General features: G+C 38.1%; 2 protein-coding genes, 1 long non-coding RNA gene and 1 pseudogene across 3 annotated transcripts; 2 read left to right on the forward strand and 2 right to left on the reverse strand.

The window, feature by feature from the left end:
- Nucleotides 1–11,296: 11,296 nt before the first annotated feature.
- LOC133216345 (uncharacterized) lies at nucleotides 11,297–23,122 on the forward strand. The gene is made up of 2 exons (XR_009726627.1): nucleotides 11,297–11,599; nucleotides 22,829–23,122. It is a non-coding gene; the product is annotated as an uncharacterized LOC133216345 (long non-coding RNA).
- Nucleotides 23,123–87,081: 63,959 nt separating this feature from the next.
- On the reverse strand, nucleotides 87,082–88,227 carry ATOH1 (atonal bHLH transcription factor 1). Its single transcript, XM_061360979.1, has one exon. The coding sequence runs from the start codon at nucleotides 88,225–88,227 to the stop codon at nucleotides 87,346–87,348; it is 882 nt and encodes a 293-aa protein (XP_061216963.1). The 3' UTR covers nucleotides 87,082–87,345.
- Nucleotides 88,228–102,621: 14,394 nt separating this feature from the next.
- Nucleotides 102,622–684,322, reverse strand: GRID2 (glutamate ionotropic receptor delta type subunit 2). Its single transcript, XM_061360976.1, has 15 exons — nucleotides 684,170–684,322; nucleotides 406,550–406,834; nucleotides 389,975–390,180; nucleotides 331,202–331,255; nucleotides 324,308–324,481; nucleotides 319,160–319,321; nucleotides 311,434–311,553; nucleotides 258,588–258,689; nucleotides 242,430–242,627; nucleotides 235,000–235,312; nucleotides 213,148–213,286; nucleotides 203,713–203,908; nucleotides 175,788–175,954; nucleotides 109,428–109,668; nucleotides 102,622–105,333 (listed from the first exon to the last, which is right to left on the reverse strand). Exons 1-15 carry the CDS (start codon nucleotides 684,276–684,278, stop codon nucleotides 104,911–104,913), a joined length of 2,889 nt encoding a protein of 962 aa, XP_061216960.1. The 5' UTR covers nucleotides 684,279–684,322; the 3' UTR covers nucleotides 102,622–104,910.
- A 159,385-nt stretch (nucleotides 684,323–843,707) lies between these two features.
- LOC133216347 (5S ribosomal RNA) lies at nucleotides 843,708–843,826 on the forward strand (annotated as a pseudogene).
- Nucleotides 843,827–1,153,433: the final 309,607 nt, after the last annotated feature.

Below are 1,153,433 nucleotides of genomic sequence, written 5' to 3' on the forward strand. Positions count from 1 at the left end.
GCTCCCTTACCATTGAGAGTATTTGCCATTTAAATTTAAGTAGCCCAAACGTAGCACACCCATTGTGTGTTGCTGTCAGCATTACTACCAGGCTGCATGGAGGCAGGGCTGACTGTTGTCTGGCAAACCTGTTACAGCCTGAAAGCTGGAGGTGATCCAGGTATTTCCAGAAATGCCACCTACATGTTACTTCTACCTGGAAATTTCTATCAAAATTAGTTTCTATCAGCAGTAGTCAGAAAATCTAGGTCTTGGCTACCTCATACTGAATCATCAATCATCATCATTATAATAAAGTTTGGTGTTCTGGAGGGGACTCTCATGGATGTTGTTTGGTGCTTCCTTTGCTGCTATGCCTTTTACAATACATTGTGGTGCTTGACAGTTGCCTTTACCCAGCACTAGCAGCTGGTTCAGCTCATTTGTGCGTGACTCCAACTTTCTTGCCCTTTCTTGCCTAAGCAAATGGCAAGGAGAAGTGGTATAGGCTTCAAAAGGCTAATCTGTCTCGCATACCTAAGCAACAAACGTGTCTCTCATGTTTATCAATGGTGTCTCCTCTTACTCCAACCTCAGTGCTGTGTCAGAACAGTTTGTCATTTTGGTCTGTGCGAGAGCAAGAAAATAAACTCTTTACCAAACAAACAGATAAGCTTTAAAGAGCAAAAGGATTTGGAGGAACCCCTTTCCAAATCAAGCTTCGGTGAAGATGTCTTGCATCTGTATCAGATACTAATCTAACATTTGGATAGCAGATGAGTCGAAATTGGTTGAAAGCTGCATTGGTGTTAATCCCAAACTCATATAAAAAAATTGCAGCTGAACATGTAAATTGAAGGGAAGACAGATCTCCCAGCAGAGGTGGATGTCAAGGCACAGGTGGATTTACAAATGTGGCTGATGGTCTAACAGTATATGGTGCAGAGAGCCTGAGGAGAGCTGAATTGTGCTGAAGAAGGATGAGTGCCTCAGCTAGAGACACTATGGACATAAAAAGGCAACTGTTCTAGGGCTCACATAGGAGGATTCTGCTATGCAACTCTAAGATAAATAATGGAAGCGGCAGGTCAGTCAGAAAAGGGAAGAGGGATCTGCCTGTCAGCAAGGGTTGGGTTACCACCAGCTTGAAATTCCACCCACTTGAAAGGCAAGTTATCCCCCAAGATGGGATAAAGCAGTATGTAGGTGCCTCGGAAGCTACGGGTTACAGGAGGAACAAGGATGGACCATGAACTAGGAACTAGGTGATCTTTAGTGTCCCTTCCAACCCAAACCTTTCTATGACTCTGTAATAAAATACACGTGTGATAAATTGTAAGCCACGTTGCTTGACTGACTTTGAAGACACAGTCAAACAGCAATGGTAAATGTGCAGAGACAAATAGACTGTGAAGCTGAAAAAGTGAAGGAACAATGGAAGAGCTGATAAAAGAAAGATTATATCAAAGAAAGCAGGTGTAAAGGAGAGCATAGAGTCAGGTAAGTCCGTATTTGTGACTCAACAAGGCAGTCAGGACCAGTCTTGGGGAGGTAGAGGGGTGTCATGGTTTAAGCCCAGGCCGTAAGTCAGGCACGCAGCCCTCTTGCTCACTCTCCCCCTTTCTTCCCCCCCGCCCTGCTCCCAGGGGGACGGGGAGGAGAATCGAAAGAATGTATCTCCCACAGGTTGAGATAAGAGCAGCCCAATAACTAAGGTATAACACAAATCACTACTGCTACCACCAATAATGATAAGGGAGATAACAAGGGAAGAGAATACAGTACCACCTGTCAATACCCAGCCCAACTGAGCAGTGAACCAGCCCTTCCAGGTAACTCTCAGTTACATCCCGGGCGTTACGTGCTGTGGTATGGAATACCTCTTTGGTCAGTTTGGGTCCGGTGTCCTGTCTCTGCCTCCTCCCAGCTTCCCTCCTCCCTGGCAGAGCATGAGGCTCACAAAGTCCTTGGTCAGACAAAACATTTGAGCAGTAACTAAAACCATCGGTGTTATCAGCACTGTTCCCAGGCTGAAAGTCAAAAACACAGCACTGTACCAGCTACTAAGAAGGAGAAAAAATGACTGCTACTGCTGAAGCCAGGACAAGGGGGAAGGACATGAATTCCAGAACCTGGGACAGAAAGCAAGTACAAGCTAAGGAAATAGTGAAAATGGAAAGGCTTAAATTCAGCATTCCAGAACATGTTAGATTTTAAAAGCATTGTGTTAACAGGAATTAGCATGAACCTAGAAAATGCTGCAGCAAATTATTTCAGGTTTTTTACAGTGCTTTGAACTTGAAAAGACTAGGTAATTGGTAGGTATTAGTACTATTAACAAGCTATCCGGAATTCCTGGCAAGCACAGCAAGCAAAATGTCTTTTTTGAGGTGCTAATGACACCAGTTAGCTCATGCTTTCTGGAGAACTGACAGATTGCTGTCTGCTATTGTTTTGAAGGCATATTTGTGAGATTTTTTTTTTTGAAGAATGATAGCAGAAATTTGAAAAGAATCTATTTATGTACAGAATTGCTTTACATGCAACATTAGAGCTATTAAATTCGACTTGGTTTTACTTAAGCTACAGTTTTGTTGCTATGCCAGTGATAAAGAGAAGCATACCAGGTGGTGTGTAGGCCTTCAGAGATAATTAGGAAAGTTTATAGAGCAGTGATACATAATAATGGCCCAAACACCAAGAGGAGCAAAGGAAAACAAAAATATCAGATTAAAATTACTTTTTCTGGAATTGATGCAGATTGAATTTGCATTATCTGCAGTAAAAGTAAATTCAGTATTAAGAGTTTGATAACAGGCGTTAAAATCTGTCCAGATATGAAGAGTCACATTTCATGTTGGATTTTACAAAGTGATGAGGCATTAGTAAAATTGATGTTCATTAGTAAGCAATAAGCCAAAACAAAATATGTCTATAGCTGTTCCTAACAAGTCTCTTTTGTTTCAACTGTTGTTCTTTCATCTTTGATTCATGCCTTTTCTGTGCCCTGTCACTTCAAGAGGTGCTGTTTTGTATTAAATAAAATAAAAAAGTGATGGAGGGAAAGTCTGCATTAACTACAGTGTGAGAACGCACCAAAGTCATACCGTGGTATAAAATCAACAGAGTCTGTAACATACACAGATCCTCATAGCACATCTGTTGGGGCTTGCCCCCGGATAGTGTATAGGATTGGTGGGAAGTGTTTCTGCTTTGTTATAAATTGTAAGCAACAAGACAAGCTGTCAAATGCAGATGGGTTTCTACTTGATCATAAATTAAAAAAAAAAAAAAAGAAAAAATCTAATAAAATGTTGAAACTAGTTCAGCTGCAGCTGGAGGAGTGCTGGGAGTTCTGCATACTACCCGATGTTGCTGTAGCAACCTCACCATACCTAAATATGTGAATATCCAAACTATTTTGATGTGTGAGCTGCACAGTGATTACAGAGTAAGGCCTCAGGTCGGAGCTGTCCCAGAGCTATCTCTTTTCTCTTATCCAAGAGGGTGCTACTTTTTATTGTCCGTTGAATAGATGGCTTATTCTGTTCAGCAGACAATAAAAAATAACACCCTTTGGGGAAGAATAAGAGGATAAGACTGGTTTTGTATTGGTATTTCTTTGTATGAGTCTCATTTTTTTGTGTGTCTGAAGATACTGTAGAAGTGGTTCATGTTTACTAGGAAAGTGTTATTTTGGTATCTTTTTTTTTTCCCTCACCTGTGGCTATTTGATATAGTTTATTTCAAGCACTATTATTTCAAGATTAATCTTACAGAAAAAAAAATTGTTTTACTTGTAAAAAAAATAAACACGTTTTAGTTATTCTAATTTCCTCCACTTCTCTGAAGTAGTCAGTCACTCTTCTTGGTTTTACATGTATTTGATCAAGAAACAAGACAGAAAAAAACTGACCAGAATTTAGGACATTGTACTTGTTACCCATTTCATTTACTTGGGCAAACGCTATCTCAAAAATCAAGCTAAACATGTTTTAGAAACTGGCTAGCTGTCAGGTGGCTGTGCCTTGTCGGAAACTGCATGTATATGCAATGCATCACTGATTTTAAAGTTTATTACATGTTTTCCAACATGATGCTCCAGAAGCAATATGCATATGCAATATGGTTCAGTACTTAATCATAGAATAAATGGATTCTGCATGAGTAAAGATGGTGGTTATTTCTCTAGAGGTGGAAATGACAGCATACTGAAGCCTAATAAGTACAACTTCCCACAGTTTCATCCTGCAGTGCCCTCCTTTGCAGACCTACATGCATTTTAAGTAGTCCTGCTCCTTTGGACACCATTGATTTACCTTGTAATGGCTCTGTGAGAAGGTAAACATGTTTATTGGCAACAGTAGAGTTAATGAAGCTTAGTTTCATATTAGTTTCGGTCTGTATCCTTCAGATCCTCCTCTCTTGCTGTTTGTAGTGTCCCAGCTCCCCATTTAAGTGCTGCATGATACCCTCACGTAGCAGAGAGCTGCCTCACCATAGCACATGCTGAGCAGCTGACTGTGGAACAAAAAAGTTCTGCCTTACCCTCTACAATAGTTTCAAGGAAACTATTCCTTCCAAGTAACTATTTCTTGTGAGGGCTTCTGCTTCTCTTTCAAATTTGGTTGAAATTTGGATGTCCATTGCAAAAGTTTTTGTGTGGAGAAGGGAGAGTTTGCCTGATCGGAAGCTTGTCCTCCTTAGGAAATTGGGCTACATGTTGCAGCAGCCAGTCTCCTGCAGTAGATTACAGTAATTTGAAGATGCCATTTGACACTTGTGAAATTATTTATAATAATAATTACAGAAGGCAGGTGCTAAATTTTCACTAAGTTCTTAGGAGACTTTAATTCTTAGGCACTCCCACTCAAACTGGGTTTTTTGCTTGTTTGTTTTTCTGTTCAAACTGATTATTTTGATGAGAGAAGGCTGGGTATGTACTTGGAAGGAGCAGAGCAACCAGGAGGTAGTCTCAGAAAGCAGTCTCAGAGAAAAGCCCGAAGGACATGTCTGGATTGTTCAGGTGCTGAGAAGTTGTATCAGCACTTGATACCTTACCCAATCATGATAGCTTACCACGGTTAGGAATGTGAACTAGGGTATTCGCACTGTCAAGCTCTCTTGCAGGCATAACCGCTGGCCTTTACGTGCACGGCCTTGGGAGGGACACAAGACCGTGCTTACATCAGGGGAATTCTTCTTTGGCCAGGTGTCACCTATTAACGTTCCTGCATTGCAGGAGCATTTCCTCATTGCTTTCTGTATCTTGCTCCTCATATGTAATACAATTTTTATAAACACATTGTTTCTGTATCTTGCTCTTCATACATAATATGATTCTTACGAACTTTCCTACAAAAAGCAGGAACTTCTCCTGAAGATGCTAGATAGTACTGATGCAAAGGAGTAATGTGCAATCTATTGCTGATTGTACAAGGAGTGGATTTCCACTAGTTATTTCCCAGAAATACTTTCCACTTATGAAATAAGTAAATATGGACATTTATAAATTGTTTGCTTACAAAAAATGTGAATATTAAAGTGCTGTATATTTTCTCAAAGTCTTTTTGTGATCCTAAAGTAATTAAACCATGTGCAATACCAGCACTGGAATAATTGCTAAAGTAGGGGATTCTGTTGGGGGGTGAAGAACAACAAACCAAACCAACACAGAGCTTTACTGCTTCCCGTATCTGTTGGAGTAGCAGTTGTTATTGAGTGGAAGCTACAAAGGTTGGTACCACTTACATTTTGTGTACCTCTTAAAGGTGTGGACCTTGTTATATTGCAGTTAACCTTTCCTCCTGTTATTATAAGAAATGCAAGCAGATTAGTCTGAGCTGGCCTGATTAAAAGCTCCGTTTCATGAAATACTTTTCAAAACTATGGTTTATACCAGAGAACTTCCTTCTGTCCAGATCTGCTCCTTACAAGGACCTTCTGAGTTGTAGATAAATCTGTCTGAGGCTGGAATATCAGTTTCATTGGAGCAGTCAGGGAGTTTCACTTTTCATTCTGCTTCTGCTGTACTTGCATTTTGGGCACAGCAGATCACCTGTGCAGAGTTCACCTCAGGACTGCAGACTATCTTTAGATAATTTAAAACATTCTTGATAGGGCATAGTCAAGGATAATCATCTATTGCACAATTTGTACTTCCTTCAACACCCCTGATTTAGTGGCATCCTATGTGTCCTAAGGACTTAGAATCAATATTGGCTCAGAACATTATGCTAGAAAGGAAAGCTACAGTTGCTGTTTATTTAATAATTAAGGAGTTAAATACATTTGGAGAAAATGCAGCTTCATCCAGATTAGTTTTGAACTGCTGAACGTATGACCTCTGGGACAGTAAGAAGGGGCACACAGGTCTTGCTCATATTGGTAGTTGCTGGTGTTATTAACTAGTGAAATACACAGTATAATAGTAAGCCTTACAGTTATTTTTAGAACAGCACTGGTGACAAAGCACACTGGATTACATATGCGAGACTATTCTAAGGTTAAGATGTTGTTTAAAAACTGGAGGCATTTCTTACTTTATAAATCCTTGTATGACAGAACCTACTTTAATAACTGGGGGAGTTTCTTGTAATACAGATCTGTAGATGGCTAAACCTGCTAGAACAGTTCCTAAATTGTTAGGTTGCTAGAATGTGACATTCCTAAAAAATTTCAGGCATGTGCTTAGGGTTTGATTCCACCAGATGACCACAGGATGTCATAGCAATGAACTTAAGCTCTCTGTTAAGTTGAGAATAGACCCAGAACGAGAGCTGTAGAAACCTTCTGAAGGACCTTAGAACCTTTCTGAAGATACTTTTTTACACAGCACCTTCATTTGCTAAGTTACTTTGCAAAAAAATACCCACAGTTTATCAGTTACAGCTCTTCAGCAAGACAGTTCCCGTTGTTTATAAACACATTTTTTATTTCTCTTTACACTAAGAGTTTGTATGTTACCAGGAAAACTACTAGTATATTAAGGCTATCAATAACAGCCCAAAGTCAGTAGCTGACAACTGAAGAAATAACCCTAACAAGGCTTTAAAAGCAAATTCCTCAGTATGAGAAAGTGGGTTTTAAAGGTGATAGCAATCCTGTGGACATCGTTCTGCCAGTCCTTAGGACTTCAAAGGGAACTTAGGTTCGGAGGTGTATGAACATGCATCATTCTCAAGGATCTTGGGCTGATCACCCACAGCTGAGACCTCCCAAACTGCTTTCAAATCACAGACTAATCACTTTTTTGTTTCAAGAAACAATTTGGTGAGGAGTATAAGCTTGAAAGTGCATGCCAGCAAATATTTTAGTCCTTCTGACTCAAGGGAAACAAGTAAGTTTTCAGTGTATGTTCCCATGCTTTTTGGCTTCCTGCTATCAGGCTACACTGATGTAACATCCTATACTGTTGAGTTTTTGACATTGTGTAGGACATAAACTGAGAGAGTAAAAATTAACAGTGAATGAAAGTTCTTTGGCCCAGCATTCATGTAACTGTATCTATAGTTCACCAAAGCAATGTCACAGGGGCTTGCATAAATAAATACACACATAAATAAACACACATTTGCATAAACAAACTTCTTTCTTTACAAATTGCATTTGTAAAACCTGATCCAGCTTTTTTTTTCCCAGCTGCTTTTGAGAGAGAGGAGGACTGAACTGGACTTCAGAAAGAGTATCTTTCAAGACAGAATTTGGCCTTAAGCAAATTTAGCCACTGGCACATTATTAGTGCATAAGCAATAACAGAGTTCTGTCATGTACTGTTAATATCTCAAAGAAACTGAAGCAAGGCATATACAGTCTTACATTAGAAACATCTGTTATTTTATATCTTCCTTCAGTTTATGCTTTTAAATTCTAAGGGTGCTAGAAGCAGCCTTCCTTGCACTGGGTAAAGAGCCCAGCTAACTCTAAATAGAATCATAGAATGGTAAAGGTTGGAAAGGAGCTTAAGATCATCCAGTTCCAACCCCCCTGCCATGAGCAAAGACACCTCACACCAGACCATGTCATCTAAGGCTCCATCCAACCTGGCCTTGAACACTGCCAGGGATGGAGCATTTAACACTTCTTTGAGCAACCTGTTCCAGTGCCTCACCACCCTCACAGTAAAGAACTTCTTTATATCTAACCTGAACTTCCTCTGTTTAAGTTTAAACCCACTGTCCTTTGTCCTATTGCTATAGTCCCTGATGAAGAGTCCCTCTCCAGCATAAATATATTTAGATCACTTATTTTTCGAGCAGAAAAATAGTTATTTGCATTATTTTTATACTTTCTTCAAGTTTCTTTATAACTTACTTCAATCTGTTATAACAATTTTTGGTATTTAAAATCTTGAGTAAAGGTTTTAATAAATACCTTATTTTGCATACAGGAAAAGATTAAATACAGGTGCGCTTCCACTCCTAAGAGCAGTGTTTCTTCCTTCATTTCTGTTTTTGTAATGGGATAAATACACTGTGTTTCATTTTATTTTGCTTTCCAGGAAAAGAAACCTTATTTCTAAAAACAAATTTCAACAAAAATATTTTTACCTCTTCTTGCCACACTTGATAGTCTTATTAAGAAGATGCATTTAAAACTTTGAGATTTAGAAAAGCTCACATGCTTACACTAGGATTTACATAACATTTGTTAAATAGTAACTGCTTTTGAATTGAAATTTTTCATATACTAAACTTTGCAAGTAACAATTACTGTTATTAGACTGCATTTTAACTAGTTACACACAGTAAAAGCTTCACACATTTGGGGAAGGGATGATGGTTTCCTGTTGATATCTGCATAGCAAGATTTTCTATTTACTCTAAAGTGAAAGGGCTACAACGTGACCAGCTGAAGCTTGAAAATCTTTATGAGAAGGAATGATTATGCCAACAAAATGCCAAGAAGTTATAAGCACTTAATGCACACCCACATCCCCTGCTGAGGAGTGACAGCCAGCATGGATTTGTGAAAAAGCAATGTCAAACCAATTTAACTTCTTTTGAATCAGAGCAGGAAGACTTACGAATACAGGGAAAACAGCGTTATATATGCTGACTTCAGTAAAGCTTTTCACAGTGTGTCTTTATGACTTACCCATAATTTGGGGTATCCTATAGCATACTGGATGATCTTTAAGGGCCCTTCCAACCCAAACCATTCTATGGTTGTATGATACCCATAAGCCACAGAAACATGATCCAGATTAAACTCTAGCATTGGTTAATGGCCTAATAGTGAATGGTCAGCACAGAAAAATGTATCAATCACATGGCTTCTGTCCAATCCTTGTATTTACAATCCAGGTCAGGGGATACACACTGCACATAGCAAATTTGAAGTGACAACAAACTGAGACGGGACTGTAAGCGTGCTGGAGGTCAAGAATAAGATTCAAAGTGATCTTGCAAATTAAAGAAATTGTTTGAAAAAAATTACATGTTATGCAACAGCAAAAAGCACACAACAATAAAAAAAGCTGCACAAATACAGTTGAGGGTAAAAAAGAATGCCTACGTGATCATTCTGGAGAAGCAGACCTAGAAGTGATGACAAGTCGTACAACTATGAAAAATGGAAACACCATGTTTGCCTGTATGAAAAGAAGGACATTCCAAAACCGTTCTTTTTTTGAGGAGAACTGTCATACCTAATGCCTGGTAAGGCAGGAGCACTGTGTCCAGTCTGGGACATAGTTTGGGATGTACAGCTATTTTTGTTGTGGTCAAATTGGATATAGTTCAGAAAAGATTTCTGTTTATTCTCATTTCTCTAGATCATCTGATCAAGAAAGACTGAGTAAAGGGGACATGCTGAATATAAAGCGGAGCTGAGGAGAACATGCCTGCAAGTACATGGAAAGGAACTGCAAGAGGCAGAGAAACATCTGTCCCCTATTTTCGTGAAAAACAGAACAAGTAGTGATTGCATTAGGCTTAAGAAATTCTTTCAAACCAAAGAGATAATTAAACACTGGAGTGTAACATCTGGTGAGGTTGTGAATTCATCATCAGTAGAAACTCTTAAGAAACAAGTAGGCAAACATCTGTCAAAGCTAACATAGTTGATCCTGCCTTCAGGCAAAGAAAGGACAGGATGATCTCCTGCAGCCCCTTCCAGCTGCATTTAATACATTACAATTTCCTTTGTATATACTTCAAATGACAAAACCCAATATTTGAGTCTATTTACAATATAGGTTGCAATTAGATTTTTAGGGAAGTAAGAAACTGCACAAATTCACAGCTCCTGCTTCTGAGGTGAGAACAAGAAGAAGAAACAAATGCTGAATAAGGACTCTGGTTCTCAAGCTATGATGAACTGAACTACAGCTCTTAGATGTAGATACCACTGCTTCTAGCTACCTGCCTCTTCTTCCCTCCATGCTATCAGCCTCTGTATAGCATAGGGACAAAAGGAAAGATGGGCCATGGCTTTTCAGAAGACTTCACAGCCCCTTACAGTAACTGCAGCCGTTGCTGAGGTCAGATATATGCTGGTTTGCTAAGGGCTGGGGCTCACAAGAGTTCTCTTTTCCCTGCTGCTGATCACACTTTCTGATGAACATCAAAAAGACAGACAACTGTAGCTAGCACAGACACAGGGTAGTCTTCTGTCCTTCTCCTGTGATCCCAGCAAAGCCAAGAGCTGGAGCACAGAGGTAAATTAGCACACAGAGGTAAGTTAGCACACAGCTAATGCATCTCCTGCCCCAGAGATGGAGAAACCAAGATGATAACAGCAATCCATAAAGCACCTATTGGCTAATGGACATGACCCCATATAAATGCAGTGCTCCCCCTGGTTTGTTCCTGAACCACGTGTTTATAAAAGGTCCCTTTTTCATTGTGAGAACTCAGTACCACAAAGAATTAATCTCCAGAGTTTTTTCAGTTTCTGACTTTATATTCACTTCTTTTTGGAGGGCAGGACAAGTGCTTCTGAAGGCATGCTTCGCGTTTAAGCCTTTGTTGAGATTTTCAATTAAAATAGAATAAACCTTTTGGGATGAAATCAGATGTGTCTCTTAATTGGCATGGCACATTAAACACAAATAAACACATTGTATTGCTTGCATAGCAAAAGCCAAGAGGGTATTTTCTAAGCATTCCCTAGCAAGTACTGTGGTGCCTTATTTTCTAACTCACTGCTATGCTGACAGCTTTCAAGCAAAGTCATTAACATTTCTATCATTTCTGTCTTAGCTTTATAAGCAAATTAATTTCAAGCACGTTTCTCGTTTATAATAAAAATAATAAAATGCATATTTTTAGTCCTTTGTCTTTTCTATGGCTGTTTTGTGAAACAGTCTAGTCATGGATGAATTTTCTACCAGAGCAAGGCTCTGTCATCTGCATGTCAAGAATTTCATTACTGCTCCATTAATGCCTTGAGTGCCAGTATAGAGAAATCTCTCTCCACTGCTATCTGTAGCAAAAGATGACTTCTGTGCTATCTATTTGTCCACTAGCAACTTTCGTTTTCGAGAGAAATCTGGTCGCCAAGAGCTAAAGCAGGGAGAGAGGGATGAGGGATGTTGCAGATGTGGAACCTGAAGCAAGCCCGTTCTGATGGCCACCAGGGGGAGAAAACTGCCACTGGGATCAGGAATACTCTTATGGTCAGTTTAAAGACGTTATCTTTATTCTTGCTAAGACTTTCCAGAGGCTTAGGTCCATCAGTTGTAGTAGCAGTCTTACTGAATTAGTTAGGAGAAATAACGCATTTTAGTTTTTCCCTGAAGTACTTTTAAACCCTATATAATACAATTTTACTTAATAAATATAAACCTATTTAATTATTACATGGATCGTAGAATCAGAATAATTTGGGTTGGAAGGAACCTGTTAATGTTGCATATTACTGTCTTTCATAATTAATAATGTCATTTTTAATAGGTCCAAGTGCATAGTAAGTTATAACTTAGCATGAGTTAGTACCAAAAAATATTGCTGTACATGAAATGAACAAATCTATTTAAAGCAACTGTACAGCATAACACATACTTACACCTTTGCCTCTTAGAAACTCTGTATAAGAATAAAGAAAATAAAAAGAAATACACCTCACTTAAAGGTCAACTTGATACTCAGAGTAATGTGTGCTCACACTGAATTCAGAATGTAAGGGAAGAAAAAAATTAGGAGGGTTTGCATCTTGTTGTAACAAATAACAAAAGAGAATCTTACATTAAATGCTGTAATGTGGGCTCTTCCCATAGTATTTTATGGATATTATACGTTGCATCTCTCATTCTGAGCATGTATTGAGAATGACTTCTTCACATACCTTCTGATATCGTTTTTTCCACGTTTAAATTCATTGTGGGGAAAAAACACAGAAAATATGATGCATGGCACAAAAGCAAGTTTAAAGAAGAGCTATTTAAAATACTGTTCAGTGCACCTTTTTAAGAGGCAGGGGTCAAATTTAAAAGTTGGCATGAATTTTTAACCACGATTAGGGCTAAAGCTCACTACAACTCGCAGTCAGGGACACGAACTTTGGGTCAGGACTAGTTTTGGGGTGGGGGATAGGTAGCCTTTCGCTTTACTAACCAAAAAGCTGGAAATGATGTAACAGCTAAATGTCCACTAGATGCCAGGCTTCCTTTGCGGAGCAGAGCAGCCGTCCCGGCTTTCCACCTGGTTTATACGGCTGGCCTCTTTGAGTCAGCTCTCGCTTGTGTAGTGGACACAGGCTTCAGTGTTTAGCACCAAATCCTGATCCCATTCAGGTTCTATGGCAAACCCTCCGGATTTTTCTCTTGTATCTCCCAGAAATTTCTGAAAGGCAAAACCCTTTTCAGAAGGATTAAAAATAGGAGTTGTCAGTAAGAAGAATTACGTTTTTTTCTGTGTCCCTCTTTTCTGTACCAGCAAAAAGCTCACAGTGAAGAGAACGGGATGAGTTTTGTGATTGACATACTCAATCAGCAAACAAACCTAGCTGAACAGTGGCAAGGAAGATTGCTGACTCTGCCTCCTGTTCTCCTGGTGCCATCGTCGACAGGTAGGTGACCTCCAGCTCTGGCTGTCATCAAATATGCTAGGTAGCAGCTCAAAATATTGACTTAAAACTACACTGGGGCAATATTTGCTTTCTGATTATCTCGCTTCTGTTGTTGAGAGTGGCTTCCAGAGTGCAAGCATCCCCCTGCAAGGAGGGAAGCAGGGGATGATGGGCCAGTAGTTCTCCCACGACCACCAGTGTCTGGGGCAGGGCACACTATCTCACGTGAAGGACCAAGACAGAGCACTGGCACTGGGCACACCATGCTCCAGCAGTACTGCACACCTCTCTAGGAGGTCACAGCTGTTCATGGTGCTACTCCCTCATGCTGGCACAAATTCAGGCTTTTATGGTGGGATTTGGGTTACCTCTAGGAAAATGGCATGGCAGTCAGAAGCCACACTGGCTCCAACTTCTAAAGAGACTAGAGCTGTGTGGTGCTTACTAAATGGAGGGTCTGGTGATCTGACTTACTGATCATTAGAATCGTAGAACTGTTGAGGCTGGAAAAGACCATTAAAATGATTGAGTCCAACAGTTAACCTAGCACTGCCAAGTCCACCACTAAACCATGCTGCTGTGTGCCACATCTCAGTGTCTTTTAACTACCTCCAGGGATGGTGACTCAACCACTTCCTTGGGCAGCCTGATTCAATGCTTGACAACCCTTTTGGTGAAGGAATTTTTCCTAATATCCAATCTAAATCTCCCCTGGCACAGCTTGTCCTAGTGCTTGTTCTTGGGAGAAAATATTGACACCTCCTCACTATAGTCTCCTTTTTTTGTAGTTATAGGAAGAGAGGACTCCCCTGACCCTCCTTTTCTCCAGCCTAAACACTTCCAGTTCCCTCAGTCGCTCCTCATCAGACTTGTGCTCTAGGTCCTTCACCAGCTTTGTTGCCCTTCTTTGGTAATGCGCCAGCACCTCAATGTCTTTCTTGTAGTGACGGGCCCAAAACTGAAAGCAGTATTCAAGGTGCAGCATCACCAAGTGCCTAGTGCAGAGGATCAATCACTTCCCCAGTCCTGCTGGCCACTCTGTTTCTGACCCATCAGTTCTGCTGTGAGTAGGTACCTTAATTTCAAAGAACTGCTCGCAGGACAAGAAGATGCCCAATTTGAGTAACGGCCTTTGGCAAGTTTCAAGCTACAATAGTTAGATTACCTTTTGCTAACTTAGAACATTAGCTACTCAAAAATGACTGTTTATTATTCAGAAAGCCCTTTCTTGAATTCAAATTAGGATAATGAAGTATTTCTGGACAACAAAATAGTATGATTAATTTGAAAAAAAAAACACTTCTGAAAATAATAAATGCTTACTTCTGTCTAGGATAACATAATTGCCACTCTGTGACTAGCACATATTCTTCAGTTTCATTTAACTTCTTTCATTCATTGAAGGGAATTTTGGTGAGTGGACCAGTTTACAAGTATTCTGTAATTGCATCTGTATTTCTCCTCTTGGCTCTCAGGTTTTGCTTCTGGCACTATGGGACTTCTGTAGCTTCATGCCTTGATTTGCAGTGAGCATCCTGTGCAGCTTCCACAGATTCTAAGCAGAGATCCAGGTGCTTGAAGGATTTGAGAAAATCACTCAGAGCAGGGCAGTTAGTACTCTACTCACCTGCTGACTCTTCCCAGTAATCCTGCCATACACTACACACTCGAAACAACTAGGGGGGATAGAATAGGGCTCTCTGCCACTTTGCCTGTCATCAGCTTCCCAGTTGAGATCAAATTGCATTAATGTTAATGGTCCAGCCCGTCTCATGCTCAGCATTGTTGAATCCCTAAACTCAGCAAAACTCTGTGGTATTGAGTCAGAGTAATCGACATACGTGAAAGGATTGCTGCAGTATTAAACTTTGTCAACCCTGTGAGCTGGAGATTTATTTTAGAATTCAATTTTCCCTCTGAGTAAAAAGGAAAAATGATAAAAGCAGTTACTGGTGTCATATACAGGAAAAAATGTTGTTCTCTAAACATGTATATGAGGAACCAGCCGGTTTACACTGAGCAGATCCTCCTAGATAGAGACATTTCTTTATTCATGTATCTCAGTGAGTGGTAAATGAGGCATGCTCATAGAAGTTATTTGGGATGGAAATGAGTCTAATTAGTCTATCCAACTTAGGAATAACACTGTGAGGTAAGTCTGGGGAAGATGGGAGTTAGCAACAAAATAGCAGTGGAGAAACAGAGTTATGCGCTTTCCACAGTTAAGCAGAATATTTATTTGAGGCTTCATTTGACAGAATAAACAATAGATAAGGGGACAGTTCAAGTAGGCAAACATTTCTAAGAAACTAGTTTTAAAACATTCTTATTTGCAGGGTATCTAAGTAGCCTTTTACATATTCCTGCCTTAGTTTTTAACTTCAGAATTTCTTGTACAGTAACCAGTAAAAAGCTGCTCAGTTACTTCAGGGCTTTCTGAATGGGGCAGGGGCAGCTGGGCTCCAAACTTACATTGTACTAATAAAAACTGGTGTCTTTTAAGGTTAGTGAGGGCATACCACTGATTTTTAAAATAATGCTAGAATATGTACATGTGCTTTATATACTGACAAATCTTTTAATCTGCAAGAATCACATCTAGTAATGAATCACATTCTTGAAGTGAATAATTCAGCCCTTGACGCCAACCTCTGAGGGAGAATATTGTGGTCATGGTGTCTGAACAGTGTGGTAGCTATGGCTACCTATATAATTCTTAGCAATGGAAAAAAAAGTGACAATGACATTAAATTTAATCAGGTTCCCCTTTTCTGTGGTTCCCACTGGGATGAGCCACTAGTGTCTTGCCTTAAATATTCAAAGCCTTCAAAGTTTGCATGTGTTCATATACTGGGACAATATCCTGCTAATACAGAACAATGGATCTGTCATGTATTTTTCCTGTGGGTAGCCGTAAGTCTGAATTTAGTTAGTATAGGGTATTATGATTGCTGCTTCTTTAGTGATTGTCTTTACATTAGTCTGCACTTAGAAGGAAGAAGAGCAGTAATGAAATGTAGGGAAAAATACAATGAACATGGCTATTTTGGTTTGGAAATATGGAGCCAAGGACTGTGTCTTCTTAAAAAGATCCAGCTTTATTTCCAGTCACACTTCATCTGATATGAATGAGCTGGTACTACATATCACATGGCTGAATACATTTGAGAAACGCGACCTAACATGTATTTAGAAAAGAGAGCTTAGAATCAACCTAGTCTGATGCACAAATTCTTTGAATTTACATTTGTTAAAATTCATAAATACTTTGTGGGGTTTTTTCACACAAAAGAGCTGTGAAAATGTGACTTTTATGAATAGCTACTAGTGCAGGAACTTTCATTTCGATTTCCTTAACTTGCAGTGAAAGTCAGTAGTGAAAAAGCTGACTATAAATACTTGCGAGTGTTGATTTGAAGTAGGTATTTCAAAACATAGTCCTTAAAAATCATACATTTTGTTTATTTTTAAGTGGAAAAGAAGAAGGGTATTTTTGCTATTAATTTGGAGGTAAGTTTTACAGCAGGTAAATGTACCACAGTGAAACACTGGTGCCTATCACTCTTACAGTTAAAGACATTTGACAAAAAATTGTTCCCTTGCTTTACAGTTCTTTGGAGAGTCCTTGTGATTAGAAAATTATAAAGTCTATGACTATTTTATATTCTTTCTGTAACTTTTTGGTACCTTCATGGTGCTTATCTCTGTTTGTTTGGCATGGTAAACCCAAGCCTGTTCTTAATAGTTTCTCAGAGAATCACAGGCACAATTTTGAAAGCATCCCTAGTAAGGTGTACGATTTCTCACACACATACTCACAAATGAATGCTAATAAGCAAACACACAAGCACTTTCTGCTATTTCCACATGCAAACCAAAGCACTTGAGAGGAGGTGACTACCTCTGCACACCACATTCTTACAATCTGTATCTCATTAAATGAAGTGCAAATAGGATACTTACTTGCCCTGTTGGAACTCAAACTAAAGAAAATGCCACTCTTCTACAGTACAGTACATCATAAATGAAACAGGATGTTATCCACCTTTATTTATTTTACCAGGCTATTATACGGTCATACATGCTACTCATGATCCTGCTGGTTGAATGCTTTTCATATCTATGATGTCTCCACATAAAAAAAAATGTTTATTCTCTTGCCCTTTCTTTGCTCTGTTCAGAACAGATCAAGGACCCAGCTTTATTTTATTTAGGTCATTTAACATTGAACTATTTTATGTATCTAGATCATGTAGCAAAGACTACATGGTCTTCTTTTTACATCATAAAATCTATTCCCTAGGGAAAGCAGTTTCTAAAAAGCTTGGGTTTGAGGCAGTGCTATTTGCAACCTAGGTTTAAACCAAGCTCCATGGTACGATCAGGGATATCAGTCTCATCAGCTTCAGTCCCTGAGGCTGCAGCACTCTAGGAATAATCTAATAGTGGAAGCATAGGTTTAAGTTTCATTAAAAATAACAGCATCTTCTTAGGCACAGTGTATCCCTAAAGGATCACAGAAATGCTTGCCAAACAGTGGCAAGAGTAGGACTGTCCATATTTCCCAGACATGCTTGCTTTCTCCACATGGAGATTTTCTCCAGGTGTGATACAAAGACTCTGGCCTTTTGTCTAGGTTTTTACAGGCTGCCCCACTTAGTGCAAGCCTCTTGTTCTGAATGCAAATTTCACACCAGTGGCTTTTACACATGCACAGACTGATGACACAGCATGCATGCACTAGTTACAGTTCTTCCTCAATTTAGCACACACATGAAGGTCGGATGTCTCAGGCTCCCCTTGGATGTGTGCTGCATAGCACATGCTTCTGTCCAGGAGATGCCAGATAAAAATGGCAAATCTGCTCAAGACTTCTGGTTACCTTTAAGGATGAAGAGAGGAATTAATTCAGCCTGCTCCTCTGTTCCTCCTTGCTCATTACCCAGATGTTCTTGATGATGATTGCCCAGTGCTGCTGCATGTCATATGGATTTTGGTTTGAGATTCATTTACGTTTTAATTCTGTGTTTGGTCCTGTTGTGTGGACACCAATTCAGATTTTGAACAGGACTAGATAAATTTATGTTTTTGAACATCTGAAGGACTAATATTCCAGTTTTATTTTAACATACATTTTACTTACAATTTTTCTTAATACACACACCCCTTTCAAACCAACCTACACCCCTTATTGCCACTTCAAAATCTTTGCTGATATGATAATGGCAAATAAAGGCTTAAGGGTATAATCACCCCCCAGTCTGTTGACACCACGAAGTGCTCATAGAATCATGGAATAGCTTGGGTTGGAAGGGACCTTCAAAGGTCATCTTGTCCAACCCCCCTGCAATGAGTAGGCGATGTCTGGTCTAATTAAGACCTAATAATGAGCTACGTTAAGATACAGAACAACATGAAGCAAGTCAGGAAAACTGAAAGAAAGAGTTTTACCTCTTGCAACTCAGACTTCTTAACTGGCCAATCAAGTGCAAGAGACAAGATCTGCTTTGACAAAACAACTTTTGCATCTCCAAAAAAGTGACACCCAAATTTAAACTGTTTAAAGGAGTGTCAGATCCTTCTCTTAAACAGAGCAGTAGCAAATACCTGACTAGCAGGAGCAAGTTGAATAGACCAGAAGCAAATAAAAGGCTGGACCAGTTAGCTAAATATTACTGTGTCCCCAAAACTGGCTGCATGCTTCCTACCTCTGGCACCAGGGTTTCCCTAGGAGCTCAGAGGTGTAAGGTGAGTCAGTTCAGTTCACTGATCTGACCGAGATCTAAATGGATGGCAGGGTGGGGAAAAAAAGTCCCATTTCACATTTAATATTCATGCAAGTAGATGATGTGCTTTCTTTCATCTGTATCTATTATGAATACCTGGAAGTGTGTCAGCTAGTCATGGTGCTTTAAACAGATATTTTTACTACCATTTTCTCTTGCAATAAGTAAAGGGTGAGTTCAAAGTAAATGACTATTAATGAGGCATCTCTTACCCAACCATGTAACAAATCTATAAATTGGGACATCTAGATGTAATAACTCCTGCTAACCAGTATGTTCTTTGATGAACCCAAACAATAGAAAACTGTTTCCCCACAGAAATAGCATACACTGGTTCAGGAGCAGATATCACAGAGGCTGGGAGCAACAACAGCCTCCCAAGGAAGTAGTGAGAACAAGAGGGTTTGCTAACAGCCAGCAAGGTGTGGGCACCACATCTGAACCGCAGATATGCTAAGCAAAATTAGCATGATCATAGAAATATTTCATTAGAAAAACATTATTCTCTCTTCCCTGGATAGATCACAGCACTGACAGCCAAAACACCACTCCTAGTTGCCTGATATCAGTAATTGCTACCTAGTGGACACAACTACACATATTACAATGAATTTGCCATTAAGACTTTTTAGCTGTGTTTTCTTCCAGCAGTAAGATATACCAATGATATATAACACATGCTGCTAGGCTTAGTTCTCATTTGAAATTGAAGGATAAACCACCAAAACCTAAGAAGATAGCAAACTAAAAGAACCAGTTTTCTGTAAGAAAGAATAGAAAAACAGGTTGTGACAAAACGTTGTGCTTGATACAGAGAGGCAAATTCAAATATTGGGATATCAGTTTGAATTTTATCAGATTCCTACAGCAATGGCTACAACATAGCATAAGTTACCAAATCTTACAACTAAAATCAGGATCTTAGCGTTAATAAAAGAAATTATTTCAGAGTTAAACTTCCTTTGAACATTTAGGGAAATAAAGATGTTGCCATAATTTATTTTCTTTCTGGTTGCACAGTCAGATCTTAGTGCAGGGCTGTTTAAAAAATATATTCATTTTTCCAAGTAACTGCATTCTTTAAGCCATGGTTAAATGAAACTTTTACAAGAATATAGCTGTGAAAATGTTTAAATCATCATTTAAGAAGTATGGGTACTGTGACTCATTCTGCTGTAGCATGATACCTAAACTTACATTTGATGTGTGTTCTGTTTCCAGTGACTAAAAAAAATTCTGTACATAGTTCACTTATAGTAATTTGACTCTTAAAATTACTTCACCCACTGTTTCATTATCATTGTATTTAAATTCAAATCCTAATACGGGCTCAAGACTGAAACAAACATCAGTGTACATACATTTACACTCTAGAATCTGTACGTGTCTACGTAAGTTTTCAGTCCCAGTATATCAATTTTATTCCTTGCATTTTCATAGAAGGGCACAAAATGTCTTACGTAAAATACCCAAAGTGGTAAACCTGGCAAATGTGGTCCCCAAAGAGGTAAAACCAATTGAGATGTACCCACAGTGGCCAGTTCCAAAGCACAGTAACAGTCTATAAAATAGCCACATCAACAATTAAGTAATTTAAACCAGAGGGAAGTCTGATTGTCTCAAGATTTGGTAAAACTGTGTTACTAAAATAGCCTTACCGATAGATAAAAAGCCCAAACCAACCAAATAAACAGGAAGAGCCTTTCAAATCAAGGCAAGGGATTTCACCTTGACTAAACGGCCAGTGAAGATGTAGACTCAGGCAGGAATGAAGGGCTGGATCCCCACCATCTCACAGTAGGTGGGCAAAGGATAGTCTTACATATAATACAGGTTTCAGATTATATGGGCCACAAAATTACACTTTTGCCTTCAACTGCTACCTCCTCCGGCTCTGTTGTAAAACGCAGACATACCCCAGCTATGTTTTTGTGCTTTAGATGTATTCCCTTTTTCATGCAAACTCAATCACACAATCTGATTTCAGTGTAACTAAAATAGTGGTTGGCCGAAATTAAAAGCTCTTCCTTTGACTTTCTGCGTTAACCATGGGGAAACCACGTGACTTGCTTTCTGAGGTATAAAAACACTAGCCAAAAATAAGGCTGCTACAAACTGAGGCTATGCAGGCTTAATGGAGGTGTGGCTTTTTATTGCTTGATTCCCTGGACCCCTGTGATAGCTCTCCAGGGGAGAGCAATATAATAAAAAGGGTAAGCTGATACGGCCCTTTAGAATAACAATCTTCTTAATTGCTTTATGCATCTCTTCTGTGGACTCGCCTCAGGGGAGCACACCCTGTTGGCAAACAGCAGGTTCTGTAATACAGGTATTGAACGACAATTCCAAAGTGCACCAACTTGCGTGTGCCTGGCAGAGCCCGGCTGATCCTTTATCAGCTCAGCATAGGGGTGATAAGGTTATTTACTGTCATCATCCTGTGGCGCAGCAAGGTTAGTTGTAGCTAATTCCAAAGCATATTCCTGCAAATCAGATGGAGTGTTGAGACCATGTTAAGCGTGGGGCATGAGCAGCTCTGAATATCCTTCTGAGCTAACAAAACTTCTGACCTGGTGCCAGGTGCATTCCTGTTTAGAATCTTGAAACCCTTCAAGATGGGGAGTATCTTTCCTGGGATGCTGGGGACCACAGGGACATTATTGTCACAAACTGAAAGGTACAGCATGACGTCTTTGGTGCTCTCTTTTTGGGAAGGATTTGGTGACAAGCAAAAATTATACCTTTGTCATTATGACAAAGACTCACTGTTCTTCCCATTGCGCTAAAATAAACCAGCTAAGTCGGCACAGTTGGGTTTCAGATTCCAGGGGACAGTGAGTCTCACTTGGTAGAAACCGCTTTTTATCTCACAGGCTGGCTGACATGGACAGTATCAGTTTGTGACACAATGATTCTGTTTAGGTTTTCTGGTGTTTGTGAACTGGCCTGTAAAGTCTGTTTGCTTCAAAAAGCAGTCACTCCAGAGCTTGTGAGACGCATAGCTTCCTCAGTCTCATAAAGTACAGAGCTAGAAGCTCGCCATTGTGATATGAGGTTTTTTTTAGCTACAGTGTTCAAATTAAGATAATCTGTGAGAAATCCAGGAACACCTAAGTTTATAAACAGTTGACACCATCAGATTAATCAAGGGTCAAAGGAGGGAGATAACTACACTAGAAAGTGATTAGAAGTGGTATTGCAGGATAAGGATAATCTGATATAGTTGAAATGCTGGTTTATACAGTTTGCACAGATGCCTCAAACACAACAAATAATTTACAAAAACCAGCCTGTCAAACACTGACACCACTGTCCTTCAGAAGAGTAGCCACAAGGGTAAGGTCCTTTTGAAAGAGGACATTGTCAAATAGACTCTCACACATACTTTTTCCCAGTGTGGTTCTACTGCTAAAAGCCAGGAAGTACAAAACTTCTCTTCTGGGCTTAGCATAATAACTGACTAGATGACTAATGGCTGGAATACATTTGCACTGCTCACTCCTCCTGATGACCCTGCAGGGCTGCAGCCACTGAGATGACTGGATTCTGCACTGGGGTGGTAGGCAGCTGGCTGCTATCTCTACCTTCTTCAGCCTTGATGCACTAAATGTATTTTAAAGGGAAGAAGACAAAGGTCTTCTCTTTTCATGATGAGTCCTTATGAGACTGAAGACAGCATTTCTTTTGTTCACTTTGAGACTGAGAAACTATTTCATTGGTGCTTCTCCCTGGATCTGGGAGAAAGTCTACTCAGAATTACAGTTAAGATGACCGTCAGGATCTGTGTCTGCATAGGTAGCAGAAAAAGTTATGCCTACTGTTCTGAGAGCCAGAAATAACAAAATAAACGTTTTAATTTTCCAATAAAGTAAGACCTGTAACTGAGTAGTGAAAGACCCCTTAGTTCTTGCAAGCAGGCATTTTATGCCCTAGTGTGTACATTAGTTGAATTCTGAAAGATTTTTGCATCCTTGCACCATAGTTCAGTATCAAATGTTGTGTACACTCTTTGCTCGTAAAAATATTTTCCTCAATTTTTCTTTTTCTTTCAGACCCAAAGTACTTAGAAGAGCAAATTTGGTTGAGGAACAGGGAAAAATTCTCTCAGTAAGGATAAACAGAGAAAAATAGGCTGCTAAGAGAGGTAGGCTGCTAAATTCACCAAGAGCTCACAAAAGAACATAAGGATTATTTTTCTTATTTTGCAATAGCCTGCTGGTTTGCAAGTCCATTCATCTTTGTTCTTTTATGTCACTACACCTTCCCCAAAATATAGATATATGTATGTATTTCATATGTTCAGAGTTAATATGAGCTAATCAAAATCTTTCCCATAAGGAATCTTTGATCTAGTCCTTTATTGTGTTGATACTGTGATAGAGCAGACACCCATAGACAAACCTGTGCCATTTCTCATATTGTGCCTATTACATAGCTTTTTAACCTCCAACTTTGAAAAGGAGTCACATGTGGTGATGTGGGAGTACAGTGAATCTGTATCAGTCAGGCAGAATTACTAGTCCAAGGGGTTTTGTTGTTTGTTAAAATGCATGGACTCTTTCCCACCCAGCTTAGTGCTGTTTGGTTTTACGTGATGTCAGGGACAATCTTCCCAATAAATAATAAATACTTAGTGAACTCTTACAGATTAGATGTGTCAGCTTCAAGATGCTTGAACATTTTGAAGTAGAATAGGAAGAATCAAACCGTGTGTCTCAAAAGACAGCTTGGATCACCAAAAGTGGCAACGCAGAGCCTGTAACTTCCTTGACAATTTCTCTGGTGGCTTTCAACCTTTTTACCTCTGAAGGAGTCTCCCAAATTGCACAGATTAATGTGAGAAATCCTGCAGCTGAGTTGCTGTGTTTGCGCAAACCCCAGAGAAGCAGGGGCACCTGACTCCTGCCTGCTGCAGACAGTGATGGATGTCCCCGAGCAGCGCTGGGTTCAAGTGCTGGGATTCCTGGCGCACAGACCGTGCACTGCTCTTCTCTCAGATGCCGTATCAAGAGCTAATGTGGCGACAAGGCGCGCCAATCCCTAAGGTTCAGTGTCTGGTAGTTAGACTCATTACAATTAGTCAACTTGATATATTGTTTACAATTTACACCAAACAAGCTTGGGGCTAATTATGACTTAGCTAGTTTGTCTCTTTGATGTCAAGGTCCTCTGCAGGAGGCCCAGCTAGTGAACAGCAACTACGTTTAGTCTCAAGCTCAGGTACACAGAATCAACATGGCCTTCAAATTCAACTGTAGCTTAATGTCCTCAGACGTTAAGAATTATATTAGCATAGCTGGTAAGCCATAGATTTCTTTCTATAGCCTCTTAAAACACTTGCTATCCAGGAAAGCAGTGATTAAGAAAAAAGCCCCACAGCTGTGAATTTCAGACATTGCTTATGTACATTCAGACACAGCAAGACTTAATCCACACAAAATGCAATGAAAATGTGCCAAATACCATGTCTTTGCACTGAAATTTATGGATTGCATTTCTGGTTGAAACTGCATTATTATGAAAGCTAAAACATAAACAAACGATAGATGGTTTGACCCTTTCACATAGAATTGTAGGTTTACTTTACAACTGTGCTGCTAACAAAAGCAATGTGATCAGACATGCCAATGTATTTGTTCTACAATTTCAAATCACAGAAATTAATTAATAAAGTTTTTAAGGCAGAAACTAGATTTAGTCAGAAGTCAAATTAGAAAGTAAAAGGTTTTCAGTGGAACATAGTGCTCCTTTCCTCACTGAGAATACTGAGCCACAAAAATTCCCTTTGCTGTGGACACCACTGTCAGATCATTGACCTTGACTCTCACCCTCACCTTTGGCACTGGGTGCATAATTCACATTAGAACCGATTATCCCATCAACATGCCCACAGTGGCAAGAAGAGTTGTGGTAAGAAAGTCAAGCATCATATAAGCTCTCTTAAGAACTCCTAGATCGAATTTGTACATTTTGTAGCTACAAGATTGGTTTGATACACTTAATTTTTGCAGCTCAGCCCAGGAAAAAGCTTCATATTTCTTTGGATTTGGTAGCAGTAATAAAAAAGTTGCAGCTTGGTTTTAGCTGACAACTGTGGTGGTGAATCACAAGACAAAACAGCATTCCTTTTGTTCTTGCATACTTGGATGGAGTCTTCTGTTCCTCTCACAGAAGTCAGAATGTATGTCTATTCCCACAGTAAGGCAATATGCTGGAGTTTGGGTTTATTCACTGATTTGTGGTTTACAGCTCCAACCACTCAGATTACAGGAACATTTAAAACCTATAATCAGAATATTTATTTTCACAACACCTACCCTTACAGAATCAGTTTTGAACAAAACCAGAAAAGCTCCCAGCCTTGGCCTAAAAGACATTTGGGTGACAACCGTCACCAGTTGGGAAGGGTCAAGGGAATGAAAACAGTGGAAAAAATGCCCTACCTCTGCCTGAACAGCTAACTAAAACCCAACAAATAACTTAGGATTTCCCTAATTTTATTTTTTATTAATCAGTACACATTTTAAGAAAAATGGGTGAAAATAGGTTTTAGAAACAAACGCTGAATAGTTGGAATTTTACAGCCACTCTGTATCCTTTTACCTCTCTGTTTTTTTTTTTCTGTAATTACAGCAAAATCTGTTTTAACTACTAAGGCAAAATGACATTAATAGCTGGGATAAAAATTGTGGTCATGAAAAACATTAAAATAACAGTGGGTAGTCAGACAAAGTGATGCCTGTAAATGTTACCTTTTCTTGTCTGTCTCTAAAAAAACACTTGTGAGTTACACTGATGAGGGAGAATCCCAGGTAAAATCCCTGGGGAAAAAAAAAAAAAATCCACGCCTAAAGTGAAATTAACCCAATTTTGCAGACCTTACTTTCAGAAGATATTTCAGTTTATCCTTTCAAGTGTTAAAAGATGAGGTATGCCCCAAACTCGCACTCTGAAACTGATGCAAACTTTTCCCACCAGTTCAGGTATCCAGTCAGCTTATCCACAGAGAGGGGAAATAACTATGACTTTCAGACCTACAGTTTGCATTAATCCATTTCTGCTACACAGAGAAACCTGCAAACTTAGACACCCATACCTGAGAAAGTCACAACTAGCTTCCTCATGAGATTTTAAGATACAAAAAGAGTTTTCTACTGGATCCCTTTGGAGAACAGCACACTGGGTCGAATTCTTCACAGGGACAAAACTGAAGTCTTCCTGAAACCTCATGTGCATATCTGAGAAGATAACTGCAGCCACAGCAATTATTTTCAATATTGAAAGAAATTTAATGGAAAGCTTACTAGTTACAGATGGGATTTTGTGTTTCTTTTGAAGCTGAGGGACCATTGTTGTGCAGCTATGGCTGCTGTTATCTGCTATGTTTATTCCACTTGAAAATCTCTGACCTCTGCATTCCCTGTGTCATAAAAAGAACAAAGCAGTGAAAATTGATTAATAAAAGTCTTCAACTCTACTAGCAAAGCAGCAATGAGCACCACAGAACTTGAGTTGAAGAGTATGTTCTCCGAGACTAAACACCTCTTCTTTCTAGTCTTTGGACACACACAAACCTGTTCCTCTCTCCCTGCACTGAGTAAATTCACCTGGCCAGCTAGTAGCAAAATTGTATTTCTGTCCCTCCTGCGACAGAAGGATAAGGTTAAGGGAATGTTATAATGCCTTTATAACATAAAAACCAGTGGCAAATCTGAACCACCTGAGTTCTGTCTTTGCAAGACAATGATAAATGTCCACTTGAAGTGCAAAGATCAAGTGCTAGGAGAGCAAGGTCAGATGCTTTACATGACATCTAATGTGACTGTCATTTCTCAGGCTCAGTAGCCAATGGAAATGTGGCGACAGAATGAACCAATCACTAAGGTACCATGTCTGGCATTTAAATAGAGTGCAGTAATTCCAGCAGTGCCAAATGATTGGAGATCTAATTGCCATTGTCTAGTGAATTCCTCTGTGGCGTGGCATGTATGTTCAAAAAAAGTGTTAGGCTGAGTCTGGCAAGGTTCTCTCACTAAAAATGCATGTTTGAAAGATTAAATTCTTCTTTTCTATTCCTAAATAGTCTCATGAATTAAAGAAAGGTTCCATATAGTATTGGTATAAATAATGGAAGACCATTTTGCTGTTTTATTGGGAATTACTTTCTATATGTTCCATTTGGCTCTAGGGAAATACTGTTGTCTGTCCCGTCCAAGATGATGAGAATTACACAATTCAATTTTTTGTTTTAAAAATCATTATCAACTACTTTTCTTTGAAGAGTATACCAACTTATGGTTGTTTTAATGTACTAGTGACAGATTCAACATACAAAGCATTGATTAAAGGAGTAGAAAATGTCATTTGTTGGGAGACTGAAGACCTCTGTGTATTACAGTTAAGAGGACTTGATCATTTCCTCTGAACACCTCTTGGGGAACCAGAATTTGGTGACAGGTTGCTTTTCAGTTGATTTACTACAAGCCATTACTCCATCCACTGGTGTCATATAACACATGTAATATGGACAAACTCATCCACAAAGTTAGATGTCCCTATTTAAAATCGGATAGTAGTAACCTGTCACAGAGTTCCTGAAGACTCTCATGACCTTCCTGTTCCTGGTAATGTCTAAATACAGAGGGAGGTTTTTGTTGTTTTTTTATTCTTTATAAAGCTATGCTCTGTTTCAAAGAAATGCAGATTCAGGCAGTCCAATGATCTGCCTAACACCAAGGAATCCCAGAGGCTGTAGAAACATGATTCTCATCTGCTCATTTAACCTAAACATTTCCCACTTGGATTCAGATTTTGACACTTGCCTGGACCACCGCCCCTAACCAAAAAATGCTTTTTTGTAGAATCCTGATTTTGTTTTGCTCCTATTCCTGAAAACTTTAAAAATCATGCAAATAACTAAGAGTCTCCTCAGCTCAACATCCATGGCATGGGTTTTTATCTGCCACCAAAGTCTGCCTTCTTCATAAATGGGGAGGTCTTCTAAATGCCTCTTCATGTCACTTTCTGGTCTCCTCCTAAAGGTCAGATCAAAGTGAACAAATGTAGGCACATAAAGTTGAATGCAAAGGGGTCTAAGCGTTTTTTCAGGCCCTGTGATTGACAGCTAAGGCCTTGCACAGTGACAGTGTCACTTGAGAGACCCTACACTTTTTTTCCCAGGTTTTCTGCAGTCTCTGGTGTCACAGGGGGACAGCCCCCTGTGGTAATGCCAGGCTCCTCACTGTCAGGGGGCTAAGACCTGGACTAATTCATTGCAGTGCAATTTAATTAAACTGCACCGGAGTTGTTTCCCTGGTAAAATAAGTGTGGGAAGAGAATGTGTGTCAAAAGAGACATGCCTCTTACTGTGTGTGCTTTATTGTTACACCACAGCTAATATATTGTGGGAATTCCCATGGAGTCAATGATAAACTATATTATCAAGCTCCATAAAATAGGCATTCTACTAGTGAGGGTTACTGTAGCCCACAATTCCATTAATCCTCCTAATTTATTATATTATAGCTGTATGTGAGGTCTCATAAATTTATTATAACCCTTTCATCTTGATAAAAATGCTTGTTTCTTGTCTCAAATAAAAACCCTTATTATTTGTTGTGTCTGTCTCTAAAAAATAAATATATCAGCCACTTGCAAGAAAATATGATTATTGGCTGAGAAATGTAAACTGCACTTGACATGTCTTCTGCCATAAAATTAAAGAATTTTATTAAACCTTGCTTTCTGAGTACAAAAGCCAGTATATGAAGGCCGATTGAATTTTTATTTGCTTTTGGTTTAGAGCATTGTGTTCTCTTTTATTTTTTTATATATATATCTTTACAAGGTTTTTTAATTTAAAGCCACAAAACCTGCATCTGTCAGCTTTGCCTTTTATGAAGAAGGCAATTTTTGAGACTCCAGATTACACATCTCTTGGAAATTGATCTGGGTGGTAAATAAAATCATTCCATCTTTTGGGGCATTTCACATGAGTAAAATATTTGACAATAGGTTACATTGCACTAATCTATACTGAAACATTTCATGTATGCTAATATATGTGCTATGTTAGGTAAGTCTGTATGATGAAAATAGCAAACTTTTCCCCTAGAGCTTCCATCCTGGTGGGGATGCAAAGTGGGCTCCATCTTTCACTGGGACTTAATGGGTGGGGTAGAAAGCTTGCTTCATCCATGGTCTAAAGAGAGGAAGTCCTCTGCTATGGTCCAGAGCAAAATATGAAGGTGATCTTGATATATCAGAGTTTTAACATGACTGATGTTGGGTTTGGTTGATGAATGCAGGAAATGCAATGCTGACTCAGCCCAAGGGCCCTTCTAGGCCAGTGTCTCTGATAACGGCCAGATTCAGGTGCTTAAGAAGAGGGCAAAGTATATGACACTTTCCTTAGCTGCTATTTCAGACTCCTTTCAGCTCAGATGTCTTGAGAGTGATGTGGTTTGCCTTATTTACTAATCCTTAGTGGATATTTCTTTCAAATATTTATCTGTTCTCCTCTTGAACCCACATAAACTTTTTTAAATCCACAACATCCTTTGGCAAGGAATTTCATGCAGCTACTTCATGCTGGGGTGAAGAAACAACATCTTTGCATTCATTTGGACCCTGGTTCTTCCTCACGTCATCTGAGTGGCCCATATTTTATATTAGATGAAACAAAGAATAGCACATCCCTGTTCATTCTCACCATACTGCTGCTTGTTTTGTTGATCTCTGCTATCCTTCCACTAAGTCCTCTCTGTCGCATGCTGAAGAGTCCAGTCCTCCTCAGTCATTCCTTGTGCAGAAGCCACTCTGACACCTACATTATAAGAATAGGATTTCCTCACCCTCCTGTATCTTTCTTCCTTTTTGGCTTTTACTCCCAATTATCTAGGTATATTATAAACTTTGTTAAGTGATGACCACCTGGCTACCAGGTTGTTCAATATTTGTGCACTTACTACTGAAGTGGTGTTTTTAGTGGAGCATATACTCACTGCTTTGCATGCTTTGTTCCAAGATGCGTGCTGCTGCCGTTGAAGACTTTTGTCAATAACTTACTGAAAGAAGCCCTCCATTTGTCATCAATCAGAACTTAGATCTACACTAAAATACAAAGGAGGAACAATTAATAAGCCCACTTGGGGCCTGCTAGAAGCTAAGAAACTGGAGAAATAGGGGCACCTGTATCACATAAGCAGTACTGAAAACTGGAAGATGTGAGGAGCTTGCAGGATCAGTGCATTACTCAGACTGCTCCAACAGGTCCCAGGCTTTCTGCCATAGTAGTTAGGACTAAACTTAAGCTCATGCCACTTGAAACACAGGGAGCTAGTGCTTTTAATAGTTCTTAACACTGGAAATACCTACCACCCAAGGTACAGCCCATGGCATTAACTAACACTAATCACAGTACCAAAATCTGGTTCCAAGTCCCAATGGAAAGCATTGAGAAGCATAACAAAATGATGCTGAAATCCTACTGACTGGGAGACTTCCAATTGTCAAGACAGAATAGTCTAAATGAATCAACCAAACATAAGTCTCCCCCAGGCCACATTACAACAAATGTCAAAATTAGCATGCTACATGGATCTATAAATTGTATGAAGTTGCTAGTTTTAAAGATTACTTTTAAACATAAACAAAAGGGTTGAGGGGAAAAGTTTGAGATGTTATTATATGGTTTTAAAAGAGGAATAGGGAGGAAGGGTAAGAAGGCTAAGAAACACTTTAGGCAGGAACTCTAATGTGAAAGAGGAGTCAGTGTTGTCTCAAAAGCCACCCCATTTTTTGTTTCAACAGTTTCCTGTTCCAGGCTATAAAAAGTTACTTTTCAGAAGACTATTATTCCAAGAAAAGTAAAGCTGTTAAGATGTGTCTGATTGATGTAATTATCTGCAATTCAAGAAATGAATAGACCTCATAGCAGTATCTATAGGGGGCTATAGGGATGCTGGGGATGGACTATTCATTAGGGACTGTAGTGATAGGACAAGGGGTAATGGGTTAAAACTTAAACAGGGGAAGTTTAGATTTGATATAAGGAAGAAATTCTTTACTATGAGGGTGGTGAGGCACTGGAATGGGTTTCCCAGGGAAGTTGTGAGTGCTCCATCCCTGGTAGTGTTCAAGGCCAGGTTGGATAGAGCCTTGGGTGATATGGTTTAGTGTGAGGTGTCCCTGCCCATGGCAGAGGGGTTGGAACTTGATGATCTTAAGGTCCTTTCCAACCCTAACTATTCTATGATTCTAATATGGAGTGAATATTTCACTGGGAACCTGGGAGGAAAAAATAGTATTGTTTTCCTAACAGCCTGAAAAGTAACAGCTGGCAGGTATTTCCTAACAGAACAACAGGATTTTCTTGGAAGTGGCAGATAAGAATCTGCCTCTCTCCAGAGCAGCCTCTTAGCTGGACCAGGGTGTGATACTGTACTCAGCAGCCTTAAAATAACATTGTATTTGGTAGGGAGTAAGCTCCCACTCATGTCACCTGCTGGTGTGGCCACTTTTAGACTGTTTTGTGTCTAAAACCTTCTGATTTCACAACACAAGGAAGAACTTTTGAATCTTTAAGTACATACCTTGAAAACCAAGAGCATGTTATTGGCTCAACATTTAAGCTCTTTGGCCATGTTTCTGTTAATTTCAACAAGGATTGTAAGGCTATATAACATTAACCACAGAACTTTGTTTTTTCAAGAAGAAGGAAAGAAAATTCAGTAGGATTTACTGTGCACAGCTACAAAAGCACAGTTAATGATTTTCACATAAGTCAGCAAGAGAAGGCAAACACAATATTTTTCACCAGTATTTAACTTAAGTCACTGAAACTCAAATTCTTTTGCCTATTACAACAGATCCTATATGAATTAATTTGTGAAAGTGCATGCTTAGGAAAAACACTGCCATTTTCATAAGGACCTCTCCCACTGTAGGCTCATAGGATCCAAACTGAAATTGGTAAAAGAGATGCAAAAGATTTTCATAGAATTAATCCATTTTTATCTGCAGGGTGATTTGATGTATTAAAATTGGAATTAACATGTCATACAAGACAATTTTCTTTAAACTGAAGTGGACAAGTATGAATCCATCTCATGTGCTGTACATCCTGTGTTATTTACACATAGAGAAACTACAACAGCTGCACACCTTCTTCAATAATAGAAATGCACCAACATACCAATGAAGTTACCCCCAGTCCAGACAGCAATCCAAATCTCAAAGCTCACCTCAAACACAGATGTTTGGAAGAACTGATCTGAATCATGCCCAGAAGATTGGCACTGGAAAGCACTGCAAGAAAAGTGAATGCTATCAAAGGGGACACTTTAGGTAGACAAACTTACCAGTAGGTTCCCTGCTCCTCAAATCAAGAGGCTTCTGCTTTGAGTCTAAAACTTGGCTAAACCCAGTCATTACATGAAGGGATAAGAAGGGGTAATGCAGGCTAACAGTACAATTTTTATATTGTTTTCTATTTGGAGTCTGGAAATTTAGTTGGGAAAAAAGATCAGAGGCTTACATGTCTTGGCAAGGAAATAGAGATTCAGGGCACAGAGGTGTGTTGGCAGCAAAGGGTCCAAATGTGAATTACTCTAATAAAGTTGAGAAACATTCAGTTCATACAAGGTTCTTCCATGTTTATTGGCAGCAGTCCTGAACTGACAGCATATGGTGAGGCTGGAATTTAAATATCCTCCAATGACAGCCATTTGAAAAGGTTGTTCAATCTTAAACCAAAAATAAAGTCATTGCACTTTTTCTTGATGAAAGTTCGGGGAAAGAAAAGGGATGAGAAAGCTGTGCATTTGGTCAAGGTTAGGAACACCTAATAGAAATATGACACAGTTTCTTAAACTGGGGATTTTTTTCACTGTACTCTTTTGGGGACTGTTGTACTTTGCTTTTTTGCAGTACTGCTGTAACTTGCCTGTGCTTTTGTCATGACTAATACCTTGTGAACAGCTGACTTGAATACAGTTTCGCCTCTGCCTTCCAAATCTGTATATTCTGTGGTGGGTTGTCTGACAGACACCCACCCAGCCCACAGACACCCCCAACAGGACAGGGGTTGACAGTAAGACAGGAAAGGCCATGGTCTGAGATAAAGACAGGGAGATCACTTAACAGCTGCCAACAGAGCTGACTTGGGGTAAGTTAATTTAATTTACTACCACTTAAAATAGTCTTGGATGGTGAGAAACAAAGATGAAATTAAAACAATACCTTCTCCCCATTCTCTCTGCATCAGGTTCACTTCTTCATGACTTCCTGACGACTCTACCTCCCCAGCCCTCTCCCCTGAGCAGCAGAGGGGGATGGATCTGGGGGACTGTAGTCAGTGATAACAGCCCCTCTCTGACCTCCTTCCTCCTCCCACTTTTCACCTTCTCCAGGGTGGGTTCTCCAAAGGCTGCAGCCCTGCAGGACAAACCTGCCCTGCCATGGGCCCTCCATGTTCTGCAGGAGAGGGGCCTTTGCCCCAGTGTTTGCAGCACTCCCTCCCCCGCCTTCTTTTACCTTCAGGGCTGTTTGTCACATTTTTTTCTTACTCCTGAGCAGCATTTTGCCCTTTCTTAAATACATTTTCCCTTCTTCAGTGGTCTGTTGAAGCTGGCTGGCACCAGCCGTGTCCAGCATAGGGTCAGGCCCTGGCCTCTCCCCATAGAAGCCACCTCTACAGCCTCCACTGCCAGCACCCAATACTACTACCCAGGAAATGTTAAGTGCTAAGGCCATAATTTGGCCTTTTTAAAAAGCAGAACAAAAAACAGTTAAAAGAGAGCAAAGGTAAGCATATGCTAAAGGACAGAAACCCAGATACACATCTGATCTCCCTCCAGCACTTACTGCTTTTCCCGTTCTTGGCTGCTTGCACTTTGAATTCTTCTTAATAACTTAAGAGGGATATGTTAACACATTTGTCATTGATAACTGAGGCAAAGCAATTCAAAATTACCCTGCAGGTGACAGTCCTGCCTGCTGACATTCGAGGGAACTTCTCCCAAAGACTTTTTAAACATATCCCAGTGAACTGCAGTCTCAATGAGAGAGGGAAGGACTTGCTGCTAGCAGCTTCTGCGCTAACTCTCGGGCAGGCTCAATTCCCATACGCAGTGCAAGGACAGCCTGTCTTGCAGTAATCCGCAATTCGAACGTGCCCGATGCAACCCAAGTCCCACCAGACATAAATTTTACTTTCACATCTCCAGCCTGCCGCCGGGGCTGGTAGGAGCCTTGTGTCTACACTGAAGATGTGCTTCCAGGGGGTGGTGACAGCTCTCAGAAGAAAGCAGCGAGTGAAAGGGGAACATGACAGGGGGCTCTGTCTGACATGGACCTTAGCAGCATGGGAGAGGTTGCAGGGACGGCAGAGGGAGTCAGCGCAGCCTGGCAGGGGACAGGGCGGTCGGCATTAATTCTCACCCTCAGACAGAGCCTGCTACCAGCAGCTCGAATCAGACATAAAAGTTTGCTTTTCAATCATAAGGAAAGTTTCAGGGTGTGTAAATAAAAAAGCCCACCATAGATAATGTAGGTTACAATAAAGCAAAGTTTAAAAATGGACTAAGAGTAATATACATTTCTGATCAAAACAAACAAGATTTACCTCACGCTGCTCACATACAAACCTGTATCTTTTGATAATGAGATCACCTTCTGCCTTGACTGTTTATGAGTCTTATTGATTTGTTTGAAACTCTTGCTGGGGACTGTTTAGAATTCAGAGTAAAGCAGTGTCTTGTAAAGTGTATGTGTAGGAAACAGTGTATGTGAAATAACCAAGATCACCTTTTAAAACCTCAGGAATGGCCTGAGCAGTAATGTGAAGATTTTCAAATATGAGTTTTCTATTTCTAGAGCTAATAAATGAAAATTAAAATCAGAGATCATAGCCAGTGCATAGCTAAAAGCTGAAGCTCAGCTTTTATGCATGGATTAATTTCAGCAATTGTGATTGATTATTGGAGTCAGAGAGCAGTTTTGCTTCCACGATAAACTGGCTTTATCAATGGCAGAATTCATCACTGCTTAAGTGAGAAAAATGCCTGTTCACAGGTAACAGTTTAACCAAAACACCATACACACTCTGGCAAGAAAACAGTGAATGTAAAAGCAGTGGCAGCTTTCAGACAGAAGGGCTTGGATTCCCAGGAATTCTCATTGCTCTGCTTGCCCTCGCAGATGGAGTAGGCTGGTGGAGCAGAGGCTATGGAAGATACGTGCTCCTGTGTTTGTACCACAGATACACTTGCTGACAAAAGAGCACTCAGTTTCACAAATATAGTCGCAAAGCAAGAAGTCTGAGTGCTGTTCCTTTGTTTTTATTTTGCTGATTTTGTTTTTTGGGGGAAAGTACCATTGCATATCCAGCATTTCTAGATAAAAACTACAGCAGAAAACAGTAAGGGCTGGTGCTTTTCTCTGCTTTAGTTTGAGAATAAGGGGAGCTGGCATTCATTTAATAGTATCTTTCAGAGATGCCCTTGAAGAGTACCATTATGTATTGGACTCTGACAACTAGAGAAATGTGTTAAACATTTAAAGAGTTCTTAAATGTAATAGCATAAATTTCAGTAAGTTTTAAGGTGAGGGTAAATTAGAAATATGCACTTATTCTATTACAAAGTTCAGTCAGAACAAAGCAACAGTTCAACATGGAGCAAACCCACCACTATCTTTAACAGAAATTCTTGGAAAATTAATGGAAAAATAACTTCCAAAAGATTTATCTCACTTTCCTTATATATGTAAGCAGGCAGTGAATAGCTTTACTAAGTGCAGAACACAGTTTTAACAGGGAGACAACCTTAGCACCAGTGAATAAACTCCATATTAAAATGTATTTCAGAGACATACTGGAAGCGTAGTGCAGCAGTAGGTAACATTGCCAAATTCAGTCCCACAATTACAAGACTAGTAAGATCCATGAACACTGCCACAATATCATCTCAAGATTGTTAGGGAAAAAAACACATCATCTATCAGCTATCATCTTTGGCCAGCACCTGCAATAAGACAAAATAGTTCTGCAAGGAGGCTTCCTGCAAGTCTCCTCTGTCACAATAGTGTAAGCACAGGAGGAGAGGTGGCAGGAGAGGTTGCACAACAGTGTGGAAACCTGTCCAGAAAATAAGCAAGTAAGAGTAAGAAGCAGCTGTCAGTCACTGGTCATGCCACCAGGCCCTTTCAGAGCGCACTATTAGGTCTGTACACACCATGTCTAGTATACCCAAGTATTTTCTTGGCTAGGGTCTTTTAGGGACAGAAATTCAGCTAGCACTCCCCCCAAAAAATCACAGTTCATCCTGAATGAACAGAAATAGAAATAGTGTCTTACAACAGCCATGCTCAGAGGTTGTACCACGTGAATTCACATAAATGTGATGCTTCACTGAAGAGGAACTAAGACACTTGCCAGCATACACCATCTCGAGAAGGGAAGGGCTAAAAGCAAACAGTTCTTCCAAAAGAGGCTTACTCAGTAAAATAAAACGTCACCCATATACACCAAGCTGGCCACTTTCCTAAAACCAGCCTGGCATTTCCGAACACAAGCCAAAACAAAAGTAAATTTTTAAAAATGTTAGCAGAAGGAATTATAGGAATGGTAATTCATAGAATCATAGAATGGTTGGGGTTGGAAAAGTTCTGAGAGCTTGTGCTCCACATACCCTCTTTTAGAGGAGTAGGGAAAGAGCCAACTCAGTGCTCTAGCGAAACTCAGCACAGGTAACTCCTTGCTGACTACTGAATTTCTCCATGTACTGTCAGTTGGACTGCAGTGACAAGAGACCACAGTCCCTCGCACAGGGAGCTCTGGGAAAGATCTGTCTGAATTAGTCTTCCAGGCACAGTTTGTGAAGTTGTATGAGCTCTTCCAGGTTCCCTAAATTACAGTGTAACTGCAGAGTAGTTATTGTTATAGGACAAATGATAATTTAGCAATTATTGTTATAGGACAAATGATAATTTAGCAATGAGCTGAAGACAAAAGAATGAGTAATCACTTGTTTTCATTATAGATTCCTGAGACTATAAGACAGAACCTAAGCAAAAAGTGTCATTTGCCATTAGTTTCTAGTTTAATAGATGCAAAGTATTTGCAGTACAAAGTAAATGTGGACCCTGGTTAAAGTGCAATATTTTTTCCTGTCTGTTTAAAGATATCAGAGAAGAAAGTGTAAAGGCCCCTAAGGAAAATCAGCTGAACTCTGCCTATGATGAAAAGAGCCTTTAATATAACTGGTACCAGCTCTCCAAAACAATCTTTGTGTGAGGAAGTAACTGTTAAGACTTGAAATGAGAAACTGAAGGAGGTCATTCTCCTTTTATTGAGCTTTTCCTTCTTGTCAGACCAGCGGGTTGTGTGTTATACTCCTTATGGGTCACTGATAGCCTATCACAAAGCCCCTCTGTTTGGATACTGTCCCTGAAACCGCACCAGCCAGCAGAGCAGAAACACTAAGGTACAGCTACCATCCAAAAAGCCTCCCAGCACAATGGCTGCTGCTGTCATGACAGGACAATAAAGTGAATTTTATGCTGGTATATTTTTCTCATCATATGCATGACAGAAAGTCTAATGGGCCTTGCTAGTTTCTTAGTGGCTTTTAAGGCCCTATAAAATAGCCCACTATCAGTTTGATCTGTGTTCTCAAGATGTCTGTCTGAACATCAGAGAGCTCCAGCAGGAGCTATGTTTTCATTCCCCCAACCTGCATGGAAGAGATAAGCTAATTAGCTGAGAAATTAGAGAGGGAAACTATTAGCATCACAGAAGTGAAAACGAAAGCACTATGAGAATTTATAGTTGGGAAGACCTACCCACCTACTGCTTTCTAAGGTCTGGAGGGGTTTTGTTAACATACCTTTTATTTGCCAGGGGAAAGCAGTCCCTGCCAACAGTCCCAATGCAGGGACTTCTTTAACATTGGTAGAGAAACACTTTATCTTCAATAAACTACTTGCGGTTGAATCTCCAACTTTATGGAGTTCCTAAAGGAACCTGTTTCTAGAGGACAAAAAGATTAAGCTTCAAAATTACTGATGACAGGAGCAACAGACAAGAGATTTGGGTAAACAAATAGAATGGAGATATTTCTCTTTTGAGCAATACTTAATGTCTGGCTACTGAAGTAATACCCTTCTCCCTTCTCTCTTGGCAGCTTAGGACTGACCTAGGCCGATTCACTTGGTGCCAGCTCCTTTTGTGCATCCTCATCATTACCCTATATCCTCACTTCAGGACAAAGTACAAAACTTTCCTTTCTCTCAGTCCTGGTTATACTGGGCTGACCTACTGCAACTGAGTCCACAGAGACAGTACTGCAAGAAGAGAAGACAGATGGGTTGCCTACTTTTTGTAGCATAACTTACAAACTTAATTCTTAGGGGAAAAAAAAGAAAAAATATTGATTTATTTTCAGGTTTGGATGGATCCAGATTTGCCTTCTTGCTCCTACAATCACACCTGATAATTTATTAATGAAAACATTAAGGCTGAATACACGTACTGCACAAATACATGCAACCACAGACGCAGACTCTGCCATACTCACTCTCAGATAGGAATACCTTCCTTTGCAACAATTTCCTACAGATTTAGTAATGTTTTCTGTGAACTAAGCCTCATATAATTTGAACATCATTAGCAGAGTTGGAATGATGGTCCTGACAATGCTGAAGTTTCACAGAAAACATTTAAAACTTGTCTCTGAAACAGCTCACATACAACTTCAGATTTGGAAGACTCTCAGGTTGGAGTCAGTTTCCAGAGATTTTTCCTATAACTGACATCCATCCTATCTGAAGTGAAGGCTGCAGGGGTGGCATCTATCTTGCAACATCTTATGTTTGGACCTTACAGATTGATTGCAAAATATATCTCTGTCCTGTAAGCAAGTGCATCTAGATGTTGAAGTTCTGCAGAGTGAATATAGTCACATGGGTTTTGATGATAGAAAGCAGAGAAAAATAGGAAAAATGAAAGTCATCTTCTTTTAAAGAAATGCAAAATGTATTTAAAGTTATGTAGCCACCACATGAAAAAAATAGGCAAAATAAAGCATACAATCAGGGAAAGTCCAACAGGTATTTCACACATACTAATCATACATATAGAAAGTCAGCTGCAGAACATTTTATAGAATCACTGAGTAGTCTGGGTTGAAAAAGACCTTACAGATCATCTGGCCCCAGCCTCCCTGCCATGGGCAGGGACACTTCTCATTTTTAACTCCTGTCCTGGGAGATACGAAGATATCCTTGTCTCTGCTAAACACTGCAGAAATAAAGGTTGCTGATAAAAAGGAACAGGGGGAGAGAGAAAGCAGACCTCGCTCACTTAAGTAATTTTCTGAGAAGTTTAACTTTTCTTCTTAGTGATGAGGAAATCCCTTTCCTTCACACCTCCTGCCACATTTGTTTCCAGGAGGCTCCAGACCCCTAACAGGAAGTGCTACCAGAGCTGCTCCAGACTAACTCTAACAGCACTAACTTCATGCCTATTCCCATGTTCCCTTCTTGCTGCTGGAGTGGTACTCTTTTGTTCCTCTTCCTTGTCTCACTGCAGATACATTCCCATAAATAGATGATGAGAGCAAAACTCATTTCCTTAAAGGAATTTAAGGGGACTATGCTTCTGAACTCCTCCTCCCCCAAGCTCCTTCTTAGAAAACTCCTGAGCATAGCAGTGAAATTAATTGTGTCCCTTTCCACTTAATGTTCCTTTAATACTTAAAATGCTTTTTCTTTAGATATTTAGATACTTTCTCAGTACCAGTTCCTAGAATTCCTCTTACGTTCATGTGATGGAAATGACCATCTAGGGAGAAATATGCTCCAGAAGCCAGCTTACAGAGGGAAAGATACTGCTTCACTGCAATGATAAATGTGACTGCAGGGGTACCCAGAGGAGTTCTGCTTCAGGCTGAACGGGTGTACAACTGCACTGTCACTGTGCATGGGATTGCTCAGCTCAGAGAGGCAATTACAAGTTAATTTTGCAGCAACATGACCAGTGCTTCCTATGTTATACAGAAAGCCCATGCAGCAGCTACCAGGGCTCTAATAACAATGTCATGAAACAGGGCACAGGCACAGACACCCCCACCCATGGAAGTGGAGAGATGTCTCAGCTTTCCTAGAGTACCTAGGTCAGAAGACATGAATACACACCCCAGAATGTTTTTTTCTGGCATGCCACTTGTTGTATTACCTAAACATATGTATTACAGTGGTACCTAGCTCTTTCACAGACATCTGGGAACAACCTGGCTTCTTGCACTCCCCACCCCTCTCCTATGCATTGCAGTGTAAAGACATGGGATTATGTGGCCCACTGTCCTACAATAGGCCCTTTGAAGAACATGGAAAAAACCAGAAGTTATTAAATCTCTCTCAATACCCTCTTGAAAAGGCAGAACATTTTTCATCAGCTGTTCATGTTTCTTGTGTTGACCAGTGCTTGCACTAAACATATATGTATTCACATAAACATTTTGTATATTTACTGTTGGTTTCGAGAGACACGAGACACATGTCACTGAGGTCAATAACATTTTAATTGCTAAAGAATTTTTTTTTTCCCAAAGCCACCTGGGAATAGTTAAAACAGGATATGGGCTTTTATTCCTGCTGGCCTTCATGAAGCAAGCCCTATTCTCTGCTGTACACATGATAGTTGCTATGCATACAGATAGAGCCTTAACAATACTATTCTGACATTTAAGCATTTCACGCTCTGTCCAGGACAGCCTGGTTGTATTTTTAAGCCTGGTTCTTGGGCCAAATGCAAAGAGACCACTGTGTGACTCTGAGCTTATCTTCTGTACTCCCATCTAAAAAGTTAATGCTTGGGTGTGTCAGGTATCACCTGGGGATTTAAGCAAGAGGCTTTTTGCAGTTAACCCAATCCCGTGACCTGCTCTGAATTACCTTTGATTCGAAGGCAGTTTCGTTAACTACCAAACTGCCCCTTCCATTAATTGGAATCAAATTCTCCTGAAATGTGGGTGCACAATAATTCCTATTTTGCTTCCTTAATGGCTCTGTACATACTCTGTTACACTTTAGAGCAAAGGTACCAGTGGGACACAGGTGGAGAATGTTGTTTTGTTTTGCTCACCTTCTTGAATCTGATTTTCTTTGCTGAAGGTTTTTGAAATACCAGCATCTAGTTATCCTGGCAGTTGGCTATGTAGAGCTTACTGCCTCCTTAGTAAAAGTGCTTTCTCTTAATTCATAGAATCATAGAGTAGTTTGGGTTGGAAGGGACCTTGAAGCTTATCCAGTTCCAACCCCCCTACCATGGGCAGGGACACCTTCCACTAGGACAGCTTTTCTGAGCAACCTGTTAGCCCACAGAAAGCACAGGCAACTGCAGCTGCACTGGCATGACTCCTGCAGTTCCCTGCAGTGCCCTACAGTGCCTATGGGATTGACACAGCTGCTACAGGCAGGATCAGCTTCTCTTGCAAGTCAGGTAACTCCATCACTCTGCAGCAACATGTCCTTAGTTACAGCCACAAAGTACTGCATTGTGCAGAATAGGCAGCAAGGAGATACTTTTAGAAGTTATGTGTTAAAAAATAGGGGTATTTGATGCAACATCAGTGTTGGTTATTTTCAACAATTTACCAAGTTATAACTGTTTATTAATCTTTACTTATGGCGAGAATGAATAGCAGCTGAAGAAGGAATATCAACCAGAATTGTACCTGTAAAGTTATATTGCTAAAGTCTCCATCCTTCACTGTATCTGCTGGTTTTATCACTTCTGTCCTTAGACTATCAGAGAAACATGGCACATATCCCATCTCCTTCCTCTGCATGCTGACTTGCTCACTTAGAGGATGGTGTATATGATAGATATTCTGTTTCTTACTTCCACAGCTGATACAGACAGAAGCTTTACAACAGAATCACTTACGTTGACCTAGGTGACACACAGACGTGCTTGTACTCAACAACTGCTGTCATTTTGCCACCCTAATAACTCCCTGGGGACTGATGCCTTTTGCTTATTGCCCTCTAGGGTTTTAGAAGAAGCCAGGTTACTGGTTATGTTTGAGATATACATTAAATATAACTTTTGGTAAATGAACACCACCTCTTAAAATCCTGCAAGGAATTGTCCCCAGGGTATTTCCTTTGGGAGACCCTAACTCAATTTTGGTGATTTAAAGGTTCTGTCTCGTTCTTTTAAATATTCCTTTGACGTTGTATTGCTGTGCTTGTAATAGATTGTTATTGCCATATATTGAGTTTGCAGAGTGAAGGTAAATCTTTTGTGATGTGATTGTGCTACCCCAAACCCAATATTGTTCAGAGGTCCTTTATAACTCTCTGGTTTCACTGCAACAAGCGGGACAAATTTTCATTTTTACTCTTTTAGATTCTTATTCTCTTTCTGAAACTCTAAGGGACTGTATTTACAGGCAATGTCTAGTGCACTTTTCATGAACTGAGAACTTAAATGCCATGGTGGGACCACTATTATTCCCTTCCTCCCCCACCACTGATTTACAATATATGAAGGAAAGAGAGAATGCATGCATGTCCTGGCATCCTATAGTAGAATTCCAAATACTATAAAAACTAAGAAGCTTCCAGTGATACCAAGTATATAAGGGCAATTCTGGCTTTAGAAATGTATAGCATATACATTTGCATACAGTATCACCAGCCTAATTGTTTATATTGTTACTTTAAGTGTGGTAACTAGCTACATACTAAGGAAGACTTGTTCATGGTAGGTCATGAGCAAATGGCAATAAATATACAATATATAGCTATGCTTTTTCTACACTGTGTCTACACATGGAAGTGTATACATACACGCACACAGTGGAAAGTTTGACTATTTTTACATCTGCCTAAATGGCTTTTCTGAGGACTCTTCCTAGAGGAAGAGTTGAATTTCGCAAGTATGGTGTCAGGTGCAAGTACACAACACTGACACCTACAGGTCAAGAAACCTTCCCTTTTTGATGTTATGGGCCCAAAATGTCCTGAAAGCATTCACAACCCCTGAGTGCACAGGACTCTGGCACAGGTCTTGAGTTACTTCCTAGGTTGCATGCACAGAGCCAGCACAAGCACCCGCTTGGGTCCTCAGCTCCCCTCCCAAACTGCCAAGAGCTCTCTGGGTCAGGGAGCGTAGCCCTAAGACCATTTTTGAAGGAGGCTTTGCAATTGCATTTAAACAAGTGTGTGTGACAATCCCACTTCAAGGGCAGCATCTCTCTGCTTGCTGTTGTTCATCACACTCCTTGTGTCTGAAAGGCTCCCCTGCTGCCTGCTTTCCTAATAGAGGCTTAAATCAAAACAATTAAAACTTTGGAGACAGATGATTTCTTAAATGAGGTAATCCACATATTAAATTTCCTCTCCCCTCTTTTTAGAGTATTTGGTAATGACAGCAGATACAGAAGGGGGGATTAAAATCTTGTCAGGGAATTAGTGTATTTTTGTACGAGGATATCTTCATTTTGCATTCTGCCAACTAGCTTACTTGATAGAAAAATAAACTAAATGCTTCTCAGACTGATGGAAGAGTCTCTTTAAACATCAACTGTCCCCAAAGTCTTTATGCTTCCAGAAATGCTTTGACCCCTTTTAATGTTCCCTTTTAAGGTTTAATTTGGAAAGCCACACACACTGCAGAGGCACTGTTTCTTCTGAGGAAAAAAGGAGCATTCTTTTTTTCTTATCTTTGTATTAGCAAAAAATATCTGTACTGCCCAAGGCTATTTAGGAGAGGCTTCACATTTATGCAGGTTAATAAAGCAAAGAAAGAAAATAGTTTGTCACTATTGTATAGCTCTTCTTGTTTCATTTCGGTTTTCATTTGGGGTCTCTTTTTTTGTGTGTGCACATACTTCTGGGGAGGTAGGATTTCATTAGAAATGCTAAAGAAAACCAACCTTAATTAGCCTGAAACACATCAGTAAACTCAAGCTTGCTGGCGCAGAGTCATGTAGTGTGAAAGGCCAATACACTGGGGTCAGTCATGGTGAGTTAGTGCTTTAGTTAGACTCCCATGAGTCTACCTCACAAAACTGTAAGTGGTCAGCAGACAAAATAGCCTTGATCAGAGTTCAAAATCATGCCTCTCTGGGCAGGGTGGTTAGCTAGAGTTTTCTGCCTACTAATGTTGCAATTATTTGTGGTGGCCTTTGTATCCTGGGTCTCTTATTCTAAAATGTTTGGCTCAAACCCTTTTCCCAGGTGAGTGTACTTTGACTTCTGTAAGTTAGAGGTAATTTGTGAGATGTGGCTTTGACTCAGAGGACATGATCTGCCAACATTTTGAGCTAAAACCCACTGTGATGTTCAGGCAGACACCCCATGCAGTACAAGCAGTGCTGGTTGGATCAACAGATATACCTCCAGTGTACCAAAGACCTTGGAGTCAATCTGAATTTTATGGAGACCCTCAAAACATTTGGAATGTACCAAAAACCTGTTGAGGTTTTGGTGGAGTTTGTTGGTGGTTGTTGGTTGGTTGGTTGGGTTGTGGGTTTTTAACATGTTGAGCTGAAAACCTGAGACTTCGGAATTGTTGGGAATACTTATAGGAGAGTGGAGATCGACACTCATCAGGAAATGAAGCAGCTAGCAGGCAGGGAAGTCCCAGCTTGGATGCGGTGAGGATGTCTGTGTTTGGCACTGCGCCACAAATGTTACAGAAGGGGATAATGTCCTCACCCTGACCAGTAATTTGGCTAGATTCAGCCCATCTCAAATATTGGGACACCATTCCAACAAAACCAAGGGATTTAAAAGCAAAAGTCTCTTGAGTGTGTAATTTTTTATTTAGTGAGTTTCCTCTGGTGACAAAGCTGAAGCTGTCTTGGGAGGGAGGATGGGAGGATCTAGAGCAGAGATTGCTGGGCATTCACATGAATTTTGGAGCAGAGGCTTTGAAAACAAATGGGAAAAAACCCACAGCTTTTTAATGCTACACAAAATTCTGAGTTCTGCAATAATGTGAATTGACAGAAATGCCTGGTGTCGAATAAAAAGTACCAATATTATGAGACACAATGCATCACTGCAAAGCAATGGCAGCTATAACATAAACCGACTCAGGCTAAGCATCCACGAAACCCCAAATGGATTCCAATCCTACCTATTTCCTGAACATAAAGCGATAGACTTGCCAAAAAACCACCCCAAAACATCCTCTCATCCTCAAGAGCTTCTACTTCCCCTAAGAAAGCAAACCACAGAAACAGCCCTGGAGAGACTTCAGAGGGAGGTTTATTGGATTATAAGAAGCTGCACAGATTGCTGCAAGGAACATAGTAAAAGTGCAAGGTGCTATTGGAGACAACCCCTAGCACAGCCCAGTGGAGTCAGGGTCCTGGGGAAGCATAGATAAAAAGGGGCCCCAGGGCCAGTTTTGCCTATTTCACTGTTTTTTTTTACTTTCATATCTATGTGGAGATCTTTCTGGTTGGTGTTTAGCTTTCTTTGTAGTGATTTTATCACTGCTACATAACACATCCCAAGGCATTAACAAAAGAATAAAGCTGCTGGGACAACCCAGCTGATTACTAGGCTCCGATATGCCGAGCTGCCATCATCTGTCTTTTCACAGAGTGCCTTGACTGAAAGGAAGCTGGAAATAAGAGGCGAGGAGACAGTGCCCAGTGACACTGCAGGGACCACAGGAGGAAGATCACCTAACGCATTTTGCTTTCTTACTGGTAGCTTTGTCTGATCCTGAAATACAGGTGCTGGTAGGTGATTTTTCCTAAGGTCACTCCCCCTCTTCACACTCTGCATTAACTCCTTCACTGCCCCATGATAACAACTGTCATATAGCCCATGTACAGCATTTTGAGAGGTTATTGACAAAGGATTTACAAAAGTCTTCCACAAAAAATGTGAAGGATTTGTGATGGCAGAAGTACACTGAAAACAAGACATTATATGTTCAGTCTTCCAGTATCCTGCCTGTGTTGGGTGCAATAAAGCTTAGTGATTTTGTTTCTTAAGGAAGATTATAGCTTAATTTACACAAACTGGAATTTCTGAAGAGTGAAATGATTCTTTCTGGGAAAAAAAAAAGAAAAGAAAAGAAAAAAGCAGAGAAATAAAATCAAGCATCACCTTTCCCTCCTTCACAGGTCCTTTCCCACCCCTCTTCCCCAGCCTTTGTGGGATTTGTTTTTCCAAAGAGTTAAACAGGGTGGTTCTCAGGGGTTTACAACACACATAACTATTCCTGAAAAACAATCTGATACATTCAACTTAGCAAGGCCCTGCTCTTTCCCTCTAATCTTTCAGCAGGACCCAAGGGAGGCTAAAGCTGAGATCAGCCTATTCTCCCCTCGAACTTTGATTCACTATTAAATTCCGCCTAATGACGATGACTTTGCCATCTCACGTTCATCAACAGGCTATGTGCAGAACAATGCAGGCCCGACGGCGTATAGAGGGACATTGTTCCTGCCTCTTGGTTGCTCTGTTTAAGCAGCATCACGTGAAAATCCTCATACATGGGAGACATGTAAAACCAGAAGCAGTATTACTCTCCAGGGTGAGACGGTAACTCAAGTCCTACCTTGTGCATGGACGTTTGTATTTGTGTGATCTCCTGTTGAGTTTAGAAAAACAACAACAAAACCTACAAAAGAATAATGTATAAGGAAATACCAGGGAATTTAGTGGTAAGGGAAATGCAACATTGTGGTGGAGGAGTCTCGTGCAGGTCCGCTGCCCAAGTGACTTAGTGGTCTGTGCTAAAGCCCTGTACCTCCATCTATGCAAGGCAGAAAACAATTTATATAGCCTTTTAAATCCCTGATTCCATGCCTATTTATAAACAGCACAGCCTCTAGCAAGTCAGCATGTTCCCCATCACTACAAAAACCACTACAAAACTTGCAAATTTCTATGCCATTTTACAGAAATGCCCTAGCCAGGAACAACACACATTAGTTCAAAGAATTACTCAGTGTTCTTTACTGTCCTGACAGTTTATCAATTTCTGTGTCAGATTCTCCAAGCAGGCACATGTGCATGTATATCTTATGCAATATCTGCAGGAATATCTGCACACTCCAAGCCATACAGGTTGCACTATGGGATGCTGTACACTTGAGATCGGCACACACAGCAGCGCTGTATCTGGAACTGTGAGCAGTTAGGTCAGGCAGATGGCCAAAATCCTCTTCCCCAGACGTGTTATTCCATCAGGTACCAGCCCTACTGTACTGTAATAAGGACTGCAGTTCGCAATGTTCACCCATCTCTTTTCTACATCCCTATTCGGCACTGCCAAAATTACAGGTAGACCGTTAAGGGTGCACACTGTAAGCAGCAAGAGCTGAATCTTCCATGTTACTTTAGTAGACGCAGGGCAAGAAAACAACAAAAGCCTTACCTTTACTGGACTCACTTCCCTCTTCACACGCTATATAACTCTTTCACTGTCCTGCTCCAAGAAAAAACATGCTCAGTACACGAGCATTGTAAGCTCTTTGGAGAAAATACTCACAGGGACTGGAAAGCAGTAGTCCAGGAATGAAACATTTTGATGCTAGCAATTGCTTGGCAACTACAAGTATTTTGTATCTTTACATCGTTCCCTCAGCTCTGTCTCTAGAAATACCCCATCCCTTTAACAACAAATTAAATTTCATTTAAAATAATTTTTAAACTACTTTTGCTACTAAACTACCTAATTTAGTTTTCTATTCACTGGTGCGTAATACAGCTACCCAAACTAGGTGGGCTTCTTTTGAGCTGGAGCCTGAATGTGTTAGTTCAACTTTTAACAACCCAGCTCAAAGAGTATCCACTGCAAACACAATCTGTATGCCCTTTAGTTCTCTTTCTGCAGTCACAAAGACATTTTTAAACATTTTTTTATATAAGATGCTCAACCCAAAGGAATAGCTCATAATCCAGAGGCAGCAGCAAAACAAAGCAGAAGATACACCCTAATGCCACATATGGAAAAGTATTAGATATTCTTAGGTTGCTGTGCAAGCTCACACATCAGCATGGTTTGGGAACATAATGTCTAAAATCATGCTTACATCAACATTGCTTACGTACAAAGAAATCTATTCCCTCAAGTGCAAAGCTTAATCTGATTTTTCTCACAAAGGCTATTATCAGGTTTTCACTTGAGTCACTAGAACAAACTGATGTGGACATCAAATCAGGTACTATACCCAAATTTACTGAAAAAAAAACCCAAATTTTAACAACTTTGGGCAAGTTTAATACACTGTAATTAATGTCCAGAATAACTGCTCAGAAATAACTGGTAAAAAATAGAACTCGATCCACAGAACATCAACATCTCTAAAACAAACAAGGTTGAAGCTACCCGTTCATTTATGAAAGGACTTAACATACACTCACATTTTGTGAGGGCACTGAAATTTGTGTGCATTAGAACACAAAATACTGTAACAATATTATCCTCACAAGGGAAGAAAAACTGAACTTCAGAAGCTGGTGGATTTCTTTATTATTGCCTGAAAGGTATTTTAGTCCTCTTTCTGATTATACCAACAAAAGAACAAAGAAAGATCTAAGTACTGGCAAAGAATGTTTTAACCCATGTTCCCATCAAAGGGAAACAAATTACTCTGCCCTTATCTCTGAAAGGAGATCCAGTCTCAGAGTAACTTGGCCTCATACAAGGATGTGCCTAGTATCAAAAAGGAGAGCTCCAGTATGAAAAGGAAACCATTTGACTTTGTGATTATTTTTATTACCTGCTACAACCTTTTCCATATCAGACACTCACATGTTAGCTTATTTACCTAACTGGTCACAATTTCAGAAGCCTTTACTTCTGTGCTTGCCATGTCATTCTCGTGTTTGGCTTATTTTGTCCAGTTTCTCAGCTGCTTGCTCCACAAGCCTGTTTTCTGCTTTGGAAGCTGACTGCAGTACTCTGAGCAACCTATTAGACCTGCAACTAAGCTGGATACAAGGCAGCTCTGTTAAAGCAATGGATCTGCAAACCTCACGTAGGTGAGTCCCTGCTTGTGATGTGGGAAGATTCCCCCTACCTTCCCTGGGACAAGAGAATCTCACTCTTGTTCCCAAAACACCCCAGGTTCAATGCCACACACATTAGTCCCAATAACTTTAATGTTAATGGTGGCCTGTGATGGATTTCACATTAAAAATTAAATTCCAGTTTACCTTCTATCAAAGCAGCATCCCTGTCTTAACTTCTGCTCAGGCACGTTGGCAACCTTGAGGAAACAACATATCTTTTAAGCATAGGCCACTTTTAAAAATTGTCTTTGAATAAAATATAACTGCTTTGATCGGGAATAGTCCAACCATTTGTTTTCTTTTTCTTTTTCCTTTTTTTCTTTCTTTTTTTTGGCAGAAATGTTTGTAATCAATTATTTCATAAAGCAAATGTTATTTCAGATAGGAGGCAAATTTCACATCTCCAGCTGGCCTATGAAAAATAAATGTCTCAAAATCCTAAACTTAGGGTCAATTGTTCACTATGCAGGAGAAGCAAAGAGATTGCTGTAATATCATGTTTTAGTCCATCTTTCACTCATCTTTCAAAACTCGGATGTGAATGGATTTTTCTCCTCTCAAAGCCTCTCCCCTTTAAACGCTTGTTGTCTCTACCACTGATCAAGTTTCTGAGAAATGACTTTATGTAAGAGATTGAGCAAGATAAAGTTGCCACATCTCGTTTTATCTTTTTGCTTGAATTATTAGGACTTAAAGTTGTGGTGACAAGACTGCTACCTTCTAATAGGCCTTGTTGCCATGGGAGTGGGCTTTTTGAAAAGAACAAGGCCCACGGCCACCACGACCTTTTTTGCTATTATTTCCATCCTCAGCCAGCACAGAAATCCTTAGTCACAGACAGGAAAATGCAGTGTAGTATACACGGTAACACTTGCTGACAGTGAAAAACAAAAAGAGTGGAAACTAATACTGCAGAAAGCTGAATTGCATCACAGCCTACAAGCAAAAGCATTTCTCTCCTGTAAAAGAAATGCTTTGTGCATCCAAACAATTCCCTTGCTCTGGGTCTCTTCAGAGATAAAAAGGAAAGAGGGCTGTCCTTGTACAAAACAGGCATTTTGGAAGCAAAAGGAGTTTGTTTTCCTCTGGAAAAAGAAAACACCATGTGGCAAAAACAGGCAAATGAGCAAAAAGCATCTGCCAGTGGTCCGCCAGCTCCGGTGCCCAGCCATCACCTACACATGGATTGGGATTAGCCACACAAAGAGGATTAAAGGGGAAAGACTGCTGTTTATGTGGACAGGGAGACGTGCTTCTGCCCCCCCCCTTTAAAAATGCCTTCAGTCAAATAGTGTTTAAAGCCCAGCTAGTGACCTCCATCCAAGATCACCTATAGGAATACAAATATCAGGGGACAGGTTGGGAAAATCTCATGCTTTTCCGTAGGTAAATATTTCACATTCAGTTAAACCTTTTGATTTATAGAGGTCTATCAGGTAAAACTCTAACCACAAAACTGAATTTAGCACATTCTACATAGCTGAAGACTCCAAGATTTGTCTGTAGTTCAGCAAAGCACATTGCAGACATCTGACAAGAGAGAGATTTAACTCTAGTGTGGTGGCTAATGAAAACTGTAAGAGTTTAGTTGTGTAAAAGATGTTCACTACTTTTCTACACATAGCAATTAAAAAAAATCAGCTTTATTAATATATAAATATTTCTTTTTTTTTGAGGAAGAGACTAATTTAGCTGCAGTCTAAGAGGAAAAAGAATCAGAAAGCCAGAAAGGGAGATCTCCATAGATCATGCCAAAAGACAGACATCCATGCATTTTATCCAGGTTTTAAACACAACAAATAAAGTAAGCGTGGTGCTCCTTGGCAATTTCCAAGGAGGCTATTTTCAGAAAGTGGGCTTATAAAAGCACAAAAATACTTTTGAAAGAAGTCATCAGTAGCATATTTCAATAGCCACACTGACATAAACCCGCACACACTTTCCTCAGAAGCTATCTTTCCAGACAAAGAGTGAGAACAAAAAAACACAAACAGATCAGCAGGAAAAAAGTACCTTAAACTGCAAAATGCATCTTATTTAGTGATGCCAGATTGCTTTCAAAAACCATTCTATTTGGTTTATCAAGTCAAGTTTTAAATGGTGTTGAAGTTATTCTTCCTGTGCATTCTCAGCACAGCTCTGAGTATGTCATGTTTATCTGAAAACAGCTATCGTAGCAAGAAAAGACCTAATTTTTATTCCCCAGGACTACAAGTTAAAATCAAGATGTTTCCCAAGAAACCATCATATTGAAGACCTTTTGCAATTTTCAAATTCTATTCAGGGTATTCCCAGGTCAAGGGATTGAACACTACCTCCCCACTAGTGCTCTCCTGAGCACAGTTTTCCTGTATTGGGGCCAGTTAAAGCCCGGTGTTGAAGCAAAGGCTAACAAATCACCTCTTCCTCCCACATCTTCAAGGATGCTTGCCCTGTTTGAAATTCAAGCACCACAACTGTCACAAATCCTGCTCTGGTTCTGCAGTGCATCCCCTGTGAGTACCCTGGAGGAAAAAAGACCACAGAGCAGTAACCTGCACGCTTTACCTGAGCCTTGTGGCAGGAAGACCGGGAAGCTGCTGACAACTGACTGGTCTTAAAAAAACCCAAAACAACAAAAACTAACAATTAAAAGAAAAACTGAACCTGAAACATCAAACCCAGCATTGCATTGCATGCCAAGACACAAGAAGAACAAAAAAGGAGCCAACACTACTGCTTTCTCTTCCTGCTTGTGTTACCATCTAACAGACCAATACGTAAGTAAGGCTACTGGGTAGAAAATGCTTAGTTAGTGTCGTTCCCTTGGGAAACAATATTAAAAACTGACCAAATTATAAAGAAAATACTTTTTTCCCCAATTCTGGTCTTTAGTTCCCACCTTTAAAACGACAGCACGAAGAAGAAAATTTAAATTAATACTTTTACTTTACTGTTGCTTTTTGGAAGGTGAAAATTGTTTCACCTGCTGGGATAATCTACCTGAAATTTGAAAACATCTTAACAAATTAGATCAGTAAAAAACAGGTTTATCAAAAAAGGAAAGCTTGATCAATATAGGAGAAACAATATACTCAGTGTATGCCATCTATTTATTGCAGCATCGCTCCTTTAATGCTTAGCTCTTCACATTTTTGCTGCTTATCAACAGAATGGGATTTTTTTTTTCTCATGCCAAAAAAATTTACTACCAAGACCTCTGAAATTAGATCATATACAATGGTATCACCACGGTTTGTACTAGGAGAAATTGTTTAGGATGTCAAAGAGCATTGTCCTGTGAAAGAGTTTAATGAGACAAAATTACTGCTTACTGGTAGCTTGTTATAAGAAGTGCAAGATGTGTAAATCTGTAGGTAAATGAAGCTGTTCCCTTGATACATTTGTTGATCTGTACTAGTTTAGTTGTTCTGTCTGGAGCACTGTTTAGTTTAATACTCTGTCTTGAACAGTTGACCTTGAGCAGCTTTTATTTCCTATGAGCAAACAAACAGTTGCATTGAAATAAGAGACAGATTTTTAATTGGAGAAGAGAGCAGCTGACACTACAAGTCAAGCTGGATGGATCAAGGCATCTCAGCAGCTCTGAAGAATGGGCCAGAGCAAGTGTCTTGGAGCAGAGCCAGGAGGTAGATGTGGGTGCTCCAGAGAAAGGCTCCAGGGATGACAGGGATCTCGCAGACAAGGTGGTTTATTTTCTTTTCTCTCCCCATCTCCCACTACTAATCTGCACTGCTTCTGCAACACTCCCCTCCTCTTACATATGGGACACCCATCTTCAGTCAGTGCTTCCTGCTGAAAGAGTTGCCTGTATTTGCATTTACACCCCTACAAAATGCTCTCTCAATTCTCTGTCTCCAGTGCCTCCCCCAGTCACTTTCAGGCATCTGCCAAGTTTTCAGGAAAAGGGTTATAAAAGGGATTTGGGCTAGCAGGAAAGGACTAGATACACTGGCAAGAGACGGGCAATGATCATAGGACTTCCTACGCCTGCATCCATGGGAAAGAGCATAAGATAGCTGTTGCTGCTTGGGATAAGATGTGAAGTACTGGTATTACTATCAGCTGTTATTTACGTGACTAATTCATGCTTTGAGTATAAGTAGGTGATTTATAATGAAACAATAAGCTGTCTCTGAACCCTGCTTAATGAATTTACAGTTGGCCTCAATGAGGTCAAGGGTCTTTTCCTGCCTAAATTATTCTGTAATTCTATGCTATGAATGCAGTGTTTAGTCAAAAAGTGTGAATATAAAGAATAGGTGTTACAATGTGAAATAATTCTGATGGCTGTCAATGTATTTTCAGAATACATAAAAAAAAAACCCCAAGCAAAATAAAGTCTCTAAATAATTACAAAGTGACTCAAATGAGGCTTATGAAACATTAAATAAGTCACTCAAAACATATTGAAGAAGAATGCCTATATTAAGGATTAAAATGTTCTATAGGGAACTGAGGACTGGAAAGTACTAGTAAGATACTCACTAGCTAAGGAGCATAACTGTTTTTTACTTACTTTTCTTCTAACTACAAAGAAAAACATTAATTCATTTCCAGGAACAGGAACATCTGTGCATCCAGTGTTATTCTTCATATACACAGTAATGTTATTCCTACTAAAGAGCATGTTTCATACTAGAAATACTTACTAGTATCAACAAAATGCCAGCAGTTTTCTTGAGAGGCACTGGGAGGTGCCTCTAATTCTGTAATCCTAAATTACATAGACATCACTTCAATTTAATTTATGTAGGAGAAATGTCAAGTGTTCCTGAGAGTGGACCTCCTGGGAAGCATTCAGAAATGTAGATGTTACATCTACAAGCCTGTTCCTATTTAATCACATACATCCTTAGAAGCAGAGACATGAAACTGAGCAGGGGTATTCTCTTGATCCTCATCTTTTGCCAGGCATTTATTTCAGAACTGCCTTCATTTTTAATGCTCATCCTACACTTAGTATCTGTCTTCTAAGATAGTGTCACAAGGATCTGTATACAGCATTTGGTAAAGAAAACTGGCAAACACACACCTTTGTAAATGTCACCATAGTAAGTTCCACCGTTATTTCCAACTATGCTCAGGTGGCTGAACATTTATACCAGACTCTTCCTTGTGGACCCTGAGCACCTCCCATACAAGTAAACAGCTAAACAGATCTACATTTCCATCTTACCTCCTGCCTCCACACCCCTACAAGCACGTGTTTTTACACTGACTTTCTTCTTTTCTCTGAGGGGACGGTGTACTGGGGGGAAGCACAAATAAAAAGCCATGGTCTTTAAATTTGATTTGAAGGTGGCAAGTTTTGTGGTGGTTTTGATCTCCTCCAGGCATTCCATAATCGTGGGCCAAGTTGCCTAGAGATCTTTGTCTCCCACACTTCCAAGTGTCTCTGTTGTGGCTGACAGATCCATTGTTTTGGAAGCATGTAGCTGTCATGGGAGGTCATGATCTCCCAGGCGTGAGGCAGTCCCTTCCCTACTCTGATTTGGGCTTTGAAGATAAAAATTTGAACTTGGGCACAAGTGTCTTTGTCAGAAGGCCTTCCCTTTCATTCCTTGAAAGCTTGTGCCAGTGGACAGCGGGCATCGCAACAGCAAACCACGGACTGCAATGATTGTTACTAACATTACGGTTTAATAGCTGAAGTCAGCTGGGTCAGGGTCCATAGTGCCTGGGATAGTGCAAACATACAGAAAGTGGCAATCCTTTACCCAAAGCACATTTGACCTTTATGTTTCTTCTGTTGCATCCCCTCACTAGCCATCAAAAAATGACATCAATGTAATGACAACATGTTATTGCCTTTATTTATAAATCGAATCTGAGGGTGAAAACTGGAAGTTGCTGAAAGTAAATCTTGTGCAGACCATTTAGAAATATAAACATGTGGGAGGCTCATGCCTGCCCCTATATGATAAAATCAAAGAAAACCCACAACATGTTTATGTTACACCCCTGGCGTAGACTCTGTGTCCTCCTGTATTGTATCTGTAACATATATCATTTCAGGGCATATTATCTCCCTCGGCAGAGAGGAGGTGACATAAATATAAATAAGGTCAAAATCTGCTAACACTAAGCTAAGAGGCACACACCCAGTTGGTCCTAATGGAGCCCTTCCTTATGGTTCCTCAGGAACCAACCCTGCCGCTTGTTGTGCAACTTCAATTATTAGGTTTTTTCCCCTTCCTTCACTGACGCTGTGTCATTTATGGGTACCAGCAGAGTGGATTAGAGCTGCCTGTCAGCTTTCCCGGCCTGTGTGAGCTCACAGAATAGCGTGGGCTCATGGCGCGCTGGCCCTGCTCCTGCTCCTCTTGGCAGAGAAATAAGCTCCAGTTTCTGGCAGTGCGTTCCCCTGGCACACGACAGATGTGGGGCTGCCCTTGCCCTGGTGCAGCTGGGTAGCCTAACAACGGGACCGGCCGGGTGTTTGCCCAGCTTTTTCTGCTGTTACACTGGAAGAGGAATAAAGCGTGTTTATAGCAGTGTTTCAGTGTGCACATGGAGGACTGAACCAGTGCAATCACACTGGAGTAAAACAAAGTAAAAAAAAAAAAAAAAAAAAAAAAAGCAAAACTCTACAAGGTTTACAAAAAACACATTTAAAAGCAACAAAGTTATGTTGGCTCAAAAGCTGGTTAATGCTGCCTGCACCCAGCATCATGCACATGCCTGCTCCCCAGTCTGCATCAGTGGCTCAGGCTTCATTGAATGCTGATCCTTGGTAACATAACCAGAGAGCCAGGATTGGGAAAAAGCAAGCTGCAGAGGGAAGCATTTGTGCTCCAGCCTCCTCTGAGCCACCTGAAGGAAGCTGCAAGGCAATCCCTCTGCTAACCACTGCCATACTGAAAGCTGCTGGATCCCTGCTTTCAATATACACTCACCCAATATGCACCTTCTTGTTTCAAGGGCCACAGCTATGCACATTAATCAACCAATGCTGCCCAACACGTAAACCACTGCTGGAAAGGCAGCCTGTTGCTGGCCTGTTATCCTAATGGGCAAACCCCGTCCTTCGGGGAGAGCAGGCATACCATGCTCAGGGATGTGCAGAGAGCCAGCAGCCTCTCAGTACACAGCATTGCTGCCTGGTACCACTACAGACACACAGATCACCTGCAACAGCCCTGCACTGGAGGGGGATCTGAGAAGGAACTGGTTGCTAAAAGACCTCTACATCTTCAACTGAGCCCTGAAATGCAGCACATAAAGGCCAAGTGCTCCCTTGGGCAGGTAGTGCTGCTGCATTACAAAGCCAGGCAGATGAGACCATTAAATTATAGTAGGCAAACAGAGTCTTCTCAGGGGCCAGTTTGGGTGAATCAGGAGGAAGAGAATCTTACTGACATTAGTCATCCCTTGTTCACCCATGAAAGGTTTTATGGGTTCACCCATAACAAGTTAGCTAATTTGCCAGACATTACTTATTTACATGGTCTACAAAATCGATAGATAAGTTGTCCTTTAGAGATGGAAGTGTTAAATCACTAAAACCAGAACAAACGAGGCACTTATTTGTCCCCACCAGGAAGATCTACTTGGCAGATACTTCACGTATAGGTAGTTCAAAGTGATGAAGGAAGCCTTACTGAGTCAACTAAAGCCTCCCAGGAAGTACATTTCCTTTGTGCTGTTTTCCCTTCCTCAAATGCATTTCTGCATAGGGAGAGTTACTCTCACCATAGTCACTTCTGCCCTCCCTGGGCAGTGTTTGCAGGGCAGCATGCTCTGGATGAGGCAGCTGCACCATGAGTGAAGTTTGAAACAGGAATCCAAACTGAAATACCCCAGCCAGGACGGCAGAGCAGAATATCCTGTCTTGGGGACAAACATTATGGGTTTACATATTTAATTTGCCAAAATGACAAAAAAATACTATGAGACATATTAATAAAAACAAGAAACCTTTAAAAAGTAAAATCATTGGCTTTTCTTGTCAAGAGAAGAGGAATAACGTAGCTTCTGCCTAGTTTGCTTGCATCAGTATCCATCAGGCATGAATGACACACCTTTTCTGCTTATACAGAACAGGAGCATTAGTACTTGCGAGTCCAATAAGAAATAAAGAAACGTTAACAAAAAATGAATAGCTTACAAAGCTGAATTACTTAGTGCAAAAATTACCATTCCTGCTAGCAATATTATAAATTTTTATTTCAACTAGATAAGGTGATGGTTATTTTTAGGTTAAAAAAAGTAGAGGTTTAGATTTAAAAAGATCGAAACTCATAGAATCATAGAATAGTTAGGGTTGGAAAGGACCTTAAGATCATCAAGTTCCAACCTCCCTGCCATCAGCAGGTACACCTCACACTAAACCATGTCACCCAAGGCTCTGTCCAACCTGGCCTTAAACACCGCCAGGGATGGAGCATTCACAACTTCCCTGGGCAATCCATTCCAGTGCCTCACTACCCTAACAGGAAAGAACTTCTTCCTTATATCCAATCTAAACTTTCCCTTAACCCACTACCCCTTGTCCTGTCACTACAGCCCCTAATGAAGAGTCCCTCCCCAGCATAAATCATTTATCCATTATTCAAGTAATAAAGTACTTGATGAGTAACACTTCTTGCAAGCTACTTCACTGTGTTATCATTGTTTCTATTTTATAATCGTGCCTCCTCCTCCTATTTTATGGAATGAGATACTCTGAAAATGAAGCAGCTTTGGGTAGCCCAGATCTAGAGTTTTGCAGATACGGGAGAAGACAGGAATTATCACCCAGCATGGAAAAGTACCTGAATACTAGAGAAGGAGTCCATATATTAGGGATTAAAAGGCATGGGGTAACTGGTGGAGAAGTGTGGCAAAGAAACCTGATGCAGAGGAGATGATGCCTTTTGTGATATCCTCATGTGTGAACAAAGGGACTGGGGCAGCAGTGAGAGCTCACAGCTACACTTCCAGTGACTCACTTGCTCTGGCAGGGCCTGGATTTGTTGACCTGCAGCATCTAATTCAAACGTTAACTAAACACTTTGGTTGCATGCAAGGAGGATGCTTGAAGAACTTTGTCCTTCGAATTTCTGTTTTGTCAGTTTTCAGTCTCATTGGGTTTATAGCACAGGTAAGTGTGAAGATGGAAACTGATGGGCTGCAGTGAAAAAGAACATCAAAAATAGCTTCATCAGAGCAGAGACTGAAAAAAGGGAGTCTTGAGAGCTACTGGACAGGAAAAAGCAGATAAGGTAGCTCAAATCACAACCGTGGTAGCTAAATTTTGTTAAAGCAATAAATAACAATCTATGTTTTAGTTTAATGTACTTTCAATGAAAAAAATCTGCATAGGTAAAATATCAAAATGCCAGTTCTTCGACTGGCTGGTACAAGAGAAAATGAACTCACCTGACAAAGTACAGCAGAGAGATTCAAAGAAGAAATGAAAGAGGGACTTCTCCCCACCCAAGCAAGAGAGGGATTGGGAGAGGTCTGCTACAAGGACCAATATTCTGAACACCTGGCTTTTCAGTTATTGATATCTTTTATGTATCTTCCAGAGAGGTCTTTTTCAACTAATTCTTTTGTAGCCGAAACTACTTCAGGACTTTTTAATACCTAAAACTCAAGGCAGACAAAATGCTTTCTCCCTTTTAAATGGAGGGGAACTGATGCACAGGTGCAGTCATTTGTTCAGGGTCCCCCAAGGAAGTCACTGACAAAGTCAGTTAACATCTTGTCCACTCAGCCACAGTGCCTGCAGAGAAGGCACTTCTACATGATGTGGGTCAAATTCACTGCACAAGCCATACCCACAGATGTGGCAAGTCTATTGCTTAAAAAGATGGATGAAGCACAGCTAACTCTTTATTTCCAAGTATTCCATAACTTCACCCTAGCTCAGAGCTTCATCTCGTGCCAGTGTTTCACCATCATATGTTACATTTATGTAGATGTATGTATCTCTCCATAAAATACACTGATGATGCAATATTTCCATTGTCAAGCTGTCAGCAAAACGTTGACCTTTGCTCCCTCTGAAACAAACTTTCCTGTCAATCAAAATCTTGTTATACATAGATATGACATTAGATCTACGAATAACAATCTTGTTGATGGACAGCTCATCTGCAACGACTCTCTTTAAATTGCCCAGAGTTTAAAGCCTTGAATAGCCAACTAATAACATTCTCCTCTAATCTGCGAGCTATACTGGGCAAAATACAATAGTCATGCAGACTGTAATTTTCCCAAAGCAAATAAGCAAGCTAGAGACTTATAAGCATCTGGGGCTACACCTGAAAAGTAGGGGAAATGGAGAAAAAGTGCAAGAGAACAACTGAAGGTTTGTGAAAGCTTACCCCCCCCCCCCCCCCCACGGGGGCTGAGATTTAAACTGGGAGTTTTCCAGCATATTACTTTTAACAACTATCAGTTTGGATAAGGGAAAAAAATAAAAAAAAAAAAAAAGAGGTGAAAAAAAAGAGTGAAATTTAGATTTAAATAAAATAACTTTATTTCTAAACCAAGACAGTCAGTGACAAAAATTAGAGTCATCTTGGGAGTACTACAGCTTCCACCACTTGGGATGCAGTCACTCTCCAGGAAACCTCACGCCTTCTTTATCACAAATGTAGTAGTAAGGAAGTACTACCATTAGTTAATATCAGTTAACATTGGTTAAGCATTGATTAAGATGCATTTACCACTCAACTTAGGGTGTAGTTACAGACAAACTCCCTGACTTCAAATCACAGTGTAATTTGGGTGGAAGGGACAGCAAAAGCTGTATAGTCCAACCTCAGATGAGGGTCAGTTAGGAGATCAGACCAGGTTACTTGGGCCTTTAACCCAGTCAGGTCTTGAAAACCTGTTCATTACACTTAAAGATTTTCTCATTACCAGAGTACTTCCACAGAGCATGACTCCCAAAGAACTTTACCTCTTCTACTTTTTATCAAAGAAGGCCACCAAAAAATTACGTTGATGGAGAGGGGTGGTAAAAGCATTCATTCATCAGGATAAACTAGAAAGGATACACCTGTTTGAGATGATCATTATAGCTTCCAAATAGGTACCTGACTTCATTTTGTGCCATTTTGCTCACTCTGCTGCCAGAAGGGTACCAAAAAGGCTTATATGTTTCCTGCTACACCATTCATATGCTCTTACCCTCTAGAAAGGCTTCTGTTAACATGCCAGCAGTCATTCAGGCTTAGCATCTTACCTTAAAAGCTCCAGTGAAGCAAAGCCATGCAAGAGTGCAGAATCACAGGGGTCCATGCAGCAGACCCTATTCACACCACAGTTCTGCAGCATCCAAAAGTCACTAACCTCCTGGCAGCTCCTGTCCAGCCAAAAGATCTTGCCCTCTCTCATGCACCAGACTCAAAGACAATTTACAGCAGAAGAGAATGGTATTACGGCCAGCTCGGTACATGGAGATGAACTGGGAGAAGAGCTCTAAGCATCAGAGGTGAGTGAAACACCATGCTGCTGATATGTATGGGAGCTTTTCAGCATCAGTCAGTTTTAGTCATGCCCTGGCCAACAGGACTCTGGCAAGGAGAATAATCCTTAAAAGATATGACATGGTGGAAAACACCCAACTCTTACATGTGTTGGATGCTAAATGGTGCAGAAGCACCACATTTATTAAGCACTCTATCAGACACTCACACCAGTATCATTTACATGTGCCAAGACCATTTAACCTCACAGCTTTCTTTGGAGCACTTAGGATATCCTTAGGGTCTAATGCGATTAGAAAGTGGATTATTTCCCAAGAGTCCAGAGTATAGCTTTCCTTCACTTTTTGCTTTGGCTTTTTCACATATACTCTCTTAGCTTTAACTATAGTCCACGCTTCAAATCTATGGGAAGGGAAAACTGTAGGAGACAGGACATGCCATGCTGATCTGCTTTTTTCCCCACTTCTACCAGCTTTGCAAAGGTAACCATTTCTTTCTCTGTGCTAGTGAGACTTCTCTAGGTGTCATTAGCACAGAAGTAAGGGAAAGACAGCATTCCTCAGCTATACTTGAGAAAAATTAATGTTATTGGGATATAAAGGAACTGGGAATAAAGGATTTAGGGAAAGACTGTGAAGCTAAACCATCTCCTTGCACTGCAGGAACTTGGTCATTGCTGAGTACCAGGATGTCACCGCCTTTGGTCAAAATCTAGATTAGAATAACCGGGGAGTCTCTCGGGTTGCTCAAGTTTTAACACAAGGCTCACTTTGTGAATGAGTTTTTGGAACTGCTAAGAAACTGGATTTGAGAACAGTCATTGTTATATTAGTGCAGTTCCATCACCTTCAACAGCAGCAGGCAGGTACAGCCAAGTGGTTTGCAGGACAGATTTCCACAAACCTACCCCAAATACTTATCCATGGGGCTCCTCCATTCACACCTCTTTCCTTTCTGCAAACTTCTCAAAAGTAAAAAACAAGAAGGAAATAGAGAAAATCAGTCTCATCTCAGAGAAAACAGTCTACATTATTCATAAGGGCCATACCACAGGTCCTTATGATTTACAGATCCTGTAATTTGAAGGCAAGAGAGGGAAGATTGAAAATGGAATCTAGGAAGCAGGCATTTTGCTATTCTATGTTAGCAACCATAATGCTACAGAAACACTACCATACGCAGTAGTTCTTTGTTTTGGTGTAACATCAGAGAAGATTCACTTTTACTAAACAAAGTTTTGCATTAGTGGGAGTTTCTGATGAGAATTAAGAACTATACCCCAGAAGGGAGCCAAAACAAAACAGAAGTGGAGCCCGCAGAATTTCATACCTGAAATATTAGAGTCAGTGTTGTTGTTTTTATGGGTGTCGCTTTCAGATTTGGGAAATTACAGGCACCGTGATAAATATTTCAGGCAGTTGATTACAATGAAAAGTAATTAACCCAGCTACAACAACAGGTGTTGTATGGGGAAATGCTGGCTTTTATCATGAAGTTGTGGGCGCATGTGCTAAGTGCATTCGTCATTTTCTCCTTTCTTTTATTCAGAGAATGCCCTGGGGAAAGTATTCCAGTGCCAGCATTTATAGGATATAATGAAACCCCATTAAATATGTATCTGACTGGTAACAACTGTGTAAAGAAAGAATAACCTAACTATGGTTATGTAAAGCTGTCCATTCAGCCAGTGGTAGTAGTAGTCCTGTTTGATCTCATTTACCCTGTAGTTAACTGCTGGCTTTGAGTTGGGAGAACTGTCATTTCTTTTGTGTCACTTTATTTCCTTTTATAATTAGCAAAATGCATGCAACAGGATTCTTTGCTTGCTTTAACAGAAATATTCCAAAATACCTGGAAGTATGAACATGTTTGGCCCTAAATACTGAGAAGAAAATAAGAAGTGCAAAATAACAGGTGTTCAGAAAGCACAACACAGGAAAGGCTGAATGCTGTTGTACTTGCTCACTCAGAGCCTGCTCCTGACAGCCAGGCTCAGGCACAGGCTCAAGCACTTTGTGAGGGGAGGATGCTAGAGTCACTTTCGATTCTCTTTTCCTGCAGAAGTCTCCCTTACATAGAAAATGCCAAGCATTTGGAAGGAGGCAGAGGAGCTGCATGTCTGCTTTTCCTGGCTTCCTCTAGCCTGACATAACCTTCCCTGGGCTCTGAGGATGTTGAACAGAAGGTAAAATACAGGTAAAAAACAGCAGACAAGCCCACTGAGCTGCTCCCACTGGGTGGTGGGGGAAAACAACACTGGTTTCAGACATCTCACACTGTCTTCTCTTCCAGACAAGACCCCCATCCTTTGCTTTTTTTGCAAGAGATGCCTTGGGTTGCCTGGGTCATTGTGTAATTAGAAATGGGTTCAGAGAAGCAGTCTAGCACAGGGCATCCTCTGTGCATACAGACTCCTCACAACCCATGGGGAGAGGAAAGCTTCTGACTCTTACAGGGCAGCAGAAACACACATAACCATCACCGGTGAGCTGCAAAGCCTCTGAAATCATTGCATTTTCTTTCCCCTTCCTGGGTTATTTCTCATTAGGACTATGCAGCAACATGGAAAAGAAAAGCATTGGTATAGATTGCTGTGGCTTCCCTCTCCAATAATAACCCCCAAGGAAAAGGGCAAAGAAAATAACATTTATGATAGCACTTGTTATTTTTCTCCAGTAGGAATAGATGTAGGGGATGTGTTTGTAAGGCGGGTTTGTTTGCCTAAAGATGAACAGAGCTGTCTCTTTTAAGCCAGTTACGTGATTTATGAGGGAAGACTTTTCAGCCTCTGAACAGCCTTAACAGACTCTGAACATGCTCATAAAGTGTAATGTTCCTCCTGTCTGAGGCTGCGTGAGTTCAAAAGTCATCTCCCACTTGTGCAGAGATCACCACTGCCTCATAAACTGTGAATTTACGGGGAACAGGTTACATCCACTGACCTCCAGAGACAAAAGCTGAACCTGGCATTGATTATTTAATATCTCGCTGACAAATGCAGCTCAGAACAACAAAATATTTCACTCCACGCATCTTAAATGTGAGATTTTGGGGTTTGGGTCCAGCTTTAAAATCACAGGGTTCATTATTTCTGGTGCCTGCCATGTTACTTCTCATGATCAAATATAGATAGGCGCATGTTACCAAAAGGCGTTTTCCTTATCACTAATGTAAAGTCTTTCATAAAAAGCACCCAGTCCCATGAAATTGATGTGACTGCTTATGGGAGCGTCAAGAGTATACTTGGGCGGGTTGAAAAAGATAGAGCAAAGTGAGGCAGGTAGAAAAGATATTTGGTGGTAAAAGACCCATTGCCACTCGCAGATGTGGGTTTCAACGTTAAGCGCCTATCTTAAACCTGCTACCCAAATAATGACAAACAGCTTGCAATCCAAGTACAAACACATTTATCTGCCAGGAGAGGCTCCTTGGGAAGACCGTGCCTTGACACCTCGAGACCGACTGATAGTCTTAATAAGGTCTGTTATCTGGCAGTGGGCTGTGTACCCCTGACACTCGGTAACACCGCGCCGCTGGGTACGTGCGCACGCAGACTACACCACACGTGTGCCGAAAACACGGTTGCTTCCTGGCACCGGGAGCCTTTCCCGTGCAGAGGTACTGCTGCGCTGACAGCGGCAGAGCAGCCTTGCCTGGATGGCTCTGCCCTCCTGCGTCCCGGCAGCCCTGTGCGCCGCACATACCACCGTGTCATCGGCTCCCCGGCGTGCCTGGGGCTGCCTCTGCCTGCCCGGCTCCGCCAGGCTCCCCGGGAAGCTGCGCTCCCACAGGGAGGAGCGAGAAACCAAACCACAGGAAAGCAGCTCCCTTTGTTTAACTAAATCCAAACAGTCCCACCGGGAGGGAAGGATGGATGGATGCTTCCTAAGAAGGGCCCAGGGCTGGTGTCTCCCACAACTGGTGCCGTTTCATGCCACGCTTGATAGGTCTTACGCACAGTTCTGCCCAGAGGCTTCTGCACATCACTGCATAATCCTCACAGCCAGAAGGGCTGGTGAATGTACTTGCTATTTTCTCTCTCAAAAATACATACACAGAAAAGAAACCCAACATCAAGAAATCCAATTTCACTAAAAAAGCAAAGTGGCTGTAACGACAGGCAAGTGCCAGGTAGCTGTTGAATAAATTCCATGGTCTGAAGCTAGCAAAAGCCAAGCAATTTAACATATTTAGGGAGACTTTCCTCCCCGTATTTTAGAAGAAAAAGTTAAATACTTCAGCTAGGCCCTGTTTTAGTATTATGTATCACAATTTTGTTCACTTCTCCAACATACCTTTGGAAAAGCCACAATCCCAAGTGGGATATCTGGCAACAGCTGGAAAAATTGCAAGGCGATTCAGCCTTGCTGTTCAACAAGTATCTTCAGTTGTAGTGTTTCTTGCCATACATACGAAAGTCCACCTGACTTGTCCAAATTATAAGCCACTGAAAAACTCTGCTGCAAAAATTCAAGTTGTTGACAGAGGCACTCTCTGAGCTACTGAAAGGATGCTGCACCCCACAGCTCTAGGGACCAAACGTTCCTGAAGAAGTTCCCCTGCAGCTGCAACCCTGGACAGAGGAGCTCAGGGCAAGGAGACCACACTTGCTCACACTCGTGCCTCTCAAAAAGCAGGCGGGACAGCAATAAGGTCATCTGGGACAGCAGTGCAACAGGAAAAGGGAAGCAGGACAAGCACAGGAGAGGCTGGGCCACTGCAAGGCACTTGGAGACCTGGCAAACAGCTTTGGGCCTGCAAGCCTCAACACTTCCCTGGGGGAGACAATAACTTCTGAACTTTAAGAGAAGAGTGGACTTTTAACCATCGGTGACAACAGCTTGAAACCTAGCTACCGTTACCTGTAACCTGTTAGCTCAAGTCACAAAAGGATCTAGTCCCGTTGATGACCAGCATAGATGTCAATATGAAGACACAACAGAAACTCTAGTTACTAACAACTTCAAAAAATTAAACACAGAAATCACAATAAAGGCATTTGAACATCACAGCCTAAAATCCAGGAAATACTAGCGCTGAAGTTGCTGTTACAAACATAATGCAAATATCTCTAGTTATGTTAGCATAGACCATTTTCTTTTTGTCTTCTATAGGATAATTGCTTCATTTAGTGCATCTGGAGGGCAAATCAGGATTGTGTAGCAAGAAAGGCTGCTGCCTTCAGAAATCACAACAGGTCTAGAGACCAGTCAAGGAGTGGCAGAGTGGCCTTGTGCTTTAGAGCGAGCACCACAGAGAGCCCTCCCTATACCGTAGATGTGTCCTTTGCTATAGACATGCTTAACACTGGTGGGCAAGGAACATGGCCAAGTTCTTCACAGATGGGATGTGATTCCTATCCCTCTTGGAAAACCCGACTTCTGAAAAGCTGGAGCTGAAGCAGCGATAGAAGTGATGCCTGCCACAGGATCTTGGTTGGTCCAGACTTTAGGCTCAGCCTCATTATTTCTCTTCCTGAGCACATCCCCCCAGAAACCCCAAACACCCCATCCTGCTGCCTTATCCCAAAGAGTAGTCTTAGAACTAAACTAGTACCTGTGAAGCACTCAAGACTGAAAAAAATCCCTGCAAAAGAAATAAAAATAGCTGCTTTATGTACAGGGTAGGAGATAAACTGCATACAGTACAGAAAGGGGCCAGCTAGGCCATGTATTCAGTAGGTCAGTATGTGCTCTCACAACAGCAGTTACCCAGCAAGTTAACCAATTAACCAGTAGTGATATTTTGTGCAGAAGAATAATACCCCATGATCATGAAGTAAGACTAAAAAAAAAATCTCACAAGCACTTAAAGACACTAAAACAAGCCTTAGGAAGTCAGTTTTCATGACAAAGAATACCCTGGCATCCCATAACTATTGAAATAGTTGTCTTCCCAACTTTAACATTGTCTGTAAAATACATCATAGATGGTTACTTTTTTATACATAGCTGAGTGTGCAAAGGGATGTTCAGCTCCCATACACAGGGGTTACATGGCTTTTGGGAACCAACTGCTGGGAGCCTGCAGAACACACAGCTTTGTTTTCAGAGTGGTTTTAGACATGAATTTAACTCTAGAGAGACCCCTTTTGGGTTGCTTTTAACTAACGAGATGTAAAAGAAAAATCAGATCACTTCCTCTGGCTTAGGCTTTATTTTTTATTATTTAGAAAAAGAACAAACAAAAATCAATAGACTGACAAGCAATTCTTTTGTGATACAGACTAATTAAAGCCGCACTTTAGCTAGGCAGCAGGCACGGAATTTGTGGTACAAGCCTGTCAAGAGATGCAGAAAGTGCGGGCAAAATAAAGGTTTGAGGGAGTCTATCTGCAGTATTATTTACAGACAGGACAGCTGTGCCGGTGACTAAAGTGAAACACCCTGGCTAAATATAATCTGAAGCCAGAGATAAGTAAGTGTTTCAAAGCTGCGTCCTTACAAGAGGCACATGTTTAGCTTTTCATGCATCACAATGGATGTCCCACATGAACTTTTTTCTTCTTCAGGTTTCCTTCAGCCCCCGACTGTCCCTGTCACCCTGTGCCAGATGGGAAGTGAGAGCTAAGCCGATCCACCTCTTTGTGGTAGAAACCCCCCGAGCTTCGGCTACAGGTTACTGAAGCCTTCATGAAAAATTCAGAGCTGGTATAACAAGCTTGCTGAAAGTAAAATGCATGTCACATTATCCACCCTCCCTTTTTGCTAGCGCTGAACTATCATCACGAAGAGGTAGAAAACGTGCCTGTAACAAACTTGCACAGGAATATAGATGCAAAAACAAGCATTAAACATTCTTGTTGTCACATTTTTATTTTAGTGTTGATATAGTGTATGAACTAAGGAGGAATAAAAGAGCACAGAAAATTGATTTATAGAGACACATGGGGAAACGGACACTGAAAACTGCTGAACTGCCAAAAAGATTGGGATGTGAAAGTGTTTTGATCAGCTTTCTCAGTAGCTAAGCCCCTGTTGTCATGCATTACATGTCATTTATGAGTGGTATACATATACCAGTCAAGTTTTTGGAACTATTTCAGATGCTAAGTACAGTGCTATTTAAAGGTGCTGTAAGAGATCAAGCAAAACAGTGGAAGGCAGAATGGCCTGAGTAGAAACCAGCTTTGTCATTTGGCCCAACCTTCCTATTTGTGCTTTCACCCTGCAAGTGCAAAGGGACAGAAGCTCTCAGTGCTTACTGTGGCAACTGTGAGAGCTCATCCATGCTGCCTGACACAAGGAATACTTGAGATGGGCTATGGAAGCAATATAAATGCAGAACGTGGCTCTGTTAATCACCCCCCAGGGAGTTTGCTTATTGTCTAGATAAAAATCATTAAACAAAACCAAAAGTGGTGGATAAACCTGGGGGGGTGGGGGGGCTATATAGGGACAGATCCTGGTTCAGATGAACTAGGACTGTGTAGGACATTGCTTCTTTCCTAAGCAAGGCTCCAACTTCCAATATTTTGTTCCATATCCATTGGTCACTCAATGATATTTTTTACCAATTTAAAGTGCAAGCATGGTTTTAGGTGTTCCTTCATAAGATGGGGAAGAAAGCCAAATGCAATGCATGCCCCACATACCAGCTCTGACTCTGCCTGCCAGGGGAGACCCACAAGTACACACCCAACTCGCAATGGGGAAAGCAGCGGAGTCCCAACTCTGATCTTCTGATGAAAACACAACTCCTCAAAGATGCAAAGATTCCTTTACATGTGAAAATCCCATACGGGTGAAGTGTGGGCAGAGATATCTCCATGGTCTTGACACCTGACTGAAACCAGTGCTTCTTTCAGCCCTGGTGCCAACACGCACAGTTCATTTCAGGTCACAAACACTTATTCTTGGTGCTCATGCACACTTCAGAGCTCTTGCAGTGATCACAGGCTCTGTTCAGCTGTTTCAGAAGCATTATCAAGCTACCATGATTACAGGCAAAACAAAAACCTTACAGCCACTACATAACTTGATTCCCAGTTCTCAGAATGTAGCATTAGTAACAACTGATTGTTTAAACAGAAATCACCTTATTGCAGCAGAGGGAGTAATCTCCATGCAGCTTTAACAGCGGGCAGGGCTTGACCCAAGTATGGTGGAGATACAGGGAAAATTCAGCATCACACACAAACTCTGCAACTTCTTACAGCACCAGTACTCTCTTTACAAGTAAGGCTCGGGTCATGACTTGCTGATGTCCTATTGATCTGAAGTGGCATGGCTAATCAAATAGGTTAAAAAGAGAAGGAAACATGGTTGCAATATGGCAAGACTTTCTTGTTGTTGAAAATACTACAAAACCACTGAATATTTGATACCAACTGAACTCAGGATCTATATGTCACCTTATGAAACAGTTTCCACAACATGGTCCTCTGGGGCCAGGAGTTGTATGGAGGTAGTGCAGGAGCATGCTCCAACTCTTCAAGCCCTCTTCTCCGTGAAGCATTATGGAAATGTTCTTCAGTTCTCACATCACCCTCTACTATGTTGGTTTATGCTTTGCTGGCCATCAGATGAAAACCACCACCAGGGAGAATAAAGCAAGTCTTCAAGATATTTTATGTGTTGTCCCCTGCTGTGTCTGCAGTCCACCTGCCAGGGGTGTACAAATGTTGAGCAGAGCCTTCTCTTGGGCATGTTGGATGGTAGGAGCCAGGGTGAAGGGGACCCTTCTTCCATTCCATCCCAATTAATTCCTTGCAGGATCCATCACAGCAAAGGGGAGGGACCTGAGAAGAAGCTGTTGCAGCTACATGATGCCCCCAGCTTTTGTGGCCTGGGGAAGCAGAGCTCAGTGGGAAGGAGTCACAGGGGAGGCTGGGCATCAGCAGGCAGTGGATTTCAGTAGCTCCATGTACAACATGGGACCTGAGCATGCAAAGTACAGCATACCCCAGCTTCACAGCAGCATCTACCTCACTTGTCCCAGCCTCTTTTCCCTGGTAAAAACAAAATGTGGGTGCAGAGGTCAGAAGGCATGGTCAGGGAGCATGGTGCTCCCCAGAGGGTCATTTACAGAGCTCCTTTACCTCCTGCACAGGAAACAGCACTCCTCTGACCTGACAGCTTGCCTCAGCCAAGCCAGGACCCAATGTACAGCAGCAGCCCTAGGAGGTAGTACAAATATAATCTCCCTAGCAGTTAAATTGTGCATGATAAAACAGATTTCTGGAAGGCATCTCACTTCTCATACAGGCAGTAGGTGTCACTCCATGCCATTTATAGCAATTACTTTTTCCTGGAAAAACAGACCTTTGCCTTTCTTAAGTAGTATTTGGATTAAGGTATAATTACATGCTTGCTTGGAGAATTTCTGTAAGAGGTTTCAGGCTAAAGAGTAGCTTGTGCAGATATAATGTGATGTCTACACACGTTTCTTGCTTTTGCAATTCCTTCTTGCTGAGAAAACTTCAACACAATCATTTCTGCATGAATACTCACTGATAGGATGCCACATAAGACAAGCTACTGGGAGCACGCAAGTAGTCTCAGGCACACTGGAAAGAAAACCACAAAGACTAGAAACTCACATGACCACACTGGTTTTTCTACTCACTACTTCCTCCTCTTGCCAAACTCAGACTTTAAAAAAAGGGAAATAATAGTAACAATAAAAAGTAAATAAAATCCTAAGCATTTTTTGCCCTAACCAGCTGAGATTTGTGACATGGTTTTACTCAAACTTGAGGTAAAAAAATGTTTGCAGTTGTTTCCCTAAGTAATGTCTTTTCTCTTGAGTTTTTGGTAAAACTCTGGCATTTGAAGTCATATTCATCATATCCAACTCTGTCATCAAATACTAGCACAAGTACTGTAATGAAAATGATTAATAATTCACTGGTGTTTTCTTTTGCGGTATAGGAAGGCTTGTGACAGTTATTCATAACATTCAGGTTTGTTTGCTAAGGATTTTTTCCTTATTTTCCTCTATCTCTATTATCTTACAACCTAATCCCCTACCTACCTGTCCTGGCTGCTTTTACGCTCCCTCATTGTTTACAAAATGAATAATTAATGGCTGATAATCTGCAGCCAAATCCCTCCCACCCTATTTCTCCTGCCTAGTCTATGCCATTTTCTAGTTTATTCCAGCAGCTTGGTTTACAGGACTTGCTATCAACTTACATGTTTGAAATAAAGAAATGGGAGGAAATAAAAGTGTAGCAAGGTGAAAGTTCAAGCTACCATGAGGTGTATTACTTATTTGCGGGTCATTTTTGTAGCATTTGTTATATAGGAAAATTCAGTATGCCTAGCCTTATCTTTATAAAGTCCTGAAAAAATGCACAGACCATCTAGAGCAGCATGAAAATCACTGCAAATGCCTTGACCAGTTTCTGAAACACTTCTCCCATTTTCGAGTACCAGCCTATGTCATCCCTGTCTCTCAGGGTGTCTTCCAAGCATCCACAAATGCCACTCGAATTCCCTGCCTCTCGTGGCTCAGCAAAACGCTCTCACCCACTTATCACTCGTATTATCATATTTTGACAGCCAATGCACAAGTGTCAAAAAAAGATCTTTGCCCCAACCAGCAAGTGACAACTCACAAGAGTCTATGAAGCAGAGCCATCTCACGGGCACTCACAGCCCTCCATGCAGGGACAAGCTTCCGCTTCCCTGCACAGCAACAAAAGCTGGGTCAGGGGATGCTCATTTTGACTTCCCTGTGATGGCCCCGACTTCTAAAGACCCATTTTTAATTTAATTTTCCAGCTCAGCATCTAAACCAAGACCTGGCCTCCTCCTTACTTCCATTGCTTTGCGCTAGCAGCCATTTTGTTCAGTCATTTTGGGACATTGGAGTCCACGTTCCGGCTCTCAGCTTGCCCTAAGTGTGTTCCTCATTACCTGCACAAGGAAGCTGAAGCTGCCCAAACTGCAGGTGAACATTAAAAGCAAAGTACACATGGTCCAGACTAAGCATGCCATGAAATTCAAACATTGGGCATCCATTTTGCTTTTTCAAGCTGAAGTTGCACACATTTCTTATGGCTTCAAAGAGGTACCAAAACTATGGCTACAGCTGTAACCAGGAGAATTCAGGCACTGTACTAGCAATGAACGCACATCAGCCTCATTTAAACCAACTGAAGTGGGCTTTTGCCTATAGAGTAGTGCTGATGAACTCCATATTGTTCACACAGTACCCATCCAGTTAAGATTTTATGAGCCAAAAGAGCAAAGCATGTGGTGTTGGTATTGTTGATGGTTAAAAAAGTTAAGATACTTCTGCAGTTCACCTGCAAATAACTACAAGGCCCATTGAAATTGCTTATATATATATATATATATAAATACATCACATACTGTAATCTTGCTGACAAAAAGAACGTGATTACAAACCTAACAAGTGAAAAGCACAATATGAAAGCTAATAATTATTAAAATGCATACAAAATGTAAGAACTGTCAATTTTGAGCATACACTCTCCATGGGAAAGCCAAATTCATGCCCACTGACAAATAACAGAAGACTCTTGCTTACAGTTAATTTGGAACCTGATTGTCTGCAATGCCCTTAGCAGAGGGCAGAATCAGACTTGCGAGCATTAGCAGCACTTTCACTAACACAGTCAGCTGGTGGTAAATCCTCTGTCTTTCAAGAGAGGGGAATTAGTCAAGCTGCCTGGAAGATCAATGCTTTGAGACTTGATTTTGTTCCAGCGCCCATTCACTGGAAACTCAGAGACATGGTTTGCAACGTGCCACCTCAGAGCTTCAGAAATGAAATCTGTTTTGTGTGATGCCTGTGCAAGGAGGGAAATTGCAGCTTCTGACAGTAGCTGCCCTGCAGAGTCCCAGGCTCTGGGCAAATCATGCTACATCCAGACACTGCCACTACTTCAAATCACTGTTCTTTCAGGCTCCCTCAAGATAATCTAAGACCCCCAAATCATCCCCTGTGCTATTTCTGACACTTTTGCTGTCCTGGGTCAATGATGGTCCTGACACTGGGGGCTTCCTCTGCAGCCATACCCAGTGGAAGGTCTAAGTCGTTCTTTATCACAGCTGACTTCTGAGGGCAGAGAACCTTCAAGCCTCAGTACCTTTGACACAGCTACAGGTTCCTGGAAGCCTGCAAATCTATCTACACCTCAAGAAAAGTTCCTTCAGCAAAGGAGGTTTTCTGCAAATAGTTTGCAAAACACATCACAAGGCAACATTTTTTTCCCCACAAAGTGATTTAATTTGTAAAAATAGTTTAATTGTTTAAAGTTAGAAATTGAAGAGAGGGGCACTTGAGAAGGTTACCGGGGCAAGAGTGTGAAAGAGATGAAGAGTGGCCAGTGGGACCCAAGCATCTGACACTGTGTTCTGGATACCAGCAGCCAAAATACTATTTCTGGGTCTCAATAGGAGGCAACACCTAACTTCTGACCTTTTCTGCTTCCAGAGACTAGCATGCAGTGGTAGGGTGTTCAACTGTGAGTAGTCAGGAAGCACTGGTTTATTCCTGGCTGTATCACAGAGCTTAGACAATCATCTCTGAATTGGGTCCCCCATATCCAAAATGAAGGTGTTAATTCCAAACACAACTCAGCAGGATACTTAGGCTTGCTTCATCTAAGTACATAATAGGAGTTGTAATTTCTGGATGGCAAATGCTATGAAATACAAGAAAAGTAAAGAAAATGGGGTTGATCCCTGTTGAGATGAAAAGAACAGGAAGAAGGTAAAAAGCTTCCTGCAGCAACGGGTGAAGTAAACAGGTCAATGAAAGATGGCATACGTATATGGCAGATAAAGAGAGCCTGAACATTTTTTAAAGGAAGATATTGGGAAACACATGAAATTTTAAGATGAGGCATGAGGACATAAACAGAGTCCAAACATTTCAGAGTTACCCCATTCCAACTACATAACTACCAACTAACTAACTATCAGACTACTGCATGAAATGAAAGGGCAAGAAAGGAAGCTTTTAGAAGGATTTCAAAATAAGCAACTTTATGTCAGTCCAAATCCCACATTCTGAGTTAAAAATAAGGAAGAGATACACTGGGGAAAGAGAAAGGGGTAATGCCATCATTATAACAATATATTAAACCAAAAAGTCATATCTATCTTAAGCTAGCAAACAATCCAAGTGTTTTTGTAGGAAAATCTTGCACCTAAGAAAGTGCATAGTTGTTTCATTTTGAATTAAATCCAACAGTGAAACATTTATCTTCTTTCATCAAAAAACTAAATACTGACAAAACAACTGAGAAATTTAATGCTCTAATCCTCTCAAGAGACTTTTATATAAATGATTTTTAGATTCAGCACTTAAACAATTCCCACTCATAAGACCAGAAACATAAAAAGATAGTTTGAAAAGTTATATTCACCTTTGTGGTTTATGCAAGGTTCATTGCTTTTATACATTCGCACTATTGACAAATTATCTGAAAACCAAAAGTAACCTATTAAGAAACTAAATTTTTATCCTGTTCTGTGACACAAGTTCTACACAAAGCTTCAAAAGGAAGTTCTTTCCGTGTGTTTTATTTCAGCCATAAAATACGGGTTATGGTGCCACTGAAATGCTACAAGACATTTATGCTGCACTCATATGGCTTTATGCCACCTGGCCAAGAGACGTTAATAAGGCAGTCAGGCGCACACCCTGTCGTGTGCACTCAGGTTTTATTGCCCCTTCAGAAAACATCATTTCCATTTTGAAATGAAACAGAACTAACGCCAACTAGCTATCCCAACCTGGATAAAAAATAGGTGGCTAAACTCACAGCCAAAGAAACCTCAACACCAACTCCCTGTGCAGGAAAAATATTTAGCCAATTCATTGACTTCTATTGTCACAGTGCACCTCCAGGTTATAAGCAGGACTAAACCTTTCAGTGCTATTGATACCAAGTGAAACTGCTCTTCAGTTACCAAATTTATCACCTTTTCTTAGAAACCAACTACCACCTCTTTTCAGGCTGAAAACCAGCATGCACACACACATGCAGCTACCTGAGTCTTCAGGACAGGCTCAGCAGCATGCTGGGCTTGGTACTGCACACCAGACTCTGCCTACCCTCCCAGTCCCCATCCACTGACTGAGTAGGTATTTATTTGTGCAGGGGGCTTTTGAAACACCCCTTTTGCACAGCAAAGGGCAAACAGCCACTATAAACATCATCATTTTGAATCCCTCTAGTAGAAGATTCACACAGAGCTGTAGTAGCAGTCGTTGCCCTTTTGATGGGCATTTTCCATGCCAGAAGAAACTGCTATACTGGAGAATTACCAGTTGTGTCTGCTACAGAAACTAGAGGGACATATATTTCTAAGTAAAGGAGATGGACTTTCCTATTTTATTTTCTTCTTCTTCTAAGCAGGGATCTGTCCCACATGACCCAACCAACAGAAATGCCCCTGGAAATAAGTACTTTGATCCTGAAATGAAAGTATGAATGTAGCAAGGGATCTATTTCTGTTATAAGGGGAAAGATGTGTTTTATGACCCGGAAGATCATCAAGTTTTGAGAAACCTAAATGGCAAAGATTAACTTTTACAAGGTTCTCTCAAAACAAACCACAAGTTTGTATTTGCGCAGCGTGACAGAGACCTTCAAAGCGCTGAGCCCATCAGTTCAACTGCTCTAATTTCTTTCAGATACATTCATACATGAAGTTCATAAATGATTACAAGACATTCAAAGTCAGAACTTACCACCCCTATTCAACTGATCACATTAGAGTCCTAAATGAGAGACCTGTACAACACCAGCTAAAACACACACACCTTTGTGTGAGCAGGACTTTGCTGGCCCTAAAGTTGCCCACATAAAATCACCAAAGCTGGAAATATATACAGAATCTTCAAGCACCAACATGAAACATGCTGTTACACAGTGTTAACTGTTTTAACAGTGCTCGGTAACATCAACAACAAGAGCTTTCCCTCTGTGCATGGGATCCTCATTTTAATTATGTTGGATCACTTGTTTTAGTTCAGTTTATGGGCACATCCTGTGCACTCTTGCACAGTTGCGTAATCCCATTCAATTCCAAAGGCTTATCTATGAGCATAAGGATGACTTACAGTAATAAAAACTATAATAAAATAACCCTTATCATTCCAGTGCTCACCTGCTTACAAGAGAATGTGGTCACAATCCAAACAACAAAAATAAAACAGGTTCCATTTTCAGCCATGCCTGAGCAAAACGAAACTACATAGAGAAGGGTAAACAAGGATCCTCCCTCAGCTTCCAATTCCTGCACTGGTGCAAGGCGAGAGAAGGAAACTGGAAGGATGAAAAGTTCTTGTTTCACTGTGGATCCAAGACACATGTTTCTGCTACTGTTTATTTCATAGGAAAGAAATACCTACCTTCCAGTGCCGTATTTGTGGGGTTTGGGGTGCGTTTTTTAATGCTATGAGTATTTCAGATTCAAACTGATTACAGTTCTGCAGGAACTGGGGTTTTTTTAATCTTTGCTTTTACTATATTTTGGGTTTATTTCAGCAATATGTCTCCATGTCTCCATCTTACTTCTTTTCCCCACACAATTTACCAGTCTCCTACACAGTTTTTCATTCTGTTTGCTTCTCAGAGAGAGACCCTGCCACAGCAGAGGACAGGTTAGCATCCCGGAGGCAAAGCCAGCTCAGGAGAAAACAGATCTTCTCCTGCCAGCCACAAACTATTGGGATTCTCCCTACACAGAGGCAATTCAGGGACAGGCACCTGCCAGTAGAAGTCTACTTGGGCTGTGTAAACAGAGAGAAGGATGAGAGACTATGAGCTCTGGAAAGAGATTGCTTCCTTGTGTTAAACTAAGCTAATATGTAAGTTTTTAAAAGACCTCAAATGTTGAGAACTTTAAAGAAGGGTCAAGTTATGCAAAAATTGTGGGTGATATTTGGGGCAAATACTTTGCATTGGTCAGTTGCATCCTTCATGGAGGCTTCAGAGACTGATAAGAAAAGGAGGAAGAGTGCAAAGATCATGAGTGTAGCTCCATAGCTTACCCCTGCCAGGGCAGTGTGGCATGCCAGAGCTAGACGTGGAGACACTGAAACAGTCTGTCCCTTGATTTGTGCCACCTGCTCATGTCTCCTAACTGAACTTAGGAGAGCTGCTGTGTCATATCAGCTACCAGATTGAGGCAAAGAAGAGCAAAGAGAGACTTGCAGTGATTTCAAGTACATGCTCTTCTTTTTAGTCTGGGGTGTGTGCACTGAATTTTATCGTGACACATTGGGTCCGTCAGCTCTGTACTCTGAAAATATGGTTCATGCCACACACAAATAATTGCTTACTGCAGTCACCGTCTTGTCCAGTCCTTGTATCTCTCATGTATATGCCAAGGATCATCCACTCAGAAACCCAAAGGATTTACTCTGACATGGTACTTTTCTTTGGATTAGCAGTACTGTTGAATCACCAAACCACAGATCTCTCAGTGGACAGCACTCCTGAAGACTCAACAGTCTTAAGACTGATTCTTAGAACAGTACAGTAAGATTTTTTTTTCTCTGTACATTTCATTCTGAGTATTTTTCTTCGACATTTTGTTTCCATGAAAGCTCATAAATTGAGATTGGATCAATATTGTCTGTTTTCAGTTATATCATAATCATCTTGTACAGTTTATACAAAAGAGAATCTGTAGACCCCAGAAGAAATCACTACTGTATCATCTGTGTAATGAACCAAGCTTCACATTTCACATATGACTCTGGTCTTATGGCTATGGATGCTGTATAGATTAAAATATACACACTGCATTGAGCAGGACAGGGTGAAAAGTTTTTTGCTGGGGTGTTTCAGTGGAGATTTTTTTTTGTAGGGGTTGGTATTAGCAGGAAGGGACTAAACTGAGGGAACAAAACTGGAGTCAGTCAAGGATAAATGGAGGAAAGGAGGGGGGAAAGGAAAAGAAAGGAGGGAAGAAAGGAAAGGCACCACAACCCCCCAAAGGGTCTCTGGAGCTCCTCACAGGAGCATGGTAGCAGGGTCGCTACCATGGACAGAGCCCGCCGCACGGCCCGGCCCCGGGGAGGTGGTGGCGGCGGGGAGAACGGAAACCGGGACGGGGACCGACTGGAGCCACCCCAGCGGTGCTTATGTGGCGGCGCCGAGCAGAGCAAATGGTTCAGGAAGCATCCCTTCGGGCAAAGGCTCCAGCGGCGCTGCCACCGGCGTCCGCACCGGGAAGCTGAGAGCCAGCCCCGGGCGGCAGCGGGGGCCCGGCGGGCGCTGCTCCTACCGGTCCTAAGCCCCCAGCCAGGCTTCCCGCTGGCGCTGCTGCTGGTCCGGGGCATCCTTCGGAACACCTGCCTCGGAGCGGTTATCGCGGCAGTTATTATTAGGCGGGCTCAAGAGCCGTGAAGTTCAGTTGCCATAAAACGTTAATGATAAAAAAGTTTATTGCAGGGTGTGCAAACCTAAAATTTTAAGTTAATCTAAAGAGCAGCTTATAGGCAACTTCAAAGGTTATTTTGTTAAACATCACTGCGTCCTACTATTTACAATACAAAAGCTTAGTTAAATACAGTTTTGTTTGGGCAAACCATTCTTCCTTCAGATTGACTCTGGAAAAGGAAACGGTGACTCCTCACAAGTTTACATTTTGGGCACACTGTCACCTGAACACTGCAGTTTCCTAGCACCGATTTTGTAATCTAGTATTTCTGAAAGATGATCGCCACTAACACCTATTTTTCCCAGATAATGCGATCCTGAAGGGAAATCTCAAACAGCAAAAGAAAAGCTGAAACGGATCTGCTGACACTGCACTTCTTCCAATAACTTTTCAAAAAGCCACCGAAGTAGAGCTGGTGTCTTTAACCCCCTCAGCAGGGGCCAGATGCTGACACATAGAAATCAGTTAAGTATCATCAAAAACTGATACTGAAGTCGGAGGAAGAAATGAAAATATTTAAAGTTAGTGAAGGTATCTGATGCTGCCCATTATTAAAGTAAAACGATTCTTGCTCCAACTGAAGATTTTTCTGAGAGAATACATTTTCTGTCCAAAAAGCTTAACACTCAAGTAGTTTCACCAAAAAGCCAGTCTCTTCAAAACAAATTAAACAAGACTCAAAAATGCATTTAATTATCAGAACCACATTGCTTCATCTTACCATTTGAGGAATCTTAAGATTTGCAGGAAATGCAAGCTGAGGCTGATGTGTAAGAAGGGCACAGCATCACTCAGAATTGCCCCTGTAATTTTTCCTGTCAGTCAGAGACACCTTGACTTGATGGTTTGCATTTACATTTCTCAAATTTTAGGTTTTGAAAACTGAAAGGATCCACAAAAAAAATTCAACTCTGATAATGTAATGGATGTTTTTATTTGAATAAACAAATTTAAGAGCTGCCAAGGAAGACAACCAGCCATTTGTTCCCAGTATTCCCTGCAAACTCCAAAGGTCTCACCTGCTAACCCTCTGCACAGACTCTGATGCCGCCTCATCATCTATTTCAGGAATCTCCAGGTCAGGTCTCTACATCAACTCCACCAATGTTGTCAAGGTGTGTAGGTATTATAAATACAACTGCAAAACGCACCCAGAGGTATCACTTCAGTATGCATGTGAGTAAGAGCTAGACCCCTCTGAACATTCAGCCACTTTTGAAAACGAAAAGCCTGGCTTTAGATACTAATCTTTAATGTTTCTTATTTCTATTTCTGGGAATAACTTTTCTTGCTCCTTGTTTTAAGGACGCTTACAATTATAACCACAGTTTCTCTATGGTAATTTCTGACCCACTGTTTTCAGTAGGGCCAGAATGATGCTCTTCTATTTACTCTTCTAGATTACTCAGAAAACAAAAGGAAACCAAAGATATAAGTATTCTCCAGGTATACACAGGGGTTAATGTCCCCTACGCACAGCCCTGTAGCTGCATAGCCACACACAGGTACAGCCAGGGACCCTCCAGCACTGCAGAGGCTCTTCTTGGTGGCTGCCATCACAAGCTCCAACTGCAGAGGTGTCACAGATGCAGCCCTAGGGATACCTGTGGCTACACCCTGGGGTATCACCCAAGCCTCACAGCTGCACAGTGCAGTCTGTGGCAGCACTAGAGCTCCCTAGCATGCTGCCAGCTCTTCATAACAGCTTAAGTCACACCAGACCATGACCCAGCCCCTGAAGCAGCCCAGACCTGCAGGCCAAGGTTGTGAAATTGCCATTAAAACCACAGCACAGTCTTCACAGCCCTAAAGGACACCAGCTGAGAAATGGGCTCGTTGCAATGGTACTTTTCAGCCTCTGCAGGAGCAGCTAAAGAACCCAATTAAAACTGCCTTTCCTTAAAATATGCATCACTCCTGCAGCTTCAGCTTTGAATGCTGGTTACTCCAGTTCCTTCTGGGTGTCAGGGATAGAGTCAACAGTCACAGGCAGCAGTAGCCAAATGAAGCAATCCAGTTACTTGCTAGACCCAAAGTTACAGCCAGCAACGCTTCCGAGCTTTCACTACCCTTCTTAACAGGAAATAGTAATTCAGAGCCTATGGGTCCCAGTTTCCACCCTTATAGCACCACACTTCAGTTATTCAAACCTTTTTAAACAAAAAGCTTTCAGGATATGTTGCAATGCAGAGAGGAAATCACCTGACTGCAAGGTAGAGAAGAGGGTTATGTGGATGCTTCACTAGCCAAGTAATAGAGGTATAAGTGACTTCATCCAGAATTCTTCATGACCAGAGAAAATTCATATGTAAGTCTACTGTGAGAGTATTTTTGCAAGACATTGTGATAAGTAGCACAAGGTGACAATGCAAGTCTGACTGGACTGATCACAGCTTCACTACAAATATCGCAACACTGGTAATTTCAGAATAACAACAGAAATTCTTCCTACCTGAGAGGCGACAAAGGCTGGTGGGTATTGCATGAGCTGCACATCAGACTGTACCTTACCTTCTCACATAGACAGTAAGGAAAACTACCTCAAGCCCATCCTCTCACCTACACCAGAGAGGAAGCTTGAACAGGAGCGATTTGGGCAGCCCAGTTTCAGCTGGTTCACCTCCAGGTATTCTTCATCAAACTTAATGAGGGAACAACCTATGCTGGCAGAAACCTGCACCCACTTGCCATCCTTCCAAGGTGTTGCTCAGCTTTACCCTGCAACAGAAAACTCCACCTCTTCTACCCTCCAACCTAGCTTAAATAACAGGCTATACCTGTGACAAGGCATCTGCTCTGCATCTTGCTTCCCTGGGTGAGGGAGAGGATGACCTTGTCAAGGGGTACCGTGAACCATCTCTCCACTGGTGAAAAGCCAGCGCCAAACTGAATATCTTTTGCTTTGGACAAAGTCTTGCAAGTGGGAATGGTTTTGAAGTTACTGGAAGAAAGCATATGGTACAAGAAGGCAGCAGTGGCACAAAGTCTGCACTTGTGACTTGTCTTGGCCCTGGCTGCCTGTTGTCCTTAGCAAGTCAATTGATATTGCTTGGCCTCAGATTCTTCTCCACAGACAGGCTAACACCTCCCCAGGACACTGAAGAGTAGTTTAGGTAATGAGTACTATATAAGCAGCACCTCTATCAGCTTTAGTCAAGCTCTCAACTCTTCTATTTCTGTAGGGTTGAGAACATAGTACAGTCATCCTACACATCATCACAGCTTGCTAAGAGTCAGCATTTTAGGGGACCTTCATATAACACTGGCCCTTAGTTCAGTTTATTAGTACTTGCATGAGAATAATAGCAAAAGAGTATGTGACACATTAAAGTGATACTCTTGCCCACAGCAACGGAAACCCAAAGAAATCCCACAGTACAGAAGTACTTATCCTGCTTTCCACTGCTTTTTTTAAGATGGAGTGCAGAAGGGCCCTGCTCCTGCTGACAGGGATCCATCCTGTTCCCCCGGCTCCCAGTTCTTGCCCTGGGGCAGCCTCATCCCACTTCAGTGCAAACCAGCAGCACACCAGCTGAAAGTCTCCTTGCACAACACTTGGGCAAAAGGACTGGCCTTTCTACGATGAAAAATAGAGAATGCACGACCACACAGATCCGTTTTGAAAAGGGGGCCTTAGATAAAAGGTGTTGCAGGACACGTTATCGCGCACGGCTCTTTCAGAAGCTGGGCTGGAGGACTTAATAAAGAGCTAACTAAATAGAAAAGCCGGCCTCCTCGCACTGCGCGCAAGGAGAAGCGGTGGCTGCCGCTGCCCGTGCAGCGGCGGGAGGAAGGGGCGTAGTTGCTGGCCGCGATTGCCGCCGCGGAGCCGGGAGGAGCAGGATCCCTCCTCGGGCAGGACGAAAATATTGACAGTAGATAAGCGAGGTGCAGGTGGGGAACTGAGGACACGAGGATGGCTCCCGCACAGGTCCCTGAGCATTGCTGTGCGGTTTTATAGCAAGCAGGTGATGTCGCTAAACGGCCTCAGGCTTGTTTCAAAAGTGTCCCTTCAACCAGAAGACTTTACACCTGCGAGGGGGGGCGTGCGGTAGTGAAGTGCTTCGTCAGTGCATCTGCCTCCAGGCTTAGCCGTGTCGGTTCAGACACTCGCACAGTGAAACGCTTTGCCCGGAGTTCCGGGAGCTCCGATGGGTCGCTTTCGTGATGAGTCCCCGAGGGTTCCCGGTGACTGGGAGCAGGCTGCGCCCGCACGGATCAGCCTCTGGTGGGGTAGAGGGACCGGGCACCCCCCGGGCGGGGTAGAGCCAGCACAGCTGTCATCAGCAGTGATGGCGGGGTCCCGCAGCTCCGGGGAGCCCGTCGAGAGGAATTCCTCCCGCACCTCCGGGCAAGAGCATGCGTGATTGCTCGCTTGCCATCCTATGCATCTCTTGCTTTTGCCTCTGGATAAAAGAGTGCGTTGCTGAGCATTGGTTGGGAACGAAAAAAAACCCCACCCAAAACTTGAAACATAAAAATATTAGTGGGTAGACAGAGGTGAAATGATACGTGTGGGACCGGTGGGATCGAGGGCTTTTGCTTGCCCCGATCTGATCTTTCGAACACCGCGCCGGTGGGCTGGGTGTCTTGTTTCAGCGCGTCACGTACCGTTTAAGAAGCACTTTCACAAGTTCGTGGTGAGGCGACGAGGCATTAAAAGCTGATCGCTCGGGAGGAAAACGCGCAGCGGCAGCGCTTGGGGAAAAGGTTAACCCGCTGGCTGCCCTGCCTGTGAAACGATGGTAAATTACCCGGCGCGTTCTCCCGGGGAAGAAATTAGACTTCAAAAGGGCTGGAGCCCTCCTGAATATATATTAAGCAGATGGGCTGATGCGCTGTCTCGCTGATGTGCAGTTGATTAACCGCCCCATAAAAGTGCAGCGGTCCCGCTCGCCCGCCGCTCTCCCGGGCACCCCGGCGGCGGCAGCATGCCTCTACGGGGCTGCTGCCCCGGTACAGAGCGAGGGAGCGGAGGAAGGGGGAGCGGTGTGTCACCCAAAAAGGGACCGGGAAAGAAAGAGAAGACTGGAGCAGAGGGGAGATAACGAGAGGAGAGAATAGGGCGAAGGAGGGAGGGTGAGGGAGAACAGGGAAACAAGTTGGGGTGAAATACGAAATCTCTTCATAAGCGGAGGGGATTTGCTCTCCCTCTCCCAAATCTCGCTTTCCCTGGCAGCGCTACAGAGCCCATCCCCATCTCGGCACAAGGTCCCATCGCCAGCCCCGGTACTCGCCGTACTGAAGAAGGTGCGGCGGGTCGACACCCCTCACACACACCTCGAGCATCCTCGGTTAAACCGAGCTGGGGTGGGAGGGCAGCGGGAACCGGCAGGGGAGCCTGGCGCCCACATGGAAGCGCCCAGATGAGGCACCGGGCTGTGGCGCCGGGGGGGATGCTACCCATCCCTGTAGCAGCTCGCTAAAATCGCCTTCTTCCTCCTCCCGGCCCGAAGCGGGGAGGGAGAGGAGCACACGCCAGAAAGCCACCCATTGTAGCGTTTAAATGCCTCGCCGCTCAAACCGCCTTTGACACGCCTTGGCCGGGCTCCCAAAGGCATCCTGTGCCATTCGATAGCACTTCAGAAGGGGCCTCTGCGTCCTCCCGCGCCGGGCAGCCTGGACGCGGCCAGCGACGGCAGAAGGGGGGGCATCCACCATCCAGCTCCCAGGGCCGGGCACTAACTCGGGAAAAAGGGCTTCTGGAGAGTCAGCCTCAAGTCAAACGGGGGGTGACAAAAGGGCAGCATATGGTTTTCCGGGGCCAGACCTCCGCTCTCGGAGCGCTGCCAGCTGCGCACCGCCCTTCAGGCCCCGGTCTCGGTGTACACCCAGCTCCGGGTAAAGTCTCCTGTACTTGGCCAGTGCCAGGGCCTCACAACTTGCCCCTGGGGTGCGCCGGCCGCTCTGCGCCCCAGCCTGAGCCACGCGGGATTGGTCTGCTGGCGGAGGGGTGCTCCCCACACCGGGATGCGGGATCCCCTCCTTACCCACGGGCGAGGCGCCCCCCATCCCTTTCCAGCATTTTCCTCTGCCGGGGCCAGGCACGTCCCGGGCACATGTGACGGGGGTGCGGGACACAAGGAGGGCTCCTCACGGACACAGAGGCCGGTGCCCACGGGTGGGAGTGTCAGAGGTGGAGTCACCTGTGTCGGGGGGCCACAGCCGGGAGGTGCCCGGGTCTGTGGGGAGGATAGGGGCCGGGGCGCTACCCCCTGCTCCTGCGCTATAGGAAGCGGGGGGGTAACTGCGTGTCTCCATCCCTGCGGCAGCGGCTCGGACCCCCGTGAGCGTGTGCACGCGTGTGCGCGCCCGAGCGGGCTCCGCATGGGCTGGCCCGTCCTCTGTGGGCGCCTGCCTCTCTCCGCGCTGTCGGAGCAGACACGCTGGGCCGTTCCTGCGTATCCTTTTCTCCTCCTTTGTCTTCCTTTTCTTTGGCTTTGACTCTTTCAGGTGCCCCGGCGGTGCCCTCGCGTGCTGCCGGTTGCTGGGAGGTGGCGTGGCTGCCACTGCGCTGCTGTTGTGCGAGAGGAGGGAGGAAAGGGGGCTTGAATGCTGGCTGTTGTGCTCGGCTGGGGTGGGGAGCCGCGGAGGAGGAGGAGGAGACCGATGATGATGATGATGGAGGGGAGGGGTGACGATGGAGCTCACCGCGGGCGCGCAGTTCCCTGGGGAGCCGCCTGAAAGGCCGCTGCGCTCACCAGCTGACAACGCGTGCTCCACTCCAGACACGGCGCACCGCGGCCGGGAGCGAGGCCAGACCCCCCTCCCTCCCGTCCCCCCGCCCCCCCCCATTGTCCGCCCCATCGCATTGTCCGCCCCGCTCTAATTAAGAAACACTGGCCCCACGACCAGCTCCCCCCTACCCCCTCCTCCGTGGTCCTTGCGCTTTTCTGGTCTCTCCGGGTTTAAACCTCTCCGGTTTAACCCTTTCCCCCGCTTCCCTCTCTCCTCCCTCCCCGAGGCCAGAGGTTGAGCAAACAGCAGCCGGGGAACTGCAAGGCAGCGATGCGCCCTGGCAAACCTGGCACCACCGCGCCTCGCACCCCTAAACCCCCGCGCTAACGCTCCCGCCGAACCGGGCGGGCAGAGCCCCGCATCAGACCCCGCGGCTGCGGCTCTGAAGGCAGGGGAGATGCCTTGCGCCTCTCCCAAAGGCGAACCCCCACTCCCCAAAAGACCTCCCCCTCTGCGACGGTTTCGCACACCCCGGAGGATATTTAGCGTTCAGCCAAAATTTAACGCTCGGATAGTGCGGATCTGACTCGCCCTTTCAAATAAAAGCCTGTTTAAAACGATAAAACCCCACGAAGCAAAGAGGGCGAAACTGCTTCCAGGGGCTGGAGCGCGTCCCCGCTCATGTTAAAAAACTTTGCGTTAGTCTGTACAAAACAAACACTGTCGTGGGCTCAATAAAGCGATTTATCCATCTTCATTACTTAAAGAAATGTTGTCTCTTTGTTTGTTTGGGAGATATTAAGCATGCTTAGCTTGCAACACATAGTTGATTCCTTTGCTAGTATCTTGGATACTTGGATCTGACTTTGGAAGGTAGGAGCTAATTGCTAATAATGGAGAGAAAGGAACCAGCCAGCATAGCGGGAGTGGCCCGGCATATGGGGAATGAGCAGTCTGAAATACTCAATATTCAAGTTTCCAAAATATTAATGAGATTATAGCAACCTGCAGCTATACGTTACAGCTTGTTAACGGAGTGGAAGAGAGGGGGGCTGCCAGGCGGTTGTTATGCAAACGCTATAGCTGAACCTTAACATGGAAATGCGGCGGGGTATCTCTTTCAAAGAAGTGTTAAAAAGAAAAAAGAAGAAGATAAAGACCTTCGGTCAGGGAGTGCTGCGCTGTGGCTGGAGCACAGCACCCCAAACCAGTGATACTGTGCTCCATCGCATCAATCAAGGGCTAGGAGCCCACACGTGCTCCCTATGTAAAGTGAGACCTGCTCCCAGAGCCCATAAATAAATACTGTAAGCCAAAGGTGACCCACCTGGGGAAAGCTGGTGGGTTTTAGGAGGGAAACTGACCCTACCCATCAGTAGGGTGACCTTTTCACCCTACGGGGCCGTACGCCGTTTCAGTTTCGGCAGGTACGGGGCGGCAGCGGCGGCGGCAGAGCCGGGCGGCCGCCGGGTTACCGGGGATAGGTGCCCTGTCTCTGCGGGAGAAAGCAACTCTCTCAAGGGCTCCGCTCCCTGGACAATCCCCACCTCCCCAGTGTCACCTGCTGAACCCAGCGGGACCCCGCCACGGCTCCTGTTCAGCCCCGGGTCCGGTGCCACGGGCAGGCTGGGCAAAGAATCACCATCACCACCTCCACCCCCCCGGGGTTTAACCACAGCCCAGGGGCCACATCCTGCTCCCTCCGGCACCCACCGCGCTGCTCGCGTGTCCCCCAAATCATGCCGGCTTTCCTAAGCCTTTTCCAAGGGCTTGCGCTGACCCCCGCGGGACAGACAAGACTCAGTGAGGCGACCGCCTCATGTCCCGACCGCGGAGGGGCGGGGAGAAGGGAACGATAGGACTCGGAGCGGCAACGGTGCGGAGACAGCCCAGAGCCCCGAGCCCTGCACTTATTGAGATTACCCGGCAGTGCGGGCCACAGACCCCACGCCCCCTTTGCCCGGAGACGGAGCGGCAAGTCTGCCCCGGGGCATCTCCCCCGGTTCTGACACCGGCCCACCTTCGGGCGTGCAGAAAAGATGAAGACTGAAGATTGCAGACTGGCTTTGTGTTTTTAAATTTATTTTCACGTTTATTTGATCTCAAAAAAAAAAAAAAAAAAAAAAATTAAAATACATAAAACAATGGCAGCTGGCTTTGCTAAAATGAAAATAACGATTCTCGTCGTAGAAAAGGTTATTTTTTTTTTTGGCTTTTTTTTTTTTTTTTTTTAAGGAGAAGCAGAAATAGTAGCGAACACGCCATAATAAATACGTTTCCTATTTATCACAAAAGCAAAGTAAAACGGACAAGAAAGTTTGACACGACAAAACTGTTTTCGTTTTTAAGAGAGGGTTGGGATTAAGTGGCTTAATTAAATATCGGTCTCGGATTGGCATTCAGTCATTCAGTCCTCTTGAAACCGCATCTCCAGCCGCTGATAAAGTGCTTGCGCGGAGTTTTCCCCCAAAAGACGCCGACGTGGTGCGCTAAGGAAATTCCATCTTTTCTCCGCTATTTTCAGGACACGACGGTGCGTTATTTGTGTGTGTGTGTGTGCATGTGCTTCCACAGCGATACGAATCAGGGCAGGACCACTGTCTGAAGGGAGGGGGACGGCGACATCGCCGTCCGCCGGACAGCGGCAGCGGGGCCAGACTAAATTCTCCTTGAGCATCACCTGCTCGCCGGCGGTGCAAGCCAGGCTCCGCGCTGCAAGGTGGCGTGTTGGCAGGAGGGAACTGCAACGACTTCTAGGCAAAAGAAACCTTAAAAGTGGTAACTAAAACTTGAAACAAAAAAGGAAAACAAAACGAGAAAACCAACCAACCCTGACAGACAGGGCGGGCACAGTCACTCGCTAACAGCCACTTCCCTGGACGGACAAACCCAGGAGCTGCCGGCGGAGGGAGAAGCCGGGAGCATCTCACAGTGCCCGAAGGCAGCCGATGCCTCCTGGATGGCCGCTCCACCCCGCGGCGGAGTCCGTGCCCGGAGGGGCGCCCGGGAGGTGCTGGGGTCGGCGCCCCGGCCCTAGCTGGCCTCGTCCGAGTCGCTGTAGTGGGAGCGGGGCGAGAACTCCCCGTCGCTCCTGTGGGACCGGGGTGACGTTTTGCTCCTCTCCTGCGGCTGCTGCCCGGGTTGAGGCATGAGGAGGGCGGGGGAAGGGGCTCTCTGTCCCATCAGGGCGCCCTCGCTAAAGGAGGGGAAGTGCAGCGGGTCGAGCTGCACCGAGTACCCGCCCGCTGACGGCGGCGGGGGAAAGCGAGTCCTGCTGTGCCCGGGAGGCGAGGCTCTGGGCTGCCCCGGCGGCGGTGCCGGCGGCGGCCCGGCCCCGGCAGCGCAGGGCGGCTCGAAGGGAGCCCCACGGTGCTCGGCTTTGCCGGGGGTGTCAGGGGTGCCTGCGGGGCTGTGCAGCAGCTCGGCTAGGGCGCTGATGTAGATCTGCGCCATCTGCAGCGTCTCGTACTTGGAGAGCTTCTTGTCGTTGTTGAAGGAGGGGATGACATTGCGCAGCTGGTCGAAAGCGTGGTTCAGCCCATGCATCCGCCGCCGCTCCCGCGCGTTGGCCGCCAGCCGCCGCTGCTTCTGCACGCCGCTCACCTGCGCCCGCAGACCGGGTCCGCCGCCGCCCCGCGGCCGCCCACCACCCACTGCCGCCGCTGCCCCGCGCGCCACGCCGGGGCTGCTCCCGCCGCCCCGCGCCGCGCCGCGCACCAGCTCGGCCGCGTCCTCCTCCTCCTCCTCGGCGGCGGGCAGCAGGTAGCGCGGCGAGGCGGCGGGCAGGCGCGCGGCGCAGCACACTCCCAGCCACCCCGCGCCGAACCCGCACCCGCCGGGCTCCGGCACCGACGCCGGCTCTGGCGCCCCGCGCTCCCGCGCGTCCTCGGCCCACGCGCCCCGCGGCAGGCTCATGGCTCTCAGCGCGGGCGCCGCGCGCACATGCGGGGCGGGGGGGGGAGTAGCGGGGGCGGCTCGCGGCGTGGCAGCCCGCCTCGCGCGTGGCGCCCCGACGTCTCCGGTGTCGGCCGGGCGCCGCGCCCCCCTTTAAGGAGCGGCACGCGCCGGGGTCCCCCCCCGCCCCCCGCGTCCCCCCGTCACCCCCCCCTTTCTCCTCCCTCGCGCCCCACCCCTCCCGCAGCCCGCCCTCCACTCGCGCCGGTCGCGTGTCGGCGCGGCCAATGGCGCGCGCGCGGGGGCCGGCGCGTGCGGTGAGCCAATGGCGCGCGGGGCGCGGAGCGCCCGGCGCGTGAGAGCGCAGGTTGGGGATGGGGGGGGGGGGTGGGGGTGGGAGGGCGAGGGGAGTGAGCCTCGGCCGGCGGCACGCGCGGTCCCGCCCCGCCCGGGCAGGCGCGAGCCTGGCGGACGCCCCGCACGCAACAGCATTCGGGGAAGGGTGGGAGGGGGGGGTCCGTGCGTGTGTGCGTGTGTGTGTGTGTGCGTGCGTGTGCGTGTGCGTGTGTGTGTGCGTGTCCCGAAGCGCACTGGCAGCGACGCGTCCCGCACCGGGCAGCCGGAACCGGTGCTGGCGGCAGCGCGCCCGCCCCGCACTGCCACCGCCGAGGACGCTCCGTCGCGTTGGGCAAGACGGGCACCCGCGACCCTCCCCGCCCGAGGGCTCCGGTGAATGCCCTCCCTCCGTGCGCGTCCGGGGGTAGCCGGATGTCCCGACTCGCCCCGGCAGCCGCGGCTTTGCCCGAGTTGGTGGAGCGCAGCGGTGCCAGGGCAGCTGCCGCGGGGTGCCCAGGCAGCCCGTCCCCCGGGCAGCACGCTGCGCCGCTTCGCGGGGGTTTATGTACGGCGTGGACGCGTGTGCACCCTCGGTCAGAGTAAGCGGTTCCCGGGGACAGACGAGCAGCCGGGATCCGCAGCCGGGACAGCACATGTGCACCGCACCGGGATCTGCCCCGGTTTCGGTGGGTCCCGGTCCCCCGCAAGCAAGTTCTTTTGTTTGGCTGACAATGGCTCCCCAAAGGTGGCGGAGAGGGAAGCAACTCCGTGTACGCATCTTAACTCCTCTTCCGCGCAGCCTCCCCGCTGCCGCCCGCTCTCGGGGAAGAGCGGAGATTTACCCGTGTGAATAGGCGTTTTGAGAACAAAGTGATGGGCACAGTATGAGGTAGATACGTTTTTTCAAACGTGAATAACTGGCAAGCCGAGGAGGGAGCGCAGCAGCTCAAAGCCGTGAGGCCTGACTTAAAATGAGCAATCTCGTGAGTGTAAGGAGCTGGTTGAGCCGCTCTGCGCGCCTCCGAGGCTGGGACCCACCTTCCACCAACAGCTGGATGTGTTCGACCGGGCAAACGGGGTGCTCGGGGTCCGCTTTCTATGAAGGGAAACCGAAGCGAGCCTTCACTGTTCTTTTCTGCTTGCAATTATGTTTCAAAGCTAAAGCTGCTGGACCCCCCCACCGCAAAAAAAGTTGTCAAATTCTGATCAAAATGAAAACGTTTACTTGGCAAGAAAGATAAGCAGCAGCAGGAGTTTATACCTTGTTTCCATATATTATCTGTGACATTGGCGGGCCGTCTGTTCATATCCAGCAGCAACTTTTATAAGCTCCTATCGTATTACTGCACACACAGAGATGCTTTGATAATTTAAATAAAATAAGAAATCCTCTTTCCACCGTGCTGAACGGTTCTGTTTCCTAGCTAAATACTTAACCCTTCGACTTGTCTTTCTGTCCCCAGGCACTGCACATTGCCTGACTGGGTCCTGGTGGTCAGGCTTGCTTTGTGAGGAGTCTGCTGTACTTGCCTCATCCCTGTTCCCAGTGCTGGACACTGCAGCTTTGACCCACTCGATGCAAGGACCACGGGACAATGCTTGGAGCTGAGTGGGAGCTTTGCCAAGTAGCAGCTGCTGCCACACACTTCCAGAAGCTTAGTGAGCTTGAGGCATAGGGACAGCGGTGCTGAAGCCTTGAATGCCTTGCTCCTGTTTATGAGGCTGACACAGGCCCAGTCCTCCAGCCTACAAGCCACCCGCTTTCCAGGGCTACCTGCCCAAAACCCCGGGCAGGAAGGAGAGTGGCATCCCATTAGTATTCCCTGTGGATGTGGGGCAACTGGTGCCCAGGAGGGGCCCTGATCTCTGGGTAGATCACTTACAGCAGGTGCTGGAGGCTTCCCTTAGCAGGAACGTAGTGATTTTATGGAGCATAGGGGAAGCTCAGCCTATACCCTGGCATGCTCCTCAGACGGTAAGCCCAGTTGAGAAACACTACTGGCTGCTTATTTTCCAAGTGTGTGTTCTGTGAGCACACGCTTTGAAACTGGAGGCATCCAAGACTCACTTGATAGTTTGCCTTTGAAAAGGCATGCACAGAAAGCTATTTTTCCCACCAACATCACTGCTCAGAGGGGGAAAAATATATTTCATTGAACCCCCTTGCCCTGCATACAACCATATGTGCTGTATGTGCACACAAACTCAGTCAAAGGCAAGGGGTGGTTTATGTTAGTGCTGGGTTTAGCTCTGCTCTCCCAGAATAAGATAAATGTAAGTGATGAAGAACTCCTGGGGCTGGCTGAACTCATTTTGTATTCAGCACTGCCCGGCCCTTTTCTCTTCCCTTTCTCCCTCTCTTTGTATGTTCAAGCCTACTTGAGTTTCTTTTTTTCTTTTGTAGAAGTTGGTTCTTTTGAAGCAGTTCGAGGCACGCCCTGCCGCAAAGGGAACTTCACGGGAGTCGGAAACACAAGCACACCGGTCTGAAACACTTACTGTACAATAGCAGGAATGTAGAAAGCCTTGAAAATGAATCTGCTTTCTCTAAGAAAGTGTCAAAGCTTTCAGAGGAAAACAAACTAAACTTATCCCCGTATCTTTATGCAGATTTTCCCCTGCTCCCCCCTTAGTCTGGTTAAGGGCTGAGGCAACAGCTCAGGGTCAGGCCCATATTAGTGTTACAGAAAGATGGGTTACAAAAGGTGTGTGGGGAGAACAGACCTGCAAAAAGCCTCCTCTATCATTATGGCCAGAGACATTTTCAAAGCACACAAAGCACACGGGTCAGCCCTCAGCTTAATTGTGCTCAACAGTCTAATTGCTCATTCAGTCCCATTTAGAGATCAGCAGGCTGCTCTGCCTGCACCCTTACCCTTTAGGAAGTATTTTATTCTCTCTTCCCTTGCCCCACTTTCTCCACATGTTCTCTCATTTCCTCCCTTCATTTTGAAAAGCAGGGGGAACCCGCTCCTTGTCTCCTCTGGCCTTCCTTTGATCTGGTCTTCAGGCAGTTAAATGCACAAGTAGACAGAGACAAACTTGTGTCATTCACCGAGGTCAGGTAATCCTCACTGAATCTTAACTGCCAACTGCCCAGGCCTCCAGCAAGAGGTGGGAAGGTCCATTCCTGCCTACCTGATCACTGACCTACACCCTGGATGACAAACCCCATCACCCCATCTAAAAGCTACAACAGTGAGCTACCACAGACACATACAGACCCATGCACAGCCTAATAGTTTTCAGTGTCATCAACCGCACCATCAGAATATTCACCCAAATAAAGTATTCATATTTACATTATTTAGAGCAGGTGAGGTTAAAGCAGAGGAGGGTGCAGCAGCAAGTCTTTCTTAAGACTCCTATGCTCAGTGCCTGATGCTTTACTGTCAAGGATGTTCTAAATACACGTGAGAAGTGACAACCACAAGGAATGCAAAAGCCCAGGTACCTGGAACATCACCACGGACTCAAGTATTAGTGAAACCTGCCCCTTTCCACCCATGAATAACCAGGACCACCTTGCCGCTGAAGCAGATGTGCCCCCCACTTCTGCAGAGCAATGTTCCCAGGCACATCATTACAACTACCCAATGTCACTCACTTTGACTTTTTGAGGGTTTATACAACCAACTCCCATTTCCTGTTGATGGTTAGTCACATGAAGACCAAGCACAGACCTGCACACTGAGGCTAACCCAGCAGACACTTTCTGCTCTGTACAGTTAATTCTAGCACAAGTACTCCCACTGCCTCCAAGAGAAAGGCAAAGCACTGCTGTAACAATACTTGCCCACCTCCTGGGGTCATTGTAAGGCATAATGAATTCAGCTTTGTAATATTTTTGGTAATTTTATCTATGGAATTTATACCTACATACACTTTGCCCTTTTATTTAAATGGCCGAAACTGTTTCTGGGAATTGAATTTATGCTCATAATGAAAAAATAAGTCCCTTCATATTAATGGAAGCATCACTAATAACAATATCCTTTAGTCACTTTGTTTTAAGCACTTTCTTGTTTTTCCACTCAGCTTGGAAAGGAGTTTCTACTAAAACTGCCAAATACCTCAGTCCCACAGAGGTCTGGTGAGCTGAGACACTACTCAGCTTCAGGACACTTGCAACAACAGGCCTCCAGAAAAACAAATGCAAACCACCAAAGCCACCATGCAGGGGTTTGCTGGGCTGTCACCATGGTCTGGTAAGCACTGCCCTGGTCCCAGGCAATTACAGAGCATGCTTTGGCAGGCAGCAAGGAGTTTCCTCCTGTACTGAACTTGGAAGCTCTGATCACAGGGGCACAGAGGTTTGCATTTGCTTGGCTACTGCTTCTGACTGAAACTGTAACCACAAGAGCTGGAAATGGCTTAGGCAGGCAGCTTTTAGGATCTGCATTACCAAGTATACCCCAGAGCCAAGCTCTTGGGGAAAGAAGAGTTAATGACTTAAAAATAATTATACCCTGCACAGAATTGGAAGCTTTTGATTGCAGTTCAGAACTGCTTTAATGCAATGGAAACACTAGTATCAGACCCAAGGGACCTGTGTCAGAAGCTTTATACCTTCTGTATCCGTCAGCCACGATTGTCTTCTAATAGCGATGTTAAATGAGCAACTCTTTTAAATGAGCAACAACAGAACACTACTAACTGTCCCTCCTTAAAAGGTGCTTTAAAACCAAGAGTTGAACAGCATGCTTTCATTAGGCTGCTGCTTAATACATTTTACTGATACAAATCACTTAACCAAGAAAATGACCAGTGCCATCAACAGTTTTACAGCACAAGAACATTTCATCTGGTTTAACATTGGAGAATTGATATCCATCCATCCATCCATCCATCCATCCATCCATCCATCCATCCATCCATCCATCCACTAAGACAATATATTCCCTTCGAATCATATATGGTCACCTCCACTTGTTCTCGATGTCTCTTGCTCAAGATTTCAGGCAGTGTCAGTACTCCAGATTTCTGAGCATGTAGAACTGCTGGTACTAGATTTTGTCTTTTCTAGTCATAGGCTTAAAGTATAAACTAAAAGATTAGGTTGCAGACTCTCTGTGGCACAGTAGTAATGTATTTCAGTGAACAAGTGGGAAAAAACAGCTGACAATTAAGCAAGAGGAAAACAGGAAAAATCTGACATTTTAAACTGTCTGCATTGCCTCCCAACAATAGCATTACTAGAGCAGTAACCTGGGAGCATGGGGGGTGCTTCAATTGTACTGAGCGTTTAACATCAATGTTCTTACATCCATCACCTACAAACCTCTTGGCAATCAGGCAGCCCTGAAGGTTTCTTAGTAGTGGAAGTGCCAGCCTGGAATTTGAACCTTTGCTGGTCTCCTGAGGAGAGGTGGTCTCTACAGTGCAAAGAGCAAATATTTACAGTTGCAGAAGCCAAAACAATGCAGAGAACAGTAGTCCTTCCAAGGGGAGAAACAGAAGTGAGTGGACCCAACCTGGTGCTGATCTGCACCTGCCATCGATCCCCAGAGCAGACAGTACTTCCCCACGAAAGAAACGCTTGTCAGCCAAGAAAAAATATGACCTTGACATGCACAGGAAATCCTTCCATTTAATCCCTGATGGCAAAAAGCACAAGGGCTTCTAGGAACACTCAATTTCCAGCACAACACAACACCAAATGAACTTTCAGGAGCTGCCCCTGTGAAAGGCTGTGAAAAGCAAACCCCTCTGAGGACATCTTTGTCTGGCCTGCTACCTTGTAAATTAGGATGCTTTAAGAAATTTTGAAAACTTGTTGAGAAAGTAGAACCAGAGTAATTCCTTTTCTCCTTTGTTTTGTTTGCAGTGCCTGCGACAGGTGTCCTCTTTGGCTGTGTTCAGAGGCAACGGGTGCTCAGTTGCAATGCTGTAACTTTGGAAGCAGTCCTCTGCAGCAGCAGACTTGCTAAACCCTGCCTGTGGCATGATCTGTACCTCTGTCATACCCCCAAGCTGCAGGGTGTGATTGCTCCGGAGCTGGAGAGAGACTTGCTATAGACTAAGCATTTCCATTTACTGTGCAACCAGGTTGTCTTGAACTCCATGAAAGTTTTAGGAATTTCCACAGGGTGAAGCCTAATGTCCACCTTCAGTGTGCAAGAGATATGCTGAGGCAGGAAGCGAGATTAGAGACAGCTGAGGGCCTGCGGAGGCCAGGAACCCCCGTTTTCACTAGCCTGACTGTACAGCTCTCACAGTGCATGTGACATCCCTTGTGTGGGTTGCACAAGTGTTCCGTGTCAGCACCCAAGCACTCGGCTTTGGCAGGAGGGATGGCAGGAGCAGTCACCATCCCACCTCCCTCACTTACGAGCACAAAACCTCACCTCTTCCTTCAGTGCAGCTGCTGCATCTATGCCACTAGAAATCAGTTTTGAGGCAGGTCTGTGTGCATTTGCACCCCAGTGAGAGCATGAGGAGACCACGTCTTGCCTGGAAGGCTGCATGTAAGCAACATCCAGCAATAGCTGCTTTGCTAAACAAGAGCCTGGTGTCTCCGGTGGTGCCTCCATGCCTGCTGCAGGCTGCTGCATGGGCAAACATGCATCTCTCACAGCAAGACAGGTCTGCCTTGGTCAGGGCACCTGCTTCAATGGGCCTGTGAGGTTTGCAGAGCCCAGGCCCTGCACCCTCAGATGCCCCCCCAACCCCTTGCCCTGGTGAGACAGTGGTGAAGCCCACCGGCCCGTCCCCGTTCTCCCCCTTTCCCTGAGCCCCTCGGGTGGGGTGTGCGCCCCGGGGCTGCCCCTCTGCCGGCAACAGGTTGAATATTGTAGGTGTGGGCGATTAAAGTGTCGCCGGCACAATGGCGGTCTGTGTCCCATTCGCCACGCCCGGGCTCCTCTTTGGAAAGTGCACACAAGAGGTGACACGGCGCTGGCCCCCGCCATTATCCCGGCGGCATAGCGGCGCGGCCCGATCCGTCTCCCGGGAAATGGGGCTCCCCCGGCCGCCACGGGACCACCGTGGCCGCGCACGGCTCCACGCGAACCGCCTCAATGCATCTACCCCGCAACAACGGCTGCTCCCTCAATGCCTCTCCCCTTCAGCGGCTGCCCTCGACTGCCGCACCCTGAGGGCAGATGGGGAGTTCCTGGCGGGGGACAGCCGAGAAGCCGACGGGACAAGGAGCGTCAGCTCCCCTGCGCTGGACCCGAGAGCCGTCGCGACCGTGCGGGAGCCTGAGGCGGTGCCGCAGCGCCACCATCCGGGCGGGAGCGGGCAGGGCAGGCTCACCGGTGCCCCCGCCAAAATCAGCCTCTCTGCTGCCCCCGCGCAGCTGAGGGTTAGCGATGGCAGCCGAGCCCCGCCGGCTGACCCCCAGCTTCCTCCCTCCCCTCCCTACGGCGAGTGCAACTCACCTGTGCGAGGCCGTCAGCACCGGTCAGGAGCCACCAGAGAGTAAGAGCGGTGGTCAGCCGAGACAGAAGATGTGTGAAGCAGAGAGCAAGCAGTAAATTCAAGCCAGGCCAAGAGACAAGGGCAAATTTGGTTCCTCCAAGTCGGTTTGTCATTAAAAAAAAACACTGAACCAAATGTCACTGTTTGAGAATTAAGAATAAAGCCAAAACTCTCCATCAGGGGAAAACCCAGCTAGGTGTAGACAGAAGTTTGCTGCACTGGGGGATTCTGACTCCAGCAGCTGAGTCACCAGGGCCACCAGCAGGGGTTTTTCCAGCTTTCCCCCCTTTTGTTGGCCACCATTCACTCAGGAAGAAGGACTGTGCAAAACCACTGCACCTGCTGGTGCATTATATGGCCTCAGCCTATGAAACAGAAACTCGTGTCTGCATGCCAGGTTAATTTTACTATTATGCCAGCAGATTACTATATGTCATGGGTAACAGCACTGGCTGTAAGTTTGAGAAGGAGAGCTGTTTGCATGTGTCAATATTTATGGAAGAAATATTTATGGGAATAAGTTTTCTCTTTCAAAGAACTCATATAATATATAACAGGCCTAATATGCACATGAATAGGCCTACATTTGCCAGATGATACAACAAGCCTTTTAAACTGAAGATAACAGTGGTATTTATTGAAGACAGTAAATATGTCTTTCAAACATCAGATTTCCAGGTATATCAGCTCTACACCTACATATCTTCCATCTTGATGCAGGAAAAACAAACCTCCCTGTGCCTCACATCAGCTATCCCTTCTGTACTGTGTAGATAGTCTTAACAGGATTATTTTCTATCATATAAAGTGTTTCAGGAGATTCTGTTTTGTCAGAGCAGGGGGAGAGAAGAAAACTTCACCTGTGATCTCCGACACCTGCAGAGATGTAAAACCAGTTCAAGCAACAGCAGAGATTACTCAGGACTGTAAAAGTTAGAGCAAGACAAACCATTCCCATGTTGCCTGAGCAGTATTTCATAAAGAAACATGCTTTTCTGTTATACTACAACACTTTCTCCCTGTGTTCACTGTCATTCCGCAGAGACTATGCCTTAGAAATGTGTCAGATAGCAGTAGCAAGTAACCACATTATTAGCTTTGTTCACAGTATTTGCTTTCTTCCTCCTGTTCCCCCGTGTGTAAGCAAAAGAATTAATTAGTAACAACATGGGTCAGCTGTGATTACTCTTCCTGTGGTCCGCAGTGAATATTCATACACAGGCAATATTCAAAACCAAACAAGACCTCCCCATTGTGTGTGTGAAGAGGCATGTCCCTGGCCAGTGGGGGAGAGGGGCAAGCTTACCAGCGGTGGCAGGTCTACAATGCACTCACAGAGCTGCCCACCTCCCACCCCGCTCTTTATTTCTTTCCTGGCACTTGGCAGGGACACAAGCTGGACTGGCAGAGCAAGTAAAATATAACACAAACAGCCCGTGAGAAGGGTTGGTTTGTTTTTCCCAGCTGTGCTTTGTAATGTCTAGCAGTCATATAACACCACTTTTATACCAGGTTCCCTTGACACAGCATCTTCTGAGTGCCGAAAGGAGGGTTCCTCTGTAGTTGAGTAAGGGGAATAAAAGACACCCCTGAGCCTTTCCTTGAGTGCCAACCAAAATTAAGGTTCCAGGTGGGGCAATTTCCTATGCAGAGAATTTGTGGCTACTCCATCCCTGGCAGTGTTCAAAGCCAGGGTTTTGAGCAACCTGGTCTAATGGAAGGTGTCCCTGCCCATGGCAAGGGGGGGGGGGGTCAGAACTAGATGGTCATTAAGGTCCCTTCCAACCCAAACCATTCTAGATGAAAAGAGGCTTGTTCACATGGATGTTTGCAGAGAAGGCTTTGATACACCTTGATGATGTGCCCCCCACATAGTCAGAGAGCTAGCAAGAAAGCCTGAGCAGTTAGAAGGGACTGCTGAGAAGAAAGGGTCTGCTTTCAACCTCCCTGGCTTGCTACGTTTCCCAGTGGTGTCCCATTGACAGTAACGTACCAGTGTGGGAGACTGGGGCACTGCACCCCCCCATAGCAATGGTACTGCCACAGCCCTGCAGGGAGGGAAAGGCAGGCAAAGCTCTGCTGTCCTGGTGGGCAACCAGATGTGAACCCCCAGATCAGTGTGGGAGCATCTTTGCCCTGAAATAAGCACCCCTTCCCTCTCTTTTCCTGCTCTCCATGGCCTCCACTGACTCCGGTGCAGAGGGTCAAATGGAGGTGGAACTGGGGGAGGAAGAAGCAGCTGAAACAGAACCGGGGGAGCCCAGCTACAGAGCACTCACCTGGTGGGCTGTTCTGTACAGCCCACATACAGGAATGTCAAAAGAAATCTGTGTGGTACTCCTGGGCAGCAGCTATACCTGAGCAGCCAGTTTGCTGGATGGGCTGTGGCATGGAGCAGGACAGCAATGCTTGGAAGCACCTGTAGCTCCGTGGTTACTAGAGGAGCTAAATGACTGTCTCCTACAGACGTGCAAGTGCACGCTCCCCCCCCCCCCCCCCCTTTAAATCAATTAATGAGTTTGCCTTCAGGTCTTTATTTTGATTTGGGAAAGGGAAGCCTTATAATGGCTGATAGCTGGATTTGAAAATAAAGCTGCTTGTTGTTAATGTTTGCTTTGGTGCTTTGCAGCAGCCCCTTATCCCATGTAGTGCTGGCGCATCACCCACTTGCAACATTACAACAAATGGCTGTACTAGTGCTGGTGGAATTATCTCCAGGACCACCGAGCTGTCATGTCGTGGGGAGGGGGTGTCATGTGTTTGCTCGGTTGCAGGTAGCTTTCATTTCCCATTGGTATGGTACTTATGGATCCCTGGCATTTGTACTGGGGCTCATATGGCCACTGCGCCTGTTCACATATGCCCTGCTTTGGGCAGCATTGCCAGCACCTTTGGGGAAAGCTCACTGTTGTGGGAGGCTAACCAGGCATGTAAAGGCCTCCTGCTCTGATACATGGCACTCTCCAGCTGCTGGTGGGCTCACACACCACTTCTGGAAGGACTAGGGAGAAATGTGTCATCTACATTCCCATCTCTGTAGCTCTACTTATGAGCCTCAGGTAGGTATGTAACAGCCCCTGCTGCAGTTTTTAGGGGGCCAAAGCTGATCTGAAATGACTGCTGGGGCAGATGGAGCAGTGTTGACAGTGTATCTCTGGCCTGTGAAGAGGACAACCCTTGCCTCTTCCCACTGCAACCCTCTTGGCTCTCTGCTTGCCTCTCTTGCCCCAGTATCTTCCAAGTCTTTTGTCTTGAGCATTCCAGGCAGAAAGATTTATTCTTCCCCACAGAGCAGCGAGCTGGTTCTGATATGCTGAATTCTTGTTATGACCTAGAGCACAGTAATTAATGACTTGACCGTTCAGTTTTCCAACTGTAATACTTCCTTTTCTTCTGATGAGTTTTACAGAAATAAATACTGTAGTACACACAAGTGTCATGCCACTTTGAGGAACGGAATGGGGGGGCAGATTTTGTAAGTTGAAAGATGGAAAATTTATAATTATACCTCTTGAAAGGCTTTTTTTTTTTTTGTAATAAAACTCGTGGATACTGTAATGTGGGGCATTGGTACAGTTTTTTGGTTAGGAATTCATTAGGCTGGGAATCACTTTGCCTGCACTGACAATCCTTTGGAGGATTCTATTTCTGACCTCATGCCTGCAGTGAGACATGACAAGCTTATAGGTTGTGATGGTGCATTCGCAGTAGCCCACTGGTCTTGATGGGACACATGAGCGTCTGTTCATGTCTTAGTGTTTATCAAAAACTTTGTCTGGAACCCATACTGAGGAGCAGATAGTGTTTTTATTCCAAAACAGCTCTGCAGAATGAAAAGGAAACATGGGTATTGGGACTAAGATTTAAATGGGTAAAGCAGGGCTGTGTAGGCTATTGATGCCTTTGTTGTTTCAGAGGTTCTATTTTGTTTATTTTTTTTTATTACCTACACCCAGGAGCATGCACACAGCAAGCTGGTTTACTTTCCATGTCATCACACTTGTGCAGGTTTGAGAAATTAAACTTAAAAAGGGTATTAACCTTGAGTATGCCCTATTGACCCTACCACAATGAGTGTCCACAGAAAGGCCAGCTTTAAGTTCTCATCACTTCATAGCATCCTACATGAGGGATAAAGAAAGAATAAAAGATACTTCTAAAAATGTGATCTATTTAGGGAAACAATACTAGCGTGTAGTTTTGTGAGGACAGGAGGGAAACCCAAGAGACTGGCTCTGGCCATGCTGCAACTGATGAGTCAGTGACAGCTACAATCACAGCTACAGTAATTCACTTGATTGGGGCAGCAGGGCTATTTATTGTCTCTAGGTATTTCACTGTTGGTTAATAGAAACATCTTAATAAGTGATTCTTTGGAATGGGATAAATACATTTCCTTCCACTGCTTGCTTTCTGTTTGTAGCTGGTGCATCAAAATGTATGTCTGGAATCGCCAGGCAAACAACTCATCTTTACATACAGCTGGCTTGTATTTCCAGTGGAGCTACAGCAGTAGCCACTCTTGATGGTCTTTAACACTATTACTTCACTGGGTTTTTATTTAAAGAAAGGGAAGCATCATATAGGTTTCACCTTTATGTAGCCTGTTATAGACAGAACATACATAAACATACCTGTAAAACCTTGTAGGTTTAGAGAGTTGTGTCTGTGAGTAAGCGTCAGGGACAATGCCTATGTTCAAGACAAAATAAATGACGTCTGATGCTAGCAAGACAGATCTTCCCAAGAGGTCAAGACTATACAGATCAGGGGTAGCCTAAAACTAGGACCCTGACTATGCAAACATCTCTGTGACTAAGGGAACCCCTACTAGACCCCCTGTAAAGTGCATAAGGGCTTGTAGGGTCAGTGCCTCAGTTTGCCACAGCTCTGCATCAGAAAATAAGCACAGCTTGTCTCTTGGCTGAAATTTTATGAAATAATAAAAGTAGCCTGATTATAAAAGCTTCTAGCACCCTGGTGCTAGGCATTTAGTACCCACTGATGTGCAAGCCTACTGGCATTACTGCATTAGGAACCTTTAAAGTTTAACCTGAAGTCACTTTCAATAATCTAACTTCCTTTAAGATTTTTAAGTTATCTGGATTCAGGTATATATTTTTTTAACATAGCAATGAGCTGAGGACTCCTTCCAATGTATTTCTGAAACTATAAAATGAAATCCCCTGAATGCCTGCTAAGCTTGACAGAAAACTGTAAGACGTTAAAAACATTGTGAATGAAATATACCGAAGGTAAAAAAAACAAAATGAAAGATAAACTGTTTGTCTTTAAGTTTGCCTGTTAAAGACAAACTTTGGATGCTGCAAGTGAAATCATCATGGCTGATGATATTGGAGGTTTACTAATGACTAGGCCATTAAGTTTAACTTGGGTCAGAGCAATCCCAAGCACAGCTACAGGCTGGGCAGAGGAGAGATTCAGAGCAGCTCTGCAGAGAAGGACTTGGGGGTGTGGGTCGATGAGAAACTGAACATGAGCTGGCTTCAGTGTGCACTTGCAGCCCAGAAAGCCAACCGTATCCTGGGCTGCATCAAAAGGAGTGTGGCCAGCAGGTCGAAGGAGGTGATCCTGTCCCTCTAACTCTGCTCTCGTGAGACCTCACTTGGAGTATTGTGTGCAGTTCTGGTGTCCTCAACATAAAAGGGACATGGAACTGTTGGAACAAGTCCAGAGGAGGGCCATGAGGAAGATCAGGGGACTGAAACACCTCCTGTATGAAGATAGGCTGAGAAAGCTGGGGCTGTTCAGCCTGGAGAAAGAGAAGGCTCCGTGGAGACCTCATAGCAGCCTTCCAGTATTTGAAGGGAGCCTGTAAAGATGCTGGAGAGGGACAATTCATTAGGGGCTGTAGTGATAGGCCACAGGGTAATGGGTTAAAACTTAAACAGGGGAAGTTTAGATTGGCTATGAGGAAGAAGTTCTTTACTGTAAGGGTGGTCAGGCACTGGAATGGGTTGCGCAGGAAGTTGTGAATGCTCCATCCTGTTCAAGGCCAGGTTGGACAGAGCCTTGCGTGACATGGTTTAGTGTGAGGTGTCCCTGCCCATGGCAGGGGGGTTGGAACTTGATGATCTTAAGGTCCTTTCCAACCCTAACTATTCTATGATTCTATGTCAATGAAATGTAAGGATTGAGAAGGCCATAGTGAAATACAGGCTAAATTCTCTTACAGTAAAACTTTTGTCAAATTTAAAGACAGCATAGGTCCAGTATCAGAGCAAACTAGCTTCTGTACGAATACATATGGCAGAATGTGATTCTATGAAAATAATGACCGTGTTCCAACAAAATTTGCAGATAACACTAAAAGACTTGGAGGTGGGATGCAATATTTCTACAGATCATGTTGTGTACATGTCAGTGCCAATGAACTCTAAAATCATTCTCCAAAATGCTGTCCATATATACATTTTCTGAACTCTAAGCTTGATGCTGATAAACATGGTAAATCTTGGTGACTTACATGGATGCTGTACACTGAACTGACAGTGACATGGCAGCCTGGCAAGCTCATCCCATCTCCCTGGGCTAAATCCCTTTCAGTAATGGTGTGGCAAAAACATCCACAAGTGGACACCTTGTTGTGCACTGAAAATCCCAGAGCACTCAGGATTAAACAGGAGGAAACACAAGTTTAGAAAACAATTTTATTAGACAAATTATTTAGACAAATTATACACAGAAAGCTCTGCCACTTGTAACTGAGGCCTCCAAAAAGTGTTTTGTGTATCTGTATAATAGGCAACACATCAAAATAGGCCTATTTTAAATATCGTACATGGTTAACAGTTTGTTTTTTTAATAGCTAAAATCACTGCAACACCTGGTATGTCCCTACGTAGCTTGTTGGAAAGAAATTATCTTTTTTTTTTATTTTTTATTATTATTATTTTACTCAGAAATGTGGATGAGTTCATGAATGTTACAAGGGGGAAGCAAGTTGTGCATGCTTTTAGACACTTGCTACCCTGGAAACAAAATGGCCTTTTGCATGATAAGAATTTGTTCTGCCTTACACAGTAGACAATATTTGAAGATTTAGTACAAAAAACAGTGACAGTACAAGATGCTCCCCCAGAACAGAATTAGCATCAAAATAGAATAGATCTGAAGAATATACCTTTTAATTTATCCTAAAGCAAATCACATAGGCTGATTCCTATTAATTCTAGCCAAAGAATGAGTTAGGTTAAAATAAGTGTATGGTTGCATTAAAAACCAAACCAAACCAAAAAAAGCTCACAGGATAAACTGCTTGCTTTCTACTTAACTGCATTTTTAGTTTTAAGGATTACAAATTGAAAGCTCTTCCTACGTTTCTAACAGGTAACAGTGTTACTTTAAAAACCTGGTGCCAAATTGGGCACTGGTTTTGCTCTCACTGCTGTTCTTTCTCTTGTTCTATACAGTTGGCACTAATGTAAAAAATACATAGCTCCTCTACATCTAACTTAACATACAAAGGGTTAAAATGAGTGCTTGTTCATATGTTTTTTTTTTCCCCTAGAATAGTATGTGATTATAATTAAGGCCACATCTGTACTTCTTGAGGGCTTTTTTTCTCTCCACTAACATCATTATTGTATTGATCAACTGTACTGATCTGGAAAATAATTTATTAACCTTTGATCTATGTTTAAACTTCTCTAGAGCTATATTAGTTCATGAACATGGTATACCTAAGAGAGAGTTCCACTTGTCTAATTAATTAAAAGTAAAATTATCAAGGTTAGCCTTATAGAATGCTCAATAGCCAATGCAAAACCTAACCAAAGAAGTTACATCTAGGTACAAATGTTAAATTGCCCCAGATGTTCTAATAAAAAAGTATAAAATATGCTTTGTTGGCAAACGATGCAAGTCAGAATAACGTTAAAGCAACCTGTCTTTTCTAAATGAAAAGACCCCCTGCACTGTACATCTTTCTTGTATACAACACATTTTTACTAAAGCTTTATTAAATGAATCGCAATATCAACGGCTGCCATTTTTAGCTATATATACATGTATATATATATACATACCTGTGTATATATGTATATATATATATGTATGAGATACTAATTTATTTAACATAAGAGAGGCTTCTGCCATATGATACAGTTTACTGTACATAAGAAAAACTTTTAACACTGTACAATCACATAAAGGTCATATGCACTGTTGCAGTGCAAAAGTAGATTTAACTGTAGTCTTTACTGGCATAGTAATGGCTTTTTGTAATCCTACAAAATTGCATTCTGGTATTACAGGGTCTGAATGGTCTTTTAACTTAATTCGTTTTGTTCTCATTTTTTTTCTTTTTTCTTTTTTCTTTTTTTTTTTAATTTTTCCATTTTTTTTAAACTGCAGGGTTTGCCTTTGGTCCACAGTTAAAAGGACACACAGCAGTGGAGCTCTGACTGGATGCAGCAGAATACATGGAAAGGACTTCAGTTATTGCAATTATAGTAAGAAAAGGCGGTGGGGGAGGAGGAGCGAATGCCCTTCTGTAAAGTAATCCTCAGGGTTTTTCTATGCACAAATTGCTGCATGTTTCCTATATTTAAAGTATACGAAAAGCGTGAAGTAACCAAAACCTAATGCGGCGATAAACCACAGAATAAGTGGTTCAAGTAGTAAAGAGAATAAGGGGAGATAGAGGAGACCAGACTGAGAAAGCAGAGAAGAGGAGGAAGAGTTGTTACTAATAATACTCATTCTCAAATAAAATAAAAAAAAAATCCCCAAACAAAACCCAAAACCCCAAACAGAAAACAACTCCCAAAGAAATTAAAGAAAAAACCCCTCAAAATAGACAAACAAAAGAAAAAAAAAAAAGAAAAGAAAAAAGGTTACATCCATGTTAGTCCCATGATATTACAGCTGCTCCTTGCAAAGGGAGTCCTAAAAAAGAAACAGTGAAGAAACTTGGTCTGATGGTCAGATGGAGGTGCCTCGGTCTGGGTCACTACCGATATTCAGCCCCAGAGTAGGAGTTGGTTGGTAAGGGATAGATGACATTGTTTTGATGGGGCTTCTGAAAAAGCCACCGTTGGGTGCTCTGTGCCTGAAAGGGCCAGTTCGGTGCTCGGGCACACTGCCGAAGGAGAAACCTGAAGCGGCTTTAGCAGACAGCGTGCGGCTCAGAGTCTGGATCTGTTCTGGTATGAAGGTGGTTGTGGTGATGTGAGTGTTTCTGAAGTCACTGATTTGCTCCAGTGCCTGACGTGTGGGTAAAGTGTCAATGTCCAGCGGGGTCAAGTCAATCGATGAGGTGGAGAACTGTTTATGGGGACTGTCATCGTCTGTGCAGAGGCTGTTCACTCGCCTGTGGAGGTGCTCCAGGTCGATCTCCTTGTCATCCTGGGGAATGAGAAAAACAAGAGGCACTGCTCACCATTGCCATTTGTGCTGGGCTGAAGCTTCACAGTGCGATCAGAAATGCTCGGGAAGCACAACACACAACTAACTACAACTGGCTCTTGGCTGATGTCATCTCTGAGTGTCACCAGCAAACACCCCTACTGCCTGAAGCTGTGTGGGCTAAGCCAAACTTATACCACAGCTGCCTTGAAACTCTGAATCCCAACAACAAAACTCCATGTGCTACTGCTGGGTTTCTGTCAGGAAAAGCCAGGACTGGAGCTAGAGCTTGGACTGGACTAGCAACACCTAAATAACAGTAAACTTTCTGCCATGAAAGCAAAGCATGATCTCGAATGTCAGGGATTATGCCAGTTCTTCAACTTGGCAATGAGGACTAAATTTGGATGTCAACATGGGAGGCTCCGAGGGATGAGGTTGCTGTCTTTACCGTCCTCTCAGGGCTTATGGAAAGGCTAAAAACATCTCATGTTGCTTTTTGCCTTTATAATATAAAATGTGGTGTAGAAAAGCTGAACTTACAGACAAAAAAACAAGCACTATTGACTCATTAACATCACACAGAAAGAAGTACACCAGGCAATTTTCAACTAAGGTGCCAACAGAAGGATTAATTCTCCCCTTACCTACGAAGAAGCAATTCCATTGATTGTAATGGAATTACTCTCTTGTGGGTGAGAAGAAAAGGCAACCTGGGGTATTTATTGTATCACCCCTCCTCTTACCTCTGTTCCCTTTCCTTCTTAAATCTCTCTTCCCAGAGAACTCAATTAAACAGGTTTGGTTGTTATAATTGAGAATTTAAAAGTGTGGAAGTTAAGAAAGAGGAGAAAGTCCTGGGTGACATAGCAAATCACCTGCACTGCACATACATATTTCCACTGAACTGCAAAGCTTAATTCAAACCGGCATTAAGTGTACACAAGCAGGGGTATTCCCTCAGTCTAGTCAGTGCAGCTAATTCAGAACAAAAATCAATTTCAACTAACCTTAAAATTTACCTTAATCTCTGTGAAATCTATTGGCTCTTCCAGGCCACTAGAAATATCTCACACTCTAGGACCTCACAGAGGATAATTAGGCAGCCGATAGATGTGCACTGATGACTTCCAGCCTTGATTACTGCAATTCACTGACTGGCTTGATCCAGAGCTCCCTGAATCAATGGCAGAACTCCTAGAATAATGTATGGGCTTGAGATCCCTCCTTTGTTTAGGAATGAAGACAAGTACTCTGAAAGAATCCACACCTAGAACAAACTGCAGGAGTTCATCTACTTAGCAATATGGATCACTGAGTATTTGCACTGGTACCACACCAAACACAGAGTCTGACTGGAAGGGGACTGACAGGCCAGCTCTACTCTGGGATTTATCTTCGGAGGGTAGGGCTGGCTGACAAACCAAGGGAAAAGGGGCAGGGAATGGGGCATCAGGGATCTTCCAGAGACTGGACGATCGCTGACCATGGAGGCTTTGGTTTGAGCTCCTCATGGGAAGGAAAAAATGCAGTGCTCATTTCTCGGACTTAGCTTTCTGTCTATAGTTTATTCATATGTGGACAAAGACATGGGTGCACATAACAACTACACAGGTGACATCAAAACCAAACGCATTCACCAAACGCTCTCTCTCAAAACCTTTGGAGCTGCACACGGATGCAGGAGAACTGAGGCCACATCAGAAGATAAAGAAATATACAGAGGCTCTCTCCAACACGTGGAAGTCATGACTATGTCTCTGAGGTACAGTCCTTAATATTTTTCCTTTTTAAAAATTTTCATAAATATCTTTGTGGTTTCTTGTTGTTGTTGTTTATTTAATTTTGAAAAAGAAATAAAAAAGATACACTTTCTAATTTAAAATGCCAATCATGAAAAGATTGGATTTTCATCACTTCTGAGCCTCTATAAGTTACTCAAAATATTCATCTTTCTTTTACAGACATGCATTTGGGGCTAGGGTCAGACCAGTGAAAATATATAAGCGGTGATACTCTCCCATGCTTAGCCCACAACCCGATCTCCACCCAACTGATACACCAAAATGAGACCCACTCACAGTAAGATTGTGCATATCTCCATAATATGATCTTTCCTCTTCTCTCTCGTCTGATCAGTAGTGAAATATTCAGCAGTTTTCACATTTAAATTATCATCAGGCTTCAGAGTCAACATCCCATTGAGATTACTGGGGCGGTTGATACTTCTCTCAGAGCTACCGTTTAAGGCTGTCTGCAGACTCAGGCAGACATCACTGAATGGGTTACTTCTGGTACGCGACTGAAATGTTATCTTCGCAACCATAAGACAATATGTTTCAGTATAAATGCTTGCATTCTGGAGCACAAGTTGGCAGCCACCAGGAAAAAGGGTTGGCTTGTGGACCACAAACTGGCCCAATCTGACCCCCGATTCTGGACTAGTGGCCTGGAAGAGCCAATGGATTTCATGGAAGCTAAAATGAATTTTAAGAAAGTTAGTTAAGATGTATTTCTTTGCTGAATGACCCCCACATCTTGGATAGTGGGGACATTCAGCACACACATCCACGTTAAACTCAGTTTTGAGCCAAGCTTTTCAACTTAGCGTTGAGATGCAATTTTAAATGCTAAGCTAATGACCATGTAACAAAGATCAAGGAGGCCAAATTATACCATTTGTGGAAAGTATACACCTGAATTTCTCTGTATTTGAAAATCAAAACAAGAAATTTTATATACAATATCCATGTTGTTTTTTTCTTTTCCTTTGTTACTCATTTTTGTTTTGCACCAGATAAATATGAAGAAGTTCTGAAAGTTTGGGTAAAGAGCAATTAAGTACATTTTAGTTTTTAAATCAATTAACCAGTTGAAACTTTATGGTTTTCATTCCTGAGAAACCAAATTTAAACACTAGAGATTTTTTTCTTTCTTTTTTTTTAATTTTTCTTTTAATAATAGTCTGGTCCAGATCTTGAATAATAATAAATAAAAAAAAAAGCTTGGGAATTAAGACAGGCAAGAAAAGTTTAAACATTCTAACATCTAACATCAGCAGTGCCAATGCTGTCTAATAAGGTAGTGTAATTAATCCTGCCTGATTACACAGCATTAGGTTAAGCAGGAATAAACACAATGGAGAAACTGCAGAGAAGGTGAGACCACTGCACACAAATTAACAGCAATACCCCACAAGCTACATGGATAGAAAAGACGTAATTGATAGTGCTATATTAAAGCTCAGTTTTAGGTTCAGCTTTGGGCGTTGCTGCCAAGTACCTTTTCGTAACTTCTTTTTTCCAACATTTTCCTAGTATTTTGTAGAACTAAAGACTTAATTATGAAGCTAAAAATTTGTTGTAAGACTTCAATAAGGCTCAGATGGCTGGTAAAGGGACAAGTAGATTGCACGGGAAGGAAAGCATTACACGTGCAGGCGTAGAAGCAAACTCATCTCTGGTGTAAAATAACATATCTCCCCGTGGTCTTTGTCCAAGGTTTCCTGAAACAATTCTGCAGGAGGTTTCAGAGATAAGTTTGGCCTGAATGTGAGAAATCTAATGTGCTCTTGCTTCCCTGGACTTCAGATGAAATAACAAGAGCTGAAGTTCATGGAAGCCTCAAGAGGTTAACACTTCTGAAGTGGGGACAAGCTTATCTAAGAAGCTAACTGCTGATTAAAGGACTAAACTTTGGAAATTTATTTTGAAAGACTCAGCCACTGAGCTTAGGGGATATATTTTTCAAGGAGAAGCTAAGAAACCTTTGAACTTTCTGGTGAGAGTTAGCTTTCACCAGTGGGAATAATGAATGAAACATTGATGTATTAATAATGTACTATTCTGCAAGTAACAGTTGTGTTTTACTTAGAATAGTTGCATATTTATACATCATCAACGTACAATTTTTTTTTCATTCAAGTTTTTCTTAGAATAGGTAGAGATTTTGAGGAACAATATTTACCTTAAAAAATCAGGAGGCTAAAGAAATATCTCTGAATTTGATTCCCCACTCTCTCTAATGCTATAATGTCAAGGCAGCAATCTTTAGGGTGCATGAAAACTTCCTAGGAGAAACGGAGGGTCTAATACCTCTTTTGATGGAACCCGGGAGCCTTTCCTTTTATTCCACCATGTTTCCAACATTGCAATGAAACAGGATAGGACAATCCCAGCAGCGAGGATGCAGAAAACACCTGCAAAACTTTTTATGTCCAGGGCACCTCCTTTCTGTTTGGTGTCCACAGATGAGTAAAGATCACATTGACTATTCTTCGGCCACCATTTATGCTTCAGTATGTCCATGTCACCATTCTGCTGCAGCTCCAAAATCCTTGAGGAGAAAGCACAGAGTCAGGGGTTACAGTGGGGCAGCGGAGGTAGCACTTGAGAGCACGAGGATGTAATCCAGCTGCTCACAACCTTTCCTTATGTCTTGGAAATCCAAGCAGCTGATGAATCCAGACAGACTGACTTACCTGGAAAAGAAAGCTTGAATATTGGGCTGCCTGTAAAACGGAGCATATGGGCATTTATGCTCCACTCAAGATACAGGAAAGCACAAATAAGTTTCTCTTTCCTTCTTTTAGGATTTTTAATAAAAATGCTTTACTTACTTAATATACCACATTTTCTTTACTGGTTTTCACTACAGACTATGCCAATTGATTTTTGTACTGCATAAGATATTTAACAGTATGTTTTCTGCATTTTAATCACTGGAGAAGAGATATTTTAATTAAAAAAAAAAAAGGAAAATACAGTTCAGATGTATGACAGGACAGTGAGGGTGGAGTGGTCATACAACACTGGCACAGGCTACCCAGAGGTGGTGGGCCTCCATGGGAGCTCAGAACCAAGGTATATTTACGTCTGTATTTGCTGTTGCTAAATGCTGTACCTTGTGATACTATATTCTCTATTATCTCTTATTTATATATGGATCCTGTAATTATAACATCTTTGTCTAGCATTGAAAAACTTCCTGATGATTTCTTTCCTGAAATATCACAACTTATTGAACATGCTGAAATTGTATTAACACCTTAACAACGGTTGATGAAATATTTGTGTTCTTTGGGGTGATCATTATCTGGATTTAATAAAAGGATTCTTGGGTCCAACCATTGCCTTAAGTCAGCTTTCTATTGCTGCTAGACAACTGGATGGGTCTCAAGCAACTCCTCCTGACAACCTTAGTGACTATTACGATCCTCGGGAAGATTGGAAATCCTTATTTGCAAAGATTCAAGAGGCTATTTCCACTGTTGATGCGAATTTTCCCATGTCTGGTAGAATAGCTATTCTTTCTGCTGAATTATTTAAGATTCAAAAAGACAATATCCAAACTGCAAAACGATTGCTATGGTGGCATGTTAATGCATTAACTTGGGTCAAATCAGTAGTGGCAGAATATATTGCAAAACTACAAGCGTGGCTGTTAGCTCCAGCAGCCTATAGAGGAAAAGGTGCCCCAACCATTGAAGGAATCGCTAGAAGCATTAGGGTGGCACCTGCAAGTGGAACAGGTCCTTCTAGACTTAGAAGAGAGGCTCACTCTCCAAAAGAGATTTCCAAAAATCTCTTTGCAAAATTTCTCTTTCCAAAAGAGATTTTGGAAAGGACATGGCATTATTTCCACAGAAAAACTGAGAGAATTCCACCACGAGTCTAGCTTCCTCAGTATTTCCAGGGCTGTCTCCATCCCTGGAGACATTCAAGGCCAGGCTGGATGTAGTTCTGAGCAACCTGATCTAGTTCAAGAGGTCCCAGCATATTGCAAGTGGGTTGGGCTAGATGACCTTTGAAGGTCCCTTCCAACCCAAACTATTCTATGATTCTACCTTCTCTACTGATCTTTAGCAGGTTGCCTACTTGCTGCTTTGGAGAGAGAACAGAACCATGACAACTTAAAAGTAATCTTGCTCAATAGGAGTATGTGACCTGCTGGTAAGTAATTTTCATAGGAAGGTTCTCTGCTGCAGAACTCACTCATCGTTGCACCTACATGCCCAGTGACTGCCAAAGATTTACTGGGCAGCTTGCAAGGTTTGTGTACTTAGCTAGACTTCCTGTGGGATGAACAGCTTGAGAAATGAGAATTTTGTTTGGAGGAAGATCTTCCTATCTAGTTTGTTTATCCCCAAACATCCAGCAATGACTAGAGCAGCAGCTGGGTGCCTCTGGTTAACCAAATAAAAAATTCAATGATTACACTTAAAACATTGAAACAAAGGGAGTGTTTTCCTTCATGTAATAAATTTGTTTTTCATTTCAGTGTTGGAAGGCAAACAATTACTTGTGCAATCATTTGACACAGCATGCAAAAAATCCAAGTGCACACAAAGCAGCAGAGATCTGGGACGTTGCTACCAGAGCCTGTACTGCATTGAAGGGGGAAGAAAAGCTGTTCCATTGACTTAGGGCTACCATAAGAGCTCAATGCAGTGGTCTACCACAACCTCAGAAAAATACAGTAGCAAGAAAAGGAGTTTGAATGCACTTGGGAAGCACAGGGCAACTGCTCTATACAGAGGTCATTCAATCTCTAATGCAACTTGACCAGGTAGTGTCAATGAAGCCACTAAATTTTCTATGGCACATCCTGTGCTGGTTTTGGCTGGGGAAAGGTTAATCTTCTTCATAGTAGCTGGTATGAGGCCATCTTTTGGATTCGTGCCAGCAACTGTTGGTAACACAGAGATAGTTTAGTTATTGCTGAGCAGTGCTGTGTAATACCTTGTGTTAGTAAGCATGTCACTGAAGGTCCAGCCCTGAAGAATGGCAAACAAGGTCAGAGTTGCCTGACCCAAATTATTCCAAACTCAATGCCAACTTAGGGAAGCCCCATTCCAAAGCTTCCTGAGGGGGCAAGGATAAGTCAAGGACAGGGGGACTCTATTCTGTTGCAAGAAACTGAATAGCTGTTATAAGACTTCCATGTTCAGAGGAGCTTTGGAGGCACAGGGACCATACACAGTATTCTTGTCATTGCTGCCTACTGGGAGTGTGTGGAGAAGCCAGAGCCAGACCCAGTGGTAAGAAGAGATGTACCTGGGATAAAATAGAACATGAGCAAGTCTGACTAGATGAAAGGAAAATGAGAGAGGCCAAACACTGAAACAGAGAATCTGTAGCATCTCTATCTTGGCAATATTCAAAAGCCCACTGCGTAAGGCCCAGAGCAAACTGATGTAGCTAGACCTGGTTTGAGCAAAGGGCTGGGCTGAAGACCTCCAAGGCCCTTTTCTATCATAACTACTCCTCTGCAGCTGCAAACACAGTCCGTATGCTTCTCTCTGTGATGGCATACAGTCCTTACAGACATAACTCACCATAATTCTGGTTCTTGCTGCCCTAGCATCCTGCAATAGGACTTATGTAAGTATTTTGGCTCAAACATTATAGTCTGTTAGGTTAGCAGGAGCAGCAGATAGCCAGCATAAACAGAACTCTCTTGTATAAATTCTTGTGAAATAATAGAAGATGAATTTTAGATGCCCAATCCAAACATTTGGCATATGTGTTTTTATATTTAGGAATTACTGTACTATCTAATCAAGTCAGTAACAGAACAACATTGCTGGGTTTATTTCTTCCAGCAGTGGATCTAATCCCTGAGCAGGCCTATTTTCTCTTTTATTCAGGCAGTAGTAGAATGAGCCATCCAAATGATTGCTCCATTCTCATTAATTAAATGATTCTTCACTTGTCAGTATAATTCCTGATTACACAAGACATCTTTTTAACAATTGGCATTTGCATAAAGACACTGAACTTTGGCGTGTTCCTTAGCAGAGATTTATTCTTAATTGTACTCCTGCTAATTATCAGCAATTTTCTTTATGTATGTGACATATAAAGTTCAATTATTTAAAGGAAAACATAAAAAAGAAGCAGAAATCAGAGACAGTAATTGTATAAACTCATGGAAAAGCTTGAGGAATAGAAAGCTCATAATGAAGCCTTCTAAAACTGAGAACAGATGCTGAGAGATAAAATACATATCAAAAGAAATTATAAGAGCATGAATATATAACTATATTAACTTCACAGCAAAAAGGAGATCCTCCTTCTGTTAGACTTTTAGTACTAACACTTTGTTTCTAAATTTACCTGTTTATGGAACCAAAATAATAGTTAACATATTAAGAAGATTTAACACTACTAACCTGTTTCTAGTTATAAAACCTCCTATTTTTTAGCACACTTTCACAAATTAAAATCGTACTTTTATTGAAATTCCATGAAAAACAACATGATGAAGGGAGGCTTCTCGCAAGCACACAGGCACTGCTATACTCGGGTGCTGCAGGAGCTTCCCACACGATGGCACTCTTTCCATAAGAATGCGTGTTTTTCCTGCAGTTCGCGGGGGTGCCCTCACACACTCTAATCAGATACCTGTTGGGCGGCAGACACTACAATCAGTTTGGTATTTGATTTTCACATTTAATAAATGACTAAAATAATAATGCATTAACTAACTGCTCTGAATGATAATGATGTGATAAATGCTATAATTCCAGCAAGTGCCTCTTCTCACAAGTCCCTGATTTTTACAACTGAACTTTTCCTCGGCAACCTTGGCTTGTTTGAGCCTGCTGTATTGGTTGTATTGCTATCAGTAAGAATGGTGGAAAGTAGTAAGTAGGGTGCAAGGGTTCCTGCTGTTTTGAAATCCCAGTCTTAAAAAAGCATACAAAAGAAGCCTATATATTGAAATGATCTGATTTGTCTGAAAAACATGACCTTTAAAACTTCCTTATGGATAGAGCGCAGGTCTTAATATATTTTTCTCTGGCAGGAAAACTGTTACAATAACATTTTTCAAGGCAATGATGTAAAGTTATTGAGCTGCACAAAAGAAAATGTCTGCATGCACTTTAACTAATTTGGCTCGGAATTCACAGTGCCAAGTGATGTCTAGTGGATCTAAGCATAGAAAACTAAACCGCCTGTGGTTTCCAAATCTGTCAGTCATGTGAACAAATCCTACTGAATCAATGTGAAAAGGGCTGGATTTGGTTACAATGTACTTTGCTGCTGGCAGTGAAATGCAATTATTCCTGCAAAACACCCACAGATAAAAAAACCCCCAACTTACTATGATGTTCAAGGCCAGGCTGCATGCGGCCTTGAGCAAGTTGGTCTAGTGGGAAGTGTCTCTGCCCATAGCAGGGGGGTTGGAACAAGATTATTTTAAGGTCTCTTCCAACCCAAACGAGTCTATGTTTCTATGATACCAAGCTGTCACAAATGCTACAAAATTGAGACATCTCTGATAACAGTGTTTTTTGATCTTGTTTTACTTTTTCTGAGTAGCGAGCCAGAGACATGACAGGCCATTTAGAATGAGATAAAAAATGCTAATACATGGTCTCTGAGATGCCAAAGATTACTCAATACTGGTTTCCTGCACCAGGAACATGTTATGTAGAGGTACGGCTTCACCATTGGCACTGACAAGGAAGAGGAGATGCTACTCTGTTTCTAGTCTCCAGGATCAGGCTGCTGCAGAGAGGAGATGTGCAGCATCAAGTAAGCAAGAAAGTAAATAAAAAGCCATTTGTGTACCTCAGTGTGCTGTGCCTTGGGGGCTAGAGCCAAGGCCCTGGTCTGGTTGCTGCCTTCTGGGTAGCTTGCACAGGTCACATTTGAGAGTGCTCAGTGCCTGCAGGTGGGGTCAACCACTTGAAAGAGCTCAGGTAACTTCTCCAGTGTCTAGCCATGAGTCAAATTCCTTGGGCAAAACCTGCGCACTGGAGCCTTTCTAACAAAAATCTGATATGAAGTCTTCAGAGTATTTGTTTTCTCTCTCATAAAACAAGATGAAACTAAGCGGATTTATGACCATCCTTCAGTTATCAAAGCAGACAGGTAGGAGCCCACATGGAAGAGCTGTTTGGTTTCTTTTGTTTCAGTGAAGTGACTGCCCAAATCTTTCTTTTTTCGAGGAGTGGAATAGGAGTGATGACAACTCCTACTTCATCTCCCTGAGCAGTCTTTAGCTTTTGGAAAGCAGGCCTACTTCCTATGCAGCAGAGCAGCTTTTGCAGGTGCCACCAGCTTTAGTGGTGGAGAGGGATAGTCACTGCCCAGCCCTGCTTGGTGCCTCCTGCTTGGGGAAGAGGAAAACACAAAATAAGGATGGAGACAAACAGAAGGCTGTAGGTGATCCCTGTCACCTCCTGCCTGATTCAGAGAAAACTCCAGGAACAAACTTGCCAACACTTGCCAACAATGAAGTGCCACCTGCATCACTTCATTGTCTGATGAGTTTTCATTATTTTGACTTTATCCTTGGGGCCTTGTGGGAGATGCATGTTGATGCTAACCCCAGTGCCAACAATACTGTCATTCCCCAGTTGCCCAACAAATCACATTTGCATCATATTGCAGCCATGGACTGTTATGAAGCTGCTGAGCAGAGTGAAGGATATATCTGTGTTCACCTACAGGAGGTGAATATTCCTGTGCGATTTTGTCTTGCTCAAACAGACATGATAAAGAGATAGGGAATGGTTGGAAATAAAACTCAAAAGTGTTGAAAGAGCTGGTGGGAAGGTGGTCATCCAGAATGAGCTGCTTGCCCAGCACCAACTGCACTACCCATTTAGCCATCCCTAAACTTAAGCCTAAAATTAAAAGGGACACCAGACCATTGAAAAATAGATCCCAGAGGTGAAGGAGGCATGGGAAGGTGTAGGACAGAAGTAGCTGTCCTGAGATGAAAGAAAGAGGGAAGGAGCACCTACTCCTGAGCAGACTGAGGCAATGCTTGCAAGTGAGCAAAGCACCCGGGGTTAGATCATTGCTATTCCAGTTCTTCCTTCGACTACCAGTCTTGGTATCTGTAAACAGAATTGCTGGTTTTGAAGAGACTGTTTTCTGTGCGGTGTTCTTTTTTTTTCTTTCTTTCTTTCTTTTTTTTTTTTTTTTTTTTAAGCCAGTGTTTTAATGAGCTGCCAATCATGGGCTCCATGAGAGGAAATATTTCATGCCAGCCAAATGCAGCTTGGGCTGCCAGATTAGAAAAAGTTGTGCTCCCTCTCCACCCATTCCCACCACTTAACCCAGCAAAAGAGTGCCCTTGGGTCCAGCTGCTAAGCCTGTTTTCTGGCAGGGACTCCAAGCAGATTTAAATCCAACTAACTTGTGCCCCATGAGGGTAGGCAGGTGGTCGCCTTCTGATCTGCCCTTCAAGAGTGCTCGGCATCACATTGCTGTTGCTAGGAAGTCAGTGCACAGAAACAAGGATAAGCATCTCACCTTCTAGATATGATAGAAGAAGCAGTAGTAAACCAGACCTGCTGTTCAGCATTATGGATTTGCATATGAAACAATATGAAAAGAGAGAAAGTGGCTGACCACCTGTTTTGCTCAGCAAAGAACCACCAGCTTCAGAAGTTGCAGCACTCATCACTCGGATCCCACAAATCAGTACCACTTTGTTCAAATTGGTGAACTGCTTAGATCTGTTAAATATACATGGACACTCTCAAATACAGAAGGCCATATTTAAATGGAATAGCATCTGCAGTAATAAAAAAATGAGATAGTAACTATGTCATACAACTGTGGTGGAGCTTCATAAGGACAGCTCTGTAATAGCTTTGTTCAAGCAAACCGCATAGTTTTGCTGAATACTAACAATTCAGAAACCTAGATGAAAGCAGAAATCAAGTTATTAAAGATTTTCATTTTAATTTTAATATAGAAAAAGTTGAGATGAGCTTAACTGTCATTTCACTACGCAGATCTTCCCTGCATAGGAACAAGAGTAGTAGTACCCATTTATGAATCCTGAGTGAAAAGAGAACATCTACAGACAGTTACATAAATATCACGAGTTCATTAGGCTCAGTGCTGTTATGGTAAACACCAAATTAATTCATTATGGTGAGTCATGGTACAGTGCCAGCCTTATTAAAATGAATAAATGTACTTTCAAGGTGTATTGGTTCCTGTGCACTACCTGTATTCTAGTCCTCTTTTAGAAAATTACTTGAAAAATGACAGTTACTAAGCTTTATAAAAAATTCAGTACTTCATGGCCACGTGGCCTGGGGCCTAATTTTCCTCTTGCTCCATTACCATATACCAAAAGCACATAAAGGCAGGGAGTCTCTTGGAGTCTGCAGAAGAACAAAGCAACTGGGGCAGCTCTTCACCTCTGCTCCTTGGGTTGCACCCCAAAAGGCTGTCTTGCTAACTGCCATGTTTCCATTGGATCCACGTTAACATTGGATCTGAGATCCAAAGATCAACTGTGGTGTTGCATGTGATAATGGAGACAGCGCTTCTTCCAAAACTACACTTTCTTCAAACACTCCCCTACGTTAATTCTTGTGCAACACCAGAGGCAGTCATAAATGATGTTTTGACTATATGAGGAGACAGTATGATTACATACATACAACTTCAGGTCCCAAGTTGCACATAGGCAAATCAATATCTCTTTTCAGAACTGAAATAACTGTCAATTTCACACAGAACTGGGAAACCTCAGTGTCCAAAGTCAGTGTGAGTTTCATTAACTTACAGACAGTAGAGACTAACACAGGGCACACTTGGGAACCCAGCCTTTCTGGTGAGGCTGTGACAGAAGTGACATTTTTCTGCATCGGGACGGGATACCAGGATTAGGCAAAAATAGAAAGCTTGGAAAGTGCCTTTTCAGTCAGCACATACTTCTTACACATCTCCTCCCCAAAACCTCACCCGACCAAACACGTCCTCCAGTGTCACTGCCTGAGAAGCCCTGTCGTAACAAGCCACACAAAGAACTGTTGTCCTGCTTAGTAGGAGAAAGCAAACAATTGAAAAAAGTACTTTAGTTTGATTTTGTGATTGTTTTCTTCAAAAGCAAAATGCAAACAGGTAGTTATTTGGGTCAACTACTGTTTAACCTAGTTAAGTCTCAGATTTTTCTGAGCATAAAGTGCTAAGTTAAACAATGAAGTTTCCATTAAGAAAACACCAAAATGAAATATTAAAGTGTTTGTCTTTTGAGGAAAAAGATATTTTTAAGAAAAAAATAGATCATAAGGAATAACTTTCCTCTGTTTAGACAGTCTTCTGATGTCCTATTAGGAGGATAAATAAATGAGCTTACTGAACCTGACCTAGCACTGAATGCAATGCAAGCCTCATCTTCAGCTAAGAAGCAATTACATGAGAAATCAAATTACTAACACAATTAATCTTGAGAGTTGTGGTGACTAGTGAAATTTAGCTTTTTATATATTATATATATTTGTTACCTTTAAAAGTCAAGCACTCATTACAGCTATGACAATATGGTGTTTGCTAATATTGAAGCTGGACTCCAACAAATTGGTAACAGGCAGAATGAAAGCAAGCCAAAAAGACACAACAAAGCAGAAAAGACAGTAAATCCCATGGAGACCCAGAGCATATCTGCAGTCAGGAAGGGAACACCTTGGGTGGTCTTTGAAAATGTCAGCATCATCCTTAAGCATACTGTGATATTTGGGTTATTAAATACAAGAAAAGATGTTTCATTTTAGGGTAAGCATCTAGAAATGATAATCTCTGCTTAGAGTCATGCTTCAGGTAGTGCAAAGCCTCATTCTTAAAACTACCTACATCCCTATTTTGAGAAACAGAAGACGCATCAGTCGCATTAAGTCCCATTAATTGACAGTCTAGAATAGCTCTTTTTAGAGATCTAGGTGATGCTTGCATATTTGACATTTATTTGCTATTTACATAAGTAAAAATGACAATACACAGCTGATGATTCTCTTGGGTTTTTAAACTGTTTGTCCAGTGTTTTTCTTTAAGCCCTTAAAAATGAAAACCAAAACCTTCAAAATTTTCTTTTAGATAGTGCTTAAATGAATGATTTATACAGCTTGATTTAAATATCATCAGTTGGATCATAAAGAACCCAAATCAATACTTTAGAGTTATCTCCAAGGTAAACAGAGTTGTTGATAGAAGCTAGACAGGTAAACACAAAGTCTGAAGATCAAATCACGGTAATATGCTTTGCACCTGAAATCTGACATTTAAAAATATCTCAAAGGTTTTTATCTCTTAGGTACTTGGTTACAGCAATGAAAACTTCTCAGATCCATTCCCATCCAGGGTTTTATATGTATTGGGTTTGAACACAGCACTTCTGAACATGAACACTACACTAACCAACCTTAGAGATTAATGTTATCCTGAGAACCATCTCCAAACAATCCTTTGGACACTGAAAGTGAAAATGTTTAAGGTATCCCATATGATATATTAGTCCTTCAGAATTTAATTCATTACTTTAATTTGTTCTCCCAACTAAAAGCATTTCATCGAAGAATCATCTCTAGAGACACCCCCAAAATATGTTTTTTCTTTAAAGCCTTTTTCAGATCACACTAATGAATACTCTTCAAATACACACAGCCGTATAGTGGCTATCTAGGGAAGCCTAAGGAATTGCCACAGTTCTGCCCAGGAAATTATGAGAACCCCTGTCAAATATACAGGAGGCAACTAAGAGTGAATTTGACCATACTTAGAAAAAAAAAAAAAGAAGAAAAGAGATTTCTTACATTAAATCTTGCGATTTGAGAAATGCTCCCCCTGCTCTTCAGGCTAAATGCGTGTCAAACCACACTCATGACACAAGGCTGGCCCAAGTTACAAGTATTTCTGCCAGAGATGGGTGCCTGTGGAAATACTGCCTAGGGCACCTGGTCTGGCCTGGAGCTAGCTCTGCCTGCTCCCTCTTCCAAGCTGCATCAGGTAAGCCCTCCTCCAAGGCACATGAGGTCATAAATTTCTCTACCGTGATGAGCATTCAGATCTTCCAACCTCCTCAGGCTGGAAATGACAAAAGATGAAGTAGTACAACTCTGCAAGCAAAGAATCTGCCTGAGTGCTGTGCTACACTCTGTGCGCAGCCCTAATCGATGCCATGTGTTGCTACTGCCTTTTGCAACTGTATTGCTCCTGTGTGTGGGGAGATAAGCTAGGGGTTGGCCTAACCACTTGTTTTCGCCAGACTTAGTGATTATCTTTAATAACACATCAGTGTGCCAGACTGCCAACCCTGCACACATGGGTTTTCTGCCGACATGAGAGCTTACTGGTTTTGAAGACATAGCATCTTTCAGTGCTCTTGCAGAACTACCAGCAATACAGAGAGGTGAAGAAGCCTGACACAGACACCCTGCTAGCTACTGGGGTTACAAGACTTAATAATTCCCGGTTTACTGCCCTCCTTCCACTGCAGTGTATGTCCTGAGGGGCTGCAGTCTACTTTGCATGATAGGAATCAGCACGGTGTTTACTCACAGGATCATGCTACGTGACACTACAGAAAAGTGCCCAGTGCCATTCAATCCAGGTCAACAATCTGCAGGAGGACCCAGTGTTTGTTCTGTTAATAAAGTCATCTCCCTGGTAATGCTGCAGTTTTTCAAGAGCCACATCCAGCTAAGCTTGTATCCCAGACTTAGCCTAATCAGGTCTTCTGGTCCTTCCTGCATTACAATAAGCAAGGGCTGATCCTGTTAAAATCTGTAACAGTATTTTTTTCAGCCTCTGGGGTTTTTAGTGCTTTGGAACAAGGCATTGCAACCAGACCTACCATTACTTTTACTGCTGCTGGAGGAAGCAGAGCAGAAGGAATTGGCAGGAAGATCTGAAGCTTTGCATTTTACCTGATAACGTTTTTTCCCCCTCAAATCTAGGCCCATGCTATTCATGTTCTGTGCAAACCAAGTTTCTTAGGCAAAATATACAGAAAGCAATGCCACTAGTGTACCTAGTGTACCTAAGCCTTCCATCTGAAATTTCAGCCCAGGCAGAAGAAGGAGAAGATAACTGCTTTTCTTTGCAAGTAATCCATCCAGGTCAGAACTGAGACTTTCCCATAGAGTAAGAAGGGTAAGCAAGACAGTAAAAGCAGCATAAGATTAAGTTCTTGCCACCCACAAGAACATATCCCTCTTGTGCCCTATATTTCTAATATTTCATATTGGAGTGTCCAATGATTACATTCAACAGCAATCATACAAAAGCGTAAGTTAGAAACAATCTAAACAGGGAAAGTTTAAAGGAGAAATCTCAAGCTTAATTTCTTAACTAATGTTAAAAAATAAAAACATACACTCATCGGCTTCCTGACAGAACACCAGTACAATCTGCGGGCTTTTTTTAACTCCAGAAAGATTTAAGGCATTTGACATTGTGACAAAGTTCAGTGATTTTCATGATTTTCTGCCTTCTTTCACTGCGTATCTTCATCATCAAAGTCCACATGGGTAAACCGAGTAATTTCCTTACATTCTATTTTTAAAAGTAAGCAACATGATTTAAGTGACATGGCTTAGTGGGAAGTGTCCCTGCCCATGGCAGGGGGGTTGGAACTAGATGATCTTAAGGTCCCTTCCAACCCTGATTATTCTGTGATTGTATGATTCTGTAAATATTTAGTTTTTCAGTCTTAGAGATCCTAATGATTTCTACATGTTTGGGGGTTTTCTATGTTTCCAGGGGTGTGGTTTGCCCCCCACCCCCTTTCTCACCAATCTATTGACAACTGACCTGAAGATTGTAGTCCATTCAGCTCAGGGAAATAGGAGACATACAAAACATATGTGTGTTGCCATTGCTATGCAAGCTTCGCTTGTACCCTTAAAGTGTTTTACAGCTTAACCAATGAAATCTGCAATTACAGGAGATGCCTTAAAGCAAAAATCTTTCATAGCCAGCCAAACTGGATAACGGGCACATTTACCCTCTGTTATTGTACCTACTGTCACTTCTTTTATAACATTATCAATCCTACTTGTAGTTACGCAATTTCTACCATCCAAAACTCAGAGGAGGAACCTTGGGAGCAAGTAAGTGAACCTTTCTCTCCTTCTGCCTTTCCTTCTTCTTTGATAGGTAGGTACAGCCCATGGAGCAGCTTCCCACAGGGGTCACTGGGCTTGCTCATACTCTCATGACACCATGCCACAGCAGACTGGCATGGCTCACTACTACAGACAGAAAGCAGTGCCAGGGTTGGTAACATAACATCACAAAACATACTCAGTTTTCCTGTGGTTTGTGCCAGATAAACTGTTACCAAAATAAAGAACCCCAGGAATAAAACACAAGGTGTTCCCAAGCACTCCTATCAACTCCCCTCTGCAAAACTCCAGTGGCTTTGTAGGAGTTTCAACACTTACATAGCATAGGTCAAAACCAAGTGACTTGGCAGCAAGATTCAATTTGGATAAGTGGTGAGCCTGCTCAGACGATCTGTACATATCTTTTTCAAGACCAAGGGCACAAGGTCAAATTCTGCCACCTCTTTTTGATAGCACAGAAAAGCAAGCTCGTTCTTTTCTGCTGGCAGAGGCAGATCTAAGAGCTGGATGAGATCTCCTGCTGCTGCCCCACTCATGTTGCTCAGCTTAGAGCATAGGGCAGGTTTGGTGACAACCAGGTCCCATAAGAGATTCTCTGTAGCAAGGTCTGCTGCAGTCAAAAAGTGGAGTTTGGAGGAGAGACATAAGAGAAAGGGAGACATACAAACAAATTAAAGCCTTCCAAGTTTAAAGGAAGAATTGAGACTATTCAGCTTCTCTTGAAAAGCTTTTTGGTGGGAGAAAAGGGAGCATGAACGGTGGGATATTCCCAATTCCAATTTCCAGTTCCAGAAAGTAGAAGTTCATTTGTGGGAGGGCAAAGGAGGATGTTAAAAGGTTTTTATTTTCACCCAGCCAGTTCACCTTTCCTTACCTCTGTGTCAGACTGAAAATTAGGATTCCACTAAATGGCCCTGCTGCCACACTGCAGATTCACAGCTGCAGAAGATGATGTACAGTAAATCATTGTCCTTTCACTGAGAGCTGCCATAAATAATGCCACAGGAGTCCTCCCCCTGCAACCAGCAGCTGCCTGCAACTGCTAGGAGCAGAGATGTAACACAGCCCCCAGATAGGGAATGAAGAGAAGGTTAAAACAGAGCAGCCTGAAAATAAGATCCTGGCATCACATTAATCACATTAACTTCTAAGCTTTTCAAAATATTTGTCTCTCCTCTCCCACAGGAGAATTTCAATAAGCAAGTTGTCGTAACTTCAGACAAATTTCAGAAACGTGCTACGTTAATTTTCTAGAAGTACCTAATCTTAGCAGTATTTTCATTAACAGCAAATATTACCACTTTGCTTTTACAGAGCAGAAAGCTGAGGCAGAAGTGGTGAAGCAGACACAGAAAGATCAAGCATCAGATGAGAGGTGGAAACAGTGGCTGGACCCAGTCTCTACTCTTTCTGTTCCATTTGCAGTGAGTATATTTATTTGCTTTCCTAAGAGAAGGAGGAGGGAAAGAGGAGGAAAGGAAAAAGAACAGTTTGGCAGGCTACATGACAGGTGGAAAAGGCCAAAGATGTGCAAGCGTATTAGCCATGACTTCCTGAGCAAGCAGTCGGCTGACTTTATTGTTCAGCCTCTACATCAATGACAGCTTCTGAAGGCTTGTGCTGTCGTGCAGCCTCTCCCTTGCTGGTTGTAGGCATTTCCCGAGCACAGGCACAGCCTCAGGGTTACCAGCAGGGCTGAGCTCCGGGCAGGCTTAGCCCAGAGGGGAACCCCGAGGTGATGAGCTGTAGACAGGGGAGCTGGAAAGGACGTGGCCATCAGCAGCAGGGCAGAACCTCAGACACTCCCCAGCTCTGGAGGGATTAGAGCAGCACCAGTGCACATAACAGGTTGATAGAAGAAGGGACTGAGAACCTTCCTTACATTCCCAAGCAGAGCTGTAACATTTCCCAGTCCTTTATGGCATCATTCACACCTTGCCTAAGGTGCTGTCCTCAGATACAATTTCTTCACCTAATTTGGGTCAGACCTCACAAAGATGCATCCAAGCTCTGAGAACTGGTTAAACCTACAGCTCCAGGAGCACATTCAGATACGGGTATCATTGACTGTGGAGATAGCGATGATAAAGGGAGATCTCCATGGAGATTTTTATATGGATAGTTAGGGCTGAGAAAATTCCAATGAGGTTTGCTTCTTTTTTTTTTTTTTTTTTTTTTTTGTTTAGACTAGTTTGTAATTCTCATTTCACTTATAAAACATGAAGATTTTTGAGGGTTTTTTCCCAACCCTCCCTTTTTGGTTGGGCTTCAGGTCAAATTAGGTATTCTGTCCAAATTTGAGAGCGAAAGACACACATGCAGGATGTAGGCAAACTGGCTTCCTACCCTGTTTGCACAATTCAAAGCAAGGACTGGAAGCCAGATCTCCTTTATAATGGGATTATCAGGTAGAGAAGTCATGGCAGAGACACTGATAAAAGACTCTTGTCCCTGCAAGTAAATCTCTAGTTTAGGAAGCTACTGCAGGGTGCAAGAAGATCAGATATAGGAACCTGTCTGCATTAAGGAGAGCTGTAAGCCTCTGGCAAAAGCAGATACCAAAGCTTATGTTTCTTCTTCCTTCCCCCTCCTTCTAAAATTTCATTTTTGCTTTCCAGCAAGCCCTTCAAAAAAACAAGAATTAAACATCAGCACAGCATTTCTCTGTTAGAGAGGACAACATTCAGCTGTACTGCTATTGGACCAGAGCCTGCACTAACCACTCATCACCCTGATGATGTGTGCACAGGCACAGGGAGGACACAGATTCAAAAAGGCAAAGCTCACCCACACTGCCTGCTCAAGAAAAGCATTTTGAACTCATTAGAAAGATTACAGAGGGCTGGCAGCAGCACTGACTGCTTTTCAGAAGTCAGACCAAACCCTCCACCTCCTAGCAACTATCTTCTCTCAATTCCCACCTCTTAGGATGAGCAGAGTACTGCAGCCAGAAATCCCAACCAGCAACACACTGAGCATGAAGCCATACCCCCACTGTGGGAATAAACACACCCCTGTTACTCTAGGAGCCTCCAGTCATGGCCTGTGTCTTTTGATTGTATAATTCCAACTACAGGTGAATGGGACAAAATTAAATGGAATCAGTTGCAGAATAGGACAGCAGAGATTTTTCCCCTTGCTGGAAAGAGAAGCCAGCACAGTGAGACAACAATACTAATGTAACAGGAGAGGAAGATGTATTTTGTTTTAATGCTGTTAGAGGGGAAAGTCAGGCCAGGCAGCCCAGCACAGAAAGCTTTTGCAGGTAAATAAATACTTATACTGGCTAATTTTCCTACATTCATTTTACTTTAGAGCAGTAATAGTAGCAAAACAGTCAGTTCTTGTACACATCTACAAGAGAAGTCAGGTTTTACTTCTTTTCCTGATAGATGAGTTCCCAAAGACTGTGCACATATTTGCAAACTGAATTAATATTTAACATGATACACTACGGATTTTTTAAACTTATTTTTAGTGCAAGCTTTGAGTTTAATCAGGTTCCAGGTGAAACCCCTTACAGTTGAGAATGAAGTTCAGCCTTACTGCTTGCTCTTTGTTTCTTTTTCTTAAATAAATCAAGCAAAGTATAAATCCCATGTGAGGATGGGAGGGTTCAGTAGAAAAAGAGATTCACATTTAATTTTAAATATTTTTTGGGACACATTACATTTTCAGGTTTCTCTTTTGTAATTTGTTTTATTTTCAGAGGACATGAACCTGTTTTGCATTTGGCAGTATTACCTGTTTTCCCAGTCCTGCTCATGGCCCTGGGACTAGGAAGAGACTTTACTGGATAGGTGGCCACTGGATACAGTGGCTTCTTGGATGCGTCAGCCTCCAAGTCCTGCTCATGGCCCTGGGACTAGGAAGAGACTTTAGTGGATAAGTGGCCACTGGATACAGTGGCTTCTTGGATGCGTCAGCCTCATTCATCTGCTTAGATTTTGCAGTGTGGGGAAAGAGGGCTCTGCTTGCAAGGGAGATATTTAAGATCACAGGGTCGCTTGAAATCTTATGTCTAGAAAACATATGGAGAAACTTCCATGCTCCTCACACATGCTGATCATCTGCATGGGCAATGCTTCCAGCTCTTGTGATAGAGACTTGTCCCTAAAGTACATACTGAGAAAGGTCAGTGAAAATTTCAGGTTTTCATTTTATTACCTGTTCAGTGCTTGCAGTCTGCTTTGCTATGGGGTAGCACTGCCACAGTGTCACTCAAAGATGCTTAAAAACCAGTGAGGAAAGTGGAAGATGCACTTCCTTTTCTTTAAATGCAACCCTTTTGAAAAGCTAGTATCTGTTCTTTTGGGGTCTGGTTCATAACTGGGGCATGCAGTCCTTTACACCTTCACTATTTCTTTTCAGCCTGAAAATGAGGGGATTTAATATGCTTCTGTTTACCTTAATACTTGACCTCTGTTTTACATATGTATCACAGATTAAAAAGGAGGTAGAATAGGTCATATGCAAAGCCAGAGCATAAAGGGTTATGATCTGAGACTAAACAAGCAATCATACCTTTAGGAAAGAGAGGTGGAGATGGGACAATGAGCAGAGACCGTAAATACCTGACAAGTAGCAGTGCAGCCAACAGGAAGCGATTAGGCTGATAGAGATAACTGGGTGGCTGAAGCTGAGACAGAAGAGTTAACTGAGGCCACCTGCAGCAGAGGAAGGAAATCCTGGTGGGGGATTGGGATCGGGATCGGGATCTACAGCACTAACCATGGTGAAGTCTCCATCAGCTACAGGAAGATGTCCCCATGCTGGGATGGTTGGTGAAGTAAGGAGGAATGGTGCTGGCAGAGTCAATGGCAAAACTCTCCCTAACCAGGGTCTATGAGTATTTAGCACCTAATTCTTTGTCAAGGAGATTGTGACCTTCTGTGCCTTGTTGGAGCTGCTCTCTACAACTAAATTTTTAGCAGAGAGGCAACATGGGTAAGTAGCCAAGGAAAGTCAACAAGCTAATTTTATGGTCTCCCTGCCTTCTATCTCAATAAATCATGTATGAGAGCTTTTATGACAGTGTGATTGAAAAACAGAGTTACCTGATAAGTGGCACTGGAGACAGTGCTCATTTGTGTGCTCCATAAAGACATGGAAAAATAGCCCAAATCTTGTTAGTCATGGGGCCTTAAAATGTAATGAATTTAATTTCTTTTCATACCGACACACAGCTTATAACATCAGTACATTTCCTCCCAAGCTGACTCTTTCAGACAACATTTTCCAAAGCAGCTAAATAACATCAGCATCTCAGGATTTTGCAAAAGTAGACAATAGGTTTAAGCAATTTTACCTTTCTTGCCACATTACTAGCAGTGGCTGGTAAAGGTCCACCCAGTCCATCTCTAACCACCAGGCCAAGCCCTGCCCATCACTTAATGCCTGCTCAATTTTCCCTTATATGACTGCATCTTAGGCATTACTATATTAATATCTGACTCTATCTGGTATGTCACGATATTGCAGCAATATTCTGGTAGACTGCCAGCAGGCTTGGGGAACACCAGCACCTCAAAAGCATGTGCACAAGGAGCACATGTTGCAACATTTTCTCATGTGCAGATGCTGTTCAAAGAGAGATGAATGTTTCTCACACTAGCACTTTTTGCTTTGGGACAATGCGAGATCTTAGTGTGGGCATTGAGTTCACCAGGCGTACACACACAGCTGTGTTAGAACAGGGTAGCAAGCAAATTCCATCATCTTTATGGAGCATGTAATACCATACCTGGCAGTCAAGCAGCAAAGCTATTTTCCCTCTTGTAATTACTTACAACAGCACTTCTTAACCTGTACAGTACTGCATCCACCCTGCTGAAATGCTATGACCAGCAAATGGGGTATGAAGCCCCCACCTCACCTCAGGAGCCATCAAGTATGATAAGGTACAGAAAGCTCTTAATTAGGTTACCATGGTTTAGAGGAGAGATTTATATGGAGCACGCATGAAGCTTTTGAGGGGCACAGAGAGATTTCTCATTCTCATAGTGCTTGTACAACATGAGCTGCAGGTCATTACTGACCTTGACAGAAAATAGAAGATGACTCCGCAGCTCCCTCTTGGTTACAAGGTGGGAAGAGCAGCCATATGAAGCTGTACTTGGTGTCAGATTTCCCTTCAGTATCCACTGTGCAGAGATAAAAGTGATGCAGCCACAGCTATGACGCTTAGCTTGATGCCCTTATGGTTTGCATCTGATAAAATGCTGTTCAGAAAAGGTCTCCAGCACAGCCACTTTGTTAAGGAGGGAGACCACAGCCTTTCAAAGGTAGAGTCTTATTCACTAGATTATTATCTGTTCCCACTGGGCTAAATTGAGCAAAAACACCCCTCAACTGACTCATTTCAGCAGCCTGCAGCTGCTCAGCTTTTCTTATTAGCACCTTGTAAAAGATTTCTTAACATGTTTAATTTCAAAAACGTAATAGTTGAAAAGAAAAAAAACTAGCTTGGAAAGTAAGATAAAAGACAACTATAGAAAAAAATAATTATCTTAATTACAGAGCAGCTTTGTCCTCTAATGGGAAGGTAATTTTTTCTCAAGACATCCTCTAATGGAAGATGTACTTAAAATAGGACTGCAGTTTGCAGGCTGCACTGAACGTCTAAACCCTCACAACTTGTATTTACTCTATTTCAGAATTTTACTAGTGGATAAAAACCATCCTTTTCTCCTCCCAGGATTGCAGATTCATTTTGCAGAGCTCCTACACTGTGGCATTAAATATCCCATGATATTCAACAAGGTAAATCAATAGCAATGGATATTTTGCTCAGTCTTTTTTTGGGTGGGTGGTTGGTTGGTTGGGTTTTTGCTATGGCAGGCATTGCTCTGTCTTCTCTGTATATAAAACAGGCAAATTTGCAGAGGTGGAAGACATGATCTGCTGCCTTCTGCTCCCCATGCATCCAGGTGATTCCAGGAAACTGTATCTGAGCCAAAAAGGGGTTGTTTATCCCCAAGGAAGCCTTATTGCACCCACTCACCCTTGTGAGATTTGGTGCCTCAGCTGAAGCCCAAAGCAACCTCTTTGCACTCAAAAATCACCCTGCCCTGAAGTAGCATGCAGTGCATTACTGGCTGCTTCTGTCCCTGCTCCCATCCCCTGTGGTTCTATTATTCTGTCTGTTTCCAAGGTAAAGCCAAATGTGGTGGAATACTGTGGATGTCTGCTCCACAGAGACTGCTGAAAAGGAGCTACTGGCAAATAATCTCTTTGTTCTGCAATCATTTTTATGTCTTCAGCAAAACAGAAAAAACCCAAACCAAACCCAAAGGACAGTAAAACTCCACAACCCTCCTTGACGTAGGTGGGTATCCCTTAGCTAATATGGGATATTGCAGTGCACTGTCCAGTGGGGAAACCACTCTTGATGTTAATTCTGAAAAATCACATCAGCTGAAATCACATAACTTAGAACAAAGTTGTTGCTTCACATGTATGGAAATTCATCAAGGATGCTGGATGCTTGAGTGTCTCTGCCCAAGGAGAACTGTAACAGATTCTGAAGATATATCAGTATTTTACACAGGTTATGTCCTAACAGAAATATCATTAAAAGCATTTCTTGCTACATTTTTTCCTGCAGTGCTGTAAATAATCAATTAAATTCTCTAATAGCATTACCCTTTTAGAGCGGAATATAAAATCTGTCCTTTTCGGATCTTGCACAAAAGTATGCTTCTCCTAAGTAGGAGTAAAGACTTTGAGAGCATCAGGTTAACTGAGACTTAAGGCCATCTTATAAGACTACCAAAGACATACAGGATGAAAGATTCATGTGAGCCTTAAGCTGAGCTCTTTATGTGGGTGTTCTTTGTGATCCACAGTTACTCCTGAAAAGTTCAAGGGCAGTGTATGGAAGAGGCATACTCTTCTATAAAGACCATAATCTCACCACTGAACACTGAAGTGACTTAAAAATAGGAAGCTACTTGAAGATTCATAGCACTCCATAGGTTGCAAAAGATGTTATGTTGCCACTAGCTCACCTTGTAATCAACATCGCCACAAAGTTGTCTGTTTCCAGCAGACTCAGATGTCTTTTAGCTGGCAGTCAACACATCCTGCGTGCTTGCTTGGATGTAAGTGGGCAGAAAAGAACACCAGTGCTAAGGGGCAGAGCCACAACTTCCTCTAGTATCTGTAATATCCCAAACACGAAGTTGGAGGTGTTCTATGACATTACTCCTCCTCGCAGCTGGAAAGTATTTCTTGTGTGTCCCAATAGCCCCTGAAAACTATCTGTCAAAGTGGAGAGGGTCTGAAGCACAGATCTGATCTTTCAGGGGTATGCCAGTCAGAAGATGCTGGACAGACAGATGGTCCCAGCACTGGTGATGCCAGATGTGCTCTTGAAGTTCTCAAAGTGTCACTGTAGAGTGCCACAGGAGAAACTGAAGTCTGAAAGAGGCCAAAAGTATATTTCTCAGGAGGCCTCTAGTCAGGCTTAGTAATCCACACTGATATACTTTTCTTAAATATCCAAGGAGCTAGACTGAAGTATACTCCCTGGTGTGCCACTAGAAGAAGAAAGGATCATTGAATTTGGTCACCAAGGTGACTGTCAGAAAGGCTGCCCAAAGACCAGTGAGACTCATGGAAACATACTGGTGGATTTCAGATTTGTGGAAGATCTGATGTAGGGTTGCCTAGCTCACAAAAGCATTTCCCACCTGGCATGCGGTGCTGAGTAGAGAAGGTGCACCTCCTGAACCTAACAAGCAGAGTTAGACCTAAAGGTCTTCTTCCACTCAATTTTCATTAATTAGTTTTTTCTCTCAGTGGTACACATCAAGTTCACAAGATGAGCTGTGACAAGAACAATCCCTTTTCTGTCAAGATTGCATCACCCACTATGGACCCATTCTTGATATGGACAAACTATAATATTTATTTCTCATCCTAAGCACTGCTTGGGAAAGTAGTTGTAATTATCTTAATTTATCTATGAAAAAAACAAACAAGCAAAAAAAAAAAGGTATTAATTTACCTGCCTAACATCTGTTTACAATTTTTTTTGGTAAAAGCTACATAGAGTGCAGCATAAATAGGAAATCTAAATATTCCATGCAAATGTCCAGAGGCACTCTAAATATTATGATCCTACAGAATGCACAGTGTCAAATGTGACAATGAAGGCAGGATTTATTGCTCACGGTACAAATACATAGGCCACCATTAATTCAAGTGCGGCCAGTAGCTGATCTACTTTGTGCAGAAAAAATACACTCAAATGGGAATAACAATTCGAGCTATGTAAGCGGAGAAAGAAAACCCTTGAAAATATAGTACTGCAATGGTAAAACAAAACCTACAAATTGTATTTTCAGCACCCAGCCTGGCATACATAATTACTCATATCCGAAAAGGTCGTTTGGCTCAATTTGTGATAATTTTAACTCAATATTTTATTTATCATGATGGCTTGTGGAACATTGGTTAAAATGGGAATGCTCACACTTGCAGTTCCTCTTTCTGTTCAAACAGAACTGCTCACACTTGCAGGTCCTGTTTTTCTTCACGCTCTTGCAGTCAGGGCTTTCTCACAGCATTTTTTCCTAGGGATAGGTGTAATATTTCTGAACATTATCACCCGTAGAAGAGCTGGCTCTGTGTTAAAGATTCAGAAGTAATAGCCAAGCAATACTTTTGCCAGGGAACAGCTGCGCTGTTCTTTCCTACAGGAGACCCTGATTTGCAACTTAGTTGAAGAGGAGGCAAAATAATGCAAAGTACAAATCGATCTTTTATTCTGAGCTGCCAGGGAAAAATACATTTTCCCCTACAAAAGTGTAATTCTTCTCAGAGTTTCTATGTCCTCATTTAAATGCAATGAATAACCAATAGGCTATATCTACTCTCCTGTCTTGATCCATAAATATCATTATGGAAAGTGTTTCTGCAGAAGAACTTTGTCTAAGGGATACAGCAAAGCTTGACTCTCAATTCTAGAAATCTGGGTTCAAACCTTGGAAATTAAAATTAGGTCTGTATAATGTTGATGTAAATTACTTCCTTTCTTTCTGTCCTAGAATAACTTAAAAGCACATATCTCCAAAATTGAGAAGACAGACTCTTAAATCATGCATCAGGTCCAGACATTCTTTCTTTAGGCAAAAATGTAAGTTTTGACAATAATCAATGCTGATTTTAGAAAATAGAATATGCTAACAAACTTTGAGGCTATGGAGGCCAGAAAGGATCATCACGACAGTATGGTCTCCTGCTGAAGTGAGGGAGAGAGAGACAATTCCACCTACAGCTCCCACCACAAGCCCAGCTGGTGCTAGAGCAAAGGCACATCTTTCTTCAAGATAAGATTTAAAATCTCTAATAGAAAATCTTTCATGCCCTCCTTCCCTGCCAATGGAATTGTTCCAAAACCTAATTACTTGTGTTTAGAAGAAAAATATAAACAAAAAAACCCCAAATCCCAGCTTTAACTCATGACTGAGTTCACCTGGCTTCAAACTCCAACCTTTAGACATTGCAATGCTTTTTTCTTCTCGCTTAAGAGTACTCTGTTATCAAAATTTCCTTCCAGTGTACTCACACTTTAATCACACCACAATTGATCACCTTTTCTCTCTGATTTTGGTAAGCTGAATAGCTTGAGCTTCCGATATCTTTCATAATAAGCCATGTTTCTCAGATTCCAGCCTGCTTTTACAGATCTGAATTTTTATGATGTGTTTGTGCCAGAAATGAGCTTAGTATTAATGACCAATAAAAACCTCACCAGTGTTGCATACCGAAACATGTCCTTTTTGCCTGCTCAGTAGCATCCAACTTGCATATTCAATTCTCATTTATTTCTCCTTAGGACTCTCCAAATAATTAATTTTAGGGACAGTTTGTAACAGAAAAAGATTATTTCCTTTCTAACAAAATATTTCATCTGGCCTAGAGTAAAACGTTTTGTTTCAGACTTATGCACCTAAGAGAACATCCATTTTTTTAAAGTGAAATGAAAGACAACTAGATATAAAATTACTTTTGAGTAGAAAAACTATTACAACATTTTGATGTCAGTATTTGACATTCATTTTGGGGCCCTGTTTCTGGAAGAGAATGAAATTTACATCATCATTCCAGCATATTTTGCCTCTTCTTGCCTTGTTTCCCCTCCTGAAATCATCTCAAAAATGTCACAGTTTCTATGAGGGTTAATTTGGGTTAAGGCACACTGCAAAACCAAGACACAGTGACTACAAAGGTCTCGTTTCCATGAAGTTCATTCCAATTCAGAGTGAACCAAGTTAAGTAGGAACATGGAATTCATCTTGCTTAGAAATAATCTTTACATGCACGGTTGTTTAGGTGAAGGTGGATTGTAAAAACCTGAATATGGAGCCCCAGTACCTGCCAAAAGAAAAGGAGAGGGCACTGAGTTATTTAAAGCAAAATGCAGCTTGGGGGAACTCTACTACTTCTAATGCCAAGTTAGAACTGAGCTTACGCACCTGGTGGCTAGGGAAGCAAAGAAATATTCCTGTTTGAAACATGAATACCTCTGATTTGAAAATTTTTGAAACTATAAACACTGGACCCAGCAATGTCATTTTAAAGTTAATTTTCAGAGAGCTAATACAAGAGCAGTCAATGCTGAAAGAAGCCAACACACCTCACCGAACTATTTATTGCCACAACAATAGCGATGATACACACTGCCACTATTCTGGAAAACAGCCTTAAGCATCACTTTTTAAAAGAGAAACAAATGCAATAAAGGGTTCTCAGCCACTGCAAGAGCAATAACAATATTAATGTCATTTGAAAAGACAGTCAAAGCACTTTGCTAATGCATATAAATCATCAGCTTCTTTTGCAATGTAACTGCTGTGTTTCGAAATTGCATTTCACCACTCATTTATATTATTCTAACCACTCTTCCAGTCTGTCTGATTTTTAAAGAGTCACTGCATGTCCAAGTCAAAATAAAGTTGAGCCTTGGATGTGCTTTTCTCCGCTTTCATTACAGAAAGGGTAAATACAGTTGCAGGTGCCCCCTTTGAGCAAGGAAAGCTGTTGTTCCTGACAAGCAGCTCTGCAATGTGACCATGGGCTGCTGATGGAGTTGCTATGGTTATAAAGAGGTCCTCTGTGGGAGACATCTTCACTTGTGATTAGGTTTTGACAGAGGCAGAGGGATGCTTGATATGGGAAGGAAAGAAGGACGAAAAGAGCTTCATCCATTTTATCCATGTGAAAGTGAAATTATTCTATATCTGAAGTGTTTTGGAGAAAGTCCTGTTTCTCCAGGAGCAGTGCACCAGGACAAGCCTTGTTTCTGACATACAGGACATCTCCATACAGGCCAGAAGTGACAACCATACACAGAAATAAAATAACCAGAGGTGGGGCTGGTCTTGATCTGCAGATCTTCCTGCGATCTTATGCAAGAGAACATTACACTTTCCAAAGGGCCATGAGACAAGAAAAACATTAATACATGAGCAAACATCTGTATATGGCAGGTCCTAAGTGAGGTTTTCTGCAGCTGTCCCAGAAGTACTGAAGGAAAACAGCATTTCATCCTAGGTGCTTCTACTTCTGTTCCTGAAGCCATGCCTCTGCACTAACAGAGGCTGCTAACAAGGGGAAAGGCAGAAGAAGAGCTGGGGAAGATGGATATGGCCTGCCTCGACTGGGCCAGAATTTAAAGGAGTAAAATATTGTGCATGGCACTGCAGCACTTAGAGGCTGCAGAGGAGACTGGTTAAATCACCAAACAATAAAAAAGCCCTCTTCCTTTACCTCCCTCTGCCCCTTCTCTGTCCTTCAGCACCTAGTCCTTTGCACAATAGTCCTACTCTCCTTCTGCACACTTCTTTCCATCCATCCTGCCAGTCCTGGCTGAGAGAGATGAGCATCTGAGATAGTGCCAGAGGGGAAGATATGCTCCATTCTGCTGTTTATTAAACTTTTCTCCTTGTCATGTAAAATGTGTGAGTTCTGCTTCTTCTTCCTACATCCTCATCTTAGAAATTCAGATTAGCCTTTTCCATGGGAGGATGGGGCGGGAGAACTACACCTGCCCTAGGAGAGATCCATCCTTGTAAAAGGGAAAACAGAACTGAACTATTTATTTCAAAATAACAGGAAAGCTCAAATACTGACAAGCAAGAATCCTTCCAAATGGAGTTTTAATGAAATAAAGAAGGCTGACCAGAATGTTTCAGAGCGTGCAAAATTGTGAATAATAAACAGTATGTGTTCTGTTTTACTAGCAAATCTCATCACATAAAAATATCAGTCCAGTGAATCATCCCTGATGCTGGCTAGTAGCCTCTATGTTTACAGCACGTCTGCACTGTCTATAAATATTACTACGGCCAGTAAACTCAAGGGAATGGCAAGGGGGTTGTAAAACTGTTGAGGTACCACACACTGCAGTGGTTGTAAAAAGTGCCGTAAAAGAAAAATGATCTTTTATGAAATCTTTTGTTTGGGAGGAACTTTGCATTTTAAGAGGGCATTTAACAATCAAGACAGCTTTCCAAAAGCAGCAGTCTCTCTGCCTACATATTGTATTTGGAGCTCTGTGAAGTCCTAAAATGACTTCATCCAGAGGTGAAGGCCCATCCCCATCTGAAGAAGTAGGATGTTCAGTGCTAGCACAAAGAACAGCTTGCCATTTCCTCTTCCCTGGTCTTTTACAGCTTTTATCACAGTTGATGTAAAGGGGAAGGCAAGATGCAGAGCCTAAAGAAGCCTTTCCTCTTACAGTTTTGCTTTCAGCAAATGGGCACCCCAGTTTGCAAACTCACTCTCTTCCCAGATGATGCCCAGAGCCAGCATGAAGCTTCACTGCTGGCGCAGAGGCAGGACCTGACCCCAGGGCACAGGGCACAGTGTGAAAGGGCATCTTGTTGTTTATGAAGGAACTACTGCTTGCTCTCAGGACACGCTTGACAGCTCAGGGTCTGCGGATGCCTGATGGGTCACATCTATCCACTGGTACCAATCCATCCACAGTTAGTGTGGCAAGGCAGTGTGCACCTTTCACTTGCAATGAATTCAAGTGAGAGTGCAGACTGCTAAGTCTGTCTGTAATTTTATATGTTCTCAGCTGAGATGAAACCTGTATTGCCTCACACAAATATTTTGAATTCAAATATGCAAAGGTCTCATTTCCAGGCAGTTTATTCCACTTTAGAGTGAACTTTAAGTTAAGTAAGAACATGGTACTCATCTTTCTGAGTAAGATGAGTATATTTCCTGTATATTCAGGAATAAAAATATTATTTCTTCTAAAAGCTCAATACACAACCACAAAAGCTCAGTCTGGAATGCAAACTGACATCTAAAAAGCTACACGCAAGCCAGCTAGAACTAAACCCTATCTATTTTATTTCTCCCATGTAGCTAAACACAGAGGCAGTGTAAGAAAACTGTGTGGGGCTTGACGGGCCAACTGTGGTGCTGTGGCTTAGTACCACAGCTGATACCAGGCTTTTATTATACTTTTCCTGCAGTGGGATACATCTGAAAGCTCTGTGGGGTATCCATAAAAATCAGAATGATGGGGGGTTCTGAAGTGCATCTCTCTGACGAGAAAAGGGAAAAATCTGGCCTTGACCTCTTGACTGTTTCCTGTTCTTAAGGCAAATACTAAAGGACCTTCAATGCCCTCGCTGGGGTGGAGACAGCTCACATGAAATCACAGATATTATAAGCTCAGTCTCACTGCCTTTCACTCAGGTGCCAGGACTGACAGGATGCTGGGGAGGGACTCTTCATTAAGGACTGTAGTGATAGGACAAGGGATAACGGGTTAAACCTTAAACATGGGAAGTTTAGATTGGATATAAGGAGGAAATTCTTTCCTGTTAGGGTGGTGAGGCACTGGAATGGGTTTCCCAGGGTAGCTGTAAATGCTCCATCTCTGGCAGTGTTCAAGGCCAGGTTGGACGAAGCCTTGGGTGATATGGTTTAGTGTGAGGTGTCCCTGCCCATGGCAGGGGGGTTGGAACTTGATGATCTTAAGGTCCTTTCCAACCCTAACTATTCTATGATTCTATGATTTTATGATCATGACCAGATGGAGGGAACTTTAATATGAGAAAACCTGATGCAGCATTCTCTCAGACTAGATACAGAGATGTTGATTATTTCAGTGGGAAAAAAAGAAAAAAAATATTGCTTACAAAATAAATTATTATTTTAGAGGTTTGACAGCATTTGTCAACATATACAATCATAACAAAATATGATACACTCTAAAGATTAAGTATGACTCTTGTGTAATGACAAATGAGTAGTCTGGGAGTTGTTTTTGTATATCAGAGGTTTAGGACTTGGCCCTACGAGCATTAATATCTCCTTTAGGAATAGCACATTAACAGCAAGTCCCTTCACAGTACACTATAAAACACGTCTAGAACAAACTCTACCCACAGAGAGGTTCCATCTTTGAATAATTCAACACTTTTCAATCCTATTAAGAAAAATCCTTCAGATTGAGATAAATCCTATCTGTATAATCTTTTCTATTTCAATAAAGCCTCTCTATAGTAGGACAAGCAAAGCCTAATCAAACACAAATGTTTACTTAAACTAGTGAAGCTCTAGTATTTTGTACCAAAGCCAGCATACTGTATCTGACCCCTCCTGCTTTTGTGTCCATGTTGCTTGGATTACAGCTCAGTACTAAACCTGTTACCATGGAACTGAAATAAAGAGCTCATGAAGAAAAAAACTGCACTCCATTCACCTTAGCTTTTTGTGGCATCAGCGAGTGATATTTTTAATATGTTCTGTACTCCACCAAAATTCATCCCACAAATACTTCTGCATCTGCGCTGAGTGGGAAGAGGGCAGCACTGCTTCCATCCAAACAAGATTTGCAGAATCACACTATAGGGTATAAAATCAGTATTTGCTCCTGCAGGCACAGTAACTTAATTTCCAGGCTATAATTTGATGATGTGGTTTGCACTGTCTCCAGAACCCCTTGATGGAATTACATCTCCTGATAAATTATATAGTTTTCAGAACTTTATTTTACACAATGTGTGGATCCCTGAGTCCTAAGTCTCAATGGGTGTCATCTACCTTCTGTTCCTGACATCCCAAGAAAGGCTTAAAATATAATGAACTGCCCATTGCTCAGACTTGAGGCAGAAAGAGAATGCCCACAAGCTAAAGGGAGCCTGCTCATTACCTAAAGAACCCTTCCTTTCAGAGGGTGCCATTCATTGTCCCACCCCTGGCAAACGTGAGGTGGCAGGGAAATGGGACTTCTGCTGCCGCCTCCAATTCCTTTTCTTCACAGAGAGCATCAGACACCAGGTTTTCATAAGCTTGGTAAACTGCAAGCATGACCATCATCAGGGACAGGCTGCTGAGTTTGGTTTGACACAATATGTCTTTATTAAAGAATCCCAGAGTTCTTTTACAGCTGAAATTTCAATATGCTGAAACAAAGCGGGAATGAAGCAGGATTAAAGTTTGGGTTCCTCTGATGCCTTTAAGTAGAGGACAGTGTATACCGAGGGAATAGATTTCAATCTGAGAACACAGATGGAATTGAAAAATAATCTATATATAACTGCAGTAGTCCTAATGGCAGCCTAAGCCCCTGAGAACCCATGAAAGAACAGGGTTTGCCTTCCTCTAGCTATCCCCTGCCTAAAAGAGAATATGCAGTGAGATTGGACAGAGGATAAATGAATGAGACAACAGTAATTTAGTATACTTATTTAATTAGTTCTTTCTGCTCCCAGTGATAATGTGGCAGAATACGAGACTGAACAGAACAAGGTAGCTGCCTGCGACATAATTAGGTCTTTTAAGAAGGTGGAGAAAGGTATCAGTCTGCACAGGCTGGCAGAGAAGTGAGCACCCAATTCCCATAGCTGGAAACATGCAGCTTCTTTAAATAATGCATCTGATAAAGCATTTAGGATAGTTTGGTTTGGTTTGGTTTAATACTTTAGAATAAACCACAACTGTTATCTCTTGAACGTACTTACTGAATATTCTTTGCATTAGGTAATAACGGAGTCACCAGACAAAAAGATGCTCCCTGGCCCCACATATGGAAAAAATTACCTTTGCTTGTTAAACAAGAGAGTGAATAGGAGTGGGGAATGAAGAATGGAGGTCACCAGAAAGGAAGACTGTCCCAAAACTTTCCTCCTCCATTTTAGAGCCAAAACTAATCACTCTCAATTCTGAGTGCCCTAGAGCTGGGTGCTCGCCCTTTTCCAACATAGAAAAGGTACATCTCAACACACAGCCACACGCACTGCAGCATTAAAATCCAGAGACTCACATAAATAAGTTTTTTGAATGGATGTTTGATCTCTTAAAAGAATCCTGCCCCAAATCTCCCTCTTTGCTGAGACTTCTCCTAATGTGTCCAGCCTCGTAACAGCTTCAGTATTCATCTGCACAATACATAACATTTGGCAGAACTCTTTCCCTTAAACCAATCCAAGTTTTGCTCTAACCCTCACTCCTGTGAGACGCAGGACAGGCATTACCTTAAGTGCATCTCTGTTCACTGAACAGTGTAACTTAGGGTACAATAAATACACACAAGTACAGATCTGGATCCTGTCTAGTAAGTCATGTCTGACTGAAGTTGATAAAAACCTAGCAACTGATTTTAGTTGGAATTGAACTACCCAACTGGCCAGTAAAATCAGTATCTACCTGAACATTACTGTAACAACTCCTAATTGTCTCACAGAATTGCATAAAAATAGCACACAGGGTCGAACGAGGAATTCATGCCAGGACACCACTAACAGCCTAGAAAGTAGCATTAAAAAATGGGGTCTCATATTGATGACAATTCTCTATTCCTAATTCAGTGACATTAATGTTTATGTCTTTCTTGGTATTAATAAACCTGCATTTCCCTGCAACACAGAGAGGCACTTTAGGGATCATTCAGTCTTATTTATCAGGTAGATAAGAATTTAATCAATTTTTTTTTTTTCCTCTGTCGTGCTTTGCATGGTGCTGCCTTTTCATCTCTTACAACAGTTTAATTATGCAATTAGGAGGTTTTCCCTTTTTCAAAATTCAACTCAGCTGTGTATTTCAGCACATTATCTGGGGAGATGAGTAACATCCCTACTTAACTTTTATGATTAAATTTTCAAGGTCTGGTGCTGTTGAGGCCATCCCTGGCAGACGTCGGGCATTTGCTTGCTCCTATAGAGCAGGTATGTGGGTTTATCAGCCTGCAGGATTGCAGCCAGCCTCCCCAGATTCTCATTGAGCACTGTATCAGATACCTCCACACTACTCTGCCCTCTTACCCCACTATCCACGACTTGGACTATTTCAGTCCAGTCTGTATGGAGGTGCAAACTTCTGTGACCACTGGCCATGTTACTTGCACCTTTGCATAAACACAGTAGGTATTGATTAGACATCTGGGGGTCAGGCTGCACCCAAAATCAATCTGTGTGGGTGTCATGATGATGTCCACTGTGCCTGCAGAGGAGCAAAGACTCAGAATTGTATGGAGGGTAGTTTTCAGTTTGTAAACTACAGCTGAAAGGGGGTTCAGCCCCCAGTAGGCAGCTGTCAGGCATGCTGCCCTCATGTGTGCATAGCTGCACTTTCTGCTTCATTTTCAGGAACTCATCTTCTCTCCTAAAGGGAAAAGAAATCAGCAAACAAGCTGATAGGTGATGGGGAGCTAAGCCAATGTCTATTAAATTCCTGGAAGGGAATCATAGAATCATAGAATAGTTAGGGTTGGAAAAGACCTTAAGATCATCAAGTTCCAACCCCCCTGCCATAGGCAGGGACACCTCACTCTAAACCATATCACCCAAGGCTCTGTCCAACCTGGCCTTGAACACCACCAGGGACGGAGCATTCAGAACCTCCCTGGGCAACCCATTCCAGTGCCTCACCACCCTAACAGGAAAGAATTTCCTCTTTATATCCAATCTAAACTTCCCCTGTTTAAGTTTTAACCCATTACCCCTTGTCCTATCACTACAGTCCCTAATGAAGAGTCCATCCCCAGCATCCTTACAGGCCCCCTTCAGATACTGGAAGGCTGCTATGAGGTCCCCACGCAGCCTTCTCTTCTACAGTCTGAACAGACCCAACTTTCTCAGCTTGTCTTCATATAGGAGGTGCTCCAGTCCCCTGATAACCCTCTTCGCCCTCCTCTGGACTTGTTCCAACAGTTCCATGTCCTTTTTATGTTGAGGACACCAGAACTGAACACAATACTCCAAGTGATGTCTCACGAGAGCAGAATAAAGGGGCAGGATCACCTCCTTCGACCTGCTGGTCACACTCCTTTTGATGCAGCCCAGGATATGGTTGGCTTTCTGGGCTGCGAGCGCACACTGCAGCCGGCTCATGTTCATTTTCTCATCGACCAGCACCCCCAAGTCCTTCTCCACAGGGCTGCTCTGAATCTCTTCTCTGCCCAACCTGTAGCTGTTTCTGGGATTGTCCCGACCCAGGTGTAGGACCTTGCTCTTGTCATGGTTAAACTTCATGAGGCTGGCATCAGCCCATCTCACAAGTGTGTCAAGGTCCCTCTGGACGGCGTTCCTTCTCTCCAGCGTATCTACCGAACCACACAGCTTGGTGTCATCGGCAAACTTGCTGAGGGCGCACTCAATCCCACTGTCCATGTCAGCGACAAAGATGTTAAACAAGACTGGTCCCAACACCGATCCCTGAGGGACACCACTCGTTACTGGTCTCCAGCCGGACATTGAGCCATTGACCACAACTCTTTTCATGTGGCCATCCAGCCAGTTCTTTATTGACCAAATGGTCCATCCATCAAATTGATGTTTCTCCAATTTAGAGACAAGAATATCGTGTGGGACAGTGTCGAATGCTTTACACAAATCCAGGTAGATGACATCAACTGCTCTACCACTGTCCATCAGTTCTGTAGCCCCATCATAAAAGGCCACCAAATTGGTCAGGCAGGATTTCCCCTTAGTGAAGCCCTGCTGGCTGTCACCAAGCACCTTGTTGTTTTTCATGTGCCTTAGCATGCCTTCCAGGAGAATCTGCTCCAAGATTTTGCCAGGCACAGAGGTGAGACTGACTGGTCTGTAATTCCCTGGGTCATCCATTTTCCCCTTCTTGAAAATGGGGGTTATATTTCCCTTTTTCCAGTTGTCGGGAACTTCACCTGACTGCCATGATTTTTCAAATATGATGGCCAGCGGCTTAGCAACTTCATTTGCCAGCTCCTTCAGGACCCGCGGATGGATTTCATCAGGACCCATGGACTTGTGCACATTCAGATTTTTAAGATGGTCTCGAACCAGTTCCTCTCCTACAGTGGGCCCAAGGTCTTCATTCTCACAGTCCCTGCGTCTGCCTTCCAAGACTTGGGTGGTGTGGTCAGAGCCTTTGCCAGTGAAGACCAAGGCAAAGAAGTCATTCAGAACCTCAGCCTTCTCCAAATCCTGTGTAGCTAGTTCTCCCGAGAGCTTCCTGAGGGGGCCTACGTTGTCCCTAGTCTGTTTTTTATTTGCTATGTACCTGTAGAATCCCTTCCTGTTATCCTTAATATCCCTAGCCAAGTTTAATTCTAACTGGGCCTTAGCTTTCCTAACCTGGTCCCTAGCTTCCCGGACAACATCCCTGTACTCTTCCCAGGCCGCCTGTCCTTGCTTCCACTTTCTATAAAACTCTTTTTTCATTTGAATTTTCCTCAGCAGCTCCTTATCCATCCAAGGAGGTCTCCTGGCCCTCCTGCTGCACTTCCTTCCAGTTGGGATGCAACACTCCTGAGCTTGTAGCAGGTGATCCTTGAATATCAACCAACAGTCTTGGGCCCCCCTGCTCTCTAGGGCTATATCCCATGGAACCTCACTAAGCAGGTTCCTGAAGAGGCCAAAGTCTGCTCTCTTGAAGTCCATGGCAGTGAGCTTGCTGCACGCTCTTCTCACTGTCCTGAGCATCTCGAATTTGACCATCTCATGATCGCTGCATCCAAGGCTGCCCTGGAGCGCCACATTTCCAACCAGCCTCTCCCTGTTTGTGAGCACGAGGTCAAGCATGGCACCTCTCCTTGTTGGCTCCTCTATTACTTGCAGAATAATTATGGTGTGTTTTGGATCTCTCCTTCGTTTTGCGGGATTACTATTTTATCTCACATAAGCTTCTGTGCCACTTCTACAAATACCCTGCTGCACCTGATTATGAAAATCCAGAACAAAGTAAAATGTCTTTGGAGAAGAGAGAGAGAGTTGATAACAACACAAAAAAATGGACTGTGTATCTTGCAAAAAAACACTACTGCCTGAAGTCACTGCCATTCATTTAATACTAGTTAAGCTGGAACAGAGATTTTGCAATTTTTTATGTTAAGATTTGCCCACTGCTAGGAACAAAAAGTGAGCACAGTTAACATTACACTGGGCAGTGAACCTTCTGAATACGTTTGTAAGCTTCTTACTGGAAGAAAACAGTCATGCTTTTCTAATCATAACTCTTCAGATAAGGAGCAGCTCTTTCCCCTTTCAAACAGGTTTTAGTTACTCTGACAGACTTACTGTTGCATGTACAAAAGGGAACAAAATAGTAAGCAGGTTTTGGTTTCTTTTATCAGGTCCAAACCATTAATTTAAAATTGATGTATCTAGTATCACTTAAAAAAACAGCACAGGTGAATGTAACATTATTGTTTCCAGACCTGTATGAATTTATTTCAGAAACTGCAATATTGGGGATTTTTTAAAAAGCAGAACTTTAGCACCTCACCATTCTATTAAAAGTGGGATTAAAAAGTGAATTAATTAAAATTAATTAATTAAAAGGTGAATTAATGGATTTTGTTTATAGGTTATATTCACTTTGTTTATTCTAAATAAATGGGTGAGAATAACACAATATCAGGAAATTAAAGTGATAAATTTCATAGTGGGCATCATGTTACTTCTTTTTTACCATTAATATATTAAAATGATAACATACACTATAAAGCCCCAATTAATTTAATATATAACATTTAAATTTACATAACAATTATTATTTATTACCATCAGAAATAGCTGCTTTCAGGGTTGGGTGCATAGAAACCAGTGCAGAGCCCTGATCTAACCTGGGTCAATAAGCCTGGATAACTGTCAGCAGCTTTCTGAATATGCAGCATTGATATCAACCCCATACAATGGTACAGGAACCCTAAAACTATTTGAAAGGAGTTTGGTTCACAGGTTTCACAGTGTCTCCATTTCTTCTGCCCTTCCTTCCATTTCCCATTCTTGCTGCCTGCTAGAGCCTTGCAGTGTATGTGATGTGGCTGTTCAATAGACCAAAGTATGAAAAATCCTTAGTAATGACTTTTTCTCACCATGGTTAGCATGCATGAAATGAATGAGGCTTCCTGCACAAGGGATAAATCTATAACTAAATGTCAAAAACTATAACTCTCTCTGAAGGTAGCTTATTAAGAATTTGCTATGGTTCATTTTACAGTGACACTTCCATATTCAGAAGTGTCAGAGTACAGAGGAGCAGCCTGGGATCAATTCATTCTGACATTAAAAAAAAAGGAGACTGAAAAAAAGGAGACGGAGGGAGAACAGAAGTGGTATCTAACAAAGCATCTGGACTCATTCAGATAAAACAGATTCAAGATTCATTAATGAGCACCCCAGTCCCAATCAGACAGGCTCTGGTACATGGTCAGGGTGATTATAGCTCACTGGAGGAATGCATGGCAGTCCTAAAGCCCCATTTGCTTAAATAATATGATACAGTTCTTCCTCCTAAATCACTTATTAACGCTTTATAGAAAAAATGGCATAAGAGCAAAATACACAGTACGTATCTACCAGAAAGACCAACACCAAGGCTGTTGGGAGGAAAGTAAATTAATGACTATAGTAAACTCAGGTTTCTGATGCTATTAGCTTTTAAAAGCAATACCAGAAGCAATTCAAGGTTTTGCTTAAAGGCAATAGTAAAACATAGCTCTAATACTGCAGACTGAAATACAGCAAGAACATAGGTTTGAAGTTAACAGTAAAAATAAATAAAATCCATTCTAGGTCCTAGCTAAAAATTTGCAAGTGAGAAGCTCCCCCCTGGAAAATGACATCTCTGTAGCAGCAAGCCAACCTCACCAGATCACTGGTGGGAAAAGCTTCAACACCGGAAAGTGAAATCTCTCTCTAGACTGCCCTCCCCAGCACACACCGTTTGTCACCTTCTGCTGGTTGGGAAATGAGGAATGTGTTTTCACCTTTATAGAAGCTTTTAAACCTCTCTCAAACAGAAAAATTGCAATGCAGGTCAGGCGCAGCTGAAGGGAGCACTGCTCAGCCTGTTTGCTGCCTCCAAACTGCTGCAGAGGAACCAAGGAAAAACAAGGAACCAAGGACACCCACAGTGTGTCCCTGCTGCCCCAGCAGGACCACCCAGCAATGTGTGTCAACAAATGCATGTTCCTGAAGGTGTTTGTTTATGAATTTGGTTTTGCAATAGCTGTCTGATAGCTGAGATGGCACAGTTACCAAACTGGGTGGTTATTGGCTAAGTACCCAATAAAAGGGATTCAGACATGTTCCAGCAGCTCTGGGATATACAGCAGTATTCCTGGGAACTCCCATCTCTTACTGCCAAAAGTTTGATGCCACCTTGTTTGCATTTAAGTGCAAGCTCCTGGAGCAAGCCTGAATCAGAGATGTTTGCAACGTATCTTGGCTTCACTTAGCTCTCAGACACCTCAGTTTCTGGGACAAACAGTTTCCCCACTTACGTATCTTATTTAATTTTGATATACTAGCATTTTAAAAGAATAATAAAATAAATAAACAGCCATCTCTTAATCCTTTTTATCATTCGGGGTGATTTGTAATGCCACATCAGAAATGAAACCCATCTTCTAATGAACTGAAAGCACCAGCACTGCCAGACCTGTGCATCTTTTATGGAGGTTGGTCTGTAAAAGCGCCTGTTTATGAGAAAGAAAATTACTGCCTGCCCCAGAGCTTAGAGTTTTAGGTGCTGCCTGCCTATAAATTTGCAGACTATCTGTAAGAAAAGAAAGGAGGAAAAATTGGGATGCTCTTAAGAGTTCATAAAAGCAATGGTAACTGCAACATACCTTTATGTTCTTGTGTGGGGATAATATTACCAGTTAAAATGCACAGGCATCCCTAACAAGCTAGCAATTTTCTCTTTTGGCAGTGTCCTACAACCACAGCCAGCGAGGCTGGATGTAACCTGGAAAGGAGAGGTGGTGCAGGGCTCTGGGGTGGCCCTAAAGAAACATGTCTGGGGAGAAAGTTGACACTGAATGTCTCTTCTTGCCTCCTTTCAAGAAAGTATAAACAAATGTAAACACATTCCAGAATATGAAACCTGATCAAGGCTATGAGAGATTACCTGTGATTTCTAACATTATAGGCGAAGATGCTTCAAACTTATCCTAGTGACATTATCCAGGCAAGAATAGCTCAAATGACTCCCAGTGATTTTTCCTCCTTACGAAAATGTACAAAACCTGATTTTAAAGAATCACCTGAAATTGCTGAGGTACTGCTGCTGCACCCAGTGCTAGTTTCTCTGATGCTTTATAACACTGTTTATTAATGAAGAGAAATAATTAAACAAGTTTAAATGTTTTAAACAGTGAACAAGCCAACAACTCTCCACCACCACCAGATACATACAGATCAAGTCAAACAAAAAGATAAAAAAGAAAAATTAAAAGGGTGTTTAAACATGTTGTTAAGGAATCTCCAGGCTCTTGAGGCGACTCTGCGTGCTCTAATGGAGTATGCTGGCAGCTCTAGTGCCTTTGTAACTTGCTGTCTAGAGACTGATGCTACATGGACCATGCTTAAATGCTCCCTATGTTTATTCTCATGTGAGTAAGTACATTAACCCTGGCTTCCCTTTTGGCAGTGTTCTGCCCTGCTTATGTGCTCTGAGCTCCCTGGTTGCTGGAGCTGACTGATGGGCCGTCAAAAGCAACATGAAGGGCAGTGCTGGTTAGGGGATTCTCTGAAGCCCTAAACCTTCTGCAGAACTCTTCCCAACTGCATCCTGGCACAGCAGGAGCTATACCCATTCTTGGGACTTAAGCCTGATGTAAATAAAGTGCTTGGAGGGGGACCACTGTGGATTAAACTCCTGGGAGTGTAAGCACTGCTAATGCCCTAATGCAGGATAAGAGGCTTCCTTAGTAATTCCGTTGAAGTTAATGGTTGATTCACCTCAGCAAAGTAAACTGCATGAGGACATGTTTCAGGACAAAGCTGAAAAAGATTAGATAAATACTTTTTTGAAACCCATTCCACTTGTGTTTTTTAAGTGGCTGTTGTCTATTATAGTATTTTTGTGCATTTTTAATCACACAATTTTTAAGTAAAGAAACAGGATATATATCTATTACATTTTCTATTAAAATGATTAAAAGACATCTCTATAATGCAACAGAGGGTCTGTGCTCTCTCCAAGAGGCAAGGCAGGATATTTCTTCTGGAAACTTCTAAATGGGAGATAGTCACATTTGCAAAAGACCAAACTGAGAAGCTCTCTTCCCCCTCAGCTAACATTATTTTCTCCTGTTTTCTTCTGTCTGTTTTAGAAGAGCTACTTTCTCACTCACATAGAGAACAGATAATAGTTCTTATCCAAAAAAAGCTCCCATTTTAATCACATTAGCATTAATTAGAAGAAAAAAATAATTATATTCTAATGATGATACTAATTACTTGCAGAGATTTCAGTACCTTCAAAGCATTGCATGAGAATGAGTAGAGTAATGCATAACTGCATTCCTTTTATCAACTCCAGTATTATTTGATATTCATTAAATATTTTGTGTAATTAAAATGCACGGTCCTTTATAACTGAAAGCCTAATTGTTTCAAAGAATAGAAGCCACAGAAACAGACTTCTATGACGGAAGAAAGTTTAATTTTCTCATCAGAAGAACAAAACGTGTTTAGCTTAGCACGTTTACTGTTTATCTTATTATTCCAGGAGCACTGTACCTTGCAGTTGTGTGTCTGTTTTTCAGAGGGACTGTGGATAAGTACAGTTTATTAAACCCTGCTGAGACAATCTGTTGTGTCTGTCTGTTTTAATGTTGTTATAAGTCAGTTAAGCATGTACCATACTTGCTAGCTGCGTATATACTAATTTAATGTATTGATGGGCTTGTCAGTACAAATACCTAATGAATATTAAAATACAAACTCAGATACAGAAATGCAAAGCAGAGCCAGCATGTGGTCAAGGTTTTGAAGGACAGGCAGAGAAAGGAAAAGACCAGAGTTCAGTGTAAATGACAGTAAGCACTCATGAAATGAACCTGAAAACAAATCACTAGTGGCTTCCTGGGAAAGATGGAGGAAAACAATAATTACCGGTCTCAAAAACACCGGCTCTAAATATATGCTGTGAACTTCGTCTTCTGCCAGCTGATTTCAATATAAATGAAACAAAGGATGATTGGAAGACCAGTATGCCAGTAAGACAAAGACAACTACAGAAAACAGAATAAAGACACTGTACCAGGGGAGGGAGAGGAGGGGAGAATGAGAAATCTCCCACTGTCTCTTGCACGATGCTAATTTTCTGTTTAACAATGGCTCTAAAAATGGATAGCAGTTGATACTTTGCATGCTCTGCATAATACAGTCTTTCAGCGAAAGCATGTACATACAAATCTTTCCTGCTTCAAGTGAATGTGGCAGGAGTTTGTTGGGCATGTTTCTCCCTATCAGATCATATTCAGAGCTGCAGCCAGCTGCTTGTTAGAGATTCAAAGCCTTGTGCACCATTCAGTCTGAGCTCAGAGGCATGCTGTCTCTCCTTCACGAGGTTTGAAGTGAAAAGCGAATTACAAAGAGAAAAACCCTTTGGGCCAGAGGAGAAAATATCAAACCACTGTGAGCAGGGAGGCAGCAGGGCAGAGACACGTGAGCAGCTGCAGGGCTGATAAAACCAGGAGAAACAGCCCAAGACATGTAGGATCTGCCTGGAGTTTCGTTGGTGCTTCCTTTTCCCTGTCCCACTTCTCTGAAATCATAATAGCATCTTGAGGCTGATGGGGAACTGGTACATCTACTAGTTGCAGGAAAGAGAAGAAGAAAAAAGCAGTTAAATGGCAGGAGAACAGGGAACTCTAGGAACACTGGGAACACCATGCCAGTGTAGAAGGGATACCAAAAAAGGTTCAGTCCAAAAAGTTACTCCTGGAGCTAGTGGCTCATTCACAGATGGAAAGCCTGTGTGGACCTCTTGCTCTCACCCTGTGGGGTGGACATCCACCACCACCCATCTATCAAGAGCTGCAGGGATTTGCAGTGTCCCAGAGATGAAGGGACTGCAATGCAGATGCTCTGTGCTCATCAGTGTGCAGGGACATGTGGAGGTGTCAATAAAATCTCTGCCTCCACAGGCAACAAGGGAGATGCAAAGCTGAAGCGGGCTCTATCTGCAGTCGTTAGGGAGAGTGGTCAGTTTTGATTTAGAGGTGAGTGATGTTTCTCATTGGAGACCTTCATGCAGCAGACAATGGGGAGAAAACCTGCAGATTTATCTATGGCAGAACCTGCCTAGTTTGCAGCCAACAACCGTGTTTGCCGATGGGGAAGAGAGTATGTCTTCATGGATCAAATGCGCGAGGGCTTGTCAAAATTTCAAGCATTACATAAACACCAAGTAGGAAGACAGAGAGCAAACCTTGGGAATGAAAGGGAAAATCAGTGAAATTGTAAAATTATGTTAACAATCAGAACCCCATATCACATTAAATATATGCTCTCCTGGTGGCATCAATCACAAAAGATTTAACAATAATCTTGTGACTTAAATACAACCTTATATGATCAAATACCTCCCCTTATTGTTTGAGCTCAAAAAGAAGGCTAAACATAGAATCACAGAATAGTTAGGGTTGGAAAGGACCTTAAGATACAGGTTTCTGTAATATTTCCCTGCTCCTTTGCTGCTTCTCCTCCCTGGTTCCTCTTCAAATGACTTAAAATGTCCCCCTATAAAGCTACAAGGTGTGAAATACTCTCTGCTTCCCTGATCATGTGGGCTGCAGCTGGTCCTTCTCCAGCCCAGGACAGCAGTCATTGTGGTGGCCATCAGGAATCTGCTTGAGGAACTGCAGGTGGGTGGCAGGCTGAGGTAGTAAAGCAGAGGAGGAAAGACTAATCACAGCTTGGGAAGAGGTGCTTCATCACCTTGACTTTACAGGTAAGCAATCTCCCCAGGTGAAGCAGTATGGGCAGGGACATACTCTCTGGCAGAAGAGAATAACCTGCTGGGAAACTTCAGGAAGAAACAACTTTTCGGTCCACTGGCAGACTTCGGGTAGATGACGGAAAACCCGGCTACAGAGTCTGGGAGGAGAGAAAGAACACACATTTTGCATCCAAAGGGACTTACAGTTTTGTAGGTGAAGAACAGAAGTCTGCACTCATTAGAGATTTCTTACTCAAACCAAAACGTGTGTTGTGGAGAGCTCAGTGGAAAGGCACCACCAGACTTCTAGCAAAGACAAATACAATCCGGACAAGCACTGCTGCCTAGGTCCAACCAGTTTCTAGATACCTGTTATTATCCTAATTTCCAGTTCTTTCTGTGTTTTTTTTTTGTTTGTGGTTTATTTTTTATTTTTTTTTTAATTTTTTTTATTTGCTTTCTGCCATCAGAATAAGGCCTGGTACACAAAAGTAGATGTCAAGCAAACATTCAGTTCAGTTTAATATGATAAAGTGTAAATAACACAGACTCTACATTTGCTGCTCACTAAATAAGACTGCATTATTTCTGTCTCTTGTGGTTTTTTTCATTGTTTCTGGCAGGAAAACATAGAAAGGCAGGAAATGGCTTACTGTGAGGTAGAGACTTTGATTCTGTAATAACTCACTAAAGGCCTAATCCTGTTGGGTTTGAAAAACTTTGGTGGGACAAAGGATGTGTAATTTAATCAATTATTGAGGCCATGTGCAAGACAAACAATAAGGAAAATAACGACAAAATAAAATGGAAGCCTTCTACCAAGAAACTGAAGCAAAGAAAAAGAAGTAATAGAGCAACTGATGGCTTTCTGGATGAATGGCTTGAAATATTTGCCATGCCCAGGAAATAACTGAAACTTCTGAAATCACCCTTTAAAACAGAGAACAGCTCCTGTTGCTGAAAATGAACCAGCCTATAAAATGCTTCTCTGTGCAACAGCAGCACTGAGCCGAGCAATGGCGCAACTGTGAAGACAAGGCTCCACACACTGATTTACCAGAAACAAAGGAGGCGAGGAGGGACCCAGGCTCAGCTCCATGTTCCTCCACTTGGGGAAGGATGGTGGCTGCAGCCCAGAGAGCAGGGCTGGAGGGAGACAAGGCCAGGGGCACTGTGGGGATGTGCTGAATGAGGCAGAATAAATCCCTGCTCAGATGAAGCTGACCTGGTGAGCATGTGGAGGTGTAAGTGTGTCCAATGGGGCGAAACATTTCTGAATTCAGGCAGCTACTCGTGCATCAATCATCTGGCACCAGGGCAAGGAAAGCGACCTCATTTCCCTTGCTCAGTCATCTTAACAGCAACAACAACAGAAGTCACCACCTTGAAAACTTGGCTTAGCTAATATATGCAGCCTCAGGTTCCCATCAGTGTCACTCCTGGCTGCTGCTTTCTTCAGTACAGCCATGTGCCAAACCCACTTGTCTCGCTCTGCTATTAGTTACCTGGATGCTAGGCATGCAGGTAAGCTGCTTCAGCTGAAGACTTGAGCATCATCTGCTGAGAGTTTTCAAAATACATCTTTTTACATTGCTGTGGTCTTGCAATTTCCTCGTTGTTAAAGGTCCAGAAATTAAACTGGTCTCTGGCACTGCCTTTGGAGGAATTGATGAAATGGAAATGTATCACAACTAAATTTCTCATTTGAAGCTATATGAGGTTAGTTCCAATCAAGCCATCACTTGTCAAAAATTAAGAGAAGGCGATCATTAGGTCTCATTTCAGTTGGTTTGAAATCAGTAATTAACTTCTCAGAGAAAACAGATATTTTGCAGAAAATCAGAGATAATGTTTTTTATGTGTGATGTACTTTTTGAGCCAAAGGAGGCTGCACATTGACAGTAAACATTACATCAACAAATCTCAGTAGGTTGGAAAAATCTTCCTCTGCCCTAACTGGGGATGGTTTTCAACAGTGGGGAGATTAGAGCTGAAGTAAGGCAGCACATTTAAACTGCAGTAAACATGGCATTAGCAATGTGAAGTGTTCTTATTAACCACTAGCAGAAATGACAGAGGAATAAACATCAGCTCTGTCCCGCATTGCTGCTGGCTGAGGAGCCTTGATCTGGGAAGAAGAAAGTGGGGAGGGACTCAAAGCGACATCAGCTCATCACAAACCTTAAATGATAGGGCTTCCAGGGTAGGAATGCCCTGGCTCATAGGTGCTTTGCTTTTGCTGGGATCTCACACAGACCAGACCAAGAAGCAGGGTACAAAATTTCTGGCAGACATTGGTGGGCAAGTTGCACCAGTCACAGACGTGGAAAGGCTGGATTTGTCTGTAACCTCAGTGCCCAGTCACTGTTGCAGTGGTTGCTTAGTTGCTCATATTTCTCTTTTTTAAAAAGATGAGAATTTGGGAAATGATAGAAAGGCCTGTCTTATCTTGCACTGGAAAATGCTGATACAGGCTAAAATCAGCAACCTTTGTAAAATGCTGTAACTTATTTAAACAAACACATCTGCACACACAAGCGTAAGTATTAAGGTTATAGCTGACAATCATAAATCATGCCAAACCACTGCGCACACAGGAAAGGAAAAGAAAGCTGTCACTCCGGTGCTAAGACACCACAGTGATGGGTACCATACAAATGGATAGTGCTCATCTAATATAAATTAGATAGCCTTTGCCTAAAAAACTACCATTAAGGAGTACAAAGCACTGAAACATGGGTAAACCAATAATATAATATTTCCTGTAGCAAGAAAGACAGGAATGCCACAGGAGAATTAAGTTTTCCTTATTAATGACTAGATAAAATACTTGCTTCATTCCACTTCAGAAATACGCAAGACAGCAGGAGCACAGGGAAATGCAGAGGACAGACGGAGCACTGGGAAAGGCAGAGGACAGATCTGCTTTGTTAGGGAAATGAACTGAGTGATCTAACAAGCCTTTTCCATCCCCAGCTCCTGTTCCTGTGCTAAGGGCAGGGTCTTCTTCAATTTGCAGAACTGCCTCTGCCACAGTCAGAGAAAGCATGCAAGGGGAAATTTCCTGCCCTTTTTCTTGCAGGGATAAAGCACGCAAACCTGCTAACCTGCACCCTTCATCTCCAAGGGTCTCAGCTGCCACAGGTCTAACCAAGTACTGGTGCAGCCTTTGACGCTCCAGCTAAGAATCAGACTGGTAGCTTTCATCTTGTAAAATAAATTTAATACAACCGGGAAAATCAATTTTACTTTGTTTTGTTCTAAACTGGGATCTACTTGCTGACATGGATCATTAAGTAAAGTAGAACGAAAGGCACTGGGAATGAATGAAAACCTATTTAACAGCGCAGCAGCACTACCTGTAAGGAATAACAACAAAAAGGAAAAGTGGAGTATTCAAGGTGGTGGGTGATATTTCATGTTCATCTCATCATGCCAGAGTAGTCCAGCTGCTCTGAAATTTGTTTATGTAAATCAAAAAGACAGACACAACATACTGCAGCAATATGCAATTTGATGAGGGAAAATTAAATTCTGTACAATAGCGACACCCAGCACTGTTACGGATGTAGACCCTTGGAACATTTTTTATCATAATCTCTGTTATGCAAGGCTTTGAAATGTGGCCATAAAAAAATTGCTCCATAATAAGACTTGGCACAAGCACAAGAAGATCTTAGCCCAGAAGACAATTGTTGATTTCCTTTCTTCTCCATGAACAGACCAAATCCTAAATTCACTTACAAAATGAAAGCATGTAAATATATTTCTATTAAAGATGAATTATGCATGACAGTTTGGCCTGTCTTACACATAAAAAAGAGAAAGGAAGATTGTTCCTCATTTAGAAATGTTCTCCCTTCATGAGCCATAATGGCAGCTGGGACCTAAGCAATGAAATCTGGCTACTCTGCATAATTATTTAATTACTTAGGGTATTTTAACAAATTCTATAGTTTATAGGACAGCTATCATTACAAACAGAGCTTCCTTTCTTAAAGCTCCCTGTTATGCTTCATATAAACATGTAATCACAACTGGTCTAAAGCTGTTGAAGCCTGTAAAGATACATTTTGTGTTTCCACTGGATCATATGGGTAATTCAGCCCAATCAGACCTTGCAAAACTGGCGTGAGGGAAGGAATATGCGAGGTGTTGCTGAGACAGAAGAGGAGCTCCACAGATCCCTCGTGGCAGTACAGCCCTTATTTGGTCTACTTTCCAACAGGGATTTTTTTGCAGAATCTGGCTCTTTTCCCCACAGGAAGGATGCTCAGCATGCTGGAGCAGTTCTGTGCCGAATGGCAAGAAATATTGAAGGAATAAAGAAACAAGGGAACAATGTTTTTTACAAACATCCTCTGTGCAGGCTGACATACAAACGTTTTAATTATAAGATGACCAGAGCCTGCAGACCACTAACTAAAAGTGAAATTTGACCATATTTATAGTGAATAAAGAAGTGGCTGTCAAAGGCAAATATCAACTTCAGCAAATACTTAGTTGTTTCAGTAACAAATTGCACAAACAAAAATACCCCAAAGTTTGATGCAATGAGCTGATCCTCAGGGATCTAGTCAATGACTGAAAATAGGTGTGAAAAGACTTGCAAAATTCCTTATTATCCCTGTTATTCAGTCAATATGGAAGGTGATGCACTAATGCACTCTAAAAAGGGATAGAAATTAAAGCTGATTTTAGAGGACATATGGAAAAATGTGAATTCTGAAAAACTAAAATATATCTCTCCTTTTTACAAATGTGACAGTGCACAAACTTAAATGCTTTCCATAGTTACTCATGAACAATTATGAAAGATTTAAATAGCAGCTTTAGGAGTTTTAATGAAGGTAGGAGGCGTTCAACCTAAGTGAGTGCCATGTTAACAATATTGGCAACGGCAGTACAAAAGCATGAATTTTCTGGTAGGACTGGGATACTAAGTATATGTAGCTCAGACTTTTGAGAAACAAAAGAGAAAAACCTCTCCATTCAGCGAATTTGAATCCTGGCTACTGGCTCTCAACTTTGCCAATGGCTATTGTATACAGGTATCCTTTATGTAATAGATCCCTCTATTGCATTTTATTTTCTTGGCTCCCACCAACAGTTTCTAGAAAGAATGCGCTGTTATTCACTTAAATTGGACAATTCAACAATAGTGGAGGGCATAATAGAGAGGAACCACAATCCCTCAAAGTGATAATAACCTGCAGAGATATTTCACTGCTCATTTTTTAACCAAAACCAGACATTTCTCATTATTTCACAGTGCAGACTGCCTAATCCAAAAGTATATCTATCACAAGTAATTCAGGTACATAACTGACATTGCAATTATTTTTACTAGTACTAGTCAAAAATGAACTATTTCTTAGTGACCACAGATCAAATTTCTCCTACAGGTATAGCAGTATACCTGCATTGAAAACTTCCCATTATTGGAATGAAAACATGCAGTTGTCGTTCCAAAGAAAGTGGTTAAGGAAGAAAGTGTTTCTTTTTTGATTGCATTTATTACTTCCCAATAGCCTGTGCCTGTCAAATAACAACAGTATTTTATATGTTATTTAACATGTAAAAATCTATCAGAAAGCATAATGAATTTATCTATCAAGCAGAGATAACTGTAATTGTAGTTCAAAATGCTGACAATAAATTTCAATCAATGGGAAACACACTGGAGCCTGGCTTTTGCTGGAGACTCAAAAGCAAGCCCAGTTTTGCTAAGAGGTAAAGGACCCAGGTGAAGAGCACTAAGGCAATTTATTTTTCTCATCTCACAGCTCTTATATGAAACCAGGCTCCTCGCAATCACAAATACCAGCTCTGACTATACAAAAAGAAAAAATAAACCCTGTTCTATACTTTTTTTTTTTTTTACAACAAAGTGTAGTAAATCTCAGTGGCGCAATAGAAAAATTCAAGATTCCTGTAATTGTTCTACTACAATGAATAATCAGAGACCAAATATTATGCTATTATCATCAGCTACATCTCTGATGCAATCTGCATTTATTATTCTCTAAGTTTCCAAAGAACAGAGACTTGCTTGGAAGAACTCTGAGCTTTAGTTTACAACAATAGCATTTTCTCCTGTGCTACCATTCACTTCATGCTGAAGAAGTGTAGGTGTGAGAAAAGTGAATGGAACTGAGCTCTCTCCTAAAAACAAAAAAAGAGTAACTAAATAAAGCTTTTTTTTTTTTTTTCTGAACTACAGTAATATATTCGCTTCAGGCCTATTCCTACACGAATGCGCAAACTGGTATTACTACACTGCTACTTACCTACACAACTGGGATTTTCCTACCAAAGGACATCTTCAGTTCAAGAACAAGAACAACAACAACAACAAAAAATCAGCACCCCCAAATCTATGCCTCCTAAATTTAACATTTTTTACTGAGGTTTCATTAAAAGTTATTTACCATGCTGAAGGCTGGAGGGCACAGCTGATGAGGAATGCTAGCACCTTACCAGCTAGTAACTCATCGCTTGGATGTGAATGAGGACAACAAAGGTTGGGGTGCAACAGTGACTAGTGACCTTCGGCACCATGAAGTTGAACAATGGACAAATGTTTTGCTAGAATTCACCCATAAAGGTATTTCTGATTCAAACAGTGGAAGGTACAGGTGTGATCTCGTCTGACACACTCTGCACAGCTGTCCTTACCCACCTTCAAGCAACCAGAACCAGTGCAGATAGATACAGGGATGAACAGGGGAACAGATACCTTATCTAAAGAGAATAAAAGCCTCTTTGACATTCATGAAAAATAGGAGAACTGAGAGTGAATGAAGGCAGAAACACTGACAGAGAAAAGCAATGTGAGGGAAAAGACAATGTTAACAAAAGCAAAGAGTTACACACTGGCTATGAAGAAATCTGGACTGTAAAGAATGCACATGAAGGAGGAAAAGCTTCCCAGCAGGAAAAGCACCATAAAACCAACAGATCTTCCAGGAGAAAACACTAGAGTGAACAGAAGTCCCCAGTACTGGTATTGAGATGGCACTTGCTGAAGTTACGAAAGGACCCCTGTGGTACGTTTGCCTATGAATAACAGGATAATGGATTTAGTGACCCAGCAGATCCCTTTGATTCTTATGGCCATATAAAAGCAATAAAAGCAAATTGCCTGTAGCTTTGTCACTTGGGTCTTCTATCACACAAATGAAGTTCTCGGACTGTGGATCTAAAACAAGCATCCCAGTGCAAGAGTAATGGGTTTTGTCATGCCTTGTTGGTATTCCCCCAATGATAAAGACACATGGTAGATGAAAGACATTAGACTTTTCATCCCACCACTCATCCCCTTCTCTGCTCTGCCTTCCCTCTTGCCAGTGCCCCTTAATGCTCCACCTCTGTGGGGCTGCCAGTGAAACCTGGCATGGGGCTTGTCCAGCTGTAAGTCCCAGACCTAGTTCCTTCTGTAGCCAAAATGTGAGAGAGATCTCTGCCCAGAGATGACATCAAAGGCCTTAAGGTAAAGTAATCCCAGGAGACCCTTGTGCAGTGCAAGCTGCCATCAGCCAGCTTTTGAAGCAGTTTAGCTTTCAGAGGTCTACAGTAAGTCTCCTTTCTAAATAAGTGTCTACATAATAGTAATGAACCATTAACTTTATTAATACCAACCAAGCTTACTTACAATATTATTGTAAGGGAGCATATAAATAGTTAAGTAAATACAAAGTTATTTCAGAGCTCCACAGGGGGTATTAATAATGATAACTTCACTCTGGTGAGAGCCTGAAGACTATCCAAAAGTTAAGGTTTTCCTCTTAAAAATATGCTTAAGGATTCCTGGTGCAGCAGAGATTTATTTACAGCAACCAACTTTTAGTACTGAGGGCTTATAACTCTATTACTCTGGTTTTATTATTAGTGGATAAAACATATATACTAGTGAGCTGAAGGTTAAATCCAAGGGTTGGATGGACGGAATGGTTCAGGGACCACTCTTCCTTTCTGTGAGGATTTTACACTCTTTACTCTGTGCTAACATGCCATACTAGGAAATATTTTCTTTTCTCTCACTCATTACGTGTCCACGAAGAAATAAAAGATTAACTCTTACTTCACCAGCTCTGTAAATATGTGTAATCTGAAACCACTATCTTTAGTGCCTTATCCTGATGATAATTCTCGATATACAACTATGATGTTAAAGCATGTTAGGGCAAAATGCCTTCCAACACTGTTAAGAGTCTTGGCCTTCCATACAAAATTACCATTACATTATTAAGTTTCCTTGGTTTTGCTGTCAGGTTTTATAACGGCTCCTGTCAGTTTGTGTCTGACCACCTCAGAAACATGTGCAGCTGACTTCAGCCATCATTTAATCCATAATTTCATCTCAAACAATCCCAAGCCTAAAAAAAACACAGAAGAAAAATCCCCACTTTGTTATCATATCGAACATGTCATGTTCTTCAAATAAACCAGCAACATGAAGCTTTAATCCTATTTCAAATCCTCGTAAATGCCATCAATCAGAAAACTGTCAAAGTGTGACAAGAAACCTGCTTCCATTCCCCTGAAACCCTGGTGGAATGAGTATTATTATCCCATTTTTTCCTTTAGAGGTGTTCATTACAAAAGAGTGAAGCATCAAGAAATGCAGTCTCTAGCACAAGATCAATATTGATACATCCCCTGTTGAGATGTTTTTAAATGCTACCCAACACGAGGCAAAACCCCTCGCTGTTTTCCAAAACTTGTGGTTAAGAAAGGCACTGGAAAAGTGGCTGTGTGAACTCAGCAAGCATGTGACACAGCCTCCCTGCAGCAAAGCTGAAACACGTATGTGACAACTTGTGTGCAAAGACTCCTCATTTCCCTCCATTATGAAAGCCAGGCTCAATAGAGAAGTAGGCGATGCTTGCCCGGACTTCTCCAGTCAATAAGGTAAAAATCCTTCTCCTCTTTTTCTAAACATAAACCAACCATCAAGGAGCCTGGGATATTTCAAAACATCTCAGTGTTAGGTTGCTCAGCAAAACAATCAATTCATACCAAGATATTCCATAGACATAATTTTGTCCTATTAGGTGCATTTGACTTGAAAAGGCTGTGAAGCATTTTCTCCAAATTTTGACAGAAATGAATTTGATTCTATCTATAGAGCTATGAGCTGAGCAAATTTAATACACACTTCTCTCCTCCTTGCCAGACTTGTTTTGCATGGAAGGGGATGCTTTATTTTAAGAAAAGAAGGTCTCAGGAGAGCATATTTGAATAGATATATATTGTAATACTGCTTCAAGGCCCCACTCTATTAATTTTCTCTGTCATTGTTTTACAGAAAAGAGCACTGATAGGTTATTCTTACAAGCACCTGGCATGTTTACATAATCTTCTTTATCTTGCATTTCTTCTATCAATTTATGTCTATTTACAAGGATTTCAACTTCTTTAGTCATTACAATCAAAATTTAGTGGGTAGACAGGTTTAGTCATTGAGGGTATGAAGCCTTCTATTTTGTGTTTATTATCTGGTAAAAATAATCCATCACTGAGTTAGTGGTAATGGCATGTTGTTATCATGTGTGGATATTCTTCAACCTTACACAAAGAAGTTTTCAGACTTAGTTCTTCATTAGCTTCATAAAAAACTATAAACAAACCAACTCACCCATGTTAGAAGTGTCAATAGGCAGGCCTGATGTTCAAAAGTGCTGGGATGGAAATAATAGCCTGTGGGCCCTATCCACAATGTAACATGGTCGGATGTCACGAGATGTGTGGTTAGCTTCTACTTCTGCAGTCTTTCTTCCCTAGAGCATCAGGGGAGCTGGGGCTAAGCACTGTGGAGAGGCTAAAGGATATTAAAGATAGTCCATGTTTTCTCAAACATGAGGAGCTCCTTTGTAACTATTTCTTAGCATAAAATGGCCAAAACACATGCAGGATGGGCAGACATACGACTACTATAACTATTTGAAGAATGACTTCATAGAAAATGACCTATTTCTTTCATTAGTTGTTTCAAATGTCATCATCATTATTAAAAAAAAATAAATTAAAATGGTATTCACCTAGGAGTTAATATGAAAGACACATAGGATATTGACTGAAGTCAAACTACCAACCATTACAGCCCCAACCATTTTGGCCACCAAGCAGTATTAGTAACTGGTATTTTGTGCTTCTTTGAACTGCTACTTGTTCTGGTCATCAGCTTTCCTACCCTCTTTCTTCAAGCATACAAGTTGCAACCATCTGACAGTAATTGCCATGACAACTGATGCTGGTCCCAAGAGTATGAAAGACAATACTGCCAGCAAAATTCAATAAGCAGTGTAATGAAGTAGAATAGATCACGGGAAGTTAGTTGTGGGCTCATGATATGGACAAGCGAGCTACCTGGAGGATCCCCCATATGTCCTGGAGCTATCCACGTCCCAGGCTGGAGCATTCACATATGCTGCTGAGGGTGACCTAAGTGCCCTTAACATGAAGGAGAGATGCTGCAAAGTAGCAAGCTATAAGCTTGGAGGAGAAAGTCAGCAGGCTGATGGCAGGGGAAGAGCTGTTTACAATGAAGTGAACAGATTTGCAGACAATAGGGATGAAAGGCCATTACAACACCTAGTCCAGAATCCTAATCCACAGAGGATCCCACACTGATGCAGGAAAAGCCAGAGGAAGATTTACAGAGCATGAATCAAGATTAGGCACCCTCCTTCCATGCTTATTCAACTTCCTAAGCTTTCAGCATACTGCCCTTCACATCCCTGCCAAAAAGTAATCACTTGAAGACCAAAATCTAACATGTTCTTACAAAACTGAAAACAAAAGAAATAAGCACACTTGTTTTTGTTTTTATCTATCGAGGTAGTAATAGCTAAGCAAATGCCTTAATTATAAGCATAGGTTAACTACATGGCATCACTGCAGGGCTGACATGGAGCTGGCTGTCTGAATTAATTGTATCCTTTACCTTCAGGTTTCTTTGATGTGAAACCTTAATCCAGGCTTTCCTCATTTTATGATGACTGATTCTGGAGTTATAATAAGCAATTTTTTTTATTTCCTTCTATCAAATAATGAGTTTCTTTCAACTTTAACAAAGATTTCAGTTTAAGAATGTCTAATGGCATCTGAGTATCTAGCTAATAGCTAATTTATCTAACTATAGTGTTATTGTGGAACAGACGGTGTAACACAGGAGAAACAGTGCGCTAAAAACAGCAGTTATGATTGACAAGGCCTTGAGCAAATACCTCATGATTTCATAATTTGTTCTCTATTTTGAGTTAAAAAATAATCCTCGAGTATTTCCTCATTCAACCACAAAGTCATTCAACTCAATTTCATTCAAACCAAGTCCAAAAACTTAGCTGAGATTTCTCTGAAAGAAAGCCCAAGTTCAGAGGGGGTAATAAGCCTCCAGTCAGGAAACAATTCTCTAGAAAAGCAAATGTTGCCAAGAAAGCTTCCTGCAACCCTGCTGTCAAAGCACTATGACTCAAGGCAAGCATTACTAACACCCTAACTGAAAGCAAAGTAGACTGCCAGAAAGAACAGCAAACAGAAATGAGGGACTTTGTTGCCCAGATGCAATGTTTACAATGGTATTTGCAGCACAGCAGGAGGCTCATGAAGTCCAGCATCAGGCCTACGAAGAAAACGACTTTGGTTTGTAGGCAGCACATTATGTATGTTGCCATATCCACGAACAGTAAATCATCAGGTTTACCTGCAAGCATCACAAACTGAGGTGCCTCTAGTTAGGAATAAATGATCCTGTTTATCCAGGTCAATATATCAGTGCAGACCTGCAGCATTTCTCCTGCTGAATGAAGATACTGTGCTATTTACACAGAGATAACCCACACCATTACTATTAAGATTCATCCCTGTGATTCCAGCTGTAAAGGATCAGTTGGATGTATACTAGTGATCTAAAAGTCTGAAACATTTACACATTTTAGCAAGCAGCTTATCCTTGCCTAGACAAGATGAAGGGCTGGCAGCTCTACTTTTTCCTCAATTTTAGAAAAAGATAAAAGTGTGTATGCAAGTGCCTGTGGGGGATGAGAAAGCTTCTCTGGGAGCAAGCAGATCTTCAGAATTGAACCTGAAATACAGCACTGTGGGAATCATCTTGAATTGCAACAGGCTGAAAGGAGCACAGCATGGTCTGCTCCCAGTCCTGCCAGCCTGGGACAGAAGTCTCCTGGTGACAGTTGCTTACCCAGGCTTTATTTCAAACATGAGCAGAAAGACGACAGTATCGGTCAATGAACAAACCAACCACTCACACTTCCTAAAAACTGGGAAAAAAAGGAAATACAAATGAACGAAAATGAACAACAGTTCTGATCCCAGACAACAGTTGTGTTATTGAGGTGGTTTTGAGACCACCACCCCAAAGGGGAAGCCCTCTCTACACTGCCTCAACCCTGACTTTGCCCAGCCACGATGAGAAATGCTCCCCTGCACCCCACAGGCCTGCTGCAGACCACTTTCCCTGTCTGGCAGTGCAAGGGACAACAGGTTTCTATACAACACTGGAGCAGCTAAAAGGGTTGGTGTTAATTGAAGCAGCAGTAGGAAAGCGCTTTGGGCAGAAAAACGGACACAGCTGGTGGTGCCAAGGCATCAGGTAATTTGAAATAAAGCTGGCAGGAGGGAGAGGAAGGATGCTGTGCCTGTGGCTGTGCTGGCTCCGCAGCCTGCAGTCTCCCTTAATCTCAGCTATTGCAGCTCTCGGTGGAAGCAGTGAGGCTGTTTCTCCTAACGTCAGGCCTTACCACCACCGTCCCCCTCCCCACCGAAACCACCCTGAATTTCTTCTACAATAAAGGCCTCAGAGCAAGTAAGCATTTTATCTGTGTGGCCTGTGCTAGGAATAAAGAAGGAAAAGCTGGGAAATGGGGAGAAAAGGTGTGGTGGGAGAAGTGACGGCTTTGCTAGGTGGCCAAGTGATTTGTGGAGTTACCTTAGATGCGTTACTTATCTCCCCAAGCTTAATTTCCCACTGCAAGTTGGAGTGACAGCCCCTTCACTTGTAAAGCAGGAGGAGAGGGTATTGCTATGCATTATTTGTCTGCTCTCTGCTACTGGCCCAGACACACACACACACACATTTCATTTTACGGTTGAGAATAAAATATAAATGCTGCTGCCAGCACAGTGACTTACTTGTATATATAACCATGGATGTATTTGTTCTTGTTTTAAAAAACAGTCAGAGGTTCTTTATAAGACCCGTTATTTTCAAGAGGCCTTATATATTTAACTTGGAGCAAGACTGCTACTCAAGAATCATAGAATCATAGAATATTTTGGGTTGGAAAGGACCTTAAGATCATCTACTTCCAGCCCCTCTGCCATGGGCAGGGACACCTCACCCTAAACTATGTTGCCAAAGAAAAACGAAAAATGAGCATTTCAGGTGTTTCTAATTTAGAAAGGACATAAAGATGATCAGCAAACCTTCACTTCCTCTGGGTATTAACCATGCTTCATTTTCAATTGCTTTTTTTTTTCTACGGAATTTACAGTTTCCTCCTGATTTATATAAAATGGTGGAAGAATGCAGGTGAATTTGATGCTGCAGGTGAACCCTGATAGCTTTTTGAAAGCCCTGACTGCTGCACAAGTGTGACCGTCAGAGTTGACACATTTCTGTAGCTTTGCATAGTACTTTGCAGGCAAAAAAAAGAAATGAACATCCCCATGAAACAGGGAATTTATGTTAATCTTGAGTCTTACATCTAAATTATGCCAAAGACATATTTATAGGATTAAATTCTCCCATCAGCTAAACCAGCATAAATCTGGCGTAATTCCATGATCTGAAGATCCGCTACTAATTAATTAAAGTCCCTCCAAACCCAAGGAAATTAATACAAGACAACATAAAAAATAGAGTGCATACTTTTCAATTAACTCAAGGCTCAGTTCTGCACACTTCCTCTCGCATGTTGCTCTAGGAATACTCTAACCGAAGCCAAAAAAAATCAGTCCTGGGACAGGAACTTCTAGTCCCTTCTCTCAAAGCTGCAAATCCATGCTTACTACTTTGCTACTTTTCTCTCCAAATATTACTGTAATGGAAATTGGTTTTTAAATTAAAAAAAATCAAATTTTTAATTAAGAAAGCTAAACAAACCTAAAACAACAGCTTATCTGTCATATGGGCTACAACAGCTTATCTGTCATATGGGCTTTCTACAGGAATCTGATGTCTTTGGAGTTATTGATGATCCTTTTGGTCATGTTTAGGCATCATACCTATGAAACTGCAGCCAGAACAGTTATTTTGCCCTTTCATGCTTGTTACTAGTTGAAACCTTTCTGCACTGGTGGGAGCAGCTGTTGTATGTAGTTATCTACAAAGCCAGGTAGTTAAAGGGGAGATTTTGTTCAGTGCTTTGGAAATTTGCCTGTTGTTATACTCTTCTTTCAGCTGAAGACAACAGTAGCAAATATGAGTAAAAGGATTTTTAAGTTAAAGTAAGCATAAAAGGACCATTACATTTCCAAACAAGTGTGTTTCCCCCCCGTTCAGTCCTAAACTGTAAGGGCTTTTAGAGTGAACTAGCAAAGTCCCTGCATGCTATTAAACACATGCAAGAGAGAGATGTGCTCATGTGCCATGACAAATTACTACCACCAGGACTTAATCAGGAGTGCAAGCACCCTCTTGAGCTAGGCCAAAGCCCCTTGTCATATTGTGCTGTGACTATAATGGACTGATTATTAAAATCTTTCTATTCAGAGGGATCATTAGAGGAATATGATAAAGTATTTGATTAACAGAAGTCCAAGTATGGCATACTTTACTGACTTACTACTGGCAGCAGAAAAGAGCCATTTTTAACACCTTGCACATGAACTTAATTTTTTTTTTTTTAATTTACTTGGCTGGTCATTTAAAGCATCCATTTCTGTTCATCTGCTCTAATTTTATTCTGCATTATCTATTGTTTTATTGAGCAGTTTAAATATTCTGGTTCTATATAAGTCTTTTCCCTTAGTCAGGAACTGCCGTCTATAATAATAGCAATCAAGGCAGTTCATTCTGACAAATCTATGTCAGAAAAAAACTGCTGTGACTTTGAAATATTGAAAGTGACTGATAACATAATGTGTGAAGCAGAATAAATGCATACAAATGGAAGTTTTAGCTGAGCAGTCAAAGTATGAGCTAAATACAGTGTCAGAGCTCTGCACTGAAAGCTCTACGTGCAGGTGGTTACAATGGCAAATTACCAAATGCACTTTGCAAAAGTGTGTTATGAATAAAGTGGCAAGCAGTTTTTCCTTGGCCTTATCCTTTCTTTCTGCCTGCACTTAGTCGTAAAGCAGAATGAAGTCATGTTTAAGTACAAACCCTGGGTCTGGAAAGACACTTGGTGTTTAGAAAAGCCATTGAAGCTATGATGGCTGGGATCAGGGCCCTGCTTGATTTTGGGCTAACCTAACCTGGCTGGCACTATATCACATTGTGCAAACATGAGCCCCCAACATATCCAGCTGGTTCATGTTAGCAAATTTTTCTATCTGTTTTGACCCTGCAAAAATACAGAGCCAAGCTGTGCTTGTTTGGGAGCCTGTTCTGAACCAGGACAAGGCTAAAGACTAAGTCTGTGAGCTACTTATCTGCCTGGATTGGGCAGAGGCTCTGTAATGCCTGCAGCAGCTGACATCTGGATGTGTGTTCCAGGTCCCTACATGCCCGCTTCCCACCACTTGGACCTTTGCGGGCTCTAGTGGAGCCCACTCAGGCTGCATGGTAACTGAAACACATAGCGCAGAAGTTTTCCAAAGCCACTTACTGTTCACACCACGCCAGATAAAAATCTTGAGCCTCTCTGCAGCTTACTGCCTTGGTTGCCTTGTCACCAACATGTCTTCTTGGGGATTTGTGCGGAGGTCCTTAAGACCTTCTGATATCTCATCTCCAGCGCATTTTTAACTCAAGGATACTGAGGTCCATACAACAGAGAGTAAAGGCTACCCCACACCATCATCACCTTTCATCTTCACTAATCCAGTCTGTGTTTAGACATACCAGTGATCCTGCTGCAGACACTGTCTGACTCCTCCTCCCAATCTCCACCTGATTGCTCTGGGATGCAGCCTACCCCAAGGGTTTGATATGAGACACTGCAGAGAGCTTCTCTGGGTAGTTTCTTTAGACTTCTCACTTTGCTAATCTCCTCCCTGCATGGATGGAGCTGAGCAATAAGGAAGGCTCTACTTATTCACCCCCCCCCATAATCATTCCCAAGCACCCAGCTCTTCCCTGTCCTCGGTGCCTCTCATCTCATTCCCTCTGTCCATGCAACCAGCTTTTCCTCTTGCTTGCATCCAATTTCAGGAGGACACCTCTGCTAGAAACCCTGCTACCACTCTTCCTTGGCTCTATGTCCTAGGGACTTTCCACACACTCTTTTTTCCCCTTCTCTATCTCTGATCTTTACTGAAGTCAGAAAGTAAAGGCTAGCACATTTTTTCACCTACTGATGATTCAAGGATGAGCGACAACAGACAGGTGTTTTATGGCAGGCTGAGGTAACCACTGTTGCACAGTTCCATGGATGGAAGCAAAATTCTTAGCTCAGGAATGGATAAATCCCTCCAGTTGTCACATCATCAAGTTTACTATTCAACAGAGCATATTTCAACTTTGAAAACAAATTTTATTTTTAGACAAAAGCCTTTCATTTTTATCTGGAAAACAGGACCAGCTGAAGACTATCTTTACGGTCCAGCTAAAGGTTAATTACCTTTTAAGCCAACAAAACGGGTTAGAAAAGATCTATTACTCTCCCCTGTTTTGCTGCTTTTGCTCATTTTAACTGAAATAGGTTGATCAGTGTTTTGAGCAACTTAGGTCAAGAGTCGGGAATCTCTGGCAGGTAGTGCTGGTATGGGGTAGGCAAGCTTAACCTTTATTTGTGGTTACGTTCAGTCGTCAAGACAGCTGCATGCCCAGCTCTTTCCTATGATGTGCAGGGAAAGCTTTGCACTCATTTTCCACCCCACTTAAAAGGCAATGCTACTGCCCAACTGAGTCAGAGTGAGAAGTTAAAGCTGTTCCTCTCAAGACTGATGCACACAAATGTAAGATAAGGTAGCCAGAAAGCAAAGAATGTACTACGGGAACATATGTGCTAACTGTAAACCTAATCTCTTCTTTAGGAATTCATAAAAAGGCAAGTGCTTGGAGGGAAGCCACTCACTGAGACTTCCAGCTTTACTGTCACTAGATTTATAACCAAGCAGTTTCAAATTCTGCAGCCATGCACTTACTCACTCTATAAAACTTTAAAACAGACGAGCAACTCAGCTTAAAATAAATGCTGCTTCCATATAGTTGGATGAGCAACACTGCTTCCAATGGCTGTACTGCACACATGTTGTGGTATAATATGGTCATTTTACATATCAAGTCTGAGGTGCTGAGGTACCTAAAGCTGTAAAGTGGATAGAAAGTAGTAAGTAATAGCTTTCAAAGTGATATCTACTGGCATTTTCGCACATTACAGTTAGTTAGACTGCTTTCATTAGGGTGGTTAATGGGCAATGATGGGTAATGATATGCATAAACAGCTCACCCGGTTTGCCTTTCTGAAATACTGAATGCAGTGCCCTTTCTGAAAGTTTCTTTAGTCCTAATCCTTCCATTGTTTAGGAAAAAGAGAAGACATGAAGCTGTCTTTTTCATGGCACCTCTTTTCCATTGTGCAACAACTCCATCACCACAGTATCATTTGGAAGCAGAGACGCCGTCCCATCATGAAGCCAGCAGGCAGCCCTCTGATTCTCATAGCTCTATGCTATATAAATGCAAGAAGATCAAATGCCTTTCCCTTATGATTTTCTTTCTCATGCTTCATTCCAGTGCTGCTACTTCAGGATCATTCAACTTACCCCATCAATTAATATATTATGGTACATTTAAAAAGCCCACTAATATGCCTGCTGCCTTTATTTGTTTTCATGAATTAATTCTCCGTTATGTGCTGTGGAAACTTTTAACCCACCTCATCAGTTAATATTACAACAGATTAAAAAGTTGCTAAAGTCTCTGTTTCTGTATCATCTCCATCTCTCTCAACTTCTAACCATGAATTTACTGTGAGACCTGTAAGCACCAGATGCACATTGCCGGCAGTCAATAAACCCATTCCTCCTGCCCTCGTAACACAATGTGTGGAAGCCACAGCTTCTCTGTGGTCCTACAGCCAGCCGCCCCTCCTAGCCAGTGAGATATGAATGGATAGTAAAGCAAGAAACAATTCTGATGTCAGCGCAGGAATCTTCAAAACCTCCAGCTCTGCATTAGGCCATTAGTGGGAGCTGGATGCAAAAGGACATCCTTAGGGAAAGCTATTGGCAATGTGTTCATACAGGATTACAGAACATTGTAAGCTTGGATCAGACGGTTGTGGGCTTAGCGGAAAGAAGAAAAGAGAATAGTGGTGGGACAAAACTTTCTGCTAGGGCTTTATGTGAAGTAATGGATACCACTATTAAAAATCAGAATAAAGCTACGTGTTTTCTCATAATCCATTGGAGGTTTCAGGACTTCAGCCTGGATTTGGCATCCTGGGAATGAACTCTGCAGATTTCAGAAGCAGGCAGCTGTCTGTCTGAGAAGCACTTCCACAAGGTGAGTTTCCTGGCATGAAGGCCAATTACAGATCATATTTGAGGTCTTTAGTCAGGAAAAGGGAAGGTGGATGTGCTTTGAGGCCTATGTCCTATGCAGTTCCCAGTTGCACCCCTTTGAGTGTAATGTAGACAGAAAAGAAAAAAGAATAAACTGTGTTATTTTAGATAGCCAAGAAATATTACATTGGTGTGTTACTACAGGGTATTTATTTAGGATCCTAAGAAACTGTCTTTTTATTACGTGCTACTCTGAAGTTAAGGCTTTTATTAACAGTGCCTGTATCTGAATCAGTTAGGACTGGATACTCATGACAGATTGCTCAGAAATCTGGAATTAATTTTGATTTTTTTTTCTTCTCACTAATGTAATTAGAGTTACATGAACTTGTGACATGATCTAAAGGCAGCTTCTAAGAATTAGTTTTTTACTTAATTCAGGAGTTTGCTTCAAGTTCAATAATTCTCCCAACCTGCAGTTTTCATATTTTCTGGAATAATAAGAAAAAGGTTCATTGGGTGGGGATTTTACTAGCTTCTCTCCTGTGTTTTTCAGCATGTTATATATATACAACTCAGAACAGTATTTAAATTCTAAGCAAATAACCAAAGCAAAGCGAAGTTGAGCTCTTAATAATGTGTCCACCATTCTGCAGATGATCACTGTATTTAATAATGAAATATCCAACTAGATCATTATCGTCAGTCCTCTGCAGGGTTAGGATGTTACCCAAAACACTGATTTTCCCCATAGCTGGTAAAAGATAAATCAGCGAGTAAAGAACACTCCCTCTTGGGTTTTCATTGATTAAAAAAAACAAACAAAGAAAAAATACAAACCAACAAAAAAAAAACCAAAAACCCAAACCCCCAAAAAACCCTAAAACCCTAAAACCCAGGCTGGGGGAGGGTCCCCTCAAAGAAAGGGGTACACAGTCCCAAGGACTCAGAAAAAGAAATCAAAGTAGCTAGGAAGGAAGTAATTTTCTTTGCACTGGAGTCTTTGGAAGTCATTGACCTCCAAGACACTGAAAGAAAATCTCAGGAGAGAGAATTAATAGCGAGGAGACAGGAAGAACATATATTTATGACTGAGGGCAGGAACTTTCTAAAACTCAGGGTTTTGCTGATGAAGTAAAAAAAGGACAAGAGAAAATCCATACCATTTATTTAAAGCATATAGCTTCTGATTCGCTAAGGGAAAGTCTGAAATGCTACACGATGGCTCTCTTCTTTGCCTCCAAAGCTTTGGACATCTGAAAGGGCAACACTTGATGCTACTGAGGTGTCTTTGGGGTTGCCATGAGGAAATCACTGTAAGTATCTATTTCTTCTCTCCAACCTCCAGGACAGAAACATGGGTCTGGCTTCTCTAGCAGTAACACAAGTTCTTTGCTGCTTTTCGTGATTTATGCCAAATTCAATAGCTTCTGCAGAAGCTGTATGGTAGTTGTACCTTCCATACATTATTTCATCACATGCCCCACCTCTCACAGATGACCACCAGGAGGTATGCAACTGTTGCTGCTTCTTTTGGCACACAGACAACCTTAAGTGTCCGTAAGCTCATGCTCGGCAGGGTGAATGCAATTTGGGGCAACTCAGCTGATGGACGACAAGCAAGAGTCCTACTCTGTGGGCTCTGAGGGCTATCTTGCCCTTTTTTTTAATATTGTCACTGTTTCCTTTTATTTCAAAGTGAAGTCTTAGGGGCAGAATGCACATGAATGCTCTTGGGAGATGAGGAAGGCAAAACAACTACAACTTGCTTTTTCAGTAGTACTGGGTGTTGACAGCTTCTAGTTACTTAACTGAAGAGCTGGCTGCTGGCCTCTGATAAGTGTGAACTTAGAGTTTCCTCTCCCTCTGCCTCTAATTCACTGTGTGGCCAGGACTGTAGTGCAGAAGAAGAGAGAAGCAGCAGAAGCAGCAGGGACGTGAGCAGGATCCAAACGCTTTGCTGCTGCTCCCTCCTTGACCCCCACCAAAGCCAGCCACCAGTGCAGTGCCCAAGCCATTGCTCCTGCACTGTAGGAAGCACAGACATCCTATGAAACACTGAAAAGAGGTTGCAATTATATTTATACCTCCCAGGGGTGCAATGGAAGTTTCAGAGTTTAGGGCTGAAAAGACCTCCTAACAGGTGTCAAATTTAGTGTCAGCACGCAGTTCCTCATGAACTAAATGACACATCCTCTTCAAACTCTCGTATTAAATCTGTCAGCTCCATTATTACAGCCCCTGTCATTACCTGGAAAGAAAAATACATACTGAGAGAAAATTGACACTCTGCCTGGATGCTGCTGGTGCTCAGAAGGTTAAGTCTTAGTGGCAAAGAAAAGGGGACAGCAATCTACCTGGGCATATCAGCTGGCTGCGTAATGGCATAGCCAGACATGTTTCTTAAGATCTGCAACGTGAATAAAGTCATCAGGATGTTATGACAGGTCCATCATTCAGATGTTACCCATATTATTTTCTATATTGCTGTGCTACAGTCACATGTCTGTTTTCAGGACGGACTTGAAGTGTCTATTTTCAGAGAGCACTAGTCAGTGGTCACAGGCTGGACAGTGGGATCCCAGCTGGCCACTTTGCCATGCCAGTACAGCAAGAAGACAGTCTCATTCTGCATTCAGACCACTCACTACTGCTTATGTCTTTGTTGTGGCCTAGAGGAGATTTTCTGCATGTGAAGAAGAAAGGGCACAAAGACCGGATTCTTTACAGTGCTTTCAGTTTGCTACCCTTCTTCACTAAACTGTACCTGCACAAATTGCTTTTCTGAAGGCATACTGATACTGCACTTTGAAAGGTATAACTTTTCTCATCAAAAACATCTTGTTCATCCCCAAAATGATAGACGTGCTTGAGTCTAATTTTCTTGATTTTCCTTGGGAAGAATAATCATAAACAGGGTTTCATCTTCTGTGATATGGCTAGAATTAACTTCTTTAAAGCCCAGCAAATGTATGTGGAGTTTCTAAGTGATGTGTATTTTGCTGCACACTCTACTAATATTTCACTATATCCAAACTTGTAAGAATAATTCTGATTTTAAATTGAATCACTTCAAATATGTGGGAGCACTCACTCTTCTGTCTAAAGGGTACAGACATCACCTTACACTTGTAAAATTATAAACACAATATGAACAAATACAAGAAAATGTACCTCAGTGGCAGTACATTCTTTTACCATACTTGCTTAATTGTATCAATTTAAAATCACTTATATATTGAACCTTTGGTGTTAATTTAGCTGTAGCTTAATATAAGCATTGTCACTTTCTGGTTCCTTGGTAACTGAAGGCTCATTTCATACTGGTAGGACACACAAATATATGGGTGCTAGCCGGCAGCAACACTTTGAGGCTGGGAGCAGGGTGGCTGTCAGCACTGGCTCCAGAGCATGCTCAGGGTACTGCATCTTGTGTTCTTCTTCAGTGTGGTGGGTACCAGAAAACCAGGAGGTCATCAGCTGCAGTCCCACATCCCTAACACAGGTACTACACAGGTACATGGCCACTAGGACTATCACCATAGCTTTGGTTCTCCCCATGTTCTCAGTTGTTTCAGGCTTCTTTTTTAGCACCACTTAAACTGCCTGTGATATAAAGGAGCACGCCATCACCATGAGTTATGGGAGGAAATATCATCAGGGAACTTAATTTTTGCAAGGCCACGGAAGTGTTTTGATGGCACCCTTGCATCTCAAACTGATTGCAGGTTTAATACCTTTTTTAAGTAGCCTAACTGATGGGTAAACTCCCATAGAGACTTGAATACTTGACAGAGGTGAATACTATTGCAGTCCCCAAAGGCAACAGCATTTTCCATGTGTTAATCCCCTGGAGAGCAACACAGCAGACATCCCAAACATAAAAGTGTTTTTGGAAATCCCAAATGCTTAAGCAACTTCACTACAGTGTTATCCTGACTACAGCTCACACCCCATAGCACTGGAGATACACGGTGGGTGTTTATACCTCTCTATCGCTTTTCCTGCTTCTCTAGGAATTGCCTGAATGTTTGGAAAAGGTAATGAAAAGCCTTAAGCTCATGCCCATGCTTCCTGCTCTGAGCCTGAAATCTCCAGTAAGCTTGCCAGACCTTTTACAGCGGCACCCTAGGGATTTAATACTGTACAGCTTATGGGTTTATGTGAAATTTCATAAAAGAGAAGCCCTGTATTTTCACATAAATATATTTATTTTGGGAAAGATCAAGAAATGCCAATATATTTCAAACCAGTTCCCTACTGCATTAAAGAATGTGAAATATTCATGTGAACATTTGCGAGTCCTATATAGTGAAATCTATTTCCCCCTTTATTTAGCATGCAGGCTGCAGCAGCTGAAGGTTGTTCATATTTTTCATTAGGAAGAAAAGTAAGGATGATTTGTGAAAACCACATGGAAGTAATCATAGGGAACAGTACTGGAGGGTTTTTGGAAGAAAACCTTGTAAGCTACCTTGTAAGCATGCTCTTTCATGTGTTTCTTATATGGTGTTTCACAGCTTCAGACTGTAAATCTCTACGGACATAATTAGAAGTGCAGTATAATATGCTTTTATAATACAGAAATAAAGATTTAAGTGGCAGCATACACATTTTCAGAATATATATCTTGGGCTCTCTAAATTCTCCAGTAAGTAGCAAATTCTAGTTTCTCTATTCAACCATTACTCTTGATAATGTTACAAGTTATTTTCTCATCAGCACTAAGTTTTGTGTATCCATCCAGACCCTGCTTGGCCCAATATCTCACAAATAATCTCTTTCTTTATCCACCTGAATTCTGATAACTATAGCAGGAAATGGAAAATGAGGAACTCCAAATGCCTATGATCGATCCCCAATTCCACCAGGGAAAGCATTTGGCCTTGGGAATTCATTTAAGTCTCCTTATGCTATGGCCTCCCTAAGCATTAAATGGAAATGATATTTACCTTCCACTGAGAGATGCTAATATTTAAATATTCCTTGAAGATCTTCAGATAAAGAGAGTTATATATGTGCAAATTTTTATGCTTCTTTCTGCTTTCCTACAGCTTCAAGATATAATAATGCACTGACATGCTGAAATTTTGTTACAAACCAAAATTGTACTTGGAAATGTCAGGCCTGCACAGACCAATGATCCAGAAGTTCCTAAAAACAGTGCATCAGAAGGTGTAACCTAGCCTCTCCAGGTACCGAATTCTGTGATAAAGAAGATAACTGCTTACCAGAACCAGCCATAACCATTTTCACCACGTACTGAGAACAATAACAAGTATATAAATGATGCCAGAAGCAGTCCCTAAGGGGTGGTTTGGATGCATCCACCTTCATTTGGACAGCAGTGGTGGCAGGGATGAAGAATGCTTACCTGCGTGGACGTGAGCCATGCTCTGCCATTTGGCAGGCTTGCTGTATTTAGTAATAAAGTCACAGCCTAAGAGACTCCCCTGTGTGTTCAGGTTTTTGTACTCAAGCTTACATGGGTCACACTCTGAAAGGTCTGACTTAACACCTTCACCAGCACCGGAGATCTCTGAAAGCACTTTTTAGAATGATTACAGGAAGAAATTTTACTCCTTTGTTTTTCATGGAGATACCGAACATTACAGAGATTTTTAGCAGAGCCAGCCTGATCATAGCTGGCATATAAAAGTATTAAAGTATTCAGTAAATAATTGCCTATAAAGCTAATTGTAATATATACATTATATATGTTTCATTAAAATTATTTTTTCATTGATCCTGTGAGAGTTTGTATTATGTTACTACTATGTCAGCACAAAAATCAACCAAACCACTCCCAACACAGAACAAAGAATTCGAGCCTTCTCTCTTCATGGAGTATGTGTGAGCAATGAGTCTTTGAGTCTGCATACTGTTACTTATTGACTGCTTTCCCTCTACCTCATCCTTTGTACTGAAGGCAAATGCAATAGCCTGAATGAAGCATATTCTTAAGATGGTTCATGTTCATTATAGCAACCACACAGTAAAGAAATTGCATCACAGCAACTGTCAAATTTTGTTACATGCCTCTAACAGAAACCATTAGAAACGGGGTTGAGAGAATAGGTGCAGAATGGGAAATGATCATGAGATTAGCCCACATTTTCTAAAAAACAGACTGGAGATATGACACTTTTTAAATGTTTGTTTTTCACATTTCACAGACATCCTGATTTAGGAATCAATACCAGAATGATACAGAAATACTGCAAAGGCACAATACATAACCTCGTAGAAACACGATACCAGAAACATCTCGAGATCTCACTGTGGTAGCCCAAGAGACAGATTAGTAGTGGGATAAGCATCTAAGCTTTTGGGTACTAGTAGGGGTCTTTTCACTGAAACATCAGATTTTCTGGTACATCCCCTTCAGGTTTCCTATCAGCATCCCAATCTACTTTTTTCTTTAAGAAACAGTTTCTGTTGAATTATGCTGTCCCTCTATAACAAATGATTCAACTCTTTCCTCATTTTCCTGCTAATGAAGTTTAGCCTATCTCATTAATGTTTTCCAAATGAAACAAGAACAATTCAAATTAGAGCAGTACGAAGTATTTTTAATGCAGTTTCTAGAAAAGTGACTCTGAGGAAATGAATGCCTAAGTAAGAAATGAACTGGACTGCAAGCACAAGATGTTTCCCCTTGTGGAAAATTAGATTAAAAGAAGCTTCCAGAGCTAAGAAAGACCATCCCTTAGGACCTGCTCCTCCTTCTCCAAACCCTTACCTTTGTGAGAAGACATCTCGGTAGGGGCTGCCATGCTGCAGTGCGATCCCATATCCTCTGTCTGCCACAGTGTTCCCGACCGTGTAAAAAGAGCAGTCTGCGTCATTGATGGCCACATACTCCAGTACCGCTGCATCCCATACAAAGGCATAGTTCCCATGTTTCACCTGTGGTAAACAGAAGAAGAGCTCAGACTATGGACTGTACAGTCTAAAAGGAGGTTGGTGTACCTAAAAACATGGCAGTTTCTGCACAGTCTCTTCTTTAAAAGAAGTGAAGTTCAGGTGCCCAACAGCTGTCAGCACAAAAAGTGCTGCAGAGCTGCTTTGGCCAAGCACTTCTTGCAGAATGTGATCTGAAAACAACAAGGCGCCAGTGAAATAGCGCCATGCAGATCTGTGCTGTCATTCTTCCAGAAACAAAGGAAACATCAGGCTCCTTCCATGCTAAGTTCCACCCCAAATCTCCCTTAAAGTTTCTTCTTTCAGCTGTAAACCCAACCGTATAGAGGAAGGTAGATATTCACATTGGGAGAACAGTGGGACGGTAGGCTTGGCTAGCCAGATGGAAGACCACCATTCAAGATGGCCCACATTTCAGTCATGCTTCAGGTTGCCAGAAGTGTCATGAATTTCTCTCTTGGGCTCTATGAATGATTGTGGGAATGATCACAACAAGTAGATTTTTTGGAATTATTTTTCTCAGCATGAAGGGTTTTTACATGTCTTCAAAGACTTTTTGTACAGCAAGTTCATGCAAGCTATTTTAACTGTTTTACTGAGATATATACACAGAACAACTTCTTATACTGAAAAGCTTTTAAAGTAACATTTTGCTACCTGTTCACATTTGAAACAAATCAAGATTTTTCTTTTCATTTAAATGGGATGTATTTCAGCATAGTGTAATTTCAGCATTTATTCAGAAGCAAGCTTTTAAAACAGAAATTCAGTCTAAACAAATCCTTCCCTATTTCAGTGGATTTCTACTTTCCAGCCAAATCATGCTTTTTCAAAAAAAAATAATAAACTCTAGCTGCTCTACCAGATCTTCTACAGTTTTCTGTTCTGTTGGTCTCTATGTCAGACCTGCAGAACCACATTGTTTCTTTCTTGACCCTCTGCTTGGCTTCACTCAGCGCTTTCCTGATGTCGCATTAGCCAGCTAAGCTGTAAAACTAGACTGAACCCATTGACTTTGTACATCTAAAGGGAATAAATATGTGACAGCTAAGTGAAAAGTAAACAAAATGCAAAAAGGCCATCTGGGGCCAGGCAATCCAGAGAGAATTCAAAACCAACTCAGCATATCAAAATAAGCAATGTCAGTACATCATTTAGATTAGTCTTTGACAATGTAGATTATGTTTTTAAAGACTGTTTACATATAAAAGTTACTGAAGCAAGGCACACCGGCTGCTTGCTCACAAGATGTAGTGCACAAGGAACAAATTGCATTTGGGACACTTTTCCTTTTCACTGCAGGCCTGGGAAAGGAGTATTTTCATTTTCCATTCATAGGCATGATGCAGGGAGGATTTGTGCAGATTTTGGAGCAGAAAGGGAGCAATATGATCTGTGGACTCCACAGGAATGGCAAGATAAAGAAAATTCTTTTCAAAATACACACACACCAATGCAGGATTGGGTCAGTTTAATCTTCTGGGTCTGAAAGCGGTCAATAGTTGGGTTTTTTTTTATGGCCTCTCAGAGAAGGTTTAGGTCTATCTAAAAGGCCAGCAAATAAGGGATAGATGTGAACTCGCTGTTAACAAACAATACGACTTGTATGCTTGTCTAACAGGCACTGCAATTCACAGAGCTCTTCCTAGCTTAGGTTATTCTGATCTTCCTACAGGCACCATTTGGCTAAGAAATAGATAACACAACTAAGAAAAAAAGCCCTCCCTAGGATCATTGAAAAGGATACCGACTCAGCCTGAAAAAGAATCATGATGTGCAGACAGCAAGGGAGGGAAATAGGAAGAAAAGCTCAGAAAAAGCTCAGAAGAGGGGAAATAAATCCTGAGGAGGATCAGATGGACCTTTCAAACAAAGGCATTAAGGAAAATTGGGGTTCAAAAAGACAAGTAATTTTTCATGCAGGGAGATAACCTTTGAGGTGATGGCAAGAGCGGAGGGTTTTGACACCTGCTTTTGTCCTAACCCACCCTTTTAGCATCCTAGGGCACTGAATTCACCTAAATACATGTAAAGAGACTTATCAGCTGCTCAGCTGGTCAGGAAAAAATTCTCTTGAATTTGGCTGCTTGGCTGTAAAACAACTCACAGTGAGAATATATAAAAGTGCTAAAAGCATTTACTGACAATAATATCTGTGATGAAGTGGTGTATAAAAGATCCTTAGAGCAAACCCGATAACATCACAGTTCAGGTTCCCACAAAGATACTGTGTTTCATAGATAAGATCACAGTGAGCTTCTGTTAAAGTGCATGGAGCACGAAAGAGATTGAAGAGCCAGAAGGGATCATTCCAGCCGTCTACATTCGTTACATGATTGCTCTATGCCATAAAATATATCATTTTTAGCAGTTTTGCCCTATCCATTTACAAATCTAGGGAATTCAAATCCATGGAGCAAACCTAAGATGCAACTGTTGTGCTTGCAGTCACTTTCTTTATGGAACTGCTCCTCAGTCTGACAGTTTTTGTTGCTATTCAGTGTACTTATTTGTACTACTTCTTATAAAAAATAACTTTCCTAGATATTTTTCCTTTTTCAGTTCTAAATACTCTCACTTTGGGGCTGACACTTTACAATTCCTGATGAACCTTTCTATTACTTAGCTGAGCTGGATACAGCTTTCTTTAATCTTTCCTTCCAAACCTCATTTCAGTCCTCCCATTAGCAGTGACACTACTTTTGAACTGCCTCCAGTTCTTAATTTTTATGCACGAGAAAAACACCTGTCTCACTAACAGAGAATTAGTTATCTGGCAGCTCAGGGGGCACATGATTCCCTTTTTAGCATATCCTTCTGCTGAGATTTATAGTCTAAACTGTCTGCCCATCGATCTTTCACACAGCTTAAGATGGGTTTTTGCCTAAAGATTTAAGAATATAATTTTGCTAGAGTATAGCATATCTGGAGCCCTGATGACATTTCACACATTTATACCTACAAATATGGGGTAACTATACTGTGAAAATGGGGGATGATGCTCCTTGTGAAAGGAGAAGGGAATTTCAGAACAAAATGTCAAACCCCCACATTCTTCCTTCTCTCCCTTTTACTATGAGAAGCACGTATTTTGTAGCATTGCGATAGCTATGGCGAAGACTTCCACTTCAGGCCTCAAAACGAATAGCAAAAAGTCCAGCTCTGCATTATGAGAAAAAGTTAAGGAGCTTACAGTCAGTCCATTATGGTGAATAAATGAAAGCAAAAGCTCCTGGGGAGAAGAAATGGTTCTTTGTAATACATATCTTACTACTTGCCGAAGATCTGCATCCCTGATTCTACATTTCCACATAGCAGATTTGCATTTTGTGTTGAGATAATAACATTTCCGGATGGTGACAAATCTGCATGCTGTTCACATACCATCGTGCAGCCCAAGATCGCCAGGGAAGCATTTGTAGGAGGGCAGCATATTATCATTTAGCAGCAACCCTAGCTTTCCAGTCCACAAGGGCATGGAGAGCTGACACTTCAGTCTCCTTCCCTGTGGCATCCTGCCTATCAGTATGATGGAGGCTAAAAAGGTTTTTGGAGTATCTGATTACTATAACCATAGAAAAATGAAAAAAAACCCTATATAACAATAAAAATTGCAGACAAAATTGAACCTGTTGGTTGTTCATCAGGGTAATTTGAGCTCATGTGCTACACCGATCATTAAATGAAACTGGGAGGTACGGTACCAAACAGAAATGCTTGACTTCGGTTTTGTCAGCAATTACAATGAAGTTACTGTAAAAAGAGTTGTTACATGGAGTAGGGACCACCAGCACTTAGATAGATGGTCAAACAATTTTTATAATGCTACTGTATTTCTTTTTTCTATCACTGCACATTTATGAGATTTTTATTTACTGAAGTCCTGCCTGTATATATTAGTAAAAATTCACCTTTGATGATTCCACCAGAACCAGGTTGAGTTATACCAGGAAATCACTTAAAGCCATTACGCTGTTGCATATGCACATATTTTATGCCAACAAGGATGTGGATAATATTTTTTCTTACAGCTAATCCATTCATGCAGAGTACACTGAATAATGTACTTACGTACAATTCCAGCATTCCAAACCCACATTTCTAGGTCTAGAAAATTATAAACTTCAGAAAAAAATAACTGTAAGCAAACATCAACTACTGAAACATTTCAAACTTGATTTTTTTTTCACAATATCTTTTCTGTATTTTAAATTCATCTTTAAATGAAATACAAAGAATCCTCATGAAAGAAAAAATATACACAATAAGCGGTAGGTTAAACAAAGATGGCTCCTTTTTTTCCCTTGAGACCTCTCAAATATTTAATCATACCTGTTATAAAAACAGTGCAACTTTTAAGACCAGGGAAATCTTAAGTTTCAACTGGCTAAAATGCTAATAATTTCCTGGGATAAAATTATTAATCATGCTAATGAAGCAAATGAAGCACATTTGCTGAATACCCTGTGCCTACACTCAGGCGGCAGAGTGCTGATGCTTTTTTCTATTCATTTCCACTAGAATCAGGTGCCATCCTTTCCCTCTGTCTGCTGTATACCTTTCCCTGCTCACAAAGCTGTCAGTTGTATTTTAGCCAAGAACACATGAACAGAAACAGACTCTGCCACAGCATAGCAGCAGCAACCCCAGCTCTGACCTAAAACCTGTCAAGGACACTGATTAATCACCTACTCCAGACAGCACTTATGTTCTCCAGTACAGACCATTCCACTGCACTGACTACACAGGCAGAAAACACTATTCGATGCTGCTAGCCCTGTGCCTATCAGTGTGGGCCTGAGGCTTTATTATATATAAATACAGAAACTATATTTCTGACATAATCTTTGAATAGTCAACAAGCATGGAGTAGCTGCAGCCTGCAGAGGGCTGTACTCCATTCTGCAAAACAGCCTGGCTAAGACTGCTAAACATGTGGAATGAAGCAAAGGGAACAAGAGTGAATTGACATTTACAAATATTCAAGTGAGAGCTAATACATATGTGGATATTGTACTTCAAAATGGGAAAAGCAAAGATAAAACTTGTGGTGGAAGCTTTAATCTTGATTTTTGTGTCCTCAGATGTTGCCAAACAACTTGACAGCATTCACAACAGAGGTATTTTTTTTTCAGCAGAAGGGAATGGAAACACATATATCTCAATAATCCTCTTGAAAGGGGCCAGTGAAGTTGCTGTTTATCAGACTAAAGCAGAATTCAGATCTTCTGCCTTTTGAGAAACTCCTATTTGCTGATTTGTTTTCCTCCAGGGACAAAGATTTCAAGCCGTGGTTTTGTTCACAAATGGCACAATCCTGGCTAACTACTATTTGGATCCTAGTGAAACAAAATCTCACATTTCAGCTTTGTTGAATAAACCCCCCTAACTTACAGTTCTCTCAAAACTAAACTTTCTGTAGTTTTGAAGTACCATTTTGGAGCTTGCCCCACACACCTTTGCAGGCCAGCACATGTGCCTGATCTATGTAACTTTAGAGTGAAATGCAGTCATGCAATTGTGGAGACAGAATACAAATCTGACCGACAGCTCTCTGCGGTGCATGACAGGAGCTGAATTCCCATGGTGGTATTAAAGCACAGAATGAATATACCTATACACATAAACCTCTATTCAGTCATCAAAGCAAATATCTAATTAAATAATAATAATAACCCTTTAGGATGTCATTTTGCAGGGTGTATAGAAAGCTTTTTAAATTCAAGGGGCACTATCTGACAAACACTGGAACTTATTCTTTGTACTTATTCAAATAGAATAGTGCAAAGTAACTTCTAAAAGCATTATTAAGCTGGTGCCCAGGAGTGCACAGCAGCAGGAAATGAAACACAAGGAAGCTTAGGGGAAGAAAGAAGAGGTTAGAAATCCCAGCCTCATCTCCTCTTCAGTATGAAGTTTATCTTTCATTACATCGTCATATCAGCTTCAATGCCATGCCTATTTGCTCAGACAAAGCTTCACCAGGAAAAGCATTAATTCCTCATATGCACCCTGCCACCAGCTTCTTGAGAAAAGCCTCGTGATCACGTGTTTGCCTGACACACTCAGCAGACTTTGAATAATTCATCTGGAATTAGAAGAATTACAAAGGTATGACAGCTCTGTAATGAGAGGGTGCCTTTGTTTTAGAATTTTCCTAGTGTTCAGTGCAATCACATCTTGCACTGTAATTAAATGCATCTTGTAAGCTACAAGAAAGAAAAGAAGATGCAGAGCAAGACAGAGAGGAGGCCAATCAAAGGTATAATTTCTGAGGGAGGTGGGAGAACAGAGACAGCTGTTTCTCCAGGTAATCACAGCAAAGCATGAAAAAGGCAGCAGATCACGCTGATCACTGACATGCAGCTGAACCAGAGGTTCATTACAGCTAACATTGATTTCAGATGGAATAGAAGCAGGAGAAAAAAAAACATCATTAAAACAACATCTCAGCAAAGCAGACCTTTGAAAGGCAAGATTTCTTTCTTTTTTTTTTTTTTAATGCCAGTTTCTCTTTTTTTTTATGACAACTAAGTGCTGCAAACAGTAATAGAGACTATTTTACAGGTACCACCAGTGAAGGTCATATACAGAAATCATATGGAAGCACTTCAGGTTCCTCGAAAACTTAGATCTGTGGTGGCCAAGTAGCAATCTCAATAACGAGGCAAATTTAATTCAAATGTCACTAAAATCTGACCCCCCCCTCTTCTGATATATTTGTATCCTTGTGGCAACTAATCCCAGTAAAAGAGTATTTACATAAGGAAATGTGCACAGATCAATCTTCTTCATTTCGGTGGCAAAGCAAAATTCTGTGGATTGAAGTCTCACGAAGCAGATAAACCCAGGTGAATTTAGAGAAGCAGCATCCTTCTTTAAATTAAATCAACCCAGCATGACACTAACTGAAGGGTTCTTGTCCTATTCCTTAGAAGAGAAGCAGAGTCAATCTAATTGCAATTCTTGGGCAGCATTCCTTATTCAAAGAAATACCTATTGAATGCCAACTGAAAGGATAGAAAAATGATCAAAAGTCAAAAAACTACTTATCAAAACCATTCACCATCTAAAAAAGTTTAACTGCAGAAAATTCTTTGTAAAACTACCAACATTACTGAAAATCCTCCAGTAAAAGCTCATTTCAAACAATACATTTCATTTTAGAAATTAAAGACATTGACTTCCCATGTTTCATATTCCTTGTACAAAAGCTATGACCAATTCCATCGTAATAATAGGATTCAGAATGTCCCCCTACTTATGTAAAAGAATTTAACTACCTTCTCTTGAACCATTTTATACTTCTCTCTGATAAGCATTTCCTGCCTGAGTTTGCATGGAGCCAGCTTGACACTGCAAAGCTAGACAATGGTACTTTAATGCCTCAGAAGAAACGCTTCTCAATCCCTCTTATTTCCTCGCTCTGAAATTGTACTGCACAATTTAGCAAGTTTCCCCTCATTTTGGTACAATGCAGAAGGCAAAAAGCACTAACTCCTGGCAACCTGCACTGTATCTCACAAACTTGGGCTGGGGCATGGAGGAGCAGGTTTAGATCACAAGGCTAAGTGCTTCCACATCATTTTGCTTTCATACAGAATTTGGTGATATTGAAAGCTACTTCATCTGGAAAACCTGCACAAAGCTATCAATCTTCTTCTCTAGCAATCAATCTTCCAGTTAAGTACAGCGGTTCATGTGACTGTGGAAAGAAACTGAGATTTGTCCTAGCCTATTTAGATTTTTACCTATCAGGGATAACTGGCATCCATTCCCTTTCTCTGAGAATTCGATAAGGGCCAGGACAGGGTGTCTCTAAGTATTTCTTTCAGGCTGTAAGTTCAGGTTGCTGCACAGACTGGCACCATAAATGGTTTCCAGCAAAGTACTCCAGGTAAGCTCCATGGAGAAATTTCTGCCCTATGGTATTTCCACCTAAGCAACCATTTTTAGCCACACCAGGTCTTTTGCAGGTGGATTGGTCCCTTTTGAGCACGCAGCATGGATTTTGGATGCTGCACAAATATATGTTCCTGTATCCCCAGGTCAGTGCATTGTTAAGAACCACTGCTCCTTTAATACATGAGCTCCTAACGCCTCCACACCTCCCCTTGTAACCAGCTTGTCAGGTCTTTGCAGACCCCGCTGCTGAATGCATTTTAGTTCACACGACAAGGTACTTTGAACCTGCAGGAAAAGAAAACATTACAGATCTGAGCTGAAAAGGTTTTCTGTTGCAGTTTAGGACCCACGGAATACAGGAGCTGTGCAAGGAGGAAGACCAGTGCTGCGACATTTTTTACTCAGTTCAGACTGCTTACTTGCTATCACCATGCAAATAATCAAGATGACACAAGCTAACAAGATGTCACATATTGTCCCCATAGTCTTAAAAGCCAGCTCTTCTCTGCTGCTGCCCACCCCACAGCAAGCTGCTGGGGTAGCAGGGTGCTTGGGTGAAAAAGACAGCACATCTCCTGCAATTCAAAACACTCAGCATTTTGTGGCCATTACCTAGGAAGTCAAATCCCTCATATAAAACAGTTTATATCAAGAATACTGTTACAGTCAATTAAAACACTCAAGTAATCCTCCCCCAAGCAGAGCATATCCAGGTAAAGGTGCAGGCACTTGAGTTCTTTACACACCAAGGTAAATAGAGATGTAAATGGTGTCCAAAGAGAGTTTCAAGGTCAGACAGCACCCAAACCAGTGAAACTAATGCATCTGAGCACTTTTTACTTTTATATGTTTATCACAACCTAGTTCCAGGTGATAGGTTTGGCTTTTACCTCCTTCCAGAGTGTACTTACAGCCTTTGCCTTAAAGTGTACACAATTCAGTTAACCTCTGGCTACAACCTGTGCAGGTATTTGCACTGATCTAAGGTTATAACGTTCATTTTGCACATCTTTGTAGATAACAAATAAAGTGCAAGTCACAGACTCCCATTATATTTGTTTCTGATTCATCCTGCCCTGCCCACACAACAGCTCAGATTCCAGAAATTAATTTACAAGAACTAAGAAAAAGTAGCCAAAAATCAATTAAAAAATAAAAAATGTTGAAAAACAATCACTCTATTCCTTATACTGCCTCTCAGTTAAAATCTGGACAAAATATGCTGCAAAATCTTTTATGAGAAACAAGAAGGATAGGTGCTTTGTTAACATACAATGCAATTAATCAGTCTTATTCATTTTCTTAATCTGAGTTTGATGTGCATACCCCGTGTCACCTGTGTTCTTTTGAAAAATATAATACAATTGGGTTAAAGTTAAGTACTAGCCCTACCACATTAATAAAAATGCCAAGGCATCTTTGAGACAAATAATGAGAAAAGAGGGGTTAAAATATGTATGGAATAGAAAAAACTGATGGTACAGTGTTTTTCAACAATGCAATCAGCTGATTTGCCATCTTAAAATGAAGTAGCATTTCACCTAGAATTGGGAACAACAGGTGAGATTTTCTTAGTTACAAAATGCACTTGCAAATCAGGTATTTGAGCATGCAGCACGGACAGCTAAGTGCCCAGCTAACCACATACACCAGTAAACATCTTACTTGAGTGACTCAAATAATTTCATTAATTAGCATCAAACAAGAGGAAAGTAAATGAAAACCAAAAGCAACAGCATCATAAAATTATCAACTCGACATTCTAGCAATGTGTGGTGGGTATCATATAGCATCTGTGTGGGGATGGCTTGAAAAATGCCACTACCTTGTTTGGAAATGTAATCTCATTCAGTGTTGTCCTTTTATGTTACTGAAAAACAAAACAACCTTGACTAGAAGAAGAATTAATATCTAAACTGATGGTTACTTGTTAGTTACATTTATATAATAACCTAACTTAAAAATAGCTTCTCTTTTACAGAACCATGTCATGAGAGGGATAGTACATTGGACACACATATACTAAATGTGGGGAAGAACTGCAGTTTTCATCTGGCTTTGGAAGACATAGAGAGAAGCCACAGTACTTCACTGTACCTGGGAACATGTAAGTTTCCAGCACAGTGAGAAAAGGTCTTAAGTGTGTGCCAAGGCAAAAAAACCACATTTGGTTCCCCAGGCCTATTCTATTGGCCCTATTCTATTGGCATAGTCCTCATTCCTTCAATCCTTATGGATTTTTAAATGGAAAAAAATGAACACAATTTTATTCTTCATTTGTTTGAGGAGATATTAAAGGATGCTATACAGCTTCTCACAAATTGGTGATATATGCCTGACCAAGTTTTCAGGAAAAGCAGCTGTGTGTCTGCATCTGCAGGCAGAGCCCACGCAAGAGCTATGCAGCTGTGCAGTGCTCTGTGTATAGATATATCTCCCTTCTGTGCTCAGTTAAATTAAAAAATTGTATGTAATGCAAGTGCACACATATGGGTTCTTCTGAAAATATGATCCCTTCAGACACAAATGGAGAGCATAATTCCTACTGATGGACAGCTACATCAAGTCCAACGTAGTATCTTTGTTGCTATATGATTCATGTTCAGTTTTAGATGGTGTTTAATTTATAAGATGTATATGAGAGTTGAGTAAATACAATGCCAAGAAAATATATTCTCCTTTATCTTAGGTATGACATATCTATGAAGAGTGTATTTTATTGTAGCTGAAGAAGATAAAACCACAGTGATACTTTATCCTGTCTCTTTTAACTGCTTTTTAGCTGTGTTTATTCTTTTTGTTGTATTTCAAGTTATTTAGAGCCCAATAATGCAAGTTCAGTGAGAACCTGAGACCCAGTACAGGCATCTGCTTTTGGCAGCTAATAGTTCAGCAGACTTACCCTTTACCTACTCAGGGCACATGCTCAGAGCAGAACCTAGGTCTAGCAATGGGCGAGCTGAATAAACTGAGAGCTAAAATGCCTGTATGGGCATTAAATATGGCAAGAGTATAATAAAAATTAAATAAATATACAAATTGAGTATAATATGATAAAGATTAAATCAAAACCACTGTCACATAATGTGACTTGTCATGGGGGTTTGGAAACATGTCACAGCTTACAGATTTTATAGAGCAGTAATAACTAAAACACATACAGAATATGTGCAGTGTAAGTCATGAAAGGATACAATAGAATTTGGCACAGTAGATGTCAAAAGGCGTACCATGTAAAACTCTGTGGGGACTGAAGAAACTCCACCAGGCCTAGGACCACTAGTAGAAAGCAATTCAAACAAACCTGCAAGTTTCTCTGTTATGTGGGTGCAATTTGTCTTTGTTCAGCTAGGAATGGATCTGGACGTTATGTAGTGTTATGTAAAATAATTCTTGCCCTTACAAGATTTCCCCTCCATGTCACTTGGTTCATGAGATCTGGAACACTCAAGTCAGCTTCCAAATTGGTGGATGCAAATACAGAGCCAAAGTCTACCACTGACTGTTTTCAAAGGATGGCAAATTTGAGCTAATGATTTCTCATGTTGAATGTAGGGGGCAACCAACTCTGAAGATATGAGAAAGGGTGTTGTAGAAAGACAGGGCAAACCATTGCTAGAATGTTCTAGGAAGGTGGAGAAACGGGTGGAAACGCCAGTTGATGAGAGGCTGAATTGGGCGATGCAAGATTTTGATAAGTGGGATGTTAGTTCAGGGGTGGAGGGGCATGGCAAGAAGGGTAGTAAGATCCATCATACACCAAGCATTTACATGATACTGAGTTACATGCTTGGTTGATGTTTTCACTTCAGTAAACTTCACTTTAATTTTGCAAAGCTGCTATTATGTCTGCTAATGTGGAGAGACTTTCAACACCACGGTGCTAGAGGATATATTCAGAAGCACAATTGTCTAAATCAAGGTCTAAATTACTGTCAGCTATGGAAAGAAAAAACAATACCCTGAGTATTTTCCACACCTGTAATTCCAAAATGTATTTTGTATGTCATTATTTTAGATAGAATTTTGGTATGAGCTCTTATGATTTACTTTGAGGTTTGTGTACTTTGATTCTCTTCCATGATCTCATACCACATTTCATTTTCTGTCGTTCTGCTCCCTTTGTTGTGTTCCATCTGCTGCTCACTTTGTTGAATCCAAAGTGATTTAATGACCAAGCTAACCAAGAACACTTTACCATTTAAAGAAAACCATCTCCCTCACTTAGCTTTCAGCACAACTATAGCATAAGATGTTCAATTTATTAACAGCATCATCTGAAGGACTGAAAGCATTTTGTAAACATTCATTAACCAATGCCCACATTTTCCTTTTGTGATAGATTATTCCTGCCTTTGCTGTTTACACCTGCCTGATCTGCACCTAAATTATTGTGTGTAGTCTCCACACTATGCTGTGAACTGCAACATTTGGGACTTCAAGAGAGATTCACATAGCAACTTGTGTTTAAAAGCAAGCCTTGAGGAAAATTTTAGCACTTGAGGCCAAAATTTGATTCTGAAGATCCTAATTTTTTCTATGCCAAATTCTGCTTTTGATCAAGCAGTAGCTGTGTGCCTTTACTCTATAAAGGATGTAGAAGCAGGTGTCCACTCTCACACCAACACTCAGTGAAGACCCATGAATGAAGTGACAGGGAACCACTGCCTGTTGAGAGGCCCAGACCAGCAGATTCCCCAGTGCATATCTGTGTCACAGTATGACACAGCCATGCTCAAAACTCCTGCCACACATGAAACAAAAGGTAGATGCTTTCAAATTTGGATGTGTCATCTTCTGACCACCTGCAATATAAGAAGGTAGCTGGTGCCATTTCTCCGTGCTGCAGGACACACATTATATTTTTAATGTCTCCCAGAGGTCACAAATTCAAACTGTTTCAGTACCTTGGATCAATCACAAGAAGGTGTCCTGGCCATCCATCTCTTATTCAAAAGAATATTCAGGAACTGCAGCCACTGCTTTGTGGAAGATTGATGAGAAATTTTGAGGTTTCCTGGGAATTTTTATCCCAGTTAGGGACAAGACTCTCTAATAGGAAGGTGCCATGTCTTGTTTACTCACAGGTTGAGAGCTTTTGCTAGAAAGGTATTTATGTTGGGTTTGGCTGGGGTAGAGTTAATTTTCTTCACAGTACCTGGCATGGGGCCATGTTCTGGATTTTTGCTGGGAACAGTGTTGATAACACAGGGATGTTGCTGAGCAGTGCTTACACAGAGTCAAGGCCTTTGCCGCTTCTCACCACACCCCACCAGTGAGTAGGCTGGGGGTGCATAAGGAGTTGGGAGGGGACACAACTGGGACAGTTGACACCAACTGACTGTATAATGGCATGCTCAGCATATAAAGTGGGGGGAAAAGGAGAAAGTGGGGGGACATTTGGAGTGATGGCATTTGTCTTCCCAAGTAACAATTACGCACAATGGATCCCTGCTTTCCTGGAGATGGCTGAACACCTGCCTGCCCGCCCATGGAAAGTGGTGAACGAATCCCTTTCTCTGCTTTGCTTGTGTGCAAGGTTTTTGCTTTACCTACTGAACTCTCTTTTTCTCACTTTTACCTTTCTGATTCTTTCCCCCATCATACCAGGGTGAAATGAGTGAGCAGCTGTGTGGGGCTTAGTTGCCAGCTGGGGTTACACCACGACAGTATTACAGCGAAATCCTGTCCTGAGGTCAGAGTGATAAAACAACCAAAGCTTCCACTCTTTGACTGATGTTGCGACCAAAACCCCTTGGTACTTATAGACTTGTATAATACAGCTGTTTATCGACTGTTTTTTTCATTACAGATGCATTGTCTTTTCCACCCATCTTGACACAGTATCTGGTATTTACATCCCTCCCTCTGTTATATTCAGCAGCGAATAGGGTCTGGTTCATTTGATTAACCAGCCATTCTGCAAACAGCCATAAACACTAATCAACCCCCATGCAGTGGGAAAGCTTTAGGGCCAGGAATGGTAAATAGCCCTCTCCTGCCATTGCAATCTCAGTGAGGGAGTTGTGTGTTCTATCTAGATTGAGTATTTTATGCAAACTGATAGAAGAATGAAATGTGGTTACAGCCTGGTTAAAGTGTTTCTTAAAATATTCCACATGGCACTCTAATCCTCGCCTTCTATATCTGGGCTATTGAAAAGAAACTGATTTAGTGTAGTCACATTTTCACACTGGACAACTCTGCCACCTAAATCAAATACAGAGACAAAAACTACTTGCTGGCAATTTAACTAAAGAGAATAAAATGGTGGAAAAAAACACAATTATCTTTACTCTTCAGCCTAAGGAAATATTCTGCTTATTTAACACAAGAATTTAGCTTTATTTTCAGTTGACACTCTCTAAGAAAGCCAGCTTACCTACCTGGCATACCTTCCTCATTGTCCTCCTCTTACTTCTAATTTTTTAAGCTGATGACTGGAAAGTTCACTCCATCTAAATTTCTTTCCAAGAATAGCACTCAGAAAACATCTCAGTTGCTTGAATCAGGTCAGAAAAGGACAATAGCATGAGGCACCATAATATACTGTTTAGAAAACACACATTACTTTATTTAGCTCTCTAAGGATTTTGTTGCTTATGAAAGGTGCCATGCTAATGCCAGAAAACAAGAAGTTTTCTTATCATTTTCACTTGTCACTGCCTATGGAAGCACACCACTGACATATCCCAGTCTTGCAGGTCTGAGTAACAGGAGAGAGAAAACTACTTTTCTACATCCATCTGACCCTCTACTCAGCTGGGGCTGCCGTGTTGCTGAGTATAACCATGGAAAACCTGCAGGAGCTGAACAAATTGTGCAGGTAATGTTTAGAAAAGCTCTCCTGAACTCCCACAAAAGAGGTCAGAGAGACAATGTCAAAAGGCAGAGCCCATATAATGTCTTCCCAGGCTACTCTCTGGTCCACCCCAGGAGCCATCCACAGCCTGTATTCACAGCTGTGACTTGCATGCAGAGTCCCATTTTAGTTCAAAGCACTCCTCTCCTAGATTTCAGAGCCCTGCACAGATATTGGGAAGAAAGCTGTGGGAAACTGCTGAATGGGATTTGAACCCTCCCTGAAATATTCAGTGGGAGTTAAAGCTGCACATTTTCATTTCACACTGCTCTGAAGGAGGCAAGTGGATAAAGCTAGAAAGCAAAGCATCCTCAAGAGGTAAAGATCATGTCCTGACACCAGACCTTAGTGCAGCCTGACAGCATCCATCTGGAGACTTTCTGCTTCCGATAATTGTCCTTTAAAGAAATAATCCCCTACATCCCAACCTCAGGACTTTGTTGGCATGAACCTGGTTTAAGCTCACAAAAGTTAAATCATATGTTCTGGCGCTCTGCTGAGTAGGACACCAGTTATTTTTGTGTAAGAATTATCCAGTTTGAACCACCAAAATCTGGTGCTTCAAACTAGTTCTCTTCCTCCTTTCTCCCTCCTTAAACACAACATAAACATCTTCTTTTCCTCAAAACACTTGGGGTCCAAGAAATTAATATATTCCAATAAAACACAGTTTTACTAGAATATTTCCAACTAGGTATAATCAGATGACTGAGGACAATGTCAAAAAGCAGCCAGGATGCATAGGTAAAATTTTGGGTTCCTCTTTTGTATTTGAAAACTAGTCTTTTCCATGCTTTATATCTCTAGATGATATCTTAGACCACACTGGATTTTTTCCCTCCTTCCTATTTTGAGTCTAGGATGACCGTAAGGGCAATCATTTGTTTTAGTTAGAACTTCTGGTACTTAGATACTTTATACTTCTAAATGTCAGAGACGTAGGTTGATTCTCCTAAGTATTCTGCCAGTGCTTTTTAGTTTACAGCTTAATTTTCCCAGAGCATCCTTATTCCTTCACTAGCATTTCACTGCCTACCAATGTGCTTGTTAATGCACTGATTATTTAAGGATGATAGTCTAAAAATTTGCTACCAGAGCAACTGCAGGTTCCCCTTGAGCTATCCTCTTTTGCTCTCCTATTATCTGCATCTGTATGAGTATTAGAATTTAAAAGTTCTTAATGATTTAATGAGGGACTATCAAATGTCTGACAGTGCTACAGATCTATTCACTGCATTTGCTTGTCTCTAGAATAGACTTTTTTGTTGTTTAGTAACAAGTTATTTACCAGAAATTACATTCATCTGACAAACTTTTAGGAATGATTGGCACAGCAGCTTAAAAAAAATGCAAAATGAGATCTCTCTGTTACTTCTTATACCTCTCTACCATTTTAGACTTGCAGCCTTATAGTCCAGTATCACAGTATGCTAGAGATTGGAAGGTACCTCAAAAGATCATCTAGTCCAATCCCCCTGCCGGAGCAGGAACACCTAGATAACGTTACACAGAAACGTGTCCAGGCGGGTTTTGAATGTCTCCAGAGAAGAAGACTCCACAACCTCCCTGGGCAGCCTGTTCCAGTGTTCTGTCACCCTCACTGAGAAGTTTCTTCTCAAGTTTAAGTGGAACCTCTTGTGTTCCAGTTTGTACCCATTGCCCCTTGTCCTATCATTGTTTGCCACTGAGAAGAGCCTGGCTCCATCCTCGTGACACTCCCCAAGTACACTCCCCAGTACATCTATTCATATCTCATTTCTGTTGCATATATCCTTTAAACAACTTTACAGTTAATCCCATAATTTGCATTTCTTAATGCATCACCGTGTATTTGGGTATTATTAAAATATGTTAATACACAAAAATACTAGCTGGAAACATTAAAGCAAGAAAGTGAATGCATTACCAAGTTCTGTGCCTGAAGCAAGAGTATGCTCTCCTGTTTCCATCTATCTATCTATCTATCTATCTATCTATCTATCTATCTATCTATCTACCTTCTATCACTAAACAGTCTGCATTTCCCCTTATTTGTGATACGTCCCCGGTGCAGCCCACCACACTGTAAGTCTGCAACTGGGCTTCAAAGAGGTAGAGTTTTGGAAAGCTTCATCTGATTGCAAATTGAAATTCACAGAATTCATTGCACAGAGAAACAATGTAAGCTGATGGAGATAGCAAAGGGGATGTGTGACTGCACAGAGAGGCAAAGGCTGGAAAGAAGAAATGCTCAGATTGCTGGGGAACAGTTGCAGTAGCTGGTATCCAAACAGAAGGGACATAGTGTCAAAAGCAGAAAAATGAAAAAGTAAGGGTGAGAGAACGAAGTGAAATGAGAATTCAGAAGGAAAAGAATGTACCAAGGTTGCTGGATCTGGGTAGGAGCCTGTGTAGTCCCCAGCATCTTCATGAATCTGGAAATGTTACAGAACCTCTGTAGGACAAACAGTAAGTTAATGGAGATAAAATGGAGAAATAAGAGCTCACAGGACCAGAATAACAGCTGCCTAATACCTTTTGTGTCCCTGTAGCCAAACCAGAATGGTCTAAATGCCAAACAACTCTTCTCTGTCAGGAACTCTACGGAGTTTTTCTTAGGGTAATGAGAAACCAAAATGAGGAATCAAAGCATGGACACACGTCTCTGTTGTGGAAAGTGACATGAGCCACAGAGGGTGTTTGATGAGGGAGCTGTGGGTTTACTACTGCCTTTGCATGAGTAAGTGAAAAAAATGGGGAGGACAGAAAGAATTGACAAAGGAGGGGATATAACCCAAATTCCTATTTCTCCCTGAGGCACCAATTTTTGACAGACCTTTTCCATCGATAGTCTTGAAAACAGATATGGAACTAGGTTTGGGCACAAAAGGAATTGTTTGGTTGTTAAACTGCACTAATTCAAAACTCACCTTCTCCCTCCATAGGAAATTTGCTGCTAAGAAGTGACCCAAAGAAGTAACAAAAAATAATTCCAGAAGGATGTTTTACTCATTGCAATCTTCTTCCTCATAGGTTGCACAGAAATGGCCCACATTTTCTGACCAGACTCAGAAAGCATACTTGTAGGAGTCTGTAACTTCCATCAGGCATCTCCCTTGCTTAATATAGAGCGATCTCAGATGCCAAAAATGTAACAGAACTTGTTACATCATTCCAATTCCTGCTAAATCAAAATAAATGACCACCTGCCAAAACGGAATGACATATAAGCAGCACATCCCATTTCTGAAGACACGAGGCTTTAACAGAGCAAAGCAGTGAGTGCTGAGCTCAAAGTCACTCTGCCGTGACAAAACCTGAAGTAACGTACACGCTACTCAAAAATCCAAACAAAGGTGTACCCCTCCACAAGCTGCTGATGTACAAGGGGAGGTTCACTGCTCTGCTAGTGTCACAGCACAGCTGGGTTATTCCTCTCCAGGTTTTAGTCTTTTAAAGCTGCTGGTCAAACTCTTTTGTCTGAGGTAATGCCATGGACAGAAGAGCCTATGAAGGCAGTACATACAATTTTAGCAACTGCTTTAGAAGTAGATTTATGGGCTGGAAAAAGTTTATTATCTAGCAGAGATTTCCCTGTATTTCTTTTTCACTATATAATCCAACATGCTTTCACTGTAGAGACGCTGCATCAGAACCACTGTCACTCTAGCAGTACTGCTCAGATGACAACTGACATGCAACAAAACTGCCTCCTCAGTACCTCTCTGCCCCAAAGAATCTTCCTGTCCCAAACCCTTCCTGTCCTCTGCAGCTGGTAAACAGAACAGAGAACATAATCTAATTCTGGTTTTGAGAGAGTAATATGCAGCAGAACTTTAATTTTGCTGTGAGTACATGCATAAAGACATCTCCTGTTTTGCACTCTTTACTAAAGCCTGTATTTTACTCATGAGATGGTTTGTATCAGCACCCATGAGAGCTGTTTCTCTTTCACACCTCTCCTGAGCTAATGCATAATAAATGCACTTGTCACACACTAAACAAGCAGGAGCCTTTTTTTTTTGGTTTGTTTGTTTGTTTGGTTTGTTTGTTTGGTTTTTAAATGGAATATGACAACAGCATTGCTCTGTTAGATCAAAATATGCAAAAATTAAGCTACTTGTTTGTAGGGGTGGGTTCAGCATCCTTTCCTGTTTATGTTACTCTTTCTAACAACTTCCTCTCAAACATTGAGTGTGGCCAGCTGAGAAAACTTCAGCAACAAATAATGCTAGCAAAAAAAAAATCCTTTGAGGATTATTCCAAAATTTATCATCCCCTAAAATCCCAGCTTTAGGAGGGAGCTTGGAATTTCTACAATTCATCACTTGCCAGTGCAAATGAAAGCAACACTCATGCTGCTTAGTATTCAGAAATTTAAAGTTGCTCATATATAAAGCTCGGGATTACGGTATTCAGATGTGATATGGGCACAGAAACAAGCGGGGATACATACTACTCTGGCAGCAATTCCCAAAGCTGCACACTACCAGAAAAAAGCACAAGGAGATATAAGAGGGATAAACTAAGCATTGCCAGATACAAACTCTTCATATATGTAGCCACAAGCAGTCATTCTTCATGCTGTTGTCCAGCTACACTTGCTATCAGAGCATGGTTTTGCAGTCCTCCCTTCTCCACTTATCAGAAATATCCAAAATTCTCCAGAAAAAAAGAAAAAAACAAACAATAAAAGAAAAAGGGAAACTCCTATTTGTTATTTCTACAGGTAGAGACAGAGGGATAACTAACACAAAGTTAATACTACTTTCTGCATGTGTATGAGGATTGTTTTAGACCACATGTTTGGTAATACACCACATGCCTTGCAGTGGCAGCTAGCCTCACACTTCTGCAGATCTGGTTTCCTACCATGAGGGCACAAATACATGCGAGCTTTTTCTCGCATGACACCATCCTTACTAGTCCACTTCTACACAAGAGAAACCTCATGTGAAATCTCCACCAGCAAAGGAATCAATTTTCCTCTGTGGACTGTTTTGCCTTGTTAAAACAACAGGCATGAAGTACTTAGCTTTGCATTTGGCCATCATGATGAAGGGTGGGGACCCCAGTGGGGACTACTCCATCCCATGCTTACTCCTCAAAGGGCTGTTAGCTGTCCTTTTGCAAGCTGAAAAGTCTGGACATAGCTCTCTGCAGAATACAATTCTACAGGATTCAAGCAAAATTAGTGTATTTTGTTATTTCTTTTTATTATTGCCATTTCTAGTCATGCAATATGATCTTATTTCGGTAGGTACTATACAAAATAAACTTCCAAAAAAACCAAATTCCCAGCTTAGGCACTCCCAACCATGCTCTAGAGAAGAAAACTGTCTACATAGGTAGGAAAGAAACATGAGCACCTAAATTAGGCACCTAAAGCTGCACATGATGGGAGTATAGTTGTAGCCATGACAGTTGAAGGATCTAAGCGAACCAAGGTTTTAAGAAAGAATTACCTTTGAACAGAAAGGATATATCTGTGGGGGAGCCCCTAAATGACCATGCTTTCAGGCAAACAAACTTCTGAAAACAAGCAGAAAACTTCAAGATTAGAAAAAGGTCTCTGAAATTAATGCAATTACATTAATCAAAGAGGCAATTCAAGAGAAATATGTTGTTGGCATCACTGAAGCTGGAGAAAATGAGAGACAATAAGGACTGATCGCTCAATAGAATCTCTTTTTTCCTCCCTACTTTTTTATACTGTATCAGACTTTTATGAACTTTAGCTCCCATGCTCATCTTTTGAAGTTAGGCTGTAGCTCTCCTTTGAGGATGAAGGCTGAAAGGTCAGACACAGAGAGGTTGTTTTCTGAGAAATACTCATCTGATAATGGCTGTGTCAATTAGTTCATTCTTCGATATAGTAGTTCTTTAGTTTTTACTCATGTCACATCTATGATGATATTTAGATGACTGCAGCGTGAGTTCCTCTCTCCCCTCTTGTTTGCTAGCTATAAAGTAAGCCAAATGAAGAGGAAGAAAACATAAAGAAAGAAGAAGACAGTGCTGCTCAGTTGATAGTAGATGGGTAGTGTACATAGCACCCCAGAGACCTAGTTGTCAAGGTTTTTGTTAGTGTAATAACAAAGGAGAGTGTTAAGGAGTTTGAAGAAAAGACAAGACTACTGTATTGAGGGAAAACTTCATAGTTCAGAGAAAAGTCCTTGGAGAAAGCATGAAGATGCTTGCTTGAAAAAGGAGTTGCATTGGAAGTTCACACAAATGATTTCTAATTCAGAGATGAGAAAGCTACAGGGGGAGTCAGAATCAACCATGAAAAGCCTTGAAACTAAAGGCAACTTTTCCTTTTTTCTTCTTTTTTTTTTTTTTCTCAGGAGCATTTCCAATAGAACTAAATGTAAAAAGAGTGCTTTATAAGGCCCTGGAAAATAACACAGGAAACTACTGAAGCGACGGACTGGAGGTTGTACGGGTAAATAATAGACATGTTATGGAAGATAAATATGCAAACCTTAAATCATAGAATCATAGTATGGTTTGGGTTGGAAAGGACCTTCCAGTGCAGCTCATCTAGTTCCAACTCCCTGCCATGGGATTGGACACCTTCCACTAGTCCAGGTTGCTCAAAGCCCCATCCACTCTGGCCTTGAATGTTACCAGGGATGGGGCAGCCACAGTGTCTCTGGGCAACCTGTGCCAGTGCCTCACCACTCTTATAGTGAAGAATAGAAATAGACACATAAGCTTAAACAACAGAAAGTACAGGAAAGAAAAAGATGATCAATTCAGCTACTACAGGTTGTATGTTGAACTGAGTTCGTGGTCAGACAAGGAAAACACATAAAATTAATTTCAGATAAAAGGAGCTCACTTTAGCCTAAGAGAAGCACAACTGTAAGTTGGCTCCTTGGAGCCATAAGTTGAATTTGTTTGGACTTGACAATACTCAGACATGAGATACAGATAAAAAGGGCTATGGTTTTGGATGTAGCCCACAAAAATTGGAGAACAGTTCTGGAAAATTCTACAAAATAATACAGAGATAAGAGAGCGAGCAAGCAAAGACAGTTGTGGAAGGCAGAGTGGCACGGCACCACAGCAGGACATCAGTCAGTGACATCTGAGGCTGCTGAAGTGACTGGCAGGCATATGCAGACTGACGTTTGAACAGAAGTCATGAGCAACTTGGACAGCATTTCAATGAGAGCAAAAGGGGGAAGGTGCATTTGGGAGCATGTAAGATGAAACAGGAGAAGATGAACTCAGATAAAATTTTTAGGAAACTTTGGAGACAAAAGGAATACAGCAGTAGCTGGCTTGCTTAGTAGTTGGGTGAACACATGTCTGTGCAGATCCAATACCCGATATATAGGCTGACTCAAATTTTGACTTACATTTTCATTTGAATAAAGCCAAACTGCAGAAAATAACTTTTACAGGTGCTCTACTCAAGATAAAACCTGTAAAAACTCTCTAGAAAGTCAAAGTTGGATCAAACTTTAGTATATGCTTAGGAGTGTTCGTGAGGGAGAGCAAGCCTTTCGTTGAGCCTACCTTGAATTCCAAGAAAATGAGGCAGCGTGAAAATAGTTTTACATCTCATTTTTAAAGCTATGCACGGAATCTTCCTCATGCTCTGTAAAATGTCACATATCAGTTACTATACATCCACACACGGGCCCCCTAACCTAAACAGGCAACTATTAAGCTTTTGATAATGCCTGAAAGATGCCTTACAGTACACTTGCATGGCTTTCTGGTCAGGACTCTAAAGTTTTGCACGGCTGCAAGCCCTAGATTTGGAAGCTAAGATAAAAGGGATTACAGGAAAAAATAAAAATAAATAGCCAGACCACCCATGATAATACAAAGTGAGGACAGTAGGTGCATTTTGTACCTTCAGGCACCTGTCAGCTCCAAGTCATGGACTGTAGAGGAGACAGTAATTGCAAAATAGATAAATTGCACTTTCAGCTGTGGGTCTGAACATGTCAAGGTCTTAAGAATACTGCTGAACCTTATTACTTGTAAAGCAGCAACGGAACATCTCATCTGCCCAGGAAGGATCACCTCCAGAGGCATAGACGAACCAGGGAACTAGTGTCTGGGTTGATAATTAGTTTGCTAACCAACAGCTGCACAGCATAGCTGACCCCCTTGTAGTGAGTTAAAATATAAGGGGGACTGGAGTACAACCACAGAATTTTGATATGCTCTTGTCTTTTTTTTTTGCTTCCTACGTCTTTCTTAGCCACTGTCAAACTGCTATGAGTAGAGGTCCAATATCCAAGAAGTCTGTTTCAGTTATCTCTTGGTTTCAGTGTCTTTTTATTGGACAACTCCATAGGCAGAAATGTCCACAACAAAGATGTATGGACTTGCACATATTAATGAGATATTTTTGTGGTGTGATCGGCATATTCGCCACTAAAACATGATTCTAATGGCAAATCTGTGAGTAAACAATTAGTTAATTTTTTGGCACATCTTTTGGCCAACCTTCATGCTGTTGCTGTTGCTGAAAACAAATTAATAATAACCATGTCCAGTTATTAACAACTTGTTCTAGCACAGAACCGTAAATCATTATTACCCCTTTCTTCCTCAGACAAATCAGTTTAACAAAGCTTTGTTATGGTCTATTCATAGGTAGATTAAACAGTTTTATTATTATTACAGTATTCTCAGGAAGGTAAAACTGCCATCCTCAGTGTCATAGAATCATATGATTTGGGCTAAGACCATCTGGTTCCAGCCTTCCTGCCATGGGCAGGGTCACCTCATGCTAGATGATGTCACCCGAGTCTCTGCCCAACCTGGCCTTGAACACTGCAGGGATGAAGCATTTACTACTTCTTTGGACAATCCATCCCAGTGCCTCACCACCCTCACAGTAAAGAACTTCTTCCATATATCTATCCTGAGCTTCCCCTCTTTAAATTTGAACCTGTTATCCCCTGTCCTATCACTACAGTCCTTGACAAAGAGTCCCTTCTCAAGTATCGTTGTGGGCCACCTTCAGATATTAGGAGGCTGCTATGAGGTCTCTTCTCCCGGCTGAACAGCCCCAACTTTCTCAGTCTGTTACCATATGGGAGGTGCCCCAGCCCCCTGATCATCCCCTGATCATGGCCCTCCTCATGTCTAGGGAAAACAAACAGGCTTGGCAGATGCTAGCATGTTTCCACTGGCAATGAAAGTAGGATCATAAGAAAAACAAAATCTCAAGACCAAATTCCTTTTGATATCATGTGCAAGCTGAAGAGGAAATATGAGAGCCTAAGAGGAGTTTCTTTTAATACATGACCCAGAAGCATTATTTCACCTGACAGTCATTTGGAAGTTTCCTACCAGCTAAATGTTTTCCAGATAGAGTTAGGCAGAGGTTTCAAATGCATTCGGATTCTGATGATGCAGCCTGGGAAAGGAATTTTCCACTTTGTACTGCTGAGAAAAATGCAGATGCTGTAGGCTATGGTATCATGTTCAGAGGAACAAGGTGGGTAGGATAGGGCATTAGGCAATATTATACTCTAGGGAATAAAGAGCAGACAGGGGCACAATGGAAGTGCTTCATTGTATTTTAAATGGGAATAGTTCCAAGGATGGGAAAGCCTGTAGTGCTTGTAAAGGATTAAGCAGGGTAATGTGCTTTTCAAGAAGACATAAAGAGGTATGTAATGTGATATGTTTAAGCCTAAATGATTTTTCTTGGAGTCCTCAATGAATGTTTAAGCAGGCATGACTTAGGCCTCTGTAAATCCTCTCTGAATAAATAACTTCCATGAAAATAGAGATTCCTTTGACAGAATGAGATGCATATTTCATAACCTATGCAAAAAAGGAAAATCAATTTGAAAACCACGAAACATGAATACTAAAGAAAAAAAAAAGAAAGATAAAAGTGAATATTCTTCAGAGTAACCCAAGCATATATAGGAATACATCTACTCTCCCCATCTGGTTTGATTTTTGAGGAAAACAACTAAATGCCTCTCTACCTTCAGTTCAGATCTTCAGCTGCTCTTTTTTGCCTTTTGATAAATTTAAGAGACAATAAGTGGCAGAAAATATCTAAAGTGCCTGCACTTTTCAGGCCATTGCCTGTTTAATGTATCTCTGTTCTCTCTTCAGGGTAAATCTACCCAGCTACACCAGACCCGATGGTGTATACAGCTGTTCACTATGGATAGAATAGGAGCACAAACATGTATGTATGCAGTTGATCTATGAGAAGAACAGAACCAATATATATCAAAACTTGAAAACTTACAATGAAACGATCTTCCCATCTTATTTCTCTTGCCTGCCCTGCCCTCCTGCCAGGAAAATCAGGTCAAAGCAGTAGATTACCTCATGCAAAATGGGACTACACAATCACTGTCATTTGGCTATATTATATTTTCACTCACACAGGTGCTATTCCCCATGCAGTCACTGGTACAGAGAGCACACAGTCCTGCTGAGCAAGCGGGACGATGCAATGAGTAAATCAGCAGATGATCCCACTCCCCTTCCTCCTGTTTATATATACATCACTGTTAAAATACTACATTCCTTAAAATAAAAAGAGTACCACTGTAATTTGTGGAATAAAATCAAGGCAACACTGAAGAACTTTTAAGACATTTGGCAAAGCCTCGTCTGTGATGTTTACTTGAAAACCTCATTTAACATTGGAGAAGGTGCAGCAGGGACTGTTGTTAAAGAAAAGCATGGCCACTGCATCCATACCATCCTTTCTGCACATCTCTCTCCCATGGCAGTCCCTCCTATCACAGTCCCTTCACGGTTATTAGACAGCCTAGTGGAAATCCCTTTCTACAGACCCATTTGGAAGCACTTAAGTCTCAGCCATCACTTGGCACTCTAGGAACTCCAAGGTAACAGCCTCAGAGAACTTGAATAAACTGCTGTTCAGTCATGCTTTAGTGCTGATTAATGGTAGAAATGAAACAAAGCACAGAGGGAGACCTGTTGGCTCAGCTTGTCCAGTGTCATAATCTGGTTGAGTTAATAGCTCTGATGTGGCCAGTTAAATTCATTCAAGACCCTGAAGAACATTACAAAGTACATAAATAAGCTAAAGGGATCCACGAATTCTTTCCTCTGAAATGTGTTCATTTTTCTAAAGCACGTCACAGAGATTATAACTTCTGCCTTTTATCAGATACCTTTTTAAATATTATTTTTTTCTTGCCTAATAATAGCTTTTAATATCACATTCTTCATCCAGCTTTCTTATCAGCCCAAATGTGATCTCCCAAAAGTTTCCGTTTGAACAGCAAGTGACAAATAATCCTCTTCTGTCGTTTCTTCCTTTAAGGTGAGAGAACAGGAGGAAACTGCATGCATAGGTAGACATATATGTTCATTAGAATCAGCCCTGAGCTCTCTGATATTTTAAAATTGAAGGGTGGGTGGTTTGCTCACAGGCTGCAGCTTGGCTTTTCAACACCATCATTTCCAAGTGCTTATTCTTGGGAAGCAGAGGCATGAGAAATTAAATAACTCAGATATTTCTGGTACTGTAGGCTTTAGGACAGCAACTGCCATGTTTCTAGGAGTGAGAAGTCAAAGACTGTAATCTGGAATTATCTGCCACCATGTTACAGTGGTTGAATTTTCAGCTAAAAGCCATTAGTCAACATAGGTGTGTTTGACATGCTCTGGTTTTTTATTTTGAAACCCTGAGTATAACTTGGGAAGGCAAACCAGAAAGAGGCCACCTTTTTTTTTTTATACATATATATATACAAAAGGCAAACCTCAGCTTTATCAGCCTCTTCCAAACTGAGCTAAAATATATTTTCTCAAAAAAAGCAATTTCCTCTAGCCAATAAATCTTCAAACTGTCTTTTCTTTTCCTTGTTATTTCAACTTATGACTTTATCTAAAGGGGTTTCAAAAGTATGGTTCCCCAAGGCCTCTCTTGCCTCTTCTTTCATGCTGTTTAGTCCTTCAGAGGAGAAATATGATCTCAGTTATACAGAGGGTGGGTTAGTGATTTTTAAGACTCAAAAAGATCTTTGTTATTTTGTAGTTCTTTTATTATGAAGAGACTACCAATGATTTCATCATTCTATTTAAGATACTCTTTTCTCTCATATGTTTGTATCCAGTGTGAAAACACCAGAAATTATAGGTTTTCCTGGCAAATGGATATTGGTGGAGACAAAAGGCAGTGTTTGTCTGGATTTTCAGAAGTTGCTAAGCCAAGCTTAGAACAAGTGTATGCATGACTTGATGGGTATTTGCTCGAATCAGCCTTCAAAGTTTGAAGTTTAAGATCTATAAAATATGATATCACTCAGATTTTGTTTAAAACTCTGTGAAAATAGAACAGTAGGGAAGAAGTTTATATACAGTCACTTGTAAACCCATATTCACTTTCATACCAAACACTTTCATGGACCAGTGTTCTTGTAAAAGCTGTAGCTGTCAACCAAAACACTGGGAGGGAACTATTGCATTCACAAATGTGCCTATGCAAATTGTCTCTGGCTCCCAATGAGGGTAAATACAGAGGGTAGCCGTGAGACTCTTCTTTAAAGCCAGACCATCTTTTTTTTGCCTGCCTCTCTCAAAACATACATGACTCAGTGCTACAACTGAAAGCTAAGTTTTTCAGTGCCAGGAGTCTACAAAAGAAAGTTAATCAATGTCTTGTATTAAAAGTGCTTTAAGCTTTGTACAGTACATTGCCACATAGCTTTCGGGGTTATAGTCCAGCGATCCTATTCCCATTCTGCATTCTGACAAATGCATTCATCTCTCATACCTGTAAATCCTTTTCAGAGCAAACAATCCAGGTACTTACATTTTAAAATCTTGTTGAAAGCAACTACATACTGAGAAGTCACAATCCTCTGTGTTGATGCGATCGGCTTGCAGAAATTGGTACCAGGCATGATCACTATCTGGGTGCAAATGCATCCCTTATAGTTAAAAGCAACAACTAAGCAAATGTGGTGTTAAAGCAGATCATCTCCAATGGGAAGACAAAACCAAATCATACCAGTACCTTTTGGATACCTGCAGTCGACTCCAAGACATTGTTCTCTGAACCATTACTTCTGTTAATCATCCGCCACATTTGGGAATACATGCTGTCCCTCTCAAAAGGATTCATCCCTTTCACTCGGACATGCTCATAGACTGCAGAGTCCAACACAGTGCCGTAAGGAATATCCGTCTGCCTTGAGAGATCCTGGAGAGACCTTAATTGTGGGTGAAGAAAAGAGACAGAAGGGACTTGAAGCCACATTTTCAAGAGGCAGGATCTGCAGGCAAGCAAAGGGCAATACATTGGAAGACAGATGTCAAGCCAGTTTCTTTTGTTTGGTGGTTTGGGTTTTTTTTATTGTTTATTTTTTTTTCTTTTTTTCTTAAAAGAAAAAGTGAGGCTGAAAAATTGTATGGTTTAAGACACAAGGAGAAATATGAGGTGGAAGAAAGGGGTGGAAAAAGTGAAAATGGATGGAAAGAGAAAAACAGAAGGAGTAAGAGGACCTTGTCAAATGCCAAGCTCCTTTGAGCAGGGGCAAAGGAGAGGAGGGAGCATCGCAGTCCCTCCAGCCATACACAGCAAGTTCAGGAGGAACTGAATAACCCTTTATGAGCCTGCAGTACCACCACACATCTGGCTGCTGGGGAGCAGGAGTATCAGCACCAGAACTCACCAAATCTAGCACAAAGCACCTGGCTCTGAGTACTTCTAAGTGCTACTGGATTACACAACGAAGAGCAGATTTTTTTGTGGTATTCCTGCACTGAACTGTGCACCCACAACACGGGTCACATCCTACACTATTATCAGCAACAAGAAGATTTATGTTTTGGTTTTCTGAACTGCCTTTTCATCACAGTACATGTTATTTAGACCAGTAAATTTGTTCTACTTGACATATTATCTTGTCTTACGCATTTCCCAGGGAGGTTGTGAATGCTCGATTCCTGGCAGTGTTCAAGGCCAGGTTGGACGAGGCCTTGGGTGATATGGTTTAGAGCGAGGTGTCCTTGCCCATGGCAGGGGGGTTGGAACTTGATGCTCTTAAGTTCCTTTCCAACCCTAACTATTCTATGATTTTATGAGTCTATGATTCCCTATAAGTAAGAAAATTTAATTGGTTTAGAAGTTACTACAGCATCCCACATATGTTTTTGTCAATCCTGCTTTGGACTTAAAAATGCATTTTAGAACCCTTTAAAGTGTTTTTACCTCTTGGCCTTTATTTTCCTGTCCTATAGAATTGCTATCCGGTACCTGTGGTTCTTTAATGACATTCATTTAGGTTTCAAAATAACTTGAAACAAACAAAATACTTGAAAACATCTATGCCTAAAATCCATTACAGTTTTCCTGGCAAAAATTAACTTTTTATAAACTGTTTAAATGTAGTGGATGACACCAAAGGACAAATCAAGGGGCTGAATGTTGTGCTGAAGTAAGCAATAGCAAATTGTAAAAGCTCAATGCAGCCACAGAAAGTGCAAGCACAAATGCAGAAAACTCATCAAATTCCAAGTTGTGTTCCTAAAATATGTAAATATAGAGGCTAGTGAAAACGGCCCTATGGGGGTCGGGTGCAGGAGGAATTCTTAGATGTTCCAGGGATGGCACTGAAAAAAACAGTAATCGAATCTCAAAGGATATGTACGCCTCTGAACACAACAGAAAACAGGAACAGAAGAAATCAAGAGCTCAATGGCAAGGGTTTAGAGGTTAGTTGAGTCAGAAAGAAATCCTTTAAAATTCAGATATGTGGGCTTAGAAGAACACTGAACAAGAGCTAAAGTTTAAGCAGATAACATATAGCAAATATAAGGAAGGGATAAATTAAATTTTGAAGAGTAAACAGCTAATGGTATTAAACCCCCCACAGCGCTCTCCTCTTTCTCCAACAATACGGCATTCTTCTTCAAGAACATAAGCAGTATCTTCAAAGAATCTACACATACGGGATCATCAAAGTAGAGCTGCTAGATGAAACTTTTCCTGAAACCAAGTATATTGGTATTCTAGCAGAGGACTGAGACATGCCCTTTTTTTTAGGAAGAAAAATGTGAGACTTTAAGGGACTAAGGTATGAGGAGAGTAAGTATTATGGCTAATCTGTAACTGAAAAGTAAAAAAATAAGATTATCAAGCCCAGATAAACACCTGTGAGTTCTGAAGGATCAAATATGAAATGACTGAGCTGTTAGCAAAACTGCGAAACCTCATTACAGCCAGTGTGAGAAAAGGAAGCAGTAAATATTTTTAAAAGGATGTAGTTGTAATCAGGGGAGTTACTAGAAGTAAACTACTAAGGAGTTATACTTAGATTTAGTAAATAAACTGAAATAAGTATTGATACCATTTTAAAGATCAGTCCTGAAAATTAGATATGACCACCAGGTAGGTTTCTCCAGGGAAAGCAATTCAATAATCTACTAGACTTTGAAATTACTGAAAACCCCAAGAATTTAAAAAAGACTTTCATCTTACCAAACAATGTACGGAAAGTGGAAGTATGGACTGGCTATAATGGTAGAATTTAGAAATGCTTCCTGGTAAGTAACTCTTGATAGCATTAGGAAAGCAAATACTCAGAGTGGATGCTCTTGAGGGACTTCAAGGGTAACAAGACCAGCTTTCACAGAACTAAAAGCCTGAACAAGCGAAGTGTGGACCTGTTGAGGGGTACAGCAGACACAGATATGGTTGAGATGCTCATTGCCTTCTTTGCCTTGCTCTTCCCCAACAGGGTCTCCCAGGTCTCTGTGACTAGAGGCAGGGTTCAAGGAGGCAATGAACAAACAGCAGTAGGTGGTCAAATAAATGCCAGCTAGACAAGACAGGGATTGGTTGAGAGCACTAGAGCCATAGAAGTCCATGGACCTGGCAGGCTGAATCGAAGTGTCCTGAGAGAGCTGTCCAATGTCCTTACAAGACTTCTTGCTTTAATTTTTGAAAGGTGAAGGAGAGTGGGGGAGATCCCTGACCACTGGAGAAATGTCAAAACTATATTAAAAAAAGGTAAAAAAGATGATTCATGGAATTCAGGTGGGCTATCCAACAGCACTGGGTGAGTCCTCTCAAGAGCGCCAGCATTGGGTGAGTCCTCTCAAGTCCTCTCTCTGAAGGAGAAGCAGCTGACTGGGAGCAGTCAGCATTGATTTACCAAAAGTAAGTTGTGCCTGACCGATCTGGTTGCTTTCAACAATAAAATGACTTAGTTTGTGGACAGGACTAGAGAAATGGCTGTAGTTTACCTTAACTTTAGCAAGGCTTTCAATACAGTATCCCATAACATTCAGGTATCCAAATTAAGTAATTAGGTCTGGCTGGGTAGGAAACAAGATGGATAAATTCCTGGTTGGATAATCAGGCTCACATGGTAGCTCACCTGGAAGCTGATAAGAGGTACCACAGAAGTCTAACCCAAGACATGACCTTACCCTGTTGTCAAGTTGGCAGATGACATGAGTTGGGAGACCAGCTGATTGCTCCAGGATAAGCTATCATCCAGATGGACCTAAAAAGGCTGGAGGAATGGGCTGACAGGAGTAGTGTAAAATTCAGCAAGGACAAAATACAAAGCCATGTACTCCTGTGGAGAAATACCCCCCTGCAACAGTCCAGGCTGGGGTGCAGCTGTATAGAAAGGCACCCTGGTAGACAGTGGTGGGCCTTGTGAGGATTTCTCTCTGTTTCACCACTAGTCAAAGTGTTGTGTAGAAGCAAGTGTATTACTGTTGCATTGACAGTAAATCATCTATCAAAAGCATCATTCATGAAATGCACTAGCTAAATACAACATTCTATATTCATCAGTTCTGTGCTGCTGCTGCCAATTCACTTCTGTATGTCCTGGCAGTGCTTAAAAGTGCAACAAAGGTGTATGTCACAAGGTGCATACTGTCATGTCCTGTAATTGCTGTGTTATTTGTCATACAAACTGTTAGAAAAGTCTACAAAAAGTATTTACTGAGTCTCCAATTTCTAGTGACAACACCTAGTGAAATTGCAGTCATTACTTTACAAGCCATATAATTTCTAATATAACAAGCAACAATGTATTTTTTGTGACATACTGTTGCTAACTGGCATATAAATGACATGTATCTGCTGCCACAAAACAGTACAGTTAGAAAGAACACAAAACAAAAACAGTTCCTCCAATCTTGCTATTTTTAGAAAGGCAAACCAACACAAGATGTGAGCTGTTAGTCCAAAAGTGTGTTACAATCAGGTATGGGAAGCGTATTATAAGCAGTCTGAGAAGCAAGCAAGACACAAAGGCATCATCAGCCAGGAAATAACAAGGAGAAGAATTATGTCAATGCCTTCAGGAAGGCACGCTGTAGCTGCCAAGCCTGGCATTATCTAGCCTGCAGTTCTTTGCTGTTTGGTGTGCTGTCCTAAAACATACGTTTTATCTTGGTTGCCCTGCTCTGCATCTTTTCACAATTGCAGGTGCTGGCTCTATGCTCAGAAAATGATGTAAAGAGGACAAGAGCAAGCCAAGTATAAGTATAAACTCTACAGATGTGCTAAACACTATCAGCAGTAAACCCAAGTTTTGGTTTTGCCTGACCCTATGCTGAGGAGCAACAAAGAAGTTTTGGAGCCTTTGAGGTGTACGTGTATGCATGCTGCTCAGTAGGCAAGCTGCAAAAATGGAAACAACCTATCACATTAGTGACTTATCCCCTCACACAAACATGTCGAATGGGATCATAATATATATGACCTCTTTCAGAAACGGTTTTTTATAACCTGCAACTCTCCAGACTACTGGTATGACATTCACAACCCTGCAGCCAAGGTACAGCAAAACAAAGAGAAATTACAAACCTTGACAGAACTAATAAAATTATTAAACCATTGAGGTTCCTTTCCAGCAGAAAGAATTTTTATAACTACTTTGCCTCCAGCTTGGTTTGTAGGTTACATATTGTTGATGTACCTTTATTCCTGGATTAAACAACTCATTCTCTGTTCAGACAAATACATTTAGTGGAGACATAAATCCCCAGCCTCACTAGATCACCCAGTCTCACTACACAGCTGCCACACAAGATCTCAAAATAAGGATAAAATATTTGTCAGGCTGACTAATTCCTATGTGGTATCTGTTGATGCCCAACTTCTGATACTGCTATCCACACTGGATGGGAATTTAATTTTGTGATAGTTTTACCGATCTCAGTGTAAACACCTGAAAAGCAAAGCACACATCTAACGTAAGAGAATTATAATCCCACATTTTAAAGCATTTATCTCTTTGAATTTCTAATTTTGAAGCAATAAGGTAATGAATGACAAAAATTGTTTAAAAATAAAAAAAAGAAGATATAGTTGAAAAAAATTGTCATAAAATAAAATACCTGTAAATGAATTTGTCTATAGACAAATTCTACTTCTAAGGAAGCGACCATGCAGTCAGGTAACTGTTCACCTTAATTTTGATTATCAGTCATGAAGCACTGTGGGCAAAAATGTTATGTCTGGTCTTAGTTCAGTTTTTTTCTCACTGCAGTTACTGAGATGATACTAATGCTATCCTATACAGACTAACTACAATAAAGGGCTATTCTGAGGATGAACTGAGTCAATTGAGAATGAATTAGTAATAGATACATGTATTTTTCAGCCTTTGTTGATTTTGTTTAGCATTCTACACCTTATTCAGGCAGCAGTTGTCAGGTCACTTTCATTTTCTAGCTTAGTACAAATTAATGATTTTGTAATTTAAAAAATTATCTCTGCTTTCAAAAAAAATAAAAATTAGGAATTGCATATGTTTCTTTCCCCAAAGCATACCCTCTTCTGTAATTCAAATCCTAGGTTTAGAAGTGGTAACATGTTTTTCTTATATGTCAGCCAAAAGCATTTAAAAAGTACACAGAAAATGTAGAAAAACAGAAGGTCAGCTCCATAAAGGAATAACCAAATTCCTTTTTAGGTGGTTAAATACCACTGAGGTCAGAGGCTTGGGCACCAAAGTATCTTTGTAGATCTGGATTACAGAATGATTTAGGCTACCTGTGTTGTTAGCCTTGGCTGTTGCACAAAACTGTCTGCATGAAACAGTCACTAAATTTTAGGAGAAAATAACTGATGTCATGGCTTACACTGAAGTATTTATTTATGACTAATTCAGATAGAGCTTTCCAATGCTTCCCCCCCCCCCCCCCCTTTTTTTTTTCTAGGACATGAAGGATTAATTCACAGCCAGGTTTAGGGAACAGGGCACACTACGTGAGATTTGACTGTTGGCAGTGATGGCTGTGTCAAAATCTAGTAATACTGCTTGCTAGCCAGTTTGAAGATCTGGTTGAATCAGATTAAAGGAAAGCTTTAAGAACATTCTGATTTTCTGTGTAAGGAAATATATACTGCAATTCCTGCATTCTTGTGCAACCATCTTTGCAGGAAACTTGTCAGTTTTACTGAGCATTTTAGAGCCCTGGACTCATGTTAACTTCAAGTGAATCATGGTGTCCTGGTTTCAGCTGGGATGGTGTTAATTTGCTTCCCAGTAGCTGGTATACAGTGCTGTGTTTTGGCTTTAGTCTGAGAACAGTGCTGGTAACATGTTGATGTTTTAGTTGTTGCTGACCCTGATCAAGGACTTGTCAGTCTCATGCTCTGCCATTGAGGAGGTGTACAGGAGGAAGCAGAGACAGGACAACTGACCCAAACTAAGCAAAGGGGCATTCCATACCACAGCACGTCATGCCCGGTATACAAAGTTGAGGGAATTACCTGGAAGGGCAGATTGCTGCTGAGGTTGTGCTGGAGCTAGCTCAAGACCTCCAAATTTATCTGGCATTTACCGAGAAAAGCCACTCTTAATTACTATTCATTCATGTTGCATTTGAGACAGTGATCTAAAGATTTAAGGATCATAGAAGTTATGCTTTGCTTTGCTGCCACAATGTTTTTGCATTTGAAATGCTGACTGTCTTGATTTAAATGTCATCTGCAATGTGGGGCAAGTGTGAACAAAAGATGCATCTAGGAACTACTCAATGACTTCAGTGCCTCCACTCCTGACACTGCCTGTTGGCAGAAGATGAGAAGCTGAGCTCCCAAAGCTATGAATAGGAGCAATTTGTCTGCAAAAGGAGATTAATATTCTTCTAAGTTCATTAGAAATTGTAGCAATTTGATCCAAATTAATCGGTAAAGCAGAGAAGAAATGCCATCAACTTTAAGTGAAGTTATACAGAAAGATCTACCAGGAGACACTAACAGGGAAAGGAAACATGGTCCTCCCTAGCACACTGTCTAACAAAAGCTTATTATGCTTTTCTTCTCAAAATAGGCTTCTGGATACCTTGAGACACTGACTAGGATGAGTGGCCCAACATTCATACCAGTCAAGAAAAGCAAGCTGCAAGAGCTCTGGCTACACATCCAAAAGCCGAAATGCAGTAACTACCAAAATGTTTCATGGAAATGAAATGTGCTGTGGGCTGCTTGAATCCTCCTATCTTCTGTAAAAGATATCACAAGGACTATGCCTTCAGCAACACACTGTAATATCTGATGCTAGCTAGAAATTGGAAATGAAAACCTATTAACTACTTGTTACGTGTGTGCAAACCCACTGACTTAAATTTCTTTCATTTGTCTGACTTCTCTGAACCTGGCTGGATAGAACTATAAGGAGAATCTGCTAGTAAAGCAGTAAAGCTGTAACTACATAAACTCATTTCCATTCTGGCCTTCAAAACTCCCCAAGGTACAATCTGATTTGTTAAAAAAAGAGAAGAAGGAAAAAAAAGGCATCAGCTTTTTTCTTTATTGCTTATTCATGTTTCCCAGTTTGCAGTAACTCATCATGGTAAACAAACAGCTTCCCTCTTATATGCTGGTTTGAGGTCCAATTTTGGTAGTTTTGTAAACTAAAGTTTTACACTCCCACTGTAGTTAGGATAACTTCATTCCCTAATGGATACTTAACACATCTAATTACACTATTTTTGAGCTGAAAGCGCTGCTGAAAAATGTCTTTGTTCTTTCATTTCAGGAGCTTTCCAGCTGCAACATTTTCTACTGAATAAAACATTTCCAGTGACTTTGCCATAAATAATACAGCACAAAGACCAATGTAGTCCCAACTACACATAATAACCTCAGAATTCCACTGAGGGTTTTCTGGTGACATCATAATAAACTTCAAGAAAAACCTGAGATGTATTAAATTATAATTTGGGTATATTTTATTCTTTCGTACACAAGCTAATAAAACTCAGACGTTTGTCACAGTATTTTGAAAGTTTTCCTGGACTACTTCAAAACTAGAAGGCACATAATTTCAAAGCAGGATGCAGAGGCATAGCTCGTACTTGTAAGGACAAACTGAATGACAGAATATATCATAATTATTTATTTTGCATGTACAAAATCCCATACTTCTTTAAAGTCATGCTACCATTTTTGCAAAGAAGGATTTATGGGAAAGGCTAACCTTGTCACTTACATGCACTTTCATGGATCTGTAGCCTCAAGATTAAAAACCTTCTATGAACTAGCCAGCCCAGCCCTTGAAGTACTTGATTAGCTAACGTTTCACTGTATTTTATAATCTCTGCTTTTACCCAGGAGAAAGGATTTAGGGGTGGGGGAGGTCACCGGTGCAGTGGGAATGAGGATAAGTCAGCATGCAGCTTGCTGAAGGAGAGGAGACTGGAGAAAAAAAGGGTAGAGAGAGAAAGGGTAGGAGACCTAGAAAGGTTCCTGTAGTACAGAAAGATGAGATGATCTGGAAAAAGGGCTAGAAGGAGTGACAGGAAAACAGTTCTCCATAAAAGGAACAGGAGAAGACAAGGACATTCATGTTAGGGAGGCATGAAGCAAAAGAATCAATAGATGGAAAAAAGAGAACAGTATGATCCATTAATGCAGTAAGAAAGCACTTGGGAACAGAAGGAGCAAAGTGACCAGAAGTTATTTTTCGTTGTGTGTTGCTATTAACACATCTTTCCCTTGGCAAGAAAAGGCAAATTCAGCTTTGACTGACTATTCCCCATATATTGAAGAAGCATTGCGCTCCTCCTCATTAAAGTGTCAGTGCACAAGTATTATGGTTTGGGTATATTTTCAAAGCATTTCAAAGAAAAGCATAACCTGAAAAGACACAGTACACAACTTTCCCATTTCAAGCACTGATTCACCCATTACCCCAAACCCAATTGCTTCTTTCAAAATATGTATGCATATGTACATATAAGTGCCACAGAAGAGTATCTGCCAGAGGCCAACAATTCTGATCCTACAGGCAAAGTGTCTCCAGGGAGACTGGCAGTCTATGGCATATTGTTACCTTTTTAGCTTCCAAACTACTTTTCAGGATGATAAAAATTTCTTCCTTTTCTCACACTTAAGTAGAACATATATACCCCTCTACATGCATACATATGTTCCCCCTCCTTTCCTTCAGTTCATTCTTTATCAACTTACTGGATGGAGTTCTCAATGCGTGTGATGGTGAGGAAAGCTGCTAGGTTTGCTGTGTAAGAGGAGATGACAATCAAAGCAAAAAGCCACCAAGCTCCCATCATCAGTCGTGTTGCCAGGGTTGTGTATGGAACCTCTCCTCCTGTGGGGAAGAAAAAAGCAAGAGTTTTCATTTGGCAGAAGGAAACCCAGATCCTCATTGCTCATGCCTTGTTCTGGAGAACTAGGCCTCAAGGTCAACAGGGAGCTAAATTGCAATGAAAAGTACTGAAGGAAGCCCACAGTGTCAGCTGTATTTAACTTCTTTTGCTATTGTGCTGTTAATCACAATTCATCTGCCAGTCCTGTCCAGTAATGGAAATAAACTTCAAGATATAAGAACAAAACCAGCAAAAGTAAATTCTTACAACATTATTTCCTCAGAGATTTTATCTACAAACATTAATTAAGATTTTTTGTGATCTAAGGAACATAAAGTTAGAAAAACCCCATTGAAACATAATTACTTTTCACAGTTTTGTAGGCAGGCATATGCTCATGAGAAGCATATGCGTATATGTACAACTTGCTGTAAGTGAACTTGGACATGCGAAAAACTAATCACATGTATTGAGGAATGCAAAATTGTTTTGTATTCCCATAGTTGCTTTCCTTTAAAAATCCAACTGCCATTTAAACAAAACATCAGCAGTAATTAAACCTACGAGGAGCTGCACGCCACCACTTATGTGATCAGAGCAAAGTTTAGCAAGTCATGAAAAGCGTTATTTTTGTTCAAACTGCTGCTCCCAAAACACACTAGTTCAGAGTTTTGAAAAAACTCTTTCAGTTGAAAACATACAAATGACAGATTTTTAGATGAAGGAAAATTCATTGTGCGAAAAACACCCATTTTGTCTGCAGTGTAAGCTTTGTCACAGCTACAAGTAACTAGGTGGAGGACAGGTGAATGCGGCAAACACCCACAGTCAGCTGCTTGAAACTTCACCCTTTTCCTCTCACCCTACACTCAACAATTTGAAAAGACGTCATTATTGTCGAGGTAGCTTTCTCAGATGCAAAACGTTACAATGGTACAATATCTGGGATTTGTGCAAAAGCAGTTTGTTACAGATTCAATCATCTGAGTATTCTGTGCTGAATCTTCACTTATGCAAATACTCCTCCATGTTTCCCCAGCAAGTGGGTGTAAAGAGAATACAAATTACAATTATTCTCATTCCAAGTACAAATAAATTTCAATTATATACACAAACTAGATATTTAATCAATGCTTGAATATGAAGGATCACCTTTTGGTTAAAAGTTTGTCTTATTTATAACAAAGCATTGGGAACCCTGCATCACCATATAGTAAACAAATTCAAAGCTTTCTTCCTACTTCAGTGATGTGGAGTTGTATCGTATGTGAAATAATAATTGACTCCATTTATATTTTTTGTATATAAGTATTGAAACCCTTTCCCTTTTAAGAATTGCAAAGACAGAATCTATTTTAGACCTGTTCAGCCAGAAATAAATTTAATTCCCAAGATGCCATGTATTTTTCTGAAATAAGAATCTATTGGTCAGATCAGGAGACTTTCAAAGATGAATATTAGTGTCAACATCTGAAGATGTGGTTTTCACTCCTACATAAATTTTAAATTATTTTTAAAAAAACATTTCTACTTTATAAGAATTTGTGCAATATCTTTGGAATACTTACTTTAAAAATGGATTTTAATAAAATTAAAAGAGAAGACAGCTATATTAATTTATCTGAAAAGTCTGTTGGTCCTTTTAACTTTCAGGTGCCAATCCCTACATAAAATCTTCATATTGAACTCAGATGGGTAGAGTGATAGAGAAGAAGTCAACGATCTCCCAGACATCCCTGCATTTACATGTTTCAGCTTAATGTGTAAAATTTAATTTTCACTTTTTTTATTGAAATGAAATGTCAGAAAAGAGAGGACAGCTGAAAGTCACACAACTGCTTTCTGGTTTTCAAGTTAGGATGATCTGCAACAAGCGACCATGAAAGCCATCATAGACCCCTCAGTCACAGCATCCTCCTACTGTGTTCATACAGCATAGTTTTCCCCCACATTGGTAAGGTTATCCCCAGTATTTACTGCTACCTTTTCTTTTTTAACACATGTATTAACAGTAGACTTTAAAAAACGGTGAATGCTTGTCGTCCCAAGGGCTTTTACTTCACTCAGGTGTTTTGAAGTCTTGTTCCTAATTCACAGTTGTGCCTTGTATATCAACAGTCAATAAAATAAGCTTAAGGACAATGCTTGTATTCAAGTACATGAAAAATACATATCAAAATAATTAATGACTCCTGCCTGTACTCCATAATGTTTTCACTGATGTTTTTTAAGCCACCATTTCTAAAGCAGAACTGACACTGCAACTGCATAGAATCACAATTTTAAAGCAGTACAGGCAGTGTACTCCACCTCTCCTGTGAAAGAATCAAAGAAAGAAAAAAAATCAAAGGAGATCTCTTAGTGCCATGGCATTATTTCTTTGGCATCTATTAGGAGACTTAATGTGATACAGTCTTGTTCTATTGTACTGTTTGCTAAAACATTCACTGCACCCTGACAGCTCACCTTAAGAAACCTCTTCACTCCCCCCAATTTTGTTTCAATGGATAAAACTTTCCAGAGATTTCTCTCAGTCCAATTTTACATGTTTTCTCAGTGCAGAAGAGTACCAAGTTATTCAGGAGAGCAACGTTTAATGGTTTTTCATTAACATTACCATGATAAAGAGCTACAGACTTAACAGTCACTATTGTTGACCGTAAATTAGTATGCAGAAGGGGCATGCATGGAAAACTGCCTGAGCTTTCCTTGCCAATATCTGGTATAAGTTTCAGGTGCACAGGCATCTTTATGGATGACAGCATATTCTAGTTAGGCGGGACTATGCATAGGACACACAATGCAAGGATGGAGGAAGCCAAGAAGATGAAACAAGTCTTTCCTGACTATTGTCTTTCGTATCATAACTGCAAAGTTTAATAACTCCTAATGGCAAAGGGAGGCATCTGATGCCACGTAAACACACATTGGTGGCCAGAGTAAAGTCTGCCCTTTGACACCTTATTCCAATAGTAAAATTTGTCAATGGAATTTAACATGCTGGTTGTGGTTACACTAAAAACACTACTGTTGTAGCATGCTGAGCAACACATTAAAAGTACTCAGCTTTACTCATGAAACTAATGGAGATCAGACACTCAGTAGTCCTGGAGTTGCTTTGTCCTCTTGAGAGACAGACCTCGAACACACAGGCTGTATTATTCTTTAGACTTGACCTTCCAACACACTGGCAGAAGGGTGTAATGTGGCACAAAATGCCACTACCTGTAGATCACCTATGTTGTGGCTACAGCTCTTAGTAAAATTCAGCTGACACTTTTGATGTGTACAACCACTAATTTAAAAATCTAATCTGCCTTTAAAAATTTCTGATTGGAAGGAAAAGATATTTTCCAGAGTAAACTGAACCAGCAAAAATCAATCTTATTGGGAGTTTTCTGAAAGACTTGAATTACAGTAGAAGTGACAGTGAAAGAAATTACTTTCAGTCCTCCCACTCTCATCTACTGCAGCTCTCCTTCATCAATCCTAGACCCATTTAATGCTGACCTACTTCAGATGACAGGCTTAGACTGCAATTTACCTTATGAATTTTTGTTTATTCCTATTTCTTTCCAAGCGCTTCAAGCTAAATATTAGAAGGTAAGAAAAATAAGGCATTGTCTTGACCATGCAAACAATATAACATGTAATTACGACAGACCTAAATATCGGGAACCCCCCCCCTTAGGAGATAAGGATTTGTAATACCTTGTTAGTAGTAAATTTGAAGGTTTCTTCAAGTTAAAAATAACAAGAGAGGATTACAGGCAAGAAGGAGGAATGAAATAACGGGAAAAGGAGCAGAACATGCAAACTGAGGACCACAGCCTGGTGAAACCTTCGTAAAATATAATTCTGGACTGATTATGGACATATAGTCCATAATTCTGGACGAAATTAAAATAATTCGATCTGTGTAGTCCAGAACTACAACAGTGATTCAGATAGAAATGGAAAAAAAAAACTTTTTAATGGACAAAAAGAAATGGTGAAATGTTTCTTGGAGAAGTTTTAACTACAGTTGTCATTTCTGAGATCAAGCCTGGTGACAGCCATCTTGCTGAAAACTAATGCAATTTTTGTTACTAGTCATCCAGGCAGTAAATGGGTAAGATTAGGTCTTGCTCTGATTTAATACAAATTTAAAAACTTCACTGGGAATGCACAATATTTATAAATAAAATTAATTTCTTAACAGCTCAAGAATAATTTTCTTACTATTGCTAAAGCAAATAGCTTGGCAGCATAGAGCCTACAATGCTGAGAAAACTCGGAATTGATTACTGAGAAAAATAATGCGTCCTGAGGATTAATTATTGAAATACACTTTCAAAACAACTAAGCACAGAGAGAAAAGCCATAAACCATTATTCTATGTCCTGAATTTGATAATTGTACTAAATGATGTTTCTGGGCGGATTTGAGAGCTGAACTGGGAGTCTGATGCAACTATTCCACCTGCGAAAGAGAGGCTGGGATGAGAAGGCTCTACCCTTTTCCTACAAGAAGGCCACTACAAGAATCATGACTTGCAATTTCTATGTGTGATAACCACAGCTGTGCTGGAAATACCGAAGACTGAGTTTTCATTATTGACAAAACTTTATTTGTCACCAATGCTTACCATCAACGTATCTCAGCTGTGAATAACTTTGTCAAATTTCAATCATTCAATCTGCATTAGTTTCTGCTACAGGTCTGCAGTGAGATGAATTTCCGTGGAAGGAATTTTAGCCATACCTTTTTTTCATATGATTTTGAGAATTGTGAAAAAGATAATTGTGATGGTCTTGTTGAGGAACTCTAATACTATCAAACTTAAAAGAAAGGATCTTGATTGTGTCTGGAAAAGGAAGGTGAAGAAATAATAGGGTGGGTTATTTGGGGACAGACTTTGTTTTTGTTTTCTCTTGCAAAAATTCTGTCCGCAGTCAGTGAATTATTGGCCTTTGGAAAAAAGCACAAAGGACTGAGAGTTGGATGCTGTTTAGCCTTTAGCTTGTTAGAACAGTCACATCAATTATGCTGTGCATCTGCAATTTCCATTTGCACAAATACAAAGTGTAGAAATCTGTTGCAAACAGTTTAGATCAATGTACGTCTTATGTTTTCTTTGTGAAAAGGACATTAATAGAGAGTTGGTTTGAGGGGAGCAGTTTATATCAACAAAGAGGCAAAGGCGTTTTATATTTCAGCTATTTCTGCCACAAGAAACAAAACCTAAAGTTTGACTGAGCTCTGTTATCTTTACAAAACTCTGCAAAGCAGAGGTCTTGAAAGGCAGAATCTTTCAGGGCATTAGCTATTGCTACTATTCTGTTAACACCTTTCTTGATAATTTAACATTTTTTCCTGTTTTCAATTGGAAATGTTCAAGTCAGTACAGGCCAAAAAAAAAAACTACTCTGCCGTCAATGAAGCCTGTAGCTATTTCTACCTGCTGTGAAATAAATACAGTTTGCAAGTTGTTAGAAAATCTCTTATCATGAATTTTTATTCCTTTCTTTTCTTTTTTTCAGCCATACTTTTCCATTCTTAAACATCGCAAAGTACATTAATTTTCATAACATACAAGCTGGCACGTCATAACCTGAGTTTGTAAGGTTACATTGCGTGCTGAAGTGACCACAGCAAGCATGACATGTATCCTTTAACAGGAGAATACAACTCCTTGAATTGGTAATGCCTTCCAAATAAGCCTGTAAATCAGAGGTTGAATTCCCTAGCCTTGCAAATATTGGCAGATTGCAGTGGTTTGAGAATAGAGAAGGAACTGAGCATGAGGCAGGGTTGGCAGCCCTGGACAAGGTCTGGATAAGCTCAACAGCCAGCTATTGCTTTTATACTCCATGCCACCTGTTTCTCCCCTAGCATTTTGTCTTTATTAAAACATAGGTGTTTTGTTGTTGTTGTTGTTATTTTCTTTTATGTTTTATGTTTTGTGTTTTTTTTTTTTATTTTTTTTAACTTATATATGAAGAGAGACTTTCAGGTATTTTATATCACACATGAAACATTTCTTCAGGTCTTAACTTCCTAAACAGAGAAAAATACATCTAGGTATTATTATTACCGTTACTATTAGCACTGTGACAATACAACAAATACATTAGGCAATAAGTTATATAAGTTATATATATATTCGCTGGAAGTAATAGGATTGGAGTGGAACCATTTTTTTCTCTGAAGTAATTACAAATGGTCCCATAAAAGCCAAAAAATCAAGCAACTCTTTATTTATTTATTTATTTTATAAATAGTAAAAGTCTTGTGTAGTGTGGGGTTTCATTGTCAAGATATTTTCACATATTAGTGTTCTAAAAATAAACATGAAGTAAATTAGAAAGAAAGATACCTCAAAAAGTACCTCAAAAGAGATATTTGAAACAGTTAAGAATGTTGAAATGCTTAGAAATGTTTGTATTCTCTTCTATTTACCATAAAAATAATTTAATGGACCCACTGTAAATTCATGGAAATGTTAGTATTCATTAAGCTTAAAATCTTAAATATTAGATAATTTTTTGATGTCTATCTTCCTAGAATATAATTGATAGAGGAGATATTTTCAAATGCCTACTCCAACAGTATTAGAGCTCTTCTGAGTTTATAGCTGGCCTATTCTTTCTTCTGAAAGCAAGTCCTTTAAACACTGTGCTTAAGGGACAAACCAAACTTACCCTGTCTTTGTCTACACTGAAAATCTCCTTGTATATCCTCTGTCATCAGCTTCTAATCGTATTACCTGTTTTTAGGTACTGTTCAGTCCCTGACTTGGGTGTGGCTTTTAGCAATACATCATAAAACATTTTTCTGTATGCCATTGGTGCACCTACCACGGACATGCTTTGGCTTCCTTTTTCCCATTATTTCTACAGCCTTCCTCCTCCTTATCTGGATGATTTTGAGGAGAGGACTGTTATTGTTCTTTTTGAGAAATACCAATAGTTTGTATAAATACATATCTTCAATATCAAACTTTTTAATGGTGATATCTTTTGGAACTGTTAAGTCTATACTTGTGAAGTCTTTCAATTTGTTGCACGCTTGAATTGAAGGTTTAGTTTGGTCTTTAGGTTTTACATAATATTTTTTGGTCAGCTTTCTAAAATCTGCACAAGACTCCACGAGTCAGATTTAGAAATAGAGGTCCTGGAAGCTCCTTAACAAGCTCTTTAAAAATGTTTGGGTGAAATTTGTTTGGATTTGCTGCCTTGAAAATGTCTGATGTTAGAAACTGTCATTTAAGATTCTCTTGAGTTGCTATTGATATGAAAAGTATTTAATTTGCTTTTAACAAACACAGAAGAGAAATATTAATTGCCTTTCTGGAACAACTATTTTGAATGGTATCACCTTCACCTAATAAACCATTATCATTAAGGTTTCTTTAGCTCCTTATAACATTTTCAAAACCTTCCTCCCTGTTCTCAATTCTGATTTGCCTCTGTGTACACTTGCTCCCCATGGCATTCTTCCTGAAGTTTGTAGCTTCTAACTCTTTGGTGCCACTAATGTTCCTTTCTCTTTCCCCATGCTCTATATGTGCATTCAAAATGCTTTAACTTGGGCAGCCTGAGACATGAAACATACATAATTCAGACTAAATGCTCCTATTATATCTCACATCTTCCCTTACACATTACAGATATGCACTACAGAAGCCAATTGTCTGCTACTCCAGTGTGATTTGGTGGTCTGCAGCAGACATTGACTTCCATCTCATTTTGTGCTCCAGCCATTAGCACACAGTTCCACAAGAAATCAAGATCTAGGCTTTCTCAATAGCTCTTAAAAACCCAATGCCATTTTGACATAGTGACACTCTTCCACTTTTGCCCACCTTGACCATCTGTCTTTCAGTACTTCATAGTGTCATATGTTCCTATAAGATTTCATCAACACCATGAAGACCAAATCTATATTTGTGAGTAATTCCAGCTATTCTTGTTTATTACTCAGATTCCTTGTACTGGTTTATAGGCGATTAAAGAATGTGTTCATTTTGTCATTTGGTGCCCTGATTAATTTTTTTTCCCCCTTTAATGTCTTCTGAACTAAACAATCACTTCTCTCTCATTTGTTGTTGTTAGTGTAATGATTCCCTGACTAATCTCATTATGCTTGCTCTCTGGAAGATTGTTTCCTTTCAGCTGGGTGGGAAGCACTGCCCTCATTGCCCTCCCAGAAGGGAAACAATGATTCACAAAGGAAAGCTCTCCTCATTCATTTCTCCCCTTTATGTGACAGGGAGAATATCTGAGACGATCTTTCTTCACCTTCAGGCTTATTTCAAATCACTCCCAGTCATCTGAAATCTGTAAAGTAGTTTGAATGCATCTTATACATCCTTATAGAACCTTATGAACAACTGTGAAAGGCAGCTCACCTGATGCATGCACAACCTTGTGCAGGTAGATGTAGGCTCCCTCCAACCTCCTACCAAGGAGGGCAGGCATGAGCCAGATCCAACCTGAGAGAAAGACTGACATGCTACCTTGTTACTCTTGGTTACTACTGGCCAGTAATCACCTCAAAGTTGTATTATCATATCTTGCAGACTCCCTCTGAAAATCCTCCATTTGCTACTGCTGTGCATCTGTTTGGATGTGCCTTTGGCATTTGGCTTGAATACTAAGGCTCATTGCTCAGCTGTTTCCTCATTAATAGGAAGAGATTACCCATGCTGAGATTTCAAATGCTGGGTCTAATCAAGGACCAGGGGCACTGCCACTAAGCCCTCATCAAATTGCAGCCCAGTGTACCCATCTGATAAATCTGGTCAGAGGGCCTTGACACATAACCTGATGGACAAACAGATATATCCAAAAGATGGCACAAATGACTACTCACAAATTATTTTGCTTGAAACATAAGATCTTGTTCTTTGAAGCTCTCCTTTCTGGAGCTAGAAAATGCTCTAGCACCAAGGGAAAGGGTAGTGCTACTCGGTGCAAAGCATTTCAGCCTACTACTGTGCTGGCTCACCACTGGGTTAGCAACCTACAGACTGTTTATGAGTATCTGCTACTTCTACTGTCAAATTACTTCTCTATCTGTCTTTAAACACCAAGCCTGCTCACATTGCTGTTTCTACTGTAATCACTTCAATCTAGTGACAGAGAGCTAATCATTTGGCCACCAGATTCCCTTGTAAAACTCTGCCAAGATACAGCAGGAACTGTCATAGACATCCTTGATTAAAATTTTGTTTCAAAATTAATCTATCTGCAGAAGTCTGTCAGACACAGCTATTTACTATATGCTTCCAATCACTTGTTTATGCAGAGCCCTCCTTTTCTCCCTGGATCTAATTTACACACAACGGTAGTTAGAGGCTCCATAAAGCTGAAAAATAGTTTGTGACAATAGCACTAATAAGGGCACATCAAGGAGGGCAGCCAGGTACAGCATCAGTTTAGGTAAATGGGAGTTGTATCTATGAAGATCAGCTTTAACTCTGTCCTAACCCTCAGGTACTGAATGCAGGCTTTCTATAATGTTCACTATTTCCATTTTGAAAACAAATGGGTCAAAGTTTCTTTTAAATCACTCCTAAATTATGTCTAGACAATGCAGGATTCAGCCTCAGAATAATCTAGATAACACTGTGCTCTGTTACTGCTTCTAAAAGCTGCCTTTTTATAGCTGTAAAACCATTCCATAAACCAAACCCCTATTCATCCTAAACCTAATGATCAGGTTTGCAGAGAGAAGAAAGCAGAAAATGAAAACAGAGAAAAATTGCTTCATGGGAGAAGCAATAGCACTTCAAACCTGAAATTTAATGGACTTTGTTTAAGGTTATATTAAACAGAAATGAAAGCCTCTGATTAAAAATGAGAACAATACAATGATGAACATTTTTACTTATTTTTTTCTACTCAGGAAATTTTAGATAAAACACTAACATTTAAATATATACTGAAAGTATAAAAAAAAAGTCTAATAAATGCATTCCAAAAGAAAGGGATCTAATGTGATAATGGAAAGTCTAACCTCTTTTCAGCTGCACTGAGATTCCAATTTTCTGCATCACTAGCAATGATAATGTTACACAAACAGTGTTCAATCATTAAATTAATTCCCATTAAATCAATGTCCTTAAAGGCCAAACAGTCCTTTAATAATTACCTGATTAAAATGATGTTAGCATAACATATTAGTTATAGTATAATTCCCTTCCCAACAATAAGTTGTTTCTTTCCACCCATCTTGCTGAAACAGTGACAATGAGGGCAAAAGTTGGGAAGGGAAGCATGTCACACCACCACACAGCACATGGCAGCGGTCTAGCTTCTTCTGGTATTGGTTGTACTTCAACAGCATACTTTAACCAGATTTGCATTTCTGTTATATAGTATTTACAGTATGAATCTTTAAGAGCTACAGGAATTAATTTCTGGCTTTTAAGCCTAGACCCACAAAACAAATTCCCTATTTTAGATATCAGCAACTTTGCTGTGGTCAAATTCCATCTTTCTGTGGAATTCGCAAAATAAGATGTTTTCAGTTGAGAATCAAAGTACATCACAGATAAAATGTTACGAATGACAGTGTGTAGTAATTTAATGCCAATACACTGTAGTGATTTGCGCAACACAGTTATGTGAGACAGGGCTTCCAGAAGTTCTGGAAAATGTATCACAAAAGTATATTTCATTTTTCTCTTCTGCTGTCATTACAAAAGAAGAATAATGACTGCAGCTGAAGTTTGAAAATGGAGGTGTCTACTTGTATTTGCTGTAGTTACCAGGAGCTCTTAGATTAAACATTACTATACTTATATTACACATATCCAGATGCTGAAATATCATGCAAGTCTTGATATTTGAAAGTAAACCTTTTGATTGCTGCAAGTATGACCAGATTGGAACCATGGGGCTTGCTGCGCACCTCTAATGAATAAATGGGCCAAAATCTCTCATGCTAATGCTGCTGAAATGCACTGTTTTATCAGAAGACTTAGCAGGGTTTCAAATTTAATTCTGGGGTTACCAAATACAGTACCATTCAATTACATAATGATAAATAATTGTGCAATAAGCCTACCAATTTTACCAACAGCTGTTTGCTCAAAAGCAGCTCTGACCAGATAATGTTTTGTTGCCATTTTTACGACATAGGACAATAATTTCACATGATATAATTACACACACAAACAGACAGAGGCAAACACAGACTAGAGCTCAAAGTGCATGGGTAGCAAACACAAGGAGCTGCCGGGGATGCTCTTCTACAGCACTGTGATATAAGATTTAAGACTGCACCTGATTGCATGCCCATAGAAAGGCGCTATTTGCAGCCACTGTGAATACATCAAAATGATATATGCTTACTATTATTTTAGAGAATATTGGCACGCAATCTTAACAAATAACCTTGAACACTGGCAACCTTCTGATTTGATTTCCAGAGGTGCTGAGACCCAATCTCCCTTTTATGTATGTCTGGATATGAATGATCTAATGCCTGAAATGATCAACCACAATTATCATCTGTGGTGCATACTCATAAGTAGCTAGGAAGCTAATTGTAACATAGTGGTGGCCTTTCCATAGACTACTGACAGCATAATATGTAGTACCTTCTGGGATGTCAAAAAGAACTGTGCACAATGGACTGAAAACAGGCCATCTGTACAAACAATTAACAATAAACTCAACAACGTCATTAATGAGGTATTAGAATGCTGCTTTAGCTAAGCGCCTGTCAGGGAGGACATTATGAACAAGAGGGAGAAAGAGTCCCCTTTGGCTGAAACTGAGCAACTATGAACCAAGCAAAACAAAAGACAATTCTGTGAGACCGTAAGGACAAACAATAATTCCAGTAAAGCCTCTGCGTCTTTTGGCAGGAGCTTCCCCCATCATCTCCCATCATTTATTTTATTTTTTTTTTCACCTCTATGTAGCTCTGTGATGCCAGATTTTGGGAATGAAGGGAATTTTTAAAAACAGACCACATAATAAAGAGGTTTTTTGCTTGGATTTTCAAAGTATTATGAAATGCTTTAAAAATCTGTTCTTGCAAGAACTCCAAGCATACATCATCACAGAGTGGTACCTGACTACTTTAGAGGCAAGTGAATCAGATATCTCAGATACATTAGCTCAGTTTTCATGTCACTAATTCCAGTTATCCTTTAATTTTCAGAGTGCTCCTCTGCAATGAACTCCTAACCTTGCATAATTCAATCATCACTAATGCAAGAGTTCTCATTATGTTCCTAAATAACACATTTTAGGATTTAGACTAAAATTCCACTTCAGGTACATCCTGTGATGTTGTTATCAAAGTGATCTCTAAAACTCAGATGACCTAAAGTAGTACCGTGACAGTTCATAGAGAACAGAGGAAAGAAAAATCCCCTCATCCTTTTAAGTTCCACTGAGAATAATGCTATAATGTCATTTATTGATGAAGATCACTAATACAAATGCTTATGTCTGAAAGTTGAATAACCTGTTTTTTTACTGCAAATCAGCTATCACCCAGCTTAAGATCTTGACTCAGATTTGTTAGAAGTGAAAAGCAACTTAAAAGATGACTTTATTGGATAGTGAGGATTTTCCTCCTGGGGGATAGATGTAGAAATGAAAGAGGCTATTGTAAGAACAGAATACATGCTTGTACCTAAAAATGTTCTATTAGCAAGTATATTTGAGCGTGAACAATGAACACTCCCACTCAACAGATTTATTATCACCATTTCTTAGCAGCCTGTTTGCAGAAGACTTTCTCTTTCCCCTTCATTGTTATCTTTATCCTAGTGTGAGGGAAGCAGAGTCTTCAGTTAAAACGTTCCTTCACATCAGTTTTTGTCTGGTAGATGAAGTATCAGATTTTTAACCAAATAACATCTCACTAACTTCAAAAGCACTGAAAAGGTAAAGTCCTACTTTATGATCTGTCCTTCCTCTATTGATAGTGGAAGAGTGAAAATTAAGCAGCAGAAGGTTCCTACCACAGGATGCTGCTGTAATGAAGGCGATCCCCATAATTTGTATGCTGGGAAGGTGACTAAAAAAAAAAGAAATACCCCCCCCCCCCCAAAAGCTCTCATTTTCTCATATTTGCTGAGAATGGACGTTCATTGCAGCAATGGGGGAAATCGACAAGATGGTAAACTTAAACTATTATTTGGTATCATTATTTGCTTCCTTTCAGTATTAAGTTTGTTCTACTTCTTTTATACACATTTTAATATTGCAAGAGGTCTGAGATAAAAAACTCAACAGCTGGAGAAGGGAGACTTGAGCAGCTTCAAACCCTCTTTGCTACTCATGCCTTTTACAGTTTGCAGGCAATTTTCCTGACACCTACCCACCAGTTGGTGTTATAAAGAGCAGCCCTCATGGGTGGATACAGCCATGGCACAGCTGTTGCAGAGGAGGGGCTCCCCAGAGACCAAAAGAGCAATGGAAACTACCATGGGTTCCCCTCTAAACCCATGTTCATCTGGTGCCTTGGATAGCCTCTGCTGAAAAAGGCTGATCTTTTTGTAGGTGAAATTGCTGTCATCCAAACAGAGGGGGAGTATTTTTAATAAAGCTAAAACTCATTTCTCACTTCCTCCCTATCCTAAACAGCCAAAATTGCCAATTTAAGTATAAGCTTCTCTGCAAAAAAAATCAAATAGTAGGACAAGCAAAGCTTGCTTCTAAACATCTTTGCAGATTAAAATGTGGGTTACAGTCCTGTTTCATGCAAGAAACACTCAGTTCCTGGCTAATTGTTCTTCCTGATTTCCTCAAATCTACATTATACACAGGTGAATCCTAAAACCAAAACTGATTACTTAATATAATTTATTCATTCTTTACCCAAATGTAGTATAAAGTCATATTAAAAATCATAACAATTAAAGAAACTGTTCCAAGCAAAATAATCACCTTAGGATGCTTTTGAAAGAACACAGAAAGATGGATAGATACTATAGACATCCAATTCTACTTTCCCTTTTGTCTCATTTGGTCTTGATCAGCATTTATACTATAGCCAGACAGATATTACCTTCTCACAGTCAATTAATCAGTCTTGGAGCTAGTCCAAGGGGAATGAAGATGTTTTTGGGGCTTTCTCACCACCATTCATCTTCCACCTCCTCACAGAAGGTGTGTCAGACAGAACATCTCTAAATATACTGCCTCATGTACCCAGTGCTATTACTCAAGCAAGCAGGTGCACACAAGATACTGAAATCATTATTTTATATGCCTCTGAGAACTGCCTGATTGTTAACTTCAATTTAGGGGAAAATCCAAGCATATCCCCTGGCAGTTTAATGCTAGTGATATCACATTGTTGCAAACTGAACATTTTGCTCCAAGCATGCTTATTTCTTGGAATTATATTTTCAAAAAGAGACAATCAAATAAACCTCCAGAAGTGGTATGCGCATAAAGCTGCACCCAATGGTTGCAAATGTGTGCTAGATACACGCCCATAATTCTCAGTATACGTTGTCAGTGATCACTTGTTACCAAATACATTTGAGACATAGCACACAACTGTCAAAATTTAGTTATTTTTTTATGCTGGCCAAACCATTGAGACATGAGGTAAAGCAGCATGGGTACCCCCAGGGCTGCAGTAACTTTTTCAGGGAGATGACTTTATGAAGGTACGTATACAGACTAATTCATAAGTCTAGATTTAATATAATAAAATGTGAATTTCATAGCAACATAGAATCATAGAATAGTTACAGTTGGAAAGGACCTTAAGAGCATCTAGTTCCAAGCCCCCATGCCATGGCCAGGGATGCCTGTTGTCCAAGGCTCTATCAAACCTGGCCTTGAACACCGCCAGGGATGGGGCATTTATCATTTATTTGGGCAACTGTTCCAGTGCCTCACCACCCTCACAGTAAAGAGCTTCTTCCTTATATCTAACCTGAACGTCCACTGTTCAAGTTAAAACCCATTCCCCCTTGTCCTGTTGCTACAGTCCCTGATGAAGAGTCCCCCTCTGGCATCCTTGTAGGCCCCCTTCAGACACTGGAAGGCTGCCATGAGGTCTCCATGCAGCCTTCTCTTCTACAGGCTGAACAACTCAACATTCTCAACCTGTCTTCATACAGGAATTGCTCCAGCCCCCTTTTCATCCTCATGGCCCTCCTCTGGACTTGTTTCAACAGCTCCATTTCCTTCGTATGTTGAGGACACCAGAACTGTACACAATACTCCAAGTAGGGTCTCATGAGAGCAGAGTAGAGGGGCAGGATCACCTCCTTTGACCTGAGTTTGGGGGTTTCATGTTTAAAGGTGTAAATTGAATGTCACAAATACATCTGGTGATTATATGATAGAAAAAACATGGAGAATGGTTTGCTTCCTAACTTGTGTGGTCTTTGACTTTTCATTTTCCCAGTATAATGTTGTGCATTTTAGGCTCAGCAATTCTGTTCACCTTATTACAGGAATATGTGAAGGCATGGCATTAGCTTGAAGAGCAATTAAAATTGTTAATTAATGAGAATGGCATTTAAGTTTTGTTTTGTAACAGAAGATATGAAACATGTTTTTATGAAGGAAGATAGTCAATATCTCCATTTTACAACTGAGAACTGACATACAAGATATTTAATGAATTTTCTATGACCAGCCAGCAGATCAGGGGCAGAATCCAAATTAGGAACTAGGTCTCAGTCCTAAAGCCTTTACACTGTATTTTTTCTGATTTTCTAAAATTAAAAAAAAAATAAAAATTAGGTTTCACCATGTGAACATATAATTGATTTCTAACACTTTTTATTTTAAATGCTTTTAAATTTTTCCTCTCAGTATTAAATACATAGAGATTGGTGTACAGTTAATTAAGAGAAAATGACACTAAGAAAGTATGTTGCTACAGCATAATGGTTTCCTGCTGATAGGGATATGTCAAGAGTGAGATAAGCAAGATAGAGTAATTTATGAAGCAACAGCACACTCCAAACAGAGGATTTAAGGAGGATTATATCACACCTTGGCTGGCAATACAAAGAACAGACTGAGAATTCTGAGCGGCTTTAACCATCTGAGAAGTATTATAATAATTTGGAAGCACCAAGACTTGGAGCCTATTTTATTGCTCTTATGAAATGTAATTTAAACAAGGCAAACAGTAAGATTTGCTCATTTACTGGGCATTATGAACATAATGGCTGTTACAGACACCACTGAAGACCAACCAAAACCTCCAGTTGTGACCAGCATTTTAAACTAACCAAAATGCAGCGGGATATAAAAAAGGCCCACCAGTGATGCTTTCACATCATTCATTTAACAACCTTCCTAGATTAAGCAAGAGTATTAAGATCTCTGAAGAAAAAAAAATACTTTTGCAGGTAATACTTCAAAAACCTATTATCCTATGGTCAAACCCTATTTATAAAACTTTAATGAATGTCTGTTTTGTTGCAGTCACTGAGAAGTGATTAAATTTTGGATGATTCAGTCATTTTAAAAATACTTCCTGTTATAGCAAAGAGACAAAAAAATATCATCTGCTTGGTGTTCCCTTTGTTACGGATATTTCTAAGTTAAACAGAGCCTTGCATCTTTACCTGTGTAATCCTGCCAGACCAGTGAGAAATACCTCCTCTTACATCAAAATACAAAGCAAAATGAACAGAGTGGGATAATAGACAGTCTTTCTGTTGTCTTTCATATGAGACAGAAAACACTGTAATTTTCTACATAACTATTTTGTCTGCGTTCAGTTGAATCCTATCAAACTAAGTAAGCTTATCACTACATTCAGAAGCAAAATTTGAGAGGTTGCTCTCAAAATAAAATACTCCAGAACATGCCTCTGCAAGTTCTTGACAAAAAGTATGCAGCATTTCACCTATCTCCATAAACAATCTATTATAGCAAAAGGGCTTGGAATAACTCTAAATCCTGATCTTATGTTTCTTAATTCATTAGTTTTCTCCAGTAGTGGTGAGAGCAGAGTGCTCTGTAGAGTATTTCATAACAAGAGCCCATAAAGTAGTAGGAAGCTAATAGAAAACCTTCAGGAGATTAAACTAGGTTCTCAGCAAGTGTAAATAGATATTGTGCCATTGCAGCGTGTTGATTCAGTTAACCTTGATGAAGTTTTTAGTAAACCAAATTTTCCCTCTGAGACAGTTCTTTGGTCCCTGTTCATATGGCAGATTTCCAACATTGGCATGTTCTAATGAGGACAAAATTTGAGGGAATCTCAACAGTACCAGGGCTGAAGAGAAATAAAATCACAACTGAATAGAATAGCACAAAAGTTTACCAAAGACTATATAATACCGTTTGAGGTAGATAAGCTCTGAAAGTCATCTTGTCCCACAGCCCAAGCATGGCTTCTTAGAGCCAGTTGCCCAGGACCATGACCAGACAGCTTTTGAATATCGCCAAGGATAGAAATATATGCCAGGGATATACTGCCCCATTGAACACCAGTGCTCAGCCAGCTGGGTGGGCCCCAGCATGCAGTGGTGCATGGGATTGTTACTCCCCAGGGGTAGAACTTAGCACTTAGCTGAGCTTTGTTGTATATATAATAATAGAGGCCTGAGGAAGAGCCAAGTCAACAGTGAAGAACAGAAGCAGTAGAACCAGTAGAGTCCCAGAAAGAATATTACAGCAATGGTGACCATCAGCTGCAGTATGAGCAGGCAGAGAGCAAAACCTGTGAGGAGTAGATTGAGAAGCCAAGGCAAAATATGGAGAGGGAGAGGAAGGAAACCCACTGAAAAGGAAGCCCTAAAATTTTCTGTCCAATTGGCAAAAGATAATTTTGAAAAGAGGCAAAATACAAAGCTTTTGCCATTTAGTTTTCTAAGATGAGCAAGTGGGAAAGAACAAATTCAGAAGCCATGACACTAAATTTCAACATAGTTGAAATCCTCCAGTGTAATTCTACGAATCTGTTTCATCTTTAGACATAATCAACCAATTCATAGGTAACAGATGATATCTAAACTACTCATGTCTAAATGAATAGTTCCAAGTCAGAAACATTTGTTTTCAAGATAATCCCCAGTGCTGCATGGCCAAGATCACCAAAAAGTCTCTCCCTTCTTAGTGGTCACAATATATTGCAAATTAAACAGGTGTATTGGGTAGTAAGACAAAGCATTTCAATGCACTAATTATTATTTTTTATTTAAATTATGTGCTTGAGCAAAAGAAACCCCCACCACTTATCAGTTTATACACTATATAAACTGAGCCTCTCCAGTTATATTGTACCTCTAGCTTCAGAATTGTCTCTTCTAATAAAAAACAACACATATCTTACAAATACAAAAATAATGTATATAAATACATACACACTCATCTCTGTAATGAATGAGCATAAAATTAAAAGGGCAATTGAGAGAAAATACACCTTAGTGTTATGAGTCTCAAAATGATATCTAGACTGGTCACTCCAACATGAGAAAAAGAATTTGAAGGCCAAGTTCAAGACCTAAGTTTAAATGATATAAGCAGCAGTGAAATTAAGCTTCAGTCTACCTTCAGGGAAACCATTAAAAATACTTAAATTTTACAATTGAGTATACAGTAATTGTAGATCTGCCTGAAAAAAAACTATTGGACTGGTTTGTGCTGACTCCAGTCTACAGCCAATGACACAGTATTTTTCTCTGGTTTCAAAAATTGCAAAGGTTAATAGAATTTGATCAGAACATCGGAGTCAAGGCTGAAAGAAAATATGAAGTGACACAGTGGACTGGAGCTACCTGCTAAAATCTGCAGAGTTTTTAACTCAGAAGAAACAAGCAAAAGGAGTCCTTTCTGTTTTAATCAGAACAGGTGGTGAGTTTTCTTAAAGAGAGATCTACGTTTTTACACCAAAAGCATCTTTTGTCTTCAGAGCCATGGTAGGCCTGGAGCCAGCCTCTGTGCTTGCAAATCTTTCCTCTAGCTAGGGAACAGAAAGAGAAGACAATGCTCGAATGTGCTTGCTAGTTCCAAACAAAGAATCCAGTGGTATCAAAGCACTAGCAATCCTTGGTTCATGCTGCTTTGTTTCTGTCAGCACAAGACACAAAAGCATCACTGGTTGTATATTTTGATCACAGAAATCAGTACCTTGTCATGTTTTAAATCAGAAGCTAAAAGACTTAAGTGAACATGACAGTATATGAAATGCCCTATGCTGCCACGCTTAAGATATGCCAATCATAATTAATAGCAACATATTTGCTATTCCAAAACAAATAAAACCTGCAGAGTTTTTCTGCTGAATGCAGAGATGATGAATGAAAGCAGAAGCAAAATTAACACAATAGCCAGTTAGCCTGTCAATAGAAATTATTTTCATTTGTCTGTCTTCACAAGGGTTAGTAAACAATAATGCTTCAGCTAATAACATTTTTGTCATATCCAAATTGGATGTGAAATACAGGCTGACATTACAAATGGATCTCTCTTTTTGCACTGGATTTCTGAGGTCTTCTGAGTCTTTATGTTTAAATTCATCTCTGACTTTCATGTATTTTGGTATCAACCCTATTTAATTTGTGTAATTTTTCCTTCTAGCAAATTAAAGGCTGTCCTGCTTGTTGTTTGAAGGAGAGATATATCTACAGCTTCCCCTCTTTCAGTAGGAACCAATAAAATATATTATTCTAGTGGATTCTAAACAGTTGTGCTGAAAACCCAGTTGCTAGGGTGATAAGATCTCTCTTTTTGTGAATCAGTGCCTCTCACTTTCCAGGTTCTCTGAATGTCTGAAGTCCCACAACAGTTTTGGTGCTCCCAGGTCCTGCCATCAGGTTTTACCAATAATGAGTTGCACCTCCTGACCCACTTACCATGGGGAGTGCATACAGATCTCCTTGAACAAATCACGATTCATTTTTTCCAGTAAATTCTGCCTTTTTCTTGTCATCTGGTCCCACTTCCTTTAATCTATTTTCTCCCTTCATGTGTAATTCAAGTCTTCTCTCTAAGCCCTCCTCAAGCATTCATTTTTACTTACTGGTCAAAGAAATCTTTTATTTGTAGTAAATTGAGAACTATTGAAGGGCTCCCTTGACAGCTGCTACTCTGGACCTATGACTTAGGAAACTTTGGGACAGCAGGCAATGCAGGTTTACTTGGATAGATACAAGGCAAACAATACAGATAGTAACTCACGGGAGTGAAGTGTGTGATTAAACTAGCTTTGCCTCCTTCAAACCTTTGCTGGGCAGTCTCCTGTAACACTTTTAGGGGACTAATAATGTTGGGAGTACAGCAGGGATGCTATGGCTAATACCAAGAAATAAACCTATGTAAAATTAGTTTCAATCATGCAGTAAAGAAACTAATTCACAAGTTTTAACCTAACAGGCAGACAGATGTAATGAGTCTAGTTCTGTAACAGACCAACTGCTATTTCACAGTTGGATTCTGTAAACAATTACACTGGGGATATTTTGGACAGAAAGAAAACTTTATAAATCCACCCACATAAAAGCTTGTGTAGCTCTCAGCTGGCTCTGAAGTATTTGGTTTTCTTATAAAAAAATAATTCCACAACAAACATGAAACAATCTCTTCAGCTGTTGTCAGATCACCATCACAGCTAAAAGCAAATGATAATTTTAAAAGTAAGGTCTCTATATCAATGTGTTTAAAATCATATCTCTTGTGGAAATTCTAAACTTCAGGGGTTTTTTTTTGATGGTTAATTTTTTTGGATGGTGTTAATTTAGCTTTTTTCTCTTCTATGAGTTTCATACTTGATTTTCATGCATACCTTTAGCTTTTACGAATGTTATTGGATTCTTTCTAACAAGGAATAACATAATTTCTGCATTATATGTTACCAGTGCTATCTAAAAGAGTGCTTTTACCTACAGTGTTCCATCCAAATTCATGTTAAAATCCAAAAACCTAAGTGGGAGTGTTGAGGCTGCGGTGGCCATGGCTCTTTGCAGAGCAGATGTTCCATGCAATTACAAATATGTGTACCTGCAGTGCCAGTAGTGACTGACGAACAATTTCAAGGGGATATGCCAGAAGGTATTCATTCTGTTTTGTTGTCAAGAGTTATTATCTAAATCTTCTTTGTTCTCATATGAAGCTGTGTTTTTGTATTCCACTTTACATTACAACTCTGATTTGTAGACCAGAATTCTAAGTAGTATGTACCACACCAAGATCTGTAGTCCCTGATGTCTTCAGGATTCATGGTTATAGCTCTGCCAGAACAGGTAGATTGTGAAGAATTTGGGAATATAAACAGAATTGGAGAATAGCCTGGGCTACACCAGCTGCTAGAGGGTACTGAGAAAGCATCCAGGAAGGCCAGAAAAGATTGAATCGGAACATTATATGGGAAAACTGAGATACAGCAGAAGAAAGAGGAAAGATTATTAGCTACAATAAGACCATTTTGCACTGGTGACTAGTCCAAACTTCGTTCAAAAGCTAAATACCCATTTTCTGTCTGACTGCACAAGAACACAGCACTCACAATAATTCTCCAGTATATGCAAAATGCTTTTTTTTTTTTTTCCCCAGAGGAAAATCATATTTCTCTAATTGTAGTAATAGACAACTACAAATCAAAACAAGCTAGCACGTAACGACGTCTCACAGTTCCCACACTGGGAAGACAAATGTCTTAGAAGCCTTATAGCAGAAGGCTTTCCAGTGCTTCCAGCCTCTGAGCTGTGAGAGGGAGGCAGGAAGAGGAAGGTCTCTATAGCAATGTTTTCTCTCAGAGGCCAAGTCTCCCTGTCTCTTACCTTGCTGCACAAAGGATCCGTACACAAACCACATGGAGTTATAGAGGGTTGTGGAGGTCATGGATCCCATCTGAAGGCGGGGGGGGTTGAGCCAGTTCAAGAGGTAGACCAGTAGCCCTACTAAGAGCACAGTGCCAGCTATGCATGCCCACAGGGAGAGGTCAAATGGTGCCAAGCAGGCAAACATGTCCACTGTCTTCTCTGCCTTTCGAAGCAGCACACCCACCGAGTAGTCCATGTAACGTGTTGTGAAGTCCACTACATTTTCCCTGTCAGGAGTGATGGTTAGGGCAGAGATCCCTATGTCAGCTCTCTGCGAAAAGAAGGAGAGAGAACAAAATGCATAAGTAGAAGCTACAGAAAGGATCTTCATTCCTTTGTGATTTAAGCAAGTTATACAGAAGCAAATGCCAAGGCCAATGTCTTAAGTATCGTATATCTGAAAACAGAAATGTGACTAAGGCTTGAACAGAATAGCTGTACCACACGTCTATCTGTAAGCAAACCTCACTTAGTGGACTTGGACACATTAGCTTTCCATGTTGTTATTTTCCAAGGAATCAAACCACTTCAAATACAGATAATAGCTGGAGGAAACCTGTTTCTAGTCATTCTTCTCAGCCTGGCTTACTAAAGCCACCACTGTCATTGTGGCAAAAGGCAGACCTTGTGTATAGCATTTCCAATCACAGGAAATCAGCTGCCTGACAGAACCACATGACATACAAGATTTTGGTGACATGATGATTATGACAAAGGGCCACTGCACTGGGGGAACTTGAAATTCTGGAAAACATCAATTTTGGCTGCAGCCTGAAGTGCGGAAAAGCAGATGTTCTACACAATTCCTTTGCTATTAATTCCTTTATATCCTCCTGCTAAGCAATTCCTTTGCCAATGTGTTCTGCAGCTACCTTAAACTCCTTTTGTGCCATTTAGGGCTTTTTTTTTTTTTTTTTATAATTTAAAGAACCGATTTCAGATGAGAAGAGGATGAATAAAATTCCCTGATCTAAACATTGTATTTCACAGCCTGCCTGGGTATTAGGTCTCCAAAGACATCAGGCACAACTACAGCAGGTGCTATTTTTCTTTCCACAGGTACGATGATAAATGCACTGAAAACAAGAAAGAATATTTAAGACAGACACATTAACATAATTTTTAAAAGCCCAAATACTAAACAAAGACTGTAAATTCTATACATTTTAATAGGAAAAATAGTACTTTAAATACTTTAAGATGCTAGTAGTTTGATTTAACCCATTTCTACTCCACCTAAAGCAGTGTGTGGTCCTTCAGAATGGGATGAGGAGAGCACTAAGGCTTGAAAGTACTGTGTCAAATTTTATTAACCCTCTTGAACTTCTTTCTTCTTGCCCAAAGAATGCAGAGATTACTAGCTCCTTAGAAATGTGATGTGAAATATTAAGTGCTAAGGTATGGCAGCTGAAACTGATTAGAACTAAATTTGCAAATCATCTGGGCTCTTTTAATGCCATCTGCAAAATACTTTGCTGCCTATAGTACAAACACACTTTTAATCACAGCGCACTTAAGGCTTTGGTTTCAATGACATAAACTTTATATTAATTGTCCACTTGCTTCAGAAAGTGGCAGAAGATAGCTGGAGGCCCACTGATTTGGACAAAAAAGTGTTTGAAAATACTGATTTGCTTGAAAGCCAAAAATTAGAGCTTCAGCTTTAATTTGTAGGCTAGATTCTCTGGTGTCTTAAGTGAACCTGTGTTGATGTTCACAGCTGAAAGCATGGTTTCATGAATTCACTTCATGTCCCTTCCTAGCAATTTTTTGTGAGTGATGATTTAACTGCCCTTTGCCTATGGGCAGCGGCAAACTCAGTCAGTAATCCAAGTAAAAAAAATCATCAGAATAATCCACAGAAAAAATTGTGAATATAAATTTATTTTAAAGATAATTTACAAATGTAGAAGTTCAATGCTCCATACCGAAAGTTGTCAAACAGGAAAATATGGCTGTATTTACTGAATAGATATCAAAAAGTGAAACTGGAATTCAGGGTTAAAGGAAGCCATACCAAAACAAAAAGTCCTAGACTTTGCCCCTGTTTAACTTCAGCTATGTTGTTAATTACCAGCATGTTACCAAAATACTTCCCTACCACACTAGATTATTGCGAGGTGCAAGTTGCATTTGTAAGTTGTTTAAAGATTTTCCAATGAAAAACAATATAGATAAGTAAAGATACTTTTACCAAATAATGGATTACTATAGGATTGAATCATATAATCAGAGAATCATAGAATAGCTAAGGTTGGAAAGGACCATCTACTTCCCACCCTCCTAAGGGACGCCTCAGACTAGACCATGTCATAATTAATAGAATTTTCTTTTGCTTTTTTTTCCTTTTTTAGAACAAAAAAAGACAAATATATTTATCCATGAAATACATTGAAGGACATTGCATGAAAAATCACAGTGTGTGGCATTTGTGGAAATACTGCTTCTATTTTACTCTGGGCAACAGTCTCTCCAAATTCCCCAGCATTATGGTTCTACTCTGGTTATCAGCCAGCTACGACAGAGGATCAACATTGTCCTAATGGAAATGTTGCATTTCCTTTGTCATACCGCAGCAGCAATCATGATATAATTATATCTTGCAATTAAAGAGTGGAAGTATAGTACAAAATTGAAAGGAGAGAGTAAAGTCCTGACTTTTCAGTCCTCCTGTGTCTAACTGTTAAAAAAAGAAAAATATTTACACTGAAATATGACAACTCATAATCTTAAATTAATAAATGGAATCAAACACCAGCATACCAGAAAACTGCTTAGCACAAAACCGAGGTTAAACCTATCAGTTGATCTACTGATGGTGAGCATTCTTCATCATATATTCTGTCATATAGATTCTGTCAACTTGTATTGAAATTGTAAGATGAAAAAATTAAATGCTTGTCATTAACATGTCAAATTGGATCAGAGAAGACATCCATTTGAAGTAGTCAAGGTTCACTTAGTGCTTCTAAGATAGAAAGGCAAACACATGCAATTATGTCAATATTTAGATATAAAGTTGCCAATCTGAATGATAAACATGTAAAACTCTCCACTCGCTAGGTTTTTGCAGTACCAAACCCAGCTATCATCACCTTAGATGTCTGTTTAACATATTTCTGATGAATGAAAACTGTGACTTCTGAAAATGACTGACTGAATAAAAACAGCAGAGGGCATTATTTTTCTTTATGTGACTGATTTAAGAATTTATGTTCCTTAACAGCAGTTCTCTTGAGGTCATTATAGAGCAACATTACCAGAACTGGAAAATCTAAAATAAATGTCTGACAAATGGGTCTGGTAGTATTGTTACTGGTGTCATAGAACCAGCTCATCAGCAAAGCCTGAAATCCCTGAAACGACCCTATGCTATTGCTTAGCAAGCACATCTCGTACACATAGAAAGCAATCCTACGACGATTCTTGTGGTTTGCAATCAAGAACAGGAAAAATAAATGAATCTACTTTAAATTTCTCCTACGATCCTATCATTTTATCCATTGTAAACATTAAATCAAGCTTCAAAGAATGACAGAAGCGATAAACCCACATTACTCGGTTATTAATATGGACATGCAAAAATTAATCAGAGAAAATTTTTTGCTGAAGTTGACAAACATACATGAAAAGAACTGCCCTTTTACCCAGATATTATTTATAACTCTCACTTTTTCCTCCCTATTTGCTTTTTCCCTTCCTATGCCACTCCCCTTAGGAATATGCGTTAAAGGTGTCTCATAAAAGGCTTCTAGTTGACTCGCAGTTTCTCTTAAAAATATTTAGGTGTGTATTTAGGTTTCCTTTTCTGATGGGCCGAAGTGGAATTGGGCATTTTTCTCTATGCTAGTTGCTTCCTGATGGCTCCTCATTGGAAAAAACAAAAAATCCTGGCAATCAAGGTAGCATGGGGAAATGTGGTAAATAATGGTTGATGGATGTGAACATCCCCAGGAAGTTCAGAGCCATGCTGGAAAAAAACCCTACTGTCCTCTCCCAGAAGTGACATTAGCCACTTCTCTTGCCTGTCACACAGGCTCATCCCTCTGCTGATGTGCACTCGAGGGCAACTAAGGGAAGCACTGTGAAAAGACACAGATAATTAACAGCAAGAGAAAGATTTGCAATAGAGTGTTGCTCCCCCGAGATGGTTTTAGCATGTCCACAGAAAGCTGCTGCTCTCTGAACTGATCCTGCTTGTGAGCTGAAGCTCTGTGGGATGCATTGAAAGCCCTGGTCACTTGACAGTAGAAAGCCAAAAGCACCATGTTCTTCACACACAGAGAATTTATCCTCTATAGACCTCCTGGATCAGGCACTCAGCAAAAACAGATTTCCATGGCATGGCTACATTCAGTTTATTTTGACAGCAGAAGGTGTCAAGCTATGGAGCAAGGGTGTACCTAATACAGATCTTGATAACCAAAGGAGGGGAGACTTGAATCCATTTCCAAATTCAAAGACCAGTTGCTTTAATCTGATGATTCCAGCTCCTATTTTAGCAGCCAACGGGGACCTTGTCTTCAAAGCTGGAACAGAGTGAACTTGAAATGTCATGCTCATGAAGCCAGCTGTGGACCTAGGGCATGTCCTTGGCACCACAGGGCTTCTGCCCTGCACTGCAGCTCAAGCAGGGCTGCTGCAGACAAGAGCAGCCCGGGACTGCTCTCACTGATAACAGGACCTGCATTAGAGCCTGCTGAATTCTGAATCAGGTTAATGCAATCAGCACGTATTGAACACAGAAATTATGTGCTTGTTACAGCAACTTCCATTTCATACGGCACACTGTCTGTAGTGGCCACAGACATCCTTCTCAGTGAGATGCTCTCTACAACTACCTGAAAGAAGGTTGTAGTGAAGGGGGTGCCAGTCTCTTCTGCCAAGTATCAAGTGATAGGACAAAAGGAAATGGTCTCAAGCTGTGCCAGAGGAGGTTTAGATTGGATATTCCAAAAAATTTCTTCAGTGATAGGGTTGTCAAGTATTGGAACAGGCCGCCCAAGGAAGTGGTTTAATCACCATCCCCTGTTTAAAATGTATACATGTGGCACTTAGGGACATGGTTTAGTGGTGGACTTGGCAGTGCTGGGTTGAAGGTTGGGCTTGATGATCTTAACGTTTTTTTCCAACCTAAGCAATTCTACGTTTCTATGGACTTAGAAAAGGTGGCCAGTTTCCATTACCCTTAACTGGGTCTTGTCTTTTGCAGAAATACATAGCTTCTGGCTCACACATTAACACACAAAGAGCACTCCCTCTGGTTCTGGACTTCCTCCATGTGTTGGAAAGACTATAATGCAATACTTGGTTGGGAAAACAATGAAACCTTCTGTTTTAAACAGGTTATACCTTTAATTTAAAACCATTCTCCACTTTTTTGCTCCCCCTTGCAAAGTTGCCAAGCAGATTTGAGTTTTGGGAGCAGAATGCAGTTTACAGTAAATCAGAAGGCAGCCTTTCAACAACAGCTTGCACTTGGTAAGGGGTAGATATACACTGGCTGCTTGCCCAGAGGTTCCCTCTTGCCTTAGGAGGCACAGAGAACAGGAGAGAAGGACACAGTGAATCTTTACTGCTAATTATATAGGGGGTAAGTAAGATAAAAAAATTATTCACTGACACAGTATTGGGGAAATGCATTTTCTGAATTCCAAAAGCAATTCCATTAACTCTTCGTACTATCTAATTGTACAGAAAGATTCTCATTTACAGAAATACTTTAGCAGACTGGCAAATCTGTTCCACTTATGACATCTACTTACAGTTCTAAGTGGCTACCACCTTAAGTGTGTTATTAGAGTTATTTGAGTCCATGTCTACTAAGTGGACAAGAGTGCTATATATGTTTTTGAGTGAACCATTTGATTTCAGTTGTTACAAGTTCTGTCTTATGAATCATTAATATCAAATAAATAAAAAAATGTTCCAGGCCCACTTCCATCTCTAGAGCCATCTAGTACTAAGACCCCTCCAGCCTGGGTAATGCAGTGGCCTGCTGAGTCCTATGCTGAGTACTATAGTACTGTGAGTAGGGTATAGTATAACATCAGATATAAGGAGCAGAAAAAATGGTAAAAATAAATCAACAGGCAATTGTGGTGTCATGCCTCATAATCAGATGAAGGATTTTCTGCTGGTAAAGTTTAGAAGAGGAAGGAAAATACACTTTTCTAAGTGGCTCCAGCTTATCAGCTATAATCACAGCTTTGTAAGGTCATAGGGAGATGGTAAACGAAGTTTATTGTTACAGTAACAGTGTAGATTATGAACCGTGCTACAGATATGGCATGTATGGTTCTATTCCATTTCAACAGGTTTCCTACTGCTCAGGAAGGCAAAATAGGTTAAACCTATCGTTATTTATTTTTTCCCACAGGGATTTTTTTCCTTTTTTGATTTTTTTTCCTTCCCCTCCCTCACGCCCCCCCTTTACTGCAAGACTTATTTTCCAATATTTTTCTAACTTTTCTCTGAAGCATTGAACAATTAGGTCCTGTATCTGACCACACTGTTCTTAAAGTCCACATGCAGATTTGGAAAAGCACTTCCATAAACAACCAGTAAGTTATTTAAGTTAATATCTCCTACAGTTATTTAAGGAACACCAACAAATGTAGGTCTCTATAGCTGTAAAAACTGCCTCTACAGGTTAACTAAAATCACAGAGAATATATATGTTCATGGCACAAATGAGACATCAGCAGAATAGAGTCTACATAGCTTTTTCCCTCTCAGTGTGAGAAACTGCAAGCAGATAAGATGCGAAGAGTGGGAAAAAAAAGGCACATTTACTTGGTTTGATTTATTTATGATACAATATTGAACATTTAATGTAAAATTAAGTAGACTAAATGGTTTATTAATTACAGAATAGTGAATATACTACTCTTGATTCATGCATCTACATAATGTAAGTGTTATTATATATCAATAAAACATTTACTGTTGATTACTTACTTCATCTGTTCATCACACCAACATTTTTCTAAGTGCTATACATTATTTATGTAATGTATCACTAATTACTGCAACACCAATTTTTCCTCTTTCGAACAGCCTCTTCAACTCATTTGTGTCAGGTCTTGCCAAATTAATTAGGATGCTCTGCATCCCATTATTTGACTGTATTCAAATTTCACACTGCTGTGCTTTGGTTGGAAAAAAAGAGATTGCCCTGCTTCTTAAATAGTTACCAGCAAGCACTATTTCTAGCTTTTTCTTTACTGCTCAATGCCACTGGGCACATTGTCAGATGCTGGCAACACACAGTGAACAAAGTGTTATCAATGACTCACTAAAAAAAGTTACTGACTGGTGCAAAAATACAGCACATATTATTTAGCTTTATCACATGACCATATTTATTAAGTTATTAGTAACCTTACCTTAAATACAAGTTCTCCTATCAGTCCATTCCATGACCCATCATCCTGAGGACTCCCATACTTGTGATCCGGTGCAACGTAAATTTCATATTTAAAGCCAAGGTAAGTAGCCAAGGCTTCCAACACATCTATTGAGAAGCCTTGATACTTCTTCGGTTTTCCCAGAACATTTTCAGACACCATGACAAAGGGCTCTTCCTAAATGGAAAATAAAGGAGCTAACTGTTAGTAAAGAAATTACATCCCATATGTGGGTGCCTCTGGCTGGACAAACACTGTATCCGGCAAACACAACTAGTAAGTAATACATGGTCTCAGGAATGAAAAGCATGACAAAATAGGCCACACCAGAGAAACATGCATTTCTCTTGTCCTTATTCTGTAATGTGAATATAGAATGGTTGATTTTAAACAGATCTATCCAAACAGCATCCATTTGATTAGTTTCGGGAGAATCAACTCTGGGACTTCAGTTTGTTTAACTGGTGAATATTCATCAAAAGATCACAGAATCATAGAATAGTTAGGGTTGGAAAGGACCTTAAGGTCATCTAGTTCCACCCCCCCTGCCATGGATGGGGACACCAGGACAGTCCATGTCCGCTGTCGGGGGGGGTTCATCATAAAGGATACAAATAGATACTGAAAGTTGGAATTGGCTGGTAAGACTTCCTAACAATATGCTTTTCTTTTCCTTTTCCCCAAGATCTTGTTTCCTTTTTTTTTTTTTTAATTAGTATTTCAAATACAATTTTCAGAAATAAATTATTTTTGGCTAATTTTTATTAATATTTATTTTTAATTAATAGTTCTAATAACATTTTCAGAAAGAAATTACTTTTTGGCTAATTTTATCTTCCCTCCTCCACCATTATACTTTCTATTGAGTTTTTAATTAGCAGACATTCTCCTTTGTTTTTTTATGAAACACAAAAAGACATCATGTTTCTGAAGACAAACTATTTGCCATAGATGGATCTTATTTATTTTTGTTCTTTATTTTCTCTGAGAACACCTGTGATCTACCCAAGTAAGACCAAAATCATGAAATCCCTCCAAAAACCATGATGGAACTGTAACACCAATTTTTTTTAGCTATGCTACATTTTTGCCTTTTCATTCTTTAAATGGTGCTGTAATTTAGTATGAGTTTAATCAGAAACATCTATTGTGTAGCACAAAAAGTTAGTTCTAACTCATTGTGGCTTGGTCATGACAAGCCCATTAAATCACTTCCTGACCAATTTCTCCCAGTCTGCATAATCCACAAGCATACAGAAAACAGATTTGTTTTCCTGCAGTATTTGTAGCCCAGACTTTAATTGTATCTCCTGAAGCATTGTACCTAAATATTTTTAGTTTGGTAGGATGTCACTCTGTGTGAACAAATACTGAAATGTAGGCAGGATGTTCTTGGAATAAGAAAGCACCATTTGTAAATGCTTAAGTTAACATTCATGAAGACAGCCACATGCTGAGGATGCTGCCAAAGAAGCAAGCATGCGACCAGACTGCACTGGCAGGAGGCTCTTATCTCTCTGCAGTAAAACCAGAAAATAACCCTCAAACCACCCCAAAACCAAACCCCAAAACAAATAAAAACCAAATATCAAATAAAAAACAACAAACAAACAAAAAAGTAAGAAAGAGTTGACTGTCTCAAGCTGTTATTTCCCGGTTCTCAGAATTTCTTTCTTATAAATTATCCAAAATCAGCCAAATGGAATAAAAGTGGAGGACATCAAAGTGCATGTGACTTTTTTTCCTTTTTTTTTTTTTTTTAAGTAGCTTTCCAGTGCCTCGGTTTCAACTAGATTGAAGAAATTAAGACTAAATTGATGAAAGCCTCTCCGAAATGAAAACACAGAGTGAATTGAGCTTTGCTGATCACTTTGATGAGAGATTCCCTTCATACAGATTCAAAACTACTGAAAAAAATGTTTTCACAAAAAAAAAAAAAGAAAATTGTAATTTATCAGTCTAAGCACACTATGCACAGAAGTCTCAAGATTTGTGTGTACAAAGGGTATTTTGGGAGTTGATAATTTTCATATTAGAAAGGATTTATTCCTATCACTTCTAAGTTATTAGAAAATAATTGCTCATAAACTGAATTTTTATTCAGTTAGTTACAAAGCAATTCCTAATTGTACTGATTTAAAGCACTGTTTAAAATGCAACTTGTCATGACTAATTTCAGTCTTTTATTAAGCTATGTAATACTGTTTGCTGTTGAGAGATTTGCCAAAAAAGCCCCAATGTCCAGCGTGCTGTATATTTAATGAAATATAAATAGTCAAATAGCTTTATGCAAACCAACTAATACTTCTCAATTTTTGTTGAAGCCTGAAGCAGCAAAATATTTAATCATATTCCAACCCAAACAAAACAAAACTATTGCTATGCATTTGTTTTGTGTGTGTTTTTTTTTTTTGTAACTGTTTGTATTTCTCAGAAGGCCCTGAAAGAGGACAAAAATATTTATCTTTAATTTTTCTGCCTTTAAATGCTGCAGGCTGAAGCTATGCCTGTTGTCCTTTTGTACACTAAGAGGGTGCTAAGGGAGTTCCTATGGAAAGCCATATATGTGCCATCAATATTGGTGTTAAAATGATTGTCTCCATCCTTAAAAAGGCAGATCTTGTAGAAAGAAAATGTGCAAAACAAACCCAGCCTATACATTTCTCACCTACTGAACAGAAAAATAATAACAAAACATAAGCTTTATAGAAAATAGGTGTCAAAACTGCCTAGCTAACTGATGAATTTGGAGGTGGCAAAATTCACCTGGATGATGAACCTTCCATTCTATCCCAACAAATTCAAGAAAATCCAGATACATTTTCTCTCCAAGGCAAGTGGTAATTAAGACTAAATAAGCAGGTCTAGCTCATAGAAGCCATACAATCATGATCCTTGCAGATACTCAAAACTCAGCTGGACAGTCCTGAATAACCTGCTCTAACACTAACTCTGCTTCACACAAATGCCACCCAAGGGTCCCTTCAAACCTAAGTTATTCCTGGATGCAGTGAAGTCACCTAAGGAAGTCTACTGTTCCTGCTTTTCCTTTTCTTTCACTTTTGGAGCACTTCTATAGGGGACTGATGAAGCTCTGTGAGGCAAGAGCCGACTTTACAGCCTGTAAAGTCTGGGAAGTCTGGGAAAGCAAAGAAGACACAATTTGCATGACTGAAGAAAGGAAGAAAAAAGAGGAAATGAATGGATTGCTCTCCCTTAACTTCTTGATTTTGCTAGATGGATGATCTGCCTCAGTGGGCCCCAGTGAGCTGTCAGAAGTATTTAGGGGATGCCTTTGCATCCAACCTCAGTGGAGATCCTTCTAATAGAGAAGCTACTTTCTTCTACTTTACCCTCAATGTGCTTCCTTGTCAACTGAATGTAGCACTAGTAAGCCCATGATAAGTGCTCCTTCTCAGAACAGCTGCACAGTTCTCACTGGCTGCTTTCTTCTCAAGATCGAAGATGTGCTGCCCTGATAAGAGGAGGATAGATTTAAGACTTGATGTGGATCAAAAGGATTTCACAGAGTATTGTGGGTTAACCCTGGTAGACAGATAAGCACCACACAGCCTGCAACAAAATGAAAATCAGTAGCAAAGAGGTAAAGTTTATATTAGATTCATAGATTCAACTAGGTTGGAAAAGACCTTTAAGATCAAGTCCAACCTTTATCCCAGGACTGCCAAGACACTACTAAACCATGCCACCGAGAGCCTCATCTACACTGTTATTGAACACTTTCAGGGTCAGTGAATCCACTGCTTCCCTGGGCAGCCTGTTCTGATAACCTATTACTCTTTCAATGAAGAAATTTTTCCTAACATCCAGTCTAAATTTTCTCTGACATAGCTTGAGGCCATTACCTCTTGTCCTGTCACTTGTTACTTGGGAGAAGAGACCAACCCCACCTCACTACAACCTCCTTTCGGGTAGCTGTAGAGAATCATAAGGTTCCCCCTGATACTGGGTGAAGTTGTCAATATTGCTTTTTAAAACCGTAAGAATGCAAAATCTAGTTCAAGAGATGATTACCCCCTGAGCAAGAGAAGCTGCAAAATACTAGCTGACTCCCACTATTTTAAGAAGCCTAAAGGCAGACCCAAGTTAAAGCAACATGGCATAAAAACCTGAAAGTGTTGGGAAAAATGACGTGATAGTACAAGTACATTGGAGAAGCAACTCACAAAAACACTCATCTCCATTCATTTACTAATTATCACTAGGTGTATAAAACCTTTAAAGGAAGAAGTTACACACTGAAAAGCCACACATCGTCTTTCCACCAGATCAACTAGCTACCTTCTCATGCCAACAGCTCTGCTGATGCTTGGTTCCTTAATTAAATTAATTCATTACAAATCTACTCATTCTTTGTCAGGTGAGTTGATGTAATTACCAGAGGTCCAGACAAATGCCAGAGCAAGGATAAGCACTGGAGTAAGACTGAACAAGCAGAAGTGAAGGAAGTACATAGAATGTGCCCTTTATGGCGTGAAGGAATGTTTAAGCAGCTCAGACATCTTACCCAAATATATTTTCAGATGTTCAACATGATATTATTTGAGCACATTTAACACATTAGGATTTACCACTGAAATACTTAGTCGAGTAAGAAGAACTATTATAATCATTTTTTCACATGCAGAACCAAAGTGCACAGATTTCATGACTTGTACAGCTGAGAAGTGAATCCAAGGAACAACTGCCTTAGCTATAGACCATTTTCATTTTCTCTTAGTGCTTTCAAACATTTGTACTTATATGTGTGTTCTGACAAACCCTGAGTATAAGAGCAGGAAAACCATTAGTGGAAAGCAAGCATTATATGAGAACTAAGGAAAGTGGGATCCGAAAAATGGTATCTAGACCCAGGGAGAGAAAAGTCTTACTCTTCAAAGGCCTGCTTGCCAGCATAAAAACTGTAATGTGCCCTAGTCCAGGGAGAACAGATAACAGGACAATATAGGCACAAAAAGGAATGTCACACATCTAAAACCCATCCCTGAACCCTGAATTTTACACAGGGTAGAGGCTAGGGAATTAATTTTGTTTTATTTTAAACATAACAGTGGAAATCAAAAGTTTATAGTGTAGTTCTTGGAGCAGTCTAGATTCAAGGCATATATATAGAAATGCTGCTCTTTTTTGCTTTTTTTCTAACAATAAAGGGCTAACAGTTTTGCCTATTTAGGACTTAGGTTCTGGTGCACATGAAAATGAAGTAACAGCAGGTTTTGTAAGCACTTCAAGAAGTCTAAGATTGGAAGAAAATAGAGTTTTTATTTACTCTGATGAAATTTGCAGACATGTCTCAATAATTTGGATGCAGTAGTTGATCTCAAGTAATCTTTTAATATCCTTTACTAAATCACCTAATAAAGTTAAAAATAAGGGAGAAGAGAAAAGCTTTTGGGCTGAGAGGACCTTCACCTTTGGAAACAGAAGGAGCAATACTTAAGCTAAAGCAGAAAAGAACAATTACTCTGAGTTCAACTTATGTTAATTAATTAGACAATCAAAGAGAAACACTGATTTGTAAGTGTGCTACAGAGGTGGGTGATAAAGTCAAGCAATAAATTCTGGCCTTAGAGGAGGCAAGGAGGGAAAGCAAGAATGTGTAAGCATTCAGGGACAACTTACACATAGGGAAAAAGCATATCCCTAAACCCACAGTTTCTATTCAGGATGATTTGTGGAAGCCATTGGAATAGTGGCTTTAAATTCCAGGCTTTGGCAATCATCTTTTATTTCTTCAATGAAAATCAGGTTTTGGAGGTTCTGGTGTTTTTTCATAGATTCTCTCTTTTTGGACAAATTACAGAAAACTCTCTTGAAGAAACAGAAAAAGCATCATTTAAATCTTCAACAAAGCACTAACTAAATATGTGAGAGAAGAAAATGTTGCATTCAGTGGCCTGTGGTGGTCTCAACCCAGCTGTTAATGATTTTAGCAGCACACCATATTGTCAGGAGATCACTGAATGGGCAACAGGGCAGATTTTCTCTGTAATTACAAGGGTGGATTCTGTGGCTTTAAGCTGAGACTTATTTCAGGTTAGAAACAATACAAAACCATGGCACACTGCTCTGCTGCACTCATTTATGAGTCTGATGCTTGCTTTAATGATAAAAGTGCTAAAAAAAATTATTCTGGGACATACTTTATAAATGGAAAAGCAAAACAGAACATTTGGGATTATTCTCTGGCACATCTGAACCTTTTTTTCTCCTTAGCACAGGCAGAAAAACTTCCTAGCCAAAAGGCTATACAGAAATTATTAAGCAAACAAAAAGTTACTGGCATTTCAGATCAGAGAAATCGATCACTGCTAGGATTTACAACACATGTTGTGTCTTGACTCTAAAATTGCAGATGGATGGTCATATGTGCTTCAACTATGTTTGGAAGAGAGTTTTGAAATTAGGTAATTATATGGGTCATTAGAATTCACAAAACATATGAAAATGACCTCTGTGTCCACTCATCAGAAATACTTTAATATTGACACTCTGCATTCATTAAAGGGACTCTGTAATCCTCCCTTTTAAATCCTCCCTTCTCCACTGAAAGTAGAAAGAAAGTGTTAAAACACAGAAGAAAGAAATGAAGCTCAGTGATTCACATAGCCCAACTGCCAAGAGACTTGGCAACTGCATGAAATAAACATTCACTGTGACACTTTAAAACTCCTATCACCTGCAAATATTAAGAAACTGCTCCCAAAACTGAAATTGACTCTCATTAGTGGTTCTCTCAATTCCCTTCCAATGGCTGCTGGATAACCAAGCAGAGCCATTATAACCAACAAGAAGCAACATCTCATAAACCATAACCAAAACATTTTCAAGCACAGGATGCTACTGTCTTGTTGCTAGGCATAATTACATTTTTCTTGACTCATAAAATAATTCACCCCTTGCTTTTAATTGTTAGCTATTTTGCATTTCTTTCCCCAAAAGATTTTAGTGAAGTATGTAGCCCCCAACACTTATTTTCCTCAAGTGCTTTACTGACCACTGTTTTGTGGATTTTATTTGGCTGGAAACAGAACAACAGCTTGTTATTTTTAATTGAACAGCAATGTACTTACTTCATGTTAGAATCAATGACCAAATTTTAATTGAAACATTTCATTCTCTCATTACAGAAATTCTCCCATTAGCAATGGTTATAAAAGTTGCTGCAAAACATAACACAATCCCCACCCCAAATAGCACTAAAACAAAGATGAAGGTTTCAAACCTACAAAATCTTGGATAATTAAGGTATTCTTCTCATTCAATATCCTATTGTGCCAACGGGCTGTGTAACAATATTGAAAAACACTGTTCTCAGATCCTGTGCTTCTCAAATATACTGATTAGAAAGTCAGTTGTACTAACATAAAAGTCTCCTTGTCTGCAGCAAAAAGCTAACTCATGTCCCAGAAGCTGAATGCAATATTAAAGGAAAGGTATTTTACATTTGGCCTTTGTTTCCCACTATCTTTATGCATGTGCTTAGTCTCTCATTTTTTTTAATGACAGCTTTACTGTCATCTTCAGCAAGACATGAGTTTGTGGTTTTAGTTACAGTACTTTAAACAAGATTTTTTCTCCTGAATGGATTGGTGGCTTATTTAGTTTAGTACTATTTAGAAGAAACAACCAAAACAAAACGTTAGCCTGCCTCCCCAAGACTTCCAATTGCTCTGCAATAGGGCTAAGGCTTCTTTCAAAGCAATCTATGGCAATGGTCAATTAAGATGCGGCCAAGCTTTGTGTATTGATTTTAATTCACAATAACTTCATACACCTAATAGCTCTGTCTGAACCACTGTAGTTATAGGATAGGAATATGGATTGAGACTGGAAACAGTTGAGTGTTTCAGAGTATGTCTAAACAGCACAACACTAGCTATAACATAGCTAGCTCAGATACTGGAATTAGCAAAACTGTAGTATGGGTATATAAAGCTGCTGGGAGTTGCATTATACTTCTTCCAGCTACCATACAAGAGCTCCTATTCATAACGAATTCACATAGTACTTCATGACACTGTACTGTCAGGCAGTTCACCTCCTTTTCTGTCTTGCATAGTATGGATAATTACAATCAGAGTAAGAAACACTTTCTGGCTAAAAGTCAATTTTCCTGTGTGTTCTGTGAACTATATGATCACTCTGGAACACAAACATGCCCACAGAGCAGATGTGTAAGGGTCAGTGAGAAGAGCAGAGCTAAGGAGCCTTGAGAGGTAGCCTTTGACATACAGGTGAGTTAGACTGGTCCTACCAGATTTTGTGTTCAGCCTACCTTGCTGTCAGACTGTAGCCCCTGCCAGGTCCCAAAACATTTGAATTCCTCGACATCCATGTCATCTAGTATATAGCACCTGCTACTTTAGAAAAATTGATTGGAAGTATTAATTGAAAGCAAAAGGGGCTGGGTTTCCCAGCAGATTCTGAAATTAAAGCATGTAAGACTAACAATCAAAGTAGGCATAACCAGTATGAATAGCTATAAGGATCATGACCTGTCTGTTCTAATACAAGCTAGGAAGCTCAAAGGGAGATAAAACAGCTATTAAAAGTAACCTGTGCCCAGTCAGTAGCAATTTCAGTTTGGCCTGTGTACAGGTGTGATGGGTGAAAAGAGATAGAAAGACAGGCTCTGCCTCTATAAAGGGATATCAGATTTTGTTATAATAGTAATTTTAAGTACTCATATTTTGAGGAAATCTTACCATGGTACAGTAGCACCTGAGAAAAAAACCCCAGTGTTTTCCAAAAGAAACCCAAATACAAATGCAAATGCTTGCAGACAGAGGAAAACAGAATGGGAAGATTAAGGGGAGGAGGCTATATCAAAACTAAATCTCTGGCAAAGCAAGGAATACTTAATCAAGGCACACTCTGCCCTGATGGGTGCAGTTGTGCCAATTATGGTGCTCAGTTATCAACACTGATTAGTTGCAAGGGAGCTGAAATGGCTCCTGTCCCCATTTTCTGCCTAGTAGAGTAAATCTAAGTGGGGCTGACAACCCTCAGAAGAGAAGCAGGGCAGATGGCTGAGGGCAGGAGGCACTTTAGGAACCTTACTTTCTTCCATCTCTGTTTATGGGTCATTGTTCTTAGTCACCAAGAAAGAAATGCGCAAATTCCACTCCCATCTGCTTTGCTGCCTTAATACTGCCGCTTTCTCTGAAATGATAGAGCAAACTTTTTAGTAGGGCCTGTTGTGATAGGACAAGGGATAATGGCTTTAAACTAAAAGAGGGTAGATTCAGACTAGGTATAAGGAAGAAATTTTTTACAATGAGGGTGGTGAAAAAGTTGGCTCACCATAGAGCTAATATATCCTTGCTTTCTAACAATAGCTAGCTCAACTGAAGTATAGTTGTCTTTCCTTACTTTCAGAAACTAAAGTCTTTATGTGAAGAGCATGAGATAATAATCAGGCTTAGAACTGCACGAAAAGTGCCTTTTTTGTTTTAACAAATTGTTTCTAACCGTTATGTTCGTAAGATGAAATCTTTACTTAAGAAGCGGTATAAACCACATTATATAGTCAGGGGATAAGAAGACTATTGCATTTTCTGCAAACTCTGTAATTAAAAAAAAACAAAAACAAACCCTTAATTACAAATAATTCTGACTAAAGTTTCCAAGGAGAGTTAGGTCAATGCAAACTGCTCCTGCAAACCCCTCTCCTTAGTTTGTAATTCTCTATACTTATTACTATGTTCCTTTACTCCAGTAATATTTTATTTGCCTAGAAATAGATACAGTTTTATGGAAATGCAAGCTAAAAGAATCTCTAAAACCCTGTTCCCTTTCTCTGACTCAGGATGAAAGTACCTAAACTAAGCAAGACAAACACCAATCCACTCTTTCTGGACTGACCTGACAAAGCAGACTCCACAGCCTTCTTACAACTGAATGTGAGTGAAAGACAGTGAATGTGAGTGAAATCCAGTCTCCTCATATGTATCGCATACTGAATGAAAGCTTTCTCGTCAACAGCCAAGGTATGTATGAAGAACAGTAAATAGCGAGCCTAATCCTGTCATGCATCATTACTCCTGATGATTTTGTTCATTTACCAATGAAATTAACTCCTCTACCAATGTTGCTGTAATTTCCCACCATTTCAGTGAGCATTTTTCTCGACGTTTTTACCTATAAAAGTTCCATTCTTTCCAAAATTATTTCAAACATGGATATTAGCAGCAATAAGGAAGCTGAATTAAGACACAGGGATTTGTTGCTGCCTAGGAAATTTTGCATTCTTTACAACTAACAATAGAATATTCTAAAACTTGAAGTATTTGTGAAATATTTTAACTACAGCACACGGTGTACATTAAAAACATTACTGATTTAGTGTATATAGAGATTTTATGACAGAATCCAGATAGAATAAACTGCATCAGCCACAGCTTTTCTGCCATTCCAGCTCTGTTGTGTTAACAGCCATCTGGTGTGTTAATAGCCAAAGATGAATTCATCCCTTACAGGTAAAAAAGTGAAATATGGTTGCTCAAACCACAAATACTGCAACTACTGAAGATAATCATGTAATGTCTCTTAAACTTACCACCTCCTAAGGAACTTCTGCTGTTGCAGAAAATGTACGATGGTGCATTACAGTCCAATAAGCCAATAATGTTGAAATACAGAACAACATATAATTTAACATAATACATAACCTTAACAAGAATTATTCTTTAGAATACTGCAGGCACTGGTACATAGAAAGCGAAGCATTACAGAATGAATAATTATTCACAGAAGTACACACCATTCAATTGTGAAAGTGGGAAAAGTGATCAGGACCACATGAGAAAAGTAAGCACCAAAAAATGGGAGAAAATGGAAGAGGCATTATCTGTCAGACTATTCTGATTGTGCACTATTACAAAATACTACCTCCGTATTTTCTGAGGAATCCCACACATAATCTTTGTTGCAGTTGATCTTTATTTTACAATCATTCACCAACAGTTTTGTCCCGCCATTTTTTTTTACCCTGTTTGCTCCTCTCTATATGTTTAAACACTGTGTTTTTTTGATCTTTCTTATACATCTCCTTTTCCTATCACTCTGAAAGCTATTTCAGCTTTTTGGAAATGACTTTTAAAATTTTGTTTAAACCCGTGTTGGAAGTCAAATCCCAAAGACAGCTTTCAAATCCTTTCAGCTTCATATCTTACTTTTCATCTTCTCCAAGTGGTAAGTTCAATAGAATAAGGGGCTGGAGATGCAGACCTCTGCCAGCTCATGTCCCTAAAGATACTGTCTGCTTTCAGGTTTGTTTCTTTCCTAATCTGGGCAACAAATGCTCATGCATTTAATGCCAACCATTGAGAATTAAATTAGCCCATATATGGTAACATTTTCCCTAGTGTAAATAATGCTTTATTTTATTCTTTTGCTATGCTTGGCTGCCCTTCTCTAAGCCCTCTCCATGTCCCACAGTGCCCACGCAGAGCCAAGGGTCACCAAACTGTCTCTGGTCCACTTAGCTCTGTACAGGTAACCCAGGCAATAACTCTCAAGAAATAGTGCATAGGGATGTACGGCAAAGCATAATTCAGTATTGCTACTATTTTTCTTTCCTTCATCCTGCCTCCATTTGCAGAACCATCCAGATATGAAAATAAATGCCTCCTGTCTGGGAGCTGTATTAAATTTTCATGTAAAATCACAAATATGTTTTGCACTATTAGCAAGTTCTGCCTTATGCGCTTTCAGGAAAGGATATGTACTTTTCAATCAAGGTGTTAATTCTTTAAAACATGAAATTTCAAGCTTTTTCCTTTTACACACAACAGGGGCTTTTTTAGAAACATGATTTTGTGAATACCTGCTGGCCTATTCATTGTCAAACAGGCCAAATCTCATCCCATTTCTGATGGCTTAACATTCATATGAATAATTCATTGATTGCCACTGTTACTAAAATGATATAATATCTGCTGTATTCTAGCTCCCTTTCAATAAAAAAGAGCAGCTGAAAAAGAGGATAAGCTGAAACAGACAAAATGGATATTTAGCTAAATTTGTTCTTGGAACATTGTTCAGTCAAGATACTGAATTCATTTGGGGTTATTATGCTGACCTTTGATCGAGCTGCGTTTCAGAAATTCACAATATATTGCAGAAATCCACCAGCAAGTCACTTGAACTTAAAAGTAACTTGTCAAACATGAATTTTAAACTTCAACTACATCTGGGGAAGAGTCGGAGACAAGAGACATTTGATATTTAAGTATGACAAGACAAAACTTTTCTAGAAGTGTAGAAAGTGTGATACTAATCCAAGTCAAGTTAAAATGCTGAATCACATGTACACAAGCATGACTATAGTTCCTCTTAGAATAAAACTCAAAAAACTATTTCTTATTCCTATTTGTGCAAAGGAGAGTATTTCAATTAATTTCAGAGGAGCCAGGATTCACTGTCAAAAGGAACCAGAGATTTCCAATCCGGGGACATACAACATTCTGTCATATTCACAAAGAGATTTTGTTTCAAATCTGCAGATATGTAGCCCATAATTATTAAATTTATCCAGGGCAAGGAATTAGCAGATGGATGCAGATGATGGGAATTGTTCAGCACTTGCTTTTTGAGGGACTGCTTTAGGGAAATTAATCACAATAATTTGTCATTCTGGACTGCAGAATGTTTCATTTCATAGTAAGTATAATACAGTATAACTCAGGTGTTATCCTCTCAAATTCTACTGCAATTTTTAGAATGTGTCCTTTTCAACCTGAAGGCATAACAAAACGAAATTGGAAGAGGAAAAGGATTCATATCTAGAAAGACGCAAGAGATTTGAAATGTTAACAGAAAAAAATTAATTAATGTTGACTTCTCAAATCTCAATGAAAAGGAAAACCTATCATATTCAAAGGTATCATTATTTAATTTTAACATAAGCTGCCTTCTTTTCCTAGATCAAGACCATACTGTTAGAAACTGGAAGAATTAGTAACAACTACTAACCATTCATAGTCAATAAGTTTTTTCACTTTTAACAGAAATGTACTGACTTAATTGAAGAACTTGGAAAAAGATGGAAAAGGAATAAAAGATCTGATAAAGATCATTGCTAGAGCAAAGATGATGGGTGAAATCCCTCCTGCACTCACATAAAAGGCAAGAATTGCACATTTTCAGAGAACAGTTTAAATACAAGTCTTCAGCTTTGTCCTATCCAGAAGATATTAAATCAGATGAACACTTCCAGCTATTAGTATGGTCTTGATTTACCTGAAAGAGTTCGGTTGATCTGTCCAAACTAAAGCTTGCAAGTTTAATTTTGCAAAATTAATGGCATTAAAAGGAGATGTCTTTTGATAATAGTTGTAAAATGAATAGGGCTTAATGAAATTCTAGTCAGTGTCTTTACTGACCAAGTATTTCTAGGAACAAGTTTTTATAAATTGAATAACAACAAATAGGGAGATTAAAAATCTAATTTTAAAAAGAGATAAAACAAGTATTAGTACTTTTTTTTTTATAGCTTTGCTTCATTTCAGGTGTTACAGCATCCCAGCCAAGACTCCACTCAAATTCAAATACTGTACCTATTTATTCATTCTACTCCAGGAAAAATAACATAATTGCACCATTGTAATAAGCTATGTGAATAAAGGCTGGAACCAAAGTATAATTAGTAACAAGCAAATGCTTTCTAAATTTATCCTATAGCAACATATAAGTTTGAAGTAATGATATGCTAATGAAACCTATTTAGAAGCCACCATATCCTCATGAATAACCCTTACTTATGCATATTAAGAGCAGTAAGAGAAACTGCTAGAGGGTAAGCACCCTAAATCTCTGTCACCCACAGGAATGGCAGCAACATCTGTGGGTATCCAAAGATTAGAAGGGGTTAGAAATAATTAGCACTTTGCAATCCTGGCATCTGCATTGTTCAACTTCTTAGGCTTTTGGTTAGTACCTTGATTTTATGTCAGTGTCTGTCTGTATGCCTGCCTGCCTTCCTCTCAGCCATTACAGTTTGTGGATGAGGTAGAAATGGTATTTTATCTTCCTGATTTCTGGCATTTGAGGGAAAATACCATCAGTCAAAGGAACCACTTGTGAAAAATACTGTTATTAGCTCATAAGTTTAAATAAGCATCTGCTTCCTCCCTTTTTTATGCAGTTTACAAAATCCTTGCCTCTCATCTTTGCTGAGCAAAATCAAATGAACCTTGATTTGTATTGTAGTTCACAGGTGGTTTTGCCTAGATTGCGCTGACCAGCCTTGCAAAGCTTTACAATTTTAAGAAAATAAAGGAAGTTTTATGTTATGAAGCCAAGGTGAATAATTTGCATCTTTCTCCTATATCGCCTTCAGTGCACATCCAACATAAAACTAGAGCCATGTAGCAAAATAAGTTAGCAGATTTTAACAAATATTCTAACAAAATTCAGACTAATTGTGTTTTTCACTAGTTGTGCATAGAAATTATTACCAGCTGTGCTTTAAAACTGTTAACAAAACCAACTAGTTTTTGAGTGCTCACACGAGACAACAGGAGGCTTGCAATGAGAAGACTGAACTGCCATGTGCTGTATGCTGAACTTTAAATGTCCACCTTCTGTTTTTATTATTAATGTATAATCCTACCAGCATAATTAATGACATTTTTGTATTTTTGCGAGTTGCTAAATATTCATGCTATAATGACTTGAAAGAAGAATGCTTTCTGGCAACCCAAGATAACTGAGGATGAAATCAGAGGAACAGAGTGTGGAGAGACAGAATAAAAAATAATAAAAAACAAACAAGAAAACAAACAAAACCACAAAAAAACCCCAAACCCCAAGGCTTTAATTTGAAATTATTTTGTTAGATGAAATCCGCTGATCATTTTTGTCAACATAAAATTATACTGATTCAATGAACATCTGTATCAGGCAGAACACAAAAATCAGCCATAGCCACCACAGTGCTATTTTGATGAAAATGCAATTAAATTAGAAACCCCTCACCATACTGCTTTGTCTTTTTCTATGCATTCATACATCTTACTTGGTGGTTGTTGTTTGATTTGTTTTATTTTGTTGGGTTTTATTCTTTGTTCTGTAGATGTTATCAAAGGAAGTTCTCTAGTGTACTAAGAGCCAGAACAGACTGGACACCCTGACAGGTAATAGGTTTTAAAGATCCATAAAATAATTGGAAGAGTAAAAAACTGCTCTGTCACTGACATGCTCTGGTGATTTCACTTTCCACCCCTCTCTGACCCTCTTCCTTCATCATGCAATGTCAGCAATACAAACTGTGCCTTGTTTTTGACAAGCAAGTGGTCAGGCCCTCAAACACTAAATTGGTAATTAAAAGCATGAGTAGATAGTAGGAAGATGGAAATGGTTCAATATAACCTTTACAGTTCTGCAACCCTGGGTCAACTTTGTGTTTGGGCATTGGTTCAAAAAGATCTATACATCTCATATTCATCTCTTTCTCTGCCCCTTTCCTGGCCCCCCCTCACTTCTTCCCCCCTTCTTTTTCCACTCCTTCTGCTGAAGCAGCCAAAATTTATGAAAGGGAATACACTGGCGTCATATCACAAAACACCTTCCCATTCTGGTAGATGTTGTTCTGCTTTAAACCTAAAACTTTGCTGCAGCTGCTTAATGCAAGGTGTTTGCACAGGGGAAGAGCCTGGCTGAAGAAAAGCTAGGATGGAACAGTGGAAGTTTTATTGTACAACGCTACTCACCCTAAACTGACCTTGAATATTTCCAAGTCTGGCAATTTGTGTCAGACAGCACTCACTTTGGCAAGGTAATTGGAAGGCAGCTGTATCTTATGAATCATTTAGAGCTTCAGCTAGGTAACTTTAGCTAAAAGGGCACTTGAACTTGCCCTTTATCAGTTGATACAATTGTGTTATCTAATTTAGTATGTGTTTGTGGAAGAAATGGGTTTTAATCTGTTTGATTCACTTTAAATGAACTTTACTGATAGATTATTGTGCGGAAATTGCTCCATTGCTTTGGTATTAACAAGGTAAAATCAGACACTAGAACACTAAGTTCCTGGTAAAATGCTGTACTCAATAAAAAGATAAGAGGAAGAAAATACATTCCTGCTAGTGCAAATTATGAGGATCTGCTTACCAGCACAGTCACCACACGCAGAACCACTCCTCGCATGTTATTCTCCAACTTTCTGTCTGTTAGTGACCCATTCAGACCAGTGATGGGATTCCAGCAGCCAAGCTGAAAGAAAGCAAAAATCATTCTGTCATTGCCCATAAAAGTCTGCCAGTCATTCCTTTTACGTGGCTTTAAGCACGAACGTATGAAATAAACAGAACACCTTCTGGAATCAAGGGGAGGGAAAGTCAGGCTTGTGCAGGTTCATCTTTAAATTGCAAATTAAGCAATTAGGGATATCAGTTTGTGCTTTCTTAAATACCAGTGTGCAGCAGATGACAGCATCCAGGGTTTCAGGGTATATGTATTGCACTAAAAAAGCTTAGGAAGGACTTCTATATTAACAAAAAACATTTAAAAAGTAGTATGGCTGTAACAATACTTCCACCTTTCACTACTACACCAATTGGAGAAATAATAGCTACCATAATTTTAGCACACTATCTCCTTAGTCCATGTTTCCTAGCAGAACTCTGTTGAAAGGAATGACACTAGTTTTAATTAAATCTTATACTACTCATTGATAATGAAACAGCAGTGATTTCTAGACAGGTTAAAAGTCACATTTTAAGTTGATTGAGGAAAAGACCACTGGAAAGGAACATAGCAGTATTGAGAAAGGACTGCAACAAATAATGCAGAAGAAGGAGTTCAGCTATGGGATGCTTTGCATCGGTGCGATTGTATTTCTTGGACTTCTGTGGACAGAAACTTTTTCTCAGGGATCTCTCTAGGACTAACTGCCTTTCAATATGAGTTTAGTTGACACTAACCTGTAATTTAGCCTGTCTGAAAATATAACTTGCCTACATTTTTACGTGATGGTAGATGCTTATCTTGGAGAAGCAAACAAACCAACCACGCATCCTTTAGCACCATATACAAACACTACTGGTTTCATTTTTGTAATTCATTAGCACATTCATCTGGCCTGTACAATTACCAGTATTAAAACCAAAACTCAACAGAAGGACAATGACTGGACTTTGGAGCAAGGTCTCAATGATGTCATGTAAACTGATTACCCATGTAAAACTGCTATACAGTCAGAGATAGGGACCTGCAGGTTCCAGTGCTTGCCCTGAATTACCTCCTGTGTGGTCTGTGCATGAAATCTATGAAGGGATGCTCATCTTCTGACTTGGGCAGCTGACTTAAGCCTTTAAACCCATGCAGTTTTCATGTCCGTATTTAAAGTCACAAAAAGTTATCAAGATTAATACCAAGATTAACATGAGCAGGTTACTGCTTTGCCCAATGGCCTTTAGTAAGACTAGTCTTTTAGATAATTCAACCCCATAACTTTCAAGACACACCTAAACACCTAAAAGGTGACTGTACTTTAATGCACAATCACTGAAATGGCAAGGTGCCTTAATCAGCTGAAGGGGCCTGTGAAAGAACAGCAGTACCTTTCCTAACCATGACCAAACAAAAATTTACAGAAAGCATATTGTTCCTTCATGGGAAAGGCATTTGTATACGTGTTTCATAGATCTTTTGAAGTGAGACAAAAACCAAGGAACAAACTCCAAGTACACACATGTAACAATTTAAGAAGTGGACCATTTTAAATACTTGTTTTCTTCATTACACCCACCAGGCTATCTTAGAGTAACTTCTAAATTATTTCCTTTCAATATATTAATATCAATTATTTGAAGAGTCCTCCTTAAGAAATGGGTGCCTCAAAAAGGAAAAAACCCAATTTTTTCTGTGATGATAAAGGTTAAATTTGATGATCTTAAAGTTTTTTTTTCCCCAACCTAAATGATTCTGTTTCCCAATAGAAGATGACCTTAAACACATATCATAATTTCTCTCTGACATTTTCAGAAGTGCTCAGAGCTGTCCTAATTCTTGCCACTCTGAAGGTAAGGTTATACAATTTTTGGGAATGAGCAAGGGCAATGCTGAGCTTAGTTTTAATCTCAAGTAATAAGGATGTACTGGATTCAGAACTGCAGCAGAAATCACTGGAAGTAGCAATAGGATACAAGGAGGAACTAAAGTATAAGGCATCGTATTCATCTCTTGCAATTACTCATCTTTCCAATAGCTATTTCTAAATAAAACAAACATTCACTGCTTGGTTTCCTCATTTTGTGTCCCCATCTGATCACAAAGACACACATCAGTTTACAGTAGCCATAACTGCTTCTTCTATACCTCCATAGTATGTCTAGATGTTCACAGCAGTATGGATAGACTGCTGACATATTCCATGTCCTCGTCACTCCTGTGAGCAACATCCTCCACACTCTGAGCTGAACAACGAAATTGCTGAAGCTTGTTACCTGTAATAATGCAGTGAAATATAGTGCATGTATTTGAAGTGTGTGCACTGGATGCTGATTGTGATAAACCACTACCATCCAATAAAGGAAACCACTTGATAGTCTACATTTTTTGCACTAAAAAGTATTGAAAACAGCACTAACTTCAGAACAAAGTGCATAAAATTTACTCAGTGACTGTCAGTCACAGAAAGAAACTAATTAGAACTTAGATCCAATTAGCATATCCAAATGTGTTGGAAGCATGATTACCACAGAAACTGTATGGCTTTTGCCAAATTTAAAACCCTAGAAAGTTACTGAAAAGCCTTTGTATCCTTTGGAGGTTAAAGTCCATTTCTAATTATGTACATGAATGTGCACATATTTGTATAACTAACTTTTTAGCCCAACACATTCTATCTTTTTAAAGAAAAAAGAAACAAACCCAATATAAGTGATTCCTGGAAATTTAGCATAGTGCCAATTTTCCTTTAAAAAGGCACATTTTATTTTCAATTATTGTTCATTTAATTTTCAATTCAATTGTTCCTTTATACAGCACAGCCATGGCAAAGACAAATGTGCAGTGCCTTGCCAATAATGTTGACATTGATTTTGAGTGGAGCTGCTTACTATTATGAGGTGAAAACAAATCAACATTTATTGATGACAATTTAAGCTTGTCATTGCAGCAAGAAGCAAATGTAACTATTGCGGAAACAGCAAGATGGGGGTGATATGAAGCTACCTGGAGCTCTACCTCTTGCTTAAATCACTTCTACAAAACACTGGCTACTTCTGCATTTACTTCCTTTTTCTTTTGTTCCCTCTCTGATAGTTGAAATGACAGGATACATCAGGCAATGACAGAATCTCACATTAATTCTGCAAGATTTGTGTAGAACAATATGGATGATGGGAACTCTCTACTGAGCACAGTACTTGCCATCTTCATACCACATGAATTTTGTCAGTGATAGTGCTTTTTACTTCCATTGCAACTTCTTTTATTTATTCTGATGACAGCATTTACTCTGCTACATTCAGGTATAAAACTATGAAGGTGGAAAAGTTGTCAATGTTCTGCTTCCTCGGATACCCCATTTACAATCTTTTTCTGATCATCTCACCTTCCAGCTTGTTATCCTTTCCACCATCATTATTAGAATGAGGTTTGCTCGTTTTGCTGGCAGAGCCAAAAATTGGCCTCTTGTCTTCATTAGAAATTTTTGCCTATAAGAACTATGCATTATGGAAGGTCTACAATTTGCATACCAATATTAAAACAGGCAAAATCTGTTTTATGTATATCTGTAATTTCCAGACATTGATTTATAAGGAATTTAGAACAGCAAAATCTATAATGCCTGTACGACAGAACTTACAGTCAGATTTTCTCCCCTACCATGAAATCAGTGAACTCTGCTGAGTATGTGACAGCTTTCACTTCTTTTCTAGCAGACTGTAATGCAGATTAAAAATGACAATTGATCAGTAAAAATACATTGGCTTGGTGTGATCACAGTTGAGAACAATCACAGTAAATAAGTAAAATTTATTTACTGATAATGAATGCATTGCTTAAGTGCTTCTCACTAGAGAATGTTACTTTAATTAATACAGAAAAGTCACAGGAAGCGGTTACCCAGCACTGCAACGCAACCACCTTTGAACTCAGATTGCGTCACAGCAACACTACAAAACAGTCAAGAGACATTTTAGGGAAGCTGCAAAGGAAATCTGAAAGATAAAACACCATTATATCTGCAACTGGAATTGATCAGGACACCAGGATCACTATCACTCATCTTTCTTGGTTTACTGCACAAAGCCTGACCAAACATTTTGAGTGGAAATGCCCACCAAAGAGCACTGCTCCATTAGCAGTTCATAAGAGAGTCACAGAAATAGCAGCCTCCTCCCTTGTAGTACTCATATCTTCTTCAGAAACTCCTTTCTCAATTTTCACCCAGGTCCAACCAGCTTTAGGAACTCACTTTTTCCAAGATACATCTTCACCAGAAGAAATGCATTAATAATGCCCTTTTTCATTCCAAAGCATAATAAATTCACACAGCTGGAAAAGACACCATGAAGCTGTCATGAAACATCACTCAGATAGGAGATTCTAACTTCCAGGTGGGCTGTGAAGACTCAAAATGGGATAAACAACAAAAATAATGGAGAAAAAGGCTTTGGTTTTTTGTTTACACAAATTAAGTACTTACAAAATTTGTTAGGACAACGGTTCAGGCAAAATTCAAGCAGGATACCACAGAAATAGCTTTGCACAGAGTATTCCTGGTGCCTCTTGTCAGTTATTGTCCAACAGTATGCCCAACAGTGACTGGGAAATCAGAGACCAATCCTACAGATTAATCTCAGAGAAGGAATGACAGAAAAGGTATGTTTTGGTTCTCATTCTGATACTGTCAGTTATAAAATTTAGTCAATCACTCTGTCACCTGGTTAGAGTCCTTTCAGTTTAGCTCCTGAACCATCACTCAATAGTTGGTCAAAAAACCCTGCAAAAATCCTAACAGACAGGGGTTAATTGAGGGCCTTTGTACCCCTGGGCTTGGTTAAAGAAACAAGGATCTGTTCTGCTCTTCGCAGTAGCTTCCTAAGACTACTGGTTACCCACAAAGCTTTCTGCGCTTAACTTCTCCCTTCACTGAAGCCTAGGTAATAGTCGGCAAGTAATAAGTTGTTAAAATCAATAGAAAATACTGTGTTCAACAAATTGGATAACGCATAGCAGCACTTGTTTCTCCTGCATTCTGTGTTGAAACCTATAGAGTCCTGTGCATTCAGTTAATTATTTTGTACAGTATGTTTTATTGCTTTAATTTGTCTCTGAACTAGAAGCAACAACCTGTTCCTGGACTCAATCTGTTGTTTTCAAGTTATGTTACGAGAACGTGAATACCAAAGTGTAGGTTTATATCCTGTGACTTAATGATTATAATTGCAGCAGTCAAGGTGGTCTGTTTGTTTTAGTAACTGATCATAGACACAAGTGCAAGTGACCTAAGTGAGAATTTCTTTCCTAAAAAGCCAAAGCACATGGCACAATAATTCTGCACACGGTTAATAAAGTGTTTTGCTTTGGGGACTGCCCAAATTTCCTTTTCTTACTGAATTGAAATAAAGAAGCTAATGGAAAGTTACCTGCTGGTAACCTGCTGTTTGTTTGCCTACCAGTTTTTGACTCAACATTTTCTCAAGGACTCATGCACCCAGATTGGTGCCAGAAGCTATAATTGGATGTTTTAGACCACTGACGAATGTTAAATGTACAGGGAAAAAAGTGTAGACTGCATGGCTGTTCTCACACTGTGTGCTCTGCTCGTGAAGCTCATGCTTAGAAGCTTCCAGACAAACTCTAATGGTATGATTTCTGGAAAATATAGTAAATCATCGCATCTCAAAGATAATGAGCCATCTACCCAAGGCAGTGGTGTCATTCTAATGGTCCCTCACTTTTTTCCCTCTTCATCTCTAGCTTACGTTCTCTATTACTACTTTCCCTTTCATTTGAAATTTGGTGGTTTTAATCTATTATTTCCCACTCTTAAGTGTCTTCTCTTTTATCATTAGAAAACACGCTTTTTTCCTTCTTTAGTCCTCTCTGTGAACTCAGTACTCCCTGCAGTTCCCTAACCTGTAGTTATCCTGCTCTTTCCTATACTGTAATGCCTTTTGCCATTTCTCTGTGTAATTTCAGCATACTTTCTTTCCTTTTTGCTTTTCTTCCCCTTGATCTTCCCCCTGTTGTTTCCCATTCCTTTTTCCTGTCTTAACTTTTTTTGTTTTGCTTAGTTTGTATTGGTAAAGGGACCTCACTTTTCACTTCATCCAGCTTTGACTCATCTTTCAAATCACTTTGGGTCCTTTCTCTTTAGCCCTTGGATCTCCTTTTGTCTCAGGCAGTCCTCTCAGGAAACTCCCCCTCAACTCCTCTCTCTCTAGTTATGAGGGAGATGGGACTTAACAAAATGCATTACTATATAGTCCTGCTTCTCTTGCTTTCATCTTTAATAATTCTTTTTCACTCCCATCCCCTGAAATCCTTATAAAACTCCAAAGACCCAGACAAGGATAATAATGAGCCAGATAATGATCTCTTTCCCACTGACTCCGTATTTCAATTAATGTCAGATACTCCAAAAATCCTGTTCTTTGACCCAATGCAGACATCACACCTTTGCCATTCAGTCACTGCAGTGTGGATTGCTGTGCAGGAAAAGCTCCACTGGAAACCCCAGTGGCTCTTGGGATTGCGTAGCAGCAAGCATTCACAGGGAAAGTATTCATCCTTCTTCATTTGTGTTGTATCACAACCACAGAGCACAGAGAAAACACATGCATGCAAGCTACTGGCACCTGATGACATTGCTGGAATGCCAAAATGACCTTTATAAGAAGGTGGCTTTTGTTCTTCTTTTGCTGATATTTGAGGCGAAAGTGCACCAGCTGACAACAGCATCTAATTAGTGGCTGGGGATTCTGGTCAACATCTATAGAGGTGCCAGTAACCACTTGAGATGAGAAACATATTTGCTTTTCAGAATTAATTAACTGATTAGACTTGGCCATATCTTACCCAGAATACATTGTGAATGACAAGAAGTTGGGAAGGGGAAAAAAAGCTTCACTGAAGACAGATATTAGTCAGTAAGTCTAACATCTACGTTTATATGATTTTTTTGTTTTTAACAGTGTATTTTACTTTCTGGAGTCCACATCATCACCTTGTTATAGTTAATAAGGTGACATAACTAAGTTAACTTAAAATAACATAGACTCTTCCTCCTCCAAAAAAAAAAAAAAGAGAAAGCAATAATCTTTCCCCAAAGCACATGTTCACCATCTTTGTTTTCTCTTTAGGAGGTGAACCCTCCTTTAGACTATCAGAGTTCTTCATACTGCCAGGGTAAAACTCAACGAATATCATTTTCATTTTACACTGAAAGCTTGCTCACTGATGTCTGAATTATTTCATGGAAATTGAAAATACGAAGTTTAGGTTTGTGTGCAGTTTAAATACAGTCCCTTTGATTTTTAATTGCTAATTTGTCTCCTTTCTCATTAAGCATACTGTATGCCTAAAAGGATGTCTTTTACCTCAATTATGTAAGGTCTAAAAAAAATAATTTAAAGATCAGGATTTATAACTGAATTTGGCTCTTTTTGTGCTGGGACACTACTGCATATTTATGAAATCAAAGAGAAAAAATATTCAAAGTTTACTTTGAATACTCCAGTTCCTATAAGATCACAACATGCAAGACTTCTGTATCATAGTAAAACCTTCAATTGATTCTGATCAGAGACAAACAATGAAAAATGTTGTTTTCCATTGGGTTGAGTGAAGCTCCCTCTCTACAGGTAGCAACAAAACATACATTGCACATTTCAGCTTTTCATCAGTTCCCTGGGAGTATACAAACATCCTTCAACAGACTTCCAGCTTTTGCTTCAGCTTAGTAAGGTGCTTTTGGGGGATTTGATTTTTCAGAAAGGTTTTGACAAAGTGCAATACCCACCAAAACCATTTGTGCTGCTACAGGTCTCAAAAATTCTGGGGGCAGCATTGCAGAAATAAAATTGTCATGGTATAGAACAAACCCAGCGCCATTTCACTTGGAGAGAAGTGGGTTTATGAAGCAGGATTCTGAACAAACCCAGTCCAATAAGCCACATAAGTGAATCCTTAAGGGCAAATTGTCTTATGCAGAACACCCTGCTTCTGCAGCTGACCACTGCCAGTGCTGAGCTACTTGGGTACCTCCACGTTGCATTGTAGCCAGCTCTGTGAGCAGGCACAATTAAGAAGCATCTTGGCTTTTTTTTTCTGCAATGAAAACCTCCCCTTGAATATAACCACAGAATTAGCAGTCCAGGAGTCAGTTCTGGAAGCACCACGTTATGAAGTATATTTTTTCAGATACAACATATGGGAATCTCCTTTTTTTTTTGGCATGCTACAGGCTTTTAAATGAAGCAATACTCCACCACTACTTAACTCAAAAGCAGATGTATTTATTTATTTAACTACTTACTGTTCTTTGAGCAGTACTGTTGCTGTAGTTTTTCTTATGCATGAAAAACAAGAGTCGCATTCACAGCACCTGGGTAAAGGCTGTGAAAAGTTCCCAGGATCTACATGCCATGGAAATACATGTTCTGAAAGCCTTTTGAAAGAGGACACCCTCATTTTTAAATATATACTTACACTTAGCATATTTGGCATTGCTACATAATCTTAACTTCAGCATGAATCACAGAAGAAGAAACAGCCAGAAAAACACATCCGTGCCTTACTCAAGGCACTGATGTACTGGCATGAAAACACTCCTTCCAAATCCTGGATACAAAGTCAAAGAGAGGCATGAGTGATAAGATACTATTTTTATCCCTAAGAATGTGGGTGCCTGTCTTCTCAGATATATTCACCCTCTCATCATCAACATGAGAAGCAAAGGAATTAGTATGCAGGTAGTGCGAGAACATGCACCACTGCTCAGTACAGACGATATACCTGTCTTGAAGCATATTTGTACTGTCTAGAAGCTACACAACATCAAAGTAGCTTACACTCTCTGTTGTTCAGCACAGGTGAATTTGCCAGCTCCTTCTTAAATGTTACAAAGGAAGAAAGATGTGACGAGAGCATCTTATACGTGCTAGTGCAACATGGTTCCCAGGCACAGGGGCTATAAAACACCTGCTCACAAAGCATCACCACCGCCACCAAAATCTTAACCCCCACCCCAAAATAATGCTGATGGAGCACGAGAAATTCACATGAAAGGCCAGTTTAACTGACTTCCTTTTTATATATGCATATGTGAACTGACTCCTCCAAGTGCCTAAAGAATGGGGATCTTTGGCAAATGGAATACATTATTACTCGAATATTGCTTTCAAGTTTCTCACTACAAAGAAGCGAACATGACAACCCAGCGAGTGTAGCGTCAGATAATAACTGCTTTCTGTTGATTCTCCAGGTTCCCGTAATGCTTAAATGGGAAATACAGAGATTGAAACAATCTTTGCTTACACATGGATCAATACTCCATTCCTAAAATCCAGGATTTATTGTCAGTGTTGGCAGAAAATAAAAGAGGCTTGCTAAGCTTGATATGTCACAGGCTTACTATCTTGATACTGCCTAGTAAACCAAAGCAGCATTTTGTCACTGATATGTTAGAAAATATTATTTCAGTAGAATCCATATGGTGTACATACATCATAGGATGTATGGCTAGAGTGTCACCAGTTTTCAGTGTATTATGGACCAGATACTGCAAGTGATTTACTGGATCACATGTTTTTGAGTTTGATAAAGGAAATAAGGTCATGGGGTGTTTTTTCCAATTCCTCAGCACAGAGAGGCTTTCTTCGGCATAAGAACTGACAGTGAAGAAATGAAAAAAAATAGAACAGCAGTGACCAAGAAGAGCGTCAGTACCAAGCAATAGCTAAGAAGCAACAACTTCTTCTGAAGGCTGTTTTTGGACCATGAAGCTTGGGGCAACAGAGAACAGAAAGGTCAAGAGTTAATCTGAAGAGATGGTTGTGACCAATGACATGGATTACAAAAAGGGAACTTCTTCCCACTAAATGCAACTGTAATGAGAACAAATGTATTCACCTAGAGTCCTAAAGGTCAGCACAGGGGCCAGGAGCACCAAGCACTGGGAAATCTCTGAAGAACTAGATCATGATCTGTTTCATGTCAGGGGTCCCTCCCTCCACAGGGTCCAGGTCCTCCCTTCCATAGGGTCCAGATAATCCTTTCAAAGATTTTTGCTTCCAGATGATCTAGCCTTAGGTCCAAAGCACAGGCTTTTTCAGCATCAATAAACTGCTACTGAAATTATTTCTGTGCTAGAGGCCCTGACAGAACTACTATGTTGATAACCAAATGTTATACTGATAATGAAGACAGCTTGCGCAGAACTGGCCCCACCCTTTACACCTGAGGTTTAGCTGCCACAGCCTAGTTAGCTAGGATGGTGACAGCAAAGTCCACTCAGGAGATGACAGTCCTGGTGGGATACTTCCTGACTGCCTAAGCACCCTTTTTTTTCCAACCAGATTTGCATATCCCACATGCCCTTGGTCATCGTGCTTGTAGTAAGTGTGGTTAAAGCCCTTCCCAAATCGTCGCTCGCAAAGCCAAGCCATCAATACTGATAGTGATCAAAAGCAATTTCCTCTCTACCTACTAGCACTATAAACTCACCTTCAGTACAGACAACACATATATTCAGCTTCTTTTTTTTTCTATATAGCACAGGACATCTGCTACATCAGACCTGTGCTTCTATGGCCTTCTGATGATGCCCCCACTGACACTTTATAGGCGTCATCATCTGGTTACCAGGAAAAGTGTAATTCTGATTGCACAGTGTCTTTTGCTGGGGGTGATGCTGTATAGTAATCACAGCTGAGAGCCAGACTGTACAAAACCTGTTTAAAATGTTTTATGTTACACTTGTGTGCATTACACAACATGGTTCAAGGCAAGTTTGAAATCCACTGTATTTACTACTCATCAGTGCTCAACAGAAGAGTATCTAAACCCCATCAGGATCTGTTGGTAGCTAGTTCAATGGAGCCACATACAGAAATGGGTGATTCTAGAGAAAGAGGCATGAGTGAACATAAATTTCATATGCTGAAATAAGGGTGGGGAAAAAGGTGGCTTATTAAAGACTGGCTCAGATAAGTAGTTTAAGATTTTGTAAAGAAGTGGAACATTTTTATATGCCTATTATTTACTAATGAAAATTTTGAAAAGCTTCACAATGAAATAACATTACATAGGCAACCTATGACTCTTTGTGATGCATAACCTACCAGTATCTCCAGATCTGCGCTAAGCAAACCCTGAGGTGCTTGCAATAAAAGCAACTTTAATATGGTGAGTATATAAAATCCAACAGCCAGGAGAAAAAGTTGCCACAAGATTCTTTTTTGTGCTTTAAATATAATCCACAAACACTGAAACATTTGTTTTCTTACTTTTCCATATTTGGGAGGATGTACTCATTGCCTTTTAGTATTTAAGCACATGAATGGTCCTGGTTTCTCTGGGAATTTATGGCTGGACTGGACGTTCATAAAATTCTTTTCCTACATAAACGATTCTATGATTCTAAAAAAACTACTCTGACAATTAGACACAAAGTTTCTGAGGAAAAGTGCTACTAAAACCCCCCATATCTCTCCTGCTTTGCCATCAACTGAACAAAACTGGAGGATAAAGAATTTTGCGAATGAAAAAGCTGAGTTTTGCCTACCAAGACAAAATATTTTTAGTAGGTTGCTTTGGAGAGTAGAATGGTTGACAGTGGGAGTTGGTTTACAAACTCATTGCTCCATACAGTGCATCTATTTGCTCTTATTATGGTAAATAAGCTTGTGAGAACATCATAAACATTTAAATGGCAAATGATATGTAGTAGAATACCTGAAGGCTTAAATAAAGAATCCTTGAGGAAAATAGTAAACCATTATTTTAAAAGATGAATTGACAATTTTAATAAGCCCATTCTAGAACAGCTGAATCAGTAAAACGTATTTTTATTACAAATGAAAATCACTGTTTTAATAACACTGGAATTTGCCACAAAAGTCAATTAGCAATATATCTCAGTAACTAAAACTACAGAAACACATTATAAATCTATCTTGCAAATGATGGGAATTATATTTGTTAGTGCACTACATTCCCACAATAGATCCTGTTTAGCATACACAATGCTGAGATTGTGTAAAGAATCAAAGAACCTTAAACCACTGAGATTTTTCTTAGTTTAATATTGCAAAAATCCTTCTAAGAACTTATTGGAGCATATATGGCTATAATTATTTAACCAGGTAAGAAGTTATACTGTGCTTATCACTACAGTGTTTATAGGATTTAATTTTAAGGAATAATATGAATTTTAAAATCATCTTTGCATTTGAAAAGGTCTGCTACTTTTAAGAAGGGAAAAATATGTACAGATTATATTAACAGATCAGTTATATTAAAGATTATATTAACAAATCAAATTGGGCTCAAATCACCTTCTTGAGCACATTACAGCTATTGTGCTTGCCCTGATTGCTTGCACTGCTTCCCATTTTCAACAGCATCCACTTGGCATGACTGTAAACAGTCTGAGGTAGGAACTACATTGCTGTACGCATTAGTAACTTGTCATGGAGCTTTTTACTGTAATCATAATTATAATTAAAGTTACAGCCAAAATCAATTATTTTGTCCACCTTTCCCCTCCCCCAAGTTTCAGCTATACCTTGTTTATGGTGCCTGCCTTATAGTGACCAGGCTGTTTCTTCTGTATAGCCAATTACAGAGGGGTTGAAAATGTCTCTGAAATATCTTTCTGTATGACCTACCCATGAATATGCCAGAATGCCAGCCTTTATGTTATTCTGATGAAAGTAAGTATGTTAATCTCCTTCCCAAGAGAAAAGAGAAATTTATTCAGTTGGTGACTTAAAAATAATTATACCCCTCCAGTTGTTAGACAGAGCCCAGGAACAGAATCCTGGACTCCTGTTTCTCCTCAGCTTGTGGATACCACTGCACTATCTTCCAATTCACACTTGAAGCTTTTCAATGGGGACACTAATTATCTTCCAATCAGTAGGACCTAAGGTTAACAGCCACACTAGAGAAGGTGTAAATATCTCCAGGACTAAGAGTGGTTGCTTGAAAGAGCACTCTTTCAAGTGTCTAGTGTCTGCACTACTCTCATCTGTGTTCATCTCCATTATAGTCATGACAGAGAACTTTACTGGTTTACACAAACTTAGAAAGAAGAAATTATTACTATAATTTCAGACTTTTAACACAAACTTCCTCTGTTTATTACAGTTTTGGGGCATTTTTCATTTCATAGAATCATATAATCATATCATGTTCTTTTAAAATTTTGCTGTCAGACTAACCTGCATCTGTGCAATCCCTTTAAATCCACTACATCAGGTTGACTGAAAAAAAATAGTCAAAAGAGCCTATTACCTGGTGTGGCATCTATCCATTGTTTAAAGCAGAGATGAAGCTATAAGTCTGTCAGCATTAGTTCTGATTTAAACACTTCACTCTAGACACTTTTCATTAACTGTCTTGACATAGCTATACATTATTCATTTAACCTGCACTTCATTGCACTCCTAATATGCAATCATATTTTGCAAATGTGAGCCTGAATATAAGGCATTCGAGGCTAGAGTCCTGGTTGGTGTAAGTCAGAGTATTTTAGTAAAAATAAGCCTCATTAGTCTAGCTGAGGATCCAACCCTAGCTCTACACCTGCAAGTGCAACTATATTTCTTCCTAGAATACGTTCTGAATATGTCTCCATTTCTAGTACAACACCTGGGATTTATGCTCAGCTCACTTTTCATTGCATTAAAACACTCATTAAAATGAGAATTTGTACTGTTATAGGAAAGGTAAAACGCCTCTCTGCAAGATGCACTGTGAATACTTCATCTATTTTTCATATACAAATTTATTTGTGGAATAACATCCTCTAATAGCTCCTGTTATGGAGATTACAGGCAGTTTCTCCAGAGCATCCAGAAAGCCATGCTTGTTTATTTGGCTGGACAAATTGCACTTACAGAACAGCTCTGTCTTGTGACTGGACTATCAGTTTTCTGGCATGAACATCTGCATAAATCAATTTAATTCTTACCACCTTTAGAACCCATGAAAATACAGACCACAGACTTTCTAAAGTGAGCATTAATAGTAATTTAGTTAAGCATTACACAGCACACGATAGTCCTACTCTCAGTAACTGTCATTCTGAGTTTTTAGCAAATTTTAAATCCTTGAACAATCAAAACTAAGTCCTTAGGCAAACAAGCAGTGGTAAGTCCAAACCCCTGGCACCCAAACCAGTTTGTCTAGTTGTTTTGCCTTTTTTCTTTTTTTTTTAAGACAGATTTGAAAACTCAGAGTACTATTAACAATATATAAAACTGCAATATATTCACCAATGTCCTCCTCCCCAGCTAACAGAATTCATAATTATTTCACTTCAGCAGCGAAGGGAATTTCCTTAGTATTTCTTTGCAGTTACTTCTTATTTGCTATTTCCCTGCTGAAAACAAGGTATAAGCCGCTCCACCAAGTCTATTGCTACCTTTAATGCACTGGCATCTTCTATTCCCATCTCCAGATAGCTATCAGGGTCATCTCTCTTTTGGAAAAAAAATCTCTAATCAGCCCAGTCTATATCTGTGGTAATTATCACTATGCTCAGAATAATGATATTGAACGGATAACCTTAACATATACACATTATTTTGAATTATGTAGGCTTCTGTCTCCCTGCTTATACAGAAGTGTCATTGTAGCTCTGCTGGTGTAATTCTGTGAACAAGCTAGGCTTGTAGAGAGAAATAATATCTTTTATTAGACCAAGAGATATAGTCAGGGGAAAGAACAAGCTTTGGGCTCAGAAAACTAATGAAAGTCCTCTGAGACAAAAAAGCTTTCTTGTTTTCTCTCCAACTGTATTATTTGGCCTTATAAATGATATAACCTTTTCCAACTGTCCCTACAGACAGCTCCCTATAACCTGACTGTCCGTGGTTATAATAGATTACTTATGATGGAGATAGGTCAAAAAGGAGTTGTAGAACAAAATAAAGTAAACCAAAAGACCAAAAACACAGTTAGGGAAGGTAAAATCACGGCCTAAATAAATAGAAACTCCTTATACAATATAGCCTGCCTGTCAATCCTGAAGATTCAACCTCAACACCAAGACAGGGTTACTTGCCAAGATTACTAAACTCTAGACCAAAACACAATGACCAGTTTTTTTGGAGGGAGTGCACAACTTAGTTGCTTATTAGCCCGCTGTCATCTATCTGTAGGTGAAGTGATGTGCATCTAGGAGACTTAAGGATATGTAGTCACTGAAAGAAGGCCTCCCCATGATCATTGTTTATAACTGGTGGCAGAGAGGGTTACAGAGAAGATGGAGCCAAACTGGTGGTGGTATGTAATTGAAGAATGAAAACAGCAGTCACAGGTTGCAGCAAAAGCAATTCTTTGCTGTTAGAGTGACCAAACACTGGGAACAAAGGGCCAAAGGGGTTTTGTTGAAAGAAACAGCTTTTGTGTTTCTGAAATCTATGATTTTCCCAAGAAAGGAAAATCATTGTAGATTTCATTACTCAAAAGCCATATAGTCACCATGGTTAACAAACCTAAGAATCAGAGGAAGAAGGGAAGGACATGATTCAGGTTTCCAGTCAGATAGCAGTGAGATGCCAGGCATAATTTAGCAGAGAAGTGAAAGACAACCCTTTCCATCTGAAGGTGATGCTCTCTGGGGATCAAGGCAGGACATACTGCCCACATGCTTCACAGGCAGTTGACGTGAAGGAAAGCAAACTTCTGTACGTAGAGTGAATTAAAATGGTGTACTTTTTAAAGCCCATCCTTCATCCAAGCAATTTCTGTCTGTATTTTCCATCCAAACAATCCTCTTTCCTTATATGACTGATTTTTCAAATTCCAGTTTATCAATCAATAAAGTCTGCTTTTCACAGTAGACAACTGCTCCTTTAGTTATCTGCAAATTTTAACAGTGGTGGTCGTGTAGTTTCTTGAAGAAGATTCATAAAAATATTTAAAAGGAAAATAAGCCATTTTTCATGCATATAAATAGACCTCAGAAATAACAGGAGCTGTAATACAGAATCACAGCAAAAATTGATGTATTACATGATAGGTATAATAGATGGAAGCTTAAGCAGTAATTATTAAGGTCACCCTATGATTTCAGCTATGAAGCATCCTTTTATCATTTGTTTAATACTGCTGGCAATTTGAACTACATAGGATGATTTTTTATAACAGATGTCAGTTACGGGTAAAATAAACGCTGTCATAACTCTTACACACATATAATTTGAAATACAAGAGCTTGTGGTAAAATAAATTGATCATTTTCTAATTTCTGAGTAGTATTCAACCTTGGAAATGCTTTAAATACTTTTTTTTAAGTGATAAAACAGTAGGGAGTGTTTCACCATAACTTCTACCAAATTCCTCTCCCACTATTTTTGTACTTGTTCTACTTGTTTCACACTTTCTAGATGGAAAAGTTCCATGTTTTGTCGTTGGTTGACCTTTTTTCCTTTTTTTTTTGTTTTAAAGTAGGACAAAATTTTTCCAACTTTGCAAAAGGAAGGTTGCAGAAAAAAAAGTATTCTCAAAGTTTAAAAAAAACCCAACAACTAAAGGTGTCATAACCTACTTTTAATGCTGTTTGTGACAGAAAGTTCAGTTCAGCAAGGAAACAGTCTGTGAAAAATTTGCTTATGATAGCTAAAGCATTTTTGAGCTAGGCAAACATGTTCACTTTCAAAATGTCCTACAAAGATCATCTTGGAAAAATCTACTTTGGACAAATTTTAAAATCCTGATACGCCTTTTTTGACAGAATGGGATAGAAGTCTTAATTCGTAGGTCAGAACACTAGAATTAGGACTTTAAACTTTAGCAGGATTTTTAGAGATTGTTTACAATTACACCAGAAAAGGTGTAATTTTTAAAGTATTAGCACTAGCACTGAAAACCTGAAATTTCTGTGGATTTAATGAAGCTGCTTCTGACAGATTAGATAATGGCTTCCTACTAATCAGTTATTAAAAAACAAAACAACCAAAACCTACAGCACCCATATAAAATATATGGGCTTGGTTTCCTCTGTTTCTTCTTTGATGAAAGAATTCTTTGAGCATCAGGAATGGCTGTTTGCTCTTTAAAGCAAAAAGCTCTTTTTTTCTTTTTGTTCAGTATAGCACAGGGTTCACAAGTAAAATACCTAAGGAAGAATAACTCTCCGAACAGAGTAAACCTGTCTTTTCAAAGGTAGGCTTGATTCAGTGATTTGTAATTTCTCGAGGCATCAGGCTGACTATTTTATTTCAGTTCAAGCTCTCCCATTTTGAAATCAGTCATAGGTGCATATCATGATTTGAACTAGAACCTTAAAAAACACCACCACACTCTTCCTTAACTGTAGCAGAGCAAAAGAAAAAGTTCATGAAATAGTATCTTTTCCATTCTTTAGCTAGTACAGAAATCATATTAAAGAAGAATTTTGCAAACAACTAAAACTTTCGCTCAAGTCCTAAATCAAAGACCCAAGAAACTGATGAAAATCTACTGTCTTCAGGCATCTCCAGACAACAGTGCTCCAGCTTAGATGCTCAGCCCCATTTTTATTTTGCTATTCTTATGGAATATGTCTGAAAAAGTCACTGTGAGTAAACTGTCTCATTGAATGAACTGCCTCAGTTCCTGGTGATTGGTTCATAGCTTTAGGTATTGACAATTAATTAAAAAAAAAAAAGAATATGGTAAAGCCTCAGACAATCACTCAGCATTAGGCTTTTTGACTGAATGCCTGAAACTCTTTACTGGATCACCTGACAGGAAAGGACCCTGCGGTGCAACTATGTGGCAGAGAATTCCTAGCTAACGAGGGAAGAGGTGCTATGATAGATGACTTCAAAATATCCCCACACACCCCCAGTTCTGGGCTCTGCCACGGGCATGGCAATAGCACCAGCATTTCTAGCAGCCCACATAGGCTACAAAACTGCATGAAATCAAAATAATATCTTCAAATATTAATTTTGGAGTCATATCTTGTTTTTAAACCCTGCATCTCTTAGTCCTAGCATTCTGAGACAAAACAGATAGGAAAACCTGTCAGAATACTGTTAGAATTTAGGAAATAAGTTAACAAGCAAAGAGTGAATTTCTATATGAAGTAACAGGTGTGCAGTGGGACCACAAAGGGTGGGATTAGCTGGAGTACAGAAAAGCTCTCTCCTGAATTTTTCTGGTAACAGTTTTGTAAAACCTCTCATTATTACAGTGCATGACCTGCAGTTCTAAAATCTAGAGTTCAATATCAGGCTTCTGGGATTTGCTTTTGTTCTTATGCCAAGCAGATGCGTTTGCTATTCACTTTCTCTGCAACACTGAAGAAGCGCAACAACAGAAAACTACATAAAGCCAGAAGATGACAGAAAAGATATTGTTGCAGCTGCCAAAATATGTATAATCTGAGTTCATCTGCAAGGGTAAAGAATGCACAGAGGAAAATAAATCCCAAAGCCAACTCTTTTGACTCAAAGCCAGGTTGCGTGACATGTAAATTAGCTACTTCTCAGAGAATACTTAAAATTTACTGCTGCCATACCAGGTATCTCCTTAAGGTTTACAGACAATGCAATTATTTTTTTTTTCTTTGCCTCATTCCAATGACATAAACCCAGCAAAGCTCATAAGCACAAGGAAACTGCAAATACAAAGCATAAATTGAAAGAGGAGTTCGGATTTTTCCTGTAGTGAAGCTACTCTTACCTTCCTCCAAAATACAGCTAAGACGAACATAAAGCCTCTTTTGTAGCACAAAGATTCTGCACGTGCTATGCCTATAGTCCCAAATGGGACATGTGAGAGAAACTTAGGGTAATGAAGAGCTTCCCACTTCCCCATATCCAATATCATGTCCAAATGAGTAGTATCAGACATAAAGACGTATCATTGCAAAAGAGGAAAGTGCAAAAAAAAACCCAAACAAAACCCTCAAGGAAAGACACAAAAATAGAAAAGGGCTCTGGCCAATCAGTTCTGGATCCAATAAATTCAACGAAAATTCAGTATCTTTTAATAAATTTTCATTATCTCCTTTGATCACAATCTGTCTTTTTATGACCCATTCAAAATCTTAAAGGGTAAGTTATCATTAACACCACATTAAAGGATCACTGCTCCCTTTCCAACTCACACTCCTACTTTTCCAACCATAGGAATATAATAAACCTCCAAAAATGTATACTGTCAAAGGTAAAATGTTGACAGCTGTAATGAGAAGAATAAATTTCCCTTCTGGGGGAAGGGAATATCTGGACTATGCTTTTAAAGCCATATATTTCATAATATAGGAATTATGTTTCATAAGAGGAATATAAGTGCTGAATTTCCTCCTTGATGCAGTGTTCATGTATAACAGCAGCAATTCAAATAGCCATGGTCAATGCTGGTGAGAACTGTAGTACAATGTAGGCAAAGTTCCAACAATTCTTCCATATGGCTTTTATCATTTCAAGTGATAAAACACCATTCAGTAAGAACATGTTGGTAGTGATAAGATTCAAAAGAAAAGAAAAAAGAGGAAAAAAATTGGTACTTTTGAAAAATTCTTCTCTTAATGCTTTCCAACATAGAAGGATCTCATTACCAAATATAAACTGAATGATCCCTACTGACTGCAGCCATTACCAACTATTACATCATCTTGGTCTGCATTCAAGTCATATCTAGGATTTCCAACAATCTGAGTGGGCATTGAGTCCCTGAGTTCTTATTCTCTAGGTCAGGATAGATAAGCTACCTTACCTTGCTAAGGAGTATAGTTTCGTAAATGCCTACCATAATCTAGAAGAAATAAACTTTAATGAATACTAAAGTGATATAAGTACTTGGTTAGATAACTACAGGCCTAAGATTAAACTGTGACAGTTCAGAATGAGACTCCAGAACCCATTTTTGAACCAGAATTTTAATTTTCTTTCTTTTTTGAAATTTGCGACACTCCATCACTCCCTCTGGCACAAAATCAGCCCTGAGCTGACTGCCTAGAGTCTTCAGCACTCCTTTGCTTTGCATAATATATATAACAAATGTTATTTATATTGAACTCACTACCTTCCAGTACAAACTGTCTCCTATCAAGCTGACTCAAGCAAACATTCAGATTCTATTCACAATTACTGCATATAGCACTCATAACAACACCAAACATACTATTTAATGATATTTTTGTTTCAACCCTAGGGCTCTCAAAACTGCATGGCTTACCATGCGCTGACAGACAGCTGATGCTATGGAAAACACAAGCCAAATGCCAGATTACTTTCAAGAGAGGCTGCAAACTGGTAGATAACACAGATAGAATTCCATTAACATAGTATGTGAGCTGGCCTGCAGACTTAATGCAAGAACAAATTTCTTCACTTTGTAAATTCTGTAAATTCCACTGCTATAAATGAGAACAGTGCATTTAATTTTCTTTGTACTGTCAATGATCTGATATCACAAACATGACTAAGTTAAATGCTTGCTACCGTCAATGCTGATTTATCAAATACACAAAAACATATCTGTAATAGGAGACTAGCTTAAGTGCTATGTTAAATAATGCAATGATATTTTAAAAGGGTAAATCAAACAGGACTTGTGATAGGAATTTCAGTTCACTGACACAAACCGAAAGAGGATGTCAATGTGCTTAACTTACGAATTCCTGAGCTATACAAGCTGATGTCTGTTATATCTGTACTTTAAAATAAATGCCGTAAATTGCTTTGGAGACCAAGGAGATCTGCGAAAGTTTTCAGAGACAGTTCTGATTTTGGCAAGAAATCAGATACCTCACTTTGCAAGATTATGGTCTATCGTCATAAATGAAATCTCAAGTGGTAAGCATTCTCAGTAATAATGATACAATATGAAATATTTCATTTACATACTGAATTACCCGGGATACTTCTATGTGATCATCAAAGATTATTAATCATATTAAGGTGATTAATTTTACTGTGAAACCCGATAAATCTTCAGCATTTTAGATAGTGCTTCTACTTTAACACAGTAATATTGACTAAACTCTGTCCTATACACCCTAAAAAGAATCATATTGATGGAGAAAAATTCGGTGATTAATATACGTAAGACTGAAGAAATTCAGTCTGAGAAGAGAAGGCTGCGTGGAGACCTCATAGCAGCCTTCCAGTATCTGAAGGGGGCATACAGGGATGATGGTGATGGACTCTTCATTAGAGACTGTAGTGATAGCACAAGGGGTAATGGGTTAAAACTTAAACAGGGGAAGTTTAGATTGGATATAAGGAGGAAATTCTTTCCTGTTAGGGTGGTGAGGCACTGAAATAGGTTGCCCAGGGAGGTTGTGAATGCTCCATCCCTGGCAGTGTTCAAGGTCAGGCTGGACGAGTCCTTGGATGATATGGTTTAGGGTAAGGTGTCCCTGCCCATGGCAGGGGGGCTGGAACTTGATGATCTTAAGGTCCTTTCCAACCCTAACTATTCTATGATTATACGATTCTAAATTCATAACCCAGCACCAAGTGAGCAGCCATGCAAGAAATTTGATACCACAAATACCAAGGAAGTGTAGAATCAAAGAACTGAAACCTAAGTAAAACTGAAGGTGGCTTTACTTCCCCAAGAGAAAAATTTTTCTGTTTTCTTGATATGGACACACTAAAGCATTCAAGCAAGACCTCATACTCTATCTTGACTGTATTTCTGAGACACAACTGATTTGTGGGATTAGACTCAAGAGTCTTACCTCAAAGCTTGATGTAAAAAGCAATGAGGATCCACTGGGTTTATTTCTCCCTTTCTGGAGCTTCTTAAAGTGGGTGGAGAAAAGTATTATTGGCATGAAACATTTCTCTTTCTCATTATTAAAGTAATCAATAATACTTCTTTTTATGTAAATTACTACCTTTGCTATTCATTATGTGGTGGCATTATGATTACTGCTGTTGTCTTTAGCTACCTAATGAGTACTAATAGTATTATTATAATGATGACTGGGAGAAGAACTAAAGCTCCCATCTGGTGAATTAGAATACAAGAAGGAGCAGCCTCTGTTCCTCAATAGTTTTGAGATGTCACTGTCAATCAATTGGTGGCTTACAGTTCAGCATCTGCTAGAAATATTTTCCTTTTCCTTTTTCACTCAAGCTCAGCTGCAGCTCAGTTACACCATATGCAAATTTTTAGATTTTTCTCATTCACATTCAAGAAATACTTTATTTATAAAATTAAAATGATTAAGACTCCAATTTCACAAGGGTTATTTAGGGATGACAGTCAGTCACTAGTGGCTTGGACCAGATTATAATCAGTGACGTAAATAAGGGACATTCTGTAATTTGTTATCATTTCCTGAGCCAAGCACAATGATGTTTTTACATGTTTATATCAAGGAAAAGCATGTAATTTGATCAAGCTGCAAGTGCAAACTTCTTGGCAGAGCCTGAGGGAAAGCAATGACAATAACAAAATGGATAGGCAGCTCGTCAAGAGAACTGAAAGTATTTTCAACTGCACACTTTTAAAGAAAATCCTGTAGTGGAGGGACTAAAATGTTGTTTACAACAGTGCCCGCAGCTATCCTGGGGGTGAAGGATTAGTTTATGAACTGTGGACATGCTATTATTAAATGAATTCAGATAAGAATTAAATTCATTCATTTACTTAACTCTATTGTTGGCAGTGGAGCAAATTCTCAGTGATGTAAATTGGAATTGAGACAATGACAATTTCTAGCATGAGAGTGTCTGACCCTAGAAGTATTTATTTTGCTTGAAAAAGTAAACACAGTTTATATGTAAATGAGATGCAGCTTTTCCAGCTCTGTATAATTTGTCAATATGGATGTTAATTTCATGACGACTGAGCAACCTCTATTCTAGAATAATAATAGAACTTGATCTTGCCAACCCTTAGTTGTAGCAGTAATCTTATTATGGTGCTGGGACTAGAGGAACAAAATAAAGGCTACTGTCATGAACATTTTCAGGTGAATGCATATCATATGATACTTTCTTTTGTATAATTTCTTTGATGTGTTTTCTGGTCTCTTTCAACATGACAAGTGATGCTGTGAGCTAAAATGAAACGCTAGGGCATCTATTAAAAGTCAACTTTTTGGTGGATTTTCAGGCAGTAGTATTTTTTTGCAATTGGTTCTGGATGTAGCTAAAAATATGATTTTACAGGGGAAATCTGATATCAAAACTACGCTATCTTTTCTCCTGTTCATTATAAAAGGATTTATACCTGAATGTAGAAAACATTATGGAGCTTAAACCTGTCACATGAAGTGTTCCTTGGGAGAATTTCCCATCCTGGGAGTTTTTCTGATTTACTCCCACTCTTGATAGCACTGTCCTCAATCTGCAGACTCTGCTTTTAAGGATTTGAAAAGAGCCTTAAAGCATCTTTAAAAGTGAGAGTGCTAAATCCATTTCAAGGTGTGTCATAAGATCATAATAGGGGCTATAGACATATTTTTCAAAAAGGACACATTTAAAGTGTTTTCTCAACAGGCACAACACTGAATTAAATTACTTCACCTGAGAACTATCAAGAGAAAATGACAGGTGAAGAAAAGGAATAGCAGCATATTTCATTTCCATTTTCATTTCACCTTCTCCTTAAAACACTAGAATTTATTATGTTTTTATTTTCTTCTGACCTAATTATCATTGACTTCAGGAGTTTCAGTTGACTAATACACAGATCTGCCATGATTGTAACATACATGTTGTGTAGATATTTTTCAATAACATTTTCTAATAATCTTTCTCCAAATTATTCTGCTGTAATAAAGACGCTAATAAAATCAAGGCATACTTTGGTATGTTACATGCATGCTGTGATAGAAGTTTAAATTACCTAGAGCTCATCTCAAAATGAAGTTTAGAAGCATCTGTTCTAAAAATTATTCTAAACCACTCTGTTTATGGCACTAATTTAATTAGTGAATTTTTTAACTTAGTCTTGTTTGATTCTGCTTTGTTTTGTTTATTCTAAGTTCTTTTATAATATGCCAATATTATTTCTACCTTCTTCGGGACTATAACCCTAGCTTTCATTTATTCTTTTTATCACTTCCTCTTTCCTTTCTTATTTCCTGCTGTCTGATAGACACAATCTCTCCACCCCTACAGAAAGCAGTGGATATTATTTAGTAACATATTAAAAGCACATGGTTAGGCTTGGCTTCTATATACCAAAATGACACAGATGTCACTGGAATTTTTGCCTGTGCTTATAAATAGAGTGCCAAAAGACTCAAGCACTTTTGAGATGGAGATGATTAGAAAACAGTAACCTGGGAATCATATCAGTGATGATATTTATTTGGACTCAGAAGTCAATTACCCTAACTAAAATCGCAGGAGTTCATTAGTTGGCACTGGATGGAGAATGGTTAACTTGTTTCATACTGACAATATTAAAAGCAGAAAATCAACATCTTCCAGAAGAAATTCTTTTTCATGCTCTTAATGACAAGTATGTGTAAAGTCATTTACTAACACTAAGACAGCTAGAGTAAATAAACATTTATCAGCCCCGTGCAATTGCCTGAAATACCTACAGAGCACAAAGCCAGATTGCAGGAATACACAGCAATCTTTTTCTAATACTTTTTCCTTGGTAGTGACTACTGCCATTGTCAGAAACAGGCTATAGGGCTAAGTCAATTTTTAGTCTGACTTTGTACAGCAGTTCTTGTCCTACAAAACCAAAAGACATACATGCTGTATCACACAGGATTGTCAAACGAACATCACTTATGTTCAAACTTCATCCAGCAACTTTATTTAGGAAACTAGCTTTATGCTGGACAGCAAATACCGCATAAGCCTGCTTAATCCTGTTGGAACCTGGACACATTTCAAACAACTAAATACATGCTCCATTGCTCTACTATCTTTAATACAGATGAATTTAAGCATGGCATTAACTGTTTGCCTTGGATCTGCCCCTGTACATATTTATTTCTAACATCCATATTTGCAACTTAAATCCCTGATAAACAGTCTTCTGCCTTCAAAAACTGTAAAACATGAAGCATATAACAGATAGATAGATAGATAGATAGATAGATAGATAGATAGATAGATAGATAGATAAGCTTTGTTTCTTTTCACTGAAAAAGGTGAACTGCTCAGGGAAAAATCTCCTTCCCTTTTCAACCCCCTTTCCTCTTGCCTTTCCTACACTCCACAAATAAATAAGTAGCACTTATTCTCTCCAGTGTGCTGCGCACCTCTCCAGAAGTCCCCTTTTACATATGGAGCCATGGGTTAGAGATTTTGGCATGGGGATTTATGAGCCAATGGGAAAATGTTCTCCTCAAATGGGAAAACTTTAATAATTTTGTTGGTTTTTTATAAATAAGGGAATGAATCTCAAAGAGGATGCAGGTAGAACCTTCATGAGCCATGCCTGTGCAAAAAGTATTATAAGACTATAAAACCAGCATTAAGCAGATCATTAAATAAGGCTATTATTTGCTTCTTATTTTATTGTTCATTAAGTGCATTTTTATTTCTGTAAGGATGTACTGTAAGGATCTGTAAGGATGCTGTCTTAGCAGGCAGTACATATGAAATTTGTGACCTTCTCTTGCATATACATAGGCCATGGGCCCACATAACATATATTTTGCAGTCATGCTTATAATTTGCAAGTTCTCAGATCTCTGTAACATTTATTATTCCTGCCATCATCTGAAAATATTTTTATAAGCCAAGACACTTTTTTTCATCACCAAGAAAAAGAGCCAGAAATTATACCAAAAGCAACAGCCACATTTTCCAAGACCAAAGTTTGACAGAATGCAGATAAAGGTGCCTTTGAAGCTTCCAGAATGTATATGTTCCCTTAACACTCAAGTTTCAGTATCAACTGACTGTGAATTAAAATGAGAAACCCAATGTTTCTAAAAGACTTTAAAAAAAAATCATTTGTTGGCCAAAGATATACTTCAGAAAAACTCTCTCTTACTAAATTTTCCAGTGAATGAAAAAAATTACATACCTTGCCTGCCCTGCTAGTTATTCTATTCTCTGAAAATTGTAAATTACTCAGAAAGAAAAACAATGAAGGAAAAAATTCCTTAGCTTATATCACACATTTCAATAACATAAAGCTATTTAATCATCATGTGAGGAAGTGAAGCGCAATACCATGACACACACAAACAGATGAAAATAAAAGAAATACAGACACAATTAAATGACTGTGCTGAAGTTTATACTTTTGTTAGATAGCTTTACAAGAAAGTGACTGACATGTATTTTCGGTAGGTGGGTATGGAAGTGGCTAATCAGGTCTAAGCACTATTACCTTTAAATAGCTGTTTCTCTCTTTTTCCAAAAAATAACATCAAGTCAAATGCTGCCCACTTTGATTGCAGATCGTGAAATGTAGTTATTTCCATCTTTTATTTGATTTCTGAGAAAGAGCCTGAAGTAGATATATACCATATCTATAAACGTAAAACGACTGGATGTCAGCACTGCAATCCCATTTTCTCCCTCCTCTCAAAGTCTGTTTGACTAAATTTAAAGTGCAAGACTTTTCAGTTCACTATGTTGATTTATTTTTTTTCTTAAGCAAACACTGACCTTTCCTTCTATTCCCAACTTTGCTCTTGAGGTCTTTTAACACAGCTCTGCCCTTGGAAAAGTAAGCCTGTTAGTTTTAGCCAGAACCAGACAACCTGACATTTTCAAATTAATGATCTAATCAAATGGGCTTATAATGCTAAAATCGTGATGACAGGTAACTTGGTCATTAGTCTAGCTGTTTGCATTTTGCTTGCATTTCTTCTGGCAGGCATTGCAGATCAAGTTTCGAGGCATGAAGCTTTCCCATTCTGAATAATACCAGTCAGTTCTGTGCTTGGGTGGGGGACACACGAAGAAAACCCAACCGCATCAGGAAACAAAAGGTTGGTCTTCAAACGATGCTGTTTGGAGAAAGTTCAAGTATAATTTCCAGAGCTAAATTTGCAAGGACATACTTTGAACAGTGCACTTTGAACTGTGCACTTACACTTTTTGGCTATTATTGTGTTGAGTTACTTTCTACAGAGTTTGCATCTTATTTTTGATCACAGATTTCTTCAGTATATCAACAACATATTTTTCTCTTTTGCAAGTGGGAGGAGGCTATGCTCTAACAAGATGTAGAAAAAATGACCTAAGCACAGCAAGGGGATTACATATTCAGAATTTCAACAGAGCTGGGCACAAGCCTGTCTCACAGTAAGTCTGTGCATCAGGCTTACTGGAATGAAGCGACAGCTTCTGTGTCTTACACCTTCCCTAGAACTGACTGTCCATGAAAAGATAAGGTAGTAGTTTCTGATGAAAAAAGATTTGCCTTTCTTGTTTCACGTGGGTGGAGAACACCAACCTCTCTTTCACAGGCTGCTAGAAACCCATCAAATGGTTGTATTTTCTGCAAGCTGAAACTTGAGACATTCTGTCTCTTCCCAATGCACAAGGAAAACATTTACATTATATGTATTTCTTGGATTCAGGCTGCCTCTTACTTAATAAGTGTAAAACTTCATGGAGTCTCTGGTAGAAAAAGTACTGTAAAAGGACAGATTTTAGATTTATAGAACCAATAATCGTAAGCCAAGTTATGCAATTGCAGTTCTGTCTCACAATGAAGCGTTTTCATCCAAAACCATTTAAAGAAAATATATACAATTGTTCATCTACACTCAGACAAATAAAAGGGTTTTTATAGTAAACAGGCAACATAAGATATTTAACAGCAATCCAAAACGAGACTATAAACCCCCCCCCTTTCAACTTTAATGGAGAAAGAAACACTGATTTCATGATTAGCCATAAATGCCATGCAGTGAGGAGAGTTTCCTGTACAAAAAAGATGACTCAAAATGAAACACAAAGTAATTCAGACCACAGCTAAGAGAAAGATAGCGTAAGAGGAAAATGACAGAAGAATCACATATACAAAAAGAACATAGCAATGAATTTGCCTGTGCAACATCAGGATGCCTTGGAACAAAGAAGAAATCACAGCAGGGCAGGCTGCTCCACTCCACCATACAGAACCTGAAAGGAACCATCAAAAATGCTGCAAAAAGACAGGGCTATCCCAATGCTTTGCACTCAACAATAACCTGAAGAGCTAGCAGGCAACCTTGGCTGCAGCATTACAAAGCTAGGATTGCAACATTTTTCACATTGAGATGTAACATCCCTGTCTTGTCTAGGAGAATCTCACCTAATCCTATTGTAAAGTATCTTCCAGGAACCTGTTAGGTTTTTTTGAGGGTTTTGATGTTTTTTGGTTGTTTGGTTTTTTTTGTTTGTTTGTGGTTTTTTGTTTGTGGGGTTTTTTTTTTTTTTTCAACTTGTATATTGTGTGGTTTTGGGTACCATTTCAAGGCTTCTGGACAGAGCTACGGTTGCACCTACTATGTACCCCTCTTCTTCAGTCTCTTAACTAGTCACTATTACACTGTTGCCAGCAATCCTTCTTTTTTGCAGTAGTACCAGCAAAGCGTGCAGCTGGTGGAGCTCAAGAATATTTGCTGTTTAGCTGGTGTCTTCTCTCACCTTGCCCTTACTCCAGCTTTGCTGTATATAAAGCTGGAGTACAAATCAGCAGAGTACATGGATTATCTTCTGAATATTTTACTAGTAAAACAATTATTGTACAGTAATTATTCTTTTCACAGTTCACAAGTGATTTTCAGTGCTCAGCATTAAATCCTGCTATTTTTACCAGTAGGACAATAACTACTAACCACAAACGTGCTTGTTCACACAGATGAATGGCGTGGAGCCATGAGAGAGAAGTGAATATAAAACCACATAGTAAGAAATTAGGCCCTGTGGAACATCAAATTTCGCAATCTATCAGATACAGAGGGATGAAGATCTTTGATAAAGCAAAGCAAATATAGTTAATAACTATATTCCATCATAAAGCAATATCAAGTTCTTAAGGTTTTGGTTTCAAGAATTTGACTTCAGACATTCACAAATATAGTGCTAAAAGCCTGAAGCCAAATATTACACTTATGTAAGTAGTTTCACTGATTTCAACCACTGGAATAAATGAAGATAAACGAATGAACATATGAAAAGGAATTACTGTTACACAGCTACTTCCCACCATACCTTCGTGTTTCTGACATGCTACAACGGAGTCTTAAGAATTAGAGGCAAAAAATAAATCAATCTTTAAAAAACATGTTAACAGAAGTTTACATGAATGCACATGTCCATGCACATACACATACGGGTATATTAATACACATTTCATGAAAATGAGAAAGTCAAAGACCTGTGCTTACAAACATGGCCACAGATTTAGAGTATGCACATTTCCAGATAGATATTCAAATTTCAACAATCTAGGTCTGACTTTTATGGAAGCTCCACAAAGAGAGAGTATTAGCTGAAATCAGTGCCCCATTAGATCAATGCTTACTGGGTAAAACATTTCACTTTACATCCAGAGAACAAAACATACAGCTTTTTGACCTGTAAAATACCCCTGAATATCTCTAGCAGTGTCCACAGATTTGTAGTTTCAGTTTAATTTAGAATAAGCACGGAACAAGCAAGACACAGTGCATAGGTCAAGTGGACTCGGGAATATGGTATCCACAGAGACAAATTTATCCTACCTTTCTTCTACCCATGTCAAATAGGCGGAACTCAACGTCCAGGAAATAGGTAAAAGGAAGAGGCCAGGTTGTCAGTAACCTGAAGAAAAAGAAAGAGATAGAAAGATTATTCCCTGGCTAGACATTGAGGGAGGTAAAGAAGAAATAATTGAAGAAGGAAGTGGAAGAGACTTTGCAAGGCCACCTAACTTCACAAGTTTTTATAAGGCAAAGGTAATTGTAATGATACAAACTTTAAAGACAGACCTTTGGATCATATCGATGTATCAAGTCATCATATTCCCATTCAATGTTTGCTAAGCAAACTGCAGTTGACCATCAGAATACAACATGATGTACTTTACACCTCACTTTATGACCTTAGGGTACGAAAGGGTTGGCTTCTGGCTGTTAAAAAGTGAGAAACATCTACTTCAAATACAAGACAAAGGAGTTTAAAGCATTCTGTGACTGGATGCACTGATCAGTTAGAAAAATAGTTATTTTTTGGTTTTTTCTACCTGAGAGTTTTTTTCCAGGAACTTCTCACACTAAGCATGAAATGTGAAATGACTGTATTCTTTTCCTCTTATGAAGTAATTTGTTAGAAAAATTATGACTGAAACCATATTGAGCAAGGTTCCTTCTTATACAACACAAAATTCAAGTCAGCTGAACGGAAGAGTCTACATGAATCAGGCTTGCTTATTAAAATACTTCATATAGCTAACAGGAACACATTAACTTGATTTGTTGTAGTCCCATGGCCCACCAGTAGCCCGCAAGTGCCATGTTACAATATTTAACAAAAGATATACTCTTAAATAAAGTATCTGTGAATAAATCAGCAGCGACTTGTCTGCAGTGTCTAAGTAATAGCAAAGTATTTGGTTGATGACATTTTTCCTCTTGGTACACGATGAAAGTGCAAAATACATTTTAAAATCTTCAATTATGTTACAAGCTCAGAGTTTGTAATCGGCATTATTAGTCTGAGATTTATCCTTTTGTTCAAATAGCTCTGCTGAATAAAATGTCCCTATCTTTTTTTTAAACTACATAGCTTTCCTATGCACTTGAGGCTTCAAATGTGTTTTAAATATTAACAAATCTTTCATTAAAATGCAGAAACAGGGGTAGGGGAGCTACTAGAAAAGGCTTTACTCCATCTCCTTTAGTTTATGTAGAAGTATTAATCAAAGCCTTTATTAATATTGTATGGATTCAGAGACTTCGCACAATTGGAAGGCACATTACTTCTTACTTACATTACTTTTACTTCAGGGTATTCCATTTAACAAAAAAAAAATTCAGGACTATGAGGATATTTATGCAGGTATCGAATGTGCTATATTGCAGAATTCATGCTCCAGGTAAGCTTCTGGATTCACAACAGGGAAAACTGAAATTCAGTAGGGATTTCAAGCAACATTTCCAAAAACCTGTGTTTGGTATGACAGATCCAGCTGTGGGAGAGACTGATTACAGAATGCCTAAGATTTATGGCTAAAGTTTTCTTCTTTCATTTCAAGACTTGGAGTGAAAAAAACATGCACTGTTCACAGGTACAAGCATTACCCAGCCTCCTGGAAACCAGGAGAGGTTGAATAAAATTATCAACTGTGTTGCTAAATACAGAATTATGGTGGAAAACAACATGCCTGTTATAAATTAAAGTCACAAATAGCAGAAGCTGTCATGGCATGTAAGGGAAAGTCCTTTCTTAGATACACTTACAGGACAAAACCCTTAAGCAGATAGGAACAGTTTCATATTAGCAGGATATTACTAGTATCCTGGCATCTGTACTTATCTCCTGGGATCTGTGCTGTTTGACATATTAAACCATGATCTGAGAAAACTGATGAATAGCAAAGTGCATCTTGTGCTAAATAATTCAAAGGAGTAAATATGAAAATGGATGGCAAAGAATTCAGATAGATATCTAAGGAATTTCCAAGTTTCCATTTTTTAGAATCAAAAGTAGAAATAGGAAATGTCTCTATTCCAGACTGGCATATTAACTCAACCTGATGATGAGGAAGTTTCTTACAACATTTGATACCTCCTTGCCTTGAGACTGCTGTGTAGATACTAACTCCATACTGTAGACTTACAAATTTTCCAGTTTTCTCTCTCTGTATATAGAGCAGATGTCTTGCCCTGTTCTTTACGTCCCATGAATGGTGCAGTTGTATAGCTGGCCACCTTTGCCAGTTACCAAAGGTTTTACAAACTTAACAGGTAACAACTAATTAACAGGCAAGATAGGTTAGGCTATCAGCTCAGTTCCTTTAGAAGAATAACAATAAGAAAAAAGATTTCTATAGAAGCGTTCAGCTGCATAAAAATTGTACCACAATAGAAGGACAAGAATAGGACTGATTAGAAGCTATGATATGTTCACAGATCATGCTGGGAATCTCTGGTAAGCACAATGCATCTTTAATGCAAATCAGTACAGACAGTCTGACGATGGCCCTTGAGAAGGGAAGCGCAATCAAGCTGCCGCTCCGAAAGACAGATCCAGTCCAGCCGTGAGCACACAGATACTCCCCAGCATCAACAGGAGTGAAGAATTTGTCTGATAATTATGACCATTTAAATGATTTTTGCTGTTAAGTAGGCTGCGAAATTCAGGAAGATATCCTCGTTTTGCCTTATAATGGCACAATTACTCATTGACTGAGCACAGTAGCACCATTGTGGTGAGCCGCTAGCAAACATCAGCCTCACAAGCTGCAGATGACATCTAATTTGAACAGAAGTTGGAAAGTTTTACCTATAATGTCTTGGGAGCTTCAAAAACCCACTCTCAAAACCTCTGAAGTTTTGTGATAGCTTTTTTGAAAGAGAGAAGTTACAAAGTGAAGGCAGATATATACCTCCAAACTGCACAATCTTATTTTCAGTTGCTCAGCTGTAATTGTGTAGTCCCCACTCACCAAAGAACAGTACGTGGGTAGTAATTTCTACAACATTTACTCACTTACTCCAACACAGTATCTAGAATTATACTTCTTTCTAGGAAAAATCTTCAACAGTCCTATTAAGTCTCTTCAAAACATATGGTCCTAACCCGACTGGTTTTAGTAACAAAATGAAGCGGGGGTAAGCAGTAATATTCAGAAAAGAGAAAAACGCTTGTAAGCTGCTAAAATGTAGTTTATGTTGCACATTACTTTAGGACCTTGAATTAAACGTAGAATTTAAAATAGGTTGAGCTAATTTCTCTTATGCCCTGTTCTAACAGTGTGTGTGACTGAACTTAAAAGGATTTTGAAATTAAAATTGGAAGAAAAGAAAAAAGGCACACTGCTGCCCTAACAACCACATTTCTGTCTGAAAACATTGACTTCTTAAAGGTGTTTCACTGACATTTTAAATGCCACATACTATTTATAGGCACACTGTTGGCAGCAAGTCCTGCTCGTGTAGACCAAATGCAGGAGGAGATGAGAGGACTTGCAGCGCTGAGAGATGGTCATGGTGATTAAGTCACCCTATCCTTCTGTTTCCCTGATTAAGTTTTGTGGGGGACAGGAGTCGGTCAGTTCAGACAGGTCCAATATGAATGGTTCAAATATATTGTTTGTGCCCAGGCCCTTCAATCACAAATAGCTGTGTGAAGAGTGGCACAATTCCCAGTACCCAGAGCAGTCAAAATGAGCAAAAAACTTTACAGGACTGAATTGCTCATGCTCTCTGCACACCATGTATCTTTACTGGAGAAAACATGCAGGGGGAGAGCAAATTACTACCTCAAGGAGTAAAACTCTATGCGATCTTTGAGACTAGGGGCTACAGTTTTCCTGTTTTTTGTGACATACTACACCAGCTTTCATCTAGTGAGGCAACTGAAGGTGGTGGTAAGTTAAGCACTCAAATTCACAGGAAATAGCTTTGCTACCAGAAAGTACATTTGTTTTTAAGTGGACATTTTTTCATGGTTAAAAAAACCACCCCAGACAAGTAACCAAGATATCACAAATTAATGCATAATGCTTGAAATTCACATGGATAAATCATTCTTGGAACTTAATTCTGAACAATTTGTTAAATGGATTAAATACCTGCAAAGTTGGAAAAATTCCTTAAATATTATTACTTCTGCACCTAAACTTAGAAACTTTAATTGGCCATATAACTCTAAGTGCTTTCATCTTCTGTGATGCTTAAGACTCTTAGCTTTCATTAACATTGTAAATTTAGATGTCTAACCCCAACAAATCAAAAAACAACTCTCCATGCTTCTAGCGCTTTCATCAAGTGTGCTTTTAGTGTGAGATGGTATTTCCCTTTCTGAGGAACAGTTATGTAAATAAAATTAACATATATGTATTTACATTACACACACACTTAAAAATGCAGCCAAAATTGCTTTTACAGTGTACTGTTCCATCTCACAATCTTATAGTTTTATGATTAGCATATGCAGTTTTTTCTTTTTGTTTTTTTTTAGTTACTGATGTGTTAATTATATAAAGATCCTACCACCAGAAAGAATGGGAACTCTGGCTATGTGGGCTTTTTTATTTCGTGCATATTCCACCATACTATTTTTTAAGTACCCTAAAAGGTTATAAATGTAAATTTACACCCAAAAGGAGTGAGAGTTTTCAAGAAGTTTTTCTGAAGTTTCTGAATATAATTTAGTCTCATTTGAATAATAAAAAAAAAGCATTCCAGAAAAAAGCACACATATATATGTATTGTATGTGAAGAATTTTATCTAGCTACAGGAAAATATAAAACAGCTTACCACAAAGACGATCTATCACAAAGAAAAAACTGAAGTCAATAGAAAAATCAATCCAACATGCCTCAGATAGTGCATGCAGTCTAACAAATCCACTAATGATCAAACATCAGGAACAAAATTTGAAGACTAAACATTCTGCTGCATGGCAGAAAAAGCAAATCTGAAACAAGATAGAAAAGACCATAGTAAGTGATATCCAATCATGACCAGAGACCAGAGCATGACATAAGATCATAAAATACAATGATCTCCTCCTCATAAATTTGTTGTCAGGACTCATGGTAGCTCTAATGAACTGCTCCATCAAAGCCTAAAACCAAAAATAAATGGCAAGTGACCCTCTTCTAATTCCCCATCGAAGTCGCTTGGCTCATTACACACTTACATTAGAGTGATAAAAGTCTGGTGAGTGAGTCATTTGGCAGAATAAGAAGAAAATGTAATTTGATAGCTTCCCTGAGTCTCTCTATCTATCATCATGTTAGGGAGGGGCAAAAAGAAGGAAAAAACTGATGACAAAAATACCAAGAGTTAAGAAGGTAAAGACATAAGTGCTGGAGGTTAAGAAGAAAAAGGAAACCAAGAAGTAAAATGGCTCCCTGTAAAGCTATTAACCTCTGAAGTTAAACCCCAGGCACAATTTCCTAAGATGGTCTCCAGCATAATGTATTCATTATTGCTCTAAAGAAAACTGTCATAGCAAAGCTCTGCGTTTACCATCAGCACTTGGGATAAGAGCAGGTACAGCAACATTCTGTTCAAAGAGGGCTCAACAGAAACAATAAGAATGAAACCAGAGAAAACCCAGTAATATGTGCTATTGTCTGCAAGCAACCTTGAGTCTTTTGCACATTTGCAGCAAGCAATCCCTCCCAGGAACTTAAGCGCCCTCTGAAATAGAGATTTCCAAAAGATGTATGATCACCAGGAGGTAAAAGCCTCAGGGCTTTAGAAATAGACTTGGAGTGAGACGTCCATCTCACCTTTGGGGCATTCAGGATTTCTGAACATCCTGATCCTATTTTGGGGCATTCAGGATTTCTGAACATCCTGAAATCTGTTTGCACACAGAGAGCTCTATGGCCTAGGGCTTTATAGGAAAACTGCAGGCCACTACTTTTGTGTGCATCCACCTATATGTACACGTGTATATGTACATACACGTTAATGAGCTTCTCTGTGAACTTAAAATGAAGCTGAACTCAGCCAAAATAATTTCTCAGCTATCTCAGGTCACCCTAGTGTCTGTGCTTTAAAAGAGGGGTGCAATTTGAAGGCATGATCACTATTTCTAGATAAGTAAGATATACAAATAATATATTATTTAAATCAAAATTACAAGCAGGCACTGCATTGGAGATTCTTTTCATTAGTTGAATTATGGGGAAAAGTCTGAGGACAGTGGTAAAAAGCAAAAACTAAATGTTTCTTCCTGATTAGTTTTTCAACTTATTAGTCAGTCATTAGTAAAAGCTGGACAGTGATCTTCTAACTGTAAAGGGGAGCAGAGGAGATATCTGTAAGCAGCTTTTGGCATTCCACACTGAACATGTGCACTTGGAAACTTTAGACAGCAAAAACAAGTCAGAAGAAGTAACATGGAAAGTCAGCATTGGAAGCAGACGTATTCATTCCCTTCCCACACTTCTCCCAGAACAGTGTTTCTTCCTCAAAACTCTTTGTTCCCACATTGACAGGGGCACAAGAAAATGAACAACCTTGCTGTTGTATCACCCATCCCACTGGGGCGTAAAGGTGAATGGGTAAGGAGAGAGTGAGGAAGAGACTGCGGTACTTAACTGTCGGCTGGGGTTAAACCAGGACAAACAAGAAAAGAGATGCCTTGCCATTCCACATAATTGAAAGGCTTCTCCCTAGCACCCACCTCAATCTCCTACTTGCTTGTCCCACACTCATGTCTCTAATTTGCACCAATTCTCAGCCTAAAACTCAACTTCAAGTAGTGATTGTCCAAACCTACTCAAATCCTGTACACAGGCTATGTGGAGAAACGTAGCAGCCAGCCAGGTTTGTATTTCCAAGTTAAAATGTCAGTCTTTTTACTAATGCAAAAATAGTCATTAGAGAATACCAGCTAATTCTGAGGCTGCCTTCTACAAAAATGCAGTAGGGGATCAGACATACCCCACAAGACTGACTTGAAGTAACAGCTACACAATAAAGAAGGCAGGGAACTGTGTGGCAGCCCCTCAGCACTTCTCAACGCTGTGTACCGAGCCTGTTGCATCAAAATATATTGCATTTTTTAAACATGTTATGATTTCTCTTTTTCTGCTGTGCTGAAAGAGATATGATTGTTTCCCCTTTCAGTAAAGACACAGGCAAAAAATTAATAACCAGCTCTCAACCTGGTTCTTGAATTGTTTTTGCTCCTTCTAATTTCCTGCCAAAACATGTAGTCGGTTTGCAAGGTGACATTTGCAGAAGCTCCTTATAGATTGGTTGGCTAAATTGCTGGGGAGTCAAGAGAATTCGTATAAAGAATTCGTACAAAGAATGACCTTCATCATTATAAAGTCAGACCTGCTGATATTGCCACATGCCAGAAAAGCCCACCCGCTTCCCACTCGATGCTCAGAAAGGGACACTGCTGGATGTGTATCACAAGCAGGACAGCAAACAATAGGCTGGATGATCTGCAGAGTTCCTGGCAACCCTCTGGGGGAAAGTCAGGTCATGATGCTGCCTAAGTGCTAGAAAGGAAAGGAAAAAAGCAAACTCTTGTTGGAAGACATCCTGCATAGTAACAAAGAGTTACTTGGAGGGTAATAGCAACTTTAGGCAGTAAACATGCAAACCCCTTCTCTTTGTAAGCATCTTCAGGATCTCCTTGTCTTTCCATCACCATTTGCCTCCCTCTAAGCCCTTTCCTTGGAAGTTGCTGCACTCTTGGTTTAGCTAAAACTTTCTATTACTCACATGTCTACACCTCCATACTTTCAAACCATGCAGATCAGTACAGGGCACTTGCCAAATTTACATTTGGTACAGGGCAAGTCATTCATCTGTATAAAAACATCTAATGGAGATTAATAACTTTGCTATACTGCCAATGACAGCAAATTGTGTTTTAAACGTTTCTCAGTGCAAAGCAGCATGTCTGTGCTTTGGCAACAGAACAGACTCTGAACTACTTACATGGCTCTGGACATGTACCAGATTTCTGTTTTCTTTTACTTTGGCTTGAAAAAACACATGGGCAAAAGATAAGACACGTTAGTTTATTTTTGCCCATTCACTCCTTTATAAATACTGCCGTAACATAGACCTCCTGAAATATATGGGAAACCATAACTTTAATCAGAAATGATCCCTTTGGGAGTTGGAAGCTATATATATGAAATCTGTGGCATTTTGAAATTATAGTTCCTCCTGCAGTATAAGTTCACAGCCTTTCTGAACCAATAATGCCATCATTGAAAAATTTGCCTTACTACATATAAGTTAAATTAAACTGAAGTTTAACTACAGTCCTTGATTTAATTTAATCAGATTTAATCATGGCACAGAAATCAAAGCTCATGTTTTTGTGATGTGTTTCATGAAACCTTTCATAATAGCATGTAGTTAGGAAATTGGCTGTGGTTTAAGGCTTTATGTATGACTTCTTAGTTCCCCAAAACACCAGGCAAAAGTGTTGATTCAGGGGTAAATCAGGGAGCTTGCAAACTGAATATTCTTTTCACTGGTATCTGAGGAGGAAAGATATTTATAGGCTTTAAAACTGAACTGTGAAATTAGCTAGCTAATATCTTCAGATACATTTTGCAGTTTTGAACTGCCTTCTAGAGAAGCACCACCCTCTACATGTTTTAGAGGGACATTACCAAACATATGCACCTGAGTTAGCTGTCTAAACCAGGTAAGTTCTAATAAAGTAATGACAAGCTCATTATTCCAGCAAGCAATTAGAATGTCATTAGCTTTTTCACTGCTCACAATACACAGACTTTTTTTAAAGTGTTTTAAAAATATTTCTATGCAGTTATGGAAAAGAATATATTGTCATGATGTCTGAATAAGGTCAACTACATAAATATTGCTATATGCATATGTCCACATCATAGATCAAACCAGTGAGTTCAAGTACAAACTTCAAATTGAGATAAACCATACAACAATAACAATCACAACGTCCAACTTGCTAGTATTCCTAGCAAATAACACTTGCACCAAAGGAAAAATCCTTTTTGCTCTTGGGTTGAGGTTTGTGAGAAAGAGACCAGTTTTAACTCTCACCGAGAGAGGGCAGTGAAATATCTGAAATTATCAGAAGTTCCCATAAAAGAGCCATATATCTTTATAGCAAGCATGATAGCAAATAATCTCTGCAGACATTTAATTTTAAATTCTGTGGAGCATTCAGCTGATGCTGTATTATTTTTAACTAACATCCTCCCACCCTTCAGTAAGTGTACTGTTGTGTTTGGAACTGAAAAAAAAAAAATAGAAAACAAGGTTATGGATAAAACTATGAGTACTTCTGAAATAAAATTTTACTGTTTTCTCTATTTCAATTTTCAAAGCAGAATATTAGGAAAAACCTGTGTTCTCTGGTGAGGTTCCTTGCAGTGTGTAAGTTTTATTTACAGTTTTAGCTGATTTGTCTGGAATGTGTGGACTTTACTGCCTAGCTCCATCCCACACTTTCTTTTTGTTCAAAACTCAAAATGACAAGTTGGAGGGCTGCTTTTGTTCCTAGCCTTTAATGACCTTGTTACAGGCAAGCAGCTGTGCTATACAGTTCAGGGTGACTGATTTGTTTTTAAGAAGTCAGAATATCTTTTTTTTTTTTTTTTTTTTTTTGCCTAAGTTTATCTGAAGACTTTCAGGTTGAGAAGTTTAAATTGTCCTAATCCAAAACCTTTCGTTAAAATAGTTCCATAAGTCTGCTATTTGTGGTCTCCAAAGGACTGCAACAGTCAATGGCCTCCTGCAATGCCGAGTCCACAGCTACCCCACAGTTCTTAAAATACAGCTAGCAAAAAGCCAGTGCCTTTCTCTTTTTCACACCCAGGTGAAGATTACTTTTTTGCCGAGCTAAGACAATAATCAGCACCTGAATATGTGACCTTTCAGAGGATAGACGTAATCCATAGGAAAATACTCTGTGTTCTACAGAGATTTTGGGGTTGATGTTCAACAGGATTTAAGAGAGATCACATTGATGATAGAACCTGGCCAATCTGGCACGTATTTATGTATTATTAACATTGCACTTGCCAAGACACCTTTCAAAAGACATGGGGAAAAGGAAAGCAAAGGGAAATGGGAAAGGGGCAGGGAAATACACTTTTATTTCATTTTATCACTGGTCTTTGAAGGTTTAGAGTAGTTTTAAGTCCTTTTTTAAAAATGGTTTTAAACAGACAAGACACTTATATATGTTTTTTCCTCTCTTTCTAAGACAAATGGAATGAATAAGAAAGCACAGAATAATGAGGACAAACATTTATTTAACAAAGTATCATAACATTATGTGTTTTCTTTATAGATGTTTTAATTTTTTCCTGCAGAAATGATTTGCTTATGTAATATGCTAAAATGGCACAACTGGAAAGCAGCTTCTAATGACTAATGGACTGACTGACTATTTAAATGTTACAAATCTGTTAGAAAAGAGCCTGATGAAACTTAGAAGGAATATATAACTGGAACCAAAAAGATTTTGGAGGAATTGATCTCTAATAAATATGGAGTATAATGTCACATACTGAACATATTAAACAAAAAGGGATGCAATACACTATGAGAAATAGATCAGAATTACTCATTAAAATTTCTTATCATGTTTGTCCTCACACACCCCCTCCTGAATTTTAAAAGCAGCATGAAAATCTCTGCCATGAAATCAGTTTGATGTGAAATTCATTCCCCCTTTGGACTGAACAGAAATGCTTCAGTACATAAAGATGCTAAAAACATTTGTATTCAGTGCATCAGTCCCTGCTTAATGCAATCTGTTGGTAGCCTACAGTCACAAAGCGGCATAAAGATTGTATTCTCATGAGGGAAGATATCCATCACTTAGTTGGTCTTGTCATATTTGCTTTCCTGCAGACACAATAAGTGGCAAAGCTAAAAGCAAGCAGGGTGCAAGGTCTTCAGCAGTAAAGTTAGTAGCAAGAGAGGACAATAGCTTCCACATGCTGTTCAGTGTACAACAAGCCCCAAGGCCAAACAGAGAAATCAATTTAACTATCCAGAATCAAGCATATCAAGAGACTCATTATAACTTTACTGCAGAAACAGGCTGTGAATTATTCCAGTCTTTCAAGCATATTTGAAAAGGTAATTTGTGAACAGATAGGTCACAAAATATTGGAGAAATACAATTCACCTTAGTATACACTGACCAAACGGCTGTACTTTACAACCTTTTTGCTTCCAGACATACTGAATATTGAGGTACCATAGATTAGGGTTTGTGTAAAGTATTTCCACATATAATTGCCACTGTAGAATAGAAAATCCACGATACCTGTTCCTCCCTCTGCAACGGACTGTTACAGGGATAACAATAAAATCCATCCATGTGGCACTTCATTTTCTAGGCTGCAGCCTCATTCTGGAATAAATTTTGTAGAATTACAGCCACAGACCCCCATCATTAGCTAAAATCCACTGTGTGAACAAAACTGCTCTCAACTCCCTCTATAATTTTCTAATACCTCCTCTTGGACTACCCCTCCTGCAATCTCCTCTGAGCACGGTCTTCCAGTGTGCAGATGAACCTCTCATGCACTTTATGCCATTGCCTACGTCCCTGCAGCAAAGCGTGGAAATTCTCTGACATCATTCTTTGTTAATGCAGCATTACTTGTGACACACTTTGCAAGACAAAGCAGGCTCATGCAGTCTCCAACATCAGAAGCAGAACTTCGAATCTCAGGAAAAAAACAGAACGAAGCAGCCAGAAATATACACCTAGCAGTAGGTCTGGATGGTTGGTCCAGCAGTTGCAGGGCAAGGTAATTGCTACAGAACAAAGGTGAACAGGAAGATGAAGGTAACTCTTAAAGCATACAGGAATGGATACAAAGAAAAAGAGTTTATAAAACTGTTTAACCTCTGTGGTATGAGTGGGACTGATATTCCCTTCAAGAACTTAATAAATATATTTTTAAAATTGCATTAATTGACACTGTTCCAGTGCGTGGTAAGTGTCGTTTAATCATGGGTATATGCTATTTAACTAGATCCTAACTAAAATATTTATTTTCATACTTCTTATGTTTATGCCAAATATTTGACTCAAGTAATATAATACACAGCTTAAAATAAACTGACTAATGAGATCGCAGACATGCACATTCAATGGGGAAATCACACATTTTTTCAGTAGTTAATAAATTTAGAGATCTAAGAGTACCTGAGTAATAATGCAGAATACTAATAAGTTTAGAGTACTGTAACATCCTAGAGCCAAAATGATTCAGAACAACAGTGTTAAGAATTTAAAATATAATCTAGTATTTAAAAATGCAATCAAGTTATAAGGCAAAATCTGTAAAGGTGTATACAAACTGCATACTGTATAAAAATATTCATATAAACCACTTAAAGTTCATTCTTAAGGCACTCCACCAGAATGCATACTTTAAATCATATTTTTATGAGCCATAAGCACATTAATTATTATAAAAGTGTATTTGAAAAATGCCCCAAGCAAATCCAGCATTTCAGACTAGTAGATTTATGACTAGATAAGGTGCTGAAGCAGCCTGGTTCAACATAGATCAGGAAAACTCAGCAAAGTGAGACTAGATCTGAGCTTCAACAAACACCATGAAGAAACAAAGAGATGGAAGTAATACAAAGAATCAAAAAAATGCCGTAGGTAAATGCAACTGGAAGCAGAGAAAGCTGCCAAAGATAATACAAAGGGTAGCACAGTTAGCACAGGAGAGCAGAGTGTGGCAGTAATAGAGGACAGAACTCTGGCAACACATGCATTAACATAGGGATACTCCTGAAATGGTGAATGGCCCAGCCATACCAAAACAACCCTTATTTCTTGGTCTTGCCATGGCTTGGCTCCTAATCTCTGGTTTTGCTTTGACTTCTTTATACATCCCTCCTAAACAGAAATGTTGCATAAGTCCATAAAAAAAAAAAACCACGGGGCTTAACTTCCATGCACTGTACTCTCAATGTATGTTTCCACTGTCTGCAAATATTAGTTAAAGCTAGTAAGTTCTTAGTTTAAAGTCAAACATTATCAACTTAAATTTGTATTTGTTTTAAATCAAGCATAACAATTTTGATATATTACACTATATTTTACTGTATCAAGTCATAATATGCTTTACATATATGACCAAAATTAAAGTTAATTTGAGCTCAAATTTCAGCAGAACTTCTGCAATTTATCCCATCCTATCCTTTTCTCTTTGCACCTGAAAAATATCCTCTTCACAACTATACTTGAGAAAGAAACTGCCATAATAATTTTCACAGGTTTTTGAGAAATGGAGAGTAGTAGTGCTGAAAATAACAGTGAGATTATTTTCTACCAGACATCTCCCACAGGTGCCAGACACACCTTACCAAATCCCTAAAACATAGTATTTCCTCCCTTTATTTCTATTAACTCTAGAGAGTTTCAAAGCCTTGTTAGTGCTTACAATTTCCTGAAAAGCTTTATTTTTCAGAAGAAGAGGTTCTATCAAATTGAACTGTTTACCAAGATAAAAAATGTAAAGTATTTGAGACTTAATAAATATCACTTCTGTTATTACTTCTGCTGTGCATTTTAAAGCAGGAATACACCAGGACAAGAGTACTTCTTATTAATTTTTATTGCAACTTACCCTTTGATTAAGGCATTATATCATAGCTTTAGATCCGGCAAAAATCTGAGCACTGTAATTTTAAGCCTGAATCATAAAAATATTTCAACACTATGAAAGAACTATAAATATTATGAAGTCATCAAAAGCTTCACCATCCTCATCTTTACTATTTGTAAAGAACTCAAAAGGTGCAAGGAGGTGGCCCCTACCAGTTACACAGCAGTAACTTTTTATCTCTGGGAATCACTTTTAAGATTCTTTTAATTGCAGGATACAGCTATAACAACTTTATGGGAAACGTATCTCAGCACTGCCATAAATGCAATATTGAGACAGAATTACATATCACTTCTACTTCTGAAGGTCTTTTGGCAGATATGAAAACATAATTCAAAACTTTTACTTTACAAATGACAATTTATGCATCGTAAACTCTACCATATTTTTAAATAGATGAGCTGAATAATGTAGCTGGAAACTACAGTATGTTATAAACAAAGATACAGCATCCAAGTTGAAATCACTGGGATGCTTCTCTTTGTCTTCTCAAATATCATGATTAGTTTCTTATCTGTCTTAAAAACACCACAACAAACAAAGATTTACTGTAGTTTAAGCTGTGTTGTGTTAACAACAGTGGAAAGCAGTGCTTTCTCCTTTTCCACCTTCAGTGGAGGCTGAGGGTGGTAGATATTACACATATATATGTACAGAGAGATATGCAGACATATAGAGGGTATTCTCAGTGGAGCTCCACAGGCCTTGCATTTTCATTGAGTTGATATTACACATATATATGTATGGAGAGATATGCAGACATATAGAGGGTATTCTCGATGGAGCTCTACAGGCCCTGCATTTTCATTGAGTTCAATTACCAGTTTCCCGTTCAGCTTATGACTTGGCTGGCTCCTCTAGGTCCCACAGCCTGTGGAGGGAGGACTAACGGTACTGAATGTTTGTTTTGGGGTTCTCCCTGCTTTGGTAGAAAGTGACAGTGAATAGTCTATGGCCACAGAGGCAGAGGACATTGAGCTTATCAGTGCCACTTACCCACTGCAGGAAAATACTGACTACTACCGTCAACAAAATCCCACTCATCAAAGTGCTTAATAAAATACAGTCTTTCCACAAATAAAACCTAACAAAACTAAACAAACACAACATCAAAACAACAACGAAACACAAAAATCCCCAAACCAAAAAAACCCCACAAATCATCAAGCTCTCCCCCACCTCCCAAAAACAAGACTTAAACCAACTTGCTTTCAATTCTGCTATATATGAATATTCAGTGTCTAATATGACACAGTTTCTTATTTTCCTGATAACAGGCTAGCTTGGAACAAAGAGATCTTATTGTGAAAGCCAGTTCCCCCTACTTCAGAAGTGGTACCAGCAAGTTTTTTGTTCATTATCAGCCTTCAGACCTTTCAGATGTACTATAGGGGCTTATCTGATAATCATCAGCCTTCAAGAAGTCCCCTACAATATATGCAAATTAGAAACAATTAATTGAAAGGTTGGACCAAATTATCTTTGCATTCCAAACTGGGCTGTCTTACAATTCCATGATTCATTATAGTGGGGAGACATGTTTGGGAGGGCATAGCAGGCCATCTAATTGTGTCAGTCTTGGCTTGTGGTTCTTGTAGAAAACAGCAATTTATCAAACCTTGTGAAATCTGTATAGAACTACTTCCACTTACTAAGGACTAAGATCTGTGTTATAACACTGAGATGCATCACACTTCTCAAGCCTGTGCATATGAGTTCTTAAATCTGAGGACTGAACAATACCCTTCGCCACCCTCAAAAGCTAGAGGTAAATGACATTTCCTACTACCAACTCTTCATGCCTCCTGTTAAAAGAAACACTCTCCTGTCTACATGGTTTTCTAATTACTATTTATTTTTTTGACTAGGATATCCAATTTCCATCCAAACATGGATGGAAATATTTCATTTACTGAAGATACAGTTATTATCTCCTTCTTCACATGATAAATTAGCTAGAACACCTCCCTCTTTTGGATTGAGGGTTAAATGCACTTACTACTTCCTCCTAATCATGGAAAATACGTGTTTTTTCCAGTTACAAGTATTTGTGAAATGAAGCAATTTTCATCAGATGATAGCTTTGATCAAAAACAAATCAATTCTAAAGAGCAAAAGACAAGATTAGGAAACTTTTGAAAACTTTAATTCTGAGAGCTATCTATAATTCATTAAGAATTCCCACCTTAAAACAAGTAATACCAAGTTGAGCTAAGTGTTTTATCTTATTAATTTCAAGAATGATGAACCACAGTCTTGAAAGAGCACCCACTGAGTGCTCCCTTAAAGGTGAAGGGAAGTCCCTAATGGGATTTCCAAAATTGCATAGAAGCTTTACTGCCCAAGAGGTCAATGAAGCATTAAGTCCATTATTAAATCATACACAGTTCCTGCTGACATTATTCCAAATGTCAGTTTTGAGGCTCTTCAAAGATCCCAAGCACTTCAGATGTATGAAGTGAATTAGAAAGCTAATTTTCTCAGCTGAAGTATCTGAAGATAAAAATTCACCACAACTTTCTAGCCAGTTCGGCAGATCTGTGCTCACCGCGAGGATTTCACAGCTACTCAAGCAGAAGAAAAAGCCATATAAACACAGCAAAGGTGTTTAAAAATGGCTCAATCAATTACATTGGAAACTGTAAGGGGTTACTATTTGCAAATATCAATTTGGAAAAGCAAGCAGTTCAAGAGGAAGAGAGAAACCCTAAAATGAAGGAAAAATGTCTAACGGATCAAGTTTTCACATGCTACATTAACCTGACCAACATTAAAATCCAAATTCCCTTTCCCACTGTAGTTATTAAAAACCCGACATGTTATTTCTGCTATTCAAATTCTTTCAGGACAAAAAAACATCTCTGCTGTGAAAAAGGAATGAATTTCTGTATCATTCTTTACTCTTATGCCCATTTTGAAGTCTAGATTAATCACAGAGGAGCCTCTGTGGTTAGGCATTTGCCTAGCAGCATCAACAGAAAACAGGAGTTACTGATACAGTGCCTAGCTTTTATTTTTTGTTATTCTTTTTACTGATCTTTCTTAAGTTTCCATTGTAATAGCAAGATATGAAAGGAAATTAAAAACACAAGTTTGAGAGTGGAAAATATTTCTCTTGTTCTTTGCTGTCAAGACAACTGCATTTTCAACAGGAGATAGATAAAATGTAACCTCTTTCCCAGCGAACAAAAATGAATAAAATACATGAAACTATATAATTTAAAGCACATAAAAAGATTTATCTCTTTCTAATGAAAGTAATCAGTCAAAACAGGCAGTTCCCAACTCCACTGAATGCAGCTTTCAGTAAGAACATTCATATCAGTTTTGACAAGAATGGAAATTCTGAGCAGATTTCTGACAGAGACGGGCTCATCCCTGCCAAAATTGCCAAGAGAAATACTATAGAGCACCAAGGTCCCAAGGGGAATTTTTGTTTGACATCATCAAGGTCCCATTGCACTCTCCCCTCCTGTCCCACATTTTCCCTTCTCTCACACTGTTCCCAATGCAGGAGCAAACACCACTTTACTCCAGAGTGCTGCAGTTACTCAGAGGCTTTAAAGAGGTTTTGGGGATTCAAATACCACTCCTTTAGCCCTATAAATGTTGCTGCTAAAAGCCATCTAATCTGCATGCTGAAAACTGGACAAAACTCTATCTTATCTGAATTTTAACCCAAGCACTTTACCTTATTATTTTAGACCAGGAAATCTAGATACCCACTTGTCTTAAAGCCTAAAATCCCTTTTCTGTTTTACAACAGGTCCCACTATGTTCAAATGCATGAGTACACCAGAGTTCAGCAGACATGGAGAAAGACAAGACAATACAAGAAATACAAGACAAGGAGAAATGGGTCTCAATTGCACTGTTTCAACAGAAACAGCCTGGGGTCAGGGTGGGCATTTGGACAGTCCAGCAAAATGATTTAAGACTCCCCCCCTGCCCTCACCTGATTCAGATAGTCCAAAGTTCTCCAGATAGTACACCACTGATTACTTTGAGTCAGTCTGTCTGTCCTTCTGCATCCTCAGGTTTTAAAAGAAAATGCTTTATTCAAAAGCACAGAGAGGGAAACTTTTTAAACTTCAGAAATACAGTTCTGGATAGAAACATTTTTTCCATTTTCCATTAGACTCAAATATACATTCAGTTTGACTTTTAAGCTAAACAGAAGTGCAATTTCAAGTAAATCACAGTTCTCTACTAACACTAGCTTCATTGTGATAACATGCAAATTCCCACCACTTTCCAGACAAATTAAATCTCATTGAAATTTCACAAAAGGTTTGCAGAAGCTGGCAGAAAGCAAAGAAACTGTCACTGCATCTTTATCTATTGCATAGTAGTAGATAAAGAAAGGACATGGTGATCTTCAGCAGGTTAAAGCAGATTTAAGTACTGTCCTGAACTGGAACAGCGGGTCCCAGCTCACCAAGGTATTTAATTACCTTTTTACGTTTAGTACTGAACAGTTTAATTTCTAGCAGACTGCTCGTGTATTTAAAGTTGCTTCTGAGAGAGTATTATGCTAGCACTGTGCCAGGCCCATTTTTTTTATCAACACTAGAGGCAAAGCAGTCAGACACAGCAACATTTATTTTCAACTCAATAGAAAATACGCCATCAATACTGTCTCTGTAAATTGCAAGTATATCTTTCAGTCACATCATAAATTGCATGTCAGCCTTTAGAAACAACTGAAATGGATCACAGCTTAAAGTACCTGATGCTGATATATACACATCTTGTAAATCACATTACAGAGCTCTCTCATGATCATGAGCACAAAAAGAACAGGTGAACATATAATTTACCTCAAGTAGCTAACCAAGAAGCTAACCAAGAAGAAACTCACTTTGGGCATTAGTTAATAAACATCAGCAGAACTGTATAACTTCTCTTTTTACCTAATGAGGCAAAAGGGAATAAAAGACAAAAGATGCAAAAAAAAAAAAAAGTTTTAACTTTGTAAGACACAGAAACTTCCCCAAGATCAAAATATACACGTGGAATATATGTTGCTTCCTGATGCAAATGTAAGAAAAAAATATATACTGGATAACAAAGCAATGCCCATATTAATGTAATCAACACTGTTCTCAGGTGAAGTGGAAGTAGAGATTATTTTACTAGAATGAAAACAAAAAATGCAGTACAGTTTCCCCATATCTGAACAAATAACACAATTACAGAATATTCCACATAACCTTTAACAACCTGTGAAATAAAAATCTGCATGCATTGACTCCACAGGGAAGGCCCTGCCATTCACACTGGTAGAAGGAGAGAGGAACACAGCTGGCAGGCCTTAGCCAAAACTTTCAGTCACATTTCATATGAAATTTTTTGCTCTACAGATATCCCTCAGATTAAAGTAGGTACAATTTCCTCTTTAGGTCATCAAATTAAAATCATTTAGGACAGAGCCCTACAACCTTACTGGACAAATGTGGAGGGGTTGAAGCATCCTGAATTACTTGGGTCCTTCACCCAGAGTATCTGTTTCCCTGCATGCCCACAGCTCTATCCTTGCTCCAAGTCATTAATAGATGCCCTGAATGCAAAGAAAGCTTTGACATGGATATCCTGGTGCAGAGAAAGATATGTGAGAGGCTGGCCTGTCATCTCATTCCCCCACTGGGAGGAAATGACAGAAACCATCTTCAGAGGAGAAGAGAAATGCACAGGAGGTGGGTGTATGCTAACAGGGATGTAGAGGTAGAGCAAAATGCACCACAATTTCCAAATGTCCACACGCGGCAGGAAAAACAGTGTGGGAACAGAAAGAAAGTCCTCAAAACTTCAAAAGGTGTAGCATAGAGCCTTTGAGGATGAGCCCATTCTGAATTACAAGGAGCACTGCAAGAAACATGAAAACCACTTTATTTCTGCAGTGCTGTTTTCTACACCATGAAGATATAAAACAGTACTCCTCTGAGCTATCAGCTCCCTTTTGTTCATTTGTTTGTTGGATGGTTATTCACAGGAATGGCAGCTTTTATTTCAACAGTATAGATAAAAGTATCACACTGAAATTTAAATGTCAAAGAATACATACTCAAATGTCAAATACCAACAGACAAATGCCAACAGAGAAATGTCAGAAATACACCCATGTTTCCCACTGAATATAACTATATCTGCACAAAAGCAAGCCACAGCATGATGTGTAAAAACAAGAGTTTTTCTGTAGTTCCTTTGGGATGGTAACACCACTTGCATCAAAAACTTCAGGATCTGGCAACCATTTGGCTGGATTATTCCAGGTACCTGGTTCATTTGCAGACATAACAGTACAAAACTTGTATCATCACACTCCTGAATTTGCTCACTCATCACTAAATGAAGGACCCAACTCAATGAACTGAATGAATGCTCCCCTGCTTTCCAGCAGCCCATGAAAGATGAAGGAGAGGACTTGAGACAGTTTCTGCTAGATTCATTGGCTTAATTTGGCCAATAAAAACAAACATGAACATGAATTCATGGTGTTTCTTAAACGGTTTGTTTTTTTTGAGTCCTAGCAATATTAACGTTTGAATATAAGTAAACTTTTTAAAAGTGAGCAAATGACTCCAGAACCCAAATAGAACTGACTTCTGGCAGAATTTGGATTCTTGAGAAATACGAGTGCATTTAAATATTTGACTTGCATTAATTAAAATCACTTGATTGTTCCTCAGGGGAAAAAAATAAATAAAATTCTTTACATACTTCGTGTGAACCTCCAGTCCCAGTGATTTCAATAGGCCTTTTGTCAGGATTTCACCCTTCATTACCTCATATAAAAGTACTTAGAAACATGTCCATTAGGGAAGATGCATTTGTTTAGAAACTTCAGTCAGTCTGCTAATTGCAGCTTCCACTAGAGCTGAGAAATAAAAATGGTTAGGTAGTTCTGTAGTCAGACCACTAAATACATGAAAACCTGAAATGCACTTTAATTGGTGTCGCTAACAAAAACATATCTGACTCCTGTAATTATTATGATTTGCTTTCAACACTAGTGGCTCATACTCTGGAAGTAAAACTGAATCAAAGATAAAATGTGTGACATTTTGTCAAAAGAGTAAAACCAACATATGTCATTTTAACCTTAAAAATTTTCTTCTCTGTATCTGAGGTTAATGTTTTAGGAACCCCAGCCTGTTATTATTAATTTTTTTTGTGTGTGTGTGTTTTAGTTTTGGGTTTGGCTTTTTTTTTTGTTTTGGTGGTGGTTTTTTTTTTTAAACTTTGTGACATTGATTGGAAATACCATATTTATTTTAAATCCTTCTACTATTCAATTTAATGTAAAAAATACAAATTTAATTGGATTTTTTTTTGAAAGGTGCTTCTTAGAACAATTACTATATTCTCACAATATATACAGAAATATCTTTCTAAAGAAAATTCCTTTCTCTACATCAGAACTCACTGTAAAGCTTTCTGTGGATCACTGAATGCTGTTTACAAAACAAATCAGAACAAATTAAATCTGTTCTGCTCTGGACACTTTCTTCTTTTTAAGCAGCCACAGCACATCACAAAACTATATGGATAGTGTTTATAATGCAACCTTCAACAGAAAAAAAATTCTTATAATCTCTATATTTAATTTTAAACACTTATCTTGGCAAACACACAAAAAAAATTGCATACTTTCAGCATCTTTTCAGCTTTGCTTTTCTCCTGAAGTGTGTCTTCCAACACTGAATTTCATGGTCTAATTATATTCCATGTAAAACTCTGTTCTCCTTGACCAACTAAAAATCAGTTTCTTTTCAAAGGCAATGAATGTCTCTTTGTCCTTGAACTAAGATAAAGGGTAAACAAGGAAGGTTCTAAAAGCCTGTTTGCACTATCTGATTGTTTCACACAATTTATGTGTGCCCATGGTCCTTAACCTCTTCTTTAAAAGCAAACTGTAACATAGTTTAAATATGCATTATAAATGTAAATTATACCATCAGAAAAGAGTCAGAAAGGATAAGAAGTCTTTCTGCACATTTACATTTCTAAGACCGTTATGTGGGTATCTATTTCTCTTCTACCTTTTTGTGAAATGAAAGAACACAACTTAATGCTTCACTCAGGCATTCAACCAGACAGGCCTGAAGTCAAAAAACAGCCAAAGTCAACCAATTAAATTAAATAAAGGGATGCAGATTTGTCTTAAGAAGAACTACATGGTTGCTCTTAATAAATAGCTCCTTGATGCATAGCATGGAAAATAAATCAAGTCAAAATATGTTGAAAAAGGCTGAATTTACAGGTGAAGGAATAAGGACTCATTGAACATTCTGGTCGCCTGAAGTCTTTGTGAAGCGCACCTCCAAATATCAACAAGATCCAGTTCTGTTTAGTTTCTAAAGCATCTCTCACAATCTCTGCTCAAGGTGACATAACTATAGGCATGTGCGTACATCAAGGTATTGACAACAGTCGAAACAGCAGGAATGGAATAACAATGACAATAAATAGAGGAGGAGACATTTCAGGAGTTTAGAGACACTTTTAAACTTCCTCTTTATCTCTCCCTTCTTTCAGAGCATTCATCTTTTGCTGCAGAAAAATTGATCTGTTGTATGCAGATAAATGATGTCCTTCATTATATGTCAACGCTGACACATGGAACCAGCTTACACATATTAAGATAACTTTCTCTGTCATTTGCTTTTAGACAAGCACTTCAGCTTCCTCACATATAAAAACCAGTGTGATTTGATACACTAAATGAAGAGATCCTCATATTATCTTTCAGGAAACCTGTGTTTCAAGAAGACTTGCTCCTGGAAAAGCCTATTAGTCTTTTATTTTCTTAAGAGGTACCATATGATTTTTGCTACTTTTGCCATCCAGGATGGGCAGTTGTCCAAAGTTAAGCTATGCATTGCAAATAGAAACTTGCTTCCACCATTCCTTACACAGGACTTTATTTTTACAGACTATCAAAACTGAAAAAAGTAATTTTGCTGGAGATGTTCAACATTTCCTCAAACAAGTTCAGTCCAAGTATTTGGACTGTGTCTGGCAGCTGAATACATAACATTGCACTTATTCTGTAAGAGTTAATTTTTGATAAAACATTGAGTATTTATTTCATGAACACAAGAGGTTACAGAAATTTTATCTACATTATGATAGATTTTCTGTACCTACGAATTTTAATCATCTAATGGCTACATAGCCCACTTTGACCATAGTGCCAATGTGGGCACCCTAAACATAATTTAATGTAAAATTTTCTATTTTGGAAATGGGTTGCAAGGGTTACAAACCAACAGTTTTCACTACTCTTTTGGGACACTCAACCAACAGCTGAACACATTCGGTCATAAAATTAATACCTTGATCAACACAACCTACAGCAAGGCCTCTTTGCAATAATAAAATTGATGTATATCTAGAAATTCAAGTGTTTTCTCTCATTTCTTACTCCTCTTAATGACACACAATATATTATCTGCTGTCAAACAATTTTCTGTTTGTTCTGTGATGGAAGACAAGAAAGCTTTTTAAAAGATCAGTAAAACCAGTCTCTTGTTTGAACATATGTAGCCTCACCTTGCGGATGCCTCTGCCAAGATCTTCCCCATAATTTGTCCCCAGAATTTCAAAATGCACATTGGGATTCCCCCCATTTTCTGCAAATTCCAGTTCTCCAGTCAAGCCATTCACTCCACCCTATTGAAAAACAAAAAAAAAAAAAGAAAAAAAGAATGGACTGAAAACTCAGAAGTAAACAATTATAATAACCTTTTGTTATTTTGTTATCCAAGGCATTTGTGCACTGAGTATGCAGTATACATTCACAACTACTAGAATCAGTACAGTGCTCTCAAGAACACATTTCCTGAAAAAAATTTGAAGTTTGAATTGTTTGTGTATCATTTAAGTTCTTCACAGAAGACTCAAACTCAGCAGTGCTAAGCAGATTCAACACAAGCAACAGTCTTCGTGTATCTGCACTCCCAGTTTTTGTCCTTTGACCTGTCAGTGTATATGTATAGATATTCTAGCCCCATTAAAAAAAAAGTTTTGTGGCTAATTTTAGTGGATGTGAGTGTAAAACTAACAACAAATAAACAAAAGAAATTCCACAAAAAATACTTTTGCTTGTTTATTTTTGCATCCCTCCTCCCCCCCCCAAAACATTTCTCATACAAGAGATTTTCACATAAGATCAGGTTGAGTTTTGTATGAAGTTAGGCATTTTGCGAGCCCAACATGAGTGATCTGAACAAATGAGGGGCCTGCTTAGCTGAAAATAGTGATTTTTCTGTTTTCCTCCAAAACTCCACTGCTAAGAATGGATGAGATAAGCAACACAATACAGCAAATTTTCAATCTTGCTTTTACTTTTTACATTTTTTGTCAGAAGGGGTTAAAATACTGAAGAAAAAAACAGTGAATATTTACTATAAAGAATCATGAGTTGAAAGGGCTATAAATGCTACAACAATACTCAAAACATATTCCAGGGTTCATTCAACAAGACACTCATTTCATCTTTCTGTAAGAACTGTGATGACCCAAACTTTAAATTGAACAGAGACACAGTGAAAGCCCTTAGCCTTAAAAAAATTCTTCAGACTCAGGGAAAATCAGATGTTTAACCCACTCCCTCAAAATAACTTGAACAATATTTTAAGTATGTACAAGAAAAAATATATGCCCCTGGTGTAAATCCATATGAAATGGACAGCTTTTCTTCAAAACATGAGGCAAGAGTTTTGTAGCTACAATTTATCCTTTGCTTAAGAGCTTTATTATTTGAACTGGAAAAAAAAAAAAAAGGAAAATGAATGCTTTATATACAAGCTACCTAGCACATGAGCCTTGCTGAATCATGATTTTAAAAGCTCTATTCTCACATCTTCATTTTGGAGAAAATCCAGGAAGGAGTACCAGATTTGCATCTCCATTGCTGATTATTATAAACTAAAAAGATGTTGTCATCCTTTTATAAAGCATCCTATAATAAAAATAAGGAAGTTGATCACTGAGATAATACCTTTAAAATTTACTAGCAACTACTAGAGAGCACTATTATCAGGGAATAATATAGAAATATTTCATGAAGTGCTATTTTCAGTTAAAAATAATACTTCGTGCATATATTTAATCTTTTTTAATCTTTTCAATAATCTCTACTTTTGGAATGCAGTAGAAGAATTTTTTTTCTTTTTATTATTAAGGAAAAACAGCACCTTGATTAAGAGTGCACCTGCACAGTCTTTTGCAGACTCTGGGTCATTTTGCCCTCAGTGAGAGCCAGCCAGACAATTTCAACACACACCCTTATCGTTAGTATGACACTGAGGTTACTTATTATGCTTGAGCAGAATCCTGTAATAATCACACCTTCATGGCTTTTAGATTGGGGTTATCACACCTCTGGCACATCAGAGTAAAGACAGAGTGAGCTTGTGCTTACCTGCAAAATCATTTCAACATATCCTTAGGCAAATAACAGAGTTTCACAAATATAAACCTTTTCTGTTAACTTAAATTTGACTACATCCTATTCATGAACAGAAATAAAAATCTGTTCCACATATCTTTTTTTCTCATGCGGTCTCATGTGGCTTTTTGATTAACAAAGCCAGAATTACATGGTACATATGATGTAGAAATGCCTGCAAAGCAGCACACATCTGCAAAGCTTGGGATCCCCATCTGACCTCTGAAAGCCTCCATCTGGCTGACTTGCTCTCCCTGATAGCATACACCTATTCCTAGTCCTGCACCACTCTGACCCCTTACCATATACTGCTTTTATATATTATAGTTCATATTTTCTGTGTTACTTTTTTCCCCGCAATGTGAATTAAACTCATGGGTCTCACGTAGGTAAAGCATGAATATTAAGCTGCTATAGACTACCTAAGCTGCACAATAATTTCTACTGAGCCACAAGCAATGTCTGGAAAAAGGAAAGCAAAACTCTGGAACGAAATGACAAAAGAATGGAAACACTGAACATCAGCCAAAAAAAAAAAATATAAAATATCTTAAGGTAGATGCTTTGTAAAACAAAGTGCAGAAAGCATTTTTCTTTCTTCTTATTTTGTGACAAAGTAGTTTTAAATCGGGAACTTTCAATATAAAGATTAAAGTGACTTCTGAGAATGTTCCCAATAATTTATGGGACATGAAGATAGAATCGTGTCTAAAATATAAACGATTTTTTGAGACCTAAGACAGCAATTTAAAATTTTAGTCAACTTCTAATTTCATTTTTATAACCTTTGTCCTTGCTTGAGCAAATATGATAAAAATAATGAAGACGCATTTCACCTCAGTTACATTTGAACAAATGCAATCCACTCCTAATGAAAACACTTTTGTCTTTGTTAATACATAGCCCCTAACATATAGAACAGGTAAACTGACTTACCTACCATATTTTGGAACTGAATCTCCACCCAAACCCATTGTGTGTAAGTTTATTTACCTTGATTTTTTAAGTGGCTGCAAATATCGGGGCAAAATAGAAGCTCTGTTAGTTAATTTTATTTGTCTGCAAGCCAGTGTTACCCATAATAACAATTTTTCTCATTCATCTATTTTGCAACTTTATCATGCTTTGAAAACTTCTCATGTAAGAATGTCTTTAACCAGAACTTACTTTCCTAGACTGTGCACATTTGCAAATAGTGTAATAAGAGCTCAGATTAGATGGGAATACTCTTGGCTTGGAAAGGGAAGACACAGAAAGACAGAACAGAAAAGAACCACTCATATAATACCAACAACAAAACTAAATCTGATAGGAAACTTCTTGGAGTTTCTGATGCCTCCTCCCTACCTGGGACATACCTTGCTGCTCCTGTAAGCCAGGCAATCTTGCTATTGCTCTCTAATAGTCCTTATTGTTCCACACTGCCTTTTTACAAGGCTTACATGAGCCTGTTCTGTTGCTTCGGGCTGATGGACTGAGACAGTGTATTGCCTAGGAAGAGTTTCAGGACACTGCTCCAAATTTTTTGCATAGTCTTTCACATCACGGATCCCTCTAAAACACATAGTTCATTTATGGCATGCATTTTATCCCTCTGCTAATGCACAGTGAAGGAGATCACAAAGGAAATGGACATCTGTATGACAGCTACTAATCCAGTAACTTCCTGATGAGATTTTTACAAGTTATTTTTGTGTTAATTATGATAATGGGCAAGGGTCAAATAAATGCTTAATTCCATATAACTTACAGAAACAATGCTATTTGGGGGAAAAGGAAGGCATGTTTATTATCTACTCTCAGATTCCTCTAAGGTTGAGGTGCAACCATTGCGATTTCCTGACACATTTAAAACTGAAGAGTGAAATGCCAGTTGTTAGGACAAAAATGTTTTACTTACATTTCTGATCACTGCTCTGTGCTTTGCAGAGCTGCTATAAAGTTTGGCAATATAGTTAAAGCCTACTCGAGTCCCATCTAGACTGGAAAGATAAACTACAGTTTATATACGCTTAGGCACCACTATATTGCAAGTCCGTGAAGAAAACACTATTTACCCAGCAGTCAGAACCTCACTTGGGAATGTCAGCTTCTCAATCATCAGTCACAAAATATTGTATTTGCTTTGACAGTTCCTGGGCTTGTTTTGTTTTGTTTTGGTTTTGTTTGTTTGTTTGTTTATTAAAATACATTAGCTATTTTGCAATTACAGAAAAAAAGGTGATTGCAGGCAGACAAAAATGCTACAATCATCAAATATGAGCTTCACATTTTATTCCTGAAAAAAACCTGACATCAAAAACACTGTTGAGTTTTAAACTCAACACACCGTTTTTAGCTGCTAGGGAAGAAAGTCTAATCTACCACCTGAAAAACAATTCGGCATCTTTTTGATGTGTCACCGCTGAACATTACTGACATTTCTGAGACCAGAACTATTTGACAATTCCACCTACAATTGATGAAACAGCACGAGGTACAGCTCATTTTCCACAAAGGAATAAGCTCTATGCTGCTGCTAGCACTAAAAATTTGTTGCTTGTCAGTGAGCTAAACAAATATGACTGGGAAGAGATCAGGTAAGCGTGACAGAAGATATATGCAGTAACTTGTTGTCATTTTTCTGAGTTGATCCTCCATATAATCCTACTTACATTTATTCTCCAGCTATTTGGGAAGATTAACTTTTCCAACAGTAGAATTGTTTTCTAGTAATACTTATTTGTCTCACTGTGAAATAGCTTTACTTAGAAATAAACAAGTGAGCATGTGTTTGGGGATAGTTCCTATTACAAAAGTGAATTTAGAACTAATTGCTAAAGCTGGCCAAATTCATTAGAAGGATTGTATTTCCTTATGAATTTAACTATTTATCCAGTTCCAAAATGGGTAGAAACAGATATTGATTTTAATAATTGTAGTGGGTTGAATTCACACAGAAAGAACAGCTTTTGGAGTTGTTTGTAGAAATAGTGATGCAGGAATCAAATGTTCAAGAGTGAAAAGTAACAAAAGACAATAGGAAATGATTCAGACAGCTGTTTTGCCATTTCAAGAAATAGTTGAAAATATAATTTCCCCTCATTCCCTACTCTTGCCTATTGGTTTATTAATCATAAAGAAATTAGTTTATTTACCACCAGAGTTCTCCTATTTTTAACAAGTGCTGCCACTGGTAGAACACCAGCATCCCTTTCTATTACCTTCACACCTTCAGTGTGTAGCTTTATAGAGATTTCCCATCTCTTCACTTATTTTCCCTTCCAGAAATCAGAGAGAGATTCCCTCTGCAGCTAAAACACAGCCAAATATTCCTGTTTTGTATCTCTGATTCTAGGGGATAGGTGGTGTTTCTTTTGTGTGTGTGGTTTCTTTTTGTTTGTTTGTTGTTTTTTTTTTGTTTGCTTTTTTTCCTAGAAAACCTCCTTCCAGAACTAGTTTTTCCTGGGGTTTTTGTTGTGTGTTTTTTATTGTTGTTGTTGTTTGTTTGTTTTGTTTTGTTTTGTTTTGTTTAGCAGCAAGACAGTAAGAGCTCAGTTGTGTGAAGCAGTAGATGGCAACATCATTCCCACTGCTGCTAGGAGAGTGGCTAGTCCCTTTCTAAGGCAGGCAGGCTGGAATTAGGAATCTCTTCCTTAACTTTTTCCTCACCAGCACCATACTTGGCTACAATACAACACCCACTGAAACTACATCGAGGAGAGATATAATCTGGGACAAGACAGTGATTCCATCTCTGTGATAGGGTTAAAGTTTTGCAGAGGATAGAAATTATTTTTCCAGGAGCATTTAATAAATCTCAGGTTGTATCTTCACCCTGAACTAACAGGTTACACTACATTCTTGAAAGAGTGATCTAAAAATGAAAACACAGAACCTTTTATTCATAAAATATTTAACTATTTAAATGGTAACTTTTACATATTTTCTTTTAAAGTGAAGGAAAACTGTCATGTTTTTGAGAAAAACTTTCTAATTCACTCAGTTTTTATTTTTCCTTTCATTATCTTTTAATTTTCTTGTTTTCCTGATACCTCGTCAGACATTCTTGAATGTCAATTTTTTAAGCTCCAAATACGCAGCTGTGATACTGAAGTTCTCCTACAGAAGCTTCTTATCAAAGCCATCTCATTCAAATAGAGGGGAAACCCAAAAGCAACAGGATATGAGCCTGGTTAGCTACTCATGTCAGGGATTTTATTGGCATTTGACTGATGAATCTTTTTAGCAAGCTAACCACAACCCTAGAATTTGCACTTGTTCCTGCTTTCTTGAATGCTTTCACATTCTTTTTGGCCATATCTCTTTATGTTTCAGGGTTAAGAGATACATAAATTGATCTTTAACATAGTGTAGCTCTTCTGTGAAAGGTCATAGAAGGAGTTTGTTTTAGTAATCACATCATTTTAGGAAGAAGACGATAAACTGGATAGCTAGAATGATATGACAATGAATGGAATAAACTCTGACATGCAAAGAGATGAGATAGTAAGAAAGAGGATAAATTATGTTTATGCAGGAGATCAGGTCAGTCTCACATCCAAAATCAACTGAAACAACCAAATAATCATAATGTAAAACAGTCAGTAGCTCTTTCCGTGTTGGAGCACTTCTAATTTTAGACATGCTAGCATGGCTACCAGACTTTGCCTGAAACTCCAGCTCAGATACTAAATTCTAATTCTAAAGGGGAAGTGGGTATCTTTACTTCTATGGCTCAAACATCCTATTTGGAGTTCAGTAAGTAGAAATAGCTTTTAGTTTATTAATGAAAAAGTTTGCAATAGTATTTACAAAATGTAATTTGACAAAAGTTCCAAAACCATCCTTGCCTGAAACATAGCTTAAAATACAGGGAACTGTCAAATGTGAATTTGAAATTGTGCTGATAAGTTAAGAGCAATACAGTTTAGAGTCCCTGAAAGCCCCTGAAATGTGTGCTGGATTATCCTTGCAGTCTCATGGCTTCAAACTGTTAGAATGGAAAGCAGAGACAGCCATCAAAGAAAGCCTTGAACTGTTATTTTGGACCTAGCACATATTGACTTGGGACTGGGGGAAAAATAAGCAGGGTTTAAAGGAGCCTTCCATTTTGTCTGCATAATCATAAATTCTGGGATAGTTAAAGACCTAATGCAGAATGGAAAGTTCTTGAAATAACGTATTTTAAATTCTTTTTTATTTCTTTTTAATGAAAGCCATAGATAAAGCACCGTTATACACACACACATATATATGTGTGTATATATATAAATACACACACTGTTATGGGTTTTCTTTGATTTACAATGTAAATTTTAAGTCTCTCCAACAAGATCTTGTAACAGTCTTCCAGTACCTAAAGGAAGCCTATATGGAAGATGGAAAGGGACTTTTTACAATGTAGTGACATGTAGCATGTAGTGACAGCACAAGAGAATGGCTTTAAGATGAAAGAGGGTAGATTTAGGTTAGATATTAGAAAGAAAATTCTTCACTATGAGGGTGGTGAGGAACTCGAACAAGTTGACCAGATAAGCTGAGGTTGCCCCATCCCCAGCAGTGTTAAAGGCCAGGCTGGACAGGGCTTTGAACAACCTGGTCTAGTGGAAGATGTCCCTTATGTACATGACAGTAGGATTGGAACTAAATGAGCTTTAAGGTCCCTTCCAACCCAAACCATTATATGATTCTATGATTTTAATTTAGAAACTGTACATATATCAAAACTATTGCTTTGAAAAGACGCTGCTAGTACTAGCAAGAACAGTACGCACTTCAGAAGGGAGTACTGCCCAATACAACTATTTTAGAAATCAAAGACGGGGAAATACAAAGAAAAGGTACCTTCTTGATGGTTTCCAACATTGATCGTCCTCCTTGCCAGGGTTTAGAGTTCTTCCTGATGCAGGTGAGGCTGGCCATGCTGTGCCACTTCCTGTCTTCCAGCTTCTTATGAAAAGCATTCGCCAACAGGAGGACCGTGTCATATATATATAGGTTTGAAATCTGCAAATACATTAGAATGGGAGTATTAGCATTATTATTTTTGGTCTCCTGCCAGCAGCCAGAATTTGTCATTTATTTTGCCTCGCCCATAATACCCTGGTAATTAAATGACTTATTTGATATTAATAAGAAATTATACAAGTCAATAAGCCATATCTTCAGCTCCTTTAGGAACTGCAGCTAAGGGCTGTCATGCTACAAGTGATCTGAAGGAACAACTACATACATGTGAAATACAGGCAACCCAATCATTGGCACAGCTCCATTTACAGGATTTAAAGCTCTACTCATGAAAAGAAACAGAATTTATTTTTAATCAGTTGCCTGCAACTTTCAATTTTCAGCCACCAGATATTTGGACATCATCAAATTTTCTCCAAGATTGTTTTATTCTTTTGAAAAACAGAAACTCTGAAAATTTAAAATAAATAATTTCATCATGCTTTTTCTTTCCCTGTTTTTTTTTAATCAGTTCTGATTGAGACAATATCTGGAATGAAATATGACCCATTGAAATCTTTCTCAGTGTGCAGTTGCATGGTGATTCTGCAATTTATACTATTTCCTGTCAGACTGTTTGGCAATGGCTGTTGAGTCCTTGCAGGGCAAAACTCTTATTGAGTAGAGGAAATTCCAGCTTGGCATTAAAGAGATAACAGTTGAACTCAAGAAAAGAAATTACTTGTGTACAGATCCACTTACCTGTGTATGGTTTCTATGCATGTACTTTTAAATAACACATAGTACAAAGTCAGATGTGAAAGATACATTTTAATGTAAAAGAACAGAAGCTTATAATTCATGAACACTTCCGAAACAAGTAATTTACAGTACAGCTGTATTTTAGTCATTTCTGTCCTCAAATGGCAGGAACATTTAAGACACTATCATAGGGAGAAACCTCAGCTCTCCTGAATAGAGAGGTTCTTGGGAAATGATACTCAGAAATGCAAGGACCTTTGGGAATATTATTTTTAGATAACCTATTGGTCATTTGAAGCCACGGGGCCTGAAGTTATTGAGGGAAACTCAGATTTCTCAGCTTCACTATGAAAGAGACTGTAGAATATTCCTAGTGCCTGAAAATCAATTAGCCAGCAGCAATTTTCTGACTGAGGCAAGGTTTATGGGTTTCTAACTCCATCAATCACAGACAACAGACATTTCCAAGATTGTGGAATATGCTGACTACTCCATGTAAAGGTTTCTCCATACAGATAGTCTGCTCAAAGCCTTAAAAGAAGGAAGCTGCCGACAGGAAAGTACACCAGCATTGTGGAGAATACCCTTATTCTGCCTCTCAAAAATATCCAAAGACTGGGAGAGTCCTGCAGCTATTGGGAGGGGAAGGAAGCACAATAACGCAGAAGATCTGAGACACTGATTTGCAAATCTACACCATAAAATAAAGGAGGAAAAAAGAAGAAAAAGAAAAAAAAAAGCCTTTCTTTCTCATTCTAATTTCTCATTCCCATGTATTTTGTATGCTTTTATTTTCTATGTAAATTCCATCTTTATGCTGTTTTTGCCTGTGTCATCCTCAATCCGATCTGTACGGTTCTTACAGGAATGTTTTGTGACAGATTCCTTCCCTGCCTTGCATTCAGGAAAAATGTTTTTCTCCTTACCTTGCCAGAATTTCCTGGGACATTTTGTCTTCCACAGGTTATTGAAGAAGATCTAATGGTCTGCTGATATCCCTCCTGATAAAATCCCGGATCATCCATTGCCTTTACAACTTCATTGGTAGTACCATAAATGCACAGAACTTTTGATTTCTACTTCCCTTTTCCTTTAAAAGGCAATGATCCTTCACCCCCTTTTTCTCAAACATGCTTCTTTATTCTTACTCAAGGTTCTCCCATGACTCCAACGGCTGTGAATATTTCCATTTCAGTATTCACCGAGGAACTAATTTACATTCTGCAGATGCACAGGCTAGGCACCTCTGTGCATGACAGGATTAAAAGCATGCATTGAGGATCAGGGTTCAGATTAATCAAGCATTTTGAAAATAACTTGGATTATTTTTCTGTGTATTGTAAACCTACAAAGAATTCAAAGCGTTTCAGCTAAAACTGTATATCCCCAAAGAAGTCAGCAGCACAGGGACATTCAGAGGAGACTGAGAAAATTATTACTATGCTGTGAGCCAAGTTTATTTTACATAAGCCTTTGCCAAAGGAAAAAAAAATGAAACCAAAACAAGATTAAAAAAAAAACCACCAAACACAAACCAAACAAGAAAAAAACCAAACAAAAAAACAAAACAAACCACCTCTAGAGAGCAGAGACAATAAGGTCACTAATGAGACTAAATTGGTAGATGAAGGGCTACAGATGCCAAGTCATCATTTCTCAACAAAATGACAGTTCTTTCAAGGTAGCTTCCATAACCTAGTATCATGGGAACAGAAGATTATTGTCACAGTTCATGAGGAAGGATGTATTCACTAGTCTTAGAGTAATATAGCTGGGTCTTCATGAAGTATTAACAGGGCTCAGGAGTACAGAGTTCAGCAATTATTAAGCATTGTTATTCCTTCACTAACAGTTCATCTTAACATTTACAACAGTCACTGATAATGCAATGATAAAAACATTAAAATTAATTTCTACTACTCAAAATCACCCTTCCCTATCACTACCAGAAGTACACTTCATGAGTAACTGTTCTGATGCACAGAGTGGGGCTGTAATTTCAAATCATTTTATGTTTTTATTCATGTCCCATGTAAATCTACTGGGACGTTTAATACATTGCCTGGTATTGATTACTGATCCTTTATTTGATCTTAAACTAATGGCTGGACACTTCCATTAGCAAGCAGTATGTAACTGTGTAACCTCCTGTGGATGCAATTCAAAATTCGGATGTGATTTTTTTATTTTTTTGTTCCAGAGTGTAGAAGAAAGGTATTTAGCAATCAGAGTAAGTATGAGTCATTAATCTGGACAAATGGCATTTACTTTATGTATGCCTAGACCATTGCACTTAGTTTTTAAACAAAAGGGTTATGGTACTAAAACTTATGAGAATCCAGGTTTTAACTTCCTGCCTCCAAAATGATACAAATTTATAGAAATTGTTGTTTCAACTAGGACAGTCCCAGAGACACAATAAGCGCTTTTCACCAAAATGTTTTTCAGTGTTTTAATAAAGATGCTGAAAATACTAATTATTCACATGGACTTCAGGGGCAGTAAAAATAAAAATCAAGAAATCCACCCTTATAATTTCCAGGGAATATATCTGATTAGCTGCACATCGATGGCATAAAAAAAAAACACTGGAAAATTCAATCTGTAAACGGTTTCAACTGCTCGCTGGAATGGAAGTTAATTTATAATATTGTTGGGGAGAACAAAGAAGCAGCAAACAAACCCCACAGCTACTCGGAGGTCTTTGCATCACATGAACACACAAGGGAAATTGTGTCAGAGTTTTTCTTCCTTTCATTTTTCAGTGTTGTGTCCCTCAGCCACTAATGAAGTGCAGCCATCTCAGGGAAAATATGAAAAAAGCAACTCAACTGTGTAGAACACTTAAACCAGTCAAGCTTCCATCATTCCTTTGAACCAGAATGTTGTGAAAGCTTTCAACAGAATTATTACAGCTCTCCAAGCTATAGGTTGATAAAGAGGCATAGGTTAAGGTATAAGGTCCAAGCTAACATATTAAATGGATTTTGCCAATTTGTAGAGAATAAACTTTGGTTTCTTGAACCTTTTTGTCCCTAGAGTCAGTTCACTACTGAACTGAAAATGAAAGTGAAGTAGAATTGAAAAATATATCGAATGTGAAGTCTCCTATTGATACATGATTCTTATTTTCTGCCTTGATGTAGTTAGTAGGACCATGGTGCTGTAACAGAATGGGAGGACCTAAAGAATTTCACAGTTCTTAAACAGCTTCTAGAAATATCCTGTGCATCTATTGACCTTACATAGCCATATTTATTTTAAGAACTCTAATAGGAACACCGTGCCATGTGCTACAGCCAGCTATTCATGTAATCAATAGCTGTTTACTGTCTGCTTTGTGAAAAATTATGAGACAAAAGCTCTTAACAGCTAACCTGAAACAGAGCAAGACCATCCACGCTTCTCTTTTTCCTCTCACGTATATTTATTTTAAGCAAGGACAATCTTTAATACCTCCCTATTTCTCTCCCATTGTTTTCCTTCACTCATTAATTTTAGCATCATAAGATGACTGCTTTTTGCTGCTAAGTCAGATACGCTCGTCCTGCACTGCTGCCAATGCAGCCATCTTTTCACAACTTCATAAATGACCATGCAAAAAAACCCAAAAGGAGAATCAATATCTTAAGCCAATTTCAGGTTCCTGATTTGCCATAGCTTTGTCATGACGAAGAATAACCAGATACATGAGAGAGAGAAGCTGCTGCTGGAAAACTGTGTGAAGCCAGGAGGACAGTGCCCATGATCTTGTTGCTAATTTCATGTGGTAGGAAGGCTGTTATAGTTTAATTGTGATTTGTAACTAACAAATAAAAAACCTGAAAATAAGATATCTTTTGGAACATAGGCACAGATCTAAGCGCATACACCAAGACACATGCAAGAGATGATGCAGGTGCTCCCAGGAAGGCTGTCCTATTCACACCACTTTTGAGGCTTAGAGAAGACACGAGACATTGGCCATGGAGATGAAATTCTCCTCAGAGAGATGACAAAAAGTAAAATTCAACAGGACAACAAAACAACTATCCTACTGCCTGGAGATTAGGTGGCTTTTGGGGACTTTTTTCTCAATTGCTGTGGAGTAGGGGAGTTGTCATAGGCCATAAGTTTTACTCACCCACTGCCCAAGTCTTTTCTTGCCATGCCATGAGCCATTAAACTACATGTCAGAAAGAACATAAAATATAAACATTGAATTACACTAAGCCCCTGAGGGAAAACCTTGATCTGATCTAGAAAGACAGTTCCTGGGTGGGAATAGACAGGTACATGAACTACCTCCATGCTTTGGGAGAAGGGGTCCTTCGGATCACACAGTGATGAAGATATTCTGTGGTTCCCACGGAAACAGCGCTGACTTGTGTTTTGGGGGACTGGAAATGTTTGTCGAATAATTGTTAACCTTCCAATTGACCTTCTCACCAGCTCCTGCACATCTACATCATTTATTTCCTGGAAGATAAGGCAAGGGAGAGAATATACATAAAAGTTAAAATTAGAAATATTACCAACAGAGTATAAACAAAAAAAGGCAACTGATAGGACTAAGAGGTATGTGATTGCTACACAGATATTGTCCAGCTCTGCCATAACCTCTAAAAGAACATATGCATGCTCATTAAAACAACTGATGTAACACCCTTACAACAGTTGCCAAAGTTTAAAATGTACTGTGCCCAAGCTTTACCAAATCTTTGTAGACATAACTGGACTTAGTTGTTTCATTTTGGGTTTTCTCTCCCTCTCCTTTTACCCTTGATTGTTTAAGTAAAAGTGTTTCACAGCACCCTTGGCACTGTAAATCAGTAGGAAGTTGTACCATGATGTATTTCTAAGTGTAGCATTACTTAGAACCTGTGAAGTTACAGACAATTATTCAGGCCTTAATTGTTCATTTCCTGGAAAACCAGTATCAACAATCTATGAACAATGTGCAAATTAGCAAACATGATTTACCAAAAGGGTAAAGGAAATGCATCAGATCATTCTATGTGTGTACATGCTTGTTTATAGCACAACCTAATTTAAACGCAACTTTTTACTCCATGGAGCACCTATTAAGGCTTACAGCTGAACACTCATCTCTATGTACATACTTTAAAGAAAAAACAAAACCCCCTAATTAAATACACCAATATGTGAAATATTAACCTTGAAATATTAACTTTAAGGCAGGTTAGGGAAACCAAAAAAACAGTTTTAACACAGTATAAATTGTTGTAGTTTGTGAACACGGTCCTTTACACCACTGAATTACCAGGCCCTCGGGGAACACGGAGCGACAAGAGTGTGGTCTCACAAGCTACAGCAACTGACTCTAATCTTCACATAAGAACTTGAACTTTAGTTAAACAGCGTTTTTCTGGTGACTCAAATAGGGTCAACTAGTAGCTTTCAAGGCAATTATGTGTATTTTTCTGTAAAGCAGGAAAAATAAGCTACAAAATTGCTCAATCTTTTAAACTAGAATTCATTTTTCATCATGCTGAACTGCTTGTCCATAATCTGCCTTAACTACAGAGGCTGATGCCCTGAACTTTTTAGATGCTTAAATTTCTGGATAACCTCTGCCCCCCTATCTCTCCAAGTAAGGGAGGTGCTCAAGGAGACTGCATTTAACATACCCTGTTTACAGCCACAGTTTATTGAGTATTTCTGATTCTCGTTTGTGTATTTATAGCTTTTCATTTTTAAAAGGATACAGCACATCTGCACTGTTATACCTGTAACTAAATGCCATTATCTGTTATGACTATATCTAAATGCCTCTAGCCTCCTGATCTATGGCCATAAGTCGTCTTTAGGAGGCACCAGGAGATAGACTTGAACTCAAATTATGGAATTTTTCTTGTGAAAAGCAAGCAGAGTTTTTCAAAAAAGCAGCTCCTGAAACATTAAGGCAACTATCTTGGCAATTCTGGCTTCAGTTAACATTCTTTAAATTAATTATTTTGAAGCAACTTCTTTGGACATACTGTATTGAAATTAAATCTTGGTGATCCCATTAAATTTTGGAAGAAAAATACATGAGATGAAAATTTTAACTTTTCCTCTCCTGACTACAAGTATTTTATTCTTCTTCGCAGATTGTCATAGTTTCTGAATTAATCTGTTGTTAATGTTATTTATGAAATATAGATTTTTCTACAAACAAAAAAAAACCCACATGGCAACAGATGTGTCCAGTGTAATATCTTGCATTTCTGGTCAATTAATTCTTAATGTACCACAGATAATGGTTTATCTCAGCTTAAAAAGCCGTCTTTTCATTTAGTCTGTATCATTTCACTAGCTGCAAGGTAAAAAAACTAAACCAAACAACAACCAAAAAAATGCTGTTTTAGCACAATGCATGTAATTTTCAATATAATCAGAAAAGAGAGCTCAAGAAACTTCTTGTCCTGATTTTAAATGATATCCTTTCTCAGAGGATCTAAAAAAAGTTTGCCTGGTTTCATTATACACCGTGCCCAAACTGTGACAGCAAGACTATTAGACTTATTCTAATAATGTAAAGCCTGATACTTGCATGGCCATGTTATATTGCTAAGTAATACTTTAAAAGGGATTTTGACTTTCAGCTGCTCAAACATTTATCTTTTCTGCTTCAAAAGTGTGGGTTTTTTCTATACTCAGCATTTTTGGTACATTTTAATTAGAGTGTTCTCATTTTAACCTTTAGGTTGCTACCTCACAGTTTTACACATCACTTGGGAGCTAATAAAAGAATCAAAACACCAAAGAGATTTTTGTCTGATTGCCAAGGAGGTACATACATCAATAGATTAATAACAGCTATTATTTTAAAATGCTGTGAATGCCACTGATCATATCATATATTCAGATTTTAGGTTAACAACAAAGCAATGCCATGCAAAGAAAAATTCAACTTGAGTAATTTGCTATATCTTTCTTTGTCATTTTTTTAATACTTGGCATTGACTGAGTGACAAGCCTTTTATATAATGACTCTCCAACATCATCTCTCATTCTTGAATTTTGGATCTGACTTAAGAAAACTATATAAAGCGACTATTGTATGAGAGGAAACAATTTTCATTTGCACTTCAAAGGAAGATACAGTATAATGATATAATAATGGCAGATGATCTGTTACACAAGGACCAAATGTAAAAAACTATTACAGAGTTGGCCAAGCTGAACTGAGTTGGCACCTGTATAAATTTAGGTTAGATTATGTGGTTTTGATTTATTTATTTATTTATTTTTAATCAGAAGTTCAATACATAGTTTCAAAGCTTTCTTTTGTTGGTCTGAACTTGGACTAAAGGCAAGGTTGTTCTATTTGAAATGGAACAAAGATAAAATCAGATGTACGTTTCATCTGAGTAGGCAAATAAATAAGGAAAGAAGTGCTATTTTAAATTAATAGGTCTTTGCAGATGAATTAGGAAAAGGAACTGAAGAGGATCACAGCAAAATACCAGGCAGAGACTCCAGTTGTAAGCAAGGCCTAATATACACTGCTGTTCAGTTTTCATTCTCATTATTTTAAGATAAGCAGCATAGGCAGAGACCATTCACCACAGAGCAACTGCACAAGTAGGCAGAGGCATGAAGGGGAAGAATGTATTCGGTCTTGTCATAAACATCAACCAAAGGCAGCAATACTTGCTTATGGAGACATCTTAACTTGGGTCCAAGATTATTCCAGTATTTTTATCATATACTGGACATGCCCTGTTTTTCAGTACATGTCATGCCTTCATCACATTCTTCAAGACACTCAAGAGAGGAGAGTGTTTCTTCCTCCAAAAGCCAGCAGCAGAGAGCAGGAGGCACAGCAGGAAAGGGTGGGCACTCTACACCCTTTTGAGGATGGCTAATGGGCTGCCACATTTGTGCTATGCCCTTCCTGAATTTCTCAGCACTTTCCAAAGAGAAGTAGCTATGCAAAAGGCATAACTAGATGAAGTTCCAAGACAAGTAAAGGGAGATCTTGAACTTCATAATAATTTGCTCTCTACATCTCCTTTATGTTCCTTAGGTTCTGAAGAGTATGATGCAAAAAAAGAAGAAAATTGATAGGACAAGGAGAAATCAATTTTAGATTTCACAGAGGAAAAAAAACAGGAGTTTGGAGATAACAGGGCTAAGCCAGCCTGTCCATTTGCTCTCACCTTTGAAAAAGAAAGAGCTGGCAGCTTGGTTACTGATCTGCACCAGAGAGAGGGGCATTTCACACCTGACCTGCCATCACCACTGGAAAATGTAAGGGTTCAAATCAACCTATAATGCTATTATCATTCTATTATCCATATTAAAATGTAGAATTATGTGAGCTCCTAGAACTGAGTTGTGATTTTAGGACCTGACCTAGCTTCTTGGGCTTAAAAGATAGTTATGCTTTATGCTTTTCTTCACGGTGGAGTGCATTGGGTTGAAACATGGTGGAACTAGATGAATTCATCAGCCAAGGACCAGCCCTCCCCTAGAAAAAATGTGTTCATCTGAAAGCAGCCTTTGAATACAACCCTGTGTGTCTCCCAGTCATCTCTTGTGCTATGATGGGCAAACCTGTTGGATCTTTTTCCATAAACTGTTCTTTAAAAAAGTCTGTTGGGGCTTTTTATTTGGTTGGTTTGGGGGTTGTTTTGTGGGTTTGTTTTTTTTTTTGTTTGTTTTGATTTTCTTTTCCCTCAAAGAAGGAGTTTTTCCAGACTGATGTCTTTGGTAATTAGAAACCTTTTACTAACTTTTGATCTGAATTTATTCATGACCAAGTTGAACTCATTTGTTTTTGTGCCAACCCTGTCCTCTGGACCTTGACAGTGATGCATTTATTCATTCTCTCTCTGTGTTTATAAACAGAGAGCATATCCTCTTTCAGTCTTTGTTTTCATAGGCTAATCAAGCCAACCTTTTCAGCCTCTTCTCACACAAATCAGCTTTTTTGTGCACCAGTTCCATTGTAATTTTAATAGAGCTGGTCATAATTGTGCACATTATTGCAGATGAAATCCAATCAATCCTTTGTAGAGTAGCATTAATATTTTCACTTCCTGTAGGATAACTGTAGGCAGTGCAATGTATTTTGGGCTGTCCTGGAGTAAACAATGGTAATAGAGAACTGGTGGCAGCAATGGGCATAGTAAGATAACCCTGACTGTTTAATGAAGGAAAACACTTGAGATGCATGAATTTAAAATAAAAAAGACATTTCTTTCATTTAAAAAGAGCAAAAGAAAGTGCTGAAAATCATACAAATGCACCATTTTTAGTTCATTAAATAAAATCTAAGCTTACTATACACTTGTGATTTAAGTCATAGTACATATATATTTTTACTATCTTGGTATTTTGAAGTTATATTTACTATTGCGAAGAGGAAAAGAAACAAGCAGAAAGAGACAGAGTGTTAGAAATCCATTGTAATGTTTTTTTTAAGGCATATTTGATCATCACTACATTCAAATCTATGACTCGTGCAAATTTTAAATAAAGAATTGCACCATCTGCTTTAAGGCTCTGAAGAAACAGGAATAATTATTTTCCTCAGCTGACTGCACTGATCAGAGGCGATTTGTATTATTTGCAAAGGTCTAATACAATGTATTCTGCTTTAGAAAATTATGAATCCTTTCATTTTATAGGAACAACTCCCCTCCTCCTACACATGCATTGCTATTATGATACAGATTCTTCAAGCAAATCTGCTGTGTTACATTAAATAACAACTAATGGGACTGTAAAAATTAAGGAACGCTTTCCAGGCATTACAGCATTTAGAGTGAGCAATTAAAATAACAGATGTTAGCTCGAAAAGCCTAAGCAGATTCCTGATCACAAAACTGAAGGTGGTAACTATTCTATGATTCTATAATTCTATTTCCTTCTTTATTACTATACTCTGCAAGGGTGTTGTATCCCCTTAGCACAGTGATGGAAAAGGAAATCAATTCAATCCTATTTTGGTATATCAATTATTTGAATCCTATGTGGATTTTGCCAAACAATGCACTTTGACTGTAATAAATCACCTAAAATTTTGAAATTAGGAGGACAGAGAAGCAGTGTTACAACTACTTAATCAAGAGTCTGATTTAGCCAATATGGGCACACACAGATATCTAAATTGTCAAAGATTCATGTAAGCAACAAAATGGACATAGCTCTGAGGTCATCAACAGCAAATGGACAACCACATCAAATGGACTTGGGTATGAAGATATATATGTTACACACCACACAGTAAGGGGCCCCTAAATAACTGCATTTCCAAATCTTGCACTGATTTAGTGGGGGCGCTGTAACCTCATTACTGAGCTAGTAAAATGTTGCCATAAGCAAGCAACGTTATGCAACTTTCACCATTCAGGAAATATTCAAGTTTCTGTTGTAATTTGAACATAATAAGGAAAAACAGGACAAAACATGATACTTTCCATAACCTTACCTACAAATCTTATTTATTGTTAAACTCATTTCTGTGTTTGCAAAATACTGAGATTATTAACATTTTGAAATGCATGTTAAAAGTAAGTTACTTAGGTGGGAATATGGATTTACGTCCAGAAGCAGATTAAGCAGAGATGGCATTAAACATGTTCACATTCTTTAAAATAGACAGCACAAATGACTAAACAAAATACAGAGATTTTAATGGCTAGAGTTTACAGCAGTTTGTCAGAATGAAGTTAATTGTGGCTTTCACCCGTTTCACATGTAAGACTATAAAACTAATAAGGGACAATGTATGGTTCTCTGTGTACATGATTCAGCTCTCCTAAATGATGGGACCACAGCCCAGAGGAAGAGTTTTGGAGTAAAGAAGGCAATTAAGTGGTAACCACTTCGATTGCGCTGCCATTTAATCTGCTGCAATGTGCAAATAACAATGCTTAGAAAGCAGTTTGTTTTTTTATTTTCCCCAACAGAGATTCCCCAGGGAATTCAAGGGTTCTGCTTTTCATAAAACAAATGAAAAATGAGAATGTCGTCAAATCTATGAACTGTGTTGTTCAATGTCTTATATAGAAAGCGACTTCATATACTGACTTGCCATATTTTAGCTGACAAGCATTCATGGAAGAACCTATTTCACAGTTTAAAAAATAGAATTTCAATTTAATTTTCTTCTTTTTTTTTTTTTTCCTTCAGAAACATTCATACAGGATTCATGGTGCACAACAATGTTCACTTGACAGTTACCTCATTTATAATGATCCAGTGACAGTCGAAAGCAACCAAATTAGTCTCCACGACCTGAAATAGAGAACAAACCAGCTATCAGTCAGCTTGCTTGTGAAAGCCAGGAAAAAAATTAAGTGGATTCTCTCTGCAAATGACAAAACACGAAGCACATGCTCTCTAAGACCTGTTACTCAACTGAGGCTGGAGAATCTTTAAAAAATTCTGCAGAAGCATATGTGTTATTGTTTGACTTGCTAATTAAACTTGGAAAAAAAACATTTCCTTGCTGACATCAAAGAAAAGAATGTGTTTCAGTTGAATGAGGAGAAAATGAAATTGTTTTTGCCTTAGCATTATGTGTTGAGAGGGAGCAACAGAGAGAAAGGCAGAAAATTAGTATCAAGTAACTCTTGTTAGATTTCTGTAGTTCATGCCCCTAAGGTGTTTTCAGTGTATAGCTACCCTCAAAGCCTGTGAATTAAAAAACCCAACCCAAACCCAAATCAAATAAACCCATACCATAAATGGTGGGGTTCACAGAAATGCAAAATTGCTGGGGGGAAGGGTTCTCTTGAAAAAGAGGGCTTTCACAGGAATGGTGAATGACCACCTTCCCCAGGCTCCATGCACAGAGGGCCTCTCTCACACATGATCTTTCCTTTGCTGAAAATTATTTCCAAGGGTTGTTTACATGCTGGACTTAAAATGTACTTCCTAACTCATCTTTCACTCAGCCCTATTCTTTCCCTCCTTGAATCCACTACAGTTTGTGTCGAGTTATGTTTGATTCACCTTCACAGTGGAAACAGTAAGCAGGGAAAAATATATTGGGTCTGCTTTCATTAGCTAGGAAAGAAATCAGCGACAGGAAGGAGCCCAGAAAAAAATCTACAGGGAAAGCTGGACACCTTTACATTCTTCTAATTTTTTTTAAATGAAATTGAATTATCATTGACCTTGAAATAGTTTTAAACCCAAATTAATCCTGTTTTATTTGTATAATCACCATGTTCACCTTGATTCACAATTCAAAACTACTAGATTCTTAAAAGTGCATTGAATCCAACACATAAAAAACTGAAAAATTGAAAAAAGGTTTGGGTGCAAAGGTTTGGGTGAAAAAAGGTTTTAATGTAAAATAGAGGACTAGTGCTGAGTGTTATTACTTGGACCATTGCACAGCAGTCATATTTGGCTTCTAATACTGACCAACACAAACAGCAGTTGCCAAGGATGATTGCAACTTAAAATGTGCATGTTGTCATGGTTTAGGCCCAGACAGTAACTCAGAACCACACAGCCACTCGCTCACTGCCCCATCTGCATCCCAGAGGGATGGGGAGGAGAATTGAAAGAATGTAACTCCCACGGCCTGAGATAGAGCAGTCCAGTAACTAAGCTATAACACAAATCACTACTGCTGCCACCAATAATAATAATGATAAGGGAAATAACAAGGGGAGAGCACACAACCGCTCACCACCGGCTGACTGATACCCAGCCCTACTAGAGCAGTGAACTCACCCTTCCAGATAACTGCACCCAGTTTATATACCGGGCATGAATTGCTGCAGTATGGAATACCCCTTTGGCTAGTTTTGGTCAGGTGTCCTGTCTCTGCTAAAAACATTGGTGTTATCAGGACTGTTCCTGGACTGAAAGTCAAAAACACAGCCCTGCACCAGCTACTAAGAAGGATAAAAATGTCTGCTACTGCTGAATCCAGGACACATGTCCAAAGGAAAACAATTTATCTGGCCATAAATCTTAAGAGCAGCGAAAGATCCCATACTGATAACCTTCATTATTAATTCAGAGGCCATTAGAATTGGGGGTCACTGCTTATTCAGTAGAATGATAGGCAAGACTGGAAACTCTGTTCTGGTCGATGAGAAAATGAACATGAGCCGGCAGTGTGCACTTGCAGCCCAGAAAACCAACAGTATTCTGGGCTGCATCAAAAGGAGCATGACCAGCAGGTCAAAGGAGGTGATCCTGCCCCGCTACTCTCTCTCATGAGACCTCACCTGGAGTATCTTGTGCAGTTCTGGTGTCCTCAACATAAAAAGGACATGGAACTGTTGGAACAAGTCCAGAGGAGGATGAAGAGGATTATCAGGGGACTGAAGCACCTCCTGTATGAAGATAGGCTGAGAAAGTTGGGGCTGTTCAGCCTGTAGAAGAAAAGGCTGAATGGAGACCTCATAGCAGCCTTCCAGTATCTGAAGGGGGCCTATAGGGATGCTGGGGAGGGACTCTTCATTAGGGACTGTAGTGATAGCACAAGGGGTAATGGGTTAAAATTTAAAGAGGGGAAGTTTAGATTGGATATAAGGAGGAAATTCTTTCCTGTTAGGGTGGTGAGGCACTGGAATAGGTTGCCCAGGGAGGTTGTGAATGCTCCATCCCTGGCAGTGTTCAAGATCAGGTTGGACGTAGCCTTGGGTGACATGGTTTAGTGTAAGGTGTCCCTGCCCTTGGCAGGGGGGTTGGAACTTGATGATCTTAAGCTCCTTTCCAACCCTAACTATTCTATAATTCTATGACAGAAACTGAGTAAGTTTCTGAGTAAGATCACTGAATAAGTGATGAGAGGCATTACAAAAGGCTCAGCCAGGATGGTTAAACTGAGCATGGCTCTTCTAATCAGATGTCTCATACCAAGGCAGTTGGAAGACAAACACATTCAGGAACACAGAAAGTTTAAAAATGGACTGGATAGTAAGAAATTTCTCAGGGAAGCATTTGCTCCTTATATAAAGTTCCCAAGCATAGGAAGTTTATCCCATCTACAACACAAGGGAAGCCATTTAAATTTTCCATACGATAATCAAGCAGACAATTCTGCCAGTCAATCTACAGACGTTTCTGCTGAAAGCAATCAGAATTAAAACACAATAAAACAAAACAAAACCAAACTCCAAAACCCCACCTAAAACAGAACATCTGACGTATTTTCTGGCTTCTTGTCAGGTTCCTAGCAGCCTAGTCCCTCCTAACTTGTGGCTCCAAGATGTCCCACTGGCAATACTTGCCCTGCCTTAACTACTTTGCTCAGGACAAGGTCTTCTAAGACACCTGTGGCTCCAAGGCAGCCTGCCAGAGGGATGCCCTCAGAGTCAAGGCTCCTAGTGGTGTTAGGGGAATGACAAAGATAATTATTTTCCACGAAGAGTTGCTAAGATCTTTCCTTGTTTCAAAACGGCAGTCAACATAAACTTCAGAATGAAGGAATCCACAAAATGAAAATTGACTTTTTATGGTTTTGTTTGTTTGTTTGTTGTTTTTTGATTTTTTTTTTTTTAATAACAGAGTAAAAGACTTCTTCTTTGTGTCTGAAGTTTCAGCTGATCAGATTTTAATGCACTTTATCTTCCATTAAAATTTTGGTTTCAATTAATTTAGTTTCTTTATAAATACTTGGTTCTGTGTATCTACCTTGCCCAGGCCCTCAAATTCCAATTAAACAAGGCTTTTTTAAAAGGGGTAGGGTTCTAAGCATCATTGTTTTTATTATGTACAACCCACAGACTGCTTTAGCCAGGCTCTGGAAAGGGCTTACTGGTCTCACAAGTCACTCTTGATTTCAAACATGTCAGGCTACCTGTGACAGATTTATTCACAACTTGCAAACAATAAAATGAAATGCATTCATTTTTTAGCTTCACTTGAAACTCCTCAGCAGAAAGATCATGTTTTATACATTATAGTTTATGCATTCATGAATCTAGTTGATATTAAAGCCATTTTTTAAAAGCTTATGTCTAATTGAGATGAACTTGTAATGTACTCAGAGACATTAAAACGAAGATATTCTAAGTTTAGATGGTCCAGGAATAGCCACTGGTTTAAGAATTCACTTTCTCTTTCAGTCTGCCTGAAAAAAAAAGCTGCTTTTTGGCATTTTCCTTAGCCTGTCCACCCAAAGCTTGTGTTAGTATTGACAGTGGTTGCTTAAAAAGATGACAAATGATGCCCTGAGAAAGTTGCTAGGGGTTTTTCAAATTTTCACATTTTATTTTATTTGATGAAATAGAAATCTATATCTAAACTGGGACTCACCATTAGGTTTAGATTTCAAGGACACCTTTTCACCCTTAGGTAGTTTGGTCTTACTTGATGAAATCCTAGCCCCACTGACAGCACTCTTAAAAAAGCTGTCCGTTTCAGCAGGATCATGGTGCTGCATCTCAGTTCCCTCACTTCTGAACATCTCTTCTCCCTGTATGGCCTACATTGTCCATTGTAAGTGACACTGAAGTTAGGCAGTGCACACTGTATGTCTGCATTAATTGCTTATACTATTATTATCATCATTAATAAGCTCATGATCTTTTCCAGTTGTGCTTTCTATGGTTTTCAGGGCAAAATAATGCACAGACACCTACACTGTTTTACAGGAAATAATTACAATGCTATGTAAACCTTCACTTTTGATGCTTGCAGGAAAAGGTCATTCAATCATAAAGTTTTCTTCAAACACTAACAGTAATCATATACATAATCTTGCAGTCAGAAGATACTCTTGATCAGTAGTTACTTAGCATGAGTTTACAAGTTCAAGAATATATTAATCAGTCCAAATAAATAAACATATAAAAATACTTAAAGCCAGCAGCAACACAGCCTACATCCAATTATTCGTCAGTAAAGCAGTTATTACTTAGACATAGTTAAGCCTTTACAGTCATGACACAATGCTCCTCAATGCCCTTGTCTGCCTACTGAATCTGCTGTTTTGTTTACTTAGAAAAGCCACTACATATTCACTTGGAAGGGATGACAACAAACAAGATGATTAAAGTAAAGAAAAAAAATCCAAAACCAACCACAAAAGAACACTGCTGGTTCTGCCTAAAATGGATCATAACCTAAAAAAAGAATGTAACACAACTTCAATAAAAATATATAATGCAGTTGTGTAGAAAGTTTCTATGACTAATATGATCAGAAAGTTAAAACACATATAAGTTATGTGAGTGATGATTTTTTTCTAGTTGAAATTCACATCTGCATACGTATCAGGTGAGCTGGCATGAACTTCTGATCTGTGCCGGGGAATAATGAATGTACAAAATAATGCTTGCAAGGGCATAAGGGCAGTAATGAAAAAGAATCTGATAGCCTGTACATTAGAAGCAATAAAGCAATTTGATGGGGGTGTGTAGGAAGTAGGGGCTTCAAGACACAAAGCACGTGAATACAAAGCAAGTTTCAGATTCATCTACTGGTTCTGCTGGCCCTGCGACAGGAAGCAGCTCTTTGTGCTCCTGAAAGGCAAGGGACAGATTGGAAATTTCCATATAAGATAGAAGGCAGGTAAGCATATTGTTTATACAGCTCATCTCTTAAGCTAAAACTGAGAAAAATGAGTGTGCATTCATAATGAGGGTTGAACACCAAAATCCTTGAGATATAGAATTGAGGATAGTTGACCCTTTCCAAAACAAAGAAAACCATGCACATACTTGATAAATCCTCTTCACACTTCCTCTAGGAGAAATCATGCAAGGATTCAGCTGTAGGTTACTAAACACACAAAGCTGTATTCAATGCAGAAAGCTCTCTAAAGCTAAACATAACTGCTCACCCTCAGATATTCCCGTACAGCCATCTTTGGAAATAAGACACTGAAACATTTTTTGGCCCAAGCCAAAATGTCTGCTTTTGTGCTTCCAAATGTATTTTGTTTTCTTAATTGTGATGAATCACATTGGAACTAGCTAAAAGAAGCAAAAACTTACGAATTCCGTATCAACTGTTGTGCAGTTCAGGCTGCTTTTTTTTTACTGAAACAGTAAATATTTGAAGCAATACTAAAAATATATATTTATGCTCTTGAGATGGCATTTCTTCTGTGCCATTGATTACCTTCACTGTGCAGGAATATACATAAGCAGATGAATGCCATTGTGAACGGGGGAGCTTGAGTCTTGCAGCTTAATGCCCGTAGCAACTCAAACATTCCTGTCTTACACAACTAAATTGGTGTCAAAGAATAAGCAGAGGACAGCCAATACAGCTAACAACTTCAGAAAACAACTTTTTTCTGAATTCAGCATTTTTTTATCTCTAGGCTGTTAGCATTTAGTTGTTTTTAACGTGATATCATGTAATTCTCCAGTACTAAGAATCAAAGCAGCAAGTTAGCAGGCCAGTTCTCAAATAGACTTCATAAAACTGCAGAAAAACTGAAAAAGAAATTCACTCTCTGTACACTCAACCACTGCTCAGACTGAGTTCACATCGGAGTATTTGAAAACATTGTGTCATTAGTTGCATAAGTCTTGCAGCAAATGATACAGCCCGTCGAGTACGCAGTGCCGTTCATACGCCATCATAGAAATCCACCACAATAGATATAAAAGACCATTCTTAACATCTTTGTAACTTTAGAAATGTGTTCATGTCAAACACCAGCAGTTCTCCTACCACCCTAAAAATAAATGAAACTTCTGCTTCATGAGGAAGGTGTTCTGCTTAGTCAAACACAGATGCTATTGAACTGATGAGCAAGAATCTGGATGAAGTAGAAAATAATTCTCTTTTTTTAAAAGAATTCAACTACACACCAAAGGAGATTTTGCAGAGAGCAGAAAAATGCTGTCAAGGAGACAAGTGATGAGCAAGGACAAACCATCTGTCACTGGCAGTAACTCCAGAATTTCTGAATCTTTGGAAGAGGCTGACAATTTATCACAACTACTTCAACATTTTACATTTTAACCTTTGAATGGGATAAATGCAAGACAATCTAAAACAAATAAACCAACAGTAGTGCCAGAATGTAAGCTTTTCATCTGTGCAATAATAAGCAGGCAAGAAAACCAGTTTCCCAACAAAAAGGGCATGTAATTTAATGGAAAATGATGTAAAAGGTTCTCTACATGCCTTCTTTCTCATACATATGGGCCCACAGGTGTGGGTCAACCTACAAGACAGAGATCAGAACCCTTACAAAGGAAACGTCTGTATTTGCAAATTAATCTCCACACACATGCAACAAGTCAGACAAGTCTTGCAAACATCTAATGAGCAGTAATGTTGCATGCATAAAAAGATCCACACAAAATCTGGCCATCTCAAGTATCTGCTATTTGACACATAGGGGAGAGCTCCTGGGCTCCAGTTTTACCTTTGCTGCAGCTGGGACTGCTCTACAGCAAGCCACCCAGCTGCCATGGCTGGCCTTCCTACAGTAGTGACTATGAACCTCATTCTGCTGGACCATCACCATTTGATGTGTTTTTCTTCCCACAAAAGCCAACAGATGGCATTGTGTAATCCTTTGCTTTGGAAATGGCTAGTGTTGACATAATTTAGAAAGTGATTTAGAAAGTTAGCTTTTCCCAGAGTTCAGCTGGGACACAAAGTCCGTGCTAACCTCTTCCAAACATCTTCTGTCTACAATATGTCCCATTTATGTGGTCTTCTAATCTGAACTCCGCTGTTCCAGCTGGAAGACTGGTAAATTGCTTTGTTCCAGTACCACTAGATTTGTTGATGATGTCTTTTCCCAGACCAACCTCTTGGAATGACCACTGCTATTTTATAGCTGAATATATGACTCAACATAATTTTCTCTCCCAGGGACAAAGAAATTTGCTGATCACTAAGATATGATAAAAAAAACAGGCTTCCTGTACATATATGTGAGACAGAACCCCTTCCCCTTGCAGACAAAACAAAACAAATGCCAAACATAAAACAATAAAACAAATAGAAGCCAGAGGCCATTTCTTAACATTTTCTTTAACTGAAGAGATGCAATTTGATTAGTTTGGGCACCTAGAGCAGTCTTGTGTAGTACTGACAGCTTCTCAAGTAAAGCAAAATATGAAAACTTAGACTATTAAATAGGTATTGTATGGGTAGTAGTAAGAATGTTAGGGGATAAATTGAAGGCTACCTTAACTAAGTTTGGAAAAATAAATTCTTGAGTATGTTGTACTGAGCTAAATTCTATTTAGTATGTCATACTGAGCTAAACAAACACTGCATGACTCGTGCATGGAAATCCTGAGCTTCTCTCCAAGTTTTTAATTGTGTGTGTCCACCTCTGCCCATGCCCACCTCTCTTTCTTCATCCCCTTCCCCCTTGTTTTTTATTTCTAGCTGCTAGTTCATTAAATCATCATAATTTTATCAGGGTATCTACACCATTTCTTCTTGCTGGTGCCACAGCAAGACCTGTTCTGTGTCTCTGCTCTTAGCCTTTGAGCTTCTCAGTAGGGAAATCAGCTGCTGATTTATAAAGCTCATTCTTGCACACCAGAAACTAAAGCTCATAAAAATCTCTCTTCACTGAAGGTAATATTTTTGGAATCTAATTTTAATCTCTATCCATTTTGACTCTTGAGAGGGAAAAAGACCATGCATGGCAGTACCTATTTTTGTTCTTATGGAGAATTGTCTCTTTCTAGCATTCTTTTCCCTCAAGTTCCTTCTAAGCAAAAAGCCGAATACATTGGGTGAAACCTGACAGAAAAATCCCTAGGCCACTAGTCATCTAGTTACCAACAATAAAAGCAAGCTTCTATAGCACTTGGGGGAAAGATGTTTTCTAGGTTCCTCCTAAGGACAGGTGAGATGACTGACATGGCTTAATTTGCTTGTCTCATAGAGTGTATTTCTTGAAAAAGAAAGAAATAGTTGAAGTACTTGATTAGTTTTCCCTTTTTTTTCAGATTTATTTCAAAAGGTGATACTTTTAAACAAAAGTATTGTGTTATTCCCCTAAATAATTAGCTTTATATTGAGTTGGCTTGCCATTCTAATTATGTCTGAAACAAGTAAAGCTCCAGGGAAGACTTCATCTCCCTTGCCCTAAGACTAAGAGATTGAGGTAGTTCAAGTAAAGAAATCAGCCCCATACTAAAGAAAACAAGTCAATGGTTAAATGTTCAATAAAAGTGAATAAACACAGCATTAATACTTCAGTGAGTATGACCATAGGCTTGTACTGAGGATAAAAAAAAAAAAAACCAAAACCTTCTGTCTGGTAGAAATGTCCCTTTTGAATTTTTCATTTCCTTCATTGTTGAGAAAAGCTAACAATGTATTTATTTTATAGGACCCTGAAGCCATACATCTTCCTCTGAGGTCAGCCTGTAGACTATAGGTTTAAAACAATAATAATAATGTTAAAACAATACCTATAAATAATTTAAGCATCTTTCATTTTAAGGATTATTCTGTTCTTAGAGTCACTTTTCTGCTATTTCCAAATTTATTTTTTGATCTATAATCCAATTATCCTTTTAGAAAGTATTTGTAATATCCATTCTGAAAAAAAAAGACCCAAACCAAAACCAAAAATCCACCACAGATCTGCTCTGAAACTACTTGGCTTTAACTCAAGACCATGAGCACATTATACTACTGCAGTGGAAAACAGTTGCTAGAAAACAAAAAAATAGTATTCTCAATGAAAATAATGTACTATAACATGATGTACCATAACATATAATGTAACTATAACATATATATATATATATATATATGTCCTGATGGGGGACTTCAACCACCTTGATATCTGTTGGAGGGACAGAGTGGCCCCGCATAAGCAATCCAGGAGGTTCCTCGATTGTGTGGAAGGGAATTTCCTTCTGCAAGTAATAGAGAAGCCAAAAAGGAGAGGTGCCATGCTTGACCTCAGGCTCACCAACAGGGAAAGGCTGGTTGGAAATGTGACACTCCAGGGCAGCCTCGGTTGTAGCTATCATGAGATGGTTGAGTTTGAGACCCTCAGGACAGTGAGAAGACCGTGCAGCAAGCTCACTGCCCTGGACTTCAAGGGAGCAGACTCTGGCCTCTTCAGGAACCTGCTTAATTCCATGAGATATAGCCCTAGAGGGCAGGGGGGCCCAAAACTGTTGGTTTATATTCAAGGATCACCTACTACAAGCTCAGGAGTGTTGCATCCCAACTAGAAGGAAGTGCAGAAGGAGGGTTAGGAGACCTCCTTGGATGGATAAGGAACTGCTGAGGAAACTTCAAAGGAAAAAAGAGGCTTACAAAAGGTGGAAGCAAGGACAGGTGGCCTGAGAAGAATACAGGGATGTTGTCCAGGAAGCTACGGACCAGGTTAGGAAAGCTAAGGCCCAGTTAGAATTAAATTTGGCTAGGGATGTTAAAGATAACAGGAAGGGATTCTATGGGTACGTTGTGAATAAAAGAGGATAGGGACAATGTGGGCACTCTCTAGAAGCTATCAGGAGAACTGGCTACCCTGAATTTGCAGAAGGCTGAGGTTCTTAATGACTTTTGCCTCATTCTTCACCGGCAAATGCTCTGATCACACCACCCAAGTCTTGGAAGGCGGACATGGGGACTGTGACAATGAAGACCCTAGGCCCACTGCAGGAGAGGATCTGGTTCGAGACCATCTTAAGAAGCTGAACGTGCAAAGTCTATCGGACCTGATGAACTCCATCCGCGGGTCCTGAAGGAGCTGACGAATGAAGTTGCTAAGTCACTGCTCATCATATTTGAGAAATCATGGCAGTTAGGTGAAGTTCCCAATGACTGGAAAAAGGGAAATATAACTCCCGTTTTCAAGAATAGGAAAATGGATGACCTGGGGAATTACAGACCAGTCAATCACACTTCTGTGCCTGGCAAAATCTTGGAGCAGATTCTCCTGGAAGGCATGCTAAGGCACATGAAAAACAACAAGGTGCTTGGTGACAGCCAGCATGGCTTCACTAAGGGAAAATCCTGCCTAACCAACTTGGTGGCCTTCTAAGATGGGGCTACAGAACTGATGGACAGGGTAGAGCAGTTGATGTCATCTATCTGGACTTGTGCAAAGCATTTGACACTGTCCTGTAAGACATCCTTGTCTCTAAATTGGAGAGACATCAATTTGATAGGTGGACCACTCGGTGGATGAAGAACTGGCTGGATGGCCACATGTGAAGAGTTGTGGTCAATGGCTCAATGTCCAGCTGGAGACCAGTAATGAGTGGTGTCCTTCAGGGATCGGTATTGTGACTGGTCTTGTTCAACATCTTTGTCACTGACATGGACACTGGGATTAAGTGTGCCCTCAGCAAGTTGGCTGATGACACCAAGCTGTGTGGTTTGATTGATACAATGGAGGAAAGGAATGTTCAAACTTAAACAAGGGAAGTTTAGACTGGATATAAGGAAGAAGTTCTTTACTGTTAGGGTGGTGAGGCACTGGAATGGGTTGCCCAGGGAAGCTGTGAATGCTCCATCCCTGGCAGTGTTTAAGTCCAGACTGGACAGAGCCTTGGGTGACACGGTTTAGTGGGAGGTGTCCCTGCCCATGTCAGGGGGGTTGGAACTAGATGATCTTAAGGTCCTTTCCAACCCTAACTATTCTAAGGTTCCATGATCCTATGAAAACATATATAACACATAGTGTAACTATAATGTACTATAATTATGAACAATAACGTACCTACTTAGAAACTGCTTATTTCAAACCCCTCAAGTTAATTCAGAAATTCAGATTCATTACTGTTGTACACTTGCCTGTATATTCCTTTCTTAAGTAGATTTTATTCTAGCTATAGTACTAAATTGATACCTGACAATCTCCTGATCTTTATCTGGTTTTTGTTTTGTTTTGGTGGTTTGTTTTCTGTTGATAATTTGGTTTTTTTTTGTTGTTGTTGTTGTTGTTGTGCTGGTAGTGGTGGTTGTTTTCCTTTGTTGATATTCTGTTGTTGTTTTTTTTTTTTGTTTGCTTGGGTTTTTTTTAAAGCTGAATTCTGTTTGGAAGTCTGAAATCCAAGCAGAAAACTTGAGTATTTGGGTTGTACATGGGCTTTCAATCAAACTTGTTACCATCATCACCGATTGTGAAGAATCAAACAAAATAAGCCTAAATCGATGCTGAAGTCCCAAAATTTCCTCCCCTGTATGAATTAAGAGCTGGAGTCAGAGATTTTTCCCAGCCGTGTTATTTTTTTAAACACTTTGCCAACTCCCACACTTGAACATGTTCAGGAGTTAACCTTTCAGAGAACCCACTGTAGAGTGAAGGCTGTTGACAAGACCCGCAATAGAGGAAAAATAATTGCCTTGCTGATTTTGACTTTTCTGTAAGCAGCTCCACCAAGAAGAGAATTTTTCAACACGGAAGACTGAGGTTTAATGAAGGTTTTCCATAGGTTTATATTTATTCTGTCCTTATCCATAAGCTATTTTTCTAAGCGGAATTAAAAGTTCAATTCCTACATTTAACCCCTTACATACTTAATGGACAGCAACAGGTTTTTGCCAAGCCTTACAAATAGGAAGAAATATTTCAACCTGTTAACATGACATGAGACACTCAGACAAACAGCCATTAACTTTAGGCTTTAAATTGTAAAGCAAAAAAAAAAATGTCAGTTTGACAATGGATCATTCTTAATGTATATTTTAGGTAATTAGGCTTCAAGTGAAGAGAGCTTTGGAGGCTGCAGGAAAAAAAATACAGATGATAAAATGGTATGTGTCGTATTTTCAACATTTGCTCTTTCTGTATCTCACATAAAATATGCAAATTCATATTTACTATTTCTTTAAACCCATTGCCAATATGGAAATATATATATAATGTTTCTAATTGGGAATCATGATTAACCAGATAAAATTATCTCTTTAGTAAGCAGTGAACTGTTAAGAGCAAAGAAAAATACACTTGTGAGGAACAAGATTCCTTCCCAGTATGCATTAGTATGGGTTGACAGCTCAGCAAAAGGACATTGACCCAAATAAAACATGTAAAGGAATCATGTAAGGGTAGTATTTTAAATAACCTTGCCCTTCTCATCCATAACTGGTTTTACACCGGAGTAATTCTACAGGTTGTAGTGCAGTTACTCTTGTTTTTCACCAGTTTAAATGAGAAGAAGAATAGTTAATTAGGATGGAAACCACTGTCAGGAAGAGGGTGAAAAATATGGGCTTTAAGGAGGAACCTGAAGGAAAGAGGTGGAGAATAATAATACAAGCAATACAAGAACAGGGTAACTGTGTCAGAAAGCTATTTGATAGTGTGAAAAAATACACTGTTTAAAAGAAAGCAAAGAAAAAAACCTAAGACAAAACAGCAGTTTTCTTAAGAGCAGCCAATTTAACCTGTTTTTTGTGGATGCTTTCTGTTACTTGGTATGGGTGCTGCTGTTTTTAAAGTTTTGAAAAAAATCTAAGAACTACTAAACATACAGAACGGTTTTATATATTCAAATTGAAAATGCAAAGCTTAGTTCACTTTCTTTTTTTCCAAGAGTATAAAGGGAGTATTTTAGGGCCAGACCCTCCGAATAGCTCTGCATTCATAAGTTGGCCAGATTTTCCTCGATAGGGGCTACAGGATGCTGAGTGCTTTTGAAAACTTGCCCATTCCATTCAGGTTTTTATATGTGAGTGCCTTGGAAATCCATCCCTGATTATATTGGCAGCATGCTGTTTATTTTATTAGTGATAGGGAAATAAGGTCTCAAATCCTTTTGCATGTGTTAGGAAACCTAACACATCTAGTTGAATGTGTATCATGGAAAATGTTAAATATACAGAAGACAACGGTGCGGCTCTTTCTTTTTCTTCCCTGCCCACCTTAAAAACATTTTTTGCCAAGCATCTGTCGTGGTTTAACCCCAGCCAGACAACTTGTGCACTTACTCCCAGTGAGTGGTGCCAGGCTGGAAGCAATCGAGGCCCACGTTAGTCCCCCCCTTTCCCCAGGGGCTGCCCCCCCCATTCCCTGCTCCCAGAGGGATGGGGAGGAGAATCGAAAGAATGCAACTCCCATGGGCTGAGATAAGAACAGTCTAGCAACTAATGTACAAAACAAATCACCACCGCTACCACCAATGACAACAATAAGTGAAAATAGCAAGGGAAAGGAGTACAATACCACACACCGAACAACGAGTCTGACCCAACAGACCCCCTGTCCTTCCGGGTAACTCCCAGTTCCCCCCTGGGCATGACGTGCTGTGGTATGGAATATCTCTTTGTTCAGTGTGGGTCAGGTGTCCTGTCTCTGCTTCCTCCCAGCTTCCCCTCCTCCCTGGCAGAGCATGAGGCTCACAAAGTTCTTGGCCAAACCAAAACATCATTTTTATCAACTTTGTTCCCAGCCCGAAAGTCAAAACACAGCACTGCACCAGCTACCAAGAAGGAGAAAAAATGACTGCTACTGCTAAACCCAGGACAGCATCAAACTGATGTTATTGAAACAAAGGATTTAATTTTCCTATCACAGGTGTTATTAACGAAAGTAATCATTCAAGTGACAAAATATCACTAAAGCCATCAGCTCTTTTTTTTTCTCTTCAGCTTTATGCTGGTGCCTCTCCTGTCACTTCATGTATCTGTAGAGAACAACAGTGGCAGGGGTTCAAGCGAAATAGCCTGTATTTCTGACTTGCACATAAACTTAGCATTCAGTTTCTCTCCAAGTATGCAGGCTGAAAGCATTTTTTCTGGTAATAGGAGTTCAAGAATCAAGAGCAATTTAATAGAGTTCTAGTTGGTTGCAGCCTTGAAGCTCCCTATGAAAAAAAAATCCTCTCAAAAGCAAGTGTAGCAAGACAAAAATCTATTCTATACATTCTGAAAATATTCTGACCACCAAATTGCAATATCAAATGTGAAGCCCATCAGCCATTTTGGTTTTTGTGCTTCGCAACATATGGATAAAATGGATCACTCTTACTAAGGGTCTAAATGCATCACAAGCCCAGGAGATCTGCACCAGGACTCACTGAGTCTTAGAGAGGACATGGATAGAAACAGCAGCTTTTTTTCATAATGGTTCTAAATTCTCCTAATAAAGCACCACTGCATTTTGGGAAATTCTGGTATTACCCTACTTTCAGCCAGTCAACTGCATGAGCCTAAGTCAGAATTTAAAGATTTTTAATATTACCATAACATATTTATGATAAGCAATGTCTGTCCTACCATGTTGCATGTCCAGCCATGCAACACAATTCAGCTTCAGCTTATTCCCAAGAAATGGCTGGCCAGAAATCTGTTTGCATACCTTAGATCTGAAATCTTTCATATATAACATTAGAAGTTATTAGAAAAGTAAGGTTCAAGGTGAATACAAAGTACTCTGTGTATTACCATGTTCCTATAGCTGCTAATGGTTAAGCTAACCTAAGTACAACAACTCAGTGAAACTGACACCGGTTAAATTCTATTTCAGCCCCTAAAAGAAAGAAAAGATGTACTTTACTTTTTTTCATTGTTGTTTGATATTGGTTTGAAAGTAATTGCATCTTGATCCAAAGTATTCAAGAAGCATCTATTTTTCTGAGGGACAGATACTGGGGATACAAACATGCCAGAATTGCAGGCTCAGGCACACCTGAAACACAGCTGTGGCTGGGGCAGTAGGTCAGCTCTAACATGGGTCAGATCCTAATGGATTAGAAATAACTTTTATCAGTGAAAGAATAGCACAACTGGCACATGTTCCTTTACAGAAGATGCAACTTTCTAGCCACCAAGTATGAGTGTATATTCTAAGCCACTTCTGCTTCAAGGTACTGAAAAGGAAATGCAAAAGTATTATGGAAGAGGCAAAGGTTGCAATCATAAGAAAACCAGAAAAGTATCAGCATTTAGCATACATAGTGTAATTTGAGCCATCCCATGCAGTTTTTTAATAATTTATAGAGATTAACTTGCTAAGAACTGTATCTCAAATTTTCATTGTGGAACAGCTGCCTATTTCTTTTTGCTCACTGAACAAAGAGGCTTAAATTAGATCCTTGCTACCATCTCCTAAAAAAATTGGAAAGCTTTGATGGAGAAAAGAAAAAAGAGTGGGAGAACTTTAACAGGATTTGTGCATTCCAGAAAAGGAAAACCAGCATGCATTTTGTTAAAAATACGATTAGTTCTGCATTTTAAGTTTGTGAAAGCGATGATAGCCTTAGCCAAATGAGCTATAAAGAAAAATGAAGACCTTTTTAACTTTTGCAAAAAGAAATACTGAAGACCATTCTAGCCTAACCTAGATTCCAACTGTATGTTTTTCTTGAAAAGGAGGCTAAACACATTTTTTGTTCGTTTGCTTAGTTTAGTTGGATAAACATCAGTAACTTGGCTCATTCTTATGGTAACAGTCTCTCTAAAGTCAGTGTAATTACTCAGTTGAAATTACTCATATGAGGAAAATAATTCATATGTATAAGAGATTACAGGCACAGGTATCTTGATGTAAATTATGAAAGGCACATTATAGAATGTCATAATTTTTCTAGAATCACATTTCTTTTTCCCACTAGTACTGTCAAACATCTTTTTACCTTTAAGCACTGCATTTTTGTAGTGTTCTTTCAATCATCCTTTTTGACTAACCTGAACCAGAGCAGTGATATATCTTTCCTATTTCGACTATTAATATTATGGCCACATGGTCTTTGCTTTTGGACAGTGATAGAAGCAAACTGACAGAACCAATAGCCAGACAATCCTTGAAGTGATACACGAGCTTTACACAAGAATGATCAACAAGATAGAACACTATTTTCTTCAAACTGATTGATAGGAAAAACAAGTTGGCTATAAGGCTTAGTTTCAGCTGGGAGCAAGTACATCAGAAGTAGGCCTGCATGTACATAGAGTGCAAAGCTGAGCCAGTTAGAAGAATAAAAAGCAAGAAAAAGAAGAAAAAGGAAGAAAGGGAGAAAGTAAAAAAAGAAAAAAAAAGATAAAATCACAACATTTTAGGAAGCTCATTATCTGGTGTGATGCAGGAAGTAGGAGAAATACACATCTGTCATGAGGAAATAAATTACAGTGAAGTTTACTGCTCACATAAGAAAATTCTGAACGTGTGAGTGTAATTATGACCCCTCTCAAGTGCAATCAAATCTCAACTTACTTACAGGCTGCCATTGCCAAGTAGAGCTGTGGCAAATTTCACACAACTTTCTGAGCCATTTCTCAAAGCTGAGTCAGGGACAGGATGTCCTCCATTTTTTCCCCATACAGGAATCTCAAATGCAAGCAAGAAGCAAACATGACCACTGAACACTGCAGTGCAATTAAACTGCTCAGACACTGATAACTAACTGCATCTGAACGCATTTCTACAGCTGTTTTCACAGACGTCATATTCCCTCTATGTGCTACATGGCACTGCCTACTCTAAGGATGGCACTTATGTCCTTGTCAGCCCCAGATCTCTGCCTGGAGTCACCATGCTCTCATCTGCCAATGACACATTTGATCTCCACCACTGAAGCACTATCAGGATGAGAACAAAGATTTCAGAGGCAGAGGAAAACTACACTAGCAGAGCCTTTGCTGAGTATTTTATTGCTTTTTTTCTGGGTATTCCTCACCTCTTTTTTCAGCATTTTTGGCTGCTGGTCCCCTACTGAGCTGTCTCCCTGGCTGTTAGAGCAAGAGCAGCAAGGGATGATGTGACACACTTGCTCCCACTACTTGCCACTTGCATAGGTGGTGCCTTTCTGCACAGCTTTTTATGAATTTTTTTTTATGTGCACACTAAGAACAATATCTAGAGGAATCAAGATAATTATTTAAAAAAAAAAAGAGAAAGAAAAGTAATATAGCCCCAATCAAACAGAAATTTGGAGAAGGGAGGGACTTTTTATAGGTATGCATGCTCATGAGCGACAGATATAGATTAAAGCTCAGTGAGAGATAAAAGCTCTAAGGAACCATGAGAAATTCAAGTTCAAATCATCTTCTGCACTGGTGTTCTGGTAGCATGTTACAAAACTTCATTACTGTTACGTTTGATGCTTGCAACATAGGCTACAAACTACAGCTATCTGAAAACCTAACATTGTGCCAACTAAACAAAACAAGCTTATTTTCCTCGTCCTACCACACACAATTCATACATACATATACGCATACACCACACCTTGTTTCATCCTACATGTTGCCAGCTTTTTCTGAGGGACCAGAAATGTATCTTTGTACATGTGAAAATGTCCTTGACATGAATTAAAATTTCTTTCCCAAACCAACCATTTCTTGGAACACAAAGTTTTCCTCATAAACATCATAGAAAATTTCTTCCACTGAAGAAGATTCAAACTTTGATCCCTGACCCTCTGCACACGATAACGTCTCCAAAATGGAAGAGGTTATCAGAATTGCTTGCTATATATCTATTTCACTCTCCCCTGAGCAAAAGAAGGTAAAAGCAGAGCAGCATCATATTTCTGTCAAAATATGAATCTTCCTGAGTGTACATTTCAATAGTCAATAGACGACTTTTTCTTTGTTTGGTTGGTTGGGGTTTTTTTTTGTTTTGCATTTATGGCAATAAAATATATTTTTATCACTGTGTTTTGCACTTGTATGATGTCTAACAATAGCATCCTGGCACATGACAGAGCAATAACTGAAACAAATGAGATACTTCTCCTAGCAAGAAGTTATCACTGTTCTTATGATTATACATTGACATTTTAAAGCAAGGACTATAATATTTGCCTTTACTTTGAGAACAATGCAACAGAAAACTTGGAAGATACAATACTGCATATTTCATTCCAACCCCAAAATCAAATTTGATATGAGAGTAGCCAGGATTAGAGGTATCATGACAAGAACTCCTGCTTTGGTTCAGTATAAGGAGGGATAAGGGGAAAGGAATGAAAAGTCATACTTCTTCAGCTGATTCAACTAAAATAGGGTTGATGTCTTGGAATATTTTTGTTATAAGCACAAAACCTCTTTTTGGAGGCAGCATGCTTTTCACTATGTCCCAGCACCCACTCCATTTGTAGTATACCCTTATACATGCACCAAGGCTCTCCACAGCCACCCACAGCTGTGTTTCACTTCTTTAAAGGGCTTTTAAAGTACAAATGTATTTGTCATCTCCTAGTGGGAAAAAAGGTGCACAGACTACCTCTTTTGATGGTCTCTGAGGCTTTGTTCAGTTTATGGATGTGTGCTTCTTTAAACCTGATGATGTTTTTTTTGCAAGTTCATACTTATTCAGGGACATGGAGGCACTGAAAGCATAATGCTACGTTAATCAGACCTGTAAGTCTAAGTACTACAAGTAAAAATATCATGATAACTTCCTTTTTTTTTTTTTTTTCCTGCTCTTTCTCTGGTCCTAGGGACAAATTAAAAACACAGTAAGGTGTCACTCCATGATCTTATGCAACAAGTTCCCATCTGTTGCGATAGAGACAGAGACAGAGCAGTGCTTTGCACATATGTTTTGGTGCATTCATGCAGGCATGGAGAACGTGCACCAGTTCTGATGCATATTAGCTATGGGTGCTCTTTTACACTGGGGCATGGAGCCTGGGCTTTACACCACTTGCAACTATCACTCAAAAAGGGTTTACATAGGGGTGCTAGTTCCACTCCACTCACTTCAGATGTTGTCGCAATTATTCTTTTACTGATCAGGGCACATATAAATGGCAAAGAAAAGGGAAGATGTACAGCTGTACTCTCCTTTCCAGGGGTAGAACATACTGAACAATTATGAAATGTGCTAGAACAGTTTTATGGAACATAGCGTAAGAGGGAATAGTTTTTATTAATTTTTAATACATTTTTGTCCCCAATGGGATTCTGGTCCTAGACTCAGCTAGAAAACACAATACTACAAACAGATTATAATAATGGTGAGGTGGAAAAAAAAGAAAAAAATAGACTAAATTTTCTGAAAGCAGTTTCCTGCATCAAAAGTAAGACAGAATGTAGTGCTTACCAATTATATGAGCCAAGCAGGAGCATTATCTAGCTACATTCACCCTAGCAAAGGTAATATCCAGTTTCTCAGCACTGTTGCGTCTGAGCTGGTGGGTGCAAGTGAGCACATAAGCAGCATTCAGACCTTATTAATGCTGTGTGAACACTGCCTGAGGCCTGTCTACATTAGAGCATGTGTTGGTGCTAGTATGAATGCACCTACAGAAGTACTCAGTCAGGTAGCACAGTGACCAATATTGATACAATCATAACACATTTTTTACATTTTGGTCTGGAAAGCTTTCTTTATAATCTTAAGCACTTTAACTGGATTTTTACCGTCTCTGATGTGTAAGTGTGGAGGAAACATGAAGGAAACATGAAGGAAGCCATAAGAAAAAGGAAGAGGATGAAAATGAAGACACAGTCATCACACTACCTCTGCATTAAATATGCACACCAACAAACCCCGGAAACCTGTTCTGTATAGGCACTACTGAAATATTATTACTCAGTGTGTATAGTAAATGCCGCTAGAGATATGAAAGAATACATCCAAAAAATATATCTGATTTTTAAAATGTGGCCTATAAAATAAAGCAAAAATGACACCCTCCTAAAGAAAAGAAAATGTCAGGAAAATTCCAAGGATATTGAATCGTAGAGCACTGAACCTCAGACAACAAAAAGCCTCAGAGAAAGAAGAATCATTTGCAGTTTACACCTACTTGGATTATTTTGAATTGTGTTTCGATCTCAGGAAGGGAACACAAATCTTTCAGTCTGTATCTCTTTTTTTTCCAACCCTCTACTTTCACCTTCTCTCAAAAGATAATATAAAAACAGCCAAAAAGGATAGATGGCCACATTAAATTTAATCCCAAATTAAAACCCTGACAAAGATAATTTTAAGAAGCTCTTATTCATTCTAAAACAAATGGTGCTGTTTCTATGACAGCACAGAAAATCATAGTAAAAGAAGCTTAGATTATTTTTGTGCATTATTTATGCTGGTGTCCAAAACTCAGGAGCGAAGGACTTGTGTCACCTAGTGAGATAATGAAGCTGATATAAATTGATTCAGCCTTCATCCTTACATAACCCAGAAAACTGCTGTGTGATGTTCATTTAAACAACTGACTCCTATTTTCCACAGTACTGTGCTGTAAAACAGGTCCAGTAAGATACTGCTTTGCCATCTGAGCTTCTGATCTCCCTAAAAAGAACTAATTCAGCAGAAGTCAGTCAATCTGTACTTGCTGACCTTAGATACCTAGATTTTATTATGAAGAGCTAAATGAGATAAGATTTTGTACTTTTTGAATATATATACATAACTATATTGTGGAAAGCAGGTGCAAGGAAATGCGTCCCCAGAAGGTCTATTTTCTCCCTCAATCTTAAAGGTAGGAACAAATATTCATCTTCAGACTCAGGATCTTTGACCTTGCTTCATACACTGGAAGCTGACTTTTCAGCCAATTGCTGTTATTTGACAGTGCTATCACTTCATTCCCAGAATAACAGGCCAATATTAGGGATTTACTGGGGAAGAAGCAACTTGCTTATGGGAATGGAGAGAAAGCATCTCTGAAAAATAATCATACAAAGATACTTAAAAAAAATAAATCCTATTTTTGCAAATAATTAAAAATACCCCACCAAAACACAAAACCAAAACCAACAGAGTTTCAGTGAGAAGGACTCTTATATGCCCTAGCTTTTGTGACAGTGAATATCTTCCCACAGTAAGATAGAGGGAAACTCACCTTTCTTGTTTTAACATGTCTTTTCTTCATAGATGAATACCAATGCAAATGACCAATGACAGAAGGGACTACAACAAATCAGTTTCTTAAAGCATCTCAGGCTCTGTAATTAAGGTAGGTAAAGCATGAACCAAATACTGACAAAAAAAAAGTGAACCTCTACCAAGCTTATTTTAAATAAATATATAGAAATCAGTCCCAGGCATACACATCCCTATGTGCCTGTGTCTCATTTTATTAGGTCTGTGTTTTTCCTTGATTTATCCAATTTCATACTGAAGCACCAAATTTTTGCAGTGCAGTGCATTGATACAATACCCCACCCTCTTCCAACTCATAAATAATAGACAATGTATTTAAACCAGATCACCTATAAGTGCTTCAGTGAAAAAGGCAGCATTCTTACAGTGACCATAATTAAGCTTGAAGTTAAGCCCCCAGATAGACTAGTATATTCCCTGTGAACCATTTCTCAATGAGATATGAAACTCAGTTTGAATTTTGAGTTAAATAAGCAAAGTCCTTGGCTCATGGATTGTGGGAAGTTGCACATCAGAGCCCAGAACAGTATCAATATGCCAGTTTAGATCTTACAAAATAAATTAAGAGTACACCTTCTCCTTAAGAGAAGATTAATTACTGATGTAGCATGGCAATGCTTGGGAGAACAGAAGTTCGGGCACAAGCAATTTAAGACCTGTTGATTTACTTGCAGTTATTCAATCCTTTCTATTAAATCAGTTACTTTAGTAAAAGTCCTTGGGGTGAAGCATCTACAGTTAATTATGAAACTGGTATAATCTGTCTTGCTTTCAAATTAACAATTTATCATAACAACAAATTAGCTCTCTCTTGCTCTTTTTTCCTTTTTTTTTTTTAACAGCATATTAGCACATCAACCAGAACAGCCAGCTTCATTTCACTCCCATTAATAAGACAGTTTTCCTTTTAATTTAGAGAAAGCATGAAATTTTAGCAATGAATCTGCAACCCAACTATAATGCCTTTATGAAAAAGCTTTAATTTTAAATACCAAATGAGTTACAGATGCAAGTTTAAACAAGACTAAGGCACTGCACATAGTATTTGTGATGAAACCATTAACTTTTTGAACAATAAGAGGTTTTTTATTTATTTCTTGTTTAGTTACCACTTTCACACAACACCAGTGATTCCAATAGACAATTAACGGTTCTCCTAATAAAATGTTTCATTATGGTTCTTTTCACAAATTCACTGCCTTTAAAATGTGTAGCATTCACTATTCATTAAAAAAACATGTATAAAGTAATTACAGCAAGGAAGATGCTTTCATGTAACAAACTGGCAGTCTGACTGAACCAAAGAGTAAGTGGAACTAAATTCAAATTATTCCACTGAGCTTTGAAAAAGAGTTTTCTTCAACAGTAGTTGATTTTCAGTTTCCAGGATTTGACTGAATTAGGGTTTTAAAGTACACCCTGAGCAGACACAACTATTCTTGTAGCATTTGTGATTTTGTGCGAACCTAGGAATATTACAACAGTTATTGAAAACTGATTCTTAGGTGTTTTTGAGATTAAAGACTGTTCAAGTAGCTGGTCATGCCCCCAAAGCTTATTTTCACCAAACTTAGGACTGCTTGTGGTTTACCCCCTCATATTTTCACCTACTGAAAAGCACTCTGAAAAATAAGAAAAAAAACAGAGCTTTATTTCTAGGTAGTTTTTTTTTCACCATGAAAATTGCTTCTCAGACTAGCCCTGCAGGAGAATCCACAGGGGCATATTGCTGAACACACAGCAATGGCTTCAATGTTAGAAGCTCTGAGCATTTATGAGGACCAGTAGTTAACCAGCACTGAAGAAAAAAAAAAGGCTGCACAGAGATACCGAAATTATACTAACTAAACACAAACATATTAAAGCTAATTATGTACACTAAAAAAGCGTATGAATATGTTGTCAGAAACTGATTCTTCTTCTTACAGGCAATACGCACACAAGTCCTGCAAAACTATGTCTGAAGAAGTGTCTTGATATACAGACTGAAGTTGTTATGCTTTTAGGTAATGTTGAGAAACTGAGCTTTTCCCAGGAAAAATTATAACTATGCTATCTTAATTTTGCAGCTTTTGGAGAAAGCTTTTCAGCTACAGGGGAAGAAGTAGCTCTGCAGATACGTATACAAAGGCGCATTTTATGCTAACCAATCTAATTTCTATGATATAATTGCAGCTGCAATGGAGAAAAGTCAGATAATTAAGAAAAAAAGTAACTGAATGAAGAACTATTTGAATGAAGCACAAAAAGCAAAAATCTTACATGCATCCATATATCCTTCTATTCAAAAGTGTCTCTGGGGCTCTGAACCAAAGTCAGTTATACACAGGGTCCCATATATACTCTATAGCCCTACTGAATTGTTATGGCAGTTGGTTATTCCACATATAAGAATACATTATCTTGGGAGTTTTATTTTAACCTTTCTGACAGTTTAAAACAAGAAGAGAAAACAAGAAAGATGTACACCCCTCTTGGCCCAAAGGCTAAAATAAATCTCTGTTGAGTATGTAAAATGACTTTTGCCTTGGCCCAGTTGCTCTTTTATAATCACAAGGCCACCTGTTGCTAAACACTTCCCTTCTTTGCTAGAACCAGCATGCTGCACTTTCACAACAAATTTTATATACCCAAAGTGAAAGTTTCATAACACTTAAGTGTATGATTTCCCACAACTTGAATCAAAGATGGCCATGCTGAGATCTTCACATGTACGCTTTCAAAGGGCATCTTAGAGAAACTACCTTAAAAACAAGAAATTAATTAGTATGAAATGCATACTTAGTTCCATAACCACATGCAAGAATATGTGCACTTGCCTTCACGTGCATACTAAACATCTAAACTTTCAATAATAAAGAAACTGGAAAACATTGGTTGTGTAGCCAGTACAGCCACAAAATGACCAAGTCCCCCCCCTCCCATTCCTCAGCTAGCCTAAAATCAAATATAAGCAAAGGAAGCAAAGACTCATAAGAAAGCAAGATAGGGGGAATCTGTGACACTGACCAAGTAAGAGGGAGGAGGACCGGCCTCCCCTTACATGATCTACTCATACGTAATATTTCCCACAGGTTTGTTATTCAAAACAATGCCATTAGACAATCCACAGTGACACACACAAAAATGTACATTTCTGTGCTTATGGTGATGCTTATTAAGTGCTGGATGCCTTTAACCACTTGCAGCGATGCTCTGCCCCACCTCAGAGCTGATGCTGTCAGAAACAGGCAGGCAAGCAGGGGAAGCTCAATGCAGGAGATGAGCATAATTGTGTGGCTCATCAAAGCTCCCCCTTGCACCTTCCAACCTTTGCTCTTTTCTTTCCCATTTTCTATTAGTTTCCCTTGCTGTGCTCTTCCTGGACTCCAGCTCAGAATAAAATTGCATTAACAAAATGTCAAGGCAATAACCACATTTTTATTTCTCTCCTTCATTTTTGTCTCCTGCAAAATATATACGCACCGAACGTGTTACTATGGCATTATTATTTTACGTAATTAACAGTTCCAGTTCAGGATAGGAATAGATTATGCTCCATGTTCTGTAGAGCTTGCTGTCCATATTAATATACAATGTACGTTACCCATTACATGTAAAACATATAGTTGGTATTCAGTGCAGAAATAGAGAAATAATCGTATGGCAACTCTGAGGTTATTTAAGAATCCTAATCTTATATAAATAATACCAGGTACAACTCAAATGCTTAAGGATCTGTAAGTTTATTTGCTATAGTAGAGTTATGAAAACTTATTTGTTGTGCTTTGGATCCAACATTCACAACAACTTGATAAAAGCCTGTAACAAGCCCTTTCTTTCTGTGGCAAAAAGGACACTTCTGGCAGCCAGTGGAAAGTTCCCATTCACTCTTTACATACACACATCCTGTTGACCGCAATTCATTAAACCTCCAAATACAGACCCAGTCTTTCTATGAAACCACTAACTGACAACTATGAAATGGGGAAGATGCCATCTGGCTGTTCTGCCACAGTAATGATACTTGCCCATGAACCCAGTCTGTTCACCTGTGAGAAAGGCCCCTCCTAAAGCGTCTCCTTTCTTGTCCTGCTTTGGTGAACAGTCAGAAGAACTGAGTCAGGTTTAAAAAGATTACAGAACTCTTTATGTGGAATTTCTAAGCAGTCATTCTTTGTTGTTGTGGTTAAATCTTTACTTCTTTTCCCTGCACAAGAGGTGCTTGCAGGTCAGTAGACAAAGACTGCATTGCTCAAGAGTAAATGAAAGAGCTGACAAGGCCAGTTCAGTATATAGAGATATATGCTATAGACATATATACACAAAATCCCACAAATTTCTATTGTATCATAAAGACATGGTGCCATTTAAAAGTGGCATCTATCAAAAGCAGGAACTCAGTAATAGATAAGTATGTCCATCTGGAATAAATGAGAGCTTCTTCAAGTATATCCCTATACCTCAGCTTTCACAGCCGAAACAAGAGATGGAATACATCCAATTTTCTTGATCATTAGTCTGCTGTGCAGACAGTGGTAATGAAGATTTTTCAGGTATAGTTTGTTTTCCCCCTCTTTCTTTAATAGAAATGAGCATGTCCCTGAATCCCCATCACCACAACAGGCTGCCTCACTGTGAAGAACCTGTATAAAATTCTATTTGAAATGGGACACACCATTGCCAGGGAAATATCTCTGATGCCTCAGGTGTAGAAAGAGAAAACAAGGACAAACTGTTAATGAGGAGCAGTGACATTATTTTCCTGTCTTGTTTTACAAAGTATATACAGAGGGCAAGTCCCTTCACCCTGTTAAAATTACAGCATAAGCGCTACCTGGCAGACTGTGTGAAGAGCCAGAGCATCAGATCTGTCATCCCTCATTAAAATAAATAGATAAATCAGCATTAAACTCATACCTGAAGAATGGTTTGGGTTTTTTTTTATTTTGAGACAGTGTTGCAGTGTTGCAATTGAAACACTATTCTCTGCCAGGGTACCTACTTGCATTTCCTGTAAACAGCATTGAATTGACACCACCCCCTCCACCTCACCCTCAAATATCAGTGCCGAGAAATGCTGCTCTTAAAGCTCTAGCCAGCAGCACTGTAATGTGGAAAAAGAACAAGTCATACCAGTGATCCACCTCTCCTCTCAAATCCATGGTTTCTTTTACTTTGTCTGTGAAAACAGAACCACTGCTGGTCCTACAGTGCAAAACCCCCAATGCTTGGCTTTGTTCCTCTGCGCTACAGGGTCTCTGTGGAAACACGGTCCTCCCTTGGGAGGGCGAAGGAGAGGGAGGGTCCTAGGGCAGAGAGAACCTGCAGACTCAACTGCCTTCCCTCAGCACTGTTTGTATTTTCCAAGAATCAGATTCTGCATCAAATTTGTTGCACAAAATGACAGCTGAGCAGCTCCTTTCTCTTTAGTAAGTTAATAGCATCAGACACATGTGTCAGTCACTGCAGAGTGCAGCCTTCTTGGTGACTGATTTAAGTCTCCTGCATTACACGTTACTTGGATTTTTAAGGTTAAAAGGCTGTCACAGCGCAGGGACTATGTCATTTTTGCATCTTCTATAGAAGTTAAAGCTGGCAGTAAATTAAGCACAAGACAAGGCCAAGGACAGGATGTTGACAACTACCTGTTGTCATAAATCTCAGCATAACTATAACCTTTTCTGCAAAAAAAAACCAAAACATTCCCTAAACAACCCTGCATATTTGCTTTAAAATGTTTACTTATAATTTTTATTATGGTCTCTAAAAGAGCAACCTGGTCTAGTGGAAGGTGTCTCTGCCCATGGCAAGAGGGTTGAAACTAGATTATCTTTAAAGTTCCTTCTAACCTAAACCAATCTAGGATTATGTTCTATGATTCTATGACCTTGGAGCCTTATTCTCCTGTCTGGTGAATTCCTAATAAGCCTGCTGATGCAATCCATATTGAAACTAAACCGGTTTAAGATATCAGGAAAACAAACAGAACTGCAAGATGGGGATAATAATAGGTCATGCAACTTCCAGAGACCAGCAAAATTTCTGCTTCTAATGTATGCTTATGAAAATTCACCTCAATTCCCATTCTTTCCCACCTCTTTCTTAGTACGCTGTTTGAATCATAAATGCCAGCAAGCTATAAAATAACTATCGTGAGAAATAAGAGGAACCCTCTGTAGCAGCAGTGATTTCTTTCACTTCCCTGGCTCATTAATTAGCAAATATTTTCTTCTGAATGCCCACAGACTATGTCCAGGAGAGTGTCTAAGAGGAGACAGTTTAAATAAGCAATAGCAGAGCTGCTGTAACACCAGCTAATGAGGTGCTGTGAAGCGTATATGCGAACAATTCCCACTGTCTGCAGTTTGAATTTACAACGATTTGTAGGATCAGACCTTCTATTATTAGAACCTATAAGCTGTTAGCATTTTGAAGAAAGGACTAGCAAACAAAAACTTTCAAAGGGTTTATTCTCCCATTTCATCATGTGCTGGTTGTTTATACTTTAAGGACAGGGGATCTCAGAAGCTCTGTTGTCTTGCCAATTTAAAGCAATTGCGAAAGTCTGTTCCCATATTCCCAAGAACTTAAATTCAGCAGTTTCTAGAAGTTGCAGTAAAAGCAAGCTGGGAAGCACTTTTCTAAAAGGCTTAGAAAGCTGAGTGGAAAGAGTTACTGGATTTCCCAAGACCGGTATCAGCTTCCGTAATGCTCCACATGACTATGAGAATGGGAAGGAGCAGTTTAACAGTACAAGTACTTACTATTAAAGCTATAAATGACAAAAAGAGGAAGACAGTTTAAAAAAGCAGTATTATGGAAATCATAAGAAAAGTTTGGAACTGACATCAAATTCTCATACAGGAAGGGATAGCTTCATGTGCACTTCCACTGATTAAGTTGCATCATGTACAGGCATTAGTCAGTCATATACTCTAAGACTCAGATTTTGTTTCCATAACCAAAGTCCTAAGCTGACCTAAAATTAAAGTTCCCCTCCTTTTAAGATACCATGACCCAGCTCAGTGGAACGAAACGGCCATCAAAGAACAAAAGTGATGTCCAGGAAAATAAGACTCAGTGTATTTACGCCTGAAATTCAACTAGCACTGGGTCCAATGTTTTTAAAAATGCACAACAGATAGTATACCTCAGCTGAGAGGTAAGCCCAAGATACATGTGTTATCATCTCTGGTTCCATCAGAAACCTTTGCTTTCAGAGAGAATTAATTGTAATAGAATAAAAGATTCTATTCCAAGTGGAAAAGTAGATTGTGGAGAAGTGATTCTGAAACAGCTTTCCTGGAGCAACTGTATAGATCGAAAAAACCTTAAAAAATCTCATACAGATTACTTTACTCCCTTCCCCTCTTAGATATTCCGTCACCACCGAATAAAAGAAATCTAATATAAAAGTAAAACTAAGCAGAGTGGCCTCAGATATAAATGAGAAGAGGAAAAAATACAGAGCTCGTCTCCTAAAAGAATTTCTCAGCTTTAACTGTAGCTGTAAAATTAAATAAGAAAGTATGGGGGAAAAGAAGACAAGACAACACTGTCATTTCTGTAAGCTCCTGACAAATCCTGGCAAATTCCTAGGTTAATCAGACAGAAACCCAGAACAGTGAAAAGGGCACTTCAGTTAACAAGCAAAGGCTCTTGCATTCACTTTACTAAACTGATGTCTAAGTAGAGGGAGATAAGGGCAGATGAATGGGAGAGGGCTGGGGGGGGGAGGCATGCTATGCACAGTATCCCAGGACAGTATCATAGTTATGTCACACACATCATATTGTACTGTGTAGACGCTTGACTGCCTCTGGGATAGATCTCTTGCTTGTGTACTTTTTCATGCTGTATCCCGGATTTTTCTAAATAAACAAACAATGACAACAAAAAAATCCACAACAAAACCACCCAAACCAAACACAAGCAAACAAACAAACAAAAAAGGGCAGAAAACCAAGCAACAACAAAAAAATCCCAACATCAAACCAAATAGAAATGCCCAAACCCTGCTCGTGTTCTCTCCATCATGATTGTAATACAGAATTTACAAAGGGACAGTAAGAAATAAACCATGTATGACTAGAATGGTAGCCTGAGGATGGTGATAAAGTCATAATGCTCATTTTCTAAAAGTAATAATCATTTGTATCAATGTTGAAGGGGGTACACATTGTCAAATTAGGTTGCAACTTTTTGCATACAACTATTTCAGATGGTTTAATGCAGCAACACGTTCTGTAGTCTATGTACTTTTCATTACTCTGATTCTACTGGTCTAATATTTCAAAGAGATTTGTTCCTACTCTCTCATCAGGTGTTTACTAGATATATTTTGATTTCTGCTGATATTTTCTTGTAAAGTATTGCCAATTTCTGGGTAATAATTTTAGTCATTGCTTAGGTAGGATGCTGCAAGTGAAGCCAGGAGATCTCAGAGGAAGATGTATTCATTTTGGTATTTCCTGAGAATCTGACAACCAAGTATTTTTCAAATTATATTAAAAAATATGTAGTTTACCAGATTATGTGGGGTTTTTTTGTTTGGCAAATACATTTAGCCATTTGCATTATCTGAATTGCCCCTTCCTGAAATAAGGAAACCTCATGAAAACCCATTACCTAATTCCTCAGGCCCTTGGATTTATATCGTAACAATATAATTGTTCCCAGCTTACTGACTGTTAAAAAAGACAATTATATGAACCTGATGTTCTGATCTTAGTAAAAATCCATTATATTCAAATCTATGCAAAAGATGACTTTTCCCCTTGTGGAATGTGGAACGATTCTGCAGATAAAATCTTTGTTAAGTGCCTAAGGACAGGATTAATTCAAAGAACAACATAAATCTCAACTTTCTGAATGGTCATTTGCATCTACATTGTTATCTTTATATCTTAGTCTCTAAAATTATTTGAGTGGAATATGAACAAGTAAGAGGTAGTGTTGGTCTCCTCAGGGCACCTGATTGCTGGTTCAGTTCTTTCCACCTCCACTGCCCAGCTCTGCCAATAAAACACCAGGCTTAAATTGTAAATCATAATAAAGCCAAGCTGAAAACCTTCCCCAGGGGTAGAACATGTTGCTTCTGCATTTTTTTTTTTTCAGATTTCACTATAAATCCAGTGTTTTCTGTAATTGCAATATATGGTTGAGCAGCATTCTTCAGAGTGCAAGTCAGTTACATATCTGACTTCTCCTAAATTCATCTGCTGTGTTTATGAGGAAGAATAGCAATATATACAACCATAGTCCATGCAAAGCTATTGATCTGGTTGGCAATTTTTGACATTTTAATAGTGTAGATTCTCTATATTATAGCATCTTTTTTTTTTTTTTTTAATACTTACTATGGGTTTTTTTCTGAGGTAAGTTATAATCTATATGATAAAAATACAGGAGTGTTGCTTTTAAAAAAGATATGTTAATAATATCTCTCTAGCTTTCAGCTTGAAAAAAACTTTTTATGTGATTACTGGTAAAGAATTAATTTCTTGCTCTGGATTTGCATGTTTCTGTTTTTCTGTTTTCTCTGAGCTACCATTAATGAAAGCTTCTTTACGCGACATTCACTGCTGATTTACAGGATCTTTTCAGGATATTCAATATGCACATAATATCAATATAGGTCAAAATTTACATCATACGCAGAAATAAACAGCATAACTACACAGCGTTTTACTTTTGTATAACTACACTTGCCAGAAGGAACCAAAAAAACAAGCTAACAACTGATCCAGTTACTAAGAAAACTATTTGTTATTACCTAGCACGAAAGGTCAGATTAGACAATCCACTGATGCAGGGGATGGAAAATGGAAGGCACAGAGAAGAAAGGAGAAGAGCAAAGAACTCATTCTGAAGGGACTTTTTCAGTTCATAGCCCTCTGTTCCTTGAACACAGCCAAGATAAGATAAAAGAAGAAAGGAGGACCTCTGCACTGCTTCATTCTTCTCTACCTTTAGTGGGCACAGATGCAATAGCATGACCTTTTCTTTGATAGTGTAAAATTCAGGAGGAAATTCTAATAGCTTATACACAGTACTTTGTATCAGTGAGAAACAAGTGCCTTTTTAGTTTGTAGTCCAACTCCCCCCCACCCTTCCCCAAGCAACCCATGGCACAACAAACAACAAACAAAAGCCTTTGAGAGTGATTATAACTTACTAGGAGCATCTTAGCATGTCGATTAGGCAAGGACAGCAGACTCCTGTACCATCACAGGATCATGCCCATGTCTCTTCTCCCACAGCGTCTGAGCATGTCATGACCATTTCTTGTAGCTCACTGTGCTAGCTACATTCAGGTTAAAAGAGAGGGAAGACCCAGAAGACCTTCTTGTTTAGTTCTGCTCACCGCTGTTAGCAGCCATCTTTCAGATAAAGGCACAGCCGGGCTTTTCTTTAGCTGGACCTTCCAGTACAGCAGCTCAGCATTTTCTTAAGATGGAAAGAGCATTATATAGAAAAACAGAGAAGCTGCTGAGACTGTCTCTACCAGGCACTCAGGTTTGAACTCCAAATACACATTTCCTCTAAAATACTAAGACTGTCTCTTTGTGTTCTTCTTATTACTATTTCTGAGAGAACCTTTCAGTTGCTTATACGAGCATGAGCCCTGTGTTCTTGATGTACAAAACAGAAACACAACAGAAATACCAGAATGGGGCCTAAGAATCCCTTCTTTTTTCCACTGTTTTTGCTTGCATTATAATGTAGAAGCCATGATACTCAAACAGAAATGAAGAGAAAAAAATGGAAAGGACTTCCCTTACTGCAGCATTTTAACCTGAATCACCAAGTAAATATCTCAAATGCTTTTTACGCTTTAGAAAATAGCACTTTTTAGACACTAGGCTAATGAGACATTCCTCTGCGAGTTTGTGAAGATGATAGGAAAGTTCCTGAATTACAGTGTTGACTTAAGCTTGTTAAGGCAGCTATTCAATAGCATTTACTGGTGCATCTTGACTACACACAGAGTTCTGACTATAGTGTTTAAATAGGGGTTTTTTTTCCGTGACTGTTCCAAATGCTGTTTAGGAATCTGAAGATATAAAGATGCTATAACCCCTGAATTGCCTCATTTGGAGCACATATCTTCAGAACTGCATGAGAAAAAGGTGTTGGGTAAGTTATTACAAGACAAATTATATTTCACATTTTTATCTTTCAAACACCCAAAAGTAGAATGTAAGACAAGGACACTTTGCTAGAATGCAAAACAGGTTTTTGCATTAATCTTGATCTAGTTTAACCTGCATGATAAAAATTTGGGACTGAGATCCCTAAGTCACCTACACCAACACAGCTTATTTAGTAGCAGGTACAGCTGAGGGTCCAGCCTTTGTTGGGGTCGGAATCAGTACAACTTGAAATTACTCAAGCAAATGTCATTTAAGATCAATCTACCTTCCAGACCTTCAATTACCCTTGAAAACAGAAACATGCTCCTGCATTTCTCAGTGCTGAACAGCTTTGTTATCAGGTCATTTTACCTGGGCTAAACTAAACCAAGTGACTAAAATCCATAGCAAAAGGATCCTTTCTCAAGTACCTGAACTTCAAAAAGGAGGTGTGGCAGCCACCAAGAAGTGAAGGGACTTGATCACCTTTATAGAGGCAGTTATTATCAGGCTTAGGAATTTAGATTACTGACTCCTACAATTAATACAACAGGTCATCATATATCTTCAAGGTCTCCTTTCTCTATTTTATGTTAAAACCTCTTGCTTCCATGATAACAGAAGTTTCCAATTTTCGTTGAAAATAAATTTTGACTTCTGGTTTTACATAACTCTGAGAGCCAGGGCTTGTAAATAAAAACATCAGCAGACCCTGAAATACAGCAAAACTATAATGCTTCTCCAATGACTTCACCTCCACTAATGCAAAGCATTGCCAGTCAACAGAGGGTAAAATTTCATTCTGTTATTTATGCAATGTGAATAAAAAAAATAGTTTTTTTGCTTAATGGCATAAAATGAAAGTGCTGAATTTTAAAGTCTGCAAATCTCAGGCAGATTTCACCTCAATTCAGGTATTATACTGGTGTTTGGAAATGTGAGCCTTTCTGTGAAATTTCCGTAAAAATCCAATTTACCTACTTTATAATTTTAAAGGCTTAAACTATAGCACATGGTTTGTGTTCTCTGTAGCCTTGAAACTGATTTGGTGTTTTCCTAAGCTTTATTGAATAGTTTGTGCCTTCCTTCTCTCCTCCAAATGTCTCTCTTTAAAATATTAATACTGAAAAGTCAAGGAAAAAAACCCACAAACATGTTTTTTTTGACAAAGAGATGAGGACAGTAGACCATGGCTCCTAAGATGAGAAAAAAAAGACTCCTGAGAACAGCTTGAAAACATATTTAAACATTTTTAAAGGCAGCAAATGCACTTAAAAAGAGTCTTCTACTTCTCTCTATATTATCTAATTTCCCAGACTGGATTTACAGCATTGTTTCAAGATAGTGAAGTGATCTGGGGAGTGAGGGTGAATAACGGTACTTATCAGGCAATAGAAATAAATACATTAAATGAAATTGTGGTACAGTCCATTAAGTATAAAACCTTCTAATTATGTAATTAGATTTCCATGCTCTCCTTTCTATTATAACACATTACCTCCCAAGACTATATTCCTTTCTGTAAATATGGATGAATATGCATTATGAAAATCAAGACTTGTGAAGTGTTCTATTACTGAAAAACACCATTGAAATTTCCATTATAAATACACTGGTTGTAACCAGAAGAGAGATTTAAAAACCTGGAAGAATTTGTTCAAGTTTTATCTTTCTCTAAAATAATAAAACTACCCAAAGATCCACTTAATCTGATCATAACCTCAGTGACACAAAGCCACATGCCCTCTAAAAGTATTTCCAAATGGTATTTTTATTAATTTCAGGTTTTGAATTTGCACAATGTATTTTGAAAAAATATGAGCTTGCCCCACCCACACTCTGATCTGAATGAAAGTCAGAAGTAGTACACACTCCATATTCATATAACCTTCCTGTCAGCAAAAATAATTGATATTCAACATTATACCATCTGAACTCCGTTAGTGTCCTACCCACTCTAAATGCAAAGAAATCTCATGTCTGCCTCAAATATATTCCATAGGCACAACCCATCGAAAATTCATCTATTACCAGCCTCCTGCCCCAAACACTAAAGCAATTACCTACATTACAAATACTCTTCTGTGTGTGAACAATTTATAACAATGTGCTAGTTGTAATATGCTTTCTCTACAGAAATATCAGAAAAAAAATTGCTTTCTCATTTCATCCACATTCAAACCTCTAGATACTGCTGTTGCTATGAATTATACTTTTATGTCTGTAAATGTATTATTACTAGTATGGTATTGTATTTATACTTTTAGTTGTATTTTAGCATCATGAAAAGAAAATGCTCAATAAAGGTTTCTTTTCCTAACTTTACATTCCAAAAGAAGCTTCCAAATACTAGCTTTTAATTGAACCTCATTAAAGTTTAGAGGTCTCAAAAATTATCTCTTCTGATCAAGTCCCTTTACAGCTAAAGTTGAAAATATTCCCTTCTTTATAAATGCTTAAACTTGCAATTGAATTCAGGTATCCTGAATGAGCAATTTGCCTATTGAACTTGCCTTTTATTATTTGAGGAGTATGTTTTGTCTTTCCAGTCTCTGCCGTTTCCATACATATTGTACTGTTATTTCATCAGGATGCCAATATAATATAGTAGCAGTTTGACCATACACGCTTATGACTTGATACTTCTAACCACATGGATTTCATGCCTACATTACCTGAGTTGTCAATAATTATTTTGTTATAAATATAACATATATGTATTACATAAAAAAGAAATACACCAAATAAAACACAGGCATACCTTTAAGAGAGACCTATGGGATTGTGTGATACTTTACGGACACCAAAATATAATACCATAAGGCCAACCTTTTAAAAAGAGTGCAGGCAAAGCAATACGTAAGTGCACACTTGAACACTACCTCACCTGCTGGGATTCAAAAAGGTCTACATATAAATTTCTTCCGAGGAAAACTGGGGGTAAAAAAATCAAAGAGAATTATAAATGTTTAACCTCCCTGTATGTCATCAATTGATTTTCAGATATCAATATAGATTTAATGGTAACATTTAAAATGCTTAATATATTTAAGAATTTAAACTGAATGCTGGCATGCATCTCAAGTCATTTTGCCTACAGATTCTAAAACTAGATGATTTAACTCAGTCTATATGAATAGCTTGATGGAGCATTGCCATTTCATAACATCAGTAGCCTACCATGACTATCTAAATTTAGATTGAAAGCTTACTTCCTTGTCTGCCTTGCAGAGTAGCAGTTCCCTTAACACTGATACTGGAAACCTCATTGCTCTCTGAGCCAAATGCAGAAATATATCTTGTCCTTTTCTGCTTCTGAAATTAAAAGCATGACCTGTCTTGATCTTCCTGTTGCAATGTGAAAGCTTGTTGAATTGTGTCTGGTATTTTTAAATGAGTCGGCTTATAGCCCTAAATCTTTTCTAAACTGATTTCAAATAATGGACATAAAATCATACAAATATGACGTGCCACTGAAGTGCTGACCATTTCTGACTGTGAAAACCAGTTTCTTCTAGAAACTCCAAGTGCTGACTGGTAAACACCCAAATTTAATGGCAATTTGATGTCTAATTCTCTTAGGTTCTTAGAACTTGATGTCAAATTTCAGTTTGAATCAACGTATCTTTCTTCCACAGCTTGAACCAATCAGAATATTTCTGATTTCTGCTACATAATGCTACTCAAAACAGTAGACCTCATCTCAGGGACGTACATTTTAGTACTACTTTAAGTGTCACCTTTGACATTTAATAAGGTTTAATTATCGTTGCTGTTCTATTATATGAAGGGAAAAGGACAATTATTAGAATTACAGTAAAGAAAGGCACAAAGCCAAGTGCGAAGATCTGTACCTGGGTTGGGGCAATTCCAAGCACAGCTACAGGCTGGCAGCGACTGGACTGAAAGCAGCCCTGAGGAGAAAGTCTTGGGGGTGTGAGTTGACAAGAAGCTCAACTTGTAAGCATACACTGCTTCTCAGCCCAGAAAGCCAACCATATGCTGGGCTGCATCAAAAGGAGTATTTCCAGACTGAGGGAGGCGATTCTCTCCCTCTATTTCACTGTTGCGAGACCCCACCTGGAATACTGCATCCAACTCTGGGGCCCCAAACATATGAGCGATCTGGACTTGCTTGAGTGAGTCCAGAGGAGAGCCATGAGGATGATCAGAGGGCAGAAGCACCTCTATGAAGATAGGCTTGTTCAACCTGGAGAAGAGAAAACTCCACGGGACCTTAGAGCAGCCTTCCAGTGCCTAAAGGGGACCTATAAGAAATCTGGAGAGGAACTTTTTACAAGGGCATGTAGTGTAAGAATAAGGAAGAATGGTTTTAAACTGGAAAAGGATAAATTTAGATTAGATGTTAGGAAGAAATTCTTGACTATGAGGCTGGTGAGACACTGGAACAGGTTTACCCATTGAATCTGTGGTTGTCCCATTCCACGGCAGTGTTCAAAGCCAGGCTGGACGGGGCTTTGAGCAACCTGGTCTAGTGGAAGGTATCTCTGAGCATGGCAGAGGGGTTGGAAATACATGATCTTTAAGGTCCCTTCCAACTCTAACCATTCTATGATTCTATGACATTACCAATTAATACTAAAAAAAGGCCATTTTACATTTGCTCAATATTTAGATTGTGTATGTTTTTATTTCATGTCTAAGGGTAAAAAAAAGAAACAAAAGCTCCAGCAACTTAGTGACAAGGAATGAGCTTCAGCAAAGAAAACTGCAGGAAAGCATGTATGAAGTATCAAACGTAGCCTGAGAGCTGTCATCAGAGTAATCATCTCCATAAGTATTTCTTACTTATGAACAAATCTCTCTTTGATATTATTCCTTACTCATTAAAAAAAAGAAAAATTGAAATGAATTTTTCATTTAATAGTTTTCCACATCCATTCTGCAGTCTCCAAACAAAAATTTGAAAGTCTCAGCTCCAGTGAAGAGATTATTTTCATCTAATACAGGATGATGGGCACAATTTACTGTTGTAATCGTGAGGTCTTTTACCGATTCAAGGAATGAGACAAGGTAATTTGATACAATTCTGAGCTACCACAGTTGAAACAATGGGCATCTTATGTTTGCTGCTCTTATAATGAACTTTGCATATTCTAAACTGCGTCATTTCTTCTTGCCCTTTTTTTACTGTCTTTTTCCTAATGCCTCCAAAATCAGTCCCTATTACACAGCGAGAAAGCTGCTACAACAGCAATGCAAAACACTGGATTTCTTAATTAAACTATTAAAAATTGTGAATTATTCTGAAAATGTAAAGAGACATGGATATGGAAGGTAATTTTACTAAAAATACAGTCTTTAAATCAATCTATTTTGAGTCATACATTTATTTATAATTACAGGGCAATGGATATCGGCACTCATTAATATAGAATATTTTCTTACTTTACATCTAATTGCTTCAAAAAAGAAAGACAGACATTGTGAAATCACTATGTAAAATGAAAAACTTTATCGAGCTTGTGCTTAGTGCTACACAGACAAGAAACCCAGTTCCAGTGTCACAGAACACAATGAATCAAACTCTCTCTCTCCAAGAGACAGGCACTGTCTGAATAACCTCGCCAGCACAAGGGCTCCCTGTGTCACACACTAAATGGCACAAACTAGTTCCAGAAATAACAGTTGCTTCTTCAGGGTGAGTGGGCACAGGTTAACACAGCTTCCAGTTTGCAACAGCAAAAGCAGCGCGTGCTCTCTTGTCACTGAAGATCATGGCAAGCATCTTCAGGAAAGCCAGTTCAACACTGTGTCCTTGAAATAATTGTTTTTCTGGTAAAGAAATGGCCTGTTTTGAGACCACACATGCTACCTGAATGAACTTTGCTTGCTGCTTTTGATAAGTTATGCATGACTTGACATCACTAAGGCCATATAAACATAAAAGCAAATGACCTCTTACTTATTAATTGTGAATTTTCTGTTATTTTCAATTTAGGCAATAAAGATTATGTTTTAGGCCACCTTCCAGTCTCTTTCTCATACCGGTAAGTAGTTCTTAGTTGATATGTTAACCTCACTATGTACTGTCCTACAGAAATAAACTGCTTTAACATAATCAAAACTGATATAGCTTAAAAACACTTAATTGTTAATTAAAAAAGGTACATTATGTAAAAATAATTTAAAAAACTGTTTGGGGATTATATATACATATAGGCAAATAATATATTCAGACAAACGAAAGATGCTCCACTGCACCAGTGGAAACAGGAATATGGTCCCGTGCTTTGGCATGCCATGTATACTCAGGCATTCTGTGATACTTTCACCTCTGATTAACTTGTCCCTTAGAGTGACTTCGGTATTTGAGATGGTAAGTCTACATCAGCATTGCTGAAGTTTACAAGCATAAATGCCTGTCACATTTGGAGTGAGACTTAAGGTCATTCAACATCCCACCACTTCTGAAAATTTTCTGTAGTCTTACTATGCCAGTTCCACTTTGTTTGTGACATGGAAACAGTACAGGAAGTTTAACAAAGATCAAATAAATGTATGTCTCAAAACAGTTAGATTTGAAGACTGTAATTAAATGATGCCCCTGCATTCTACATTATCAGCGACATTTGCTGCTGGTTAACCAAGGAAAAATGTTTTCCACCTATCATACAAAACAGTGTTCCTGACATTCTATGAGGAATTAATTGCTATGGATAATGTGATCTTTAAATAAATGAAAGATCCATGGTTCCATCATCACCAAAACTAGAAATGTCAAATACAATTCATCTGGGATACAAAGGAAAGGAAACACAACCTTAGAGTCAGAGATGCACTGTTGTCTCTTTATAGGAATATAAAGATACTGAAGAACACACTCATTCTTAGAAAATGTTAAAAGCGAGATCACAAAAGGCTAATTTCTCGTTCCAAAAATGTGTGTCTGCAGAAGGCCAAATGTGGAGGTAATGTTGCACTAGGCAAATCAAAATGTATGCAACTATCCTTGAGAGAAAAACAATAGAGAAAAACTCACATGTAACCAATGTGTTCAAACTGAAGAAAATTAAATGTTGTTACTTTACCAGTAACTTAAGAAATTCTCTATGATAGCTTGGTTTATGAAGAACACCTAGGATTTAATCTGAACAAATATTTGTGGCAGGCTTTTTTCCTTTCAGTAATCACAATGGATAGAGGGAAGATTTAGACAATAATTTTGCACCTCAGTGGCTATGGCTGTAAAACAGCTCAAGAAATTAAATTAGAATGTGAACACTGAATAGCAGTTTATATCCATATATCTGATGTGTACAAATAAAGCAAACTATGATTTAGATTGAAGTATTGAACTAAGACTTACAGCAGTAGAATTTTATCCCTCCTATGATTTTACAGTCCCTAATACAAGTAGGCACTCAGCAGGACTAGTCTACAAATATTGCATATAAAATTTTAACATACAGCATCTTCTGTAGCTAAAATCCCACCCCAGAGGTATCAGAGTTGTCAGAGTATGCTACTGGAAGATGAGTAATTATGACCAGGTCAGGTACCAAATAAGTGTCAATGATCAAAACCTTAGTAAATTAGAAAAGATGCAAATTGCTTGGTGCAGTCATTACAACTGCCATGTTCTGCATTCAGTATTACTCAGGTCTTTCAAGCAGTAGTCTTCATGTTACAATGTATCTGAATGCATTAAATATGGGAAATGAAATCTAATTCTTTCTTCACAATAGTACAAAAACTTAATCTACTAGTTTTATTGACATTTCCTTTCACTTATAAATATAAGGGTATTTGTCATATTTTGTGTACCTGAGATGGTTTTTCACCATCTATTTTATTTCCAGGGTTTTCAGAACAATTTAGTTTGTGAATTCTACATACATGTTAATAATTTTTTTTTACCAACCAATTCATACTAGAGCTACATTAAATTTTCTTATTATTTCATGGCTTTATGACAACAGTAAGAAACACACTTCACATTTCAGGTTTTAATTGGTGGAACAGAAGCAGTAAAAAAAAAGCTTTTCATTTATTTGAAGACTGTTAATAGAAAGTAACATTGTAGCTATCTTACACAAAAAGTGGATAATTATCTGCTGAGTTAGAATCACAGAATCACAGCACTTTGGAATACCTATGCAAAAAATCTAACTAGTGAACGAGTTGGCACAAAGGAGCTGCAATATGCAATTAGGGACAGAGAAGAGGTAGGACCACAGCAGTCAGGAAATTAGGTTAGTATGGGCCCTCAGCACAAGTAAATTCTTAATAGCACCGCACATTGCACAAGGAAGTCCCACAGGTCAAAGCCCGCCTGGGAATAGGCAAAAAGAGAGAGAACCTGCCTTCTGAAAGTTAGCATCTGAAGTGTAAAAACAAGCTAGGTAGGCTATGTAGTAGACAGGCAGAGAAATAGACAGGTGGATGAGGAGTACAAAGAAGCAAGGGAATATTAATCACTACAGTAGGCAGCTCTCTCAACATAACAGCTGCCTGTATATTGTCAAGTTAATCATAGGCGAGGTGACAAAAAGTACATAGGAAAGATTTGAAGTAGGACAGTGAATTGGTTTAGCATGCACTAGTAGTGTGCTCTTTCCATGTGCAAGAGAAAGTCACTGCAGAAGCCGGATCACTGAGAAAGAAAGCAATGAACAATAGATGGGCAAAGTAAACAAGAGCTGACACCTGAACACCATCTAAAATACAAAAGGCAATGTTCAATACTTCAAAAAAAGCTCTGAGAAAAAGTAAAAGCTTTGTATTCTACACCACTAAGAAGGCAGGCCCAAGAACAGATGGATGATTGGAGCAACAAGCTGGAAAAATAACCTTGCATCAGGACTTTGAATAGCTTCAAGCTGGGTTTGATTGTATTTATCAAGAGAAAGAGCAATTGCACGGTACATGCCGTACCTGTGCACCTTCTACTGAGAAAGTCTGCATTCGAAGTTTCTTTCTAGACAGAAGCAGCTATAGTTAAACATGAGACAGATGCGAAGATCCTGAGGAAGGGCATAATTGAGCAATAACAGGCAGATGAGAAGATAACAGCTTGCCCAGAATGTTTAAACAAATAAACATTAAAACTTGCTCAAGGTTGGGTGATTAGACATTGAACAGATGTCTGAAAGACAGTGGATGTATTTAAGTTGGACAAAGATCCAGGGAGAGGGTAAATCTGCAAGTCACCAATACAGACCAGATCCTAAATTTTACGGACATTACATACATAGAGAAAATGGCAGGAAATAATTATGTCCAATAGCAAATCACCAACATCCATACTGTTGGAGTCATCCACAGGATGAAATTTTGGGTTACTAAGAACTGTTTGATAAAACTCAACATAATAACCACCTTTGAGAGACAAAGACTTACTGATTTTGACAAATTCTGTCAATTAATAACTATTACCATTAAATTCTTAGTAAGGTTTTTCATATTTTAAATTTACCATGTAGTGAAGGGATGATGTGAACACGTATTTATACCTTTATTACCATTAATAACTTGAGAACCTTATAGGAAATTAAGAGTATGGAAAAAAATAATACCTATCACTAATGTAGAAAAAAATTACACATCCATGTGCAGAATGCACAGAAATGTGATAGAAGGATCAAACTGTACATGTTGAACAAAACATATTAACAGCAGTGGCTTGTACCAAACAAATCTACCCTACAGTTATGTGAGATATGAGCTCCTTGGAAAAATAAACACCATCAGGAAATTCAGTTAAAAGTCATACAAAAGGAATCAGTGAGACATTTTGTGAGAAATACATTAATTGCAGAAAAGTAGAAAAATCATATTTATTTGCATAGGTATGCTTTAGTGAGAAATATGCTCTTGTGAAAAACGTCTTTTAATACTCCCTTTGTCTTAAAGTTGTGAACTGTCTTCTGCCTCAGAATAAACTTTCACCACTAAGTGCTGCATTTTCTACCAAAAGTGATGAATTCTCCTTGTTGAAAATCTGATATGTTTGCATATCGTAGAAAATTAAATCAAAATAGCAAAACCCACCAGGACAAGAAGGGAAAACCTTAGCAAGTAGAGGTGCAGGACTAAGCAAATGGCAGAATGAATTCAAGTCAACATAGTAAAGGAGAAGCAGACCGCACTGGAAGTAGGACTATGAGCTGTGAGGAGGTTACGCGGTTCTCTATCATGACTCTTGAGGAATATGAAAACAAACATCAAATTTGATAGGCTGATCAAACAAAGAAAACCAAATATCTTCAAGCAACTAGAAGCTAAAAGTCCCAGTTTAGTCTTACTGAGTGCAGTATATATGATTGCCTCGGGCAAGCAAGAAACGTGTGCAGAAGGGAGACAGCTCATCATCTTCAAATCCCAAACACTCTGTCCTGAGGTCAGATTGACTGAACTGGATAAATTAAAAAAGACAAAGTAGAATATTGATAAAGTTTGCAGGGACATCATAAAACACTTATGTTTCTACCCTAGCAGGCTGTGTGCTACTAAGGAAGAAGGGCATCCAAAGTCATCAGTACATTAACTCCTGGCAAGGTAAAAATACCAACAAACACTACAAATGAGACTGTGTGAATACCACCAGATCATCACACAAAGGAGGATCTGACTCAGTAACCCCATGAAAAGCAGGATGTCATATAATCACAAGGGACAAGATAGGGAAAATTTTATTGTCAAAATAAATGGAAGTTGCATGCTGACTTTCACTCTGACAGTATGCAGTGGGCCCCACAAAGAGAGCAAGCTGTTGGCTGTGGTTCATAAGGGTAATAGTGACAATGGGAGAGAAGGCAGCCTGGAGAAGAGAAGGCTGCGTGAAGACCTCGTAGCAGCCTTCCAGTATCTGAAGGGGGCCTGTAAGGATGCTGGGGATGGACACTTCATTAGGGACTGTAGTGACAGGACAAGGGGTAATGGGTTAAAACTTAAAGAGGGGAAGTTTAGATTGGATATAAGGAGGAAATTCTTTCCTGTTAGGGTGGTGAGGCACTGGAATAGGTTGCCCAGGGAGGTTGTGAATGCTCCATCCCTGGCAGTGTTCAAGGCCAGGTTGGACAAGGCCTTGGGTGATATGGTTTAGAGCGAGGTGTCCCTGCCCATGGCTGGGGGGTTGGAACTTGATGATATTAAGGTCCTTTCCACCCTTAATTATTCTATGATTCTATGTGAAGAAGGATCTATCTATCCAAAGCAACGTGAAATCAAGCAGTAATCATTTAAGACTAAGAGGCTGAAAATGATTCCACAGTTAGAGATAAAGACAGACAACCTGTATTCCTAAGAATAGGAGGTGGCAAAAGTCTTCCCTAAAACTGATATACAAAAGGAGTCAGAAATGGCCATGTTATATGCACATTTCCATGCAAATCTCAGAAAGTCAACAAGGCAAGAACGATGAAGCGATACATCTAATTTTAAGTCACAACTGATCTACGGGGCACCTTGAATATCTTGCTCAGTGGAAGATTTATCAGGTTAAACATTAAAAGAATTTCATAATATATTGTGGTAAAGGGAAAATTCACTATAGTGAGACTTACCTTAAAAAGAAGCAAATATATACAAAAGAGCAGCTGAAAGAATAAAATGCTCCCAAGTGAAAACTATATTAATTGTATTAAAGTATATCAAATGTTCAGAATGAAAGCAAACTATGGAAATATGTTTATTTTGAATCTATTCACTTTCACTGATCCTCAACAACCATTAATTTTCTTTGCCCTTCATTAACTCTTCACTTTCTCAAATCTTTCTGTAACAGAGTGCCTCAATCAGAAAAGTAGCTTTTCATATCAAGCAATATTACCTCCCAGTCCTGTGATGGGATGCACATTTGCACCAGGCTTAAAATTGTATTTCTCACTCTTACTATGTACATGTATATTTGAACTCAACAAATTTAATGCTGTGAAATTTATTTTCAAATCCAATCAAAGCATTCACCAAAACTGAAAGCAGCTTCAACAGTTTCTCCCAGGGTAATTCTATGCCTCTGTTCTTCTCCCAGAGGCAAGCCTTATGCAATTGAGACACACCTGTTTTCCTTATTTTTTTTTTTTGTAACACACATTAGAAGTATCAAAAAACTTCGAGTATACACGTCTTTTTAGTATTGCAAAAACATAACAAAAAATTCCCTGAGCAAACACTAACAATGATACCTCAGGGAACAATGCACTGGCAGAGAGACAGACAATATACTTGTAAGCCTCTGATTTGGCTGCTTTATATAACAAGAATAGTGAACAGAAACAACTATTTGAGATAAAGATTTAAAGTTGGATTCCAATAAAAATTCAGTTAATTTCATATGTTAATACTGTTTTCTGAAAATAAATCTCATGTCTTTGATTACCAGACTAGGAAAAAGAAACAATCCACAAATAAAAGCATCTGTAAGTTATCAGAACTGACCCTGTATTTCATTACTAGTTCTTTCACTTAACTTCTCTACTACTAGTATATATACCTATGTATATTATAAGTAATGTTGCTTGTGGCAACATAGCTGTAAGAAATTAGATATTAATATCATTTTCCTCTGATAATGGACAGAAGTCAGATGAAAGTACTGATTTTTGGATCTGTCAGCAGTACTTGATGTGGTCCACCAGGTTTCGTGCAGCGGTTCATGCACATGGGCAATGGCAAAGGTGGGGTTTTGTCTTTTTAGTCTGAGCAGTTGGTCTTTTCCTGCACTTGAGGTGTGATCAGACAGCTGGAATGGGAAAGTTACAGTACATTATGGGATCTCTCACTCTGCTCTGCCTTTTCCCTCATTCAATGTGTGTGTGGTAGCTGCACACTCCAGCTGCACATTTTAGCATGCATAAGTCCGTCAGCTAGCTTTAAGACAGTGCTTGGCTTTCTGCATCCTCTTTGAACACTGGCTTGACAGTCTGCTTGGATTCACTCTTGCAATGCTAATTAGCATCCTTAGTAATGGCAGGCTGGAAGCCACTACCTAAACAAGATTAAAATAAAGATTGATGAACTAGACAACGAAAAAGTACTTTCAGCCCAACATTAGCAGCTGGCAATATGGATGCCCTAACATGGATGCCTTAACGGCAAAGACAGTAATGCTCTCCTTATAATGAAAGACCCATGACCATAATACACCAGGCTGAAATGTAAAGCACTCAGCTTGGAAGTAAATTTAAAAGCTAGTCAGGAGAAGAGCAGCATGAAAAAGGGTCACATAACTGCAGAGGATATAGATATTTGAAAATCTGGGTTTATTCCAGCTTGAAATGAAACCCAAGTTCTGAAATTCTATGAAAGAGATTTCAGAACCTAGGCTCTCAGGTAGTATGACTATCTTGGAACCACAGACCATAGGAAACTTGAAATTTTTTGATGGAAAAAACCTTGTAGCTGGCCTCAGTCAGGATCTGAGCTCTTGCAGTCACTGAATTTTTTCCAATGTTTAACTTATTTACTGAACAGAAACTGCAGGCTTTATTCCTTAAATATTGATCCCAACAGCAGCATACTGCTGGCGTGATTTGTGTAATATGAGCATACTTTTTGGCTGTGTACGTGTTAGACAAGTATCTGTGAAACAGAATATAAACAAAACAGTCTTATCTCATAATTATTAATTTAAAATAAATAAAAAATAAAAGCAGCATAAATCAGATTCACATTCACAGTGCTATCATGAGGATGTGCCAAAGATTTAACAGAGAGTATGAAGTGTGGCCTAATTTACACATTTTAGGCATGCATTTTAACCACCTGGTGAGTATATTTTTGCAGGTACATTTCTGTGCTGATCTGCAGATTATGCACAGGCCTGTGACTTGGCTTTTCCAATACTAGCTCATGCTTTTACTTCTGAGGTGCACAGTTCAAACCTGGCTGATGGTTATCATACAGTGGTTCTTCAAAGCTGCCCAATTTAGAATCTGAGAGATAACCACACTGATGAAATGCTCTAAACTACCTGTCTGAGACCAAACCATCTGAGCATTCATAGAAACAGACCTTCATTGAGAAGGCAAAAATCACTCACATATTTTATAAACCACAGAATGGTTTATGGTCATTAACTGACAAACTGAATCGCACTCTGAAGGGGACTAGGAGCTACTGTACAGCTCAGGTGTGAAGAGCTCACACAAATTTCAACAGCTAAAGGGACAAAGTTACATTTTGCCTTTGACAGAACATCAAAGCACCTGGAAGAGTTCTGACCCAAAATACCCTGGGGCTTCCATGAAGTATGTCTCTACCATGCTATCACCTGGGGATGCTGGAGATGCCATGGGCCCCAGCTGCAGGGTTCTCATTGAAGCAGTAATTCTGCAGACCCAACAGCTCCTCTCTCCCAAGAAAGGAAAACTTCAGTATACAGTATTTATTTATGAAAAATATACCTACCTTCTGAACTGCAAGGACGCATTATCTCTCTTTGTTCGTACACATCCAGGCAATTCAAACATGAACTGTTTTAAGGAGATCACACATGAAAAGCTTTCACTCCTCAGAGCATCTCAGAATGCCAAGTATGCTACTTTTGAAGCTCTCTGTTTAAATTAAAGCTTGTAAGAAGCTGCTTTCATCATTGGTTGACTGAAACTGGAGAAAGCTTGAATCATCCACTTCCCCTTCCCTTCACCTACTTCCTCTCAGCATGTATCATTTCTTCTCAATGCAAAATGGCAAATAGGATATGTAATAACTTATGAGATTTTTTCCATTATAATCCCACAGAGAAATGCCCAGCCACATGGTGAGAGTCAATTTACTTCCCCAAGCTAAAACAAGCTGGCATTGCCTGAAGGCCCTTCTTGTGACCTGTCTCCAAATACCTTAGGAGGAGTTAAAAGGCACCCCTGCTCTGGTGCCTTTAAATGAATGTCTCATGCAAAGCACTCTTTAAGGCTATTTTATTTGCCGATTTCCTAAAGAAAGCTGACAAAAATCTATTTCTTCATTTAATCTGTTCTGAATTTGTGTCCATCTAACTGCACAGGAATGCTGGCTCATAAGCCAGATAACACACAAAAGACCAAACAAAACCGCCTTCTTTCCCCTTTTAAACAAAGTAGGCCACTAGCATCATCAAATTTCCCTTTCCTTTTTTCTCCTTGTGTTTTCATGTCCAGCCACTGCTTCTTAAATTCATTTGTGCTGACAGCATAAACTCCTATTGCTTCTCATTCTTTATCTCCTCTGAAATATAGGAAATTCTGTAAGACAAAAATTTTATCTGTCTTAAGATAAATGTTGATTCCCTTCCCAAGCAAATCTCATGTGATTCTAAAGATTACATTTCAAGAAACCCTAACAGTATGGAGTATGGTATCAATTTTCAGTTTTTGTTTCAGAAAATTGTAGAATCACAGAATCATTTGGGTCAGAAGGGACCTTTAACAATCATCTAGCCCAACCCTTCAACAACCAGCTTTAGCAGCACAGACTGCCTTGTCACTTGTAAGTAGAGAGAAAATGAGTGAACCCTACTAAGATAGCTTAGGGCTCTTATTAAAAGTTGAGGTTTTAGAATGGATGACATAGGCAACCAGTAGATAGCATGTCTTTTTAAAATCAAAGCAATACTTTTTACATCCATTCTCACAATCAGCAGAAGCAGCTGTTATTTTCATTCATGGAAATTCTGAGATTAATCACAGCCATTAATTAATTTTCCATTTGAAATTAGAGCATCCAGGACAATTAAAAAAATATCTTTTGAAACCGTTTATAAATAATGTAAGTAATAGAAGTCCTAACTAGGGAAAAATTATGTAGGGAGGTAAGAAACAAATAATGCCTAAAGCTAAAATCAGCCCCTGATATCATAGAATCATTGAATCATAAAATAGTTATGGTTGGAAAGGACCTTAAGATCATCTAGTTCCAAACCCCCTGCCATGGACAGGGACACCTCACCCTAGACCACATCACCCAACTTGCTGCAGTCTGTAACTCCTTACACTCTGTGGAGACTACAAAGTCAGCTTCTGTCTGCTAAGTACTTCCAAAATAGAATAAATTGTTTTACAAGAGTGTTCAAAAATCTCACTGCTGATTATGAAGTGTCCACAAAAGCAAGGTGAATCTTGAGGTACCCAGCGTTACAGCAATTTTCTCTAATGGTATACTAAGCATTTTTATTGAAGTGCTGTTAATATTTTTGCAGATAATTGACCAATTTTGTTGACCAAAATTTTAAAGAAGAATTTAAGTTGACTTGAAAATTACTGAAGCATACATGGCTAAAAAACATTACAGCCAGTATAAAATTACAACACACATACTGAAATAAGAAGGAAAACTTGCTCAGCTAAGTTTCATAAGCAAACTCCCAACAAACATTATGGAAGGGGTGATAGGGTATAAAACTCTATCTTTACTCTTGAGCAAACTAATGAGGGAGACTCATCAGTGCCACAGGGAATGTTTTTAAAACAGAAGAAATAACAACTATTAGTTCTCCTCATTTCAGTCTAACAGATGGGCAAAACAATTCATGTATTGATTAGGATTCAGTTAATTGTGCTTCACGGTTAGAAACATTCAACACTGAATTTTCATGTTAGCTAGGAAATTGGTTCTATTTTAAGGAAACCTAGGTAAGCTAATGCACTGGCTATACATCTATTTATTTACTGGTGCAAAGGAAGGAGCAGAATAGTTCTGCCAATTAGGCAACATGAGTTTGGAGGAAGAATTGGATTAGAAACTGTTTTGTCAGATATAAGGAGGAAATTCTTTCCTGTTAGGGTGGTGAGGCACTGGAATGGGTTGCCCAGGGAGGTTGTGAATGCTCCATCCCTGGCAGTGTTCAAGGCCAGGTTGGATGAGGCCTTGGGTGATATGGTTTAGTGCGAGGTGTCCCTGCCCATGGCAGGGGGGTTGGAAGTAGATGATCTTAAGGTCCTTTCCAACTCTAATTATTCTATGATTCTATATTATCTCCCCTTTAAGTTAATCCTCTCTCGGTGTCATTTTACTTCAAAAAGACAGTTATTCTGTGGCAGTCAACTGCACATTAGTTTTGCAGATGTTCAGAGTGGACTTTTTGTAAAAACTACATGAATCAGCCACCCTGAGTCCAGTGGAAAATATGCACTTCAATACAGTACTGTCTCTACTAATGTGTATATGATAGCTTTGCTTCATTAATGTGTTTTATTTTCTTTTCAATTCTATTTGGCTGGTTGAAGCAATTTGCTCTGTATGGGAAGACATTTGTCTCTCAAGAGGAACACAACAGAGGTGTTTATAGTGAAGCTATAAATGCAGGGAGGAAGAATAAACAGTACAAGAGTATCAGATCCAATTAAAATAGCTGGTATAATAGGAGAATACAATTAACATTGATAGCAATTTAAGAAATCAGGACCAAGAATAACCAACACAAATAGAAGAAGAAAAGGATTATTACATCTCTAAAGATCATGGGAGGCCAGCCCCTCAGTTATTAGTTTTAGTCCAGAAAACAGCATACCCGGCAAGATCCCAAAGAAGAGAATGTCGATGACTGTGCTGCTAAAAGTCACAAGCAGCAGGAAGAAATTTATAGGAAAGCATAATCCAACAACTGTCTGCACAACAGCAAATATTATGAGATTCTCATAAAGTACATAATATATCTACTCAGTACTTAATCACTAAAGCGCCTCTTGTCTCAAATAAACACACTAACAATTTAACTATAATTTTCATAAATATTTGCAATAAATAATGCATAAAAATGTAGTGAAACTAAAGAGTTGCACTTAGACCCCTTAATCTGCTGCATTCCAAGTTACAGATTGCTATAGAAAGAGAATTAAGGATGGAAAGTATACTGAAAAGCTCACTAGCTAGTTTGAAAGTTTGAAGAAGGGAGTGCATTCAAATCCAGAATACTGGTCAAAACAAAATAATACACTACAGCTTTTGCTGTTGACAACAGAGGTAGACCTGATTCACATCTCAAAACTGTGCTACCCTCTAGCATAGGCTAGAAACCAGCATCATGTGAATATCCATTTATAATAAATGCCTAGACACCATGAAGCCAAAACAAAGAAAATCCAGAAAGAGGAAAAATGCAGAGATATGCTGTAACTTTCTTATGTTGTAGACAACACAAATGCTCCAGTTCATATTGGCTTTGGACACAAAGTTCAATAGGGGTCTCAGACTATCAGCACCACAGTAAAGGATGGAAAACCACAGACAATCATAGTAAGATCCGCAGGATATATTGCTACCACCAGGCTTGTAACGTCATGCAGGCATTTGTCTCACTTTTCACATTGCAAGCATATTGCAAGATGAGCATGCTCATACACTGCTTCTCCTCAGCTGCTGATATTGTAACTTTAATTAAAAGACAAAACCAATATGCAGCCAACACAAATGCAGCAGCTGAGCTCCTGACTACTAATACGCAACCTTACTTTTCAGGAACAGCAAGGTACAGCCCTAGTTCCAAAATTCATAACAGTGCATAGGACATGCAGATGGCCACCAGCCCCTGTTCTTCTAGATCTAGACCCTCTGTGTTGGGACAGATTTCCCATTATGTTTCCTCTTAATTTTAGATGCTAAAATAAACTACCCTAGCAATAGCAAGCACAGCATTTTGCCCCAAGAACCCAAACACTACATTGTGAACCTGGATTTCACTCTCCTACTGATACTTCCCTGAAAATACAGGAACCAAAAGGATTGCTTTAGGCTACAGACACAGTAATGACACATTTGATACAAATCCCTTTGAAGCTGACTTTTTTCACCAGTGAGACTTACTTTCCACTTTCATTTTTTCTGTAACTAAAATGCTTTATCTTCACACTTGTACCCTATGGTAAGCGCATATAAAATCAATACCTTCATTCATCAAGCATAGGAAAACTGCATGAATTTTCACATCCAATCATTCAGCCATCAGCTGCACGGCCTACACTCATGGCTGCAAGAGCATAAAAAGTCAGGGAATTTGACTAACTGGTAAATTCAGGAACTTTCTCAGATTTTTTTCTGAAAGGTAAAATCTGGAGTCCTCCAAGACCCTGCTTCAATTCTTGCAGTTTTAAAGAACTCAAAAAGACTCTCTTGCTACATCTAAAGATTAAAGTTTCAACTTGTTCAGCATTCTGAACAAGTTTTCTGAGCATCCCTTTACTAAAGATTTGGAAGATCCTATGAAGTAAAAAAACCTTTTAAGCCTCTAGCTCAGTTTGCAGCTATAAATTCTCTTTTTAAGGTCGGAGAAAGACAAAAAAAGAAAATACATTTCATCATATATATTATCATTAACAACAACAAGTAACAGTGGAGCATGCCGAATGGGATTTATTTCAGCTATAATGTAGAGAATAGGCTCAAAAAAAGGCAAGTATGGTCTACAGGAGTGTGCAGGTCTGAAAAGCTCAAATGCTTTTCAAAAAAACAATTGATGAGAAAGACAACCTTAAAGATTAGAGCATTCAGCTTACTTATAAGAAAGACCAAGGAGCAAACAGTCATAAACAGTGCAAGATCTGTTTTTAGCCTCTGAAGACCAGCACTCGTAGGTAAATTCCAGTATAACCAATATATATAGGTATGATAAAATGATAGGCAAAGGAGGTAAAAATAGCATTAGGCCAGTTCATATGGCTGTCACCTTCATCACTGCCATAAAAAAAAACTGCTTGAACAACTCTTGCATTTAGAGACTTCAGACTTGTACTTTATGTAAACAGGATTGTTTAAAAATTCCCAGAGATCACAAATAAATTTTCACAAAGAAAATGCTGAAAATCTGAGGGAAATAATAAATATCTGCATAATGGAAAAATTACCTTTTTCATTATTATTAGCATCAACTAACTACCAGCTACTGCCATATTCAGCAGTGCCCAGAAAATTATGATGTACATGCAAACGTGCTAAGTCATCAAGTCACCTAATGGGATATCCAGCACGCTTACCATGAGACCTGTGGTAGCTTTTCCAGGCTATCACTGGATCAGTTCATCACTGCTGAATTCAACTGACAAATTCTTTCTTGCTCTATCTCCAAGTTCCTTTAGGAGAAGAAACTCTTCAGGCAGTACAGTTCATTTTAAAAAAAACATAAAAACCAGGGTGGGTTTTAGATGGTAGAGGAATATGCTTTTACTTTGCAGGAAACATATGGATGTACACAAAATAAGGTTACTATTCATCTCTTACGCACTATACAAAGGCATGCAAGCATTACTTTTCCTTTTATCTAGGGAAAAAGTAATGAAGCGTGATTCAGTAACACGTTCAAAAGTCACATTGCATGTGCAATGGCAGAAAAAGAGAAATCAGCTTTCCTAAATCCCAGCTTGTTGACTGCTCCTGAATGTACCTGGGATTGGCAGCCCCTGGCACACATGTGAAAGGCAAACCAGCTGATTTTAAAAGGCAAAAGATCAAAAGCTCAGATTTACAAGACTTTCAAGTACCTAATAGCTGAACTACAGGTAGATCTGTGCCACAAACAGAGGCAGGTACTACCTAGCACATGAAGTTAAGGGATGCATCAGATGATAGTTTATTCTCCAAAGCTAATTTTATGGATTTGGTGTCTATCTGGAGTCTTCCACCTCTCTATGTATGTTATCTGTTCACATCTGAACAAAAACTACTAAACAAAAAACATCTACTCCTAGTGGAAACTACAGAATTTTTGCCATAGGTTTCAGTGGAAGTAGAACTCAGGTGCATTGGATTCCTAACTCCTATTTTCGGCTGCATTCACCTGTGTACACACATCTATATATACACGTCTATACATGTCTGTAGATCATGCTTTTAACTAAAATTAAATTTTCTTCATTAATAAAAAGAGAAGAACAAAACAGTTAAATGTCAGTGTAACATTCCTTAGGATACATTTAAAACCCAATGAGCACAGTGTCATAGAATAAGGTATAATGAAAAAAAAAAAAAGTAAAAAAGACTGAGGTTACATGAACTTTGGATACACAAAGGCTGAATAAACCTTGCGGAGAAGAAGTTGAGTAAACTTTCCTAATTCACAGCAAATAAGTTGTTTAACGAAATAAGCCCATGTAGACTGTTGTGTAACACTAAAGCAAATCCCTGTCACAATCTGTGATTTGCTGCATGACCACATCTAAAGCTAAAACCTGGTAAAATAATAACCATGTCACTTTATGAAAAATAAAAAAAAAATACTTTTTCAAATAGGTTTAAAATGACACGTTATTTTCAATAGAGGAATAGTGATAAAATATAATAAATACCAGGACATGTGCCACCATGAATAATCTTATATCACAGAATAAGTCATATTCCACATTCTATTCACAGTAACCATTAGAAAAAATATGGTGAAGGTTCAATAACATAAGGCATTTTTAAATTACATTTGCTCCTAAAACATTCACCTTCTCTTTTTCACTTGCCCACTACATTGCAAGAACTCTTCAGTACTTCATTTACATTCTTTATTCTATTTTCCCTGTACATTTTAATATTTCATTTATAAAGAGTTCTTTTATTCATGAAAGTAGTAGTGTAGCTTCTCTTCATTCAAGGTAACCTATTTTAGTACTGTCCCACATCAGCCTGGGTTAGAAAAAAACCCAAACATTTCAATTCACCAGAATAATGTACAGCAGATCTTACTAATGCCTAAAAGCTACATAATTTTAATTTTCTTTGAAAATTAATATAGACAAATAAAACAGCACCTATACAGGTTGGTACAATAAGCATGCCTGCATACACACAAGTCAACATGCCGGACTTATCGCTAAAACTCTCAGATTTGGCAGCTGCTAGTTTTGTTGTATTTTAATACATTTTAAATAATTATAACCCAGCTCTGTGATGCATGGCAGCTTAATTTTAAGTACCTGTTTAACAGTAAACATTGCCAATATCTCTAGCATAATCACTTGCACGCATGAAGTCCTGACATTATGGGGCTCAGTAGTTTCAAGCTGATTGCAGAATGAAGCGTTTGGAATAATAAAAAGCTAATACCTTTTAATTACACAAACATATAGTGTGCAGCAGTCTCTCCAGTCTGGGAACTGACAATGCCCACTACATTGATGGCTTGAAATTTTCAAGGCCTCACAACACCTTTGACGGTTATATACATTGCCAGTGCTCTGAAATTCCTGCCTGACAAGCTGCTGAATCTTGGTGCTGCAGTTAAAAAGTGTTCTCAACCCCTTTCTTTAAGAGGTCACTACCCCTGCAACAGAACCAAGGAACTTAGCAAGGGGCATCAAGTTGTACAGTCACGTCTGCCAAGCTTGCTGCTGGCATGGGAATCCCTCTGTTAACGGGAAGAACTGACAGCTGTAGGTGGCAATGTCTTCAGCACCTAGACCAAGGCCTTACAGAGCTTGCCTGTCAAAACTCCAGCAAAATCCCTAGCTAATGCTAAAGCTCTTCTGCCCACAGCTTACTGGATTTTCAACATGTAAAGTGTTCTGCTAATCAACATTATTTTCCTCTATATCTAAGAAACAATCACCTTCAGCAGCCCTCATCGTCTTGTTATCAGCTCCTGGAGTCTTTGCACAAAACACCACATTCATATTTCTGCACATAGCTGATAAGGTAGTTTCCTTAGCTAAACAGAAATAAAGTTGTAAACAGAGATGTCCTGACAGCATCCTGACTCAAGTGAGAATACCTGGCTTGCTTCCTAAAGTCTTGCTTCTCTAAGTCATTTTGTTGTCCCCAGAATCTCTGATGCAACTTGAGTTTCCTGGCCCATTCCTCTTACTACCCAGCCTTCTCACACTTAGCTTTAGAAATCCTTGTTTTGCAAGGCAGTCTCAACACAGAGGTGGTTTCTCTCTGCCCTTTCCTAAACCTCTTGTAGTGTTTTGAGATGCCTTTCTGACAAGACTAACAAGGTGATAGAGACTTTCTTGGACAAAAGAGTCCCTGCTCTTTGTTAAAGCGCCAGGTGAATTTTAATACTTTTGTATTCTGTCACTTTACCCTGGATTTTTGCTCCAGTGCTGAGCTGGCAAGGACATCCTATTCCTTTTTCTCTATTTGTACTCATATCCTTCAAGTTCATCAGAGATCATAAGAACATGTGCAAAAAAAAAAACCCCACCCCCAGACCAAAAAATGAGTGGCATACTGTTCACATCAGTCACCAGTGCTGTCAGGCAGCATAGCAATTTTTGTGCAAGATGGTTGACGCCAAAGTGCTTTTTGGTAATCACAGAAGTTGCAGTGGGAATACTTTGCTTCATCTATGGGACCTGGGTGATTATTTCAGGGTAAAGAAAGATCTCAACCTACTGAAAAAAAAAATAAAAAATTAACAAGCCACCAGTATATTCCTGGCAAAGCATTTTCCCAGATGCTGCCACAAACTGATGTGGGAAGAGGTCCCAATCTCCTCCAGCTCCATACATCCACACCCCTTACTCCCACTAAATGTCACTATTTCAGCAGAGCTTTCCCCTTTTGCCCCTTCATTCCCAGCTCAAAGCAATGAAAGACATCAGGGAATTTGGCTGAACCCTGTCTCTCACTTTACATTAATCCTATAGTCAGTAAGGAGAGATGCAGTGATACCTGTTCCCAATTCTTCCTGCCTTTCAACACTCTACACAGGGTAAATTAATACATAATGGTTAAAGAGAAGGTGGGTTTTATCTCTACAGCCAGAACAGTGTATTTACATCTAATCCCCATTTTCTTGAGTATATAAGTACAGATCTCATCTCTGCGAGCTCTATAGATGCAAAAGCTGGAAAGAAAGAAGTGATCTAACATAAAAAAGCAATGCTACTTAAAAAACAATATTAAATTAAACCCAATATTCTTACTTAAAAATAAGAATTTCAGAGTCAGAGCAGAGATAAATTCTACTGCAAGGACTCTCAAATTTACAGACTGCCCATTTACACAGGCCAGTATCTGCCTATTTACTCTGGAAAAGTTGTTACTTGCATAGTAATCAAGCCTATGCTTACTACAGCTGTTGCAGAGTGAATAAACCCTCTTCTCAGCTAAACAATGAGGGGGTTCAGCCAAATCAGCCATCTAAGAGCTACCAAAGCAGCAAAGACCATGTGAGGCCTGGGGAAAGAGGCCGACAGCTGAATCCAACTAGTCAGCCAAAAGCATCTCCTGGGCAGAAAGGCCACAAAAAACCCAAGAGCTTGTCTACATAAGCAGTTGTTTCTTATTAACTTCTTCTAAATCTATCATCTAAATCTATCTAAACTGAATTTCCAAGTTAAACTAATAATGCATAAGGCACAGTCTCTGGAATAAGCATGTCTACACTTGAGCTGGTTAGGAATATCTTAACCCATTGTAAGTCCATAGGCTTTATAACTTGTTTGTCCATAAAGTACAGCTGCTGGTTCAACTGCAAACCAACAATTTTTAATATCCAGTGGCAAAGCTTTCCCAGCAAGTTTCTCCTTGGACAGACACTGAGTGTTTGAGTGCAGTTGTGTAGTTCATTCCACACCACCAACAGAAATATAGTAAGGCAGTAATCATATTCCTATTTGAGCAACTCTTCCTATTGAGAGGTTCCTGCTGTCAGCTTTACTAGTCACACATTTTGCTCCAAATAAATGATGGCAAAAACTGTAACTGATGTTAGACACTCTCTGAGCCTCACTCACAAAAGAAGACAATGACTTTTCCTCATAGTCTTACAGACCCCAGGAAAGGAGAAACTTTGTGAGTGTTTCATTTGTTTTGTTTGGTTGGGGTTTTTGTGCGTGTGTGTGTGTGTGGGGGGGGGTTGGTTTTGGATATTTAGCTGGGGAGAGGGATTGTGGGTTTGGATTAGTTGGAGGGTTTGTTGGTGTTTTTTGGGGGGGAGAGAGGATTTGAGTGGCTAATGCCAAAGTGACAACTCTGAAAGAAACTATTTACTTTCTTGACTACATGCTTCAAAAGATGACAATGACTTTGTTACTATGCTTGAATGTGTAAAAATAAATGATAGTGTTGTTTGGTTTTTTTTAAGAGCATTTTTCTTGAGGAACAACAGGAGTTGTGTTCTTTAAGTTATTGTAGTTAGAGCCCTGAACCCTGCTGCTCTGAGGTTGTAATGTGAAATATCTTATGGAAAAATAAACCACTTGTGACTTGGGTGATGAAAACAGTGCAGAATAATCTAAAACATGCCCACAAACTGTTTATATTATTAGAATGCAGTGCAGACATTTGGCTAGAGCTGCAACCCCTCATTTCTCAGAATTAGCAAGCTTCAGTGTGTAATAAGGACAGCAGACTGCCTAGCCAAATAAATAATAGAAAAAAATTAAGAAAGAAACAAAAAAGCCCTCTTTTAACTAATGTTCCTAAAAGACATTCACTTGAGACAACATAGTTTTTAAGCCTCAATTTCTGAAGATCTTGGCAATAGGAAAGCATAAAAGAAAAGTAATGCAAGTTACAAATAAATCCAAAGAAAAATTATTGCAGAGATGAAGTGTATTTCTATGGAACAGAAAACAAACACATTTTTAACCACTGGTTGATGATGAAGTGTATACACAAATGAAAAACCATAACGGAAACAGCACGGTGCTGTGCAAAAACTATGACACTAATAAAAAAAATAACACGTTGCAATCAAATGTGATATGAAAGTCTTCTGTCACTAAATCCTGAAGAGGATTTAAAAATTCTGACCATATTGTTTGCAGTTTTTGTTTAAATACATAAGCAAAACTGTAAGCCTGTCATCTTAAGTTCTTCATTCAGATCCAGCTCTTCATAAATTCCACTACTCAGTGGTACATAACAGATCATTATCAAGTATTATCTAAATAAAAATTGGAATGCCAATTGGGTAGACATATTTTATCCACAAAGATGTATTACATATATTTATATAAATAATAATAAAATTGTCATTTGTAAAGATTTTTTAGTGAGGAACACAATGAGGAAAGAAATAGCAATATAATATCCATAAGCTTCAGCAGAAGTTGGACTGCTGATTCTTCTTCATGTTTCCTAGATGGTTTTTGCTCGTGCAGAATGCAGCTATACTATTCAATGTGCACACTGATGAGCATGAAAACACACCCTTGCATAATGGTCTTTGAAGTGACAATATTTACATTCTTAGTTGGAGTTTTTGTTTGTTTGGTTGGGGTTTTTTTGATTGTTTTTATGAAGTCAAATAAACTGAATCTTTTGACAAACAGCTCGAATCTTGGTCATCAAAACAAGTTATCAATGATAAACACATACCTCTGTTATGAATGATTTGGCTGTCGAGGGGTTCATTATAAGAATAGCCCGTCTCAGAGTGTCTCGGTAGCGGTTCAGTTCTTCTATTCGCATAGTGGCAAAGAGCCCCGTGATCATTTTATTGATGTTGTTTTCTACTTTCTGCAATGCTACATCCATTCCCTGCTGAGATACTTTGTCCAAAAACTCTTGTATTCCACGGATATCTAGGCAAATCAAAAGCCAAACAAGATGTTAATTAGTATGTGGAAAAAAGACAGAAACAACTGCTCAATTCATCTCACGTAAGTGTTTTGTTCAGTGTCAGGTAGACAGACCCCTTTGGGCTTTAACTTAATAGTCACTGGAGCTCCTCCTGAGCTATGCTCACAGCATTTTTTAAAGCACTAAAAGAGGAGAAATAATGGCCACACATCAGCTACTGTGCAAAGGAACCACAAGAAAACAAGCCTACAAATGTTTCTAGCATGTTTCTTAATTCATTCTTTCAATCACCAGACTTGTTCTTTATTTTTCTTAAAGCACTGACTTCCGTGTTAAAATCCATAATGAGCAGTGAAGTTATGATGACTGTATGATGACAGTACTCTCTTCTAGTGAGGTTGTTGGAGGGGGAGAGAGGTAGAAAGCAGATTATTTTATGCAACACTACGTAGTTTAATGTATCTGAGTGAAGGTTGGGGCTGTCCACTCATCCAAAAGTCTTAACGTTGTTCTAAATTGCACACCTATTTATTTCCTTCAAAACCAAAACAAAAAACCAGACATATAGTTGCAGCGGTACTGCCTGCCCTCATGTGGTACTGCCACTGCTGGTGGAATTTTACAAATTCTTCCATATCAAACTGCCCTAATTCTGAATAAATCTTTCTTTAAAAATAACTTGGAAGAATTGATCAGCAAAATACTGTATTCACCAGGCAGCTTGTAATATCTTTGATGTCCCCCCACACTGAAATGGCTAGGTATCCTTACACTGTGATGCTGGCCCTCTGAAAGGCCTTTTCCAGTAGTGAATTCCACAAGAGCAAAAAAAAAGCTATTTTTTTTTTCCTCTGCTCTTTTGAATGGCTTTATCTAAACCCCCAAACTTGAAGCTTAGATTTAAAATCATTCAATGACTTTGTAAGGCAGAGCAGGGTCTCCTTGACCTCAGGAAAATCCCTCCAACCTCAGGAAGTCCTCACTGTCTGACCCCTACACACCACTGCAGTTTCTCAGTGTTTTCTCTGAAGCTAAGTCACCAGTTCCATGATACAACTCCTCTCCCCCAGCACTTGCTCAGACCTGCTCTCCCAGGGGACATTCAGCAGGACATCCTTCTTTCTCTGCTGGTATGCCAGCCTCCCACACACCCATCCAATCTCATTCACAGGAACAAGATACAGCTTTCGAGTCAACAAAACAGACACTCTCTGACACAGACACTAGTTACGAGACTGGGGGGGGGGGAGAAGGGAGTGGGAGGAAGGAAACCAGTAACCCACTAAAGAAAGAAACTCCTCAAGAAACATTTCTTTGGCAAGAAAGGTTTCTCAGGGTTTAGGGGCATTTGTGGTTAAAACTCACCCAAAAAGTATTTCTCACATTAGAATACTGAATCTTGTCTCTCCTAGGTGTGTGGTGTTGAATCCCATCCCTGGGGGGTGCAGTTTCTGCTCTGCTTCCTTCCTACATCCTTGGTGCTCTGCCAGTCCCTTGCCTTCTAGGGGAATGGTCAGACCTGAGGCCACAAGCTGATCATGTGTCTTTCTTCATGAAACATTGTATATCTGAGAAAGCTTCCAACTAGATATTCATAATGGCTTGGCTACTCTGAGATCTTTTATTCTCACCTATCATCTTTCCTACTCCCTGCCCTTATACTTGGGGAGGGACACATGGAGGGAGGCTCTAATCCTAACATAGAATGAATAAACATGGAATGAAGAATCTCAAAAGGGTTCATACTACTGGAAGCACCTTAGATGCAGTTGGCATATGATGTGAGAGGCCAGCAAAATCTGGAAAATCAGACTGAAAGTAGACTGGAGGAATGCTTAAGCACAATAGACTGTAAGCCCTAGAAGAGATATTACATGAACAGCCATAAACTCTATCAGGAAAGAACTTCTGGCTTGCCCTTAGGGTGGTCTATTTTTTAGGTGATACAAGTGACATGGTGTTGTGGTTTAAACCCATCCAGACAGCTTGTTAACTCACTTCCCCTCCTTCTTGCCCTCCCCCTACTCTCGGAGGGATGGAGAGGAGAATCAAAAAGAATGCAACTCCCACGGGTTGAGATAAGAACAGTTTAGTAACTAAGGTATAACACAAATCACTACTGCTGCCACCAATAATAGTAATGATAAAGGAAATAACAAGGGAAGAGAATACAACACCCCATCACCAGGCGACCGATAACTTGCTCCCCCCAGCCCGACCAAGCACCGACCGATACCTCCTCCAACCCTGCAGTCCAATCTAGCCCTTCCGGGTAACTCCCAGTTACATCCTGGGCATGACGTGCTGTGGTATGGAATACCTCTTTGGTCAGTTTGAGTCAGGTGTCCTGTCTCTGCTTCCTCCCGGCCTCCCCTCCTCTCTGGCAGAGCATGAGGCTCACAAAGTCCTTGGCCAAACCAAAACATCATTGTTTTTCAGCTCTGTTCCCAGCTGAAAGTCAAAACACAGCCCTGCACCAGCTACCAAGAAAGAGAAAAATGACTGCCACTGCTAAACCCAGGACACATGGCACTGGTACATTGGGATAACAGCTCAGGGTAACCGCAGGACAAGCCACAGAGAACAGGGGAGCATGTAGCTATTGTTTACTTTATCAGGATTGCAGTAGCTACCTTCTCAGGGGGTACACTGACAGGTAACAGCTTTTAGGAGAACTAAAGATCATTTTAAGACCAGAGGAAATAATTAAAATATCCCAGCTATATCTTTTTGCCAACTTTGCTGGAAAAACTGCAGCAGAACTAAATTTAAGCTTTCCACTTTTCCAAGCCCAGTGAATACTCTTTTTACAAAGTTACACATTTGAGGATTTGGGAGGGCCCAACATACTCTGAAACTTTAAAGGTTCTGACAAACACCAGTGATCTTAGCATTTGACATCAGGTTAAGGCAAAATAAGATATCTGGGTAGTTCTGTGTTTCACAGAAGTCCAACCAGTCCTATCAAAAAGATCTGAGGCTTAGACATTCACACTCTGATTAGCTGATTTCCAGCCACAAAGAGTTCCGTAAGGAAAACTAAGTTCAGTCTCCACAGAAAACACCCTGCCTGTCTGCCCAGGAGAGATGTACTCACTAGAGAGTGTTACGGATAGCCATCCTCCTTCAACACCAGATCACTGAGATACTTCAAATTACAGAGAAATAACCATGCAAGAACTTATAACCAAGCAGTTAACAAAAAATAGCAACAACTAACAACAGGGTTAGCCTTGGAAGTTGGACTGCCACAATCAGAAAGTTGGGTCTCTTATCTAAGTGCTCTAAAATGCCATGAACTGGAAAGAAATGGTATTTTAGGCATTTAAGATATTTTAGGCATTCAGCACTGCAACCCCATTCTTCAGACACTGCTGAAATATCAGTATTACCGAACACTTGAAGAATAGTTTAAACATGAATAAAATACATGCTTACCCTAAAAATAAAGTTCCATAAGAGAATCAGATACTAATTGCAGCTTCTATTTAATATCTAAATCAGGAAAATTAAATTCAGTCTAATCAGAGATGTTAGATTTTTTTGGCACTTTAAATACCAACAAGATTATTTGAACTGCTACAAATACGCCTAGATTTATGCAAATGATAAAATAACTTCTTTTCACTTTAACCCCTTCATTCTAATGTTCCTGAGGCTCACTACTCAATTACTCAACACCTAGACAAATGGAAAAAAAACCTGGGTAAAACTCATAAATTGGAGTCAAAATCCCAAGTTTTATGTGTCCTTTCAAAACAGGATTATTTGACCTGAATTTATAAGCAGACTGGAGTTATTGTTTGATATCCTGCATAATCTCTGCTGTCCCAGAAGACAGATTATGGGATCAAATGACTTTTTTTTCCACAAATATCTGCAAATATAAACAATGCAACATTTCTATTGAATCTTCACCAAATGAAGGGGCAAAAGGGACAGAGTTCTGATAGCATTATATAATTCTACATTTATCATCACTCGTACCAACAGTATGGTATCAGTATAATACACGTTTAGGAAATGGACACAATTCTAATGGAAAATATATCAGACCATTCATAAAACTTTTTTACTAATTCTGTCTTTGGCACTGATACAACACAAAGCTGTGGGCAGGAATAAATGCATACTTCATGTCTACCCCATCTTATCCAGTAGAAGAATGAAGGTTTTGGAATGCTCACCTACTGCTATGAACCAGCAGAGAGCACATATAAAACACCCTGCTATTTAAATGCTATTTAAATCATGATAGTGCTTCCAATATTTCAGCAGCAAGTCACTAGCAATGATCATATTCAAAGTGTATGCCAAAGAACAGATGCTGCCACTGAATGGGCAGCATTATCTTTCCTGTGTGGATTGTCTGAAAGTGGCACGTATCCACAGTGCACTGTGGAATCATCTTTCTAATAGATAAACTCCTTCTGCAGAAAAATCTGGCAAGCAACCTGTGTCACAGATGGCTCTGCTGCAGAGACACAGGACTGCTCATGTCTGGAACACAGGTGTTTCTCGCCCTGAATTTGCTCGCCAAACTGCTGCCCAGCCAGAAGACGCATTTTTATTTTCTATTTAAATCAGATGAGTCACAGTCATTTCCAGAAACACAGAAGAGCTGCCCATTATCACCAGTATTAATTATACTCCTTGCTGATGAAAGCCAAAGTTACCATATAGAGATAGACCAATGCAAGAGCCAGAGTTGCTGAAGTCTCCTCCCAACTCAGCGTCACTACTGATTAGTACTACGTTTTCTTTTTTTTTTCACTGTAAAGCCATCACTTTCACTCTACATGTGTGTGCACAAGAACGCAATACCATTCTGCAGTCAGATACTCAGCATCAGCTATAGGGCTAAAACAGACTGAAAATTTAAAAGAAACATTACAAACATTCTCTTCTGAACCAAAACTGTGGCTGATTTAAGTGACTGTGAAGTTGGCTTGGAAAGTGCAAGAAACGAAGGGCAAGGCAAGCAAAATTTATCAAAGGTTTTGTTGGAAATTGCCTTCCCTGACTACCCATACATAACTATGCCACAACAAGGCAGAGGTCTGTATGAAGGCTTTATGGTCTACACTGCTGGTGCACAGAAGGTTCAACACTGGATGCATCAGACTGGCTGCAGCCACAGCTAAGGTGTGTGAAAAGAGCATCCTGCATGGGTGAGCACAAGGCCTCCTAAGCTCTCAAGACCCGACTGATACATTCAAACGCAGGTACTCAGCATAATACTAGGCAAGCTGAGATCTGAGTCAGGTGCCAGCTTTACTACAGATTTACCATTACTGTGTTAGTTATTATGGAACTAACCTAAGGAAGAACTTAGGAAATAAAGTATAAATCAAATCAAATGCAAGCATCTAAAGTCACACTGCCTTTTCATCAAGCAAGTTTTCAATATTGGAGAAAACACAAGAAACAAGTATCTTAAATGCTGTTGTAGAGCATACTCAGGGCAGAGCCAAGCATCCTTCACTGGCTACAGGTCCTATACCTAAATCTCCTTAAATGACCAACCCAGCAGCAACACTCAAACCTCACCTAAGACAAACATTTGCACTGTTTACTGGAAAGTTCAGTAGCTGTGAGGCAGAAAATATGCACAGTCAGGTGGCAGGGAAAAGAAGCCAGTATTTTCAGATTGGGAGGATTTAAAATCTGCAGCTTTCCTCAATACCGGATTACAGGAGAAATTATGTCTTTTCTCTCTTTTCATCGAGGTCTTTAACTGGCATATATGACTTCCATGACCTCATCTTAGCATAAAAAACCCCTAAAAGTAGTTCTTCCACAAGGGTTTCTTTTTAATCACTTGATCAGATTTTCCTCGCATTTCTTCTCTCTGGTCCTACCTAACTTTCCTTTGCCATCTCTGTTTCTATGCAAAGGAATATAAAAATTCAGAGGGAGCAAGTCCCCTAAATCCATCTCGGGGAAAGCCTAATGATCATGATAGCCTAGAACAAAATATGCTGGGGTTCAGACATGTCATATAGAAAAAACAGTATATATATATGCATACAGATTTTATAACCTGTACAAAAAGAGCAGCAAATCTTAAATAAACTCACATGCTGAGTACCTCTTATACTCTGATTAAAAATGAGAAATCTAAAAGTTAGAAGTAGATGCAAAGTTTCTAAAAAATTTTTAAATCACACTATGGCCAGGAGAAGAAAAAGAGGGCACTCTTCACCATCAGTAATGAATTAATCCATCCACCTCTATCACTGTATTCCATCTAAATTACAAGGCACTCAACTCAGCACTTTGGTTATCTCAACCCTGGTTTACAGTCATTAGCTCTTCCTCCATCTGATACTATTTCAGATCTGTGAACATTTTCCTCACAGTATCCAGAAGATTCAGCTGTGGCAGTAAAGGTGAATGCACCTGTCATAAATATTCACTGGCTGATTTATACAAAAGAACACTTTATTTGCACAGTTGACGAGAAAAGCCACTGTATAACAAATGACACTGTTCAAATTCTTATCAAGGAAGCTTTATAAGTCTAGCACATTGATTCTTTTTTACACAATGATGGTTAACATGACAGCAATTGTTAATTATGAAAATGCACTGTACACAAGGGAGATGTGCAGCTCTAGCCAGATTCTGACAGTGCCAGTGCTCTGTTTAAAGCCTTGAGCAAAGTGTTTGCATTCCTGTGCACATGTTGATATTTATTAACACGATTAAGATCGACACTGAGAAAAACAACAATTTAGCACGATGACTCAATAACAGTCCATACTGCTTTCACAGCAGTGGGATTCCTTCTCATTAGTCAGCGTATATGTAATTCAGTGAGCCTCCAAAGCAAAACAAAGACATTAAAAAACCCCCAAATCTACATAGCTTTCATATTAACATGTGGGAATTGAGAGAGAGCAGTTACCTGAACTGTTTCAGCTGGAAAATCTAGGTTCAGAGAGTATAGCAGCAGTTCAAACTTATATGTAAATTCAAGCTCAAATGTTTAATTATATATGAAATCCTCATATAATTAAAAATTCTGGAACCTAACAAGTGGGGATGACATTTACTGAGGGAAACTGAAAGTTTGTACATGGGAAGTATGACTGGTTTCCACATCCCTTGCTTGCAATTTTCTGAAATTTCACACACTGAAAAAAAAAAAAGAGAGAGAGAGACAACAAATTTTCTCAAATTTCTTAGCATCATCCAACTGAGAAAAAGGAAGAAAAATATACTTTACATTGTTCTATTCCAAACCATACTAAACCCAAGTAAACTTAATTTTGTTTGCTATGAACTATGGTGGCACTACTGAAATATCTATGTAATCCTTATTTTAATGGATCATCCAAGTGTCTTTTACATTAGCTTTTTGTTTCATGCCATATGTCAGTCATTAGAGATTACCCTTTAAATATGAAAAATCAATACAGATTGTCTCAAGTAGCTGAATCAATGTTGGGGGGAGACAGTTTTCAAATCATGCAAGACTAAGTTTCCAACCTTACTGGTGATGACACACGATTGTTCCTTTGACTTTCTTGTTTTTAACTCAAAGAAGGAAAAAAACCCACCCGAAAGGATGAAAACGATAAATCAAATTGAATCTAGAACTAATCCTTAAGAGTATCAGCTGCTACCTTAGCTTCTTGGAAATAGAAAGGGAGTCAGACTGTGATTACCCCTCACTCGTGAAGGTCGACAAGGCAATATATTCTATAATCACACAATTTTGACTGCGTAACCTGCTTTCCATCTCTTCATTCAATTTCTTCTTTACTATAGTTTGCAACAGGGATTTCCAAAAGGTTTCTAGGAGTTGTCTTTGAGCAAAACAACCTCTTGCAGAGAAATAAATTTTCCCTGCTTAGTGCCTCCAATGATAATGGTTTAGAACGTTGTGCTGTTTACCTTCAGCATTTACTCTCTTTAAAATCACGCCAAACTTGAAAAATTGTACTTAAATCCTATACGACTATACAACAGAGCTCTATACCTCTGCCTGGATATATACCTTTGTTTAATAACAAGTAATCTATACTTCTGTCTGTATGATACATCAACTCTCCCTGCAATCACCACTGCTCCCTGTTGGTTTTCATAAGCATGAGGAACTATATACCCCTTTCCAAGGAGGTGGCGAGGAACAGTGAAGTAAGTGTCGTTCCAATTTAGTATATGTGCTGCCAAAGTGAGCACTTGCAGACCTTCTGTCCTTGCAGACATTCTGGTAATAAAACCAGTGTTACTATGTGTGTTAAAATTTATTTCAGACAAATTGTTCTCTGTGTGTCCTTTTGCTCCATAATATTTTCAGCTGATTAAAAATTTATACTAAAGAAACAGGAATATGAGTGGACTGATGCTGTGAAGAGCATAAGCCATGAAAGCCATGTTGATAAACTAGGATTTAGAAATACTGTAATAAATATTTTCTAGCTTTTTCCTGTCTGTGTTTCTTCTTTTTCTTGACTGGTTAGAACTCTCAGAGAGAAATTTTCTTTTTCAATTTATGATACTACCTGGCATTTATGACGCTATTATGCCTAACTCATGCCTTTTTGCCAATGGGGGTATAATTTCCTCCATTAAACGTGCAAAGTACTTTGTTCAATAGTTTCTTCATTTGATAACTGTTAATTTATTTAGCTGCCAAAATATCAGCTTACAAAATCCATTTTTATACTTCTAAGAAGATTTTAAAACAATGCCTTGAGAGTTGAAAACTAATTAGCAATCTCTAGTGGAGCTCAGTACAAGGTTTAGGTGTTCAAAAATCTTCAAATAAGTCACTTTTCATCTGACATCTGCAGACTGTGCATATATATGAAAGAAACCTCATCTCTCTGCAAAACCTTGAGACAGCACCTCCTTTACAGCAATTACCCATTACACAGATATTAGAACATCTACAGTTTTATTTTGACCTCGGGACTCTAATTCTAGATATAATAAAAAATTTGGTCTACCTTCCTTACTAACACAACACAGAGAGCTGTCAGGCTAAGCCCTTGAATACTTTAACCATTCCATCCTTAAAGACAGCAGCATAAACAAATGGCAAACACTCTTACCTTTCTACATATTCACTTGTATTCTGGAATGCATTTCCCCAACTATTATGTGGTTAAAAAGCAGAAACATGGCCATTGTTCCATTAGAGAAATTTTATAGAATAGTTGTTATCTCAGAAGTTGGATAACTCTAGGGTCAACCAAAACACGTATTCAATTTCCAGTGGTAATGTCAGCCAGCAAAAGCAAGTTGTTATAAAGGTTTCACAAACAATTACATCACAAGTTATCAGCTAAGAGACACACTGAAGTTACACAAATGAAAAATACATATTCCTTTCCCTACATGGATGACAGAATAAATACTAATAAAAAAAAGTTTGATAATAAGCTTGAATTAATTATATGTTTATTGAGACACAGTGAAGTAAATGAGTATGGGAAGTTGGCAAAGAGCCAGATGAGTAATAAACAGTTTTAAGACTGTCTGGAGACAGACTTGAGAATATTATAGTCATTAGGCAGCTGAAAACAGCCCCAGGGTAATTATAAGCATTTGCAATCGATTAAAGAGATCATGATTCTTTTATGAATCTTTATTAAACTTGCATTAAGACTTTAAATTATTTGAAAATGTTATGTTTTCAAACACATCTTTGTCAGTGGTCATTGTATATATGGAAAATGTGTGTGCAGGAAAGTGTCAGTGGAAGTACTTAACATCATAGTATGGTTTGAGTTGAAAGGGACCTTAAAGACCATCTAGTTCTAACCCCGCTGCCATGGACAGGGATACCTTCCAGTAGACCAGGTTGCTTAAAGCCCTGTCCAGCCTGGGCTTAAACACTGCCAGGGATGGAACATTCACAACTTCTTTGGGTACCCTCCACAGTAAAGAACTTCTTCCTAATATCTAATCTAAACCTACCCTCTTTCAGATTAAAACCATTCCTCCATGTCTTATCACTACTTGCTCCTATAAAAAGCCCCTCTCCAGCTTCCTTGTAAGCCTCCTTTATGTACTGGAATGCTGCTCTAAAGGTCTCCCTGAAGCCTTGCTGTTGACCGTAACTCTCTGAGCCAACCAGCCAATTCCTTATCCACCAAGTGGTTCATCCATCAAATCCACACCTCTCCAATTAAGAGACAAGGATGTTGTGTAACAGTGTCAAATGCCTTGCACAAGACCAGGTAGATAACATCAGTTGCTCTTCCCTTATCCACCAATTACTTACTCTACATATTTTTTAAAGGAGATACTACGAGTTTAGGGCCCATAAGTACAGATGGGCATCATCTTAGAACATCAGCCCTCTTACTAAACAGGGGCCAGCCTCTCTGCAAGCAGCTCAGTCATTTGAGTTTCAGGTAAAATCTCTTTTCCAGGATTACTAAAGAACAATACTCTTAATGCTATAGCACTATATGTAATTCATTTGAAAACAACCACCTTCCTGGGGCAGGGATGGGGAAAATGGTCTCTTTTATCTTCTTAGTTTCACAGACACCTTTACTCAGGCTGGAATCCTCAGGAATACAGAAGATCTCACTGCTCTCATCCTTGAGATTGTATTTTGTGCTTTTCTCCAAAATATTCCCTCAGATTGATCTTGAGACATCTTTTTAGTGATGTGACCAGGTACCTTACACCACTGCCCTCATCCTTTACTGTTGCACAAATAATCTGAAGCCCGTGTATGCTGAAGGGCAAAAGGCAAGTTCCATGAGCAAGTTTTGAGAGACACATGCATTCTAAACCCCTTCCTAGTGCTAACCTCCTCCCTTTCAGTGAATTTTTCAATCACTACTTCAACCTCCATTTGCTATCGGAATGCCTCACAGAGCAAATTCCCTTCATAGCCTTTATGCTGGTTACGTTTCTTTTCTTCACAAAAGTTAAATTTCCATCTAAGAGAATGACAAATATCCATTGCCAAATATACATAGTATTAGCAAGAAGGGCAAAAAATTGTAAGCAAAGATAGCTTAGTCCCAGAATCAGTAAATAGCCCATAAACCAACTGATGGTTGCATATCAAAGGCACACTGGGCTGAAAAACATAAGGTTAGGACAGAAATTGGACAGACAAGTGGGGTTTCATAACTTTTTTTTTTCATATATATAAAATACAGAGGGGTTTTAAGATATTACTGCCATCACTATGAAAGAGAATAGGAAATAAGACAAAAATCATTCTCCAGAAGCAGTCTAATTCCCCCAGCCTTTCTAGAGAAAGTGTAGGATTTTTCTATCTGCTCTGCAACCAACAAAACATTAAAAATTCATGTTTTCAAACATCTAGGGTTTCTCCCTTTCATCTTAGAGATGCAGAGATCCCAACACTGCAAATTGCACTAAATTCACGATTACGTTCTTGCAATGATTGACTGGTTTCTTCATAACAAATTTACCACTACAGAAAAGTACCTACGCATTCCTGGAAAATGCAGTGAACTGAAAACTGCCTGAAGACTAAGACAGAAATTGCAAAAGCTTGCCCCTTGTTGATAAACCACAGAGATAAAAACCAACAGTATGCTGGGATTCTAGGTCAATTACACTGCTTATATAGCCCTGGCTCGCACATTCACATCTCAAATAACTTTAGTTTTCCTCTGCAATTGAACGTCTAAGGGTCTTTTTTACAATACTGTTTGGGGACTGACCCTTGACAAATGCCAGCCCATGGATGAGGCTTTTTCAAACTGTGCTTTAATTTCTTTGAATTTGAAATAATAAGGTAAAAATGTAATATAGATTGGCAAAGCTCACTCAAAATGTTTACAGATGTCATTGGCTCTTCTTACAAACCTAAACTCTGCAGTTTCCAAAGGTATAAGTTATATATTTATACTGCACAGTCTGAAAATGCCTTCACTGAAGAGAGCGCTGATGGTCCTAAGGAAGAGTTCGGAGACTCAGAGGAAGGACTGCCCAGTCTTCACACTTGCTTTTAAGAAGGAGACAGTTACCCTCTGCATCACATGACTGTACAGTTTGAGCTGAGCAGTCAAGAATGAAGACAGTAAGAGCCAATTTGGCTGCTGAAATGAAGTAAATGTGGCTTGTAGATATTGTGCAGATAGTAATTTTAATAGCAGGTTGAGAACAGCATCAATCTACCGCATAATTTTGCTGCATTTCATGCCACTTACTTCTTAACTCTGTGAGAAGGCTTAATGGCATTTGAAGAAGCACAGAATTGTCCTTGAACACTTTTAATATCCTCATATGAAATTTTCTTAAACAAAATCAGATTTCATGTCCTAGGCAGGCCTTTAATTTGTTTTACCTCAAGGAACAAAACACACTGAATACAAGAAAACTGACTGCAATATTTTCACTGGGAGTTTGATCTACATCGCCTCAGGAGAGAACAAGAATGGGGAGAAAACACAACGCACCTCATTCTGATTTTCACAAGTTCATTTGTGTTTACACACTAAAGATGCAATCATAGTAAATAAAATAAGTTAATGTTCTCTTTTCTCACCTTTTCACTCATTAAATATTATTAGTTTTTAGCCTCACATTTGTTACTGGCAATGCTCTACCACTGACATAAGACTATGGTTTTACTAAAATATTTCACTAGTTACTCAGCCTAATTAAGTAACAGCAACAAAACATTTTTATTATTATTATCAAGGTGCCTTTTGTTTTGTTTTGTGTTAGAATAGTCAGCTTACCTACAATTTTACTTGGAAAAAACCCATCAATTGACTACAGATGTCAATTAATTCTACATCACTTCTTCAATACCCAACTGGTTATGACTTAATGAAAGAATTACTTCCTCCAAAGACTTTTAACTTTCTTTGTTGGTAAAGAACTTATACGTAGACTTGAACCTTCTAGCATTTAGTTAGAAGAAGTGTTAAAATGTTAAAACTGAATATACTTGTCTATTTATATCTAAGAAAGAATTTGGGAGTTTTAAAAAGGATAGCATTAAAGAAATATCTCTCAGCCATGCAGAAAGACACATATCCAATTATAAACAATTCTCCAACTCTCTGATAATGACAAGGAATCTATGATAGACTGCAGGATAAAATAAAAATTAATTCCACTAATAAAACTATGATATTGATAAATTGACATATAAATGGTTGCAGCCTCTTTTAAATGATCAAGGACTCTGGTTTAGCATAGTATTTACTTTGGATATGAGCCCAATTTTACTGTGGGATTCATTTTTCTTAATATGAAAGACATTTTTATTTCACAGAATGAAACTATTACTGGAAATAATTTCAGTAATACAACTGAGGAATTTTGTTATAAATTGTTACATTAAATCATTATACAACATAATTTCTCGGAAAGGAGTATTAGAATTCTGCTGGTTGTTGGAACCAGTCTAATACCATTTTCATGTTTTTAGCCTACAAAAAAAAAAACAAAAAAAACCCCAAACAAAAAAAAAAAAAAAAACAACCAAGAGAAAAAAAATATGGATTAACACATCAGAATCTACATTCCCATTACTTCTCAAGTGTCATTTACTGCTATGGAGACATCACTTAATGTTATAATACACACCTTAGGAAGGAAAGCACACATACAAAAAAAACCCACCAGGGCAAGAAATAGCTCTGCTTGCATAAGCATCAGTTCTGCAGAGGACTGTGCAGAACACACTAATAATCTCTGCCTAATATGAATTTAATTCTAATGCAAATCTTGTTCTGCCACCTAACTTTAATGTTTAATACTAAATGTTACATTAAAATGTCTAATACTAACTGCTGCAAGCAGTTAAACTGAGCAAAGCTTCCAACTATATTTTGATTTCAGGTCTGTGTGAGCTGAGAAAATAAATCTCTCACTGCAGCAGATCCTCTTAAGAAAGCTGACAAATGAAGCTGGGATCTTCCAGAGGAAATTACAACCACCCTTACCTGCACTGACACTGACAGAGAGGATTGCTTGCTCCTGGACTGACATCCCATGTCTGCATGGCCAGTCTTGATTTCTAGAACAGGCACAGAAGTTGATAGTAATGCTCCCAAACTTTATGGAACCATAGACTAATGGGATGGGAATTCAGGAGGTTGCCTAGTCCAAACTCTTGCTCAAAGCAGGGTGAATACAGAATTCAGACTTCTCCACTCTATAATCCACTAACAAGTGATTCCAGCTTCTCTTTTCATGCCCCAAAATTTTTCCACCCCTCCCTCTGTGCAAGATCCTCTTCAGTCAGTAGAGAGCCTGGAAAAATGTGCACTGCTAACATACTGGAAATGCTTTGAGTATATTAATAAAATAGGGGGGAAAAGGGAGAAAGTGACATAATTTTTTCAGATTTATAACAAACTGATGGCAAGATGATCTCTATGTGCTGCTAAGAAAATAATGTCATCATGGGTATGAGGAAAACTACTCCCATAGATCAAAAACTGGCTAAGAGAATTAAGAACAGGCAAAATACTGTGTCAAACCTCATGATTTCACCTGAAACAGGATAGTAAGGAATTAAAGAGGCATTTCACTGTGAGCAAGGAGAGGAACTGGAAAGACAGAGAACAATTCTCAGGGTAATGGAAATAAGAGAGGCCTTGGGTTAGAGATGGTGCTCTGAAACTTCTGCTCTCTTGTTCCTTATTACAAGTGGAGGAGGAGGCAGTCAGTGAAATCAGCAACAACATTTTATAAAAAACCCTGTAGGAATCAAAAAGAAATTACAGAAACTTCTTGCTGCCCTCAGATGGCTGACGAAGTCAAGGATTTATCACACTTTAAAGAAACAATAGCGCTATTCAAAGTTGTAGCTTAACTTGAAACTGAGGTTGTATGTCAATGCTATTTTGTGGTATTAGTCCCAAACTATGCACACACATAAACAAAACAAAATAGACAACACAAACCCCTCAAATAAATACAAAAACCCCACCCAAAATACCCAAACCACACAAATGGCTAGAAAGGGGATAGACTGATCAACATCTACTAAATGCAGGGTTGTTTTTTTTTTTTACACCCTTTTCCTGATGTACATGACGATGTCCACTGATTCAATTTGGATTACCAATCTGTTTTGACTAGTATGGCATTACATGTAGACTACTGAAGTCAGAACACCATAAAGGCTGGTAGAAAGACTTTGTATCTGTTACATGTCATGTCTGGAGGTGATATGTCACTGAATGAGCTACTGGTCTGAAACTTACCCTTCGCAGGCAGGCATCTGTTTTACATAAGACACATGCTAGTGAGATTCTTACCCAGAAATCAAGGACAAAACAACATGATGTCTGAACTTCATTCTCAAATTAAATAATGGAATTTGGATAACTTAAAACTAAAGCTTACAGACATAATTATTCAAAACCAGCAATCATGGGGGGGGGGTGTTAAACTAAAAAATATATGCAAAAAGATATATTTTAGCTGGCAAGATTATGATCTTCATAAGTACACTATTACTTAAATACAGGAATTCATATAACAAGAACAAAAATAATCTGCTGCAAGCTTTTTGGATGGGTTTTTTTGGTGTATGTTCTTTATCCTACAGCTGGTGCTTTTAGGTGCTGCTTAGTTATAAATAGGGGTCCTCCTATTCATCATTTTCTATCTTTCTAATTTAAGAATTTATTATGTAGCCAGGGAACAGAAAAATCAATAATATCTGACCTGAATGAACCAGATATTATGCACAGCAAGTCGCTGAAGTGAGCATTTTTCCATAACTTAAAGATTTAACTTTGAAAATAAGTTATAAAATGTTCATCCAAACCAGTCATGATTACTTATGAATTATGGATGCATCTGAAGAAAACAGGTCTGGTTTCAAAGCAATTTTCCATAGAAAACAAGACCATTTGTTAGATAATGCACCTACACTTGAGAAATCCGTTCAGCTCTCCTCTCAGCCTTAGAAAATACCTGTACCGAACTTGGCTGAGTTACCGAGCTGGACGGCACAGCCTTGTGATGCCACCATGTGTGTCACACTTACCCTATCACACAACCATCAACTCAGAACTTTTCAGGAGCACTGAATGAACTCAAAATAGAAGGAACATTGTCTTGTCTTCTCCAGGCCCTCCTCCTCAAGTTCTTTGTCCTACAGAGCTAAACACTCTCTACCTGTACTTACGCTTCATAAACATGGGCAGAATAGAAAGCCAGGTAAGTTCTCCATATATCAGTTAACTCTAACAAAGAAATTATCAAGTAAACCTGTAAATGTTGATGAATTTTAGAAATAGATTTCTCTGAGGTGCTATGAAATGCTGACAGAACCATAAATGTTCACAAGCAAAACATAATTTATTGGAAGACTATAAAAATGTAATGTGACTGCTTTCAACATAATTATGGATTTAATAAAAGTCACCCTGCTAAATAAATACTTACCATAGTCACTGTCATAAAAAACAATGAATTTCTGCCAGGCATATTCTGTGACCACCCTGAAGATGACATCATTTAAGTAGACAGGGGGGCGGACGGAGAGTGTGTAGTCATCATTGCGGTTGCTCCTGGTGAGCCCGCAACCGCTCCTTGGCGTTCCTGCTGTTGAGCGCTGGATGAAGAGGTGAGGGATGTGCATGGCATCTGCCAGTGACTGCAGGGATCCTGCTGACGTACAGCCAATGGAGCTAACAAGAGCCAGGATGCCTTGGTTCATCAGGTCACAGGCTGTAAGAAAACACAGCAATATTTGAGGTGAGAGAGGTTCAGTGCATAGGGCCTATTTTGCTGCTGAAACACAGACTCTGGGAACTGAAACACAACAGGTTCAATCAAGTGAAATATGGATCACATTGTACACATTGAGTAAATCAGACCTGAAATTCATTAAAATTATGAGGCTTCTTGATTCAATTTCCGCTGTCTTGTGGTGAAAGCTGGAAGACTGCCATGTCCATCTTGCCTAGAAACTAATTACCCCTTAAAAACAAGACCCACCCCTGGGCCTTTTGAGGAACATTAAGAACTGATTCCAGCTACTGAATTAGCATGACCACCCAAGGAGATAAGCACTCTTCAAAGTCTAGCACAACAACTCCACGAATAGGATCTTTGCATTATACAGAGAAAATTTGAAGAAAGAACAGCTCAGGATGACTGTCAACTTTTGAAGACAACTGAATAAGATTACAGACATTAACATGTCCAAGAAAAACTGAGTTGCTTCTGGGTTTTAGGGGATATATTTGATAATCTTTCCTAACTTATTCTTTTTTCTTAAAATAAACAAATGAAAAAATCCCCAAATCTAGTCTTATATATAGCTAAGTATTTTCAAAATTCAGTAAACAATTTCTATACACTCTCCTGACTTCTATAAGAAAGGCATGGAGTTGTTTACGCAAAAATAACACAAAAATAACAGCAGTCTGAAGTACAATACTAATGACATCCACATTAATACCAAATGTGTTTACCATTATTAAAGTTAACGCAATTACTAATTATAAACTTAATTAATAATGATTAGGTCTGCAATTTTGAAGGATTGCCCTGTGAAATAAAGCACAGTCAAGTGTTTATATTGTGTTTCTAACAGACTTGAGAACTCGAATGACGAAACAGCACAGGCTTGTACCATAATTCCCCAGAGCACACCTAAGACTAAATTTTGAAATACTCAATATGCCACTGGCAAAGCTACACCTGCAATAAACCTGCATTTATACATGTAAATTAGGTAATGGGACAGTAAAGAGTAATATGCATTTACATATTAATATCTAATACTAAAATGTGCAATTACGTATTTTGCAGGAATATTCTGAGCACACAACAGGAGCAGGCAAAACCAAGAAACCCACATGTGAGAATACATTCCCCTAAAAATATGAAAACATATTTTAGTGCCAGACCTGTTGCTTCATATCATATGGCTCTTATTGTGACTAATGTTTTAGTTCGCAAACACTTATTGATTTCAGTGGGAATATTTACAGTGTGAGGAATGGAGTTCCACATTCAGGCATATGTGGAGAGTGACTTTGTAGCCAAAGAACAGCACAGGAGTTCATGAATGCAGAGAACTACCTTCTAATGCCAGTGCATTATTCTCGTTGGATACAGGGATTTGGAACATGCTGCGGTGGACCCCCATAGCATGCAGATGCTGTTGAGGCTCTGTCTGATGGAAACACTTCTGAATTCCTTCATGCAGATAAATATGGGAGGGCAAGTGTTTCCACAGAGGGGTTTCAAAGTGTTATGGCTTAGGATAAAGTGTTCCCTCTGTATATTCTCTGAATATAGCTCAGCTTCTGGACCAGCTTCTCGGCTTCAGGTTGAAGGTAATACATTTTCAACAACCACAAGTATCTTCTTTCAGAGAAGCACCAAGATCACGGGTAATTGGTCAAAAAAATTACCAGTATCTCACAAGTTACTAAAATTCAGAACATTTCAAAACAATCTTATTAGGTATTCATCTTTTATGCTGCTTGTTACATTCGTCATCATCACTTTCAACAAGGATAAAAGCCTTGTCAAGTTATCGTTGTAGGGAGGTGCTGAATCTTTTTCTTTATGTGGTTCTCCTGCACCAAGCCCTGCAATATCTAGGTTGCATATCCCAGTGAGTAACCTACTGCTTGCGAAGCAAATTATTTTTAGTGATATATTGACCTATCCACCAATAAATATCTGTAGCTATATGTCAATGCATACCTTTATAGCTATACAGCAATAGACAAATAAAATCAATGCTAGGTTTTGCAAAAGTCTGCTTTTAAATCAATGAAAATTTAAGTCTACATGGCCCTGATGCTACCTGTTAAAAAAAAATACACAGTGTAACCTTAGTCTGTCACACATGACTTTTAAAAATATAGCAGAGTCAAACTTTGTTACAAAAATTGCTTGAAAACGCCTACATTTCCAGGCATGCTTTCAGACCGAGCATAATCAGTACGTTCCCCATAATGTTCTGACTTGGGAAACATGGATTTTGTGATAATTATTATTGAAATATGAAGGGGAAGAAAGCAGCATGGAACATTTACCTCCACAGGGCCAAATGCTAATACTGGCAAACTGAATAAAGGATTAAAATCTTTTCTCTTGACACTGCACCCCATTTGTTACAATAGCCTCAGGATTGAAGTTGCCTGTGTGGCTCTTTCTTCCATGTTACGCTTATGAGAATCATGTGTGCTGGCCTGGGACAATATGCACTTCATTATGCTCACAAATAGAGTTTATTCCTGTACACTTAGTGGCTATTTAATACACAGAGTTAGCTGCTGGAAAAAGGACTGTTATCCCAGAGGTAGGCTTTTCTAGAAAACGAGTGCATGAGTCAGTATGACTGGATTATTCTTCAAACAGAAATATAATTTCTACAATACAAGCACATACAAAGCCTGTACAATATGTCAAACTATCATGTATGGTATTTATATATTCCTTAGCCAAGCAAAACTTCCATTGGCTTCAGCAGAAGAGCTGATTGCTAAAAAGCATAAGACTAAGGTTTAGATGTTTTCTTAACCCTTTTTTTCCACCCTTACAAATGAAAGCTCTGTTAAATCCTTTTCCAAGTGATCCAAACCTTTCAACTATATCTTATCAATTGACTAAAAGCTCTAGTTCAAACATATTTGAAATCCTGTTTGCATTCTGTTCTTGAGCCTGAGATATCCAAGTTGATTTTGTCCCACCTACATTAAAAAAATCCACACACAGGCATAAAAGTACTTAAATGCTATCTTGCATTCAAAACTCTACTGAAATTCCATTTACTATGACCAAGCAGGTATGTAGTCTCCTGCCAATACAATCAAGGAATATTAGTTTGCCATCAACTAGAATAAGGAAAATATTACTGTGTCTATTAAGTCCTCAGTCAGGACAGTAGAAATGTCAAATTCAAATGGACTTGTACACAGCTCTGCAAGCTCAACAAAGTATTGCAAGTTTAACAAAGAAGGAACAGAAAATTTAGTGATAGTGTTTATAAAACACTACTGTTCCATACTACAAGCTATGTTTATACATAAGTTGTCCAGATATTCGGTCATTTTCATAACCACCAGGTAGAAGCTGCTGTTAAAAACTGGATCTCACTGGCTAAAGGAATAAAACTGATCACAGAATTTTACACACTGCATGGACAGATTATCTAGAATGTCTATAAAATAGGATAGAATCATAGAATGGTTTGGGTTGGAAACAACCTTAAGATCATCTACTTCCAACCCCACTGCCATGGGCAGGGACACCTCACACTAAACCATGTCACCCAAGGCTTCATCCAACCTGGCCTTGAACTCTGCCAGGGATGGAGCATTCACAACTTCCCTGGGCAACCCATTCCTGGACCTCACCACCCTCACAGTAAAGAACTTTTTCCTTATATCTAATCTAAACTTCCCCTGTTTAAGTTTGAAGTCGTTATCCCTTGTCCTATCACTACAGTCCCAAATGAAGAGTCCCTCTCCAGCATCCTTATAGGCCCCCTTCAGATACTGGAATGCTGCTATGAGGTCTCCACGCAGCCTTCTCTTCTCCAGGCTGAACAGCCCCAGCTTTCTCAGCCTGTCTTCATACGGGAGGTGCTCCAGTCCCCTGATCATCCTTGTGGCCCTCCTCTGGACTTGCTCCAGCAGCTCCATGTCCTTTTTATGTTGAGGACACCAGAACTGCACACAATACTCCAAGTGAGGTCTCACGAGCGCAGAGTAGCGGGGCAGGATCACAACCTTCGACCTGCTGGTCATGCTTCTTTCGATAATTCAAAATGTTTCTCCACTGTAGATTTACACAGCACATATAGCACACAGCATGTATAGCACACACTGGTGTGAATCCTACATTACATTTAACCCTTCAGCTTATCTTGCCTTTCTCCAAATGAGAAGTTACTGAATTTCCAACACTGGTGGGCTGATCACAGTAGCACAAAGAGACGTGTTTTAGAGTATAGTCTCATCTAGGTTAGTTTGGCACAGCATCTAAAGAAAATAAACCCCTTATTTTTGTGTTCAGTATGTTTTTTTTTTTAACTAAGAGCATAGACAATTCAACTTGAAATAAATAATTTACTTCTAGCCTATCAGCCTGTATAAGCACTTTTAGCAAAACAGATTTAAATGGCTATGGTTACAAATGTGTCCTTAAAATGTGCTTTCTGTAAAATGGAAACAAAGGTACATCCTTAAATAACTAGTTGCTGTAATTTAGAAAAAAAAAATAAAATTTTATATATACATATATATATATATATATATATATATATAAGAGCAAACTTAAAAAAAGATGCAGGAATAAATAAGAGGCACCAAAAAGGACTACTGAGATTTATTTCTACAAATGTGACCATTTTTTTACTGATTTCTCCCTTTTTCTTCCTGATAATAAATCATAACAAACCACCCTCATACACCACAAATTGAAAAAACAACAACAAAAAAATTTAGCATAAGATCTCAGGAGACTTCAGTAACAGCCCTAATTTCCAGGGTAAACAAAGTCAGACCAACTCTTAATAGTATTTATTTGAAAATGCTAAATACTGTACATAAAAAGTGGCTAGTATCCCTTTAAATAATCAGGGATGTATTTTAGGGTCCTTTTCATCTTCTACAAGTTAAAAAACTACCAAGCTCCTTCCAGAACTGTACTGTTTGTTTGAGTATATGTTGAGTGAATGGAAATTAGATCTAAACCATCTTCCCAGAGTCCTGGTCCCATGGGCCTGACTTGGACACCCCAACGACATCCCCTGGATGTCCTTTCCAAAGCTGGCATCATTTCAATCTCACTACTCCTGGTTGTTTTCCCCATAGAGAATTGCCTCAAAAACACTTAGCTGAACATGAAGAAAACAAACAAACAACCCTCTCTTCACTGATATTTCTGTTTCGGACAGAGAGTGAGACCTTATAAACAGTATTTTCCCTGTACCTGTGCTCTGTGTTTTGGAAGTGCTCCAAGGACTCTGAAACCAGTAGGGCTCCATATGATTAGGCCAAATTAGTTTTCCCTCGATTTCTGTAGAAGGTGAGTCACCCCATTTGGACTAATCCACATCCAAATCAGGATAAACAGCTGATTCAAGGGGAAAAATACAATGGCAGGTGACTTCAGCACCTTTAAATGGATATTAGGCAATCAGAACTTTTATGCAGCTTTGAAAATACAAGCTATTAGCTCTTGTTTACTTTGAGAATAATATGGTGCTGGCTGCTCCTCAAATCTTTTCTTAGTTTCAGGATGATAGTGAAGACTGAGGGACTCTAGCATTCAAATTCCCTGTTGCAAAAGGTAAGGAATAAGGTTAAAGTCTGGATTTCTTTAAAGCTCCCTCTTCATGAAGTGGTGATGCTAACCACAATGAAATTTTTTGGTCTTTGTCACCTTAAAACAACAGTCCCAAAACTTTCATGAATTCACTGCAGAAAGAGAATGTATTCACATGAAAAGAAGACATGAAAAGACTGGTAGTGTTCAAGGCCAGTTTGGACAGAGCCTTGGGTGACATAGTTTAGTGTGAGGTGTCCCTGCCCATGACACAGGGGTTGGAACTAGATGATCTTAAGGTCCTTACTGACCCTAACTATTCTATGATTCCATAAAACTTACAAGAAGTTGAAACAAATAAACTACAGGTCCTTTTGTTTGGTGTTCATAATCTCAGATGCAAGAAGTAAGGATAAGGTGTGATTATGAGACCCATGATTAAGTGAGCTTAGCCTCCAATTTTCAGTAAATCCTTTCAGTCACTTCTGGATAGTGATTCCACTCTTGCAAATTATTTTTCCTTTATAACACAATGGTTTATCCCAGTCTTAGAACTGAATTATTTTGAGATGAGTGACAGCACGTTTTTAATATATCCTGAAAATTATTCAGAAGGAAATAAGGGGAAGATGGGGAGTGTGGGTGGGGGGAGGGAATATTATTGACTGGATTTAAAGAATATTCTCCTCTGCAGTGCAGATAATAGAGTCTATCCTGTTCCTTTTCTTGATAAGGTTATAGAAAGCCACTTCATTTACATCTTCTCTGTAAACATTAGCCAATTTCCCCCTCCCCTCCACTACATTATCCACAACTCAGACTACTAACAGTGTTTTAAATTCACTTGCAATTAACCTTTAAAGGATTTTAGTTTGTCCTGACTGTAAAATAAACTTGTGTTTGAGTCTTAACAGCTGTGTTTCCTAAGCCTTGTGACTTCTTTGTTTGGGAAAAATAATCCAAACTTCTGATATCTAAGAGTAACAGATATTACCAGAGAGCACATTTGCATCACTGTTGCACCACAACAACCTTTGGATGTTTTTACTGAAAATCATTTTGTGAGAGTCTTTTCTGGGTCAGATTTCTTTCTGTATACAGGCTTTGTCAATTATGGTAATGTTAAATCCATCACATTAAAATTTAATAATTCATCTGAGCATTGAAAACATAAACTAGAAGTTTGAAGGGAGGCATGATTTATACACAGAAAGGTATTTTGACACCTTCTCTTGCAGGATGCAATGGGAGAGCTTGAAAGAAACGCGGCTTGCAAAGGCTACCAAACTGAAGGCTTTGAAAGTTTTCTTTTTGGACAAAAGTCCAGATGTATTTTTTGTTAGCTCCTTGCAAGCCAACCTGCAGCTCTTCTGTTCAATACTGCAGATGCACACAGAGGACACGTATCTTGGCAGATTACCACACTAGGCGAAGAAACAGCAGTAAAATGTCTTGTATTTTAAATCTTGTTTCACTCAGTATTCAACAAATGCAGCCACATTTTGTCTCAGAGGAGTGAAGGCTCCTAGCCTTTCAAGAAGCCTGAACTGATTTGGAAAACACTAAAAACTTCCAACATTTTAAAGAAGTTACAAAGACACAAATCTTCAGCTAAAGAATGGCTTTAGCTGCCATCTCCTCTAGCATGTGAACATTAATATGCTACCCCCCAAAAATGCTACAGCTTTTCAGGTTGTCTGTGGTTGAGAGGTAAAAAGAGGCTGGGACATTTATAGATCTGGCCAGAGGACACTGTGCCTTGCTAGCACTGTTGTAGAAGGGTCTGATATGAGCACTAATGGGTGAAGAGGAGCAGGGAAAGAATGAGATTAAATCAACTAAAGCCAGGCAGTGACAGTCATTGGACAAAGGGCTAGAGGCACATCATAAAATTGACCTCTAGGATCCTGGCATCCCAACAGGATATCTATCTGCAAAATTAATGTAGCTCATTGAAAAATAAGGAATGAAAAGAAACAAGCGCCTGGATTCCAAGAATGACTCTAAAATCCTCCCTTTTCATGTGCTGATCCCTCACTGACTCAAGCCAAACCACACCTGCCAGAATCCTTGCTCAAAGTACTGCATGAGCAATTTCCATTCATCCATTCAGCAAAATGAAGATTTTTAATTTCATTTGTAACCACCACTAGATTACACTTGATTACCTGTGTAATGATGAAGCATATACTACTTTAGTACTGCGCAACTTCCTCCATCCCTTACTTTGCTCATCCTTGCCCTTGAACGGTTGCTGAGTATTTTCGCATCCCTACCCAGCACCATTCGAGAAGTTATTAAGCTGCACATAGTGTCTGATACCCTTTTTAATAGCTAGCTTGCTTGCTGCAGAGCAGACAATTGCTGCATAGCAACAATTATACAGAAACAAAAAGGCTGTGTCTTAAAGCAGCTTAACATAAAATTAGAGACAATTTCAGCAAAAGATAACATTCTGATAAAATCACAGGGAGTTACTCTAGTTCAGTGTTCTCTGAAAGTCTGTGTATAAGTGTTGGGGAAAAAATATCAACAACAAAACCGGTTTAAACCTTGAGCATCAGTAATTCTTATTTTATGGACTTGCTCAAAACAAGTTAGGGCAACAGTCTTGTTAAGAGAATAAAGCACTGAACTTTATGCCATTTGACAAAAATTACACTTTCCTTGCCACCTATCAGTCAGATTGTCAGGCATTTTTCCCTTCCAGCCTTTCTATCTTGGATCTAACTTTAACTTCCTATCTGCTTTTTCTTCCCCTGAGCATTGCGGAACACTGCCTTTCATCATCCCATTGCCTATTCTCACTCTGCTTGCTCCAACCAGGCGAAGCATCTTGCACTCCCTCTTCATGTTTCCTCCTCCATCTCTTAAAAAAAATAAATTAAAAAAAAACAAACATCTGCTTCACCCTATCTCCTCCAGTATCAAGAAACAACAAGATGCAGATGATTTGGCACTAGACTGAGAATCTGAAGGCTCATATCCTGGTCCCACCTCTGCCATTACTTCATTGCGTGACGAATTCTGGATGAATAATGTGATTTCTCTTTGGCGATTATGACACTTTTGACACCTTTGTGAAACACTTTTGCATGATGTAAATAGAAAGGATTACATCTCTGTTTTCCCCTTAAACGTTTTTCCCAAGGTTAGAAGCCCATTTCTTAGCTTAACTCATATTGTCTGGAAGTTCCTTTACAAACCCTCTTTTCTGAGTGTTCATGTTTCGTAGCTCCCCCTTTCTTGCCCAAACTATTAGTATGGAGACAACAGGCTCTGGTGGAGAGATGCAGTGCAAAGCACAATACCACAACCTAGTCCAGAGCAGACAAAAGAACACACAGCTGGTAGCATTAGTTTAATTGGAAGCCCTACAATGGAAAGAGCTGCCTGTGCTGCCCTGGATGAGCTTGGCATTCTCCCAAGCACAGATATTACAGAAGAAAAACACTCAAAATAAGACCATCCCCCAAAGGAAAAGAAATCTGTGAACAGCAACCTGAGAGTGCTTTCTTTCCTATAGTGCAAATGGCAAAATTTCAGGGAATGATCTGCTAAGGGGACAGTAGAACATTTTTTTAGGGTTTTTTTGTTTTTTTGTTTTTTTTTTTTCAATGTGGGACTGTAGAGAGAAAAATGTTTCCATAAACCAAAAAAGGCACACATTTCATTCTTCCCCCCCCCTTTATTTTTCTTTTCTTCTTTTTCTTTAAGAAAAAAAGAGACAATTCTACCAGACAAGTGGTTCAGAGCAATTTGAACAGCAAACAATACTAAGGCCAGACCTTGCATTTGCTGTGAAAGAAGGAAACAAGACTACATCAAGATAAGAAAAGCTTTGTAAGAGAATAAAAAAGGCAAGAAAGACAGTACATCAGCTGCAAAAAATACATGGTTGTGAAAAAACTGAGAAGTCTGTAGGAGTACAGAACATCAGTTCCATTAGCAACTTAGCCACTCAAGAAAGCCTTAGACGATTCAAAACAACTATCACCATCACTATTTGCTAAGAATAGAAATTGTGCTTATTTCACTGACACACAGAATAACAATCATGATAAGAATAATAATAACTAATTTTTATAGAACGTTGTTTTATTTGTAGCTCTGAAAATGCTTTACAAAGAAGCTCAGCATCTTCATCTCTATTTCACAGAAGAAAAAACCCAGATGTGCCAAGGGGAATTATTTGTCCAAGGTCAGAAAGCAAAGCAAGGAAATTGTTTTCTATGCCAAGCTAAAACATGCATAAAGACTGACAACAAAGCCTTTTGTTGCAGCTTTTCATTGTTTGTTTTGAGCATTAGTTTGCCACTGAAAGCGTTTTATGTTCTTAGCTCAATATAACTAAGCTTCATGAAAAGTAAAGATTTTAAAGACTAGGCAATGTGCCCTACAACAATGGAACTAAGTGACAAAGAGTTCCAGATACATAGGGACCCCAGAGCAAGAGCACTACTGATTATGGGGGATGGTGGGCACATGCCACAATATTGAGACACCAGCAGGTACCTAATGGAAGGGGGTGAATGAGGTAAATAAAAGCAGAGCTGTAGGTGGGAGATGTCTTTCTGGATAACAGGAAATGCCAGAAGACATGGTGAATGTATTACAAGTAGAAGTATTCAATAAAAGAGTAATCATTTCACAAGGAAAATTACAGTCTTCAACTGAAGGAAAATCATGAAGTATTGAGGTAAGATGGTGAAACCCAGAGCAACACATTTAAAAAGGCTTGAGGGCACAATTCTCTTATAGTGAATATATGCAATGAGATACGCTAAAGCATTACTAGTGGAAATCATGGGGATAGCAAAAAAGAGAAGCCATGGACTTTTGCAAGGAACAGTAAAGGAGTATGAGTAAAAGGGATATAATCAGGGCTTTGAAATCATGGAAAAGGATCTTAAATGTCAGATGGCAAGTGATGAGGCAGTGAGATTTGCAGTTGGGAGGTAATAAATCAATTTAGACATCAAGGAGGAGGATGCAGTTGCTGTAATGTGGGAGTAATGGGAGACAGCAAAAGATACAGCAAGGAGGCCAGTGACTGTGATACTGTAACAGCTGATGTGGTAGATAGCCAATGCATTGAGAGTAAACGTGTCAGTTAAAAGGATACTGAAGAGAATTCAAATTGGTGAATGCTATAGACAAAGCAGCAGCAGCAGCAGGGCTTGACAGCAGCATCAGTGAGTGAAGCAGTGAGTGAAGAGGAGAGAGAAGGAAAAATGTGCCTGAGAGTCTGGTTTTGTTCTCTTTCTCCAGGAATAATAATGGTGCATTGTTCCTTTGCTGCCAGTTGTAACCTTTTACTGAGATTGCTTTGACTTTAACGGTTGCAAGAGATGCCAGGAAAAGAATGCAATGCAACTTTGATTTTGACTTTTTCCAATGTCATAGGAAAAGAAATTTGCATAAATCAAAAATGGAAAATACATGTTTTCAATAAGGAGTATTTGAGTGGCAATAAACAACCTTAACTGAAAGCAGCAGTTGTTCTAAACCATGCACGTCATGGTAAACAGAATTGCCAGATTGAAAACCCACTTCTGACAATGAAGAGACATGTTCCAACAAAAGGCATACCCAATCAACTATCAAAAATCAGCTGACTCAAGTCCTACTTGGAATCAGAGGAAAAGCTTCCCTTTGCCTATAAATAGCATTTCAGAACTGCATCTCTCCATAACAAGCACAAAACCATGTGGGAAGAAAAAAAAAACAATGATCTCAGCTCCAGAACTGAAGCAGATATAGTTTTCCATGGCCTATATAGTGCAAGGAAGCACTATGTGCAGGAACACCATGTGGAGTGAAGCACTTAAACTGCTGAGTCTACTTGCTTGCTTTTCCCTCAAATGAAGCTACAATTTTCTTCCTATCTCTGTTAAATCTTTTGTTTTTGTCTCTAAGCTCCAGTGCTCCCTGAGTTACTTCAGATACCAGCAACTTCATCCCTTTATTGCAGATCCTGTGGACGCAGCATTTCATAGAGTGACTGAAGTTATTTTCTCCCTTCTCCAGCTTTTTCATAAAAGGCACTGCCACAATAACTCCATACAACAAGAGTATTGACTCCACTACAGAATTCTGCCTTCTTGGTGCATTTATTCATTTTGCACTGGTATCACACCTCACAAGTTTCAAGTGAGTTGGTCTGTCACTACTGGATGTGAATGAGGGAAGAACTAGGCTTATAGTGTATACACAGAGCTCCTGGCTGTGCATTGCAAATAGCATCATTTTTTCTATGCGACATCACAGGAGAAGCATAAAACTCGGGGTTGTTTGCTTCAGATGTCAGACTCCTCTGAGGCATCACACCTGTGTGTTTAGCTCCAGTACTGAGTCCTGCACCCATGTGGAAAAAGGACCCACCGTCATTTAGCTTACACAGCTTGCAGTGATGCCCTGAAACTGACACTAAACCAGAGCACTAGCTACCCCCAGCTGATCTTCAGTACTACAGCTATCATGCTGTAGGAGAGCAAAGAGGCAAAATAAAGAACTGACATAAATAGTATTCTTTTCATACAGGCATGTCTAATCCTTTATGAAAGCAAGGAAGGATAGTTATTCCCATTTTACCAAAATATCTGAAGTATATAACAGATAAAGCAGCACATCTGAAAAGCTGGGGTTACAAAACACAAGTGTCTTTTTCTGCCCAGCACTTAAGCAGTAAAAGGCTGGTCCATATATATATATGCCTAAGTCTGCTGTTTGAATCCTGTGTGCAAAATAGAAAAATGCTGAAATTTCCAAATTGTTTCTTTGGGACCGTGTAAAGTACAATTTCCTTCATAACATGAGCACTGCCAAGGGCACTGTAGTAATGCCTACATGTTCTTTCTGCCACTGGGCTGGTCTGATCAAAGAAAAGACAATGCCTTCCTTTCCCACTGCATCTCATTAGTGTGCTGCAAGAGGTGTTCCATGGAAAGAAGGAAGAAGGTCAGCTTTCAGAAATTTAATTACAGCTGACTAGCTGCCAAGAGTAAATAATTTCAAAATGCACTGTAACGCATGACTTTGCATAATTCTAGTACATTATTCCATTGTGTGCAAGTTCGCTTCTGCAGAACTTGTATAAAACAGGAGGCTTAAGCTTAGCAAATAGCCCTGATCTCATTTCACCAGTTTTGAAAGGTGTGAAGTTTTCTGACTTTTCCAAGAGCCGTGCCTGGTTTTCGCTAATGCATTAGTGAGGAGAGAGCCAAGTACACTTTGCCATTTCTCACATTTCATAGAATCAATTATTTCCTTTTGTTAGCAGGGGAATTTCAGGCTGCTATATACCAAGGCACTGTTAGCCTGTATTTTTCTCTCATTCTCTCCTCCTTGATGCTTTTGATACTGATAATCTTTAAGAGGAACATAGTCAATACATCAGAAATTTTATTTTGTGGGGCTTTATTTGTTGTTTTTTTTCTTAAGAATTGGATGCATGCATTTCCTTATTTGGTATGCCTGCAGCACCCATACACACAAACACGTATGTATACACAGAAGATATTACAAGGCTCTCCAACTTCTTGTGCACAGCAATATTCCAAGACAAGCTGCATGGGCCAGATGCAAAACACAGCTTTCATCATTAAGAACATAGTCTCAATCATTTATGGAAGCTCCCTGCATTTCTAAGCCTTTAAAGTCATCCAACCACAGAAAAAGTCTAAGGTCAGTGCTTCATAAAGCTTCAATTAACACAGATGCATATTTAGTATTAGTACAAAAGATGACCAAAAATGCAGTGATTTTGTCCCCACAATAGAAAATGAAAGCCTTTTCTAGCCTGAAATTGACACTTGAATTAATGCAGCTTTCATTCCTTATTATTTTCTATAAAGGCAGATGAGCAATGTCAAATACCCCAGAATAAGATGATATGCACAGAAGTCTGAAACACATATAAGGACTGTCAAATGACACTTTGCAAAGTAAGAAATAAAAGGGGATACAGAAAAGGGAGATGAAAAACAAACCAAACCAAAACAAAACAAACCCTGAATCGTCTTACTATCAGTATGAGTGCCATTTCTAGAGCCAAAACCAGTGTTAAAATAATGATCAAGAGTAATCCCGGTATCTTCATGCATCTCAAAGATTTGCAAACAATGGGACCTGATGGAGTATTTAAAACACAAAAATATAAAAAAAAAAAAAAAACCAAACAAAAACAAAATAAGAACATGGTTCTGGAAATGCAGTAAAAAGCTCTGCTTAAAGAAATTTTTCTACTAATTTAACCGCCTCAACAGCTTCTTCCAGTGGGAAACACTCCTTTTCCCTATAACCTCATGGGTTTTGGACTGGTTAGTGCCAGTAAGCACTTAAGGCATCCTAAGATTCTGAGGTTTTGGTGGCAATCTAAATTATAACTCCATTAAATGCCTTAGGAATGCCCCCCAGGTCTCGCATCATCAACATAGAATCATAGAATAGTTAGGGTTGAAAAGAACCTTAAGATCATCTACTTCCAACCCCCCCTGCCATGGGCAGGGACACCTCGCACTAAACCATATCACCCAAGGCCTCGTCCAACCTGGCCTTGAACACTGCCAGGGATGGAGCATTCACAATCTCCCTGGGAAACCTATTCCAGTGCCTCACCACCCTAACAGTAAAGAATTTCCTCTTTATATCCAATCTAAACTTCCCCTGTTTAAGTTTTAACCCATTACCCCTTGTCCTATCACTAATGGAGATAATAACCCTAATGAAGAGTCCCTCTCCAGCATCCCTATATGCCCCCTTCAGATACTGGAAGGCTGCTATGAGGTCTCCACGCAGCCTTCTCTTCTTCAGGCTGAACAGCCCCAACTTTCTCAGCCGATACGGGAGGTGCTCCAGTGCCCGGATCATCCTCGTGGCCCTCCTCTGGACTTGCTCCAGCAGCTCCATGTCCTTTTTATGTTGAGGACACCAGAACATGCCTTATCCCAGCTCCATTGTGAGAGGCCTTGTTTTTCCAAGACTTCCTTTCACTTCAAAAGAGATGCAGGTACAGGGCCTTGAACAGATGTATATGAAGCTCTTCCATCCTAGTACCCATTTTTGATAAAATGGGTACCTACCCTCTACAATGGAACTAACTTCAGCCAGTTTCACCATGGAACTTGTGTGTTAACTTCACTTTTGATGTTTGCTATAATTAACTATATAGATATTCCTCTACCTATATTGTGATTTGCAGTAAAGTCCTCTATCTGAACTTCCACAGATGAGCCTGGGAGCTCAGTTCCCTTGTATTTCCACGTATAGGTTCTTGGGAAAGTGTTCAAGTCTATCACCAAAAGCCAGATATGTGATTTCACTGGAGAACAACAATGAAATATATCATAAAAGCTCTTATGAGGTAGACAGAAGTTCCAAAGGGCTGCAGATCTCAAGCCATCCTCATACACCACCTTTTCTAGGATCTGATTCGGCTGTTTCTCCAAGAGAACACATGCTGTTCAGGCCATGGTTATTTCTGCAATACAATCTCCAACTGAATATATCTTACTGCCTTGTAATCACATGTATACTGAGATGTCACTCTATCTCCTGTTTCTATCAGCTAAAGGACAGCTTTCTTCACATGCAGGTTTTTTATACCTGGGAATATGTAACAGAAATAGCAACCCCTCTGGCTGCAGAATATGCAAACTTGCCCATTGCCTTCTGTTATTGTCTTTTTGCTGTTAATAGGATGTTGTCCCAGGCTCAGGGATTCACACTAGCACACCCTGCTGCAGAGCTAGGGACTACCGCTGCTTGTAAAGTTTTTCCTCTTTCCATGAAGGAAGGCTACAGCACATAATACTGTTTCAGCAGCCCGATACCATTGTTATATTTTTAATAGGTACAACTGCAAAGGGAATTGTTAACAATACTGTTGTTACAAAAAAACAGATTAGACAAAGCAATACACTTTATAGAGGATGATTCTTATGTGAAGAATGATAAAATTAACAGGGCAACTGTTTTCAAGTACAGGCTATAAACACTTTCCTATAGCTGAAAAAAAGAGGATTAGCAATTCTGCGAGTTCAGAAGCCTGACTACTTCAAGTGAGCTAGCCTTATGGTGTTAAGTAAGCCTGGACAAACTAAACCACGGAAACCTTTACACAAAGACAGACAGCCTGGCAGTGCGAAGGCAGACATCTGTGAGTGAGCAGAAACTGCCTGCCCAGCAAAGTCTGGGTTTTGACCGACTTTGCCTCTAGTTACAGATGGCCACGCTTCCTTCCACATTTACTTACAGCACCAGCCAAGGGACACTCTACCTTTCTAGATTTTCACCCTGTAATTTCCATCTACAATACCACATAGCTTTCCAAGCTGACATGAATAGGAAGGAGTCACTGTCAGATACACCATAAATCACTGCAATTTAAACAAACTAAAGATCAAGTCTTACAAACTAAACTGAACTAACACACACCAAAACAATCTAAATTACTGGGGGAAAAATTCCAGCCAGCCCAATGCAGACTGTAGTACTGTGTTTACTTTGTATGCCATGCATCTACACTGTAAAAGATTAAAAGGAGGAATATTACAGTTTGTAACAGTTTCATTATGAATTTTATCAATTCAAGTCAATCAGTACAGATGCATTTAAGGCTATATGACAGAAGGTGGAATTGAATATAAAGCCTTGACTTAATCTTTTCAGAAAATCTATCATTACCACTAGAGTTGTGGTAGTGATGTACCCAGCAGGATGGGTAACACCCCAGCATAGACAGGCTGCAGTAGGTTTTTAACTATCATGTAACAGGCACAGTGTTTTAGAAGACCTAAGACAGTACCTCTGCATAACTCTTACCAGCAGTTGTCTCTGCAAGCAAAGGTCACCAGTTTTTTATCCAGAAGGCTGCTGATGTCTTCAAATTCCAGAATTAAATTGGTTCACATGAATCTGGGCTCTTTACCCACTTGCTCAGCCACAGTGATAAATTACTTTTCCTTTATGGGACCTTGCAGCCCAAATGCAGGTATTCCTTGAGGGCCTGCAGTACTAGGAAATTATTTATTTTTTCATTAATATTAAGCCCCTCTTACTTGGAAAGACCTACCACTCGTGAGCAATGCCTACACACATAACCAACACACAAGTGATTAAGGCAATCATTCAGGATGTGGAGGATTTAGACCCCGATTTCTTCTTTACATAACACCACCACTGCATATGCCCCAGTCTGAGGGAGCCAGTTGCTACTTGAACAGGAATATGCTGGGTGGTGAAGCTCTAGACTGCCTCTCAGACCATTTCACTTTGCGGAGGCTGTCAAACACGTAATTGAACAAGGACTGTAACCCAGGGGTCCAGCAGCTTAGTACTCTCACATCAAACACTCTGTCCCTATAGAAAAGTGATTATCAAGAGATACAAGTTCAACTCTTTTGTCGCAGAAAAAAAAATTGTGCTCCTATATCCTGACTGCTTGCATGAATTCCTCAGCTATCATGTAAAAGAAGAAAATCTCCAGCCTTAGGAATTCTGTGACTCTAGACTCTCACCTCCCTTCCTGCTTCTTACAAAAACTTCACAAAACCCACTTTGCTTCAGGTAGAACAGATATTTCTCGTCTACTGGAGTAAAGCTTTTTACTTGTTTTATTCTTTTAATCTCTTTTCAGCAGCCAAACCAAGAAATCTAATTGCACACAGGCATGAAATCCCACATCATCCAAGCTGTCTTTAGTACACTGCTGAGAAGATAGATCAAATACATATCCAGGAAGCATTTTAAAGGAAAGGAATTTACAATTGCCTTGCTCCACTTAATGACAAATGCTATGGCACTCAAGTAAGATAGGGTAAATGCACATTACTACCATTGTAATTCATGTATTTAATCTTATCCTCGGATAACCTGTGGGAACAGTAAGGTGACTTATCCCGTAAGGTGACTTATCCCCTGTACTGCAGATGATCACAGAGCATTTGACAAATAAAAAATTTACACTCTATCCTAGTACCCAGTAACAAACTCTCTGCGCCACAGTCTCGTAATCTTCTTTTCAAATGTAAAGGAGATATCCCCCTGAAATCAATGCACAAAAATCACCAATACAGAATCTTCAGATGCAGCAAAATAAAGAATCATCTGGTGATACTTTATATAGATTTGAAAGACAAATGTGAAATATTTAATTTACAGTAGAAAGCAATATAAAATCAAAATAAGTACATGGCAAGATCTGATGTTTAAGCAATATTTTGCCATTTTTTAGATTGCCAGAGAGAGTAGTACTTATGAGGAATTGCCTAAAGACCTCACTTCTTCCTATTATTCAAATTGAAAAAAAAACAATCAAATAAACCAAGCCAACCAACCAACCAATACAAAACAAAAAAAACAAAACTCAACCCAACTAAAAACCTGCCAGGCAAAGAGGAAATGCAAACAAGACAATAAAATTATAGAATTATAGAATCACAGAATGGTTAGGGCTGAAAGGACCACAGGATCACCTAGTTCCAACCCCCCTGCTATAGGCAGGGACACCTCACATTAGATGAGGATGCCCAAGGCTCTGTCCAGCCTGGTCTTGAACACTGACAGAAATGGAGTATTCACAACTTCCTTGGGCAGTCTGTTCCAGTGCCTTACCACTCTCACAGTCAAAAAAGAAACTAAATACATAGAATCATAGAATAGTTAGGGTTGGAAAGGACCTTAAGATCATCAAGTTCCAACCCCCCTGCCATGGGCAGGAACACCTCGCTCTAAACCATATTACCCAAGGCCTCGTCCAACCTGGCCTTGAACACTGCCATCTTATAGAAACACTTCTCACCGTACTAAAAAAAAGAAATAAAAATATGAAAAGCCTTACTTTTAGACACTTAGAGGAGTCTACACTGTACTTCCTTCAACTCTGCTTTGTTTTTATTCTTTCTGAAATTGAAATTTCTTGGCATTATGAGATAGATGAAGTTTATGAAACAGATGAACTTTTAAAAGCAGGGAACACAAACGAGCACACATGGCTTTATTCATGAGATGGTGGTAACAAATATTGAACTTAAGAGTTACATGGCAAACAATTTACCTCATCCACATATTTGATATTTCTGTAATCTCTACTGCTTTGCATCTGAACAAATCCAATACATCTAAAAGCTTTGCTGTCAAAAACAATTAAACCACAAGAATCACAGTGATCAGCCTTGAAAACTCATCTGTATTTACTAAAAGAGTGCAGGTGAAAAAGAGCAAAGTTCAAAGGATTGATAAGTATTTAGCTTTATGAACTAAAAATGCTGCAACAGTAAAGACTGAAACAAGGTTGTCCCACAATAAGCTAGAAATAATGTTCATGTCATTCATGTGGCATAAGGGGAAACTAAAAGTTACAGATGCTGATCTAAAAATCACTGAAAACAAATAAGAAGGCAAATATTCTATCACCTTGTCAACACGTTAACCTCTCTGGTTACTCTGGGGCAAAACACAAAAAATAATCCATTGTGCACCTACATATTTCCAGATAAGTTCTGCTGCAGCATGCACAATAGCTCCATTTTTACATACAATGGAAAAAAGTGCCAGTGGAATTCCCATTAGCAATAATGAATTGGTTCTGATTAGAAAAACTGGGCCAAATTCAAAGCTAGTATAAGCAAATGGAAATCCATGCTGTTATGGATTGTTTTTAAAATAATCCACTATGCTTTTTTTTGCCCTCTATTTCTTTTCCTAGGGGAAAGTTGCCTTATCCCATAACACTTCCTAGAAAGATAAGAGAACTACTAAACCCACCTGATAGTACTGATCTGTATCGAGATGTACTGTTCAGTACTCTGAGGTTAAGAAAAGCACTATGTAACATCAGAAGAATGATATTGGATTGCTGGGGGTAACATCGCTTCTAATCCTAACAGAGAGGTTGCACAACTCATGGCTATCCCTCAGGAAGCAGAGGATATCATCAGGGATGCTTTCCTCTTTACCTACCACACACAGGCCATTTCAGGTTGCTGAGACACTGGCTAGGATCTAAGCCATTAGATCATCCTTAAAACATCACATTTAATTACAATTTTCTTTTTCCCTTACTTTGTCATCCTTCTTTCATCAAATGAAAGCCTGGATATCAAACCTCAGAATGGCATCTTTCTTCACATCTGCCAAAATTAACCCTACCACAAGGGATATTTATGTTTCTAAGTAGCTTGGGAATGTCCCTAGCCTGAACACAGTTATATTTTACATATATATATATTAAAAAAAACCCCAAAACAAACAAACAAACAAAAACCCATCTTACAAGAAGAAGAGTTTTGTGGGGATTTTTTTCATAATTTCTTACGATTGCAAGGTACTGCCATGCTTTTTGCTTCTTATTGTTTCTCTCAAGGACTTATATAAATTGTAGAGATCCATGCATTTAAACAACTTCAGCAGGTTAAGAGAAACATAGATGAGAAAAAAGTGGAGTGGGGAAAAAAATGTTTATTTTTTCCACCCCTTTTGGCATTTGTAGAGAGGTTTTGGAGGAATCAATATTCTCAGATTTGTAAGAAAAGCAAGCAGGGGATCCAGATTTCATCACCTTTACAGAAGCAGACTTCCTTTTAGCTCCACCAAAGAAATGTCAGATCACAATGACAGCCCACATCAGCAGCTACCCGAGAGCCATCACATTGACTAAATAGCCTGGAAATAGGGAAGTGCATGAGTCATCAGCTGGAAAGTGTTAAGAAGCTGTCAAAAAAACCCCACTAAAACCAAACACACTAAACACATTCACAAGATACTATGTCATTTTTAGCCAGAAGTGAACATAGAAATAGGTCTTCTAGTTATAAATTATTTTTGGTGCTACAGAGAAGTGATGTGCAAAGGTGATCTCACTAGATAACAGCCCCCCGCAGAGCAAACACAGGCAGTAACTACTCTTGCAAGCTCACTGGCTGTGGGGTGATTGGCTGTGTTGTGCAAAGTTCAGCTTCAAGAGCAAAATCTTCCCTGTGGGAAACTGACTGATGTTTGACCACAAGTACAACGGTGGCAATATCAGATAGAAAGCAAAAGTGGAGATATTGCATCCCTTCAAAAAGAAACCAGAAAACAGCATTGATTTTTAGCTTTTTTTTAAAAAGGGGGGGGGGGGAGGGGAAGAGAAACAAACAAACAAAAAATCATGTAAATGTGTATTAGTTATGAATGCTGTCCTGGCTCATCTGGGCAAAGCCCACAAAAAACAGCAACTTGTAAGAATGGTTGTTGGCCTGAGCACAGGCCAATCAATCCATTATGATTTAAGTGCAAGCTGCTGTGTTAGAGGCACTGGTTTCCCACCACATCACATTTGCCAATGCAATGGGAGAAGAGAAAAAAAGGAGGGGGGGAGGGAAAAAAAGAAAAAAAAAAAGCATTGGAACCAGAGACCTCAAGACTGGGGCTCACTAATGACTCACAGATGTCAGAGACAACCTTGCTCATCAGAAGCAATGATTTGTCAATGCGCCTTATATTTACAGCACAGGTGAAATGTTCACTTTTCAGAATAAGTGATTTCCTAGGAGAAGAGGCATCTAGATTATACACTCTCATAACATCTAGCATGGAGGAAGTTAAATTAAAAAACCTGTTGCCAAGCCAATGTGTGCTGTCATCAGAACGCAATTTTCAAACAGCACACCACACCCACCATGATGTGAAATATGTAATAGACTCCTTGACAGAATGACAAATATTTTTCCCTTCTATACAGAATTTGGGAACGGGGGAGGGGAACTGACAGCAATATAACCAAGTAAACACATATATTATCCCAAAACTTCACTAAAATCAATGTACGGAAAGAAACATCCACATGCCCAGAAGAAGATGGCAGTATATCTGCATTCATTACCAGCCAGCTCATGGCTTGCCAACTACCTGAACTTTTTCCAAATGCTTTAGAGCTAGCTCAAATTTGACTGTGGTCCATTTTGGCCACAAATTTAAAAATATGTCCTTCCGTTGTTCATGTATATTGCAATCATTTTGTGAGTGCTAAAGCTAGGCATTACAATTACAACATGCATTACTCAAGCATTTATGTGCTCTATTTGGTTATTTTTATCACATTCCAGCATGCAAAAGTACATCTCAAATCATTCAGACCACATCAATTTAAATTCATTTAAAGCCTAGAAAACATCTATGCCCACTTCAGAAACTAATACAAGATTCCCTATTCAGGACTGGGAAACATTTCCTTAAATGCCTTATTTATAAGGCAGTCTGTGTTTATTCTTTAGCTTACCTGGCAGTCACATTAACTTAGTATTTTCCTATACAACTTTGATTTAGGTGGAAAATACAGGGAAAAAAAATCCCATTATCTTCATGAGACTATTTGGTACTCCATGGAAACTTGCACAGCTGAGTTCATTTCCTGACACAGCAGCTTCCCATTATGCCTCCAATACCTAAAGGAGACCTACAAGAAATCTGGAGGGACTTTTTACAAGGGCATGTAGTGACAGGACAAGGGGGAATGGCTTCAAACTGAAATAAGGTAAATCTAAACTATATATTAGGAAGAAATTCTTCACTGTGAGGGTTGTGAGGCCCTGCCACAGGTTGCCCAGAGAATACGTGTCTGCCCTCCCCTGGCAGTGTTCAATGCCAGGTTGGACGAGGCTTGGGGCAACCTGGTCTACTGGAAGGTGTTCCTGCCCATGGCAGTGGGGTTAGAACTGGATGATCTTTAAGGTCCCTTCCAACCCAAACCGTTCTATGATTCCTTGATTCCTAGAATGAAAAATGACAGGAAACTAAAAGACAGATCCACAAAGATATCTGTTGTCTTTTTAACATGGACAACTTCTCATTACTAATATTCTTCTTGGATTAATGAAAGTTGAACTGCCAGGATCTACCACTCTGCGTGCTTTGTGTGGTGCAGGTGAGACGAACTGTATCTAAAAATACATCCCTAGTCCCATTATTTAATGTAGCAAATACAATGAGTGCATGTCACAAGGCACTGGCAGCAGGGGCTGCAGGGTGGCCCCTATAAGGAGCTGCCAGACACAGCCAGTTCCAAACACCCACCACATGGCATGGCTGGGACCCGCAACTGAGGTGGCAGTGCCTCAGAGAAAGTGTTTGAGAAAAGGGCAGAAAACATGGGAGAGAGGCTGAGCACGGAGAGGAGGAAGGGGTGAGGAAATCGGCAGAGAAGGTGAAGGCTGGAGCAGGAGGGTTAGAAGTTGCTCCATGGTGGAGCAGACATTCCTGAGGGACTGTGGCCCATGCATCCACACAAGATGAATGCCTGATACCTGAAGGGATCAGACTTGGGACACAGTGGTCACTGCTATGGGCATATTTGTAGCCTGCTTCCTTGCAGCATCAGTTTTACACAGCACAGTAGTGGTAAACATTTGTTTTCATCAAGTGTATTATTACAAATCTCACTTAAACATGATGCTGACATTTCCTAGTAGAAATGCTCAGCTCTTCACAGATCTCTTCCACATCAGTAATGAGTTTCAGCAGTGATAAATGATACCCTCTGCAGTGTTTTCTCACTCATCTTCTCAATACCCATTTTCCTCAGTATTCCCTGCTGAGTACCCTTTAAAAGCCTGAGTCATCTTTAGACATAATAGACAAGCTAGTGGTTCAATAAAGAAATATTAAAACTTGCAGGATCAAAACTTGAAATACTAGTGGAGGAGGGCAAGAGGCATTCAATAGGTGGAATGACTACACCAAACCAAGTTATTTTCAAAGCTCAGATTGTTTAGTGTTGAGGAGAGGCTGATTCAAACCCCAACCCATTTTTGAAAGAATTTCTAGAGGTGGAACATTTTACTTTATAACTGCCTGTTAAAAGACAAGTATCTCCCAACAGAAAGGTACGTATTTTGTTTTGCTTTGTTCAGTCTTTATACATACCTGTATGAAGATTTAATATTAGGAACCTGTTTTTCATATTTATACACTCCTCGTCCTGACAGCTAATATCAAAATGCATCACTTTTAATTTTGAAACATGATAGCAACTTCAAAGCTTTCAAAAACTCTTAAGAAACTGTATTTGTGTATTTTTACCTAGAGGTTAGATGCATGTTTATTTCTGTTACCCTAAGTCTCCTTTGCCATACATAATTCCAAATAATATTTCCACCAGCTGGAAAATAAGCTTAAAAACATGCTGCAGTGTATCAGACATGATAATTACCTGTTAACCATGATGCCTTAATCAAGGAGCCACAACGGCTACACACAGCTTACTATCTAAAACTCCTTCTAACAGATAATGCTTGCCATGCAGAGCAGGCTAGAAATACAGACAAGACCATAAACAGTATCCATGGACACATTCATCTCAACTTGGTGCAAAATATGGGCACAAAAGCCCAAATTTCCCTGCCTTTGTATATGAATACTCGCAGGCTCCCTCACTGCTTGACTATCTGATTTTCCACATGTATTCGGTTCAGAATGAGAAATGTCTTACTTCCCTGGTGTCACTTTGGTTTAGTCCATGGCATACAAAGCCACAACAATAACTGCAATCTGGAAAGCATTTGGCTAGAGAGAGATTTTATAGACAAAGGCAGAAATTGGACAACAAAACTGTTTAGTCAGATTTCTGTATCTGGACATGACAAATCCTATAGCAGTTCAGTAATAATCAATGTATTAACTAGTTGTATTATTATATACCATTGCAATGTTTCACCATTGTTTAACTTGGTGGTCTTAGTGATTTCATACAAACATATCCATTGTCATGAAAAATGCATTTTTTCATGACTGGGTTGCAGCACTTGGAAGATGATAAAGATTCATAGAGAAAACTTTTCCTGAAGGCAATGGCTAAACTCAGCTCCACCATAAATCCTATTCTTATCAACAGCCTCCCTTTTCTTGGAAAACAAGGGGCTGTTTGCTCACTGTCAGGCTCTTATAGGGTTTTATTTTCTTAGAAGGAATGCAAAAATGTTCACAATCACCTACTCCAAACTATGCCTGAAAGACCAAATTCTGAATTTTGTTTCAGTAACATCAGAAATTTGACCGAGTTGTACATAAATTATTAAGGGTGGAAGACTTATGTAAACTGCCATTCATTCTGAATTTCAGTGGCATCCTCTTCCTCTTTACCTTGGTGTAATAAATGCATACATATTATACACACATAAACACGTTGTATGCACTTGGCATATATTTATCATACAGAAGTCTCCAACATCTGATAAAAGTAATGCAAGACACAATAAAACTAAAAAGCCAGGGCAACATGCATTAGCAGAGCAGACTTATGAAAAGTAGGGTCAGGTTTAAAAAAAACAAGGTGTTTTAATGTAACTTAAATCCTTAACTTAATTACAGTTTCAGAATTATTTTTTTAATACAGTAGCACTCCTTATAATGAATAAATCTTCCACTTTTTACATGGTATAAAACTATGAAATGCAAGTTGTTCATGGCCATGCTAGCAATCCTTCCAATACCTCTGGAAACAGTAATTCACCCATTAATTTTTTTTTTTAATTCTACCACCATTTTTCATCTGTTTCTTCCCCTCCCTCTCCTTACACTTTTTTAATTAAAGTTTCTGAAGAGTACTGATTGAGAAGTCTTTTATCCTTTTATTGCTTTTTTAATTCTTTACCTCAGTCCTTTCATACTCCTCCTTAATCATGAATGCAAATAAAATTCACAGTGCAATCAGCAGCTGCCTAAGGAGAGCACCTTGTCCTGTTGCCATAGGAACAGTCAAGTCAGTCCTTGACCAGAGGAAGACATACATACCTTTTTGCCTTATTCCCTTCACCGCCCCTCACTCCCTTCAGTTTCAAACCATATATGTTTCCCTGGAACATGCAACATCTCACAACAAATATTCGCCACTGATCTAACAACAAATGGTCACCAACATGAAGGTCTTTTACAGACAAAATCAACCACCAGCAGCAGTGGCTTAGGTGCTCGTCCTCCATGCTGAGCATCATCCCATAGCTCATAGGTACCAGGCAAGGGTCCTGACTGCCAGAGTCAACCACTCACCCATACTCTGTATCTCTGCAATGGCACTTCCTCAATCAGAAGTGCTGCAATTTTTTCACTTCAGCATCTAGAGAAATTACATTATTGCCATCCTACTAAACGTCTCTAGAAAGGTCTGAATGACTTAAATTTTTAAACTTGAAGGTCCAAAGACAGAGGAATTTTCTGATACAAACAGGAAAATACACATGAAGTCATGAATCTTCTCTATTCTATGAGTTTGTCTGTAAAAGTATATCATCAACTACATCAACAGTGCCCATCACATTTTAGAAGCAACTAGCAACTAATGATGCTGCCAAAGTTAAAAAGAGCTAGAGTTTAGTCCAGTTACTAACAAGAGATGAAACCAGACAGTTGTTACTGCAACATTATAACACAAACATTTTTAATTTGAGAGAGAGGCTTTCAACTACCTTTATTTTGGTGTTACTCTATGGAAAAAGAGGTAACAAAGTATAGCAAAACTGCACAGATATGGCTATAGCACTGTTTCCATAGGTCTTATGGTGCCCTCAGGAAGGGGGGGGGCTGATCCTTCTCCCCACCTCTCCATTTCTCCCAGGCTTATCCTCATTCCTGAATGCTCTACCTCCTCCCTCTCAGCAGCACAAGAGAATAGGAAATGGAGGCTGTGGTCAGTTCATCACACGTTGTCTCTGCTGCCCCTTCCTCCTCAGGAGACGACTCCTCACACTCTTCCCCTGCTCCAGTGTGGTCTCCCTCCCACAGGAGTCACTCCTCCATGAGCTTCTCCAATGTGAGTCCTTCCCATGGGATGCAGTTCTTCATGAACTGCTCCAGTGTGCACCCCTTCAGGAACAGACAGCTCCAGCATGGGTCCCCTGTGGAGTCACAAGTCCTGCCAGCAAACCAGCATGGGCTACTGTCTCCATGAGGACACAGACCATGCCAGAAGCCTGCTCCAGCACAGGCTTCCCACGGGGTCATAACCTCCTTTGGGTATCTCCAGCTCCAGTCTGGGTTCCTCCATGGGCCTCAGAGGGACAGCCTGCCTCACCAGTCTGCACGGTGGGCTGCAGGGGAATCAGCCTCAGCACCTGGAGCACCTCCTCCTCTCCTTCTGCAGTGACCTTGGTGTCCTGCAGGTCTGTTCTTGCACTCCTCTCTCTGTCAGCAGTTTTTTCTTTGCAGTAACCTTTTTTTCCCCTTCTGAAATATGTTATCCCAGAGGCTCTACCACTGTTGCTGATGGGGTCAGCCTTGGCCCGTGGCAGGTCTATTTTGGATCCGGCTGGAACCGGCTCTATTGGACATCAGGAAGCTTCTAGCAGCTTCTCATAGAAGCCAACCTTATAGCTCCCCCCATTACCAAAACCTCGCCATGCAACCTTAATACACCTCAATACCCAGATCAAAGCTTAGTAGCTTTTTCTTAATAGCGAGCCACAGCTTTCAGTGGGCAAACTATTAATATATTCAAATGAACATACATCATATTAACTATTTATATGATTTTCAGGACAACTCTTTTAACATCATGCACTTCCACCTACTCACTACTTTGCTGAGGTTCTTGCCATTCTGCTATTTAGGGCATAAATAGATTAGCCCACTGCTTCTATTAAGGGGTGGAGGGGGGGGAGGAATGACACTGGATTGTTCTGAAAATACCCAAAGAGGGCTGGTTAAACTACAGATATACACTGCAGTTTAGATAAACTACAAAAGATCTAAAGAAGTGGAAGTATCTCATAATTATGACCAGTTTTGTCTTATTCCTATGTGCTCTGTGGCAGCTGGAGCTTCTGGCCAGCATTTGATAAATGAGAGACTCTTTTGTGTTTTTTGGTAAGTGCACTTGGGCTCAACAAACTATAAATATGCCTCAGTCATTCAGCACTAATTAATTTTTTCAATAAATATATAAGAAACCCTATAATCTTACACTCTCAGAGTCCTCAGGGGACAGCTATTTTCCTGAGCGAGGCAACTGGATATTTAAAAAACTTACAAACAGATATATATATATATATACACACATGCATATATACATATACACACATTCAAGAAAGTAAATGAAACCAAAATAATAAATACAAAAATCACCCATTATTTCCTTTAACCTTTATCTGGAAACTAGATTAAATAGCCAAAGTCTAAAATTTCATGCTTATTTAAGACTTGGTTAACAGCACTTTTTGGCACTGGTTGAATTCATCTTCATTAAGTGGAATTCCTTGTAAAAATGTCCCAATTAGGCCGCAGTCATCTCCAGTCACTCTCATTATGCCAAATCAGTCTCATCAGAGATGTCCCACTGATGTCCCAACTCTAATAAGTCTGATTCTAATGAAACGAAAGTAAATCACACTGGATGCCACTGCACACTTTTGGGAGAAGGCAAAACTGAAATACGCGACATTGCCCTGCTGAGTGAACTGCACTCTAAGATATTCCCAATTTTATCTTTGGGATACAGAGAGAACCAGCTTGCTCCTTCTTTTGAAATTTGATCAGACAATTAACCATATACGACTACTTTCTTATAATATCATTATTTCTCTTCCAATCATTTGAGAGCCGAGTACAGCACACAGCATACTTACAAAGAAGACAAAAAGGCAAGTCCTTGAACAGAACAGTGTGCTTTCTAACAGTTCATATAATAAACTGTGTCATAGGAAGAAACTAGGAGGCCCTAAGGTATAAGGAATGTTTGATATTCAAAGTGCTTGTTAAACATTGGCTACATAAAGCCAAAGTACATGCATGAAGCATAGTACGAGGTCTTTGTTGTCATTATACAGTATTTTTTTGATGGTGATTGTAAATTCAGATTGCTTTTTGAACATCCACAGCAGCAAGAAGTCTTCAAGAGTTTATCTTGAATGTTTACCTTATTTTCAGCACTGAAGGCAACAAAGAAATAGGCACTAAAAGAATGGAATCAAAATAGGAGATGATAGATAGAAAATAAGAAAAGCAATCTTAGAAGAAACTGCTTTGATACTCTATTAAAATGACACTTGTTTTGGCACTGTGTCTTCCTGGCTTTATACCAGATGCTTACTCCAAATAAAAGTATCACGCATTGGTAAAAAACTTGATGTAAATGTGAGCAAGAAACCATAATATAATCTAGTAGATTCATCTAACACTGCAATCTTTTGTGGACAGCCATTGTCTTAAGACAGACAGATACTAAAAATTAAAGAAAATTAATTAAAGGGAATGACTATAATGGGTAATGAGAGGGAAAAAAGAGTAAGAGGGAATTATAAAGTGTCTATTTTCCTTCTGAATTTCTTTGACTGGATATGATTCTCCAATGAAGGAAGCACAGAATATCATTAGTATAAAGACCTCTTTGAGGTGGTCAGGTTTCCTGTTTTCTGGCAGATTTGGGGAAGATGGGGAAGAAGGTGAAACAGGTTGAAAATGCATTTTATTTTCCATTTTTTTACTAAAAACAAACCAAACCAGTAATGCACCAACCTCTCTACACATATTTGGTTTGTTGAGGAAGGTCTAAACTGGGAAGTCCAAACTCTTAATAATAATACTCCACCTGTCTGAAAACAAATAGTAACCACAAAACTAATGGAGGCACTCTGTCCTTGTCTTTACAGCTTACAATTCTTTTCTATCTACCTAGAACATTAACCATGATAAAACATGATGTCTGTACCTAACATTATGCCAACCTGCCTCTTCAGGGCTTATGAGCTTATGTTGTAATTCATGTCCTCTAATTACACTAATATATTTTATCCAAAGGTTGCTATTATTGCTCTTGGTTTTTTACTCTCACTTCAGCTTAATACATTCTTTCAAAACCAAACCCAGATGCCCATGTCTCCTTCCTAGGTATGAAATTTTAAATCAGGTTTGCCTGCAGTTACTTGCAAGACTGTGTTAGCACTGTACATTTTATGCTCCTGTAAGCATGACATGTAGTGCACACCCAGCTTTTACAATGTCTTTTACCATTCTGTTGCTGTATATTCTTTAAAACCAGCCTTGTGGGACCACAGAGAATTTACCCACACGCACTGTCTTCTGAAAATCACCTGAAGCTTCAACTGGATAATAATGACTAGCGATTCACTCATTCCCTTTGTACACAGTGCCTAGAAACTGAACCCCCTATAGTGTTTTGCATTATGATCCTATCGGTTTGAGACACAGACAAGCTCCCGAGTTGTTTCATGATCTGTTAAAAAGAGGGAAAACCACTACTGTTTTCATTTGAAGCAATGAAGTCTCAAGACTTAACTCAGTCTTCTTCTTCAAGAAGACTCATACTAATGTAGGAGCTAAACTTTTAAAAACTTAAATTCTATGTGTAAAATAATTTCCCTTTTGTTTTTTACTTGAACAAACCAGATGTAAAGGATGTATCATTTACTTTTATTGAGTATTTTCTCGCATTCTGAAATCTTCAAATCAACACGTGGGTCTGCTTTTAGAACAAATCCACGTTTTTAGTTTCTACTAGTGCTGCGTTATGGCATGTTTCCCCTAGAAATGTCTCAAAACTATTCAATTTTACAGAATCACAGAACTGTTAAGAATTGGAAGGAACTTCTGGAAATCATCAAGTCCAGCCCCCAATGGACATATACAAAATGTATATCCATGATTTTCTTTCTGTGAATTGGGATAGTAAGCATGGAAAAATTATTCTGGACTTTTTAAAAAAAAAAAAAATTTTAGGCTTAACTACGCTGTGCCCTTTTCAGGTACCTTCAGCTCATTTAAATCTCACAAGATTATTTATTCCAGTTCAGTTTTTTTAAAAGCGCCCTTCATTTTTCCCTGTAAAATCCGATTGGAAAAATTCTCCATCTTGCATCAGAACATAAGGCAGGCTGTGAAGAAAATACTCCCTTCAAAATGAAGTCAGAATGTAATAATAATTACTATAAATGCTTTTTAGTACACATTTGCCTGAGCAAGATGTCAAAAATCATCTCACCATTAACTGTTATATATCTTCAATTTTAACTTCTGAAACAGCTTTGCTTTCCCTGTCAGTACCAAAATAAGCCAGTTACTCTTTTAATCTAATAGCCTTCAATTTTTGTCTTGAAATAAAATGTCACCTTAAAAGCAAAGGCCAGTTTAATGAAAAATTATTTTGTTCTATTTTCCCTTTCTGATCAAGCATGTCTCTGCAATTTCAACAGGATTACTTTCATCCTCCAGGAATAATCTGCATTAAATGGGTTGTTTTAAAAATAATGTACCTATTGTTCTTATTGTGAAATGTAAAGGAGGATGGTACAGCTGTCAATTTTTCAGTGCAAGAGAACAGTGTGTAAGGTACTGAAATGCTTTAGTTAAATAACTGGGATGTTATTTCAAACAGCATAAGCCCAATTGCAAGGTCAAATTAAAAAAACCCTCAACCAACACAAAAAACACCAACAAAACAACCCACACTCCAAACACTCAACTTGAAATCTGCATTTGCCAACTACTTATCTGACTCATTCACAAAAAATTGCACCTTTCACTTCTTTCTTATGGCAGAAAGCTGTTTCTCTGTCAGACATCCTTGCCCCTTTCTCCTTCCCTAGAATTAATGGGACGAATATATATTGCACTCTCAGTAACTAAGACAGCTGATAAGCAACACAAGCCATAACAACGTTAGAATTCCTAGTAGAAGCAGTGTGGGGCTTCATTGCCAATTCTGGTAGTTCAGAGCTACAATAAGTACAGCCAATTGCAAAGGAAATAGTTTAAATAATTTTAGTTTAACGTCTAGCTCAATAAATCAAATTTTTCTAGCCACTTTTGTAAGTCAAGAGTTGGGTGGAATTATCTGACATAAAAGTAGAGTTTAGGGACACATCAGTATCATAAGACAAGTTTAGGGCACTTAAATGGCTTTTATATACTCCACACTTATTGCTTGTTTGTTTCATCTTGTATTTGCATACCCTTAGAAGTGAAAGCTCTAATCTATGTGAGGGGAAAACAAAGCAATTTATTTGCATCTTGTTTAATGTGCCTATAGAAACTGCTAATATTTTTCCTTTTTGGTTGCCTTTCTAGGTTTCTTATTTATATGCTTCAGCTGTCCTCTTTAATAACAAAGTTAGCCTTTTGTTCAGGAATCAATGCCTGAATACGAAATATGTTCAGATAGTTTTTTATGTAGATAAAAGCATGGCACAGTAAAATAAACAATAAATTATAGTGCCTCCAAAAAAAAGGAATTTAAAACTCAAAATCAGTCTTTGCAGATAATGCTTTATTACAGCTATACTAATTTTGTTTTAACAGGAAATTAAAGCAGTATTTAAGCAATAAAAGTAAAACTTTCACTGAAAGCTATAGAAGTTCGAAAAGAACAAAGACTCTAATGACACATCAAAGACATCCAGAAAAAAAACACACATACTCTTCACCACAGAAAGAGACACTTTAACTTTCATCCCATTAGTAAGTTTTCCTTCACTTGCAAAATTTCTTGACATACCCCTGTTTCCTAAAAGCTACATTCCAGTATGCATATGCAATCAGGAGACTCAGGTTAACGGATATTTCCACAGAAGAGCAAAATTTTGCCTTTCTCCACTTAGCCTGGAGGAAGTTACCATAAGCATAAATAAATGCTATTTATAACTAATCAAGCACACCAAAACAATCAAAGGACACAGAAGTGAATGAAATGCCACAGTACCATGGCTACTTACCAAACCGCTAAGAGCAAATGCAATTTTTTCACACTGCAATATGAAAAGAAATAATTTCTGGTTCAAGGGACAGAACTGGCCCTGAGCATCAGGCACTGACTTCAGATAATAATTTCTGAACTATTTGAACTAAATAGAATTGTAGTTCTCTATGCAATATTCCTGATGCAGCAAAGTTTACATGCTCCTGTTAGGATATTGTGCTGAATCAGGCCCTTTCAGCACTTACAGGCACTTAGAGCACTGGTCTATGAAAGGAAAACAAACATTTGAAGTTAGAGAGAGGGAAAGTTATCTGGTATATTAAGGAAAAAAAAAAAATATATATATATATATAACCAAAAGTAAATCTTTAAAAGTGTTTGAAAGATAATTTTTTTCCAGTCAAAACTCTTAACTGCTGCTAGAAGTTATGTAAATATTTGAGCATAACCAACTACGTGCCACGAGTTCTTAGCTGTAAACAATGCAATTTTTTTACAGCATTTCAAATATACCACTTTACATTCCTTCTATAACTTTTCTATCTTTCACTATATATTTCTTATATACATATGTGGCTGTGCTCTTCTGCTATGGCGTAACATGATGAAGATTCCAGCTCAGATAAGCAGCTAAGTGTTTTGGGTTTTTTTTTAAGGACAGATATGTCGGTATTCTTTAGTCTATTCAGTCTTCAGCGATTCCACAAACATTTATACCTTAAATCTCCAGTGTGCAAAGGCTTAATACACTGATGCCACTTTCAACCAGTACCCTAACAGCCTCTGAAGTTTATACGTTTAACTAACCGTGTCAGATGGCTCCCATTTCATCATTTCCCATGCTGATTCTTGGCTCAGCTTACCAGCTACCACCTGACAGTCAAAATGGTCATGCTCATATATTGCCATGGTCAAGGGCAATGAGCAACAGTTTTACCTTTTTCTGTTGGTAAGTTATTTTTTTTGGGGGGAGAAGGCTGATAAAATACTCAGATAGGCATTATAGGCTTGTATTTCCCAATTTATAAGTGAGTAATTTGCAGGTTTTATTTATTTAATTATTTTATTATTAGTTAAGGCAGAAGATGTCACTTCTAACATTAAGAATGCTTGAGGTGTAACTCTTTCTCATCCCTTTAGACACAGATCCAACCTTCTTGGCTTTCCTTAAAGGTCTGAACTATGCACAAGAGGAAAGAAGAAAAGTTTGCCTTCTCAAACCAGAAAACAAGCAGCAAATTTGTTTGACAGATCTGACTGCTTCCCTGAGTCAAAAGTAACTTCTCTTTGTGTTGACATGAGGATTTCTCTGAGTGCCTGTTGCTCATCGGTGGATCTGCATCTTACTCAAAGGGAGGACACAAAACAATTTCAGTCAAAATTATATTCACATTCATATTCTTTCAGGCAAAATATAAGCCTGTACAAGCCCAGTAAAAAATGTGTAAGGTAGCAACAGACAGGAAAGTGCTTGAGGTATGAATTAGTACCTTGAAAATTATGAGTTAGCTGAATGTTTTTTTCAAAAGACAGTCTAAAACCAGAAGTAACTTCCCCTACATACATCATGAGAAAACCCTTTGTAAACACTGATGCTATTATATTTACAGTACTTAATGTTTTCCTAGTTTATGTTTGATTTACAGATAAAAATGTTCTGCAGATTTCTCCAGCTGTGCTGCCTTAGCAGATTGTGAGATGCAACAATCTGTCTGAGAGCAGCTGTTAGTTCACATGTAGTTTTACTTGCATCAGTGTAAAATAGCAGCTTGCTACATGAATAAACCATGTTTTCTCTTTGCCTTATTCTGGTAGAAAGGTTTATCTATTTAATTTAGTTTTACATGGAGGAGTTTTATTTTTACATAGGATTTTATTTTCTAAAAATTAAAAATAATTTCCGTGTAATTTAAGAATCTGAAAAGTCCATGTAGTCTTTCTGGAATGTGAGGGGTTTCATTTTGGTCTGAACAGAGATGCATTTGCAAATAGATTTAAAAACCTGTTCAGTCTATACATTGTTTGAAAAGCCCATCTCCATGCCAATCTTCAAAATGATGAAATGCACAGCACACATTCAGAGTTATACACAGGAATGTGCCATCTTCAAAGCAATGGTAACTACATAATACTTCGGAAATTTTCAAACAGTGCCTAATTCTAAATACCTAGAGAGATATCAATGGTGATCCCTCATCCCAGTGCCACAGGTGAAAATCAGCATGTAATTTTGGTTTAAATAAGTAAACCACAGGAGACCTCTGAGAGAGTTTTTAAAGTGCTTAAAGCCCACTTAAAATTGGTTTTATGGCTATCACTTCCCAGTGGGACTGACCTTGACCTTCCACACTCAGTGATGACTGTTAACACACAGAGGCCGTCGCAGTACAAGGCCACTAACCTCTCCTGCAGCTTCTCTAGGGAGAAGAGGGAAACTCATCTGGAGACTAGGCTTCAGCCAGGAGCCTTAGAGAAATGCTCCAAACAACACCTCTTGACAGCTTTGGACCATCTTCTGTGTTATCCTTGAATGCTTCAAAACAGCTCTGTTTTGTAAAGATCACTCATCCTACTGGGGACTTAACTTCAGTCTTCTTTCTGTCTAAGGCTTCTTTCTTAACCCTGCCTTTTACTATTTAGGTAGAATCATTTAAATACACTGCTCCATAATTCTCTCCTCAGTTAAGGATCAACAACATACAGCTTTTTTGAGTGGAAGTGGGGGAGGCGAGGTGGCAGTGTAACTTTCTTTTCTTTGGGGCTTTTTAACATCCTCTTACCACTTAAAGCAGCTGAACTCAGGCCATCTCCTTTGTTTTTAAAAGCTAAGGACAAATTTTTCATGCAACTTTTCTAAACATATAGAACACTGTTTTTGTATAAAAGCTATTTCTTAAAAGAACTGGAGAACCAAGGGTGAAACTAAAACAGTCTTCACTATACCCACGGTTACCTTTCCTCTAAATGTTGTAAGAGGGCAGTAAGGAAGAATTACCCAGTATGTTTCAGACACACCTCAAGAAACACCAGGCTCCAAAGAAAAAAACCCATCAGTGTTTGTTTGAAAATGCTTCAGCAAACCTGCAGCCAAGCACTAAGGTCAGCATCTTATTCTTTTCCATTTGAAATAAATCGCAGCTTTATCTGATTTCATCAAGCATTCTCCAATGCTGCTTTTATTTTTTAAAGATCTCCATTTTACCTCTCAGATTGCAATTGCTCTGCCATTCATGAGATTACATCTTTACCAGCTACAGCCTCACCAACCTTTACAAAGCCTCCCACATAGTCTCTACAGATACAGGCCACCAACCATTTGTCACTTTGCTGCAGCAGCTGAACTTTCAGATCGATTACAAAAAGAAGCAGTGATAAAGTAAACAAGATATGTCACCAGTTTGGATTCGAGGCACTAGATTTTGCCACACTGACAAACAGCATTATTTTTCCCGTGGGGTGATAACCAGGCAAGGCACCATCTACGCTGAACAAGGCTTAAGGACCAGACTCAGCATAGAACAGAATCATAAAATCATGTAGGTTGGAAGAGACTTTTAAGATCACCAAGTCTAACTGTAAACCTAACACTGCTACTCAATCACCATCCTATATAATACATATACATATCATGACACACACACATACACCCTCCAATTAGCAAATTCCTGTTCTTACTGTTCTGATAAATTCACACAAACGTGCAATATCTGTTTATCAGACTAGCTGGTTGCAGAGCCTGCCATTTTACCTCGTGTCTCATTTATCTCCAGGTAGATTTTTGAAAGGATTTTAAAGAAGCATTAGCACCCTACTCTGAAAAGTATGCTAGACAGTTTGGATCTGGTTATGGCATATAAATTGGATAAAAGCATTAACTTACCCACCATTTCACTACCTAATGAGCAGATTTATCTGCTTTTTCTTTGTGCTTCTTCTCTCCCGGACAGCAGGGAGTATACCAAGGTAAGAGTGAAAAAAATCCAGATTTTGAACTCACTTTAACTTGTTGCCAACAAAAGATTCCTAGAGCAACGAGTCCCATTGCCTATACACTGTTCTTTTGTTTGTTTAGACACTCTCTGAAGTGATTTCATGGACTTTTCCCCAAACAACCCCCACTGAAGTGAGAAACAGTGCGTGAATAAATGTATAATCCTTCATCTTGTTTACAGCTCTCACATTTTTTGACAACATGATTGTATTGTCCTCAATAATCCTATTCTATTTAAACTCTGTGCCTAAAAAGTGCAGAGTTCAGGTAATCTGTTTTTTAGGTGACCATCTTTTTAATAGTGCTGTGATTGAAAAGTAAGTCACAAAGCCTCAACTGAACCCGAATGCATTTGTATACTGCCACAATGGATTTTTATATTCAATTGAAGTGTCTATAAAAAGGCTTCTTTCATTTAACTGCAGCAAACCTTAGGCTATTAACAAGAAGTTGGTATATTTAGTCCCCTGTCCCTTTGCTGTTTCACAAAAGAAATATACTCCAAAAGAAGCATATACATGATACATATACATGACACAAAGGAAGGTGAACATGATAGTAACATCCTATTAACATCACTAAAAGTGATGGGAACAAAATGTATTTGTAACTTTATTCAAACAGTGAAGGACAAGCATGAGTTAAGCTAATTGGAAGTGGTCAACAGATCAAATATGATGTTCAATATGAATATACATACTAAGTAAAAGACTGGAAGGCACACAGAAAAACTAATACAGTTGAACTAAGGTTTATGTTACTGAGGACAAGAAGTCAAATCTTTTTACCAAACCCCTCTCTCATACTCACTGCTGATTCTTTTTTTGCCATATTTCACTACCTGCAGCATTCCGCTGGTATTGAGCTGCTAAAAGAGATCTATAGTTCACTGATGCAAACTAAATGCCCAAACCCTGTTTTCAGTTTTCACTGCAGTTTTTCAAGTAATTTATTTTCAGTATTAAAGATATAGCTGCTAAAAGTGAGCAAAAATTAGTTTAAAAAAAAAATGCCCTTCATTCAAAATATTCAGGAAACACAACATCCTTGAGAGCCAGAGTAAAGGAAAAGTTATCATACCCATTCCTTCTCCATTTTTTAAAAGAAAAGGCATTACATTTTAATTCCTGGCTCTAAATGCATCTTCTGATTTGGATCTTACGAAGCCTTATGAGAAATGAATAACAGGGCTTGAAATCAGACAGAATTCAAATTAACAAGAATCTTGTGGAACCAGTTCACTGCATAGATGTCCTGGGCTCAGCAGTAGCGGTCATTTTTCTCCTTCTTAGTAGCTGGTGCAGTGCTGTGTTTTTGACTTTCAGCCTGGAAACATCACTGATAACACCAGTGTTTTTAGTTGCTGCTCAGAAATGTTTAGTCTGAGCAAGGACCTTGTGAATCTCATGCTCTGCCAGGGAGGAGGGAAGTCGGGAGGAAGCAAAGACAGAACACCTGACCCAAACAGTTATTCCATACTACAGCACGTCATGCCCAGTATATAAACTGGGGGCAGTTACCCGGAAGGGCTAGATCACTGCTTGGGTCAGGCTGGGTATCAGTCAGCGGGTGGTGAGTGGTTGTATTCTCTTCCCTTGTTATTTCCCTTATCATTATGACATTTGACATTTGAGCTGAAAGCCACCAAAATGGCTCAAGAGACTTTTTGTGCCCTCCTGTTCAGATTAGACCACTGACACTGACTTTCAAACAAATTTAGATACAGTTACTCATTTCTCATCTGCTCTTACTTTTTTCCTATCTTCTGCTATTTGTTAGCAGCCAGCCCTGTTCTGAAGACAGATTCCTGCTAAAAAGCAGTGCGACTTCCTGAACTTTGAAGGACAAGCTTGCTCATTTAATAAGACAATGCATTAAAAGCCATTCAGATTATTTTAGGGGAAAAAAAATAAAAAATCAAACAACTAAAACCCAACCATCATCACATGACAAAATGTCCTCAAACAACCTTGCTTGCTGGACCTTTACTACAGCATTGGAGTTATAAGGTTTTTGCCTAACCTTGTTAGATCACATTCTGGGTCCCCTTCAAATCTCCACCTCCTTTATACCTATGCCACTGACATCCCATCCATCATAGTCCCCAGAGCTTGCATGTGACCAGGTGCATGATGCACGGTTTGGAAAGGATGATGCAAAGGTAAGATAAGGACCAGAAAAATATGGTTCTAAAGCAAATTTTTGCGTCATCCTGCCTTCATAAATGATCTACAGCTGTTCCACCTTATGCAACTCACTGAAATTCAAAACAAACTATTCTGACAGCTTGGTTTGGCAAGACATCTGGTTATTGTGGCTGTGAGACTGGAAGTGGGATGGTTGGTGTTGACAGAAGCAAAGTAAAAGCCCTAGAGAATTAATTATTTTCAGCCTTCCTGCAGTTACCAGGCAATCTGAAATACATCAATAGATTCCCACAAACAATTTTAACCACAGAGAGAACTGGCCTTGTGTTCTATACGATACTGAGCCCAGAAAACGAGATCACTTAAGCTGACTTACCACTGACAGAGCTGCTGCTGCTATCCCTCTATCCCTTCCCTACAGATTTTAGAATAACATTCATAGTTCAACAGCAGCCAGTCACCACATCCGGGGGGGAGGGGGGGTTGGTGTTGAAATAGAGCACCTCAGTTCTGAACTCAGCTCTAAAATGCACATCAGAAGTCCAGATTTGCCCCACAGCTGCCGAGGGACATTCCCTCCTGCCGTACCCTTTGCCATTTTTCTGCTACAGCTAAAGTGTAAAGATCAATGTCAAAGGGAATATCTTAGCAAGCAAAGAGGAGATGATACTAGTTTAATTTCTAGTGGCGAGATTCTGCCACTCTGCATCAGAAATAATTGTGCTTTTTTACTGTAGAAGTCCATGAGGCCATAACACAAGCTCAGGCACAGCTTGCAGCAGAACTCCAATTTTTGGGAAGGTCAGAGAGAGATGTGTTACTGCAGGCCCACACAGATGCAAAGGCTCACAAAATCCCCATTTACATTTTTTTTAAAAGGATTTCTTACTACTATACTCACAAATAGAGAAATATAGTGATTTGATTTTATTTAGAAACACTACACAGTAGTGATGCTGAAAAGTTGTACACACTGCAGAGTAAAAAATGATTGGAACCTGCAAACTATCCTAAAAATCCATGTTCTCCCAAAAGTTAACATAGTAAAGTTCTCACAAATGTTGCTGTTTGGTGATTAGATAGAGTATAAAAAAATAGTAAGACTTGCCATAACTGCAGCGCTAAAATAATCCCACGTCTGCCCAATGAACTGCTTGGCAATAAGCCAGATGTTACATTTTATTTAAATGCCTGTATTATAACAATGACAATATCCCCATGTACCTTCTCTTTTCTTTTCTTTCTCCAACAGCACCAAAACTCTCTGAATACCTCCTGTGGTGTATTCCAATAGTTCAACATCAGTTTCTCAGTTGTGACTGACTATACATTAAGCTTTGATCTCAGCCAACTCGAAATTATGTAGAAAAAGTCAACAGGAAAATGAGACAAGCACATGCTTTTCACCTTAGGATATAAGGTTACATATGCACCACTACATTTTATTACAATGTGAATGACTCTCTCAGCAATAGACAGCCTCATTCCCCTCAAAGGATGTAAAGACATAAGCAGAAGGTATAAACCAATGGGCCTTGATATGGCAATTAATGTTTTAACTGCATAATTTAACAAAGCAGGGGAAAGGGGGGAGGGTGAAGGGGAGGGGGAAGTGGTATTTGGAACCGACTAGTTTCCATACATTCCTCAGTTAGCAAATACGTTCTATATGAGGTCTTACTACACATTATTCCATAAAACACACTTTCCCCTCTGTTTTTCTCATTAACACAATGTCATTGTTCTTTTGTCTCAATATTTGTTTGAATAAAAGTTACTTTTATGGTTTGCAAATATATGCAACAAAATCAAGTCTGAAAGGAGGCATCTATCTTCTGAGATGTCATTTTCACTTTCATGTGCAATACAATAATTTTCTCTCAGAATTTTCTTACAAATAAAAACAGTTGCAAGACACTTATCTGTGATTCAGAAAACTACCTGTAATGAAATTATTACAGATGGCCACAGTGATGTGTTCATACCACAGTGAAGACTCCAAAATGTGAGTTGTTACAAAGCTTAAATAACCCCCTTTGGCTAAGATCAAGTTGAAGAACAGTTTAATATCAGACATATCCTCTGCCTGAGAGACAGCAGAAAACCAGATTTTATGATCTAAAGGTTTTTTCCTCCTTCTGCAAATATTTTATAATTCTAAAGGTTCTGATACAATGAAGCCTTCACCAAGGTCAAGTGTCTAAACTGAACTATTACGAAGCATTTCAGAAGAGCCAGTCTTCCTTATCATGTCAATATACTGTGTATTAGAAAGGATTTATGTAAGACAACGCTTGCAGACTAAAGAGCCAAATCCTCGCTTTGTAATGGGGGAAAAAAGTCTCAAAATACTGTCAGACTACAACTGTGGATTTTCCTGGTCCTCAACCTCTTAGAAAAATTATATACACACTCAGAGTTTTATTTGTGCTTGAAAACAAACTAAAAATAGCTTTTTTAGCCAAGTGAGGTATTACACACTTGTCTCGGTATTACCTGGGACTGCCACAGGTATTTCATTACAAAGCCAACAGAAATGAAAACGGTATTCTTTTTCCCTTCAAACTAGGATCCTAACTTTAGAAAACATTGAGCACCGCACAGCTTTATCAGCAAAAGCAAGCAAAACGTTCTCCCTTTCCCCTCTGAGGTATTCTTCTAATTACACTGTTTTAAACTTGGAAAAAATTACCAATAAACAGTGTAGTTTTATACTGTTGTCCTCTTCTGATCTCCCCCCATCTTACAATAACAGTAATTAATGTCCAGCCCCCCCATCAGTTGATTAGATATCACATGAAGAAATCATACTTTCACTGGACTCTGCAACAGTTTAACAGTTGCAAGATAGATGTCCAGTTTAGGTATTACAGCTTCACACAATACTTAAAAACCAAAACAAAATAATAAAAAAATAAAAGGGGACTTTCTTTAAGTTCCTCACACTGCAGGAACAGGCACTGCAGCTGCACACATACTGCCATCATCACAGTACAAATCTAGCAAAACAAACAATGTGCCTTTGCACCTTAAATGATCACATTTTAGTATAGCAATTAAAACATTTGAATATATAGTGACTGCTACTTAGGTAGTCTTGCTGCCAACCTACAGCAGCACTCTCCTCCAGCATTTCTGCCCTGCTCTTACCCAGGTCTATGTGCCTGTTGCTGTCACACATTAAGAAGAGATTCCAGAAAACGAGGGAAATACTAAATGGCCAACTCTAGACATTACAAAATTGGTAACTGCCTACACTGTCACCTCATTTGCCACTCCAATACTATATACTGCACACTAAGACAGTACTTTTCTTCTTTCCAGAACACATAATGGCTTTATGCAGGCCAAATAAATTGGTCAATTCTGGTCATGGTGAGACATAACAGACCATAGTTTGCTTATTTTTCAACATTTTTTTTAAACCATTTTCTCATCTAGATAGAATCACAGAATCATAGAATAGTTAGGGTTGGAAAGGACCATAAGATCATCAAGTTCCAACACCCCTGCCATTGGACACCTCACTCTAAACCATGTCACCCAAGGCTCTGTCCAACCTGGCCTTGAATACCGCCAGGGTTGGAGCATTCACACCTTCCTTGGGCAACCAATTTCAGTGCCTCACTACCCTTACAGTAAAGAACTTCTTCCTTATATCCAATCTAAACTTCCCCTGTTTAAGTTGGAACCTGTTACCCCTTGTGCTAGAAGAACCAAGAGATAATCTGATCAGAAAACAAAATGCCTTAATCTCTACTAGAAAAAGGTTGTCTTTACTGATTTTCACCTCATGTTGGTTTTTTGGTGTTTGTTTTGTTGTTGTAGTTGTTTTTTAAATCAATTGTATCATACTTTGACATATCAATCACATTGTGACATGTCAAAAACCACTGTAGTATTCTGTGCTTTGACTTAAGTCATGAAACACCATGCAAATGAAAATGGAAAGCTTGGAATTAAAATGAAACTGTTTGAACTGAAAAATCATAAATTTCTCATTATATCTCTCTAAGGGACTTCTAATCAAAGTCTGTACAATGTCATATGGTTTTTACCTGTAACTTCTCTCTCTCATTTGTAAAATGCCTTTTTACAAAAATAGTCAAATCCTTTCTATTTTTGAGACATTTTAATGCCTCAAAGACATACAATCTTCTTTGTACTGTTACTACTTAGCAGTAGTGTTATCCATTCAACACCAAACTAACAACCAGACGTAACACGACCAAATGTAACAATACATAATCCACTGCATTTTTTAGCACAGCATTTTTGATTGTGTCCACAAAGATAATATAGAAAGTTTGATTTTCAGCAAACATCTTGAGAAGTCTATACAATTCATACTATTTACAAAGAATCATAAAAGAAGAGCTGGAATGGATCTTAAGAGGTCATTTAAGTCCCTGCTGCAGGATCAACTATATATAAATTATTTGTGTCAGATATTTGTCTAATCTATTCTTAAGACCCTCCAAAAGATGGAAATACTGCAGTCTCCCCAGGCAATCTATTTCAAGGGTTTGCAATCTTTAGTTTAAAAGCGTTTCTCAGTATTTAACCTCAGACACTCTCACTGCAATCTCCTTCCATTATTTCTTGCTACTTAGTACATTTGGGGAATCTCTGTTGCCATACTCTTCCCATCATTTTTTACATCACTGAACACTGTTACTGTCTTAAGTTTCCTAAAGTTAAATAAACCAAATTCTTTCACCTTGCCAAATGTATTTATATTTTTCATATGGACAGTCCTTTATGTTCCTTTCTTCTACATCCTTTGTATAGAAGCTCAGTTGATGGAAGTATACAACAAAGGAATCTTCAAACTTACACTACACTGATTAAATCAACCATACAATTTACTAGACCACTAACTGAGCTGCTTTTCTGGAGTAAGTCCAGAAAACTAGGGACAACATACTCAAGCAAGTCTTGTTGCTAGTACATACCTTCTTTTCTCTTCTGCTACTAAAAACTTGTCAGAGATTGCACTAGTCAGAAAAGGAAAAAAGGAAAAATTGTGCAAAGGTACACCCACGTACTTCACTGAATGTGGCACCCTTGCTATAAAGTGCAGCTCCTGAGGCTTCTGTGAAATACAGGCTCTACTTCCCTCATAGAGGAAATTACAGAAGTTCATTCTGGAGCAGTCTTGCAGGTTCTGTGCAAACAAGAGATCAACGGTGGCAATGGGGTGCCTCATCTGGATGACTAGCTTTATGCTTTAAAACATGGAGGTGTAACTCTAACTTAGAGCTAAGGGATCAGGGATCTTCTTAACTGCTCTGAAATACTATCTTCAAAAAAATGCTCTAACATACCCTCCCCACTTATTAATTGGTAACAAGCCACACAGCATTTCTAGGCTGATAAAACAAGGGGAACAATGAATGGTGTTTACATTCTTCAAACCACGTGTTAAAGACATTATGAAAGCTTAGATAGGGTCATTCATTAACTGTTCTGTAAGCAGTTTGATAAACAGTTACCTGAAAGATATTAATTTTAGGAATACTGTAGAGGTGCACATTAGATGCAACCAGAAAATATATTAACATGCCAGGGTTGTAAACAAAAGAAAATAAACAATTGTCATCATTTCAAATTTCACTGGGTTGGCAAAAAGGAAACAAATAACAGGAGGCAAAGAATCCAGTCACTAGAGACAGCTACTCTGTCATATCCTAGAGTCCTGCGGTTTTAGTCCTAACCCATCCCAGCCCCCTAATTATCTGTAAGTATAATTCCTTGATTATGAATTTAAGAATGGTAATAAAAACTTGCTCTGTAAATTAATTATATACTCCCACTCCTGTGCCAAAACAGATCAGTCTCAGGACTATATAACAGATCTTTATATTATCCTGAAAGAAGCTTCACTCAGTTTTTTTTTTCTAACAGAAAAGCCAAAAAACGTATGCTGGAAGAGACTTTTTAAGTTAACTTACTCCAACCCCCTGCTGAAGCAGGCTAACTTCAAAATTAGATCAGGTTGCTCAGGGCATTGTCCTGATAGGTGTGGAAAACCTTCAGGTTTATATCCTCCTCCTAAGGAGAATATAAAGAAAGATCATAGAATCATAAAATTGTTTGAGTTAGCAAAGACCTTTAAGATCATCCTGTCCAACCATAACCATTAACCTAACTCTGCCAAGTCCACCACTAAACCATGTTCCTAAGTGCCACATCTACAGGTCTTTTAAATGCCCCCAGGGATGGTGACTCAACCACTTCCCTGGGCAGCCTGTTCCAATGTTTGACAACCCTTTCAATGAAGAAATCTTTCCTAATATGAAATCTAAACCTCCCCTGGTGTAATTTGAGTCTGTTTCCTCTCATCCTATCACTTGCTACATGGGAGAAGAGACTGACTCCACTATGCTGCAACACCCACCATGCAGCAACCTCATTTCAGGTAGCTGCAGAGAGATATAAGGTCTCCCATGAACCTTCTCTTCTCCAGACTAAACAACCCCAGTACCCTCAGCCACTCCCCATGCGGCTTATTCTCTAGACCCTTCACCAGCTTTGTTGCCCTTCTCTGGACACACTCCAGCACCTCAATGTCTTTCTTGTAGTGAAGGGCTCAGAACTGAACATAGTATTTGAGGTGCAGCCTCAGCAGTGCCAAGTACAGGGGGGGCAAGCACTTCCCTAGGTTCATCCTAGGATGCATCCATTTTTTCAGAGGGCTTATGAAAATAAAAATCCCTCTCACACTACTGATGTTCTCAGTAGTCAGTGAAAATTGTCAAAGCATTCCTACAGTTTACTTCCCAGTTTTTAGTAATCCATAAGACTTTTCCTCTAATACCTTTATCTTTAAATATCACTGAAGAAAGTTCATGCCAAAGCTTTCACTTTTTTATTTGTTATTTATTATCTGAACCTTGAGCACAAATTTGGACCAAATAATTTCCATCTACATGCTTAATAATATCTTCAAAGTATTGAGTAATATTTGTGACATACCTTTTTTTTTCAGTAAGCATGTGGCAGCTAAACAAAGTTAGCAGTGTTCATGTGCAATACACCTCCCTCCTATAACACACTGAAAAAAGTATCATCACCTGAAGCAATAATTTAGGGAATGCATAGTGGTAAATCAGTGGGAATGAAACCATGCTTAGGTCTTCCCCTTGCTGAATGAAGTGAAAATGTAACTTGACATGCATTCATAAAACGTGGAAAAAAATAGTTTGCTTCAGTCTAGTTGAAAGTTAGTTCCCAGGATGTATTTCACTATGCATAGCATGAAGAAGTAATTTTTGGACAAAGCTACCTCTTCAATGTGCTTGACTTACCAATGACTGTTAGGACAATAAGGCATCTCTCATCATGAGAAGTACACTCCTTGGATCCTCTCCACTTAATCTGATAGACAAGCACAGGACAACTAGTCCAAAACTCTATCTAATCATAGGTATTTTGAGGGATAAACTGAATTACCATCATATACTGTTTTACTTATCTGTGTTTTACGTATGTCTGTGCTTTACTTATCTGTCTTTACATTCTGAATTCAAAGTCTTATGACATGAGAGCAGTTTCAAGTAAACTTTTTGCTGAAAATCCTTACTTATAGCCAATGTGAGGTTAAGACAAATACCATTATTCACTTCCACCCCCAGAAACATCCATTTACAGAGTATAGCATTATCATTTATATCCAGCTATCCATCTGCACAGTAAAAGATTAATTTTAACTCATCCTCAGGGCTTCCTATACTTCTAGGAGATAAAAGAGATGGCAAATTTTTTACAGATATATTATATATGGACAAGGTATCCAGAACTTCGCTGAACTGAGTTTTCACTACTTGCCTACAGAACGTCCATGAACAGATATGCTACTCATCCCTTCTTTCTGCACATGTAGTGTAACAGGCTCTTAAACTGCATGACCACATGCTGGCTTTTTACCAAAGATGCAATTCTCATTTAATGGACAGGGCAAATAATGATAGCATATGTGTGTATGTTATTAATATGTTATGTATATGTTATGTTATGTATATGGTATCATATATGTTATTAAATATATATATATTTATGTTTTCTTTCATCCTTATCGGTCAGTGTTTGATTACAAGCATTTTCTAGCCAACATTTCCCAATACTTTTACACTTGGATTAAAATGTGACTATCCCATAAAAGGTATGACTATTTCCCTGTTCTTACTCCTTTCTCAGCTTATAAAACCACAGGAATGTTCCTACTCCATTTTAATATAGGTAAAATGGGTTAGCTCAAATCACCATATATAATCACCATTAAAAAGTGTTGGCTACGTGGGTATACAGTCTCCACACACGATCAGAACAGAGTTTCTCCATTAACTGGAGGGTGGTTTTTTGGTTTTGGTTTTTTTTATATTTTTACTCTAAAACTAAAGATTCTCTGTACAGGAGGAAAACAACCTCAAAACAAAGAGCAGAAAGACTAGAGAACATCAAGGAGTACTGTCCTGCATACGAGGGAAATGGCTTTGTATTGTATACAACACTAATGAACTTCTACTGCAATACTCTCTTTTACACTGTCCACAATTTATACAGAAGATACTGATAATCTGGAAAGTTCAAAATGTAAACTGATGCGAAACAGTAAGAAAACTGTTTGTCAGTATGATACTAAAAAAATCTCCATGCTGTAATTTACTTGAAAGATTGAGAAATGACAAAAATCACAGCCTGTTTACTTTTTAATAGAGCTAGCAAATACAAGAAGAAAATGTTTCAGTCAAGCAAGGCTTATAGATCAGGAGAAGCAGCATTTTTGAATAGACAAAATAGAACATAAAAACTCTTAATAAAGCCTAACAATGACAACAACAAACATCAGTTTAAGTATTAATGAGAATAATTGGCCTAGATATTATGTGATTAACATAATTAGTTCAAGAGGGAACTCGGATGAAGCAGTAATGTCTACTTCCTAGCAACAAATATCTCATCATTAAAGGATTACCCTTTGCAAATCTCTGACCATCTAAACAATTCTAAATATGCAGCAGAGCTCCAGAAAACCAGAAAAATACTTTCTTCACCTGACCAACTCAAAAAAGAAATAAAATCAGCCCTCACATACTTCAGCATATTAGAAGAAAACAATATGTCAAAAAATGGTTAATATGCCAGGCTTAATTTTGCTGCTGATTGGATTTTACTAGTGAAAGCCATTCACATTACAAAAAACAAAATTATTAACTCCTTCAAAGTCAAGACACATACTGAACAAAATGCACCATTACCACTCAAGACTTTAGTATTACCAAAAGGCCATTGCTCAATATTTCTGTACTATCAGTACATAAAACAATTCCTGATCTATCTGACATGTATCTTTTCCACTAACCCTTTTTTCTACCCAAAGAAACAGCCTGACAACACAACAGGTAGAAACTTTCCCACTAAGTCCTCCTTAGTATTTTTACAGGCAAAATGAATTCAGTTCTAAGATGGCTGTCTTCTAATTAACTCAGGGAAAACAATAAAAAAACCCTATTGAACAAGACACACAGGAAAGAAACAGTATCACCTTGGACAATTACACTGACTGTTTCAGGAAATGACACAGCGATAAAATACACTACAGTCTCCCCAGAAGTCAGTTTCAAAATTATTCTGTAGCTGTGACAGATGTATGCCATTTTCATCACTTGGACTAAAAACGGCATTCCCATGAGGAGGCCTACCACAGCTCTGGGAAGTGCCATCACTTCATCCGTCTGCCTCTGAAATACTGATAAACTAACATAAACTTTCTGGACACAAGAGAAATGCCAACCTATGAACTACTCAGTAAAAAAGTCTGCTGATCAGTTTTACCTCTGTGGAAGTAAGGTGTATACCAGAACACAGAGGAACAGGATCTATGCAGTTAAGCCCACAGATATTATTGCAACTTTAGAAAAACTTTCACAATAAAGACAACTGTTATCAGCCTGGACATTACCCCAGAAAAGCAGCCCCTGTGAGTATCATAACAGTTACATTGGTTCAGACCAACAAGACCACCTAGCACAACATCTTGTCTCCAACTGGCCATTAGCAGATGCTGAGGGAAGAGTGAGAACAGGGCAAGCAGTTATGCCACTTATACTGTGGGGAATGGGACTGGAGGTTTCATCCTTTCTGTCATGCTTAGAGAAAAAAAAACACACAAAGAACTTCCAAGAAAGTGATGAAAATATGTAACTAGTGTGGTTTGGTAATAAGAAGCATCAAAAGCTACCACTATGGTATTAGTGGTGCAAGTCATGCATTACTCAAATCATTTCTACGTGCACTTTTGTTCTTTGGTAAATATTTGTTACCTACTTGGGTATCACATAAGCACAGCAGGGCTGCATTGGAATGAAACAGCATCATGAAATACTGAGCCTAACTGTAAATCAAGGACATCATTAACATGCTACCATATCAGTTCGTCTTGCCTGGATCAGGGAGGTGTCAGAATTACAGCAAGATGTGGAGTATCACAACAGTGATAGTCTCCATCTTCTGAGTATCCTTCATCTGCAGTGCTACAACTACTACCCTACTCTACAGAACAAACATTTCTGATTAGTTAGTGTGGAAATGCCAATTTCCACAAAATTAGTTCTCAAAAGCTAATAAATCAAGCATAGGTTCCGTTTTTTTAATTCTGACAGCAAGGTGACATATTTAGCAGGTATGTGCCACTTCCTGGTTACATTTATCTCTTTTCATATATTCTATCCCTACTTATGGAAATGCATATTAGCCAGCCTTTCAGATATTTAACAACCTTAGCCAAAGTGCAAATAACATTCCTCTATATGGCACCATTTAAAACCAGTAATGAATGAACTCTTTAAAGAAGTAAATAAAGGAATAACTACAATTTACTGTAGAAATGTGTACTTCAGTATTGCTTAACAATAAATACCGAAGTGCAGACTTGCTCGCTACACAGAGCCACACATCAACATCTCTTCAAAACCCACTTCTGGGTTGTTGCAAACTTTATGGTATCTTAATATCTGAAACTGATCAGAAAAGATCAGCACCGGAAAAGAAACAACATTTACTCTTCTATTTTGGATCACTTTTTTTTTTCTTTTTTTTTTCCATTTTAATGATGCAGCTTAGCACGTTTCTTTCTTTTAGTATTAGCCTTAAAGGACTAGTAAACAAATTTTGTCTGCATATACATTCTCAAAGTCTGGGTATGACAAAGTCTTCTGTTACAATCCCTTCTCTAGAACAGCAAAAAAACCCAAACAACAAATGTCTTTGTCTCAAGACCACAGAAGGTATCAGGCTTAAGCTAGGTCAGGCAACAGAACCATTTTCAATCACTGAACCCTACAGCACAGACTATAAGGTAAGAAATAGAAATGTGTTTAACTAACCTGCACAGAGCTATATCCTTTCTATGCTCAATTAGCTCACTGAAAGCTATCGCAGGTATTGGTAAAGCACACATATATATATAGGAGATTATACTGGGGAGACTAAAGGAAATTTCAGGCGAGGGAATCTACACAGATGCCTCCTCTTGTGAAGCCTGGTCAATTTTCTACCAAAGGGATGCTACAGTGAGTTTCCAAATGATTTGAAAGAGCATTTTCAGAGATGACTGCTTCCAGTCCTCAGCCAAACATAAAGCAATCCAGTGCACCAAATCTGACCACATCTTTGCCCCTTTCTAGGGTACATAGTAGAAAGGAAGGGGAAAAGAATGAAAAGTGAAATGGTTGAACTAAAAAGGGAAAGAATTAGGGCTTAATTTGAATTCTGAACCCACACGCAGTTGTCATTTGCTTCACAAGAAATTGATGGATACTGGAGAGCACAACAGGAAAAATCAACAGTTCATAAAAAAAAAAAAATCCATGTAAAATTACTTAAAACTATTTCAGTCACATTACATGATACATTCTCTTCTTGCTTGAATGCACAGCAGGTTATACAACAGTATTCTATTACGAAGTCTGTAAATGGAAATATTCATATTAGGATGGCTTACCTTAGGACAATCAATTCTTTTGCTTTTCAAAGACCAGAAAAAAACAATGTGGTAGCTTCTTGAGGACTACACATCCTGAATAAACATTCCAGCAACATCACAGTAATATATTATGCAATTAATTTTCTAATTTCTTCACTATCTTTTTTTTTCTTTAAAGGGTCATTTATGAGATTTGGGGTTCTTGTAAATGAAGTAAACCCACTGCACTTAATAGACAGAAACTTCTGACTGTGTATAGTCAGTCATATCGTGTACTGAATATACTATTGCATACACATTTTTCCCTTTAAAAAAAAGTAGAAATTGTATTTAATAATTACTTAATGACAGCATTGGTATGGTAGCAAAGCACCTTAAGTTCCCCGTATAAATAGCTTTACATGGTTTTGTCAAATATTGCTGGAATAAAATAATATATAAAGCTACTGTTGAGGTGTCAAGATTCAGCAGTAATTAAGCACATGATCGTGTTCTCAAGAGCCATGCCTCAGGGAAGTGATAACTTTGCTCTACAGAGCAAAAGGTGATATAGGCAGTTTTCCATGTTAAAATTCTTTGTCAGTACAGTTTGTCCTTTCTTCCTATTAAAAAAAAAACAAACTATAAAAAATTAGGAGAGGCATCTCTGAAATTCAGTATCAGCAGCTTAAGAGATACACATCTGGTTTATAATCAATGTGCTTAGGAAGCTCTTTTTGTTGTGGTGGTGAAGCTTCAAAATTATCATTAAGGTTGGAGTTGCAAATATTTTTCTGAGAAATTTGTTGGGAGATGAGGATCTATCCATCAGAGGCTAAAAATTCCATGATCTGATGGCTCTTACTACAATCATATGTCACTTTTCCCTGAATGATATGGAAGAGGACAACTGGAAGATGTCTTGTGAGTCTTGCATTATACCTAGGCATCTGGAAAATACCTCCTTCTCACAGATTAATTCTTAAATTCCATTTATAAAATCTCCTTATATTATGATGTACCTTTAATGAATCTTTAAAGCAAGATCATGTATTTTACTGGTATAACTTACACCAGCACCTCAAGATTAAATATACGAGCAAAGGCACTTTTTGTTGTGTCGATATGAAGATATTTTTCTCATCTATAAACTTCATAACATATCCCATGAGGACATAATGCATGAAGTACAGACCAGACCTCAGACTACAAGTAGTAGTCTTAATCTGTAAACAATTTTTTTCCATAGCTAATATGTAAATATAGCTAACGTGTGAATTACTTTGAATAAGAGTTAAAATGAACCCAGAAATATCTAATCAGTTTCTTTAATCAAGACAACCTCTTATGTGGTTAAATTTTGCTTGCAAAAGTCAGTCAAAAGCACTTTGCATGAGAAGCATTCCAGTTTGTGCTCCACTTTCAGTTTGAGTCCTGCCTAGCGCATCCATGATCTGGATATGAAAATAAAACTCAAGTGTTAGTTTAGTTTATTACAAATAGAGTTTGGAAAGGCTGTGTGAAACAGTACAAGCCCTGGGTGTGTTTTGAACATATATTTCATTGGTAGATAATAGTCAGGGTCCAAAACATTGCAGCAAATACCCAAATATCAGTGTGAGCAGCATTTCTTCCTAGTGTTACCTTTGTAGGTTTTCTCCAATATACTGAAAAAAAAATAAAAATCTTATTTCACTAGATCAACATCAATCTGCCATGAGGGACTTGCAATTTTACATCTATTGTGACAGATACAAGATCTATCTAGTGTACACTGATGACACTACTAATGATATTTTTAGATGTAGTTATAACCTACACACCACAGTATTGACTAATTGCCTCTTCTTTTAATACTTTGAGGTGTTAAAAAAACCCAAATCCATCTAAAGTAAGTATTAGTGAATCTCAGTCATAGACAAATTTTGATTCATGTAAGTCCAAATCAGAAAATTCAGTTTATGTTTGTGCTAATGAAATTCATATAAACTACCCTCACTGTTCCTCAATATAAACCAGGACATAATGCATGTGGGAAAATTGAACTCCAGCTCTTAGAACCATCCAAGTTATACAAAGGCAAAAGGAGAAAGAGAAAAATGTTCTTACCAGAAAATGTTACCAGCAGCAAATGAAAACATAATACATAAATATTCCTGTGTAAACAGCATCTTTCCCTGTGGTCAGCCTGCAGAGAATGGCAACGCCATTCATTTTATAGTGCCCTAACATCATGTTTGAATTGCTTCTTTTCTACAGATATGGCAAATGAATCTTAGAGATATTCATCATATTCTCAAACAATATCTTCTTCCCTGTTAAACGTGCACTCCAGTTTACACTAAATGTGATTTGGATAAGCCTGAGGTGCTGGGTGAAAGAGCTGCTCTTGCTGCTACATTGAAGAAACACCCAAGAAGCTTCCCCAACCTTTGGCAGTTGCATCACAGCATTACTCAATAAAGTGCTGACTCCACAAGAAGCACGACCCTACAAGTTGAGTGGGTTTTTTTTTGTTAAAATAGCTTCCTTACTGATTGATTAAACACGGAAGCAAAATCTGCTTGCTTTTATTTCTCTTTTTCCAGCCTCATTTTATGTAGCACAAAACAAACCAACCAAACAAACAAAAAAAAAAAGCAGCATCTTCATTGCTTTCTTCTGTAGAATATAAAAAGCTCCAAGTATGACAGTTAGCACTGTCATTATGCAGGCTAGTTAAACTGTACACACATCAAAACAGGAAGATATTTTCCTGAATTGAGAACCGATTGTGCTAGCTTTAGCTATGGAAAATATAATATGTGTAATCTAATTCCTTTTATTTTTCAAAGGAATTCAGGCTCCTGGAATTTGTGTAATTCATTCAACTACCTTATTGAACAAGATCTTATATTCATCTGTCTTACATGTAACAAAGAGACAACCATACTTGCCACTTGCAAAATTAAAGCTACTGCAGGAACTAGCTGCAGTATTCGCAGCTATTATTGCCTTTCCAGCCCTCACTGTGGAGGAATTAAAAGCAAAAATCTACTCACACACAGAGTCAGCTTTATACTTAGATACAGTTTTGTGAAGCAAGTACAGGTAGTGGCAGTACATAGAGGCAAAGAGGGCAATGCATACATTCACAAGATGTGCTATGTTTTCACTGAGAGAACTCAAAGTATTTAATTTAAACAGAATATGAAATCATTCCAAATATTGTGTGGAAAATTAATACTGACAGGATAAAAGTGACTGCATTTACTTAGCTCCATTTGCTGATTTTTTTTTCTAAACTGCAGACTAAAATGCAATTTAAAAATAAACTCTCTTTGAAATATGATCCTTGAAAAGTTGAACATGACAGAGGCACATTAACCAGCTGCCTCCGTAGACTAGTCTGCATTTAAAGCTATTCAGTTCCATTAGAAAAGATAACACAGCTCAGGACATATCTAAATACATCTCTAAACTGTTTGGACAATTCAACAGATATGTGGGTGTTCTAAGTATGCCCTTAGTTAGGCTCCATAATTATACTTAAATTTCAACTTTGTTATTGCTGCAGAATCAAACTTGTAAGGAAATTTACAACCAGATAATTTTATCACAAGCTTTTCAACACTGTGTAGTTCTTTAAGGCCAGATCACATGCAGATCTCAGCAAAACTTTTTTTTTTTAATGAAAGAAAGTATTCGAAATAATAACTGCAGACAGGATCTTGAAAATAAACTATATCTCAGTGGAGAGGAAGAAAATGCCCTCATTGTGCCCACGTTAGAACTGTGTTTGAATGTGCAGGATTGATAATACTGAGACCATCTCTCTGATGCTTCTTCCTGGAAGAACTGCTATCAAGTTAGAGCTTAACACAGCAAAAGATTTTGGCAAAAAGAAACATCTTTTTTTATTTTCCAAAGCCCTTTCTCAGTTTAGCTGTCTTTCCACTGAGGATTGGTTGGAGTGGTATTTTCTTATACAGAAAGCAGGAAAAAAAGTAGTTTCAAGGAAGGTACTTTGTAGAAGAGATAGCCAGTACTGCATGTTTCTACTAAGAATTATCCATGAACTTACCTTTTCTCCTGCTTTCTGTATAGCTAAAATTCCTATTTATGCCTTCATCAGTATAAATTGAGGTTATTATAGCTCCTCCCACCACGGCCTTCTATATCATCTGTGTTGCTCTGCCTGTTCAAATTAAACTTAACTGTGAACTTCAACTTCGTGGAGCATAAACTTCAAACTTCAGCTTCAAACTTCAGCAGCTATCTTTGGCTACTTAACTTTAATCCATTTGGCCATCACTAATAACAGGAATTACCTAATCTTGCCTTATAATGCTGCCTCATTTCATGGTCCCCAGCTCATTACCATTTGAGCTACTGCTCCCACCACTTCAGCCAAGCCAATGTCTTCTAGTCTTGGCCATCTGCTTACACAATTATTTGGCTGGATTATGATAGCCAGAGAAGGGAAATTAAACTTTCTGTTCTCTTCAAACAATCCAAGGGAAAACTGAAATACTCAGAACAGCAGTATACACCATTTGACTACATATTTCTGTCCTTAGACTGAAAGGGGTTTTACAGCCCTGTAAGGAAAAACCTGTAACTCTTTGGGGAATGCCACTGAAAAATCCTTGGCTTTCCACATACAGCCCTACAAAGAATCGTAACACCAGATGAAATTCAGCCACTATGGCACATACTTGTTGGGTGTAATAAAGATTTTTGTGCAATTAATTAGAGTCACAAATTCGTTATGCTTGTGTGTTTTTTCATGCAGGCAGACTTTTGCCCATGTAGAAATGTCACAGGCTATGGCTAGAATTCCAGTGTCATTTTTAGGAAGAATTTCAGAGCATGAGAGCTGTCTATCATCACATCTTCTACCAGGTCTTCAGAACAAATATTGTAATACCACTTCCCACTACACACATGGGGCCTGTGACCACAAATTAAAATCAGAGTAACAGCTAAATATTTTATGTTTTCTGAGCAGCTCATGCAACCTAAATCTATATTTAATGAGTGCACTAAATATAAACAAAAGCAAATGTTGGCCCCATGGCCTCCATTTGCCCAAAATATCTGTTATTGATGTAATTTATTTTTTCTTGAGGAAAATTCCTTGTTTGTAATCAGATTCTAAAAAGATCTTATTTGATGTTTTCCTGTTTTGTTTCTAAGTAATATTTCACACATGCACAAACACACACACAAAAAAAAAAAAAAAAAAGGACATGCTTCTTAGCTGCTGAAAACTGAGAAATGTAAAAATCTTTGGTTGATGCCCAGATCTCTACTGTGGAGCAAGCACTCTTTTATTTAGAAGAAGAAAAAGAAATTAAAAAATCAGACTTTCATTTTGCACACAGAGGTTGGAAGTTGGCATAGCAAACCTTGCTCTTGGCCAGCATCTTCTTTTAGGTCCAGCCAAAGTGTTCTGAAGTCACAAGGGAGGAAGAGATATGGGAGAGAAAAAAACACGGCACAGAAGATGAACAGTGGGAAAATGAGGAAAAGTTATCAGTGAAGTGGGCTTGAAACTCATGTGAAAGTGAATTTAGGAAAGAAATGGAATAAAGAAAGACATACATATTTGAAGAGCATGTAAGAGGAGACAGTACTGGAAAATAATGAAGAAAAGGATGCATGGCATATAGATTGAAGAAGACTAGATCACGTGAAATCACAGCAATTGAAAATCTAGCAGGCAAAGCAACATCAGGAAGAAAGAATAAGAGCTGGCATTCAGACAAGCTAAAATTAAGATGAAACAGAGGGTGTTAGACTGAAAACAAAAGGCAATGAAGCTATTGGAAAGTGCTAGGAAAGGGGAAGAAGTAGCGTGGGAGAACTGAAGAGGCAGTGTAGAGACAATCTAGACTTTCACATTAAAAGTGCTTCAATTACTTAGAAAAGGAAAGACATGGGTTGATTACTTTCAGCAAGTGGTGGGGGGGAAGTTCTTCAGAGTGGGATCAGTTTTTAATGTGAAGAACATATTAATCATTTAGTGCATCACACAAAATGTAGAACCAGATAATCCTGCAAAGTGAAGAATCCTATTTGAGCAACTAGGGAATCTACAAATTGAATGCAACATATTCAAAATTATTTCATCATGGCACAACGGCTGTTTGTTTATGTAAAATAATGTATCAAAAGGCTCAGAGACTCGGAATGTTGAATACTTGAAATTTTAATAGGTTTGAGAGAAGAAAACTCTTCAGTGATTAAAGCTGTTTTATCTTACAGGCATATCATAAACTGTTTAAATAGAATTTAAAATACACTATCAGAAAGAACTGTTTAAAAATGGACTACAGTTTAGGGGCTAATTTCTCCACAAGGATTTCAAATACATCACAAAAATGTTGTATAATGTATATAATATGTCAGCTGCCTTTGTAGCTTTTACTAATCTGTTTCTCAGCCTTTAGGACATTTGTTCCTGAAGCACACACTCCACCTTTACCATAAGCCCATCTCTGGATGTGAAGCATTTTTGGTATGAGAGGAGTGATGATGCATGCAGAATTACTATGTGGCTCAATAAGCTGTGACACAAGGTACAACAGTAATACACTCAGGGTTAAGTGGTGAGTTTTAAGGCAAAGCTCAAATCTGAGGGCAGTTAAAAGCCTTGCCATTACATCAAGGAGCGCTCTGATTAGACGTGGGTGAAAGGAAGGTGGGGTGCACTGTTTGGAAGTCAAGCACTGCTCACTAGCAGTGGTTGACCCAAAGTGATGCTCACCAATTTTGACCTTTTGCTGCCAGGATGATGCATGCTTTTGGGATGGATTAAATGAAGAGAAAAACTGCCTACTGCTGCTGGTCTCCAAAAAGAAAGGCACAACAGCTCCTCATCAGGAGATGAGGAAGTGGGCTGCAACTGGCTGGAATGGAATTAACATTCTTTGAAGCAGCCTGAACGGTGTGGCACTGTACTCTGCATTTGTGGCTAAAATAACACTGATAAGACACCAGCAGTTTAGTTATTGCTGAGCAGTGCTTGCGCAGGTTCAAGGTTTCCTGGTTTTCCCACTCTGCCACCCTGGTTAGTAGACTTCGGGTGGACAAGAAGCTGGGAGGGAGTTCAGTTCACCACAACTGACCAAATGGCTATTCCATACTGTATGATGTAGTCAGCCATAAATCTCAAGGAAGGGTTGGGGCTGTTCAGCCTGGAGGAAACCCAAGTGAGACATTATTGTGGTGTTTTGGTTCTTGGGGGGGGGGATGGGGGTATAAGAAAGATGTGGAGAGACGTTTAGGAGGTCCCGCTGTGATAGGACGAGAACTGTTGGTTTTCAACTGGAAAAGGGGAGATTTAGGTTGGATGTAAGGAAGAAGTTCTTTGCAGTGAGGGTGGTGGAACACTGGCACATGTTGACCAGAGACGTGCCATCTCTTGTGACACTCAAGGCCAGGCTGGATGTGGTTCTGGGCAAAGTGATCTGGATGAAGATGTCCCTGCTCATTGCAGGGGGGATTGGACTAGATGACCTTTGAAGGTCCCTTCCAACCCAAACTATTCTATGAGTCTATGAAGGTGGAGGAATTCAGGATGTTTGTGGTACGGCATGTTTTTCCACTAGCAACTCTTGCTTAGGTCCTGCTTTCCAGGAAGTGGCTAGACAGCTGCATGCCAATGGGAAGACTCAATAAATTCCTCATTTTCTTTCCCTTATTTTTCACTCATAGCTTTTATTTTTCACTTAATAAACCAACTTTATCTCAGTCCCTCAGTTTTCTCAACTTTCTATTTTCCCCTAGCCTGTGGGAGAGGGGAATAAATGAGCAGCTGGGAGGGTGCTTGGCTGCTGGCTGGGGCCAAACCACCTGAGGAACAATTTTTTGTTTCTCACAAAATAGCCTGAAATTACAATCAGGAACAAGTTATTCCCCCCACAGTCACAATGAGAAATGCAGAAGCCTCTTTTCAACCTAGATGCTGCAGCACAAATACTGCAACAGGTAGGTAATAATAATATAAAATCTCTCCCTGATCTGAAATTCTACACCATAAGGTTCATGGTCTCACTTGGGAAAATAGCTTTAAGCCTTTATAAATATGTTTAACTTTTTTGACTGACTTGTTTGACAGATATTTGACTACAAGAGCCAGAGGTAGAGGAACAAAACACATGATTAGAAATTTTACTGTGCTTACACAGCTCTGAAATACGATGCTGTGTTGGTGCAACCTAAGGGCTCAAACTCCTAGTTATCTATCCAGAATGCTAATTAATGCTGAAAACATATGAAGCCAGTTTAACATTTCTCCTGGGTGGACTTCTTCAGAGATAAGGATTACTACACCATTAGTCAGATATATTTGTATTGTATTTCTCAAAAATATGGCATCTTCTCAAAAATAAATATCAGCTTGCTGAGCTTCTGTGAACCAATGCAATTTTGCCTGCTGCTATTTTCCTAGGAAAGGAACATGATGAAACACTGGCTGGAATAATAAATCAATGTAGTACTGAGATGAAACCTAGTTGAATACAACAGTTTTCACCTCCACAGTATCTGTGCATTGGTCTTAAAATTTTAGATCCTGGATTCAAATCTGGAAAGCATTTTAATTTCTAAATACAGCAGTCAGCAGTCATCTGCCTGCCTTTGTATTGAAGGCAGATGGCGAGGGAGAGTTAATAATAAGCAAAAAATATAAAAGGAACAGAATCCTCCATCATGATTGAGAGTCAAATATTAATATTTTCAAATAGAGATATTAATATTTTCAAATACAATAAGGTATATTTTTAATCTCTTATTGAGCCATACAGTCTTAATAAATACAAGGTATGAAACAGTGGATAGAAGAGACAAGGAAGGCCGTAACAGTATTCACTTAGCATTAGTCTAAAAAAAGAGCTGGAATATGTAAATTACACTGCTATTTTCACTACATCTTTTGTTATTGTCCCTTCAGTGGATATGAGGGACACCAGTAAGAAAGTTCAAAAGAATAGATAACATCCTAAGAATGGACAAGATAACAAAAGAGATTAATAAGGAGAGAACAGCCCAGCCAGATAAACCTCAACATCTATGTAGGAAATAAAGAACGTGAAGGTCATGCACAGGATTACTTTTCCTATAGCAAGAAGCATCTGAAAGACAATGGGAGGGGGTGGGGGGAGGTGGAGGTTAGAAAGGGTATTTTCCATTAAAAAGATAAGTTTAGGATTTAAACAGAAGTCACTGCAGTCACTGTTTTCTTTATAAAGTGGGAGCCACAGGCTACTTGAACAGGACTTAACAGGTGAGGCAAGAGGTTTGTTCAAATATGGAAAAATGCCAGTAGAAAGAGGAGGAAAACAAAATAGAAATGTACATGTCAGGAGGTTGCTAGTCTTCACTGTCCCTTAGCAATAGGCATCTCTCTCATCCACTTGGCTGTATTTCACAGACTTTTCCTGGTTTCTTTCTTGCATGATTTTCTCAGTATGCTCTGGTGCTGACATTGATTTCTGGAACCAACATCTTACTACTATGCATAGTAATTTTAGACTTCTCAGGACTAGCATTTTGGGTTGTTCACAGACTTGCTCAAACATCCTCAGTTAGGGCTTATGCTTTCTGGTTTACACTAAAATGGCTATTGTGTGGTTGTGTGAGATGCAGGCCCATTAGAAATACATAGTTTCTGCTGTGCAATGCAGCAGCTGCACAAAACGGGATTGCTGATTTCTTAGCCTGCATTGACACACAAGGGAAGTAACAGAACTTGTTCATTTTGCCACTCCCAAGTATCACAGTCTGACATGCAGCACATATTAACTGGGGAGAAAGATGCCCAATAAGCCAGCAAGATACCTGGAAAACAAAATTTTGTGATTCTGCACAAGCTTAGCACTTTGATGTGCATTTGAGGCAAATATGCATACAAATATGTGAATCAGTTCAGGAATTACTTTAGCAATGATGTGGGACTGTGTCTTTTATACTTTACCAAGACTAGCAAAACTTGAATCCTAATGATTTTGCACAGGAACCAGTTACATCTGGGAGCAGATATTCTCATCAATCCCAATACAGAGTGTTGCACATGCCTTGCTGAGAAACCTGGGTTATGCCATGTCACTAATCCATAAACACTAACACCTACCTGCTTAACAGGATTTTCTATGACTTAATGCATTAGTTTTTTCAGCATCTGTGAAAGGTACTCGGGCAACTTGGTGAATGCTGCATTAAAAAAAAGCTGAATAGGTAAGCAGTTCAACTATTTAGTATTACATCTTAATAATACCCAAGTGCTTTGGAATTTAAGGGAAAGTTCGCATGTGAAGAAACTTGTATGCGTATTAGATGCAACACATTAACTTGAAAAATTACTTCTGGAAGAGTCTGTTCTGCAGCAGCAATCAGATGCTTCTATATCAGCTTGTAGCTATCATCCTTCATTTAATTATTGTAGGAACAACTTCATCAGACCATCAAAAAAACCCCGTTGAGAAACAAAAGTGATATAAATCACTGTAGCTTTACTGATTTTACTAGAACTATACCAATTTATCCTAGTTCAAAACAATATTTTAAGCCTGTTGTTGAAACTCATACTTGAAAATCAAACAAAAAAAATTACATGCATGCTGTAACCAACAAGGATGAGAATAATACTACATATGGCACAGAAAACCAAACTATAGTCACAGCCCGCCAAAACTCTAGCAAATCCTACAATGCTACAAAACGTCTTGGAGTATGACCCAGTACTAGCATTTTTGTTGTTTGGTTGCTTTGTTTTCAATTCTATTTGAAATATGTTTAAGTTTATCACTGGTGTTGTTCAGGTGGCAGCCTGAATATGGAATGCTATTCATGCATTATTTTTTCTGAACGCCTGCAGAATTTCCCTTGGGGTACATAATTAGTGCTACAGCAACCTCTTTTTGGTGAGGTACCTTCCATTCGCACAACAGGTCAGTTACAGATAACTTCCACTATTGATTGTTTTTCCTGTTTCTGTGCCAATACCTGAAGCACTACAACAGATTCTTACTTTATAGAAATAACATTTGCAACCATTTCCCTGTCAGTTGGTGCTACCTTGATTGTATTAGCCTTGACTAGGAACACTTTCAAGCTGTTCCAATGTCTGACTACTGCTTTACAAAGGGAAAGAGGAGGAGGGAAATGTAGGATTTAGGAACAGTTGTGAACCTTCTTTTGCTTCCACTCCAAAGGACTATTAAAATATTTTAAAATTAATATCTGAAAGAAATGTCATTGATGAGCATTACGATACAAGCATACAATAAAATATAGTGGCATCTAGAGTGTCCATGGACCATATTTTCAAGCAGTTACAAAGATTTATGTTTATGGATGTACAATCCCTGGCAGAAGAATTCTTCTGCACAGCAAGATTATAGAATAATAGAGATGATCTGCCTTTTTTTAGAACTAAAACGTGTGTCTTGCCACTCTGTGAACCCAGACCAAGCTGCATAAACTATATTGCTGTTTCCTTAAAAGTTCTGATGTGCCACAACAGGTAGGTATGTGCATAACCTGGAGTCAAGACACTCCTACTGGTGTATCCCTTTTTCTTAGATTTCTCAAAATGTAAAGACTGACTACTACCCAGTAAAACAGCACCAATTTGTTGGAGGAGCTATATGTGTCTGGAGCAGTTTGAAAATTTCTTAATAATGGGTTCCAAGCACACAAGTAAGGCAACACCAAAGGCCAGAAGTTTTTAGACAATGACGACTAAAAAGGGTTCCTGTAGTCCAGTATACTGATATAGCCTCATAACAGTTTGCTATGGAACTGCCTTCACTATAACCTTTAGTTCATAAATTAAAGCCTCCATGTTTTCTATATGCTAACCATGAAACTTTTTATAAGATGATCACAGTATAGAAAAATGTTTGTGCATAAGAAAACTGAATGGAAAAAAGGAACTTAAGTTTGAAATAACAGTTTTACCTGAATCTGTAGACAAATTATTTCTGTGCTTTTCAGTTCTTTCCAACTCTACTTTTTATTTAGATTGGCTTCTCTTCGCTAAAGAAGTGGAATATCAACTCACAAGGGTTTTTCACAATCCCAGCGATCTTCATTGCTACTCCTTCATTAAATTGTATTTTCAAAGATACTATTATCCTTACCTTTGTAAAAATTATTTTTCCAAAAAATTTCATCAAACCCTTACATATTCTTTTTATGAACCTTAGTGTTTCATGGTAAACGTTTTATCATCAAAAAAGATTAAAAAGAATATAATTTTAAATTTATTCTAGATACTAATTTTAGAGAGGGAAATTTCATAGTATTATACATAGCATTTGGAAGAACATAAGGATATTGCAGAAAGAATAAGAAAGTCTTCAGACCTGTCAGTTTTGCTATATGTGTGGAGCTCTAGCAGTGTCGTGACCTCAATTCCACCATGATCCTTCCATCAATAACACTAAGGATGCGGGTACAGTTTTCAACCTTTTCAGCTCTAAATTTGTTACTTATTTCTGAAAATGGTCATCTGATGCAAATTAATTACCCAGCCTATACACTTTCGGCATTTGGATTTCTGTTATCTCCTATGTTAAAGTACCACAGAGCCCTACATTTTTAATAACCTTTCTAGATTTGACTTCAAATTTTCAAATGTGTTTAGATATCTAATTCCCTTTGATTTAAATGAGAACCAGACAGTTAAACAATATAATGTGCTTGAATATTAAAAAGAAATCATCATCTTTTTCAGGAAAATATTATTTAAATTTTTTAAATATACCTTACATAACTACAATCAAGCAAACAGAATGTTATCACAACTATACAGGAGTAAATATTCAGCTGATCAGGATGCTTTCTGAATTCAGATGCTCTGCTCAGGATGCTCTGAATTCAGAGGATTACTTAAATGGTCATTGAGATCAGGGAGGCAAAGTTGGGGGGGTAAAATATCTTAGAGACTGGTTTGGGGAAGGTCTGGATAATGAAAAATCGTACTACCCCACTACTGCAAAAGTCATCTTCCCTTCTAACTTGAAATGTCTTCCCCTTTCTCTCTTTCCCCAGCCATCTTTGTGTTACTTTTCCTCTCCTAGGTTATTCCCACACTAGGATATGAAACAGTCACCACACCAGCTAGCAGTGATACCTGGTCATTGTGCAGAGGTTAAGAAGCTCTAGGGGCCATTCCCAAAGTTTGCTTTTATTCAGTGTCCCTGATTTTTGGAGACTCACTGGAGTACACAATGGCTGACATGTCAGTTGACCTCTGCCTGGAGACAGTGTCAGTATCATCTACACCTTTGTCTACATTCACACAACTTCTGCCTGCCCTGCTTCTTATTTTTTCCATTAAGTCAGCTTTAGCACATCCATAGCTTCCTAGAATAGGAAAGGAAATGGTGAGAGTCTGCTGCTAGGCTGCAATAGGACAGGCAGAGCAAGCCAATTGAAAGAGTGGAAAGTGGAAGACTGCTCTCCATTGCTGCACAGGACATTGGCAGGTGCAAAGGGCTAGCCAAAGGCAACATTCAGGTTGGTTGCCTGCTTGAAACATCCAAAACTTGCCTCCTTTGGCTTCAGCAGCCTAGTCAGTCTGCTGCTGTCTTTGGTGCTACTGCCTGCTTTGTCTGTTGTTTGGAACCAGCACTTCATAATTAAGGACAGCAATGACAACAAAGATCTGAGAACTGCACTAAGGCTCAAATGTCAACTTAAGCTAAATTCATTCTTTTTCCCCCCTCTTCCACAAATGAGTACTGCTAATGAAATCACCTTGATTAGTCTCAGAAAGAGTCAACATCTGAATGATACCGTGAACGGATGTTACACGAGAAAATTCAAAATGTACATTTGCCATATTATCTTTTAGTTATGTAAAAATGATGCCAGTTGAATGTGAACTTTAAATGCATGATGAGTAGGGGAAAACCCACCATTTCAAAAGTTCCAAAATATGCATTAGCACTAATTAGTCTTTCATAATAGGATTAAAGAGGCACAGATAAGGACAAATTAAGCTTATTTCATAATGATTTATTTTTACATGGCATTTCTCCAAAGTGCCATTTCACCATCAAACTCTCAAGCTTAGTCAAACCAATCCAGAGTATGTCTTTACTAAACAACAAAATAAGTTCAGTCTCTTTCTTCCTGCCACACTAATTATATGCCTGAAAACATACAAACTAACTGAAGATGCACTGTTGGAATCTGCGTAGGTTCAGAATCATGATGTTATGAATGCACTTTTGTGCAACCTCCCTGCGCAACTCATTCCTTCGACCTGCTGGTCGCACTCCTTTTGATGCAGCCCAGGATACGGTTGGCTTTCTGGGCTGCAAGCGCACACTGCCGGCTCATGTTCATTTTCTCATTGACCAGCACCCCCAATTCTTTCTCTGCAGGGCTGCTCTGAATCTCTTCTCTGCCCAACCTGTAGCTGTTTCTGGGATTGCTCCAACCCATGCACTTGTCATAGTTAAACTTCATGAGGTTGGCATCAGCCAACCTCACAAGTGTGTCAAAGTCCCTCTGGATGGCATTCCTTCCCTCCAGCGTACCAACCGAACCACACAGCTTGGTGTCATTGGCAAACTTGCTGAGGGAGCGCTCAATCCCACTGTCCATGTCATCAACAAAGATACTGAACAAGACCAGTCACAATACCGATCCCTGAAGGACACCACTCATTATTGGTCTACAGCTGGACATTGAGCCATTGACCGCAAGTCTTTTCATGTGGCCATCCAGCCAGTTCTTTATTCGAGTGGTCCACCTATCAAATTGATGTCTCTCCAATTTAGAGACAAGGATGTCTTACAGGACAGTGTCAAATGCTTTGCACAAGTCCAGGTAGATGACATCAACTGCTCTACCCTGTCCATCAGTTCTGTAGCCCCATCATAGAAGGCCACCAAATTGGTCAGGATGGATTTCCCTTTAGTGAAGCCCTGCTGGCTGTCATCAAGCACCTTGTTTTTCATGTGCGTTAGAATGCCTTCCAGGAGAAACTGCTCCAAGATTTTGCCAGGCACAGACGTGAGACTGACTGGTCTGTAATTCCCTGGGTCATCCATTTTCCCCTTCTTGAAAATGTGGGTTATATTTCCCTTTTTCCAGTCGTCGGGAAATTCACCTGACTGCCATGATTTTTCAAATATGATGGCCAGCGGCTTAGCAACTTCATTCGCCAGCTCCTTCAGGACCCGCGGATGGATTTCATCAGGACCCATGGACTTGTGCACGTTCAGATTTTTAAGATGGTCTCAAACCAATTCCTCTCCTACAGTGGCCCCAAGGTCTTCATTCTCACAGGCCCTGTGTCTGCCTTCCAAGACATGGCTGGTGTGGTCAGAGCCTTTGCCAGTGAAGACCAAGGCAAAGAAGTCATTCAGAACCTCAGCCTTCTCCAAATCCTGTGCAGCTAGTTCTCCCTAGAGCTTCTGGAGGGGACCTACGTTGTCCGTAGTCTGTTTTTTATTTGCTACGTACCTGTAGAATCCCTTCCTGTTATCCTTAACATCCCTAGCCAAGTTTAATTCTAACTGGGTCTTGGCTTTCCTAACCTGGTCTAACATAACTTCAGTGTTTCTTTTTTTATGGCTCAAGAGCATACAGATTTTGATAAGTGTAACTCACTGTAATACTGGAGTTGAAGTCCTCAACTACATCACTTCCCATATAAATTCTAAACTCAACCTCAAATGACTACTGTATTATTATCATCTGCTACAGCAACCTTCAGAAAAATACTGTCCTAGAATAATTTGCTCTATATACTGTTTGGGTTCTTCAGAAAAGACTTGCAAGAAGACTGACGTATAAAGAAACATTCTGTTTTTTATCTGAACATACTTTTACAGCAATGCCTTTTTTAAAAGCAAATCTGGTGGTCATGTATTTAAATGTGCCTGAGTTATATAAATCATTCTAAGACTTTGAGCAACAAAACATCTGGAATAACATATCACAGAAGCGGATTTTTTTGTTTGCTTGTTTGTTTGTTTTAAGATTCAGGGGAATAACTGCCTAGCTCTTCTGCTTAAGTGTGTTAAAAGCACAAAAATACATCAGCAGTTGAGGCAGCAATACAGAAATCCCTTGCATTTGCATGTAATATACTAGGATTTAGATGTGCGGATGTCTTGAAAGAATTCCTGCTTGTCATATCATAAGTAATCACTACATTTTCTGAAACAGAAAGTATGATGCTTTCATGTCTGGCTGTATTCCAATTTGGGTAATTGCATCCTACCTGCATAAATTGTCTTGGCTGTTTTCATTAGGCATGATATTATTCTTTATTTCCAACCTTACACTGTTGCTATATGCTATTAACACACAGCTTTTTGTGCTTCAGCCAAGAAGCAGCTGCATGCCTATGAGGGAAAGCCCATATATTTGTTGTTTCTTTTTTATTCCATCATTCTCCATTGCTCCCCCAAAACAGTATTCTGAATAAAGTCAAGAAGTAACTGCGAAATCAATAATACATTGCAGCAAATCTCTAATTTTACACACATACCCCGCCTTTTTAAAGATAAGATAACCTTAAAAAAGAAATAATTTTGTTCTTGTTTTTCCAGATAATTGTGGAGGTAGTTACAAGATTTGTGTGTTTGGTTTCATTCTGTTCTGAATTTTTTTCTGGGTTAGGTATTGGATTAGCTTATGGCAAAAGAAATGAAGAGTCAAAATGGCATTCCATCAGAATTTCATCCAAAACAAAATATTAAGAAAATTTGGAAAAAACTGAAAGAAACTGCACCCCCTCCCCCATAACATGCAACATGTAGACCAAATCCTGAAGCAGAACCTGAAAAAATAATCACCTGTATTGGTGGTCTGAAAACAGTGGCAGTGAGGCTTTGTCTCCAGGGCAGAATCTGTCCCAAGAGAGATCCTTCTGTTTATCTTTATATGCCTTTGCAGATTTATGTTCATTTGTAAAAATCCTGCAACAAGCTACGCTATTTCTTCACAGTTATAGCAGAGTTGCTTTTGCCTGTAGTTTCAAGTGCTTCTGAAATAATTATTTTCAACTTTTCAAAGTCAATTAATTAAAAGAGTAATTAATTAGATATGTATTAGCATCTCTTCCAAGATACTTGTTGAGAATAAAAGTCTGAGCGAATTTGGTTCAGAAAAACTCATTATGTAGGAAAATTCTGATTCTGTTAACAGAGTCAGGAAGGCAGTGTAGACTAAATTGTCACAAAGAACAATTGCACTAGCTTGTTTTGTTTTGGTTTTAACTCTATGCCCTCTGCAATGGAAGACAGAGTATCAAGACAGCACATTCGCCTCATTTTGCAGCATAAGCAGCATAAATAAAAAGATAATTTAAGAATGGTGCAGTTGTACATTCTTCACTGCCTTTGTTCTGCCTGAAGTAGAAGCCAGATAAGGCAAGCTAGTTTCATCTTCATTTATCCAAAGATCTTGTTGACATTCCATAAGCTAGGCTATTGGAAGACATTTTTTATAACATCAGCTTTGATGAGCTGAAGACAGGAATAAATATATTCTCCTGTGGCTGCAGAGAGTTTTTCAGACCATCTACCACAGTTTCATCATAAATGATAACCAGGAGGAGGTTATCATTTTCTCTCTCTCCAAAAGTGTGATGAGACTAGAAGCTATACTCACAGTTACTGATCCTAAAAAAATATTTCTAGTATGTTAACATATGAAACCAGTAATGGATCTGGGGGAGGAGGAGGGGAGAGGAAGAAGGCTGCAAAGGACAGATTATCTAACACAGTCAATAATCAAGTCTTCAGGCAACTGTACCGAAAACCAAAATAAAATAAAAATGCACTAAATCTAAATGCACTTTCATCAGGCCCTGAATTATTTTTTTGAGCAACTTATTTGATCTAACATAATGATTTCATATCCCTTGGAAGATGCGTTATCGATAAAAAAGCTCCATAATGATGTAACATCAATAAGGTAATTCCTAGGGTTGAAACTAACAGCTAGTACACAACATGGATCCACATTGGCAAGTCTGTGGCTCTCCATTGATTTCTTGATGGATAACTGAAGAAATATCTTTTCTCTTAGTGACACAAGATTGCCAACACCACAAGAATGCCAAAGGCATTCTCTCATAGGTACACTTTACCAATTCACTATATCAAACAGCTAAGGCAGATAAAGAAGCTGTAAATCCTTCTAGATAAATTTTTATCTTTGCAATAGCTCCTGAAGATTTCTATGAGATGGAGATGCCAGTGAAGAACAGCCATCAACATACTTAAGGACTGCAACTGGCCTTTCTGGAGACACAAAGAATATTCCTTGAAGCGATGAACTTAGAGAACTTAATTTTATAGCTTTACAAAGACTAGCAAAAATGTTTAAAAACTAGCAGAGAGAGTATTGAGTATTACTGTGACGGTTCTGTCCTCTGTTGTAAAACAAGATCAACAGTGATACTCATAGTCAAAACCAGAAATCATTTCCACTGATACTTGAATTGGCTTAGTACTCACATATGATTAAAACTCAAGTAAAAAAAAAAAAACAAACAAAAAAAGGGGCAGAAAATGTGCTTGCTAAGGAATACTGTTTTGTAGGTACCAAGTCAGATGAGCACTAAAAGTTGTGGTAGTATGAAAAGAAAGATGACCTGGTAGGCAAATAGCTGCATTGCCATTTGATCTGCAAGTCATTAACTCCCAGGCCCACAGAGGTGACCTTTCTCGTGGGGTTTGACTCAAAGGTCATAATGAAAGAGGACGGCTCTCATATTCCAAAGATTGGAAAACACTTTAAAGGTGCTCAGCACTGATGTTTTAGCTCTTTTAAATTAAGACTACAATTTTTATCAACAGAGATCTTGCATTCATAATTGCAGTTTCACAAAGTAATCAGAGCTGCTTTTTTAGCAATGGAACTAAATCCTCTGCTTTTCTCAAAGTTAAAAGCAAAGTTAATGAACCTATTCTACATTTAGGGCTATGCTCTCCTTAATTTTCACAGGAAGAAATGTAAGGCTTTATATCTTGTGTTTGTATAGCAAGTCTGCACAGCCTCTGATGGACAGAGAAATGAATATGGCCAAGATAACACAGAGTACTGCTTAAATCTCTGTTGTTTGCAAATTTTAGGGTTTTTTTTTTTTGTTTGGTTTGCTGGTTTGGTTGTTGTTTCTTTTGTTTGGCTGGTTTGGGGTTTTGGTTGTTTTTTTTTTTTTTTTTCCTCATAAAGCCTTTAAAGTCAGCAGAACTACGAATATTTCTCATCATCTTTCACAGGTGAATCCCTAAGGCTCAACTGCATCCACTGCATCCAGAAAAGATGTGCATTTCCAACATTGTTCCAGTGGATGTCAGTGGAACCTACAATTTGTTTTATTCTGTTTATTCTAATAGTCTAACTTCCAGTTTTTCTGTGATTTACAAGACATGATCTTATGAGGTTATAGTAAATGGCAGAACCATTACAATATGTTCAAGTGCAACTCTGTTAATGGTTTATGGTGGTTTGAATATTAGGTTTGAGAACATACCTAGAACTATCATAGTCCATTGATTCACAAAGTCAGAAGTCAAGAGTTCTGAATAGAAAATGCTTTTACCGTAGTTATGCATACTGCTTCTAGGACTATATGCATTATTTTCTGGTTACAAAAATGAATGCTAGTGACCTATGGAGCGCATATAAGATGAATGACTATCAGCAGCTAACATCTCCACATCAGTGAGATGAAGCAGCAACATTACAGAAAATAATATTTGGGAAATGGTTCAGCTGTAAAATTTGAAAAAAATCCCTCCTACGAAAGAAATTCTAGTTCACTGAGCATGCAAAATAAATTTCATGATGCAACAGTTACAATAAAAGCCTCTTAACGTTCATATGAACTCTTACAGCAAACATAAAAAGTTTCAAGGAGATGCCTTTGTTTTCTCTGTGTTTATTTCACATCCCCGCAATAAATTAATCAATTTCACTGTAATTACAGTATCACACTATCACAGTAGGCTAGAGATTGGAAGGGACCTCAAAAGATCATCTAGTCCAACCCCCCTGCCAGAGCAGGAACACCTAGATAAGGTTACACAGGAATGTGTCCAGGCAGGTTTTGAATGTCTCCAGAGAAGGAGACTCTACAACCTCCCCGGGCAGCCTGTTCCAGTGTTCTGTCACCCTCACTGAGAAGAAGTTTCTTCTCAAGTTTAAGTGGAACCTCTTGTGTTCCAGTTTGTACAACCAGGGCAGAGTAGAGGAGAAGGAAGACCTCTCTCGACCTACTAACCACCTCCCTTCTAATACACCCCAGGACGCCATTGGCTTTCTTGCCCACAAGGGCACAGTGTTGACTCATAGTCATCCTCTCGTCCACTAGGACCCCCAGGTCCCTCTCCCCTACACTGCTCTCTAACAGGATCGTTCCCCAAACTATACTGGAACCTGGGGTTGTTCCTGCCCAGATGCAGGACTCCACACTTTCCCTTGTTATATTTCATCAAGTTACTCCCTGCCCAACTCTCCAGCCTGTCCAGGTCTCGCTGGATGGCAGCACAGCCTTCTGGCGTGTCGGCCACTCCTCCTAGCTTAGTGTCATCAGCAAACTTGCTGATAGTACACTCAATTCCCTCATCTAAATCGTTGATGATTCCAGGAGATTGCTCAATTTAGTGGCACAGAAGGCAACATTAAAAACTGCTTCATACTTCAGGACACAAAAAAGGTGACCAGTTTTACAAACTGAGAGTAACACACTTGTACCTCTCACTGCCCCATTTGTGTTTTATTTCCATTCAAACTCTAAGGCGGACTGTCTGTACCGCCAGCCTATACTCTAGATTTGATGCTTAGGTTGAGGTGAAGTAAGAAAAAAAAAATATCAAAAAGATATCCCTAAATACTGAAATGTGATTAGCCTGATGTAAATCCCCCCTCTTCCTCCTCCAAGTCCTGACATGATCTGACTGACTGCTGTTAAGGATACCGTGTTTTTAAAAAGTGGGTATTCAACCACTTTAGAGTGCTTTTTGGGTGCCTCTAGAAGGAATATCCATTCCAAATCAATAGCACTTTTGGTTTCTGGCCAAATGCTAGCACACTCATTATCTCCCACATATTGCAATTAGAGCATCTCTTTCCTCTCGGGGAAATTAAACCCTTGGCGATGGATGGAACCAGAGCACTTCCATGGCTTCCTGAAGGTAACTGACTGATCAGTCGACCAATGGCTTTCTGAAAGATCTTTCATCTTCAGAAGATCAGAAGTTTTAGAAAGGTTTCTTCACCAATTGTTTCATTTTGATTCAACAAAAGTGAAGTTACACTGATCCTAAGCAGATGGCAAACAAAGTTTCTCTGACTCTGTCAAAGTTTACAAAAAACTTGAACAACAGTTTTGTTTAGAATCCTTGACATTTGTTAATGCAGTAAGTTTTCCCTAGCTGATCAAAATGCTTTCTATCCTATGTACAGTAATTAGAGATTGCTGATAGTAAGTTTTTATTTGACCATAATAACCATATGTGATGATTTCAGAGAAGAATGAATTCTGCACATGCATTTAAGCTTCCTAACGTGTACTGTGGATATTGCAAATTTTTTTGAGACATATCTCAGGCTATAGAAGAGGTTCAAATCTGTTTGGACTGTTTAAGCCCATGTGTATTGGCTACTACATTTCTGCCGGCTGTCTCTGTCAGTGTCCTAATAAAAGGACAATGACCATCTGCCTGAGCTAGGAGCATTGCAGCTAAGTGCTGCCCTACAACTGAGTAAGAGACATCAGGACTTACTTGACTGCAGATATACATAGATATACGAGGGGATGCTCTTTGTGGATACAATTTCTTACCGATTGAGAATATCAAATAGCACTCACTCACTAATGTGTTCTGCTATTTCTTTTATCCACCTTAAAAATGACATTACCTGGAAGACTGCCGTAACAACATTACTGTTCCTGAATGCCAGGAATAATGGAGTAAATCTCAACCCAGATAAGAGATAACTCTTACGTAGTCGAACACTACCTCTTTGGCTATGCAGCAGTACAAAGATGCTCTTTCTTATTTTTAAATTATCACACTATATCTGACAGAAACTGAATTCTAATATACTCTGTCAAGAAAAACTAATCAGAAGAATATAGAAAGGATAAATCCACACAAATCCCACATTTTGTCTCGCACCTGCCACTATCAGATAAATAATGTTTACTAACCATATTGATAGGCATACACTTACTATCTGCCACTATATAAGCTGAGAAGCACAAACTAACATATGGAAGCAGCCATACAAGCAATGACAAAGACTAAAATATTTTTCAATGTAAAATAGTGAGAGCTTTGTGCACTCAATATACTACACTGAGTTCTATTAAGCACTGCTCTAATTGTACATCACTTACAGTTCTTCATCTGTGAAGGAGGATAATAGATGTCAAGTCATTGTTCTAGTAACCATTCATTCAATTTGTATTTTCAGAATAAAAAATCATACATGACTCAAAAATCCTTATGAGCACACTAAAAGCATCATCACAAAGCCATCTGTTTTAGGCCATGCAGAGCTCAGTAACAAAACAAATGTTGCATTTCATTTTCAGATCCGGGCTTATTGATTATTTTATCTCCTGTGCTGCAGTGTATGCCAGAAGGCCCTGCTCTGGAGACAAGTTGCAATGAAAAGAGACAAGAATTTTATTACTGCTGGAAGATGCATAGCGCTGCTTTGGGAAAAATTACACAGCTCTCCAATAAGAAAAAATAATACAAATGAACGAAGCCTGACAAAAAGCAAGAGAAAAAAAAAAAAAAAAGCCTGCAGTTGCCATAAAATTGATAAACACTGAAAGGGATCTCAAAGATAAGTGTAATGACACCTAAGCCAATGATATTTCATTATTATCTCTCTGTAGTTGCCTAGAAGAGCAGGTGAGTCCTTGACGCTTTCACTACCATACCCATCACTATTTTGCCAACTGAATTGGAGATGAATCATCCACAAGATCTGCAGAACAGTCTAGTGCAGCTTCTTTTGAGAGAACAGCTCTTTCTGACAAAGCAACATTGCCAGTAACAGCATTACTGCCAGTTTTATTATCCAACAGCACCTGGAGAATTTACTGCCTTTATACATCTACATTTTTTAACAGCTGGAAATGTCGAATAGTCTGTGAGTAGGTGCTGTTTATGGCACTGTGATCTTTAAGAAGACATGACAGAGTCTCTCTGCCTTACATGTTATCCAACAGAAGAAAATTGTCTGGGAATGTTTTAACAACTGTTTTCCACTGACAGAAATATATCTTCAACAGACAGAGCTGGGAACAGCAAATGGACTAATGACCACTGCAACTCATTTACACATGCTGGCACTCCCTCTCCATCATCATTCATGGAAGGGCAAAAATCAGTGTTGTCTTATCTGGGAAAGAAAAGGTGTTTAGGTAAGTGGGTATATGTCCCTCATCCCCAAGTACAAGAGCTATTTCCATCAACTAGGCAAAGGTGATGGCTGGATATCAGCTCTAGCTTTAACCTTGGTAAGCAGAAAACAAGGCTGTACAAACCCAACTTTGTCCATAAGCTAACTTTTTCAGAATCTTGCTCAGCTCCCTTCTGGACCAATTTACTGAACTCAGAACACTGGGTTTGTTCTTCACTTGCTCTCTTCATAGAGAAAGTGATTAAATTTTTTATGAATTAATTTCTTCTCACTTCACAAAATCTTAGACATCTTGATGGTTTAAATTACTTATCTCTAATAACAGCATATTAGCATCAATCCTGTTCCTGCTCTCGCAGGGTTTTATACACCTTGATGATAACCCCCTTATTCTAGTTGCCCCAGAGCTTCACAGATCAAATTTGTCTAATCTTTCACATCTTGCAGACAGTAAATTAGAGGTCTCTGCTGCAACCTAATCTCAGCAATGTCTTCTTATTATAAGGTCACTGGAAGTGCACAAATTACCCCAACTGCAATTTTATTACTTCTCAATTTGTGCTAAAATAATTTAAAATGTATTATAAGCATAATTGTCTATTTAGAACCCCATATCAAGACTTGCTTCCTCTCTGCTGCTATGTAGTATTCTGTGCAGACTGTATTACCTACAAATAATTTTCTTAAATCTGTATTTTTCACCCTTTCCCTGGTGTAGGCTGTATTATTACTTTTGGGTCTCAGTTTAATTTTCCTTTAAACTTTTTTATCTCTTATCCATTAAAATAATCCAGTATTGCTTCTACTGGCATAGAAAGCAGTACTGGATTATTTTAATGGATTAGAGACATACTGTATTTAAGGACAAAGCACAAAGAATCTCTTTGTAATATGAACTTCTCCAACATCATTTACCTGTGAAGTGAACATAATGATTTCTAAAATGATTGGTGCAGGGACACGTTCCACTAGACCAGACTGCTCAAAGCCCCATCCAACCTGGCCCTAAACACTTGCAGGGATGGGGCATCCACAACTTCTCTGGGCAACCTGTTCCAGTGTCTCACCACCCCCACAGTAAAGAACTTCCTAATATCTAATCCAGATCTATCCTCTTTCAGTTTAAAGCCATTCCTCCCTGTCTTGACACTACTTGCTCTTATAAAAAGCTCCTTTCCAGCTTTCTTGTAGGCTCCCTTCAGGTACTGGAAGGCTGCTATAAGGACTCCATAGAGCCTTCTCTTCTCCAGGCTGAACAATCCCAATTGTCTCAGCCTGTCTTCATAGGAGAGGTGCTCCAGCCCTCTAATCATCTTTGTGGCCTTCCTCTGGACTCCACATCCCTCTTGTGTTAGATCCCCAGAGCTGAATGCAGTACTGCAAGTGGAGTCTCATGAGAGCAGAACAGAGGGGGAAGATCACCTCCCTCAACCTGTTGGCAATGTTACTTTTGATGCAGCCCTGCATACAGTTGGCTTTCTGGACTGTAAGTACACACTGACAGGTCATGTTGAGCTTTGTGTCAACCAACACCGCCAAATTCTTCTCCTCAGGTCCTTCTACAAATATGCCTATTTGTATAGCTTTATTTTCACTTTTTTATAGTAGCCCATTTGGTATCATACTTGAACATTTAGTTTAAATTTAGCTGATGAATGACATACGAAATAGTCCTATAATAAAACAGCAGGGTTCTGTGGAGAGGCAAAAAAGCTTTTACAGACACCAGAACTGAATGATTAAATTGTGATAAACTTTCTACAGATTCTTTTTACGATTCTCTAGAATCTGTCAGGAGGGGTTTAATTCTTTAATAAATTCTACATAACAGTTAAAATATTCAGGCTGATGTAGGAAACATATTTAAATTGTAAGTGAAATGTCTTGCCATTCATCAGTAATTATGCCCTTAATTAGTTCTGACTATTGTCAAAGCTTTCGAGCTTGTCAGTGAAGGTATGCAAGAGCTGATCTCTGCGGGACTATTTATGATTTCAAAACCTCTTCAGAAATCTCTCAGTAAAATCTGCCTTCAGGATCTACCAGTAATTGTTATGCACAGTTTCATGAGAATCATCCAACCTTGGGTCAGAGTGAATAATTCAAAGCAAATGCGCATTATTCATCTCTTTAGGAAAATATTTGTGAGCAGATCACAGTTTCTCTGAATGTATCCGTTACCACACAGAACTGCAACAGGCACAAACTCTTCTGTTAATTTTAGTGGGCTCCAGATTAGATTCTACTTTAATTTCCTCTAAATACACTTTAAGTAGGATTTTAGTTGCTCTAAAATAAACTTCTATACAGAGCTCTTTTATAGAACACTGAGTATTTGCTGCTTGCTTTGTTTGGCTATCATGTTTGTTGCTCATGTCAACATGAATGACATGACACCATTCTTTTTCATTGAAGGAACGTGACTCTAATTCTAATGAAAGGAAGCATGTAAAGGTAATGGGATATTTTAATCTCTCAAGAGAGGCTCAGGGATGAACTGGATTAGGATGTTTCACAGAATTCCTACACCATGTCACCACTGCTTATCCCCAAAAAAACTATGTAAGTTGTGTTTACATCACTATGTTATATTGACAGTGTGCACTCTTTATATTCAATTTATTCTATCCTTGATGGAGATTTGAGGACAAAGAGACAGAAATATAGAAGCAATCGTGAGATGCAAATGTCACTTACAGGGTTACAGCATTAGAGCTCACAGACAGAAATTTGGGGTCATGCTCCTTAAGCAATATTCAATATGGAAAAAAATATTCACTTACTGATTTTTGTCCTTCTCTGTACTACAAGCCTAACAGTTTCTTACACAGATTAACAATATGCATGAAGTATCCTGGTTAGATTGGATAGAGGAATAGTAATACCATGCTCATTTATAAACTTTGTAACATTTTCAGGTTGCTAGAAAAATCTTTGGGTGTGCCTGCAGTACATAAAACACGCCTCTATCCCTGTATTTGAAGGAAGAAGTGTAGCATTCTAGTCTACAAGAACATTCTGGGAACACATAGAGAGAATTCATCCAATGCTACAAAAGACATACTACAAAACCTGCTTCTCACTTATATTAGTTCTGAATGAAATAACTTCGGTGAGCAAGAGCTTCACTCAACAACTCAATAAAACAATTCTCTCTATGCCCTCCTGACAAATGTACAGAGAGGGAAGTAAGGGCAGCACCGAGTTTTATAAATAAATGAATGCGGTCTTTCCTATCCAATGCAAAGCTGTAAATTTGTCATTTATCCACTAAAGAATTTGATCTTTGATGTCTTTTACAAACTACACTGTGCTTCTTAAAGATTCATTAAACTTCATTTAATTTAGCTTTTAAGCTATTTGCTTATTCCTTGTTATTCTCCTATCCGTGGAATTCCGCTCTAGATCTTAGAATTAGGAACAGGTGCTGATTTTATACCCCCTGTGAGTGTGACATATTTGATTTTGTAGAAGGTATTTTTTAATCGTGTCATCCTGAAGTTTTTCTCCCCTCACCAGTAATGATTTTGGATAATCAATATTCTGCAAACACTGGTCAATGCAAACTAAAATGCATAATGCTTCTTGAATTACCATTCCCCCAAATCTTAAAGCACCTACATAGAATCCAAATCCTTTTTCTTATTACTTGTCTACCAAAGCTGTGCATTTGGCTCATTTGAACTTTCCTGCAGACTTGAAGGAAAACCATGCAGAGACTTTCAGTCAGCTGAAGCCCACTAATTGGACTGTGTTACCAGGACAGGACTACCACAGTGGAGTGTAGGTGTAAACTAGCTTTTGTTAGTTTTATTTCCATAATCACACCACCAGAGAACCATAGCTAACATCCACTTGCATTTCTAACTGAAGAATACATTTCATATTGGAAGTCATCAGCAGCAAGAATAGGGGAAAACATAATTAAATGGATGTGGTTTGGGTTTCCTCCAAAGCTACTGCCAAGCCATATTAAACAGCTAGATGGACAACATACAACCTGGTACAGTGTTCAGTGTTGGGTTGGCAGCAGGCAGGACTCCTTGAGTTCGTGATTTGAAATAATGCTTCACAGATTTTACCACAAAACTATGAAGTGATTCAGAGTTGTGCAAGACTCAAATACATGCATATGCAATACACATTCCCCTTATGTTACAGCACTATAACTGAGTAAACATACACAAGGGAAAAGCTGGGGGGGGGAAGGGACGGAGTGAATGAAGTCTGCTGGAGATTTCGCTTTTGGTGTATGTATGAGAAGAGACCCGATGTTAAAAGTGATAATGGCCAAAGAAAACCATGAGACAGGCGAATACCTCAAAGAAACTACCTTTCAAATTCAGAAGCTCCTACTACACTTTGTGGATGTTTTGCAGATATACTCAAGGGGGTAAGAAATATCCTATTGGTCCTTCTCTTTTGACCAGTGATAGCCCTACCAAAAAATGAAACTAAGTACACTGATCTACCCTGTCTCTCTAACCCAGGCAGCAGTAAAAAGCTATTTGGGACCAGATTATCTGCAGTTTCCCCTTTCCCAGGCAACTCCTGTCACTCATTCAGGAATGTTGGATGGAAAAGTCTTCCCTACCCAATTCTCCATGATGTCTGCTATGAACCTTCTGCCCACAGGTTTGACTAATCCTCTGTGAACCTCCCACTCTTGTCTGTCTGCTCTGGCAAGAAATTCCAGAAGTTTAATACCATTATGAAAGAAAACAAACAAAACAAGTACTTTATCTTCTACATTGTAAATGGTTTTCTCATAGTTTTGACACATGCAGTCCTGTTCTACTTTATGACTTTGTTCATCTCAGTCATATCCTCAGCACAGCATTTTCTTCTCCAAAAAGTCCCAGATTTTTTCTTCTCTGTTACTTGCCTCTTCTAGAGCTACTAACAGCCTTTCCACATTCTGTCTCCCTTGGTCCTAGCCCCAGTTAAGTGTTTTTATCAGCATAATAGAAAACACTATTATCAGAGAATTCTATAGAAAGAAGGTTGGTTTTGCAAAGCCTGGCATTATTTAAGAGAACAGAACACCTCTGAAATACCCGATCTTTTTCTGCTACCTTGGAAGACAGGATACACAACTTCATGGAGCAAATTAGAGTAATACTTTCTGTAGTCATGAAGTAAAGCTTTTTAAAGTTAAATAAACAGAATCACGTTTTCAACAAATAACAGTTATCCCTGGAGTAACTCAAGATCCTCAAGAGCTCTGTGCGTTTCTCATTGGTTCCACAAGCTTCTTGGTGAAGCTCAGGGCTACAGTAAATAACTTGCTGAATTGCATTATTAGGGCTAATGTTGATAAAGGCATTCAAATATTTTCTCATTTTTTGCCATTTCTGTAGGTTTCACATTGCTACAGTAGAAGGCTAAGTCAACATTGTATCTGTAGAAAACAAAGATTATGATGGATACCTAAAATAGATCATTATAACATACCAACTGTTGGTCCTCTGGGACAAGGATGTGTTACTGTGGTAATACCTGAAACCCTAAAACTTCAAGAATAATTTAGTACTTACGAATTAAAACACAAAACCTGAACTCAAGAGACCTTTTCAAGACCTCAGCACTTTAACACAAGCTTTTTAGTAAGTAAGAAATAAAAGTAAATGCTAATTCTATAAAACTTTCAAGTAAAAGAACTATGGGGTAGATAAAAAAAGAATAATTTAGATGCTTGCTCTGTCAAAATCAATGTAGCCATGTAAATCTTGGCCTTAGAGTTCTAATTTGTCAGTTTGTCAAATATGGTTTGTTTAATGTGAAATTACTGGTAATGTTTAATTGGTTTCAATGTCAATGCAAATTATTTCTGTAGTCAATTTGCCAGTTTGTGAACTGAAATAAAGAAACACAAAAATGATAATTTGCGAGAAGTTGGTTTTGCAGGTTGTCAAAAGTGGATGCAGTTTTGCTTTATTAAATCTAATTATTAAATTCTTCAGTTTTAATTAGTTATATATTTCAGATGATCTTTCTCACCCACATTGAAAGTACCCAAATCATGCCACTCATATATGTGTTCCTTAGTACAAAATTTATCTTTAATGACAGCTCATGATAACATAAAAGGATTTCTTTCTTCCGTCTTTTCATCTCTAAAAAAGAATCAAAATTCATTGCTTTTTCCAGTTCAATATGGTGACTTCTGAAAGTAACTACTCGACTGGCCAAATATAGTACAAAGGAGCTCATGCTCTTGGGGTTTTTTTCATTCTCATCCTCCCCACGGACTCTTGGGCTTTACTTGATGAAGCATCCACTGTCCCTCTGTTAGACAAGGGTAAATTCATGACAGATACTTTCCATAAGTAAATAAATGAAACTCCTGAAGGCTTCAGTACAAGATACAATTATATACTTACCCCAGAAGAAATTATTTGTTTCTTGCCAAAATGAAAATCAAGGAGTCCAGAAAGAGAAAAACTTTAAACTAGAGACAAAACCCCTCAACATTACAAACTTCACAAAGAAATGTTGAGCTCAGATTTTCCTCATAAGCACAGAAGGTATTTTACTTGTGTATTTTACCATCAATAAAAAGTCACTGGTTCTAAATACATACAGTTATTATTTTATAGACTTAAATATGCCCACATGCCCACAAAGTAAACAGAAATAATGGTGACACAGCAGATCTGAAACATCAAACCCTACACTCACATGAGTCTTTAGAAAGAGAAATATAGGACTAAGGTGAATTTACAGAAATGTGACCTATTTACTACACTGGAGCAGCACATAGGAATGAAAGGTAGGACTATAAAACCAACATCTAGCCCATATCCAAAACAAAAACTGTGAATTTGCTGTATTTTTATATAATTTTTAACAAAAGAATACTGTTTTCTGCCCCCATTCCACCCCCCCAAAGGGGCTCAGCTGGGATGCAATTAAAGCTAATATATGCTTCTTCAGTACTCACAAGTTTGACCCCAGGCACACATTTCAAAAGACTAATTTTCATGGTTTATGTGTTTCTAATCCGGTTTCAAGTTTCAAAATAACCTAAGAAATATAACCTTTTTTAAAGCTGTTCTTCTTTCAACATTTTTTTTTCTTTTAGCAAAATAGGTAATCCAGAAAAGAAAGTAAAAGAAAAGGAAAGGAAAAGGGACACTGGCCTTGATGATGTATATTTAGAAGAGAAATGGCTGTGAGCAACAACTGTGCCACTGTAGTCTGCTTTCCTGAATGATCAATTCTCGCCAATTGCATTTCTATGGGAACATATATCTGTTTTACAGCTGCTTTTTTTAATACCTTTCAGTGCGTAACAATCTTAGTTGAGCAGTGGACAAGACAGCAGGATTTTACCCAGGAAGACAACCCCATATTAGCTTTCATTTAGCTATCACAAGGAAAATAGCAAAGCCAGAGGTGTGGCCTTCATCCGTCAACATGCCAGCTACTTCAGGCTAAAGACTATGGAAATCTGTGCTCTTTCAGTAGTCCTGCTTCCTTGGCAGGCAAAAATAATGACCAACTAGTCCCATAAGAGATGACTGTATATTCATTTACTAGAAAGACACATCCTCCAAACTGAAAAAATCTTTGCCTCTGTCACACACTCTCTTTCCAAGTGTGGTAATATGTGCTAAATATGCTCAGAACTAGTGACAAATGGATAATCCTTTACCTAAATAAACCCTGTAATTGTAAGATTGTGTATTGTAAAAAAGGGAAACACTTTTCAAATGTCATGTATGTGATGCACATCCTTTCTTCTTGAGGAATTAAAATCTGTGTTTTTATAATTCAAGCTAGTCACCAGTTCTGGGTAACCTACCCTTCAGATCCCTGGATCCAAATTTAAGTAAAGACTCGAGATAATCTGCAGATTAGGTAATCTAAAAGTCATGATAATAAAGTAATAGCAAGTGCCTTTCTTCATATAAAACTTTGTTTTTCAAATGAAATATCTAAGTTCGGGGTTAGTATCCCAACTGCAGCACTACACTACTGTGGCAGTACTGTCTCTCCAGTCATCATTAAAAGTGCTGCTGAAGTTTTGCTCAAGATGCATGCCACTCTGATGCCTTTTTTATACAATCACTTCTAGACCACAATGTTTTTTGACTACAGGTCCCTTCTGTGACGAACAGAAGGTTAGCAGGCCATTTACCAATAATTACAGTGTTTTCATAGAACAAAAGCTTATTTACCAAACCAGTCCTCTAAGTAATGGGAAACAGCACACTACTGTTGTAGTGGTTTAAACCCAGCCAGACAGCTTGTTCACTCACTCCCCCCGCTTCTTGCCCTCCCCCTACTCCCAGAGGAATGGACAGGAGAATCGAAAAGAATGCAACTCCCACGGGTTGCAATAAGAACAGTTTAGTAACTAAGGTATAACACAAACCATTACTGCTACCACCAATAATAATAATGATAAAGGAAATAACAAGGGAAGAGAATACAACACCTCAGCATCAGATGACCGATACCTCGCCCCCCCCCCCCTCCCCCAGCCTGACCAAGCGCCGACCGATACCTCCTCCAACCCTGCAGTCTCCTCACCCTTCCAGGTAACTCCCAGTTACCTCCTGGGCATGACGTGCTGTGGTATGGAATACCTCTTTGGTCAGTTTGGATCAGGTGTCCTGTCTCTGCTTCCTCCCAGCTTCCCCTCCTCCCTGGCAGAGCATGAGGCTCAGAAAGTCCTTGGCCAAACCAAAACATCATTGTTATCAGCTCTGTACCCAGGCTGAAAGTCAAAACACAGCACTGCACCAGCCACCAAGAAGGAGAAAAATGACTGCTACTGCTAAACTCAGGACAACTGTTCTGTATGTAAACAAGATATTTGATATAGAAAACATCCTGAAAGTAGGGGGTAATGGAAATAAACCAAGTATCTTATCAAACCACTCATTTTTTATGGCTGTTTTGGTAGTCTCAGTGTAGGAATTGAAAGTAAACTTTTATGAAAAGTATGTTTCTGTCAGCGCCCAGTTTAAATTTATTATTTAGACACAGAGCAAGATGCAGCTACAGCTCAGAAGTTCACACGCATGCTAACAGGTAAATAAAGCCTGAGTAATCTCCCACAGACCAGACAACTAATAAGATCAAATCAAAGAAGTAGCAGTTCTAATATAAACAAATTTAGCCGAGGGTACACATTAAAATGTTTCACATGTGGTATCACCTCTTCACACGCAAATTGAGATCTGTTTGCTATTGTCTCATAATAAATAGAAAGGAGGGCAGGAGGTGGAATTGCAAAGACATAAAGACATTTAGCGCTGAACCATTTCATACAAAGCAGGAAACAGTTTCTTGCTGGAAGAAATACTTTTGTGAAACACAGATACCATGCTGTTTACCTAATGACAAAGCAGTTGAACCAGAAAGATGGATGGATTCTCACAGGCACTTCCTGCTGACCACGTTAAGTACCATAGCTGAATGATTTTTAGACTTTCCTGGAATTACTTTCTGCAGACTTGATTGAACCAAATGTGCTCTATGCAAATCTCTGAATATAATGAAAACTGCAATCGGCAAAGAGGGTTTTCCTTGTACTCTCTCAAACCACAGGAAACATAGCTATGCAGTGTAAAATGCAAAAATACTGCCTGCACAAAACCTTCATGGTGGACAGTAACCTTTCTGTGCATCATCAGAAGATTCAGGCATTTTTAGATTTGACGGTGAATTACAGAGGAAATTAGGTTGAGCCTCCACATTACTCAGAGTGCAATCAATTATAATGCTTTGAGTTAAAGCACCTATCTCTACAAATGCTCATCATTACCCTATAATATGATGTAGACATGCTAATTTCATTAGGACATTTTGAAGCATCAGTTATACACCTCATATTGCATTCCTCCAAATGAGCTATTCTCAGATTTGCCTAAAATTGCCAAGAGAACAGTCAAAGGCGACTTTGCTATTATATAGCTTAAACAAGATCAAAAAATAAATTGGGACTACCACACGGCTAAGGTCTTCTGCCAGCCAGCAATCCCTCCTCCCCACCAAACAACGCAAACACCCAATACAGTTTAAATCGACAAAAGCATCACTCACCACTTTATGGTTAACTCAGTGGCTAAAGTAACAATGCAGAAAATTATCTCAACTGGTTTTCAGAGAAGCAAGAATACAATTGCTGTCGCTGTTAGACTGTGGAGACTATTGTTCTCAAGATACTTTAGCCTCACTCAGACCAACCTTTCTGTGTTAGTTTTTAGGTTCAATTTCTTTTCTTTTATAGCTCTAAATCAGTTTTCACTAGCGTGTGCAGCCCTTCTCAAAGCGCTGGAGCTGCGTAGGTGAGCTGCACTGATTTACATCATCTCAGAATTGGACTCAGAAGACTTTAAGTAGCATGCTGAGATCGGATATGTAACATCTATACCAGAGGATCTAGGATTTGATTGCAATATAATGAAGAGTCATTTAAGTAATTACTTGTGCATAAATTACACTATGCTCATACATTCCAATATATAATTGCTGCACATTACAAGCACCATGGTTACTAATCAAAGGGAGAGAGGAGTTCGAGACCTGGAAAGAGCAAGAAAAATTAGGTAGAGCAAATATACGGATAGACTAAAGAACACGTTATTCATCTGCTCTCTTCACATGTGGTATGTGTATAAACCGGTGGGTAAGAAAAAGGACCCCAGAGTGACATACCTATCTACCCCAGCCCAGATAACACGTAATTCCATGTGTCACAGAATATATAAGCAAGCTGACTAGACTCGATCAATATAATTCCCTCATCATGGTTTAAATTAAAATGTGACTCAAGATGCCAACCTTGCTATGGTCCATAATTCCATAAACCACAATAATCTTAAAAAGCAAGTGTTTCATTCATTAGAGAAAACCCTGTGTCCTTAATGCAGCAGTCTCCCAGCCTTCCCCTGTGTTTGGAAAGACTATGGCTACGGCCATGGCCATGGCAGAAGCCCATATGTTGACTTCCAATAGCAGAGGACCCCTGGCAAATGCAAGAAGAGTAACATAAATAGAGCACTGGTAACCTAAGGGAAAGCCCACCCATTCCACAGACAGCATGGGAGCAATACTGATGCATATTTGGATGTTTTTTATGACCCCATCCCAAATTGCAGGTTTTGCAGTCAAAGCCAAAGCAGTTTTGACTGGTACTCATTTTCTATTAGGAATACTTGGCATAGCTTCTCTCTTATGAAACTAAATATCTTGTGACAGTAAGTGTAGCATGATGGAGGGGGTCTGGCAGAGATGCTAAATGATCTTTGGCCTTTATTTATATGTGACATTTCCAGAAAAAAACATTTTATTACATAAGCCACTAGGGAGCAATCCTTCAATAGATGGCTACAGCCCCATTCTTCTGGAAAAAATAAGCTTCTGAGAATGCAAACACAGGTTAGGAGGATATTTTCTGTAAAGCAAAACAGAAATGGAAGAATAGGAAAGGAGAACTTTTACAGGGGAGTCATATTTGGACTGAATGATTCCTGAGGCATCACCACAGTAAGAGCTGTCCTGGTAAAGTACTGGCACTACCCACCAATCTCAGCTGTCCATTTCAATCTCAGCAGTTCATTGATTGTTGTTAAATAAACTATCCCTGTGTCACCATTAACACAATAATTACATATCCTCAGACTCTATTGAAAGCAGAGTGGAAAAATTTGATGTAAATACAAGCAAATTGAGAACAAAGGATCACTCACATGATACACTGACATTTCTAGAACACTGCAGCTAAAGACAGTTTTCTTTCACAAATTCCATCTGTGGTCCTGTCTCAAAAAACAAGTATGGAAGTTACAAAGTCTGTAAGTTTACAAACTCTGAAAAATAACATGTTGGAGAAGATGTCACGTCATTGATAACAGCTTCAGCTATCATCAGAAAAAAACATTCAGAAAACTGTGTCAAAGTGTGAACTTCCCTATCATAAGGAATAAAAGGAGATTCAAAGTTTCTGCATAACACATGGACAGAGTAATTATTAATTAAAAGACATAATTAATGAATACAACATAGACTGAGGAATACAGGAAAGAACAGCTTTTCTTTTTTCCCCTCTCGTTACAGGTTGTGTTGGTGGGCTATGTTGTCTATCAATCTGAAGTTAAAGCTATCAAAGGCTTCTGTGTGGGCATAGATCTATATACACATATCACCCATATAGCTACATAAACACATACACCAGAGCACAAGCTAATCTCTTTAATGAATCTAGCCCACAGCAGTCTAATCTTTACATATTTTCTTTGCAACAGAAGCTATATTCAGATGCACAAACACAATGCAGTCTTGCTTATAAAGTACTATAAGCTTTATCCTTTAAGAACCGGAAAATAAGACCTGGTTATTTCTTTCTCCTCAACTTTCAGTTCTGCTTAGGCCCAGATTTTAAATCTTCCTGATGTTAATTTCTGCAGCTTAATTATACTACTTCCCCACTAGATACATAGGGCACAAATCTACAGAGAAAACATTAGTTCCTGGCAAGAACTCTTGGCAAAGTAGTGATTCTTCCACCTTCTCAGAGACATTTTGAATATTAAGACTGTGCACAGAAATACTAAAATTTGCCATGAGTAGGTTAGGATTTGTTAAAGCCCCTTTGAAACCCAGTAGAAACATTTGAGTCAGGTCTTCTTAAGAGGAAGCGAAGTGCAACAGAGCAACAAAGAAGAAACAAAAGTACAGGAATGGAAAAATAGCAGACTAATCACTCCAAACTTCTACCCTTCTAAAACAATTCTGAACAAGTAAGTTACGGTTTATCAAGGGAAAGATGTTACTTTAGTTGAAACCTGACTTAGAAGTTTCTGCTGCTCAGTAGTATTACAAGTTGCACAAAGAAACAGCTTGCAATATACGTATACGTCTGAACACCGCTGGCTGATACTGGGTATGACCAGCCATTAGAAGTTTCTGGTTGGGATTAGACTAAATATTTGACTTATATACCCCAGCTGATATTATAACCTGTATGATATGAAGGAATTTTCTGCAGAAGGTAAATAAGTAAATTGAGCAAATGAGATAGTGACAAAAGCAAAAATGCATTGAGTTACAGTTATGAAGTTTTTATGTAAAATTATCTTTCAATAAATGGACTTTTGAAAATGAAGAAATTAATTAGTATCTATAGTCATATAGCCTTAGCTCTTCCCTCTATTGCCCCAAAACAGTGATAGCTAGTGTGTTTTTTTTACTTTTGCAGATTTCCCAGCTGCATACATTGTTACACATATTTGTATATATATTGAGTTATGAGTAATTAGTTGCAACCAGCTTAAAAAAACCCCAAACATACATATGAGGCTATCAGGCTAGTTATGACCAGTGAAAAACATTCCTGACATAAGTATTTATCTCCCATCACCTCTGCCTATGATATGGAAAATTCCTGAGAAATGAAACATTGCATGTGTAGATTCAGCCAGTTGTCAGGAGCTGAAAGCAGAAAAAAAAAAGAAACTCAGTTTTTACTAACAGAAAATCTTTGCTTTCATTCTCCTTCCAACGAAAAATACAAACCAGCATTAAAAAACTGTTTTCAAAAATTCTCACTTACTAGAATAGAGCGCATTTAGATAATCAAGTCAGGGTATGACAAGTCATGAAAACTGTTAATTGCCTAAAAGGACACAGCCCTTGTAAAATCTTTTTCATTCTGAAATATGGTATCTTCAATAGAAAAATAAATCAGACATTATGGGACTAGATTTACTGTAGTTACAGGAGAATCACTATTTGCCTTATAAATTCTTGTGGTGCTCTTCATACTTACTAGCTAAGCACTGGCTAAACAAGATGAAATACTGATGTAGTATGGCTACCTTTGTATTATTAAGGCATTAAAAAACCTGTTATTACTAAGACATCAAAAGCAAGGCAAAATTATTTCCGGGTGCCATTTATCTTTCAGTGATGGCAGTAAAAGCTGCTGAATTTTTTCTCAAAAACAATTTCAGCTTTCACATTATGCCACTACATGCCGTTGCCTATGCAGCATTTATTGTTTTCAATACCCACAAGGAGGCACAAAATGCCTTTTTAGCCATAGATGTCAAGGGTTCCTAAGATTTCATTTAGAAAAGCACAGAAAATAAGTGAAGGTTTTTCACCTCTGTCTCCCTAGAGAACAACCAGGCTGCATGTCATCTCTCCTCATCTCAGTTGTGAGCAGACTTTAATACACTGTTCATGTTACACCTGGGACAAAGCTTCAGTGGCCATACAAAATAAACTTCCAGTCTTTTCTTGTTTATATTACATTTTTACATTACATTTATATGCTCTATTACTAACGTAATAGTTTGATCTGACCTACTCAAGGATATATGGACTGTCAATGTCAGGTGAGCAGAACAGATCAGGGACCACAGCCATGCCCCCATCTTGTCTGCATTACTCACTTGAATTCAGCACATAACTGCCAGAACAAATCACTATTTCCAGCTTACGCAAGATACTCTTCTTTTTCCAGCTCTTTTTGTTAACAGTTATGACTGTTTTATTTAAAATAAGCTCATGGAGTACTCACAGAGGAAGTAATGAATTAGATTCAAAGTGCTTGGTTTCTCACTAACAGAGAGATTTGAATTTTTATAAGCAAACAGAAAGATTTATCATCTAACTCTAAGAAGGAGGATTGAAGTTTTACTTACACACTGAGACACATGACCAGACCCCAGAGCCATCATCTGGGTATTTTAAAATGTACCACTGCTAGAAACTGCATCATAATAAGTCAATATAAAACATATTCTTTAGAAATATCATCCTGGGAATAACTCAATTCCTCAGGCTCTTCAGCCAAAGCTGGCTGACAATTACCACAGAGTGAAAAGGCTTGCTGGAGATTTTGTTGGGGTGCTGCCAGTTTTAAGTACTGATGCAACAAAAGGCATTTTTTGCTACAAGGGAGACAAGATGCAGCATCTGATGTGATCATTAGCTGCCTACCTGTTTGCTTGCATTCCCCAGCAGCACACAAGTCTTGGGCACAGAGGAGAGTTTGATACAAAATTCAAGCTCCAGTCACTGTGTAACTGATGGACTTGTCAAGAGATGAAACATAGCTGCAAAATTCTGCCTTGTCTGTACAACTCCAGCTAGAAAAAGCAGCTATATAAAATAACATGGAAGTAAGGAAGGAAAGAGAAGGAAGGAAAAAAGGAAGAAAAGAAGTGCAAAAATGCAAAGAGTGTGACAAAGATCACCACAAAGGATAACTTTCAGGCAATGAAGTGAGCTGGATGTCAAGAATTGACCAGCTAGGACTCTAGTATGACCTGTATGCTAAAAATCTGTCTAAAATTGCTTGTGGTTTTAGATCTTTCTAGAGCACTATCATGTCGAAAACATGGCTCTTGCCACTTCTTTCCCCTCTGTGCATGGAAACATGCAGCAGATGAGTGCAAGCATCTGGGTGACTGGGTTTTGCGCAGATAAACAACTGCCAAATACACAAGCAAACAGAGAGGTGAGGAGTTAAACAACCACGGGGGGGGGGGGGAACAAAAACCAAAGAAACAACAAAACCAAACCAACCAGGTCAGAATCAAAAGAGCATAGTCCAAATACCTATCATGAGGTAATGTGTCAAAATAATACCTCTATTAACCAGTCTAATCAGCTTCCAAACTAGAAAATGTTTATCAGTGCTGAAGGCAAGTTTCTTATTTGACATTGGAAGGACTTAACACCAAGCAGAGAGTGTTTACATTGCAGAGAGTAGAACTCTCAATCTGGAAAATATTTATGATTCCCAGTTGAAGACTATGTTTAATGAAGCCAGTAAAAATGCAAAATTATCTTTTGACTGCAAACTCTCCAGAACATTTAAATGAATTTATATCAAGAACAGCCTGCTTTCATCAGTTACTAACAAAACCCATTTCATTGCAATCTTGGAAACAGGCATTTTAGACATTTATGGCCATATTTTCCAAGTCATGTACATTTTGTGCTATGAACTCATCCGTTTAAAATGAACTCATGAACATGCTTATTTAATGTGCACAATAAAGTCAAAGGGTCTAGCTGGCCATATGCTAACAACTGAACTGTACACCTGCCCTCAACTTCACTGTAGTCCAGTTCATGCATCAAACTACAAAAGCCTGGGGAATTTTGGACTGGTGTGTGGGGGGCATTTTTCCTTCTGTATTTGTATGCCACTGACTTATAAGATATAACAAACCTTGGGTCCAAGATAAATGTTTTCTTAAATGATCTTTAGTACTTGGAGAATACTATCAGGCAGGGCTTACTTTTCAAATTTTACATTAAATTTATCAACTGAATCTGAAATATTTCTTCCTTCAAAGTACAAACAGAATCTTAAAATTTCATGAGCATACAAGGTAATCAGGAATCATCCAAGTGTCAGATATTTTAGATAATGCATGATAACACACTGGTTTCAGTAGATTTTCGAAATGGATTTTTTTTATATAAACTGGGGCTACCCTTGCTTGACTTAAAATGTACTCTTCCAGCAACAAGATCCAGAGAAAGCCCAGGACACAGGATAATGAGAAAGGAAACACCCCACCAGTATATTTGCCCAGCCTTCAGCTACTGTTGGCTAAAACTGGAGCTCATCATCCCTAGTTAACAGTTCTCCAGGGACTGTCTCTTCCCTGAATTTGTCCAACTGATTTGGAATTTTGTTTAAAACTTACACAGACTTTTAAGTATCAACATCATTTGGCAAGAAGATGGACAACACAAGTATATGTGTACAAAGAAGTAACCATGTTTTGTGTACAAAATGTGTGTGTTCAAGTTGCATAAGTTATTGGCTATTATTTAAAGGATTCTAAATATGCAACTGGGCCAAATAACAGATAGTTGAGATAACCTGGGTTCATTCTATTCTGAAGAATATCTTTCTATAAGGTATTACTACTGGGAGCCTGTAGTTCATGCCTGGACCTGAATTTACTGTGATAACAGTAAATATTCTTTTCAAAACTAAGACTGAGGAGGACTTTTTGTTTGAAATTATGGTTATTATATGTGAATGAAAAATCATAATATTTAGCTTACATGAAAATAAGAAGAGTGACTATAGCAACGATGATTCACATGTGCTGGAGGACCTGACCCTTTTGTGTTAGAAAAAGACACAGATCTACAAAGCCAATGTCCTGTGGATTATAGCTACACACTCTCAGGTGTCATACTGTAATGAGGACATACTTATTTAATATTCATTATTCCTCTTCTTGTTTGCTCAGTACAGAGGGTATTTGAACTCTACAGTGTTCAAATGGACTTCACAGACTAATTTCCCTTGGGTAGTCTTTTTGTTGAAATTCCTATAAACTGATATCTAATAAAGGGAATAAAAGGGGATGGGGAGAAGTAAACAGTTGCATAGCTTGCTAGGGTTCATGAACTGAAAAATGCTTTCTCTTCTGAGAGCAATGAAATTTCAGACATCAGAGGATTATTTGAATTTTAGCCCTAAATTGATTTTATCAGATGGTGCTTTCTTCTTACATTTGCACAGGTGAGGAAAAGACCAATTTTTAAATTATCAGTTTCCTTAACATGAATAAAACGCATATTTATAAATGAGTCATTCTGTTACAGAACATGACAAAACTCAGAAGCAGAAGGCAGTCCTGCCATCCCATTGATCTCAAACAAACAGAGGATTTGTGATAAAAGATCATCTATTGAATGAAGTAATGCAACAAATTGTCTCTGGCAGTGATCAAGCTGATGCTTTATAACACAGTAAATAAAACTACAATACATTTAGCCACCCATGCAGTGTTGTACATAGGAGAGGGTTGGTTTTTTGTTGGTTTGTTTGTTTGATGGTAGGTTGGTTTGGTTGGTTGTTTTTTTTAAACTGATTCTTACACCAACTGGCTTATATTTTCTGAGGTGTGATTTTTTTTATTCTTACTATCACACAAGCAACAACGTACACGTCTTCAAGGTGCAAGATGCATTATTCTATAGAACAAGAATAACCCAACACAGAAAATTTAAAATCATGATCCATAATTAACAACCTGTTAATCTTTAACAAAAATACTGCAAAATGGATTTTACAGCTGTGTCAAAAATTACATGAAGGTTAACAGAGTTTAATAATTTTAAGCAGTCATTCACCTACATGATATTACAAGCACTTTTGCATTGCCTCAAGAGTCTTACATAAAAATGCACCAGGATCTTTCTTTTTATTTATCAATATCCCTATTGCTCATACCACTTTCATGCAAGGGTTTCTTAAAACTGCGCCAAGGACTGAGCCATTGAGGCCTCATTTCTAAAGGTGACTTCAAGAGAAGTTCTCAAAATATCACAGAATAATCTTGTCCCAAGCCACTGCTAAATGTACTTCTGAGCTGGCTATTGACTGTCTTGCAGGCTGGTGAGAAATCTTCTGCCTTAGACATTAAGGAATTTTTATACTCACCTGCCCTACATGCTTAGTCATGGTCTAGAAAGCCATGATCTGACATGCTCACAGCATAGCCAGTACTATATATGACTGACCCTGGAAAGCCTTACAGTTGCCAATGCAGTAATACTAGTAAGTCCCTGTTAAGAAAAGCAGTTACCCAAATGGGCACCTCTTCCACAGCAGTTTCCAGCTCCCAGTATATCTCAGAGAATAGCCCCCATTAGCTATCGGCAAGGTGCAGCAAGTGCCAACTTGGAGAGACACAGCTGACAGTGTCCACACTTCCCATGTTTTGGGTGGGGATTAACCTGGAGCTGTGCTGGGCCTGTGGACTGCATGTCCTGCAGTGAAGGAGCCAGATCTGCCATTGGAAACTCACTTGAAAGAAATTTAGTGAGGGTGCTCCAAGTGTATTCTAGGAGGTGGATGGGGATGATTGGAAGGTATTTGACAGTAAAATCCATACCCAAATTAAAAACTCATCAGCACCCAGCTCCCCACTCTTTCCTCTGCAGCAGAAAGGAACCATGCCTGTGTCCTTCTTAAAAGACCCCAACCTTCATTATTCCATATTCTGCAGTGGATTTACAATTTACACTGATCTCGTGAAGTAAAACCAATTACCCCACAAGCTCAAGTCCATCTTACACAGGCTGTACTTGCTGTAGTACGGATCCTCTTAAGATGTTGAAATTTGCATATAATTAATTACTTGGAAGCTGGCAAGACTAATAAAGTTAATCACTTTGTTGTCTGTAGGCTTAAGAAAAGGGATTAGATTATTCAGTAAAGTTTTAATGTTTGATCCAAGTTCAACTCAATAGGCACAATTCTGTAAACACCTCAATAGGATGAAGTACTCTGATGAGAACAGTTGTGCTGCCAAAAGGCATCTGTGAGAAAGGGCTATAGGACCTATGACCCATAAATTAGATGTCACTGAGTATATGCAGAAGAAATCCTTCAGTGTAGGACTGTATCATTGCTAGAGCAATTACTTTTCAGTGGTTTGTTGGGCATTTTTTGGTCCTTTTAAATAATTTTCTAACCCAGCGGGGTCATATTAACTCTCAGTGCTGGTTCTGTTGGAGCTTGTCCAAATGCAAGCTGAAATTCCCTGACCTTTGAGGCTCAGAGAAGACCTGTTAACATAATATGCACTGATCACTTTTCCTAATTTAAACTGTTCAGGTTTTTTCCTTCATTTTCTGAAAAACAACCACAGTGTGTGTAACAGACACTTTTGGACTCTATAAATTAACCTGGCTTGGCCTCTGAAAGAGAAAAATGTTTTAAAAGGAGAAGGAATAATTATTAAGCTTTTTGTCTGTGCTGCTTGTCAATTTGCATAGCATTATCTGTAGTGCTTTGCAAAGCTTTTTCTGGAGGTCATCTAATCTTGTTAAACCTGTCACAGGGCTGCCACTGTATCTGACTTAGACAACGCATTTGCATGACACAAGTCCCTAGCAATGGTGATAAATGTGTTTGTTTCTGGCAGTCCAACCACGCAGATGCTTATTATGTATGTATGCATGCATTTACATTATTTAATCAGCTTCAGAAAGCAGAAAAAGGTCTCAGACACCCAAGATATAGTTTGTTTTCCTATGCACTTACAGCCTGCTTGTGACAGTTGTAAGCAAGCATTATTTGCTAGCTGATCCAGAAAGTTCATGAACTTCTTAGGGATTCCACACTGTTAGTATTTTCACTGTTTATTTACATAGACCTAGCCATGCAGATGGAATAATAACCAAGAGTATCTTTACCCTGTCTAAAACACACCAACTGGAAACTAGAACATAATAAGCAACATCAAGTTCAAGGAAAGACAAATGCTTCTGGTTAGACTATTTGTACCAGAAATTTCCTGTGGCTAACAAAATAGATGAAACTAGGTAAGTGGACTGTACACAACTCAGCTGCTTTTATAAAGCCTGAAGGATTGAATTCCTTTTCACTTTAGTAATCCAGTCTGTAAGCAAGCCAGGATCACAAACAGTTGAGGGAAAAATCTACAAGCAGAAGTCAATCCTGTAAACCTACACAGACAGGGAAAAAAAAAAAAAAGTTTCAGGCACATGTACGACTAAAAAAGGCAACTAGGAAAAAAAAAGACACTAGTCACACTATTCAGAAGTTGGCAGGTAAAAGGTAAATTGCAAGCCATGTATTCTTCTGAACACAAGAAAAAGGAACAAATCTGTTTCTCAGCATTTCATAAATCCAAAAGCTGCTATCAACTAGCCTGTTTCAAGAGCATTGTAAGTCCATGGACTGCTACAAATTGAGACCGAAAACTTCAGATTAATTATTACTGTCCTGAACTAGCATTTCTCACTGCAAAATTTTAATTTCTTGACCATGCTGACTAGTACTGAAGATGTTAGCTTCTGTTTGATCAAACTTACAAAACCTGTAAATGCTTATACACATGGAGAATTAGACTCAATATTCCCAGGCACATGCATTTACAGGTAAACAATCTCTCAAAACTTGTAACTGCTTAGAGATAAAACTTAGTAATGCCAGTGTTTTCCATTACAACTCAAATTGGTACAGTAACTAGATAAAATGCAGCAGTACAAGCTACTGTGCAGGAAAAATATACATGCAATGCTGTCAACAATGAAAAAATGTTTTGATTGGCAAGTAAACAATTAATTTGTAACTAGTTAGTCATGATAAAGTGTGGACGAATTAAGGGGGCACATTTTGAATCTGGCAAACTGCTGAATTCACGTAATTAGCAAAACTAAGATCTTAACATAGCCTACAGTTTAAATAGACTTTGGAATTTGAAAGACAATTTATTATTGTCAGTTCAGTGAAGAACTGAAAAAGACAAACTTAGGTAGTCTGAATACTGACTCCTGCTCCTTCATCTCTTATTAGGAATTTCAGCAAGTATGCTCATGGAAAAACCATTTTCAAATTAAATGTTGCCCTCTGCAGAAAGTTCTGTTTGCTGGCCTTACTATGGAGTTAAATATGTTTCAAACTTGATGTTAGAACTTCATTTTCTTTGTATGTGCTGGGCTGACCTTGACCAACTGCCCACTCAGTCACTCTATGAGTCTCCCTCCTCAGCAGGCCAGGGGGAGAAACTAAGATGAAAAAGCTTGTGAGATGAGAAAAGGACAAGAAGATTATTCACTAGTCACCATCATGGCCACATCAGATGAGATGGTGAGAAAAAGACAAAAACTAAACCCCCTTCCTCCACTCTCACCTTCTTTCCTTCAATCACCTTGATTGAAGATCAACTTTGTCATCACCATCTCCTCATCACAATCTTTTACAGCAGATACTACACATACTTAGGTGAACAACAACATCATATTTTGCAGGAAAACACTTACACACTGATGCCAGTTTATGCTACACTATTTCCATGCTCACATTAGAAGATACCTCTAGATTACAAGCTGCAGCTTGAAGGTAGACTAGACTCAATACATATTAAGTTAAAAGTCTGCAGATAACTTCTCCTCATTCACCTTTTCAAATTAAGACCAATTGTCAAGTAGGAATTTAGGAAAATTTTGAGGAAAGCAAAATTAAGAACCCAAGGTTCCATGTTACCACATTAGAAATCCTATTAATAACAGAAGTGTCCAATGGTAATTAACACAAACACTACATATAGCAATCTTGCCTGAAAATACAGGCAAGATTTTATATTTTTATACAAAGATAAAAATATTTTATAGTTTATAAATATCAGATAACTGTTTAAAGCAGAATGACTATTTATATAATTTATACTTAATTTGTCTAAATTTGGTGATTTCAGCAGATTTGCCCATATTTCACAGGGGACATATCTAACAGTTGATTCAAACCTAGCTTTAGTCTGCATAATGGGTTTTGAGAGAATAAAAATTGCAACTGATTATTAACTTCATGGATAAAAATTACTTTCACTGTATTTCTAACATTTAGTAAGTTGTTCTAGGTAATACGCTAATATCATACAAATAATTTTGATCTTCATTCATTGTAAGTCCAATAATATGTTGCCAAAAAACTTGCAAACATAACAGATTTTGAAAAAAGCACGTTTCTCAGATAGCATCATGTAGTGTCACGCATGGAATGCCAGAGAGAGGGGATAGCAATGAGACTGCATTCACACTACTGCTGGTGAGGTGCTCTGCCACAGGTTGCAATGGAAGCCCATTTCCAGCTCTGCCATTATTCAAACGCAACATTATGTCATGTCATGAGCTGAGGATACTGTACAAGACAGAGATGCATTCTGGTTATTTTCATACAGGTTAAACGTGCAATAGGACAGAATGTAATCAATCACTTTTCCACTGATGCAAGCCACTATGTATATTTCTACTTGTACAGCACAATGAAGTAGATTTTCGGAAGAGAACTGGGAGATACAGATCATCAACAAATTCTGTTAAATGCCACAATAAGACATTCCTCTCAGCACTTTGAAAATTGCCCACATCAAGTGCTTCTACTTTTAAAATAAGAAGTGAAAATTACAGCATTTCCAGTACGGCCTTCAATCTTTCTCTCTTGGTTATGATTACAAATGTCTAAAATTTCTGGATACACTTTCTCAAGTGAGAAAACAAATATTCACTGGCTTGAGTATGCTGGTAAAGGGAGACATACAGCACCTATCATTTGCCAAGAAAAATATTTTTAATAAATACAAAATGTGTGCATATATATATATATCTCAGATGGTGGACCATGCAGCATATTGTTTATATTACTGTTGTTTCTGCTTAAGAAATAAGCCAACATATTCAGTACTAAGTTATATATTCAAGACTTCCTTGACAATCTTACTGATGGTTATTATACTAATATTGACTCAGATTATCTCTTAATAGATATTCCCAATCTTTGCAATATTCTAGAAATTAAACATCCAAGAGAGAAAAGAATTTTGCTCATCTTTATCTTTTGTCCTCGTTAAGGCCCAAAGTGTCAGAAAAAGGTAATGGAGAAAATTGCTAAAGTCTGGCTATTGTTTAGGAGAGAACAACCGTGGTTTGCTTTAAGTCAACTTTTGTCCACTCTTATGACAAAAAGGTTGCTGCATCTCCTCAAAAGAAAGGAAGCAATGAAAACTTAACAGTAATGGCAATATGATGATACTAAGCAGACAATATTTTAAAGGAAAAGCCCAACTAGGGAAAAATGTAAGTACTTATCATCTATTAAGTAAATTCCTTTTGAAATAGCTACTGAAGCAAAATTAGGGTTTTGGGGTTTTTTTTACAATTACATTAAAGTGATCACGTAATTTTGCATGAATGTGAAAACAAGGTGGAGTACTGCCATAAGTCCAGAAAGACCACTGTTTGTCTGATGTGGTGATGTGGGGTCTCCTGTCTTGTACAGTGTCAGCAACTTACTATTCAAATGAAATAATCCTCCCGGCAAGAAATTCACTTCAAACTGTACAGAAGGAGAAGGGGAAGGGGGAGGGAAAAGGGGGACAGGAGGGCAAAATATAATACATATGCTCAAGGAGGCATGAAATACTTCATTTGAAATATCTCCATACCTTTAAATAAGAGCTGATTGACAAAAGACTTAATCAAAATCTTTGATCACATACAAAGGTCTACTCAGAAGCACTTACAGGACAATTACCTTTGACTTTTACTTCAGAGCAATTTAGGACATTGATTAAAGAGAGGAAAAAAAAGTGTTCAGTTCTAAGCCACATGTATGAAAAATGTAAATCAGCCATTCAACCTTACTAACACTTTAAGTAGGCTATGAACAAATGTAGTGTGCTCTGACTGTAACCAGCGCAGAACTCTGGACCCAGACATGCTTTTTTCCCTCGACAAAGAAGCTCGGTGAGGTGGGGGAATAGGTAGTGGAGATGGAAAAACAGTAATCTGTAGAAGAGATGGACTTGACTTTTGCTGGTACTGTTATCATTCTCCCATAGATTTAGTTATTCCTGAAACTCTGCTTTTACAAACTCAATAATATTTCTTTAAGAAACAAAAAGGGGGGGGGAGAAATTCCCTAAGTCTTCCATATGTCAGACTGATTCCTAGAGTAGGCTTATGAGCTATCAGCTGTAGGGGTAGATATTTTTTTTTTAAGTTTCTATGTTACAGTAAAAATATACATACCAATTTCAAAGTCTTTCAGGAGACAGAAAAAAACACATTCCACTTTCAATCACACAGATATAAGAACGTAAAATCAAAGAAAACTTTAGGGAGGTAATCTTTAGGAGATGATCTGAAGAACATTTTGAGAGAGATCTCAATTTTCCGATCTGTTACACCAGGGTGATGCAAGTTGAAGTATGTTCTTTTGTGATTTTGACAACATTGTCTCTTCCAAAAGACATCAGGAAGCATGAGAGAAATTAAAGACCGTTATTGATCAGCTCAGTGAAAATGAAATAGAAACTATGAATGATTTATGAACAAATTCCAGTAACCGTTTCTCTACTACAGAGATGTGCCATGGGCTCCACCCTACATGGGCTCAGGTAGACAAAGCTACTTTGTCATTCCAGAAATATATCACAGCCCATACATAAATCTGTAAGAGTATCATAAAAAATAAACAATTGACTGAAAAGTCATCTTTTTTTTACCAGACAACTTCACAATGACAAAACTAGAAACTGTGAGAAAGAAGCAGGAACTGGTCCATCCACTTAAATATTACAAGAATCAACCCAAACCTAACTTGGTATTACTCTGAGATTAAAAAAGTCATTTAATTAACTTAGCAAATATTTGCGCTGAATCAGGTTAGCTTTGATCCTCCAGGGGAAGACAGGCTGATGCATCTATTACTATCCCCTGGTGTCATGCATGCTCAGTGAAGAGCAAAAGGTAGTGTTTTCAGAAGGGCATAGCTCTGGCAGTGAGAAGGGGGAATCTTAGCAAAAACAACTGCTGACAGGTGGTTGGTTAAGTGTGACAGAGTAAGGGTTTGAGAGCTGGGAAATGCCCAAACTGGATTCCATACTGCTGGACAGTATTTATGTACTGCATTTATTCAATATACCAAAAGTTGGACTCAATTATCTTAAAAGGTCTTTTCCAATCTAAATGACTCTATGTTTCTATACATACTGTGCAGCATAAAGTACATATATCTCAGTATACACAGTTATCTTTGAACACAAGCCACTTTTGAGTGCTTGTGACAATTCATTTCCAGGTGCTAGCAAACAGCCGTGAGGCTGTAGGCTCGCATGTACCAGCATTTGTTTACACGTACCATGTGCACATCCTTTCTTACTATGCATGTAAGCCTTATTACCTTAAGAGAATACATAATTCTGTACTCCTTCGCATTTTCTGTTTCTATCTGAAGCTCAAAAATATGGGAGTAGGGGGTAGGAAATCTAGTCTTGGTTATTTCCATCCCAGAAAAAAAAAGCAACGGCAGGATACTTTGCAAAACAAGCTGTCCCTGTGAAATTCCTGCCTACTGCAGATTCAGTTGGCAGCCTAAGCTTTGAATAAGCTTCTCAATTTCTAACATGCTCCTTTGGAAAGCTGCTGCATGTTAGAGTTTCAAACCTGTGTGAGACAGACAAACTCTGTTTTTATTTTTCATGTCAAGATTATTGAATTATTCAAATTTGGAAATACATACCAGCAAAATACACTTGCCTCTATACTTTGCTGTTTAATCATTTACCAAAGACATTCAATGTTGGAAGTTAATGATGCCACCAACTAGACTGTCACACAACTTGTGCTTCTATATATTAAATTATTTACCCCTAACCCATTGTCTGAATATGACCTTTTCAGAAAACTCCCTCTGAAAGCCTGTCTGCTTACATCTCTGCTCCAGGTTTTTGGAACCCTGTCGCAGTGCTAAACCACTTTGAGATGCCCAACACATGATAAAAGTTCCAGGTCTCTGTTTAGTATCTCTCCTGCAAATTATAAACATTTTTGTGCACCATATGCCAGGAAAAAACAGTCTCAAAGCACTGTGTGGGTTTCTCCTCTGACTTCTATATTCTCAAGTTTCCAGAATTAACATAATCCCTTGTTTACTCTCCTTACACAGGGCTCTGGGCCACTCAACGTTGTTCTTTTACAATAGCATTCTTAATCTTTCTTTCTATATGAGAAGATACCACTTAAATTTATCCATAAATGTGCAAAGTTGAAACCTAGTAATGATAACCTGGAAGCATCATTGGTTTCCACTAGTTATTCTGTATCTAAAGTCAATTATACAGGTGGTGAAACCTGCCATTTCCCTGAATGAATGTCCGATCTCAAGGATGACCCTGTTCATTTTAGCCTAAATGAATATTTACATACCTTTGTATGTAAATATAACTATGATTCACCAAAGATGACTTCCAATTCACTAAAGCACAGTTTTCTGCCTTTAGGTAGGACAGGGCTGAAATCAACACCAAGGGGAAAAGTGTATTTCCATAGCATAACACACTCAAGAATCTTCAACATCCAAATAAATGCGGCATTTGTTTCAGCAATGTGCTGTCCCACAAGACAAAACACAGGGCTGACACTTCGAGGTTACTGGTGTGTAAGAGCACCCACTGGACAACTCTTGTGAAAACTCTTGTCTACTGTCTATCAGTAGTTGTTATAATACATCTTTCACAGCCCAGAAAGCCAATTGTATCCTGGGCTGCATCAAAAGCAGTGTGACCAGCAGGTTGAAGGAGGTGATCCTGCCCCGCTACTCTGCTCTCGTGAGACCTGACTTGGAGTATTGTGTGCAGTTCTGGTGTTCTCAATATAAAAAGGACATGGAACTGTTGGAACAAGTCCAGAGGAGGGCCACGAGGATGATCAGGGGGATGGAGCACCACCTGTATGAATATAGGCTGAGAAAGTTGAGGCTGTTCAGCCTGGAGAAGAGAAGGCTGCATGGAGACCTCATGGCAGCCTTCCAATATCTGAAGGGGGCCTATAGGGATGCTGGGGAGGGTCTCTTCATTAGGGACTGTAGTGATAGTGCAAGGGGTAATGGGTTAAAGCTTAAACAGGGGAAGTTTAGATTGGATATAAGGAGGAAATTCTTTCCTGTTAGGGTGGTGAGGCACTGGAATGGGTTGCCCAGTGAAGTTGTGAATGCTCCATCCCTGGCAGTGTTCAAGGCCAGGCTGGACAGAGCTTTGGGTGACACGGTTTAGTGTAAGGTGTCCCTGCCCATGGCAGGGGGGTTGGAACTTGATGATCTTAAGGTCCTTTCCAACCCTAATTATTCTACGATTCTATCTTCTGCAGCATATGTGCAATATATGTTGCAGCTTCTTGAACATTTGGAGATGTTTGACTGTTAGCTTGTAGCAAGTGCTGCCATGGTTTAGCATGTCAATAAGCCATGTTACCGCAGTAAGCCTCTACTCCCCAGAGTAGACCATCAACGGGTTAAAACATTCCCCAATTATGCCATACAGCACAATAGACTGTAACAGCTGTGAATGAGCCATTGTGTCACCATTAAGTCTTTTGTCATGGTCTGTCAGAGAATACTGATGAAAACTCCAGCCTGTAGATTGTTGGTAAGATACAATGCAATGTCTCAGTCAAGCACATATGAAATCTTATGGAAGGTTTACATGCAAAATTTCTCCTAGTGTTATGGGAATTAGCTCTATGAATCCCCCATACACTTAGGGCAGCAGGATAGACCCTTGTGACAGCATGGCAACAAAGGATTTGGAAATTTGTAACTGAAAAAGCATTTAGAGTTTACTGGTAGGTAGGCTTGTTGCCTTTCATTGGCTGTTTTCTTTAATGGAAACAGCAAATTGGTTTTAATTCTTTTGTACTCAAACACCCCAAAGGCAATAGTATTTGTTTTGCAAAACTTCAACTAAATCATTTTTCACTCCCTCAAGACCTCCTTTGAAAAATATTGAAAATACTCCTAAATCTTTCTTGCTCCCTCCTTCTGAGTACAAAAGGAAACTTTTGTAAATGGGTATATATAAAATTCTTCGTAGCATGTTAATTCTCAGGGCTTCCTGAGAATTGACAGAGAGAGGATTTCCTGACAACAGGGCTGATGGAGTCACTCTACATGAGAAAAGAATACCTGTAATACCAGAACAAACAACTCTGCCACCATCAGGTTTATGGAAAGTCCCAGTTGACTGTGCTCACGGCAGGTTGTTAGGAGATTTTACCCTGTCCCCGTAAAGAAAGACGCTAAAAGCAAGTGTGTATGAAACAGACCAAAGCAGAACCCAAAGTAATTCCTACAATGTCTGTGTATTCTCCAAGATTACCACTACAACAGGGTATGACAACTCCTATTGTCACAGGCTAACACCATTCCAGGGAAGAATTCAGCAATATTCAGAGATTTACCTTTTTGTCTTGTCTTTGATGTTTTCAGATACAACAAAACCAGCAATGTAAACAAGTCTTTTATATGAGAAATACTGGGTTAGTCCTTGAGGACCTTGCTCACACTCTCCCTTTCAATTTATTCCTTTATATACTAATCTCATATGTCATTTCATACCACCAGAAGCCTCCAATAAGGCTTAAAAATACATATGACACCTCTAATGTAATTTTCTTTCTTCCTTTAGACAGATGGTCACACACTGACAGCCCACTCTGTTTAGATTCACACAAAAACTAAATAAATCTTGAGCATCGTACTCACTTTAAATAGCAACCAATCTTAAGACTGAGATAAAGTAAGACGTATGATGTTGTATACCAGATACAACATGGCAGGGCACAGGCAACATTTTTACTAAGTCTATAACTTGCATTGTGTTAGAAGTAACACTGGGTGGCTTGCTTTGGGCACCCATTATTATAGTCTTGCATTTCATTTTAACAAAGTTTATTCTAAGTCTTTCGGTTCAATTTTATGCAAACCAAACCCAAATACGTCACCTTATTTTAACTTGCAGATTTTTGATTCACAAGAACAATGGAAAAAAGAAAGTTAGTTGCCAAAAGCAGTCTGACAATGCCAGACTGTCAGCACATTAAATTAGAAGTTTGCATAGTTTCTGGCCTCACACAGCAAAGCAGAGAACAGCTTTGGCTGCAGGGCCATTCTAATACAGAAAGATGTGTTTTAATAATGGATGCAAAGTATTTTATCAGCACAGCAAGGAGGGATAAGGGTGGGAAAATGACGAATGACTTAAAATTCTGCAGGGGGTTTCTACTGATGCAGTTGTTTAGGAAGATGCCATGTTGTCACACCGCTTTCCTTTCTCCAGGCTATAAGGAAATGAGTGTAGCTAGGGAATCAACCCTCATGCAAGAGCACTGCATGGTCGTATCTGTCTTTAAGATCTAGTGCTTTACTATCTGCAGTTGTGTGGCATCAGCTCAGAAAATGAATTTCTTCAAAAGAACCCAGTCAGTTTAGTCCCTTTGCCTGCAAGAAATGCAGTTTGGATTAGCAATCACAACACAACCTTTTCACCACACTCAGGGACAGAATGTATTAGGACACACCAGATTTGTTTCAGACTCTTTAGCTACATTGTAAAACACTAAGACCTTTTCATTAACTACCCTGATGCTAAATATTCAAAGGACTAATTACCTATAATTATCATTCTTGAGCTATATCAACTACACCAACCTTACATGCTTTCATCCAAAGACGCTTTTCTTTTGACAACACAGCTACGGTGTACTTATTTCTGTCACAATTTATTTCACGGTAGTGGTCTGCCTAGTGCCAAAAATAGACATTGACTCTTAATATCAGTATTAAAAGCAGCTGAACTTCTATGAATGTACATATTCTGTTTAATTCACATCGCTGCCAGTGATCGCAGAAGCGCACACTTACATTTTACTTTGTCTAGTACCAAGCTAAAATGAACAAAAATTAAAGGTAAAACTTCAAAAAGAAATACTACAACTTGGATGTGGAAATTTGAACCTCACTATTCTTTTAAATGTAGCCTGCTTCTAGAGAGAAACATGCACTTACAGAATATGCACTTACACCATTTTAGAATCAACGATTTTGTATTTACTGTACAACAACAGAAGTCATGAGGACCCGATTCCCTCACTCTCCTCCCCCCTCTTTCTTTTTCCCTCTGCTAGGAGCTAAGGAAGGACACAAACCAGAATATTGTGTTTCAGCAATACATACTTCAGTTTTAAATCACAGGCAGCAAGAGGGTGGACATTCACACTGATTGAAAACAAATTATTTATTTTTTTATTTATTTATTTTCAGCTTATTTTGCTCATCATTTCTTAAGAGCATTTTGGTAACTTTTAGTAAGGCTATTCCCAGGTGTTCCAAGGAAACAACTGAAAAAATACAAGACTAACTTTGGAATGTGTAACCAAATGCACAGTTTCACATACAGTACCTTGGAGCATGTCACTGTACTAAATGACACATGCAACACTCCTAATAAAAAAAAGCTGCAAATGCTGTGACTAAAGCATGCAAATATTAGACAGCAAGTTAAATCGGGGGGGGGGGGGGGAGGCAATACTTAGTCTTCAGTGGAGAGTTGCATATAATTTGCATCAGATGTCAGGGATTTCACACATCACAGACTGAATGGAAATACTGGTGTCATTATATGGTATCCTGTTCAACTGCAAATCAGAGCAAACAAGCAGTTCCTGAGTCACAAACCACGCTTCTGTCAGTAAATTATACATAAATATCCAGGAGAACACAGTCACAAAAGATTGGAAAATTGGAAATGCAAAGATTTAAAATTAAGCTGTATTTCAAGTGTGAGACCTGGAAACTACAGTAAAAGCCACATTACGAACAGGTTAGAGAAAAACTGTAACACTAGGAGCTGAAGCCAGCTCCATGGCTTGTGCAGCTGAGTGTGATTTCCAGTATTCCACTGCAGCTTGGAATCTGATTCCTGGCCCTCCTGAAGGCAGAGGATCCAGCCCATCATCTCCTTTATATATTTACCTTGAAGAACATGAAAAACAGAAACTCTAGTAACTGGTTATGCTTTTGAGGCTCTACATGGCTACACAGCCCGACATTTGCTGACTGAATACATTGTGTTTAACTTGCTTTGAACACAGTGGAGGAGGCAGCATCATTTGATCTACTGAACTGTTAAAGGTCGTTTATTGCAAATTTTAGGAAACCACATGCTTATATTAGATTCCAGAGAGTAAAAGGATGTATTGACAAAGGGCAGATTTATTAGAGAAGACCTAATTGCATACTTAACCTTAGGTACATGCTGCCTTAATGGCAAATGAAAATACGCTAAGCATTTTATATTTTTCAGAGCAAGGGCCAAAGGCAATGGAAGGATCAAACTCTCATCACGGAGGAACCTTTTCTTTTTCACCATTCATCATGGGTAAAGGAATCTCTGGATGCCCTCAGATTAAAATATCTGCATACTAATAAATAAGATGCTTCACATAAAAGGACCTCTGTTCTTTGTAGTCCCAGTTGGTCCACCCACCATTCTGCATATTTACTTCATTCTGATACATCTCAATGGCAAAACAATTGTCCTTAGAACTAGTGGACAACATTTGGTAAAAACTGTTTGTACCTTCCCATCTCCATTTTGCTGAAATTCCCATCAAACCTTGCCTTTCATACCAGTGCACAGCAAAGCAACATGCCACACAGAGGGAAATTTTCTTCAATCATCTGCAATTAACCAGTGTGCTTCTCAGTAGCTGATAGGGGCTACAGGGACCTAAACTGTCCTCCAAGGCTTTGGAGGGAGATCATGTATGATTATGTATTGAAAAGTACTTCTCGAGGGTAAAAAGAAACAAAACAACATCCATACTCATTCAAGAATGGAAAACTGAAATCAGAGAAAAATCACAACACTGATCTCTCCTCTACTGGAAGCTGATCACCATGATCATATAGCAGGGAAACAAATCCTTGGTCCCAGAGTCACTCTGTCAATTTCAGAAGTCTTTTATGAACTAGTCCCTGGAAAAAGAAAAGGAACAGAAAGTCAGCCCATAGTGATGTCCACCTCTGCCCAACAACAAGAGCAGGTATTTAAGATGAATCCACCCTGGAAAGTGCATGGAGAGCCAGAAGTTTCTTTCCAGGGTGAAAGGGGATGGTTCAAACTGCTTATTTAAAGAAAACACTCTGTGCTCCTTGTCCTGCGAGCAAGGATCATGTCAGTGAACAAACGGAGGCAAAACCAAAAATTCAGTGGAAAAAGCAACCTGTGAGGCCTCAGCAGATGCAACACAAGACAAAACAGACAATGTGTCTCCCTTGTTTCATAAATCAATGATTCCCTGGGGAGAAGAAACCCCACAGTAGGGGTAGTATACAATAGGTGCACAGTACAACCTCGGTGATAGAAGCCTGAGTATAACTGAAAGCAGACCGGCACAGGGGATGGGTAACTGACAGACAGGATCTGGATATTCACCCCAGCAAATCACTCTTTAGGATATACTAAAGGATATACTATATACTTTACGATACGCTAAAGATTTATACCAGACCTGGGGCACAGTCCTAGAAGATGTTCAACTTGCTGAAGAATTCAGAAAGAAGAAAAACTAATAAAACAATAAACACATTTTTAACTGTATTCCCTCTGTCTTCACTCCCTACTTGTGCATGGGTTGTAGAGGCTCAACAGTAACAGTGCTGTATGAATGTGTGCTCATAAACCCTCTTAAGACTGCCAGCCACTGAGCAGCTGTGTGCTCAGCGTGCTCAAACTCCTCTGCTAACAATAAGAAACCTGACGGCCCAGCAACATATTTATCACAGTCAAGTATTAGAATATAAAATAAGCAGGCATTTGAATACTAACAAAATAACTTATGATCCTGATAATTTATTCATGTGAATGTAAACTAAGCTCCCTCCTGTGACAAAATCAACATGTAGTAAAAAAAATGCTTTTGTCTCCTCTTGCAATGCTGTCAACAGATACCAAAATTTTAGTACGTGACAGAAGTTGTATTTTTCTATTATTGGAGGTGTGAAAATACGAAAAACAGTGAGACTCACAAAATAATTAGAAATACAAATAGTATTTGAGCCTCAAATAGTGGTTTATGTTGTGAAATAATGCACAAGTATTACTTAATTCTAGGAGTATTTTAGTAAGCAAGAACATATATTCGTTCACAATTTCAGATGGGAAACAAGTGAAGAGAATTTTGCTTTTTAAGTTGGACAGAGACACACAGGACCCCAACTCACATCTTTTTAAAACTTCCAATCAGGTGTGTATTAGCCAATACTATGCATTTATTCTGTTATCCTGTATTTTGAGACTTCACGGGGAAGGAAAAGTTTGCTTGCTTTTAACAACCTTCTGATACAGTTGGTTTGGCCAGTTTTTTTAAAGGACTGTCATTTGGATTTATTTTTTCAGATTTTTATAGGCAGGGTTAGTCACCTCTTTCATTCTGTCCATATATTCTTCTAAGTTTACCATCAATGGATAGGCAGATCATTTAATTTACAAAAAGAAAGTATGGACTATTCCCAAGATGGGGAGGGAGGGAAACACTGAAATTGACTTTATTACTGATCCATACCTTATTTATTGATTTTATGAAACAAGTCCAACATGTTCATTACAACCCAAAGAAATCTTAAGGTTAAAAGACATGCAGATGTGGCATTTAAGGGATGTGGTTTAGTGGTGGACTTGGCAGTGCTGGGTTAAGGGTTGGACTTTATGATCTTGAAAGTCTTTTCCAGCCTAAATGATTCCATGATTCTATGATTCCATTCCGAGTAAGGTGAAAACAGACTACGCAGAGCTAAAAATGGTAAGGTTTCTACAACCAGGAAAGAATACATGAAGAAAACAGAACAGTGAAAAGGGATTAAGAAAGAATTTACTTAACAAAAGAATAATTAAAAAGTTGACATGTGCCAAGGCTGAAGCTGCAGCTTATCTGAACAGTTTTAGGCTCCTATAAATAAACAACCAGGCAAACAAACAAAATCTACTTCTGGTGAGTTCTTAATCCCCTAATTACCTGGGACAAATCTGTTCACTCCCTGAAAGTCTGCTTAATAGCAGACTGTGCACTTTGTGGTATAAAAATCACCTCCTCCAAGCTTAGGAGCGAGGCATCCCAACAAATAGGAAGTCAAGCAAGAATGTCAGGAAGTCTGAATAAATGAACAAGGAGCTCTTGGACAAGCTCAAACACAAAAAGGAAGCCTACAGCTGGTAGAAACAAGGACAGGGAGCCTGGGAGCAATACAGAGAAATTGTACGAGCAGCCAGGTCTCAGATTAGAAAACCTAAAGACCTAACAAAATTAAATCTGTCCAGGGATGTCAAGGGCAACAAGAAAATGAAGACCCTAGGCCCACTGCAGGAGAGGATCTGGTTCAAGACCATCTTAAGAACCTGAATGTACACAAGTCCATGGATCCTGATGAAATCCATCCATAGGTCCTGAAGGAGCTGGTGAATGAAGTTGCTAAGCCACTGGCCAACATATTTGAAAACTCACGGCAGTCAGGTGAAGTTCCCGATGACTGGAAAAAGGGAAATATAACCCCCATTTTCAAGAAGGGGAAAATGGGTGACCCAGGCAATTACAGACCAGCCAGTCTCACCTCTGTGCCTGGCAAAATCTTGGAGCAGATTCTCCTGGAAGGCATGCTAACGCACATGAAAAACAACAAGGTGCTGGGTGACAGCCAGCAGGGCTTCACTAAGGGAAAATCCATCCTGACCAATTTGGTGGCCTTCTATGATGGGGCTACAGAACTGATGGACGGGGTAGAGCAGTTGATGTCATCTACCTGGACTTGTGCAAAGCATTCAACACTGTCCCACATGACATCCTTGTCTCTAAATTGGAGAGACATCAATTTGATGGATGGACCACTCAGTGGATAAAGAGCTGGCTGGATGACCGCACACAAAGAGTTGCGGTCAATGGCTCAGTGTCCAGCTGGAGACCAGTAACGAGTAGTGTCCCTCAGAGATCGGTGTTGGGACGGGTCTTGTTCAACATCTTTGTCGCTGACATGGACAGTGGGATTGAGTGAGCCCTCAGCAAGTTTGCCGATGACACCAAGCTGTGTGGTTCGGTTGATACGCTGGAGGGAAGGAATGCCATCCAGAGGGACCTTGACACACTTGTGTGGTGGGCTGATGCCAACCTCATGAAGTTTAACCATGCCAAGTGCAAGGTCCTAAACATGGGTCGGAGCAATCCCAGGCACAGCTAGAGGCTGGGCAGAGAATAGATTCAGAGCAGCCCTGCAGAGAAGGACTTGGGGGTGCTAGTTGATGAGAAACTTAACATGAGCTGGCAGTATGCGCTTGCAGCCCAAAAAGCCAACTGTATCCTGGGCTGCATCAAAAGGAGCGTGACCAGCAGATCAAAGGAGTTGATCCTGCCCCGCTCCTCTGCTTTTGTGAGACCTCACCTGGAGTATTGTGTTCAGTTCTGGTGTCCTCAACCTAAAAAGGACATGGAACTGTTGGAACAAGTCCAGAGGAGGGCCACGAGGATGATCAGAGGGATGGAGCACCTCCTGTATGAAGACAGGCTGAGAAAATTGTGGCTGTTCAGCCTGGAGAAGAGAAGGCTGCATGGAGATCTCATGGCAGCCTTCCAGTATCTGAAGGGGGGCTACAGGAATGCTGGGGATGGACTCTTCATTAGGGACTATAGTGACAAGACAAGGGGTAACAGGTTAAAACTTAAACAGGGGAAGTTTAGATTGGATATAAGGAAGAAGTTCTTTACCATTAGGGTGGTGAGGCACTGGAATGGGTTGCCCAGGGATGCTGTGAATGCTCCATTCCTGGCAGTGTTCAAGGCCAGGCTGGACAGAGCCTTGGGTGACATGTGTTAGGTGTCCCTGCCCATGGCAGGGGGTTGGAGCTAGATGAGTTTAAGGTCCTTTCCAACCCTAATTATTTTATGATTCTATGATTCTAAAAGCTTCTATAGGTACATCGGTGATAAAAGATAAGGGAGAATCTGGGCACTCTGCAGATGGAAAGAAAAGACCTGGTTACCCAGGATATGGAAAAGGCCAATGACTCTTTTGCTTCAGTTTTCACCGGCAAAAGCTCTAGCCACACTGTCCAAGTCACAGAAGGCAAAGGCAAGGACTGGGAGAATGAAGAAACACCTGCTGTAGGAGAAGATGAGGTTCAAGACCATCTAAGGAGCCTGAAGGTACAAAAGTCCTTGGGACCTGATGAGATGCATCCGTGGGTGCTGAGGGAACTGGTGGATTAAGTTGCCAAGCCGTTATCCAGCATATTTGATAAGTTGTGGCGGTCTGGTGATGTTCCTGCTGACTGGAAAAGGGAAAATATAACCCCCATTTTTAAAATGGAAAAAAAGAAGGAACTATTGGCCCGTCATTCTCACCTCTGTGCCAGGCAAGATCACCGAGTAGATTATCCTGCAAACTATACTAAGGCACATGGACAATAAGGAGGTGACTTGTGAAAGCCAACATGACTTCACTTAAAGGCAAATCATTCCTAACAAATCTGGTGGCCTTCTATGATGTCACTACAGCATTGGTGGGTAAGGGAAGAATGACAGATGTCATCTGCCTGGACTTGTGCACAGCATTTGACATTGTTCCTCACAACATGCTTGTCCCTAACCTGGAGATGGACACATGCAGTACTGCATCCAGTCACCAACATAAGTAGCATGTGGACCTGACCTGTTGGAGCAAGTCCAGAAGAGAGCCAAGAAGATGATGAGAGAGCTGAAGCACCTCTCCTATGAAGACAGACTGCGGCAGTTGGGGTTGTTCAGCCTGGAGAAGAGAAGGCTCCCAGGAGACACTGAAGCAGCCTTCTAGTACATAAAGGGAGCCTCCAAGAAAGCTGGACAGGAGCTTTTTATAAGAGCAAGAAGTGATAGGACTAGGGGCAAGGGTTTTGAACCGAAAGAGGTTAGAGTTAGATCAGCTATCAGGAAGAAGTTCTTTACTGGGAGGGTGATGAGACACTGGAACAGGCTGCCCAGAGAACCTGTGGATGCCCCATCCCAGGAAGTGTTCCAGGGCATCATGGTCTAGTGCAAGCTGTCCCTGCCCATGGCAGGGGGTGGAACTAGATGAGCTTTAATGTCTCTTCCAACCCAAACCATTCTATGATAAAAGCATATTTAAAAAACCCCTCAGAGTTATGAGAGTAATTCTGAACATGTCTGATGGAACACATCATACATGCATAATATAATGTCAATGGAAGATGACTGAATGCAACTCCTTTCAGATACTGATGGGATGACTGAAAAGGAAGTTTGACATTTCTAAGAACCTCAGGAGTCCCCAGTAAGATGGTCTGTAACATTTCTCTAGTCATTTCTCCCTCTTTCATCCTTTTTAAAGTTTCAGTCAAAATGAAACACAAAGCTAAAACAGCTCCTCAGTGGGTTAATAAATGCTATGATTTTAACAGTCAAAATGGCTGAACCCTGTTATCCCAATCTAGCAAATAGCTCATGATCTGAATCTTCTAAGGGCAACTAAACAGAACCTGTAACTATGTGGATAACCCACCTGAGTTGAAGCCTGATTTGACAGCTGTTTAGTCCTCTTTCCAGGCGTAAGTCTGAACTGTGGATCAGATTTTGAGGCACTGCAGTATTTCATAGCCAATCAAGCGGAAACAATATTGTGAAAGTAAAAATCCCCACTCCAGGAAAAAGAAGGAAAAAAAAGTAGGGGGGAAAAAAAAAAAAGAAAAAAGCTTTCAGGTTGACATGTTACCATTTGTGAAATACTCACCTACACTATATTCACACTTCTCTTCCTACTAATATTCAAGTACTAAAAATTCTACTAACATTCAAGTTTGTAGCAAAATACATTTTAACAGCCTTCTACTTTTATTACAGTTTTATTTCATGAAATATGTGTTCAGGCTAATTAAAAAGGTTCCTCAAAAGAAATCTCTTTGCTTCCCTCTGTAAAACACTTGGTACAGAGAGCTTCCAGAAGAAACCTGTTTATCAGTGATGATTACAGAATCAATATATATCACATGGGATTTTTCAAAACCACAAAAACAAACCAGGAAACTGTTCTGGACTTTTTGTTGGTTTTGTTTTCCCCCTTATGGAAACTTGCATTTAAGTCTAACTCAGAGAATTCTAGGAATACTTTAATTAAAGCCTACTCTGTATTACAAAAAGTCTGAACATGTAAATTCAAGGATAATTGCTGAAAGTATGAAAATATGCTGTAGAATATCTTTGATGCTCAAACAGTCAATAAGGCTACAAGCCTCCTTAAGCTATTTAATTTTAAATTGCAAAAATTGCTTAATATCATCACTATATATAGTAAGCTGTTTTATGCATAAATGTGCCAAGGTCATTTGGTGCCATTACTGATATAAGAAGCCATTTCAGTGTAAATGTTATTAATTGGGGGATTAATCAGTCATACAGCAATACTTAAGCAACTTCTTCAGAAACGTTGCAAATTCAAGGGTCACCTCTCCAAATATTTAAAAAGGACAATTGCTTCTTTCCCCAGTTTATAAATCATTCAAGCATACAAAGCTGGGTGCTAGCAATCAACTTTTGATGAATTTCTGCCGTCACAGAGGTAATCGTTTCATACCTTTCAAGGAACAAGTAAAATAGTGGCCGTTACTACCACTCTCTTTCCTCAGTAGGTTATTTCTTGTATGTTACTAATTTGAAGCCTTTACTATGGTTTCATAAAATTAAGTACATTTACCCACTTTATCTTATCCATGACAAACTAAAAAGGATCAAGTGTGACAAAGCACCTTTAAACAGTTTATAAATTTCAGGTGAACAATCATTATAAATTTTCAAAATAAGTAAAAACGTAACTAATTATAGAAAAGGTTTATCTTAGTTTAACTACCTTAGAAGAGTGTCATATGTGAGACAGTTCTGTTTAATGGTGCAACCATGATGACAAAGACCCCACTGTGACTAAAATAATGAAAGATGCATTACTGAGAGACTTAAGAAAAGATCGAATCTTGACCTAGCCTTTATGTTTTGCTGGCATTTAACAGTTTGTAGCAAAAAAAGTAATCAAACCCCCAAAGACCATGATGTAAACAGAAATCTCTAGAAATGATTGAGAACTTTAGGACTTCAAAAGTATTTTATTCCTATTTCTACCAGAAATAATTCAACTCTTGTTTCTTTACAAAGGCTATTAAAATTGGAACAATGAAATGATCACAGATGTTAATAACCAGTGTTAACTTCAAAACCCTTATGTACTGAGCTAATACACTCCAGAAGATACTGGTTTAAAATGTGATCCAAAAGAAATTACTGTTCTGATTATGAGGGTTTGTGTGTATCTTTTTTTAAAGCTTGATAAATTTTTCAGTTTTCCCTGTACATTGGGATACCTTATACTGCTGTGGGAAGGGAAAAGCTTTTGGGTCAAAGATGGTACAAAAAATGGAAGAATTTTTTAAGCTGCTCATACTGCATTTTTTTTTTTTTATGGAGATAAGAAAAAATTTAACCTATTTTTTCACAACCACGGTCACTAAAGACTTACCTCAAACTAATCAAAGTAAACAGGCTTTGAATTAACACCTAAAATGAGCAATTAGGATGTAATTAAGGTAAAATCTGAAAAGATGTATATTAAATTTGGTAAATTGCTCAGAAGCCTATTGTCCTTCTGACTTACCTGAAACTAATCAGAGTAAAATAAACAGGCTTTGAATTAACACATAAAATGAGCAATTAGGATGTAATTAAGGTAAAATCTGAAAAGATGTATATTAAATTTGGTAAATTGCTCAGAAGCCTATTGTCCTTCCAGATTCTTGCCATATTGATTGCTAATGGAAAATGAAGAAAATAATATTAAGTTAAATAACAAAAAACTCTAATAACGAAAACTCTAGTTTAAACCATAAAAACAACGCAGATAGTAGAAATGAGTTATTTAAAGTTATCCATTCTACTGCAAGAAGTTTTCATTGAAACACCATTCATCTGCTTTTTCTTCTTCATTAGAGCAACCTTCTCCCATTAGAAAGCCCAGACTGTTTAGAGACTGAGATGGAGCCCATATAAATCCATGTTTTCTCATTATACCAATAGGCCTTGGGTTGATTCCTTTGGAAATATTAAATCATAGGTTTTCACTACACTAAAAAATGAATTATTGGGTAACAGACACAGTTCTAAGCATTGGCCGCATCCACTTATAAGGAATATAAACCCCCATATGAAATTAAGTAGGCTTAATATATCAGTAATACTTTTATATAGAAATTATATAACATTTAATATATGCACCTGTATGTATATATAAAAAATTACACACACTGTATGTACTATTACCTACTTACTGTTTCTCAAGAAGACTGTACAGCTGAAATCAGTTAATTTTAACTCAGCTAGCAAAATATATCTGTCAAACTGTTACTCCCTGACCATTTTTCTTCTACGATTTACTGTTGGCTGTAGCACCACAACAGCTTCAAGAAACACACATTTACGAAGGCTGTACTTTCCAAAATGGCCTATTTCTGTTCCTCTCCCATTCTGCACCTACTGCAAATGCAAATCCATGACTCTTCAATGGGTTGCTTTAAATAACCTCCTCCTTTCCATTCATGCAGCTGAGGAAATGGCAAAGGGCAGGAAAGCAAAGCAAATCATTAACTCGTATCATCAGATACAGCTGGTGAGTAAGTCTTTTAATCTTAAGGCTCTGTGTATAATGGGACAACTAGACCAAACTTGTGCTGTGACATTTTCTAGGCAGGAAGATATAGTACACGTGTAAACTAACTATTACCTATAAAGGACAAATGTTCCAAGTGTTCCAAATGCTGGCTGTCTTTGGTGTTATGACTGCAATCCTTTTTCAAGATCCACACCTGAACTCAGTATGGTAATTCATCTGCGATTTTAGACAGACCCTTCACTGCACACAGCTTTACCTAAAAGAGAAGTGATCCTGGCACCATGAGTCTGCTGTTCTTGGCCTGCTTTAATACACAACACCATGACATAAACTGCCTTTTTACTCTGAGGTGGGTTTGTTGTTTTTTTATTCTACTTCCCATTTCACATCTACTTTTTCTAGTACTTGATGAGTCACAGCAAGAGAGACAATGTAGATAAATTGGATCATAGCCAGTAAAACCCATCTCACAGCTGCTCTCTACTTCTGCAACAGAAACATCCTTCATCGTAAGATCTGTTAAAATAAGCTGTCAATAAAAATTCCCCACATTTATCTGGAAAAGAGTTGCTGGCAGAAAAGGCTAGTAGCTATAAAATCAGAGATAAGGCACTGCAGCATCAGTCAACATTCAGTAAGGAAACAGAATCAAACCACTGTTTTACATTTAGTTAGGATTAGGCAGAAAAAAATATGGGACCAAACTGTTTAGCGTTTGTAAATCACCAGATCTCCACTGAGCTTTACCTATAGACATCCACTAAACATACAAGTATTTTTCTCTGGAAATGAAATGCCATATACAATGATCCGGAAAAGAGAGGAAAGTGTTTATACTCTTACCTATATCCATTACATCCTGTCCAACGTTTTTCTACCAAAGTAGTGCCACATGGACATATGCCAGCCTACTCTGAGCAGGTTAGCAATTTCGACACAGAAAATGGCAGCCCCTTGTCTTGGATATAGTATCTAGCTTAATTGCCTGCAAGAAGCCGTACTGGCTGGGTTCCGATAATGCTGGGCGTGAAACAACACGCTATTTCCTTAGCACTGCACAGTCATAGGAATAAGCTTAATAGTCATTCTTGTTGCAAAAGCACCAATATAATAATTTTATATGTGATGGAAGTAAGGGAAAGAGACAATAAGTAAATCATCCAGCCACTGGCAGCACCAGGATTAGAAAAGAGATTTTCAAGTCCCAGTCCATTGCTGCCCCTTCCACATTTTCATCTTCTTAATGGTCCACTATTGATCTCCATATAGAGCACCCTTCAGACTCCATATGTCTTAGGCAGAACAAAACCAGCTGATCTTTATTGGCACAAAGGCACTCCATTGTATAACTGATCTACTAAAAACAAAACAATGTTTGAAACATCCAGCACAAGGCAATATGGGAAAAAGGAGGAAAATTAATTTTCTGTCCTTCCAAGGTTTCACAATACTTATTTTTGCTTATAGAAAAATACTCACACAGCATATCTAGAATTGCATCACTATTGTTTAGCTGACAGCTAGAAAGAGGCAAAAAAAAATTGCTAGTTTCAAAACCAGACTGTTTCAGACCTTTGAAGTATCTTGTTGCCCTACATAAGCTTTTGAGGACTCAACATTCAAATGTCTTATTTACTCAACAGAAGTCCTGTCAAGGCTGTTCAAACTGGGTGGACAGAAAAGGTCTGGCTCTTTAAAAGAGCAAGCAGAGCTGCAACTCTCAGTGTATAATGTAAGCCCCAGTGAAATCCTCAAAATTAAAGAATACTGAAGTGTACAAATCTCTTGCAGGCTCCTTATCAAAGGATGTCTATCAATCAGACACCATGGAGAATTAGTTCAATTAGCTCCCAGCTTCATACCCAGCTTGAGAGCTGGGTAAAAGGTGGCATGGCATAAGCTGGGAACCTCTGTCTACTCTCCTTCACTGAGGACTGTGGAACCAAGAAAACATGAATGCTTTTCAACAATTGGGTTGTTTGAGGAAATTTTTTTTCACTTCTGAAATTAGATGCTACCTGAATGATAGCTTGACACCAGATTTTAATATTAGAGGGCTGATTACAAAACTGTCACAGATGACATTGGTCAGTGATGTTCTCACTGTCAATTGTTAGGGCACTTTCACAGGACAGGAAACTCAGATTCCTCCCCTTTGACTGAAGCTGTAACTGCCACTGTAACCGCCCAGATAGTTCATAGGCTTGAATAAGGTGTTCCCAGTTTCTCCCACTGACACTGTTCTTTTAAAAAGTGGGCTTGAATATTTTAAAGGAAAAAAGACTACCATTCATCTTCCATTCCTTTTCAAGTGGCTATGGATTTGGCTTCTGCATTTGTCTTGTTTTTGTTTACTATTAATTCCTTTTTTCTAATCACTGATCTGAACCTTTCCCTCTGTGTCTCATCCTCACTCAAAGAGGAAAAAAAAGTTTCAGTGCTTTCTTATAATGAATTTTATTCTTGTACTGTGAATCAATACGTTTTGCTTTAAGGCATTTTTCTTTACATACTTTTAACCAGCGATGAGCTGAATGCTCATCAGCAGCTGTGGGACACAGCAGAGAGGAACTGCACTGCTTCCTTTGGGAACAGGAGATCAAACCCAGTGAAGGACTTGTGCATCTTTAACTTCCCAATGACTGTGTCACAGAGCACAGACATCATTCAGGGTACCCTTCCCCAAAATTCATCAGATTTCATTATTCCACTGACACTACAATCTCAGCAAGAAACAGCCTAAAGTCTGCAGATTGATCGTAGAACTGCCAAAAGCTCACCAGCAGAAGGAAGCTGAAATGGTGTCAATCCTTGTCACACTGCATCTTCCACAATGTGAGGTACCTTGAAATGACACAGTCTATCAGTCAAAGCTGTCTCCTTCTAAGGTACCTACCTATTTCTTGTTTACCCAAGTCTATATAATGTTCATTCATATAGTTTTATAGCAAAACACAGCAAAGAGTGGAAGATCCCACAGTGATACTGTTCTTACTCCCCCTTGCATGAACAATAGCCTAATGCTGGGAATTCACAGTGAGGAAAGGACAGCTCTTGGTTCATTCTTGCTCCTCTGATAGATGGGGACTTAACTGTAGACCTACCAAGAGAAAAATGCCCCGTGTAGTATGCTCATTAAGGAGCTAGGAGGCACAGCACGGTGAAAAAAAATCGAAGGTTTACAAAAAGGGAAGGAATGCAACTTCGTACTTGAGAACTCACATGAAAGAAGTCATTTAATTCTTTTTCCTTAGACTGCTTACATGCAGCATGCAACAACTGATTACCTGAGAAGTCTAAAGCAAAGCCAGGACAGCAGTCAACCTCCTAGGTACTAAAAATCAAGCACCAATCAGCGTGTCAGCACTCCTTTTCCCAAAGTACCCTTTCACCCCACAGCCTCACTAAAGCTCTTCAAGCCTCTTTCTCCAGTGGTGTGAGCAAGGTCAGTTCTACCTTCCAGAAACCTCTTAATTATGACGTTACTCAACATGCATTTTTCCCAGTAGAAGTTGATGGACTTACTAAGTAACTTTTACAAACAGCTTTCTGTAAAAAAATGTTAGGCCTTTGAAATCTACAACATTTTCAGCAAATTCCTTTCATTATGCAGTATGCTTTCTATTCTGTAATTAAAATAACTTTAAAAATAATCTGCTGGCTCTTATACTCAAGCCTTCTTAACTCTTATCTTTCTTTATGAGTAATAAGAGCCTTCCATTTTTACAGCATTATTATATGAGAATTTTCATGCCAAAAGACATGAAATTTCCACAAATGCATAGGCATTTTTTGTCCACGTAACTCATACAGGAAATTATTACATTTTCATATAGAAATATGGTATGTACCAATAATGCTTATGATGATAGTTCTTATACTGGTAAGAGCAGATTAGGAAGCTTTACTTCAGACAGAGAGAACACTCACTAGTCTGTTGGACCCCTGTGAATAATGTTTCTATCATTACATTTCCTATGGCCATTATGGTCAAATTTCACTGAAGTTATGATTACATACAAATATTTTTGTGTGCCTGTGTGTATTATCAGCAATGGTAATATGGGCTATCTTCTGTACTAGCTGTAGAAAAATAAACTTTGTTCCTCACGCTGACACCTTCAGGGACAATAACAAAAACAGTATCTCTTGCTGATGGAGGCCAACAGTCATAGCACATGACAGGAAGGGAGAAGAATAAAATGGCTAGAGGAAAGCTTTAGGGAACTTTGACTTCTTTAGATTGGCTTGCTAGATGACATCCTAAAATTTCTGATGGCTTTCAAACAACCCCTTAATAAAATACTGATAAGAAATTTCACAGAGAGGTAGATGGACAGAAAGATGGCCCTGTATTTCAAAGAGCGATTTATTCAGACTAAAGAATGCTTGAATCTTTTCAAGTACTGTCTCCATCTTTTTACTGGAAAGACCTAATTTTCCCTTCATCCAGTTTCCCTGGGAAGTCCATGCCAGTGACAGAACAAAATACCCAGTAGAGATTTTCGATGCTTTCCAAAACAGGTGGAGCATACCACAAGTCTATGTTGCAGAGGACACCATCTTCAGAATGGACACTCATCCCTTCAGCACTGTGCTCATTAATTACTTAAGGAGGGGATGCAAGAAATGTCTCTGTGTCTGAGGGTTGGAAGAAGTCCTTTGAGACTTCCCCAACAGGTTAAAGAACTGTTAAACATGTTTGGACCACAAAGTAGGAAAGGAAGATGTGAAGAAAAGCATTTGAATCTCTGGGCATGCACCCACATCCAGTGGGCAGGACATTTGCCAAGCCTTTAAGAAAGAGGAACGATACAATGAAGTGGGTGAGCAAGATCAATAAATTTGAGATTCCGCCAGTAGCTTATGTCTGAAACAGTGTCTTATGACCATCCTGTGCCATATTCTTCACATATATTGGAAAATTATGTATATAAGCAGTGAGGCACTACACATCTGTGAAAGTTCAACATGAAAATACTCTTTGCTATCATTTTTCAGTACTAAGAGAAGTATTTTTTATCTCCTAAACTTAAAGCTGAAGTCGGCGTGAACTGCCTGGTGTACTTCAGAGACCTTTTTAACTTGAAGGCTTAAAGCAAAGTATTTGAGCATGCTCAAATTTCAGAGCTACTCTACATTTTCACAGGAAGCAACACTATCCCATCCAACTGCACTTCCCCCAGTGCTGAAATAGCCTTGAAAAGCAACCCAGGTTTTTTTTGGGCAAGAATTCTCAGGGACTACCCTTTGATTTCTCTTAAAAATAAATGAGATATATCAATAGTTTATATCTTAGCCTCTTCAAACCATCTTATGGTATTCAACTCAGATAGCAATTTTCTTCTTGCACACTGTGAATACAAACACTGTAAGTACATAAATGTGACTTTCCATATATTGTGCAATACTTACAGATTTTGCAAAACTAGTAAACTCTAAAAAGCCAGTAAACATGTAAAGCTAGCACTCAAATTACAAGCAGTAGAACCTACTGGGAATAAACTTATCAAATATCTTCTAATTAGGCATAGTGAATTATATTTTCAGAATCAGACTATTCAAAAGGCTTTCAGTAATTGTTTCACTGATAAAAAAGGCTCCACTCATATAATGGATAAGTCTAAACTGAGAACAAAGCAGCTTAAGATTCAGATAAAGAATTCCTTCCAAGAGAGATTTACTACCAACAAGCCATTATTATATTCTGTTGTGGTTTGCAAAATCGTGATTTTACCAACAGATCAATTTATTGATTTGAAACAAAAACTTCTACATTCTTGAAGTCAGAAATTCATTTTTAGATTAACTAAACCTTTTGTATATTTTTCTAAAAAGCCTCTTTCAAAACAAAGGAGGGGAAGATTTGACTGTATAAATTATTTCATTACCCAAACCTAACCACAATACAAAGCTGTTTATATTATCTCGCTTACAAAGCACATTATAACAGTTTCCTTCTATATAATGGCATATTCTGCATTTATAGAACAGAGATATTATATGTTCTGACAGAGCTTTTTTATCCTGTTCAAGAAATGACAAGCATCGATGGGAAAATATCAGAAGAGAACAAGGAAGAGATTTTTTATTATTACAGACATGGTACTCTGTCATAAATTAGCAAGGCTATTATCAGCCAGAGCATCGATATATGCTCCCTGACGTGAGCTCATTTCAGAAGCTGAGACATCTTGATTAATGCTAGCACTGCATTTTACATGCTATATATCTTTAGAAAAGTATATCACCTTGGACAGGATTTTACCCTGGTTCTTGGTAGCCAATATTAGGGTCTGGGTATATGCCTTAGTTAAACATTTTATTATGGCTACTAATTATCGCTCAAATTAAGACAAGTTGCAAAAATTCTAAGAACTACTTTTTGAAGGAAAGGGTTTCTTATTTTCATACTATGGAAATAAATGCACAGACAATATCCCGTGGGCTTAAAGCATTAATAAGAGATAACATGTTTACAGAGGTTAAAACAATTCAGCTGATTGCATTGAGCACTGCTTGTGCTTGCAAATTTTCTTAGATGCTGCCTGCTGGAAACTGTTTCATAGGTGACCTGCTTCTGTAACAGCTGCATTATTTCATCCTTCATACAAAACAAAGTCAGGGCCTTATAAGAAAAGAGAGAGATTGGATATCTGAGATGTAACACCACAGAGTCACAAACACACCATGTGTTTGTAATGCCTGTATTAAATTTGGGATTACTATTCTGCTTTACAAATGTGACTGAGCTTGAGCTACCAAGATATTAATCAAAACCAGGTATAAAACAAGAGGGAGCTATCATTTTTTACAGAATACATAATGAGATGTTTAAAAAGAGATCCCCATTTACCAGGAATCTTCCAGGACGGGATTCCTGCTACATCCATTCCCACATTAGGAATAATCGACAAGTAATGAGAAACAGTGTGCTCAATGCCACATAAAAATTGCAGCTTAACAAACCAAGTCAGAAGTAGAATTCCATAATTTATCTGCCTCCGACTTCCTAAACCATACCCCTGATCCTCCCTTCTTTACTTTTAAGCCAATTGGGTTGATGAGTTCTGAGAGACAAATTGCCTTTACGTAGTGTAATTTATTCAACTAGCAAGTACAGAGCTCCAGTTATATCTGAGACATGCACAGTGCAGGTTATGTGCAGAAATGCCAAGCAGGGTATGTTGTGGTCTTTAAACTTTGCAAATCTATGTTTCAGTAAGAGCCACCTGAAAAGAGAGAAAAAAATCACCAACTCGCCTCCAAGAGTGATTCCCAACCATAAAATGTGGAGGGATGTGAACATCTCACACAGCATACACCTCTTCCCTTACTGAGGACCAGAGGAAAGAAAGTAGACATGAAGAAATTAATTTCACTCAGTAAGGAAAGCACTGTCTGGGGAAAGCTGATTTTAGAAATATACACCCTCATGGTGCTTCTTTTAACTGAAGCTGTTTTAAGTACATTTGTTACTGCTTTGTGGGACTTCACAAAGTCAAGTGGCTCAAGACTTGGGTTTCTTCTCAGTTCTCCCTGATGATCTTGCCTCGGGCACATACTGTCATTCTCTCTCCTTGCAGCTTGGGTAGGTGGTTCAAATTCTTTTTCCTGGGTGGACAGTGTCAGACAAGGGGAGATTAATGTACTATCACACAGCTTTTGATTTAAAATTAGTTTATCTATTGAGTCTCTTTCAACTGGTCTTTTGAAAAGGATAATATATTCCAGCCACTGTGCAAAGATGTCTCTTCTGGCATTGACTGAAATCAAAGAGCAATTTTGCTTGAAGAAGATTCCCTTTCTGACCCTTCTTGCACTTGAGACTTTCACCTGTAATTTCAGTAACCCAGAGCAAATCTCTAGCATATAGTCATTAACCTCACGAACCAAAGAAGAGTGAAACTTGGCAAGAGACATACCTATTTTCACACTATCCCTCCACAGGCAAATTCCCTATTTTGCTCAATTTTCTAATCATTGTTCATTTATGCATTATCAGCTAATCTCTCCAGTCACACACACACAAAAAAACCAAAAACAAAAAAAAAAAAGAAAGAAGATTGCATTAATGTACAATTAATGTTCAAATTGATTGTGAGTGAAAGTCAGGTTTTCCTTTGACATAATTATGTAAATGAACACTGGAAAGAGTTAGACAGGTGAAGACCACCGGGTTTGATATGCAAGCTTACACTGGTTTAGTCCAGCTGCGTTTTTTTTCTACTTTGAGTCACCTATAAAGAGAACTGACAACTCTTTTACAGTGAAAAGTCATTATTAATCCCATTAAAATCTACAGTGCCTGACTGTGCAGACAAGAATACTGTGTCCTGGGAACAAAGGCTATACAAACAACTCAAGCTATACCAAAATTAATCTATCACACCAGAAAGGGTCAGTAATGAAATCTGCATAGAATCAAGTCAAAATTCTCACTGATGACATATGCGCACAACTGCATACATGCTTTCAGAAAATAAAAGGGAAAGCTCTGTGTTGCACACTCTACTTTCACTCTACAGCATTTGTTGATAGTTTTAGAGATGAAGGTTTCTTACTAGCAAGTGCTTTAAAGCCAGAAGTAACACTAGGTATGCTAAAGACACTTAATGAAAAAAGGATTTTTTTTGAATGCCTTTAAAAAATAAATAAAAGGCATTAGAAAGAAGCCTACAGTGAAACCCTTCTGTTTCCTTTGATGGACTGAAATTCAGAAGAAAGCAAGCTTTCCATCTCTGACTCCCCAAATAAGAGGTGTGCTGCTCAAAAAAGTCATGCTCTGCAACATTTTTTCCCAAGTAGATTGAAGATGCACTGAATGCTTGCATACACTGTGAAACATTCATGCTTGCTGCAGTCATAGTGAGCTAGCAAGATCCAAAGGCACTGAGATCTTAAAAGACCATCAAAAGTACTGGCTAGGAAAGGAGTTTACTACTTGGAAAACAAACCCCCCAGATTTGCAAGTTGCCCACTGTAAGATATAATAAAAGTCTATCCCACTCCACAGTATCTGCCATGTTTATTCAGTAGATAAAACTGGTTTTGCTTCAAGCAAACATGCTGCTAACGAGTTTGAAGTTTAAGATGTTTTATCATACAGTATAAAGTAGGCTTTAGCATTTTTAATGGACCAGTTGATTTCAGATGGCACTGTGTTTCCGCTTTATCATAGCCTGTAAGTTATAGGAAGCTCATCTTTAGTTTTAATACCTGTTTTACTGTGATATTTTCCAATTATGGTTTCTTTTTAAATCTTTCACTTCCAGCATTTTTACAATTATGTATTTTAAGATTAATGTGAATTACCATATGGTTTAAAATGCAGTAGACTTCGGAGAAAATGTGTATGAAGCACACCTGGCTAAGTTTAGATAATGGCATTTTTGTCTGTATCACATTCAGCACTTAGCTCATAATCAAAGCCTAGTACAGATCACATAAACCTCTTGATGAGCTGTAAATGAGCCTCCAGCATTAATCCACAATCCTAAAGAAGAACCCATCCCGCTGCTTCAAAATTCTTTACATCTGGCACCTTACGTGTGGGTAACAGATTGGTGATAGACCCCTGTGACAGTCAAGCTCTTCATGCAAACTACCTCTGGGACTCAAAAGCTAGCTAAAAAGACCGGAAGCCTAGTGGTTACAAGCACAAGTGTGTGTGATACCACTTTCTCAGTTTGCACCCACAATTTGTGAGAACATACACACATACTGTTTCCTCATGCAGAATGACTGAAGATCTATACACAGAAGAGCCACTCATATTTTACCTATCTTGATGAGCTTTACACACCAGGTTAAAAAAAAAAAAAATCCTGCCCAGATGCTTATATGCCAAAGTGTCTGAAAGTGCCTAGAAGTATTATGAAAATCATACTGTGTTACATTATTTCATTGCAGACAACTACAGGCACTGTAATATTGGATAACCTGAACACCATGGCACTTCTACAGAATAAGGCCAGTTAGGCTTTGTAAGCTAGATGCCACTGCACTTATACCTTGTAAGTAGCTCAGCACACACCTGACATAAGCTCACAACACCCAATTAAGTGCAAAGTAGAGCAGAAGAAACACAGTAGGAGAAACAAGAAATATGCAGCTTTGCACTATTGGTAGCAGCTGAAGAACTGCCAGCTGAACTCTTCCTACCACAAGCAGTTCAAAACTCCTGGTTTTTTTTCACTGTTGGTCAATACAAAAATCTAAACTGGGTCTCTCGATGCATTTTGTCTTAAAATGGAACAAATGCCTGAGAAATACTGCAAAATTCAAAGGGACAGAAAGAAAGAGGTAACTTGGTACATAAAGAAAAAAAAGAATCCAAGGTACCCACCATTCATCCCATCTCTGTGAAGGACAGAAGCCACAAGAGAACTGCTTGCCTCTTTTTGGGAGCAGAGCTTTATCTATTTGGCTACATTTTCACAGCTATTTCTGTCTTTTCTGGAAGGCATGCTACTCATACCTCTGAAAAAAATGATGAAATGAAGTAAACGCAGCACTCTACAGCAAGACTCTATTGCTGCTAAGGACTTGACCATGAATGATAAAGCTTGATTTTAAAATCTACATTACACCAGAATAACCCCTGCATGTCTCAAGATCACTTTATAAGTGAATACAAAAATATAAGCAAAATAATCAACAAAATTTTATCAGGTCATCTATTTGCCTACCAACTATTTCTTTAAGCTGGAAGAATAAAAGTAAAACTAAACATCAGAAGCCTTAACCCGTTTGTCTGTACAACAGTTTGGAGAATTTCTGCCAAATTGATGTGCTGAAATTTGAAATGCAAATAGAAAGGGGGAAACACATGAAATATTATAGGAAGCTGCAATGCATTTAAGCTGCCTACTTCAAGTGAAGCAGAATCTGGGTTCCTGGCCTTACACCAATGCACCCAAGTCAGGTAACTGGTCAGCCAGTATCAGTCTCATGCAAAAATGTTTTGCAGGACTTAAGGTACTTGAGTACAAACACCTCAGTAAGAATGAGTAAGATCCTTGCAGGGAAGGCTCCTCTTTTTAAAGGAAAATGTTAAGCTAAATTTTAATGCTGTGCTCATATTTAAATTGCTAGCAAGAAAAAATACTTTGCATTTTTGTAACACCTAATTTATAGGAATCTCAATACATTCTGCAGATATGAATAAATTCTGTTTCTTAGTTTCCATGAAGTGTGAGGATGTTATCCCCATTTTAACAAACAGAAACTCCAGCTTGTTGGGATTAAGCAATTTACCACCGGTAACAAAGGAAGCCTAAGGAGGAGAAAGCACAAATTAATGCTACAGCTCTCTCAGCTTCTCTTCCCCCTTGCTTTACACAACTGAAGCTTTTCAAAGTGATTTTAAAGTGCATCTCTATTTTTTTAAAAATTAATTTGAACTTTTTTTTTCAATATTAAAAGAAATATCCCTTTGACATAAAGGGGAATGTGCAGCTTTAGCAAAGGGGAGGGGATACTTCAGCATGCTCTCAAGGGTTTCCTTTCAATAGTCTACTCCCAGCTGCACAGTTCATTTGTCTTCAAAATATTCTTCTAGCATAACTGACTCCAAACCACTTCATCTGCTAAACAACAACCAGTTCTGCTTCTTCTCAGTGAGAACACTGAAGCATAAAAGCCATAGTTTATGTTTAGGTTTACAAGGACCTGCGAGACATTGGATTAGCTAGAGATGAACAAATACATTTATTTGCTTTCCTGATATAAGTCAAAAATACTTAACAATTTGTGCGTGTGATTTTAGGTCAGTCTGGGGTTCTTTTCTCCTTTATTGTAGTGGGGGGAAAAAAGTAAAGAAAAAAGGAGAAAATAAATAGCCCTCCTAATCTGGAATTAAATGATACTATGTTTCAGTTATTAAAACTGCTACTAATTTGACCTTTCCAAATTAAAAAACAAAAAAAAATAGATTGGATGGTTGTTTTGTTGTTTTTTTAATAAATTAAAAAGCTATTTTGTAAACAAAAAAAATATTTCTACCACCTTCACTTTAATTTGCCATTTCTCTGAACTAAAACTAAAGATCCAACTTTCAGACATCACTTTCAGAAGCATGCTGACCAAGGAGGCAAGAGAGTCGCATCACAGCTCAAAAGCCACCTGTGCTTATCCCACAGTTTCCTTCTTCGGACTAGCCACTGGTGTCCAGATTAAGTGGTCCTGTCATGTGCTTTGATAACCTTTTAATATGTTTTTCTGACATGCTTTCTCCATTAGGAAACTAAATCAGCTGTGATAAAGGCCTACTTAGAAACCTTCCTGTTGCATATGGACAGCTGTGAAAAAAGGAGAATTGGCGACATAGGGGCCTTCAGCTCCACAGTTGTAGACGTTATCGTGTGGGCTAAAATTAATTTGGAAACTGACCCCATTCCCACCTCCTTGTTAGTTGGATACTTTAAATCTCTTCTGAAAATAGTAAATACATGGCCAAGGAAAAGTCTCTAAAGATAAGCCAAAGGGATCACCTCCTTATCAGAACTTTCTCTTGGAAGAAATTGCAGTAAGTATAGCTTTTAAAGACTGGATTGGAAAAGACAGAAATTTGGGTGAAATATGCAACAGCTATATAATCCAGAGAAGCCAACCTGCTTAGTTATAAAACTCATAAAACCAAATAGAAGAATTTTATAGCTATGGAAGTCAGCCTAATCACAGGATTGCAGGGACGCTCCCCAAAATGTTTGTATTTTATTGGTAATTTCCTAGAAGCTGGGGCTTGTGGTCTGTGTGGCTCTTAATAGCTTTGGTTAATATGCTTCAAAAATTTTCAGCTGGATTCCACCACAAGTTTATGTGCAATAACAATAATATAAAAGCCCTCTTCTGAAACAGCACATTAATTGTGACCCTTTTTAAGAAGGCCATACCAGGGCCAAAAAATCAGGCTTAAACTGCATTAATCAAATGCCATGATGAAAGGTAGAACAATTTCCCATTAATTCTTCCGAAAGCAGAATGCACAGGACCTTAAATTCTAGACTGATGATCACCAGTTAGCTGCTGGTCATAACACTTCAAGCAATAGTGACAGTAGCTGAAATAATAGCACATGGCAACTAGACAGTGCTCTTTTGAGAAACTGCTTTCTCCACAGAGGCATTAGTTTAGGCCTGAAAACCATTTATCTTCAAGCTAACACAAACAAACCTAGAGCAAAGAAGATTTAACAAGTGGAAAGGAACTAGCATGGGTTTACGAAGATCTCAGCCCTGCAGAATCTACCTGTTTCACAAGACCTGAAGGAAGATTTCTTATTTCTACTACTGATTTCAGCTATTACCCATCTAATGTGTCTCCCTCATATTTACTGCTTCTAAATCAGACTGTCTTTTAGGTCAGAACCAGTTGAAAAAGCATTTTTTTTTTTTAAAGAGAAATACTGAAGTGTAAAGAATATGTTTTAAAATTTCAGTGAATTTTTTGTCAGTTTTGCTCTCTATCCACTTGACCCCAAGCCTGCTTGTTAACTCACTGTTGTTTCTAGATACAGATCTATTCAATATGCACGAATAACCCAGTGTTGCTCTACTCTAGAGATCATACTAATAAATGTCTATATTTAATGTATTCTTATTTTTAAGATCTCTTCCTTAAAACCAAAATCCTAGCATTTTTATACTCTTTCACAAAACTATTTAAAAAATCTTTGGTATATTGTTAAAGAAACATTGTCATATTAGGCTTCATGTTTTGATGCAATTTGTATTAATTAATAAATTAATAAATTAAGACATTAATAATGGAGGAAGAATTGACTGAAACAGCTTAGCTCTAAAAAAACATACCTAGGAAGCACCTTCTACAATTATAGTGGTAACCATGTAATAATATCCATAACTTCAGAGGTGAGAGGTTTCTGTTTTTCTTTAAACTTGGATGAGAAGCCATGTTTTTGCAAACTTAAGTTGCTTCACTCCATATAGGAATAATTCTGGGAAGTTTTATAGCCATTATTTACAACATTAATCTTTTTCTCTTCCTTTTTTTTTTTCTCCTAACTTAATGGAAAGGGAAACCATGAATTTGTCATTTCCTGATTCAGGACCAATTTTACTAATGCAAACCAAAGTGTAACTAAGAAAAAAACCAAGCATGATATATGTGGGTCTGCAGGTTTAAAATGGTCTTTACTTCAAGATACACAGTGTCTAATATATTTCCTGTTTATCAAATTACAGTACCTGAATTTCTCAAAACATGGCAGGGATTGTTGTTTCTTATCTGCTTAAATACATTTCAGGTCATTCTAAGTATTTAATAACAAGACATTTTGGGCAAAAGAAGAACATGCTACATACATATTTTAACAGAGTACCATTTTTATTCACTCGGTTTTGAAACTGCTCTTTTTAGAAGGTGGGAGGTCCTACCTTCCCCTCCCCCCCCTTCTTATTTTAAGGGTAAGTTATTATTAAATCAATCATTTACATATGAGAGTAAACCAAGCATATTTTGGTAGCAAAGATACTGTTCTGACAGCTAGGTGCTCCTTTAAACAATTCACTCTCATAACCTACAGCCTGCAAAACAGAAACACGAGGAAAGAATATGTTATTGCTATAATTAGTAAGAAAGGATTTCATCCCTCATGCATTTTAGAGCTATTCTGCAGGAGATGACATCAAGTACCTCTCAAAGACTGTATCATGTCAGCAGTTCTCTCTGATGTCACATGGACACTGCTACCACTGAGTAACATTCAGGAGAGCATCAGCAACTTTGAGGAGTGGCATCTGCATGCAAATGGGAAGACAATGATTTTCTGTATAGCACCCAGTTTCCAGGGGCAGTGGGAAGGGGTAGAGAGTGAAAACAACATCACTCCTGCAATCTGCTCTCCTGATGGTTTATGCAAAGAAGAATGACATTTTCTTTGCAAAATGGAAACAGCCAGTCAATTGCAGAAAAAGTAATTAAGCCTCGGGCGGCTGCCAGCTATGTTGTCTCTGGACAAATATTGAAATTCAGCCATGTTTTGGAAATGGACAGTGATGGTTTGGGAAGATTACTTTTTCTTCTTCTAAAAACCCCCAAAAAATCTATGGAAAGTCAATTACAAACTCCACAACAGTCTTCCCAATAAATGCTACCAATATTCCAAATGCAGTTAAGGAAAAAAACCAAAACTCATGCTATATTTCATGAATTCAGATATGAACACTTACTAGAAAAGGCTTTCATTTTATATTCATGAAATGCTTTATGAAATAAAGGCTTCCCAAATTTATTTTGTTTGATACCAGTTTGTAAGGTGAAGCTATATGGATGAGCAAAAGGGATGTTGAATGGGTTAAGAGAGTGACTAAGAAAATCCTTTGCTCACCATTCTGACTTGTCAAAATAGATGTCATTGCTTTAGGAGGAAGAAGACAAAGCAAATCATGTCCAGTTGCATTGCTGATATGATTTTAACCTCAGGATAAACATCTGGACCAACTCTCAGCATCATTATTGGTTGACGCTATGGTCCCAGAATCCACAGTTCTGGCGCAAGACCACAGCAATGTTAAACTAGTATGTGTTGGCAAAATAAAAAGGTTGCCTCTTTATCAAAAAAGACACAGATATCTGAACAAAAAGACAGAAATTATTAAAAAAAAAAATACAACCCCCCCACACACTACTCCCCCACACAATGGCATAATACAGATAAGAATGGTATATCTGCTCCCTTTTTATGGCCTCCTTTTAAACAATTTTCACCTTTTCATATCTCTTCCTAGTACACAGAAAAGCATTTGTACCCCTAGTATACAGAAAGACATTTGTAGCTGAGGAGGGTCATTAGGAAGTCTTCTGAAATACCACAAATTTTACTGTAAGTTCCACCAGTTAATAGAGCAATATGGCTAATAGAAAGAGCCTATTAACCATATCTGTAGGCAAAAACTGTTGAGGAGCACCTGATTCCTAAAGGGTGAATGTGATTTTACTCAAACACCAAGAAAAGAATGTGCCCATTCCCTCTCCCAGAAACTGAAACCAAGATATATACACAAATTAGACACTGCAATACCAGACACTTTCCTCAGTCTCTCTCACCGTTCATAAGACAAACCTTTGCTAAATTTTTGTATAGAAAGCCAAACAACTCTTCTGCAGAATTGCTTCTGTAGACCATAATTACTGAACACATTTACAATGTGTTGTAACTGTGACTTTAGCACATTATCTGCATTAGGTTTAAAATGTAATTTAGCATAATACTAAAATTTGCTCTTATATTTTATCCATGTAGCTATCACCAAAACTAAAGTGAACCGGTAGCCAAAGTCCAGACAACTGCTTAAACAGAACTTGAGACAGACCCCTAATGTAGTGAAGCCCATTGGCATTACTGACTCCATAATTATAACTAGACTGAAGGGAAGGGCAGTGAGTTTGTGCCAGCACACAGTGATAGACTTCCAAGTGGATTTACGGCAAACTGTTGTACTCCCTCTTACCTAAGTAGTACATCCCAAGCTCAAAAAAGCTTATATGGTCTAGCAGGTTTTATTTCTTATATAGCAAAGCTGAGATTATGTTCTGGAAATTCACTTTTACCTCTTTAAAAAGTTTTCTAGTTTTTTCTTTTTTTAATGCTCTTGGGGCACTGTATGTGTGCTGACTCCATTCATTTTGAGCAATGCCGCCTGTATGGTACAGATCACATGTATCTACTTCAAGCAATATGTCTTCAAGCAAGATGGGTTTCCCCTATTCATGACACCTCTGAAGTAGTCATCCCCCATATATTCTATGCATATCCTCTGCATTGCAAAGTCTGCCTGCCAAGGTGGCTGACAGCCAATGTACTACAGTTCCATACAGATGTTTTACATATATAAATCTGCAATAGCAACCAAAAAGGTCAGGACGAAGCTCCTTTGACGCCTTATCTTGTTGACATTTGAGTCATTGCTGCTGTGTAGTCACCGTGAGAGCTCATGAGAAGTCCTATCATATAACTCACAGAAAGAGATCTCACATGCTTAGCTCCTGCCTGAGCAGGACATCATCATGAAAGGATATTCACTCTGAGTTGTCGTTAGCATTTCACAGAAAATCTGGCATCAAACAAGCTTCTCTAGCTGCCCAAGAGGGAGCTTGCAGGGAAACACAGTAATTTTCTGCCTCCATCCTGGATAGAAATGAGCTTGTCCGTGCTGCTGAAATGAGCTATTACCACTACATTATACATCGTAATCTCATTTCAAATCACATTATTTCTCCTGTTCACAACGAAGTCTAAAAGGGAAAAGAGGAGAGCATGAACTAAGTAGTATTGACAAGTTCAATTTAATAAACAAAAGTTCTTTGAGTATTGTAAATAAGAGTCATTTAGACTTTGAAGAATTCTGACAAACATTTCATCCCTCCAAAAAGAACACTTTAAGAGATCAATCAGATGAAACATGTCTGTGAGTCCTGAATACAAACTGATCATTATATACATTGGCAGAGGGGTGTCCTTCTAAGTCCATAAACACACACTTCCACTGATATTAATGGGAGAAGAACAGTCTCATTAGCATTGTGTATTTATCTATTTATTTTTTTTAGCCTGGGGATTTCTGGGATTAATTTAATTAAACTGTACCTGTGCTTTCAAGCTTTGAGAGCTTGGCATGGATGGCTGAAATACGTATGCTTACTTGGTAGTCTGTTCCATTTACATAACAGTTTTGGACAGAGGAAGAAAAAAGAAAAAACGGGAAAAAGAAAGAATGTCCTCCAAGTCACTTTGACTAAACCCTGCATTTCTGCTTCACTCAACATTGACATAAAATCATTAAACTTGCTTGTCTGATTATAAAAGGACAGAAACAGATTTTAATTCTAATAATCTGGTCACTCCACATTAGCACTAGATAGACAGAACATGATGACACCATTTTTACATTTCTGTTTTGCAATGTAAAGTGGGTTACATGCCATTGCATGAACCTATCACATATCAGTACCAGCCTGGAAGCTGAAAAGCATAGTATGACCTTGGCAAGCAGGTAAGAATACACAACACAGTTTTTAATTCATCGTTATCTAATTGCCGACTCTTTTTCTGGAACAGCCATTATTTCTGCTTGTCATTTTTTTACTGCTAACTCCAAAGCAGGTAATTTCATATCTGAAATGCTTATTTGGGCCTAGAAATTGAGGATAAAATCTAGGTCCTGCTGTAGTTGAAGGGAGTTTTGTCACTGACTTCAAAAGTGCTATAATTTCACCTTGTGAAATTTAAAATCCTTGCCTGGTGAATCTTGCATATGTTTTCCATGAATACCCAATTCTGTCAGCTCTGAAATACTAAGTATAAAGAGATGCTGTAGGAAAAGTACTGGAGAAAAATGGAACACTTGGTTTAGACGGAAACAACTCTCTGTGGAGGACTTGAGTGAGAGGCCATGTTCAGGGGCAAAAAGAAATAAGGGAGAAACCAGAGAGGCTGTAACCTTAGCAATTTACTTGACTATCAACTTCATGTATGCATTGTAAGCACACTGCATATGAAGATCTGTACTATTTTCCGAGATAGTAAATTCTTCTATAAAAATCTTTACATATGGATTTTGGTTAAGATCCTTTTCATCACAGATGCCACACGGAAAACAGAAATGCAGTTTTAATTATGGCCACCTTTCTGTTCATCCTGTAATTTTCAGGTAGAATATTTTACCTCACTTAATATGATGAGCAAATCTTTCCAATGAATAATCAGTCTGCTGTAAGTTTTCACCTAGAAAGAGGCTCTGTAAAAAACAAACCACCCGAGCAAAATTCACTCAAGCAAGAAACACAACCATACTTGCATTAAAAAAAAAAAAAAAAGAAGCAAAACCAAAAACCAACCAACAGAAAAACAACCCACATGGGCAACATTACATTTTAAGCCACACTTTCACTTTATAGTATTTGAACTTTCTATTTTGGTTTTACTGTGGTATAATCAGAATAACAGTCTTATAGCCATAGTCACTAACATGTAGACTATAGATTCACGTAGAAGAGGGAATACAAGAGTGGAAAGTAAACTACTCCCACAGTCACCAACACAATTCATTTACATTCAGGTGGACTACAAAGCAAGTTTTGCCCTGTTTTCACTTGTGTCAACCAATTCAGCAACTTTAGTAGGAGGTCATCCAAATTCTGTATGTACATATCATGCATGACAGGCTAAGGGGCTCTTTTCTTTCCTTCTGCTCTCAAATTCAGCCAAACTATTACAGTCACACGTCCCAATGGCAAGACCTTTTGTGAGGCTGCACATTTCTGCCCATATAGATATGTAAACACCTAGAGCACACTGTACGCAAACACAGAATAAAAGTGTGCAAACAAACCTTTGCATTGCATTTCCACAGATGTAAATCATAATCACCTCCTCTTTCACCTTGTGGCAAGGAACAAGAACATTCCTTTGGAGCCTGCTCCTTTCCAGACATATTGGCAATCCTGATCTCCAGGTACAACGATTGCGCAAATTAGCTTCCTCTAAGTATGCTCTTATCAAACTCAGACATTTCTCGGTTATCCGTGCAATTTAACTAGCACCATCTCACCAGAACTATCTTCCCTGCAGAAAGGTGCTGCACCCAATATCCATTCATCTCCACATTGCTATAATTAATGCTAAGCTCCAAATTGGATTAGCTGTGTAAGGCAGCTCCGTAAACAAGTTAATAGGATCTCTCTGCTAACAACACTGTTACCAATATCCAATTACTGTAACCAGGTATTAATCTAATGCTGTTAATCTGTCAGACTCTAAAACTTAAAGCACACTGTTGTAACATTTTCATACAAGTAAAAAGTAATTCTTTTTCCCTTGACTAAAATATGTGTACTAATTAACATTTTATTTTGGTATCACAGCAATCGATATGTAGGAAACAAAAAACCCAAATCAGCTCAGAGCCAGGGACTTCCATTGCTGCATTAGTCAGTGATGTTGACATGGGTTTTTTGTCTGTTAGGTAGAATAAGACCAATCTGTTCAACCCACTTCTTTGAATAAATGTCAAGAAGTCTCTAATAATATTTCTAAATTCCTTTAAAAAGAATTAATAGAAACAATAATAATTACTACCTGAATACACTGTGGAATAATGAGAAAACCTGCTCATTATTTAAAACTTTTCTCTCCTAGCTTCTTTTAGCTAAGTGTTAAGTACAATTTATCAAAGAAACAGCAAATTACTAAAAAGAGAGCCAACAGCTTGTTTAAAATAAACCAAATTGTATCAGCCATCTGATTTTTTTGATGTTCTGTATAAGAAAGGGACTAACCCAATAATCACAATTTCTGTTTGTTCACTCTAAGCATAGCAAGTCATGAGCTTGTTAAGTGCTTACAATATCTTGGGTACTGGAAGCTGTTGTAGTACATCAAAATACAGCAAGATGAGCACAAAAGAAAAAAACAAATACCCACTAGCATTTGCATCCTGGACAGCACAGTTATCTCTCAAAAAAAAAATTATCTGCATATCCTCCTATCCTTCCCACCATAAAAAGGAAGAAAAAAAAAAAAAAAGGTAAAAGGGAACAATACCTAAATTATCATGGATTTCACATTTCTGAGTTATTCCTGTTCCTAGTTGAAAGTGTTCAGCTCAGCTATGGAAGGAGATGCGCTGTTGGGCAGTAGCTGTGAGCTCATCTCACACCTCCTATGGGCTCCATTCTTAGGACCTCCCACGGAGATCCATCCCTCCCCACTGCAGTGAGGAGCTATCTGTGTGTGCTCACCAGGCTTCTGGGGAGGGCCAAGGCCCCACTGCTACACCCCTGCACCCGAGTCAGTGGTGCTGCTGCTGGGGATGCTGGAGAGGGAGGTGCAGAGAAAGAGGTCACAGCTGTATGCATGCCAGATCACCGTGCAATCACACCGCTCAGTATAGGTAAGTTTCAGCTTGCCCTGAAGCAGGAAGAGCTTTTAGCTTAGCATAGGATCAAAAGACTGATCTTCTCAAGAGACTGAGGAACATAACAGACATTAATTAGGAGTACAGCAGCAGATGCCACCTTAGCTACATTGTGAGTTCTCTGTTAACTTTAAGCATGTGAAAGAAGCACATCAGAAAACAGAAACTGGACTGCAATAACTAAAGCATAAAATAATAGCTTGATGCTGGTGTACAAGCCAGAAATCCAAGTCACAAAATCAGATACAAATAGGAAAAGATAGCCAGAGTAAAAAGAAATCACAGGCAGTAGAAGGAATTAATGTAAGCATCATCGATTTCAAGTGCGTCAGAAAGAAAAGAACATGTTAGGGGATATGTAGAGAAGTTTCTAGTCCATCTGATCCAGCTAATATTAAGACACTTTTAATAGACACTTAAAGAACTGCCAGAAACATTCTCATGGAGAAATGGGGAAACACTGAAGAACAAAAAATGAACTTAAAGCCAGGCATTTGCAGCCCAGCAGCATAAAGGAGGGAAGAGGACTGCTTGTACCCTTCCCCCTTAAATCTTTACAAACACACAGGCAAAAATAATTTCTCCTAAAATCATAGGACAGCCTTAGCCCATGTAAGCCTGCATCAGGGTGAACACTTTATTCTAACACAAGACTGCCCTGCTGGACTTCCGAGGAAGTCCCTGTCTCTTGCACACACCTTCCCCAGCCTCTCCCACTCATCAAGTTGGCAGCCCAGGGCCACAATGAAGGTGCTGAAGGAGGAATGGCAGAGTAGGGGCACAATAAGCAGGCTGCCCACATACTCATTCACCACAGGGCATGTGTACAGTGATACCCATACGCTATCTAAATATTTCCCTACCCATGGTGCCACCACGTAGTCTGGACCCAGAATTCATTCATTTTCTCTCCTGCATGTTTCCCGTCTCTGTTGTCTATGCTCCTTTTACCCGAAGTAGTAACTTGCCAGATACAACCTATATTCAGCTTAATCTTTTTGAGAGTAGGTGATCCACTACTCAAGCAGAGATGTGCAGAATTCTGGGGAAACACTTACTTGGACACATGCAAACACACAATCATGGCTGTTCAGCTGCAAGGCCAAAAGCACTTGGAAAGTTGAAGTACTTACAGCCCATGATGTTTTGCAGCTTCAGATTAGCATATGAAAAGACACATCCTAGTAGTAGCTCCTGGTCTTAGACTTTTGTAGTCCCCTGTCTGCCAGCCCAAGTCCCTGCTGGAAACTCCTGCAGTTGTGAAGTCCCATTGTGGTGCCACCACACTAGTATGCAGGGCAATAAATCCAGAAACACCTTTTTATCAAGTATTAAAAATATCTCGCTAGCTGCAAACAAACTGCACTGGCCTTTCAAAGAGACTACTTCACCTTGAAAGAGGTTCTACATTCAGCAGCACTGCATGGATTTACCCTTCTAGTGAGAAAACAAACAAACAAACAGGTACAAAAGAGAACATTTAAAGAAAGGTAAGTCCCTATGCAGAGACACTGGGATATTTTACTCAGGGCACAGCCAGATTACGTAGATAAAATTATTTTTTATTCTTCTTACTGGACTAGTACACAATATTCAAAGGACTGCTAAGAAACATTTTTATGCAGGCCACCTTTATTTACTGTGGCCAATACAAACTGATACTATTCTAAAAGAGAGCACTTGGCCAGAGAAAAAGATCCCTCAAGATTTTTTCAGATTTACTTCTATACTAGAGACTAAGTCCATGGATGGGCAAACAACTCACAAAAAGGAACATTACAAAATACAAGCCATGCACTCAGAATGTGTTTGCTGTCGCACAACTCGTCCCAGCTCACCTGTGTGTGGCATCATGACAAGTCATGACCATGCAGCTAAACTCAGACTCAGCAATCCAGAGAGTTTGGGATGTATTCTCGGAGCAAGTATAGTTGTGGTGGAAGAGGAGATAATGGCTTATTTTCCAGCCCGGACCTTTAGTAGCCAGAAAGCCATAGTGTTATGTCCCAGTTGGCAGTTCAGATGCTGAGGGATCTCAACCTGCAGCTACCACCCTAGAAGGGCATGACAGCCTTGATGGTCCTGTTATAGCCACCCTTTGTATCCTATGTAGTCTGAAACATTCTCTGAAGCATTTGCTGCCTAGGATGTAGCTCTCCATATGCTATTTCTGAACTAAAGTCCACCCTGAGTCACAGCAAGCCAGGACTGTACAATAAGGAAACACTACATTTTCTTTAGTCTCCTGCACTACAGTGAAAAGGGATGATGTCAGCATAAACCCTTGCTCTCAATATGCAACATTTTGGAAACAAAAAAGATGAAAAAGGCTGTCACTCCTTAAACAGGTCACCAGGATTCCTCAGGTTTTTCATTTTTATCTTTTTTTTTTTTTAAACCATATGCCAGTCTGAAAGACAAAAGCACTTATGTGAGGTTTGGGTCAGGGACCAGCCTTTGCATAGTCACTGCCTCTTAACTTTATCCTGCAGTCCTCTTTCAGGATCCCTCACCTAGAGTCAACTCATTCATAATATAAATCAATCCAGAAACGTATTCAGTGACATTGTGATCCTACTCCTTAAAGGGCTGGTGTGGGTTCCCTAACAGAGACTACTGACACAGGCCTTCCCCCTTCATTCATGGTGAGCAAAAAAGGTATGGTCCTGGTAAACCCTTGTAGCTCACTATGGATTCCTTCTGGCTACCTCACAGCTCTAGAGAAGACCAGGTGAACATATTTTGGCAGTTGCTGGTCCACAGATGGAATGAAACACATTCTCTTCAGAAAAAGGCTTTCCACCAGCCATACGACATTTCTAAGGTTGTTTAAGGACCTGGTTTAGGGAAGCTTGTAATTTGTACAGATATGCATGAGGTTTGATGACTTAAGTTTTGGACAGAGCAACTCTCCAAAGAAGCACACCATGCATGGAAGCATCTCAGCAGCAGTGGGAGATGGATGGTATGGATGTCGTGGTTTAAGCCCAGCCAGTAACTTAGAACCACACAGCCATTCATCCACTCCCCACTTTCTTCTCTCCCCACTCCCAGAGGGATGGGGAGGAGAATCAAAAGAATATAACTCCCATAGGCTGAGATAAGAACAGTCCAGTAACTAAGGTATAACACAAAACTATTTCTGCTACCACCAATAATAGTAATGATAAGGGAAATAACAAGAGGAGAGAATATAAAACTAAAAGGGGAAAAGGAGAAGAAAACAATAAACACAAGTGATGCACAATACAAATGCTCACCACCTGCTGACCAATACCCAGCCTGACCCAAGTATCTATATGGGCCTCCAGGTAACTCCACCCAGTTTATATACTGGCATGACATGCTGTGGTATGGAATACCCCTTTGGCTAGTTTGGGTTGGTGTCCTGTCTCTGCTTCCTTCCAGCTTCCCATGCCCTTCCTCACTGGCAGAGCATGAGACTGAAAAGTCCTTGATTGGTATAAGCATTACTTTGCAACAAAACATCAGTGTTATCAGCATTGTTCTGACTAAAGTCGAAAACACAGTGTTGCACCAGCTACCAAGAAGAGGAAAAATAACATTTACAGCCAAACCCAGAACAATGGGTCATGCCGTATGTCCTTTAGAGAGATGTGTTGGCAGAACCAGGTCATTCCAAGTAGGTCTCTGTGAGGTGCAAGTCATCCAGACTGCACACACTTTGGAGAGGGGGTGCTCCTGAGGTTCTACCCACATGCACAAGATAGGACACCCTATGGTCACCACTAGGCACTAGCCACGGAAAATGAATCCCTAGGGAAACCTATCAGTGTAGTACAGACATGCCCATGGACCCTGAAGTCATAATAGATGCATTTTCAAAATTGGCGGATGGTGATGACTGGTAAGAATCCTTGGCTGCTTTTATAGCATTTCATAAAATAACTGCACAGCAGAAACATTTTTCTTGGGCATTTTCCAAAGATGGTGATTATGAGCATGGGATAGACTCTAATATCCAGTAGTGACAGAGTTTCCCCAGCTATACATTTTTACACGATTGTCCTGTGTTGCTGAACCCAGGACAATGATTCTTCAGTATCCAAAGGCATTAGTCAATAAGTGTTCTAAGATAACAAGTTAGGGGCTAAGATTGCAAAGGGGCATTTTTCATGCTCCTATGTAACCTTAAAAATTTTGGTTAGCCTGTATACCTTTAATAGAACATACAGCAAAAATCATGATACACTATGCAGCTACACATGGCAAGTGTGTAACTCTGATGTCCAGCGCTTGCAGTACAGAAAAAAAACTCAGTCTTCTAGTGGCTTGCTGCCTAACATGATGAATTAATCACTTCTGGGATAAATTATCGACTCCTGTAACAAAATAGTAGTGTTTATACAGCACCTTGCATAATGGAAACTATAGAAGAAACTGATCTATCCAAGCACTGCATGCATTTAATGAGACTGATTTATCAGTTTTAATTCATCTAAGTTCAAAAACATCCTGAGCTCTCACAACATATGAGAAATTACTTTTATTTGTCTCCAGAATAAAACATTAATTCAGGTCAGGTTTTCTTGAGATTTGTCAAAATAGTTTTATTACTTCATCAAGACTCTTAGATTCATTCAAAATTAAATTAAAAAGAAACCCCTAAACAAAGGTGCATTGTACAGGTCATACCAGAAGTCCAGGAAAATGGTTTAAAATACCCATCCTGGAATTTGTCAAAGATGTTAAATTTAAAAACAGAGTTTAAAATGGTCTGCTCATTTCTTTAGGTTCACCTCTCATTGTAAGTACAAGAGTGCAAATAGCATAGTACTTTTAAGCCCCATTACACTATAAAATGAAAAGGAGTAAGACATCTCGCATTATTTCCAGCAGTGCCTATGATGATACCAGAAATCATGGCTAAACCTTGCTAAACTTACGAAATCCCACAGAAGCACTACACACACTACTAGTAGTAAATATTCTGTAGCCAAACTACCCAAAAGTATTCTGATTTAGTTAGATTAATTCAGGTTTGATAATGTCAAAACTTCAGGTCATTTTGCTGATTATATGTGGTTTCTGCCTAAGGTTTAAAGTGTTATGAAAGATTTAACATATAAGCTGCAGTTCTTCTGCTGTTTTAATTCTCTGGTACCAGCTCCCAGGTATTCTGTAGGTCACCAACAAATGCATGTGCAAATATGTAAAAAAAACCCATTATATTAATTCCAAACAAGAGTGAATCGATACTATTTTTTTCCCCAGAGAGCTTTATACTATTACATTACTTGTCTACCACTTGAAATGGCAATTACCCTCAGGAATCATGAGACAAAAATGTAAGTCACTTCAACAGACAATTCACGTTACATGAACAGTAATTCATACTTCAGCATGTATGAATCTCTTACCTCTAGGGTTTTCCTCCCCCATTTTTTCCAGCCAAACAGAGGATACAGACAATGAAAAATGTAAGTCAAAACTGTTCTTTGAAACTCAAATATTCAGAATCCAACTATAAAATTTACAGTACGGACAACTTTCCTGTAAAGCATTTAATCTTACTGATCCCAAGATGTGCCAGCTAAATATAACAATGCTGTGTTCATCCTACTCAGCCACAGATACTCCTAATGGTGCTGTCACTATTACATTGTCTTTAGATACGTCTGTAGAAATGACCAAGTTGTTCCAGGAAGAAATTTACTCCAGGAAGTCGTAAGCGATAGCCAGTGTAATAGTTCCAAGCATCCTATTGACTAGAAAATCTATGGGGTTGTTTTCAAGTTCTAAATCTCGATGAAAATGTATTTGGCAAACTGGTTTAGACTAAGCAGCAATCTAAGTGTCTGAGATTAAAGCTGTTTTCCTGACACTTTCTTGACACAGAACCTATTATTATCAGGTCCTCTGCAAACTTGAAGGAGACCAAAAACCCCACAACTTTGTCTCTTATCTCCAGACCTTAATGCTCCCTGATGGGCACTGTAACAGAGCAAATTGTCTCATGTAGAAGAGTAAATCTGTGAAACTAAGGCATGCTTCATGCAGTAAACAATATGAAACTACTGACTTTCTATATTCAAATTACCTTCCAGGTAGTTAGCAGAAGAATTCACTCTTCAGCTCTGTTTTTGAAACATTTTTCCTTGGTACTATCATTTTGACATTCTGTTTTGAATTAACTCCCAAGATGCACTGATTCCTTTTCTCTTTCTGGTCTGCATTTTCTAGATTTGGAGCTGCTAATTTCTACTCCTAAATCAAAGCTTAAAATACAACTGCTAACTAATAATAATCTCAACTTCTTCCCAAACTCACATATAAGCCTAATATTTCAAACGTGTATCTAAGTTGCAGATGATTTTAGAAATTGTTGGCATTATTACAGAGATTATTTAAATACATAAGCACGCAAATGCACAAACACAGATGTATAAACATATTTCACACTCAAAAGACCTGCAGTAAAAGAATATTAAGGATGCAATGTTAGGTACTCAAAACCCAGGCAAAATATCTGTATTCAGTTCTCTCTACCAGTTTTTAATTTCACAAAGATACTTTTTATTCCTCTCATGTGGAATCACAGGCTTCATCCAGTGTGTAGTATGGGACCATATCACATGGATGCATCTGGCTGAGTAGTGAAGGTTGCTGTCCATGCCTCATTTGCTGCCAGTGCTGCAAGGAGTTAATAAATTGAGTTGGAGACAGACGGAAGAGAAATAAGGATTTGATGGTGAAGACAATTGAATGCTACTCTGGAGAATTGAATTCCATCCCTATCTCTGCCACTGAGATCCACTCTGATGCTGGGCAAACATTTCACAGATGGCTACTAATTGTGTCTTTCATTTCCTGCATTCACAGTGGGCAACACCTGAGGCCAGATCTGCAAAAGTATTAAACATTCAAACTGCAACTGTACTTGACTGAAGTGGTTTTCTGAATGTAAACAGTGACATAAAAACTTGATACTTCTGAAAAGTCAGATCATAGCTCTTCAAATAAATGTGTGCTTGACAATTTTGGTCATAATCTGAAAAGTCAATTGTGTATCTTTAAAATACAGATAAGACAATAACTTCCTTTTGGGTATGGTTAGGATAAATTCATTAAAGTTTATGCAGCACTTCACAACCATGGCCCTCTAATATAAAACTCCCACTATGACACTGATAGAGTAGTGAGAGTAGAGTAGTGAGAAACTGCAATGAAGTGCACTAAATACAGCATTCAGGCACACAATGGGGAAGATTAAAAGTACAAGTACAATGCACCAACAACTGACAATTTCCTCACAATGTAAGACTTCTGAGAAAATGATGTGTGAGCCCAGAGGAAAAACTGTTTTACAATATAACTATATACAAAAAGATAATGGATTACCGATAGGAGCAGCTTAATTCTGTTATCTCTTATCTTCCAAATACTTGACTTTTACAATTTTACATTCATATTCTCTGACACAATTTGTACTTACATGAATGCATATACATTGCAAAAAGATTTCTGTCAAATTTCATATCAGTTTGTAACTGTTGCCTTGGCAACTAAATTTAACCAGATCATCTGGCTGCAATCTTGACCCTTTCTTTCTGAAGTTGTGTTGAAATTTAACTTTTCAATACCGCTCAATATCCTTTTGCTCTAAAAATGGAAATATACCACAAAGTGCAGCAATAGGGCTCCTATGAGATTATGAGCAATTTCTGTCAATTTTTGTTGTACCCTTCACGCATCAGGCTGGCTGACAGTAGAAGGCACACAGTTTTCCTGTTCTCATCTAGTCCACTTGAATTATTTCTGAAATTAGCCATAACCCTAATTCACACTGAGAAACAGGAATGGAACTTTTATCCCTATTTTTTAAACTTTGTAGACATACTCTATCAATTTTGTCTTTAGAGTTTATGCATGCTGTCTTTCTACACCAACCTTCATTAAATTCAAGATGAATGTTTCACAGTAGTGCTTATCCTGATCCTGTTGACATGCTGGAGGCAATACCTTGGCCTTTCCCTTTTCCTTTTATCGTCAAATCACTGGAGCCACCTCAAAGCTGCTTTAAATTGTGCTCAAGTGTGATAGAGCCCTTCCAGACTCTCGGATTTACTCTAGGTTTGTTTATTTTTCCTTTTCCCTGCTCCCTAAGGTGCCCTCTGACATATATTTCATATTGCAGGCTGCAAAGAAGAGCGAAATAAAATAGTTCTCCTGGCACAATGCCACCAAGGGATTTTCTTCCCTCCAGCACAGTTTCTGGGCAATAAGCTGTGCCAGCTGCCCTGCTGCTTCTATCTGCTGCAACAGCGCAAAGCAGCATGAAAGACTATGGAAGATCTAGGCCATGATATCTTTTTAGAGAAAGCTGTAATTCCCATTCTGCATTTCATATTCAGGATGTTTCAGATTAATGCTTTTAAAACTATAGCTCTCAGGTTGCAGAAAAGAGTTTTGTGTTCTCCTCCCTTGGCCTGCAATAGGCTAAAGTTTAGGGACCTAGACCACACAGGTTAATATGTAATTATTAGCAGATTAGGAACAGATTGCATGGATTTGCAAGAGTTGGTTGAGCAGTTGTCAGTCTGTCACGAGCAGCAAGAAATACCATCAGCAATTCCTACATCTAAGGTGTTTTTTTTATTGTTTCTGTAAAGAGCTTTCTTCCTTTACAAAGAGAACCATGGTTATTTATTTACATACTGTTTAAGCCAAAGTAATTACATCTGCAGGCTATTTTAAATAATATTAGGAAACTTCTATTAATAACTCAACAACCTAAATTTCTGCTGATAATGGTATTCACCAAGTGATAGTTTCTGAAGAAGCACTGTGTGAAGAACTGTCAGTTTTCATTTCAGTTTTACATTACAAGGAAGAATTTGGAATAATAAACTGTAAATTACAGCAAACTGGAATGAAATTTCATAAATATCAGTTATATTAACCAAAGCATGATTCCTACACACTTAATACAAGAGAATCAATCAAGCTCAGTTCCAATTATACACAACTACTAACCAAATAGCTGCCATTGTCAGAAATGATGAATGCTTTTGAAATTCTCAGAAGTGGAAAAAGGTTTTACCATGTGATACGTCATGTGGGCAGAGAAATCCTTGTGGCTTGGACTGTGAAAGGGAAGCCCATGTAGCTAAGAAACACTGAGCAATGCTATTAAGATACAGTTTACATATATTGAAACTCCAACCCAAATCACTTCCATGTGATTTCTTTTCCATGGCTTGATGTACTTCTCATTATGCCCTTCTACCTTTTGACCAAGCTGTGCTCAGCTGAAGTCATGCACTAAGCAAGACTTTGATATATTCATTCGGGTCATGGAGGTCCACATTTGCCAGTGGCAATTCTGAAAAGAAAATACCAGGCAGATAGATGTATTTCATTCTGAAAGGAAAACTTCAGTAATGGGCAAACCAGACATGTTTCATGCTATTCTGAGTTTGCATTTGATATCTAACTCTTTACAAACCTAGAGACCAAAAGCCACGTAGCAGAAGAAAGCTGGCATTAGAGACAGCCTTTCTTATTAAAGTGCAAGACCTGCATGCTTTGATTCATTTCCCAATCAAAGTGAATAATAATATTAAAAAAAAAAAAGTCAAGGACTGCACTGTAATATCATCTATTTTATGACAATTATCTCGGGAAGAAAATGGAATGATGGATTTACTGGCAACAAGTCCTCTTCATATTTACACACACTTAACAGTGGAAGTGGTAACAGATCCCCAGCTTCAGAATTCCATCTGCAGCATTTCAAATTCTTGTTTATGCTCCTTACAGAGACAAACACGGAAGTACTGTGCTCATCTATTAACCCTGGTAGCCAGTACTGTAAGCTTTCATAATACAGTTCCTGATCACCTTTATTTACCACAGTTCAGTCCTGGAGTAGCGTTTTTTAGTTTGTTGTTTTTCTGATTTTGGGTTTTTTTTTATGTTACATATATTTAGATTTAGTTTAATATTCACATTTGTGACAGTAGACTGACCCATTTCATGCATGTCTATGTTTCATCAATGAGAACAGGGCAAAACTACCTGGTTCAGTACATTCACGTCCACTAGCTTTAGTGTAGTAGAATCTTGCTACAGCTGTACCTCTTCTAGTGCTAGCTTGTCTTAATTTACTTAGATTTTCTATTTTTATTCCAATCTTACATTTTAAAATAAAAGCCTGAACTTTCCTTATAGCTCTCCCCATTTAGAAATGTAGTTCTGCATCACCTTTAAGTATTTCTGCCTGGTTACAAGAAGGATTTATCCAAATTCTTCTGGCTGTCAAAGTCTTGCAGCAACAGCTTCCCATAACATTATTTCCTTTCATGCTTAGCTTGCATCGTATGAAGATAAAAGGGGCATAGAAGAAATTGAGGTCAGACATGCATACAATCAAATGATAATTGTTGTCACATGTACTATAGCCCTTATTTAAGTCAGGGTTCTTTCCCAGATGAAAACTGCCCTTCTTGGGACAGACTTTATTTGCTAAGGCTTCACATTCACACCATGCTAGCACACTCCTACCACTTTTTTCCTCTTGCTTCAGTCACTGGAAAAGGGAGCTGCTAGGAAAAACAAGCTCAAACAAGTAGAGAATAAGTCTATGAGCAGAGTTTGCATCCACCTATGTCCACCAAATTTTGCAGCACTTCATATTATTTCCCCCCAACATGCTTTGCTTTCTGACCAGAAGTCTGCAGATCAACCTTGTCGTTTTTTGTTACAGCAAAACAGAACCCCTCACTTATAAAAAAAGAAAAAAAAAGAAGTCACACACAAGGATACAACAATGTTGTATACTTTAAATACAGTATAACGCTGAACCAGCACACCTCCATACTGCTAGATACTACTTCAACAGATTTAACGTAAGCTTTCTGGATCAACTTTCATTGTCACTTTTATTCACCAAAATATTATTACTAGCTGGTGAATTTTGACTACAAAATATCACCTTCCAATATGCTTTCTCCACCCATAAATCACTAACTCATCACTAACCAACATAAGCTAAAGTATCAAAAAAATGTGCTGTATGTGGAGTCATAAGCTAGCTGTTTTGGAGGCCTCACACATTTTTGGCTGGAAGGTTAATCTGATTGAGGGCAGGAAAGCTTTACAGAGGATTTGGACAGGATGGATAGATAGGCCAAGGTCAATTGCATGAGTGAGGTTCAATAAGGCAAAGTGCCAGGTCCTGCACTTGGGCCACAAGAACCTCACACAATGATACAGGTCTTGGAGAAGAGTGGCTGGAAAGCTGCCTGGTGGAAAAGGACCTGTGGGTGGTGGTCAACAGCCAGCTAAATATGAGCCAGCAGCATGCCCAGGTGGCCAAGGCCAATGGTATTCTGGCTTGCATCAGGAATAGCGTGGCCGGCAGAACTGGAGAAGTGATCAGCCCCCTGTACTTTTAACTGGGGAGGCTGCACCTTGAATACTGTGCTCAGTTTTAGGTCTCTCACCACAAGAGAGATACTGAGATGCTGGAGTGGGTCCAGAAAAGGGCAACGAAGGTGGTGAAGGGCCTGGAGAATAAGTCTTATGAGGAAATGGGGAGGGAGATGGGGTTGTTTAGTCTGGAAAAAAGGAAGCTCAGGGGATACCTAATGGCTCTCTACAGCTACCTGAAAGGAGGTTGTAGCAAGGTTGATGTCAGTCTCTTCTCCCAAGGAACAGGTGACTGAATGAGAGGAAATGGCCTCAACTTGCACTAGGGGGGGGGTTTAGATTGGATATTAGGAAAAATCTCTTCACCAAAAAGTTGTCAAGCATTGAATCAGGCTGCCCAGGGAAGTGGTTGAGTCACCATCCTTGAAGGTATTTAAACAACCTGTAGATGTGGCACTTAGGGACAGGGTTTAGTGGTGGACTTGGCAGTGCTAGGCTAACAGTTGGACTCAATGGTCTTAAAGGTCTTCTCCAATCTAAATGATTCTATGATTTTAACCATAAACTAGTGTGCTCTGCTCTCTAGGTTTCCATGTTTGCACACAGGGACCACACAACACTTGAATATAAGCTCACTCAACAAATCTCATCATACTAAAATTAACAGAATTTCCAGAGGAGACAGAAACAATAATGCTTGCCAACTTTTTTTTTTCATCCTCAAAAAAATGAAGTATAACAGTATTTATGTTGGTATTTCATACTCTGTGTTCATTCTGATTCAAGAAATCAGGTTTCCCTAGCAACCTACCCTGCTTTGCCTCCACAGGTTGCTTTAGTGTACCATCACCTTGGCACCTGCAACACAGTGCGACCAACACAGCTTGGACAGAGCTATGCTCACTTTTGCCACTACTCACAACAGCTGCTGACCTTCAGCTGGCTGTAGAACCCATTACCAAAGCACCAGGGCTCTGAAGCTTGACCTTGCCTTCTTGGTGGAAACCCAATTAATTTTCACAGATCTTTCCCATAGCTTCAGGTTGTCAAACCACACAGCACCAGACTGGGTTAAACTGCCTGAAAAGAGACAGGAGCTACAGCTACAGGCCAGCTCCCTTGTGCAGCTGGCAGTCTATTTAAATGAACTGATATTCAAGAGTTGAAGGCAGGGAATTAGAGAGTGACAGACAGACACAGGGTGAAGTCTTTGCTTCCAGAGGAATTGCCATAATGTGTCTGAGCAGGTGGTAGCAATGAGAAGGAAAACCTACAAGAATATTAACTTAATTTCTATCACAAGTCATTAATAGTAGCTGAGGCACAAACCCTTTCACAGCTGAACTGGCAGTTGGATTGATCAGTATTGACAGCTTGTTTACCAGGAAGATCTCAAGAACTAGAAGTGCTCACCGAGTAGCTTAAGCTTCTTTCTTTCAAAACAAGGCAAATACAGGGAGGGGGAGCCTAGCTCCTCACACTCTGCTGCTGCAAGAGGAAAAGAAAACCTTTTACTTTCTGGTTTTGCATTGAATTTATAAAATTTGACTTGCTAATCTTTTATGCATTGGCATTCTTTCATCTTTTCAAGAGATAAATATTTTTAATCAGGCAATTCCCTTCAGGATAACAATGATTCAAATTATACAGATGAATGATATCAATCAGTTATTAGGCATGAAAAACGTGTGTATCAAAGCCTAATAATGTTTATACTAACAAAAGTGCAAACCTCTTTTCCCCTTCTTAAAAAGAAACTGCTCTAATATTTTTCTTATACACTCAAGAGGGTTTTTTTTCTTCAAATGTTAGAATAAATCCAGCAGTTAACTGGTGAGTTCTGTTTGCAGTAGAACATTATTAAATGTGGAATTAATCAAATTAATGGGAGATACCATGCCATATCCCTGTAGATATATAGAAGATGATGTTTTCAAAGGCTGGTTTTTTAAAATGAAAAATTAACATTAAAATGGCACTGTTGAATTTAAAGCCCTAGATAGGGTTGCTTTTACTTCCACATTATTTTGCCAGATACCTATCCTGACTCAAACAGCATCTGACTTTTAAGGATTTTAAATGATCAGCATTTCAGGCACAGGGCTCTTTCTCGCTCTGCCCCTCATCTCAGGAGTCCCACTGTGACCCTTGCTGCAGAGGTGGTTTCAGTAAAACAGGACATCTATCAAATCTGCTCATCATTCAGTTACTTCATGCATCAGGGGAAATGCCTGGACCACACTATGAGGTTTTTATTGGCAAACACCATGGCACACAAATGGCTGCTCCGGGGTACCTTAGCTAAATCTGTCCATTTTGCAAACCAGCTAGGAATTTGTAGTGAGCTGCTGCAGAAGATATTATAATGAGGAGTCAGTGACTTCAGACAGAACCTAGGGAGAGTACAACCACAGGACTTGCTTATGGAGACCCATATGTCAGCATGAGTAACCCCTGTATAACCTGAGAATATACTATGATTGCCTTTAACTGATTCCTGTGGAGACACACAAGAACATGCTACTTTCAGCAGATCTCAGTGGCTGCTACACAAACTTAGCTGATGAATTTGTAATGGAGAAGCCTGTATGTGGTTCCCATGTAATCCATATGCATGACATAATCTACATACTATGTCTTACCTTTAGATTAAGCAACATACCTACACATAACATTCCTTTACCCTACAGCAGAAATATCAGTAAGTTTCTTTACTTTTAAGAAAATCCTAGAAAACTCCAAATATCACAACGCCAAAAAACCTCATCATGGACAGGATCTGCATAGTGGGATCAACTTGATGGTATTCATCTGGTGTTTTAATAGGCAAGGTCCCCAGGGTCTGAAGGGACTTAAGGTTACTATCACTTTTTCCTCTACTTCTTTTAACTTCAGAAGGGACATAATATTGCTGTCACCTTTTCTATTATTGCTTTCACCTTTTCTACTTCCATTCTTCATGCAATGAACACAAGAGTCTTCCTTATTGAAGAATCTCCTCACCCTGCATGATAAAAAGAATTCAAGATGTGTATCAAGCTATTCACATGCTCCTGATAGCTACCATACTTCCTTAATTTATGAGAAAAAAATAAAATGAACAAACAAAACAAAACTCAACTCTGATTAGCCAAACATTTATTATTTTTTTTTTTTTTTGTGGATAACACAAGGCCTAAGATCTGTAACACAGGGCTGGAAAAAATACACTGCAAAATCAAGTACCAGACCTGTTCTTTCCAGCTGACAACACGGTCTGCTTTCTGCATGGGACCAACATAAGCAGTCTTATCTAAGAGGCCACTTGTGCTTCACCTGCTGTTCACAGAAAACTTGTCTATCCCTATGTCCACAGTCACCAGCAAGAGCAAAGTGCTCCATAAAAAGCAGCTTGACCACTGTCATTATTTTATACTCCCCCTCAAGAGAAAACTGAATAATTGCCAGCATTCAGAGAAAAGAAGACATCTTAACTGGTGTTCACAAAAGGATCTCAGTACAAGATGAAAACAGTAAGAATCGACTAAAAACACTCCACACAAGACATTCTGAAATTAAGTCAGGAAGCACATCCAACACCAAACAGCTCCCTACAGAAGGGTGATAGAGGACAAACATTGTTCATCTAGATTAAGTTATAGTAAAATTAATTCATTTTATAAACAGAAAATTCGTATCAGTAATGAGCAGTATAAACACCTAAAGCAAAGCAAGATGCAGCTGCAAATTATGGCATAACATCTTTATAGCTACTTTCTTTGTCATTATGGAACTAAACATATTGCTCAGCTGCTGGTTGTAGGAGTCATTTTTACAAAATAATATTTGTTTTATGCACAATATATCTGGTGCTGAAGATAAAATTCAATATACAAAATATATATATGAAGATATTTTGCATAAGTTAACACAGTCTTGTGAAACATCCCACCTTCATAAAGAAAACCAGACCTTCCAACTTCAATGTCTATGAAGAAGATATGTACTTTTACAGGGATTTCTCGCAAACCATAAACCAGAAGGTGTTGTTCAAAGGAAGGTATTTGGCATGGAGAAGTAGTAAAGACAACTACCAAACAATCTTGCTCAGAAACATTTTAACCCAGAAGGAGTTCAGAAATACAGAAAATACAATCCAGTGCACAAGGTTATTTCCCAGCAGTAGGCAAATGCCTACTCCAAATTGATTCTGGCCAATATTTCATACTTTAATCAACAAATATATGTTTCAGAATTTTATCTGGGGAAATCAGAAAAAAAAACCAACCCAAAAGAAAACATGGGTCCTGATCTGATGCCATGAAGGCTATTCATTAATGCAGCAACAGATGGTTAATCTGCAGACTTAAAATATGTCAACTTCATTTAATTAAAAGTCAACATTATTATAATATTGCCATCATAAAATCAAGCTCTGACAGCATGCCAAATTTTATTGTTGTTTGACTTTTAAACAGAAACTTTTTGATGAGGAGCAACACACTCACGACTTCTCCTGTGAATATTTATGTGTCTCAATGAACACAGGACAACTCCTCCTGTGGGCTCCCTCCTACAGTTGCTCTCCTGTGCAGAGCAGGATTTTGACACCTCTACTCCTAACCTTACTAGCATTTCAGGCTGCAGTGGGTTCTGTAGCTGGCACAGCTATGCCACTACTGGTACTCAAGCTAACTGGTTTTGTGTTATTGACTATTGATGGTTACAGCTCTGTCTGTAACTGGCAAATTATTCTGAATTATTTGTCACCTAAATAAACAGCGGTGGATCTAATTGTATGTGAGGTGTAACTCATTGGAGGGGTACTGAGAGCTGGCTTAAGTTATTTGTAAGAGACTCCACAGAAGGATACATCTTAGAATCATAGAATCATAGAATAGTTAGGGTTGGAAAGGACCTTAAGATCATCAAGTTCCAACCCCCCTGCCATGGGCAGGGGCACCTCACTCTAAACCACATTACCCAAGGCCTCGTCCAACCTGGCCTTGAACGCTGCCAGGGATGGAGCATTCACAACCTCCCTGGACAACCTATTCCAGTGCCTCACCACCCTAACAGGAAAGAATTTCCTCCTTAAATCCAATCTAAACTTCCCCTGTTTAAGTTTTAACCCATTAGCCCTTGTCCTACCACTACAGTCCCTAATGAAGGGTCCCTCCCCAGCATCCCTATAGGCCCCATAAGTAATAAGTAATTCTTTAACACCACATGCTGCCAAAGTAAACTGGCACTGAGGCACAAGGGGTAACTACTAGAGTTGGCTGTTAGCACTGGATAGAGCAGTCGTCACAAAACACCACACCGTTATCTTGATCTCAAGTCCACTATGTGGCCCATAGGATCACCTCAATTAATCCCCTAACATTTCTAGGCTTAAAATCCCAGACAGCTGGGACTGTACAACAGAGGGACTTCAGTCTGTGCTGAATCTGTAAGCTCTGCAAGACTTCTATCTTAAAACCCCCTTCTCCTTGTGCAGCACACTCCAGATCTCAATAGGAGAAAAGCATGAGCTGCAGGGCCCAGCAGAGAGCAAGCATTCGGCACCCACTGATGCCAGGGCAGAAAGGAATCAAATATTGATGTGTGGGCCCTGCTGACAGCTGGTTAGGGGTTGCAAATCCTGCTATAAAAATGACAGTCAGGAAAAGTCCCATCTGGTTATGGACTGCTTCTCTGTTCTGAGGTTTGGTGCAGACCCCTATTCAGTTAATCGTATCAAATACCATCTTACTGGCCTTGATTAATTTTTAACTGTCCCAAGAATATAATATAATGCTTTTATTTGGGGGAAAAACAAAGCTTTCTTTCTTTCTTTTTTTTTAATATAACAAAAAAGTACTCTGTAGTAGTAGTAGAAGAGGATATATTGGCTTAGGGGCCAGAGTATGAAAGCTTATTTCTATGTTCTGAGAAAACACATATAGGCTGTCTTTTAAAACTGTTACAAATGCATGGTCTGCAGAGAGACTGTGAAAAAACATCAGAATGCTGTTTTGCTGCATGTTCCCAGACTCCAAACAGGGAGCTAGACTCCTGAAAGTTGCATCTGCATAATTACCCAGCAGCCATCTAACCCTTTCCTCAGCCCCTATGGACAATTTCACAGCTGCTAACAGTTCTGAGCAGCAGAGCTAGACTAGAGGTCGGAGAGGAGGACAGAGCCAATCACCCAGATGCCACAGCTGGAAACAAGCAGCCAAAGCCTATGTTTTGCAGCTCCTAAGCACACCTCTTATCTGAATGAGTATCTGAATTCAATCAACACAGCAGGCAAATGCATGGGGACAAATCCTTCTTCTCCAGTAGGAAGGTGTACAGCAACAGTGAATAATACAGTATTTATATGTGCCTCAAAGTATGAAAGGGTGCTAAGCAGAACTTGGTAGATGCTACCAAAACTTGGTAGACACTAACTACTTATTTACTACTTATTTTAATAACTGTGCCTTTTCCTTCAGGGTTCTTGAAGCTTACTCCTTGAATGCAGAGAAGAACAGTGACAGACACCCTCCTCTTAAAAATACCAAAACAAAAAAGCAAACTAAATTCTTCAAAGCTGAGCTGGGAAATGTGCTGCAGGGTTATCTTAGCAGTTTGCATTGGTTTTTATTTTAATTAGAGATTAGATCAGCCATTCCAGATGCCAATCCTGTATCTGGATGCCACAAGAAGAAAGCATGAGACATAGATACTCTCATAGATGGTAAAAAGGCAGCCACCAGCAAATGCTGCTATTGCAAACCAAGTGGGAAGGCAGAAGCTGATACATTCTTGACTTCTATTTCCCATTCACAATCTCCAGTAAGTGCTGTTAGCTGTAGAAACACGGCTGTGCAAAAGAAGCAGTCTCTTAGGTAACCATATCCTAATCCACCTGAAGCTATAGTATCGTGTAGAGATTTTCTATTATTACCAGTGGACACATAAAAACTTCAGTGGAAACCCAATGTACAGATCTAAAGACAAAATATAGGTCTAAACCAAACATGATTCTAACAACCCCCATCCAGCGTTCCCTGAAGTCCTATAAAAGGAATTCAATCAGGTCCAACTGTGAGAGAAACATACTTTCTGGTAGAAAAATATGCACTGAACCCACAAGCTCTTTACTGTAATTTGTGTGCTAAATAGCACAGAATTTCAGTAAACTTGATGCCTTGCTGGGTACAGAGATATAATCAACTTTTCCTGATATTCAAAATAGTATGGAGTGAACACTAATTGTGAGCAATACTGCTGTTTCCACAAAGAAAGCATTTGGTGAATAGGACTTTTTGTTTTTTTTTTTTTTTTTGTAATTGAATTTTGAATACTGTGATTTACTTCAGTGTAAGAAAACATCAGCTAGCTTTAACAGCTTGAAATAATTTTTTTTTTAATTTTTTTTTTTTTGGTCATGAAAACAGTATTTTTTATATAGATAGCAAATGTTTTACAGCAAAAACCTGAGACAGTCTACCTTAGTTACTCATGTCTGTTGGAGCTAGGTAATGCCCTGATGCTTAAATACTTTTTCAGAGCAAAGCATCCAAACACATACCCAGTAAAGATAAATTTTTCAGAAGTAAAACAATTCAGTTCCCAGAGCACTTCAGGATATGTCCCAAGTACGTCACTATGTCAAAAAAAAAAAAAAAAAAAAAAACAACCAAGAGAGAAATTAGAGGAAAACATGAAATGCTTACAACCTGATCCAAAGGTCACAGGAGACACTCATAATGATTTTGGCAAACTTTGGGACTTGACTATAGTCACTCAGAAAAGGACATTTCAGAAATTTTACTATTTTTTTATATTATTGCCAATATGAACTCAAGGCTAGTTTCAAAAAACTAACAATAAATACATAAAAATAGCTGAACTACTCAGTACTGCTCAGTGGTAATATAGTACGATTCTCACAGCATCTTTGATTAAAGTTAACCTCACAGAACTCCTCTACATTGTATATATGACAAAAAGAGGTTGTATTCAAAGATAAAACATATGCTGATTACCTGTTATTTTTGGATATTACAAACTTCACTTTCTAGTTCAAGTAATTTCTTTTAATCCTAACCAAAAATAACAGACTTGTCAGTTCCTCTGCTAGCTTGACAAGTAGTCTAGACATGGTTAGATAATAGCATTCACCTCTGACAGTCCCCTTTGAGGTATTAAGCGTTTGTTAGTAGTTTAATAAATTCTTGCTTAATGGTGCTATATGACAGTCACATCAGTTAATAAATTCCAAGATGTTTAGAACTACAAAGATCAGCTTTGTCCTAAGACACCTGAATTAGCATTAATTATCAACATACAGATGCTATTGACATATGGAATAGAAACATATTTGATTAAAAACACATTGTAAAATTCTCTTCATGCTCCCAAAAATACAGGCAAGTAACAGATGCATTTGTTATGACAGATACTTTAATGAACAAGTAAATATCAAGATATTTTGTGCTATTCCAGAAATCTACAGTTTAGCAAAAAACTGATTGAAAATTTCCCTAATATTATTCAGCATTCTGTAACCCTCACATCTAAAAAGCTTTAAGAGGCAAGCCTCAGTAGCACTTAAAGCCACAAGTCCAACACACATTCCTCTACCTCTTGAAGTACTTTTCGAAACAGTTGCTTTTCCTCAAAATCCATATATCTTTGCTTTTCTAGAACTACTTAATTTCCCAAACGCCCAGTGTCTCTGAATAACTTGCAGCATTTTACAAAGTGAAGATACAATGTATTTTCTTACAAGTACACCAAACCACATAGCAAAGGAAGTTTTCACATTACTGAAAAACATTTGAATCATGCATGCTATTTCCAGGATATGTATTTATCTAAGCCTTGTCCTTCAGCTTTCACATGTAATTTCAAGCCATCACTGCTCAGCAGAAGGTTTAACAATAAGAAAGGAACTAATGTCTCTATGTGACTCAGCAGCATCTAATACAGCAGTACCTAAACCTGCAAAGCATCTGTATTGGTTGGTAAGACATTTATACAATCATTAGGTCACAGATCATTCTGGGTGAATGTTTCAGTTTGTTGCAGTAAATCCTGACAGCTTCAGTGATCACAAATGCCTTCTTGCTAATACAACAGAAGGTTTAATATTGCCAACACATTTATTTCCTCCAGCCTTCTTTAGCCCCCAATACAGTGCATGAAAACCAGCAGCCTGTACAGTATGGGACAGTCAGTGAGAATATGGGTCTCCGTTTAACAAGGATAAATTTGTTCTCTGCTGATTACTTAGACAAATATAATTGGTGTCCAGCTTCTGCAGAACACTTGGGTTTCCCCTACCTCTCTTTCTCATAGACAAGAGAAGGAAAAAAATTCCCTTTCTATCTAATGACTTTGCAGAAAGGAGAGCATTGCTGCTGTTCTTGGTGGGGAAGGAGGAAATGAAATTTGTTGATGTTAACCCAACAAGAGTTTTGATTGGGATTGTTCCCATCTATTCCAGAAAGGCAAGGTAGGAAAATTAATCTGTCACTTAAGCCAAGAAAAGAAGAGTCATAAGTGATTTCCTATACAATCTTTTTTTAAATTTCTGTACCTGGCCATAAATCAAGAGATCTGATCACAGAACTTTCTGTTTAGAGAGTCACAGTTAACTGAACTTGTACAGCACCTCTGGTGGGCAGGGAGGTTGTTCAATGTGATAAAAGCTCACTTAGTCTAAGGCCAGAAATGTTTTATCCTTTTCAGAAAAGCTCTTTTGAAGTGCTTCAGGATCTAAAATGCCAACTTTAGAAATGAAGAGGCTAATGGTTTAAAAGATCTAGGGATAGCCAGTCCCACACATGTTAATGTTTCTCAAAGTATCACTGCATGCTTGAAAACCTTTACTTTGCCTTTTCTACTTCTCATTAATTCTTTTTTCAAGAGTAACAGTATCAGTCAAAGCATCTGAGGAATCACATCACCTTGCAGGATTTCTGTAACATGGTAATCCAATATGAATAGGAGTAATATGCAGTTTCACAGAGTTTGACCCATGTGACCACGCTCAGGTCCTACAGAACTTCACTAGCATCAATGCCATGAGAAAAGGCTAGCCTATGGTTTTGTGTCAAGCTAGCCACAGCTTCCATCAATGGCCAGGCAGAACCCCATCAACCAAGAAAAAAGCCAACTGTATCCAAAATACTGTAATGCTTTTCATTGCAAGCATTCAGGAAAGCAGTTCCATACACCTGAAATAACGATGAGCCTATTACCCTGGGAGCACCCCAAAACAGTACCATACATCTGAATTTTTTCAAGCAGACCGTCAGACACAAAAAGCAGAGAATTCCTACCCTTTGGATGCTAGCATGCAGCAGAAAGAATGAGCCTCTGGGTCATGACCACAGATAAAGACTATCTGCATTGGAGAGCTGCTAGCCTAGATTTATAAACTAAGGGGATGGGGGCAAGGGATGAGGTGTGGAAGGAGTGTTGCAAGCTTGAAGGTGTATTTGAACATGAGAGATGCACATCATCGGTGTGGAATAATACAGGGCAATCTGCTCCAACTGCAATATGAAGAAAGCAATATGAAGACCGACATGTCTCCCCCTCTGCTGTGATGAAGCCTTTAGATCCCTACCATACCATACCAGCAGAGCAGGTTTTGCTCTTTCTGTGAAGTAGTGATGCTACGTAGATAACACTCCCCTGGCACACCCTCTTTGTGGAAGTGAAAAAACAGCTTGCCCTTACGAAGTGCCTGCTGAGTCCTGCTGTGTGGTACCCTGAGGTCAGCATGCCAGCCACACTCTGGATCTGAATGGCCTGGTTTTTTTCCTGCCACCTCTCCACTCCCTAGATGCTTCAGAAGTTTCAATAATAAAAATAATGCTAAAATAGAAAGCAAAATACCCTCCCAAAGATGGCTTAGATGCATTTTAAATACAAATGTCTAGGGAGGCTGAGAGGAAACCTTACTGCTCTATACAAATACCTGAAAGGAGGTTGAGGCAAGGTGGGTGTTGGTCTCTTTTCCTGAATAGTGAGCTATACAGGAGGAAATAGCCTTAAGCTGCACCAGGTGAGGTTTATATTGGATATTAGGAAAACCTTCTTCACTTGAAAATGTTATCAAGCACTGGAACAGGCTGCCCATGGAAACAGTTGAGTCACCATCAATGGAGGTATTTAAAAGAAGTGGAACATGGCTTGGTGTTGGACTTGGCAGTGCTAAGTTAACAGTTGGACTCAATGATCATAAGGATCTTTTCCAGCCTAAATGATTCTAAGATTAACATCCTAGACTCAACTCTGTGGCTTTCAGTTTCCATCCTCCCCATCAGTGTCATCCACTGTTTCTACCAGCCACCACCACTGCTCCATAACAAACCCTACAGGGCCTGTTTTTTCCTTTCCTTCATGGCCCTATCCTTTTGCTTCCACCTTGTCTGGATGTTCCTTTCCTCTCCAACATCCACCTCTCTTGTCCTTCATCTTCTCCACTCTCCCTTGATCTTGCTTTCTTCTTGCTCTTCCTTCAGTATTGCCTCAACACCATCCCTCTCAGAACACTTAGCAGCAACAGCACTAATAAAAGGTAGGCAAATTGTTAATCTCTTTGAATCTGTGATGCAGCTAGGTTTGCCACATCTCTCATGTATTAGCTAATACTTAATCCTTCAGACCTTTTTCCTCACTACCTCCTGAACTATAAAATACACAATTTATTAGCATGTATCTTTATTCTTGCTTACAAGTTAGATATATACAAACATGAACTCACAGACACTGGTGCAGATTTCTGAATTTTAGGATTCTTTTTTCCTGGAACATATTTCTCCAGATGAGCAAAACAGTCAACACAAACCCCTTCAGAGTATTTATAGTCGAGTAAGTTGTACAGTTTATTCGCAGCTGCTCCCCATGGTATTTGGTTAATATAAGCTAAGCAGCTTTATTTGCTTTATTGCAACCCTGTCTTGTTTGGCCTTTAATGGCTCTTTTGTGTGTGGCTTTTTTTCCTTCACCATCACTCAACAAAGAATTTTAAGTCAGAAAACAAAATCGACAATTCTTAAATACCCTTGCTCCCAAATGAGAGCTTCTCTTACTGCCACAAACACTTAACTGGCTCAAAAACACAAAGCAATTTTTTTTTGCTTTTGCTTACTAGAAAAACACATTAAATAATATACATTATTTAATAATATTTAAACTAATAAAGTTAAAAAAGCAATAAAGAAAAAAATCAATAAAAAATTACAGAGACCCTATCCTCAGGAAAAGCAGCAATTCCACTTTGGCACATGTTTTGGGAATAATCAGGGAAATTTACTCAACAAAACTAGAAGTGAGACATTTTTTGCAGGTGTATAGCTGATGATTTGACACTGAATGAACATCATTTTTCCAGATACTATATACCCAAGTTCCCAGCTAAAACTGGCAATTGCATGGGAAAAGGAAAACACTGTCTTCCCTGCACATAGCACAAAACATTTTCTTTGCCTTTAAGCAGTAGCTGTTGCTCACCAATAGGTCTGAGAATGCACACAAGCATAGAGATAACTGTGCAGATTTACATATGTTACTTAGGCACTATGATACTGCTCTCAAATTCTTGGTGAATGCCTTTTCAGTGGAAAAAACTCATAGGAGTCGAACTCTAACGTTATTAGATAACTCCTCTGGCTTCAATGTATAAGTGTACTCATCACCCATCACCTCTGAACTGCTGAGCACTTCTGGGGCATCTCCTCTAAAAGAAAGTCTCCTCTAAGCTTAGTAAGCAAGGCAAATGCCTGCAAATCCACCTGGAGATAGTGATATTTACAATTATATATTTTCTTATATTCTGAAATATTTTTTAGTTCTCCCTATTACCTCTGTTCTTCCAATCTACCTCTGAAGACAAAAATTCAATATTAAACAAATGGCATCATCATGTCTTATGTTCCCCCTGAACAATTTCTCCAGAATAGCAAAACAAGTTTAACAATCAAGCAAAGAAACAAAATTAATGCAGAAAACACTAAAACAGAAGTGGACAATTCACTCATACCGTAAATTGCAAGTTATTTGATTTTCATCTATTACTCCTCAGGTAAAAAGAAAAAAGTGAATATATATTGTTGGTGATACTTTTGGGACTTCTCTAGATAGGGTAAGGTTGCATATAAATAGGCAAGGACATTAGTGCATATCACATTACTTCCTCTCTTCTAAGGATTCTTACCATAATTAGAAAGTATCTCTCTGCAATAGAGTAAAGAACTGAGAGTATCTACACTGAGCACAACCACAGACTAACTAGTGAACTACAAATTTACCCCTACTTCGCCTGGCTGTGACTATTCTTCCCAGCTAGAGAGAAGAGAAAAAAAAGAACCAAAATTTACCTAAACCACATCATCCCACAAAACCTGAAAAAGCCACCACACTTGCTTTTCCAAAAGGAAAAATGTCACAGGGCGGAATATAAGGAAAATGATTTACTTTTTATCAAGCTGCCAGACTACGAAGAATTTCAGGGATGGTACTTCAAAAAAACACAGCTGTTATTTATCAGACATTCCATGTGATTGTGAAGAAAACTAATATTTTTGTGTTCACTGTCAGTCAGAAGTATTTCTGTAACTAGAGTCAGTATTTTCTACTAATACAGTATTTGGATGAAGACTGAAGAGAGGTCAAATCCAGGAGAAGAACTACCATACTCAGTTCTGACATGTGGCCCTTTTGTTGCCACTAGCATGTTTTAAGGACTTTCATTCTACCTGGTGATCCAATGCACAGTGAAATGAGAAGGACAACACACACCAAAGATTTCCTAACACATTTACCTAAGAACTATAGATGAAAGATAGTTAGGTTTCCTTGTGTCCATGCCTTTGTGCTCAATTCCAATCCCTTCACTTGAATGAAAGTTTAAGAAGAAAAAGGAAAAAGCACCAGGGACAAGATCAACACACACACCCTCACCCCCCACACCCCCCCACACCCCCCCACTCTGAAGCAGTATCTGAAAGTGATTTTCTTTAATTCATTACATTAACTGAGTGATAGGTCCTAGATTTTAATAAAGTGCTGAGTCAGCCTCATGTACAATAAAAAAATATTTCCTATACTAAGCCTATTATCTGTAGTGCATCTGGTTGGTGTCACACGTCTTCAAACCATATTTTTCACACCAAATAATAGGGTATAGATTAGTTTTGTTCTCCGTTTGGTCTTTGTCTGCCAGCTCACTAACAAAATAAATCCCTCAAATCCAGACTTTCTCTTATTTCTTTTGCAGCATCAAATATTTATATGAGATGTATTATGAAACACACCTGGAGTCTTTACAATAGCATTGTGCTGTGTTATGTTTCTAAATCAAACTAAGGAAACTCATTAGAACTATTCAAAGAGTGCAAGGACAGTTCTTCAAAGAAGCATCAGTAAATTCTAAATATACATATGCTTACTTCAAACACTCTCAGTTGAACAGGAATTAGATCTTCACAAATACTTCAGGATCTAAGCAATGTCAAGGAATGATGAGAAAGACAAAAAAAAGCAGAGCGAAGCTTTTTCTAAGAAGTGATAGGGAATCAGATTTGGCAATGCCAAACACCCAGGGAGGAGAAAAATGCTCTCCCAGTGTTGAGAAAAAGGCTAAGATTGCCTCCTAGGACTTGGGCATCCTAAGCCCAGATGTTTAGTTTTCATTATGCTGTACTAACGTAAAGATAGAGACCTCCCATGACAGATTTGCTACTCTCCTACCAAGTTCAGTAGTACTTATCCATACAGTCCTGATGTAAAATCACATCGCCTTGTCAGTACTTCATCAGTGTAATGCACTTAAAATACCCGTAAATAGACAATCTAAGGTGTAAGGTGTTAGGGGTTTTTATTGTTGTTTTCTTTTGTGTTTTTTGTACACTGATTTAATTTAATCATACTCAGTACTATGATTCCTTCTCAGCCCATTTACAAAATTAAACTAACATTGCCTTTGTGACATCCCCCTTTACAGCAGCTTCTGTACTACAACAGGAACCATCCAAGGCCTCTAGCTCCTTCCAGGCTTAGACTTCCAAACCATTATGCATCTTACTGTTCCCCACAAAGCAAATCCTGAAGAGAATTGGTTTCCTAACAAAGGCTGCAAGCCATGTCAGAACATCCTAATAGCAACCCACTTGAAAAGGATGGGGGGTGAAGGGAGTGTGGGGGTGGAATGTGTGCAAAACTTTTGTAAATACAGATGTTTCAGAGCTTCACAGAATACCAGGCTGGAAGGAACCTCAAGGATCATATGGTCCAACATTTCTTGGCAAAAAAAAACATCCAAATGAAAATGGCCCAGCATCCTGTCCACCTGAATCTTGAAAGTATTTAACACTGGGGAATCCACCACTTCCATGGGGAAATTATTCCGATAGCTCATTGCAAAAAATTTTGCCCTAGTGTCCAAGCAGTATCTCATCATAAGTAACTTGTACCCATTATCCCTTGTCTTTTCCATGTGATTCCTTGTAAAAAGGAAGTCTCCATCTTCTTCGTAGCCACTCTTTAAGTACTGGGACATGGTGATAAGGTCTTCCTTGAACTTCACTTTCTCTTTGCTGAACAAACCCAGTTCTCTCAGCTTTTCCTCACACAGCAGGCTTCCCATTCCTTGGATCATCTTTGTGACCCTTCTCTGGACCCTCTCCAGCCTGTCCACATCTGGTTTGCATAGTGGGGACCAAAACTGAACACAATATTGCAGGTGTGGCCTGACAAAAGCTGAGTACAGCATGATAATGACTTGCCTATTCTAGACAGGTGGATCCCATCCCCCATAACAGGCTATAGTCATTGAAGAATATCTCATCGCCATAAAAGCCAAAACCCTCATGACAGCAGCAGCCACAAACCAGAAGTTGGTTTTTATTTTATGTCTATTTCTGGCTGCACCCTTTCTTCTAACTGGTAAAATGGAAGAAAAGATAACTTGGGCACTGATATTTTTCTTTTGCACCCCCAGGGCTTTGCAGTTTTCCTTGATTCTGCCCAGTCTCTGGCTTATGGTGTAATTCATGTCCACATGAAAGAGAAGCAATGGATAGTAGTCGGTGCTCTTGACAAGTTGTGGCACCCTCTTAGACCTTAGCTCCCGGAAGACAGTGTACCTCTTGTGACTCTCTGTCAGGCCAGTGGATGAGTGCAGGTGTTCCATACAGTTGTTCAATTTCATTTCCAGATGTGAAATCCTGCCCTCTCCCCAGTTGCCATAGATTACCTGTAAACTGAGACGGTTACTGGGGGAAGGAGTGCATTACATGTCCACATCATAAGCAGCTCTGTGCTACTGACCAGGTAATTTAGCTGATACTTCACTGAGGGGATCAGTTTCCAGGAATTTGGCTACATGCTGATGGGAAGGAAGATATGTGTACAACAAGCTGTTCTGACTTAGAAATGTGAAAGTAGTCAAATTTCGTCTTACAGGAAAGTATGAGAAAAAGGCCCAATTGCAATGCTGCTTTTATTACCCTAGGAAATTGGGCAAGTTTCAAAATTTCTGTGTATCCAAGTGAGAAAATTACATCAAGATCTGAAGCTGAATCTGAGCTGGCAATTAATCACCCATTATTTCCTATTATTATTTCATCCCATCCTTTGCAAGTAGCTCAATGAATCATATTATCCTGCTGTACAAAATAACACACCTGCCATAAATCATCACATGTGATACCTTGAAAATTGAAAGTCTTCATACAACAAAGAAAAAGCATGCATGAATACCACTTCAAGTCCTTAATTCTCAATTAACTTTATACAATTTATAGTTTATATAATTTTCTTCCTCCTGTATTCATTAGCACCAATTCTTTTTCCTTCAATGTTATTTTGACTGATTTTTCACTTAATACTTCTAAAAATCTGTAGGGATTATAGCATACATTGAAATAAGTTTGGGCTCTGCAGCACTGTATTCTTAGCCACATAAAGCCTTCAAACGTTTAAAACACTGGGGATGGAGAAGAATGTATCAGGGAACCTCAAAGCTCAGTAATGTCTAAACAAGTACAGGTGATGTCTGCCAAAGATTTGCTGACCTACTAGAAGGCATTAGAAATAAGCTATATAAATAGAGAACTGGTGGTCATTCACATCCACATCTGGCCCAGCTTTCAAGATCACCATACACGCACACAGGTTCTGTTATAGGAAACAATTTCAGGGGCATGACCCTAGAGTTCAAATCCATCTTGTATTAACACTGTATAAATTTTTTCCCCTCTTGTGACCTCCAGCCACTGGGATTAACCAACAGTTTTGAAGGTGGGACATTGCCCAAACCCAAATGATGTCAAAGAGGATCCTTCCAGGCCCAATGCAGATATACCACCTGTGATGCCAGGAAGCAGGCAGGCATGCTGTAAATATTAACAGGGTCGCCTCCAAAGTCAACAGCAGTTTTGCTACTTGTTTCAGAGGTGCATGGTAAAATCCCACAGGTGCCATTACAATCTCTGAAAACTGAAGAAGGGCATAAACCCTTGGGTTGTTATTATTATTAATGATTGATCATCCAAAGCATATTGCAGTGAATAGAAAATCACTTGAGCAGATTTTCATGCATATGCATTTACATAGTTAAAATTTCTACAGAGTTACCAATGTCAGGTTGTATTATGCTATAATCTAAACTCAGTTTCAAATACTGGCACAGGGGTTGCAATTAAGCATCCCAGTAAAAATCTATTGTTGATCATGAGTATAGGCTTCCTACTGAAGTTTATTTTTTTAATTTTTAATATGAAATACAGTCTCAGCTACTACGTGGTTAAGAATAAAGCTCATATTTCTAGAGACAACCAATATATTCATGTAACTCTTTTATAGATAAGCAAAATGCAAAGACATAAACCCTGGTATTTTTGCTTAAGATAGTTACTCCAGCAATTCCATTTCTTGACTATGGCCAGCTGGAAAGTGCTGAATTCAGTCCAGACTCTGCTGTTAATGATCACTCAATGGCAGTGGTACTTTCTGTGATGCTTTCAGCAATTATGTGCCTGAGCTCAAATAGCTGCAAGCAACAGTAACAGTTTCTGGGCCCTGCCCAGATTCTTCCCAGAAACTTTTAGAAGATTTCCCACTAGTGAAAGATTTGGCCAGGCAGGAAGATGACTCACTAATGGCCACCCTCATCAGAGCCCCAGTAAGAAAGATGATTGAATGCTAGGTGCACAAGAATACATAGGTCTGAACTCACTCAAGCTAGCAAATCACAAAAAATAAATAGCAGCTCCTTTATCAGCTTTAGCAGGCCATAACAGAAGCAGAGACATCTGTGCTGTAAGCACATGTCCTGCAATACAGCAGAGACCAGCAATACTGCTCTCTCCTGATGGACAAGGACTAACCACATACTCTTCCACAGCATCAGGGAAAAAAGAAAATAAGCTGCCCAGAGCAGGTGTTCCTCTGCTATATCGTAAATATATCATAAATACATTAGCAAACTATCAAAAGATATTTCAGGTGAGCTGTAGTTATTAGCCTCTGCAATTAGCAGATACAGAAGCAAGCTGATGGCCCTTGAGCCATGACTAAGAAAACCCATTAGAGAACCCAAGCTGGCAGACCATGATCTAGGACAGGAGGAGAAAAGCATTTCAAATTCAACTGAATGCATCTCCTTGGAGGGTTTTCGACCCCTGAGGATTTTTTTTTTTATATAATATCCTCACCATCTTGAGTGCTCACCTTATATCCATGTACTAAATACACTAATTATACTTATGACAGTTACATTGCAAAGGTGAAGATACAACCTTAACACCTATGTGTGTGCTGTCCTACTCTGTCTAAACCTATGGTTGCTGCAATCAGGACTTCCCAATTTTACTTCTTACCTAAACTCGCATCGAGAATCTCAGTCTTGTTCACACACACACACACACACACACACACACACACACACGTGCGCTTAACTTCACCTTGTAAAATCCTCTTAGAAATGTTTGAGGGAATCTTCCGTCATCTGCTTGTATACTTAGAGGAAATCTGCAAGTTAATTATTTAGGAGACCCTCTATCACACTACCAAGTCTGGCTGTGACCAGCCACGTATACACATAAACACACACTTAACTACTGTGCTTTGGAAAAATCACTTTAACAGCTTCATCTTTTAAAAATCACTTGATTTCTTCTCGTAAAGGAGACTGCATGAATCACCATTGCAAGCCCATTGATAGAATGTTTAGCTGACACTTGCTCAATTGAATAAAAATGTAGAGACCAATAGAAGTTGAAAGCAGAACAATTCAGAACATAATTGTCTACGGTCCTTTTTTCTTAGTCCTCCTAAATCATAGCAGCGCAGTTTTATGTTGTTTCAATTTGTCTATGAAACTATCAGATTTGTCTGAGACCATTTTAAGCTGTGCATTGCTATAGTTACTAATATTTCATAGATGAAGAGTGGCTTGTAAGCTGCAGTCAGTCATAAACCTTTATATTAATTTCTTGTAGTCATTTTATTTCAAGTTCCTTATCAGTTCTAGCATGAGGACTCAATTATCTACTAAGCATTTTCCTATTCCTATAAGCACACTATGCTCAGGATGCTCTCTGAAGCTTCCCAGACGGATGATATGTGACAGAAGCAAGCAAGCAGGAAGCAAATATATGGACCAGAGTCTGCTCAACCACTTCCAATTTATCGTGTTCTGAAAAGAGAAGCAGAAAGCTTATATGTATACATTGCTTCTATCAGCAGTGCTTCATTAAGAATTTAAATTTAAAACACGATCGATAATTTCTTGCCGAAAAAGTAGGTCTTAAACACTAACTCATCAGGTCCCTTACTGAAAAACCCACGTTTAAAACTTCAACACTGGACATAAATGAAGCTTGGCTTCTGATAGGAATGTAAACCAATGTAGGGCTACTTGAAAATCTAACCCTCCCAGTAGGGTTTGTTTGGTTTTTGTGGTGTTGTGTATCCTTAGATTAAAAAAGTTGCTTCTTTCTTGTCTTCACTCTGAATAGGCTTCCTCTTCATCAGATTCACACGCATAGAGACCTTTAGCTCAACTCCAGGAAAAGCCCTTCATCTTTGCATTTGACATTTTTCTTTTCTGCATTTTTTAATGTCCAGAGTAGAATAGATTTGCATGTAGCCACTGAGTTAATTCTGCTAACACAGGCATAAATCCTGCTTTAAGGATGTTCTACGCTTGGAATGAACACAGTACTAGTTTAAAATTATGGAAGTCCAAGAAGCTTTCATATAAGACTTAAGAGTACCACTGCCCCACAGCATTTATTACATTTCTTGACTACCTTTCTCTCCATCCACAGCTCTGCCACAATCACTTGCCAGCAGCTTTACAACTGCATCGGTTTGAAATCTTTATCTTATGCTTTTGTTTCTTTACTTTCCTCCCTTAACCCTGCCTTGCCCCCTTTCTTGGCTCCAGCCTTCTCACTGCCACTATAGTAAGGCTTTAGCATTCTTTTATGGCCAACAGTGCTATTGTTTCATCATGATTCTGTCCCAAAACATGGCTATTAAAACAACTTGAAAATTCATCTTCTAGTTCATTAATTCTTTTTTTTTAAAGAAACAGAACAAAACACATTTCTGCTCTTGGAACTGGTGTATTTTCCATGCCAAATGATATTTCTCTTATCTATTTCTTCCTTTTACAGTTTTGTTTCGAATTCTACAAAGATATTGTGGAGTTGTCTTGCTTCTACCTGGCTTTTTGTTTTTCAGGGATGCATCAAGTAGCAGTACTTTTAAGAAAACTTTGAATTTACAGACCGAACAAAATATTTCTCTGTTAGTGTCTCAGAAGTCCAACCAGCTGCCTGCATCCAATATTATCATTGTTTGTATTAGTTAAATTGATGGTGTACACTAATTTCAGCCTTTTACAATGACTGTCATGCCCAAACCATTCACCTTGTGTTGCTCACAAAGTATTTTAACATACCATGAGGTAAATAAAATACTGGTTTCCATATGTATTAACTGTGATCTTCAAAAAGGTATCATTATCACCCTATTTTGACTGGATTAATTCTTCTCAATAAATCTAATATCTTAATATCATGTACATTTTAGCAATTATGTCTTGAAAAGGTTTATTACTGCATAAGGTTTAATTTCAATGAGAATGCTACATTAGAGAGAGAGAAAGAAAGGAGACGGGGCTGGGTGAAGAATGACATGAAAGAACCTATTATCCAAAAGACATAATGAGGGTGGATTAAACTCACATAGTGGGTACACAGATTTCAAAGCAGAAAATGTGATCTCCAGTGATACATATTTTATCATGTAAGACTTTTCTAAGTCTCTTCATAACTAAGTCCCATTTTCAGCCAAGAAAAAAAAAAAAAAAGAGAAATCAAAATGCAAAACCAACTTAAATGAGAGACAAGGAAATAAACCAAACGAATGTCAACTCTTGTCCTAAGCAGCTACCAAAACTGTGATTTAAGCTTTTCATACTGAACATCAGGGTACAAATCAAGTTGGATTAACCGATATTAAGACCTGAAATAATTATAAATTAAGAAATTATACAAAACACATATAATCTGAAATATCAAAATGCATCTCCCATACACCTTATGCAACCCTGAATTGCTGGGGAAATACTGATTAACTGTACTTCAATTGTTATTGAAACAATAGCAAGATAAATTGTAGATAATACAAAATAACTGGAGGGTCATCAGCAATGGTACGGTTTGTCTTTGGAACCACATCTTTAGTATCAAATGAGAATGCAACCGCATTTCAAGAGCCCTGCAATACTTCTTTTCCCTTTTCAGATCAACTATCTGTACATCACTGAGGAAGGAAAGAAAAAGAATCATGAGATATACTGACCTGAAAAAGTGGATTAGATTTTTTGTTTTGTTTTGTTTTTGTTTTTCTTTATATACCTAGACCCCTTGTTGGAATTGCCTTGTTGGTTGGTTGGGTGAAAGTGTTGACAACCCTCTTTTGTGTCAGTTTATTTGGACATGTGCAAAGAGATTGCACCAACAGCATACACACAGCTTACAAATATAAAGCAATTATTTATTGATGAGCACACACACAAACTAGCAAGTTTAAGAGTTAGTAGTGACTAAAGTCACTACCCTGATGAACGACTCAAAGGACTTCTGCTGGCCAGGGAGATCCAAGCCCAAAGGAGATAGGTTGGCTTTTGAAGCTTCCTGGAACAGATTCCCCATGCAGCCAAGCTGCCATCATCCTCCACCTCTGCTATCTCCAAGGCCCTGTCTGGTTCACAGCTACGTCTGCTGACCTCCAGCCAGCTTCTCCATTTTCTTTAGTTTCAGTTATTTATACTTTTCCACATTGGCTCTTCCTCTTGATTCTTTGAGGTACCAACAATCCTTGTCTCTACAATTCTGCCTCTAACTGTAATTTTAACTTTTTATTATTACTATTTTTTGTATAGGTTTTCTCACACTTCTGTCTCATAACTTTACAATTCTCTCAGACATCTGAGCCCAGGTCATGTAGCTGGGCTGTACTGGAGCAAGACCCTGGATGAGACACAGCTGAAATGGTAGTTCTTGAAGAAGTTACAGGAAAGATGCACGCAGAATTGGTTACAGTGTACAGATAAATCAATACTACAGCAGTAAAATTTTGACATTTTGACAAAAGTGTCTAGATCCAGCCTAAGCCAGGAAAAAAAATATCTTGACTGCTGCACTGGGAAAAAAAGAAAAAAAATACAAAACAACAAACCCAAACAAACAACAAAACCACTTAAAATATCTAAACATGGCTTAGGCTCATGTATATTGTAATATTGATCCTCAAAAATCAGAATTTATTAAGATATGGAACTTTCTTTCTAAAATGATTTGCCACAAAGGACTGATACTCCTCACCAGCACTGGAAGACTCTTGCCCTTCAGCAATTTAAGTAAAATATCAGAGCTTATACTGTTGTTTGTCACCTTGCCCTAATTGCTATTTGCTGAAAAAGTAATCTCAGAAACATTTTTTGGCAGTTAACTAACTAAACCCAGATGTTCATGAAACATTTAAATACAAGCACTTTAGAAGAGTGTTTTTCCCCGTTCCTTATGATCTACATCCTCTGTTGAAAACTGGTTAGATCTTTAGAGCATCTGGTTGGATTTGTTTGAAATCATCTGTCTATTTTTTGTGTTTTTATCTTTATTTTAGTCTTCAGTATTCCATTGCCCTTCTGCCCCATAAACCTATGTACCAATGCACACCAAAACTCTTGGGGTTGGGGTACTGGCATGCTGTACTATAAATCCCATTTCTTGGCACATTCACAGGATACTTAAGCTCCTCTTACTGAGAAAGAGCAAGTCTAATTCTGTGCATTAATATATACTTGTATTTGGGAAGTTACTGCTTTAAATATTTCATGCAGAAGTATCTTATTTCATTATGTCCTGAAATGAAAGTCTGACTGATCTGAAGACTGAAATGCAGAAAACAAGTTCAAAGCTAGAAAATAAATATAATACACTTTCAGCTTGAACTAGATCTTCATCAGCTTCTTGGATTTTTCAGAAAGCAAAAGTAACTTTTTGCATCATGAGAACTTCTAAGTTTCTTTACTGCACGTACAGATACCCTTATGCAAAGTCAAACCAGTTTACCCACTTAAAAATACACAATTTGAGATGTGTAATCTCTTCAAAGGCAGCTGAACTGATATTCAAGTACAGATGAACTTCTAGCAGCTTTAAGAAACTACACAGATCATACCTGAGATCTCAAATTGCCGTGTTTCCTCATACCCACATGGATACTGAAATGTGCCTTTTCCTCTGAAGAGCCATTCCTTTAAACGCTGTAGACAGGTAACAGATTTACCTACAAGGCTCTCTTTTCCCATTATGTGTCTGCCTTTCAAAAAAAAGAATGTTCAGATGAAATAAATTTTATAAGAAATGATGCTTTCTTCAGCACAGCCCCGGGCATTTATGCAGTCTAAAATATAAAGAAACATCTCAGGATTCTTCCAGAATCAATAATCAGTTAAGAAAGGATATAAATACAACAAGAGTAAAAAAAAGTCCTGATTTCCAGCTAGAAATTAATACCCTTCCTTTATTTTCAACTTGAACTTCAGATCTTAAAAGCCTTTGGCAAGCAGAATATTTTTTCTGTAAGATTAACTGACAGATACACAAGTTACATTGCCAAAAGTGGCAGAAACACTTCAGAGAGTCAGAATAGCAACATACCTTTTTGAAAGTAACACCCTGTCTAAGTACTTTAATACATAACCGATGAGATTGCTGCTTTTACGTTCAACGTGCTCGTGAGTTTTACTGAATCTCAGCAGCAATTTATTTATTTCAACATGTCATATTACTTTTTCAATATAAACAGTGATTTAACTTTTTATGGTATCAGCAGCTCTTTCAAAACAAACATTTTAAAAATATATGTAATTAGTACCCAAAATGCCTGTGATTCTTTTCTGATTCTACTCTTATCACTGCATGAACAAATTAAATTTATATATCACAGCTATACTTGCAAACTTACAATTAGTATTTCAATTTTTAAGATAGTCTAAAGAGTTTTTTCAGAACTCAGATTTCTTACTAATGTTACAGATAGATGGGTATTTCCAGCTCCCCAGCCATTACTCTGTAACAAAGATCCCCAAATGACATGTTGAAATAAACTTCCAATTCATTTTGGGGTCGTAGTTTCTCAAGATAGTGGGTGGTATCTGCATCTTACTTCAGTATGGTTTATGAACACAAAAGAGGAGAGAACATATGGTCTCATTTGCAGTTGCCCTTAAAACTCAGAAACACTGAAGTCTAACTTAACACTTTGTAAGTTATCATCTAAAACCTCCCAAGAAACAAAATCTACCAGTTAACCACACCACCAACACTTAACAGTGTTCCCCTTGCTATTGATATTATCCCACACACTTGAGAAAGAAAAGTCTTACTATAAGACAGAAAAGCCAATAAAACAGGCTTTCTGTCTTATACTAAGGAAAAATATAAAGTATTTTCAAACTGGGCTTATTAGATCATTTCTTTTCTAAGAGGGTCAGCAGCACTAAAGCACTACTGGCAAGTAATAATTGTTCAGCTGTTCTTTCATAAAAAAAAAAAGCTCTTTGATAGCTAGACTTCAGTTGCTGAAATGGATAGCAATAATTTCTAAATTACAAGAATATGAAAACAACTGCAAGACAAGTTTTCCACATTAGGCATTTTACAGATGCAGCTGATGGCTTTCAAGTTTGAGACCATAATACCATGAAAAGGCTTGGGTTAAGACATCTCAGTTATAGCACAAAGGAGTTGAAAATTCCTGAAGAAAGAAGTGATCGCTACCAATGTTACTTTTTCTTACAAACCCTTACAGTTCTTAACCCAACATTGTCACTAGCAGATGATTCAACCGAACAGAAACCAATTTACCTCTGTTACTGCAAGCAGACTGTTTACACATTTAACTCCACACTAGGTTAAAACAAAAAGTTTGAGTATTGTACCTCAGTCACTTTTACAGGAGAAAACCAGGTAGATTTGTGGAAAAAAATTGTTCCTGTTTTTTAGCCGAGTGCAGTAATTCATAAGCATTGGCTACGACAGGAAAGGCTACTGTCAGACAGGTTTGGGTTTTTTAAAAAACACACTTGTTTTCAAAGTTCTATTGTTTTGGGTTTTTTTTTCTTATTCACCTCTAACTTTTCCTAAAGTCACCATTTCCTATCTGAAGGAAGTAGCAGAAGACAGAAAAGAAACAGGCCCATTAACAAGCCTATCTCGATAAACACTGATTACTCCACTTCCATAGGTTCCCAAGGCTTACACAGCTGGAAATGTCAATAAGCTTTAAGAACACAGAGCTAGACCAACCAAGGAAATCTGAATTTGTGGAGGTGAGTGCCACCCATGCTAATCTCTGGCCTATGCTCTGGGGAAAATTTAGGTGACTCCAAAACAGGATCAGAAACAGCCAATGTGTAGTCAGTACACTCTCTGTGGCAGCAAAAAAAAAAAAAAAAACAAAACAAAACCACAAACAAACAAAACAAACCTAAGGAAAATAAAATCTAATTCCATCAAAGTCAGGTTTAGAAACAAAAGAAGTGGTTTGAACATGATTTCAATATAGTTAATCTCAAATTAAATAACCAGTAGAATCTGAGTTTCACTACCAGGATTATGAGAGATTAGCAAAGAATTTTAGGTTCAGAAAGGCTGTAACTTTCTGCCAGTCAGCTGTTTAAACTATGGTCTACCTAAAAAAAAAGGAAAGAATGTCACTCTTCTTCTAAATTACCTAATAACTCAGCAGGAAAAGTAGTCATACCAAACAAGACACACCAAGGTTCAGTTTCCTCCTCAAGCTTTCAGTTTTCTCCCCCTGAGTCTCAGTAATACATGAACTGCAGAGTTCATGGGCTATTTCAGGTGGCCACTGTCATCTAGACTTTGTTGTTGTCTTCACCTTATCTGTAAGTGTGCAGGGGTACGCATCTGAATTGCTTTTGTGTGTTAAATTGAAGAGGAGAAAACCTCTTGGCCAACATACAGGTAGAGAACAAAACAGATTCACAGAAAATGGCTCAATGCCTCTTGATAAAAACTAATGTGTGATGATTGTGTCTGTTGGAATTTATTTGAAGGGACTACTTCCTTCCCAAAGATATTTTTCTACTGATATTAAATTTTTGACATACCAGACTTTTTAGAATCATAGAATGGTTAGGGTTAGAAAGGTCATTAAGATCATCTAGTTCCAATCGGCTGTGCCATGGGTGGGGACACTTCACACTAGACCATGTCGCCCAAGGCTCTGTCCAACCTAGCCTTGAACACTGCTAGGGATGGAGCATTCACAACTTCTTTGGGCAACCTGTGCCAGTGCCTCACCACCCTCAGAGTAAAGAACTTCCTCCTTATACCTAACCCGAACTTCCCCTGTTTAAATATGAACCCATTATCCCTTGTCCTATCACTAAGTCCCTGATGAAGGATATCTCCCCAGCATCCCTATAGGCCCTCTTCAGATACTGGAAGGCTGCTATGGGGTTCCCACGCAGCCTTCTCTTCTCCAGGCTGAACAGTCACAATGTTCTCAGCCTGTCTTCACACAGCAGGTGCTCCAGCCCCCTGCTCATCCTCTTGGCCCTCCCTCTGAACTTGCTCCAACAGCTCCATATCCTTTTTATGTTGAGGATACCAGAACTGTACACAGTACTCCAAGTGGAGTCTTGCAAGAGCATGGTAGAAGGCCAGGGTCACCTCCTTTGAACTGCCAGTCAAAGGCTGCGTTCTTTTGATGCAGCCCAGCATACGGAGGGCTTTCTGGGATGTGAGCGCACACTGCTGGCTCATGTTCAGTTTCTCACTGATCAGCACCTTGAAATCCCTTTCCACAGGGCTGCTCCGAATCACTTCTTTTCAACAGTTACTTACTGGGGAGCAGGATTTTAAAGACTTTTCTCTCTTTCTACTGATAAAATAACTGAAAACAAAATAACTTTCTTTTCTTAATTTGACATTTAGACTTCAACAGTTTCTCCTTTGTTTCCAGGATAACATCAACATGAGTCATTTTTACATTACTTCCCGTTAGTTTTTATGACAACGTCCTTAATAGTCTTAATTTTCTCTCACTTCTGAAAGCCAATGCTACTCAGATTGTTCCACTTCTGAAACTTTCAGTAAAGCATTTTAATGATATTTTCATAATTTTATAAGTGTCATAACTGACAGCAAATCACATAAATGACATGGAAAACTGAGGAATTCCTGTCTAGCTTATGCTCAGTTTTAGCCATTTTACCAGAAGCTACAGAAATAATTCTTCCATTGCAAATAGACCTACCTCTTATTTACTTCTTAAACCTGAATCTAGTGCTTTATCTTCCTGCCAATAAATCAGAAAGGAGCTCTCTTAATAGTGAGCACATTCCAAATCTTTACTGTTCATTAAAATAAAACCAAACAACACAGCCAAGCAAACAACTTTACGTGCACCCTCTAAATGCAGAATCTCAACACAAGTATAAGTTCAGCTGCACCACTGCAGTAAATAGGCTTTGGAATTTAATCAATAATGTCTTCCATGAGTGGGGAAGTGAATAATTGCAGGTACCCTACTGTAGTCGAAAACATCGCTTGCAGATTCATTTTAGCCTTCTCTGGAATAACACAGCAAGTAAATCTCCATCAAGTCACTCATCAACATTTTCCAACTTTTTTAGTCCTTGCAGCCCCAAGTGAAAGGATTAATTTAACAACAAAGCACTCCATCTGACTGGGAAATCATTGCCTCATTGATTTTTTATCACTTCATAATATCACACCAATATTTCCTAAAGGAAATTCACTAAGCCTTGGAATAGCAAAGTGCACAGGGCTCAGCCAGGTGTACAACTCTACTGACATACTTGTGTGTTTTAAGATTCAGATTAGAGAGACTTATTTTTCTTAATAAGATAACATCTCACAGGAAATAATTATGATCTCATTTAGCTAGTATCACATCTTATATGTGTAATTTTAGTCTGTGATCCCTATATCCTTTATATTTTAATAACTGCCCAGCAAAACTTCCACTGATAACAGGTTTCCTAGGCTTTTCAAGCCTGAAGAACCATCTTAAACAAGTATGAAAAACAAATGTCAACTTTGCTTTGAAAAGTGAACCACCACATCCTCTTACACCTTTACCTTTCCCCTCTTCAGACTGCCCAGGTCAGGACTCATTCATCAGTATCCTGTCTCTACTGGACTCTGTTCTGAAAAGGCACAAAATATTTCTTGTAGTCATGCCTACCAGACCTCCTAATGGAAATCTTGACTAGGAAGCCATTGAGCAACCAACACAGAGCAGAGGAGGAAGACAAAATGTTGAAATCCATCATAATCAGCTTCAAGATGCCCAATTCTTTTGCTCTGTTGTTAACAGAAAGGAAATTACACCTTGTCTCCCATTTACTGAATTATTCAAAGGCATTCACAAGTGCCTAACAGCCTACTTCCAAGCATATCTGTAACCTGTTACTGCCTTATGCTGTCAAAAAAATACCCGAAGTCTGCTTTCCAAGAAGCCCAATTGATTCTCGTTCATCTCAGCTCCTTTAACAGGCTCCTTAAGACCTCATTGCTTTTACTACTTCATTCTTAGTTAAGAGGGTCTGTGCTATTGAAACAAGTTACTGCAAGAAAAGTGAAACTACAGCCAAATCATCATTGCTGCTGGAAAACATTACAACTACAGAGTAATTAATTGCCTCCAGTTCTGTTACTAGGATTTAACTTAGAGTGTAAACCTCTGATAAAGAAAGGAATCCAAAAGAAAGTACCACATGAATGAAGTATTACAAAAATTTACTACAGAAAGTCCCCAAAATGTCCTTACTTAGCCATGCAGAACTATTAATAAAAATCCACAATGAATTTCAAAATTGTTTTATTTACTTTCAAATATACACACACATATGTATATGCTGTCTCTCTATTTACAGTCCCAGTCTAGAACCTGCATATCAGCTAAGGTTGAAACATTTGTACACAACTAAATTAATTTAAAATACACAAACACATAAAATAGCTAGGAAGACACACTTTTGAGAAAGCAGAAAGAAGACTTTACTTATTTATAAAGAATAAAAGTTTTATTAAAAACTTCACTGTATCAATTTAAGGAGTGCATTCTGACAGCAACAATTAATTTTTAGAGAGCTCCCAATAAGCCAAACAAATTACATTCTGGACACTTACCAGAAGAGTTTCAACAAAAGATCACTGTCCCTTTAGAATAACCCACTCATAATTGTCATAATCATCCCACTAAAACAAAATTGCAAGTCTCTTGATCATTTTCCCCTAAAGCTTCCAAAGTTTTCCTGAAAATTCAACATTATAATTCATTTATTTGAAGCAGATTTTTCTGTTTAAGTTCTGTCCAAAAGTTTATGAAAAATAAGATTGAAAAAAAAATAAATGCTATCTAATCTCTCTAATAAAACCATACTCCAATTTTTTCTCATGACAGCCTACAGAAGCATTGTATTAAAATTTAACCTATCAAGTTTCCAGTAAGGTTTACCAAAGCAAACAGACACTATCTTCATGTGTTAAGTGCAATCTACTCTTCCTGTAAAATTAATGAGACAAAGGCTCAGTGGCTCCCCTCTCTCCCCTTGCCTTGACAGGAAACAGTTTTCTTCGTGTTTCTGGATCTGATAATCATCTAATAATAAAAACACCCATTTGTTCTGAGCTGATTTTTAGCTGGGCAGGAGTACATACAACCAGCCCAATTAGAATAAAAAGGCCAGTGTTAAAATCTCAATATGAGTTCAACTTTAATAATAAGCACATTCTCACAACACATAGAGCAGCAGTTCCCATGGCAACTATGTCTCACTGCACATCTATTAAAGTAGGGTCTTTCTTAACATAAGTGATGAAAGCTCAGATAACTTGCCAACAATTTGTATGGTATGTATTTATATGGGTGTATATGCATCCTCTCGCATTAGCATAAATCTTGCTAACTACAATTAATGCCACAGTTCTCTCCCCCATGATCACTGAAAAAAGGCACTGTGGAAAATTGTTGATCATGTTATACACCATTTCACAAATATTATGACACGCTTGTCATGACTAGGTGACCTTCAAACCACACTCTTTAGACATCCCCTGATGCCAGTTAAAAGGGTCAGTGTCAAGATTCTAGAACAGCTGCTAATACATGCCCTGTCCTCTTTTGCAAATACAACTTCACGGTTCAAACTGAGCTAATACTGTTTCTGGCTCCTAAAAACCTTCCTCCTTTCTCCTGTCAACTTATTTTCCCTTTGACAAACCAGAAATTCAATTAGTATTTAACAGAAAAACTTAAGTCTCTTAAGTCTCTCTGAAAGCACAGACCTCACTCCTGGGGCAAGAACACTTCTGTTTGCTACTGTACCCTCATTTCACTGCTAAATGTTTGCTTTCTCTATAGCTGTTGACCCCTCAGTACCCTTTCCAGTCTGCTACAGAAAGCAGAAATTTTCATGCTACTATCTGAAACACACTTTGTGATCTCCATCTTGCAGCAAAAAATACTGGAAAAAGCTTCAAGGGCTAATGACACACATCGGGGTCAGGTTCAAAACCCAAAGCAAAGGCCTGGACCCAATGTCTCGAATGCTTTCTTATTTCTGACTATCTCCTTTGGCAGCCTCTTAATTCACCCAAGACAGAACTCTGTTTATGAGACTATGTAGATTAGGTATACAATACATTATTATTTTCTCACCACCAGACCTCTTACATGTAATATTTCTGAACTCACCTTTATAGCTATTTTTCCATCTACTGTCCTATAGACTTCTGCAGACCTACACAGATCATCTTGCCACCTTATGGAGAAATAGCAACAGAGCTAGCATGTTCCTGGTTTATACCAGGACGCTCTGCTATCCATTTTCAGTTTCCATCCATCTCTCAGTTCTTTTTTTTTTTTTAAAGGAAATAATGTCCGCATGTTCTCTTCAGCAACATGTAAGATATTTTGATGACTAGAAAGAGCTCTTTGTACATTCTTTAAAACCTGAAGAGCCCTTACTGATCCCTTACTCATGGCCACACAAGGATTTAGGTAGCGCATTCTGGATGAAAAGCAAATCTCAAGCATTGCAGAACTTCAGTCTAGATATTTACTCAGAAACACATGCTTTCATCACATGTATTATAACCTCTCCTGTGTACAAAACCAACCTAGAAGTTGAAGTACTATAGAACCGTCATGAATATAAAATGTGAGATCATCAGAAAATAAACAGCTGCAAAAACAGTAGAGCATTTCCCTCCATAAGTAATGAAGTCAAACAGGTTGGTTCCCATGGGCGAAACTTCAAAACTTATTCCATCCAGTGGCCTGAAAACAAACAGAAATAACCCTAGCAGTTTGGATAACCACACGCTGTGGATCTTCACACCTCTGCACACTCATTAATGCATTCCCAAAAAGCATTCAGATGCAGGAAGTATGACTAACCCTCCTATCGGATTAGGAAACAAGTATGTGGTGAATTTCTGACTTTCCAAAATGGTCATTGATAGAATTATAGCTTTAGTTAAGAGATAAAAATCTTTCAGGAGACATTATAAGACAGATTTACATAAAAAACACTGCAAGTCATGACTCCTAACATCTGTGCTCTCAGAAAGTTGAAAATGACAACTTATAAACTGTAACACATCATACGAAGCTTATAAAAAAAAAAAAAGAAAAACTGTCAGGGAGTGAACTGCACTCAAATAATTTCAAATACTAATTTTGAAAGTTACCCACAAAAAATACGAAGAGTGACAAAAATGTTAACTGGGTTTCTGAAATAAATAACAAAGAAAGTGATTCCAAACAAGGAAGAGTACCAGAACTAGGAAAGTAACCTTGAGGGGAAAGACAAACAAAACCAAACAACCAAAGAAAACCAGAAAACAAACAAACAAAAGAAACCCACCCAAAAACCCCAACGTAAATAACAAAACAAAAACCCCAAAACCAAAACAAACAAAAAAAAAACCACACACACACAGAGAAAAAAAAAAATCAAACCATTTTTCATTTACTATTAAAGTGCTTCAGATATGGCAGATAGAAGATAACTTACATATAATGCAGTTATACTCATAATCAATCTATATTTCTAATATGGAAGATATGCATACTAGAAATATATTAAGATATATTGCCAAACAAAATGCATATGCTGCATAAAAGAATACTCGGATACAATTTTCTCCTCATTATCTTTACTTATGTTTTGTAAGCTATTCACACAATTTCTATTGAAAAATTTCATTTACTTCTTACCATTTTTCTTTGTATAATTTCGCCCCTCTACTGACCATCTTTTTTGTTTTTCCTTCTGTACATGTTATTTGTTTACCTTCCCTCCCTTTAACCAGGTAAAAACATTCGGAAAATAAATAATGATACATGATGTTCCTGTAGTGAATGTCACAGGAGGATTACAGAGCTGTTCATTAAATTTAATTAAACTTAACAACGTTCCTCTGCAAGCTGAAAAGGATTACAATGACAAGTTTAAAGATGGGAAAAATGAAACCCCGAGAAGGTAGAGTCTGTCCTGAAAAAGAAAAAAATAAACTCCAACCACATGTAACGTGTTGATTTTGGCCGCTGATGCCTCAGACTTACCATCTCTTTTGCAAATTCATTGCTTGCTTCCTTATACACTCTGATGAGCAGCAGTATTCTTGTAATAGGCATACATAAGGAGGCTGTGCGAGACTAGACTACAAACCAAAGGACAATATTGCCAGAACTAATTCTGAATTAGAGGATATCAATTCACTAGAAGAACTGACAAAGCTATAGGATACATCACAGATTAAAAGTAATGTTATCTGATTAGGAGAGTTGTAAGAGCACCATACCCTGAGGGCTGCTAGTCAGGCTTTGTAGGGGTGGAGTACATGAAGCCAGAGCTCAACACAGAAAGTTCTGCCTAACTCAAACATAGTCATACCTACATAGTCACAATGACCTGAACAACAGCTTTTATTGCATGTAACTTTCTAGAAAGCTGAGTACCTATTATTACAGATAAAATTAGAAGCAGAAATAAGATGCTTCTAAAGGTTCAAATATGTTTGACCCAAGTAGTTATCTGGGAATTTCTCCATGTTCTATTTTAGTTTGTTTCATATCAATTCAGCTAAAAAAAAACTTCCTAAAAACCTCAAGCTGCAGCAACTTAACTCACACTTTTCTGATTAACTGAGTGGTAAGTCTTCAAACAGGAAAATTGAAGAGCTATTGAAGCTATGCAAGATGGTGAAGAGTTAGAGAAATCATTATGAGCTGTCCCATGAAACTTCAAATCGTAATACACTTAATAGTCAGCGACACTACCCTCATAAATCACATCAACTAGATCCTACTAGAGGGGGATGATCTTCACTTTATACATAATCAGTATTGACACTTAGTCAGAAGAAACTCACAGCAATAGGAGACTTTATTCAAAGAAAGACTATAATCAAACATTTCTAAAATTAAATCCACTGATGAAAGAGTTCACGTTGGATTTTGGTTTTTGCTTGGTTGGGTTTTTTTGTTTGGGGTTCGTTCTTTTTTGGTGGGATTTTTTTTTTTGTTTGTTTTGTGGTTTTGTTTTATTTTTATTTTAAATCCATAAAAGTAAAGCATTCTATAATATGGCACAGAACTTCATTTACCTTTTTGAATATTCTAATATTCTTCTATAAAATTAGGAATTAATTTTGCCTCATCCAGAAAATACAAAGGATTCACATAAGAACCATGACTGAACCCATGGCTGATTTCAAAATTAAAACTGGGACGTCTTCTTTCCCTGACCTTTGTATTCTGTTGCCATGTCTTACAGCATCTTGATTAACGTCACTCATAAATGAAGGAAGGAACCTTATCTATAAGCAAGAGCCATATCTTGTAAGGGCAGTATATTTGACTTTCAAGCAGAAATGAAAGGGAGCTTTGCTTTTTCTCTAAAATTAGCCCATTGATTTTCTAGGAAATATCGTTTATCTAGTTCTATTCTGTTCGTGTCCTCTTAGCCAGAAGTGTAATTAAAAAGCCAGCTCCCTCAGGTAGTGGTAAAATTAAATGGAACGTGGGATCTTACAACACAGGACATTTCCCAAAACTAGTAGATAGCGAAGAAGAGGTCAAATATTTTTAATGCTCTGAATATTACAGGTCAAATTAATTCCTAAGGTGGCTGTGTGGAAGTCACGGTAATCTGCCCCAAGGGCAGACCTGCAGACGATCTAGGACTGTCTTAGTGTTTATGATTTCCTTAATTACAAACAAATGGCTGACATTCTGGAAGTTTACAATTCTAAAACTTTTGAAATGGGTATTTGTTGCTCTGGAAGAAGAGCAGAGCACTTTTAACTCCAATAAATATGCCACTGCTACGCCCTCTAACAAGTGTCTGATTAGTATATTTAACTATAACGATACACAAGATGAAATACAACTACTTAGTCTTTATTTTGATGCTTCAAATTTCTTAACAGAAGTGAGGATAAACAGCAGCACAAATAAAAAGTAGCATTAACACTATTAAAATTAAGGAGACTAAATGATGCCTACAGGGAAAAAAAAAGCTGCCTACATTCACATCATGTTCAGTCAACTTGAAAGTGATAAGGCACCTGAAGTGAGTGACACCAAATTACAATAAGAGCTTATGTAGCTCATGTTCAGCACTGACTGTCAATTTTTTAAGGTCCAGATTTTCTGGAATCCAAATGATATTTCATTGCAAGGCTTTCTCCTTGGAAATAGTGATTTTGATACTAAATACTAATATGTTTAGTCTCTCTCAAAGATTAAAGGGCAGAAAGCCTTAACAATCACTTTTAATAAGCTGTGATGTTTGCTAAGATAAAAATAAGAGCATTTAGTAGATTTCCACCACCTATAATCCACATCTCCTACATGCTTACACTAGTTGTTATAGGTTTGTCTGAAATGGGGCACAGTGAAAATCATGTTGCACAAAATACTTCACCGGTGATACATGCAACAGCTTTATAATGTTTTCAGCACTTGTCTCTCTTCCTTTATTAATACAGCTTAAGGTTCTTATAGTTCCTAAAAACTATGCAGATGTTTCTGCTGGAGTAGTGACAACGATACCTAACTTCTGCGGAATGCAAGAGGTCCCTGACTAGTTACCTCTGATTAAAGCTTCTTAATGCATCAGAGTTTTTGTATTATTATTGTGCAGCTATTTAAAGCAAGTCAATAAACCAAGTTTACTGATATTATAGCTCTTTCCACAAATTTGTCCATTTACCAGTATTCAAGATACAGCCTGAATGAAAAAAAAACCTTTTGGAGAAGGTTTTCCAGACTTATAGCTGCCACCATATTTTTAAGAGCTGCTAAAAATCTTTTTGAGTTCTCAGAAGGCAGGTACACAGCCATCCAGTTATAAAGAGATAAAAATGTTCCAATTAAATATCATTCCAATAGTTTTCCATGCAGATTTGGGTAGTGTCTAACATGTCTCTCCTTGACCACACGTATTACAGCTAATTCCTCTCCCTACAGCTCATTTTTAGTTACACGGTATGTATAGAAATGAGCTGCTGAATTCATGTCTCCATTTGTTTTCTGGTACTTTGCCTTCCATTTCATGTGATTCCTTCCCTCCATTAATACAAGTTGCTTGCTCATCTAGTGACTAGAATTATTTAATGCCACATCCTTTCCGGTTTGCACCAAGAATTCCAAGAGCATTTTTTTACCTTGCCATAAGAAGATATGCTACATTTCTACCAAATATGTACTATATGTACATTACACAGCATTATACAATAATTTCACCATCAAAATTTCCATCAGTGTAACCACAATTAAGCACAGAGAAATATGGCTCTGTTCAACATTCAGTCTGCTTGGAGTAAGAATGTACATTGGTTGACTTATCTGTAACAATTACAGTGAATTCTGTCAAACTGGCATTGACAGTCTAAGACAATCACACCTAGGTTTCAGACGTACAGTGTGACTGGAAAGGACTAATAATATGAATGAATAGCAGACACGGCAAGCATCCTGTTAGATGCAGGATATTTGTGCAGAATTTGTGTTATTTTATATGATACTTTAATACTTTGTATATAGGGTGCACACCAAATTTGGTGTGGATGCTTATAGAGGCTTTTACTAGTCTAAAAAAAAAAAAAAAAAGGTAAAATATGTCACTCTTAAAATGAGTTAAGAGTACAGTTTTAGCTACTACATCTGCTCTAAAACCCTTCTGCCAAATGAGAAAAACAGCTGAGTAAACACTACAGGCACAAGCTACCTTTTTTTTTTTTATGATATTCATTGAACTATGAAATCCAAAAAATACCTGTACAGAATCTGTCTCTCTGTATTTACACTGGTTTTACTAAAATGGGGATTTGTTCTTAGTTACCTAATTTAGGAGAAGTCTGTGCATTTAAAAGAAAGGTTTTAAATGTGCTACAAACTGCCTGGGTAAGTGACAGGCAGCCTTGGACTGCATCCAGGGGCAGGAGGCACATCTGGGAAAGCAGAAGTCAGAGAGTATTAGTTATATTAGAGGATTTTTTTAAAAGAAACTGACTTACAAATCTAAGTGGATTTTTATTTTAGACTGCTATAAGGAAAAGCAGCAAAATCTTTCACAACTGTGCAATTCATGTCAAATTCTATCTGGCAGAGATATATTAATCGGGTATTAGTCAATTGAAGAATACGCAACAGTTAAACCTAGTGTCACTAATAGCCAAAGCAGGCTTCCTGTGTGAAAAGCGAAAGTGCCTGCTAAGAAATAATTGCAAAGAGCACAAATAATCTATGAACATAATCATTTTCTCCTATGTAAACCTATATCACATCCCTTAATGCAGCTATCATGGAACAGAGTGAAACCTTGACAGAAAGAGAGGGCAGGGAGAAGTGCAGATACAGGGAAACTCCAAACAAGTAAAATTCTGATCCCAGTGATGTTTATGTAAATGCTTTTCTCCCTCTAATAGGATCAATTAATTTCACCCTAGTAAGTTTGCAAGAGTGAATGAGCTACTAATTTCTCCCTTCCTGGCTGCTCAGTCTGTTATATACACATGTATATTTTTCATTTCAGTGATTTTTCAATTACAACACTTTGTTTTCTGAAACACTTCTTTTTCTAAAATCTGATATATAATACATCGCTTGCAGCTAAATATTTTTCTATAGTATTATTTATTAACAGTTTTTTCAATGAGTATTTTTCACTGCTGTTGCTGAATGAAGAACGTTTGCCTCAAATGTGCTTCTGTTTTTCAGTTGTCTGTTGGACTGACCACTATATAAAAGGAATCTGAAACTGAAAGAACTAGGAAGCTCCCAACACAAAGAACATTAAGAAATTTGGCTGAATATTTGGATATTCTATCAGAAGGCACATCTTAATGTCAGATTTACATAATCTATCTGGAGATAAAGGTAAGTAAAAGTCATCTTTTATCTATCTTTTTATTGACCTTCAAGCAGTGATGTAGAAACAGTAAAAAACTTCATGGCACTATGTAAATGAAGGTGAGCTGAATGCATAAAGACTTGTGATAATCAGTTACTGCAAAAAAACCCAAACATTCAGTCTCAGGCTTCCTGGTAATGTTTACCTAAACTTTTTCCTGATTTTGGCATATTTTGATTGAGTCTGCTGAATGCTGAATGCCCTTCTGAATAGCACCTTATTTCCTGCTTGGACTTTAAGCTCTTTAAGAATTGATGTAAATAACTTTTCTTGAATAAACTCAGTGAGTAAGTCCAATGTGAACTATTTAGCAGTGACAACAGTGAGTTTCACTGTCAGAGGATCACAGACCACTGCAGCCTAGGAATAGGGTATGTTGTCACTGCACATGCATACAAAAAGCTTGAACCTGGGAAAGTGAGATATTCTGGTAGCAAAACTTCTCTGATTAGTAGCAGTTTGCACCACTCTTAAAGGTACATGTGTGCAGGATGTGTGGCCATACATTTGTGCACATAAATCTTATCTGTTCCAAGAGAAAAGTAAATCTCCCTAACAAATTCCTCAGCAAGGACAAACTGAAGCTGTGGGAAAGACAAATATGTCTGCTGGATGCAATAGAGTTTTTCCAGTGCAAACTTCATTTTATTTATATGTCTATAAAACCTGTCCTACAGGGAAATCCACCCAGCATTAGACTATTATTCTCTTGAAAAAAAAAAACCCAGTCATAAACATACAAGAGTGTAAGCATCAGCTCTGAGATACTATCAGCACTAGTCTCAGAGCCAGCGGTTATTTTATATTGATCAAATAATACTAAATAAATGAGGTCATCAGGGAGGTATTATCTTGGCTGAGAAGAACACTGAGAGACTAAGGCTTAATTAATTTGAGCTAAATAAGTACACCAAATACATATTTTTGTAAAACATTTCCTGTTTCATCAAATCTTTTGCCCTACAAAAAATAAACTCCACAAAAATCATATTATTTCTGTGCTTATAGCAGTACAAATAGCAGAGCAGGAATGGCGATCTTATCCTTCTTAGCCTTATCACACTCTTGCTAGTAAAACATCTGCTAAACCTGTAGCACAAAATACGTCCATTGATAATGCTTTGTTCAGCTCCTTAAGTTGTAAGCCGATTGTTTATAAATTGTCTAAAGCAGCAGAATATGTTAACTGATGATCACCATTGAGCACTTGGCAGTACTACAGCTCTTCATTATCATGTACATAGTCACAGCGAAATTACTTGGACTAGTCAATATTTAAAGGTTATTCTAGTACCACCATTGACACCTAATTTAGAAACCACAAGAGGATGTTTTCCATTCATGATGGTGATAATACCTGTACAGTCTCTTGGGATGCTTTTCCATTCTTGTATGATGTATGACATGGATCCCTGATCACCTGGGATGGCATCCATGCAAAGTGGATCTGGGCCGTACCCTTAGGATTTCTGTGAATAGCAACTAGTGTGCAATAGCAACAGGGGCAGGAAGGGAGGGCTTATGCACACTGTGGAATCAGGACACTGCTGGATGCTTATCTCGACTCACATCGGTATGAAATAATTTGTGAAATGCTCCAAAATTGATAGTATGAAGATTGCCCAACTTCTTTTCTTTCAAGCAAGTGTTCCAGAAACATATACTTGCCTAACAACAAAAAGCATCTGACAAGTAGACCATACCATATTACATACCAACCCACCTTATGATTACTTGTGAAAACAATACAGATAAGTGAGATTGACTGGGAAGATCAGGAAAAAAAAACCATAAAAATAAGTAAAGTAACGTATATCTGATTATTGCTAAATTTTATGGATGCTACAGATATACACATCAATAGAACTGTATTCTTTAACTAAACAGTAACCTCACTCTTAGCTAAATTGTCAGGCATTGGACCATTATTGTACAGTAACACAGTCCAAATTTAAATACAGTATCCTTGTTTACTTTCTGATACCTATGGGGTTAAAATAAACAACCAGATGAGAATAACCACAGTAACTCACTTGATAAAAGTCACAGACTGCTAGGGATTTAAATATAAACCTATAAACACACTTTGAAGACTAAGTACTGACTAAGTGAAGTCTGTATACTAAGTACAACCGCTACCTTGCCTTGAATCAAACAACATATACCAGCATGAGCTGGTAAACCAGTCATAACCATGTTTAAAAAGAGAACTAACTATCTTGTAGCTTTAAAATAATACACATAGAATGAGAAAGGAAAATGCATTTCTTCTGTTGTTTTTAATAGACCTGCAGCGAAAGTTGAAAATGCAAAACTTGAGGTGTGATTACATATAAGAGATGAGACTGGCTCAGCTAAAATGAGGAACATCACAGACCACAAATTACCCGTTTTTTAAATTTTAAAAGTTTTGCTTTAGAGGTTTTTTTTTCCTCCACCTGATTTTCCCAAGTGAATTACGATTTGAAGCAACAAAATTATAAACATAATTGAAAACTCAAGTTTTCTGCTTCACTCTGATTTTAAGGAACTATCAGAAAACTTTTTCCCAGAAGATTTCTGATCATTTTTCCATTAATTAAGTCTCAGAAGGATAAAATTTAAGATTAAAAAAAATCTCTTAGCATGTTATCAAGTGCCAAAAGCATTGTTGATTAACATAAATGTTTCCTGCTTTTCAGAGGAGATGATTGAAGAATCGTACTTAATGCTATACAATTCAAAGTCAATTATTAACCCCCCATAAAAATTGAACTGTGTATCATTTGTCTCCTCGAAAGGGCTGAGGTGGCAAGTACAACACAAATGCTATTTGTGCTAGTTGGACTCTGGCATTCAGGACAGGAGCATCATGTCAAAGGAAGCCTTTAAAAAAGAGGATGGGGGACCAAAGCCATACTTTGGTGCACTAATCTCAACCAGAATTAAACAATTTAGTTACATGCCTAAGTGTTAGTTGTTTAAATCTAAGTTCACTCACAAATACTCTTTTTAGTCAATGGAAGGAAAGAGGAAGCTCCAAAAGGCTGTTGAATTCATCTGTGTTAAAATAGGATGAACTACCCTTGGAAAGTATCAACCTTTGAATCTATTTTGGAAGAGCTTAGACAACTACCTTGCACACTGAATTTAACACAAAAACCTTTATATCAACTGGTGAATGTACACAGTCCCCCCCATATGGTGTTACACATTTCAGGCATAGGTGAAGTCTGCAAAAATTATCAACGTGTTCTGTAGCACATACAGTTCAACTCTGCAAAGCACCACAGCTATACCTGTGGGCCACTGACATTCCCCTTACACTGTTTAATGGTTTTTTTTTCTGGTCCTCTTTATGAAGAAGAATTTCACAGAAAAAGTGTAGAAAAAAAAACAACTATTAAATGCAGGAATTTGGAATTGCAGATCTGTTGGCCTGTAGCCATGATCCTACAATGAGAGGCTGGGCAGATCAAAAATAGAAACTGAAAGCATACAAACTGTGTTGACACTTTATATTTGATCTGGTGCTGAGAATAGGCTGCTTTTGAAGGGGCTGTGTAATTTCCCATATAAAAAGATTGAGAATGAGCAAAATTAGAAGTGTGCAGTCTTTAATATGTTTTTCTTCCCCAGACTTTAAGATGCTGTAGCCCTTGCAGCCATTTGGAAATGCCCAGCTTAAAATGCAAGTAGTAAACAACACTGATCTCTACCAACTTAGCAGTACCAATAAAAAAATGAAAAAGCAGCTCAAAATGCTGAGAGAGACAAAAATAAGGCTGAAAGGTCATTGAAGACCAGACTACAGGTTATAAACCAATCTTTGAAGATTAAAATGCATCATAGAGAATGCAAATAGATTATCATTACCTACTCTAGACATTTGCTTCTTCAGAAGCTCCATTCCTTGCAGCAAATTACTTAATCTTTTCTAGCAGTGTCTCTTCATGCTTTCATTGGCTTTAGTGAGAGCTACCGTACGTTATGCATTACTTATATGAGAAAAACCCGTAACTAAATGCTCATGGCTACCACTTTTATGGGATGCTGCCAGCAATATACACATTTTCTTTTGCTTGTTTGTCTTAGGTCCCAGATTAACTTGCCACATTCTAGTTGAACAACCATATGTCACCCTCCAGCTACCAAAAAGGGGGAAAAAAGACCAAATTTCATTGATTATATTATGAACTGTTAAGGACATTAAAGTGCCTGGGATTCCTAAGGTGAGCTTTTGATAAAAGGTGGCAGAGGTCACTTCCTGTTTAGGCTGTGAAGTGATGCTACTTTTGCAGTGACCTTGCAAACCCACTTTACTAAAAGTGTATGCTGAGAAAAAGAATACACTTTACTAGTTTTCCTTATTTGATTTCTAACATGTTTCTTTTAAACCTGAGTAAGCCATGTACTACAGCATACATTATTGCCACTTTCCCACTCGCAACTTCCACAAGATCATATTTTTTGGCAATACCAGGCTCCTCCCATTTGATTCAAAGTCAGAGTTGCTGTTTACTGTGTGGGAAAGGACTCCTCAGCATGTCTGCAGTTGGAAGTGCTGGCTGCTGTGAGATGCCAGGTAAATCACATGCTCTCCCCCATGCTTCACACTCTCCACCTACACAACAACAATAATTCTCTGCACCTGCTTCAAATACTGCAGAGATTACGTAGGTTTTATTGGGGGATGGCCTTTTGGTTCTCAGGACGAAATTAGTTCTGCACCTTACACTGACATTTTGGTTGATTAGGGGGCTTTGTTGTAACTACTGTGAGCTGCTATTAAGTATATGCTTTAATATGATTCTGATGTGAAGTGTGCCAAATTTGCTGTTATTTCATCAGCAAGAAGCAAGCTACAGCTTCAGCTATTGCCACCCTCCACCTTCAAAGAACGATTTGGCTAGCAATAGTCCATGGGAAGGAAGGGACAATATTCTCAAGTATGTTTAAAACAGCTGCCTTTCCAATGCTTCCCTAAGGAGACGGAGAATATGATTTTGTGACATACACATGCTCCACTGGCCCAACCAACAGCAGAGCAAAGTTATTTCTAAATTTAACTTTCATTTAAAATACTAATTCTATGTTTTTATATTACATGTAAGAATAATAACATTTTTTATAGAACCTTAAGCCTGGCTTCATTTCTCATCAGCATAAAAATATTAAAAAATGTCTTCATAAAAGAACAGTGGTGACACAAAAAAAAGTATAAGATCAGTAGATACAGGATGAAATAAAAGACAGAAGGGGAAAACCCAAGCAATAAACAATAGATAAACAGCACCACAAGAAGTGTATGATAAAGGCTTTGTTTCCTAAATAAGGGGAGACAAAGATGGGTCAAAATGAGAGAAATTTTGCAGACTTCTCTTAAAAAAAATATATGCGGTCTGGGATTTTTAACTATGTAAGTAAAGTTCAGGTGGGTTTTGCTGATTTGTGACATTAACATAGAAGACAAATGGCTTGCATCCAAACTAAACCAAAATGCCTTTTTTTTGGCAAAACAGTCACAATGCAGTCTAAAAGAAATGCTGCTAATCCATTCTCAGAATGGTATGTCAGACTAGAATAGTTACTTTCTGGTATTATGATGATGAGACAGGAATCTAATGTCTCCATCATACTATAGAACAGTGATAAGCTTTAATGACAAAGCTTTCACTGTATTTACTGTAAAATTGTCAGTTTGCTTTTTTCTGGAAATAGCAAGACAGTTTATGTATGATTCAAAGGCAGACAACCTTTGCCCAATTATTTCTTTCTTTGCTTTTGGTGATTCTTTTCTCTAAGGAATACAAAGCGTTGTACACTATCAAGCTTTTTTCTCTTCCCTGCAAAACAATCAAAACAATTTTCAATGTGGAAATAAAACCGATAAAGTCAAAACATCCTTTTGAATTGCATTATCCATTTCCAGATATAATACAGATGGAGAAAGGTGGTAAATGCCCCACAATTCACAACTGTGTTATCAAATTTAAATTGCTTAAATTATGCCTCAGAAAGCTATACTAGCTTACATCATGATCCTTCAAGCCACAGTATGACTTAAAAAAAAAAAAAAAAAAAGAGCTTCAAGGTAAGTATTGTGTGGAGTAGTTAATTATATTATATATAATTTCCCTTTCTTTGCATGGCTGGCTCTATAAGGTTTGGCTAACACAGTTATTGCTATATTTTTCGAGTTAGTTCTTCATTGCCAAATGGACCTCCTACCACCCTGTTACTAAGATTTAGTATAGTTAATAAGATCACAAGCTCCTTAGGGCAGGACTCACCTTATTATTTGTGTAAAACCTAAGCACAGCGATAACACTACAGTAAGAAAACAATATTATCTACGTATCGTGGTCTGTTCCAATGAGCTAGTCAGAACTGCGGTCTTGTGCCGAGCTTTATTTTCAAAGCCTGAAGCTTTGAAGCTTCAATATGTGTTAAAAAATGCAAGTGTACCTGTTTGACAGTGGATGAAATCAGGTTCATTTATTCATCATGTTAGAAAAACAGGACAATGTTCAAATTTCTGGTCACAGAACTGGACTGAGGCTTGTGTGTGGAACAGACCAATGATGAGGACTGTGCAGAATTGCTAACTAATTGCAAGTGACTTGCAAGTTTACTGATAACCAGGATCACTGCCAAAATTACACATTACCATTGAGAAGCTTAATCTGCATAGATTCTGTCTGACAGTTATTTCAACACATCTACAAAATGTTATGTGGCTTTAAATAGTTTCAATTCTAAACAGTGAGATGATTTTTGTGATATAAAAAAATTACACACAGCCGTAACATTACTAGGTGTTCTCAAGCACCTTTTCTTTTTCAGTCTCAAAATGTTTTCAAAATAATGGCAAGTTTTGAAATTTGATAATTATTCATTTTAGTAGATTTTAGCAGAAGAGCAGCATCCAGTCAGAAACTAAGTCAGCACCGGTTTATACAAAGATGATAGCTATATATGGAATATGACTTCAAAGAGCCCATCACCATAACAGAGAGGCACATACACATATATATACAGGATTGAGATCCAAGGAAATCCTGGCATTCCTCTCTTCATCTTTCATTAACTTAAGAGAATCCACGGTATCACAAGGACAGTGTAACACATCAACAGTCAATATGAATGTTTGATTGTGATTCATCCTTTCAGAAGCTATGCAGACGATGTATACCAAGTGCAGCAATACTCTTCCGTGCCTCTCCTCTACAGGAGGAAAGCCTTTCCTGTGTCAGACTCTGCATAAAAGGACAGCAGTGGGAAAAAGAAAAAACAACACAAAACACAAAACCAAAACCCAAAAAAAAAAAAAAAAACAAAACAAAATCAAAAATAAATGGGCAAAACCAAGCCAAATTGGGGTTCCGTGTCTGCATCACCCCATACAGAAGGTAATGGAGAGAAGTGGCCACACTGCATTTAACATGCAAAGGGCAGCTCCTTCCATGCAGATATTTCTAAAAGAGTTTAGCAGTAAGCTCAAACTATTTTTAAGTTGTAAGCATTAAAAAGCACCTGTACAGCCAGACTTACAGATTTGTTTGCTTCAAAGCTTCTGAAGCTGAGTGATCCAAAACCACATCATGAAACTGAGCTAGCCTCACCCTCACCACCGTACCACCACAACCTCTGATATAAATACTAGAAGGCAACGCAGAACCCTTGGCCTCTCCAGCAGGAGTTTTGCCAAGGCCCACCACTTATATTCAACACAGTTCTCCCCCAGCAAAATGGTATCACATTCTTGCCCTCTTCTAAACACATTGTACTTGAATATTATTAACAGTTCCTTGGGCTGCAAACAGCTTTTCCAAATATTTGCAATGACCCATAGCTAAAGGGACATAATGAGCATCCCTGTAAGTTAGCCATTTGACCTTTAAGTTGTCAGATACAATGTTACCCTGAAGTGAGGTAAAACGGCTCAGGTATTTAGGTGACAGTTGAACAAACATGAGATTAACATGATGTGCCAGTGATTAAGGCAACAAGAAAAATAGGACACAGTTTTTCCTTTTTTTTTCAAAAATAAAAACATTAAAAGGACTTGTATTAATATCTGTATGTACAAATTATAGGAGCAGGTAATGATTTGACTATAGGCTACTTTTTAATAGGGTGAGAAGAGATGCAAATGTCAATGGGAGCTGGAGTTTCTCTGCAACTGGAGGTCAAACCTTTGATTTTCAGATTACTGGCATCTGTTTTTCAAACATCAAAACATGTTTTAAAATCTAGAAGGTATTTTTCCAAGCACGTTTATAATGTTTAATTTTTTAACTCCCTTTACCAGTTCTTGCCTATCATCAATTCTATTTTCCTGCTTCACAGAAGAGACTACTTTGAGGCAACTTATGCACCTGGACTGCACGGAGTCGCTCAACCTCCTGTTGTGTGGGGATTCGAAGAAAGAGTCAATTTAATCTGTGCATGTAAAACAGGCCAGTGCTATTTAAAGTAACAAATTTAGGCCTTGAGTCTGCAAAAGGAATTATGCATATGCCCAGCTTGACATACATGAATAGTCCCTTTGCTTGAGTTTATAGTAAGGCTAAGAACAGTTTGCAGTGGCTTAGGGGTTTGGATTTCACTTTCAATTTGTCTTACACACCTATAAGACCTCCTGGTTTTGAAAACAGTACTTAGCCTTGGTAGTCATTTCAGTGATGATTTTTTATACTAACTGAATATATATCGCACAATATGTTGTATTAATTTTTCTGATCTACCAATATAAAGGAATGAATTCTTAATACAGCACCTCTTCAGAAAGGGACTGCCTGCTGTCATAAATAATGCCTAAAATGAATGACACTTGTATGTTGCTTACAAGTGAGTTCTGCTTTTTTGTCAGTTCTTTTCATAATTTTCAGGGTTTTGACATTAGGTTGGAAAAAAATTGAGACTTGTCTGAAAGGCTGCATACTCAACCTCATGATTAATATGATGATTAAGCCAAACACATTGTGCAACTCCCAAAAATTTAATGTTGAAGAAGTAGGTGACTTAAATTAAGTAGTGGGGAAAGGGAAGGGAACAGAAATGCATATATATATATATATACACACACACACATACATAAAAAATTTTAAGCTGCTGGAAACATTGTATTAGCAAAGATATAGGATGTCTCAGGCACTTCTGTGCCTACTAAAGAAAAGATGCTTAACAATTCTATGTGCTTGAATGCAATTTCAGTTCCCTAAGGCACTTTTACTGTGGATTATATGTTTACAGATGAAATACTTAAAGACAATGAAAAAATTTAGGAATACTTCTAATAGCTTCTGCCAAAGGTCTGTTTACTCTGTGTATTGGCTGAGATGCAAAAAGGTGCAAGATACCTGAAATACCATGAAATGCCTGTGTAGGGCCAAGAGAGAGTCCTGCACTTCCCAACCTCTCACTGCCAAAAGCAACAGGCTGCTGAACCCCCAAACACAAAGTGTAAAACTCTTGGTTTTCCATTTTTGGTCATTATTTCAGTGTTTTCTTACCCTGATGTCCACTCCCTCCAGGGCCCACAGCATATCAGTTCTCTCACCCTTGTCTGTGAGCAGCAAGGAACAGGAGCAGCCAAGCTGGCCTTCAAGACAATCCTGTATTTATTTTGCAATGTAAATACTCAAACAATTGCAGCTTTTTCTCTTTTAGACATGTTCCATGTGCTTGATCATTCACAGTGAAATCTGTATGAATTCTGGAATTCTAGAAATTCTGGAAATTGAACTTCCTGAATTCAATGACATTGAATTATTCAAAAACTTGATAAACCTAAATACCAACTTCCAGATTCCACATGCATTTTGGCACCCCTCATTCTAGAAGAAATCATTTTTAAAAAGATTATAGCATGAAGAGATTATACCATTATGTTACACACAAGATTAGCAATTATACCTCATTCTCACACAACAAGAATTAAATTCAGTTTAAAATGAATTATCAAACAGGCAATACAGCCACAGTGAGTCAATTCTTCCTTTCACTGGAAATTCTTTTCAACTTCCAGTTGTTGTTTTGCTGCATTATAAAGGTCGAAGCATCTTCAGTGCTGCAGGAAACCATACTGTAAAAATGACAATGTGAAGGCTAAAACATACCAAGCATTTGCCATGTCAACATGTCCCCAGTGAAAATCCCTTCTACTTCATGAGCTGGACAAGCTGTATGCTTCATTAAGTCACAGACAGCATGCTCATTAAAGATCAATGGCATCTTCCAAATGCATTTTGTTTTTCTTTAGTCCTAACATATGGTCGTAATAATGCATCTAACAGTAAGCTTGGGCACTGATTTTTAATGAAAAATAATGTTCAGACTAGCCCATGTAATTTGCCTTTATGTCTCTGACCTTGTTCTGAAATGAATTCCCATAGTTTGAAAACATTCTCGTTCCAGGTTCTCAGTTCTCTTGCCAAGAAAGACAGATGTAATGCTTGTAACTTACAATGTCTCTATTTAAATCATACCCCTTCAGACAATGCTGGTTTATATTTTCCCTTCCTATGTGTACACCAATTCCCAAAGAAGAAAAAAAAGAGGTCCAAAGCATTACCTGTAAACTAACACTTCACGATAGCAATGCAGATATCCCTCACAGAGGCACATCGTGCTTCTTTCTACCATGAGAAATGTCATTTCAGAGACATACTACACCAGCCTATTTTACCATCTGTGTAGGAGCTCTGTGAGCCCAGAAATGATCACAGTGAAGAGTGATCAAAGGTCTGGCAACTATAGCAACATTTTTCATTTTTTAATTGACAAAAAAAAAAAAAAATATCCCACCGCATTTGCTGCTAAGGCACTGTGCAAAGAACAATTGTGAACAATTGTCTTCATACACTGGGGTCTTCTTCCAAGTATACTGGCTTAAAGCACAAACTCTCAGCTTGCACCTTCACTTCTGTTTATGTCGCCCTTGCTACTTATATATAATGCAGCATCAATCTTTTCTCCACTCCTTTTCTGGCATACACCTGATGATGAATGCTAACACGTACAGTTAAAAAGTGATACAGTTGCAAGACATGAAGTGTATTATGTTAAGGTGTACCTTAACAGTACGTGCATAATATTGTTTTTCATGGGGGAGTCGAAACAGTCACTTGTCTCTTAAGTTTCTTCAGGTCTATATCCAAGTTCTAGGCTTACAATCATACTTTTTTTTAAGGTAGAATTAATGCATTTTTGGTTCGACCACTGTACTGAACTACTTAGTTATCTACCTTTTAATCAGTCTTTAGGTACTATTTAATCTTCTACCGAGTCATCATTAGAGTTCAAATGCTTACCTCTGCTTGGGGAGATGCTGGCTTCTAGAAGAAAAAATTAATGAGGACATGTTTTTTATTCCACATTTGCTTAGTGGAACATTACTCTTTCCTGAAATACTCACTGGGTCCATAAACATATGCTCTTCTAGTCTTAACTATAACTTTGGCTTTAACTGGAGTTCTCCAGACCACACTTTCACCACACCATGCTTACATTGCTCCAGGTTTACTCAATAAACTGGCCTACTAGTTTTTTTTTTAATATCCCAATCTCCAACCCTGATTTAGAAATATAAAAACTTGTTCCTCCAATACAAGGACTGGGACCCAATGCTTTGGATAGTCCTGCAGTAAACAGAGCACTTCATTCATTGGTTTCCTGTGTTCTGATACTAACCATAATTCTGTATTTCATCATAGTCCACTGTCCACACTTCTGCACCAAAATAAAGTTATGTAATCTGTTTTTATGTTCATCTTCATCCTACATGACTACTACATGACTGTTTTAAGCCTTTTCTTCCTGTAACTCTAATGCAAGCTTAACAGAATGACAATGAACCAAAATGACAACAAAATTAAAATTCTGTCATTTGTGTTATTCTCCAAGACCCTGCAAAAAATCTGCAATAAACTGAGTTTTTCAATTCTTTCTTCCTAACACCTAACCTGACCTCTAGTTTTATCATCCAACAGAACCAGCAAGAGGTAGTCCTGTAGGTATTCCTTTACTACATAGTTGTCAATATCTTTAAGTTCTTACTTTCCAAACCCCTTACTTTAACTGGAAATTTGAGCCAGAGCAATGCATCATATTTTTCTTACATAGTGAGAGCAGAAGTCAGCTATTGCTCATCCTCATACCATCCAAAATCTAGGGCACTGGCACAGCACAAAAAGAAATACAGTGCTTCTACCTGTAATTGCTGGAATCTTGCTGCTAACTGCAGCCCCAACCATAGTTTTTATCATAGGTGAAGGCGTCTTAACTTTACAAAAGCAGACTTTAGTTCTGAAAGCCTGAGGAAAATTAACAACCAAAAGTCTTCAGTAGCTGTTTTCTCAAACCACCCCTACCTTTGTTTTAATTATAGTCTAATGCTGCATGTGAAGTTAAGCATGGTTCAGATACGGACCACCACCTTAATTCTAGCAGGTTTCCAAGACTTCAATATACCTGTTCAGTAGCTGAAATCCTAAATTCAGATTCTAATCCAAGATTAAGCATACTTAATGACCCATAACTTCACCAATATAAACATTAAGACCAGCAGTCCTTTGCAGAAGGGTATAACTCTGACCAGTTGATTTAAATTTATAAATGATAAGTGCAATGTGCAAAAAGCTGAGAAAGGTCACTCCATCATTCTTCCAAAGAATTTTCTAGGAGTACTTTCATAACAAGATATCACAAGAAAAGCATTCGAAGTGTAAAACCAGGATTAAATATGCTCCAAATTTTCACATAATTTTGATTAGTTAAATGAGTTTTGCTCTTGATTTCCCCCCCCCACAGGGTACATGCCTGTATTTAACTTTTTTCTTACATTATTGATATTCAAAACTGGAAATAAAGTTTGTATCAAAGTCAAATGAATTAGCTTTAATTCAAGGAAGAAAAATATTAAATTCAAATATTTCATTTTTAAATTTTGATTTCAAGCTTGTGTGTCACAATAGTACAAACCAGAAAGGACATACTTAGGCACTTCATGTTTTTATGATGCAATATTTGAGTAGCAAAATACTTCAGCAATATTTTTAACTCCAAACTCAGACTGTTTGGACTGTCTGGAGTTCATATACAGGAAATGGTTTAGCAATTTTGCTCAATTTTCTGTTTTGTTCAAACAGTACTTGTTTCTTCTATCAGTGTCTTAGAAAGCTGTCACTTTCCATGTACGGATGTCTTTTTAGCAGTGCCATCACCAGTTCAAAGCAATTTAGAACTGGGGGGCCGGAAGGCATTCTGCACATTTGTTTTTACCACATTCTGTAAAATGTATTCTTGACAAGGCTTCTTTTGTGTTTTTAGTATCTTATTCTGATCGATATTCGCTTTCCTAATTCTTTAGCTGTCTAGTGAGTTCTTTAAGTGGCTACAGCAACTGGGTATTTTGACATTCCTTTACATTTTCCTACAGTTAATGCTTAGCTTCACTCATTTTGTTGCTCTTAGAATTTTGTTAGCCTTATTTAAAGATGCACTTGTTTTAAACCTCAAAGTTGTCTACCTGCTGAGTTATTATTATCTGCAAGAGGAAAATGATTTTTGAAAGAAATGAAAAACATACATGAGCAGAGAAGCTTTTATATCAGCAATTAAATAACTTACAAGAATTACAATGACAGATTTGCAACTAAACTAAAACATCACTCTAAAATTACAAGAGAGCATCAATGTGGCACAATTACTTAACTTGCTGTAAAGGAATGCAATTCCTCCAGGAATGAGCAATATTGTAGCAACCTAAAGTCCACACACTTCATTATTTTCGTAGAGTGGAAAAGACACCTTTTCCCTTCACTTTTTCATATTCATTTAACAAAACACATACTTTGAAAAATGTACATGTGTTTATTAACAGCTGGGTAAGATCTTGGTGAAGCCAGCCATGAAGCCAATTCTTCAGTTTAACAAAAAGAAGCAAAACTGATGAAAAAGCCAAGATGACTACTACTGAAACATCTTCATTCTCAGAGACAGAAGTTTTTAAGGAGTGTGTTCAATTAATTTGCAAAGAACCAGAAGTACTAGCGCATACAACTCAGCTCCCCCCGATGGCAGCTGGGTGTCAACGAGATTACCAGTACACGCAAGATAGCACTGGCTGTATACTGCGGGTACTGACATACTCAAATCCCATGCAATTTTTCAGTTGTAATTACACTGATTTCACAGAAACTGTTTAAGTGCTTCAAGTTAAGTATGCATTTAATCGCTGTTGCTGTACAAGAGTCTTAATTTGTGAACTGCTCTGTACCCTCCTAGGACTAAAGATACAGCCTAATTGCAAAATACACTAATGCCAGTGGTAAAAAGTATTTTTGCATTATTCGCATATTGCATAAATAGCATATGTATAATTTTACCGCAATCAATGGAAATCACAGATTTCCATATCACATGCTAAACGCTCAGGTTGATTACCTTTATATTTAATTTATCCTAATCAGTGTGAGCCAAGTGGCACTTTAATATCACATGGTTCTTTACAGCAATATTCTTTTTCACTTTTTTTTTTTTCTTCAAGGAAAAAGCAGCAAATGTACATAGGACCAGAAATGGGTGTTCATACACAACACACACAACAGGCACTTTGAGAAAGACAGTCAGTTTTAAACATATTTTAATAGAAGGCTTTGTCTTTCCTCTTGGAGAACAATGACAAAAGAATTTAGTAACCCCTTCAAGCCATTTCTAAAGGTCTTCTTTAGAAGGTTTCTTATCTATTAGAACTCAACAAAAATATTGGAGAAAATGACAGATTAAAAGCTAATCATTACAAGTTAGCATACAGTAAGTATGTATGTGAACTCAATATAGATTGATCTAATTTATATAGACAGTCCTAAGGCTGCATGTGTTTTGCATTGCATGGGCACAGAAGAAAAAAAGAAAACAGAATGAAATAAAAGTAACTCTTTACCACACTAGCACAAGACTTCTGATCTTCCAAGTCATGCAGCTGAAAGAAAGGAAATTCCTTTTTGCATAAGAATGCCAAATCTCAAAGTCTCAAAATTCTGTCAGACAGAAAACTGACACAACTGACGTGACCCCTGGAAGTAACTGCCTAGAATACAGAGTAAATCAACACTGGCCTTTCATATTTTATAATCTGTTTGTTTGGAAGACTTTTTTTTTTTTTTCTGTTTTCTTGTTTGGAAGGGAGGGTTTGAGGGTTTTCTTTGATTTTCCTTTTTTTTTTTTTTCTTCTTTAGGGAGCGTGGGAGGTTACACTAACTGTATAGAGAAAACAGTGAAACAATTGGTCTATACTACCTTCCATACTATCTGCTTCTACAGGAAAATAAAAAGGCTGGTTTTCCCCTTTGTGCTTTGTTTCAAAGTGAAGCATTAGTCATAACACCATACTAAAAAAAAAAACAAAACACAAAAACCAAAACAAAACAAACAGCAGTATGTGTAACCTAATACACCTAGATTTCCCTTTTTGGTGAAAATATTTCTATTTATGACAACAGTGTTACAGAAAATAAAAATCAAGTCCTGGGTTTTTAACACAAGCTTAAAATGTGCTCTCATAGAAAATAAGGTAAAGACAACTGAATCTAGTTAATTCTGAGGTCATAGCTATTAAACATTAATGGTTATTAAACATCAAACTTCAACAGTTCAGGAAGCTAGAGGGTACTAGTGGGATGGATTTCAAGGTAAGTAAGCTTATGTGGCACTTAAGCCAGTTCATTTCAGATCTATGAGGCAACATGAAAAAAAATCAGTGGGTAACTTTCTCTCTGGGGGGAAAGCAAATCAAGGCTGTTGATATAGTGTCTACAGTTGACACTCTAAAATGTCTTTGATGCATAGGAAATGTAAAAGCTTGCTCACTTAAGACAGAGAGGGTACAGATGACAATTCTGAACTGAAGTCTGTGGAAGGATCTCAAATTAAAAAATATGGTGTCTTCTCACCATGAGAACCTGACAACCTATACGGAGATCATAAAAAATTGTGTATAGTTATTTTTTTCTAATGAAGCCGAAATGACCATTTACTTTCTTCATGAACTGACTTGCAGAAACTATGTCAGACTAAGACATATGAGATAAAGATTGCCTAATTATCTCTTTGAAATTGAACTAGCATGAAATTCTGAATTTAGATCCAGAGCTCTGGATTAATTCTAACTTTCAAATTATTACTTCTTCAAATACTCATCTAATTTCATACTAGAAATAGATGATTTGAAAAAAAACAAAACTAAAAAAAGAACAGAGAATTTCAGTAGAAAATGCTACTACATCAGAAATTGTTTTACTTGGAAAAATGTAAAACAAAAATAAAAATCCTATGAATAGGCAACCTGAACGTTTCCACTATTTGAACTGCAATAGCAAAATTAAAAAAAAAAAAAAAAAGAGAAAAAAGGCAGCCTTTCTTTGGGACTTGTTTTTTTTTTTTTTTTTTAAATCAAGACTCCAAAGCTATATCCTTATATGAACTTACATTCTTATATAAACTAGTTCATGCCATTCTGATTTAGAGATAAAAGGCAGAGCCAAAGAAAAGGACAGCTGGTAGTGAAAGAAAGGAACTGATCAATCCACAAACGTTCCCTTCTAGAGGGAACTCAGAAGGCAAAAGCAGAAATAGCAGGCAAGATATGATAAACATCTGAAACACCTGTTGGGAAAAGATTTGCTTCATTAAACAACATGATGCTCAAATTCATCCTTTTCAAGTTCAAATACAAAATCATGACAGTTCATCACAGCTTCCACACTCTGTCATGTCAAATTCTGAAGGGGATTTCCAGGAACTAATAGGCTGTGGAAGACATTTAGGAAACAAAATGTTTTCCATAAGGAAAAACCTTTTCATGGTTACTAACGAGCAAGGTACTGCTAGATACCCCGCTAACCCTCATCCCCCTGCATCACTCAGGGTGGGGAAGAGGGTAGGGGAATCCGAGATGAAGGACTGAATTTGAACCTGAGAAAGAGTGGGAGGCAGTTTTTTAATTTGTGTTTTTTATCACTAAATGTTAATTTAGTTGGCAATAAATGAGATCAATTTTCTTGAGTCTTTTTTCCCCTGTCAGTAATTAAGTAAGCAGTTCCTTGTCTGAATCTTAACACACATTCTTTTAAGGGCAATACAGCAATACACCCATATCTTACTACAAAGTAATAATATCAAAACAGATTTATGAACCTGTAAAATAAATCATAAGGAAGGGTAAATTTTGTGTAGTCCCTTTTACATTTATCGTTAAAATGAATGTGTAACATTCACTGGACTCTGCAATAGCAAGCAGAAATGCAGATCAGCTGTTTCATCAGAGTGTTGTTACATTGTATTGCCATAAAAACTGTTTTCCTATACCTTTTGCTCTTCTTGTTACTGCTAGAAATTAAAGACAAAATTACCTTCCTCAAACCCCTTACAAGAGACTGAATCTAATTACCACTCAGACAGTGAAACTTACACTTATGCAGAGAGAACAGCATTTTAGAGTTCAGGTGCACTGAATATGCCTGAAATCAGAATGCCCTCTTTGTTTTCTGATCCTTACTACACTGTAGATAAGACTAACCAAATTTTCACAGACATCTCTTTCAAAGATTAAGAAGAAAAAGGACGGGGAAGGAAAGTGGTTTTGCCTAAACAGTCTATATAAAAGAACTCCAGGCACTCTTGCTTTTAGGATGGGTACCATATTCATCACCTCAGAAGTTAAGCATCCAATTCTCACTCTCCCTGGAACATGACAGAGAAATTGAGGATCTTGGCTCAGATTCTTGTCCAATGGAAATGACGCATAATGAGAAGAAACACAAGGCTGTCTTCTCAAAGATTGAAAAAAAGTAGTTTTACTGCCAAAATTAACTCAGTCTCAGCAGAAACCACTGTCAATACTGCCTGATCCTATTTTTGTCTGTTTTAATGGTTTGTTGATTTTGAAGAAAAATGTAAAAGAAAAGCAGTAATTAAGATTCATAACAGTGTTTTGGTTGCTGCATTCAGTTGGATATTTGTCTTTCAGTTTACTTATCTTAATTTTATTTCTATTTCCAAGAATATTAACAAAGGAAACAACTCATACACAAGCAATGAAAAGCTACAAGTAAGATCTAGAACTGTGCACACAAAATCCTATACTCACAGTTATTACCTCAGATGCCAATCTCAGAAATTAGTGCCTGGAATAAGTAAAGCTGAAGTGAGACAAGAATTTATCCAGTTGCTTTGGAAATAAATTCACAGATATAAATTGTACTAGCAGTCCAACACAACACTAAATTTCCTTCCACTCCACTGTTTATTCCCACAATATTTTTTTCTTAAAAATGTGTTTCACAATTGTGTTTAACCAACAGAAAATTCAACTTGTAGCACCAATACTGAATACTGACACTGAATTTTCATTATTGCATTACTCAGTTGGATAATCAAAGCACTTTCCATGGTGAGCTACACGTTCTAAATATAAAACTTAATTTCTGTTCTGAAATTTATCATAAAAATTCCAGAAAGAATATGAATCACAAACAGAAGAAGCAGCTAGAATAAAGTAGATTATAATGGATATTAATACGCAAATGTGGCAGAGGTTGGACAAAAGTTGTTCAAAGCCTTCACGTGATTCTGAGATGTGGAAACTTTCATAGAAAGAAGAGATGTAGGAAGGGTGGTAGTGAAGCTCTTCAGTGATATCAATCAGAGGGAATATAATTCACGTTGCATGGGGAAAGTCAGGAATGTGATATCATGAGTAGAAATACTTCATGGTTATTCAAATATGTGATTTGAGATAACTGGGCTTGTTATCAAAAACTTTTTGAGTCAAACAACCAAACCGTGGACTCAGTAGGAAACCAGAGATAGGAAGCTCACACATGCCTCAAACAGATCTACATAGGTTAAACAGGCCAAAATTCCCACTGAATTCCTTCATGCATACAACTGAAAGACAGTAATGAGACTGCAGCAGATACCATCTGTTCCAAACAAATGACAAAAGCGGTTTGATTGTTAGCCACGCAATTCCCATTCAAGAAATGTCCAGAAACCTTGCACACAATACTCAAAGATAGCCTGCTGAGTTAGTTTCCTGTTTCCAGTGGTATAGCACTGCTATAAAAACCTAATACTCCTTGGCACATTCTTACTGCTTTAAACACTCCAGGCAAGGAGAGAAAAAAAAAAAAAAAAGGAAAAAGAAAAAATTACAACAAACTGGTTCCCAGCTAAATCCTATTACTTGGAAACCTAAATTTACATGCTGCGCATGTTTTTTCCTTATCTCCATTTTCTCATTTTGCAGCACTAAAAGTTAGCTTCAGGGTGCTTCAATATTTAATTCCATTGAGAACCTTCAATGCTTACATCTAGCTTTGTAAACTTAATAAAAAAAAAAAAAACAAAACAGAAATATTGCAAACACCATGGATAGCGCTACAACATCTAGAAAGATCAAGAGAGAACACACACATTAATACCTCATCCAATATAGTTTTTGATGCTAATAGTTCCCCCCCTCAAAATGATTGCCACTCACAGTATTTTAGTAATTTATCTTACATTTAACTTTGACACAAGACAACATACCTTAACGGATGAGAACCATATCACACAGCAGATCAGTTGGGATGAAATTAATACATTATATCATCTTTTTCTTTTTTTTTTCATAAAAGATTTTGAAGAACCAAAGAACATTCTCCAATCTAACAGAATTCCACAGAATACTCTTCCAGACTTCAAATGACAGTTTACCCTTCAAAGATTAATCAGTGCTCTGATCCAGATGGCACCAAGGACTCATTCAAACGAATACAAATTTCTTAGGGTAAGAATCATGCATAGTTGAGAGAGCTGGGGACCATTTAGCCAGAAAGTTGCTGGAAATAACTTTGTTTTAAATAAGGAACCTTTTGCCTAATTACTGATGTCAGTTAAGAAAAAAATGGACTTGTTCTGTAGTTATGCCGAAATAACAGAAATAAAAAATGACTCAAATGCATATTTTTAAAGGAAAGTATTTCATAAATTGGATGCACTGATTGTATCAGCAGTTCCCAAAATATTTAACTGTAGAACTATTTTACATTTACATTCCTCAAAACAAATCTAGACTATGCATTAGCTTCTCTGCCAGCCTATATATAGTCTATTTTTTTTAAGTGTGTCAGACTTTTGTGATAAAATGAAAATTTAGTTCTAAAACAGCAATTCCATAAGGTACTCCTTTTCCAACAAGTTTTATGGGGTTGAATTCCTTCCAGTTCATCACCCTTTTCTTTTTCCTTTGCCTTCCAGATTTAACAAAAGCATTCACACTTTCATTTAGACAAGCAGGTAGAAACTGCTTGTTTTGAAAAAAAAAAAAAAAAAAACCCTCTTGTTTTGAAAGGTATCAGTCAGGAAAAATACCTGATCCATTCACTAAAGGAAAGAAAAAAAAGCATCATACCACACCCTCCTGCTTTGCTGTGCAAAAGAACTGTACTACTATTGATAGAATCATAGAGTGGTTAGGGTTGAAAGATCATCTGTCTCCAACTCCCCTGCCATAGGCAGGGACACCTCACACTACACCATGTCACCCAGGACTCCATCCAACCTGGCCTTGAACACTGACAGGGATGGACCATTTACCATGTCTTTGGGCAACCTGTAATCATTCATCATTCAACATCTCTTTCAGTTTTACTCAGCTCCCGAATAACAAATTTCCAGTAAGTCAGAGACTTAAAATATAGGCGATCTGAAGCCATAGAGTCAACAAATATCACACACAGTGCATTTGTCTCTGAAGTCAGGAGAAAGGCTAGCGTTTTGTACATTGTTTTGCCCTTAAAGAAAACATTTAATTTCCCTCTCCTTTAATCAGAGTAAAGAGAAAAAAATTGTGATCATATTCCAAGAATTAAATCAGTAACTGATTTTAATACTGGCAGCATTAAAAGGCTATTCAAGCCTTTTTCAAAGAAGCTGTAATCCAAGTAAGTTTCTTTTCCTCGAGCTGGGGGAGGAAGGGTTCACTTTCTCAAACATATTTATGGCAATAGGACATATTTCTGTATAGAAAAAAAACACAATATTTTTCAAGATTTGATTATACTTAAAAGTACTTATCGATTTTGTAGACATAGGTTCAGTCTGAAGATCTTGCTAGAAAAATGCTTCCACAGCAGATAAGTAACCTTTATTTGGTGCGTATATTTAATATATGTATTTTTTAAATATTTAACCATGGGTTTTTTGCTTCTCGGTTTTGAGAACATATTTAATCAATTTTCCTATGACTGAAGGTGCAACCATCAGCTGAGAAAACAGGTCAACGAACATATTGAGCAGCCTGCAGGCAAAACATTTTGAATTAAACAAAAATAAAGTTTGATAATACACAGACAAGCACTATATATGCCCCCCTATGAGCCTTCTCCAGCATTTTTCACAGAAATGGATGGGTGAAAGGATATTAGAAATGCTAAGGAAAACTTATGCTCAAACAATTTCACTGACTTTAGTTAATTTGAATTTACTGCAACAGACTGTTGTCTTGCAATGCAAGACAACCTCACTGAGGACAACGCTAATGCTCATCAGAAAAAACACTTTCCCTTTAAATCAGAGCAAAGACACAGAAAGCTTATACATGGCATAGGAAAAGCTTGTAAACTTCAGACATCTAGAAAGGTGCACCTAAGACAGAACTAATAATTTAAATGTCATCAATTTCATGTTCTCAACACAGCCCTCAAACTCCTCCCTAATTTAGCAAACTAAAGGTTGTACACAATGTAACTGATATGAAATAACATTTGCTTTTAATGCCAAATCATGTAAGATTTTGTAGTATTAAATGGGGTTCATTTTTCAAATGTGAATGTCAAAGCAAAGCTGAGTTGGTTTGAAAGAATCAATTCAATAAATAAATACAACTCAAATACTAACCTTAAGTATGAAATTTGAGCAACATTTGTAAGACAGTATGCAGTGTTATTAACTTTTATAATTTATGTTCTCATTCTTTTACCAACTCCATAGCAAAGCAATGGTAAAGTTAAAGCAGTATGTTTATACAAGTATTTGGAAGTATAAAAATGATTTTGCAATTGAGCTTATGCATCTCATAAATGGCTTCTTTCAAGTCACAGCTGTAATTTCTTTCATTAAGTACGACAGAACACATAAAAAAAATTGTCAATACTTAGAAGTGAAATGCTCCTGCTATAGATGACTTCAGGCATGGGCATACGTTTGGAGGTATGGCTATGAGCTATTTCCACTTCTGTCACTCTAGTATATTCAAGCCTACGTTAAAAATCTTACATAGAATCATAGAATATTTAGGGTTGGAAAGGACCTTAAGATCATCAAGTTCCAACCCCCCTGCCATGGGCAGGGACACCTTGCTCTAAACCATATTACCCAAAGCCTCGTCCAACCTGGCCTTGAACACTGCCAGGGATGGAGCATTCACAGCATCCCTGGGCAACCTATTCCAGGGCCTCACCCCCCTTACAGAAAAGAATTTCCTCCTTATATTCAATCTAAACTTCCCCTGTTTAAGCTTTAACCCATTACCCCTTGCACTATCACTACAGTCCCTAATGAAGAGTCCATCCACAGCATCCTTATAGGCCCCCTTCAGATAATGCAAGGCTGCTATGAGGTCTCCACGCACCCTTCTTTTCTCCGAGCTGAACAGCCCCAACTTCCTCAGCCTATCTTCATATGGAAGGTGCTCCAGTCCCCTGATAACCCTCTTCGCCCTCCTCTGGACTTGTTCCAACAGATCCATGTCCTTTTTATGTTGAGGACACCAGAACTGCACACAATACTCCAAGTGAGGTCTCATGAGAACAGAATAAAGGGGCAGGATCACCTCCTTCGACCTGCTGGTCACACTCCTTTTGATGCAGCCCAGGATACAGTTGGCTTTCTGGGCTGCAAGCGCACACTGCCGGCTCATGTTCATTTTCTCATCGACCAACACCCCCAAGTCCTTCTCTGCAGGGCTGCTCTGAATCTCTTCTCTGCCCAACCTGTAGCTGTTTCTGGGATTGCTCCAACCCAGGTGTAGGACCTTGCACTTGGCATGGTTAAACTTCATGAGGTTGGCATCAGCCCACCACACAAGTGTGTCAAGGTCCCTCTGGATGCCATCCCTTCCCTCCAGTGTATCAACCGAACCACATAGCTTGGTGCAATTGGCAAACTTGCTGAGGGTGCACTCAATCCCACTGTCCATGTCAGCGACAAAGATGTTAAACAAGACCGATCCTAACACTGATCCCTGACTGACACCTCTTGTTACTGGTCTCCAGCTGGACATTGAGCCATTGACCACAGCTCTTTTCATGTGGACATCCAGCCAGTTCTTTATCCACCGAGTGGTCCATCCATCAAATTGATGTCTCTCCAATTGAGAGACAAGGATGTCGTGTGGGACAGTGTCAAACGCTTTGCACAAATCCAGGTAGATGACATCAACTGCTCTACCCCTGTCCATCAGTTCTGTAGCCCCACCATAGAAGACCACCAAATAGGTCAGGCAGGATTTCCCCTTAGTGAAGCCATGCTGGCTGTCACCAAGCACCTTGTTTTTTTTCATGTGCCTTAGCATGCCTTCCAGGAGAATCTGCTCCAAGATTTTGCCATGCACAGGGGTGAGACTGACTGGTCTCTCGTTCTCTAGGTCATCCGTTTTCCCCTTCTTGAAAATGGGGGTTATATTTCCCTTTTTCCAGTTGTTGGGAACTTCACCTGACTGCCATGATTTTTCAAATATGTTGGCCAGTGGCTTAGCAACTTCATTTGCCAGCTCCTTCAGGACCCGCAGATGGATTTCATCAGGACCCATGGACTTGTGCACGTTCAGATTTTTAAGATGGTCTTGAACCAGATCCTCTCCTACAGTGGGCCCAAGGTCTTCATTCTCACAGTCCTTGCGTCTGCCTTCCAAGACTTGGGTGGTGCGGTCAGAGCCTTTGCAAGTGAAGACCAAGTCAAATAAGTCATTCAGAACCTCAGCCTTCTCCAAATCCCATGTAGCTAGTTCACCCGAGAGCTTCCTGAGGGGGCCTATGTTCTCCCTAGTGTGTTTTATAATTGCTATGTACCTGTAGAATCCCTTCTTGTTATCCTTAGTATCCCTAGCCAAGTTTAATTCTAACTGGGCCTTAGCTTTCCTAACCTGGTCCCTAGCTTCCCCAACAACATCCCTGTACTCTTCCCAGGCCGCCTGTCCTTGCTTCCACTTTCTATAAGACTCTTTTTTCATATGAATTTTCCTCAGCAGCTCCTTTTCCATCCAAGGAGGTCTCCTGTCCCTCCTGCTGCACTTCCTTCTAGCTGGGATGCAACACTCCTGAGCTTGTAGCAGGTGATCCTTGAAGACCAACCAAGAGTCTTGGACCACCCTGCCCTGTAGGGCTATATTCCATGGAACCTTACTAAGCAGGTTCCTGAATAGGCCTAAGTCTTCTCTCTTGAAGGCTAGAGCAGTGAGCTTGCTGCATGCCCTTCTCACTGTCCTAAGGATCTCAAATTCAACCATCTCGTGGTTGCTGCATCCAAAGCTGCCCTGAAGCGCCACATTTCCAATGATTATTACCCATGATTATTAAGGAGATAATCAGCTTTTTGACTCCAAAGTATTTTACATATAGAAAAAAAAAAAAAAAGTGTTAATGAAAAGGATGAAAATGGAGTCATTTATTCTATCAAGCACATGGTTTTTCTTTACCAGGATGAAAAGAACAACAACAATAATAATTAAAAAAAAAGAATAAAAATAAAAGAAAAAAAAAGAAAAAGAAAAAGAAAAAAAGAAAAAAAGAAAAAAAAAAGAAAAAGAAAAAAAGAAAAAGAAAGCAGACAATACAGAATGCTGAGGATGCCAGTTTTACAAGAAACCCTTCACCTCATCACATGGCATCACTGGGAACATTCACAAACATGAGTTCCAAGAGCAGAGTTCTGAGCTCTAACTATGCAAGATCAAACTCTGAAGGTCTAACTTTGCAAGCCACAGGAATATGAAAGTTATGGAAAGCAAATGATCAGTTAGCCATGAGTCCATGTATAGAATCTCCTGACATTTTAATGCTGGAAAAAAGAAAAGCAGAGCAGCAAGACACTGTTTCTGCAGCTGAGCTTTCTGCCTGTGCTATTCCACTGCACTAAGCTGCTCTGAGCACAGGCCAAAGTGCATTTAAATGCCAAACTCTGTTGAGCTTTCAGTACTATTTGCAAGGCAACAGGGGACCAGGGCTCTTAACCTATCTGCAGCTGGGGAAAACTCTGTCTCGCATAAGCAATCCCTAACTAATAAGGAAAATAGATATGCCTACTTTGAGCATGCTCAGAGTGAAGTAACCATTCCTCTGAAATGAGATTTAACAGTGCCTTGAATGGTCTTGCTACTTCATGTTCCTACAGCACCCTTGTTGTCTGCAAACATCCCCCTTCCATAAATGGACAAGAAGGAATAAGAAGAAAGATACATAGTAAAGCATGAGCACAAATAATGAGTATGAAATATTTCCTCCTTTCACTACATCTCTAGGTGTAACTTTTCCTCTTATCGTCTTTTCCCCTGCCTTGCATTTTTTTAGATGACATTCTTATTCCAAGACTTGAAGATAATAATAGATTAAGAACAGTTACTGGAATGAGGATCGGTATTTCAGATTCCTTGAGAATCTCATTCTGATTTCCAGAAAATGATACCCTGTAGATGAGTGGCTAAATACATACTTAGCTGCCAAAAGAATAGGCCAAACTTTCACATATAATGTAACAACCCACGAGCTGTTGAATGCTCAACCCTTTTCAAAGTCAGTCTATTTACTCAAATATTTTTCTTTAAAAATCTCAGTCTGTGTGCTCACCATCACTCCCCACAAAGACCCACAAGATAAAGACCACAACCATACTTTTTTATTGACCAAACACCAACAGGTCCACCAGGTTTACAGATTTCCATTAACCCAAGGGGTCCACGTGTGAGGAGAAAGAAAAGTGGTGACCATGTTCCAGATTTCTTTCATGGATACAGGCAGTTAGAGAAGGCCTGGGGCTGGATTTTAGTTTGAAATGGTGAATGAACAGAGATGAAGAGTAGGAAACCCTCTTGGGCTCAAAATTACAGGCATAGAGAAAGAAGATACACTTCAAAGCTAATTGAGGTTATTAAGGGTACTTTGAAGACAATAAACTATTTAGCAAGACTAAAAAAATTATTAATGAATTAGTCAACACACAACACAATGACTTCCCTGGTTGTTTAATGTTTGTTTATTAAACAGGAAGTGTTCATTTGCAGTGGAAAATGAGCTCCTCGAGGATAGCACAATTTAACCGAAAATTTATTTTTTCTATTAACATCAAATACTGCAGCTACTGATTATTGCATGCTTTTTGTAGTAAATTCCTAATTGTAGCAATTCTATTACTCGTTATAGAGATTTTTAGATAGAATTAGATAAATTAATATAGCTTCACTGCTGAGTGCACCTGTGTTAAGTATCATTCCTAGTATCTACTTCTGTGAGCTAAAAGTACGCATCACTGAAGCATATGTTGTCTTTGTTTCTTTTTTTTTTTTTTTTTTTTTTTTTAACAGCATAAGAAACCAATGTCCCAAAAACTGTATTGAATATCTAGCCAGTCTGTGAATCTTCTGGGAATCTTTCATAAATATTCTCACCCAGACAAAGAATTTCAACTGGCTGATGTAATGGATTAATTTGCTTCAGCAACCACGTGGTTCCAGACACAATCCATCTAGAACATAATTAAAATACATTCAGTAGATTTGAGGCTAAGCTTTTTGAGAACAACAGATTACATTAGAAAGATTTTAATGAGGACAGGGCTGATTAAATCTTTGCTTCCTGTTTTGGATAGGAACTGGGGAATCCTCTGAATGAGGTTAACATACCACTTACCAACCAGAAGTATGTGGAAAATAAGAAGGAAAGACTAAAATAATCATGGTGTCTTGAGTTTTTAGTAGCATAAAATGAACATGTTTAGCTTGCATTCACTTCACTAGAAGAAAAACAAGTGGCTGTTATGTATCGCTGTCACCAGAGCACTATTATTTACATATTATTCCTGTATCACTTCCATAAAATACTGTTGTTTTCATATTATCTCAGGTATGTTTTAGCATGCATCATCCTCCACAGCTGAACTAAATGCTAAGTACTCAGTGAAATAAAAACTGTTTGGGTAGAAATGTGCCACACTTGTGAAGTAATTTACATGAATTAGAATTCACATTAGCAATGTTAAATACCCTCTGATACCTCTAGATGAAAAGTGTGGGATGACAGGATGCTTTTATAGTTCTCAAAACTTCTTGAGGAAGACAGAGGTAAGGTCCTCCCCAGAACCCAAATGTTGTGGGTTTAATTCCCAGCCTTGTCACGTATTTCCTATTTCTTTCACCTTAGGCAAATCATAGATAATTTCTCTACTGTCTTTGGCAGATTTGGGAATGCAGCAATACTCAAAATTTATTCTCTGCCTGAAAACTGGAGATAATTTCTTTTTTCTTTAACTACCATGCTGCATGGATGCATTCATTAGCATTTGGGAGACATCCAGATGGTAGGGTGGCAGAGATCATATTAATAATCTGAGTGTTAATTATCTAACATGCATTTCAAAACAATCACCTGCATAAATGTCCAGACATTCAAAATTATTCACTTCCTCAGGGTTCCTGTTCTAGACATCTTGCTGGCCCCTCCAGCCCTCCCATACAAAAACACAGGCCATTGATTCTGGCATCTATGAATTCAGAATTGTTTATTTGTTTTTAAGATTCTATCCTAAGAGATTTATATTTCCCAGAAAGAATAGATGAAACAAAATGCCTGGAATAGAAGACTGCTGTCTGTCATCTTCTTTTTATCCACAGGAAAAGAAGTCTCAAACAGTGGGCAGTTTCACACAATGAGTAGGGATTTCACAGATTCAGAGGTGCTTAACAATGTCGTCATGTTATCAAGTAGTAAAACTTCATTGGATCACTGTATTAGTTTGTTTCCCTATTAGGATATTTACCTAGCAACATGAACATTGCCCAGTGTTCACCTGACCATTTAAACTTCTCCACTGTCATCACACAATTCCTAGAAACCTGCAGCTGCTACAGCCTCTTCAATGTATGATCATTGCTTTCAAGATATTACAGAATTACTACTTAGCATTGAATGTTGCATCTAGTTACTATTTTATTTCAAAATTTTACTGCAAAAATACCTTTTGCAGATCACTTAGGTAAATTGTCTAATGCTGTGTACCAAAAGCCTAATGCTGTGTTCCATCTTAAACATTTACACCATGACTTTGTTGTAGATCACTACAATGATACTCTCAGTTTGCATTTTGAAATTGAAACCATCTTTCCAACGGTAAGATTCAGATGAGCATCCACACAGCAGGTCTTATGGCTGACTGAAAGATGAAATGTTCATTATAGTGATAAAAAAATAATGCTAAAAAAGACTACTGAGCTTACCTGCAGACAGATCTTAACCAAAGGAATGTATTTCTCAATATTAGTTTGTTAGATCATGGAAATTAGGCACAACTGAAATATCACACACACGTACTGCAGAAGAAGAAGTAAGTTTATACACAGAGCCCAGCTAGAACTGGGATGTTTTAAGATTTTTCAGAGTGGAGATGATTCACAATACTGTGTATGTATTCTGCTAGTATGAAAATCTTAACTTCTAGCAACTAGATGTGCATCTCAAGAAATAAGATGAATTTTCAAGGATACAGTTGAGAAAATTAAAAAAAACCCCACAACAGATTACAACAGTTAGAAACAGCAAAGGTCTTCAAACACAAAGATGTATTCCACCAACCATATACACATACTTAATGCTAAGAAGAAACAATCCAAGAAATAGTTTATAACATGTGTGCAAACTCAGTGTCAGTGAACCCAGCATCACTCAGTATAAAACTAAAGACAAGGGAACAAATTCAGAATGATTCAGCTTGTAGCACAGACACATAAAAGAGTAGACAGTATTTTTTAGACAAGCATTTGTTTGCCCCGTGCTGACCAAAAGAGTGAGAGGCTGCCTTTAGCAAAGCCTGAGACTGAGGAAACAATCTGTTCAAAGAGACGGGCTATCTAGCTCAGGTTCAGGACCAAGCTTATTACATTCATACAGCCTGGGGGCAACTCAGAGCACAGGCTGGGGAACCTGTGTTCCCCCAGGACACAAAGCTGTGCTAGCACAGACACAGAAAAAGAGGTGTCACAGAAAGAGCTGAGCAAAACAGGCGAGCAATGCATAGGTCAGTCTGAAGGGAAAAAGGGCCAGAGAAAAGTAACTGATTACTTCAGACTCCATCAGCAAACCATCACACACATCCTTTGTTTTTCTGCCATTAGCTTCTAAATTTCTTGATTCAACAGACTACAGCTTTAAAATATGCCTTATTTTTAGCAATGCCATGTTATACAGAATTATCTCCACTTTAAAAAATTGGAAGAACAACTACTACGACGAGAACTTTCCTCTTAAATATTGAAGTTTTTCTTTACTATAAATATTTTATATTTTTAAAAGTTGCATAATACTTTTAATACAGAAAATCCACAGCCATGAAGACTTAAAAGTTGTATTGTAAACCTAGAGAATTTTTCAATCTAAGTTGCTCAGAGATATTCCACTTACCCTCTTTCATTTAATTAGTAATTCAAATACTAAACTCATTTATTTTACTTCTGGGAAATCTCATGTGCAAAGGATTTCTAACGATATAGAAGTGTATAAAAATACAGTAATAACAGGCAGGTTTTTTTTTTTACTGGGACTAGTACATCTTTGAGCAAAGTTAAGCCAGTCAAATGCATATGATTTAAAGGCTTAACGTAGTACAAAATAAATAATCCTCAAAATTTCCAGTTTTATTGACTCAAAAGCCATGCGTCCTCCAATTTTCACTTCATTAGGCTATTTACATTTCATACTTACTTTCCTTTTTATATTTTAATTAACTGGCATCCAAACTTGCCTTGATTTCTCATTGCTCTTTATGAATGGCAGGATTCAGGCTGTGACTTATTTACTCTCTCCTGTGAAAGCAAAACTTGAAAGACTTGTCCTTTGATTCCACTGATCCAATGTGTCCTTGTGCAAACCAATCCAAACCACACCGACCCTTAATTTCAGTCTTTCATAGCAACATGAGCATTTTATACCTGGTCACTCCAAGAGTTCTTCATTCCCAATACAGCGAGTATGACACCTTCTTGAATGTGCGGAACATTAAAATAACATTAAAAGAAGCAATATGTAGAAACATGAGTTATGAAAAATGAAATGCCTGAGAAAAGCTGGTGTGCATGCATAGTCCAGTAACATTACAAAAACAACACTCACTTCTACTTCATTTTCATTGCCTATTTTCCCCTTTGTTTTGCTTGTTTTCCCTGCAATGTATGCTGTGACATATAGTCACTTCATTTCCAAGCTCTCAAATCAGTTTGAACTACATCCTTATACTTCAGTGTGGCACTGGAGAAGTAGTGAACATTTTTCATTCCAGAAATTTCGAAAGATGTTTTGTTTCAGTATACAAAAGTCAAAATACAAAACTGCATAATGAGATGGGCCATTTCTGACATCCCAGAGAATACAAACTAGCAGTTGGTCTTCATGTTCACCCCAGGGACACTGTTACATGTGACACTTTTCCCTGTACAATTTGTGCAAGGTGGAAAGACCAATACAAAGAAAAGCAAAAAACCAAATGTTGCTGAGAGTGTTTCAGTGACTCCCAAGTACTATTAGCAGTATTTCTAGTAGCATCCTGCTCAAGGTAAGTGACGTGCCATTTGAGATACCTCTGATAATGGCCATCAAGACTAGCACTCCCAGAATCATTAGCAGTATTTAGCTAGATCCAAGTGATGGCTGTTTTGTTATTTTAAATGGCATTGCTAGCAAGGCTTCTACACAGTGCAAGTGAAAAAAGGGGTTAAAACAGAGCACACATCCTTAAGTAAATCTAATCTGAGAAGAGTTCCAAGCACTGTCTTTCTAGAAATTGTAGGTAATGTTTCAAGTCTATTTCCTTTAAAGGTAGAGAATTTCATTTTGTAAATTTCTGCTAAGAATAGAACTAGAGAGATAAAGGAGAGCTATAAGGAACTGTTCACATAATTAAAGATTTTCGTAAATAGTCCCTCAGCTTGCTATGCAGCTGAATTTCCTGCAGTCTAAAAGGGAATTATATGCCTCCCACTGAGCACTGTGGGAAGGTTCAAGAAAGCAACAAAGGGTGTTATTCTCTATTCAACTTCAGAGGTGCTCTGAATTGTTTCTTTAGACCTCTGTTATATATACCTATAAAACAAATTATGTATCAAATATATCATATAGGCTTTTTGTTCCCTGCAATTTTGATGATGATTTGAGGGAAAAAATTTAGTCTTTGAGACTATTACTATTTGTATGGAATTATTTTGACAATAGCAGTTTTCAGCGTAAAGCCTCCTTGCTGAATAATGAGGTTTAGTAGTTTGGGATGATGAGCTGTGCCCCTCTACTTCTGTGCTGTGAGAATCTCCACTGCTCAGCACAAAAGCTAAAAGGCTATCGAAGTTCCTATGCATGCATGAAGGTTTTTTTTTTTCTTGCTTGAATAAAGCAAAAGGAGCAAAGCCATACTGCTAAGCAGACCTGCCAATCGTCCCATGCTCTCCTGGGAGATCCCAAGACAAGGCCCTGAACAGACCAATTTTGGCTGCACTTGAACCTACATCTCTTTCAACAGAGGACAGTGTCCTAACTGCTGCCTTGCTGTAGAGACGGACTTTTTCCTCTGCCTGGCATTATTACAAATGTGTAAACATTATTTAATGTCAGTCACCTACAGCACAGGACAGCAAGGCTCCAAATTCAGATCTAATGAGTAGTTAATTTCCAATACAATGTGGCACACTTATAAATTAGAGGATTTAAAAGAACACAAAGCAGGAATATAGCCTATTTGAGATCAGGGTTTGAATTAGGTAGGGTGGGAATTTGCATCCTGGCTTTCTGTATCTGCACTTTTGGGCCTTTACTTTTGATGAGAAGACTTAACACAGCCAAAACCGGCAGGAGTATTCCTGCAATAAGTTCAGGTTTGAACATAAAAGCAGAAGAAACAATTTTTCTTTCCCCGAACTTATTCCAAATGATATTGAGAATTTGAACTGCAAGAACTAGAAACTTTCTGGGATGACTATCTGACAAAAAGGCGATACACACTTCAGATCAACACAGACAACTACCAGCACTTCTAAATAATTTAAACAGAAAACAAATTTAACTGGGAAGGATCTCTGATCTCAGATGAATACGAACTAAGTCCCATGCCCAGATCACACAAGCAATAAATCAGGTCTAGCCTGGAGACCAGAGAAATGGCATCTTTCTGGAGAATGGCAAAAGATTTGAGAAGTATATAAGCAAGTGGAGGGGGTGCTCCTGACTGGCTGTTATGGCTCTTGTGTTCACAGCACATTTCTGTGATTTTTTAATGCAAGCTTTTCACTTTTTTTTTTAAAAGACCAGACTGAAATTGCATATTTCCACATGACAAATACAGTCTGGTTCATTTCCTCCCCTCTTTGCTACTAGTCTTCATTGAAATTGATAAAATATAAACTCTCAATAATAATTGAGAAGGAAAAGAATTCATAACCATTGCTTTTGCTGATAAATATTGACCTTAAGAAACACTACTTGACATGTCCCCTGTCTGATACATGTCAGCCTTCTTGAGCAGAGAGAATCTTTGAATTGTACAGTGCATATAACCAATTCCTTCAGTAAGTGATTCTTAATCAAAGAAAAAAAAACAAAAACAAAACCCCAGAACCATTTACAGCATTCAGTTGTTTTTTGTAGAAAAGTCTGCTGCTTTTTGTTGTATAATATCCATGCACATATTTAAGCTCTTTACGATATGAAAGGAATACACTCTTGTTACTCTGAAAATCAATCATTGGGAAATGGGTAATATAAAAACACAATAGGCAAGCACTGTGGTATAATGTAATAAGCAATACCTGGAGAATGTGCTACTCTGAATTCCCCAGTACTTTGCTAGCATCAATTCAAAAGAGCTTATCTCTCACCCTGTGTCAATCAAGGCCACTGATACTGCCTGTGGAATGCACTGGTAATAACAATAATAATATAAAAGGTTTGGTGCCTGGCCTCATCTTCGCTGTTGTAGTTTTGTGACAGGTATGACACACTCTACTTTCCACGATGGTTGGGGTTAAATAGCCAGCAACAGATGTAACTTCCAACACACTGCTACAACTGTTCAACCATAAAATAAGCACTGCTTAGCATGTTTTAAATAAATACTAAAGAATTAGAGAGCACATGGTAGAAACATTAATCTCATAATCCTCCTAGCATGTTCGTTGTTTATGTGAACACAGACAGGTGGTTCAGCCAGGGCTGATGTGTGTCATCAGCTCCAGCCTTCATATACACACAGGTCCTAAATTTAAAAAACAATGAATAATCACATTCTGTCTGAAGCTGTTGGCTCTGGCCTCATTGTTCAGGATAGCCTGCTAACAGAGGAGGGTGAGATGTGCTTGCATATGTAACAAATAGGAGATGCAGTTCTTGTGCCCAGAACCTTTTAGAAAGAGAATAAGCATCTTCCTGCTTTCTGTTTGGAAAAGGTGCAAAATACACAACTGACATCTATACCCAGCTTTCAGCCTGTAAGACCTGTCACACAGTACGACTTCATTAATCATTATTTTGCACAATCCACCAACGCTGCTTTTTTGCACCTCTGTTCTGGAAAGCATAAACAACTACTTGGTGCAACATACCAAACCCACATACATGTCCCTAAAACTTGATATGCAGTAGCTAAAGGAAACTCTTTTTTTTCCCAGATAAAAATCAGCAGGTCACAAAATAAATACATGTAATGTATTTGAAAATGATGTTCACGACACAGCCTGATTTTATTTCATTCAAAATGATGGTAAACAATGAATGCAGCAGAGGTCAGATTTCTGTTGGAATTTAGAAGTCTTATGAGATCTTTTCTGATCAGTTAGCTACTGTTTATCAAAATACTGGATGTGCTGTGCAGAAATCTATGCAGGAGGAAAAACTGCAGCTGATTTATGCTTTTACTACTTGGCTACTACTTACTACTACTACCATAGTGTACCACAGCTTAGAAAATGTAGTCTCTAAAGTGATTTAGTCTGGATAGTTTTATACCAATAGCATATTATAACCAGAGCTCAGAGGTGATCTTTGCACTGGAAGTATTATTTTCAATTAAATGGAAACTGACATGTGTTATTCTTGAAAATAAATTAATTCATTCCTTCCATAAGGGATCTAATTCCACTTTTACCTGTAAACTACACAATATTTGTTTTCTCACAATTACCAGCAAAATTTCTATTCTTTTTTAATTCATCTAATGAATCCCCAAATTAGGTGCTAGGGCACTGCAGATTGTTATAAGTACTAGATCATTTTGATGGCTAGTTCTGCTACCTACAGCAAATACTGACGGTAGGAGCCTCTCAGAAGCAGAGTAGCTAGTGAGAATGGAAGCAGAACCGGTACTACAAGAAAACTCTTAGTCACTGTCAAATCCAGGAGGAAATCTGAAATTAAATCATTTGAATTTGTTATTATTTAAAAGGAAAATAATTTCCTTGCTCTTACACAACTCCACATACACTATTCATTGCCAGTGCTCCATTTCATAAGTTTCTGACTTCATGACTCAACCCTCTAATCCTGCAAAATGACTGCTTTGTTTAGTTTCCTTTTAGTTTGGTTGGTTGGTTGTTGCTTTAATCTAATGGCACAGGAAGAAAATAGGAGTGGGAAGAAGGAAAAGAATCAGAAGATAACTTGTACAGGATTCCCTTTCAAACTGAGCTTTAGGATGTATGTGGACGGGGAGAGAGCAGAGAGAGCGTTTGTTGGGGAAGTGGTTGGAATCAAGGAGTTGTCAGTGAATAGTTCTTTAAGCAATAAATGCACAATCTTTTCTCTACTGAACCTAGAAATGCTTGCACTTTCCATCAATACTGTTGATTCAAATCCACACTATATTTCCTTCAAGATGATTTTGCTCAAACCTTCCACTGTCCGGAAAATTAGGGTCAAGCTCTCCATTGCATTGCAATTTTTAAAAATCATGTAGCTTTTTCCATCCATCCATCCACTCTCCAAAAGCACAGGAAAAAAAAAACAACAAACCCCAAACCCAGTATGTTATTTTGTAGAGCCAGTAATGCCCTGTCCTGGGTTTCAAATACAAAGAAAGTAAGTACTAAGACATTAACAGCAACACTATAAAGCAGTTTTTAAATATATTTTTTCCTCCTTACTATTATTTCATCCCCAGAAAGTTCTATATAGGAAAGAATTATGATCTTTCCAATGAACTTTCCAGCATGAGTAGGGTTAGGTTTGAATGCGGTTCTCATAAGAAAAAGATTTCTTTCTAGCTAACAACATAGCAAGAAGACCAAAACATAAACCAAGCCTTGAGGACTCAATAACAGCCTATGTTTATCATTCCTTCATTTGGATAAAACTAACTACTGCAGCATGCACCACAGAATCAAACAATGCATGAGCTAAACAATGGGTGAATTTGGTCACACAAGTATACTGAAGTTAACTGATTGCATACAGGAAAATGCAAAATACAGATGCCAAGAGTCTCTCTTTCTATACCTTCTTTAAGATTCATTAAGTGACTCTGAGAATGTTTACTTTTTACAAAGCCTTCAGTGTTTTACTGGGATTTTCAAAAATACCAATATGACATGGGAGCAAAACTCCCATTGATTTTTCCAAGAAACTGCTTCTAGACTGCTTGTACGCTTCTGAAAATTCATTCTCCCATGCTTAACCCTCCATTTTGTCCCAGTCAAATACGGACAAAAGCTTTTGTTCTGCAAATACAGTATGTGCTGCCTAGGACAAGCAGTGATTAAAGAGAATGGAAGGGATGGCCCACACTAGCACCCCCAGAACTGAGAATCTGAAAAGTGCATCTCACAGGTGAAGGCTGCTCGTGACTAAGTATTTAACTGCAGACCAACACTAAAGTCCCTGCACTCTTTTCTGAAAGGACATGTTCTGACAGGAGATGCCCAAGAAATTCCCCCTTTGGCCAGAGTGACTGACTTTTCCAGAAATACTTGGAAGAGTATTTTGACTGGCAAAAAGGGCTGAAATTCTATTGATGCAACAAGTCAGTAAATACCTACAGGAGTGCATCTGTGTTTCTAGTTCAGCACTGCTTTATACCAAATCCTCATTTCTTCAGTCTAAAAATGTCTAGAAAGCCTGGGTATTACTTATCTGCTATTTCTTAAGTGCATCCAGAGGGACTCTGAAATAGTCTGAACCAAATTCACTGCTTCAAATTTAGCTGTTAAACGCTGTAATATATAGAAGGGTAAATTTCAAAGAAAGTGAGCTTCATGCACATATGCACGTGAGCCCTCACTGACTAATGCAGAGCTAGAATATTTCAGAAATGATGAGCTATATCTTTCGCCCCATTTAAGATTCAGCTTTACCATTCCAATAGCAAAATGTGGACTTAAAGAAGTATTTCAGGAAGATGGAAGGAACACAGGAAAAGGAGATCTGGGTGATGTCACAGCACTAGGTCCCACCAACAGAACTGATCTAGTGAAGTTCATACTGCTGCTCAGCCTGAAATTACAGGTCATTTCAGCCTCAGGGTAAAAAAGGAAGCAACTGCAGGCCACCTGCTTCTACATTGCATTGAGCACACCTTTGCTCTCAATGTATACCAGTCCTTCACCCTTCAGCTGAAGCATGGCTATGGAGATGCTGCATTAAAGAGCAGGTACCAGCAGTCAGCACAAACAAGTCCTATTAATTTAAGTAGTTTTAAAACTATTATAATTATCACTATAGTAGAATGAATGAATGGGGATGAAAATGCTTAGTAATTTATATACATTTGAATAAATAATTTTCCCATGTTTTTGCCAGCCATATTTCAAATGGAAACATTACAGATTGCAATGCTGTATGCGTATAAGGGAAACATAAGTACTGGACATGAGTATAATTAAAAATCCATGCCTGTTCGCTAACATGATGACAAATACAACAGCTAGTTTTTCATATGATCTACTGCTAAAACTAGGCCCCAAGTAGAAATGCGATTTCGTACTACCAAAAATATAACTGCAAGCACAGTAGCACAATCATTTTAATAACTTCAAGCTACTTCACTGGTATAGGAAACATAAGGATAAATTACTGAGATAAAATACAATAGCTTGTTTTACAAGTACACTGAGATAAGATTTACTTCACTTCCCATTTGTTTTCTGCAGAAGATATTTATATTGTGAGTCTTTAATTGGTAACATGTATAAAAGTTGAAAACAGTTTTTCGCATTTATAGCAAGAAAGCTGGAGTGAAGAGGCAATGTCACACTCTTGGGTGTTAGGATTTCACCACAGAGATCACAAAAGAATACTTCTAGAAATAGATTCAGACCTTCAGAAAGATGATGTATGTTTTCCTGCCCTGTTTACCTGTAACTCATCAAATGTTAGTCACTGGTGCAAGCAGGATCTTTGCCTCAACAGGCCAGTTGCTTTACCTTGTAGAGCAAGTCGCATAACTACTCCAGTGGTGGTGAAGAGCAAAAAGAGCATTAAAAAGAACCCAAGACAAACCGGGAACCAAAAACCAGCTGGAGAACACTGGAAAATGCCATTATACTTGACAGATTAGAAATATCGCTGTAGTTCTGTTTCCAAAAAGTAATGAAAGCAGCAATGCTGCCGCAAATTATTGGAACTTGAAAAAGTGGAAGTATAAGAAGAAGATGGCATTGCAAAAGAGGAATGTTCAGGGAGGATTCAGATCACAGATGATGCTCATCAATAAACCCCCACAGGGTGGAGAACTGTATCATCAGTGCTTGGCTCCTAAGGCTCCAGGATGCCTGGAGAGGTCTCATTTAGAAAGGCCAGAAAGTAAAAAGCTGAAAAAGTCCAGTTGCATTGATATTTACATTTGGAAGACAAATTTAATTTGCCTGAATTATACCCAGTTTTCTTCTATTCTAAGTGGATATTATTACAAATAAAACATTTTATCAGATTAGCCAGAACAGTGAGCTTTACTCAAGTATTTCCCAAGTGTGTAAGCAAACAAATTTTCAACAGATGCCTGGTTCTGTTAAGTTATATTGAATACAAAGCTGTAAATTTTATATAGATTTTCATAGTTCGAAGCAAAATTATGTGGAACTTCCTTTACAGCAATTTCTAAACTTTGTAAATTTTTTTTTCTTTAGTTTCAGAATTCACTTCATAGGGTTCATCTCAAATTTTAGAAATCTATCCAACATTTTAGGTTTTTTGTAATTCTTCCTTTTCCTGTAGAAGTTCAGCATGTAGATAAATAAGGCAAATAAACAATCCTCTTAGTAGATACAGATAAGAACATTTTAAAGCAATGGTAGTGGGTGAAAAGGAGAAAAGACAGAGAAAAATTACTAACTCCTCAGAAATAACAGACTTTAGAGGCATGGTTCTTCTATTAGAAGTAGCCATTCTATAACTACCAACTTGGACATTAGTCCTTCCCAATATACATAATTCCTGTAATTGCAGCATTTTTTTTTATCCTCTCATACTAACTGGAGCGTTTCCTGAGTCCCTGTTTAGACTGCAAACACAGAATGAAAAGGACAGTCTCTGTCCTAAAGACCTGCTGGTCCAAGTACAAGGCACAAGGCAACTGATGGAGAGAAGCAGGTACAGCCTGAAAACAGCAAGGTATTGGTAGTCAGCATGACAAGTTCACCAGTCACCTGACTGCTGTCAAACTTCTTCTAGAGGCAAAGGGTGTACTAAGATATAATGGAGAAAAAAGTTGGTGGCTGTTTTACTGTGTCGATGCAAGTAGTTCCTAAGCAGGGAAGGAGGAAGCATACTAGCATATTAACATGGGTGAAAAAATTCTGGCCTGTCTGAAACGGCATGATATCACACAAAAAATACATAGTCTGGGAAAAGCCTTCAGCATCATTAACTGACAAAAAATAAGCATCTTATTCTGCATGATAGAGAAAGGGAGGGCCATGAGACATGTTAGCTAAGAGCAGGCAAAATGCTCTAAGTCACAGGTTACGAAAAATATTTTGACAGCAGCTCTGAATAGAAATGGATCAAAAAATATGGCATCTGCCAAGACCAGAAAAGAGAATATTGCATTACTGGGATATGAAATGTTATGACTTTAAGATTTGCACATGGCTAAGAAAAGCTGTATGGTAGAGCTGTCACGTAAAACCAACATCATGTAAGAAGAAAGCAGATGCCAGGATACAAAAGGTAATCAAAACTGAGAATGATATCAAGGTTATAGGCCAAACAGAAAATACATGATACTGCCCAAGGGACTTGGAAGGCTGTACCCTCTGCTAATGGAGAGAGCTCTGTTTTAGCAACTTTGAAATGACAACCAATGCCAGGTGAAAATTAAACTGTTTAAAAGGACATGAAGAAAAAAACAACGCTGCTATCAATGTGTTAATTGTTTCTCACAAAACTATCTTTCAAAGAAAGAGGCTGTTACAGATGCTACTGATACCTCAACCACTACTTGGACTGTTATTGATAAAGGAAGGTGAGCTTCCTCTTGCAATACTTTTTATGGGGAACATGGGTGTGCAAAGTAATTTCCTACCCATCTCTACTTTAACTCAGATAGACTGCCTTCATGTTTTTCAAAATACCAGAATATCTCCAAGCTAACTGTTTCTCAAGCTGAAGAGGGCAGGGTGCAGCATCCTTATCCTTTCAAAAGACTCAAGAGCACTAACTACTACTGTGCAATATGAAATTATACCCAGGGACTGTGATTGCAATCTCCAAAAGCGCTGGCCTGCTCCAATCCTCAAGGAAAGACAGCATTAATTCCAGAAATCCAAGTAAACTTGAGAACATCATAAATGCAATTTGTCAAACAAACAATTGTAAATACCTCATAAAAGCCAGGAGACCTGAGGCAGCTAGATAACAGATTTTAAGAGCTGAATAAATTAAACAAGTGGTATCCCCCACAAACTGTTTTTCTTACATTTTGTAAGTACTTAGGCTTAAAAAAAAAAAAAAAAAAAGAAAAAAGAAAAAGAGGAGAAAATTCCTATGATGCCTTTCAGTTCAGTAAAGCAAAGGTTAGCTTAACCAAAGTCTCCTTCTGGGAAATACATGGAGATTTCACTGTGTGTAAGAATGAACTGCAAAGGTAGGGCATAGAGAGAGGGAGTAAGATGGGCAAATGGACATGTGGGATTAATAGGCTGAGAAGTGGAAGCGAGCAAGTGCCAGTCTAGTCTATCTACAGTTCTGACTCCAGCTAATGCCTAATTCCCCTTCAAGACAGTTTAGAAGAAACTTCTGTTCACAAGCCATATGAAATCAAGTGCTCATGCAGACACTGCCAAAGTGCTCAGACTTCCCTAGTAAAACCCATTAAGAGCTTGGGAATTAAACATTAATTTTCAAATACCAAAAGAACAAATCATCATACTTTTAAACCCACACAATTCTGTGCATCTCTAAACAGACACCCACACTGTTCTGTACATGCAGGAAATTCTCATTAAATTAAATCTGAGCCCATCTGTGGAGCTTGCAATGGCACCACAAACAAAGTGAAAGGTATTACAGCAAGTTCATGAATAATTTAGGAACAACAGAACAAGCTGTCTTAAGTGTTGCCAAAATGCAATAATATTAATTTTAAAACTGGAAGAAATATTTAAAACAATATATTCTTACCTACCCTACAGCACAAGCCACACTGTTATCCTGAAAGTAGATTTGTAGGTGTTTCTGCCGGTATGTAAGTACAGTAAGGTATTCTAAAGACTTAAATCTAGGCATTTGTCTTACCATCACAGGTAATTATAGATACACTTCTGCATTATATTCCCACACAAAGATAAAGGATCCTCCTCTTTTTCATCATCATTCTAAGACATTTTCAAAGGCACCTTTTCACACTGTGGGGCTAAAGCAGTGGCTTTCACAATGTGCTCTGTTCTTTGGAAACAATTTGAAAATCACAGGTGGGTTTAAAAAAAATAAATTTCTTTAATAAAACATTTCATCAGAATATGAAGAAAGGATCTGCATTTCCAATATTTCTTAACCAGGTAGAGATTTAAGGTCAACCATACACACCGCATGAGAGCCAAACAGTGGCTCCTTCATAATACTAGTTACTATTTTCTCATTTTCACTTCATGCATAACCTAGTACTTTTCTGCTTCTTAGATCTCATTTGCTCCATATTAACACAAACCTTCCATAACAAAGTAATCCAATGTATTTGTTTAGCCATATTAACCAAAACCTCTTTGCCGTTACATTTGACTACTGTGTGACTTCTCACCCTCTTTCACATACTTGCTAAGCACATGACCTCCACCAACACACCTGGCCATGTACAGGGGAAAAAAACTAAATTCACATCATCTTTATTCTAGGCAGCATGTGTGGCTACTTTCTGCTTTCTATTTCAGCAAAATTACTTCATTAAGGCACTATTAAGCCAGTTATCTACATCTTACAAGTTATACTTGCTCTAATGCCTGGCAGGATATTAGATGGAGAAAAAAATATTTAGGAGCCGTTCTATGAATGACAAAACATTTAGATGCAAGATAAACAAATAATAGGACAACCGTAAGGACGACTGATAACTTTCCTAAGTGAAACCCATATGGTATCATCAATTCCCATAACCAAATAAATAGAACTTATTATCATCATCACTAGTATTTAATACCTGTGAAAGAATAATCATGATTAATTGCTCTGTGGAAATTAAGACATACAGTTCTTAGTTGCAATAAAAGTTGTAAGAATCCCAAGTTACCTAAGAGCGAAGCAGCCAATCAAGCTCCACACTCTTGAACTCTCTTGGACCAACAGGTACATCTTTGGGACTAAACAGATATATGTGAAGGTATTAAGAGCCTCAGACATAAATCTCAGAGATTCAAGAAAAGAACTGATCTAAGACAATAGCAAGTAGCCTGAGACTAGCATCTTAAATCCAGGTTGAAAGCCCTAAAGGAGTAATTTCTATGTTTCCTCACATCCCTAAACTGAACTGATCTAGCAAGTATCTTTCTCCAGGATGGGTGGGGGAAGAACTCTCTTGTTTTCATTCATAAAATACTGTGGCAAGTGTAGTGCTCAACTAGACAGCAGTAAAACTGTTCCACAAGGATGTATAAACCAAGGCCATAGTTTGCAGGACAACAAAGGCAAACTAGTGATTTTAGCTGTGCTCTTACGCAACAAATCAGCAGCTCCAAACAGCTACAACTACTCATTGACTGAAAATAACAGGACTGAACAGGTGCAAGTGGGGGGCAATTATAGAATGAAAAATAACCTTTAAGCACAGCAACATCATTAAAGTTGCACCATAGCCTGATTTACCGCTCCCAGAGGTATTCTGTAGGGCTGATGGTTTAGAAAACACATACTGTTTCTTGTAAATTGTGAATACTTTATAAGAAATATTAAAGAAATAAATTAAATTCTCAAATGTCATGGTTACAGATCCACTTCTCAGTCTTGCACCTTCACCCTCTGAATGCAATATTGACTGAAGGAAAGGCTGGCACACAGAGATGCAAGAAGAGAAGAGAACAGAAGGTTCCTGACACAGAAATGGTGCTTGGACTCAAGAGGCTTAGAGCCAGTATCACATTTCTTCCTAGATGCCTTCCAAGCATATGGGAACATCAGAAATGCATGACCTCCCAGCAGCACTGGTGAAGCAAGTGTGCCTCCCCCATACATCTTCAAAGCCAATATAGACTATATTAAAACTGGCTTCTGTAACAAGAAGAAACCTGAGAGCAACAGCAGTGGATGATGAAACACTTTAAGATAACTTAAGCATCATCACTGTTACAGTTTTTGTCATTCTTTAATACCCCTCCAAAGACTGCAGAAGATGACAAAGCTTCCAGAAAGCAAAATCAAAAACAATACTAAGGATAAATTAAATTTCACATTTATTGCTAGGCATAACTGTGAAGCATTAACAACGTACAAAATTTCATTTAAAGTTATGAAGAACATGACCAATGTCCCATGTTTTTTTTTTTAAATTAAGAAATAATTTTATTCTAAATGAATGTTCCAGAGGGTAAATGACTTCTGCGGTGCAATAAATGGTACAGCAAATTGAGGAGTATATTTTAAAAGTAGAAGCAATTTTCCTTCCATAACCTTCACTTGAAAGAACATTATTGCTATTTTATTAAATGGACTAAATGAAAAATAAATTAGAAAGCATTTTATGGGGTTTAAATACACTTAATATCACAGTAAGATATGTGGATTTAAATGGCAACTCTCTAAATTACACTGCATTGGCAGCACAGAATATACAGAACATTTCAAAGAAATAATCAATCAACATGATGGGACATTCACTATTGTTTCCTAAAAGACCCATGAAAAGTATCAAAGATCTATTCTGCCTCTGCTTGTACAACTTATTATTCAAAATTTTGCTTTATACAAATCCAAAATCGTGGCAGGTTATTACTCCCCCGCTAAATAAAAATTGAGGCAAAATGTAATATCTTCAGGACATACAGTCTGTACAACATACATATGGGGGAACTGTTAGGTAAATTGTGCATGGCAATCCGATGCATTTCCCAACTAAGAGAAAGAACACACCACCAATGTGCCAAAAAAGTTGCTGAGAAAGGTTATTTTCTTAAGAATAGGAGATAGATTGAGTTCTCAAGAAATACAGAAGGTGTTTTTCATGTTACAAGATGTTCTACAGCACAGCACAAAATCATTAGGAAAGCAGGTCTTACGCTGAAGCTGCACAACAGTAACTTGTGATTTTTGCTAAGTTTCTTAGTGGGTATGACAAAATTGAAGACTTCTTGTTTCGTTACAAGAAAAGCGTTTGTCATGTTTATCTAACTTGTAGGTAACTATTCAGGTTTCAACTGATGTAGTTTATCGTCACAATGTAGTTAATAAACTTTCAAAAAACGACGAAAAATTCTGGGACTCTCCACTACACCTAACCCTAAAAGTTAGGTTTAGTTGTTGCTTTATGCAGAAAGCAAAAAGCCACTAAAAAAAGAAAGATATGCATTGCCACTGTACAGTAGTATTTTTCATCGTCCTGTACTTGAGTCTCCGAAGATTTTCCAAGCTGTTACGTGACTGTAAGTTGATTCCGGAACTGTTGCTGAGGTCAATCACAAGGGTAGGAGTCCTCGAGTTAAGAACTTCGTAGCCAGGCATGGTTTGCCTTTAGCATGTGTGAACACAAGGTGCAGTGTCATGGCATTTTACTTTCTCACATAACATTTTATTTCTTTACAAACCAACACTAAAATGTATTCAGCTCCTTTTTTATATCCTGGCAGTTTGAGACTGCCTCTTTGCTTCTGTTTTGTGCATTTTCGCAGCTGAAAGTTGTTGCATGGTGCTTCACTAAGTTGCATAAATATGAACATCTATTACTTGAGCTGCACACAGTGAAAAGGCATATGCAGAACCATGTGCAGAAATACTAATTGCTGATTAAAAGTCTGTAATTCTGACTAGTTCTAGCATTTTTCTGTGATGGTGCTACCAGTTTCTTGTTAGCTCCAATCAGGATATTGGGCATACTTTTGGCACAATCCCAATTTTGCAACAGGGTGCAGGTCTTAACCCTTTTATGCAGACTAAAGACCACCATTTTTTGACATACAGAATGCTTTCTCAGAATCTAAGTAACAAAGAAAAACGTTCACAGCTATGAAAAAAAGTATAAAAAAGAACCCCAAAACAGTGCAACATGCATCGCCTAATTTTAAGGATAAAGCCAGGCTCCACTATTGCTCTTTCTGCTTTTCCCCCTAATTTTGAGTTAACTGACCAATACATTCTCAAAACCAATATGCATTGCTTGCTGTAGAGTAGAGGAGGACCACCAGAGAAGCCACTCTGGGAAGATTTCTCTAGCCCTTCACCACATGTGTATCACTCTTCATCACCAGTAACAAGAAGTTATCACCCATGGACTAGCTACACAACCTGAACTAGGGCCCTTTGCTGCATAAATAGTACCTTTGGAGAGAAGGACAAGAGGAGAAAGGGAGACAAACTTTATTAACACTTTTTTCAACCTAAAATCTGAGACTTCCTCAGACTCCCAGTTCAGAAAAGTGAATTGCCATTGTTTCCAAGCTCCCTGAAATCTACACTGGGCTACTTGGACCCCTTTCCAGTTTCTAAGATAAAGCCTTCTTATAACCATTCCTTGCAAACTGAAAATTGCTCCAAATGTCTCACAGCTCAGACACAACCTGTGCTCCACAAAAGTATTTTAAACATGCTTTCAAGTCTGTCACAATACTTCCTAAGCTGAAGATAAAAATCATACATATGTCAGGAAGAAGCTTAATTTTGTGGAACAGCTGTATTTGTAGAGGAGAAGCATAAAGCTTTTTAAAGATACGTGCATTTTAAAAAATTATACTTTAAGCAAATATTTGCTTTTTAAAATTGCAAGAGAGAAGGTTGGAAGTAAAACAAGAAGCTTTGAATATAGGAAATTCTGTGCATGCAAATGCAACAAGCTGTCCCTGTCCTACAGAATCCCCCCAGTCTGCTATGCCAAGGGCAGCTTTCCCTATGCTGAGATAGAGTTTACAGTGGCAGCTGTCTCACCCTTGCAGGCCAAATTAATCTGGCATAGTGAGTAAAGTATGTAGTCGGGGGGGGGGCCGGGAACAAGCTGTTTCTAAGGCAGTTGCGTACTGCACAAGTTGGTGTTTGGTGGTTTTTTTTTTGTTTGGTTTTGACTTTGTTTTTTATTTCAATTGGGTACCTTGCTCTTCTATGCAATTTTCCCTTTTCTCCAATAAATCTCTCTTCAGGATTAATTCTTGACTATGATTCATAAGAGCTATTACTGAATAAATTATGGCCAAGCTGAGTGCCACTTGTGGAAAACTGGTATAATTTGCATATTGACACATGTAAAGCAATACTTTGAAACTATAATGCTATCTTAAATCATGGTCATATTTTGTTATGCTCAACTTTGTCCTTCATCCCTTCTCCTCTTTTTTTTTTTTTTCAGTCCTAATTACTGTGTTTTCCTTTTAATGGGACTACAAGATGAGATGGTCTATTCATAGGCAAACGAAACCAAGCACAGAACAGATAATGACAGCTCATTCTGATTGGGGACCTTTGGTGCTATTGCAAACAAACCCATAAAATCAGTATCAGCATAAAAGAGGAAAGAAGAAAAAAACCTGGCTCCAGGTCAAAATGGTTACAGGAAACATATAAGCTGTTGGAGTAATATGAGTAACGCACCTGGTGTATTTCTTCAAACACAGATAAATGTAGGTTAAACAATTGTAATAATTTTTAACCTCTTTATTTCAGCTTCTTGAAGCCAAAAATGAACGTACATTCCCATTCTAAATGGCAACAATTAAATAACACACCATAAAGGTACTGGTCCGTTTGCTCTCTGAATAGAACTGAAGAAATGAGTACAAAACACCTTCTTGATAAAATCTCCACCTGAAATGTATATTCATGAAAATGGTGAAATTAAGAGGTTCTTCAGAAACTGGAACATGATCTATCAGGTATTTATTAAAGTGAGTAATTTAGAGGCATGAATATAGTAATAAATACAGCTTTGTGCTACAATAGTAGTGAGTGGGCTGTGTTGCACAAAAAAGATGAGAATTTTTAACTTTCAGCAGAAAGGAAATTGCTAGAAACAGACAATAACCAAGATGTTACATAGACAAGTCCTTTGCTTTGTCATTCAACACTTATCTATTTTGAAAACAAAACTATATTAAAAGATCACTTATACTCCAGATTGATTGATGATGTGTCACTTTTACTACCCTTTTACTAAGCAGCAGACCAACAGATAGATAGTGACTTTGAGTGACAGTAAACTCAGAATTTCAAGTAAATTAGAGGAAAACATTCTGTACAGATAGGAGTCAAAACAAATACCAAAGCCTGATTTTTCTTCTCTTCTCATTCAAAATTGAGATGTAATTTAATTTTGCAATGACAGCTTTGAACTAAACCATCTGCTTTTTTTTATTTGTTTGTTTGTTTGGTTTTCATGTAGACTATTATACTCTTTTGTTCCCAGGAGTCAAGAGCAAAGGGTAGATTTACTGAATGCTGACACTCTCCTAGGGAACAGTGTCTGAAGATGAAGATTTACAAGTTACAGCACCTAGTAAGGATGAACCTGAGTAACTCTCTACAATGGTGTAGATGAAAAAATGACCTTGGATGTGTATAGGTAAGTAAATACTAAGTAGGCTCAGGAAGGCCCTGGTACTGCTGAATCCATTGCTGAATCAAAGTGCTACTGGACTGCTAGGTCCTGCCTGGCTGTTCATACTTCAGAAAAATTCGTGAACACTGAAGATTCAAAAGGCAATGTCAAACCCTAAGCCTAAAGAACCAGGAAAGTATGCCATAAAAATGAGTAGTAATGTGTTTCACTGATCTAGAGGAACATGAAGAAGTGACTTGATTACAGTCTTTAAGAACTACACGAAGCAGAAAAATTTGATAATGGAAGAATCACAAATGAATAGCCAAAACCTCAAGTAAGATTAATACAGTCTAAAAATAAGGAGGATATTTTTAACACTGGAGGCAATGAACTACTGAAGCACCTTATCATGGGTTGACATCACCTCTGCAGCATTAGAAACATTAAGCTCAGTGATTTCCAAAAGGCACAGTTCTATAGTTCAGTGAGAGCTCCTCAAAGAAAGGTGTCTGGTTAAACTACAGTAACAACCTCTCACAACCTCCAGCACTGACTCTAGAGAAATGACTGTGGGACAGGGGGAGAAACAACTGCAGTGAACGGGCCAGCGGGTTCAACTAGGTGACAGCCCTGCACACTGAAACCTCATAGCAAAGCGGATGATAAGGTAAAATACATACAGATTCTAGCGTATAATATAAAAAATTGTTATAGCATCCACTTCTTGGGTTTTTTTGAATGTGTTTCAAATTCAGTGACATCCCTGAATGATTCCTACTCAGGAAAAAAAAAAAAAAAAAAAAAAAAAAAGGCAGCTTAATTAAATTCTATGAACTCAAGAATTTGGATTGACAAAGAAGACCAAAACTAAGATGTGTTGTCAAGGCAACATGGGCCAAGAATTGCCTTTGATATCTGCTAGACCTGACAGTTGATAATATTAGGCATCATTTGTACAGAATACTGATGCATCTAGCTGTAATTTTAATTTATAATGAGGCAAAAGCAATGTCTATAAGCAAAGATAAAATCTCATGTTTTAGAAATGTGATGCAATTTTTAGTTTGATTTTTACTTATGCCAATCAAGCAATACTGAATATAACCCCTGGATGTTGGTGTCAGATTCAACACAACACTGGTAAGGAAGTGTTATCTCTAAGGGCCCAATTTATTTTTTAGCAGTTTAGGGTTTCATAAATGTTAGAAGTTAAGCAAAAATGGAATTCCCTCCAGCCAACTCAGTCAGATAGTTTATTACAGCATCAATAATTCCACCTTTGTCATGTAATTAGAAAGTAAAACGCAGAAAGGTATTTGAAAAACATGCCTTCATGAGCAGTTTCTATAAAGCGCAGAAAAAAATGAAAATACAATAAAGAAAAAGGAGTAAGGATATTATTCTAATTTGTGACAAGCACTTGAGAAAGACAGAGATAAAGAAATAAAATTAAAGACACTTAGCATACAGAACTACGGCCATTTCAAGTGGCACATTTCAATTCTATACGCTGGAATAACAAGTTTTAACACACACCATTACAGTCAGGAGCAGGGGGAATATGAAAAAGAGGAAAAGTTAGTGCAAGTCTTTGGCATTCACTAATTCTGTTTTTCTTGCTCTGCAAGGCACATCAGTAGTACTGGACAGCAAATGTTTCTGTTTTTACTAATTATTCATTGCCAAAAGATCTAACTGGAATAAGCACAAACCTGAAAGTCGGGAAACTGTCTTTCCCATCTCCTCCTTCCCTCCTTAGTTCGTACTTTGCATGACTGCCAAAGCAACCAATATTAATATCTCTCTAGCTCTACTCTGTTCCAGTTGGTTTGCAAAATAAGAAAAAACTTATAGGAGTTCAGGAACAGGTGAATAGAATAATTCCCAATGGTACTATACAGATTCATCTGTATCCAGATGTTCTTGAATTCCTTCAAACTACAATTGCCTCTTGACTACAGATTAAAAATAGTTCCCAGAAGCTTTTCTACTGAAGTTTTTGTTACTCTACCTTCAGACAAGCAGAGACATTAGAAGTTCATTATAGCTGTAATTACAGTTTCCACAGCTAATATTCAAAGAAACAGTTTGGAGTTTCCACATTACTTCATTAGAAAATAATGTTTAACGAATCCTTTTCTATCATAAAACAAATTCAGACCCTACCATATTAGTCATGCAGGTCTGCAACACACCTGCTGCAGTTCCCAGTGATCAGGCCCCCAGACTGGATAGGGAAGGTGTATTCCTCCTCCATGATCCCTGCATATTTTCCCAGTACCCTGTACTTCTTTACTCACTCAAAGAGAAAACTGTGCCATTCTAAAAATAACTAACTTTACAACCTGTGGTGGATTTTACCTTGGCTGGCTGCCACATGCAAACCCAGCTTGCTCACTCACTCTCCTTCCTCAATAGGACAGGGACAGAAAATGAGATTAAAAAGCTCATGGGTTGAGATAAAGACAGGGAGATAGCTTACCAGTTACCATCATAAGTAAAAAAAGACTTGACTGGGGGAAGAGTCATGTAACTTACTTCCAATCAAAAGTAGACTAGGATGGTGAGAAGCAAAGACAAAACAAATGTACAAGACGCCTACACCCAATACACAATCTGAAGGCCAAGCACCAAAGAAAGCACAGTCTCTGCATGTCAGACATAGTCATAGGTCCATGATTGTTAGTAGTTGTCCAAATGTGACATGCATAGCATCTGATTTCAAAATGACAAAATCAAAAACTATTTGCCATAATTGCAGTGGACTAGATGCTCAGCTTTTGTAAAATAGTTGCATATACCTGCATTGAAAAGAATAAACAGCAAAACACAATTTCTCTCTTGAGCAAACTAGGGAGGAGACAAAGCCCTGGAAATCAGAGTCTCCTGAACTGGCAAAAAGGGAAGTGTTCCACCCTGTTTGTTGAGCTTTGGGTACAGTGGTGACCAGCACCATAGTGAGTAGAAAGTTATGTCCATACAGCCCAAGGCTTGGTGTTTAAGTATTTCTACTTTTAAAAGCTCCATATAGGGTTTTGGGTACAAAAAACCTAACCAAACAAAAATAGATAAAATGTGAAAAACAGCCTTGCATCTACAGGAGTGTGTGAAAAAATGCATGGAAAGCTAGACTGCACGGAGAAAAGAAAAACCAAACTATAAAAGTGAACTTGAGAGAGATGATTCATTTTATGAAGTAAATTGAACCTGTGGAAATGTATACATTTCTAATTAAAAGTGCAGAGGAAAGAATCAACTACGTTTCAAGCCTGGCCATTAGTTCTTCTTTGTGCTTTTCTTACTGGATCTGACTGTCAGTGCTATTCACGTAAGAAGCTTCATTATTTTATTGTTTAAATAAAGTAGCATGAAGATGAATGGCCCTTCCCATGCTACTGAAAGAATATTAAATGATCAAAATAATGTTGCAGTTGAAAGTTAAATGCATGTAAACATATACCAGACTAATATCACAATACATGAAAGAAAATTACTTTCACAAACTATGCTTAACGCCAGGCAGCATCCCAGAATTCCATTTAATTAACTGAAAATGAGCACAGCTATTTACAGTACCACTAAACCTTCACTTTCAGAATTGTGTTTTGTGAAAGAGCAAATAAGGAAAAATTAAACTAGAATTGCCTATCCAAGGTGAAAGATAAATACCTAGATATTTGGTAGGTACATGTCTCTGGAACATCAGTCTGCTTAGCCCATAATTAGTACACCTGTGTGTCCGTAAGACCTCACTTTCAGCTGCAAAATCACAGAATAGAATCATAGAATCATAAAATAGTTAGGGCTGGAAAGGACCTTAAGATCATCAAGTTCCAACCCCCCTGTCATAGGCAGGGACACCTCACACTAAACCATATCACCCAAGGCCTCGTCCAGCCTGGCCTTGAACACTGCCAGGGATGGAGCATTCACAACCTCCCTGGGCAACACATTCCAGTGCCTCACCACCCTTACAGAAAAGAATTTCCTCCTTATATCCAATCTAAACTTCCCCTGTTTAGGTCTTAACCCATTACCCCTTGTACTATCACTACAGTCCCTAATGAAGAGTCCCTCCCCAGAATCCCTATAGCCCCCCTTCAGATACTGCAAGGCTGCTATGAGGTCTCCACGCACCCTTCTTTTCTCCAGGCTGAGCAGCCCCAACTTTCTCAGCTATCTTCATATGGGAGGTGCTCCAGTCCCCTCATCATCCTTGTGGCCCTCCTCTGGATTTGTTCCAACAGTTCCATGTCCTTTTTATGTTGAGGACACCAGAACTGCACACAATACTCCAAGTGAGGTTTCACGAGATCAGAGTAAGGGGCAGGATCACCTCCTTTGATCTGCTGGTCACGCTTCTTTTGATGCAGCCCAGGATACAGTTGGCTTTCTGGGCTGCAAGCGCACACTGCCGGCTCATGTTCATTTTCTCATCGACCAACACCCCCGAGTCCTTCTCTGCAGGGCTGCTCTGAATCTCTTCTCTGCCCAACCTGTAGCTGTTTCTGGGATTGCTCCAACCCAGGTGTAGGACCTTGCACTTGGCATGGTTAAACTTCATGAGGTTGGCATCAGCCCACCTCACAAGCGTGTCAAGGTCCCTCTGGACCGCATTCCTTCCCTCCAGCGTATCAACCGAACCACACAGCTTGGTGTCATCGGCAAACTTGCTGAGGGCGCACTCAATCCCACTGTCCATGTCAGCGATGAAGATATTAAACAAGACTGGTCCCAACACTGATCCCTGACTGACACCTCTTGTTACTGGTCTCCAGCTGGACATTGAGCCATTGACCACAGCTCTTTTCATGTGGACATCCAGCCAGTTCTTTATCCACCGAGGGGTCCATCCATCAAATTGATGTCTCTCCAATTTAGAAACAAGGATGTCGTGTGGGACGGTGTCAAATGCTTTACACAAATCCAGGTAGATGAACATCAGCTGCTCTACCACTGTCCATCAGTTCTGTAGCCCCATCAAAGAAGGCCACCAAATTGGTCAGGCAGGTGAAGCCCTGCTGGCTGTCACCAAGCACCTTGCTGTTTTTCATGTGCCTTAGCATGCCTTCCAGGAGAATCTGCTCCAAGATTTTGCCATGCACAGGAGTGAGACTGACTGGTCTGTAATTCCCCGGGTCATCCATTTTCCCCTTCTTGAAAATGGGGGTTATATTTCCCTTTTTCCAGTTGTCGGGAACTTCACCTGACTGCCATGATTTTTCAAATATGTTGGCCAGCGACTTAGCAACTTCATTCGCCAGCTCCTCCGGGACCCGCGGATGGATTTCATCAGGACCCATGGACTTGTGCACGTTCAGATTTTTAAGATGGTCTTGAACCAGATCCTCTCCTACAGTGGGCCCAAGGTCTTCCTTCTCACAGTCCTTGCGTCTGCCTTCCAAGACTTGGGTGGTGCAGTCAGAGCCTTTGTCAGTGAAGACCAAGGCAAAGAAGTCATTCAGAACCTCAGCCTTCTCCAAATCCCGTGTAGTTAGTTCACCCGAGAGCTTCCTGAGGGGACCTACGTTCTCCCTAGTCTGTTTTATATTTGCTATGTACCTGTAGAATCCCTTCCTGTTATCCTTAATATCCCCAGCCAAGTTTAATTCTAACTAGGCCTTAGCTTTCCTAACCTGGTCCCTAGTTTCCCAGACACTAGGACTGTACTCTTCCCAGGCCGCCTGTCCTTGCTTCCACTTTTTATAAGCCTCTTTTTTCATTTGAAAATACATGCATGTAGATTTTAAAGTTGACCCTGAACAATTTACAGCTGAATTTCTGATCTTTCTTGCTTCATGTAACTATGAAGTACACTCACATATTTTTTTGCTGATGATATTTTAGGTAGAGAGAGGTTGTTTGGCACCTCCACTTAAAATGACTAAGTTTTGCTGTCTTGGAAATTCATGCCAGAGAAACTGAGGTGAGAAAGGAATTCCTGGAAATTATGTGTGCAATGAAAATGTGGTGTTTTATTGTTTGTTTTTTTTAGTTTGAGGTGGTGGTCTTTTTACAGGCTACTTATGCAAGCATATGTGCATTTAAAAACAGATTAACCAACTTCATGGAAGCCCACCCTGCCAAACACAAAGAAGCAGCTGTAGCAGGAAGGTGGGAGGACAAATCAAAATATGTGTTGATTCTTTTCCTAAAGACCTGCCACTACCAATGCCATCAAATGACCCCATGGGAGAGTCCTGTTGTTGTAATTAATGAATTGTGTAAATTCTTTTGGCTCCATTTAGCATTGCTATATTACATTTGAACACATTTGAACCCTCAAATGTCAGCTCTGAACCCTCAGAATACACTTAAGACTGCCAAGAAAAACTACAGTCACACAAAAGAACAGCTCTGGTATTAAGATGAAGGTAGGCAAAATACAGCAGAAGGAAGAGAGAGAACTTTTATTTGTATCTTTTACCAGGAATATAGAGAGAAGACATCTTCCTTTAAAAGTCATTCTTTGCTAGTCACATGTGAATGCCTGAGCACTATATGACAAACTGTTCTGAAGTTTCAGAACTAAGAAAGATAAAGCCCATCATATACCTAGCTCAAACTTCTACTGCCTCCAGCTGTGACTGTGAATTACAATTACAGGTCTTTCCTGCAAGTAGGAAAGAACAAGTGATATTTCATATTATTTTGCAGTATATAAGACTTAACATGTGTAGAGAGAAAAAAAAAAAAAAGAGAGGTCATCTTTCAGTCTCTTAGCCCTCATCCTAAGTTCTATTTTTGCACTGATTTTTATAAAATAAATCTTTGTTATCTGCATTGATCCAATCACCATCCATGTATGGTCTCGCTTGCTGATATTAGCCAAAATAATGCATAGTATTTCAGGTCTGATGTTAACAAGACCATATATCATAATGCTAAATACATTTCCACTTTATTGATATTTTCTCTTTTGAATCCACTGCAATATCCTTTTCACTGCAATTCTAATTATTCTTTTTATTCCTAAGGGTGTTTTAAGTAAAACTAACTAGAGCCAAATCCAGTTCTAATGAAATAAAAGGAAGCCTTGCCATTGACTTTAGCATTTCCATAAATTGGCCGTTAGTGAATAAAAGTTGTGTACTTTATCATCTACATTTTATTCAGTCTCACAGCACATCCAGCACTTTCAAACTCTGCTGATTTTCTAATGAATTTACATTCTCCTACAAATGTGCAATGTCTTGCTGTGATAACCATCTGTTTTATTTTTGCCATTTACTACATAATATATATTATATAAGGTATGTTATAACATAGCATTCGGGATGCACACTGGGGAGAAAGCTATTACTTGCTTTGTCCTGATGTTGTAAATTGGGTCATGGTGAACATTCTTGGAACAGGAAGTATTTCCTTGTGGCTGAGATGAGAGTGAAAAGAAGGGAGGAAGAAGGAGAACTGGGAACGGAAGCTTACCAAAGGGACATGAGCCTAGACAGCAGAAATGACTGAGAAGTGAGAAGCTGACACACAGTCAGGCCTCAGAGGTAACGGATAAAAGCCATTATCTGGAGACCCCAAAGAGGTGGCATAAGCATTGCTCATCAGCCACAGAACTGATGGGGTGAAACAAAGTCTGGAATAAATGCTGTGGTGGTACCAGGGAACAAATGTGAAGACTGCAAGTGGAGAAAAGTTGGGCAGAATAAAATTTTTAACTTTTTAATATCAGTTTCAGTTTACAGAGCTATTTTGAGTGTTTGGGATTTTTTTCTGCTTTAAACTAGTAATAGCTAGAATTTATACTAAGGTGAGTCTGTTTTTTTGATTTAAAGCTATTTTTGCCTTTTGGGGCACCTGCTACAGAGAAGAGTAGGCAAACCCAACTAGAAGATGCAGCTGACTCAGTCTTATCATCACATCTACAGAACACCAAATATTTGTGAGACTTTTCTATCGCACGAAGTATGAACTCATGAGCTCTCATCTGAAGACTGAGAGCTTTATTACCGACACACAAACTTAAACTTGCATTTCTGCTTGCACCCTCTCTCCCATAGATACCACAATTTGGTCAGGAAGCCTCCTAAATTCATGACTCTTGCATGTAGGAACTGCAGTCATCTATTGAATATTTATTATTTATGCTCTCTGGAGAGCTAGTTTTCTAAATATGGGTCTGTGTACAGTAAGTCCTAATTTCTGAGACACTCTCCCTATTCTGCTCAGTGCCGGTCTCCTTAATGACTTACTGTTATTAAATAGAACCCATTGGACCTTTCCTGTAGGTAATGCTTGATCCCTCTCATAATTTCATCAGTAGTAACATCTTACTTTGCATAATTAAAAACTGCTCTAGTTTATCAAGCAGTTTGATGAAATTTCCTTTTGTGTGCCTTTATAGCAAGGTGTTCTCTAGAACTTTATTTGCGCTTCAAGAAATACAGTGTGAAACATCATCCCCTTTATATTTGGTAAATATACCAATACACAAAATACATCAAATAGCTGTTTGGTAAGTACAGCTGAGTTTTCTCTGCAAAATAACCAAAGTGTTTATTAAATAAAGGAGAGGTATATATAAACATGGAACTACCTTATATATGATCTATTTTATAATCTCTCAAAACTATTATATTAGTGTATTATGCAAATGCTGCCCAAATCCATAAATTTTCCAGACAGATCCATGGCAGTTTTTGAGGAATATGGCCTCTTACCTTCTGCTATCTTATGGGAGACTTGGTGTTATGCTTACAGAGTTCCTGCAGCATGAATACATTCAAAAATGAAGGCTATTTACCATCACCTGAAAGCTTTACTGAAGCTGTTTCCTGCAGAACTAGAAGAACTTTTATTTTTCCAGGTTTCATAAAAGCAACCCAAGGATTTAGAGCACAGTTTTCTTTAAATATGTAGAGATACAGGAACTAGTTTTGAGGTTCTGTCTTATTGAAGACACTGAAAATTCGGACGAAACATGCATCAGAGACAAAATTTTAAACAAAACCTGTTCAGGACAGCAAATCCTACAAGGGAACTGTTGGAATACATCAGAGATACTCCCTTACTTTCAGATTCAGCTTCTTATACAGTAGGTTATACACTACAACACCAAAACGCAGTCCAGATCCACACTGCCCACTTAACCCTCTTTCAATCAGTCTGCTAAGGAGCTGAAAATATCTGCCTAGAAAGGAATAAAATGCAAGCATCAGTCTGTGAAAAGAGTAGGTAGGGAAAACATCCTGGCAGTAGTGACTGGTCACTATATTTAGTTTGTAAGAGAAGCTGAGTAAAACCATTACAGGAACAAACAGATTCCTGCAGACTCTGGACTGAGATGTCCGAGATGGGACTGCTCCCCTATAGTTTCTGCCAACTAAATACTCCCAAATGGCAATGCCACTTGCATGTACATCTTTTACAGATGGAATTGATGAAAATCCTTGTAATTCAAATATTAATCTTATTGAAAATTCTATTAACAAAGAATGTTAGAGTGGTGGTGTGCTACAGATTAATCAGAATTCATTACAGCTCTCTTCTGTGGTGTTAATGATTCATTGGTCTTTCAGTAGAAAACTGAGAGGTATCTCCAGCAGCTTACAGGTGTCCAAGAAAAAAACGTACTAGTACTAGCTCATACTAGCAAATTCCTAGCAAACTATTACACCTTGTGAAGGAAATATCATATTGAAGAATAAGCATGTTCACAGCACGTACCCCTAGGGCCACAAACACACACAAAGAAAAGCAGGTGCTTTAAACACCAGGCTCTCTCAAAAATTAAGAACTTATTCACTTCCCTTGGGTAGTCTCAAAATAGCACAAAATATCATAATTATATTAGAAATCAGCTAAAAGAATGGGGGCAGTGGGAAAGTAGATATGTGCCAATTCAGTGTTTGAGTCACAAAGTTTGCTTAAATTCTGGAGGGAAGCAACATTTGAGCATGTGTTTTGCATCTGGGGATTTCAAAATTTTTTTAGCTCTTTTTCTCTGAGGCAATGCACACTTGATTGCAGCGGCATGTCTTTTAATAATTGAAGGCATTTAACTTGAGTTGCAACCCAAAAAAATTTCTGCAATCTAGTTTACAGCTCTTTAAGGCACAAGTGCTTTGTACAAGAATAAGCAAGAGATGCACTGGGGGCTGCCATGATTTTGCCATTTGTTTTTTGGGGTTTTTTTGTTTGGTTTTTTTTTTTTTTTTTTGGTTTTTGTTTTCTACTTCGGAAAGTGTCAACTATGCAGCAAAACTAGATAATGTTTTGTGGCAAATTATACAGTCCATGATACATACAGGTCCTGCTCCAGAGCTGTAGTGACAGTGACATGAATAAAGGCAATTTGATCTTCCCTGGAATGCATTACAGCAAAAATGGGATGATAACATGAATCAGTACTATACCATTTTCAACAACAAGAATACAGACAACTATATTTGTTACCTTCTCTTTTTCTTTCTCTATCCACAAATAAATAGCACATTCTGTAGGCTTTACCCAAAGGCAACACAAAACCCAGGTAAGCACCTAAATTACTGTTCCACAAAAGACATAGCAGAATACCCATTTTTCATCTCTCATCAGCATACATCTGCCAGTTGCATGGAATGATATGGAAAATACACTTTCATAGAATCATAGAACAGTTAGGGTTAGAGAGGACCTTAAAATCATTTAATTCCAATACCCCTGCCATGGGCAGGAAAGCCTCACCCTTAGACCATGTAAACTCCATGTCCCTCTTCTGGTGTCCTATGTTGAGGACACCAGAACTGCCATAATCTGCAGCTACCATACCAAGGTTGAGGCAGTGCTGAAAATGTCACTGGATGAGAAAAGCCCAGATTTTATGTTCAGGTAATACATAACATGCAGCATGTCTTGCCACATGTAATTTTTATTTTTTTTTGCTCTCATAAGCACAATCCTTATTCTGACACCAATTAACATACATGCTGAGGAATGAGAGAGTGAATAGCTGGTAATGAGATCCAGCAGAAGAACAGACTTAGATGGGCTGGTATGTCTTTCCCAACTCCGAGTTCTCCAAATATTTGAAAGATTTCACCATACTTCAACAAGTATGTCAATAAGACAAGTAAAGAAAGAACATAGAGTATCTTGTGCAAACTGAGTTTAACCTTAAGCAAAGCAGCAGCTGAAAATAACCTACATCAATCTTATGTTTAAGAGACAGATTCATACCCAATTAATTTTAATTACGTTACTCCATTAGCACTGATTTTTCTTTGACACTGCAGTGCATAACCTCCTGTACGCTATGGGTTAGCACCAAGGCAGAGCTTCCATCTTAACAAACTACCTCACTTAAACTTCATTACACTGTTGCACTAATGGAGTGGAAAGGATAAAGAGAGCAATGTACACTTCTTTTGCCAATACCTCAGCTCTCAGAGAGATGTTCTACTAGTTCACAAGCTCATACATACACTCAAAAGATGCTGCTGTCTGCTACAATAACTCCAGCACAAACTTCTATCTTCTGCATAACTTATTTCGATCATAATGTGACAACAGGAGGCATAAGTTAGCATATTTTTTTTTCTTTCATTTCAGCAGCTTTATTCTAATCCACTCACAGCAATTCTGATTCCCCTGCCATCCTGCCCTAAACTTCTGCCCACCCTTGTCTGGAGTGAAAATTCAAAAGCATTTTGAAGTTAGAATTTAAAAGAATATAAATATACCCCACTTTGGCTGTCATCAAGCAACATGTCCCCTGAGCAAGACAGTAGGCTTCACATTTTGCCCTACAGGCAAAAGAAACATTCATTTGCAGAAGGAATAGTGCATTTCTACCACAAATTTCTATATCCTATTTACTGACACCTGAGACGATGACCAGGAGGAATTCAGAGAAATGACACTAGCCTCCTTTTTCTTTCAAATATATTTACTCAGAGCACTGGCAGCTAATCCAGGTGCCAATATGGTCCATAGATTTTAATAAGATCTCTTGGATGGAGACAGTGCTTCCTGAAACCTAGTAACTAATGTAACATTTTATAGCTCAATCTAAAGGTAGCTGAAGTCTACCATGAGAGACTGCTTTAGATCACTGTGGACCTCCAAAAATAATTTCATTAGATCATTTGAAAAGTAGGCTTTAAATAGTAATGAACACAATTTTGAAGGGACTGCATTTCTAAAAACAGTATCCAAAAGTTAAATTACAAGCAGAACTTGATAATAAAGCCCGGGATGGCTTTAAAGCCATTTGTCCTAAGAAATGAGCCAAAACCCCTTGAACTATCAGAGGTGTCAAACGTGCTTTCAGTAGAAACTCTCCACAGAACATTTCATTAAATCATTTGATAGCTGGCTATTAAATAAAAAAGGAAACAATTTTGCAGGAGAGCAGAGAGGGGGAAAATGGCTATAATTAAGTATAGCAATTTAAAGTCGCATTCTTCACAGATCATTACTGTCATTAGAAACATACTAATACACTAGCAAAGTTGAGTGCTAGAACTAGTGTATAAGGAAAAGAGGATAGAGTTTGTTTGAAGAAGTTCAGCAAAGTTTGTTTATTCCCACAAATATCTGAACTGCTTGCTCAGCTTTATATGTGAAAATATTGAAAACAAAAATGTTAATCAAGTGGCATTTGTGGCCAACTTTCTGTACTTCCCCAAAATTATTATTTAATTATAATTAAAAAAGAAAAAAAATAGGATTTTGATTCCTCCTCTGCTTGGTACAAATTGTGTTCTACTCTCCTCTTTAAGAACTTGATCCAATTTCAAATAATTCATAGTATTCATATGTATATTAATAAATTGAAATTAAATTCATCCATGGCATTACCTTGTTTTCCATTATACAATTCTGGGTCTCAGAGGGCAGTGACAAAGCACCAATATGCCTGCTACATTTTCAGCAATAAAAACCGGACAGAGATGAGGGCAAAGAAAAGGAGAATTCAGCAGTGTGTATGAAGGGAACAGAGAGGTAACTGTCATGAAGAGAAGGATATTACAAATTTGCTAAAATTAATAATTTACTATTACATAAAAATGCATTCAAATACATTTTTTTCCTTAAGTGAATCTTAAAACTCATATGAAAAGTGCATTGTTGAAGTCTTTAATAACACAGTATGCCAGTCTGCATCAGCCTACTGGTCTATCAAACCAGTTTGCCAGTGACAGAAGCTTCAGGGATCTTGACCATGAAGTATCTACCAACTGCTTCGGATAATTGTTGTTTTCTTCTAGCATTTATTATGTATCCTGAAAAAATAGGTTTTGCTTATTTTTTGTTAGTAAGCAGACATTATTGAACACAAAAACAAGTCCCTGTATTACAGGCTGATTTTGTTTTGCCTATCTTCATTGTTGAAAAGTGTAAAAGAACAAAGGAGACTATACTAAATGGATTATGATAGCTTGTCTTCACCACACCTTTAACAGATCAGAAGAGAGCAAAAACTCAGCAACACATCCTGTTATAGAAAATAGTCCATTTATTGTACACCATTAACCTGTTAAAGAAAATTTCTTTGCACATGTTGATGCTATTGATTTTCTCAAGTATCAAGGCCAAAGCAGATTTAAGAATCAACAGTGCTGTTGGTCTTCCCCATAAACATGTAAGTAAAAACTCCTATCCCAAGAAGTATGACCCCATATCAACTGAATTAATGTACACTATTCCCTATGTCCAAAATATTCCATGGGATTACAGTCACATCCAGAGTTTAGTAAATCTCATCATAATGTGGAGATTTTCTTTAGTTATTTTTTTAAAAGGTAAGCAACAGCTAATAAAAATTATTTTTATAGAAGCCTGGGCAGCACTTCACTGCCAGGAGGAAAACCTCTGCTGAGCACCCAGGGAGTGATGAAGCTGTGACTCCTGAAACTGGCCTGAGCATGAAGTTTCACATGAAAGCTGATCCAACAAGTTGCTGCTTATGAAAACAAGCACTTATCAAATCCCAATCTCCTGGCCTCCTACTCACGGTTGTATTTCCACTGAACAGGACACTTACTTCTTTGGCCCAGTTTGTTTTCTCCTGGATCAGTAAACTGAATTGCCTTGGCAAGGGAGTAAGTGACCAATTGAAATCATTCTGAGAGGAGAATAAGCATGTGGCCAGGAGTGGAGAGAGGTGGGAAGCTGTTAAAACAAACAACCTCATTTACCCCAGCACTCCCAGGCCAGATTGAGATAACACAGAACCACCTTCTCAGGTAATAACCACCTCCTCAAACAGATCTGAGGAATGAAGACTGCAAGATGTTATTTATTACCTGGCAGTTTTTGCGTTCATTTACCCTTGCACAAAGGGACTGCCATCAAATTTAGGGGGATTTCCTATCCCTTCTTCACAATTTTAATGATGATATGAGCATGTAATGCACTGGTCTAGGCCGTGTTAACAAGTCAGCTGATATATTGCTGGACAAAACTGCAAATCTTGGATACTAGAAACATGAAACTTAAAGATCCTGACCTAGGTGACTTGGCTGATAATCCAACTGTGACTGATCCCTTCTTAAGCACTGGACAAGGACACAAAAACCCAACAGTAATTAATCAATGCAAGCACTCTTCTCAGTTTGAGATATTTTATAATTCTTACCTACGAGTCAATAAGCGATCACCATGATAAAAGAATTCATCTTGAGTCTTGGTAAAACTTTTCCTGTGGGGAGTTTACTCATGTGCTTACTACCCAGTGATGCAACTTACCATCAGCAAAAAGTTTGAGGATGCCATTAGGGCATGCATTCAGTATTACAGCCACTGGCCTAAGGCATGGTGCTGCAATCTCATCTTTGCAGTTTTTTCATGGTTTTTATGCTTCAGACTTCCTGATCTGTGCCACCACCACACCTATGCAAGATAATCCAAACACCTGGATAGTCTGCTGAGTCACTTCCCTTAGTTCTAGTTTGCTTTACATCCAACAGAGAAAAAAGGGGACATACTTGCAATGACTTGTTCTTATTTAGGTCTTTCTCACATTTAGTTTGTAGTGTGTATTTAATTAGTTGAGATAGATGACGAACAAAAACAGGTATTTTAGTGCTTTACACCACAGCATCTAATCATGGATCTAACTAGTGTTTGGGGCAGAAAAATGAAATTAAGGTTGTGATGTGAGAAGGATGAGATTGAAACTTCTTGACCTCTGATCTTTTAAGCTGAAGAGTGATGTGTCCTCTAAATTTCAAGCCAAGGAACATAAAAGGAAAAAATGTGTGCTGCCACTGTGGTCTAATCATGCATAGTTAGGTGTTCCTAGCCATCAGCACTTTAGCATACTTGACTAGTGATGTATGAAGTAGGCCACCCCTGGAAATTGGTTTTCTTGCACTGTGTCCGGCACCAGTGTAACCACAGGCCATAAATACTTAGGATGTTCAATATCCTCTTACTTTTATTTTTTTAGAATGATTTATTCACGTAACCAGGTTAAAATTGCAGCAGTAATTCAGATTGGGGATTGAAAAGCTGTCTGGCTTCAAGGCACTTGGGAGTTATTACCCATTTAGACTACAGGCAGAACAAGCCCTGTAGCCTGATTTGTTGACATTTGTCCAAAAAGGTTTCAGCACTGCTGTGTTAATCAACTGGACTTGATTTGGGAAGGGGACAAAGCACAGATTTACTCCCCTCTTTCAACATAATCTCAATTCCTACTTCCATCTTCGTTTGGTGTGCTTAAAACCTGTCACCAAAAATAATTAGTGACACTGAAATGAAACACTCCTTTTGATTCTGTTATTCAAATTGTTTTAAGGATTGTGGTTCACTGAAATTGTCCATTAGCAACAAGGTACAGTAAAATAAAGTTTCTAAGATAACAATCTTGTTTACAAAGTGTTAGCTATTGACCTTAAGTGGACTCTAGAAGAAGCAAGACATTGCAATAGAAAGTAAATGCCTTCTTCAAGCTTTCATAAAAACATCTTAATTTTCAGGCACATGACATCTAGAACACAATTGGCTCTGAAATTTTTGTATTTTTAAGACTATATTACAAAAAGTGACATGCTTATTTCCTTGACACAATCTTGTTACCATAGAGATAATTTTGAAAGCAATTCTTGCAACATAATGGTATATCATCTGTATTATATTCCCCCACCCCCCACCCCATTTCACCCACTGGATTTAGTGAGCTTCCCATGAAGCCACCTAGAAAGTCAATAAAACCGTACCTTCTTTTCTAAACAGTAAGACAGTTCTGATTCTTCACATATACAAAATAATATTATTAGCTGAGTTGGGACCACAGCCCCAGGAACAGGGAGCTGGAAAATCAAAGGACATTCAAGTTGATCATATACCATTAGTCCCTTTCACTTCTGCATTAAAACTGGATGAGCAATGGCCCCAACAGCTTATCCCTTTCCTGCCAGAGATAACACAGTAGCAACCCAGATATAGAGAAATTATAATTATGGGCCCATCAGTTTTGTTTGTGGTTCTTGTTCTCATCTCAACATGAGTCCCATATGTGATTAAACACTTTCCTAAGCAACATGCTAATGCAAGTGTGAAAAAATGCAAAAAGCAGGGGAGGAGGTTAACTCATCTATGAGCTGACATGCTTTGCACCTGCTTGCCTGGATGCTGGGATAACCATCCTGTCAAGCACTTAAAATCTGTATCATTTCTCCTGCTGTCACCGCTTCTGTATTGTTGACAGATGCAATCAGTACTTGCCCAAAGAACAAATGATTTTTCAACTGGACACCACAGAATGCACACAAATTGTGCAAAACTAGAAAGAATGGAGGCATAATCTCTTTTATTTTGTAGAAATACTCATACCTCAGTTTACCTCCTTGATGCTGAGCTGGCTAACTGCACAACTAAGTGCAACACAGGGGGGGAAGTTTATTCTTTTCTAAAATAATTTCTGAAGTATCCTGTTGACCTGACCTGAGATAGAAAATTCCTGCCAAGCTCTAAAACTGGTGACTGGTATCTCCTTTCTGTTAGCACAATTCACTGAAAGACACCTGGGAGAATTTTTCTGCCTCCTCATAGCTTACTTAACTTGATTAGTATCATATCTTCAAGCCGTGTTTGCAGAGCTTATCTACAGATATCCCAATGCTGCACTCTGATTGAAGTGGAGGTCTTTAGGCCTTTCCAAAGGTTACATTTTCCCCCCTTCATTCTGAATGTATCTGATCAAATAACCTATTTTAAGTCTTTTTAATCAGATACTGGTCAAAGGCCTTTATGCTGGCATGCAGGAGTTAGGAAGCTGGACTTCTGAGATCCTCCTACAATGGAACATTTAGCTTTAAAATAGCAAACTCAAATCAACTATGATGGCACAGAGCTCAGTGAGTTATATTAATTCAGTACGAGGCAGCTCTCATAGCCTCTGCTGAGCTTCATCCTCATGCAATCTGTGAGTAGTGGGGTAATAGACTTTGATTTGAGGAAACAAGGGAAAGAAATGCAACCCATCCCACGACTTGAAGGGTGCAATGGATATGGAATGACAGGACATAAAGCAGCTTACTGTGCCAGGGCAGAGGAGAAAAAACTACAGTCTGGAAAGGACGTGTATTAGTGCACAAAACTGCGACCTGGGCAAAGCACTAAGAAACACTCTGTTCACCAATACTGCATCCTTCCCTGTACGAAAACTTGAACGAACTTTGTAATACCAACAAATGCAAAAATATTAGCTTGCACTTGACTGCTTGCCCCTCATGTCAGAAGCAGCAAATAATAACATTATTTACAAACCTCCTGCAAGCATATAGGTAATTTGTGCTAGAACTAATGGGGCTTCAATTCATGTTGTCAGGAACAGTTGGCTGGGCAGTGTGAGAGAAGCTAGAAAGTTTGTGCATGTGGAGATAAGCAGAATATTAAATGCTGCAGTAAAACACAGATATTTCCAATTATTCAGATAGTTTTAAATCACTGGAATATAGAATCAATTTTAAAAAATCAACTCACCCCACCTCCAATCTCACCAACTGAAAGGAATGCTTTAAAGTGCTTTCTCTACAGATAACTGTGATTGCCAAGGTTGCTTTTGTTATAAAATAAAGGTACTGTGAGATTTTCAAGTGTTCAGCACAAGGATGCTTTGGGAGCCCTGAACTAATGTTGATTATTTCTGTCAGCAGTGAAATTGGAAACTTCTTAGCTCCTCTCTAGCTTTTAATTTGTATCATTTTTGTCCTTTGCAGTTTTAGTCCTGGACCAGCATGGTCACTATACTATACAAAAACATATCCATGAAAAGTGCAGATTTATAAGGTGTGTGAATATCGACATATATATAAAATTCTTTATTATTCACTTAAGAAAAAACAGGTATTTTGCTGTACAGCGCTGGGAGGAAAAGCTGGCTAGAAATTTACCCTTCAGTACTGGATTCACTACACGTACGGTTGCAGGAGCTGGAAACTAAAAAAAGAAAGAAACAGAGCCAGCAATGCTCTGATTTGAAAATCTAGAACTGAATTTTTCACCCATCCTACACTTGATGTAGGATTCAACTCTGGATAGTTGAATTGCTCAGCTGCTTATGACAGCCCACATCAGAAAACTTCTTCAGGTAGAGCAAATATAAAATCTAAAATAAATATGGCTTATTTACATATATATATGTATGTTATTACAACAGCCTCTAATAATAGAAAAATATTCAGATTCCTACTTAATAGACAAACTAGACAAATAAGTCACTTTACTAATTTATTTGATAGCAAACAGCTCCTGACTTTAGTGCTTTGATGGTTGCAAACTAATCTGAAGTCTATGGGCAGACTGCCAAATGGGATGGCTAATGAGAACCTATTAAGACACACAGTAGACAAAGCGCATTACCTTACTGGCTCTCATACCAGGTTGCTTTTTTTTCCTTTTGAAGAAAATGTTATTTTTTTGAGTGAGAAGGAAGGAGGAGGCAAAAACACCACCTAACTATATTTAATGAGCCTTTGCTTTTCCCATTCAGTAATTTCTTTCACTGTGGATAACTTGTTAAGCAATACATCCTACAGTCTACACAGTATTTCTGATGTTCTAAATTAAACTTCTCTGGATTTAACACCTTTCTTATTTTCCTAGCCTAAGCAACTTAATCAGTAAGAGAATTAACAAAAATATTGTTATATTCTCCACTTTTTTTATATTGTACATGAATTGTATCTCCTTGATCTGTCTGTATATCACGTTAAAAAGATGCCACTCAACAGAAGTAGATATAACTTATGCATGACTATCTCAGAAGACGTTATGGCACTGATTTTCAAAGGCCTCTCCTTCCAATATCCTCAAAGAATATTAGCAGAAATTAGGAAGCTAAATACCTTAGTAGATCTGAGCCTTTATCACTATCCTTGACAAATACCTAACAGTAATTTGTGATGGTACAATAGATATATTCTACAGTACACCAAAGTTATCTGAATCATGATACAGATTTTACACACTTTACTTTTCATATTGCACCTGAGATCTGTTAATGCTTCGGAATATTGAGGAATATTTTTCCTTTATAATTTGTATTTCTTAATGAAAATGGGCAAGAAACAAACAATAATAATAAACAGTGAAGACTGCGTAAAATAGCTAACATTTAAAAGTACCCTCTTGAAAAATTCACTTTTTGCATTACATCCCAAAGGAGAGGGATTAGTACTAATTGAGACTAGTATTACTGCAATAATTCCAGGAATAAATTACATGGCCCTGGTTCAAAGTGAAGAGAAATTCACTGACTAATATTCACTACACAGATTAGATATGCTCTCAAAAAAGAGAATCCTTTAATCTCAGGCCTCTCATATCTATGATACTAGGCCATTTCTACACTGCATTCATTCCTGTTATTTTTATATATAATTCCTGTTTTTCCTTTCCTCTAACTGCACTTAATAAGTTTATTTAATGTATTACCAAAGGGAAACTAGATTTACTGAGTTATTTTGACCTAGTCATAGAGCTCAGCAATGCTTATCCCGTCTTTCTTATGCCCCATCAGTGTTCATAACAATATCATTGCTCTCCTTTTGGAAGTCACAGACAAATATGACATCAGATAAAAATTAAATCCTACTTGGCAGACATACCAGACATTTTTTCACTGGATCTGCTGCTCAACTTTAATATTTCCACCCTGGCTGACAGGGGCTGATTTTCTCCTAATTACCACCTGTGTATGGTCCTTCATAAATTGTGCCAAGTGGATCGGAAAATACTGTCACTTTAATCTGGTACTGCTTTTCATCCAGATTTTGCAAATAATTAATTCTGAAATATTTCAGAGAGGCATTGATTTCTTTTCTGCCTCAGCTATCTCACATAAATAATGCTAACATTCCGTTGTTTATTCTGTGGAGATGCATATATGTACTGTAAATCATTGGACAATCACAGCCATACATACGGTAAACTTAAAGATATAAATGGTTAAATAAGCCACAGACACCATATTGCAACACTGAGTACATTAAATCGCATCTGTAAGATTCTTTGTCGGGTTATATAGCTCAGCTATACAAATACGAACTTCCAAAATTCTACACTGCTCAAATGAACAAAATCTCTTATCTTGGATTAGGGCCATCTCTAGCTGGAATGCTGGCAGTGCTGCTATTTACCATGTATTTGGTTAGAATTTCTATTATGAAAAAAAAATTCCCATATTGGTATGAAAGGTCCATATGGAATGATTTTAAACTATGGTTGGTAAATTAAAGGAAAAAAAATGAAAAAAAAAAAAAATCCAAGCTGATTAGGAGGACAATGGAGAAATAGCAACTACTGTTCTGGTTTGTGGGAAAAGAGGAAAACAGTTAATAAAAATAAAAATATACACCATATTGCAAGTATGTAATCAAATGAGAAGCCAGCATTCGGAAATAATAGTGAATTTTTTCATGAATTTAATTTATAGTAAGTCCAGATTAATACACACACATATATATAAAAAAAAAAAAGAAAGGGCAATTTAGTTGAGGTCCATTGCTAGATTAGGTCATTGTATAATAAAAGGAAAAGCAGCTTCTGATCAACATCACCATATTCAGCAGTTACCAACATTTTGTAAAACCTAAGGAACTATTTCTACTGTCGCTATTTTACTTTATCTCAAGGAAGTTGTGTTTAAGTGATTTGACAAGGGTCACACAAGAAACATAGGTGGACTATCTGAAGTTAAATGGGCAAGATAAACCAGCAAGTACTCCATAATAAACACTGAGTTTGTTAGTGTAACTTTGCACTTGCAAAACATTAAACTGAAAGCAAAATACTGCTACAGTACTTTACAACCAAATTTTATAATGGACTGCATTCCAGTCTGTACTTTCTTTAAACCAATGGAAATCAATTTGTAAATAAGGATGCTTTTCCTATCAGTGAGGCTGGATACGGAACCAAACAAGAGAAAAAACAAAGAGTGTTTCTTCCTAGCATCTTTTCAGATAGGCAAAGAAATCATAACAAAAATTTACACCTGTCTCCTTTCACCCTATAGACAAAAAAAAAAAAAAAAAGAAAAAAAATAATTCAAGAAACTCTAAACTTACTCAGAACAAAAGTACAGTGTCTAGGGTTTTTGTACCAGAAGAATAGTGGAAGAAACAAAACTGCTAAGTGCGGAAACAGTACAGGTCAGTGGAAGAAACATGTGCCAAAGGTAGCCACACAGAAAAGGACAAATGACTTACAAAAGCCTCCTTCTACTGGTGTGCTTTCCTTTGTGCAAGGAGCTTCCCCAGCAGAACAGAGGTGGACCCATTTTTCTTTCTCTGCACGGTTCACTGGCTACTTCATTTTTTTGGAAGATTTCTGATACAGATTGGCTCTCAATTATTTCTGGGCTACATCAGCCTACAGTACAAATGATGTTTCTCTTGCACAAATCACACAAGATTTTGTATGAAATCAGAAACTTGCCTCTAGCTATAGTGAAGAAAACAAGGCTTTATACTGTTTGGGTGTGGGACTTTACACACAACTGCTAGAATACTCATTATACAGTGATGAAAGAAAGCTCCACAGAAACACAGGTGCTTTTCAACTACCTCACTGTGAAACCTGGCATAAGCCTCAGCAAAATTGAAATTGCTCATGCTGACACCTACTAAAAATAAAATTAAGTATAAATCCTTCTACTAAACAGGTGCAAAGTTCTGCAAGTCCAGATACACTAAAAAAATTAATCCATTTTTACCTTAAAAACACACAATAGATTGACAATAAATAATAAAATCAGCTTTTTAACCATTTTGAAGTGTCATAATTTTGCTTGTACACTAGTTTGATGAACAGAAGTTGAGCTTCTCACTATACTCAAAGCTGCACCATTAACATAAAAATGTATGACATCTATAAAAGTTAATAGGCATAACGCTAAAAGCTGCCAAGGATAAGAGCAGAACAGAAATGAAAGCTCTTGCCTTCAGAATCCCCGCAACTGTGAAATCCATATCCATCACAGCACTGTGCCCTAGGTTTTTCTGCTCCAAATATAACACTGCCACAATCTTATTTAAGCAGTGCTGTGAGCGCTCATTACATTTTAGAAACACAGCCACTCTTCAATAGACAAACTAACAAAAAACCCCGCATATACAAAATAGATATATTTCACAAAGGGATTTCAAGTCACACACCAAACTGGGACTGAATAGTCTTCCTGCTCTATTTTAAGTATTACTGTTAGCTTGCTTAAATGAAGTCTGGCATCATGCACCATCTCTATTCATGCTTCCAGACTGATGGCAATACCCAATAAAGAATAAATCCAGCAAGTCCATTAACGAAGGTTTTCTTATTACCATGCTAAAAGGAGGAATAGTTGATATCTGCAGTCTGTTGGCTCCTCTGGCAAGATCTGATGCCTCAGAAAAAAGTGTAAATTGCTCTCCAATTGACCTACTCATCTATATGTAGGCATAAATTATCCCATTGAAGTATATGGGAGATCAGTAACAACAAAAATGGGATTTTATGCGTGTTTATCTCATTCCACAATTAAGCATCAGTTGTTCTACATGCCTGTAACAGTGCTTGATGCTGTCCCTGACAAGGAATATAAAACATATGCTCAAGCCTAGCTGTGTTTAATTAAGAAATCCCTACACTCCAAAATAGACAGTCAAATTACACTTATAAAATCACCATGAAAACTTATCAGTGCAGATGCAAAGACTCATTGTTTCCACTTACAGTAATTATGAGAGAAGAGGATGATCATCTTAACAACAAACCAGACAAGGAGCATAAGCACACGCACATTAACATCTCATCAAACAAGTTTGATGGGGTAAACTGGGTAGGCTGACTGAGTACAATTTTATGATTCTCCTAATAAAGTATTTGTTGAATTCCCCAATAGGTATTAGTGGAACAGAACATTAGTGGACCAAGCATGAAAGCTGGCCATTTAGCCAGGCAAAAAAATGTTTTCTACCTCACACCCCTGTTACTAACCCAGCAATATCATTCTTCTGAAACCATTAACAAATTCCCCTTTGATCATTATACCACAAGCAGAAAAGGAAGAAACCAGTTTTTACACATCAATAAAGCCCACATGTTGTGCTTCTCTCTGTATAGCTTGTCTTATCAAATAGGAGCTCAAATACAACCTAAACCTCATATAGTGAAAAAAAGAACCCAACCAAACCTGTTCAGGGATCAGTTGTCAAAGTAAATATCCATCCACTTGTGGATGAAAACAAAGACACTATTTGATAATATATAGTAATGTTTTACAGACTTCAGGATGCATAAAATTCTTATCCTATCTAATCACATAATGGAGTTAGATAAAACAATCTCAGTTTACCCCTTCAAAGAGTTTTTTTTTTTGCTCTTAATTCCAGAGACAGTGTGACAGAGAAAGTGACAAAGAGAGATAGGTAGAGAGAAAGAAAGAAACAGAGCTAACTGAATCAACAAGTATGGAAAGTCCAGAGCAGGCAAGGACAACCAGTTTGGAGGAAAAGGAGAGAACAAGACAGAAGCTTGTGGAGACTTGTCACTGAATGCTTTGCTCAACAACCACAAAGAGGAGCTTGGGAAGCAAGATCAGGGAGCTATGTGCATCAGATACAGGTATTGCCAAGCAGTGCTCCTGTGTGCACATCTGCTACTGAGATGTCTGTAGAGCTGAGGCATCTATCCCTGCAATGCTTTGGAAGGAGATCTTGATCTAGATTCACATTGGTTTGAAGGCATAAAAAATTACCTCCTTCCCAGGAATGCTAATTTCAGTAGCATGGCGTACCTACATCAGGACACTGGACATTTTACCTTAGTGGAGGGAAGAAAAACATTACTTGTTTTTAAAAGTGGAAACATGATAAGCATTCTTAACAGTTTCTCATCAGTCACCATTTTATACCTCCTCTTCCTTCTATTGCTGGAATCAAGACATTTGATTGCGAGTACCTCTTACCCTGTTCCTTCCACCTTTTTGTAAATATGTACATTGCAGCTTTTTTTTTTCTTTCCCTTCTCTCTCCCTACAGGGAGAATATTACGGACCTTTTCAGTTTCCAGCAGCTCTTTGTATCCTCAGATGCTTGCCCTTTGCTGCCAGGTATATGTGTACCAAGCTGAATGCAGTCTTCCTACAACCACATAAAGCAGTGAATGAAGTGATGAGATGAAATGAAAAAGCAGCTCCTTCAGTGTAGGAGTATCATGAGGTGAGAAGATGTCATAAAATATGTTCCTCTAGTCTAAAACTGTTGCACTGGAAGAGTGAGATAACAGAAAGTTGCCTGCAGTTACATTTAATGATATCCTGAATGTCAGTCATTCACAGAAAGTTGTTATATATCTCAAGCTTTGGGTTCAGTTCTTTCCCAGGGGTATGGGGCTTATTCAGTATGTGGACCTACAGTGAAAGTACAAATAGAACTATCCCTCAGATGAGTTCTCATCTCTTGCCCTACAATTTCTTATGGAAATAAATAAATTCCTCTTATTCTCTGTTGAACACACTCAAACTAGTTTCAAAGATTCCTAAGTGAATAACAGTGTTGGGGACTTCTATAACTTTCTGGGTATGAAACCCCAGTTTTCTGAATCACACTGTTACGATCTTCAAGCATCTGTTGAGCAAAACGTACCACCATGGGCAGAAAAGACGGGTTGGTCTCCCTCCTGCTGGAGCTAACCTGTTGCCACGCGCTCTGCATCAAGGCCAACAAGCCACATGCCAGTTCCTCTCCTCTTTATCCCAAAGTGCTTTCTCATTTGCTGATTTGGCCTATTAACATAGTGAAAGTAAAAACCTAAGTTGGAAAAATGGCTTAATGCACTACTGACCTATGACAGATAGGTAACTGATGTCTTAATACACATAACACATGTACGAAACATTACAAAAGGTTTCTAAGCCTCCTGTTTGCTCCAATCTCATGTGTTATCTATATGCATTTTGGTGTATAAATACTTTCTTATATCTTAAACAAAAACACAGAAATAAAATATGCACAAAAAGGCAAGAAATTATTTGGTGCCAGGATTATCTGGACAGCTTCAAGGACAATTCTCAGTAACCACTCTTTAGATGTCTCTCTCTACAGGTTATAGTTTTGTTAATAATACATAATGTTAAAGCTTCTTGCTTTAAGAACTTCTGCTGGAGGCCTTACAACATTTTCTTGTAAAAATGTTTCTAAATAATAAAATCTCCTGTAAAACTGTATTTCTACCTAGACAATTTATCAGAGAGCTCTTTGGTTATAACTGTGCAGGGTAATCTCAGGGGAAAAAAACCTATCCCATGAATGAATGAGCCTAACACCGTCTGCCTTTTACCAAAATACTATGTAGACTCTGCTACTTGTTTTAAATATGACCATGACATTCACTAATGCAACCTTTAAACCAAATGCCTTAGACTGGAATTATTCTTTCACTATAAATAAACTCCTTTGCCCAAGTATTTAACCATTTCTGCATGGCCCTTCAGGCCTGTTGTTGTACGGTAAAATTAAAAATAAAAGAAAGACACATTTAAAGCAGCTGTATGTATTTTGACCCTGGACTCAAGTTCCCACAATTGCTTCTTTGGGGATTATGTGCTTATTTAGCCAGTGGATGCTCTTCCCAGGGCTTCTGGTGCTATGCAGGAGATAGCAGGAGGAAGTTACCACTTGTGCTGTGGAGTCATTTGATGAAGCGCCCTGCTTTTCCTTCACAACCCTGCACTGCAGTATACACAAACAAATTACACAGTCTCTGACAGATCTCCATCTGAAAGCACTAGTCCATCACATGAAAAAATTACAAGGGCCAAACAGCATTAACTGTAATAAAAATAAATTTGTTCTCCCTTGATTTTCTCTTCTTATCTTTGAATAGGTTATTGCATTGTATATGCTGTTACAATTTCCAATGGGCCTTGGTAACTAATTAGTAGAGAAAAAATACATTACACTCTGTGGTAATGTCTTGCAATGACAAATATTCTTGGGGGAAACAAAAGGAAAGAGTGATGGGTAGAAGAAATGATAACTGAATAGGCAATAAAAATGAAGTAACATTCCAAAGAGACCAGTGACTTAATAAAGCAGCCACAACTGGAGACAGTTCTGACTGGAGTTTATTAACTAATGTACCTGTACTAATAATTCTAACATTGCTAGTAGGTGAGATGATACAATAGCACTAATACAATTGCCAATCAATTTTCTCTCCTCCCTCTCTACCTAAAACTGGACATTAAAAATTATGCTGCAGATCTGCATTTTATTAACAGAAAGAATAACTGATAGAATTTAAAAGCCTGGCAGACAATTTTTTTTTTTTTTAATGTTTTCTACTCTAAAGCGAAATACTTGAGTTGACTCCAACTCACTACAACAGATAGATGGGTGAACAGGGAAGCCTCTGAGTGCTTTCTTGGAATGTTGCCATTAACAGAATGGCAGTTGGTAATTAATAACCTTTATCTAAACAATAATTCATACAGGATTAAACTGCCTTACAAATGCTATGTCTTGATGCTGCTGAAATTATAGTGACCTAATTTTAAATCAGTGTTTTTAATGAAATCACCCCCTGACCAATGTTATGTGTATATTTTGGCTTACAAGGGGGTGGTAGGAAGTGCCAAAGACATTTGATCTGGTGAGTCACAACACACCCACCATTTCTTTTTGGCAATTCTTATGTCAAATGCATTACAGAGTTAAGCACCCTAAATATCTGCCTAATGAAGAGAAAGTTAATGAACAAAATCCATCCTCCTTCACATTGTACAGAATATCTTTGTCAACTTCAGATAACAGTGTATTTATAATACTGGCTTCCAAATGGTAACCAACACACCAGAAGGACAAAAACAATAAAGAATTTATATCATCTTAGGAAAAGGCAGGAGAGGAATCTTGGGAAGATTAGCCCACTACAGGTCAAAAATCTTGTCTTAGACACTCGTGCTATTTTCATATGCATGTTGCAACTATCAACTTCACACTAAAATCTCATATTTCAGGAACCCTTCAAAATAATTTAATCTTTACAGAAAAGAAAAAAAAAGTAAAATATGTGTATTATGTGCTAGCATAGAAATATAAAAAGGAACAAAAATGAGCTTGGAAGAGGAACGCATATAAAGTGCTTCTGTATGTATGTAGTTTTGTTGACATACAGCTTTTTAAGCGAACAGAGGCTCACATCTACCACAAACGCTATAAGTAATACAAAAAAGCATGAGCTTACCCATATTGAAGAAACATTGTCAAAACAGTACCTATTTTCTTTTCTTAAGTGATGTCTGGCAATCACTGCTTTATAAAACATAAGCGGTACAATTACACAGTATAGATAACTAGCCTCTTTGGACCAATCTTAATTACTTTGATTAAAGAGATTTTTCTATCTATATTTGCACTTCAGAACATTATTAGGTGGTTGAAAATATCATCTCAGCATCTAATTTGCAGAATGCAGATCCTTTTGCATGATATAATTCTATCTCTAAGTCAGAGACAACAATGCAAAAGGCATACACTAGCCATCAGAAGTCCAGGGATATATTTGTCTCATTTATTTCTGATATCTTTCATAACACGCAATCCATCAGGTAAAAAATGCTGTCTCAGAAGCCCAGAACCTGCAGTCAAACATTGGATTAAGAGACATAAATTTCACTATCACAAACTTTATATACCCCCTTTAATAAAGGCCATTTTTTTGTTTCTCTATTTCTGAGGTACACAAGTAACAACTTCAAAATTACAGCCTCAACCATTTCCAGTAGTGGAGAGCTTAAAGTAAGCATTCATTAGTGTTTAGCATACCTTGGTAGCCTCTATTTATCACTTAAGATTTTCTTTGTCCTCCTGCAAACATCTGAAGTGAAATGAACAGGCAACACCGAAATAGCTGCACTGTTGTAACTTCCTGCTATTTCATGGGGTATGGGAGACATTTTTAATAAAGGTGAGCTTTTGACTAGTATGCTTGTTTGAGGTTCTGAAAGATTTCCCAACAAAGCCATTTCTGAAAATCTTAGGATTGCCCTACAAGCAATTATATTACCATGTTCAGCGCTGCTGAAGTTGATATCCTTCACCTTCAAAAACATAAAAAATGCAAACTGAATATACATTATATTAACCAAATAAAAAGTGAAGCACTCTTGCTGTCTTACAGTAATGCAAAGCAAGGAGCAAAAAGTGAATCAAGCAATAAATGTGGCCTTGTCTGTTCCTGAATACCCTGTATTCAGAGTTTTAGTTGGAATAAACAGATTTAATTTGTTTGAACAGCTACTGAAAACAAGCGGAAGGTGATGCCACAGGAAGCGGGTGAAAGGAATGGAACAGATTCATGATGCTAAGGGATTGTGCCTTTCAAGTGATAGCAATTATCATCCTCTGAAACACCTCCTCTACCCCATCCCTGGATTTCTCAGCCTCCAACATCACACATTATGCTAAATGGCACTCTCAGAAGCCTCCAAAACTTGTGAATGGCAAGTGGTATCAGCTTAGTCTGGGGAGCACGTCTCTCTTCTATTTGGACATCTGCATTGCATTATTGCAGCCTTTTTTTTCTGATGGATCATTACACAATGTGGACAGCCCTTCAGAATACCCCAAATGCTGATGCTGTAATCACATAGGAAGGTTGGGCTGCTGCCTGCTGCAAAGATAGTGAGGAAAAACTGCTCTACCAGTCATAAAAGGACGCATTTTCAGTTATCTGTTTACAACACTTTCTGGAAGCAATCTCATTCATCAAGAAGAAATGCTTTCAAATAAGTAAAGCTAAATGTCTATAATCCAAGAATCCTAAAAGTTGAAGAAATTATTTCTAATATGCTGGTACTAAATTTTAAAATAAAACTTGAGACAGTAGAGGTTTTCTACAACACTAAAAATGTTACTATTTCAATACTGAAGGAGGGTGACGTGGTAACTGCAGGTCTCTCACTGTGGTATCAATCACCAAAAACCAGACTAATGAAAAATTAGAGGTGATAAAGAATTAGAAGACAGGTTATAATTGGTACCAGTCAGTCTGATAACTGTATAAGACTGAGATACAGTGCAGGTATACTCACTGGAAAAAACATATTTTACAATACATTTTAGAAAATTGCAAAATTAGGCTTTGTATAAACTGCTATTTTACCTGGAGAGGCAAACTGCATGAAATGACAATTGTCTCTAGAGCAGCTCCTACTAAAATCACAAGACATTCTGCCTTTAATGAAATCTTATATAAGTTACATATTTTGCAGAAAACTAAACACTATCCAAAACCTCATGTTGCATAGGTAGACAGCAAAATAAAACACTAAAACAGAAGTCTGGAAAATTCTACCTCCAGGAGCACTGAGAAGTTCTTCTTTGCTCCCTCCTGACCCTCTTCTTCCATGTTCTGCAAACCAAGTAAGTTGTTTACACACAGAAGAATATTAAGCAACAAAAAGAAAAAAAAACAAAACAACAAAGCAAAGAGTCCTAAACAGTAAAGGAATTTTTGTTCTGTTGTTTTACCCCCCTACACATTATGGTGAATCTTTGTATCAGGTAGTCTGAAATTTGAGTTCCTCAGGTTCTACCTGCATAGAAATTTGTTGAAAATAGCTATTATTAAGTAAGTACTTTGTGGAAATTCACAATCAATAGCTTCTGCAGACTGGAAGAGAGCACAAAAACATTTGATCAGAAATAGTTATTTCCCTTTTAATTCATATCCTAACTTAATACAGATAAATTTCTCTGGGTACAATGTAACCTTCGTCCCTCTTTGGCTCACTGCAGATTTCTTGTTTCCAGTCCATATGACCACAGCCATACAGATCTGTAATGAGGGTGTCTGCCATAAGGAAACCAGCCAAGGAGCATGTGCACCTTCCAAATATAGTGAATTCTAGAGCACAATATACAGAAAGACAAAACTTGTTTCTATTGTTTCAAGTGGCAGCCTGGAAACAGCAAAGGTAAACCTCATAGAATAGGCCATTTACATTTACACTTACATACTTCTCCTTTATATAACTCTGTGGCAACAGTCAAGATACAAAATCTTATTATTAAAATTAACTTAGATTAATCTGGAGATAAAGTAACTAATTAAGAAATAATCAGACTGAGCAAGCTCTAGGAGAACTAACAGACAAGCTACTAAAAGCAAGTAAACATTTCAAAGTTCCCTTTCATCCAAGTATAATATACTAGCTGGGATTCATTTTACTTTCCCAAAACTCTGGTACTCCTAAAATAGCAATCTAGTCTATGTAGATGCATATTCCAGCTGCCAGACTTAATGGCTCTGCATGACAGATACTTCTCCCAAGTAATTCTTATGCCAGGTAAAGCTTTAGGAAATGTCCATTTCAAATGCTCAAGTTGCTCCTACAATGATAGGTTTAACGGAAAAGATTACAGATGCATTTTAAGATGACATCATGTATGTTCTTGTAGCCTTGGTAACTGTAAGAATTTTATTACAAGTTAATATCTTGTACATACCACACACGTTTCTATCCAAAACTATTCATTTGTTCGTTTTTTGTTTTGTTTTGTTTTGTTTGGGGTTGTTTTTTTTCCTAATTGCAGTACTTTCCTTTCTAATAATACATTTCTAGGCACAAATACCAATACAGATGACCGATTTGAAGAACTAGCTTCAGATTACTTATATTAGCCAAAAACTGCAAACCCGTTCCTTCTTGCAATGTCACTTTTCAGGCCTTCTGCAGAGTTCAATAGAGGTTACAGGTGTAAGTTTCTACTCAATTCCTATTTTGAAAGTGAGAGCTAGAGAATTAGGCTTAAACCCTTCATTCCCATTTCTGGCATCTATAGACCAATTAAAAAGATGTAACTCAACCCCTTGGGAGACAGCTTTTCAACTCGTATTAACAGAATTTGAGAATTCTCAGTAGAAATTGAGAGGCAAAAAAAAAAATCTAGGTTAGTCAGCCACACTAGACTTAAATTATTCAATTCATGACAAGTAAGTGCATTTCACATTTTTCTAAATGTTTCTTCCATTTCCCATTACAAAAGAACCAGATACACAAATGCATTTTAGACTTTGAATGACACAATTTACTCTTGCTTGCAATATTTACAGTTACAATAAATTTGGTTAATTTTGTGTGCTGTTCTGTGCACCACAACTGAGACCCTCAGAGGCTGCAATCCTTTCTTCTTCAGGTTTCACAAAGAAACAGAAAGAGATAGCATGGATATTTTTTGTAAGCACAAGTGTTTATCCATCTTTTCTGTTGTCCTTATAGAATACAGGACTCTACAGAGGAGAGAGAACTATCTAGTACTAACTCTTCTGACTTAATTGAAAAGTCTGTTAACCTCTTCAGTAGCCACACACAGACACCCCAGTACTTCTAAAGCTCTCTAACTCTGCAAAGTCTGAAAGAGTAGTGTGTGTGTAAAGAACTCCATTAGTCTTTTGAAATCAAAACGGCCAGCCTAATTCACCTCAAGAAACAGAACAATTAAAAAAGCTGGGAAAAGTGACAACTTTCTAGATAAGAGAACCTTCATTCACTCTGTAGTCCTGCAAATGAGTAGCAAGTAGAGATCTCCTGTAATGCAGAGATGCCACCAAAGCCTGCATTCAAAAATCTTGCTGAAATGTTTCTTTCTCAAAAATGTACAGGCTCTGTTTATAAAAGTATATAATACATATACGCGTCTTGCTATGAATCCTGCACTGCTTCCCAAGTGGCCCTGTATCACCAGTAACATTCAAAACCTGAGGAGGTTGCAGGGAAGGAACAGTTCAAGCCATTTTTATTGTGTTACAGTAAATGATTACCTACCTTTTTTGTTTATTTCACTTCTGAATCTTCTAAAAAGCATTTAAAAGCCACCACGAACCTTTTGGATTTGTCTTTTGGATAGTTTTTCAAAATCTCTGGCATTAACATCACTGCATTCTAACATGCATGATATTAGGCATGTTTGGAAAGGCACTAATAAATCTTTAATGTTACTTGCACATTTTTTGCTTTGTACCATCCCTCACTTTTTCCTACACATCAGTGGCACAGCACAACTCGTCAATTCGTGACAGGGAAATCTCTGAAAAAATATGATGGCAGTATATCTTATTTGCTTCTTCGCTTCTGTTGCTTTTTGATAGACCTTATGGGAAATTCAAGAATTTCAGCTACTTTTATTAAGATTGAACATCCCTTTGCATTGTAACAAATCTGAGTTGAAATTTCAAATAAATGCTTCTGAGGAATGGCACCAACTGAGATCACATGCAGCAACAAAACTGCAAAATACACAAAATACGACAGTGTGCTGGTAAGTTACATTGATTGCACTTTGTTTCTATCATTTTCAGCCTTAATTTAGAATAAAATCACTATAACACACACGTTGTTGAGTTCAGGGATTTTTTTAACGTGTAATATTTTCCAACTTGCCATTGCACAACTGATCTCACTGAAGCTGAGAAATCTGAACTGAATTAGAGAGATTTGCTGAGCCTGATGCTTCCAAGAATGAGCAACCATATTGATTTTCAGAGGTAGTTTAGAGTCTGGAAGTTTTATTCTTTCATAATGTGAGCTAAAGCTGAGTTTCTCGTATATTAATGTCATCAGAATTGGCCAGATAAAAACAAACACTGTCAGAAACAACCAACAATCAGCCAGAAATAACCAACAGGAGCAAACCGGGCAAGGAAAAAGGAGTTATAGTCTACATCACAGTCTATTCCTTAAAGGAAAGCACAAGCAGTTCTCTAGAATTTGGTTGTGAAAAATGATAGTATAGTTTAGCAATATAAAAACCATTCACACCTAGAAAAACTACTAAAAATTCTGCTTCTCATTATTACATCAAATGCAAAATCACTTATCCACAGTTTTGAACTTTTTTTTTTTAATTTTGTAACATAAATTACATCTTCAGTTTCAGATAAGAAAACATCTGCTGATTCATAGCAGCTTCTAACTTCCTCATAAAGTTAGATTACACATGAAATGAATATCTGAAGAGCAGAAAATCACCCAAAGAGAGAGGTGAAATGTATATGAACTGGCACATCTATTTCATCTATCAACCTAGACTAGGGACGTGACACAGAAGTCAGGGTTAAAAATTCAAAGGCATGATCTTGGCATGGTCAAATACATTTAGCAGCTACATTTCATATAAAAAAGTGATTTGAGCTTTGGAACCAGTTGTGCTCAAATTCTAGTTTTAGGGGTTTTAGGATTACAGTGCTAGCTAAATTTATTGAAAGAAGGAGGAATGGAGACTAGCCACACCCAACCCCACTTGTTACATCAGCTTTTTATATGAATAAACCAATTCTTAAAATTTTGATGTTACATAGCATCACAACCTGCCAATTTATTTTTCATGGCATTTTGTCTGTGAAGAATCGGAACCAACTCCAAGCAAGCCTTACTGACCTTAAGGCTCAGCTGAAAGAAGGTTTAAATAACACCTTACATGCATTATGATTGCTTATCCTCTCCTCTGACATAAGAAAACCCTTCACAATAAATCTTAATAATATATTTCCAGGCACAAATTGATGGGTGTTAAGAGATCCTATGCAAAGAGAAAGAAATAAAATAGCATTACAGAAATTCTTAAGGTTGTACTGCAATATAAATAACAAAATGTTGATTTCTTCCAAGGCTCTTCAAAAAAAAAGGTATGTTTTATGCTTAAAAAATTCTGAATTGAATGTGACTTATGCAGCCAAGCAATACCTGTGCATGGGGCTTCATTGGATGCTGACCCACTTTTAAAAGGTTACTCCTCCAAATATTTTGTCAATGAAATAAATGTTCCAACTACAGGATTTCAGTGAACTATCAATATAATACTGCTATCTGGTTTTTAAAGATACAATTTGCCTCTAAGGAAGTAGTTGTTACTAGCAAAAGCTACAAAGCAAAGTTTTGCTTTCTGGAATACAAAAGAAAAGAAAAAAAAAAAGCTTTTTTGAATAGCTATATATTTTTTCAAGATAAAGTTAAGGCACAACAGTACATTTTTTAATGCCATTAAGTGAACTACCACAGAAAATTACTTTAAAATGTTTTAAGTTACTGTTTTCAGAGGTCTGCCTTACACACTCAGTTCCTGCTATTGTAAATCAAGGTCACTGTGTCTTTCTAACACAATTAAGACAGGCAGGGTAGTATTTGGCTCCTGTGCTGCACAGGCATCTAAACTGTCTCCTGCTCTCATCAGAAGAAGTAATTTGTATTCCATGATGTGTGGAACTCAACGAGCCAAGCATACAGAAAGGAATGATTCTGGATCAACATTTGATACATCAGTGGCAAATTAAGATGAAAAATATATTAAAACCAGAGACAATACATGAAAGGCAAGAAAAACAAGTGGAAGTTGTGTTCATCTTTCATCTGTACATGTTTACTCTCTTTTCCTTGCTTTGATCAGATACTTAGAATTAGAAAAGACTTTGAGAATAAACTCAAATTTCGTATGTTTCAATTAGAACTACCAAGCCTTTTTACCAGTGTCTTGACAAGACCACATTTCAAACTGCACCCATTAGAGAGAATGTTAGCTGTTACAAACTACAGAACTTGCTTTTTAAACTCCTTCCAGTAGTCTGAGTGGATCTCACCCGAACATTCCTCTTCTCTGTTTCAGGAAACAAAGTTTTGGCACCCCTTTTCACTGAAATAGCTTCTCAGAAATGCAAGTGTCTCTTCTCTTAGGGGAGCTGGCGGCTCCTGTATTTGACCAATTAACAACCGTTTGCTTTCAGTTTCTGGCGCCCAACATTACAGCAAAGCTGGTCCAACATCTGGCTGCACCTGGAAGGGGGGATAATGCTCACTCCCTTGTTCTGTCCTTTGCAAGGGCTGGCTCTCACAAGGCTTGCTGCTGAACCACAGCTTGGTACTAAAGAGATATAACGTTTTTGAAAAAGAAAGTAGCTTCTTGCTGGTTCCTTTCCTGCACCAGGTCACAGAGGGATGGGGTGAACATAAATTGTTTACCTGTAACATGAAACAGCAATTTCTGAGTACATCTCTCCGGTATTTTGTGATGACTGAGCCCAGTACATCATAACCCTCTTCTCATAAAACACAGCGTCAGAAGCAAAACCTCTGTGGGTTTTTACTTACTCAACTGTTTTGTGGCCTGACACCCTGGAAGATTTGTTGTGATGTCAGACTTTTTTTTCAAGGTATGACCAGGCATAGCCATGACCTGCAGACACATTTTCTTCTTCCAGCAATAGCAGAGGACCTACAGCCATCTGGCACAGTCATTTCAGGCAACCAGTGGCATAGGATGCAAAAATGATGTTATCATCTATAAGTTTCTGGAAAAATTATGCCCTTAAAGTAAACAAAATAAAGAATATCAGCTGCCAAATAAAATTAAGTCACTGATTTGGGATTGCTTAAGTATATCCTTGCTCAGAAAAGCTTTTAGGCAGGTGCTTTATTTCCACATGAAGCTAAGTCCCAGTTATTAGTTCTCCCAAAGCCAAACTTTCTCTTGTGTGTCAACAGCACATGAGAAGCTCTGAGAGGCTCCCATGTTTATTCCAGGCTTAGAGTAAATGTTTTCTGATTACCATTAGAACTACCTGTTGCATCTCCCCCTGTGAGTGCTCTGCTTAACAACTGCATCCTTCAAAGTGGCTTGGCTCGCCTCAATACTCTCAGACTACACAATGAAGAATTGCAAAAGATTGGATTTTAAGGAGAAAAAAAAAGTTTTAAAAGGGCCAGTAATAACAGAAGCTAAAGGCACACCGACAGTCAAATAGAATACGCACTAAAATCCCACAGCAGACATCCTTTCAAAAAGAGAACATGAAAGGTTATGGTATTCTGATATGATTAGTGTTTTAATAAAACTCTGCCTAGTTTCAAAATCTGTCCTTGTAACTGCTCTCTTTTGCTCAGATAATTTTTCACAAATTGATATTTAGTCAAAATTACTTGGTAGTGTACAATATAAAGGGTCTAAGTAACAGGGAACCAGGCTGAAATATAATTAGTTTCCCCATATAAGAGAATGACCTTCATAATTCACTTCAGGCTTCACCTCCAGAGTGTCATGGCTCATTTCCTCATTATCAGAATTAGATTTTAAAACACTACTGTCCTCCATAAAGTACACTTCATCTCTGATTATATACATAGAGAGTATGTTCAAAATTATTTGCATCACATAAATACCCAATTGCCTCAAATACACATCAGTGTACTTACTAAGAACACAGCCTGTGCCCAAAGAGCTAACAGATTACAGCAGCAAAAAAATCTTGTAAATGAAACAAAAAGTATTTGAGAAGGGAATGAACAAAAGCAAGGAAGGCTTAAAGGGAATAATTAATTACTTATGCAAGTAATTAATTAAAATAATCAAATTTAATTAATTGCATCAACTTTTAGACAAACACTGATATAGATGCGTGGAGCAAATATGGATCTGTACACAGCTGGATACATATTTCTACCTAGATTGTTAAGTGAAACAGACTTGGTGACTTACACTTAATTCAGAGAATTTAGTGAGAAAAAGAAAAAACCCAGATTAACGCTATTTAATGAGAGAGCATGGGAGGACTATATCGAACAGAAAGCAATTGAATGCAGCAGTTTATTGTTTGGTAGTTACCACAACCTGCTGCAATGTTGCAGGCTGAAATATGTATCCTCATGTCTAGGAATATACATTTCTGGTTGGATAGTGATGATTGACTGCTGCGGTGATTTTAGTGGACATTTCTTCACAAAAAAGATGAGGCGAAAATCCAGATAGGGTGTCCATTCTTTATTTAAGGAGATTACTTTGGGGGACTTACAGCCTAGGGTGCTAGCTAAGTAATTGGCATCTAGGAAGATGAAGCTTCTCTCATTTATTTTGTCTTTATACTTCTGTTTGCTAAAATACCCCAAAAGCCTTCTGGCACAGTGGCATTAAACATTTAAATGTACTACTGATACTATTTAATCACATCATAATTTGTGTAGCTCCCTTAAAAGTAAACCACTAGCAGTGGGTCAGAGTACATTAACACAACAGACTGAAGCACTGTGTTTAATGTATGAAAATGTATATTGGGCACTTGTGAACTGCAAGTGGAAACGTGCATATTGCAAAATCAGAAATGACCCAATCTGGATTTAAAATGCAAGTACTGCACAATATCAGTCTATGTAGCTACCCTTATATTAACGTGATAAAATGCACTCTACATCCCATCATCAAAGGGCATCCCACTTGTCCATTTATTTATTTGATTCACCTTTTAAAAGAGCTGAAGAGCTTAACAGCCCGCCTCACAGTCACATGCTTTTTAAGCAAAAGCCTGAGAAGAAAATGGTTTCAAGCCTTTTAAAAGTCATGTCTGTCACCTGAAAGTGGAAGCTCTGATACAAATGTCAAAATCTGCCATAACCTGGCAATGCTGAGCCAAACTTTGGCAACGGCAAATGGCATCCAGTGTTAGGAAAATCACTCTTGCTGTTTTAAAGTCATGAGAAAGCAGAAGGAAAAAAAAGGCAGTGGTGGATTAAGTGACACAAACTCCGAAACACTAGTCCTGGGTTTCACGTGTGGCCCCCCCATAAGTACCTTCAGCCACATCACTGCATCTGAAACTTGTGATGCAGCCAAGTAGAACACTGGGATGCTGCTGGGTTTCCTGGTCACCTGAAGAAAAGTGGTTTCCATAGAAACACTAATATTCTTTCCTTATCCACAACAAAGACATGCAGCAACCATAAAGCGTTTGTTCGGTGGGTTTTAGGTACTCTGTGAGGTGACGTGGATAACAGTAACTAAAAGATGGCAGGTTCTTGCTCTAGCCTGCACTGTAGAAAGCTTATTTTCCCCCACTTTGGCTCAGTAATTTGGAAAGCATATTTCAGAAAAGGCTCTTCAATTGCACTAGTATCAGTAGTTTAAATGTTTTAGATTTGCCTTTTGAGAATAAGGACTGCTGAGGTTTACACCTTTTTTCCTCAAACCATCTATTTCACATTGCTTAAACTACCCTGGAGAAATCCATTCTTGATGGACTAATTTTTATTTATTTATATAGATTTAGGGGAATCTTTTGGAGATGTAAATAAAAGGGTGGTTTTTTTGTTTTGTTTTGGTTTTTTTTTATCCTCAAGCACCTGAAAGTCTAGTGCAGCTTAGAGCTGCCAGATTTTGCTTTCAAACTGGAAATAAAGGTAATGGAAGTTGTCTTGCAATTGGAGAAAGCACTACTATAGAAAAAATTAGGAAGTAGAAAACATGAGAGCCCAAAATTCAAAGACTGGAGAGTGGTAGAAGCCTTGCAATTACTATAACTGCTGTAACAGTATGAGGCCTTTCTCAAAATGAAACTGATCCCCTTTTATAGTTCACAGTATGTTCTGGGTATATTACATCCAGGCAAAGGAAGGTCACAATAGCTTTGAAATTGTTGCAAAAAATGTGTTACATACGCATCCTGCTCCTCTTAAACTAAGCCTCTATTATACAGCCCTTTTCTAGTTCAGTGTTCAGTCTTTCCCTCTCCCTGATCTTCTTCCATGCAACCACTGTCTTCCCAACTGTCATGATGCTATCACCAGTGTTGTAAAACGTTTTTTCTTAAGCTGCCAACACTTGGACTCCTGTGGTGCATTTATGCAAATTGAAGATCTGACTGATTTTGTGGGGTTAGCAGGACTAAAATGAGAACAAAGCCTGTGTGAGTACAGGCTTCTCACCCAGTATTTAAGAACAGGGCACAACGCCACCAATGGTGGTACATTATGTGGATACACAGAAGATAGGTAATTCAAAAGAGGTTTCTTGCCATATTTTCTGAAGTACTAATGATACAACCGATTTGCAATTGCAAACATTTCCAACAGTTTCTGATCTTACAATGGAATGCTGCATTACTTTTTAAATGCTTCTCCTCCTTTTCTCCCTTAACTTCTTATAGTTCAAATCCTGGTTGAAAATGATTTTTTCCTCCTCAGTATTAGCAATGTCATTTCACATCAAAATCCATTTTATTGGGAAATAAGAAAGCAAACCTGAAATGAAATAGAAGGGCAGTGAAGAACTGCAAGCCTGTAAAGGTTTCATCTCAGACCTAACATGTACTGGTTAATAAACAGCACAAGAAAGGCTGAGAAATTTGAAGAAATAACTGACACAAAGTGAAAGAAAGTTTAGTAGTCCATGAAATCTGTGGATTTAAACAGGTCTCTACAGCAATCAGAGAAATAGGAAAGGACAATCTTATTATATTCATCTAGTCCCAAAGACCAAAGCAGATGTACCCATCAGGCCATAATTTCTGACCATAAACCTTTGCTTGAATAAAATCCTGCATGTGACCTTCATACTTATTGCTGCCCTACAAACCTCTGCAGCTCTACAGCTGAATCCCATTTAGTTATGACTCACTGCCTTATTTACTTCACTGATCACAATAAGCTTTCAAAAGCCATTACGAAGGCTTGAGTTGGTGTCTGTAAGCATACTCTGGTGACTACCATGAATGACAAAAAGGTTGGTTTAAAAAAAAATAGAAATACTCCCCCATATATATAATTACAATAGGAAAACCTGTCAAACAAAGTGGACTTCAAACAGCATCAGTCAAATCTACTTGTCATGTGTTATAGGTTGCCTATAGTAGGAAAACACTGGATTACTAGAAATATTATTTAAGATAGGCAAAATATGGCATTAAAAAAAGGAGATAGGAGAAAGGAGCAAGATAAAAAGATATAAGCATCAGATAAAGTGTTTGTTATAAGGCTAAAAACATTGGCAATGAATCTCCAAAGACCCTGCACATCCCTGCACATCTTTGGACATGGGTCTTGCTGAGCTCCAGCAACCCTCCAGATGCTGCAGATGCCTCAAGCACTGCAAACACCTGCAGAGTTTGCTCTGTAACTCTTGGTGTGCAAGTGGAAATGGCAGCATGAGAGCTGTAGAAACTCTGCTGCCTGAGGAGGCATATCAGCGTGAGCAAAAGTACTACCTCTGGTTCGAGTTAACAAAGACCCCCTCTGTCTATTTGCCTTAGGATAGGAATTACAGCAGACAATAAAATCTGCATCCATAGAAAACACCTTTCCCCAAATCTAAGTAAATCAGTATTACAAGTATATGCAAGACATTGTGGAAAATGTTTAGATGACAAGGAGGGTTTAGAGAATCATTAGAAGTTGTTTGAAACAGATAATTATTGGTCTGTCTGCCAAGATAACTCAACAGAGAATCCCATAAAAATGCACAAGCTATTGCATATTCCACATTAGCCATTCAGCAATCATATGATCACATTACTAATAAATTAAGGCTTGGAGGAAATAGCAGAATTTCAAACACAAAATTTAGGCTTTAATTATTAGTGTATTGAGGTAAGCACAAGAATAATGAAAATGAGAGATAAAAGAACACAACGATACTCTGACACACAAAAAAGAAGCGATGTAATAATTTTGACCAAATTTCCAGTGAAAGAAAAAAAACCCAAACTGTCCATTAAAAAGAAATACAGAAACATGACTCTTTTAAGAAATAATCACATTTTAATTATATTGTCAAACTCTAACCTGTTTGAAAGCATGTCCCACCCTATTTGAAGTCTCACAAGAAAGGAAGTAGTTTACACTAATGCATATTATTTCCACTAGTATGGTTCTGGCATCAAAATTCATTGTTTCTTAGTACTAAAATACTGACTTGCTACCATGCAAAAACTGACTATCCCTACCTCCATCACTCTATACAAAGAAAACTTCCAATTCCCGCTTTCCCTTTGTAGCATCTTACGTGGCCACAGCAAAAAAAAGCCAGCCACAATATTCTTCCTCTCACAGTCACACAGGCCCACAAATATTTTGAGACATCACATGCAAGAGTACTGCAATTCTTGTGAAGTATTTTGTACTGAGGAAAGAGAAGGAGACAAAGGAACATGTTCTGTTGGAATTCTCCACAGACGCATGTCACTGTGACACGTCCCAGCAACTGGGCTTCGCCTCACTGGTCCTTACCTGACCCGCCAGCAAGACTTGCCCTGGACTTGCCTCCCACCTCATGGGGCAACCTCAAACTTACCACATCCTGATGGGTGTCTGTGCCACCCCAAGAGGTTGACATTCAAGCATGAGCTGCACAGTAAAGCACCAGGCTCACTGTTGGCCCTTTCTGACAGAACATATACCGAAGGGGAGAAAAGTCTCCCTAACTTAAAGGAAACTAAATTTCACCTTCTATTCCCATGCACCAGAACATTCCTATAAATTGTCCCTCAGGGCCCTTCCAGTGATATTATGGTGCATGTCATTCACAGCTCTTCTAGGATAAAACCACTCAGCTTTGCAATACTGTCTTAATACGCCAGTCAGAACTGTTAATGAGATGCCCTAAGATACAAATGGAAGACATTTCAGGGCACAGTAACGTTATGAAAACAGATTTAGAGGGAAGAACAGCAAGTACCACACAGCAGCCGATCCTTTCAAATTAATTATCTTTAAATCCCCAAATCAATATTAAGTACCTGAGTGTTCCTGTTTACACTGTTTGGGAGTTACTTCCTAATTTTGCTAATAAAATGAAACAAAATATAGCAGTAATACATTTGGTCCATTAGTGGATCATTATGAAAAATAAATTTGTAAATACATCCCCTGTACCTAATGTCTTGTTTTATCAGATCTTTGCCTATGACTTCTTGTTTTTTTTAAATTTAAAATCTTAGGCAAGTTTTTTAAGAGCCTATTCACTAAAAGGGACATATTTCAGACAAATTTGGACCAATTCTAAGTTGTTATTATTATGGATTTAATACTTAAAATTAACATTTTACCAAATATTGAAAGCTCTTTTTTTAGAGGCTATTCTGCAATTTGGACAAGATGAAAAGTGCCAAAACCACAAAAAAAAAAAAAATATATATATATAAAATTGTGAACTAAACCAAAATAAACTTCAAACAGTTTACATTAAAAACAATCTAAATAAATAAAGAGTAGAATATAATAAATAAATAATATGGGTTTTACACATTAGGCACTACTTTGATAGAAGAGACAAAGGTACCTCAGACTCATATTAATGTTGTTATGCTCTTAATAAAAGGATCATGCTGGCATGGAAATGCTAAGTTTTGGCATTCGGAAAACCACACACTCAAGGACATGAGATTTAGCCTCGTTCTAGTACTTGTTTTAGAAACTGAATACAGAAATGGTTCGAGTCTTTAAATGATCTTTTTTTCTGCTGTTTCGTATAGTGCATTTTAGCAAAGTGTTTTCCCAGGGGATAAACCATGAAATATGTGGCAACAGTTATAGAGGTCCCCTTCTCTGCTATTAACACTTGTAAGAAATCCAGTTAAAAACCAGGGGCAAGGGACATGAAGATGTAGAAGAAAGAAGAAAGGGAGAAAACTGTAATTGAAACGTCATAGTGCAGCTTATGCCTATATTCAGTTAAAATAAATTAAAAGAAACAACTGTGGTAAAACACTTCAACAAGCAAAAAGTCACAGATATATACATGCAAAAGGGGCAGCCTTTGTTCTTCACTCAAGTTATGCCTAACAAAACACGGGGCATTTAAACAATAGCAATTATGAGGCTTCGCTAGCCATGACATGCATTCACAAGAAACAGGCTTTACTGGCAAAAATTTTCTTGAGCTCATCAGTATCACAAAAAATCTTTTTTTCTAACACATGGTAATAAAGTTTATATCAAATCTACTTGATCCATGTTTCAAATACTGACTATACCAAGATATTTGCCAAGAAATTACAAATAGAACTTTTACAAAAAAATAAGTAATTGACTATTGAAATATTGGGTCATTAACTCATTTGGAATGTTCTACTTCACTAGATGCTCCTCCTTTCTTTAAGTTAGAAATAAGTTCCTTAAAACGTCATTCTGTGAAGTAATTTGCAACTGCTCTACCACAGTGATAAAGGAAATTAATTTATAAGCTTCAGTGTTAACCACTGTTAATCACAAAGCATCAGCTAACATTATCCATCCTGGATGAACTGAAAAAAAAAGCTTAAATGCTAAAAGTTCAGAAATCATCTAAAAAAGACTGACCTCACCCATTTTCTACCTCTGGATTCTAGAGGTATCGAATAGCTTCAGTTTTTATGTTGGCCTTTTAAAATAGGTTTGATTCTGATTGGAATATTTTCAAAATTCCAACTTTTTCTGCCTCACCCTTATATCAAGCCCAGACTGCAATGCTTCTCATCATACAGGTCTATCTACTTGTAACAAAAAAATCTTAAATTCTCAAAAATTAAGAATGTCACTGATAAAAAGCAGTCACCAAGCATTAAAGTCTTTTTCATTAACATTGCCTTGTAAATAGTCTCCTGAAGCCAAGCAGGTACTAACATTTGATTTCACAAGCATCAGAGCAACTGTGCATGTTTGCCGCTCCAATCTCAAGCTCCACATCAAGTGTCAATACAGAGCCAACAAGGATATAAAAAGGCATCTTATTAAGAAAAGTTTAATAATATACCTACAATAAGCATCAACCGTCTCAGACAGAAATTAGTGTGCCAGAACAATAAAGAAATAACAAATGTTTAGAAAAAAAATTTGAATCCATATTTCTAAAGACTTTATACAGCTGTCTTAGCTGCATGAAAACTGCTCAGTCACACCAGTGATTTACTAATCCAGCTCAGAGGGATTTCAAATATTGAGTCCCATTATCATCCTACCACTATCACAGGAGCCCAGAGCAACATCCTCATCTCTTGACCAATAACTGGAGAATGACAAAGGATGGACTGAGTGCAAAATCATACTGGACACACGTTGCTTTTTGAGTCTCTAATCCATCTTACAAAACAGCTGTCTTTTTCAGGTGTCTGTGCTGAAAAGGTTATCCACACAGCAACCTATGTTTCCAACTAGGTGCTGCTAGATACATGAAATTAAACTGAAAGCTAGTATAAGACATCACAAATTAAAGACTATTGGTTTGACAGTAACTTCAAAGCAGCCTGCAAAAGAAGGAAGATGTAGGCAAACTGTCTGAGTTCTCTACCACTTTATCAAGAACTTTTGCTTACAAAATGGTTAAAATCCAAGTTTATAGCTTGAACTCACTATAGCAACACAAACCACAATAGCTAAATCATATCATATGTAATATTTTATATCCTATATATAAAGAAGCCAGCAAAACTTACAAATTCCTTATAAAGCTATGTAGCATTTTGCATGTCTCTGTAGAAACAACAGCAGAAAAATCTGTTTAGATGTCCTACCTTCTTGAACCGCCTGAAATGGATTGTTGCCATCCACAAATGTCACTGAACACGTGATTTTCTCCGTTTGTAAGATTTCATCATTTTGGTTGAGATCAGCAACTGCCATTCGAAAAACTTCCTCATCTTTTTTGGCAGATTCATCAAAAATTGCCCCTGGGGAAATAAAAAAAACAAACAACCAAAAAACAAAAAAAAAAAAAAAAAAACAAAACACAAAAAAATCACATTGCACCTTTCACCTGCAGTGTCCCAATGCGTTCATCATAAGCATTTAAGACATTTTACACTATTAACATCATCCTTTCACTCACTTGTGAAAAGCAGTTGACTCAACACAGAGCTTCACAATATACAGAATTTCTACATTTTTACGTAAATTAAGATATAAATTGGAGAGATGCATAGATTCCAGCTAGAATATTGGGTAAATCTAATTAAACACAAAACAAGTTATCTGTGTAGGAACATGGCTAAGAAATGAGAATTAATTACCTTTCCAACAGTGCCATTTAGTATACTGAATGACTGCAACTAGGGATATATATTTATAGGATATATATTCAATACATATATATTATTTATAGGAGATATGTAAGTATGTTATATACGATATATATTTCATATCATGCCAACTGACAATTAAAAAATATAAAGTTTAAATGAGTTGAGAATAAGCCTAAAATGATAGCAACACTCAGGAAATGAGTTATAACTGACAATCATGATCATAGCAGCCTCTCAATATCAGAAAGGGCCTACAGGGATGCCAGAAAGGGACTCTTCATCATGGACAGTAGCAATAGGACAAGAGGCAATGGGTTCAAACTTAAATAGGGAAAGTTCAGGTTAGATATAAAGAAGAAGTGCTTTACTGTGAGGATGGTGAGGCACTGGAACAAGTTGCCTAAAGAAGCAGTAAATGCTCCATCCCTGGCAGTGTTCAAGGCCAGGTTGGACAGAGCCTTGGGCGACATGGTCTACTGTGAGGCACCCCTCATGGCAGGGGGGTTGGAACTAGATGATCTTGGGGTCCTTTCCAACCCATTCTATGAACAGACAGGTCAGCAGCTGACATAAACCATTTCACATCTAATTCTGATTGCATTTGTAAAACAACTGTTCCAGCGAAATGTCTTATTCTTGAAGTCAGTAAATTAAGTTTAAGCAGTTAATTAAAATAGTTTCTGCCTTTATGCATGTGACAGAAAGTAACTGTTCTACACCTTTTCCCCCAGAGCTTTCAAGCAGTGGATCAAAAACTGGAAACTTTTAAACTCAGGAGGAGTTGGCAGAGTGAGGGTGTCCATACACAGCCAATTCTTCAGGTGTGCTGAGAAAGAGCTCCAAGGCTAATCCAGAAATTTTAGGGTTTTTTGCTCTCTTGAAACTATAGTGCTCTTTCAGCATCATTAATTTCATACTATTTTATGTTTGCTTCTTCTATGAACTATTTACACAGAAATGACTCAAATTACACTGTTATAGTCCTATGAAGAATATTATTTGTTTGAAACCCTCAAATCAGGGCTATTAGATTTTCAAGCACCTTTAAAGCTTTCATTTCCGGGCAGAAAAGACAGAAGGCATGCTTCAAAAACAGACTTTTGAAAACTGTATTTAATCATTATGAAATTTCTCCAGTTTTCAGGTTTATTTATACTTGAGTGTCTGCTGTCAACACAAAACTCAACTAAGTCAGCGTAAGTGGTAAGGCAGCCAAAGATAATAGAAAATGCTGATCACTGACAATTTCAAGAAAATACCTGCAATCAGTGCTGAAAAGAACTGAAAAAGGTTAATTTATAGGAAGTGCCTAATTTAAAAGAAATAAACTTCATGCACAGTATTTACTTCATATTTACTGTGTTTTTCCCACTGACCTCTAACACTCATCTTCCTGCCAGAACCACTCATCCTACATGATCATCATCTCTTCCTACAATCTGACCGCTCTGACTCTAGCATTTTCCCTCCTGAAGCTGCTGCCATCTGGAACAGCTGTTCTTTACCTCTCCACCTCATTCACCTGTCATCTCTGTGCAAATCTCAGCTGAACATATTCATTCTCTCTCTTGCCCGCGTTTCTATTTTCCTTGTTTTATTTTGTTCCATAATGCAAAGCTGCAAATATCTGAGAATACTTCTGGTACACAAAGATACAAGGTACTGCAAACAATGTCTTCTCCACAAAGATGACTATTTGTGTATCCATGTAGCACTTAATGGTACAAAAGACTTTGTCCAACTATATCCCTTAAAATGTTTTTTTTTTTAATCCCATGGAACTGTTCAAACCAAAACCACACATGCTGATGACAACATAGCCCAGCAAACAATGTAAATAAACACCAGAAGCAACAGTTTTACAGGCTGATAAAATTAAAGGCTGTTAAAACTAAGAAGAAAAAAAAAAGTGGATAATAATGATAGTAATTAGTCAAATTCTATCCCTGTGGAGCAATTCTGTAACAAATGTCGCACTGGAAGGAAGTGAACATGCACAGGTTTCATGCACACGCACAGGACAGATGCTGTCTGTGTTACAGAACAGCACGGCAAAACAAAGACATTCTAGCCAACACCGCAGAGTACAGCTTCTTATTCTACAGCTGGGAAATGCCATTTTCAGCCTGGCTTTGTCCCCAAAATAATCTAGGTCATTTACTGAGTAGAGGATACAGAAAAGTACAAGGTATGTACTGTTTCTTTTGCATGTTCTATCACAAAAAATCCTGTTCCGCCACGTAGCCCTTCCACTGGGCAGCAGAGAACTGCTCCCAAGACAGTGCACTTGCCAGTTCAGCACCTAGTTTCTTAATAGAAGAATCTCCCAAGAAACTTTGTTTCACACACAGATATCCCTAATAAACTCCTATGCTTTTGCTCCCCCTTCTCAGCCTTGCACAGCTGAACAAATAAAGGGTATCACACTTTACAGTTACTCCCATAGTGAGAGCTCTTACTCTCTTTTCTTCATGTACAGCTGCAAAAGGAGAGAAATAGAATGACTGCAAACTTATTTGGAGCATGTGTCTAAAATGAAAACTTTTGTCTCTAAGAAACATTGTTACAGAATGTAATGAACAGTTGAGGAGAAGAAGCAAATTATTCCTACAGATATTGTAAGATGCTTGCTCTAGAGTATGAGTCAACAAAGCTATTTACAATGGGAAAAAGTCTTCAAAATCATACAAAATAGATACTGTTCATTTCTACCCCCACTGCTCACCTCAGCTGAAACAGGCCTCACACTAAACATGTCATTTCTAACTATACTCAACGAGTATTCCCATGATTGTTTCAGGAGCTGAGATGCTGACACAGCAAATACTTTGCACTAGCTTTCCCCTCCTGTTCTATTAGCATGTCATTACTTTCAGCTTTATTTCAGAATCTGGATGAGGACAGCACAAATGTAATTCTCTACTGGCTTTTTAAAAACCCTCAGCACATCAATAATGTCCTCTAGCTTAGAAGAGAATTCTTTGTGTTTAATTAGCTACCTCATCAGCATTTGACCATGTCAACCAGAAATCTGTCAATTTAAATGGATACAGACCAAATCATACAAATCCTCAATACGTCCACCAAGTACCAATGACCTCATTAGAAATGCTTTTCACAAACATCACTTGTCCTGCTGATCCATACATACAAAAATATAACCCAAATGAAATATTTTCAGCTATGTCTAGAGCAATTTGCAGTGTACGGAAACTGTCCCACAAAATGTGAAAATGGGAAATGTGTCGTCACTGGAAGGATGAAGTGTGAAGAGATTTAAACCAATGTTCATCTTTCTATTGAGTGAGAAAGGACAAAGTCCACAACTTGCAGTGTTTTCAAGTTTTATAATTTGATTATCTATGAGAGTATGATGTTTCTGGACCTCAGTGCCCCATATTAGTCTCAGGAAATTAAGCACCATGTTTCAAAGAGGAGGCAGAGTACGTGGATCAAATGCTATTGCAAACTGAAGTCACAGTTCAATTTAAGTACGTAAGTTTGCGTTTCACTTTAGAAAATTACACACACATACCTCACCAACAGCAATAAGATACACTTTGCCTAGTAATTTACTAGTTCACAATTCCATGACTGGAGAGAAAAGGAAGTAAATGAGGAAGTGCAAAACACAGTAACTTTTTGAGCAACTATCTGATGCTTTTGGCAGCTGATAATTCTATGAAAATTCATTGTTCCACTGATACTGCCAGCCTGTTCTAGTGTCTGAATCCAGATCCACTGTATATTCACAACTGCTGTTATTGCATTATTGCTCTGAATGATAAACTTAATGCATCTGATGGGAGAAGTATGGCCACACTGTTAACATTCAGAACTGGAAGCTGGGGGGTTTGAGTCCTCAGGGCAAACCTGATCTGAGAAGTCCTTCAAGGCTACGAGCACATCACCACAGGTCTAGCTCCCCCGTACGAAGTAAGGTTAGGAGACATTAATTTCTGGGGCTTAAATCAATGAGACTGATATTTTAGATACACTGTAGAATAAAATCCCATGTTATTTCTAGGCCAGATGAGTGTCTAGTTGGGAAAAATTTTATAGAACACATTAATTTTTAACTCTAATGGGAAATGCCTGGCTATACCACATACTATCTGGTCTGAATGAATGAATACGCACATACAGCTTCAGAAGGCAAATTATATTATAACAGAATTATTGTCAACAAGAACAAGAGGAAGCTGATGCATTCGAGAGTCTGGCTCATGTAGAAATTTAGAAGGTCATACACAGAGACCTTTCCTTGTGCAAGCAACTCCCATTATCATGGCATTCAGCATGCATTAGTAGAGCTAGACCTTAAATTTTTCTTGTGACACATTCAGAGCTGCTGTGAAGTTTCTCTACTGGCAACTGAGTATATGCAATCATATCCCGATTTTTTTTCAATGAAGGGAAAACATCAGCATGCTTCTCCTTTCTCTTGTAAGTTGAGTAAGTTTTAGAAACCCTACAGGGCACAGTAAGCTTGATTTTGTCACTGCAGCACAAAAGGAGTGAAAATCCTTTGTATTAGGAGGGTGTTTCCAGTAGATGAGTCCTCAGCTATGTCACATATCACACTGAGTGCCAAGCATGGCACAGGGCTTGGGAGTTGAGCCCCGGCAGCCTTTGCAGACCATGGCCAGCTCACACAGGGCCAATGTGGTGTACCTCAGGGCAAAGCCAGTCCCTTGCATCTAAAGTCATCAGACTTATGTTTTTGTTCCCTAGAGACTCCCTATTCTGCAGCACAAAATTCTTAGCACCAGTGTGCATCTAGGCCAAGCTGAAATTTTTGAAACCACTCTTTGTTTGTTCATTTTAATTTTTCAAGACTTTCACAGCTTCCATGATGACAAGGAAAGAGACAGCAGGATAGGCTTTTGAGCACCTGTGCCAGCTCCTTCTCCAGAGAAAGGAATGTTCCCCTGCCCACCAAATGGTAAAGATTTCCAGCCCCCTTATTATTCTCATGGCCCTCCTCTGGACTTGCTCCAACAGCTCCATGTCCTTCTTATGTTGGGAACATCAGAACTTCACACAGCAGTTCAAGTGGGGTCTCACAGGAGCAGAGTAGAGGGGCAGGATCACCCTTACTACTACAGGCCTACTGTAATTTATTTTTTTTTCAGTAGTCTTTTGTAAAGGTCTGCTTCTGTTAGAGAAGAATTGATGTTTTCCCAGCCACACAATGAATAATGACAGTTCCCCAAGATCACTGACAGTGGTTGACCACACGTTACATATGTGTGCATACTAGTTGCTGCTACCTCTAAAACACATTCATTAATCAACCATAACTACATCCATTTTAAATCTAAATAAAAATGTAGCAAAATTAATAAATACACAGTCCACACTTAATCAGTGTGACTGTAATCAGAATACATGAAAAAAACCCCACCCCAAAATATTAAAATAAAGAAAAAAGAAAAATCCCTGCAAATCTTGCCATCTTGTTCTGCACTCTGGTGGACATATACAAACAAGTTGCACATTACTGGTATTTAAGGAATAGGAGTAGCTACCCTTTTAGTTGGATGCAACAATTTAATCAAAGGCTAAAAGGCCAGACTGGAGAATGAAGGAGTCTTCCACCATGTTTTCCCATTCACACCCAAGTTCAGCAAATGCACTGTATGCATATGTAGGAATATGAATATACCTCTCTCAAGTCACACTTTAAAGTGAGACTCTGCTGAACTTAATATAGTGCTGCCACCTTTGTATGGCACCACTTACTTTAGCCTATGCAGAAGGTATCTCTGCTCACTCTGGGAGCTACACCATAAAAATACACAATTTCTGTTCCCTTTTAAAACAATTAAACCCTGTTCTCAGTGGAGCTGTATGTCTGGAACATCATGTAAATGATATAGCAGTTCCTTCCCTTTGTTGTTTTTTTTGTTTTCTAACTAAATATTTGAAACAAAGAGGTGAATAAGAAATTTAGGAGCTTTTTTAATCCGGCAAACTGCTAGAGGCAAAGTCTGTTTCAAATAAAATGGAAGTAAGAAAAGTGCTGTTATCACCTAAACACAGAAAAGTCTCTCCATTCTTCTGCTGAATCATGGTGTTTTTTTTAATGTCCCAGTCTCACAGTAATGCAACCAATAAAAGTCAATTCTAGAAAAAAAACTCAAGGTAAATAATAAAGTCCCTTCTCAATTGTTCTACAGTATCATTAACTTAAGTGATCCTTCAGCAGAAAAGAAGTGTAAAAACTATTATATCAAAGGAAAAACAATCGACACACATCTTGCATTTTTATAGACAACCGATTCCACAAATTGCAGAGCCACAAAGACTTTGTTTCTGAAAATTGAAAAGTACTGCACAGACACCTGTTGTGGCACTGGAGACTGCTATTTTCTTCTGCAGATGCAACAGAGCACAATATTATCATCATATAAACAGTACGTTTTATACACAATGTACCTTTCACAGGATAAGAATTAAGATATCTTCTGCACACTGTTCCACTATAAAATTGATGTGGTGATTAACTACAGTGATAATAACTTCACATTCATTATGCAACAAAGCAGCTGATAATAATGAGAAGTTTTCATGTTTTCTATCATATCCATAACTATCAAGTTGGGGTTTAGCTGTGAAAAGCATCTGGTTTGGTAGATATTATTGCCACATTAATATCACATACAGAAAGTTAGTGTGATTATCATAAATTTGCAGAATAGTATCTGCATTCCTTAAAAAAATATTTAAAATAAACCTTAAGATGTACATTCAGAGCTTTCTTATATGCTGTTTTAGAACCAAAGCAAACACTCCATATACCATTTCACCCCTTTTATTAGCCCCTGCCTGTGAATTCAAGAATACCTCTCACAGCAATGTCAGCAAGGATGACTGCATCCTAAAAGCCCCCTAAATTGTTGTTAAGCATTTGTCATTGCTCTGATCTCACACTCATTGCTCTGCATCTACACACAAGTTTGCATTGTAGCTTTTGAAAGACAAACTAATGTTTTAATTAATCAAATGATGTAGACTGCTAGGTAGAGATGGAGGAAGACTACTGCCAGACCATTTCTTTATGACAAAGAGCTGCTGCAGCACCTTGCTCCATTAGCAGTTGAACATTGAAGAACAAGATTACCCATATGCTAGAGACGTTAACACATAAACACATGCCTACATACACACACAGACGTAAAACTGCAAAGATTACAGTGTGAGATTTTTCTGGAGGGCATTTTCTGGGGATTTTTTGGTTTTTTTTTTTGTTTTTTTTTTCCTCTTATATTTCATTTCAAAATTTACACAAGCCTTTTGCTGCAATTACTTGAATCTTTTCATACAGTAGAAGCAGCCTGGTTTACAACACTGAAATACAGGCGTTGGCACTAAAGATTGCCATCAGGAGGGTATCACTGGAATAAGAGGTTATTTCTTGAGTACCACATAGTATATAAATCCAGCCTCCTATCCAACATAAAAAAAAAAAAAAAGATTGAGAGGTGCTGAGTAAGCATATCATAGACTCATAGAATTATGGGTTGGAAGGGACCTTTAAAGATCATCTAGCTCCAAACCCCTGGCCTTTGGAAGGGACACCTTCCACTAGACCACGTTGCTGAATGCCCCATCCAGCTTTCTTTACCCCCCAGGTATCACAGACAGATCCCTGTTAAACATATTGCTTTTAAAAATCTAATACCATGTGCAGTGTTATGAATGCCACAGTAAAGAATTAAATAACAACAGGGAGGAAAGCAGCAGCAAAAAAAACCAGTTTATGTGTCTGCCTAAAAATGCAAAGGCTGACTTTGAAATTAATCCTTTTCTTAAACAGCTTTTCTACTCCTTACAGCAGGTCTTTATTCTGATGGAGGATAGGCATTCAGCAAGTCTACACACAAACATGTTTTTAGAATGTCTGAGCTGGAAGAAACCAAACAAATTAGTCTCATAGTCATCTAGCCCGTTTTCTTGCCAAGGCAGGACTGTCCTGTAGAGTACAATTTAGATTTCAGTTGAAAATAAACATATGCAGCCTCTTTCATTCGTATGTTACACAGAGGGTAACAAATCTGGAAGCCATTGGTGTCCAATTTCAACACAAACATGCATACAAAAATGCCTTAATAAACAGCCACTTTCTAAAAAGCATATAAATGACCCTGTTTCTATTAGCGTGTTTATTATTTACTTTTTGGTGCAGGTTTTGTTAAACTAGTGCTACTCCCCTCAGTTGTTAAATCTGTATTACAGCATTTTGGTAAAAGAACAACCCATGTTGCTCCAAAATTTGGTCTCCAAATATGTAGGGCTACGGGCTCCAAGTGACTTAATGTTCATAGATGTTGAATACTTTAATTCCTTGCTATTCTTTATAGAGGATAGTGCAATATCTTCTTACTCATGGTTAGAGAGAATAACTTCTGCATTCACAACTTAGCATTTACAAGTGTGTATAAAAAAACCAGACTCTCAGAACATAATTCACAGATAAGCTGAGTTAAACCTTTTCTTTTTTTCAAAAATTTCACCCAATAAATTCTGGTAATGATGCTTCTATTTCAGAAAGGGTAAAAGAAGTGGAGAATAAGGAAAGCTTAATGTCATCTACATGAGATACAAGAAATAAAACCAAAAAGGCCTAACTTAAATTCCTAACATTCTCTGCTGCAATTTGACTTCACACTTTAACAATGCTACGGTTCTTCAGCAATATAAAGCTCTTTGAAAATCATAAAGTTTTAATATGAAATGCCTGTGAATTTACATTTCCCAAAGCCTCACTGCAAGTCAATTAAATGTAGTCAAGTTCTGCTAAAGAGTAGTTTCTAGGGTGCAATATATGTCTGTAATTTTTTTTTTTTAATGAAGTCATAACTTCTGATTCTAAGACAGAAACTGCATGAGGAATGAAGAACAGCTGTTTCTTCCACCGGCTTCTATAATTTTTGTGCTCTAAGAAGGCAAAGTAAAAAGGTAAGATTAAGGCAGCAGCTGAGCTATTTCCATAAACTGTGGATGTGTCAGCCACCTCTTTCAACCCAAAATTCCCTTCCTCTTTCCCACATTTTTAGAGGAATTCCTAAGATAGTGCCATGCAATAGGTTATTTACAAAACTGAGGCTGCAAGCCTGCTTGTTTACAATTTAAAGAAATAACCATGGAAGAAATAAATGAAGCCTAATGTCAACCTCCAGCTCCAGATCTGTTATAAATTCAACTCAAATGACCCCAAATACACAAATATTTTTGAGAAACTAGCCTGACTTTTTTTTTTTTTTTAAATGAAACCTAGAACGATGCATTTGGTTTAAGTTATTCCCTGTCAAGAACCACTTATAAAAAGCCATACGCAAGCGAATAATTATATTCCCATTTTTGAGAATAAGGAATATTAAGCATATGTACAGCAACTTGCTCGGATATTCAGTAATTACTCACCAGTCAAAATTAGAAGAATCTAATAAAAAATTACTATTCAAAGTACCTGTCTCTATTCCTATCACTTAACACGTATCATAATCTTAGAACACTGATATTAAAATAACAGAAAGTATGCTGTTATTATAGATTCTGCTTTACCTGAAAATTTCATATGAAAAGAGACGTGGCAGGTTTTTTGTTTGGAGGGGAGGCTGTAGATTTTAGTTTGTTTTTTTGCTTTGTTTTTTGGGTGTTTGTTTGGGGTTTTTTTTAAGTGAAGTGATTGTAAGATAAAGGTGACAAAAAAGTTGTGTGTAATGTCTTGAAAATCATTCTAACTTCAATGGACTCGATATCCAGTAGTTTAGGCAAAGACTTTTCTAAGTTTTAAGATCTGACCTAAATTAGAATGAAATTAAATTAAATTAGAAAGAAAACAAATAAAATCTGGAAAGTAGCTAAAGAAAATAAAAGTTAAAATTACACGGGAAAAAAAAATATCTGTCATTAACCACATTCAAATGTAACATGCAATGTAGAGACTGCAAAACTAATCAAAAAAATATCCAGAAGTGATACTTGTGGAAGGATAAAACCTGTTATTACTGCATGATCTCTACTGATCAATTCCAGTTTGTGAGGGGTCAACCAATGTGAGAAAGCAGCACTCTGACAGCAGCTAGTTGTAGCCAGCCTTTTGGAGAAAATTTTCTTATTAATTTACAAAAGCAATAAAGAACAAGTAAACCCACCAGTATCATAAAAAATATACACTTTTTGGCAAAGCACTAGTATAACCTAAATCAGCTCCTGCTACCATCCTGGGAACAGATCAAGAGGTTTTTCTCTCTGAGTCAGCAGAACTGTACCTGTAAAGAATGTGCATTTTATTTTCTGTCACATTTGATAAATACTCAAATGATGAATGCACAGGAAAATCCATGTGAGAAGCATAACCTTCATACTATTCTTCTAGTCACTTTTAGTATTAGCAGCTCTTCCTGGTCACTGGTTTAAAAGACATTTCATATAAACTACTTCTGCAACTTTGAGAAAACAACCCCAGTAATCACTGTACACAGGAAATAGGAACATTACATGAGATTAGGAAATTATTTTACAAAGCAGAAGGACGCGTTACGTTCAACCCTAGAATCCAAATTCTGCCCTTCTTTGCACTTTAATACTTCAGTGGATACATTTAGCTCCATTTTCCAGTTACTTCTGCCTTAATCAAGTCCTTCTACGATTTGGGAAAAGATGACTAAACTATTCTTACACTGACTTTGCCTGAAGGCTTATCACATGATTAGACATAAAACTTTAAAATTTGTCTATAGGTTTTGAATCTCATTATTACTGTATCACTTAATTATTACTGCATCATTTTAATTAACTAGTACTGTAGTATTAGCAATTTATACAGAATACCTTGAGTATATTTTCACCCATTTTATCTGGCAGAATGTTAAATTTATTTTCCAAATTACTCCACAAGACTTACAGTAGAATTCTACCTAATATAAATGCTTCTTGCACCAATAACTCCTGGTACTTGATTTTATTACTAGTGGTCAGTTAAAACCCTGCAAAATTAAGCATTCCTACAGGAATTCCCCAGCAGACTGTTCCAAACACAGCTGGTTTCTTAGAAGATTTTTTTTTTTATATTTAAACTGTTGGCCTGTTTCCAAGCAAAAAGAGGATATCTAAATATCCTATATTTGATAGCAACAGAAAAAGCATTTCTAGGACTTAAATCACAGCTGCAGGCATGACTCCAAATTCCTCATTTTTAAAAGCAGGTATTTCTTTATTGAACTAATTATTTCCCATGCTAGATCTCTTCCAATCCCTTCTTCACTTTCCTGGGGTTTGCATCGACAGACTTTCAACAATTTTCTGGACTACAGAACATCTTCACCAGTGCTGTAAATAAGTCCTGCTACCAGGCCACTGTGATGGTGGTCAGGACATTTTCATGGAACATCATAGTTTAAACTCCTGAGACAGAATAAAAGTGATTAGAGATCTTGAGCACTTTTTACAATTTCTTTGATAATGTCTCAGCACACAAAAGGAAATTGCAGGACACACACACACACCCCATTCCACTGTATTTCACAGGCAAGAGAATTCATGCATCTGAGTCCTGTAGAAGATTCAAGGCTGTAAATCCCAAAAGACCTTCATACTATCCTCCTCTGCTTCTCACAACTCAGGAAAGAGCCAGGTTGAAAGTACACCTTTGTCATCAGCTATGTTTATAGAAACCAAGATGTGTTGTGGCTGAAGTTTCAATTTTCATCTCAGAACAAGCATAAACACAATAAACACCTGCAGACTGTGTATGTTTCTGATCTAAGCCCCAGGAGTTTATCCAGAAGTTTCATACCTGGGTAACATTTTAATCCTGTTCCTGGCTATTCCACCTCACATAAACTGGCTTTGGAACAGTTACTTATTCTCAGAAGCTTTTAGTATGTATTTCTGCTTTTAGTATCTTCTTTCTCTGTGTCTGAGTACATATGCATAGACAACTGGAAAGGAACTATTAATCAGGTTCGAAGATAAATCACTTACCATATTTTGCTTTTCTAATGACTTAAAAAAAATCTCTCAATAAAATCTCTCAATCTCTCATCCTTACATAAAGTGGCAGGGAAGTTCTACTTATCTATATATAAATGAAAAGATCACTCTAAAAGGTCACACTATTATATCTGCATCTGCAATAAGCCACCCTACAATATGAAACTCGTGGAAACTTAAGATTAAAAAATTAAAACACATATACAAACTCACAGAAGGGGAATACTGTATAGAATTATCCTCTGTGCATACTCACACATGCATACTGTGAAGAAGCAAAAGAGTGTTCCCTCAAAGAGAAAACAGCACATGGCATTTTCAAAGTGAAGGCAGATCCTTCAAAAATGAAATACAAACTGGCCAAGTAGAAGTCATTTGGGGTTTATAAGCTTTATACTAGAACATTTAAAAATGACAAAGCTAACGAAGACTAACTACTCCATTACCATTCTTCAGCATATACAGTCCATTATATATGAGTCCATGTCTCAAGCTTCATTTTTCAGAGATGGTTGCACCACCAAAGAGTAAGGACCCAAAAGTAAAAAAGTAGCAAATCTGACAAAAAGCTTGTGGGGTCAGTCCTGCTTCCTTTAAGTAAATACTTATGTCACTAAGTCATTGTAAAACCTTAAAATTTTCACCTACATTTCCACACATAAATTATTCCAACTTCCTGTTCCATATGACTGTTGAAGAGTCCATTTACCATTTTACAAATATAAATTTGCATATTATCTGCTGTTTCTGCACTTGTTCTTGTTTTATTAGGTTACTTTATTCTCAGAATTGTGCAGAAGAGTTAGAGAGAATTCCAGGAACAAAACAAACACCTGAATTCACAGTAAGAGATTTATGTACAATAAGATCATCAAATAATAATTAAAAGTGAATAAGGAGCCACAATCACTGCTTAAATGCTAAAGGGGCAATATTTTCTAATAAACTCCCATAACAAGATTATTTTTTTCTAAGAATCCAGCAGTAAACAGCTATCCATGCACCTTCCATTGACAGTATATTTCATAGCCTATGTTACCAAAACCACTTGAAGAATCAATTGCAGTCTGCAACTCCACTCCCATTTAAACGATAAATGTGCTTTTGAAAATATCTTATGGTATCTCTTGGGCTGCTTTTTACCGCCTTTTCACTATCAAACACCATACTCAGTTTTTAGTAATCATATCAAAATCTTGATCATCTTAAAGTAAAAGGGAGTAGAACCAAATTTCAACAACTGTGTGGTGGTTCTGCTGCAAACACAAGTACCAGGTTATGCTCAGATACTGGAAATAGTGTCTGTGTTTTTAAAAAAAAAGAAAGTATTATCATTTCAATAAAAAGGGAGCCTGTAAAGGGTATTTTCAGCAGCAAGCAGGAGAGCATCATGATAATCACTGAAGAGAAGCTAACCTGCCTTTCACCTACTTACGCTGTTTATGTACTGAAACAGTTCTGGTAAGGATATAATCAAGTTCTTCTTTCAGAAACTAGAACTAATTTTCAGAAAGATTATTTGTGAAACATTTCCTGAGAAACCTCAAAAACCACTGTGGATTTCAGGAAGACTTTAACACTTGACCCACATTCCTGAATAGATTATCAATGCATGCAGGTCTGCTTGATATCTCTGCACAACTTGAGCACATAACATGATCTTTAAAAAAAAACCCAACATTCAAAACCAGATTCTCATCAAGTATGGGAGACTCAATGCTTGTAGGGCATGGATATTAAACAGACAGAAAGGTTTTTATCAACTGTGGGAAACCAACACTAAGAGCTTGCTCTTGCTGTAGGAAGCAATGAATCACCAGAAGATATAGACTGAAACCCTCCATCAGGAATCTTCATAGGTTCATTAGTTTAAGTTGCATTATAAATGAATTTAGATATTTTAATATATATTTGGTTTATACATAAATATGAATATATATCAAATATATTTTCCTTTTTAATTGTAAATCATACAAACAGGAATCCATGCGAAAAGAGCAGCTCTGGAAGCTGCAGATGATATTAAAAAAAAAGAGGCAGAAATGGCAAGCAAATTACTGAAAAAGAGTTTCTGTCTTTGCATTACTTCCCACGGATTTGCAGTGGGGTTGGAGGTATTATCCAGGCAGCCTGAAGTGGCTGCAGTTGTTCTACAACAGAGTACTATTGTGCAAGTGAAATACTGTGCTGAAGTACTGCAAATACAGAGTAACTGGAGGTTCACTTTTTACATGTCATTTTCAAGCATCTCCCTTGCCAACTTAGAGGGTTTGGCAGGTGATTAAATAGTGGCCTGAGGTTGTACATGAAGGAAAATGCGGCACAAGCTGCAAGTCAGCTGCAAGGTAAACACATTATTAAAGAGCAGCTGATCACGCGCCACCCTAGGACTCAATGTAGTTGAGGTAATCTAAACCAGAAAAATGGCATTTATAGGGTGCAAAGACTTTTTCCTATGTATTTCAGCAGGCTCAAATACTGTCCTGTGTAACATGAGAGAAAAGCTTACCCAGTCAACATTCACTAGGCTGATGTGTATTATAAACCTTTCTCATCCATGTATACTATTATTTAGCATCATAACTATTGTTACCAGACCTTTTAAAGCTGCATGCTTATCAAAAACCCACTAGGACCACTCATTTGCAGCTGAGGAATATAGTGTCAAGAAAATTTCTCTATATATTGTGTGAAGAAGAGACACTTCCTGCAGCTTTGCTGCCTTTGAGAGGCAGGCATGCCATGTGCTGACAGGAGAATGAATAGAGCCAGTCATGCCAAACATGCATCCTATTGTTTTGGACTGTGTCAGTCAGATCCACTGTCAACGCATTTTCTGTTTCTTCCTCTGCCTCCCCTCACCACCATCTTTTGTTGCTGTTGTTGGCAATTTACACTCATCCCATTGGATTCAAGAAGAATATGCTACAAAACATGCTGCATCTGCTGGAGTCACTCTTTAAAAGAAACATATGCATGTTTAATTTTATTATTCTTTTTTTCATGAAAGGACTCCAAAAATCACCCCTTGGGAAGGAGGAAGTGTTTTTCCCCTTTTGAAACTAAGCCAATCTGCTAAGCAAATTCACTGCATTCCTTCTCACTACAAGGATCAGAGAGTTTCAAAGAAGGCCCCTGCTGGGAGAGCACACCTCTTCAATGCATGCAATGTGTGCTGCCATACACACACATATACATGTATTAATGAAGTGCACATACCTCATTACTGCTTTACAACAATCAGGTACTGAAGGGAGGAGCCTCTCAAAATTTAATCATGCTCTTTTTAAAGACAGGCAGCCTAACCAGTCATTTGACCAGTAACTCAGTCTAAGCCAGGTCTGTGCTTGCAGGCAGGCAGAGTTTGTGTTGAGTTAGACAACTTTACACGAGACATGAAAGTTGGGATCCAGATATGGGCAAAGTCTCAATGCACTACAGGTTTTTGAGACAATTTCTCTTCTACCACTTTCAATGAAAAATTCTAGCTTTTCTGCATTTTTTTTTCATATCCAGGTAAATAAATAATCTTTAAGTCATAATAAAATGCTAGAAAAATTAAATCAATCTTAGTAAATGCTAACAAGAACTGGTTTATCTTGTAAAAAGATTTAGAAATGATGAGGTGAAAGAAAGGAAAAAGGTGTTACCTTCTAGGAAAGTATTTTACCTGCAATGTCAGAAATGGACACATTTCCTGAGAAAACACTGTCTAGGACTTCAGTAAGGTCTGGGTCTTATTCAGATGTTGTTTTTTTCCTACTGGCAAATGAACATGTGGATGAACCATCCCCCCCAAAAAAGCTTGAGACCTGACATAGACTCAAGCTCAGAACTTTTGGAGCAAGGAACTTAAAAAGTCAATGAAAATCCAGAAAGCAGCTCCAGTTTTGTTTAATTTTCAAAACAGATTAAACTGGCAACTATCCTTGAGCTTAAAGAACAATAAAATGTATGCACACTGCAAACTCAATCCTTTCAGGCTTCCCCTTAGGAAAAATGTAGGGAATTCCATCTCTTGTCTTTCCTAAGGTCAAGTAAAGGAACTGCCTGAAGAGATGCTAATGCAGCAGCCACTATGAATAAAATCAAAACAAAAGCTGCTAAGGTTCTGGCCTACACCCATTTGAAAGAAGACTGAAACTACTACCTACAGGGAGAGGCTGTCAAAAGATAGATGGCAGAAAGTAACCCTGCTATACAAAATAGGAAAGACTATGATATGTATTCTTTATCAATCAAATAGACTGCATGGCACTACTCTTTTTAACCCTCAAGCTTCAGGAAGAAGAGAGGCATCTAAAGAGATAGCTTATTGCAATGACAGGGAATCAAACAAATAAATGACATTAGGGAGAGGGGGATAAAAAAAAACAAAACACCCAGAGGCCTATCAATCAATCAGTTTCAGGAAAGTTTAGACACCTGCAAACAACAGAGTATTATTTTCTAAACTGCAAGATATCCTAAAAGTGACATCCAGAAACTGAATAAACAGCATAAACCCTTCGGAGGAGGGAGAGAAGGAGATGTGCATTTAAGATTACAGTACTTAAGTATTTAAGGTTACAGGCTACCCCTGATCAGCAGGTTACACACTGAATCATTTTTAAACTTTGCCACTGCTTCCCAGCCTAATGCTGCTTCTGATAACAACACTGAAGTATGAAATATTTGCTTGATTACTGAGTAGTACCATTTAATGTCAAACTCTACAAATGCATGAAGAAATAGGGTAAAATAAATTGCCTTGCCAAGGTTGAGTTCTTTGACAAAAGTTTCAAGTGGCATTAGAAGACTGGATAGTGCATTCTGCCCTGATCACGCCCCACTGTGAATGATTAAAAACCAAACAAATAAACTAACAGCCCCCCCCCCCCCCCCGGCAAAGAAACAACAAAATCTTCATGTATTTTTAAAGGATCATTGAGCAAAATACACTGAAATTTCTGGGATGCTCCATCTGCAGAGTTTGGAAATAACACATCTCCCTTGGTAATTTTTCATACCCACATTCTTCACCTTTAACTTGCTAACTGGGTAGTAGGCTTGATTACCAAATAATACCTACGGGAAATGTTTCTGAAAGAAACTTGTTATATGACCTCAGCCGAGGACACAATGACGTGTGGGTCCTCTTCAAAAATCTCATTAATTTCTTCTTAATCTTGGTTTTCTGTGGTGTGTTTACTAATGCCTAGGTCCTTTTTTGCAGTCTCTTCTCACCTGCTCTCTTTCCCTTTCAGTCTTAGCTCCAATTATTATTTTTTTTCTCTGCTCCATTTACCACACTATCTCCCATCTATTCTTGACTTGATCCGCTAAGCTTTTGCATTCCCTTGCAGTAGCTCTCAGGAATGTGTTTTTCAATCATACCTATAAATCCTAGTCTGCCTTTAGAATATAAACACAATGCTTGAAAATGAAATAGGAAAAGGAGACAAGTCTAATCACTTCTGTATGTTTTCTATTTCATCCCAAACTTCTACTCTCAGCTACATATTTCGAGTGACTTTTTCAAAACAAAAGCTATTTAAAAAAAAAATAATAATTGTGATTTCAGTTTCCCTGGTTTCTAGTTGTAGTATTACCTTAGAGTTCCATACCTATCCATTTTCCATGACATGTCCTAGTTGCTGCGCTCCTACATCCACTTTCTCGCACCCTAAACACAAATAAGTAGGTGAAGTAAATGGAGATTACAGGAAAGGAGTGCAAACTTAAGGAAAAACCTCCATTTTTATAAATTAATTCAGAAGACTACATCAGATTTAAATCAACATAACTAAATTATCACTGGCTCCTTGCAAATGGAAATAAGAGCAGAATAGGTCATAATTTATATTTTGGCCCTATTTTTTGACAGGAAAACCAACATTTTTGGCCCTATTTTTTGACAGGAAAACCAACATTTTTGACAGGAAAACCAACATTTTTTTGACAGGAAAACCAACATCACTTTCCAATCTCATAGGGTTTGTATGAAGATAAGTACATGAAGAACTGTGTAATCTTTTGACAGTACTGTGGTTTGGGCTAAGTATTACCCATCACCATTAGAGTGCTAAGGTGGAATTTGCCTTGACCTCAGATTTTACTAACAAAAATCAGTAAATGCCCATATTCTAAGGGAATGCAAATAAATCTGTACAAGTGAAAATTCAAAACATCAGGAAACCTTAGCCTGGATCCTTCTCTGGAGCATTTGCTTGCTCTTATGATCCAATAGTTAAAAACAGAAAAGCTTTAGCATACTTATCAGTTTTCTCTTTTAGAAGTGCACTAGACTAGACTTGCCTCATATATGAACTTCTAATGATTGCATTCTTGCCGGTTTATCAGATTTTTTTACCTGTAAAAGTTGTTATGACATCCTGCAGCATTGCTAATCTAATGTTACAGGTTATTTCAATGATTCCAATATTAGGTATTAATAATGAAACATGTTATATATAAATACTTAGGAATATGCAGTATACACTTTTACTTAGAATCATAGAATAGTTAGGGTTGGAAAGGACCTTAAGATCATCTAGTTCCAATCCCCACGCCATGGGCAGGGACACCTACTAAACTATGTCACCCCAGGCTCTGTCCAACCTGGCCTTGAACAAAGCCAGGGATGAAGCATTCGTAACTTCCTTGGCCAACACATTCCAGTGTCTCACCACCCTCACAGTGAAGAACTTCCTCCTTATATCCAATCTAAACTTCCCCTGTTTGAGTTTTAACCTGCTATCCCTTGTCCTACAACTACAGTCCCTAATGAAGAGTCCCTTCTCAACATCCTTATAGGCCCCCTTCAGATATTGGAAGGCAGCAATGTAGCAATGTAGCCTTCTCTTCTCCAGGCTGAACAGCCCCAACTTTCTCAGCCTGTCTTCATACTGGAGGTGCTCCAATCCCCTGATCATCCTCGTGGCCCTCCTCTGGACTTGCTTCAACAATTCCATGTCCTTTTGATGTTGAGAACACCAGAACTGCACACAATACTCCAAATAAGGTCTCAACAAGAGCAGAGTAGAGGGGCAGGATCACCTCCTTCAACCTGCTGGTCACGCTCCTTTTGATACAGTCCAGGATACGGTTGGCTTTCTGGGCTGCGAGCGCACACTGCTGGCTCATGTTCATTTTCTCATTGACCAGCACCCCCAAGTCCTTCTCCGCAGGGCTGCTCTGAATCTCTTCTCTGCCCAGCCTGTAGCTGTGCCTGGGATTGCTCTGACCCAGGTGTAGGACCTTGCACTTGGCATGGTTAAACTTCATGAGGTTGGCATCAACCCACCTCACAAGCGTGTCAAGGTCCCTCTGGATGGCATTCCTTCCCTCCAGCGTATCAACCGAACCACACAGCTTGGTGTCATCGGCAAACTTGCTGAGGGCGCACTCAATCCCACTGTCCATGTCAGCGATGAAGATGTTAAACAAGACCGGTCCCAACACTGATCCCTGAGGGACACCTCTTGTTACTGGTCTCCAGCTGGACACTGAGCCATTGACCACAACTCTTTGTGTGCGGCCATCCAGCCAGTTCTTTATCCACCGAGTGGTCCATCTATCAAATTGATGTCTCTCCAATTTAGAGACAAGGATGTCATGTGGGACAGTGTCAAACGCTTTACACAAGTCCAGGTAGATGACATCAGCTGCTCTACCGCTGTCCATCAGTTCTGTAGCCCCATCATAGAAGGCCACCAAATTGGTCAGGCAGGTGAAGCCATGTTGGCTGTCACCAAGCACCTTGTTGTTTTTCATGTGCCTTAGCATGCCTTCCAGGAGAATCTGCTCCAAGATTTTGCCAGGCACAGAGGTGAGACTGACTGTTCGGTAGTTACCCTTCTTGAAAGGGGGGGTTATATTTCCCTTTTTCCAGTCATTGGGAAGTTCACCTGACTGCCATGATCAATTCTAGACATTGCCATAACTTATTCTAGAATTACACTTATCTAGGTGCTCCTGCTCCATCAGGGGGATTGGACTAGATGATCTTTTGAGGTCCCTTCCAATCTCTAACATACTGCGATACTGTGATACTGTGTGATTTCAAAATAATATTTTACATCATTAGACTTAGTCTGGCTTTCTTAAATTGAACAGTAATACAACATCAGGGCTGAAATCTAACAGTTTCACTGCAACAGCAGAATTTTCTGTTTGCAGATAGGCCATTATTACAGAGATGTCATCTCTCTTTTCTGAGAACAATGGTGTTAATTAAAATAGGCAATGAAGAGCATCTGGAATCTAAAAATTAACTTATGCCTCTTTAAAGACATCCATTAGCTTCACTGGGCATTGGTTCAGGCTGTTACTGCAGATCAGTCAATGCAATTCTCCTCGATGTGTCAGACATTAATGAAGTTAACATGGGAAAGAACAGCACACAGCAAACAGCTGATGACAAAATTGCTCAAAGCACTCATCTAACGCTGAAGCCTGCCCATCAGGCACAATTTTGTATAATTCTGAAAATAGACAGTATTCTGTTGCTGTCATTAGAAATGTACTCAGTGACTTTTCTTAATCCATTGTAGGTTAGTACTCATTGTTATTTCTGGTTACCAAGAGGCAGCATTATGGCACTGCTTTAGAAACACTGATTCCAAGCGGGAATTTTTCAGCCCAAGTTTATGAAAAGTTTCTCTACTGGCTACAAAATCAAAGTAACAACAAGACAGATCTCTACCACCTCCCAATTCACCTCTCCAGCAAGCAGAAAAGCTTAAAAATTCAGGTCTTGCTTCCCGGGGGCATACTGCTCTAATAGAATTTATTTTATTTCATCAGCTTGACACCCTCCATTGCATGAAAATTTGCCTCCACTCACTTAGGAACAAATGATTTTGTTGAAAATGTCACACACACACACATATATGTGTGTATATACATCCAAAACCAGGTACCATTAAGGTTACAAAATTGAACTTGCCTTTGATGACAACCTTTTAGATTCCCCTCTAACTTAACAGCTACTAACTTTATTGAAAGCCTATTAATACTAATATTTGCAACTAAGGACCTAGAGCGTTCTGGTCTACTTATATGATACTAACATGGAAATTAGCAGCAAGTCAGTCAGTCTATAGCCTCAACACAGGGTAGTAACTCAGAGCATATACTTCCCCAGACAGATTAACTCAAATGAAATATTGATTCATGTGTAAGACTTCTAGTACCCAAATTACCTCATTTACCAAATAATTTCTGGAGCATTGCATCATGCTGTGTGGACACTGCCTGCATTTTTCCTTATAAAATACCGTTATCTGCAAGTATTTTTGTTGCTATTCTCCTAAATCCCTCATACTTCAAACCTGAAACACTTCCCTTGCTCTGCCATATGTCTCACAAGCATGAACCCAGACTCACCATTTTATTTCCTGATAAGAAAGAATAACACGTACTTTACTTCATGTAGCAGCCTTAGTAAAATCAGTATTGCTCTGATCAGTACTGCATGCTAATGTTTGTTTATTTTTTTTTTGTCAGAGGCCCCTCTGTGCTGGCACACTCAAAGTTATGAACATATGTAATTCTTGTGTAAAAGAATTCTTGTGTGTAAGCTCTGCAGAGCCTACTTTTTAGACTTTCTTTTTCTACACAGCTATCTTCCAGTAAGGACTGAATTACAAAATTTAATCTCTTTCATTTGATTTAGGCTCATTTTTCACTCTCCTTTTGCTTTGATTTGCCTTAACACTGTTCCAGCCAAGCCTGAGTAGCTACAATAGATGTATTTCTGTTTCACGGCAGAGCTAGCTCACTGCTGCTTTGATTCCCCCACATCAAGACAGATTCTGGGGCATATCTACACAGTGCTAGATTCCTTTGGGTTTTTATTTTTATCCTTTTTGCATCACTGTCCAGAGTACGTGTGGCAGTACTAGGACCATCTCATGCACCTCTTACTTAAAAACTTACTTTGTCTTATAAAGGAAACGCAGAACATCCGAAACTGACAGGTATCAAGACGGGAAGATCTTTCGTAAAAATGTTACTGAACAAAGCCTAGAAAGCTCTGGCACCTTTGGGGGACTTTTCTCTTGCCTGACTAACACTAAGCCTAACAACTGCAAGATCTGTGCTCTGCATCAGCAGGGCATGGAGGGGTTTCAATGAACTGAAGCAAGGTTTCTCCACTCAGAAGAATGAAAGGTCAAGGCAATGAAAAGCAGACACCCATCAGTCCCAGAAAAGGGCTCATAGATCAGAAGAATGTACAGATGAAGGAGACTGGCCAAGAGCAGATTTCGATTACGTCAAAGAATAAACTTCGCAATCACTCAGGCCAGTTGCTAAGCATGAAGAAAAAGTATTAGCAAGAAACTAAGCCAGTTTCTGGTGGTATCTCCTCTCCAATAGGGACATTTCTGTTGGAATGCCAACTGGCTTCTATGTGGTTTTCATCAGTACCACTTTCTTGTAAAAAAATCACACATCTTGCAGTTGACTGGTTTCTGTAGAAACTATTAACTCTGATATTTTTTTTATTTTTTTTTTTAATTCTTTATTCTAAACGAAAGCCAGCCTGATGCTGACTCAATTTACCAAGCCTCAAATGACTGTGAACTGCTCTGGGTTAGAAATATCTTTCAACACTTACTTACAAAACTACTCTCCCTCTGTACAGAACAGGATCAGACTGAGACTTGCAAAGCTTCTGCATTAAGGTGAACAAGTACAAGTTCAACTGACATGGCACACATTTCTCTATTCAGTAAGTCTCAAAGACATTTTATGATTCTGAAACTGCAGAGTCTAAATTGCCAGGCCTGCCTTCTAGCTCAAGAAATAGAGGTTCATGTTTCCAGATAAAGGGGCCAACAGTTCCTTCTTTTCAGATGACCAGTTCAAAGAACATTATTACAGTTTGAAGATCTTTACTCATAATTACTCATTTACAAACACACTGTATTGAATGAGTTTTCTTTAGTCAAAAAGGACGATGTTTATTTGAAGAGTTGAGTGCCACTTTATCAGTGTTATAAACACAATGCATTAGCTCTATTTAAAAGTACTGATGGGAAACAAAGAAATGAGGTATTCTTTTATTCCTTACATTAACTTTATGAACTACACATATGCTTCATCATACAGTAATTGTTACACTTCTTTTTATAGTCAGGAAGTCAGCTTTCATTTTCATTGGTATACTACTATTTTAAACAACACAGCAAGGGAGATAAACCAGATGAAATTGCATTTATAAGAACACAACAAAATTGGCAGGGTGACCCAAAAAAAATGCAGCTTCTGAAACCATTGAAAATGACAAGATTTTGAACTATCAACATCCCTTTAAGTTACTACTTTCCACCAAAGCTTATAAGCACCTGTTATAAAGGCACAAAGAATTGCATTGTAAATGTCACAGTAAGGTTAAAAGGAGAATCAAAGTTAAAAGAAAATAAAAAACAGCAAGGCACAAGCAATCAGACATTCAATGTTACCCAGCCTCAGTAAAGAAAAATGGTGAATACTTCCATATTGTTACTTTCATTAGACCAGCACACTTATATCTAAGATGTGACAAGTTTTGCCACATAGTGTAACATGGCCAGACATAATTAGTCTACCACTGAGCTACCTAAATACTCAAGGATCTTAAATTATAACTTGTGTGATCACCTGGGGTATATTGTTCACGGTTTGTTTAAATCCAGATACAAATGAAAGACAGATTAGCCAACATCAGTTACTCAGATCTGTTTGTGGTCAAATTTTGGGGGACTTGATATGATCTATGAAGCCCAGATGGCATTTTTTTTTAATTATCAAAAAGAGGAAAGAGTAGCTAAAGTTCTGTCCTTTGAATTTAGTTGTTTATATTGGTTCTGTATAACAAGGGGAAATAATGCACAGTGTGTTTTCACTGCTCTTTAACTACACAAAACTTATGACTACCTTCTCCTGCAAAATGTTTCAATAACATCAAGTTATCTTCACTCGCCTAAAACAAACTGAGCACCAAATTTGCAATATCTAACTATATAGGATTCCATCTTCTATTTGGAAGAATAAAATAACCCTAAAAAACACCCAGAAAAGTAAAGCCAGAAGACCTGCCCTACTCATCTGAGTATTAATCAATCCACAGAATTCCAGGGCAGTTCACCCCCTGATAAAGAAGAGGTCTGCCAATTACAGCATGAAAAAAATCACAGCACTTCACTTTTCCCTCATACACTTTATTAAGGGAATACAAAGCCCTTTATTTTCCAGTTAACTGTACTGTTGTGGCATGCGTCTTTCCCATTAAAACATAATTCAGACAAGAGTAAAGCAAACACCTGCTACCTGCCAAACACAAAATAACTAGCCTAAAACTCAACTAATGTCCCTTTCTGCATCACAGAATGTGTGCAGCCCCAAGGAGAGGAAAACCGTAGGATTTGCTCACATTTCATTAGCTCTTTAAAGGGTGTATATTAAAAAAAGAAATTTCATAGAAAAACTTTATAGTAAAATATTTATAGACTTCAATTCAGAATGTCATGAGGATATCTATTTCTCTCACCCTACAGCCTAGACTAATGCGTAAACCCTCATCATAACATATAAAAACAATTTAAGAATGGCTATGGTTGGATAATCCAGCTCATGAATAGCCTTCTCCCTAGAAACACTCTTACATTCACTTCATTAGCAAGCCAATGTCAGAATTTTGGTCTCTTATTAAGAAATAAACAAACAAACAAATAAATAGATCTCTCAGTCATAAAGCAGAAAGAACTTGGGTAGTCATCTTATCTGAGCACTGCCACAACTACTAATGCTCTGAGAAAGTGTTTCTTCTCTTGAACACTTTTGTTGCTCAGTTGGTCCAAGAATAGATCAAGAAAGAATGTAACCCTGCACTGGTACCATAACATTTAATGTTATGGCTGAAAGACAACACACGGACCTCTAGAGATGGGCCTGGTGGGCAGACAAGCCTTTTTGAGAATTAAAAGAGCTATTTCATTGCATGCTCAAGCAGTCCTGCTGTCAGCTCTCTTCTAATTGCCTGCCACTGGGTGTTAGAACCAGAAGCCCTCACAACTGCATTTAATAAAAAATTACTCATGGCCAGGGCACGTACAGCTTCAGGTGATGTACAACCATGGTCAGCTTGACCTTAAGCCACCCATCTCTCTGTCCAATTCTTTTTCTCAACATTTTTGACAACTAAAAAAAATAGACCATTGTATTACAAGTATATATTAGCACACACTTTCTTAAAGTTAAGAATGCTTGCCTCTCAAAACTGTCTTCAGGTGGGAATAGAAATCCCATTTTAGGAAAGCCAAATATTCAACTGGCTCTACCAGCTTGTTAATTGCTCTGTCACTGGTACCAGATATTATGCTCTGAGCCAACAAATCAAGAGGTGGAAAATTCCAGTAATAAAGATCATCTTAAAGTCAGCCTAACAAACAGCAGACAAATATCTTCTTCCGTTTTTTCTCTTTCCAAACAAAAATGGCTTATCATCAACACCAGTAAGTGATTAAGGATGATAGCTGTCTGCTATCATAGGTAAAATTTTGGACATCTGTTCATGTTAACTGTCAGGTGGGTTGTATGGGTCAGAAAGAAATTTGCTAAAAGGGTGGTCAGCAATTAGAGAAGGAAATTGAAGCAACTCAATTTGAGAATTAGCTAATGATTTTTGTCTGAGAAGCCTGAAATACAGATAATCAGGAAAAGAAAAGAAAGAGCAATGCAGAATTTCTGTAACACCAAACAATCACACAGAAACAACAGTCTGCATGTATTTAATTCCTATCTTATTAACTGCATTAACACAAATCAAAGAAAATTGATTTGGTGTGAAGATATGCATCATAAAGCAGAAATGCCTGTATCCTACCTAAACTTATGTGGTTTTGTAATTAACTTGTCTAACTCGTAGTAAATATTACTGTGATGAATTCTCACCTGCAGAGCTCAAAACTATAGCTTACAGTCTCAGGCAGCAAGACAAACAACTGGCACATGAACAGTAAGTAAAATTTGGTCTTGATACCTGAACATTTCCTTCTAATGAGAAACGAATTACCCAAAATAAAAAATAAAAATAAAAAATTGCACATAGGCTTTTCTTTCCATATAAATTCTTCTATAGATCTGCAATAATTATGCATGAATATTGTAAAACATTTCCCCGTGGCTATTTTCTGTTGGATTGTGTGAAAAACAAGAAGGTAAAAAAAGGGTAGCTGGAGCTCCATGTAGCATGGGAGCACTGAAAGATCAAAGCTGCCCATGGGGATTAGGAATAGAAAAATGTTTTTCTCTACTGTTCAGTGGTAAGCTGTGGCCCTTGCACTTGCTCCCTGATCCAAACAAGATGATGCTTTTCCCCGTCATAATTGGAACTGTAAAACCAAAAGTACATACTCTATTTAGCTGGCTTACTGATGTCAACAGTGTTTCATGGGAATAAGGAAGAGTGCTGGGGAAAAAAAAATTAAAATCTTGTGAAACACTGCACTAGACTTTGCAGGTGAGACGACCTACTTATTCCTGAAGAAGCATTAGCATTGTTGGACATCTGTAAATTTTAACAACAAATAAAAAATTCACATCCAAACTTTACAGTAGGAAAAAAGGGTGTTGTTGGATGCAGGCCAGAGACCTTGATGATACTGCTTCTACTACCACAGAACAAAATAAAAGCTAGAGAGTTATAACTGAGATCTATTTTCTTAGCTCCTCCAGCAAAATGTCAGCAAGCTGACTCAAATGATAGTGACAGTTGCTAAACCTTTCTTCAAGGAATAGTTCAGAGTGTCAGTGTGAAACAAACAGGACTCTCGTGTTTTCTATACACATACTCGTTGCCTTTCCGCTGTACAGGTTTTCTGTTCTCTTATGTTTTGGCTTGGTTCTTTTTTTTTTTTTTTATTATTATTTATTTTTTATTTTTTCCCATTCATTTTCAGTACAGCTACACTGACAAACTAAATTTGGGGTTGAGAAAAACCATGAGAATGTTTCTGAGAGCTTTCAAAAAAATACCAACAGAATAAATAAGACAGTGACTTTGTAGAGCTGTGTCTTGAAGCTCATTTCTTCCCAGTCACAGCAGCACTGGGAGATGATCTGCTATTCCATTATAAGAATGGACATGGAAACATACAATTTTCTGGAAGACCACAAAAAACATCTGAAAGCTTTACAGAGCTGGCATGCAGATAACTTTTGAGCATCATACTAGAAAACCCATAACCATCCCAGGGCTGACATGAAGCTCCTGCAGCTGGCAGAGCACCACAGAAGGTGGGTATACAGGGCAAATGGCACCTGCAGCTTCCACCACCCAGGAGATAAACTTGAACAGCATTAACACCTCCTCTACCAGTCCCACTAAGACTAATGAGGGGAACCTGGCTTCTGCCAAGATTTTATGTCAGCAATATGCCCACTTCAATGTCCCAGGTGCTCTCCTCCAGGACAAGAGGACGGGAGGAAGCTGGCATCCAGAGTCTTACAGCAAAGCACCTTGCTTTCCTGCAAGCCAAGATGCAAGTGCTCAATTCTTTTTAACGCCTCATGCTGCACTCTAACCTGGAAATCCAACAAATACTTTGAAATACCAACCAGATTTAATCTGCTAAGTGCATCTGAAAGCAACAGTTCCCCAGATTTAATATTTCACATGTGAAGCAATGACATTCAAATACTATCAGTCGCTATGATTAACATAGTTGTATCTACAGTATTCTCCTGCTGTATTTCAAAGTTTTTCAAGAACATATTTTTCCCAAACAGTGCTAGTCCTTCAGATTCAATGTCTTTGTTTGGACAATGACCACTTATGAAAGCTTCTGAAGCCCCAGATGAAAATTCTGCTTGAGACAGAGCTAAAAACTCAGTCCTGATTTGGAGCTGGATCCTTAACATCACAAGTGAACGTGATGTTCCCTCTGGTTACCTCAAAATGCTTTTCCCTTTCATGTATTATTTTCTTCAATTGTGGCCTAAAAACAAACAAAAAAACCCAACTCTAAAATAAAGGAAGTTTTTAATGTATTAAAATGCTGATTCTTGTCTACCCAATCTTTGAGAACTCTGGGGGCCAAGTCTGCTTATTTGAGATGTAACCTTAATGGTACTTGCAAGGTGAGAAAATCCCTCGGCAAAGATCTTCCTGGGTTTTTTTACACAGATACCTGAGTGACATGCAGAAATGGGAAGCAGTAAATGATTCATATCTTTTCATATTTTAAAGTAAGTCAGTAATAAGTGTCTCTGGAAAGATGCTCAAAAGGCCTGCAAGATTTCTTTTTTTTCTTAGATGAATATACGTTGGAAACCTGATAAGAATCATATCCTTAGAACCATGAAGAAGTGATACTTGACTTAACAGCAAGAAAGTGACTTTGCTCAAGTTTCTTAAATATTCTGTTTTGGTGAACACATATTTAACTCGGACATCTGGCAAAGCAGTTGGAAGGAAATCCTTGTGATTAAGTGCCAAAGGAGCTATGAGCACTGGGAAGATCTCCAGCAAAAGAACTAACAAAACTAGTAGAACTAAAAAAAAAAAAAAAAAACAACAAACAACCACCTCAACCTTCTGGGCTACATCATAAAGAAGAAGAAATATAAAAAAATAGTAAATAAATCCAAGTAAAACAGCATAGAAACTCTACATTCCCCTCCTTTGGTTTAAAGTTATTTTCAGCTCTTTCAGTCTGACCATCTAATGTTTTGTTCTGGGTTTTTGTGGGGGTCATTTGGGGCTTTTTGGGGGTTGTTTTTGGATATTTTTTTTTTTACCGCTTTTATCACCAGTCTTTGGATTCAGATCAGGCTTAATGCCATCACAGAATGATGCAGCTCTAAGGACATGTACTACATGGTAACACACTTTTCCTTTCCCTTCAAAAGAATGGCAGGAAACAAAACTGGCTCATCCTTTGAGTATTTTTCTACATGCATCACTCAAGGCTTGTGTGCCTCCTAGGATGAGCTGTTAAAAGCAAGTAGTCTCTGCTCTTATGTCTGTATTCCATTAAGGTATTTAAGGCTGTCAGAAATTAAATTCAGGGTCAACAGTCAAGCATACTATATGTAAATGTGAACCTGAACTCTTCAACCCGGCAATATTTCAGACATTGAAGAGGATGCTGCAGCAACTTATTTGAATTATGCTTAGCAAAACTTCATGAGTACCTCTTCTTCAGTTTAATTCTTACTTATTTAAAAAATAAATAAATAATGACATCCAAACCAAACAAGTGTAAGAAAGCATCAGGGAACTGCTTTTAACTGTTCACTCCCCCAGTTGTATTTCACTTTCTAGAGCTGTCTTGGACACAATAGAAACAGCTCTTTGACAGCTGAGTTCTAGACTTGATAGGCTTCAAAGACCTAACTGTTCAACTCATGCCCAAGACATTAAACTGCTCATTAAAAGAGGATGGCTATAGGCAACAATAAAAGTAAAACCGAGTGTTACAATCTGGCTGCTCAAGGGAAACCAAGGTACCTTTGAGAAACTCAAATCTACTGATTCATGAGAAAGAAGTTTATTTCTGGAAGAAAATTGTTTTGGAAAAAACTTTGGAAATTATAGATCAACCTTATCCTGTTCTTTCCTAAATATTTTTTTTCCCATCTCATGCTTTTCACTGTATTTGCTTACCATAATTTCTTCTTTCTTAAACTTAAGTTAGAGGAAAAAATCTCAGAGCAGTAACTACTTGCAGCTAGGAGGAACTGTGACCACTGCGGATTACATAAGGGGACTTTGGAAATCTATTCCAGATATAATGTTGCCTATATTACCATATTGAAAAGCTCATATTTGACTTGGTCTATTTTTCCTTTCTGAAAGGATAATGGCAGGCAGAAAAAATTTTACTCATTTGTCTAAATTATTTCTTTTTCTTTTATTTCTGGACTAATGCCCCATGCTCTAGATGAGCCCTCAAGTTACTCTTGAAATTTAAAGAATTTCTGCCATAAGCAGTAGTTACCACCATATATATATACACATATATGTATGTTGGTATTATTATAATTAAAATCTGCATCTGTGTAGAAATGGAAGCTTGTTATGTGAGAAGGAAAAGAGAACCAAAAATGTATCTGTCCAGTATTCCAACAGACTTTAACCAATGGAGTGGGCTTGACTGAGAGATTTTGCCCACAATGCAACATACACAATCACAGCATCAAAAAGACATTGCACTTGCTTTGGGGTTTCAGGCCTGGATATGCTTGAAGGCCCTAAAGCACAAAGGCCTTTCTTTCTCTGTGCTTTTAGCTCAGACACCTCTCGGTTGTGTCAACACTCAGTCCAAAGTAACTATGAATGAAAATTACATTAAACTGGGTAGTTACCAGCTGATTTTCACCAGATTATGCAATGACATATAATCTTAGATGCCTGAGCTCCTGGTAAATCACCTTACGAAAAAATGGAGGACCTGGAGGCAGAAAAACAAACTTTTCAAGCACTAACAAGTCTTCCATGCTAAAGGTAAAAACCCATCCACCCCTAATGCCTGGTCAACAAGGAGTGAAATGAAATGACATGATTTTGATGGGTAGAAGAGAAAAAGTTCTGAGGGAAGAAATGGATGCAACTGGGAAACACAAAAAGGTCTGTGACCCAATATTTCACTCCTTTAGACAGCAGATTCTCAAGTTTCTCAAATTTACACTGATATTTATATGCACTTCTTCCCTTAAAAGCATATTAAAATGTTATAGAAATTTTAATATGAAACTTTAAGGAAATCGCTTGAGAAGACTGTCAGAAAATTTAATACGAACAAATTCAACCTTAATAAACAATATCGATCATTAATTTAGCTACATTTCCTCTGTAGATTTTTAAATAGTTACAGTTTATTATGTATTTTTAAAGCAAAATAAAACATTTACTGTGTGCTAAACTAGAAAGGTATCATACAAATACTGAGCTTTTTCTTCAGTGTGGTTTGGCCAAATGGAACTAACTCCTTATTCATAGCTCCTCAAATTAGTACATTAACTGCATGAAAGGGCCTTTTCTATTTTCTCTCTCAAGATAATCTTATAAAATTATTTGTTTGCTACTTTAACTTTTCTACTTTTAACTGTATTTTTCAATGTTAGGAAATCAGCACATAATTTTACAACAGTTAGTACCATTTTTAAACTTTTTGTCCAAAACCTAGTGCCTCTCAGGACTCTGGGCTGTTCATGACACCTCAAGAGCAATCAGAAAAAAATATCTAAAGAAAACTTACATAGAGAATGAAAAAAAGAATCAGATTACCTAATGCATTTTATATAGTATTGCTACTTTAAAGAACCTCATCCCGTTTTTTTATCATTGCATTTGCATTGGCATTAAAAAGCAACTTCTGCAGAGAATGTGCTATCAAGAAATGCAACCTAAAGGGTACCATTAAAATATAAAATAAAAGAGAAGCTGGTTTGCCTGGGGATGAAAAATAGCTCTTAAGTTTAAGCCAAGATTCTTCTCCTATAAAGCTGCATCTTAATTCTGACAGACACTGAATAATGCTTCTCCTAACAGTTTTACAATGCTTGTTCAAAGAACAGCCTGCAAAGAGTTTATGTTTCCTTTCTCTATGTAAGGCTCCCTTCCCTAAGCAACTGGTTGATGACTGGGCCAGAATATAACATACCAGAAAATCTTAACTGAAACCTATAATCTACGTAAACCAGCTATTTCACTAGAAAAAAAAAAAAAAAAAAAAAAAACACCACAAAATCCCAGCAAACCACCAGAAAACCCCATTATTTAACATGTAAGGGGGTTTTTGGCAATTATCTAGTAACCTGATCTGTGCTAGAAAAGGAGTATTCTTCTGTGCAGAAAGTTATCAAGATATTTACAGCTGTGCATCATTTTAATAAAATTCAGTTTTAAATTCCCCAAAACTTCCTTTGTTGATAACCTGACACTGAAAAAGCCAGAGATATAAAGACAGCTGAGTGTACAGTGTCTAAGCAGCAAGAGATGTTATATAGGCTTACTAGAGTCCTCTCCAGAAAACATCACTCAGAATGGCAAACACTAGGCTACCCTAATGCCTCAAAACACACTGCACTTTTCATCAAAATGGAAGTCTTGGAAATTAGGGATACTTAAGCGGCACTTTCCTCACTCAGGAGTTCAGTAATACCACAAAACAGACCACATTGATCATCAACAGATTTTAACTTTCTAAAATGTTCTGATGTGTGTGCTGATCCATATCTAAATTTGTCACTTTGGGTGCTAGAAAACAAATATATGGAAAGTGTCCCTGCCCATGGAACTATATGATCTTTAAGGTCCCTTCCAACACAAACCATTCTGTCGTTCTATGATTTACACTACTTTTGTTGTTGTTGTTGTTACAACACTAATTAGGTCCACTGTTGTTTGGATTTTTAATCACATACGTATTCTAACACATAAATGGATGTAAAATATAAAAAGAATACAAACTAACAATTGTATAAATGCATGCATATATGTAAATTGAGATGCTCATGGCTATTGCCTCTGTGTGCACAGCTAGAAAAGCTGAACATGATCACTTTACAGAATCATAGAATAGTTAGGGTTGGAAAGGACCTCAAGATCATCAAGCTCCAACCCCACTGCCATGGGCAGGGACATCTCTTTCTAAACCATATTACCCAAGGCCTCATCCAACCTGGCCTTGAACACTTCCAGGGATGAAGCATTCACAATCTCCCTGGGCAACCTATTCCAGTGCCTCACCACCCTAACAGAAAAGAATTTCCTCCTTATATCCAATCTAAACTTCCCCTGTTTAAGTTTTAACCCATTACCCCTTGTCCTATCACTACAGTCCATAATGAAGAGTCCCTCACCAGCATCCCTATATGCCCCCTTCAGATACTGGAAGGCTGCTATGAGGTCTCCACGCAGCCTTCTCTTCTCCAGTCTGAACAGTCCCAACTTTCTCAGCCTATCTTCATATGGGAGGTGCTCCAGTCCCCTGATCATCCTTGTGGCCCTCCCCTGGACTTGTTCTAACAGTTCCATGTCCTTTTTATGTTGAGGACACCAGAACTGTACACAATACTCCAAGTGAGGTCTCAATGAGAGCAGAATAAAGGGGCAGGATCACCTCCTTCGACCTGCTGGTCACACTCCTTTTGATGAAGCCCAGGATACAGTTGGCTTTCTGGGCTGCAAGCGCACACTGCTGGCTCATGTTCATTTTCTCATTGACCAGCACCCCCAAGTTCTTCTCCCCAGGGCTGCTCTGAATCTCTCTGCCCAGCCTGTAGCTGTGCCTGGGATTGCTCCAACCCAGGTGTAGGACCTTGCACTCATCATGGTTAAACTTCATGAGGTTGGCATCAGCCAACCTCACAGGCGTGTCAAGGTCCCTCTGGATGGCATTCCTTCCCTCCAGCATATCAACTGAACCACACAGTCTGGTGTCATCTGCAAACTTGCTGAGGGCACACTCAATCCCATTGTCCATGTCAGCGACAAAGATGTTAAACAAGACCTGTCCCAACACCAATCCCTGAGGGACAGCACTCATTACTGGTCTCCAGCTGGACATTGAGCCATTGACCACAACTCTTTGTGTGCGGCCATCCAGCCAGTTCTTTATCCACCGAGGGGTCCATCCATCAAATTGATGTCTCTCCAATTTAGAAACAAGGATGTCGTGTGGGACAGTGTCAAACGCTTTACACAAGTCCAGGTAGATGACATCAACTGCTTTACCGCTGTCCATCAGTTCTGTAGCCCCATCATAAAAGGCCACCAAATTGGTAAGGCAGGATTTCCACTTGGTGAAGTCATGCTGGCTGTCACCAAGCACCTTGTTTATTTTCATGTGCCTTAGCATGCCTTCCAGGAGAACCTGCTCCAAGATTTTGCCAGGCACAGAGGTGAGACTGACTGGTCTGTAATTGCCCGGGTCATCCATTTTCCTCTTCTTGAAAGGGGGGGTTATATTTCCCTTTTTCCAGTCGTCCGGAACTTCACCTGACTTCCATGATTTACTCTTCAGTTGTGATCTTAACTAAGAAACAGTTACTGAACTGCATGTGTGACACTTCATAAGAAAACCCATCACAAAATTCTTGGCAGACTTTTAATTATCAGGAGGCTTAATGCTATGCAAAAAAAAGATAGTGATTGTCATGAAAACAAGTGAAATTGAGAGTATGTAAAGACCTCGTGAAAAGCAGTAACATCTCACAATATGTAAGGGTAAGTACTGTGACTGATTTTGCAGACACTGTCCTATTAAATTCACAAGATAAACTGTTCTGAAGTTACACTCTGCTGTTTCTAGAAGCTTCCACAGTCCCAGCTTAGAATTTAACAATAGCTATTAAGTACTTGCATGAATCACTGATAGTGATTTGTTACCTAGACTGCTTGATTCATGCTAAAACTGAATCCCCTTTTCTATCAACAGAACTTCATTAAGTGAATAATAGGTCAGTTCCCTTGATTAAAAAACACAGCTCTTTTTTTTTTCATACTGAGTTCAGGGCAATATCAAAATAGCCTCCACTTAATACAGGCTCCTCTGAGCCACAACCATTTTATCCGCAGAAACCCCCCCAAGGTGCATTGCTAGAAACTCAGTAGTAGACACGACTATGCATCTACAGAGTTCACTTATCAGCATCTGAATGCATAAGGTAGACCACAGATGTCAAGTTACCTGTTAGATGCACCCAGCAGATCGATTTCTTTCTCCCTCTCTCATTAGACCTGGAAGTTGACCTGCATGTTGAATTGTTCATACTAAACCTAGAAGGCTTATTTTATCTTATAAAGGTCATGCAAGTACTCAAACTGGTATGAAAATTTAAAACACTACATTAGTGCATTTCATTTTCACAATTTATAATCTTCATGACTGATTTAGTACTATTTAAGAATTACAAAGAACATATTCATGAGACCGAATATAATATAATGTATCCATTAGATTTGGATGACAGACTATGGATCAGCAGTTGTTATTTGAAACACCACCGCCAGTTCTTTATCTTGGTCTTGTCTCAGACTTTTTAGTTTGTATCTTGAAAATGCAGACTTAGCCTTAGGTGTGACAGCACAGAGATGAGCACACTGTCCATGATGCATTAAAATTACAAATCAGTTAAATTTTATGTGCATGCTACAAAATTGTGACTTTAAAGAATCACTAGAAAACAAAAAAGGAATTGATTGCGGTATTGGCTTGAGAAAAATTAGATGGCACAATCCTGGGGTTGAAATACATTACACCTGCCTGGACATCCCTGCTAAATCTCTCTTTCCATCACAAGAGATAAATTTTAAAAAGAGAGAAAAATTATATGATTTGCCAAAGGTCATAAAACATGTAAGTGGCCCAGTGGGAAACAGATTTAAGGAGCTCCAGTGTAATTCTAAAACCGTGAGTCAACAGTACCTTCTGGGCACATGTTCACATGGGAGAGTGTGGTGCACAAAAAAAGAAACACATAATTTGAGTACCTGATTATTTGTTTTCTTCAAGGGCCAGCACAGTTTGTTCCTAAGAGTATGTTACATGTGCATACATAGTTCACTTTGTCAACTAAAAATAAATAAATATACTGCAATCTGATGCAGATTAAAATTCAAATTGTCTGCAATGGCAGATTATCATTAGCTGCAGGTAAGATCTACTCCTTAAAGCACTGGCATTATATAAAATGAAGTTTTCTGGTTCAGGCTTTTTGTGACAGAAATGTTAGGGTGTTCCAACCTTGACTGAGCAGGTAGGAATACAGAAATGTGCTGGCACAAATGATATGGAAAGGTGCCATGCAACTTCAAGCCAGAAGCATCCTATTATCAAGGAAACTTAAAATGCGAAGAATATGAACTCTCTGAAGGAGAACCAAAATAAATTAAGTAAAGCCTGGCAGCTTGTATCTTAGTGAAGCATGCTAAATTTATACAGTAGGTGGAGACACCTCTTCCATAGAGCAACGCAGAACTCAAGCAGCATCAAGCTGGCATCATCAGTGTCACTTTGAATTCAAGGGCCAAGATAACCGAAGACTATGAAGAAGGAAGCAATAGTTCTAATTCAGGCTGTGAATTACTCTACATCAGTGATAATTCTTCTAATATTTTATTGCTCTTGATACCTTCTTAGTTTTTCAAGTTATAAGTTTCTGGTTTTGAATACTTTAAAGTAACTCAGAGTGTCAGGCTCTGTTAATAAATGATGCACCTCTGTATGTATTGCTCCGCTTTCTGGAAAATCCTTTTGTTTCACAAAGTTTCAGTGATATAAACCAAGAGATGACAGTATAATTAATTTCAAGGAAGAGAACAATAAAAGTTCTTCAGAGGGGTAATCAGGTATTGGAGGTGTTACAGAGAGGGTAATCATTTATTGGAACAGGCTTCCCAGGAAAATGGTGTAATCACCATCCCTGGAAGTGTTCAAAAACCATGTAGATGAGGCCCTCAGTGACACAGTTTAGTGGTGGTCTTGGCAGCCCTGGTGTAGCGGCTGGACTTGATGATCTTAAAGGTCTTTTCCAACTTAGTTGATTCTATGATTCTATGATGCAGTTGTGGAAGACAAGTGGAAAAGAAAATGCAGGGCAAAGTATACTTGCCACATACATGTCAGTAATATAAGACTGGGCTATCCAGAAGCATGGCTTTTTAGCCATTCAGAAATCTGTGGATCTTCTTTAAGTAATAAATATACAAAGGGTATAACAAAACTGAATATCTTGGCTCTGCAAGATGCATGTGCAAGCAACTAAGGCCTCAGATGCTCATTGGAATATATGCAGACCTCATGCAACACCTACATTCTTAACTTTCCATGAACCAAAGAGATAAACTTCTACATATAAATACAGGACCAAGAGAAATCAAGTATGACCAGCTCAAAAAAAAAAATGTCCACCTAAAAGAGTAATTCAGAGCCTGGACAAGGTTCTACTCTGCTTTTTATTTGCCCTGCTCTTATTCACACAAAGCTATCATAATTACTTTCAGAAGACCAGTGTTATTATATTTTAGGAGGCAAACAATGATTTCACAAATGGAATTCTGTCTCACCCAAATTCACGGTTAAGACTCCCACCACATGTCAGTGGAATGAGGATCACAAATCACACCTTTCCTAAACATCTTCTAGGAACTGGTTATTGAGAGGAGCAGGATGACAGTTGATTCTTCATTTTTTTAACCATGTTGGTTGAGTGGAGTTATCCAGCAATAGGTCTTAAAATTAAAAAGAAAAACAACTACTCACACATGAAATACTGACTAATAATCCAGATCCCCTACTGATTTCTGCAATAGCTCTTCTGGGTGCTATCTTGCCTGAGAGTAAAAGCACAGGAAGAGGAAATTCCCTATGGTCCTTTGAATTGCAAGCCTTAATTTGACTTTTCAAATGAAAAATCCTAATCTTCAAAATGGGTTTTGTCAGCAAAAGCTACCTTGAATTCTGTCTTCCAAAGGAGAAAGCCCTCACAGTCATTTCAAAACTTTAAAGGTTTATTCGTACTGGAAAATCCATTTAAACAAACATTCAGGCAGACTTTCCTTAGTGCAAAAGATGCTTCTGAAAACTTTTTAAAAAGCTATAGAGTTTTCAGCCTCCTGAGGTCAGTCTTCCTTGCACAGTGACTGCCAATCTCAGGGCCAATATTCTTGGGAACTGTCAAACCTATAGTACTGCTTGAGAAATGCCCTGCCAAGTGGAAAATACTTCTCTTGCAACACTGATAAACATAAGCACAAAATAAAAACAGTTATCTTTACTGCAACAATGGAAATGTATACAACTTACCAGAGAAAGACAGTCATCTACTATATGAACGATACGTCAAATATCCAGCACTGGTCTATGGCTAACTACACCAAAAGATTACCAGAGCCTTGAACACAGCCAAAACTGACTGAGGGAACTGAAGTATCCTAAAGGGTGATGTATTTAATTGCAGGACAAAATGTAAGTCCTTGAGAAATGACAGGAGACAAAGGGTGCCCGAATAACCATGTGAATGAAGGTTATTGTTAAAACAAAGTAAACAATTTTTGCCGTGTTTCAGGTAGCTACTTCAGAAACGAATTACTGTGGCAGGTGCCAAACTAAAATTCTTTTACCAAAGGATATGTTATTTCTGTAGTATAAATGTGTATCAAATGTTACCAGAAGGGAATGCAACTTCCATGCTCTTCATAACTTTTCCAAAAAGCTTAACTTGATTTAAGGTCAGAGCCTCACAGGCCACTTGAACTGACATTAAAACAAAACAAAACAAAAAGACCCCAAACAAAACCCAAAACAAACAGAAAAACCTTACAAGGATTTTTCATTTTCTTTTCTCTAAAGGTTCACATAAACCTATCCAAATGACTTACAGCAGTTTATCTTCTGCTACTAGGACGTTTGTCTCAACTCTGAAAAAGGCATAAGTAGAAAGCACTTTCTTCCTGCTTTTCTGCGTTTATAATGTTTTGGGTTAGACTCAGTGCTTTTTCAGCAGTGTCAAAGTATGCATATTTCTTCTGGGCGTTTACATAAATCAGTTATTTGTTGGTTTTGTTTGCCTGCTTTGCCAATCATGTAGATGAGAATAATCATAAAGGATTATTCTAACTTCTTCATTTCTTCTGCCTTAATGATCCTTAGGGAGCATAGTCATTAATACATGTCTTTCAAATTTCATTCAAAATAAAATAGTAATTCTGCTGTCTGGGTATATTGTGCTGCAATTTGTGGCATTCTAACCTGGTTTCTTCACCACCTCTTATTTTCCAACACTGTGTGGAGAGTTCAGGAAATTACTATATGTGACCCGTCTGTTCCATAACAACTTCTATTACGCTTTGCCCATTAAAATTAACATTTCTGAAATTTCTTTGCAATTATTATATAATTTCTTGAATTTATTTTAATTTAATGTAATATTTTTTACTTTTTCAATCTAGGCCTTTGCTGAAGTTTTAAGCCCTTTCTGGATGCTTTATTTTCGGGTGCAGGAAACTGATGCTGAAGCACCATTAATATGTATTTTCTGGTTTTCTTTCCTTTTATCTCACACCCTCTATGCGTGTGCAGCTATAGATATATATACACACACAAAATGTATGTACGTACACACATGTATGTATACATACACCTCTGAATGTATTTGCACATGTATACACATACATATTTGATTGTAGTAAACAACCTTCTGAAGGAGTGAGAAAAAATGCCTACATAATTTCTATGTTTCATGTTCTCTAATTCTACTCTTTAGGCCAGATACACTTGACAGTTCATGAAGGTGTGCTGGCAGGTTCCTTTTTTCTAGCAAAGACTCCTTTTACTGAAGCTTCTTAGTCACAATGCCCGTTTTAGCATAATAATCTTTACACTTCCCCCGAGAGGCAAGATAAATACCGTTATCCACTTCCGTAAAAAAACAAACCAGACAGCCTGCATCTAAACCAGTCTGAGTAGCAACGGTGATGAACTATTTGCCTGGCTGCCTTGATCTCATTCAAGATAAGCCCGCTCAATGCTGGGGGGTCAGACTAGATGACCTGTGAAGGTCTCTTCTAACCCAAACTATTTGATGATTCTATGATTCAGATCTTGGTCAGACTTTGGCTTCCTTATTTGGTGAACTTGTAGTAAATTATTTCCACCTCCAGAAGAGATCTCTCCTTTTTCATTTTCACCATACCCCATAAATATTCAGCGTGTCTAACTCCTTCCCTGCTCCTGCTCACAGATCCAGAACCCTGTCTGCTGGGGTGAGAGGTAAGCTATGCAGGTCCTCAAAAACCACCAGCAAATGTTGCTTTCTAATTTTGCATACAATGATCCTTGCTACTTGCCATTATCACTCTATGAAGAGAAAGAAATTGAAGCATAATGTCAAAGCAAAAATGCAGAGAAAACTAAAATATAAGTTGCAGTTATAAATATGTGCTCTTCTTCAAATTACAGGAAAAAAAAATCAGGTTTCTCTTCCTTGGGAATACAGTCAGATTCCAACTGCTGCAGGGCCAAACAGAATTGTCATCACAACAGGAAGTTAACTGAACAGAAAAAGCCATGCTTTAACTGAACTTAAAGCAGATTGAATATGGTTTTCCTCTGCTACACCTTCATAGTGATCCTTCTGAGGTACTCAGCAACAGCATGTTCCTGTCCCCATGCCAATTCCAGCTACAATGATCTGTACGCAAGGATTAACTCACATCATCAGGGAGTAGGAATAAAAAAATCAGGACAATGCATTACCCTTAGAATGAGATATTACTAGCTTCTGCTTTGTTTTTGCAAGTTAGAAACAAGACACAAAGGAACATACTGCTAGAAAGTACCTCAAATAACTCATCTCTCCAATCTCCCTCACCAAAAATGTCTAGACAATCCCATGCTTGTTTTCAGCATTTTAGCATCCCTTCTAGCACAGAGAATTCAGTCTAGTCCAGTAGTCAGCCATTCTTACACCAAGTAAATCTCCTCTTTACATCAAATTTCTTCAAACTAGTTTTCCTTCATATGCCTTAATTAAATCTCACTTTGGTTATGGCAATTTCTCGAATAGAAATTTAAATACTTCAGTTTTTGTAAAAGTTAGTTTGTTTGGGGGTTTTATTACACATAAGACAATCACATCTCATTCAAACATTTTTTATTCCATAGTCTTTATATGCAGATATTCCAACAATCCACAAAAAGAAGTGTTTTCTAGCACTCCTACTTTTGTCAACTTTAATAGAGACTTTGTCCAAGTTTTTCTTTAAGTCCCAAGGCCAGAATGAAACAGAAAAATCTGCTGAACATTTTCCACTGCTGACAGAGTGAAATAAATATTTGCAGCCTTACGTCTGATGCTGCAGTCCTTAAATAAATACTTTTTTTTGTTTTGTTGTTTTGTGGTTTATTGGTCACTACTGTGTTAACTTGTCATGCAGGTTTTGCTCCGTTATTTTTTTTTCAGTACCAGGTCCCAGAAGATTTTCTATGATACTGTTTTCAACTGAGCTATTCCATTTTTCCTTCTTGAATTCCCCCCCCCCTTTTTTTTTTATTATTCCTAAGTAGGAATACAAATAAACATTTTATACTTGCTCTTCTTCAATTTCATCTTACTGTTCCCAGATAATTTCTCAACATTTATAACAATATATTTTTTACAGATTTAGGACAATGATGCCTATTTCTTAATGAAATGGCAGAAAACTAGTGAGGACTACTGTAAACAGGGTTACCAACAAGACATAATTACCTTAGAATCTTCTAGCATTTGTGTTATTTACAATTTTCTTTTTTTGAAAGTCATGTGCAAGACTACCAAGGAACTTGTCATATTGCATGTGCTAGGCGAACTTTCCTACATGGAAGGAACACAAAGCATTGTTTTGATGTTATTTTTTCTTTGTAAAATCATATTGGCTTATTCTTGTACTCTAAGTTCTTAAGAACCAGTTGTTTGTTAATTTGCTCTAGCTTCTTTTCAACTTTTGAAGTCAGGAAAGAAAGACTGTTAGATCAGTCACGCTTGCTTTTCCTCTTTTGAAAGATTAATTACTATGTTTGCCCTTCTTCAGCCCTCTGGGGCCAACCTATCCTCTATGAGCTCTCAAAGACAAACACCACTGGTTTCTGAGCCATTTATTCGGTTAGCTCCTGAGGGACTGTAGGTAAACCTCATCAGACCTGTCTGACTTAAATACACCAAGTTGGGATAAATATTCTTTGACTCATGCTTTGTCCTGTTACTGCCTGTATTCTCATCCTACTGATGCTTCTTAATTATGTTAAACTGTTATAAGTAAGTTTCTTTAAAAGGCCTGAAACACAAAAGTAAATGGAGCATTTCAGCTTCATTTCAGCAGTCCATTATTTTCTCTTCCTTCAAATTAAACAATGGATTTTCTTTTATCTTAACACCTAATATGGCAAACAGAAAACTTTTATGGCCTTTTACTGTCCTTTAGTCATCAACAATTTCTATTTCTTTTTTCATTTTGTGTTTGTGTCACCCTTTTATATGTGCCACTAGCAAGACGGTGCTATTTTACCACTTACACTAGAGTTCTCCCTCATTTTAGAAAGGTCTCATTAAACTATATTTTCCTCTTAATACACTTCCTATCTGTGTTTTACATCAAAATAATTTTGTGTTGTGCTTTTGATATTGCCTCTTTAAGGAACCTTTCCCAAGACCTTTACCCCTTAAATGACAACTTCTATCTAATTGTAAGTTGGTTAAAGTCTACCTTTTAATGCTCATTGCCATTGATTTTCTCCTATCATTCCTTCTTTTTCTTATAGTCAGAAAGATGGTACTCAGTGGTTCAAGTGGTCCTTTGAAGTATTATGCTTTCAGAGCAGTTTCATCCTAATGGCCTTCTGCTTTCAGACTCTGAGCTCTAGCCTCACTATCTGTTAGAATCAAATCTGAAATAGTTGCTCCCTTGGTTATTTTCTCCACCTTGGCAGGTCACCTTTCTTTGCTGTAAACACAGAGAAAAATTTATTTCAAGCACTTTTAGAAAACACTGAGTCTTAGCAAATCAGATACTTTGACCTCAACTGTACACATCAACTACTCTCCCATGTACTAATCTATTATTGTAAGTTTCCACTTATTATTTCAATATACCTTCATTTTTTCATCAATCCCTAAAACTCTTTGATGTGGAGACAGCTTTAGAGTGAAACTCTGCCATCACAATATTTAGTACACTTCTGCAAATACGTTTAAACAGTGAATGCATTTTTTCTGCTCCTGTGTTTCAGGCAGGAATTGATATAGTAAATCTCAAATACTTAAGGAAATCATACAAAAACATTTGGGGGAAAGTTACATAACTTCTTCCTAAAAGCTCTGTGGAACCTCCCAATACACAATATTGTGGCAAGTTCTGTGAATAGAGCAGCTCACTAAATTTTTCAGGCAAGAGGAGGGAATAAAATACCTTTCAGCTAAAAAAGATTGTTTTCTATGACTAATCTCGTTACCTTCACTGGGAGTAAAAATTATGTTAAACTTCATAGATCACTGACTAATGCTAGACAACACACAGGAAACTGTTTGACCTGTTTGCACTCATAACAAAGAAACCATTTCCACCAAGGAGACCTAAAATCTCTATGAAAAAAATCCAGTGGATATTTTCATATTCAAATCCTTGCTATAGCTACTTACTGAATACTGCACACAGCTGTGGTCACAGGATCTCAAAAAGCCTATCCTAAAACTGAAAAAAGAAAGATTTCTGTATCATGAAAGTTAATCGGCGGAGAGAAGGTAAAGTGCATGTAGCAGATGGAAGAAAAAAAAATAAGCAAAAATCAACCATTTTATAACTACTACATACAACTACATGAAATCTCTCACCTTTTTTTTCAGTTTTCTTTTTTTCTGTTAGTTTGGTGTATTTTGTTTGTTTTCGGGTTTTTTTGTTGTTTCTTGGAGTTTGTGGTTTGGTTCTTTTTTTGGTTGGTTGGTTGTTTTTTGCTGCTTTGGTTGCGTTTTTTTTTAAGCTGGAATGATGCACACGTGCATAAAAGTTAAAGACAACCAAAGAATCTGTAATGAAGTCTCTGATCTAATGTGACCCCTAATGTGATTTTTGAAATCACAGATTTCTGTATATATTAGAGAAAAACATCCTATTTTTAAGTAGTAGAGCATTAAAGACATATTTCAGAATACTGGAAAATAAACTGCTCACCCAGCATGTGTATCTTCATAAATACAACTTGCATCATCTCTAAAGAGGAAATGAGAACTCTTCTGCTAACATACAAAATCAGTGGTACTTTTCTTGTATTTTCTTTTTTTTTTTTTTTAACTGAAATTAGCCTTAAGTCCCCTATTGTAAGTTCAGGGGTAACCCACCTTGCCATACCTTGCTTCAACACTTCCTTACATTGAAGGCCAATAAAATGAAGTGCCTCCTGAAATTCGGAAGCTCTTGTGGAATTCACAAGGAAAAAAAAATTTCTGATACTTGGTATTTGGGATTTAACAATACACTGAGGGTAACAATAACTCCTTGTTTCACTAATTTTATCACAGCATGTAGTATATGAAAAAAGCAATTACCAAGAAACATTTTTCTTCCTATTACACTGTAGATAGTTTCTTTCAGAAGTAATCTGTGCATTATCAGCTGCATTGTCAAACTTCAAATGTGTATATTTACTTTTTCAAAGCATTTCACTGCTCAACTGATAATATTTGAGCAAACAACAGATTAGTCCCCTTGCAAATGATAATAATGAGCAACTACAAGAAATACTTTGCTGTACCCATGGACTGAGGCACCAGCAAACAATACATTCTTTCCAGCCGAGTCCTGAGTGTTTTTTTCTAAATTTACCTAGACTGTGAATAGCATAGGGCAGCACCCTCCCTAGCTACGTGAACAGGGTCTAATGCAATGTTATGTGCAGGATTTTGCAATAAAATAACAGCAAAAAAAAAAAATAAAAGGTTCAACATTAACAAAGATTAAGGCCTGAATTAAACTTTACATAAAGAAACTAAGAAGGTTACAATACACCTCATGGCAGAACCTGATGAGAAGAAAGTAGATGCAGTCTGAATAGGCATGCTTTCGGCACCACTTATATTCTGCTGGATTTATATCATCAGATCTTGTATAATAAGTGTTTAAATTACAGTCCTGCTACGTCAATGCTACAGCTTTCTAAATCAGAAAAAAGACTGGGATCAGAGTGCCACACTTCACTGAGCAAGAAACATCTCTCTGGTGCGTTCTGGGTCAAGTATTATTAAAATACAGTCTACTGTTTCAATTCATTATCCTGTCATTGCATGAAGCCCTGCTATGTTGAAAAGAAAATGCATTTGAAGAAATGCAGTGATGACTCCCAAGAGGACATCTAGAAGATTTCAATCTTGGTATCAAACAGACTGCTTTCAACGGACTTCAGGAGAACCGACAGCTAGACCTCTGCAACACGTGGACTCTTCTGCATCTTTTTTGGAGAGAAGCTGCATAGTGGCAACAAAAAAGTAAAACTTAATGCAGGTTCAATATTTACTGCCTTTTGCACTACTTGAGCAGTTGAAACTTCCATCATTGGTGAAAAAAGTCTGACGACACAAATGCCAGACGAAGATACAACAGACCTACTATAAATTCCACATTTTTGGGGTAGAGGAACAGTTTATAATAAAACAGGATGAAAAAATATTACAAGAAATGTTATATCTCTGACAGAATAACAACATTTCAGTTTTCCTAGATGAAGCCCATCCCATGTAAGTCACCTGGCACATTAACTATGCCATTACGGTGGCCCTTCATGCTTTGACATTAGAAGAACCTTTAGGAAAAAGAAAACAAACAGAAAAAAACCAAACAAAAGACAACAAACAACAACACCACCACCCACAAAACTCTCTCCAATGCTCCTAAAAAAAAAAAGTAAGAAAAAAAATAAATCAGGATCAACCCACCCCTTATTCCCTCCCTCCCTCCCTGCCCTCCCCTCTCACGCCCCCCCCAAGACATTTTCTGAGAAGGTTGGGGTTTTCATTTGTTAACCCCTTATCTTCTTTGCTAATCCAAGATGTTCAGAAGGTAGATTCTGAGAAACCAGACACTAGTAATTATGTGATTAACTGTACCAAGATAACGATCACACAATCCTCTGTATTTGGATTTCAACTGTTCCACAAGCCCTTACAGAGGTATGATCTTTTCAACTAAGAAAGATTGTTTCCTACAACTAATCTCATTAGCTTCACTGCGGGTAAAAATGGTACTAAACTTTACAGATCACTGACTAATGCTAGACAACATACGGGAAACGGTTTGACCTGCCTGAACTCATAATAAAGAAACCATTCCCCCATAGGACCTAGAATCTCTATGAAAAATAATCAGTGCTGAGATTTGCTAGTTAATGCTTGTAAAATGTGTTAAGGTCTGTGACGGGAGCCACTACAGAAACACAACATCATTTCCTATGTTAAAAGAGGGTAACACATAGAAAGCAGGGCTCTAATCTTGAAAGCAGAAGAGTCATATCAGTTCTTAATTGTTTAGCATAATTATAAACATATGAACTCTTAAAAGACTATTGCCCCATTGGGTGCAGGATATTTTCTATAACAGAAGATGAAAAATGAAAAGTGAGGTAATGTTTTTGCAGAACACAATTTACATATTATAATGGATTGCAAACTCAATGTAAGTAAACACTTATGTTTTTACTGGGAAAGGTAAACATCACAGTGTTTGTACAAAGTGGTGTTTAGCCTATACAAGACATCAGTTAATTATTTCACTGTCTGCAGCACTTCCAAAGAAGCTGCAGAAGTGTGCTGCAATTTGCACACATTACTTAAAGAAAAATTTAAGTTCAGTGATAAACAATAAGATGGTCCTCTGTAAAAAAAAAAAAAAAAAACAAACAAAAAAAAAAAACTAACAAAAAACCTTACAAAACTAGGACATAGTGAGGACAGTAAGACCTAGAATGCCTGATCTGTGAGTTTAGGCTGAAGGAAAGACAGTGTGGTGGTAAAATTATTGATATTCAATATTTGGGAGGTCTTGCTAAGATACTATCTTTACTAAAGTAACATTGCTTTCGACTAAAAGCAAACAGCCTGTGATGGTTTCCAACTCCCCACCTCTGAGCTAATGTAATACTGGGTGTGTTGCTACTGTAGGTTCCAGCAAGCGCCATATCCCCACTTTGTAACATTATGTACTTTTTGATTCTTTCTTTGAACTGAGGCAGTTCACAAGCTGCTTGAATCCATCCTTCCCAGGGAGGGGTACTTGGCTTTGTTCACACCAATATGATTCTTTTTCTCACCTCTTTCTTTTTTTTTTCTGAAACCATCTGTAGTTTGAGTCTGTGCAGACCAACCCCCTGGCAGAGGACAGGGGGGCGGACAGGGAGACACTGTCTCAGTGTTCTCTCACTGTGAGTGACCACAGTAAATAAAGTTTCTGCCTGACAGGTTCCAATTTGTATTTGTGTGGTTACACACTTGGAGTCTCCGTATTCTCTGACAACAGAATTAATTCAGGAAATGGTACAAATACCCATTATGCACAAAAGAAAACAATTCTGGCTTTCCTGACTCCTGAGGACAGACCTGTGAAGGGTTTTCATTGGGTTTAAAAAAATCCATATGGAATTCTCCTCAGTTTTTTTTTTTTTTTATTTATTTCCAACTTGCCTTATCTACCTAATATAAAAATGCAACAACTTTTGTGTCAGGATTCAGGAGGGATGAGTGCCTGACCTCTTAATGTAATTTCCAATCCTATTTATTATGATTTTATAAAATAAAACCTCTTTTGGGATGAGGATACAGAGTGATCATGAAACATTCATTTCCTGGGCATTAACACAATGGCTCAGGACCCTAAGACTGACCATAACCACGTTGTATGCCAGAAGCAGAATGACTCAATCTTCCTCCCTTACCCTGAAATCACCCCTAGGGAAAAAACATCACAAATTCACTTATTTACCCAATCCAAATACCATCACCATACTTACAAATGCTTTAGAGATCTCTTAAAATATCCAAGACTAACATTTGATCTGATTAAAGATGAAAAAGCTTCCACAAAAGTCATATGATAATTGTCTCAATACCACTAAAAGATTTCAAAGCAAGAAAAGAACTAATCGTAATCTTTATACCACCACTCAAGGCTTGTAATTGCCACATCTAGGATTTATATTGGAAAAATAAAATACCTTCAATTTGAAATACATCTTGTTCAAATGATAAATAATTTTCTCTACAAAAATGTAGAATAATACAGATAAGATTTTTCAGATTTTCTTTTGTTTGGGTGAAGATTGAAAGGAAAATCCTCAGAAAATTATTTTAGAAAGGGAATGTTAAGAAAAACTATAAATGTGTGAGAAGTGGGAGTTACAACTGAAAGTATTTTACAGCAGTTGCTACTAGCAACTGATGTATTGCTTCATACACTGTATGAAATTACTCTCTTTAAGCTTAGATATCTTTCTATGGATATCAACTTTTGTTTTATAATCTTTACGACCCTTTCTACCTTCAAGAAGAAAATTAAGAAAGCAAAGAAACACCTCAGGAGCTTATATTTTTAAATATTCAATTTTCTACTCCATCCTTGGAATATATTTCTTCTTGTTCAAGGAAAATACTCCTTCTTGCCCCCAATGCCACACTACCTCTTTTATTTGCTTGCAAAAATTCCTCCCCTCTTGCTTTAATTGGAAGAACAGAAGGGTTAGGGATTTCTTCAGGGTAAGTGAAATTCATAATTATTGCTATGTTCAAAATTACACCCATTAGACCTATTTTTTTTCAGAGCCCTCCTTAACACCACAGATAAGCATCAATTGCTCATTTCCTTTCTGGTCAGCAGCCTTCTGGTCAAACAGCCAGCACAGGATTTTCGTAACTGTTCAGAACTTGACATTTCAATTATTTCATTTAGAGATTTTTTTTTTTAAGAAAAAAAAAAAAGAGAAAAGAAGAGAAAAGAGAAAAGAAGAGAAAAGAGAAAAGAAGAGAAAAGAGAAAAGAAGAGAAAAGAGAAAAGAAGAGAAAAGAGAAAAGAAGAGAAAAGAGAAAAGAAGAGAAAAGAGAAAAGAAGAGAAGAGAGAGAGAGAAGAGAAAGAGAAGAGAAGAGAAGAGAAGAGAAAGAGAAAGAGAAGAAAGAAAAAAAAAAAAAAAAAACAAAAAAACAAAAAAACAAAAAACAAAAAAAAAAAAAAAGAAAAAAAGAGGTTGGGATAGAAACTGAAGTGACCACATCTACTAAATGGGCACAAGCACACAGGCATTGCTGGTTCCTCTTGCCTTCTTTTCCTCCCTTCCCAAGGATTCTTCACCAAAAAAAAAAAACAACAAAAAAACCACTAGTTGTTGCTAAGAAGCTTTTTAGTTTTGAAATATACATTCCTTCCAGATTTTTAAATCACATTTGTCTTCTGGGGAAGAAGGAACGTAGCATCAAGGGCACAGATCATGGTGTGAGATACAAAAACAAGACCCCGCCAGCGAGACAATCAAAAAGACTTGGCTCCCTCTTTTGCTTTTTCTCTTAGTCTGGCATCCAGGTCTCACAGGCTCTGCTGCACTCTCATACACAACATATCAGTAGCCAGAAGATTTTGTGACAACTGAGTAACAAGTGAAAGCACTTGCTCCCAAAGGGTAAAAGACTAAGATCTCAACAATTAAGAAGCGGAAAAAATTATAATTTAAGTACAATTTTTGGCATTTGTTTATCTCCACTGTCATTCCCCCTGCCACCTTGACGATTTCATTACAAAGTCTGTGCTCCCAGCCCTTTCACCAAAAAACACAGCAACAGATAATGCAGCAGCATTACAAATAATGCGCATCTCAACTCTCAGAGAAGTAACCTTCCAAGGAGAAAGAAAGTTGAAATACGAAAAAAAGCAGTAAGGACAGAACAAAACCCCTTTTCTTAAAAGCAGTTTACTCCGCATCACTCTGAAGAAGATGGTTTCTGCTCAAGGAAAATTGAAGTATGGAAAGAACTCTGATACAAATGGATTTTGTTAGAGGAAGTAGTATATTGAAAATATACAATGAGATTTCCAGATCTCAAGGAAGTTTCAAACCACAACAGCAAACAGACCAGTCCTCTTCCTACTGCCTATGACCATTCCATGAAAATGAAAACACATCACCATAACGCCCACTCAAAATACATACACCTACTGGAAGGTCATTACTATAGTCAGTTATATGTAAAAAAGAAGAAAAAATATCCTAATGCCTGAAGTTAACGTTTCTAACATCACAACTGATTTTCAAAGGTTAGCCAATAACACTGAAATCAGTACAGCCTTGCCTCTGATTTCCATTAGACTAAATTATTGGAGTCCTAGTTATTTATGAACTAACCTGTTTCTTCTAACAGATTAAATCTTGGTACCGACCTTCTACTTTCTGAGCCATGTTGCATTTTTGGATGAGTCATGGATGCAGTTCTACTTCTTTAGATTCTGTGAACAAATTGCACCAGAGTAGTGCTCTAATTAGTGACAAGATGACTTATATTGACAAGCAAATATCATTCTAATTACTAATGATGAGAGAAGAACTACAGAAAATACCCTTGTGATTTAACTGTAACACCATCACTGATGAATAATATAAATTCTATTTAACTATATAAAAGTTGTGCACAGAGCATTCTCCAGTTCCTCTTTTAATCAAAGCAATCTCTAAAACCTCTTTTACAGACTAGGCTCTTCTGCAATGTCCTCTTATGTCTTCAAAAGTACAAAAAAGCCAGAGTCACCCTGCTGCCCCTTTCAGCAACTGAGTGCCTTAATCTCTCCTCTGATGTTTCAGTGATATCTACGCATCACGTGTTACCCACACATTGAGCTTTCTCTAAATGGCTTGGAGCCCCAGCTTTACCCATTCCTGAATCCCAGATTAGCTTTCCCTATATATGAGGCTGGTTGTATCCAGAAGTGAGGAAGTGAGAATTTTATTTTTTTTAAATATATGCTGCAATTGAAGAAATGTGTAGGGAGGAGGTAGAGAGAGTGACTAACGCATGCATAAAATATCACAGCAAGTTACAAACTTGTATTTGACCCCAGCCTAAGCGAATTTTCAGATGACTCTAACAAAACTGCCTCTCAGCAGCCTCCCATTTGGCTAGAAATCATTACACAATTAGATTAATAAGAATGTATAAAATGCTCAGAAAACAGAAAATCAGATCAATCAGATTTTCTGTATTCCACTGTGCTTTTTTTAAAATTCATGAATAATAAAAATAGATTGATCCGTTTACCCATTAATTTTATTTTCAGGTTTTCAAGCAGCTGGACACTCCTGTATGATCTAGATCTCAAAAAATCCAAGGAAATATTTTAAAAAGCTGAACAGTGATTCTGCATTGGAGTCTGTAGTAGAGGTTGTTTGCCTCTTTAAGAAGTAATTACAGTATTTGACTTAATATCATGCTATTTCCATTTTACATAACATAGATTTCATGAAAAATCTGACCATAGCTGCCCCTCTACAAGAAATACTAAGACATAGTCACAGTTTCCTTGGTTGTTCTGCAGACATATCTGTTGGATTAGCAACTCAGAATCATAATGCCTCTCATTACCAATCTACAACGAACAGGACATCCATCCAAGCATCACTGAACACCTAAGAACCAACACCGCATCAGTGACTTTCTGTTGTCAGTGTAGCAATAATTCTGCCCTGCTCCTATTATTGTTTTTTTATGCATACCTTGAGACTTGCTCATTTGAGGGTGCTCAGCTTGTACCTAAATAAAAACTATCTTGTAAGCAGTTCAATATCATGTCAAGGATACAGCTCCGAGAATGGTCATGACACTAATGCAACTAATTAAAACTCCAAGGATCCTCAAAATAAGGACACATGGTAATACAGTGTTCTCAAGCAGTTACTCTTAATGACTACTTGCAGCATTAAGGAAATAAAACCCTGTTAAAGTGCAAGAGTTAGAGTTAAAAAGCCAGGTACGACTTTTGGTGTAAAGTAGTATCCTCGAGAGAATAAAAAGAATATGCTTTGAATGAAGAAAAAAGGATAGGCATTTTCATGAGACACTTGCTCCAGTGATAGTTTTCTAAAGCTCTTCAGTAATCCAGTAAATGTAAGTCAAAAATGACCCCTGCAATAAGCAGACTGCTGCTGAAAGTGTGTCCAGAGTTACAAGAAACTACTGAGAAGCTGCTAAAACTGTCTGGCATGTGTCTCACCTCTGACAACCTTAACTTCCTCTGCTAAACTATATATATGCTGAGGTCATAATCTGCTTTGTAGCTTTTTAACTCTTTCATTTAACTTGGTGGAGTTTAGTGACTAAAGTTGTAGGGAGCTTGGAAAATTAGTTGCTAATGTGTCACAGACTTCTTTTTAATCCTTTAGAGAGAAATACAAAATTCAATACAATCAAAGAAAATAAACTGATAACTGTCACTGTTAGTCTCTTCTTTGGAATTAAAAATTAAGTGATTGCAAAGAATTGTTGGGAATTTAATTATGTCAGAAGAGCTGTTCTGGAGAAATTTGTTTCCAAAGATCATCTATTTCATTCTAACTCGTCCATGGCGAGCTGAGCATGAATAAGAAACTAAAATTCTCACCTTCTCTTGGACAACGCCTAACCTCTAGAATTCACATTTTTAGTCAAGACTTTGAGGTGGCTATATAATTTTCAGCTCTGCTGTCACATTTTCACCTACATAGACATCAGGAAGATATATTTCTTTCTCTCACGCTTAAATTAATTCTTAGGCTTAGGAACCTAACTGCACAACACATCTGCTTCCCTAAACTAAAGCAATCCATCTCCACCATAATGCTGTCATGCTTGGAAACCTTGTTTCCTATTCACAGCACAAAAATGACTCTTTGCACCTGAAGACCTGAGTTAGTATCACTTATTTCAGCATCCCTTTCTGCTTTCTAGCATGGAACATAGCATTCTCAATGCACACAGATTAATTTTGAATATTCAGGTGCAGACTGGAAAGTCTACAGTGTAGAGGAGGAAAAAGTACACAGCTCTAATAAAAACCGTAGAAGGCAGGGGGCAGCCTTATTAACTATAGATTAATGTATTTCTAAATTTCTTTGCTCTTTTGGTCTCTTCCCACACAGTGACATCTTGTCCTACAGGCTGCTTTGTGATTACATTTGAATGAAAAAATGAAAAGCTAAATGAGGGTGCGCTTGCTTTTCTATGCTCAGCTGACACATATCTAGTTTTCAGAACCCTGTAGTCTTCACAGGAAGACTACTCACCATGCACTGCAGGCTCTACTTAGCCACCAGACTTTCACACATCCACTATCTCCTATAAGCACAGAAATTGAATGAGTCATTTACTGAGCTTATATTACTTGATTGCTTCATAGTTTCCTAATGATCTGAACACTGAAAGGAGAATCCAAATACTGTGTGAAGAATAGCAATGACACTGTGTTTTATGAGATTGCTCAGAACTGCCTCTGATGTTTATAGCTCAAAAGCCCCTAAATTGCTGACATTAGCTATGTTACTTGCTACTTTCTTAAGAATACTAATATAATGAGGGAATAATACATTTAACTCTTTTTGCAATAAATTCAATAAACCTATTATCTCTACCTATATATGAGATAGATACTACTAGCCTCACTGTTTTGCTGTGTAATTTGGGGCCTTGGTGCCAGACTGCATTAAGAGATATAAAATGCAATTTTATCCCGCTTTACCAAAGTGAAAGACAAGAATCTAATTTATTATTTGATAGAGGGACTAATTATTTCCTAAACAGGTGTCCAAACAGCACATATAATTAGCCTTTCTGAGCTCTTGTGAGTAGCACATGTCAACTATTCAGATTACATTTTTATCTGACCCTTAGCCAGCATGACTTGACTCAAGACGAATTACAATTAGTAAAAATATATTTGATTTATATACATATAAACAGAGGTGCACACACATATTCCTTTGCCATGAAGTAGAAAATAAGCTTACAAAGCAAAGCAAATGCTACAATATTTATGCAACTGTATTAAGTCCTTTCTTTGCTTTGTCCTCAGGACTTTAATTCTTAAGAAAAAGAAGTCACGCCATTTACATTTCCACTGAAATATACACCTGATCATAGAATATAGAAGGTTTGTCTTCACATTAAATAAAATCACCCTAAGAGGAGACACACTGTGGGACGAAGGGGAGGGAGGAACCAATAAACAAAACGAAAACCAAACCACCCACCAACAGAATTAGATTAAGGAAGATGTCTAGAATCAGCTCTGAGATCACTGAAATTAGGAGGCTGCAGCATACATTAATGAACTTCAGATCTACACTGCAACAAGTGCAATATATATATTTCAGGATATTGTTATCGGTGTTTTAGTTCTCACTATGCTACTACAAACAGGCTGTGAAGTGTACCTATGTTGTATCTGCATTCACAGACTTAATTATATTTGATATATTGACAGGTCTTCAATGCTCATTCAGGGAACTATTTGCCATCAATTTGCCATCTAAGTTTCCTTTTTTCTTTTTTTTTTTTTCAATAAGAAGGAAATAGAAGTTTGAGGAAATAAACTGCTCCTGGCAATATTCTTGAACATTGCCACTGCAAACTAATGAGATCTAAGCAAGGTGTAACACTTTTATTTCATCTAATGGGAAAAGAAAAACCCAGAGCAATATTAAAAACCAAATGGATGTAGCTGTGTAAAGGCTTTGGTGACAGGTGCAATCACTGCAGCAAAACATCTACTTCAATATATCTGAGGGGTTTTTTCTTCTTTTTTTTTTTTTTTTTAGAATTAGAGAATTAGGTTAACAAGCAAACTAAAAGCCAGCCACTAAAGAAAAGCTAGGCATGTGCAATGAAGCAGAGCCATCTCTACATCCCCTGTGCAGAATCAGCATATATTCATTTAGTGTACTTCAACTACTTGGTCACTTCTTTCCAATTTCCGTTGGCAAGCAAGTGCCTTTAACTCATCTACTTAGGATTGTCTAAAACTGGCAGGACCTCCATTACTGAAAATAAACTCTCAAGCTTGACATGGCTTACTGTTGGTTGTTTTTTTTTCTGTGCTGAGATTACAGTAAGGAGAAACTTTATGGATTCATTACTATACTGGATACCTAAACTTAATCTTGACTATAGTCAGAATCTAGTTCTATAGTCAAAATAGGTTAATAAAAATATTGATCATCCTCATTTTTACAGTTTTGCGACTGTTCTCAACAAGGCTAACTGCAACACTAAGAAAGGCTGACACTTCCCACAAGGGAAACCTGATAATAAGAAAATTGTGCTAAATATCTAGTAATCTTCCCAGATTGCTTTCACAGCTTTGGAAGGTCTGCCAACTATTAAAATGTTTGATAAGATTTAGCAGTTCTCCAGTACTGATGCATGTCCAACTGCAGCACAAAGCTTCAATTTCTTCTTATGAAAACTCGCCTGGGCAGCCAACTTTCAACTCACTTTGGTTTACTTCCCTTTTTGCCTCTTTGACATCAGAGAAACAGCTCTGTTCAAACACACGCCAGATTCAGAAGACAACTGTCAGAAATACATATTTCAATTGTACTTCCACCTCAGAAATGTGAATGGACAAACCAAGGCATGAGACCAATGGCAGCAAATCTGCACACTTAAACAACTTCCATTTGAGATCCCACATGACTGTAGAGACTTGCACCCAGGGACTGAAAGAAGTTATTAGACATTCATTCACTTCCAGTAAGCAGACTGGGACACAATAGGCTATTTACAGCTAGCTTAAAAGAATCTTCTATGTAATAGCTTCAATAAATGTGACTAAAACCATACATTGGATAAACTCATGGTAAAGAGTCTAAGATTTGATGAAAACCAGCTTTCTCTCGCCTTCCTCTGGTCCTAACCACTGAGAGAACTAGTGACTCCCACACTAGGAATCTTTTGCGTGCAAATGACACGACCAATTCCTGCTAAAAAAACTCCAAAAGCATTGAGTCAAATACAGTATTGATGACTGAGGACCTTTAAATTGTTCTTCCTACAGTAGGAGCTTTTAAATTCATGTGTCAAGTTCTCTCTCATTGCCAAGATGGCAAGCTGTTTTGCTGCTGTTGCTCTTCTAGATCATCAACAGAAAGACTGAGATTTAAGTTCCCTTGGGCTTAAACACAGAAGTTGCTCTTGCAGCTGGCTGCCAAGTCTTTTACTAAACCGTATTTATGATGAATGATCCTCTCCCAGGTAGGTGATATGCAAAGGAAATCCAATCAGAGCTTCTTAAATGGAGGTTGAGGGGTGAGAAGGAGAATAAACAGAATTCTGGCTTTACTTTAATTTTTAGTTCATTTAAACCACTTTAGTATCAAGGGTGAACTGCAGTAACATAGCAGTAACAGTTCCTGCCACAAACAGGGTCAAATACCAGGATAACCAAAATCAGTATCAAAGAGAAAGCAGAGAAGTTTAAAATCCCAATCCATCTCAGTCTCAGATAGGCTTTTCTGAGAAATAAAAAAATGAAAGTCGTAGGCAATCATAGTTCCTGCAGCAAAACCAACACATGGAATAACCAGGTGGGGAAGAAGAAGACAAAATTATTCACATGCTGCTTTTATTTATTCCTCAGAGAGCACTGCAGCTGCAGGGAATCCTGAGTAGATGTTCACTTACAGAATTAATGTTATGTAGAAAGAACAAACATGAAATTTTTCACACTCTGTTTTGCTGCTTTTGCTGCTAACATGCATCCTTTACATACCTCACTGCATGCAGCCATCATTCTTTTAAGTACTTGACAAACCACTAAGCACAATACCCTATCCTTCACTGAAAACAGCTCAATAAAAAACTGACAACAGTTGGTTTGTAAGTATAGTCATCAAATTAACAAAATGCCTCTTTGTTCAGGAAATCCATCATTCGAGGGGAGGCAAGCAGGCAAGCATAGCCATGCAGAGCCACCTAATTGGGGCAATTATGTATTTGTATTAGTGACTCATTTCTATTCATGTTTAAGTGTGCTTTGTACAGATGGAGTAATCCAGTGATATTCAAGCTTTCTTTTTCAAAAGGATTATGAATCCTTTTCAGATAGATTGGAATTGAAGTTAGTGAATCATACACAATTCAGGTAACTGATAAAGGAGAAAGACTATTCACATGGCTACTTATAATGACTCCCTGTCTTTCACTGGAGCGATTCATTCACATCAGTAACAGCTAACTTTGTCACAATAACTAGTCTACCTCCAAAAAAAACCAACCACAAACCCCACTTAAACTAATAATGCTAGGGGTAGCTGGTGGATTATGAGAGTGAAACCTTTATATTCTTACCAGGCCTCACTATTAGCATGTCATCTCTATAGCACAAGCGCTCCCCACCTTTTTTTTTGGGGGGGAGGGGATCCCCTCCTTTCAGACTTAAATTCTTCCTGCTACATTTGAATCTAGCACATTCTAGGCACTACAAGAAACTATAAATCAATGGTGATGTCTCATAAAACTCAAAGTTACTCTTGTTTAAAGAGTGTATTTCTATAAAACACTACATTTGCCACATTTTACTTCTGAGTAGTGCTACTATATTAGTAGTTCAATAAACTGCTACAAGATCATTACTTAGGTGTCTGACACTGGCAAGAATCAAAGCCCTATATTTCTATTCTGAGGTTTGTTTATGTCCAACACAGACATCTTGTATAAGATGATGAGTTCTGATCCTGTTTATATGAGGGGACCAGGACAGATTATACGTATATTCTTTATGGTTAAGCACAGAGCCCATTGCAGAACTGTAGACAGAATAAGTTGTATGACACTGAATCCATGGGATAAACAGGATAAAATCTGCATGACTAAACGAAATTTAAAAAGGAGAGGAAAAAAAGAGGGGTCATACAGGGGAGATACTATTCCTAATATCTGAACTATTCTGAAGTTCTTACTTGAAATTACGAAGCTGCGCTTGCACTGTAGCATAACCTAAACAGTATACCAGGAAGGCTGTTCAGCCTAAAGAAAGGAATGAAAAATACTCAAACCAAAAGCCTAATATTGTGTACCATAACAGGAGTAATTTTCAACCTAATTTAGTATACCAGTAAGACCCACTATGGAAGGAGATGCCTGAGACTGTGTAAAGCTCTAGCAACTATTAGGACTCTATCAACTCTAAAGACAACTATCAGTATCACAAACTAAGGCAAAGGTGAAACTGACCAGAGACCTAAAGCATAATGTATATGTGATAGGAAACTTAGAAGAAAAACAAAATGAAAACACAACAGAAAAAAAATCCAAAACCTAGCAAAAAGTATAGGAAGAGAATGTTCGTGAATTTTAAGACAAATGCTTCCTGAAAAATGTTGACTGATATCTGCAAAGAAGCCCCCTCTTACTTGATTTCACTAATACATGGAGAGATTGGACTTAATACATCCTTTGTACTTAACTCGATTCCATCAGCAATATCATCTTTCATCAACAACTTCTCCTCACTGAAACAATCCACAGATAATGTGACCAGGCTTTCTTTTTTTTTTTTCTTAAGGTACACAGAAAACAATCATGAGGTGATAGAGTGTCCCTTTGTTAGGCTGCACTGGTGCCAAAGCCCTTCATTCTTGCTTTGGTACTAGAAATAAGCAATCACAGGAGTTTGGAAAAAGTCTTATGTTGTGGGATGGCACATATTATCCCTCTAAAAAATAGCATCTTAAACTTGTCCTTTGTGATAAAAGGACATCCTTATACTCTAATAAAAGTGTTTCAGACATCCCAGAAGTTCAGTTACTTTCTCTCAGAACTCTAACACAGTGAAATAATGAAAGCTTGAATTTGTATAGTCATGATGTCAGGTACTGGAATCAATTTTCCAGTTACTTGCCAAGTTATGTTTGGTTTTATTTCTAGTTCTAGAACTTCTGAATTTCAGTTATCTACCAAACCCTTATTCTTCAAAGCCCAATATCATGAAGAGCTTCTGTCAGATAGCATGACAATGCATTTTAGGATTTACTCTGTCATATACAAGATAGACGAAATTATTTTTGCTGGATAACATCTAGCCAAAAAACAGCTTAATGTCACCTCAGGAAACTTGGCTGGTAGGAACTACCCCATCAGTTTTGTCAGCTAAGCCCATTTTTATACTTGCAGTCTGAGGACTGATAATCAAGACTAATGCAAATCTACGACACAATGAGCCTTTACCTATGCATGATCAAGCATCCCTTCCCCATACACACACACCAACAGCAGCATACAGTTTTAGTGAAAAAAGCAATGACATCATAAGCAGCAACATCAAAAGCAAGTATAAAGAAACTGACCCTGAAACAGGAAGAGGAGATTTGGGTAGAGGTGAACAACTACAGTCTGGTGGTGTAGTGTGCAGCAGTGCATGAACTTGGAAGTCCATTTGACCCACCACTTTCTCTGGTCCCACAGAGATATAAAGGGGTGATGGGTGTGGGGATATTTAGGAGGGGCTGCTGTTTCCACCGAAGTTTCCAAAAGTCAAATTTTATTTTTCCATTGGGTTACAACTTCCCCAAAAAACTGTGCTTCAGAAAAAAAAAGAAAAAAAAAAAAAAAAGGAGAAAAAAAGAGAAAAAAGAGGGGGGTTGGTGAGAAAAAGAAGAAGAAGAAAAAAAAAAATCCACACCCCCATGTCTTTACAATCCATGCAGAGACTACATGAGTACATACAGGCACACACAGCCCACCCATTATTTCCTTGAGGAAAAAGACGACGTGATTAGCCAAGGCCTTGTCAATTTGGGAAGAAAAAAATGCCTCTATTCACTTGCTTTTCCCTTAAAATAGTAAAGCCATGACTTCCACAATAAATCTTTAATACATATAGAAGTTTGTTACTGAAATTACACTTGATATTGGGCTGAATTTTTTCATTTACAAAGACGACGGTAATTTCATAATCCTTAGAACATAGTAGTTCACTTAGTATTCTGCAAGGATTTTTCTTTTATTCTAGTTCATCATGCTTTTTAAATCCCATAATCTCCTCAAAACTGAAAACTATTAGTATGTTTTCCAAATTTCAAGGTCCGTCCAGATTCCATTAATATTATCACCTTTTAATTTCAGACCTTTGTGTGTTATCCTTTTATCCTCTACCTAGCTCTTTGTCTTTTCAGCATGAAAAGATCCTTTGCCATAGCACTTTCTCACAGAACCCTACATATTTTGCTGAGCAGCTAAGTTAATTTAACAGCAATAATGCATTTTAATTTCACATGGATTATAATCCATTATTTCATTGGTTACATTTATAATTTGAATTACTTTATAAAGTAACATAAATAACAAAATATGAAGAAATAACAGAGTAAGAAGCCTGGGAGTCTTTAAAAGTTTATATTTAGATTCCTATTTGAAAACAAAAAACTACTGATCCTCCATTGAGAAACTGTTGTCAGTCGCCCCAATTTCATTGGTATTCATTTTGGGTCATGAAAGAGGCAAGAACTGTCGACAGGAGAAGAGGAATACAGTTTGCATGCAAAGACAAACTGCTCTCCTACAAGGTTAAACAAAGATAATTTTATAAGTCATTCCCAGTCATGTATGAATGCAGGTTTTACTGACCTAAGCGAAAACTTAAGAATAAAAAAAAAAAAAAAAAAATCTTTGAAAGAAGGAGGAGGGAGGGCCTTGGGCATCATTATTTTCAGCTAAAGAAAAAAGAATTCTCTTTTTCCACATATAAATGAAGTAGCCAACAGCTTAAACATGCAATATGGAGTTTTTATAAGATTAATCTTTCTAAAATAGCATTTTATTATGTCCCACTTATTAATACAGTCAGGATCATAAATATCTGTTCTTTCATAAATACCTGTTCTTATATACATTCTTAAAATTCATCATACAAAAAACAGGCTGTCTCTTCTCCTCCTGTTCCCCCCCCCCAATTTCTTTCAATCCTATTGACATCTCACAAACCCCAAAAGGCTGCAAACATGACAACTACTAGATAATAGACAACCTGTTGCTAGTCAGTCTTCCCTATACTTACTCAATATTGCCAAAATCTGATTCCAAATCACCCATAATCCATTTACATCCCTATATATGTATGTCACAGATACCTCCACGGAAGTATCCAAACCACTTTTTCCATCCTGGACTTGCATTTGGACAAACCACTAGATTTCCATTACACTGCTGCTGCTGTCTTCTGAACTGTTATTTCTCCTGAGAAAAAGGACTAGCACTTGTCACTGAACTTTACTATATATATTTCCTGGAATGTATCGTCACCAGTGATAATGAGAATCATATCACTTCTAGGTACTTCAGCCATTTTTAAAATGTAGATAATATACAGCACTTAAACGGATTTTTACTGATGCTGCAAGTATAATTATAAACATCACTGATACCGTAAGATGAAAGGCCATACACACACACGTACAAGCCAGTACCTCTGGAATCACAGCTGGAAAAATGCATTTACAAAATTGTTAAAATAGTTTAATAATGTGTATACTATCACATGAATTCCTACTTACCACAGGTACCAGAAACCTATAATTGGACAAGCCTGTTCTGCAGCTTTCACTGACTACATTAGTAGTGAAGCAGAGTTAAGAAGCTCCATTCCAGCGCAGGATAATGTGACATTGCATTTTTCCTGGCAAAAACAACGCGGATATCAGGAGGCAGTCCATAAGGAACTGCAAGGCACTTTATGTTACCCTCTTGTTCATGGAAACTGTGCTTAAGTTTACCTTATTCTGTGACTAAGCAAATATCAGCTTTGCTTTGTTCAAAGCCAAGACTAGCACTCTAAATCTTCATGCAGTATTTTACTCACTGCTTTATCCATTGCTTTTTTTTTTTAACAGTACCTTCAAAAGCGGTTGGACAGACCACAGCTTGAGGTCATCAGCTTTCTCCACATTCACATAATATTAGTTTTTGACAACTCAAATTTGCACAAAAAAAAAACAAAACCAAATTTGTTTAACTAGTTATAAACTTGTGATGTGAAAAGTACAAATAGAAATATTTTTGAAAAGCTAAATAAATGGTTTTATTATCAACAAGGAAGAAGCAGAGACCTACATCTCAGTATTCTCACATTCAGAACTTTATTTCAAAAACAACCAAGTAATTCATTAGCAAGTACGTGCAACATTAAAATAATTTTTATAAGAAACAAAATGAGCCTACATTTCCCCCAGTGAAACTGAGAAGTCCATCCTTAAAAGAAGAGGTCCTCTCTTACAATTTTGCAAACACTGTAGTAATGCATCAGCTTTATACACCACTTAGTTTAACGATATTTTACAATAAATGCATCACATCAGAATGCTTGATGTCTCAACGTAGCCACAAAATACTGAGCAATAAGTAAGTAACAATCTTCCTAAAGTTTCCTTTTTCTTTACTTTGTTGTTCCAGGCTTTTTAACAAAAAACAATAAAAAACACCCCAAACAGCAAAACAACTTTAAGCCCTGGATTTTTCTTTTTAAAACTACATTCATAATAATCCTGATTCTCTTCTGCTACCCTGCTCCAATCTGCAGACCAAACATAACTTCAAAGCCTTGAATAAATGAAGACTATAGTTAAGAAAAATAATTTTCTATATTGCATTCATCCTTTCTGTTATTTAAGACTGATGCATTCATCCAGAAAATCCCAGGTATTATCATAAAATCATTTGCAAAACCTTTAAAATTTGGATAGGCCAATCATCGGAACAGCAGACTGGTCCCTTCTGTTCATTTTAGAGTGAACTCTTATTCCTACCTATGAGTGGAAAGACTAAAGCAAGGAACAGCAGCTTCATTAGAAGGCTGACTTTAGAAGAATATCCCAACATTTCAGTTTTTGCAGTTTCGACTCCAACAAAAGTAAAACTACTGCCCCTTCTGTGTATTTATGGTTCATTTCATTCTAACATTTTTACTAGAACATTTTAATTTCATTTTAGGCTGGATATGCTACAGTTTCTGGCATTATAACATGAAATGTTTTATCAAAGGAAATTATCCTTTCTCTCTTAATAGACATTCTTAACTCATTTGAATTTTTTTGCTATTGAAAATTGTCAAAATTACATTCACACAAATCATGTCATTTTTCAGATGAAGTGTCTCTGAAAAGAAAACATTCTGTTTGAAAGCCTCAATCAGTTCTAGGTGTCAGGTACCTGCTACAAAAACACCATGGAAACTTTTACCCTGACATTGCTACACCCACCCAGTGTCAAAGATCAGAAAAGTGGCAACACCACGGAGACTTTCAACCATAACAATGGCCTTCACTGGAGAGCAAAAGCAACCTAATAGATGAAGAGTGCACAAGTTCAGATCAAAAGTAACTACAGTGGAAAAAACATTTAAAGAAAAAGGGCAATAAACACATGCCTGAACCTACACTGTAGGTATCTCAAACTTCCCTAAATTACTTTGAAAACTTATTAAATGCTGATTCTTCAGATAGGAACCACAGAAGATTAAGGTCTTTCTTTAAAGTATTTAAGCTCTTTAAGTAAGACTGATAGCATTTTATTAAAAAGTCTACCCATGTCCGAGCAACATTTTATTTTCTGATAGAAAGAACTAAATATCCCTCTAATGGCCTTGTAAGCTGAATTTCTGAACTTAGAGAAGAACATGTATTTAAGCTGTGATCACAAATATGTGTCTCAACAATATAACAGCTTTTTGTGATACTGCAGAAAAGATCTTTAGCTCCATACAGGATGTACTTATTTGTAACTCCCAAACACAAAATAATGAGGTGGCAGAATAGAAGTAGCAGAAAGGAACTGTATGTTTAAGTCTAGTCTCAGCCTACACAGAATAGCTGGAAAGAGACCTCTGTTGTTCCCTTCTGGTTCATTCAATCAGCTTAATATTTATATTGGTTTTATTACTTTACACAGCTGCAAAGGTTCAAATATCCCAGGCAGAAAAGAATGTGAGATTCCTCAGAGATTTTTAAATGGAATTTTGGGATGAGTCATCCTCAGAAAAGATCCACCAAAGCAAAAAGATGGTTTAGAGCTGTTGGCTAAAAGGGAAGCAAAATTTTATGATATACTCAAAACACTCACAAGTGGTCAGGTCTCTATTCAGTGCCTTTTAGCTTGAAGGCAAGAAAAAAGATTTGGACTAAGATAGCTAGATATAACAGAAAAGATATTTTAAATTCATTTATTTATTATTTAAATAGTCATAATGTGAAAAGGGGAAATACTGAGATTCTCCTGCTGTTGCAAATACGAAAGTTAGTCCACCTTTATGAAATTGGCTATGAAATATTTGGAATAATTTTCATTTGCTCTATTCCAACCCCACTTTTTGCAGAATAAGCTGAAATCTATTACAACCTACTGTTTCTAGACATATTCACTATATTAATAAAATTCTAGTTTTATATAAGTATCATTAATACTGAGGTCTGCTCTGTGAAGTAACTATGCTGGCTAACCTAGGCTAAGAAATGAATACTGTAACTTTCTTTCTCTTCCTCCAGAATGGGAAAAGCAGTTATCCAATAATAACCATATTACAGAATATTCACAGAATACCAGGTTGGAACAGACCTCAAGACCAGCTGATCCAACCTTTCTTGGCAGTCTAGACAAGATGTATAGAAAAGATGTCCCTGCACCCTGTCCAGCTGAACCCAGTGCTGGGGAATCCACCACTTCCCTAGGGAGAATATTCCAATGGCTGATTGTTCTTATTGTGAAAAGTCTTCCTCTAGTGTCCAAACATAATCTCCCTGGGAGTAACTTGTACTCATTACCCCTCATAATTTCCATATGACTCCTTGTAAAAAGGAAGTCTCCACCTTCTTTGTAGCCACCCTTTAAATACTAGGACAAGCTGACAGAATTTCCCCTGAGCCTGCTTTTCTCTAGGCTAGGAAAACTCAGTTCTCTCAGCCTTTCCTCACATGGCAGACTTCCCATTCCTTGGTCATCTCTGAGGCCCTTCTCTGAACCCTCTCCAGCTTGTCCAAACTTCTTTTGGATAGTGGGGTCCAAAACTAAACACAATATTCCAGGCATGGCCCAACAAAAGCCAAGGGACGATGACTTCTTCATCTCAGCCAGTGATGCCCTTGCTGATGCAACCCAGCATCCTGTTGGCTTTTTTTTGCCACAGCAATGTCAGAACACTATTCCCAATCAGAATGCGTTTTTGAAAAATAATTATGAAAAAAAACAACAAAAAACAACAAACCAAACCTAAACACAAGAATGGAAAGAAGAAAGGTCACTCCTCCAAATCACTCAGCTCCCAAATGACGACCCTCACTCACTCAGCTCCCAAATGACGACCCTCACTCACTCAGCTCCCAAATGACGACCCTCACTCACTCAGCTCCCAAATGACGCCTAACTCACTCAGCTCCCAAATGACGACCCTCACTCACTCAGCTCCCAAATGACGACCCTCACTCACTCAGCTCCCAAATGACGACCCTCACTCACTCAGCTCCCAAATGACGACCCTCACTCACTCAGCTCCCAAATGACGACCCTCACTCACTCAGCTCCCAAATGACGACCCTCACTCACTCAGCTCCCAAATGACGACCCTCACTCACTCAGCTCCCAAATGACGACCCTCACTCACTCAGCTCCCAAATGACGACCCTCACTCACTCAGCTCCCAAATGACGACCCTCACTCATCAGCTCCCAAATGAGACCCTTACTCACTCAGCTCCCAAATGACGACCCTCACTCACTCAGCTCCCAAATGACGACCCTCACTCACTCAGCTCCCAAATGACGACCCTCACTCACTCAGCTCCCAAATGACGACCCTCACTCACTCAGCTCCCAAATGACGACCCTCACTCACTCAGCTCCCAAATGACGACCCTCATTCACTCAGCTCCCAAATGACGACCCTCACTCACTCAGCTCCCAAATGACGACCCTCACTCACTCAGCTCCCAAATGACGACCCTCACTCACTCAGCTCCCAAATGACGACCCTCACTCACTCAGCTCCCAAATGACGACCCTCACTCACTCAGCTCCCAAATGACGACCCTCACTCACTCAGCTCCCAAATGACGACCTCACTCACTCAGCTCCCAAATGACGACCCTCACTCACTCAGCTCCCAAATGACGACCCTCACTCACTCAGCTCCCAAATGACGACCCTCACTCACTCAGCTCCCAAATGACGACCCTCACTCACTCAGCTCCCAAATGACGACCCTCACTCACTCAGCTCCCAAATGACGACCCTCACTCACTCAGCTCCCAAATGACGACCCTCACTCACTCAGCTCCCAAATGACGACCCTCACTCACTCAGCTCCCAAATGTAGACCCTCACTCACTCAGCTCCCAAATGACGACCCTCACTCACTCAGCTCCCAAATGACGACCCTCACTCACTCAGCTCCCAAATGACGACCCTCACTCACTCAGCTCCCAAATGACGACCCTCACTCACTCAGCTCCCAAATGACGACCCTCACTCACTCAGCTCCCAAATGACGACCCTCACTCACTCAGCTCCCAAATGACGACCCTCACTCACTCAGCTCCCAAATGACGACCCTCACTCACTCAGCTCCCAAATGACGACCCTCACTCACTCAGCTCCCAAATGACGACCCTCACTCACTCAGCTCCCAAATGACGACCCTCACTCACTCAGCTCCCAAATGACGACCCTCACTCACTCAGCTCCCAAATGACGACCCTCACTCACTCAGCTCCCAAATGACGACCCTCACTCACTCAGCTCCCAAATGACGACCCTCACTCACTCAGCTCCCAAATGACGACCCTCACTCACTCAGCTCCCAAATGACGACCCTCACTCACTCAGCTCCCCAAATGACGACCCTCACTCACTCAGCTCCCAAATGACGACCCTCACTCACTCAGCTCCCAAATGACGACCCTCACTCACTCAGCTCCCAAATGACGACCCTCACTCACTCAGCTCCCAAATGACGACCCTCACTCACTCAGCTCCCAAATGACGACCCTCACTCACTCAGCTCCCAAATGACGACCCCTCACTCACTCAGCTCCCAAATGACGACCCTCACTCACTCAGCTCCCAAATGACGACCCTCACTCACTCAGCTCCCAAATGGACCCTCACTCACTCAGCTCCCAAATGACGACCCTCACTCACTCAGCTCCCAAATGACGACCCTCACTCACTCAGCTCCCAAATGACGACCCTCAACTCAGCTCCCAAATGACGACCCTCACTCACTCAGCTCCCAAATGACGACCCTCACTCACTCAGCTCCCAAATGACGACCCTCACTCACTCAGCTCCCAAATGACGACCCTCACTCACTCAGCTCCCAAATGAGACCCTCACTCACTCAGCTCCCAAATGACGACCCTCACTCACTCAGCTCCCAAATGACGACCCTCACTCACTCAGCTCCCAAATGACGACCCTCACTCACTCAGCTCCCAAATGACGACCCTCACTCACTCAGCTCCCAAATGACGACCCTCACTCACTCAGCTCCCAAATGACGACCCTCACTCACTCAGCTCCCAAATGACGACCCTCACTCACTCAGCTCCCAAATGACGACCCTCACTCACTCAGCTCCCAAATGACGACCCTCACTCACTCAGCTCCCAAATGACGACCCTCACTCACTCAGCTCCCAAATGACGACCCTCACTCACTCAGCTCCCAAATGACGACCCTCACTCACTCAGCTCCCAAATGACGACCCTCACTCACTCAGCTCCCAAATGACGACCCTCACTCACTCAGCTCCCAAATGACGACCCTCACTCACTCAGCTCCCAAATGACGACCCTCACTCACTCAGCTCCCAAATGACGACCCTCACTCACTCAGCTCCCAAATGACGACCCTCACTCACTCAGCTCCCAAATGACGACCCTCACTCACTCAGCTCCCAAATGACGACCCTCACTCACTCAGCTCCCAAATGACGACCCTCACTCACTCAGCTCCCAAATGACGACCCTAACTCACTCAACTCCCAAATGACGACCCTAACTCACTCAACTCCCAAATGACGCCTAACTCACTCAGCTCCCAAATGACGCCTAACTCACTCAGCTCCCAAATGACGCCTAACTCACTCAGCTCCCAAATGACGCCTAACTCACTCAGCTCCCAAATGACGACCTAACTCACTCAGCTCCCAAATGACGCCTAACTCAACTCAACTCCCAAATGACCCTAACTCAACTCAACTCCCAAATGACCCTAACTCAACTCAACTCCCAAATGACCCTAACTCAACTCAACTCCCAAATGACCCTAACTCAACTCAACTCCCAAATGACCCTAACTCAACTCAACTCCCAAATGACCCTAACTCACTCAACTCCCAAATGACGCCCTACTCAACTCAACTCCCAAATGACGACCCTAACTCACTCAACTCCCAAATGACGACCCTAACTCACTCAACTCCCAAATGACCCTAACTCACTCAACTCCCAAATGACCCTAACTCACTCAACTCCCAAATGACCCTAACTCAACTCAACTCCCAAATGACCCTAACTCAACTCAACTCCCAAATGACCCTAACTCAACTCAACTCCCAAATGACCCTAACTCAACTCAACTCAACTCCCAAATGACCCTAACTCAACTCAACTCCCAAATGACCCTAACTCACTCAACTCCCAAATGACCCTAACTCACTCAACTCCCAAATGACCCTAACTCAACTCAACTCAACTCCCAAATGACCCTAACTCACTCAACTCCCAAATGACCCTAACTCAACTCAACTCAACTCCCAAATGACCCTAACTCAACTCAACTCAACTCCCAAATGACCCTAACTCAACTCCCGAATGACTCCTATTTAATTTTGATAGCTGAACTACTATGACTGCTTACTTACTATTAAACAGAAATCTGCAAAATGACAATAAGAATGAACAGATATGAGTTTTGTCAATGAAACTTAGTACCATGCACCACTGTCGTGCACTCCCTTGTATGGTATTTTTTTTTTAACACACATGCATGTATTGCATGCACTTGCAAATTTTCCACACATCTATAGAGTCACCTGTTTCTAATATAACTTCACTTTTATACATAAACAAAATATGGAAAGCTTTCTGTATGAACAAGCAGCATTAGCATGCCTTGTCTGAAAAGTAAAGAGATGAGAAAATACCAAAACCAGTTATAAATTTAATAATAATATATGCAATAAAAGTAATTTTCACTTTTGGCAATGTTCACAGTGCTTTTCTGTGAAATACTGAAGCCTACCAGACATGTCAATTTAGAGCAACTCCTTGTCAGGGAAGCATTGCCTTAACTGAAGCTTCAGTTTCATTCAGACTGGAGACTCTCTCTTTTGTAAGTTTATACTACAATACTAAATGCATAAATACTAACTAGTATTAGTGAACTAAACTGAGACCTTAAACCTAGTTTCACCCATGGAAAATGCCTCACAGCACTGAGGTACATGGCTGTCAGATTTTAAATTTAGACACCATGGCTGCTCTGGGAATTGCATGAGGAACCACTGCCATGTAACGTTTTGCCCTTTCTTCTGACAGCCCATTCAGAAAAACTACAAGAACCCCTCAGTAATCAGTAATTTGCCAGCTGACTTCAAATTTCTCACTGCCTGAAAACTTTTAAAGTGCATTTTAAAGTGATGCCATGGACCACACAGTGATTTAAGAAAAAGATATAGATGGCTAATCTATTCCCAGGGAAAAACTAAAATTAGATGGCTACTAATGAATTAATTATAACTGGATTTTATAGCTATTTCCACAATTTAAAATCCAAATTCAACCCAAACAACCTATAACAATCTCTCAGTTATCATTTCCATTACAATTAATATTACAGCATTAACAAAAGATTTTAAAGTAACAGCTTCCAGTTTCTCTTCAGAATTTTGCTTGTTTCAGTTGTAAGCTGCAATAAAAATACCACAGCAAAATACTTGCAAATATGTATTAAATTAAGTACAGATGTGTATTGCAGACAATTTTATAATTTGACAGTTTCACTTAAGTGGACTTGTACTATTTCATCTCAGTCCCAGTTGTTTCATTTCTTCTCCACTACAAAGCCGACTACACGAGTATAATCTGAACATAAATTTTCTCTTCTTTTAAAGCAGTTTTAATTATTCTCCACATACTTACAAGTTGCCTGTCTGCATTCATAACAGGGTAAGTGCATCTTTACGAGATAGAGAGATCTAAAGCATCTCTTCATTACTGAGACACTGAGTTCAGCTTATTTGTGAGTTCAAGACTTCATTAAGCATGTCTCCTCTAACAAAGCTCAGCTGACTGTGGGCTATGTTAGGCACTACACATTAGATCAGCCCCCAAGATACAAGAGTTATTCTCTACACACTGGTGTTCTCAACCTTTGCTTTCCTATTTCTGCACTGCCTCCTGCTACATGTAAGTTTCAAATACAATCTGCAAGTTTTCCTTTTTTTAATCTGTACTAGGAAATACTTCAGCAGCAAATGACAATTGAAGAGAAAAACTCAGCCTTAATTAAAACCTTAAAATACTATTTAATTTTAAAATTCTTTTGTCTCCCAACAGAAATATGTAGCATGACCACTACAAGACTGTCCTGTCACCTTCAGGCCCTGCAACATAAAAAGTACCATCCTTTGTCAAGCACAGAAGGATCAGTCAGATCTCTTTTCCTCCATTCTCAAATCATACTTTCAGTATGTAGCATAATACCCTGAGAAGGGCTTTAAGTGAAGAGAACTGGGTAAATCAAAGAAGCAGTAGGAATAATAATTTAAAAAATCAGTCAAATATTCTAAACTATGACTATGGAGGGATGCACCTAAGAACCACTGGCATCCCAAACCAGAAGCCCTACACAGATCCCATGAGTTTCTACAACTGCCTGTGCACACCCAGATGGTCACTCCACAGAAGCAGAAAAACCTGTTCCAAAGTAGCAAGTCTGCAAGCCAGCACCCCCTTTCATGTTAAACTGGCAATAATCGACCTTAAAATCCTTGTGGCGTCACGTATAGAGACCACGTGACTCATATATGAAAGTCTCAGTAAAGTCCTTAGAGATCAAAATAAACAACCTACTCCTATACACAATCCTTTTGACTAGCTACCACATTTCTAATTTGGCATGCCACAATTTCTGTACAGGTAAAATTCCTTATAAAATTCATTCTATTATAAGGAATTACTAGTCAATTTCAGAAAGAATGAATGGCAAAACTCTGACTTTTCATCTCATAAAAATATTGTGATTTGGTGCATGGTTTTTTTTTCTCCTCTTTCACTCTAGATATCTTTTTTTTTTACTCTCCTAATGAGCTTCAGTAAACTATTTGGAAACTTATTTTCCTTTGAAATATCAATAGTTGCATAATGATAGTAATTTTATTGGGGAAGGGATTTCAGTTAAGAAACAAAATCAAACAAACAAAAACCAAACATAAAACAACCCACCCCTCAAAAAAATCCTACAACCAAGCATAGAAATTGTAGAGAAAGGCAAAAAAAACCAAAATGCATTTTGGTGACACTGACCATCACTTTCCCTGATAAAAAATGAAAACTACAAAGTTTCCAAGTGCCCCTGAGGAAACCTGTTTCACAGTTATCATTATCTGCCATCTGTAGTTTCCTTCTTTAATGAGGTCTTTAGGATAGACTTCATCACAGATGAGTAGGAGCTGTTAACCCTTCATTGGAGGGGTTTTGACGACTTGTGTAAGCTCTTCTAAATTAATTTTTTCTGCATAACAAAATGTAGCTTTATCCTTTCCTATATGAATCATTACACACACTATGTTTGTTAGCCTGTTAATCATGAAGAATGTATCAGTTGCACTTCAGAAGCTGCAGATTTTATTACTGTCTAATGATACACCAAAACTATCTGCTACAACTGAGTACCCAGACCTCAATATTCAGGTATGGTATAATAATACAGGCATGAAAGATGATTCATATATTCTGTTGTTCACATTAGATCAGACAAATATAAACAAATACGGAAAGTATTCTCTGAAGTTAAAATTATTATAGTTTGCTTTTGTATTTTGGCAGTCAGGATTAAAATCATCACCTAATGCTTTTACTGAACTACGAAAAAAAGCAGCATTGAAATCACTCAAAGACCATTTTAAAAGTATCATGTATTACAAAAATTAATCATCTGCAATTATTTTAAAGACTTATTTGCTTTCTAAATAAGTGTCTACATCAACATGATGCTGTCTACGATCAGTGCTTTATTGTCATCACAACCTTTCATTCTCAATCTGTCCCATTCATCTCCTTCAGCCTGTCATGACCTATACAAGATGTTGAGGAATATCCTGTAGCTAATACATCAAACTAAAACACATAATAATGTAGACAAGCAAAACAAGAGGTGATACTGAAAATAATGTGATTTAATGTTTATCATTTAATATTTTGAGTTATGGTTATTTCCTTTTTTTCATAATTATGATCATCAGCACATTTGTGACAAGCCTTATTTTGTACCTCTCCCATTTACCTACCATATCTTCCTTATCTGCAGATTTAACAGTCTGTGAGTCCATTACATGTAAACAGAAACCCTGCTTCCTAGGGACTATCAATTTACCATATAGTCAGAAAACCTCCAAGATACCAATTAAAGGAAGAGATAAGCAGTTAAGTCATTCAATACTCCACTTCCCACCCATCAGTTCCTCTTTTCACTCTCACCTACATCTTTTTTACTCCTCTACTCCCATCTATATATCACAGCTCTTGCCTCCTTCTGCAGTGGTGATCATGCTTTATGAAGGCTTAGTCTAAGATCTGTATAGCTGTGTATATATTCCTGGCCTAATTTAAAGCTATATACTGGCTGTTTAGGAGGAAGAGCGGTTTGTCAGACTAGCATAATGGTGGGTTAATAATATGAACAAACATGGAGTAAGATGGGAAATGGAAAAATTCACGAAGTTGCACAATCTCAATGCATAAAATATCCAGCCATAGCCTCACAACTAATAAAACTTAAGTGGAAATACAAAAAGAACCACAGATATTAGAAAAAAATCAGTATGGCTAATCCTAGAAAGCAGTAGCTCTGTATTAAAAAAAAAACAACCTTTAATGAAAATGCTTCCTTTAATGAAAGCTGCACATTTATGCAAACAGAAGATATCCTCCAACTGCTTTATATGTACAATTGCTGTAATGTAATCTAATAGCCAGTCAAATATGAACCATAAAATATTCAGTAAGCAAATAGTTCCACTGCAATATTTAAGCACCTGCATTTCGTAATACTGCTTTCTTGATTTATGATCACAATAGTGAGATACATTTTCAATGTTACCAGTACTGTACTAATGGAAATGTAATTTACCAAGACAATTTAAATATTCCATTGAGGTTCAGAATACACTCTCATAAAATATGTCAGAAGCAACCTTTTATCTGTGTCATTTCTTTGGATACACTACGTATAATAAGATCATTTATAAAACTCTAGTTTTACAGCCACTTTTCATACCAGTATTTTCATTTACATTAGTAAGTAAACCTGAACTTTAAGCAAGATGTTACCTTTTTGACACCATATGCTTTAATTTCAATTAATGCCATATGAATGAGAACATATTTATAAATTTCCTTTCTTCTTGACAATTACAAGGACAGAACACTAAAGAATGTAAGGCGGCGCAGTGTGTGAAGCTTTATCCAAATTTCTGTTTCAGAATATTCAATTTGATTGCCCAATGTATCCAGAAGTTACAATCACTGTGTTTCAATACACATACTCCGCCCTAAAAGTGTAGAGGTCAGAAGACTGAACTACACAGAAAATGCTGGTTAAAAGCCAAAGATTTTCTCTTGCACGGAAATAACACTAACCCAGTAAAGGTGAAGGAAAGATTCTTTACAATAAGGCAGAAAATGGAGACTCATCTTAGTGGGTCCTCCTCGCAAAACCTAACCCAGTCTCTGTATAAGGGAAGAGTGGGGACAATTGCAAAGCTTCCACAACGATCATGTCATGACACACACTCTAATAACTTGTGACATGAAGCGTTAGAATAACCCAAGGCAAAAATCTAACAGTAATTCACAGTATTTTAAGTATATCTAAGTCTCAGTGTTAACTTGACCAGTATCTCCATAAAAATATTTTGAGAAAGGGGGAAAAGTGCAGAAGAAATCATTTAGGTTAATTACTTTTTCAAAGGTCTAACAATGAGAAAAACTATGTTCTGAAAAATAACTGCCCCAAACTCTTACTGGTGATTGAAAGATTTACCACCCTACTGCACTTCCTGTAGAATTTACAGGGTAATATACATGGGGACTATATACAGTGTTGTCATGGTTTAAGCCCAGTCAGTAACTCAGAACCACACAGCTGCTCCCTAAACCCTCTTTCCCCCCGATTCCAGGTAGGGTGGGGAGGAGAATCAAAAGAACGTAAACCCCAAGGGTTGAGATAAGAACAGTCCAATAACTAAGATACCATACAAAACTACTACTGTTACCACCAATAATAATGATAAGGGAAATAGCAAGGGGAGAGAATATAAAACTAAAAGCAAAAAGGAAAAAAACAATAAACACAAGTGATGCATAATACAATTGCTCATCACCAACCGACTGATACTCAGCCCGACCTGAGAAGTGATCTGGGCCTTCTGAGTGACTCCCCCTAGTTTATATACCAGGCATGGACTACCCCTTTGGATAGTTTGTCCTTTGGCTAGGTGTCCTGTCTCTACTTCCTCCCAGCTTCTTGTGCCCTTCCTCACTGGCAGAGCATGAGAAACTCAAAAGCTCTTAATCAGAGTAAGCAACAACTGGAACTTCAGTGTGTTATCAGCACTGCTCTCAGACTAAAGCCAAAACACAGCACTGCACCAGCTACTAGGAAGGAATAAAAAAAAGTAACTGCTACAGCTGAAACCAGGACAAGTGTACACACACTGTGTTTGAGCATATATATAAATATAGTCTGAAATTTATAGATGTTTTGTAGATAGAATTTAGAAATTTATAGAAGTTACACATAGCAGTGAAACAAGGATTATGCAATTAAATACTAAAATAGTTTTAAAAGTCAAATATTAAAATACTGTTTTATAAAAATTAAATCAATTAAATAAAATCAGAGGAAAATAGAAGGCAATTTTCTCCAGTGTTGTAACCATGTTTCAACAGCAAACCAAGACAAACAAACATCACATCACATTTTTCTTTTAATGTTTTCCTTCGAAGTGAACAAACAACATTTTTTTTTAGGGGAAAGAGTAGACATTGTATTTACTTAAGCACAAATAGATACTTCTATGGTAATGAGCAATGAAAATTATTGTGTATTTATGATAGGAATTTCTGTAATTATTTCTTCATTTCAATGTTAATTGATTTTCTTGTTCTAGAGTATTCTGGATTCCCACAGAGACATCCTTCACAAGCCTTCTCAATTCATAATTCATGTCAAACAACAAAACTTCCCGTTTTGTGTAGCAAACTGTAGAGTAGATCTATAAATCAAGATCTATGCAAATAAAATTAGAGCTTCTCACATTAGCATACAATAGTAAATTGGGCAAACCTCTACATTAGCTTTTCCCAAACTCATTATTTGCAATGACAACAGACAATTTAGAACTATGACAAAGTGGAAGTACATGTCAAATACAAGTACAATACTCTGTGAACTGCATCGACTTATTTGACAGGAATATCTTTTGAAGATTTTTAAAAGATTTAATTAACCTAAAGCTGATCATCTTTCAGTTCAAAGAGAATCACTTTCACACAAAGAGGTACTTTCACACTCTGGCAGAATTAAGTAAAAAGGACACCTTGAACAGCTAGATGGTTCCTGAAACAACCCAAGCTTTTATTAAGCCATCACTGTTAAAAAAATTGAAGCTTCTTTTCTATTACCACTACTCTGTTAAAGTCTGCTTGAGGAGGGAAATCACCAGTCTGCCCTTTACCTTGCAAGTGCTATAAGGAGAGCCTCTAGCTTAACATTTTCTCAACAAGGAATTCAAAACAGAGTGCCAAAAGAAAATAAGGCAGTAAGTGCTAGCAATAGTGTATTGAGGCATTTTTGTTTGTTATGTCAGTCCTTTTCTAAGGACCCAGTCATGCTAATTGTTAAGTACATCCTGCAGAGCTGAGTACCCCCAGTTTGTGTTTGGACTTGGGCCTCTTTCCTGCAATGCTGCTCTCTGCCTGATTCAGAAAAAAACATGTCTGTGTAAGACAATGGAACAAGAATAGTATATGATGTGTAAGAATCCAGGGAGAACGACTTAGGAGTCCTGGTGGACAACAAGATGAACACAAGCCACCAGCGTGCCCTTGCAGCCAAGAACCTTGGGCTACATGAGGTAGGATTACTGACAGCCTGTCAAGGGAGGTAAAAGCCTTGCTGTCTCTGCTCAACACTGGTGAAACCACACCTGGAATGCTTGGTCTAGTTCTGCACTCCCCAGTACAAGAAACATAGGCATACTGGAGAGAGTCCAGCAACGAACCTCAAGAGAAAGCTCAGGGGGATCACCTGGATGTTGAGTGGTGAAAGGATTGAGCCAGACTCTTCACAGTAGTATCCAGAGAAAGGACTAAAGGCAATGTGCACAAAATGAAATACAGGAAACCTCATTTGAACATAAAAAACATTCGCTCACTGTGGGGTGCTTGAAACCTCTGTGCATAGGTTGCCTAGGGAGCTAGTGGAGTCTACATCCTTGCTGATACTCAAAACCCAACTGGATACAGTCCTGAGCAACCAGCAATAAGCCAGGGGTAGGACTAACAAACAAACAAACAAACAAAACAAAAAAACAACAACAAAGGACTTCAGATGCTATTCTTTACAAACTTGTATTTTCTAGGCCTTACAAGAATAATTTTAACAATCAAAGCCTTCAGGTTTAACAAGCTACAAACCTTAATAGAGATTTTTTGCATGCTCTTTATTTTGTTGGGATAACTTGTAAAATTCCCCTCTACTTTCATGTACATCAAAAGTACTAAACATCATCATTTTAAGGTCTTCAAGACGCCAACCCTTACTCACCTCTGTAGGGAAATACATTATGTTAATCAATCACTCCCATTTCCACGTAGAGGGAATCAGCAAGTGCTAATAGAAGAGAGTGCATCTGCTGGTTTTACCTTTGACACAAAGTACTTTTTTTTTGAAAAAGACAAGCCTGGCTCTGAGTCATTTGGCTGCTCTGGGCCTTTTTTACTATCAACAGTGACACTGCTTGACCATTTTGTCTCAGAAAGCAGCTGATTCTTCCACAAGCCAGAAACTGGTTCAACGCACAAGGTTAATTAAGTACAACATGTATATAGGGATATAAACAGTCATTTAAATGTCCTGTAACCTGGACAATCCCTGGAAATTTGGAGCAGGACAGCAGGGGAAAGGAATTATAGAGTGTGGAAAAAGTGTACCCAGGATTGGTATTTCTAGCTTTTGCATTCCCACAAAGGGAATTCCCACCTGCTGGAATGAAATACAGACACAGCATTTCTCCCTTCCTGAATTCCCACATACTGAAATTACATTTTGTTTTAGTGATCAACTGCTGTAATGCATATTGCTATTTGTTTCCCTTTTCAACACAAGAAAGATGACTACTTGCTTAAAAAGAAAATAAATAAAAAATTACACAGAAGAGGAAGAGTGGGGGACAAAAGTGCTAAGAAATTACACACATTTTCCAATCTGTCAAAAATAGACCTTTTAATCTGTAAATGCCAGTATGTACCAAAAATATCTAATGTAGAAAAATATCTAACTAGGAAGAAGAGCGTAAACACAAGCTTGTTATGGATAATGAACTGAAATTGCCCACTGAGTAAATAAGGCAATACTGCTGAGTCAATACAGCATTGGTAGAGTGAATAACACATCCCCCTCACTTACTCAACATTTCAAAGCTCTCAGAAAAAGACTGCCTTGTAAGCCAAAGAAAGTCAATTTAGACATACTGGCTTACAGGTGATAGCTATTGTGAGCTCTGTCTAAGGCTTCTGAATTAACTCCTGACCTGAAATTTGATTCAAACCATAATCCTTTATGAGCACCTCCCCTCCTCCTGAGTGGGTTTAAAAGTGTCCTATAAAATCATAACAAAACCCACCACTTTAGATCAAGTAGGAACAAATAATAAGAAACCAGGTTACAGTAAGAAAACCAAGCACTACAGCCATTACAGGTAAGATTTTCTTTTTCAGAAAGAGTAACACTCATTTTCTGAGTAACTGTTCCATCTTCAGAGAGTCTTATATGTTAGCAGTGAGCAGTTCTGTGAATACCAGCATTTCTAGGATGATATAGCCACTTACATGGAAGACTTAGATCCTTAGATATTTTGCAAGGCAGATCAGTTACTCTAAGTCTTACAACACGATAGACTCTGTCACAAGTACGTTGTACCATGTTTGCACAATCTCCAGCAAAGACAGAAAAGACAGAAGGCAAACAAGAGTAGTTACACACAGTAGTACTACGATTTCCAAGTGTGCAAAGATATCTGGTCACTTATTTCTGTAAAAAACCTAGTACTTCAAAGGATATTAATCACGACAAGAATGATTTAGCACCTTTGATATTCTTTGAAATGGAAAGAAAAGCGAAAGAAAAAAACAAAAAAATGGTTATGCCAATGACTGATGAAGCCAAGTGGAAACTTGAGGAAAAACTGTTATTTGTAGAACCTGCTTTAAAATGGTACTCAGTATGAATAACCTAAAAGCACAGGTTCTACAGAAAATAAAGATTTTATTCACAGTGGCAACCACCTTTTGCAAATTTTGCCTAAAACAGTATCCCACAGTGTCAATTAAAAGAAGAAGTTTCTGATTTTCTGTTGGTTTTCCAAATGTCTCTATGACCACGACCTACATAAGGGTGTATTCTTTCATCCCAGTTAGAGCCATTATTTATTTTTTTGTGTTACCCTGTATCCCAACTTGTAAGTCACAAGTACATAAATATGACATTCAGAATCAAGGTTCAATACTCTACCAAGGTTTAAAGCACGAAGATGCTACTACGTGTTCAGTAGAAATGGCAGGAGAAATGTCATGCCCTGACAACTTTATTGGCAGGGAGTAAAAAAACCAGGAAAGAAATATCTACCTGTTCAAGGTAGATAATAGACCCAGGAAAGGTGTAATTTGCAAGTGAATGTCTTATCAACTAAGACATTGCTTCTCTTTCCTCATAGTGATAATATTTAATATGCAGAATTGTAAATGCTTTTTATAGTTAACGCATTACATTTTTAAAAAATAGATGTGTGGTATGTCTCAGCATCATCATACAATAGCACCATAATCCTGCACCAAGCAGATAGAAAGAACTGAATAACTTCCTGAGCTTTTTCGTGATCTACCTTTCTATGGAGGTGTTTTGGTTTTTTTTTGTGAAAATAGATTGTAAGACACTGTACAACAAAGCACAAATTAACTAAACAATTCACTAAATACATATTGCATGAGAAACCTCATGAAATTCAACAAAAACAGATTTCTGCACCCAGCATGAACTAACCCTTTCCATTAGTACTGCTGGGGGCCTGGTTGGGGGCTTTGTGGATAAGGATCTAGGGGGCCTCATGGATGTTTGGCTGAGTCAGCATCAGCCTCTGGAATAAATAAAGGCTGAGAGCCTACTGGGCTATAACAAGAAAGATTATGGTGAACTCCAATGAATCACTGGAGATCCACCAAGACGCTCCAGGGCTAGGGAAAACAGGATTTGTTCAACCTTGGATTGGTCAGGCTCTCTGGAGGCTTACTGTCAGACCCCCACTACCTACAAGGAGGATATTGAGCCACATTATTCATCATGGTGCACAGTGGAAAGCTGATGGACAACAGCCAGAAACGAGTGGCTCCAACTGGATAAAGGTGGAGGAATTAAAAAAAAAAAATTACAACAACAAAACAAAGCAACAAAAAAAAACCCACAAAGCAAAACAATACAAGAGTTTCACCATGAGTATAATAAAATATCAGAATCCAGCGAGGTTGTGGAAGGCACGTCCTCAGACACTTTGGAGCCCTGGTCAACATGGTTTGAATTTAATGCTGACTCTGATTTGAGCAGAGACTTGAACTAGGGACTTCCTGAGATCTCTTCTGAACTGAGTGATTTTGCAATTATGCATCATGAAACCAAAGAGATACACAGAAACTTCTTAGGAAGCACAGCAACAAAATCCTATCTGCATGATTGTTTGTAACCCTTGTACTGCTAATGAAGCAGTCTTTTCAAATGTCCGAACAATTGATTCAGGGACTAATGTATTTGATTATACTACCATCAAAATAAGAGAAGACAGCTGGTAATTTCTTTAACATTATTTAGGTTTTAGAGACGGTTTACAAAAAGCATCCTTAATGTTGTACACAGAAACACCTGAATCACCAGCAAATACAAGCAGCAGGTTAAGTTTCCTACTAACTCTCACATGCAAGGTACCTTGCCCACTCTTGGGAAATAAACAGTCTAACTCGCACACACATTTAAAGGTCAGTAAAACAAGTAAACTGAAGGAGGAAAAAAAAAAAAAAAGTACTTGTATTTCCCCCCAAAATACGACTTTTTTTTTTTTTTCTTGTGGGATACAGGAAGAACATACAGGAATAAAAAGACAGGAAGTAAATTTTTAAATCTTCATTTTAACTAAAACTGCCTTTTGTCTCTTTCTAATATTTAGACCCACCTGCTACAATAGTGATTTTTTAAAGCTTCTTCCAATAATGCACAAGTCAACACCATATCCACATAATTCCCTAGAGCACATATATGGATATTATACAGGAAGGCAGTACACCCCTGTTAATCAAATGCAAAAATACTAAGATTGTTCTCAAACTTTAATTAGTGTTGACATGATTTATTCCTGAAATACACCAAATCACTTGGGTTTTTTCAGTGCTTTAAGGTTAGTTATATATGATATGCATTATTTCACACTATGACAAAAAAAAAAAACCCACAACAAAAAGACTATTCTGTATTAAGCCAGTATTCAGTGATTCAATATATTACAGAAAACAAACCAATAATGTTTACAGAAGTATGAATGAATGCCTTCTCTTAACATTGGCTTCTCTGCAGCAACACACAGAACATGCCCCTCCACAAACACACAAGTGTACTGATTTTACATCCTGTGATAATCCTACTGACTTCAAATCCTCCTTATACCTACTTGCTTGAAAGTCTCATATTTTTCAAGGAACCACCCAAGAAATTTTCTCTTCCTCCACCCCCCCCAAAAAAACCAAACTCCAAAGAAACCTAAAACCCGGAACCATCTTCTCTGACACTTGATTAACAGTTCCCACTATAAATCAATAGACAGCATTGACCTGGCAGAAGCCTTGCATTATAAGGCAACTGAAGTGCAGGAGCTAAAACATGTCACAATATCATCATGGTTGCTTGGTGAAAAGGAAAATTAAAAAGAAAGAAAAATATGTAAACAAATATTCTTTTATTGCTTCCATAAAATATAATCATTTCTAACATCAAACACTACTTGCCAGTAACAACTCTCACTTCAAGGCAAGAAATGCAATTCTTATGAATATTCTCCTGGAACGAATGCCTCCAATTCCTTATAAGACAAATATAATTATTTTGCTGCTCCAAATACCCTTTTCTCAAAAGGAATAAAAGCCCAAGCATCTTACTCAAGAATTAAAGGTACTTCAGCCTGTAAAATCAATTTGACTGTTCACGTACTTAAAATTGGACAGTTGCTTAAACACTGCTGAATTAGACACAAAAAAGAGGTAGAAGTGAGAATAAAAGTCTTACTTTCACTCTAGGGCAATATGCTTGGTTGCATATTACTTAGGCCCACTTATTTTCCAGGCTGGGATGCTACTCAGAGAAAAGTATCCCAAGATCCCTTGCAGCAACTACTAGGGCCATCTTTTTTTACACAGTATTTATTTCCCACACTTCTGCAAGGCAAGTAATGCAAAAAAATGGTTTCCAACAAGCTTTATCAGAAAACAATCTAAATCCCAGCTCTGCTAGCAAGGACAAAATTGTATTGATCAAACACAAAAATCATTCTAATAATAACCTGATACACATGTAAGTGTGATTTCTTTCTTCTGTGCAAAGCAGTGGGGGGAAAAAAAAAATTATCAAGAAGATCTGGCAGCAAGAGAAAAAACAAGAGATTGGAGCAAATATACGCAAAACTGTAATTTCATTCTGAAAGAAATTTTTGAAAGTCCCAGTCAGATCAAAACATGTTTTTCATTCTCAGAAGATGACATGTGCTACTTTCACGGTACCACTAAGTAAAATTAACCTCACTGTATTATGATCAACAATGGCAGTATACAAAAATCTCATTTAATTTCACTTAAGTCTGTTCTTAATCCAACTGGAGTCCTGCTGGGAAATTTCTTTATTTTTTTCAGATTTCATGTATAAAATTGAAGACAGAAGAGGTTTTATCAAACTTTTCTGAGGACAGGTTGTAGCAGATCAGAATTGAATTTGTAGTCAATATTTCTCCTAACCAAAAATGTTTCATGAGGTAGTATACTAACCAAATAGCTCTAGGAAAAGGTATTTGATAGTAAATACTGTCTACATAGTTTTTTAGAGCCCCTTTAGAAGAAAGGAAGCATTATATCACACTGTTTAAAAATACTGCTGGAAGGGAACTAAGTTTTCTTCTCCATGTCTTTAGGGTACTGTAATCACTATGTGATGAATCAGAAGAGCAAGGCAAAAAAGATGTTGGTTTGAACTCCAAACCATGTTCCTAGCACTGCACTACCTGCCCTTGCAAGATATAAGACCAGGTCCAGAAAGAACTAACTTGGAAACTTAAACCACTGGCCCAGGGATTGAAAGAAGTAACAAACTGACTCATTTGGGTGACTGTGGCTTATATAAAGAAGAATAAATTAGACACAATTCTTGCCATAAGAAAAAAAAAAAAAAAAAAAAAAAAAAAAAGAAGAAGAAGAAAAGGGGGAAAAAAAGCACTTAAAAGTGTGTAGCCTTGATTTGAATGCCTGGACCAAAATGGAAGAGGTCCTTTTTCAGGTCACTTAAAAAAGGCAAAAAACCAAACTGAGCCAGTTAGTTAGCCTTGTGTAAGTGATTTAAACTCCTGTAAGAGTTTAAATTTAATTCAGCTGTAACCTAGGTAGCAATGTTAATTATACAGCTGAGGTAAATTGTACAGTTAGCGGATGGGCACAAATGGCAAATTTGGCACTTGAATGCTTCTGGCACATGCAGGGAAGGTAGGGAAACAGTAGCAAGAAAAGCAAATAAGCCTGGCTTATCTACCATTCCAATGTGCCAAGCCCAAATACATCTTCTGTGAAAGTGCCTCCCTACTTCTCTCAATTTAAGCACCAATTGTGGCATTTACCAAAGTGCTTCGATTCAATCGTTACAGTATTTTGGTCATATGGATTACAGAGTGATAGCTGGAGTGATTTACATGACCTATGCATAAAGTCAAAAAGCCATTGTCCCACCAAATCTTATTTTGCCTTCACAAATAACAATACAACTAGAGAATAAATAATATAATAACTAAGTTCACATTTTGTAGCAAAGAGGTTGGTAAGCAAGATTTCAATAGACTGATTTCAAGAAACAGTTTGGACTCAGACCAGATTACCATTAAATACATACAACAGAGTTAAGCATCTGCTTGATACATGCTTACATAGTAGTTAGGACTTCTGGTAATATTCATATATATACAAGATAGGCAGTATAAGGTCTTTTATTAGAAAAAGAGGGGGGCTCACATGCTGAACTGGGGCTCAGAGACAGCTGACTGATTTTTTTCCCCAGAACTTGCCTTCCTCTGCAGCCTTCACCAAAGGACTTATCTCTCAGACAGTGAAATAAATAGCATCTGGGAATAAAACTCACATACCATAAATAAGTTGTGACAAAGCTCATATAAATGAGCTGACTCAAAGATGTATGCACATTATACCTTCAACCCTTCCACACGAGCAGAAACTATGCCCTCATAGAGAAGTCACCATAAAAAAACCCACAAAACAAACCGTAAGCCTTATCTCAAAGGATCCTCCTCCATTTCTACAAGCAGAAATTGCTTTACAGGGACTTAACAAGAAATGGTGTGTACCATTTGACCAGCATGTTTCCAGCACCTTCCCTCTTCATGCAGCAGCACCCACTCTTCAGATGGTCTCTTACCTTCTGAATAGGAGTTGGAAGTAACTTATAGCAAACAGGTGCCCTCAGCAAGGCCTTTCCACCACATGGCATCCATCAGGTAGATGAACACCAGCTGCTTGCAATTTTAACAGTTAGGAAAAATTTCCAAATTATTATAAAAACTGTTCTCTTCTACTAGGAGCAAGCCACACTTACTTTTTTTAACTGTAAAGTGGATAAATTCCTGCAGCAGTGATGCGGCTAGGAATGGTGCAAGGTAATTTTATACTAAGATTCATCATAAAACTGTTAACATAGCTGACAGTATCCAAGCCTCTTGTTAATTACTTGACTGTAAAACCTTAAGAGCCTTAAGTTGACAAGTGTTCTCAATGGAACAGACATAATTAATTCCCTAGGAGGCAAAATATAAAAAACATTTTAAAAAATGCACACTTCTACGTACCAATGCAACTGATATTTTTCAGATTTCTAATTCTTCCCACTCCCTCACAGAAGAGAAAAAATCTGCAAGACTTTTAATATCTTAACAGCAGAAAGAAATGTAAAAGTTAACTTTCCAAGACTTCAACAGCAGCAAATGTAACATATGAAACAATATTTAGAACTAAGAAAAATTATACTAAAGGGAAAGGTCTGTAACTGTTATTGAAATGAAGAGCTTATTTCATAAAAGTGAGACCAATTTCTGTTGCTACTAAATAGTTTGACTTCACTAACTACTAAAAACCACAACAAAACTGAAAAGGAAAATAAACAAACATGATCTTCCAGGTATGCCCCATATTCTCACATGGCTTTTAGCTTTAGTAAGCAAAAAGTAAGGAAAACATTAAAATCTGTTATTTTTACTATTTTTTTCTCCACCAAGTTTTCAAAGCTACAAAACCCAACACCGCACTATAAAGAAGTTCATAGAAATTGAATTAATTAAAGCACTGGTATTTTTAGAGATGCTGTGAGAAAACCAGAAGGCAGCGCTTGCTGTCAGCAAACTAGTGACACAGGGCTTTCTTTTGAACAGCAAATGGATATTTAAAGAACAATACTATGTTTAAAGTAAGCTATTAATGGCTAAACTTCCCCTAATAGAAGCAAATCTCATTGCTTGCAGTGTAAACTTCAGAATAAATCAGAAAAAAGGGTCAGTTTTAACTTTTTATATAATAAGGTGTAGCAGAAAAATATTCTTTACACTTTCTATAGAAAGAAAAAAGTAGTCATTTTTTTTTCCTCTTCTGTAATTTTTTTCTCCTACTCTATGATATACCATATTGGCAATGGGAGTTAATAAAAGCTCCTATTCCTTTCTCTTCTCTAATGTCTTCAGAAAAAAAGGATGACTTCTTAGGAGCACCATTATGTTAGGTGGAAGATGCCACACATTTTGATCCTACACATTTACCCCATTTAAATTTTTGAGACGCTTTCAACAGCGCTTGGAAAACTCATTAGGTTTTCTCCTATTATCAAGCTTACATTATCAATCGTGACTGTGTTGTTATGCAATTGAGCTCCTGAGTCTTGGTCCTCTAATTTTCCACACTTAAAAATGGTTTTTACAGGCAAGTCAACCAGCTCGTTCTGAGACAATTTTGCTCCAGATACTATTTCTTGTATGCTGTTATGGACAAGATTTCACCTCATTTGACCCCCCATGTACACCTGGAATATTTTTTCCATCACTTTCCCAGAGAACTCTGTAACATCAAACACCCTAATGCATCTTTATACCAAATCCCATGTCATTTAACACCTGCCCTTGTTCCCTTCTTTCAAAAATACAACTTGAGCAGACTGCAACACAGGCTTCATATTATTTCAGTTAATCTGCACCAAAACCAAGGAAAAAAAACACCCTTCAAACCCAAACAAAAAAAATGAAAAAATGACCAGAAAAAATCATCACTATTAACTGATGCAGAGATTACCAAGGATAAATACTACATGCTATAGGATGAATGAGGACAATAGAAACTTTGTATCTCATTGGAGTTAGCCATGGTGTAGATTTAGGGAAAGATGACAGTAAGATATTGAAGTGCATTTCATTAAGAACCAAGGTAACAAACTACCTGCAGACTAGAAAATCCCTACTACATATGCCACAGTTAGTAAACTTTTAATTTTTTCAGACTCAAAAGGGCAAAACTTAAGGGTGAGCTGTGAGCAGTTATAAGGTGACATAAAAGCCATCTGGATCATTCAGCTCCTCCTAACAAGGTATTCAAACAGACTGGTTATCTAAAACTCATAGTAATTTGGAGGACGTGATACTGGTTTTGGATGACAGCTAGACTCATAAAAGCTTTGTTTCATCTTGATGCTATTTTATCCATAACTTTTGCTGGCAGACAGAAGACAAAGATGTTGAATGCAAAGGGCAAACAGAGAATGATCCTTCTTCTTTTGCCTTTGCATTTCTGTCTTCAGGCTGTTCTTCTGACACACTGTGTGTTTTAAACATCAAACATTCTTTCTAGGTATGCAAAGACAATTTTGACACAGAAAATACAAAACTAGCACAAGCAGAATGTAAGGAGTATGTCTTTGCCCTTTTGAATATTTTTTTCCAGAGCTTTCACATACGCCAATGTTGTGTATCATGAATTACTATACTGAATGTCATAGTGTATGACAGAATTACGCAACTTTCACATTTGGAAAAGTTGCTGTGCTTGTGGCATGAAGTTTTTGGGGTTTGTTTTTTTTTAGATCAGTATACATCTAATGCAATTTTTGAATAAAGATCGTTGTGAACATATCCTGATGCACAGCACATCAGTATGAGGGTTGGTGTTGCAAAATTTTAGCTAACTGATAAGAGATACTAGAGATGGAAATTAAGGTTTAGGGATCCTGTATTCTTTTCCCAGTTGATTATTCTACAACTGGAGTCTACAGTACTGCAGAAGAATCCTGAGGCATAACTAATATTTATAGCATAATTTAGGGCCCCAGGTGAAAGGTCTATTCATCAGGACATAGTATAACAATTAAAATTTGCTAGCTAAAATAAAAATAAATAAAAAATAAAAAATAAAAAAAAGTGACATAAAAATTCAGGGTACGTGTGAAGTGACCTGAGTTTATTTTTTCTGAAGGAAGTCTTCTGAATCATGCCAGCTGAAGATCTGCCCATGGCATTTCAAAATTTATGCTAATAGTTTTTCATAGAATCATAGAGTAATTTTGGTTCAAAGGGACCTCAGCAGGTCATCAGGTCCAACCTCCTGCCCAAAGCAGGGTCAGCTACTCTTTAATCCTTCATTAAAATCCATTTATCATTCCCTCAGAGTTATCAGGAGCATCATGAATTGTTTAGTAACCTGATTACAATGATGCATTAATCAAGCTTGAATTTTGCTAATTCAGTTACAGTACCCTCGAAGAACTCAACACATGCTTGGATGCAGTTACCTGTGATACAGGGCAATTCATAATATTTTGAAGATAAAGACAGTGTGGTTAATTTGGCACTGACTCTAAAGCTGGCGAGAGGGGTTAAGGACAGCAGAAAGAGCTTTTTCAAATACATGGCAGATAAAACTAACACCAGAGGCAATGTAGGCCCGCTGATGAACGGGACGGGTGCCCTGGTGACAGAAGATACAGAGATGGCAGAGTTACTGAATGCCTTCTTTGTCTCTGTCTACTCTGCCGCAGGCAGTCCTGAAGAGCCCTGTACCGCTGAGACCTCAGATGAATATAGGTCAACGAAGCGGTCTGCCTTAGTCAATGAGGAATGGGTTAAAGACCAGTTGAGCAATCTGGACATCCATAAATCCATGGGTCCAGATGGGATGCACCCGCGGGTGCTGAGGGAACTGGCGGAGGTCATTGCTAGACCGCTCTCCATCATCTTTACCAAGTCTTGGGAAACGGGAGAGGTGCCTGAGGACTAGAGGAAAGCAAATGTCACTCCTGTCTTCAAAAAGGGCAAGAAGGAGGACCCGGGTAACTATAGACTGGTCAGCCTCACCTCCATTCCTGGGAAAGTAATGGAACACCTTATCCTTGGTGCCATCTTAAGGCATATCAAGGATAAGAGGGTTATGAGGAGCAGTCAACATGGCTTCACCAAGGGGAAGTCGTGCTTGACCAATCTCGTAGCCTTTTATGAGGAAATAACACGGTGGATGGATGATGGCAGAGCGGTGGATGTGGTCTACCTTGACTTCAGCAAAGCGTTTGACACGGTCTCCCACAGCATCCTTGCAGCTAAATTGAGGAAGTGTGGTCTGGATGATCGGGTAGTGAGGTGGACTGTGAACTGGCTGAAGGAGAGAAGCCAGAGAGTTGTAGTCTATGGGGCGGAGTCTAGTTGGAGGCCTGTATCTAGTGGAGTGCCTCAAGGGTCGGTACTGGGACCAGTATTATTTAATATATTCATCAACGATTTAGATGAGGGAATTGAGTGTACTATCAGCAAGTTTGCTGATGACACTAAGCTGGGAGGGGTGGCCGACATGCCAGAAGGCTGTGCTGCCATCCAGAGAGACCTGGACAGGCTGGAGAGTTGGGCGGGGAATAACTTGACGAAATATAACAAGGGAAAGTGTAGAGTCCTGCATCTGGGCAGGAACAACCCCAGGTTCCAGTATAGACTGGGGAACAACCTGTTAGAGAGCAGTGTAGGGGAGAGGGACCTGGGGGTCCTGGTGGACGACAGGGTGACCATGAGCCGACACTGTGCCCTTGTGGCCAAGAAGGCCAATGGCACCCTGGGGTGTATTAGAAGGGGGGTGGTTAGTAGGTCGAGAGAGGTCCTCCTTCCCCTCTACTCTGCCCTGGTGAGACCTCATCTGGAATATTGTGTCCAGTTCTGGGCCCCTCAGTTTAAGAAGGACAGGGACCTGCTGGAGAGAGTCCAGCGCAGGGCAACTAAGATGATTAAGGGAGTGGAGCATCTCCCTTATGAGGAAAGACTGAGGGAGCTGGGTCTCTATAGTTTGGAGAAGAGGAGATTGAGGGGTGACCTTATTAGTGTATATAAATATATAAAGGGGGAGTGTCACGAGGATGGAGCCAGGCTCTTCTCAGTGGCAAACAATGATAGGACAAGGGGAAATGGGTACAAACTGGAACACAAGAGGTTCCACTTAAACCTGAGAAGAAACTTCTTCTCAGTGAGGGTGACGGAACACTGGAACAGGCTGCCCAGGGAGGTTGTGGAATCTCCTTCTTTGGAGACATTCAAAACCCGCCTGGACACGTTCCTGTGTAACCTCATCTAGGTGTTCCTGCTCCGGCAGGGGGATTGGACTAGATGATCTTTTGAGGTCCCTTCCAATCTCTAACATACTGTGATACTGTGATACTGTGTGACTCTGCTAAGAGAGTGTAGACACAGGCATTCTCTGTTAAAGAGCCAAAGGGTTTAACTGTATGTTGAGTAGATATAACAGGGAAGAATGTTTACGACAGGTCTTCTATGGATGGGGAGCCATTGCGCAAGCAGCCATCATGAAGGGGGAACATTACTACGGATCTCAGAGTAAGTGTGCACTTTACTAGCAGTATCTCATGATTTATACACTGGGGCACATGAGTCACAGACAGAACAACTGGCCACAACTACCTTATTGAAAGCAGCCTTGCCCTGAAAATATGGAGAATCGCTTAGAATATATTCTTTCCATGCACTTTAGCTGTGGCTGTGAATGAGAATCTCATTCAAGCTAATGTTTATATTTTGGGTTGAACAGCAACAGGAAGGAAACTGAAACTGTCATCTTGCCTGATTAATCACAAAATTCAATCCATGCAAACCTTATTCACCTCAATATGTCATATATTCCATAAGATCTGTAGTATGGTGTTTCAGGAAGACAAATAATATTATTAGCAGAGATAAGTTATGAAGACAAAGCTTCTGTAAAGATTTTGCATCTACTTGCAAGTTAACATATACTAAGTCTTTGCCTAGTCAGATTTCCCCTGACAAGACTTTGCTGCTCGCATAAATCACCACTGCCTTATTGCCAATTTCTACATTTAAATTAGTCGTTCCACCAGAAACTAAGTCATATTTTCCATGATATTTTAATGTGCTGTTTACATAAACTTTCTGAAGAAACAGACAGTGCACACACAACCTAACAGATGACGAAAAAATGCTTATTTGAGTTGGCATTTAAATTTAGTCTCTAATCCTGCCATGATTTTTGATCTTGACAATTGCAACCTGATCATGACAAGCAATCATGAATATATGGATCTCAGTCTAACAGGAATACACCTAGCAGAAGTAAGCTTATTTACCATGCATGTTTCATAACAACTGGGGGCTTTTGTACAGATAGGAACTGAGAGATTGGTTAAGTTTATTTACCAAAACAGGAGTAAAAAACCCCGAATTTTGAAACAAGATACAGAGTTGCAAGGTTTGATTTAATCTACAGTTATGTGTAAGTAGGATGCTTAACGCATACTAGGCAAGATACAGAGCTGGGGACAGAGAAGCAAGCTAAAAATGAACCTAGTGCATGTGGATATGTGTGTATCAGCAGAAAATAAACCACATTACCTGGCTTGAGGTACAAACAGAAAGGCAGAAAAGAAGGACTAGCAGAGGATAGCATACCCTTCAGTTGGTTGAGCCTGAGAATTCTTTCCAAAACCATACAGATGGTCTCCAGCACATCTAGATAAAGGCTATTTTTTAAACTGCTACGATAGTTATCTCTGGAGATTTCTTTTTTCCATTGTTACATCTGTTAATTTTTCTCTCCCTTCCTTTCTCCCCCCACTTAGCACCACCCCTGCCCCCTGCCTTTAACTCTCCTCCACTGCCTAGTCTGTGCTTGTACTGAAGGTAGCCTTATTGGATACCTGGACTTCAATGACACACTAAAATTGAAGTATCTTCATTTACGTAATATTTTAAATCATACTGTACTTCATAATAAAGCCACAGTAACCTGCTATTTTGCTTTCACTTCTGGGATGTTTACAATTAACCAGAGCATAATGTCATCCCCTCCTAAATTCAAGGGTGTGTGAAAAGAGTGGACAAGAATACCCACTGCATTTGTACACGTGTGTTATGTGATCCCCAGCCCCCAAGTTTAAGAAGGCCACATTCAAAATCCTCAATAATACTAACATGATTGAATGACTATGTTTAAGGGCTTTAAGTTCGTAAGCTGTACTGAAATAATTTGTGTAGAAATGATATCGTTTCTCTTCCCAAGCACAAAACTTATCATCCTCCATAAAGAAAAAGGAATTATTTTCATTCTTTATATGAAGGAAGTAATCTTCTTAACACTCTAAACAGGTAAATGCTATATATTTCATGCACACTGAATACAGCTGAAGAGTGGACATGGCAAAAATACCACTTTCTGGGTCTGTAGAATTCCACCAAGCAAACAACTGAGCAGTGCTTTGACTGATTGGGGCACTTTGACCAAAATTTGCTCTTTCCCATCTAACATAATAAATCAAAGTATATTTTAATTCATACACACCTCCATTAATGTAAGTATACTTGCAGCTTTATACACCACACATAAAATACCCCCATAAAGCCAGCCACAGCAGTGGTGGCAACTTGCTCCTTTGCTTAGTCATTATGCCCTTCCAGATCGGGTCTTGTACAGTCATAATTAAATTCAATCAGCATTAATTTATCTTGTATTTTAGCCAAAATTATTATACTGAGATGGCCTGAAAGTAGCTGTAGGGCTTTATTTATTCAGTTATTACAGGAATTGCATTTGTTTCCAACAACTAATAAATGGTAGCTGATACAGCTAGAGGACATTACATTAGCAATGATGCCAAGCTATGTAGGTTAAAAAACATTTCCAGATACAAGTAAGAAGAGCCCTTGAGAGGCAGAAATACAAACCTTCAGTCTAAATATGCCATTAACAAATACAGTCTTTCACTAATTAGGGCCAAACCCAAGACTTCCAAGTTGTCTCTTAACTACCAGAAAGGAAAGGATTGCTCAGCACAATACATAAGGGTCACACTGTGTGAGCTTTAGATATACCAGTCAGGCAAATATCTAAAATGGAGTAAGTACATGAAAGCAAGTCAGTACCAACTGTTGAACAAGTGCTCTGAAGTAACAGCCTTGACTTCAGACTTAACTTCCCTGGCTCTTCCTCCCACGCATGCCAAAAGAAATTAATTAAGAAGTAAGGACAACTGCACATCAAGTAGTAAAAAGCCACATAATGAAATACTTTATAATTTCTTATATAAAAATAAGTCTGGTTGTATTATATAATATTTTGATCATTTAATGCTACTGCTATTCTGCAATATGCTAAAAAAACCCTCCACAGATACAGAATTATTTTTCTCAGCATATTCATTACTGCTTTTTATGGAGCTATAATGATTTATTAGATGAGGATGTAACCCTCTTTTCTTTCCTTAAACAAATCCAACATTTCACATGCAGTCCATTTTGCAGAACAGCTGTTTACTCTTCATTATTAATACATGATCATCACAGATCTCATTCTGTTATCTTCTATATAAAACTATCATCAGGAAAGAAACAGCTTTTTTGAGGATTTTAACATCTTAAGCACATTCTGTCCTTCCTAAGACATAATATTTTTTTCTAAGCAGATGACCAGTTTCCTGAATCAAATTATTCTGTAATAATATCTGAGCTAATTTTGTCTCTGAAATTGGTATTTAGGCATTTTATGGTATGATTAAATTTATAGTGAGACACTGTCTTGGTCCAGGTGAAAAAAAAACACAAAAAACAACCTTTCCCTAAAACTACTATTGGGGGAGGGAATTTTCAAAGAACGCTAAGGGCAAGAAGCTGCAGAGAAGCATTTCCTATTCTCTATTAAAACCACACAAAACCCCATTAAAATAAGTTGGGCAAGCCTACATAGCATCATGGATATTACAGAGATACAGTGACTGTATTTAAGTGATACAAATTGTAAGCTACAGCTGAATGCAGGTGAAGAAATACTGTCTTTGGGAAATGTTCACTTTCTTTGCTGACACAGAAGATCCCGTTGCCAAAGCCATTCCACAGCCTGAATCATTTAAGTAGATCCTGTACTTATCATTCAACCCTACTTGGCAGTAGTGTCACAAGTACTAGGAATTCTGGCTGAATGCTTGACTCAACAGATGAAAAACCTGTCAAAAACTGATCTGTTAAGTTTAACCTAGTTTTTCCTTCCAGATTGTGGGGAAGGGCTTCCAGTTCAAAAAATAAAGAGTAGGAAGCCGTAACTAGAAAGCCATAATTAATGGAAAGAATTCAAAGTTTCAGTCACTAATTTTACATCTTCATTAGAATAGGAAAAAAAAATAAATTCTAACACAGTCTCAAACATGTTGGATACAGTCTGAGCTATGAAAGTAGTCCCATATCATAGACATATAACAAAGTGCTTTTAGTGATCTACCCATAAACTTTTAAAAGCTAAATTTTTGTTAAATCTTTCATGAAAACTATTTTTTTTGTTAATAAGGGAAACATAAACACCAATGCTTTATGCTAATTATACGTCCTGGTAACAATAAGCAAATAACCATACTTCTCCAGTATCTTTCTTCTCCCTATATTATCACCTCCCCTACTATGCTAGAACTTATATGCAGACACATTTAAAGATGCATGACTGAAGTGCATTTAATATATATATTAGAAACGCATAACAGATGAATTCTGATCAGCATAAAGATTAATATAGAATCTGTCCATAAAATATGCATAAGAAAATTATGTTGTTTATACTCTGCTTTACATCAGAGAGAATAACAATCACTGATATAATTAGTTATATAGGATTACTTTTTCATAGTAAAATTGATTTTTTTAAATATCCCAGTATAAGAAATAAAGGTATTAATCTACTGCACAATTTCAGAAATAAATTTATATGGTTGAGGTTCAGTTCTCATTTTTTGCCTTCAGACACAAAATGGAAGAATCATGAATTTCAGGATTAAAACAGAAGCATTTTGTCTTCTGTCTAGAAATAAACATGCTAGAGCGCTCTGATGGTGATGGGAAAATGTTAACAAACCTAAACACATTTTGGAATGCCAGCACATTTTTGTACATGATTTTCCACTGCACCCTTTGCATCTGGCCAAAAGCATCGTCAGCCCTTCCCAGCTAAGACTAGAATATCAAGCAGTACCCTGACCTATACTTTGCTGTACTCTGTGTACAGAAACTGCTGTCCATTCTATGTCCAGCTGTCCAATGGTGGGAAGAGAAATCTCGTTACTTACCATAATAAATGCATATTAATGACTTCTCAAAGAAGAAATGACAGGCTATGATTCTTAATTTTGTATGGCATTTGATTTACTGGACATAATGTTATTATTTCAATAACAGCAGTTATTTTAAGGTAAAAGTTTTTCAATCTTACTGTGTTTTAGTCAGTGCTATAAGTGCTTTCAGTGGAGGGAAAAAGTTCATTTCTAGAGCTAATGATTAATAATCCACTTATTGCCAATTACTTAAAAAAAGCATTTTAGCTCAGGAAATAATCTTGGTATATTCATAAAATCACAGAATAGTTAGGGTTGGAAAGGACCTTAAGATCATCAAGTTCCAACCCCCCTGCCATAGGCAGGGACACCTCACTCTAAACCATATCACCCAAGGCCTCGTCCAACCTGGCCTTGAACACTGCCAGGGATGGAGCATTCACAGCCTCCCTGGGCAACCTATTCCAGTGCCTCACCACCTTAACAGGAAAGAATTTCTTCCTTATATCCAATCTAAACTTCCCCTGTTTAAGTTTTAACCCATTACCCGCTGTCCTATCACTACAGTCCTAGGTAGTTAGTGCTCGCAAAATGTAAAGGTTTTTTTCACATAAAACCCTCAACATCCTTTTGTCCTCAAGAAACAGCCAGTATTGCTATAGCCCTGCTAAGGCTCAGAAGCAGCACCATCTCTGGCATTTAGACATTCAGCTTTAAAATCTGATTGTGTCCAATTAACCATATCTATCTACAGCTATTAATATGCTATTCATAAAGCATCTGTTGTAATGATGCTCCTGATCTTTTCTGTAAATAAATATCCACATAATATCTCACCTCAGTCTTTCCTGGGCAAAGCACTGAATAGGCAAGAATACCTGGAGGAAAATTTCACAAGTATTAACATCACCTTAAGATATAAGTAGAGCTTTACAAAGTATTCAATTTGTTGAATATGGAGATATAAACAATTACTTCAAATATATGTGTGTGATAAGATAATTACTGCTTTGGTCAATTCACTGGTGATGATTTCTTCCATACTCTGAGGAGCTAGTGACACCCAAATGACACAATACTGTTCTTTCCTTTCTAAAAACAAAGGAAAATCTTTTTACCATCTCTCAAAAATATCCACTGGTTTCCTTCCTGATGTCCAAAACACCTAAGAAAAAAAGTTGGTTTTTTCCCACTTCTGTCAATATGTGATTATGCAAAAGAATCAAAAAATACAGAGGTTTGGGATTTTTTAACACACTATCAACTTGCTTTCACTGTTGTCAAATCATGCTCTGAAAGACTGATTTTATTCCCCACTGTATATGAATGCTTAGGATGATCAACATCTTAATGAAGAACTCTGTAACAAAACTTATGAAAGTCAAACTACCAGCAGATGACAGAAGGGGTTGGATGCAGCATCTGCAGGATGGCCCCTGTTAGGAGTAGCCGGAAACACACAGTTCCAGACAGTTCTAACTCACCCACCACAGGGCACGACTGGGACCCGCAACCAAGGTGGTGGTGCCTCAGAGAAAGTCTGTTTGAGAAAGGGTAAAAACCCTGTGTAACAGTTGGTAGAGAAGGGTTAAGGAAGAAAAAATGTGTTACAAACAGCCATGCAAACACCAGGGGCAGTGAAGAGGAGGAGTAGGTGCTGCAGGCAGCTGAGCAGATACCCATGCTGAGGCCCATGGAGCGCCCACACTGGAGCAGATTTATCCTGAAAAACTGCAGCCTCTGGAGAATCTATACCGAAGCATTGGAAAAGTGTGGGGAGGAAGAAGCAAAAGAGAGGAGCTGTTATACAATGACTGCAACCCCAAATTCCCCATCTCCTGGCACCAGTCAGAGGGAAGCAGATAGAGGAGCTGGGAATGACAAAGTGGAGCCGAAAAAGATGAGAGGGTGGGAGAGAAGGTGTTTCAGTTTGTGTTTCACACCATCCTACTCTAATTTTAAATGGTAAAACATTAAACTGTTTTTCCCCAAGTCATGTCTGTTTTGCCCATGACACAACAGGTAAGCAATCTCCCTGTTTTTATCTTGACCCATGTGTTTTCTCATCTTGTTTTCTCTCCTTGTTCTACCCCACTAGGGGCAGCCATCCAAGCCACCACAGACAGAACAGTAACATGAAAGCTATATGCTGCAGATATAGAAAGACAAATTCTCATTGACTGCAGTACTTTGAATTGAGAACATTATTCCTCACAGAACTACTGATACCTTTTTCTCCTTGTATGATGCCCAGTCTGAGCATACAAACTGAATATTACATTACAAATTTCTCACGTAAATTTGAAAACATTGCCCAATATTGCAGCTATGGTAATTTTTTTTCATACTTATGTGGCAGACATACATAATGGATATGAACTTTTGCCTTTAAATTTGGAAGCCTTCAATGTTCTTGCAAATGAAGATCACTCCACTACAAAGAACATAAACACATTTTTAATTTTAAGCACATAATCCCACTTACATCAAAATAACAACTCAATGTTAGAATCATAGAATCATAGAATAGTTAGGGTTGGAAAGGACCTTAAGATCATCAAGTTCCAGTTCAGGTTAGCTGCTCAAAATTTAAAGTAAGTCAGGTGATTATGATCTAATACTTAATTTCTTAAAGATACCTGGGGAATGTTTGTGTAGTGGTTTACCTAAAGGTAAAAATAAGATACAGAACTTCACTGTTTTAACCAGATATGTAAAAGCAAATATTTAATTCCAGTTTTATGTCTATTTTTTTTTTTTGCTGACTATGGAAAGTAGATTTCTTCCACCACAACAGAATGATTCTACGTGTGTCACTGGAGTTTATTTTTCCTACAGGCTGTACTAACCTGCCCATTATATACAAAAAATAGGTACAAAAGTGTTAAATGTGACTTGAAATCGGATTTTACTAACTCTCCGAAAGTGTAATGCAAAATGCAAATTCCCAACTGCAAGAGAAACTAAGTGTCTTTATTCCAGGAAATGCAGTTGGTCATAACTTTTATGCCCTCAGAAATGTGTAATTTACATTCTTTCAATTTACAAAGGCCACTATAAAAGGTGTCAACTTCATAAAAGTTGTTTCAATAAAAATTTACTTCCATGCTATGTTTTAAAATTAACTTGACCTTGAATTCTAAATTTCTTAAAGGTGAGTATAGAACACTTCATTCTGGATGACCATTAAAAAATATATATATAGATCTTTGACAGTATATCTGCTGGATTTTAGACCACAAATTAGAACACTTGGCAAAGAAAGATCTGCTCCACCCTAGCTTTTAGGAAAGTATATTCTACAGTTTGGAGTATACTACATTGATCACTTAAAAACACTACATTTTTTTTAACAGTTAATTAAAAAGCTTAATAGGCTTGCAGTTCTGGCTCCCCAAGATGGCAGAAGACCATATTTAATATAATTATGCCAATAATTGGAAGAATCTGCATCACTGCATCAGGAGGAGTTTAACCTCAACCTTGAAAGGACATGTATAAGGTACACGTCAACACAGAGCAGCAAAACTAAGATCATCAAATACTAGCTTTATTAAAGATAAACAAAACCCAAAAAAAAATCACCCCACACGCACTTGCAGAAACCCTAAACAAAACAAAACCCAAAACTAGAAAACCTAAATCAGCTTCTTCTATTTCTTGATAGCACATATCTCAAGACAAGAGATCAACTGGCAACTTTAAGTTAACATCTTCAAAAGCTGGTTTTATGTATAGCCTCCCTCCTGCAGTGGTGTAATGTTCATTTCTGAATGGTACTGGCATTATAGGACAACATATTTTCTTCAAGCACCACCAGATCTGCACTCTGAATTGTTTTTTCCTTCTCAGACATTTAGCCTTACCTGTGGTATTTCACATATATATTAGCTATCACCTGCATTCACATAATTTTTTCTTGTTCATTTCAGTACAGAAATCATATATAATGTATCACAAGTCCTTTCATGCCCTTTTCTCCTTGGTACAGTCTTAAAAATCACTAAGTCATTCTTCATAGTTCATCTGTTATCTCCCTGCCCACTAAATGTGACACCACAGTTTAATAATTGCTCTCATGGACTTGTCCTCAGCCAAAAGACATCTTCTCAGGAGTTTTTCACATTTCAGTTCTCTCAAACTTTCAGTAGCATGTGACATTATTTGTGAGAACCAGAGCTTGAGAAATGACTGAAGTGCTTTGAGACTTCAATTTCATTGGCTCACTTCTAGGATGTATTTGACAATGTATCTCTCTTAGGAAGGGGAAGAAAAGCACTCTTAGGATTTTTCTCTGCTTTCTTATATATAGGCTGACAAAACAACAGCATTTTGTCCTGTGGTCATAAGTGAAGCACTAACTGGAAAAGTGGTCAATACCAACAGAAAACTGGTGAAAAATACCTACCAGCTGAACTTGTATTGAACTGGTTTTTAATTCCTAATAAAAAGAGCAGGGTGTCTCTGAAGTCAGGAAAATTCTTTTGGTTGAGTGCAATGCTCGTTTGCAAATATACTGCCCTTATTAGCAGCTGTGTTTGCACTCTGAATGTATGCTATGTTTGATGTTTTAATAAATTACTGATCTAAACTGTGCATGTAAAAAGCATAGGAAAATATTCCTGAGGCTTAGAAAAGCGTATAAATAAATATACCACTATATATACGTTATTTTTCTGTACTTCGTTCATAGTGCTCTCAGGGTTATCTGTTTACACTTTATGAACAGAAGTGCATTAGTCCACTATAAACATCTGCAATAAATATTGTATAAGGGTACTTTTAAATATAGGGCAGATTCTAAAATGGATAAAGAGCTTTACATTGCTGGCATCAATTCAGGAAATATTCCATGGAATATTTTATTTTTTATCTTCCTTACATAATTATGAATTTACTAACACCTATTGTAAATTCTATTCAAATGGGTGAAAAACTTTTAGAGCAGCACTAGCATACTTTCTCCAATGTACAGAAAGGAAAGAAAGGTTGAGATCAGCACACCGACTCTGTCATGAATTTCCAAGTGTTCCTAATTTCCTATTCTGCAAAGATTTACGTATGTGTATCGTTTCCTACATGTGTAGATGCCTGGGCTTCTCATGTACTTGAACATAAGCATGATATATTAGTCTTTGCAGGACTGGGATCTTTTCCAGCTCCTACTGACTTCAATGGGAATTCAGTTTATCCTTCAGCATATATTGTCTAACAAAAAGTATGTTAACATAATTAGACTAAAGATAAGAATAGTTCAGCTAGAATTATCAATAATAATCGGAGCTGTTTAAAATGCCACATCTCATTTTTCCTATGGATAATTAAAATGAGAATTCCCTAGCTTTCCATGTTACCTTTTTTCCCTGTTTTATGTGCTTGCAAATGTAGGAAAATTTAACTTTTCCATTCTCCAAGTAATGCATTTTACACATCAATACAAATGCAATACCAAGTGGTAAAGAAAAGAAACATCACCACTTATAAAAAAAGGACACACCAGCAGATCATTTTCCTCTGCTCATCAAATTACAAAAATACATTTCTCTTGCTGGAAAGTAAGTTTAAAGCACAAATTTGGACTGCGAAGTCAGTTGCCAAATTGAGAGTCAACCATCTTTAAGATTTTTGCTACTGAGTCACAAAGAGAGGTCAGTATTTTAATTGTTTGTTTTATGTTTATTTTTTGTGGGGTTTTTTTGGCGGGGTGTGGAGGATTGGAGCCAGAGAATGAGTTCAATACTGGTTTTATGTTAGAAACAAGACAACTTTATTAATGGAGTAAAATTAGGCATACTTCTTGAACACCACGCTCAAAGACAATGGCTGAGACTGTCGGCCATTTCTTCATATCAGCATAGAATCCCACTGTTGTCATCAAGACCACGTAGAAACAAAGAAGCCCACAGTTCGGATGAGGGATGATGCAATTTCTTGCTGAATAAGCAAGGCTCTTAACAGAGATGGCACTTAGATTTAACATCTAGGTTTCTAGAAAAATTGAGGGGGAGATTGAGGTTAGGAGATTAAGAATTTTCAAAAACTTATCTAAAATGATGGGATATTCCTAATATTTATACAACAAGCTAAAGTAATAATCTTAAATTACTCCTAAACAAACCAAAAGATTTTTTGAGTGGGCTTAGAACGCAAGTTTGATTTTATTATATTACTACAAACTGCTCATGACTCAGTCCTAGATTAGAAGTGGGAAGTAAGATCAATTGCAAGGTGATATTCAAAGCATTTGAGACTAGAAATTTCCTATAAATAGCAGTCATTATTACCCCCTCCTCTGTAATAAACCCACGGACTTGCCCTTCAGTGAGATCCCATCTGGCCAAACACCTTTTCTCACGCAGAGTAATAGTCCAAAATTTCTGAACCACATTGTTTCACTGCTGCAGTCCTTGAAACATGGCCAGAGTTTGATTCAATGCACTATGAAGCAAACAAGCAGGCCTTCACAGTCAGTACAGAACCATGACCAATAAAGTGTCCACCCCTGTACAGAAGTCATTGTAGCAGGGTACTCTAATTAGTTATCTGCATGAAAATGTCCAACTATCCTGTTAGATCTCTGATTTCAAGCCAGGGCTTTGTCTATATTGCCAAGTGCCACCCCTTTCCCACAGATTGTTTTGTGTGTGCATGCCATGTATACAGTCACATTTTAAAATGCTCTATTCACAGGTGTGGGAAGAAATAATTGGCTTTCTGTCAATGATTTCTGAAGCAAAATTAGTTAAGCAGATCTAAAAAATTAAGTAGAACAGTTCTGCTGTTGTGGCACAGGGAATTCCTCTTCTGAAAGGGAAGGAATTCTGAATTCTGAAAAGCTGCTGATTTTAGCAGTACTAGTTTCTTCCAGTTAAGAAGTTTAAAATCAGAATAACAAATAAAGATGATTTATTCAGAAATATTAATATAAGATTTTGGTTCATTATATTCAGCTTTTCCTCTAGCACAAATTGGACATCACCAACTTAAAAAAAGAAAAAAAACCACATTTCTGTCTACGTATTTTGTGCCTTAGTTGCAAGAGAGAACAGGAGAAGCACAGTTGTTTTGCTGAGATCAAAATATTTTCCTTATCCTCCAAGGAGTGTGTTTTATTTGTGCATGGTTAGTAAACTTTATTTTAAGAGCTGAACAAAGTTGAAAATTCCAGAGCTTGGTCATTTTATGTTATTCTCTTTCAATTGCAGTATATGGTCTCATCGAGAATCCACAAGAAGTAAAACATTTGTATGTTCAAAATGGTTTCTTTATACTGATTGTCCTAATGATCAAAAGACATAAATTATTTGGAACAAACCAGGAAAACTAAGTGATAAGTTCTGCAATCAGTGTCTCAAATATGCATGAGAATAGGACATCATTTCACCAAAACAATCCATCTGCAAAGTATGCTAAGGGATGACTGCATTTGGATACAGCAATTAATCACCACATTATTTACAGCATTTCACAAGCAGCTTACAGTACATTAATCAGGGATAACTTCTGCTTAATTAACAGAGCTGCCAAAAATGTCAAACAAGACCATAAAAATTAGAACTGAGTAAGAAAGAATTAGCAAGGGACTGGTAATGATGAAATATTCAAAGTTCCTTTTCAGCAAAGGTCTTCTCCTGGTTTCTTTCCTACAGCACCAGTAAGCAGCAATTCCATCTACAAACAACTATACTGGCAGACTATATTAGCAGCACTAGAGATTCATGAATAAAAAGAAAACAAAGCAGTAAGAAGTTGACCCCACTGGTTTTACTGCACTGCCACGCACACAGAGCTACATGGTTGTGGGAGAATTTTGAAAAGAAGCAGGGTTTTTTTTTTCTTTAATCTTCCTTTGTGCAATTAGAAGGACCACTGGAAGGTGTGTGGATTATGCCTGAAGTCATTGATTCTGCTATTGGAAGGACACTGTCAGAAGGAAAGTGGAGAAGTGTCGTTTAATCTGCTTTTCAAATCATGATTCAGTGTAAGCCTCCTTATTATGCAGAGGCTTATAAAATAAAATAAAATGCTATATGCCAGAAGTGTGAAAGACAGTATAACTCTCCCATTCAAAGAATCTGCAAAGAAGTTGAGCAATTAAAACTAAGTAAAACATTAGTGAGATATGGGAAACACAAGTAATTTGCATGTTAGGCATATGCAAATTAGGAAACAAGAGCTGGTTTAAAGGAATGAAGAACTTCATAAAATTACATGGCTATTAAAAGTAGCTTATATGCTAAGAAGTATTCTGATTCACATAAGCAAATTTATTTCAATTACTACATGCAAATGGTAATTATATCAAGTAAAACCAAATTTTTATTGAAAGCACATGTAATTATAGAAAACATTAATGAATCTTTCAAGTTTAGGTCTTCAGTAAGAAGGAATGATGAATAACATTTTATTATTCAGTGCACAGCTGAAAGTTTAACTATGAAAGAACTGTAATTAGGATTCGTCAGTCTTTTTTAGCATTGTGTCTATCGATCTCCAAAGGAATTAAGATTTCCACTGGAAATATCAGAGAAGTTTATTGTTCCTTGCCATAAGATCACATAATAAAAATACTTTTTCTCTGTTGAAAATGTGCCTCTTTTTACATAAATGAAGATATCTAAATCTATGATTGGTCTAACATTTCACGTGTATAAAGATAGGTACATTGAGAATCTTATCTTTATTCTAATAGTATTCACAGAACTCTTCATGTAACTGTCACTTGACACCAGAACATACATACAAAAAAACCCTCTTTACTGTGCATGCTTGTATATATATTGTCCTTATGAAATGGATAAAAATGAAATGGACTGAAATAAAGTGGAACCCTCTACATTTCAGAAGTGGTTGAAGAAACATCCATCAATTTATGTGAAAATATTATTTCTGTGTCACAGCTGAAGGCAAAAGAATCACAGGAATTGTAAGGAAAGAAAAAAACACCAAATTAATTTGCAAAACACACATCTGCATAAATACCACACTTAAAGGGTTCAAATTAAATATTCAGGTTACCTGGTAACAGTAACATCTCCAGACACATTATTACAAATTATTTGGAAAATAATATTCCCCTCCCAATAGTTGTATTTTGATGACCTCACTGAGCATCCTTCTGATGACTCAAGTGCATTTGAGATCAGCAGCTCCCAGGGCAGGGGGAGGAACCCTGCAGGGTTACCAACTGAAAGCATTAAGAAATACAGTATTTTGTCACAACCTTGTTTAAGTGAAACTATCAATCAAGAGACCTATACATTACTCTATTTGATTATATTAGCACTTTGTTATGTTTTGTTAGCATTCACCAAATGAAGGATGGCAGCATGTGAGCACGTACAGTAGCATTCCCTGTCAGCAATTCGGGGCAATGAAAGACTAGATTAGTCAATTCTCAGCAATACCACACAGAGGGTATAGATTCTTCAGACAGGTGTGGAGACCTAAAATGTGCCTCTGCCTTTACCTAGTTCATTACAACAAATTGCTTAAAGTAAAGAAAAAAACCCTAATCTAAATTGGATGAAACAACCTGATTATTCTTCAGGCATCCAACACTCAAGAGTTACTCAAACGGCAGTCCAGCATATACTAGAAATGGTAGATCAGTCTCTAAGGGAAGCTTACAATCCTTACCTAAATGCAACTCAAACTCAGTTTGCTATTTTCTGACAAACCTTTTATGGCTGAAACCAAACACTACCTATCTGAAGTCACTATTTCAATAAGAATTGCATCAGGCCCCCAGAATCACAAATACAAAACATACTCCTGAATATCTCTCCAACTCATTGCAAAATATCCCTTTCTTTTCTGCAGAAGTCCTTTTATCACTGATAACTGCTCTTAGACAGGCAATGTTCTTTCTACCATTGATAAGTGCTCCTAGACGAACAGACTATGCCAGACAGATAAAACTGCTGCAGATAAGCAGTTTGAGCATTTCATAGAACGACAAATAAAAAAGATTTCTAGAAATGATTGATAACAGAATTACCACCACAAGCCCAATGTAAAACCTCTAAACACACTGAGAGGCCTTAGCTTCACACAGAAAATATAAAAAATGCAAATATGACAGACAGAAAAGGCTCCATCTGCAGAAAACCACCATTCTGCTTTGATTTAAAAATGCATTTAAAAATGAAATGTAAGAAAACCCAGTCAGGCAAGGCCCAAGTTCTCTATACATTTACCAGTGTCAAATCAAGTAACTCACCATATTTGACCACAAAATCAGACCTTAAAAACTGGACTATTATTAAGGTCTATCTGAGGAAGTAACAGTCACCAAATGGTCTTCTGAAAGGTTCTGTATGACACAGAAATTAGTTACCTGCAAACTACATGACATGGCATAAGCTTTCATTGACAGCCTCAGAGACACCTTAAAGTCAACAGGAGGATTCTCCTAATCTTAGCCCTAAAAAAGGGAACAGATTACCTCCATATCACATGCCTGCTCTGAAGCAAGAAACAATCTTCATACAGCCAGTGCAGAAGAGAAAGATGTTTTTGCATGCCTCAAGGAAACCTCAAACTCCCTGAACCTCCCCAGGTTCTAGAGTAGCTGCAAGCATTTACAGAGGCAGGTAACTACCAGCTACCAGCTGACCTTGTTAGGCTGATCCAAAATCGCAATCAAAGTCCATTTGAATGACAGCCTAAGCCTCTCCTAACCCTCAGAACTCTCTCTAATATGGAAAAAATAAAGCAAAATGGTCATTTCTCATGCAAACCTTGAAACCCCAGGGTTACTTACATTTTCACATGTAATCCAATTAGTAACATTGAGACTGAGCTAACTGGAGTAAAAAAAAGGAGTCATCAGGTAAACACTGCGTTTTCCTGTTTCACACTTTAATACCTGTCCAACACATAATAGAAGATTTTCATTCTGAACCAGGTCCCACTGCAGTGGGACAAATAAATAACAGAACTACTTAGGAGTCATGTGCAATGCATTCTGCATAGAATATTAGGTTGGAAATGAAATCATGCATGCTAGTAATCAAAGGAATCAGCTTTCAAAGGGAAGCTAATCCTCTTTTACATCTAAAAGAGACAAATAAATCTAGCAAAACTGTACCCCACAAAATCCTTGTCTTCCAGTAGCAGATGTTATAGAGCAATGAACGTTATTTAGCAGCACTCCTGGAACTGACATTTTACTGGATAATTCTGTTTTGTATGAAATATGTAATTGTGAAGTATTTTGCATGTCTGAATTAACTAGGTATTAGAAATAACTACATTAAGGATTAACCAGTGATTTGGGTAAAAAAGAAGTTACTCGGTAAGCAAAATGTCCTCTTCCCTGCCTCTTTTATTAGCTATGACTTTGAGCTTAATTTTAACATGCCTTTGAAAGCACTGTGTTTATCAGCCCTAATTTTATGTCTCAGCCTAATGCAAAACATCACCGCTTACCTCATACTCAGTGGCCTTTCCTGAGCATCTCTGTAATCAACTCTTTGAAAAGCTTATAGTATCACTGCATTAACTAGGGAGTTGTTTTTTGGTTTGTTGGAGCTTGTTTGTTTATTTGGAGTTTTTTTGTTGGTTTGTTTGTTTGGGGGGTTTTGGGGGGGTGTTTTGTTTTGGCTGGGGTGTTTCAGGTTTGGGGATTTTTTGAAGACAATTAAATGGTGCAGTTCACAGAAATTAATTTCTGGGGGGTTTTTTGAGTTTTTTTTGTTGGTTTGTTTGTTTGTGGGGTTTTGGGGGGGTGTTTTGTTTTGTTTGGGGTTTTTTGGGGTTTTTGGTTTTTTAAAGACAATTAAATAGCGCAGTTCACAGAAATTAAGTTCTGTTTTATTTTGCTTGGATACCTGGAAGATTTTGATGTTTCTATTGATCCTACCAAGATAAACTTCACTCTGACAAAAGGAAGAACTAATGAATTAGAGAACAAACAAACATAAACCCAAACATATATACTACTTATTTAAGAGAGATCTGTAACAAGACCAGAAATTAAATTACAGTATAGGTTCCATGAGTCTAAGGTAGCTGATGATCCCAATTTCATTATCATACATGAAAGAAAACATTTATGCACTAAAGAACTTTTAGTGTACTGGAATTTATATCTCAACAGAGTTCTGATTCTCAAACTTTCATATGTTACTTTCTTTAACCACAATGGCCTACAGACATACATATAATTATTGTTGACGAAAAAAATTAAACATTTTAAATCAACTAACATACAGTCTAAGATTAGTATCAGTAGGCTTTCTAACAGTCAATCCAAGAAAGAAATATTGCTATACACACAAAATATATGCATTTTCAGCTCTTCCTCTGTGCCATTCTCTCGTTTTCATGATGCGCCTTTTCTAAATGAGATCAGTGCTATGGAGCATGGGCTTCAAATTCCCATTCTTGCTCTTTCAGCCACCTGCAGCTTCCTTCCTCTCTGCCTCCACCCTTTCTCAAAAACTGTATTCACACCTTCCCATCCTTCACCACTGTTATTACTTGTGTCCTTTCATCAGAAATCCACACTTTGTCTCCCCTTTTCCATAGTTGTGCAATCATTCTGAAGCTCTTTACCATCAGCAGTTTGCTGCTTAGGAGCTTTCTCCATCAGTGGTGGTACATTTATATCTAACAGCCCTCTGAAATATCTTTCCCTGATTTTGTGCATTTGCATTTTCAGAAAACCACTCAGCACTCCTAAGACCCAACAGCAGAGTTTTACACGGCTTAATTATGTCTTCTGAGGAGCATCTTCTCTTGCTTGTTTTGAGACTGCCTTCTGCTAGCTTCATTTGATGCCCTATTGTTCTTGTGGAGAAAGAAACTGTAAATAATAATTCTCCATTTGTCTTCCCTCAGCCTGACAATAATTTCTGGATTCCTGTCATATATCCTTTAGTTATCTCTTTCTAGTCTCATGAGTCCTTGATTATTCAATTGCCACTTGAGAGAAAGCAATTCTTTACTAAACTTTGTCTTCTTCTTCTCACCTTTACAAGTTCTAATATATATCTAAGACAGACTTCAAGACATGAGCATATGGTGAATGCATACAAAGCTACATAAATTATTTAGTGGGGGAAAGGTGTTCACTCTTTTCCCAAAAATTTCTAACTACCTAGAATTATGCATTGCAGCACCTGTATCTCATTCTTAAAAAGCAGTAGTTAATTAGTTCCCATCACTGTGTACAATTGCAACTGGGATTTTTTTACTTACATTTACTTAGACTGAAGTACATCTGCTTTTTTGTTGCTCTTAGAAGTTGCTTTTTCTCTTCCTTATCCTGACTAGCTCAGCAATCTTGTGAGGACTTCATTATTAGTCAATATAAACCAAATCATCCGGAATATTCAGACCCCCAGTGCAAAATCCTATGACATCCTCTCCTAAAGAAAACTGAATGCTAATTCTCACACTGTTGGTTTGAGTGTTTGGGGTTTTCTTTAGGTATTTCTCCATGATGAGTACCTTTCATTTTCTTTCATAGCTGGTTATTTTAAATAGCATTTTTGCTGAGAAACCTTTTCAAATACTCCCTGGAAACTTCAGCAGATTGTATCAACAGGACTGCTTTAGCCTCCAAAGTGAACTCTAGCAGTGAGGAATGACTAAATAAGCCATGTTGTCTCTTCCTCAACATATATTTATTTATATGTCCAGTAACTATGCCTTGTTATAGTTTCTGTCAATTTACTGAACGTGGGCTTACTGGTTAGTAGTTCTCAGGATACTCTCAAGAAACTGTTTTATACCTTGACATCACATTAATCTTATCCCAACCCTTTGGTATCAAGGAGTGTTAGGCAAGAAGCAACACAGTAAATATAGTTCAATTTAACTACTTCATCCTTAAAGGTTCTCTAGAACTCTTGGGCAAATGCCACCAGGTTCAGGTATTTTTAACCAATATTCAGTCCTTCTTCTGTCAGTTTTCTGCCTCTTCTACTGAATTACAGTCTCCATGTGTGAATCTGCATTCACTGTTACTGCAACAAATCTTTTTTGTGTGTGCATGTTGTGCTGCACCTTCTTATACTCTGATCAGCCTTCCAAACTCCCTGACAGACCCTCCCTTCCTGGTGAGCTAGAGAAAAGGCTTTGGAAGTTCCTCCTCAATCAGGTTTGTTCTGCCTTACTGTATTATTTACATTTAACCTAACAGATTTTATATTCTTTATTTTTGACATTTGAAGGGGGATTCAATTTTGTGAAGAACGTATCTGTATTTAGTAATCTCTCTAATCTCAGTGTTTCCGAACGACACTTTTTTAATTTGTTCTTTCTAAAATGCTTCAATGCATTTCACTTTTTTTTTTAGCTTCAAATGAAGTGCTTTGAAACAATATCTATGTCATCTGTAAAGATGATTTTTTAGCTGCCTCTCAATTTCTTTTTAACAAACATCCTTATTTTTCTAAAATTCCTATTTGGGGAATTAAGTACTGCTGTATTTGTTGTTCTGGCTTAATGCTGTTTCTAAAAGGATGCTGAAGTTAAGCATGTTGTTACAGAATGTGTACCTTGGTAATAACATTGTGTCAATAAACCACCCCTCTATTGATTCTCCGATTAGCTTCCACAATGAAAAGTCATTTATAGTCTTTAAAAAGTTTAGTCTGAAATTACTTGACAACTACTACCCAAATGGCATCGGGAGACAGCAATCATAGGTAGCTGAAATAACACATGTCTTTTGTGTTTCTGACCTCCCCTGGGGTATGCCACATTCATTGTCTTAACTGGTCAAGCACTTACCAAAATCGTCTTATTACTTATACTAAAATTAGGCCTAGAAATTCAATAAGGATTCCTAATTACTCTCTGACATAATTAATTTGATATGTTTGTATTTCATTTACTACATAGCACTATTTCTTCACATGCATGACCTACTCTGTTATATATTATCTCATTATTATCCCAGTATTTGCTTTCCTTCCAGAAAATTCCCAGTATGCTTTTTACAGCAATAGACTAAACTAAAGCTAGGCATCCTATAAAATGCATGTATTATGAATTTTACAACCCCCCACAGAATACAGCAGTGGCAAATTCAGTACCTCAGACAGTGGAAGATTCCAGAAATAAGCCTGTCTAAAGAAAATCTCCCTGACATCCTTGTATGCATATGGCATATCCCCTATTTACATTCAAATACTATATTTCTACAGGACATCTCTTTTGTTCAAAGCAGGGTATGGATAGTACTCTATAGTTATTCATCTTTTCTTTCCACATTCACTACCCAGAGTGTAATCCCACAGTGTATTTAATGGACATGATCCAAACCCTGCACTGAATACAGAACTATTACATTCCTCATGGGATTTCTATGGTTCTCTTATTGTATTATCTTAGTGTGCTCCTCTTTTAAACAAACATAATTAATCTAACTTCATGACTCTCCTGTAAAACAAGGTGGTCCGTATTATACATAAAGAACAGAGGGGCAGCAATTAAAGGTAAAACTGCCCATGAGTCAATTAATTGTGGCCAGCTAGTTAGAAACAGTACCTTAAAACCCACTATATATCTCTATGAAACACATTTTCGGTGATATGATTAATTCAATGACCACTCAGAATTTCCTCAAGTGAAATACCATGTACATCAACTGAGGGAGCCAGAAAAGAACAAGCATGAAAGTTTAAGATTGCATGACTACCTGCATATTCAGCAAATGTTGGTTTTCTACAATGAGGTTTTCTAGACCATTTTGCTTTCTTTTCCGTTGCCTTTTTTATCACACGCCTTGCATCAAATAAAGAAATCAAAGGACAATCTATGCAACTTTGCTGCATCCCCAGAGCACAGGTTGTCATATATATAAAAAAAAACCCACAATAAATCAAACCAAACCTGATTGTATAATTAGATTAATATAATAATCTTATTAAATAGCTGCTAACAAGCACACTGGGACCTTTTCTCTGGATAGTCTCCAGAAGTACATGAGACGCCTGCACTAGAGTAGGTCCCACCAATCCTCACTGTCAACTGTGAACAAGTTCAAGCCCAGGCTCTGACAAATAATATGTACAAGTTCAACTTCTCTCTCATTGCACCCCAACCTTATTCCTGTCCTCCTCTCCTCCATACATCTGCTTATACTCCAGCTCATGTTTCTTTATTGTGCTTCAAGGGGGGGGGGGGGGGGGGGTGGAGCTGAAGCCCAAGGCTACCAAGACAGGGAACCTAATTAAAATATAGACAAGGAAGAAATAAAACAATTTTAATAAGCCTCTTGCCATGCAAACAGGGCAACAAGCTCAGCTCACAGGATGGGCAGCACTGAAAGTGCGTGCAGCAAGTTCACGCTGAAAAGACAGTTGCGCCTAGACTCCAAAGCCACATGTTAAAATTTAACTGTCTTCTTAGTGGTTCCTTACATTGATCAAAAAATGTAAAGGGGCTAAACAGGTTATATCCTCTGTGATTTGTTTGCCAAACCATAACCAATTTGTCTAAATCTCACACATAAATAGATACTTTCTTAACAACTGATTTTTTTTAAGAAAGATGTAGAAGTGTTTTGTCCAAGCAGGAAGTTTTTTATTTAACTTAGTTCCCACTTACTTCTAAAATGGATTGAATTCATTATGCAGTTACATAAGTAGCATCACCTTGACAGTCTCAATCTCAGGCAGACAAAAAGTCACTGAAATATCTTCAACACGCAATGGGAAAAAAGTGTGTTAGGGATAACAAGTTGGGTATGAAAATAGTCCATACAGATCTGACACAAGTGTAGTAGAGAAATTTTCTACCAGGTAAACAAGGGGGGCTATTTTCAGCCCTTCAAATCTACGCATCTGACTGCCTGTGTAGAGTATGTGCCTTTTCAGAATTTTAGATAAGCTTCAACAAATAACACTTAGGAAGCCAGGATAAAATTCCTTCATCTGAGATCTCAGCGATTAACACAATAATATGTAGCAGCATTGAGGACAGGCTACAGATAAGCTAGAGGAGATGCAAGATGATAATTCACGGGTACATAAAAAGCTGCTAACAAAGAGGATGGGAATAGCCTATTTTCCATGTTTGCTAATGGATTCAACTTGCAGCAAGAACAATGCATATTAAACATAATGGAAACTTTCAAACAGTGAAAAGAATAACAGACTGTGACAAATTGCCTGGTAAGATGTGGAAAGTCTGTAATTAGAACAGGCAAGATAGACATATGCTGGGAACAATACACATAAAATGACTTACGGCACTAGTACTACCTCATGAAGTCGATTCCAGTCCTAGTTTTCCACTTTGCTTTATATTTGGTAACAGCATATCAAAATTAAAACCATTTCCCTAAAATTCTCCCTGTAAAGAATGTATATTTAAAAGAATTCACCTCTCAGTAAGCAGTATAAAATTGTTCTGGCTATGCAAAAGAAAAGGAAAAAAACAAGCGGTTCGCGTTCCCTTATACTTGTATCAACTAAAATACTGAGAACCTAGGAAATGTGTGCCAACAGATGGAGTAGCTCTCTGAGCACTTTTTCCCCCCTCTAGTGAGTATCTGTCTGAGTCTAACTTATCTTTTTCAAACAAAGGCAATTGCACCAGTGTTGTAGAAGAGATAGTGCTCCTCATATTGCCATTTCAGCATCTTTTCCCAGTCCCCCCCAGGTTTTATTTCCAAGGTATGCCACAGCCACCCTTATGGGCTTCTGATAACAGCATGTAAACAGACATCTGATCCACAAGATCTCCTCTGATCTGAATTCACTACCTAGTCCACACCATTGAGCTCCAGCCCTAGACTGACTGAGACTGTCCCTCAAGCTGCAGCTTTGGTAGACTGCGGGCAAATCAAGCCCATGAATTGGAGCAGAGAATATGCAGCTCATTTCTCTAGTACTTTTCCTGAATTTCTTGGAAAAGGAGGACAGAGCATAGCAAAGGAACATTCATGACAAGAATACAAAAGGGGGACAAAACAGACTTCAAGGAGGCGCATGGGAGAATAAGGAGGAAATGTGAGGGAGGAGGAAAGGGACCGATAGTCATAGGCAGGTAAGAAAAGTGAATAAAAGGAGGAAACTGGCACTGGGAGATTAAACGGAGAAAGGTGGGGTGTATAATGTTTAAAATTCAAAGAAAAGTTGGTTGGGAAAGTCCCAGAAGAGAAACTGGGCGAAGCAGAGAAAGCAGGAATGAAATAACACTTTGGATGAGGACTGCAATGAACAAGAATATGAATGGTGGGATGTAAGAAAATGTAGAAAATTGGTAGGGTTGGAATCTGGATTTGCTTTGCAAAAAAAAAAAAAAAACACCAAAAACAAGAAGGAGAAACTAGGGGGAAGAAACGGAATTGATATAAAGGAAAATAAATATCTGAACTAAACCTAGCACCACTGGGGAGCTGGGGTGGTGGTGGAATAGGACAATGGAACAGGAAGGAGACTAAGTCTGGTTTTGGATCCACAAGACAGTGAGAATGGTACAGGAATCTCGATTGGGGGGGGCGGGAGGGAGGGCAGGAAAAAAAAAAAAAAGACTGACACATACAACAGTAGCAGGGAGAGAGGGACTTGCTGGCAAGAAGTCTGAGTACTGAAAATAAGGTCTCAGTAAGTAAAGAGCCTAGAACATGGAAGGAGAAAAGTGGAATCACAGACATGGCATAATTTGGAGTAAATGGAGCAATCCCAGACACAGCTACAGGCTGGGCAGAGAAGAGATTCAGAGCAGCCCTGCAGAGAAGGACTTGGGGGTGTTGGTCGATGAGAAAATGAACATGAGCCGGCTTCAGTGTGCGCTCACAACCCAGAAAGCCAACCGTATCCTGGGCTGCATCAAAAGGAGCATGACCAGCAGATCAAAGGAGGTGATACTGCCCCTTTATTTTGCTCTCATGAGACCTCACTTGGAGTATTGTGTGCAGTTCTGGTGTCAACATAAAAAGGCCATGGAACTGTTGGAACAAGTCCAGAGGAGGGCCACAAGGATGATGAGGGGACTGGAGCACTTCCCATATGAAGACAGGCTGAGAAAGTTGGGGCTCTTCAGCCTGGAGAAGAGAAGGCTGCGTGGGGACCTCATAGCAGCCTTCCAGTATCTGAAGGGGACCTATAGGGATGCTGGGGAGGGACTCTTCATTAGGGCCTGTAAGTGATAGGACAAGGGGTAATGGGTTAAAACTTAAACAGGGGAAGTTTAGATTGGATATAAGGAGGAAATTCTTTCCTGTTAGGGTGGTGAGGCACTGGAATGGGTTGCCCAGGGAAGTTGTGAATGCTCCATCCCTGGCAGTGTTCAAGGCCAGGTTGGACGAGGCCTTGGGTGATATGGTTTAGAGCGAGGTGTCCCTGCCCATGGCAGGGGGGTTGGAACTTGATGATCTTACGGTCCTTTCCAACCCTAACTATTCTATGATTCTATATTCCATAGCAGAGCCTGGAATGCAACCAAAGAATCCCCAGTCCCACTAACACTGCTTTCAGCAAGTACTTAAGAATCCCATCTGAGGAAAAGCCAGGTATAGTGGGCTTTCACAGACAGTCAGCAATTGCATGCTCTCATTTTCTGGTTGCCTGCCTGGAGACCCTAGGGTCTGATTGGCAGAAATGCTGAGCACTTGCAACAAGGACTGAAGTCAAGGGAAGTCACCGTTGTGAAAATAAATTCATTAATGTTTGTGATGCACTCAGATACTATGGCAATGAGTGCCATGGAAAAAGCTCATGAGAAAATGAGTAATTCTGACTTCAGAAAGAATTAAAATGGAATACAGTAAATAAGATACAGAAATACACACTGAATATCAAGGTAAAAGCAAAGTATCAAAGTTGCTCACAGAGGGAATCCATTCAGTCTATCCAATGCACTGTGAGTTAGAAGCTGTAAAGAGAAAAAAAAACCATAATATAAATAAGGACTATTAATGTAGGTACACAAGGAGAATATTTGTCTAGCATCATGAATGCTTGTCTTTTGAAACTATATTAGCTGATGGGTATTTGTGTAAACTTTATCTACATATTCCACTCCCATAGACAAGTAACTTGTATGACCTCAACATAAAAGCTATATCTAAAATGCATTATTAGTTCCACTTAAAGCAGTAATACAAAATGCTTTCCTAAAATTTGTAAATACCCTAGAAAAGGATAGTGTTTATTGGCCCATTACAAACTAATACACATTAAAAGAAATTAAACAATTATTATAGCACCCTAAAATAATGAAGTAATAGCTTTAAGTATTGGAGAGGGGTTATTCTGCTTACTACTACCCAATTCCTCTTTAAACTGTTCTCAGTTTGGCTTACTAACAAGGCCAGCATCGTACTTACACTTCTTGAGGCTACTCAGATTTGTATGGTTTCTCCCATATTTGCTTGCTAGACTGGGGTCAGGTCAGCTTAAATTTTTGCCTTCTTCACTGTTATATTTGTTTTCTTTTTATATTACAATCAGTTTACCATTCTGGTTTTCTGGTACAAGTACTGTTACATTACAGTTTCCCACTAAATAAAAAAATAGCTGGCTTAAGAACTAAGTAAAAGATTAAAGTCAGTACTTCTGGAAGGGACTAATGATTCTGCCCAAACCCAGAAGGCAGATGGTTAGCACTCCCGAAAAGCAGGATGTATTGAGCTGGGCAACCCAAACATTTACCAGCTTAGGAAAAATCTCCATCTGATTGCTCAAATACAAAACAAACTGGAATGTAAGTCACGTGTAAAACCGATTCCTTCACTTTCAAAAATCCTACCCTTTGATTTGGAATGGAGCCAAAGACACACAAAATCCTTCACTGCTGATCCAACTGAATCATGAACGATTTAGATCCTTAGTAGGACCAGCACTTTTTCAAGCTACAGTCAAGACCTATTAGTTTTTCATATTATTGGATAATTTTTTATCTGTTTGACAAGATTGCTTACAACAAATACGTCTGTAAAAGCAGTAAGACCCATTCTATTTGTACAGCACTGGAATTTTGTGCTTACGTACAGGGGACACCTTAGAAAACAATCTAAACTCCTGTGATTACCAATGACACTAAAATGCAATTTTCATAAAAGCTTATGGAACATCTGCATATGGGCAAACAGACCTACAAATGAAGTGTCTTCCTGATACCTATAAGAAGCAAAATTCTGCTACTAGATAAAAGTTTTTGTCCAGAACTTTAAAGGACATTGTTCCCTAACAAAGCAGTCCTTATATCCATACTTAGTAGTTTGGGTTTTTTCTTTAAGTATGATGAAGATGAAGGCTCTCAGAGAAATGTTCTACACAGTAACTCCCACTCTTGATTTCTTTGAAAGTTCAAGTAAGATATGAAAGAAACTATCTGATAGCTTTTTGAAATTCTATTTTTCAGTACTTCCTGGTTCTCTCCTCCTGATGTGGAGCAGGACCCAAATTAACATCAATACATTTCAGAAGTTTTACATTTCATTTAATGAAATATGTATTAATCTTGGTGTCTATTACAAGTGTCAACTAACAATCCATGTCTTAAACCTACACGTAGCTAAACAGAGAGATCAGTAGCCTTGGCAGCCATGAGCAATACCCTTGCCCATCAATTCCTCATCAGCTGTGACAAACATCAAATGTTTCTATTTTTGAGACTTTAGTCCAACTCTGTAAGCTGTTTGGGTTGTTCTCCTTATTTAGATCAGAGATAAGAATGGACAACATGAAGTTAAGGGTAAGTGGGCCACTGTTCTGAAAGTTGTTGACAGATTTAAACAGCAATATCATGTTATTTGCATGCTTTACCCCATGTGTCAAGAGCTCAAAAGAACAGCTGAAACACAAAATATGTTCTCTTGTGTTATGGCTAACCCTGTCCCCAAATCTCCACAGGAAAGATGGAAGCAAACAGTGAAGAAATGCTTGAAAAGAAAAAGTCTACAGTCACCCTCAAGTCAGAAAAGAAGTATAGCAGAATAGAAAACATTTGTAAAATTATAAATAAATAAATATATTTTTCCTCATGTTGGGAGGAGGGATGCCCTGACTGAAAAGCAAGATAAAACTTTAAACAAATTAAAACTTTAAACTGAAATTTATTACAATTTGTTTCCCATTTTAATCTGCTGCATTAAAAGGGATCAGGATTCAGAATTTCACATTTATTTATCACCTGGTTAAACAACATTTAATAGCACAGCACCAGGGATCTGCTGTGCCACTGAGCAGAACATAGACCAATTCTACCCCGATCAAGCAGCAGTCACTGCATCTTTGTATCATTAGGTTACCCATAGAGAGAGATCTCAGTACTGTGGCTATTCTAATGAAGTTTATTATGAGTAAGTGAAGTGTAGTGCATGGCAATTCAAACATTTCTAAGGCAGAACTATAAAACATTTCAACAGGTATGCAAGCTCACTATAGCTCTGATTTACAGCTAATGGAAGGAGAAACATTCCAGATTCACATCTTAAAATCTGCCTTCAGAAAGGAGGCCTGAAGAAAGCTGATAAAGTTTAAGGCTTAATTGAAAAGAAAGCCTGTCAGTAGCTTTCAGTCTCATTTTGCTTCTGGGTAATGGATTCAGTTTTAATTTGTTTGTGTAAGATGAGCATGAAAAGGTAAGACTGGGTCACCTAATGAGTCAGCACAGAAAATAAATGACTAATAGATCTATCTGCATTTGGCAAACTGAGGTTCAAATCCTGCTGTTCCTCCTGGAAAGGTAGATCTACAGCTAGAAGGAAAAGGGGTTCATGGCTTCGTGGCACAGGTTACGCAGAGAAGGTAAAAAAAGAAAAAACAAACAAAACAACAAAAAACCCCACAAACAAAACCCCAAACAAACAAAAACAAACAAACAAACAAAAAACACAAAAAAAAACCCAAACCCACAAAAAAAGTCACTTTCTCCACACCTTTAGAAAGTTCCTGTTAACTTTATTAAGAAAAGAACATGATTATTGTGTGTGTAATCATCCACCTCCACACAAACTCTTAACTCTGCTGATGCGACCATGGCTCTTATCTGCCCCCTCCATTGACTTTCCTTTGTTGTCTTCCTATTTGTTTTTTCCCCCATGCTTAACCCTAAAATCTGTTCAGTCACTGTATTTTCCTCTCACTTTTGCTTTTCTCTCAAATTTTGAATTTTAAAAACACAAAGGTTTACCATACCTTCTTTAAATCCCCTCTCAGAAAGATTTATTTGTCATATACAAAGACAGCTATTTGCTAAAATCAAAGCGGTTTTCTAAGGTTACCTACTTAATCTTCTTGCAGCCAAACAACACCCCCAAAAAGACAAAGTCCCAGAGAAAATGGCTTACAAGACCTGCAGCAGTCCAGAAAACCAGCAGTTACAGATTAAAGCCAGTTTCCAACCACGGTGTTAAGACCATTTTAAATATTTGGTGGAATGGAAATATTCTGTCCGTGGTCACCAGTCACCCTTAAAATCCCACACAGTTACAACAGTTAATTCCTGTTGATCTACAGGAAATAATGATCTCAGGCACAACTGTTTAACAAAGTTGCTCATTTTTAATGGAAGGAACTTGAATATACAGGTTAAAGAAGATCACAGAATGGCTGAGGCTGGGAGATACCTCTGGAGACTATTTGGCCCAACTGCCCTGCACAAGCAGGACCACCTAGCTCTGGCTGTCCAGGATCATGCCTCTAGTTATCAAGTAATGCCTCTAGTTATCAAGTTATCACCCTTACGACAGAGGTGCTTTATCCCAGTTTAGTAAGGTTGGTCCCATCTCTTCCAAGCAACCCTCCCATGGTCATAAAACCCAAAACCTATTCATTTGTATTTTCCTTTAGTGTGAATGAGAGGACACAGGCAGGAAAAACATCCCCCCAGGCGTAGGTCTAGCCACCTAGTTTTCAGATGGCTAGCTCACTCAGACTTGTAGTAGAAAGTTTAAACTAGATAAAATAAATCAGCACCAAGCCTAGAAAACTAGCAGAATAGTGAGTCCTCTCTTCCTTATGCAATTCTTTCAATTAGGGAGCTACATATAATTCTTGTTGCTTCCCTGTTCAAGCCAGAACCCTCTAGTGTCAGTGTCTACCTCTTACATCAGTCTGACTGAAAGCACTTTGGTATCGTTTGCTTTGAAGATGGTAATATTTTCTGTTAGACACCAAAACTGCTGCAGCAGTTGAGGACGCTGCTATGACAGGATCAGAGAATTAAACATTTGAGACCAAGTGGAGCCTTTCATTTGTTCCAAAAAGAAGCAGAGTAGTGCTGAATAACATTTCTAATAGAAAGCATCACCCAACTGCACCTGCATTAACAGCTTATGGGAAAGAAGACAACCAGAATGAAGGGAAGAAAATTATAGCTAATAGCAAAGAGGAAGAAAGAGATTGATGACTTACAGTTTTGCTGTAAGTCCACAAGTTGGCCTGAGACAATGATTTTTTCTAAAACAGCAAGCCTTTTTGTTTAATTAGAGACTTATATTTTCCCAATTGCACAAATCTTTATGATTTGCTTTTATTTAATTTGCTGGATTTTTTAAAGATGTGGCCAAAATGCTGTTTCATACCTCCCAGTGGAGATGAAGTAGTGAATTCATAATAAAGACAGATTTTTTTCTTTTTTCCAACCCTACCTCTTTAATTAAACAATAGGACAAATTTCAAAAGATTGAGATTTGATTCTTTTCACACTTATTCAAGTGTTACTTGAATAACGTCTTTATGTCGGTGCTTTGTTAGTCAGTTGTACTACTTACAGTACAAACATGTAACAATGACCTTTACTCCAAGAAGCCTATGAAGGATAAAACTATAGATAACAGCTGGGTATAATTAAAGTATAAAACCAAAACTGGTATCTCAGGGTTCCATGGTCAATCAGTTCCATAGTACATCAAGGTCTGAATTTTTAATTTAAAAGAGAGGAAAAAAAAAAAGGAACTTCAGTCTTTCTTGCATATCACAGATCCAAACAGTGCAGAAATTCACTGCTGGAAAGAAAGAATTCATTCTGCAGCACCAGAACATTCATAATATCCATCAGCAGGAATATGCCTAAACTAAGAATGCCAATTCCCACCTGCCAAGTCCACTGAGCTGAGTAGGCACTGTAGTCCAGACCATTAAGACATGTGTGAGTACAGCTTTGCTCATCTTTAGATTTCTGAACTTTTTCAAGGCCAGCCTTTTTCATCCTACCCTCTACAGTGGAGTTAGGTTACTAGTTGATAATAAAGAAAAAACAACTATGATGTCTAATGGCAAAGAGAACACAGTTTGAGGACTCAACTTTACAGAAACAAGGGTCTCCATCTGAAAGACTCAGCAACCTTGGGAGACTCTGCAAGCCAAAGCAGATTTGCCTGCGACAAGTAGTAGAAATTGTGGCACCACAGAGGACTTGGTGCTGGTGGAAATGTCATCAGCACCAAATTATGAAAAGGTTTTTAAGCTTACTGGTCATAAGCAATTGTGCTGCAACATTCTGCCATAATGTTTTTCTGTTTTGCTTAGGACTTATAGCCAAAACTTTGTTGAAGGAAAGAAGGACAAAATATCCAAATGAATGCTTCAGTACTTTTGGTAGATGTGCTAGAGAGGTCAGAAAGCTGGCACTGGTTGTTCCTGAACCTGCTCAACATGTTAGTATCTCAAAAGAGGAAGCAAAGAAAATTGGCATTGATTAGCTATTGAGGGAGTCCACAAGGACTGTTGAACTAATGAACAATGAAGAAAATACATTATACCACCATGCGAAGTTCCTGTGCTTGTCCCTTCCTTCTACATGACAAAAATCACCTCGCAGTGTTAAAGTCCACCCTCCGTTCTCCACACTGGTGCTTCATCTGAAATCAGCAGCTGCACTGAAAGGAAGGTTAATGAGAGACTGCAATATTAGCATTTTTCTTTTTTTTTTTTTTTTTAGAAAGTCAATGCAGTAAGCTAACAGACTCACTGAAAATTACAGAACAGCGAAAAATCAGTCACTCCAGCCAACCTAGGTTTATCATAATCAAAGAACAACAAAACAACAGCAAAAAAACTTTACACACTGTTAATTGTAATTACTTCCCAGCTTTTGACATGGCACAGTTTAGAAACTAAAATAGCAAAATCAGATTTAAAAAAAAAAACACAACACAGCTAGATAGTCACACAACTTGTATGTCCTAAATCCCTTCTTCCTCACTATTATATTCCTTTTTTATACTGTCTTGTAAAGCGCTGCAGTCTTCTTGGCCTGCCTCCAGAAGAACATCAGTTTGAAGGTAAAGTTTCCATGATTTGACTGTGAAGGACATACCCCTTCCAGTCACAGCATTCCTGAGCTTCTGTCAAAACAATCTCTCTATTATTTGATGCTGACATTCTGGAAGACATTACTTGAGTTAAAAAAAGGCATGCACACACACATACACATGCTTGGGAGGCTGATTTGGGTGGGCGGCATAGCAGACGAAACCAAAAGAGCACAGCAACCTTCCATTGCAGTGAATCTGGGATGAGTCGGAGGCTTGGCACCATTATAAAACTACTTCAGTTACATTTGGGCAGCACTGATATAGGGTTTAAAATTACTTTAGAGACTTTTAATGGGTAAAATAAGTTGGGAGTAGAACATCTCTCACAGATAATGTGTTCAGTCCTTCATGCGTGAACATCTCTGTTCACATCAGTGTCAGTTCAGGATACACTACACTAGCACTGCCTTTCTTTCACTGCCTACATCCAGCTGTTGTCTCATCTTGTATTCAGACTGTAGGCACTTTAGAATGTCTAGTTATCTTTTTCCTTTACCAGTTTAGTAGTAACACCGTAGAATTCCTGGTAAAGACCAGAGTCTCAAAGTGCTACAGTACTACTACTAATTCCAGTAGCTACAACTGTTCATTGAATTACAAAGAAAGAGCATTCTATAGTGTTAGTCTAGATTTCTAACACTGCAAGAGTAAATAATCAGGTATACTCTATATAAATAGTTAAATCCTATTGATTTGGCTAGTCTGAATGCACAATAAAATGGCTCTGTGATTCAGAAAAATGTGTCATTTGTAGATGAACTTCTAGCCAAATCTTTTAAGAAAGCAAAAATGAACTTTTCAAATCCAGATTTAAAAATTCTCTTTTTTTACTAAACAATATAATCACCTCACAGAGACTTTGACAAAGACAACTGGTGACCAGAAAGAAAATATTTTTTAGTTCTATTCTACAGAATGTGAATACGTTATTTGTAGTATGAAACTAAGCATGGCAAAGCTACTGGTAACAGAAATATCCAAGCAGCATTTAGAATCAAATATGAAAATATATTTCACTCCAGTTCTCTTCCCACTCTACTTTATAATTGAAGAGAACGTTTAATTACTGACTTCAGCCAGAGCGAAATTAAACCCTTGTAGACTCCTGAGAGTACATAAGGCACTGTTAGTGCTAGGAATGTGTCTGTCTGGGTTACAAATCAGAACAAGCCCAGCTTCATCTTTGCCGGCACCATAAATGCTGCCGTAAATCCATGGCTTACGCTAAGTCCAAGGCATGGGTGAGCCTTCTCATTTCCTTGAGTACTTCCTCATTACATGGGTCAGAAAAAGACAGGACAGGAGAGCTCTGAATGCCTGAGAACAGATCTGAACATCTGGTCCATGCATAAGCAGATTTTGTCTGTTGAAAGCCTGCCATACCTTGTTCCTCCTCTTACAAGACAGGCTGCAAAGTGATTTGACACCTAACAAGCCCAACATCCATACTGTCAGAGCAAGTCTGGGTTCCATGCTATGGCTATTCAGCTATGGGCTAGGTTCCGTTGACTGCATGCAAGTATCCTGATTTAAGAATAAATTGTTCATCTACATATGAACACAGCAATAGCATAAGCTATTGAAAGCAATTTTAAGCTCAGTCCACATCTGTCAAAAGCAGAACAAAACATGAGGAGATATTTTCAACTGTCCTAAGTTTCACTGACTTACAGCCTGTACAATAAAAGCTCAAACTATGTCCTTGAATATACTGCAGGAGAAGGTTACAGAGAAGGTTTCACGTACTGGACAGACAGAAGAGCTAACTAGAATAGGCTTAAGGCCCTATGCCTATGCTTTATGAATGCGGAAGCCTAGGAGCATTCTGGAGATGATGTCATGAAGTGTGAACATACAGAAATGCTACTTTCGTCTCTCAGTAACTTTTGCTGGAGTATTTCATAAGGAATACACCCACACATAAGCACAATACTTCAAATATTTAGGAATACTAAAAAGAAAAATTAAGATTGTACATCCAGATTTTTATTAGAGGAAAAATAGTAACAACACTTAAGATCACACTAGCATATTAAAGGCAGACACACTTTCAGAAGTCCCTGGAAATGTCAATACTCATTGTTTCAGTTTTCAGTAAAGAGGTAAGATATTACAAGACAAATAATGTCCATTGATTAAGATTATTACTGAAGAAGGGCTTTGCAATTTATGAACACAGTGCACTTATTTTTTTCCTCAAATCTCTAAAACTCTATCAATTTACAGGATTTTTTTTTATGCTAGACCCCAATTATTTCTTATTACAGAGTCCATAATTTTAATCTTTTAAATCTATGCTTTACATTCTCAGCTCCTCTTAACTTCTTTTTCATGCATGGTTTATATTCCTTGGTTTTCCTTTTAACTGGCAGATGCCTTCTCATAATACTATCTTCCTTTTCTGTCCAAAAATCAAGACAGTGAAGAACTTTTGCTGTACGGGTGATAAGCTCAAAGACTTTTTCCAAAGACTGACTTTGACTATTGATAAAATTATTTCAACATAAAACCCAAAATCCATCTGTCAAGATAACAAGTGGTCTGAGATTTCACACAAACATGTACATTAATACTAAAAAAAAAACCCCACACTAAATCTGTTTCTTTGAAAGATCCATCTTTAGAGTATTCCTCCTCTGTAGAGCTGTCTGAAAGCTTTTATCATTCCTACAGTCATTTTAGATTTCTTCCTTGTAATTAAGTTCTCTGAAAGCTAAGTTTTTGCCTAATTTAAAATAAAAATATGAAAGAATGACAGCAAGTACATTACACGCTTTCCTAAATCGTTTAGTTTTGTGTTGCAAATAGAAACTTCTGTAAATAGAGTTTATCAGTAGCAAACTGTAATGATCTAATAAATATCAGTAATTATATAATAAATATCTAAATATCAGCAACGATCTAATAAATAAATAAATAAATATATCCCATTCAACTTCATCATGAAAAAGAGAGCTGAAATACACACTTGGATTATAAATCACCACCACTCACCCCAGAAATTAAACCACAAGGCAGTCAGGCTGCTGAGGCATTGTAATGTACCCCCATACATCATGTTTTCTGCTCATGCTGAGTTGCAGCATGCCAGTTTCTGAGACTGTGGGAATAGCCATGGAAAGCCTCACTGATGGCTGCCGACAGACTAAGGTGCCACATTTAGTGCTAGCATGCACGCCATCCAGAGTTAATCAAGAAAGAAAATAAGGCACAGAAAAATCATAAAGGGTTAGGAAGCTCTGGTGGCAATAGTCAGCACGATTCTCACGGTTTCAGCCTCCCTGATTTCAATTCAGACATATAAACTCATCTTCATCTCCTCTTTTGAGCTCAAAATAGATGTTTGGATTCCATCCTATCCCTAGGTTGCTGCCCACAATCACTATTTTCAACATACACTTCCAAATGGCTGGAAAAATTTCTTCCCTCATGAGATCATCTATTTTATTAAGCAGATCTCAGTGGTTTAGCAGCAAACACTTATTCTATTAATGTAATAAACTGTAACCTCCTCAGCAGTAGGATTATAAATTAACCAGTCCCTGATCTCATTATGAAATTACTCTGTAGAAGTATTAATGAAACAAAGGAGATACAAGTCATATGTTACAAAAGTCAGGCAGTTAATGTTTGTAGAGGAGGGGGTCAAAAAATTCAACAACGGCAAACCAATTTCTCCTGGGCAGCGTCCACTTACTGACTGTAGAAGAGGAAGTAAAAAAGTTCATTTTTGTTATAATATGAATCAGCAAGCAAGAAACAAAAGGTGAATAGAAATTAAGATTTCTGTTAAGTTGTACATGTATCTTTGAAACTCCAGTGTAAAACTCAAAGGTGTGCCATTCAAAAGGAGGCAATTTTGGTATAGGGAAGATAGGCATATAAACAAATTAAATTAAAACAGAATAGAGTGCATATAAGGTTTCTAAGTGAAAAGGATGAAGATGAAACTAGAAAATTTATCTTTAGTAAAACAACTTTATTAATTTTATTGTCCACTGACATGCAAGTCACTTCTAATTAAAACAAAATTTAGAGCTCTAAAATAAAGCTAGATTATACATTTTTAAGCAGATACCACAAGAGTACCCACCAGAAAGCAGAATATTCCGGCTCTCTTAATGTGTAACTGATACAATTTCTGCACAAGCCCATATGGTTCCCAGTTCTGAAGTTCAAATATAGACTGTTTCATTCCTATCCAACAGAAACAATAAAACTGCACATTTACATGACTAGTTCTCAACATTCCTAATACTAATGGTCCTAATACTAGAAATATCTGCAACTGTGTGCTTAACCTAAGAGTCCCTTGCTCAGAGAGCAAAACAACATAGTAAAGCATCATTACCCATGTTGCTGTTGCTTGCTCTATAGCCAAGCCCTGGGGCAATGCCACTAGGCTTTGGAGATCTGTTAAAGTGGATTTCTTGTGGCCTGTTTAATATTATTACAAGAAAATCTTACCAAACCAGGACATGCGGGACTGTCACACACCATCAGAATTGCATATATATGAATCAATATGCATTACTGCTTTGATACAAGAAGTTATATACTTTATACTTACTAATCTATTAAAAGTCTTGTTTTAAGCAGCATAAAATAAATATTATAATAGCATTTGATTTCCTTAATTATTAATTGCTTACATGTAAATAGCCCTCCACCAGCTGTTGGCTCACAGAGAGAATCCTAAGTAGTGAATTACTGTGGTGTTCCACTGGGGACAGCAATCCCCTGTAAAAACAGTAAGGACGTCTACCAAAATATTTAAGCTCTAATCACACTTGCTTCAAGCTGTCAAACACAGAAGTACATGCACTATAATAAGGTAACAAGGCAAAGTTGTACAAGTGTGACCATGTATTCATCCCTGGCCTTGACTCTTGACAAAGCTCAAGCATGCGCCCCTGGCTTTGAACGATGCCCAAGCTCAGGAACCCTGAAAGCTCCTCTCATTGAACAGGCCCGGGTGAAACACTGAATCCTGTAAGAAATTGCCAGTCATGAGACAAAGAACACCAGCTCATCGTATGACCTTCACTCCCTGCTGAGAATCCAGATATAAATACAAAATTGCTTTTGCTAACGCTTCAGGCTGGGAAAAGGTTGCTGATGGGTGTGCTTGAAAAGGTTCCCATTTCTGCCAGAGGCAGGGTCACCTCCTGTTGCTGGAAACACCTATTTCTTTCTGCAGCACTGAGAGGACAGTGATCAAGACCAGAAGCTCAGGAATTTGATATCAGTTCTTGCTGATTACATGTTATCATTAATCACAAAAGAGCATGTGTGTGTGCAATCTGGTTCTTTCACCAAGGGAACCTATGAACACAAGTAACAAATCATTACAGGTGGTGTGACAAGTCCTTCAGAGCCTTGTCATCCTTACACTAAGCAGCACTGGTGAAATCTGTCATACTTTAAGTGAGTTTGCTGAGATAGTTCAGATGGTTCACACAGTTTCAAGTCTCCGGAGAGCTACTTTCACCCACAGCATGGGACTGTCCTCTGAAAAAAAGGTCATGTTTGTGGGATAAGCTACTGGTGTGACAACTACAAGTTTTGTTTACATCAGCTGCTCACTGAAATTCATAGACCATGGTTTATTCACTTCAGATACACAAGAACTTCTTAAGCAATTCTTGACTAGCAAGATTCTGAAAAAGCAATTTAAAGCTGTCTTCTCCCATGCCGTTTCCCCACATCTAACGCTTTCCTACACCAGGAATTTTAGCTTGCTGTAATTGTTTTGCTTTTACTCTGCATCAGCAAATGTGGCACAGTAAGGTAAAAACAGCTGCATGCTACTTTTCCTCCTCTCAGATAGGGTGTATTTTCCACCTGGAAACAAACAATACTGTACAGAAAAAAAGAAAACACAGTCTTGCTGACTGAAAAGCAATTGTCTTCATATAATTTATGCTTTTTATACATAGTACATTTAATTTCCTGTTTAATTCAGCAGAATCTGTTTGCCTTCTTCTCAACCATTCTGTCAATTCATGACACCTGCAATGCAACAAAAACTACAGTCTGCAGTTTAAAGACAAAAGTAACATGATGCATATAAATCTTTTAATTATTTTTTCACATATACATAATTATGGAAAATGTATTTAATTTGTTTTGTATTTAAATTTATAATCACATTAAATTCAATTTGCATGTTGGTAAATTAAAAACCTGCTGAAGTTATCTGAAAAGTATTCTGCATATGCATGCATGGCTCAGTCTGTTCCAAAATCAATACAGCTGAACATTAACTTGAGAGACAAAAGGGATCATATTTCTTGAACTGATGAAAATTACACAGAAAGGGACTGTTCAAGATGAGACAATCCATGCCCTTTTTGACATCCTCTAATAAAAATTAGTGCCTAAAGGCAAATACAGGATAATGCGCCATGTTTCCTATACTGTAGAGACTTCTGTTGAAGTCAGCTGCACTAGTAGTAGAAGACCTTTCTAAGCAACACCAGTAATGATGAGAGAGGGGTTTGAGGAACTAGAATGAAATTTGTTGGGTTTTTTTTGTTTCCCCTAGGATGGAGGTATATTACTTTTTATCCAGACTAGTGCAAGTAAAATATATACTTGCAATTAAAGTTGCAACACAACAGAAACAAACCCCTAAACTTCTGGTAACTCAAAGTTATGATCATTCTCTTTTAATTAACCCAAATTACTTTTATGTGAAGAATGAAAATTTCTTATAGTTTTATATTATTGGAATCATGAGAAACATTCTCATATACAGATTCTTTTCCATTAGTATTGTGAAAGATCCAACTTGAATACTCTTTTCCAAGACCAGAAAGGATCACCAAGAATTGGACCCAGCTTCCTCATTACAAACTAAATTTAGTTCCCAGGCCATTAGATCAACACCAGCTCAGTCAACAAAACAGTGGAAAAGGACCAACCTGAGCAACAATGTTTATCACCACCAGGAAATTGAAGTGCTTTTCTGTGAGGTTCTCCTGTATTACTTGGAACGAATACATTAGATTACTAAAGTTATTGTTATTTTTTAACAAGAAAGTTATTATTTATATTTCAACTGACTTCTTGTCACTTAATTTTAGTGGAGCCGTATTTGCTTCTGTCTCTGCTAAACTGAGGGACTGGATTAGCTGGTCACCCAAACTGAATTAACACATACTCCTTCCCTACATGCCAGTGATACCACCAGTTCTTGCAAAAAGGTCATCAGTTAACATAGCAACTGGAAATTAGATGACAGGGAACCTAGATTCACCTCAGGTGTGACTTGGAGGCTAATGGGATACCAAACTCTGATGAGTAACTGAGCCAGGTGTCTTCATCCTAAACCACTCCATCTGTTCAGTGACTTATCAGGGAATTATTAAGTGACTTTGTACATATGCATAGAAAAAGCTTGTAGTATGGCGTATGCTGTGGACACTGAAGCAGTTTCTTCACAGAAACATTCATGAAATATGCATGAAGAGTTTAACTTGGTTTTCAAGAAGTCCAAAAATCCACTGACTCTGGAAGGCTACCTCATAACTGTTGCCTCCTGAGGAACTGAGCAAAGAAATTATTCTGAAGAAACCACAGACTTTCTCGAGTCCAAGAACACATTGTGATAACCTGATCCCTCTGTCCTCAACTACCATTTACTTGAAGACCAGCAATTCTCCTCAGAAAACATCACAACAGAGTGAGGAGGCAGCAGTGGCCTGTCAGCTGTGATTAAAAAGAGTGTGTTATTTTACAAAGGGCTGTACAGAGGAGGGAGAGAACAACTAGAGCCCTTATGGCTTTTCTTTGTTTCTGCTGCAGAGAAATCTTTTGAAGACCATTACCTGCCAGACAGAAGTTGTTCACACCAGCAGTTGGAAGTCAAGGGGCCATGGAGTCTGAATTAGATCCCACAAAAGCCAGATTTTGCTCATATTTGACTGCAAGTAGCCCAGGAGCTATCACAGGCAGCAAATACTGTGGCAAACAGGTACTAAAATGCAATTATATTCATATTTTAGAAGTATATATTAAACAAATATAGTTCTTGTCATGTATTTATCATTTGTTTTCCACACCAATCTCATGTTCTGTAAAACACACAAATCAAGCAAACAATTCTGCAAATTGTATTTGTCTTTTCACTCTTCATAACCTTAAATTCTTTTGCCTTTTGCAGATGTTAAATAGCTGCACAATGGTATGGGAATTAGCTAAACCGCAAAGTAGGTCTCTGTGGCATTTGAAGAAGTGTTTCTAAGCACAACAGCTACCACAAAAATAAATGTCTTACTGAAGGCAAGTGTCTGAATCATAATCTGAAGTCTCTAACTCCTTAAGTGTTTTTCAATTGCTGAAGACACATGTGTTGATGGAAATACATCACCTAATGAGTTTCCAGATACTTTGAGTGGTCCATCAGCCCTGTTAATAGAAGTGTGTTTCTTTCTTTTTTTCACATTTCTAATGTGCTAATGGCTAAAATTTATCACCCTCCAGCACAATTCTGACCAGCTAATCTAACAACTCACAGTAGAATTCCAGAATGGCTTAAAATGTTAAAACATACAGGCTAATCTCATCTAGGACACCCATTTGCTTCCTCTTCAGAGTCCAGGGAATGTATTTCTCCTACATTTTTATGTAGCAAAACATACATCTTTTTTCCATTCAGACCAAAGTTGATTGGTAAAGTTGACAGAGAGTCTTGTAGGAAGTTTTAAGAAGTGCTGTGGTCCAGAAACTGAATTACTTGCTTCCTACAGACCTGGGTATTTCCTTAGGTTTAGTTAGACAGTATCAGCAAAACACTACTAAAGCCAGTGGGTTACACACAGAAAGCCAAGTTACCTGCTAATGCTACCACCTATCTGCTTTTACACATACAACCCCCTTCAAAAATAAACAATGTTGATCTGATAAACAGAGTTTATAGCTGACTGTCCTTTTTAATAGGCAGCTATGAGTTTAAAGAACAATCAACACACTACACTTCTTCCCTCTTGTCTTATTGTTCTACATAGTTACAATATGACTAAGGAAGAGGAAAATTAGAAGAAATACAAACTCAATCTATCACAAAACACTAAGATTATACAAATACAGAATTACCCATAGAAGAAGAGCTACATATGCATATTGGAACAGAAGGAAAAATATTTGGTATGCAGGAAAAATACACATTTGTAACCAGAAAGAGTTGTTTACCCTCTGCAATAACAACAGTCTTCATATTAATTTGTATAACAGATACCCATATGGCCAAAGTCTGGGTTAAGGTATCATTTTTAAACAGCACAGTATTAAAAATAAATTAATCTTACAAGGAAGTTTTCATTAAACTATAAAAGTAACCGATTTTATAGTTCATTAAACTATAAAAGTAACCAATGCCCACCAAAACAATTTGTCTTTAATAAACAGAAAAGAATAAGGTATGGGATTTTTTTTTTCTTCACATATAACTCCTCTCACTTTTGATATTAGTATGTGGGTCAGTCGTGGTTCTGTAACAAAACTTTAATCAGAAATGGGGAAATTGTTCAAATTATTATTGTGAATCAGTTGTTGAAATAGAAGCAATATTCCACTTCCAGTAATGGTGCAAGTAAATTTTCCCTCTGAATATTGTTGGGGGAACAAAATAGTGAAGCATGCAGTTGCATGTGACTATGTAAGTAAATATGTGTATAAATAGTCTAGGAAGTATTCCCACTGCCACACTAAAACATTTTATATAGATGCTGTCATCACCTTGTCAAGATCTGGCAATACCACATTAGTTACATATTACAGATCATATCATTCACAGGGAACAGAACATCCTGAGTGTGTCTCAAAGTGACATGGAAAAGCTCAAGGCATAAGCTTTTGTTTGTTTTGAAGCTCCAGGTAACACTTATCTGTTCAGGATGCCCCAACTTTTCCATGTTCTCTTATAAACCCTAATTATTGCAAATAATAATTGAAGATAGGGACAGTGCCAGCACTACTCACTGTTACTCATACAATAAAACAAGACAGATGACTTGCCCAATGACGCCCAAGAATTTGTGGAAATGTCAAAAAAACATGTGAATCTCCCCATTGAAAGTACTTTAACCACAGCGTTATTCTTACTTCTCAAGTGTGCTAGTCATCAACCTTGTTTGCTCAGAAGATACACCTAAAGCTAAAGTTCTACAGTGAGTGCTAACATTTCTTGCTATGAGTATTTGAAATAGGATTTGACTAATCCAGCCATCATAATAAACAATCCGAATAGTCCTAAAATGTGAAATAATGCTTAACATTTAAGACTTACAATTGTTAGGTAACCTCAAAAAATCCCTAGTTTTACACTGTTTGGCCTGACATGAAATACCATAAATATTCATTATATTAACATGACTTCCAGAGGAAGACTTTGAACTGCTTTAAAATACACTGTCAAGTACATGAACTTTTGAAAGCATATTCAAGGTTAATCCCTTCAAATATTTTAAGTATATGACACTGCAAACCCATGGACTTCAGTGTACAAATAAAGGGATTAATATATGATGTGCTCTATACTTCTACCCCTTGGTCACTGGTTCCATCTGTACAAGGCAACTACAGATGGAAGAGGGAAAGAATGTTAAGGGGACTTTGCTGTCCTTAAGAGACACAACTGGGGATCCTGACATGCATACTAGGACAGCCAGATGATGAAGATGAACCCCAAATTATAGAAACTCCAAGCAAAAACCAGGACAGCAGGACATCCTTCAGAATGTAATAGTGGAGGTTATCTGAATCACAGAGATGGTGAAGCTGATCAAATGACAGCACACAAGTAACTATATGCAAAGAAAACACCCTCCTTGGATGTGTCTTGTTAAGAGAAAGAATACAAAATGTTTTCTTCTCTGCTCAGGCTACATGGCTCACCTATTTTGTTTGTTAATTATGCCAACTTTGATCTCCCCCATAGAAAAAAAACAAACAAACTTGAAAAACTAGCATAAGCAATAACCCCACAGATTACTTACATCAGCTGATGAAAGTCAGCTAGTCTATCTATATCTATTATTATCTATATAGTGGTGCCCTCCCTTCAAAAAACATAAAATGTTTGCAGCAAGCTATTCATGCTATTACAGCATCTTCTCTTAATATTTCCAAAGGGAATGTAGTTCCCAAAAATACTTCTGCTTTTAAAGACAGCATCTTTGAGAAACATCAGTCTGATAGATGGACCACTGGCTGGACGGCCGCACGCTGAGTTGTGGTCAATGGCTCAGCGTCCAGCTGGACACCAGTAACGAGTCATGTCCCTCAGGAATCAGTGTTGGGACCGGTCTCGTTCAACATCTTTGTCAGTGACATGGGACAGTGGGACTGAGTGCGCCCTCAGCAAGTTTGCCAATGACACCAAGCTGTGTGGTTTGCTTGATAGGCTGGAGTGAAGGAATGCCATCCAGAGGGACCTTGACACGCTTGTGAGGTGGGCTGATACCAACCTCATGAAGTTTAACCTTGCCAAGTGCAAGGTCCTACACCTTGGTCGAAGCAATCCCAGGCACAGCTACAGGTTGGGCAGAGAAGAGATTTAGAGTAGCCCTGCAGAGAAGGACTTGGCGATGTTGGTTGATGAGAAAATGAACATGAGCTGGTAGAGTGCACATGTAGCCCAGAAAGCCAACCGTATCCTAGGCTGCATCAAAAGAAGCATGACCAGCAGGTCAAAGGAGGTGATCTTGTCCCTCTACTCTGCTCTCGTGAGACCTCATTTGGAGTATTGCATACAGTTCTGGTGTCCTCAACATAAAAAGGACATGGAACTGTTGGAACAAGTCCAGAGGGCAGGAGCACCTCCCATATGAAGAAAGGCTGAGAAAGTTGGGGCTCTTCAGCCTGGAGAAGAGAAGGCTGCATGGAGACCTCATAGCAGCCTTCCAATATCTGAAGGGGGCTTATAAGGATGCTGGGGAGGGACTCTTCATTAGGGACTGTAGTGATAGGACAAGGGGTAATGAGTTCAAACTTAAACAGGGGAAGTTTATACTGGATGTACGGAAGAAGTTCTTTACTGTGAGGATGGTGAGGCACTGGAACATGTTGCCCTGGGAAGTCATGAATGCTCCATCCCTGGCGATGTTCAAGGCCAGGCTGGACAGAGCCTTGGGCGACATGGTTTAATATCACATGTCCCTGCCCATGGCAGGGGGTTGGAACTAGATGATCTTAAGGTCCTTTCAAGCCTTAACAATTCTATGATTCTATGATCTTATTAAGAAGAAAGGTGTGAAACAAAAGAAGCTTGTAAAGCTCACCTGGAATATAACCAGAAGTTCAAGAACAGGTGTGTACTTCCACCCACTAATGCTTACTTTGCATTGGAGAATATATGACAGGGTTTTAATTAGCCTGCTATTTGGTGGATTTACAATGCTGGAGTACTGTAGGCCAGCAGGGTGAACAGGTAGGGGAACCAAACGCAAACAAGGCCACAAATAACCCTCTGGTAATTCAGAAAATAATTTACAATTTTCAGCTTTAGGTTTTCAAACTGGATATTCCAGATTGTAATTGAAAATATTGCAGCAAATGCAAAACAGAGCAATTCCTTCAGAATAACATTTGCCTGCAACTATGGATATGACCATGTAAAAGACAAACGGGTACTTTCCTACACCTGGCGATGTACTTACAGTGCCATCTGAAACACTGTCACAGCTACCTTTACACAAGCTAGAGTTCGACTGACTTCATACATACAAATATGTATTTGAAACTTGTACCTGAACCCCTTATTTCTGCCCATAACAGTAGCAATTCAGTACTTTTCACCCTCCAGCGTACCTGAGCTGACAGACCAGCTCCATCACTCACAAACAATCATCTTGGAAGCATAACACAGAATAAGCTCATTGCTTGCACCCAAATTTTGCATTCTTGAAACAACATAGCTTGTTCCAGTCACTGATGCAAAAAATACATTTTTAGAACTAACAGTTGTACAGTAAATTTTAAAGCTTTCAGCTAAAATGGTATCGCTGTGATTGGCCATGCAGATACAACACAGCATAATACAGAGCTCTACCTGAAGACTGCAAACACACCAGACAAGACAAGACAAAACATGTTCAGTAAGGGGGTATAACTATCCATACGGAAAACAGGTTCAACAAGTCAACAGTTGAACAGGGTACAACACTAGCTCATAAGGAGCTCTGATGGCTTCATTTTGACAGCTTAGATGCTTCAAGCACTGTATGCTTTCTTCAAGGTCAGAAAAGAGTCCAAAACTGAATCCACCTTTCACAAATTCTAACCCTATTCATTAATGATAAAAATGAGTTTTGTCTCCTTTCCTATTAGTGGCAATAAGAACAAAACATGGAGTAGCAGATGTACAGTGGTTGTCCTGGACAGACATGAGTGTAGACCAATGGTCCATCTTGTCCTGTCTTTAGTACTTGACAGCAATTGATGCTTGTCCTGGGTTCAGCAGTAGCAGACATTTTTCTTCCTTTTAGTAGCTGGTGCCATGCTGTGTTTTTGACTTTCAGACTGTTAACGGCGCTGATAACACCAATGTTTTTAGTTGTTGCCCAGTAATGTTTACCCTGACCAAGAACTTTCTAGGTCTCATGCTTTGCCAGGGAGGAGGAGAAGACGGGAGGAAGCAGAGATAGGACACCTGACCCAAACTAGCCAAGGAGGTATTCCATACCACAGCACATCATGCCCAGTATATAAACTGGGGGCAGTTATCCGGAAGGGCTAGATCACTGCTCAGATTGGGCTGGGTATCGGTTGGTGGATGGTGAGCAGCTGTATCCTCTTCCCTTGTTATTTCCCTTATCATTATTATTGGTGGTAGCAGCAGTGGTTTGTGTTATACCTTAGTTACTGGGCTCCTCTTATCTCAACCCATGGGAGTTACATTCTTTCGATTCTCCTTCTCATCCCTCCAGGAGTGGGGAGGGAGGAAAGGGTGGGGAGTGAGAGAGCAGCTGTGTGGTTCTGGGTTGCCAGCTGGGCTTAAACCACGACAATGCTTCAGAAAACCATTAAGCCCACTGGAAACTAACAAGCTTCTGCATAAGGTTTTTGCCTCAAGACAAAAATAACTTAAAACAATACAAAAAATTATGACAGTAACAGAAATGTGTCATTGGGATTTCCACCTATTTTTAAATCTGTTAATGTGAAGATTTTCCTAATCAGTCTCCCTCAATTCACACAAGTGTAAATACTCTACATGCATTAGTGAAAGGCTGCTTATAAGTATTGGCAGCTACTAATGACTTTGAAACAAAAAAAAAGCAAGGAAGTAGTTGATGGAAGGGAGAAAGGAAGGATAAAAGGACAAGAAGGAATCACATAAACATTGAAGATGTGATTCAAAGTCCAATAAAGCCAATGGAATGATTCATACTGACTTCAGAAGTCAAGCAAGATGGAGTCTGAAAAGGCAGCAAAGAGATTTCAGGCCTAATGGTAGACATGTTATTTCTCCAAATGTTCTACAACAGAGAACATGATGTTTTACTCTGAAATAATCATCTGTAAGGAGAGAGCTATAGCCTTTTTTTTTTTTTCTTTTAAATGGCTCTGGCAGCTTTTTCTAACATCTGATATTGGAAATCTTTTCTTTTTTCCCCCTCATCACATCTCCTAAAAAACGTTCTATCCACACATACCGATGTCTATCAGACTATTAGTGGCCACACAGTCACAGCCCTCAGGGGCTGTGAAAATAATGTCAGCTATGAATTATATGCCCTGCTTGAAAAAGTGTCAGTCAACTTTGAAAACCCTTTTGTCATATTCCAGTTAGAAATGAGAAAAAGCAGCATGGCCAGCAGTCTTTATCCTGATGACCATTCCAGTAGGAGCTATTACCTAGAAAAGAAATAATACAGAAATATAGTTCTATCCAAATCCAGTAACACGTTCAAACGCACACTATGGTCTGGGTTGCTCAGAAGGTGAGTTGAGACTATGGCCATTTTTTTTAACTCTTTATAGAGTCTTAAAAACTTAAAGTCTGAGAAAATTTAAGGGCTGCATTGAGTCAGCAGCCTTAGTGGTCAGCAGCTGAAAGCAGAAATATAGTTTTGCATAACAAAAACAAATGCATGCAAAATCATTTGTTGTACCACTTCTTGGCTATACTATTTCTGATCATCGGTTAGGAAAAAAATAGAACTTCCCTATCTGCTCTTCACTTCTGATGGTGTATAAAAGCAGTTTAATACAGACTGCACAGTGAACAGAAGGCCAAGGAAAAGTCCTCTTGGTACTGTGCTAAGGCAAGTTAGCTCTAGGAACCAAGCCAGTACCATTTAAAGGCATTGTAATATACTATCAAAATGATGACAGCAAGAACCTAAAAACCCTCTTTTACAAGGAGCAGACCAATAAATAAGCAATTTACATAGGATCTTAATTTTTGAAGCCAAAACACTTACCATGTTGTGCTAATAAATGTAATCTGTTGGCACAGATGGGGAAAAGTAAGAAGTAAAAGAAGCAAAAACACTGCCCAAATATTTTCTGGCTGAAAGTATTACTGAAGCTTTCCTTTGCCTTTCTGGAAACATGAATACAATAGCGTTGTCCTGGGGCATGAGAGGAAGTAAATGAAGCTGACGAGAAACAACAAGAAAAGATTACAGAAACTTCACCACGAACTGCTTGTTAATATGTACACAGCACGTGAAACAGGACCATGATCTCGGGTGCTATTACCACATGGATAGTAGGCAATACTATTGGATGAATAGCACCAGGGAACATAAGGTACACTTCTTTTGACTATCAGCTACAAATTTCAGCGACAGCTCTTGCCTCAAAAGCTTGTATCCCAGAAACTTTTCCATTTCCCACCTTCCAGATCCCAACATAAATATACTTACACGCCAATCCATAAACACATAGTCACATTACCTTAAAGATCCAAAGGTACTGTTTGCAACTTAGAAAATGTGATGATAAATGCAGGTATCAAATTCAGTCTGGAGGGACTGGCCCAAGACACAGTGAGAGAGATGAACAACCGCTTGTGACAGCTAGCTGCCAAGAGCCAGAAAAACTCTCCACTTGTTTGGCTTCACTCCTTGGCATTTCATAAACATAAGAAACTGCTGGCATGCAAGTAAAGCTGTAACTGTCCCTTCAAAGTGACTTCTCTGGTAGAAGTATAAGGGCAAACCTGGGATGTGAGGAGATAAAAGAAGCTTGCTGTGAATGAGAAAGGTAGGCAGTAGCATACACAAAGCAGGATGGGCAGAGGTGGCCAGGAACATGTCCTAACTTAATTAATTTAGAGGGTAATGAAAGGAGGGCAACATTACACCTGCCCTGTATGACATGCAGTTTGATACAAAGCTACGTGCTGACTTATCTACCATGAGTGTCTCCTCCTCAAACTGCATGAGAATATTCTTGGGCTAACTCACACTCAAGTTTTGTCTCATTTAGGCCCCTGACACAGTTTTAGAAAAAGTGTTTAGACCCAACGATTCTAAAGGAAGAAGCAGATAATTAACATATGTCCTGTACAGCATATCACCGTTTTTATACTCCATCATGGAGCTGCAACCAAACCACCTCCTCCCTTCCCTTTCCCCTTAGTCGCTGGTGCTAGTAGACCAAGGGTTTCCTTCCCTTGCTCCTGGTGAAATCCATTCCATTTTTCGTCAAGCTGTTGAGAATGAGAAAAATCAGTAAAGAAATAGCTGCTGGAAACAGCTCTGAGTCCTTACAAAAAATAAGGGATTCATGAGATGGAAATTGCCCGCCCTAGCCCTATGACAAGTTGCCTCTTTATGAAGCATATATTCATATATGCTTTGAATCTGTCAGTACACAAAAGCGTTTTTTATGAGGGAAGATAAACAACTAAGTATGAGGAGACAAGCAAGGAAAATTATGTGGGAATACATTTCTTATGCAGGGTTACCATGCTGTAGACATGGCAGAGATTACCCAGTACGCAGTCATGATAAATGGATATCCCTCAAAGGGATAGGTTTACTGACTGACGACTGTGGACTGGCCAATTCTATTTCATCAGCCTACTATTCACTGTAAATGTGTGGAAAAATCCATCTGTTCTTACTTCTCTGTACACACCAGATATAAAAGGAAATAAAAACCTGTCTAAGCAAAAAGCAAGAGTAAGACAAGAATACGCTTAAGATAAGGCCTTATTCTCAGAGTACAAACAGTCGCTGTTCCCCATACTTCAGACAGATGCTTGCTAACACAACAGAAGGTGGCTCTCTGTATGCCCTCTCTTACATCAGATAAACCAAAATACCTCTCAGTGATAGTAGAAGAAAACATAGTTGCATGTACTGAGCAACAGGCAGCCAAGAAATCTTTAATTCACCCTGGCTCTAGAGTGACTAGTTTCAAGCAAGTAACTTTCTGAGTGATCAGCCTATGTGAAAAACAAGGAAAACAGTGTGGGGCCCTGAGGGGCAATCCAGAAGAGGTGAAGATCTTTACACTTAAAGTAACAAGTAAAAGAGACCTGACTCCTCAAATAGGCAATCAGTTCCCCTTGTACTTCCAGAATGGAAAAATAATAAAAAAGAATAACAAAAGATAGAACTGGCATATCATCCAGGAGAGTTGGTCTTAGTGTATCTTAGCTACATGGACCACTAGCCATTGTATCAATACGCAAATGTACACACACACAACCTGTATACCAGCAAGAAATACTGATGAAAATTATATGCTAAAAGCATATGAGAGACATGATCTATTTCTCTGCAGAGCTAGTTAAGGATATTAGCTATAGATCACGAAAGACTGTGAATAAATAACTCAGTGAATCCTTTTTAGGAAAGAGAAATACACCAAATGGTTCTGGTTGGCCACATTTTCCTTTTTTCCTCAACTGGAATTTCTATAAAATACATCTTTTAATATGGATCTCAAAAAACCCTTCCTAAACTAGGCAATCAACAGCTACATGTAGTCTGGCATGACTAGATTTCCCCTGTTGCTCTTTCCTTTAAATATTGTGCAAGATAGAATCATTGAAGAGTTAGGGTTGGAAAGGAACTTAAGATCATCTAGCTCCACGGGCTGGGACGCCTCACACTGGATCATGTTGCCCAAGGCTCTGTCCAACCTGGCCTTGAACACTGCCAGGGATGGGGCATTTACCACTTCCTTGACCAACCTGCTCCAGTGCCTCACCAGCCTCACAGTAAAGAGCTTCTTCCTTATATTTAACCTGGACTTCCCCTGTTTAAGTCTGAACTCATTACCCCTTGTCCTATCACTACAGTCCCTGATGAAGAGTCCCTCTCCAGCACCCAAGTGTCATGGCACTCACAGCCCAGAAAGCCAACCGTATGCTGGCCTGCATCAAAAGAAGCGTGACCAGCAGGTCGAAGGAGGTGACCCAGCCCCTCTGCTCTGCTCTTGTGAAATCCCACTTGGAGCACTGTGTACAGTTCTGGCATCCTCAACATAAAAAAGACATGGAACTGTTGGACCAAGTCCAGAGGAGGGCCACAAGGATGATCAGGCAACTTGCGCACCTCCAGTATGAAGACAGGCTGAGAAAGTTGGAGCTGTTCAGCCTGGAGAAGAGAATCTTAATGGTGACCTCATAGAAGCCTTCCAATATATGAAGGGGGCCTACAAAGATGCTGGAGAGGGACTTCTTTAGAGTTAAGACTTTCCTCCACACCATGATTCCTTCACTTGTTCTGGGAATTATGGTGATATTTAAATAGTACTAATCCTCACTAGCAGATGGTAGTAGCACTTTGTCAGAGCATTATTACATTTAAGTTAACACTTTGGAATTTTAATGAAACTGCTCTAACACATACTTCTCAAACCCTTTCATAAAAGAGTCATTTCAAAGCTTACGTCTACATCTGCTGCTGGTCACTGACTTTAAACCATAATGAAAAGTGGCCATTTTTATTAAAAATTATAAAATACCTTCAAACCCAAAATAGTCAGGGGCAGCCTGTGAAATGAACTGCAACCCATAACCTCTGTTGCATTGCTAATAAAAACAAAATACCTCTCTATAGCACTTGGTCCTCAAGCTGCCCCAAGAAATCTGGATGCTGGTTATTCCTAAGTAGCAGCTAATTTGATTATTCATTGGAAATGCCTGGAGGTGAGAGGGAAAGACACAGCACACTCCTCTTCTAAAGAGGGGATTAGGCAGAATGAAGGGATAGGGGTTATAGGGAGAAGTTTAACAGCTTCCAAAGCACCAACACCAATAATTTCAATATTCTATTTGTTACCTCAAGCTAGTAGCACAAAATGATACAAGGACCTCGTTTATAAAAAGTTAGCTTCTCTCTCCCTTTCATGCTCTGGATGGAAGTCTATAAACCTAGAATTTTCTGAAAATAGTTGTAGTGCTTGCTTGACACAACACAAAGAGCCAACTAATTCTAGCTCAGGGACATTTGGCAGTCTTATAAAAAATGGGGGGAAAGGCATCTAAAAAAAAATAAATGCTAACTCCCCTATGCCCCAGTACTTTAGTGAACAGCTTTTTGTTTGTTTGTTGTGTTTTCTTGGGGTTTTTTTCTTGGGTTTGTTTTATGGTGGTTTTTTGTTTTCTTGTTTTTAATTTCTAAATCCTGCAGAAGAAGATTTTCAGCACTTTCCAAATGCATTATCACAGATTCACAAAATGGTTCAGGTTGGAAGGGACCTTAAAGCTCAGCTAGTTCCAACTCCCCTGCCACGGGCAGGGACACCTTGCACTAGACCAGGTTGCTCAAAGCTCATCCAACCTGGCCTTGAACACTGCCAGCGATGAGGCAGCCACAACTTCTCTGGGCAACCTGTGCCAGTGCCTCACCACCCTTACAGTAAAGAACTGCTTCCTAATATCTAAATTACATCTGTCCTCTGTCAGTCTAAATCCATTCCCCCTATCCCTGTCACTCAATGCCCTTCTAGTATCGTCCCTCTCCGGATCTCTTGTGGGCCCCCTTTAGTTACCATTATAAGGTCTCCCTGAAGCATTCTATTCTCCACGCTGAACAAGCCCACCTTTCTCAGTCAGCCTTCATAGGAAAGGTGTTCCAGCCCTCAGATCATCTTCATGGCCCTCTGGACTTGCTCTAACAGGTCTACATCCCTCTTGTGTTGGTGGCCCGAGCTGAATGCAGTACCCCAGGTGGGGTCTCACAACAGCAGAGCAGAGGGGGAGAACCTCCTTTCTGATCATGCTCCTTTTGATGCACTCCAGCATTCGGTTGGCTTTCCAGGCTGAGTGCACACTGCCAGGTCATGTTGAGCTTCTCAAACAATACCCCCTCTCACGGCTGTTCTCAATTCATTCTCCACCCAGCTTGTATTTGTGCTTGGGATTGCCCCAAATCAGGTATACCTTGCACTGGGTCTTGCTGGATTTCATGAGGTTGGCACAGACCCACCTCTCCTGCCAGTCAAGGTCTCTCTGGATGACATCCCTTCCCTCCAGTGTGTCAACCACACCATGCAGCTTGGTGTCACTGGCAAACTTGCTGAGGGCATGAGGACACACTCAATCCCACTGTCCATGTTGCCAACAAAGATGTTGAACAGTGACAGTCCCAACACCAGCCCCTGAAGAACAACACTCATCACTGGTCTCCACTTGCACATGGAGTCATTGACTGCAACTCTTTGGGTGGAACTATCCAGCCAATTCCTTATCCAAAGAGTTGTCCATCCATCAGATCCATGCCTCTCCAATTTAGAGACACGGATGTTGTGCAGGACAGTGTCAAATGCTTTTCACAAGTCCTGGTAGATGACATCAGTTACTCTTATCCACCAATGCTGTCACCCTGTCATTAGAAGGCTGCCAAATTAGTCAGCCATGATTTCCCCTTAGTGAAACCATGCTGGCTCTCACCAATCACCTCCTTATTTTCCATGGGCCTTAGCACAGTTTGCAGGATTTATTCCATGATCTTGCTGTGCACTGAGGTGAGACTTTTTTTCCTCTTCATCTACCTTCCCCTGAGGAAGCATTTACCTCCTCCTCCCATACATCATTCAGCCCTGTTATTAAAGATCACTGAGATCTCAAAAGATTTCAAAAAACACATTCTAAAACATATTATCCCCATTCTTAGTGTGTCTCAGTTAGTGGAAATACAAATCAGTGGCTGCCCCTTTACTGCACTAAATGAGGGTTGGACAGGACCAATGTTGACAGAAAACCAGACTTCAGCCTCAACAGCCCAAATGAGAGCATGGGTTAAGATAAACGTAAGATAAGACCACTCTAGAGCTTCACTGAGGAGAGATCTAACTTTCAGTCAAGCTATGCAGCTATTTCAAATGATCAGATGAGGGAAAGCTGGAGCTCTCCCTCACTCCACAAAAGGACACAGCAGGCTTTGAATCCAAACGCACACTGCATTATTTTCCCTCTCTTTCCTTCCTAAATTAGGTCAAAAGTCAATGGAGCAGAAGCTGTGGCTGTGTGTGCCCCTTCCTCCCACTCTCCAGCCACAGAAGCTGAGCTTACACGGAGGCACAGTACAAACCAGCAATAAACTGCTGCACAGAGGAAGCAAAGGAAGATTATTTAATTGAAGGGAAAATACCAAGGCACAGGAAAGTACAGTATGCTCAGAGCTATCCTGGGGTGGAAGATAACACTTCAGTACTCATTGTGTACAACAGCACTAGACAATACAAAGATAAAATGGATCTTGATTTCTGCAAAGTAACCAGGCACAATTATCAGCTAAAGAGAAAAAAGTCTGCCACAGAAATTAAATGCTTTACAGTAAAACTACAGAGGCTGGGTGGGAAGAAACAATCTGATTTTCTAATCTGTAATATTTCTCGCTATTCCAGTGCCTCCCATCTTTGGATTTCCCAGCTTCCTTCATATGCATACATATATAACTGTTCTTCATGGCCCGTCCCAAGTGTTGAAAGCCCAGCCTCCACCCCACATAAATGTAAAACTGCATGCTATTCCCTAGAATTATCCTGTATTTTTACAAAGTTAGCTTGGCCCACCTCTTGGGCTAGCCCCCTCCAAAAGTTTCCTGTGCCCCTTCACCATCCAACCAACTCCCACCACTGCTAACCACAACCACCCACCTCCTTCCAAACCTCCCATGTAGAAGGCAATAACAAAACCTTTCCCACAGTACTCCTGCTCCCAGAGCCTCTATGCTGCAGAGAAACCAGCCATAATGCTTTAATGCCTACCAACTCATGCTGTCCTTTACCTGCAAACTTCTCTCCTTGCAGCTAGACACAGCATCAACAATATTCCTAAGACACGACCCTCTGTGATGGTGACACCAAGCATAGATGATCATTTCCCTGTCTTAAAAACACACTGTACACAGTATGTGCTTTTCTCCTGCCCACTCCCCTCAGCCATTTCATTTGACATAGTCCCTATACCGTTTGCAGCACAGCAAAAATGAGAGAAATTTTTCTAAACAGATGGGTGACTCTCATTTATCTCCCAGATGCAATATTATTACATAACAGGAGAGCTACTCCAAGGACTTGGAAAATAGTTTCTCTACATTGTTTCAATAATATTTCAGTAACATTCCAGCAACTCTATGAGGCTAGTTAACAAGGCTGTAGATGCTTTCAGAATCACTGATTATATTTAAATATCTCTTTCAAAGAAAGTAAGACATTTTGCAACATACATTGTTCCACTTTCCCACAAAGGGTTCCTTTCTTTCTACCTAGATGTCATGTCTTCCAAAACTGTACTACGAAATATGTCCAAACAAAAGAAACAGAAAATAAACATGCATGTGCATAACCATGCATTAGTTTCTGTACTAAGTAAAATCAGAGACTAGTATGTCAGCAGCTGATGAGATAATGACTTTTTATTTTGCCAATTTAACCAATGTTATTGGCAATAAAGCATTACAGATAATGATTATACACATATTGCTGGCCTTTATTTCCCATCAACTCTCTCACCTCATGGCACTGTAACTTCTATTATCACATGCCTCAGATCAGGAAGTATGGCATCTGCCCTCTCAGGACATCATCCCTGTAGACACACCTGCATGCTTTCAGTCCTTCATATCCAGAGTGATCATTCACGAATGTGAATGAATGACTCCATCTGCCAGACGACACAAAAAGATTCACAACTTTGTCTCCTGGTGTACAAAACGAGACAGAGAGATTCAAGCCCTTTCTTTTACTTCATCATCAAATCTTCTGACAGCCAGCTTCTTGTTCCACATTTGTGCAGCTTCTAGCACAGTGGGGAGCCATTTCATTATTTGTATTCATGCTATAACTTCCTGCCTGTAAGTAAAAAGCCTCCCAAATCTCTGTGTTGTTACTTAAGGCACAAACCAATGTCATCCCAAATCAAAGAAAAATCCAGTGAAATATTTTCAAAAAGAATAATCCGTCTGATTTCTAAAAAAGTGTGTGTTTATATATTGTATATGCATACGTTAATACATACGTCACTGCTTGTATTAACCTGTAGCATGGATCTAGAGTAGTACATTTAAAAAATCATTATGGCACATACATTAGTGGATATACCGCAATACTGCTTGGGTCCGTATGTTCACAAAAGGCAGAAGTGAAGAAAGACTAGCCTTAAGCATGATAAACAACTTTTGGAGGTATATTTGTTTCAAAAGAGGTCAAATAAGTGGAATTCCAGAGAAATAAAAAGCAGCCTTTTCTGTCCAAATAACAGATATTTGTGTTATCGTATGTTTAATTTTATTCTCTTTGGGAAAAAAAAAACACAACTAAACCAGGTATTTAAGACTATGGAACACAGAACCACCACAACTTCTTGCCATGAACTTCGAATGTAAAAGAGGAAGAAACAGATAAAAATAATGAAAGAGGGAAGTATGTGTATTTTAATATGACCAATTATAGCTATTACCTTGCACCTGCCACTTAACACACAGTCTATACCATATACTGGCTGTACAATGCCAGTACACTATAGTGGCTTCTCTGAGTGAGAACTAGATCTTTTCCACCAGCTTTTTCCCTTTAACAACTCTTCAGTACATGAAATGGTTTTAAAACATTCTGAAACGTTTAAGCTGGACATTAGAAAGACTGAAAAAATGCAAAGTCTACACATCAGCAAATATACTTGCTTAATAGTGTTTGGTCTGCAGATGTCCCCACGGCATGCTTTCAACTGATGGTATACTACCAGACCACTTTTAGTACTCATTGCTGTCAGTGAGGTAACTGCAATAGTCTTGTCACCTCAGAAAGACAACTGCCATCCTTAAAACATATCAATGGCTCAGAAGCCTAAGCTCGACTGGCAGTCAGTCAGACTTGTGCTCCTGCATGCTTTAAAACCAAATTAAGTTACTGTCTGTCATCAGGTCTAGGTCCTGAACACTGCCTTTTAGGTGGAGTCCATGACAAGGAAGGCTGTCCTGTGCACATTTTCATTTCTCTATTTAAAGCAGATTTGCGAGAGTGCTAATTTGTGAAAGTATTATACTTGTATATGTTAAAAGAAAGCACAGCAAATTCAGGCCTGACATTCAGGTCTGCTGCTATGTCATCCTCTGTTCTCTCTGGAGTTCTCATCCAGAGCTACTTTCCACAGCACCGGAGTGATGCTATTTGATTTTGATTTATCGCAAGTGAATTATTATAATGAAATCACCAACTCAATTTAAGCCTCTGAGAAAGATATGGTTGGTCTAACAAAAAATTGTGCTGCAAAACAAGCAATTATCGTTAGGTTCACTGGATATTGGCCTTAGCAATCCAACTGATTATAGAAAGTTAATGATTTAAAAAGTAATGAAGAAATAAGAGATTAAATCCTTTAAATCTGCATGAAAGACTCCAAGAGGGATTTTACAGTGATTTTCACTGCATATTTTATTAGATATGTGATATTTTATTCATGAGTAAAGCAAATATAACAATTAGGAATAATGAGCATTTCAGCACAGAGTGTTATCTAATAGGTTAAAATACATATATAATTCTTCATTTAAATTCTGTATCTTCATATTTTCCCCTTCCTGGTTCACATTTTTTCCATCTAGCATAGCACTTACAGGAACATTACACAGCTCCCAGAGAAACAGAAACAAAGAACTAGTGGCTCTTGCCTTTAATATCTTATTTTCCTCCCCTCCTTGCATTTTTACTAATTTTCTTTTTCAATTTCCTCTTGAGCATAGCTGGTCAGATAAACCCAGCAAAACTTTCAGAGAACTTTTTTCCTTTTATCTCTTTTCCTACCCTCATCCCCCATCATTCCAGACCTAAAGTGTGCAATAGAAATCTACTTTAAATCTAACCCTGTACTTAAAATCCATCCATTTACAGTTGATTAAAACTACAGTATATATTCCTGTACCGCCTCTTCCACTGTGATGCTACAGAGAAATGCTGTAGTTGATGTATTATCCTTTCTCATTAAGTGTCATTTTTTATGTGTTGGGTTTGGGGCTTTTTTTTAATGCAACACTTGAAGCTCACAGCATAGCCCTTCCTTAAGCTGATGGGGTTACCCCAGACCAAAGCAGGAACAAGACTCCAGCTGCAGTGCACTCTGTGGTACAGTACAGAATTGGAGGTTATCTCCTCCTCTGAATTAAGTATATTATCACTGAAACTAGGATATAAATTCTGAACCTTACAAAATTACAGCACTGCACATTTTCAAGCCTGTTCCCTTGCCAAGTTTCATAACTGTCATCCAAACACCAGTACATTCTATCTACTAACCTTCAATTTCAGTCTGTGTCCTCCCTGTTATACAGATCAGTTACAACTCTCTAAGTCACATAAACCACTATTAATTCTAGTGGCTGCAGACACAAGAGATTCTTTCCCTTACTCCATCATCTTCCACAACTGCTCATCCAGCAATACCTAGAAACCCAAAGCCTGACTCCTATGATGAAGAACTGCAGAGGAAATTGCTGTACTGGTGCTCATGGGAAGAGACCAAAGTACAGAAAGATAAGGCAAGAAAGATACCTTTTCCTCATCCACTCTTCCCTAAACACTTTCACGCTAGTCTCTATATTTTAATAATTACACCAAGAATACACAATTAAATTCTACTTTGTAATATCAGACAGCAGCACTTCTTCTTCTCTGCCTGCTGCTTCAAATGCACAAGCCACCTAAGAACCACACCCAGATTTTGCCCAGGTCCTCCTTACCTGGTGTCAAGGATGGTTTAACTAGAACAGCACCACACTTATTGGATATTCATTTAGCACGTATTACGTGCCGAGTATCACATTGCATCATCTTAGTATTGCACCATCTCCAATTGTCTACTAGCCTGGATGAGCAAAGAAACCATAGTCAACAGTTCTCTGAGAAAGGCCAATATAGCTCATTTTGGTAACTACTAGCAACAGGTCAACTCCTGCTTACTAATGGACCTAAGATTGTGGAGGAAGATAAAGTAACATCACAGCAGGAGAGGAACTGCATCTCTATCCAAGAAGCCCAGGAGGAAGCCCATTGCAAGTCAGTTTAGAATACAAAATGCCCCAGAGGAGCATGAGCTTTCATGCCCAGTTCCTACCCACTATGACAGTTTGCTGGCAAACTGCACATTATGCTTTACTGTCATTGTCATGCTTGCCTCTTGGCACTTCTAGATAACACAAACAAACAAGTGCATCTGAGGCTCTCGGAGATGAGTGTCAGCATCACCAGAGCCATAAACTGAACTGTAAGACCATTCAGGTATGGAGCCATTCAGGTTTCCACAGACATGCCAAGCCTGCCACTGAAATCAGTTTTCTTCCAATGTCACCAACACGGATAATAAATTACTCCTTCTGGAGTAATTCAAATCTTATTAAAAAAAAAAAAAAAAAAAGAGTTACATCTGAGTTTACAGATGCACAAAGGTATACTAATTTGCTTCATTACCAGTGTATCACCTGAAATAAAAATTTTGCACACACTAAGCTATCATGTACCGTAATTTAGTTTCAGAGTTTGATTATTTTCTCTTATTTTCTCAAATTATAGATCATTTTATAAACATTGTTTCCTTATCCCATTGGTTGTTCTTAAGTCCAAACAGTAATTGTTTGTGTGTAATAAATGTTTTAAATACTGATGATGTAAACCACAAATTGGAGAGTGTGTAGACAGTGCATGCTGCCATATACAATTCAGGTAATTAGAAAAAATAGCTAGAAACACATAGCCAAATAGAACTACTCTTTCACATAAACTACGTTTAAAACCATTGTTAGCATATTGACCAAAAAAAAAAAAAACAGGCAATGGAGTAACAGCATCAAAGAGCAAAAATACAAACCTCATACAAAAAATAAATTTCAGCAAAAAAACAGACTGTCATGGCAGATTATAGATACCTATATATCAAATGAAAGAAAATGATGTAAATTCAAGTCTATATCTAGGGAGCAACCTAATGGCTTACAAAAGTCATCTCCTGCCAATACCACTTGCTTTACAAGGCCAGGGAGTGGAAGAGAACCATACTTAATGCCTTTGTTCATTAAGTTAAATGAACCTTAGTTGGTACGTTTATGTAGTCACAGTCTTAAAAGATTTTTCTCCAGTGTGTTTTTTCAAAGATGGCATTGTGAGAATAAAGACTCTGTGCATCCAGAAGTACCCATCTGAAAGCACACAGCAGCAGCAGTGATTGCCATGTCGTGCATTTGTTAGGACACCACTTGAGAATGGATCATTGCCTTCCCTTCCCCCACCCCCCCCACCCCCTTATCAAGGACAAAGAACTTGAAATAACACTAAGAATTATTTAAGGACATGAAAAGGAGCTGCCTGCTGTAGTCAGCAATCCACAGGCTCAGTTTAAAATCTTCTGAAGTCAACTAAGCAACTCACCTGGATTATGACAGGCTCTGGATCAGGCCCTGGAGATCACTAAGAAACACTCCAGAAAGCAGTGACACCTAATGGCAAATATGCCTTTGGAGGATAGCAAGCCGTAATCTCTGGCAGGCAAAATTATCCCTCTCTAGCTGCAGAGTAACTAGCAAAAACCTGTTACGGGGCCTGAAATACTATCGCAAATTTAAGCACCTGGGTCAGTCTGAGAAATAGTGCACATAGAAACACCAAGTACTTCACACATGCCACGCATTTAGGTAGAACATAGCTATTAACAAAACCCGCTGGCTGCTAAACCACAGCATGCTGTACTCCAGGTCTTCATTGTATGTTTAAAATAAGCAAGTAACCTTGGCAGGTTCTACAGCAGGGAAGACAGAGCCCTGAACCCTCATCTGTAGATGTTACAGACACATTGATAGTTATTTTTTTTTTAATCAGTTTTGCTCGCTTGTCCTGCACTTTACAAACTGCATGTAAGAATACTGTAATGCACAGTGACATACACTACAACACCTTCTAATGAGGCCTTACCAATAACACGGCAAATTAAATTCCTATTACTGATGCACGATACAAGCCGAACCGCACTGTAGTACACCAGCTTACAAGGGGAAATGTGGATGTTCATACCACCAAGCTAGAAGAAACCCTTTCCCTTACAAAAAAAAAGAAAAAAAAAAAAAGAAAAGAAATTTTAAATACACTACCAGTATCAACAGAAGTAAGAACCCATGTTGGAACTGTCCTGATATTATGGTACAGAAGAGCTTTGAAATATAAGCCAAAACTCAGGACACAGCAATGCTGGAAACTTTTCTAACACAAGCAATGCAGCAGTCCAGGGCTCCAAAGTCTAAAAGCTGAGATGTGCAAGTGAAGAGCAGATCTAGTCTTCTCTCTCAGAAAAAAAAATAAAAAAAATACATATAGCGTATATATAAAAATATCTATTAAAAGAATATGTATAAATATATGTAAAAGCACATATTGTATATATAGCTATATAGTATATGTCTGAGCTTACCATTGAAAATAAAAAAGCTAGAAGCAGTATGCAACTGCATAAGACTGAATTAGCCTTCAAAAATACTTTAGGGTATTTTTTTCAGCAAAACCTCTTGTATCTGTTCTGTGTGACTGCTATCCTAGGTGATTTTGCTGCACCTAATGCACACATATTTGCATATATGTTTCTATAGGCACAACAGGAAATCCATATGCACATACAGATGTATTACTATGCACATGTCAAGAGGAAGAAAATGAGAACAAAGTAGCAAATATAAAAGCATGAGACCATCAGCTGTAGAGGATACAAACCATGTACAAATTGTGCAGTTGACAAGGAATGCCACCCAATCCCTGCTTAATTAAAGCACTGTTCTAAACCCCTGTTTAGGGAGTGAGGAGTGTGGGACGACTGATGTATGAAGAAAATATCAGGCAGCATGGCTAATCTCAGAGACTTTGGAGCTTTTGAGCTACATAAATCAGAGCGACTTTTTGAATAGCCTCATAAAACACAAAATCATTGCCATTCCACTCACGACTTTCAGATTCTTCCTACAGCATACAGATCATTAGGAAACTTCTAAGCAATCAAGTAATGTGGGGCTGATGAAATTACTCAATCAATGCATGGGCTGAGAGAAAGCAGTATAATACAGAATTGCACAGTTTTGACATGATAACCCTGCCCCTTTTTTGTATAGGGGTAAGGAAAATTACAGTGGAGTCGATTCATTTTAACATTTTCACGAGAGTGCTTAATGTAGTCTTTCTGAACTGCCAGTTCCTATTTGTAATAGCAGGGCAGCAGAAACATACATACTATATAAGCAGCCATACCAATGTTCAAAATATGCTATAGGAAAATGTTTATTTTTAAATGTGCACATTTCCATACACACAGACCTGCTCTAATGATCAAAAGCAGCAGCTGTAGCCATTCACAAGACAGGAATATGAACAAGCATATCCTAGATAAATACCAGTCACCATACCCCTCCCACTGCCATCAACACATTGCTTATCTCTGCTCACTGAATAGTAACATTTTTTGTCATTGTCTAAGAGATGGTTGATAACATACTTTGATATAAGAAACACATCAAACACCACGTAGGCAAGACAGATAGTGTATTATACTGGAAAAGTACATGCTATCAGAAAAAGGGCTCACACAGGTAACATAGGGGGGTTTTTACAACCATCTGCCCCTCCCAAACATAGGAAAATATTTTCCACTTGAATATCTTAACACTGTAGAATGAGAAAAATATAATGTATTTATTGTTTGTTGCCTAAGGCATCAGTACTACCTCTCGTAGTATTTCTTTTCCCGTGAACCGAGCATTTTAGTTTTTTCTGTGGCTTTATGAATTCTCCTGTAGTTTATGTGTTCACAGAGTACCCTGCTACTGCTTTTGCTAACTCATATATGTAAATACAGTTTATTATTTATACCTAATATTTTACACATATATTTGCTCTGTACAAGTGAAAGAAAACAAAAAGGGGTCAGAACAGCCAGGTCACAAAACACAGTGGTGTTACTAGGGGCCACATTCTCATCTGGCAGCTGTACATGTTGGAATGCTTAGCTGACTACCCATTTAGTGTTAAAATAGTTCTAATTTCAGGTCATTTATTCTCAGTGTATTCATTTCAGTAGCTTTGAAGTTCCATGTAACAATTACCAGTTTGCCATTTTCATGGCAACATAAACCAGTCTATAAAAAGAGGTAATCCCGCTGTCAACTGTACTAATTGCCTCTCAAGACAAATTAATCGTGGGTGAAGCAACTACTTTGGTATTTTATTTTGCTTTTCTTAATACAGTCTCTTTGTGATACTCATATACTAGAAGTTGGTAAAGATAAGTATGTCCAGGTTTCTATCGACCTTTTTGAGACCTTTATAGATATGGTTGGCCACTTCTTCCAACATGGGCCGGCCACCTGTGTCGGAATGAGTGTGCATTTTGGTCAGTATAAAAGCCCAAACCTCATGCGATGTCGGGGAAACCAGAGCCTCTGCAGGGACACCTGCTAAGGTTGAGCCTGCCACCTCGCACTGCAATGATGCTTCTTGGAGCTGGTTTCTTGTTAGTCTCCACAGGGTCCTTGTGCCACATTCTGTACGTGGGATTGCGTAGTGGGAGTAATGATTGTCTGGATTTTGTGCTTCAAATATTGTAGTTGCGTGGAGTGTGCTTGTGGGATCCCATACGTGTGTGTGTGTGTGCGTGTGTTGAGGGCAGACAGTGTTCCGTGTATTTTTTTTTCTTGTGGGTTCATGTAAAAGTTTTTAATGGGTAGCAGATTAACATTTCGGGCAAGAAAGGGTTAATGCAAAAGTGCGGTTACCGGCAGGTATTTATGGTTGCTGCTGAAGCAGGCAGGCAGCTGTAGCTGCTGCCGAGCAGGCCGGCGTTCGTAGCTGTGCAAAGCAGGGTGAGCGACCTGGAAAAAAAAAAAAAAAAAAAAAAAAAAACGGAAAAGACGGAAAAGTATTTGATGGGAGTTTGGACCCCATGTTCAAAAGAAGCTGCCCTCTGATTCAAATCCCAGCGCACCACCAGTGGAAGGGCCAGGATGGACACCAGAGCCGAGGAGTGAAAAAACAAAACAAAACAAAACAAAATAAAGCTTAGTATGTTTAAAGCAACCTGGGGGTGAATCCAAGACTTGGAGGAACAGATAGATTGGTTGAAACAAGAACTCCCAACTGAAAAAGCGAGAGGGTAGTGCAATTACAAGCTGTATGAGCCATCACATCATCTAAGCAGCATCAGGGTGGCAGAAAGAAAAACGAAAGAAAAAAAAAAAGGGGGGGCAATGATGCAGCCAACTCCTCGTTTAACCTGTCTATTTCTCAAGAACTGATAACCTGGATGAGGAGATGTATTTGTGTCCTCCTGCCTACAGGTCCATGGCGACTGCCTGCAAAGTTTGTCAAGCCTTGCCATGAGCTGGACAGACGAATGGAGGAACCTGATGCCTCAGCTACAGGAGCTGAATATGAATACCCCAAGCAAAGTGAAATAGAGGAAGAGAAATACTAATGATTGCAACACATAATTTGGGGACAACTGAAAAGTAACAGCTTGAATATGTGTGCTTGAAAAATAGCTATTGTTAGATGCTGTGATTTTGTGTATAAAACCACCTGTATTTACTAGCCAGTTGTTAAGAAACTACACCTTGTATTGTATAGATTTGTCACTTATAAAAGAGATGTTAGAGTAATACCTGTATTTACTAGCCAGTCGTTAATAAGAAACTACACCTTGTATTGTATAGATTTATCACTAGTAAAAGAGATGTTAAGAGTATAGAAATTTGCAGTAGCTGCCAGAAAATGCTAAGGCAAAAACCAGAAATATGCTAATACAATGGTAGTGCTATAAAGCAGACAATGAAAGGAATTAAGAGGGTGGGAAAATTCCACTGGTAAGAAATTTCTTTGACTAGTCCCTCACTGCTATCAGTGTTTTCAATATGCTACTGCACCCTGTAATAGTTACTCTACTAATGTAAATGTATGTGTGCCTTGCCATAATAACGACTTGTTACTGGATGAAGCAGGTGAAACTGCATTGACAACAAGGAGCAAGGACTGAGGCTGACAAAATACCTGCTACCACAATCAAGGGCAACACTGGGTTGGCCTCTGTGTTTGCCACCAAGAAGAACCTTTAGCTCCGCTGCTGGCTGCAGCCCAGCAGGCGTGGAATGGTGGGGACACATGCCATGCCAGACCTTGATGTGAGCGATGGCCTCCTCTGTTACCAGAGAGCCATACAGCAGAAAAAAGGGACAGGCCCAGTAGCCTGTAGTTAGCAATATGTTGGATATATGATCTAGCCCAAATCCCCTGCTTAAGTGGGGTCGTCCAAAAAGATATATAAAACAAAAAGGGGGAGATGTGGAGACTGTTCTCACAGGACAATGGATAATTGGTACATAAATCCTGAAAAATACAGCAAGGCCATGAGAGGCCCAAAGAAACCTAAGCAAACAAGATAAGAAGAAGCTGGAATTAGCAAAGTTAACAAGAGCTGTGGATTGTTGACAAGCTTTCGAGGTCAAGTTCTCACACCTGTGCTTAACCAATTATGTGTTAGTTACTAAGGGTCTTCAAGACATGTATCTAATCATAATATGCCAAATCACTGTAAGTGCATGTAAAAAATAGTATATAAGGGGTTAAGGCTTTGTAATAAACGGCTTTTATCTGATCATATTGATCTCTGACTGGGTCCATATATTTTCTGCTGCACCTACTATGAAAAGCAAATTGTCCAAGAGCAAAAACTGAAGTTTCAGTTTCGCTGTGCAGCAGATATGTGAAACTGCTGACTGACCTAAGCTAAAGGTAGCAATTATGGCTTTTATCTTTGTGTGACAGAAAAGCTCCAAGGAGAGCTGTGCCTGATAAAGGTGAGTTCATTGGTTTCGTTGGTTTATACATAGTCAGCAACAAAGTGTAATGAACCTAATTTCTTTATTCTTGCTTATTTGTCATACGGGTGGTTATAGGCTTTATCACGAGTAGAAATTGGTTGTTTCCTTATTTATGCATGACATTAATTTCTGCTTTTATTTGTTTTTTTTTTAAAGTATCTTTAATAAATGGGGATGAGGTAGTAGTGGGATATAGGTCTAATTTAAATATTTTTTTCATTGTTTCCCTCTTCAGTTTCTAAATTATTTTCTAATAAAAAAAATTCAGAGATGTTACTCCTGGAAATATCTGAAGGGCTTTGTTCGGCATATTCTTATATCTTCTTCCTTTAGATAAGTTTGTGGATTTGTTTTTCCTCTTTCCTGTAGCTGAAATGCTAAGGCTGGGGAACCTGATGAAGAAAAATAAGCCTTTAAATCTTTCTAGCCTCTTACTGTCTTAGTTTTTTGATAATGGCTGTTTCTGTGTGTTACATGACTCATCACATTCTTAAAAACTTACTGATGCCTGGAGCTCTTTCAACTTTAGGAATACAATTTGTGGACTGCAGCACTGAGATACTGGATAGTGCTAGGAAAGTGGCAGTATGGCTGCACTATCTAAGCACCTAAGCAAAAAGAAGCTGAGTATTTACTCCTGGGCCTTATGGTAAGGTTAGGATCATTCTTACCAGAATCTTATTACCAAAGAAATATTGAACTACTAATGCAATCTAACTAGCTATCAGAAGCTTTAAGCTACAGTTTCATTTCTAATGACATAGCTGTCAAGCATTTACAAATTTAATGGGTTAATATTAGCAGATATAGGAAAATAGAAATGAGATTAAGATCAGAGATAACCACTGCTCAGCTAACATAAAGAACTGTTCCCTGTGAATGGATCAGAAGATATCTTGGACCTGACTTAAGCTGAAGCACTGCAATGTCTTAAAATTACTCGCTTCAGCACTTTTATTTTTGTATGTGTTAACATGATAACAGCTACTTCTGTGGCAAAACCTAAAGAATGATGGCAGACCATGTTAGAATAATGGCTTTCATCCCAAGAGATCTCCACACTTCAAAAATGCAGGTACTGTGTTCTTGCTTTCCCATCTCAACAAAAGTGTGTTGTGAAAGAATATGTCTGGCATAAAAGAGTATCTGTATGCAATCTTCATACACACTGTGAAGTATAGTCATTCCTGAAATAAAACTTAGCAGCTCCACCAGTGGTCATGCCCAATGGCATGGAAGGATAGAAAAGGAAGAGGAGTATATCACCTTTTTTTCCACTGTTTGCCTCTTCACCAGATGGCTAATTTCAAGAAGAAAGCAAAAAGATACTTTTAAATGATGAACTTTTCCAATTCTTTCCCTGTGTTTGAATATACACACACCTTGGAAGGCAAGTAAAAGCTAATGTTACTATATAATTTTTTTTTTTTTTTTTTTTTATCAGCTTGAATAGCTTTTGCAATCATTTCATAGCGATCCTGTAGCCAGAAACTGATGGAGTATAGTAGCTTCTTGGCCATATCTCCTTCTGGGGATACTGTATTAAAGGATCATATTTCTTCCCAGTAATAATAGAGAGCCATCTTACTCATTTTTTTTTTAATCTGTGTGTTGTGGAAGGCAGACACACATAGTTAAAGCATATCAAAGCCATAACTACTGACAGCTCATATCACTGCCAGTAACTATAAGAACTGAATTACTTGTTTCAAAGCTAGGGTCCCTGCATGTTTGGAATGGAGGAGAAAACTGGTTACCTTTTGCCTGTGCAATTAGGGGGACAATAAGGCAAAAAAGCTAATCATTTTTCCAGATTTGTGTTGGTCTTGTACCTGTCTACCTGTTCTATGCTGTCAAAGACTACTGGGGAGGCCAGAGGGCTTTAATGGCTCTGGGTAAGCCAACTTCTTCCAGAGGAACTTAAAGGAAACAAGTACTTGAGCAGCAGTAACCCCATGGCAAGAGGAGAGAAAAAGGAATATAGCAAATGGGCGAAGAAGATGCAGGAGCAACTGGGTGAGGTAAAAATGAAGGCAGTGACTAGCAAATATTATATAATTTCTGAAAGGTTAATTTTGTCCTTCAAAACATTAAAGAATTACATCCACAAGGAGATGCTAGCAAAGAGAAGACCTCAAACAAAGCAAGCCGAGGTGTTCATATGTGTGGCATTTCACAACACAGACTCAAGTAGATGCAGAGACTCAAATCCTCATTTATTACCACCAAGCCCTTTTTATCCTCCTGTTCGGTGCTTTCCCAGCCTGCACATACATACAACATTCAGTCTCACAGGCCACTGTGAAACTCTCCAGGTAAATAGTCAAATCACAGTGTTGCAGACCCTCTCACAAGCCCCACATCCTCTGGCCTACAACTGAGATTCCTGCCACAACCACATCCTGGCTCATCCTCCCAAGGCTTGCTTTGTTCACCTTCTCTGTCCTTCAGTGTTCCAACTCATCGCCCCAGGGCTTGCCAAGCACCAAGACCTCAGAGCTCATTCCCAAACTCTGTTTCATGCAAATCACCTTCACTCCCCACACATATGCAGCAAATGGAGAAAACAAGAGATCCAGTGTTTCACCCATTCATAAAAGGAAAGAAGTGTCTGTGGGTTTATGATAGTAATGTCAATTAAGCACCAATTGACAGTTAAAAAAGCATTTATTGAGAATTAATAGGAAAGATGATGTGTAATCTTTCATAGAAAACATATGTAATCAAGTTAAAATTATAGAACACAAATATAATTAAATTTTTCACACATAAAAAATGTAACGAATATTTAGGCTCTTAATTGGATTTTAAAAAGCCAGCAATATCGAGTTAATAATTGTGACAACTAATAGAGTATATAACTAAATGTGAGTATTTTTATTAATTGATATTTAATTTTCTGTAGACTGTCTTGACAAATGTTAATTAAATGCCATAAAATTCTTTACAAATTTTAACATATTCATAATCTTAAATTATGCCTTTATTACTTCCATAATTGTAAGTTAATTACACAACCACAGACTTACTCTCTACCCTTTACAAAGAGCACATGAGGATAAGGTGTCTTACAGGTCAGTAAACTCACCTGCCTATTAACCACACTGTCCCAGGTTTAGCACTAGCAGTCATTTTTTCTCTTTCTTGGTAGCTGGTGCAGTGCTGTGTTTTGACTTTCAGGCTGGGAACAGAGCTGATAACAATGATGCTTTGGTTTGGCCAAGGACTTTGTGAGCCTTATGCTCTGCCAGGGAGGAGGGGAAGCTGGGAGGAAGCAGAGACAGGACACCTGACCCAAACTGACCAAAGAAGTATTCCATACCACAGCACGTCATGCCAGGGGGGGTGGAACTGGGAGGTACCCAGAAGGATAGGGGGTCTGCTGGGTCGGACTCGTTCAGCGGGTGGTATTGTACTCTTTTCCCTTGCTATTATCTCTTATTGTTGTTAGTGGTGGTAGCGGTGGTGATTTGTGTTGCACATTGGTTGCTGGACTGTTCTTATCTCAGCCTGTGGGAGTTGCATTCTTTTGATTCTCCTCCCCATCCCTCTGGGAGGGGGAAGGGGGGGAGCCCCTGGGGAGGGGGGGGGATGGACATGGGCCTTGATTGCTTCCAGCCCGGCACCACTCACTGCGAGTGAGTGCACAACCCATGTAGCTGGGGTTAAACCACGACAGTTTTTTTTGTCGCCCAACGTGGGCGCAAAGGGGTTGAGATAACGACAGATCTGACGGGATTAATAGTCACTCGTCACAATGTTGATTTATTGGATCTCAAAGTTGTTCCTCTTGATCTCACAGTTTCAGTATATTGTACCTTGCTTCCATCTGGTATTTGCTGTATTAGTGTTTTTCAAGTGTGGGGCTTGGGCTAAGGTTTTTGTCTCATTGTACTTTATGGTAATGACTTGTAATACAATAGAATTATTGATCATGAAACTTATCTGGCTTATGTTCCCAGTATGGTCACCACCTTTATACTTTGGGAGGTATATAATAAAAGTGCTTAGGAATTACACATCTTTTTTCTCCTTCTCAGGTGGTCAACCTGTGAAGGAGACATTCTTTTACTCTCCCAGTCCCATCCCCCCCGTCCCCCTCCTGAGCGTTTACAGCATCATTTGAGAGCTTTGAATGGCCTTTTAATGCTGTTGAGACGTGTTTGCTGATTGTGATGGGGATCACCATGTTGGCATGTATACAGAGTATATTTTGCCCACAACTATTTCGTCTGTTTTCAAAAGTTAAGCAGAGTCAGGTTTGGGTCTTGTCTGGGGTTAAAAAATGAAGTTGGAGGACCAAGAGATTTTCTCTGAGGCTGGACAGCCATGAGTGGCAGGGTGTGTAGGACAGTATGGGCAAGTATCTAGGTCAGTGAGCCCCTCCAGTACTTTCGAATTTCACCACTGAACAACTGCAAGATCCAGAAGAATTAATAAAATACCTAAATGCTGTGTGTGGTCATTCTGGCCATACCAGAGACGGACAAATCATGGCAACGTGCTGGGGCTTGGCCTATGCTTACAGGGCCATGTTCAACGCTTTCCAGCACCTTCAAAAGGAAAAAAATGTCACTGGATCTGAGGGCAAAGCAACAGTCAGTACAGTTACTCCAGCTCCAAGTACAGCAGCTGCACCACACCCAGCAACAAGTACAGTCACTACTCAAACTTTGGCTGTAATGAACAGCACAGCTACCCCAGCGGCAAGTACAGCAGCTACTCAAACTTCGACTGCAACAGACAGCACAGCTATCCCAGCCAGACAGCTCGATGGCATCAGGGTACACTGTGCACCAGTATCTACTAGAGCCTTATACTTCTGTGGCACTGATGTGCCAGGCCATCTGATCCACACAGTCCAGTAAATCCGATTGTCCCCTACCTCCACCTGGCTGGAAGCAGGGCCCCTCTAATAGTCATCAGAACATTGGACACCTAAGTCATGTTGAAAGAGATTATTTTTAGTTATCACAGGAGCTGGAGTAAAATCAGCTCTTCCACTCCACCTGGGAAACTGCTCACCAGAGACTGAAGCCGATATACCCATAGATCCAGATGAAGTCGAATGTACACGACCCATGTGGCAAAAACTTACACGGAATGCACCATCATCATATGCCCATTCATTGGCAACAGTAACCTGGAATGACATAGTACCGCTAACAGTGGATGAAATTGTTCATAAACTCCGCGAGTTCTAAGACAATCTCACCCCTTCCATCATCTCAGCTGTGGAAAAACTGTCCCAGGATCTCAAACAATTGAGGGACGATATATCTGACTTATCCAGCTCCTCGTGTGTACCAACACACATTTCAGCTATTAACAAAAGGCGTCCTACTGTTCAAGAGGGGAGATACAAGAGGTATACGCCACAGTCTACCCTATGGTTTTACCTGCAGGATCATGGAGAAGACATGACAAAGTGGGACGGAAAACCTACTTCAGTTTTGGAGGAATGGGTGAGTGAATTGGAAAGAGGAGCAAAGGCCAAGACTGATCGTCCCATGAGAGCTACGGCCACACCACCCTGAAAATGCCCGATCTCGTCTGATCTCGGAATCTAAGCACAGTCAGGCTCGGTTAGTACTTGGATGGGAGACCTCCTGGGAAACCCGGGTGCTGTTGGCCGCTCCTGGAGGGATGGGGAGGAGAATCAAAAGAATGCAACGCCCACGGGCTGAGATAATAACAGTCCAGCAACCAATGTGCAACACAAATCACCACCGCTACCACCACTAACAACAATAAGAGATAATAGCAAGGGAAAAGAGTACAATACCACCCGCCAAACAACGAGTTTGACCCGGCAGACCCCCTGTCCTTCTGGGTAACTCCCAGTTCCACCCCCCTTGGTATGACATGCTGTGGTATGGAATACTTCTTTGGTCAGTTTGGGTCAGCTGTCCTGTCTCTGCTTCCTCCCGGCTTCCCCTCCTCCCTGGCAGAGCATGAGGCTCACAAAGTCCTTGGCCAAACCAAAGCATCATTGTTATCAGCTCTGTTCCCAGCCTGAAAGTCAAAACACAGCACTGCACCAGCTACCAAGAAAGAGAAAAAATGACTGCTAGTGCTAAGACCAGGACACAAACAAATGGAAAATGAAAGCTGATCCTGTGTGATCATGTGGTGTAGCACCTAGCAATTTCTGGGTGACTTCTAGTTTCAGCCAAAAGAATTAGAACAATATACTTTTTCCTGATTTCCAGGATGAATGTAGTAAAAGCTCATTAATTTGGGCTGTAACTGTCTGAGATTCTGAAAACCAGTAAAAAATAAGAATATTCTTGATAATCAAAACCTCACAGCTGCTTCTGATGACTAAACATTGCTATTAACTAGCTTTAGCAAATTTAATTCAGTATGTTCAGGTCAGCATGACCAAATGCTTTGTCTTTTATCAAAATACTGCACATATTTACCATTTGGAACATTAGAGTGTGTGTCTGAGCAATTCTGTATCTCAGCTCACAGGGTACTTCCAATTTCCTGGCAAGACAAGTGCTTCATGAATAAGCCTTACTATTAATGAAAAACTCAAGCAAGTCCAATATTCTTCCTTCTTAAGGCCAGATATTTTCAGGCTCTGTGTTTATGTATCTAATGTCCCACATCTAAGGGTATGTACATGAACCCTTGATTTTGTTTTATTTAGGTGTTTTGCGACTGCTCAGGTTATGGCTTCTTATTCATTCTAAGTTGTCTTACTTGGGAAGGAGACAGCTTCACAAATACTGACTTAGAGTTGGGTCTGTTATTTCCTTATATATGTTTTCCTTTAATGCAGGATGCATGCAGAAAAAGGATCCATCAATGACATAGGCCTAAGTTTTTGGAGTCATTGTTTTTTATACCTTCATGGTGTGAATTTTTATACCTTCATGGTAAGTCATATTTCAGTGAAGTATATGAACAATTTCGGAACTAAGGGCTTGATTTCCATTTTATGTATCTTCTGTTCAAGAGTTGTTTGCAGAAGCATCAAGTGGGGAGTTTGAAGAACTCAGGTCAGTGAGGAGGCCTCTAAGTCAGATCTTACCTTTCAAAGGAGCAATTTTCTCTATTACAGGAAAAAGTAACTATGCTTGCATTAATTTACCATTTTTTGAAGAGGGATATTAGTTCCTCTAAACTATGATAAGATTCTGTAATCAAAGCCTATTTGTTGACATTTTGGACGATAAGCCAAGTTTTCCTTTTATGCACATTAAACTGTACTGAAAAAGTAGATGGCGATGTCTTGGCTACTTGGTGTTTGTGGACATCAGTGTGCAGGGCATTTATACTCTTCTTCTGTAAATATCTAAAAATATTGAAAGACAGTTTGTCAGATAAATGAAAACTTTGGTTTCTTTTCAAGGAAGCAAAACTGCTTAACAATTTATCACAAAAAGCAGTGTTTGTGTTAAAGAGTCAGCTGCCTGAAGTCACTTGTGTGCATTCTTCCTACTATGTCTTATCCCTTCTCAATATGGCTCTTTACACCTCTTGTAGTTTTCTCCCCCAACAGATCACTTCTCCTTTGATTTCTGCCTAGAATAATTTTCTTTCAATGAGTGAAAATTAATAACAAATTCATCTTACTTTAGTTTTTCTGTTGTCATGCTTTAGTAACTACATTACTGTTGATTAAGTGTGGAAGACTTCAGTGGACTAGGCTTCTGCTTCCTTCTTTTTTCTCAAGAGGGCACTTTGGAAAGCAAGTTTGACTTCCAGGAGGTAAGACTTATAGTCAAAAGTTGGAAAGAAGTTCTTTCTAGTTGTATGGATGCAGATAAAAGTCCTTTAAAAAAAATTAATAAAGCACATGAGTGAGACACCGTTTTCCCTTTATTTTACAAACAGAATTTCTCTGGGGACAGCAATCACCACTAGATTGTGTGACTTATTCCAAGGTATAGAACAGGATTCTCATATCAGAGGAGTTGACATGCTCACTGTCTCATGCTGTGAAACAGTAGTTGTTTTTGGTTAGTAAGTAAACTGGTTCTTTGTTGAATAAACATGCTTCAGCTGCAGAGGGTGATGTACACATGAGTGAGTTCCTGCTGCAATTTCTTTGTCATTCCCTACCGCAGCCTCAGGCAGCTCCTTTTCCTTCTCCCCATCCCAAGAAACACAGCCTATAGCAACAGTCCTCTGCAGGTCAGACTATTTACAGGGCTTGGTGTTCAAAATCTCTGAGAAAGATAAGCACAACACAAACTAAATCAACTCTATTTACTTGGTTTACCTGTAATAAGATTCCACAAAATTTGTAATAGAAAAACTCATTGGAGTATCTTGATCCCCAGAAGAACTCACCTCAACATACTCTTTTGTTTTAACCAGCTTTGTGTTTTGTAACAGGTAGATCTTCAAAAGGTGTATTCAAGGCAAAATATTTGGACAGTTTGTAAGGGGTATGTAATTATCATAAATCAGTGCCACGAGCAGCATAATTTTTCATAGTGCCTCTAATCTAAACAGGAGCTTTCATAAGTAACGGTGAAATCTGCTAGGTTTTCCAGTTGTATTGTAATTTTACATTGATTTAATTGATGAAGGTAATTTCATATTTGTGATATGATTTCACTTTTGATAACATTACCTTATTATTTAATTTTCTTTAACCTTCTAGCCTCACATCTGTATGCTTTCTTCACAATTGCTATATTCTATATTCTCATGTGACTTTATACTTTTGTAGATAGATATTGTTCAGTTTCAATCAGAATAATTTTGGTTAATCACCTTTCTTATATTCTGGTTTGATGATAGTTGACACTGTTTCTTGGCATATATAGTTTACTGTTTAATGTATTATATTCCTCTGAATGTCAACGTGTATTTTAGAAATAATATACCCCAAACCCATTTTACACGAAAACGACAGGATAGGATTCTAGATAGGTTTGTGCATATTTTTTCTAAATTATAACATTTAGATGAAAATATAAAACTAATTTATATTGAACTCTTTCCTGATTTCCCACTATGCATTGAATACATTGACATTAACCATATTTCATATGGTGGCAGCATCAACGTGTTTGTTATAAGAACCTTGTTTCCCTCCCAGCTGCTTAGCAGCCCATTTACTGTTGGTTTAATGAACATGTAATATGGTCTTGATTTTGAAAGAAATAAGTTACATGAAAACAAAATCATTTTTAAAGTTGTACTGAATAGGTCTATGTAACATGGAAAATTGAAAAAATACATAAAGCAGAAGCTTATAGGGCAAAAGGAAATCTAGATTAAAGATTACAAAAAGATTAAAGATTAAAAAAAAACAAAAAAACACCCCAAAATCCCCCAACCAAAGCCCCCAAATAAACTAAAACCAAAACTATTAAGTAAAATAACAACAAAAAAAATCTTTAATGTCTTTCAAAACAATAAGGAGCAGAGGCCAAAAATTAGAAATGGCAAAAGAGAAGTTTTTGCTGATGGTAATAAAGCGATATTTATTCTGCTGGTCTTGTGGAACTCATTTCTACATAGCAGACCAGTAGGGCAAAATTTGAGCATAAGTTATGTCTCATAAGAAAATCTAAACATTTTATGGAAAGGAGGGGAGTGAACGTGCTTTTTTCCTTGCACTTACCCAGGCTCATCTGCAATCTACTGAGGTCAATAAAAAACCACCACATTGTATTTGTGGACACTGGATCATAACCTGGATGAAATAAGGTATTAAACTCAGTAAATTAGTACCATATTGTTTACATAACAGGGCAGAGTTGTTTTGCTATGACTCATTGAGACTGCAGGAAGAAGTGGGTTACAAAACATGAAATGCTTGTTCATCTTGTAGAATATATTCAAGTAAACTACCTTACTCACCCTGTCTTTTTCTCAGGCTGAATGAGTATGAGCAAAAGATTATCCCATTTTAGAAAATTAGATCCTCGCAGCTGTTTATGTGAACTGAGATTTACTGAAGCATTGGCAATATCTGCACCTGCTCCTGCACTTTCAATGGAAATCATTTCACTCTCATTGCCCTCTTTCACAGGGGTGAGCTGATCTTGTTCTCTAAACTATAATGATATCACCTGAATTATAACAACCCTCTGGTCAGGCTTTATTGTATGTCTGCATGCTTTAAACGAGACTCTACAGGATATTCTTTCTACTCTCATTTTCTTCCCTGTCTGGCTGTGCTATAATCTTCCTCCCATCTCCTGCCTCCTGTTTGGGGAGGGTCGTCATCACTGTTCATTTAATCTTCCTTAACACATAGTTAGTGTTTATCTCTTGATGTGTATTAGGCATTATGGTTATTAGCTGTCAGAAACTGGGATCTGCAGCTGCCTGTAGCTTTTGCTAGGACCATAGAGTTTAAATAGATTTGGGTGTTATATAGGCCTAATCTAAACACAAAAGAGGTATCAGAATAAGGTACACGACTGATGTTAATCTGTACAAATGACTGAAAGATGTTGTTACCATAAACTGGACAGAAAGGAAAGCTTCTACAACACAATGTAAAAGCCATGGTTCCCTAATGCGCCCATGAACCCTCACAAAGTTTCCACTACAACTTGGCTTTATGGCAGTTTTGTTAAAATTTGATTTGTAAGGAGTAAAAACCTACCAGACCAGTAATGATGTCAAAGTTGGATAGCTATTTAAATATCTTAATTTCCAGGGTTGGGGAATCTTTTCTAGCCCTGCTTAAATCTAGCTGTTCAGAAAAACAAGTTAAAAAGCAAAAAGAAAAAAAAGACTTAAGAATTTCATAGAATTGTAGAATCATACAGTCCAAAGGACCCAAGACCACTACTAAACCATATAACTGAGTACCGCATCAGATTCAAGATTTTTGAACACTTCCAGGGACTTCCCTGGGCAGCCTGTTCCAATGCCTGAGCACCCTCTCAGTGAAGAAGTTTTTCTAGTATCCAGTTTAAATCTAAAGCTCCCCTGGTACAGCCTGAGGCCATTACCTCTTTCCCTGTTGCTGGCTACTTGGGAGAAGAAACTGATCCCCATCTCACTGCTACCTCCTTTCAGGTAGCTGTAGAAAGCAATAATGTCACCCCTGAGCCTTCTCCAGACTAAACAACATCAGTTCCCTCAGCCATTCCTCATCACACTTGTGCTTCAGACCATTTACCATCTTTGTTGCCCTTCTCTGGACCCGCTCCAGCACCTCAATGTCTCTCTTGTAGTGAGTGGTCCAGAACGAGCACAGGATTTGAGGTGCAGCCTCACCAGTGCCCAGTACAGGGGGATGATCACTGCCCTGGCCTTGCTGATCACACTATAGCTGATACAGGTCAGGATGCTGTTGGTCTTCTTGGCTGCCTGGGCACAATATGGCTCATGCTCAGCGGCATCAATCAGCCCCCCCTTTTCTGAAAATTTACTGAGGGTGCCCTCAATCCGCTCATTCACATAATCAGTGAAGTTATTAAACAGCACTGCCCCTAGCACTGAGCCCTGAGGGACACCACTAGTGGCCGGTTACCAAGTAGATGTGATGCCTTTTACCAACACTCTGGGTTTAGCCATCCATCCTGTTTCCAGCCCAGGAAAGAATGCACCTATCCAGGCCATGAGCAGTCAGTTTCTCCAGGAGAATGCTGTGAGCGACTTCAGCACTCTTGGGTGTAACCACTCCAGCCCCATAGACTTGTATGTGTCTAAGTGGAGCTATAAGTCTAAGTGGAGAGACCCTTCTGAAACCAAACTAAATAAACAACAAAACCCACCATCAACACCAACATGAAACTGAATGAAGGGTTAGTAGTAAAATGAATTTATTTTTATTTTTCCTGCAGCAGGTCCATTTATTCTTTATCCAGTTTAGAGTTATATGACTTTTTAAGAATAGAAAAATCAAGAAACTTAGGTGCTCTGCTCTGAAGATACCAGACAGTTGCCATCATCTCTTGCTGTCAGGTGTGGATGTATTCACATTCTATATAACCTGCATCCAAGACTTTTCACCCTACACAAAAGCAACACAACTCACAAGGCAACAGACTCCTGAGGACTCATGAAATCAAAGAGGAAGCTATCAGCAGCCTTAATATAAAGCGAAGAGTTTACATTACATTTTAAGGACAATGCATGGAATAATAAAGGAAAATATGTGTTTCTAAATGCGAACAACTCCAGCATAAGTACTACAAATATTTGTACAATGTGCATTTACACCACTTACATTTGGTAAAAAGCTTACAAATCTTGGTATTGCAAAGAAAGAAAAGTTCTTATAAAAACAGTTTGTCATAGCTACAGACATAAACATTTTTTTTAAAACCATTTTTTAGTTGGCTTTAAGCAAAGTCCTACCTCAGGTACACAAATATAAATGCCGTTCAAGCCAATGAATACTGCTGATTTGTGTCATTTATATACACATGAAAAAATTATAAATATATATAAATATATATAATATATATTCATATATATATAAATATATATGAATATATATTTTATGGTAATCATAAATACATCTTTATTTAAATTACTAGATACAATTGAGATGTACTTCATAACCTTCATGTATACGTATGTATGTTAGGGAACAGATAGTGTTGGGAGATGACAGCCATCTATGTGTACTGATACTTGGCAATTTTGTAAAATAAAGTCCTAGGCATTTGTGAGGAACCTTCCAAATGTGTTTAATATGGTTAAGTGAAGATTCACCAATGTGGTAAATTCCTCTATTCTAATATGTATTTTTTAAGGTGTCTTTGCCATCTTTCACGTTTTATGCCTTTTCTTTGCTCACTGTTTTATAAAAGAAATACAGTATATCAGTTTTCAAATATGGAATCTTGAATCTTATCAATGTACCTTCTGCTACTTAAGGAGTTAAACTGAAGTAAAATACATCCAGTATTGCAGTATTGCATGGAACTGGTGGAAATTAATGAGTTGTATTTTTTTTTACTTACACATTCTTCCACTACAGGGATATTACACAGAATTATAACACTGTACTAGCACAAAAATTAAACAAGTATGATTGACCAGCCCGTACTATTCTGCATAGCACTGCACAGTAGTCTTCCGAGAACTCATGGCCAACTTCAATGTTTGTAGCCATTTTACAGAAAGAAGAGACAGCTACTTCCACATTTTCATACACTCCTGATATTTCACTTTATTGAGAAGCAATTATAGATGCAACTTCCTACCTTTTTCCTGCCTGACTTCATTCTTTCTTCCTGCCACTGACAATAATTAATATATCTTCGAGTTCTCACTGGGGAGAAGGTAGACCACAGGTTTCCAGCAGTACATGTAGAAAGTGCTCTGTGGCCTGGATAATTCCCCTGTTGCATCAGGGGTAGCTCAATACAGTTGCTTGAATTGTTAACATTAGATGTAAAGTAGTTTGCTTTTTGAACTATAGTTCTGGAAGATTATTCCTTTAATTCTTCTCATTGCTGTCAGATGTACAGTTGGTCTTGCAAAGGACTGTTAACTAGAGCAGCAATTCATCATAGTTTTCTGTATTTTTCTGTGCTCTTACAAATGGGATTGACCCCTGACTAACATAAGGTTAGACATTCCTTCTGACTTCAGAAAGGCAAGACTACTTGACACCAGTTAAGAATTCCATTTCCCTTCCATCGATTCTTTCAACAAAATAGTACTTTCAGGCACTATATTCAGATTCTTTGACAGATTGGAATAAGATAGGAATATTTAGGGAAAAAAAAATATTATTAGTACCTGAAAGGCAATCTTGAATGGTAACAGCATCTGTTTATACAAAACTAAACTTTATTATGGCAGTCACACGATATCACTGAAGTAGGGAAGTCTCTTTTCCTCTCTTGCTCCTTAAAGATAGAAGAAATCTAGAAGGTTCTCTATTATTGGTCTGCTGCACAAAGAGAGAATACAAAAACCAATGGGTCTCAAAACAAAATGCTTTATTAAATAATAGAAGAAGGATGATATCAATATGTTTTTATCTGTTCAAGAAATTTCCCCGTAATGGCTTTTTGGTGCCCAATGCTCTAATACACTATATGGCTACTAATGGCTTTCTAATCTCATCGTGTGCAATGCTAGAGTTTTAATCTATTTACTTCAATTTCATGACATGTATGGGGGACAAAAGGAGGTATTTACTGGCTTTGTGTTATTTGTTTTTATTAGATTAGATGTTACCCAGACATCTTCATCAGGAACTCAAATTGCAAGTTCACAGAAAGGGAAAGAAAGAAAGAAAAGGTCACTTTATTAATAATTTCAATAGTCAAATAAAAAAAGCCAGATTCTTGATGTTGTTTTAAATTGCAACATATCTGGCACTGTTTTCAGTCTGGAATTCTCCTTTCAGTAGGCTGCAGATTGCCTCTGAGGAATCTCTTTTTCTTTTCCCTTCTGGGTTAAAACCAAACTTTTTTTTTTCCCCCTCAGGAGGTGAATCTGTGACTAAACAATTTGAGTGACTCTGGGTATTTGAGGATGGGAGAAGACATGCCAGTGAATTTCCTTTAATCCTCCTGATTTTTATTTTTTTTTCTGAAAGAAAGCATAACCTAGAGCAGCTGTGATATGTGTAAGAAATACCAACTTCATTTTCATCCCTTGATAGTTAACTTTCTTTGCTGTAGATTACTAGCATTGCAGTGCAGAGTAAAATGACTTTTTTTTTTTTTTTTTTTTTTTCTGAGGGGAGGAGTTTTTAACAGGTACAGGGAGGAAATCATTGTGTCTGACCTTTCCCAAAAATAGACAACTCTGTTGCATTCTTTGGGTATAAGAAAGGACCATCAACTCAAAAGTAGATGGGGTTTTTATGTTCAGAGATTTTAACTTGGTCTGTTGAACTGGCTAACCTAACAGATGTTACAAAAACAGCCCACAAAATGGGGAAAAGGATGGGTGCAATTAGTATCAGGTTGTATATAACACTAGATTCTTCTTCAGTTCATAAAGACCTGCAGCCTTGGCAGTGACCCTTAAGTTATTCTTCATTGTAAAAATGCAGCAGAACATCTTACTCTGTGGAGCACTGGAACAAGAGCAACCGTATCATGATGTATTGTAAGAGAACACTCTTGATCTTTCCAGTCAAGATTAGACTCTGCAATCCATGCTGGCTCTCTCTGCCTGGCTTCCTTATGCTGAATGCTCTACCTGAATGCAAAAAGGCACCTTCCTCATGTGTTTCTGATGGACCAAGAGCAGAACTGGGTATTTTTCTCCCCCATCCTGGGTACAGGTATTTAGTAGGACCAGTAATATGAATGTAAATTCGTCAGTTCTGCTGGAGTTCCCTGCTTTGGGAAACGTTATCAGAAGACAGACAAAAAAAAAAAAAAAAAAAAAAAAAGCAAACAAAAAAATGTACTAAAGAGCCACTTCTGAATTTAGGACACATTTGACATGAACCTTATAAAGTACTGATACTGAGTTGACATGTGTCTGACCTGCTGCTCTTTCTCCTTTGTATTTTAATATTTTTCCCCCTATATTGTGTTTTTTAAATAGTTGTAAAGGTTATTTGTAAAAAATGTAAATTGTAAATTACAAAAGGAGTAAGAAACTTGGGGATTTTGAACAGAAATTCAGAAAACACTACCCTCAAATGAAATGAAAAATGTGGCTCATGCAAAAGAATGGGCTTGAGGCATAGTCTGCCTAAAGTATAGTTTGCCAGTTTTGTATATGTGAATATGGCCTATATAATACATGATGAATAGCCTTAATGGGTGAGCATCAGAAAAATAAATCAGACTAGTCCTTCTCCCATACTTTGGCACTAATCAGGACTAATCTGCTAGGGTGAGTGGAAAGCTGGCAGATCAGTGACAAGTTGTGTTTTTTCTTCAATTTCAGACTGACTGTAACCCTCTTTGTATTTAAAGATGTTACTGTAGAAAAAGAGAGAGCTTTCTGGACAGTTAATTTAAAAAGACACTCCAAATTCAGATGTTTATTCAATTTCAATGTAATTACCTGTAATATGTGATACTGCTTTCCTTCCAGCCTAATATTTCCTGGAAAGAAAATGCTTAACAAATTTCTAATAGATTTTAAAGTTTATATAGATAACCCCTGAAATTAAAAGCTTGTTTTTTTCTTGGAACTATGATTTGATTTGGATTGGGATATTTTTGCTGCCTCTTGCTTCCTCTGCCGTAAAAACTTCTGCCAAGCAGTGACTAAAGTGGGAAGAATTCAGATAAAGACTTAGAAAAACTCAGAAATTTTTATAATCAGGGGGAGGAGAGACTGGAACAGGTTGCCAAGAGCAACTGTGGGTGCCCCATCCCTGGAAGTGCTCAAGGACTAGATGGATGGGGCTTTGAGAAACTTGGTTTAGTGGAAGGTGTTCCTGCTTGTTTCAGGGGGATTGGAAGTAGATGATCTTTAAGGTCCTTTCCAACTGAAACCATTTTATGATTCTGTACAGTTTCTGATACCATTCCAACTTCATATCTGAGGCACAGTCAGAATAACCAGGTAAGGAGAGCAAACACATGCTGTTTTAGCTCTGAAGGTCACTGGCTGCTGTGAGAAACTTTTGTTTCACATAGAAACATAAAGGGAACACATAAATCAGTGTGACAAGGAATTGTTTACTATTTTTTCCTCCTCCTTTGCATGCTGTAAACACATATATTGAAAACCTTGAAGCAGACTTCTTGAAGGTGGAGTAGAATCTTCTTGAATACATGTTAAGCACCTTTTCTTTGTTCAGCTTTTATGCTACTATACAAGAACGGCAGCATTCCACTTGCTCCACTAGAGAGATTTACCACACAAGGTAATTAAAAGGAGACTACCAGAGAGAATTTGATGTTTGCTTTTGTTCCCATAGTTGTCTTTTTCTGCTTCCCTCTCATTAGTGTAAGCAGTATTACATTTTTATTTGTATTTGTTGTTGTTATGAGATATCTCCCAAAAGGATTCTTTGACTGCAGAAGTCTAATAACTTTTAAATCATCTAGCTCTCCTTTCTCTCTCCTTTTTTAATATAGCTTTTTTTAGATCCATTTGGCTCATCTCTGAATATAAGTGTTGCTGCTGCCCTAGTGATGTTGCTTTCCAGCTCCTTGTCTCAATTAAAAGGTAACTTTTATATATTCTTGTGAGTTGTTCAATAAATTCTCCATTGAAAGCTAAGGGCGACTGGGTTAAATCACCTTGTCAATTATTTACTATTCTTCAACGCCCTTTCACATATGGTGGTGAATATGGAGCAAATACGTTTGCTGCCTCAAAATGAAACGATGATTAATACATGAAGACAAATAGTCAGGAAACATGGACGCAGGTTTAGCAACAATGAAGGCAAAAATAGTAACTTATGAGTGATGATCATTCCACCTTTTTCCACAAAGAAATACGTAGTTTTAAATGGTTCGACGGGTTGTGTAGAAGGAGCATATTAGATGTAAACAGCTTGGCCATCAAATAATGAATATTGCATTTCCTCGCATCACCTGTGAGATTGAATATCATTCTAAAAGGGGTCAGAATATGAGTGGGAAGATGGATATTTCTGGAAATAGATAAACTGCAAACATGCAATGGTGGAATGAATACAAAAACTGTTTTGGAGGCTTAACTCACCTCTCACAGCAGAGGGATTACCTCTTCATTACACCGTAGTGAGTGAAAGAGTAGCTCTGCCTTCAACACTCTTTTCATTAGTTCATTCTAAGAGCCTCTTAGCATTTTATTCTATGTTTACTAGCAAACAGTAGAGGTTGAAAAATGATGCTATCAATTAACTACTTCTTTTCAAATACAAATACTTCTTTTCAAGTTCTGTAGAACAGCTTTATTTTTAGAGGTTTCCATTAGCTTATTTGTCATTTGCATTGTACCACTGTAAAAAGTAATGAGCTTTTGAATTGAGGCATTGTTAAAAATTGATTTTAAATGCAAATGCAGTTCACCTTCTGACTTATATAAAATTGTGGTTTAAAGTGATCTCATGTCATTAAGCCCCTGTCTTGTTTTGATAAATAGAATGGGTCACGACTTCATTATTATTATGCTATTAATTTCCAAGATTATATTGTGAACTTCTTCAGTGACTTCATGCACAATATGGGGGGGGCGGTTCAGAAAATATTAGCCTACAGAATATAAAATACAAATGAAATACTATTCACTGGTCGTGATGGAACTTCACTGATAACATTTAAAGGAATGTGAATATCAGATTCTATTGCATATTTCAATTTTAGTACATTTTGTTGAATTATTTTGTTATAACAAGGCATCTAACAAAGAGAAGAAAAATACTGAGCCATGTAGTATAATTACTGTTCTCTAGAATGCAAGAACAAGTTCTAAATTAAAAAAAATATAATTCAACACTAGGTTATTTCTTCATTAAAGTTTGCAGGAAGCAAAGGTAAGCATGCTCTGGAAAGCGAATTGCCCTGATCTGCATTTTGAAATAAGTTATTTTAAAACAGTAAGCTTTCAGAAGTCAAGAAGAGAGCATGTTTCATTGCATGGCATATATTTAAGTATGAGCGCTTGACATTACATGAACATTTACACAGTATTTTAAACATTTTTTCATTCTATACTGCATTTTCCATAGAACTCATTCTTAGCAATTTCCTGTGCCATACTTTAATAGCCAGCTGACAATGATGGACAACCCCTTGAGTATTTGGGGTAGGGTGAGGAAAGAAAAACCATGACTGATTTAACTTTTATGAGGTTTAACATGAATCACTGATAAGTTTAAATCTGATGTGCCCTTTAGCTAACCAAAGCCAGTTTTATCAATATCAGTTTTCCAGTTTGTTAACTGTATTTTACCAAGGCAGGGTGGAGTAGACAGCGTTTTCATGCATTGTTTCACTCAGACTGTTCTGTTGTCAAGCTCTGTAGAAAGTGACAAGGAGTTATTATAAAATAGAATATCAAACATAGTGGATGCTGTATGTGCCTTCTACTTGCAGCTTTATCTGATGCTCAGCATCACTGCAGAAAGACCAAACATTTCAATCCAGACGAAATTTATCTCATATGATTTTTGTGCCACATAGTGAGAAGCTGGACAAATTCCTTTGTCTCATGTAAACCACAGTAAAACAAAGATGCCATCTATTTTGAATGAGTCAACTATATTTCTGAAAAAACTACTTTAAATAGATTTTTTTAACCAACTTAGCTTGTCTGTGCTTTCGTTCTGATGGGAATTTCTGCGACATGTGACAATTCATGGGTCCTCAGTATCTGCTGCCATTCAGAGCTTAATTATTCTAGGTAAGTTCCATGTCCTCAAATTTATCTGAGGAGAAGCTGGCATTAGGATAGAAAAGTGTTCTCTTATCAGTAAGGGAAAACTGGTGGGAATATTTCCATAATTGTGGATACAACGTTGCAGATAAGATTGTGTGACAAGCACTGCTGAAATTTTCCCTAGAAAAAATCAGTGCTAGAGAATGTACTGAGGCTAAAGATCTATCATTAGCATAGATTGTAGAATCATAGAATCAGCTAGTTTGGAAAAGACATTTAAGATCTTCAAGCCCAATCATTACACCAAGACAGCCAAGTCCACCACTAAACCATGTCCCTAAAAGCCTCATTGTTTTTGAACACTTCCAGGAACAGTGATTCCACCACTTCCCTGAGCAGCCTGTTCCAATACCTGATCACTCTTTGAGTGAAGAAATTTTTGCTATTATACAGTCTAAACCTGTCCTGGCGCAGCTTAAGGCCATTACCTCTTGTCCTCTAATAGATATCCACTTACAGTTCGTTAAGTCAACACCAGTTTTTAAACAACGTCCATAATCTGCTGCCTTAACTGCAATCAGCTGTTATCAAATTTCCTTCATATCTGTTTAGTGCACTAGTTCCTAGACTGGTAGAAGAAAAGGTCAGTCTCTTTAATCCTGAGTCTTACCTGGCTCATTTATAAAAATGTTTAATAGTGAGTTAGTTATTAAATTTTAATTTCTTTTGAGAGAATGATGTTTTTCTTTCCTGTTGTAAAAATCTAAAAAAAGAAATACAGTCAAAAAACAACCTAGCTAAATAAAGCACTCAAGAAAAATCAATGAAAATTCTGGGTAGCTGTCAAGATAAATTTGTTTTCAAATGGATGTATTTGAAGTGATACTACACTTTGGTCTATTAAAAAAAAAAAAAAAGAAAAAAGTAGCCTTTACGTACATGCAGTAGACAGTAGGGCTCTGGAGAAGGGATAAATGTGATGTTCTTCTTTGAAGTTTAGCTACATCAACAGTGTTGTGAAATCTTATAACTCTCAAAAGAAAAGGTTGTATCTGTGATCCAGCCTGATGCTATATTTCAGCAAGAACAAGGCCCTTTCAGATTTTATTTTCCATCTGTGGGCCTAAAATAAGGTCATTTAAATTTACTATGTTTTCATTTCTAATGTAAAAACTATAATGCAATCCAAAAGCTACCTGAATAAAACTGAGAGTTTAAATTTGGAGACCAAATTTTCAGGAGTGTGGAGTGACTTTGGATTCCTAGAGACACATCTACACCAAAAACGGAGCAACTAGTGGAGAATCAATACACAAGCACATGGCAAAGGATCTTTATTTGTAGATTTAGCTCTCACCCAGATGCAATTTTAGTTATATTTCTTTATAGAGTCTCCCATACTAGATCACATAAGAGAGAAGCTATCTTCTAGGTACAAGAATACTTTTAATTTTTATATTTTGTGCTGGAAAAGTTGCTAATGTAATGAATGCATTGAACTGTAACACTGAGAAAGGGTGGCAGAGGTCTAACACAAAAGCTTGAGTGATGGAAAAACAAATTTAATGGTGACTAGTGATCTCAAAAGAATGGAATAATATAGGGATGCTATCAGTACTGGAATAAATAAAAGAATACAAGTTCATAACCCTTGAAACTCAGCAAACGTATGCATAATATAATGCTTTTGGCCTCAGTGTCTCATCTTAAAACAGGACTACCGCACATCTTTGGGCAGTTTTTACTTGTTGCCATTTTCATAGATATGTACTAACTTTAAATGCTATGTATGTGAAAACTGTCATATGGTGGGTCATTAAAGAAAGGGTAGGAAAAGAAAGAAAAAATGTGAGTTAGCAAGTTAAGGGTATAAGGACAGAGTTTTCCTACAGGCATTTTAAACCAGGTTTACTAATGAAAATTCTAAAATTCTGTTAAAGGGTTAAAACCCCTCAAAATATAATGTCAGAGAAAATAATAAGGAGGAAGGCAAGAAGTTCTGTTTCAGAAGCTGTTGTATATTTCCTGTTGTCTTAAGTGGATTTTATATCTTCTTGTGACCTTCAAGTCACCAAAAAAATCCAGCATTTTCAAGAATATTATAGTCATATTGTAGAAGATCGTATTATGGTAGTAATTGAAAGAATTCATTGATGTAAGTAGAAGAATATGTCTAGAAGAGGGCGAGTGGGAAATACTCTGGACTTAGTTGTGGAGCCAGCCTGCTCACAACAGTGTATACTCACAATGACAAACTGGTAAAGTGTTCCAAAATGGTCAGCATGTATTGTACGACTTAATTTTCATACCTGACTAGTGAATAACACTGAATGTTACATGTTGTTCTCTAGGAAGAGGAGGACAAGTAGCAACTGCACTCATCCTAGGCAGTCACCTTTAGATAACAGAATTTCTTTCACATCAGATGAAAATAGAATATAACACAACACACAGAGCACAGGAGCTCAAGCAGAATACAGCAACAGCTCCAAAAAGAGAAGTCTTTTAGTTGACATTCATTATATGTGCCTGACAGATATACTGTCAGAAAAGAAATAAAAATACATTTTCCTACTTTAACAACTTTATATTAAAACAAAAGCCTTTAGGAAAACTTTCCTGTGGAGTTCTGCGGCGAGTTTCCTGTCGTATAACCTGTGATTCTCTCTACCCTTGCTTTTTAAAATAATTGAATAAAATGTAAAAAATAATATTTAAATTATTTTAATCATTCATTCCTTGCCTCACCACTCCAAGCTTTGACTTGTTTCTGTCACTCTGTCATTTAATTACTCCCCTAGTTTTTAAAAAAAAAAAAAAAAAAAAGAAAAGGTTATAAAAGACAAAAGTCTAAGAAGTAGGGGCTGTCAGACTGATATCAGAATAACAACGAGTTTGAAGGACAGAAAAGCGATTTAGGCAACTGAGTACCCCACAGGGATCAAGGAGTAAAGGATATCCTGATAGTCCACATTGAACAACACTGACTAGTCTTTAAAGTGAGGAAAAAAGCATTTGCAGCTCCAAGTTCTACAATTGTTCTCTTCTTAGCTACGTGCCTGGCCCCAGAATCAAGTTCCCAGGGTACAATAAGGTGCAGACTTAAATATTCTCTTCTGCAAGGCTTAAACTACACAAGTATCTCCAGATTGCTTACACTGTACATTTAGTTGGCTGGGCACTAATTGCCTAACCCCATTACTGGATTAAAACTGTCATTGTGATGACTCTTTGGCTCCTGACTGCAGGTAGATGTACACAGCAGCACTTCCCATTCCAATTCTCAGTATACTGGTGTTTCAAATGATAACTCTAAGGCTGCAGAGTGAAATGTTGGTATGGTTAAACACGGACTTTTTCATAATATTGCACATTTGATGGAACTTTGTGAGAATAATAAAAACCAGGCAGTTACCATTGTAAGTTTAAGACGGCATTTAATATAACCTGCACATCAACCCCAGCCACCACCTCCCACCTACTTTTGTTGCTTGTTGGTTATTGTATTTGTGTCTCCAGGGCTTATTGCTTCATTGGTATCCTACTATCTGAATCAGAGTGTGGGAAGAAATCTACTGGAGTAGTTTAACTGGTGTTTGAAATGTAGCTGACCAAGTTACACAGACAGGAGTGAGCAAGGTACAGAGAACTGCATGGTTTGAAGATCTACCTGCCAGATGGGAACACCACTGGAAATTTGCTTATGGAAAGGAGAAATTCGTACAGCATTAACCTCTTCATCTTTCGTGCATGTAACGTGTATCTACATTTACATCTCAGACTCCAGGACACTATTACAAGAAAGGGGAAATGGGAAGAGACTGATGCATAGATATTAACTTGTGGCCATGAAAACATCATATGATCATGATATCTGTTGCCAAGGGTAATGATAGAATGGTTAAGCAAGATATTTTTCATACAAGAGCATCCTGTAAACCTTTCAGCTGGTGCTTTGTGTATTGTATGGAATAAGAAGTACTATTTGTGTATTAAACATTACATGTATATGTCGTTTTATTAAGTCCAAATTTTAGCTGGCAAGGGTTACTTTCTAGCTGACATACAGGGTATTGAACTGCAACAGTTTTTACTTTCATAGATACTTGCCCTTGCTCACTCTAACTAGAATTCTTTATAAATCATCCTTCAAAGCAGTAATTCAATAGCCATTTCTTATTATAGCATTTGTGTCAGTCATTTTCTAAAGTTGCCTGTGACCTGCTGTTCAAGTTTTTAGAGATATTCACCTTTCCTATCCTCTGATGTTTGCATAATCTGGAACAAAATTCATTGCTGCTCATTCCCTTCCACAATTTTAAAGGAAAAAAAATAAAATGTTTGAAATGTTAAATTAAAAAAACCCCAATAATCCCACATCTATTGAGCATAAAAGGCTTATTATGTCTAGCTGGCAGATTTTGAATATCGGGTCCTCCATTGTAAGGCCTCAGAGATTCAGTATTGACTTGTGTTAGTTCACAGCAAAATGCATATGTAGAGTGTAGCACTTTTGTTCCTGTGGCTGAAATCTTTTATCTTCAAGGACATCTAATTTCAGAAAATGTTCCAGTGTTTCAGATGGTAGAAATATTATAGGAGTAGAGGAAATCTGAAGGTTTCAAATGGAAGTTAAAGTCTTCACCTGTGGGAAAAACTTGGTGTTACATACCTGACTCACTGGTTTGTTGAGGCAAAATAGTATTTTTTAAAAAGAATTTGTAACAAGTTGGGTTTGGCTTTTGTTTTGCTTTGTTTTTTAAAAGACCATTTGCCATAAGAAAATTATGGTAACTGGAAAAGGAACCTTCAGTTGGCCCAGACAGAGGTATGCATGCATTTGAGGCCTAGTGGCAGATATTCAGTGCATTGCAATTAACATGGGAAGAAGTCTGAATAGCACAGGAATTTTAATACAGTAACAATAATAGCTGTTAGACTTCTACCCAGAGTTTAGACCTAGGAAATAATCAATGACAACTGTGTATACTATCTAGAAATAGTGCAGGATTATTTGATAAAATCTAGGTATATTAACATTGTTAACACGTAGGCAGCTAAACCACACAGGCACAAAGTCTGCCTGTCAACAAAAAACACTTATTTTGCTCAGTGTGGTTTGGAAATCTCCCAAACCAAAATTATACGGACAGGTAACAATAAAATAAGCAAACAGGGTAACATATGTGGAAATGTAACTTTTTAGCTCTTTTTGTAAAGCAGCCCAAACCTCAGTCAGTGAAGAAGAAAAGAAGAAAGCATGCTTCAGCTGGTTTATGAGCAATTGAAATTCTTTACTATGTAGTGCTTTGATTCAGTCATGTCAGACGCAGTACAAACTCTGTCAAGATACTGTTCAATTATGTTTTCAAAGCTTTAAAATTTAATTTCTGACTAGATCTGAAAACCTTTAATCCTTTAGTCTTGTACAGCTAATTTACAATATTTTTGTACAGAAGTAAAAAAATTTAAAAAAAGGAGTTACAGCACTGAAGTAACCAAGGTAGCTCTTGCTGTAGTTTTTGCAGTCTATCATACGCCATCTTCTATACATCCTATAAAGCTACTCCAGCACACAACCCTATTCATAGTATCCACCAGTCTTGGAAGCATGCTCCAGATCCTCACCCAGGTTTGATCTTCAGTGGAATGATGGCAGATGAAGCCTGAGGTACAGTGTCATGGCTCTCCAGCACAGACTTTTAGCACTCTAAGTCTTTAGGTCAGTTTCCACTGTGTTTGCCAAGATGACAATGATCACAGACTGTTCTTGCCAACAGCCATGGACTAATTTCATTGTAGGTTTTTATGACAGTCTGACCAATGGAGCAAAGCCAAACTTGCTGCTTTATTAGCATGCCCTCCACCATTCTCTTTCCAAAATTGCCAAAGGAATCAGTGTAGAGGATGTAGAACAGCATGTTGTGCCAATTTAGAGAAGTAATTTTGGCATGAGATTGATCACGTTATTTTCAAAAACAAAATGCCAATGAAACAAATTAATTTTATTACTACCATGTATCCATCCACCCATTTTGCTTCAGGTTATTGCTGTGTCTTTTCACTTAGCAACAGCTGTCCTCATCTTTAGCTTCCAGAAAAGATAATATCAGAGCCTGAGACTAATAAGTGAAACTGTATGGTGTATAACTATCAAGTCTGGTTGTTAATCACAAAGGGAAAAAACAGAAATACAGAAACACTTATATTCCAGTCTGACTTCTTAAAGAAGCTGGTGTATGTATCTTTGTGACTAGGTGGAGGAAAATCATTGTAGTTCTTCCCCGAAACCATATTGCCATAGCAGTACACTATTGTAGTTGCCACTTCACCTCAAAAAATTCACATTACTATTATACATCACTAGCTCAGGACAGAGTCAGAAAAGACACACTAAACAGTGATATGACTTTAATATTGTACCTGCAGTGTGAAAAATAGATGAATGTGCATGGCTAAGTATTGTCTTCCTTTCTCTTCTCCCTCTACCCTACAGCGTTGCCAGAGTTCATTGTTATGGTGCTTCTAGGTTAGTAGCAGGGGAATGTAAAAAAATAGGTCACTCAAAATTTACCACATCGCTGGAATTTTAGGGTGCCCTGATGCTTATGAAGGTCTGTTTGGGATGTAGTTAACTTTTTTCACAGCAACTCATATGATGCTGTGCTTTGAATTTGTGACCAAAACAATGCTGGTAACAGCACAGTGTTTTATCTATTGCCAAGTACTTTTTTACACAGTGCCAAGGAATTCACTTAAACCATCCAGCAAGAATTCTGGGGATGGGCAAGAGGTTTGGAGGGAACATAGCAGGAACAGCTGATCCAAACTGACGAAAGGTACGCTCACAGAATCATAGAATTGTTTAGATTACAAAAGACTTTTAAGATCATTGAGTCCAACTGTCAGCCTAGCACTGCTAAGTCCACCATGTCTAACCATGTCCCAAAGTGCCGCCATTTATACAACATCATTCTCATCAAGGAAAAGAAGGGGATTTTAGGGTGGGTGGGTAGGTACATATTGCTTGGAGACTGGTTGTTTATCAATCCACTTGTGGGAAGTGGTAATTACCTTTTAATCACTTGGTTTGGGGTTTGTTTGCTTGTTTGTTTTTTTCCTACTTCCTTTGCATATTGAGATGTCTCAATCTTGACCCCTGAATTTTCTCCCCTGTCCTGCTAAGCGCAGTGAGGCAATGATCAACTGTGTGGTGTTTAGCTGCTGGCTTGAGTCAACCCACCACACATGATGCATACAAATTGCTTGCTCTGGAATAGGAAAGCTAAAAGAAATTTTTGCACAAAATTTTTCAAATTTTTATGTTAACCTTACAGGAGAACATGAGAGGAAAAGCAAGTACTGAGTTGTCCCAAAGCTCAAAAGCTAGCAATAGGAATATACAAATGATGAAATTTTGTTTTTTTCCTGGCAAGGGATCCTTTCCTCCCTTTATGTTCACTAGTCATAGGCAGTAGAGCTGCAAGCAAAACTGTATTAAACTTCAAGATTTTTACTGATGCAGTATCTGAGAGTAGTTTTTATGTTATATTAGGCTATCCAGAAAGTAAAAAAAAAAATCTTTAGCATTCAATATAAACTGAACAGCTCATTCAGACCTCAAATTCCTACAGTGTTCATAAATATGGTAATTTTAACATTTGTGACCCCTTTTCGTTCCACAAACAATACTCCCAGTAGGCCCAGCACTTCTGACATTTGCTTCATTTTCCAGAGATAAGTGGCAACCTGGAGGTGTCTTCCTCAGGCCCCTCATGACAAGAATACATAATATTGTCAAAAATTACCAGCTGCAAGGAGTTTTATCTAACAAAACTGCTCTGTGCCTTCTTCAAGACAATTTAGCACCATTTATGTCCCTAGCAAACACTTAAGTATGTAAATAGGAAGAATCCCAAAGTATAATTAATATTTAACAAGTAAAATGTCAGGCTCAGCTAAACAGTTTTTCAACATTCATCTTTTTTTTTTTCCTTATATCACATTTTCCTCAGAGATATGTGTTTTGGGACCTAACTGAGCAAATTTCAATTGATCAGAATTAACTGTTTTACTGCAAAGTGCCAAGAACTACAGGGCTATGTAAGTCTCAGATATAGAATGGTGGAAAAATACCACTCAAATCTTAAACATCTGATCACATATGATTATGTGTGGTTACAGCTTTTTCTAAAAGAACATAAAAGCAGAAAAAAACTGCCAAACAATTAAATAAATAAAATACGATAACAGGGAACTGTTGTTATATTCAGAAAATGAGAACTTCTTACTGTGCATATGTATAATGGCTCTGTATTTTACAGTCTTCTGGTGTCTATGGTAAAATCAAAAGAACTGCAGAGTTTTTTGCTGATGTAAGTCCATAATGACAACTTCTATACTCCCAATTACCTCACTGAATTTTTAGCTTTACGTTACAGAACAGGAAATTGTGGAGCAGAGATTTTAACTGAGGTATTCACTTCCTGTACAGAGGCAGAAGTCTTGTAATAGAGTTTGAAGATAAATGTAATTCTGCTGTACATTCATATATTTCAGATATAAAATTAATTATTCTACTACAAAAGGTGGAAAAACCCCCTACTTTTTGTGAAAAATTTGGCATCTGCACTGATTTTAATAATTTTCTATTATGATATGGGAAATAAAAATTTATAGATGACAGTGATTTAGACATTTATTTCATCACCCTCTTCCAAAAAAAACACCAAAACTGAAGAAGCTTCATGAATGGCAGTGAAGTTTTCTGTAATATTTTTATGCCCATAGTTAAAGGAATAGTCACATTTAAAAATATATAAGGAAAACATACTTTTGAAATAAAAGAAGGTACACTTAGGAAAAAAACACTAATACAGCTGAATGACAAGCAAATATGACCAATAAATGAATACAGTCAAGGATCCAATGAGCTGCCAAAATGAACAAGTGAAAGAACAATATGCACTTTGGCAATCAAAATTTACTGAAATTTGAAATATCTGAATTGTTTCCCAGGGCCAATTGATAACTATGTGATTTGGCATTACTCTCTAGCTCTAAACATCTCCATTTATCAATGATGAATATAGATACAGCATGTTATTTTTTAACACTTATATTTTGGGAGCACATAAATTCATCTGTCAGGTAAGTCCAATAGTGCCATTTGTTGTGCAAACATAAATGCGATAGATCACATAATAACAGTCTCTTCACAGTATTTACAAAGTGCTTTGAGAGCCTAGGAGACACTGAAACAAGTCAAAGCCAAAGATACTTGATTGCAGATAAAAGCATTAAGACTCAATTGATCAGACGAAGAGGGCTCTTGTTACCAGTGAATTTTTTATTGCAAAGCAAAAGAGACAAGAGACTTTTCTGAGGAATCTGATCCACCACAAAGGTAGAATAAAGTTGCTAAAGTAGGAGTAAGTATGTCTGCATAGTAGCTGCTGCAGGACCCTGCTACTACTGGGGCTGAACAAAGTTGCTCAATGTGAATCCAGGAGCCAGCTGTTCAGACTACAGGTGACTACTAACAACCCTGTGGGCTAAAGGTACAAGTAAACAAGGCATGCTGATCATCAGCATAGGTGATAATTTGCATCAGTATCTTGTAAAAGACAAGGGTAAGACACCTGTCTGAAGAGCAGCATGGGACTTGAGGGGGTGGTGTGGGATACCCAAAATTCTCTCTATTCTTTAATGATTAAGACAACAGCTCAGCAGACGACATCATGATCTGTAAAGAACAGGTGAACTACACCTGATGTATAAGTGTTTTTTTACTATCTTCTATTAGTAATATTTAGCACTACAAAAAGAGTTTAATAGCAAGTGTTACGCAAACTTTTGAATTCTTTTCTGCTAATTTTATTCTCTGAGAAGTGCAAAAGTGTGTATTTTGCTATATTTACCTCATATACATTTGCATAAGAGAATTAGGATTGCTCTTATAGATGTCAGCTAATTGCAAAGTACAAAGATTAAAAAAATATGGTTAATACGACAAAAACACAGAATCATAAAGTCATAGAATCATTGCAAAAGAGCTTTAAGATTATTGAATCTACCATTAACCTAAATACCAATTTCACCACAAAACCACATGCATTAGCACCAGATCTATATGTACTTCAAATACCTTTAGGGACAGTGAGCCCACCACTTTCCTGGGTAGCCTGTTCGATCCTGGGCAAGGCTTCTAGTGAAAAAATTTTTCCTAATATCCAATCTAAACATTACCTGACACAACCTGAAGCGATTTTCTCTTGTCCTATGGCTTGATGCTGTTTCTTCTTGTCCTCTCAACTGTTACTTGGGAAAGGAAACCAACCTCCACCAGCTATAATCTCCTTTCAGGTTGCTGCAGAGAGCAGAGAGCAATAAGGTCTCCCTTCAGCCTCCTTTTGCCCAGGCAAAACAATACCAGTTCCCTGAGCCTTTTCTCATCAGGCTTGTGCTCCAGACACTTCACCAGCTCCGTTGCCCTTCTCTGGACCCACTCCAGCACTTCAGTGTCTCTCTTGTAGTGAGAAGCCCAGAGCTGAGCACACTATTCTAGGTATGGCCTCACCAGTGCTGAGTACAGGGGGATGATCACTGCCCTAGTCCTCTTGGCCACGTAATTGCTGATAAAGGCCAGGATGCTGTTGGCCTTCTTGGCTGCCTGGGCACAAGCTGGCTCATGCTCAGTGGCATCAATCAGCACCCCCAGGTCCTTTTTTGCCTAGCAGCTTTCCAGCCACTCTTCACCAAGCCTGTAGGGTGCATGGGGTTGTGCAGTACCCAGCACTGAGCCTAAATGAATCTCTTACACCTGGCTTCAGCTCATTGATCTAGCCTGTCCAGATCCCTTTGCAGAGAGTTTCTACCTTTGAGTAGGTCAACAGTTCCACTCAAATTGGTGTCACCTACAGACTTACTGAGGGTGTACTCAGTCCCCTCGTACAGATAATTGATACAGGTATTAAACAGAGCTTGCCCTAGTACTGAGCCCTGGGGGATACCATTTGTGACCAGCTCCCAATTGTGTTTAACTCTGTTCACCTTCACTCTTTGGGCTTGGCCATCCATACAGTTTTTTACTCAGTGAACATACACCCACACAAGCCGTTGGCAGCCAGTTTCTCCAGAATGCTATGGGAGACAGTGCCAAAGTCTTTACTGAAGTCTAGGTAGACAGCATCCACAGCCTTTCCCTCACTCACTAAGCAGGTCTTCTTGTCATAGAATGAGATCAGATTAGTCTTTTATAAACCTGTTCTGACTGGGTCTGATCACCTGGTTGTCTTGTGCATGCCACATGATGTCACTTAAGAAGATGTATTACTTGTTTTGTGGTACTCTTGAAAAGCTGGGGAAGCATTGTATAATGTAATAGAATAACACAGGTAGTACAAGAGGTAGGAATAAAGAATATAAAAATAAAAATAATAAAAAACCCTAATCAAAGACCAGATGTTTTCCATCTGGGTTTTATTAACTAAGATTAACTTTAAAACTGCTTTTAAGGTGTTCACCTGTAGGCACAAAAGGAAAATGTCATTAAAAAGGTGAATGTTTTGAGTGACTAAAATAACAAGCCACAATGAAATTGTTTTATGTAGCAGCCACTTTCTACATTATTTTCACCCTTATAAATATTTTCATGATTTAAAGTAAAAAAGCCTAAAATTACTTTTTTGGCATTCAAACCATGCATGTTTGAGATAAGAGAGATATGAGATACAGCATACAATACCTACCACAAGTTTTAATAACACACCCATAGTAAAAGGTCATTCTATTAAGAAACGCTTATTTCGTTTGCAGAATATGATTTATAACAGTAACAATGCAATAGAATTACAAAATGTCATGATACAAATGTCAATGATTTGTCATTACAGTTGCCATTATTGTCGATCTCATGCACTTGTGTAAGTGGTACAGAGTTCTTGGGGTTAAGTACTGGATTAGAAAAAGAAACACAGGGTGAATGATACATGGTCTTGGACAACACCTTATCACTTCTTACTTCTCTTCCTTACATCACATGAATTAATTGTACTAATATCGCTGCAGATGTTGTAGCCAGGTGCTATAGTGGTTGTATCAGTTAATACAATGATTTCTACTTGAGATTCTATAAACTGTTGGACACCTGCTGCAAGATGCTGTTGGGAAACAGAAATTCATTAGACGTTCTGGCTGATTTCCTAGCAGAAATGTCCCCCAGATATCCAGCAGCTATTTTTACCTTTAGACTATTTGTTATTGCAGTGACACAACTACTATAACAGATGTCCAGTTTGTAGTATTCTACTGAAGTAGCAAAATAGGATTATACACAGCAGTTTTTCTTCTGTTTGTTTTAATCTGTGTGACTGTCGGGTAACTTGGGAATGTTTCTTTGATGTGATGGAGGCAGTTAGTGCTGACAAATGATATTTTTGGGGGGAGGTTTTATGTCTTCTTTTATCAGATCAAACTATTTTTACAGGATATTTGCCAACAGTAAACTGTTAGCAGAATACAGAGAACACCATCCATATGATACTCTATGAGTCAAGTCCTTAGCTTATATTAGTAGGCTGATTTATCCTGCTGGAGGTTTTGGCTCTATCTCCTAAGTGAGAAAGTTATTTTTTATAGATCATAAAAGGTCTATTGAATGTGTTCAATAGACCCTTTGCATCAATCACTGTCACAGAATAGGAGGTATAGCTGGTGAGGTAGTAGAAAACACATGCAGAGCTCTATCAGAAATATTTAGACCTCTTTTGAGATCTAACAAGTTAGTACGTGAAGCCTTTGCGATACAAAGGAATATCTAAACCACAATACCAAAAGCTCCTCTTGGAGATTGTCTATGTATTCAACAAATAAGTTATGTTTGAAAGTAGGGTTGCAAATGATTAAGAAACAAGTGTAAGCAGACCCACCATATCTTAGCAAGGTTTCAATGACTGTGCTTGTTTCTTCCTCAAAAAAAGTTCAGTTCCATTCGTACACAGAATCACAGAACGGTTTGGGTTGGAAGGGACCTTAGAGATCATCTAGTTCCAGCCTCCTGCCAAGGGCAGGAACATCTTCCACTAGACCAGGTTGCTCAGTGCCATCCAGCCTGGCCTTGGACACTGCCAGGCAGGCACAACTTCCTTGCTCATCAACATAGGCCCTTTGGAGTTCCTGCCTGACTTCTGCTTCATGAGGATACATCATTTCTTACCTTGGAGGAGGTGATTCTTGAATACTGTCCAAATTTCTCTGATTTCTCTTCCTTCCAGCTCTTTATCCCATAGCACTACACCAAACAGATCCCTCAAGAGGCCAAAGTCCGCTCTCCTGAAATCTAGGGCAGTGAGCTTGGTGCTTTTATTTAGAGGCTGGGAGCATGATGTCCTTGGGCAGCTGGCTGCCCTGGGCACCATCCATCCATTGTATGACTCTCAGGACCAGCATATGTATATGCTGATGCAAACTCCTCCACCATGCATAAGCGGAAGTTTATGTCACCTGATCTGTTCTTAGAAAAGGGTTGATACATTTAAAAGTGCACTTTAAGCCCAGGGATTTATCTGTCTTCAGCAATATCGGTCAAGCCATACTGGAGTGTGGGAGTTATGACTGCTTTATGCACTGATTCAGAATTGTTGGATCAGTCAGAAGGAAAATGGATCACAAATTAACTGTTCTGACACTACACAGAAACCCTGCCATGCAGCAAAGTGGTTTCCCTCCAGTTCATCCAGAAAGCAGTATCAGGCTAGGATGTTCTTGGAGAGTGATTGGGTGTGCCTGCCTGATCAATGGGAATCAGTAGCTCTTTCAATTTCTGCTGAGAGTGGTGAAGCGAATCCGAAGTGGGGGAAGGTGCTGTTGGCATTGGAGGTGATAAGGACAGGAGCAGCCTGCAGATGGGTCCAGGTCTTTCTTAGTCAGGTGGCAGGACTGTTCAGGCAGGAAGAGATACCTGCAGGGATTCAGGAAGCAGCACAGATGCTGCCAGCTGTGTAGCTGGTTTCATAGAGACCTTCTTAGACATGTCCTTCTAGACTTCTGTAATGAAATCTGTATTTATTCCTTTAAGCAACCTCTGGGAGTTAACTGCTGGAAGTGAAGGCGTATATACCTCAGGGCTTTGCTTGCAAGCAGTCCCTGCAAGGGGAGAGGAGATATGCTTACCCTACTGAGGTTACTTATGATTCTTCCTTCACCGGGAAGTAAGGATGTCAGCAAGAAAATGCTGTAGGTGACTGGCATTTTCTGACTGTGGAGTGGTGACAACAGTCTGCATGAGTCTTTCCCATTCTGCTCACTGTAGGGAAGTGGTTTTTCTCCTTCGCTGAATAGCAGAAATCCCTGCAGGTGGCTGGTGGCAGGTGGTACCTCTGATAACATCCCAGAGGCAGCATTGCTTCTGCCTCGGGGCCGAAAGGCAACTCCTGTCAGAAACCCCAAGCTAGGAGGTTTTTTGTGTGCTGACATATGTCAGCTGAAAGCAATGGCCATTAGCTTCTGAGTTTGTCAGCCTCAGAGGAGATGGAACTGCGCAGGTTACCAGTTACTTTGACTATAAAGCAGCATATTCTTTTTCCTGTCAGTGGTGTGATATAATACTACAAAGCCATTAATGAGCTGAAACAAAGTTACATGATGGTGTCCATTGCTAGCCTGGATTTACCGTATGATACAGTTTTTCTGTCTCTGGGCTGTCTGCTTTACCTAGTTTGGTTTCTTCCCTCTTTTTAACTAACTTCCATTGAACTTTAAAACAGCTACTACCATCCGGAATAAGATTTATAACTTTTGCTATTTCCAAAGCCAAGTGTGGTTTTAGTTTTGCTATGTAACACTGATTCTATTAAAAGCCTGTGTTGGCTACCTTGTACTTTGTGTTTGTTATTTTACTAGAACAAGAGAGGGTGGGGGTGCATATGCCATATAAAATTTAAAATGTCCCTGCTATATCTAGTCCATGCATAAGTGAAAGAAATTGAAATTATGATAATCAAGTAATCTTTGTTTTGAAGCACCTCCTAAAGTTGGCTAAGTCGAAGTAAAATGTGTAGGATTTTCTATCCACCCTGCTCTGCTGCCATGGGTAGGGTTGGCATTCTGGTATTAACTTGCATAGTATCTTCCTTCTATAGTTGATCTCCTGTTTTAAAGGTATTCATGCTGTCAGAATTGTAGTTTCTTTAAGAATACTCTAGTAACAGGGCATCTTAATGGTCAGGATTTCACCAATCTTCAGATTCCATGAAATCCCAGTACCATGGGAGTATATGGGTATTGGCTTGGACCTGTGCATGGGTATAGATGTCATCCATTCTCAACTACTTCACATACATTTGGGCTTTTTGACTCATGTGATGAGTATCTACAGATAACATTATACAGACCTCTTGAGTACAGAAATATTATTTATCAGGTAATACACATAGCATGCAGTGACAGACAGAAGTAAGATGCTATCAGACTACTATTACAGCATGCTTATTATTCCCAGTACAGGAACCCAGTGAGTCTCTGATGCCCACAGACATTAACAGCTAGGTGTGGAAGCATGCATCAGACCAATCCTCAGTATTGTTAAGGTGCTCTCTTTGTAACCTTTATTGTTTTTCTTGGGTATTTAGCTATCTTATACCTTTTTGTTTTGGAAGTTTTCACTGTTACCACCAGGCTTCACGTCTAATACAGGACTTCTTATAGAAGCCTACTGGGTGCCATACAGCTCAGTAGGATATTTTTAATGATAAAAACTAGGTCCCAAGTCACATATCTCCATCTGAGACCCTTTAACAATGGGGTGAAGTTCCTGTCCAGGATTGCTCAAGGACACTGATCTGATGATTGCCTTATCCTCTAGGCTTGCTGCTGAGGTCTGGTGACAAATTGCAACATTGTCTGGTGGGCTGCAGTTGCAAGGCATGCTGAATGTCTTTTAATTGCTTTAAAAACAACTCCATCCATACTTGCTCCTGTCCTCATGGTTGGCTCAGACTGCTGTGTTACTCTTTGCTATGGATCTCACACACTGTGTCCTCTGTTTTTGTTAGCAAGTACATCATACCAGGGATGTAACTAATAACACTTCTAACATTAAAACTCAAAAGTGGAACATAGTGTCCAATTGTAACATGATTTTCAAAACTATATGAAAATAACTTTCTCATTTATAAGGAATGTCTATAGATTACAATTCATTTAAAGCTGGAACTCTTATTATTGTGGACATTTTTTGTAATGACTTAGTTTCCTTGTTTTGCAGCTGCCAATGTGGAAAATTAAACTAGACTCTGAAAGGTAATCAAGCATCTCTGGCCATATCTGTTGTTCTCATTGTAAAAGCTCCTCCTACAAATGTTATGATATGATAGGTAGTAGTTCTATACATGCTAAAAAGAGTTTTACGTATGTTGAGTACTGTTCTTCATTAATGGTATTGTTTGAACAGGAAATTTTAATGCATAAATAATTTTGCTTTACAGTACTGATTGGAAACACATCTATTTATATGGAGCATATTTGGTATGCATTGCTATCATGATCTACAGAAACATTAGCCAGTGGTTTATATATAAATAAAGAGTGGTACAGAAACTGACTATCAAAGCTTCAACATCTAGGAATACTTACTGCATAATAACAGGTTTAGGTTGATGTATCTGCTAGTGATTAAATACAACAGTAACACAATCTTTAAAAGATCAGCCATTCTGAGGGCCTGAGTTTTATGTTGTTACAGGAACCAACAATATCTTGATCTATTTATGGCATAATTATTAATCTAAAGGGTAATAACATCAAGGTCTTAATATATATGAAACAACAGCAGCTATCAGCAGCTGATGGCCTTTTGCATTTGGTGCAGTTGTCTCTCAAGAAAGCTTATCTAATTGTCATTGCATATGGCCCATTTTTTGTATGCTTTCTGTTATAGACTACCTTAATTCATACAGCAGATCTCTGCTTTACCTAACTTGTTAACTAATACAATGTTAATTACTATATTCACTAATTTTGAGCTGTTCTTATGACAGATATCACCTTGGCTGTTGTTATGAATTTACATTTCTGACTGTTACAGTCACAGTTTCAGAGGGCCTAGAACAATGAACTATTGCTTAGTCTTTAAATTAAAGAATAAAATATGAGTATGCTTTGCTGCTTAAATTATAAAACAAACAAACATACAAACAAAAAAAAACCCCAACAGAATGAACCCCCAAAACCAAAAAAAGCCCCACCAAACACCAAAACCTCAAATCAAACCACAAACAGTTGAAAAAGCTGACATATTTTCCATGTTTTACCTTTCATTATGATCCTGAAGAAAAGTCTGTCTTTTCCAACCCTAACCGTTCGATGATTCTATCCTATAAGACCAGATACATTAATAAATTTGAAGCTTCAGCCTGCATTGTTACGTCCCTCTGCCCACATCCTGTGGATTCCTGATGGCTAAGGAGACACTGGGCAACAGAACAGCAGAAGAAGGTGAAGAATATAAAAGCCATCAGAGTGTGACGGGAGCCTAGTGTGGATGTGTTGAAAACAGCTGGCAAATATCAACCTAGGAAATCTGTGGTACATCAGATTAAAATCCCAGTTCACTTCACTACAGTTTTATGGTTTATTCAGAGGGATACTTGACAGATAGATTTCAGGCTTTGCAGAGATATAAACAAGAAAAACAGAGGGAAAAATAAACATCTCATCTAGTTTTTTCTCCCAAACCATGTTCCCAGATTTATTAAATGAACTGAACTCAAAAAAAAAAAAAAAAAAAAAAAAAAAAATCAGTACTAGGACATGAAATCTGATGAATCACAGGTATCAAAGAACATTTTTTAACCCCAGTGATAAAGTTTTACAAAATCGATACCTTTCAGAGAAGACTGTTCTGCATGCTTAAATATTCTTTTATGATCCCTTTTTAATTTTTTTCTTCTAAGTTTCCAGAATCTTAATTACTAAATATGTCAAGCAACCCCATGTACTAAATGTCGAAAGAGATGACTCTGCTTATTTGTCACAATGATCCAGCATTCCCAGTGCTTGTTTTACAAGCTGTGATAATCCAACACAGTGTCATTTCAAATACGTCATTTCAAAGCTGCAATGCAACTTAAAAAAGCGGATTCTCTTCACCAACTTGTGGAAAATATGATTTGTAATTAGTGGCAAAATGTCACCTAAGAAGTACCTAAACAATTTTTGAGTGCTCATAATAATCTTCATAAATCTTCAAGTTGTCACTATTATCATCACTATGGAAAAATACTCAGAACTGTTCTGTTTGGTATTTATTACGCATAATCATTAACTATTTAGTTCAAAAGTTATTTTCCAAATGGAAAGAAAAAAATGGTTAAGATGACAACCCACACGATCTAAATACTAATTAAGAAATAATAAAAGAAGGGTTTTCAAACAAGCTGTACAAAGACCACTCAACAAAGCGAAACCGTAGGTAATATTCAGAAACATGGTGACAACTTTATGAATTATTCAGCAATCATTAAATATACTGAAAACCCAATGACATTTCTGATGTTGGGAAATCATTGCAAATCTCTGTTATTTGTCAATTAACTTACTATCCTATGTTTGGGAAAACTCTGATTACCCAAGATTGTTTTGCTTTAGAAAAACATTTTATTTTTACACTTGAGCACTACAGGAAAAGAAAAACAAACAAACAAACAAAACAAAACAAAAAACCAAACAAACAAACTAATAAAAAAAGAAAAAAGAAAAAAAGTGGCATTTTAGCTTGAAAATATAAAGCAAACAAAAATAGCTCAGTTTATTCTCCATCTTCCCATCATCACCAGCAATTCATGATTAATAGTAGAAGTTGATAATGTTGACCATTTATAGCAAAAAAAAAAAAAAAGAAAACAAGTTCTATTTTAGTTCTGCCCCACTATTGCACTCTGTTATTCACAGTTGTCTGCATTTCAAATCTCTGGACCCAAATCGCAGCTAATGAAATTGGAGTAGCTGAATTGTCTTTCAAGAGCTGTGCCACTTCTGGGAAAAACCCTGTAGTGCCACCTTGGAATAGGCTATAACTCTGTAGCAGAGCTCAGTCCCTTTTCCTCTGATTCTTGAAATTATGTGCTTTGGTATATAATGACACATGAATGTACATTTACATGTGATCTGGTGAAGAATGCAGACATGCAGTTGCCAGGCTAGTTATACAAACCAATTTACAAAAAGAGTATCTTTCATAAAGTTGTCACTTCCTGTTACAAAAGACACCAAGGTTCTGGTATAAAAACACAGGATTCAGATAACTGTCTGCCACAAAGAATTTTCAGAAGAGTTTCTTTTATTATTTTTATTTCCCTGAAATACCTTCCCCCTTCTCTGTTTTAATCCTCATTTGTACATTAAATTAGGCATTACGTATAAATTATGTTGCTTTTTTTTCAACATATTTTTATTATATTTGTGATCCTGCTGCTATATATTGTGTGTGGGACCAATAAACAGCTGTACTCAAACGTGTATACCTACTCATTTGAAAAAGTAGACAAGCTCAAATTCATATTAATTTGCACCCTGTAAATGATATCTATGCAATTATAATGAAATTCATCTATGATTAAGGAGCAGAATAGGGTAAAAATAGATTAATTTCAAGAGAACTTTATTACTGCGGGGGTGCCCTCTGTTTCTTCTGTGTTAAAAGGACAGCTTGACATTTGCTCAAATTTTCTCTTAATGATGAAAACACAATTGGTAATCTATGTATTTTGATGTTGTCTACTATTGCTGCAATGTGCTGGGAAACAGTCACCCAGTGCTGCGCCTCAGAAGCATCTGTTTCTCATTAATCCATTCCTAAAAGAAAGGAAAATTCTGTCCTCTATTCCAGCCATTTAATATATTTACATTCAGTGGGTATGTATGGTTTTGTATGTGGTCACAATAGAGATCAAGTTGTGAAGTTTTTCCATGTCCAGTTCTTCATAATCTTCAGAAGAGCAGTGCCTTTTTGTGTCCATACTAAAGGAACTAAAGTAAGGTCATTTCAGACTATGAAAATCTGGTTTTTTCCTTATAATTAGGTGAGGTCCATTACTTGATCTGCTCCAGTTTGACTTGATTTGTAGAATTATTTAAACCTTCCCACTGAAATTAACAGGAAAGGCCAAGCAGGGAACACCTTATTCTGGCTGCACTCTCACTTTTGTTGCCCTGCTGATGTAAACACGAATAAAAGCAACCTCTATCAGATACTCAGTCACAGTGAGGACGCTGGTGGGCTGAAACTGGATTTGGCGCTAGGCATTAGTACAGGGTTGCGTCCAAATGGCTGAATCATGGATGACAGCAAGAACAGACCACACCAGGTTGCTGGCAACACTGACGCAGGCAGCAGGTGATGACTCAATGCTTTGGACAAGTTTCCTTAGTGCATATGTTTACATGAAGTGTGATTTTTTTAAAAAAAATCTTGTTAGGTCTTCCTGTTGCATGAGAAGAGATGTCACAGCCACAATAGCAGACATGTAGAAGGGAACACACTTCACATCTTGCTGTTGCAGCTTTTATCAACAGATGTTTCACATCATGCCAAGATTTAGAGCAGTGGGAAACTTTAAGGAGCATCCATTGACAAACAATGATGAACACAGGAATTGTTACTTCATTTGTATCTAACATTAAAAAAATCTACAGAGCACAGACACAATTTACCTGAGAAAGAGTAGAGGAAAGGAATTATTTCAGAAAGGGAGTGACCACTTTTCTTACAGAATCACACAATCATAAAGTAGTTTGGGCTGGAAGGAACCTTAAAGCTCATCTAGACCAAACACCTCTGCCACAGGCAGGGACACCCTCCACTAGACCAGGTTACTCAAAGCCCCATCCAGCCTGGCCTTAAACAGTTTCAGGGCATACACAAATTCTCTGGGCAACTTGTGCCAGTGCCTCACCACCCTCTCAGTAAGGGATCTTTTCCTAATACCTAATCTAAATCTACCCTCTGTCAGTCTAAAATCATTACCCTTTGTCCTGTCACTACATACCTTTGTAAAAAGTCTCTCCCCAGATTTCCTGTAGGCCCCTTTTAGCTACTAGAAGACTTATAAGGACTCTCCAGATCCTTCTCATCTCCAGGCTGAACAAGGCCAAATCTCTCAGCCTGTCTTCATAGAATAGGTACTCCAGCCCTCTGATCATCTTTGTGGCATCCTCTGGACTGGCTTAAAAATGTCTATGCCCCTCTTGTGTTAAGGGCCTCAGAGCCGAATTCAGTACTGCAGTGGGGTCTCACAGAATCAGAGTAGAGGGGAAGAATCACCTCACTCGACCTGCTGGTCACGTTCCTTTTGATGCAGCCCAGGATACGGTTGGCTTTCTGAGCTGCAAGCGCATGCTGAAGCTGGCTCATGTTCAGTTTCTCATCTTCTTCCTTCTTATATCCAATCTAAACTTCCCCTGTTTAAGTTTTAACCCATTAACACTTGTCCTATCACTGCAGTCCCCAATGAAGAGTCCCTCCCCAGCATCCCCATCATCCCTATAGGCCCCCTTCAAATACTGGAAGGCTGCTATGTCTCCACACAGCCTTCTCTTCTCCAGGCAGAACAGACCCAACTTTCTCAGCCTGTCTGAGAAATCCTTGTGGCCCTCTGTTGGACTTGTTTGAACAGTTGAGGACACCAGAATTGCACAGAGTACACCGAGTGAGATCTCACAAGAGCAGAAGGGTAGGATTACCTCCTTCAACCTGCTGGTCATGTTTCTTTTGATGTACCCCAGGATACAGTTGGATTTCTGGACTGCGAACACACACTGAAGCCAGCTCATGTTCATTTTCTCATCGACCAACACCCCCAAGTCCGTCTCCACAGGGCTGCTCTGAATCTCTTCTCTGCCCAGCCTGTAGCTGCGCCTGGGATTGCTCTGACCCAGGTGTAGGACCTTGCACTTGGCATGGTTAAACTTCATCAGGTTGGCATCAGCCCACCGCACAAGCGTGTCAAGGTCCCTCTGGATGGCATTCCTTCCCATCAGCACATCAACTGAACCACACAGCTTGGTGTCATCGGCAAACTTGCTGAGGGTGCACTCAATCTCACTGTCCATGTCACCAACAAAGATGTTGAATAAGATCGGTCCCAACCCTGACCCCTGAGGAACACCACTCATCACTGATCTCCACTTGGACATCAAGCTGTTGACAACAGTGCTACCATCTAGTTTATATATAGGAACAATTTTTCTTTCGTTGATTAAAAATCAGTAATTGCTATTCACTTCATGAGGAATGATGAGTAATACAGAAGACAATTCCAACTCTAAAATGGAAAGAAACCAATGTCACAAGTGAAAAAAAAGAAAAAGAAAAAGAAGGATTATATATGTTTCTTTCCTCAGATAACTGAAAGGTGATTTTGAGGGGGAAATCACAAATTAACAAATGCAAAAATAAAATGAAGGCTCAGACACAGAACACCAAATTCTGCAAAAAGGAAATAGAAAATAAATATGGAATAGCTATCAGCATAAAACTACAGGGAGCATATCAAATAAGAAACATGCAAAGCTGGCAAGATTATCACTTGTTGAAAATCTGCTCTGGTTATAGCTGAGTTGTACTCGTTATTGTCCAGTTTGTAACAATAATTTTACTGAGATAGAGACATTTGCAATCATTAGGAGTTGGCAATCACAGATGGATTTTGCACTTGCTTGGTGGTGAAAATCCAAAGTACTGGAGGGGCCCACTGACCTAGATACTTGCCCACACTATCCCACACACCCTGCCACTCATGGCTGTCCAGCCTCGGGGAAAATCTCTTGGTCCTCCTATATCATTGTCTAACCCCAGACAAGGGCCAAATCTGACTCCGCTTAACTCTTGAAATCAGACAAAATGGTAGTGAGCAAAACACTTTGTATGTGTGCCAACATGGTGATCCCCATCACAATCAGTAAACGGGTCTCAACGGTATTTAAAGGCTGTTCAAAAACATTAAAACTCTCAAATGATGCTGTAAATGGTCTGTGGGGCCATCTGGGAGGGTAAGAGAATGTCTCCCTCACAGATTGACCACCCAAGGATGAGAAAAAAGATGTGTAATTGCTAAGCACTTCTACTATATACTTCCCAAAGATTAAAGGTGGTAACCACACTGGGAACATAAGCCAGATCAGTTTCATGATCAATGATTCTATTGTGTTACAAGTCATTACCATAAAGTACAATGAGACAAGAACCTTCGCCCAAGCCCCCCACTTGATAAACACTAGCACAGCAAATACTGACTGTAAGTAAGGTACGATATGCTGAAACTGTGACATCAAGAGAAACAACCTTGAGAGCCAATATATCAGCATTGTGATGAGTGACTATTAATCCAAAACAATGAATGCTTATCACAAATATGGTTAGACACACTCCGGTCAGATCTGTTGTTATCTCAAACCTACGTGCCCCATGCTGGGCTCCAAAAAGAGCTGTCATGGTTTAAAATCTGTCAGCCATGCAGTCTCTCTCACTCACTCCCCTCCTTCTTCCCTGCCCCCAGTTCCTGGAGAAATGGGGAGGAGAATCAAAAGAATATAGCTCCCACGGATTGAGATAAGAACAGTCCAGTAACTAAGGTATAACACAAATCACTGCTGCTACTACCAAAAATAATAATAATAAGGGAAATAACAAGGGAAGAAAATACAGTACCACCAAGCACTGACCGATAATACCCAGCCCAACCAAGCAGTGAACCAGCCCTTCCTGGTAACTCCCACTTACATCCTGGGCATGACGTGCTGTGGTACGGAATACCTCTTTGGCCGGTTTGGGTCAGGTGTCCTGTCTCTGATTCCTCCCAGCTTTTCCTCCTCCCTGGCAGATCATGAGACTCAGAAAGTCCTTGGGTCAGACTAAACATTTGATCAGTAACTAAAAACATTGGTGTTATCAGTGCTGTTCCCAGGCCGAAAGTCAAAACCACACCGCTGCACCAGCTATTAAGAAGGAGAAAAATGACTGCTACTGCTGAACCCAGGACAGACAGACCCTCAGGAAAATTATAATTCAGTCTACTGGCTATCGGTGTAGTAAGAAATCAAGAAAGGGCAAAGCTGACTGCTACAAAGGGATCAAAACACCTCAGAGACCCTAAGACTTGAAAGGGGATTTTTATGCAATTCCATTTTTCAATTGTATTATATTTTAATGATAAAGGTCTGACTTTGTGACATATGTATTTTTCACTTAATGCAGTTTACAGCATCGATGATGGATATCAGGCTTCTTGAGGTGCATGGATTCCTCTAGTTCCAAACATCTATAAATTTCAGATGTGTGAAGCTCAAAGTGGAGGGTTTTTTGCTTGAAATAATGTTTCCCTGAAAGATTACCTCATTGTCCTTGTATACTTAACATACTTACTTCTCAGGAATTTCAATTTCCAGCTGAAAATATGACCATCTAAGTTGGCTTTTACTGAATGAAACTCGAAAACCAGTATGTAAGTGGAACAGTTACTTTTTCTGATTTACACTCTTGTTTAGTTTACATGAGTTAATGTACTACTGAAGGTCATCTGTGCTTCTCAAGTTCAGTTTTAATTCCAGTTGGAACTTGCAATAAGGGATGCATTCAATTTAGATTCGGGTTTAGATGATGCACTCCCTTGACTTAAAGGCAATCAAAAAGTGTACAAGTCCTGACCAAAGACCAGCTAACTTATTCAGGAATTTCCAAGTAGTGCAACCTTAGATGAAGATGGGGCTTTTGTGACCTTTTGTTGTTATCCAGTACAGAATATCCTTGCTGTTGTATGATGTGCATGACCCTTACTGGGAATAAACAGTTCAAAAGTGACCTTAAAAGTACTGTCACAAAATCCTTTTCTGATGGTTGCATAACAGTCTTTTCCCTCTGTAAAACTGACAGTAGTGCTTGACAGTATTTATTTCCCCATAAATGGCCACAGAGTTCTCAGTGACATACTTGACAAACTTGAACCCTTCTACAAATCAGTTCTCAGTGCTAATTTTGACTACATGTCAGTGTAACTGATTATCGGGTAACAGAACCACCCAAGTGGCTGGGTTTTGTTTGGCTCTTCTAACTCCTTAAAATGTGTGGAATCTCCTTCTGCCTCACCCCAGACCACCTTATTCTTTTACTTGGGTGCTCTCTCCTTGGCATAGGTGTAGATGGTTTTGACTACCTCACACTGATACTGAAGTGGATTTAAACAATGAGGTCAGGTATCACTATGCTGAAAGTCATTCAGAGCAAATGTATTATTTTCAAGTGATATGAAAACAGTGAGGAAGAAATAATTGTTAAGCATACAAAAGCGGAGGTGTTTCCATGAATGTTTCAGCATGGACAGCACTGTGATTTTTTCAAGTGACTGAAGAATAAACATGCTTTATCTTTAGCTGCATTCCTTCTGAAACAAACTATTAATAGAAATGTGGCTTCCATTAGCTTTTGCAATGTTTGTAACAGTCTATTCCAGTAGAGCCTACTTGAGTTCTATGAAGAAAGAAATGGATTTTAAATGCAATGGCTAAAATGACCTTAATACAATTCCAGTAATCATAAGTTTCTCTTACCATTTGACTGCCAAGGATGTTATTAGTGAGTGCATTCATTTTTTGAAAAATAAATGTTTGCCATCATATCCTGGCATATAAGCTAATAAAACATGGAAAAAAAACCAAACAAACATTGAAGCAAATTAATAAAAATGTGGGGGAAAATTATAGAGAATTTCTTCACTTTAAATATATTTGAAGCTATTTTTTTGAATATTCAGAATTCCTAATAAATCAGTGTTTTGGGTTTGTTGCATTTTGTGTGTGTGTGTGTGTGTGTGTGAGATGATGCATGCAGCTGTAATTATCTGTCTTATTATATGGCAAAGAGTTTATTCTCAAATAAGTGCAATCTGATATATGTTACATGTTGCCATTTTCCCTCCAGGATCAGTGAGGATAAGAGGAAGATATTTATGAAAAGTTTAAGTCAGGAAAAGTAGCTTATAATAGCTACTGAAATTTCAAAAAATGTCTCCAGTAGAGCAATATCATGGATGTAGTTAATTAAGTTAACATTACGTATACCTTAAACCATCCTTCTTCTTTACATGGATCCATTACCAAACACTGAGAGCTGTGTAAGCCGAGACATGCTCAGACTTCATTTCTTCTACCTTGAGTACTGTGGCAAAGACAATTCCATGAAGAGTATGTACATCAGTATAAATACATGTCATGACTCTGTTTCAACCTCTGCTATAACAGTACTGGAAGAAAGAATAAGAGAAGGAAGAAAAAGCTACCAACTAAGGTGAAACTATGACCAAAAAATGGAGATTTCAAAAGCAATTAAAAATATTTCACAAAGTTTTAAATTATTTGTTTGATACCTACTTGCAGGTATTTTGTCGTTGTCTTAAAATCTGAGTCTAGGACTTAAATAAATTCACAATTCAAATGACAAATTCTCCTCTCTCATCTGAATTTTTAAATCATGTAAACCAGGAAATTAAAAAAGCAGAATTACTGAATACCTGGCCTGGGCATAAGTTTTTACATGTATTCCATGAAAGAAGTTACCATATTTAGTTTAACTTTTTAAAATGGTATCAGCAGTTGGTATATTCAAACCAAAGCCTCAAAAAATGATCTTAAGGACTTTACAGAAAGTAATGCAACAACAATGGAAAAACAGCTGGTGGATTTCTTCGGAAAAGCGATTCAATGCGAAATAATACAACTTGAGCACTCTTATTAACTTCAGAGAAGTTCTTTAATGACATCTGATAGGTAGTCAAAGCTTTGAAGCTGAATAGTAGAAAAGATGTGCATGAATTGTTCTCTGAGTGCTCTGTCATTGCAACATTTTTGTCAGTTTGTTTTGGTTTTTTTTTTGAGGTGACCTTAGAGGGAAAGTAGCCTGTCTTGCTGCCAGAAGCAATCTTTGTAACAATATATGGAAATGCAATGGATTCTACAATTTCACACACACAAAAAAAAAACGATCAGTCAAAATCTTGAAAGAGTTTATCTTGAACCAAGCTGATTATTCAGACCTGGTAATGGAAAAAACCTGGGTGAACACTTGTTCTTAAAAAAAACAAACCCAACACAGAATCAAAGACATTATGGATTCAGGTGCTGAGCTAAAAATAACTTTCCTTCCCTGAAGTACAAAATTACAGAACTTTTAATTTCCATTAAGGTGTAATTAGTAATTAAGATGTCTTAGTAATTATGGTGCATAAAAGCAGTAAGCTAATGAAAAGACACAAACCAAACAAATAAATCCACTAAACCTTTCCAAACTAAATTGAAGTCCTCAAGCAAAAATATTCTGAAAATGCTTGCTAAAAAAATCCAAACCAAAATAAAAAAAAACCCCAACAACAAAACCCACAAGCAAACAAAAGCAAGCAAACAAACAAAACAAAACAAAACAAAAAAAAGAAATTCCTCAAATATAATTCTTAAGGACTCCAAGAAGAGACACTTGATAAATGACAAGTAGAGGCTCTATGTTTATGTTTTTGTTACTTTCTGAGTATTGCATTCTTTGCTGTACTAACTCTTCTCTGATATTAGAATCACTGCAAGAGAAAACAAGATGTTTAACCTGCTTAACCCACTTTGCTGTAGCAGGGTGGAAACCCTCAGCCCTCCATAGTAAGGCTAAGAAACAAAGGAAGGGCATAGGGTTTTCCTGTACCCACATATTTCTGCATGTGTTGAGACACATAGCATACTAAACAAATTATTGCTGACGTGTGTTAGATACATTCAAAATATACTACCATTCATTGGACCCTTTTTCAGCACCTAGGCAGCCAAGCAAAGTCCATCTTGAAAAGTGACATATTCAAGCTACTATATCTAGTGCCTTAACGGGTCATCAGTAGAGTTGCCCAACCAAATAATGATGTCAAGCATATTTTTAACTACAGACTACTAATTATGTGCTAAAATGTGTATACACAGCAAGCTTTAAAGTAGTAAACTATTCAAAGATATTGTAGGCACCCAGTATAAGTTCAGCTTGTCTGATGAGCAAACTGCATGCGGTCAAGAAGCTCCTAAATCCTGCTACAGACTAACAAAGTTGCTTTAAATTATTATGGAACATAATGAACCACAATCAATTATTCATTACTGGACATCCTGGCCTACTATTCAGTTCAGTGTAAGTGTAATTGTGTTATTATTGGTCAATTGCTGAGGTGAGTAGCTCAAGAGAGGCCGCCTTGAACACCGGAGCGGGGGAAGATCAGCGTCCAGGAGCCTCAACTCAGAGAGACAAGAGCCACCGAGGGAGCCTCGAGTCCTCGACAGGATCTGCCCAGGAGCCGGCAGCTCAGCTGACGCGAGCAGGGACTCACAGGGGGCGGAGCCAGCAGGAACGGCACCAGCCCTGAGTGGGTAAAAACCTGCCCCAGGGAGTGCGAGTGACCAGGAGCGCGGGGAGGCAGTTTGTACAGGCAGTTAGAGTGGGATGGTGAGCACTCGCCATATGACCAGGGCCCGGTCTGGGAGCTCTGCTCTGGTTGCCCCGGCGGTGGCCACCGTAGGCACTCAGACAGAGCCGATGAGAGGGGAGGCTGCAGTGCAGACTTCAGGGTGTAGAGAGTGCCTGCACTGGCCTGGTGAGGGAAAGGTGCACAATGGGCAGGGCTGCACTCGGTGCTCCCTAGTGGAGGTTCTCCTGCAGCAGGTGGCTGAGCTGCAGGAAGCTATTAATAGGCTACAAGATGTCAGGGTAGCTGAGAGGAAGCAGGAATGCTTGCTCCCTGCCCAAACTGTGCAGAGTCCTCAAGCTTCCCCTGTAGTTCATGGAGGAAAAAAGAAGATTGTTAACCCTTGAAGCTGGGAATTGGTGACCAGAAAAAAACAACAAAAACAGGAGGAAAAGGACAAAAGCAAGGCACTTCCTCCTAAACCTGTTGCCCCCACGCAGAACCGCTTTGCTGTCCTGCAGAGGGCTCATGAGGAAATGCACTTTTGCCAGAAACAGCGAGGCGATGGACTAGTAAAGAAGATTTCTACTGGTGCTGCCAGGAAAAAGTGGCGGGTCATAGTAGTAGTGGATTCTACTTTGAAAGGGACAGAAGCACTCAACTGTTGGCCTGACAGGGTCTCAAGGGAGGTGTGTTGCCTACCAGGGGCACGGATGAGGGCTGTGGCAGAGAGGCTGCCTGCTCTGGTAAGCCCCACGGACTATTACCCACTTCTGGTGATACATGTGGGTGCTAGGGATGTAGATAGTAGTAGCCTGGGGAGCATAAAGAAGGACTACAGAGCTCTGGGAGAGGTGGTTAAGGGCTCTGGAGCTCAGACAGTCTTTTCATTTATTCCCCCGGATACAGCAGAGGACCTAAAAAAAGCTAGGAGGATTAGCCAGGTTAATAAATTGTTAAAAGGGTGGTGTCACAGTCAGGGGTTTGGGTGTCTTGAACATGGGACCCAAGTTTGTAGGCCAGGTCTAGTGGGGGCTAGTGGAGCTGGTCCGGAGCAATTTTGCTAGGAGGCTTGCCAGGCTGGTCAAGGAGGCTTTAAACTAGATGTGTTGGGGGAGGGGGGCATCATTCCATCCCAGCACTCCCAGTCAGTTGCCAGCACCTATAATAAATGCTCGGAGCAATGTAGAGATATTTCAGCTGCTCCAGGCAATGAGCCGGCTTCATTTGGAGCTCGGCTCAGATGCCTCTATACAAATGCCCATAGCATGGGGAACGAACAAGAGGAATTAGAGATGTGTGCTCGTCTATGGGGGTATGATATTATAGGCATCACAGAAACATGGTGGGATGGCTCCTATGACTGGAATGTTGGAATGGAAGGTTACAGACTCTTTAGCAAAGACAAGGCCTGGCAGGCGTGGAGGGGGGGTTGCCCTTTATGTTAGGAATAGGCTGGAGAGTATGAAACTCTGTCTGGGGACTGGTGAGCAGTTAACAGAGAGCTTGTGGGTTAGGGTTAAAGGGGAAACAGCAATGGGAGACATTACTGTGGCACTCTATAGGCAGATAGGAAAAGCCTCACGCTCACAGGCCCTTGTTCTCATGGGTGACTTCAACCACTCTGACATCTGTTGGAATGACGGTATGGCCTGGCACAAGCAATCCAGGAGGTTCCTCGATTGTGTGGAAGACAACTTCCTTCTGCAAGTAATAGAGGAACCGACAAGGAGAGGTGCCATGCTCGACCTTGTGCTCACCAACAAGGAAGGGCTCGTTGGAAATGTGGCACTCCAGGGCAGCCTTGGTTGCAGCGATCATGAGATGGTTTAATTCAAGATCCTCAGGACAGTGAGAAGAGCGTGCAGCAAGCTCACTGCCCTGGACTTCAAGAGAGCAGACTTTGGCCTCTTCAGGAACCTGCTTAGTAAGGTTCCATGGGATATAGCCCTAGAGGGCAGGGGGGCTCAAGACTCTTGGTTGGTGTTCAAGGATCACCTGCTACAAGCTCAGGAGTGTTGCATCCCATCTAGAAGGAAGTGCAGCAGGAGGGCCAGGAGAACTCCTTGGATGGATAAGGAGCTCCTGAGGAAAATTCAAATGAGAAAAAGAGTTTTATAGAAAGTGGAAGCAAGGACAGGCGACTGGGAAGAGTACAAAGATGTTGTCCGGGAAGCTAGGGACCAGGTCAGGAAAGCTAAGGCCCAGTTAGACTTAAACTTGGCTAGGGATATTAAGGATAACAGGAAGGGATTCTAGAGGTACATAGCAAATAAAAAACAGATTAGGGAGAACATAGGCCCCCTCAGGAAGCTCTCGGGTGAACTAGCTACACAGGATTTGGAGAAGACTGAGGTTCTGAATGACTTCTTTGCCTCGGTCTTTTCTAGCAAAGGCTCTGACTGCATCACCCAAGTCTTGGAAGGCAGATGCAGGGACTGTGAGAATGAAGACCTTGGGCCCACTGTAGGAGAGGAATTGTTTCGAGACCATCTTAAAAATCTGACCGTGCACAAGTCCAGGGGTCCTGATGAAATCCATCCACTGGTCCTGAAGGAGCTGGCAAATGAAGATGTTAAGCTGCTGGCCATCATATTGGAAAAATCATGGCAGTCAGGTGAAGTTCTCGACGACTGGAAAAAGGTGAATATAACCCCCATTTTCAAGAAAGGGAAAATGGATGACCCGGGCAATTACAGACCAGTCAGTCTCACCTCTGTGCCTGGTAAAATCTTGGAGCAGATTCTCCTGGAAGACATGCTAAGGCACATGAAAGACAACAAGGTGCTTGGTGACAGCCAGCATGGCTTCACTAAGGGGAAATCCTGCCTGACCAATTTGTTGGCCTTCTGTGATGGGGCTACAGAACTGATGGACAGGGGTAGGGCAGTTGGCTTCATCTACCTGGATTTGTGTAAAGCGTTTGACACTGTCCAACATGACATTCTTGTCTCTAAATTGGAGAGACATCAATTTGATGAATGGACCACTCGGTGGATAAAGAACTGGCTGGATGGCTGCACACAAAGAGTTGTGGTCAATGGCTCAGTGTCCGGCTGGAGACCAGTTACGCGTGGTGTCCCTCAGGGATCGGTGTTGGGACTGGTCTTGTTTAACATCTTTGTTGGTGACAGGGACAGTGGGATTGAGAGCACCCTCAGCAAGTTTGCCAATGACACCAAGCTGTGTGTTTCGGTTGATACACCGGAGGGAAGGGATGCCATCCAGAAGGACCTTGACATGCTTGTAAGGTGGGCTGATGCCAACCTCATGAAGTTTAACCATGCCAAGTGCAAGGTCCTACACCCGGGTCAGAGCAATCCCAGACAGAGCTACAGGTTGGGCAGAGAAGAGATTCAGAACAGCCCTGCAGAGAAGGACTTTGGGGTGTTGGTCGATGAGAAAATGAACGTGAGCTGGCTTCAGTGTGCGCTTGCAGCCCAGAAAGCCAACCGTATCCTGGGCTGCCTCAAAAGGAGCGTGACCAGCAGGTCGAAGGAGGTGATCCTGCCCCTTTACTTTGCACTTGTGAGACCTCACTTGGAGCATTGTATGCAGTTCTGGTGTCCTCAACGTAGAAAGGACATGGATCTCTTGGAACAAGCTCAGAGGAGGGCCACGAGAATGATCAGGGGACTGGAGCACCTCCCATATGAAGATCAGCTGAGAAAGTTGAGACTGTTCAGCCTGGAGAAGAGAAGGCTGCGTGGAGACCTCATAGCAGCCTTCCAGTATCTGAAGGGGGCCTATAGGGGTGCTGGGGATGGACTCTTCATTAGGGACGGTAGTGATAGAGCAAGGGGTAATGGGTTAAAACTTAAACAGGGGAAGTTTAGATTGGATATAAGAAGGAAGTTCTTTCCTGTGAGGGTGGTGAGGCACTGGAATAGGTTGTCCAGGGAGGTTGTGAATGCTCCATCCCTGGCAGTGTTCAAGGCCGGGTTGGACGAGACCTTGGTTGATACGGTTTAGAGCGAGGTGTCCCTGCCCATGGCAGGGCAATTGGAGCTTGATGATCTTAAGGTCCTTTCCAACCCTAACTATTCTATGATTCTATGATGATAATGATACTTGTAGTGGTTCACAAGACAATTACATTCAATTATACATTAACAAAAATGAAGTTCAGTCTTCATTAAAGACAGCCTCAGACTGTGACATGACAGGGCAAGAGGTGAAGGAGACGATGCTGTGATGCCCAAGATCCCTCTTTGGTTTTCTGCACTTAACAGACTCACAACTTCAGCCTTGCAAAAGACACCTTTTAACTTCCTATCCCCAAACCAATTATGTTTTACTAGTAACAAGTTTGACAGCCTGTTATTTCCTGGCTGGACTGGTAACTGGTTACTTTCTAAATAAATTTACTTCGCCATCTCCTAATCATCAGAGTTGGGAGTTTAATTCACATTTTTCATGACACTAAAACGGTATAATATGATTGGTTAAAAATACACTTTTATATCTTGCACAGAACCCTTCCCAAAACAGCTCTACCTGATAAGTAAATTGATTATATGTTTGGAATCATTGCTATGGGTTTGTGAGTCTGAATTTTGTTCTGTATTTTACTGTCATCTCTTGCTATATATGGTAACATTGTGGGAACAATGTATACAAAACCTATACATAAACCCATGAACCTCAGAAAAGAAGCTATAAACCCTAATGATAACAAGGTAAGTCCAATATCATTAGTACATCAGTAACACATCTTTAGGACACAGAGATGTAGTTATTTATTCAAAACAAATTCTTTTGTGTAAAATAACTCCATCATGAAATTTTTCTCCAGTGAATTGTACTCAATCTCTTAAACTGAAAAACACAGCTAACCCCACAAAATCTTTTGTGAACTCAGCTAAATGGTAACCCCAGTAATGCAATTATCTATGTTTCATTTTGGAATAGTGGTCCTCTTGATGGCTTAGGGTATTTCTTCTTTAAGAACAGAGAACATTTACATTTCATTAACATGCAAAGAGTTTCCTCAGAGTATTTTGTGAGAATAAAAACCAAAAAACTGGAAACAACTAACCCAAAGAATCCAAACCCTTTGTGCAATGCCAGCAACATTAATAATACAGTAAGTTGAAAATGTTACACAAGAGGTATTTTTTTATATATATAACTTGGATACATTCAATCTGTTTTTTGCTTATGTATATGCAAAATGAGAAAGGTGGTGTTATCTGAGGTTAAATATTCTAAGATTTTTTACTGACAAACCAGTAGGGACTTTTATTAAATATCAGTAGAGCAATACACACGATGCTACCATAAGATGCAGAATTCAATTACATGCTCGATGCTACATTATGAAAGAGTCACTGTTGGCAACGTCTTTGTTGAAATCCTTAGAAATAGTATGTCCATGATCAAATTCCTCATTAGAGGAAGTTTATTGTCAAACTTTTCTCTGGTTCAGTGCTGGTTTTGGTGGTTTTGGAGATTTTATTTTTTTTTTTTTTTTAATAGGAATAATATAGGACCTGTAGTTTAAAGTCTGATTTGCACAGATTCAAGCTTTAAAGGATGTATTTACATAAACTATGTAAACTGACAAATTACGTATTCGACAACAGAGAGAGAGAAAAGAAAGATCTAAAGCTCTGCAAGTCCTGCTTACTACAGCAAACTCTGATATGAAGTCTTGCTTATCAGTCAGTACAAGGGTGAAACGAAAGGGTGAAAGAAGAAAGAAGAAAGTATCTGACAGATGATGAAAAATTTTAATTTGCTCTTTGCTCTGCAAGAAACTATATATAAACAACAATAAAAATGCTGTGCCAGCTGGAAAAACTGCTGTCTGAGACTCTGGCTCAGTGGAACACCAAACCTTGCGGCTATGTCATTCATGAATTATTAGGCCTGACAGACTGCAGAGTGGCTTTGCTTCTTTGCAGTGAGAACAAATCCTGGATGACTAGGTAGTGTTAAATGTTGAGCATGCTTGGCTTACCATGAACACAGATAGCTTCCTGAACTTCACAGTTTGCAGTATTATAAATTTTTATGTATGGATTTTGGGAAAAATGTTCTATGCACAAATGCATTGTAGACCTTACTTTAATTAATGCAGTCATTAAAAGCAACAGGCATGTAATACTTAACCTGTTTACTAAATGTATCGCAACTGCCACTAAGTAACAGTAGAGGTGGAATATTAGCTATATTTATGCTGCAAATTGCCAAAAATCTAGGGTAATACTGTGCCATTTATGTTAGATTTTTTACATTGTTCTATCTTTAGAAAAAAAATGTATATACTTGTGTAAAATTTGTTTTGTGCAGAATTCAGAGATATTTCCTTGGAAATAATCACTGAAGTACAATGTTAAGATAATGTCATTCACATGATTTGGAAAGGTTCAGGACAAAGATGGAAGTTAAAATTTTGACCTTCATATTTTTTGGTGCAAATAGTAATACATGTATGAAAAAACATTTTCATACTCCCTCTAAAATCTCCACTACTACCAGGCTTGTTACTGTTTTACTAGTCAGTAAAGTGGTTGCATACAAGCATAACTAAGGTGCAGTCACTTCACATTTCTAAACCACTACTTTCTCTTCCTCTCTTGCCTTATGATGGGTTAATGGTGCATAAAACAGTTCATTAAAAAATTCTCTCTAATGCTGCTGCTAAATCCACTATCAGTCTTCTTCTTCAGCCTCAGGGTTTTTTCATTTTTCTTTTCCTTTTGTTTTTCCTCTTATTTTAATAGAGGAAATTAAGAAAATGTGTCTTTAGAGTTTGGGATTGTATAATGAATAACATGAGCAGTAGCATATTTATCGTACGTTCATTGGTATAATAATGTTTCCTGAAGGTTTTGGGAATTGTTTTAGCCTCCGTCTAGTCAAAATACCTCTGTCAATATTTAATCTGTATTGACTCATGGCTTGATTACAATGCGTACTGCTCACTGCATCAATCTTCCCATAAAGCCTGGCTTCTGCTTCTGACAAAACTCAATTGATACATTTGATTCTTCCTGACAAAGCTGAAAAACTGCTGAGATTTTCACTCTCTACGAATTTGTGTATACCGTTATTCTGAAAGGACATATAGCAACATCCTGCTAAGTTAACTGCTGCTTCTGTTTGTCCTTTTTTTGTTTCAAATTCAAAAATGAAACAAAGTAAGAAGAAATATACAAAAACATTTAAGGGTATAGATACAGGCTTTAAATTGTATCTTGTAAACAACTTGATCCTCACAAAAACCTGAACTATAACTATAAAATCACAAACTCTTTTGTTACTTATTCTGGAATTAAACAGTTCTTTCCAGCAAAATATCTTGGAATGTGCTTAACTATGTAATATTACAAAGTCCATTGCTGAAGAGATATATGTTTTGGTGCTAAGAGCTTTTCTTGAGCTGTGGCCAAGATTACTTGTTGGTTTATTACCTAAAGTATTACAAATTAATATATTAGTTTTCTGTCCTGTTTTTAAAAGGAAAATATGAATTTCCAATAATAAAAATACACTTGTGAGTTTTATCCATGTATTATTTTCCCTTTAAAAGTTTTCTCTCTAAATCCACTTAACTTGTATGAAAAATAACACACGTTCACCTGAATACCAAATTACACAGTTCAGCAGAATATCTCTGTTCTAGGATTTGGATAAGACAGTAGATGGGGAAGTAGATGGAGATAGTCTGAAAAATGATAAAATCTGTTGAATGCAAGTATTAATATATGCAAAATTTATTTGTTGGATGACAAATTCAAAAAGCATCAAGTTGAAAAAATAGGAGAAAATTAACTTACTGCCACAAGGTATATTTGAAACAAATGTCTCAGATGTAAACAAGACCATTTAGATGCATCTTATGTGTTTACCCTTGCAGGAACAATATTCAAATCTAATGCAACTTTTGTCTGAGAGAGCAGTAGATTAAACAAAATTAATGCCCATAAGTGTTTGCATGCAAGCTCTTGGTGTAAGAGATGAATTTAGAAATTCTGGAACAATACAGAATGGCTGATATATCTATCACTGTTGGATAGTCGTAAATGGATAAGCATCTGTTTTAATGCTTTCTGTACATCTTCGCTTAAAAAGTGTAAGAGAAGGCCAGAGTCACAAATATGCTTCTTATTCATTACCACATACCTTTGTGTGTTCTGCAATATACAAAATCTTATAGTTAGAAATAGTACTTAAGGTTGAAATACTAGATCTTTTACAATGAATCTGGAGTACAACTGTTGTTATTTACTAAATGTGCACTGCTTGATATTAATTTTTAGGCAACCTTTTTCTAAGTCAGTTCTCATTTGGCTAACATCCCATATAACTTCCTCAACTCAGATGTGATTGCATGTATGTAAATTCAAAATAGAAGGTTGTATTTGGCTCAAAATGTCTATGGGACAGATTACCAACTAGTGCAGATCAGTTTAGATGACCAGTTTTGACTTATATTAGCTCAGCAGAGACTGCTTTTTGGTTTTGCATTTCATTTAATTTTTTACTCAACTGAGAGTAATTATATTTGCCTTAGGAGATTTCTAGTAGGCACTGGATTATGAGTCTGAAATTAGTAATACATAACAATAACTCTTCACTGCTGCATTGTCTGCGATATTTATATTCTCCAGTTCACAGAGACAATATTAAAAAATCATGTTTACACAGTCAATCTTAGGAATATATCATGCTTTCTTATCTGTTGGCTTGATTTTTGGTTTAGGCGTCAATAGATAACACTTTGTAGTGTCAGAAAACCGTGACAGTGAGGTGCTCTGGCACACTAATATTTTTTATTATCATGGTTTACTATAAGAATGGACAGCCACTGTCAATATAAACATTCAAGGTGCGGCCTGCTCATGTCTACCTGATTCATTTCTTCAAATCTATTTCTTTACATTAGCCATACATTGCTGCTTTTAGACTTTCAACTAGTTGTGCCTGAGTCTACATATCCCTAAAGATACAGGAATCCTTAGAGGTTACAAGCCTTGTAGCACAAAGAGAAACCAAGGGCAGTACATAAAATCTATGGCTATAACAATAACAGGTTCACATACAAAGGTGACGGAAAACTGTTGCCAGATACTAATCCAAATAAATAAATAAATGCATATTCTTAGCTTCTTTCAGAATACTGGGTAACAGGTATTTGCCAAGGAGCCACAACATTTTTCAAGTCTCCCCTGAGCAGTTCAGTACATCGGATTTGTAGCTGTGACTAAATATCGTATTTTAGCTCTCAGAGGTGGGTCATTTTCATGTGTGAATTTTTCCAGTGGCACCTTGTTAGCCTTTTTAACATCATGAAGCAAGCCCTACAAAGAGAAAGCAAAATATCCTTGTAGAAGTTGGGTCAAAAGTAATTTATAATTTGTCACAGGACTAGCCCTGGAAGTACATTTTGAGATATCAAGTGCAAAACGAAGGTCCTATCCACCAGTAATGTGAAATATGGGCCCACTTTTGCATTTACGTAAATCTCCACTTCTTTTCTCATCGTGACCCCAGGTTGCATCTGAAGCTGGAAGCAGACAACACAGCATCAAAAGGCTATGCTGAAATACACAAGCACTAGACTATGGTGAAGTCCTCACCTGCCTTTTTTTTTTGCATCTATAAAAGAGGGTCACCCCAGCATCTCAGACTAATTTGCTCAGCACAGAGGGATGCTCCGATTCAAGGTGAAGTTACTTTAACAAATAGTAGCACTGAAAAAAATTCATGATCAGGATACAGACTTAGACCTGAATACTTCTCTTGCAGTACAGTAAAGTTACCCTTATACCTCAGCGAGCAAAAAATGTAATTGCAGACCTAGCTAATTTGAAAACCTAGAGTAAACCCATGAAGAAATAACAGCAGTTATCAAAGTACAGACTTCAAACATAACAGCTATTACAATAAGCAGCTCTTTATTTCCACAGTATGACATGAAACATGTAGATGAATATAAATGGTGCATGCAGTGAATGGGCTATTGTATCTCCAGCTCTGAGTAAACCACTGTAAAAAGCATCTCTTCTCAGTGAGAGACTTCTAAGAAGACTAATATAGGAGCAAACTTATAGCTGGTCATTATAAAAACTGTTGCTAGGACTTGCTTCTGTGAGTGAAAATACCTGTTTTTTTTTTTGTGTGTGTTACTAGAACATTTTATTCCTGGTCTAGACTAGCTGAAGTCTCTGTGGGAAACAAAAAGCATGTTTTACAAAACAGTGAAGATAGGCAGGGATATTTAAGTAGAATTTCCATGTAATTAGAAACTGAAAAATGTGACCTGACTGTAACTAAAGGCTAATATGACATGCAAAACAGAGTGAAATCCTATTCTTACTCAATATGATGGCAAAGTTACTTGATGACAGAGTTACATTTTCTCTCAGAATTTATTGTTTCATGTTTCCTGACTGTGATGTGAACTATATATTTTAGAAAGGATAACTATTTCTGCTGGTAAAAGTAATGCATTAGAATAGAATCATAGAATAGAATTATAGTTAAGGCTGGAAAGGACCTTAAGATTATTTAGTTCCAATCCCCATGCCATGGCCAAGGCACCTCACACTAAGCCATGTCACCCAAGGCTCTGTCCAACCTGGCTTTGAACACCACCAGGGATGGAGCATTCACAACTTCTATTTGGCAACCCATTCCAGTGCCTCACCACCCGTACAGTAAAGAACTTCCTTCTTATATCCAATCTAAACTTCCCCTGTTTAAGTTTTAACCCATTAACCCTTGTCCTATCACTGCAGTCCCCAATGAAGAGTCCCTCCCCAGCATCCCCATCATCCCTATAGGCCCCCTTCAAATACTGGAAGGCTGCTATGTCTCCACACAGCCTTCTCTTCTCCAGGCAGAACAGACCCAACTTTCTCAGCCTGTCTGAGAAATCCTTGTGGCCCTCTGTTGGACTTGTTTGAACAGTTGAGGACACCAGAACTGCACAGAGTACACCGAGTGAGATCTCACAAGAGCAGAAGGGTAGGATTACCTCCTTCAACCTGCTGGTCATGTTTCTTTTGATGTACCCCAGGATACAGTTGGATTTCTGGACTGCGAACACACACTGAAGCCAGCTCATGTTCATTTTCTCATCGACCAACACCCCCAAGTCCGTCTCCACAGGGCTGCTCTGAATCTCTTCTCTGCCCAGCCTGTAGCTGCGCCTGGGATTGCTCTGACCCAGGTGTAGGACCTTGCACTTGGCATGGTTAAACTTCATCAGGTTGGCATCAGCCCACCGCACAAGCGTGTCAAGGTCCCTCTGGATGGCATTCCTTCCCTCCAGTGTATCAGCTGAAGCACACAGCTTGGTGTCATCGGCAAACTTGCTGAGGGCGCACTCAATCCCACTGTCCATGTCACCAACAAAGATGTTGAACAAGATCGGTCCCAACACCGATCCCTGAGGGACACCACTTGTTACTGGTCTCCAGCTGGACATTGAGCCATTGACCACAACTCTTTGTGTGCTGCCCTCCAGCCAGTTCTTTATCCACCAAGTGGTCCACCTATCAAATTGATGTCTCTCCAATTTAGAGACAAGGATGTCATGCAGGACAGTGTCGCACGCTTTGCACAAGTCCATGTAGGTGACATCCACTCCTCCACCCCTGTCCATCAGTTCCATAGCTCCATCATAGAAGGCTACCATATTGGTCAGCCAGGATTTCCCCTTATTGAAGCCATGCTGCCTGTCACCAAGCACCTTGTTGTCACCAAGCAGCGTTACGACTACAGTATGCAAATCTTACCTAGGAATTCAACTAATTACTTGTTTTAAGGTGTCTTTATGAAGATATAGCTGAAAATTCACAGCAGCTCTCACATAGGTATTTATGGCATTTATAGATTTTTCTGGATCTTGATCAGGAACACAGTGACAAGCAAAATGGAAATGGGAAAGGTTCTTTATGGATGTTTTTTCTGCCTTCTCCTTATGCTATTATTCTCTGAACCTCAGGAACATAGCCATTTGGCACTATGAATTGATGAAGTAACAAAACACCTAATAGTCCAGGCAGGACAGTTAAATTTTTAAATACTAATTTCTTGTCTCAGAATATACAGAAAAATTAGGGAAAATATAATTTAGCTTTACTCAATTCTTTGTTTTACAAATAAATGAATACAAAAGAAATATATTTGTCAATTTATTTTCAGCCAGAAGTAACAGTTGCACCCACAGAGTGGGCTCATGCAACATACAGGTGTTAAGAAAGACCAGGTTTTGGGAACAGGTGATCTGGTGAGTATATAATCTGGACCAGAAGAAGTAGAAGTTCTTAAGAAGACATCTTTTTTACTGAAATCTGTTCAGGTGAAGGGGGGAAGGACAAGTATAATCAGTTTTAATAGAGAGTGCTGGCCAGACTACTCAAAGTATGAGCTAAGATTGAGGTTAAGATGGCATTTGGGTGTATGCACAAGTGCTTGCAGCACAACATATACTTGAACTTACTGATACTTGGTTTTAGGAGGTTCTGTCACTTAAAAAAACCCTAAGGGTTAGGGTTAGGGTTATTCCCTAAGGAATTAGCCAAAGCTTACTGAGACAAAAAGTGTTTTTTCCAAGGAAGAGGAACAGGAACTTGTGAAAGTCTTTCTACACAGAAGGGTCTGATGCTGCCTCAGTGAAAAGGAAAGGGAAAAGGAAAAAGAAAGGGAAAAGGAAATCTGTACATATCCTGGCATGTATATATTTCTACCATATAAATATATGGTATAAAGTACTAGGAGTACCATGATCTTCTCTATTGACAGTGTTGACAGCCAGAGTTTGAGAGGGTCCTCAGAGAGGAGCCAGGAGCAGGATTCCAGTATCTGTGCATATCACTGACAGGGGCTTTGAAATGAAAATAGGTGAATATCCCTGGTTCTAGCTTGAATCTAATCAAAATCAAGCCTGGCTAAAAGAGAGCTTTATGATAATTAGTTTTATTTGTGGACATAGTCCAAAGCATTGAGGTGTAAGAGCAGAAAATAAAATCCTTCTTAATAAAAATCAAAAGCCTGGAAATGGCTTGACTGTAAAATTGCATACAGTGATACATAGTAGAGCAATTGCTGTTAGTATCACAGTATCACAGTATCACAGTATGTTAGAGGTTGGAAGGGACCTCAAAAGATCATCTAGTCCAATCCCCCTGCCACAGCAGGAACACCTAGATAAGGTTACACAGGAACGTGTCCAGGCGGGTCTTGAATGTCTCCAAAGAAGGAGATTCCACAACCTCCCTGGGCAGCCTGTTCCAGTGTTCCGTCACCCTCACTGAGGAGAAGTTTCTTCTCAGGTTTAAGTGGAACCTCTTGTGTTCCAATTTGTACCCATTACCCCTTGTCCTTTCATTGTTTGCCACTGAGAAGAGCCTGGCTCCATCCTCGTGACACTCCCTCTTTATATATTTATATACACTAATAATGTCACCCCTCAATCTCCTCTTCTCTAAACTATAGACACCCAGCTCCCTCAGTCTTTCCTCATAAGGGAGATGCTCCACTCCCTTAATCATCTTAGTTGCCCTGCACTGGACTCTCTCCAGCAGGTCCCTGTCCTTCTTAAACTGAGGGGCCCAGAACTGGACACAATATTCCAGATGAGGTCTCACCAGGGCAGAGTAGAGGGGAAGGAAGACCTCTCTCGACCTACTAACCACCCCCCTTCTAATACAACCCAGGATGCCATTGGCCTTCTTGGCCACAAGGGCACAGTGTCTGCTCATGGTCACCCTCTTGTCCAGCAGGACCCCCAGGTCCCTCTCCCCTACACTGCTCTCTAACAGGTCGTTCCCCAGCCTATACTGGAACCTGGGGTTGTTCCTGCCCAGATGCAGGACTCTGGTCTAGTAATGTAGAATAAACTCCTTCTGCAAACCTGTTAATGGCCTAGAAAAAAAAAAGCACAGTGACAGAGAAAACAATGATCCTTAACATTCCGGGATGTTTCAGGGAACACAAGTATTTTAGGTTTGTAATACTTTTGGCCTGGTATACTTCTGATTCAACACTGGCAAGAGATCTTGTGAATAACAGCATTCACAATAGTTTCACTGTATAAGGAAGAGACTATCCTCATTTTAAAGCCCAGATTTGTACATTGCTTGGCCTTAAGGCAAAATTCTTAAGGACTTCATTGCCTGAGAGCAAGCTCAATACTGACAAAAGATGAAGCCAGAATGACAGATGCAAATACAATGGAGTGAGCAGATCTTAGGAGACAATTAATAAGGGAAGGGCTTGACAGTGCAATGCAGTATTGTGTTTTAAATAATGTGAAGATGACCTTAAGATGCAGAAGATAGCAATTTCCAGTTGCTACTCAGCTAGAATTTTAGCCAAAGTTTTGCACAGTGTGGAGGATAACTGTTGTAGTTACAATGAAGAAGAAAAGAAGTTGAAAGCTGTTTCTAACAGCAGCAATAATTGTTGTTGACTAGCTGGTTTAAGAGATTGTCTGAGGCCGTTGGCATTCTATAGAAACTTAAAATGTTCTTGCAGAATTTGTTACCAAAATCTGGCTTTAGATATTATCTGAAGCTATGTTTGACTTGGATTTATTTTTCTTTTAGTAGGGATAGAATGAGTAGTAAATTTGAGACATCATAAAATGTTTGTAAAGAGCACAGTAACATTTTTTATTGATCAAGTCTTTTACGAGTGAGTTTGTGTTACTACATTTCCATAAATGTACAGATGTAGACAAATAGCTAAAGCATAGAAACATCAGTTTGCAAGCATGTACATAACAAAGTAGCTGTTCCTCAGTGCTGCTAATTTTCCAAGAATGATTTCCAAGAGGAAAGCAGCTAGAGAGTGGATAAAATTCATTATTTGAGAGTTTACTATTATTTTCTTTGAAGTGCTGATCATGCATGCTTTTTAGGGTATTTTATGGCATACAATTCAGTCAAAATTATTGAAGTATATGATCAGGTGCAGGGTTTTGCTTAGTACCATTTTTAAGAGAATGGGTTTTAGAATTGAATAACCAGTGCAGCCACAGAATTTATTGCTATTATGTCTAGTAAGATGTCAACAATAAATCAGAAAAATTAATAGAAGAAACATCTAGAAGAGCTTTAGAGGATGGAAATGCAACTATTGTCTCAAGAAGTCCTAAAAATCAGAAGAAGCATTACCTGATCTTCTTATATTTTATTTTATAATGTACAGTATTAGTCAGATTCAAAGGCACACTGAATTACATCTACTACAGCTATAGCTTGATCCAGCATGACTGTTATAGAAGATGGATTAACTTCGATGTATTGTGATTTTTATGCTACTTATTGCTCAGATTCTCATTAATAGGAAAAAAAGTAAATCTCTTCCAGCAGCACTTTCAGCCTTTGTTTTGACTCTTGGTCCATGGTCCAGGAATCTTTTTTTCTGCCTGGCAGAACTGACTTCTGTCTCTTCAGAGTAGATCTCTGTTATTACTGCTTCACTTCAGTGCAACAAGAATAATAAATAGCAAAATCTTAAAAAAAAAAAAAAACCCAAACCTTTTTTTTTGAAAAACATCTTTAAAAAAAAAAACAACCAAACCCTAATTCTTTCCAGAATTTCTATCTTTAGTAACCTATGGTTTTCCAGGGCTTCTGGAGATATACTAATTTACACCAGTTAATGATTTATCTCTCACTGAGTAGGAGAACCACAGGCAGTGCAGGGTACTTCTGTGCTATCTCAGTCCATTTCTCTAATCCCCATTTAGTAACTTTAAATGTTTCTAGTTACTGTCTCTGTGTTACAGACATAGTAAATCTTCATGTGTAAGAAGAACTGGCGTATGAGAGTGGTGAAGATGAAACAATTCCATTTCAGTAATCTAATAAAGCATTCTAACGTCATATGTTATGCAAATTTAATATATCATAAAATAAGCTTCCTGGGATTTAGAGAGAGTTTAATTTCATTATGCTAGTCTTCACAAAGCAAAGGTTTTGCCACTGTATATATGATACACTTTTTCTGCAAAACTAAATCAATACACCATTCAGACAATAGAGTGGAAAATTTAGTGCTAGCTAAACTCGAGATCAAATCCAGAAACAAAAGGAAAGAAGTACTAGACTTCATGATATAGGAGCTATAAGTCTTGGATTGAGGTAATGAATGACAGGTTATGAGATTGACAGTCAAAAAAAATTAATTTCAGATGGAAGTACCTCTAAAAGAAAAATTCTCTGGATTTGGAAAATGAGAAAAAGAAGAAAGAGAGAAAAAGTAATCTGATAAAAGGAGAGAAAGCAAGATTAGCTTTTGAAAACAGGTTAGAACTGATGATTGAGAATAGTGAAAAGGTTTTGCCTCTTCAGATATTTCTGCAGGAAGGAAATCTGGAAACAGAAGGCCTTAAAAATGTGTAAGGATATTAAACAGACAGGCTCAGATATTAAATCTGAGACTGGGAGGGAGGGGGAATCTACAGAGGGCAACAAATTATGTCATCAGTGATTATCAACATTTTTACAGTCCTTACTGAGATTCTTCGGCCACCTCTAGAATGGTCCTGAAAAGCAGATAAAAGTCCTGTAGTTTGCTAGGCTTCTATGTGGCAAACCTTAGGGAAGATACTGCAGATTTCCAAGAGTCCCATTTTCCTGAGCCCTCCAGAAGACCTGTCTGGAGCTTTCAATCCCTAACTATAAAATCTAAACCCAAGCTTTGTGACATGTACAAGGCATTCAAGTTTCAAAGAACACAAAGATACTCACTTTTATAGCTGAGTATAACTGGAAGTTTAACTTTTGCTTTAGGGCTCAAATTACAGAAAAGAATTGAGGACACAGTTTGTTGTCTTTCATAAATGCACTTAAAGACATTTAACACCAAAGGCCGTCATGCATTACATAAAGAGATCATAAGAGATAAACAGGATAAAAAAACACATTCTTACCTCTATGACTAATAGTAACAGAAGAAGTGTTCAGAAGGGATTCTTATTATTTTTATTTCTGATACAACAAAATAGTTTCAGGAGTAATAGGTTCATGCAATTTCTTTTTGCTTTCATCACTGTGGTTGGCGCTGTTTTCAGGTATAAATCTGAGATTATAAGCCTAACAATCCTTCACACATGATTATAAACACTACAAGCACAGAACAGCAGTTTAGGCAAGTTATATGTAACATAAAAACAAAACAAAACAAAATAAACACAGTTACAATTAATTAACTTGTTGTAGTAGATAGAAAATATAACATTTTTTCACTGGTATTGCTAACTTATTGGAATGTAACTAGATAAATTTTTCATCTGTCCTTAGAAAAATCAAAACCAAAAAAAAAAAAAAAAACAAACACAGGCTAATTTCTGAGTTCTGCTATGACAAAGTGTCAAAGAAGTGGACCTAATCTTCTACAAACATTTCTGTAAGAACTTCTGTTCTTGTCCTGGGTTCAGCAGTAGCAGTCATTTTTTCTCCTTCTTAGTAGCTGGTGCAGTGCTGTGTTTTTGACTTTCAGTGTGGGAACAGTGTTGATAACACCGATGTTTTTAATTACTGATCAAATGTTTAGTCTGACCAATAACTTTTCTGAGTCTCGTACTCTGCCAGGGAGGAGGGGAAGCTGGGTGGAAGCAGAGACAAAACACCTGACCCAAACCAGCCGAAGAGGTATTCCATACCACAGCACGTCATGCCCACTATACAAACTGGGGACAGGTACCTGGAAGGGCTAGATCAGTGCTCGGTCGGGCAGCGTATTATCAGTTGGCAGGTGGTGAGGTGTTGTATTCTCTTCCCTTGTTATTTCCATTATCATTATTATTATTGGTGGCAGCAACAGTGATTTGTATTATACCTTAGGTACTGGACTGTTCTTTTCTCAACCCATGGGAGTTACATTATTTTGATTCTATTCCCCAGCCTTCCAGGACTTAGGGGAAGAAAGGGAAGGGGGGGGGGGGGGGAGTGAGCAAGAGAGGCTGCGTGGCTGATTGAATTTAAACCACAACAGTTCTGATGATAACTCTGAGGGGTAACCCAGTCTCTGTTTAGACCAAATCTGATTACACTAACAGCTGTATTCAGAATAATCCAGGTGCTTTCCTAGACAATAAAACTAGAAGACTGTTACTAAAAAAAAAAAAATAAAAAAAAAAAATAAAATTGAGAAAATTGGTTGCACTTTAGAGGAAAAAAGAAACTGAAAAGGATATCCATAGATTCTAACAAACTGTGCCAGCTAGCTGTTCACATACACTTTAACTAGGTAATGAAGCTCTTATTCTTTGAACTGAAATTTCCTCTCTTGATCAAAGGACCTATTTTGCAATACCTGCAGCATTTACTTTTACGTAGATCTAAGTTGTCTATTGCATCTTTTCATCCCCTATCTTCACATCTGTACTATTGGTGGGGAGTAAAAAATTTATTCTAATACCCATTTGGGGTTTTCTTCAAGAGGTTACCTTGTAAGCATATGTATAAACATAGCACAGCATCAAAGCAAGACAGAAAGCCAAAGGATGCAGTTATTTATGTTAGGAAGGGGCTGGCCAACAGAGTAAAAAAAGAAAAGAAAAATGTTGTGGGAATTTGGAAACAGGAATAAACATAATTCTTGCTTAATTTTAAGCTCTTCTGCACCTCTGCAAGATTCTGTTAGTGTAACTGTAAATTCTCCATTAATGAAGGAATTACCAAGAGAAAAAGAAGATAAAATTCAGTACCAGTTTCTAAGAATCAACAAACCTTGTAGGTATTTCAGACTAGGAAAGCTGCTGGTCCTCAGGGGCACTGGTGCGTTTCAAACATTGGATAAGACAAGCTAGGGATAAATGCCTTCCTGAACTGCCAAATAGAGGTGTGGGTTTATTAAGGAATGGTCATTATCTTTAATTAGTTGCCAAGAAGACGTTAAATTTCTTTCCCTAGATTCTGTCTTTTATATTCCTTCCTTTTGTATATTAGAAGAAAAAATACATTAGTCTGGATTAAAATAGTCCAGAGCCTAAGTCTATGAAAAGAGGACATGGCTTATTTGGAGGAAATAACATTTAGACCAGCCTTGTAGGTGGGACTGTCCAACGCTTACAGAGTATAATCATAGCTCCTTCTACTGTATAGTTAAATTTGCTTCTAGTTCACAAAAAATTACAAAGGTGCTCATAGTGGAAAAAAAATGCAAACATGCTGTGATGGTAATATTGCAATTAATGAACTTAGATAACAGAGAGCTTTTTTATTATTATTATTTATTTTCAAAATTCTGTATTAAACTGAATTATTAGCAGGCACAGTGTTTATTTGAAAGGTGGCCTTTCATTTTTTTTACTTTTTTTAATGCTTTCTGAACTATTCTGTACTATATTGTCATTCCTATACCATGGACTATCACTCCATAATATATCCATCCACTGAATGCTTCTTCCACAATTTTTAAAGTTCTTTTAAATATCACTCTTCATGTTAAAACTGTTGAAGTTATTAGAAAACCATGTGAAAGGCACAGTTCTGTGCTCAGCAATACTGTCTAAAGTATGACAAATTTTATATGGCAAAAATATTTGCGGTGATTATATCCTAAAAAAAGTGAAACAAATGAAGATTCAAATTTTAAATGAAAGCTGTTATGTTCTTTTACAGTAATACCTTCTATATGTGGTCCACCTTCCATACAATTTTTGTTTTGTTTCTATTGCTGTGTAACTTCTAATTATCTAGAGAAATACTTACAGATGATTTAAAGGAATAACTGATTTTATTATTTTTTTTTTTTTCAGCTCTTCATAGAAAACTGTTGGGTGGGAAGAACAGAAGGACCTAAGAGTGGTTCTAAAATAATACTTAGACCAGACCTGAAAAATTCTCCTAAAACAGTTCCAAGTATCCACAGACATAATCCATAACCTCAGTACTGGTGAAAGAAAAAAAATATTTTACTTATCTGTAACTTACCATAGGTGTGCTGGTACAAAATTATATATGCCCTTGATAGACAGATTGATAAATTTGAGGTCTGAATCCAAGATGTGAAGTTAGCCATAGTCTTTTGTGCAACCGATATGGTGGATAAGTTAGAAAATTCAGCAACCTTTTGAATCACTTAAATGTAAATATTGTCTTGTTTGGCGTATTCTGTCCTGTCCGTAATAAAGCTGCAGATCCTTTTAAATGGTTGAAATTTGGTATGCACATAATGGGATTATGTTGTGCTGTCAAAGCTCTAAATAAAAGAATACTGTCACATTTTACATAGTGTTATGCATAAACCTTCAAACTGACATTGTATTCAAATAATCCATAAAATATAGTGTTCTAAGTATTTCATTACCCTTTTAGCTCTTGGGTAACTAATCTGGCAAGAAATATTTACCCTGTGTGTCAGATAGAAAAGTCTGTGGTTACTTCTTCTTGCTGAAATTCCCCATCAGCAATTAAAAAGAGAGAGCATTATCACAATCCTGCTTTGTTTGTGTGCTGCTGCTGCTGCTGCTTGGATTATTCACAGCTATGAAGGAAACAGCAACAGAATAAACCAGTAAACAGTATTAGTGCATTGAAAAATACTGATAATAAATTTCTGTTACTTGACAAAAATTAAAACACTAAGTATGTATCTAACTCCAAGAATATGAATAATCATATCCTCAAACTCACCTAAAGTCATATTCATTTTTAGTTGCATATAAATGCATACAAGTTCCTTGGAGAAACAGGAACTAGATTATGGGTTTACCTAATATAATCACCTAATTAGTGCCTTTCTGTCAGTTCCTGTCTACAGAGCAATACTCAGAGAGAAACAAAACACAGGAAAATCCACTTCCTGTTTTTATAATAATTTAACCTTTTTTAAAGAATATATGAAAAATAATTAGCCTAAAATTAACATATGGTGCTCTTTTCTGAAAAATAAAGTGACTATGTCGCTGTTGTACAATCATGCTGTGATATAGAATGAAAACAGACTGTAGGCCATACTTCCAGGAATGCCATTTTTTCTAACGAACCCGCCTTTTTCTGTTGTAGGAATATTACTGCTGTTAAAAAGAATTGCTCTTTCAGGAGAATTTAAAGGTATTTTTATATTTGTAGTACAATTTAATAAAAGTTTTCATTAAATTACACGACAGTAGGAGAAGAATGGAGGAAAGAAATATACATGGTATAAAACAAAACATGAAGGCACTGCACAAAATCTAAAGCCAAATCATGGACACTCCACTCCTTATCCTCTTGTGATAACTATGTGATTGGCTCTTATCTCATATTGAGGGCTTTCCTAGTCCTTCTTTTCCTTAAGGAAGTATCCAAACTTTATTCACTACATAATTTCTACCTTTTTCTTTTTTGATGCCTTGGGTGTTGGTAGGTTTCATAAAGAAGAATATTCCTGGATTTAGCTGTTTAAACATATGTCAAATAACTTCTTGCTATCCACAAGGATTTGATATCTACTAAAAAAACTAAAGGATGACCATAAGATTAAAAGAATAAGAATGAGAGAGCTTTCCTAAAACATGCCTATGTGTGCTAACTCTAGACTGAGAATTTTAAATCTAGGTGACCAAAAAATTAATCTAGGCATTTAGCCCAGTATCTTTTACACTGTTTCTCTACTTATTGGATCCTGTTTTCTTTCACTTCCTAAAAACTAAAATACAGATCCAATCCAGAAATGTTATCATCAGTACTTTTCATTTTTGAAGGAATCCTACTGAAATTAAGTCTGTAAGATTTTCAGCAAATGGAAACCTTTCTTCTTTCTACTGAATTTCTAGTGAAATCACCGGAGACAAATCTCTGCTCCTTACGTGCAATAACAAATTAATACTCCCCTATGGCCTCAGAGAACACAGAATCAAATAGATGAAGAGTTTATTTCTAATAAAAAATGTCAAAAGGTTGTTTTGTCATGTTACTGAGCCTTGAACAAGGCAAATGGTACAAATGTACTTATCTTAATGGTGAAACCAAAAGAACTGTAGCTTAAATATAGTGCTGGGGGTTCAGGCATTGTATGCTTTCTGAGAAAGAAGAGGGAAGAGCTTCTGTTATTGATAAGAGGAAAAAATCGTTCTTTAAACTTGATCGTGCAATGGTAATTTGTTGTTCTTACCTTGTATCTCTCAATCAACATCAACTGCTTTTTCTCCAAAAGAATTTTACAAGAGGAACAACTCAGACATAAGGAGATGAAACCCCAGATGGCATCTAGCTACTGAATGCCATTTAACAACTGCTGATCCCAGGCACCTAAAGATGCTTAACATGTGGAATAAAATTAACTGTTGAAGATACTCTGACCAGTCAGCAACAGAAGCACCAGCAGAAGCACAGACAATCACAGATAGCTCAAGCAGTGTGCATGGGCAGTGTCCCAGTCTTCAGTGGTTCATGTGGCAGCTCTCAAGTTTGGTCTGACAGAAACCCTCTTTGTGAAATGGTCAGACGTTTTCATCATGCCTTTGTGATTCTGTTCAGTTGTTCACAGTAAAAAATTCCTGTTGTGATATTGCTCTGAAGGTCAGTAGTTGTGGTCATCAGATGGCAAATTTTTGTGCTGTTCTGTAGCGATATTTGCACCTGGAGCAGTAGTTAAAGCAAGGACCTAAAGTTTTAGCTGTCTTAAATTAAAAGCAGAAACATCTGCTAAAGGCACAGGTAGATTGCTGTCTGGGCTGAGCTCAGCAGAAGGAGAGGTTTCTGTGTTTTTTATTTGATTCTGAGCAGTTTCACTAAAATCGGTGACAATAGCTACTACAGACTTGAAGAAGCAAGAACATAGGCCAAAAATGAAGAAACTAAATATTAGAACAAAACACTTAAACAACATCGGGAATACATATAACACTATTTTTTTTCCCCCAGAGCTTGTATTCTGGACTGGTTTTTTTTGTTGTCTTCCCTACCAATCCGCCTTCCTCCCCCTGAATTTATTGAGCTGCAGTACAGCTTGGAATTCTAAGCAAGAATTGTCACTTTAAAATGAGACCTGATTTATCAGGAGGGTTTTGCATTCTGCACAGAACATCTGATGAGTTGATTCTTATTTTTTTACTAACAGTGTCTTACAAATTATTATAAGAAGCCATTAGAAAACACAAAGAAAATTTCCAAAAGAAAAGCTATCAGATCTTGTGAAATATTTTGCTGCAAATTGAAGGAAAAGGCAACTGTTAGTTATACTTTAATATGTATATTAATTATATATATCAATTAATAACAAGGAAATTATTAATCTTCTTTGAAACAAGCTTACCATTCAAATGTACTGTGTTTTAAACTACTTAAGAGTAAAAGGAAAACAAACAAACAAACAAATTTTAAAAAACCCCAATAAGCAAAATAAAACACAGTACCAAAACCCCCTCATGAATGTATTTTGAAATCACTAGAAAGATGGATACATAGCAACTACACTAAATGAACTATTTTATACTTAATCCAGTTTATTGTTTGGTGTGTGAGAAAACTTATATATATATCCTTTTAAATATTCAATTGTAATCAAAACATCTTAGATTAATTGTTTTGGAAATGATTTTTTGTTGTTGTTGAAGAAGCAGAACAAAAAGCATTTGCATTGCTAAGGACAAAATGTTCACAGTTTATATTGGACAAGATCATAATATATGTAATAAATACTTGAAGAGTTCCAATTTCTTGCTATACAGACTTTTGTGACAAAATATAATGCACTTTAAGTAAAAAAATATATGAAACAGAATCCAGTTTTTATGTAGTTGTCTCAACTTTAATTGACTGTACTTTACAAGTAATTTTGAAATTGAAAATATTTTAAATGTTTAAATGTTAAAATCAGTTTAATTTTAGAGCTTAATGCAGGTGTAGTAGCTGAAAATCTTGTATTACATTCTCATTGCAATTCATGTATGTGCTAGTGGAAGCAAATAAAATGCAAATCTTTAGTTCTCGTTTGATGTTTCATAACTTTTGCACCGTTTAGTACCCATTCAACATTGACACAGTAGTGATAATAAATAATGTTCAGTCCATTTTTTATTCCATTAAACCACTGTTAATTTTCAAGACTATATTTTTTTGCCCATTTTACAGTGAATTAATGTTGTTCCTGTGCATGAGCAGAGGAAAAAATTGCAGCTGTTAACACTCTCTCCAAATTCTCCTGCCAGATGCACTAGTACAATTATTTTACCAGAAAGCCATCTGACACTATAGCAATATTTTTTTCTAATAATATTAATTGTAGTCTGTTATGATTTGGGGAAGTTTAGATTGGATATAAGGAGGAAATTCTTTCCTGTTAGGGTGGTGAGGCACTGGAATGGGTTGCCCAAGGAGGTTGTGAATGCTCCATCCCTGGCAGTGTTCAAGGCCAGTTTGGACGAAGCCTTGGATAATATGGTTTAGAGCGAGGCGTCCCTGCCCATGGCAGGGGGGTTGGAACTTGATGATCTTAAGGTCCTTTCCAATCCTAACTATTCTATGATTCTATGATTTGCACCTTTACATGGGAACATGCTCACATCAAGATTTGCTTATGTAATATAATGAAAGGAAAAGATAGAGAAATTTTGAAATTAGGATATTTTGCCCGTCTGCAAAAGAGGAATGTGAAAAATGCAGGCAAAATTGCAATCTGAATCAAGGTTTACCTTCCCCCTGTAAGAGGTTCCAGTGAAATCAGTGGGCATGCTGACATGAGTACTGTAGGCTCCCTGCGCTTCATTTTCATTTGCCAGCAAGACTTGACAAATACCATTCTACACTCAGTACAAGCCCACTGCTTTCTGTGAGATGGGTGAGTACAGACTGTGGCTGCTGAGCCAAAGAAATTACATTTTGCTGTGAAGTGTCTCTTGCTTTTTGGCATTTTGGAAGGCATCTGCTGAATTTTACTCCTTCCTTTGTGAGAGGAGGAGAAAGTTGGGGCCAAGTTAGTAACGATAGCAATGTTTCATTTTCAGCCCCATGGGTGTTACTTTCACCTACATATTAGACTTGAACACCAAAGAGAAGACTTTGGCCTACTAGAAGCACAGACAGTTTTCAAAGTTCTTTCCTCAGAAGCTGTCATTTTTCAGGGTAAAAGAAGAAAGTAGTTCCTTGAGGCTAGCAATCACCCTTCACATGCAAATTTCAGGCAGAAAGCCAACCATAATTGAGAATCCTTTAATGAGATGCTCAGCATGGTTTCAGAAGCTTCACAGTCAAGGGCAAGCAGGCTGTCATTTTAGGAGATGTTTTGAATTTGTTTTTTTCACACCTAAAGATTGATATGATGGAGATGAAAGGCTGGACTATAAAAAACCCACTTTTGGAAAACTTGCACACAAGGAAACAGACATTGACTGCTACCGTGTTAGAATTAGTCTCTTTGTTACGCTGTCAGACCTCTGAAACATCTCATTTATTTACAGAATTATCTTGAGGTTTAACTGTGATGACATAACATAATAGCTGTTAGGGAATTCCTTAGGGCCAGTTTGAGACTTCAGGCACTGCCTAGGACAAAAGGATGAGCCAAAGCTGAATAAACCCCTGAATAATTTAAGGAGGCAACGTTTACTCAAGGTAAATAATTCTGCTGCAGCTTCCTTTCCTCAACCAGTTTGTGAGATACAGCTTGCATATATGGCATACATTGCTGCTGCCTTTCTCTCACTTTACTCTGAGCAGTTATGGGTCAGCAAAGGGGTGGGTTTGCTAGTTTCCTTGCAGTACCCTAGTGAAAGATAAAAGAGCTGCAGCAGAGCCAGTCCTCTTCCTGCTTTTTTGGATCACTCATTGTAGCATGAGCAAAGGGGTCATCAGGGCACTGATTTCCTTTCCACTCTCAGAAGCACTCATAGGTCAACCTGTACTGTGGTTCATGGTGAGCAGTTTCAAGGGAAGAAAGAAAGGCAAAGCCAGAAAATACCACCAACACTTTTACTAATCCTAGGTTAATGTGTCACATTATTGATGGCACTACCAATAAATACAATGAAATCCTTGACATGCTTACAGTCCTATATAAATAGGATCCACCTACTAAATAACATTCTGGGCTGTAAAGACTCCTTCAGGCACACATCATACATGATAATTGTTAGCCCTTGTGAGTCCTTTCTATCTTTAACAGCAGAAAGAGATTTTGCAATGTAGTGACTTGCTAAAGAGCATTAAAATCCACGTTTATTGTCATTTCTGTCACAATATTGTTTCATTACTTTTATTCTAGGGAACCATGGAGGCTTACCATTAAGAAGCGTGTTGACACATTTCACAAAAATGCAGAATAAGGTTTTTTTTAGAAGAATATCTGTTTGTCTAAATTCATATTTTTTAATCCATGGTTACTAAAAAGTAACGAGTTTGTAGTATTTGGACTGTTGTTTCTGTTGCTAGTTACTTGTTACAAACTGACAATATGTTGAAGAGGTTGTAGTCAATATTATGGCCATGAGATATATGAAATGATCACGTACACACCCTGCTGTCTTGGGATGCCAAGCAACAGAACACAATTTTAGGAAATACTATGATCAAGACAGGATTCATAATGAAGTAGGGCAAAGATCTACAGTATGGAGTCTAATAATTTCAGTTAAGTTTAACCTAGCTACACAGCAGGAGTCTCCTTTGTTATAGCTGGGCAAATTTACATAGCATCCAGAAATACCACGGCAATTTTTTGAAGTCTGAGTTGCATTTAAAAGCCTTCACTGAGTAACATCAATTATCCTTTCCCAACATGTCAATTATACACAAAAATCTATCTCTATGTGAGTCTTAACAAATATGAGAAAAAGTCTCAAAAACAAGCAGTTTTACAGCACCTTTGTTTCACAAAGTCTATCCATATTTTTCATGCTCTCAATTGATCAGGTTTCAGAACAACACCTCAAAACATTTGTATGTTTATATAAATCTCAGTCTTTTACTTTATCAAACTCTACTGCCCCCAAATTTAAAAAATAAAAATTAAAAGAAGAAATAGAAATAGGCAGATGGAGAAAGGAATGGGACACTTATTCTTTAGATGTTTTCACTGGAGAAAAGTAATTTCGAAATTGCCACCTGCCAAAGGGAAATAAAGAAAAGCAGTATCCTGAATTACAGAAACACAGGACAGGAAAGTTATTGCACTTTCATGGCAGGTCCTTTACATTGTAATGAAAACATTGGTCCATACCATAATTATTTAAAGAGAAAGAAATCTGAGAAATTCTTGATAAATGTATATCTACATTCAAATTTATAGATTCCATAAAGATAGCAATTGATGCTTTTTCATTTTTAATTAATCTGAAATTAAAGTAGAACTTCTGAAGTATCTATAACAATTATACTGTTTTCTTAATGTTTCAAAACATATTGGTTCTGTATTTTTATTGATAGACTTGGAATTTGTAATTATTAATTTTTTCTTTTTTTTTTTTTTTGTCCCATACATACTAAAATCATTTGTGACTAAGGGGATTGCATAATTTTAGTGATACTGCTGTGTAGCATAGGTTTAAAATGAGTTGGGTTTTTCTTCATTGTATAATTTTAAACTTGATTCAAATTATTTGGCCCAGTTACATTAAAAGAAAAAAAATCCCACAACATGAATATACATAATTTCTGCAAATAACCTCAGTAGTATCTATTTGTGTTACTACGTCAGAACAAAGCAAAACAATATATTTAAATGCTACAAACTGACAAGTATAAAGCAGAATAAGAATAGTGAAGGATATTCTGTAAATAATTCAACTAAGATTGTGTTAGGCACTGCATGAACACAAGACAACAGAAAGCCTGCATTGTGTAGCATGTTTCCCAGCAAGCATGCTTTGCCTGTACCTGGACCGTCAGCAGGAGCCAGAGCATACACATCCCTCCATAAACTCCAGGGTGACACTGGGGTCCATGGGCAGGAGCTGAGCAGCAGAAAGGGCTAGTGGCAGCATTTTGAGGTGTGTGCCGGGAGGCATTTACCCACCACCAGAATGCATCCAGGGATAGTGCCTGCATACCAGCACTGAGACACTGTATCTACCTGCCCGGAAGGCCACACTGATTTTTCAGAAAGCTACACACATTTCTAATTAATTTCTGCATCAAAGTCTGAGAGTAATTGCATGGGGCAACTCGGCTTTTAAAGTTGAATATGCACCTTTTTTTTTTTTCCTCCATCCTTAGGCCCTGAACAGATAGAACAAATCACTGGAGAGGGACAGTGCAAGTGAGAGCTCCAGGACAGAAGAAAGACCCATGCCAAGGGAAGAGAATGATAAAGCAGCAACAAACACCCCACTACATGAGCCCCAGTCATGACTCTTAGAGGCAAGACTGCTTGCCCTCTCTTCAGTGCAGCTAGCTGACAGTAGCAGTGTTTCTCTTCCTGAGATTCTGAAATCAAGGTGAATCTGTACATAAATTTGTTGTTGTATTTGCCTAGCCCTAACCAACATTAGGATCAATCCTGATCTCTTTCTCAATGACCCAGAGATTATTTTCTATGAGCAAAGCTGACTAATAAGCATATTTCTTGAAAAAACGAACAAACAAACAAACAAACAAACCCTGACATGCAATTTCCTGGAACAAATGTGTATGTAACTAGCATCAAAGGAAAAAAAAATCCCATTCATCTGTGTATGCAGTAAATAGAATCATAGAATCATCTAAGTTGGAAAAGATTCTTAAGATCATTGATTCCAACAGTTAGCACTGCCAATTCCATGACTAAACCATGTCCATAAGAGCCACACCTGCATATCTTCTAAATACTTCCAGGGATGTTGACTCAATCACTTTCCTGGACAGCCTGTTCTAGTGCTTCACAGCCCTTTTGGCAAATAATGTTTTTCCTAGTAACCAATCTAAGCTTCCTCTGGTGCAATTTGATGCCGTTTCCTCTTGTCCTATCTTCTCTTGTTACTTGGGTAAAGAGACCAACACCCACCTGCTCCATCCTCCTTTGAGGCAATTGTAGAGAACAGCAGGGTCTACCTTCAGCCTCCTTTTCTCCAGGCTAAACAACCCCAGTTCCCTCAGACCTATGTTTTTAGTTCTGGTATCCATCAGTTCGACAGGATTAATCCTGCATTATCATTTTACTTAAAGCTTTTACATTATCTTTTACATTACAAATACTACATTAGTATTTACAAACAGAATGGTATGTTACCACAGTTTCTGCATAACTCTTGGTTCAGTGAGCAGTATGGAAGCATCGACTAGGCAAAAAGCAAGTATCTAAGAATTATTTTTTCAATATTCTATGCAAAGAGTTAACATTTCTTTTGCTGCATGAATTATTTAATACAGTTTCAAAGACACAAAGGACCTTGATTTTTGGCAGTATTAACTTTAACTGAAGAAAATATCAAAAGCACACCATCTGACGCCAGAAAAAGAAGAAAAAATAAAAATCAGTTACTATGGCTCCTTGAAAACAAAGAAATGCCCTTATTTTCAAAGTTGCATTCAGTGTCATACCAAGTGGATGTACTAATAATACTGGCCACAAATTGATTTGGGAGAGAAACTACATTACAGTTTGTAATTTCCTACAACTTTGGAGTAAATCTTTAAAATCTATGCCCAAACCAGCATTTTTGTCAATGTTCTTTGATTTGCACATGACCTTTAATATTGCTGTGCTGGTCTCCCAGGGTCAAGTTTTTAAGGAAACAGGTGTCTAAAGTTTGATTTCTGAATCTATATTTATGTCCCCAAATTGACAGTTTGATTTTACAAAAGCCTTGACCATTAAGCAGTTCCCATTGATTTAATAATGGAGCTAAAGGTGCAAGATCAGTATTCCTAGGTGCCTAGATGCCTTCAGCATCAGGGCTCTGCTGGTTAAGGTAGTGCTGTGTCATGATGATCAGTTATTTTGACCTGCCATTACACAGTGTACGTGAGATTTAATTGTTATTGTACATCAGTGTGTTGCCTAATCCTGTGATTTCAGATACAACCAGCAATATGGCTGAACTGATCTCTATTTTCACGATGAATCTGAAGTAAATTTATTAGACATTTCAGAAATCATATCACATAGGTAATGCTTTTGCAAAGGTTACAAAAACTTCCAACATAAAAGCTCATTGACAACTGAACTGCACATCGGTTGAAACACAGAAATAATAGTCTCAGAAACAACACTCTAATTTCATCACCAAATACACATTTCTGTAGGGGCTCGTATCCAGGTTATAAATGGAAAATCAACACAGGAATGAAGTTTGGTATGATAGAATAGTAGATGAGATTTTCTAATCTTTTATAAACTATGTGAGCTGTTTTAAGACATAGCTACAGATACAGGTTGGACGGAGGAGTGATTCAGAGCAGCCCTGTGGAGAAGAACTTGGGGTTGTTGGTCGATGAGAAAATGAACATGAGTTGGCTTCACTGTGCACTCACAGCCCAGAAATCCAACCGTATCCTGGGCTGCATCAAAAGGACCGTGACCAGCAGGTCGAAGGAGGTGATCCTGCCCCTCCATTCTGCTCTCGTGAGACCTCACTTGGAGTATTGTGTGCAGTTCTGGTGTTCTCAACATAAGATGTACATGGAGCTGTTGGAGTAAGTCCAGAGGAGGCCTCAAGGATGATCAGGGGACTGAAGCACCTCCTGTATGAAGACAGGCTGAGAAAGTTGGGGCTATTCAACCTGGAGAAGAGAAGGCTGCGTGGAGACCACATAGCAGCTTTCCAATATCTGAAGGGCACCTACAGAGATGCTGGAGAGGGACTCTTCATCAGGGACTGTATCAATAGGACAAGGGGGAATGAGTTTAAATGGAAAGAGGGGAAGTTCAGGTTAGATATAAGGAATAAGTTCTTTACAGTGAAGGTGGTGAGGCACTGGAACAGGTTGCCAAAAGAAGTGGTAAATGTTCCATCCCTGGCAATGTTCAAGGCCAGATTGGGCAGAGTCCTGGATGATATGGTCTAGTGTGAGGTGTCCCTGCCCATGGCAGGGGCATTAGAACTAGGTAATCTTAACGTCCTTTTCAACTCTAATCATTCTACAGTTCTATGATTCTACAGTAAAGCTTTGGGAAGAATTGAGTAAAAGAGAATGAATTAACTATGTAGAGGAAAATATTTAATATATTTAATATTTGTATGTACACACAAACATGATATTTATTTACATAAAGCCATATACATATACATACACAGATATATGTAAATATATATTTATGCCAGTACTTATCTGAAGATACAAACATTTGTAGAGAACAGACATAGATGCCAAGCACACTCAAGAGAAAGCTACTGTTTAAAGCATCTAATCCTATGTTGAAACAAAAAAAAACCTCAATCTAAAGATTGGGTCCAAAGTGGTTTAGGTGATACTTGAAAACAGGAGAGAAATTAGGAGTAGAGGAAGTGTACATCCAGGACTCTGTATGAGACTGATTGCCTCTCCCATTCCCTGCTGGGATCATCCCTTGCAGCTAAGGTGAAGTATGACCACTAACAGACTCCCAAACCTATTATATTGCTGCTTGCAGAAGTGAGCAGCACATCCTTCTGTCAAGAAAACAATTTATTACACTTGTTTCATGTTCTTCTTCCTGTCTACTTAGACTCAGTATGTTCTTCATATATTTCTGAAAAAAGTATAGCCATTTATAGTGGTTGTTGCTGTACATGCTTAGCAATATGGCAAAAGCAGGGCAACTGTTTCTGGTCTGTGTTGAACTCTCAATTTAAAAGCTATACCCAACATCTTCTAATGACTTTTTATTTTATATTGAAAGTATTTTTGCACTTTAACTGCTTACATGACTGCCAGTAGAAAGTGTTAGTGGACATCTTCAAGTATCAAGGATAAGTCAAAACAATTTGAAAAGTCTTGAAATCACAGTCACGGTTGGTTGGAAAGGATATTTAAAGGTTATCTGTCCAAACCCCCTGCCAGGAACAGGGGCATCTTTCATTGGAACAAAGCCCTGTCTGACCCGACTTTAAAGACTTCCAGAAGTGAGACATCCACAATTTTTCTGGGTAACTTGTTCCAGTGTCTCATCACCCTTTTATCTTTCTTATATCCAATATAAATCTACCCTCTGTAAGTTTAAAATCGTTGCCCCTTTTCCTGTCACTACAGGACCTGGTAACATGCCTCCCTCCAGCTTTCAACCTATCACAGAATTTCATCTTGTGAAATAATTTTGCTGGAAGCAAGGTGGGGCTCTTCTCAACAGGGCTCACTGGTTCTGGTTTAAGCAGAACAAACTGCCACAAAGTTTTTGGATTCAATATTCTGATTACCTTACATATACCTCCTCCAAGTGTCTGTTGAACACCATAAGAGAGACTTCAGATAATAATTTGGAAGATTGTGAAGAAAATGTAAAGTCATGAGCTGTCTTGGATTTTAGGGGTTTTTAGAAGCCTACAAAAGCATAAGCCTCCTGGATGCCCAGTGCTACAAAATTTCATCCTTAACATGGTTCTATAATGCTTGATCTTAGTCCAAGTTGGTCCTAATTTCAAAATATTTTTTTATTTGTATTTTTCTGGGCTTTCATTTAAATTATTGTATATAGAATGCCTTCTTCCATATCAAGTCACATTTGGGGGTTTGCAAAACTAGATCAATGTGGGGGTTGTGAGCAGAAGGAAAATCTTTATTAGAAACCTACACAGATGGGTATTTACAAAACATCCACAGCCGTGGCTCAGTTCTCTATTTCTTATCAAAAAGTTACCAATATTTTTTCAGAGAAGAAGACAGTCTTTGAGACTTTGATCTTACTCCATCCTTTGAGAACATGAAGACAAGGCAACTTCTTAAATAATGCAACTTGTGCAATCTCCCAGGCAAATGGCAAATTAATCAGTCTCTGAATCCTTGTTTTTTTGAAGACTTGTGCATTTTTAAAGAAGATGGAGTAATTGTTTAGTGACTTGGTACCATTGATTTTCATTATGGATGGTGTTGACTGGGTCTGTGTCAGGTTGCCTAGGAGAGATAGCCTTTGCATAGCTAAATAAAATGGGGAAAGTACCACTTCTTATTCCATATTTACAAGGAAAATTCTAGCCCTCAAAGTAAGTTTTCTATGACCTTGTTCAAGCAACTTGTCCTCCTTAGCCATTTAAATAAATGAGAGAAATGCAATGCTGCATAGGCATGAGATAGAGGTCTGAATCTGAAAAGCCAATAGCTTCCTAGTTAAGAAAAATTGATCAGAAGAAAAAGTTTAAAACAGTAGAGAAATATCTTCATTTGTTAAACGTATATGATGTTACTTGATCTCTCTGTTAAAAAGAACTGGTATTGAAATGAAAGATTCAGTGAAAAGAAATGCACTTAAGTTGTGTGATAGTTTGCAAATTCTTAAAAATTATTGGTAATTATTTTAGACAGAATATTGAAATGCCATAATAAACTTGTCATATTCAATTGAGATATAGATTTAACCTGCTAGTTTTTAGGAATTTCTGTTGTTATAATTTTTATATTTTCAGTAGTGCCACAGAATTATTTCTAGATTATACTAAAATGCTTCTTCCTTCCATGTCTGAGTATTGAAAATATATTTCAATGTGTTCAGTTCAGTATCAGTTCAGATTTTGCTTTCAAGCTGGGCTTTTTAAAAAATTTTATTTTGTGTGTAGGGCTTTTTATTAACTTTCTTCTGCTCTTCTTGTTTTTGGGTTTTCCACCCACTTTCTCCTGTCTAATTTTTGTCTGTCCTTGCCATCTAATCTGTTCTTAAAGAACTCATTCATTTCAGTCTCATAGAAATGAAATCAATAATTTTGGTGTTTTACAATAGCTGTTAAGTTTTAAGAAGAAATCATAAACCTGTCATATTCTGGTGACTCAGTGAATTTCTCCAGAGGGAAATGTAACTTCTAAAGATTTGCTGGATGGGGGCTCTTTTTAGGTATCGGCCACAGCAAATTCTCTCTCATAATGATAACTACATGATCAAAGCTGTTGTGCAGTACAGCAGACATAAAGAAATGGAGTTTTTCTAGAATAAAGTGTCTTGGAAAATAGTTCAATCTGTATGATAATTTATTTGTAAATATATTAATCAGAAGCCATTGTTATTTTCTCAATTTGCTTCCATAAATATGTCAAGTAAAATCTTATCAAAAACATTCCTAGAGAAAGGCAAAGGAACATTTTTATGATAATTCGAGCTTTTTGGGATAGCTGACAGGTTAATTGAGATTACAAAGGGTTTTGATTCATTGAGCAAGCATTCATCCCAAAGAGGCAAATATGAAAATCTTTAGAAAGCTATTAAACATCTCTTATACTTCCCGTGTTTGCTTTGGGATGCATAATAATCGCTTTTCATTCCATCAGTCAGGTCAGGGGGGAAGACTAATGAGCATGGGGTCCATGAAGAAAACACTGGTGCATTTGCAGTAATAAGTTAAATGGATTATCTTTAATAGAAAAGAATATTTGATTATAAATATCACTCTGGTTTAGGGCAGCAGTCATCTATTGCAAAGGGAGAGAAAAATGCTGTGTCTGAAACTCTACTCATGCTATTTCCACATCTGTAATGTCCAGTGGATATTCATTGTATTATTTGCCATATGGGGGTACAAATGTATATTGAAATTCCTTGAGCTATAACTTCAGGTAATACACAGCAGTGAAAATGAGAGTTTACCCCAATGTAAAAAGAACTCAGCTGGAGAGGTATCTGAAAATTGGCACTACATTTTCTTCTGATACACAGCAAAGAACATTTGATTTTTCCACTTCAAATAATCAGTGAGAACTCTGGTGACATTTGTTAACTCTCAGTGATATTGTAACAGCTCCTGTTAATCATGCCTCTATCTAGAAAGCTAGATGCTGATGCCTGTGAGTGGGGAGAAGGAACAGGGAAAAGCTATACACAAATTGCATATAGATGGAGAGCAGCCCCATGGAAAGAGATCTGGGGGTGTTTGGTTGAAGGCAACTTGAAAATGAATCATCAGTGTGGCTTGGCAACCTAAAGGGCCAATCGTGTCCTGGGGTGCATCAAAGCACAGCACAGCTAGTTAGTTGAGGAAGATGATTGTTCCACTCTACACTGCACTGGGTTAGCTCCACCTTGAGTCGTGCAGTTTGGGGCATCTCAATAGGAGAAGGACATCAGACCATTAGACTGTGTCCAGAGGAGGGTGACCACAATGGTGAAAGGCCTCAAGGCCAAGACTTCTGAGGGGTGTCTGAGGTTACTTTGTTCATCTTGGAGAAGAGAGGGCTGAGGGGTGATACCACCACAGTCTACAACTTCCTCATGGGGAGCAGCAGAGGTGGTGCTGATTTTCTCTCTCTGGTGACCAGTGATAAGACATGGGGAAATGGAATGAAGCTGTGTCAGGGGAGGTTCAGATGGGAAACTGGGAAAAGGTTCTTCACTGAGATAGTAGTCAGTTACTGAAATAGGCTGCCCAGGGAAGCCTATTGATAACCTGTCAAGAGTTCAAGGAGTGTCTGGAAGACACTTTTAGTCATATTGTTATTTTTAGGTAGTCCTGGGAGGAGCAGGGAGGTGGATACACCTTTTCTTTGGCTGGATTATTATAAACAGTAGGAGATATAAGTCATTTGTCTTTTTGCTTTTACAATAGTTGCCCCCAAACCAAAACTTGTTAAGATACAAATATATATAGTCATATTCTAGGTGAAAGTTTTCCTGACACGTGCAGAAGCCCAAGCTATCAGTAAATATATTGAGGACATCAGACATGCTGAATGAAACCACTTTTTAAATGAGTATTATTTAAGACTTTTAATGACCAGTTGCACAAAGAAAATCTGATCTATCAATACCTGCAAAATGCAGAAATCGTACACTTGAGTCTGTAAGAAATTGAATCCCTACTTTGCAAACAATGGGAAATGTATTTTGATGTGCTTTCTTGAGTATATACGCTTTTTACTCATATATGTATTTCGAAGTACGTTACCCTGGAACCCAGTAGTCTTTCTAATGACCCAACAATCCCATATAAGCTGCAGATTGAGAGATTTAATAATGTCTCTGGGCTGAAATTACAGTTATCCAATGCTTAAGTAATTCTATTAACTTCAAAGAAATGTAGACTCTTCAGTTCCACTGAGGGAGTGAAATTGCATAGTATCAGCTTGTTGATGCCATTCTCTTTCTGAAGAAAAAAAAAGGTATGGATGAGGCTATTCTCAATGTTAGGGTATTTTTAACTAATTCTAAGGAAACACTGTTATAACTGAATAAATATTATTCTTACTGAGGACAGGAAACAGATTTCACCAAATTTTAACCCATGAATCAAGATATTTGGACCTGTGTAGTTATATTCAGATTTCATAGCTAATATCCATTCTTCAAGATACACTGATATTTTATCAACCCATGAAGCAAACGCTTTTGTACTAGGGCATATAAGTCATCCTGCAGCCAGATTTGTTGTGTGGTAGCATAAGTCATATCTGCAGTCAGCTCCCACCCAACCCATAACATACACAATTAAATTTGTCTCAATATTTTCATGATAGGTGCAAACAGATCCACCGTCAACACACTGCTAAACTATTAAAAAACAGTGATATATTACTCCTTTCAGATGTACTTTCATTTTTAGTTCCTTAGGTCTGTTGTGATCTTTTTTTTTCTGCATGGTCTCTGAAAGAGGATAAAAAAAGCAGACTTGATGGAACCATGAGGTCTGCTGAAGAACCAGATTTTCTTGGTTTTCAGATTTTTGCATCAAGAAGGACATAGCATTTGTGCAAGAGAACAACTGTATGTATAGTTTTACCTCCCTGGTACTTTTTACAACCTTTTTTAGGTAGACTCTGGTGTCTCTACTTGACTGCTGAAGCATGCTTGTAGGTCTGATGAAGGACACTGACAGACAGTGAGAAATAAACTGAAAAAAATCTATCAGAACCTAAGATAGGTTTATATTAATTTGGACAGAAAATACAATCAAATATTTCTAAAACTTCTTCCCCCAGTTTAATGTAATCTCAGTCTGTTTCCTTTATACAATACGCAGAAATTACTACTGACTAAAGTTCACAGTATCAAGCTATCTTGCCATTAAATAAGTCTCTGACTTTTGGGAGATAATTCCACACCACCAATAACTAATTAGACTTGTGCAGTGGGTTGATGCAGGAAGCAGGTTTCAGTGTACGGAATCCTGGGCATTTTTGTTGTTGTTGTTGTTTGTTTGTTTGTTTGTTTTCTTTCTTCTTTAAAAAAAATATATATAAATATAAAGCTACTATATTCTCATGCTTCCTTGCTGCTGTTTATTGATGGCTTTTTCTTGTGATTAGAGGTAAAGGTGCAATTGCTAAGTGTCTATGCATCTTTTTTTTTTTTTTAGTCATATATATGAAATATCAGGTTATGAATCTCCTGGAAATGTTTTCTTCATTTGCTAGGATGCGTTTCCTTGCTAACATTGTGAAACCTGAATTGACCTGAGTCTTCTGCATTAATACTGCATGTTAGCTCTAACAAGAAGATATAAATACCTAGAACTAGGTTAATTAAATGTATTTTTTATGCACCTGGGAAATGGAAGCATAATCTCATTGCTTTATAGTGTTCTTTTCACTTTAATTTCAACACAATGCTTTTATTTTCAATAGCAGCAGAAACAGCATCTGCTGCTCTTGTTGTCCAATCTAGCCTCAAATGTGAGGTAAATCAAGGATACTAAATGACAATAGTTAAGTTTCTTTTATTGTCATACCCACCTGGGAGACATTATGTGACTAGCATGCTCTGGAAAGGAGCATGAGGATGGGTGACTGAATCTGAATCTGTTAGCTTTTCTTTATTGTCTTCCTTTTTAAAAAAATAATTTAAAAAATCACGCTGTCATGCAAGCTATCCAAGAACCTTGACAATAAGGACAAGCTAGTTCTGCAATCAGATTTTCAAGTAATAGAAGTTGCAGAGAAGTATAGCCATTAAACAATTGCATGTCCATATGTGAGAAGTGACCACTGAAAGTAAAAAGTTTAGTATAAAACCAATTTAAAAAAAAGGAATATGAAAACAAAAACCAGCAGGTAAACCAAGGTGATGAGAGTTCATTTAGGTTTTTATTGCAAGCCCCTTTGTGTGTTAGTAGAAGTGAGAAACTTATGCAAACTTTATCAAAACAGTAGCATTTTCTTGAAGAGATCAATGTTTCTTATGATCCAGGAAAGTCCTAAGTAGACAGTGTATTTCTGTGATAAGTATACATTAGTATTTTTTTTTTAACTCCAAGATCTTATTCAAGAGTTTCATGAAACGAAAATCAATGTTTCTAAAATTGAATATGCAATTTTCACTAGCATAAAACATTGTTGAAAATAATTCCCTAAAATATTTTAATTACCAAATAAGTCTTTGTTTTTATGTAACACCTTTGGTTTTATTACCCATTTATTTATATACAGATAAACATTTCATTTTTTTCCCACTTTCATGCCTCTCCCAGGTGCCTTGGTGGGTACACTTGCAAGTCTGCTGGTCTCAGTCAAATGTAGCTGGTCATACTTAGTTATTGACTATGTAGTGCAGCCTTTATCACTCTACAGGGGGCATGAAGACTTCCAAGTAGGGTCTCCCTTAGCACGTCTCTCAATCCCCGTATTTTCTCTTCCCCTGTCAAACATAAGTACCAATGTTCTTTCCCTTTCCCTTTCCCTTCCCCTTTTCCTTTCCCTTTCCTTCTCCTTCCCTTTCCCTTTCCCTTTCCCTTTTCCTTTCCCTTTCCCTTTCCCTTTCCCTTTCCCTTTCCTTCTCCTTCCCCTTCCCCTTCCCCTTCCCTTTCCCCTTCCCCTTCCCCTTCCCTTTCCCCTTCCCCTTCCCCTTCCCCTTCCCCTTCCCTTTCCTGAAGTACTACCCATGCTGCACCACAGATTAATTGCTAGATCACACTGAAGGGTATTTACTGTTGGCATTCATGTGCTCTGGATCCCAGATTTGAATGTTAGATCAGACCGAATGTAAAATCAGTTGCTTCCATGAAATTATAGCAGGAATTGTATAATTTCATTGTAACTTTTTCAGAATTGGAGAATACCCACATTTTCTAGAGTGGATAGAGTTTATGTTCAGCGTCTTTGTCGTGTATTGTTTATGCAGAAGACTAGGTGGTCTGACACTGTAATGCTCTATGAAAACACATGCAGCACAAAAACACTCTCCCTCAGGCTGATAAAATATTTCAAGCATGTTTTGAAAAGGCATAAAATTAAACTGAATTGAATTTACATTCTGTTAAGGTTAGCATACCAAATTTCAGGTTTTAGGCAAGTAAGAACATATACATGTTTGTAATTACATATACAGAGAGACTGCTTCATGGCCTTGATCAACACAGTAACTTCAAATACAGAAGGCGTGCAGAAATGGGAAACAGTTCTCCAACAGAAAAAGCCTTTATTCTGGTAAGTAGACAGCTTGTGTGTTTCACGGAGCTATGTACGTGAGCTTTAGTGGAAAATGTTACTAACTTTTCTGAGATTATATTCCATTTTTGCCTGTGTGAATGCACATTCTGAATAAGAATCTCCATAGAAAATTATTTCCACAAGAGTATAACCTGGCTGAAACAAGTTTCCCCATCCAGCTATTATCACAACTGGCTTTTTATATCACAAGTCGTTGCTTAAAAAGTCAGCAATTACTGAGTAGCAGATATGCCCTTTAAAATAACTGGAGAGAGTGTCTTGCCAAATGCTGACCCAAAACTGCAACTTAGTGTGCCTGAGCAAGGGACACGATATTTGTCTTAACAATGCAGCGGTATGCTATAGGGAAATTGGAGTGCATGTTTTGTTTGTCAACTAGTTAAATTATAGAATGTAACAGAAGAGCTTAGTATGGGTCCAAATATAATCCTATGGCATTACTTCTTTCAATATGTACCTTCAACTAACTTTCTGTGTCTGATGACCCTTACAGTCATTTCTATCCATATCCTTGTTCTGTCTTTTTGTTGAACTGTCCTTTTGAAAATCTGTCTTCTGTAGTGAGTATGAAATAATTTGTTTCTTTTATGTCAACCTTCTAACAAGAATAAAGCACAAACAAACAAGTATAGGGCACTGTGAAATTATCGAGGCAATTGAACCCGTGTGTTGCACACAGAGAATTAACATTGTTAGGTGAAGCTGTGAAGATAAAACCTCTAGCCCTGAGAAATTTTTATTGTGAAATAGTTTTCTTATCAGTGAGGTTAATGAAGATGTCAGCAAATGAAACGAAGTTTTGCCAAGTGAAATTGCTTTCACCTCCAGTGCAGCTTGGAAGAGGTGTTAATGCATACATTAATCTTAGCAGGAGCTGAGAAAATGACTTTGAAACTAGCCATTTCTGGTTTTCATTAGGAAAAACTGAAAAGATTATTATCTTCAAAATCCATATTACTAATATTATTCTTCCTTCTCACTCTACTTCAAGTGCAAATATATGGCAAGCATGGAGGAGAGGGCAGTGGAAGAGTAAGTGAAAGAATCACTTGCTAAAAAGTTGAACCTTCTCTGGGGTTTTCAAGGTGTTTGAACAGCCTTTTTCATGAACAGTTGCAAAAAATACTTGGGAAATCTTTGCATGTATAGCCAAGGAAACAGGTATATTTTAATTATCATGTGATTGTATTGTTCTGTTATTATGAAAGATCTTTGTCATGCAAAGATCTTATTTCTGAGTATTTAGGAAAAGCATTTAGGTAACACTTCTTAGAGAACTCTGGAATATGTACTTAGATTGTGTGATGCTTTTAGATAATCCTTGTTACAGAGATGATATTGTCATTGACATTTGTATGTTTCTTGCATCTCTTGTTCTGTACTATGTTCTTTGAAAGTGAGATAATATGAATTCACCAGTGTTAATCAAATCTTGCTGCAGCTGAAAGACATATCAAAATTATTAAATAATAGAGCACAAGGAGTGCAATGTTATATTTATTTTGCTTATTTATGTAAATAAAGTCTCTTTTAAAATTAACACATCTGAATAGATATAATTTATAAAATGTTTATTTTGCTTTGTTTCAAACAACATACAGGGAGAAAAAAAACCCTTGTTTTAAGGTCTTAGTGTGAGAGCCAATAACTTACAGTCAAAAGTCTAAAGCTGTCACCAGCTTCCTGGCCTTGAACAAGGGAGTCTTTAAAATGACTGGAAGCAGAGTGGGAAAATGTTGGCCAACATATTCTGCTTGAAAAAGACTTTAGCACATAAAGGAAACCTCAGCAGGAAACAAACTCTTAAATAATGCAACATGAAACTTTGACCTTAATCTCCACCTCATTTCCTTATCTGAATAATAAATATAACAACAGATCTCATTCAGACAGGGTTCCTTCACAGTTAAATTCATTCATGACTATAATGCACATAGATATGTTGATCTAAGTGAAAAGAGAGAAGCCTCCATCTCAGAGGAAAGATGAAATTCAAACGATTTATTTTTATTTATGATTTTTAGAACTAGTTATACTCCCTTTACTCAAAAGCCAAAATACAGCAGTTACACATAGAGGTTATTTTCTATGCTTCCAAATTTTCAAGAAAATGATTGATTTTCTTAGCTAATAAACAACGTTCTTGGCAATTAAGGAAGTGTTTTGTCCTGTTTGAACTACCAAAACTCTGTTACCAAGATTATGCTGCAAATGGGGAAAAGAAACAGTAACAGTCAGAAAAGATAAAAGATTTTTATTACTCATTACTAATGGCTCCTCAGTGGAAAAGGAGACAATTTAATCTCATTTCTCCTTGCACAGCAAACTCTCTGTAGTTACTAGAGAATCTCCTTTTCCTTCTTAGAATCAGTTTTGCAGAATTGTTTCTGAGTTGCCACCAAGGTGATGTTTGATTTTGGTAATTCATGCAGAAAGGGACTTCAATTCCTTAAAATGATGTTTACCTTTCATTAAGGATTTTAGAGTTCTGAGACTTTAATCATAGTCTACAGTATCATTCTAGTCAGGTGATCCTGGATGGATGTTAGGTGCCTACCAAAGCCAGTTTATCACTTCCCTCCTCAAATAGAGAGGGGAGAGAAAACATAACAAAACACTTGTGGGTCAAGATAAGGCCAGGGAGAGATCATTAGCAATTCATGACAAAACAGACTCTACTGGAGGAAATTAATTTATTACAAGTCAAATAAGACTAGCTTAATGAGAAATAAACCTGAATTTTAAAAACTCAAAAAATAATTATTATTTTCTTTAACTGCTACTAAATATTTTCATAAACCTATATGTCATAGCTCAAAGATTTCAACCAGAATTATAATAGTTGGTTTTGAACCTATCACCACCCAAGAAAGGTAGGACTATGTTTTGCTTGGATGTGAGCGACATCACTCATCTCTCCATTGAATGTCATCACCTGTTTTCCTACCTAGTCATTCTGTAACAATCTTCAGCAAGACTTCACAGTTAGCTCATATGCTTACCCCCCCCAGATAAATTCACAAATTTTGCTTATTGTTTATTGTTCTTTAATTCCTGATCTGAAGATCTTAAACACATTTTAATTCTAAAAAATATTTCTTTAATTAATTAATTTCTGTTTCTAGCATTCACCTCTTGCTCCCTGTGGCAAACCAGTTTGAATTAGAACAGAGCAACAGAAGTGAACTGCCCAGAAACCCAAGCAAACCTTCATCTTTGCCATGATTTGTTTTGCCAGCTGAGTTAATTCACCTTAATCTTGGAAGTGATGGATTCTTGATCTCTTTGAAAATAAGACCCTAACTAATTTCAATTTCAACACTTAAAACTGAAAATTAAAGTATGCAGAATTAAATTAATTTGGAAATTTTTGCATAATTATGTGTCTGATGTATCAAAGCAAATCAGTAATAAGTCAAGAACAAAGCATGGGCCTTCTGAAGTCAGGAGCATTGGCATCATGTGGTAGCTGTCAACACTCCTAACTAGACCTTACACTCAACAGAACAAAACTTATCCAATAAAGCAAGTTCTTCCACTAGGCAGTGAAACTTTTACATCAAAGCCTGTACACATTTCAATGTCACCTCACACAGACTTCATGGTTATCATCCACAAGGGAGTTCTGTTAGGTTCCCTGAACCAAGATGAATAGCTGGGGCAAATCTCCTAAGAGATGTCTTTGCAGTATGGTAAAATAGAGGCTTTCTGAGAGCTTTAGTAGTAAAGTGAAAGAGGCTGGGGAAAAAAATGCTTGAAGAAGAAATTTTTATTGTCTGAAACATAGGGAGCAATTTCAATCCAAGAATTAATAAGTATTATTTCTAGTGAAAGCATCAAGTACTTTTTTTCTTTAATAATTAAAAAATATCATAATAAAAAAGAAATTTAGCAAAAGATTAATCTGTAATGTTCACATTAAAGGCTTGATCATTACACTTTACATCATTACACGACCATTACACTTTGGTCATTATTCTGTTTTCTGAACAATTGAGTAATTTCATTCAATAATAATCTTTCAAGCATGTTCAATGTTTTTTATTTTGTTTCATTGGAAAAGATGTGATCTATATAGGCAATGATTTGTCAACTGAAAAATTCAATAGCTCAGCCTTGGTAGATTAAGCCATAATGTGCATTAGAAGGACGATTATAATTCACAACGTCAATGACAATGACATTGATCTGACAGTTTATGACACTTCAGAATAGCTGGAAATGTTAAGTAATATGATGTGTATTATAAAAAAATGGAAAATGTGCAATATTAAATATTGATATGATGGTCAAAATAGCTGTCTAGTCACCAATATATCTCAGAAATCTCCAGTTCTACACACAGTAATCCCCCCCACCCACCCAAAAAAAAAGTACCCCCCCCAAAAAAAAAAAAAACCCAAATCACAATAGCATAGAAGAAAATCTGTAATAGATTTTGGAAGACCTCTAACTGACCACACAAACATGTGTGTGAAGTTATAGACCAGACCTAGATAGCTCTTTGGAAAGGCTGTGATCAGAATATATGGCTTAATATGAAGTAGTAATATTTTTAAGGTTTATCAGTGAATAATGTCCATTCCTTAGAATGTTGAAGTTGTGAATATGTAAACACACCTACACATACAAGTAAACTCATTTGCATAAAGGAGAATTAGTGTACAGTGTGTCAGCATGTAAACAGAATCCCCACTATGAGGCCATCCCATCATCTATACGATGATGAGACTAGATGAAGGTTCATTTCCCTCTATATTCTTCAAACTTCTTATCCTTTTTCTAACAAATTTTATTTTGTTTTCTGAACGGTCTTCTAATTATTCAGCAAAAACAACCAGGACATGATTAGGGTTATGGTTAAACAAGACTAAGCAAGAAGACTTCATGAGTGGATAGTGGCTGTACCTCAGCAGTATTTACAGCTGCATTGCACCACTATAGTCAGCCCAACAAGATGTGTTTCCAACGCCATCACAGATTTTTGTTTTGTATAAAATTAATGTCCACTGAACATGGACCTTTCCTTTGTGATTTATTTCCCTGGCTTCAACTGCCAGTGACATAAATAGCATGTTTTGTTGTGCAACTTGAAACAGGCTATGACCACACCAAATGTCTGGAAAGTATTGCACAGTGTGTAAGTTCAGAAGGCAGTATTATCAGGGTTTAATCAAACCTAAATAATACAACTCTTTTTTTTTTTTTTTAATTCATGCACTGTGTGTAAGGCACATATTATAGAAAGACCATCAGCCTCGTTTAAAGACATTACTTAACAAAAACCCCTTTATAACTGTGAAGTCAAATTAGTTCAGAACTGGATACTTTCCAGTTCTGAAAAGTTAAAAAAATGAAGTTCTGATGTTCAGAAAACAAAGTTCAAAACAGTTCTGAGAATTTGAAAAATGGTAGAAAGGAAGTTGACAATATATCTGTGTGCTATAGGCTGCGCAGAGCATGAGTGAAAATAAACTCCAGTACATATTGTAACAGTGCAGCAGGTGTACTGTGATTACAGAAAATAAATATGCAGATTCATCAATAACTTGTGCTGTATATATCCTAGGAAAGGATGTCTAAAAGTTACATAGTTACCATTTCTAATCAGTTAAATTTTTCCTGGAGTAGTCTAGGGTTCAGAGGGGAGCAGGCCACCCCTTAAATCACAGGCTAAAAGTACATTTGCAAATTAAGCAGTATTCTCAAACTGATTCTTTCAAGACAGATGCAGCTTGTTGATTAGAGTAGGTGCACTTAATTCCAGTTCGGAAAAGAAAGTAGAAAGGAGAAGAAACGAGAAATAATCGACTTGAAGAAATTTTCTGTTGTCAGATAATGCTATATCCTGAAATCTGCACAGCCAGCCTCTTATTTCTCTTGTTCCTGCACAGGCAGTGAAAGTGAGAGACAAGTGCAGAGCAGTCCTCACATGCTCCCAGTTTCAGAGGAAGTTATTTAAATGCTTGCATGGGTGACTGGCAATACATCAGATATCCAGGTTACTTTTCTGTTTGCCACTTTGCTCATCTTCATTGATAACATGTATTTTCTTCTGCATAAAACAGGATGTTCCTCTGTAGAGAGTTTGGAGTTTTCTTAAATTCCATAATAAAACAGACATCTATACAGCTTGACTATATAATGCAATTGTCATAAGGTAACATAAAAAAGCTCACCTGAAACACTAATTCCCATTTTTTGAATGTATCCCCCAGTTATGTTTCTGTAGAACTTCCTTGTAATTACATAGCAAGATTGATGTAGAGATTCTGCATAAATTTGAATTTCCACATAATTTGCAGAATTTTATCATAAAAATCAGCAAGGTCAAGACCAATTTTTCTTCACAGCTTAGACTGGCAAGTGGAGTTCATCTGTCAAGGGAACATATGTGTACCATGATACCCTTGTTGATACATTCATAATGCAATTCAGGTATATACTTATCACAAATATGTGAAATGAGCAACAGCGTATGTTTAAATAGTGGCCCAAATCCTATCATAGGGAGATATGATAGCACCATAGATGCGACTACATAATTCAGCATGCAAAGTGTCATAAATGTGTCAAGTGGTAATACTGACCATAAAACACTGGCCATGTGTTTCCAGGGGTCCTTCTGCCGCACTAAGGAATATAGAGCAGAACAGTCACATGGTCTTGTTAGATTGCACATTGTTTCATAAGACAGCTGATAATGTTCTGCACTGTACTAACTGCAAAACCTGCCTCTCTGCAAACTCCACTTTTGTTCATGTTAGTAGCATGAACTCTACATTGCTCTAGTGAAATGTCTTTGTGTTTTACAACGCAAAATACGCTGCTACCAAGATTTGAACACCACCAACCCCTATTCTGTGCTTTCCAGAGAAGATCAAATCATTTTGCCTTGTTATAGTAAGCAAGAAATTTTCAGGGCAGTTCAAGAGGTTGGACCGAAACCCCTTGAAAGCATTTGATCTAGCTGCCACCTATCATCTGAAATGGTTGACAAAAGTCATTAGAGAAGCAGGCAGCTAAAATAACCACAATGTCCAACGTATTTTATTACAAATGGATAAGCAGAGGTGTATGTTTGTTTTCAAAGCAAAGGCTGTGGGAGCCCTTTTGGGATTTCAATGTTTCAGGAATGAGAATTTTTCATAGCTCTTAAAACAGGAATATTTACCTGTGCAGAAGAAAAACTAGTATAAACAGGGGCTGGATATTTTTATTAGTACCTAAAGTTTGTGTCAAGCATGTCATTAGCTATCTGACAACTAAGTTGCTATAGGACTCTGTCTAAGCCCATCTTATAGATCTGATGTAAATGTCCCAAACACCAGAATACCAGCAAAGAAAACAGGGTAGCACTGCAGTCGTGCTGTCATTTTTCACCTTCTTCATGAAAAAATTTGATATTAAACCAGAAAATTTCAGGTTAAGTTTTTCTATTCATCTCTGTGTTCATGTTCTTAATTGTTCTTACCTACATTAGTACAGGTATGCTCTAAGGCTAATTATTATTATTTACAATACTAGATCTGTAAAAGTACCTCCTTCAAGCTTCTCAAACCAGCTGATTTCTAGTAATTAGGTTCAGAATATAATAGGAATTATTATTAACAGTGTACATTCCTACGGTTTGCATCCTTGATACTCTTCATGCTGAGTTAGATGCTGCGAACAGTATTGTAGTTAAACCATAATCTTCCATGCAAAGTTCCAGCTCATTTCAATGGGAAAATCTACACAGATAGGACTGATTTACAGCAGTGCCTCTGAAGTATCAAACAAAATTAGAGAAAAGTTCATCTAAATGTCTTGTCAATAAACAACCATAGCAGAAAATGGTAAATTTGGAACTGAGGTGCTTTAGTCAGTCAGTTAAACTAACATGTTAGCACATAGCTCGCATGTCGAATTCTTTTATACATCATTCCCCTGAAGACAAACTAGGATACTTTTACCTTTCTCTAGGCAGGTGTACTCAGACCTCTCTCATCTTCAGTATACTCTTATCTCTAAAGCCCTTTTCTCATCTTAATTAGCTTCCTGTGTGCAGGAACAATAGTTTTCTATGAGGGCAAATACTGCCTTGTTGAAAAGCCAGTTTCTTTTTCCTCATTTACAAGTATTATAATCTGACACCTTCACTGAAGGTGAAGAAGGTCTTGCTGCCACTGTCACAGCCTCTCAACTCTGGCTGGGAGAAGCATTTCAGGTGTTTCAGTCTTATTAAGTTCTTTGCATCCAATGAAAGAATAAATGGACTTCTGGAGGACTTCTGAGGGGTTATTTGCTTCATACAAAGGTGGAACTGCTTTCTTGTTCATGCATAGATACACAGATTCTCTGCTTATCAATAATGTTTGCTGCAGGCTGTCCAACTCACAAACATGAGTTTGACTGTCACTACAGGCTCTTTTTTTCCTTTTTTTTTTTTTAATTTTTATTAACAGGCACTGCAGTTCAAGAAAACAGTCATAGCTTTTAAATAATCCTTCTGTGTGTATGCTATTAAGCCCTGGCTGTCCCTGTGGTCTGTTTGCTGGTTCTCATGCTTCTCTCTCCTCTGATCTTGAGTGCCTGATGTGCGACACAGCAGGGAAAGTTGCAGGCTGCTACTGAGGAAACTGTTATTTTTGCTTGTGAACAAAATCTGTTAGCTCTTAGAAGATTCTGGCTGAATGTTTGGGCCATGAAATCACACAGAGGAAATGGTTAGGTTATTTCCCTGGTAATTGTTAGAATCCTTTTATGGCACAGACTTCCGGTACTTCCATTGGTTCGTACCTGGACAGGTATGGCTTTATGGAGATATAAATAGAGGCACATTTCTTGACCAGGTACCAAATATATGCATTTTCCACCACTGTTCATTTGGAAATCAGTTGCAATGCCAAACAACATTTAAAGCCAGCTGTTGACACTACAAGTACCTAACTCAGTGAATGAAGCTTTTGCAAATTTAGTATTTTAACTAGAGGTTTTCCAGAACTTCACATTCCGAACAAAATATTTTTATCAGGATAAATTAGCCAATAAAAAACTCTTGTACTGTCAGAGCTAACTTGATTTTAGCACTTACTGTAACTGGCTCAGAACTCCAGTATCACAGAATCTCATCACGGTCTACAGTCAGCAAACCCACATACTTGCTGATGGAAATTGTAACAGACCTCTACTACCCCTTTGCCACTGCTACTAACAGGTCATAACCTTTGTAGCAAATTTGGAAGACTGCAAGAAGGAGGCCCTTTGGGTTTGCTATCCCTAAAATTTCTTGACCTGCTTCCAGCTTTCTTTTCATTTTATTTGACTGTGACAGCAATTTCTCTAGCCAACCAGGCATCTATCTCTGATTTATTTTACTTTTATTCATCTTTGCATGGTACAACCATATTTTTACACAGCTCTCAGCAACAAGCAGTGGATCTGTGAAGAATGAGGTATTTATGGTCCAATCTTTAACGACACAGTGTAGAGAAAGGCCTGGTATGACAGCAGGAGTGGAGACACAGGATGTGCATAAAGAAGCACAGCCATACAATGACAGAAGATAGGGCACAGGTTTTCCACTGATGGCACTACAGCTACAAACACCTCTCCCATTGTCAGTTGAAGAAATACAAGAATGAAGAAATACAAACCTAGAGATGGGCAAACTGGATTTAGGGGGAACAAAGAGAAAAAGGAAATTATTCTATGTCTATGTCTAATATAGGTAAAAGCCACCTTATAGAGAAAATTCACATTTGTAAGCTGGAACTCTTAATGAACATATAAAAATAATTTTGTATGGATCCTAAATTGTGAAGAAGAAACTGTCAACATGGATATCATGTTCTTCCCAGGACCACATTCCAGAAGCTGAAAACCACTCCCACCAGCAACATCAGTGTGAAACCATGAACATTAGGACTCAGAGGACCAACAGGAATATTAGCATAACATGAAGAAAAAGGTGAGGAACAGAGTTTGTATAACAACTTTAACTATTTTTTTTAATTATTACATGTAGACCAGCAATGATTCTTTAATTAGACTCTTAAGATTTCAATTATGCTATCAATAAATACTTGGCTACACTATCTATCTACCTGTCTATCTATCTATCTATCTATCTATGCTCTGCTTCCACTATGCTAGAATATAGGAAACCACAATAGTTGAAGCAAACACAGAAAGTGAACAAGCCGGATTATATTTCAGCCTGTGGGGTTACTTTATTTTTAAAATCATATTCATAATTATTTAACAAAAGGTATAATAATTCAAATAGTCAAATAGTTTTGGGTTAAAGCAGTTAGAAAAAGCATATCTAGGATATATCATTTATATGGCCTAATCTTTTATTCTGGAGCAGTTCAAAGATCAACTGCTATGCCATTACATTACATCTTTGGTTGAGTCTTTATGACAATTATTCAAATTAAATGGCTTCATCTCAAAATCTGAACCACAGCTGGAAGCCAAGTTAGGCTACAGGACATCTTGTTAGTGTCTCAAGTTATATATTATTTCCAACTTGTTACCAAAATTTCCTTTACTGTTTTAAGCCACATATTTTCTACTACTTATCGACCAAATTGTTATTCACTTGTGTGACATGCATAGTTTTAAGCAATTTACTGAGGGTTTGTTTTGCTTCTTCCCTTAATATGGAGTCTATCGTTTTGAACAAAAGAGGAAAAATATATTCCGTGGTTAAATACATTAAAATCTTAGGCTGCCAAAGGAAGAACTGGTCCTCTCAGCAGAGTTTAAATATTAACCTTACACTAAAACTGTTATAGATCATGCAAAGATTTCTTTTTATTTTAAAAAGCTGGAAATAAAGTCACATTTTAATTGTTCAAAATCCTCAACCAAATATTAAAAGGAGTTGTCACTTCATTGCCAAAGAATTTAATCTGACAGTGCTTGTAACAAGGCTTCCTTTTCACTAAAATGTAGTAGTGAGAACTCAGACATCTTTTAAACAACCAATTTTACTTCTCTATCCTCCCCCTTCTTTCTGAAAAGTTGACTTTGAAACCAGTAATTATGAAAGGAGCCCTGTATCCTAAATAAAACAGCAGGGAAACTCTTTGATTATTTATTGAAGATACTTTTTAAAAGGGTAGTACTTTGATCATGAATGCCCATTTTCAAAGACTCTCCAACCCTGCACAAGAACTGAAGACTGCACTGTGATATTAAGTAATAGTAGCTGGATCTTTAGTATCTGCATAAAAATTGGAGAAGAGCAGATATTATTGTAGCTCCATCAGTGTCTAGGTGTCACTTGATGTTTACCTGGCAATTTTGGTATGAAACTGTTTACATTTAAACATCTGCAGATGTTTAAAACCCACTTGTCTTATTTATGCATATCATGCATCAGGATTTTCAGGAAAGTACCACATAACTGGCAGTGGTACTTAGAGTTTACGCAGCATCACAACATATGCATCTATGTTTATGAACTTTCTTTTTGATTGAACTTCAGTTGAAGTTTTCAATTGAATTGCAGCCTCGCATGGATTGCAGCTATCTTGAATAGCAGTAGCCATCTGACACCCTTATAACTTCCCTGGAACAGTGTGTGTGTCTGGGGATATCTTTAATTCTGTGAGTTTCAACATATTGCTGATGCTAAGAGAAGGAGGGCACAGCGGTCATGCAAAATGTCCACTATCTTTGTCTGGGAGGTCCAGAATTGGTCTAAGAACCTTCAATAGCCTCTAACAGATTTAAAAATCCACAAAAATTGTGCCAAAGGAAATCAAGGGGGCACAGTGGAAAACTTTGGTGATATCCAGAGAGACTTCTAGAAGTGTTAAAAGAATAACGCTGGGTTTTGAAAGTATTCCTTAGTCAAGTTTGTTCAAAAATTGTAGCACCTTTATAGTCAAGACATCCTGCTTCATGATCTGTCCTATAATGAGCCTGTTTTTCGTTTTTTTGTTAAAACAAAACATCTTACAGACATATTTGAAATGTTTATGGGTCTAGAACAATAAGAGTTTATCTCTACTGACATTACATTCATGTCAACAAATAAATATTTTTAATAAAAACAATAATTAGATTGTGCACATCAGTTATTCGAGTGTACAGAAAGATTTGTTTTGAAATCAGAATGAAGGATAAGCAATCTGGCACAAAATATTCATCACATTTTTCCTCTATAATTTCAAAATCTCCTTAAGCTTTCTCTTTTCAACTATCTTCAGCCTGTTTTTCTGGTTCTTCTAAAAATATTTATAAGCTTAAGTGAGTTACGAAATTTTACTTAAACAAATGCAGTCTAACAGCTGGTCTCTACTGTTGTATCATATCTCACTGCACCAAAGTAAGCCATTGTTCACATGTTTCAAGAAACAGAGTGAGTGCAAAGCATGTCAGCAAGGATAGAGATTTTCTCAAAAAATGAAGTGCTGGTATGTTTGAGCTTGAACATGTGTATTTATTTATAGAATACAAAAGTGCAGAAAAGGATTAAAAATTAAGAGGCTTTGTTATAGTTATTGAAAATTAGAGGGGTTTAATACATTTAATAAATAATTTTATTTTCTTCCCTCTCATACTGGTGTACAATGAAGCTGAAGAACTAAAAAGAGTAGGTCTAGGATACAGATGATGAAAATTAAATTAACAGGAATATCTGATACCCACTCTACCTAATTCTAGTCTAGTCTTCCCAGTTATTACTAGAGGTCTCATAAGGTACTGAATTATCACCCCTGATGCTGTATTCTGGAATGAAGACTTTTTATTTATTTGTATGCATAATTATGTTTAATAAAATAAAAAAAGTGCGGACATATATAACTTAAAGTAACCTTTTTTACATCCTTTTTTTACATAAAAAAAATGTCATGCAAGCTTTGACCATCCTGTTAAAGCAGCATAATTTTTACTTTTGATTATGAATCATACAAGGTAAATACATTTAAAAAAATATAAAATACTCAAAATATACTGCATATTGCTATATAAAAAATAGCTAGTTCTGGTAGACTTGAAGTATTGCAATGTAGAAGGCTTAAGTAATTTATTACAGGACCCCAAATCTAAATTGTACTTTCATGCATGATAAAGATAATAACGTGAACCAGTAACTAATACCATTACTGCAGGGCAGTTTCTGTAGAGTTCATATATTTAGAATCAGTCAAACCAAATTTTGATGGTAAACTCCATTTAGTTAACAAAAATATCAAAGTTGTTAACTCTGAATTATTTGTGCTTCAGTGATTTGGCTGCTTGACTGCTCACATGTCAAAATTAATAATCTTATCTATATTTTAATAGCTGATGAAGATGACAGAAAGTATCTCAATATGTTGACATATGAAGTGTGGCTGGAGAAATTTAGCGAAGAGAGAGTAAAAAGACCAGCTTTAGTGGGCAAATTTTGTCTTTTAACACTCCTGAAAAAAAAAAATTTGGTTTATTGAGATGTTCTACTTTGGTGAAAAGATTTTATTTTTATAATTTGGGTAAAGAATGTATGCCAAGTTAAAACTAGTGCTGTAGTGAGAGCTTTTGACATCAACTTGTAGGAAGAAATGTGACTATCTCACTAGGAAGTCCCCTGAATTCTTTCTTACCCTACAGGACAATTCTGAATAAACTGAACTTCTCAGTAAAGATGTTCGGTGTGGGGGGGCGGGACGACGACAAACAAATAAGCAAACAAACAAAACAACAGCCAAATTCCAATTGCAATACCCTTTATGTACTATATTTCTGAACTCCAAACCTGCATTTGGAGCAAAAACAGGTCCTAAAACATATCAGACTCTCCCCCCAGTGCACAAAAGTTTCTTTTGAAGCATCATTCCATGCTATATATCTTTCACAATTTTTTTTTTTTTTTTTCAGTCCTGCCTACTTTACCAATCTAACCCATTGACATAAATGAGAACAGGTCTAAAGAATGTTCAGCAGAAAAAGTTCTCATAATTTTTCCAGTTTATCAGCATCTTAGAGATAGAAGTTGTAGAATAAGTCCCCAGAAATTCATGATAGTTTAATTAATAATGGCGAATAGAAATGGGGGGATCCTGACTGCTTAATTGGCTGAAGGGTCGTAACAGTTTAGCAGTGAAATTAAAAAGGTAAAACTGATAGTGAGGCACAGTGGTAGTCTTACAGTTTCCCAATATGGCTTTAAATTAACTTTAACTAAGTAGAATACTATGAACATTTCAAAACAACTGTTATTTGATAAGTTTATTCTTTTTCCTATTACAGTACTTTTTTCCTATAACAATCCTTTCCTTCTGAAATGGTACAAAAAGAAAAAAACTGATGAAGAAAGGGACTCCAACTTTAAGAATAAAATTAAATACATTCAAGATGACTCAGATCCTTGTGTAAGTGAATTTAAAATTAAATTTAAATAAAACTTTCCTAGAAACTGAGACATTGAACTAAAATATGCTAGCATAGCATGTTAACTAAAACCATTAAACAAATTCCAGTAAGTTCCTAGGTATAAGATCCCCTTCTAGTACAGACCACTTTTATTTTTAAAATTCTTTTCCATTTCTCCCTGCAAGAACCTTTGCAACTTTGTTGCAAAGTTGTTCAAACATTTAATTTCACTCTTAAAAATGGAAGAATACATTCTCAGATCTTTAAATAATCATTAGTCTGGTATAATTCTCATCCTTCTTTTATAATCCATGAAATATTGTTGTCAAGAATGTGATTCCTTCACTTTATGCCTTTGGCACAGCAAAACCTTTTTTTCAAGTGTCTGTTTATCTAACAATAGCTAGCTATTGCTTACATTCGTACATAAACTGGTCCTTTTATATTTGCTAGAAAAATCTCCACTACAAAACTAGATCTGTTACTTTGGTCTGCAAGGGATTTTCTAAATTATGCTATTGTAATAGCAACAAAGATCTATTTTTACCCACTTTTTTATGCTAAGATTCAGTAAAAAATCCCTTATTTTGCCGTAGAAATTTAAAGTCTAAGAGAAATTATTAGTCTTCTCAGCAATAGAAAAGAAAACCAATTATTTCATGCTAGCCATTGTTTTAGTCTTAAAATTAAGTTGGACATGGTTAAATGAATTTGCACTTCAGGTGATTATTTTTGGACAATGCTTCCATAATCTGCCAGAACAATTTGTTCAAAATGATGGTGGCTGGTGTAAAGCTCCCTGTCTTATCTAAACAGTGTCACTCTGTGAGGTGCATCTTTTTCATTGCTGCTAGTAGAAGTAAACAAGTTTAGGAGCAAGTGGACTGGTATGAAGTCCAAGATGTGCAAGATGTGGCAGGTATTCTGTGCACATAGTTTAAATAAATAATATGCAGCCAAAATCTATCAAATTACTTTCATGCCCATTCTCTGAGGAAGCCAAAAGTTGGAATAATACTGCAACCATATTAACCCATCTCATATTCCAAAAACAGCTAAAAAGGCAACCCTTTTCAATGTCCTTTTTCTTGATGTTTTACAAGTCATAATGTAATCATTTAGTGTCAGGTTTACAAACTACTAGCACTCTTTTACATTATGAACCTTTTTTTTTTTTTTCCCCCCAAGTCTTTTGCCTCAATTCAAGTGCATGGTTTGTACATGCAACATTTTCCTTGATGATGTGCATATCAGGAATTTGTCAGTAGCGTTGTTTTATATAATTTCATTACTTAAATTGAGACAGACAGCTGTCTAGTATTTAACTAATAAATGTAATTTTCTGAGAACTGTTTCCCTGTGAAAAGATATGTATGTACATTCCATTGATTTTATCAGTTCAGCATCCCAGTATCAGCAATTCAAACACTTATGGATCAATAACAGAATGTCTAAATACTTGTTTTCATCTCAATTTGCATCTACATTTCACCAGTGTTATTAGCATATTTTTTCAGTTCTACCCGCAAAGTGGCTTCTATCTAAATTGAGAGAATATGTTGCTAGCATAAAGAAGTCTAAGTCCAAATTAGTAGAGTGATACATCATTCTGTTGTAACTGTTTACTTATTTCTCCCACTTCATGTTTCTTCCACTTGCCATTCTAAATGCAGTAAGAATTTAAGATGAACTTTGCATGTAACTTCAAATGTGTATGTGTTATGTGTCCAAAAGTATTGTAGCGCAAAAATAGAGTACATGAAAGACTAGTACATACACAAACAAAGCAGCATAGTCAGTTACTAATTGCTCAGTCGCCAAGTGTAATGAATGGCCATTATAGTTGTTAGTTGCTGATTACCTTCTGGGCCCCAATTCAATGCCATGTCTAACAAAATTATTGTAGCAATGTAGCAAAATAATTAGGCAGGGATAGCCACATTGGTGGACAGATACAGTTAAAGTCAACTAGCTTGAACTTGCATGATGAAAAAAAAAAAAGAGAGATAACAAATTTATTTACACTTGCTAAAAATCTTGATGCAATTACATTTTATTTAAAAGTACATGTGTGTAATTAGCATATTTATCAAACAGTCAGCTCCTGGCAAAGAAAAACTGAAATGCAATTTTGTTATACAGTGAATGTGTGCAAAATGAAATATATATGCTTCTCTGCAAATTAAGTTTTCACTCTTACTGTCTTCTAATTTACTTAGGAATGTATACCCATTGTCATTTATGCAGTTATTCCTGTTTCACATAAATACAAGTTATTGAAGAACAAAACCCACTTCATGAGTCCAATTTTCTGAATGGTGGTGACTTTTTTGATATTTGAAGTTTACATAATGAATTTTTATTTTTATATAGTTTACAACTTTATTACACATCCTCCCCTCCCCAAATCCATTGAGAGGGAAAATCAAAAAGTTTTGGATGGCAGATTTAAATACTTTTAGAATTAATTATAAAATCAAATAGCTCCCAAATCTACCAGAAAACTGAATTTACTACTCAGTGTATTCACCCATCTCCTGTGTCATACAGGAGTTCTGCTCATGACTTAGGTTTCTCTGTGCCTGTTTCATTGTAAAACCCAAGAAGATTCAGCAGGCTCAGATAACAGTTCCTTTTTATAGGCAAGTATAAGCAAAAGAGCTGGAGTCTGTCATTTTTCAGACTGCTTTATTTTCTCTTACAAACTCCTACAAGAAAGGTGTTGATTGGAAGATGCCATGCTGTAGCTGAGCAGATGGGCAACATTCGGGGTAATGTTACATCCCATGTTGACATTGACAGCCACAGAGCACACAGAAAAGAGTTGCATCCATAGGACAAATAGGCCGGACATCAGTCTACCAGGAGGAGGTGGTGAGTGATTGCCTTTGCCTCACTTCCTTTTCTTATTTTCTTTCTCTCTTATTTCACATCTTCTTTATTTAGTGGACAATTTCAATCTTGACCTTCAAATTTTCTTCCTTTTACTCTTCCTATGCTCTTCACCCATCCCCCAACTTGAGAGTGATGGGGAAAAGGGGACTGAGTGAGTGGCTATGTGGCACTTACTTGCTTACTGAAGATAACCCACAACAGCGACAGAAAAGTCTGCAACTTTAAAACCTCTGATCACTGTCTTAGCCAAAAAAATAAAAAAAAAATTAAAAATTGTCAAATGGCAATCCCATATATAGTTTCCAGCATTGTTATATATTCATGCAACATTCAGGAATATCAGAGATTAAGGGATGGCTGCAAAAGCCTTTCAAAACCTTACTCTGACACTGGCTTCCATCTTCTGTGGAGCTGAAAACTCAGGTTTTAAATCTCTCAGACCACTCTTCTCTATTTTGCTAAGCAGATTTAGGTAATAGAAGGAAGGAATAATGAGAAAGCTCATCTTCACAGAGTTTAGCGAGTAGAGCTAATCTGCAATTATTTGTTCTGTACGGTGTTTTTCATTTCAAACCAAATCTGAAAATGGCATAGATGAGCTGGAGGGCAAAAGGGCTCTTTTCTACTGTGCAAAAAGGAGGACCAGGTAGAGGGCAGAGAGAACCCTGGTCAGTAATGAAGGATAAAATTAATATAATTATGGAATGTAGTAGGAAAAGATTCAAAAATTTCTTTTGAACTGGTGGGATGCTCTGGAGACTTTGAAGAGAAATGAATGTAAAACCAAAGCAGGAAATGCATTTGCATAATTTCAGCAATGTAAGATGTTGGAATTGTGATTGAAGACCTAATTCACCTGCATATTTTTAGTCCCTATACTGATTACCATGATCATGAAAAATATGTGCTTCACTTGTAATGAATACCATTTAGATGTTACTTTTAATGTTTATTTGGGGATTATTTTAGTCAGCTTCTCCTCCCCCTGCCCAATTTTCCCAATTTTTTCTTTCTTCTACTGAAAAAAGTCCAACTAACCTGTGTGAAAAAAAAAATAAAAATTAAAAAATTAGGGAAAATATTAAAATAAGCATAGCTAAAATACATACAAAGACTAAAGTAGGAATTCACTTCTTCGGTTAAAATAAACAAACCAACCAACTGTTAAAAGTAAGTAATCCAGTTAACTTTGGGAAAGCATAGATAAATCCAAACAAACTTCTGTTGTTTTTCACAAACAGGAAATCCCTTCAAATATTGTGTGAAATTGCCAAGAGTATGTCAGCACTTCTGGATTTGCAGTCACCTGTAATACTATACTGTTTGTAAAACTGATAAGAGGTTTAGACAAGAATGAAATTCTAAATTAAACTTTTTTCCTTAACTGCAGGTATTTTGAGGTTTTGGCAGGGAACGTTATCATTTTTTGTCTCCATTTAGCTCTCTTTAACACTAACAGCTTATACCACGGTACAAGATAAATAGCCTATTAAAACGTTATCTTTTTGTTCAGTGTAAATTAGTGGGTATATCAAAAGAAAATCCTTTAGCTGTATTTCAGTAGGGTAGTGAAATGCTGAAATCAATGGAACATTAAAAGGTGCAATCTCTTTATGTCACATTTTATAACCTCATCACACAGCTAACCAAGCTCATCGTCTGCATTTCTTTGCTAATGGAAGGGGCTTGATTAGCCTTTTTACTGCTTTACCATTTGAACTGTTGTATGTTACAGTATAGCTTTTTAAGCTGCTATGGTTAAGATGTTAAGGTTGTAAGTAGTATTAAAGTCCATGATATTATGCCATTAGCAATCTATGTAAAATCTATGCACTAAAGACTTCAGAGTTCTCAAAACAGTGATAATTCAATCTGTTGATTGGCAACAACTTGGATTTTTTTGTAGCCAAATATCATAGAAGAAAACTGCACATTGTTGACATCCCACAGAGGAAAAAATTCATAATTTTATGGGTTCATTTATCAAGCAAATGTCTGGAAGACCTTCTGACAGGCATGGATCCTGGAAAGCAGAGATTTGCAAGCTAGATTTGATTACAGATGAGCATTTTTCACAGAAAAAAAATATTGTTCTGTTTTCCTTTTGCTCAAAATTATGTTTACTATGTATTTCTTTTTTTTTTTATGTATCACAGCACTATAAGTTGTATTTAAGCTTTTTCATCGAGTAAAGGTATTTTGCTGATGGCTTGGTAACTCACTTTAGAGGTACTACAGTCTTTGACATGAAAAAAATGTTTAATATAGATCTTGACTTTTTTTTTTTTTTCTTTGTCCTTTGTCATGGTTTAATCGCAGCTAAGAACCATAGAGCCACTCACTCACTCCCCCCCATTCTTCCTCCCCCCAGTCCCAGTGGGATGGGCAGGAGAATTGAAAGAATGTAACTCCCACAGGCTGACATAAGAACAGTTTAGTAACTAAGTTATAACACAAACCACTGCTGCTACCACCAATAATAACAATGATAAGGGAAATAACAAGGGAAGGGTATATAACCGCTCACTACCTGCCGACAGACACCCTGCCTGACCCAAACAGTGATCTGGGCCTTCTGAGTAACTGCCCCCAGTTTATGTACTGGGCATGATGTGCTGTGGTATGGAATACCCCTTTGGCTAGTTTGGGTCAGGTGTCCTGTCTCTGCTTCCTCCTGGCTTCCCCTCCTCCCCGGCAAAGCATGAAACTCAGAAAGTCTTTGGTCAAAGTAAACATTATTGAGCAACAGCTAAAAACATTGGTGTTATCAGTGTTGTTCCCAGGTTGAAAGTCAAAAACACAGCGCTGCACCTGCTACTAAGAAGGAGAAAAATGACTGCTACTGCTGAACCCAGGACACTCGTGAAATAAGCTCACAATGGTAGTGTTAGGATACCTCATAGAAATTTCTGTAAAGGCTGCAGTGGAGCAATGTGGGTAATTATAGCTGTAAAGTCTGTGAGAATTTGAAGTCTACTATTATGGAAGCTTATCACTGTCCAATGGATTGGTGACCAAACTTGACTTTTCACTTTCCCTCTCCATTGACTGCTTTGTATGATGCAGGTGGAGTGATGATTTGCCTGAATACATTTTAAACATGTTCTAAAATTGCTGAGGTGTCTGAATTGCAGTTTCATGAATTCCACTGTCTTCAGCACAAAATACATTAGTATTCCCTTTGTAGCATTTAGTAATCTATGTGCAAAGGATTTATTCTTACTATGTTGGAAAAGAAATTCATATGTGCAGAGGTATTTTTATTCTAGACTTTTCCCCTTTAATTTAATGTAGGTTTTCCCATTAATTTCAGTATCTGAAACAGCAGATATTGCTTCACAAATCTGACAGTCCTAAACAAAGAGTTTGAGGAATACATGTCATCTACTTCCATGACAAATATTAGTAGAATACATCACCCATGCTTACACTGTTTCATATCTAAATACGTTTGTGCCCAAAATGAAAATTTTTCTTTGTGGTTTTTGGGGGTTTGTTCAGAGAGGAGACTAAATTTTCTTAGGGGAGGTACTAACAAAAATTTCAATTCTCTAGTTAAAGTCTGTGTAATGAATTTTTAAATTATGGGTTTTTTTAATTACATTCTTTTTCCTTCTATGACCACAAACTCCCATATATATATCACTACTGTACGCGTGGTGGCCTGAATTTTTCAGAATGTTGAACTTAGTAAGAAGAAAACAAGAAAAACACAAGTATTTTCCATAGCAGTAAATTCTTCCAAAGTAGAGGAATCTCTCAGAATACAACATCAGTATAGTCTTGAGGACACATTGCAGTCTTTCCGTTTGGATTTGTTTAAACAAGACTCAGAAATTACAGAAACTTGAGTATCATCACTGGAGTAAAGCCATAAAGCATAAATAACATACCTACGCTTTGATAGCATCTTTTGATGCAACTGATAGTTAGCTTGTAACTTCCCTGGGCATAACTGATCAGTCTGACAAACTGCTCTTTCTATGTTCAGTTATGTCAATACTTCAAAACATGTCTATGGGAAAAAAACACACCAAAACAGAATAATGCACAATTATCACCCCCTTTTATTTGAGGCACTGAGATATTCTGTATTTACCAGAAGCTTCCTAGTAACATCAGCCATCAGAAGTTTGGCTGCTCCCTTCTCCCCACATCTTATATTAATAAAATTCAGGACATTTACTTGATTGTCTGAAACTATCACATCAAATCATTATGAAGAAAACTTCTAAAGGCTCCAGCTCATGTTGAGAGGCTTGGGACTTGTTAATTTGCTTTTAAGTGAATATCAAAATAGAACATACAAGCATTGGAGGGGTGATCTGAAGAAAGAAGGCTAAGTATAACAAGACACTAAGAAATACAGGAAATTAAGAAACGAGATAAGGAGTTCAAAACATTAGTATGGTGTCCCAAGTCAAACAGTACCTTATCAATAACAATCCCCTTCATAAGACTGTTAGAAATTCATCTTCCAGCAGGGAGTTCTTCAGGAAATTATGTTGATAATAGAGAAATCCACTGTATTTCCACTGGATTATTTCACAAACTCAGTTTGCAGGTGTACATGGAGCAAGGATACAAGCATCAAATTAACTCTGTGCTCTCTCTATACTAAGCACCCACTTTATTTTTCAAAAAAATATATTAAGACCACCAGTAGTTTTACATATGACATATAGCTGTCAAAAATATTCAGTTACTCTCAACATGAGCTTTGTTTAAAAAACTCAAAACTTCTCAGTGACGAGATCATCCCTGGATTCATTCAATGTTGTAACTAAAAGCACTTAAAATAAAATTAATGAAAACATGTTTGTTTGGGCTTTTGGGTTGTTTTTTTTTTTTTGGCGGTTTTTTTTTTTTTTGGTGGTGATATGAAGAGATAACAGTTTCATTTCTTATTGCTGCACTGAAATTACTTGTCAAAGGTCACTCCCTGAAAGACACTTAAGTTAAACGATGACAATTTAAAAATAGTGATATTATGTGGTGTTCCTAGGCACTTGGTTCTCTGGCAGTACTACTATGTTCAACACAAAAATGTGAATACTATGCCAGCTGCTTCAAACTTAATGTCAGTATCTCCTGCCAGTAAATGTGACAAAACAAATCAAAGAGGGCCTTCTCCAAAGCGGGGAAGCTTATTTATTGTAATCTGATCTAATATATATTTTTGTGTTGGTGGTAAGTCTGTCCTTCAGGAAATGGAAAAATAAACTGAAATATCAGTGGAAAGAATTTGTAAGGAAAAGAAAATGTAGTAACATTATGCATAAAAACAGAAAAATTTGTGATACTTTTGCAGAAATAAGCTGTTCCAGTAAACTTAGGAAGTGAAACCAAGCCATGAATAAATCTTAGCAGAGGAAATGTTTAAAGATATCCTAAATTAATACAAAGCACAAGAAAAAAAAACACTTGGGATTGCTGTGTTTTTGTGTTGGTTTTTTTTTTTTGTTAGAGACTTACAAAACTACTTGCAAAATCCAAAGAGATTCAGTGACTGCTTATATAGTATTGTCCTGTGTCTTTCTTGCATTAAATTTGCCTCACGTATGTTCATATAATGTTGTTTCTTCCCCAAGAAATGTTTCTTAGGACATAGTTTTGATGTGGCAGTCTTTAAAGTCTGTCAATCTCTGTAGTGACACTAGCCTAGAAGGAGTATGATTATAGACAAACGTATATAAAAATAAATTAATTAGATTTTTACAAAAACTGGACACTCTTTGCTTGTTAATCAAGATACTTTTCATGCCAGGGTGGACATGGATCAAATTGTACTGGAGAAAGTCTTGAGGCCAATCAGGACTTTTAATGCCAGATGCAAGACAGAGAGCACTCAGAGGAGACAAAAAAATCTTATGCAGACCCAAAGAAAAATGAAGCATATGTGATGATAAGTTCTGAACTTGGCAGTCTTGGGAGAGATTTAGGGCCACTGCAGAACTTCACCAAAACTGTGACAAAACTAACAGAATGTACCTTTAACCTTTATAGCACACCTGGCATCACTTAACAGACATTTAATAACACAAGATGTATCCCCTGACATTGATTTTTATATCCATCTTCCTTAGCTGGAATATGGGGAAACCGCCACCTAAAAGTAGGAGAAAACGCCTACAGATAGAAACCATCCTGAGGAACTACAGGTAAGCTAAGCTTTTTTATCTTGCACCACCTTCAGTATGAGATGTGAGGAAACCTGAGTGAACAACGTTGCTGTTGTTCCTTGATGCATAACAGCAGTACAAGGTTGGAATTACTTAATAACTACTTTGTGTAGTTAATATTCCTAATGTACAGAGTTCAATAGGTTGTATGTTGCAAAATTACAATTTGTTACCATCTACAGTGGAATGAATTATATATTAAATGATGCAATATATATGAAGCAGTAATGACAATAAAAAATAATTTAGTCATATATATCTTTCAGCTTTTGGAGTTTACTGTTGTGAAAAGCATTTACAGTTATAAAAGAAGAAATTAAATCCCCTCAGCAAGGTCATGGCTACACTTCTGCTCATGACTCCCAGTTTGCTGTAATCTCACTTCTTCCTCCAAGTTTTGGACTTTCAGTGTTACTGCCAACTTGATATCTTCTTTGGTACTCTACTTTCAGGTGATATGGAAGAATTTTATCAATAGTTTGCTGGTCTTCTTTTTATATATATATTTATTATTTCACCTTTATTGCTCACTGGATTGCATCATCACACTTCTGTTCATTTTGCCTCACAATTTGCTCATTTTGTTGTCTTGTCAGTTAAGCATTAGTCATGAATACCAGATAATTTGAAATGAAAAAAAAATTAGTGAAAATATTACTACTGACACTGGTTGAGAATGTGGCTTATTCTAACTCACTTCAAACTGGTTTAGACACAGAATGAATTTCATTCACCTTAACATCTATCTGTAATCTGTGAGAATTTAACTCTTACAACAAGTCTTCAAGACAAGGCTTTTGCATCACAACCACAATAAAGCATACAGTAACACACAACAAATCATATTAGTAGCTTGGATGCATTAGAATTAAAATTACAGCTGGAAAGGGAACATGAGTACTCCACGTTTGTTGATTTCTGTGAACTTCCTGTGAACTCCTAAATTTAGCTAAAATATGAACAGTGGAACATCTCTTCTTGTTTCTTTCATTTCCTGTTCTTCTTTTTCTTTTTCCTTTTTCTTTTTTTTTTCTTTTTTTTTTTTTTTTCTATTTCAGTCTGCATGTAGGTATATATATATTTTTTGAAAGCCCAGTAGTAGACTTTCACAGAATCACAGAATCACAGAATCCCAAGGGTTGGAAGTGACCTCAAAAGATCATCTAGTCCAACCCCTCTGCAAGAGCAGGGTAACCTAGAGTACATCACACAGGAACTTGTCCAAGCGGGACTTGAATATCTCCAACGTAGGAGACTCCACAACCCCCCTGGGCAACCTGTTCCAGTGCTCTGTCACTCTCACAGTAAAGAAGTTTTTCCTGATGTTCACATGGAACCTCCTATGCTCCAGTTTACACCCATTGCCCCTTGCCCTATCACTGGACATCACTGAAAAAAGCCTAGCTCCATCATCCTGACACTCACCCTTTACATATTGGTAAACATTGATGAGGTCATCCCTCAGTCTCCTCTTCTCCAAGCTAAAGAGACCCAGCTCCCTCAGCCTTTCCTCATAAGGGATATGTTCCACTCCCTTAATCATCTTTGTGGCTCTGCAAAGGTTATATTCAATGCCTGTCAAGGTATTGTGATTGTTTCCTCTTCAGAATTTTTTTTTTTTTTTGTATTAAATAGGCATAACTCATCATTAATAATGGTTTAGTTTGTCCTGGGTTCATTTGTAATAGTCATTTTTTTTCTCATGTTGCAGTGCTGCGTTTTCAACTTCAGTCTGAGAACAATGCTGATAACACCCCAATGCCTTAGATGTTGCTCAGTAGCACTTACCCAATTAGGGACTTTCCAGTCACATGCTATGTCAGTGAGGAGGAACACAAGAAGCTGTGAGGGAACAGAGACAGGACACTTGACCTGAACTAGCAAAAGAGGTATTCCATACCACAGCACATCATGCTCAGTATATAAACTTGGGGAGTCACCTGGAAGACCCAGGTTGCTGCTTGGGTTGGGCTGGGTATCAGTCGGTGGGTGGTGAGCAATTGTATTGTGCAGCACTTGTGTTTATTGTGATTTTCTTTCCTTTCCTCTTGTAGTTTCATATTGTCTCCCCTTATTTCCTTTATCATTATTATTGCTGGTGGTAGTAGTAGTAGTTTTATATTACACCTTAGTTACTGGACTGTTCTTACCTCAACCTATGTGGTTTACACTCTTTTATTCTCCTCCCCATCCATCCAGGAGTAGGGGAGAGGGGACAAGGTGGGAAGAGTTAGCGAGCAGCTGCATGTTTCTGAGTAACTGGCTGGGCCTAAACCACAACAGAAGATAATGAAGAATTAAAAATACAAACTGAAAAAAATTGCTTTCAGTATATACTGATCCATCTAATTCTATCTTATAAGATACTGTTATGCTCCAAATAGGAACACCTGTCTTTTCAGAATCACAGAACCATAGAATTGTTAGGGTTGAAAGGGACCTCCAGAGATCATCTAGTTCAACTCCCCTGCCAAGGTAGGGCCACCTAGAGCAGGTTACACAGGAGGCATCCAGGCAGATTTTGAATATCTCCAGAGGGGGTGGTTCCATGATGGTAACTTTTAAAAGTAATTTTTGTTATTTTTAAATTTCTGTTTCTAAAACTTAGCTATAGATTCATTCAGTGATGGACAGCAGTTAATTCTCCAGATGAATCCCAACAACTATATTAAAAAAGCTCTTATCTTCTTTTTCAGTTGTCTCCTGTAGATGGACCAAGACTTAGAATAGCACACCACAGGCTTTGCGAAGCACCTCACACGGGTGTGAAACGAAGGGGTGTACTCCACCTGGGTCACCGTTCATGGGGAGCATTGGTCCTCATAGATGTCATTTAGTTCTGCTGGGTTGTGAAAAATCTAATACTCTGGGAGAAAAGTCTGGACTATGTTTCAACTGTTGGTTATTCAACAAAAAAGGTGGATTAAAGCCTTAAAGCTCTACTTCTTCAGATATAAACCATTTAACTATGGGTCTCCCCCTGCTGGCACCAAATGTATTTTACTTACATGCACAAAATAAAAATTTCTTGGAAGTCAGTACAATAGATAAAAAGAATTTCTAGATTTTTTTTTTATGGTAGAGTTTGATCATTTTACTCACTCTAAAACCAGTGTCAGTGGCAGTAAAGGAAAGCTTGAAATAGAAGTGATTCAACCTAAATTGATGGAGAGCTGAATAGCCAACGTGTATTACTTTAGGCAAACAGGTTTTATCACTGCAGGAATTTTTCAAGACTTTCTATTCCTTTTTCTAATATATATATAATAATATATTTATATATTTTACAAAGGAAATTATGTTTGGAAATTATTAAAAAAGTAACCTTGGAAAATGTTTCTTATCACAGCTTTTCTGGACTGAATGTGTGCAAGTAGTGCCTCACTATCCATTATCTCTTTTCTACAAATAAAGGATCCTTTTTGCTCCATCTGTTCCTCCACTCTGCCTTGATCCATAATAGAAAAAAGAGCCTTAAACACAAAATACCAAAACATACTTGTCCTTATTTAAATTTTACACAGTATCTTTCTAAGGATTTTTAATATAAAGACAACTGTGTCCTGAGTGAAGTGGTAGTATTAACACAAATGATACTGCACTTAAGTAAAATCCAGAAAAAATCATAAAACATAAAGCTATGGAAATTAAATGGTAATCTGAGAAAGGTTTTCTAGGAGAACATGGAAAAAAGTCTAATCTCCAATATATATTTGGAAAGGATAAATATAATCAAGATAAATTACCACAGAGATGCAGAGTTTAATTTCAGGACAATCAATCAGAAGTGTTTGTATGTCCTTTAAGTACATTATTTTGACCTATTATGAGATGCTTATTGTGGTTTAACCCCAGGCAGACAGCTTTTCACTCACTTCCTCCCCTTCTTGCCCTCCCCCTATTCCTGGAGGGACGGAGAGGAGAATCAGAAAGAATGCAACTCCCAGAGGTTGAGATAAGAACAGTTTAGAAATTAAGGTATAACACAGATCACTACTGCTGCCACCAATAATAGTAATGATAAAGGAAATAACAAGGGAAGAGAATACAACACCTCACCACCAGCCAACTGATAACTCGCCCCCCCAGCCCAACCAAGCACTGACCGGTATCTCATCCAACCCTTCAGTTCACTACCCCTTCCGGGTAACTCTCCGTTACCTCCATGGCATGACGTGCTGTGGTATGGAATACTTCTTTGGTCAGTTTGGGTCAGGTGTCCTGTCTCTGCTTCCTCCTGGCTTCCTCTCCTCCCTGGCAGAGCATGAGGCTCACAAAGTCCTTGGCCAGACCAAAACATCATTGTTATCAGCTCTGTTCCCAGCCCGAAAGTCAAAACACAGCACTGCACCAGCTACCAAGAAAGAGAAAAAATGACTGCTACTGCTGAACCCAGGACAACTAGGCATAAGAAAAAAAAATCAGTTTCATGTTATGAAGTATGCACCCATGATGTTGTTCTTAGAGTGCAAATGGTTTATTTTTCGATGCATGGTGTAAGTCCCAATAACTGATTGTCTCTATTGAGAGAAATGCTAAGGTAAAAGATCCTGATGTAACTAAATGAGGACAAAAAATGCAATTGGCAATGCTGCTAAAGGTTGGAGGCTCAATAGAGTTCAAGAGACAAAATAATGCTATGTGAATAAAAATCACCAACCAAATATCAGCAATACATATTTAGAGAGGCCTACAGATATACAGCTTTTGCTAGTAATAACATCAAAAATTATATATTTATTTCAACAAAATTATATAGATGTATTCCATATTATATATGCACATAATTCTGCATCTCTGTGTCCATATATATATTTAAGTTTGAAGAATTTCTAGTCAGCTCCAAAAGATAGAACTTTCTGTAAGATTCTTTTAATTAGTGCTGCTGCTTTCTCACTAAGTAAAATTTTTAAAAATTTACACATTAAACAAAATTATTAGTTCCAAGGCTTGGTACAAGAGGTACTCTGGTATTCCTTATCACCTTCTTTCCTGCATCTGTTTCTTTCTAATCTTACAGTGTAGGTTCATTTTGGGGTTCTTTTTTTGTATTCATTCATGGACAGACTAACAGAAATCCTTGTTGGAACAATGGATCTTAAGTAATTATACACAGATCCCACAAAATTTCAAGTTTTAAAACTATGCATTTGTGCCTATGATATTATCAAAGATCTATCTTGTGCAATCAAAGTGTGCCCAACAGATCAAGTTATTTACATACCAAATCAAACAAGATCAAAGGCTCATGTGCTCTGCATGGATAAATAAAAACTTCTCAATATGCAGGTTATTTTGTGCTTTTGTTTCAAGTGGAAAAATAAGACAGAAATATATGGGGAACAATATGTTTGACACTATATAAAAAAAATGGAAAAAGAAAAATATCCCCACTTTGTAATGAATATTTTCTTTCTTCAGTTTCTTGCATCAGTTACATAAATAAAAAAAAAAAAAAATAGTCTGAAGGAGCAGATTGCAGAAATATGATTTCTTTTTTATGAGATTATTGTAAAGGAAAAAATTACTCAAAATGTCAGATTAATAAGGGTTACCAAAGGAGTGTTGTGGGAACTACTTCACAAAGTATCCATGCCATTGAAATGGCATTTATCTAACTGTGCTACTCTAATTTCTGTGAATGAAAAGCTGACTCCTGGATGAAAGGAGGGCATTTCGCAACTTGAGTAAACTCTGTGACTTATTGAATTCTCTTTAGAGCAGAGAATTTCATTCATCCCATATTATCTTGTGTTGCGAGCATCACAGAGGGAAATCACCTTTCTACAGTATAGTTTCACTAAAAAAAAAAATAAAATCTTATTTTCCAAGTCCTTTGCCAATTTCACTACACATAACCTAAGTTTGTTTCTGATCTTTTAAGACCAGCCACTAAACAATAACAAGATTTTAGGAATGCCTCATCAGGAAAGGCTTTTGTGAAAGGCATAGGTTTAAAAAAAATAAAATAAAGAAAGATGAGGTTTTGTCACATATGGATATCAGGAACTTAAAATTCATAAAAACCTTCAAATGAGAGGAAAGGATATTGTCGTAGCTACCTTCCTGAAAATCTGACCCTCACACATAGTCTTCACTGTGTGGTCCCCAAAAAGTTTCAGTGATATCAGAAGGCTGTAGTACTCATCCATGGCTGGTTGAAAGCTGACTCAAGATGAGCAACAGTGATTGTTATTACTAATTAATTTTAGAGTTTTCACACTGTGTGGATGTAAGTTTGCCTCAAAGTAGGCAAGTCAAGAGTTATCACCTTTGTTTCTGTGGCTTACTAGAGATATTTTAAAATTAACAAATAAGATTTGCTCTCAGGTTTTAATATTTTCTTCCTTTTCTAATTTTCAAAGACATTAGTACAGTCTACTCTTGTCACAAGAACAGGAAAAAAAAAAAGAATAGCATTTATACAGCTATAAAGCTGTTCTACAATGATTACAATCATAAATAAGTTTTTTCGTATCTCCCATCCTATGCTGTAAGAATAGGACCACCAACTTCAGCAAGGTCAGGAACAAGTGCAAAGTTTTCAAAGGAAAGCTCAAATGTTAGTTGAATGACATTTGAATTTTTCTGAGGAATCTGGAATTCTGAGTTGTAACTCAAAGTAACTAAGTAGAAAGACTATGAAAATTGTTTATTTGACCAAAGGTCTCCTAAACCTGTAGGCTTCGCTACCTTCTTAGTCACCAGGGACAGACTGATGACTAAGAGCCAATAGAACTTAAACTTCATTTACTTGTCCACTTTTGAAAATTATGCTGCAAATATTATGAAATTAAAACATGAAAATGAAAGGCAGGAATAATTTTCCATTATTAACATTATACACTTCAAATAATGAAAGCACCAAGAGACTAGTCAGTATTTAATGAGAACGATATATGTAAATCCTTACACAACTGACTGAACATGCTTTCAATTTGATGACATTTCTCTAGTTCTACTAATAAATAATACTAAAAAATCCCCATCCTAGATAATTTAGTACCTCTCTTCCTCTGTCCTCTCCAGAGGATTAGTTGCTTTCCCAAAAATTTTCCTCCACAAAAGGGTAGAATTTATTTCTGTGACTGTTGAACTAAGGAAAATCAGAAAATGTTTTTGAGACATTTTTAGTTTCTTGTACAAAAGTCAATTATTTGCCTACAGTAAAACTAAAGATTTTTTTTATTTTTTAATTTTTTTACTTAACATTTACACCTTGTATTCACATAAGTCTGGGAAGCACCCAACTCACTACAGCTGCATGTTTACCATCTACTCTTTACTAGATGGATTTTGGCAGAAAAGGTTACATCCTTAAAAAAGGATAGTCATTACACTTGAACAAATATTAGGAAAAAATGTTAAAACAATTTACATCTGCAAAGAAAATCTAACATATTCTGGAATCCTTTGGTCTCAGTTTACTTTACTTCAGATTTTAAATCAACATGAAACCATGAAAGATAATGAGAATTCAGGAAAATAACTTTTTCTTTTTTCCTTGAGAGCATGACAATTAGTGTTCTCTAGATATGAATTTAATGTGCATAAAAATACTAGTTTTTCCTCTTGATCAGAAGATACACCAATGCAGTCAGCAGCATAGCTATATTATATTACAGGTAAATATGCAAGTGTAAATTTGTTGTCAGTCAGTAACACAAGGAATTTTTAAGCATTACTAATTAAACTGCTTAGCTGTGTCAGCTAAAATTCTAATTTTAGAATGTATACTTATAGCTTGAATGATTTGAAGAACTGTTTAAAATTAGAAATAATTAAGAATAATTAACATGCTTAAAAATTTCAAGAGATGCTTGCAGGCAATTTGCTTAATAATAATAATAATAAAAGGGATAATCTATTTATCGTGTATCCCTATGTGAACTATGCATTTTGCTGAATGTCATTATATCTGTGCAGTAAATAGTAAGCAATTTATAGCACATGGTACAGTGAAATTAATGAGAACAAGAAGATATAAAACCATCTTTTACTAACTTATGCAAAGATTGTATACTTTTCAATATAGAAGTAGTCGTTCACTTCCATAGCCATGGATACAGGTAATGTCTGGCATTATCACATAGAACAAGTGTTGTTGAGTAACAATGAGAGAAACAGTATTTTTTTCCAAATACTGCTAAATAAAAACTTTACAGTGTTTTCAGTTCTATAATTTTTTAAGAATGGGTTTGCTCAATTAGGCTTTTAAAGTGAATAGGTATTTATAATATTTCAATTTTGTATTTCGCAGATTTCAGCATGAATTTTATGATGCAATTTTGAAAGTTAATCAGCATGAGCTTGATGATCAGGATTAGACACCTACAGAGACAAACTTGGCCATTCAAATGTGTTCAGCAAAGAAAAGAATGGGATATAAAGAGATTCAAAAGACTGCTAGTTAAGCCACCATTTTGTTTTTTTAATAAATGATCTGGAACCTACATTTTAATAGTTGGGCAATACGTAACCACTAAGAGCTCTGAATGATCCTGAAACTGTTAATGATTGAATACTTTATAAAATATATGGAAGCATAAAAGCAACTATAGAAATTAATAAAAAAGTTAAATCTATGTATAACAATTCTTACAGAAAATATATAGTCTACATCAGACCACTGTACATTTTGTTTAGTATGAGTTAGCTAAATACTTGTATGCGATTAGAAAGCTTTCATCTCTTTTTTTCTTGTCTTTCTGTATTTATGTCCAGTTTCATTTGCTTTTAAAAAATGAGCATCATCAGTTTAAGATTTTACTTCTATAGCTTTTGACATGAATTAACATAATTTCCATATTTCATTCACGTTTTCTAGCCAGCAAAAAGGTATATACTACACTTGATCTCATTTTATTGTTTTGACAGAATTCTGTAAAGCCCTGGAGTTTTGTGACTCTCTCATTTAAATTTTTGGCTCTCTTTTTTCCTTAATTCTAAATTACTGTGCTTTTTCGACAACAAATGAACAAACACAATGTATTTTTTCTGCTTTAAAACTGTCTTATCAGTAAAGAAGTTATTGGTTATTCACAGAATTCAGATTTTTTTTTTTGGGAAATCAGGTATAAAATATGTGTAAATATGACTTTGTATACCAACCTTTGAAATCAATTAAAATATTAAATTTATTACATATGTTAATCAGAGTCCTCAGTTTTGAGAACCCCTCAACTTATGCCCAACCCAGTTACATTTATTTTTAATTCCAATGTAGTTTAAAACTGAAAAGCAAAACAGCAAACACTGGCATAATGAAAAGTAGTAGTAGGAGCACCACCTTGTGAGCAGGTGCTTGGGGAAATAAACTAGTTATTTCTGTTTTTTTTAAGCCTATTCAGAATGATGTTTGCACTACCTAACTAAATTCCTTATGAATGTTACAAAGGTTATTTAAAGAAGCAGTCAGAACCAAGATTCTGCTGTTCTATTGGTCCTTCTTGCAATACAGAGCACACAACATATCCATACTCTGGTTCCCTTACTGGGAGATTCATGAACAGAAATAACTAGAATTTTTACTGTCTCTGTCAGGAGACTGTTTATTTTTGATCAATGAGCTAATGTTCAGTCAAATACCTAAGGATAATCACTGGCATCAGAAATCGCACCTGCTGAAATAAGCATGCCTTTCATGACTATTTGGACAAATCATGACAATTTGATAAAAAACTTCTGTTTGAGTTCCAACACTTTACAGACAATTTAAAAAGAATGCTTATGTCAAAGAAACAAGGTGAAAAATATAACCTGATTTTGCACTGTGGAAAACTATCCCAAAGCAAGTTCCAATTAGTTTTAAACAACATATAAAAGAGCTTACAATATCTCTATGGGTGACAGGAATTTGTAGCATTCTTGGGGAAATTCTGTGTTCTTTAAATAAATGATTGACAAGACAACTCTGTACACAAAAAGGTCTTCAGGTTCTACATACAAAAATATGCCAAGTATTATGATGAGTATAGAGAATTGTAAGAATGTTTCAGGCTGGAAAGTGCCCATCTATGAGAAGTGCTTGTCCTGTATTCTTGGTCTACTGGCAAAATCCCCCAAGCCAAAATCATCTCTTTAAAATCAATATTAATAGAGGATATCAATTTATTTGTAAAATTGTTTAAATTTTTTTGATAAATTGACATGATGTTAAAAGTTCTTAACCATCAGAACTCCTGCCTGTAGAAGCAACTTACTTAGGTTCCTGAAGAAGTATACTTTGAAATCCATGAAAAATTTTTAATATTCTTCAGAAAGAAGAAAATATATATTGAATATGTTGTAAATACGTTGCTCTGTCAAAATTTTATGTTCTATGTTAAATAGATTAAATTTGTTAATAACAGCAATTACTTCTGCCATTAGAATGTATTATTCCATTAGTATAACCGCAAACCACAAATCACAGTCAGAAATGTTACATAGTAACATTATGATTGCTACATTCCCCAAAAATATTTCAAAGCATTTTAACTTTTAGCCAGGAATACTTTATTAACCCAAATCTTAGGAAAGCTGTTAGAACAGCTCTGTTATTGAAACAGCACTGAAACGTGGTGTTTTGTGGGGTTTTTTCTATCATACCGACTATTTCTGATTGTCCTAGTTCCATTAAACATCATCAGACAATGCTATCAGCCATACTTTTTTTTTGCAGGACATCCTAAGTGTTCCTTATTGTTCTGTAAAAAGAAAGCTCTCAGGTTAAAATTACAGCTCTTTTATGTTCAGAAAGAGGAAAACCCACACATAGGTGCTTTTCTCTGTCTTCCAGTATTTCTGAGAAAGCAGGAACTTAGTGGTTATTAGACAACTGAAAGGGATTCTGATTAAGATTTCTTATCTCTTAGAAAGAAAAAAAAAATAATAAAAAATTTCACTTCTCTGCTCACAATTTCCAGTTAGTGCCAATCATAGTATGCATTTTTCATTATAAATTCCAGTGAAAACATGGGAAAGAATACTCAACAACTTCATCAACAATTCCATTATTTTTAGGAGCTAGCAAGAGTAACTAGAGAGTGAAGCATTTTAATTTATAATAACAGAAATCTGCACACATGTATATGTAAAGAGGCCTAATACACAACAACTGAAGGAATGAAAACACACTAGCTAAAAAAAACCCAACTATCCAATAAATAAAAAAGCAAGGGGGGGGGGGGGGGGGGGGGACAAAAGCAAACCCCAAAACCACCACAAAACAAAACAAAACCAGCAAAACCCAGTGTTTCCATCGTCTGGGATAAAGACAACACTTGCAGAACTTGCTTTGGAAGTTACGAAAACCTCATGAGAGACTGATACCATCATTGGCTTTTAAAGTGCATTATCTAATTCTCACTCTGCTGGATTTTCCTCTGCTTTGGGAGGGGGGAGAACACACTATTCTGAGTTGAACACTTTAGGCAAGTTTCTTAATTAATGCAAACCTACATATTTATACAACCTTTGAATCCAGAAAAGATCCTTTTATCATATCAGCTCTGTTTATCCCTGTTTCTACAGTCTGAAACAAATAGAAAACACAGTAAGCCACCTACAAAGTACCTCAGAATGTTTCGTAACATTAGTGTATTCCCTTGATTTCTATGCTTTTTCATCGATCTGCTCCACAGAAATCCCCAGGCCTTCAGTCTCTTAGGCCTTCAGTCTCTTATCTCTCTGCTTCACTTCTGCAATTCTTTGTTAAGGGATAATGCAATACCACTTGAGAACACTACAACATACTACCTTACAAGGGAAAAACTGTTTATCTGTGTTTTCAGAATTAAGGTCTTTTAGCCAAAAATAATGAAAACTAGGCACAAGTTTAAGAATTTTGCTGAACAGAGCCATGTGTACAAGAGGACTGTACAGAAGTTTGTTATTCATAAATAACTTCAATGAAAATACACAACAGGCAAAAGAAGTAGAACTTTATCAAAAAAAAAAAAAAAACAGGGTAAAGAAAACCTGGTATTTTATTTAGTAAAGAAGGTAATGTATCCTTTATAGTACCATGATGTGCATTAAATATAAACTTTTTGTATGAAGACTACCAAAATCTGCGAACTAACTTGTCTGTCTGTATACCCAAGTCTTTATAAAAGTTCATCTAAATCTACAAGTTTCCTTTATAGTTAGTATGTATTTTCCAAAGTAACAGTCAAAGCAGTTTTAGCCAATTATTAACCATAAAACCCTTATGATGTTCCTGTTGATAAGACTAAAATTCACTTAGTAAATTATATTTATACTAACAAAGGTATTTACTATATTTGCTCTATTTGTACAAATGTAGTGTCTTCCATTACTGCCACCTTCTACTTAAACATTTTCAAATCAAGAACAATCCCTCCTCATGCTGATATAAATCTTTCAGGAAATAAAAGTTTCATTTAATGTAAAGGGTCATTTATGAAGCTATTTATAAAGAATGACATTTACAAATTGATTCTCAGAAACTAATGGGCACTGTTTCTATGACGGTATAACATTACACAGTAAAGTGCGTACAGAAATGTCACACTGCTAAACAATCTTGCTTTCCGGATTAAAAAAAGGAATTATTTCTCAGATTATTTTTTTTTTTTTCATTTTATAGAAAGCTAAACGTATCTTCACTTGAAATATGGAATTCAACCAGTTGTTATTTCCTGTGATGCTCAGACAAGAATTTCAAAATATTGCATCCATAGTAAATATTTTGCTTCTTCCTGAGGCCTGCTGAGTAAATTCATAAAGAGAGGTATATAAAGGTATGGGCAGTATTTAATCACGAAACATTAATCCACTTGTTAAACCAGAGATGTCTTTCCATTCACCTTTAATTTTCATTATTTATTTATTCCAGAATTTCTTCAATACATGAAAAACACTCCTTCTATTTCAAATAAAAATGTTACAACTTTGCAATTATTGCTATCACAGCTGCTTTTACCAGGAAGATTAGCTTATAATGGACCACTTCTTCTCCTCTCCATCTTGCATTTATTAGGTTCAGTTTCAGAGGGATAAGGGAAAAAATATCAACAAATTCTGCCTTTATAATTTTAGGGGGGTTTATTCTGTTTTGTTTCAGTTTTGTCAATGAACTGAGGGTATAATAAAGGGAACTTTTAACTTAGCAACTGGAAAAGGAAAATGTAATGTACGTGGGCAGAATTTGTCAAATTCCACACCCAGCACCTTGTTAAAGGGGGATTGTTCTCCTCAAGTTGTTTGTGTTAATGTCATAGCATTGTATCACAAAGTTACTCATGCTGTCATATGCAGCACTGTATCAAGTTCAGCAAATATTTTCCTGATATATCAAAGGGTTCCTTCATTCATCCCTTGCCCTAGCTTATATTTGATACAGCAATATATCTCATACAACGTATCATCACTTGCCTCAGGGAAAACTGCATTCTACACAAGAAAAGTTGGTTCTGGAATGCTTGTACTTTGTTGATATGATTCTTCCCTGAAGCCCAGCCCAAGGTTTTAGAAATGCTGTGTATAATAAATGATTTTCCCTAAAGCTGCATAATAGACAAATCCAATCAATACAGAGCAAGAATATCCTGAGGTGATGTAAACAGGAAGACAGCACAAAGCAATACAGAATATAAGGGGAACATTTTTGGGGAAATGAAAAGGGAGACTGAGAAAAGTTGAATATTATCTCAGAAGCAGGGCAAAACTGCAGATATAATAATAAATGTTTGCAAACAAGTTTACATACATATAAATATCTCAAAGGTCACTGCCAGGGTGATGGTGCCAGACTTTTTTCTGTGGTCCCCAGTGACAGGACAAGGGACAATGGCAATAAACCAAAACACAAGTTTTACCTCAATGTAAGGAAGAACTTCTTTACTTCTTTATGTTGAGGGTGGGAGAGCACTGCAACAGGTTGCCCAGGGAGGTTGTGGTGTCTCCCTCTCTAGAGACGTTCAAAAACTGTCTTAACATATTCCTGTGTTGCCTGTTCTAGTGGCCTTGCCTTGGCAGAGGGTTGGACTAGATGATCTCCAGAGGTCCCTTCCAACCCCAGAGATTCTGTGATTCTGATTCTGTGGTTCTTTCACTCCACCCTTAGAAATGATGTCCTACTAGAATAGAAAATATGGCCTACAAGGTAGGAGAAATATGTTGGCAATGACTTCTAAGGGGGGTGTCGATGGATGTTTGTGATCTATTGAAAATAATTTTTCTACTTTTAAGTTTTCTTTTTTTTTTGACAGGGTTGATGAGGGTAGGTTACACAGTGTATATCAGGATCGCTATAGACTCTCAATAACCATCTATATTCTTTAAGGTTTGGGTCAAATTCTGGGCTGTAACCCATGAATGTTTGTTTCCACTCAGAACAGCTGTAAATATTTGTCCATCCATGGATTTTACAAGCATTTTGCAAAAGGAAAATAGAAGAGTACATTTGGAAAATGGATGTTTTTCAGAAAGTCCTTTTCACCAAGAAAATTCTTGCTGGTGACTAAGTAGGCTGCACCAAAGACAGTTTTTGTTAAGTGCATCAATATAGCTACAGTTCCATTAGAATAACTTCCAAATCCGTACTGAATTTATACTATTGTGGAGATACAAGCTAACAGTAGAACTTCAAGTGGATAACAAGCTATTTCAGAACTTGTTTTAGAAATGTCATCCAGATAGATATTTCATATTAATAGTAATATTTCATATTAATATTTCGTATTAATATTAGCATCAATAGCAGAACCGCTAAGGTAGATGCCCACTTTTTATTTAATCTCTGCTGTTGAACTTTTGTATAAGCTTGGACAAGTATTTTCATTGCTTCAAATTTCACTTTCTCTCAATAGTAGAATTCATAGTGTAGAATTAAAAAGGCTATAAAAGAGTGCAGTGCTATTTCACTTGTTCATTGGTAAAGGTAGTAATTCTACATGTGCTTAATCAAGCTTAAGTGCTGCTGTTCTGTTTGTATGATATCATCTAAACAAATTTAGAGAGAGAGATAGGTCTACGTACAAGAATACCCATGTTATTAATTGAATTTCTGGCATAGGGTAGTAGATTTCTTGAGGGGCTGAAGCTCCTCAAGGTGCTTCCGGAGCTGTTTGAGAGTTCAGGAAACCCTGTTTATTTGTATTCTTGAGATAGTATTTTGCATCAAAATTATTCTAATAAAAAAATAAAAAATAAATTGTGTCTTTCTTTCTTTCTTTCTTACTGTACTACATCTAAAGAAAGCAGGTAAAGTGGGGAGTTAGAATTGCTCTTTCTTACCAAGGAAGCTCTATGCATGGCTAGCTAAAAAATGCCTTTGTTTCATGGGGTACAAGTTAGCTGCAGATGAAAAAATATTTCAAGCATTAGTCAAACCAATAACAGACTGCATCTCCTCACTACTCTTCTGTTGCTCTTCAGCTTAAGTTATGAACCTTGCTTATATGATTCTGCAGCTAGAAGGGATATTTATTTTAATACATTCTTCTAAAAATCAGTATTTGTTAGTCTATTTTTTTTTTTTTTTCTCTCCTTTCTCTTCCCCTGGCTGGGAGAAAAAGGTCAACATAGAAATGTTAAAAACAGTAATTGTGAGATGCACCTTCCATTGCATCTGCTTATTCAGTAATTTGCTTTCCACTTGCTACACTAGCATCAGGCTCCCTCATATTCACACCATATTTAGCAACACCATGAGCAGAAAAAGAGCAAGTTTAGAGATGAACAATTTTGGATGAAAATTAAAAGAAATTAACCATATATATATATATGCCTGGAAGCAAAAAAAAGTGAGCAAGCTCTGTTGATCAGCTTTCAATCTGACAACAGATATCTGCCAAATTTGTGCAATAACATGAAGTTAAAAAAAATCAAGCTGTATTGCTAAAATGTATTCTCAGGCTAACAGGAGATACTATATCTCTGATCACTTTCATTATTTAAAATGGCCTGAAGAAGAAAGAGAAATAGATGTACTTTCAAATTTACTCTAGACTTTATCTTTGACATGTAATTGTCTCTTACACTGCACCTTCCATACATATGAAGTCTTTGTGCTGTGTATGTCAGATTTTAAACATAAAGTTTGGGATTTTTCTAATGTTTTGATGAGCTAATTACTTTTTCCCCTTGCAATCATTTGTTAAAATCACATGAAAAACCTGTATTAAACTTTTCAGAAAAAAAAAAAAAACAACAACAATTTTTTTGCGGCAACTGTATAATAATATTGTAGGCAATGAATACTAATATAAATTTTAGATCTTTATGATAATAATTCCATCAAAAGATTTTAACACTAGAAATTTTATTTCCTGGTTTTCCTTAGAAGGAAGAAGAAGAGATAATATGATTATGTTGGGTTAGGAAGAGGTAATATGAATATGCTGTGTTTAAAAAAAAGCAAAAAGGGTCTCCCAACATAAACAGCAGGAATTGCAACAGGAAAATGTCCTTAAGCCTCTGTAAATAAGTGTTATGTGTCCTTATAACCAAGGTGGTGAAAACAGAACTTCTTTTAAATGCCTTGACCTTAGGAGAAATGGTTCAGTGAAGAATAAGAGAATGAGTAATGCGTTTAAAAGATTAAAATCTCATAATCCTTTATTTTTCATTACAGCAAGTTTTGATTCTTACCTAGATTTGAAAAAAAAAAACCCCACAAGCAAACAAACAAACAACAACAAAAAAACCCACAAAAAAACCAACCAAACAAAACAAACAAACAAAAAGACCCCAAACCTGATATGGATCAAGAAATCTTTATTGTCTCTGATCTTTGTTTCTAGAATGAATAGCAGAAAATGAGACACAAGACTGTTTAAAAGATTCTGTACAGGGAAGCACTTAAATTTAGGAGACGGCTAAGGACAAACTACTGATTACCATAATCCTAGAGAAAGTAGTTTTGCCTTTTGTTCCCTAGATAGGCATTGGACAGACATGGAACCCAGTTCAGAGAGCAGGTTTTATTGCCGTTATTTTATCTTCATACACTGCACTGGATTTGGCTGTTAATTGCAGTTAATTTTCTTCCTAAAAGCTGGTGCAATGCTGTGTTTTGGTTTTAATCTGAGAAAAACACTGATAAGACATCAATTTTAGTTGCTGCTAAGTAGAGCTTATCTTGACCAAAGACTTTTCAGTCTCTCATTCTCTGCCAGTGAGGAGAGGCACAAGAAGTCGGCAGGGAGCAAAGACAGGACACTTGACCCAAACTAACCAAAAGGGTATTCCACACCATGGAACTTTATGTTCATCTACAGTCTGGGATGATTTGGCCTGGAAAGGCCGATTGCTGCTTGGGGACAGACTGGGCACCAGTCAGCAGGTGGTGAGCAGCTGTTTTGTATATCATTTTTTGTAGCACTTCTGGTTTTTTATTTCTTTCTCTCCATATATATTTCCTATTATACCGTTACGATTGTTGCTATTTTTATTATTATTAATATTATTATCTTATTTCAAATATGAAACTGTTTTTATGTCAACCCACAGGGATTTTCCTTTTTTACTATTCCTTCTCCAAGGCTTCCCCTTTCAGGGCTGCAAGCAAGTGGCTGTGTGATACTTAGTTGCCAACTGGTCTTAAAACGCAACACACAGGAAGCAAGTATTACTGTGTCCTCTTAGATTCCTTTAAAATGAAGCCGTCAATGTTTACGAGTTTTTCTTCACTTATTGGACATCCTAGAATTTCTATATGAAAGGCTTAGAAGGGTTCCAGAAAATTATGTTCCAATACAGAAAAGAACCAGAGAAATTTCCTAGAGCCTACCTGAAGCACTGAACTCTTGACTTTTTTGTTTGTTTGTTTGTTTGTTTTTTGTTTTCCCCTAAAGATTTTCACTTTATACACTATCAATTTATCATTTACAAGTTTGGGGTTTTTGTCTGTTTTTTCAAGGGTTTGGAAACCAACACCCCCCCCACCCCCTCCCCGGTTATAAGACAGGGAGTCCTCCTTTCCTTTACCCTGCTCCTTTCTTGCTCACCTACAAGGTGAGCCTCTCTGTAACGTCTATTTTTTCCCTTCCACAAGGCAGAGCAATTTACTGTTTGTTGTAACTGGGTCCATTCAGAATAAACTATCATGCAAACAAATGAGCCTATGAGCTTACCTGTGCTACTCCTTTAGCTCAGTTCCAGTATGTGCCCTTGAAATGCATTTCCCACTTGTAACCATGTTCGGTGCTTTAGATCTCAGCATAGAGTAATTTCTTTCAGAGGCACAAACTGGATTTCCTTCAGTTAAATGTGAACTAGAAGGTGTGCTCCAGCTGGTAGCTATGTTCGCAGATTTCCAAAGTATCACAAATTTCTGGGAAAGTGTACCTTATCTTCAGAAAAAAATGCTACTTCATAAGAAATAAACCCTGAAATATTGATAGTTTTCTCCTGAAAATAAGCACAGTTATCCCACTAGGAACCTAATATAACTATTTCAGGGACTATTGAAACTTTGAATGTGAAAGAGTAAAAAAACATGAACACAAGTTAAACAATGTTTAAAGACTAGTTTAACCTACATAATTCATCTTTGATAAGCATTTTTTTAAGAAAGTACATATTCTGAGCACCGTTGATTTTTCAAAGAATAAATTTTATTTAGCATTTTAGAAACATTAAGTTTTTGTTAGTAACCATAAAACGTATTTGTTACATCAAAATATGGAATAGCTTAATAGAAGGAGTACGGTTGTATCCCACCCAAGTCCACTACAGTGGATGCCATAAAAACATTCTCACAGAGGGCAGTATACCATACCTACATACACCAAAAATAAAATGGGTTCTTTGAATAGTTACTTCTTGAAAGTGTATATGCTCTGTAACGGCAATTTTTTAAGTTAATACTGACATACATTTTTCCAAATCACTATGATATTTACAATATAATGTTACAGAATGTTAGACCAGCACTTGGTAGTACTTCAGAAGGAGATAGAACATTTACATGGGAAATGACATCATCTACTGCTGTACAGCTAAAGTGGAAAAAAACACAGTAAGATCAGCAGAGGTCAGCATATAGGGAGAAAATACTTCAATTCTGTGGAAATATTCTAGGTTTAGCTCAATATTTTCATCGTTCTTTCTTCAAAACGTATAATTTTCTGGTTCTAGTCTTTCACCCATGCCATTACAGAAAACAGTGATTGACCCATGGTAGCAGCATCTGCTAGCAGGCAGAGCTCACCTATTTTGGAGCTTGATAAACCTTTCTTAACCAAAAGAGAATCCACTCAGAATTAATCTTTATGTGGGTTTATTAAGACTTGCAGATCTAATAAACCTATGGTGAGTGTGAACTGAACTCAGTTCAGAAAGAAAATGGTAACAATTTTACTACGTTTTTAACTGGTGTGATAATATTCATCCATGCCTTTCCTGCATTTTATCAAAGACAATTAACATTTTACATTACTAATTTTGAAAAGAGTCAAGTAGTGATTACTCACTATAATCCCAACATTAGATACTACTCACCTATTAGTCACATAATAGTCAAAATAATCACAGCAAATGAGCGTCTTGTATTAAATGTCTCTGGCAAATTTCAAAATGCCTTAAACGGATTAATGCAATGCAATTAATGTTCTAAAATTCAGTGAAAAAAACCAACATGCATTATTGTTACCTTTATGTAGCCAAACTATTTATTTGGTTCCATGTAGGATCAAATAACTGGATGAAAGTAGCTGTCCTGAGCTAAGCAGAGGAATAGACTCCGGGATTCAATCATTCTGTTTTGATCTGAAATGTATGAATGTATAAATAGGGAAATTGAAACATAGATTGGTAAAGTCGAAATCTTCAAAACTGTTTATGCACTCAGGCATACACAGAAGGAAAAAAAAGTAGCGGAAGGGTGACTTATTACGTTTCAATGGAAAAACACAAAGTGTTAAAACAGATTTTCTTAAAGTAATTCCCTGCTGTTGATAGTTTAACATGGAATCGTAGAATCATAGAATAGTTAGGGTTGGAAAGGACCTTAAGATCATCAAGTTCCAACCCCCCTGCCATGGGCAGGGACACCTCGCTCTAAACCATATCACCCAAGGCCTCGTCCAACCTGGCCTTGAACTCTGCCAGGGATGGAGCATTCACAACCTCCTTGGGCAACCCATTCCAGTGCCTCACCACCCTAACAGGAAAGAATTTCCTCCATATATCCAATCTAAATTTCCCCTGTTTAAGTTTTAACCCATTACCCCTTGTCCTATCACTACAGTCCCTAATGAAGAGTCCATCCCCAGCATCCCTATAGGCACCCTGCAGATACTGGAAGGCTTCTATGAGGTCTCCACGCAGCCTTCTCTGCATCAGGCACCTGGGCAGAGTGAAAGAACAACTTCTATTTTTCTCCCTTAACAAATATGAGCCAGGCAATTCCAATACTGAATACATTTCTCCAGAGGACAACAATAAAAATGTTAAAAGAATATATACTGTTTACCTTAACAACTGTCTCAGCAAGTGCATATATCAAGTCCATGCAGGTTAAGGGTAAAAGATCCTTGAGACAGTTCACAGCTTTGATCTTACTTTACAAAGACTAATTGTTTTTAAATACATGCCATAGCTGCAGAATGAGCTCTATTTCATCATGGTTTTCATCATGAAGGACAAATCGTATTCTTAACCAGTAGAACTAGCATTTTCATCTCATTACCTTACAAGGTAATTTTAAAGTCAAATGTATTTAGCCAGCACAAATAGGGAGAGACATGTGTTACAATTGCAATGATGGAAATAATTAAATTTTTAAGCTGTTTGGCAAAGCGTTCATGGCTTTGTAGCCTTAATTCAGCTCCCAGAGGACAGCAAATCAGACTCCTTAGATCACATGATTTAGAGTATGTAGAGTAGAGTATCAACAAATGAATTATGTGTAGAGCAAAGGGTGATTGCTATATTATTTATTAGAATTGAGCAAGTAATTCACAGCAAATACTCTCTGCTCAATAGATTTTGTGCTTCTGGAATTACTGAACCAAATATTTCTTGACAATATTTGTTGATTTAAAGTATGTGGTTTTTATTGGGTTTTTTGGGGTTTTTTGTTGGGGTTTGTTTGTTTGGTTTTTTTGGTGAACTGATCATAAGCAGTTTGCTATTTTTGTGTCTAGTTTGTTTAAAGATCTTTTCCTTTCACCTCTCCAGCACCCAGCACAGTATAATGAAATTAAAAAAAAAAAGAAAAAAAAAAAAAACAACAACAAACTTTTCAGGTAAAATTGAACTTTTTATTATTTTTTTTTAAGTTATAGCAGAAATCAGTCCAATAAAAATTATCAGTTTTACCTGAGACAACAAAAAATGGGGTGTCTGTTTCCTTACAACCCATAGAATGCTTATTCATTTCAGGATATTAGTTGTTAGAATACTACTATATCTTTTTTAACCTTTATACTTGAAATGCAATATCTAAGTACCCTATTTTCCTACTAAAACCATTGGCCTGTATGGGCTTGAGAGGGGAGAAAAAAGAATTGCAAAGCCAATAAAACTTTAGCAAGAACCCTTACTGGGAGTCCTTTTCCATTCACGCGAACACTAAACAAGTTTCTGTCAACTGAGTTAAAATGCCAGAGCTAGAAAGAAAGGGGACAGTTTTCTGAGAGCTTGTTATAAAGCATTCAAAATCCAGGATACATTGGGAAGTAAATCTTAAAAGACCTAGACAATTTTAAGGATATGGACCTCCCTTTTTATCACTGGGCAGCTGCAAAGCCTTTAGCAAAATATTAAGCAACTTCTGGAAATCATTCAAAGTACTTCAAAGAATATATGGACCAGCATGTTCCTTGAAGGAATTTTTTTTTTTTTTTTTAAGTGGAAGACATGCTTAGTGGATTTCAGTGCATCGCTGAGATTTTGCTACAAGAAGTACTAGACTGATATATGAGGGCTGAGAAGTATACAAGTAGCACATCCATATAATAATTTAAATTACTACATATTTACTATCATACTTGTTGAAAATAAGAAATATAAGTTTCCCAAAATAAAAAGTATGGCTTTAATTTTAAACAAGAACTGTAGATTCAGCTTTTTTTCATTCCATTCTCTCGTGGTTTAACCCAACCAAACAGCTTGTTCACTTACTCCCAGTGAGTGGTGCCAGGCTGGAAGCAATCGAGGTCCACGTTAGTCCGCCCCCTTCCCCAGGGGTTGCCGCCCCATTTTCCCGCTCCCAGAGGGGTGGGGAGGAGAATCGAAGGAATGCAACTCCCACCGGCTGAGATAAGAACAGTCTAGCAACTAATGTACAATACGAATCACCACTGCTACCACCAACGACAACAATGATAAGAGAAAATAGCAAAGGAAAGGAGTACAATACCACGCGCCGAACCACCAGTCTGACCCGGCCGACCCCCTCTCCTTCCGGGTACCTCGCAGTTCCCCTCTGGGCATGACGTGCTGTGGTATGGAATACCTCTTCGGTCAGTTTCGGTCAGGTGTCCTGTCTCTGCTTCCTCCCGGCCTCCCCTCCTCCCTGGCAGAGCATGAGACTCACAAAGTCCTTGGCCAAACCAAAACATCATTTTTATCAGCTTTGTTCCCAGCCCGAAAGTCAAAACACAGCACTGCACCAGCTACCAAGAAGGAGAAAAAATGACTGCTGCTGCTAAACCCAGGACACATTCTAAGCTTTATACTGTAAAACTGGTAACCTAAACTGAAATGTCACCTAATTCCATGTACCTCCTTGAAGTGAGATAAATAACAGCTATCATATGCAAAGCTAGGATTTTTTTTCTTTTTTTTCCTCACTATATTTTTATAAACAGGAGGAATTTCTTAAATTATAAAAATCAATGGTGGAGCTGTTGATTTTGGGAGCGGAAATAAGAAAGGGAAAAATTGTCTTTAATTTGAAAATGCTTAAGTTCAATTATACACTTGCAATCCATAAATGCATAAAGTAATCAAATCTAGCTGTTTTGGAACTGAATAGTAGTATGCTTATTAAAAGTACAGCAAGTAGAAGACAAGCACAGAAACTTAAGTATTTCATAAATACCATTGCAACCCTTCTTTTGTTTATCATTGTAACTCTAATTTGTACAAACACATTACATAAACCCGAGCATCTTCACCTATTTTCTAAAGCATTTTTATTTACTTACTATAAAAGTGGTATTTCCTTTCCTTTCCTTTCCTTTCCTTTCCTTTCCTTTCCTTTCCTTTCCTTTCCTTTCCTTTCCTTTCCTTTCCTTTCCTTTCCTTTCCTTTCCTTTCCTTTCCTTTCCTTTCCTTTCCTTTCCTTTCCTTTCCTTTCCTTTCCTTTCCTTTCCTTTCCTTTCCTTTCCTTTCCTTTCCTTTCCTTTCCTTTCCTTTCCTTTCCTTTCCTTTCCTTTCCTTTCCTTTCCATTCCTTTCCTTTCCTTTCCTTTCATTCCTTTCCTTTCCTTTCCATTCCTTTCCTTTCCTTTCCTTTCCTTTCCTTTCCATTCCTTTCCTTTCCTTTCCTTTCATTCCTTTCCTTTCCTTTCCTTTCCTTTCCTTTCCTTTCCTTTCCTTTCCTTTCCTTTCCTTTCCTTTCCTTTCCTTTCCTTTCCTTTCCTTTCCTTTCCTTTCCTTTCCTTTCCTTTCCTTCCTTTCCTTTCCTTTCCTTTCCTTTCCTTTCCTTTCCTTTCCTTTCCTTTCCTTTCCTTTCCTTTCCTTTCCTTTCCTTTCCTCTCCTCTCCTCTCCTCTCCTCTCCTCTCCTCTCCTCTCCTCTCCTCTCCTCTCCTCTCCTCTCCCTCTCCTCTCCTTTCCTTTCCTTTCCTCTCCTCTCCTCTCCTCTCCTCTCCTCTCCTCTCCTCTCCTTTCCTTTCCTTTCCTTTCCTCTCCTTTCCTTTCCTTTCCTTTCCTTTCCTTTCCTTTCCTTTCCTTTCCTTTCCTTTCCTTTCCTTTCCTTTCCTTTCCTTTCCTTTCCTTTCCTTTCCTTTCCTTTCCTTTCCTTTCCTTTCCTTTCCTTTCCTTTCCTTTCCTTTCCTTTCCTTTCCTTTCCTTTCCTTTCCTTTCCTTTCCTTTCCTTCCTTTCCTTTCCTTTCCTTTCCTCTCCTCTCCTCTCCTCTCCTCTCCTCTCCTCTCCTCTCCTCTCCTCTCCTCTCCTCTCCTCTCCTCTCCTCTCCTCTCCTCTCCTCTCCTCTCCTTTCCATCCCTGTCTCTTTCCCTTTCCCTTTCCCTTTCCCTTTCCCTTTCCCTTTCCCTTTCCCTTTCCCTTTCCCTTCCCCTTTCCCTTTCCCTTTCCCTTTCCCTTTCCCTTTCCCTTTCCCTTTCCCTTTCTCTCTCCTCTCCTCTCCTCTCCTCTCCTCTCCTCTCCTCTCCTCTCCTCTCCTCTCCTCTCCTCTCCTCTCCTCTCCTCTCCTCTCCTCTCCTCTCCTCTCCTCTCCTCTCCTCTCCTCTCCTCTCCTCTCCTCTCCTCTCCTCTCCTCTCCTCTCCTCTCCTCTCACCTTGCTTCCCCTCTCCATTCCTTGCCTTGCATCACCTTACACCTCATCGCATCGCACTACCTTCCATGCTTTTCCCTTCCCTTTCTCCTTCCCTTTTTCCTTCTCCTTACCCTTCCCTTTCCACTTACCTTTACCGTTCCCATTCCCACTTTTCTAACTAAGCTAACGACATTGCCCTATTTGTGTAGCAATTCTTTCCCTATTCTAATAAAATCAACTCAAACTCTGGTAATGAGATAACCTTAGTTCATAACATATTTTAAAAAGAAGTATCAAAGTAGCATACGTGTGTGTATGAACTCCCATGTATTTGCACATTCTCTGAGGAAGAGCAGACTTTCTAGCAGTTTTGTGTGACTAATACTCCTTTCCTACAATGTAGCCATAAGATCAAAAAGAAAACCAACAAGAAAAGCCAACAGCCACAGCCTCTTCCCCCACTCCCAAACTAATACCTAGGCAGCAGCTGCTGAAGATAATGGATAGACTTACTTTTTACATTTTTAACCACACGAACTGTATGAATTATTTAGAAACTTTAAATATATAATGCTTTCAAGACAGGGAAATGGACCAGGTTTCTAAAGATATTGACCTCAAAACTGCTATATGGAGAGGCAAAGTATTAGACTTTTAAATATTCTGATCTTAATCTTTACCATAGAGTCTATCAGTGTATTGATTAGAACATTGTGATTTCATTCTTCTAGTGAAGGCCATTTGAAGATATTACTAGCTGACATTCTAGGAAATGCATTTTTTTGTCTTATCTTCCCACATAATCACAAAGTCCCAGAGCTTGCTTTGTCAGAGTTGGTGTTTTGTCAGCTTTTTTTAAAGCATGACGTTCTAATTTTCACAAAGACCAGCTTTTTATTCAATTCTTAAAGGAATACAGACATTACCATTTAATGGTAGGTTTGGATTTAAAAAGTCAGAGGTGCTGTTCCAGCTGCACGACCTACAAATTGCATCCCAATGTTCATTAACGAAAGGGGACAGAGAAACTGAGTTAAATTAGCTACTTATCCTAGAAATAGGTGAAGTTAATAGCAAAAGAGGGATCTAGAATCATCCTATTTAGGCAGATATTAAGAAATTCAGGATTTCAGAGATATTAAAAAAAGGTTTACTGATTTCTTCAATTACTAATGTGACCTAAAAACTTCCAAGGTGTGATTAATGTTCAAGTCCTCTACATCATCATGATGTTTTTTGTAAAAAAAAATTCTGAGAGAATGTCAAGATGTTCACTTACATTCCACATCCCTAGGTCAAAGTGCAAAAAAACAAGAGTTCTGATGAAATTTTGTTTCTTTTATTTCATAGTGGTAAAGTATTATATATAAAAAAGGTATTTAATAGCTTTTAATGTGATATAAACCCAGTGAAAGTAGTTTAGGGCTATACTGTAACTTCTATACAACACTGTATATTTTTGTTTTCTTCTGTGCTTTTGAAAACTGGGTCAGGCATTGAAAGCTGTAGATTCAGGTCAGAAATGAGAAAAACTTTCTTGCAACCAGTGAAACACTGGAACAGACTTACTTGGGCCTCCAGCAGTTGAAGTCTTTAGAAACAACTTAGACCACCCTTGTCAGGAGTAATAAAACTGTAGTTGTTTCTGCTCTGGGGTAAAAGAACAGAAAATATTATCTCTTGAGTCTTTTACAACCCTATCAAGCAATTCTAGGACAGTGCCTCAAGAAGACATATTTTTCAGTACCTTCTTAGATGTTTAACGTACCACAGATTGACTGATACAGGTTTTAAGAGGAAAGGAAAGAATCCCAAGTAATGTATTCTAGAAACCTTTCAAATGTAATATTTTAACACTCTTCCTTCCCTAATTATATGATTCTCCTTGTTTTATAATAGAAGGAAAGTAAGATACAGAATCATTCATGTTTCAATCTTCCTCAAACAAATCCAAGCTGAAAAACTATAGAACTCTCATTGCACATTCTGAGGAGAAATGACATGAGGATTTACTGATCTATCTTAGAACTTTTTTACAATATCCATTGCTGTAATTTAGCTATAGCCTGAAAACAATGCAAAACAAAGATGAAAAGAACAGATTTAGAAACCAAAAGAGGAAAGTTATAATGGAAAACCTGCCAGTAACAATATACTAAAAATTACAGAAAGCAACTGTGTTCCGAATTTCCTGTTTCGATGCCTTGAAATTCTTTAATTCAATTTCACTTCTAAAGTACTTAACAGCTAATTGCCGTTAGTATGTAGGGTTACATTCCTTCCAACAAAGATGATTAGAAGTCTTTGAACAGAAAGAGTAAACAACATAAGAATTCCTTCCACCTGAATTTTGATAATGCATTGAAAAAAAAATTATAAATAACCTTCTACTTAATTAAAACATAGATAAAATACTTCAATTAGCCAGGTACAGATTTAGGTATGTTAGTGCAGTCTGGATTCTTTTAAAATCAATAACAAGATTTTTACTCCCTTCATTAAAGCCACAATATGTGTATATATATATATATTTTTTTTTTTTTTTTTAATAGATATGTATTACATAGGGAACTGGATAAAAGATTTTCAGAAGTTTCTGTCTAAAAGAAAACTTACTTAAAACATATAAGAAAGAAAAAAAATATCTGAAAATCAAGCAAAATTGAAGACATGAATCCAAATATTCCAGGTATTGTAATTAAGGATTTGTGAGCTTTTCAATATAAATAAAGCTGCCAAATGTTGTCATGCATATCGAAGTGAAACAAAGCAAAACAAAACAGAAAATCCACAAAATAAATGAAATATATATGTTAAAAACTCCTTCAATATGTCAAATATTACATATAGCAGAACTCTATGGACCTCATGCAGGAACCCCAGTAAGGGCTCAGTTTGAAGACCTGTTTATGAAGAGCGTTGAGTATACCTTTGCATGTTATGGACCTCTGAAGATGTGAGCAAGAGCATCCTCATGCATTGTTTTTTCACATGATTCTAGTCTGATGCTTAACTCATCATTGCCAGCTATGTCAGGCCATTGACCTGATGTCTGTACCCATGTATTCTCTACTAATTAATGTATGAATAGAAGTGAAATATAGAGCATACTGTCCCTTATTTCATGCCATTGTCTGCAGCAGTGATGAGTGGAGGCTACAAAAAAAAAAAAAAAACAGTAAAAACCCCACTGAAACATGTCCACACAAATCTGGAACACAATGTAGCTCTGTGGAGAAGGACCTGAGGTTCTGGTAGACAACGAGGACAAGGTTGAGGGAGGTAATCCCTTCTCTCTGTTATTCTATGATTCTGTGATTCTACGCTGGGCCTGTTCAGCCTGCAGAAGAGAAGCCTCACAGGGGATCTGATCAATGTGTATAAGTATCTCAAGGAAGAGTGCCAAGAAATGGGTTCAGACTCTTCTCAGTGGTGCCAGGTGACAGGATGAGAGGCAACAGGTATATATCAAACCACAGGATGTTCCACCTGAACATGAGGAAGAACTTCTTTACTACAGGAGTGACTGAGCGTTATAGTAAGTTGCCTAGGGAGGCTGTAGAGTCTCCTTCCCTTGGAGCTGTTCAAGAGCCATCTGAACACAAGCACCTCCAGTTTTTTTAAAAAGGTAAAAAGAAGACCCCCGGGAACTACTGGTCATTCAGCCTTAGCTCTGTGCCCAGCAAGATCATGAAGCAGATTCTCCCTGGAGCTATGTCAAGGCACATGTATGAGAGAGAAGTGATTAGAGACAGCCAGAATGTCTTCACAAAGGGCAAATCATGCTTAATTCATCTGGTGGCCTTCTACAATGGATTGTGATGGTGGATGTCCTGGTTTCAGCTGAGATTCAGTTATTTTTCTTCAAAGTAGGTGATGCAGTGCTGTGTTTTGGTTTTAGTTGGTATTAGAGAATAATGCTTTGGTAACACACTGATGTTTTAGTTTTTGCTCAGTAGCACTTACCCTAATCAAAGGACTTTTCAGTCTCTCATATTCCGTCAATAAGGATGGGCTCAAGATGCTGGGAGGGAGCAGAGACAGGACACCTAACCTGAACCAGCCAAAGGGATATAAGGTGTATTCTATACTACAGCACATCATGCCCAGTATATAAACTGGGGGGAGTTATCTAGAAAGGGTGGATCGCTGCTCTGGTCAGGCGGGGTATCATTCAGCTGGTGGTATTATGCATCACTTATGTTTTCTGGGCTTTCATTTATTTTTTGTTGTTTCTTATTATTATCACTAGACCTTACTTTATTTTAATTATTAAACTGTTCTTATCTCAACCTTCAGATTTACAGTCTTTCAATTCTCCTCCCTATCCCAGCTGCTAGGGGTAAAAATGAGGGAGTGAAGAAGCAGCTGCATGGTGCTGAGTTACTAGCAGGACTTAAACTACAACAGTGGATAAGAAAAACATAACAAATATTATCTACCTTGCCTTCTCTAAGCCTTTTGACATGGTTCCACACAACATTTTCATTGTTAAATTGGAGAGACATGGGTTGGATGAACGGTCTATAACATGGGTAAGGAATTGCCTTGATGGCCAAAGCACCCAAAAAATACAGTCAGTGGCTCAACATCCAAATGGAAAGTAGTAACAAGTGGTCTTTCAAAACGGTACATTGTGGGATTAATACTATTCAATATCTTTCTTAATGAAAAAGAAAGCGGGATTAAAGGCACCAAGCTGAGTGGTGTAGTTGCCATAACTGAGGGAAGGGATGCCATCCAGAAGGACAAGCATTTTGAGTGGGCCCATGTGAATCTCATGAAGTTCAATGAGGCCAAGTGAAAGGTCCTGCACCTGCATCAGGACAATTCCCACTATCAGGAGTAACTGGACAATGAATGAACTGAGAACAGCCCTCCAGAGAAGCTGGAGATACTGGTAGATGAATATTTGTCTATAAGCTGTCAAAGACTAGTTGCAGCCCAGAAAGAAAATGTATCCCAGGCTTCACAGAAAGAATCATGACCAGCGGGTCAGAGGAGGTGTCTTTCTGCCTCTGCTTCATATAACTTTAGTACCTGGAGCATTGTGTCTAGTTCTGGGTCCTCAGCACAAGAGAGACATGGACTTGCTAGAAAAGGTCCTTGTAAAGAAGGGCCACAAAAATGAGCAGAGGGCTGGAAAAGTCTCCTTCAAGAGAGGCTGAGAGAGCTGGGATTGTTCAGCCTGGAGAAGACTCTGGGGAAACCTTATTGTGGAGGCTGAGAAAAAGAATAGAGGAAAACTTTTTACCAGGGTCTGTAATGATAGGAGAAGCGTAAACTAGAAAAGGGTAGATTTATATTGGAAATAAGAAATAATTCACTAGGACAGTGTTGAGACACTGTGACAGGTTGCCAAGAATAGTTGTCTATTCCCCATCCCTGGAAGTGTTTGAGTTCAGGTTGGAGAGGGTTTTAAAAATCTGGTCTTCTTGAAGATCCCCCTGCCTATGTTAAGAGCATTGCACAATATGATCTTTAAAGGTCCCTTTCAAGCCAAGCCATTCTATATTTTTATGATTTATTCTTTCATTCTCATGCTGGCCATTTACTGTTTTGATCTATCAAATCTATCAAATACAGACATTGTCCATTCTGTTCAGACAACAGCATAAGCCATATAATGAGAATAAAAAGCAGGGTTTAGGTTTTTCAAAGCTATACAAGGTGGCTTATAACTATATTATTTTTAACAGGAAAACTTCAAAGAGCAGGTAATTTTTAAAATACTGCCTTGTTGACCCTCATGTAAAAAAAGTAAAGGATATTTCAATATTCCGAACAGAAAAATAATTTTTCAATAGCCAACTTGTTGTTTATTGTGAAATACATGGTAATTGTATTTGGTTTAAGAACATTTCTGTATATTTTCTATTTTCAAGGATATTGTATACTTTGTGGTCTTAGTTTTAGCTCTGCTTTTACAGCAACATTCTTCTTATTTTTAAATTTGTTGTGAAATTAGGACATTATCATGATATATAAAGGTCTATATAATTATTGTATATAAAATTGAAAATTTCATGCAAGAAAGGATTCTCAGTATATTAAAACCAGTGTTAATAGTACAAGTTATACAAAAAAAGACCAAGGAATTCTAGTGATAAATAAGATAAAGTCTTGTTATTGTATATCTGCCTTTTTGGTGAATCTTATACCTGGTTTACAAAAACATTTTTTTTTTCCTCCAGAAATATTCAGAGAAGAGAAGAAATCAAAGCCTCTTGAAAAACAATCAGATGTCTAAAAGAGTGGTAGAACCACTGATCATTGGTATTGTTTATGTTGTGTCATGTTTGCTAGGCTTCGCATATTTTATTAGCTGTATGTCAGGTATATTCTAACCTTGTTCCCTAAATGTAGGAGAGAAGAAATCAATATACTTGTTTCATTTCTGGGAAGAGCATGTACACAGTCATGATGGGAAGGAGTACTCAATTATAACTAACTACTTACAAATCATTGAATGTTGCCAGCAACAATTGTTTCAAAGTAAGTGAAATATCAAGGCACAATTAAATCTGATGACATATGTCTTCAGACCAGAGATCTTAAGGTCTAGTCATAGATAAGACACATTTAATTACCCTTCTCCTTAATCAACTTATTCAATCTCAGGTGTTTGTACGCTTATCAATAGAGACTCCTTTTGTAATAGGACTAAATATTTAAACATAACTAAGACCATTCCGAGGAAGTATTTGAGTTAAACATTACACGTAGCCTATCTGAATTCAAGCTATGAAAGTAAGGGCTATTCAGCCTGGAGAAGAGAAGGCTGCGTGGAGACCTCATAGCAGCCTTCCAGTATCTGAAAGGGGCCTACAAGGATGCTGGGGAGAGGTTTTTCGTCAGAGACTAGCAATAGGAGAAGGAATAATGGGTTTAAACTTAAACAGGGGAAGTTTAGATTAGATATAAGAAAGAAGTTATTTCTTGTGAGGGTGGTCAGGCAGTGGAACAGGCTGCCCAAAGAAGTGATGAACGTTCCACCCCTGGCGGTGCTTAAGGCCAGCTTGGACAGAGCCTTGGATGAAATCGTGTAGTGTGAGGCATCCCTGCCCATGGTAGGAGGGGTGGAGTTAGATGATCTTAAGGTCCTGCTCAACCTTAACTTGTATGATTCTATGTTTTAGTGAATGATCAGAGGGAAAAAGAAAAAAAAAAAAAAAAAGAAATTTGAATTGTGCTCCATTATCTTAGTCTTCAGGAATATTTATGTTCAATTTAACACAGGAGTGCTAAAAAAATTGGATTTTTAAGTTTAATTTCAGGGATGTTTTAGTCTCTCCTGAATCTGTTCCTGAAGATACCTGCTTAAACTGTTATTGGAACAGGTAGCTCAAATGCTTCAATTTGTCAGTGTCCTACAAAAGACATTCTTTACATACATTCTACTTGAGCAGGGAAAGCATCGAGCTTTATGAAAATGTTGTATTTGAGAATACAAAAAGTTCTTGAGTGAATAATATACTATTGTATCTTTTGGAATATCACCTTGCAGTACAATTAAGAGCTAAGAAACGGTAAAAACCAACACAGGGATACCTGTTTCTGCCCTAGGATTTATATTAGCTTAATTCACTCCACATGGACCACTAAAAATATTGTTCTTACTGGTATAAAAGTCAGTACAAGAAGATACTAAACCTCCCTCATGCAGGGAAAATGTCTTTCCTAAGTTTCCTCACTGGGAGATCCTAACCAAGTCAAATGTCTGCCATTGATCCAATCTCCCCATCAGCAGAATGACAATAATAAAGCTCTCTCATTATTGTAAGGAACCCTGACATGCATAACTTAAAAATAGCTACAATAAGGGTTAAGAATTAGGCAAAGAAGACCAAAGCAGAAAAAATCAGTCTGTGTATGGTGTTTGGTTTTATTTTTATTTTATTTTTCTTGTGTGTTGTTGAATTTCAGCAGGAGGATGAGTGAGTCAGCTGTTTCAACTTTCCAGAAAAATAGCAGAAATACCGCTATAATAATGTAGTACTCTTCTAGTTGAAGCTAAACAATGTAAGAACAATGTACGCCAAACCAAAGAAGTTTCGGATGCCTCTTTTTCACAGTTTTTGGAATAATTTCTACTGAAGTGTTAATATCAAGTGTATTTTTTGAAAAGGATCCACCTACTAATTTGTTAAGTTCTTAATTCTCATAAGAACATATATTCTGGTTCCTAAAGTGATTTGGGGACTGAGTAACAGGGAATTGTGGCCTTATGAGCATAGGCTTATTCAGCGTTCAGCAGAGATTACTACTGCAGATACAATAATAGAAGCCTTAAGTGCTCTGAATGATCCTCTGCAGGAGTCTCCTAGATGTTCAACTGCTTATGGGAGAGTGTGACTTATTAAAGAAGGGCATATTTACAAGGAGAAATCACTGAGACCAAGCATCATTAATTTCAGTGTTTCTAATTTCATTAGATGTCACTTGAATTTAAATTGCTCTTTATTATAACTGGATGCATATTGTATGTGGTTTTGAGTCTTCAGATAATGTTTAGCATTTGCACCTAAAAGCTTAAGTAACTCTGAAAAAAAAAAAAAAAAGAAAAGAAAACCCCACATACCCAGACATTTTTATTCCAGGAAAATAATCAAGGTACCTAAATTGTATCAGACCAAACAGTTTATGTTTGGTAGCAGTAGATTACTCTGGGGCTATATAACTTTTTAAAAGAGGAAATATATTATCTGGCACTCTGTGGACTAAATGGAAGTTTAGCTGCATTTGCAGCCACCTTATCTGCTGAGCAGAAGCAAAGTTTGGGCATAGATGCTGATACTCCTGTACACACAGTCCTGCATTATGAACCTTACTCTGCAAATCACTCTGCAGCGCTGTGGAGAACACCAAGTCAAATCAGATGCCGCTCATGACTAATTAGGCTAGCGGTAAATAAAGCCAGCTAAGAAATAACAGACCTAGCATATTTCAAGCACTTACCTCAGAATTTGCAATGTTTTATTGTGTATATTCCAGTTGTCATTTATGCCAATGGAGGCGTTTTGTTCTGAAATGGTTCTGGGCATTTTTCTTTGGATGAGAAAAAGATTGTTTCAACATTTGTTTGTAAAATATTTTGTGATTTTGAAATGTAATCACAAGCAGCATTGTCACTTTTCTATGTATGCCAAAAGCAGCTTCAGAGTTAGTTGATGAGGACCTTGAAAACAAGAAAGATGGTAACTAACCATTTCAAACAACAGGTATAAGGCTGTGGTGGATGGAGTTTTCTCACTGAAGTGCCTCAAACTGTGGCAACTTTCTAAAAATTATTCTGTGACCTAATTATACAAGACTTCTGTGATACATAAAGCAGAAGAGCCAAATGCATGACCATATTATGAATGAAAGCAAATAAATCACCTATAATGGTCTCTGTAATAGCCTCTTCTGACCTTAAAACCTTTGAATTTTCTGCTTTCATTTGAACCTTCTGTTTCTAAGAGTAACAAAAATATTTCTGAATTTTGCTGGAATGAAATAACCACAGCAACACTGTTGTCTTACTATAGTTTTCCCTCTACCAGAAGCAAGATACATCAGGTTTCTTCTCTTTTTCTGTCAGCCCAACAAGTTTGTGAACGTTTCTTATTATTTACAAATAACCACCTATAAGTATTATTTTGAAATAGTTTATAAGCGCAACACAACATAACTATATATGAGGTGTAAACCAAAGACAAAATCTATGGTTACCTTAATTAAAAATAAAAATAAATTGATCCATATTAACTAGCCAAATGTCATAGAAGTGCTGAGGATGGCAGTGACATAGTTTAAAAAAACCCATATTTTTAGGTGGCTTGCTTTTTTTAAAACAAATCCAATGTAATAAAAATGGATGGAAAGAATTTTCTTCTACTTAGAATCATAGAATCATAGAATAGTTAGGGTTGGAAAGGACCTTAAGATCATCAAGTTCCAACCCCCTGCCATGGGCAGGGACACCTCGCTCTAAACCATATCACCCAAGGCCTCGTCCAACCTGGCCTTGAACACTGCCAGGGATGGAGCATTCACAACCTCCTTGGGCAACCTATTCCAGTGCCTCACCACCCTAACAGGAAAGAATTTCCTCCTTATATCCAATCTAAACTTCCCCTGTTTAAGTTTTAACCCATTACCCCTTGTCCTATCACTACAGTCCCTAATGAAGTGTCCATCCCCAGCATCCCTATATGCCCCCTTCAGATATTGGAAGGCTGCTATGAGGTCTCCACTCAGTCTTCTCTTCTCCATAAACTATACCGAGAATTCTCAAATAACAAATATACAGGTTGAATATGTACATACCAACATGAGTTGCATGTTTGACAGTTAGCTTACAGTGCCAAAATCCTCAACATTTATTTCTCAAAAATCAGAAAATACCAATTTTGAGTCTCAAAACAACCCTTTCTTTTCTTCCCTCATTCTGCCAGGAGAATCATGCCAAAATATTTCACTTTTTGTGGGCACAAATTGAATCAAAGTATATTTTTTTATGAATAAGTCTGAAATCTTCAATTATGTATTGTTTTGACTTGAAACTATCTGTTGAACTGCTCATGAGAATAACAAGATTTGTGGTGCATAAACTTCAGTCATGCTCTCTTTTATAATTAGGGCTCTCTAGAAAAACATCTCTGTGTGGAAAATGAGCTTGAGGTATAGCACAAGATACTCATGACTACATTGTATGTTGGCAGATGTTTTTATGTATAAGGGGAAATGAACGTAGCCTAACAGAAATTAGAGATTTTGCTTACAAACTGCACTTCCATTAATGCACAGAAGTTTAACAGATATAAACACATCACTGAGACAAAAATGAATTTGTTTAGATATCACCAAGTGAAATATTTAAAAAATATTTGTCATGTAAAAAAACCCCCATTATTTCAGCTTGCATTAATAAGGACAAAAGCAAACAAGCAAACAAATATCAAATTTTTCACCGCAGAGACACCCCAGATTGCAATCATTGCAATAGGTATTTTTTGCTCTCATTGCAAAATACCACTGAGATCCTGTCTGTAAAATCTGATGCAACTTTAACATACAGATTTTACACAGCCAACAAGGCTACATGTTTCACTAGATTGAGTTTAAAATTACCACCTTAGAAAGGCAGCCTGGTAAAATGGCTAAAATAACATGTCTGCAAGTTACATTCTGTAACTGGTTATCTTTTTCAGTATAAACTGCTGGGTGGATAACAGATAAATATTTTAATTTTTTTTTAAATGTTTTCAGTAGTTACTGTACAAAAAAATGCCTTTCAATATGACATGTATTTATTGCACATTATGCTTCTGGAGACTGTGGAATGAATTACATTCTCTAAGGCCTCCATAAATATCAAAAGCAGCAAAAATCAAAGAAGACTTTCTGAGAACAGAATCTGTGGTGGTTCAGTATTATACATTATCTTGGAGAATATATTCATAAAACATGCTAATAAAATGTGTTCAAATTCTGTCAAAATATATTTTGAAAGAAAAATAGTAAATAAGACAAAGTAATTTATGATATTACAATTTACTTACAATGAATTTATTAAAAAAGTAAAATGGGAGTTCTGTCTAAAAGTTTCATGTTCTCGTATGATGTATTTAAACTGACAACACCTATCCACTTATGCTCCTGGTTTCTGCCACATCTTTTGGGTTCATGAAACTCAGGAACTGACTTAAAAGGAAGGGATTGATAAAAAGAGGTATGCTTTTTCTTTTTCTTATTCTTTTTTCTTTTTTTTTCAGTGTCTTTACAACGCTTTCTAATGTATTTAACAGAATTTATTTATGCTGTGCATTTATCTAATAATTCTTCTGTAATGGGACTGGTTTTCATTTAGAAAGCAAATGCAATTCTGTGTGAGCAAATTCTCTGAGCAACTGATGAGTAGCTGAAAGAAGAAAGCGTATGACAACTGGGTGAATGACCTGTAAACAGTGCTATTTCAAGGGCTCTGTTATGCCATGTGCCCTTTTGTACTCTTCCAGACAGAGTTCAGAGCAGATAGCAAGGTGCAACTGTTAGCTCAAGTAATATCACAACCTCCTTTATGTCTTAAAGATGCAAAATAAAAATTATCTTGGAGAAAATGAAACAATACGTAGATGACAAGCCCAACAAAATGGTACACGTATTCATAACTAAACAACAGGGTGTATAGTGTAATGCATTACAGTTCCACAATCAATACAAATTATTGGATATAAAATTACTTTTTCATTACCGGAGTGAAAACACAAGCTTCTCAAGTCATTCCTCACACCACTATTGATTTTAGTCTACTTTTTCTATTGCATTTTTTAAGGATTTCACGTCAATCCTTTAAGTCTCCATTCTACTGCTAAATGCTAATGAAATGCATGAAGGAGAAACCTGGAAGTTTTAACGGTAGAGAGCTCTAAATATTATTTTTCATCCTTTAATCTCCATGCTCCTTGTAACACAGCCTATTGAAGGCTGAAACCTATCTTCTTAGTCAGACTACACACAGGAACTACCGGAATTTTCCTGACCTTCTAACACCTTCATTTATTTCATGATATTAAGCTTTACCACTCCATAGCAGCTTTCTGTCATGTGGCACTTTGCTTCCTGCTGGTTCCCATGGCAATGGTCAGGTCGTCTGTCAAATGACAGAGCAATATACTGTAGTCATCTCTCAACGCTGGTAAGTGGGTTCTTTTATTTTTCATTTCTCAAGTTGTCAAATACTCAGCAACAAGCACAGTATTTCTGCCTCTTCTTTTCCTGAGAGGTGAAGTAGGAAACTTAAGGACTGAGATGAAGATATGAAGATAAACCTAGGAATACTTTTCACTGTTGTATTCTTTTTTTTTTTTTTTTCTGGATTAACTGGGTTTCTTATGGTATAAAGACTTACTTACAATTTAGGGTTAGATGTGGAATTAGCTGATTTGAATACCAGGTGGTAAAAATTTCTTCCCATCCTCATCTGTGGTGAGACTAGTGTATGCATCTTGTTATTCCCTCCATTGTTTTGAATGTGACAGTATTTCTAGTTTGCTGAAGTTCTAATGCTTATTGCGCTGAACATCTGTCTGTATTTACAACACTGAAAAACTATGTACCAATGTCTGTACAAGAAAAATGTCAGCATGATACTGGAAACCTATCTTGGAAAGAAATAGAATAATTGGTTAGCAAGCATCAGGACAACATCCAGGCTAACAGTGAGAAGAACTACTCCACACAGTTGAAAATTCAAGGGTATAACTGCAGTGGGCAGACTTCAGTTATATATAAATTACTTAAGCCATGACTCAAACGTAGTCATCCTATGCTTGCTAGACAATGGATAACATGATGTTGTACATTAGAGAAACATTTAGTTTCAGGACTAATGAGAAAGAGATGCACAAAAATGCCATCTGAAACCTACCGCCTAATCAAGATTTTGATAGAAATCTTCATCAAGAAGAGCATCGTGTGCAACAACTCTGCTGAGGGTGTGAAGAACTATTTCTATTCTTTTTTTATTCAGAGATTAAGCACAGACACTGAACATCAGGTTACTCTACATTGGTGTCATGGTTTAAGCCCAGCCTGTCAATTCAGCCACACAGCCCTCGCTCAGTCCCCACCATTCCTTCCCCCGCTCCAGGAGGGATGCGGAGGAGAATCAAAAGAATGTAACTCCCACGGGTTGAGATAAGAACAGTCCAGTAACTAAGGTATAACACAAACCACTACTGCTACCACCAATAATAATAATGATAAGGAAAATAACAAAGGAAGAGAATACAACACCTCAGCACCCACCGACCAACACCCAGCCCTACCCAAGCAGGGATCTAACCCTTCCAGGCAACTGCCCCCAGTTTATATACTGGGCATGACGTGCTGTGGTATGGAATACCTCTTTGGCTAGTTTGGGTCAGGCGTCCTGTCTCTGCTCCCTCCAGGCTTCCCCTCCTCCCTGGCAGAGCATGAGCCTCAGAAAGTCCTTGGTCAGGCTAAACATGTCTTAGGAACAACTAAAAACATCAGTGTTATCAGCACTGTTCCCAGGCCAAAAGTCAAAACCACAGCACTGCACAAGCTACTAAGAAGGAGGAAAAAATGACTGCTACTGCTGAGCCCAGGACAATTGGAAACAAGTATAAAGAAGTCATTGCTAAGAAAATGCCAAGTAACATCCTAATGTAAAGTAAGATAAGAGAAACCCTTATTGCCTTTTTTTTTTGCAAGGTACTGTTGTTTGCAAGGTACCTTAGTTTGTTTGGTGCTTGAAAAAGAATATGATCATCAAAGTTTTGCTGTTGACATTCAAACAGGAACCTTCAAGGCAGAAAAAGGAACGAGAAAACTAATCTGACCACTGGTTTGCTAAATTCTAACAGAAATTTCACATTTACACAATTTTCCTTGTTCAGCTTTCTACCATGTAGAGAAATATATAGAAAACATAACATTAATTAGAAATATGAGAAAGTATTTGTAGTTTGTAATTGGACACTGGACATTGATGCAAGTTTACAGTAAATGAACTGCAGACATGTTTCCTATGCTTAAAGAATAAATATGAGGAACACAGAAATAACTTGGTTAAAAGGACAGTTTTCTTACAGGGTAAATAAAATAACAGCACAATATGATCATTTTAGGTCAGTGTTCACATAAAGTGACTTTAAAGGAATGTCAGATTGACTTTTAGTAACTATAGCCACATATTTTATTAAAAGTAACCCACATTTTTATTTGAATAATACTTTGAATACCAATGGTATGGTTCATCACACTTCGATTACATTAATGCAGTCCATTTTACTTCAACATTCAGTAATAGTCAGTAATTGTTGACTATTTGGTTCATTTCCATATGATTTAAAAGATATAGGTAAACAGCTCCTTGTCTGTATCTTCCCTAGAATTTCTCTGTTGTTTAAAGCTATGACCATGACAAGTCTCAGTGGCTTTGTCATAGCTCTAGCTCTCATGATCAAGGAAGTAACTACAAGCTTAAGCCTTAGACCTGAATCCTTCTTTGTAAAGATGGCACGTTATGACTGCCAAGTGATTGCCATACTACCTTTACTATTTGTATGAAATTGCATCTTTTTCAAAGAGTTATTCAGGAATTAGCTCATGAAATTCTTTACCTTCAGCTATACACTGACAAGGTGTTTTAACAGGTATGTAAATTCCCCATCTCTTCACTCCTGACATGACTAAATAAAGAAAAAAACAACCCCCACAATCTTTTTCATGTTTAAGAAAACATCAAAAAACACTGAATAAAATAGTTGTCTTCATTAGGGGTTTTGTTTGTTTTTTTATTTGTTTCTTTATCTCATCATGATAGAACAAAGGTAATGAATGCTTTTCTTCACCACTCATCACAGTGGATTCAGGTCTTTGTAAAATATGCTGTTAATTACAGATTATCCCAAATAATACCAAACACAGTGTAAAACACAGTAGTGCATTCAGCTGTATCTATGGCAACTTCTATCATGGGTTTTGGAAAATTCTATTTGTTAGAAAATTTATAACTTGTTCTACTGTAAATACTTTTATATTACATTATAATCTTGACCACTTACATAAAAAAATCTGATGCTTAGATTTTTGATTCTTTCTACTCATAACACTGCGTACCTAATTGACTTGTTTTCTTCTTGTTTCTGAGTAATAATTTACTTAGCAAAGTTTTCAAAGAGAAAGAAAAAACTGAACTCATGTACTGATAGGTGTTTTATATGCTGTAATTGCATACAAGTATTTAACATGCATGTGAATTACATCAAATTAAAGTCAGAAGACAAAATAAAAGATGCTTAGAGATAATTACTTGTTTTAAGCTTTATAACATCATTTAGAACGCACTCTTTTCCTGCAGACCTTAAATTTCTGGTTTGTAAGATTAGACAGTATGTTGTCAGCTTATCTGAAAATGCAAAAATACTCCATTCTTTCATCCAAGATTGCATTTTTAATGCTTATTATTCTCTTGACCATTTCTGCAAACTTTGGTTGAATGTGTAACCTTTTTTGGTGCTTATTTATGTTGGAGTTTTCAGTCTTTTTATCTCTGTACTGCAGTAAGAAACCACTGCTAATCTACAGGGTAAGTTGAAGTGAGTGTTTATAGACACTGCGAAAGAGACGCCCATATTATTAAAAAGATTCTTCACCCCTTTCATTTCAGTTTAGTTTTTCTAATGGGTAACTAATCTATTGTGGGCTATGCAATAAAATATGTTTTTTTCAGAAGAAAATAATACTTCACATGGATTTTTTTTTAATGCGTTATTTTTCTCCTGTAGCTCTCAACTACACTTTTGTTAGATTTCCATCCTGATTGAAAGAAGTTAGTGTTAGATTTGACAGTGATGAGAACCATGGTTTCTAAAAAGCTTAAACCATTCTCCAGCAGTAGAATTTTACCACCAGAGCAGAGGACATAACTAGTTATTTCATTAAAACGAGTAGATGTTTTCACATTGAAGGTTTTCTTTCCTAGCATTGTCATAACTGACACTTATCACATATCGTGATAACAAGGTTTATGGCAAAAGATTGAAGAAGTCAGAATTTCCAAATCTCATACCAGAGAAAACTGAGGGAAGGTATGATTGTAGCCCTCAGCTCAGAAAGTGAGCTGCCTCAAAACCTCATCCCTACGACTGCAGAGTGTGCAAGAAAAGCCAGTGGGCTTAAATTGCCCTGGATGAGGTTAGAGTAGGTGTACAAATAAAACTAATAAAACTTTTTCATGTTAGGGGGAATTAAGTATAGGAGATTTTGCAACCTGACATGCAGTAATGCAATTTCATCCCTGGAAATGTTATATGCAAGCTAGATTGTTATTCATATGCTGTCATTGTTTCTTCTTGGTGGAAGGAGTATGAATTAGATGATAGTGTCTGTTTTGATCAAGAGAACACATGAGAGCTTATATGTTGTGAAGTCAGGGACAAACCATCATTGCTTTTGGAATGTTAGAATTTGCTAGTTTATCTTCTCCGCTTCAAGAAGAGACACTGAACTGTGTTAACATAATGTTGAGCCTTAAGTATTCATGACCCCTGCACGTTTAAGAAAAGGATGCTGGTATTTAACACAAGATAACCTTGTGAGTTGTGTGTTTTTCCTGTTATTAATGGATACTTTTGCCATTTTTCTCCATTCTGATATTTATTTATTTATTTGCTTGTTTGTTTGTTTATGTTTTTATTCTGGCAAGCTGGAGACAGACATACATCCCTGGTTTAACAACTGTAATACCTGGCAGTTGTTTGAAGTGGCATTATAGTTCAGTATTATCTTCATTTATCATTTACACATCATCTGACTTTGCAAATTAGGAGAGAGATCTCATTGTCAAAATGTTTGTCATTCTCTTCACAATCCTTATCTATGCTTAGTTGATTTTCACACAAGCATGAGGCAAGAATTTGGGTGTTTGTAATTTTAGCATCTCTGATAAGTGAAAGGTGAAAGCAGTGAATAAAAGAACACTCTTTAGAACACAATTAAAAATATTTTTAAGAATGTATCTAACACTGAAAGATTATTTATTAAAATATTAAATAAATACTTAACAGAAACCTAATATGCAGGGAACACTGACAGCTCGCTCTCTCTCTCAGCAAAACCTGAGGGCATTTCTCACCTTTTGGTCAGTTAATACTTATCACTTTTCTAGTATACAATCAAGAGCTGAGAAAAGGAAATTTGTATTTTGTTAGGACACTGGACTTAGAGTGACAGATGATAGACCAGAAGTGAAAGTGAAGTGTAATTATTTCTTTCACATTAACAGACTTACCAGTTATAATTAAAGCAAAGTGCTTGTCACAACTGGTGCAACATGAGCCCTCTATGTCACTAATCACACCACTGTGCTGCCAGTCAGTGTCAAGCTGAAAGTGCCATTAGGAAACAGATGACCACATCAAACTAATGGATAAAGTCATGATTCTAGAGTAACAGCATGCTTAGAAATCGCACAAATCACAGTTTTCATATGTATAGACCTCTCTGATACTATTATACATTCATCATAATTCTTTCTTTTCCTGCATTTTATTGTATCTATTCTCTCTTGCACCCTAATTTTCCAACCTTGAATGTTGGAGTCCCTCCATATATTTAATTAAATCTGATATTAGATTTCCAAATCATCTTGAGTAGCCAGTCCTACTGTAGACTTGTCTCTCCCTCCCTTGATTTTACTAGAGAAAAAATAAAATTTGTACTTCGACAGGATAAGCATTCGCTTTATCAGGCAGCATATTAGTGTGGGCATATCTCATCATAATGTGCACCAAATTCCAAGATTATGACTAGTTTGTTCTCCTATTAAGTGAATGATAAAATTATTTAGGTATATAGATACAGAGCATCAGGCTCTTTAGGAATTATGTGTAGTTGTCTCACCCTAACTTGGTGAAAGTCTGAGAGCTCTTAGGATATACAATTATGTTAAAGGGAAAGAGTGGGCTTTGCATAGGGAAGAGAAGATTGTGAAAAACAGCAATTCTGCCTCCCAGGAGTTCACGACTATAAACCCACACAAGTTCTGGAGTCTCTTTACCTTGCCTTATCACTCCTCAGTACATGATACAGAGGTAATGGAAGTGGAAGAGAGAGACAATGTTTTTATGGTAAGTTGCTTTGATTAAAGCACACAGAATTGTGTCTCATGGTCAAGTCTTGGCAGTGAATCTTTATTAAATAAACAATTGTAAAAGCATAAGAAAAGTGCATCAGATCTAAGTATATCTTCTTTCAGATATATTTGGAAAAGTATTTCGCAGTCTGATGTTTAATGGCCAAACTAATGATAGGCCACTAAATGAAAGTCCCCATAAAAAGTCTGCATTACGAATATCTTGCCTTGAATGAGGCTGTAAAGCCTGCAGAACTGTGTTGACTGCATACTGTTTTCAATGCAAATGTTTATTTAGGCTGCTGTACAAGAAAACCTGTTTCTCTTTTTACTATTTTAAATTTTATTCCTTCCCAAATCTCCCTAAAGTTGTAAATCCAGTTACAAAACTATTCAGCAATTCCACTATCACTACAGACCTTATTATTCCCATTGTTTCAACTATTTTTTTCAGTATTATGTAACCTATAATTCATAATTAGTGTTATGATTGTTTTGTAATTGTGTTTGTAATAGGGAATTAACATCTTTCTGGCTTAAAATGTCATTTTACAATAACCTAATATAGTAATGAATTTCTATATATTCATGGTTAGTTTGTGACATGACATTCTCATTTGCATCTTTTTGCTTGTTTTTATTGTCCTATAATTTTTCATGGTGTTCTAGTGCCATTTCAGTCATGGCATTAGAATAGTAAAGGCTAAACACCTGTGCTGAAATTATTTGTGCAATATGTTGAATTCTTCTGTATCGTTCTTCATTTTCATAATAAATTCCACTGTCTATATAACTTATTCCAGCTCTGGAAAAACTCTTAACTGCTTTTGATTAGCCTGTCCAAGTTAGCATTATATCTATGGCATTTTGTAACACAGACAATACTTTTCAATAACATTTGTTTTCTGAGAGTATTTGTTAAGAATTTGTACAACCATGGGTTACCAAAAGACACCCGCCCCCCACTGAAGTATTTTTTTTACCTTTTATTTTTTACTTAAATTTGTATTTTATTTGCAGGCAAAAATTTTACCCATGCAGAGGAAAGGTCAATTTTACTATTATTACTAATAATTATTATTTTTTGTTTTTATTTTTCACCCTTAAAATTATGCCAATTTCTGCTTCACTGTGCAGTGTTTTCCCAGGGAACTTTTCTCCCTTTTTATTCATATGTTTTGCCCTAATGCGAAGTTTTGAGATCCATTTAGTTGGAGAAAAGTGTATTATCAATGTCATTCATTTTAGACAATAAGTTGTGCAAATATAAAGAATTTAAACAGCTGCCACTTGAAGTATGGAGTTCCAAGGAAGAAAACCCAGACTCCCATGTTTAAGAACTCATCCAAAACAACAGCCTGTCCATGGCTGTGAGATCTGTAGGATAGTCTACACCATGAGCCTCAAGATCTTTAGCTGCTCTCTGCAATCATTTTGTAACAACAATGCCTCCTGATGATTCTCCACATTCAAAACCACAAGCCCATGGGCATTTTAACTGCTTCCAACCCTTACGTTCAGGCATACTGTATATAACTTTGAATGTTCACTCTCCTCGCCACCTGACACCATCTTCGTGCTGCACTCTGCAGCACCTAAGATACAAAGAGTGTAACTGTGCACATCCCTCCTCCTTTTCATGATGGTATTTTCATTTTTTTTAATTCATTTTAGATCTTAAATTCTTTTGCAATGACCTGTTCTACAAAAGGAAAAGGACATTCCAGAAAGACAGCAATGCAGATGCTACTAGACCTTCTCATCCCAGGCAGACGCAGAGGTCCAGAGTGCAAAATGAGAATACAAAACCCATTTAAACAAAAAATTTCAAATACACCACAAATTGTTGTTATGATTGGCATGCATTTCTCTAACTGATAGAAAGCAGAAAATAGGCATACAAAGGTTTCCGTGGAAAGAGTCTATTCTGCTCAGGTGATGGAATAGAACATCTTGTATTGTGCATTTTCTCATACAGGATGAAACTGACTTGCTTCTCATTGACATACAAGTAATAGAATTCATAGAACTATCCTTATGTCCATCAGACAATTGTACAATTAACCTTTTATTCCCAGCTACTTCTAGTAAAGCATTACTCTGAAAAAGCTTTTACTGGAGCTTTACCTTTCTATTTGCTAAGGATGACTTGTAACTACCAAGATGTCATACCTTTGGGTAAACATAATATCTTATTATTCAATGACTTCTCTTGTGTTTCCATTATTGTATTAATTACAATCCAAGCACATGACCTAAATGTTATTGATTTTTCTAATTATCTAACATTGATTTGTTTTAGCTGGCAATATGATTCTGTTATTATTGATTACAAATAAAATCTTTTTAAGCAACTGTTTCATAATATGTATTAAAATACAAATTCCCTCTGAGGCAAAGGCTGGTGTTATGTAGAGCTAGTACTGTATAGAAAGCAATATACTTGACCTAGACTTTTAAAAAAGAGAAAGGCATTTTTCTCTCTGTCTGTTTTTTTTTTGAAGGTCCTGAGCAGGTTGAGCTGCTCTTTCCACAAGATGATTGACACCATGTAACAACATCTCCTGATTTGTCCCATAGTTTCCCAATCAGTCATTAGAAATCCAAAAGCAAATGGGTGCTTTTTAGAAGTAGTGAGTCTCCTAATGAAATAAATAGGGCAGAGAATAGATTATTATAAGAACATTTGGAAAAAAAATCCCTACATCACATGAAGGAAGACCTGATTATAGGCTTAAAACCTGGATTTTCAAGGAGAAAGTCTACACTCCAGTATTTGTCTCTGTCTTCCTACTCAGAGATACAGAAGAACCCCCACACTTGAACAGGCTGGAAAAAAATTAATGAGGAACTGCAAAGAAGTGTGAGAGGCCCAGAGAGGATTAATCACTTTCATTGATTAAGCAGCTCCAAAACTGGCAACTTGACCAGATCTCGACTCTTCCTTCAGCCCTGTTACTTCCCAGTTTTTAACTTACCCTATTTTTTCAATGGAATTATTTTTCATCTGTTATGTTCAGCACTCCAGAATATTGAGCTGATGAGGGTATAGTCGTACTGAGTGAAATCCTGTCCAGGTTTTCAAGTTATTTTTCATTAAAGTTTTAGTTAGAAGTTTAGTATCTTGCACTAGTATTAGTTAGACTAAATTTATATCATATTTACAACTACAGTTTGAAATTTGAAACATTGTGTGTTCTGATGATCTGAAACTAATAAGTGCTTTATCCTTTTCTTTTTTCCTTTTTTTTTTTTTCTTTTTCTGTCCTTTTTTTTTCCATTTACAATAGCACAGATTAATATTTGTAAAGGAATCTCTCCTTACCGACTTTGTCTTTTGATACAAAAAATATGTTTGCATTAAAATACCTATTCAACTCTCATACCATTTTGAGAAAGGCCAAACTGCAGAGCATGGAGGGGTAAAAGGAACCGATCTTCATCATAAATCTGCAGCAAATGAGTGCTCATGTAAACTTTGGGGTGGGGCATAGCTGGCTGGAACCAGTCAGGAAAGGGCACAAAACCACTATTAAATTAGCAAGAAACTATCTACATGATCGTAAAAATGTACATCTATGTCTTAGATTCTGTGTCCAGCAGGCTAATCTACAGCAGAAATCAAACTCTTACATCAGTGAAGTTTTCCATATTCAAAGATATACACATATATACACAAGTTACGACATGCATACAGTAGTTATTACATTAACAGCCTAAATAGGTGAACTATCTATTGCTTACATGAATAATGATATCAACAATCATTAAAAGTATGCTTCTATTCATTATTTATAATACTGAATGTACTTCTGCTCAGTATAGTTAATTGTTAGCTTTTTATCACTGAGATACAAGAAGCACATCTTTCACCAATGCAAAAATCTCCTAATACTAGGTGGAAAACTTAGAATTCTTAGAATTAAATTTTGGAAATTATTACTCATAGTTGTTTCTTTTCTCAGAAACTAAACAGAGATCTTCCCCAGACAGTGCTGTGATATTTGTAAAGAGTAAATATATGTCTGGAGAAATATACATGCTAGCATGAATAGGAAGATAGCAGTAGGACTTTACTGACTTGAATAAACTAACCTGGCAATTATACTAGAAGAAAGCTTTCATGAAACTGAGTCATTGGAATAAACTGACTTTTGTTCATTTCTGAAAACCCTTTGCATTTGACTAAAGGTCCTTGTATTTATTTAATTTATTAAATAAATAAATTTATTTATTTGATTTATTAAATTTCCTTGTAGTTTTTTTCTTATGTATAGACAAAAGATTGTGAGTTGTAAACATTTTTATGTAACTTTGTGTTTGAATTAGTACAGTTTTTCCTTTTTTTAAGTTTGTTCCTTTGTTTCCTCCAGACAGGTAACCTTACCAGGCTCTAGCCTACAGCATTATTTGCTTTTTCTAGGTTCTGGGTGGGCTTGGCAGGGAACATTGGGTGTTTGAATACACTTCTTCAAGGTATCAAATACATCATCACTATTCAATAAAGAACTTACCTACATTCTCTTATGTTTTGCTGATCAACATATAATGACCACTCCTGAAATATTCACAGTGAATTTCCCGTTCTGTCTCAAAATTATTTACAAGAATCAGAACTGAAGCACACATGCAATGTTTGATAAATTTTTGTTAATCTTTTTTTTCTTTCAGAAATAACAAAAAGGGAAAATAATTTTGAGGACACCTGAATAAGAATTTGCTTAAGCACACATCTTTTGAATAAGCTCTCGTATTGATACTTGGTCCATTCTTCTCTTCTTTCTGGCTTAATTCTATCAAAATTACATAATTCACCATAAAAAAAGGCCAATATATACTGAGGGATAAAATAAATTCTGTAACTGGTACTCTCACTGGTCTTCCAAAATGTCTTTTTTATTCTGCCTAATGCCACAGTCTGTATTGCTTTCTATTCAGAAAAAAATACTGGAATAAACCTACATATGCTGAAGCTAAGCATTATGTAAACTCTGCTTCCTTGTTTGGTTGTGTTAATAAAGATGATGCTAATCTTCAGAGACTCAGCTCTATGGAAAGGAGACCAGGATAGGGCAATATCACAAACAAAAAGGGATTTGGCAATATTGACCTATAGAAAGCTGGAAGAACAAATCAGATGGAAGAACTATCATGGTGACAGCTACATCTGTTGAGCAACCAGCCATGACTGGAATTAAAAGTTACTAAAGTCAGCAGAGAGCTATACAGGCAGAGGTTCTTAAGAAGGCTTTCATCCTTCCTAGCTGTCCTGTACAGTAAATGGCTGTACTTCTATAAATCCCTTTTTCAATGAATGTAAAAGATCGCTTTACACCTCCTCTGAACATATGCTTTCCTTGACTAACTACTTATTATGATTGCATTTTACCACTTTTTGATGGTGTTTCTGTGTACTTTTTTCCCAGAAACAAAAGTTGAAATGCAATATTATTATTCAATCCTGTGACAATATTGGAGATCTATCATTTTATAAGCTGGTGAAGCATAAAAAGAAGGGATATGTGATGAAACTGAGCTTAATCCAGTAAGGTTGATATAATTTCTTCTCTAAAAGGGTGGCCAGGTGTTGGAACAGGTTTCCCACAGAAGTGATGGAATTGCCCTCCCTGCAAGTGTTCTAATCCATGTAGAGGAAGCCCTGGGTGGCATGGTTTTGTGATGGACTTGGCAGCCCTGGAGTAGAGGTTGGACTTGATGATCTTAAAGGTCTTTTCCAATCTGGTTAGTTCTATGATTATATGATTTCCAGAAAAAAAACCCCATGATTTTAATAATATATTTTCATGCAGTACAGGTGCATATAGCATTCCTAACATATATTGGTTTATCACAGCACCAATAAATATGTTCTTTCTTATCATCATATATGAAAGAAGTATGTACTGCTTTGAAGATGGCTAGAAGGGAGATCTTATCTTCCATAACTGTTAATAGCCTAAAATGAAAATTGTTCTGGGAAGACCTAAAAGTGGCATTTGGAAAATAAGCACAGTCAATTGTATGTTTACATTAATACACCTTCAAATCATATAAATATCTATATATATATATATATTAAAAGCCCATTGGGGAATATGCATGCACACAAATTTAATTAAAGGCCAGTGGAAATTCACATATATGGAAATATTAAAATACTGTACAACACAGTTAATATTTTCTAAGTGAAGTTCATTTCAAACAGGACATGTTATGAGACTGTCATTTTATGCATGCATTCACAGAAGAAGGAGCTAAGATAGGAATATTTCTGTTGAGAAGGACAGTCTCTGTGGGAGACAAGTTGCTAGATTGTTATTTTGAACTTCTCCTGGCTACCTTGAATCCACAGATAACCAATGTCCTGTTTTGTTTTGTTTTCCAGGATTGCTAAAGTAATGACACTGCTAGAATTAAGGCTCAGTATGATGCCTTCTTACGTGCAGGTACATAGCTAATGCAAAATAATTCATCTACAATAGATACTGACAGAGCAGCAGATACAGTAAAACCAAACCTAAGAATGCTGAAAGAATTTGTGATTCCTTCTGTGACACAATACTACAGAACTGATTCAGACAGAAGTCCCAGGAGCCCAGGTTTATGGGTGTAGACCAAAATTTCAGGGTAATCTAGAGCACCTAATATGGGGGGGGGGCCCCCCGGCGGGTTGTGTTCTGGCTGCTGGAGGGACACTGGTGTCTTTCCCATCAAAATGAATGTATGAGTATGGGAGAGTAGGAAACAGACCCAAACCTCAATCCTTATCTCACCCTCAGCACACAAATTAGGCGTGGCAAAAGCACACACCTTAAGAATGAATGGGGAACTACTTCTGGACACTGCAGCATATACGTGACATTGGAAATTTTAACTCCTTCAGTAGTTTAAAAAAGGAATATTTGTTAAGATCAAAGAACAGGAGAATAGGTGAAAATAGGATTTGCAAGCAGTAGTAACAGATAAACTGAAAGGAAATGGTAAGGAAATAATCTGCAGAGAAGAAATCGATAAAAATGCTGAACTGTTATGAAATTTGAGGGGAATAATACATAAATTCTTCCACCTTTCATAAGAAATAAGATGTTCTAGGTAAATCACCACAGTCATGGAGATTTTGAAAAGGAAATTAACAGAGCTTGTGACGTTGCACTAGCCATTTTTATTGAAACATTTTAAGATACGAATGCTTTGAGCTTCCTAAACCATCACAAAGAGATTTTCTTTCATGTCTGTTCCTTGGGAAATTGCAGGTATATCTTTTTATAAGAATGATGGCAATGGTTACATTCTTCGAATTTTTTTTTTTTTGTGCTTTGAAAACACTGAACAACTTGTTTTGAACCTACTACCAAAAATGGAGTTATTACAGTTACTTGAATGAAGCAAGCCATAAATGCAAGACATTAGTATAATGAACTTTATTTCAAATAATGACATTATTCATTGCATATATGCCAGATAAGTGGAGCATTAGAAAGAAGACATGAATGAAAAGCAGGCATATAAATAATTTAGCCTGTCAAAGTGTAGGACACATTACGGATGAAGAGCACTGCATCGGAATCAGCCTTCAGCCCCCAATTATTTTCATTTATGGTAAACCCTCTTATAGCACTCTGCAAGTATGAAAAGAAGGGTACTTAATGAGTCTAGTCACACAATAAGGGACATTTAGAGTTGTCAGTGCAATATATTACTGCAAATATTAAATTTGAAACTGACTTATCTCTGATTTAATAAATGTACTTTCTGGAATCACACCTTCTCTCCTGAAAGTTCCTCTCCTACGCATTAAATTCAACTCAGAGATATCTAAAGGTTAATGCCTTGTTTAACACACAAAACGGCAGTTCTAGAGGAAAACTCAGGTTTTTTTCCTATCGTTCTCCAGCTATAGTTTGCAATTCATAACCTCATTAGAGCCAATGAGCTTGAACTGTCTTTCCAGTGAACTCATATTAAAGCTTCATTGTTCACCTTTGAAAGCAAATAATTTCCCATAGAATAGAGTTCATACTTGCAGAATAATTTCCAAAGGTTTTAATAGTTTTTATTTATTTTATATCTTAAAAATCTCTTCACTGTTTTTTTCACCAGTCAATATATGCTTTAGCGGAGCAGAAAAGATTATTTAAACATGTTGTCTTTCACATCCTGTAAAAATAAATTTTGGTTCAAAATTAAGAGTTAGCCCAACACAACAGAAATTCTATACACCTTCATGCATTTGCCTTTATTCAAGCTACTTTCACCTCTTACAATTTTACCCTATGATGAACTCTAGGAACAAACACATTAAAGATTTACCTTGTTCTCATGAACCAAAACCAATAAAATACATAAAAATTAAAAAAAAAGAAAAAAGGAAAAAAATCTGGTATCATCAGGTGAAAATCGACTAGCAGGGGCATCTTACAAAAATTCATAAGCCTGTTACACCATATCTATTCATCCTGCTGTCAAGTATTAATCAGGTGATATTACATACTTAAAAGGTAGATTTGTAAAGAGAGAAGTTCACTATGTAAACCTTCAGGGTACTCCACAATGTCTCTTTCTTCTATATTTGCAAAGGAAAGCACCTGAAACTGTCTCATTACCAATGGGACATATTTGAAACTAACAGAGATATAGCAAAATTATTGTATAAAGAGAAAATAGTTGAGACTTTTTTTTTTTTTGCAAAAACCTTTTATTTGTGTGTGTGTGTGTGTGCATTTTTACAGCAGAATATCTTAAATTTATAAAGTAATCTGGTCTACTGTTGATGCACAAGGTCTGATGTGCTTGACAAGTGCCATATTGGCAAGGTTTACAGAGCTTGAAGGATTTGCCAAAGCTAGTCTATAAATAATATTAAACAGGAACCTGGTTTTCCCCACCTTCCTTTCTGTGAAATGTTGCCTGAATTCTAATAATAAATCTGGAAAGGGACAGCTCTGTTGCTATTTGAAAACCCTCTGATACACTTTAAAGACTACAGACAGTATATTTTCTGTGCTAGAAAAAAATTTTCTTTTAAACTGAAAAGCTATGTAACATAAGGAAACTACATTATTCAAGTGATATGAAATACATCTCTCTAGCCCAGTCTTCACCTTAATTTAACCAAGATGCAAGTCAATATCTTTTAGCATAGTAAGGCTGATTAAACGAAAACTGAGCTAAAAAAGAAAGGAAGAAGTAAATACACATAGACATATGGAAACCGTTCAAAAGATGGGTTGAGTTGGTTTTTTTTTTTGGAGATTTACAAGACATCTTATGACATCATAGAACTGGACACTAACTAATATAAAATCAAGAAATAGAAAGACATTTAAACAAGGCTGAATGCCGGTATGTGGGATAGTAGAAGCAGTGCCTATGCTGAGTTTCAGGTGTAGAGGTGATTTTGTACTTCTGTGATAGTAAGACATATCCATATGCAGTGACAGTAAATCATGTTGTGCATAAAAGTATGCATTCAAAGAAAAGAAAGAAGTCAGAGAAATCAAAATAGTTTTCCCTTAAATAACTTTTAATCATACGGGGAACAATTTCAGCAGTATTGGCCAACCCATTTAAGTGTTAATAATGCAGATTTAGACCCTGTTTCCAGTTCACATTTTTCTTAGTCATTGTATCCTGAATTTTCAATCTTTCTTTTTGGTCTGGGATTCAGATCCAAGGCTCTCCTGGGAAGAGAGTGTCCTCTTTGGACCACTTTGCCAACTTGGAATGTGATACATGAACAGAGTGAGGGAAGTAAAAGAAGGATTTTAGAGAATTTTCATAAGTTTTGAGCACTGCAAACGTGTGAGGCATTTCCTTTATCTTTCTTTCTGTAAACGAAATATTTCTGTGACAGTTTGGCTCCTAGAGACACAAATGAAAGTGCATGTAAGTAAAGAACCATTGCAAAGTACAACATATGTATCTCTATAGTAGTAGGCATGTCAGACCACATGGACAAACACTCCATTATATACATAACACATGCATTGACAATGAGATACATGTAATCTAGTAATCATGGAACAGGAGATTGTAATATTTTTAATAAAATGGGGTAGCTTTTCTTGTTGAACTTCCACTTGAACTTCCATGTGCTTAACTGTGTTCTCACTAGTCACTTTTTTATTTCAAAAGAACTCCAGCAGTTTGAATTTTCCTGTAACTTGAGATTTTTGTTTCAAAATACTGTATTGACAGTCTATGTATGGTTCCAGCAGACACCTGCTCGATTCACAGTAAAAGCAGAAAAAATATACCTGAAGAACTCCTTCTTGAGACTTCTATTCCCCATGTCTAACTGTGCTGAGGCTGATAGAATTTGCCATAACAGAGATTAGACCTTGTGTCCAAACAAAACTGGCAACTAAATGAAACTCACTGGTTCAGTGGTTGTGCCACTCCTACAAAAGTGATTTTGAAGATGTCATGAGATGGCAACATGGTAAGCAACACAGATCAAAGCCACAGGATCAGTGTGTAGCTAATTCACTAGCAGCCACTGAAGAATATTTTAGTTCTTCATTGCAGTGATGAAAAAAAAAATAATTAGGTTCCCCTTTTCCTTCAATATGAAGAGCACACTTTTAATCTCTTTGCTTCCTTTTGTTCAGACTGCTGCATTTTGTGGTTTGGTTTGGTCTTTAAACAATTACATCAGAAGACTGCAGTTATTTAATTTATTTAAAATCTATTAAAAAAGTAACTGAATACGAAACGAAAAACTGAAAATTAGGAAGAAATATATCTGAATTATTCCCATTTGTTGAGATTTCATTCACTTTTCAATCATAGAATCATAGAATAGTTAGGGTACGTCAGAAGAGATTTCTACTGCACATGCGAACACAAGCTATGGTTCTCAACATATCGTACTATTATTTACACTATTTATGACTACACAGGTAGGTTTCAGCTTTGATATAATTTCCAAAACATGCAGAATGTTAGAAGATGAAATGCTTTGATTACTTGCTGCTCTCATTAGTATTGAAATTGAACCTGAAATATAAACCCCCTCGAATTATATATATATGTATGTATATATATAAAACTAGAAAAGCAGTTATCTGGATATAATAGGACAAATCCAGTACAGAGGAATGAACTCCAATAAAACGCATAGCTGTGAATCTGCCCACGACACTAACAAATATTGAAAAAGGAACATATTTATAATTTACCATACTAGTTTATTCTCTTTCACATTTAACTGGGAAACATGGAAAAATGATGATTACATTTCTTTCAATACTTTATCAAGAAATTCTTAACAATACCATTAAGTAAGAAACAATGCATGCCCTGTTCTACCATTACATGAAAATATGCAGTGGATATTAAATTAAGAAAAATCTGCAAAAATATACAGGGTGCTCTCTCAGAATATATTTAAAATTCAGTGTAAGCTCTAAGGTCTTAATTCCATTTCAAGCAAAATATCTAAATATATTGCAGCCATGAAGCTTAACTACACTGTGCTCAGTATATCTGTTCCCATCATGATGCACATATAACTTCTGGTGTCATTTGGCTTTACAAAATGCAAATATGTTCATTGTACATCAGCATGTTTTGGATCGCTTTCTCTGCTCTTTATGTTTACTTTTCTTCGTACTGTTAGCAATGCATTACTTAAGCTCATTAGATGCTGCTGTTGCAAATTCCTTGCTCATGTTTCTTGTTAATAGAGCTTTTCAGAATTAGTTTTTATTTTGATGGTTAAAGCTACTTTCAGACTTAATATAGATGTTATTTTGTTTAAATTGCTTTATACACCTATGTTATTCTAACAAAGGTTATTAATACTACTCATAGGCAGAAATAATGTGCATGATGTAGAGGGTCAGACAGGATGATTTCAAAACTGGACATTATATTACTAACAAAGATGACAAATGAAGGCAAAGAAAGTAGCAAGTGATTTCCTAAATAAATTTCCCCTTTTACAATAATGTATTGTTTTAAATTGGATATTAAATAATCATTCCTCCTGAAATCTGAGCAGAAATCTACCTTTCTACATCTTGTTTTGTGGATAAGTAAAGAAGATCTGCTAAATTACTAAGACAGGTACAATGTTAAAATACCAACTGGATGTGGAACCAGCTGTGTTCTCCTCCTTCTGCATATCAAACTTTCATTTAGTATAGCTGTTTTTGTTGATGAAATATCCCTAACCTTTAGCTACATGGAATATTCACTTACACTTCCACTCACATGATTAAAATGTTCAGAAATAACAAAATGCAAGAAAAGGTACAGGGGGGTAAGAAAGAACAAAGAACTGTTAATCTTCATGTTATTTAGTAAATAAAATCCTCCTGTTGATTAATTTTGCATCAGATGGAATTGGGATCTATGCCAGTTCTTGCTCTTCTCCATGTTTACTTGATAAACTGCAAACAAATAAGTAGCCATCTTATGATGTACATGTTTCAAATACATTCACAGTTGTCTTGAAAAATATGGCTAAACACATGACAAATCTTGGTTCAAGGATGCATCACTGTTATTGATTTGTTAGATTAACATCTTAGAAAGGAAAGAAGGATGAACATAAATTGGTAGGCATCCCAGGAGTAATGTTCAGAAAGCCTATTATACACAGATTTTCAGCTACTGTTGAAATGGATCTTTTGAAGTCTATCCTGTGTGCAGCTTTACACTGATACTAATACCATGTTTGGTATTATCAATATTGTGCATTGATGTTCATAATATGTTTGCATATTATGAACACTTTATACTGACACAGTTGAATATGTTCTCATCTTCTTTATAAGCTTATTTCCTATGCCAGAAAGATGGGTGGACTACACAGTTTATTTAACAAGAGGCTAATTCAGAAAGAGACAGCAGGTTTTGCCTAGACACCTACCACTGTGCTGGTTTTTACGTTTTTGTGAATGCTACTTACTATTGTCATTAGTTTTCCTTGGTGCTTCTGGCTAGTGTTATCACAGAATGGCACAGCTCTATGCTTCTATTTCTCTTTAGTCAATTCAGAAAGAATATGAATATAAATACAGAGAAACAGGTAGGTGAAAATGTTGCCAATGTGGAAAATTTTGCATCAGAAGAGGAATTAAACAAAAAAAAAAAAAAAAAATCCATAGGCAAGTTTTCATTAACTTTCAAAAGATGCAGGTCAGTGAACGTGATAGAGATAGACATAATGGAAACAAAGATAAAATAGTAGCTTCCTGTTTCTTATAATACAAGAAATAGCATGTACCAATGAAGTTTAAATTAACAAGAAAACATGGTAAATTCATCACATAATTGTGGAGCTTGCCATGATACAATGTTTTAGATAGCAGAGGTACAAACTGGATTAAAATGGGTCAGATATTTTTATGCATGGAAGAGAGGTATCTCAAATATCTTCAAAGAGAAAATATATTTTCTGAGGAAAAAAAAACCAAGAGAAAAATATTACAATCAGAATCACAGAATCATAGAATCATTTGGGTTGGAAGGGACATTAAATATCACCTAGTTTTAATCTCCCTGCCATGGGCAGGGGCACCTTCCACTAGAACAGCTTGCACAAAGCCCCATCCAACCTGGCCACAACTGCTCTGGGAAACCTGTTGCAGTACCTTACCACCCTCTTAGTAAAAAATTACTTTCTAATATCTAATCTAAACCTATTCTTTTTCATCCATTATCCCCCTTGTAAAGTGTCCCTCTCCAGACTTATTGTATCTCTGCTTTAGGTACTGAAAGACTGGTATAAGTTCCCATTGGAGTCTTCTCTACCCTAGGATGAACAAGCCAAATGCTCTCAGCCTGTCTGCATAGCAGTGCTCTGAAGAAATGTTCAGAATATCATAAAACACGTGTGGGAAAATGGAGACATCAGGCCAAGTCAGCATGGGTTCATGAAGGGTAGGTTCTGCTTAATCAGCCTGATCTATGGAAAGGTGACCTGCCTGGTTGATAAGGGAAAGAGGTGGACATTGTCTCTTTGGACTTAAGTAAAGCATTTGACACTGTCTCCCACAGCGTTCTCCTGGAGAAAATGGCTGCTCATGGCCTGTAGAGGTGGACTCATTTGCTGGGCTGGAATCTGGCCGGATGGTTAAACCCAAAAAGTGGTGGTAAATGGTGTCACATCTAGTTGGCAACTGTTCACAAGTAGTGTCCCTCAGGGCTCAGTGTTAAGGCCAGTGCTGCTTTATGTCTTCATTGATGATCTGGATGAGGAGACCAAGTGTGCCGTCAGTAAGTTTGCAGACAACACCAAGTTGGCTGTGAGTGCTGATCTGCTGACGGATAGGGAGGCTCTACAGAGGGATATGGACAGGCTGGATTGATGGGCTGTGGTCAACAATATGAGGTTCAATAAGGTGTAAAGTGCTGGGTCCTGCACTTGGCCCACAACAACTCCATGCAATGCTACAGGCTTGGGATGAGCAGCTGGAAATCTGCTCATGGGAAAGGATCTGGGGGTGCTAACTGATGGGCACTTAACATAAGCTAGCTTGTGCCCAGGCAGCCAAGAAGACCAACAGCATCCTGGTCTGTATCAGCAATAGTGGAGACCAGCAGGACCAGGGAAGTGATCATCACCCTGCACTCGGCACTGGTGAGGCTGCACCTTGAATCCTGTGTTCAGTTCTGGGCCCTTCACTACAAGAGAGACATTGAGGTGCTGGAGCAGGTCCAGAGAAGGGCAACAAAGCTGGTAAAGGGCCTGGAGAATAAGTCTTATGAGGAACGGCTGAGGGAACTGGTGTTGTTTAGTCTGAAGAAGCCTCAGGGGTGACCTTATTGCACTCTACAGCTACCTGAAAGGAGGTTGCAGTGAGGTGGAGGTCTGTCTCTTCTCCCAGGTAACAAATGATAGGACAAGAGGAAACGGCCTCAAGCTGCGCCAGGGGAGGTTTAGATTGGATATTAGGAAAAACTTCTTCACTGAGAGGATGCTCAGGCATTGGAACAGGCTGCCCAGGGAAGTGGTGGAATCACTGTCCCTGGAAGTATTTAAAAACTGTGTAGATGAGGCCCTCAGAGTCATGGTTTGATGGTGGTCTTGGCAGTCCTGGGGTAATGGTTGGACCTTCTGGTCTTAAATGTCTTTTCCAGCCTAGATGATTCTATGATTCTATGATTTGAACAATAATAGGTAACAAGTCCTGTTTACCAAGATAAATAATAACTTGATGGATATTTATTACAAAGGCTGAATACACTTAAGAAAATAAACATTAAAAATCAAGAAAGTAGAGAGAAAGTTTACAGCACTGCTATGTGCTGACAATGAGTAACGACATATGGGAAGTTTCTGGGGGGGGGGGAAACAGTGTTGAATTTCTCCTGTAAACCTGTGTTCTTTCCACACTGTGCCCAACTTTGAGTCATAGCTGTTGAAAGAGAAACCACTCATGAAATAGTGGACAGTTAAAACAAATAAAATGACAGCTTTCACCCATCATCATCTGAACACAATATTATTTATACCTCAGATCCACCCACCAAAACTATGCCCTTAGGAAAGCAAATGATGTGATCTTTAAGGAAAGCACATTTCATTTCTAAGACTAGAGCATAAATAGAAAAAAAAATAATGCATGAAGGGCAGGAAATGCAGAATTGTCAAAGATAATGCCATATCTACAACAATATTACAGTATGAGTGAATTGCTACCTTCGATTTATGAGAACACCTGCTTTAATATCTAAATACTAGTTTCATCATTCAGCCCCAACAAACGTATTAATGCAGCTGCTTCAAAGGATGCTCTTCCCTGCTTTCCTACACAGGTCAAACTATGGAAATGTCATGACATTTAATATATAAGAAGAGGCAGCCTTCTAGTGGTGACAATGAGTATGCAATTCTCTCAAATTTAAATATATGTGGAAAATTATGACATGATATAGTTGTCTAACATGCATACATAAAATCAACATGTTAAAGCATTTGCACAGATGTTTACTATTAGGATGACTATGCTTTGCAGCTGAGACAGTCTAGGATCTTGCTGTGGCCAAAAGAAAGAGGTACAATATCCTTTATCTTAACCCATGCCTTCCTCATTGCATACTCCTGCTTCCTTATTTGGCTTTGGTTTTCTTCCAGTCTTTTCTCAGATTATTAAATTCAACCCTCAACATAAACTCTTGGAAAAATCTCTTCACTTTGTTTTAGTATGGCTTTCTTCAGGTTCAACAGCTGAACTGTTTGAAGGCAAGATCTCTCAGCTGCCAGGCCAGCCTGAAGATGGGCTGGAGCACAAAGCCAGGACCTCTCTCCATGAGGCTAAGGCAGGTTCTAATTTCTAATTGGACTGGGTAAGGAAGTGTAACCTTATGGTCTTGTAGATACAAAACCAAAGCATGTTAGAGTTTGAAGGAAAAGAGTCCAGCAGCACATAAATGTTACCATTTCTATATCATTTTTTATAGTACAGAGGAGGAAGTCAATGAAAACAATTTTTTGCAGTGAGAGCAAGGGATGGGTTTTCCAGATTTTCAGTCTTCTGATATAATTAATTATATCTTTAATTGTGATCAACATTTTGCCTGTTGGGGGATGAATGTAATTCTCCATGCAACTATTTGATGTTCTGTATAGAAACTAACACTATTTTCAAATAGATTCCACTTCCAATAGTCAAGGTAACTAAAGTATACTGATTATATACCTGTAATTACAAGATCTAGCCACAGTTTGGACACACAGGATTTTTTCATCATTTTCTACAAAGTTCATTGTGTCATTTTAATTTTAACTCATCATATAAAGACAGGGCTAACATAACTAGTCTTCGTAGCCTGAATAGCATCCTTGATGCTGTACATCTATACATCATTCATATATTTTTTCCAGGCTTGTGTCCCTCTGAATTTAAAATTTGATATTCATATTGCAAAAGATGCCAGAATTATCAGAATTTATTACACAGCTCTAGTTAAAAATGCAGTAATACTATTAAGAAGAAATAAAATACCAAGGCAAAAAACAAGTAGGAAAATTCCAAAACCTGCATCAATTTAGAACAGTTGGTGACCTGAGCAGTTCCTGTGTCATTAACTAAGCCATTCTAGGTTTTTTCCATTTCTTCAGTTATTTTTCAGACTCTTTACTCTTTCCTTCTTTGTCTTTAACTCTTGGCCACCTTCTTGACATCAAAATATATTTAATTCACAATGACTTTTCTTCTGGTTTTTTTTTTTTTTTTTTAGTGGTTTTTTTTTTTTGGGGGGGGGTGTTTTTTTTGGGGGCATGGGGTTTTTGGTTTGCTTTTTTTTTTTTTCTTTACATATATATGCTCCAAAATAAACTCGTTTTTAAGCTTATTTTCTTGTCTCAGAAAACCAATGAGAATCTTATTATTAACTTAGGTGGGTTCAGAGTCAGGCTACAATGGCTTCACAAGGACATATGAGGGAACTTAGCTAACCTCTCTTCTAAGCCATGTAACAATAGTGTCCAATGAGCTTGCCAAAAAGCCAAACCCATTGATACTTTATGGCACACTTCAAGGCACAGTGCACAAAGAATAAAAATCCTAAGAATAACTTTATCTCAGATTTCAGCAATCTCTCAGGAATACCTTTTACATTTTTATGTTTTTCTTAAAGTAGTCTTGATACTGACACTTGGCTTTTAAAATACTTGACAAAGTAGATCATTATGTTACTAATATTACTATGTATTCTAGTAACACTGAGAAGTCCAGATAAGGACCACTGAAGAATATACAGTTTAAAACAAATCAGAACAGGGAGCAGGAACAAAGCAAAACAAAGCAAAGCAAAACAAAAGAGTGTGAAGTAAATTGCCTATGATCAGAAACAAATCAGTAGCAGAAAAGGGAGTTAGATTTGGAAGTCTTCATTCCCAATCCAATGTGTATCTTCCTCTGGGGATTTCACTGATGTGCTATGCCTCAATGTTGTTCAGGGAAGACATACTTTCCCCAGATTGCTCCACAGCACATAACATGGAACAGGAGAAATCTGAAGGGCATAATAGGTGCCTGCAGAATGTATTATAATGGCTTAACACCTTTCCACAGGTTCAAGTGAAGTTTGAACAATAGCTTGCAGATTTTGCTCCATCTTACTAAATAGTCCACAAAGACCAATTTTCTGTCAAATTGCCTTTTCCATACAGGCATTACGAAAGCTAGGGAGATACCTTAAGCCTGAAAGTCAACTACATATTGACAGGGCACTTGCAACTGTAGGTATTGTTTACTGCGTACAGCTGTAGCATCATTCTGTGCCTTAAATGGTACCTCCTGTAAGCAGATATGCACAATCTATATACAGGTTCCTGTTCACATACCTGTTATTTTCTCCTTGGACCAAAACCAGGATAGAAAATATTTATGTAAGTAGAAATAAACAAACAAACAAAAAAATCTCCAGCAGAACTTTCATGAGAACCAATATCCCCTTGCCCTACTGCCAACAGAAACAAACTCTGCAGAAGCAGCTCTCCTTCATTCTCATGTGGTGAGAAGGCACAAGATTTGAGACTTCAGCAATCTTTTTTTATTTATTTTTTCCTTTGCTACTGATTTATTGTTGTGAGGAAAAAAAAAGAAAAAAGAAAAAAGAAAAACCAAACCTTGTATATTAGGACATTTATTATTTTTTTAATCATGGCAGTCATATTCAGAAACAGAATAAGGTATATCTGTTGATCTGTCTGGAACTCACTCCATCTCACAGTTAATGAGAATGCTCTTCTGGATTTCTATTAAACCCCTTCAGCTTTTAGTCATGCTCATATATCAAGTAAAGTGCTTTGGAGATCTTTAAAAAAGGCAGTTCACCAATAAGTCTGTGGAACAGACCCGACAAAATTCTGTCCAAGACAGTAAATATAGATCTTTTCCCTGCAGCACTAAAGCAGGTAGACTAACAAAACAGAAATGATCTTACAGACCAGGGAACAAAAAAAGTGTGAGAACAAGGAAGGAGAGGGAGGAAGAAAAGTAAAAAGGCAATTAAGCTAATGCAAGTTGGGTATCACAAGGTTATAGATATTTCAATTGCTGAGCAATTTACCGTCTGGAAAAGCAGAAGAGCTCTTGCATAAAATGTCCCCCAGTTCAGATTTATTATGCTTTTACTTGCATTATATGTGATACAATTAGCAGGAGGTGCCAATAAGGCATTCTTTCAAGGACATGGTCATTCCGTGCCATCTGTTATTAATTGCATTGTCCTTTCCACAGCTAGCTAGAGGGGAAAAAGTTCTCTGAAAACCACCTGCAAATTGACTGTATGATGACTGGAATTTAAAAAGATCTAACTATAGTATGCAAGAGGATGAAGAGCATCAGAACAAAACTGTTTCTCAGCTGCAGCCTGCTCATTGGTGGGTGAAGAGCAGAAAAGATCTTGACTCTGTGTAGGAACAATAACATCCCTCTGTTATCAGCACTGTCTCCAGCACAAATCGAAAATATATCCCATACTATTTTCTATGAAGATATTTATCTCAGCCAAACCCACACACCATATCTTTATAAAGATCTGTTAAACAGACTCATATTTAGAAGTTTTAGTTGTTATGTTGGGCAAGGTTACTGTTTATACCTATGTACACCCATGTATTGAAAGAAGAAAAGCAAGCTGTTATTACCTTTCCTTAGTTATTTGAACCAGATAAAAAAAAAACCTAACCATGTCGTCCTGATGTCACTAAGGCAGGGCACAAGAGGCTTGACTCTGATGCAGAGCTAAATGATCATGTCATGCAAAAGTACATTTCATCAAACAGAGAAGCTTATGGCCAAAAAAATTTAATTATAAAGTCTCTACCTTGTAAGAATAAATGTACAAATCTGAGCTTGAGAAACAAAAAAGTCTAATACTTTCAGGATACAACACAAACATAGCGCTTATGATTGTTATATGTATTCGCCAGCCAGTATTAGGCTATCAAGCTTCCCAACAACACAGAAGCTTGCATTTTATGTTAAATATGTAAAGTCCCAAAATCTTCTCCTTATTATATTCTGGAAATTAACACATGGTGCCTGGTAATTCACCTTCACAACAATTTTACCTGAACTTAAGTTCAAGCATAACTCTTCTTTTGCTTCAAAAAATGTTTATATTCTGTGTCCCTCAAGTAGTTTCCAAAGACTAATTCAGGACTTTAAACTTAGATATAGAATGCTGTAGTGCTTAAATTAACTCTATCATATTTATATATATACATTAAAGAAATATGATTTTGTATCTGAAATCATACAGGTCTGTGACACTCCTCCACCATTATTTTTAATCTAAACTGTTTGCTCTTCTTCTTAGTGAGGAGTTGAGAGCCCATAGCAAATCAGGAGTGAATTTTTAATTCATCTTTGTGTTTTCATTAAACAAAGGAATATTTCTGTAGTTTTGTTGCTCTCTATAAGAAGGAAGAAAAGAAAACAACATTATCTTCCTTCAAACAGGCAGAAGTGGCTTTCAGTTCCTCTCAGGGGTACAGCCTCTTCCACTTTAGGGTTGCTCCCAGCCCAAGCATCTTTCTCTACATTTAGTGGGGAGCCTTTTATATCTTAAGTGAATTCCCATTTTCATTACTTATTTATCCCACCAGACCAAGGTAGCTGCCCTTTGCATCCTTATAAATGCCACCCTAAATTATCGGAAAAAGGGAAGCCATTCTAAATGAAGAGTAAAAGGGATAAAATCAGGCTAACTACCTGGGGATGGCACACAAATGCACAAATGTTTCAGGGACAGGTGCTAGTGAAAGGTCCATCAGTGCTCCACAATGTGCTAAGTACCTTGAAGCACATTTGGAGTGTCTTTATACTAATGCATGCAGCATGAGGAATAAGCAACAGGAGATAGAACCTTTGGCTAAATCCCAGAGCTATGACATTATTGGCATAAACAACATTGATGGGACTAATCCTGTGACTGCTGTGCCATGATGGGCAGTTATAGGCTCTTCAGGAGGGCTAGGCATGGAACAGGAGGTGAAGTGGTAGCACTGTGTGTAAGGAAGGGGTCGAAGGTGTGGTGATCATGGATGTGTTGTTTGTAGACAGAGGACTTGCTGGTGAAATGGTGATTGGTGGCTGTCGTGGTCACAGTGACCATGAAGTAGTTGAGTTTCAAGTTGTTGGGAAAAGGAGAAAAACTGCAAGCAAAACTTCAACCCTGGATATGGAGAGAGCAGACTTCAGGCTGCTGAAGGAGCTAGTTAGTAAGTGAATCTGCTTTTGAAGGTATTGGGGTCCATGAATTCTGGTCACTTTAAAGGCCATCATTTACAAGCACAGGAGCTAACAATTCCAAAGTGTCAGAAGTCAAGCAAGTGGGGCAGAATGTCAGCTTGGCTGAGAAGGGATCTTATTCTAGAACTTAGGTGGAAAAAGAAAGCGTATGGGAATTGGAAGCAAGGACAGGCGATATGGGACAACTATAGAGATATTGTTCACCACTCTAAGGAGAAAATTAATGTGAACAAAGCTCTGTTAGAGTTCAAGATAGCCACCCACAACAAAAAAAAAAAAAGGCTTTTCAAAATAAGCAAACAGCAAAAGGGGGATCACAGATAACATTGGTCTTTTACTTGATGAGGTTGGGCACTTCATAAAAAGGGATACAGACAAAGCAGAGAAGTTTGTTGTCTTTTTTGCCCCTGTCTTCAAAGCTGTTGTTGGGCCCTGGGACCTGAAGAGCCCTATGCTGGAAGACTGTGACTAGGGGGGGATAATAAACTCCCAGAAGACCCTGATCAAGACTTGCTGCTCCAGCTCTATACAGCCTGACGGGATTCATTTGGGGTACTGAAGGAGCTGGTCAATGTTACCACATAACTTCTCTCCATTATTTTTCAATGCTCCTGGGAGTCTGGAGTTTTTCAAGAATGAGAAGAAGGAAGACCCCGGTAACTACAGGCCTCCCAGTTTCACTTCAGTGTCTGGTAAAATATGAAGAAGGTTATCCTGGGAATTATTGAAAAACACTTAAGAAACAATACAGTCATTGACCATAGGCAGTACAGGTTCATGATGGAAAAGTCTTGCTTAATTAATTTCTTTTTATGTCACGATCACCCATTTAGTTGACCAATGAAATACAAGTCTTGGTCTTTAATGTTCACCCATAAGTTCTCAACCTGTGCATTGCTGGTTTTCAAAGACAGATCTGTGCAGTCAATCCCTTATTTTTTTTAATGTAGAGGACTATCCTCCACCTTTCTTTCCCTGCCTGTCCTTTCAATACAGTTTGTAGCCATTGATTGCAGCACTCCAGTCATGTGAGTCATCCCACCAAGTTTAAGTGGTCGCAAAGAGAAAAGTTTTCCAGCTGCACAGCTGGAAAACTTACTATTTTCTCCTTTCTTTCCCTATATTACCATACTACTATTGAAGTCTCCCCTTGAATGGCATCTGTAATGTGAATGAAGTTGGGAATGATTGACAAGCCTTCTCACATGGAAAGATTAAGGAGGAAGTTTAGAACATACTTAGAAATATGTTATTAAATTACAACTTGTTAAATTTCATCACATAATCCAGACCTTCAGAAATACCTTATAAATATGTATTTCTTATGAGTTTGCCTACGTTACATTTTAATGCCACAAAATAAGGTGAAAAGCCTAGACCATTCATTATGCATTATTCTCTGGTGCAACTAGGTATCATCTCCTAAGAAGCCAACACCTATGAGGACTCTAAATTCCCTTCCATATAAAGAAAAACTTACAAGCATATCCAGAGATCAGTATCTGCCTCTATCCACTAGTTATAACCTATTACCGAAATATTCAACTCTAAGACAGTTCTCTGTATTGAAAAAAAAAGTTACAAACAGGTAAAGAGACAGAACTATCTTGCTAATTTTACATTCTCCCAGATATTTGTAGCCATCTTTTCAGCAGCAAAATATCCCCAGTCATGTGTGTTTTGTTGAAATACGCATGATGCAGCAAGGAAAACTCTGAGGAATGCTGTAGTCTTCTCTGTATGCACCACATGTGGTTCTGACATGGATAAACTACCAAAGCAGAGAACAGGGAGAAGAATATTTAATATAAATCCTCCACCAATGTAATACGAAGTCAGAAGCAAACAACTGAGAAAGTTGTATTAGAACACATCTATAGTTGAGTTTAATGTTTATATAAGATATTGAAACAGCAGCCCTAGAGATGGATGCTTTTTATTCAGCCATACCAGGGGGAGAGCCCATATGCTTTTTTCTGTTCCGTTGAACAGACAGCAGCAGATGGACATTTCTTTTTGCCTAAGAAAGAATAGAAAGATCATGCTCAAGGGAAATGCAGCTGTAGGACTATATGCTGCAACACCAAATTAATACTGGCAGACATTACACATGCTGTAAATTCTGTAGGTATGATCAGTGAGGAAGGAACAATAACTGCCAGTGTGCCTCATTTCCTTAACTGTGTGACCCAGTCTGTACCCAAAAACACTTTGCAGCTGTGTTAGCTTCAAGTAGGTTAAGGCTTTCCATTCAAAGTTAGCTTGGTAGTTGCAGACAATCACAGGTAGCTAACCCTGCTGTTGCTTCTGTAGGCTCTTCATTAAGCAGACCTGTTAATTTATTTCTCTCTTGACATGTGAGCTGCATGTAATAGTGTTCGCCTTGTGAGGCTTTGTGTTAGGAAAAGCATGCTGTGTACAAACCATTCGTTAACAGAAGACAAAACACATTAGCCTGATATTAGTGTGTTTGCTTCTTTTTGTCGTTCCTAAGCAGTTCTGCATCATCACAGACTATCTTACACAAAATCCCAGGCACCAGCTTCATGGAAGAGCTCAGATAAGCTGACTAGCTGTAGCCACAGGATGGGACCAGATGAGGGAAGATGCAAAGGTATGAAAAGAAAACATAGCAGAGGTGGGATATATGCAGAGAGAACATAAGATGCAAATTCAGACCTGTCACAGGAGAATCACCATCTTGTTTTTCCCACTAAAAATAGAAGTAATTTTGGTTATGTCCTGAACGATATTCCTTAACTTTACAGAAGGGCTTTTTTTGTGTGTTTGGGTTTTTTTCACTGAGTATAGCAAGGAATTTGCCCTTTATTCCTGACCTCTTATTTCTTTCAGCACCTGTGGTCTATCAGATGCTAATTTAACTAATACTTTATTAATATAAAGTATTGTCATGAAATATAACCTAGAAACAAATACCTATATCAACCCATCTAACTCTTTGTTTGTAAACAAGTCTCTGGACGATTATGACAGACCACTGCTCAGAGTTCTGGTGTGGGATTTTTTAGATTTTTTCCTACAAAGTTCATCACAGACAAAGATAAATGACTTCCAAATCCCAACTTTTATACTTAGGAAGATTTATTATAGAAAACTAAAATGCAGAGTATTTAACATTCTTCGTGGAGAAAAATCCAAACTGAGGGGGCAGGCTGAGCAGCAAAAAAAGGGTTCATATGCAACACTCCCTCTGCTCACATATCATTGCACCCAGGCACTTTCTACACTGACACATTCTCCATTCCCACCCCGTCTTCCAGAATTTGCTTCCTCCTTTCGCTCATCCTTGGAGGCTAGAAACTTTGACACAGTTTCACTGACAAACTGCAGACAGAGTGAGATATAACAGCAGGGAGCAGCTATATCCCCTGCTGCTATATCTTACTCTGTCTGCAGTTTGTTTGATCTAAGCAATTACTTTCTCTTTTTTCTCTCTCTTTACTCTCTACATCCTTCTCTTCCTCCTGTCTTAATGGTCTGGTTTCCAATTAACAGTCTCTTCCCTTCTTCTTCCCCAACCCCCAGTAATCAACTAATCTTTCTCTTCTTATTGAAACACAGAACAAACCAAGAGCTAAAGAAACCAAGAATACAGTTTGTTGCTGTGGTCTTCTACAATGTATTCATAAGATCAGAGCTGGGACAAACTGATATTCATATGATACTTAACAGGATGACTATATCCAAATATTTTTCTTTTTTTTTTTTTTTTTTCTTTTCTGTTTTAGTTATTAGGCATATCTTAGCCAAGGTTAGAAATTTACCCATGAAATTTGTAATCTGATTTAAAAATAGCAATTTTTGCTGGTTTGTTTTAGCAATTGGTGATGTTAATTGCTCAATTTTCTAGTGTTCACTTTTTAGTGCTTACCTTACTTGGAAGCACTAAGGAAAGCAGAGTGGCAAGGAGAAAGGTCCTGACCAGTTTCCAGAATTATCCTTGAAACTGACACGAGAAGTGATCCTCAACAAATCTCTGGATCGTTTTACAGTTTCACTTCTGCCCCAGCATTTCTACTGCTTCTCACATAGAACTACTAATTTCTGAACATTTTTTGCAGACTGTTTCAAAAGCTAGGGCTTTGTGTCATTGGATCTTCTCATTTCCTATTTTTAAGTGTCTTTCCCTGCTCTACCTAACAGGACTTTTGGCGAGGTCTTTAGAGTTTTTGTGAGAATATCTCCATGGAAGGAGATGACAAGCCTTCAGCAGTTGTAACCACTTGTGAAGCTACCTGCTATTAAGAAACATTTTGCTTGCTTTCTATTGGCCGTGGCCATATAGAGGGAGATTTTGCAGATAACCGGAAATGCTGTGCTCCCTGGAGAATCTGTGCTAAGGCTATGCTGCACTATGATGCTATGAGACAAGATTTACAAACCTTTGGAAAAAAAAATGGGAAGTACATTTTGGTAAAATCACAAATTCTTTCTCTATATATAGCATCTTACAACATACATAAAGTTTAGCAGAAACAATTCTGATTTTTATTTTTTTTTTTACAGGAAAGCTGGTACCACCCCTAAAATGGTGTTTCTTTCCTCAACCAGAATTCTATCTTCAAACCTCTCTATAAGGATAATTTATATCACCATGAATTATTATCTCAAACTACTATACTGCATCGCAATCATTTTCGTTTTGATTTTATTATATTGTGGAAGAGAAGTGTCTAAAAAAATTTCAGCTAAGTATTAAGAAATAAAGTTTGGGAGTTTTTAATTTCCAATATATTAGGACATATTCCAGTCATTAGTTTATTTAGACTAGAAAGATTGGATGAGGAAACACACTTTATGCACATTTAAAGTAAAATTCCCTTATTGAGTTACATCTTCTTCAACCTTTCATAACTACTAAGAAGAAAAAGAAAAGAGGAGACTGAACTCCCTGCTGCCTTTTTTATCTTTCCTATTTTCAGTACCTTGAACAACTGAAGTTATTTGCTGGTGTGTATTTTAAGATGTATATTTATTCAAGCAGTGCCATAAAGTATAAATCAATAGAGGGCCAGGCTTAATTCAACATTTTTGTTAAGGTGAAAAGCTTATTGCCAATATTTTATTTTTAATGTTTACTTTAAAAATAACTTTTACTTATTTTCAATTAGATAGACAGCAGGCTTAACAGAATTTTCAACCCTTTGGTTATGAATTGTATTTCTGAATGCTAAATTAACCATTACTATAAGTATAGCTATAAATATGTCTATAGGAAACAAACACTGTTCTTGATTAATAGATTAAATTGAGGCTCAAATAGCTTTTTTCCATAATTTGTTTTCTTCATGTTAATTTTATTAAAAATACCTCTGAATTTAATTAACATTTAATACAGAAATGGTGTTTGATAATTGCCTTAATATTTTACTAATTGGTTACATATTAAATACTCATTTTCAAAAAAACCCTGCTCATTACCAAAGAATAAGAATCCTAGTGAAAAAAAAAATTCATCTTTTTGTTGGGGAAATTTTTCTTTTCAATTTAAAAAAGCAATAATCTTTGTTGGATCACCTCTGAGGTAAGATTGTTATGACCAATCAGACTAGTTTTCTTTCTTCTCATATGTAACTACCAGTATATTATAATTCATTGAAAAGCACTGCAGAAGCCAATAGCAAACCACTGTTCTTAGGATAGTAATTTGTCTCTGTTTAAAAAACAGTAATTACCATCCATAGATGCCTGTATCCTTAATTGCTTAATAACAGTATTCACTTGTACAGTTTAAAACGCTGCCTTTTCAAATAAGCTGTGGCTTATGGTAAACACTGTTAGAGGTTTTATTTTTTTTTAATTGGGTTTTTAAGAATTATTTACAGAATTTTTATTTCATTAGGGCATCTTGTTCATGAATAAACATTTTGTGGAAGAATACTTACAATGAAGTGTCTAAATGAAAAAAGCAAACCAAAAGGTGACCAAGAATCATATGCTGTTATTTTCTACAGCACAGGACAAAACAGAATAATTTTTCTATTCAGCTGGTGGCAGCAGGCCAAATTTCCTTTCCAGGTTTAATATCTGGAATCCCAGTCCTGTAAAGTTTGTATTTCCCATACTACATATAGTATGTATAGATCCTGACCCCTCAAATGAGTGAAAAGCATGGATACACTCATGCAAAATAAAGTATGACATATAGTTCTACACAACAAACATAAATACTAAGGTCATTTTTACATGCTGCCTTTCACTTTAAGGAGCACAAGATAAAGGGACCAGAGAGATTACAACCAGCGTGTAAGGACAGAGTCATGTACCTTAAATGCCAGAGATCTACAGGGGATCATTATTCTGATAACATGCATACCTACTCATGTACATTTCATAACCTTCCGTTACTAGAAAAGAGATTTTTGGAAGATCACAGACTAGCAATTAACATGTCCTGCTTATCTATTTTTACATGACATTTATACATATGATGCTCTAAACTTCTGTGCATCAAATTCTAACTGTCCCATGTCACCTTTACCCCTCTGCATATTCCTGTATATCTGTCCTATAATTGGAGTCTAACAGTGCATAAATGATTACTGGAGTGTATCCTCCTCATTAGCCTAAAAGACCTCAGCAAATGTGGATCCATTAGATAAGGGTGAAACTTACTTCAGTTAATTATTTTGGCTAATGTTAGAAAAAAAGATATGACTTCTTATATAAAAGTTACAAAAAATGTATTGACCTACACAAGCTAAAATGTATTCAGTCTTTTTACCCCAACTCTTTTTTAACATGAACTTCTGAATTTTGCTGTCCTGAAAGGAATTGCATAAACCAGACATTTAGAGGAAGACTTAGATATAAGTACCTTTCAGAAATCCTTAGAAAATAACAGATATCACTGAGGTTATGCACTATATACTGCAGAGTGACTCAGTCTCATGTTCCAGTATGATCATCCTGATTTATTAGCACACGTTAATTCATTTGAGCAATTTTATTGATTGAGCCTAGAGCATTGCTGCCTCTTCCTCAACACTGTCTTGAAAACCATGTTCCTGACCAACCAAATCGCCTTGTCCTCTGAAAGCTACGTCTGGGGTGCTGGTAGAAACCCTCAGCCCAGCTTCCTTTTTCAGTATCCTATTGTTAGAAGCGATCTTGAAACTGCTGAGACAAATCTTGCAAAGCAGCTTGGTTTGCACCAAACCACCCCGTCATCATTTTGTCTCATATTCTCTTGTTCTTTCACTTCCTGAGTTTATGTATGGCTTTTCAGCACAAATTAGAGCACAGGAAGGTCACAAACACTGGCACTGTTTGGCTAGCTGCATTAAGGTACCAGCCACAAGATGCTGTTAGTAGAAAGAATGGTTCATTTATGATTAAAATGCACCAGGCTTTCATTGTGCAAGAGCTATTTGTACAACCATGTAGCCACAGCCCTGAAAAGACTAGCATTACCAAATCAGAGAGCTACAAAACCTGCACTTCCAAAACCAACTTTAGCAACATTTTGTCCTTGAAGAAACCAAGCATACTAAATATTTTAGCCAACCAGACACACCAAGCATTAGGAGAATACAGGGCTATGACAGTGGACCCAAAGAATCAGAGTTATTTTCTTGTATGTGACAGAAGCCAATTTTTATCTTGGATGATGCTACTTATAAACACATTTCATGCTTATTCAGCACAGTCTACCGGTTTGGTTTTTTTTTTTTTTTTTGCTTTCTCAGTAAGCAGAAGACAGCTGAATCATTTTCTAGCAAACAAGCACAGACAAAAAAAGGAAAACAGCTGTGTATTATTTTGAATAATAGATATTTTAAGTCTGAATTGCAGTGCATCTTGCTGGCTGAGTAGTTTTACTTGTGTCTGCACTGTCCTTTTGCATCTTCAAGCATAGATTTTTTTAACCATAAGCTTGGTTTTGCTTCAGGATGTTTACAGTTTACTGTCCCTCATTGTTCCAGCTGCTTATCTTCTGTCCTCTCCTTTGGTGCTCAGCTCAAGAGAGCCCTGTAAATGAAAAACACTGTGACTCATGAGGACTTCAGGCACCTCACAAAACACATGCCTAATCTAATCACGCTACTCTTCCACCACCAGTTCATTGGGAAGATAATAGTTCTTAAACAGTACATTGGTGGATGCAAACAATTTCTTCTCTCTCCTGCAGTTACGGTTTTAAGATCCATGTAAGCACTCACAAAATTTGTCTTTGCTTCTTTCTTATTTGCCACCACTAAACATAGCTTTACTGCATAAATCATAATACATATTGGAACAATGTGTCATTATAAAATATTTTACATGTGATAACCTTCGTGTGTTCCTTACTCAAAACTTCAGGAAAGCTTAGAGTGGCGTATGTCTAATGGTCCCTATATAAACACTTAAACCTCCCTCCTACAAAGGGTCAGGCAGCCATAAGAGTCATTTTTGAAGCTCACCCTTCAGTCTAAGGTCCTTTGGCAATGCTTGGTAGTTCTTATTTGCTATATAAAGTACAGTGTGCCAATCTGAAACAAATGTAAATTATCACCTTTCTTCCATGGTAATTACAGTCTCATTAATGCATTTTAGTAGTTGGTGCTAGTACAGTAACAAAATGCCTTTTGTTGCAAAAACAGAGGTCATACACAAATCATGGTCTGCTTCATCTACTGAACTTTGGGTTAAGCTGTATAGATTTCCTTGCCTGAAAATATTGTCAACCTGGTCCCTTGAACAAAAAAGAAGCTTGAGGATTGCACAGTAGATTTATAATTGTCCACCTCATATAAATTCTGCTAATGTAAGGAAAACAAAGTTGAAAAATAAAAATTGATTCCGACTTGCCCCCCCCCCCCCCCGAGATACTCAAGGAAAAGCAGGATAGGCCTATGGAGCCATTTAGGCCAGGAAACTTCCTGTCACATGTGTTAATTACCATTCCTAGAAAGTATTCTGAGTTTGTGCCAAAAAAATCAATGCTGAAAATTGAAACCAACTATGTCATTATGAGAAATCTGTACTATATGATCAAGGTGAAATACATATTTTTAATTTGTATCTTAAATGAACAGTTTCATTAATTTTTAATGCATATTTTTCCAGAGCTCTTCTAATAAATTCTTCCTATGTACATCAAAAAACAGCAAAACTTTATGAGCCTTCCAGCAGAAAGACTCTGCTCAAGTATGGAAGACAAGGGCTACAAACAACCAGGACTGACACATGTGTAAGAAAAGCTAACTTGTAATAATTCTGTACTATAAAATTGCTAAACTTTGAAAGGTAAATGAGCTGTGAATAGCCAGAAAGTCAGCTGGATTAAAAGGGAAAAATTACTGAAGAAAAAGGAAGAACGCCCCCAGGGAACCAGAAACATCACTGGAAAGTGCAGATGGCCCCTTCGGATGGGGTGACTAGAAATCAGAGACATCCTGAGTTACCACACATAAGCACAAAAAAAACCCCAAAACAAACCCAAATCAAAAATGTTAGAGAAACTTTTGAATGTTGAAGAAGTCTGGGAAAATAAAATATGTCTGAAAGAAGAGAAAATAAGAAAACATTATCACCGGTTGGCTATTACTGATGAAACTGGAAATCAATAGCATGTATTGGCTGCTCAGTATTGTGGGGTCTCTGCACCCTTATGTCTACAGGGTATTAAAAGGACTTAATTCTTATTCAAAATGGAGCCTTTATTTCCAAAGACTTCTCATGCTGCACATCCTTTTCCTTTCCAATGCAGGTTGAATGCAACACAAGATTTTACCACAGTGTCATCAAAATAGATTAATACTGACATAAATACTATTCCATTTTTTTTCTGTCTGTAACTGTTGGTGGACAGGAAATTATAAAATACTTCATGAAAATGTCTTCATATTACCATTTCCTGTTGTTCATTAATGGTTTTTAGAAAACCGCTTTGAAACACCTTTCATGCATAAATTTGGTTGAAGAACTTGACTATTATTCCTTTTTTTTTGAATGCTGTCGTCAGAGCATGCCCAATAACACAACACAGTCCTCTGGCATCTGCCCATTAGATTTTGGACATACACTTTCAGGGTTCAAGGAAGATGCTTCACTTTTATGATTTTATGACTGGAAACATATTTCTTATCATGATTTCCTATCATACTTCTTGCAATTATGCTTTTAGCAGAAGAGTAAAGAATAAACAAGTTGTAACATTTCTTCATGTCCCTAGGGATCATATTTCTATATGACAATATTTGTAAAGTATTATGTTAAGAATATCAATATAATTTTGAACTAATGTCTTTATGTATTTCATGCATACACATATATATAGCACCTTTTTATAAAAAAAAAAAAAAAGAAAGGTGTGATAAGTAATAACTATTAAAAAAAAGTAAAAACCAAGAGGACATTTCTGCTACCACTCCAAAGGACAGTTTATCTAAAACATTTTTCTAAAACTTTGAAGATATTATTCTGCACTAACAGAGATAATACACAACATATTTCTGTTGCACTCGTCTAAGTCCCTACCAGAACACCCAGTTACTTATACCACTTCTTGGATATTACATTTTCAAAGCTCTGACATATAGTCATCTTGCTAATAGAATAAATGCTTTTCCTAGCAGACGGTCCCAAACATGAGTTTTTCTAACACAAGTGCTCCAGAATTAGCTTCCCAAACACAAGGCCAGAAATTTATGCTGTAACTTAATACTTTTTTTCACTTTCCTATGAAATACAATAACGCTCTTTCAATATGAATGAGGCTCAGGGTCAGAGCTAAAGTTTCCGCTTTGTCCAAACCCATTAATTTTGTTAGGTTTTATTTGCCTGTTTTGGAATAATGTTTCTAAATGTTAGGTTTATACCAAAATAAATTCATTATTGGCCTGGGTTCATTTTATTTATTACTAATCTATGCTTTTCCAGTGATACAGAATATTTATAGAAGTTATACTGCATGTTGGTTTTGGTCTCCTTTGAACATAGCGTAACCACAGTAAAAAACACAGGTAAGTTGCTTGGGTCAGGAAGAATTGTATTAATCACCTGTATGTAGTGACAAGACAAAGGAAACTGAAAAGGGTAGGTTTCGATTACAAATTAGAAGGGATTCTTCACTATGAGGGTGGTAAGGCACTGGAACAGGTTTCCCAGAGAAGTCCCGGATGTCCCAACCCTGGCAGTGTTCAAAGCCAGGTTGGACAGGGCTTGGAGCAACCTAACCTGGTTGAAGGTGTCCCTACCCATGGCAGGATTGCTTCCAACCCAAAGGACTCTGTGATTCTCTGATTTTATTATTGTGAAAGATGGAAAATACTGATATACAAAATATATAAATATATAAATTCTGAAGGAATTTCGATTCCAGTTTCAAATATACATTCTGAATCACCTCAACATAGCTACAAAGGTGTAAATAAAATAATAAAGGTCTTCTGCAAGGGAAAGGAGTGACTCCAAATCCTTACTGATTATGTGGGAACTCTGAAAAAGACCAGAATTAAGTCAATTTCATGCAACTGTGCACCAGATGGTAAGAATGGAGGTGAATGGTAAGAATGAAGGTGAATGGTAAGAATAGACATGTCCAGGACATCTGCTGAAATTATCAGTATAAGAACATGCCGGGGATTCAGAGAAAGAGAACTTACAAAAAGTTGAATATTTTTGTTAGCTACAAAAACAGCCATGGCACAATTTTCTCCTTGAATCTGCTATGTGCATCCAAAAGATAGATTAGGATTTCTGGTCATACCACTCCACACAAAGTGCTTCTTGCTCTTAAAGTTGAAATGATACATATAAGTTTTACAGTGAAATAACTAATTGTAGTAGGTAAAAATGGGCACTAACGTCTAGCTTCTAAAATTTCAGAATTTCACATTTGTAGAACTTGTAACAAAAAAGTAAGAAATTCTTGAATTACCTTTAGAGAAAATTAGTACTTTTAATAATTTCACTTATTCTATTACCAAATACAATTTGAATTTTTGGGCTAAATATAATTTTTTTGAAATTGATGCTTGCTACCATAAAGTCTTATTTAAATAATCTTTTAAAATGGTTCAAGAGTTCTGAATTGCTATTTTTTTCTATTTTTTCTAATTTTACCAAGGTAAAATGAATTTGTTTAAAATTATGTATTTAAGATTACATTTAACTCACCCCCCCAAAAAAACCACACTAAAATGGACAATTTTTATAGAATCGTAGAATCATAGAATAGTTAGGGTTGGAAAGGACCTTAAGATCATCAAGTTCCAACCCCCCTGCCATGGACAGGGACACCTCGCTCTAAACCACATCACCTAAGGCCTCGTCCAACCTGGCCTTGAACACTGCCAGGGATGGAGCATTCACAACCTCCCTGGACAACCTATTCCAGTGCCTCACCACCCTAACAGGAAAGAATTTCCTCCTTATATCCAAGCTAAACTTCCCCTGTTTAAGTTTTAACCCATTACCCCTTGACCTACCACTACAGTCCCTAATGAAGAGTCCATCCCCAGCATCCCTATATGCCCCCTTCAGATACTGGATGGCTGCTATGAGGTCTCCACTCAGCCTTCTCTTCTCCAGGCTGAACAGTCCCAACTTTCTCAGCCTGTCTTCATATGGGAGGTGCTCCAGTCCCCTGTTCATTCTCGTGGCCCTCCTCTGGACTTGTTCCAACAGATCCATGTCCTTTTTATATTGAGGACACCAGAACTGCACACAGTACTCCAAGTGAGGTCTCACAAGAGCAGAATAAAGGGGCAGGATCACCTCCTTTGACCTGCTGGTCACACTCCTTTTGATGCAGCCCAGGATACAGTTGGCTTTCTGGGCTGCAAGCACACACTGCTGGCTCATGTTCATCATCGACCAGCACCCCCAAGTCCTCCTCCGCAGGGCTGCTCTGAATCTCTTCTCTGCCCAGCCTGTAGCTGTGCCTGGGATTGCTCCGACCCAAGTGTAGGACCTTGCACTTGGCATGGTTAAACTTCATGAGGTTGGCATCAGCCCACCTCACAAGCGTGTCAAGGTCCCTCTGGATGGCATTCCTTCCTTCCAGTGTATCAACCGAACCACACAGCTTGGTGTCATCGGCAAACTTGCTGAGGATGCACTCAATCCCACCTTCCATGTCAGTGACGAAGATGTTAAACAAGACCAGTCCCAACACTGATCCCTCAGGGACACCACTCGTAACTGGCCTCCAGCCGGACATTGAACCATTGACCACAACTCTTTGTGTGTGGCCATCCAGCCAGTTCTTTATCCACCAAGTTGTCCATTCATCAAATTGATGTCTCTGAATTTTGATCCATCATGTGAAATTGTTACTTGACTGTACAAATTTTGTCAAAGCTTTAAATTTTCCTTTTATTTTAGCACAAGGTTTTCTTACATTTTTTTCTTTAACAAGTAAAACTCTCATTGTGCAAAAGAGTCATCTCACTTCTGTAAATGTGTTTGGACAGCAACGATTCAGTAAGGAAATGCTATCAGATAACATCAACCAGATATTATGGTAAATGGGTAAAACATTCTTTTCTTCACATTTAGGCTGAGATGAAACCTCAGGTTTTAGTGGTAAGAAGATCTTAAAGCATTTATTCAAACAGATAGGAATTAATTATTGAAATTCGAAGTAAATGAAAATGCAAAGGTGTCAAAATTTTCAAGGAAACAATTACAAGTGTCTCTTTGATTGCTGTAAATTGGACTTTCAGTTATTTCATAATATACTGTAATTTCCTCCTTTTTGTCATTTGAATTCAGTTACAGTTATTTTATGATACATTGTAAAGTTTAATATAACACATATTTTCCAAGAATAATGGCAGTAAGCCTTGCTTTGACGAAAACCATATATTCAATCCTGGCTTAATGCAACAGAAAGATAAACATCACCTGAAAATTAATAAATGCAAGGATTAAAGAAATTAATTGCCAAGGATTTTCTGTGCAAGTGAAGATACAGCATATTAGATAGAACTGGGAGAAATTAATACGTACTAGTATAATGTAAGTGTGGTTTTGTTTCACCACATTACTTATATTAGTTTAACCTAGTTTTAAGTTTTTCAAAGTTCTAATTACCTAATTAAATATAGTTCAGGAATTTTATTCTTTTTTTCAGCACAGAGGGACTTGATGAAAGAGAAAGAATGCTAGAAAAATAAAAACTTGTCAACAGATATTAATGTAATATTACCACAATAAGCTTTTCTAGTCTGAAGTTTGGGCTGGGAGTCAGACTACTGGCATTCAGCACTTTCAAATATCATGTGCTAACCTATGTGAGCATTCAGTATGCTTTGGTAAATGAACCCACTTATGTTTAAGACTTGGATAAGAAGAGAAGGAAGACTCTAATTAGACTTTTCTAGAACAACATGAATTCAAAATGTACGCATTTTTAGAAAACTGTCATAGAATAACTAGTGATTACTTCACCTCGAGTGTATACAATGGTACACTTCTAAAACTCTTAATCTGGTAAGTGGGGGAACAAAAGTAGTCTTGGCTTACTCTCAGGTTGTTTCCTGAAAACTCAAAAGAATTAAGAGCTGGTGTTTCTGGGGGACATATTAACTTAAAGAAATGTCTTGTGTTCTAAAACTTACTATATTGTGAAAACAACTGAGTGGAAGATTACTTTGCCAGTGTACCACAACTGCTTTGTCCCACAAATAATACAAATGTCACTAATGCACTCCTGACAAAGCAAACATTTTAACACTCCTTAATCAAAGGCCTAGTTGAAACATGCCTTACATTGAGGTATTGTATCTCAGATTATGCAACCTGAGCTACTGAAGCAGGTTGCATGTTAATATATCTGTCTTTTAATCCAATGTATTTCATTGACCAAGAGATCAGGAAAAAGAAAAAAAAACAAAACAGAAAACAAATATATAATTTCTATTGTAAAACAAAAAAAAAAAAAACACCCTCATTTAGTCTCTGAAAATTACATCATGAGGTTTATCACAAATACTTAAAATTTTTAAAAGAAAAACAGAATATGAAATATTTTCTTCAAAAAGTGTAGAAAAAGTATTAAACATTTTTTATACTGCAATGTGGCATTTTAATGTTTTTGTCAATGGTACTTATAACACTCTAAGAGCCACACTGATTCCTTCAGATGAAGGAATTTACAGTAAGAATTGCTATTTTGTCTTACAGCTTTTGCAGCGCGTCTTTCTGTGTTTATGTATGGGACGCTATCCCCTTTCACAAACATTCTTATTTATTTTATGTATCTTTCAGCCCATATACAAGCTATCCTATACAAGAAAAAAGGACTAAGAGAAAAAGAAAAATTAAGACCACAAGAGGAAGCTTTTATTGTTAATGTATGTGTAACCTTAATACTCCTGAGTCAAACTTGCACTATATTAGTGATGTCTGTGTTTTCAGAAATTAGTACACCCTACAATGTCTTTGGAAGATTGATTGCGTCACAGGAATTAAAAACAAAGAAATGTTGAGAGTTTCAATAAAAACCCATTTGTATGCTGAATGGCCCCACGAGGCTGGCTAACAGGCTATTGAACATACATTGCTAGGCTTAATTTATTAGCAGCTTTTAAACTGAAGTCCTTTCGGAGGTATGATCGGAAAATGGTGACTGTAAAAGCATTTCCACTTGAGCATATAGGGGTTTGTTTGCGAAAGCTCACATCCCTATTTAAGCAATGCAGCCCTTACAAAGCAAAATATCCATTCCTGTGTAAGCCCTACAGAATCATTAACAGTGATTCATATTTCTGACTACATAGATTTAGTATGCAACTGTTAACAACTAACTCAGGAAAGAAAAATCGTTGTAATTCCTGAGTTTTGGAAGAAATTTCATGCCAAAAATGTCTTCCAGTTGGCTGGAGACCATGGGCCAAGCCTTTGAATTAATACCAGAAGTACAGCCTCATTTCCCATTTGATGCAAATTGTCCTGGATTACTTTCACCACTAAGCCTTCCACAAGCTCTAATTGCTTCCTGCACTTCCACAAGTTCTCTCATCCTTTTTTTTCTTTCTTCTTTAAACCCTATTATCAATTTCTTGTGACAACATGAATGTCTGGTTCAGGTTGGTTTTTTTTTTTTTCCGATTTGTTCAATCATTTGTTCAATCAGACATTTCTATCAATTTTCTTCACTTTGAACTTCCTGGGTACTACCGTACTGCTTTGCTGTTAAAGTATTGCTTTGCTTGTCCTAGCCTTTTACTGTGGGATACTTAATATATTTGAAATCTGGTGAAAGAGTGAAAGACATTCTCTTCATCATTTCACCCCTCCCCCTTTCACCCTATTGCATAGTATGTGATAATATGTCTAGGACAAGATGACTTTGTGACAGACTATGAAACAGAAAAGCCAGATTTCAACTTAATGATAGCTTTAATTTAGGGTGAGTAAAACAGAAATGGAGAAAAGGGAAACACTAAATTTTAATTTAGAGGTACTGAACAGTTCAAACAGCTAACAAAGGTATTGTAAGAAATACAATTTACATCAATTTTGAAAGGAAAAAAGCAGAAACCACAATTACAAATAGTTCCAGATTTATGCCTAGCCAAGCAAATAGGAAGACAGAGGCAGATAATAATGTGATTACTTTGGTAATGATATGCATTAGATACATTACGGGAAACAATAATACTCCCTACTGAATGCAGTCAATCCACTTATTGATTTTTCTTAATGATAAAAGCACTGCTCCAAAACCAAAAAGAGATATCCTTTATTTATTCTTCCTCCCTCGTGAGTTCCATCTCCACAGTCCCCTTGATGCAGAGTAGTAGACACAGATAATGGAGTAATGTATCTCTAATCTGATACCTACTGGGGCAGGGTAATGCTTCAGATCTCTGGATCACGGCTGTTACTGAATAACAAGCAACCAACCAACAAAATCAGTTAAGTTTTTGCTTAAAACATAGGTTAATTTTATTTCATTTAATTTATCTTCTTTTTCTCCAGGTTTTAAGTATCTATAAACATATGCTTCTTTCAATGAGTTCATCTTACTGCAGAGGTAGCTAAATCTCCCTTATGGGTTGCTCCAAAGTCCTTGCAGTCCTTGCATGCTCTCCTTCAACTTATATTTAATATGGCTAGATGTTTAGCAAACTTGCAAACTACAGATGCACCAAAGCTTCATCTTCTGTGTTGCCAGACCCTGTTTTCAGCAATGAGAAAGATGTCTGACACCCAGAATCAAATAAAGCTCTATAGCAAAGTAAAGTTTTGGTTCTGACTCTTTTTTTTTTTCATGAGAATCCCTAAATAGGTAAAGGGAAAGAGCAGAATTGAGTCAAAAGTCACTCGTATGATTGATTGGATATAACAGTAAAATCAACGTATTTATACCAATCATTTTTATTATGGCTGATTTTCATTCCTTGTCATTTCAAGTCCCATTTTCTGAGCGCAGAGAAAAACAAAAGCGCTCTAGATCAGGCTGCTATTCCTTGAGCAGATCAGTTTAAACATACCACCAATGTCTGGAAATGTCTAAGATGACAAAGCTCTGATCATCTAGAGGTAGTAGACTAGCCATTTAGTATCCTTTACTATCACCAGTATAGACACCTTTATGATAGGTATGTAACTAACATATTTTCACATGAAGCAATAAAACAAGAGACAAGATACAAATAAAGAACCTGAGAAACACCAGGTTTTAGTGTAATGTTGTTAATTAATGTATGGCTTAACACACTTTTTGATACAAATATGTAGCTTGGAATCCAAAATCACGGATTTGGGACAGAACTAATTATTGGTTTTGGTTAAAAAATAATTATATTCATCATAATCTTTTTCATGTACCTAATTTTGATACTACTCTCTCAAGAATTGAGAACACATAACTAAATAGAGATCAATTCAGAATCAGTATATATAGCATACGATTCAAACGTTCTAATCTTACTACATAAATGTAGGCCTCTACGTTCATGTTTAGAAACAAATTTTCTCACAAATACTATGTCTTCACAGTTTCTGTTGACTTGTGTCAAAAATCTTCCACTGAAATGCCTTCTTACAGCACTAGAAGCCTAAGCAGGCAGTGAAATTTGATTGTTACTATTTAGGTCTTTTGAATGCACTCTCAAAAAACGTATTTTTATTAATTCCTGTCTCAAAGATATGGCAATGATTTTGTTGATCACCCTGTTCTTAAATCAAATAAGGAATGTAATTCAGGCTACAAAGCTGGGCCAAAGTGTGGGACCTTATAAAGAACCTCAAGGAGCTCCAGTTATCATATGAAATACCACCAGCCACATACACAATCTCTTCCTCTTGTGCATCTGAGGACTGCTGTGGCTCTCACTGCAAAAATAAAAGCGAGGGCATGAAGAAGTGGCAGAAAACAGGGAGATGCCCATCCAGCTGTTTGAATTGGTGAATACAGTTATGTAAGAGACAGCAACAATAGAAGCTGTCTTTGAAATGGAGAAAAAAACTTCATTTGTCAAAACTGGTCAAAGTGACAACTGTGAATGGAGGAGGTGGAAATTTCCAGCAATGCAAGAAACAGGGAGCAAGAAAATAAGTTTAAAATCTGAATACCAATTAAAGAGGTGAAGAATGAAAGATGAGAAACAAGATTAAAAAACAAAGGATGATGAAATGCAAAATGAGCAACAAAAAAATTGGCAACAAAAATTCAGTCACGTGGACTTCAGTTAAAAGTACTTACATTTTTTTTTCTGAAAAAAAAAAACAACCCAGTAAACCAAACCAAAATCAAAACCACAAGTAGAGTGGCAGGGAAGGTAGTCATAGAATTATAGAATAGTCAGGGTTGGAAAAGACCTTAAGATCATCTAGTTCCAAACCCCCACCCACAGGCAGGAATACCTCACACTGTACATTGTAGTCCACGTCTCTGTCCAATCTGGCCTTGAACATTGCCAGGAATGAAGCATTCGTCACTTCTTTGGGCAACGTGTTCAGTGCCTCACCACCCTCACTGTAAAGAAGTTCTTCCTTACATCTAAACTGAACTTTCTTGATGAAGATTTCCTTTCTGGCATCTTTGTAGGCCCCCTTCAGATATTGGAAGGCTGCTATGAGGTCTCCACTCAGCCTTCTCCAGGTTGAGCAGCCCTAACTTTCTCAGTCTGTTGTCATATAGGAGGTACTCCAGCTCCCTAATCATCCTCATGACCCTCCTCCAGACTTGCTCCAACAGCTCCATATCGTTCTTATATTGAGGACACCAAAACTGCACACAGTGCTCAAAGCGGGGCCTCACAAGAACAGAGTGGAGGACAAGATCACCTCCTTTGACCTGCTGGCCACGCTCCTTTTGATGCAGCCCAGGATACAGTTGGCTTTCTGGGTTGCAAGTGCACACTGAAGCCGGCTCATGTTCATTTTCTCATCAACCAACAACCCCAAGTCCTTCTCCGCAGGGCTGCTCTGAATCTCTTCTCTGCCCAACCTGCAGCTGTGGCTGGGATTGCCCTGACCCAGATGTAGGACTTTTTACTTGGCTTGGTTAAACTTCATGAGGTTGTCATCTGCCCACCTCTCAAGCATGTCAAGGTCCCTCTGGATGGCATTCCTTCCCTCCAGCGTGTCAACCGAACCACACAGCTTGGTGTCATCAGCAAACTTGCTGAGGGTACACTTAATCACACTGTCCATGCCACTGACAAAGATGTTGAAGAGGATCAGCCCCAACATTGACACCTGAGGGGCACTACTTGTTACTGGTCTCAACTTGGACATTCAGTCATCGACTGCAACTCCCTGTGTGGGGCCACGCAGCCAAATCTTTATCATTAAATGTTATATTTTACCTGGTTTCCCCTAGGACTGTAGCTCATACCCTCATTTTTAAAAATACTATAATTATCAGTCTACAGATAAAATACATTGAATACTCAGAAATTATGCTGTTTCTGTGACCAGATAAAAATAAGGTACTAGAAGGAATGTGGAGATCTCTCTTTTAAGTAGATTTTAACTCTTAGAATATTGAGACTGATTTACAAATTTAACAAATGTAATTTATGTCTTCTCTAATAGTTACTTATGGGAAAAGTATGCAACAAAACAAAACTAGAACATAATCCACCACCAAATAACAGTAGCAAAGACCTGGCATGATCTGCAGCACCTCAGGACAGTAAACCAGCCACTCCCTCAAAGCCTTTAAAGAAGTCGCAGAGGAAGGAAAAATGTGTTTCAATTAGGTGAACAAAATCACAGTATCACAGTATGCTAGAGATTGGAAGGGACCTCATAAGATCATCTTGTCCAGTCCCCCTGCCAAGCAGGAACACCTAGATAAGTTTACACGAAAATGCGTCCAGGTGTGTTTTGAATGTCTCCAGAGAAGGAGACTCCACAACCTCCCTGGGCAGCCTGTTCCAGTGTTCTGTCACCCTCACTGAGAAGAAATTTCTTCTCAGGTTTAAGTGGAACCTCTTGTGTTCCAGTTTGTACCCATTGCCCCTTTTCCTATCATTGTTTGCCACTGAGAAGAGCCTGGCTCCATCCTCGTGACACTCCCCCTTTATATATTTGTATACACTAATAAGGTCACCCCTCAGTCTCCTCTTTTCCAAACTATAGAGACCCAGCTCCCTCAGTCTTTCCTCATAAGGGAGATGCTCCACTCCCTTAATCATCTTAGTTGCCCTGCACTGGACTCTCTCCAGCAGGTCCCTGTCCTTCTTAAACTGAGGGGCCCAGAACTGGACAAAATATTCCAGATGCGGTCCCACCAGGGCAAAGTAGAGGGGAAGGAGGACCTCTCTACCTACTAACCACCCCCCTTCTAATACACCCCAGGATGCCATTGGCCTTCTTGGCCACAAGGGCACAGTGTCGGCTCATGGTCATCCTGTCGTCCACTAGGACCCCCAGGTCCCTCTCCCCTACACTGCTCTCTAACAGGTCATTCCCCAACCTATACCGGAACTAGGGTTGTTCCTGCCCAGATGCAGGACTCTACACTTTCCCTTGTTATATTTCATCAAGTTATTCCCTGCCCAACTCTCCAGCCTGTCCAGGTCTCACTGGATCGCAGCACAGCCTTCTGGCATGTCAGTCACTCCACCCAGCTTAGTGTCATCAGCAAACTTGCTAATAGTACACTCAATTCCCTCATCTAAATCATTGATGAATATATTAAATAATACTGGTCCCAATACTGATGACTTATTCTTGTTCAATCCATCCTGAAATCAATGGAAATAGGAGTACACATTTCAAGCCTTTTCAGGTATGTTCATCATTCACTTATACACTGATTTCAACCACTAAGGTTGGCATTTATCAGCTCTGCAAATCTGATCCAATACAGCTGTAAAACTTAACGAAATGCACACTTTAGACTTTAAAAATATTCAGTATAAAGTCCGGGTCTTCTCTTCTCCTGGTCACTTACTCTGATCAAATTTTTCTGGTCTTATGTTAATTCCAAAAATCAAGGGAGCTAAATCACGATGCTTCCATGCTTCAGCTTAACAGCAACTCACGCCCTGCTTACTCCCAATATGTGACAGAAACGCATTACAAGGTCACTCCTTGTATAGGCACACATTCTGAGATAAATCTAATTTTGTGTGTTCTTGTACAACTGTTGTATAAAGAAAACTAGAAATCTCTTCATATCACAGGTTGTAGTTTCATCAGCATGCTTCCAGCCAATTGTTTTACATGTTCCTGCAGGATGAATCGCACTTTTTTCCTGAATGATTAGCGACTGAGAATGTATCATTGAACATGTAAGAAAATTTTTATCATCTCCCTTACAATCTAATTCATTTTCACTCTCATAACAATGAAAAGATAGGACATCTCCATATGCAGCATGTTCATTTTTCTGGGAAAGAGCAGGAAATATTGCGGGGGGGTGGGAAATAAAAATATTTTGCATTTTTTTTTTATGATCCATTTGCAAATATAAACATTTCTGAGTGGTTAAGCAAATAAAGCAAGGAAACAAAGAAATAAAGTGTTAGCTTTTAAAGATTAAATTAAGAGAGTAGCAAGAAGACCCATAATTCAATCATTATTAAGAACCTAAAGATTTTCTTGCATCCTCATTATTAAAAGGAGATGTACCATTATTTAAAGTTACTATATTAGGTTCTCTGTTTCTTTCATCTTTAATTAGACCCTTCCCAGCTTTAAAATGTACATATTTAATTCTTCAGTTCAGACAGAGATAATTCTTTGAAGATTGAATGCTGTCTTTAGTCAGTGGTTGTACTTCCCATAACCCCAGCCAAACATGAGTAGAGAGCTTTTGCAAAAACTGTTTACATTTATTTTTAATAGAATACTACAGGAACATGATTTTCACATTTTTTACATCTGGAAATATCCAGGATTTTTTGATTCTTCATTTTCTTCCATCCATCCTTAAACTTTAGGTATTCAAAACAGAGCTAATACCTTTATTTTGAAATCTGCACTCGAAATGCAGATGGTGATGTTTGTTGCTCAGCAAAAGAGTATTTGTTGAATGAAAGAAAATTGGTAGGTGATTTTGAAATTTATATATATATATACCTAATAAGCTATAAGAATCTGACACACACACCCCCCTTAAAATAACATTGAAGCAATCTTAGCCTACTTATCTTCAACAGGCAATGCAGCTATATAGAATAACAAGTTTCCATGTGATTAGAAAGCAGGCAAAAATATAAAATATGAAGTATTCCTACCCATATTCTTATTTCATGTTGAAATATGAACATTGGCAAAAACAATGAAAATACAAAATTATGTATCCTTAAATACAGGAAAACATTATATGTTGCAACTGGGCTTCCAGGTTAACATGCTACCACTGATTAAAAAATAAAACTCTCTGTCATACTTCACCTATTTTGGCTTTGGATATTTTGGCTCATGATGCTAGAATCCTCCTTTTGCTATAAGATAACCAGCCCAAGGAAAGGAAAAGTGAAATTTAACGAACTAAAGAGTTTGGTATCTCAGCTTCCTCCTGAACATCTAAGTGGAAACCCAGGGATGATTTAGCTTCCACGCTAACAGCAGCTGTTGTCTTGTCTGATCAGTGTGACTGTAAAACCCTACGAAGATGAGTTTATGGTATTTCGGAGGACATCTAGCACTCATTTTTCACACAAAGTGTGCTGGTGAGCAGAGAAGTGGAGGGGGGAGGAGGAACCAGCCCCACACAGGCTGCAGAAATGCTCTCTGTGGTTGTTCCACCCCTGCCATTGAGAAGCAGAGCTGAAGCACAGTCTTGTATCTCAGACCAGCAGTTCCCTCTCCTTCTGCTTATGCTGTGAATGTCTGGAGACCAGCTTACATTTACGAGGACACTTAAAAAACAAGATGCAGAGGCCTGCTGCATAACTTGCATTTGCAACCTGTTGCAGCACCATGCGGTGGCAAAAACGAAGTGCTGCAGTCTAATAAAATGCTTTAAAATTTATTTCTCTGAAGAAAAAACTGCTTGGCGAATAAAACCATAAACATAAGTCCATAGGAGACTTCAAAAACTGATTATTTTTTTTTTTTAAGACAAAATATAAATTTTCCTGTTTGATAGAAATAGTATTTTCTTTGTGATTACAGTAGTGGAAAGTGGTAGTGTGCGGAGATGCTTTAAGAATACTGAAAATAAAAACGTTTTCTACCATGTTAAATGCTGCTGGAGGAATAAACACAGCCCTGTGTGAAGGCCTATATATTTGCAAAGTATGTTTTAATTACATTTTTGGGGAAAGAAGCTCATTAATTTTGTATTTTCATGACCATTCACATAAAAGACTTAGACAAGGATTGTTGTTATTATAGTAAAAATACTAGTTTCAAAAAGAAAAATAAAGCATTTAAACATGCATCTGCAGCACTCAGAAAGTGAGTAAAATGAAATGTTACATACTTTCCTCCTACTGGTAATCAGCAGAGCTTAATACAGAGGAAATTGTGTTCAGGTGAACTTCAGTTGATTTATTATGGCTGTTCAGAAGAACTTCTACCTGAAAGTCAGTGTGGTTTCAGGGCTAATAGAAGTACCACAGACATGGTATTTGTTCTCAGACAATTGCAAGAAAAGTGTGGAGAACTGAATAAGGGGTTATACGTAACTTTCGTTGACCTCACCAAAGCTTTTGACACTGTGAGTAGGAAAGGCTTATGGCTGATCTTAGAACGATTAGGTTGTCCCCCAAGTTCCTCAAAATGATTATTCTGTTACATGAGGATCAGCAAGGCCAAGTCAGGTATGGCGATGCACTCTCTGAGCCTTTCCCAGTAACCAATGGTGTGAAACAAGGTTGCGTTCTCGCACCGACCTTATTCACAATCTTCTTTAGCATGATGCTCCAAAGGGTTACAGCAGACCTCGACGAACAAGACGGCATTTATATTCGATATCGTACCGATGGTAGCCTATTCAATCTAAGGGGACTGAAGGCCCACACTAAGACCCTAAACCATCTTGTCCGTGAACTGCTCTTTGCTGATGATGCCGCCCTTGTTGCCCACACAGAAGCAGCCCTGCAGCGTTTAACATCTTGCTTTGCGGAGGCGTCTGAGGTTTTTGGGCTGAAAGGCAGCTTGAATAAGACAGTAGTCCTCTACTAACCTGCACCATAAGAAGATCATCGCCATCCCCATATTACCATCAGCAAGTCAGACCTTAAGACAGTTCAGCAGTTCAGCTATCTGGGAAGCATCATTTCCTCGGATGCCACGATCGACAAAGAGATAGACAACAGAATAGCAAAGGCATATAGAGCCTTTGGAAAACTCCATAAAAGAGTCTGGTGTAATAAACACCTGAAGAAAAGTACAAAGGTCAGTGTCTACAGAGCCATTGTATTGTCTACTCTTTTATATGGGTCTGAATCATGGGTCATCTACCGTCATCACCTGCGACTCCTGGAACGCTTTCATCAGCGCTGCCTCCGTACAATTCTAAACATCCATTGGACTGACTATGTGTCTAATGTCACTGTCCTCGAACAGGCAGGGGTCACCAGCATCGAGGCCACATTGCTGAAACTGCAGCTGCGCTGGGCAGGGCACATCTCTAGAATGAAGGATCACCGCCTCCCCAAGATCGTGTTTTATGGTGAACTTGCCACCGGTAGCCGCAAGAGAGGTGCCCCAAAGAAGAGATACAAGGACTCCCTGAAACAATACCTTAGCCTTGGCCATATTGACTACCATCAGTGGTCCACCTTGGCCTCCAATCGGGAGACTTGGAGGGACACCATACATAATGCCGCTGACTCCTTTGAGTGCTCACGAAGAACTAGTCTCGAGGAGAAAAGACAACGGAGGAAGTATCGTGTCCCACCTGTTCCACCCAAGGAGACCTTCTGCTGTGCTTTTTGTAGCCAGATTTGCCTATCCCACATTGGCCTTCTTAGTCATCAGCGCGCTTGTAGTAAGCGTGGGTAAAAGCCCTTCCCAAATCTTCTTTCGCAAAGTCAAGCCATGATGATATCAAGATCCTACACAACTACCTGAACATTCTCACACAGATCCCCCATTTTGTCTCTATCCACAAAACACTGATTCATTGAAGCAGATGGTGAGAAAAGTTAATTGAATAAATCTTAGAGAGGAGTTCAGATCTGGCAGTAAAATACAAAATTCTTCTACTTATGTGCGTGTGCATAACATGCAAACCCCTGAAACATTTTATTTGCATTCCACATGTAGGTCCTAAGCCAAAAAAACCCTGAAGTGCAGAAATAGCACAGTGCCCCTGAAAAACACCTTAATGAATTTGCACATATATCCACAAAACATATGATAAGGAAGAATCAGTGAAATACTAATGGAAAAAGAAATCATTTCCCCATAAGAAGGCAAGGTAAGATTTAAAGGGAACCAAATTATGTCTTCAGGGTAAAGACTGGTCTGTTGGCAGCACTTAACTAAATTTGATTGAAAGCAGCTAATGATTCTGAAGTGTAGAAATATTAGACTACTTGTACTAACAGAAACTGTATTCCACTTTGATGATCTAATTCTTAAAATGTATAGTAGAAATACACAACAAACACAAAGGGCTGAAGCCAGCTCCTTGTAGCACTCAGCTGGTGAGTCATTGGCTTCCAACATTTTGTGGCACATTGCCTACGTTTCAAAAGTCCAGCAAATGCATGAAGTTCTGAAAACTTCTGTATGTTACAAATCTGAATTTGAGTTGAAATACAATGTGTGAACATATAACACTGCTATGGATGCACATGGCTAGTGTAAAAGAATGTTCTATATGTTTTAAAGGACAAAACCAACATGACATACAATTTAACTCATCCAGTGATAATCAAAGTGCTATAATGAGCAGGATTTTACAAATCTGTTACTGTGTTTTGTCCTTTTCACTGGGTTTATTCTGCTCCCACTTAGTAACTCAGAACAATGATCCCTAAATTCATGGTCAGCTAAATGAGCTTACATGTTGGTCTTCAGCATGATTAAGAAAAAGATATTGCAGAGGACTATACCTCTCTGTGTGCCCCTCACAAAAATATAATACTCCTAGGAAAATGTACAATGTATCATGAACAGAGTGATGTTTGGAGACGGCCTTTGCACTCCAAGGATATTTAGGCCATTGCAAAATTATTGTTAATTCCATTGATGTACATTGAACAGCTACCATTAACACAATGAACTAGAGAGTCATGGAAACACATCTTAGGTCTTCTAGCAAGATTTGTGTTTAGGGCTTTGGGTGGGCTAATAAAATAAGATAAAATAATAATAATAACACTTGTTCAAAGCAAAATATAAAAACTGGCAATGTTGAATTATTTATAGTAATAATTAATTAATGAAAGGCATCCTCACATGGCAGTAGCAGCTGCTGACTGAAAGACCCTGTCTGGACCAGTAGTCATTTCACCTCTATTTGTTCCACAAAACCTAGATGGACTAATATTGAGGTCCAATTTGAATGTTTTTTGAAAAAGAATAAACAAAATAACCAAACACCTTTGTGTCTTTAATTTTAAGGAGGTTTTTTAGTTTGTATATTCACAACTAGAAATTTGAAATCAATTGCTCCTCTTTCTGGATTATTTTGATATATACATCAGCAAATAAATTACCTACAAAATAATGAATGTGATATTTCAGAAGGTGATTTACAAATGTGGAAAATGTTGTTTTCCTCAATTCCAATAAAAGGGAAAAAGCATGGTGACTTTTTCAAAATCATCCAGATTGCAAGGCAAACACACAGAGAACAGAATCCATTTTGGTGCCCTCCTGAAACTCAAGCCAGTTATATGGTCATTAGTTTTTCATAAAAACTTCAGCCTTTGTTCCACTTTACTCCAAAGTATTTTCTATAACATCAGTATCTACTAATGCTTTTGCAAAATTATACAGTCACAGGATGATCTGGGTTTGAAGGAACCTTTAAAGGTCACCTAACCTAACCTCCCCTACAATGACAGGGACACATTGAATTAGAGCAAACTCTTCCTTGTTGTGTCTCCAAAATACACATATTTGTGAAACTACTGTTTTTGTTTGCCTAATCTCTTAAATATCTTTGACTTTTCTGTATGTAAGCATTTGGCTTGATAATTAAGTTTCCTGAATAAATACTCAAGCTAAGAACCACACACTGCCAACATTGCAAACATAGTACCTCTATAAAAGAAAACATAAAAAAAAAGGAACCAAGGTAAATCCTCTAGTTTGATCTTAATGTTATAAAAAAGATTAAGTCAAATTATGAAAGAATGCGAGGTTATTCAGATGGAACTGGGAGAAACAGTCTAAACAGTTTACTGGATTTGGTAGGTTAGTATCCTTCTTTATAACCTTTCTAGAAAAAGGAAAATAGGGTGGCCCTATCTGGCTTGATATTTTGTAATCGAGTTCCATAAAAGCTGATGCTTGTGTTGGTAGAAGAATAGACAAATTCAAAAGAAAATCATGAAATGAAACAAGACAATGTCTTGTACCGTAAATGGACCAGCTGGGCTTGAGCCAGGCCACTAGTAAAGATTTTTAGTGGTCTGCTCTGGGAGTAATTTTCTTTCAATTAATATTAATTTCATTAATAATTTTTTCACAAAACACAGGACCACACAAAGCTCTCTAAATCTGGGAGTCACTGTAAATGTAGGTATGGATTAAGGTGCAGTAAGGAAAGAAAAGTGGTCTGGAGAACCAGAGTTGCAGAAACAAGCTAAAAAGCAGAGACTTGACATGGAGACTTGAGATGGGTAGAAAGATTTATTTTCTCTTTCATTCTGACTCAAGAGGGGTACTCATGACTTGAATATCATTCTAGAAATGAAATGAACTTTTGTGTTCATCATCACGGGCTGAACGTGTGCTGCTAGAAAAGAACAGCTAAAAATAATGAAATTAATGTCTGTAGAGTATCAGTTACCTTCAAGGTTTAAGGAGTAAGTGCCACCTTGCAAAACAGTAGTCAAACATCTTGTTGGGCTTACTATCTCTAAAAAAAAAGAGAGGAATGCGGAGTAGAAGAAGGACTAAAAAGACAACTAGGAGAGACGCCTGTCTAGGAAAAGAGCATTAAAGGAATATCATTCATCTAGCCTACAAATATCAAAGAAGAGAAGGATCACTATCAACAGTCACCTGAAATGCATTTTAAACAGCGATTCTGGCTTACCAATACAGACAGAATTATAATGGTAAACAAATGAAAAAAAAAAAAAAAAAAAAGAAAAACTCTCTCACTTTCAAGCCTTACATGGCTTTGCAAAGTCTATCCCAGCATGTCAGTTTTTCAGGAGGGGATGTGAACCTGTGCAGAAGAATGAACAGTGGGAAGGAGGAAAAGCTTTGAGGGTGTACGAAAAGAGATTGTACAACAATAGTGCAGGGTTGGACTTAATGTTCCAAAGTCTTTCATATTTCTCCTCCTTTTCAGTTCCTAATTAGACCTCACAACATGTCTGTGACAAAGATATTCAGTTTTCTTCCTAACAGCTGAAACAGAAATGAGAGAAATAAGTTTGTGCTACTCTTCACTGAAATGTTCTATTATGGTCTTCACTAGAGTTACAGTTTCACCTTGTATCAAGGTATAATCACTGGAGCCGGCAACAAGTACACCTGTTGCTTACATGATTTGAGTTTTGTGGACAGAGCACAGAATGGAGAAGAAGGAAAAGGAAATCAACCAATAGCTGGATATGTTCATCATTCATCAACTAATAAGTAGCCATGAAAAACCTAATGTAATGATTGTGCCCTACTTGCATGAAACTTGTTTTTGTCTTCCAAAAAGTACAAAAAATCTTGGCTAAAATCTTGTTTAAAAAAGAAGAAGAGAGTGAGAGATTTACTTAAAAATCTTAAACAGAACCTAAAATTTTTATTTTGGTTTTATATGTCCACTATTGCCCTTTTAGGTGCAGAAGAATTGTATTTGCACATTTGTTTTTGTAGAAGTAAAGGAAGAAATGAAGATTCTTACATAGAGATGTAAACTCCAGAGGCAGGATTCTAAGAATAAAATGTAATTTTGCACAAAATCCTTTTCTGTAAATTTATCAACTCCAGAGCTCTCGCACCTTCCAGCAAGAAATTGCATTGGAACAACAGCAAAATATCTAAACAAATTTTAATGATGATGGCTGACTGTTGCTAAGTTTCCCAAAGTCAGAGTGTTCAGAGCTCTTAAATTAAGCACAGGAATGAGTGAAAACAATAGTCAGGGACAGAGCATGAACAACTGGTCTCCTTTTAGAAACTTTCAAAATTGCTTGATTTTACACAAGAATTTTCTCATTACCGTCTTTTGTGATCAGTGTTATTCTTGAAGCTACTAAAAATGTTTGTCTTTAAAGCAGTTGTTTCTTTGATTCATTTCTGAACTGAACATAGCTGCCATGACTCCCTCATTGGACAGATTAACAGTTTGGAGTTTCTCATTAATGTTTTGAAGATTAACATACATCATTGCTATTGGTACTATAGGTGTTACGTGTGTAATCTGTCTATGTGTCAAGTGGGAAAGACCCCATCGCATCAGGTTTTTTAACAGGTAAGAAGGTTGCAGCTAAACAGCTCATAATTGGTGTCAGTAATGTTTTTCTTTCTATTGTTTTTGGGTGGTTTTATTTTCCTGGCTGGGGCTGACCACTGAAAGGAAGAGCAGAATGTTTTAACAGACACAGAGTAGCCTGATTTATGTCTTACTGACAGTTTTCCATACTTTTCTAAAGATGGACAAGAAATGCTGCTTGTTTTGTCAGGAAATAGCAAATTTCCTGTCTGCATGATTTGGTTGGCTGATAGGGTTTTTCATTTTATGTTATCAGAAATTGCAGACCCTACATTTGAATAAACAAAAAAACTTCAACGTTCTACATGGGTGGCTGCACAAATCTTAACTATTAATTTTTAACCATAAATGTAAAAAAGTGTTCATGCACCTAACACATGCAGAGTGGAACTACACAGACCACTCTTTCCCTTACTAGCAGTGGATTTGGCCCTTTTTCCAAAGCACTTTATTAAAACAAAATAGCACCTTACATGTATATATATATATACACACACAAACACACACGTACTTATTTCTCCCTCAGAAGCTGTTCCCAATGCAATAATACAAAAAGGAAGTTTCTGCAGCTTCAGTCCTGCAAGTGTTCAGACTCATGACTGATATTCAAAACATCAGAGCCTTAGCATCTTACGAACAGCAATAAGAATAGGTGAAGATTATTAGGTTTATACATATGACACATAGTTTTCCATTATTCTTTTTTGTCTAAATCTATCTTTAAAACACTAAATTTAAAACCTGTGGCTACTCAGATGTATAAAAATTACATGCTCTTAGTATAAAAGCAATGAAAATATATATTCAGTCCAAGAGAAAGAAGTGACATTTCATTAAAAGACAAATCAGACAGGACTTTATTGTTACTATTATTTTTATTGTTACATTTCCTTCTCTCTTTAATTCATCACAGAAGACATCACAGCAGCTGACTTAAAAGCAAGCTGCTGGGAAAGGCAGAGTCTAAACAAACCTACTACTTACTTTCTGCTCTTGATTACGAATCAATGAGCAGGCACTACACAGTCCTTTGCCTTATAGTTTTTTCCTTCATGATTGAATTTCCCCCTTTGTAATAATTGCTGTTAGGACTGGTAACACCAAGTTCCAGAAAACAGTCTCACCAAGAGACTAAGTCCCCAGCTGGGATGTGAACTTGTGGCACTGAAGTGCAGGGGAAGAAGTGCATTGAAGCAGTGACAGAGTTTTGTCTTGCTAAAATAAGAACCAAATCTCTTCTGTAAGTAACTCAGTGCTGGCTGACTCCCTCTGTTTGCTCTCTACAGAATGGGATGCTGTACACTAGCTTGAAAAATGAAAGGCCTCTCATTTACACACGAAAAACTATCCTTGTCTGGCTCTCACAAGGGCAGACTGCTGTGCTGTGTACATAGAGTGCACGCAGGCACTCGGCCAGCTGCCCGCGTGCTGCTTGCATGCTGCACTTCTGTGGGCACCCAGCAGCCTGCCTGCTTTTTTCTTTGCCAAGAGCTGCCAATGGAGTTGAGAGCCAGAAGGTGCAGGCTTGCTCAGGCACAGTAGGGCTCCATCACAGGAAAATTAGAGTTTTATTTTCTCCGAGGCTTTTTTAGGAGGCAAGTTCTTCTGTGCATCACTGTGTAAAAAGATTCAGGTCAATATAACGGACTGTCTTGTTGAGTTGATCAGAAATCAAACAAACACACAATAATTTTTCCCCATATAACCAAAGGTAAACTAGGTCAATAATGTGAAATGCAGAGAGAGCTTGATTTGAAAAGCTTTCCTCACTTACTTTCACTATAGGCCCCCGCATTATGTATTTTAAGGTTGAACTATTAGAACCATGATACTAATTCCACATAAAGATAATTCATTTACTCCCCAGAACACAAGCACAAAACTGTCTTCAAAATAAGAACACAGAAAGAAAGAAAGCAACTTCTTTTCTTTTTTTTTATTAATTATAGAACATTCTTACCAAGTTCTTTTCCAGTTGCTTTTTCTCCCATTCTATTGCTCATTTCTCATATTTTTTTCCAAGAAAATATACTCTCCTTTTTTCTTAATTTTTGAACAATTTATTAAACATTTGTCTTCTGTGACTGTTATAGAGCCTATCTTTATTTATGTGCAGATTTTTCATTCTAATATAGTGGAAGAACGTGTACTGAATAGCTAAAGTAAGACAAAATAAACAAACAGACTGAAATATTTGCCAAAAAAAAAGCAACGTTTGCCCACAGATTTATCATTGTGTGAAAACTCATATGCTGTGATTATTTCATGTTTTACTTTAAAAATCTCCATGCATAGAGTACAGGCAGGAGCAGTAATTGGTTATAACTATTTTCCATTCAAGAGAAAACATTTTCCTTTAAAAGCATTTTATTACTTTTTTAAAAGGTGCTTCAAAATTACTTTGATTTGCTGTATGACTTTGTCATTTGTCCAGGCAGCTGTCCTAGAATTTTCTGCATTCTAATTTGAGAATGAAACTTTTCAAAGAAAAAAAGTTGCACTTCACATTTTTCAACTGCCTCCATGGTCAGCTGAGGCCAGATACACAAAGTTATTAAAGATCTAAGGATGCAGATAAGTGTCTCAGATGCCTGTCTCTTAGTACTTAATGCCTTCTTTTTGTACAGTTACCTGAATGGTCCATTCTAGTTGTCATGTTTATTTGCATCAGTATGGGAAGATTTGTAGTGTCACATGTTCAATATCACCTTGGCCATTGGACAACAGCAATCAGCATCTTAAGGTACTTAAAATAAAAATATATCAATATTGAGTAGCTTAAGGTAAGAACTGACTTTCATGCTCAAGGAAGAAGCATGCCCCATAAAGTGAAACTTACAGTCATTCTGCCACCAATGAGCCCTGACACTGTATTGAAATGTATACTGCCTCATCACAGCAGGAAAGGTAAGATTTTCTGGTCATGTAAGAGCGCACTACTCTCTGAGACCTAGAATAAATCTTATGAACTTGTCATGTATAGAGCAAGTGACTCCCCAGTTTTGCACATTCCAGAAGTCCACCATGCCTGAGAGCTGCATCTCCGTCTCTACACACTGGTGCTGGAAGCTAATTTTGAGACAGAGCTCAATAAAAGTCCATATCACAAATGCTTTCCACAGTTCAGAAATGCCTCGAAAGTCTTAGTTAGAAAATTAAAGAAGTCTATAGGCAGCTACACTCAGAAAAATGTTTTGTTGGTATTTTTTTTCTGTTTTTCCTTGCTTTTCTCTTTCTGTAAGTGTACATACAATTTCTTGATTGACTATCTAGCATCTTGCGTTGCTGGAAGTATGCATAAATTTTTCTCTCAATGTTAGCATTCCAGTTCATCCATCAGACACAAGTAATTACTTTCTCTACAAGTGAGGATCTAAATATAAAAAAGTGATTGAAACAACTCCCAGGAATTTCTGTGTATTTATCAAAAGCTAAAAAGTTTGGTATGAATTTCACTGTGAAAGAGTAAACTACCTTTAGTTTACCAAAAGAAGGAGGTCTACTTGCACACATAATGGATGACCCATCTGGCAGGGGCATGCAGTGGAGAAACAGGCAAAATTTTCAAGCCATCCCCAGATTTATGTCATGGAAGCACGACAGATACTTCTTTCTTCAATGAGACCAAGTAACAGTGCACATAAGTCATCAAAAGCATATTCATGTATTTCCACATATAGGAATGATCTTTGGACAGGACTGTGAACGGGAATTTTTCTCACATCTTGCTTCACCTGTAAATTCTCCCAGATGCTCTGGGAACATGTGATCTTCTTAACTATTCTACTCTCACCCAGTTTCTTTCTCTTTCTCTCTTCTCCATGAACTAAGGTCAGGGCCTTCAGCAGTTCACAGCAAATTTACAAGTGATTTAGTATAACCTTTGGACAACTTCATAAACCTGCCTACCCCCCCCTCCCCCCAGAAAAAAGGCAAAAAAAACAAGAAGAAAACAAAGATCCTTGATTTGTCAGTGCAGAGCAGATCAGGCTTCAGTTAAGTGTTCCTGAGTTTGAGCCAATTCCCTTAAATTCAAAAGGAATATATGAATTTTTTCAATTTGTCCTGGTCTCCAGATGGGATGTACTTCTCTTGTTCTGTTGTCTCTGCTGGGTGTGTAACTTCCTTGAATAACTGCAGATTGTTACAAAAAAAAAAAACAAAAAAAAAAAAAAAAATCACTGTCTGTTAAAGAACGAGCAGTTCTCACATCCACTTCCAAGGATTTCAGTTGTTGCTGCTTTAAAGAAAGCAACTTACTTTTTATCAACAATGTCATTTTAGGTCATGGGTTTGGCAAACTTCGGACGTTGTGTATCTTTGTCCTGGGTTCAGCAGCAGCAGTCATTTTTCTCCTTCTTAGTAGCTGGTGTAGTGCTGTGTTTTTGACTTGCAGCTTGATAACAGGTTAATGAACCACAAGCAAATCCAAACTTCTGTTTTCAGTGAAATTGTACATGTAAATTCTTACGTGATGCTGCTATAGTAGGATGAAGATTATTAAAACTTTCTAGACTACCATAAGTAAGGATGTGTGAATCATCTAGGATCTAAAGAACCATAAATATACCAATAATAATTTACACATAGATTTTTTCACCTCATAATCTTAAAGAGTTTCATGGACAGTTTTGTAATTGTTTACCCTGTGGATTTTGTTTTTAATTAACTCATCCTCAGCAATACAATTTAGTTGCTAATGAGTTTCTTGAATGAATAATGACAAATGTTTTATTCTTTTACCAAAAAAACCATTTTGCACAAAAGCTGTTGACTTAATTCTATGCAGGATTTATCCACAAAAGTTATCTACTATTAGTCTTCCCTTGTCTTCAAGCTTGCATTGAAATCTGACAAATTATTGGGATGTTTAATGAGGAGCAAGGTGTATTCAGCTTAATACTATATGCTTAAAAATGCTACTGTTTGACTCTTGAAGATTTGGCAATACTCTTGATACAAGCTACAATTAACAAATATTATCAAATCTTTATATTTCATGCAGCTGTAAGTAGGATAATTTCTTGGTGCTATTTCTGCCTCAGCTTCCAGTTGTCTACATTTTAGTGCCTGCCTGGTTAAGAATATGGTTTCTCTGTATTCAATAGCTTCTAATGTTTTTTTTTCCTTAGCTCACCTTGAGCTAAGGAAAACATGAGCACTGGAGTACACAACATTCTGAGCAAAAACTTCCACAAATCAATAACCTAGGCATACAAGGATGCCAGAAAGGGACTTTTCATCAGGGACTTATAGCTGTAGGACAAGGAGTAATGGGTTCAAACTGAAACAGAGGAAGTTTAGATTGGATATAAGGAAGAAGTTCTTTCCCATCAGGGTGCTGAGGCACTGGAGCAAGCTGCCCAAAGAACTGATGAATGCTCCACACCTGGCAGTGTTCAGCCTTGGGTGACATGGCTTAGTGTGAGGTGTCCCTGCCCATGGCAAGGGGAATTGGAGCTAGGTGATCTTAAGGTCCTTTCCAGCCCTAACCGTTCTATGATTCTATGATTTTATAATTCTATGAATCACTGTTCTGTATTTTTATGACCCTGGTTACATTTTTTCCCTCTGCTTCTATAACAGAAGAGAGATACCCATCCAATTTCTTCAAGAAGAACAACAAAACGAAGGCAGAGATCGGTGCACAGGGCTTCTTTTGCCAGGGGTAAGCAAGAGGGCTTTACGGGCAGAAAGCATTGCTCCAGCAGCCAGCCTACACCATTGCTAGCATGAAGCCACCCCTTCCTGGACCATTGCCTGACACCCAGATACAAAGCTTAAATTACTTGGGTGAAAGTCTGAGTAGTGCATACACTTCTGGCAGCTTGAAAATGTGATGCTTTTACCGCACAAAGTGCAGCAATTTGCACTTGCCTCTGCACTTGCTGTAGGTATCATGGTTATATTGCTTTCTATTCCTAGATTTCTAAATAAATGCATTCACATGGTAACAAGAGGTTACTCTTATCAGAACAGGAATCAGTGTGGCATGCAAACCACAAGCAAACTCTGTACTATTCTAATTAGCTGCTAAATACTTTTATATGCATACTAATTAAATATAACTGTATTGCTAAAGTTGAGTTTCAAACTGTATAAAACAAAATGTTACTGATTCTCACATGACACAACAATCCTATCAACATCGCTTGATGAGTCAGGCCATTGCCCATGCGCATCTCTTAGAAAAAAAAGTGATTTTTTGAGAAAGGCTTTAAAAAATTATTCACCTGTACTATACCTAAAGGATTATATCAATTACAAATGATACCAAATGCAAATTATTTTGTAAAAGTTTTGAGAATAGAATATAAAAACGCAAAACAGAACACTAGAACTGAAATAGTGTGTATCCTAATCTCAATGAAGAACAGTACTCATGGCACTGATTTCAAGTAATGCATCAAAAATTGTGAAACAGCCTCAGTGGCACAAAAATTTCTCATTTATTTTATAAAACCAAAATGAAAAAGTTCCTGATGGAAGGCTTCCATGTTGCAAAAATTACACATACTCCCTTCACCCTACTGCAATACAAACAGCATTGGTTTGTCAATGAACTGGGTGGACTGCAGTACCAGACCAACATCAAGTGAACAAAGGTAGGAAAGAAATGAGTACGAGATGGAGAATGCTAAGGTAAAGGTGCACTATCAGTAAAGAGGGAAAGATATGGATCAATCCTGTAGGGAAAGGCATTAATCAGGAAGTCTGTGTGATACACCTGTAATGTTAAAGAAAAAAATGTCGCAGATCTGTGTTATTCTTATTTTCGTTGTTATTCCCCACTTTTATTATTATTATTATTATTATTAACAAGGGGACAAAGTGACAGAGAAGGAGATTGACTACGTGAATCTCAGCGAAAATCCCACAAAACTGCGCAAGAATTATATGAAACCTGAGGCATCATAGAAAAGTTGTATGGATTTTGCAGAACACGAAATTGAACTTCATGGCAAATTGCTTTAACCAGCTAACACTGAAAGTTACTAGTTGTGGATTTAAATGTCAAAAATGTACATAAGAATATACATTTTGGACACTTTTTGTTTCTTCTTCTGATGTTTTGAGTTTAGAAGAAAACTGGGTTGCCCTACACATGTTCAGAAAAACACAGACTGTAAGACACTCATTTTTAGGAAGATTTTTACATGCAAGATATGCTTTGGTGTGGTTAAATTAACATGTAAATAAAGCATATAACTTTGTAATTTTGTTCCTGTGAATTCTGTATTTCACATTTCTTTTTAGGGTAATGTAACATTTATTACATTAAATTTTTTTCACATCCTGTACTTTCTCAGTTCCTGAGTGGAAGTATAAGCTTTTGTATATAATTGTTCTTTTCTCTTTTGTTTCTTTTCATTATATTATATATGCATTGTTTTCCTCTAGACAGGAACAAATGGTTCTGCCAAAAGAAGGAGCTCTACAACTTTAATGAAGTTTCTGGATGATGCCCATGATTGATTTCAAGCTAATCCAATTTCTTGTAAAGACCACATATCTCATCTAACATCACAGCACTTTACATCACAACCAGTCAAAATCATCTCACACATGAGGGATTAACAACATCAGAAGTACCACGGACAGCATGCAGAGGCTCAGTGCTTCCCACAGTGATGTCAGGAGAGAAACAATTGTCTCCTATACAGGAAACCTATTTGTGAAAAATGGCTACTCTTTCAAAACTCAGATTTCAGCAACTCGTTTTGCAGCCAGATCTTGCAGTCATCTACTTGAAACAAATCTACTTGAAACAAATGAAAAAGTTGGTGTGAACTAACAAGGCTCGGGAATTAAAACCCAGGTTTTTAAGACATGCATCTGCTTCTGAGCAACTGTAAATACATGGGGTCACTTATGCCTATTGTATTCTCCTACCCAAAAGAGAGTTCCACAAACAGCTATTATTTGAGGATCTCTGATCACTCCGAAATAAACATGAAAGGATTATTTCCACAAAAAATCAATGGAAACTGACTCCAGCTCATAAATTTCTCACACAGAGACATACAAGCTCAATAATAATTTAATAATAAGTTTTGAAATAAAAGAACAACATTCCATCAGTGTTTTCAATTCTACCTTCCTCACTTGTATTTCCTCTTCCTCCTAAACTTTTAAAAAGAGCAAAATGTCATTGAGATATTTTAACAGTAACCATATTAAAACTGCTACACTAAATTTTCAGGGCAATGGGGTTTTTTTTTGAGTTACAGATCTAAAATATGTTTAGTGGTGTGATCCACAGCTCAGTGACATCTCATTATTCAACTCACACTCACAGGGCACTTGTTTGTAACAATGTCCAGCTGGTGTTTAAGATCTAAGTGAAAGAACAAATAATCACAGTGTGAACCATTACGAGTACTAGCAATAAGGGAATCATTCATTAAATCAACTTTACCATCTACCAAAGCCACTTTCGAGGGAAAATGCTGCTTCTACAGTAATACCTTCACAGCTGATGCCTCCTAAAGAGTTACAGTATATGTCTGCAAAATATGAGGTCAAAAAGTCATACCACTGGATACCAGAGAATTTAAAATTCTTTCTAATCTGATTATTAGATTTTAAATCACAGGAAAATAGGACTGGGAAAGGTCCAACAAAGGGATCACCTATTCTTTTCACTATTGGAAAGATTAGATCAATTATACCACTTTTTTTTTTCATGACACAAACTCCTTAGCTTTTCTTAGTCATTTAATGCATTGTTTCATTACCTTATAAATTGAATTAAATCAACTGAAAATTCTTATATTATTTTTTTCTTGCTACAGTGTAAGCCAATTTCTTCTTCCTGATCTTTGAAACAGGCTTTGCATACCTGAATTCCTGTTTTCCCCCCCCCACTCTTTCATCTTCTTTGGGTTTAAATAATCCAAACTCCTATAATATTCATTCAAAACAGATTTATTTTAGGCGCCTGATCTGTCTCATCCAGAGCATTCAGATCTTTCTTACTGGTACATATAGTCCTCAAACTGTTGTATATCTTTTCCAAGTGGCCCAAAATAAATTAAAACCCCCCACACTTGAGGCCTTACTAATGGTAAATAAATAATAAAAGTTAATAATTATTCAACATTTCTTACAAGTTCTGTTTCTGTTACATCCTAATACATTCTAACATCCTACAAACTTGATGATTCATGGCCAGCTTCTTGCTCAGCATAATCTTAAATTATGCTTTTTCAAGTTTGCTTTCTAAAAAGTTAGTCCTATCTTAAATTTCTGCAGCCTATTATTACCATACATACAGAGCTCTTCATATTTATAATAATGAATTTAATCTTTATTTCTCCATAGCACGTCTCTAATTTGTCAAGGTAATTTTCAGTTCTAAACTGTATCTCCAATGCAGTTGTTACCCAAATTTATTTCCTATAGCAGATTTATTTAGTCAAGTCTTTACTTCCTCATCCAAGTATCTAGAACTACCAAGAACTGCAGACCATCACATCCTTCTATTTATTAGACCACCAGTTTCAATTCTGTGGTATGGTGTCTTACATTTACACAGCAGTTTCCTCTAGACCATATTTTGAAAGCTTTCATATGAAAATGTCCTGTAAGGGCAATGTAAATGTATTCTTAAATTCTTCAGAAGTTTGATTTCTCAAGCTGGATGAAAATAAAAAAAAAAAAAGCTAGTTTTTAGAAATCTGTGATTCCAACCCTCTATTGCATGGACTATTAAGTAATAATAACCTGTAAAGATTATATCATATTAATAGATTAGAATAGAATAATTACATCTCAAATGAGATGTAACATTTCTATCTAAATGTGATCAACGTGGCATACTTGTTGTTCCATAAAGCCTCAAAGAGGCAGATCTCTGAGGGTGATTTTCTGTTTCTGGCATGCATCAGAATACAGCCAGATATACAGGTACAGAGGAGGCAAAGATTCTCTAAAAAGCCCTTTGAAAGACTGCCTCAATCTCCTGGTGAAGATAGATCCTTCTTAATCTGCTATAACATTTCTGATTTTGCCATTAATAATCACAGCATTCCTGCTTCAACACCAGGTATTCATTAATACAGAATATTAATACAAGATTTAGTATTTTTTTAAATATGTATGTACTATTAAACTGAAATAAAGTTGTAAGTTGTATTACCTCTTACTTGCTTGGTATTCATAGATAATTAAACAGACTTGAAAGTATTACCAAGTGACAGAAAGGTACTTTGCTTATGTGAAGAAAACAAAAGTCAGAAAATACATAGGAAATATAAAGAATTATTTCTAAGAATAGATGCTGTGTTCCTGCTTGATTGCAGTGAAAAGCAAAGCCAGATGTTAACCTTATGAAGTTTAACCATGCCAAGTGCAAGGTCCTACATCAGGGTCAGAGCAATCCCAGGCACAGTTACAGGGTGGGCAGAGAAGAGATTCAGAGCAGCCCTGTGGAGAAGGACTTGGGGGCATTGGTCGGTGAGAAAATGAACATGAGCCGGCTTCAGTGTGCACTCACAGCCCAGAAAGCTAACCGTATCCTGGGCTGCATCAGAAGGAGTGTGACCAGCAGGTCGAAGGAGGATTTCCTGCCCCTCTACTCTGCTCGTCTGAGACCTGACTTGGAGTATTGTGTGAGGCTCTGGTGTCCTCAACATAAAAAGGACATGGATCTGTTGGAACAAGTCCAGAGGAGGGCCACGAGAATGATCAGGGGACTGGAGCACCTCCTGTATGAAGATAGGCTGAGAAAGTTGGGGCTGTTCAGCCTGGAGAAGAGGAGGATGGCTGGAGACCTCATAGCAGCCATCCGGTATCTGAAGGGGGGCTGTAGAGATGCTGGGGTAGAACTCTTCATTACGGATTGTAACGACAGAACAAGGGGTAATGGGTTAAAACTTAAACGGGGGAAGTTTAGATTGGATATAAGAAGGAAGGTCTTTACCGTAAGGGTGGTGAGGCACTGGCATGGATTTCCCAGGGAAGTTGTGAATGCTCCACCCCTGGTGGTGTTCAGTGTCATGTTGGACAGAGCCTTGGATGACACGGTTTAGTGGGAGGTGTCCCTGCCCATACCAAGGAGGTTGCAACTTGATGATCTCAAGGTCCTTTCCAACCTTAACTATTCTATAATTCTGGTTCTAAGCTTAAGTGTAGGATTTAAAACAGCTATTTCATAAATACTATTTAAAATAGTATAGGATTTAAAAGAACAAATAACACCTCTGTTCCACAGCATCAATGACAAATCAGAAGATTCAGAAATAATTATTTTTGGTTTTATAGGTCTTTCTGTACACTCTTAATATTATAACATTAAAAAAAAAATCATTTGCAATGGAAGATAAATATTTTTAAAGTGATTGTCATAATAGATTAACATTTACATTATACATTTAATTTTTCCAAATCTTTTTGTTTCTACTTTTTCCCCAATAGAAATGTAGAAATACTAGAAGAATAAATTATATCTCCATTCCATAATATCAGTTTCTGAAAAAATGTAAACAATTCATTACAACAAGCAGCATTACTAAACTATTTATCTTATATAAAATAAAGAGCTATTTGTGAAAAAAAAGGTTGCAATATGTAACACTTTTAATATGAAATATTTTACTTTATTCTAGCAGTAATGGAATATAAGAAACATGCCCTTTGCCTTCAACTAAAGCCAGCTACATGATCTTTCATTTTTAGGGTTGCTAACAATACCACCTCGCTGCCTCTGTGTGCAGTTGCATTAATTATGGAGCTGTAGCTATTTTTGACTGAGCGTTGTAAGACAGATTTTAGCCTATAGTTTGCCTTCTGTCTAGCACACCACTATGCATGAGTTAGCACAACTTCTAAATGTAAAATACTGATTGATTTGGTTTGCTGACACTCATGATGTAATAATTCCAAAAGGTCCCCTGCAAGTGGCCCACAAGCTATGGAGATTTTGGATAACAAGGAGGAACGGGTTGCCCTCACCTGTGCCCTTAAAGAAAAATTGGCAAGCACAAACTTAGTTCCTAGGAAATAAATCAAACTACAGCACTTCTTTCCCAAAATGTTTCCTCCTTTTTTCATCCTCTATTTTATGAAATAAAAAAGGATTTTGTACTTCCTTTACATTAAAGAAAGATGCAAGAAACCGGTTTGTGTCAACGCCTCCCTACAGCCACAACGAGCTAGACTGGTTCACATAAGGTATCATTGAACAGTTTCTGTGAGACCACTAGCAAAATAAAGTAATATGCAGTGTAATGGTGGCAGAATCTATTTCTGAGGGAATGCAGCCCTCAGGATACATACATTTAAGAGGAATAAAGAAGGACAGAGACACAAATGTCCTTGAGCAGATGTATTAATTTTAATTTCTCCTTACTGTTTCAATCTAAACCAATTTCTTTACTGTCACAGGCAACATTAGTTTGGACAAGTGCAGAGAAAATACTGCCATGAGGACAGAAAAGAAAGGCTACTTTATTTTAATCTGCCTTCTAGTCCTCTGCTTTAGATGTCTGAAAAGTTAAGTATACAGTAGTCATTGATTTCAAATTAAGTGGTAATGAATGCAGATTTCCATGAAGATTCCATGAGTTAATAATTACAGTTTTATTGCAATTGTAAATGGTTAAATGAAGTCAGTCTCTACTGTTGCATACATGCAATTGATGAGTTAATTTGACTTCAGTACTCTCACGGTTTTAATATTTTTCCATCAATGCCATGAAAATTAATAGGATGCAAAATGTATGAAATCATATACCCTAAGAAACCACTGCTCATTACCAATGAAGCATATTTATTTCATTTGCCTTTAGTGTGCAGTCACCCTCTACTTTTCCTTTTTTTCTTTTTCTTTTCCTTTTTTCTTTTTCTTCTTTTTTCTTCTTTTCCCTTTTTCTTCTTTTTTCTTCTTTTTTCTTTTTCTTTTTTTTCTTTTTTTTTTCTGTTTCTTCTTCTTTTTTTATACTATTTTTTATTTTTATTCTTTTTCTTCTTTTCTTTTCCTTTCTTTTTCTTCTCCTATTTTTTTTTTTATTTCCTCAGTGACATTTCCAGACTTGATATTTTGCGACATTTTCAGTTTCATATTCATAACACTCTGGATGCAGATTTGAAAGCACACCCAGAGGAAGAGAAATATTCAGGCACATCAGCTGAGATTTGCAAATATTTACAAATAGACAACTTTCAGATGAAAAAGTTAGGTTGATTTTTCATTTTGTTTTTGTCTCTGTTGTGGTTCTCTTGTGTCTCATTTCATTTTGTATAACCTGTAATTGTACAGCATTCCTATGGGATTCATTTGGGGTTCAAATAAGAAACAAGAATAAATGGAAACTACTGCTTTGCAGCAGGATGTGATTGTACCAGATGAAGGGAGACTTTCACAGAATGGAGAAGAAATAATCCTTATGGAATAATTGTTTTTAATCTCTGTTCCTCAAGCATCTTGAGGAGTGACCTGCCTTGCTGCACTTTTTGGCAGGAGTACCATCCGCATCTCTGTAAGGGATCAGTAAGGTTGCACTAGCTGCCTTATAGGCAATGATGTTAATCCATAAGCAATTGCAGCATTTTTTATTTTTTTCCAGGTAAGTATGGATTTAATTTTAATTTATGTGCACTGTAAAACACTATCTTAAGCACAGTCACAGAAGTTAAAAAAAAAATGCATCGTCATTTAACCAGAAAGTATCTACAAAGGAGGTCATTAAATAAGGTGCTCTTCAGAGGAAGGGATGAATCAGGACTGTTTGCACCTGCCATGGCTAATTTTCTTCAAAGTTGAGGCTCTTTACCTCAATAATTTCTTCAGTATCAGTGGGAAAAGGGCAAGACATTAATTCATCTGACCTGAAGGACTGTTTTCTTCAAGGTCTGAAAGTTTGGTTCCACCTATGCCTGCAGTCCAATTTAAATTTAAATCTAATTAACAAAACATCTTATTCAAGTAACATTTAGGGATTAGGGTTTTTTTCCTAAATTCATGTTGGTGTAAAGCTATTCTTGTGTCTGTGTTAAGTTTATATGGTATATTTCTACCACATATTTTTCCTGTGGCAAAATCGCATTTCTGCTACTCCAGAATGTTGGTGGCATGCTCCCTTCCTTTCCATTTCTCAGAAAAAGAATATTGTTGCTCTGCTTTTAGTTGCTTTCAATTGTTCCAAGAAAATAGACAAATGTTTAAGAAAAAATCAAATGTTTTATTATGCAGAAAAGCAGAAGAAAAAAAAAATTTCAACATGCAATATGAAGCAATGAACAAACAGCTCTAGTTTTCCAGTGACAGATTTATCCTGGGAAAAACCAAACCAAACCAAATCAAATCAAATCAAAACAAGCAAAAAAAAAAAAAAACCAACAAAAACAACAGCAAAAACAAAACCAAAACCAAACACAGCCCAAACTACAACACAAAACCCAAATCAAACAAAAAAATGTTAAATATTCAATGTATATGAACAGTTAACAATACCCTACTGGATCTGAATTCAGGAAGAGGTGTAGTAAGAAAACACTCATCAAGACACCGTGTCTCTCTTTTTCTCTCCATAAGGTTTATTCAAAAAAAAAAAAAAGTGAGCACACCATGACTAGTGATTGAAACAGTAGAAGAAGAGAAAGTGCAATATAAGTCTAAGAACAGGTAGGGCTGACTGTCAGAAGACAAATCTATATCTATCTTGCTACTGATATACTGATGCCTTCTTCCTGGTATTTATGAAAGTCACTCAGTGAAGACATAGTCCTTAAAAGTACCATGCTGAAACTGAAGTAACAGTGGGACTGTCATACTTATTTCTATCTATCTAGGTTTACTGAAAGCACTCCAGATAAGTTCTAGGCACTGGTACAAATATTAAATATACGAAGCAAATGCCTGTGACATCAGGGCTGCCAACGGTGGGTTGTGAGCCTACCTTAAGAAGAAACACTCTACAACCGGTCATCTCTGTCACCTCAGCCTACATCTAGCTAGGTAAAATGGCCAGCCTTGAAGGTCAATAGCTAAAGTCTGTGCTTATCTGGCCCTATAACATTTATGACCACTGCTTAGACAACAGAAAATCCCCTTCCTCCATGCTTATCTACAAAGCCACAAAGCCACTTTATATGTGAAGACCAAGAATATGTTGTCATTAACAAAGTTAAATTTGGCATTAGTAAAGTATCTATATACATAGTATCAGGCATGAAAATTGTCATTTTCTTTCACAGCACAGTTGTTTTAATGACTGTGCTGTGCATTTTGTGGAGGAGAAGTATAAAATTTCCTATTTTCTTGTGATTTTAGAGAGCATTCAAGTGTAAATAGTAGCTGTTTTCTGCACAGCATGACTCCTTATATTTTTTCTTTAGCAAAAGGAATATTCTATCAGCATACATAGCTCCATCTATTTTCAATATCCTTCTACTTTTCTTCTAGATCTAATTATATATAATAAAGAATATACTTGTTACAGATAAGAAATTCTTTAGAACAGAACAGACTTTATGCTTGTGTCTTCATAATTCTGCAGCATGCAAGTATGGTTTAAAGTTTGAAACTTTTGAATGCAGAAACCAAAATTTATTTATTCCTTTCTTACACCTGCAAGATTCTGGACTACAACCATTACCTAGCACGCCTATCAACTTTTTTTTGATTATTGCTGGATAACAGGTCTTCAAAACAGCCTTTTATGTAGACAGGTACCAGATAACCTACTTACACTGGAAGGATTGTGACAGCTGAAGTATATATTAGAGAAAGGACCACCAACACCACTGCCACTGCTGGAGGGAGACTATTGGGTCGGACTGACCATCAGTGTGACCTGAGGAATTTGTTTGAAACATGGCAATGAAAATTGCTTGCGACCTCTGACCTGCAGGTAATCTTTTATAATTAGATTTTCAGCCAAGCTATGTTTTCTTCTTTAGTGGTGTATTCACTGAGTATCTACAGTCCGTTAGAACAGCTGAAATTTAAACACTAACCTACTGTAGCTGTTCTTCCAAGTGTGAAGAAAAATCGTCCCTCGAAAGTGAGTCCACGACGTTTATTAAACAGTATTTAATATTTTTTACTAATCTTACATTTCTGATATTTGATCATTCAAATTCCAATGTTCTGACATGAGATTTTTAATAAGAAATTATTTTTTTTCTCAGTTCATTGGGAAAAAAAAGGTATTAAAATTTGATACCAAAATCCTGATGAGATACCTATCCTCATGAGAAACCAGCACAAAACTGGTAAGCGACTATCTTGTCCCTTACCTATAGCATGACCATAGGCCACCTATAACATGACCTATGTGTCATACTGCAAAAGCAGATCTTCAGTGTACAAATTTTCCTCAGAGAGGTTTGATCTATGGATAAATGGGAGGTATAACCACACACTGTTTCCAATCTTTTAATTTTCATAAGCAACTAAAAATAGAACAAAAAAAAGTGCAACAATAAATATTAAAATGGAAAAAAAAATTTAAAAGGCAGTGTAGTGAAGATAGTTCTTCAGTGTACAAGTTACACAAGGAATGCAATAAAAATCAGATGAATAATGTGTAATATTTTTTTTTAAGTCACAATTTGTTCTTGTGATTCAGCAACAAGGAAGGTAAAGGGCCAATGTAAGAATACTTCTCTTGACCACTGAAAAACTTCTTCTGTTCATCAGGAGTGACCCAACAAGAGTCAAATTTGATCTACAGCATTAAGGAAGCAGCATCTCACACACAAAATAAGCACATTGTATTGTAGGTAAGCAATATCTGTTTTGAAAAGTAATATTTGGTTTTCTTTATTCTCTCCCATTCGTGTGTAAACTCCTACGGAAATGGTGCACTGCACCATAATTTAGCTATAGCTGGCAGTTCAAATAAAAAGAAAAACAAGATTCTAAAAATCCCTGTGAAATGAACATTTTGATAAATGTGTTTTCTCAATTTCTGAGGCAATGACGCATGCAGGTTTCTAATTTTAACATAAATACAACAAATACACAGTACAAAAGAAAAAAAAATAAAAATGCTTTGCCCTTAAAGGTAAATGAGAAATTTATTACAGATTTAGTTCTTTTTCAAAATACAGTACTTGCGTTTACACAAGGGTGTGAAGGCTCAAATCAATGTCTACATACTTGGAAAGAATACAGTCAGACTTGATGAGCACTCAACAGTGCATGTTGAGTTATGCCAGAGTACAAAAGAAACAAACTCCTGACAGAGGCAGGTGTGATCTGCCCAGGACAGATTCACACTGTGTTTTGGGCTTTATCCCCTCTATCCACGTGTCACTAGTGCCCATTTCGATCTGGTGAAAGACTGTTATACAGCAGCATGAAGTCTTTGCTATCACTGGCTTTTCTGTCGGGGTTATCCGCATTTTTCCCTTCACAAGTTTTGATGAAAAGCTTTAGATCATTTCTGATAATCATGAAATAAGCTCCTTTCATGCTTTTGTGCAACTGGCCTATTCCTTCATCCTGTAGAAAAAGTTACTGCAAAAAAAAGCCATGGTGGCTCAGCTGCTCTGGGAGAGATGTCCCTTGTGCAGAAGCAGCCCTCTGTGTCCACCATTCATTGCTGTTCCTGACCATCAGCAGCGTGTTAATGAAGCAACCCAGTTTTACCTAACAGTTGGCAAGGAAAACAGCCAAGGCCCCTCACACTATCTATTTTGAGCTGTGTTTATCATGCATAGTCATTTGCAATTTTCATAAAGGAAGTTATGTAGATAGAAAAACTGAATCTGCCTCAGAACCTTCAGGTGCCTGAAGGGACTTTTTGACAAAGCAGTCACAGAGCTATTAAATGCTGTGATGACAAAGTTATTACTGGGAATGGATTTACAGGCTGAGAGTTTATAATTTGTTCACAAGAGCTAGGCCAGGTCAGCACAACAAAATGGGGACATGCCTTTGTTAACTAAATAAACTACGAAGAAAAAGGGCAGATTGTCAGGCAAAAGCTTTAGCAACATTCCATTTTACCACATCTTAGAATATACTTTCTGCTGTAAGTTATTTCATTCAGGGGAATGTAGAACATACTCTGCTGACAAAATCTCCAGTTCTGTAAGTTACATTCAAGTGCTTTTTTTTGTACACCAAACTGATTTAACAGCACTGGTAAAGCACTTCAAATGCAGTGAGCCCAAATCTCTCTAAGCTAACACCTAACTCTTTGCAGTGAAAATCTTACTTGCTTATAGTTCGATCATATAGGTAATCCTTTTCCATTACTTCAGACTATATGCATTTCTGAGGATGGGAAATTGATTCTTTGACATAAAATGAATGAGGTTCAATGTGTGGACTAGACCTCCTGTGAGATGGTACACAAAAATTTTTCAGAGAATGTTCAGTGTTCAAGAGACTCCTGAAGATCATTTATTCAAGCTCCCCTGCTAAAGCAGGGTCACCTAGAGCAGGTTGTACAGGATCGAATCCAGCCGGGGTTTTGAATACCTCCAGAGAAGGCTCCACAAGCTGTGTTTCAGTTCTTGCATGTTGCCCCTCATCTTTCAATTTAGAAAAATCAGAAATCTTTTTTTATTGAAAATCTACTTAAATCTTCTGTCAAAAAAGCAACTAGAGCTAAGAAAGAATGTCAAAGAGTGCTCTAAGATAACTATTGTCTTGGTCATCATGCGTACATTAAGCTTAGCATCTTCATTTTGGATTTACTGCAGGGTTGGGGTTATTGCTGTTTGTTTGGTGTTTACACAGATGTCTGGTTTTGTGTTTAAATCCCTGCATTAATATTTTAACAGCCAAAAGAGCAGACAGATGTTATTAAAGAATGTACACTGGTACTTTTTAAATGCCTGACTGGTAGAACCTAGTGAACTAAGTAGGGTTATTGTTAATTTGTAAGTAGACAATTGTAATTTTCTTGCAAGTATTAATTTAAGGACTTCTATCATGCTTTCAACATACTGAATTGTATTTGTATCGCAATTCAATGGTAGGTCCTTTAGTAATTTCTGTAAATAATAATAAGGATTTTCTAATAACTGAATGCTTGCTACTGGAAAGAGTACTTATCTGCAAAAAGTAACAAACACTATGAATGAAATTAGAGCCTCATTGTTGCCAAAAAAACAAGGATGTTATGATTCCAATTGATTCCAAGTTTACAGAAGCTATCAGCAGACCTTACGTAGCCTTTCTAACAGGAGACCTGATGGAGGCAGGGGAAGGGTTATGCAGTTTATAAAAAATGCTGTCTAGGTAGAATGAAAAGTTGATAGAAGCAACATGATTTACAGCTTAAGATTATTGTGCTTTAAGGATAATTAAATTTTCCTGAACCAACAACTGATATATCCTTCTATTCTGATTTATCAAACACAAATGTTCAACAAGAAAGATATTTTTTCTCCCCCAGCATTCTTGGCTAACCTATAAGCCCCTATCTAGCTACAGCAATAAAAGTAGTCAGTCCATTAAAGTTTTGCCAGCCCCTATGCCTCTTGAGTTCATTCCAGATATTAACATTTTCTGGAAGAGGGATGTGTTCACAGTTATTTGGCAAAATACAGACATTCATTCATTTATACTACCAGAATAAATCAGTTACAAGAAAATTTGTTTCTCATGATATGCGAACAAACCAAGAAACTAGAATGAAATATTTGGAGGAAGAAATTAATACTCTATCAAATAAACCAGATACTATATCTGTCAATACACATGTCACAGCAAGCATAGGAAAAGCCACAATCCTGAAAAGGAATGAAAAGTAAAGGCAGGGTTATGAATAATACTGGATCTGCAACACATTGATAGTCTTTCCGTATCACTGACATGACTTGACTTGTTTATGTCCATTGTATCACAGACATCATATATTTAAAAAAACCCAGAAACTTGGTCGGTGTATCTTCTGAATGGCATGTTCTTACACTGTTTATAGAACCCTAACATTTTGAAGACTGGGAGAATAAACTCATCCTGTGAAAAATAGTAGGTATGTGGGTGTTGTAGGAAAAGAACAGGGAAAAAGAATATTCTGTTACATATAATTTTTTCTCTCAAATTAATCATGAAAGTCATATGAAGCGATCATATTCATATGTTCCAATTTATAGAATATCTTGCTGTTTTTTCTTATGAATAAAGTAAGGAATTCTTTTTCCACTGATCTTAAACCTGAATGTTTATTCCCAGAACCTCTATAGGTAATTATTACAACAAATCATCTTCTGATTTCTAGATGGTGAATTAAAGCCACTTTGGCTATTTTGGCAGCAGCCAAAAGAACTTTCGTAATGGTCTATCACATAATTGCAAAGAATGGCATTGACCATATGTTTTCTAATATATGCTAGTGGTTTCTGGAGCCTGAGCTTTTTATTTTGTTTAAGACAAAAATGAATTCTTCTACTGCCTTTCACCCATATTTTATTCTTTCCATAGCAGCTGTCTTAAACAAGTAAACTTTCACTTTTACATGAAGTTGCCTATAAAAGCTATGTAGGTTCATTTGTAGTTTCTGAATTCAAATCTGAACAACATCTATCTTATATAATTTACAATTTAACCAACGTCTTCTATACAAATTTAATGTTAATAACAAAAAAATTGAGTTATAAACTCAATGAACTTAATTATAAAACATAAGTATTGTAAATATTCTGAGTTGGTAGTAGTTTCATTGTTCAGTGTGATTATTGTAACAGCATTTCTTGTCCTCTCTGAAAGCTAAGATTACATAACCAACCCCATGTGCTACCTAATATATAGTTCTTAAGTTGGGCAGTTAAAAATGCATGCAGCCTGAGCTGTTTATGAGCTTTTCTACATTGCTCACACCTTCTCTGCAGAGCATACAGATCACCAGAAAATGTTGAGTATGTGCCAGGGCAGCCTTCTAAACAAACCCTTGCAAGATTTTCTTGACAGTTCAATGGTAAAATATCCCATGGAGATGAATGTATCAATATGTACTCAGCTATAATTCAAACTTACAAGTGCAAAGAGTGCTGCCATTTTCAGTATCATTGGATCACTCAGACCAGTACATCATTAAATCCTCTAAGGCATGTACTTAAGCACAAACACATGCATTCATACACGCAATGCCACCATAAATTGTACTTAATGATTCTAATTGCTAGAGAAATTGCTCAAATGGAATATTTCTCCTAAATGCACCACAACCTGTTTCTATGAAGTATGTGGAATTCAGATACTCTCATGCATTAAGAATAAAATTAATTAATAATAAAGAAATACAAATAGCCACGAAGACAACAAAAAATAAAAAAAAAGGGCTCTAATGATAGAAAGACTTCTTATTCTTTATCCATGAAATCCAAATGATGTCTACAAAACTAGTAGTACTATTTTTCAAACCCAAAATTCCTTGTCTTCATCTAATAGCAAAATTGATTGTGTCTGGCTGTTATGCAACTGTTGCCCATATATCAGAAGCTGAGCCTTTTGTGACTGAGCTTTCAAGAGTTTAGTTCGAGTTTCTGCTACTAAAGTTAAATTGTCAAGCCCTGAGAGATGTCTAGGTTGTGTAACACTCAGGTTCAAGGCAACATTGTCACATATCTCAATAATCTCAAATAGCTGAAAATAAAAAGAATGTAATTGATTAAAACATCTCCATCTCAGATTACTCTAGACTTCTTCAGCTTACCTTAGACACTTCAGTCGGTTCATTTTCTCAAAATACATCCCACTGCTTCTCATGAATCTCCTGGATTGATTATCTGTTTTTATCACATGAATGTTCCATCTGAGGTCAGTTTTCCACAAGGCTTTAGAGAGATAAGAGCAATTTGCCACTGCAGTTTTAGATACCACAATGCAATTCTTATTCGAGAAAAGAATCATACATGTTTTGGGTTGGCAGCCCCTTTACAATGAGCAGATAATAGGTACAAAATATCTGATCCACTTGGTAACCTAAAAAAGTAGTACACTCAATAACTGCAGCAGAAATCATTCCAGAATTACTGCTTACTACTGAAACGCATATTGTGTTATGAGAGTGCAAAAATATTTCCATAGTAAAAAAAAAAAAAAAGAAATTTAAAAAAATCTGTAAAGAGTGATAACATATGTTTCTTAATGGAAGAGGGAAAGAGAAAGAAGGAAGATTACACTGATGATATGGCCTGCAGCACTCTTTGTATAATGCAGTCTTTACAACAAGACACAGTCTGTCTGCATTGGCTGGTGCAATGTTTTTACTCTTACATTTCTACCAGTGTTGTTCACAGTGCACATGATTTGATATAACTTCTGCCAACAGTTTTAATTGGACTTATGCTCACCATGCAGCGATAAAATGTTGCTGTTGCACTGACTGTGCATTTGTGTGATGCCAGCCCTGGGAGGCAAAAGGAGCTGAGGGTGTGCAGTACCTTGCAATGTGTTGCAGAGCCCACTGAGGTCAAGAGAATTTTTGCCGGTGAATTAGGCATTTTTGCATTTGTAATTTCATTATATTTTTGTCAAGAAGCCTTCTGTCCTCAAAAAATAATGGGGTATAAGCTCTGTTTTGAACATACGCATAAGCCGGCAAACCACATAACAAGTCCACACTTTTTGTTGAGGCACTTTAGAGCAGTTCTGTTCATGGCTCTGCTAAGGTTGTACTGGGGGGTGCAAGAGAAGAATTTGGTTTGATAGATTAGTTTTTCACTTTCCTACTTCTAAGAATGATCTATCAGCCTCATCATCTTGCCTTAGATGATCAAACTTTGGGATCAATATGCTTGTATCTGTCCAGCTACAGCAAAGCCAGCTTAGTAAATAAAGGTGGGTGAGGTTTTTCTACTTTTATTCAACAAACATAAAGCTTCACTGTCTGGTTCTAAGGTAATGGTCAGCGAAACTGATTATATTCTTCCAAGACTGCTCTTCTGAGAACAAATCAGTATCTTCTCATATATGTTTTCTCCTACTAGTCTAATCCGACTACTTTCAGTGTTTTCAGCTGATGGGCACTTTGTTATTTAGTCATCTTAAATTCTCTTTTATCTCTATTCAGTTTCCTCTGCATTTTCCTCTAACTTGGATAAACTTGAACTAAAGTCACAAATCATTTCAAATAGTAAGTATGATTATTGGATGACAAATAGACTGGTGGGTGCTTGGGAAACTATTACTTTACATTCTCTACCATTTTATTTACATCACTACACAGCAAAAGGTACCGACAATATCTAGAAATTCTTAATTAAATCAGCTTCAAATTAATTTTCCATTTATATTACTCCATCTCTCTCCCTTGATTTCTGACATACAGCTGATATATGCTGACTAGAGTTTTTTCTTCTTACCCATAGTCACTCACAACTCTCTCCAGCCTCAGAAATTAAAAAATGTCTGCCAAGATTTCAAAAAATCAAGCATAGAAGAATAACAAACGAAATAAGTATGAACATGAGTGAGAGACAATCTTGCAGAAGACTATTGAATATTTTATTATATAAAGGAGAACAGAACCAATAAAAATAAAATGAGAAAAGTGAAACCCACAGGATATTTTTACAGCTAAGGAAGTATTTCTTATTAAATGCTCCAACTGAAAACTCTGTTCAATTAAAAAAAAAAAAAAGGTTATAATTAAAAAATAATTCCTTTGTTGTTGTAGTTCTTGTAGTCTTGTGCAAGAGAGTGAGAAAGAATCTAGAGCTGTCAGCAGCTAATATCTAAGATAACACCAGAAACAAAAGCAATTTCGGATTAAGCAACCTCTCTGCTGCCTTCAGTTTGCACTAGTCTCCAATGAGTTTCACAACCACCTTTCTGTGAAAGCTTATTGCCCGCTTTCTGGTTTATTCCTTTTTTCTTCACATCCTTTTCCAAAACATGGAAGATTCTGAATTTTTATACCCTATAATGAGAACTAGTTTTGAAATCTCAACATTCATCACAGACTATAGCTGCTTTCAGCAGCTTCACATGCTTTAACAGCTGCAACAGACAAAGCTCTGGGATAAACCTAATAGAAAACTAAGTTGTGAAGAGTAAATGAAACTTAGTCATTATAATCAACTGATAAAAATTACTTGAAGTTAAAAGGAAATGGTGTGCTATGTACGTTAATAGCTCCTCATCTTTGTCTAATGTAATAGTAGCTCCACTTTGCTTTCTTAAATTTAAAGGTGTTTCATACAACTCAACAAACTAATGAGGTGTTTTTGTAACACCAAAGCAGTGTCAGAATGACTTGCCTCTTTTAGGACCCATCTTCCTATAGTCACATCTGAAAAGAATGTACCAACAGATTTCCTTTCCAATGGAATTGCAATTAAAGTGGTAAATGAAGGGTTATAGTGGTTTGTGATTATGATCTTCCAGAGCTGGAGACTTGAAGTTTTATAAGTAGAACTACGTTACTGCTGCAAGTGTTAACAATAGTTAATCAAGAAAGAGAGAGGAAGAAAGTCCTGGAGACCAGAGACTGTGATTCACAACTCTAATTAAAATACACAAGCATGTGTTCGTGTGTCTTTGCACACAGACAGTTTCCAAAAGCTCTATTTGTCCTCTAAACATACAAGCGTGGGTCAGGCATGAATGACAGAAGTTAAATGCAATGCTCCTCTTCAGGCTTTCTTCAAAATTTCATTCTCTACATTTTAGTTTGTTTCTTAGATTTACACAGGATGTGCAGGGCATGAAGCACTGAAATGTCAAATGATACAAGGCAGAGCTTTTCATGCTCAGTAATTCTTAGAGCATTGGACTGATTGAATAAAATGTATAAACATAGGATTAATGCCACCATTAGAACTAGCAGTGATTTAGGCAAGGATAGTTCAGAAATATATCCACTACATTCTGCTCTGCACACTTAGGTACTCTTCACCTAGCGCAATCCTTCTGTTGTGCTACTTGTGCTCCCCTTGTGCATATGCACAATGAACTCAAGTAGCACAAGTGGACTATTTAATAATAACTATGAAAAAAAACATGGTAGAACATTTACTGCACAAAAAAAAATGAAATTTAGAACAAATACTCTTTATTTTTGTGTCTTCACTTTGTGTTTAGATATTTTAAACCTAGTTAAAAAAAGAAATTTTAAACATGAAGGAGGTCTCTATTTGAATTATGGAATATTTCCAAAAGGTATCTGGTTGTTTTGTGTATGGTAGTTTCTGTGACTACCTTGTGCTCTTTTAATAGCTGGATAATCTTGTGAATATCAGTTGCAGTGTGTATTAGCTTTTTTATTTGTATTGATTCTGTCCTATTTTACTGACGGCACTAACTGCATAACAAGGATGATGAAAGTACTGCTTGTTTGTAAGCTACCATTACAAAACCCACCGCTTCTCTTTATATTGTCTAGAACAAACAGGTTCTCCATAAACCCTGGGTTTACTGAAAAAAAAACGACACCGAGCACCTTGCAGAATAGGACTTTAGCAGGTGCAGTGGTTCAGAAACATCCTTTAAAATTCTGCTGTTGTCTTTGTCACAAGGGGTCTAACACGTAAAAAAAAATGGCCCAGTTCTGATGCTCAGGCACACTTTAAGCAGCCACAGTGCAAGTACAGTCTCCTGCCCCATTTCATCTCAAATTTTATCACAAACCATAAATAGCTATAGGCTGATGTTCATACATTCCTCTGAAGTTAAAAGTGTTTACCTCACAACAGTTGAGTGCAGCTGTCTGCAGAAGGCACAGAAAATAGTACAGAAGAGATTAGGTGATACCAAGGAGTTAAAGATTCATGTATGTAGGATATAGATTTCTAAATGGACCATTTTCTCAGTGTGCACTGCAGAGTCTACCATGTATCAATGCAAGCTCTTGATATGGTTACAGTATTTAGATACAATCCTCTTCAAATCCTGCCATTTAAAAGACTATAAGTAGGCAAGCTGGTAGTAAATAAGACTACCAGAGTTGGAACTAGTATTCTGACCTGAGCCAAGGGCATACAGAATAAGATTTAAATAAAGTTTCCCATATGGACACAGAAAATGAACACTACATGTCCTGGATAATTCATTTTCATCCACTTAAAGTACTCGTGGCTGAAAAGAACATTATTTAGGCTTTTAAAAGGGTATGTCATAAAATTTTTTCTCCAGAGAATACCTATATATAAATTGTGCTTAAAGCCTTTTCTTTTATCTGAAGTTTGCTAGACCTTCGGAATAAAATGCATTGTCATATATGTCCAAGTATTTGTTGAGGGAACTTGATAAGAACCTCTGTAATACCTTAAGTAGAAATAAACAGCCTAGGCATAACCAGACAAAGGCATTAATGCTTTGATTTGTCTTAGATCAGCTCTAAAGTATGGACTTAGGAACTGAAAGGTGAAGTTAGTAATGGTCAAGAGTTTGGTGACCCACAGTGGGTCCAGATAAACATAAATGATCTAAAGTGTGAATGATCTTTTAGACGTTTTTCAGGCTCTTGCATCTCTTTGCCCTTTCATAGCTGAGATGAAAATTCAAAGATCAGAAAATCTTTCCAGTGACATTTTACTATTTTCCCTATCTTTCTCAGTTGACACATAATTTGTATATGAATGTAGAGGGCTGAGAGAGCTTGTACTTGGACAAAGACACTTTTCTGAAGAATAAACTTTATTAGATTAATTTAAAAAACACTCAGATTAAGATTTATTCCTGTCCTCTTTAGTAATGAAGATTTCTCTACCTTTTTCCCTTCACAGACGAATGGTACATTCCTGTATCTTCCATGTTGATGACCTCTTTTCTTATGCATATTTCTGCCTTTTTTTAAGGTTCCAATCATGCTGTTTCATATCTGTTCTTTGTCATCTGTGTGCCCTAATTGTACTATCCTCCAAGAATGCTTGCAAAGTTTACAAAAGAATATATATCACCTAGCCAAACTCTTGATATGTGTTGCCTTTCCTCCTTGGCTATTTATCCCATTGCATTCTGTAGCCCTTATAGCTCCAAGCTATCTAAACGAAAGGCAAATGGCCTTTGGAAGAGTCAGCAATACAGGTTTCTATATAAATACTTCTGCATGCAAATTGTATATGCATATTAGATATGCAGGTATGCATATATGAAGATTCACCAAGATCATCCATACTGCATTTTCTACCTTTGCTGTTTTCTTCTGCAGCCTTTCTATATAATTTACTCACATGTTCTTTAAAGCAGCACAACAATGATAGTTTTAAATTTACACAGCTTTAAGAACACAGCACTCATTCTGACATTGATATTTCCATGCTATTGGCATGACCAGTCTGTTTTAAACACTAAATAATCCCCTAAACATAAGTGTTTCATAGCCATGCTGAACGACATACATTTAAAGCCAAATAAGAAAATCCTTTTACACCATGGACAAAGCTTACTCCTGATTTTCTGCACCACTTTCCTTTTCTACTCATAACGACTTAATTAGTGATCAGGGCATATAAACAGTGAATAATGGGGCCCTTTAAATTTAATCTTCCTAGCTAAATTGATGACTGAAGAGGAAATGGGATGCATAGGCTACAGATGGACCAGGACCCAGCTTGCTTTATTAGATTTACACCAGGGAAAACTAACTGGTCCGCTGTAATTAAAAATACATGAAGATCAAAATGTGCAAATGACAATGCAAAACTTTATTATATACACACAGAGAAAATTAAAAATTATTGTTTATGTGGTTAGTAAATTAATCACAAGCACTGCATAGAGTGTGTGAATTCATCTCTGAACTATCAACTGCTGCTTAACAAAAAAGTAGATATACAAATATTTACTGAGAACTGAGAGACAGAAAAAGATGGGTTGAAAACTCATCCTTCTGGAATACCTATGTCCTACAATTCTACATTGACAGACATCATTAAACCTTCCTTCCTTGAGTGCAAAATTTTCAACACTATTCTTGTATAAAATACGTAAGTCTTGAATGCTTTCTCTCATCTTCAACCCCTCTGGCCCTGCTCAGCCTGCTGCCTGCCAGGGACCAGGACCTCCTTCGCAGAGCTACCCTTACCCCACCAGCACTTTTGCTAGGGCTCCCCCTGCTTCGGGCAGGGTTGTACAGTTCTCCTGCCACAAGTACACAGGGGTCTTATCAGCCCCCTCCTTCTGCCAGTCCTGGTCCCAGTGAATGTCAAGCGCTGTCTTCACACCTCACAGATCTAAGTCCAAGGATTCAGCATTTTTTTCAGACTGGTTTACTGAGTTCTGAATGTTGCCTGAAATATTTAGGAAGTTTTACTGGTCTTTAATACACAGAATAAACTGAGATTAAGTAGTTGCACATTACTTCAGAAGAACTTAATTCACATAAATAAAGAGTATTCAGCCCTGACAGCTAGCCAGCATTACTGCCTTTCCTAGAAGTATAGCTTCTGAAACACATGATGCTGGCAATGTCAGTGTCCTGGCAGTGTGATGTTATTTCTAGGAGAGACACACACAGTATCACAGTATCACAGTATGTTAGAGATTGGAAGGGACCTCAAAAGGTCATCCAGTCCAATCCCCCTGCCAAGCAGGAACACCTAGATAAGTTTACACGAAAATGCGTCCAGGTGTGTTTTGAATGTCTCCAGAGAAGGAGACTCCACAACCTCCCAGGGCAGCCTGTTCCAGTGTTCTGTCACCCTCACCGAGAAGAAGTTTCTTCTCAAGTTTAAGTGGAACCTCTTGTGTTCCAATTTGTACCCATTGCCCCTTGTCCTATCATTGTTTGCCACTGAGAAGAGCCTGGCTCCATCCTCGCGACACTCCCCCTTTATATATTTATATACACTAATAAGGTCACCACTCAATCTCCTCTTCTCCAAACTATAGAGACCCAGCTCCCTCAGTCTTTCCTCATAAGGGAGATGCTCCACTCCCTTAATCATCTTAGTTGCCCTGCGCTGGACTCTCTCCAGCAGGTCCCTGTCCTTCTTAAACTGAGGGGCCCAGAACTGGACACACCTGTAAGATGGAACTGTGCTGACACAGGTGAACATGAAATTGTACACTTGGTGTTATTCTGTTTATTTGAATAGCTGATTGTTCTAGTGGGACTGCAAAACATTCAGGTGAATTTCCAGGCCACTTTTGTGAATGCTTATCTGTTGAAAATTCCCTCAAAGCACATAGTATCACTTTATGTACTTCTCAGGAGCTGTGCAGAAAATAAAGAGAGAAAATAGAAGTAGAGATGGAAAGGAGTTTAGGGGGTAGGAAGGTAGATGGGGGAACAAGGTTCTTTTGCACTTTTTTTTTTCTAATTATACTAATTTAATTTATTTTTTTTTACTAATAAATTAACAGAATAGCAATATTTACAAATGCAGTTATTTTCCTTGAGCATAGGAGTTAGTATTAATAGCAATAGCTCTCAACCATAGTCACTGGTTTTGTATAACTCCAAACAGAGTGTAAGCCTAGAAATCTCCTGATTGTCTCATTAAGCAGGTGTTATTACGGAACTGTAAAACAATTTGCATTACTTAATCTTCTGAATCCAGATGAGGCTGTAATCAATTACAGCCATTAACTATGGGTGCATAATATAACAAGGAGCTTAATGCATTCAATTAAGAGTCAGGTAACTGTGTCTTCTCTATCATAGAAAAAAGTCATAAAAATAGATAAACAAGTTATACAACACGAGACAAACAGCTTATTGTTCAGGAAAACAAATTATTTTGTTATGTGGTAGCCTGCGACACAAAAGGACCTTAGTAAATCTATTCTCAGGATTAATGTAGGGAGAATTTCAGGTAAGCTGAAATTTACAAGGAAATTTAAAGGAAATTCAATGAAAATTCCCCAGCCTACAGGCAAATATTTCAAATATCATGTGATGAGTTTGCACTGATTAACTTCAACTCTTTTCCTCTTTTCACTCTTCTGATTAGGGCTACATTTTGCCAGCTTTTTTTTCCAGTGAAAACAGTAGATTGAGAAGTTTGAGAAGATAAAATACACAATACACAATAGACACATACAGTGTTCCTGAGTGGTGAGTGGCTTCAAACTGTATTAAGCAAGTTCCTAACACTTTTTGAAAAATATGTCAAATTAATAATGTCTCCATCTGGAAACACAAAGTTTTATTTAACTCTATTGCAGAATAAGGTAAATGGAGACACACAAAAGGAAGAAAATTAGATTTTTGAAATAAATATTTCTGAAATTCAACACATTCAGGGATAAAATAAAGAAATAATTTAAACTTCAAAAGGATGTAGCATAAAACTATTTTATGTTCCAAATAAGCTAGACAACACTTTTCTAAAGAATTCTAATCTGTAGACCCAAAATATCAGAGAACCACAAATGGCAACCAGCACATGTAGAAAAACTATTTACCTTTTTGTCCTTTACCACTTTCTTTTAGAGCAAATTAAGGCAACTAAAATATTGAACCATCACAGGTAGCAAAATGAGTTTTGTTCATTTGAGGAAATTTGATAAGTTTGAAACGGTGGAAAATATAGCAGCTGAATGAGAAATTGAAATGTAACCAGCTGCTAAACCAATAGATCAATTTTATGGCTGCAAATTTGTTCCAAAGACAATTTTAATGAATAAACTTTGAAATCAAACTCATATTTCTTAATTTAAAAGCATGGAGAAGCATTCTTACATGTTTTACTTATGTAATGCACAGTCAGATCATGTATTAGTGACGTGAATTCTTGGTTAAGACACAGCCCAAATCATAGGAAACACAACAACATTTTAAGAACTAAAGTGTACAGAACAGAAAACTAGAACTGTGCAGAGAAGGAGGTGACATATGTCAGAAGGACACATTCCATACTATATAAATTCTGGTTTAATTTTATAAATATCCTGTTAATATGTGCAGATATAAATTAAAATAATTAAAATATGTTTAGAAATAATAATGAAAGATGTAAAGAATCAAAAAAGAGCTTTGAATAAACATGGCAATTTTTGCCACTTTGTTTTTGAGGTGGGGATAGAGCACTAAGAAATGTTGCCAAAGTGCACCTGCAATTCTTGTTCATAAATCAAACTAATCATTCGCTAACTCATTTAATGTTTTAAAACCAAGTAATTTTTATCTATGTTTGGTATTTTATCTGAATTTTAAGGCGATGATGAGCATAAATCAAACTTCAAAATTTCAAACAAATAACAGTATTTTCTGAAACAAAAAATCAAAAAGAACCATCTGTTTTCACACAATGCATGGAGGTGCTTTGGAGTTTTCTACAAGAGAATGTCATTGAAGTAAAAAAAAAAAAAAAAAAAAATCAGTCTACAATTTGAGGATTTGTGTGGCCAATACAGTCAGTAACCGGGAACTGAAGATAATGAAGGAAAAGATCTTTGCATGTCATTAATGGATCTGGAACTGACCACTGTCAGAGACAAGGTACTAGACAAGTAAATCCTAAATTACGTGATATGACTCATTACTTAATTTTGTGATACTCTTTCTATGCTCTTGATTGTCACAAAGAGACGAGTACTCTGTCAACAGGTTGTCTTCTGTGTTATCACTGGACAATGTGTGCTCCTTGTAAAACATTAGCAATATCTGGAATGCCATGACACTCATAAATGTGAGTCCTTCTTAATGACAATAACACGCAGAAACATGTTAAGACTGTCAGAACAAAAACAATTTTCACGATTCTTTATAAAGACCAAAAAATATTCTGCCTGTGATTACAAAACCTTCTTGCAGCCACCAGGCAGTCTCACCTGTCCTGACTCCTGTTAGACATGCTGATAAATTGAGTAGCAAGTCTGGAAACAAATAAAGCTCCATCTCAGTGAACAGAATTTGTCATATACTGAGGCATTTATCTGGGACATGGGAAATCCATCACCCCTTTCTGCCATGCAAAGCAGATAATGAATGAAGCTTTCCCTGTTCTCTGCAGAATTCAGAAACAACAGGCATAAAAAGTTACTCAAATTTTTCTGTTCCTTGATTCACTGTATAATTAAATTTATTTTCTAGTTGGAAAAGGTTCAAACAAGTGATATTAAGGAAAGATGTCTCAAAGAGTGTTCCTGAAGGTTAAGGGACTTCTGAATTCAGAGAGCAGAACTGGAACTCTAAACAACATTTCTTTAGGCTCTAAAGTATGACAAAAGGAGGAGGGTTTCTCCCAGACACTATTTTTTTAATATCATATAACACAGAGAATTCTTTTCATGTTACATCTTTCCATTTTATGTTCCAGCAGGTACTTTTAATTTATACAAAGTCATGAACCCTACTAGCAAGGTAACTTAGTTTCTTACCTTGTTGCTCATGACAAGAGAACTCAGCATGAATTTTAAAGGTGTTAGAAATAATCCTGTTTTGCCACTTTATTTATTTAATACAAATCTGACTTTGCATCGTAGAATAATCGTGTTTCTTTCTGCTCTCCCTAACAGTTGAATGAAAGAATAATGCATACAAATCATTTTACTGCTTAAAACTTTTGAATAAAACATGCTAACCTTGTCATACTAAATGACAGACAGAAATGTCACCATTGTTTTCTTCGGACAAATAATCCATATACTTTATGAATAATTCATCTGATCTTTATGAATGTTTAACAATATTGAGTTTAGCTAAATTTCAATAGTATGGTGGTTCAAACCTGCTTAATCAATTTACACATGTGCCTCATCGATTTAAGTCTGTATTCAGATCACTCTATGTTAACCCTGACAGATTAGGAGGCTGTTATTTTTCACCACACAGACACTAACACTGCCCAAGCTGTGCAAGCTGTGTCATTTGGTATCCGCCTTGTGACCATTCTGAACTGGAGAACCTACAATAAGTCAAGGTTGTATGGTCATCACAATAGCATTAACTGCAGGCACACTTATCTAGTAGTACCTTGTCTCAGGGCCCTCAGATTCTGAAAAAGATACAAAACACTAGTCTAGATAAGATTTAAATCCCTCCCAAAAGAAGATTAGAGTCCTTTCCTAAAGCTTCCTCTCCACACAACTCAAAAAGAAATCTGAAAACAAAAGCTTTTGAGTGGCAGGGGGAAGGGAGTATATAAGGTTTATAATAAAATGCACATGTAAACACACACTCACACATGCAGAGTCCTGATAGCTCTCTTCATCCTCCAAAGTGGAAAGACGTGGGTTTGGTAGCTTTGAAGATACCAGTTTTGTGAAAGGTACCAGCCCTGTATTGCCCATTTTGCATCAGCTCAGTACAAAATCTTAAAGGGCTGTAATATTGCAAGATCAGGAACAGAATATTTGTGGATGCACATTTCTGAAATACAATAACATTTTTCCCTTAAGATATGCAATATGTTTTTGTGTAAAAAGGCTTGCACAGTGCAAATACAAAGAAAGTGAAATCTATCTGGTTTTATGTGATAACAGCAGACAACTTTAAATAGTCTCTTTCTTCTAATGCTTAACAAGTTTACATGATGAATTTAACTTTCTTGATCTAAAATTTGTGCAGTCATGGAGCAAGGCTGGCAAGCAGGACAGAATCTCTGTTGCAGTAAACAGTTTTTCCTAGAATTATTTATCCTATATAACTTTTGAACTTGCCAAAATCTTGTTACCTCAGCATGTTTGTACTTCCCTGATGAGGAAACCAAAGGCAGAAAATATTGCAAACAAATTAACAAAAAAGCAACACAATTCAAATCTGCAAACAAGCACTGCCTGGTGAATTCAGAGATTTTTATTGCTGTTTCCTAGATGAAGAAAATATAAAGTAAATTAACAAATCCTGTATTTCCAGGACATCCTTTAGACAGCAGGCATCTGGTATATGACTAAACTTCCTAGCTCTTACTACAAAACTCGTCAAAGTAGCATGAAGTATTTTGCACCGTGCATTCTGCTTCTGCTTAAAAGAACAAAGAAAGATGATAAAAATACAAAGCTTTAATGTTTTAGAGTGGGATGGGGTTCCCTTCACACACAAACAGAGTATTTTTTCTGGGCCAATTGACTTAATGTTTGGCACTAATTTCCTTCAGAAATAGCCCTGTACAGGAAAACAGTAATATCTCTTTTGGCATGTTGATGATAGCTTTTCAACTCTCCTAGTGTCAACAGCCTCCTTTCTGAAAGACTTTACCACAATATTTTCTACACCAGTGCCAACAGATGAGCAGGAACTGGAAGGTTACAAGTATCAATTGCAGAAGAATAGGAGTATCAATATTATCAGCTGTGCAGGTGAACAAAAACCAAACCAAACCAAACCATACCAAAACAAAACAAAACTAAAAATCCCCAAAGCTAAGGAAACAAACAAAATAACCCCCAAACCCAACTCAACAGCAAACGCAAACACAAACACACATGATTTTTTATAATTTCCACCTTAGCAAACTAATTAGGCAAGCCATGCAATCTGTTTAATTGACTGAAAAATAGGGAGAGACAATAAGGACTATTCCCATATGTCTCCTCTTCTCTACACGTTTCTGTTCTGTCTTCTAGCCATGAATTTGAGCTTCTAGCCATGAATACCTGCATTTGAAACACAGCTGTAAGCTGCTGAAAGGTTTATTACACTTCTATTTTGACTTGTCTAATACTATCAAATAGTAAAGAAGGTAATATAGTAACTGGAAATTGGGACAAAAGGTCTCAGAATTATCTGTATTCCTCAATGCAATATAGACAGCAGAACAACCCAGCTGGGTTCTGAAAGCATGAAATATATTAAGACCAGCAAGACACTCCAATTCTCTATGCCTCTTTAAAAAATTTGTTTTGATTTTCAGCCTAGCATACATATAGGCTGACAGCAATCCAAATACCTTCAAATTAAGGAGCTAGTATTTGCTGATCTGTGCAATCTCACAATTAGAAGGTGAAAGAGTATTTTTGCATATAAATTTAGATGGGACTACAAGATTGTTTAGGTCATCTGTAGGCATATAAACAGAGATGGGAAATGTCTTCTACTTTTTGTACAAAATCTGATATTGAGTGACCTTGGATTTACTATTTCCCTATTCTATCCAAGTCTGCTTACTGTGTGGGGCACAAACCATTTGTGTTATTACAAAATTCTCCTCTTTAAAAAACAGTTATTGTCATAAATAATGATTTTAAAATCTTTGATTAAATACTCTTAAAAAGTCCAGAATAAAAATGAATTATTTCAGTTGAGACCATCTTACCTGTCTAAAGATGAGCACACTAAGTAATGCCACTCTGAGCTGAATGAAATATTATACCTTCTTATTTAGTAATTATATCCAAGTTAAAAGTTGTAGAAATAGTCAATAAAGCATCAAACATCATAACAATAAAAAATTGTAAGGATGTTCTTCTACATGAAAGAACTAAGATACTCTGCCAGGAGAAATCTCAGACATTCAACTGTTATATCCACTCTTCATTTCATCTTCCAGCAATTTAGTAAGGATAGTAAGCATTGTGAATAATAATGTGTTAATAAATTTTTATTGCAACATCAGGATATAATTATCATCTCCTGAATTTAGAGTGAAATTCTTACATTACTTGCAGTTATGTTATCTTGAAAAAAAAATAAGAGTTGAAAATAAATGGGTTTTATTTAATTAATTTTAATGTTCTTTGGAATAAAACCTTCCTGACAATATGCTGTAATCACCATGTCCTTAGAAAATTAGATCTCCTTGTGCAGGATCATCATGTAAAATATTTATTTATGGAAACTTAGCCTCTATAATATTAACACAAGCAAACAAAAAAAACAGATGCCTGAATCAAACTTAAGAATAGGAGAATATTAACCAAAATACTTTTTAGTTTTCATTCTGATTTTTAGGGTGGGTGATAAAGTAGAGCTAAGCATTTAATTTTTTTCTTGACATTTTAACCAAAATATCTGGTGCTGGCAAATATAAAGTTGAACCAGAAGACTTATTTTTTTAATAGTATATTTAGCAATATACACATATGGTGAGAGGAATATATAAGGACTTCAAAATTTTTTTTTTCAGTAAATAATGTTGTGGTGTATTTTAAATAAAATACCCTTCTTTCTCTAGGGACTATTACTCATAGTACTTCTGTACCTTTCCCATCTTCAGAAATACATAACATAGAGCTATGTATATCCAGGGAGAGATGTACTTTCTTGGCCATGGAGAAAGCAAAACAATTTTAGTGAGCATATTTTCTTTTCCCCCCCAACCTCCCCTTTGCCTCATTCACATTACTTAACATTTTGCATGGATAAAAGCACAAACAAATTAGCAAGAATTCTTTTCAAGAAATTAATGCAAAAGAGACAAAAAGAGGAGAAACCAGGAATGAATAATCATGCTTCTGCATTCACTTTTTCAGACTGAGCAAGTCAGGGGCACTAAACCTTCCCCACCCTGTGACGGGAACATGAATACTAATCTGAGAAAAATTATCTTGTTCTCCCTTTTTCCTGCAGTTGTAATCTGAATAGGAAATAGCTGCACTACAGTAGACATCAAAGAAAGGGAGAGAAAGGTGCTGCAATATTTAAAGTATGTAGCAAAAATAGAAGTGGTTCAGGGAGTGTTAAGTCTTGTCATTGGTCTTTCAGGTAAGGTCATGTTTTATATCACAGGGAGACTAGGTACCTGGATAAATGCTAGCATACAAGCTTTTCCATAACCAACTGTTGACATGTGTACTTTTTAAAAGAAGTATAGAATTTTTTACAGAGGGGTAAATCCATTTTTGTTAGGTGTGCAAATATTAATGCATTTTCCTCCAAAGGTACATGAAGGAAAGATTGTCCAGCGTTAAAGCTTATTAAACAAACAACTATGTTTGGACATTCTTGACAAAATTTACCTTTTTATCTCTAGGCACTATCAAAATATTAAATCTGGTTTCTCAGTATGGGAGGGGGAAAGGTCAGGGAAAATTATTGCCCTTTACTGGGTGAAATGATAACTGAAAATTCCTTACTGCAGTTGTGTGATTCTCTGTCAGATTAATTTTTAATTCTTTAATTTCATAAAGGGCAAATCTTAAAGAGGTTTTTTTTCCATCAGCTACAACACATAAAATTTAAAAATGTCATGATCATCGATCAAATAGCCATAATTACACAAGCATATGCCTTTTGCTCTTGGTGCAAATCCAAGTAGCTCAGTGCTGACTAAGTAATGGTTGGATAAAGAATATCTGATGTATTTTCTTTCAGAAGATATACAGAGCTGATAAAAATAGTAAAAATAGTCATTATAGATTTCTGAAAAAAGAAATAATAGAATTCACATTTAAAAGTTCAATTTTTTACAATGCACATTAGAAATAACCCCAAATGCAGCAAGAAAACAAATGCACATAGGGTCATCTCGTAAAAGTTTTTAACATATGTATACTGCTCCTCTGTTCCAGGATACCAGAGCTGCAGTTTGGTTGTCCATTCTAAAAGTTGTATTGTGCCCAAATATTTCTTACGGGTATAAATTTAAATATTTAAATTTAAGGATATTAGTGTTAACTTATTTTTTAAATATGGAAACCTCTCCACTTTGGTAAGATTTCCAGAAATCCTGTTGAGACTGGAAGGAGAACAAATAAGAATTTCCTCCTTAGAATTCTGATCTATTTTTGACCACGACAATAAAGGTAAAAAAAATTTAATCTTCACTGTAATTTAGTAAGTAACAATTAAACTACTATGCAACATAAACATTCAATTTAGGAAATATTTTGGATATTTAAGTGCTTTTAATCTCAACTAAAATATCACAGAGATAACCTCACAGAGTTTTTAGTTACCACATAGAACATACTGGGTGGTATAGGGGGTGGTGGTGGTAGAAGACATTATAACGAAATGAGAGAAGCAAAACATGTAGTTAATGAACTTTTGAAACTACAAAATTTGAATAAGTTCTGTTCTTCCTAATAGTTCTCCCATTATCTCTGACATGTAGCAGTGAGAAGAATAAATAGTTTTGTCTAAAACAGCGTTTCCATAGCAAGTTCCAGCTAAGGACTGCTCTGTTTCTATTTAGTGCTACTGCTCCAATGTCTTTTCTGGTATCTCCATCCATTTGAAATTAGCCTCAGCAGTGAAGCCAAAAGCATTAAAGGACTAACTACAGAGAACTCACTTTTTCAAGTGATACTGTTTGGAGCAGCTTTTTTTAAAGAATTCCACTGACATTTTTTTGTGAAGACAATGCCTATCGTGTCTTTCCCTTTTATGTGCTGAAGTCCATCCACACTGAACCAGGCATGTACTACCATGCAGAATCATTCACCACAAGTCAAAACCACCACGGCAGAGCTGTAGGAGAAAACGTGCCAAAGTGCTAGAGCTCCTTCTTCACTACTGGGGTGAGCTTGAGGAAGGCTGAGGTTTGTTTAGCTTGCATCAGTATATAAGCTGTTGCTAATGCCTGTACCCTGGTCCAAATGAGGGGGAAAGACACAGCAAGTAAGCAAATCCATAGAACAAAGGAAGAAACAAGGAATTCTCAGAGAAAAGAAACTTGTATTATGAATTGTCTTAACAGCTCTGAACTTCCCACGTTGCACAATAAGAAAGTGACCCATAACTGAATAACTCCTTCAGGCACAGGTAGAGATCAATTTCTACAAGCACCTCCTTTTCCAAGTCAATCTTGTTAAGACTAGTTATTCACAAACATAAAAGCCTGGAAGTTCACTGTGATTCCATGTATCATCAAGCTGAATTATAAGAACAACTGTATGCTTGAATTGCCTACTTAGCAGTCCTAAATAATGTCCTGTGGTTATAGAAGTATCCAGATTTTTACAACCAAGTGCTAGAATGATAAATTAAATATCTTAGCTGAAGCCATCTATGTCATAAGCCAAGGCTTTAGCTGTCATTTGTTGGCTGTTCTCTACAGGGCTCAGGAATAATCCAAATACCTCTAAAGACCTGATCCTTTAGATCAGTTCTTTTAGGTTTTGCCTAACCTTTAGGTTTTGCCTAACCTTTAGGTCAGTGCCTTTAAGTTTTGCCCACCCTCAACCTACTTGGACTGGAGAAAAAATAGGAAAAAGATAAATCCTCAGTAAAGTGCAAGCATTTCTCACCAAAGCCAAAAAACTCTGATGTGTTATCTTCATGGATTTAGTCACAAGCACAAAACACAGCATCATACAAGATGCTGAGAGGAGAAATAACTCCATCTCAGCTAGACACCAGATACACCACTAATTACGTTCACCTTCCCTTCAGATATTTAAACACAGATAGATGGCAACAGCTTCCTTTGAATCAGAAAACTGATTTTAATTTCCGGAGGCATTCTATTTTCTTCACAGCTGCAGCTGCCCCTATGAGGGTCTGATGAGCTGAATATAGGAGTATGAAAGAAAGGATATGAAAGACTAATGCAGTTTTTCTCTTCTGGAAAATGTACCTCCGTAACCACAACAGCAGAATGTCCAATACTGAACTACCAGGTCAAAAGATTTGTCTGGGTCTAGTCTGGGACACAGACTCAGCTTTTCTCAAATTAGTTAAACTTATGAAAGGCTGTCTATATTAGCTCTACAATTTTAACTTGCTTCATACTAAAAGAGAACAGATAGATAATATTTACCCAGCTTATATGGAAATATGATACATTATCTAGCAAATATATTCATGATACAGAGTAGATCACAAAAAAAAAAAATTGTTTGGCACTCAATCAAGTGGATAAACCATTTTAATCTTTTACTATAAATTCTAGAAAAGGATAAAAATCTCTAAAAGAAAATGCATTTTGTGTCAATAAATGCTGGTTTAGTTTTAGGGTGTTAGATATAAGGTTATCGATATGTGAATGTGAAAAGTACTGTGTACAACAGAAGAGTTTTCATGTTATATGGCCTTATGAATCAGAGTGGAATGACAGAACTCTGAAACTTCTTTAGGAATTTTATAAGCTTATCCCATGACAATTCAATAGGCCAGCACTTCCACTGGCAGAGACACAAGGAACATAAAACCAATCCTACAGTCCTACAGCCATGCTAACCTGTGATCTCTTTAAAGACTTTTTTTCAAGAATCCAGCCTATTCCTTTAGTGTCTTAGTGATCTTTTGTTTCAAACTCCACTTTGCTGATGTCCACATACATGTGTGATACACAAGAAATGAGACCCTGTGCTCTCAAAATCTGCCTACAAGCTCTGCAGATTAAAAAAAAAAAAAAAAAGCAAAAAAAAAAAAAAACCACCAAACAACTACTTAAATTAATGAATCAACATGGAAAGTAAAAGTGAAAACATAATCTCACTGATGGTTTTCAATTTTCCTTGGTATAGATACAGCAAAACAATGGAAGAAGAAAATGTGAGCAAGGTGATAACACAGGTTAAAATGGATCAGAAATAAGAAACTACTTTTTCAGTTTTACTTATCTTTAGAAATGAGCTAAATTGGTTTCGGACTCTCCAGAAGTTTTCTCTCTATTCTGGGTTATTTTGGGAACACTAAAGAAGAATGAAAAAAAAAAAACCATAATGTGCCTTCTGTGTTCTTTTAAATTATGAAACATATTGAACTAAGTTTCCATTTTCTCTTATATTTTTCTTATTTTCCTTTATTCCTGCAACATGCTTCAGACAGGTCCTTCAATGCAGCTATACCAATCATGAGGCAGAGTTGCTGAAAAGGTACAAACCAACGAATGAATAAATTAATAGATAAACCAAACAAATGCATATAGTTTTGATAGACTACTCAGATTAGTGAAATTATGGGGCTTAATCCGCATATTAAGTGCTGTTGCTTAAAAAACTGTAAAACTACAGAGAGAGGATGGAAAAATGCATCTGAGTGTGGGAAGAAAGAAGAAGGAACCAACTCCACCCCTGCTGACCCTAGTTCACAGACAGATGAGGTAAAGACTACTGTGAAATCCCAGACCAAATATTTTTTAACTTGGTTTTCCCAGTGACCTCCTCAGAGCTCTAAGGAGCACTCATTTACAAGAGGAAATGCATTCTACAGAAAAGACTGAGGGATAAAAAGTTTGGAATCCTCAGCATAAGTGAAAAAAAATGACTGAGCATAGAGAATAAACTGCCACTGCCATTTAAGGTTCAGTTAATTTTCATGTTAAATATTGCCCTGTTTATTTGCAAGTCTTTCTGAGAGAGACATCTTGATCAAGCTTTTAGTTAAAAAATAATTAAAAAACTATGGTTTCTTACATAGAGAATACACTGATGTATGGGTTCAGTATTGGAAATCAGGGATCTTGGGAGGGTAATAGTGGATTTTTATATAATTTATTAAGAATATATTAAGAGGGGGAAAAAAACTAGAATTCATAGAAGAATGACATAGCTTTCATGGAACAAGTTAATTTATTTAAGAATATGGTGAAAAGCTATGAGGAAAATTTAGAGTCTGATACTGCAGTCCTCATGGAAATAGTCCTTTTTCTTTATTCTAGCTCTACCAAGAAAAGAGGAACCTCCAGATCCAATATGTTGGACTTTGCTTCACTTCCATCTAGACAAGCAAACTGTAAAGCCTGACAACTTGATTTTTAGAAAAATTCCTCAGTAGATTCTGATTTACTCATCTTGCCTTATTTATAACTTCTGGAAACTTAGGGGGCTGGGGGAACCACACAGAGAGGAAAGTCCTATACCCAAAGAATAAAAATGTCTCTCTTTTCTTCAAGTACAGTGAGTTCTCATAGGGGAAAAAAAAAAAAAAGTAAGAAAGGACATACCAGCTAGATTAAATCTAAACAAATGGAATACTAACTGGAGCTGGCTCTGTGTCAAGCACCTTGGAAACAGCACACCTGAATGTTTCTGCTACCCTTTACACCAATACAATTATTTTTCCTCAAAGCAAAGAAAGCTGATTAATTCTATTGCCATATTTTCTGAAGGAAATTTTAGAGGGTTTTTTTTCCTTTTTTTTTTGGTGCCTTTCAGGGACTATAAAATTAGAATTAGAGCCACAGTAAAGTTAACCTTTTCAGAAGACTAAGATTTGACACTGCGGTGAAACCTTTATTCTTAACAAAACCGTAAACCTTTAATACCTACCTAAAAATTTTTGTGGAGCCTGTGCTCTATTTCTTCAACACAAAAGTTTATGTGACTGAAAAATTCACACATAATACAAAATGTTGGGCAAAGCTCACTCCGCCTCTCCCCACTACATTTTTAGGAAATAGATTTTTTTCTGCACATATTTCATTTAAAAAAAAAAAAAAGAAAAAAACAAGGAAGGAAAAAAGCAGCCTAAATGTAGAATTTTAACTGTAGACCTTAGCATTTTTTAAAGTCCTCTATACACAAAAATTACTGTTACACTGAAATAACAAAATTCAAGTCTATGAAAAATGTTGATTATGCATTACAAGGTTTTTTTGGTTAATGTTGCTCCTAAAAGCTGCATAAAAATATTATATATATAACTATAGGTATACATATGTAACTTTACATAATAATATGTAAATACGTATTTCATACATATGTATATTATAGTTAACACTAGTAACTGAAAACTGTTTAGACAATATTTTTAGGGCATCAAATCCAATTTGTTGTGTAAGATTCTTAGTGTTAGGCAATTAGATGATCACCTAAGTGAAAAATCATGGGTTTATTAGAGCTAGCTCCAAGAAATTTTTTCAAATCTTAAACAGAACATGCTGTAAACTTTTGTGATGTTTTTTATAGGAAAGTAATAAAAAGTTAAGTCAGACTTGAAAGCTTTTGAAAATTTCAAGAATGACAATTTTCTGTTATAAAATGTCAGATACACTCAAACGACCAAAAATTACTCTGGTTCCTTTATTATACAAAGAAATGAAGACAAGTTCAAAACTAACATAATCAAGCTCACTCTTGTAGCACTTTTTACCCACTATGTATCTCATTAATGCTACTGTGATGCTTGGAAGTGGAAGAATTTACAAAAATTTCTCTCAAAAACAAAGGTCCCCAGGACATTCCATCTAACCCAGTACATTGCAATGGTGTTGCTATGAGTTTAATTTGAAACTGGAAAACATCATTACAGAAAATTGTTTCCCCCTACTATCACAGACTTGATATCTGAGATGCAAGATAGTGAAAAGATACAGGGCTAGAAGAATGTCATGGAAACTCACATTCAACAGATTTTTTTGCAAATAGTATTTCCATGAAGGCCAATGGAATTGCCAATGGAATTACCAATGCACAATCACTGTAATTCTGAGATGCCTGCTCGGCTCAGCGGTTTTAATACACAGATCAATTTTGCATTACCTCCTTCTGGCTGTGAGTGCCTGTGAGTGCTCACAGAGAGAGGTCATAAAACATTTATAGGCCTAAGAATGTAAATTGCAGCAAAGAGCAAGTCCTCAATCTGTGGACAGACCCTTGAAAAAGATTTGTCTGAGAAGTGTGCAGTAAGCATTTGCCCTGTCTCACACCCCATAAAATTTTCATTTCCTTTACAGAGTTTACCTTCTGATTAAAATTTGGGGTTGTAATACATAATGCTAAATGCCACCTGTACTAAAAATAACATGCAACAATACTAATTGATTAGTGTTAATGTTCCATGTACCAGAATGGGGGGGGGGGGGGGATAAAAAATATCCCAGTTATACTCTAGGTGTTAAAGATAACAGATAATTCAAGGAAAATAAGAAAATCACACTGACAAATGTGTATAGTAGCAGCTTTCAACACAAGGACTGACTTCTTACAATCAGATATGAATAATAAAATGGTTTATTTAGTTTTATTTAAAACAACTATCTGATGTGACAAAGTATGTATTAGGTGCTGAAAGTGTCCTTCAATATTCTGTGATCAAAATCAAATTGTCTCTTCAGTTAAGCATTGAACTCGTTAATAAGAAGTCCACTTGAGGTTTCATACCTCACAGCATAGACACCCAAGCATTTCTGGAAAAGTCTACAGCATAAAATCATAGAATAGAATATGAATCAGAGAATGGTTTGGGGTGGGAGGGGCATTAAAGATCATCTAGTTCCAATCTCCCTGCCATGGACAGATAGATTGCACTAGATCAGGTTGCTCAGAGCTCTCTGCCGGTGTCTCACCACCCTCATAGTGAAGAATTTTTTCTTGGTATCTAATCGAAATCTACCCTCTTCCAGTTTAAAGCCATTCCCCTTGTCCTGTCCTACATGCCCTTATAAAAAATGACTCTTCAGATTTCTTGTAGAAAGATTTCTTGTGCAAAGTTTTCAAGTTCAGAAGCATGCAGGAATTCAATACTAAAAAACACAGAATTCTCAAAATCTGAGTGAGTGCTTCTGTCACTATTTTTGGAATGGCTTACTAATGTAACAGAAGGTGTAAACTGGGATGGAGAGAAAGTAAGCTTTCTCTTATCGTTAACAGGTGTGACCACTGTCACTAAAACAATGCTGAAACAATTCTATTAAAAAGTGAGAACCAAGGAGAAAATGCACAGTGAAATAACTATACAAAGCCAGTATTTAGCCATGACCCAGCAGGCTGCAAGTATTGTCCGTATCACACAAGTTTAGCAGGAAGAAATTATAAAATAAGGTAAGGAGAAAAGCCAATAGTGCTGACAAATGAAATCAGGAGAGCAGCAAACACAATATACAACTTTACTGATGGCAGAGGAATGATACATTTATACATCTGACAGCTAAATAATCTCTCTTACTCAACCCCTGCTTCGAGCTCCTCTCCCACAAATATTACAAAACTGTGTTATTAATTCAAACACTAGAAAAGTACTTGTCTTGAAAATCATAAGAACCACATTACTAAGCAGCAGGCAGGCATCCTATGCATACATACATGTTAGGAAGGTGTTTTTTGGAAGGTTTTGGTGTTGCAGAATCACAGAGTAGTTGAGCTTAGAAAGAACTTTTTGAGATTGTCTGTTACAACTCATAGATCTTTTTCGTACACTCAGTTGTAGTTGGAATTTCCTTCTTCATCAATACGTAAGCTCTTTCAACCCACCTCATGCAAAGCAAACAGTGCACTCTTACAAACAAGTGCACAGTAATTCAGTTAAAGTCACATTCATTAAACGCTGAAGATATCACTTGAACGTATGTGTATGTCATATGCTGATTTTACAATATTTAGTTCTTATATACACTTTGTAGGTTGAAATGGTATTTATGTGTCTTGCCTTTCTATGATAATGGAAATCAAAATCTAATATCCACAATTCCTGACTTTTTCCACTATCACTCAATAAAATTCAGGATCTTTAACCACCACTTGAATTTTGTCTTAGAAATGATAGATGAAATTCTCAACACCTAGGCAGGGAAAGTACTGGAAAGTAAATGCAAATGCATAGCTGTAGGGATCAAAACATGCAATTTCTCTCCCTACCAATACCAATGATTTTTGTTTTCTTGCAAATCTGGATGTCATTTAGTCTTATCTGCATAACGGGGATAACAGCTATTTGACAAGGTGCTCAATCACAGATTCTATTATTGGATCCCTGGGGACTCAAGGTAGCAATTATACACCCTTCTTCCTCTGTCACCTCTGATCTGTTGTGTCAGTTACTATCTCCAGCTCAGCCCCTATATCCCACATCCCAGTACTGGTTCTCACTTTCTCTCAGTGCTGCACAGCAATTCCAGTCTTTACTTCTTGCTGAGCTCTTCACCTCAGTATCCTCACCTCAGAGCTCTTGCTGAGCTTTTTCCAAAGGCTTATCAGTTACCTGCCTTTTTACATCCTGGTATCTTTTATAGAGCTATGACAGCAGGAACCTGGACAGTGTAGGGAAAATAATTCAGTGGTCTCTGTTTCAGTACCTTGTACTGCTCCAGTCCCTTGCTGCAAGAAAAAATGCAGCAAAGGTTTTACCCAAACCTAAACATCCCAAGCTGGAACAGGTACGGAAGAGACCATCTTTCACAAAGCTATATGCCACACTCAACAATCAGAGCCTTCATGAATCACATGGAAAACCTTGTGGGGGCTTCATTGTTTTCTTAAATCATAGAATTTGGCCAAATTATTGTGATTTAAAGGATTTCCAGGTGGAAGACAAATATAAAACCCCAAAATCTCTCCACCCATCAGGCTAACGCAACATCCTTGAGAATTTTGAAGACCCTTTGCAGACAGGAAAGAACTTATTATTAGAAAGAAATTCTATTTTTATGTTTCTTTTTAGGGATGACTGCATTTTTCACTGTGTCTCCTGACAAATAAGCTGGTGTTTCCAACATTGCCACCTGAAAGAAGCACATCATCTAAATAAATCAAACATCTGCAAAGTTACACAAACTTAGAAACTTAGAAAAGGTACTTCAAATGTTAGGTGTGCCATACTTCTCTCTAAATGGGAGAGACATGGACTTAATGGATTAACTTGGTAAGGAGTTAACTGGCTGGTTGCACTCGTAAAGTTGTGGTCAATGGCTCAGTGTCCAAGTGGAGATTACTGACAAGTAGTGTTCCTCAGTGGTTGGTGTTGGGAAGAATCCTGTTCAACATTTTTATTGGCAACATGGACAGTGGAATTGAAAGCACCCTCAGCAAGTATGCTGATGACACCAAGCTGTGTGGTGTGGTCAACAATCTGGAGGGAAGGGATGTCATCCAAAGGAACCTTGACAAGCTTGAAAAGTGACCAGTGCCAACTTCATTAAGTTCAACAATGAGAAGTTCAAGGTCTTGCACCTCAGTCAGGCTAATCCCAGGCACAGCTACAGGTTGGGGGAGAACCCTGAGGAAGACTTAGGGGTGTTGACTGACAAGAAACTCAAAAGAACCCAGCAGTGTGCACTTGCATCCCAGAAAGCCAACCATATTCTGGGCTGCATGAAACAAAGGGTGATCAGCAGGTCGTGGGAGGTGATTCCCTGTACTCCACTCTTGTGAGACCCCACCTACAGTACTGCATTCAGCTCTGAGGTCCTCTATACAATAGGAATGTAGACCTTCTCAAACAAGTCTACAGGAAGGCCATGAAAATGATCAAGTGTCTGGAGCACTGCTTCTATTTGGACAGGCTGAAAGAGTTGGGCTTGTTCAGACTGAAGGAGAGGATCCAGGGAAACCTTAGAGCAGCCTTCCAGTACTTAAAGGGGGCTTACATGGAAGCTGGAGGAGAACTCTTTATAAGGGCATGTAAGGTTAGGACAAAAGTAAATGACTTTTCACTGTAAGAAGGTAGATTTAGATTAAATATAAGGAAGAAGTTATTTACTGTGAGTGTGGTGAGACACTGGATCATATTGCCCAAAGAAGTTGAGGTTGCCTCATCACTGGAAGAATTCAAGGACAGGCTGGGCAAGGCTTTGAGCAACCTGGTCCTGTGGAAGGTGCTCCTGCCCCTAGCAGGTGGGTTGGAACTAGGTGGGCATTGATGTCCCTTCCAACTTTAAGTGTTCTATTATTCTATGATAAGAAGTAATGTTATCTGGAACTCCTATAACAATACTGGCTCATACTCATAATTTTCCTGTAAGGAGAGAGATACACTCTAAAACTGTCTGAGGGTGAGGTTTGGCACTTTTCAATATTAAAACATGAATTCTTTGTGATTGTGCAGTAAGAACATAAAAGTGTGGGAGTATTGCCATAATCTTGGAGAAAAACATGGAAGTTAAAGGGCTAAAATTTACACACTTCACTCTGATACTGGAGACCAGCGACCATTTATAACAGTTTGTTTAGGATTGTTTCAGTCAGGGCAAGTCATAGAATCATAAAATCATAGAAGAATTAGGGTTGGAAAGGACCTTAAGATCATCAAGTTCCAACCCCCCTGCCATGGGCAGGGACACTTCACAATAAACCTTGTCCCTCAAGTCTCTGTCCAACACGGCCCTGAACACCGCCACGGATGGAGCATTCACAACTTCCCAAGGCAACCCATCCCAGTGCCTCACCACCGGCACAGTAAAGAACATCTTCCTCCTTATATCCAATCTAAACTTCCCCTGTTTCAGTTTTAACCTGTTGTCCCTTGTCCTATCACTACAGTCCCTAATGAAGAGTCCACCCCCAGCATCCCTATAAGCCCCCTTCAGATACTGGAAGGCTGCTGCCTCCTCTTCTCCAGGTTGAACAGCCCTGATTTTCTCAGCCTGTCTTCATATAGGAGGTGCTCCAGACCCTGATCATCCTCATAGCCCTCCTCTGGACTTGTTCCAACAGCTCCATGTCTTTTTTTATGTTGAGGACACCAGAACTTCACGCAATACTGCAAGTGAAGTCTTATGCAAGCAGACTAGAGGGGTAGGATCACCTTATTCTGCCTGCTGGTCACACTCCTTTTGATGCAGCCCAGGATACGTTTGGCTTTCTGGGCTGTGAGTGCACACTGAAGCCAGCTCATGTTCATTTTCTCCCTGACCAGCACCCCTAAGTCCTTCTCCGCAGGGCTGCTCTGAATCTTCTCTGCTCAACCTATAGGTGTGCCTGCAATTGCTCCAGCCTTTGTAGCCTTTGTATCAGGGAGTGTCTTCCATCAGATCAAGGTAAAAATGAAGGCACAAACTTAGAAACAGCAACTAATTTTGTTTAATTTTAATTCCTTGTCCTGGGTTCAGCAGTAGCAGTCATTTTTCTCCTTAGTAGCTGGTGCAGTGTTGTGTTTTGACTTTCGGCCTGGGAGCAGAGATGATAACACTGATGTTTTAGTCTGACCAAGGACTTTCTGAGCCTCGTGCTCTGCCAGGGAGGAGGGGAAGCTGGGAGGAAGCAGAAACAGGACACCTGACCCAAACTGACCAAAGAGGTATTTCATACCACAGCACGTCATGCCTAGGAGGTAACTGGGAGTTACCCAGAAGGGCTAGGGGGCTGAGGGGTTGGAGGAGGTATCGGTCGGTGTTTGGTTGGGCGGGGGGGGAGGGCGAGTTATCGGTCGGCGGGTGGTGAGGTGTTGTATTCTCTTCCCTTGTTATTTCCTTTATCATTATTATTATTGGTGGTAGCAGTAGTGATTTGTGTTATACCTTAGTTACTAAACTGTTCTTATCTCAACCCGGGGAGGTAACTAGGAGTTGCATTCTTTTCGATTCTCCTCTCCATCCCTCCAGGAGCAGAGGGAAGTAAAAAAAGGGGGGGAGCGAGTGAACGGGCTGCCTGACTAGTTTTAAACTACTACATTCCTGAACTCAACTTTGCAAAAACTTTGGCAACTGAACAGATAATCAGCTGCTTGATCTACTGTTAAAAAGTCATGTTAGCATCAACAGCTGTTTCTTCAGCTGCACCAGTAAAATCCAATGCACCACTGTAACTCAAACATGGAAATTTCAGCACAATGTGTGAGCCAAAGAAAGATGTGTTGTTTTAGCATGCAGTCCTACATGATAACATCGAAATACATTTTGGCTCTGATTTTGATGAGGGCATCTGAAGTCTTTGTTAATTCAGGAAACAAAGAAGGATAGAAGGAATGAATGATGAACAAAGCTACATTTTCAATAATTTGGACAATCTGATAACAATTATATTCTAACACAGTTGAGGAATGAAACTATCTCTTTTCACATAAATCAAGCTCTTTTGTAAGCAAAACAAAAAGAGAGCAAAACCCAGTCTTGCTTACTTTAGAGAATACTAAAAATGTCAAGTCAAATATGACATTTGCTGTGTGTTGGTAGAAGAAGAGGTATTGCATAAATATTTTATAAACTTTAGAGAGGATTGGCCAATAAGCTGAAACCTGAATGATGTTTCATTGTCATTCTTAACACTGCTTTTCAACTACCTCATGGTAACTTAATCATTCTAGAAGGTTTTTATGATCACCCTCTTATGTTTTCTGTTCCCTAATTTCTCTGTGCTTTACTTCAAATTTTTCTGGAAACAACTTTTCTGATATTATTTTATCTCAATTTTATCTGTGGGTTTGTGTTCATTTTAAAGTAGGATTTTTAGAAGTGATCTTATTTTTTTTTTAACCAAAATACATGATATAATGCAACATCAAATACCTATTTGGGGGAAATCTACAAGGAGCACAAAATGGAAAAGTAGGTTTGCTTTTTGTTTAACTATTCACAAGCAAATTGGGTCTCTGTCTTCCATTTAGTCAGTCTGGTATTTTTCTGTTTCACATTGTGCTCTCTTTTTTGTGTCTCAGTCTTTTTTGTGTGTTAATCTTTCTTTGTGACTCATGTGTGCCTTTGTTTCATTCTGTCTGTGTCTAATTCAGTATTTTACGACACAAAATCTTAGCTACAGAAGCAAATGCTACGGGATCCCATAGAGGCAACAAAAAAAGGAATTTTTAAAGAGGATAATAAGAAAATTCCACTCTAATTTGTTTCCCTGTAGATGTATTCTTTGGAAGGTAAGCAAGCAAACAAGTGTTATATATTCTTTATTTGAAGGCTCTTCCACAGGTCTCATGTCCAAAAGTTTTGTTTACTCTTATGAAGCAGAGAATGTGTGAAATGAACAGAAAAATCTTATGTCCCATGAACTCCATTAATGTGGCTTATGCATTTCTAAGCAAAATAAAAATAATCTTTGCATTTTATATCCAGGTTATTTATGCACACAGGCTAATTTTTTTTGAGTCAATGACACTGGTAGTAGGGGCATTCTCATAGTTAAGTAATGGTTGATTAGATGAAAGGATGGCCATATGTTTTCTGAGTGACTCTGACTCAGTAGTTTGTGTTTTCCTGTGCTTCAGGGAGATTGGGAGGAACTTGCTTCTCTAGTTCACTGAATTAGTAATCATAGTTCTAGTTCATCCAGAAACCCTATTGAACAGACATTAGTTACACAGTTCTTGAGTTACCTATTCTGTGGATGACGGTGCAGCTAACCATAAAGATACCAGTGTAAGCAAGGAAAAAAATCTTCAGTTATCTGAAGTTCATGCTGTGTGAGCATGGAAACTTTTAATGCAAAATGAGGGGAAAAAAATCTGACTCTTAATGGTTGCAACTAATGACTGTAACAAAAGCTTTGAGAAAAAAAGGTCAGAAGACTGCTAATCATGTAAGAAGAGATAAAAATGGCTCAGTGTAAAGCCAGCTATTGTCTGACAGACTTGCACATACTGCTCAGTACATCTTGAACACATGCCTTTTTTTATACATAAGGAGTCTCACCTGTAGAAGTTGTTGTCAATAGTTTTAACAAATAAAACTCAAGTTCATATCTAATATCACATACTTGGGGTGTTGTTACTTGAGACTCATGAAATACTACCATTTAACAAGATTATATACTTTTAACAATAGCATCAGCATTTTGTTCTGTAAGACACCAGTTCATTACAGAAAAGACAAGGCCGTCTCTTTCTTCAACTTTTCTTCTAGAAACCTGAGCTACAGTGATAATATCCTCAAACATTCGTATGATTTAACATAATAAAACATGCAAAATTTATGCTTCTTAAGACTTAATTCTACATCAATTATCAAATAACTTTACATTGTGCTGTATAACTTTGTATAATGGACTCATAAAAATCAGAGGAAAATTAACAAAGCAAGTGAGGTACCCTACATTTCTTATACATGAAAAATCCCATGTCATGAATTTAAGTAACTGACTGAAACATTTTATTAGATGAGCTGCAGAATGATACCTTGATATGTTAATACTGTGTAACAGGTCTGTAAATACATCAGGGTGTTAAATTTGGAGTGCTAATTTTGTAATTTTGGCCTTGTTTAATGACTGCTTGTTTTATTTTTTGATTGTATTTCTAGGGTTTTCTTTTTTTTGTTTGAGTTTTTTGGGTTTTTTCATTTTTGTAATTTTGAAGGCTAATATATTTTATTCTTGTTTAGAAATATATGTTAACTTAGTGTCCTGGGTTTAGCAGTCGCAGCCATTTTTCTCTTTCTTGGTAGCTGGTGCAGTGCTGTGTTCTGACTTTCAGTTGGGAACAGAGCTGAAAAACAATGATGTTTTGGTTTGGCCAAGGACTTTGTGAGCCTCATGCTCTGCCAGGGAGGAGGGGGAGCCGGGAGGAAGCAGACAGGACACCTGACCCAAACTGACCAAAGAGGTATTCCATACGACAGCACGTCATGCCCAGGAGGGAACTGGGAGTGGCCTGGAAAGGGCTAGAGTGGACTGCAGGGTTGGAGGAGGTATCGGTCAGTGCTTGGTCGGACTGGGGGAGCGAGTTATCGGTCGCCTGGTGATGGGGTGTTGTATCCTCTTCCCTTGTTATTTCCTTTATCATTACTATTAGTGGTGGTAGCAGTAGTGATTTGTGTTATACCTTAGTTACTAAACTGTTCTTACCTCAACTGGTGGGAGTTGCATTCTTTTTGATTCTCCGCTCCGTCCCTCCAGGAGTAGGGGGAGGGCAAGAAAGGGGGGGGAGTGGGTAACAAGCTGTCTGGATGGGTTTAAACCACGACACTTAGTTGATATTTTCTACAGTAAAAATATCCTTTTTTTTTAAGTTATGAGGTTTTCATTCACATGCTAATGACATTGAATTGTTGTGATATATGTCTTTGTGTTAAGTGCCCATTTCTTTCCAATTTCCCTCCCTAGATAATATGCTTAAATTCTACTCAAAGTCTCTGTAAGAGAAAAAGTTGTTTCCTGTGCATTAAAAATAAAAATAAAAATCTGACAATCATTTCAGTAAGAGTGCTAACTTTTGAGCAGGATCTACAAATTTGCAGCTTTATTTTTTAAGGCTCCATTTCTTTCTAGGAAGTGAAAATCAACATTTCTGCAAAAATTTGCTAATGCAGAGGCATGAAACTGACTTTCCTTGCTCATTTCATACATGCCGTAGTATCAAACACATAGGCCTAGAGTAAGGAAAGCTGCCACTTTTGCTCTCAATGCTTCTTATTGGACCTAATCAGATTGTAAGAAAGGGAATAGCTTAATTTGAATAAAAACAGATGAAGAAGACTACTCTGGAAGGACTAATGAAAGAACTAGGAAAAGCCAGAGGCAGAGGCTACCAAGAGGTACAGACAGCACCTGAAAACAGTGAGAAAGCAGACATGGGGAAGAGCTGATGAGGCTAGAAGGAAAAGAAACAGTGTGGGAGAGATGCCACCATGCTTTCCATACAGCTATTTGTACCAGACTGACTCTGGTTTGTACCCTTTCCTTAGCAGATTCTCTTCCAGAAGTAGATCGAAAGAAGAGATTGACTCTCACTTCTATTTCCATTTGAAACCTTGGGATTTAGGCAGAGGATGCAGTATCTATTCTGCATTTTCGTGATTCCAGCCCCATGTAAATCACTGCAGCTGCACTGTAGAAACAGATTTCAGACTAATTTGGAATAATGGAGAAACAATAACAAAACCCAATTAAAAATATTGCATTTTCATATACTCTACACTAGGACTAGCCTGTTAAATTTTGTTTTATGGGTGGTCTTGCCTAACCTGCGGTACCTAACCTCTAACACCCCTGTTGAGAGGTGACTCAAAGAAAGACCAAACAATAATTATGTATTTCTATATTAGCTAATAACAGATTCAGCAAGGAGAAATGTATTTTTAAAGATTAAAAGGGAGGCACATACTCTACTCTGCACATTAAGAATATGCTCTGCACATAATCTGCAAGATTAAGAAAAAGTCTTAAGTTTACGGGCTGTCAGTAAGTATTCCAGTGGGGTACTGGACTTCCTCCATGCCACAGACTCTGGCCTGACCTTGTCACTGAATTAAAATGTTAATATGCTGTCAGTTTTCTTCAGATTCACCTGGACAACAACAGGAAAGGAAGGAAGATAGAGGAAACAAAGGGAAAAAAACTATTACACAAACTTGGACTATCATGGCTAGTTTTTTTTTTATTTAATCTATGAACAATATCACCCACTTTCTCCAGATTTATGAACCTTCTTACTTTGTGTTTGACAAACAGAAATTCTGAAATCATCTACACAAGCTACCATGACTTTACAAGTAGGGATAACTAGTTGAAAAAGATGTTCTTTTTTTCCCTTTGTTGCTAGACGTAAACATATCTTCAGCACGCAAATTAACACTAACTGTATATAAAATACAATGTCTACTATATAAAAACAAATAACATCCAAGCTGTCCGCCTTATCCTGTCACAGAAAATGAAACTAGCAAGAAAAACTGAAAAAAAATGGGATTTTCTCAAAAGGACAGGAATGGTAGGTCACTTTAAAAAGTAAACAAACAAACAAAATAACAACTATAAATGGGAAAATATTAATGTGTGATTTGTTGATTTTTAGTAAGCTTGGATAACTGACAAACTGTCTTTAACATAATGGCAAATACACTGATTTTGAGACTATGCCGAGCACACCTGCTCACTGCTTCACACACTTATTTCACATCCATGAGATAAAGAGATGGTTAAGAGACAAACACCATTGTCTTGCAATAATGAAATATGATGAGCAGGAAGATGATTGCCATGGCTTTATATAATTAGACCTACAAGCTCAACCACTGCTTGCAGCAATGAAATAAAAGGTGAGAAACTATTAGGTATTTTGTACCTCTTGTTTTTGTGCAGTCTTTGGGAAAGGACTCTTAATTCTGCTCTTTTTCTAAAAGTAAGCCACAAAGAGCAGCAGAAGATGGAGTCTGAAATGTGTCCCTCTCTTCCATTATCCAGGAATTCCACATACTAAGTAATGCAAAACTAACAAAGATTTTGTTTTGCAATGGACACCCGAAACCGTATGAAATCAGTCATGAAGCACAGCAACCAAAGAAAACCAGTCTAGAACACCACCACAGGGAATAAGAAGATATAGCTTGAAGACAATTGAAGGCATTTTGATGAGGGGATGGCTATAAATGCACAGGGAAAATAATCTATTTTCACGAGTTTCCCGATAGAAGTGTGTTTTCATTCCTAGTAATCTAGGCTTAGCCTGTATTCTTCATAACCAGATAAGCCTGGGATCAAAATAAACAAAAAAGAAAGAAAAAGAAAATTCCACCTTCTGTGGAATGTATTTACAATTATTCCCTATATGTTTCCAGTTTAGCCATCTTGATAACTTCTGGCCCACCTATGAACAGCTACAGGGGTTTATTCTTTCTTTAATTAATAACAAACTGCTAAAGGCATACAATAGCTGAAATAAATCTCAGGTCTGCAACCTGCTAAAGACTCCCAGAGATTCACAAATTCTTTTATTAGAATATAATTACTACTGTTCATGTAAATGAACAATTTATTGTAATCAAACAAAAAATGGAATAACATAAGGCAAAAGCGAAAAGTCCCATATTGGTCATACTAAAAAAAATAAAATACCAAATACTTCACTTGACTGGCATGTAGCTCAGTGAAAGGAACAACCAGCCAAATAAGCAATGATCCCCAATTATCACAGGCTCATATGAGGAGACTGTTTCAGAATATGCTCTTTTTATTTTCAGAATTCCTATAATATAACCATTGTACCAAGCATTAAAACACTGTTCTCTGATTATACAAATGTGAAATTAAGTCAATGAGCTGCCACAATGGAACAGAAAAACACCCACCCTGAGATGAGCAAAAGCACCACCAGCACAAATGAGCTCTGTGCAAGGAGCAAGTAACACTTTACGCACGGCAACTGCTCCACATAGGCTGTTAGGTGATTACCATATCTAAATATAAGGTGTGTGATTTTGTCTCCCCTTTTGACCTCTGCAAATTTTTGATATCATTATGTAGATACTTCTAAAACAAAATTAAAACATTTTATGTCCTAAAGTATCATAAAAATCAAAATAACACATGGCACAAGCCCTTTTCCAGAAATAAAATGAATAGGTCCCTAGAAAGCACAGTTTCAAGTGCAAAATATACAAACCTCCTTTTAATCTTTATTGCACCTGCAGCTATTCTGCTTGAAATATATTATGACCTTTCCCTGTTTTATCTTTTTCTTGGAAGCATACCTTTAATTTCTTTCATTTCCTCCTTCTATTGTCAAAATGTTTTCCTGCCATGCAGGTGCCAATAGCTTCGTTATACTTGATTGCTTAAAACTCCTTTGGGTCCAAAATCTGACAATTTTTTTCTATAGTCTTATCTGACAGAAAAGTTAAAAACAGAATCAGTATGGGCACATAGAAAATCTAACACTTGTGTAGCTATGGAAGTTTGCTTCAGTATTTGTGTTCTGTGGACTCATTTTTTTTCCAGGCTCTCAAGTCTTCACCTCTGTCTTTCATTTTTCTTCACTTCATTTATCAGCTTTCCAGGTTAATGCTGTACTCTCATTTACACCTGAGTTTCCATAAACAAGACGACCAGAACACAACAGTTAATTTCCAAACAGTAACTTGCTATTCCCAAGAGACCCTGTTGTTACATTGCACAGCACCAGAGGTGCCTTAGTGCCTTATCTACTGATGTGCTGTTTGCAGCTCTGTACCCATTCATCAAGCTGCTGTGGCAACGTTCCTCCAGAGCTGCTGTGCTAGCTTTCACACGTATTCCCATGCTGTTTCCTTAGTGCAAATGCTCTCATGGGTTTACACCTGAAATCATAGAGTTAGCTGGGTTGGAAAATACCTTTAAGACCATCAAGTCCAACCTCTACACCAGGACTGCCAAGTCTACCAGTAAACCATGCCGTTATGGGCATGTACATGTTTTCTGGGAAGCAATTGTCACCGGCATGAGAAATGCCTTTTCCCCTCATTTCTCGCTTGTCAGATTTTAGAGGAAGCCAAACACAGAGCACAACAAAGCAGATAAGCAAATGAAATACTTGAAAGGTACTATCCAACGTTTCATGTGAACAGACACTGAACAGCCAATGAACATGCAACACTGATGTCTAATTAGCATGCTCCAACCAGCATTAGTAACATCACAAGTAGGAACAAACAACAGGAAGTTTGAGGATGTCCTAAAAAAAGCTATGCGGTATTAGAAGACAAGCAAGGCAAAATTGTCAGGGTCATCATCCATACTGCACTGAATTGGAAAAACCTGCCTCGTTGCTGGAGAAGGACACTTTGTCTGGGACACCCATTGCTGTGTTTTTCAGCCAACTACTGCAGAGATTTTTCCATTTCTCATTCATCTCTTCTCTATTTTTCTTCCAAAATTAACTTTCTTTACTACAGTCAATGTATTAACAGCCGTGGATCCTACTATAAAAATCTTCATGCATGTGAAACTACCTTGCCCTCCTTTAGGCAATGGCTACTCTCTTCATGTGAGCCAATAGCTGTCTTACTTTACCATTTGCTGCCAAACACAAACATGAAGTTTATCCTTTTCAGTCACAGAATTACCCATATTTCAGTATTGTTAAACTAATCTTGATAGTGGTTTCTACCTTCAAACACTTTTAAATGTAGACACAATCTCTTTCACATTTTATTTCTGAGACAACAAGAACAATTATAAAACTAGTGTGCAGTGTTATTTTAAACATCATCATTCCTAGATCTAACCCAAATTCTGTTCTTAAACTCATATAGAAATACAATTGTTTTAAACATCCTATCTTCCTCTAAAATAATTTATCAGAAGTACTACCTGCTATCTACCATGCATTTGATTCTTCCATACCTTCCATGAGCAGCAGACATCATTAGCTCACACCCCTAAGATATTTCGTAGATTAATAGAGAATCCTTATTCCTAGATTCTGGACAAGTGAACACTGTACTTTTAACATCAAAAGTTAAGAGGATGCTCCTTCCTACTGCAGGAGCTTGTTGGTGTATCAGCCTATAAATTGTAGAATTTGAAAGAAAAGACAAGGTTTAGAATGTGTTCATAGCGCCACATCAAAGAAAGACAATGAATGTTGTATGAATACAACCAGCAACTGAGTCAGAATATGGACTGAAACAGTTTTCAAAAACAGATTGCAAACCACTGAAAACACCAAATCTGAAGACAAGAAGTGCCATCAGACTTTATTTTTTTCCTACCTTCTAATGTGTTTAAGGAAACACAACAAATGGGTGGTAATCAGAAACACAGGTGGGAATCAGAAATTGCTACAAAAGCATTTTGATATGTGGTACTGATGTTTCCCTAGAAGTTTGAGTTCTTCAATTCATTGTTTGGAAGCACAAATTGAGGAACATATGACATGCATCCTGTGGTTTATCAGCACAAAATTTTCTGGTGGAATTCTGAGTCTTTAAGTACATATTGACATATACTACCACTCTTTTTGCTCCACTCCTCAGGACTTCAGTGCTCACCACAGCTTCACTGCAAGGTAGTTATTTCAGTTCCTGGCAGAGTTGCCACAAAGGCAGAGAGCTAAAGCCTGCAAATCACCAGTTTGTTTTCTCCCTCACCTATATTACTATTTTCCTCTCTTGTCATCCCTCGCTCCCTCCCTTCCTCTCTCTCCCCCTCCCTATCTCCCTCCCTCCCTCTGTTTCTCTCTCTCTCTCTAATGCACAATAAAATATTCTGGAAACATTTATTAGCTTATGTTTTTAATACTGTCATTGATGTTTATGGTAAAAATAATGACAAATGCCTAATTAACAGCTATGCAGTTTTGTCAAACTATAGGACACATGCAAGTTGGTTTCAGTGATCCAGGTCAGTATGAAAACTTCAAATGCACAGCTAATTTCAGCTATTCCTACTGTGCTGTCAGCACATCTTATCCCAAATGGAAGATATTTTTCCTGCTGTGTTCCTGGCAGGACACATGCATTCGTCATATGCTTAGTTCCTTGTTTCTTTAGAAGGCAACTGTCATCATAAACAGTAAGCAACCCTATCTCTGCTTCTGAGAGATGACTATACCTCATCAGTAAGGTGCAGTAAAGATAAGATTAGCATCTAATGTCTTTCCACAGATAATGTATGAAAAAAAGGATAGCTTCCATCCCTGCAAATAAACTACGTGGACTGTCACAGTGCTGCCAGCATGGATAAAATTACTGGGATTTATCTGGGACCAAAGAAAAACAGCACTCCCTTCTTCTGATAATTGTATCAGATTTCTGTTTTTTTAGAATACGATTCCTTTAAAATGGCAAATTAAAGAAAAAAAACAAACCACTCTGAAAAGGATATCTAAAAAGAATGTGTTTAACTCTTATTTACCTCAAAAATCTTGGTTTTAATTACATACTCCAAAGTACCTCTCAGCAAAGTTTCTGCTTTCTAGAAACCAGTAAAAGCTGGTAGACACTTCACTGTTTGACCCCTGACGACTTGTGGCCTTATTCTCAATAAATATAGCTATATACTCTGAAACAAATGTACTCTCTTCACCTACTGTGGACATGAAAGCAAAAGATTAATTAACTGAAATTACTATTGTAACTTAACAGTAACTTAATAGGAAAGAAAGTTTTCTTTTTTAAAACAATCAAAATTATGGTATTATTGATATGAGGAATTATGATCTGTGAACACAAGAGCCATCCATCTATGTGCAGTGAAGCAGCAGGAAAATAAGCTTATCTGCTCTCAGATACTCAGTAGATGAGTAAGATAAGAATACCTATTTTATAAATAATAATCTTATTTTATAATTCATGGCTGATTATTTTCTTCACAAATCCAGTCTTTTCTTCTTCCTTATTCTTTTCAAGAACTCTCCTGTCTTTTATAATTCAAAGATTTTGCAAATTGGATACTGGATTTTACTCCTATTTCCAATTTTGCCTTACACAAAGTTTAATCCAAATCCTACTCTTTAAGGGCTCACATAAAGCTCTGTGCATTTAAATCAACCTAAAGATATTAATAGAAAATTATTCTGGCTGCCTGTCTACCTCAGCACCAAAATCTGCACACCTCCACACCTTTCCCAAAAACATGGTTTAGCCAGTCACCTAGCCCTGAATGTACTATCTTGCACAAAAATTAGTATCTCCACTTTCAGGATCTTCTAATTCTGTTCATATTATCTCTTATCCTCCTGCCCAAACATATTCTTTTATGCCAACCTATAAATCATATTTGTAAAAGCTATGCTGCTACATCAAAGGATCTAAGCTCAGCACAGTTAACAATCTCCAGGTGACAACAAAATGGCATTGTTCTATGTTGTCCAAAAATTTATCTCTCTCATCCCTCCCTCTGCCAGCAGTGCACTTGCCAGTCCTCTGAGAAGTGCCATGCATGCTCTAATGTGTCATATCACTGATAAATAATAGCTATATCATCTATGTATCTCTAACTTCTGTAAGAATATCTATATTTATTAAAATAATAAATATACAGCTACCACTATTTATTTTTATTCCCTGTCAATCACTTTCCTTTAAAACTGATTCTACAAAATGCTGTTGTTATGAACTTATATAGGTCTCTTCATTCAAACTATCATCTCAGGTGCCCAAAGTAACTCTTCTGCACTTCAGTGTGTCTGTTGCCATTTGTCTAAGAGGTTACACATAAACAATGTTAGGTTTTTTCCCCTGTTATTTAGTAGTTTAGCCCACCAGTAGTCTAAATACTTGACTACGTATGTTCAGTAACAATTGTAAGTTTGTAATGCTGTGGTAATTTGACTTCAGTTGGCTGCCAGGTGCCCACCAAGCTGCTATATCACTCCCCCTTCTCAACAAGACAGGGGGAGAAAATATGACAAAAGTCTCATGATTCAAGATAAGGACAAGGAAATCACTCATCAATTGGTGTCACAGGCAAAATAAACTCAGGGAAAGTAATTTAAGTTATTGCTAATCAAGTCAGAGTAGGTTCATGAGAAGTAAGAACAAAATTTTAAACACCTTCTCCCTACCGCTCCCATCATAACTTCACTCCCACTTCTCAGTCTCCCCACACTTGGATGGCACAGGGGGATGGGAAATGGGTATTTCAGCCAGTTGTCTCTGCCACTCACTTCCCAAGCTCTTTCCCTGCTCCATTGTAGGGTGACACCCATAGGAGACAGCCCTTCACAAACTTCCCCAGTGTGAGCTTGCACAAGTCCAGGTAGATGACATCAGCTGCTTTGCCCCTGTCCATCAGTTCTGTAGCCCCATCATAGAAGGCCACCAAATTGGTCAGGCAGGATTTCCCCTTAGTGAAGCCATGCTGGCTGTCACCAAGCACCTTGTTGTTTTTCATGTGCCTTAGCATGCCTTCCAGCAGAATCTGCCCTAAGATTTTGGCAGGCACAGAAGTGAGACTGACTGGTCTGTAATTTCCTGGGTCATCCATTTTCCCCTTCTTGAAAATGGGGGTTATATTTCCCTTTTTTTCCAGTCATTGGGAACTTTACCTGACTGCCACTATTTTTCAAATATGATGGACAGTGGCTTAGCAACTTCATTTGCCAGCTCCCTCAGGACCCATGGATGGATTTCATCAGGTCCCACGGACTTGTGCACATTCAGGTTCTTAAGACAGTCTTGAATCAGATCCCCTGCTACAGTGGGCCTAAGGTCTTCATTCTGCTTGATCAGGGGGATTGCTCAAGATAACCTACAGGGGTGCCCTTCTAGCTTTTTTGATTACGTGAAAGCAAAGTTTAAACCAATCACCAAAGAAATAAACAGAAGGAACAGGAATAACGAAGGAATTGTGGATACCTTCCTTGTAGATGCAAGCATCTCTACAAGCTTTACCTGTTTTGCTTTAGCCCTGTGAGAGTTTGATGTAACAATAGTTACAGTGTCCATGTTAAAAAACTCTATTTTTTTTAGTACAAATGAATATTTGAATTTTTATATTCCTGACTGGACTACGTGTTTATCTTTTAGAAAAATCTGCAGTAATATTTACAGAGGCTTGAGTGCAATATATCAAATGCCGCCTTCTGAAATGTGTTTGCTTGGGCTTTGTGCACATGAATGGTAAGGAGATCAGCACAGACAGATCAAAGATAGAGAACCCTCTGTTTCCACAGTGAACATCATAAACTGAACAATGAGTACCTGGAAAATTCAGACAAAAACTGAGAACAAGGCCTTGAAAAAAAATCAGTCAGAAAATCAAGTTCACTTAAGCTTCAAAAGGAGGTAATGAGAGTCTGGTCTGAAAATTAGGTAGGTAAAACTATCAGATAAAGCCTTCAAGCCTAATTACAGTTAGAACTTGAAGATGTAGAGACCTCTTTTATAGACTGCCTGTAGGTAAACAAGTAAATTATTAACAACTTTGCATTTATGGGCAGAGCTAAGAAACAGACATTCTAGCCAAAGCATGGACAGTGCTTTATGTTGGGTTACATGAGACATTTCAGATCAATATAGCTTTACCTCAAATCATGAAAAACTATCAACTGTGCATCATCATCCTTGAGTTTATCCAATTCACATTCTGTACGTTATATGGCAAAAGTAGCTAATTTCAGCTAATTAATTTATATGTTCAAAATAATAAACTCCCTTCACCTTTTTTCCTTAACTTAAATTTTTCCTTACTAATTTTGCATTGTTACAATTAGGATTTCTCATAACACTTCCGCACACTAAGACAGGAATATCACACATGTATCTTCCTATCTCCTCTTCTCCTGCATGTACTGCATTAACAGCCATCAAGCTCTCTTAGCCTTCTTCACCTGTGTACACTCACCAACTGCATTGCTATTGAAGGCATAGATTTCATTCTATCTCATTTTCATTTTATTGCAAGAAGAAAAAAGGATGTGAGGAAAGATGTTTCTTTCTTCTTTTTTCTTGTTTTCTGGGAAGAATTGCTGTCAATCTTTCATTCACTTTCGTATTAAAAGAGATGTTAATTAATGTTAACATCCTTGAATCTCCACAAAGACAGGACTCTTCCAAACTACACAGTGACCCCTTCTACTTTTTGCCAGTCAGCTGCTCACTAGCAACTTTCATTGATCCACTGTCTGAAAATGACACTAATGAACCAAATGAGAGTACTCCTAATGGGAGAAAGAAGACAAAAATAAAGTCCTGTGACTCTGTGCCTAACTCTTCTGAGACCAATCCCAGGGCAAAAAACTTCCATCAACAAATAGGACCACTTTAATGCCCGTCATCCCTTGAGCAAAGTCAAACACAGTTCTGCAGTATGGCAAATCCTCAGATGACCTCTTATACCACAGGAACAACTTTTCCCCTGACAACACTCAGAGACACAGCAAAATAAGCAGTATCTATATTAACATGATCAAAAAATTAAGCATATGCCAATTAGATGTCATTCTTGCTAAATAACAAAAATGTTCCATAAGTGTGGAGCATAACCATAAGTACAGGCCAAAATAAAGGAATGCAAGAGCTATGATTGGGGAATTTAATAATAATGTAGATGGTACCTTGGCTTATGGAGCCCATTTATTTTCTAATGGCGTTGTCTGAAGTGTGGTTTGTTTGGAGATACTGGAGCAACTGATGCAGCTGTAGTAGAGCAGAGAGGAAGTTTTATTTCCTTCTTTGGTAGTAGATTCCAAGGGTCTGACTAAGATCTTGACTTCTTTCTTTTTTAAGCTTTCTCCCTGGTAGCACAGTGTTGTATTTGAATATGAAATCTGATTGCACACAAGGCACTCCTGTAAAACTGACTGCTGTTAAAAATATTTACACTTGAAATTTTTCAGAATAAATTGATGAAAGACAAGTGAACTTTCATATTCAATATGGTTTTTAAGGTTAAAGTTTTAGAGAATTTTCTGTAAGAAATAAACAAAGCGACTTCCCCACTGCTAATTCTGTGTGGGAGCTAGAACTTCAATATATTTTCCTTCATTGCCGCCATGATAACATCTTGGGTTTAAAATAGTATTAGGGAAACTTGCACTCATGGATATATTCTGTATTTAAGACAGCTTGCCTGTGGTTTCTGTCTTACTCTAACTTTGCTAAGCATCCATCTAAAATAAAAAAGTGCTTTCCATAACTAGTCAACAGTTATTATACTATCAAGTATTTACCTTTTTTCATATATCATCATTTTCACTTACAACAATATTTATTTGGAGAAAAAAAAAAAAAAAAGAGCAATCTTAGATAAGACCTAACTTCTACTAGCAACATATTTTACAGAACTCAATTCCAAAAATTCTGTTCCAATTACACCAATAACCAGGGTGGTTAGCTTTTCAGAACACAGCTTGATATATAGAGTGAAAAAAGAAAATCAAAGAAAGATACACTAATATTTCCAGATAATAGCAAAAATCTGTAATTACATCTAATCAAAAAAAGCCAGTCTTCCATCCTCACAGACTGTCTCAAAGGTTGATCAGTATGTGATATTTCTTAGGGATATGGATTAAAAACACTGAGCATCCTTTTTATTTCGAAATTTTACAGTAGTATCTAAAAAGGGATAATGTCTTACATTATGAATATCAAAGCCAGGTCCAAAGACACACTCCTTAAGCCAACACCTTTTAATGGAAGATAACATAAAGACTTTAATTGAGTTCAAGACCCGTTATTTTCTTATTGTAGATAGTAGGTCACAGTTTTGTTATAAGCATATATTGAAGGATCATTTTGGTCTGCTTCATTTACCATTGAATTTATTCTTCTTTAACTGTAAATATTACACCTAACGTAATTTTTCTGGGCATACATCAAGGTTGAAGAGTGGGAATTTTCTACTTGCATTACATGTGTTTAACAAGGTACGTGTTTAATAGTAGTCCACTGTATGTAGACTTCTACACAAGCCTGGTTTTATGCTGAGCAAGAACACTACCTGCCATCTCTTGTGATTTCAAAAAACCTCTTACTTCGTAGCCTATATTCCTTATATATTGTCATACTTTTATCCTCACTCAACAAAACACCAGCAATGTTTTTGTGAACTTGCATATTTACTGACACCACTGCACTTAAAAATGCTCATCCACCTGCTTTATGACTGACAGCATCCTGACTCACACAGTTTTCACCATGTACTTTTTAAATTTCATTCTTTCATTGATGTGCTGGAGGACTGTGGTGAGCTTTATTTTGGATGCAATCCACTGCTCTGGCTGCTTTCTTTCCCTTCACTTGCAGCGTTCACAAATAACAGAGGGCATCAAAGATCTGCATCACAACATGGTCCCATCAGGTTATGCTCATTGCTGAGCTCAAGTATGTCATTGCAGAACTGATATTTAATTGGCAGTATTCACCTGCTGGTTTTATTAATTCTCTTCATCCCCTTGTCATCTCTAAGGAGTCAAAGAACAACTCTAATAGGCATATCTGAGATTGAATGAAGACAGAACTATATAGCATGACTGTAAGAGGAGAGTGTAACTGTAATATTCAAGGCCATGAGTTCAAAAGCAGAAAAGGAATTACAGACCTTGATAAAAATGTCCATTAACTTCAAGATTCAAGCAGACAAGCAAAAAATTAACACATAATATCAAAGAGAAAAGGGAGATGTGGGATTTTGACCCTAAGCACCTGTACTTGTTCTACACAAATAACCCATACTTTTTACATGTCTTCAGCATTATATCAGAATATGCTGGAATCATGAGGACATTCACTCATGGCGCACCTTAGCTGAAAGTAACAACCTTATACAAGCACACATACTTATGCGCATGATTGTGTGGATTCATAATGGGAGTTGGCAGCACAGCTGCCCAGCACAGAGGTAGTTGCTATTTTTGTACGTTCGCTACTGGTACCCCTAAATAAAGGGTGCAACTGTATAAAGAAAGAAGACTAGTCCTCTAAAGCATACGCATACACAGACAAATTTGAGAGTTGCAAAATATGTTTGGAGAGAAGAAAAATACATCACAGCTTTATTTGCTCAACCTTCTCTTGTAAAGTGAGGTTAACAAATGGAATTGAAGTCTGCCAGAAGCAAAATATAAAGAATTGGATTAGCTTGACATTTGAGCTCCAGAAACATCAACAGCAAAAAGAAAAATCAAATGTCCAAGGTCAGTAAATCTATACATTTACATGTTTGCTGGTTAAGATCAAGTGACACGTTGACCTTTTTAGTACAACAATTATCTGATTTCATTTCAGCAGATAGGGGCTTGGCAGTTGAAAGCTCACAGTATTTGGTAATTTGTTAGAAAAGATATTTTATTTCACTAGCAAAATATCTATGAAATACAGAAATCAATAAAATATTTGGCGTTTTTAAATCATATGATAAAAATATTAATATGAGGTATAATTAATATGATGGAGAACCTGGAAAGTTTTGTTTCTTTGTCACAGAAGTTTAGAGCACATCTCAGGTCTCAGAAGCATTTGGAAAAATTATATGATGTACAAAAGCAAAGCCAGGACTACAAATCTTTAATGCCAGAGTTCAGATAAATCTATTCAGCACCTTTTAAGAGGTGCAGATATGCAAACTCATTTGACAGCATCACTGGGAAACGAGACTTGATACTATTCTACCAGATTCAAAAGATATAAGATGCCCAAATCGCCTACAAGTTTTAGACACACCATTTATCACCATGTTGCACATTTTGCCACCTGCTTCCATTAAGTCTTTTTTGTTTAATGAGGTATGTCACACAAATTAAACTACTTGTGTCCTTGGTCCCAAGTGACGGCTGAAGTTCTAAGAAGCAAATGAAATATAATGCTCTTTATAGGTTGAGAAAGATATTATAATATCATTACAGAAATCAATTATACTATTTCATCTGGACCAATGGTTCAAGTTCCTGGGCCATAAGCTTCATTCCAGCAAAAGGAATTCAATTGCAAAGCGACTAGGCTCTATGTTGAACTCTCATTTGCTGTTTGACGAGAACACACACACACGTGCACAAGCACACAGAAGGTAACTAAAAACAGCATGGAGCTAAAAACTGAGTTATGTTGGTGACTGATGAAATAATATTTTTGGCCCTGTTGCAGCCAAAAGAAGTGAGATTAGACAGTCATACTTTACTGGTCACCCATCTAGACCCTTTTCCACCCAGCAGACCATGGAGTAAGCAATACACACAACTGTGTAGAGTATCTTTCAGGGGTAGGACTGGTGTTCTATGGAGGAATAGAGGCAAAGAAGTAGTAAATGGAGCCTGCTTCTAATAAACCAAAATAGCTGAACTGCTCCAATAGCCCAACTAAACAACTCTAGGCTGTAGAAGCAGACAAACTCCTGGAAATAAGAAAATATGAAAAGGAATTCTCAGAAAGAAAATATGTAAGAAGCTCTAGGTCAAAACTATAAAAACAAACATTTGGTATAATCAATCAGATGTTTATATTTACTATCTCTTGAGTTCTAACATAAAAAAGGTAAAAAAATACAACAAAAACAAAGTTTTCATTTTGAATGCAGTGACAGAGCAACTTTTCAATTTTCTCAAAATAGGATTGAGACCAAAGTTTAGGAGAATGAAAAATAAATTATATAATTTTACATATTAAGAAAACATCAAAGTACAAAAAGAACTGAAAATATGGAAAGGTTGTTTTCTTACAATAAGAATAATCCTCATGTTTCAAAGGAAGTTGCAGGAAGGGGCCTTTCTTACACGTTCCTCTGTGAAAATCTAGCCTGTGCTGCCAGCTTCCTCAATTTGATCTTGAGGACTGGTGTTTAAGGCACTGCCAAGGAGGTAATACCAGTGCAGGTAAATCAGTGATCTGATTCATTGTAGTAATTCATATGATTTTTGCATGTCTGAGCTGAAATATAGCAGAATGACATTACATAAAATGCAGAGAAACAATGTTCAAACACATGAGAAAAAATAAAATTAAAACCAAAAAGCTATAGAACTAAACAAATCCTCAAGCACAGTCATACAGCCATCTTGCAATGCAGTATACATCAAGGAGAGAAGTCGGAAGAAGAGGGTGGGTGAATGGAGAGAAAAAATCAGACAGCTCATTACTAAGTCAAGCGATTAATAAAAGCAGACCATATTTTATAAAAGTTTCTCAGTTTATCAATCAACTTAAATGAGACTCTATTACAATGAGAACAGCCAGCACGCTACAGTGACTACTGATTGATGCATTGAAAGTGGATTAATTTTTAGGGTCATAAGAAAAGAATGAAACTACTACTCCTGTTCATGCTATTAATCCCCTGAAGAACTGATAAATCTCCTGCAGTAAAATAAGAAAAAGAGTAAGGACATTGGGAGCGTGATTTTTATGTAGGGCCAAAATATGTATCCTTGAAGGAAAGACAGTTTGAGTAACTCACCAATGTTTATCACAAATATCTGCAAGCCACAATGCCACAGGTTTGTGCACTATCCACACATGTCAATGATAGTCAGAGAAGTTGGTTGTCATACACTGGCAAAGGTAAACCTACAGATTTATTTCTTTCTCTTTCTTGATATTGATTTGTCTTAAGAGAAAAAAAATAATAACAAAATAACAATGAATGGATAATTATAATAATTATCTGTGTTCTGAAGCAAAGTTCATTCTTAATTAATATATTATGCTATGGAGAGCAGAGTTGTATCAAAATACTATAAATGAAGATTTATGTAATTTTACACATCTAGATGTGTGTCTGCGCATGTGTTTTGGGCAGAATGTATAGTGCCAGAACCAGAAATTGAACATCAGACTGGATATTCCCAGTTGGGACTTTGGTCTTCACTAATAATTCTTGATGTTCATTGTTCATGGTCTTTTGGCAGCCTCCACTCATGCCCTTGTCTTCCATTGGCATTATGCCTGCTCATACATCCTTCTTTCTCTTTAACTAGTGCTCAAGTCCCAAATGATGTTTAGTTTAGATGGAAAGCATGTAAATTCTTTAAGTGGCAGATTATGCTAAGAAACCAGCTGTTTGTGTATATGACTAGAAAGAAGAAAATCTTTGGAAAATTCATGGGTAAAAATCAGAGAGATGTTGCTGGTGTTTTCAGACACTGTTTTTAGTCTTCACTGCTGTTATCAACAGGATGATACTGATGTCCACAAGACACCTGCTAAATGAACACATATCCACTTGCCACCAAGACAATGACACTATGACCCAGCTAAACCACTGGGGCTGTCATGGAATATGTTCCTTTGGTAACTCTTGCTACGTATATGTAATGAATACCATGTTTTCCATCCTAGAGCTGTCTTCAAATTCAGTTTTATTAAAGATTCTGGGATGTATGATTGTAGGTATTTCAACAATATAACCCGTGAGTTGTTTATAATTTTATTAAAGCATATTTTACCTGTTTATTACATTTTGTAAGCAATAGCAGAAATAAAATACAAATATAACTGATTAAATATAATGGATGCATTCTGTGATACTATGGTTAAGTAAGTTTTTTGAAGAATTTCCTTTTAATGATCAGGAACGTGTCAAAAGACTTTATTTCAGTGCTTAAAAGAAACCCTTTCTTTTTTTTTTTTTTCTAAATAGAAGCAAACCAACCTATTTGCATTCAGATTTTTTTTTATTTTCATCTTCAACAGATATTTTAGTGGGTAATTTGCCATCTGAGATTGAATAATACTAAAGTAAAATAGCCATATATATTTTACAGGTTAGAGATACAGGTACTTCTTGTAAATCTCATGCTCCACAAGCACATTTTGAAGTTCAAGTGTTGATTCAAACCAATTACAAATAACCTTTTGAATAAAATCCTATTATCAGGAAAGTCTCCGTGGATTTGGATATTTTTCTGAGCAAGGTCAAGATCTTGCTTAGTTTGTATCTCCTTAAGGATCTGCCAAAATAAGAAACTGACTAGGAAAACCAATGCCTTTAGAAATGAGAAAGAGAATATGTTGAATATAATCCTGTCCTGAGTTCAGCAGTAGCAGTCATTTTTCTCCTTAGTAGCTGCTGCAGTGCTGTGGTTTTGACTTTCAGCCTGGGAACAACACTGATAACACCGATGTTTTTAGCTGCTGCTAAGTAGTGATTACTTTGATCAAGGACTTTCTCAGGCTGTTGCTCTACCAGGGAGGAGGGGAAGCCAAGAGGAAGCAGAGACAGGACACATGACCCAAACTAGCCAAAGGGGTATTCCATACCACAGCCCGTCATGCCCAGTATATAAACTGGGGGCAGTTACCCGGAATGGAGACCACTGGTCAGGTTGGGCTGGGTATCTGTCAGCAGGTGGTGAGCGGTTGTATTCTCTTCCCTTGTTATTTCCCTTATCATTATTACTATTGGTGGTAGCAGCAGTGATTTGTGTTATACCTTAGTTACTGGACTGTTCTTATCTCAACCCGTGGGAGTTACATTCTTTCAATTCTCCTCCCCATTCCCTCAGGAGAGAGGGGGAGGAAGAATGGGAGTAGTGAGCGAGCAGCTGCATGATTCTGAGCTACCAGCTGGGCTTAAACCACGACAAATCCAATGTGGTTTTTAACACTTAGCTTGTGCTGCCAGCTCTCTCGATTTGATCCTGGGGATCATAAAATCATAAAACTTGATATTTTCTTAAGGCTCTGACTGCAGAAGTATCTGTGTTTCAGTTTTTCTTTGTTTAATATATAATCATATATTCCTCAACCATGAAGGCTAAAAATAACACTACTTAAATTTTTATTTGTCTTCTGTTTTTTTAATTTTGAAGTTCATATTTTCAAAGGCTTAGAACTTCTGAAGCACAGCTCACTGAATTCATGGAGGTGACACTTCTTATCCTAAAGAGGCTAATACGTCTAAAGATAACCAGCTAAAACCACATTAGCTTGCTGTCTTGTAAATCTAAGCCACATATAAGCAGATAGTGTGATTGCAAATATTAATCCCTATTTACTAGCGAGTATTAAGATTTCTTTTGTATTTGATTGGCTAACTAGAATAGATTGGCTAACCTTTTCTCTCTCAGGCAAGGAATAAGAAGGTATAGTAGCACATGCTTATACAACATTACATTTGATGACAACAGTAGTTTCATGTGCTGAAGGACATCTCAGGCATATTTACGCACTAACATATGGCAAGAGATCAGTACTACAAAGTTTGTCAGGAGCATAGAACCATAGGCTACAGGCACATTTTAAAGAAATAGAAGAATAGATCCAATTAGCCTTTTACCCAAGTTTCCTTTCTAGACCAAGTCAATCTTGAAACAACATCATTTTTCTCGAGAGAGAAACACATGTCGATACACACTGATTTCTTACACCACCATTTTTATGATAGAATAATGTTTATTTAGCAGTCAGAAGCAAACCTCAGTTGATAAATACTTGAATTCTAACTATTAGCCTATTCTGGTAGCATTAAATTACCTTATTTTAAGATCTGATTCCTTTATTTCTCATTTTCCTCTGAGCATTTTGTCTAACAGTATTCATTCAAAGGCACAGAGATGCTAACAAAAAAATAATGGGAAAACAGTGAAAATTAAATTTTACAAAACACTTGATTTTACAAAACCTGGTCAAGATTACAAGATATTTTAAAACGTGGAGGTCTAAGAAACAGCTTCCTTATCAAGTGTTTGGGAATACCAGGTGTAAATTTTCTTCTGGGTGTGGAAAAAATAAGTCTGAAGAGCACAGAAACCCCTGTATGCACTATAATACACCACATAATCTGTGTCCTCATCATATTTTCATCTTCATATCCCATTCGTGCTGGAGTTGCTTCTGCCTAGTAATACTTATCCATGACATAAATAATTAAAAACAAGCTGTTTCCCAATAACATATTTTGTTCTAACTCTTTTACCTAGTGGATGTCTTATGCCAGTATACTAAAACTTCCTCTTTCTAATTAGTAGAATATGTACAGTCATACTTTTTGGCAGATCTTTCTGTAAATAAAATATAATTTACTTGGGAGTGAAAAAGTGGCATTTCTTCCTTGAAACACGATTTTCAGGCAGTGGGTTTTAAAACGTCTTTTAAAAAATAAGCAGTAGAAGTGTCTACCTAGACAATACGGTATTATAACTCAAGGTAAAGATTCCTCTCAATCTGAGCACTAATGAAAAATCACACTGATGTCCCACAAGCAAGAGATCACATTGCTCTAGATCTTCCTCAATGAACTTACAAAAGTTTAGAACAAGACTCATATATTCACATAAACATGAGCCAGCTTCAGTGTGTGCTTGCAGCCCAGAAAGCCAACTGTATCCCGGGCTGCATCAAAAGGAGCATGACCAGCAGTTCGAAGGAGGTGATCCTGCCTTTTTACTCTGCTCTCATGAGACCTCACTTGGAGTATTGTGTGCAGTTCTGGTGTCCTCAGCATAAAAAGGACATGGAACCATTGGCACAAGTCTAGAGGAGGGCCACAAGGATGATCAGGAGACTGGAGCACCTTGTCCTGGGTTCAACAGTAGCAGTCATTTTTCTCCTTGGTAACTGGTGCAGTGCTATGTTTTGACTTTCGGGCTGGGAGCAGTGTTGATAACAATGATGTTTTGGTTTGGCCAAGGACTTTGTGGGCCTCATGCTCTGCCAGGAAGGAGGAAAGCCGGGAGGAAGCAGAGACAGGACACCTGACCCAAACTGACCAAAGTGGTATTCCATACCACAGCACGTCATGCCCAGGATGTAACTGAGGGAGTTACTCAGAAGGGCTAGGAGAAGGCAGCAGGAGCGGGGCTGGAGGCCGCGAGGGGATGGCCGCCAGTGGAGGAGGTTGTTGCAGTCAAGGAGTGGAAGGAGGTTGCTGCCCAGCAGTGGGAGAAGGCAGTGGAGGAGCCGATCCCCGCAACTGAGCCCAGCCCCACAACGGCCGAGAGCATTCCCTGGAAGCCGCCCGCCGAGCCCCAGGAGGACGCAGGAGACCCCGCAGCATTTCCCAGTAAGGCAGAGGAGGAAGAGCTGGACTCGGAAAAAGAGAAGCTGGTGGTGGGAGAGCCGGCAAGCACAGCAGCTACACCAGCTCCAGTGACAAGTACAGCAGCTTCGTTTGAGAGTTCTGAAGGTTTGAATGGTGTTTGGGTATCCTTGGGACCTGCCTGCTGATTGTGATGGGGATCAGCATGTTGGCACACACACAGAGGGTGTTTTACCCACCACCATTTTGCCTGATTTCAAAAGTTAAGCGAGTCGGGTTTGTGTCTTGTCTGGGGTTAGACGACAATATAGGAGGACCAGGAGATTTTCCCCAAGGCTGGAGAGTCATGAGTGGCAGGGTGTGTGGGACAGTATGGGCAAGTATCTAGTCCAATGGGCCCGTCTAGTGCTTTGGAAACATCAGAGATGGAAGGCAACTGTATGGAGCCCCAGCAACAAGCTGTCTGGCTGGGTTTAAACCACAACACACCTCCCATGTGAAGATAGGCTGAGAAAATTGGGGCTGTTCAGCCTGGAGAAGAGGAAGCTGCATGGAGAACTCATAGCAGCCTTCCAGTATCTGAAGGGGGCCTATAAAGATGCTGGGGAGTGACTCTTCATTAGGGACTGTAGTGATGACAAGGGGTAACGGGTTCAAATTTAAACAGAGGATGTTTAGATTAGATATAAGGAAAAAGTTCTTTACTGTGAGGGTGGTGAGGCACTGGAAGGGGTTGCCCAGGGAGGTTGTGAATGCTTCATCCCTGGCAGTGTTCAAAGCCATGTTGGACAGAGCCTTGGGTGACAAGGTTTAATGTGAGGTGTCCCTGCCCATAGCAGGGGGGTTGGAACTGGATGATCTTAAGGTCCTTTCCAACCCTAACTATTCTATGATTTTATGATTCATATTCAGTCACATTGCATTGTAGCTCTGACCTTGCACAACATCGTTTCTCATAGATACATATGAAACTCAGTGAGCAAAAATTAATTATGCTTACGGGTCACTGGGAGAGGAAGAGAAATAGAACCTAAATATCTAGGTCAAAACCATGACCTGAAAGAAAAAAAAATATCTAAAAAAAAAGAAAAGACAGAAAGCAAACACTCACATAACAAATAACCAGCATGGCACTTCTACTTTCAAGAGAAAAGGGACGATACACAATAAGCTATTCAATAAAAGTCTAAATCTGTTCAACCAATGCTTCAGCTGTCTAAACTAGATGGGCTATTTGCTGGAAATTACAAAATAAACAACTGGGATATGGTGTTTATTTTGTTGTGGGTTTATATTTTTTCTTTTTTTTTAATTCCATTTTAAAGGCAGCCCTAAGCAACCCAATATCCCAATTAAATTGAGAGGTAAAATAATAAGACAAGGATTGATACTCTGATAACTATTTATACAGCTTATACTTTGAAAGTGTTCTGATAAAAAATGCACTCTGAATGAGACCAGCTCCAGTGAATGAGACAAATCTTAGTTCAAGCCATCATTTTCTGCTGAGTCAAATATGGTGACTAGCAGGTACCGAGACAAAAGAAATATAGAGAACAAGAGAAAGAAAAGGAGTCTGACAGTTGATAGAAGTAGGAAAAATACTGTGACAAATCTGTCAAGCACAGATACTACCACACTGAGCTAAAATAAATGTTAAATTACACATGGAAGACACTAAGCAAGATGTAAGTGGAAGGGGGAAAAAAAGAATACCTGTTACCCTGCCAAATGTAGCTTCCAGTTTTAGGAGGACCATATGTCAGAATCACTCAGAACAGGGTCAAATATATAAAGCAGTTCACACAACTGCCAAACACCCCCCCCCCCCCCCAAAGTAGCATAATAATAAATGTCAGCATCGGTTTCAACTGTATCATTAGATATCTGAATATATGTATGTTACAGTCTTCTGGCAAGATAGTAACACTGCATTTTAGGTTATACTGTAGTTTTCAACAGGTTAATGTGTACTTACAGACTGAAATTATTTCAATATGCATGTATACACAAATGTATCTTAAATTACAGTTCATGCTTATATACCCACTGAAATAAAATTTCTGAAGTATCACTTTTTCTTTGGATGTTACACTACACAGAATGACATGAATTAGAGTATATATCTACTGTTAAAATCAGGAAGCAGAGGGAGAAGATCAGAGAAAGCTGCAAGGAGAGAGAAAAGACATCTGAATGAATGGCAGTAAGAACAAAGTTGCCATATGCTAGTAAGAGTGGGAATGATGCAAAACATTAATAGTCTAGCCAATCTGTTAAACAAAAAACACAAATGACCTACTGTTATGCAGCAGAGGACATCACAGGAACTCAAGAGCTCCTCAAGGTAGGCAGAAGAAGGGCATGAGAGCTGGGAAAAAGACCTGGCAGTGGAATTGTGACTGGGTGAGAAAAAGGAAAATGTCCTCAATGGACTATATGTAGAGTATTAAATTTCCCTGAGTAAGGAGGCTTTGCTTCTTCTCTGCTTACTCATCTATTCTTGGCAGTGTGGAATACTCATCACCAAAAGAATCATAAATGGTTTGGATGAAGAAGAAAAATATCTACTGATAACATTGTGATGATGTTTGCTTGAAGCAAATTTCACATCCTTTACACTAAGGATCTAGACCAAAATTCAGAATCTAGATAGTATTCTCATGAATCACAGCATCCTTAGTAAAAGATCTGGCCTGGAAACAGGCAGAAGAATGTATAAATCGAGCTCTTACTGGCAGTCAAAAATTAAATTGTCACATTTTCGGTTTTCTAGGCCCTGATTTGTGAGATTATATTGGAGGTGCACAAAAATGCGCTATACAACATAGGCACAAGGGGCATTTATCAGACCTCCTTCCTGAGCAGAAATAAAGCTGTCCAAGTAACTCTTATACAGAAAATACTATAAATTCCAAGTTGCTGACTTCATTTCAGGACCACCCGGTGTTCCCCACTAAGGGGTTGTTTGCACACATGACTTCTTTCTGTTAAAGTTAACAAATGCATTCAGAATGCAAACATTTTCATTGCCACCTGAATTCACACGTAATACCTGACAAGCTTAAGAAAATGAAAACATTGAAAGGTCATTCTAGCAAAGAAAAAGATCAGATTTGTAATTACACAGTTGGAAAAAAGATTGTAAGAGCAAAATTAGAAATAACAAAATATGTCCTCAGATTATACCTAAAATTTGTAATTAATTTCTTCTAAGATGTCTGAAAAAAAGGTACAGATATTAAATATACAGAAGCCAATTGAATGGGACTCTGGTGTCCTCTTCCTGAGCTCTGTTCCTTACAGATGAATCTGAAAGACAGCCAAGCAACTGGCACCCAGTTCATACTCTTTTTCCAGTCAGCACTACAAAGACAAAATCTCTCCTTTTTTCACCTCTTTTAACTTCAAACTTAATTTCTGGTCATTTCCTCAGTGGTCTAATATCTCATTAGAGAAAATATGGCTGAATGTCTCTGCAGTCACTCCCTTTTCTTTAAACAAAAGCAAAGCAATAGGAGCACAGCTCTCCCCATAGCTTGTCAAGCTGGCCATCCTCAGTTTTTCCTTTAATCAGGTTGTCTCTTCTCTTTTAAATAGCTTTCTTGGTTGTCAAAATGTTTTCAAGGCTGTCATAATATTTTTATAACTGTTATATCACAAGGATCTTTTACTGTATATACTACATTATCAAAACTGCAGTCTTTGGTTTGGATAGATGCCTTGAATGTCTAATCTGTAGAGTATGCTTTTAGAGATGAATGGCATTTCAACAGAGGGCATACCACCCCAGACGTGCAAACACACACACACATGCACATATAAATATTTATGGGCCTATAGAATCACACTGTGAAACTAAACACTACTTTAGCAGATACACAAATGATACTCAAATAAAAGCTTTATTCTGAAAACCGGACAGCTTTCTTATTATGCTATGCATAATAGAGAAGGAAAAAAAAGAAAAAAAAAAGTAAAAGAAAAAGAAAAAAGAAAAAGAGCAAGAGAGAAAGAAATTAGTACTCGAAAGTTGTGAAATATCTGTAGTACAAATCAGAAAAGTAAAGGAATATGAGTGGTTTCTTTTTCATACGCAGAGAGCTATACATGTTCACATATCAGCATGAGTCTGTGGGAGACCAAGACAGCTGCACTGAGCAGAATATTTTTTCTCTGCAATCAGCATATTTTTATATGTGCACATATATACATATGTGTGTAGTAACCGTAAGTTAGAAAACTGGAAGTTAAGCAAACAAAATATAAATTCACTTTCTGTAGCCTGGGGTTCTGCCAATTTCTATGCCACATACTGCAAAGAATGTTCTGCCTCCCCAATTTTTTGACATAGTAAATGCCAAAAAATCATGGAGGTAGAACATGCTTTGCAGTCTTGCAAATACTTCTAGCTTTTATCTATACTAGAAAAGGCAGTACTTCTTATACTGTAAAGGAATATCATTAGTGTAGTTGCATGAATGCTAGGGCACTAAAACTAACAGCACAGATATCTTGTCAATATATGAACAATAGCTGTCTGATTAAGAATTTGTGAGATGCTTTTTTCTTGTAGTAGTGAGAATGTGAAAGGCAACTTTTTGGTACAGCAGATCTTCATGCCATTTTTTTCTGATCACTCCTTTATTGAAGGAAGTAACTGAGCTCACACTGAGTAGCAGAATGTCCTCTTGATGACTGTAACAAATGGAAATTTTATATTACAAGCATACATACAGAATGGGAAAACTTTAAAAATGTATAGGGCCAAAAATAGAAGTATCACTTTACAAGAAAATTGGGAAAAAATCTAGAACAAAAAAAAAAAAAAATATCCACTTTAAAGGAAGAAACACTTCTTCGGAATGTTGTTTTTTCTTAATGATGAAGTATCCGCCATTGTATAGAAATCATTAACCACCACTGCAGTGATTTACTTTCCAACAAACTATCAATTCTCTTGGTAAAATGATATTTTGTGGTACTTGTTCTGCCTGTTAAAAAGAGAAACAAAGGTTCAAAATTGTGGTCAGGTGCTGTTCAGCATTTTGGGCGAAAAGAAAACCAGAACACATGTATCAGTTCTGTAGATCACTACTCATTGTAGCAAGCTGACTCAAACACCATGCTGACCAAAATCCTAGTTCTGTTGCATGATAACATGAAAAAAACAATGGCCTACATAATAACATGGATGTAAAAAGTTCTCATGTAATCAATCACGCATTTCACAGAGAACTTTTTCTGGGCATTCATGTAATCTCTGCCAGAACCTCTGCAGTTCCTTTAAAGATACACTACAATTTCATTAAGACCTTTCTTTCTAGGCAGCAAGAAAACATTCTGATTCACTCATATGACAAAGCACCTACTCCATAGATCTCCAGGTGCTTCACAGAGCACTGCAAACTGGAGAGAAACGAAAGCTGTTTACAATCATGAGGCTAGCTACTAAAATGCTCAGGAAAAAAACTTGGGTCTCCTGAACTCAGGTGAAAAATTCCAAATACAAGGATATGTTGTATCTTCATGTTCAGTCATCTTCACAATACTTGTGAATTTGTTCTGTTCCCAACTTGGATCAGAGTGCAAGAGATGAAAACATGATGATGAAAGCCTCCCATGTCCATCTCTTCAACAGGGCAGTATTATCTTACTTAAAGCTGAGTAATAAGAATTTTGCATTAATTTTCCCATTGTGACCACTCCAGTACATTCTGCACAGGTGGTGTAATATTATCACAAAGCAATAATAAATTAAATTAGCAAGAGAGAGACATTCAAAAAGAAAAAAAGATGATCAATTATAAAAACACATCTAAAAAACAGCCATGATGGCAGATACTTCCTCCACAACAGGCAACAAAAGAAGTGAAAGTTCAGGGTTTTGGTATCTGTAACTTACCCTTCATATATCCAGGAAGGAATATATATATAAAGTCTATCAACCCATCCAGCTTCTTGTTTGCAGGAAATGTTTATGTGAAAAAAAATCATAGTAATGTTCTATTGAAAATTCATGAGTGAATTTACTGTCTTGAAGAAGTCTCCGAAATCCCACAGATAGTTACAGAAATCCAAAGTTAGACATGATTCATCAGTGACCCCATTTAGGCAGAAGTGGTAAGTCAAAGGTGCTCTATAGAATTTAACTGTCCTTAAAACCCCCAGTATTTAAACAATTTTATTTCAGAGTGGAGAAGGCGTCATATTTACAGTTAGTAAACATTCACTATTTGATACACACTGACACAAAATGAGTCTTCAATTTGGTTCAGTGGACAAAAAGATTATGTGCTATTGTGTTTTTGTTGACAGAGTGATCTGAACAAAATTACATTCTGATGACAAAAAGGAAACTTAGTTGTTGAAGACTTTGCAAAATGAATATATAAATAAAGCATTCACAGAAGAGCAGTGGCAGTTATTGAAAGATTCTTTTGAAGGCAGGATACTTTAACTCACTGTGATTTTCACTACGCTATAGGATCTCACCCCCTCAATTCAGAATGTCCTTTTGGTAAGATTGTTTAGTAGTAGTCCTGATATCTGTTAAGGGGAGAGAAAATTTAAGCCTGGCCGTATCAATGTAATTTTAGTATTTGTCAAAAAAGTTTCAAAATGTAGTCAGGCTTTCAATTCTAAAGTAAAAAACCTACAGGTGGGGGAAAAAAAACAAACAAACAAACAACAACTGAACACCAACAGCTATTTTTATTTGAAACCAAAAGAAAAGGTGACTCCTTTGGCATGGCTTCCTGCAAGAGTCCTTGTAACACACAGCAGGTAGATAACAAGAGGAACCCAGACACCCGAAACTTCTCTGATTTTTAAGGTTCTTCAATGAAACTGGGAATGTACACACTGGCACACTATTTTAAAGCTCATCAGTTTCATCCACTTCAGTAGAATTAACTCTCTCTTAAGCTAAATAAATCTTCACTGCTGCATTCAATGCTGGAGCAAGTCTATTCCACCTTGTTCATTTAGCAAGATTCATACACCAAATCCAAGGATTAGTTACCACTGCATTGGGGACTTTCTTTTTTCAGCAAGTCAGCAGTTTTGGCAAGCATTTGAATACTCAGCATTTTTTCCTATATTCTAAAGATATGACTTATCCTGCAGAAGAAAACTAAAATTTGGAGTATCTTTTAAAAATGTAGCTGCAATCCTGTAGCATCCGCTCAAACTTCTGAAATCAATAGATCTTATGCCTGAATGAAAAGTGCTGAAATAAGGCCTTGCAAAATCAACATAAATCAAATAATCTCTTCAGGTCTGCTCAGCAGGTGTTTATTATAGATATGGTTATGGGTGAGGTTCTAATTACAGAAGATACAATAAAATGGGGGAGGGGTGGAAGAAGACTGAAATATATCTTTAAAAGCTTTTATATAAATAGAAACTGCTTTCAGTTTCTGGTAGTAAATCTACAGCCAGGTAACTTAGCCATAAACTGCTATATTCAGAGGGACCAGTTGGGACACTGTGGCACACCTATTGACAAAAACAGTTTGGGTATTACACTCCCAAGTGATCCACTTTTACAAACATGCTAGACTTCCATTAACTCTGTTTGCTGTCAAGTAATCATGGCAGCTTAACTGACACACATCTTTTTGAAGGCCTGACAGGTGCTATACCCCAGGAAAAGAAAGCATGCTTATGTGCATTATTATACATGATAGTGCCTGCATCTCTCAAATACAGAGCTATTTTTAAAACACAGAAATTGAAAAAATAAAAATTTAGTCTTTTCCTGTGATAAAACTAATCTTAGTACATTGCACATAGAGGTTCTTTACTGGATTACTTCATATTCTCCTGCAAAAACAATAAAGCACACAGGTTTGGCCAATGGCTAGCAGTGTACATGAAATGCCTACATTACTGAAATTAGATATGATATTTGAAAGAAGAGACACGCTTTCCAGAGCTCTGTACAATTGAAACACATTTCAGCAACTGCATAGCCCAAAAAGAAAAATGTATGTATGTGTTTAAGTGTGATTTTATATTCATACAGTACTATGTTGTTGAGTTAATGAAATGAAAGTGTTAAATATCTACTAAGTAATGTTGCATATGATTTTTTTGAACCTTTTCCACTAGCAATGCAAAAATTTATATATATTGTGCAACTAATTCATCATTGTCATAGTGAAGTGTCACTCATCCTTCATGTAAGTTAACTGATAACAAATACTTCTATTTTCACCTTTTCTTCCAGAGATATTGTATATATTCTCTAAATTATTTCCTAATGTCATCTGACTGCTAGAGTCTTCTGTCACAGTGGATCATTGCTTTGCTACTCCAAACATATATGAAATATAGAAATACAGTATCACAAAATATTTACTTCCTTAAGAATTATTCAAATCAGTCACAAAGGCTGAGAAGAGTTATTGGTTTTCTCATTCCTATTAAATTCAGACAGATTTGATAGGTGTCCTCCCAGTTGCCCTTGTACTTAAAGAAATAAGCACATTACCTTGCACATGGTACAAAGTTTTACCTGCCCAGTTACCTTCTCATTCAGCTCAGCTCTTGCATAAATTCCCTGCAAGTTTTTGTTTTAATTGAGTGACCTCACTGGGCTTTGCCTGAGACCATAAAACTACCGTCTAGAGCCAAATCTAATGCAACATTAACAATGTGTAAGTTTGCCAGTCACTTCTGCCAACGTGCCATGATCATCCTAACCACCTGCTATTTTGCCTGAGATGTTAAGTGAGCCAAAAGCCTTAAGCGTGCCAGGTGGTACATTCATTTTGAGTAGGTAGCCAAAGTCCAATATAGAGGATTCCCATAAATTTGATGTAGCACCAAACAGGGAGAACAGCAAGATATCAGTTTGACTAAAATACGTACATATTATGGAGAAAGAGGGAAACTAGGAAAAAAAAAAAAAAAAAGAATCCCATACAACAGAAAAGGCTGGATATGCAATAGGCAACCTTAACCTTATATTTTCAATCTAAATTAATATAGGAAGCTGAAACACTGTGAAATTTTATTACATCTGATCAAATATCAGCAAAAATTATTTAAGGACACCAAGGACTGTAACAGATCCTTAAGAAAGTAAGAGACATGGCTCTTTAATTTTCAGTCAAAAATCATCTTTAAAATGCTAATCAATTGTTTGAAAAATAAAAAAATACCCTTTTTCAGTCATTCGTCTCTCTGTTTTTACCAGAATCCCACAAGGCTTCTTCAAATAGGCTGCAAAAAATGAAGAAAACACAGGTATATTAGACAGTTCTAATAGGAAGCTACTATTTGTGTAATAACTTCAAACATCCTCAAATAACTTCAAACATCCACTGCATAAGCTTTCAAATTATTTTTACTGTGTAGCATCCCTCGTATTTTGGTGACACAGAGGTTATGCTTAGTTTTAGAAATAAATGCCAGACACATGTAAATTAAAAATGCATGTGCAGTTTCTAAAAACAGATGGAATTTTCTATGTTATAACCGGCACAGATCAGAAGCAACTTGCCAAACTTCAATAAGTGACTCTGCAGTTAACCAGATAAAGAGAGAAAAATAAAGTGCAACCACAAGAAGAATCAGTGCTTCAAGGCAGTTGCATAAAAGCTTAAAGTAATAAATTACAATGATCAAGAAGCCTGTGATAAAAATGAATGAGGAATAAAGTACAGGCTGAAATGATAAATAATAAGTGATTTTTACAAATCAGAAGATATCAAAAGAGGCTATGGATTCCTTGAGGCAAGGTGGAGAAACAAAGCACCAGAAAATGCATATTGCTGGGAAAACAAATGCTAGAATCAGAGAAATATTTTCAAGGAGAAAAGAACAACTAGAAATGGATTTAAAGACTGTACCAGAACAAATATGCAAGCAAGAAAAGAAACATTTGGTGTAAGTATAAACTGTCTCAGTAACTAGGAAACACAGTATCCCAAAACTGCAAAGGAAAGACCACGTGAGAGAAACACCCCCCCAAAAAAACCACCCAAAGCAGGAATTACTGACCTTGTGTTTATTTACTGTCATAAAAAGTAATGTGCTGATTCATAAGCATGGCTGGATCTGCAGTGACTTAAAGAAATACATCTACATCCAGACAGAATGCTGGGATTTTCATGGAAAAAAAAATGGGAGATATTAAAGATGAATTGATAGTACATAATGCAATGAATGCGAACAAAGTTAAATTTGGTTAGTTTAAACTTGAGTAACTATTACATTCTGCAAAAGTATTCTGATTTATCTAGAGTCTGAATTCCTTCCTGAGATATTAGGAGTTTGGATTTCAAGTCTGCTTTCTACCCAACTTCTTTCATTGCTGAGACTTAAAATCTCAGCCTATATTAAAAAAAGTAAAATGAAAATTAATTTAAAATAAAAAAATAAAATAAATAATAAATTAAAATAAATAATAAAATAAAATAAAATAAATGCACAACAGAATGTTTTGCTTTTTTGTAACCTCACACAAGGCTTCTGCAGGATAAGGATGTCCATTTTGATCAGACGTGACAAGACACACATGCCAGGTGTTATTTCAGATTGCTGAGCCATGATTAGCTCAAGGAGGTTTGCAATTTTTCCTACCATTTGAATTGTAGATTTGCTCCCTCAGATATACACAGACCTTCATATAATTCCTTCACTCAAGACACCTTAATTAACTGTTCTGATACCAGAAACTGAAGTTGCATTATTAATGAGGCACCTACTTTTTAGAACCTTCATGTTTGATCTTCAGAAAAACCTTAGTAGAAGACTTTTCAGGAATATGATGACGGTACCACTGGACACTTTGGCAGGAAAACAGCCAGTCATATATTCCATAGTTTTTAATGGGGGTTAAAATTACCTCTTACTTAGGAAAGAAGGTATGAAGTAATCTCAAGGCCACGACAGTACTGATTTTAGTTTCACGTACACATGGAATTGTTGTAGCAGCCATTGTAAACCACAATAGAAGGGACTGTTCTTCATTTTGGCACCAAAAATTGAACCAGTATTCTGAAGCCAGGTACCTAACTGGTTCTTAGCATATTTTTCTAGGTAACACATAAAGAGAGATGCCCAGAAGAAATTAATTTGTACAACTTACTGTAACACTTACCATGATGGAAGGGATGCCACTTCTGAGATTCTTGCAGGAATATATTGAGTTATCTTGAGAGGCTGGGTTTTTTTTAACTTTCACACATAGGAAAATAATCATAGGAACTATTCTGCTGTAACAATGCCATGGATTTTAGCATGAATGTATGGAGATACATGGGTGTCCTGGTTTCAGCTGTAACAGTTATTTTTCTTCCTAGTAGCTAATACAGTTTAAACCATGACAACAGGTTTATACATGTTCACATTTTGATTTCAAGGATACTCAACGGAACAAGAAACTTGCACAGAACTGTAAACTACCTTCTTACACTCACTGTCATCAGCTGTTTCCCCATCTGAAACGCGTGTAGATTTTTTCTAAAAATAAGGATCTGGGTGTAAAATTTACATTATTAAGGTTGATTTCATGAGCACAGGTTACAAGTCCTTGGCATTTTACAGTGCTATCTTTCAACTCCACAGCTTTCAATAGGTTAGGGTTCTGAGTTGCTGTTAAGAAATGTATCGTAATCAAGCTTGAGGTACGATGCTTGAGCTAAATGCCCCACCTCATTTTAAAGGTATAATTAATCGACATTTTCAGAAAACTCAAAGAAAGTTTGGAAGATCTGTTCCCAATATTTGTACATTTGCTTAAACATTTTATTTTCAAGATACACTTCTTGGGTTATAAATTCTACCCAGCTTTCAAGGAAGTGGAAGAAGTTGAAGAGAATCACAAAAACAGGGAGTGAAGGGAATATCTTTAATAACCAAGAGTTTTATGCAATCCTGGTTCCAGTGAATTTTATTAGGAAGCGTAAAAGCCCTCTGTATGCATCCATTATTTTAGAGAGGGTCATTTTTAAAAGCCAGGAAAACCTTACATAGCAACACGTGCATCCTTCCATCCCCATCAGAATGAAGTGATAGATGTGTTCCACCAGAGAGCTGCTTAAAAACTGACTTCTAAAAGGAAATGTGACCTCTCACAAGGTGAATTTGATTGCACAGTAATCCAACACTGTTTTAAAAACTGCGTTGCATGAGTAATTCTGTATACTTGGGGGTAAAGAAAGCTTTTGAAGTACTAGCACAATACACTCTTTCAAAGTGATGGACTCCAAGAGAGGCTGATGCAGATAAGTACTTGCATTGTGAAATAGGCATTCTTTATTTAATAATTGCAGTGTAGGAGAAATGTGCAGCAACAGGATAGACTCTTTTTCCATAGTACTATACTGTATTAAGTGTGCTTTTATTTAGGATTTGAGAAGTTTGTCCTCTTAAAGCAAATCCTTTCCTTATTAGGTGAACTTATTAATGTAGTTAAAATTGGACTTATGTGTTCATTTTTTTCAATTGAATTTTAACCTAAACCAGACCAGGATTTTAAAGGATTTATGTTAATTCAACTCAACTAGTTTTTGGAGTGGCACAGAAATGATACAGCAACTAGTGCCACTCTGGATAAGGTGGTGCACCAGCTCAGCTCCCTGCTTTTCTGAAGGCTGTTACACCCCTAGGAGAAGAATTCTTAATGCCTTGGGGCCTGGAAAACTCAGTGTTTGTGACTTTTTATCAGTTTATACTCCACATATATTTTACATACATACACACACACACTTTCTTTTAGTGTGAGAGTTCAAACCTCAGGTGTTTGAAGGCCAAGAGACAGCAGGGAGGACAGAGGTGTTGCAAGGGAGATGCAGCAGTGTGACAAATATAGAGCTTCCGATGCTCACATGCTATGGGGCCTTCATATTTCCTCTTCCAGAGTTTCACAAATAAGAAAACAAAGAGTTCAAGGAAATTTGTAAATTTTTTTGTACTGTATTGTATTTGTTTTGTTTTACAAGAGCACAGTGGTTTTTCACTTTACTGTACATTCCACCTTCTCTCAAAATTCTGACTTTCACCATAGTTTTCTGCCATTGTGTTTTCCACCATTGTGTTTTCCATGAAAATACTTTTCATTGTCCTTTCCTGCTCCTCTTTCAAGAATTGGATAGCACTTCAGTCTTCATGTTTATGGATTATTTCAGTAAGCAGCTGGTGTAGGGGACAATTCAACTGCTAGGAAATGCTAGAATTGAAGCTGACCATGGTCTTAACTGTGGTCCTGCCATGAAACATTCCTTGCTGGACACTTTGGTAGAATAACTCAAAGAATTGGCAAGAGGCTCTAATCCAGGAATTAAGCATGAAGGTGATGGTTATGTCTGAGAGGAGTAGAAATGATTGCTGTGTTCAGTGAAGTATAAATAGATATCAGCCTCTAGTCCTTTCAGGATTTTCCTAAGTACAGTCTAGTAGAGACAGAATCAGAGAATGCACTATAAAAATATTGGTTTAGAAGCTCTAAGTTATTCTGAAAATAATGTAATGACTCATTTTTTACTTTTCTCTTTGCTTGTTTTTGTCTGCAGGGGAAGGGAGGTTGTTTGTTTCATTTCTCATGGGAAGACTCTGCCAAAATCCAGAAGTAACTTAAGGTGTCAGGAACATAAGTTCCCATTTCAGTCCCTTCTTGGGCTCCTTCCCATTGTGGCCACCTCTACACACACTGAAATATCTTTTGTTTCTAGGGCAATAACAGGTGAATATCTACAGTGTGTGTTATGGCATCTATGACTTACCTATTTATAGACTGTAAGAGAGTAACACTTGAAAGGTATCAATTTAACCTGATACGATTTTTCAATTTCTGCTGATTTCATCAGCAAATTTAAAGTCTGACACATGTACTCTAGTATTCCTATTTTGCTGCTAAATGAATCTAGAATTTTGATGAAAAAGATGAATACTAATTTAATTAAAATTATAGCACAATGCACAGAAAGGAATCCAACGCATTTTTTACTCTTACTGTTCTCTTCTGATAGCCTATATATATAATAGTGTAAAACCAGATACAAGACAATTTAAGTTACTCTAAATTTTCAGAAAAAGCAAACATAAAAATATAGGGTTTGAAGGGATCCAAGAAAGACATCCTTCTGTTCTGAAACAAAATTAGATATGACTAAAATAATCTCTCACAATCAGTTCTGCCCTGAGTCATTTTCCCTTTAAGAATGCCTCAGTGTTGCTTTTCATTTCTGGGTTTTAAAAAATAAATAAATAAAGTGCAGAGAGGCAGAAAGCACTGGAAGAAAAATAGATTCTTCACTTTTTAATAGAGAATGGAGAAAAGATAGCAACAGAGATTTGATACAGATGTTCCCTGCTTATATTCCTTTACTTTCAAACAAACAGTATGGGTCAGAGTGAAATCAAAATTACCTGCTTAAAAAGAACCATCTAGGAACTCAATCAGCTATAAAAATCTTAAGGATTTTAAGGAAATAGAACTAGAATAGCTTAAATAGCTTACAAAACAAACATATGATTTTGCTTTTAAAATTGTGCCCATAGAATGCTCAGTTCTTCACATGCAAAAAGTCAAAGTAGATCCAACATTATAAGCTTATTTATGGAGAAGAGGTGAATCTTTAGAGCAGGATAATCACAGAAGGAGAAATAAAGATTATTTCTTCTTTTGTGAAATAAAATTTGGATAAAGATGTTATGTTACAAAGCCCGTAGGAAAAAAAAAAAAAAAAAACAACCAAAAAGAAGAAGAAAGAGGAAATTAGAATATTACTTAAAATATGGCTGTTATTCTTCAATAATTATGAGAGAGAAACAAAAAAAAAATCATCGATACAGGCCTTGTTCCAGAAGACTGCAGTGTAAGTTAAACTATGTACAGTGTAGGAAGGGGAGTAGAAGGAAGCCAGTTGTAAAACTGCTGAGACATAGGGTGGTATTTTTTTTGCTTTCTACATATAAAAAATGTATGTACATACAGACGCATACATAAAGTGTATATATAAAAAAACATAAAGACTGCAAAAGAGCATGTTTATTCTGAAAAATATATATAGTTGGAGTAATTTCAGATAGGAACTTTGCCTGATGTATCTTTAAAAAAGCTCTGCCCAAAATAACACAATTTTGTCAGAACCAACAGATCTTCCGTAGACAAGATGCATACATACATTATAGTTAAGAGGTTTTCATTTTCTTTGTTTTTCTCGGTCAGAAGTAGACTTCTTTGTATGAAAAAAAAAGTTCAATTTACGACAGCCTTTATTTGTCCATATTCACAGTTCCCAAGTCCTTTAAGACAAAACCCCCAGTGAGACTGGAAATAAAAGCAGCTTTCCAGGTCCCCTTGCTAACTAGAAGCAATACTGACACAGTGGGCCAAATTCACAGCTGCAAGGGCATGTCCAGGTCCTGGCCACAGCAGGGAGCAGCAGGGTTCTACAGGTGTTCCTTAGGCAAAGCAATGCAAATGCTCACCCATCCCCAGGTAGAAATTCATATCCTGGTTTTTAAAATATCTTTCCTTTTTCTGAAAACAAATGTATTCCAGATTAATGGTTGCTGAATTAGGTTAACGCAGTGAGCAAAACAGCAATTAATGTGAAGTCATGTCAGAGATGTCCAACTGACAGGCAAATTACTGCCCAGTTTTTTCTTTTGAGCCCCACATTTAGAAAAGCTACAGTGTTTTAGTACCTCAATATTGCCAAAACCAATCATGAAAGACAATTTTATGCATAGGCAACACTGATCTTACTCTCCCCACACACAGTATTTAAACTGAAACTGATGTCTTTCTCAGGCTTCTCAAATGCAGATTAATAGATGAACGCAATAGTTTAGCTCCACTTTACAGGCAATTTTGTTATGGTATTGCTTTTTCTTCAAGAAGGATACAGAGATGTAATCACAGAATGGCTAATCAGGTGCTTTAGAACTACGGTGAAGTTCAGCTATTGGTGTACAAAATGCTTAGGAGGGAGAACAGTCCTTTCCACCTAAATAAGTAAGCAACACAGTTTAGTTTAACATTTACAAAGCAAATTGTTATAGCAGTTCAGTGAGAACATCTTTCGTGACTCAGAGGTTGCAAAGAACAAAATCTTTCCATAACCATACTTAATCAAAAAAAAAACAAAGCACAAAACTCTGTAATAAGTATAATGTGAAAATTAGCTAGCTTTTACCATCTGCAGTATAAGAGGAAGGAAGTAAAAGGTGAAGCACAAAGGCAAAGAACATGTATATATTATTAAACAGACCTTTACCATAAACTAGGATTTGGATCAAAGAGTTGATTTCATTTTTTGAGACACAAGAACCTGATATAAAGTTTTGATATCTGAGCACCCATACAGAACACCCGTTCAGAACTGATCAATACATTTCTGTTTCTATTCTGCTTATGCTCTGATCAATGAACTGTAAGGTCTTGAATTGCATAAATATGTAGCTAGTGTATTCACTTTAAAAACAATTGCACAGAGTTGCAATTTTGTCTAATAGGTGAAAGGAGTACTCACTACTTACAAAACCAAACACTATTAAATGTTTTTTTCATTCAGTGAACTGACAGATCAGTTTCTGCAATGATAAAATAAGATGATTCTCCTTATTTTATTTCAGAATTTGAAATCTGTTAATACACTAATTGAAAATCTTTGCATATTCCATAATATTTGTAAAAATATAACAGAATTGCTAAGTATATGTTCCTTTTTAGTATATTTCAAGTATCTTGATTTTCTTCCCCTATAATATTGTATAATTATTAATACAGTTGCTGACTTCTGCAATGGTCACACTGTCTGAATAAGGCCCACATCAGTCAGACTTCATGTTATGTAAAAGATTCTTAAAAATGATATTACACATAGAAGTGCACTTCATTGTATTCACTGTAGTTTACACAGGTAGTGGAATCCAGTGCTATTTCCTTGGTTGTTTCTGCTTTTAAGTGCAAAGTATTGTATATACAGAGTCATAAAATTTAGCTTAGTCTTTTTTAACAGGATTCTGGGAACCAGATACCACACCAGAAAGCCAAGTTCAGTTGTGAAAGAAATACTATAACACTGAACACAGGTCAGAATACCACTTATTTCCATTCATCAAGCAGCACCACATGAGCAGCTTAGAACACAAAAAATTATTTAGTATGACAACTCACAGATAAGAATTTGAACAACACTTTAAAAGAAAAAAAAAGGAAAAAGCTACCAAAATTGGTTTAAACACAGCCCATCAGGAATTCATACCACAAATTATATACGACTATCTCATTTATATTATACAACACCTTGAAGCCTCAGCAGATACATAGTCTCAATAGACAGAACAAACCTTTAACAGCTTTAGAATAATTTTTCAGAGGTTGAACTAAATATCAGAACAAAGACACCGCCATGCATAACGTCCTTCCAGTAGTGACTTTTGTTGTGATAGGAGAGAAAAAAAGTACTATGTCAATGGCAGTATGGAAGACAAGCCCTTAGATTCAACACTATTTGAAAGTTTTATAACTCCATCCAAGCATATCAAACTCTGCTCAGATTATCTGCCATTAGATGAAACAACAGAGCAAACTGGTTGCCATCTTGTCAATACACTTAAGTAATGTGTTTAGCACCAGCTTCTGCTTCTGGATGAACTCAGGGCACAGGCTCAAACAGAGCTTATTAGGAAAACTTAATTTTGAGAAAGAAAAGGTCAGAAACTCCTACTCAAGCACAGATGGCCAAACAGCTGACCTTGTTGTTAAAATAATTCAGCAATGTAAATGCAAGTGAAGATCTGAAGACACTCCTAAATTATAGATGGGGCCTCTTTGAGTCACTGAATGCCTCAATCCTCATACAACTGTGCTGTGCAGACAGCAGGTAAACTCTGTGTCAGTACCAAAAGAGCATCTGATTCACAGCTTAAGGCTTTTGCCTACATCATTTGTCTTACATAAGGAAGTTTTTAAATATCATTTACATACTAGATATGTTGTGCTGTCTTTCCAGCCTGGAGCTTATTTAATTGCAACAGGAATGTCAGTGTGATGCAGTGTGATTTCAGGCACTTTTTCGGGACTGCTGGAGGTAGCAGAACAATATTTGCAAGGACCCATTATGCTGTACCACTGGAAAAAGTAAAAGACAGTCTTGCTTGCATGAACCAAGGACTGAATGGACATTATTAATACTCAGTCATTAGTCATTACCTTCAAAGTGATTCTGCCACAAGTATTTTTGGCAGAACTGATGTACGTTATCATTGCCTTATATGTGCTTTATTTTGTATGTGTGAGAATTCAGTTCCCATCATATCAAGCTGACACAGCATAAGATTTTATGAACGCTAAAACAAACAAGCAAGAAAAATGTTCAACTCACTCAAACCAACAAGTTTGGCACTCTACTGAGATAAAGTCAAATTTATTAAAGGCTACGCCCACAGATTTGTTCCTCTCCCAATGGTTGCAAAAAGGTGCCTGTTTTCAAATAGTAATGAAATCAAAGTCTGCAGAAGTGCTTATCATTCACACAGATAAATAAAACCATAAATATTCAGGGAACTTGAGCTACATCAAAGTGAGAATGTTTTTAAAACAAAATATGTCTTTAATCTTCCAACATAATAACATCATATGACTGCCTTGTGGAGAATTTCTGCTTCTCTCTTGTCACTCACAACATATTTCCCCTACTTGTTATTAAATTATCACTCACTATGGAGGCTACTGAACCTACCCCTAAAACATGCAACTCCATCCACTGGCTTATGAAATGAAGGGACGCCTGTTCTGGTATTCAGTAGTTTCTAACTTGACCAATCAAAGCAATTGAAACCACACCAGTATGTAAAGAGAGACACCCAAGTCTAACGCAGCAGGTTTTGCAGGGGCATAGAACCTATCAGCAGCTTATTTCAAGCCACCTGCTAAGAAGCATGATAAATATGAGGAGTTAACCGCTTGCAGGTCTGTGCAGGTGCTAACCCTGAAAGACAAGCATGTATGTAAGAAGCAAAATGTTCAAAACAGTTCAGAAGCATAGCAGAAACCAGCATAGTGCTCTCATCAGGGGAGAAATTAACTGATCATTTTCATGTTTGTAACCCTGAGACAGAGTTTTGAAAGTCTCGTAATCAGTGCAGGAAGTCATTAGACCAGTATATAGTGAGACTGATGTAATCCAACCTGTATGGTGTGAAACCACAGATTAACATAATTTTCTCCATCATTGCTGGAGAAATAGATATGCCTATTCCCCACATCTGTGGGGAAGTCAAACATGCGCATTTTGGGGGTTCTGTGTTATTCATGAGAGCAAACAAGAAAATAGTTCCACTCAATTCCATTTAACTGAGTTAGGCCCTTCCTTCATGAAACACGCAGTCCTCACCACTGTTACTGCTTATGTTTGTGTAAACCCAGTAAAGTTCATTAAAACAGCTGTCTCATATCAATGTATCATTAACTGACTAAAGATTATGTAAAGGTGCTGTTTATCAGCTAAATAGTCCAAAGAAGCCCTCCTGTTGACTGCTGCTGGCAGAAATCCATGCTAGAAGAGTATGGCCTTCTAAAAACTATTGTTGCCTTTGTACTGTGGCTGCCACTAGGACTGAATAAGCAAAAGCCAGGCTCACAGAGGACTTTCTGGAAGAAAGATTTGCTACGTAAAGAGTGCACTGAAATGCCCCTGCCTATGCTGCATCAACCTTGTCTTTTATTCGTCTCAGTCTTTTCTTCTTCTCCTCCAGCAAATATGACTTTCCTTCCCACAAGTAACATTTTTCTAGAAGAGAGTTGGGTTTTTTTTCCATTTTTTTTTTTTCACATTTAGGAAGAGACAGACATTTCTTCCACACACTTCCTCACTGGTTTTCAGAGCTCCTAAAAGAATAATTTATTTTCCTGTCTATTTTTTTGTTTGTCCGTAGCTTCTCAAAATTCGACACCTGCTGGCTACCATGGGTGTTCTCTCCTTGATATGCAGTCCGAAGCACGCCATGTTCACCAGTCAGGAAACTGCTATCAAGAACTGCCAACATGGCCACAGAAGTAACCTTTTCTTTGGAAAATTAATCCTGATCTGGGAGGTTTCAGTGCTACACCCAACTGGCTTTCAAGAGTAAAGACATCAAGCCTCTTTTCTGGCAAAGCACAACCACCTGCCCTGCCAGAAGCTAGTTTTCATCCTACAGATTGCATCAGAGACTAACTGCAGTTATTCACAGCACAACTGGCAAGGCAAAGAGCGAGGGGCACCCAGATCCTTAATAGGACAGTACATCTTTTCATTTACTGTAACTAATAATTATACCTGAAGATCAGTTTCCATATGATCCAACTTTCACGGAGGCCAGTGGCAGATGTCAGAAGCCCAGAAGCTGTATTTCTTGGTATACTGTCACAGAACTAAACTGAGGAACGATCAAAACCTCACAGCCCTATTCTCTGTGTTTTTATAATTAACATACTATTTTGCCTAAACATGTAACTCTTGTCAGTGATAACAGAGCTCATAATAATTCAGCTGGCTACCAGCAAGTTCCTAAGCATAATGACATGATTTGCTCTCAAGTCAGGTGAAGAGAGGTGCCATGCACTCTAATGAGATGAAGTCCATGCCATCAATTTGGTATGTACGGTAAGGAAATCTAAAAGAAAGCAGTAAAGACTGGATTAAAAGAGAAGAAATGAGTGTAATGGATCAAAATATTTTTAGCATGAAAACAAATCACAACAGTTTAACAGGTCACATTTAAAACTATAAAACTTCCATGTGCTACAATTTGTGCAAATTCACAGTACTTCCCTGAAAGGTTATGTATAATCAAATCTATCCAGTTAACAGGGTCTGACAACAAGCTTACAACCAAAGTACTGCCCTATAAGTTAACCTAATTACAAGGACACAGATGGATCCTGCCCATTCTGTGGTATTTGTTGATTGAGATTTCTGATTCAGAATTCATCATGACTATCAAGTAGATATCACAAGAATCACAGTTGGATTAGTTACATTACTTGCCTGCTTAATCTGCAGTCTGGCTTTACATTTTCTTTCTATGATTCATAATGCATGTTACAAACCATAAGATTCTCCCCTCTTACATTAAACAGATATTACATATGCCACCTCTCTGCTTCCCTTGTTAAATGGCCTCCAGCAGGCAGATGCAAGGCTTTAGACATGGATAAAGAGAAATTAGAGAGATATTGGATATGGAAATTTCAGAGGCTGCATCTCTGCAAACAGCTGAATGGAGATGGTTTTCATTTCAAACATTTCCTGTTCCAGAGAATTCTCTGTAGTCCCATTTACTCCTGATGGTTTGGAAATGTTTCAAAACCAGTAGTTAATAGTTTTCTTCCATTCCTGAAGAATTCAATTTCCTGTGGTGGAAAGGGATTAATTTTTTGCCTTAGTACAGAAGTTAATGTAATTCCATGTAAAAAGACCCATTGGAAAAGATAATTTCTCTGAGTGAGGAATAATTAAGTTTTGCTATCACATTTGTATTTCTTCAGTTGCTGGGGTCTTCACCAGAGGTTACAAGGGAGGGTGCAGAAAACATTTGTCAACTGGTTGTGCAATGCTGTATGTCCTTCTGAGAGGAAGTATGGTAAGAAAGTCCTGGCTGGGAGGATACTGGTGACTGCTGAAGGAGGCAGTTGGCGTACTTCACCACAATGGCACAAAGACTAGGAATGGATGCTGAGACCTGACATGCTGCTTTGTTAGCTCTACAGATGCATAGAGCTGCACCAAAAGTAATTAAATACACACCAGAGACTGATTAGGTATTTAAGGAGCTGAACTGTTTCTTCTAGTTCCTTTTTCACAGTCTTAACTCCATGCTCTTATGACTGTTTTCTCAGAGGTCTCAATCTACAACCCACTTGCTCTTCCTTACATAACATGTTTTGATTATATCTACGAAGAAACCTTGCTTTGAGACAAGATCGTATTTCTTTGGAAATAACAAAGAAGATTAAGTGGGCTAAGATATAATATCCAAAACAATTCCATATAAATCTCTGCAAAAGTGAATTCAGTTGAATATAATGTGAACAGCAAACAATGTACATTTTTATTGTTCATCTCACTGTAAGACTCACCTCTACCTGGCTGCTACTATGTATTCACAATTAAGTATCATTTAAAAAAAAAAAAAACAACAAACAAATTTGCTAAAAAGCAACAGTATGAGTCTGTGATGTAAGTGCCTGATGCCATGCCCTTGTCTACATCTGTAACCCTTAGACTTTCAGTCTTCTGAAGTAGGCTATTTGTCAGTCACAGTTGAAAATAACCTTTCATGAAGTGTGCTTGTTCTCTACAGACTGTCTAAAGTGTAAACGTTTTGTTTTGTCTCTGCACTTGGTATTTTGATCAATAAGTTAACGGGGCTTTATTTTCTTCTTCCAGTTAACTCATCTGCCACGTAATTAGCCTCAGCAGGGGTTGTCCTGTTTGAAATATAGCCCCTGTAAGAAAGACACTATTTTGTCCATCATTTAACTAAAAGTTTTCCCTTGGCCTTAAGACAAGCAGCATATCATTTTTTCCAAGAAGAAATGCAGTGACTCATTCCAGCCACCTATGCAGTGCAGCTGATATAGAACCAAGCGTTGAGAGTAAGGTACTCTCCTGAGCTATAAATAATTCGTTTACATGGCAAACATTCACTTTGCATCCAGTCTGAACCTCCAAGAATTTCAAGAACAGTTCAGTCGAGCCACCATCAAAATTGTCTTTAGCAACATAAGCATCATCCTCAGATAATTTTGCTGATTTTTTTAATCAAATTTGGATGCAGTTTAAAACTCTTAGTTTCTGAAAAAAAAAAAAAAATTTTTTTTGTCCTTATTACATTTTTACCCTTCGGTCCAATTTCCTAAACTAGTAATTATTGCAGGATTGTTCTTCTTCTATTATAAAAACTTTACCAAGTATCTTTCCTTTTTTATTCACAGTATTACTTGATATGTTACAAGGGACCAGATTTCCTTTGTTCTTCCCCCCTTACTTATTTTGTTCATGAGTGGGAAAAAAAGATATATATTTATTTTTTAACTCTCACTAAACAGTTTAGTGCTGGAACAGACAGAACCCTTGAAAATCTTTCTGGGAGAAAAGTACTTTTGGGGATTTTATCCTATTTTTAATAGTATAAAAATTTAAGAAAGCATTTTTCAAGGTGAAAAAGATGTCACTGCAAGTAAAGCACAAGACTAGGGAGAGCAATATAGACAAATTTTTTTTATTTCTCCCCATGCCACCGACACATCATGTGATTGTGAGTAATTCTCTCATCTTTTCTGTATCTTGCAACATGATATTTGCAACCCTGGAAATTACCAAGAAAATAAAGTAGATTAGAGGACTTCATAAATAAATACTTAGCTTCTTCATAAGATGCAAAAAGATTACTTCCAGTTATGATTAGCTAAAACCTGTGAAATTCCACTGAATTTCACTAGAAATTATGAGGTAAATCCAGGTATATTTTAGGAAAACAAAAATTCTTTATACTAAAATAAAAATAAAAAATCTCTATTTGAAGATTTTCACATTTCAGTGAAATAATTTAAAAACCCAAAGTAACCAATTTTCCACAACACACACCTGAAAAGGTTCTAAAAAAGAGAAAGACATAGAAAGAAAATTTTTGTGTGTGATCATCATGTTATTTCCAATCAGAATTGTGAATTTCACAGTATCGCAGTATGTTAGAGATTGGAAGGGACCTCAAAAGATCATCTAGTCCAATCCCCCTGCCGGAGCAGGAACACCTAGATAAGGTTACACAGGAACGTGTCCAGGTGGGTTTTGAATGTCTCCAAAGAAGGAGATTCCACAACCTCCCTGGGCAGCCTGTTCCAGTGTTCCGTCACCCTCACTGAGAAGAAGTTTCTTCTCAAGTTTAAGTGGAACCTCTTGTGTTCCAATTTGTACCCATTTCCCCTTGTCCTTTCATTGTTTGCCACTGAGAAGAGCCTGGCTCCATCCTCGTGACACTCCCCCTTTATATATTTATATACACTAATAAGGTCACCCCTCAATCTCCTCTTCTCCAAACTATAGAGACCCAGCTCCCTCAGTCTTTCCTCATAAGGGAGATGCTCCACTCCCTTGATCATCTTAGTTGCCCTGCACTGGACTCTCTCCAGCAGGTCCCTGTCCTTCTTAAACTGAGGGGCCCAGAACTGGACAAAATATTCCAGATGAGTTCTCACCAGGGCTGAGTAGAGGGGAAGGAGAACCTCTCTCGACCTACTAACCACCCCCCTTCTAATACAACCCAGGATGCCATTGGCCTTCTTGGCCACAAGAGCACAGTGTCGGCTCATGGTCACCCTGTCGTCCACCAGGACCCCCAGGTCCCTCTCCCCTATACTGCTCTCTAACAGGTCGATCCCCAACCTATACTGGAACCTGGAGTTGTTCCTGCCCAGATGCAGGACTCTACACTTTCCCTTGTTATATTTCATCAAGTTATTCCCTGCCCAACTCTCCAGCCTGTCCAGGTCTCTCTGGATGGCAGCACAGCCTTCTGGCGTGTCGGCCACTCCTCCCAGCTTAGTGTCATCAGCAAACTTGCTGATAGTACACTCAATTCCCTCATCTAAATCGTTGATGAATATATTAAATAATACTGGTCCCAGTACCGACCCTTGAGGCACTCCACTAGATACAGGCCTCCAACTAGACTCCGCCCCATAGACTACAACTCTCTGGCTTCTCTCCTTCAGCCAGTTCACAGTCCACCTCACTACCCGATCATCCAGACCACACTTCCTCAATTTAGCCGCAAGGATGCCGTGGGAGACCGTGTCAAACGCTTTGCTGAAGTCAAGGTAGACCACATCCACCGCTCTGCCATCATCCATCCACCGTGTTATTTCCTCATAAAAGGCTACGAGATTGGTCAAGCATGACTTCCCCTTGGTGATGCCATGTTGACTGCCCCTCATAACCCTCTTATCCTTGATATGCCTTAAGATGGCACCAAGGATAAGGTGTTCCATCACTTTCCCAGGAATGGAGGTGAGGCTAACCGGTCTATAGCTACCCGGGTCCTCCTTCTTGCCCTTTTTGAAGACAGGAGTGACATTTGCTTTCCTCCAGTCCTCAAGGCACCTCTCCCGTTTCCCAAGACTTGGTAAAGATGATGGAGAGCGGTCTAGCAATGACCTCAGCCAGTTCCCTCAGCACCCGTGGGTGTATCCCATCTGGACCCATGGATTTATGGATGTCCAGATTGCTCAACTGGTGTTTAACCCATTCCTCATCGACTAAGGCAGACCGCTCCGTTGACCTATCTTCATCCGAGGTCTCAGCAGTACAGGGCTCTTCAGGACTGCCTCCGGCAGAGTAGACAGAGACAAAGAAGGCATTAAGTAACTCTGCCATCTCTGTATCTTCTGTCACCAGGGCACCCATCCCATTCACCAGTGGGCCTACATTGCCTCTGGTGTTAGTTTTACCTGCCATGTATTTGAAAACGCTCTTTCTGCTGTCCTTGACCCCTTTCGCCAGCTTTAATTCCAAGGAGGCCTTAGTCATCCTAGCAGCTTTCCTACATCCTCTAGCAGCAGCCTTATATTCTTCCCAAGTGGCCAGCCCTTCCTTCCATGACCTATAAACTCTCCTCTTCCACTTGAGCATACCCAGCAATTCCCTATTTAGCCACGCAGGTCTCCTGACCCTCTTCCTTGACTTCCTACGTGTCGGGATGCTCCGATCTTGAGCTCGGAAAAAGCAGTCCTTGAATGTCAACCAACTATCTTGGGCCCCTTTACCTTCAAGCAGCCTAGCCCATGGGATTTCCCCTAGCAATCGCTTGAAGAGGCCAAAATTCATGTGATTTTACAGTGATATATTTTGTGACTGTACTCTATGCATTTTTCTAAAGTGAAGTTAGAACATGTTTTCAATATTTGAAACTCGTATGAACAGAATGTGTATAATAGAGCAATGTAATCAAAGATTGCATTGTAATCTTTTAATTGTAATTACATCTATTGTAATTAATCAATTCTACTTACATTTTAACCAGATCCTCTCATTACATAACTTCACCAACTTTGAATTAAGATGATAAAAGGATTTTATGTACCAATTTTGGGAAGGAAAACTATTGTCTAGGAACAAGTAGGTTTCAAGTGGAATATTAAAGTTCTGAAATTCCAGTTCCCAGAAGAAATTGCATTCTTAAAAGTATGTACAAAACTTGTTTTGTAAAAGAATTAATTTTACATACTGTCTTTTTTTGCAACATTGATTCCTTCATTACAAAGAGAGAAAAAGCTAATGGCAGGTGTAGGCTGGCTTTAGACCAAGCTATAAACAGCATTAGATCATCAACATGACAAAATCTTGTCATTAGTCTTAATATCATTAATCTGATTAGGAGATACAATTTTGTTTCTCTTTGTCTGGATGGTCAAAACCTCAGCAATTAGGAAGACACTAAGCAGAGTTTTGAGCTGAAAACTATGAAGTCATTATATGGACTTCACCCCTAACAAGGGTGTTTTTAATTAGCTCCCTTTTTCTACAGGAAACTAGGAGTGAGATAATGTCATATTTTTATTAAAAATACAGGTGAGTATAGATGGTCACTGATTCTTTTAGCAAATATTGCTAAGCAAAAATTTGAGTGTAAGAGGTTCTATATTTTATTTTTTCTAACACAGTTAAAAAAGTAAAAGATGTGCAACCACACGGTAAACTGATGTAAAAAGTGTTTTTGTCAAAGTGGCTTATGTCATTTTGAAACAGGCTCTACATACATTCGTATGAAACACATTTTTGCTATTATGCAGCTATAGTACAATGTCAATATTAGTGCTTGCATCAATATGCCGTAACAGTAAGAAATTGCACACTCAACATGCATATTTTTACAGAATATAGTTCTATTAATTTTATGCAAAGTACATGCAATTCTTAATAATGTTTTGCACAGATCCTACCACCTTTAATTCAATATTCAAACCACAATACTGCTTTCATCAATGTGAATAAACACACTACATAATCCTGTCAGAGAGCTTCATTGCTAACTCTGTCTTAAATGACAGGGAGTGGAAAAAGTCTAACTCACTGACATAATCTTCTTATGATGTTAGTTAGACCAGTAATGTTTTGGGTTTTGCAACATATAATATAGTCACTTAATGTACCAGGAAGAAATCCATTATCAAAGGAATAATTAAACATAGATGGTAATGGCTGACTTACTTTAAAGTGCATTTCTACTTTACAAAGAGACTGAAAATACAGCAACATAGTGTGTACATGTTTGCTGCTTTCCAGATTTAGCTTGCCTTTGTGGATTCCTTTGTGAAGGAATTTTGTTTGCTTGTTTGTTTGTTTCTGCTGCTACCAGCTCATAAAAGTCAAAATTAATCTGAAAATTTTGTTCAGATTTTTGGTTTTGGTTCTGATTGTTTATTTGCTTCTGGGCAGTAGAGGTGTTCTGTTTTCATGATCTCAGCACTGGTAGCAATTGTGTTCCAAATTGTGTTCTCCAGGATTTCATATGAATACTAATCTGTCTTTAGAAAATGCAGTAAGATAAAAGAATGCATCAAATTCTGTTAAACAAATACACATGACCCTACCTACACAGATTTACTTATGTCTATACAGTTATTTCATTCATATACAGTGAGAACTTGACACTCCTCATAGCTACAGCCGAGGCCCTAAGATATTGGATGTTGCTGTGACATAACAGCTTTCTGAGAAAGAAGGCAAATGTCATTGCCCTTTTCATTTCAGTAGGGTGCCAGCATACTTATCCATGACTACCCAAAAGATGTAAGTTCCTATGTTTAACTTAATGGTGTTTCTTTCCATTGTGTGTTACCATACCTTTTGAAAGGTTCATTTTGTCATTTTGCTGTCTTGGGGAGTATCCTGAGCATAAGCACCAGACACTGAAAAACTGTAGATCACTATGTGTGTTGCTCTGGTGTTAACTGCTCAGAACAATCAAGTCAGTCTTATTTTTCTCCATTTTATCATATAACAGTTCTCCATTTCATCATATAACACCACCTCTGATTCTTACTTTGTTTTTTCTTAATCTACAGCTGTACCCAGTGAGCTCAAGGAGGTCCAAGGGAAAAACAGCTGGACATGGCAATATGAACACACAGGCTTGCATTTTGAACCTCTTCACAACTATGTACATATAATATCTTGCCTTTCTCAGTCTTATGAGCAGAAATCACAATTACTACTTTCTTTTCTGCCTTGCAACTCTGCCCTTTAACATTCAGGTTACCGAGGTAAGCAGATCATATAGGCAGCAGTCACTGCCACTACTGTAGCTCCATGTTAGGCTTAATTATCCATTACTCCCTAAATGGATTTCTTGGTTCATAAGCCCAACAAATCAAAGCTGAATTGTAAGTGAAGCATAAAGAAAAATCATCAGTGTCTGAAGGCAGACATATTCTCTGTGGAGAACTTGATGATAATAAATTTCCAAAAAAGCTTGTTTTGTCTAAAGTAACCATGGACATGCTGCCAACTAAAAATTGAGAGCTAATGGAAACGGTAATGAGATTTAGAGACATAAAAGAATTGCAGTTTCTTTTATTCCATTTTGTGGTCCTTTATAAACTGTACTTCCCGATGTCTCTGTTACTCCTAATCATGCCGAGATGAAGCGTAATCTTGCTTGTGGTAAAAGAAGTCAATTGAAACTAGATATTTTCCGGCCATGGTGTTGCTTGGAGGATGTAAAATCCAGCTTGTAAAGGGGAAATAAATAAGCAAACAAGCAAGCAACTCCTTTTATTAGAGTATACAAGAAAATAACTCAAAATAAATTTAGTTTCTAATGACATTATTTAAGAAATGGAAAACTTGACTTTGAGAAAACAAATTTTTCTTGCAAAAACAAACATCTTAAATATTTCACCTAGATTTCACACCAATTTTTCAGCCAAAAAAAAAAAAAAGTTTACTAGAAAATCTTCATGAATCTCAGGTGAAGACTTATTTTTGCCACTGAAGAGATATTTTTGAATTTTTATGGACTAGCACCTGTTCACTAAGCAAGCCATTTTACTTTATTTCCTAACACTTATAAGAATCTTCATGCAGTCCTGAGGACACTCCAATTTTCTGAGCCTGTGAAATGGCCAAGATTTATACATTGTTGTAGAAAACTATGACCACCAATTCCTAAGTCACTTGCAGATGCTGGATTTTGAGCACATGGATAATCTGGTTGTCTTTGATGGGATTTGAGTCTTCATGTGTCATTTAAGAATATTAGCTAGCAAATAAGAGCTTTCTTTTGTAACATTTCCCCAATTCAGTAATAAAATTATAGATTTAATCTCAGCTTCATAAAGAAAGGTTCATAAAATAATAATGCTTATAATTTTTTTTTTAATTTAAAGAACAAATTTTTTAAAATGTTGTCCCTTGACCAGTACATACAAACCCTTCAGTCTTTATGATGGCAATAGTACCTTGAAAGCCAGTTGTGAATGATGAATTAAGGGACTTAAGTTTTTTGCAGAAATCAGAAAGCAGCCAGAATTCTCCCGCAACTCTGGACAGAGGCATTGTCTTGGTGGTGTTGGGAAGAGCAGGTGGTTTACAAAAGACTAAGTATTCACACCTCCAGTGTACAAGCTAGTAACATCTTGAATACCATTAATTAGGGTTCACAGAAATTTTTACTTGCTGAAGAACTTGACAGATTATATGCCCTGTTTTATCGAGCCCAGGAATTCAGTCCCATCTGTGTCCCTGTCTCCAGGGATGTGCCCATTGCCTGGGGCTGGGGTTCCCCAGCTGCCCTGCTCCCTAGGGGTGGTGGGATGGTCCAGATTACCGTGTCCTGCCTTGCCAGAACAGCGGAAAGCAGCTGACCCTCCTGGTACCCAGGAGACCACAACCCCACAGTGTCCTGGTGACATGCTTGCGTTTCTGTGTGAGAAACTGGTCCTTTGCCATGGTTTGTAATTAAATGGATCATGAGTGAAGAAAGTCTTTGACTTGTTACCATCTGTATTTCAAACCTGAAGCAAAGTGCTGTCGCACTTTTGCAACTTTTTGCTCATGTTGTCCTTTCTTGCTGGAGTTCTCTGACACGAGCAAAACACAGTCAAAAGAAATAACATCATTATGTATAGAATATATTCCCCTGAATCCGTGCAGGCTGTAGGTTCAAGTCCCCAAGCAATATTACATGGAGCTTGGTCAAGTTCTATATATCTATGTATAAAGACTTCTCACTGACTAATTATAATAATTATAATAATATGTCTCTGTTGCAAATTAGGTAAATGCTCTACATGCCTAAGGAGATTGCAAATGCATCTTTCTCTTTTAAATATTTTGAAGAGTAAATTCATTGGATCCAACTGTCTTAACAAAACTTTTATCTCCTAATGATCCAATTATCTTCACAGGGATCTACTGTAAATATGGAGAATTCTAATAATGCTTTAGAGCTACCGATACAAATCTTATTATATAAGACAGATTATTCAAACCCAAATGGCTTTCTTTTACACCTGCTCTCGATTCTGATTTTCTTTGATAACATGAAATATTATCTGCTAAATGCAGCCCTTAGAGAATGTACACAAAATTCAAAGGAAGGAAAAAAGGTGCAGCGTAGTAGGGAAAGGCCCAGATTATCTGTACATTAAATCAGAACCAATAAAAGCAAAGACATCGTGCATCATGAACAATAGTCTCATATAAATCTGAGATTTGTGCAGGCCCGAGAAGTAGGTCCATCTAAGGATTTGTTGCCTTGATAAGGATTTGTTGCCTAGATAATCATGTAGCTCTCTGAATGTAGATTACTCTGTTTGGACCCTGAATCTACTCACGCATTGTTTTATTCAGGATTGTGAGTGTGTTCACCTGAACTAGTGCTTCCATGATACTGAAGCACATCTCAGTGTGTAATTCATATATTCAGTACTCAGCAAGCTACATACAATCACAAAATTGAAAACCCAAAAAATGAAACCTGAAGGAAGAACATTCCTTGAAGTGAGACAATTAATTTAATTATAGATGCCTGAATTATTTTCTGAGTATGCCTCACTGCTGTGATGGAAGAGAAGGATATGTAGGAGATCACACACGAAATGCCATCTTACGTTAGACCGTTCAGGATCTGTAGACATAACAATACTATAGTGTAGTCACTGAAGAGAATCCATTTCCAGTAATGTCAGCAAAAGGCAACATTCATCTAGAGATGGCAAGATATCCAAAGTTTCATGGTGATGCAATAATTTAAGAATCTCCAAATAAAACCTGTCGGTAACTTATGTAAAATTCATTTCTCCCTAAGAGAGATATGTAAAACCCAATACAAATTCATATAGTCCTGTCTCTTCAGAATTTTTCGTCAGCTTTCGGGTATTTAAACAGAAAATTGTATTCATACAGGATATTTTATTCAATAGGATATTATAGGCTAGAAAAAAATAAATAATTCTGTGTTAGATTATTTAGCTTAATACCTCAGAAATTGCTTAATACCTCACTAAATTTCGCTACAATATTTCTTTTTAATTCATATTAATTTTACAGAATCTTCCTGAAAGAAATACTGCTCTTAGCAACATAAGCAATGGAGAATTTCTAGAAAAGGGGGGCAGAGATACAGAAAATATCTATTCATCTAAATACAAAAAATCAGAACAGAGTCATAAATGTTCAGGATTGCTGTTCCCCTTTCTCAACAGCTAGAATGGAAATGTGAACTATTTCCATAAACTTGCCAGCATCTTATGATCTGAAAAGTTATTTTTGAATTTATTTCTCACAGAAGAAAACCTACATCTTCCAACCTAAAATTAGGCAGCGAGCCTATCTTATCCTGCAGCCAATCATATGTAAGTTAGGTACTTAAATAAAAATGAGAAATCTGAGAGCTCTAAAAGCATTAGAAGTAGGTCACAGGGAGCCTTACCTCTCTTAAAAGAAATTTTCAGCAACGAAAGGTATTCTTGTTAATAAGCTGTAATGTAATCAGCTTTTTCATGAGGAAAAAGTGCCTCCACATAAACTGTAAATTGCCACATACAGAGCCCATTAATGAAGCTAGAAGGTTTTTTTATATGCCCTATCCAATGTACCTAGAGGAAAAGCCCTTATGTGTGGATCAGTTCTCAGGTGCACATTAGGTAGTCACTTATTGCTGGTTCCATTTAGCTGCATTAGATTAAAACAACATGTTCCACTTTCATGAGATTAGTAAAAAAACACTGGCTTAGAGAATGACCCGCTTAAATCATCTGAAAAAGGAAAAGAATCGGTAATTAGTGTATTAATCGCACAAGTTTAATTCTACAAGCCTGAGCCTGGAGACTGCCGTAGCCCTGTATCTGCTCCCCTTTTTTTTCTGAAGAACCAAGAGTGATATGGTGTCTATTTTAAGTTAGAAGTGCCAGGAACTGCAGAGGTGTGGAGAATGCCCTGTTGGTTTGCAGTAACAGCACCAGGTCATGTAACATCTTTTCTTATTCATCATCCTTTCTTTTCCAGGTTTGACAAAACTAAAGCTGCCTGCAGGAGCTGAAGAGCTGTTGCACAGTCTTGGCCTTAGCAGCTGAACTTCTATATTCAGGGTTCAGTTTGAGCTCCTGTTCTAACAGTATCTGTCAAGATCTCAGGTACATTTGCAAGGACCCTGGTGCGACTTCACTAGTCAGCTGTCAATAGCAGGAGTTGCTACTTCTGATTAAACTCAGACTACAAGTCATGCAGGGGTTAAAATGTGCTTTTGTACAGAAGGAAAATCTAGTTAAGACCTCAGGAGCAATGACTAAGCTACAGACTCATCCTTTCTAAAATATGTATCACTAGAAAAAGAAAATGCTCATGCTAAAAAAAAAAAAAAATAAAATTTGCACTTCCTAAAATTGTATAGATATTTACTTTATTCAGTAACTTCAAACCACTTAGCTAATCTTTTCCATTAATTTTCTGAGTTCTTGGCAGTGCTTAGTAATTTTCTTTTCAGCCTAACTAATTCATGATTAATGACTTTTTTCAACCAAAACTAATGCTTGATCTACATATTTAGTGTACCTTTGTCTAATTTGCTATTTACTTTGTCAAATTATTTAAAAAAGAACGTGCATATCATATGTATGAGATTTATCATATAATAATTTTTTTCTCTAATCACCAGATACTTTTAAAAGCCATAATATTTGGTAGTTCTTATTTTGAATATGATATTCAGGCTGGATAAACCAAGAATTTAGTGCAACTGTATGCATTTAGCAATGATGAAAATGCATGTAGCATCCAATTGAACTTGTACACAATTTAAAAATCTTGGTGCGATACCCATAGGGGAAAGGAATGACTATATGATTAAATAGAAGTGTTGTTATCTCTCTTAGAATACTATACAGGAATATTCTTGCTCTTTTTAAAGACTAATGGCATAATTGCATTTTCAATTACATGAATCGCTGGGTAAATTTCCTATTTCCAAACAACTTAGTCCATTACAGTGCCCTTATAAAACATACCTATACTTGTCTTCTAATCCTTTTGATTTCTATGCAGTTAAAGAAATGTGCTGCGTTTTTCAAACACTATCATTTAAAATTCGTTGGCTAATAACAGCACATTTAATGTACAGGTGTGTTTACTGGACATTCACACACCATATTAAGTCAGCTTAGAATGAATAGCCCCATTCTCTCTTTACTCCTGTCCCTAACACTGGGTAGTGCAATTGCACTTAAGAAATCCCCATACACCCACTCTTTAGCTACTTCTTAATACTTTTAATGATAATTTTCTAACAAAAATACACTATGAATACAAGGCAACTACTTCTTGAGAGTCTTTATGTACTGAATTTCTGAAACAAATTTTGAAAACACAATCCCTGCAGCTGACCTCTAGAGCACTTCTCATGAGAATAACTATAATGAACATACTACTGTAACCATCATATGAGTATGATAGTGGTACCATTATAGCATCTTCAGATGTTAATGAGGTCAATAGCTTAGATATTTTAATAAATATTGAAGTTTTATACTTTTCACAAACAAGATAGTCTAGTATTAGCAGTGATACTCCTCAAATAGGATCTATCAAAAGTTATCAAGGCTGCACATTTCAGAGCCTGATAATTTTGATTTTCTATCACATAATCTGAGAAGCACTAGGAGAACTTTCAGCATTTTCACAAATATCTAGAAAAAATGAAAAATAGAAATACAAAAGGACACAGGATAATGCGTCTATCTCAGGCTTGGAATTCTGGAGTTCCTACAGAATTCTACCTACCCTGTCTGCTTGATATCATAAACCTATTAACCCATTTCAGTTCCAAGCTTTTTACAACAGTTATTATTGGTTGTAAGTAATTTATATTTAATTTAAAATATCTTTGAAAGACATCTCCTTTGACACTTTAAATACTCTTTCATCATAGGCAATTAGTTGATGAAACCATACTCTACAGACCCATTCACAATGCTTGGGTTTTTTTTAATGTAACAACTTAGTTTCTCCTCTTTCCAACTAAAATAATTGAAAATTTGTTTACAAATATGCCTCATGCCTCATACTGTAAATTAAACTTGCATGATCGGATTATGGAAGAAATGGTGAAATATATTTCAGTTTCAGCTTTTTTGCAGCAATTATGGAGCTGTTTTAGTTTCATGTCTTCTTTTGTATTTTGTAGGTTATCTTCAAAAAGTTAAAGCAGTGATCTTCAGAGAAAGAGCTTAACTATTGTAACTGTCAGACAATTATTCTGTGGTTAATTTTTCAGTAAGCAGAGATACCAGATGGCACAAGTTAAAAAAAAAAAAATAAATCAACTAGTTTCATTGTTCAGTGATAAGGATTTTTCCATCTGTTGGTTCAACGCTAACTTATTTGTTTTGTTAGTTTACAGCCAACACAATTAAAACTCTGAAGTTATATCTTCCAGAAATTGGAGAAAACACTGAAGAGTTCACTTCATGCAGATAGACTATTCCCATTGCCTTATACATAGAAACACTTAGAGCTCTTCTATAAGGGTGAGAGCCATGTGATAAACTGCATGATCAGATGATAAATTATAGTGCCACGTTATAAATGTATTTGTCATGTACCTTTGACTGCCTAACTTGCCCTCTACCCACTAATTTATCTTCTGGGACTTTCTTCTTGGACTTTCTTTAGCATCCAAAGCCCTGAACAGCTACAGAGATATACCATCTTAATTATAAACTAGCAAGATTTAAAAAAAAAAAAAATAAAAAAAAAAAAAAATTCTTGCTTCCTTTAGCCACAAAAATTAAACAAATCAGCCAGATTCGCTGAGGATGATACTAACTTCTGCGTCTGTGACAATATTTTCTTAGACATAAAAGTCCTCATTTTACAGTCAAATCTCATTTACAGAGATAAAAACACTTGTGCTCTTTTCACTGGAAAAGGGGCACATCTTCAGTTTTTTAATAGCAACAATGCAGTAGCTTTTAACCCTGGAAAATTCTGATTTATTCCCTTACTGCATTTTTTTACATAAAGGGAAGCTATTATAGACCACATTCAGAAGCTTGTTTCACTGTTCATGTCCTATATTTGATAACTAAGGAATTTAATTCTGCATTTGAAAAGAAAACCATAAGTATGTGTCTTGTATACATACACATAAAACTTATTTTCCAATTTTAACAACTACTAAAATAATTTGTTAAAATTGTGTTTTTGTAATATATGTGATATACATACTACGTCTTTTTAGTATGTGATCAATGTAAAGTTGTTACTCCTACAAGCTTCAGAAGAGGAGACCTGCAAGTTATCAACACAGGACATCCTTAATTTGCCATACACTTACCCACTCTGCAGGCCCATAGATATAGTCCCAGGCTCATAAAATTTCAAAGACAGTGAAATTGGCCTGCACCCAGAAGAAATGTTACTTTAATGGAAGTACTCCTATCTGCCTTGAGATGTCCATGATTAGCTGCCAAATTCTGAAAATGACAAGCCAGGCTTTAAAAGATAATATCTCTCCTGGAACCTTCTCAGGTAAATATGTAGACCCAGATTACACTGTGATTACCTCAGATTAAAAGTTGTTCTTCTCTGTCTTTGCAGTGCTCTGTAGAAACCCTAATCACAGAATAGAATCACAGAATAGTTTAGGTTGGAAGGGACCTTAAAAGGTCATCTAGTCCAACCCTTGTGCAATGGGCAGGGACACCTTCAACTAGATCGGGTTGTCCAGAACCACATCCAGCCTGGCCTTGAATGTTTCCAGGTATAGCTCATCCACCATCTCTCTGGGCAACCTGTGCAGTATTTTACCACCCTCATCTGCCATAAGCAGTCTTCCACAACTGATGTTTCATCATGTGCATATGCCATAAGGAGAGTAAAAGATAATTGCTAAGGTCTTCCGAGTCAGGTTTTCCTTCTCGACAATCCACCAACAAAAGCCATTGGAATTTTCTGAGAAGGTGCTTCAGAAGTTTTTCATAAAGAGCACACAGTAAAGTCTGTAGTAGGAATTATTGATGCCAAATCCCTCAAACCCCATTCCTGTTTTAGGTTTGGTCTATTTTTTTTTTTTTTTTTATTTTATTACAAATTTACCCTTAGAGTTAGGTAGAAAAAAATCAGACACACAAAACAGGAGGTAATAATTTCAGTGCCATCTTTATTTTAGTAGTTATTTTGTCCAACTTTCTGACAATCCAAAAAAACGGATCTTGAAACTATTCTCTGTAATTTAAGAATAAGGACTTAGAATAAGCTTTCTCGGTTCCCAGTGGATAAGCAGGTTTGTGCATTGGTGAAGTCTGCATTATGCCAGGAGTTTCTTGGGGAAATATGAATCAATGGTGTCATTTCTTACAACTTAAAAAATAATTATAAACAAAAAAATTGATCAAACATCACTGGCACAGTATCAGTCCTCCTGTTTTGCTTAGGCTTTGATATGAATGGAAAACAAAAGGCTTTTAGCCATTTTTTGTGGGAAACAAAAGCATTTTAGCCATTTTTTGTGGAAACCTGGAGTACCACTTGTTTCTGTGCAAGGTTTCTTAGTTGACAGAAGTGAAATAAGCAATCTGCAAACAAAGGTTTTTAGGTGACAACTGAACTTTCTAAACTTATTTTACAGAAGTCTTTAGCATGCAACTCTGATCTCCTATTATGTCCTATGCCAGTGTTCTGCTTTTCCCCTAACCACACAGTGCTTTCAAATTACAGGGACAGACTACTTGAGATTTGCAATACCAGAAGGTGAAGGTCCTCAAAACCACCTCATATTACTTAATTTCACATGTGATGTTCTTTATGATTTTAATAATTATAATAATGATTGCAATGGTCTTACCTAAAAAATTCTCTGTAGCTAGAATCTATTTGGTTGGCTGCTTTTCTGAATTCATTCATGTTGCTAAGACACCCTATTATATATGTCTTAGGGCATACCACAGAAACTATTTTATAAGAGAGACAAATATTTCAGGAAGGAGCAGTCCTACGAGATGAAAAATACTTTTTCTGACAGCATGTACATTCTGCCAATACATAGCATTATTTATATACGCATAATATCTAAAAGTTAATGCCAGATTGACTGGGGAAAAAACCCCTCATTTACTAGGCAAAGCACAGATTATGTAGTTCCTGTTTTAAAAAATGAGTAAGTCCACTTTGATTCTCATTTTTTTGCATTCAATTTGTGTACATAGAATACAATAAGCAATTCCATATTTATGTTTTAAAATGTAGTTGATTTTATTTGAAGATGCTTTAAAAACAACCTATAGTAAGTTAAAACTAATAAGACACAAATTAAGAAAACCAACTTTTTGGCAAAACTGAATTGGCTCAAAGCAAATAAAGTACTTAGGGAAAATTACACTAAATTATTAAGTGTTGAATCACCATCCTATTTACCTTATACTGTCATTTTTTAAAAATAGCTTTCAGTGTATGTGTTTGCTAACACTCCTAATGTATAAACACTGTGGCATATATTTTTTGAAGAATATTCTTTCTATTCAGCAGACAAGAAATGTTACCGTTAATCATAGCTTTGGTACATCTATGAGACTACAGTTCCCTTCCACGCAAGGGCAAGTAACTGGTGTAGTCTCACAATAACTGAACACTTCAGAGTGTTCCTAGCAAAATAATGTGAACTCAATGTAGTGTCTGTACTTCACATATAAGAGA

This window comes from Neopsephotus bourkii, unplaced genomic scaffold (genome assembly GCF_033783945.1).
Source record: "Neopsephotus bourkii isolate Nb327-2 ecotype Australia unplaced genomic scaffold, CSIRO-AGI_Nbou_v1 NB_1037, whole genome shotgun sequence".
Classification (NCBI taxonomy): Eukaryota; Metazoa; Chordata; class Aves; order Psittaciformes; family Psittacidae; genus Neopsephotus; species Neopsephotus bourkii.

Bases quoted from the DNA above. Each gene is read 5' to 3' on its own strand.
- ATOH1 (XM_061360979.1), bottom strand. From the start codon at position 88,227: ATGAGCCTGCCGCGGGGCGCGTGGGCCGAGGACGCGCGGGAGCGCGGG.
- GRID2 (XM_061360976.1), bottom strand. From the start codon at position 684,278: ATGGCAGTTGCTGATCTCAACCAAAATGATGAAATCTTACAAACGGAG. The intron at 311,554-319,159 runs GTACCTTTTCTT...GTTTTTCAATAG, and splicing joins TGTTGGAAACCATCAAGAAG to GGTGGAGTGAATGGCTTGAC. The intron at 175,955-203,712 runs GTACTGGTATGA...TGTTTACCACAG, and splicing joins CGACTGCAGGTATCCAAAAG to GTGAAACATGGGAACTATGC.